The 1153433-nt window shown below is 37.3% G+C and overlaps 8 protein-coding genes, 3 long non-coding RNA genes and 2 pseudogenes across 36 annotated transcripts; 8 read left to right on the top strand and 5 right to left on the bottom strand.

Annotated features, from left to right (window-relative positions):
* Positions 1 to 4408: 4408 nt before the first annotated feature.
* Positions 4409 to 173808, bottom strand: COL21A1 (collagen type XXI alpha 1 chain). Of its 4 annotated transcripts, XM_079148069.1 has the most exons (32): positions 173597 to 173808; positions 155860 to 155928; positions 120736 to 120804; positions 119230 to 119353; positions 115630 to 116181; positions 100860 to 101028; positions 100524 to 100740; positions 97197 to 97370; positions 96040 to 96117; positions 94517 to 94525; positions 94074 to 94157; positions 87449 to 87511; positions 73699 to 73752; positions 73557 to 73610; positions 57665 to 57718; positions 57160 to 57213; positions 56488 to 56541; positions 56168 to 56221; positions 43009 to 43062; positions 26673 to 26721; positions 24667 to 24716; positions 22750 to 22803; positions 19634 to 19687; positions 17856 to 17927; positions 16175 to 16210; positions 13602 to 13646; positions 9977 to 10009; positions 9091 to 9237; positions 8947 to 9001; positions 8233 to 8433; positions 7381 to 7458; positions 4409 to 5974 (listed from the first exon to the last, which is right to left on the bottom strand). In XM_079148069.1, the coding sequence occupies exons 4-32, from the start codon at positions 119315 to 119317 to the stop codon at positions 5787 to 5789; spliced, it is 2874 nt and encodes a 957-aa protein (XP_079004195.1). In that variant the 5' UTR covers positions 119318 to 119353; positions 120736 to 120804; positions 155860 to 155928; positions 173597 to 173808; the 3' UTR covers positions 4409 to 5786. The 4 variants fall into 4 exon arrangements, with proteins under 4 accessions (XP_079004195.1, XP_079004193.1, XP_079004194.1 ...); XM_079148067.1 differs by lacking the exons at positions 57160 to 57213; positions 57665 to 57718; positions 73557 to 73610; ... (11 more) ...; positions 155860 to 155928; positions 173597 to 173808 and adding exons at positions 35137 to 35159; positions 35756 to 35892 and having other exon boundaries at positions 56488 to 56505; XM_079148068.1 differs by lacking the exons at positions 43009 to 43062; positions 56168 to 56221; positions 56488 to 56541; ... (14 more) ...; positions 155860 to 155928; positions 173597 to 173808 and adding exons at positions 35137 to 35159; positions 35756 to 35904.
* A 94770-nt stretch (positions 173809 to 268578) lies between these two features.
* On the bottom strand, positions 268579 to 281111 carry LOC306665976. Its single transcript, XR_013765154.1, has 4 exons — positions 280895 to 281111; positions 278979 to 279031; positions 269760 to 269873; positions 268579 to 269058 (listed from the first exon to the last, which is right to left on the bottom strand). It is a non-coding gene; the product is annotated as an uncharacterized lncRNA (long non-coding RNA).
* A 45-nt stretch (positions 281112 to 281156) lies between these two features.
* On the bottom strand, positions 281157 to 282571 carry LOC306665977. Its single transcript, XR_013765155.1, has 3 exons — positions 282188 to 282571; positions 281624 to 281788; positions 281157 to 281300 (listed from the first exon to the last, which is right to left on the bottom strand). It is a non-coding gene; the product is annotated as an uncharacterized lncRNA (long non-coding RNA).
* An 8831-nt stretch (positions 282572 to 291402) lies between these two features.
* On the bottom strand, positions 291403 to 293118 carry LOC306665508. Its single transcript, XR_013765054.1, has 4 exons — positions 292879 to 293118; positions 292664 to 292776; positions 292304 to 292501; positions 291403 to 292196 (listed from the first exon to the last, which is right to left on the bottom strand). It is a non-coding gene; the product is annotated as an uncharacterized lncRNA (long non-coding RNA).
* Positions 293119 to 324626: 31508 nt separating this feature from the next.
* On the top strand, positions 324627 to 326715 carry LOC306666533 (arginine--tRNA ligase, cytoplasmic-like; annotated as a pseudogene). The gene has a single exon. The product of its transcript is annotated as an arginine--tRNA ligase, cytoplasmic-like (transcript).
* Positions 326716 to 452255: 125540 nt separating this feature from the next.
* DST (dystonin) lies at positions 452256 to 949653 on the bottom strand (the record flags this gene model as incomplete). 17 transcript variants are annotated; one of them, XM_079147466.1, is made up of 104 exons in its annotated part: positions 452256 to 453530; positions 454371 to 454494; positions 457513 to 457623; positions 458039 to 458238; positions 459157 to 459228; positions 461169 to 461286; positions 464079 to 464096; positions 464949 to 465023; positions 465196 to 465350; positions 466098 to 466260; positions 466983 to 467146; positions 468761 to 468890; positions 470283 to 470471; positions 471181 to 471324; positions 474569 to 474697; positions 475219 to 475413; positions 477815 to 477974; positions 479908 to 480077; positions 482291 to 482410; positions 485046 to 485252; positions 485450 to 485605; positions 486487 to 486657; positions 487734 to 487862; positions 488204 to 488401; positions 490769 to 490924; positions 491249 to 491422; positions 493362 to 493463; positions 494951 to 495052; positions 495191 to 495313; positions 496638 to 496864; positions 497713 to 497944; positions 499504 to 499707; positions 503176 to 503394; positions 505067 to 505174; positions 505363 to 505482; positions 513474 to 513680; positions 514626 to 514867; positions 516067 to 516151; positions 516678 to 517004; positions 517219 to 517378; positions 519600 to 519766; positions 524587 to 524757; positions 526118 to 526279; positions 541499 to 542970; positions 544145 to 544640; positions 546088 to 546287; positions 548919 to 549048; positions 549937 to 550178; positions 550713 to 550775; positions 553331 to 553457; positions 554516 to 554672; positions 556327 to 556493; positions 556977 to 557294; positions 557919 to 558127; positions 562105 to 562228; positions 568541 to 568717; positions 569607 to 570152; positions 571548 to 571814; positions 572253 to 572486; positions 573840 to 573992; positions 575180 to 575413; positions 576232 to 576381; positions 576547 to 576762; positions 577447 to 577596; positions 577725 to 583145; positions 584198 to 584327; positions 585424 to 585512; positions 587720 to 587848; positions 597861 to 597959; positions 598468 to 598575; positions 599771 to 599854; positions 600668 to 600830; positions 601897 to 602090; positions 603022 to 603160; positions 603948 to 604126; positions 604588 to 604745; positions 605722 to 605905; positions 606387 to 606513; positions 606719 to 606873; positions 607066 to 607218; positions 607821 to 607946; positions 608455 to 608550; positions 610896 to 611000; positions 611091 to 611252; positions 611339 to 611416; positions 611560 to 611688; positions 611768 to 612230; positions 613344 to 613498; positions 613799 to 613892; positions 617586 to 617713; positions 617805 to 617900; positions 621711 to 621830; positions 623932 to 624038; positions 624142 to 624254; positions 640698 to 640864; positions 666383 to 666475; positions 668626 to 668703; positions 670327 to 670425; positions 670968 to 671057; positions 700965 to 701026; positions 811872 to 812079; positions 852116 to 852316; positions 948825 to 948886; positions 949458 to 949653. In XM_079147466.1, 104 exons carry the CDS (start codon positions 949636 to 949638, stop codon positions 453268 to 453270), a joined length of 23406 nt encoding a protein of 7801 aa, XP_079003592.1. In that variant the 3' UTR covers positions 452256 to 453267. The 17 variants fall into 17 exon arrangements, with proteins under 17 accessions (XP_079003592.1, XP_079003604.1, XP_079003605.1 ...); XM_079147478.1 differs by lacking the exons at positions 670327 to 670425; positions 852116 to 852316; positions 948825 to 948886; positions 949458 to 949653 and adding an exon at positions 812261 to 812401; XM_079147479.1 differs by lacking the exons at positions 811872 to 812079; positions 852116 to 852316; positions 948825 to 948886; positions 949458 to 949653 and adding an exon at positions 805422 to 805713.
* Positions 753768 to 754888, top strand: LOC306665080 (thymocyte nuclear protein 1-like). The gene has a single exon (XM_079146341.1). It carries the CDS (start codon positions 754094 to 754096, stop codon positions 754508 to 754510), a length of 417 nt encoding a protein of 138 aa, XP_079002467.1. The 5' UTR covers positions 753768 to 754093; the 3' UTR covers positions 754511 to 754888.
* Positions 949654 to 949795: 142 nt separating the features above from the next.
* On the top strand, positions 949796 to 1011366 carry BEND6 (BEN domain containing 6). 5 transcript variants are annotated; one of them, XM_079147489.1, is made up of 8 exons: positions 949796 to 950518; positions 967596 to 967800; positions 973248 to 973467; positions 986354 to 986531; positions 1001419 to 1001639; positions 1003315 to 1003507; positions 1004380 to 1004516; positions 1010474 to 1011366. In XM_079147489.1, exons 3-7 carry the CDS (start codon positions 973348 to 973350, stop codon positions 1004505 to 1004507), a joined length of 840 nt encoding a protein of 279 aa, XP_079003615.1. In that variant the 5' UTR covers positions 949796 to 950518; positions 967596 to 967800; positions 973248 to 973347; the 3' UTR covers positions 1004508 to 1004516; positions 1010474 to 1011366. The 5 variants fall into 5 exon arrangements, with proteins under 5 accessions (XP_079003615.1, XP_079003616.1, XP_079003614.1 ...); XM_079147490.1 differs by lacking the exon at positions 967596 to 967800 and having other exon boundaries at positions 949796 to 950492; XM_079147488.1 differs by lacking the exon at positions 967596 to 967800.
* An 8208-nt stretch (positions 1011367 to 1019574) lies between these two features.
* ZNF451 (zinc finger protein 451) lies at positions 1019575 to 1137790 on the top strand. Its single transcript, XM_079147485.1, is given in 17 exon segments — positions 1019575 to 1019986; positions 1020526 to 1020609; positions 1059274 to 1059342; positions 1059344 to 1059355; positions 1083843 to 1083968; positions 1088247 to 1088358; positions 1094707 to 1094857; positions 1098484 to 1098610; positions 1111436 to 1111589; positions 1112053 to 1112069; positions 1112071 to 1112201; positions 1116073 to 1117667; positions 1120037 to 1120177; positions 1121201 to 1121331; positions 1122162 to 1122348; positions 1127478 to 1127543; positions 1136998 to 1137790. Coding segments are annotated over 17 exon segments (3171 nt in total). The 5' UTR covers positions 1019575 to 1019965; the 3' UTR covers positions 1137045 to 1137790.
* On the top strand, positions 1024274 to 1029800 carry KIAA1586. The gene is made up of 2 exons (XM_079147486.1): positions 1024274 to 1024980; positions 1025104 to 1029800. Exon 2 carries the CDS (start codon positions 1025119 to 1025121, stop codon positions 1027282 to 1027284), a length of 2166 nt encoding a protein of 721 aa, XP_079003612.1. The 5' UTR covers positions 1024274 to 1024980; positions 1025104 to 1025118; the 3' UTR covers positions 1027285 to 1029800.
* LOC306665865 (uncharacterized protein) lies at positions 1060950 to 1062101 on the top strand. The gene has a single exon (XM_079147493.1). The coding sequence runs from the start codon at positions 1061178 to 1061180 to the stop codon at positions 1062006 to 1062008; it is 831 nt and encodes a 276-aa protein (XP_079003619.1). The 5' UTR covers positions 1060950 to 1061177; the 3' UTR covers positions 1062009 to 1062101.
* Positions 1104391 to 1106611, top strand: LOC306665861 (ribosomal RNA processing protein 1 homolog B-like; annotated as a pseudogene). Its single transcript has one exon. The product of its transcript is annotated as a ribosomal RNA processing protein 1 homolog B-like (transcript).
* A 3427-nt stretch (positions 1137791 to 1141217) lies between the features above and the next one.
* BAG2 (BAG cochaperone 2) lies at positions 1141218 to 1151655 on the top strand. Its single transcript, XM_079147496.1, has 3 exons — positions 1141218 to 1141477; positions 1149167 to 1149276; positions 1150539 to 1151655. The coding sequence occupies exons 1-3, from the start codon at positions 1141365 to 1141367 to the stop codon at positions 1150949 to 1150951; spliced, it is 636 nt and encodes a 211-aa protein (XP_079003622.1). The 5' UTR covers positions 1141218 to 1141364; the 3' UTR covers positions 1150952 to 1151655.
* The last annotated feature ends 1778 nt before the right edge of the window (positions 1151656 to 1153433 follow it).

Genomic DNA, 1153433 nt, shown 5'->3' with positions numbered 1-1153433 from the left:
GCTCCTCATCCAACTTCATGCACTTTACCTTAGTGTCATAATGAGAAGGCCCATCCATCACATCCTTAACACAGGTGAGGTTGACAAATGCCACACACACACTTACCACTAGGTGTTCCTAAAAGATCCCAGCATGAGCAAAATAACATTTTCTTGAATTCTCAAGCATCTTGGAGAAAGAGAAACAGATGCCTTGCAATCAGTAAAATGTGATGTGAATAAGACTCGAGAGGAGAGAATTCTGGTCACCAACAGAGGTAGTCAGAAAATAGTCTGGCACATTTTGCCCAGGGGGAAAGACTGAAATGAATACTTTTCCATTCACATTTCAGATCACAACATCTTCAGAGGAAGTCCCTAAAAGATGCAGCCCCGAACCCTGTAAACAAACTTATCCTATGTCCAACCAAAGGACAAAACCTAAAGTTTGGGTCAACATGTTAGTTTCACACTCTAACAATAAGCTTTACTTTCCTGGAGTCTTTAAGACTGAAGTTGTGGGCACATTCTGAAAGTTATCCAGATTTAGTTGGATAAATTGATTTTTTTTTCCACCATCCTCTCTGCTTCTGTCTTATCCTCTATTTTTTCACCAACATCCCTAATGCCACTATAATGAAGTTTATTGAGCTTCTCAATTTGAAATCTTGCCTGGTTTCATCTGTTTTCCCTGCAATCAAAGTGGTCCATCTAGAAGGCAAGTCTCTTCATACTATTTCCTCCTTAAAATCTTGCAAAATTCTTTGACATCTCTTCTTTTCTATTCCTTTCCCACTCCCACAGTGGGAGTGGGAATTATTCTTATTCTTAAGGTGGAGTTTTATTCTGAATGACAAGGAATCAGTTCAACTTTACTCAGTTACACATGTAAAATTTTTTTAATAAGTTTTTTCTTATCTTTTGCCATGCCACACTATCATTGTTCTAGACTTGAAAATACAGAAGGTCTTTCACTCCCATTGAGCTGGGCACTGGCTCAAAACCTTTGCAGAAGCTATTTCCTCTGCCTGGAAAGCAAACCAATCATGCCAGAATCTCTGGGCCCAAGTAAGGGAATTTCTTAGAAGGTACCTAAGAAATTATAAAGTATAGCCAGGGTTGAAAAGCAGAGTAAACACGATCTTTTGTTTTATATATTAAAAAAAAACACACGCAAATGATTCAGGGAAGTTTTAAGATTCACTCAAGGTCACATGACACAGAAATTTTTCCCCAAATGATTAATGCTATAATTAATTTTACTTTGGATGTCAATAAGAACTACAGTCACTTTCTAAACATGATTTTAAAAAAATATATTATTTTGAAATGGCAGCTGAACTGAAGGCATGATGGAAAACACTTTTACTGCTTCTCAGTTCTTCTCTTACACAGAATGATCCTACAGTGTCTATTGCTAGTTGTATTTTTTACCTAAAAATACCAATATAGGACTTTTGATGTCTGTTTATTCAAAGTTCCTCTTTGGAAATCTTCTTTGGGGAAAGTAATAAGCCAGGAATAATTTAATGAGCTATCATTACAGTAATGTTCCTTACTTCAAATGTGTTATTTGGGGCAAAATTAAAATTTCCATGGAAATTTAAACATGAACTTTTGTTAAAACATTCCAAAGAGAAACCTTTGCAGCTCAATTTAACTAATGTAACTAATGTGTGGGTTGGTTTCTACCCTTTCCATTCACAACTACAGAAAAGGCTTTTAAATTTGAGGTTCTATTTGTGCTCCCCCTTCTGCTACTTAGGGTCGTCAAAGAGCAGGCTCTCAGTGCTTCAGGCACAGAGCTGGTCTCTCATGCTGACATTTGATGAAACCTATTGTACCACAAGAAAGCATGTCCTTCAACAGCTGGCTGAAATATCTAGACATAGTAAGGACAATGTGTCTCCCTCATGCTCCCTCATTTCAGGACAGCTGAAATCCTGCCAGTGGGTCAGGCCCATGACTGTTACCAGGGGTGCCCTTTGAATATCTCCTCTGAAAATCTAGTTATCAATCACCACAGTACTTTAACAAAGAGAATCACATAAAGGTAAAGTAGACAGGCAGGGCATCCAAATATAAATGCATCATCTATGGTGATTTAGTGTTTACTTTTGAAAATTTTTTTTCTTCATTGGAATAACTATGTTTTTATGGATATAAACCTAACCATACTTACAAATATGAGAAAATTCCCAGGCTAAAAATTTATAGTAATAATTTCTATGATTAATACAATGAGAAAAAGGTTGTAATAGTTCAGGAAGGGTGGGTAGGATTTATGTGTTTTGCTGCCCTCTGCTGGAGATCAAGAATGAGGTCCAGATCCATTCAAAGTATGTCTTCATGATGGAAATGAAAGCAAGCACCTAGTAAAGTTTTAAATACAGAAGACAAACTACCAGACCTGAGACTATATACTCCAAGGTTTTTTTTTTTTTTTCTGCCTAAATTGTTCCTACTTTACACTTTAGACCAAGGTGGCCAAATGTGGTAAAAACAACCTTTACTGAGAATTATTCTTACTCTTAAGGTGGAGTTTTATTCTGAATGACAAGGAATCAGTTCAAATTTACTCAGTTACACATGTAAAAATTTTTTAATACGTTTTTTAAATGTTTCACTCTGCGGATCTGCTAACCCCACACTGTGTGGTTCTGGCAAATTGTATTATTTTGCTCCACTGATAAATTTCTTTCATTTCATCTCACTTAATCCTCTTAATGCTATGAGGTATTATTAACATTTCCCCCTGTATAACATGTGGAAAAATTTAAACACAATGAGTTAAGTGAATTTTCTGAAGACTCACAGTTAGAAACAAAGTAGGAATTTGAACACAGGCAATCTCACTACAGAAGTCATGCTGTTTTGGTTGTGGTTGTGGCTGCCATGCTAGGGACAGAACCCAGGGTCTCATGTATGCTACACAAGCACCCTACCCCTGAGCTACCCACCAGCCCAAACGCTGTGCTTTTGATGACAACACTAATTAAAAGATGCTGCTGTAATATAGTGCTGAGGAACTACTGTGGTGCAAAAATGACTTTGTGTGACAAAATCATTCACTTACACCTTCTTAAAATTAGGTGCATTGTGGGTGTGTCTAAAATTTGACCATAGGAAAAATATGTTGGGACATAAAAATATGCCATGATAAATTACAGAAATATTTCATCTTGATACCACCAATTTAAAAAATAGATACTGAAAGAAAATATGGTTTATATCCCATAGGTTTTCTTGTTCTTAGAATCCCCCACGCTTGCCCTGATCTTCTGTGCTGTTCTCCTTTTCACTATCTTTACGTGATTTGATTATGCTAATGCCTCCTAGACTTTCAAATCTTCATTTATAATCCTTTCCTTAGAGAAGCTTTCCCCAAAGGCACCCACATCAGTTGGCTTGGACTACCATAAAAAAGTATAACAGACTGAGTGGCTTAAGCAACAGAATTTTATTTTCGCACATTTCCAGAAGTTGGAATTTCAAAATCAAGATGGCAGCATGTTTGATTTCTAGTGGGGGCTCTCTCCCAGGTTACAGAGAGGACTTTGGACTATGTGCTCCCACGGTAAGGGGAGAGAACAGGTGAAGGAGAGAGGCAAGCTCTTCTTATGAACCACCAATCCTATCCTATTTGATTAGGACCCACCTAATCTTATTTAATCTTATTGTTTCCTAAATGACCCACCTCTAAATATAGTTATATTAGTGTTAGGCTTCCAATAGGACTTTAACATATAAACGGAGAGAGTGCAATCGAGTCTTTGATATCATCTTATACTTTTCTGTAGCACTTCTTTCTTAGAATGAATGCATTTGCATTTGAATCACCTAATTACTTACCTGTGTCTCATTAGACATGGGTTCTCTCAGGCCACATTCTATCTCTATTGCCATAGTATGTCTGGCACAGTGCCTTGCACTTAATGGTCATGGGGTAAATGCTGGTTGAATGACAGTATGATACCAACTATTTTATTTTGTTTCTCTACAAGGTCTTAGAAGCAAAGGCCATAATTAGAACAGGGGTAGCAGGATTGTAAGTCCTAAGCAGATATTTGGGCTTTGCTGGACAGAACATAAAAATAGCATTATGCTCACTTGGTTACTAAACTTCATGGATTTTATCTCCAAAGTCCTCGTCAAAATTGTAAAATTTGCACATCGAAGTACCTAAACACTGATCAAAGGCCATGACTGGGCTAGGAAGCTGGGGCTCTTTTCTACCTTTTTTGGGTGAGTAGCTCATCAAATCAATTTGTAGGTTCTTATTTCAGATGAGTCAATTATTTGAGGATAGGGTAAATAATCTAGTAAGTGAAATGATACACAAGTCACTCTGAAATGTGGATAATGTACTCAACAATCAGTTAAAGTTATATATATATATATTTTTTTTTTTTAAAAAAGACCACATTCAGGCTTGTACAAAACTTTATTGTACTCTGAATAACAAGCATGTAACGAAATTTTGAGCATGACAAAGACAAAATATCTCAAATTCTGTTCCTTACAAAAGCATTAAGTACACAAAGACTGTTCATAATAGTTCGAAGTATACTAAAGATATGAAAACATACTAAGATTTGTGGAATATTCTTTCCTTTAAACTACAGCATTTATTCCCATTAGCTTTGCTAAAATGAAAATTAACATACATAAACATACACATAAGTGAAATGGAAAAATGAAGTCATACAGCAAACATTTCTATTAATCAGTAAGTATAAAGTCTTCTTAGTACTTCTGAAGTGACGTTTCCTTTGAATTACATTGTACAATGAAACATTTCTTTTAAAATGTTTTTAATGTGAGATAATTTTGACCATTCAAACGTAAGCAGTACTCTTTCTTAGCATTATCACAGATCTGAATTTAGGGTTTGAAAGTGAAATAAGAAATACACTAACCATATTCAGAGGTGATATTAAGAATACTGAACAACAAGCAGTCCACTGACCCCAACCAATAGGCACAAACACCAAAGTAAATGACCTATGTGACAACACAGTCCTATCTCAGCATCCTTGGGGGGTTGGTTCCAGGCCTTCTACCAATGTCCCATGGATACCAAATCCACAGACACTTAAGTCCCTTTTATTAAAAAATGCATAGTATTTGGACATAACTATGCACATCCTCCCATGTACTTTAAATAATCATCTCTAGATTACTTACAAAACCTAAGACAAGGTAAATGTTATGTAAATAGATATTATACTGAATTGTTTAGGGAATAATGACAAGGAAAAAAAGTCTGTACATGTTCAGTACTGACACAGTTTAAAACAATATTTTCAACCTGCTATTGGTTGAATCTGTGGAAACAGAGGGCCAATTGCACCATTTATCCCAGATGAATATCAGCCCTGATCTTGTTTCCAATGACAAGATACATTATGGCTAATGTGACACATGAGCTATGAGATATAACATGAAATACACACAAACATGAACTCAAATCTCCACTGCATGGCGACTGAATGTGAAGTATTTCACAGTGACAGACTGACTGGCTAACAGGCAATGGTGGATTTTTATATTCAACTTTGATTCAAACAAATGGACTTTACAAGATACCCTTGAGACTTAATTAATGCTACTGATCTCAAGGCTCCAAATTATTGTAGAGCCTTTTAAATCATTATGTGACCTTCTATATATTTTTCCTTAAGGAAAAAAAAACACCGAGGTACTTTAGTTTCTTTTCAAGGGATTACTGCTGCTTATCTTCCTGAGATGTAAAAGACCACAAAAGAGAAGCACCATGCCTAGGTTGCTGAATGAGGCATCAGACTCTAATAGTTTGGTCCTTTTCTAAAGGGATCTCTTCCAACAATTACACTAAAACACAGTGATGGATCACAGATCCCAGGGGGTCCTGGCTGCCCTTGGATTCCAGGCTTCCCATGATCGCCATCTTTGCCAGGGATTCCTGGGTCTCCTGGAGGACCTTCTTTGCTTATTCCGGGAGGGCCCTCGGGACCTGAGATGGGACATGAGCAACAATGTGAGTAGGGCACCTGGGCTTTGATGGGGGAAAAAGTTGAGTCTGCAAGAAATTTAAACTGAAAAACAATTCTTTGAACATTTTACTTATTTGCACTAATTCTCTTGGGATTCTACAAGCTTCTCAGTTTGAAAAAGAACCATGAAAAAGTAAATAGCAACTTTTGTAAAAATAGGCTAAGCCTAACCAGGTTACAAATTAAGACACTGAGTTAACATTTCAACATTCCATTTTGTGGATTGTTCAAACATATTTTTTCCTTTCTGCCTACCTTTTGTCAATAAATTAAATTAGCAGGTGATATATAAGTAAGCCAAAGCTTAATGAAGTCAGTTTGTGCCATATTTGCAGTAAAAGTGACTATTTCAATTATATATATATATTTTTTATATTCCACATCTAAATACATTATCATAGTATACTAGTCTTCAATATGTACAGGTATTACAACACTAATTTATCAACATAATTTGGGTAGTTCCTTTAATATATTCAAGGACAGATAACTTAGGATACTGGCTTTCTAAAGATGATGATTTGAAATAAAATATTCAGATCAAGAGACTGAGCAGAGTGATTGGGAGCACTTCCTATGACTCTACTTCCTGCTACTACTATTGATAAATATGTACTTAGCACTTAACCTTGATTATAGGTAATGTTTGTAAGTGTTTTAGATAAATAGTATTAAATCATTTGTTCTACTCAAAAGCTTCATGAATTATCTAAAATAATAGTAATAGCAAACATCTATTGAAAGTACAACTGATTGCTAGGCACTGTTCTGAAAGCACTGCATACATTAACTCATTCAGTTTTTTAAAAATGTTATAATACATTATCATCACCATTTTAAGAAAAAAGTAACAGGCACAGTAAAGCTAAATAGCACAGATAACAGAGGTTACCTAAGACTCAGCTCTAGCATTATTTTACTCCCCCAGGAGTCAGAAAGACTAACCAGCCTTACATGCCAGATAGGCAGAGGTGACTGAAACCACTCTAGACTTTCCAAGGACTCCACGCAACAGATAATCATAAATGATTCATTGATAAAAGGTATGCATGACAAAATTCTAGTAGCTAACCCTCCATTTTCAACTGTGATTTAAAAAAAAAAAAAAAAAGTCTTGGCTTCAAAATATTTGACATAGGTTTATAATGATTTTTCTTAAAACAACATTCAACAAGCTAGATATGGTGTTACAGGCCTGTAGCTCCAGCTAATTGGGAGGTTGAGGCAGGAGGCTCACTTGAGCCCAGGATTTCAAGGCCAGCCTGGGCAACTTAGTGAGACCTCAACTGAAAACAACAACAACAAAAACAAAACAAAACAAACAAAAACAGTGTAGCAACACTTACCAGCACACACCAGTTCTTACCTGGGGGACCAGGAGGACCTTGCTCTCCAGGATACCCAAACCCTTGGCTCCCCTTTGCCCCATTTCTCCCTGGTAGGCCTGTAGAGTGTCAAACATGTAAGTAAGCTGGTTTTCTGTAAAATCACTGCCTTCTAGGATGTTTCCCTCAAAGCTAATAATATACATATTAAAAGAAAATTATCTATTCAGATATAGTCTGCCATCTGTTCTTTTTTTTTATTACTAATAGAAAACAGAATTTTTTAAGCAAAATTTTAAAAATCAGTGGTCTAGATGAAAGACATAATGGAAATTAAATATTGAGAAAAGGCAAAAATTTGTTATCATTTGTTGTGTTTATCATAATTGTTTTTTTTTAATTCCATGAAATGTTTAAATTGTTCATATAATATTAAATAAAAAGGGAAGAAGTACCAAGCAACATTTCACATAGAATTTCAAAGGTGGAAAAGTAAATCGTGGGCTATTGGATGCAAAACATAATTTTTCCTGTAATAGAAAATAAATTTGAATATGATGACAGTGCATAAAGTACCAAAGTCAAAGTAAAGGAAATAGTGTCTGTGATTTTCTTTTAAAGACTTTATTAAACTCAATTAAAATTTTTAAATGTATTGTCAACATCTGTGACTTCACATGTTCACAATTTTAACCTCTCTGACAGAGAATATTGCTTCAATAATTTTTTAAAAATTCTTTAATTCAGTTGACAAATTATTTAAAGGTTTAAGGGTTTACAATTTTTTTTTTCTTTGTGGACACAAAGATGAACTTTTGCCTACTGGGTAAATAACAGGGTTTAAATTTTTTAAATGCCCCTTTATTGTTCATTATTTTACTCAAATTGAATACCTTTTAGTCCTCTAGCACCAGGACGTCCAGGAGCACCCATTAGTCCAGGAACACCATCTCTTCCTGGCAAACCAGGAAATCCTCGAGGACCTTCAGGGCCTATGGGACCAGGTGGCCCAGGAACACCCGGAGAACCATGCTGGGATTGGCAATGATCACAATTTTGAATTCTGCCACTCTGAAGTAAGACTGGTAGCTGGGCTTAAAAACAAAGAACCCCACCTCTAATGTTTAAATGGTGAAATGAAGTTAATAATATTTCTAAGCTATTTTTAAATGTATGGAAAAAAATCTGTGATCACTGACTATGTGCATATCTCTTAGTCAATAAATTTAATTTCTAGGAATTTACAGAAATAGTCATTATTCTCTTCAATAATTTTATTATAGCAACTGTGTAAAATAGGGCAAAAAAGTCAGTTACCCCAACTCCAAATTGGTAAATTACAGACATTCATATTTAGGCATTAAGTTATCATGATATCTGTCTCAAATTTAATTAATGGTGAAATAATAATAAATTGCTTCACTAAAAAACAACAAATACATATAATATTTCTTCTTTATAAATCTATCCATACCAAAAATGCTTATCACGTCTTATAAATTCTATTTCCTTCTTTATCTTGGTTATGTCTTCCATAATTTCTACTAAGGATCTGCATTATGTTTGCACTTTGAAAGAAGTTATTAAAACCTATGTGTGAGACTTACCTCTTAACACATCAGTGCAAACTTGACGAATAAACTGTTCTGAAAATTCTCTTCCCTGCATTAAATTATCAGGGGTTATAAAATGCACATACAGCATAAAAAGCAATGAAAATACACAAACACTGAAAGAAGCAGTATACACACCGGCTTTCCATCCAATCCTGGAGGTCCCTGAGGACCTGCTTCCCCACGTTGTCCCTTGGGACCCATAAGCCCCATCAAGCCATCCACCCCAGATTCTCCTTTTGGTCCAATGGCACCTCTGATTCCAGGTTCTCCCTTTTCACCTCTCTAAAGCCAAAGCAAATCTTTTAAAGTTCCATTTAAATACTTCAGAAGGCATAACTGCATCATAAAAGTCATTAAGGTTATGAACATGAATATATACAGGTATATACATATGTTTATGTATACATATAACAAGTTATGGGGGAAATATCATCATTGACCAGGAAAGAAATTTCATACCATCTGAACTGTCATTTATCTGCCCATCCAGCCAGGAAACCCTACAAATGTGCACTGTTTACTGTGCATATTGCACAGCAGCAGAGCTGGAACAGTGACTTGCCATGGTCCTGTTCCCAGGCACTTGCATTCTAATGAGTCAAATACTGATATGCACACTACTCTTCCTTGAAAAATATTAGAAAAATGCAGCTCCCCATTGTGAATAATAATCAATGATATTCCTAAATGCATGACAGTTTATACTTAATTTAGTATAAATGTCCATATTCTTTTTTCTAACTATTTTAATAAACATTTATCAAATATCCATTATGTCCCAGGTACTGTATCAGGAACTAGGGATATTTAAAGAATCATCATATATGACCTCTGCTCTCAAGGGCTCACAGTTTAGTCAGGGATAAATGACTATATTTGAAGAACCACTAATTAAGAGCTTCTACTGAAGATCATAGAAGACATTTTCTATTTACAACACCAAAATCTTAGACAAGTACAGTATTGAAAACCCAAACAATGAGGACTGAACAAAGAGAACATAATATGTGAAGAAACATACCTCTCCTTTTGCACCATGATGGCCTTGAATTCCCTTTGAAAATCAACAGGGAAAAAACTATAAAACCTATAGTACTTAGTAATATGACAAGCACCTTTACCACGTATTTAATCAAATATCAATTTTCAGTTTGGAAACTACTGATAGAATTAGTGTCATGAGTAGACATAAGAAACCATTTTTCCTTTATAAAGGAGGCTAGTGACTAGATAATGTTATCTGAATAATGCAAAATTTTTGATTTATAAAAATTGTTCTTTATCAGATATTGATATTTTAATATGCTACAGGTCAAATCATGAAGATTAGAATGGAATTATAACTGGATTTAAAAATACATTATTATTTTAAAGAGAATAAAAACTCAACAGAGAGTAAATATAAGGCATATTCTTTTTATTCCGTGATTCAGACAGGTAGTGTATTTTCCCAAGTTTATGTTCTTAAAATTAAATTTTGATTGAGTACTATAAGGAATAAATTAAAGATACTATTAAAAGTGATTAGAGATATTCCATGTATGTATAATATGTCACAATACAGTCTACTGTCGTACATATCTAAAAAGAACCAAAAAAAAGTGATTAGAGAGAAAATACCTATTTCTCCAGTGCCTAAACCACTCGTTGCTAATAATTAAGAGATTAGAAAGGAAGTATTATGTACAATATAGCATTTTTTTGAAGTGGTAAGAAAACTAGGGATCACTCACTCATTGTTATAATTACCAGATACATATGAATGGCTCATTAAATTCTTTCCTTATCTCTTTCACATATTCATTCCGATGACAAATTAGATGATAAAAATTCTCAGGAAAAGTATAAAAATTTTTTATTTTTAAAATTCATTGTATATTCAGGTTTCAAAATCACCTACCATCAGTTCAGGAAAAGGAGTACAACTTTCACACATACAAGTAGAGTTTCATATTTTGGCTTTAAAATTAAAAATCTATGTTAAGCAATTCAATATGAAATTTAATATATAACATTTCACGTGATGAAGTTTAAGTTGGGGTGTACCTTTTATTTTCAGGTTCTTTAAGCATGGATATTCAAATTAAACAAAGGGAAGAACACATTAAGTAAAGTCAATGTTTGTTAGGAAAGAAATGTAGAGATTTGCATACTAAAATGTGAGCATAAAACCACCAAATAAAATTTAGTTTTCATATAAAAGTCTATTACAGGTTAAGCATTCCTAATCTGAAAATCCAAAATCTGAAGTGCTCCAAAATCTGAAATATTTGAATACTAAAATGATGCCACAAATGGAAAATTTAAAACACTATACAAGGGCTGGGGTTATGGCTCAGTGGTAGAACACTTGCCTGGCAAGTGCAAAGCACTGGGTTCTATTCTCAGCACCAATATAAATAAATGAATAAAACAAAGGTCTATCAACATCTAAAAAAATTTAAAAAAGAAACGCTTTGCAAATTTCCTTAAGCCTATGTGTCTAAGGTGTATATGAAACACAAATGAGTTTCACGTTTATACCTGGGTTGCATCCCTTAGATAGCTCACTATGTAATATGCAAATATTCCAAAAATTTTTTTTAAATCTGAAATCTGACTTACACTTGGTCCCAAGCATTTTAGCTGAGGGACACTCTACCTATAATGAACAAAACACTCTCTGTAAGGCCACTCTAAATATTGAGGCTTGTTTCTGAAGATGCAGAAGTGACCCCTATCAGACAAAATCCTACAAACTGGAGTCAATGTAAGAGGATAGAAAAAGAATAAATTGTGGGGATGAGAAATGAATTCCAGCTGAAACTGGAAATAGCTGTCATCCAAAAATCCTTTCAGATGATTTCGTGAGAAAAACATTTACTTGGACTCCAATCACAAAATGAGGGTCCAAATATCACACATGTGCAGCGCTTGGTAAAATGACAGGTAACTAAGACTGTATATGCGAAGAAGTTGGGACAGCTACTTGGCTGTGGAAAAGCAACAGAGGCTCTGACCCCTGGTGCTCCAGGGAGCCTCAGTTCCTGGTAGTGGGAAACACAGCTTCCAACAAACCCAGGGCCTGGGGAACCTGTACCCTGTCTTAGGGAGAGAGCACATTATTTTCCTTGAGAATGAGAAAAAAAAAAAAGTTAATGGGACCTTGGAGGTAGAACCAACTGTAAGCCAGTAAGCTACTAACTCTTTGAGCTCAAATTTCAAAGGACATATTCTTCTATTCAAAGAGTTACTGTTAATAAGCATTTCTGGTGAGAGTCCCGGGCTGTGAAGCTTGAATGAATAAGGGGTAGAGGTCCTATGAGAAGAGCTATTTATACTCTGAGACGGTCAGTCTGTTTTGCCAGGGAGGGGAACAGGGATAGAGATGGATGTGCCATCAATTGGGTTTGAGTCAAATTGAGGAGCACAAAAAATAAGAGTTTTCTTTTAATTTTACATAGGCAAACTCAATATCTCAGTGACTTTTGATCGTATTAGCTTCTAAATTCTTAACATCTAGCACTTACCTCCATTCTATATTACAGACAAACTAATACAATTGTGTGTGTGTGTGCACAATTGTGTGTGCACACACACACACACACACACATGCACACTTTACTGGGAATTGAACCCAGTGTCGTTTTACCACTGAGTTACATCCCCAACCCTTTTTGAGACAGGGTCTCACTAAGTTGCTGAGGCTGGCCTCAAAATTATAATCCTCTCGCCTCGGCCTCCAGAGTCACTCAGATTGCAGGTTTGCACCATAGTGTCCAGCCTGTAATATACTTTCAAACATTATTCTATGGGCTATCATATACCTCCAAGTGAGGGACCCAGAGAGCCCTGTCCCTGGACACATTGCTACAGTTTTATTCCCCTATCTCCAGAGCTTGCGTAATTACTCAATCTTTCTTCTACTCACATGTAGAGCAAGAGGTCCACCTCACAGGAAGACTCACATATACTACTTGCCCTTTCAGCCCAGCCCTAGCAGGAATTGAGCTGACACTGAGGTTATGACATGCTACATAAGTATTAATCACTTCTGTGCTTTTGGCTCTGACCAATCTTACACACCACGTGGCGTCTCACTGCAGAATTACCTAAATAGGAGAGTTGGGTCAGGAGAGAAGCAAAGTGACCTTCTTATGTATGTGTTTCACAATGCATTCCCTCAGGAGAGCATTTTAGTACGTCTCTGGAGTAGTAAATTATACCTCTGAGCAAACTAGAGGGAAACAAGTAACATTCCTTCACCATATGCGCCCCCAACTGTGAACATTTCAAGAAGAAAAGATGAAATGGCAAATATGGAGATGTGGTCGTTGTTCAGCCAGCTGCCTCTGGTCAGTCACTACTCCAAGAAATGAGTGAAATTTTCTACTTTCAGTCAATTACTTAGTCAGGAGAAAAAAAGAAAAAGAAAAAAGAAACTATAAACCAAAGTTCACAGCCACTACTTTTATCAGAATTAGAAAATGAAAATATGAAACAAAATCATGATTACTACTACCACCCAGCATTTTTGTCCTTCTATGCTTAAAATGTGTTACATCTACACTTGTCTCACTCATTTTTACTTCAAACTAACCTTCTCTCAGCATGGTCCAGTTATGTGGCTCATTATTTTATTTTTTATCAAAGAAAAACAAAAATACCTGTTGCCCAGGAATCCCTTGTCTTCCAGTTTCTCCCTTTTGACCCTTTAAAATTTAATAAACATTAATGATTAGTTTATACATATGGTATGATCACATCTAAATATGTTCTGTATTTCCTGAAGTCTCAAAGAAATGTCACAAAGGCAGTGATACAAATGTGTAAATTAATAGGAAAGCTGGTCAATCAGAGGAAAAAAGAAGTGAGAGGAAGTCAATCTAAAGCTTATGGTTAAATGGATAGAGATGGGAATAAACTACTGACTTCAGGGGAACATATAAATAATTTTAGGTAGGGAACATATTCTACAAGAAAATGGTTGTTTTTTGTTTGTTTGTTTGTTTGTTTTGTACTAGGGATTGAATATAGGGTCTTGCACATAATAGGCAAGATCTCTACCATCCACAGCATAAGAAGAGTTTTGAAATCCAATGGATATGAACATTTTAATAACTTCAGTGACGCAAGTATATTTCGTTTTAACTACTTTTAATTTTTTGTTTAAAAATATGAAAAATGTACTATTTTAATAAGATGTTTGAAAAAATATTTAAAGCAGAATAAGAGAAAAAGAAAAAGCTTAAAACACATTTCTCTATCAAATATTTTTGATATCAAAATAAGACATTATGCCAGATTCAAGCACTACATCCCTTTAGTATACAAGATAATTAGCAATTTCTAAGATGATAAATGACTAGATAATATAATTGATGAAAGATCTGGTGACTAAAATTTTAAATCATTCTTGCCTAGTTACTTATTCATTTACTTTATAAGTGAATTCCCAATATTTTTTGAGCAGCACCTATTTGCTGGAACAGCGACACAAAAGTATCATTGTTGCTTACTATGTGATGGGAAGGTAAGCACATCAGAATGAGGAAAATAGTGTCTGATAAGTATACAATATATAGTTAAATATCTGGGCTAGAATTTAGGAAGGCATATTTGAGAAGGAAGGGAATGTGACTCACCCTTGAGCACAGCCCTGAGGGATAAGGAAGAGGCAGCCATTTAGGGAAAGGACTGGGGAGTGAGACAGAGAGATCAGGCATAGGGCAGAGCAAGCAGCTCATTTTGGTTAAAGCAGCTGAGCAAGAATAGATAATAGGGGGCAGAGGCACAAAAAGAAAAAAAAAGAAAAAAAAAAACACTTTCAAAAGAAGATTCCATCAAACCAGGAGGCATTTATGTGACAAACCATCTCAAATGTGTGGGGCACTGTTAAAGGATTCCTAAGCAGGTACATGATATAGGTGTTGCATGTTGGAGAAAGTACTGGAGGAAGAGAATCAATTGGGCTCAAGAGAGCATTTAGGAAAACATCACAGTTAACCACAGATGCCCAACAAGAAATCATTAGGACAGCAGGGACAGGATAAAGGGACCACATTCACGTTCAAGATTGAACAACTGGATGTGAAAAGAGAGAAGGAAGGTTTGGGGTCGATCTATAATATTTTTGTGAGGGGGAGGTGTTTGTGTGGTGGTATCAACTACTGTGACAAAGAATAAGGAGCAGGAAGTGGTTTATGAGGAAAGATGACAAATTCAATTTTGCACAAGTTGAATTTGAGGCAAATGAAGCATCCAAATGTAATACCAAGAAGGCCACTGGAACATACAAGTCTGGAACTCAGAGACACTAAAAATTTACCTCACTACTAATCTCAAGGTTAACTTAAAGGAATTAGAATACTTGAAGATTTTCAATTAAAATAAAACCTAGAAAAATCCCTGAATTTTGTCATGCCACTCTATAAGACTGCATACACGTAATGAAGAATAAATTCATGAGAACAGATGATTGAGACTATGAACTTAGCAGACTGCATTATTACTTCAATTTGAAATTTCTTCCTGCATCTCCATGATTTTATATTTGTGAATTGTTTCGAAGTGATTTTTGTTTTATATTAAGCATAATTTTTAAAATTCATAAAATTTAACAAACAATAGATATAATTTATTTCAGATCAGTACATCATTGACTCAGCTAAGGGCTTCCTATTCATGTGTGATTCTTCGATTAATGAAAAAAATCACTCTACAGTCATTTAAGTTAGTTAAGATGGAACTATCCTTGTCTTCCAAAGTAGAAGCATAGCTCTTCTCTTTACTTTGTTGCTAGGACACCTAAAACTAAATGTCTTTCTAAATCACCTAGGATTCTTCAGTGTAACATAACTTTCGAGTATAATTCTCCCTCCACATATTAGCTTGAACATACTTTGTACTTGGTATTAGTGGTTTCTCATCAATTTTTTTTTTTTGCCATAAAATAGGCACACTATAAATACCTAAATAAATTGGTTTCAGAAGTATGTAATAAAATCTGTCATTATCTTGTTGAATCATTTGGTTCTTAAGTTTTCTACCACAGAAAAATGGTAAAGAACCTTGAAGCCACATTTGATACTGAGAAACTCAGTAGCAAAAGGAGAATGATAAGATTATACCATTAGAAACTGATGGTAAAACTGGAAGAAACTGTAAAAACTTTAAAAGAATTTAATAGAACAAAGTCCTGATTTTACTGATATGCAAAAACAAAAGCAAAGCAACATACCTGACTGCCTTTTTCTCCTTGACTTCCTTTGTCCCCCTGCAAAAAAGCAGTTAATATGTATTATAATTTAGCATATTCTGTATCATTTAAAATGAGCATGCTTTTCTTTAGCAAATTCCATCAGTGCTTTCATATACAGAAGCTAACTCCAGACCCAATTATTTGGGGAGACAGTAAAACCATATTGTGCCAAAATTATATTCTGAAAGAACACTCTTGTCTGCCTACATTTGAAAGCAGATTTCCCACAATTTCTACTTTACCAGGAAGAACATGTTTCTATATTGTTCATAGTCTGAGGTTAAACAAAATAACAGAAGAGGGCTTATTTCGACAAACATTGTTTTTTAAAATCAAGCTGAAAATCTTCCATTAAGCTAATAGTAGCCACAAGTTTATAGGAAACAATGACAAAGTAAAATATGCTGCTATTTAAATGATATTCTAGAAAACAAATACTTAAAATGGGCTTTTGAAGGAAAATTCATGTTCCATAATAATAAGTTTCACAGAACTTCTCAAGTAGAAGGGAAATAAGAGACCGACTCAATGCCCTCATTTTCATAGATACAAAACTGCTATCAAGAAAGGTAAAAGACTTGCCCAAAGTTGGAGGGACACTGTTTCCCCAAATTTTATTTCTACCTCACCATCCTATTTGATTGAAGTTGAGGGTTTACAAAAAAAATGCAAAATTTTCTTTTAAATGACATGTTTTTTAATAATAAAATTCTCTCAAGCCCAAACATACATTCACAGAAGATCTACTTAACATCCACTAACATTTTATGAAGGGTCATCCCTGTCTCAGCAAAGGCTGCCACCTGCCCGTTGGAACAAAAAGGTCAAGAAGTGTGTATCATAATCTAGAGGCAAAGTAGAGCATAAAAAAGGAAGAGCAAAATGAAATGGTAGAAAACTGATGTCACCAGGGAGATGGAGACATATGAGTTTGTGAATTTCCAGAGTAACAGTATATTTATTTTTAACATGAATTTGCAGTAGCATGGACTCCTTTGGCACACATGGCCATTGTTGCTGAATCTTTTCCAACAAGCAATGGTTTTTAGACAGATACAGTGCGGGATTCCTTTACTTGACCAAAATGAGAGAAAGAGGGAGGGTAGTGGGAGGACACTTGATGTAACTGTCCCACCTCACCAAAACATTTAAAATAAGATGTATGATTTGTTTTTTTTTTTTTAAATCACTTACATTAATTTTAAGTGAATCTCTATGTAATATAGTCATAAACAGGAACTTCGTGGTCAAACATTGGTTGTAAGTTTTACCCTCTCCGAATTTTGTTCCAGTTTTGGTAAGAGTGGTGTTCATATTTTGGTTAAGAGGGCCAAATGTTGAATAAATGCAAATTCTTGACTCATTTGGACTGATTGCAAAAAAAAAAATCTGAATTTATAGGATATTTTTTCATCATATGTTTATATTTTCTCATCTGCATGCCTCTTCCCAGGTCTTCACGTAGGAGACAACGCCCACAGAGAGAAACGAGAGATGCCAGAGCTATTAGCATGGGATAGAACACATTCCACACACATCAAACATGAAAAAGAGGCATCTCATTATAAACATAATCAGCCCTGTATGCCAATTTATAAGAGGAAAATTTAAATGAATGCAACTGAACAAAAGAGACGTATAAGTCCTAAACAATGCATACCATTTTTCCTTGAAGTCCCGGTAAGCCCATGTATCCAGGTTCCCCAGGGAGACCTCTTGCTCCTGCTTCTCCCTAGGAGACACAAAAATTCTATGAATTTCACAGATCGAAAAACACTACTGCTTTAATCTCTACCTAACATCTCAAATTTAAGATACACAGTTTAAAAATTGGTTGACATTTAGAGTTATTACCATAGAAATTGTAAAGAATGAAGTTTATTGGAGTCCCAGTAAAATTTTCTATACATTTCTTATCTTTGCCAGCTGAAAAAATGACAGCATTCATATTTTAATGGCACTTTTATTATATTTCATAAGCATAACAATGAACTCATAATTTAATAAAAATAAATACACATTTTTGTTACCTATTTACTATTACTTCTTCCATTCTTTAAGATTTCTTTTTCTCATATTGCTACTTTAAAAAAGAACCTTTTTTGTTACAAAGCAAATAAGAGTAATAAGTGATTGAAAACCTCATTACCCACCATTTTTACTTTATTTTTTTTCTCATTCCAACTCACAAATATACACACAGTTTAGCTAACAAAATGTGCTCACTACATATGCATAATTTTGTCTTTTAACTTTCAAATATATTAACATTGTAAAGCTCTTTATATCACATTAAATATTTTATAAAATTTTTCAAATTTTTTAGTTGTTGATGGACCTTTATTTTTATTTATTTATATGCTGTGCTGAGAATTGAACCCAGTGCCTCACACTTGCTAGGCAAGTGCTCTACCATTGAACCACAGCCTCAGTCCTATAACATTTTTAATTACAGAAGAATATCCAATTTTTTAATTTACTGTTTTACTTAATAAAAATTCATACTATTTGCATTATAGTTTCCATGGTCTTTATATTGTTGGAACAAACATTCTTGTACATAAATTTATGCAAGTTTACATTTTGTTCTTTATACATATGGAATGTTACTGTCTTAGAAAAATTCATGAGCTATTTTCAGTACAGGGAATATTATATTAGTTAACTCAATTTCTCCAATCCCCATCATCCTGTAGAGATTTTCCTTTCTGAAATAAAGGTTTGTAAAAAGCATTGACAATATTTAAAATATGTGTGTGTGAAAACATCCCTCATGAGATTTTGTTTTGTCATTAGTTTATCACTTAAGTATAGTCTGCTCTCGTATGAAAACCGAGTTCATTCTCTCTCTCTCTGTGCATGTGTGTGTGTGTGTGTGTCTATCTCTGTCTCTTTCAGTGCTGTGATGGAATTCAGGGTCTCACACATGCTAGACAAGGGCTCTACCACCATGAGCTACATCCCCAGGCCCCAAGTTTTATTCTCTTTGCTCAATATGCCTACTCCTGAAACACTAAATATTGCTCTAAATTTTTAAAGACTGAAGAATTTTAAATTCTGCTGAAATAAACATCAATCTTTTGGCTTGAAAGAAATCCAGTAAAAAGTATTTGTAAGAATCACATAACCTAATTTCTAGTCATTTAAGAAAGTTGCACACTAGGACTAGAAAGTATATTCTCACTAGTGTATACCTTTTCTAGAAAAAAATCAAGCCTAAGTTTATTTCATGTCTTTATTACCCAAGGATACAGTATCTAAAAAATAAAAGCAAAACCCTGTATTGACCATTTCCTTTCATGTACATTAATTTTGTGATATAGGTAATCCTTACTTTCAAGTATATTTTAAAGGATTAAAAAATGGTAATCTTCTTAATTAATAAATGGAGTGTATAATTCCTTTAAAAATATTCTAAGGGAATCAAAAAACAATTACCTTGAGTCCAGAAGCTCCAGGTATCCCTTGAAGTCCAGGCTCACCTTTGCTCCCCTATCAATGCATCAACAGCATTTGAATTAAAAACAAATTTAGTCACATGTCCAATACAGACACTTAAAGGAGTGTATTTAAAATAAGCTTTACATTTTCACCTTTTTAATTGCTTGAAACAGATGCTATACATTAAACCTATTTATTAATAGAAACTCATTTAAGCAAATTAGTGAGCCTGCATATTTATAAGGCTGTTTAAAAGCAAGTGTTAAAGCTGGTAGCTCCAAGAATAAGGGAAAAGAAGGAAATCTTTTGAGTTTCCACATCGCATAGGTGGGAGCCATAAACTTCAATAGCATCTCCTGGGCTGAGAATCCTAATCCTTGTCTTGTTTCTGTGGTTTTTTTTTTGTTTTGTTTTGTTTTTTTTTTGGTATGACTCACCTTCAGTATGTAATTGAAGAAAAGAAAGGTAGCTTCAAATATACCGTGGGTTTTGGGGAAGAAATATGAATCAGAAAATGTTTAGTTTCTTTTCTTTTTGAGGATTCTGATGGAGTTCTTACAGATGAAAACTTGGAGAGTAAGACCAAATTGACAGAGCAAAGAAATTAATACAGGAAAAGAGAGCAATATATTGTAGAGAGAAAGAAAACAAGACTGCTGGCTAATAAGGTGAATTGTCCAATGTAGTTATGGTTTTCAAACACTTGGATATCTGAAATCACAAGCTCATGTCTGACAAAAGCCCCTAGTTAAACAGGTTAGTGTGATATCTAGCAGGGGAAGGAATCACCCAGCATCAACTTGGGTTCACTAACAAGTAAAGAAAACTTTCAGCTTTTAAAATGTTTTCTAGACGACTCAGTAAGAAACACATAAGTGTATTATTTGGATTTAATTTAAGCATTTAAGCACAATATTATTGAACCATAAAATAATGGTTCCTTAAAATTTCTAATTTTAGTTAAAACTTAGAGGTAACAAGACTTGCTAAAAGTTACATGATTTGATTATGTTAATATATCCTAATATAATTTAATGTTAAGAAACTTAAGTATATAGTAGTATGGAAAAGTAGGCTAATAAGTGGTTAATAAATATTTTTAAAAGAGGAACTGTAATCTAAATTGGAAGATTTCTGAGGATCAACTAGAGGGTCAGCCTTACCCATACCCTATTTAAAACAACATTTTTTGTCACACTGTAGTAGAATTTCTACCAATGCTACCAAAGGCATGAAATTGATAAAACTGATGATAAAATTCTCAGGAATATACTAATACACAGTTCAGTTAACTGAGCTAAATCCAGCCAAACACATGTTTTTGAAATAAGGTTTTACCAGAACACAACCATATTCCAAATTCATTCATTTATATATTACCCATGGATGCCACATATTACAACAGCAAAATTAAATAGCTCCAAAGATAAAATAGGACCCTCAAAACCAAAAATATTTAGTACCTGGTTCTTAGCAGAAAATGTTTTCAATACCCGAGATAACAGATTATATGAAAAGAAGTTGAAATGCTTCACAGAATATACTAATAGGTATAATTTTAAAGTCTTTGTCTTTAATAAAATAATTGCATAAGTACAAGATGAGGGAAAACAAACCATTAGGAAATCATGTAAAAGTAAACAAACATGAATAAATGGCTACTTGCTAAGTCAGTTACTTGCCTGTAGATCTAGCATCTACTCAAATGGTGAATGCTGTAACAAAAGCATTGTTCTAAAGTCTTTTTATGGAAAATACAGATTTAACAGACCTTCAGCTCAATGTGAGCCAATAGTGTAATGTAGCTAATAAAAAAAGATGGTGATGTGTCAGGCTGCAATCTTAAAAATTAGAGTATCCAGAAGACCAAGGGAGAGACCACTGTTGGCCCAGTTATTAAGAGGTATTTAACTACTCTATATCCTCCTTACTTAAGAATTTCCACTTAACCAGTTCAGTCATTCAGGAGTTTCATACCAATTCTTATATCAATACCTACTGCTGACTCATGGTACTCCAAGTATCCACAAGGATTCACCACCAATAAAGGACTAGCTACTTTTCCCTAATCATAGGACTCTTATAACATTTCAGTATTTCCTTTTTCTTTAAATATCTTAGAAATTAAAAGTAGACTAAATTAGATCATCTCCTCATCTGGTATGCCAGGTCTTTTGCCCTGGAACTATGTCTGGTCAAATGCCGAATGCTTTCAAAACAGTCATTCTATCACTTCCTTTTGGAAAGTTAACCTGAAATCTGCTCACTAAATAGTTGGGAATGGTTTCCTGAGTTTAGCCAGAATGAACTTGGTTTATTCTCTGTCCTATATATACAGCTGCTTTGTCCCACCTTAGAACTTCTGCAAACAATATGGAAGGTATAGTTAAGAAGTAGTTCATTGATAAAACTGGCAGGTATAAGTTCACACAGAGGTTGGTAAACTGGCCCAGAAGCTAAATCCAAGGGAGGAAAAAAAGTAGGTCTCTTAGCACAAGACTCTGTACTTACAGATTGGTCAAACTGTTATATTAGAGAGTTTCAGTTTTACCTTAAGGATAATCTAACCTGATGTTCTAAATGTATTTGTCAAGCTTACCTTACATTTTTAAAAAAAATCTGAAAGTAAAAAAATCTGAAATAAAGATATCTTAACCACAGGAATAAGGCAGTGTGTGTTTTAATAAACCTTATTACAATGGATTTTACAAAAATCCATATGTATTCAACTAAATAAAAATATAAAAAAGAAGACTGGAAAACTGATAAGAAACTTCTTCAGCCATAACTATGAATGCTCTTGGGCTTGGTACCTTTGTCACCAAGTTCCAATAAGCAATAAACATCCCTCAATGTTCCCTGAAACACCTAAAAGGAAGGAGGAACCAACTGATGAGGGACGGTTCCCCCTCGGCAGCTTAAGCCTGATCTGATTTATTTTAGCATGTTTCAAATGCTGAACTTTTGCCTAAGGTTTCATTCTTACAAGCAAGTGTTTGTAGAATGAAAAACACACTCGTAACAGAATCAACATAGTTAAAATTGTCACTAAAGTTATAAATGGTCACTGTGATCCCATAAACTCTCAATCTTGTGACCCTCATTATACCTACCTTCAATCCTGGTATGCCCGGCTGACCTGGTGAGCCGTTGCTTCCCATCAAACCCTACATTTTAAAGCAGGAATTTCAAGAGTGATTTAGAGAAAAATATTTTAAAATACTAAATGCATTTCCATGTTACACATTCTCATAATTAATCCACTAAATCGTAAGGTAGTACATTCAAACAAAAAATTTTAGAAATGCAAGACAGAATGAAGGCCAGCAGAGACTTTTTAATATTGTTGCTCAAAAAACCTAAAAAGAACAAAGAAATCTGTAAAAGAAAAATGTGAAGATAAGTTTATTTTTTGCAAACTCTTCAATTTATCATGATGGCTAAGAAGTAGTCTTCTTCAAAGGTATTATCTTGACCAACATTACTTAAAATTTATAGTATCTTGAACAATATTTTAAAGGAATTATAATGTAAAAATTCTCTATGATAATGTTTCCTCAAGTTATAAAATTGCCACATTTTTAACTAACCATATGGTTTAAAACAAGAAAATGATAACTGCTTTGGCAATTAGGACCTGATTTAATTTAGATTCAACTTTACTATTATTTGATAATATACGTATATATATATATATACATATATATGTATACACTATACATAGATAGACATGCATGCATACATACACATAAACACTTAGCAAAGGAAATGTGATTTGGAAATTTTTCAAAAACTAGAAAACAGAATTTCAGTATGGTCATAACAAAAATTCCATGACACTAAAGTCTTTGCTGTCAACATAGGATGTTATTGCCACTACAAAATACAAAATTTGCTAGTTCATTGCAAGTACACAAAGTATTAGAAATGTTACAATAGATATTCTTGAGGGTCAATGAACACTAGTCAAGTCCTTCATTTTGCTAGATAGCTTTTACTGATAATTAAATTTAATTATTTTAATTAATACATAACTTGGTAGTGATGATGAAAGTAGATAAAGAATATTCTATTTTGAAGGGAAGAAACTTCTTTAAATCTCCTTAAAAATTAAATTCCTATTTAATGGACATTTTCCTTATTTACTCTAGCATGCAAAATTCACCAAATCTTTCATTCACTGTCAAATGTCTATTTTTAAATTTATTTTTCATAATTAAAAGTCATCAATTTTCAAATACAAAAAACGATCCATTTTACTTAAAGAAAAAGCTATTAGAGGCAGTTTGATCCATAAATTAAAGTCAACATCATGTCTAGCAATGAACTTTCAATTTCTCTGGAATCTTGTGCACACAACTGAATTTTCATAATTTCTAATATCAAACTCATATGTTCCTTCTACTTCTAAAAATTCTAAAGCTATTTCTTCGCTGGTTTAGAAATTTTTGCATATGACCTCTTCTGAATATATTCTTTCATTAATTTAATACATCTGTATATTATTAAAAATGAAAAAAGAACATTTATTGAGTCATATTTTTGATGGTACTTAACTTTCTTTTTTAATGAATATCTAACATATGTGTTTTCTGATTTATCTACAGTAAGGGCCCTGATGTTTGTTTTTAAGTAAATGGTAAGTGTGTGTATGTGTGTTACGGGGGTACTCTATATGTGAGCTACATCTTAAGTCTCTTTATTTTATTTTGAGACAAGTTCCACTAAGTTGGCCAGGCTAGCCTCAAACTTGCAATCATCCTGCCTCAACCTCCCTAGTTACTGGGATTACAGGCATGCATTACCATGCCTGACTTTGATCTTACAGTGGCCAACTCTTCAAGTATCTAAAGAAATCTTGACACCTACAGAAAAATGGAAATAAGTATATTAAAAAAAAATGGATGGAATTTGCAGACTTTAAAAATATCATTGTTGTATCTTATGCAGTTTCATGAACACCAAAACACAAACTCCTGGTTCTTGGTAACAACATTTCAAACACCATCATAATAATGATTTTGACCTACTGGTATCCCCGGAGCTCCTTTTTTTCCTAGTGGTCCTGGAGGTCCAATTTCTCCCTAAAAGTAAAATACAGACCATATTTTAAAATTTGCATATCAACAATTTATTCTCAGAAATTTTCTACCAAAGCACAACTGAATGAAAAATAAATACTACTCAGTACAATTTGTCTGTCTTTCCTTCCTCTGAGCCAACAGCCAGGTAAAGCAGAAAATCAGGGGTTTAACACCTTCAAGACCTAGGTCTAGAGTATGTATAATTGCTGTCTTATAATTTCATTGTGAAATTTGGAGTGACACTTGCCATTCCACTAAAGGCATACCTAGTAGCTGAGAGTTGATGAGGTGAGACAAGAAAAACTTTTCTTATTTAAGTACTATAATAGGGAATGAAAATTATTAAAGAAAAACTAGAATATAAAATAACGATTTAGATTTCAATTTTTGGTATTGTGACTGACTAGACACTCTGAGGGACTCTCTAAATTCAGAACAAAAATTATAAAAAGGACATCCTCCACTAGAGTGTGCCAGTCTTCTGAGCAGTAGGGGAAATATTCAAATATCTCTCTTGCTAATAAAATATACCATTGGATCTATATTTGCTAAGGATTTGGAACTGTGAAGAAATCTTGCCAAAGATAGAGATGCAGGACTCAAGAACAATGCGTGTTAGCGGATGCATGCTTAGTTATTGGGCAATGATATGGATCAGACATGGGGAGGAAGCAGAAATCTCAATAGCTACGACAACCTCAGATTTTCAAAGTGGGCTAAAATGGTATCTACTATCTTCTGCCAGGTGTCAGTTCTCCACTTACGAGCAAGGTTGACAGGACTCCCACCAGATCAAAATAAAGCAATGAGCTTACAATCACCAATAAAGAAATAGGAAACAGCAAGCCATGAGACTGAGAGTGAACAAGAATAACAATCAACAAAGTACAAATATTGGAATCATAAGAATTTAGAACTGTACATGAAATCTTTAAAAATTAAAAAATAGAATCATAAATAACTATCAGGAATGAAAATATAATGAGACTCAAGATATGGTTTGAAAAATTTGAAATTCTAGAAGTTAAAAATATGATTGTTTCTAAATTAAAAAAAAAAAAAAGAAGACAATTGTTGGTTTGAAAAAGATTCAACATTGTAAAGAAAGAATAAGTAAAGCAGAAGACATGTCCAAGAACATTCAACCAGAACATAAGATAAAATAAAAGGTATGAAAATTGAAGATGTTATTAAGAGACATAGAGCATAAATTTAGAAGGAATAAGATATTCCATAAATAAAGAACAGAGAGAATGAAGTAGAGGTGATATGAATATAACAGCTGAATTTTTCCAGAATTACCAGAAATTATTTCATAGAGCCAGGAAGAAAACTGAATTCCCAGCAGGATGAATACAGAGAAGTCCACATGTAGACATAATGTAGTAAATTTCAGAACACTAACAACCAAATAAAATATCTTGAAAGAATTCCAAAGGAAGGAATAGATCATTTACAAAGAATGATAGTTAAAATGACAGCAAAATTTTATGGTGTTAATTAACAATGGAGGTCAGGAGACAATAGAAGGAAGACTTCAATTTATTAAAAGAAAATACGAGTCAACTTTGAGTGGCATATTGTACAAAGTTATCTCTCAAAATAAGTAAATAAGGTAAGTTATAATTAAATAAAAACTGAAAAGTTTACTTCCAAGACATTTATACAAAGGAACATCTAAAGACATGATTCTGGAAGAATGAAATTTTCCAAAAAAAACTGTCTTAAAGCACAAGATAGAAAAGTAATCAAGTAAAACAGCACACATTCAGGTAAATCCAAATTAACAACATCTATATACAACAAAGAGCTTCTGAAATTATATTATATTTGAATTACTAACTGTTGTCATGTATGCTATAAAAATGTATGCTGTGTGAAGGCAAGCATACATAGTCTCTTCATTCTTAATAAGCAGATCCACGCCCACTCCTTCCAACTCTCATTAATACTTGCCTTTTGGCCCATTAATCCTTGGTTTCCAGGAAATCCTGGGATTCCCTAAAAACAAACAAATATCTTAATTTAAAAATTACAAACTATATCACTAAAGAAGAATCAGTCATCATTGAAGTCATGTAACTTCCAAATATGTCTATTTGTAAAATATGTATAAATACGTAAATTTGTAAATAATGCATAATTTAAAACTTTTGTTGCTCATATTACAGTATAAAAGTGTTATCTGCAATAACCCAATTTTGGGTAAGAAAAAATTTATGTGATTCAGCATTATGTGAACATTACTGATAGTAAGCCTTGAAATAAAAACGTTTAAGAAAGAAAAAGTTGCAAGGAATTAAATCTTGGCTCTTCTTTCAGACCAACACAAATGATAAACAGGAAATTTCATTTCAACATGTCCCTATAAACTTATAATGGATAATTCAAGAAAAACTATCAATTAATAGGAATTCGGATTCAGTACAATAGTTCTCAAGGTTTTTACAATCTCAGCCTTAATTAAAAATTAATAAAAAGAAATTATTTCCTCCAAACTGAGTCTTTCAACACCCAGAAACCTAACTATCTATGTAAAATGTTGTGATCTCTCCTTATGATCCCTACTGGAGCAATTATGAGGAATCTGTTCCAGTCTACCAACAGAAAGAAAGCAGCACAAAGAATTCTTTTATGTGGCTTAACCTGAAAGTTCAAGTTCTCTAGCAAGATTTGAAGAACAATAATGTTACATTTATAAAAATGGATTTAGCACATTTATTATGAGTGGGAAAGTAACTCAATGATTAATCATTCAGTGTATTTACTCAAAATGACCATTTGTCACCCAAAACAAAAATGATATTAATCAATTTTCATTTCTTATTCACTTTTCTTAGCTCCTTTTCTGATGACACTCCAGTTGAAATGATTAACATTATTTTTATACATACATATTGACTCTCTGGCAGAATAGGGAAATTGAAAGACAAGGAAGTTAGACCCCATCAAAATGTCCTTGAAATACCTCTACATCATCAAAGCTTTCAAAGAACAGCAGCACTCTCCAATAACTGAGGACAGGTGGTAGAGTCGCCACTATCCGTAAGAGCAAATACTTCTACTACATGGAGAGTCTGCCATTATTTTACTTTCTTTCACATCTTCAGTTTTCAAATTTAGCACTGACCAATGTTTAGCCACAACCATAATGCAAGACACAAGCACATCATTCTCCTTTTAGAATCTGAACTTGGAATTCAGTTAGATTCTATTCACAATTCAATTCTATTCCTCTCAATTCATTTTCCATTTCACTACACCCTCTCCAGAAAACAAAAGTTGTATCTGAGTAATGCCTATCAATAGGGAGCTCAAAATCTAATGGAAAAGACAAATCTTTACAAATAAACTAGAGAATAAAAATGCGAATTGAAATTTTAAGCATTAGAAAACATGAACACATTATACTCCTAAGCTTTTTAAAACATAAAGTAAAAATATATCATTGAGTTATAAGGACAACAGATGGAAATGAGTTAAATTCTTCGAAGGCAGAAAATGTGTATTTTCTATGCAATCGATTATTGAAAAAAAAAAATGTTCAAAATAAGGCCCATGATTGGGTGAGAAGCCACTCCTCCCATTGGAATCCACACACATAACACATCCACACATACAAATTTACTGTAAGCTTAGATTAAGTTCTGAATTGAATTAAAATTTGTCTGTAAAATATTATCAGGAGCAAAGGGGCTATATGCTGTTCTACACTGGAAAATTGGTGCAATTGTTTCAGTAAGATGTCCCCGACCCCCAGAATCCCTAAAGGGGACATGGAGTTGTCCATGATAATGTCAGACTAGAGCAGCTGAATTGCTTGCCACTGAGGGTTCTTTATTACATAGGGTTACTATCACTATTCAACTTTCTATGCCCTTACACCATCTATGATATGAATAGGAATTATTTACAGATAACCTGACTCTACTGCTGATTCTGCATCCAAAGTCAGTCTCTTTGCATACTTGAAGAACTATAGTTATGCCCAGGTATCCAATAACAGCACCCTGACTTCCGCCTCCCAGGAGCCCTGAACCCATTCCCTACAGTTCTTTCCCTGAATTTGACACTCTTTTATCTGAAATTTCTTAATGTTGAACTTTATCTACATTAGAATATAGTCACATATCTTAAATCATTTCAACATATCAGATACTGATGTCATTTGGAGAAGATCCAGATTAGAAAAAAATTCTATTGTCTGTCCTCTCAAACAGTCAAAAATAATATACATTTCATAGAAATTAAAATAAGCCAGAATATTTTCTATAAAAAAATGCTAAGAAATATTACTTATTTTAAAAAAACTTCAAGTAGCATCATATAATATTTAAACAATGTAAAGCTCGTTTAAGCAAATTTTGGCAAAACTAATATTACAAGCAAACATGGAAAATAGAATATTGCTGAGAGAGAGGTTCACCAGAACTGAAATCATTCAGAGCTATATTAGTTAACAAAACTCTCTGAGGTAATATTTTCCTGGGTTCCCAATATGTGTACTGAAATATACAAAACTTTGCCAGATTTACATTACCAGAAATATCATTTAAGCCGAGATCATTAATCCAAAAGCATTTAGTGACAATTACTTCATAGAGCAAACGTTTTTCCAAGAAAACTATTTTATATTTTACATTCAGACTGTGTAGTTATGGGTCCAGACAACTGTGAAAATGTTTAAGTATAGACAGAAACAAGTATTTTATTTGTTAAGAAAAAGTGGACATGTTTCCTCCACTACTGTGATTACAGTTTGGGTTTGAAGAAGAGCAGAAAGTCAACTGGAAAATCTGCATACTGCTGTGGTAAAAGAATGTTGACAAGGGAACATTTCTAGAAGCTTCTCTGTAACCATTTAAACCATTACTACGTAGCAAATAAGTCATTGAGAACAGAAACATGTATTTTAGAACAATTTGGCCTCTATTTCCTAGAAGCTGTTTTATAATGAAGATAATGTATTCATTATGCATACTTAGGAAAAACAAAATATCACATGATACTGTCCCTCATGCAGTAGATGTGTTCACCTTACTCCTGATATTGAACCACCTTGAATCAAATTTCCTTTAAATAATGTAATATTTTCAATCCACTAAAACGGATATATTCCATTGATGGTATTCAACCTTTCTACACATTGGCAGACATACTTAAGATTATAGTTATTAAAATATTAGAAACATATTGCATGCTTTCTTCTGTTGCATCAAGAAGTGATTGATTCATTACTAAGGAGCTAATAAAGGAAAATGACATATTTTGCAAGCCTCATTCTTATTAGATGAAAAGCTTAGAAAATAATTATTAGTAGGAAAGAATGAAGCAGTTAAATGTGTAGATGCTGGACTCAGCCAACCCATTTCCCAGTGGCTGATGGACTACAGCTAAGTGAGACTTAGCTGTGAAGTCTCAGCATTCCATTTTGTACACGGAGAAAGTAACATAACTTACCTCACAGGGCTGGTACATTCTATCAGTTTACTTTTGCAAGTATAGTCCTAGCTCAGTATTGGCACTAGAATGAACCAATTGTATAATCGTCTTCATAGCTCTTCCCTAACCTTTAAAAATTATGAAATAAATGAAGTCAATTCTTTTCCAGGTCTCAAAATTTTGTTCTCTTTCTCCATTTTGAGGATTACTCTGTGTGTATGTGTGTGTGTGTGTGTGTGTGTTGCACTTTGCCTTTCCCCACCCTCATTTTCCAAGGTTTCCATAGTACACAGATGACAGTCAATCTACCATTTCCCACTGGGGGGCGCCAACAAGTCGACATCACTCAGCATTGTCTGGCCTTTTTATGTGTGGGTGACTTTGATTATAGAATACTATCACAAAGACTTTTGCTTTTTAAATATTTAATAATTTTGTCACCACTTGTTCAGAAGAATATGATTGAGATTTTGAAATATGTTTGCAGTTAAGTCCCACAATGTTTTTCAATTCCTTTATTTCCACAATAACTGACAGAACATTATGAATGATACACAACAGATTGCTCTGTGGTAAGATAACTATAATGAGAAGTAACTCAAAATCACAGTTGCCAGACCTAAAAGAAACCAACATACAAGTACTTGTAATAAACCCTTAAAAAGGAGATTGCTAGTTTTACTACTCCCACATTATGCTCTAATTAATCTCTAAGGGGAAAAAAATAATCTAAGAAGAGTGGACAGATTACTAATTCCAGTCCACAGGTCAGGACCCACATAGAACTGGTCCCGAATTGTCAATATTTTGGGACTACTCATGTTTATATACATCAGAAAGTGTCACCAGTTTGACATTATATGTTGTAGAAAGAGGCCAAGGGCATCATAGGAAGGAAAGGCTCTTTGTATTTGCAAAGCTATTTCCAGTTTTGGCATGACTCCTCCACGCCTACGGCAGTTCTACCATCTTTAAAAACCAAGATAGTCTAAACAATGTTACTGTTACAAAACTGTTGTTTCTTAAGATCAAGACAAAAAGACATGTTTCCTAAACTAAAATAACCCTTACCTAAAAACCCAGAGAAGGCAGAGGACCACCCACAGAGGAAAGGACAGAATTAAGAGCCTGCGAGAGACAGTGCACTGACTGTCACATCATGGGAAAATTCTATCACTGCCCCATCCAAAAAAGTCCAGAAAAATCACCTGCCCCTTTATGTCAGCAAGTAAAATGAAATGCCTATGAAAACCATCAATGAGTTCAAAGGAACATATACAAAGAGATATAGAAAAACTGAAAAATGATACCATTTTAAAAGAAAATATTCCAAATAATACCAAGGCTATTTTAAAATGGGTTTGACCCTCTGAAAACCTGAAAAGAGTAGATCACAATTTTTGGAGACATGGACTGTCACTGTATAACTCAAAACAAATTATGGAGAGCTGTTCACTAAGAAAACCAAAAATGGAGTTTTCAGAGGTCTTTACAGCTGACTCAGTTGTGGAATAACAGTTACACACCATTTTCCCAAGAAATCTAAAAACTAAATAAATTCTCATATGAGATAAACGTTATCAAACAAAAATACTTTAAAACACCAAATCAAGGGTGAAGGTAGTTTGATGAAGAAAATAAACTAATGAATGAATTTGAACCTTAATTTATACAGTAAAAAGTGAATGCTAAATCTTTGAAAATATTATCTATTATCTTCTTTGCACTTTTACTTATAACCTCACATTCTTAAGTATATGTGCTACTCCACCTAAATCCTTGCACTGCTTAATTGTTTAACTGAGTTCATAGTGAATTTTGTTATGTTTATGTAGTACATATCCCCACCTTCCTATAGAAAAATAATGATAGACTAATGATTATCAAATAGAAGCATTTAAAGGAAATAGAAATTTAAAGGAAATGACACTAGTTTTCTACTGATCCATTAAAAAAAAAAAAAAAACCTGCATTTAGTGACTTGAAAACACAAATTTGCTGTCTTACAATTGTGTGGGTCAGAAGTTGAATGAGTCAGCAGAACTGTGCTACTTTCTGAGTCTGTAGGCAAGAGGCAGTTTAGTTTCCTGACTGTTCTGGTCATTGGTATAATTCAGTTCCTTGCAGTTGTGGGATCAAAGACCCCATTTTCTTGTTGTCTGTAAGCTGAGGGTCATTCCCAGCTTCCAGAGGCTGACACATCTCTTGGCTATGATCTCATTGCTCCATCTTCAAAGTCAGGAAGGGTGGATCAGGTTTTTCTCAAGTCACATCTTTTTGACACATTCCACTTTTGCATTTTGCGAGTTTTAATCATTTGTGATCATACTGATTCCCCTTAGACAATTCAGGAAAATATCTCCTATCTCAAGGTCATTAAATTTAATCACATCTGCAAAATCTCTTTCCACATAAGGTAATATATTCACAAATTCCAAGGATTAGGATGTGCATATCTTTACGGTGGAGAAAAAGAGGATGTCATTATTTTGCCTACCACAAAAATATCTAATATCAAAGGATCAGATAGTTTCTACATGATTTAAACTCCGTTAAGCCTTAACCAGATGGAAGATAATCTAAATTAAAATTATGAGGCTACTAATCCTAAAACTAGTCAAAAATAATATCTAAGAGAAATCTACAAATTAATTTGTTAATGTAAATACAAATGGATTCACCATAATAAGTAAATCATGTAATAGTGCATTAGACCAATCAAGACCAAGTAGGGTTTGTTTCAGAATATGAAGAGAGTTCAACCTTAAGAAATAATTCTAATATCACCCAAAACACTCCTCCCCTCCTTTGTTTATCATTGCATGTATGAATATGTAACAAATCCCATCAGTATATACAACTATAATACACCAATAAAAAATGTGGGAAAGCAAAAAAAGTAATAAATCCATATAATATGCTATCTCATCATTGATTACTATTTTAATAACATAGAGAAGAAACATCCAAAATCATCTTATAAGATACTAAAAATGCATCTTCTCAAACTTTTCATGCAGTATTTGTGGAAAATCTCTCAATTATCTAGGACTAGAACTTTGTAAACCAGAATCTGAATAAGTAAGAAATATAAATTATATCATACTTGGGGAAATACTAGATATTTCTGCTTAAATTTAGAAATAAAGCATAGACTATGTATTCAACTAGCAATTCCCCTTGTAGGAATATATCTTTCAGGGAAAACTTTGCATAAGAATGAGGGAATATATGTATCATCAATAGGATGAAATATAACCATGCTATAGATAAAATCAAATGAGATTTTATATTTTGTCTTATAACCTGATATAGTAAAACATTCACATCATAGTCAAATAAAAGTATCTGTGAAATTGATTTTTTCTTTAAGAAATGTGTATAGCTGGGTGCAATGGCACACACCTATAATCCCAGCAGCTCAGAAGGCTGGGTCAGGGGGACCACAAGTTCAAAGACAGTCTCAGCAACTTAGGGAGGCCCTAACAACTCAGGTAGATTGTTTCAAAATTTAAAAAAAAAAATTTTTTTTTAAAGATCTGGGGACGTGGTTCAATGGTTAAGTGCCCCTGGGTTCAAACCTTGGCACAAAAGGAAAAGAAAAAGAAACATGTATGAATTTTTGTTCACATATTTGTATGTGCAAAGAAAAAGTTTGGAAGTAATCTTGTAAAAGGGATAACAGTTGTTACTGATAGGAATGGGATTGAGGTCATTTAGGCCAACTTTCAAATTCAAAGTACAACTTTAGTATATTATGAATATTTAAATAGTTAAAAGCTATAATGATAAATAAAAATAATAAATTCATGCAAGTAATGAATATAGCTAATAAGATATAATTTATATAATAAAAATGGCTCATAATTTTTGTATCAAAATCTTAAAGAATATCCAAAGAATTTTTTCCCTCACATAAATCATCCAAAAATTTTTTTCAAAATAAAAGAGTAAAGGATTTAAAGGCTGTGACTGTCATTTGGTAAAAGAACTTAGACCAACTAAAAGAAAGGCTATTGCAGACTCAAAGATCTCAGTGGGTAGATCTTAATACAATTCACTTGCTGTGACATCAGAGAGTAACACACTTGATTAATTTTCATGCATCAGTAGGTTATTCTCACAAACAAGTCTCACACATTGCTAAGTATACTGTGTTCCCAAAGCCATCAGTATTTCTTAAGGAAGGGAAAACACTGTCATTAAGAAGCACTTTCTTCAAAAGAAGAGCTAAGAATTTGACATTTATTCCTCTTGTAATTTCAGGGCTCAATAAAACTTCTTTCCAATTATAAACATTTGCATAGAAAAGACAATTTTTCAAATAAATGTTTTAATAAATAAAATGTTTTAATACTTAGTGATTCTTCAAATTATAATATTCAAAAATATTTATTCAGAATGCAAAAATAATCAGTGCCACAGACACAGTTTCTAAATTCAAAGCCCATAAAGTTGCTTTATAAAGTTGTTTAATAGTTTTACTATACCAATGATATTTATATTATTTTAGATAGGAAAGACTCAAACAAATCCATAATTAAACCTGATGGGGCTTTATTATCTTATACAATGACTAACATTTGCTTGGTATGGTAAATAAAACAGTATATTTTCACAGTTATTACAATGGCAAATGTCATATTTTGGTAGATCAAAAACCTGTAGATATTGCTTGCAAATTTAATCACTTCTATAGATACACATCTATAGATACACATTTAATTATGTGGACATTCACATAATTAAATTCAGATAAAGCCAGTTTCACAATTCATTCTAAGAGTTATTCTCAATCTGGTTTAAAAAAATAATCAACAGAACCCAGAGATTATTACAATGGTAAAGACAAGTGAATTTTTAAATCATATAATCTAAGTTGTTAAAAGTGGTTTGTCTTCGCACCAAGTGCTGTGTGAAATTCCTAAGAGCAGATATGAATTTCATGTTAAAGTTGGTTCACTCAACACATACTGAGGCTGTGCCATACCCAGAGCCTGAAAGAGGGTGGAAAAAAGTATTACAAATCTGTACAAAATATTTAAATATCATACCACACAACTACAATAGAATTATGGGGTATATTCCCTTTATCTTTCTTCCCAATCTAAACAAACGAACAACAACAAAAAAAAAAAAACCCGCAATCAAGTGGGCAAATAAGCCATCTCTACATTACTAGTTTATTTAATAAGTAGATTATGCCACACAGGAAATCACTATGGCAATTCCACATTAACTTTCCCCAAGAATTTCATGAATGTTTTCTGGCTTTATACATAAAAACAATACGTCAAATAATCAGACCACAGAAAAGGTGATTAAACAAAAGATCTACTTGTCTCTTAAGTAAATGATGACTTGGACTAGCTTAGTAGTTAACATTACACCACAGAGACAACCATAACATGTGGGTTAGCAAGAATTTGAAAGGCATGAGGAAAGGAAGCAACAGAAGACTCCATGAGCTCGTGTTCTCAAACATGCTGCAGTGAAACCATCTGTTTGTTCTGAGAAACATGAAAAAAACAAACATTTCCATAATAAAAAGGCAAAAGACATATTAAGGATTTAATTAATATTATGAACTCACCTTCACAGATCCAGAAAATGTGCATCCTTTATCCTTGAGGAGCTCCAAGTTCAGGTCTCAGTTCAGACAGTGGAACCGAATCCCTGCCTACAAATCTTCACCATGAGCCATAAGGCTCCCTGTCCAAAAGGGTCTGGCTGGTGAGCAGAGAATGAGCAAGTATTTAGCTCAGACTGCCTGATGAAAAATATTAAACTAAATACAACAAGGAAGGAACACCAAGACAAGAATAGCTATGATGATGAATTAGCAATAGAAATTTTGATACTATGGTGATTTGATTGGCATCAATTGGCCAAAGCAAATATGGTCAGCAGGATAATTGGTTCTAAAAGTTAATTTAGTTGAAAATGAGTGTTCTTTATTATTTTTCATTTAGTGGTAAACTGGGTTTACTGCTATCCTCATGTTGCTAGTTTCTAACCAGCTACTGAGCTGCCTAAGATATAATCATGGTGATTTCGTGAAAAAGTCAGGAAAACACACTTCCCGTATTTGAAGATTTTTTAAAACAACCTGATCATCCTGCATTCCTTGGTATAGAAGTTAAAACGGAATCTGACAAGTTAGCATCTTCTAAAAAAATGCTCATGGTAGCAAATAAGATACAATGAAGCAACAACAGACATCAAAATCCCACTGGGGGAGTGAAACTCAGAGTAACTGAAAATTGATTAAACCCTATGATGTTTGTCCATGTAGATCCATTTTGGCATACATTTATATATTATTTCTTAACTGTGATTTATATGCCTAGTACACTGAATATTATACATTTAAATTACCTCAACTTTGCAATATCAAGAATACTACAATAAAATATGAGCAAAAACTAAATGTAATAATGTAAAAATACAGAAAATGAAAAGTGGACAAATTAAATTTTTAAAACTGCATGTTAATTTAACAAAATTGATGGTAATATTGGTGACCACAGGTTCTCGCTTTTAAACAAATTGTCATTTAAACCAAGTTTTTTTTTTTTAACTTGCTGTAAACCTAAATTTTTTTTGTTTTTTTTCTTTAAGATAGGGCCTCACTATGTTTCCCAGCCAGTCTCAAGCAACTCTCCTGCTTTAGCCTACCACCATGCCTGGCTCAGTAAACCCAGTGTTTTTTATAAATATATGGCCTAACAAGAGTTTGTAATACATATTCATATGCATGTTTACATAAGTTGATTGCATAAAATTATTGTTAAGGATTAACAATGTACTAGTTTCCTCATGGCTGCTATAACAGATTACCATGAATTTGATAGATTAAAATAATAGATTTTATTCTCTTACAATTTAACAGTACAGAAGTCTGCATTCAAAGCCTTAACTGGGCTGTGTCCACCTCCCCTAGAGATTCTGAAGAAGAACCCATTCCATGACTTGTGGGTACATCATTCACTCCAACCTCAGCCACCATGATCACACTGAGTCCTCCTCTTATATGTGTGAAAATTTCCCTTGTCTCATTCTCACAGGGACACCTATGATGTGATGATATTAGGGTCCACTGGGATAAGCCAGTATGATCTCCCTATCACAAAGTGCTTCATTTAATCATATCTACAAAGATCCTTTTTTTGCAAATATGGTAGTATTTTCAGGTTTCAGGTGTAAGGACATGATATCTTAAAGTGGGGTATACAGTTTTCAAACTAACACAGTCCACCCTCTGACCCTGAAGATTCAAATATACCTCAACCCAATAGCCCCCAAAATCTCAACTCATTTCAGTGAAGTTCAAATTCTTACCTAAACAAAATCAGCTCAAAATAAATTTGTTTCATTTTATAAATCAGGTAAGGGTGTGATAACATCCTAGAACAAAATCCTTTTTCCATTTGTGAACCTGTAGACTAGAAAGCAAGTTATTTACTTCCAAAGCACAAATGTTGAGATAGTGTAGGATGACAGTTATAGACATTCCCATTCCAAAAGAAGAAAAATGGAAGGAAGAAAGGAGTCACTGGTCCCTAGCAATTTTAACATCCAGCAAGGAAAATTCCCTCAGATTTTAAGGCCTGAAGCTAGTTCTAGGCATGAGGATCTGACCTCTGAACCTGTGATTCCCATCTTGGAATCACTATTCTTTCTTGAAGGTAATACATCTGAACAGCTGAGTAGTTTATCTGATTGTTTTCCTGCCTACAGAATTTGGAGAGTACAACAACCTTCCTTCATTTCACCTTGTCTCCATGCCATTCAGTCCAAACTGGCAGTATTTTTGCTGACATCAAATACTTAATATTTGTAGGTCTCCTGTATCTCTCATGGGGATTCATGCAATTAGACAAGAGGTTCTTCCACATGTTTTTCCTGGATAATCTCATCTTTATTCAGGAATTCTACTGGGATGGTTGGGTCAATCCAGGAGGCATACTCCTAATCTATTTAGGACCAGTTAAAGTTGAGTCAATCATGTTCTTAGCCTTTCTGCCAGCATGCTTTTCTAACAGCAAAACTACCCATTTTTGATATCTCCTGCATATGGATAAGCTGAGACATTCCCAAATCATCAAGTGCTGGCTCTTGTTGGCTTAACAGTTTTTCCTCAGCTTACCACTTTCTCCTTACACTTTACTACAAGGAACAAAAAGAAATCAAGTCATACCTTCACCACTTTGCTTGGAAATCACCTCAGCTAAATATTCACTAAGTCCCACTTTCTACACAACTATAATCCAGAGATCTATGGCAAGGAATTAGCTCATGCAATTGTGCAGACTGGCTAAGTAACTACCAAATCCACAAGATGAGCCATCAGGAGGGGCAGTTGAATTACACTGCACTACATTATTTATTTATTTTTGAAATGGGGTCTATCTTGGCTAGGCTGATTTCAAACTCCTGAACTCAAGTGATCCACCCTCCTGAGGCTACAGGCATGTGATCCACTGTTTCTAATTAAAAATTTTATCAATATTCATTTTTATGAATCTATTCTTTTTAATTACTCAAAGACTTAGATCACCTCCCAAACATCTTTATTATTATCTAGATATGTTCCATTTCAAAATGCCTTAAGTGATTCCTGGCTAAAATTAATTCTTCTTGTTCTATTCCTGTTATTGCTTTGTGTTTCTGTGCCTTCAACCATGCACTAAGACATGTCTTACCCATACCCAGTTGATCCCCAAGTCCTGCTACTACTGCTTTAGTTCATTTGAAATCAGTCCATTCTCTCACTCACAATTCTGAAAGTTCTTGCCTTTGTTGGTATTGAGGTGACAGAGCTCAGCTAGACTGTGGCCAGGCTTTGTCCTCTCTTGACCCACCCTTACTTCCTATTTGCTGTTGGCATTTTTCTAAAATCTAAACCTGATCAACCCACTTCCCTACAAAAACCTTTGAATGGCTCCAAATAACTCAGACAAAAGGCCCTTCATGACCTGACCTCTACCTATCCCTACGACTTCATCTATTTCTATTCCTTCCACTCTGTCAACTCTAGTCAGCCTGAACTAGCACTAGCTCTTCTGAGAGTATCATGCCTTCTTTTACTTCTCTGCTTTGGAACATGCCACATGCTCCTGCCTTGCCAACTTATTGCAGCTCGACAACTCCTATTTATCTTCCAAACTTTGGAATGCACCATGTACAATGTAAATAAATAAACTACACTGTGTGCGAATTTTGTCTGTTAAAGGTATTATTTTAAAGAAAGAACACATCCCTTTCAGTGATACCCCCAATTACATATAGAGTTATACACATTTTTACAATTTTTCAAGACCCTGTGCCTCGTTCCATAGCATCCATGCCAGGTTGTCATCTATTGGGTCATCTGACTTTTCGAAGGCAGTCTAACCTTCACATTCTCTTGAGTTAATATAATATCTAGCACAAAGTAAGTACTCAGTAAATGCTTTTGTAAGAATATTTTTAATTGTTGAAGGACCTTTTTATTTTATTAATTTCTTTATATGCAGTGCTGAGGATTGAACCCAGTGCCTCACACATGTGAGACAGGGCTCTACCACTGAGCTACAACCTCAGCCCAAGTAAATGCTTTTTGAATGAATACCTGATAACTGATGTGATCCTTAAACACAGTCATTCAAGGCTGAAATCAATTGTAATTAAAATAGCAAGTGTTCAAATTTAGGTTATGGTTAACAGAATTGAAGTTAATTGGATATTAATTGCTACACCTAATGTAAATTGCTTTTAGGATTGAATTGTTTTTAGGAATGATCAATACTAGCCTTAAAATTCAAAAAACTGGAGTGCAAATGTGCTTGTAATTTAAAGCAACATAATCATTTCCCAATGAAATACAGTCTTTGCCCTCAGTTTGAATTCCAGGATATGGTGTTCATATGTATCAATCTGCTTACAGGGATGAATCACTATGAGATTGCCATAAGCTGTGTTTAATTAGCTTTAAAGCATTTTTTTAAGAGCTTCTGTCCTTCCAATTTAAGCTCCATTAATTTTCTTGGCTGCCACATTGCAGAACAAATATATTGAACATGTCCTTTTTAGTCAGACCAAAGCATTCATTTACAAATCCTTAAAACCAGTATTCACACAAAATGGAAGTCTTCATTTCTTTGAATCACAAAACAAATAAAAATTAGGGGGTTTTCTTTATTCGTTTTCAAAACCTTTCTACAAATGGCAAAGATCAATTTTTGCAGCATAATGTTTCTAAAAACCACATTTTCATTAATTGTCAAAATAAAAGAATTGCTCATAATGTTACACATTCTTATTTGGAAGTGAAGACAGACCAGAAGGATGGGGCAAATATGCCAGACATGGGCAAATTTTAGATGCATTATCTATTAATTGCTTTCCCAACAGACTATGGTTCCTGACTTAGAAAACCTGATTTCCTTTTTACCATGCATCAGGAGAGAGAGGGGAGCTGGGGGAAAAGAATAAGGGATCCCTCTGCCTTTCCATCTGGCAGGCTGGCCTGGGAGAGTTGCTAAGAATCTCACTCACTAACTCCCAGTTGTCTACTTGGTTTAGAAGAAGAGATTGAATCTATATAGCCACTATCCCATTCTGATCGTTTCTTGCCTTAGCCCCCTTGTCGGCCTATCTTTTTGAACATCCTAGTTTCCTTTCTGTTTTGTTTATTCTTTGACCATTTGTTATTCCCCACTAGGCTGTAAGCCTTGGAGAGGCAGTCCTGTGATTCTGTCAAATATTAGAAGAATGCAGCTAACATTGGTAGGAATGAAGAAAAGGGAAAATTTAAAATCTGAAGAGCCACACTGCCTTTGATGGAAATTTATTCCAGTGCAAAAGCTCTAGACAGGGATAAGTCATGCAGGGAAAGAGCATATGCAGACCAGTTCGGCTTCTGGCACAAAGTGAGGTATGGGCAGTCGGAGGGAAGGAAGCACCCCTAAGCACCCTCATTTCCCATTAAATATTCTTTCCTCTTCTCTGGTTTTATTAAAAAGAATTGAAAAAGTTTTGTTTTCAAAGTACATGCATTCTCCTCATATCACAATATGGCTTACATAGATTTGCTGGTCAGTCTTCCCTTTATAGCATTATTTCTACGGGAAAATGAGCCACAGATTCCAAATAACTAAGTCACAAACATTTACAAAGTGGTTGCTTCACAGATTATAACCTGGTTCTCAGCAACCCCTCCCCTATCTCTGTATCTACTTCTCTATATCTCTTTCTCATCATATTCTTTCTGTTGAAAAAAGAACATATTAGTCACACCCAAGCTCATATTCAATTAGCAAGTCCTAACCAAGTTTTCTCTTCAGTAATGATGATTATGGCTCAGGAATACTGAGCCACACTACGGAACTTATCTTCTGTTAACACTCTGGTTGAGGCCTTATACCCCAGGCCTAGTCTGTCAAAATGGCCCAGGAATTGTTGCCCTGATTCCAATCTCTTCCTTTTCATCCACTGTATACAGTAGCTCATAAACTGCCTCTAAATCACTTCTTATATGTGGTAGTGGCAGGGGTAATTCAGATGCAATCTCTCCTAAACCAAGTAGACACTCCTATCTAGTTTCATCCTACCACCCAACCTGGACCCTTCTCTACAGCCTTAGCACATTATTAAGATAATTTCATGGTTGCTTGGGCACATCTGTAATCATCACAACCTGTGTGTTTTCACTCATGTTAATCCTCTCTCATTCTTCCATTCATGACCAAACCTAGCACCAAATCTTTGGTAAAAATGTATTAACCATCCAAGATACAGTATTATCTTCTAATGCCTCTTCAGTACTTAGGGCTGACCCCCATGCATTTGTATGATGTTTTTACAATTTTGGGGGGTTTCCTAGGTAAGACTCACAACAAGCCTATGAAAAGGGCATTGTAAGCACAATTCAGAAGAAAAGGAAGGTATTCAGAGGTGTAAAACTTGACTTACAGGGCTTACACAGGTGGAACATGGCAGAGATTGGCTTTAAACCTTGGTCTTTTGAGTCCACTACAAGTTCATACATAGCATTGATGACAAAAAGCCTTAAGTTAGGAAACATTTGCATCCTTTATTTCAGCTTCCAAATCAGACTATATACTTTATAAAGGTAGTAGCTCTATATAGAATTGGATCCAGTGCAATACAATACCCACAATATGAATTCAGTGAAATTTGAGTAATTCTTAGAGTAATCAATTCCTTTACCTTGTTTAAGATACCTTGGTGATTTCTCTCTCCATCTATGTCTTATCTATATTTAGATTTTGAACTCTCAACTCATAAATACTATATAAATAATATCTAGCTATCACTTCACTTCTTGACCTAGGTCCCCCCAAAGCAGATGTGAATTCCCTGAGGACAGATAACTTTGATGATTAAAATGAGATCAACTGGTGTTTAAATGTTGGCCATGAGTTTTAGGAATAAAGGAGGGGGGTCCTGTATGTCCAAAACCCATCTGAAGTCAAGAGTTATCTAGGGCACTTGCTAAAAACACAGAAATCTAGGATTCAGTCAGTACTCTCTTAATCACGTCTCTGCACTCCTTTTATTGAAGATGCAATCTCTGACAGCCTACTAAGAAAAGGCAGACATGTGGCAAAGCAAACTGACTACAGATCCAGGAACAGACCATGATGTTTACGAATGGCTTATCTGGGCCTGAGCATTTGTGGTCATGATTCATACCCCATGCAACATTCTCCCAGGTTTATGAAAGAGGGAGGATTCAATCTTTCAGTATGTTACAGTGTTCCACAAACCCTTCCACAACATCCAAACTCTGGAAGTCAGAAAGAGAATTTAAATGTCATGACTTGCCAAGAAGGTACTCACAGGCTCTCCCCGTGGTCCATCCTGCCCTGGTGCACCTGGGGATCCTGCTTCTCCCTGTAAATGATTTAATAAAAAGAAAATTCCATTTTTAGGATGACTTACTAAAATAAAAATACATTTTAAAAATTACGTATTAAAGCATGGTAGACACAAATGAAAATAAGAATTACTTTCAGATTATTGAATAATAACTTTTCCTGACATCAAATAACCTTTTCAAAGTTCATAAGGTGACTATATACATAGCAAAAATTTATACCTGGTGGCAGACAATTGACTTATGTTATAAAATAACTGTGAGCCTGTTTAGTAATTATTAGGAGAATAGATATTCTTATCTTCAATGTAAATGTGACCAATGTTCTATATTAGGCCTTTTATATCTATTTTGATCTTAATCTTTATTTTAAAAATGGTCTTCCTACTGGACCTAATTTGATGTTGCTTTTCAAGAGTTGCATTTTAAAATCTAAATAAAACTTATAAGTAGAGTTACTTATAAGTTATTACTTGAAATTGTCTAGTCATTAATTCAGTGTTTACCTATTTAAAACAAACACCTAAAATGAATATTTTTAGGTAATTGTCAATACTTTTTAATAGTTTTCAGTTATATACCTTTACATTATTATACTCAGATTATTTAAACATCTTGTTTTATATCCACCTCTGTTAAGATAAAAAAATTCCCACACGAATCAATTGCTAATATATACATAGTATCTAACACCCTATCTAATAAAACAATAAGGATTAGTTGAATATAATCCTAACACATAATATCCACAGATTAATACAGCTAAACTGTCTGAATAAAATTAAAGCAGTAGAGGAGCTTCATGATCCCCCAACATCTAGAACATTTAAACCTAAGAGTAAAAGTCATGATTTTGCTTCTGTCTAACCAAGTGCTGCATCACAAGCCAAGTTTACTGTGAGTAGTTATTTCACACCTACTTCACATCAGAGGGAACATTCTCTCCTAAGTGAACAGAAGAGTAAGAAAAATAAAGCATCTTTCTTACAAATATCTCAAATACCTGTGCTGAAACAGGTTTAAGGGGGAAAGAGCCTCAGAATATATGCATGGAAGCATATTCCTACTTTATTTCCATAGTTTCAAATTCCCCAAAATTGTAGAAAATGAAGCAAATTGAACAAACATAATCAGTAGTCAGAAGAAAATTTAACCATATCACCTGTATAAACCAAGATTCTCTCACGTCTATGAATTCTTACATTTCATTAGCACAATGAAATATCAACCAATGCCAAATATTTTATCTGTTCCACTTTTATTTACAAACACCAGATGACAGTTGAGGATAAAAGCAGCAAAGAGTGTTTCCCTGCTGGTCCAATGGTCCTACAGAAAAGCTTATGAAAATGTCAGGCAAAGAAAAAAGGTACTTTGGGTCCATTTAGTTTGAGAGATATACTTTTTAAAAGCCTGAAAAAATAGAGAAGAGGGTCATAAAAGTTCTTAAATACTATAAAGGAATGATAAAATATCTAAACTTGACTCTATCAATAATAATGAAGACTCGTCCAAGTCACTGGTTTTCAAATATGGTCCTGAGATAGGCTAGACCTGGCTCACTAGCTTCTTTCTCCACAGGAAAACTTCTTCAAAATGCAAAGTTTCAGTTTGCAGGAGGTGCTGATACTGCTGGCCTTGGGACCACGCATTGAGGGCTAGAGCTCTGGTCCAGATTTCAAGATACAGACTTACAGATACTTTCTGACCTTATAAATCCCTCTCTTTGGTGAACTATTGTTGCATTGTATAGCTGTACACTTAGTGCTAAGTGTTATGATGGCCAGATTGTTCAGCAGGTATCTTGTTTACATGAGTGCTGTTTTCCCTATTTGCCTTTTTTAAAGGCAAGAAACTCATCTTACATGATTTAAAAAAAAAAAAAAAATTTCCTACCATGCTTGAAATAGCTGCAAACATAAGACTATATGTCCTCTTCCTTACACCCACTGGAGCATGTCAAGGAAGAAGCAATTGACTACTGATTCTTAAGTGCTCAATTTCAAGGGAATAAAAGAAATGAAAAAAATATTTGTGTATAGAGTTATAGCATTTGCTGTTGGAAAATTATGCAGATTAATTATATGGTTAGCCAGTGAATCTTTACCTAGGAAGATTATCTTCATTCTTTTAATACTGTATTTTAATGATGGTTCATTCAGAGATGAAAAGAAAATTTGACCCTTTCCCCTAAAATAAAAATGGAATACACAACTAGCCTGGGAAATTCAGAATTACACCCAGAACTTAACCTGAACACTTGACTGATTTCCTGACCTGGAAAACCTGGTATGGGTCAGTTGTTTGGTTTATGGAAAAACATAAAACACAGTTCCACTCCCGACATCATTTTTCTATTCTATTAACTTCTTTTCTGATATAAAATAATTGAAAAACTGTCATGTTTAGCATTTTCCCTCAATCTGATTTCTACAGCTAATGTCTAAGATGATTTATTCCATAACGGACCCATAATTTTTTAAAAAAGGAACTTTAACCAAAAACAGACACATGAAACTTGCACTGCATATGTATTTCTTTTCATACTATGGTCGTTGGTACTTACCCACAAAAATAAAAGGACAGTGAGTAATTTAGATCACAGCCATAGCAATCCTCAAAATCAGGTGGAAGGTATGGTTTACTGACCATGATAATACAATTGGAGGAAGATCCTTACTTTCTATTAAAAAAATGCTTTATTTTGACTTTGATCTTACTGCATGGTTTATTCTTAGTATGTAAACAAATCTCAAGCATACTTAAGGACGTACTGAAGATGTTAGGCTGGTGAAGCTTCTCCAGGCTGACCAAATAAACACAGACAAGATGTGTGGAAGGAATTGTGTGCAGGGCTGCACCCAAACCAGGCATGGGATTCTCACTCTGCCGCAGAACCGACTGTGCATATTGAACAAAATCCTTTAATTTCACTGAACATGAATTAACATATTAAGTACCACTGGCACCCCCAACTTCACCAATTTCTTTCTTTTTTTTTAGAAAAATGGAATACGAGATTTTATGAGAGTGCTTTGCACAAGTCTAGCCAAAAAGGGCAGATCACTGATATCAAGAAATTGGGGTTTTAAAAATCCTTTACTCATGATTTGTTTTAGGCTACTTTATTTTCAAATGGCATATATTTAATTTCATATATAATTTCATATATTAATATATGCCATTTCAAATGGCATGTATTAATTTCAAACCATATGAAATGCTATGGTTTGCCATAATAAATTAGGAAAAAGAAATATTTTTAAAAATTAGGTTAGTCCTCATATAAATCTAGTTTCACTGTCATAAAAAATAATGGAATCACCAGTTTCATCATCATTTTCTATATTTGGGGGAAAATATTTGGATGTAACATCATTTTTCAATAATTTGCTAAAAGGAATTTTTATTAGTTATTAAATGATGTCTACACAATCTTAAACAAGTTATTTAATCTTTCCATTACTTGAATTTGTCATCTATAAAAGGATAAAAATATTTTTCCCTTTTAACACAAAATGATTCATGATATTAATGAGCAAATTCACATAAAGTAATGGGGAAAGCTGGGTGTGGTAACCAATGTGTGCAATCCCATAACCCAGGAGGCTGAGGCAGGAGGATTACAAGTTTGAGGTCAGCCTCAGCAAAATAGCAACACCCTGCCCCAAGGTGAAAAGGACTGAGGATGTAGCTCAGTGGTAAAGTGACCCTGGCTTAATCCCCCGTAGCACCCCCCAAAAAAAATTTTTTTAAGTACAGGGGAAGGAGCCAGGCATTAGGTAAATATTGAAAAAAATATATATGTATATATATCTTTTGTTGCAATTTGTCTTTTCTGATAATTTACTTTCATCTCCAACTTAAAAACCACATTTCATTATTTGAACCGTTCTCTAAAATTCTTACCCCTTTACACCTCACCATTCAGTCACTGTGGTTGTTTATGCAAATTCCAGTGTTGAGTAAACCAACCTGAAGTCTGCCTCAGACCTTTCCCTGTTCTAGGTTTGGGGGAAATAGCATTAAAATCACACAGCTTAAACCAGACTTTGGTGCAACTTTCATATTTGCTTCATCTCCTCTCTGTCACATTTTCCATAGATATATAGTAAGTTTTTGCTATAGAAAAGGTTCTCTAATTAACAATACTCTTGGTTCCCTTTCTTCTTTCAATAGGTGAAAACACCTAATAAAAAAAAATGGGATTAAAACACCTGCCATCAAACCAACTTACTATCTGCACATATACCTGTCTGTGCCTCTCTTTTATTGCCCTCAATGGGTGTTCATCATCTAAAATAATCCCTTCCAACTTTGCTCAGTGCCCTGTTCCTTCCCCTTCTCAAAATGAGAGGGAGCTCCTTCACAGGCTCTGTTTACTGGACATCTTCCCATGAAAGTACCATAGGAAACTAAAGTGAATACATTATTGTTCCCACTCCGACTTCCCAGCAGAAAGCATGACAAATCATTCCAATAAATAATTTCACTAATTTAAAAAAATGTTAACTTCACTATAAATAAAAAAAGGAGACACTAGAACTAAGAGGCCTAGTAAGTCATCCAAATTTTACACCCGGCTTATTATTACAGATACAAATATATAAGATATTTCAAACTATAGAAGAGTTGGCAGACAATATGCAAGAAAGGAAGTTAAGAACAACTAAAAGAAAAAAACAGAAAATGAAAATCAAAACATTTCCATAAATTTCTCTTACACAAAAAACACAAAGCAGAAGCAAAGTGCAATGAAATGCTATAACCTGAATTAGCAAACCCAGAAGCATTTTCAGCTACTGAAAAAATTAGAAACCAAAAACTTGGAATGAAATGGAGGAAAAAGGAAAATACAAATTAAGAATCAAACTCAGAAAAGTAACTGAAACCAGGTGCATAACCTGCAATGCCCATGACTGGGGGTGCTGAGGCAGGAGGATTGCAAGTTCAAGGCCAACCTGGGCAACTTAGCAAGACCCTGTCTCAAAATAAAAAGTAAAAAAGGGCTGGGGATGTATCTAGTGGTAGAGCATCCATGGGTTCCATCCTTAGTACCATAAACAAAGTAAATAAATCATTGAAAAAATAATCATCTCAGATATGATGAATGTGATAGATAAATTATTAGAAATTATATGAAAAGAGATTTAACTTAAAATTTAAAAAGACACTGAGGAGAAAACTAACCACGGTCAAAAAAAGAAGAAAATATTTGAAAACATAAAACGAATTAGAAAATGATAAAGGTAGAAGACAAAGAAATCTTGTAATTCAAATCCTCCAGACATAAACCCAAACTATTTAACAGAGTTGTTAAATTGTTCCAGAATTTTTTTTAAAAAGCATTGAATATAACTTTCAAAAGCGGTTTGGAGTAATTAAAATTCTTAATTCTAAGATATACTTATGCTATTAAATTTAAAATAAAAGTGGTGTTTTTCACCCCTTTGAACTTCCATGCAGAAAGACAGTTCACCTACTAATGAAAGACAATTAGATTGACATCAGCAATGTACATGATGGCAATGGAGCAACATTTAAGAGAAATGAAAGAAAAACAGTGAGAAACCAAGATAAGAAATTTATGGTTGAAGTTATTATTCAAGTAACGAAAATATAGAAAGACATGTTAAAATGGAAGAATTCATGGAATACCATATGCGCAAACTCTAGGGAATATATTAGAGGACAAACTTCAGCAAACTCAAATGATCATTATGAAATATTGGTAAGGAAGCTGGTAATAAATACTAAGTAAAATTAATTGCAGGTCTGAACTGGTGGTGGGGAGAATGAATAAATAGTTTATATTATATGATCTGACAAAGAAATATGATAATTAAACTGGTAAGAGGAAAATGATAAGGGGAAAGAGAAATAGAATGAATTCATTAATAGTCACGCAGTGGGGTATAATTTAAGTTTAACATAACAAAGAGTAGATGATTAAGTAAGGCAAAAAGGAGACTAAGGGAATTCTGAAATGCACATGTATAATGACTGGAAAGGATATTAGCATAAATACCACCACCACAAAAATATAAATCTTCCTAAATACTAAAGAAATTAAAAGCAAAAAAAAAGGGGGGGCAGATCACACTGAGAAACAGTAAATGCAGTACAACGCACATACAAAGCATAATAAGATTATAGCATAAATATTATCACAACAATAACAATAAACCTATCAATCAATGAATAGAAATAGATAATCTACTAAAAGAAAAAACTGAGTTTGCTTTAAAAAGTAAAACAAACTCTATGCTGAATATAAGCAATGAAATTAAAACAAAGTTACTGAAAGCTAAACAACAGAAAGACTGACAAAGGTATAGCAAGCAAATAAAAATAACCAGAAAGAAGAAGGTACAATCCTGGTATAAGAAAGAAAGCTAAAGGAGACAAAAATGATATTTATAATGCAAATGCTACAATTTAAAATGAAGAAATAATAGTCATGAGTATTTGTGCAACAAATAACAGAAATCACATTCCTGAAATAGAAGATGGAAAGAGAAATAAACGAAAATAACTAATGATAGGACACTCAACAACAAAAAATTAAATTAAAAATCTAAAGAAAACATTCAATAAGGAAGATCTTATGAACGTATATTGAGTTTCACACTCTGAAAATAGAGATTTACCTTCTCCTATGCACAGGGAACATTCCTGAAAATCGAACATACAATGAGTCAAAGAAAAAAATTAAGTGTACAAAGATGAACTACTACAAATAACATTCTTTGATACAGTGCAATGAAACAAGAAATTGGCAACAGGTCAAATTAAAAGGCCTCCAACCTAAAAAATATTTTAAACTCCTTAAATAACTCTTAGGGAAAAACAGACATAAAAATAATAATTGCAGAATTTCTAAAAATTAATGTTTATGAAGATATTCCTCATCAGAATCAAGGGAATAAAATTGAAGCAATCATGAAAAAATCATTTCAGAATTAATTTAATTACTCAGATAAAAAGTAATAAGAAATGAAAATAAATGTATTCAATTCTCAAATCCTTCTCAATTCCAGGGAAAAAATAGACCACAACACAATAAAAGTGGGTGACTTAAACACACCACTCTCACCACTGGAGAGATCCTCCAAACAAAAATTGAACGAAGAAACTATAGAATTAAATAACACAATCAGTGATTTAGACTTAATGGACATATATAGAGTATTTCACCCATTATCAAGTGAATACATTTTGTTCTCACCAGCTCATGGATCCTTCTCTAAAACAGACCATGTGCTATGCCACAAAGCAGCCAGTAGTAAATAAAAAAAAGAAAAAAGAGAGATACTACCTTGTATTCTATCAGATCATAATGGAATGCAAATAGAAATCAATGATAAAATAAAAAACAGAAACTATTCCAACACTTAGAGATTAAAGAATATGCTATTGAATAATGTAATAATAACAGAAGACATCAGGGAGGAAAGAAAAAAATACAACATATCAAATACTCTTGGACATTCTGAAAGTAGTGCTAAGAGGAAAGTTCATTGCATTGAGATCGTACATTAAAAAAATAAAAAGCCAACAACTAAATGACCTAACATTACATCTCATTACATCTCAAAGCCCTAGAAAAATAAGAACAGATCAACACCAAAAATAGTAGAAGACAGGAAATAATTAAAATCAGAACTGAAGTCAATAAAATTGAAACGAGAAACCATTCAAATAATTGACAAAACAAAAAGTTGATTCTTTGAAAAAGTAAACAAAACTGATAAACCCTTAGTCACACTAACAAAAAGAAGAGGGAAAACTCAAATTACCAGAATTCATGATGAAAAAGAAGGATCACAACAGACACCATGAAATACATAACATAATTAGAAGCTACTTTGAAAGTCTATACTCCAACAAAATAGAAAATGTCAAAGACATTAAAAAATTTTTAGACACATATGATTTTCCCAAACTGAATCAGGAAGACATATACAATTTAAACAGATCAATTTAAAGCACCAAAATAGAAGAAGCCATCAAAAGCCTACCAACCAAGAAAAGCCCAGGACCAGATGGATTCTCAACTGAGTTCTACAAGACCTTTAAAGAACTAATGCCAATACTCCTCAAAGTATTCCAGGAAATAGAAAAGGAAGAAATCCTTCCAAAATCATTCTATGAAGCTAGTATCACTCTGATACTAAAACCAGACAAAGACTCACCAAGGAAAGAAAACTTTAGACCAATATCCATGATGAACATAGACGCAAAAATCCTTAACGAAATGCTTGCAAATCACATACAAAAACATATTAAAAGATAGTGCACCATGATCAAGTGGGGTTCATCCCAGGGATGCAAGGTTGATTCAACATCCAGAAATCAATAAACATAATTCATCATATCAATAGACTTAAAGTTAAGAATCATATGATTATGTCAATAGATGCTGAGAAAGTGTGTGATAAAATACAACACCCCTTCCTGCTCAAAACACTAGGGAAAAATAGGGATAGTCGGAACATATGTCTACATTGTAAAGGCCATCAATGCTAACTAAGCACTTGGCAAACATCATTCCAAATGGAGAAAAACTGAAAGAATTCCCTTTAAAAACTGGAACAAGGCAGGGATGCCCTCTTTCACCACTTCTATTCAACATCATCCTTGAAACACTAGCCAGAGCAATTGGACAGACCAAATAAATTAAAGGAATATGAATAGGAAAAGAAGAACTCAAGCTATCTGTCACTATCTGCCAATGACATGATTCTATATTCAGAGGATCCAAAAAACTCCACTAGAAAACTTCCAGAATTAATAAATAAATTTAGCAAGGTAGCAGGATATAAAAACAATATGCATGAATCTAATACATTTCTATTCATAAGTGATGAATCCTCCAAGAGAAATTAGGAAAACTACTCCATTCACAATAGCCTCAAACAAAATAAAATACTTGGGAATTAATCTAATATAAGAGGTGAAAGACCTCTACAATGAAAACTACAGAACACAAAGAAAGAAGTTGAAGAAAACCTTAGAAAATGGAAAGATCTTCCAATTTCTTGGATAGGCAAGATTAATATTGTCAAAATGACCATACTACCAAAGGCACTATACAGATTCAATGCAATTCCAATTAAAATCTCAAAGACTTTCCTCACAGAAACAGAGAAAGCAATCATGAACTTCACCTAGAAGAATAAGAGATCTCAAATAGTCAAAACAATCCTGAGCAGGAAGAATGAAGCAGGAGGTATCACAATACCAGACCTTCAACTATGCTACAGAACAACCGTAACAAAAATGGCATGGTATTGGCACCAAAATAGACAGGCAGACCAATGGTATAGACTAGAAGACACAAAGATGAACCCACATAAATACAGTTACCTCATACTAGACAAAGGAGCCAATAACATACAGTGGAGAAAAGATAGCCTGTTCAACAAATGGTGCTGGCAAAACTGGAAATCCATATGCAGCAAAATGAAATTAAACCTCTGTCTCTCACCCTGCATAAAACTCAACTCAAAGTGAATCAAGAACTTAGGAATTAGATCAGAGACCCTGTACCTAATAGAAGACAAAGGAGGCCCAAATCTTCATCAAGTTGCCTTAGTGACTTCCTTAAAAAGACTACCAAAGCACAAAAAATCAAAGCAAGAATCAATAAATAGGATGGATTGAAACTAAAAAGCTTTTTTTTTTTTTTCAGCAAAGGAAACAATCGCTAATGTGAAGAGAGAGCCTACCAAGTGGGTGAAAACCTTTTCCACATGTACTTCACAGAGAGCACTTATCTCCAAAATTTATAAAGAACTTACAAAACTTTACACCAAAAATACAAAGAACTCAATCAATAAATGGGCCAAAGAACTGGACAGATACTTTACAGAAGAAGACATACAATTAATAAATATATGAAAAAGTGTTCAACATCTTTAGTAATTAAAGAAATGCAAATTAAAACAATTCTAAGATTTACTCTTTCTCCAATTAGAATGGTCATTATCAAGAACACAAACAATAATAGATGTTGGCATGGATGTGGGGAAAAAGGCACACTTTTACATTGCTGGTGGAGTTGCAAATTGGTGCAGCCACTCTGAAAAGCAGTGTGGAGATTCCTCAGAAAACTTAGAATGGACCCAATTTTTGACCCACTTATCCCACTCCTCGGTTTACACCCAAAGGACTTAAAATTAGCATACTATGGTAACACAGCCACATCAATGTTTATAGCAGCTCAATTCACAATAGCTAGATTGTGGAACCAACCTAGATGCCCTTCAACAGATGAATGAATAAAGAAACTATGGTATATATGGACAATGGAATATTACTAAGCCATAAAAAAGAATAATATTATGGCATTTGCAGATAAATGGATGGAATTGGAGAATATCATACTAAGTGAAATAAGCCAATCCCAAAAATCTAAAGGCCGAATGTTTTCCCTGATAAGTGGATGATATATAATGGGGGTGGGGGGGTGAGAGAAGAATAGAGGAACTTTAATTATGTAGAGGGAAATGAGAGGGAAGAGGGGGCATGAGTATGAAAAATGGTGGAATGAGGCAGACATCATTACCTCATGTACATGTATGATTACATGAATGGTATGAATCTACATCGTGCACAACCAGAGAAATGAAAAGATGAACCCCATTTTGTACAATGAATCTAAATACAGTCAGTAAAAATTAAAAACAATAAAAAATTTGATTAAATTTAATACTGTGATTTTCAAAAAACAAAGCAAAATTTTAAAAAAATATCAAGAGACTAGAAATAAAAAGGGATCTCCTCAATCTGATAAAAAAAGTTTCTTTGTCAAATCAAGAATGAATACTCAGTGGTAAAAGACTGAAGGTTCTCCACTAATTTCAAAAACAAGGCATCAAACTCCTATTTGATATTGTATTAGAGGGCCTAGTACAACAAAATTATTAAAATAAATAAATTCATGTATATTAGTACAGAAAAAGAAATCTGCCCTTATTTGCAAAAATATTATCATCTATGCAGTATAAGCAAAGGAATCTGCAAAGAAACTTATAAGAACTAATAAATGAGTTTAGCAAGTTTGCAGGATATATGATTTATAGTCTAAAATTAACATTATTCCCATATACTAGCAACAAGCAAACCAGAAATAAATTTTTAAAAATCTCTTCACAATATTATGAAAAAATAGAATATAATTTGTATGAGTTTTAAAAAAGATATAAAAGATCTGTACACTGAAAAACTACAAAGTTTTGATGAGAAAAAAAGTAAAGAAAACCTACATGAGAAGACTCAAATGCCATGTTAACAATATTGTTAAAATAGCAATTCTCCTGACTAAATGTAAAGGTGTGAAGATATCCCGCCCCTGTAAGAGTTGGAGCTTAATCTCATCCCATACCTTAAATTAAGGCTGGATTTGGTGAGTTGCTTCCAAAGACTCGAAGATGAAAAGTAAAAAATAGTAACTTCCTGTAGAGAAACCTGGCAAGTACTCATCTTATCCAAGTGACTGAGGTAGGTTATCCGTGAATAATCCTGTGGCTAGCATGTGTGCTCCCACATGATGAGAAAGGCGCGTTATCTCTGTTACCCTGCCCCAAACCAGCCATAATCTCAGTCTAGTCATGAGGCAATTCCAACTCAAATGACATTCTAAAATGTACCTGACAAATACTATTCAAAACTGTGAATCATGAAAACTAAAACAGGACTGATAAACTGTCACAGATCAGAGATGAATAAAGAGGCAAGAGAAATTAATGCAATGTGATATCCTGGATTGAATCCTAGAACAGAGAAAGGTCATTAGTGGAAAAACTAATGCTTCATCCAAACTAATGTAAACTAATGAAACCCAAATAAAGTATAGACTTTAGTGTGTAGTAAAAGTGTCAGCGCTGGTTTCTTGGTTTTGACAGATGTATTTGCAATTTTTCTATAACTCTAAAATTATTCCAAACTTCACCAAAATTTATTTACCGAATTAAAAAATCTCAGAAAACTTTGTTCATTTTTGTAAAATCATACAAGCTAATACTAAAACTTTTCATGAATCTAAAATATCTACTATTCCACTATTGCTTTTAAAAAGAAAAATAAATCTAGAGTATTTACCTAATTTCAAACATTAATTTAGAATTATGATATGACTTAAAATAACAAAAGACAAGGAAAACTAATATTAGTGTGATGTGGAGGAAAGGACAGTTATAAATTAATGAAAGAGATAAAAGAATCTAAAGATAATTTCACATATATTGATACATGGTGAAAGTATTAAGGTAATTCAGAGGGAAATAATAGGTTTCATTAAATTGTATTAGAAGAACTATTTCCACATGTAGAAAAAAATGAACTTTGTCTCGTCTCACACCATATGAAGAAAATTAATTCAAAATAATCCATAAACCTAAATATATAAACATTATAAATATTTAGATAATATTTAGAAAACATAATGTGTCCTGAAAGTCACATATTGAGAGTGACCTGATCTCAATAGTTTCACAATAATATATGTATATCCTGAAATATTGTCAGCTGTTTGCATATTCCAGATACACTGGTTGAATACATATACGAATATATCCTTTTACCTAACAAGCTACACCATAGAAAAGTTCATTTCTATTGACAAATGCCTAGTAAAAAGTTTCTTTATGTAAGAATTTACGATGGTGCTAGTCTACCATAAACGGACATGTGCTTTTGAGTTTTCTCAGGAATAAGGAATGATTGATATTCTGAAGATCCCTTTTGCTCTAATTCTTCCATACTCATATCATACTGCACAAATGATAGAAAGTTTTCAGACTTAAGCACAGAATTTCTTCCTTTAATCCTTTGGGGGACAGAGACAAGACCTTGTGCTCCAACCCACCAATAAACCAATATGAATGGTTTATCAAAGATGCTCAACTTTTCAATATTCTGTGATTTTTATTCCTAACACATGAGAATTCATTATATACTCAAGGTAAATTCAGTATCATTTTTAAATAAGACTAAATATAGTCAGTTAATTTTACCCCAATCTGTATATATAAAAAAATTCTAATATTGGCATATTCTTCTAATGTTCGTTCACAAGTTACAAGAATCTTTTTCATTTTGCTTTATTCTGGTAAATACCTTGAAACCAGGAATACCCATTAATCCATCTTTTCCATGTCTTCCTGGTTCTCCCTAAAAAATAAATATATGTGTTTTAGTATTTTTTTGCACGATTTTTTTCTTTTTAAAGAGAAGTACTTCACTCTTTTTTTTTTTTTTTTTTTTAGTTGTCTATGGACCTTTATGTCATTTATTTATTTAAACGAAGTGTTGAGAATTGAACCCACATTCAATTGCCTCACACATGCTAGGCAAGTGCTCTAGCACTAGGCCACAACCTTAGCATTACTTCACTTTTTATTTAAAGCAAAATAAGAATGTTTTTCTGTTAAACTCACAGCACGTCCAGGAAGGCCAGGAAAACCAGCATTCCCCTTTTCACCTTTTGCACCCTGCATTTAAAAAGAACACTTAAAAAACAATCCCAACAATTATATATTCAAGTTGTAACTCAACTACAAATGAAAGCTTATAAGTTAATTTCAGTACACAGTGTCAGAACTGGTGGAATTGTGTTGTCTCTGCAACTTTTGGCAAAAGAATTATTTTACCAGCCCAGTGGACACAATCTAAGACATTGAAAATGTTAATATGCAGAATTTTTATCATATGGATCTAGACACAGCAACCACCTCTTGGCAAATCTTGAATGTAATGGTTATTTTAAATACATGGAAAAAAACAAATTTTCTTCAGTGTGAAGATATAGGAAGTTGCATAACATCCATTCTCAATGGAAGTTTTTAGCAGCTACTGCTTCTGAAGAAATCATTCACTGTAAATATTTTTGGAAGTTCACAGTGACCAATACCACAATGCATTTTTATAGAGTACCATGTATTGCAGTCACCAGATATACCCCTCCATTTTATCTTTCATCATTTAAAAAAGTCCCTCAGAAGGATGATCAAAGTTAATAGCTCTAATGTTGGGCTAGGACTGCAATTCAAGTTTGGTATTTCCATTACATTAAAAGTTCAATATTGATACTTTATGTGATCTATACTTCCCTTTTTGCCATAAAATCCAGGTGATCCTTTATCTCCTTTGGGGCCCATTTCACCCTAAAAAAAAAAAAAATAGAAATATTGAATTTTAGAGTAACAGGAGTATTTCCTTAAGGAAGAAAAAACACATTAAAATAACAGAGTTTAATATGCTGACATCAAAATAAATAAAAATAAAATAATTTATAGTTAGTGTATAAGCTTCATAAGCCAAATTAGTACTATAATAGGGTTTACAGTTTAGGGCTTACATTTAAAATAACTTGTATAGTAAACTTGTTTACTATACTTGTCAATTTTAAATACTGTATTACACATTCATGACTAAAAACATTAAAGAGAATTTTTAAAATTTTTATGTAAACCATTAATCTTAAATCATTTACTTTAATATACTTGTTTTTATTTATATATGAGCATCTACTTACAACCTATTTGTAATATAAAAGAACTTTCATTTTAATTAAAATTTGGCATTGCTGAATTGAAAAGAAAAAATGTTTTCAACCTTTGATCCTGGAATTCCATGAAGCCCAGGAAAACCAGGAAGTCCACGGTCACCCTGAAAATAATACTGAAATTAACTAAAGAAAAAACACTTAACTAAAGAGAAAACATTTCAGCAAACGCAGTATTATATATACTTCAACATCACCCTTATCAAAATCCATTGAAAATAAATCTACAAACACTTAAATTCATATGTGCATCAAACCCTAGCTCTATGAAAGGTTAATCCCCATCTATCAGTGTATCATTTATGATCACAGAAAGAGGTATTTGGGAGATACAGGAATCTCATCAGCAATCCTGCCTGGATGCTTAGTGAGTTTCCAATGAAGCAGGTGAAAAACCTCTATGATAAAAACTATAAAACAAAAAAAGAAATTGAAAAAAACCTAGGAAGATGGAAAGATTGCCCATGTTCATGGATAGGGAGGATTAATATTGTCAAAATGGCCATATTACCAAAAGTGGTCTATAGATTCAGTTCAGTTCCCATCAAAATACCAATGACATTCTTCACAGAACTATAAAAAAAATCCTAAAATTTATATGGAAGAATAAAAGACCCAGAACAGCCAAAGCAATACTGAGGAATAAGAGTGATATTGGAGGCATCATGATTCCTAAACTCAAATTATACTACAAAGTTGAAGAAACAAAAACAGCATGGTATTGACATTTAAAATAAAATAAAAAGTTCTGAAGACTAATGGAATAGAGTGGAAAGACACAGACATAAATCCACATACACACAGGCACCTTGACAAAGTGCCTAAAACATGTTGGAGAAGAGACAGCCTTTTTAACAAATGTGCTGGGAAAACTGGATTTCCATATGTAAGAGAATAAAACTAAATCCATATCTCTTACTCTGCACATAAAACAACTCAAAGTGTATGAAAGACCTAAGATTTAGACAAGAAACACTGCAACATACACTCAGCACTCCAACATACATATGAGTGCAGGCTGACTTTCTTAATGAGATTCCCAAAGCTCAAGAAATAGAATGAAGAATCAGTAAATGACATGACTTGAAATTAAAAAGCTTCTGCACAGCCAAGGAAACAATTCAGAGTGTGAAAATAGAGCATACAGAATGGGAAAAAAATCTTTGCCAACATCTCTTCCAGTGGGGGAATATCCAGAATATATAAAGAATTCAAAGAACTTAACACCAAAAATTTTTAAAATAACCCAATCAACAAATAAATGAACTAAACAGGCATTTCTCAGAAAAATACAAATGGTCGACAGAAATATGAAAAGATATTCGATATCCATAGCAATAAGAGAAATACAAATCAAAATTACATAGATTTCATCTCACTCCAGTCAGAATGGCAATCGTCAAAAATACAAATAATAATAATTACTGGTGAGTATGTGGGGGGAATGTATACTCATACATTGTTGGTGGGATTGCAAATTAGTACAATCACATTGGAAAGCAGTATGGAGATTCATCAAAAGACTAAGAGTAGACCCACCATATAGCTCAGTTATCCCACTACTCAGAATTTAAATCAGCATACCATAATGATACATGCTTATAGATGTTTATAGCAGTGCAATTCACAATAGCCAAGTTATGGAACTAGCCCAAGTGCCTGTCAACAGAAAAATAAAGAAATGTGATATATATCCATATAAAATGAGTCTTAGCCATAAAGAAGAATGAAATGTAATTTGCTGGTATATGGATGGAACTGGAAAACATCATGCTGAATGAAATAAGCCAGTTCAGAAAGTCAAGGGTTGAATACTTTCTCTTATGTGAAAACAAGAGAGAAATATGGAATTTTTTAAAAGGAGGGATCCCATGAAAATAGAATGGAAAATTGTAAAAAGAGGAAGGGAATCCAGGGGGAGGAATCTAGGGAAGAGGAATAGGAAAAGGAAGAAACTGCACAATGAATCTGGCCAAACTATACTATGTGCATATATGAATATATCACAATGATTTCCACTTTTATGTGTATCTCTAATGCATCAATTAAAAAGAAAACAAACTAATAGAAGATAGATGAATAGAATAGAGAAAGGGCATTAGGAGGGGGAAAGGCAGCAAAAAGGGAAACACAGGATTAATATGGAGCAAATTTTATTATATGGATTTATGAACATGTCAAAATGAACACCATGTTATATATAACTATAATACACTATGAAAAACATTAAAATCTTAATTATGAAGGCACATTAAAAAGAGAAGCAATGACTGTTATGATAAGATTAAGGTCAGGTTCAGTTTTATCTGGGAAAATTAAGATACTATATACAAACAATGGATTATACTCTAAGATTGTCAGGTAGAAAGAGAGAGGAGGAGGAGGTGACCCATTATCTACAAATGATATAATTTTAATAAATGCTGTTCACTCACATGTTTTGAAGAGTAATACAGTTGTTCAAGGCTTACAGAAGGCAACCCTCTAAAAGCAACTCTTTTTACTCTAAATTTCTGTCTTTAGTTTCAAATTGCCAAACCAAGTTTACATGTTTTTAATTTCTATACATTTTTAATGTATTATCTGTGAATTAAGAGAATTAACTTCTCAAACCACCCAATGCCCCCTCCCCACCTACACTTTTAACAGGCACAGATCCTCTTAATGTTCTATTACAGCTATGGTTTTCAGTATTATACTAATGTTCACAGATAAGCAATATATTCTGATTACTTGCCTTCTCTTGCCCAAATGTTAATTTTTAGTAGAGCCAAAACTGCCTGTTTTATTGCTTAGTTTCCCATAAACTTATTGCTATATCCAATCCCAAACCCCCTCCAATTGTCAAAATCACTCCTGAATGCACTCATATCACATTGAAATTTCATACCCTTCAACGAGTCTCTCTTGTCTCTGGATTGGGTATGGATTCTCTGTTCTTTATATTTGTGTTTCCTTCCTTGTTTAGGGGAGCCCATAACCCAATGACTTCTTGAGAAGGAATTCATGGGAGATAAAATTCTGAGATCTTAAGTCTAAAAATGTCTGTAGACTATTCATTTACATAATTGATAAATAATATAGAGAAGCATAATTTTGAATTCCTTTCAGACTTTTGAAGGATTTGCTCCATTCTGTTCTTGACAGAAACGTCATTAATGAGATGTCTGAAGTCTTTCCCCTTACATTTGAGAGTCCAGAGGTAAGGGGTGTTTTTCTCCTCACAAAGCTTATACAGCTACCGTTCATTTGTACTGTCTTGAAGTTTTATACTATCATGCCCTGGCCTGGCTTATAATCATCCATTATGCCAGGCACTTCACAGGTGGCGTTCACCAGACACAACCTTGCTTCGATGTGGGTAGATAACCCACAGCGAGAGGTGAACAACTGAGAAAACAAGATGTCAGGATTGTGAACTGATTTTTATTGGCTGTACTTGAACAGGGTACTATTTTTTTAAAAGATGAACTCAGAAAAGAATTGGCTAGTTTGTGAGTAGTAAGTAAAAGGAACAGATTATGTCAAAAAATATAATTGGGAGATACAGCTTTTTCTTTTCACATCTCTAACAGGGAAACAATTAAACTAGAAAATGCCTTTAAAAATAAAATTTCCAATTAAAAACTCAGCGCATGGGAAAGAATGAATCAATGACGTAGCTATACACACAATTCTTAAAATCTGTAAATCAGTTAAGGTGGATTCAATGAAGTCTTTCAATCCTGACAACATGGTTCAAAGAAAAGAAACAAAGAGTGTAGTGAATTTTTAATAAATTTAAGTCACCTATTATCATTAAATGTAGAGAGGGAGAAGTGGCTGAAACAGGAATTTTGACTGCTGCTAATGATTAGAAACAAAAGCCAAAGGTACAAAATTGCAAATGTATATAATGTTTATGCACTGATGGGTGTGTTTTTCTAACAAAAGAATCACTAAGCATCATGGAGAGACTCTGCCTGTTTGGAATGCAAGGAAACAAGTTATCCAGTATTAACATGATTTTTAATGTTTTTCTGAATTAGCCAATGAATTTAGACAAGACACAAAAATAAATTGGTAAAAATAAGATAAAATCAAAGTATCTTTATTTAAGATTATACATCTACTCTACCAATATACCTAATACCCAGATATAATAAACAAGGGAGAGCAATAAGTTGGTGTTATCAAACACAAATACACAAAACTAAATAGCTCTTAATATATAAAAAATAATAATAATAAATATATTAAAGAATGGTTCCCTTTACAATAGGAACAAAAGATTTTTTAAAAATTTCTAGTAATTTCTAGTATTATAAACTTAAAGCAATGTTAAGAATCAGTTAAAAAACACTTTACTATTGTTATGTGAAGTTCTCAAGAGTAATGCAAAAAAAAAAGAAAATCCATAATCTTAAATAGGAAAACTTAATAATGAAGAGATGTCTATTCCTCTAAAAGTAATCCATAAATTCAAAGCAATATTAATTAAAAGATGAATAGGAATTCTAAGAAACTGGAGGAAATACAACGAGCTTTATCTGGAAAAATAAGCATTCAAGAACAGCCAGGAAAATTTCGATTATAAAAAACGATCAGGAAGGACTAGCCCTGCCAATATGAAATCATATTATGAAGTGACAATAATTAAAACAATTTGGCTGTGGAAAAGATGTAGACAGGTCAATGGAATAGAATGGAAAGCCAAAAGCACCAAACCAAATGAAACTGGAAAGATGATTTTTCAAATAAGTGGAGAAAAAGTGATATTCCACAAATATTGTTGTGGTAACTGACTATCCATTTAGAAGTAAAAAAGAAAAAATATGAATGCTTATCTAACTTATTCTAAAATTTAAAACTTTAAAGGTTAAAAATCATAAAATTCCAAAAATAATTTTATAAATTATTACATTCAAAATACTATAATGTGAAACCTTTCCATATAGACATAAAACAGGAGGGGAAAAAAAACCTATGTATATATAAAAAGTAAAATTTTTGTGTATAACTGAAATTCAAAAAATGAATGAAAACACAAAATTCATGTAAACCAGGAAAGTATTTTCATACCTATAAACAATATCTGAAATGTATATAAAATCAATTTTTAAAAAGAGTAGCCCAATAGGAAAATGAAACATGAACAAAACATAATCTTCCCTCAAGTCACAGATTTTGATAATGTATCTCACTAACAAAGAAATGAAAGTCATAATTCCTTTTAATCTTTTTCTCACTAAAATTTTATGGTGGTTGAGGAAGGGAGTTAGTGGCACTAACCTGACAGTTATGACCAGGAATTTGCTTTGTCTCACTGCTATTGTATTAGTAATCCAAGATTTCAGAATCACAATAGTAAGAAAACAAACAGGGGTCATTTTTTCCTAAATTATTCTATGTTCAGATGTGGAATTTCTGCCTCCCAAGAAGAAATGTGACTTTAGTTGGTACCGATGGACAGAAAATTCTATTTGTGTTATACAGGAGAAGTTTGGAATGCACTTACAAGTTGATTTTTACACTTTGATTTCAAAGTGGAAAGAAACTGATCATAAATCTCTAATTTCATTCTTAAACCAGTAGGTGCTTAATGTTTTTGATTTAATTAATGCCCATTTTTTAATTTCAAAGGCTCTATTAAAAATTTAGGACCCCAATCCCTTGTCCTCTAATTTCTCTTGGACTTTACCAAGGTATAATGGGGTTTTATGCAAAATCCAATTAATCATGCAATCTTTTTTTTTTTTTTTTTTTTTAACCATAACAAGGAGAAATGTCACTCTACCTTCTTCACCTACTGTTGGTTGTTATGGTCTAGAAATGCCAAATCTTTTTAAAGATGGTACAACTTTGAGTCTTTGGCTTAACTTTACAGGCTTGAGCTTTATGGCATATCAATCTTGCCATTTCGTAGGAGAGCTGTGGTATATGGAACAGCTCAGAGTTGAAGGTATCATATATGAATGATATGGAAACTTCAGGAAATGTCTGTATTGTATTTGAAGACTGTTTACCATAAATCTGAAGTTTGAACCTATGTATATCAATTTGGTATGTTAACAACTGAATTAATGTAAAATCTTTTTATATAACATTGTAATCTCAGTTCAAAATTTAACTGAAAATACAAAGCCCAAATGATTTCTAAATAGTAAATCAAACTGTAAAGGTTAAAAAACAAATGAAAGTCAAACCAGTACCATTTTGTTTCATTTTATTTTTAGAGGAGGAAAAGTTACTTAGGAGCGCATGGTTTTGGTTTCAGAGGTCTCAATCCACAAACAGCAGGCTCCATTACTTGGGGCTTGAGGTGAGGCAGAACATAATGGCACAAGAGTGTAGTGGAGGGAAGCAGCTCACAGGACAACAAGGAAGCAGAGAGAGAGAGAGGCTCTACTCACCGGATACAAATATATACCCAAAGCCACACCACCAATTCCCACCTCCTCCAGCCACACCCTACCACTTCAGTTACCACTCAGTTAATCCCTATTAGGGAATGAATTCACTGATTGGGTTAAGACTCTCACAACCCAATCATTTCTCCTCTGAACCTTCTTGCATTGTCTCATGCATGAGCTTTTGGGGGATACCTCACATTCAAACCATAACAAAAGCTCACACTCATCTGACAATACATTTAGTCCACTTCCAAGAGTACCCATAGTCTCAACAGTTCTGATATTGCTCAAAGTTCAAGTCCAAAGTCTTCTCTGAGGCTCAAGGCAATCTCATATTCTGAGATCTTATAAAATTAAAAGTAATTTACAAGTATCCAATATATAATGGTACAGAATAAATATTCCCATTCACAAAATTAGGAGCATAGAAAGAAGGGACAGAACCAAAGCAAGACTGAAATCCAGCTGGGCAAACAAGTCCTATAGCTCTGTGCCCGGCATCTGGGGCACATGGCATGGTGATATTCTCTCCAAAGGGCTTGTGTAGTTCTGCCCCTGTGTCCTCATTGGTTCCAGCCAAAGTGGCCTTTCTGTTGGCTTTTCTCTGCTCAATTCCTGCAGGTTTCCTAGGACCATGTCCCATGTTACTGGCATTTCTTAATCTTGGAAGTCTCCACTGCAGCTTCAGTTTCCTCCTCAAATCTCCACACATCACCTTCTCAGGGGCTGTATGCAGGGACTCCAACAATGCTTCACTTTTCCTGGCCTCCCAGGCCTTCCTATGAAATCTTGGTGGAAGACTCCCTGACCCCTTCACTCCAGTATTCTGCATTCCTACAGAACCAGCATCATGTGGTTGATGCCAAGGACTGCCGACATTTCCAGCAGTAGCCAACCCTTCAGGAACCCTGGCTGAAGCAGCCTCTGAGTGCCTGGGTGGCAGCTGAGCATGTTGAAAAAACTTACTAGCCCCCCTTGGGCAAGAAGGATTCCCCTTTGGTCTCTTCTCAAGAGAATTTTTACTTCCTTGAATTGGGGTGTGATCTTGTCCTCAAGTCATCTTTCTCACTGCCTCTAGGCAAAGTCTTCAGCATTTCTTTAGTGGTGGTAATGTCTTTAACAACTTCAACTTCCGTAAGCCCAGTTTTACTCTCACCTTTCAAGTCCAAGTTTTAAAATCTTTCTGCTCTGCTTTCTGCTCCTGATTATTACAATAAACTTAGCTAAAAGCCACCAGTAATATCCATGCCACCACCTGAATGTTATGCTGCCTAGCTATTTCTTCCACCAGATTAAGAAGTCCATCTCTTTTAAAATCAGTTTCACAGAAAGTCTCAGGATATGGACAACATGCAGACAACTTCTCAGCCAGAACATAACATGAATGGCCTCTAGTGTAATTACCAATAGTGTCCTCCTTTTCCATTAAACCCTCTTGAGCGCTGCCTTCACTGTCCATGGTCCTATTAACATTCTGGTCTTCTGAGCTCCCACCAGAATTGACCATTAAGCTCCACTTACAACAATCTAAAGCATTTCCAGCTTGCACTGCTAAACATCTCAAAATTACTCCCGCCATTTCCAAAAAGCTCAAAATGCTTCTGAACCACATAGCCAGGTTAGTCACAGCAATGACCCCTCTTCTCAGTACCCATTTCTGTTTTGGTCAGCTTTTTGGCTGCTGTGACTAAAAGATCTGATCAGAATAATTGTAGAGAAGGAAGAGTTTATGGGGGTGAGGGGCTCACAGTTTCAAAGGTCTTAGTCCATAGAAAGCTGGCTCCATTTCTTGGGGTTCAAGGTGAGATACAACATCATGGTGGAAGAGTATAGTGAATGGAAGCAGCTCACATAATGATAAGAAAGCAGAGAGAGAGAGCATAGGTACAATTTTAAACTTAAATGGGTAAGTTAGTTTTCATTGTGTTCCAATGAAACACAATGTTGATAAGAGCATGAGGAAAGATATTTTCAAACATGTTTTGGGGAACAAAGACTTCCTTAAGGGTAAATGGACAATTTGTTTCAAAATTTAACTATGAACTTAACCCTTTGCTTCCAAAATTCCTTAAGGAATTTTTCCTATAGATATACTAAGAAAAGCTTACTGAGAAATGTAAACAAAGATGCTCCTTACAGTCTTGTTGATGAAATAAAATAAGTAAAGATAAGGACCAAAGCATCTCTAAGTCAGAGATTCTGAAACTGGGTAAGAACAGTCCCTGTACCATGTAGCTATACTGAGACTTTTCTTTTTGGTTTCTTTCATGATGTGTTTTCAATTTTTTATCTGACCTCTAAACAAAAAAAACAAAAAAAAAAAAAAAAGAGTTTTATTTGATTCTCCTCTTTCTTGAAATACAGACTTTCTTGAAATAGTTACTTTGAATGGGTTATATCCTATATTGGACTTAACTCTGATGAAGGAATTCATCCTTGATTCACAGCTATTTTTCTTTTTAGAAATGACTACTATTGGTCTGGGGATTGTAGCTCAGAGGTAGAGTGATTGCTTTGCACTTGTGAGGCACTGGGTTCAATCCTTAGCACTACATAAAAATAAATGAATAAAATAAAGGTATTGTCTCCATCTACAACTAAAGAAAATATATTAAAAAATAAATTACTACTATTTACTAATCTCTAAATTCCTCCTACTTCATGGCATATGGGAGGTATCTCTTGATGCTGATGTGGTTTGTACAACTTTCTCTGGTTAACTAAGAAGGAATGGAAGTAGTTGAAGAGCCAGTGTTGGATTCTCTGTGCACTTGCTATCATGTTATAATCTAGATGGTAAAATATCTGCTAGCCTAAGTCTCCATACAAAGACAGGGGAATTCCTCATTACGGCTGACAAATGTGGAGTTTGATAAGTAAAAAACATTTATTGTTTTAGGCCATGGGCATTTGGGGTTTGCTTATCAGTTTTGCATAACCTACTCTATGCTGGCTAATGCCCTAATATAATTAATGATTATTTGCTGAATATACAAAATATTTTCATTTCCCTAAACATAGTAAACATTCATGAGTCCTCAAAGAAAACTAAATCTAAAACAGGTGTTTTGGGGCCCCACACTCTAGATCCCATCTGAGTTTATAAGTGATTAGAATCAAGGAGAATTTGAGATGTTTCCATTTCCCATGGGTAGCTTCCAAACTTTTCATGGCTAATGAATGTCTGATGAGTCTGTCCATCTTATAAGTTCATCTAGAGTCATGGCCTTCAAAGTCAAGTCAAAATTATTTATTTGGGTAGCCAGATAAGAAAACATGAAACTACTAATTTTTAAATCTTATTCTTTTTTAAAATATCTTTTTGGGTGGGTTTTATATTTACAGAATGCTTTATTTAGTAGCGCAGAGATATAATTCCTATGTAAATATGGGGCATCACACCTAAAAGTCTTTTAGTGTAAAGTTTTTGCAATTCAAAAGCTTGATATTCTCTGACTAATGGGAATGATCCCTGTTTCCTCAAGAGATATTTAGTATAAAGACATTTTATTTCAACACTTTGATACTTAAGTAACTTCAGACAAATGACAAACTCTTCATTTCTCACTTTTCTAAATTGTGAAATAGAAGTACTTTGCCTCATAATTTATGTAAAAATGGCCATATAAGTATGGTTTCATTTAATAACATTATAGGACTTTTGCGAGGACAAACTATGACAAGAAATGCATACAGAAAATACCAATACAAAACACACATAGAATAAAAGGTATACACAACAGTAAAAACTTTCATGTACTCAATCTTTGGCTCCTTCTTGTGTCAGATAAAAAAACAAATGCTAAGTGACTGGCAGGAAAATGCTTAAATTTACTTAGATATTTCCTTTCTCTAACACAATGGCGGACATTGCCTCTGAGATTGGGAATTATAATTGGATTATTCAGTTCTACAGAAAAAATAGACTCCCAAGCTGCTATTGTGGAGTCACTGCCATAGCTTCTTAATGACCATACAACAGACTGTACCCAAACTGAAGATAAGAAATTGAATTTAGAACCAACAAAATATGAAGTACACTGTGAAATTCAATTAAAATGTTAAATTTCCTAATAATTCCAGTAAAGAGAAAGAGAAACCAGGGCAGAAGACGAACAACTGCCAACAAATGAAACAGAACATGGAATTAATCATTCTTTTATAATAAATGAAGATGCTAAATTCATTATGTAGCCTTAAAAGAAAAAAGACTAAAAGATCAGGAAATAATCATCACTTTGCAAAAGGGGCCACAAAAGTTGCAAAAAGATCAGCTCTACATATACAGGAGGGATGCTCAACAAAGCCAAATATTATGAGAGAATTTTTATGGAGCACAAAGTCAGTGCTGCTTGGAAGAAAGTCTCTGAGGAAGGGCTTATCTTTGAAAAAGGGAAATTATGGTACTATCCCTTTGATAAAACAAAAAAATTTTTTTCTGAAAATCCCTGGTTGTAATGTCAACTATTCAGAGTTCTCTTGATTCAGATGAAGCGAGATATTTTTTAGAAAACAAATTGTGAGTTGGGCATGATGGCCCACACCTCTAGTCCCAGTACTCAGGAGGCTGAGGAAGGAGGATCTCAAGTTCAAGGCCATCCTTAGAAACTTAGTGAGACTCTCTCAAAATTAAACATAAAAATGACTAGACATGCAGCTTAGTGGTAAAGTGCCCTGGGTTCAATCTCTAATACAAAAAAAAAAAAAAGAATATAGATTGTGTAAATATATGTATGTTTGTGTTTATCTAATATATTTAGTATTTTTATAGTTATATCAATGTAGTAATCATTTCTATATAATCATAAAATACATCTATATTTACATAATCAATATCTAAACATATTCATATAAGTTTATACTTAATAACATAATAAACTCTATTGAGGAAGGAAACAGGGCTGAACCCTGGAACTTCCCGTCATTTTGAGAGTGAATATAGGAAGAAAAAACAACAAGTAAGCACTGAAAGGTAATTATTGAGGGCAAGGAGAAAAATCTAAGAGCCTGCAGCATTCCGAAAGCCAAGAGAAGAAATGCTTCCAAAAGCAGAGTAACCAACTGGGTCAAATGCTGCTAAAAGGCAAAAATAACAAGACAAAGATAATTGAATAAGACTGACCACTGGATTTCACAGAGAGTAGACTAATGATCTAAATATGCATCAGACAGTTGGGATAAAATCCTACCAGAAGGGGTTACAGTGAAGAAGAGAGATCAGAAAGTACAGAAAACAAAAAAGCTTTTTGGATACTTATACTCTGATGAGAAAAAAAAAAAATGGAATAGTAGCCTCAGAGGCCATGTAGTAGAGGAAAGGGGAATGAGTTTGGTTGGTTTCACATAGGTCACCTTTTGAGCTATTGGGAGAATCTAACTAGAAAATTTAAAAAAAAAACTAATTTGGAACTCCACCAGCAATGTCAAAGTGTGCCTTTTACCCCTCATCCACGCCAACATCTATTATTGCTTGTGTTCTTGATAAGAGCCATTCTAATTGGAGTAAAATGAAATCTTAGAGTTGTTTTAATTTGCATTTCCCTAATTACTAGAGATATTGAACACTTTTTCATATATTTATTAATTGCCTGTATATCTTCTTCTGTAAAGTGTCTGTCCAGTTCCTTGGCCCATTTATTGTAGTGAATGGTATGAATCTATACTGTGCACAACCACAGAAATGAACATTTTTACCCCATTTATGTACAATGAATCAAAATGCAGTCTGTAAAAATAAAAATAATTAAAAAAAGAATAATCACAAAAGAACAAAGTTACTATCAAATACAGTCAATAAAACACATTCTCAGAAATGATGAGAATGCTTATAAGGAAATAAAGATAATATGGGTAAAAAAAAACTAATGACAGAAGAGAAGGCTAATTAATAACACAAAGTAGTGGAAAACAATGGGGCTTGTGGACTGTGCAAGGACTGCTTACCTGTCAACAGAGAGAAAAGCTGAATAGAGGTACCACACTCAGGGAAGAGGGTTGATGCAATAGGAATGAAGTTTAGGGAAATCCTGTCTGATTATTTTAGACAGAGAACTTCAACATTTAGAGAAAGGATAAAGGATAAATCAAAGGTATTTCCAAAATTGTCATCAGAATGGTGGTTCCAGTAATAAAGTAAGCCTGTAGCCTCTACTTTCCAGATGATAAAACAGCCTTAAATAAATTAAGCCTGATGTAGCTAAGCAGTTTGAATTCAGAACCCAACCTTTAACCTAAAACTGCTTTAAACCCCTCACTGCCACACGTGGACACACACACACACACACACACACACACACACACACACACACACACACACCAGTATTGGAGTGTGGTGCCATCAGAAAGCTGCATGGGTAGATTGTCTTTTTTTTGGGAAAGCAAAATGAGGCCACATTGCTAAGCTGCTTCTATTTCTCCCTCATTTACCACCAGTAGCTTTAGTTTCAGAAACATTTTTTTTTTTGTCTTCAGAAACACTCAATAAGTAATACCACTAACATACTAAATTTTATCATACCATCCCCTAACAACCCTTTTAACTTGGCTCCTTATTATTCTCTCAAAATGTATGTTGGGAGTTCCTTGATTATGACTGGCTAAATACCAGGAGCACCTTTAAAACCACTTAGTATTTCAGTGTTAGAAACCCAAAGATAGGAGACCTGCTTGAGGAGGTCACATCACACCCTGGCACAGATGCTGAGGATATCATTATCCTGCTGATGATTAAGAAGGTGGGGTTTGAAAGGGAGACTTTGATGTTAAACACACTAACAAAGAAAATAAAATGATTTACTCAATAATGATATCTGAGATATAAGTAATATATTTTATTTCTTAAGCCCAGGGGAGCGGGGAGGTAAGAAATGAGCTTTCTGGATATCAAATTATCAATACTTCCTGCCTTTCCAAAACTGAGTCTACCATAGAAAAGTCCTATGCTCAATTTGAAAACTCATGAGTACATATCAATTAACCATTACAGCCTAATATATATTTTAATAAGCATATTTCTGCACATAATTTAAACATGCTAGATGTCCTTAAGAGTGAAAAAAGTATTTAAAGTATCTTTTAGGTTAAAAAATAACTTTAAAGCTGTAATAAAATAAAATAAACTACCAGTTCCAGACCATTTACTGAATAAGTACTCCTTCTGACTTTGCAAGTTCAAGGAGAAAAATACGTGAAGAATGTATATACATTCCGTTGTCTGATATGTAAAAAATAAAAGAGAAAAAAAAAGTGAGTCTAATGTTAATCATCTTAAGTGGAAATTTGTACTGTGGAAATCTTCAGAGAAAAGCCACAAAATGGAAATTATTCTGGGAAAATGTTCTAATGGAGAACAGTATCTTGTGGAATGACCTCCCAACGGCCACTTGTGTGATGGCTAGGAAACATCTCCTACATCACCACAAGTCAGAGACATCTCAGGGGTGTACTTCTTGACCTTTCCACTTCTGAAAATCAAGGAACAATATTATAAAGGAAGAAAAAAGGGAAGAAAGCCTTTAACTAACAGCAAATTATTTAATCCTGGGTAATGAACTCTCAGAAGCCCCATGGAACATGAGGAGGAAACCTGTAAGAAGCACATGGTGATTTTAGGCTCATTCTGTTGAATCAGAGTTTAACTTCAACAATGAACTTCACAAAACAAGCAAATCTGAATGAAACAATACTGGTCTGAAAACAGAGGCCCCTGCATAAAAATAAAACTTATTTATCTTCTCCAACAGAACATATGGCTTTGTAAAATTTATGCATCTATATTTACAAGTTAGACCCATGACCCAAAACAATAGAGCACTTAAAGGTGCTAACAATACAATTATTAATGCAATTTTATTTTTAAATAAGGCACATCTATTCCTACAAAAATTTTACTGAAGTTCTTCTAAGATGTACAAATAAACACATATATTTGGTCTCTAAAATTCCACTGAAGGAAAAAGTAAGTCATTTTCTTCATTCATTCATAAATACTTTCACAGATACATGCATACTTTTTTTTACATCCCACATCCTCCCCATCAGACTATTTGTGAGAATGTAAAGACAGCAATGGTCCTGTCAACTAGAACATAGGAGAGGTGCCTTGCACCTGGGTTCCTCAGAATATGTATCCTCAACTTCCCAGTGGAATCCCTGTTCACCTGGAAGAGGTTCAGCTGCCTCATGAACGCCCAGAGCATAAGTATGTAAGACATTTTCCATTTCTGTCATCTGGCCTGCTCTCTACTGTCTCTAAAGTTTCCTCCATCATTTAAAGTTGGCAGAGATTTGTCAGTGGCCAGAAAGAACACACAGACACTGGGGTCACCTCAGTGGACAAAAGGATTTAATACTTCTGCATTGGAAATTAGGTCAACTATTGCTTTTGCTTTACCTACTCTAACTTTCTACATATTATAAACTGGCCCTTACCTATTTCATCTTTTCTCTGTTTCTTTTCCAATCACTAACCTTTCTACTTGCTCTTGTTACTGCTCTAACCCATGCTAGTCCAACCTGTGCTACATCCCATCTACAACCATGTTACTTGATGAACATAACAGAACACTAAAACCTACATTTGTATAAGAAAACCCCTGATCCAGAAACCATGCTAAGTAGTTTCCTGTATTATCTCACTTAATTCTCACAATAAACCTTCAAAGAAATTCCCATTTTGTCAATAAAGAAAATAAGATTTGAAGACATTAACTTGTCCAAGACTAAACACTTTGAAAATAGCTGACCCATCACACTCAAGAGATATGCTTTAAATAGTTGCAATTTTATGCAGCCATAAAAACATAAGATGGATAGTTTAGATCACTGTTTCTCAGATGTGAATGCTGTGCATGTTTTTCCAAAGGTAAAAATTTTGTGAAGTTGGCAATAGAAGATTACTATAGGGTTTTTATCAGGATCAAGTAACAGAATGCCTTCATGAAAACTGGAAATGAGATTGTGTTCTAGGAATTAAGCTAACAAATCAACATAGGAATCCAAACAAATACAAATGGGCATCTTGGGCAGGGAAAAGTACCAGGAGTCAGTAGGCACTGACTGTGCCCATGGGAAGGTACTAACAGATTTAAAGGACATGTACTTCAATAGGAAGCATGGCAAATCTCGGAGTTGTAAATAGAGCCAGTAATTGAAATGTGTGTACCCATCAACACCCTATGGAAGAAGTCAGGTAGGACTAAACCAGTAGATCACTTGCCAGAAAAATGGAGATAGTCATGCAGGTACTGGGCTACCTTACTCTAACACATTATCACATTATACTGACCTGCTTCACTCCCCTCTGCAAAGGGAGCTTAACCATAGAGAGAACATGCCATCTGGGCAATGCGGACATTTGTTTCATCTGATGGGAGTCATCTAGTGATAAAAACCCTATGTGAATTCTGCTGGTCAAGGGCCACTGATAAATTTGTGAGTCCTAAATCTTATAATTCACCAAGGTGAACACTACAAATGAAGCCATCATAGATAACATTCTCATTTTTGAATGACTAATACCACTGACCCATTTTTATCTGTGTGTATTTACCTTTTGGCCATCCCTCCCTGGTTCTCCTTTGTAACCTGGTAGTCCTTGAGATCCCTAAATTAACCACAAAAATAAGTTGTTAATTATGTCTTTGGTTGACTAGAAATGAGATTCATAGACCGTGTACAAATGGATCACATACTTGCATTCCTGGAGGTCCTGGAACACCTGGTGATCCTGAGATTCCCTGATATCCCTAAAGAAAAAGAAATAATAAATAATTGATATTTCATCATATTTACAAAGAGTAGCTTTCCATTTCAGGATTTATTTGTGTCTCAAGTTTCTCATACTTAAAATTTCACATTGTGACTGTTTACAAAACCAAAATAGCAAAGCATAAAATGCTTCATAAAGTATGCATACCTCCCAATCTTAATGATATCCTTTGAAAAACATATAAAGGTTTTTAATTTCTCTAGATTAATAAAAAATATCCACAGATCCTTAAATTAAAAGGAAGGCTTTGGCCTGGAAACACTGAGTCAATGTTCTACAAATACAGAGCCCCTAAAGAAATGTTCTGCACATTAGGAGCACATTCAACACATTTAAGACAGGATTAGACACATGTAAAACCTTTTTTAAACTGCCTGATTAATGGTAATCTAAATTAATCCTTGGAATTAAGTAAATCTTGATGAATGTTATTCTTTAGGTTAAGTCTAAAACAACCTTCAGATTGCTCAGTTTATAAATCCACCGTTAAACCCAAGAACATGGTTGTAAAAATGTTCCCCCTCAATCCCCAAGCAATAATGTCTATTAAGGGTGGAAGAAAGGAGAGTCATTTTTAATTCTACTGCTTTTTACGCATCCCTCCAAAAACTGGACCCTTGGTAAAACAGCACAGCTCTTTCAGACAGAAGTAAATTATTCATCTTTGTTCAGCACTAGGCAACTAAAATCTTCACAATCTTGAAAACCTTGAATATTTATTTAGGTTTCCTGGAGCCAGCATCAGGTTAATTTAGACAACTTAGCACCTACAAACACATTTGGCACTCTTTCATCTTCTATCATTCTCTTCTCTGTTTGGATACAAGTATCCATGGTCAATAGTATTAATGCAGATCTCATTATGGTTTCCAAGTACATCCTCATTCTTAAATCCAAAAACTTCAATTCCATGTGCTATTTATGCATATCTATTCTAGGCTTCTTAGCTACTCATTTCTCAGTATATTTTAACTATAATTTTAGAGGCATTATAATTCCCTGATTTTCTACTATTTTTGAATATTTCTTCTAATATTCTTTGCTGGCTGTAACTATAATAATATGGTGATCTCTGAAAATTCAATCTTAGATTACTGTTATTCTCCCTTTACATGGATTTTTATCTCCTCTCTTATAAAATGCTTTCTCAGTTTCTTCCAGAATGATAATGACTATAGAATTTTATTACCAAACACCATCTTTTCCTTCATATCCCATTCACTTCTTCACAAGATATATTATTATGCTTTCTCCATGATTTCTCAATATCAAAATTTTTTCAAGTCCCTTTGTCCAATCCTCAAATATTTCACTTCACCAGACAATAATTGGTCTCATAATCAACTTTTCCATACTGCATGTAAGGCAAACAGGAATTTTCAAGCCCACCATCTGCCCTCTGGGCTGGCAGCATTTCTGTTTCAGGAATTATGTATCCCCTTGAGATGATGAACCAAGTCCAACTCTTCTCTGCATTTAGAGCATTGAACACGTTGTTAGGCATATTTTTATTGGTCAAACATTAGAAGAATTCATCTTTCAGTTATCCACACTACATACAAGCACACAAAATCTCTTTGTCCATGTGTTGCTTACAGTACAAAATTTAGTAATATAATGTAGTTCATGTCCTCAAGATCAGCCAAAAGAATGAAGAAAGTCTCTCTACCACTCCTGTTATTTTTGAATTTCCTTCCTTCAACCACTTTGGAACAAGAGCTAAAAATAAATTTCAACTCTGTCACTGCTATCAATGAACAGAACTAGATTACTTATAAATGCCACCACTTAGAATGTGTGTGGATTCCTTTAAAGCCCTCTGTTGTTCTTGGGGTAATCCAAGATGATTTATAGCAAGTTCTAGTAACTGGGGGATGGGGGGAGTAGCAATGATTTATATTATATTTATCAAGTCCACATGGAATACTTTATATCTATTAATCCATATAATCCTCAAAACTACTCTTTAATGTAGGTTTTAAAGTATACCCATTTCAGATTAGGAAACTAAGGCACAGAAGGTTAAGTAACTCGCCTGAAGTTACATAGTAACCTGGCAGAGCCAGTGAGAACAACCTCTATCAGAAAAATGCTTCAGAGGGGATCAGATCTGATCATTCTAGAATGACTCGTCAGATTTACAGAGGTCTATTTTTCCAGACTGTTTTTAAATTGTTTACAATTTTGAATGCCCAGAGGAAAGGAATGTTCATAAAATTCCTCAAAAGAAAGTTACCACGGAGATTGGCTATTGATCAAAATGGCTGGTCATCTACAAAGTTCACATTTAATGAATTATTTTTCTATCAGATTTTTCCAAAAGTTAAATCAAATGTCATATCTGCTTTATGACTTTTAAGAAAATTAATATTTATTATAGAGCAAAGCTGTTATTCTGTCTCTCATCTTTGAGAAGTTTGATTTGATATATTTAATATAGAGGATGAATCGTTTTTCAATGGGATAAAAAATGTGGAGTTGCCCCAAACTTGTTCCCAGTTTACCCCTGACTCATAACGTGACCTCAAGCATAGTTAACAAATCCCCAAATCCTGGGAGGCAACACAGTGAAGTGGAAAGACAATGAATTTTGAATTTGGAAAAGACCTGGGGCTGAATTTTTGCTCCTCCCTTTACTTTCTATGGGATTTTGGCTAAGCCACTTGGCCTACCAAAGTCTTGGTTTTATACCACAAGATACAATAATAATACCCACTTCACTTTTGAAAAGAAAGAAAGTGTAGTCACAGGTGAAGATGTCCCGCAGATGTTAGGAATTCAATCAATGAGTATTTCTTTCTTTACTTCAGACTCAATGACTAAGATCCAAAACCTCAAGAATACTTTTGCAAAATGTTACTCTATATGTTTAACAGTCATCATTAGTCCATTGGGAAGAACAGGTTCTCGTTATCCTAATTTTGACTTAAGCCCTTTCAACATTTACACAGAACTATGCTGAACATACAAACATGGTCTCAGTATGTTTCATGTCAGCTGCTTGTCTGTTTTGGGAAAAAGCGCAATGTAAGAATAATAAGCACTTCCCACAATATGAGTGTAGTGGGATATGTCTTCTTTAAACTCACAATGAGATGCATTCCTGAAATCTTAGCCGCAGAAAGAAATTCAAAGATTATTTTAGAAGTGAGAGGAAACATGCTTAGTAACAAAATAAAGAAAACCATAACCACATCCAACCTGGGGGATCCCCAGGCAAAACTCCAGCAGAAATTGGATAAATTCAGAGAGACAAATTTTGGGGCGAAAAATCAGGAAAATAAAGGTTAACAGGGAGAAATGTTACAACACAACAATTTCCAAGAGGAGTAAGGAATAAAAACATTGGTTGACTCATAGTAGGTACACTAAAACAAGAAAAGTACCCTAAAATAGGAAAAATTATAAACTTTTCCTATAGTTTACTGAGCGTTTGTTTTCTGAAACATGAGTTTCTGTGTTTCATTTACAACTGCATCTTTCCTATGATATTTTGACTGATTAACACTGTTTGATATGAATTTTGCCATTTTGTAATTATTAGCAGATCCAAATACCACCCCACCACCCACCCACAAGATTTCTGACTTAGGTCTTTCCATGTTCAGTCTCTTTGTAAATGAGTCACTTTTTAGGAAAGAAATATTCTCACTGCCAAATTGTAGGGGTTTAAGAATACAGGAATCAATTTAATTTTGTTCCATGAATCATAGTTACATTGCTCCAGGAAAGATATATAGCATTGAAATGGATATTAAAGAAACAAAATCCTCAAATGTGTAGAGGTCACCATTTTTCTGAGCCTAATTCTAATCATTACATAAAAAACACACTTAAAATAAATAGTACAATGCATAGTTTTTTAAGTAATGAGGAAGATAAATTATTTTCCTTTAATATTATAAACTTAAAATGAGAAAAAAATTCTAGAGAAACCATTTTGATCTCACTCTCCTTTTAAAAATGGAAGAATGTGATTTCAAGTTTATTTTATTACATAATTTTCTTCAAAATTTTCCAGAATTCCAACAGACACTCTTTGGTACAGAGCCAGAAAAACTAGGTAACAAAAATCAAGTGTGTACTTTTAATGTCCTCTCTGGTCTTCTAGTCTGGCAAACTTCACAGTTCTACGCAAAGAAACTCCAATAAAATTCATAAATCTTTGTCTTTCCAAGTATAACTAATATAGAAACTAGTTTCTTTGCTACCTAACTCAATTATTAGATAAGTATTTGATATGATTTAACTGATCACTCAAATTATACAACACGATCACATTAATATATATAAAATTAGACCTGAGCTAAGTTCTCAGGAAACTGTGATGCAATTGGAGCTTAAGAATAGGCAGCAAGAGGAAGCTTTGCTATTAAACAAGCTCAAAGGAATAGAAAATGAAGAACAATTCACAAGAGGATGCCCTTCAATATACCATGTAGCAAGATAGGATGAACCAGGTCCACAGAGCTAGAAAGAGAGCAACTAAGGAAGTCTGAAACAACAGAGTGGAGGTTACACGTGCAGCTTGTGAGTTTTAAGAAGGACAATGATCTTTACCCAAGCCACTGAAGTCGTTTAAAGAAGGAGGATCACACAATCAGAGTGAGCTCTGAAGAGATCCCTTGCTATACTGTGAGGAGAGGTTAAAGGGGGCAAGGGACAGCTATGGAAATCAGACGGGAGTCTCCCACAGGGGACAAAGAGCAGGAGGCTCAACCTGAGTCCACTCACTGTATGGGTTCTAAGCTGATGATAGGTTGTGGGAGGTATAGATTCTGCAGTTGTGAAAGGATGCCCAGGTCTCGGGCTCCAGCCATGCACTGCTGATGAAGCCACTGATGAAGAGAGGCACTCTGGGGGGAAATAGAGTTGAATTGGTGGCAAAGTATAAAGTAACACAAAAATAAAAATTTTCATGGACTAATATAAAAATATATTTGACAGTGAAGTAAACAGAATTTTTACTTCAAATTAAAGAAAACTACATTTACTATAAAGGAAATTTCTAAATCTTATTCTGCCTCCCCTAAGGAAAAGTGTATGAAAGATAAATACAAAACATCATCATCTGATTTTCTATAACAACTTGCCTTGATCTAAGCACATAAATGAAGAAAAGTACTGTCTATCTTGACAAATAATCTCTGCAGAGAAAGCTAAGTTCTTAGACCTGCAGAATTAATTAAACTTCAGTGATGTGCTTCATTCCCTAAGTAAGGTTACACTTAAAGTTATAACAGCCTTTTTAAAAAGGAGAATGCACAACCTTTTCCCCACTCTCTGTACAAAGGATTGAATCTAGGACCTCACATACTAGACCAAGTGGTTTCTATGACTGAGCTATGTCCCTGGCCCTTTTTATTTTGAGTCAGGGTCTTGATAGTTGCCCAGACTGGCTCCACACCTTTGATTGTCCCTGCTTTTAGGCCTCTCAAGTCGCTGGAATCACAGATGTGTACCACTATGCCTGGCTAAAAATGCACAATTTTTTTAAGGTAACTGATACCATTTTTAATAATTCTTAGTTTGCAACCTAAATTTTTCATGCTTCAATAGCCAATCCCATTCCATCTCTTGTGGTCCTATGAATGTCCTTTTCCCACAGTACTCAATACCATGTGATTGTGTGTGTGTGTGTGTGTGTGTGTGTGTGTGCGCGCGCGCGGCGCGTGCACCGCACGCATATGTGCATATCTCTGTGTTTACTATCTGTGTTTACTATCTGTCTCTGCACAATGGAATGTGAGCTTCAAAATGTCAGGGGATTTGTTTGTTTGTTTTGTTTACCACTCCATTTCTTTAGCCTAGAAGATTGCAAGGAACACAGTAAACCCCAACACATACAAGGTACATGAGTAAATGAATGAATCAGTAAGCAAACAAATGAATATTGAGTCCAATCAGTTGTCACTGCTGAGCACTGTAATGGTAGAAATAGCTCTGCCACAGCCCTGCAGTCACACAGGTTCAATTAAAAGATGATACAACGTAAGAACTCATCTTTAACATCACAAATACTACATGTGTCACTGAAGAATTTCTTGAAGATTTTAATATACAATAGCATTGATGTGTGCATATAATGTGTGCACATATTATCACAATGATAAATACTACCTATGATATGTAAAACATAAGTAAAACAATCTACTGAAGACAAGAGATAAACAGGGAAATAGTCACATGATTTCTATACAAGTAGAGTACAGATAAGAATGACTTAGCTAGCCAGGTAAGCTTTACCAGAAAGTCTTAAGAAGACCTAAGGTTGGTTTTTGGGTTCCCCCAACCCTTTGGTAGTGCACTACCAAAAGGCACTCTAACCACTGAGCAACACAGCCCCTCCCTTTTTATTTGAGACAAGTTCTCACTAAGTTGCCCAGGTGGCCTGAAACTTATAATCCTCCTGTCTCAGCCTCCTGAGTAGCTAGGATTACAGGTGAACTCCACTGTATCCAGTGCAGACATAGTTTTTAAATAATATTTTATTGCAGAAAAAGGGAAATAAATTGCCCAAATGCAGAATAATTCATTCAAGGAAAATGACCCATCTTTTAGTTTATCAGTGAGACTCATGAGGGGAAGAGGGAAGAAAGGAGAAAGAAGGAGAGAGGAGGGAGAGGGAGAAAGGAGAGGGAGGGAAAGGAAAGAGCAAAGGAGAGAGGAAGAGAGTTAAATGACAATGGAAGAAAATGAGACAATAGATCTTTTTTGCTAATAAGCCTAGAATGAAATGAAGGACGTTCAGGCAGACACTCTTCTCTCCAAAAGGAGGTTCCATGCATTTCACAGTTACACTGCCTCTTATAATTCTCTTCTCCAGGTTAAATATCAGCTGTCCCTTTGGCCTTCATCTTGATATATCCCATTTTTCAGTTCTTTAGTCATCACGGTACTCAGCTCCCAACTCCCCACAAGCTTTTAAAACTGTTGGGTCCCCAGTTGGCACCATATTCCGTGAAGGGTCTGAAAGCAGGAAGGCATGAAGAGCTTGTCTCACAGGTCCTATGTTTTACTATGCATCACTTCCCTGTCAAGCTTACTCTGCACACCTCAGGGCTGGTTTACCTCACTTTCCTCTTATTCTTGACATGATTCCTGAATAACTGGAAACAGCATCTTTTGTTTGGGCTAACACCTGAAGTTCAAGAACTCCTCCCTCACAGACTGTCTTTTGAACTCTTGCACTCTCCCAGTTACTCTCTTCTGAATGAGTTTTAGTTCCTACATGTCTCTGAACATGGAATTCTGAACCAAATCCAGCATGCCAGAGGCAGGACTGTTATCCTTCTTGGTGTGCATGTTACACATCTACTGCCTGTGCCAAAACCTGCATCTGCCTTTTAGGCAACCTTATTATATATATGGATCCCATTTTCACCACAGTTAATAGCTCATGGTCAAGTAGGAGCCACATAGTCACTGTGGTTCAATTTCACTATGTTAGGACAGCCTATTCTCCAAATTCCCCCAAGTCTTTGGGATCTTCATGTCACCCCAAATGCTAAAATAAATTCCCAATAAAATAAAAACTTAAAGGTCATTAAAATCAAAATACAGTTCAATTAAAGTGAATGAACATAGAGTTTAGTAAATGTTCCCAAAAAAATAACATTAGAAGAAACAAAAAGAGGAAATATTTGATTTTGGGGAATTTTTATATTTCTAAGAATTAAAAGAAAAATGATAAGCCAAATGAGTAGTCAAAATAAATACATACAACATATATACTAAAGGATTAATGTTCTCAAAGCATAAAAAAGCTCTTAATGATTGATAGAAAAAACTCAATTGTCACTACAATAAATAAAGGACAAGAAAGGACACTTTGCAAGAAAGGGATCTCACCCTGAATGTCAGACTTCCTCTATTCTATTGCCCACTCTAAATTTCTATTGAATGTCTCCCATATAGATTTAACATATTCCAAAACCACTCATGACTTCCCTCACCCAGTTATTGCCCACCATTCTTCCACACCCCATTAGCTTCCCCTGATTTCCCTCTTACTCTCCAACCCACATCCAACACAGCAGCAAATCCTGTCAGCTCTAACTTCAAAACACCCCAGGGACATGAGCAGCCCTCTTCACCTCGGCACCATCACCCTGCCTGACAGCCATCACCTCGTTCCTGGAGTACTGTAGAAACTTCCTGGCTGTTCTCCCTGCCTTTGCCCTCATCACCCTAACAATCTCAACCCAGAAGCCAGAATAATTTCTTTTAAAAAATAAGTTAGATCCCATCACTTCTCTGTATCAGTGAGTCTGGAACTCACTCCAACTGAAAGCAACGTTATCTCCATGGCCAGATTTATATGATCCTCCCTCCATTCTCTGTCCTACCTATCCAAATTTATTTCCTACTAATCTTCTCCTAAATATACTTTATACTTTGATAAGTCATGTATTTTTTCCAATTCTCCACCTATACTGACTACCACATCTGTAAGGTTCAATTCTCCTCAAAGCTGGTATCTCCAGCCCACTCGGCGGCACATTCAAATGGGGCAAGGCAAGGGAGACTGAACCACTGGGTATCATCTGCTGACCAACCCACTTTTTGTCTGCTGGCAGCCCTGTGCTGTCAGTCTCACCAACTTACTTCTTAAAACCACAATATGAAAAGTCATCTCCAGTATTCTATGACCTGGTCTATCTCACCTATCTCAGAAATACAGTGGATTTCATGGAATCAGGAAATCAGACTGAAAGAGAAACTGGTCCTTACCAGGTAATATCTTCTCATTTGAAGGAACTGAAGATCATAAAAGCAAAGCAACTCTGTAAACAGAGAGCAATACAGGCCCAGATCTGCCCAATTACTAGCTAGGGCTTTTGTTTCAGTAAAGTACTTCATGAAGTTACTAATAATGACAGAAAACAGAAACAGGCACTATTAAAATATAAAGTCTTCCAAAACGTTAAACTAGTCCTATTTGTATTTCCACATATGGCCTTCTTTAACAAATCAATGTCCTATCAGTATAATGTCTGTACCCTGAATTACCTAGAAGACTATATAAATACTTTCCCCATCTTTCCTTTTATAATAGTAAAATAATAAATAGTAATATATTCAGACACTTTACCATAGAAGTTAGTGGACTGAAAGAGAAGTGAGAAAGAAATGGAAGGATTGGAAATCACTCTTAAATTTTGGTTGAACCACTTTCCTTACAAAAATTAGTATTTCTCCAGAGTGGAATAATTTACTATTTAAAGCTCCAGTTGACTTGGCCTGGTTATAATGTGTGAAAGAGAGTCAAATTGCTTATTGAGGGGGATTGTACAGAACCAAATCCAAACAAAGCAGAATTCCCTGCAAACTGTTCCATCCAAGTTTCCTTGGTCCAGATGGCTCCAAGAGCCAGCCAGAGGCTCCACCCACACCTTCCCACTCCAGCTGGGTGCTGGCCCTGGACACACACTAATGACCCTCAGCTGTTCTGGCTCGCAGGCTTGCTTTCTCTTCTTGCTTGGCCACCCATTCTCACATCTCCTGCAGAGGGAGAGAAACGGGGGCAGGGTGGGGGGAATTTAAGAAAAAGTCATACTTTAGGGAAAACAGAATTTGGGTTTATATCTCAGTTTCTTACTGCTGCTGTAACAAATTAACCCAAACGTAGTGGCTTAAAACAACACAAACTTATTATTTTATAGTTCTGGAGGTCAGAAGTCTGAAAGAGGTCTTAGGGAGCTAAATCAAGGTGTCAGCAGGGCTGTGCTCCTTCTGGAGGCTCCAAGGGAGAATCCATCCCTTCCCTTTCCCAGCTTCTGGAGGCTTCTTTTGATCTCTTGGCTCCTGGGCACCTCACTCCCATCTCTGCTTTCATCATCATCATCATCATCATCAAAAACCTTTCCCTGACTCACATTCCTGCTTCCCTCTTTAAAGACCCTTTTGATTTCACTGGGACATCCAGATAATTCAAAATAATTCCATCTCCATATCCTTAAATTAATCACATCTGCCAAGTGTCTTCTGCCATATGAGACAACATTTTCATGAGTGTTGAAAATTGGGACATGAACATGTAGGGGACTGTGATTCTGACTACCACAGTTGTTCATTTGTTTTCCTTGATTCTACTGTCAGATACTACGTAGTTATACCTGACATAAAATTATACACACATATACAAAACATATCTACATATGTGCTGAATTAGATGAGGCAATTAGTCTTCTATATCTCAAATCACATCATAGAGTAATATCCAAGATTATTATATTAAGCTAACTATAATTAATCCCCAGCACTTTATTCAAGGAAAGATTTTTTTTTTTAATTTTTTAAAGTAAACAGGGCTCATGGCCCATGGAGGGCCTGATCAGCACACACCTCCAAACATTGCCTAGGATATTTTATTACTGATAAAAACAAAGGTTGAAATAATTTAGCAGTGTTGTGTCAGGAATGTGCCACATCCTTATGCAGTGTCGACAGGTGACACATCAGCCTGTAAAGTGCACCTGTTTTGGAGCTGGTACATCACTTTGGCTGCCAGTCATAGTAATAGTAGAGCCCAAGGAATCTCCAGGCAAGAGGGCTCACATTTATAAAAACTGTCTCACCCAAGTGTGATTAGGGCAGAACTCACATAGGACCTCAGGGAAGTATCTTAGAGGGACTAAGAGCTGCAGTGAGAAAATGCACAAGGTCATATGACAACTTATGTTAAAGTGAAAAAAGGATGGGTTAGAACAGAAATTACAAGGTATTGTTATCACAAAACAGGCTAAAGATAAATTCAAAAGGGGAGGTGTTTCGGTTTATATTTGAATTAAATTGAACTCAATATAAGCAGTCTGATAATTATTCTCAACCTCTTCCCCAAAATACATATCCTAGCTGTTTCTGTACTTATAGGCTACATAAAAGTTGACTGTCCATACTCTTATCAAGGTCAAACTTTTGTTTTCTAACTGGAGCTAATGCCCTCCCATCTACCCCTTTTCCTCCGTCTACTGCCTCCCAAATCTCCCATTTTTTTCCTTTTACCTCATTTTCATCATCATAAAACTGCTACAACACCCCCCAACATTAAAAAAAAAACTACTCTCATTCTACATCATCCCCATTCTACTGCTCCATTTCTCTGCTCCTCTTTATATCCTTAGGGAAAACATCTACACTCAGTTACCACTTTTTTCCCCACTCATCCCAGGAACCTCTTCCAATTCAGTTTTGTATACATCAAGGTCTTTAGTAACACCCATATAGCAGATTCAACAGTCTAATCAAAAGCCTCAACTTTTTATCACCTCTTGACCATAGTGACACAACTGTCCCACTCCTTGGATGCCACACTCTCCTGGTTTTCTGCCTACCTCACTGATCAGTACTTCCTGACTTCTTTGGCTGACCTTCTGCCTCTTATCCCTCAGTCCACAGTCTCCTTCTCTTCTCTATCTGAACTCATCCCCTAAATGATCTCATTCACTCCCATGGCCTTGAATACAGTTATATGGTGATTCACAACTGGAGTTCCCAAATGTTCAAAACTGCATTCTTGATTCTCCCCCACAAAATTTACATCTCTCACAGCTTTTCCTAGTACAGTATATGACACCACAATTCACCCAGTTACTCAAACTAAAATCCTTTGTGATTTCTTTAACATCTCTCTTTTATACCCCACATATAAATTTATTGGCACGGTGGTCAGCTTTCAGTTAGAAGGTAATTCAGAATCTGACTATTTCTGTGTTCTGCCATATCACCCTAGTCCAAGCTTCTTACCTCTCACTTAGAATCATGAAATAACCTCCTACAGAGTCTTCCTCCTTTCACAATTGCCCCCATGTAACCTACTCTCCAGATAATTTCATATTTATCCTTTGAAACTGTAATCTTCACTTCCTTTCTCAAAATCCCTAGGTGCCATCACACTCAGAATAAACCCCCCATGGTCAGCTGAGCAGTACAGTTCCAATCACACAAAAGCTCCAGGCTTTCTGCAGTTCCCAGTGGCCATTCCTTCATTACCTATTTCCTCTCTAGAGGGGTTTACCTTCTATCTAAGCCCTTCTCATGCAACACTAGAGTCAAAGGTCTCAGAATATTAACACATTTTCAAAGGTTGACTAGTTTCTTTTATGTTGTTGTTCTTATTTGTCTTGTTTTGTTTTTATATTAAATCCATTAGGAAACTTTTTTCAGGGAATTAAGTAACTCCCCTCATGGTTGAAGTCTTGATGATTCAACATAAGGTCTCTGGTTCTTTCATTGAACAGCAACATCAACATCATCATCATCATCATCACCATCATCATCACTATCACCATCACCATCACCATCACCACCACCACCACCACCACTATAATCATCATTTTGGTACCAGGTTTTGAACTCAGGGGTACTTAACCACTGAGCCATATCCCCAGGTCTTTTTATTTTTGGGACAGAGTCTCAGTAAGTTGCTTATGGCCTCACTAAGTTGCTGAAGCTGGCTTTGAACTTGTGATCCTACTGCCTTAGCCTCCCAAGTCACTAGGATTACAGTTATGTGCCACGGAGCCCGACTTCTTGAACATTATTGACTCACAGTACAAACCTTCCCACACCTTCATGGTAAAGTCTCTAAGAGGAAACATTTCTTGGTGACAACTATTTTTTAATATTCCAAAGCTAATTCTTGATGTCTTCTTCAAACATGCTGACAGATGACTTACCTATAAATATTTGCCTAAAATGCGTTAAAGTTGATTTGCATTCCTTTCAATGTCCCCAAAGTTCTCTCAAACCTTAGAGGATATTATTTATTTAGTCAGATTATAAGTGTGCTCCAGGGCACATATTCTTAGAAAAATAACATCACCTTTGAAAAGACGTTTAAGTTGAAAACTTCTATATTACATGAAGGGAAAAGACAAAAGGATTTATCATGATACTGAAATTCACTGGTCAATTTTTTTTTATTGTAGTAAAGATATATATGATTATGAAGTAAGATCACCAAAAGTGTCTAGAACAGTAAAATGAGCACAATCCCTGCACTCACATGCCACCTGTAGCCACAAACAAAGCAAGCTGGAGAACCTCATCACATCTGATCCCCAGGCAAGTCCTATGTCAAGAATGCTGCTTCTGTTGGCCAAGCTGACCTTCATGTTTCCTTATCTTGACTAAATTTAGGTCAGTATCTTCCTTATTCTACCTGATTTAGCTTTTCTTAGAGCATTTACCTTAGAAAATGTGTAAGTTCTTTCTCTCTTTGAGATACAAATCTTTTAAATAGTTTCTTACTAGTTTTACAACCCAGGAATGGTTTCTTGAGGACCTCCTTGCCATCCCTTTGAAAAAAAATCATCAGGGAAAACATCATCCTGGACTTCCAAAATAGGGGACTAACTTTAATGGGTGAAAAACAGCAAGCAAATATAGATGGGCTAATCGTGGAAGAAAACATTTGAAAAACTGAGGAATAACTCAATGTGCTCCATCCCATGGACCTACCTTCCTTCTAAGTCCTCCAGTACTTATATACTAGCATGTCCTGCATTTAAAACCTCTCCTTCCCTTTGTTCAGCATTGAGCTTGATCTCTCTCCCCTATGGTAGTAGTCTTGAATAAAATTGTCTGTGTTTGTTTAGCTGTGCCCAGTGCAATTTTTACTTTGACACTATATTCCCAGTACTGGAGATGACTAAGCTTTCAGTACTCACAGGCTTACCATCTTGACCAGGTTGTCCAGGGTAGCCAGGGTTCCCAGGCAGTCCAGGGTCACCCTAAACAGGAAAAAAAAAAAAGTTTTTCAATGACAAGCAACCAACCACATTATTGCACTCAAGGTCTATGATGGTTTGAAGTCAGTTCTATTATTTGAGGCATTTTGTAGAATTTTTTTTAAAGGAGTCACTCCAAAATAGGCTTAGAAAAATTATGCTACATTTAAAATGCCTTTTTAAAAAAATAATGTTTTAATCATATAAAACTAAACAATTTATTTCTGTGAGTACACTGGGTATAGCAAGTGAAGTTTTTTTTGCTGGTGCAAAATGTCAGCCTTCATGGGAGGTTACATTTTTGGAATTTTGAACAGACTGCAAAGTGCCAGAGCAAATGTTTTTCATGATAGCAATATCTGATTCATGAGCCTATAGATTTAATTCTATTCTGAATGTTGCACCCCAGATATCAATATCCTATAATGTAGTAATTCAATTCATAAAATAATTACTTATTGAAAGAACAGTCCACTGCTGGTGCATGCATATAATTTCTAATATTCATGAGGCAGAAGGATTACAAGATCAAGGCTAGTGTGAGCAACTTAGTGACTCCCTGTCTCAAAATAAAAAAAGGTTAGGAACATAGCATGATGGTAAAGTAGCCCTGGGTTCGATCCCCAGTACCTAATTTTAAAAAAATGTCCAAAGACATGTGCTCTCACACATGGGAATCTAGTTTAAAGCTTCATGGCAGTTACTTCTTTCAATGATGTTAATGTGGTACTCTGCCTATATCAAATTTGAAAATAATATCAAAATTCCAAACTTTTAATATGTTCATGAGAACAGGGCTGGGGCCAGACCACTCTGTCCCAACCTCCATAGTCCTTCAGTGCATGTAATACCAAAGAAATTAAGAAATGTCTTTGCCCTCACAAACCTGAGATCTTGCAAGAACACTGTGCCTTTCCAAATGGCAGTGAGCCCAGCACATTCTATATTAACTCCAGCATGTTGCCCTATGTCAGTACTGATCATCCAGATGGTCACCACCCATGAAATAAAGCACCAAAGAAACACTTTCTTGTGAGGTGAAGGTGCTTTCTAATGTAATACTTCAAAAGTAATATTTGTTCATCCCTGAGTCCACGAAGAACACATGTGACATTCTGCTAGAAAGTATGAAGTCTCCACCATCAGTGTCAGTAAACTTCTGCAGAGGCAACTGATTCCATTCATTAACTCCTCCTTGTTTTTAATCAAGAAATCATTCATACAGGACTCTGGTGATTAAGATTACTTTTATAGAGCCAAATTTGCTGATCTGAAAACTACTTTGGACTCCTGGCTAGGGAGATGTGTTCCTGAAACATAACAGGAAAGATGGAAAGAACTATGTGAACTCTGTTCAGGAACCAATAAAGAAGGGATGGGCTATTCACTTACCAGTGGCCCCTCCAAAGGCTTAGCAAGAGGAAAGGCTGAGAAGGGAAATGTCATTTTTCAAACAGAGAGAGAGGAGTTGTAAATCCAGAAGGAAAGAAAATTTGTAATTCTAATTCAAGGACTTTCAGTTCTGGCTGTGTGTTCGGGAGCAACTTTCTGGGTCTCTAGAGACTTAGAATTCCTCTCTTATTTTGAAAAGGTTCACACTAGCCTCCAGCCTCCCGACCCCTATTCAGAATGGACTTCCTGCCTTTCAACAAATTCCATCTTTACTTTCTGTTGGGAAAAAGGGTTTTCTCCTTTTCCACTTAAGCATCAATAAGACAAGCTTCTCTGTCATTGAAACATCCTTGTCACTCTATTTTCTCCTGGTGTCGTTTTCTCTTTTTCTACTGAAACAATATGGCAACTCCTATATCACATCACTTTTTCTCAAAGTTTTCTCTTGGTTCATCTTCACTTACCATTTGGCTTGAGGCTCCATGAAAACAAGGTCTATAATTTCTTTTTTTTTTTTTTTAGGTACAGTGATAGGTATCAAGTTCAATAAATACTTTTTGACTGATTTATTTACCATTTACTTTGCAGAATATTAATTACCAACAAAACCTAGAACATCAAAAGGTTCTGAGAGAGTTTAATCTTTATTATGATGAGCTGAAATAAACTTTGGCACAAGAAGAAAATTCACTCATGTGCTTTTATGCTGCATAAAAGTATAAAACATACATATTAATAATGATTTAAATTGATGAAGACTAAGTTCTCAAGGAGAAAATATCACCCACAAGACAGATCCAGTATGACTTCTTAAAGATCATAACACTGATTAACAGCACCATGAGGGAAATTAATCTCTTCAGGAGATTCTATTATTGTTGGTAGGTTTTATGGGTTATTTTGACTGTTGCCCTCACTGAATTATTTGTAAAAGTTCAGGTAGGTTTAGGGTTGTTCCCATAAAATTTAAAGAATAAAGTAAAGTCAAAATTACTTTAACTGATTAACAAGAAGACCAATTAAATTAAATTCTATTTTATTACAATAAAAGCAAACACCTAACCTTTGTTGATTGCTTATTATATACTGAGCAGTGCTTTAAAGATTTACATACATTAGATTACCTAACCCTCATAATAATACTATGGAAAAGGTACTTTGATTATTTCAGTTTTCCATCTAGGGAAACTGAAGCCCAGGGAGGTTAGGTAATTTGCCAAGTTCACATAGCAGTGGTGGAGATGAGATTTAAACCCAACCAATTCAGCTCCAGAGTCTATACTCCTAAACACTACTATTGCCGCTCACATCATCAAATGCATAAGTTGATCAGAACCAGACTTAGGAACCACTTAAAAATCTAACATGAAAAAAATCCCAAATGCATTAAATTAGACATATGACTTACTGTTATACAACTGTGACTAAATTCCCAATCCTTTTTCTTCTAGTTTACTTGAAATATTTGCACATTTTGAATTTTTAAAAAATATGTGCTCAGCTAAAAAGGAATACTTATTTATGCTGAATTGAATCGTGGCATAGGATTTTTAAGTTGTTGACAGGAATGGAAATGTCACGGACTAAGCTGAAACATCTCTGGATAAGGCCTCTTATGGAGTGTAAATATGAACCATTAATGTGAGAAACAGTTGTGCTTGCAAAAGTTAAGTTGATGTTCTAAGTTGTGCATCTGAAACAAATGTATTTAGGATCTTCGCCTAAGCCCTAAACCATTTATAAGCCTTCTTCTCAAAAATCTGTAACCTCCAGGCTACCCCTCTTACCTCATGGGAGTATGTGACCTAAGACTAATTTTTACCATTCTTCACAAACAATGATTTCCCTCACTTGGAACCCAAAAAACCCCACTCTTCAGGCTATAAAGAATCCACTCAAGTCTGTAAAAAATAGCACAAAAATGTTGATATCCAGTGGCCCCTGAAATTTTCCAAAAGATTTTGGTACCTCAATAATCCAAATGAATCTCTAATTGATAGAATTATTAGGGTAAAACAAAGGGCATCAGCAGGAATATGGCGATAGCAAAAGCCATATTTCTGGGTAAAGATCTCATTAAGAAATTATTCCAACCTGGAAAAGTAAGAAAAATGCTCTTTTTCCACTCCTGAACAAATTTTAAATTTAAGTTAGATCCGATGTGGGGAGGTTATTTTCACAAATTTTTCTATGGTTATGAAATCGGGGAAGAAGCTACCATTTACATGTACAGGGCATTCGAAAGGAAGCTGCTTACATTACCAGGTGTGCCTCAGCTTTCATGTAGAACAGAGACAGTCCACATGGACTAACTAGGGGGACTGAATGGATCTTATTTTTTCAATGACCCCATAATTCATTCAATAAAAATTATAACTGTTAAGCAATGTGGCTAACATTGGAATTCCAAGGAGAATTTCCTTTTTATTAACCTTCACTGTAAACAAAAGAATTGCTTGCATGTAAGAATTAGCCTACCAATAAACTGATTATCCCATTAATTTACTCATTCCCTTTATTTGAAATTAGGGATAAGAAAGAATAAGCTATTCTTTAATGGGCCAACAGCCCAAAGACAGGTGTATTTTTGATGCTTGATGAAGAGTTATAATGCTATAACTGTGGAATGCCATGGTCACATGGGCCTGTTGCAACAAGTGTTGTTTATTTTCAGAAATTCAAAGAGCTTTAAATAGATGAATTTTTTTTTTTTTATCTTAGAATAACTGCTTACTTTCCTATTCACCCAGGAATTCCCCGTTTCAGTCTCATGATGAACTCAGCTCCCAGAACCCTATTTCCGGCTAACAGAAAGCTTAGATCTGCTCCTCACAGGTGACTTTGATGGACATGGGCAAAATTTTCCAGAAACCATCTAGTACAAATAGCCAATAAGTCTCAGTGAACTCTAAAATAAAATTATCTTATCTGTTTTAGTTTGGGTTCTACTGATCTAAAAACAACCCTATTCATATTGAAAGCTAAAAAAAATCTCTAAAAGATATGCAACTCAAAATGTTGCTAGGGGTTTCTGTTTTTCACATATGGGTCCCTGACCTGGGTAAGGACACCTCCAGAGAAAAGAGCCCTAAAAGCATGGAAGTGTAAGTGTGCGTTTGTGTGTTCCTGTGCTCCTGCCAGATTTCCTGAAGAAAATGGAAAGCAGATCAAGAAGGCATGCCAACTTGAAGAAGTGGTGAAACTGCAATTTCCACTTAAAGTAGTAGGTGGCAATGGGGGTAGATCATGACTAAGAAAAGAGAATGAAAATGAAAAACACATGAAACTTGGAAAAACTGAAAATTAAAGGCTTCACCAGATAAGACAATGGGTATGCTAAAAGTTTGCTGTGAAAACATGTAAATAAAATTGAGTGGTACTAAGGGGCACCTTATTAGATCAGAAATGAAGACTCCAAAAACATCAGAGTCTTCAGGTGCCTCTCCAAAAGTGGGCAGCCCCTTGGAGTCCATGGAGGTGGAATGAACCTCCCTGAGAGGCAGAAAAAGACCATGTAGGGCTCTGAACCTATTGAGAAGTCAGACATAATGGGTCTATGATTTCCTCATTTTGTTTATGGAGGATCAAATCATTTATATGTATAATATTCCAAGATGAATAGTTATATAAATATTGTCAATAAAGAATCTTCTGGTATGACATACCCATCTGTCTTACAAAGTGTCTTCTTCTAAGGAGCATCTTATAGGTGTTTCTGTCTTATGTCAGGGCATCCTAAACAAAATGTGGTAACTTTAACTAATGAACACTTGGATTAAGTTTCCTAAGTGCAATCTAAAAATAGTATACAAAAATAAATGATTTAGGGCTGAGACTGTAGCTCAGTGGCAGAGCACTTGCCTAGCACATGTGAGGCACAGGGTTTGATCCTTAGCACCATATAAAAATAAACAAATAAAATAAAGGCATGCTGTACTACAATTACAAAAAGAAATTTAAAAAAAAATAATAAAAAAATAAATGATTTACATGGTATGTGTTGCAGTCAAATAAATGCTTATTTGGGATGAGTCATTGAATGTATACTTTTATTTCTTAAATTATATTTCCTTCTTGAGCTCAGCAGAGGTATGAAAATGATGGAAAAACATGCAAAAGAGATGGGAAGAAATAAACAGTTTTAGAGCACAGGTTGGGAAGTGAAACTGATCAAACTGTTATATGCATGAATGCCACAATGAAACCCACCATTTTGCATAATTTATATGAACCAATAATTTTTTAAATAAATTAAATCAGTAGTTCAAAAACTAAAACTTTTTTAGTCACTGTATTAAAACAATCTTAAAATTAAATCCAAATGAACCTTACAATTCATATTAAATGAAAATTAGTATGGTTACTTCAAGTAAGAGGCAATAATTATGACACTCTTTTTGTCTATGGAATTAGACCTTCTTTGAGGTTCAACATCACTTTTATTATATAAGGCATATTTTTAAATAATAGTAAATGCACAAGATTTATCTATAATGGACAAGCAACTTCTTAGAATCTTAGCCCATAAGTGATGCTACAGTAATCATAAACTTAATAGCATTCATATTTAATAGCATAGGAATATATCGGAACATGGTGAAAAGTAACTAGTTACAATCATGCACAGGATGGTTCCGAGGATATAAATATAGATATATACATATGTATGTAAATAAGTAAATACAACTGGACCACATACATATTCTCTAAGAATAATTACTATATTATTAAATAAAATAAATACATATGCCTCCATTTTTAGAATTAGGCATTAAACTTATAATACTAAAGTCAAACTTTTTAATTCATTTTTTCATTTGTAAACCATTTTAGCAAATTAGATATTGAAAAATTGAAAGCATATCATAACAGTTGCTTTTTCCATTTATGTTTTAACAAGGTTAGAAGGAAATATCATTCTTGGGTGCTAATAGCAGTATTTGGGAAAAAAACAAACAATGATGTAACCTCACTTTAATGTGTGTCAGTGGGATCAGTTTTAGTTTCAAAGGGCAGTTTCAAATATTCTTTTCAGAAACTACACTAAAATTCAGGTTTTTAACTGTTGTAAGGCGGCAGGAGGGCATTTCACAATGGGGTCAAGGGTAATTAAGAATTTCCGCCTTTGAGCAATAATGACTTAACAAAAAATAGCACAGTGAGTATTACTCACTTTGGGGCCTTGTAGTCCTGGATTTCCTGGAGGACAGATACAGGGAGCTGGAGTCGAACCTACGTCACTGGGACCATTAAGGCACTGCAAAGACAAAAGTGGAACTAAACAGCAAACATGGAAAGAAATATAGCCAAATACAGATATAGATAGATCTAGCTCTATCTATATATACACACATGTATGTACACACATGTATATACACACATGTATGTGCACCTAAGTCTGTATAAAATGGTAAAGATATAATTACTTTCCAATTTTATTTAGCTCAATCTGCTAAGAAATTCCAAACCACAGAAAACTATGAATAATAAATACATTAAAATTTTTATATAAAAATGGGTTCTGTTTGTCTAATATACTTACAGCTGAAGAGAGGAAACAAACTGGTCCCACAACATAAACATTACCTTAAGGAGAATAACAGTATCCAAGCCTACCTCTCCATTCTGAAAGAAAAAAGAAAAACAACACATGTGTTTTAAACTAAGTTTTTAATTATATTCCTAAATTATCTAATTTATAGATAGTTCATTGTCCTGATAAGAGAGAAACGAAACGTCAAATCCAGAAATAAAACATTTGCTTAAACCTATCCTAAAATGTATTTATCTATACACGTTACTTCTACATTTACAAAGGGGAAAGGAAAGAAATTAATACAGGTAAAGAATGGAAGGCAAAAATCAAAGCACTGAAGCTTCTTGATATAATGACCATGCAAGAACAAAAATATCTCAAGGTAAAATTCAGAAACTGTGCTGAACTAACTGGAAGTTATTTAAAACCCAGAAAAAAGGAATCAACAGATAATATAAGCAGGTCACAAACTGCTTGCATTAAAATTTTATTCATTTTACTCTAGAAGAGCTTCTCAACTTATTACTGAATGGCGCACAATTTTAAATAGGTTAATAAAATCTTTCCAAACAATGACAAATTAGATCAGTACACACAATGGACTTTCAAATGCCATGACTTTAAATACTTTGAGATTTATAATCCAAGTTATAAGTATCTAAAATAAAACTACAGTGTTTAAATAATTACTAATCTAGAAAACCCAGAATGAATCATCTTTAGAAGGTTCCATATTTGATTTTATTACAGATCCTTTAAATGTGCTGCTTGATGTTCTCAACTTTTCTGAACATGTGGACTTGTTACACGGTTTGTTAGAGAAGTAAGTCATGACAGCACAGTTATGCAAATTAAAAGAACCATGGACAGTCCAAATCTCCCTGAGAAATAACAAAGAAAAAAAATCTCACTGAGAATCCACATTGTCAAAAAGTTAACTAGCATTCTATGTTATTTCCATTAAAATAATTCACAAAGTTTTGCTCAGGGGAAAAGAAATAGATTACACGCACACGCACGCACACGCACACACACACACACACACACACACAATCATATGCTATGACATTTTAGTTTATAATCATTTTCCTTTCTAACCCAATAATAAAAATGACTAAATAAATAGGGCATTTCCTTAAATTCTAGAACCATAAGAAAACCTTACTGAGGCAGCAACAACAAAAACAAAATCATTTGTTATGAGTTCAGAAAATGTGCTAGTGAACAGGGAAATTATTTCCTACTCCTCAGATATATAGACTGGAGTGTTCTGTCCTACATTTAATTAAGTAGAGAAATGTATTTCACATACTGATACACATAGGAAGCATTCTAGGTCTTTGGAGCAGTTCTGCTTCATCTGAACACTGGAATAATCATAGTAAAAAGTGATGTGGGGAGAGTGACGTGCTTTCATTCATACTTGCACAGCGACACATTATAATTTTATTTTCAGTTACAAACTTCAAACTATATATTGCTCTATGTAACTTTATGTCCTTTGATAATAAAAATTAAGTCTTGGGCATTATTTGCTTTTCATAACTGTTTCAGAAGTACTAAAGCAACACTTTAGGAGAAAAAAATAACCCATCTCACTTACAAATCCAGGAATCTCACATGCTGTCTCTCGGTTGTTCTGTTCTGGGTCACAGTAGATTCGCAACTTTTGGACATCAAACTAGGAATATAAATCCAGTATGATTAAAGCTGAGGCATAAGCTGTTTTATAAGAGCAACTCAGATATGTAGAAACTGTCACTATGTTTGTCATTTGGTAAGTTTAGGTCACAGCATTTAGCTTTTTAAAATGAAACACAGAAGTTGAATACCTAATGTGTATAATAAATATATGAAGCACCCTAAGCTCCAAGAACAAATCTGATTTCCTTCAGGAACCCAGTGAAGCTTTTTTAATACCCCTATATTGAGAGCTAGTCTAAAGAGCATTTCCTAGTATACTTAAAACCTTTCCCGGGTTTCCTGTTTTTATCCTAAATCTCTACAACATTCCAGATCATATGCGGGTAAGTTCAAGAGGCCATTCTGAGTTTAGAGACTTAGTTGCTGGGATGGAATGCACCAGTTACTGTGTAAATATTTACTACAATTTGACTTAAAGCATTAATACATAGTGACCCTGTGAGTAACTATACATTGCAAGTGACAGAGTCTTCCTTAACAGAAACACAGCAGGAGGGAAATACCTTTCAAATCAAAGAGTTTTCTAGAAATAGTTTTTAACTACAAACCATCAACTCAAACACAAATATACTCTAAATAGTTGTCATAAAAATAAAAATAAAACTTTTTAAAGTATGAACTGCACATATCACAACTGTTTTATTTTTAAGCAACAGTTTTGTTTGTGAAGAACCCTGACACGCATTAATCTAATTTTATCTTCACAGCTGCAAAGAAATTTTTATAGTTCTCACTTACAGTTCTAACCATATTTCCCTTTCCAAATTCATTATTTGAACTGTTTCTCCTGGGAAATATGAAATTAATGTTTCCTAGAATTCTACCCTCTGCACAAGGGAATATTTTCTAAGAATTCTTATAAAATAGATGAAAGTCTAATTTTGCATTTTAATACACACATAAAAATCACACAATTCACTCATAAACTGATCACATTTTGATTGAGTAAAGAGAATTCACAATTAAGTTAAATAGGTTAACATAGTAAATACTATTAAAAAGTATAGCAAAAGTTTGATTTTATCCACTGCAAAAAATAAATCATTATTTGTCTACCTGAACAGTTTCTTCTTTCCCAGAGTATTTTCCAATTTGGGTTTGCCCACTAATGAAGATCCCTAAAGCTGGATGTAAGGGCTTATTATCAATTTGTTGATCATCAATAAACAGAGTTACATCTTGCTCTGTTACTAAGAGACGAATCTGATGCCAGCCTTCATCGAATAATGTCTGTGAGAAGAAAATATGGAAGATTCACAAATAAAACCCTTAATGATCTTTTGCATTTGTCCTACTTACAACCATTGTTAAGAAAATCTGGATCACACTGATTTTCTATATTACATACTAATTCACCCTGCTCTAACATGGACCCCGTATGCTATCCACCACCTCTTTTGTTAATCCTTACCCGTGTTCCTACTACATATACTAAAGTAGTTGTGTCAAACAATTTACTGAAGCAACTCCCTCAAAGTCACTAATGGGATCCTGATCTCTGAATCAAATGGCTCCTCTCATTCCTTATTCCACAACTAGTCCATCTCTCTTCATATTCTCACTCCACTTCCATAATTCAAAGCATCTTGGCCATCTTCATTTCATTCTCTTCAGTTGTTCATTCTCTATATCAATGAGGGCTCTTCTTCCTCAACCTGCCCTATAAAGAGGCTATCCCTCACAGGTCTGTCCTTGACATCTTTCATTCTGCCTTCTAACTACTTCATCCATTCCTACAAGTCAAACATTATTTCTGTGTAATACATCCAATATCTACATCAATAGCCTTGATCTCTCTCTTACACATGGGTCCTAGAATTCTAATACTCAGTAGAATAATCTTGCAAGGGTATCTCACAATCAGCTTAATGGAGTATGCAACAAAATGAACTATCCCCCGAACTTCCTCCCACCCCCAAATATTTGCCTTGAATGATAACACTCTCCTTTTCTAAAACATAAGTTTCTTTCCCTGAGTTGTAATAATTCACCAGGTCCAATTATATCAACTGTGTCTCTTAAAAATGACTCAAATTCACCTCTCAATTTCCATTCTTACGGCCATAATTTAGGCTTGTGGATTATCTTGCTTTGTTTTCGAACATATTTCGAGCTCTGACCTTTCCCTATCCAAGCCAGCCTGCATATCTCCACTATAATTAATCTCTCTCAGTAAAGTTTCATTAGAGGAATGCTGAGAGCCATCAATGAACCATGTGTGAACTGAGTGATGTTTGAGCGATAGGCAGGGAAGTTGCTGTCCGGGAACTCCCAGTCAAAACCCACTTGAGACCACCCACTTCATGCTGGCAACTGCTCACCACTCAAATTCAAGCATAGTCTTCCTGAGATGGGTGTAGCTTGCCAAAGGTCAATCAACCTGTTTACTGCAAGACCCCTGCCACACCAGGAAACAGGCATTGAAACAAAACTCCTTCCTGAAATCTTATCCCTGCCTTTGATGTCCTCTCCCTTAAATAAAGAATTGGGGCCTGTTGCAGTTGTTCAGTTCCAGTTCCTCTCAGGACTGGAAGACCCATCAGATGCTCTGCTTTTTAAATCTAACTTTTAGCTTAGTCTCTAATCTTTAACTGATTATCTCGGACTTTTCATTTTCTCAGGAGGCTCACACCTTCTGAGTAGGAACCTGCTCTGTCAGAGTGCTGGCCACCCCATCAGAGGAGAAGTTCCATCTTATCTATTTCTTTATTCCCAGTATTTGACATAATTGCAGGATAAAGTTGAAATCATTGTTAAAGGAAGGAAAAAGAAGAGGATTGCTTTGACCATGATACATCTATAATAGAAATCTTTTAATGGAACCATTCTCATTCACTGAATAAAATCCAAACCAATTTGTATGACTTCCCAGGATCCTCACAAATTGTTAGTCTTTTCATTTAAGCATTTTATACTCAAAACATGCCATTCTCTCAATAAAAACTACATTTAACTACTCAATGCCAAACCATTGAATTAATGTTCTCTTACATCTCTCCCCATTAAAATCCTATATATTTTTCAAGGTCCAATCCAAAAGCCATGTCATTTATCATGATTTTTCCACATTTTGTGCTTTATGCTTCTATATAATGGCATTTATTTGAATATTCCATTATAAAAATCTCCTTAAAGATGAGAAACATGCCTTATTAGTTGTTTTAATAAAGACAGCAGAGCAGACCACAAAATTTTAAATTTAATATGGTTATTGAATGAAAAAATTGCCAAATGTAAAATATTCATATGTAACCAAGCACATTTTCTAAATTGTATAATGTACCTTTAGGCTATCATAATTATAATAAAGAGCAAAATAATTTTTTATCATTATATCTGTATTATGAACACATGATTGGAAAATAAATATTTTTCATTTATTTTATTAAATATATGTTCCTTTGGGGGAAATAAAATGTACTCGTGATTGAGAAAAATTCTATAACCATCATCTCATAGGACATTGTAATATAAAACAGACCAACATGGACTTTGATCACATCTAAATTCAATTTTTTTTTTTTTTTTTTTTTTTTTTTTGGGTGCTGGGGATTGAACCCAGGGCCTTGTGCTTACAAGGCAAGCACTCTACCAACTGAGCTATCTCCCCAGCCCTAAATTCAATTTTTGATGAGCTGTTTTAGTCATCTTTTTCATCACTGTGACCAAAAGACCTGACAAGAACAATGTGGAGGAGGGAGAGTTTATTTGGGGGCTCATGTTTTCATAGGTCTCAGTCCACAAATGGCCAACTCCATATCTCTGGGTTCACGGTGAGGCAGATCATCATGGCAAAAAGGTATGGCCAAGGGAAACAGCTCAGAACAAGACAACCAGGAAGCAGAGAGAGAGAAAGCTTCACTCACCAGGAAATATAAATCTTAAAGGCATGCCCCCAGTGACCTCCTTCTTCCAGCATACCCTAACTGCCTATAGCTTTTAACTAGTTAATTGATATTAGTAGATTAATCCACTGATTAGGTTAAAACACTCTAATCGTTTTCATCTCTGAACCTTATTGCATTGTCTCACACATGAGTGTATACCTAAACCATAAATGTTTTACTTTGAGAGAGTACTTAACCCTAAACATTGGTTCGTCTACAAAATGGGATTGATAGCTTCTTCACTGGATGGTTATTATCTTTAAATATTCTTGACACCTAGTAATAAGAATATAAAATATGCTTATTTTCCCCACATTTTGTCTGCATACTGATTCAGAAACAAATTTCCTTCTTCTGTGGCATTTCATAAATAACACAACTCTAAAATATGAAGTCAACATCCTTTAGCCATGTTAAAACCACAGTTCTCACCCAACACACACAATCATAATTTCCCTATGATTATAAACACTATAATCACACCCAGGCTCTTTACCTTAACTTGAGGGTCAGTGAAAGTGGCCACTTGTGAGCCATTAATCACACTGGTTGTTGTAAATGATAAAGTTTTGTCCACACCATTTAAGGTAACTGCTATTTGTGGCTTTCCATCAATGGTTAATATTCTCCATAAATCCCATACTTTCTTCACTTTAAATCTCTGAGTAGAAACAAACACATAGGATGGAGGAAGACCTTCTGGGAAAACATTGCTGGAAAGAGAAGAACATGCATCAGTTTAAAGAACTCTCAAGCACTATATACACATTATATAGTGCTATATATTACATATGCTTATGATTTTTACGTTGTCTCAACATATAATGTTTACCTTGTAAATTCTGATAAATCAACTTTTGATGTTATTTCATATCCTTTTATCTTTGTTGGTGAGAGCTGAATTCTTTTCTTAACTTTTTTCTTTACACCTAAACCTAAAAGAATATCAAAACCCTTCTCATCGCGAGCTGCCACTGGAATTCGTGTTGGACAGACAGATTCTATAAAGCAAAAGCAGTAAAAACTGGTTACTCATGAACTCTTCCCACAAGAAAAGAAAAATCAAGGGAAAAATACTACAGAATATGAGAATTATAAAATCTACTTAAGTATACAAACATGAGAAAACATGAAAGTATTTTAGACATTTGAGAATGAAGTTTCAGTTGTATTTTTTTTTACCAGAAGGTGGATAAAATTAAGATAAGAATGTAAGAAGGATATTTAATGGAGGGTTTCACAGGTAACACAATGCTTAAGTTTGCAATATGGAGCAAAGGGTGATAACCTTGAGATTATCACCCTCTTCTGTAGCATTAAGGAAGGAAAAGGTATTATAATACAATAAAAACTGGTGATGTAGATTTTTACTAGCCTCACAAAGGATAATGATAACCTGTAACATAGAATATCTTAGATAAACCAAGTTCATTTAAAGCAAGAAACAGGTGGGGGTGGGAAACACAGGTTTAAATTCACAAATTAATCCCTAGCAGACTAAAGCTGTAATCTTATTTTATTCTATCATGTTCAGAGACCATTAACAACAGGAATGCTTTGGTGATGAGCAGATTTCCTTGTTTATTTTAAAACTCTGAGTTCCAGTAATACTTGCTTTTCTGTTAAATCTCAGAGCTTAGTGATATCTAAGTACTTCAGCCTTGCTGGATTCATAAGAAATGTATTCTATTTAAAATCCTGCCATGTGCAAAAGCACAAAAATTGTGTATCTGGAGTCTAGACAGAGCAATCAAATACATCCAACTGGACCTTACTGGCAATACAATAAAATATAATAACAAAAAGCAAAATAAATGATCCAAATAGCAGTTCTCTTACGAATATTAGATAAATATCAAAGAAGGCAGACCAAGATTTGTACAATTTCTTTTCTCATCTTTTGATTGAATGACCTCATCATCTTTTACTAGTAAATAACACCAGTGCCTTGAAATCTAGGATGATTTGGAGTAAACTATCCATCATCTGATGAAGTGTCTTCCAAATGCATGAGCAGCAACAATAGAGTATAGCATAGATTTTTATAACATTCCTTTCAGTGTTAAGTCAGTGGAAACAATAGGCTTCCACTGGCCTTTAGTACAACTTGTGCACAAACCAGAAAATAAAAATCATTTGTACATCACCTCACTAATAATAGATTATATTTTCTTTTGACAAAAAGATAAAATGTAGGAAATGGAAATTCATTCTTGGCTTAGAAAAATTGTTAAGTAGAATATAATTTTAAAGGCTAACACAATAGTAAAAATAACTTGTTTGGGTTTTATCAATTTGGATATCAACCTTTTTCATTTTAAAAGGATTATACGATGACCATTTTTGAAGTTATCCTTTCCTCTGTTTGACTGCTGTGGAGAAAAGATAATGTCTTTTCTTTACACATATCAGATGGCAGTATTATCAAATTCCCTTACCTCATTCTTTACTCCTTTTCTCTTTCATTTTTAATTTGAAGTGGCAGAACTTTTGTTGAATATTCAGTATATATAATTCTAGCACAAAAACAATTGCTTGGGCTTTAAAGAAATAGGGCTTGTGGGTTGTTTATTTTAACCAGACATCCAAGCACCTCTGTTGACATGTACCTGTGCTTCTGTAGCATACCACTCTTAGCATTCCTAAAATGTGGTCAGCATCACCAAGGCTGGTGACTGTCACTCCACCCAAGTTCCCACTGCAGCAAAATGATGTTGACAAAAGTAAGGAATCAAACCCAGACCTGGGCTGACTCCAGAGATGGCTGGAACACGGTGCAGCCACAGGCCTCAGTTTCACAGGAAAACAACCAGGAGATCTGACTGGTTTACTCAGCACAATGTCTGAAGCCATCCATGCTGTAGTATGTCTCAGTAGTTTATTCTCTTTTCTTGCTATGTAGTATGAAATGTAGTAAGATGCATTCATCCATTTTTTCTGTGGGCAGTCTTTGAGTTGTTTTCAGTTTTTGACTGATACAAATGTAAAACTGATCACACATTCTAGAACACATCTTTTGAAAGACATATGAGCTTATTTTTCTACAGATAAGTACTTAGTAGTCGAGTTGCTGCTTCATGGGGTATGTGTGTGCTTCACCCTAGTAAACAGAGCCAAACATTTTCCTAAAGTGGTTGTACTGCTTTTCCACCTCAGTAGAAATTCTACTTACACTTAAAAGGGATAAAAGTATGCAATTAGGTGATAGTTATCACACATATTTCAGAGAGAAAAGAGGGTAGACTGTGCCATTCACATGACCTTATATGTTCTTAATAAAAAAAGCTTTCTTGTTTCTTTCTTAGTAGTAATTGACTAGATATTAATATAGTCACATCTTGATGAAATTATAAACACTAGCAGCAAGGTCTGTATGCTCTACTTTGCATATTTTATTTCGCTTTTCCTATGAATATCCAAACATCAATTTTCATGCATAATACAAACATTATTTCCTTATTTAAAACTGTTGCTCTATCATAGCTCATATTTTATCAGAGAAAATTCATGTTTTGGAATACAATACACACCCCTGAAAAGTCAAGTTATCCTCAATTCAGATTAGAATTTCATTCTTATAATGTAAAAATTGAATACAAAGAGGTCTTCTAAATAATTAGTGAGCTTTTTATGAAATACTTTACCCAGTTCTAGCCTATCTACCAAGTTTCATCCTTACTCTCAACTCAGTGGGTGGAAATTCATGAATTGGAGGGGCAGAAAAGAGGAATCAGATTCACATGGCATTATAAAAATGCATCATGAAATCATGGGAGCTAAAATATTAGCCATCTTCATAAAAATTTCAATCATCCAGGCCATAGTCCCTGTTATGTATACCCTTACCCCCTGGGACTTTTACTGAACTGCAAATTGAACTGAGTAGAGTAGGACAATATAGCAATGCACATTCAGTAAGCATCATAAGGCTTGAATTAAATAATAAAATTATTGAGCAATCTCCAATAAAGTAACAACAAGAAGCATAAGAATTTTTTTATTTGAGGTAAAGAAATCTAAAGTCCAAATTAAATTACCTCAAGGTAAAAAATCTGGAAGAGATAAAAGCCCCAAAGTTTACTGGGGATGAAGGAGAACAAAGGTTCACTCAAGAAGGCAGTGTCTATCTCTATCCTTCCTGTGTTCCCTCTTCACCTCCTCCTTTCTCAATGTTTCTCATTTACAATGAGAGAATGGGAGTTTTATCCTTGTGAAAAACAGACATTTTACCATACAACATCTAGCTTAAAAACTGAAACATTATAACCAATGAGCAACATACTAAAACAAATCATAAAAAGAGTAATGTGGATAAAGTTCTGATACAGATGATACAGAATTGCCCATCTAATCCAGCCTTCTTGCTTCACAGAATGGAAAAATGAGGCTTACTCAAAGAAGCTGAAGGTTGTATGGCTAAATGGAGCCAGAACTACACCTATATTCTGTTCTCTGTTCCTACTACACAAGGGAATATCATATGCTCTTTCAAAAAATACATAAATTTCCTGTATCATCCAAACATCAGGACAGCAGAAAGCGGAACAGTGAGCATACCAAGCAGTTTCCTAGAGTCTGAACTTTCATCACTTGCACCTACACATGGGTAAGTTCAACACATGTGAAGCAGAATATGGGCCCGGAAACCCAATAATTCCAACCACAGAGAGCTGAAAACTCTTGAAGATACCTAAGGGATACTTTCAGGGAATAAGGGTACAAGAGAAAATTATGGTTTTTTTTCTCCCTCCTCAGTCTGTTCTATCAAACCCATGTCTGCTTGACTTGAAACAGAATCATGACATAAGCAAGTTTCACCTCATATTACCCAATATAAGAACCATTTTAACAATGATATACAAACCAAACTACCTTTATAGGAATTGAAGAATCCAGTTAGAATACTGCAGAAACCTGGGTGAGCACAAAGCCATGGACAGTCAACTGAGGTAAGAAAAAATTTCATTTTGCTCATGTCAGACCATCCTCTAAGTAGATATGAATAGATCCAGGAATGCACAACTTCTCCCTTGAAGAAAAGTGAAGTGTGCCTCTGATGCTTTTACTTTTCTGAGGACTGCCTGAGGAACTGGTTTTGATCTTGCCTTATTTGGAACTCTGACAGACCTAGAATAGCTTAGATGCCTGGGGGAATAATAAGAACCAAGAAAATAGGGGCATATCTTGCTGTGGATAGCACAATTCAGTATAATCATCAAAGAGTTCACAATTGAGGCTTCTCCCACAAAAGGAAGGGAAAGGGATAGGGGATGCATCTGGTGTTCTGACTTTCTGAAGGGCTACCTTAAGGACTAATATCTATCTTGTCTAAGGGTACTGATGGAAGCAAACAAAATGTGAATGATTAGTGGAGGCTGAGAACAAGGATGAGTGGGATAGCTATGGCTACAGAACCAGAGAACATGCAGTGTCACAGATGTACACTAAAGGGAGGCAGTTTTTGAAAAATTAAACAGTAAGTCTCTCTAACCAAAAAGTTGCATGTACAAGCCTGGTGCAGTGGCATATGCCCATAATACCAATTACAAAGAGGTTGAGATCGGAGCACCATTTGAGTTCAGGAATTTGAGACCAGCCTGGGCAATATGATTGGATCCAGTTTCAAAAAACAGAGACGGAGACAGACAGACAGAGTCAAAAGGAAAAAAGTTGCATCCATTTAAAAAAGAAAAGATTTTTGAGGTCCTTCAGAATCCCTAACCAGCTGATTGATAAGGATCCTCTCCTGTACAAAGTCAATCTATAAAAATGGTCAGATGATCATTTTTAGCAAATGTTTGGATCCTAAAACAAAGCTAAAGTACACATGCACACACATACACAGAAAGAGAGAGAGAGAGAGAGAAACATGGCACAAAAGAAAAAGGTAAATCTCCAGATACCAATCCTAAAAATATGGAAGCATATGAATAACCTGAAAAAGAACTCAAAATAACCATCATAAAGATATTATATGATTTGAAAAAAATAACACATGAACAAAATGAGAATATCAACTAAGAGAAAGAAAATACAAAGAGGAACCAAGCAGACAATGTGGAAGTTGAGAAATATAACTGAATTGAAAAATTCAATAAAGGGTTTCAATAACCAACTTAATGAAGCAGAAAAAAAAACAAAAGAAGGAAGAAGCCATAAATTCAAGGCCAGGTCATTTGAAGTTATCCAACCAAAGATATATAAATTAGAAAGAATAAGAAAAGGCAAAAAAATGGCTTATGGAATTCCATCAAGCAAATCAATATAGCATTATAGGAATCTCAGACGGAAAAGAAAATGAGAAAGAAACTGCAAGTTTTGTTGACTGAATAACAGCTGAAAATTTTCTAAATCTGGAAAAGAAAATGGATATCCAGAAGAACTCCAGCTAAGGGCAACCCAGGAAGGTAAAAACTAAGAAACACTAAAATTAAATTATCATAAGTCAAAGTTATGGAATTTAGAAAGCAGCAGGACAATAGTGATTGGTCAGATAAAGGAGAACTTCCATAAGACTATCACCAAATTTCTGAGTAGAAACTTTGAAGGACAGAAGAGTATGGAATGATATATTCAAAATACAGAAAGACAAAAGCCCACCAATCAAAAATATTCTATCCAGTAAAACTGCTCTTCAAACATGAAAGAGAAAAATATATTTTCCCAGATAAAAGCTGAAAGAGTATATCATCACTATACCTGCCTTATAAGAAAACCAAAGGCAGTCCTTCACATTGAACACCAGAAAAGCATAAGACAACATAAAACTTGCTACTATAGGAAAATGTATAGACAAATACAGAATGATGCAATAGTAAAAAAGTGGCACATAAATGACTTTCAATTCTAGTCTAGGACTTTAAATGTAAAGGGATAAACTCCAAATCAAAATACAGAGATAGGGGCTGATGGATCAAAAAAAATTTTTTTCAACTATTTCCTGTCTTCAAGAAATTCATTTTCGATTTAAGGATACACACACACATAGAAAGTGAGGAAATGGAAAAAATATCCCATACAAATGGTAAACAAGAGAACAGGGCAGTTATACTTATGAGAAAAACAAGTATATTTTAGTCAAAAAAACAAAAACACCAAAAGAGATATAATAATAAAATGGTCAATTCACCCAAATGATCCAATAATTATAAACATAAAAATACCAAACATCATAGCATCCAAATTTATGAAGCAAATATTGACTAAATTGAAGGTAGAAATAGCAACATAATATGGTGAGATTTCAATATCCCACTTTCAATGATTAGAACATCCCAATAAATAATCAATAAGGAAATAAATTAGCATTTGAACAATACTATAGACAAATGAAAATAACAGATACTTAAAGAATAGTCTATTCAACAGCAGCAGAACACATACTGTTCTCAAATAAACATGAAACATTCTCCAGATTGGGTCACATGATAGACCTCAAAACAAGTCTTAAATTTAATAAGAATGAACTCATACCAGTACATTTTCCAACCACAACGGAATGAAACTATAAATTAATAGCAGGAGCAAAACTGGAAAACTCAATATATGTGGAAATTAAACAACACATTCTTGAACAACCATTGGGCCAAAGAAGAAATCAAAGGGGAAATTAGAAAATATCTGGAGACAAATGGAAAAAAAAAAAAAAAAACACACATTAAAACTTATAGGATGCAGCAAAATAGTACCAAGGGCAAGTTTGTAATGATAAATATCTACGAAAAAAATAAAGATCTCAAATAAGCAACATAACTTTGTAAGTCTCAAAAATCTAAAAAAAAGAGGAATAAACTAAGCCACAGTTAGAAGGAAGAAAATAAATTAGAACAGAAACAAATGAAATAGAGAATAGAAAAACAATATAAAAATCAATGAAACTAGTTTGTTTTATTTAAATAAATCAATGAAATTGGCAAATCCTTTACCTAGATTAACCAAGAAAAAATACAAGACAAAATCAGAAATGAAAGAGACATTACAACTGATGAAACAGAAATAAGATCTTATAAGAGACTACTATGAAGAACTATATGCAAACAAATTGGATACTCTAGAAATAAATTCCTAGAAAAATAAAACGTGCCAAAATTGAATTAAGAAAAAATAAAATATATGAAGACATGTATGTCTATGAAGGAGATGGAATCAGTAATTAAAACCTCCCCACAAAGAAAAAAGCCCAGAACTTGATGCCTTCATTGGTGAATACTTCCAAACATTTAAAGAAGAATTAATTACAATCCTTTCTAATTCTTTCACTTCATATGAGACTAGCTTTATTCTTTTAACAAACAACAGCAAAAAAAAAAAAAAAACCAACAAAAGAAAACTAGGTTAATATCACTAAAATAAAGATGTAAGATTCCTTGATAACAAACTGAATTCAGCAGCTTATCACAAGGATCAAAGAGGCCCAGACGTGGGGCACACACCTGTAATGCCAGCTACTCAGGTAGATTAAAGATTATATCTCAAGTTCAAGATAGATCCAGTAAAATCATTCAGCAAAATTCAACATCCTTTGGTGATAAAGAATGTCAAAAAATAAGGTATTTAGGAAATGTACTTTAGCATACTAAAGGCAATTATGTGAAAATTCCATAGCTAACCTTATATTCAAGGGTGAAACATTGAAAGATTTTCCTCTAAGATCTGGCACAAAACAAGGATGTCCAGTCTTACCACTTCCATTCAAAATAGTACTATCCAAAGCAATTAGGCACAAGAAAATAAAAGACATCCAATTGAACAAGAAATTATCTCTGTTTGTACCTGACATAATCTTACACGTAGAAAACCCTAAAAATGGATCTACAATATGACCCAGCTATCACAGTTCTGGGAGTGTGTGTATGTGTGTGAGGGTATCCAAAGGAAATTATATCAGTGTATCAAAGAAACACCAGTATGCCAAGGTTTATTGCTGCATTATTCACAATAGCTACAATATAAAATGAACCTAGATGCACATCAATGGATGAATGAATAAAGAAAGTGTGGTGTGTGTATATATATGCATGTGTGTGCACGTAAACATACACACCACAATGGAAAATTATGCATCCATTAAAACCAATGATACCCATGTATCATTGCAGCAAAATGGATGAAACTAAAAGACATTGTTAAGAGAAATAAGTCAGATAAATACTGATTGTTCTCTCTCTCAAGTGAATATTTTTAAAAGATTCAATGATAGATTTGGATGCATAATACAGTGATTATTAGAGATTGTGAAGGGTGGAGAGAAGGAGAATAGAGGAATGCTGGTTATTGTGGAGCAAATCACAATTAGATAGAATAAGTTCCAGTGTTCTAGATCACAGTAGAAGACCTATGTTCACAATAATCTATTATATATTCCATGATAGCTAGAAAAGTTCAAAGGTTCTAAATGCAAAACAATACATGGAGATGAAAATGTTATCCTTAATCAGTACACATTGTGTAAATATATTGAAATTTCATGTTGTACCCCATAAATAAGTACCATTGTTACATATTAATCAACAATGTTTAAAAATATTTGAGACAGAAATATTAACTACCCTGATTTGCTGATACACCATCCACACATATACACATATTTGTACAATTCAAATAACACTAACACCAGAAAATTCTAAAGATACCACTGCTACCTCTCCTGGCAAAGGTGCAAGATACAAGCTCAACATAAAAAAAATGTTGGGCTTCTATACACTATCAAATAATTCAAATAAGAAATTAAGAAAATTCCATTAACAATAGCATCAAAAAATTAAAATACTTAAAAATAAATTTACCCAAAGATAAAGACCTGTACACTGAAACCTATAAAACATTACTGAAAGGCACAAATACATGGTGCAATCCAGTGTTCATGAACTGAAAGCCCTTAATATTGTTACAATATTCATAATACCAAGACCTACCTACTTATTTAATGCAATAATTATTAAAATGATAAGGGCATTTTTCCACAGATTCAAAAAGCCCTAAAATCCATGTAAAACCACAAAGGACCATGAATGGCCAAAATATATTGAGAAAAAATAGACCTCATTCTTTTTGGTTTCAAATTATCTAATAAGGTTGTAGTAATCAAAACAGTATGGAATTGAAATAATGACACATATAAAGACTAGAGCAACAGAAAAGAGGGCCTGTAAAGACATACACATATATAATGATCTTTGACATGGGTGCCAAGACACAATGAGGAAAGAATCATTTCCTTAACTCCGACCCTGGGGAAACTAGATCCACAAACAAAAAAAAAATAAAACTGGACCATTTTCTTCCACCAACCCATAAAAATCAATTCAAAATGGATTAATCATCAGACTTAAAATTATAAAACTCTTGGAAGAAAACAAAGGAAAATAGCTTTATAACACTGTTGTTATGGTTTAGATAGGAGGTATCCCCCAAAAGCTCATGGTGAGACAATACTAGAACATTCAGAGGTGAAACAAATGAGAGCCTTAACCTAATCAGTACATTAATCCATGGTACAGGGTTAAATGGGGGTACCTGTAGGCAGTTAGGGTATAGCTAGAGGAGGTGAGTCACTGGGGGCTTGCCTTTGGGGCATATGTGTTATTCTTGGTGAGGGAGCTCTCTCTGTTTTCCGATATGATGTCCTGAGCTGCTTTCCTCTGCCACACCCTTCCACCATGATGTGCTGCCTCACCTCCAGCCTAAGGAATGGAGTTGGCCTCCTATGAACTGAGACCTCTGAAACCATGAGCCCCAAATAAACTTTTCTTCCTCTAAAATTGTTCCTGTCAGGCCCTTTGGTCAGAGCAACAAAAAGCTGATTGAAACACTGGTCTTGGAAATGATTTCTTGGAGTAACACCAAAAGCACAGACACAAAAGAAATGATAGACAAAATGGAATGACATCAAATGGAAAGGTCTGTACAGCAAAGGAAGCAATGAAAAGGGTGGAAAGAGAACTGCAAAATGGGAAAAATTACTTGCCAACTATATATCTCATAATTGGATAATATCCAAAAATAAATAAGGAAGTTCTACAGCGTGATACTTTTTTAAACCCCTATTAAAAAATGGGGTAAGGACTTGAATGGATGGTTTCCCAAACATAACATACAAAAGACCAACAAGTAAATGAAAGATGCTCAACATCATTAGTCCTCAGGAAAATGAAATCAAAACTACTATGAGAGAGGAGCATGAATGGAGCAAAATGGCGGATCATGTGCAGGTTTTGTGTTGTAGGAAATGAAGATTAAAGAGCAATGTCGCCTTTACTTTGCATACTGTAATGGCATCATTCCTCAAGTAAAAAGAATGATCTTATTCCTGATATACCTACAAAAACGGCAGTTGGCGTGACTTCTACTCGTTTCTTTGGGAAGAGAAAGAGACTAAAAGGCTCATTTTGGAGACCAGGATTAGTAGACCAGATCTTTGGAATGTGAGGGACAAGTTATCAGAACAGGATTATATCAAGAAACAACCACAAATGAAGACCACAAGTTTTGTGTTTTGAAGCCTGCGTCATGGCCAGCATCATCAAAAGTAGCAGTAAAACTTGGTACAAAGTGATGATAATAATAATAATTGTAATGTGGCACCTTGAGTTTTACAGCAGCTATTGCTAAGCATGAAGCAATTTATGTGATTTTTTAAAAAAATCTTTGCATCTTAAACTAGTAAGTACTCAGGAATCACTTCTGGCACTTAAAGGAACAGACTAATGCACAAGACTGATTTGTTTACAATAAAGAGCATTTTCAGTCCAGTGCTTTTGTATACTAGGGGTAAAAAATTAGTGTCCATGAACATTCCAGAGCATGGTTTGGATAGCCCTTACAAAGGATGCTTTGGCCTGCAGAGGAAGAAGCCAGTACTTTTATGAATATATATGTCTTGTTTCCTATAAAGAAGCATCCCTTCATGTGATTTCTCCCACATTTCTGGAGCAAAAGAGTTGTCATTTCTAATAGTTAGAAAATCAAGATGTGTCAAAGCAATTTTCATAGCATCTTTGTTCAAAGGAGGATCTGTTGTTTTTGGTAAGGAGTTGTTTTTCTCTAATCCACCCTAAAACAAATCTATCAAAGTTAAGAATTAACTTTTCAAAACAGAGGGGAACATGCTCTCAGTGTTTTGTTTTTACTCTTCATTTACTTTTAAGAACTGTAATTTATCACCTAATTGAGTGGTAAGGAGTGTCTCTGTCAATGGGATAAGTTTGTGAGTGATTTTTTTCTTTCTCCAGAGAATGAAGTGTATGGCTTTCCTTTGTTAAACTACCAAGATAGTATTGGGTACTCACAGACTTTAAAGTGGTACTTTATTGTAACAGGACACCTTTCCACCAGAAAATATACACTCTCTTTCAGGTGAATTTAGTAAATAAAAACCAGTCTGCAGTACATTGAAGGGGGAATATTTTCCTCATAATGCTGTTTGAGCTTGAAGTTTAATAAAGCAGTTTATTACAGGTTAAAAAAAAAAAACTACTATGAGTTATCACCTCACATGTTAGGATGGCCATTATCAGGAAAAACAGCAGAAAAATAACAAGAGTAGACAAGGATATTGAGATATTGAAACTCTTACACACTGTTAACTGCTATGGAAAAGAGTATGAGGGTTCCTAAAAATATAAAAATGAAACCACCACATGATACAGCCATCCTACATCTGGAATTTATTGAAAAGAAATGAAAACAGGATCAAGAGATATTTGTGTACAGGTTCACTACTGCATGGTTCACAATAGCCAAGAGGTGAAAACAGCCTAAATGACCAAGAATGGATGAATGGATAAAAAATAAATAAATCATGGTGTACAAGTACAGTGAAATAGTATTCAGTCATAAAAAGAAAGTCTACCATATGAGACAACATGGATGAACCTGAAAGATGTTATGGTAAGTAAAATAAGTCAGTCACAGGACAAAGGCTGCACAATGCTACCTGTGAGAGGTATCTAAAGTAGGCAAAATCACAGAAACGGAAAGAAAAGTGATGGTTGTCCATGGTTTGAGGAAATGTAGAATTGTTCAAGAGATACCAAATTTTAGCCAGGAAAGATGAAAAATTCCTAAATCTGTTCTTATGACAATGAACACAGTTCAAGTATTGTATACTTAAAACTTGTTAATAAGGTGTATCTCATGTTGTCTTTTTTCTGAGAAAGGGGTGAAAAAGGAGACAGAAGTGAGTAACAGAGGGGCAGTTGTAATCGTAATAAGAAGATGACTTTTAGCCATAAATGAACAATTGTCCATTTAAAAAGTGATGGCCTTGACACCAGGAAAATACTGGAGGCAATCCCTCCAGGGAAACAGTGAGTCCTTGAAGATGAAACAAATTATGAGGCAAAAAAACAGACTTCATTCTGAAGCAACCATAGCAAAGTGTAAAAGTGAAAAGTACTAGGAAATATTAACCTTAGATACTAAGTACTTCTGGACTATGTGCCAGAGAAATATGAATTGGTCAAATGATTCAAATACAAATTGCATGACTTGAGATTCTGAAAGAGAAGAATGCCTTAATTTAGTGCATTAACCCTAATCTAATTGGTATAAAAAGTCAAGTGCAAGAAAACCCATATATTCCATAAGCATAACTTCAAAAACTGCATTTTGAATGATGACTGTTGTATAGCACATAAAGGAACTAAAGAGACATGGACATTACTTACATTCTTTCTTTGAGTGTAGATGAAGTAATATTTGGCAAGATTTCACATTTTTTTTTGCACATTGCACATTTAAGCTGAAAGACCTTTTTACCCCTTTTAAGCACAGCAACTCTTTAATGTGTAATTAGTTTGTTAAAAAGAATGCATTTACCAAAATACATATCTACAGAAAGACTCTGAAGAAATACTGAACAGATATATTTTTTCAGTTAAATTTATATTTTAGTATTTAAAAAATAAGTGAAATTTATTCATGAAAAGTCTATTTTAATATTGAAATATGCCTGGCTTCAAAATAAGAGAATTCTAACTAATCTGAAAAGTTATTAGAGAATATCATGCTAAGTAAAGTAAGACAAACCAAAAAAAACCAAAGGCCAAATGTTTTCTCTAATATGGGGATGCTAATTCACAATAAGCAGGTGAGGGATAGGGAAGAATAGAGTCACTTTATATTAGGTAGAGGGGAGTAAAGGGAGGTGAAGGGGTATGGGGGAAGGAAGGACAGTAGAGTGAAACAGGCATTATTACCTAATGTACATATATGACTACATGACTCATGTGATACTATAATATGTATAATCAGAAAAACAAGAGATTATACTCCATTTATGTATGATCTATCAAAATGTATAAATGCATTCTACTGTCATGTACAACTAATTAGAACTAATAATTTTTTAAAAAAAAAATATGAACCCAAAGATGACAAAAACCAGCCCAGCTCATTAACACAGTGATGACCACATATGCTTGCTGCAGCTCTCTTTTTCAAAGTGTGATTAGAGAAGATCCTTGATTTTCTATACTTTAAGTAAAGAAAATCTTTAAAATGTTTTTCTTCACTATTTCCACTAAAAAAAATTATGAAGAAGATGGAACAGTTATGGCATAATTTGTTCCCTAACCAGAAACATAGCATTTTTTCCATCAAATGTGAACCAACTTACTTGTGGAGTCTACATAAGTAAAGTGGAAAATATGTAAACTTTTTCTTTTTATGTTAATATTACTTCTAAAGTATATGAAATATTCAATGCCTATAGATATTCAAATAATATGAACAAATTATTCTCCCCAAATAATCCTAATATAGACATATCTGTGCCCTGACAAGATTAATGTTTACCAAAAACAGGAACTTTCTCAAACTATGTAGTTATTGCAAACTTGAAGTTAGATTTTGTGGAATGATACAGAATCATTGTTAAGCACTTTATTTCCAAATGTCCCATGAAGAAGGAATTTAAGCTTTTCTTAAGTGCAATGTTTAACATTTCCCCTGATATTGTCAAATGTCAGTAATTTGACACTTTTTTCTGAAGAAATGAGAAATTCCCATCCAGAATTATGTACCACAAATTCACTATTATTATTTGTATTAACAAAACTTAGAAATAAGCTAAGTGTATAAAACTGGGAAATTACTAAATAAGCTTTAGTAGAAGATTTTCTGTTATCATGTTAAAAGAATAAGAAAATTATTTAGACAACAAAATGTAATAATGTAAAAAGTAGTGTGTGAAAGTATACATATAATAGTGTCCTGTTTTAGGGAGACAAACTCTAAGACACTTAAAAGGAAATAGACTGGAATAAAAAATACTGAAAAACTCTTCAGCAGTAGTTTTATGTAAGTAGTTGATTTATTTTAGTTTGTTTGTTTTCTACCATCCCCATAATAGATGTACTATAATTGAGAGGGAAAATAAATGTAACAAAACATCATGCTTCTATATTTAGATTTTATAAGAGTAACTGTTTCTAAAAGCAGTTTTTATCCAGAATATAAAACAGAAATCTGTGCTCACTTCAACTCTAACATAAATAACGTGACATTAAAAAAAACTACACCAGTGTTAATGAAAAAATTATATATCAAGATGCAAAAATAATTGCAATTGTTCAATGTTTCCAAATCACAGGAGGGCTTACCTTCGCAGAGCTTCTGCTTCATTATCTCCCTGATTTTGGAGATGGCGATGTAGTCTTCCACGTAGAAGACGTACGTTGACGAGGGCTTGTTGGCAATAGCTCTGAGTTCCGCGTCTTCTGTTTCTGAACCAACGCCGATGGCAAACAGTGTTATTTTATTGTCTCTTGCTGCTTCTGCTGCATCCTTGACTTCATCTTGGGATTTGCCGTCTGTAAGCACCACCGCTATCTTAGTCAGAAATCGTGAGGATTTGGCAAAAAGATAATCCAGTGCAAACTGGATGGCCTTCCCAGTCCTCGTGTTCCCTCCCAGGTAGTGTATGGATTCCATGGCAGCTATCAAATTCTCTCCGGAATCGTAGCTTCCCAGGGGAATCTCCAGCACAGGGTAGTCGCTGTACTGAACCACTCCAACCTGAATAAACTTGGGTCCTATGTCAAAATTTTTTGTGATATTAACAAGCCACTTCTTCACTATTTCAAAGTTTTCTGGGCCAACACTGTAGGAGCCATCTAAGATGAAAACTAAGTCTGTCGGAGCGGTACGGCAACCTAAGTAAAAAGGAAAATCATCAGAGTGCATTTGTTAAATATATATATATATACTTTAAAAAAAAAAAGGTGGTTTTAGATATATGAATTTTTGGATACATGCTAACATCTTTGCTTGTTTTAAGTAATGAATGAAACATGCTAAGGTTGATGCTAAACTTAGACATTGATAAAATATAAACCAAGGAATGAGGAAAAATTAAAAAATTTTCCTGCCAACTTGGATTTAACTAGCTAATACAATTTCATACTATTATTATTGATAAAAGTTAAATGGAACAAGATCACTAAAGCAGTCAACACTTTCACTACATCCAATATTGGTGTCCAAAGGTTTGCTCTCTCATCTTCAGCCAATAATTATGTAGCAAAACATCAGCTTCAATGAATCTATATTCAAGAGTATAAAACTATTTCTTTCTCTGTAAACATTTTTATTTTGAGATAACTAGGAAAATATAGATAGTCTTAAAGTTCAATTAGGAAAAAAGATCTTTTGGTGCAAGTTAGAGCTAGAAAAACTATAAGCAGTTGCGGAAAGAAAAAATATCTTAACTCTACAGTGTACGACATTAAGCCTCTAACCCTATTTCATTCTTTCAGAACCTGGTTATTGTAGGCCTACTCTGTGCTGATATTATGCTAAAGACCCATAAAATTTATCAAAAAGCTCACAAGTTCACAGTCTAGTAAGACAGAAAACTGGCTGGTTTAAGAAAGTAAAAAGAATTAAGTGAACACTGAAGAGGGGATACCAACCTAATTGTGGAAGGTTTTATGGGAAAGCTGATAGGCAATCTGAGATATGAGTATTTTAACCAGGTGAAAAAGAATATATTCTAATCCAAAGGAACAGCAAGTACAAAGGCCCAGAGATGAGAAAGACACAAATTAAAAGACAAACTGGTTAGTTAAAATAAACCCAAAAGTTGGGAATAGCTAGGCTGCGTGGGCAGGAACAGCCATATTGCTTTCCCTTTTTATAATTTCTGCACTCAATACAGCAAAATTAGCCATCATTTTATGACCTACAATATATAATTTGACATTCATTTCTGTTTATATTTGATACATTTACATTTAGTATAGGGAAAATCGCATCTCCCCGGAGATGATGAATTGAAAAGAATGAAATAAGAAATGAATACTATGATTTTACTCATATTAGTAGTTTCCCTTAAGTAGAGATCAGATTCCCAATTTAAAGTTAAAATAAAGATGATTTATTTTCTGCAAATATTTTCAAATAAGCTATCATAATTGTAAAGTAAGTACTAAAGAAAAATTAATTTGTGATAATGGGTATTACTGTCTTTGTATCTCGTTAGGAATAAATTAAGCTCTTTCTATTTTTTCTCTTCTCTTGTCTTTTCTTCCCTCCCTTCCCTTCCTTATCTACATCTTCTTAAATACCTGGGATGTTGGCAAGGCTCCCATGAAGAAGCTCCAAACTTATAATTATCTTAACTCACTCATCATAGTCAAAAATAAACACTATTGTGAGGTGAATATATGTAACAGCCAAGAAGTTACAAAAAAAGTTGTCATAACATGGATTTGACACAAAAATTCAACAGTGATCATGACATTATTTGTAAATTGCTATACTGCAGGTGGTGGTGCCCTCAGAAGGGTATAGCAGACCCAGCTCCACCAACCTCTGCCAATGTATAGGGCAGGGACCACAGGAATGGAATTCTGCCGAGAGGCAAATCTGAAAGCCCAAGAGAATGCCATTCTTCTGTTAGTTTTGGAAGCTTGACTGGGATTAAAAGGTTATGCTTCTAGTAGTCTGGAGGGAGAAACAAAAGGATAGGAAAGATGTGTTTGCAGAGCTTTTCAATGTTGACCCTTCTTAAATACTGAGACTCATTATCTGAACCTGCTAGTGTTTGTGTGCCACCTGATTCAGTGGTTTTAGATCTTACAGGGTTATTCTTGGCCCTCCTTACCTTTCTCCTGTCAGAGCCACAGAGCATGTATTTCATAACTGTAAGTTAGCCAAAACCATGAGTACAAAAGCAAGTATTGGCATTTATGAACCCCAGACAAAATACAAGGGACCTCCTCTTTAGAGAGATGAATAGTGTCAGAGGAATGGAATTGAAGATCAAAAATATAGTTCAAATACCAGTTACCACTCTAACCAGCTGAAAGACACCAAGTCCCCTAAATTTTACATGTCTCTTTTCACCCTCAAAATATAGAGACAAGGTAATCTATTTTGTAGAGTACTTGGGGGATTAAACACTAGTTATTATTGTTTTAATAAATTTGAAGTCAAATTGAATCAAGTTGTCAAACCATACGATGTAACTATTACAGAGACTAATATATAGCAGGGTGTTTATGAGTTTTTAAATGTGAATGTAAGTAAATTTTTTTTAAAAACTATGCTATCTATACATAATGGTCTCTGTAGCAGATCCACAATTATTACAACTCTTTGTCTCTAATGCAAGCTTGCTCAGAGGCAGAACGAACATGGTCAAGCTAGGCACAGTGGCACACGCCTATCATCTCAGTGGCTTGGGAGGCTGAGGCCCTAAATAACTCAGTGAGACCTGTCTCTAAATAAAATACAAAAAAGGGTTGGGGATGTGGTTCAGTGGTTAAGCACCCCTGAGTTCAATCACTGGTACTGAAAAAAAAAAAAGAAGAACCTGGTCACAATTACTCAGAGGTCACTGTGCTGAGCCACTTACATGCATCATTATCCCATTCAGTCCTGGTAACCACCTAAGAGACATGCATTTTCTCTCCATGTCTACAAAGCTCAGAAGTTGCTGAACATGGATTCCAAATCAGACTGGGTACTCCAAAGCCCAATGGATTAAGAGGATAAGGTATTACCATAGAGTAATCTCAAAACTACCTCTGAGGGAAGCTCTTCCTCTCAGTTATAACTACAATTCATTTATCTTAGGACATTATAGCATCTAAGACAATAAGAACAAGATCCTTAAAACTACTCTTTGAATTCCCAATATTTGATTTCCAGAATCAAAATCCGATAACAAAAAAAGAGACGATGCTGACAGCTCTTACTTGATCTTATTTCCCCATCTTCAGCTAATACAAAATTCTGAAGAAGTAGAACCAAAACTATCCAGATAAATGTAATGTGATGAGCCATGTTTGTTTTCAATTTAATATTTTGGTTTTAGGATTCCTGAAAAGACAAAAAGTTAAATATATTAAATAAATGAAGACAAACAAGCAGTCATTATACATTTAAGTTTAAATTAACTTCATGGTTTTAGAATTTAGATAAGTCTAAAATAGATAAATTTTAAATATTTTAATATAGGAGGACAATTAATAGGGTCTGAGGAAGACCATGATATAGCTTTCAATTCATAAGTGTCTTGGAAAAGTATAAGCTCTTTCTAAAACTTTGAGCTTTGTTCAAAACGTTCACTAGAAATTCTGCTTTACACAAATTCTGTGAAATATTTTCATGTTCTTTTTAATATCTAAATTGTTGCAAATATTCTTTTAAACATGGATTTGTGTTTTTTAAAAATAGTCCAAGGCATCTGGTAAAAATATCTGTATGATAATCCAGAGAGAAATTAATTTAGAAAGTGAGATATTAATTATGAACATTAAGAACTATTTTATCTGATTCATAAACATCATTTATTTGACTTTAATATATCTCTAAACATCAGTTCAAGGACTTCATTTCTGACTAAAATGTGGAAAATTTCAGGATTTCATCATTTACAATCATGAGGACACACCAAATAAACCACAGATCCGCAATGTTTAACCCAGAAGCAAGGAGAGGATTTAAAGAAACCTAAATGAACTAAAGCCCATAAATTACTGACCCTTTAAAGAAGAAATTCATTGCTGCTTTCATCCCTGACAGAAAGAAAATCCTCCAGAAGAGAAGGAATTTGCCAAAACATGAGCGAAATCACTCAAAGTTGGTATGGCAGATTGGAATTCAAATTAGAATGCTGAGAAGCCCCAGTGAGAGAGGATAAACCCCAGACAGCATTTCTTCCTCATGAGCCTAAGTCAAACACAGAGTAGATGGGAAATACGGTGACTGTTTAGGAGAGTTGGAATAGCCCACGGAGGCTCTCTCCCATCTTCCCCTGAGCAGACACCCAGAGATTTCCTCAAATACAAAGTAGAGGTAAGAGCAAAAGGGCAGACAGGAATCCGTTTAAGGCTCTGCAGTCCTGCAAAACAGCACGGAGAGAGATCTCAAAAAGCAGAAGCCCAGAGAAGGATTAGAAAAACAACTCTCCAGAAGTATGAAAAGCTAAAACCATACAGATGAGCTGAAAGAAATCCCAACTGTCCCAAGATATGAGGTGAAGCAAGAAAATTTGATTTCTTGGGAGAAAAACACTCTGGTGTTCTCAACTCCAGAGATTATCTAAATATCAGAAATCCCAAATAGGGTTTGTAAAATGGATACAATAAGTATCTTAAAGGATCTAGCGAAGAAGATGAACAACAATGATTTTAAAATGCCCAAACAGAAACACTTGCAATGAAAAATACATCAGAGAAGAATTAATGCAACAGGCTTACCTGCATACTCCAGAGTGCAATATCAGTAACTTGAAGACAAGTCAGTATAAATTATCCAAAAATGAAATCCTAAGAGAAAAACAAGAATGATGAAAGGAATAAAGCATCTGAAATTTATGAGACAATATCAAGTGGTTTTTATTTAGCATACAGTAATTTTCTTGAGATAGAAAGAGGGTAATAAAAAAGTTTGAAAATAAGTGGCCCAAAATTTTCTATGCCACTTTTACTCAGATCCAAAAAGTTCAACAAACCCCAAGAAAGAGACAAAGTGAATCACATCTAGATACATCATAATCAATCAACTGAAAAGCAAAACAAAAGAGAAAATTTCTCAAACTGGTCAGAGGGGGAAAAAAAATCACATTATAATACATAAGGGACAGCAACAAGAATTTTAAATTGATATTACAGAGTCATAGAAATGGCAATCAGAAACTATAAAAATCATAAATATGTGGATATCTAATATTAAAATATCTAACTATATGGAGTAAAATATGAAAAAAAAAAGAAATAGACAAACTGAAAACATAATGTGAAGTTTTAACATCCAGGATTCAGCAAGTATACTGTATTGGCACAAAAGATTTAAACTCTATCAACTATCTTCACCTCATGCCATCTGTAGAATATTCCCCCTGACAATAGCAAAGTACACATTCTTCTGAAATGCATATGGAATAGTCACCAAAAAGAGCACGTGCTGGGAGGGACATTCAAAAAAAAAATTAAAATCACACAGATTATGTTTCTTGACCAAATGGTGTTAAATTAGAAAATATTGGTGAGGCTATCTGGACCTTAGAAAGGTTTTTGCTCATGTGCATTTTATTTAATAGATAATTGGACCTAATTCAAAAGCTTTGAATTTTTTAATCAAAAACTTTCCACAAAGAAAATGCCAGGTCTAGATCACTTTGCCAATAATTTCTACCAAACATTTATTTAAATGATCAAAATCAAATTCATTGACTGAAATTAAATGAAAATAGAAGATGGATGAATTTTCCCCAACTTCTATCATAAGGCCAACTTAACCCTAAATTGAAAACTGGCCAAATAGAAGAAAATGTAGTCTACTATTCTTCATGATCATAGTTATAAAAATCTACAACAAAAAAACAACAAATCAAGTCTTGCAATATATATATAATAACTGCCAAGTAAAATTTATCTCAGATATAAGATTGATTTAAGACTCAAAAATGAACATATAAAATTTACTACACTAAGGAATAAAAAAACATCTAGGTCCATTTTAATTTGTGAAGCAAAACATTTAACAAAATTTAACACTCATTCATGACAAAACTTTCAGCAAATAATAAAAAGGAACTTAACATGGTGAATGCCTTCCATGAAAAATCTAAATAAACAGCATAATTAAGAGGTGAAATTCTGAGTAATTTGTCCCAAAAATCAGTAGCCAAAAGTATATTCTCACATCACTTCTATTTTAAAAAATGTACTGGAAGTCCTAGTGGGTACCACAGGCAAAAAATGAGAAATAATAGATGTGACAATTATAAAAGAAAAAAATAAAACTGCCATTATTTTCAAACATATGATTATCTACATAGAATATTTTCCAGACAGCTTTGCCTGGTGCCACACACCTATAATCCCAGTTACATGAGAGGCTGAGGCAGGAGGATCACAAGTTCAAGGCCAGCCTGAGCAACGTAATGAGCCACAGAATTGGAAGAAAAATTTAAGACTATTTTTAATAGTATCAAAAGTATCACAAACCTACAAATATGGCTAATGAAAAATATGAGAGGTCTCTGAAACACTGTTAAAATTTCAATGACTAAATAAATGTAATGACTCATATTCATGTACTGGTAATGTGTCCATTCTCCTCAAATTATACATTCAACAAAATCCCAAGTGAAATTAACAAGTATATTCTAAAAATTACAGAAAATGCAAATTATTTTGAAAGAACAGTCTTGATTTAGAAAAACTAAATTGGTAAATTTACATAATCTGATTTTGACTCAGTATAAAACCACAGTAATCAAGAAAGTAGGGTATTGGTATAAGAATAGATGTAGAATGAAGCACAACAGAGCTCACTTCCATGGTCAATTTTGAACAAAGGTGCCAAGGTAATTGAATAGGAAAGTGTTTTCAATAAAATAGTGTTGGGTCAAAATGAAACTTGACCCCAGCTTGTTCCATACAGAAAAAATTAGATGGAGTGTAGTTCTAAATATAAAAGCTAAAGCTATAAGGCTTCTAAGAAGAAAACATCCTTATGACTTTAGAATTAGTCAAGTACATTTTAGGAAACAAAAATCATTAGCAAATATTTTTAAATGGGTACATGAGATTTCATTAAAATTAAACATTTTCTATTTTTCCAAAGGCAATATTAAAAATGTAAGCCAAAATTCAGATTAAATGCTTATGAAAAATGATACATATCCAGATTTTTATAAAAATATAAAAGACACATGTAAATACACACATACATATACACCTATAAATCCTACAAAGCTTTTATATTCAAAAAGAAAAACAACATAATTTTTTTTCAATTGGCAAAAGGTCTTCAACAGAAATATTATAAAAGAAGATATAGGAATGCCTAATAAACATTAAATGATATCCATCATTATTAGTCATCAGGAAAATGTATATTGAAAATGGAACAAGATGTCATTTCACACCTACAAAACTGGCTAGAATGAAAAGACTGACAATATCAAGGTTTGTGGAGAAACTGGAACTCACATGTTGTTGGTGAAAGTAAAAACTGATATAATCACTTCATAAAATTGTTAGGTACAATTTCTTACAACTATGGCCAGAAGTTCTTTCATGCTAACTATATAACCAAGAGAACTGAAACTGCATGTACACACACAGAAGAAAAGTTTAATAATGTTTTGCAGTAGTTTATCCATAATATTCCCAAACTAAACATAACTCAAATGCTAGAAACAAGTTGTGTGACATATTCAGACAATGGAATACTACCCAGTAATAAAAAATAAACTACCAAATAATGTGAATTAATTTTAAGTGCATTCTATTTCATGAACAAAGCCAGATGCTAAAGAATACATTCAGTATGATTCCAGTCATATGAAGACCCCAATAGGCAAAACTAACCTACAGTATTAGATATCAAGTAATGGTTGCCTTTGCTGGGAGAAGGCGACTGGAAAGTAGCAGAAATAAACTTGCTGTTGATACAAACATCTTCCTTGTGGCATCAATATTCAGGTACATAAAATTGTATAAAACCATTAAACTGAGACTTGACTGAATAATCATCATATATAAACTATACCACCATAAAAAGCAATCCATCCAAAAGAATTACTGTCGTCTTTGAAATTAGGCTGAGTCCGCTACACAAAGAGCTATAAAGGTCAAAAATCATCAGTGAGAGACATTTTTGGTAGGCCATCACCAGAATGTACTGTTTCATGACAATGACACATACTACCAAATACTGTCTAACTTTCTCCTCAAAAGTCTCAAACTTTAGTTATGTTCTATCAGAAAATATCCCCAGTGTTTCTATATAAAATCAGAATTCTAGGGCTAAATTCCTTAGTGGTGTTATACTCAGAATCTACAACAATTAAAGTAGAAGAGAGAAAACACATTAAAGATATGTTATTGTAATGTTAATCACTGAAGTAAATTGGTTTCATAAGTGTTTACAGGTATTTCATTGTCTATGTGCTTATGTACAATTCATACAATTATGTACAATTCATGTACATAAAGTTAGACATATCAGATTTGAGCATTGACTCGAATCCTGGGGAACTTGTTAAACCCAGGTGCCTCGCCTGACCTAATAGCTTCAGGTTACTGGGGAAGGCCGAAGCATTAAGAATAAATAATGCTCCCCTTATGCCAAGACTCCTTAAAGTTCTAGAAATTTTTGCCTAAAACACTGCAAAAAATGATGATCAAGGAAAAATTCCTGTGGTCCCTCTTCCCTTGGTAGAGAAGTCAGCCAGCAGCCTAACAAACAAAAAATGCTGAAATCTTGTTCCTCAGAGTGGTTGGGTGACTTTTAACATCCCCTTTTCTCAAATACTAAAGTACCTGAAAATGACTAGAGATCTTTAAATGCAGATTCTGATGCAGTGGGTTTGCTTTATAGCTGGAGTTTTCCATCACAACAGACTCTAGGTGACTCTGATCCTGCTGACCCTCTGACCACACCTGGAATAGTTAGTCTGTAAAAGGCACTTCAATTTTTGCCTTTGGTGATTTTCTCCCTTAGCTAAAAATAATGTTGGAATTTCTACAATGGTAAAAACAGAATCCCTAGTTTTTAGACCCACACCTCACTATTTATCTTTCTGAAACAAATGCAGTGGTGGGGTAGAGACCAAAATTCTGACCTCAGGAGCAAGAACCAAGAATCCATCTATTCTATGTCAATAAGAATACTAAGAAAAAAGAGAGCAGACACAAATAAAAACAACTATAAATACAAGAGGAGCCATTATATTGGATACTGCAGAAATGTAAATAATCACAAGAGACCACGATGAAAAGCAAGAGGCCAACCAATTGGATAACCTAAAAATGTATCAATTCTTAGAAACATACAACCCACCAAAACCAAATGATGAAGAAATGTGAAATTTAAATAGATCAATAATGAGTGAGGAGCTTGAATTAGTAATTAAAACCTTCCAACCATAAAAAATTCAGGACCAGTAGCCTATAACAAACATTCAGAGAAGGACTAACTCCAATTATTCTCAAACTCCAAAACCTGTGGCTCACATTGTCACACCAAAAAAAAAAAAAAAAAAAAAAAAAGAGCTTTCACCAAACTGGAGCTAAGTAAACATTGTTGAATTTTCTATACCGAAAAATTGTAAAAATTTTCTCTCATAATGAAAAAAAGAAACATACAACATACACACACAGGAATACTATTCAGCCTTAACAAAGGAAACCCTGCCATTTGCAACAACATTAATGAACTTGGGGGATATTATGCTAAGAGAAAACAGCCACACAGAGAAAGATTGATTTGATAGGATCTCACATGTAGAATGGTGGCTAACTGAAGCCAAGGAGTGGGAGAAAGAAGAGAGAGATGGTAAAAAGGTACAAACTTCAGTTGCAAATGAAGAAATTCTGGAGACCTAAGGTACGGCATGGTAACTATAGTTAATAATGATTTATTGTATACTGAAAATTTGCTAAGAGTAGTTCTCAAGTATCCTCAGCACACAAAAATAAAACCCAGGTAAGTGGTGGACATGATATCTTGATTGTAATAATCATAATGTATAAGTACTCCAAAACAATATGCTGTGTGCCTTAAATACATACAATTTTATTTATCATTCATACCATGAAGAGCCAGAGAAAAATGTTTAACCTTATACAAGTAAAAATAAAAATGAGGAAAAGAAGAAAAAAAAAAAATCCAGCACAGACCGGCAAAGCCCAGGGTGCAGCCGGAAGGCCAGGGCACATGGAGGGGTGAAGGAAGGGGAGAGGAAGGAGGCCTGCTGTCAGCGGTCAGGTCTACTTCAACTGCCTCAGGGACACGTACTCAAGAGCTTATCTACATTCTCAGCAAGAAACTAAAATGAGTCATTCTGTCTAAAATCTGCTTTCAAAAGACTGGATTATGTGTGATTAAACACTGTCTTCACAGGAACTTTAAATAACTATGTTGGCAAGAGTCAAGTAGGCCCAGATAGAATGGATTTCCAGGAGAATGATTTTCACTGATCAGAACACGGTTCCCTTTGATACTAACTGAAAGTGGCCCTAATCATATAGAAGAACTAGGATGACATTTTGGTGAGAGACCACAAATCTGCCCCTTCCTAGCTCTCTCACCGTCACTTTTGGGAAGTGCTATCCCAGAGACGCAGACACAGTGCCAAGTTCACCAGAGGCCTGGGTCTACCCTGCCATCAGAGCTGATCAGAATCTGGTTGTGGTGGTACTTACTACAGTTGCATTTTTAACAGAGTAAAGAACACAGTTGCTTGCCTCAACTCATAATGGACGGGCTGCTAAAGAACATAGGAATATATGTGTCATCTTAAACATGGAATTCTGTTTTAGAAAATCTTAACCTTGAATGTTGCATATGTAGTTCTTAATGGGTTCTGGAAAAAGAGAATTTACTTTTACCAGAATTTCAAAATATAGGAATTTAAACTTAGATTACCTTAATGGGAATTATACATGAGACTACATATGCGTCAGGAAATCCAAGTTATAGATTTAATACTGACATTAATTAACTAGAACTTAGAGAACATCCTTCTTATCGTACCTTAAAGCAAGATAAACCTGGTGACCTTTAATCTTCCTTTCAACTAGGGAAATAAGGATCCATATTCTTTGTCCTCACAGGATTATTATGATAATGAAATTTTAGTTTAAAATTACTTTGAGACAATACTAGTTCATTTAAACTTGGTAACTGTGGAGAAGAATAGGGTTTACCTGTATAACATGACTTGCCTCTTGCATGCACTCTGAACAAAAGAGACCCAGAATTTAAAGTGAGGTTCTCTTATTCTAGAACTATTTCTTCTGTATTCACTCAACAATAAACACTTAAGTGCCTTCTATATAACAGACACTTCTTAGCTGCTAAGAATCCAGAGGTGAAATATTAGCGTGTCAGAGATTAAACACATAATTGAGCGAGATAACTTCAAATAGTGGTAAGTGTTATAAAGAAATGAAAACACTAATGTAAAACGAGGGGCCAGGAGAAAAGGGCTCCTTTGCATTTGGAGGTCATTTTCTTAGTGCCTCTCTGAAAAGGTGACATTTGAGCCGACACTGTAGTAACATGAAGGAACCTTGCTTGAGGGGATCTGGGGGCAAACTCTCTTCCACTGGTGGAGTCAGTAATGCTTATTCTAGGAACAGGTCAGTGAACCATGAGGAAAGAGTGGCAGAGGCTGAGGTGAAGTAGCAGGATTCCCGTGGACCATGTTTAGTCATGGAGCACATGTAGCATAGAACAATTCCCCGAAAGGCAAAGTAAGTTCATCAGAGAGCTTTCAGCACAGGCACATCGTGACCTGGTGTCCAAATTAAGTGTCTCATCCCACATTCAAAATCAAAGAGCTCTATAAAGCTTAAGAATTATTTTATTTTCAGGGGAAGCAGGAAGTAAATGGATCAACTTACTAATTACTGTTTCCCTTTGTTGCTTTTCATATTTCTTCCATTTCCTTACCTTAGGTGTCACATTCCACTGTCCTCATTGCTAATATTTTATTAATGTCAAAGTAAATATTTATGAATAAACTTCTCAGAATAGTTGCTACAAATGAAAGTGTTTCTTCTCCCCTCACAATTACTGTATCTTTCAGAGAATCAGGAGAAAGGTAGAAGAATTAGTATGAGGAGCCACAGGAAAGCAATAGAAGCCTTCAAATTGAGGGACTGTCAGCAAAGAGGCCGTCTCAAAATTTAGTTGGTATGCTTGGCTCTAAAACCTCCAAATAAAAGTTAAGACTAAAAATAGTCTACTTATGAGACACTAATTCATGCTTATTTACTAGCTTTGTTTTGGAACTAAATTATAAAACAGGAAAAGATGGGGAAACAAATTCTGGTCCTTGCTCTTTTACATACAATATACAAATGTGTAGTGTTCTACATTCCAATATTAAGATATAAGAAGTATTATTAAGACAGAATAAAATTTGAAAGGGCAAAATGCTGACAACCTGGTAAAAGGATAAGTAACCAATTAATATATGTATGCTGACAGAGTTTAGTTTGAGCTGTTAAAAATTGAATGATGTATAACTTTTGGAATTACATAGAACAAATCACATGCAAAAAATAATCATGTCACCTTAATTATGTGTAACAATATATGGTTAACTGAAAATTGACATTTGTTATTGAATTTCTCTAAACAAGCACCCAGCATAATAGGCAGGACAGAAAATTATAGCCCCCATATTAGAGAGAGGTTAACAGATTAAAGGAAACTATTATTTTATACATTGTCTTAAATGCTAAAAATACAAAGATTTCTCTTTTCTCCCTTTCTCCCCCATCCCTTTTTCTCTCATTCACACACACACACACACACACACACACACACACCCTGCAAAATCTGATGGGGGAAGAGAAACCTGAGTTGTTCAGACTTAAATTTGCCATGAGTTGCTTTCCTTTGCTATGAAGAAGCTTTTTAGTTTGATACCATCCCATTTATTGATTCTTGATTTTACTCCTTGTGCTTTAGGGGTCTTATTGAAGAAATCTATTTCTGAGCCGATATGATCAAGAGTTGGGCTTATATATCTATAAGCATACATATATTAATTGGTTATTTATTCTTTTACCAGGTTGTCAGCATTTTGCCCTTTTTCTTCTAGTAGGCACAGAGTCTCTGGTCTAAAGCCCAGGTCCTTGATCCACTTTGAATTGAGTTTTGTGCAGGGTGAGAGAGAGGGGTTCAATTTGAATCTACTACATATGAATTGCCAGTATTCCCAGCACCATTTGTTGAAAAGGCTATCTTTTCACCAAGGTATGTGTATGGCACCTTTGCCTAGTATAAGATAACTGTATTTATGTGGGTATGTTTGTCTCTGTGTCTTTATTCTGTTTCACTAATCTTCAATTCCATGTTTGTGCTAATACCATGCAGTTTTTGTTACTATAACTCTGTAGTATAATTTAAGGTTGGTATTGTGATGTCTTCTGCATTAATTTTCTCATTAAGGATTACTTTAGCTATTCTGGGCCTCTTATTTTTCCAATTGAATTTCATGACTGTATTTTCTATTTCTATGAAGAACATCAGGGGAACATGAACAGAGAGCCTAGAGAATGGGAGAAAATCTTTACCACCTACACCTCAGATAGAGCATTAATCTCCAGGATATACAAAGATCTGAAAAAACTTAACACCAATAAAACAAATAAACCAATCAATAAATGAACAAAGGAATTGAACAGGCACTTCACAGAAGAAATACAGTTAACAAATATATGAAAAAATGTTCAACATCTCTAGAAATTTGAGAAATGCAAATTATAGCTACACTGAGATACCATCTCACTCCAATCTGAAAGTCAATTATCAAGAATCCAAGTAACGATAAATGTTGGTGAGGAATAGGGAAAAAGTTTCACTCATACATTGCTGCAAGTTGGTGCAACCACTCTGGAAATCAGTATGGAGATTCCTTAGAAAACCTGGTATGGAATCACTATTTGACCCAGTTATCCCACTCTTCAGCTTATACCAAAGGACTTAAAATCAGTATACTGCAGTGATATAGCCACATCAATTTTTATAGCAGCTCAACTAAAGATAGCCAAGCTATGGAACCAATCTAGGTGCCCTTCAATAGATAAATGGATAAAGAAAATGTGGTATATATACATGATGGAATATTACTCAGCTATAAAGAAGAATGAAATTATGGCATTTGCTGGTAAATGGATGGAACTGGAGAATATCATGCTAACTGAAATAAGTTAGTCCCAAAAAACCAAAGGTTGAAAGTTCTCTCTGATTTGTAGATACTAATTCATAACAAAGGGGGTTAGAAAGGGGAAGTATTGAATTAGACAAAGGGGAATGAAGGGAAGAGAGAAGGAATGGGAATAGGAAAGACAGTAGAAAGAATCGGACATAACTTTCCTATGCTTATATATGAATACATGACTAGTGTAATTCCACATCATGTCAACCACGAGAATGGGATCAAAATTGTAATGGGCTGTATTCCATGTATGTATAATATGTCAAAATATACACCTACTGTCATGTGTATCTAAAAGCAACAAATAAAAAAGATACATTCCTATTTCAAAACACACATGTAAACCAGGGAAAAGAAAGGAATAACACCCAGAAAACAGTGGACTCAAGCCAGAAGAGCAGCAAAATGATATTCCAAGACATGAAGAATCATACCTAGGTCACAAGAAAACAGCATATTCAAAAGGAATCCAGAGAAGAGGGGGCCCAGAAGGGTTTCTTTCAGGAAGGGCGGGGGAACTGTAGCAGGACATAGAGAATATATAGTACAATAGAGTGTGAGGGGGGTGATTGAGAATCTATTGGTAGTAGCAGAAAGGTCAAGAGAAAAAAAGGCAATTATGAATTTTTAAAAAGACAACTAAAACTATTCAAGAAAGGAAAGTATATTACTTAGCTGAATAGTGAAACATATCTATGTAATTTTAATAATGTAACTGATTATTGACTTAAAACTGATGCACTGGGTGGGCAGGATAAAAGAAATAGAACTGGTTAAAGGGAATTCTTCACTAAATACATTGAAAATGTATAGCTATTATACAAAACATAAATCAGACAATGAGTATAAACATGCTATTTCAAACTATTCAGAATTACCAGGAAAAAGTTAAAAGAAATTAAAACTTGTGCTTCTGCAGTATGGACAGATGGAGCAAGGGATTTCTAAAAACTTTTTTATAAATGTTTAAATAGTAAATTTTGACTATTTTCTTGTGCTAAACTTGCCAAAATAATTTTAAAATGGAATTTAAATTCAGAATTTGTTCCATAAGACGGTAATTTAATCAGTTTTTCACTGATGTTACTAAAAGTCCTAGCAAGAACAATTTTAGGGAGGAAACATTTATTTGGGGGCTCACAGTTTCAGAGGTCTCAATCCATAGACAGCTGACTCCATTCCTTGGGGCTTGAAGTGAGAAGTGAGGTACCTGCCTTCATGTATCACTCAGTTAATCCCCATCAGGGTACTAATTCACCAAGTGGGTTGAGGTTCTTGTAACTCAATCAGTTCTTGCAGTGTCTCACACATGAGCTTTATGGGGGACACCTCACATCCAAACCATAACAGATTGAGAGAAGGCGGTCAGGTAAATTATGGGAAGCACAAAGAAAAGGGCTTAACAATAAGTGAGCTTTCAATAAAAAGAAGTCCTTGTCATGAATATAAATGATAAATACATTTAAATTTTATGAAGTGACAGCAAATTCTGGACTAAGACAAATACAAAATTATAACCAACCTGCTATTTGATAAAATTGTTACATTTGTAGTTTATTATAAAAATTAATGAGAATATATCATTCATTTTTAGTGGTTTTTTTTTAAGGTTTACTCTTACTGTTACCAAATATTCCTAAAAATTATTTGAATATCATGTTTGAAACAAGAACAAAATAATGCATTTCTGATTTAAAATGTTAAGGGTAAAAATGGAATCACCTAAAACATTAATTTTTATTAACCACAATCAAGGATAATACAAATAAAAGATTGAACTTTCAGTCTAGATAACAGAGCACTGAATCATCTTCTTACTATCTCCAAAGAAGATTATATTTTTAAAAATCTAAATTATATGATGTGATGATTAAAGAGTATACACAAAAAATGCAGGGATAAAAGTATTATACAAATGTCAGGCAATTATTTATAAATATAAATTATTTATAAATGTAATTATTTATAATTATATATAATTATTAAATATATAAGTATATATTAAATAATTTAATATATAATATATATTAAAATAATATAATTATTATATATATTAAAATAATATAAATATATATTAAATTATTTATAAATATAAATTATCATAAATAATTAGCAGAAATATCAGTAGAGGGAAGGGAACCAGAGAGGGAAGAGGGGGGGGACAAGGGGAAGTCTTGGGAATGAATTAGAGCAAATTATATTCAATGCTTGTATAATTATGTTAAAATGAATCCTAATATTGTGTCTAACTAAATGGAAACTAAAAAATAAAGAAAGAAAAGAAACAACCCCTCTGTTATTTTTCTGGAGAAAAGAGTCACAGCATTTTCCATAACTCCATTAACAGTACTGGTTTCTATTGAGATACTGAAGCTAAGACAAATGGTCAGAAAGCTGACATCAAAATGGACAGAAGCACACATTCATATTGCTACCATTAAATGAATGACCCATAAGGACAAGATTTTGTCATTCTTTTTCATCACTGCATACCTGTTGCCTAAACAGAACCAGGCACATTACTAACACTCATAAGACATTTCCTTAACTAAGTCCTTTCCACTTCCAACATCTCTTCTATCAGAACCTTTAGCTTTACCCTACTGATGATGCCGACCTTATCTTCTATGTCCTTGTCTACAATGAGGTCTCTCTACTAAACTGCTAGCTCCAGAATTTTCTTTCCTACTGCAGTTGATGAACACGTTCTTGATATGTTTGTAGAGTATATTACACAGTGTCCAATAAAGCCACACAAGAGAGAACTGCAGAAATCTGGTTTCCTGGAGTTTGGAGGATAGCTTAAAATCCAATCTGGCCATAGCAACTTCTAAATATTCAAACAACAAAAGAATATACATGTCTGTGTAACTGCTTAAAATAAGACTAGTAGAGGATAGCCAAGGAACATGGAGTGCATTTTATTTCCCTGTGCCAGCAAAGCCACTAAAAATAGGCCATGGGATTCTGTTGGTAATTTGAAACTGTGCTTATAAATGTAGTCTTTGTTTCTATTCTTAAATTCCTCTTATATTAATATGTGTTAGCCTAATTTCTTTTTTTTAATCTTAATTCAACTCCAAATTATGATGATAAAATATCAGAAAAATATTGATTGACATTGATTCCCAAAGGGAAAACTAATGAAATTTAAAACATCTAACTCAGTTCAAATTTTTTCTCCAATGATTTAATCCCAGTTCATCCATGATATATGAAAAAGTATTCTGAATAGTAAGACACAAGAAGTGAGTGATAGCTGGTTTTGCTTTGTCTGCCTATTTAAAAAATATAATGAAAGGTGAAGTGTTAAATAATAGTACAAAATAATAAATCCAAAGTAAGTGGTACAGAGGAAAGAAAAGTAAATGAAATTGATAGGAATGAGAATTTTATGTTATGTTCTAATATTTGAATGCATAAAATCATTAATAAGCAACTCCAGCATCCCAGTTAGTGATTTTAAATACCATTTCCCATTCAAAGGAACAAGTCTCTTAGGAAAATACCAGATTCCAGATCAGGACACCTGAGACGTGAAGCAGGAAAATTTTGTCATTCTAAAGCTATGAAAATGCTCAAAAGATATTGAGATAAGCTTGAAAGAATGCAAGAGCCAATTTGAAGAGTTTCCACTAATTAAAAATGAAATAATTTGATCATCTTAAAAAAAACTGGCAATAGTTTAAAATATAACAATTTATTAAAGCTACGTGTTCATAATGATAATTTTTTTAAATGATGGGTCAGATTTGAAGGTTGCTGGGTCATAAATAAGGAGAGTGAATCACACATTTAGTCTCCTTTTATTACATAGATTTTTCAAGATTATAAAACTGTTGAGACAACAGAGAGAGAAAGAGCAACCAAATACACAAAATTTGAGATGAAAAAGGAGACAAGTGACACCACAAAAATTCAAGGATCTTCAAGGAATGGTTTGAAAAGCTATTTGCCAATAAACAGGAAAATCTAGAAGAGATGGAGAAATTTCTAGACACATATAATTTAACCAAGAGGATATAAAGAACATAAGTGATTCAATAATATGTAATGAGATTGAATCCATAATGGAAAATCTCCCAATGAAGTAAGGCTCAGGACAGACGGTTTCATGGCTGAATTTTGGCAAACTTTTAAAGAAGTAAGACCAATGCATCAAACTGTTCCATAAAGTAGGAAGGGGAGAAATGCGTCTAAACTCATTCTATGAAGCCCAACCTTACCTGTTGCCACAACTAAACAAAGACACAACAAAATCTCTGATGAACATAGATGGAAAAATCCTCAACGAATTGATTGCAGATCCCATTCAACAGCACATTAAAAACAATCATTCTCCATGATCAAGTTGGTGTCATTCCAGGAATGGCAGAATAGTTCAATATATTAAAATCAATAAACATAATACCGCACATAAATAGAGTCAAGGATAAAGATCACATGATAATCTCAACAGATGCAGAAAAAGCTTTTGATAAAATTCAGTATTCCTTCCTAAGAGCCCTGAAATATTAGACATAAAGGATCATACCTCAAAACAACAAAGCCTATACATGACGATCCCAGAGCCAATATCATACTGAATGGGGGAAACTGAAAGCATTTCCTGTAAGATCCACTCTCACCAATTTTATTTAATATAGTACTAGGAATTTTAGAGCAGTTAGGCAAGAGATAAAAGATAAAAAGCATATAAATAGGAAATTATCCCTGTTTGTGGCTGATATGACTGTATGCATAGGAAACCAGAAATAACTCCAGCAAGAGACTTAGATCTGATAAACAAACTTTGTAAAGTAGCAGGATACAAAATCAACATATAAAATTCAGTAGCTTGGGCTGTGAATGTTACTCAGCGGCAGAGTACTTGCCTTGCAATGGGGCACTGGGTTGATCCCCAGCACCACACACACACACACACACACACACACACACAATAAGTAACTTTTCTATGTACCAATAATGAACTTGCTGAGAAAAAAAAAATCAGAAAAGTAATCCCAATCACAATACACACACATACAAAATACCTAAGAATAAACCCAACTAAGGAAACAAAAGACTGCTACAATAGAAATTACACAAAAAAAAGGAAGAAAGAAAGTGAAAACACTAAAAAGTGGAAAGAATAGAAAGGATTAATATTATTAAAATAACATTCTATCCAAAGTAACCTATGAATTGAATGAAATCCCCATCAAAATATTAATGACATTCTTCATAGAGCTAGAAAGTACAAAATGTCCTGAATAGCCAAAGCAATTCTGAGCAAAAATAACACTACAATATCTGATTTCAAAACATATTACAGAGCCATAATAATAAAAACAACATAGAATTGGAATAAAAACATGTATACCAATAGAACAGGGTCAAGGACCTCAAAATAAATCCATGCATCTACAGCCAACTGATTCTCAACAAAGGTAACAAAAATATACATTGGAGAAAGGATAGCCTCTTCCATAAATGGTGCTGGGAAAATTGGATATTCACATGGAGAAAAATAGAACTAGAACCCTATCTCTCACCCTATATAAAAACCATCACGAAATGGTTTAAGACCTTAATATAAGAACTGAAAGTCTGAAACTACTAGAGGAAAACAGGTGAAACACTTCAAAATATTAGCACAAGGAACAATTCCCTTAATAGGAATCCAAAAGCACAGGAAACAAAAGAAAGAATTGACAAATAGAATTACATCAAATTAAAAAGCTTCTGCGCAGAAAAACAGAAACAATCAACAGAGTGAAGGGACAATCACAGACTGGAAGGAAATCTTTGCCAGTTACTCATCTTACAAAGGATCAATATCCAGAATATATAAAGAAGCTAAAACATCTTAACAAAAGTAACATAGTAATCCAATCAAGAAATGGGCAAAAGAATTGAACAAGCACTTCTCAACAGAAAAAATACAAATGGTCAATAAATGTAGGAAAAAAAATGCTTGACATTACAAATCAAAAAGATGCAAATCAAAACTACGATGACATTCTATCTCACCACAGTCAGAACAGCTATTATCAAGGGGGGAAGAAAAAAAGAGTAAAAGCCGGTGAGGATGTAGAGAAAAGTTCATCTTTATACACTATCGATAGGAATGTAAATTAGTACAGCCACTATGGAAATCAGTATAGAGGTTTCTCACAAAACTAATATTATAACTGCAATAGTATATAACAATCTCACTACTGGGTTTACATCCAAATGAAATGAAGTCAGCACACAAATCAGATACCTGCATACCCATGTTTTATTCTGGCAGTATTCAAAATAACCAAGATATAGAATAGGCCTACGGGCCCATCAACAGATGAATAGATAAAGAAAATATGGTATATATGCACAATGTTAACTTCATGTTAAGCAAAACAAGTCAGAGAAAAACAAAAGTATCATGTTTTCTCTTACATATGGAAACTAAAATTAATTAATTTTTAAAATGAGGATGACCTGAGAAAGTGGGTTGAGGAAGCAGGTGGAGGGAAGAAGGTGTAAGGGTGGGTGAATATGATCAATGTACAATATAGGTAAGCATGTAAATGTCACAGTGAATCTCATTCATTTGTACAAGTAATATATTAAGAAGTATAACAATAATAAACACAAGAATAGAATTTTAAAATCACATTCTGCAACCCTAATGAAATAATTAGATCTAGGGAAGGGTCAGTAATGCCTTATAGTATTTTTAGGGCAAAGATTAGAGACAAAATTTATAACACACGCATTAGACTGGACTGTACCTGCACCTACTAATACACTTCAACACAATTAAATTAGAATAGACATGTATTTGCCCTGGCATGATATAATAGGAGAAGCACATCACTACCTGAATTATTTTGCCAATAAAAAGTGAAACCTAAATGAATTCACTCAAGTCTCTATAGCTACCAATGATAAGAAATTCAGGAATGCGTTAACTGACACCAAGAAGATGAACAACAGAATAGATAAAGTGGAAAACTCTACAATTATTCAATAAGTAAATAGCATTTAAAAAGATTAAGAGGACGTAAGAGAGATGTGATTGCACATAACTGAGGACATTTGGGGGGATCCTTATTCAAACCACCAACTATATGTACATATATTTGAGACAATCAGATAAAATTGAACGTGGACTGGATATTAGGTGGTAGTCACCATTTTAAAAAATTTTTTGTTCATGATAGCATGAAGGTTGTGTTTTGCTTGAGGTTCTTAATCATTCAAAGGAAAAAAGATTGTCAGAATAATAAAAGAAGGTCACACAACGGAAGAAAATATTTGTAACATGTAATCAACAAGGATTTTGTACCCATAATACAAACTTTCATTTTTAATAAAAATGAAAAGTGAACCCATTTTGTATTATATACAAGTTTTATACCAATGGTTTGTTTTGTAACCAGTTTGTTATTTTCCTACTTTAAATCTTTTTAACAGTTGGAGTTACTTTAAAGATATGTCAGACACAAAATTCTTGGGTGCAGTTAATAGCAGCAGTATTCTCAAAGAGTATGCATGATAGCAATGTAAACGCAGAGATGGCAGAGAGAAAAGCATGATATAGTGGACTATTTTTCCTAGTTCAAAACAAAACAAAACCTAATCTCATGTGGTTTGCAGTATTTCTAGACTAATTCCCACTGACAGGGGGAAGTTAAGCAGGGAGGGAGATGGCACTTGAACCTAATACTTAAATGATTAAATTACCACAACTGTCACTATTAAATATCATGAGGCACTCCACTGCCTCATTCTTTAAAAATCCAAACTACTATTAAATCGCCCCTTCTCCTGGTCTCTAGTTTAAAGTTCAATTCACTTAAGACTGCATAAACAAAATACCTTAATCTCTACCACTTTAATCAAAATTCAACAAATGTGACTATATCAGGAATTCTAAGTTTTACGGGCGGTTTTATGTGGTGCTTCTAATCAAGTTTGGTTTGTTTCAGAAGATTGTGAAACTGTCAAATGGACACAAGAGAAAAAGATGGCCATCAACTCAAATTTCTTTCAAAGTGTAACCTGAATTATTCACTCCTAAATCATTCTTAACACCAAGAGGGAAATAGAATTAGAACTGTTTCATGAATATTTCTTACATTCAAACTGTATTTTTGATACACTAAAGGGCTTCCTGGTAATGCTTTATGGTGCTTTGGGCTTTCACATAAGTGATACGTACTGTGTACTTGGATCATTGTTTTTCTGTTTTGCATTATCATGGCTCTATGATCACTGTCATGGTATTACCTCTGATGTTATATGTTAACTGATTATCAGGAACAGAGACTCTCCCCCAAATACTAGTATTCCTTTTGTGATCATGAACCACTTAGTGTTTCATCGCATAGCTTTGCTATGAATACAGTATCTGCCCTTATTCTCGGGTGTTCTAAGTTTACAGGAGAAACTCTAGTGTTAGACTCATGGCATATTGATAAAGACAGTATGTAAGTAGAATAAGGATCATAAACATCTTTCTGAAATTAAAATTCTTCCCTTTATAGAAAGACAACTAAACTCTGAAAATAAAAATGCACAGCACACACATGGAACCCAAGAGAAGAGCTAGGGGAAAACTATAATTTAGAGTCAATGATGATGAACCAAAATACTACAATGTAGAAGGCACAGAAAAATAAGCAATGGACAAATGTGGACCATCATCACCCAATTTAATATTGCTCTTAAAGTTCTCAGTAATCTCTAAAATTAATTTCCACAGTAAGATGTTTCTATAATAGTTTATGGTATATGAGAAATAAATGATAAAAATTATAAGTATTTTTATTCACCAATACATACTTATGTACTATAAATCAATGAGTGAAACAGTGCTCTGTGGCTTATAGAATATCAGACTGGATGTTGGAAGAGTTGAGTTTAGTCTTATTCTGCCATTATATAGATTTAAACAAGGGGAAAAAAGACTCACTGGGACTGTTCTCTTTACTTGGTTTTCTTTACTATTAAAGGTGATAAACATTGACAAGTCTGACATTCTGCAAGCTAATGTTAAATAGTAAAATCAATTTGCACATATTTTTGTCATAGTTTTTAAACAAAAGTGCATTTACACCATTCCATGCCCCTTTTCAAAAAGATAAACAATAACAAATTTTAAACACCTCAACAAGTCTAAGAGTCAGGATATTTATAAAACTATAGTTAAAACATAGTATTAATTAGAGAAATGGTTTAGTGCTTACCATGTAGTAATCCTTTCATTTACATTATCCACAATTACTCTCATCACATCACCTTTCTTTGAACTCCTCTCAGCCAATAATATGTAGTAGTTCACTCATTGTTTTATGTGCAGAGAATTGTGTCTCCAACTAGTATGTATACGGTCAGTGCTGGGCTAGTATTCAACCCTGGCCCTCCAATCACCCTATGGGCCTCTTATGTGACCTTGTTTAGGTAGTTATCTCATATGTAGAATAAGTAGGGCACAACAGCCCTTTTAAGACTATTATAAAGATTAAATGGATAATAATGCTCAGGCCATTGTAAGGTAAAGTAGTGAGTAACAAGCACTTACATTTTTTTAACCCTCCCTAGAATCCAACTTTGCAGACTGGAAAGCATCTTTTGTATCCCACAGAGCCCTTAATAGTGCCAAGCCCGGAGAAAGTACTTAAATATTGGTTGCATCATTAAGTAAATGATAAACATTTATTGAAAATCTATTTGTGTCTGGCTTTGGAGTAGGCATGTGAGAAAATAAAACTGAAGATTGTCATAGCCCTTTTTTCCCTAAATCAGCTAAACACTAAACCATAAGGATATTAGAACTGTGAAGAAATTTCAGTATGGCTTAGAATAATGTGAGTAGAGAGTGTCCAAAGTATTTAAAAATACAAAATAAATATAATAAAAACTCATAGTTCTACCTACATAGGAAAGATTTTAGGCTAAAGACATAGTTTATTTTCCTAAATAAAAATGTTCCTTGGAGTTAAACTTTAATGAGCTAAATGTGAATATTTGTCTCATTGAAAACCTGTTTTATTTTTCTTGGAACAAAAATCACAGGAAAAACATTGCAGAGTTTCAAGTTCCATGATAAAGGAGAAAAAACAAAATGGGTTTTCATAGATGGGATGAAATCATGTTTCCATGGGAACCCTAAACTGGTTCTTGCAGTCCAACTTAAGTTGGCAATTTGGGTGTACTTCAACTATAAAAATAAATTTGGTAGACTAAAAAAATTTATATATCATCATGAATATAATTTTCAAATGATAGCTAAATGTGTGGAAAGCATTTCACTGGATTAAAGACATATTTTTAAATTCTTTAATCATTACCAATTTCACCTGGCAAAAGTATCATTTAAATTAGAAACAAATCCAATGAATTAAATGGTGCCAGAATAAACAATCTAGAATATGGTTGTCCTCTGATTCCAGTGCTGGAGCATGAACAGGGACAAGGACTTCCTCTATTACAGACTAGCAGAGTCTGTGGGTTTAATAGTTTTTACTGAATCATGATAACCAAAATAGACTCAACATCTTAGCCCAAACCATCAAGGTTACCATTTTGTTTAGAATTATTTTTTTCCCAATTAAAGTCCCTTAGATCATGGCATATGATTGTTAAGCAAAGCAAAAATAAGACACTTCAATGTTTCTGATTTTTATTTATGATTTTTAAAATATTTTGCCTTATATTTTAAATTTATTAAAGCTTTTTACCCTTAAGTACCTCCTTGCTGTATCCAGATTGACTCCAGTCTTTGAATTTGTTTCATGTGAATTTCTTTTGTATGACTCACTGTTTTCAGACACAAGAGTCAAAGGATAGCAAATATATACCTCAACAATCAACTCTGAATTAAAACTGTTCAGTCATATAACCTTGATCACCAATTCATCATGTCCAGTAATTGTTTCCCAATCAAGCTTTATCCATGTGACAATAACAAAACAGAAATTTACAATTAATTTTTAATGTATTATTCTTCCCTCAACTCTTACTTGCATGTTCCTTTTCTTTCTTTCCTGTTACAGCCAACCTTCGGAGATAGGTCTTCATCTGACCCTCTATTTCCTTACCTTCTGCTAAATCTTCACTCCATTGCAGTGATTTTCTCTAAAAGCTTGGGTGGCTGCTCATCTCCTATATCCCCTTTTATCCCAGATTAGCTGATTTTCAAAGACCATGGGTAATGCAATATTTCATATTCTCTTTGCACCCCTTCCTTTACACCTGACTCACACCCTCCACCTGCAGAAGTGTCCACCAAACTGACCTGGCAGTGTAACTGCCTATACATCGAGATGGAAACATTTTTGGATATTTGCCCAAATGCAGGTTCTTTTGTACTTTCCTCACACACTGCTGCACACCTTGTATAGTATCAATTTTCTGCTAAAACAGGCTTAAATTCTCAATCCACAAACCATTGTATACTGGAGTTTCCTAATTCTCTCTGAATCTTACTGTCCCTCCTTTCTAAAAATAGGGATAAATCTACCCTTTCTATCTTGAAGGGTTATTGTTAATGCCACCTGAAATGGCATAAAAGCACTTTGCATAGTCTCAAACCTACTATAAGAACTAAATAAAAGCATTTTTCTTCCTTTTCCCTTAAGTTTTTTTAACATCAGGATTTGGGGAAAATATGAATGGAAAAGCAAATGATTGCTATGGTTTAAGGGAATCCGCCTCTCTTGAATGCTCATAGTACATTATCAGCAAATATTAAGCAGTCATCTACCACTTTCCCGTATGTTACATACATTCGTGTATGTAAGGGTGGTTCCCAATTTCCTGACTAGATACCCATGAGTCCCTTGAAGGCCGGGTTTAAATCAATAATTCTCATCAGTAAAAATGTACATGTTTCTAGGCAATCCATTAAAAATTTTAATGGCCTACACATCATTGGTATGATACTTTCATTTCTTTTCACAATGGTTATAGATTTATTGTACTCCATCTGCTCTTTGATTTTTATTTCTTATATTGTAGCATTGGAGATCAAACCCAGGGCCTCCCTCTTGCTAAGCATTCGCTTTACCACCATACTACATCGCCAACCCTCCATCTGCATTTTCTGAGATGACTTCTCATAGGACCACACATCAGCGGAATGACTGGCTAGGACAAAGTGTACAGAATGTGGTTGTGGAATGCTATATAGTCCACTGGGACTTGGGATCTATTGCTGTGTTAGTGGCTACGTTCCAACCAACCAAGCCAACCCAGATACCATCCAACTCCACAAAGAAGACCAACATTATTATTTTTGGAGAATAATTTATTTTAGGAAATTCATATTTTAGCTTTGAAATGGTGAACCAAATAGAATCAAAAGGTGAAACAACCAACTATATAAACAGCAAAAAGATACCCTTTGTCTGTTTACATACACTCACATGACTTTCTTTTTTGGCACAGGAAGTCTTTTAAAACCAAATTCATAGTACGATAACAGAGAGGTGCTTAGAATCCTAGTCTCTCTCCTTTTACTCTGTTCTGTTATCCAAATAATTCCCACTAGAATCATCATCAGAGATTCTTGATGAGGGTCAATATCATGCAGATGTGAGACTCACTAGTTGTACACAAACAAGGCTAGGTCAGGGTTAGCCACAGCCTCTGACCAGGAGTCTACTTCAATTCTTTTCTCCTCACACCTGTGAAAACTTGAAGCTATATTTTCTTAACACATGTCTTTTGACCCAGGCCAAAATTTCTTAACACATGGGAGCTAGGCTGGATTTTTCCACACCTGCTAGCATTTTTTAAACAATGAAAAATTTTATGAGATCTTCTACCTCAATATATTTTATTTCTATAATAACAAGGTTATTATTTATTTCTCAAAATTAAATACATGAGAAGTAAATTTATAAATATATAAGGTGAGTTCTGACTACATACTCCCATCAACTTACAAGTATTTCCTATATTAAGCCAACTTGTCATATTTGGTGGTACATATTCTTCAAATGTGTAAATCCTTATATAATTATGGCCAATCCACATATTAACGTGTTAAGTTGTACAATTTGGGTGTTAATTATAAAATTTTTAAGTTTCAAAATAAGAAGAAATAATGCTAGAAAGTAATACTCTCAAATGTAATTAAAGCATGTTGTTAGCTTTTCTACTGAAGTGTGAGATTTCTATAAAGGACTCTGTGTGTTTTATTGAATGGTATCCTCTGTCTATACAACTGGACCAGTGAGTAAGAAGGACACCACTTGGGGTCCCACTCCTGGGTCATGTGAAGCCAAACTACCAATCAAGTCAAGGCTTTAATCTCAAATAACCACCAAGTTAGTACAGAACCATTTAAACTGTCACTCCCTCCACAGCAGTGACAACCAAGAATTTCCTCAGAGACTCAGAAGAGCACACACCGAATATATCTAAAGAGTAAGAACCTTTTCTGTGGAGAGAAAAACAAAGGGAATAGTCCTTAAGAAACATGAACCAGAAGACTGAAAGGTACCAGAAAGTCCTTCCAACAATTTTATTGTTTAACAGATAGAAGCTGTTAACGTAATGAAATTAAATATTCCAAGCAATAAATATACTGTAATGACATGGCCAACATCAAACTTAGGTCAACTCATCCACAAACTATATTCTCTCCAATTGACCACACTGCCTTCCTTAAAATGAGAAAAAGGTTTAATGTGACTGCTCTAGAACAATCCCTATGAATCAGCACACAGCTTAACCACAGTATTCCAGAAGCTTCAAGAAAACCCCCTGTGGTCCACCAGTTCTAATCCAGCCCACCATCATGGGAACTACCTGTGACAACAAAAGTCAAGAGTTTCTCATTCTGTGACGTGCAATACTAAATATTAAAAATGCTGTACTCTCAAATGAGAGGATCCTCATTTCTTGATCTGTATGTACTATCTGAAAACAATTCAGTATCTTTCTAAAGAGCTATGCTTTAAAAGTGTTTATAGAACACTAGCTTGTTAGAAAATATTCTGAGATGCCTTGTTTATGAAGTATAGGAAAAATACAAATACTCAATAGTCATATACTCAGTATTTCCAGGCATTAAAAGGCTTTGTAAAAAAAAAAAGAAAAGAAAAATATCAGAATAAGTTCATAGAAGTTGTTAATCATATCACTTTTTCTCTTGATACATTTCCTAACACTGCTTAAAATCAAATGCTTTTTTTTAACACATAATAAGATCACCACATGGACTGCTATTGCTATAGATTTGCAAGATAATCGCTCCCTTTTAGATGGAAATAAAACATATTCCTTAATCACTTTAACCACATAGAAATTACCCAGTATATAACTGTCTGTAGTTTCTATCACACATATATCATTTTAAAATAATTTCTGTACTCATTTTGCAAAATGAGGGCTGTTATATAACTTCTTGAAATGTCTTTTAATTTCTGAATTATCACGCTTCTCTTCATGTTGAATATAATATGAAATGTTGAACACCACTTGTTTGGAGTTTTTGAAGCAGTGATTACTGTTTTTTACTTGTTTTTAAAAATCTTAGAATTGTACTATTTTCAGAAGTCAAACTCAAAGATTCTTCCATTATAATGTCTCTATTTCAGGCACACTTTTAGTCTTTCTATATAGACTAAAAAATAAATAAATAAATAAATAAATAAATAAATAGATAGATAAATTGGTCCAGGTGTATATGTAAGTCCTCTAAGTGATTAAGTAAATGAATGATTGCATTAGTGCTAGGGTCATAAAAATGACACTTTACTCTCAGAGAAAAATTCTTCTGGAGGACAGGTATTGATCACATTATAATTTTGCCTTGAAGGTCAAATTACATGGAAAGATGGATATGATGCCAAAGTGGTGAAAGCTTTTATAAATAAAAATTATTTAAGATAAAAAATATGATTGTGTTTATTAAAAAGTAATTAGCAAAGATTGCAGCAAAAATTCCATTGCATCATCAAAGCATACCTATCCTTTATGAGAACTGGAACTTTATTCATTGGGGGGGGTGGCAAATATTGAGTACCTGATTTTTTGAATACCTGATATTTATTGAATATTTGATCAGCATTTAGGTGTAAGGAAGATGTAAAATCACTTTCAAGGCACTTAACTGTGTGGAGGAAATTTATTATAAATATATCCTGTTTCTCCAGGATATATTTTACATTTTTAGATGTTTTATAATAGCTGGATTATATTATTACCAAATACTTAGAAGAAGCTCAATCAATGTTTCTTTATTTTTAAAATAATTTCTTAGTATTCATTCAACAAACATTTATTGCCTGTGAAATGATATTACACATGTGCAGCACCCTGCACCCCACTGACACACAAGGAGTGTCCAATAAATATCTTGATAGATAAATATTAGCCAGCCATAGCTGTACATGTATTCTGTAATAGATAAAGAATTTTGGTGCTGAGGAAATACAAAAAATAATCTGGAGGATCCAAACAACCCTGGTTAGCAGAGGGAACCAAGGCAGCAAGTATGCAAAAATTTTACATTTTGGTATCAACACACATAGCAAATTTGATATTACTAAATATTATCATTGCCATCTATGCTCATTTCATGTTAATACAACTAAAATTTCTTAATTCCTATGGACTTGAGAAGGATCGTTATTTTGTATTTTATTTAGGCATGGTTTTATATAACTAAGAAGGATGGAATGCCATGTAGCCCTCCAAGTTGGAAGGAACACAAGATGTTTTCCACATTCTACTTGAACTCATCCAGAAAAACTTGCTACCCTCTAAACAAACCATTTCATCTTTGAATAATTCTAACCATACATGGTTTTTCCTGATAAAACTCTGAATAATGGCTCATTTTTATTGATATTACACAGACCAGGCACTGGACTAAGCAATTACATATACTATTTCATATGATTCTATAAGCCTTTGAAGTTGGAACTACTGAGTTAGCTCCATCCTTCATGAGCACAGTGAGGCTCAAAGAGATTTAAAGGAAACTGGTCACACAAAAGCAAAACAGGGAGTTGTGGTGAAGTTCCTTTGAGGCCACAGGACTTCTGCTTCCTACTCTACAATTTGATAAAGTACTTGAGGTAAAATTCGCCTCTTGTGAATTCACAATTTGTACATCTTCTTAATGCATGAAATGCAGTTCTGGGGTTTCCCAACTATTGACATTTGAGACTACTGTGGCATCTGTCCTGTGTATTTTATGATGTCTGCAGCATCCCTGATCTCTACCCACTAGACGCTCGTAGTACTCCCTCCAGTTTTAACAGCCAAATATCTTCCCAGGTGTGGCCAAATGCCTCCAGGGCACAAAATCTCCCCACTGAAAAATCACTGATTCAGTCAATAAAGGTTTGTCTCAGGACTGAAAATTAGACTTTAATGTAAGAAACTAAATTTAATTTTGTTTTAGATTTCATGCCAAGAACCAATCCATATTCTTTGCCCCCAGAATAACTTAAAAGATAAAAAGCATCCACTTGTTTAACACATTAAAAAGACTTGAATTTGCATCTTAGCTTTCTGTCTCAGGCTTGCAATAAGTTTATTCTACTATCAGTATTTTGAGGATATTGCCTTTATTTCAGAATTGAAATGCTTTTGAAATAGCACACCAGGTATTCTCAAAAATCAATTTAAAAGCAAATCAAGAAACACACACAAGTTCATGGTTTCGTCTGATCTTTATATCTTCGCCATGAACAATCATAGTCATTTTAAAATGTTGTTTTATTTTAGTTTCACAGACAATTAACTGTAAAACAGCAGGTGAATAACATTGCTTTTGAGGAGTTTTGTTACGCTTCACTCACTCACATGATAATAGTTGTTATATTTTTCATGTTTTTCAATTCACACATCTAAAGCTCTACTTAGGTCCCAAACCTATAATGCATTTGTTGTATAATCCGAGTCTTTAGTACATTCAAAGAATATAATGTAAAAGAAACACTGCTTCTCTAGGGAGGAATTAAATTTAAGATATCCAATCCATCTTTATGATGAAATGCAGATTTCCTATTAGAAGACAAATCATTCATTTAAATCAGTTGGATAAGATAGTACTAAAAGAACATTCATCTGGTTACATTTAAGTTTCAGAATAAAAAATCATGTACAAAAAGATTCTTTGGCTTTCAGCCTAGAGAATTTTCATATGATTGTCAATTGGATATATTTTCATTCAGTTTAAACTCTAATTTTTCAAAGAAAGAGACTCCTAGGGTGGTATTGGGAGAATTTCAAAGTGGATCACATGTCAGAACACTCAAATTCCAACAGACAAAAGCCTATTTGGTGATTTTCACTGAGTGGTAGACTAATTCCATGTCCGTGGTTTTTACCATCCTTTCCATTTTCACTCCCGTATTGAGGTGCCATGTGAGTCACTTGTGTATTCATTTTTTATTAAATGGTGACAAGGTGTATATCAGGCCATATAGACCCTTGGTCTATTCAGAATTTTAAAAAATAACAAAAATTTAACAAGTTTTGGAATACCTGAATAACTGGTGTTGAATGTTGGCCCACTCACTTCTGGGATAAACCCTAGTCCTACCAATATTACTTTCTGTGATAATCAGTTCTTGTATTAGTTGTGTTCCATTTGAAGACAAGCTGACAGGAATTGGCAGTAACATCAGTGAGTGGAAGGGGAGTAACATGTGTTCTTTTTATATTCTTTGCCTTTTATTATTACCATTTCCTCTCCAGTGAAAAGTATTCTTCCATTGCCTAATTGCTCTGGCTAAATATTCAAGTACTACATTGAGTGGTAACAATGGGCACCCTTGTCCTCTTTCAGACTAGTGAAAATGTTTTCAGTTTTTCCCCATTCCGTGTGATATTGGTTTGCAATTGGTAATGTATAGCATTTATGATGTTAAGGTAAGCTTCCCCAAAAGACTAAGAATCAATAGAATTTGGTCCAGCTATACCACTCCTCAGTATTTACCCAAGAGAATTAAAGTCAGCATACCACAGCAATACAGACATATATTCTACCGTAAAGAGAATGAAACATGTAATTTGCAGGAAAATGGATAGAACTGGAGAGCACCATGTTAAGGAAAATAAGCCAGATATAGAAAGTCAAGGATCTTTCATATACGGAAGATAGAAAAAAGGATAAAAAAATAGAAAGAAGAACACTAGGATAGAGGAAAAAGATAAGGAGGAGGGTGGAGGGAAGAGCAAAGAGAAGTACTGGTGAATAAAATTTATCAAAGTAAGCTATGTGCATGAATGAATATGCCACAATAAAACCCATAATTCTGTATAATTATTATGCACCAATAAAAAAATAAGTGCAATTTTAAAAGGTGTTTTTCTAATGTTTTTATTATTTCATATTTTATCCATGCCCTAAGTAATATCCTTCATTCTATAACATAACTCATTGAAACACTTATTTGCTTTTCCAAATAACTGAATCATTAAATTTTAAAAATAAAAATAAATTATTCTAAGAATTCAGTACTTGATTTGTATAATTTGCTTTACAATGTTCATTAAATCTTACTGAGACCACCAGTAATTGGTTTCTAATGATAAGAACAGTTATTACATTGGTTTTTAATAAGGACATAATTCTAATTCAAAAAACCATTAAAACAATATAGAACTATATTTACATAATGCATTCATGGTAAACTACTGACAAATCAAAGATGTCCAGGAATGTAATATCTTTAGAAATTGCCAGAGTAATAAAATTCACCATAGTTCATGTTGATATTCATCAAAAATGTTTTTACCTTATGAGAACTTAATTAATTCAACATGTAGTATGTCTTAAAATTTCCATTTTAGTTGATTTTTCAGTGTTGAAGATAATTCTTCCTGGCTTCTGTGTATCTTGCATCAGCTCATGCTCCAGACTACCTTCCCAGGGATGTGCAGACACATCCCATATGGCCTTGGGAGATGGATAGCATCTCCCTTCTGAGAGGAGGACAAATTTGTTTCCCAAGTGGTGTCATAAAGATGATTTCTTCCTCCAGCACAAACACTGAAGAGATTTGCCAGAACCTTTTTATAAGATTAGGGATTTCTTGAGCTCGGAGTTCTTCAGCTGTGACAAAAGACCACTGGTACGCAGCATCCACCTGGGTCCCTCCATATCACCACCACCCCCATGGGACTTGATGGGAAAAGCAACCAATGCAATCATGAAGTTCATGCTGTCAGTTGTGAGTAATAAAGTCTTTTGTCTCTGTCCCAAGAGTTCCCTGCCTGTCAGCATCTATAAACTGTGGAAGACCAACTATGAGTATGGTAAAATCTGACTCTTTGCAGTTCTTAACATAAAAATTCTTATGAATAATAATTTGTTAAATAACAAGTATAAATCACCATGCATAACAGAATTCCACTACTGAGTATAGAGGTCTGCAATATTCTTTAGAAAAGTACATTTAGAAAAGTACAATTGTCTATTCTATATTTTGTGTTATATACAATTAAAACAAAATATATACTGATTTTAATACTTTCCATCCTAATATATATATAACATGTATCAGTCAGTATTACTACTTAACAAATCTCTATCTCCTTTTTGAATGTAGGAGTTAAACTAATTTTTTAAATTCATATGTAATACTGAAGAAAAGAATTGTGTTTCTAAAAATCAGCAGATTTGACTGAATCCAAACATAAAAATAATGACACTATAGACTTTTTCCTGACATTGTTCTACTTTACCAAGGCCCTTACTGGAAAAAGCACATCAAAATGAGACATTTGATGAAAATAATGGCATATTAGGTTTCATTTGGACAACTATGCTGAAATATTATAGTCAGAAAGCACTCCATTTAATTAAACTCCATTATTTAACAAAAAGCACTGCTTGACACGTATCAGAACAAGTAAACCAAATCACACCAACCACTTTTCCTGCCTCTCTCTAAATGGATGGTGTTGAAAAATAGCCCCCTATTGAGCAAGACACATACAACATAAATTGTAACATAAAACTAAAACACAAGTCAATATACAAGGAAAGAAAAACAAAGTCCTGACCCTCCTTGGTGGGAGGGGAAGCCAGAAAAAGTATTGTCTTCTCTCAAAGTTCAAAAAATGATTACTTTAACTCATAAATTGTTTAAACACCACTGACTCCTCCAAAGCCACAAATTTTAAATTCATCCCCCTCCCCAAAACTCTTAAAATATTCCATTTTCCTTTAACATCCTGCAAGTTGTAATAAGGCTTTCATTAAAGCAAACAACTTCCCAGCTTCCCCTGTACTAAATCATCACTTCTTTCTATCAGTTTGAGACCCTCAGCTATCAAGAAACTATCTAACCACTATGTCAACCGATCTTCATTGATTCTGAACACCTGCAGCAGAATGACTCAAAATTTCTGAACACTTCTAGAGATTCGTTCTTGGTAGCTTCTACCAGTTCCTACGTAAGGACTCCTGAAAGCCTTGTGTAGTCTGTTCTCCACTGGTGCACAGACAGAACTGCAGCAACGAAGGCCACAGGACCCTGCTCTAACAGCAAAGGTCTGACATTCTCACTTCCTAAAGGCTGCCATTTGATCAATGTTCAGATTATTCCAGACCAAATGATGTGCTGTTTTCAGGTACTCAATGAAAAGAAAATAATCTACATCAGGAAAGAATCTGGTAAGGATTTTGGCATGAGAAGATCTTTTCAGAGAAAAGGACTTCAAGTGGCAAAGTTGTGCCACTTGGCATGGATCACGGGAAATATTTTAACAGTTTTAAATATATTCACAGCCTTGAAATTTTACAGGGCATCTTGTGCATGTTACAGAAGTTATAATCAGTATTTAGATGTACATATTATAGAAGTTACAATCAGTATTTATACCTATTGTTTTATAATACCAGTTTTCATTTTATTTCAAATATTATTCCCCAAAATCAACAGAGTAAAAGTAATAAGCAGAAATGTGTAAAGAATCCTAATGTCTTGAGTTTTAGTCTTTAACAGTACAAATCTTATCAGCGTATGCCATTGAGAAGGAAAACAACAGTCAGGCACAGCTAAATCCCTAACAGGGCAACTTTTATGGTCAAGTTTAGGCCAACATAAGTCACTTGGCTTTCTTCACTTAGGAAAACAGGAATATTCCACTATCCTTTCTAGAACTAGAGCAAAGTAATTTTTACAAAATGTTCTTCATCATTTAATATATATGGACCATCAACTAATAATTCGACTTTTAAAGAAAGATATTTGCCCTTCTTCATAATTCCAAAGGGAAAAGTCAACTACATGATATATATTTTTAAAGTCTTATGAACTAAATCATATAAAATAAACCAATTCCTAAATTATATTAATGTTACCTGGCTTTTCAGGACAGAATTCACAGAGGACATTAAGAATATAGGCAAACACCAGGTTGTTAGCCTTCTACTTGAGGCAGCTGCCAACAAGCAGGTCTGCTTTGACTCACAATGTATTCAGAAAACCCCACTTTCCTAACTCAATTATCTTGAAGTATTTATGTGGTGGTGGTGGTGTTTGGTTTGCTTTTATGATACAACGCACTGCTTGGTTATCTGCAACATTACAATTTATATGAAAATCAGATGTTCTGCACTGCCACAAAGAACAGAACAAAGTGACAAAAATAAATTAGGCAGGAGTTAAGCTGGGATGACAATGAAACTTTTAATGAGACCAAATGGGTCACTGAAAAAACATTTGTACGCACTTTCTGCAGAGATTTTTAAAAAGCAAGAAAGGTTCTCATCCCTGGAGGGAGGCATCTGAAGGGGGAGCCCAGAAGATGATAATGGACTTTGAATCACCCAAGTCTTTTTTCAAGTCTATTATGATGACATGGAGAGTCTTCTTAAGGGAGCAACCTTCTTGATAACTAAAAATGGTATAGTTCCAGATCACTGAAACAGCAATGCTGGTTTTGTGACCCCCAACTCTGAGTTACTGGGATGAACCAGGAAACCACAATTCTTGGCAGCTGCACATTCTATGTGAAAATGTTTACCAGATGTGAAGTTCATATGATCTGTGCTGTGTAATAGAAACAAAAATGAATGTGCTGTGTAATATGACATGCTAGTCCATTCTGTGAGCCAGAAGCACAGAATTGGTCTCGTATTTAGGCAGACCCCATAGGGTAGTAACGTGGAGCAAAGAGAAAATTTCTTAAGCCCCACCTCCAACCCCCAATTAAAACTAATCTCATGTGCCTGTTAAGCCTAAAATTCTACCAATAAAGATTCCTTTCTTTAGATAAAGAATTCTATCTTTGTAAAATGGAAAAGCCCTTGGGAGATATAAACTGTTATCAGTTATTATACTTGAGGGTAAATGAATTTCAGATCCTGTCTTGACAGCTGGTTTTGATAACAGGAATACATGAAGCTCTATTGTTTGGGGAGAGAGGGAGAGAGAGGGAGAAAGAGGGAGAGGGTGGGAGAGGGAGGGAGAGAGGGGAAGGGAGGGAAGGAGGGAGGGGGTAGAGAGAGAGGGAGGGAGGGAGAGTGAGAGAGCAAGAGCATGCAAGCACTCACACGGAGAAAAAGAAATAGAGAAATCTCTAAGAGATAAAAAATATGAATGACTACTTACCACTATTATTTGTCTATTCATCCATTCATTCAATAATATTTACAGATAGCTACTATTCTCCAGACAATGTACTAAGCATTGCAGATGTGAAGCTAGAAACATCCAGTAATGGCCTCAACAAGTGTAGAATTTTTGGAGGGAGGATATCAAATACACAACTTTAACACATAGGTCTATTAACAAAGGTAGGCACAGGTTCAAGCAGATCTCAAAGAAGTGAAGACCTAATTCAAGTCTGGCAGAGGGGAGAGGGGTGACTTTTCAAGAGGAGGCCAATTTGAACTGTGACTTATAGGAGAACAAGGGACCTGCTTGATGACCTTAACAGGACTGGAAAAAAGTCCTTGTAAAGGCTTGGAAATATAAAAGGATGCAATGAGCTCAGAGAAGCAGCAGGTCTTCAGTGAAGTTCCCATGGATGGAGGGAGTGGAAGAGGTGTTAAGGGGATGAATGACAGGGAAGGAAGCAGAAAACAGTGTGAAGGGCCTTTTACATTAGTGACAAGCAGTGGGCTTCTAAAGTCCTTCAAGCTCACAACAGGAGCAGTTCAAGCAGAGGTGACATATTCTGGTTCATGTTTTAGAAAGTAGCAATAGAGACAACAGTCTATAGGAAGACAGAAAGGTCATGTATGGCAGCAGTCTAGGTGAAAGACAGGAAGGGCTAGGTATAGGGCAGAGAGCACAGAAACAGAGGCGAGAAATATTGCAGAGTTCAAACAGGCCAGGGTGTGATGGCTGAGTGGTATGGTGGAGCAGAGGACAAGGCAGGAATGAGAACAACCCCAGCCTTTGGCTTTGCCATCTTGTGATATCTTTCCTGGGAGAAAGAACTCAGAAGGAAAACCAAATTTGTTGGCTGAAGGGTAGAGAAGGAAAAAATATAAACTTCTTAGGTTTTGGACAATCACATATAAGTTTCATATGAAGTATGCATGTATGGAAATGTTTACTTGGCAGCTGAATATATGGACTCATATGCCAGAACTGGAGGAGTCAATGTCATTGGAGACACACTGTTGCTAAGCAGAGAGAGTGGATCCTGCTCTGGCTTACTGTCTTTAAGCACCAGAGGCTCAGATTTTGGCCCAGCAAAACTCTTTATATTAAAAATTTTAAATATCTCAACAGTACAAAAATAAGTAATTGTCAGTTCAACTACATTATGGAGTACTACAGAAGCCACAAAACTCATGTGTTCCAAGAACACCTAAAGACATTTCACAAATACCAGTAAGGAGAAAATTAAAATGCAAAACTACATAGTAAGCTGTAAAAAATATATGTAATTCATATAAATGTCAAAAATTGTTACCTCCAAATATCAGCATTATGGAATGTAATTTCTTTTTTGTTTCCAAGATTTTTTTTTAAAGATTATGTATTATTTTAGGAGAAGAAATAAAAACATTTTTAAATTTGTACATGTTTTAGATAAAGTTAATATTTCAAAAGAATACTCTCTATGATCAGCAAAACATAATTGAATTATCCTACACCAATCATAACAGATTAGGTTATGCTGAGTAACAAATATATTCAAAAACTGTTGTGCATCAAAACAACAAAGATTTGTGTTTTGCTCCACTAGGAGCTGGCTAGTGGCTCTCCCTTCACATCATGTTAGTCTGAGAAGCAAAGCCATTTACCATAAAGAGGTCTGACAGGTCTACACTGAAAATTAAATTATCCCATCCAGAAATGTAACTAGGCCAAAATATATGATCCTACCATATAATGGAAATATATTTATCAAACAGAACTAAGAAGGATCACATAGAAGTTTAAATTCATTTCCCCTCTACCACCACCAACCAAAAATAAAACTATGGAGGATTTTTACAGCTATACTGTTAAAAATGTAAGTCATGATCCTTCAGTAAATTGTGAAGTCAGTTTAGGGGGCAATGACCAATATGGCTTAATAGAATGGAATGGGAGGGAAAGGTCAGAACACAGTGCATATATAAATGGTAAATAAAATAAATATATACATATATGTATGTACATATATATACATATATCATGAAGTAGTTTTTTATATAAATATAGATGTATCACAATCTAAAATTTGTTTCCTCCTGTGAGTTCTATAAAAAAAATTATTTGGAAGTCATTGTTCTATAAGAGCCTTGGCTAAATTAGATACACAGAAATATGACAATTCCTAGACCAGGTTCTTCAAGTCCACTATCCTCTGACTACCATAAGAGATGGGGAAAACTTGGTCATCTTCCATGGCATCAGTCTCAGAGAACTGAGTCAAAGCTTTACTCTTTTCTTAATATCATACCCATTCGATCAAAAAAATCAATAAAGCAATTTTGATTTTAGTATCTTCCAACTATTAAGAGTACCATTGCTTTTTGTTTCTCCTATAATAAAAACTTTCAAGCTTCTGAATAGGGTTTCCTTAATTCTTAATAGAATTTTCTTAATTCTGAGCTTGTCTGTTAGGATTAGATACTATTTTTATATTAATTTAAGTGACCAGATGAATAGTAATATGATTTTTTTTACTTTGTGTTACTATTGTCATTATCATATTTTATAAGGTGTTAATTTTCATCAGGCTTACTTATGTTTTATTTAAGGAAAGAAAACATATTTCAAAACCATATTTACAATTTTCAATACTCTATTTCTTATCTTCAACCAATAAAATACATATTTGAAATATGCTCGTTCTATATGTTTGTTTATGGGGAAAATACATTTATAAATTTAGTTTCACGTATCTCATTTCCAAAATAAATTTATCTTAACTCTTTCCATCATTCCTTGAAATAGCTATAATTGTTTACTTTAACACAAGAGTAACAACCAATTTCAATGTTTCCAACCCTATCCTCAAACACATGGCCATGCTTTTTCCAACCTATTCTTCACAGCACTGCCAGTTCAAAAGCCAGCCTTTTTTTTCTGCAGGAAAAATGCTGGTTATGAGCTGGGTGTGTAGCTCACAATGGTAGAGCATATGCTCAGCATGCATGAAGCCCTGGGTTCCATGCCCAGCATCAAAAACATAAAAAATTAAATGCTTGCTAAACAGCCAAGAATAACAAAGCTCTCACATGGTACAATCTTCTTTTACCTCCCAGATGACTCCACTGCCATTTACTAGGAATGCCAGATGAGGTTTCCTGAGGAAAAAAAGAGTCAATGTGAACTAATATAATCTACCATCCTGACATTCAAGAGAACCAAATAAAACATGACTAACTGTGTTTAAAAGAATGGAAAATAAAAAGACCATCCTCAAAAATAAGCTAGTGTGCAATTTTTTACCATATAAAAGGAAGCTCTGGTATGGAAAAATGATGAACATCCTGCATTTGTTAATTAAGGAAGGATTACATTCAATTCAATAACAGCAACTTGTTAAAAAGTGATGAGTCACAATATGTGGTTCCTTCCTGGTGTTATTCAGATAGAATTGTACTGGGGACTAGACTATATCCCAGGCCCAACAAGGCCACAAGGACACTACAGTGTAGGAAGCTGAGTAAGAAAACAAGCCCAACTGGACTTCAGTATCTCCTCTATAAAACCTGGGGGAAAGGAGATGAATGAGCTTGAGGATCATTCCATTTCCACTTGCTACAATCCTGTTCTCTTGCATATTTTACTAATTATTTATACCATTAAATACAAGGCCAATAACTAGCTTTCTAAAACAATAAAAGAAGTCATTTCTTTCCATTATTCAGAAAAAAGATCTAAATCTAATTCATAATGAAGGAATCTTCAATGAATTAACATTTTATATTCAAAATTGTACCTATTACATTTCTATTCCATTCAGAGCTCTAAGGACATACAGTTCATTTCCTGCCCTCCCCACTCCCTACTTCTCTCTCTCTCTTTTAGACTATCCAGGCAAAAAAATAAGCCCATGAAATTCCTCCACTTAAAAAAACGATAAGCATAACATAACTCCTACTGCATGACTGCAGTATGGTTTTGAGTCTTAAAATGTGAGATATCTTAAACTTTTTCATATTGTTCTCAATACATAAAAAATTTAGCAAACAAATACCACAGTTGAATTTTGACCATCGTCCAAGTGATGCCAAGAGAGAATTAGTACAATAGTCTTAAATGCTAGAGAGGTGGAGGGGGATTTATAATTGGGCATTGGAACATGTTAATTCTTATATGCTAATGGAATTATGCCTGGCATTCTATAAATTGATAGTACTACACTTCAAGCTGAGTAAATAATGAAAATATCCTATGAAAAATCAACTCAAAGAGTTCTAGACAACATCCCAGTTTGTAAATATTTGGGTTCACACCTTAGAAAATGAGAATAGTGTGCAGTGTTTTAAAAGATATTGTAAACCTCTACACTGTTAGACTTAGTGTGATAAAGAGGCTGAATGATAGACATTGATGGTGTCATTAAATATGAATAAAAATTCTTACAAAAAAAGCCCTAAAAGGGATCATAACACATAAATTCAAGACAATAACATTGTTATCATCAAATTTGCCTTCTACAATGTGAGAAACTCATGAAGTGGGAAACCCTTATGCTTCATTTCTCATTCAAGTAAGTTGGTTACATTCTGTTATGTAGACTTTTTTATTCTATGGTTTAAAACAGAAACAGCTGCATTGGACTTTGTTAATCCTGGAAAACTGACATTATTAAAGCAAGTTCCAAGTGTGGTCTCAGAATTCCAATATGCAAGACTTTATCCAAAAGGAGATGCTCTTTTTTACTACATCATCCAAATGCTTTTCAGAATAAATTGCTAACAACATTCCCCAGGGTCATATGACCCAGTGGTCCCATGGAATAATTCTGATGGTTTACATATTGTTTGATCCAAAATGTTCACTTCATAGCATAAATGATAAAGCAAGCACCAAAATGATTTTTATTCCTTTCTACAATTACAGGTACTTTAGAATATTGTCAGATCAACACTGAACATGATAACTTCACAACCCCTTGACCTATATTGCTAGAGACATCAAAAGAATTAGTATTAATCAGAGCTTAAAGAAAAAGGATTCAAAGCAGGAGGAGGAAAATTACCATGATGCCTCTCAGACTGAGAAGGAAATGGTTTACAGAAATGAGGAAGAAGAAAAGTCTCTTAGGTGTTATGCAACTCTTCCCACTTGTATCCACGGAATCCATGAGTTTGCACTGGCAAAGTGAGCCTCAGATAGGTTCCACAGCTAGCCAAACCCAAGAGGAACAAGAAGGAGGCATGTCCAGAAGAGAAGACACTAGTATACTGCCCAACTCCAGTCACTGGGGGCAAGCCATAGTGAACAGAAAAAAAAATATCCACATAGTATTGAATAGGAAATTGCAAACACTGGTGGGCATACAAATAAGAATGAACAAATGTTCAGTAAAATCCAGCATCATGGAGGAAGATAATAACTGATACTCACAGAAGCATAATAGTTAAAAAATTAAATGCAATTAATATAATAAGACATATGTAAGACTTCTGATGCATAAAAAAGTAAAAGTAAACAACCAATTAGTATCTTGGAAAATTAAAAAAGTCATAATGGGTATAGTTGAAGAGGGAAATAGCTAGATGGAAAAATCAAGCTGAAGAATTCTGCCAGATTACAATGCAAAAGGTCATATTTTACAAAATATTTAAAAAGAAACTTCCGAAAGAAAAACTAAACATAAGGAGAAATAATGAGAACACAGATAAAGGAAAAGTTTTCAGTGACAAGTAAACATTTAAATCTTTAGACAGTAAGAGTGTCACAAATACCAAACTGCTCGAATAGCAAAAAGACTATTGTAGACACATTTTAGTGAAAAATCATAATTTAAATAAAGTAAAAATCCTATGAGTTTCCATGTATATGGAGGAGGAGAAGGAAGAAGACACCTAAAAGAAATGAAATTGAGATTGTGTAGAGATTACTTATCACAAAAATGAGTCAAGAAGAAATGAAACAAACCTTCAAAATTCTTCAGGAAAATAGTTCAGGAGTTAACCAAACAAACATGCACTTTTTAAACATTTTAAACTTCTGGACACCAAAGAACTCAAAAGTTCATTATCATTCACTCTCCCCAATTACTAGAGGATGAAAACCAAGAGCTAGTTGTGGGATAGAAACTTTTAAATGACAAAATTTGCCATCTTCTCCAACAACCTTCTTAAAATAAACTTCAATCTGAATTTGTTATTGAAAAAGGTAATAGCATTCCAGAAATAAAATGTTAAGTTCTGAAGCTGAACATGCATGCTGGCAACGTGGGAATTGATGTATCTGGTCCAGCTCAACAGGAACACTTCTGAAGAGCTCAGAGCTCCCCAAGCACCCAAGTCAACAATTATCATCTGCTCCTAACAGATACTGAGCTCCCCTGGTCCAGCCAGCAAGTGTGTAAGTGTGTGGTCTCTACTAATAAGTTGAAAACCCAAATAATACATTAGAAACCTGAGTCTTTACACTCTTTTTTTTTCCCCCAGTGGAGCATCATAATTATACATAGTATTTGGGTTCATTTTGACAAAATTATACATGCAAGGAATTTGATTGCAATCCTCATTCTCCTACCTTTCCTCCCTCCTCCCTCCCCCTATTCTCCTTCTTCTAAACTTCTTTTCTTCTATATATACATAAGGGTGAAATTCTCTTTGGTACCTTTATATAGGAACATAACATGATTTTGTTAAATTCATTCCATATTTCTTCCCCTTTCCCTTCCTTCTTTCTTCTCTCTAGTTCTTCTTTTTCTCCACAGATTTTGCCTCTATCTTGATGATATCCAATCTCCTCCCAACCTCCTACTTTCCCTTATTTTGATCTAGCTTCCACATATGAGAGCATTCAACCATTGATTTCCTGAATCTGGCTTACTTCACTTGGCATGATTTTCTATCCATTTACCAGCAAATGTCATTATTTCATTCTTCTTTAAGGCTGAGTAAAACTCCATTATTTACACTTTTTAAAAATAGGAATACCAACTTATAAAATAAACAGAAGACTTACGTTAGGAAGGAAGAGAGCCCTAGCTCGGGTTCTGAAGAAGGCTAAAATGAAGCACAATCACAGCCTAGAACTATTTGGAAGTATTTATTTGAAATTCATTCACAATGATACACAGAAGATCTTTTCTTTTTTCTTTTTTTCTTTTTTTCTTTTTTTTTTTTTTTTTTTTTTTTGGTATTGGAGATTGAATTCAGAATTCAGGAGTGTTTTACCACTGAGCTACATCCCCAGCCTTCTTTTATTTTTTTATTTTTATTTTTGGTTATTTTGAGATAGGGTTTCACTAAGTTGCTGAGACTAGCTTTGAACTTGCCATTCTCCTGCCTCAGCCTCCAGAGTCACTAGGATTACAGACGTTCCCTACCCAGCATCCAGAAAACTAACACTTCTCCATTGGGTTCTTATACAAGTGAGTATCTCTAATTCAAAAATATGAACTACAAAGTGCTCCAAATTCCTAAACAGTGTGAGCTCCAACTTGATGGTACTAGTGAAAAATTTCCACAATTCCCCTTGAGTTATGGGTCATGCTGAAAATACTGTATAAAATTAGCTGTGGACTGTGTGTACAAGGTGTATATAAAATGTGCATGAATTCTATGTTTAGTCAGCATCTCATTCCCATGATATCCCATATTCCAAAATCCAAAATCCTTACTTCTGGTCCCAACTATCTCAAATAAGGAGTTCTCAACCTCCTGAGCCTCCTCTTTTCCCTTTATATTCCAAATTCCTTCTCCTTCTCACATGTAGATGAACATGACTGAATTTTTTTTTTAACTTGAAAGGCCACAGATCTTTGCATTTCTCTTGGTTGATATTCCACAAACTAATCAGCACTTGAATAACTGAGCCAAAAAGATTTTTTCAAGTACTAGCAAGAACACAGTACTAAAGGGAAAATTGTTCATTCATTCTGACATATTCTTTAAATAAAGAAAAATTTTTAACAAAATTGTAATGGCAACTAGATGGGCAGAAAGGTTAAATTTCCTTTGCTTAAATCTTCTTTGCTCTATAAATTTTTCTCTCCTGTTCTCCATTGATCATACTTCTCAAGCAATTATTGTATACCTCTTATAGCTTCAAGAGCTCACCATTCATGCTTTCTAAAATATCATAAAATTACACTTTCATCTCTATGACCAATGGAAATGCTCACCTAGCTACTAATGACCTCTTCACTTCCCACAGCAGTGACCTCTCTTACCCCCAACCCTGCACTTCACTCAACTTCCCACTGCTTAGGATCACACACTGCATTAGAATCACTCTTCTTGTGATTTTTCATATTCATCTTTTGATAGCTGTCCTTTCTCTTAATGGGTCATTTTCTTTTGGTCTTTTTTTAGCCTCCTATTAACAAATGTGTTCTCAGCCAAATGACCACTGCTTCTCATTCAGAAAATACAGCATGCTCCACTGCTTAAGTGACCACTTTTATTCAAGGACTCCTGGTTCCATATAGGGAAGTATCTTATTTCCTACTTAACCCACAAAAGCTTCCATTCCCATCAGGCAAGTTTTATCAAGCCCACTTAATGTAAGACAATCTGTGCATACAAGAAAGAAACAAGGCAAAAGGAAAAATACCTAACTATGAATATCAAGAATATATATATCTTGAGTAAAACTATACGCTGGAGGGTCAATTGTGAACAGGGCCCAAACTCAGCTGGTAAGCCAGTGTTGATGTGTGGAGTGTGTACTCATGTGCATTCTCACTGGGCCTGTGCCCACTGATTGGTTGTTGTTCTGCACTTTCTGATTGTTAAATATTTTAAACCTCTAGGAGCACTTATAAAATTTACAAAAGAATGATTCACTCAACAACATGCAATGCTAGCCAAGTACCCGAAATCAATCAAACTAACTTATACTTCTTTAAGAGGACTACCAGGCTGACAACAACATCAGATACTGTGCTCATGACAATTCAGAAATGAAATGGAAAAGTAAGTCACATATAAAACTAACTAAGTGTCTCCCCAGTGGAGAGTTAACACCCAACATCAGCTAGATCGGAGGTTCCTAATGATATGTTTACAACTCTGCCATTTACCCTCTCCAGTGGGTTATCTGTACTTTGAGTGAGGGCAATGATGACTATAAATTAAATTTCCAGACAAAGAACCGCTTAGCTATGTGACTGAACAAAAGATTTTTGGGTTACAAATCATCACAACTGGATGACTGGGTCAATTGCAATGAATCAAAATTCAAGGGAAACACACATTAAGTTCTGAGATCCAGAATGTGGATTGTAGAATGCTAAATAAGGAATCAAATGGCTTAACAGCAGCAGGTCTGAATAAACCAAAAGATCTTAGTTGATGGCAAACTGAAGCCAATAGTGTGAACTAACTGCCAACAATTAGTTTGCTCTTGGGTTAAACTGAGAAAAGAACAGGACTACACCTCTTCTACGCAACAATCAATGGTTCAAGAGAATAATTTCCTTTTTTCTACCTCTCCGGTGGTGTTTGAAGATCAGCCCAGGGTGTTGCCACACTAAGCATATACTCTACACTGAATTGTAGCCACAGTTCCAGCAAAAGGAATCAAAACTGAATGTGTCCAGGGAAAGCCAACCACAGTGGAGATAGGACTCCAAGCCACCTCAAAAAAAGTAGTTCAGGACATGATGTTCCTCTTGGGGCAAGATGTTAGTTGTCTTCAAATGCTGGTAAGATTGCCACACAAAAAAGAAATTAGCTTCTTCCTGACACTCCCAGAGTACAGAATTAGATCCAAAGTTTGGAAACTCCAGGAAGGAAGTTCACAGACTAAGGGGAAAAATTTTTAATAGATGGGGATGCCCCTAAAACTGAGAACTTCCCATCACTGACAGGGTCTGGCATAGGATATGTGCTCATTAGGTATTTACAACAGGGTTAGAACATGAAGAATTGTTGGAATAAAAAATACTTGTATTACAATTACAATTATCTGTAAGATTCTTTCCAGCCCTATGATTTATATAGACTACAATGTGTCTAATCTGAATCATTTGTCCAATCAAATCACACTTCAAGATGCCACTTCATGCCCCAATGCCTCCACAAAGTCAATTGTGGCAAAAACTTATCATTTCATCCACAGTGCTGACCTCCGCTGTTAGAACATTTGGTGTTCAATTATGCAGAGTATTATTGTGCTTCCTAAAATGTTTTATTTGAAGTAGTCCATCTTATAACTATACGATAAAGCACCTAGGTCCATGACCTGTCTCTATCTACTACCTATCTAGTAGCCACTGAAAAGAAACTTGCTGATACATTGCTTATCTGGTTTTTCGGAGAGCACATATTCAGTATTTTTATAACTATCAATACCTCCTTGTTGTAAAAGTGATGAAATATACAGTAATAGCTTATTTGGGAATAGTGTCACCTTCTCCCTATATCCAAATTCCTTTATTTTTCCACTTAAAACTTCCTAACTCCCTAATGAGAAAAATCATTACAAAAACCAAAACCCATTCTTAAAACTTTGTAGATAATAAAATGTGGTGGGCAAAACCCGGGGCCCAGGGTTACGTCACGTGCATCTAAAGATGGCAACTGGCAGAGAGCAAACGGGAGTCCTGATTATGCCTGGAGAAGGGCAGAAAGCATTTACCATTGGCTGTATGATAATCAGTTCAGATAATGTGTGTGGACAGATATACTTTACATGTATGCTCCAGCAAGTGATCGCTTGACCTTTAACAGGATTGGATGGACATATTTGGTTACAATTGCCTATGCATGAGACTGCTTATATATTGAGGGTGTTATTTGAATAAAGGGGAAACTGCTTCATGAACCTCTGAAGTGTACATGTCTTTTGTCCCACTGGTCAGGCTGTAAGAGAAGCAGCTGCGGAGCCACTTGGAGCAACCCAGGCCAAGAAGCGGCCGTTTTCCATAATAAAACATGCCTTTTTCCTTTCCCCCTTTCCCTTAGAACATAGCTACAGTGAGCTTGAGAAAACAAAAATCCTAGGAAAAGAAAGATTGTGAAGGACAAAAAAGCAAAATCTGAAAATCTAGTCTAGAGTCTAAAGTAACAGTACCAAATTCTTGCATGTTAGAGAAGCAGGGCTACATCTCTTCTTCAGAGCTGAAAGTTTTCAGCTCTTAATGGAGTCCCTAACTGTTTGCCTCCCCTAAGGGACTGGCAATTCTAAAACAATGAAAATAAGAAAAAAATTTTTTTTCTTCTTATGATAAATGCTTATCTCTTGGGATAGAATGAAATAATGAATAAAGAGTAAATTTATTTACATAATCAGTTTCCATTAATTCATTAGTATTTAAATCAAGTTTGAAATTTTAAAATTATAATTGCTTCCTTAGTCTCGATTAGGATATTTTAATCCCCAAACTCAAAAATGTGGCAGAATACTGAAAGGGAGATTTGGAATTCAACCACATTCAAAATGGTGTAGAAACATTAAAAATGCACAAACTTATTAAATCACTCAAGCTTATTTAATAACATTGTCTGGCCAAAATATGTCTAATGTGAAATTACACTACCCAGCTAAAAATTAAAAGTATTTAGAGACACAGTTAAGGAAACACAGATGCACAAATGGCTCTAACTATTCTATGTAGGTAACTAACCAAACATTCATTTAATTAACTAATTTAGAATGAATTGGAGATCAAAAATATCCACACTTTTTTTATACATGCTTTTCTTTTTTTTTTTTTTTAAGTGATCTGAAATGTGTAGTCTAAAAACAATTGATTCTGATTTTCCTAAGAGCCTCCATGGCTTTCTTCTCCTGAGTCTTATTCAATTCCATTTACAATGTTTTTTTGTTACTAGACTACATGCTTAGGCTAAGTACTGTGAGAAACTTATGTACTTTAAATGTAGAGGCTTGACCACAGACTCTAACTATAAACTTTTGCATTATGGGTGTGGAGGCAATCAACAACCTCTTCAGAGGACTCTACTATAAACATCAACTGATTTGAGTGAAGAACATGATAGAATGACAACCAATGACACTCCAGGGCATCTATGGGGGAAGCTGGCTTAAGAAACTGAGTCTGTGAGTACAGGAATCATGTCTTATTTATTGCTGCATCCCTAGCACATAAGACTGTATGTATGGAAAGGACCAACTAATTGGATGAATTAATGTAGAAGTATGAAGGCACCTGGCTGACAATGGACACTAAAACCCAAGGCCACATCTGCCCAGAGTAAAACCTATCTTCTAATTTTCATAAGGTGTGATGTGGGCTATGACCCTTACCAAAAAGAACTCTAAGTTGATAAATTCAAGAGCTCATGACAAACCACCTGAACTGCCTGAGGATATCCTCAATTCCACCCAACTACTACAGCGGTCTTCCAAAATTGGGCCATGTGGCAAAGGATAACAGGCTCACAGACCCAGACTTTTAGTCTCAAGAAGTCAGTCTCAAAAGCCTCTGTTAGAGCTGCCCATGCATTGCCAGCTTCAGATAGCAGCCCTCTCTGCAGCCTCACTTTTTTCTCTCCCACAAGGTAGATAATGGCTGGAATCTGAATTTATACCTGGTCCAGAGCCTAGGTATATGAAGATATTCTCATGTAAACAAGTAACAAGCTTTCCAAAAGACAGGTGTCCAAACCTGTGTGACAAAGCTTACAAGTAGGAAGTATGTTAATACTTATGATAGTAGTAACTAATTTGAGCTTATCTGAGTATTTTCTGTCACTAGGCATCACACCAGAGAGTTTATGTATATTGTTTTCTTTAATGCTCCCAACTACACTATGATGTAGGTCCTATGATTTATCACTTGATGGTAAATTAAGCTTCCAAAGGTCAAATATCATTCATAAGATCATATAGGTATTGTCATCCATGTCTTAACTATTACCCAAAATGGCCTTGTTGTATTAGAGTACATAATGTTCTTTTGGCAATCACAAGAAGTAATAATTATTTACTGCTTAAAAAAAAATCTTGTTTCATTTTAGCCAGACTTTGTTATTTCTAATTAGTGTATATTTTATTTAAAAGTACATCTGACACAATATGTACTTCATGAATTGCAGGAACATGAATTAATCACACTCACATTCATTATCTCTTATTTATATGTGAATTCCAAATTCTAATTCCTAACATTTTCCTCTACAAAGCACATAACTACATATCTGTCTTTGCATTATAAAAGCAATGTAAGAGTATTAAAAAAAAAAAATAGAGAAAAAGAAAACTAGGAAAACAAAATCTATCATCTCACCACCCAAGCACAACTGTTAACATTTTGGGAACCATGCAATTTAGAGCTCAAAAATATAATTTGATTACTCATATAAACATGATTTCCCTCAAAAAGCCCATAATTCAGAATCAGCAATTTTTTTCAAGTGTTGAAAGGACCAATTGAAAACATTTTATATAATTTCTACATGGAAGCCAAAGAGAAATTTGTTTAGGCACCATGAAAAAGAGCTTGCAGCTTTCTTGAAAGAAAGTTCATCTGCTAGTTCATTTTTCATCATTCACAGGAATATTTATCTTCAGTACACATATAAGAAACATGCTGCTCTGGTTTGAATATGTTCCAAGTCAGGTGTTATCAAGCGTTAGTATTAAGAGGAAATATGTTTAAGAGGCAATTTGTCCAGGAGGGCTTCTCTCATGAATGGGATTAAGACCCCATGTAAAAGAGGTTTTCCATGGCTTTCAGCTAGCTTGCTCTTCTGCCTAATAACACATAATAAGTCTTTGCTCCCCCTTGAAGATACAAAGACAAAGTACTCTTTTGGAAGCAGAGAACAGACCTCACCAGACAACCAAGCCTGCTGACACCTTGACTTTGGACTTTACAGTCTGAAGAACTATGAAAAAATAAATTTCTGTTCTTTATAAGTCACCCAGTCTCAGGTGTTTTGTTATAGGAGCATGAAACAGACTGCGACATAAGTCAATAGGAATCTTAGGAATAAATTAATTCTACATTTCTCAGCACACTAACTTCCTAAAAGATATGCTACTTGACATTGACTTAAACTTCACATATAGATGCTCTAAAGTACAACTCTTTATATGGTCCATCATGGCCTTTAGCAAACAGCAAAATGAATCTTGTACAGTCAACATGTGCAACTATCCCTGCTAGATGATATATAATTGAGATTAAAGCTACCTACTTGCTCACACTACACATTCATGTGCTCATGAACACATACAAGAATTTAAATCAAGTTCCATGTGCCTCTACTTGCCTTTAAGAACTCTGCATTTCACCTTCCCTTTTCAGTCTGCTTTTTCTGATTCCTTGGGAACCAAAGTAGAAATTCTGCCTACACCACTCTAGTTAAGATAATCATTATGTTGCTATGATCTGAAATGTGTTCCACAACCTCAAATGCACATGTTGGACCCTTAACTCCCCAGTGCAATGGTACTTGGGAGAGGGCTTTGGGAAATAATCAGATTATAATAGCGGAGCCCTTAGAATGGGCCATTCCCATATAAGAAGAGACCAGAAAGAGCTTGTTGCTTTCTCTCCACCATGTAAGCACACAGCAAAAAGCTGTCTGCAAGCAGGGAAGAGAGCACTCACCAGGAACATAACAGATCAGCACCTTGATCTTGGACTTCCAAGTCTCTAGAACTGTGAGAACTAAATATCTGTGAGAAGTCAATTGCTGCTGCTACTTTTTAATTAAGAAAATCTTTTAAATAAAGCCCTGCAATCCTAGTTAGAGTTCAGCCATGTACTTCATAGTGTTGTTTCGGCAGTCCAAGCTGACCAGGTCACATGTCATCCCTGCTGTGCAAGTTCTATCTCACCTTCTCTCAAGGTTTCCCTTCCAAACCTTAGCCCAAATGTATTAGCTAACTGGTGGTTTAAACAGTGAGAGAAAAGTAAAGGAGCCATCAAATGATGTAAAGCAGAGTACCAAAGGAAAAGAACAATTTTCTGAGGGAAACATCACAGAGTTGCCTTCATTTGCAAAACCCTGGGTACTCACCTTCCTCACGATACCTGTCTGAGATGATCTCTCCACTTTGTGTCAAGATACTCCTTCAAATCATATTCAACCCCAACAATTGATACATAGTACAACTTCAAGTGAGAATCATAAACAGATCTAGAAGAAATCGAGTAAGACATCCATTGTGGCTGGCGCATTGGTGGTATAGTGGTTAGCATAGCTGCCTTCCAAGACATCCATTGTGCTATGCTTGTTGATTTTTCAAAATTTAAATCACAACTCTTCTCGCTTTATTCATTTTCTTCAACTCAAGATATTTATAAAATGTTATTTTACAAAATAAACTAGAAGAACTTTTCCATTTTCAAAAACAAAGTTACAAATTGGCTTTGAACAGACTTACTAGATGGAACTTAGCAACTTTTCTTCTGAATTCCCTTTACCTAACATAGCCAATTACTTGGTAAGCACTTAAAAGCTATTTGATGAATGGCTGAACACTTACCAGGAATGTTCCTCCCTGTCTTATCTATAATCTATCTTCTACTGGGTGCTGCTGCAAAACACGTGCTTAGACACACCCTATGAGTGGAATCAAACTCTCTCTTCCTAATAAAGTAACAAACACACAGAAGGTTTAAAATTTTAATTCTATATTATAGGAAGTTGTTTCAATCACTTAATCACCTATGGATTTGAGAATTTACTATAAAAATATAATTAAATGCTTTAAGTATTTGTGTTCATTTAGTAGTTACATAATAAAAACATAAAAAATAAATTTTCAAATAATGTTTTCAGAAGGATGCATTCTACAAAGCTCAAACTTCACTAGAACTTTGCTTTGATTTACCAAAAAGAAAAAAGACATTTTCTTGGTTCTTAATTTTCTTCTTGACATCAAGAACTATATAAATGAATGATTAATAGGTAACACAGTGCTGCAAACATGGCCAAATTGACCTAGATCAAAATGTCAAAATAAAAACATTGCTGCATCAAACACAGGCAGCTGGCAAGAGTCCCAGGAGGTCACCAAACTTGGACTTGAGAAAATTCTGTGTTTCCTGAAATTTTCAAAGCTATCTCTGTGTTTCCTTAATAAAAAACAAAATGCCACAATAACAACAAAGAGAAAAAAACAAATTAAATCCTTCGAAAAGAGAAACCATAGTGAGCAAATTACCATTTTCACAATGGATGCTATGAATGTATTTTCTTGATGTTTTAAACATTCTTGCCACTGCTTTATAATTAAGGAAATCTTTTAAATAAATATTCCTGAAATCAAACTGGGATAAGTGCAACAGGCAATAGAATTCTACAGTATTCTGCTAGTACTCTATAACATGGATTTTGTGCCTTTTTGTCAACATTATCCATATTTCAGAAAGCTAAATAGTTGAATGCAAAGCCTACTGAGCAGAACACAGGAAATTTGAGTTGTTAATCAGTGCCACCATTAACTATTATGAGCTCTTAGCTAAGAATATCTCTAAGTCTGTTTTCCCTCTTATATTACACAGATCCTAATGTCCTTTCCCATTCTAAAATTGCATGGATACAGAGGGAATCCCATGGATATAGTTAATGTACAGACATGTTACAAGGCCTCTCATTATAAAGAGTATGACTACTCCATTTCACAATAAAATTGTAAGACATTCTAATACATAGTAGTCTTTTAAGAAAGGGTTCTCAAGTTATCCCAGTGCCCAGCTGAGCTGGGAAGGTGGGTTAAAGCCATGATTCTCAGTGTGTGGTCTCTAGTCAGCAACAGCATCTTTACCCGGGACCTTTTAGCTATGTTGTTCAAAATGTTAGTTTCTGAGAACTTTGAAGTAAGTCATCTATTCTGAAACAAATTCTCCCACTACCTGAAACATAAAAACCATGAAATGAACAAATACATAATAATAACCTCAATTCCCGTTTACTTTTAGGGTCCCAGTTTCAGAGGTAAAAAGAGAAAGGAGAACTTAAAAAGAGAGTTTCAGTTTAAACTATTCCTTAGTGTCCAGAGTAAAATATCAGTGGATTCTAATGAAGCATTTACTATAAGACATACAGTATCTTAAGAAGCTTACTCCTCACAACAACTCTCTGAGGTAGGTCCTATAACACCAATTACATAACTTGTCCAAACTCACACAACTAGTGACAGGGCCAGGATTCACAGCTGGACAGTCTGGTCACAGTGTGTATCTTTAACCGTGAGTATGTGCACAAAATTGGGGAACTCGGTCTCCATGGCTAATTTTCTTTGTGTGAGACTGAACCACATGCCAGAAATAAACATTTCAACTTTGTTTCTCAAAAAAATGATAATGAATCAAGCTAAAGACTTACTATTGCATGGTGAGAAATATAATCCAAAAACAATAAATATAAAATACAAACACGTATCCATTTCCTGTGATGTGTTTTGCTCACAAGAGTTTCGAGATTGGCCTTAATAGTAAAACCATCCATGATGGAACAAATAGAAGCCTGAAATGAACCTAAATGAATTCCAGGTAATGTTCATCAAAACATTGCTAAGTGAGCCAGGTTATGCAAACCAAGCCCAATTAAGCTGACTTCTAGATGATTATTTGTGCTCTGGCCCTTGTGCCTATCAGTGGAGGATCATAAAGTCACCATGAGGCACTGCAGTATTGATCATTTCTAATTGGTCACTCGCTCACTGCAAGCAGTGCTGCCACATCTGTCACTCTGAATTGCGACATCAAACTCTCTTAGCTTTTCAGTTAAATTATCCAGAACACATAATTTGATTACTGAGTTTGAATTTGCTTCCACATGCCTTCTTGTTTCCCATCAACAGATGTGCCTCTAATCTTTCTTTTTAAAGTTATTTCAGAGCAAGCCAAATAGAATACCCTACTTACAGTAAGTTGTAATTACATTTAATTTAATAACATCCAATTCTAATTCCATTCAACTTGTTTTCATTTTGTTGTTTGGAAGTTAGGATTTTGGTTTTGGTTTTTGGTTTTGTGTATATGTATACACATTTACAACATTAAATTATAATTTTTAAAATATCCTAATGACCTGATTTCCTGGGAATAGAGAACATACTTATGGGGTGGAACTTGCTTTCTATCTAGTCTTCCAGAAGTCACACAGGATAGCAAATAGGCACATATCCTTGTACTTAAAGATACAAGATGAGTCATAAAAATACATTTTCAGAATCTTAACACTGAAATTAAAGACAATTGACAAGAATTTTTTGGAATAAATACCATAAATATTTCTCATTAGAGCTTTTTGATCCTAAGAGGATCACACAGAAGATTTCCAGTCTAACAATGTAAAAGGAATCCATTTTGTGTGAATGTGGTTCAAAGCACTTTGAAATTATTGCAGTTAAGGGAGAAAAGAACTCTTCAGTTACTTCACCTACCTTTTTTTGCCAGTTTAGGCTTGTCCTTGTTCTGTGTCCTCATTTTTCCATTTTCTTGAACAAACATTGATGTAGCTGGATAAGGTTTCATGCATTCTGTCAAGAGCTAAGAAACACCAGGCGGTACTTCTAACCTGGTTCTCTTGGAGACTGCACCCTCTCAATTTTACATGCTCTCTCATGGTTCACATTTTTTTTTTTTAATGCAAAGAATGGTATTTTGAAAAGTCAGATTGTAAGACTATTTGAAAATGTGAATGTTAATAGGTTATAAACTCCACCAGAAGTCAAATCCTTCACCACAGGTAGGAACTATAAAAAGATTAGGCTATTGATTTGAAGCTAATCTGCTAGGAATTTTTTTAGAAAATTCCATATAAAACATCCAACATAATCATGAACATAATTTGAGGATGTCCATATATTCACTTTCTGGTAGAAAGGAAAAATTGTAAATTTCATCCTAAGAGTTCAGTTAGCATATAAATACATAAATCTGAGCAAGTATCAACAAATTTTTAGATTTGGTATTTGCAAGTTAGTTTTTTTGCTTTTGCTTTTGTGTATACATGTTTTGTGTATTTTAGCTAACAAATATTTAATATATGATGCTAGACACTTTAGAAGTATTACTTCATTTAACTCTGATAACAATGTGAGAATTACGAGTCCATCCCTGTTCTATAAATGAGGAAAGTTATGCAAGCATCCAAGAGCATGGAAAAGCAGATCAGGTCCTGAACCTGGGTCTGCCTTTAAACAAGGCTTCTGTTCCTATCCCCTATCTATACTTACCCCATTCTCTAAACATAAGCTTAGTACCTGTTCCTTAACAAGTATACATATACCTCAGTCACAAATTGGCAAAGAAAATCACAGCTTGTGAAATAAATATTCTCTGTACAGAAAGTCTTGGTACAGTGAGCACCATGTTCACTACAGCACACATGTGCTGGGACTGGAGTTTTGCCTAGTCTAGATTTTTTTATCCAATGTCAGATTTTCTAATCCTTTTAAGCCCATTTGCAAAGTCATTCTATTTCTGTATTAATAGCTTAGGAACAGCTGGAATTTTTTAAGCCAAAATTTTGAAATTTCAGATCTCTATTGAGAAAGAGAGAGAGAGAGATCCATTTGAATAATCCAGAGACTGCATTGCTGAATTTTCTTTCACTTATGAGAATCAGAGTTAATCCCTCAAACCCCCAACTACTTTGGGGGGGGGGGGGGAGTCCTATACATGAGTGTCTATAATGTGCACTAATGACAGTGATAATCTAGGATTATCTCATCAGGATCCAAAGACTAATGTTATTACAACTAGAAGACTCCTCTGTGTTTCATCGTGGTTTTATTTTAGCTCTTAGAAAAGGAAAAATTCTTATTCTCTCCTAAAGTATGCAAAAATTACTAGAAATCATGGTTCTTTTATGTCCTTCATTGGATCCTACAAAATTCAGTATTTTGTTTTTAGCACTGGCAAAACACTATTGATGAATACCTAAGGTTTTCTGGAAAGTGGTCTCTTTCTCTTCCCTCTAGAGAGGGGAATTTAAAGGTGTCTGCCCTTATCTGAACTGAAATCCAACTCCAGGATTCTCAATCTGCAAGCACTAGCATCAGCTGGAGGGCTCACGGAAACAGATTGCTGGCCTCAACCTCAGAGATTCAGATTCAGTAGGTGGAGCCAGGGCCCTAGATTTTGCACTGGAGAAAGTTCTCAGGTGGTGCTGCTACAGCAACCCAGAGACCACACTTGGAGAATCGTGCTCTCACTCACAACTTCCTAAACTCTAGGCTGCTGGTTGAAATCACCTGAAAACAGTTTTCGTTTCCTTCTTCTTTGTTTTTTGATTTTTTTAAGGTTGATACCCATATTCCCGCCCCCAGAGATTATGATTAACTGGTCTGGGGTGTCACTCAACAATTTTTAAAACTACTCCAGGGATAAGTCTACTCTAAGATAGATCTTAGAGGTTGCATTGTACACGATCTGTACATTCAATATCTATTTAAAGTCTGGGGGGTTTATTGTTTGCTTGTTTTAAGTAAAAGAACGTTTGGTCCACACCACACAGCCCCAGACCCACTGCCCTTGATGCTCGGCTTGGAGCTCCGAGGCGAGATGGAAGCACCTCCAAGAAGACCAAGGCAGAGTGAGGATGAACTTCCAGGAGTTAATCACTATACCTTATCTCAGAGGCCAAACTCTGAGGCAGAAATCGACTCCCAGGTAACCTCCCAAGATTCATGAACACCAGGGAAATTTGCAAGACAAACCCTGACGTCTCAGCCTTCAGCCTGGACATGAATTTTACAGGACAGTTCACCCACTGCCTCAGCACGGGGGGGAAAAACTGCACTCTCAGACACCTCACAAGCCAAACTGCAGTCCGCGAAGGGTCAGCCCGAAACCCCCTAGACGTCACTCTGGCAGGGAGAGGGGAGACGGCGGTGTCGCCTTACCTGGTGCGAGTGTCCAGGTTCAGGGTTGCAATCGCAGCCAGCAGCGTGTTGTGCCAGGGGAGCAAGGGTGTCCCAGGCAGTGACAAGCCCGGACCGGGAAGAACCTGGGCTGAATCAGGTTGGCAGCCCTCCGCCCGAGTCCGGTCTCTGCAGCAGCCAGTGCAGAGCGCCCCGGCTCGGAAACTCCTCAGCCCCCTGGAGGCGGAGCCGGGGAGATAAGGTTCGCGCGCCCCACCCGCCCCCTTGGCGAGGCGACCGCCAGAGGGTGGGGTTTGGGACTTGGATCTGGAATTGAGAACTGTTACTGTTAACTCTGGTAGAAACACGGTCAGTTCAAATCCTGCTGGAACCAGAATATGCATGACTGGGGATTGAAAGTAAAGATGAACAAGGACATCCAAGAGGGACTAGGAAACCCCAAAGAGAGGCAAAATGAGGAACTAGTAGGATAGCAGAAAAGAAGCAGATCAGGTTGAATGGGCAAGCACTAAAAGAGACCATACACCTGCACTGACCCATGGGCACTCCCGGGCGCCAGGGTCAGCTGCAGCAGGCTCCTTTAAAGTAAAACCTGAAAAGCCTTGGGGAATCACTTTCAAATGTCGGGTTGGCAGCTGCCTTGAGGATTCAGGAGTTACAGGGAAGCCTGGGTATAAGGTCACTGTCTTATGACAAAGGAATTGAAGTGTACACTGCCCCCTTTGAGACCCTCACAGAGCAGCCAGAAAGCCCTTTAACATTCATGGGCTTAAAACCCCAGTAGCTTTCCTTGGCCTCTGACCTGTCACTCCCCCGCCACCCACCATCCACTCTGTCTCCCCCCACATAGGGCTTGCTTGCCTTGTGCACATTAAGGTGGTCTCATCTTACCTGGTATTTCTTCTGCCTCCAAAGCTCTGTGTCTGCTTCTCTTTGCTTGGGTCTCTTATTCAAATATTACTGAGTGAGTCCTGCCTACATGTCCTATCAAAATGGAACCTCCACAAGCATTCCCATCCCCAAGCCTACTTTTTCACCAGATTACTTATTGCTATCTGATTTTCTTATTTTATGTTTGTTGTTTTCATGTTTCACATCCAACTCAAGATAAGTTCTATGTGGGCAAGGAATAAAAATGTGCTATAAAAGTGTGCTATAAAGTGTGAAATGCTGAAATAAAAACAAATCTTGAAAGGTTAAGTCAGAGAAGCTAGTCCCAAAAGATGATTCCATCTGTATAATTGAGCAGAATAGGCAAATCCATGAAGACATAAGTAGTGGTTTCCAGGGGCTGAGGAAAGGAAATTGGGAATGACTGGTGGTAGGAATGGGGTTTACTTTGTGGGTGATGAAAATTTTCTGCAATAAGACACTGGTGACAGTTATACAATGTTGAATATGCTAAAAACTAGTGAATTTTTCACTTAAAATGGTAAAATTTATGGTATATGAATTATATTTCAGTTTAAAAAAACACTGATTTTTTTTACCCTTTAAGTGGATTAATTTTATGATGCTTAAGTTGTGTGTCAATAAAAATAGAACTAACGAGGAGATATGAAATGCACTGGTTTTTACTGAGCAGTAGAACATTCCTTTAAACTCCATCATGGCTCTCCAGAGAACTACTCTAGTTCTCAATTTTTAAAAATATGTGTTTGGCACAATCATTGTTTGATTTCATCTCCCCCATCCCCAAAATAGGCAATGCCAACATCCTGTGAGACAACAGCATTAATTAAAAAGAACAAGAGGAACTTTCTACAGGCACTAATCAAAGTAGCTGCTGCGACAAGATCTTGTAGACATAATTAAGTTCCATAATCAATTAACATTAAGATAGGGAGACTATGTGGATGGGTTTGATCAGATTCCTGATCCCTTTAAAAACAGAGAGTTCCTCACAAAAGAGGATGTTAGAGGGACATGCTCAGGCTGACCTCAAATTAAGCAGATATCCATGTTGTGAACTGCATAAGGAGGTGACAAGGTAAGGAACTGGGGTCATCCTCCCGAACATAAGAACCATTCCAGGCTGACAGCTAGAAAGACAAAACAAAATGGAGACCTCAGTCTTTCATACAACCATAAAGAAATGAATTCTATCAAAAACTGAGAGTTTTAAAGATAGCCCTGAGCCTAAGCTAGAACGTCCATCCTGGGTAACACTTTGATTTCAACTCAGTTAAGATCCAACATCACCATGCTAATGCTAATTTGCAGAAACTGTGATATAAGTCATTTGTGATGTTTTAAACTGCTAAGTCTTTAGTAATTTTGTTATGCAATAATAGAAAACTAATACCATGACCTTAGCTCAGATGGTCCAGAGAGGTTTTCTGAGCTATTCATTTTAATATAGAGTATCTTTTTAATATGTGATTAATGTTATTTAGTTATTATATTCCTGGAACATAAGCATCTAAATGTTTAGATTTACAAATCAGGGAAAAGAATATGCTTGACAAGCAAAATTTCCCAATTCTCGTTTTACTATACTGTTGTGCTCAAATCTATAATATTGCCTCTCCCCTTTCAATAACAGAGATATAAGTCATTGACCCAAAAAATTACAACACAAGAGATCAAGAGTCCTTCATTTAATCTCAGTCTCATTCAAAACTAGGATATCAATATAGCAGGAGCTGTGTTATAAAAAGATTGACTGTAATTGATGAATTGCTCTCTTATAAATGCCTTCTGACTTGATTCTTCAGGGCTCAATCTCTCAGCTCATGGTTATAATTCTTCCTCTTCTCCAGAAGAATAAATCAATCTTACAACTCTATTTTTGCATTTTAAATCTCAAATTCACAACTACAGCATATTTAATCGATCTACCACAGTGAGTCTGAGCCATGCAGCCATAACTAAATAAAAGCCAGAAGTGTTCAGAGCAGGGGCCAAATCTATTGCTCACCATTATATTCCAAGGGAAACAATACAAAATTAACAAACGAATGAACCTAATGAGAAAAAAACAAGGGAGACTAAGCATCTATATCATATACTGAATAAATTAATGTTATTCCAAGCACCAGGCTAGATTTGAGGGATATTATGAAAAAAAGTAGCCCCTGTCCTCTCTCATGAAAATTCTAGTCTAGTGGATGAAGTCTAATCTGGAGAATAAATAACTAAAAACACCCTAAAATAATGACCATTCACAGGACAGGCAGTTCTCAAATGGTCTCTCTAGATATGCAACAGCCATCCGAGCAAATCTTTTAATGGCCTCACCCTTTCTTCTAACAATCCTAGACAAATGAAAATAACAAAAACTTACATCGAGAGCATATATAAAGGGAGTAAGAAGTCTCAGGTGGTTTATACAAGGAAGCAATCTTATTTCCTTCTGTGGTTCCCATCTTTCTACTTTGTTGGTTTTGTTTTTTTTTTTTTTAAGTTGTAGATGGACATAATACCTTTATTTTATTTATTTATTTTTTTAAGTGATGCTGAGGCTCAAAACCAATGCCTCACACATGTTAGGCAAGTGCTCTATCACTGAGCCACAACCCCATCCCGGGTACTTTTGATCACGCTAACTTCTTCACTATCCAGAGAACTTGTCTTTTCCAACTGTCCAAGGTTCCAGAGTATCAGGCTCTAAGCTATCTTATTTTACAGGCTGTAATCAGAATGTCTCAGAAAGTCCCCCCTCTTTTTTTTTTTTTTTTTTTTTTTTTTTCTTCCCTTCTCTACTTTTGGAATCAGCTTCAGCTTAAGTGTCACAGTTTCTTCTAGGATCCTACCAAAGACGAAAAGATACAGTCAAGAAACTTCAATACCTTCACATTTTCCCTCTGTGTCCTTGAAAGATTCAAATGATCTGTGTCCCAAGTCACTACAGGCTAAATTGTAATAAGCTTTTCCCTTATTACATAATAATGATGGCCAACTTCCCAGCCCTGGATAGAGAGGCCTTCTCTGCCTTTCATCTTCCCTTGCCTAGATAATTTTGCATGGTAAGCTTTGTAACTTGCAGTGCCTGCTTTAGCCCATATTTCCATATCAATTAGAGCTTTCTGGTTGCAAGCACAGAAACAGTTTCTGTCTAATTCATACACATAACACATCCTCTGGAAATATATGAGTATCTCATAGAAAGGTTAAAAAACAATCAGCTTCCTTTATCTCAGGTCATTGTCCTTATACAGTGAGTACATTAAGATGTGTGAATGGGGGGTGAGGAAAGTAACTTATTTATACCACTGCTGGTGTTCCTTTAAGATACAAAGCAGTTCTTGCTGCCTGGTCTCTACAGCTTTGCCTAGGTCTCTTTTATCTAAAGTTGGTTTATATTAGGAAAAAAAGAGGGTGTCTATATCTACTGCCCTGCAAAATGCCTGTGATGGGAAGAAGAAATCCCAAAATATTTTAGGATTCTATCACCATAAAAAGGAGGAATCCATGCTAGGTGAACAAAACAAAACAAAGCAGGGACAACTAACCAAGGGACGATGTACTGTCCCCTTAGGGCTTCCTTAGCACCAACTTCAGGCCATCTCTGTCTCCCAACTGGCACATCATTGGATTGTAAACACGTCCAGCTTGATGGATGAATCAGAAGACTTTAGGTGTCATAATTGTATTCTATCTAAGAAGTTATGCTTTCTTATATCCCTACCCTGGAAATAATCTTAGAATAACCTCAGATGCTCACTGCTCAACAACAACCTTGGGGTGCTGTTTCCAGAAACATCACAACCCAGACGTCCATCATTTTTTAGGAATCATTCTACTAATCTTGCTTTGAGCTCCTATGTAAACATGCACATTGACTAGTTTAGGGATGGACACATGACCCAAATTGGGCCAGTTAGAGGCTTCTCTAGGACTTGCAAGGGAGGGAAAGAGAGTTTTTCTGTTATTATTGTCTTAGATTATGACCTCTAAAAATTATGGAAGCCTAGACCCTCCTAGGAGAAATCCTGATGGAGAACTAAGTCAATGCAGAGAACAGCAGAACTGCAAAAAGAGAGAAAACAAGTTACCGACATCATTTGAGCATCTTACATTCAGACATTACTGAAATTAGGCTTACTTCTGAATTTTCCCTTATGTGAGCCAATAAATCCCCTTTTCTTAAAAGCTCATTTCAACTGGGTTGCTGTTGCTCTCAACCAGAAGAGCTCTAAACTGAACACCCAAAAATAACCTAGGAACTGAAAGACTTAAGAAAATAGAACCTTGACACAAAATCCTTTTGTGTCTTAAATCCTGCTAAAACCTGTTATTTTAAATAATAAGTATCAATACCTAAACAAACATGGTATTGATAATAAATATTTTGAAAAGTTGTTTTAAAAGGCTAAAAGATCAAAGAAGTAGACTGATTTTTAATTTGCTTATATGATCTGCAGGATTTATTTCTGAAGGCATGTCTTTAGTCAGATGTGAGAACCCAAATTGAAAGGTATAGATGGGGGGGAGGGGATCACAAATACACACTGAAGTGCAGTCAGAGTGAATTTTTCCATTTTATGAATTCTCTTTTCTCAATTTCAGAGTCCCAAGTTGTTCTGGCCAAGAGAACACTGAATGAAATCATGTTCCCTAGGGGTTCAGTCGCATTTCTTATATTTTTATCATAGAACTAAATGGCAAATTCAACTTTCCTCACATTTAAATGAGAACATAAAAAGTGGAGAAATCCTTATTTCTAACTAGCTATGGAGATGATTTCTTCTTAGGTATCTTCCTGCAGAAACTTCAGGAGCTGCTTCATTGTGATAAACCCGGTGAAGAGGGAAGGCAACAGAAGGTAACTCTCTCCATCAAAGTCACTTATACCCAGGCATCTGCAAAAACTAAAGGAAGATATGTTCTTTACTGGCTAATTCATTTATGATTGAAATATTGTGTCTAAATTGAAAGAACATGTTAAGTACTAGTTTTCCTTTGAGTCACAGTTAAAACTCAAAAATAGACTTCTATCAACAAGTCCCCAAGAATTCTTTTTTTTTTTCTTTTTTTTTTTTTTTTTTTTTTTGGTACCAGGGATTGAACCCAGAGGCACTTAACCACTAAGCCACATCCTCAGCCCTTTTTATTTTCTACTTAGAGACAGTGTCTCACTAAGTTGCTTAGGGCCTTGCTAAGTTGCTGAGGCTGGCTTTGAACTTATGATCTTCCTGTCTCAGGCTCCTGAGCTGCTGGGATTATAGGTGTGTGCCACCACACTTGGCTCCAAGAATTCTTTCTATTGAATTTGTTTGTTAACTGATACATAAAAACATAAAAATTATACTTCCCCACTGATAGGGAATCATGTAATGTTTCCATACATATATGCATTGTTTAATATTTAAATCAGGCTAAACACATCTATCTCCTGAAAATCTTACCATCTTTTTATATTGAAAACTTTCAAAATCAATTCTTCTAGGTTTTTGAAGTGTACAGTAGATTACTGTTACCCTACTGTTCAAGAGTACTTCTTGCTCCTCCCTAAATGCATCTTAGTATGCATTAAACAACCTCTTCCGGTCCCCTCTCCATTCCTCCCAGCCTCTGGTGACCACCATTCCACTCTCAGATTCTGAGGTCAACTTTTCTGCATTTCACATATGAATGAGATCATATGGTACTTATCTCTCCCCCAGAATTCTTTATAAAAATAGCGACAGCATAGGATAGATTTTAAAAGTCAAATTTAAATTCACTTCAAAGTTAACAAATCAATATGTAACAAAATAATTGTTCACAAGTTCCATTAGCTAGATGTTTGTATGTGTGTGAAAATAGGAAATATTTGAAGATTTTGAAATTATGTAATATCTTTTTCTAAAACTTATAATATGGGGATAGGGCTATAGCTCAGTAGTAGAGTGCTTTACTAGCAAGGTCCTGGGTTTGATCCCAGCACTGTAAAAAAAAATAAAAATTAAAATTATAACAATGCCAGTTCTTTAACATTCCTTAAAAATCGTATTTTCATTACTCCAATCATTCTTTTAGCAATCCTTTCATATTTCTTCCAGTACTGCATTGGTCCCTGAGTAATAATTCATGCAGGAAATCTGTAATGACTACTTGGAGTAAACATCCCACAGTATGCTGCTTGTTTAAAAACAAAATTATCCAGATTGCACTTTTTCCCCAGGTAATGGCTCATCATTTCCTTAAATTTTAATTTTTTATTTCCAAATATCATTTTTTAAGGTCACTTTGACCAGATTTAAGAAAGACTTAATCATATGTCATATGAAAAATTAGAATGATGGATGAAATGATAGTCTTTTTCCAGCTCTAAAGTGCTCAGATCTCTATGGAGTTAGTCAAGTCATAATTACTATCATATATTACAACTTGCACATTTTGACTTCTCATATTGTGTAAATCACAGCTAATTAAATAACTACCTTCTAGATTCATAACTTTCTTTTTCAATTCTGAGTATAAAATTTTTCTATCCTAAACTTCAAGTCTAAATCACTGTTGTCAAGAGGGAGTAAGGGTATATTTGTATGGATTTTGCCTCAGCCAAACTGCAGAGAGCACTGTAAAGCTCACTTTTTTTAAAACAATAAGCATGACTTTTTAAAAAATCAGATGCTCTCTCATCTTCATAACATAGACCATCTGCAAGCATTACATCTTTTCGTAAGAAACAGGGAGGAAGATACTTCTCTCCTGCTCTGCCAAGGAGTTTTCCCAGCTGAAAGCATGCTAAGGAAGCCTCAAGTGTCAGCAGAAGGCAGGGACTAATGCATTGGCTGGTTGAACAGCAGACTTTCAAAGATGCCAAGAGCAGTCCCCCTGCTGAGGCAGAGGCATTTGTGCACAGAAAAGATGTGACTTTGCCCTTAGGCCTTCGGAAAGTTTGAGTCTGATAAAACCTTGGAGCCTGGCCTCAGGAAAGACACAACATACCTGCTAGACAAGGCTGAAAAAGATCTCAGTGCCACCTCTCACTGTGGCTGGTGTCTGAGAGCTTGGGACTGCACAGGATGGTCTCTAGAGGCTTCTTCCAGACCTGAAAGGCAACCACTCTGTGTGGTCTGCTTGGCTCTGCTACAGGAAGACCCTCACCAGGGTTCTCATCAAGGAACTGTTGAAGTCCACAGGTAAAGTCAGCTACAGTCTCCTTGTGAATTATTCTGATTTTTTCCCCTCTGGAAATTTTTAAGAGACTCTCAAGTATTTTTAATAGAGACTTTAACCCATCAAATAGTTGCAGAATAAAAGAATGATATTCCCTAGATGATAACTAACCTAAGATCAAGACTAAAATTACTAAGACCAATTCATGGTTCTCATATCACTTCTCAGCCACAGTTACTTTCACTGTGTTCTTCTTTAGGAACTTGAAAAATTTAATCTAAGGAGAATTTTATAGGGCTTCAGATTCAGCCCCTTTATTTCTGGTGGATATAGGATGTGATTAAGGATGAAGTGTTCATTCATAAATGAGACTATTTTGCTTTAAAATCTTAATAGGATGTATCTTAATTGCAGCAGGTTCTAGGTGAAAATTCCAGGTAAAAATATGTTTTATGTCAGTTTCTTACTTTAAAAAAATATTCTCCTTAAGAATGGAAGAATTCACAAAATTATAAATTAGTATCAAATTAGATCTTTGAAAGCTGGATAAGCAAGTATTCAGAATCAGGACCAAGGCATAATTTTTGTGCAGTATCAAAGGTAAAGCTTCAAACAGGAAGAGATTCAAAACTGTACCCTATTTCATATAAATTAGTTTCACTTAGGGAGGGAAAAATTTAGACTTCACATTTTGAAGCCTACCTATATATATTCTTCCACTCTGTCAACCAAATAAACTTTAAAACAGGGTTAGTTGGCCCTTCTCAAGGGCCCAGCACATAAGTTATAGCCCCGCGTGCAGGTGAAATTAACCATTCTTCACTGTTCATAAGGCAAATACCCTTACCAATTGAAGGAGAAATGAGTGTTGGCATATTATTAGAATTTTCTGAAATCTTTCATTCAAAATACAAATAAATTTATGTAAATGGACAAAGAAGTCATAATCTCAGATACATATGGAACAAAATGTAAACTCTGATGAATCTTATGTTCCCCATAATACAGAGATATTTCTGTGTCAGACATTGTGATAGCCCACAAATAAGCAAATTCTATGAAGTCTCTCAATAAGATGCATCAAGATCAGAAGCTGAATAGATTGAGGGCTGTATTGAAAGAAGAGAAAGAAATTACAAAACATGTGAAACCTACTCCCCCAGAAAATCCTCATCACTAGGGAGAATGGACAGGATTGACACTTTGTTTTATTATTAAACTTGAATTAGTTTAAGGCAGGGAAACATGGATTTTGTATTGCCGTAGGGAAATCTTTGTAGCTCTCATATGCTTCTGGTGGAAGTATAATTTAGTTTGAGATTTCTAGAAAGAAATTTGACATTATGCATCAAGAGTCTTAAAATATCCATACCCTCTGACAAAGTAATAGAATAATCAGAAAAGTAGCCAAAAAAATGCAAGATAGTGTTTAAAACATTATTTATAATGAGCAAATAAAAATTAAGGAAAAAAATCCAAAGCCCCAAGATTGTGGATTGATTAACTCTATAGAGACCCAAATAATACTTTAGGCAGCCTCAGAAAATAGTTTTTTTACCAAAAAAAAGTGGGTATCACTGTGTTCCAATAAAACTTTATTAAAGAACACTGAGATGTGAATTCATGTAATTTTCAAATACCATTAAATAGTCCTTTGATTTTTTTTCAACAATTTAAAAATGTAAAAACCATTCTTGTCTTGTGGGTTTTACAAAAACTGGTAGCAAGCCAGATTGTTGACCCCTGAGTTACATTGTAATATTATCACTAAAATTTTGTGTTCATTCATTGGTCAAATTATCTAATGAGAAAGAAAGACTAGAAGATAATATACCTAAAGACTTATAGTTGTTATTTCTTAATTGAGATTATGGGCAATATGGATGATTTTCTTTTATTCTTCAACTTTTATGTTTTTGGAGCTATTTACAGAAACTGTATGTTATTTATGATAAAATAATATTTTAGGGGACATTTTTGGCTCAAAAGATTCATTTCTTTCTCATTCTTTAGACATTGCTCAGAAACTTTGAACTTTCTGAAATTCTTGACAACGCTCACACTGTTGTTTAGCAATAACTTTTAAACAACACCAGTTTTTTAAACAGGAGCTAACAGTTCATTTATTTCTAGGGGCACACACTTCTTAAAATCAAATGCTTAGATCTAATATTCAAAGTCAGAGTCTTTCCCTCCTGCTCTTTCCTTTCTCGCACAGCCCCATGCTCTCGGCCTCTCCCTAGCTACCCAGCAAGCTCCCACCTTGCTCACTGTAACACCTCCAACTACCCACCATTTCCAACTGTGCCTATTGCAGCACCTCAAATGCAGTGCTCTGCCTTTATGCCAATCTAAGCCCACGGGGTGCTCCCTTCCTTCATCTCCACTAACCTATCTATCAGCTCACCATCAGTGAACAAGGAACCAGTCCCTTGTTGAGTCAGGACTGCAGTGTTTTTTAACTAATAATGGCTCACTCTGTAGGATCTCCAGAAATATTTTTATATTTATTTTAAAAGGAGTTTTGGAATCTTAGTGTCTTGACTCAAATGAATAATTAGCTGACAAGCAATTTTCAGCCATCTGAGCCAGGATTTCCCAAGTCTGTTTCATAAACACTTGTCCCCTGAGATATGGCAAGAAAAAGACAAGATCTGTAATCAGATCATTTTCAGAGATGCTCCACACAATATACTGTTACTTGAGACTCATGATTCATATTATCATATTAAAGGTTCTTCCAAGTACAAAAGTAAAGATACTCAACTTTGCTTAATTCTTTGTCTCCCAAAATTATTTTCAACACCCCTCACCCACTCTCATTGTAATAGGAACACAGAAACATTCAGCAGAAGCAGTGTTCCCAAGGGACAATCTTAGGGATAACCTAACCTGACCCATAGAAGTCTGATATGGGATGGGAAGAGAGTAGAACAATATACCTAGCATCCCTCAAATCTTTCTGCTTTGAATTGTGATGGTCTGAAATGCTGAAAGCCACCTGACCTGGCCTGCAGCCTACTGCACCCTACTGCTCTAACATTGGTGCTGTTTCAGTGTCTGCACAGACCACAAAGTCCTTCCACTCCCTCCTGCTCCACTTGCTGCTTTTCTTTCCCACCATCTCTGACTCTGAATGGTAGCTACAGGTGCTACCATTCTAGCACATTCCCATCATTGCCAAACGCTCACTCACCAATTATGGATTTCAATTTGAACTAAAAAACCATAGCTTCCTTTGGCTGCATCCAAAAATTAGCATATGTTTTCAGTATTTATGAGACACACACAGCTGACATTTTTAGAAAACTACATTCCATCAGCAAAAACATATGTATCCAACTGTGATGAGATTAGATGTTCCTGCATTTATTTTTCTAAGAATTGAACACATCCAATATACAGTCTTCTCTGAATGCATCTCATTGTTTCTCTTTTGGCAGTATCTTTCAAATGTCCAATCACCAGGGAAAGTCATGCATGCGGCTTTAATTCAATTAATATCTTCTTAGAAAAACATGTACTTTTCCCAAAAGCAAATCTCTACAGTCAGTCTGCAAAGGACATAGAATATTACTGCTGTTTAGGATATTGGTCACAAAACCAATTACTTCAGATCTCAAATATGTGCCCCATTATAACTAGAGTTTAAAGAAATACATGGTCAATTCAGCATATTTTAGTTACTAGCCACAATATGATATCTGGGTTCATTCCAGGCATTTTCCAGATAAGTCTCTTTATTGAAGGGAAAAGGCATGACATAATTTCTCACATTAACCCAAAATGTTGATCTGACACACTACCAACACACACACACACACACACACACACACACACACACACACACACACACATACACACGCATATACATCATGTTTCAAATTTAACAAGAGTGAAAAGATAGAGTGGAAACCAAATAACAAGTTCGCTTTAGCACATATTATTCACGAATCTAGGTGTAAATTAAATTGTTTTTTATCCTCCCTCACAAAACATCTCTAGTTGTGTGAGGTGGCACACAACTATTAACCCAGCTACTCATGAAGCTGAGGCAGGAGGATTACAAGTTCAAGGCCAGCCTCAGCAACTTGGCACGGCCCTATGTCGATAAAGAAGAATGGGGTAGGGTGAACAGAGGTATAGCTCGGTTGTAGAGTGCCCCTGGGTTCAATCTCCAATGCCACAATGAAAGGAAGACAAGAAAGGAAAGAAACAAAGAAAAAAAGAAAAAGAAGAAGAAACAACTCTAAAACTGATAAGGTGCTTCTTCTATAATCCTGATTCAAAGAGAAAAATCATAAATAGAAATAATTCAGTGAAAGTAGTGAGGTGCTATTATATTATTACAGACAATGTGGAATCTCTAGTGAGGGTTATTTAAAAAGTGAGAAGTAACAACACTTTCATTATCAAAGAAGCCCTCCTCTCTGAGGGGAGGGGAAGAAAACACACACTCATGCGCACACACACACAATCTCTAAAGTTGACTCCACAGCCTCTTGATTTTTTTTCCTGCATATTCAAGTGTAATACCACTTATTTGAAAGGCAGGTTTTAATGTCTAAATAAATTTCTCTGGCTATTGGTTTTCTTGAAGTTTGTTTGCCTTCACTTTTTATAGAAAATTAGGAGTTGACAATAAATCCACTACAAACCCAACTTTTAGCAGCTTTCTGTGGTTTTCCAAGCAGCCCCAAGGGCCTCCTCCCCAGCTCCCTCCCTGCTCCCTCACTTGTTTTGGTCATCATGGCACTCATTCCCACAGCCTGGAGAGGGAGCGCCTCCTTCTTCTAGGCTCCTCTCTCCCCTCACTCTTGTTATGGACCTGATCTAGAGGTTATTATTGAAGTCAGAAAAATTAATCATTGTATTATTCAGCTATAGTCTGGAAGTGTGTATTTCCTTAAATTCGTTATCCATGGTGATGGCTTTAGGAGGCAGACCATTTGGGGAGATAATTAGACCATGAGGGTAGAACCCCCTTGTGAATAGCATTGTTGCCCTTATAAAGCCCAACGGATTGCTCTTTTCCTCTTCCACCATATGAGGATATAGCAAGAAGGCTTCATCATGGACCCAGACAACAAACCCTCACAAGGTGCCTGGATTGTGGATTTCCCAGCTACTAGAACTATAAGAAATCAATTTCCATTTATAAGCTACCAAGTATGAAGTATTTTGTTGCAGTAGTCCAAACTGACTAAGACAGTAAGGTTATAACAAGTCCTTATAACAAGTCAGTCCCAAAGTTCTGGTGGGCTTGGTATCAGATTATTTCTCATTCTCACTATTGGCAGGTCAGCAGGAACACCTCTGCTCCATCCAGTTACTTGGAGAATTAGGCAATGACAGCTCTACCATGCTGTACCCCACCTAGTTGAAACATGTATCGCAGCAGAGGAAGACTATGGACTTGACCCTGCCTCAACCCAGAGGTGACACATGCCACTTCCTTTACATTTCATTATCCAGAACTTCAGGAAGTCTCAGAAGTATCAAAAAGTAAAGGGGCAGATTTGATAAGCTCTACTGTCTCTGCCACATGTAGTAAGAGGTAACAATTGAATATCAACGGATATGAATTTCAGTTCTTACCGCATCCAGTTCCTCAAACCTAGGCTCTTTCTCATTCCTAGACTTTCAAACCTATTTTCTCTGCCTTTCATATCTCTGCATATCCCACCCACCAATCTTGTACTAAGTCCTACTCAACTGTAAGGTCTTGGCTGAGACTACATTTCTTCTGAGAATTCTTAAGCAGCTCCTTCCCTCAACCTAGACCCTCCTATGTGCTCTCACTTACTTTTCCCACATTAATATCTGCTACCATTTATTATTTATTCTATGCCAAGTACTATTCTGAACCTTTATATTTAATTGGTACAATAAGCCAGTGAGGTGGTTTCTCAGTCTGAGCCCTGAAGAAAACAGCCTGAGCTAATAGCATACATGCTACCTGGTGTCAGAGGGACAGTCTCAGGGAGGCAGGAGAGGAAGAAAGAACTGAGTCAGGGATGGAAGGAATCATTTGTAAGGACTGAGACACAAAGCTTCATAAAAAGCTATATGTGCACCAGAAATTAAACTCAGTTGACTTAGAGAGGCAGAAACATACTCATGACTCTATAAAGTCTACCCCATCTCTAATTAGATCAGAAGCAACCATCCTGCATCCCTGGGTCTCAGTAGTGGCAGCAGACTGGCTCTGCACCAACAGAGAATACAAGTTGTTACAAGAACTGTTCCATCTAGAAAGCAAGGTGAGGACATGGGTCTGGGGTGGCACAGAACCAAAACCAAAACTTTTCATTCACAAGGTTATAGTTGATTTCCATTTTTCAAATGAAAAACTAATGTACAGAAATATAAATTTTTTAACAAGATTGCACAGCTAGAAAGTGACACAACCAGGATGCAAATCTAGGAGTATTGGCCCTAAAATATGCAGACCCAACCACTATACTGCTATAAGAACATAGATTCCATTAAAGCAAGAACTGCTTTTTTCCAAAACCTATCACAAATATAGGGTCTAACACCCAGAAAGCACTCAATAAATATCTGTTGAATGAATAAAGAAAGAATGAATAACTAGTCATAGTTCAAGAAAGGCCAAATAAGTTAAAAGGAAGGATTATATTTTATTGAGGTCCTATGGAAAGTTCCATGGCAGAAATGACATCTGAGCTAGATTTTCCAAAGATTTAGAGAAAAGTCTGACCCAATGATACAATGGGCATATTTGGAGATTGTGGTTTTACTTTAGACAGGATTGAAATGGGAGGATGGAATAAGACTTTAAAAGTACATTTGATATAAAATTTTGGAGGTTTTCCAACTTCTAGGTGGGCATGTTGCTTAAGTTGAAGAGAAATCAAGAACTGTGTTCATTACAAAAGAAATTTCAGCGTCCACAGCCAGGGATGCCAACAGTGTGCCCTAGCATACCCCAATGACTCGCTCAAGCTGTGTTTTACTCTGAACTATAGGAACACCCAGTCACTCATTCTGTTCTACAAAAGTTCCTTTTTATTGTTACCCAAGTCTCTATGACTTAAGATGAAACCGTGTTCTTGTTTTCTATCAAGAGCAACAGAAAACAGCAGTTTGACATTCTAGAGTACACTTTATATAATTCAGGCAGCTATTCAAACAGTTCCCTGGTATTTGACCATTAACTCAGCACACAAAATAAGAGAATAAGAAATACTTGGGATACAGAAAACGATAACATTGGCTCTAGGAAAGGAATCATTCTCACACATACTCACACAAAGATTTTTTTACAAATGTAAAGGATAAAATTACATTCCTTCCTAGGATAATCTCTGTTTATAATGTTTTCCTTGTGATACATAATGCATTGTCTTTATGATAAATGAAGTCTCTCTGGAACTGATTATATCATACATGGGAAACAAATTACTGACATATATTTTTATTTAGCAACATGAACATTCCAAACAAATCCACAAGAAAAGAAATCCATAATGCTTCCATTTCCGTTTGGTTATTGTCCTCATGCATGAGTAGAAGCAACATAAATAGAGTAACCAAAAATCACTCACCCTTAGCCACATACTCCTTTTCCTATGCCTTTTCCCAGGATTAAGCATCTTGTTCACCTTAGAAATCATGTCCTTGTTTTCCTGTGGCAAGTCCTCATCATTACCCTTGGAATGCTTATTCCTTTCACCAAACCATTAAATGTCACAAAGATCAATTCTAGACACTCTTCTCTTTTCATTCTATATTATCTCATTAAAAAATTTTATTTGTATAACCTACAAATTTATATATGTATTTTATTTATATTTACATAAATATAAATCCTCTAACCACAGGAAAGTGGAAATACCTCTTGCAAACCAGTGGACTATAAGAAATCCAAGATGCATGCAAGAAGGGGAGAATGGAATTTCCTGCCACAGTGGATGCCACCTTACACAAGAGTCTTGTGGGCTTTCCCACCATGTTTGTTTCAGCAGGAAAGAAGAGAGTTGGAGAGGATGGCAGAGCTAAACCAGAGCCAACAGAATAGTCTGCAAGTTATTTGGAAAATCAATTATGTGTGAGTTTTTCATGGCCAAGTGGATGTCCCTAAACGATGGGAACCCCAGGCACAAGAACTCTGGAGTAGGTTCTGCAAGGCAGATAATAAGTGGGGGGTTGGAAGAAGTAGTAGAATATGTGCAGGTTCTTTATGAGGAACCAGAATTTAGATGTGTTTTTCACATGAGTCACAGGGTCTGGTCAGTGTTGGTCTACAAAAAAAAGTGGGGGTACCAGAGTACAACATAGCCAAGTAAGGAAGAGACTCTGTCCCTTCTCCTTTTCCCTTCCTTCTTCCCTACCTTAGTTACCAGAAAGGCCTGGTCCAAGGACAGAAAATGATTCATCACAGCCACAAAGTAAGATGAGTTTAATGCCTAGTTCAAAAACATTTGTTGCATAGAAGTATCATAATTCAAAACCCCTTTATTAAGGAAGGCTCTATAGCCCATAGTTCCCATTGATGACAAGACACACCATCTTGATTCAGTGGACTGGACTGTGTGCTTGCTTCTACCTACATCATTTAATTAGACTTCTTCAGTGCTTCTTCCAGGTACAAGAAAGATTTTTGTTTCGTTTATTTTAATACATGCTGAGGGAAACATGTTAGGAAAAGATGCCCTCCTAAATAGTTTGAAAACAAAGAACAAAAAGATTAATGCTACCTGAAGTCTTATAGAGCAAAAGCTTTTCAAGTAAGAAAATTAAATTCCATCTATTTATGAGAAGAAAAATGAAGCAAATACAAATTCACAACTAAAGTTTTATTAAAGATTAAATTTAACAAGAAAAGCCTGTGAATCCTTCTTTAGAAGTTCCTGAAAGCTTAGTCCCAGCACTTTTATGAGCAAACCAATAGCTCTTACAGGCCTGTGGCCTAACAAAATATGCCAACACAACTATAATTTATGGCTTCATTTATGCCAACGAAAAAGACATTGTGTATTAGTCAAAGTTATCTCAGGTCATGATCATTCTTCCCACCAAAAATCAAAGCAAAAGTGAAATTCCAAACTCTGTAAAGAGAAAACAGCTTCATAAATGTCATAAACATCTAATATAAAATTTAAAAATGTAATCTTTTTAGAAAGTACTGAACATTCTAGACAAGGTGTTGGCAATCATGGACCGAATCCAGGCAGTTGCCTCTGTTTGTAAATAAAATTTTATTGGAACACAGCCATGATCATTTGTTTATCTATTGTCCAGAGCTGCTTTCACACTGACACGGCACAATTGAGTAATTGTGATGGAGATGAGACTATATGACATCAGAGACTATATAGCCTGCAAAGCCTGAAATATTTACTGAGAGAGAGAGGGAGATTTCATTCATAGCTCTTTTAAAGAAAATTAATAAAGGACATTGAAAGCAGTTTTCTAATTTCATTTTAAGAATTATTTTTATTCTTTGAAGAATGTATTTGAGAGCTGAAGGTGTATCTAGGTGGTAGAGCACTTGTTTAGCAATCATAAGGTGCAAAAATAAATCAATAAAAAGAATATATATGTTGAAGGTTATTGACCTCAAACTATGTCCAAGAAAAGGAAATAATTTTGCCATTTCTTTATTAGTGGTTAACCTTTGAGAGCTCATACCCACTCAGTCACGTTTTTCACTCATTAAAAGTTCACAGCCTGTACCAGAGGCCGTGTTCTAAGGAAGTACAGCAGAGTCTATTCAGCTCTTCATCCAATCTGCTTCCTCCTCTTCCTGGGGACACAACCCAAGTTCTGTCCAGTAGAATATTCTTGTTCCAGATCCACAGAAAGAACATGTGTATCATCCTCCATGTCCTTTCTCTTTTCACTGATTTCATAGAGATGAGCCCAGAAATGTGGGAAAGATGGAAGATAGGAGATGGAATAACCGCACATGGAAGAAACTTGAATCCTCAGTCTCAGTTTGAAAGAGAAACTCCTGTCAAGATTCCTTTTTTGGGACTTCATGTGATTAAGAAGTTGAATTCTTTAATTCTTGAACCATTACACATTTGAAGACTTATTCATTACAGCAGTTCTCATAGCTGTAGCAATTATTGTCACTTAATCAAGGAATATTATTATTATTATTACTAAATATGCATTAAAGTCTAAACATAGGCTCTAAATAGTCATTTCTGTTAAGATCAGTTTTCTGTAAAAATATACCAACTCATGTAGACATTTTTCAACTGTGTAAACAGATTTTTTAATGCCCTTAATTCCTTGATTTTAGAAATTCATTATTAGATATCAACAACATGTAAGTCATCTTGGATAGTAAACACCCCTCTTAAAACTAGACAATACTAAATAAGTAAAAGATAAATATGTAAACTACAAAAATGTCCATAATAGCTGGTGGATTCAGGTGAAACATGAAGGTGGTCAGTAGCACTTACATTTATATTCCTAACAATGGAATGATATTTGCAATAAGTACACAAAGCAGCAGAAATCCTACTTAAATTATAATTTGTTAATTCTCATAAGTTTTTATATAGTTTTGGTCAAAATTAAAGACTGATAGAGCATCTTTTCTTTGTTGGAGCATTAAAAATAATAATAATACTGTTCAAAGTGGCAAATTATTTCCTTTAAATCTGGACTTTATTTCAAAACAACAGAATATTTTGTGCCATTTAGATTGGAATTTTTTTGTATATTTCTGACTTGGCAAACACAGACTGAAACAAGTGCCAAAAACTCTCATCTTCCCTTTCCCATAGAACTACCACCAGGATCCCTCTCCCTTGAGCTTTAAATCTACTTTATTCAGCTTATGAGAATAGACTAAAATAAATGGTGGGATGTTTGAACAACCATGAAATAGCTGCCTGGGGGCTACACTTAATGATCTCAAAAAGCATTCCAGCTGACACATCCCTGTGTAAATGCCAAGAGGGAGCAGGAGGTTTGACAGTAGGGGGTTGGAGAGGAGAGAAAAAGCAGCTTAGTTCCATAAGAATGTCATTCTTTGTGTCTCATTGTTTCATTATATGTTGTCTATTGAGGAGTCTGCATCCTCTACCCTTTCCCCCAGTGGGCCAAATTCCTTATAATGGCTGAGAGTCTTACCCCTCCCATATTTTTCCCCTGCCTCAAAAGATAACAATATAAAATGTACATATTTATGCATTCATACAGCATTGTGTATTTTACAAAGTCCTTTCACATCTGTTCTCCCTGATCTCTGGAACAGTCCATTGGCTAAATAGGAGAATGGACACAATCAAATGAAGAAACCTAAGCTCAGGGATGTTAGTAACTTCCCCATGTTACATCAAGGCTTCGTGAATAATGGAACCTGACCTTCACTATCTCATACCTCGCTAAACACATTCCTAAATATTCAAATACCACCTCTCTGAACACCTTTCTTCTTCAAATTGTAATAAGATACTCCAGCTCCCTAATCCTTAGATAAATTACGCTCCTGCGTGAGAATGAAGTTGTTGAGTCCAGAGCTAGGAACCAAGAGGCTGAGGTGGTAGATTCAAGGGTTTGTTTGTAGTACTGTTGGCTGCTAGGCATCTTTGCCTGGGCCCCCTGTAGTTCCTGGAGCACAGATAGCAACAGCAGAGGATGGGATTATCTTTCTCTTGGCAATCAAGCAGTAGCCACTCCTTTCTGATATAGCCCTCATGAGGACCATTCAGTTCCAATTACCAGATTTGATAACTCCAGGATTGTGCAGGAAAAATACTGGAAATACTTAAGGGTGACTCAGAAACCTCAGGTGTAAAATAAAAGTTGCATTCATTTAATTGCTCAAAAATGAAATGTGATATTTAAAGGAGTCGTAGTTTACATTAACGATATTGTCTGTCAGCAGGTAAACCAGAAAAATATCCTAGCAAGAACACAGAGGTACCATTTCTTCTATCCTCCAGTGACAAACAGCTTTGTATCTCAGCTATGAGTCGGATGATAACTTTTCCTTTGTCTGTTAGACCACCAACCTTCAGTAAACTACACCAATGTTTAATGTAGCAATGAAAGGAAACTAAGCCTGATAAATTACTTAATTCCCTCAGGGGCTCCTATGAACACATTTCCTCCCACTTTTCCTTATTTCAGCATACACAAACACACACAATGCAGATGGAATATAAATGGTTACCATCTTCTGCTCCATACATTACCATCCAAATAATCTACTTTTTACTCTTAACTACCACTCATGAATCTTTTTTTTTTTTTTTGGGGGGGGGTGTACTGGGCACTTTATCACTGAGTTACATTCCCAGCCCTTTTGATTTTTAATTTTATTTTGAAATAGGGTCTTGCCAAGTTGCCCTAGCCAGCCTCAAACTTGTAATCCTCCTGCCTCAGCCTCCCATGTAGTTAGGATGACAGGCGTGCACCACTACATCCAATTATTTCATCATTTTCTTACCGAATCAATGAATATTTGCTGTGTCCAATATGTGCCAATCACTCAACCGGTCACCTAATCTAAATTCCACAAACCTTTCCTGTGAGGTTCATTTATAAATGTTCTCATATTAATATCATTCATTCAATAAGTATGATCTAAGTCACTAGCAAGAAATAAGTTTGGATAGATGGCACAGGACCAGGCTTTTATTGCTCCATTATTTCCTTCCAAATTTCTCAACTCTTCTCCAAATTCCTGAGATTATCATGGATTCTTTCACACAGTTGAATGTAGCTCAGTATAAATGCCATTCATGAAGCCTCTATTCTCTGCCTGGCACTCACACATTCCTCAGCCTGGCACATGCCTGCTCTAGAGGGGCTCATCTTTCTAGGATATGACAATAACTAATGGCAAGTGAATTGCTAGCAGAGAAGCTCAATCAATGCTTCTTATATGTTAGCATATAAGAAAGGAAGAAAGAGGGAAACATCACTGACTTTCAGATTGTGTGACCAGGTGAGGAATTTTATCGCATAATATCATGTTTAAAAGAGATTTTATTATTATCATCATCCTACAAATGAGAAAACTGAGGCTAAGATGATTGAAACACTTACCCAAACCTGTATGATTAGAAAGCCTGTCTTCTACTCTCCCTTACTTTCCTACAGTTCACAGTTCATCATCAACCTTCCTTCATCCCTCAGCTTTCGTGTACCCTGCATTCCTAGTTGGAAGGGCTTCTGAAATAGGACCTCAGCCTGGCACATTAGGTCTGATAGTAAAAGAAAAAGAAAGAAAGTTTTGCATTTTAGTGGATAATGATTATATTAAATAACAGAAAGTTACAGGACACAAAGCCATTTTACTTTTTTTTTTGTTTGAGTTCTTTGTTTGTTTGTTTTGGTACCAGGAATTGAACTCAGGGGCACTTAACCACTGAGCCACATCCCTAACCTCTTTTCTTTCTTTCTTTCTTTCTTTATTTATTTTTTTATCTTGAGACAGTGTCTTACTAAGTTGTTTAGGGCCTCACTAAGTTGCTGAGGCTGACTTTGAACTTGTGGTTCTCCTGCTTCAGACTCCCAAGCTGCTGGGATTACAGGCATGCCGGCAAAACCAGTTCACATTTAATTCATACATAGTAAAATTGGTGTGAGAGTAATGAAAATCATTTTTTATATTCTGTGTGTATTTATCACGGTAAAGGAGAAACACAAGAAGGAAACAATTAACATTAGCCCAACCACCATTGTCATCATCAACCCCAAAAAGCACAAAATGTTATGTAAAATCTGGACTTCAAGAATACTTACGGAATCCAATAAAAATGAAGTATTATGTTCTGTTGCTATTCTTCCTCATTATATAGCAAATGAATGTTTTATCAATACTAGAATTTATCGATCTCTTTATCTCAGTTAACTTCATGTTGCTAATTTGGAGCAGCATCTCCAGTGCCCGTGAGTTGAGAGGATGCCTCTAGAGCCTAGCATTCATTGGGCACAGGTGTATCGTCAGGTAGCACCTGGACATAAGAGGTTAAAGCTGAAATAACTCCAATACCATTGAAGAAAGTTAACTATCACAAGGAAAGCATGGAAAAACTATTCTGGGAGCTCAAAAAAGAGATACACAGAATTCTAGAAACTCAGGAAATTTTCTTCAATACTGAATAATGCTGTTGTTCTGAGAGGTGATGTGTCAAGAATGGGCTTTTAGGATTGCCATTTTCTGAGCAGTAAATTTCCATCCTAAACATTTTTGGAAGAATTCTGAAAGCTCTGGTGTCTTCAAATGTCAAAAAAAAAAAAAAATCAACTGTTGATTGGAGTCAAGGACAAAAGTCTATGTTCCCAGGATAAACTCAGAAAGTCTTTGAATGCTTACTGTCAGAATTGCGTTACTACTGTAGATACCATGTGGATTTCGATAGAATGGAAAGAAGAAAAGCATTGGAAAGTTTAAACTGGAGTCAATAAGATATTAGTTCTTGTTGAGGAATGGTGGTCAATTTCATTTTTAATTTTAAGATTTACTTTTCTTACACATATGGTTTTTTCATAAGAGAAAATAAATTTAGAACAAATATTCCCAGAAAATGAAAATTATAAACAAAGGTACAAAGACTAGAGCCACATTTCTATTGTTCCATTATTATGAAACATGTGCAGTCAGGGAGAAGAGGCCTGGATGCCAGATACAACATATAAATGATTCAAAGTTTGCCCATCACAAGCTTATGATGGGAAAACTCCTCTGTGGTCAGACCAGCACGCAGAATATCCCACAGCATGAAGACGTCTTCCAGATGCATTGTTTGTGTGTTGTATTAAATAAACCAGATCCAGACACTTCTGCCTCAAATGACTTTCAAGATGGAAATTCTTCCAAGAAAGTATAGGTTTGTTTTCATTATCTTTCAAAGCAGTGTGTTATCAATGCACCTAGATGACAAATTGCTTCCAACAAAACCCATCATTCATTACCCAGTAAGTAAAATCCCCTGCCACCCAAAACCACATTGCAAACCTACAGGAGAACCACTTCAGTTAATGAACTCTGGGACCTAAATTTTATTTTTGTCAATGGTCTTCTTAATTATTATTAACATTGCCATGGCTTTTTCAGCATTGGTGTACTTACTGGATTAATCCTTCTCATTTAAAACATTTTTATGTGGGTCAGAGTGAAGTTCTGTTATAATTATGAGATGTTATAGAAATATGTATAATACATTCTAACACCCAATAAATATGCCCCAAACTGTTGAAAAGTAATTTAGCAATATGCATAAAATATTTACAAAAGTAAACACACTTTAACCCAGTAATTCCTCTTTTAAGGCTCTATCCTAAGAAAATCAGGACTTGTAAAATGATTTATGTATAGGATTCCCATTGGAGTATCATTTATGAAAGTGTAAAAAAGCAATCCAACATAGAAATGTGATCAAAAATATTTAAGATCCATATACAGTCATTAATTTTTACAAGTATTTAATGCAAAGAAAGGCTTGTGTCCAAGATTAAGAGAAAAAAACAAAATTAAAAATCCAATAGGAAAACTTCTTCCAAATAATGTAGGCATGGACCAAATGTGTACATGAAATATATCAAGATATTAACAGTGTGAGAGCTCTGTTCTGAATATTTCTTATTTCTTCTTAAAATTTCCAACATCTTGTAAGTATTTACAATGAAAATGTGCTATTTTTTTAAAAGAAAAAAAGAAAAAAAAGAAGACACAGACCAGAAGAAAATCACTTCTGTCACTGTTTCCAGTGATTGAAAAGTCGGTGCCCGGGTGTGGTAGTGCCTGCTTACAATCCCAACGGTAGAGTGCCTCTAGGTTCAATCCCAAGAACCACAAAAAAAGAAAGAAAAGAAAAATGGGTGTGATGTTTGGAATCATCATTCCTATTCAAGAGACATATAAACAAGGAAACAAGAACATCTCAAAGTGATGAATGAATGAAAATCATGCATAAACCCCACTGATCTGAGTAGCCATCTGTAGGAAGAGTCAATTTTTTAAATAAACTGGCTAAAGAGGGGCTAGGGTTATGGCTCAATGGTAGAAAGCTTGCCTAGCACATGTGAGGCACTGGGTTCCGTCCTTAGTACCACATAAAGATAAATTACATAAAGGTATTGTGTCTACATACAACTAAAACAATATTTTTTAAAAAATCTAACTGAAGAGTGCACCGTAAGTCAAAGATGCAGATAAAAGGGATCCAGTTTTAGGGAGGTAGGGCAGAAATGGGATTATATCTGTAGACACACACATGCAGTGGGAGAGAACAGTGATGGCAACCAGGAGCAAACCTGTCAATCATTGTGTAAGGAATGATTTCTCAATCAATAGAAACCAAAGCTGTACTTACTAGAATGTGGATGTCTATGGTTCTTTGATAAATGTTAAAAAGGGCTCATTACACCAGGTGCTGTGCCATACTCCTGGAATCCCAGTTACTAAAGAGACTGAGGCAGGAGGAGCTCCTTTTAAAGACCAGCCTAAGCAAGATCACACCCATCTCAAAAAAGGAAAACAGAAGAAAAGAAAAAGAATGAAGAAGAAAGAAAGGAAAGAAGAAAAGTAGTGTTCTATAAAGTATAAATTTGAGAGCAGTGGAGAAAACCTGCTATTTTCTTGGATCCTCCTTTGGCTTCATCAGCCTAAGCCAGCCAATTAGCTAGGCTATGTGAGTCTATCCCAGCAGGTCTATGGAATGTACCTTTTCCACTCCATCCCCAATGCTAATGCCTTTATTCACCTGGATTAGTGCAACAGCCTCCTAAGGGCAGTGTCTTCCTCTCCCCATTCCTGCCTTTCACATTTGCCAGAATTACCATTCTGAAGCATAAATCTAATTATGTTCTTCCTTACAATTCCTTTGCAGCTCCCAGATGGCTACATAATAAAATCCATCTGACTACTATGGCAACCCAGGCCTTTGATGAGCTGAACTCTACCGAGCTACCCATCTTCTGGTTAGGATCAGTTCGCCCTACACTTCACCCACTCAATCACTCATTCTTCTCCACATGGCCTTCCTTTTCCATGTTCCTGGATCTGTGGACACAGTTTTCCCTCAACCTTTTTCCTTGCTTTAAATCAAGTAAATCAGATTCACTTAGGATGGTATTTGGTGGTTAGTATTTTTTTAAGCTCCCTAGTAATTCATATGGGCAGTCAAATCTTAACAACTTACCTAGTGACTATTAAAGTGCTTCCCTCCCTGTGCTCTATTTAGTGCCTGCCTCTGCTCTCCCCAAAATACCGAATCAGTCAATGGCAGGGACTTGCTCATTCACTTATTCCTTTGTCCAGCAGATATTTATGTGCCTTTTGTGTGGAAAGCATTATTCACTGCTCTATCTGAACTCCATTATCTCCTCTTTTCTTTCCACCTTGAATCTAGCCCGGAGCATAATAAGAACTCAGTAAAAATGATTCCCTTTCACTGAAATCACCACTAAGGTTTTCCAGCTTTTAATCAATATCTTCAGTAGCTTCTTATTAAAGAGCAATGAGTTAGCAAAGATGATAGGCTCGCTCGCTCTCTCTCTCTCTCTCTCTCTCTCTCTCTCTCTCTCTCTCTCTCTCTCTCTCTTTTATTACACTAACTTCATGTAATTGAGGCCTAGAAAAGATTCCAAAATCCAATTGTCCCAAGGATAGAGAACTCTGAGGGTAGAATTTGTCCTGATCAATTTGCCTCATGCAACATGAATCATTCTCTTCTTGGTAAATGTGATGAAGTAAAACAATTCCTTTGCAGAAGTGTGTGTGTATTTAAGACAAGAAAACATGCCAAAAACATGACATGTATTAAATTGCTGTAAGGTCATCTCAAGTAAACTTTTGTAATGTAATATCTAAATGAAAATTTTCTCAGCCACTACCCTCCTGGGACTCCCTGATCTCTGCCAAGCAAATTCAAGTTTTCTTCCCATTCTTTAAAGCCTTCCCCCCAGGCCTGCCACTCCTACACTACCCTTCTTCCTCGACCCACCTTCTCATTACCCTGAAGACAGATTCTTCTCAATAAAATTTGCTTATCTCCAAATCACAGTTTGTTTATTCTTTTCTTCTGTCTGTAAATTATTCCCATTTCTACTCTCCCGCAGAAAGGGAACAGTAATGCTGATTTTTTTCTTTTTCCTAAGCCTTTTTTTACTGACAATTAATTGTGGATTTTACTAGCTCAATCTGTTTCAGGAGACAGAAAAATCAAAAAGGTTAAAGGACTTAAAGTATTCCTTTGATAAGTCGTAATTACCTGGCTAATCAGATGTCATCCTTGTGTTTAGGCTACTAACTCAGTTATAGTATGATTGTGTGCAAGATTTAAACAGGATATGTTTAAATCTTATTAGAGAGAATATATTCAAAATTATGAACTGAGGTCCAATTGGTTCAAAGCTATGTGCACTTGAGCACTTTGTTTCCACTGACATTCAGTTACACATACACATGCACACACTGCAGCATGCAAACACACAAGCAAGTACACACACTCACACATGCATACACATATGCACACTATCTCCCAAATAAGACTCCAAGTCCCATGAGGCCAGAACCATGTCACCTAGCATTTTGAATTCCCATAGCAATTCACACTGAGCTTAGCCTGTATTAATTTTCAACAAAGCAAGATAATTTCAAATATTTATTCAAGTTTGTAAGCTGGTATACCTATATTAACTGACCATTTGAATTTATTTAAATAGCTCAATATCTTGTTTTCCCAACTGAAAACTGGATCCCTACTCATGTCATAGAGTTGTGTGATATTCAAAGTTCACACACTGTAAAGGGTTATGTGAGGGTGAGAGGGGCTTTTAACTAACAGTCCTCATAAAATGAGATGAAAAGAATGTTCACAGGGATAGACTGATATAAGGCAGAGTTTGGATTTTCTTTTCTAAAAAGAGTAGGATTATCTTGTTCTATTCTTGGCTTTTACTTGGTTTAAAGATAATGCTGATTTGACCCATATAGCCTGCTAATTGTTCTTAGGAAAACAGTAAATGGAAAGTGGCAGGATCACTGCTGACACTCAGGTCTGGGAGTATAGTCCCATGTTAACACAAACTAGAAACAATCAGTCCTCAGAACAAAGCTTAAAGACATGGAAGGTTTGGCACTGAACCTGACCTATGACTACCTATAAGCTGTTCAGTTCTTGGCATATCAGAAGCAGGATATTCTATCGTAGGCTGTACTTTCAAACTCTTTTATATTGTGGTCCTTTATTGGAAAGACTACAATAGCTCCCAAAATACATCCTATTCTTCAGAGCCTGGGAGTGGCAAAGGGGGAAGATGACTGCTAATCCACTGACTGAGACAGACTTGACGGGATCGACTGGGTGTACCCAATGTAATCACCAGCTCCATAGTGGAAGAGGAAGTGAGAAGAGGAGGTCAGAGCCATGCAGTTGAGAAGGGCTCAGCCCTCATCACTGGCTTTGAAAGTGGAGGAGGAAGTCACAAGCCAAGGAATGCGGCAGCCTTCAGAAACTGGAAAAGGCATCCAGAAACGGCCGGGCTTCTCCCCTAGAGCCTCCAGATAAACGCAACAGTTGACTTCTTGGTTTTATCCCAGCAAGATCCATGTTGGTGTTCCAATCTGGAGAACTATGAAGTAATACATCTGTATTGATCTAAGCACCTAAATTTTTGGCAATTTGTCCCAGTAGCTACAGGAAACCAAGACCCCCATTCGAACATATTAATGCAGCAAACATACATGAAATAACATTAACCTTACTGCATGGCATGCTTTCTAATATTTTCTATATGACTCCAGCTTATTTCCTATTATAAAAAGGAAATGCTGGCAATTTGATTGCATGAGCCACCAAGGGGTTCACAGCACCGTAGTTTGGAAAACACTGCCCTAGAGGATAGAGGCAAAGATTGTTCTGGTGCATTTTAAGTGCTGGTAACAGAAGAAATTGGTTATAATATTAGTGAAATCATCTGAATGGTTGCTACAATCATGTTCCAGGGATGGGTGAATTTTAAAATGACAGCATTTTCTGGCTCTGAAAACTCCTGTTTGCATACCACACTCACATGCTAGGGCCAACAAAAGACAAGAGCCAGTAAAAGAGCCTAGAGAACAGCTGAAGAGGCAGGTGCTCATGAGAGTCACTTGGCCTCTGATTTGGGGTTTGATGTAATATTCAAGCTGAGAGCCAAGTAAACCAGGAGGCCAGCACTCTGAGAATCAACACCTTAATGATCAGCTACCACCTGCAGCTCCCACACCCTGGGGATAAACAGGAACACAAAACATGAGGCTGACGACACTGGAGGTGCTGGCCCAGGACAGTGTGACACAGCACCATCAGTTCTCATTAGCAATCACTCACAGCTCTGGCAGGTCATTACAGGGCCTGCAGCGCTGTAAGCTACACAAGTTCACTGTTGGAATGAAATTCTTAGTATTCTTAACACAACATAGCTAGAGATATCACTTTCTGAAACTATTGAAACTGAATCTCAGACCCTATGTCAGTTAGGATTGTTATTTATATTCTACAAGTCTTAATCCCACTAAACTTTAAAATGGAGATAAATTTTTCCTCCAAAGGTTAAAAGAGATACATAGAAAGTAGCTAACAAAGCCCCAGTTGCACGGTGTAGGCTCACTCAGTGCCAATTTTTTGACATTAGTATATTCACTTATTCATTCTTACTGAATTAATCCATTATTCCATTATTGAGAATTTGCACTGAGTACCACACTAGCAGCTAAAAGGAGGTTCAGAGAAATGTGTCAGCTTTCTCTCCATATTTTTCTTTAACTTTTTTTTTTTTTTTTTTTTTTTTGGTACCATTAATTGAACCCAGGGGCACTTAACCACTGAATCACATCCCCAATCACTTTTTATTTTTTATTTTGAGATAGGATCTTGCTAAGTTGCTAAGGACCTTGCTAAATTGCTGAGGCTGGCTTTGAACTTGTGATCCTCCTGCCTCAGCCTCCCTTTTACTCCATTTTTGAAATGCCATTCTCTATATTCACACCAGAGTTTCTGCAAACAATACACAATGGGACAGTTCATAAGATCTGCAGTGTTCTGGGTGAGCCCTTGCAGCTCACACATATCCTGGCAAGCCTCGAACTACAGTTAACCCATAGGACTTAAAATAAGTAACCAGTAAACCATGTATCTTTACCTGTGGCAGGCTAGACCCGGGCCCAGGGTTATGCCACATGCATCCAAGAAGGCGACTGGCAGAGAGCCAAAGGGCGTGCTGAATGCGCCTTGAGAAAAACAGGAAGCGTTTACCATTGGCTGTGTGATAATTAGTCCAGTTGTTTAGCACATGGACAGATATATCTTACATGTATGCTTGAGCTCGTGATCGCTTGACCTTTAATAGAATTGGATGGACATATCTGGTTACAATTGCTTATGCATGAGACTGCTTATATATTGAGGGCGTTATCCAAATAAAGCAGAAGCTGCTTCATGAACTTCTGAAGAGTACATGTCGTTTGTCCCGCTGGTCGGCGGCAAGGCAAGCAGCGGCAAGTGGCATTTACCCAATGAGCACTTGATGGGACTATGTTCTCTCTACCAAAGTTGTCTGATAATACCTGGCTCTTAATTCCTTCTCCAGCTTCTATAAAAGTACATAGATACTCAGTAAATATATGTGAATTAACAAATTAATGATCAAACAGATACAGAGATGAACTGAGTTGACTTTGCCACAACCTCTAGATCAGATTTTCTCAACCTTGGCACTATTAATATTTTGGGTGTAACATGGCTTTGTTGTAAGGACTCTCCTGTGTGTCATAGGATGATCAGTTGCACCGCTGACCTCTTCTAACTAGATACTAAATGTTCCTTAGGTGGGCAAAATTTCCCCAGGTTGACAACCACTGCTCTAAAACAGAGATCTTCAACTCTGGATGCATTTAAAATCACTTAGGCTACACCTCAAAACAACTAACCCTCTGAACTAGAGTGGAATCTAGTTATTTATAGTTTCCTGAAGTTCTTAGGTGATTTGAATGTTTAATCCAATGTTGAGAGCCATACACGTGTGAGTAGCATGCATGCTACTAAAAGTATGGTCATGGAACAGAAACTGGGTGTCACCAGGGAGCTTGTCAGAAATGCAGAATCTCAGAGCCCACCTCAGACCTATTGTTTCAGTCAGGGTGCAGGCAGAAGAAAGAAACCACATCAGTTACATAGAGAGTGAAAATTTAATATAAAGAATTGTTAGGGGCTGTGTTTTAGTCAGCTTTTTTTTGTCCCTGTGACCAAAATAACTGACAAGAACACAGTAGAGGAGAGAAAAAAAAATGCATTTTGGCTTATGATTTCAGAGGTCTCAGTCCATAGACATCCACCTCCATTGCTCTGGACTTGAGGTGAGGCAGAACATCATGGCAAAGGACATGATGGAGGAAAGCAGCTCAGAACATGGCAACCAGGAAGCAGAGAGAGAGCTCTGCCCACCAGAGATAAAATGTACACCCCAAAGCCAGTGATTTATTTCCTCTAGTCACATGCTATTTACCTTCATGTACCACCCAGTTAATCTACATAAGTGGGTTACTTTACTGATTAGGTAAAATGTTCATAATCTAATCTCTTAACCTCCGAACATTCTTGTTTTGTCTCACACATAAGCTTTTGGGGGACCTCATATCTAAACCATAACAGGCTGGTTATGTTGCTCAGTAGTGAAGGATTTGCCTGGCATGTGTGAGACCCTGGATTCAATCCCCAGCACCCCAAAAAGAAATCGTTAACTAGGTGTAAAATTGTTAACTAAGTACTTAAAAGCAAATAAAACTCTAGTATATTACAGAAGTATCTACTATAGAAATCAGTTACCAATTGTAGGGTTAGAGGAACAAAGGAAGGAAGTTGGAATCCCTGAGACGGGACAGTTTCTTGGCCAGCACTGTGGTCTGTAAGAGGCATGCTGAAGTTCATTCCGAGAGTGTGGGGGAAACTACAAACTTGAATGTGCTACCACAGGAAGGAACTGCTGATGCTGGACTGAAGAAGCACTGCTGGGGAGATGCGCACAGGAGCAGCAGGCAGACAGCTGCCTTCCCCCTCCTGTGGCTCCCCAGTCTCTCTCTAGCACCCCTACTAAAATAACCCAGCATAGAGCCTTCTGGAAAGCAGAAATGCCCTTTGCAGAGTCTAGTCCCCGCAAGACAATGGCAAACCTCAAAGGGCAGGTCTGCAGTTAAGAGACAACAGCTAAATAACTGGCACAACTACTGAACCAGAATCTGTGTTTTAACTAGATCCCAGGGGGATCTCCATGCACATCACAGTGTGAGAGCTGGCCTTCAGAGGATGCCTCACTATCCTGATTTCTAACCAAGTCACCTCAGTTTAATCAGTACGTTGGCAGAGATCCCTACTTCAAAACATTCACAATTCATTTCCTAATGTCAGTGATATAAACCACTACTTTATTGTGGTTTATCATCTTATATGTAAAGAAATTTTTTCAATGGAAGAAAGAATAAATTCAGTCCATGTGTGTCTCTTCAAAGCTAAATATGTCTCTGCTTTCTCCCTTTTATTTAAACTATTCCACACAAAAACATCCTTTTCTTAGTCCTTCTCTAAATGCTGAATAAAATTTTAAAACTTTAGCTGTGTAGTTAACATCAACAAAACAGGGAGCCACCCTAAGGAAGTCTGGATTCTTTAACTCACCAGAGGACTAGGAAGCCTAAGTATGACTTCTTTCCCATGCAGGTGTCCCTGCCCTCTCACAAGACAACCCTGTTAGCCAGAGATTGGAGAATCTCACTGTACCAGGCATCTGGCAGATGTGCCTGGTCCACCACAAGGCACGTAAGCTGGGAGCATGTAGCAGCTTAGTGCCAACACATGGACACAGCTGAAGAAAATAATTGGCCAGTGCAAGCCCCCTCTAGTCCTAGCAGGCTCTTCTCCGAAATATCTATAGAAAGGAATTCCAGGGCCCTGGGTGTGTGTGTGTGTGTGTGTGTGGTGGTGGTGGAAGGGGGGTGGGGGTGGGGGGTCCATCTGTGTACAGTTCCTGGTATACTTCTGCCACCTAGAGGATGAACTTAGGTATCCTGTAATTAAGTCTAGCAGTCTGAATTTATTCAAAGCTGTAGCATGATTTTTTCTGAAAATCACCAGTCTTTTTAACAAATGCGCTAAAACTTCATGTAAAATAGTATATATTCACATGTGTGTGTTATTGTAAAATTTATATACATATTTATCAATTTTGTGTGATTGAAAATTTATGTTTTTATAATGAGAACACAGCTCGTATCAAAGTGTAAATGAAAATAAAGTAAACTTTGGGAAAATCTGAAGAGAATCTGCATAGTTTAAACACACACCAAGGGAAATCAGATTGCATTGAACCAATAGTCAAAGCAGAAATTTCCATATATATGTGTGCATGTTCAGTTTTCAGTTCCAAACATAGTATGAATTCTCTTTCAAATTTTACATGAAGTTAAAAAAATTAAGTAGCATTAAAAGCATCAATGATTTGACTCAAAATTTGCCATTTGTATTACAGGCATGACAAAATAATTTGATTTTATAAAACTGCTTTTGCTTGTATATAAAATTTCCTTTAAAACTTCTATAACATATTACATCTGGGAATTCTTGCATTTGAATATGGATGAGTAATCAGATTGGTAAATATGCTGATAAAAATATGTGGCATTCTTAACACAATGAAAAAATATGCAGCTCATAGTAACCATACATTTACCATATAGAAACTTGGAACAATTGGTGAACCACATTAATTGGCAAATAAAATATTAAAATAAATTTAAGAAAGGGTTAAACCACCTTACACATTTATTAGTTCATGCCCAATGAAATAAAATATGAGACAATAGATAAAAACTCCTTTGACATTCTCATTTCCTTAAACAACTCTGAGTCAGTTGCTATAAAAACATCTTATATTATAGAAATCTTGCCCATGATTTAAAACATTTAAGTTGGAAAAAATCTGAGAATCACTAAGAAAAATTAAAAAGATAGACACATGAAAGTTAATGATATATTATATTTTGAAAATTAATTAAAATAAATTTAAAAAGTAACATGACAATCTCCAAACAGTTGGCTAATTATACAAAATGCAGAAGCCAAGAAAAAACTTAAGAAAGGTAGAAAAGTTCCTTTTGTGTTCAGTTTCAACTGAACCTAAACCATAGCAGCTGAGATATGCTGGTTCCTTTAGGAATTTATTCTGGCTCAGTGCAAATTACATATGGTGAAAACTGCATGTGGTGAATCAAACTCAATTAAAACAAAACTAGAAATCTGATACGAAATGGCCATTTAGTTACCAGAGCTAGACTGAAGTTGGTAAGCTACTGTACCAATCACAATCACACCAAACTTCTATTATCACTTTATAAAAATAAATAGGGCTATTGTTTACAATTCTATTTTGACTCTGAATCATACAAGAAAAGTTCATTGAATAAAGTAGCAGATCTCTGTCCTGTGAGTTTATTGCAGTGTGCAAGGACTTTACTTTGCCTTTAGTCAAAATCAAAAATCAACCAGTAAATTCCACACAACAAGAATTTCTAAAAAGGTTAAAAAATACATAATATTTAAAAATTCTATAATGTATCTTCAAGTGAAAAGTAATCTTACATTCTTGCATTTTATTTTATTTTATTTTGCCTACTATACTTGGAGTTTTGGGATTGAACCCAGGTGTGCTGTACCACAGAGCTACATCCCAGGCCTGTTTGTTTTGCTAGACAGGGTTCTGCTAAATTGCTGAGACTGGACTTGAATTTGCAATCCTCCTGCCTCAGCCTCCCTAGGGGCTGGGATTTTAGGAGTGCATCACTGCATGCAGCACATTCTTGGTTTTATATTATAAATATTTTTATAAATATTTTAGGTTTTACAGGAAATCCAGTAAAGACAACAGAATTCCCACTGTCACCTTCTCCCCCACAACACACACTTTCCCCTGTTACTGGCATCTTGCATTAGTGTTATTAATTTGCTATAATTCATGAATTATTGATGTTTCAATATTAACTAAAGCTCATAATTTACATTATGGTTCACTCTTGTTGTCCATTCCATGGGTTCTGATAAAACATATGACAGGTAAACACCATTATTGTATTATACAGATGAGGTTCACTGCACTGAAAATCCTTGTGCTACACCTATTCATTCCTCCCTCCCTTTTGGGAAACAGAAATGACTTATCTTTTTAATGAATCCTTAGTTTTTCCTTTTTCAAAATGTCATCTAACATGCAATCATACAGTATGTAGCTTTTCAGATTGGCTTCTTTCACTTAGCAATCTGCACTTAAGTTTTTTCTGTTTTTTCATGGTTTGGATAGTTCATTTCCTTTTACCACTAGATAATATTTCATTGTATGAATGTACCTTAGTTTGTTATTCATTTACCTATTGCAGAACATATCAGTTGTTTCCAAATTTTGGCAATTATTAATACAACTGCTGTAAACATTCACATGCAGGAGTTTGTGGAGGCATAAGTTTTCAGCTCCTTTGGGTAAATATCAAGGAAAATAATTGCAGAATCATATAGTAACTTTATGTTTAGCTTTGTAGGAAACTGCCAAACTGTCTTCTAAAGTAACTGTAGCATTTTCCATTTCCATCAACCATGAATGAGAGTTCCTGTTGCTCCACATCCTCACCAGCATTTTGTGCTGTTAGTGTTCTGGATCTTAGTCATTCTAACAGGTCTGTAGCGATAGTACATTGTTGTTTCAATTTGCAATCCCCTAAATGACAAAGGATGTTCATGGTCTCCTGTGTGTTTATCTTCTTTGGTATCTATTCAGTTATTTTGCACATTTTGAGTTGTTTGAAGGTATATATATATATATATTCCCCTTTGTCAACTGTGTCTTTTGCAAAGATTTTCTCTCAATAGGCATGTGTCTTTTCATTATCTTAAAAGTGTCTTAAAAAGCAGAAGTTTTTAATAAAGTCCAACTCCTCCTATTTTCTTTCATGGATAGTGCTTTTGGCATTGTTTGTAAAAAGATATCACCAACCTAAAGTCATCTAGGTTTTCCATTATCTTCTGAGACTGCCATAGTTTTGCATTTTGCATTTATATCTGTGATCCATTTTGAGTCAATTTTTGTGAAAGGTATAAGATCTATGTCTTTTTTTTTTTTTCTTATTTATTTATTTATTTATTTATTTATTTATTTATTTTGGATATTGATATCCGATTGTTCCAGAACCATTTGTTGAAAATATACTTTGTCCATCTAATTGTTTAGGTCCTTTGTCAAAAATCAATTGACTGTATTTGTGTGGGTCTATTTCCAGATCCCATATTCTGTTCCTCTATTCTATTCTTTCACCAATACCACACTGTCTTCATTATTCTAGCTTTGTAATAAGTCTTGAAGTTCAGTCATATCTGTTCTCTAACTTTTTCTCCTTCAAAAATATTTTGTTTGCTATTCTGGAACTTTTACCTTTTCATATAAATTTTAGAATTAATTTATCAATATCCACATATTAACTTGTAGAAATTTTGATTGGTATTGCATTGGATCTACAAATTAAGTTGGAAAGAAGTGTAGCTTGATAATATTGAGTCTTTCTGTCCTTGTATATGGAATACTTCTCTGTTCATTTAGACCTTTGATTTCTTTCATCAGGGCTTTTCTCACATAGATCTTGGACATGTTTTGTAAGATTTATACCCATTTCTCTCTTCCGTTTTTTTGTTTTGTTTTGTTTTTTGTTTTTTTGGTTTCTTTTTTGAGTGTATGTGTGTGTTCTGTGTATGCTTATGTGAATGGTATTGTGTTTTCAACTTCAATCTCTAATTGTTCACTGCTGGTATACAGGAAAACAATTGAGTTTTTACATTTAATCATATATCGTGCAACTTTGCTATAATTGCTTAATCGTTCCAGAAATTTTTGTTGATTATTTAGGATCGTCTACATTTAATCATGTCATCTGCAAACAAAGACAGTTGTACTTCTTCCCTCCCTCTTGGTACACATTTGATTTCCTTTTCTTGTCTTACTGGATTAGCTAGGACTTACAGTACAATATTTAACAAGAGTAAGAAGAAGGGATGTATTTTATTTGTTCCCAAACTGAGTGAGAAAGCATCTAGTTTCTAACCATTAAGTAAGATGTTGGTTATAGGATTTTTTGCCAAGAGGAGGAACTTTCTTTCTATTCTTACTTTGCTGAAGTCTTGATTTATTTTAACATAAATATTAGTATATTTCAACATTAAGCTAAACAAAATCTAAAATATGGTGGGTAATGTCCCATATTTTCTTGTGTAGCTTAAAACTAACAATATATTGAATATATATATATATATATTTTAAATGAAGATAAGGAATGGACAATCCAATAACTTCCAATGAATGTTGTTAAATAGCAAACAGCATTTTCCAGTCTTTAATGAAAACTCTAGACACAATAACCTCCGGTCTTCCTGATCACAATCACTGCTTTAAGTATTACATATACTAACGATTTTTAAATTTGATCCATAATACTTATCTATATCTCCAATTGCTTCGATACATAGAACAATATTTTAAGAGTCTTGTTAGGTTCCCTCTCATTATTTATTGATACACACATAGTTACCATGTATGATAAACACCCAAAGGCAGCTTTGTAATTTGTTTCATTGTCTCTGGATTGTTTTCAGATACACTGTGCATTATGCCAAGCTTCCCCTGAGACAATATTTATACTGTGTCTGCATGATGGTGAACCAACATTTGAGGATATACCAAACCATGGATGGTGGGATTGGAAGACTTTAAGCAGCATTCCTCTGATAACCAACCATCAAGAAGAGTTCTCAGGAATGAGAGATCAGTTTTACATTTTGTCCCTAGGAAAGGACCCATAAGTGTCCACAGAACACTTGAGAAATGCTTAACCTCAGGCACTAAACATATGAAACAGATTACAGAAATGCTTTTGTTGGAGTACAGATGGACTTCCAAAATGATTTTGCTATCTTTAAGGGTTTGGGTGTTTTGTTTCTTTGTTCTTTGGTTGGTTTTGTTTTGTTTTGCTTTGTTTTAACTGAGGGTTGAAACCCGGGTGCTCTACTACTGAACTACAACCCCAGTCATTTTAATTTTTTTTTTTTTTTATTTTGAGACAGGGTCTCTTTAAGTTGCTGAGGCTGGACTCAAAGTTGCCACCCTCCTGCTGAGCCCACCAGGTCGCTGGAATCATAGGCATGTGACACCTGTGACATTGTGCCCAGCTGCCCTTCCTTATCACTGACCTGTCTAGCAACCTGACGAAGACTCCACCAAAGCTACTATCATCCATCAGCTGTCTGAAGCATCTTCAGCTGTTTACCTACTCCTCGAACGTCCACAATCAGCAGAACTCTTGAGACAGCTCTATAATAATAACCTGCTGCTCTATTAAATTGCTGATCTCCTGAAAAGATTCAATATGAAACCCAAGTATTTCCTTCTTTTTAAAGAGAAGGACATTAAAGAAAAGCCAAAATGACAAAATACTTCAATAAAAGAATGTCTGAGACAGATCAAGTAACAATGAACTTGAGTTATGCAGAGGGAATAAAAAACATTGGACAAGTATTAATTAGTGTCTGTCATTTCCTGTCCTTCAAAGCCCTCTAGGTAAATTCTCCCCAAAACCTGCATATCTCAGAATTTCCTTTTAATTACTTCATTGTTTTGTTTTTTTTCTCTTTGGCTTAAGTCAGGTGAAACTTGAGATTACTTTTCACTGACCTTAAAATTTGATCAGTTGCCAATCTGTCCTTACAAAATTAGGCAGGTTCCTGTGTATGAGCCAATATACATATATGTATTTATTTTGCTTAATGTTCTATCATATTGAGAAATAATTCCATGCTGGGAAAAGAGTAGTCGAGAATAGTTACAAATATTTACTATGCTCTTTCACCAATTGTAATTTCTTTTTATTAGACTTCATAGGGAACTGTTATAACTCTGGTGAAAGAAAGTTTGTTTTTTTTAATTTGTGACAATCTGAAAAAGTCCTTAAAAAAAAAAAAACAAGCATGATTTATAGTGATAATAAAATGAGATGTTGGAAAGTAGAAATAAACCATACACAATGAAGTTAAGGCTCTCAAAAGGTCACAACACTATGGACTCATGGCATATAAATGCTAATATAACAGAATCTGCCCTTCCAACAGTTGAACAAATTACAGTTAGGATTTGAAAGCTGAGAGTCTTCTATCATGCTATTCTTTGGCTAGGGCCTTAATTCTGCACTGTTTATTCTTTGGGTGCAAATATATCCAGACCTGTAGAAAGGACATCTACCAGATGGGGTATCCTGGTGTGGAGTCAGAATATCTGGCTCTGACAATCAGGAGTCATTTTTCTCATACACATGGAACCTTCTTCAGGACTGATCTATGAAAAGCAACAAAACAAATTTCATATTTTTAAAAAAATTTAACTAATAATATCTTTTCTCACCACAGTATAATAAAACTAGACATCAATAATAAACCAGGCTTGGCGGGGGGGACATATATATAGAGAGAGAGAGAGAAATTTAACAATTTACTCTTAAATAACCAATGGATCAAGGAAATTTAAAGTTTCTTGAAACAAATGAAAATGAAGACCCAACATATTAAAACTTATGAAATACAGCAAAACTAGTACTAACAGGGAAGTTTAACTAGTACTAACAGGGAAGTTTATAGCAATCAATGTTTGTATCAAAAAAAAAAAGCAGAAATATTTCAAATCAACTTATCACTACATACCAAAGAACTAAAACAAATTAGTAAAAGGAAAAAAATAGTATCAGGAAGAGATAAATGAAACAGAATAAAGAAGAGATAAGAGAGGGGCAAGATGGCCTATTAGTGTGAGGCAGCATTTCCATTAGCTGGTCTTCCCAGACCTCTAACAGCGGGAATACCACATCTCCCCCAGGCTAAGAGTGAACATTCCTGAGATGGAGGGGCAGTCTGCCCTAGCTGAACCAGAGACTTTGACTCATTAATTGGATATAAGAAAAACCTCTCCACTGGAGTGTGTCAATCCTCTGGGATCCAGAAGCCACCTTGGGACTGCGGCATGGCGAGCCTACGGAAACTGGAAACCCAGATCCGTGAGTTTGCAGCCAGGCCTGCGTGAGCCTGTCTGAGCCTAGAAAACCTGTGGAAAGTCTGAAACTGGGAGCATTTCGCCAGGGGGAACACAGGTTAGAGAAGCTGGAGAGAGCCCGGCTCTCCCCAGCTCTGTGAGTCCTGCAGTTCGTGGGGACTGACGGAGGTGGATATGGTTGGTCAGAAGGTTGGAAGAGAGGATGTGAAGGCATTTTGCTCTCAGTCACCCAGCCAGTCAGTCCCGCACCCACAGGTTCCCAGGGCCAACGGGGGTAGGCACTTTATGGGTCTTGGCACTAACCTGGTCCCCGACTCCCTCCCCAGCCTATCCTTCATCACCCCCTGAACCAACACAGCACCTGTCTGGCACCCAACAGGGCCCCACAGCTCCCCAAGCCCCTCCCTGGTTCCTGACTCTGCCCATTGCTCCAAGACTAGGCCCGCAGGCAGGATAGTCCCTGGTTCCTGGCTCTGTGTGCCAGGCCACTGCTTTGCCACTGGATCCGCCCACTGCAGCTCGCAGCTTTGCAGCCAGTCTGCAAGACCCGACGCCTGGCCTTGATCTACCCGGCTGAGAAACAGCTGGGCCCTCTATGTGGCTAGGGCCCCCACTTGCCCCACATGCTACTTAGACGTCCAGCCCACAGACTCACACTGGGCCCCAGGATCCAGTTTCAGGCCCTGATCCACCTGCCACCCAGACATGGCCACTGCTTTGCTGCCCACCTGCAACCCAGCTGTTTTACCTCCAGGCCACTTCACCTGCTTTTTCATTTGGGTGTCCATATTGGATTTTTTTTTTTTTTTAATTTAAATGTGTACTGGCTGATTCAAGGACTCCTACACTTACATATTTGAATACACATATACACATATTTGTTTCTCTTTCCTCATTTCAAGCCTTGTTTTTTTTTTTTTCTTTTTTCTTTTTTCTTTTTTTTTTTTTTTCATTTTTTTCCTTGTCATTTTAGTTCTTTTGGTTTGGGTTTTTGGTTTTTTGTTTGTTTTCCAAAGGGGTTGTTTTCCAATGCTCTGTATTTTGAGCGTTAGGGTTTATGATTAGCTTATTTTGATTTTGTTTTGTATCATCTTTATCACTACTTTATCTCCCTTGTCTCCCTCTCTCATTTCACTATTCCAGATACCCAAATTCCATTCTCTCTCTCCTCCTTTACATTCTTCTTTTTTTTGTCCCATTTGAAACTAACAACATATTCCAAGTTTCCACTGCATCTGCCCTATTCACCCTTTAAAATTGCAAACACTTCTACCCTCCAACTCTCCTTTACACATACTCAACTCTATCCTTAACATTTCTTAATATTAATTGAGGTATATAATGTCCATCCCTACCACCAATGTCACAGCAATAGTTAATACAGCAGAAGGCATAGACAAAACCTATGTTTGATTTTAAACCAAACATAATACATGATTACAAAAAAATTTTTAAGAAGAAATGTTAAAAAAAATACATGGACTGGGGATGTAGCTCAGTTGGTAGAGTGCTTGCCTCACATGCATAAAGCCCTGGGTTCAATCCCTAGCATCACAAAAAAAAAAAAAAAAAAAAAAAAAAAAAAAAAAAAAAAAAAAACATGATTATATACTGTTTTCAATGATGGAAATTACTAATACCACTGTCCCTACATATCATACCAATTAATACTAGATATCAAAATAGGAACTAAGGACCTGGTCTACTACTCTATATTGTTTGAATACATTGTTGCTAACACTGGGATCCCCCCACCCCAATCTGGGAGGTACTAGTAACATAGAGGGACACTATAAACCCATAAGGTAGAAAGTCGACAGCACCAGATCCATCAAGATAGATGGGTAGACAATGCAAACAATATGAAAAAGCAAGGAAACAAACCATCCCAGATAACCTACCTCAACAGTAGACTTCATTGACACCACAGTGGAGGAATTGTGAGAGATGGAATTCAGAAAGATGATGGTTAAACTGATCTATGAGGTGAAAGATGACATAAGAAAATTAGAGAGAAAATACAAGAAGTGAAAGATCATTTTAACAAGGAGATAGAGATTCTGAAGAAGAATCAGTTAGAAATCCTTGAAATGAAGGAATCAATAAGCCAAATTAAAAATTCAATTGAAGCATCAATAGACTAGACCAATTAGAAGACAGAGTTGTAGGTAATGAAGACAAAATATATAATTTAGAAAATAAAGTTGAACATGTGGAAAAGGTGTTAGGAGACCATGAACAGAACTTTCAAGAAATATGAGATAACATGAAAAGACCAAACTTAAGATTTGTCAGGATAGATGAAGGTTCAGAGATACAAACCAAAGGAATGCACACTCTTTTCAATGAAATAGCATCAGAAAATTTACCAAACCTTAGGAACAAAATGGAAAACCAAATACAGGAGGCTTACAGAACCCCAAATATACAAAATTACAACAGACCCTCATCACAGCACATTATTATGAAAATGCCTAACATATAGAAGGATAGAATTTTAAAGGCTGCCAGAGAAAAGTGATTGGTAACATTTGGAGGGAAGCCAATCCAGATTTCAGTTGATTTCTCAAACCAGACCCTCAAAGTTAGGAGGCCTTGGAATAATATATACCAAACTCTGAAAGAAAATGGATGCCCACCAAGAATACAATACCCAGCAAAATTAAGCTTCAGAATTAATGATGAAATAAAATCCTTCCAAATAAATAAGAATTAAGAGAATTCACAACTAGAAAGCCTGCACAAAATAACATACTCAATAAAATATTTCATGAAGAAAAATGAAAAGAACTTGAACAGAACAAGTAATGAAATTTAATCAATACTAAAAGTCTTCCATTAAAGAAAAGCTCCTTATCAGATTCACTGCTAAGTTCTACCAAACATTAAAGAAAAACAAATACCCATTCTCTTTAAGTTATTCCAAAAAATAGAAGAGGAAGGAAGAATTCATCTGAACAATCTACAAGACCAGCATTACCCTAATACAATATCAGATAAAGAAAAGATAGAAAGAAAAATACAGGCCAATATCCTTGATTAGCCTAGATGCAGAAATCCTCAACAAAATTCAAGTAAATCAAATCCAACAACACATTAAAAGTATTATTCACCATGATCAAGTGGACCTAATACCAGTGATCCAAGGATGGTTCAATATATACAAATCAACAAATGTAATATATCACATCAATGAATACCACATGATCATCTTAATAGGATGTAGAAAAGACATTTGATAACATACGGCATCTTTTCATGATAAAAACACTAAACAAATGTAATATATAAGAAATGTATAAAACAAAAGTCACTTATAATAAGCCAACAGATAACATTATACTGAAAAGGAAAAACCTGAAAGCCTTCTAAGATCTGTAAAAAGACAAGGGTATTCACTTTCACCCCTTTCATTAGTTATAATGGTAGAATGCCTAGCCACAGCAATCAGACAAGAGAAAGAAATAAAGGGCATCTAAACTGGAAAAGAAGAAATCAAATTGTCATTGTTTTCAGACATCATGATCTTACACATATACAGAAAGCCCCCACAACTCCACCAAAAACTATTAGAACAAATAAATTAAGAAAAGTTATAGGATATAAAATCAACATTCAAAAATGAGTAACATTAATTTGAGGTTGGATATTGTGATTCACCCATCCTTGTTCTTATTTCTCAGAATTGCTTTGGCACTCTGGGTCATTTGTTCTTCCACATGAATTTTAGGACTATTTTTCTAGTTCTGTGAAGAATGTCATTCAAATTTTGATGAAAACTGCATTGAATTTGTAAGATTGCTTTTGGTAACATGGATATTTTAATAATATTAATTCTGTCTATCCAAGAATATGGGAGGTCTTTCCATCCTCTAATATCTTCTTCAATTCATTTCTTCAGTGTTGTATAATTTTCATTGTAGAGGTCTTTTACTTCCTTGGTTAGATTTATTCCAAAAACAAATTAAAAGGCAGAAAATGAACCTAAATGGACATTTCTCAAAAGAAGACATACAAATGGCCAACAAGTACATGAAAAAAAAAATGCTCACATCACTAATTTTTAGGGAAATTCAAACAAAACCACTATAAGATAACACCTCAACCCATTAAGAATGACAATAATAAAAAGGACTAAAGGTAACAAGTCCTGGAAAAGACATGGAGAAAGAAGAAACTTTGCACACTCTTGGTGGGAATGCAAATTAGTATAGCCATTATGAAAAACATGATATTTCCTCCAGAATTTTCAAATAATATATATATAGAGAGATACTATACTATAAATACTATATATATATATATATATATATATAGAGAGAGAGAGAGAGAGAGAGAGAGAGAGAGTGTGTGTGTATGGAGTGAGATGGTATCTCAGTGAATTTTTAATTTGCATTTCTCTAATTTCTAGAGATGTTGAACATTAACTCATATAGTTGTTGACCATTCATATTTCTTCTGTGAAGTGCCTGTTCAGTTCCTTTGCCCATTTATTGATTTGGTTTTTTTAGCTTTACAGTTTTTGAGTTCTTTGTATATCCTGGAGATTAATGCTCTATCTGAATTACACTTGGTAAATATTTTCTCCCATTCTGTAGGCTCTCTGTTCATGTTCTTGATTGTTTCCCTTGATGTCATCCCATGTATTGATTCTTTTGATTTTACTTCTTGAGCTTCAGGAGTCTTGTTGAGGAAGTCTGCTTCTGAGCCAACGTGATGGAGATTTGGTCCTATTTTTTCTTCTAGTATGGCAGAGTCTCTGGTCTAATTCCTAGGTCTTTGATCCACTTTGAATTGAGTTGTGTGCAGGATGAGAGAGAGGGGTTCAATCTGAATGTACTACATATGGATTTCCAGTTTTCCCAGCAAGATTTGTTGAAGAGGCTATCTTTCTTCCAACGTATGTTTTGGAGCCTTTGTCTACTGTGGGATAATTGTATTTATGTGGGTTTGTGTCTGTGTCTTCTGTTCTGCTCCATTGGTCTTTAATTCTAGTTTTGTGCCAATATCATGCTGTTTTTATTACTGTAAATCTGTAGTATAATTTAAGGTCCAGTATTGTGATGCCTCCTGCATTAGTTTTCTCAATAAGGATTGCTTTGGCTATTCTGGGTCTCTTATTTGTCCAATTGAATTTTGTGATTGACTTTTCTATTTTTAAGAAAAATGTAATTGTAATTTTTAATAGGAATTGCATTAAATCTGTATAGTACTTTTGGTAGTGTGGTCATTTTGACAATATTAATTCTGCCTATCCAAGAACAGAGGAGATCTTTCTGTATTCTAAGGTCTTCTTCAATTTCTTTCCTTAGTGTTCTGTGGTTTTCATTATACAGGTCTTTCACTTCTTTTGTTATATTGATTCCTAAATATTTTTTAGACTATCGTGAATGAAATAATTTTCCTAATTTCTCTTTGAACTGATTCATCATTGGTGTATAGGAATGAAATTGATTTATGGGTGTTAATTTTATATCTTGCTACTTTGCTAAATTCATTTGAGTTCTAGAAGCTTTCTGGTGGAGATTTTTTGGGTCTTCTAAATATAGAATCATGTCATAAGCAAATAGTGATAGTTTGAGGTCTTCTTTTCCTTTTCATATCTGTTTAATTTCTTTCTGTTGTCTAATTGCTCAGGCTAGGGTTTCAAGGACTATGTTGAATAGAATTGATGAAATAGGGCATTTCCTGTCTTGTTCCAGTTTTTGGAGGGAATAATTTCAATTTTTCTCCACTTAGAATGATGTTGGCCTTGGGTTTAGTGTATATATAGCTTTTATAATGCTGAGGTATATTCCTACCTCCCTAGTTTTTCTAAAGTTTTCAGCATGAATGGATGCTGAATTTTGTCAAATGATTTTTCTGCATCTATTGAGATAATCATGTGATTTTTGTCTTTGAGTCTATTGATGTGATGAATTACATTTATTGATTTCCATATGTTGAACCATCCTTGCCATCCCTGGGATGAACTCCACTTGATCATAATGCACTATCTTTTTAATATGTTTTTGTATGCAGTTTGCCAGTATTTTATTAAGAATTTTTATATCTATGTTCATCAGAAATATTGGTCTGAAATTTAGAAGAAAAAATTTTGAAATGTGTTCACCAGGAAGAAATGATAACTGATTGAGGACATAAGTATGTTTAGCCTGATTTGAACATTACAGGATGTGTACATGTACCAAAATACTACATGCTACTCCATTAATGTGTATAATTTCTATGTTTTATTACATTAGTTAAAATTAAATTTGTGGAACTGAGGTGTATCTCATAGTGCACTTGCCCAGCATACGTGAATTCCTGGGTTCCATCCCCAGCGCCACAAAAAATAAAATAAAATAAAAATAATAATAAAAATTAGAAAAATTTAGGGCTGGCGCTGTAGCTCAGTGGTAGAGCACTTGCCTAGTATGCATGAGCTCCTGGGTTCAATCCCCAGCACTGCAAAAAAAAAAAAAAGAATGAAAAAAAAATTATGCTTCAGTGCTAAAAGAAAAAAAAAAAAGTTGTGTTAGTGTGAGAATACTTATATTTTCCCTAAGGTTCAATTTCTTTCATACAAGCAATGTAGATGTCAAAAGAAAGAGAATGGGAGTTGTACAGATTGTCACCAAGCAAATGCATAGAGTGGAAGGGGCTAGGTGAGGAGGATACTTAGAAGCTGAGGTCAGAGTTCTTAGAAGCTGAGGTCAGAGTTCATTAGAGCAATGATTGCAAGTAGAACTAATGTAAATCAACAGGTATGCAGATCTGTTGTAATGTAAATAAATCTGTTTGTAGAAAACAGATTGGAGACATATTTTACAGAATCAATAAAATTTGACTTTGAGTAGAGTCAATTTGGGAGGTCTTTGCTGTCATTTTCAGATTTCTGTTTTGGGCAATTGAAAACTAAGGTTGTGTTTAGCTGAAGTGATGAGCACAGGAGTTCCACAGCAGAGTAGGGGAGAGATTGAAGTTAGGAGAGGATTATGCTGAAACTATACAAAACCTGTGCATGTAACTGGAAGCTAGATATATGGCCTGATAATGGAAGAAAATATATCTGACAATAATAATAGAGAGTGGGAGGGTAACCATCCTGCCCCACACCTAGCCCTAAGGTCTAGGGGATTGATGGGGATATAGTAAAGGTAAACTAGTTTTAAGGTAAGAGAGCAGAAGCCTTCAGAGCAACATAGTTGAATATGGGAAGATCACTATCATTAGAACTCTTGATCAGCAGAACTATAAACATACCTCCATCCCCTCCAGAATCAACAGTAGAGTCCTAACCCTTTATGTTTTTTTCTTTTCTTTTTTGTTTTGTTTTGTTTTGCAGGGGGGGTACAACTTTTCATTTCTCTGGTTGTTCACAATGTAGATTCACACCATTCATGTAATCATGCACGTACATGATTAATAGTACAGGAAAATACTATCTGTTTCATTCTACTATCTTTCCGTCCCCCACTCCCTCCCACCCCATTTTCCTCTACATCATTCAAAGTTCCTTTATTCTTCTCTTTCCCTACCCCATCACCCCTGTCATTCTATATCATCATCCACTTATCAGAGCCGACATTCAGACTTCGGTTTTTTGGGCTTGGCCTATTTCACTTAGCATGATATTTCCAACTTCATCCATTTACCTGCAAATACCATAATTTTATTCTTCTTTGTGGCTGAGTAATATTACATCATTAATGTATACCCCAGTTTCTTCATTCATTCATCAATTGAAGGGCATCTCAGTTGGTTCCACAATCTAGCTATTGTGAACTGAGTTGCTATGAACATTGATGTGACTGTATCTCTGTAGTATGCTGATTTTAAGTCCTTTGGGTATAAACCAAGGAGTGGGATAGTTGAGTCAAATGGTGGGTCCATTCCAAGTTTTCTGAGGATTCATACTGCTTTCCAGAGTGGCTGCACCAATTTGCAACTTCACCAGCAATGTAAGAGTGTGACTTTTTCCCCACATCCATGCCAACACTTATTATTGCTTGTGTTCTTGATAATGGCCATTCTAATTGGAGTTAGATGAAATCTTATGGTGGTTTTAATTTGTATTTCTCTAATTACTAGGGATGATGAGCACTTTTTCATATATTTCTTGATCATCTGTATATCTTCTTCTGTGAAGTGTATGTCCAGTTCCTTAGCCCATTTATTAAGTTCTTTGTATTTTTGGTGTAAAGTATTTAAGTTCTTTATAAACTTTGGAGATTAGTGCTCTGTCTGAAGTGTGTGTGGAAAAGATTTTCTCCCACTCTGTAGACTCTCTCTTCACATTATTGATTGTTTTCTTGCTGAGAAAAAGCTTTTTAGTTTGAGTCCATCCGATTTATTGATTCTTGCTTTGATTTCTTGCACTATGGGGTCTTGTTAAGGAAGTCTATTCCTAAGCCAACGTGATAGAGATTTGGACCTACTTTTTCTTCTATTTGGCGAAGGGTCTCAGGTCTAATTCCTAGATCCTTGATCCATTTTGAGTTGAGTTTCATACAGGGTGAGAGAGAGGGGTTTAATTTCCTTTTACTGCATATGGCTTTCCAGTTTTGCCAGCAACATTTGTTGAAGAGGCTATCTTTTCTCCATTGTAAGTTTTTGGCACCTTTGACTGGTATGAGATAACTGTACTTATGTGGGTATGTCTCTGTGTCTTCTATCCTGTACCATTGGTCTACCTATTTTGGTGCCAATACCATGCCATTTTTGTTACTGTTGCTCTATAGTAGAATTTAAGGAGGTATTGTGATACCTCCTGCATCACTCTTCCTGCTCAGGATTGTTTTGGCTCTTCTGGGTCTTTTGTTCTTCCAGATGAATTTCATGATTACTTTCTCTATTTCTATGAGAAATGTCATTAGGATTTTAATTGGAATTGCATTAAATCTGTATAGTACCTTTGGAAGTATGGCCATTTTGATAATATTATTTCTGCCTATCCAAGGACACAGGAGATCTTTCCATCTTCTAAGGTCTTCTTCAATTTCTTTCTTTATATCAATAGACTTAAGGTTAAGAATCATATGACTATTTCAATTGATGCAGAAAAAGCATTCAACAAAATACAACACCTCTTCATGCTCAAAACACTAGAAAAAATAAGGATAGTAGGAATATACCTCAACACTGTAAAGGCTATGTATGCTAAACCCATGACCAGCATCATTCTTCTTTTTTTTTTTTTCAGGAGACAAGTTGTTTATTAAACACACATTTTGCAAATGTTCCATACATTTACCAGCAACCGCCATAATTTCAATATTTTTTATGGCTGAGTAATATTCTACTGAGTATATATACCACATTTTCTTTATCCATTCATCTGTTGATGGGCACCTAGGTTGGTTCCATAGTTTAGCTATTGTGAACTGAGCTGCTATAAACATTGACGTGGTTATATCACTGTACTGTGCTGATTTAAGTCCTTTGGGGATATGCTGAGGAGTGGGATAGCTGGGTCAAGTGGTGGTTCCATTCCATGTTTTCTGAGGAATCTCCATACTGCTTTCCAGAGTGGTTGCATCAATTTGCATTCCCACCAGCAATGTATGAGTGCACCTTTCCCCCCACATCCTGGCCAATATTGATTGTTGCTTGTGTTCTTGATAATTGCCATTCTGACTGGAGTGAGATGAAATCTCAGTGTGGTTTTTTTTTTTTTTTAATTGTAAACAAATGGGATACATGTTGTTTCTCTGTTTGTACATGGCGTAAAGGCATACCATTTGTGTAATCATAAATTTACATAGGGTAATGTTGTTTGATTCATTCTGTTATTTTTTCCCTTTCCCCCACCTCTCCCACCCCTCCCACCCCTCTTTTCCCTCTATACAGTCCTTCCTTCCTCCATTCTTGCCCCCCTTCCTAACCCTAACTCTAACCCTAACACTAACCCTTCCCTCCCGCCTTTATGTGTCCTCATCCACTTATTAGCGATATCATTCGACCTTTGGTTTTTTGAGATTGGCTTATCTCACTTAGCATGATATTCTCCAATTTCATCCATTTGCCTGCAAATGCCATAATTTTATCATTCTTTATGGCTGAGTAAAATTCCATTGTATATATATACCACAGTTTCTTTATCCATTCATCAATTGAGGGAAATCTAGGTTGGTTCCAGAATCTGGCTATGGTGAATTGAGCAGCTATGAACATTGATGTGGCTGTATCTCTGTAGTATGCTGATTTTAAGTCCTTTGGGTATAGGCCAAGGAGTGGGATAGCTGGGTCAAATGGTGGTCCCATTCCAAGTTTTCTAAGGAATCTCCACACTGCTTTCCAGAGTGGCTGCACTAATTTGCAGCCCCACCAGCAATGTATGAGTGTACCTTTTTCCCCACATCTTCGCCAACACCTATTGTTGCTTGTGTTCTTGTTCTGACTAACTTTGGCTTGAAGTCCACATTATCTGAAATGAGGATGGATACTCCAGCTTTTTTACTGAGTCCATGTGCATGGTATGTTTTTCCCCATCCTTTCACCTTTAGTCTATGAGTATCTTTTTCTATGAGGTGAGTTCTTGCAGGCAACATATTGTTGGATCTTTCTTTTTAATCCAATCTGCCAGTCTATGTCTTTTGATTGATGAATTCAGGCCATTAACATTCAGGGTTATTATTGAGATATGGTTTGGTTTCCTGGTCATTTGGTTCATTTTTTAAATTTTATTTATTTATTTATTTGACATGACTTGTTTCCTCCTTTATTTGACAATTCCTGTAGGATAATTCCTCCCTTTGCTGATTTGCTTCTTTGTTTTTCATGTCTTCCTCATGGAATATTTTGCTGAGAATGTTCTGTAATGCTGGCTTTCTTTTTGTAAATTCTTTTAGCTTTTGTTTATCATGGAAGGATTTTATTTCATCCTCAAATTTGAAGGTAAGTTTTACTGGGTATAAGATTCTTGGTTGGCATCCATTTTCTTTCAGAGCTTGAAAAATGTTGTTCCAGGCCCTTCTAGCTTTTAGGGTCTGGATTGAAAAATCTGCTGATATCCGTATTGGTTTCCCCCTGAATGTAATTTGGTTCTTTTCTATCACAGCCTTTAAAATTCTGTCTTTATTTTGTATGTTAGGTATTTTCATTATAATGTGCCTTGGTGTGGGTCTGTTGTAATTTTGTGTATTTGGAGTCCTATAAGCCTCTTGAACTTGATTTTCCATGTCATTCTTCAGATTTGGGAAATTTTCTGATATTATTTCATTGAATAGAGTGTTCATTCCTTTGGTTTGTTTCTCTAAGCCTTCCTCAATCCCAATAATTCTTAAATTTGGCCTTTTCATGATATCCCATAGTTCTTGTAGATTCTGTTCATGATTTCTTACCATCTTCTCTGTTTGTTCAACTTTGTTTTCAAGGTTAAACATTTTGTCTTCAATGTCTGAGGTTCTTCCTGGTGTTCTATCCTATTGGATATGCTTTCTATGGAGTTCTTAATTTGGTTTATTGTTTCCTTCATTTCAAGGATTTCTTTTTGTTTTTTTTTTCAATATCTCTAACTCTTTATTGAAATGATCTTTTGCTTCCTGTATTTGCTCTTTTAACTGTCGATTGGTGCGATCATTCAATGCCTGCATTTGCTCTTTCATCTCATCGTTTGCTTCCCTGATCATTTTAATTATGTACATTCTGAACTCCTTTTCTGTCATTTTTCTGCCATGCTGTCATTGGGTTTTATTGATGTAACATCTAGATTTGTTTGGGGCATATTCTTCCCTTGTTTTCTCATGTTGTTCAGGTATCAGTGGACCGCTGAGATATTGCAGATTTCCTCCACCGACTTACAATGTCCCTGAAGATTTCTATATATCCTCTCTTAGCCTTCAGTAGGCTGAAGTCTTGGAGGAAGTTGATAATGCGGTGCTCAACAAGGAAGCTGCCTCTCTAGGAGTGGTGGCCTTCAGGTGAGGTATATTCCCTGCTAGTTGGCAAAGGTGTCTCCACTTGTTGACCAATGGTCATCCAAAGGGTAACTAGGCTATGGGCTGAGGCAAGGCCTGTTTGGGCCTGTGTCTCTGGTTTTTCCATCCTTGTGGGAAAACCTCACCCAGCAGGGAAGACTCACCTGGTGGGGAGGTCTCGCTGGTCGTTTCCCCTCCTAGAGGTTCCCCTCAATCTACAACTACTGCCTGGGCTGGGCTGCCTTCCTCTGCAACGTTCCCAGGGGCCCAGCCCTACCTCCTGGGCCTGGGAGCCTCACCCTTCGCAGGTGAGTCTCCTTAGGCTGCCTCTCCTCAGAGAATCTGCCCGCAGTCCTGGAACCTTCGCTCCGCCCCTAAGCGTGTCTCTGTGCGGCTCTTCCACCAAGAAGCCTCCTAGGTCCTGGGACCCTGCTCTGCACCTAATCACCTGGCTATGCGGCCCCTCCTCTGAGCAGCCACCTGGAGCCCCGTACAATCCCTCCAAGTCCCAGAGACCCGCTGCACACCTCTTCCTCCAGCCGCCCGGTGTTCCGGTGCGGTCACTAGGAGTCCAAGCAACTCACTGTGTGCCTCCTCCTCCCGCCAATCCCCCTTAGCCCTGGGCAGTCACTCCAAGTCCAAGTGACCTGCCCCGTTCCGCCTCCTCCTCCAGGTAGCCCCCCAGGTGTTCAGGAGCGGTCACTGTGAGTCACTCTGAGTCACTCTGAGTCCACGTGACCCACTGCACGCCTCCTCCGGGCAGCCGCCCAGAGCTCTGGTGCGGCCACTGGTGACCAAGCGACCCACCGCACTCCTCCTCCAGGCAGTCCCCCGGTGTTCAGGAGCGGTCGCTTTAAGTCCAAACAACTCACCACTCGCCTCCTCCTCTCAGCAGCCGGCTGGAGTTTCAATACAGTCACTGCAAGTCCAAGCGACCCTCGCGCTCCTCCTCCTCCTCCTCCTCCTCCTCCTCCTCCAGGCAGGCCCTGGTGTTCAGGAATGGTCACTCCGAGTCCAAACAGCTCGCTGAGCAGCTCCTCCTCTGACAACCGCCTGTAGCTCTGGCGCAGTCGCTCCAAGTCCAAGTGCCTCGATGCGCTGCTCCTCCTCCTCCTCCTCCTCCTCCTCCTCCGGGCAGGCCCTGGTGTTCAGGGGTGGTCGCTCTGAGTCCAAACAGCTCTCCTCGCAGCTCCTCCTCTGGGCCACCACCCAGAGCCCCAGTGGTTGCTCCGAGTCCCAGCGCTGTGCTGAGCAGCCTCCTCTCCGATGCTCCCAGTTGTCCAAGTTCCCTGCTCCAGCAGGGGGAGGGGTGTCTCGCCAGGCAGCTCTACTTCACAAAGTTCCCTGCGTTCCGGGACTACCGCCCCATCATGGACGCCTCCACAATGGGAGAGACTCACCCGGCTGCTTTGAGTTGGTCCCAAGTCTCTCAATTTCTCCTCTTTTGAATCCTGAGTCCTGGAGCAACATGAAATGCAGCCACCCTCTAGGCCACCATCTTGAAACCTCCCCAGCATCATTCTTAATGGAGAAAAACTGAAAGCATTTCCTTTAAAAACTGGAACAAGACAGGGACGCCCTCTTTTACCACTTGTATTCATCATTGTCCTTGAAATACTATCCAGAGCAATTAGACAGACCAAAGAAATTAAAGGGATATGAACAGGAAAATAAGAACTCTAGCTGTCCCTATTTGCTGATGACATGATTCTATATTTAGAGAATCCAAAAAATTCCACCAGAAAACTTCTAGACCTCATAAATGAATTCAGCAAAATAGCAGGATATAAAATCAACACACATAAATCTAAAGCATTTTTACCATAAGTGATGAGACATCTGAAAGGGAAATGAGAATGAAGCATCTGAAAGGGAAATGAGGAAAACAACTCCATTCACAGTAGCCTCAAAAATATCAAATACTTGGGAATCAATCTAACCAAAGAGGTGAAAGACCTAACCCTTTCTTCTTTCCTTTATGTGGAGTTATGCTTTTAGAAATATTTGACATAATTCTTATTCAATTGAAAATGCAAATCAAGACCTCTTCTTATAAATGCTTCATCTTTGAACTTGAAGCGTCCTTAAAAGTCATGTAATTCCTTGAATGTACTTACATGCAAAGTCATATCATCCAAGTATGTATTTCTACACCATCACAGTTAACAGAATCAAATAATCTTTTGGTCACTTGCAACAAAAGTCTCATCTTTTGTAATATGAGGTCGGGGAGACCCCAATCAGGAAGGTAGCAAACTTAACTTCTTATGTCTGAGCTGGATCTTTCTGTGTGACCTTTACCAACACATTTAATCCAGATATCTCAGCACCCAAACATTGAGATGAATTTGATCATTTCATATATTTTATCCAGCTAAGTCCCTATAATTCTATGAATGGAAACTTTCTGCTTTGAAACCATGGACTAATAAGGAATTTCAACTGGATGAATTTTTAAATTCTAAATATAACTTTGAAAATTGATTTTACTTGTTCCTCCAAATATTTTAGCTCCTACCTTTATGCATAAAGTACTGTGGCTCAGATTCTTTGAAGATAAAACTTAGCTCTGGTTCATGGTAAGTTGAAGGTGTCAGAAAGAAGCAACTGTTGGTAAATGATATCTGAGTTTATAATAGTGAAATCATCCTCCAGCCCAGTTGATGGAGACAATGTGCACTTTTGTTGAAATAGTTCGCTATTTAATATATTTATTGCATATAGTCTTATACAAAAAGGTGGCATTTTATGACCAAAAGAAATATTTCACTCTTTATGAAACCATGTGCTATATGGCTCCATACTTTTGATCAATCCTTTCATCCATATTTTATTCCCCAGTTCAAGTTTGGGCTTCACCTAATTATTATCAGGGAAAATTTCCCTCAAAAATTCCCTAATCCCAGAAACTATACTTCTTCTAAAATTGTATTATGTGTGTCTTACCTCAACATTATTTAACATCCTCCTAAAATAAATTGCAGAACTTGGACATTTTTACTCATATTTCCCCTGTGATTCAGTGTTCCTCTTCCTATCCCTAAAGAAAAATGCAAACACTATTTTAACTCCACTTGCCATCTCTCACGGTTCCACTTTGTAAGTTGTTTTTCTCAAATATGAAGTAATAGGAAAATTAAACAAGGCTGGCTGGCTTAGTATCTTCTAAATTTCGTTGCTATGTTTTTCTGTCAGCACGAAATTCCACACAAGGTAAAGAAAAGACAGTAAATGTCAGAAAGATTATGGACCAGTCAAAATGTGCAGGAAGCCAACATGAATGTGAGGAAATGCATTAATAAATCTGTTCGACTGTGTTTATAAATGTACAGATAAAGGATACGATTCTGGTATCTGCTTTAAAATAGGGTGCACGGGGAGGGGAGATAGAGAGCGGAGAGTGAAGGACAGATTAAAAACAAGGCCGACGTGGGATGACAGCTGTTTCAGTTGAGTGAGGATACCCAGAGTTTGCTATTTGATCCTCTTTACTTTGGGATATGTTGTCTGGGGGCCTGAGATGAGGCCAAACATGATGGGGAAAGGGTGTAGTGGAAGAAAGCTGCTCAGCTCATGGCAGCTGGGAAGCAGAGAGAGGAAGGGGTCAGAAACAAGACATTGTGCCCAAGGACATGCCCTCAGTGCCCTGATTCCACCAACCATGCCCCCTGTCTAGAGTTTCTACCACCTCTGAACCTTGCTGTATTAGAGACCAAAACTTTGGTACATGAGACCTTAGAGAGCATGACAGATCCAAACTGTGACATGTATGACTCCACTTTTATGAGGTATCCAAAACAGTCAAATTCCTAGAATCAAAGAGTTGAATGGTGGTTGCTGGGAGCTAAGGGAGAGGAGAATAAGAATTTGCTAATCAAAGGACATAAATTTCCACTCAAGCAAAATGAAGCCACACTAGGGATCTGCTATACAATTTATCCATGGTCAATAATAATGTATTGTACACTTAAAATTTTGTTCAAAGGATTGACCTCATGTTAAGTGTCCTGGATATAACAAAATAAGTTTTTAAAAATTTTAGTAAGCCTTAAAATTCAACTTCTGAGTTGCACTAGCCATTTCTCAATGTGGTTCAATGTGGTTAGTGGATGCTCTGTTAGATATGGTAGATACAGAGCCGTTCCATCATTATAGCAAATGCTACTGGGCAGACTGGCTGTAGACATGTTGAAGTAGCACTGACTTACATCATTCCACAGGGATGTGATATGCTTTTTTTGTTTGTTTGTTTTGGAGGATTTTTTAAATTTTTAAATTTTTATCTGTTCTAATTAGTTGTACATGACAGTAGAATGCATTCATGCATTTTGATAGATCATACATAAATGGAGTATAATCTCTCATTTTTCTGATTATACATATTATAGTATCACATCAATCATGCAGTCATATATGTACATGAAGTAATAATGTCTACTTCACTCTACTATCATTCCTTTCCCCATACCCCTTCCCTCTCTTCACTCCCCTCTACCTAATATAAAGTCACTATTCTTCCCCATCCTCCCCACCCCTGCAATATCCTTTTTTATTTACTATTTTGGCCAGAGGGATGGAGAGTTCAAATGGAATTGTTTGTTAATCACTCTCAGCCTTTTCTTATTTTTTATATCATGTCAGTTGAATTCAGAGCTATTTGCATTCATAATTCTGATAGTTATTATTCCCCCATAGGGATCCTTCCACTGGTATAGCATCCCAAATCATGACTTCCTTAGATCACCCTTGTAACCAGCACTTGCAGGTTGGATTCTTCAGAAGCAGACTCTAGTGGAGAGAATGTTAATTAGAGGAAGTAGATGGTCCTTTGGATAACATAGGTTCAATATCCCTCAGACAACCGCACAGGGAGCTCTGGAGCTAAAGTGGTCATCTCAGTTGCCTTACAGTGGTCTCTAATAGTCTGACCTTTCTTCCTTTGCCTCCACCATCAGATGTGTGGTACCTAGGGAGGCCTTGGACAGCTGAAGCAATGCCTGGGAAGGCAAATGGCTGAACCATGTCTACTGATAGTACTCCTAGCATCTGAGTCAAGAAATTTCTGGTGGGCATCTGAGCAGCTTATCTCCATGTCCCATCACAGCTCTCAGACATAAGCTCCACAAGCACGTTTTCGCCGACAAGGTTCACCTTCATTACCTAGCACCTAGAACACTACCTAACATCTAGTAAGCACTAAATAATTTTTTAATGTATGGATTGATGACTAGATAGATTAATTAGTAACCGATAAGGGTAACACAAAGAATTCATTGAAAGGGAAACTATAAAACCACTAGTGAATTTTTTCCAAGGCAAGGACTGTATTCCACTTTTCTTTGTGTCCTGCAGACTCTGAAAATCTAAGATTGATAAAAGTTAGTGAATAATAAAGGGATAGAGTCAAGTATCAAAATCCAGGGTGAGTTGCTCAGAATATGAACCTGGCACAAGAAGAACTGGAAAAGAAAAACCAAACATCTCTAATGAGAAAAACAACAAAAAATGGAGGATTTAACAAAACTGAGATAATATGACCTAATTCTTATGCATACAGCCTGGTTCACTACGGACTATGTTGGAAGAGCTGAGAAAAATCTTCTGGCCCCCAGTGAGAAAAGATCTGAAGGGGTGGTGGGTGTCTCAACCCTGGCTGCAAACAAGACCACAGGGCGGTTTCTAAAAATACCAATGTTGAAGACCCCCACCAAATCCCTGGAGTTAAGACTCTGGTAGAAGAGTTGAGTGTATTTTTAATGCTCCCCAGATGAAGCTAATATCTATCCAAGAATGAGAACCACTCTCAAAAAGGCATAATTGATGCCTGATAAGGAATCAATTGCCTGGGAAGCCCACAAAGGAGGAATAAAAGTCACTACCACTGATCCTGGGCCCATAATTATTTAATAGGACTATTGTTGACCAGTAATCTCATTTAAATGTAGGTATTCTGATACTAGAAAGGACTTTGTTTTTATTTTTATAAAGATTACTTAGAGGCCATTTACAAACACATGATTGCAGCCAGAATGACTGTGTGACTAATTAAGTTTGTTTTAGCCAAACGTCTTACCATGCAATGCCCAGAGGAGGATCCAGAGCAAGCCAAAGAAAAAATAGTCATTAATATACGTATGTTTCAATACTATTAATACCTATAACATGGTATAACATTCAAGCTATATTATATAAAATATAACACATTAACATATATGTTTCCTTCTACTAGGAATCTATTTGGGCTATGAGCTCACTTTGACAAATTTTAGTTCCTGGCACAGATGAGGCAAACTAACAGATATATAATTCACAAAAGCCAGAAATAGTGAACAGCTATTCATTTTTAAAATGCATGACATGAGTTTAGAAATAATAGGCCAATTTATTTTTAAAGCACCATTTCCATAAAGAGAAAACTTCCAAAACTCCTAATATTAGCCCACCAACCATTAGTTCTACAGAACACAATGATTCTTTTCCTGGCCAAGATGAATGAGTTGGTGAGTCAAAAGAATAAACCAGAGAATGCAATTTTTGGCTAAGCGAGTAGAAACTAGTTCCAGGGTATGAGTTTCTGCATCAGAACATTTGTTGGTAAACGTGTTCCTGATGGGATGAGGAAGCGGCCCAGACCAGAGCCCCAGAACCCCAGGGAGGGAGTTATTCAGGCCCCTGCAGCTCAACCCCACATGTTAATGCCTGCTTCAGTTTTTTATTAGACAGACTGTGAAAAGGAGGAAGAACACTGAGAACACTGGTGGAACCCTATATAATGGGGAGTAAATAAAAATTACAATCCACATTTTCATCAGAGTTGGACCTTGACAAAGTAACTTTGTTTCAAATGAATGTGTCATGGAGTTGCAGATTTTCAGAATGTAGTAACAGTCTTTTTTAACTCTGCTATAGAAGATAGCGGCTACTAAGGCAATTAGAGTTCTACACACACAGACACACACACACACCTGTATGCAAGTGTGTACATGTGTAAAAATAAGTGGTGGTCCACAACATATTGAAACCAAAGGCTTTAGCTTCATTATTTATTTATTTATTTATTTATTTATTTATTTATTTATTTATTTATTTTGGTACTGGGGATTGAACCCAGGGGCACTTAACCACTGAGCCACATCCCCAGCCCTTTGTATTTTTTATTTTGAGACAGGGTCTTGTTAAGTTGCTTAGGGTCTTGCTAAATTGCTGAGGCTGGCTTTGAATTTGTGATCCTCTTGCCTAAGCCTCCCAAGCTGCTAGGATTACAGGTCTGTGCCACCACACCCAGCTCGAAGGCTTTACCTTTAAATACTTGCCCTAGAATACTCTCAATGATTCAATTTAAAAAAACAAACATTTATTAGGACCCATTAAGCATTGTCCTGAGCCCTATGGAGGTCATTCCCTATATGGACAGATTGAGGAAGACAGACATGGAATAGGGTCTGGTAGGTCCAGGGGCTGAGGAAAGTTCAGGATTCTGTATCAACACGAAGAAGGCAAACTTAGCCTAAGACAATATCAGGAAGGCTTCTTGGAGGAGGTAACACCACAGATGAAACTTGAAAAACTGAGTAGTTACAGGCATCATTCTTACAGAGTGAGGGCAAGGGCTGACAATTTGGAGTAGTGATTTATGAGTAGATGAAAGAATATAATGAAAAGACAACAGAACTGTATGATCAGGAAACTGTAAAAAGTTTAAGGAACTTAAGGGTGACATGAAGGATGACATGTGCTACCAAGGTGACAGGAGAAGAAACTGGAAGGAAAGTCGGTGACCAGAGCTTGAGGACACTATGTGCCTTATTTGGGTTGCTATGTCACTTGCAACCAGATCTATTTGCATTATAGATTGTTCAATCTTGCCTTAATGTGAAAAGCTTCAGTGGGTCAGTAATAGAAGCAGTGAAATGACTTATAGTGTCAATAATTCAAGCTAGCAATGCACAGGTTATGGACTAGAGCAATGGCAGGAGGGAAGGAGAGAAGTCTGTGATTATTTAGGTGGTGAATTCAATTGAATGTGATGATTGATTGGATATGGAAGAAGGGATAGAAGAATGAACTGAGAGATATACTCCAATCTCTGACACAGGTGATTGGGAAGATGTTAGTCTTTCTGAGTCAGAAAATGGTAAGATCTGAGTAGGAACATAGAATAAGTGAAAACTTACAAATTCAGATATATAAGATGTTTGGCTTGTAGTATCTGTCAGATATGCAGATAGAGATATCCAGCAGATATTTGAATACATGAATTGAAGCTCAGAAGATGTATCAGGATAGAAATGAGGAAAGCAAAGCTATTTGGAAAAATCTAAAACTATTAGTGTAGTAAAAAAGAACATATATTATATATATTCTTTTATATTATATATCATAATATTATATATTATAATTATTATAATATATATCACAAGATTTATAAGAGAAAGCACATTTGGAGTGAGAATAAAGGACTGACACCCCTTGGAACATATCAATGCCACTAAAACGTATATTATAGAAAGGGTACCCTTGAAGGAGTAATGTAGGACGAGTTTAACCAGAAAAAACAACCAGTAGAAATTGGTGTCACAGAAAATAAGGGAAGAGGTTTTCACAAGGAGGGTACAGTACACAGTGGCAAAAGCATCAGACATGTCAGTAAGTAGGATTAGTATAGAGCCTTCCATACTAGGAAGCCTGGCCACGCAGCATGCACTTAATTGCTGTGACTACTAAGCCATGCTTGGCACATCCCCACCTACTTCTCAGAATCCTTCCAGACAGGGCAGGGGAAGAGGGTGCAACTTAGAAGCAGCTGGTAAAGAACTAAAGTGGTCAGAGCACCGTGCAGTGTAATGACCTAGGCTTCTAAGTGACACAAACCTTAACTTGATGGTAGTTCCACCACTTATAAGGAGGGTGTGATGGTTAACTTAATTGCCAACTTGATTGGATTAAGAGATACATACGATTAAGAGGTTTCTGTGTCAATGAAGGTATTTCTAGTAATGATTGGCACACAGGACAGCAAACTGAGGGGGAGATGTACCTTAAAGTTTGAGCAGCACAGTCCAATTGGGGGCATTGGATGGAACAAAAAATGGAAGAACAAGGAAGCAGACACAAGTTCTATTCTTCTTGAAAATTCCTTGATTACTGCGACAAATGCCTGAGGACATCAGACTCCAGCTCTGTCATCCTTTCAACATGAACTCTTACCAGTGACTCTGGAGAGTTTCCAGACCTTCAGTACCAGACAGGGGTGGTATCATCGATCCCTCTTTTTCTAAGGCTTCTTAGACTGAGGAACCACTGATTCCTCCAACACACCAGGCTGCAGACTCCTTGTGGAATTATCCAACTTCTCGGTTGTGTGAGCTAATCTAATAAATCCCCTTTTTAGAATCAGATTTTATATATATATATATATATATATATATATATATATATATATATATCCTATTGATTCTGTTCCTCTAGAGAACCCTAATACCCATGGTAAGTTACCCTTACCCTATGAGTCTTAGTTTCCAAAATTTGAACATTAAAATAAAATAGTGATGGTTGTAGAACTGTAACTATAACTTATATAAAGTAGATAGTCAAAAAAAAGGTGTAAGATACCTGGTAAAGAGTCAGATATAGCATGCCTACTAAAGCTGACATTGAAGAATTTATTTTTATGATTCCTTTCTACTGCTTCCAGAAGGTGATCAAAAGTAAAGCAAAACAAAAGCAATCACTATCTCGATTCTTGAAGGGAAGCATAGTTCTACAGACACCTTGCACAGAACAGTCTTCCCTTATTCATGAGGGTTATCCACAGAGGATACAGATGGGGCAGTCAGAGTAGAGAATCACTGTAGTGGTGGCCTATCTTAGCCAGCAAGGGCCACCATAGCAAAACACTTTGAACTGGGTGGCTTAAACAACAGAAATGCATTTTCTCTTGGTTCTGGAAACTAGAAGTCTAAGGTCAGGGTGCCAGCATGTTTGGGTTCTGTTGATGTATTCCTGATCTTCATCTGGGATACAGACAGTGCCTTCCTGTGTATCCTCACAAAGCAGAGGAAGACCTCTCTCTCTCTCTCTCCTCCTGTTCTTACAAGCCCACAGTTTTATTGGATTAAGAACACACTCTTAAAGCCTCACTTAACTTTTATTGCCTCCTTAGAGGTCCTCACCTCCAAATATGGTCATTTTGGGGATTAGGGTTTTAACATATGAATTTTAGGGGATGCAATTGAGTTCACAACTTAAGCATTCTGATTCCTATAGTAGGGAAACAGATGTCCTTGCCAAATCACTCAGAACCTATTCATTGAGTAGGTCAAAACATGGATGGAGTAACTCCTACAGATCCTGCCCCACTTTCCAATGCCCTAATTTGGTCTATTTTCTGCTCTATTTCTGTTTTGTCAAGAAGTAATGCTCTGGAATCTGGAATCTATTTTTAAAATCTCTTAAAATTGTATTATTTTCCTAAAAGAGAAAGAGCATATATCCTCTCCTTTGTTCAAACAGCAAAGAAATTAGTTTTCCATTCTGAGATGTCACATGCTTTTCCTTGGTAACATCCTGGTCCTTGGGCCAATTTCCCACTGAGTAAGCATAATTGTTATGTGGATGCATGAAAGAAAGATTCCCAGGATCAGGAAACTTGGATTGTAGACTCAGTTCTGTCATAAAGTATCCACTACACCTTGTCCAAGTTACCTAAGTCTTGGAGATTTTTTTTTCCTCAGCGGTAAAGTAATTGTATTGGTTTCAATGATCTTAAGCATCATTTCATCCCTAACATTATTTAAATTCTAACACTAAAAATCTCCTGAGATTCAAAGCACTCAGCTTCCACAATCTGTAATCACAATCTTCTGTTAAGCGTTTGATGTGCTTTTTGTTATTTTCCAATGGAAATAAATAGAACTATTTTGAATATTCTGACTCTTAGTGCATTCTTTCAATGGAACAAAAGCAAAGTTTCCCTTATATATGGAAATTAGTGTAGAAGTTGCTTTCTACACGTAGCAGTACAGTAGCTGTAAACATAAGAGTAAGCCACTAGAGGGCAGCACAGATTCTTTGGTACCTCAGCGTTTCCTCCAATGGTGGAGCTCCGGTTCACAAGAATCACTGGAATCTCAAGCACTCACAGTACTGTGGCAGTATACTGCAAAGTTTTTAAAAAGTCAGTGCAACTGGGAATTATTTAATGGTAGCATGACACATGCTGTAGACATTTGGATGCCTATACACCAGGCAAATACATGAACATAAACTCAATTTTTCTTTTTATCCAGATAAATGATTATATAAGATAGCTATACCCTGTTCTCTTTTAAGGAATATCACCTCATGAAGGGGCTCTGAGCCATCCCCTGGGCAGGTGGCTGTGTTCACCTGTAGGGGCCTGTCCCCAAACCAGGCCAATGCTCCTGCCTCTAGAAGGAAGCCACACGGCAAGTGCCAAGAGGTGGCCAACCCCTGTGAGGTATCTTGAGCTTTTTCTTCTTTCTCCCCCAAAAGAAGTTTAATAGCACACTACAATTAGTAAGAATACATTGTGCACTTGAAATTTGTGATCTCATGTGTTCTCACTACAAAAAAAAGTAATGTGAGATGTTGAATGTGTTGATTACCTTGGTTTTAGTACTCATTTTACAGTGTTTGCATATATCAAGACATCACCCTGTACATCTTAAATATATATAATTTTTATTTGTCAATACTATTTCAGCAAGTGGGGGGGGTGGCACACTCATGGTAATTGTTTCGCCAATGCTATCCAATTTCTTTTGGTTTAACTGACAAGTAAAAAATTTATGTATTCCTAGTATACGGCTGCACGTGCCTATAACCAGGAAGCAGGACCAGGTTGCGCAAAGGGTTAGCATCAACTCTAGCAAGTGATGGGATAAAGGACTTAGTCTCCATGAGCCGAGGTCTGAGGAGAAGAGCTTTATTCAGGAGGAATGGAGCACTTGCCACAGGGAAGCTGCTTCTGTATTGCGTATAACACTACCTTTCATATGCTCGCAGTTAAGCTAACCATACACCTTAAAGGTCAAGCCTTGCATAAGCAGTTACTAGCCTATTTGGCAGATTATCAGTTAGTAACAGAAAGTAACAAGCAATTCTGTGAACCCAGGAGGTGACTGACTCACAGACCACAGAAGAACTGCTTTACTGCCCACAGGGGAACATCCTGTTCACAGAACACAGGACAGGGGTATGAGACCCTCGTTCCCAAGGATCCTGGCTGGTACCTCTGTCTTGTGACAGATGCCATGTAGGCCTCCTTCCAGGGAACAGGGCCCACAGTATACAACATGGTGTCTTGATAAACGCATTCATTGTGGAATGGCTAACGTAAGCTATTTCACATATGTATTACCTCACATACTTACCTTTCTTGTGGTGAGAAAAACTAAAATCTCTCTTGGCAATATTTCAAATACAATATATTGTTATTACCCCTGGTCATCATCATGCACGATAGATCTCTTAAAGTTACTGCCAACCAGCGTTCTTTTTGTATGTAACACTTAACATACCACTATGTTGCAATTATGGGGGCCTATCCTTGAATTGCCAGGGAGTCAGATTGTAATTTATTATATCCTTGCTAAGAAAAGCTACTATTAAAGACATATTTTAGTTCTAACTAGACTATTCTTAATTTTTAAAGAAATATTTATGGTTTTATAAAAATACTCCAAGAAACCAAATAGTTTGACATTAAAAATTCTGAGCAGACTGGATTGCAGTGTTCAAATCTCATGCTAAGTGTAGTCACATTTCTTCCCCCAAAAGCATCATTCAGAACGTGAAGATGGTAGTCCCAAGCAGTTTTTCACTCTCATGCTAGTCCACACTCAACCTCGAGCAAGTCATCAGAATTGTCATGGAAGTGTCCTGACCTGTCACTGCTCCAGCGGTGTCTGCTCCAGGTGAGACTCAGCAGTGATGGAATTTACTTGTGTCTCCAGATCTCAGGGCAGCCAGTTCTCAGTTCTCTGATGGATCAAGAGAACATAATTTCATGCTAAGCGAAGTAAGCCAATCCCAAAAAATCAAAGGTCAAATGTTTTCTCTGACAAGTGGATGCTGATCCACAATGGGGGTGGGGAGCAAGAGAAGAATGGAGGAACTTTGGATTGGGCAGAGGGGGAGAGGAGAAGGAAGGAGCATGAGGCTGGGAAAGATGGTGGAATGAGACAGTCATTATTACCCTATGTACATGTATGATTGCACGAATGGTGTGACTCTGCAGCATGTACAACCAGAGAAAAGAGAAGTTGTGCTCCATTAGTGTACAATGAGTCGAAATTCATTTTGCTATCATGTATAACTAATTAGAACAAATAATTTGAAAAGTACATTCTACGGTCATGTATAATTAATTAGAACAAATATAAAGAGAGAGAGAGACGAGCACATTGGTTTTCCATTTGTTCAGTTTTTTCTTGTAGTAAGAATGGGACAGATGACTTCCAAGTTCTCTGTACTTGAGAACTAAAACTGGAAGCTCAAAAATGATATGTTGAGGACTTACTATGTGCCTGGTCCATGCAAAATGTTTCACAGTTCTTTTTTTTTTTTTTTTTTTTTTTTTCTGAAATTTCTTTCAGCCTTAGAGAAGAATAACATTATGGCATTTAATGAATGGAACTGGAGAATATCAGGTTATGTGAAATAAGCCAGTCCCAAAACACCTAAGGCAGAATGTTCTCTATATGTGGATGCTAACCCACAACAAGGGAGGGCAAATTTAGAAGTTCACTGGACTACACAAAGGGGAATAAAGGGAACAGAGTGGGAATAGAAATAGGAAAGACAGTAGAACGAATTGAACATATCTTTCCTTTCTGCATATATGAATACATCACCAACATAACTGCACATCATGTACAACCACAATAATGGAATCCTACTTGGAACAAACTATGCTTATTCTCTGTATGTATAATATTTCAAAATATACTCTACTGTCATGTAAAAAAATAAAGCACTTGTTATTCTATAGTATGTTCACTTTTGATATCTTGTAAATTTTGTTCTTTAAAATTTTCTCTAGTCTTATAAAATTTACTCTTTTCTCTAGTCTTATAAAATTCACTATTGAGATGGATGATTTGCTAATAATTTTTTAGTCCTTTTATGCTTTACTTAATAAAAAAGTTGTTGGAGGTAGGAATTTCAGACAGCAGCTACAGACAATTTCAAGATGCTTCATTGAAAAATGGGTTCAATGAAATGGATAGTAACCAGTGGGGTCAATAATAGGTATATACTTTTTTAAGATGAGAGAATTTACAGTATGTTTGCTTGTTGATAGAAATATTCAATTAGGGAAGAAAACATTGATGATGTTAGGAGAGATGTGAATGAGGAGACAGGAGGGAGAGGATCCAGTGCACATGTGGGAACCTTGCCCTGTTAGATGTAAGAACCACTGATCACCTGTGACTGGAATTGTTTTAGCTAGCTATTTTGCTGCTGCGACTAAATGACCTTACAAGAACATTTATAGAGGAGGAAAAGTTTATCTAGGTTTCAGAGGTGGCAGTCCATAGACAGTCAGCTCCATTCCTGGGGCTTGAGGTGAGGCAGAACAATATGGCAGAAGAGTGTGGCAGAGGGAAGGGGCTCAAGACATCACACCAGGAAGCAGAGAGAAACTAAGCTCATCTCAACAAATATATACCTCAAAGCCATGCCCCAGGGCCCCCACCTCCTCTAGCCATACCCTACCCACCTTCATTTATTACTCAGTTAATCCCCATGAGGCTTAAGAGCCATTGGCTTAAGGCTCTTATAACCCAACTACTTCGCCTATACACCTTGCCTTGTCTCTCACATGAGCTTTTGGGGACACATATCTAAACCATAACAGGAATGAATTCAGAGAATGTGGGCACAGATGCAGGTAAGTAGGCAAAGGTAGTCATGAGACAGCTTGCAAGCTTTAGCAGGATAATTTTGTTTTTTAAATTTCCCTGAAACAGAAATAGTAGCAGCTGTGGTCATCAGCTGAGAGAGAGAGAGAGAGAGAGAGAGAGAGAGAGAGAAAGAGAGAGTTTGGGCATGATGGGATATGAAGGTATGAAGGCTGGAAGCTTTGGGGATAGAAAAGTTTTGACCAGGGTCCAGGGTCTAGGGAGATGGGAGAGTGAGTGAACTAGGAAGCACAGGTGGATTTTCAGGTGACACTAAAGGTTAATGGACACATATCAATTAGGAAAAGTCAGCATGGTTGAGTATTTTTCTTTGTCCATGTTCAGTATCTATCACAGGTGCAAGGTTAGGAGTGGGCAGAGCTGTCTTTCATCAGAGGGGTGGAATGATGCTTACAGAGTGTGATGAAAGGGTGTTGTTATTGCAAACATGAGGGTGGAGGAACATGGATTGTGAAGGCAGAATGGATAGTGAAAAGCAGAATCAGGGGATTGTTGCAGAGCACCATCCATGGCCTGAAAATTAAACCAGGCTTGGTTGAGTCATCAAACACGGGAACCTGGCCCTCAGGAACTGGCAATCATGAAATATTATTCCAGATTGTGTGGGGTATGTGATTTCCCTGCAGATTGGATCACTGCCAGAATTTGCAGGTCTTAGATGTGCCAATGACTCGCTGAAGCAAAATGGCTTGCTTAACTCCACCCGATCCTGTTTCTCACAGAAGAAGCTCCTCCTAGTCCCCCCTTATTCTGTACCACTATAAATGGCTCCTCCCTGTTGTTAGAGCCAGGCCCTTTAGCATGGCTCAGCCCATCACACCACCTGATTCAAAAGATAATTGTCTCCTGTTGTTTTTTCTATTAAATAAGTTTCTCAGAAATTAATTTATAGCCATCCCATCCCTCCAACAGGAACCCTTTCCCTCACCCAGCCTGACATGTGTTGAGAGATTGTTTATTGTCACTGAAATCTTTGAGGGAGCAGTACTAGAGAGATTGAGTTGGAAGAGAAGAGGTGATAGTCAGAAAATGGTAAGTTTGAAATTGAGATTATAATTGAATTCAGTTATTTGCAATGGCAACTATGTCATAGGCTGAGACAGGAAGCAGGGCAAGGTTAACTGAGGAAAGGAGGGGCTTAAGAAAACCGTGAGGATTAGAAAAGCCTCCAGCATGGATATTTGAAACTTTTAAAGTTATAACAAGAGTCACTAGGGACTAAAGAACTAAAACCTTCACACATGAGAAAAAATATCCTAGGGGTCTGTAGCTGATTGCAGTAAAGAGGTGATATGCTGCTGCTGACTGGAGTGAGTTTTAATTTGCATTTCTCTAATTTCTAGAGATGTTGAACATTAACTCATATTGTTGTTGACCATTCATATTTCTTCTGTGAAGTACCTATTCCTTTGCTCATTTATTGATTTGGTTTTTATAGCTTTAAGGCTTTTGAGTTCTTTGTATATCCTGGAGATTAATGCTCTATCTGAATTACATTTGGTAAAGATTTTCTCCCATTCTGTGGGCTCTCTGTTCATGTTCTTGATTGTTTCCTTTGCTGTGAAGAAGCTTTTTAGTTTGATGCCATCCCATTTATTGATTCTTTTGATTTTACTTCTTGAGCTTCAGGAGTCTTATTGAGGAAGTCTGTTTCTGAGAAAACATGATGCAGAGTTGGGCCTACTTTTTCTCCTAATAGGCTGAGAGTCTCTGGTAAAATGTAGTCTTTGATCTACTTCGAGGTGTCCAGTTGGCAGAGTGAAGAGAGCAAGGAAAGGCTGGAAAAAAACTACCGGTGGTCTGGAATTTTCTACATGCTTTTGGGTAACTAGATTAGCTGGTGGATACCAAAAAGATCATCTTGATACTCTATCCTTGAGTAAGCCAAGAATATCAAAGAAAAAATTCAGGTTTTCTTTTCATTTTATTCTCCATGAAACCTTGGGAATTGAGCAATGGACAATACTTGACAGGCTGTCTTGGATATTGCCTACCAATACCAATTAAAATAACTCCTCTACTTTATTTAGACCAAATCTTCACTATTTCCCTACCCTCAAAGTCTGGAGAATTTCAGGGACTAATAATTAATCCCTTCTTTGTTTGATATAGTTACTAGAGACTCCCTGTGTCCTCATCTACAATGCCATCTAGATATTGACTCTAAAGATTCCTGTATCTCACCACCCACTTGATATCTCCACCTGGATACTGAGTAAGTTTCTCAAAGCAACACACATCCCAACTTGATATCATACCCTTCACCATCATCCCAAATTGTTTCTCCCATAGTCTCCCACATTACAATAAATAGCAATTCCATCCTTCCCTCCTACCCCATATCTAGCTCTTCTGCAAATCCTGTTGAGCCTACCTTCAAAATATATCTAAAGTTTAATGTCTCCACCTTCTTCTCTCCTACATGGAAATAATAGCTTCCTAAGTGGCCTCCCTGCTTCTTCCTTGGCATTTCTTCACCAGGGAATTTCCAACATGTATTCTTATTTAAAAACAGGATAAAAGAACTGGGGATTGTAGCAAAATGGTGAAATAAAGGAGGTCACGTTCCTGGCTTCTCAGTGGTGTGAAACTAAGAAAGTAGACAGGCAGCTTCTTTGCAAGGTGGGTGAACAAAAAATGTAGGGGGAGCTTTACTAGAACCTAAAACTGGACATTCAAAGCAGACCAGGGACACAGGAGGTTGGACATAATAAAATAAGGAAAAAATTCCCAGCAGCACAGCTGCTACCACAGCCAAGCCAGTAGCTCCAGCCAGAGAGGTCCCCTCATGAGCATAGTAGAAGGATAAGGGAATTAAAGGAAACTGCACTTTTGGGAGGCCAGAGGTGTGTCTGGGTAAGGAACATTTAGAGACCAAGAACATTGCCCAACAAACCTGGAGGACTTGCTGCACACACAATATCCATGTGTGGGGAAGGATGTCACATGATGTGCAGAGGACAAAGAAATAATCATTTTGCTGCAACAGAGCAGGGACCAGCAATGGAGGAAGCCAATTGCTGGCAAACCCAAGTTTGGCCCAAAATACAGGCACAGTAAACACAGTGTACAACATAAAGTGTGCTTAAGTGACTGGGAGAAAATCAAATATATAGAGAGGTTTACACAGGGGACAACTTGTCACAGAAACCCACCTGACTGAACTCCTTCCCCTCCAATCCAACTGCTTGCAGGACTGGCTGGGAGAAACACTTCTGGCCAGGAACTTGGAAGGGTGGGGGTGGGAGAAATTGTTTGGAGACTGAACCCGAGACCAGGAAACATGGGATCTGTAGGTGATGTAGGTGACTAAGAATTGGCTCCTCCACCATAGGAGTGGAACCCAGCATCCTTGGGGTAAAGTCTTCCAGTGTGAACCAGCAGGTACTGGGTGCTTGGAGGTTCCCTGATTTAAAATCTCCAGACCAATTAGCATTCACTGAAGAGCCTGGAGCCCTACTAAGCCTAAATCCTGCCTCTAGGAACTCTGCCTATGGGATTACCTCAGTCCAGCAATCCAGAGAGGGGAGTATCACACTCCAGAAGACCTCAACTAAGACTGCTAAGAAGAGATGCTGAGAACATTTTGAACTCCAAAGGAAAGACTTCTTTAACTTTTCATCAAGATTTTTTAAAATTCTTTTTCACTGTTTAATTGTGATCTTAATGGTACATGGACATTTATACGGTTTCCTTTTTTTTTTTTTTTTTTTTTTTTTTTTTTTTTTTTTTTTTTATTCTGCTCATCTCTAGCACTTTTGAAACCAGTTATTTTACATGGATTAGTTTTTTGAACTAGGATGTTTGGTTAGTATATTTTAGTTTTGTTCTATATTCTTTTATTTTTATTTTTAATTTTTTGAAATTTTTGCTTTATATATGTATTTTAGTCCTATATGTTTTTCTTGATACTCTCTTTCCTTCTTCTAACAGACACTATTGTTTCTCTTTCAGCCTTCCTTTAATCTTTTACTTCTGCCTTCTCTCCTCCTCCCTTATAATCATCACATTATATCATTTCTGTTCTCTTCCTATCTACCATTTGAAATGTAAACCCTTTTGGAAACTGTTTTGACTATAGGCAATAACTGATCATATCTGTTGCCGCCCACAGCAACAATCTCGCGGTAATTTATCGGAGGTGGACTGGAACTGAACTACTTCTATTACTTTATCCAGGCTTTCTTGCTTACTTGTTTGCTTGTTTGCTAGTTTATAGAGGAAGAGAGGCTTTGCTTACTTTTAGTTTTAGAGGAAGAGAGGCTTTGAGAAGGAAGAAAGACTTTGCTTAGAGGAAGAGAGACTTTGCTTAATTTTAGAGGTGCTACTCTTTCAGAGGTCTATGCTTATCAAAGGTCTACTGCTTCTTAAAGGTGGGTCGCTTCTTGGAGGTGCGGTGTGCAGCATGTGGCATGTGGCCTGCATCCTACAACCTGCGTGCGACCCCCACCCCGGTGAAGAGAATGTCCTATATACCTAAGGCAGCCAATCAGCTCAGGATCAGCACAATTGAAGCATGCTCCACGGTATCAATCAAGAAAGAATGAGGAATATCTGTTGACCACTAGCACAAAGGAGACATCAACTAACCAGGCAAAAGTAAATCATGCCGTGTTAAAACTAATTATGCGCCACCTCTTGGCTCAACACCAGCCACCATCCTAGGGCTACCCAAACATGTCTCTGCATATCCCCCTTTTTAGTTTTAAAAAGGTGAGGAAAACTCTAATGGATGTGTGATGGCTATCACTACATCTGGATCGACTGTGCCTGTCTTAGGCATCCACATGTCCTACTGAAATTCTTACCCATCATCGGATTACCAAGAAGCTTGATATTATTTATTGTCTTGGCTCCTGTCTTAGGTTGATATGTCAGCCACACGAGACTTTCCCATCTTTGACTACCAGCTGTCCATTTGAGACAACCAAGCAGTTCTGGCTTCTAAGGCGGCAAGTGCGCATCATCTTGGTGTTTATCAATGGCTGAGTGATCATTAACTTGTCTGACGAATCTTGTTGGCACCCACACCGGAGAGGTTGCATCTTGTGGAAAGATACAAACAGATCCTCGCCCCCATATTAACACCGGATCTGGATCCTTCCATGTCCCTGTAAGAACATCTTTCCAGCAGGCTAGCAATTTATTTTGCTGATGAGGATTCCAATGTCTGTCTCCAGCAGAATAACCCTCTGAATCCATAGTTAAAAATTTTAAAGTAAAAAGAGCTATAGCCAATCTATCTCTGGGAGTAACCCAATCTTCCCCTTTTTGTTTTAAAAGCATGAGCTTGAGCATTTGATTAGTACATTCCACTATGCCTTGGCCTTGAGGATTATAAGGAATTCCAGTTTTATGAGTAATTTGAAACTTGAGACAAAACTGAATAAAAGATGATGAAGTATAAGCAGGGCCATTATCTGTCTTAAGCATATTAGGAAAGCCCATAGCTGCAAAAGCTTGTAAGCAATGGGAGATAACATCTTTAACTTTTTCCCCAGAATGGAGAGAAGCAAAAATCAATCCTGAACATGTGTCAATAGACACGTGAATAAATTTTAGTTTACCAAAACTGGAATCATGAGTAACATCCATTTGCCACAAATGATTGGGTAAAAGCCCTCTGGGATTGATGCCTACATGTGGAACTGGAGAATGAATAATACAAGATTGGCATCCCTTAACAATAGTTCTACCTTGTTCTTTAGTTATTTTAAATCTACATTGTAATGTCGTACTGTTAACATGAAATTTAGCATGAAATTGAGCAGCCTGTTCTACTGAAGAAAATATGAAAATAGTTCGAGTTGTAAGATCAGCATTATGATTACCCTCATGTAGAGGACCAGGCAAATTAGTGTGAGCTCTTATATGTCCAACAAACATGGGTTCTTTACATTCCCATAAGAGCTTTTGTGTCTGAAGAAATAACCTAAAAGCTGGAGTATGAGGTGCTATAGGTCCAGCCAATTCTAATTTAGGAATTACTTGTGCAATATAATTACTGTCTGTAAAAAGATTTATGGGTTGTTCCTTGAATTCTATAAGGGCTATGACCACAGCTTCCATTTCTACCAGTTGAGAAGACTTATGAGAAGTAATATGAGTGATAGTATTTTGGCAAGTGACCACTGCAGCAGTACCATTAGAGGATCCATCAGTAAAAACATTTGCTCTAGGAATAGGCTGTTTTTTAACTACCTGAGGAAATATAACAGGATGGTTTAAAGAAAAGGATAATAAGGGAGATTTAGGAATATGATTATCAAAATTTGTAAAAGTAGAACATTTAGCTACAGCCCAGTCATTATCATTAGCACATAAATATTCAACTTGTTGGGCTGAGTAAGGAGTGATAATAGTGGTAGGATGAATTCCAAATACTCTAATTGCAGATTTAAGTCCTTGAAAAATGAGTTGTGCTACCATAGAAGTATAGGGTTCGATTATATTTTTTGGAGAGACAGACAAATGTATCCACATCAAAGGTCCCTCTTGCCAGAAAACACCTGTGGGTGTATATTGAGAAGGAATTACTACAAACAGAAGTGGTTTTAAGAAATTAATTCTATCACAGTGGGCACACTCAATAGCCCTTTCTACTCTACTTAAAGCTTCTCTAGCTTCATTAGCTAAAAATCTTGGAGAAGATGAATCAGGATCCCCATGAAGTATGTCAAATAAAGGCTTTAACTCTCCTGTGGAGAGGCCCAAAGTTGGCCGAAGCCAATTAATATCCCCCAGTAGTTTTTGGAAATCATTTAAAGTGGTTAACTGATCTTTACTGAGCTGGATTTTTTGAGGTTTGATGAATATGTCCATAATTTGAAATCCTAGATACAAGATAGGGGATCTAGTTTGTACCTTTTCTTCTGCTATAATTAACCCATGTTGTCTTACGCTGATAGCCATATCCCCAAATATCTCAAGGAGATTCTGATGATCAGGATGAGCTACTAGAATGTCATCCATATAATGGAGACAGATGAGTTTTGGATACTTTTTTCTTATGGGTTGTAAAACTTGGTCTACAAAAACCTGACATATAGTTGGGCTGTTTGCCATGCCTTGAGGCAAAACTTTCCAATATCTTTGATCTGGTCCTTCATGATTAATAGAAGGAACTGTAAAAGCAAATCTGGGAGCATCTTCAGGATGTAGAGGAATAGAGAAGAAGCAATCCTTTATGTCAGTAGCTATCAGGTGAAAATTCTTGGGAATGGCTATAGGGTTAGGAAGTCCAGGCTGAGTAGGATCCATAATTTGCATAGTTTTATTAATCTCTCTAAGGTCATGTAAAAGTTTCCATTCCCGATTTCTTTTTAATGATAAATATCAGTGAATTCCAGGGGGAAGTGGAAAGCTCTATATGTCCTGCTTTCAATTGTTCTTGTACTAATTGTTGGGCTGCCTATAATTTTTCTTTAGATAGGGGCCACTGAGGGACCCAAAATGGTTTATTAGAAAGTCATGGTATTTTCAAGGTATTAATCTCAGTGGCCCTTAAGGAAAATATCCTAACCCTGCCCAAGCCTGATTTTCTCTGGCCTTAATGTGTTCAAGGTTTCCTTGTAAATTTTTGCCTAATCCTTTGCCTGGAATATACCCTTGTTTTTTCATTAACATCCAACCTTCATCACTCGAGCCTATAGGTTCAGTGGTAAGATGTACACCCAATTGCTGTAATACATCTCTTCCCCATAAGGTAACTGGCAAATAGGACAAAACATAAGGCTGAAACATTCCCTGATGTCCTTCATCATCTTCCCACTTTAAAATCTTTGCACTCTGTTCTGGGCTATTAGAATATCCAAGACCGGGGAGGATTCAAGATGGCGGACTAGAGGGTGGCTGTGTTTCGTGTTGCTCCAGGACTCAGGACTCAAGAAGAGGAGATATAGAGAGCCTTGGGACCAACTCAAAGCAGCCGGGCGAGAATCTCCCACTGGGCAGGCATCCCGGACGGGGCAGGAGTCCTGGACGGGGCGGTAGCCCCAAAAGCAGGGATCTTTGCAAAGTAGAACTACCGGCGAGGCGCCCCTCCCCCCGCCGGAGCAGTGATCGCAGACAGCTGGGAGCATTGAAGAGGGGGCTGCCCAGAGGAGAAGGAGAAATACGGGCTTGGCACGTCGCTTGGAATTGGATCAGCTGTGCCAGGGCTCCAGGCGGCTATCCGGAGGAGCAGCGTGGACTCAGGACTCAAGAAAAGGAGATATTGAGAGACTTGGGACCAACTCAAAGCAGCCGGGTGAGTGTTTCCCACTGGGCAGGCGGACGGGGCGGTAGCCCCCGGACAGGGCGGTAGCCCCGAAAGCAGGGATCTTTGCAAAGTAGAACTGCTGGCGAGGCGCCCCTCCCCCCGCCGGAGCAGTGATCGCAGACAGCTAGGAGCATTGAAGAGGTGGCTGTTCACCACAGCGCTTGGACTCGGCGCAACCCACCCGCGCTCTGGGCGGCTGCCCAAAGGAGAAGGTACTTGGTGAGCTGTTTGGACTGAACGTGACCACCCCTGAACACAGGGGGCTGCCCAGAGGAGAAGGAGAAATACGGGCTCGGCACGTCGCTTGGAATTGGAACAGCTGCGCCAGGGCCCTGGGCGGCTATCCGGTGGAACAGCGTGGTGAGTGGTTTGGTCCCAGAGCATCCGCTCCTGAACATAGGGGGGTTGTCTGGAGAAGGAGGAGGAGCGCGGCGAGGTGCTTGGGCTCGAAGTGACTGCACCAGGGCTACAGGAGGCAGTCGGGACAAGAAGGTGCACAGTGAGTTCTTGGGACTCGTGACGCACCAGATCTCTGAGTGACTGCCTGGTGGAGAAAGTGGTGCGTGGTGGGTCACTTGGTCTTAGAGCGACCGCACGGAACAACAGGTGGCTGCCAGAGGAAAAGGCGTGTGGCGGGTCACTGGGACTCTGAGCGATTGTAAGGGGCTCCAGGTGGCTGCTCAGAGGAGGGGCCGCATAGCCAGGCGAAAAGTGCAGAGCAGGGTCCTAGACGGCTTCTTGGTGGAAGGGCTCCACAGACAAACTGAGGGGCAGAGCGAAGGCTCCAGGACTGCAGGCAGCTTCTCTGAGGAGAGGCAGCCGAAGGAGATTCATTTGCGAAGGGTGAGGCTTCCGGGCCCAGGAGGTAGGTCCGGGTCCCTGGGAACATTGCAGAAGAAGGCTGCCCAGCCCAGGCGGTAGTTGTGAATTGAACGGAACCTCTGGGAGGAAAACCGACCAGCGAGACCTCCCCACCGGGTGACTCCTCCCTGTTGGGTGAGGTTCTCCCAAAAGGACTGTAAAATCAGAGACACGGGCCCAAACTGGTCTTGCATCAGCCCATAACCTACTTCCCTTCTGGATGACCATTCATCAGCAAGTGAAGGTACCTCTGCCCACTAGCAGGGAATATACCCCACCAGAAGGCCACCACCCCTAGAGAGTCAGCTCCCTTGTGGAGCACTGCATTATCAACTTCCTCCAAGATTTCAGGCTACTGAAGACTAAGAGGGGATATAATAGAAATCTTCAGGGATATTATAAGACAATAGAGGAAATCTGCAATATCATAGCGGTCAACTGATACCTGAACAATATGAGAAAACAAGGAAAGAAAATGCTGCAAACAAATCTAGATGTTACATCAATGAAACCCAACGACAGCATGGCAGAAGAAATGACAGAAAGGGAGTTCAGAATGTACATAATTAAAATGCTCAGGGAAGCAAATGACGAGATGCAAGAGCAAATGCAGGCACTGAATGATCGCACCAATCGACAGTTAAAAGAGCAATTACAGGAAGCAAAAGAGCATTTCAATAAAGAGTTAGAGATACTGAAAAAAAACCAAACAGAAATCCTTGAAATGAAGGAAACAATAAACCAAATTAAGAACTCCATAGAAAGCATAACCAATAGAATAGAACACCTGAAAGACAGAACATCAGACATTGAAGATAAAATATTTAACCTTGAAAACAAAGTTGAACAAACAGAGAAGATGGTAAGAAATCATGAACAGAATCTCCAAGAACTATGGGATATCATGAAGAGGCCAAATTTGAGAATTATTGGAATTGAGGAAGGCTTAGAGAAACAGACCAAAGGAATGAACAATCTATTCAATGAAATACTATCAGAAAATTTCCCAAATCTGAAGAATGAAATGGAAGATCAAGTACAAGAGGCTTATAGGACTCCAAATATACAAAATTACAACAGACCCACACCAAGGCACATTATAATGAAAATGCCCAACATACAAAATAAAGACAGAATTTTAAAGGCCGCAAGAGAGAGGAATCAAATTACATTCAGGGGGAAACCAATACGGATATCAGCAGATTTTTCAATCCAGACCCTAAAAGCTAGAAGGGCCTGGAACAACATTTTTCAAGATTTTTCAAGCCTTGAAAGAAAATGGATGCCAACCAAGAATCTTATACCCAGCAAAACTTACCTTCAAATTTGATGATGAAATAAAATCCTTCCATGATAAACAAAAGCTAAAAGAATTTACAAAAAGAAAGCCAGCATTACAGAACATTCTCAGCAAAATATTCCATGAGGAAGAGATGAAAAACAAAGAAACAAATCAGCAATGGGAGGAACCATCCTAAAGGAATTGTCAAATAAAGGAAGAACCAAGTCGTCTCAAAATAAATAAATAAATAAATAAATAAATAAAATGAACCAAATGACCGGGAATACTAATCATATCTCAATAATAACCCTGAATATTAATGGCCTGAACTCATCAATCAAAAGACATAGACTGGCAGATTGGATCAAAAAGAAAGATCCAACAATATGTTGCCTGCAAGAGACTCACCTCGTAGAAAGAGATACACATAGACTAAAGGTGAAAGGATGGGGGAAAACATATCATGCACATGGACTCAGCAAAAAAGCTGGGGTATCCATCCTCATTACAGATAAGGTGGACTTCAAGTCAAAACTAGTCAAAAGGGATAAAGAAGGACATTACATACTGCTTAAGGGAACCATAAATCAGCAAGACATAACAATCATAAACATCTATGCCCCAAACAGTGGCTCATCCATGTATGTCAAACAAATCCTTCTCAATTTCAGAAACCAAATAGACCATAACACAATAATACTAGGTAATTTTAACACACCTCTCTCACCACTGGACAGATCTTCCAAACAAAAATTGAACAAAGAAACCATAGATCTCAATAACACAATCAATAATTTAGACTTAACGGACATTTATAGAATATACCATCCAACCAAGAGCGAATACACTTTCTTCTCAGCAGCACATGGATCCTTCTCTAAAATAGACCATATATTTTGCCACAAAGCTAATGTAAGCAAATACAAGAAGATAGAGACACTACCTTGTATTCTATCAGATCATAACGGTTTGAAGTTAGAAATAAATGAAAGAGTAAAAAACAGAAGCTACTCCAACACCTGGAGATTAAACAATATGCTATTACATGATGAATGGATAACAGAAGATATTAGGAAGGAAATTTAAAAATTCCTAGAGGTAAATGAGAACAAAGAAACATCATATCAAAATCTTTGGGACACTATGAAAGCAGTACTTAGAGGAAAATTTATTTCATAGAGCGCATTCAATAAAAGAAGTAAAAATCAACAAATAAACAACCTAACACTTCAGCTCAAAGCCCTAGAAAAAGAAGAACAGACCAACACCAAAAGTAGTAGAAGACAGGAAATAGTTAAACTCAGAGCTGAAATCAACGAAATTGAAACAAAAGAAACTATACAAAAAATTGACAAAATAAATAGTTGGTTCTTTGAAAAATAAACAAAATTGATAAACCCTTAGCCACTCTAACAAAGAGAAGACGAGAGAAAACCCAAATCACCAAAATTCGGAATGAACAAGGAAATATCACAACAGACACGATTGAAATACAAAACATAATTAGAAGCTATTTTGAAAATCTATATTCTAACCAAATAGAAAATTTCGAAGACATCAACAGGTTTCTAGAGACATATGAATTGCCTAAATTGAACGAGGAGGACATACAAAATTTAAATAGATCAATTTCAAGTAATGAAGTAGAAGAGGTCATCAAAAGCCTACCAACAAAGAAAAGTCCAGGACCAGACGGGTTCTCAGCCGAGTTCTACAAAATCTTTAAAGAAGAGCTCATTCCAATACTTCTCAAAGTATTCCATGAAATAGAAGAGGAGGGTACCCTCCCAAACTCATTCTATGAAACCAATATTACCCTGATACCCAAGCCAGACAGAGATAAATCGAGGAAAGAAAATTTCAGACCGATATCATTAATGAACATTGACGCAAAAATTCTCAATAAAATTTTAGCAAATCGCATACAAAAATATATTAAAAAGATAGTGCACCACGATCAAGTGGGTTTCATCCCAGGGATGCAAGGTTGGTTCAACATCTGGAAATCAATAAATGTAATTCACCATATCAATAGACTTAAAGTCAAGAACCACATGATTATTTCAATAGATGCAGAAAAAGCATTTGATAAAATACAACACCCCTTCATGCTCAAAACACTAGAAAAAATAGGGATAGTGGGAACATTCCTTAACATTGTAAAGGCCATGTATGCTAAGCCCATGGCTAATATCATTCTAAACGGTGAAAAACTGAAAGCATTCCCCCTAAAAACTGGAACAAGACAGGGATGCCCTCTTTCACCACTCCTATTCAATATCGTTCTTGAGACTCTAGCCAGAGCAATTAGACAGACCAAGGAAATTAAAGGAATACGAATAGGAAAAGAAGAACTCAAACTATCCCTATTTGCGGATGATATGATTATATACTTAGAGGAACCAGGAAATTCCACCAGAAAACTGTTAGAACTCATAAGTGAATTCAGTAAAGTGGCAGGTTACAAGATCAATGCTCATAAATCCAATGCATTTTTATACATAAGTGAGGAATCCTCAGAAAGAGAAATTATGAAAACTACCCCATTCACCATAGCATCGAAAAAAATAAAATACTTGGGAATCAATCTCACAAAAGAGGTGAAAGACCTCTACAATGAGAACTACAGAACACTAAAGAAAGAAATCGAAGAAAACCTTAGAAGATGGAAAGATCTCCCATGTTCTTGGATAGGCCGAATTAATATTGTCAAAATGGCCATACTACCAAAAGTGCTATACAGATTCAATGCAATCCCAATTAAAATCCCAATGACGTACCTTACAGAAATAGAGCAAGCAATCATGAAATTCATCTGGAAGAATAAGAAACCCAGAATAGCTAAAGCAATCCTTCGCAGGAAAAATGAAGCAGGGGGTATCGAAATACCCGAACTTCAACTTTATTACAAAGCAATAGTAACAAAGACGGCATGGTACTGGTACCAAAATAGACAGGTAGATCAATGGTACAGAATAGAGGACACGGACACAAACCCAAATAAATACAACTTTCTAATACTAGACAAAGGCGCCAAAAATATGCAATGGAGAAAAGATAGCCTCTTCAACAAATGGTGCTGGGAGAATTGGAAATCCATATGCAACAGAATGAAACTAAACCCATATCTCTCACCCTGCACAAAACTCAACTCAAAATGGATTAAGGACCTTGGAATCAGACCAGAGACTCTGCAGATTATAGAAGAAAAAGTAGGTCCCGATCTTCAACATGTCGGCCTAGGACCAGACTTCCTCAACAGGACTCCCATAGCACAAGAAATAAAAGCAAGAATCAATAACTGGGATAGATTCAAACTAAAAAGCTTTCTCTCAGCAAAGGAAACTATCAGTAATGTGAAGAAAGAGCCTACAGAGTGGGAGAATATCTTTGCCAATCATACTTCAGATAGAGCACTAATCTCCAGAATCTATAAAGAACTCAAAAAACTCTACACCAAGAATACAAATAATCCAATCGACAAATGGGCTAAGGAAATGAACAGACACTTCACAGAAGAAGATCTACAAGCAATCAATAAACATATGAAAAAATGTTCAACATCTCTAGTAATAAGAGAAATGCAAATCAAAACCACCCTAAGATTCCATCTCACCCCAATTAGAATGGCGATTATCAAAAATACAAGCAACAGGTGTTGGCGAGGATGTGGGGAGAAAGGTACACTCATACATTGCTGGTGGGGCTGCAAATTAGTGCAGCCACTCTGGAAAGCAATGTGGAGATTCCTTAGAAAACTTGGAATGGACCCTCCATTTGACCCAGCTATCCCACTCCTTGGCCTATACCCAAAGGATCTAAAATCAGCATACTACAGAGATACAGCCACATCAATGTTCATAGCTGCTCAATTCACAATAGCCAGACTATGGAACCAACCCAGATGCCCTTCAATTGACGAGTGGATAAAGAAACTGTGGTATATATACACAATGGAATATTACTCAGCCATAAAGAATGACAAAATTATGGCATTTGCAGGCAAATGGATGAAATTGGAGAATATCATGCTAAGTGAGATAGGCCGATCTCAAAAAGCCAAAGGACGAATGATATCGCTAATAAGTGGAGGATGACACATAATGGGGGGGAGGGAAGGGTTAGTGTTAGGGTTAGAGTTAGGGTTAGGGAGGGGGGCAAGTATGGAGGAAGAAAGTACTGTATAGAGGGTAAAGAGGGGTGGGAGGGGTGGGGGGAAGGGGAAAAAATAACAGAATGAATCAAACAACATTATTGTATGTGGATTTATGATTACACAAATGGTATGCCCTTGCGCCATGTACAAACAGAGAGGCAACATGTATCCCATTTGTTTACAATAAAATAAAAAAAAATAAAAAAATAAAAATAAAAAAAAAAAAAAGAATATCCAAGACCTTTTAGAGTATGCGATGCCCTTTGTAAAGGCCACTGTTTTGGCCAATGTTGAGAATTGATAATGGAAGTATCAGCTCCTGTATCAAGTAGTCCTTCTAATTCAATTCCCTGTACTTTGAGTTTATACATAGGTCTCTTTGAACAATCTTGAGCTCAGCAAACCATAGGTCCTATACCAGTGGAGCCAAAGCCTCTTTTGTTTCAATCTTGTGGTAAACATCTAAATGATTCATGAAGACTAGGAAGGAGGAGTAATTGAGCAATTCTGTCTCCAGGATTAACAGCAATAATACCACGAGGGGAACTAAGCATTATTTTAATTTCCCCCTGAAAATCAGAATCTATAACTCCAGGGAGTACTTGAAGCCCTGCTCTAGTAGTTGAACTCCACCCTAAGAGAAGCCCCACCATGACAGGTGGGGATTCCATTGAACCCCCATCTCAGGTGTTAATACTATTCAGGTGATGGAGCAGAGGTCCAATCCTGCACTTCCTTTTGTTCCTCTGATAAGGGAGTCAACGGGTAGGAAGGATTGTGTCGAGGAATCATCTGAATTCGTGATCTGATATTGTTCCCCTCTAAAGCCCCGTACATTTGTGGGCCCTGAGGCCAAGGGGCCCATGCCCCATTTTTTTAATTACTAGGAAGTGCATTCCCCTTAATATCTGTGTGTGATCTATACTTATTAGCCCAATGGCTTCCTTTTCTGCACTTTGGGCAAAAACCTGGGACATGAGGTGTAACAGATTTTACTATAGTCATCTCTTGTCTTTTATTAGGTCATTGCATTTTGATATAGCCTGGCTGTCCACATAGGAAGCAGCCTTTAGGGCGAGCCCTTCTAAAGGTGTTTAAAGGAGAAGCACCTCTCATAGCTGCAGCAATTATATTTCCTGTAATCACTGCCTCATTGATATCTTTACAAAGTTTTATATAGATGGAAAGGTCCCTTTTATTTTTCCAGGGCCTAATAGCCTCTTGGCAAAATTTGTTAGCATTTTCATAGGCTAGCTGGATAACCAAAGGCATAGCTGTCTCTATCTCTCCAAAACCTCTACTTGCCATATGTAAGAGGCAATCCACAAATTCTGCATATGGTTCATTGGGTCCCTGTATAACCTTGGACAGACTGCCTTGGAGATCACTGGTTCCCTATAAAGTTTTCCAGGCCTTGGTTGCTGCTGTATATATCTGGGCATAGACTCCAGGATCATATTGATTTTGTATATCTATTGGAGTGTATTGGCCTTCTCCTATTAGCATATCAACATTTCTATCAGGAAACCCCACTGCTGCATTTCTGCGAGCAGTTTCAACAGATATTTCTTGCCACTGAGCTCTTCAAATCAGATATTATCCTCCAGATAACACTGCTCTACACAACTGTTTCCAATCATTAGGAGTTAAATTTAAATTATTCAAAGACTCAAGCATACTTAAGGTAAATGGTGCCTGAGGTCCATACGTCATAACTGCCTCTTTAAAGTTTTTAATGATTTTAAAGTCTAATGGTTGATGGTATCTCTGTCTCTTTTGATCCTCAACTACGGGCAAGTTCCATGAATTTTGAGGTTCTTTATATTCGAGGGCATCTAAGCTCTTAGAAAGGTCCTGAATAACCTTAGTAAGAGGATCCTCCCATAATGGTGCAGAAGGTTGAATAAGATTTAGCTCTCCCTTATCTTTTTTTCTTTGTTTTTCCTAAATTATTTAAGTAATTGCTTTCTAAGTCACTACCATTTAATTCTTCCTCACTTTGTTCTCTTTGTTGAACAGTTTCCTTCACCGTCATGTCATTACCCTTTAATACATCTTTTTTAACCTTAATCATTTGGGTCTTTGAAATTTCCTACCCCATTTTTTCTTACTATCCCTCGCCCTTAAACGCTCTGGCCAGAGACTTCCACAAGGCTCCTACTTTCTCTCGCCCTATCCCTGCAAGATTCCTCAGTTTACCCGCCGTGCCTATGCCCAGAGGCGGACTGGGAATTTTCCTTCGCCCTATACCTGTGAGGCTCCTCAGTTTCCCCACCGTGCCGATTTCCCCTTCCCTGTACGGGCCGCCATTTGTTGCCGCCCGCAGCAACAATCTCGCGGTAATGTATTGGAGGTGGACTGGAACTGAACTACTTCTATTACTTTATCCGGGCTTTCTTGCTTACTTGTTTGCTTGTTCGCTAGTTTATAGAGAAAGAGAGGCTTTGCTTACTTTTAGTTTTAGAGGAAGAGAGGCTTTGAGAGGAAGAAAGACTTTGCTTAGAGGAAGAGAGACTTTGCTTAATTTTAGAGGTGCTACTCTTTCAGAGGTCTATGTTTATCAAAGGTCTACTGCTTCTTAAAGGTGGGTCGCTTCTTGGAGGTGTGGCATGCGGCATGTGGCACGCAGCCTGCATCCTACAACCTGCGACCCCCACCCCAGTGAAGAGAATGTCCTATATACCTAAGGCAGCCAATCAGCTTAGGATCAGCACAATTGAAGCACACCCCACGGTACCAATCAAGAAAGAATGAGGAATATCTGTTGACCACTAGCACAAAGGAGATATCAACTAATCAGGCAAAAGTAAATCACACTGTGTTAACAGTAATTATGCGCCACCTCTTGGCTCAACGCCAGCCGCCAACCTAGGGCTACCCAAACATGTCTCTGCAATATCACTTTTGTTTATTGTCATAATTAACATTATAGATGTCATAGTAGGAACTACTTGGTTTAATGCTATAAGTTGTTTGCCTTAGTTATTATTATTTGTCTTCCCCTAAACAGTGAGGTACTGGAAACCTTCAGGTACACTATAAGTCCACAGGGCAGAAACTCTACTGCTTGGATCCATACTGTTAGATGGTCACACAACACATGATAAAGCAAGGGAAGAAATCACCCCAAGCAAACCAAGATATTCCAATAACAGAATCCATCAATACCACAGTAGAAGAAATGTCAGAGAAGGGGTTTAAAATGTACATAGTTAAACTGATCTGTGAAATAAAGGATGATGTAAGAGACCAAATACAGGTAGCAAAATATCACTTCAATAGATAGAGATTCTGGAAAAAAAAAAACCTTCAAATGAAGGAAACAATAAATCAAATTAAAAATTCAATAGAAAGCATCACCAATAGACCAGACCACTTGGAAGACAGAACCTCAGGCAAAGACAAAATATATAATCTTAAAAATAGAGTTGACAACAGAGAGATGATATTAAGAAATCATGAATAGAATTTCCAATAATTATGGGATAATATGAAAAGAACAAATTTAAGATTTATTGGGATAGAGGAAGACTTAGAGAAACAATCCAAAAGAATGCACAATCTTTTCAATGAAATAATACCAGAAAATTTTCCCAAGTCTAAAGAATAAAATGGAAAATCAAATACAAGAGGCTTAGAGGACACCAAATGTGCAAAATTACAACATCAAGGTACATTATAATGAAAATGCATAGCAAAGAAAATAAGAATAGAAATTTAAAGGCTGCAAGAGAAAAATATCATATTACATATGGGGAAAACCATTACATATATCAGCTGATTTCTCAACCCAGACCCTCAAAGCTAGGAATTACTGGAAAAACATATACCAAGCTCTGAAAGAAAATGGATGCCAACCAAGAATCCTACAACCAGCAAAATTAAGGTTCAGAATTGACTATTTTCAATAGTATGATAAAAATAACATATTAGTTGGGTGCAGTTGCATGTCAGTAATCCCAGCAATTCAGGAGACTGAGGAGGAAGGATCACAAGTTCAAGGCCAGCCTAGGCAACTTAGTAAGACCCTGTATCAAAAATAAAGGGCTGGGAATATAGCTGAGAGTCAGAATGCTCCTGGGTTCATCACCAATAAAACACACAATACACACACAAACATTAATTTTTCAAAAAATACAATTTTTAAATTCTCAAGTACTTTAAAAACTCAACTTTAAGGCAACTTTAACCAGAAAGTTATAATGAAATGAACATCAAAAATTTTATATTGTTATCTTGAAATGTTCTTGTCAATAGTTTATTAGGAACAAATTCAAAGACAACTGACATTCTTTTCCCTTACATATGCTACAAAACTTATAGTAATTTTAAGATGAATGTTACCCCTTTGAAACAGGTGAGCTGTCCAAAATGTTCAGTCTACAATAGCAGCAGACAGGCAAGGTAGCTTGCAACTGTAGTCCCATGTCTTAGGAGGCTGAGGCAGAAGAGTCACTTGAACCCTGGAGTTTGAGGCCAGCCTGGGAAACATAGTGAGACCCCATTTCTAAAACATATAAGATAGTAGAAGGCACCTCTGCTCATATAGCAATAGTATATTGCTAGCATACTATATTTAATAATATATCTATTTAAGCAGTCAGTGCTTCATTTACATGTGAATAATTACCACCATGACGTATTCTGAAATAAAAATGTTAGAAATTACTTTTTTCTCACATTAATAGTGTATCAGTGTTGTGCCTATGCTCTGTGACACAGAAAAATACCAGAACAGCAGCTCCGCAGGAAATTGACTCTTTATGTCTTAGGCATAAGTATATCCTCAGCACCCAGTATGCTGAATAAATGAATTAGTACCATTTAAGAAAAGGCAGAGATGAACAGAAGTTAAAGCAGTAAAGACAGGTTTTATTTTAAAAAAACAAAAAACTTCATTACAGAGAAGGAGAGACTCCAGTATCATGGCAATCAGCTTTTCATCTCTGTGATCAAACTACCTGACAAGGACAACTTTGAGGAGGAAAAGTTTATTTTGGCTTAGTTTCAGAAGTTCAGTCCATGGTTGGCTAATTCCATTCCTCTGGGCATAAGTTGAGGTAGAACAACATGACAGAAGGATGTGGAGGAGGAATTCCACTCAGCTCATGGCAGCCCAGAAGCAGAGAAGGAGGTTGGCAGGGAGGGAAAGAAGGGGAGGAAAGAAGGGACCAGTGACATACTTCACCCAGCCACAACCTACCTGCCTACAGTTAACACCTAGTAATCCATTCAGCTATCAATAGATTAATTCTGCAAATGGAGCCATCTGCTGACAAGGTCAGAAGAGCCCTAGACATTGCCCATAACCCAACCTCTGAACTCTACTGCTTTGGGGATCATGCTTTCAGGAGACACTGCTAGGTCCAAACCACAACCAGTATAAAACTGACTGGATTCTGAATACAATCAGAATAATAGAGATGTATAGCCAAAGAAAAACTTGGAATATGTTGGGGTAGGGAGTGAGATTTGCGAATAGAAAATTCCTAAGAGGAGACATCATGTTTTGGGTGAATGCCAGCTGAACAATTTAGCAGAATTCTTGCTGAAACAGACCCAGGTAATCGCATGTCCCCTGGGGTGTGGTGGGGACAAGTTTGAACTCACATCACATATCAAGAGTTGGGGCTTCTTGCTAAACTAACTTAGCTAGATTCTTGCTAACACTGTATAGGAAGTACATGGACTGGGCCTTGTAGAGAGAGGGTTCTGGGGAAACTGACTAAAGATGGCTAAGCAAAGAATCTTTGTCATGATGATCTATTTTATTAGTTTGCATGGGATATCATAGGATTGGTACTATTTATAATCAAAATAATGGTTTCTACACTAGGGTTGGAAATAATCCTCATAGAAGTGCAGATTCTGGAAGAGGAGGATAGTGTGGAGATCATCATTAATGTTCTGGAATAAACAATTCAAAGCATTATTTTGTGTGCTCCCCACCTCAGAGCCCATGATCATTCAATCCTGAGGGTTTTCTTCTTTCATCAAAACAGTTGGAACTGTTTCCACTACTTTGAGGAAACTAGAAATCAGGAAATGATGGCAGCCACTTCTTCAGTTCTAAGCACACTGTGACGGAGGAACTCAGATACAAACGGTGGAGCAGGCTCTTCCTGTCCCCAGGTTAGGTCAAGGATACCACAGATAGCAGAGTAGATAAAGAAAGCCTTCTAGAAAGAAGCATATCAAGGACAAGAGGTCCCCAGCCACCATAGGCATGACACCAGCTACCCGGATGCCCGTCTCGATGTGGTCCAGGGAGCAACCCAAGTGTTACCTTGGGTAAGTCAGCAGGAAGGACACTGGTATGGCCCTCAATATGTGGCTTAGTATCCTCCCATGGTGGCCCCTCCTGGAGAAAATTTCTCCATTTACCAGCCTTCTACATGAGGTGAAGAGTCCTAGACACCTGGATAAGTGGCAGTAGCATGGAAGGGAGACCCATTTCTACTACATCTGATCAACATGAAAGTAGACAGAACCAGATGTCCCACATCTGCCCAGCCATGGAATCCCACCTGAGTCTAGTACATGGAATTCAACATATTCTATCCCAAAATATGGTACCTTGGCATATTGAATATTTTAGGCATAAATTACTTGAGATAAAATTCTCTCTAACCTTTTCCAACCTCTCTTCCTAGCACAGATTAGAAAATCCAGGAAAATTTTTCATGCCTTCCCCTGAAGCAGCTGACAAGACCCTTGTGTGAGACATGCTCCATAATACCTGGAGAAAAGGAGCATCCTTATCTCCAAAGCAAGGGCCACAAAGGAGAATATGAACAAACAGGCCTCACAGGTTCTGCCAGGCCATTACCCTTTATACCCCACCATAATTTTCAAGACCCTCCACTCTTTATCAAACCTAGCATAGTCATGCTCAGGTTTACCTGTTTCTTCAGATCTTCATTTCTTTGTAGGTACTTTCAGGTAAAACTTAACATCAAATAAATTTCTAAGCTTTTTTCCTGTTGATCTGTCATTTGCGACTGGGGCCTCAACCATGAACCAAAGATGGGCAGAAGAGGTTGTTCCTACCAACATAACATTGTATTAATATTAGTAATGATGACCAAGAATTGTAACAAAAAGCAAGGGCAAGCTAGGGAAGCATATGATTCTATTTTAATACCTGATTTTTTCATTACCAAAGTTCCTCACACATTTTAATTAAATGCACATATAGAAAATGAAAAAGATAATTAAGCTTTGAAAATGTTTTGATCTTTCTGAAAGCAGTGATTTTTGAATAATGAGATTCTTCAGTTAGCTTAAATTTTTATATTAAAATGCAGTTTATAATTCACATATATTAATTCATGCAAACTAGGAAATTATAAAAATGTATTGAGTTTGAAGCAACAGGATTATCAAGATTTCCCATTTATGTAGCTACTATAAAAGTCCTAGCATACCCATGTTCCCCACCAATCTAAATGACCTTAGTCCTAATTTCATTAGACTCTCAAATTTAACTGGGGTGTGGAGTCAATTCAATTGTACTTCAGTGATTTTGCATCATGGGATATAACATCATAAATCAAAATGACAGCCTTGTTTTTCTCTCCAACTGAAAATCTTACAATTTTACATGGTAACCAATAAAATAATTCTTGGAATTCTACACAACCTTTATCTCTCACAGAATGATGGTTCTAATTAAGTTAGGAAGGAAATTATGGACCTTGAATAAAATAGTTCAAGAAACAACTCAATTTTGTTTATTTTTTCAAAGAACCAACTTTTTATTTTGTCAAATTTTTTTATTGTTTCTTTTGTTTCAATTTCATTGATTTCAGTTCTGATTTTAACTATTTCCTGTCTTCTACTACTTTTGGTGTTGCTCTGTTCTTTTTCTAGGGCTTTGAACTGTAGTGTTAGGTCGTTTGTTGATTTTTTCTTCTTTTATTGAATGTGCTCCATGAAATAAATTTTCCTCTAAGAACTGCTTTCATAGTGTCCCAGAGATTTTGATATGATGTATCTTTGTTCTCATTTACCTCTAAGAATTTTTTTTTATTGTCCCCCTGATGTCTTCTGTTATCCATTTATCATTCAATAGTGGAAACTGAGGTGTATATATATATATATATACACACACACACACACACACACACACAATGGAATATTACCAGCCATAAAGAATAATAAAATTATGGCATTTGCAGGCAAATGGATGAAATTGGAGAATATCATGCTAAGTGAGATAAGCCAATCTCAAAAAACCAAAGGACAAATGATCTCGCTGATAAGCAGATGATGACACATAATGGGGGTGGGAGGGGGGCAAGAATGTAGGAAGGAGGGTCTGTATAGAGGGAAAAGAAGGGTGGGAGGGGTGGGGGGAAGGAAAAAGTAACAGAATGAATCAAACACCATTACCCTATGTAAATGTATGATTACACAAATGGTACGCCTCTACTTCATGTACAAACAGAGAAACAAGATGTATCCCATTTGTTTACAACAAAAATAAATTAAAAAAAAAAAGAAACAACTTATCAGTTCAGTTAAAAACATTCATTTCTACCTTGATTAAATCTGAAACAAGAGTGTGCAACTCAAGTGACTTCATCTTAATTGAGACTTGACATTTTACCTAAAGCTACTCACCAAATTGTTCCCATAGAGAGCAGAGCACAGTAAGAAGGAAATAAGAGGAAAGGAGAAATACTTAAACATTCCAATTCATAATTAGAAAGTGGTTTTTGGAGATGCACCCATCTTCAGAACAAATGTTTTCCTTGCTACATGAGCCAGTATGCTGCAATTAACATTCCAGTTTGCAATTGAATGCAAAGTGGAACCAAGTTTCACTTGGTTCTTTGTTGTGACTTTCTATTCATATTATACATTGTTTTCAAATGCTCCAAGAGACATACTTAAGACACAAAATCAGGATACAGTTAGCTGGAAATAAAATATGAGTCAATCTCCAAAGTACCTTCTCTTTCTGATCTAACATGATGCCTCTCTAAAGAGAACAAAGTGAAGCAAAGTACTAGGAAAGACCCACCTCCTCTGGGAAAAGCAAATTTGAAATTCGAAACAAATTTCCCATATGGAAATTAACAAAATATGTTGTTGCTCTTATTGTTATTAATGGGGAGATTGTCCTTGGGATTGAGGCCAGGGACTCACAATGCTTCACAAGTGCTCTACCACAGAGGAAAATCCCACCATTTTTATTTTTTATTTTGTTGTTCCAACTTGCTAAATTGCAGAGGTTGGCTTCAAACTTGCGATCCTTCTTCCTCAGCCTCCCAAACAACTGGGATTATAGGCATGCACCACTGCCCCCAGCTTGAGTTTAAGATGTAGTTAGAAAGGTCAAGGACCAAAACAACCTTCAAAAACGAAAATTTTGAAAGACTTCCTCAACTTCTTCATTTACTAGAAAGTAAGTAAACTATCAAGACAGGGTGATATCAGTGAAAGAAATGACAAACTGATCAGTGGAGGAGACTGAAGAAACCTGAAATATATCCACACATATACAGAAAGGATCTCGATACCTTTTTACATACACAGTAGAGAGAGGTCAGACTTCTGGTGCTATAATCAAATGTACTGAGGTGTATTTTCCATACAATAGTATACTTTGAGTTTTGACAATTGAATAAATGTGGGCAAAACATGATCACAATGTCCTACTTTTTTGCCACCCTTAGAGTTCTCTCATATCTCCTTGCTATCGATCCCTCCTCAGTCACTATCCCTAAGCAACTGCAGATCTGCTTCCTGTCACTATAGGTATGCAATACTTTTTCTAGAATTTCCTATGTGTGGACTCATGTAGTGTACAGTCTTTTGTATCTGGCATATTCAGTGGTGAAATGCTTGAAACATTCTCTCTGAGATTGGGAATGAGGTGGAGATAGATGCCCACAATCAATCTTCAATTCAACACCATGCTGAAGGATTTAGTCAGTGAAGTAGAGCAAGAAAATAAAATATGTGGTAAGAGATACTGGGAAAGAAGAAATAAAACTGAAATGACTTGCAGATTATTTGGTCATACATTTTTAAAAGAACATATGAAAATATGAGAATATGAGTGTCTTAAGTTTTCAGAATATAAAACCAATATACAGCCAAACACAGTGGCACACTCCTGCAACTTAGAAGTTGAGGCAGGAGGATCTCAAGTTGGAGGCCAGCCTTGACAATTTAGCAAGACCCTGTATCAGAATAAAAAGTTAAAAAGTCTTGGGGTGTAGCTCACTGTTAGAAGGCTCCTAGGTTTAATTCCTGGTAAGGCAAAACAAAATTACATACAAAATTATATTTCTGTACATTAACCACAAAATTAGAAAACTAAAATTCAAAATGGCTACACTTACTATGGCAAATAAAATGAAGCACCCAAAAATAAATCTAACAAATAGGTACAAGAATTACTGGAGAAAATTATGTAACTTTACTAAAATATATTAAATAATATTTCATTAGAATTGTTACTTTTTATTACAAAAAATGAATTTTAAAGACTCAGAATTATAGAAATATAAATGATCACAAATTGACCTGAATATTCATCAATCAAAATACAAGACCCAACAGATATTGTAGTAAAACTTGGTGAGTTAATTTGAATATTCATTCATAGAGCAAAGATTCAAAACTACTCCAAAATACTTTGGATGAAGATGAATAAGGCAAGAAAAATTACTCTGCCAGATAAAAATCAACTGCAATTGATTCAAAATAGTACAGTCATAGGAATAGAAAAGAAGTGATACTAATGCAATATAACAGAAAACTCAGAAGGGCACTAGACACATACAAACACTAGGATACACAGCCAAAGGTGCCATAACAATTCATCAGAGGAAAATTGTAATAAATTGCATAGGATGATGTGAATGAAATGAACTTAGTGGATCAGAAGAGCAAAAGGGTAGATAAGCAAACATACAGCAAAATGGAAGGCATAAATCTTACCATATCACTAATTACACTAAGTATCAATGGATTAAACATCTCAATTAAAAGGTAGAGATTGAAGACTGGGCTGGGACTCCAATGTATGGAGCTTGCCTGGCACATGCAAGGCTCTAGGTTCAAATTCTAGCACAGCAATAAAAATTTTTTTAAAAAATTAAAAAAAAAACAAACCATGGTGTGGTGGCACATGCTTGTTATTCCAGCAGCCCAGGAGGTTGAGGCAGGAAGACTAAAAGTTCAAAGCCAGCCTCAACAACTTAGCAAGGCCCTAAGCAACTTAACAAGACCCGGTCTCAAAATAAAAATAAAAAAGGGCTGGGGAGGTGGCTCAGTGTTTAAGTGCCCCTGGGTTCAATCTCTGGTGCATAAAAAAAAAAAAGGAAGGTAAAGATTTGGAAGGAAAAAGTATACTAAAAAACATAATCACAACTATATGCTGATTGAAGATTCAAAGAAATGAATAGGCTAAAGATAAAAACATAAATAAGATAAACCATGCAAAAAACATCCAAAGGAGAGCTGGAATGGCTAAACCAATAAGAGACAAAGCAAACTTTCAGACAAGAACTGTTACTAGAGACAGAGACATAACAATAAAAGGATCAATCTATCAAGAAGATAGAAGTATTATAAGCATGTAGGCAACTAACAGTAAAACCTAGAAATACATGAAGAAAAAACAAAATTGAAGGGAAAATTGCACATTTCAACAGTAATAGTTGGAGACTTCAATAGCCAACTTGCAATACTAGATAGACCAACTAGACAGATCAACAAGAAAACAGAAGTCTTGATCAACACTGTATACCAACTAGACCTAACAGACCTCTACAAAGTACCCCACCCAAAGATTAGACATTTTTCTTCAGTGCACATGAAACATTCTGCAGGAGAGACCCATAAAACAAATCTCAGTAAAACTAAAGAGAAAAATAATACAAATAATACTCTTTTACTATGCTGGAATGAGATTAGAAATCCAGCAATCGCTTATTTTTTCAGTTACTGGAGGTTGGGACTCCCAAGATACAAATGAAGTCTAGGTGTCCTCATATGTCAGAAGGGAAGAACCACAACAGAGACAGAACTCCTACATCAGGTCCTTTCACATGGACACTAATCCACTCTGGAGGCCACAGTCCTGTACACTAATCACTTCCTGTGTACTCCATCACTTACTCCTGTTCCACTGTGGACTAAATTTCCAGTTTGGGAAGTTTGTGAAGGGAAAGAACACTCATACCAGAGAAACTAGCATTAGTGTCACCAACCTTGTTCCAACATACAGGGATGTCAACAAGCAGCCATTGTTAAGCCAATGAATCCAGGACTCCAAATCCACTAGAGCTTCTGTGCAGGGCCAAGAGTGAGTCACCCCTGCTCCTGGCCACAAATGAACTTCCATCCTGCTTTCAGCCCAATCACCTACTTGACTATAGCTGTAAGGCTCCAGGTGCACACAGTGGGGCTTGGCATTCATATCCCTCCTATAGCCAACCTCAGTGCAAGCAACACCTACCTGAAGATAGAAACTGTGGGGGTCCTCTCTGCCACATCCAGCGTGCAGGAGAAAAGGGTTAACCGCCAGAGGACGACATTGGCGGTTTTTCTATCTATTACCCAAAAAACTTATCTACTCAAGTGAACACACAAGAGCCAACACTCTTTTTATGACTGAGGGGGCGTGACGGGCACAGCCGTACCAGCTCTGGCCTCTTACAACAACAACTCGCCCAACTCTCAATTATTTATAATACATAGGTAAAGGGGGCAAAGACCGGAGAAGCTTCTTCTGTGATGGACAGGATATAGTGGAGTTAAGGGAGCCATCCTCTTAGGGGAAAATTCTAGAAGGAGACAGGGAACCACTCCATTGCAGCGCCACATGCTTCCCGGCAGTTCCTAAAAGCCAGACCTCTGCATCCCATGGCTCAACCTACTCTGATTCTGCTAAATAAGGACAGCTTCCCGCAAGGAACCATAAGTACTTCTTTGTTGTTTTGTTTATGGTGGTACTGGGAATTGATCCGAATGTGTTCTACCACTGAGGTATATCCCTAGTCCATTTGTGAAATGTGGGACAGAGTCTTGCTGAATTGCCCAGGCTGGTCTCAAACTTGGAATTCTCATACAGCAGCCTCCACAGTCATAGGAATTATAGTCATGCACCACCTTGCCTGGTTCCTAGAGTCAGAAGCTGGACCAAACTCAAAGAATGGGTTTCTGCATAATGAATAGGATTAACTGGGAATTTAGATTATGATTGGAACAAATAAGATCTAAATCCACCACAGGGTTCCACATGACCCTGGACGTCCCAGCTGAGAAACAGAAGGAACCTTGAACTCAGCATTCAGAATCCAATCCCTGGGCTTCTATTTTAGCAGCAGCAGCTACAGAGCAGTTGCCAGGACTGCCAAAATCATGGTCTGAGGACACAAAGGCCGAGAACTCCTCTGACAAGAAAAAATATAATTCCAACATTACCTCCCTGGTTACCTAGCTGGGATCATGCCTTTCAGTAAGCAGGGTGCTGCTTCACCCAAAACGTGAGTTAAGCTAGTTACAACCACCATTCTCATGTGAGCATTAAGAAATCAGATTTGGGGCCTCCTTAGAGAAGGAAGTGAAAATCTGTTTCCACATGAAAGTTAGGAACTTTTTCCCTCAATACAACAAAAGAACCAAATGAGTTCTGATAATGTGCAGGAAAAGCCCATGTCAAGAGAGTTGCACAGGTGGGAAACTGATACCAATCTGCACGGTTTTAAATTAAAACACAATTCTGCTATGGTTTGAGTGTTTTGTCCCCCCAGGGTTCATGTACCAGAAGCTTGTCTCTAGTGTGGAGATGCCAAAAGGGCGAGACTAGTGGGAGATGCTTAGGTTATTAGCAGTATGACCTCAGAAGGGTTCAAGGTGGCTGTATTGGAAGCTTGACTTAGTTCAAGAGGGAATTTTTTAAGATAGCAAGTCTGACCTTTCAATCACTTTTATTAACTTCCTAAGTGATCTGTTGTTCCTGCACACCCTCCAGCCATTTTGCAGCCATTCACTATGAGCCTTCACCAGAGTGAAGCTCATTGTGGTTACATGCCCCTGAACCTCCAGAACTGGAAGCTAACTAAATATCTTTTCATTATAATGATAACCTGCCTCAGGTGTTTCCTTATAGTAATAGGAAATGGTCTAATCCATCACTGAAATGAGCTTCTCATCATTCTAACAATTCCTGTTATAAAAAGGCCAGATCACCATGCAGATTTTACCAGACCATGAAATAGCCTTCCCTGATCTATATTCACAAGGCTCAATCCAAGCACCAAACAGCTGGGATCAAAACCAGCTGTTGCCCAAAAGCCAAGATAATAACAATCAAGGAATATGACTTGTAAGTAAATAATAGAAACAAAACACATGAACACTGTCAAAAGGCAGACTTATTTTTCTTCCTTTCATCCTTAATTTATGCTTTCTTAGCTAAGTGAAATAATTAAACAAAACATACCAAAAACATTAGTCAACACATGCATAATGCTGAAATTGAGACAAAATTTATTTACCAAACAACATTTTATTTCACCAATTAACAGTCAACGTAGACCATTATTCCCTGGGGCAAATCATCTTTAAGAAGAGACAATGGTTTTGGCACAACAAAAGGAAAAGTATTTTCCATACTAAATACAAAAGACCCCAAGAGAGAAAGTCAAGAAATGTAACTTTTGTCCTGGTGATTTCAGAAGATGGATGATACTTGAGTGTACTCTGAAGATCTGACTGAACTTCTCAGTGAGAGGAGCAGATGGCCTTGGAACGCGCATACAAACACTGCATGGTGGAAGAGAATTACATTCTTCTGTAATTGCTTGAGGCTTCTGCATCCAAAGACTAGAGGACAGGAAACCTCAGTAGCACTTCTTGAGAAACTGACCCCAAGAGTTCAGAGAGCTTATACCCCAGGCTGAAAAGCATACAGAGAGCACAAAACATATAACTTTTTGGAACATTTACAAACTTTTACCTTCTGTAAAAAATAAATTTAAATAGAATTTCAAATAAAAATCTCTGAGTTATCACATATTCTGAGAAGCAATACTACCTTTGTTAATTGTAGTAGCCGCATAAAATTTTTCAATTGGTTTATGCTTGAGTATAATGTGTAAATCCAGTCACACAAAAATTAAGGGATGGACCACAGTGTTTTTTTGGATTAAGAACAGAACAGCCCCTTCTACCACCCAGTGCCCCGCCCCCCAGCACTACTTCATCCCCAAGAAAGGCCCAGAAGGCTCAGTGCTACCAGTCAGGTCTCAAATACCAGAACATTTTCCACCCTTACCACACCTTAATACCTGGCAGGTGCTTTACAATTCATTATCTCCTCTCCTTGTCATAAACCCCAGGACTGAGGGAATTTTCAGATTAAGAATTTGCTCATATTCACAAAGCAAACAAGCATTTGAGCTGGGATTGCAACCTTCCCTCTGACTCCACTGCACAAATATTTACTGATGATACCAGCCCGAGCTTACTGCTGCACTTGCAAAATTCTCTGAAACCAACCTAATAAATAACCAAACAATACATTTTGTAGTAGTCATTTGCTATTTCCAAGGACACCACTGGATTCCAGGTAAATGACTATGATCATTTCCTGCTCACCTTTCAGCACCTCCTGGACTTCAACAGAAATGATGTCGTTCAAGCAATTCTGGACTGTGGAATCTTTTGCTTCTTATCTTACCACTTGTATGGCATCCTGAACTTGTAGATTTCCTGCAGAGAGTACAGAAAGATCTTCTGTACTCTGCTAGATAACATCAGTATCACTACTCCCACCTCCAGGTTAGCAATAGCAATTCCTATCAACTCTTTCCCCAGCTGTCTTTGCTTCATCTAAAAGCAGATTAGGAATTCACTAGTTCCTCTCAACACTTCAATCATTTATAGCTATTTACAATAAAAATGTACTCTCCTTATTAAGGATATCATGATTTGTTGCTTTAGCCACTCTTAAAATATATTTAGTGCTAAAAGATAAATTAAACTGTTAGAATAATGTTCACCATGATAATTCATGTAGAAAGACTGGTTTTAAAACACTACGAATCGGAGCAAAAACTAAAAATCAGACCCAAAAGTATTTGGTGTGCCTTAAAAAGAAATGCACTTAATTAGTGAAGCTACTCTGGAAAGCAGTGTGGAGATTCCTTAGAAAACTTGGAATGGAACCAACATTTGACCCAGCTATCCCACTCCTTGGCCTATACCCAAAGGACTTAAAATCAGCATACTACAGAGATGCAGCCACATCAATGTTCATAGCTCCTTGATTCACAATAGCTAGATTGTGGAACCAACCTAGATGCCCTTCAATTGATGAATGGATAAAAAAAAAACTATGGTATATATACACAATGGAATATTACTCAGCCATAAAGAAGAATACAATTATGGCATTTGCAGGCAAATGGATGAAGTTGGAGAATATCATGCTAAGTGAGATAAGTCAATCCCAAGAAACCAAAGGATGAATGATCTCTCTGATAAGTGGATGATGATACATAATGGGGGGTGGAAGGGAGGAAATAATGGAGGAAGGATGGATTGTATAGAGGAAAAAGAGGGGTGGGAGAGGTGAGGGGAAGGAAAAATAACAGAATGAGACAAACATCATTACCCTATGTACATGTATGATTACACAAATGGTATGACTCTACTTCATGTACAACGTGAAAAACAAGTTGTACCCCATTTGTTTACAATGAATCAAAATGAATTATTAAAAAAAAGAAATGCACTTGTGTATTTCAATGACTTTATTTAAGGGTCAGCACTTTACACAGATAGTGGCTTAGTGACCACAAAGGAGGACAGCAATAGATATGAATTTCGCTCTCCATGATGCCATTTCCTGGCATGTAGGGAAAGAGCACATTCCATAGAAATGCTACGAGATGGTAATACCAGACTTGTATCTGTTTTGTCTGCTGATTTTTTTAAACTTAGAAAGGTATATGTTTCCCAGTGCAAACCATTGGTCTCATAAAATACTAACCCTTTCGTTAAGCTCATTTTTCTAATTTGAATTTGTTTGTGCTCACTGGTTTCAGGTAAGGATCCTAAAGGCATAACAAATACTGATGGTGATATCAGAAGACAGAGGAGAAAAGGGTACTTCCCGCCTTTCCATCAGGGACCCAACACCTAAGCTAATCTGCAGGTAACAAGTGATTAATGTAAATGTATTTAGATCCTTCCACACTTCTCAAATTCTCTCTGACAATTTTCTGGATTACAGACTGGGTTCTAAGAGATGGCCCACACCATACAGTGTGGTAGATTACTCTTAACTCTGAGAAGTCCTTCTTCATTGAAAGTTGCATGAACAGCCCCCTAAAAATTGCAAGTTCTCAAGACCATCTCAAAAGCAACTATGTTCAGATTCTGATCCTAAATTTTTAATAAGATCCCCAAGTGATTCTGTCAAAGCAGAGCACTGAACTTCTTATAAATAATACCACAGTGTTACACTCAATCTGACACTACAGAGACAGTGCTTGATATCTCAAAGAACACTGTAAAAATACCCTCCCCAAAGTAAATCTTTATTCATTTGATTTAGATACTGAATTGCCTTTTTCAAAATTATTAGAAATCCCTAATCTTTCAGATCAGAATAATTCTACTTGTGTCTACTTTGATATTGGGGCTTACTACTCACTAGCCAAGTAATTCTATAATTTAAACAAGAAAAACTTTCCCTTGTACCAATTTAATGAAAATTGTGTCACAACATAGATATGTTTTTAAAAGTCTCACTTCTTTCCATGTGCATTAAATAAAAATACTTAACATTTTACATTTTATTAGTGATATAAGATCAAGTGTGTGTCATCCTCATAGGCTCCTGCTTGTTGTTTTTGTTGTTTGTTTGCTTTGTTTGGTACTAGGGCTTGAACCCAGGGGTGATGTACAACTGAGCTACATCCCAAGTCTTTCTCATCAGGTTGCTGAGAGCTGACCTCAAACTGTATTTATATCATCTTTAGAACTATTTGGTTTACATAAATCATGCTCCCAACATTCATGTTGTTGCAGTTATTAGTATTTTAAATTGCATAGTTGACATCTGCTTTTTACATTAATCTGGCTCATGGTTATTTATTATTTTTGCTGTTTTTGTCTGTTGACAGCCACCATTCCTGTTTTTGTGGTAATTAGTGATGTAGATATCATAGTTAGCACTGGATATTTATTTTTATGTTTAACATTGTTTGCTTCAGTTGCTGCTATTGTTTCCCACTTCTCTGTGAGGTGCTGTAATCTACAGAAACACTACAAGTTCACAAGGTCAATGTTCTTATGCTACATTAAACCCAGCCAAAAGACAGTGCATCCTGATGCTCCACACCCAAATTAACCACACTCAAATTTCAGCAATACTTTAATAGAAAGAATAGGAAGAGATAAAAATCTCAAACTAATGACCAAGCTCCAAGAAAAAACATCTGGGAATCCCTCAGGTTCCACTCACAGTGGAAGTTTCACACTTACTGAAACTATGAGCGATCTCAATCTAGATCACATAGGACACTTTGGCAAGTGATGGCTGTGATCTAAAAAACTAACAAAATGCCCACACATTGGGCTGGGGATGTAACTCAGTTGACAGAGTGCTTACCTAGCATGCACAGTTCAATCATCAGCACCACCAAAAAAGAGAAAGATAAACCCATCCCAACAGATGCATAAAACCCAACACAGGAATACAAAAAATATGAAAAAACAAGGTAATACCATGACTTCATAATTCACCAGCAACTAACTTCACAGATACTGGAGTGGATGAAATATCAGATAAATAATTCAAAACAATGTATTCTAGGACAACACACACACACATCAGAAAAAAATAAATAAACCTGAAGGACATAAGGAAGTAAGTACAGGGTATGAATGAGAAACTCAATAAGGAGATAGGGATTTTGAAAAAGAACTAAATGGACAAAAGAATGAAACAGATCTTGGAAATGAAAAGCAATAAATCAAACAAAATGTTCAGGTGAAAAACCCTCTTGATAAAGTAAAATATGCTTCAAACAGAATTTCAGAGCTGGAAGACAAAGAAGTCAGCCTTGAACATTCAGACAGTATTAAAGAAAAGCAGTAACCATCACCAGAATATACAAGAACTCTGGGACAGCATTAAGAGAACGAATGTAAGAATCATTGAAATTAAAGAGTAATTTAGTCACTTTTTGTGCTGCTGTGGCCAAAAGAATTGACAAGAACAATACAGAAGAGGGTAAGTTTATTTTGGTTCATGGTTTCAGAGGTTCAGTCCATGCTTGGCCTACTCCATAGCTCTGGACCCAAGGTGAGGCACAGCATCATGGTGGAAGGGCATGGAGGAGGAAAGCAGCACAGGACATGGCATCAGGAAGCAGAGAGAGCTCCATTCCCCAATGGCAAAATTTAAACCAAAGGCACAGCCCAGTGACCTACTTTCTCCAGCCACACCCCACCTGCCTACAGTTACATAGCAGGTAACCCTTATCTGTGGATTAAACCACTGATTAGGTTCATACCACTTATAATCTGGTCATTTCACCTCTGAAAATTCTTGTGTTTTCTCACATATGTGCTTTTGGAGACAACATATCTAAACCATAATAAACAGCATTGTTAAATGCAAGCTAATGGCATAGATAACCTCTTAAGGGAAATAACAGAAATTTTCTAAACCTTAAGGATGACATCCAGTTATAAGAAGAATGCAGAACTGCAAGTAGACAAGTTCAAAAAAAGAGCATCTCTATGACACATTATAATTAAAATGCCTATTTTAGTCAGATTTTTCACTGCTATGACTAAAAGATCTGACCAGAGGGGGAAGAGTTTATTTGGGGACTCACAGTTTCAGAAGTCTCAGACCATAGACAGTAGGCCTTGGGGTACAAAAATGAGGCAGAACAATATGACAAAGTGAAAATGACAATATGACAAAGAACAATATGACAAAGTAGTGGGAAGCAGTTCACATGATGATCAGAAGGCATAGAGATCTTCACTTGCCAAATAGAAATATGTACCCCAAAGCCACACCCCCAGAGACCCACCTCCTCCAGCCACATTCCACCTGCTTCCAGTTAACAATCAGTTAATCCCATCAGGGGATTAATTCACTGATTGAATTAAGGCTTTCACAACTCCATCCTTTCCTCTCTGAACCCTCTCACATTGTCTCACACAGTGAGTTTTTGGGAGATATCTCACATCTAAACCTTAATGATACCTAACATACAAAATAAGGATAGAATTTTAAAATCCTCAAGAGAAAAACATCAGGTCATATTTGGAGGCAAGTCAATCATAATTATTTATGATTTTTCAGCCAAATCCTAAAATCCAGGTGGGTTTAGAATGATATGTTCCAAGCTCTGAAAGAAAATAACTTCAATCATGATTGCTATATTCAATAAAGATATCTTTCATAATCAAAGAGAAATAAAAGCCTTCCAAGATAAGCAGAAACTAAAAGAATTCATACCTACTAAGCCAGCACTACAGAAAATACTTAAAGAAATACTTTATATAAGAAATCAAAACAAATCCCTGAGCTCACAAATAAACAAATCTCATTTGAAGAGTAGTTAAGCAAACAAGAAACAGGAACAAATTGAACATTAGAAATAAATCAAAATGGCAGGATTTAATGAACATTTCTGTGTAATAACATTGAATGTAAATGGTCTCAACTTTTCAATTTAAAGACATAGGTTATCCAGGCATGGTGGCACATACCTGTAATCCCAGTAACTCAAGAGGATTGTGAGTTCAAAGTCAGCCTGGGCAACTTAGTGAGGCCCTAAGGAACTTAGTAAGACTCTGTCTCTAAATAAAATATAAAAAGAGCTGGAGATATAGCTCAGTAGTTGAATTTTCCTGGGCTCAATCCCTGGTATCAAAAAAAAAAAAAAAAAATACATAAGTTGGCTGAATGTATTACAAAACAAGACCCAACTATATAATTTTTGCAGAAGTTGAATCTTAAAGGCAAAGACAACTACAAGATAAAGGATGGAAACTAATATACCATGCAAATGAAGCATGGTATTTTTTTCTTCAGGAAAAGCAGGAGTAACTTCTCTTATATCTGACAAAGCAAATATCAAGCCAAAATTAACCGGAAGAGACAAAGAAGGTCACTTCATACCAGTAAAGGGTAATCAACAAGAAGATACAACAATAGTAAATACATAAACCCCAAACATTGGCATATTAATAGCATAAAGCACATACTATTCAAAGACTCAGATAGATCCCAGTACAATAATACAGAGTAAGGTAAACATACCTCTCTCACCAATAGATAGGTTATACAGAAAATAATTCAGTAAAGACTCTTTGGACCTGAAAAAATGTTACAAATAAAATGAACTTAACAGATATCTACAGAATATTTTATCCAACAAAAGCCAAAGAAACTTTCTTATCCATGGCTCATGAAATCTTTTCCAAAATAACCATAGTTCAGTTCACTAAGCAACTCTTTAAAAAATCCAAAAAAGTGATATGATTGCTTGCATCATATCTGATTTTAATAGAATGAAATTAGAAAATAATATTTTAAAAAACTACAGAAACTATATAAACACATTGAGACTGAAAAACACACTTTGAATGACAAATGGATGATAGAAGAAATCAGGAGAGAAATTCAGAAATTCTTAGAATCAAACAAGAATAGTGGTATAAAATACCAGAACCTCTAGCACATTATGAAGGCAGTTCTAAGAGAAAATTTTGTAGCTTATGAGTATATAAGAAAATCAGAAAGATCCTAAATAAATACCAAATGATGTATCTTAAGGCTCTTGAAAAAGGGAGGAAATAATTAAGATCAGAGGTGAACTCAATGAACTGGAGAAGAAAAAAGTACAAAGAATCAATGAAACAAAGAGTTGATTCTTTAAAAAAATAAACAAGATTGATAAACCATTAGCTAAACTAATCAAAAGAAAGAGAAGACACAAATTAATAAAATTAGGCATGAAAAAGGAGATACCACCACAGATATCACAGAAATCCAGTGCATAATTAGAACCGATTTTGAAAATGTATACTCCAATAAATTGGAAAATATAGAAGAAATTATTACATTTCTAGAAAAATATGACCTGCTAAAAAGGAAACCTAAACAGACCAATAACTAGTATGAGACAAAAGCAGTAATACAAAGCTTCCAAAAAGAAAAAAAAAAAGCTCAAGACCAGATGAATTCTCAGGTGAATTCTACCAGATCTTTAAAAAACTAATACCAATATACCTCAAATTATTTCATGAAATAGAAAGGGAAGAATACTTTCAAATTCATTCTATGAAGTTAGGATCACCCTCATACCAAAACCAGGTAAGGATATGTCAAAGGAAGAAAACTATAGATCAATATCCCTGATGAAGTTAAATGCAAAAAATCCTTAATGAATTATCAGCAAATCATATTCAACAACATATTGTACATCATGACCAAGTTGGTTTTATCCCAAGGATGAAAGCATAGTTTAACTACTCAAATCAATAAGTGTAATTCACCACATAAAGAGAATTAAGGACAAAATCACAGAGTCATCTCAGATGCAATAAAGCTACAGACAAAATTCAGCATTCATTCATGACAAAAACACTGAAGAAACCATCAACATCATAAAGGATATATACAACAAACCCAAAGTCAAACATCCTAGTGAATTAGAAAAACTTGCTTTTCCTTTAAAATCTGGAACAAGAAAAGGATATTCACTCTCACCACTCCTATTTAATACAGTACTAGAAATTCTAGTCATAACAATCAGAAAAGTGAAAGAAATAAAAGGGATTAAAATAGGTAAAGAAGGAGTCAAATTATCACTGTTTGCAGATGATATGATCCTATACTGGAAAGATCTAAGAAGTGCCTGTAGATTGTTAGAGCTAATAAATTCAGTAAACTACCAGTTTACAAATCAACACACAAAACAATAGCTTCTCCATACACCAACAATGACTCTGCTAAGAAAGAAATCAGGAAAATAATCCCATTCACAATAGTCTCAAAAAACAAAACAAAAACCTAGAAATAAATCTAATCAAGGAGGTAAAAGACCTCTACAATGAAAACTATAGAGCACTGAAGAAAGAAATTGAAGAAGATACAAGAAGAAAGATCTTCCATGTTTATGAATAGGCAGAGTTGATATTGTAAAATGGCCATACTACCAAAAATCAATATATAGATTCCAGACCATCTCCATCAAAATACCAATGACATTCTTCACAGAACTGGAAAAACAGACCTAAAATTCATTTGAAAGAATAAAAGACTCAGAACAGCCAAAGCACTTCAAGCCAAAAAAGCAATGCTGGAGGTATCACAATACCTGACCTTCAAATTATACTACAGAGCTATAGTAACAAAAGCTGCATGGTACTGTCATAAGAAATATATAAAAATGCACACACACCAATGGTACAGAATAGAAAACACAAAGACAAATCTGCACAGATATAGTCTTCTGGTCCTTGACAAAGGTGCCAAAAACACACTGGAAAAAAAGACAATCTTTTCTACAAATGGTGCTGGGAAAACTGTTTATCCATATGTAGAATGAGACTAGATCCTGATCTCTCACCCTGTGTCAAAGACAACTGAAAATGGATCAAAGACCCAGGAATCAGACCAGAAATTATGTAACTCCTAAAAGAAAATATACAGCCTACACTCCAACATATAGGAACAGGCAAAGACTTTCTCAATAAGACCCCTAAAGCTCAGGAAATAATGTCAAGAGTTAATAAATGGGATGGCATCAAATGAAAACTCTTCTGCACGTCTAAGGAAACAAGATTGTGAAAAGAGAATCTAAAAAATGGGAGAAAATCTTTGCCAGTTATTGTTCTAACAGAGTATTAGTATCTGGAATATGTGAAGAAATCAAAGAACTTAAGGCCATTTAAAAAGTGAGCAAATGAATTATGTAGACACTTCTCAAAAGAAATACAAATGACCAGCAAATACATAAGATAATGAAAGTCAAAACTACACTGAGATTTCATCTCACACCAGTCAGAATGACAGTCATCAAGAATGCAAACAATAATAAATGCTGCAGAGGACGTGGAGTAAAAGGAACATTTTACATTGATTGGTGGGATTGTAAATTAGTATAATCACTATTGAAATCAGTATGGAGTTTCCTCAAAAAACTAGGAATGGAACCAATGTATTTATCCTAAAGAATTAAAGACAGAAGAGTATGATGAAACATGGATAGCCATGTTTACGGCAGCCCCATTTACAAGAGTCAGACTAAGGGACCAGCTTACATGTCTGTCAATGAATGAATGGATAAAGAAAATGTGGTATATATGTACTATGAAGTTTTATTCAGTCATAAAGAAGAATGAAATTATGTCATTTGCAGGAAAATGAATGGAACTTGAGAACATTGTTAAGTGAAGTAAGTCAAACTCAGAATATCATGGGTCAAATGTTTTCTCTAATGTGGAAGATAGGGAGGAAAAAGGAAATGAAAGTTGGGTATAGTGAGACATCACATGAAAATCAAAGGGAGATCAATAGAGCAGAGGAAAGGAATCAAGGGAAGTGAGGACGGGAGGGAAGGGGGAAATGCTGGAGAATAATATTGGCCAAATTATATTGTTATATAGTATAAATGTAAGAATATGAAACAATGAATTCCACCATTATGTACAACGATAATGCACCAATAAAAATATGGAGGAATAAAAGTTATGTTTATGCAGTAGAATACACAGTCTACCTAAGGAAGGATCAAAAGAGTTAAACTCATATAATGTCTGGATCTTGATAATTACCATGTGTACTGCTTTTCAAAAAGGTTCACTCTGGTCACCTTGGATCCATTCACCTATAAAAGAACAACCAACATCAATTAGAAAAAGTGCCATGAAATTTAAATTAAATAAATCAATTTGTGAAAGGACACGAAGTGAAGTTCTAGGGAGGGCCTTGACAACCTCTCTAAGGTTCAAATATGACTACTCAAGGGTTTTGGCTTGCCTTCTAACATGTATTCTAGGGCAAAGTTTTCCAAATGTAAATTATTTGCCTTATCACTATCATGATTATCACCACAGCCATATGCTAGTTGAAATATAATTCCCTTGATAGTTCTTTAAATCTAAAAGAACCATACAGAGAACACTGCTATAACTTGCTATATGGAGAAGGAAGTATATTTTTTTTCTTAGGAAGAAATTAACTGATTATTTTTAAAATTTAAACTTTAATATGTATTGCTAATTATAATGACAATTTATTAGAAAAGCAGTAGAAATACTACTAGTTTGGAATGAATTCTGAATAATTCAAACTAACCCATAATTAAGACAATTACACATCTAATATTTTTTAACTTCTATCACACTCTCATTTGAAATCTGAAATTACAATTTTGAGTCACTTTTTCATCTGCCTCCTTTGCTTATTTCAGCTCTCTATCCACCTCTACACTCATTACACCCCTACTGGTAATGGGCAAATATATGAAAGAAGATTCAGTGAGCACAATTATGAATTACAGAATTTAGAAAACAGGCTAAACATCAAAGCTTCATTATATATTTTTTAAAAATTGTTCTACTATGAAAAGCTGAACTACCTCTCCTTAGGCCACACTGCCTTGTACTCAACAGGTGCTCTGCAAGTATTTGCTTCTACAAAATAAAGAATATCAAACCCATCAATTTAAAAAAAAATGCTCTGAAATTGAATGAACTGGTATAGCCATCTTATTTGAAGAGCTTGAAGTCAAAAGAAACCTCAAGTCACTCTACTCTTAACCCAAAGTCCTCACAGGCTTCCCAGTATATACTTTAGTGGATACTCCTCAAATTCTAATGTACACACGAGTTACTAGGGAATCTGCTGAGTACAGGTTCTGATATTACAGGTCCAGAATGGGGCTGAGATTTCTGCACTGTAACCAGCTCAGCTGATTTTGATACTCCTGGTCTCCTGGTTCCCAGAAAACATTGAGTAACAAAGCTATAGAAAATAGATGATCAAGGATATACAAGGGGTGAGCCCAGTCTAAGGCCTGCTTGTCCTGGCCACCCCCACCTCTGGATAGCTATTCCCCATCTATTACATTCTTGATGCTGTTCACATGAAGAAACAACCCTTCTTCCATGGTTCTGGGGATTTCAGTCATCACCTTCTTTACAAAAATCCAAACTAGACCCACAATACTATGAGGTTTGGAGGGTGGGTTTAAATCAACATGAACTTGCCCACCCAAATGCAGAGTGATGTTTGAGTACAAGGTATTCAACATTTATTATTCATTTTAACTGACTTTACCTTCATGAAGAACTCTTTTAGTTGCTGTGTACATGTGAAAAGTCAAGAAGTTGTAGTCAGTGATATCCTACAGAACCACAGCCTGCAGTGGTATGTTGTTTCACCACTTAGAATAAAAGGCCTATAGGGGGAAGGAAAGTGCTTATTTGCTCATTATCCTGCCATTCTTCACTTGTAAAGATAACATCACACAAGTAATGGCACAAATCAACCCACAAATCAAAAATACTGTAACACCCACCTCCACTACAACACACAATGACAAGTTGAACAAATACAGAATTATCATAAGGAGTCAATTCAGTATTGTGACTCTCACTGACGGTCTAATGCATAAAAATGATATTGAATGAGACTCTTCACTTTGAATGCACCCCATTCTGCCTGGGAAGACTTCACGGGGTGTTACCTCAGGGCAGCAACCATACTCTCATCCTTCAGGCTGATCCTCTCATCCTCCCCACTCTTCAGGAGCACAGGGGACAATGGGAGAAATCACAGAAAAAGAGAGCGAGAAAGAGAGAGGGCAAGCACACAGCCCTTGATCTTATCTGAGTAGAAGATTCCTTGGTGAGTGCTTCTCCCAGCCCCACCTGTGGAGATACAAGAGTTTGAAGACTCAGACAATGAAGAACAATCTTTTCATTAGGGTTGCTCACCACGTAGGCCATGTTTCAACTGGACAGTTGCAAGCTCCATTTGAGTGATTCAGAGTGACTAGGAGTCCAGCACTCCACTGCAGTCTTGAGATCTTCAAGATAATGCTTCTCTGGCATCATCAATCCTCTAGGCTCTTTATCTGCTTAGAGATTAAACTGGAGTGAAGGTTCAAAAAATTAACATTCAATTTCAGGTATATTTCACAAAACTATTTTAAGAATCTCATATCCAACACACGGATTCTTATAAGATGATTCATTCCATCTCCATGAAGTTATGAAAATTAAATTATAGGTATGGATTATGCCTGGCATTCAATAAATATGAGTGTTAACTATTACTAATTATTGTTTTCCTATGGAGAAGGGTGAAAATCATTTTAAAATGTAATCCTTCCAAAGTAGGCAAAAACCCATTCACTTAGGGCTAGACATAATGGGGCAAATGCTTGGCTTCCTATCTAAGAGACCTGAGTTACCTTTGGGAGAGTCACCCATGGATAAGCTGGGTTCTGATCCTGAACACGTTTTGCAAGATCCCGTGCCCAGAAGGTGCAGAAATTCCCACCCGGGCATTGCTTCAGGCTTGCCTCACAACCTGCCTGATTCTGGAGCCATCAGGACACCAGTTCAGGAACTAGGGGCTGCAAGAGAGAAACAGCTTTAAAAAACATATCATTTAAGACAAAGTCTTCAAGATCTGGTCTCAGAAGAATCTAAGTGTGAAGGTTATAAAATACTGACAACTTCTGCACCAGAGAACTTGAAGCACAGGGTCAGTTCTGAAATAATGACTCAATTCCTGTCTTTCTTCAACTCATCCTGTTTTGCCACTTTGCTTGTCAACCAGAAATCACTTACTATGTAAGCACTTTCCAGTATTCTATAACACCAAGCTAGTAATTAATAGACTTTCAAGTCGTCATCAATAAGTGATGTGTACCTTACTTCAAAATAAAAACAAAGGTTCCCATGCCTTCTTATATTTCTAAAATTAAAGAAATTCATTCACATCTTACTTTTCAGAACTTTTTTTCACTCACTTTTCAGAACTGGTCTCAGAACTGTTGTCCTCTTTTAAAATGGGCATAATAGACTTAAACTTTTGGAAATGACCTCAGTTCACAACTATGGTGGCAATAATCACTTGACTTGGGTTCAACCCCTTTTCTCCCCAGGCTTCCCTGGTCTTATTGCTCCAATCTTGCCCCCTGCATGTGCACACGGAAAAGGTTCCCATCTATAAATTCACTGGCATCTAGGAAGAACCAGTTCAAATGTCACATCATTCCTTCTGTCCCACCAAGTCAGTCCTGCTTCTTTGGTGACCCATCCTGTAGCATTTATCCCACTGAAAAAGAATAGTAGAGGCTTGTTAAATGTTGGCCTATAAACCTGGAAAACTGAGTCCATGTTTATGTCCAACACCTATCGCACCACAGCAGCTCAGTAAAAGAATGAAGATGTGAATGACCGAGTACTTTGCACAGCTTTAAAGTAACAACTAGACCCTAGCATGGCTCCTCAATCTGTTCTTTCCTTCATGTAGGCAGGAATCTCTACAGGAAAGACTTCTGCATGGGGCTTAAGGCACTCAGACCTGACAGGTTGGGATGAAGGTGAAGGGTACACTGAGGTAGACAGGTGGGTTCCAGAAATATAACTGAAACATAGGATAAGACCCAGGGAGAGACCTGCTCACTATTTTAAAACTCCCCTGGATTAATCATGGAAAAGAAAAATAGGCAACCACAATGGCTATTTAAATATACACAAGGAACTCACTGACGGGGTGCCCGCACTTGACATGCAGTGTGCAGCGCAGTCCCACCGTAAGATCCGTCTTTCATTTCACCTGACATCAATGAGGCCCCACACAGAGGAAACACCTGGGAGTGTCCACACTGTTGGTGAAGTACTCATTACCTTGGCTAGAAGGAATACAAGTAATTTTTATTATCTTTTATTTACATTTCTCTACATTTTCAGAAATTTTGCAAATAGTATACATGATATAGAAACCAAAACAAACTTATCAGGGCAAGGGATATACCTCAATGTTAGACTGCTCTCACAGCAAATGCAAAGTTTGATGGTCAACATCACAAAAACAAAGCTACCATATGCATGTGTAGGTATGTTCTATTATCAGGCTTGAAGTTTACCCCTAAGTGTTCCTAGAACAAGAAAGCTCTTAAGAGTTTCCATAATTAACAAGGAACTTCAATGTCAACACATTCATTAAAAAAAAAAAAGACTAAGTTTTAAGAAAAGAAAAACTCTCTTACCTTTTTCAGGACTAAGATTATGGTCTACACAAAACTTCAGTTCTCCTTTGGCTTCAATTTCATTGGCCTTCAAACAGTATAAAAAATGATAAATACAGTAACTAAGAGAGCTATGAAGTTGTTAAGAAATCATCCTGGTCATAGCATTCTATAAAATATCACCACAAAAGGACAGAAAAGTCAGTTATGTGATAACTCAAGCAACAATAAGGACACACAGGTCTTTGGAGAATTTAAGAGTTTTCATTACTTGATGTGGCCAACATGGGAGACTCTACTGGGAAAAGGTTATGAATTAAGGAATCTATACTAAAAAACAACAATGTTTTAATGACTAAGAAATAAGCTCACAATGGACCAGAAAGGGAAAAGTACCATATCTTTAACACACAGAAAACAGACACATAGGCAAAAATATTAAAAGGAAAACTTACCAGAATTGTCAACTTCATCCACCTCCCCAGGAAAGCCAGTAAAAACCTTTTTCTTTTCCTATTCTCAATAAAAAGGCAGTGACCAAGGGCAGTGGGATACCCAAAACTCAAGAGGAGACTCAAGTGTCCCAGACTGAGTACAAGTTATAAAACACATATGGCAGGTTAGAGAGTGTATATTAAGGCACTTAAAAATACCCCAAGTCACTGACCTCAGTGGGATGAGACAAGGAGAAATGTTATTGATTATATTGAAGATAAAAGTAAATATACCAAATATTTTCAAATGCACTCTTCCTTGGGAAAAAACCTGCCATCAATTTTTGACCCTAAGAAGTGACAGGGGCCATGACATTTGCTGATAAATTGACAGAACCAGAGAACATCATGTTACATGAAATAAGCCAGACCCAGAACGTCAAGCATTGAATTTTTCTCTTATATGAAAAAGCCAGACCAAAATAAGGGGGGAAATCAGGGAAGGGAATAATAGAGAGATCAAATGGAGAAGAAGGAGATTGAGGGGAAGGGAGAAGGAGGAGGAAAGAAAGCAACAGTGGAATGAATCTGACTAACCATACTATGATTATATATGAATATGTCACAGTGAATTTCACCTTTATTTATATCCATAATGCACTAATTTTAAAAAAAACTATAAATAAATATAAGAGCTGTAGAGGAAAGGGAACAGGGGAAAGAATAGCAGGGAAGAGGAAGTACTACAGACTAAATTGGAGGAAACTATATTCTATACTTATATAATTATGTTAAAATGAATTCAAATATGTATTACTATAAAGCACTAATAAAAAAAAATATTAAAAAAATAAAAGAAATCAGGAGCCATGAGAGGTACAGAGCATCAGCCCTAGTCAGGGTCTAAGACAAGGAAATTAAATCCAGAAGATCATCATGCATGGATATGGTAAAAAGGGCCAGCCCAATGAAGCAAAATCAGAAGACATTGGGCAGAAAGGTGAGCAGGCCAAATGTAAGCAATGCCAAGGCCAGGAAGATGGCAAGACCATTGGAGGGACACCACGTGTGAAAAGGCGTATAGACAAAACTAAAACGATTTAGCCCTGGTAACATAGGGCTCAGGGCCTGCAGGACACTGGACATACTCAGGTAGACAAAACCAGGTACTATGGTCTTAGATGTTGGGGTAGGAAGCAACAATGAAGGAGACAACAAGGAGGTAGAGGGCCTGACATGAAGGCCAGGAGTTTAAAATTTTTAGTCTAGGTGGGATGCCAAGTCACTGAACCTGAGGATGAGAACAACAGGTTAAAAAAAACTGGACATGGCCACATGGGTATGACTAAATACCTAGATGCATGTCTGGTTTCTGCCAAGGTCAAGTGGATAAAGCTAGCATGTAAGTCAAGGGTTACCCAGAGCAATAGTGAACAGGCCTTGAGGGTAAAGTTAGAAGCAAGAGCAGTGAAAAGGGTGGGGCCATAATCACAAGCTCATAAAGGCCAGACCAATGGGGCAGTGCCTTGGAGGCAAGAGGAGGGAGGAGTGGCAGGGCCATAAGGGAAACGCCATTAAGGTGAGACCATAGGGGCAAGGCAAGTTGGAGGGCCAGGGTGAGAGGACATGTAGGCATACTAAAAAGGGTTAAAAACTGGTGACTGTGACCAGAAGGTCATGAAGACCTCACTGGCAAGGACAGGTGGGCAAGGACGAGGAATGAATGTAGGGTTTGGACTTGGTTGAAGGGCAAGTGGGTTTCACTAAGAGCTGTTAGGCAGTAGGTATGACCCAGACCACAAAAAAAAAGTTCAAGGCCATGAGATTAAGGGCAAATGTTTAATAAGAGTAGGTGGGTAATCCATCTGGGATGCCAGGTTACCAGACCAAGGACCAAGGGCAGTTTTTTGACAGCAATGAAATGTCAGAGGACGGGACAGGAACAGGGTCATAAAGGTAAGGACATCATAAAGGTGAAACAAAAAGGTCAAGGCCTATATGTCAAGGACTAGGCCTTCCATGAACCCCCTGGCTCATTTCCCATCCTTGCCACAAAGGTCTGGCACACTATTTTGCCTGCCCTATACCACATAAGGTCTTGCCTATTTTGCCTGCCCTATACCACATACCCACTGTCTTTGCACTTGCCCCAAAGGCCATGCCCCCATGTCTGGTCTTTATGCCATTTCCCTACAGCCAGCTCCTTGCTACTCCACCTGGCCCTTGCCACAAGATCTCATCCCTTGATCTTCTTGCCTTTATGGTCCTGCCCTTGTGGCCATTCACTTTCATTCTTGCTTAAAGCCATTTCTATTAAGGCCTTGCCCTATTAGTCTGGCCTTCATGGCCTTGACCACATTGCTCTTCCCAGTAGCCCTCCATAACCCCAAAGCCATCCCCTTTTATCTATCTTTATGGCATTGCCTTAGGGCCCTGCCACTTGCCCCCACATCTCTGCCTTTGCCTCAAGGTCTTGTCATTTTGGACTGGCCATTCCTGCCTTTCCTACATGACTGTGCCTCTCCCCTGTCCATGCCCACAAGGCCTTGCCCCATGTCTGGCTTCCATAACCTTGCCCTATGGCCCTGACCTCTTCTTCCCCTTCTTCCCCTTTCCTGTGCATCCTAAGACCTTGCCCCATTGGTTGAACATAAGTGGCCTTGCCCATCTGACCTTGCCCTCTCTTCCATACCCTAGGGCCCTGCACCTTGCCCACCAAATTTCTACCTTTGTCTCAAGGCCTTGCATTTTAAACTGGCCATTCCTGCCTTGCCCATGTTGGTCTGTCCTGAGCCCCTTTCCCCTGCCCATGCTCACAAGGCCTTGGCCCATGTCTGGCATTCAAGGTCTTGCCCTATGGCCCTCTGTGCCCCTATTTCTGGTCCTTTTCCATGGTCCCTTGGTCTGGCCTAAATAATCTTGCCAGCCTGTCCTTGCCACTTGCCCCCTCCTTCACATCCCAGTACTTTACAAAAGGCCTTACCCTCTTTGCCTGATCTTATTCTAAGGATAAGGCAATCAAGGCTGGGACAAGGGTGCAACATCTTGGGGCAAGGGCAAGAGCCTGAAGAGGGAGTAGTGGTCAGGGGGCATGAGACCCTGGCACAAAGGCCAGTCCAAGAGGAGCAAGGACTTAGGGCAGGAGGAGTAAGTGGGTAGAAGAGGTGGCTAGAGGCCACCAGGAAGTGAGCAGGGGGCTCTGGGAAGGATCATAAAGATAAAACAATCAAGGTCAGAGTAAGTTGTCAAAGTCTTGGAGCAAGGACAAGGGTCTAAGTACACAGTACTGGTCAGAAACATGAGGCCAAGGTCATAGAGGCCAGTCCAAGAGGAGAAAGGACTTAAGCAAGAGTAAGTACAGCTGAGAAGTAGCTGGATCTGAACTCTGACCTTGCCCTCATGGCCCTTCCCTAAGCCCTCTGCTCCCTTTCCTTACCTACCCCCAAGGCCTTGTCCCATTTGTCTAGCCATTAAATCGTTGTCCTTATGGGCATTCACACATGTTCTTGTTTATACCCTTACCTCCAAGGCCTTGTCCTATTGGTCTGGCCTTCATGACAAGACCACGTTGTCCTGCCAGGAGTCCCAGTTTCCATTCGCTTTCATGCTCCCAGGTCTTGTCCTTTTTGTCTGACCTTTATGGCCTTGCCTTAGGGGCCATTCATCCTTCTCCCTGTCCATGGCCTTTCTCTAAGGTCTTGCTCCATAGTCTGTCCTTCATGGCCTTGAGCACATTAACCTGCCCAGAGCTTCTTCCTCCATTCACTTCCATGCCCCAAGGCCTTGCCCCCTAACTTTAGCCTTTGTAGTCTTACCCTGAGGCCCAACATCCCCACTTGTCTTGGGGAATGGCAAAGGCCAAAGGAGGCGGCATTGGTCAGGGCCATAAGGGCAAGTCCAAGAAAGCCAGACCAGGGGTCAAGGCACTGGAGATAAAGTATCAAGAGGAGTGGACAAGGGTCAAGTTTCATATGTCCATTAAAGCCAAACCAATGGGACAAGACCTTGTGCGCCAGGACATAAAGGCCAATCAAAGGAGGAAAGGTTTGGGGGTATGAACTGAATGGAGAGGGGGACTCTGGGGAAGAAATTTGGGTCAAGGCCATGAAAGCCAAAGCAACAGTGTGAGACCTTGGAAGAAAGGGCATGGGTAGGAACAAGGGTGAATGGTCCCAAAGGCAAGGTCATAAAGGCCAGACCAATGGGGCAAAGAATTGGTACATGGACCAGAGTCAGAAAAGGGCACATTGTTCAGGACCATAGGGCAAGGCCATGAAGGCCAGAACAGGGAGAAAAGTCTGTATACGGGACAAGGACAATAAGGAGGTAGCACATGGCAGGACCAGCGGAGCAAGGTCATAAGGTAAAAACCAATGAGGCAAGCCCACAGACACATGTGAAAGAGATGGAAGATGTGGCATGGGGCAGGTCCACAAGGACAAGTCCACTGAATACAGACAAAGGAGGCAGGGACTTGGGGGCAAGGGCAAGGACTAGACTAAGGATCCAAGGTCAGAGGCAGAACAAAGGGGGCCCAGCTGCAGGTATGGAAAGGAAGGAAGCAGAGGGCTTAGGGGAGGACCATGAGGGCAAGGCAATGAAGGCCAGACCAGTGGGGCAAGGTCTGTGATCAAGGGCAAAGGCAGGGAGGTAGGCAAGGCACTGGGCCATAAATGTAAAGGCCATAAAGGTCAGACAAAAGGGATGAGGCCTTTGGAGTATGGAAGGGAAGGGAGAAGGAGCTCCAGGCAGAGAACTGTGTTCAAGGCCATAAAGGACAGACCAATGAGGCAAGGCCTTGGGAGAAAGGCCATGGGAGAAGCATGAATAGCCTAAGGGCAGGGCCATAAAGGCCAAACAAAGTAGGCAAGGTCTTGTGGTGAAGGCATATGTCTTCAGAGGCATAGGAAAAGGCCAAGAAGGTCAGAAGAGGGAAGAAAGCTTTGTGGGCAAGGACAAGGGCAGGGAGGACATAGCATGAGGCAGGACCATAGAAGTAAAACCATAAAGGCCAGTGAAAAAATGATAAGGCCTTGAGGAACAGAGCAGAGAGGAAGTTTCAAAGTGCTGGACCATAGGGCAATGCCATAAAGGCCAGAGAAAGGGGCGAGGCCTTAGGAAAAAGTTAAAGAGCAGGGAGGGTATAGCATGGGGCAGGGCAAAGTTACAAAGGCCAATCCAATATGGCAAGGCCTTAAGGACTAGGGCAAGTAGAGAGAGAGGTGGTCAGGGGCAGGACTCCAAAGGCAATGGCACTGAGGCCAGATGAAGGGAGAAAGGTCTTTGGTTTAAGAGCCTGGAAGAGGGTCAGGAGGCATGGCTGTACCAAGGGGGAAGTGCCTTGGGTACAAGGAACCAAAAAGGGGGCATTGGTCAGGGCTATAAGACCAAGGTCATGAAGGTTCCAAGAGGGAACAAGACTTTGGGAGCATTGGCACAGGGCAGGGCCTATAAGGTAAGGGGCAGGACAATAAGGTCAAGAATAAACCATTGAGACAGAACCTTGTGAGCAGAGGCAAGGGATGGGTGGAATGAGCAGGGGGTTGGGCAAAGGGCAATATCACAAAGGTTAGATGGGGGGGGTCATGGCCTTTTGGCAATGGAAAGGTCAGTGAGGGGGACATGGGGCAGCATCATATGCATAAAGCCAAAAAGGTCAGACAAAGGACACAAGGCCCAGGGCACAAGAGCCATGTCACAGAAGAGTGAGGTGCCATAAGGGCAAGGCCATGAAGGCTATTCCAAGGGTGCAAGGTCTTAAGAGTAAGGGGAGGATGGGTCTGGGGAAGGACCAAAAGGGCAAGGCTATTAAGGCCAGACCAGTGGGCAATACCAGGCTTCAGCATCAGGGATGAAAAAACATGTGGCCATCCCAAAAAGGATTAAACCTGTTCACCATAGCTATGCGGTCTTGAAGACCTCACAGGCAAGGACAGGCAGGCAAGCCAGGAGGTCTGCACATAGGGTTTGGACTGGGTTTAAGGATAAGTGGATTTGCCCAAGGGTATTTAGACAGTATGCCCACCTACAGTAGTAAACAAAGTTTGAAGCTGTGGTGTTCAAAGTCCAAGTGTGTGATAACAGTAGTAGGTGAGTTAGCCCATCTGGGATGGTAGGTTACTAGACCAAGGAGGTTAAATGCAAGCAGTTACCACACATGGATATAGCAATGTGGTTCAGGCCAGAGGGGTATAATGGGAGTGGACACTGGGTGAGAAGGAGCTGAAGCAAATTCATCAGGAATGGAGGAGGTTGGGGGGTAGCATAAGGCATGAAAAGGCACATGGACACAACCAAAAGGATTGAGACCTGATGTCATGTCCTTTAGGACAATGGGCATGGTCAGGTGGGCAAGGCCATGTATTTGGAGCTTATTCATTGCCAGAAGGTCACAGTCAAGGGTATAAGTAGGAGGTTGATGGCATAATACGAAGGCCAGGAGTTCAGCATTTTAGTCTGGGTGGGTGAGGCCATGCTGAGGCCAGGCTCACAGAACCTCAAGGGATAAAAGCAACAGTTTAATAAAATTGTGATGGGTCCACCAGATAATAGTGATCTTGATGCTGAGTTGGGCTAGTGCCAAAGTCAGGTGGATACTATCAGGTGCCAAGGCAAAGGGGACTGAAGGATATTAGGACAATGCCTTGGGGCAAGGACAGGGAGAACAGGGCATGGGGCACGGCTATAAAGGCAATCCAGAATGGGGCAAGGCTATAAGGGCAAGTTCAGTGGGCAATACCAGAGGTGATAGTACATATGGGCATAACAAAGAGTTAAAACCCATGACTACAGTCAGGTGGTCATGAAGACATCACAGGCAAGAACAGGTGAGCAAGGACAGGAGGACCAGACATAGGGTTTGGGCTGAGTTGAAAGTCAAGTGGGTTTGGCTAAGGGCATTTTAAGTAAGTATGGCCCATAATACACAACAAAGTTTGAGGCCGTGAAGTAAAGGCCAAGTGTGCATTAATAGCAGCTGGGTAAAGCATCTGGGATGCCATTATACTAGACCAAGGTGATTAAGGACAAGAGGTTGCCACCACATAGATTAGGCAAAGTACATCAGGGCTGTTGAGTGTAATGGAAGAGGGCACTAGATGGAAGGGGGCAGAGACCAATTCTTAAGGTATAGGGGACAAATCAATGGGGTAGAAGGGCAAATGGAAGAACAGCAGATATGAAAAGGCATGGAGACATGACCAAAAAGGATGGAAACCTGGTGACATAGAGCCTGAGGTCCTTAAGGACACTGTGCATGACCCAGTGAGTAAGACCAGGGCTTATAGGCCTATTGGTCGGAACAGAAGGCAACTGCCCAGAGTACAAGCAGGAGGCTGAGTACATGATGTGAAGGCCAAGAGCTTAAAATTTTAGTCTGCCTGGGTAAGGTCATGTGGGGGATGCCAGCTCACAGGACCTGGGAAGATAAAAACAATAAAATTGGAACGAGGGCACTCCATCAAGTAAGTGATACAGATGCAGGGCTGAGCTGGTGTGAAGGTCAACTGTATAAGGCCAAGGTGTCAAGGTAAGGGTGATCCAAGGACTTGAGGGCAGAGTGTTCAAGTTAAGAGCAAGAGCAGGAACATGGAGAAGGACCATAAGGATAAGCCAAATAGACACACAAATGAACATGACCAGGTCACATACACCATGGGTGAAAGGACATGTGGGAATAACAAAAATGGCTAAAACTGGAGACTCCACAGGCAAGTGCTGGGGTTTTTTGACAGGGTACTAATACACCCGAATCTTGCTGTGGGGGCATTGAACAGTGCTGTATGTTCAAGTGGTACAACCAGGAAGTTGAGGACTTGAGATGACAGTCACATTTTTTAAAAAGTCTAGGTCAGTAAGGGCATATGAGATACCATGGTAACAAGTCCATCAGAATGAGGACAACAGGTTAACACCTGATGCATAGTCTAGTTTGGTAAGGCTAATGTTCTATATATGCAGTAAATGTTCTATATATGTGAGGGTCAATGGACCTCATATTGAACTTTCTCGAATTTACGTGGGATGCTAAGAGTCTCTCAGAGAACTCTATGGAAAGCTCTTAGCAGAGAAAGTGAAATAACCCCTTCATGTTATTACCCTTCTTGTGTCATCATTCCCATGGGCCAATGGGCCATTTGGAACAAACTCACCCCTAACTCCAGGCAAACAGCAGCTGTAGAAAGACAAGAACCTTCTCTCTTGCTTCATGTCAAGGTCAATAGTGTCTAGACCTCATGTTCTCTACAGATCATCGATGTTCCCAGCTCTTCTGCATTCCTACCATAGAACAGTTGCTCTTTGAGGTTATTTTGTTAATGACTTCCTTGCTTATCATTCTTTTTATCCCATACCTAACAAACAAAAAAATACTATGTAAAATACACAGGTAGGGAATGGAGAGGGAGGCAGAAGCAATCCTGTAGAATGTGTAGGAGACACAAGAACAGCATCTACTTACTGCGTATTGATGAGTCTGGCCTCCATGGCACTCAGTCAAGTTGAGCCCCATCACATAGGGATAATGCATGGGAATGCAAAGTGGTCAAAGATAGCCCAGTACAGAGAAAGTAGTGATGCCAACAGGTGCACAGAGGTTTATAAATCAATACCGTGCCCACTCACTGAAGTCACTTTCTCATAGACACCAACACAGGCCCTGCAAAAAGAATGCAAACCACCTCCTACCCAGAGGAATCACCTGGCATCTATAGAGGGCTTCAGCCTTTCCTTATACCCAATGCACACACTTACATGGTCCAGCTGGATTTCATTCCAAGGCCCATATTTCTATGGCCCAGCTGTAGCCTCATCAGCATACCTGCACTGTCCAGCTGTGGTCTTTCACCAACCCAATGCCTGGATCTTCATGGTACAGCTATAGGGCAGGTTGCTTCTGATGTTTCTCATAGCTTCTCCAGTGGTCAGTTCCAGCTGTGATATGAACAAAGCAATCCCAAGGCAATCCAATTCCAAGAAACCCAAAGTTTCAGGGGTCACATGACTTCCCTTATTACTGTAGGAGGGGAGACTTACCTCCTTGACTCAAGGCTTGTCCTTTTGGGACACTCCCAGCTTGGTCTAGAGCACAGGGTCCCCCTTCCTTCCAGGAATTGCTTCTTCTTCCTCATTTCAGCCTTAGCTGTTCTCGCAGCAGCTGACCAGAGTTAACTGGCCAGCCATGGACTGCCCTGAACTTACCTGAAGTTTGAGATGGGATGAAGGGCCAGTCTTTCTCTTCAAGCCTTAGTTAATGAAATAAAGCTCAAGGCCAAGAGGAAGGCACATGATCCAAGAAATGAAGGCATCTAGTTGGGAATGAGAGAAGAGAATGTTACAAACCCATTGTACACTACCAAACTAATACAGAAGTTTTAACGTCACTTACAGGGGTGTAAACAACCTCTGCCTTGGGAACTGTCCTTTTGGGATACCCCAAGTTGTTCTCCAGCTGTAGATTCAGCTATATTTATGCACTGTATAATGATCTTTTGATAAAATGTGAGCCACATAAATGAGGGTGCTTCTGTGGTAGTGGGATTGAACCAGTAATGCTGTAGGTTAGTGACAAAGTCATCTTAGTTTGTGTTCTTATACTCTGTTCTCACAAAGACAAAATCTATTGATGACCTTCTCACACAAAGACAGCAGCTACGGTCTTCCTGTAACTGTTGCTCGCTGTCTTGAAAATGCTTCCTGGAAGCAGATCCCAAAGGACAACTGAATAATCAACATCTCAATACATGACACTGGTGAACTACAAGATGAAGCAACAATTTAGCACAGCAGGATATTATATTAGTCTTCCCTGAAAAAACAAAGCACTATGTTGCTGATTCAATCCCAATTTGCAAGTAACTCTAACACCCCATTAAAAAGTTGTCTACAACCACAATGAAGTTTCATTAGCCATTCCCCAGTCCAAATCCTAGCAGTTGACATTCATTACTCAATGCTCTTTAAAAAGAACCACTCATTGTCAATATCTACTCCACTTCATTTCCAGGATGGAATCCAAGCAGGACAGAAAATATGAAGAGACCTTAGACTTCAATTCTTGTCCCCAAAAGAATGAGAGCCCAGGTATACAATGCTAGAAAAAGCTGAACCAATGAGAGTTATATGATTATTATACTTCATTTAAGTAAACACTACTAGGGTTCATTGTGTATCAGGATTTAAAATACAACACAGCCCTAATTGAGTTCCTATTGCTGTCATATTTTTTTAAATATATGTGACCGCAATTCTCATAATCCCATAGTTATGCTTATTGCCCATAGAGCAAGTGTAAATTCCTAAGCAAAACAGAGAGGATATCCTGTGATACAAGTGGTGCCTCACCTATTACAATATCCCTTCCAGGTTCCACCTCCCATTCCCCAAGGCACACAGCCCTCTGGGTCCACATGGTTCTTCCCCTGAACTCACAGGTCATGGAGATTGAGGAAAGCAATTTTGCAGCTGGGAAGGTGAAACCAGATTGGAAGATGATCCATTTACAGTTGAAGGGTCTCCCTGAGGAAGGAATGGAAGTTAGCACATGGGTAGGAGTGGCCAGGCTGGGGCGCAAATGTAAAAGAACCTTTGGCACTTCTTTGACTCCCACTTCTTCTTGCAACCCCCTTGCTTGACTGTTTGGACTTTCTGAATTACTGTACCACTTACCCATTTATTTTCTATTACCTAACTTCCATCACTGGAGATTAAACCCTGTGAAGGCAGGATCTTGACTGTAAGAAAAAGCCTGAAGCAAGGGCATTGCAATCTGGACTAAACAAATTCACAAGCCAGGCCAGAGAGGAAGGTTTGAGAGAAGAACGCAGGAGCCACCCAGTAAGTAATTCAGACTTGAGGGCCATCTACTCTGTCCAAACTCTTCAACTCCACCATTGGGGAAGAGAATAGCCAAAGATCATCTGTAAACCAATAATTGTGGTTGTGATCCCATAAAACTTTATTTGCCAAAACAGGTGGTGGGCCAATAGGCAGTAATCTGCCAACCAAACTTCAAGTACAGAAGTAAGAATGCCAAGATGGCGGGGGGGGGATGGAAGTATAGAAGTCATAAAAAGTATAATGTTGAACTTTTTCTTAAAAAGTGTGACAAAAAAAAATAACACAAAAAAAACTGAAAATGATGCCACAGAACAAGAAATTGAAACCAATCTCACTTGAGAATATTTACCAGGCACAACAAAAATTCCACAATGACCAAATAGATACAAGCCACACATATAAAGAAAGAATTGGCATATTATCATTGGCCTAACTGCCTCAGGAAATAGTTCATAAAGCTAACATTCACTCTGACTACACAAAGTTCTGCACTCTTGTACACCCCAACTCCACAATCAACAGCATGAAGCCGGCACTCCAGGGACCAAACAAGAGCACCGAAGAGCATCAGGCTACTTGTTGGTACCTGCACTAATTAAACAGGGAAACAAAAAAGCAGATGTGAATTATTATTTGCCCCTCATGAAAGCTATTAGAAAAGATGTTACTCTACTACTAGCTTCCCTTTATATCAGGTAAAAAAGATAAAAATCAAATCTCTTTCACAATAACCATAAAATTTAAAATAATCAGGAATAATTATAGTATAAAAAGTAAAAAGAGCCAAGCAAAAAGCTACCTAACCTCACTGAGGAGTACATATGAAGATTAGAATATACAAATACCATGTTGTATACTGCAAATCACTGGAAGAGAGGAAATAACCAAGATTTTGAGTTACATAGTTGCATGGAATTTGAATATATTATCAACTTAACCATAGGAGATAACTGGTATGAAGATCAATTGAAGATAAAAATTTCAAATGAAATATTTCATATTAAAAAAAAACTCTATATCAAAATGACAGATGTCAATAAAATCTTAAGCTATCTAGATGAAGTAGAATGATACATTCCTGGATCAAAAACTCAAGGTCAGCCTGGGAAACTGAGTGAGACCTTGTCTCAAAATAAAAAAAATAAAAAGGGGTGGGGATATAGCTGTGGTAGAGCACCCCTGGATTCATTCCCAGTACCATAGAAAAGAACATTTTACCCAGGAAATTACTGAATTATGAAAAACTTTACAAACACTGAAAACAGAACACAACACAATTTTCCAAACATTATGGCTATTCTAATTTTTGTTACTACAGTAATTAAGAGTGTTCTGAATTATGCAAAAAAGCACTGTAATCCATGGAATATTAGTTATAACCCTGTATTTAATTGGAAAATATGTCAAGGAAGTGTATTTGAATGGTTCGTGAGATTCAAATTTTGGTCTTTACTGATTGTATGGTACCATATCAAGAAGGATATTATCATGTATGTCCGATTAATTTAGTTATATTTATCATTAAATTGGTTTTATGCAAATATTTAAGAAACTATAACTTAGACTGTAAGTGATTTGAAATCAAAGGAACTGTCTTATGCCTTTGAAATGATTTCAAATACTTTCAAATTTTTATGTATATCCCCCCATATCCCTTTTACCAGATCCCATAAGTGAGAACTTGGATTCCCTTCCCTTAGGAATGTTACATCACAATCAGATTCCATATATGTAAGTTGGCCTCAACTACTTGACTTTCAATATATATATATATATATATATATGTGTGTGTGTGTGTGTGTGTGTGCGTGTGTGTGTGTGTGAAAATAAATATTGAAGTCATATATGAGTGTATGTGCCAGGCACAGTGGCACATTCCTATAATCCCCCAGCTCAAGTGGTTGAGGCAGGAGGATCAAGTTCAAAGTCAGCCTCAGAAACTTAGCAGGTTCTCTGTCTCAAAATAAAAAATAAAAAAGGGCTGGGGATGTGACTCAGTGGTTTACTCCCCTGGGTTCAATCCCTGGTATCAAAAAAAAAAAAAAAAAAAAATTACACACACATACAAGAATTTGACAGACACTTAGAACGCAAGTTGTGACAAGGCCATACCTATTCTCCAAATCTTTGTAGCCACACCATCCTCATTAGCCTCCAGCATTGAAGGGTCTTACCTGTTGACATGGATCTCTGCTGTGAAGGTCAGGCCAGCTTTTTCTAAGAACCACCTATAGAAATACGCACGTCAAACTTCATTGTGACTGCTTCCCACAGAGCCTATGGAAATGCCATCCTAACTGAGCAACTGGACTTTCGTGACTTGGAACTCGATCATTATCTGGTTAACATACCTCTTCTATTGGGTGTATTCGTAATGAAATTTGCTTTCATTATTCTCTCCCCTTTTAGTACTATAAGCCTAAACAAAAACCTACTATCTGCCTTCTAACCATTAGAATCTGGCAAAGGTGAGATGAAGTTTAAAGAATCTATGACTGCTCTCTTGCCACCTCACACTGTCTCCCTGGTTCACAGGAAGCTGCCCACCATGATATGAGGAGCCTGTTCAGCAAGGAACTGAGGGCAACCTCCCAGTCAGCAGTCTGACAGGCATAGAAACTCACCAGGAACCAAGCAGATCAGCTCAAAACTGGGTTCTGCCCAGCCAGCAGGGACATACCAGCCAACGCCCTCCTGGCCAGACTCCTAACAAACAGGAATTATGAGGTCACAAAGGCTGAGGTTCGAGTCACTAAGTTAAGGTAGAGCTGGTGACTGCTCAGCTCTAGCCTTTCTCAGTTATAAACACCAACACGACTCCCCACATCAGGGAAAATTTCACCAGCAATAGGGCACAGTTGGATAATGCAAAGAACATTACATCGGGAGAACACCTGTGATATAGCTAAAATTCAGCTCATAAATATAAATATGGATAAAATACTAAAGTAGAAAAAATACAGCTAGTAATGCTGAATGTGACAGTGGTGCAATGGGGAGCTTTAGATTAATCCTACAGCTAAAAATAATTACAAAATGAATCAATAAGTATATGCGCATTTAAATCTTTAGAGTGAGATCAGGCACTCCTAAGGAAGGAAGAAATAAAGGGGCAAGATCCACAGGCAGCTTGTCTCAGAGACAAAGGAGAACGTGCCATGGTGACTCTTCCCCCTCCAAAGGTCAAAAATTATAAACTACCAGCAGAGGGCTGTTAAACGTACACTAGAAGGTTTAGAAAGATCAACTCTGAGGCTCCACTACCACAACACAATAAACTGACTATAGAAAAACAACTATCTCTCAGGCAGTTAGGACCACCAAGGGTCATACTTTGAAAAAGAGAAGTCTGGATGATTGAGAAGGGATAGTGTCTCACCAAAAATAAAGCCAAGACTTGTGGATCTCGAGACTATCTCACATCTACAGGCCAACTGTAGGGGAAAAAAAGTCAGCCCCCTCTTAAAGAGGCTATCATCCAGGGCTTCAAATTTCTTATATGGCTTTTGGTATAAAATATTCAACAAGCAATGAAAACCCAACCATACAAGAAGGCAAGTCAAAAACCAAAACCAGGGTGACAAGATAGGGTTTAGGATAGTAAAGTCTTGGAAATAAACATTAAAATAATTAACTAGTAACCTAGGATGGTCGAAGTTCCAAGACCCAACAACTCCAGAGGCTGAGGCAGAAGGATTACTTGATCCAAAGAGTTGGTCAGCACGGGAAACACAATGAGATTATTACATCACAACAACAAAAAAATGTTTCAGGTACAGCACTTGCTTAGCGTATGACAGGACCTCAGATGTTACTGAGAAAAAAAATAATAAGCACATAAATGAAATGATACTATTAGGTTCAAGAAATTAAAATTCAAGGTTGAGAGTCTTAAGGCGGACTGAATGTCTTATCCCTAAAAATCCAACTACACTGGAAGCTGAGGCAAAAGGAAGGTTTGAGCATCAAGGTTCCAGGCAGCAATCATGGGCAAAAAGGAGTCTCCATCTCAAGAAAAAGAGAGAAAAAAAGAAGATGAGCTAAAGCAAAGAACCAAAAGGAAGCTTTAAAAATTAAAAATACAGTAACAGTACATTAGACACAACAAAGAATTCATTTTAAAGGACAAAAAAAAATAGTAGAAAATTAAAAAAAATACTAAGAGACAAACATATACAGGTAAAAAGGCTGAGAACATGTGTAATTTGAATCAAGGAAAGAAGGGAAGGTAGGATAGAAGCAATAGTAAAGAGAAAAGTCACATTGGATAAAACACGAACTTCTCTGAAGGACAAGTAAATGAATGGAGCTGGGCGTGGTGGCTCAGGATTGTGATTCTCGCTCTTGAGAAGACTGAGGCAGGAGGATTGCAATTTCAGACCAGTCTGGGCAAATTGGCAAGACCCTGTCTCAAAATACAAAATGAAGAGGCCTAGGCACACGGCTGAGTGGTAGAGTGTCCCCGAGTTCAAATCCCATTTATTATTCAAACTTAAAAAAGAAAAGGAGAAAGAAAAGAAAAAAGGGACCACAGGACCGTGAGAAGCCACAGGCTGGGACTGTATCTTATTGGTAGAATGTGTGCCTAGTATGTGTGAAGCCTTGGGTTCATCACCAGAGAAGAGACAGAACAGGACACAAACAGGGAGGGCCCACTTGAAAAACATAGATTGGACTCCAGGAAAGATCCAGAACAAAGAAGCTCTATAATCAAATTAAGGGACAACCAACCTGATTCCTTCAAGCAGACATGAGACTTGAACAGACTTTTGACGGAAAGTTCATTCTGAAGACCCTTGATGAGCACAAGCACGCAACCCCCTGTCTCAGGAAACTCAAAGGACAGCCACCACAGCGCTTACCAACACACCCACCAAGAAAACCATGGGCAAGGATGTGGGTCAATGTCCGCTCAGCAGGGCCACCCCTGCATAAAACTCAACAGAACATGCATGCGTACAACCAAGAACTGCACAACACATTCAAACCTGCTCATGCCCACAATTAACAAAAGTGAGAAAGGTTCACTAGCAGTGTGCACAAACGGGTCAATCAAAAGGCAAATTATTGCAGTAAGCAGCACAGTGATGTCTCCTAGGCCTTACCTCAAGCAGGCAAACTACACCACTGCAGGAAGGCACTGCCCGGTGTGGACTGTGTTGTCACCCAAGTGATAATGACACAAGAACTTTTTCCAAATCATACTATTTGGGCACTTTATAGTGACCTGAATTGGCCTCAGTACTTGGGTCATGAAATATGACCGAAATATCACCTTTCTCAAGAAAGGTGACGGAGCTGCCCGTGCAAATGATTTGTAACCTAAGCAATGTGGTATATGACATCAACAAAGCCTCTGAGACTCAGCCAATCACAGCAGCCAAATTCTCAGCCAATCCCTGCGGAAGATCGGAAGACCCTAACCATCTCCAAATAGGCAACCCCCAACCTGCGTTGGATCAGATCACTTGGAAGAGTCTGTTTAGGTTTCTCCCACTATTAGCACCACTCACCAACTGGTGAGTGCAAACCAAATGTTGGTGCGCAATTTTAATGGGTCCTAGATTCTATTCTTGTTTAAGAAAACCTTCAATTTAAGTGTTTTTTTTTAAATAACAATTATATATTTCATTCATTGTTTATTTCATTCACTGAAGTATTTACATCATAATAATGCTACAAAAATATTTTTGGGCAAAATACATATATTATGTATTTTGAGCAATATATATATTTGAGATATATATATATATATATATTTGAGCAATATATATATATATATATGCCCAAATTCTAGATATATATTTTCAAACTGTTTAAATTTTCATAAGATCATCGGTTTTATAAAATAAAGAAAATTTTACCCAAATAGAGACTCAAACCCTACACTTGAACCACAAATCAGTTGAAAGTCAAAAACCTGAATTCAGGGTGTATCTCAGTGGTTGAGGCATGAGCATGAAGCCCTCCTCAAACAAAAAAATCTTACATGCCTAATAGCAAAGTCCACAAAAGACATCAAGCATTCAGTCAACATTAAGATATCCCATCACATTATGGATAAAAGAAATGTAAGAAAAACCTCCAAATGATGGTCTGAGATAATGATGACCACCAAGCCCTTGCTCTGGCCAGAAGCACTCATGTCTGCTCTTCAATCCTTTACTCTTCACTTGGTAACTTCATTTCCAAGACCTATTGGAAGGACTCAAGCCCAATCCAACATGTCTATTTATTATAGATCTATTTAGACAAAGGTAAATGATCTTAAACAACCTAAATTTCACAACCCTGCAAATTCACGATGCTAAAGCAAATAAAAAAAAAGCAAAAAACAACAATTTTTTCCCTCAGGGCTCTGAATGGTGGGAGTTGGAAATCAGGAGCTGCTTCCGGATTACAGAGATGGGGGACATGGCCAGTGTCCCCCCTCCTTACCCACAATAATACATTCTTTGAAATCCTTCTTATCCACCACCAGAACAAGAAGCTTCCTAGCATTTACTGGAATTAAACCCCAATATTCCACCCCTTCCATGCCTCAGAGGACCTTTAGTGTCCCTCACATTCTTCTACCACCCACATCTTCTGCAAAGCCCTTAGCAAGGTTCTGAAAGAAGTACAAAGAACAAGTACACAGAAGTACAAAGAACAAGACTCTATCATCCAAGATGATTAAGATAGCATAGAGAGTACAGTGCCATGTCAAAGGAAGGGAAGTTACCCATCTAGAGAATGATCAACAAAAGGGCATTAATAAGGTTTCAAGATGGCGGCCTAGAGGGTGGCTGCATTTCATGTTGCTCCAGGACTCAGGACTCTAAAGAGGAGATATTGAGACGCTTGGGACCAACTCAAAGCAGCCGGGTGACTCTCACCCCCTGGGGAGGCATCCCGGAAGGGACGGTGGTCCCGGAACGCAGGAAACTTTGTGAAATAGAACTGCCGGAGAGACGCCCCTCCCCCCGCTGGAGCAGTGAACTCGGACAGCTGGGAGCGCCGTAAAGGAGGCCGCTCGGCACAGCGCTGTTACTCGGAGCAACCACTGGGGCTCCGGTGGCTGCCCAGGGGAAGAGTGGCGAGGAGAGCTGTGTGGACTCAGGACACCGGGGCCTGCCCTGAGGAGGAGGAGGAGGAGCGTGGCCACTTGGATTTGGAGTGACTGCACCAGAGCTACAGGTGGTTGCCAGAGGAGAAGCCGCGCGGCGAGCTGTTTGGACTCAGAACGACGCTTCTGAACACCGGGGCCTGCCCTGAGGACGAGGAGGAGGAAGAGGAGCGCACCCGCTTGGATTCGGGGTGACTACACCAGAGCTACAGGCGGTTGCCAGAGAAGGGGCTGCGTGGCGAGCTGTTTGGACTCAGACCACTTCTGAACCCCGGGGCCTGCCCAGAGGAGTAGGAGAAGGAGGAGGAGGAGCGCGGCGGGTCCTTTGGACTCGCAGTGACTGCATTAGTGCTCCAGGCGGCTGCTCAGAGGAGAAGGCGAGTGGTGAGTTGTTTGGACTTAAAGTGACAGCGCCTGAACACAGGGGGGCTGCCTGGAGGAGAAGCGTGGTGGGACGCTTGGTCTTGAGTGGCCGCACCAGAGCTCCGGGCGGTTGCCCAGAGGACACGTGCTGCGGGTCACGTGGACTCAGAGCCACTCAGAGCGACCACTCCTGAACACCCCGGGGGTTATCTGGAGAAGGAGGAGGAACGGGGAGGGTCACTTCGACTCAGAGTGATTGATTGCCCAGGGCTACGGGTGGTTGGTGGGAGGAGGAGGCACGCAGTGAGTTTCTTGGACTCCTAGTGACCCCACCGGAATACTGGGTGGCTGTCTGGAGGAAGAGGCGTGTGGTGGGTCTCTGGGATTCAGAGCGATTGTACAGGGTCCCAGGTGGCTGCTCAGAGGAGGGGCCGCATAGCCAGGCGATTAGGTGCAGAGCAGGGTCCCAGGATCTAGGAGGCTTCTTGGAGGAAGAGCCGCACAGAGACAGGCTTAGGGCGGAGCGAAGGTTCCAGGCCTGCGGGCAGATTCTCTGAGGAAGGGCAGCCTAAGGAGAGTCATCTGCAAAGGGTGAGGCTCCCAGGCCCAGGAGGTAGGGCCGGGCCCCTGGGAACTTTGCAGAGGAAGGCAGCCCAGCCCAGGCGGTAGCTGTAAATTGAGGGGAACCTCTAGGAGGGAACTGACCAGCGAGACCTCCCCACCGGGTGAGTCTTCCCTGCTGGGTGAGGTTTCCCCACAAGGATGGTAAAACCAGAGACTCAGGCCCAAACAGGCCTTGCCTCAGCCAACAGCCTAGGTCCCCTTTGGATGACCATTGGTCAACAAGTGGAGGCACCTCTGCCCACTAGCAGGGATTATACCCCACCTGAAGGCCACCACTCCTAGAGAGGCAGCTTCCTTGTGGAGCACCGCATTATCAACTTCCTCCAAGACTTCAGCCTACTGAAGGCTAAGGGGGGATATATATAGAAATCTTCAGGGACATTGTAAGTCAATAGAGGAAATCTGCAATATCTCAGTGGTCCTCTGATACCTGAACAATATGAGAAAACAAGGAAAGAAAATGCTGCAAACAAAATCTAGATGTTACATCAATAAACCCAGTGACAGCATGGCAGAAGAAATGACAGAAAAGGAGTTCAGAATGTACATAATTAAAATGATCAGAGAAGCAAACGATGAGATGAAAGAGCAAATGCACGCACTGAATGATGAGATGAAAGAGCAAATGCAAGCATTGATTGATCGCACCAATCGACAGTTAAAAGAGCAAATACAGGAAGCAAAAGATCATTTCAATAAAGAGTTAGAGATATTGAAAAAAAACCAAACAGAAATCCTTGACATGAAGGAAAAAATAAACCAAATTAAGAACTCCATAGAAAGCATATGCAACAGGATAGAACACCTGGAAGACAGAACCTCAGACATTGAAGACAAAATATTTAACCTTGAAAACAAAGTTGAACAAACAGAGAAGATGGTAAGAAATCATGAACAGAATCTACAAGAACTATGGGATATCATGAAAAGGCCAAATTTAAGAATTATTGGGATTGAGGAAGGCCTAGAGACACAAGCCAAAGGAATGAACAACCTATTCAAAGAAATAATATCAGAAAATTTCCCAAATCTGAAGAATGAAATGGAAAATCAAGTTCAAGAGGCTTATAGGACTCCAAATACACAAAATTACAACAGACCCACACCAAGGCACATTATAATGAAAATACCGAACATACAAAAAAAAGACAGAATTTTAAAGGCTGTGAGAGAAAAGAACCAAATTACATTCAGGGGGAAACCAATACTGATATCAGCAGATTTTTCAATCCAGACCCTAAAGCTAGAAGGGCCTGGAACAACATTTTTCAAGCCCTGAAAGAAAATGGATGCCAACCAAGAGTCTTGTACCCAGCAAAACTTACCTTCAAATTTGACGATGAAATAAAATCCTTCCATGATAAACAAAAGCTAAAAGAATTTTACAAAAAGAAAGCCAGCATTACAGAACATTCCTCAGCAAAATATTCCATGAGGAAGAGATGAAAAACAAAGAAGCAAATCAGCAAAGGGGGAATTATCCTAAAGGAATTGTCAAATAAAGGAGGAAACAAGTTGTGTCAAACAAATAAATAAATAAAATTTAAAAAATGAAACCAAATGACCGGGAATCAAATCATATCTCTATAATAACCCTGAATGTTAATGGCCTGAATTCATCAATCAAAAGACATAGACTGTCAGTTTGGATTAAAAAGAAAGATCCAACAATATGTTGCCTGCAAGAACTCACCTCATACAAAAGATACCCATAGACTAAAGGTGAAAGATGGGGAAAACATACCATGCACATGGACTCAGCAAAAAGCTGGAGTATCCATCCTCATTTCCGATAATGTGGACTTCAAGCCAAAGTTAGTCAGAAGGGACAAAGAAGGTCATTTCATACTGCTTAAGGGAAGCATAAATCAGCAAGATATAGCAATCATAAACAGCTATGCCCAAACAGTGGCTCATCCATGTATGTCAAACAAATCCTTCTCAATTTCAGAAACCAAATAGACATAACACAATAATACTAGGTGATTTTAACACGCCTCTCTCACTACTGGACAGATCTTCCAGACAAAAATTGAACAAAGAAACCATAGATCTCAATAACACAATCAATAATTTAGACTTAACAGACATTTATAGAATATACCATCCAACCAAGAGCGAATATACTTTCTTCTTAGCAGCACATGGATCCTTCTCTAAAATAGACCATATATTATGCCACAAAGCTAATGTTAGCAAATACAAGAAGATAGAGACACTAGCATGTATTCTATCAGATCATAATGATTGAAGTTAGAAATAAATGAAAGAGTAAACACAGAAACTATTCCAACACCTGGAGATTAAACAATATGCTATTATATGATGAATGGATAACAGAAGATATTAGGAAGGAAATTAAAAAATTCTTAGAGGTAAATGAGAACAAAGAAACATCATATCAAATCTCTGGGACACTATGAAAGCAGTACTTACAGGGAAATTTATTTCATGGAGCGCATTTAATAAAAGAAGTAAAACTCAACAAATAAACGACCTAACACTACAGCTCAAAGCCCTAGAAAAAGAAGAACAGAACAGCACCAAAAGTAGTAGAAGACAGGAAATAGTTAAACTCAGAGCTGAAATCAATGAAATTGAAACAAAAGAAACAATACAAAAAATTGACAAAATAAATAGTTCGTTCTTCAAAAAAATAAACAAAATTGATAAACCTTTAGCCGCACTAACAAAGAGAAGATGAGAGAAAACCCAAATCACTAAAATTCGGAATGAACAAGGAAATATCACAACAGACAGGATTGAAATACAAAACATAATTAGAAGCTATTTTGAAAAATCTATACTCCAACAAAATAGAAAATTTTGAAGGCATCAACAGGTTTCTAGAGACATGAATTGCCTAAACTGAATGAGGAGGACATACACAATTTAAATAGACCAATTTCATGTACTGAAATAGAAGAAGTCATCAAAAGCCTACCAACAAAGAAAAGTCCGGGACCAGATGGGTTCTCAGCTGAGTTCTACAAAACCTTTAAAGAAGAGCTCATCCCAATACTTCTCAAAGTATTCCATAAAATAGAAGAGGAGGGAACCCTCCCAAACTCATTCTATGAAGCCAATATCACACTGATACCTAAACCAGACAGAGACTCATCAAGGAAAGAAAATTTCAGACCAATATCCTTAATGAACATCGACGCAAAAATTCTCAACAAAATTTTAGCAAATCGCATACAAAAACATATTAAAAAGATAGTGCACCATGATCAAGTGGGTTTCATTCCAGGGATGCAAGGTTGGTTCAACATCAGGAAATCAATAAACGTAATTCACCATATTAATAGACTTAAAGTCAAGAATCACATGATTATTTCAATAGATGCAGAAAAAGCATTTGATAAAATACAGCACCCCTTCATGCTCAAAACACTAGAAAAAATAGGGATAGTGGGAACATTCCTTAACATTGTAAAGGCCATTTATGCTAAGCCCACGGCTAATATCATTCTAAATGGTGAAAAACTGAAAGCATTCTCCCTAAAAACTGGAACAAGGCAGGGATGCCCTCTTTTACCACTTCTATTCAACATCGTTCTTGAGACTCTGGCCAGAGCAATTAGACAAACCAAAGTGATTAAAGGGATACGAATTGGAAAAGAAGAACTCAAACTATCCCTGTTTGCTGATGACATGATTATATATTTAGAGGAACCTGGAAATTCCAGCAGAAAACTCTTAGAACTCATAAGTGAATTCAGTAAAGTAGCGGGTTACAAGATCAATGCCCATAAATCCAACGCATTTTTATACATAAGTGATGAATCTTCAGAAAGAGAAGTTAGGAAAACTACCCCATTCACAATAGCCTCGAAAAAAATAAAATACTTGGGAATCAATCTCACAAAAGAGGTGAAAGACCTCTACAATGAGAACTATACAACACTAAAGAAAGAAATTAAAGAACACCTTAGAAGATGGAAAGATCTTCCATGTTCTTGGATAGGAAGAATTAATATTGTCAAAATGGCCATACTACCTAAACTGCTATACAAATTCAATGCAATTCCAATTAAAATCCCAATGATGTACCTTACAGAAATAGAGCAAGCAATTATGAAATTCATCTGGAAAAATAAGAAACCCAGAATAGCTAAAGCAATACTTAGCAGGAAGAGTGAAACAGGGGGTACTGCAATACCAGATCTTCAACTCTACTACAAAGCAATAGTAACAAAAACGGCATGGTATTGGTACCAAAATAGAAAGGTAGATCAATGGTATAGAATAGAGGACACGGACACAAACCCAAATAAATACAATTTTCTCATACTAGACAAAGGTGCCAAAAATATGCAATGGAGAAAAGATAGCCTCTTCAACAAATGGTGCTGGGAGAATTGGAAATCCATATGCAACAGAATGAAACTAAACCCATATCTCTCACCATGTACGAAACTAAACTCAAAATGGATTACGGACCTCGGAATCAGACCAGAGACCCTGCAGATTATAGAAGAAAAAGTAGATCCAGATCTTCAACATGTCGGCCTAGGACCAGACTTCCTTAACAGGACTCCCATAGCACAAGAAATAAAAGCAAGAATCAATAACTGGGATGGATTCAAACTAAAAAGCTTTCTCTCAGCACAGGAAACTATCAGCAATGTGAAGAAAGAGCCTACAGAGTGGGAGAATATCTTACTTCAGATAGAGCACTAATCTCCAGAATCTATAAAGAACTCAAAAAACTCTACTCCAAGAATTCAAATAATCCAGTCGACAAATGGGCTAAGGAAATGAATAGACACTTCACAGAAGAAGATCTACAAGCAATCAACAAACATATGGAAAAATGTTCAACATCTCTAGTAATAAGAGAAATGCAAATCAAAACCACCCTAAGATTCCATCTCACCCCAATTAGAATGGCAATTATCAAGAATACGAGCAACAACAGGTGTTGGCGAGGATGTGGGGATAAAGGTACACTCATACATTGCTGGTGGGGCTGCAAATTAGTGCAGCCACTCTGGAAAGCAGTGTGGAGATTCCTTAGAAAACTTGGAATGGACCCTCCATTTGACCCAGCTATCCCACTCCTTGGCCTATACCCAAAGGACTTAAAATCAGCATACTATAGAGACACAGCCACATCAATGTTCATAGCTGCTCAATTCACAATAGCCAGACTGTGGAACCAACCTAGATGCCCTTCAATTGATGAGTGGATAAAGAAACTGTGGTATATATATACAATGGAATATTACTCAGCCATAAAGAATGATAAAATTATGGCATTTGCAGGCAAATGGATGAAATTGGAGAACATCATGCTAAGTGAGATAAGCCAATGTCAAAAAGCCAAAGGACGAATGATATCGCTAATAAGTGGAAGATGACACATAATGGGGGGGAGGGAAGGGTAAGTGTTAGGGTTAGAGTTAGGGTTAGGGAGGGGGGCAAGTATGGAGGAAGGAAGTACTGTATAGAGGGTAAAGAGGGGCGGGAGGGGTGGGGGGAAGGGAAAAAATAACAGAATGAATCAAACAACATTACTCTATGTAAATTTATGATTACACAAATGGTATGCCTTTACGCCATGTACAAACAGAGAAACAACATGTATCCCATTTGTTTACAATAAAAAAAAAAAAAAGGGCATTAATAGCTCTAATGTGCTTAGATACGTGGGTTAAAGCATAAGTGATACTGTGCTCACTCTGCCCCGACTGTACGTACCCCACCTTGAGCAGACATAAGTATGTAATGTCATCCTATTTTGTAGAACTACCCCTTTTTTTTTTTAATTTTTTTTTTTGTAAACAAATGGGATACATGTTGTTTCTCTGTTTGTACATGGCGTAAAGGCATACCATTTGTGTAATCATAAATTTACATAGAACAATGTTGTTTGATTCATTGTTATTTTTTCCCTTCCCCCCACCCCTCCCACCCCTCTTTTCCCTCTATACAGTCCTACCTTCCTCCATACTTGCCCCCTCCCTAACCCTAACTCTAACCCTAATACTAACCCTTCCCTCCCCCCCATTATGTGTCATCCTCCACTTATTAGCGCTATCATTCGTCCTTTGGCTTTTTGAGATTGGCTTATCTCACTTAGCATGATGTTCTCCAATTTCATCCATTTGCCTGCAAATGCCATAATTTTATCATTCTTTATGGCTGAGTAAAATTCCATTGTATATATATACCACAGTTTCTTTATCCACTCATCAATTGAAGGGCATCTAGGTTGGTTCCACAGTCTGGCTATTGTGAATTGAGCAGCTATGAACATTGATGTGGCTGTGTCTCTATAGTATGCTGATTTTAAGTCCTTTGGGTATAGGCCAAGGAGTGGGATAGCTGGGTCAAATGGAGGGTCCATTCCAAGTTTTCTAAGGAATCTCCACACTGCTTTCCAGAGTGGCTGCACTAATTTGCAGCCCCACCAGCAATGTATGAGTGTACCTTTATCCCCACATCCTCGCCAACACCTGTTGTTGCTCGTATTCTTGATAATTGCCATTCTAATTGGGGTGAGATGGAATCTTAGGGTGGTTTTGATTTGCATTTCTCTTATTACTAGAGATGTTGAACATTTTTCCATATGTTTGTTGATTGCTTGTAGATCTTCTTCTGTGAAGTGTCTATTCATTTCCTTAGCCCATTTGTCGACTGGATTATTTGAATTCTTGGAGTAGAGTTTTTTGAGTTCTTTATAGATTCTGGAGATTAGTGCTCTATCTGAAGTAAGATATTCTCCCACTCTGTAGGCTCTTTCTTCACATTGCTGATAGTTTCCTGTGCTGAGAGAAAGCTTTTTAGTTTGAATCCATCCCAGTTATTGATTCTTGCTTTTATTTCTTGTGCTATGGGAGTCCTGTTAAGGAAGTCTGGTCCTAGGCCGACATGTTGAAGATCTGGATCTACTTTTTCTTCTATAATCTGCAGGGTCTCTGGTCTGATTCCGAGGTCCGTAATCCATTTTGAGTTTAGTTTCGTACATGGTGAGAGATATGGGTTTAGTTTCATTCTGTTGCATATGGATTTCCAATTCTCCCAGCACCATTTGTTGAAGAGGCTATCTTTTCTCCATTGCATATTTTTGGCACCTTTGTCTAGTATGAGAAAATTGTATTTATTTGGGTTTGTGTCCGTGTCCTCTATTCTGTACCATTGATCTACCTTTCTATTTTGGTACCAATACCATGCCGTTTTTGTTACTATTGCTTTGTAGTAGAGTTGAAGATCTGGTATTGCAATACCCCCTGTTTCACTCTTCCTGCTAAGGATTGCTTTAGCTATTCTGGGTTTCTTATTCTTCCAGATGAATTTCATAATTGCTTGCTCTATTTCTGTAAGGTCCATCATTGGGATTTTAATTGGAATTGCATTGGATCTGTATAGCACTTTAGGTAGTATGGCCATTTTGACAATATTAATTCTTCCTATCCAAGAACATGGAAGATCTTTCCATCTTCTAAGGTGTTCTTTAATTTCTTTCTTTAGTGTTGTATAGTTCTCATTGTAGAGGTCTTTCACCTCTTTTGTGAGATTGATTCCCAAGTATTTTATTTTTTTCGAGGCTATTGTGAATGGGGTAGTTTTCCTAATTTCTCTTTCTTAAGGTTCATCACTTATGTATAAAAATGCGTTGGATTTATGGGCATTGATCTTGTAACCCGCTACTTTACTGAATTCACTTATGAGTTCTAAGAGTTTTCTGCTGGAATTTCCAGGTTCCTCTAAATATATAATCATGTCATCAGCAAACAGGGATAGTTTGAGTTCTTCTTTTCCAATTCGTATCCCTTTAATCACTTTGGTTTGTCTAATTGCTCTGGCCAGAGTCTCAAGAACGATGTTGAATAGAAGTGGTAAAAGAGGGCATCCCTGCCTTGTTCCAGTTTTTAGGGAGAATGCTTTCAGTTTTTCACCATTTAGAATGATATTAGCCGTGGGCTTAGCATAAATGGCCTTTACAATGTTAAGGAATGTTCCCACTATCCCTATTTTTTCTAGTGTTTTGAGCATGAAGGGGTGCTGTATTTTATCAAATGCTTTTTCTGCATCTATTGAAATAATCATGTGATTCTTGACTTTAAGTCTATTAATATGGTGAATTACGTTTATTGATTTCCTGATGTTGAACCAACCTTGCATCCCTGGAATGAAACCCACTTGATCATGGTGCACTATCTTTTTAATATGTTTTTGTATGCGATTTGCTAAAATTTTGTTGAGAATTTTTGCGTCGATGTTCATTAAGGATATTGGTCTGAAATTTTCTTTCCTTGATGAGTCTCTGTCTGGTTTAGGTATCAGTGTGATATTGGCTTCATAGAATGAGTTTGGGAGGGTTCCCTCCTCTTCTATTTTATGGAATACTTTGAGAAGTATTGGGTGAGCTCTTCTTTAAAGGTTTTGTAGAACCTGGCTGAGAACACATCTGGTCTCGGACTTTTCTTTGTTGGTAGGCTTTTGATGACTTCTTCTATTTCAGTACATGAAATTGGTCTATTTAAATTGTGTATGTCCTCCTCATTCAGTTTAGGCAATTCATGTCTCTAGAAACCTGTTGATGCCTTCAAAATTTTCTATTTTGTTGGAGTATAGATTTTCAAAATAGCTTCTAATTATGTTTTGTATTTCAATCCTGTCTGTTGTGATATTTCCTTGTTCATTCCGAATTTTAGTGATTTGGGTTTTCTCTCATCTTCTCTTTGTTAGTGTGGCTAAAGGTTTATCAATTTTGTTTATTTTTTTGAAGAACGAACTATTTATTTTGTCAATTTTTTGTATTGTTTCTTTTGTTTCAATTTCATTGATTTCAGCTCTGAGTTTAACTATTTCCTGTCTTCTACTACTTTTGGTGCTGTTCTGTTCTTCTTTTTCTAGGGCTTTGAGCTGTAGTGTTAGGTCGTTTATTTGTTGAGTTTTACTTCTTTTATTAAATGCGCTCCATGAAATAAATTTCCCTGTAAGTACTGCTTTCATAGTGTCCCAGAGATTTTGATATGATGTTTCTTTGTTCTCATTTACCTCTAAGAATTTTTTAATTTCCTTCCTAATATCTTCTGTTATCCATTCATCATATAATAGCATATTGTTTAATCTCCAGGTGTTGGAATAGTTTCTGTGTTTTACTCTTTCATTTATTTCTAACTTCAATCCATTATGATCTGATAGAATACATGCTAGTGTCTCTATCTTCTTGTATTTGCTAACATTAGCTTTGTGGCATAATATATGGTCTATTTTAGAGAAGGATCCATGTGCTGCTGAGAAGAAAGTATATTCGCTCTTGGTTGGATGGTATATTCTATAAATGTCCGTTAAGTCTAAATTATTGATTGTGTTATTGAGATCCATGGTTTCTTTGTTCAATTTTTGTCTGGAAGATCTGTCCAGTAGTGAGAGAGGCGTGTTAAAATCACCTAGTATTATTGTGTTATGGTCTATTTGGTTTCTGAAATTGAGAAGGATTTGTTTGACATACATGGATGAGCCACTGTTTGGGGCATAGATGTTTATGATTGCTATATCTTGCTGATTTATGCTTCCCTTAAGCAGTATGAAATGACCTTCTTTGTCCCTTCTGACTAACTTTGGCTTGAAGTCCACATTATCGGAAATGAGGATGGATACTCCAGCTTTTTTGCTGAGTACATGTGCATGGTATGTTTTTCCCCATCCTTTCAATTTTAGTCTATGGGTATCTTTTTCTATGAGGTGAGTCTCTTGCAGGCAACATATTGTTGGATCTTTCTTTTTAATCCAAACTGACAGTCTATGTCTTTTGATTGATGAATTCAGGCCATTAACATTCAGGGTTATTATAGAGATATGATTTGATTTCCCGGTCATTTGGTTCATTTTTTAAATTTTATTTATTTATTTGTTTGACACAACTTGTTTCCTCCTTTATTTGACAATTCCTTTAGGATAATTCCTCCCTTTGCTGATTTGCTTCTTTGTTTTTCATCTCTTCTTCATGGAATATTTTGCTGAGAATGTTTTGTAATGCTGGCTTTCTTTTTGTAAATTCTTTTAGCTTTTGTTTATCATGGAAGGATTTTATTTCATCGTCAAATTTGAAGGTAAGTTTTGCTGGGTACAAGACTCTTGGTTGGCATCCATTTCTTTCAGGGCTTGAAAAATGTTGTTCCAGGCCCTTCTAGCTTTTAAGGTCTGGATTGAAAAATCTGCTGAAATCCGTATTGGTTTCCTCCTGTATGTAATTTGGTTCTTTTCTCTCACAGCCTTTAAAATTCTGTCCTTATTTTGTATGTTAGGTATTTTCATTATAATGTGCCTTGGTGTGGGTCTGTTGTAATTTTGTGTATTTGGATTCCTATAAGCCTCTTGAACTTGATTTTCCATTTCATTTTTCAGATTTGGGAAATTTTCTGATATTTCATTGAATAAATTGTTCATTCCTTTGGCTTGTTTCTCTAGGCCTTCCTCAATCCCAATAATTCTTAAATTTGGCCTTTTCATGATATCCCATAGTTCTTGTAGATTCTGTTCATGATTTCTTACCATCTTCTCTGTTTGTTCAACTTTGTTTTCAAGGTTAAATATTTTGTCTTCAATGTCTGAGGTTCTGTCTTCCAGGTGTTCTATCCTATTGGATATGCTTTCTATGGAGTTCTTAATTTGATTTATTGTTTCCTTCATGTCAAGGATTTCTGTTTGGTTTTTTTTCAATATCTCTAACTCTTTATTGACATGATCTTTTGCTTCCTGTATTTGCTCTTTTAACTCTCGATTGGTGCGATCATTCAATGCCTGCATTTGCTCTTTCATCTCATCATTCAGTGCGTGCATTTGCTCTTTCATCTCATCGTTTGCTTCTCTGATCATTTTAATTATGAACATTCTGAACTCCTTTTCTGTCATTTCTTCTGCCATGCTGTCATTGGGTTTTATTGATGTAACATCTAGATTTGTTTGCAGCATTTTCTTTCCTTGTTTTCTCATATTGTTCAGGTATCAGTGGACCACTGAGATATTGCAGATTTCCTCTATTGACTTACAATGTCCCTGAAGATTTCTATATATATCCTCCCTTAGCCTTCAGTAGGCTGAAGTCTTGGAGGAAGTTGATAATGCGGTGCTCCACAAGGAAGCTGCTGCTCTAGGAGTGGTGGCCTTCAGGTGGGGTATAATCCCTGCTAGTGGGCAGAGGTGCCTCCACTTGTTGACCAATGGTCATCCAAAGGGGACCTAGGCTGTGGGCTGAGGCAAGGCCTGTTTGGGCCTGAGTCTCTGGTTTTACCATCCTTGTGGGGAAACCTCACCCAGCAGGGAAGACTCACCTGGTGGGGAGGTGTCGCTGGTCAATTCCCTCCTAGAGGTTCCCCTCAATTTACAGCTACCACCTGGGCTGGGCTGCCTTCCTCTGCAAAGTTCCCAGGGGCCCAGCCCTACCTCCTGGGCCTGGGAGCCTCACCCTTCGCAGATGAATCTCCTTAGGGCTGCCCCTCCTCAGAGAATCTGCCAGCAGTCTTGGAACCTTCACTCCACCCCTAAGCCTGTCTCTGTGCGGCTCTTCCACCCAGAAGCCTCCTAGATCCTGGGACCCTGCTCTGCTTCTAATCGCCTGGCTATGCGGCCCCTCCTCTCAGCAGCCACCTGGGGCCCCATACAATCGCTCTGAGTCCCAGAGACCCGCCACACGCCTCTTCCTCCAGACAGCCACCCAGTATTCCGGTGCGGTCACTAGGAGTCCAAGAAACTCACTGCGTTCGTCATCCACCCACCAACCACCGGTAGCCCTGGGCAATCAATCACTCCGAGTCGAAGTGACCCTCCCCGTTCCTCCTCCTTCTCCAGATAACCCCCCGGGTGTTCAGGAGCGGTCGCTCTGAGTGGCTCTGAATCCACGTGACCTGCTGCACGTGTCCTCTGGGCAACCGCCCAGAGCTCTGGTGCGGCCACTCGAGACCAAGCGACCCACCGTGCTTCCCCTCCAGGTAGCCCCCCTGTGTTCAGGCGCTGTCACTTTAAATCCAAACAACTCACCACTCGCCTTCTCCTCTGAGCAGCCACCTGGAGCGCTAATGCAGTCAGTGCAAGTCCAAACGACCCGCCGCGCTCCTCCTCCTCCTCGTCCTAGTCCTCCCGGCAGGCCCCGGTGTTCAGAAGTGGTCTGAGTCCAAACAGCTCGCCACGCAGCCCCTCCTCTGGCAGCCGCCTGTAGCTCTGGTGTAGTCACCCCGAATCCAAGTGGCCGCGCTCCTCTTCCTCCTCCTCGTCCTCAGGGCAGGCCCCGGGGTTCAGAAGCGGTCGCTTAGAGTCCAAACAGCTCGCCGCAGAGCTTCTCCTCTGGCAACCACCTGTAGCTCTGGTGCAGTCGCTCCGAATCCAAGCGGCCACGCTGCTCCTCCTCCTCCTCAGGGCAGGCCCCGGTGTTCTGAGTCCACACAGCTCTCCTCGCCATTCCTCCCCTGGGCAGCCGCCGGAGCCCCAGTGGTTGCTCCAAGTCCCAGCGCTGTGCTGAGCGGCCTCCTTTACGGCGCTCCCAGTTGTCCGAGTTCACTACTCCAGCAGGGGGAGGGGTGTCTCACCGGCAGCTCTACTTCACAAAGTTCCCTGTGTTGCGGGACCACCGTCCCATCCGGGACGCCTTCCCAACGGGTGAGAGTCACCCGGCTGCTTTGAGTTGGTCCCAAGTGTCTCAATATCTCCTCTTTTGAATCCTGAGTCCTGGAGCAACATGAAATGCAGCCACCCTCTAGGCCGCCATCTTGAAACTCCCCAGAACTACCCTTTTCATTTGAGTAACTTCTTCAATTAATAAGGTTATGGCAGTTTTAGTCTGAGAGTTTGAGCAATATGGGAAGCTAAAGCTGAGTCCTGTGTTTCCACATCAACCACCACAGCTTATGGGAAAAGAACATCAAACAGGTAGACCTTTACACCAGCACAATTAATAGTTGTGTGTAGTTGTGGTATATATACACACAATGGAATATTATTCAGCCATAAAGAAGAATAATATTATGGAGAATATCATGTAAGTGAAATAAGCCAATCCCAAAAAAAAAAAGGCCAAATGTTTTCCCTGGTAAGTGGAGAATGATATAGAAAATGGAGGTAGGGGGGTGGGGAGTGAGAGAAAAATGGAGGAAGTTTGGATTATGTAAAAGGAATTGAGAGGGAAGGAGGGTATAAAAAATGATGGAATGAGACATATATTATTACCCCTATGTACATGTATGATTACACGAATAGTATGAATCTACATCGTGTACAACCATAGAAATGAAATGATGTACCCCATTTGTGCACAATGAATCAAAATGCAGTCTGTAAAAAATTTAAAAATAAATAATAAAAAAATAAATTAAAAAAAAGAGAAGAATGTAATTATGGCATATACCAGTAAATGGATGGAACTGGAGACTATCATGCTGAGTAAAATAAACTAGTCCCAAAAAACTAAAGGTTGAATGTTCTCTCTGATATGCAAATACTAACTCACAATAAGTGAGGGTGGCAGGTGGGAGGGTGGTTGTTAGCAGTTTATTGGATTAGACAAAGGAGAACGAAGGGAAGAGATGGGAGATGGTAACAGGAAAGACGGTAGAATGAATTACACATCACTTTCCTATGTTCATGTATGAATGCACAACCAGTATAACTCCGCATCATGTACAACCACAAGAATGGGAGGTTATACTCCATGTATGCATGTGTCAAAACGTACTCTACTGTATGTGTATCTAAAAAGAACAAATTTAAAAATTTTTAAAAAGATAAAAGTTTAAAGAAACTTTTTTCCACAAAATTTTAAAACAGAGGCACAACTAGGATCAGGATATAAAACTATCCCCAGGTATACTGCCCTGTTCAATGGTAAGGTAGGTTAGTACATCCTTAGGGCCCACAGATACACAGTGCGCCCCACGAGTAGGGAGAAAATTCCATGAATAACATGGGGTGAGGATGGGGAGAGGATACGTATTGAAGTGACTGTGTTCTCACACAAAGCATCAGGCATAAAGCCTGCTGCCTTCTTATGACCATATTGGGCGATACAATGGAAAGCTGTCTTTTTAACTGTAACCCGAGTTGCTGCTACCTTCCCTGAAAGCCCATTCCATAGATAAGCATACCCAGGCACTTGAGGCATATTCAGTGTCTCTCAAATTAGAGCAAAAGTCTTTTGTTAGTGTAATATATGATGACCATTTTGGTGGTTGAATATTTCCTGTCCAGCTCTGTTTTAGGCCAAGTCCTTCATTCCATCTCATTTGCTGGTTGGATGACCCAGGGTCATCCTGAGCTGCAGTCACAGGGAATTCCAAGCAGTTGGTCAGTCTCGTCATTGCCTGGAAATTGGAGAGGGCAGTACACACTCACATTGTGACTATTTTGATTTGGAAACAACCCCAACTGTATTCTTATAGCTGTTTTCTCCACAGAGGCCTGTCATTAATCATCCAGTGTTGTTGCCATGGAGCCAGCCACAATATAAGTCTTCTGAATGACCTAGCTATCAATGCAGGTATCTAATGGCCCACATTCATGAGCAGTAACCATCCATATCGCATGTAGTTCGGTCCTTTGACTTCTGTCCTTGTCCCTCATCAGACAAGTCAAGTCTCAGTCATCAGATGATAGACTAAGGCTCTAACTCAGGGGTTTTCTCTTGCTGATCAGTGTATCAGGCTGACTCCAGTGTTAGAGATTGGTGATTTTGTCGGGGTATATGTCTCTTCAGGTGTTTCTTCTCTTTCAGTTGCCCTTCCAAATTTGGCTGTATTAAATGGTCTCCTGTTTTCTGCTCCAATCTTTCTGTCTCACCTAGATCTTCTATCAGTTTGCTGCTCACTGGACATACTGCTCTATTAATGTGGATGACAATGATACCAGAGTCCCTGGGTAACACTGCCTCTCACATTCTGGCAGCGAAATTCATATTGTCCAGTCTCAGCGAAGGCTGCACATATATAGTATGTTTCATCTGCTGTTCCCACAAAAAGGCCTGGAATTCTTTCACAGAGATCCAGGTGCTTCTGAGCATAGAAATGTCCTCTGAATTTGGCCACATATTGCCAGTGGCAATAAGCAACCACACTTAGTGAGGCCCCCAAGTTCATCAGTGGCACTGGAATAAAGGTGCTGCCATGAAGCAGAGCAGTCAGTCACTGAAGCCGTTTTGGACTATCTGTACATCATCCCATCTGAGCCAGTGTCCCACGCGGAGCAGCTGTGTAGTGTGCTTTCTTTCATTTGCTGCCTAGAATTGGACTCCAGCTCCACTAGCTCCACCATGGTCTCATGGTGGCAAGTAAATATCTCTCTTTAGTAGGGAGCCTATTTCAATCAACCCCGTCAGTCATTCCTGTTGGGTCTTTAACTTTTGGACATTAATTTGTAGTTTCACCCAACTTACTTCTGAGACACTGAAGCCAATGGAGACCCTGAGTGGGTCCCACTTCTGAAGATCCTGGTTTCCACTAGACACCAACACCTTAATGAGACTGGAAGCTGGCAGAAAGGACAGTCAATATAGATAATAAATAATTGGGTCCAATTGGGAAAATGGGGGCTGGTTGGAAAGGAAAGGAAATCAAATGTCCTTTCCCCCTCCTCCTTCCAAAGCTCTTCCCTCTCGTGCTTTGACCTGTTGCTAAGGTAACCAGACCCAAGAATTGTTCCTCCTTGCAGGAATAATTAGTAATAGCAGGAGCTATTAATTAATGCCTCCTGGGCTGCTACCTTCCTTGATCACTCCACCATCTGGACCACCATTTGGTCACTTATGCAGGATGGGGAGAGAAAAGGGGCAAAATAAGGGGAGAAGAGGGCAGGAGAACAAAGAAAATCTAAAACGTATACAAGGGACGGGACACTCCCACTTCTGTGGATACAAGCTCTAGACCCTGTCTCTGTGGAGAAGTCTGTTTCTATCCTTTAAACAAAACTTGCTTTCGAAAACACTTGCCTAGGCATTTCTCAGGTGTTCAATCTTCACATCTGGCAAAATGGAACTCGGCCCTGATTGATTTTCATCACCAGCAGTATCACTAACGTGATCTCTAGCCCCAAAATGTCCCCTCAGTTTAGCATAATGACATGCCATGACCTGTTGGTGTTCATCTGAGTTCTAAGAACTGTGACAGCATAAACTTGGTATCAACCTGCACTAAATGGGCTTACCTTTCTAGTGTTTACTTGCTCTACTCGGCAGAACTGAACCGGAGTAGCTAACTTCCAGTCTGTGGCAAACTTTAAAGCACACCGCAGGGGCCAGGCCACTACTGCAGTGGTAATCTTTGTTGTAGTCTTTGTTTTCTTTCACTTTCCCAAGGTTACTTTGTATGCTGCTTTCAACACTTGCAGCAACCCTTTTCGCATATCTGTGGTGCCTCCATATTCATGTGGTGGCCCCCACCCCTCCAAAAGAGAAACCATCTCAAACCACATCCATCTTTGTGGACAGCCAGGAATTTCCCCTGCTGATTCCATGTCCTTTTCTAAATGTGTCTCTCTTTGGGATCTTGCCAACTACACCACTTGTCCAACCCTGGATCTGTAAAAGCCCCAGCATATTGTTCACAGACCCCAAAGGAAGAACTCAGAGGATTCAACAGGTAGGGTTCAGACAGTTTATTACTCACACTCCTTGGCAGCTGTGTGCTGAGACTACAGAGGGCCACGTGTGCTCACAAGAGGAGGGGAATACATACAAGGATAGGTTGCCTGCCTGCTACACATATGGATTTCTTCACATGTTCTATGAATACATTTAAAACAGACTTAATTTGGAGGCAACCCCTTTCTGAAATTAGGAAGGTACAGACAGTAGTCCCGGAAAGTCCCAGCTCCTTTTAATGTGCTAAGAAAGGTTCCAGGAGCAAAAATCTTTGTTCCATAATGACTTCTAAGAGCAAAACCTGTTCAGCCTGTGAAATTCTGTCATTTGTCTTAATGAGTTCCTTCCCCCTTTTGAAAACTTTTCTTCTCTCAGAACGTTTCAGAAATGAAACCTTTGAAATAATTAAGTTTATTCCATCTTCCATCAAAGCTGGCTTTGAATAAAACCTATTTTCCTACCAATTTGACTCCAGCTATTTCTGGATCAGTGAGTGTTATGACCTAGCCTCTTCTTGCCCACATAGGATCTTGTCCCACACAGTAACAGTTTTGGTAAGTCATTTCAAAAGTAAAATCCCACCCTTGAGCAACATAGCACAGGCTGATTGAGATCTGCATGCAGGAGTGGGTTCCGGGCTAAGAGGCTCTCACAACTAGCCAAACCTGCACTTGTAAGGACAACTGACCAGGGATATTTAAATCCTGAAGAATCTGTACTTTTCCTTCCTGCTGAAGCCAGAACTAAGACAGGCAGTTAAGAAAGATAGGTGATGAGATCGAATCAAGAATAGAGGACAGTTTAAATCCTGGAAGTTGGACACTGCCCCTGGGAGATTGGAATGTCAAGGACTCCAGAGCCCTCTGGTCACCAAGATTACCTGCCTATACCACTCCTCCCAGAAGACTGCAGACAGGGAGTTTTTAATTAATGCCTCGCTGGGCTGCTTCCTGCCTGGATCACTCCTTTTGGTTCTTCCCCCTGCCCATCTGCTTCCCACCTTTTGGCTATCCCACCAGCTTCTCCTGGGCCTAGTCAGGTAGGCAGGAAGGAGAGGGAGCGAGCAGGACAACAAAGGAAACTTTAGTCTATAAAAGGGGCAGGACATTCTCACTTCTTGGGATACCACAATACTAGCCATGACCCCCTTCTCCCTCGTGGGAGAAGTCTGTGTTACTACCTCTAATTAAAATCTGCTCTATACATGCTTGCCCCGGCGTGCTTCTCTAATGTTCAAACTTCAACATTTGAGGCAGCAGAACTCCTCACCGATAATGACAGGTATCACTGCTTCAGTTTCGACTTCCAAAATAACTGTATTGGTGAGGAAAATGTTACCATAAATGACCAGTGGGTCATGCTGGTAGCCCCATCAGAATGTGCACTGAGGATTTTTCTCTGCCTGTTGCAGTTTTTAGACTGTGAGTGGATCATTTTGCAGTATGGGTTTTCTACAGTCTGGGCTTGAGTAGCTGCTTTGGACTTGCGTGAGCCATGAAATTTAAATAGAACTTAAGCTGCTTGTGTCACAGGAGAAGATATGTCTCCAAAGAAGGGTCTGAGGAGTTCCCAAAGGGAAAGGGCAATTGGACCCAGGACCAGCAGGATTTCTTGGCCTACATGACAGAAAAGAATTTCAGCATGTATCAGTCAAAGACAGAGGCTTATTTAGGAAAGTGGATACATATTCAAGGGAGAAGGGGGGTAATCTCAAGAAAGAAGCCTTTGGGACAAAATGAGGAATAACATTCAAGAGAGAATGTGAGCTATCTCCAGAGAGAGAGACAGCAACCCTTTGGTGTGGGGTGTTAATATTTATAGAGGGACAATGCTAGGGATTAGGTTAGAGGTGGAGCCAGGGCCAAGTTACACAATTTCATGCCATTTTTCCCTGTGTTCACATATTTCCCTCATTTTACAAGGGCATGGGCCAAGGCATGTCATTCAGAAATTATAATTCCTCCTGAGCCCTTTCTGCATCTCAATGGCTCATGGGCATTTCCTTTAAGACTCAGTATCTCTTTTTCTCCTCTTTGTCCTAAATCCCTATCTCACTTGGAATTTAACTCAGTTATTATTCTAAGCCATTTGCTTTTTGGATGCTGGTCAGTAAGTTAAAATTCAGAGGACATAAATTTTGCCAAAAATTATTTTGTTTCGGTGAGTGCTTATTTGTTCATTTGTTCAGTTTTGTTTTTGTAATGAGATTACATATTAGTCTCTATATCTAAAAGTGAGTGCAGATTTCATATAATTGTTTGCTAACTCAACAACGGGCTTCATTAGGCTGCATTCTAATGGCTTCAGCAACAGATTTTATCTACTAGTATAGGGAATTCCATTTCAGAGGAACATACCCCATTCCTGGGTTGGAAGAAACTTTGGAAAGCTCACTCAGAAGGTGCATAATAAAGGTCTGGTTAACATGCACCTAGCTAACTCTCTTCACCTCTTGATGCATGGGACTACTTTTGAGATATATAAGATGGGTTTTTACCAGCCCAGTGGTGAAATGGTGAGAATAAATGCATAAAGTAACACATTTTACTGACTCAAAGCACTTCCCAAGCATTGTTCTTGCTTCTGTCATCGAATGGGTCTCTATCAGTAGAGACAGATTGAATTTATCTGCAATCACTTTATATTGAGCTCACTGTTTTTTCCTCTGGTGAATTCATTTCTTTTTTGATTGTGCATGTTTGAATTTTATATTTTTGTTTTGTCTGATGAAGGCTTTAGATTTTCTCTACTGAAGTATGTGTCTGTCTATGGAAAGGAAATAAGTTTTTCTAGCCCAAGTCTTTAAGATGTAAATTTTTCATTTGACCTCAACTTTGGAAATGCAAATTTAACACTTAAGACTGCTCTCTCAATTCAGATCATAAGTGTGGCTTTTAAAGCTGGCAAATGACAAATTAAGTTCTAACTTTTTATTTTATGCACCTGAGATAGGGAATTGGAGATAAAAGAAGATATATACTGAGTCTGGAAGGAAGCACCCATGAACCACTGAAATGCAGAAAATAACTATGAACCACTGAGATGCAGAAACATCCATTAATCATTAAGATGCCAAAAATGCCCATGAACCCTTTACAGTTCCTGAGTAACTCATCCCCCAAACTTGATCCATGTGCTCACTTGCAAAAAGTAATGAGGTAAGAAAAAGAACTGGTATAGGCAGACAGGAAACTTGGGCCCCACCAAGGTCAGATTCTGTGTAACAGAGCTGAGAGCACAGATACAAGCCGGGCCCAACTAAGGTCAGACTGATCCTGTGTAACAGAGAAACTAACAGATACATCTGTTATCTAGTGCCCAGACTCTCTCCAAAAAAAAAAAGGACAAGCTGCAACATGGTTACCTGATTGGACCAAAGAGCACATGAAGAGCTTGCAGAAAGAGTGCCTTACCCAGGATTGGGCCAGGGACTAACTTCCTTAATCCTATAGATTCATATAAACTCCAAGACAAATAGCCATTCATTGGCAACCCTCTCCTGGGACCCCTTTCTCTTCAGGAGCTCTGATTTTTTTCTTTCTATTATTCTAATAAAACCTGGGGATTTGCTCTCACCCTTTGTGTCTCTAGATTTCATTCTTCTAATTTATGAGACAAAGAGCCCATCAAATCCCATGCTCTGTATTACAGTAACATGAAGGGGCAGTGCCCAAGCGCAGGAAAAATTGGCTTTCCTTCACCCTGTCTCTAACTCCAGTCCAGCCCCCAACTACTGACCCTCTATAAATATTGGAGTACCAAACTAAGGAGAAGCTTAGTCTCAAGATAGTTCATGTTTTCCCTTGAACCTGCTTCTTAAATAAACCTTTGTCTGTGCCTCTGATTGATACATGCTGAAATTCTTTCCATCATGTATGCCAAGAACCCTACTGGTCCTAAATGGAATTCCCCTTTCTCTTCAGGAACTCTTCAGGCCCTACCTCAAAGACTGCTTCTCCAGTGACATCTCTTGACAGCCTGTATGGGATTGTCAGAGGCACTTGAGTGCACGCAATCGTTTCTTCTTTCTGCGTTGGCTATTACTTTTTCTGTCTGCTCTTATAATCTCGCACCACTTCATTCACTTTGAAATACTAAGGAGCATAACCTTGATCTACCTCACCAACCATGACTCCCCTTCTTGGGTAGCTGGGAAATCCCCATGCCAGGTAGATTCAAGTGACAATAAGGTGATGGTTGACATTAACCTAGGGATCTGATTTTAAAGAAGCCCAAAGATCTTCTTTAAAATGTTTTTTCTCCACTTCTTGCACAGCATTGCAAGGAGTATTGGCTATAGGTTTCTCAGCAGTTTGCCTAGTATGTGTCCATCTAAGACTAGCTGTCAGATATGGGACTTATAGAGATATTCTCTTTTTTCTCTCTCTTCCTCCTTTCCTCAGCCAAAAGCCCTTCTCTCCCTTAAGAAGATGAGTGCTTATTCAAAAAAGCACTGAAGTTAGGAGACTTACTTAGGCAAACATACCATGTTCACTGGTCAGAAGGAACATAAATTGCTTATCCAGAAGACACATATGAAGGACTGACCTCCGAATGTCTTGAGCACCCCCTTGTTTTGCCAAATGTGGGGCACCTTGTTGGAGGGGCCCAGTCTTGATGTGACATTCAAGGAAGCTACCTCCAATGATCACCACATTCAGGCCTGATGCATTTTACCAGAACTCCTTAAGCTTCTGCTATGAATTTGAGTTCTGATGATGAACTATTGTTGTGTCTTCCCTCATTCCCTTCTCTAAACTATCTCTTTGAAATCTCTTGTTTCATGCTTCAGTTAAACTATTCTTTCTATACAGTTACTGTCAACTATGAAACATTCTCAAATCTTTGTTTTAATTAAAATTATGCTATTTTTTGTGTTTATTTTTGCATTCTCTGTACTTAAGGAAATAAGTTATTCCAATCTTGACCTGTTCTTTAATAGGAATAGCCCTGAGAGAAGGTATCATCCCCTTTGTCTGACTTCTTATTTTAATCAAGACGAATACCCACTCTACTGGTACCATCTAACTGAAAGAATGATGTCTACACTTTTGGGGGGACGACAATTGTTATACTTAAGACATATTTTGTTTTACATCAGACTTCACCACGAAGAGATACGATTGCCATGAGGCATTTGTTCTTCTTGGTCATGAGATAAACATCATATATAAATGAATCTCTTTCTATTGAAACTTATTTGACTTTGTCCTATCCCCAAATGCCTCAAAACTCTCTACAAAGTTTTTATGTCCTCACTATTAAAAAAAAAAAAAATCCTACTTGGCGTGAAAAGTGCTGACGGGAGGATGGACGCTCTAGTGGCTCAGTGCTCCACGCAGCTGCTGCAGCAGGAAAAAGAGATTAAGTCTCTAAATGAAATTGACCGGTTGATAAACTGGCTATTTAGAAGCTTCTCCAAATTTGGAGCAATTGAGAGAAGAAAATTTAAAGTTGAAGTATCAACTGAATATTCTTCGAAAGAGTCTTCAGGCAGAGAGGAACAGACCAACTAAAAAGATGATTAACATCAATAGCCGCCTACAAGAAGTCTTTGGCTGTGCCATTAAGGCTGCATATCCAGACCTGGAAAATCCTCCTCTGATAGTAACACCAAGTCAGCAGCCCAAGTTTGGGGACTATCAGTGTAATAGTGCCATGGGCATTTCTCAGATGCTCAAAACCAAGGAACAGAAAGTTAATCCAAGAGAAATTGCTGAAAACATCACCAGACACCTGCCAAACAATGAATGCATTGAAAAAGTTGAAATTGCTGGTCCTGGTTTTATTAACGTCCATCTAAGAAAGGATTTTGTATCAGGAGAGTTGACCAATCTTCTGGTGAATGGAGTTCAACTACCTGCCATTGGAGAGAGAAAAAAGGTTGTAGTTGACTTTTCCTCTCCCAGTATAGCTAAAGAAATGCACGTAGGCCACCTCAGGTCAACTATCATAGGAGAGAGTATGTGCCGCCTCTTTGAATTTGCAGGCTATGATATGCTAAGGTTAAATCATGTAGGAGATTGGGGGACCCAGTTTGGCATGCTCATTGCTCACCTGCAGGATCAATTTCCAGATTATCTGACAGTCTCACCTCCTATTGGGGATCTTCAGGCTTTTTATAAGGAATCTAAAAAGAGGTTCAATACCGAGGAGGAATTTAAGAAACAAGCGTACCAATTTGTTGTTCTTCTCCAGAGGAAAATCCCAGATATTATAAAAGCTTGAAAACTTATATGTGATGTGTCCCGTGAAGAATTTAATAAAATCTATGATGCATTGGACATCTCCTTGATAGAGAGAGGAGAATCCTTCTATCAAGATAGGATGAATGATATTGTAAAGGAATTTGAAGATAAAGGATTCGTGCAAGTGGATGATGGCAGGAAGATTGTGTTTGTCCCAGGGTGTTCCATACCATTAACCATAGTGAAATCAGATGGAGGTTATACCTATGACACATCTGACCTGGCTGCTCTTAAACAAAGACTACTTGAGGAAAAGGCAGATATAGTTATCTATGTGGTAGACAGTGGACAATCTGTGCACTTCCAGACGGTATTTGCTGCTGCTCAGATTGGTTGGTATGATCCTTAAGTAACTAGAGTGTCCCATGCTGGATTTGGTGTGGTACTTGGGGAAGACAAGAAGAAGTTTAAAACACGTTCAGGGGAAACAGTGTGCCTCATAGACCTTTTGGAAGAAGGACTCAAACGATCCATGGACAAATAGAAAGAAAAAGAGAGAGACAAGGTCTTAACTGCAGAGGAATTGAAAGCTGCTCAGACATCTGTCGCTTATGGCTGTATCAAATATGCTGACCTTTCCCATAACCGGTTGAATGACTACATCTTCTCCTTTGACAAAATGCTTGATGACAGAGGGAACACGGCTGTTTACTTGCTGTATGCCTTCACTAGAATCAGGTCTATTGCCCGGCTGGCCAGCATTGATGAAGAGATGCTCCGGAAGGCTGCTTGGGAGACCAAGATCATTTTGGACCACGAGATGGAATGGAAACTAGGCCGGTGCATTTTACGCTTCCCTGAGATTTTACAAAAGATCTCAGATGACTTATTTCTCCACACACTCTGCGACTATATTTACGAGCTGGCAACCACTTTCACAGAGTTCTACAACAGCTGCTACTGTGTGGAGAAAGATCGACAGACTGGAGAAGTCTTGAAGGTGAACGTGTGGCGCAAGCTGCTGTGTGAAGCAGTAGCTGCCGTCATGGCCAAGGGGTTCTATATCTTGGGAATAAAACCTGTCCAAAGGATGTAACACTTTTTGAACACTGTGTTTTTACCAAAGTGGCCATTAGCACTGTTTGCTTTTTTTTTTTTTTTTTTTTTTTTAACGATTATGATGTGGATCCAAAACTAGTAAAAAAGAAAAAAAAAATCTCAAAAAAAAAATCCTAAGTTCTCAAACACATCTAAAAATTAATTGAGATCTTAGGGATAATCTTTTCAGGATTTTTTTTATCAAATAACTTTTCTTAAGGCCTAGGTAGGGATTATTGAGCAACCTGAGAACTGCTTAATAGGGAAGAGGACAATTTGGGACAGACTTAAAAAGTCTGATCCTTGGTGGGGACTCAAAGAATACCCCAGTATCTACATTATGAGACAGACAAAGTTTGATCCTGATAGGGACACAGAGGACCTTGATACAGTATGGGACAGACTTTAAAGTCCAATCCTGATGGGGTGCAAAGACTCTGAGACCAACATTTTTGTTTTGTTTTACTTTTTCTCTTTTTCTTTTAAGAAAACAATTGATGCATGAAAATTACAAGATTGTGGGTAATGTGTCATCTAACCCTAAGAACCCACTACTTGATTACATAATAAGTAATTGGAATTATTTTAAGGTAGAGGACTTAAAAATAAATTGATTTCTTCCTGCAATATGACTTACCCTCAATATATATTAGAAAGCAGCATGCTGAATTTTAACACAATACGACACCTTGGTTTATTTTATAAGCAAGAAGGAAAGTAGACAGAAATTCCACGTGCTCACATCTTTATGGCCTTATATCAAAACCCCAAAATATGGGGATCTTGTAAGATCTGTGATGCTCATGTTCTCCTTGAACCCAATAATTATGATTTAGACTCTATGGAGAATTTACTTTGAAGTGCTTCAAACAGGCCTTCTCCATCACCCATCGTTCAGAATGCAGAAGCAGCAGCATCCCTGGCAGGTTTTAATAAAATCTCTTTATGAAGTTCTACAGGTTCTTCTGCTCTCTTCTCCAATGGCTTCCCCCTTCTTACCACCTGCTTGTCAGCCTCTCTATCCCCCATAACCAGAGGACCTAGTCCTTCTGGTGTAACAAGAGTGGCATTTCTTATCATCCAACTACTTCTAAATCTTCTGATATTTGCCTGCCTCAAGATGTGGCACATGGGAAACAAAATAGATTGAGGGTATATGTTCCTTTCTCTGGGACTGATAACACAGTGTAAAGGGAAATTGGGTAGGTTCTCAGAAGTCCCTATTAGATTCAGAGATGGGTTTCAAGCCCTGTCATGTTTAACATAACATGGACTGGCACTCAAGTATTCTTTTTTTTTTTTTTTTAACACACTGCATTTTGATTCGTTGTACACAAATGGAGTACCTCATTTTGTTTCTATGGTTGTACACTATGTAGATTCATACCATTTGTGTAATCATACATGTTCATAGGTTATTGATGAGTGTCTCATTCCACCATTTTTCATACTCCCCTCCCTCTCATTCTTTTCTACTTTCTGCAAACCTGAAGAAAAGACCCAGATATGTGCAGCACCAAAACCATATGCTGACTAAGTCCATGTTCAAGACCATGGAACAGCCTGTAGGGGAGAACTGTCCCAACCATATCTTAGTTTAAATTATCAAAACCAAAGCTGTGATCTTAGTAAACAAAACTACATGATTCTCAGGGAATGAGAAGATTATGAATAAGTCAGTTAATTATGAAAAGGTCAGAGAAATAACACAAGATAAGGATGAATATCCTGCTTTATTTTGGGGATTCTTGCCCTCTAGAAATACACTAATATTAATCCAGATTCACATAAGGACTCACTTTATCAGCTGATCAGGCCCAGATATTAGAAGAAAACTCCAGAAACTTTATTCTTCTTTTCCAGGTTCATATCTCCCATTCTATCTCATCATTTTCAAGATAATTTTCTTTATGATAACTCAAGATATGATAAGATGTGTAACAATATCTCTTCTGAATATTGGGTTTGCCATCAACAACTCACTCGGGAGAGACATCAAACTGGTAATAGAAGGTATTTGGGCAAGTGAGATTGATATAACTCTTAATCTATCTTACTGAGCTAACACCACCTATCCAAACCTGGTTATTAAAATTCACCTCCCCACAAGAGCCCCCACTTGGACTTTTTAACTGTCAGTCTTGACCTGGTGAACTAATGAAGCTTAGTATAATTTTAGCCACTCTAGAAATCCCAGGTGTGGGCCTTATAAATATAGTTCCATTCACTCATTTAAGAAATTCTCTAGTAATATGCAGGAGAAACTGTGTTCACCCCCCTGTGAAGAAAGAAAGAAAGAAAGAAAGAAAGAAAGAAAGAAAGAAAGAAAGAAAGAAAGAAAGAAAGAAAGAAAGAAAGAAAGAAAGAAAGAAGCTCCTGAGCAACCTACCCTGTCCCTGTGGTCCACAACTTTAATTCACCTTCTCCCTTGCAAAACATAATATGTGAGGGTTATGTTGAAATGCAGGAAAAACTGGTATGAAATTGGCTTTACTCCCCCAGGCTCCACCTCCAGTCTATCCCCTAATCACTGCCCCTCCATGAATGTTGAAACCCTAAACCAAGGAGGGGCTTCTCACTCTAGAAATAGCTGACATTCTCCCTTGAATGTGAACCTCCGTCCTAAATAAATGTCTGTCTATGCCTCTGACTGGCATGTACTAAAATTCTTTTCCATCTCATAAGCCAAGAACTCTGGTGGTCCCGAGTGGAGTTCCCCCTTTTCTCCTGGAACTTCTCAGACCTATCCAGGAGATGCCACTTATCCTGTGACACACCTGTTTATATGCTTATATGTTGTTTGTGTGTATGATACTAAATTGACATAAAAATTAGCCCAAATGCTACTTAATTCATGTGACTTTAGTAAATCTATAATAAGTAATTTAAACTTATTTGTAATAAAAGTGCCTTTAAAATCTCATTTTTCTGGCATGCTAACCAATTACAATATTTGTCTCTAAATATTTGAGATACAGCGTTGAATGTTTTCTATATACAGCAACCCTTTAGGACAATATTGGGAAGGAAATAACTTAAAATGTTAACCATACTTGAGTTCCATGAAGAATTTAAAGATAGCTATTAAAATGAGTACATACAGATGCGGATTACCGCCAATCCCAGCCGGGGTCGCTCCAAGCAGCTCGCCCACCGCTTTTCGCTCTTGCAGCCCGACCAGCGGGACAAATGACACATACTCTTCAGAAGTTCATGAAGCAGCTTCCCCTTTATTCAGATAACACCCTCAATATATAAGCAGTCTCATGCATAAGCAATTGTAACCAGATATGTCCATCCAATCCTGTTAAAGGTCAAGCGATCACTTGCTGGAGCATACATGTAAAGTATATCTATCTGTCCACGTGCTAGGTGGCAGAACTGATTATCATACAGCCAATTGTAAACGCTTCCTGCCCTTCTCCAGGCATAATCAGGACGCCGTTTGCTCTCTGCCAGTCGCCATCTTTAGATGCACGTGGCGTAACCCTGGGCCCCAGGTCTCCCCAGCCACATACAGACATGTTTAATATGTATGAAAGGCATTTTGAATTCTTAAAAATGTAGTTTAAGTTGTTTCATTTTTACAAGGAAACTTCAATTCAAAGCTAAAAATCTTAGGCTTTTCATACCTCAAAAATATTGTTTTAAGAAGTTTGTAATGCATATATTTACAAATGACATTTCTGAATTGTCTAAAATAGTAATTGTTCAATAGATTTGGAAAACCACAAGTGCACCTGCTTTTACCTTATTCCAGGTCTAAGTCAAGTCAAAGGACATAAAAGATGATTTTAAAATGCTAATAATCTGTGTATAGTTTCTGTTTCTTATTTCTGGAATGACTTAATTTTCTAATAAAGTACATTTTTGGTTGTCTTTGTTGTCAACTGATCATAAATCCTAGTAGTAATTTCAGAAATTAACTACCATTTTGTCTATACCTTCATTCAGTTACCTAAATGCTGTAAAACAAGTTGGCCTCTTTTAAATTTAATTTTACACTGCCTTGTTAGAGAATGTTCATGTTGACACACAGGCCCTAAATTTGCCCTTTGGTTTTTACCTTTCTGCAAGGTTTAGAAATCTACTGGGAAAGGCAGAAAGGAAGAGACTATGGGAAACTAGCATCAGCGCAGTACAAGTCCAGTTCCTCCACCTGAGCTCTAAATGTGGGGCAGGTTTGTGGGGACGAGGGAAGGAAGACTCTAGGAAGTCTAAGCCCCCCTCCCCCTGATATGGGCACGTCTGTGCAGGATCTGGCTTTCTGTCTTACAGAGTTCTGTTCAGCTCATCTTTGACACGTCTTACTCTCCTCTATTTCATGGATAAAAGATTTTCCAGATAGCTGTTCTGAGTTTTAGCAGAGTTTCTAATATCTGATTAGAAATAGGCATGCCTGGAAATGGTGATAAGTATTTGTAAAAAGGGAATAAGAAAGAGCTAGTTAAGAGAAAATGCACTTTTGTTATTGAGAACACAGAATGGGGCTTTAAACAGACACATTCGGTACGATAAGAATGACTCTCAGTACATGTTCTCATAATTATTTTAAAATTAAATAGTGTTGTGACTACATTATTAGGGTACAAGTCTAGTGAGATAGATTGGATTGTTCTTTTCTGTACTTCATTGAGATTTGTATTTAATCCTTAATTTCTTGTAGCATTTTCTGAGTCTCAGGTTTACCACCCCTCCCAGACTTTTTAAATTTTTCCTATGCGGGAATTGAACCTGGGGCCTTACACATGCTAAGCAAGACTTTTACCATTGACCTACACTCCCAGCCCCTTCCCAAACCTTTTAAGCAAAAGTTTAGGGTTAAAGGAAAAAAAAAAAAAAAAATCAAGATAATTTAGGTTTGAGCAAATAAGAATCCATATGTTTCTGAAAATCATGGGATTTTGGAAATAACAAACACTTGGGAAAGTTTAATAACGTAAGATCTTCTGTAAGGAGGTTCATGAACTCAGGGCTTCCTGACTAACCTGGGAGAAGAGGAGGAGGTCTAGAGCAAGCTGTTATTTGCTGTCTTTGCTGTGTTCTCCCTCAGTTTATGACAGGGTTGGGATTATAGGGTACAATGATGGGGAGACAGAACCAATAGGATATATTCATATACAAGAAGGGATCTATTTGGGAAATTTGCTCACACAATTCTGGGAGGTTGAGGAGTACCATGACAGGCCACCTGCAAGCTGGGGATGTGGTGGCATGGCTCAGGACAACTACAGAAGCCTCAGAACCAGGGAAGCCAACAGAGTAACTCTGAGCCTGACCTGGGGAGCAGCTAGAACAAGTCCTGGAGTCCAAAGACCAGACAGCCTGGAATTCTGAGGTCCAAGGACAGGAGAAGAGCGTGCCCCAGCTCCAGAAGACAGAAAAAGAAATCCTCTCTTCTCTGCCATTTTTCCCCCTATCCAGGTCCACAACTGATTAGCTATTACCCTCCCATGTTCCAGGCAGGTCCTTCCTTCTCAATTCACCCACTTACATGTCAATCTCTTCTGGAAACACCTTTACAAACACATCCAAAAATAAGTATTTTTTAAGTACTGGGGATTGAACCCAAAGACACTCTACCGCTGAGTCACATCTCCATCTTTTTATTTTGAGATAGAGTCTCATTAAGTTGCTGAGGCTGTCCTTGATCTTTCAATCCTCCTGCTTCAGCCTCTCAGGTCACTGGAATTAAAGGCTTGATTCACTGCTCCAGGCCCCAAAGTAATACTTTACCAGTTCTCTAGTTATTCTTTAACCCAGTCAAGTTGATACGTACAATCAACAATGACAAGCACATTTTTTTTTTCTTTTGAGACCAGGTCCTGGGCCAAGTGATCCTCATGCCTCAGCCTCCCAAGGGCTGGGAATACAGGTGTGTGTAACCCAGCTACAAGTACATATTCTGGCTCACTGACCTGGGATGGGGACTAAGATTGTGCACTCCTAAAAAGTGTTGAAGTGATGTTAATGCATCCTCCTGGTCGTGAAAACACACAGGCAGGTTCTTGTTAGAATTAACCCGGTCTGTGGAAGGCAGACTAGCACAATTGGTACTGGTTGGTGCTGACAATGTCTGTGTCCAGACTGCATTTCATGAAGCTAAACATTACTTTTGCCCTGCACAGTGAGTGTACCACAATTCAAGTCATGAAGTATGGGTCATTTCCTCCAAAAACCAATGCAGAAAAGCTATGGAGCATAGGGGCACCAAGAAGGAGGAAGATAAAAATGAAGTATTACAGGAAAAAAAGGTGGAGATCAATAATATGCTAGAGCATGAATTTGTTGCCTCTTTCTAATGTAATGGCAATTTGTTCTTAATTTATCTGCTTTTTATGATCTGTATAAATAGTAGCTGCGCTGGCCACATTGAAATTAATTACTTTTACTTGAATTAATGGTAAGAAAATTTAGGGAACACTCAGAAAAGATAGTTGTTTATAGAATGCATTTACGCAACTATTTATTGAGCCCTTTGCAACAAGCAAGGTACTGTGCTGAATTTTGGAGATACAGGACCCGTGGTGTCTCACAGGCATTGGGGGATACTGACACAGAACAGTTTTCAAATGAATTAAAATTGTGATCTCTGGGGTAGAGAAGTGACTTGGATGATAGATGCTTGCGTAATATAGCCTGGCTTCTATCCCCAGAACCAAAAATAATAATAAAATAAAATAAATAAAATACTGTGAGCTCTTAATGAGAAAAGGGAACAAACTTTGAGAACATTTAAACTGGGAGCTTTGACTTGATAAGGAGTGTAGGAAGGCCTCCCTGAGGAAGTGATGTTCGAGGTAAGATCCAAGAGATGTGTTGTAATTAACTAGGTGAAGGGACTAAACAGTAGAAGGCACGGGAAGCGGGAAGGAGCTGGACCTCACTGTCGCCGCGGCAACAATTGCGCCGGTACTTATCGGAGGTGGACTGGAATAAACTACTTTTCCTATATTCACTAATTTATAGAGGAAGAGAGACTTTGAGAAGAAGAGATGCTTTGCTTAGAGGAAGAGAACTTTGCTTAGAGGAAGAGAACTTTGAGAAGGACAGGCTTTGCTTATAGAGAAGTTTTAGAGAAAGACAGGCTTCTACGCTTATCAGGGATCTATTTCTTCTTAGAGTTCTGCTGCTTCTTCTTACAGGTGTGTCCTGCATCCTGTGAACTAGGTGCTACCTATCTGAGGGCTAGCTGCTTCTTCTAGCTGCTTCTTCTCTCCACTTCTTCTTACTGCTAGCTGCTTCTAGCTGCTCCTGCTTACTGTTGCTTCTTCTCTCTGCTTGCTACTGCTTTTTGCCTTCCGCCTACTGCCCGCTTATATCCCCTCCAGGAGGCGGAGGGCAGGGCCACACTAGTTGAGATCAGGCGAGGAGCCAGCTGCCCTATCATGGCAAAGGTCAAAACGAGCAGGCATGAGCAGGAGCACTCGGGAACACCTGTGCATGTGTTGTGTGCATGGACTTAATTGAATACGGCCAATGATAAATCACCTGAGTGTGCTTATGTTAATTAACCTCCTCATTGCTGATGTGATCAAAGCAACCTCCGGCTGGCTGCCAGGCGCCATCCCGGCACAGCCCACATGGCACAGCCCCCAACACCTCACCTATGAGGTCATTCAGGTGATCAACATACAGCCTCACCTGATTTTAGGTGTGAGGCAATGAGCTTTGCTATTAGTGCTGATGCCAAAGACCTCCTGGGATTTCACACATCTCCAACCTGTCCTCATCCATAGTCACACACCCTCCCCACATGCTCCACATGACCAGCACGTACTGGACTGTCCAGTCACCCCTTTACTTCCACATTCCCTTAGCTTCATCCTTAAGCTGTAACCTATTAGACACAAGCACTTTTAAAATTTCATTTTCTTATAAATGTTATATAGATGGCATCATGAAAATAAAGTGATAATTTAAAACACATTCTTTTATGTTTAAAAATTGAACTCCCCAATTTTTCAGATTCATGATGAGGTTTGGTAAGCTCTCCTGCATATTAAGTGAGCAGGATTTTGGAGAATGGACTGTTAAGGCTCCATGACCCTGGACAGAGACTTTGGTCATTAACACCTTTGGTGTTCAGAATCCTAATGTGTGGTAGGCAGTGACTGCCAAGGTTCAGAGAAGTGATCTTGCCCAATGTTAAGGTGATGGGTAATTAATGACAAAGTTAACCCGGAGTACTTATTTTACCAGGTATTCATATCTAGTCACTCCTTATCTCAAAAGTGCTTAACTTCTCCGTCTCAGAAGCTCCTCCAGGCCTTTCACCTTTTACATTTCTTTTACAACCAGCCTGGGGACTCAGGGAGCATTTCCATGCTTAATGCAATTATGACCCCCCCAGGACTCAGTCTCTTTAGAGACTTTAGAATAAACAGAGGGCTGGAAAAGGCTCTGTGGTAGAGTGTTTGCCTAGCAAGCACAGGCTGTGGGTTCCATTGCCCAGCACCACAAAAAAGAAATAAGCAAACACTATAAGTAATAAATTACTTATTATAGGGGAAAATGGTTAGGGGGAATTCCTGTGCTCTGGGAACTCTTGGGTCACAGAGAAGCCAGGTAGCTTGCTTCTCTTCATCCTTCATTACCTTTTTACAGCCCCATTCAGTTTGAAAACCTTCAATGCAGAAACCGGCCTGATAGGAGTAATCTGACCACAAGGGAGCAGCATGGGACCACGGCTCTGTCTGAAAATGAGCAGGTTGCTATCAGCTGTTCTCCCACGCGAAAGGAAACTGGATTTGGGGTGCACATGACCTTTTACAAAATTGCAGATGGGTGGGCCTCTTCTCAAGTCAACTGTATTTTTGATTGCCAGGAAAGGGGCACAGGCAACACTCTTGTTTAAACTTCCTCAGGTGATTCTGGTATAGGCCACTAATGGAGAATACCAAATCTCTGAAACCAGTAAAGGCTTCTAGGAATCACCTACCCAAACCCATCTGTTCCCGTTTTACTGCCTCAGTAATAAATGCTTGGAGATAGAAATGCTAGGCTTGGTGTCACTGGAAGGCAGCGCCAGGACCCAGTTCTCCTTGCTCCACAGCGTGTGTTCCTCCAAGCTCAAACTGGGCTTGTACCTGAACCAGAGGATCATGATGAAAAACAAACATCGATGGGGCCACATGAGGCCTAAAGAGCAGCAGAGGTTAACACTAGACAGACAGGACAGGGCACAGCACACAGGTACAGACCTTGATATCCGTACCAAGGAAGCAAAGCCTCGACGAAATGTCTAGATTTCAGCCCACATGCAGTAAAGAAGCGTTGAAGGTATTTAAATCTGGGAGGGGTGCAGGAGAGCTGGACCTTGGGGCTCCTGGGGACTGGGGTTGGAGCTCAGGAGAGTACTTGCCTAACATGCATGAGGCCCTAGGTTCAATCCCCAGCACCACCAAAAAAAAAAAAAAAGAGAGAGGGAGGGAGGGAAGGAGGGGGAGGGGGAGAGAGAGAGAGAGAGAGAGAAATGCTCCTGGCAGCAGGATTGACTGAAGGTCCAGAAATGGAGGCAGCATCCAGCAGGCTCCCCTAGGATCCTCCTTTTCAGGACACTCAGAACATAGAAAAGGTGCAAATCTTGGAAGGTGTTCTAGAAATATTGGTGGAATAGAATAGAATACTTGTGTAGAAGCATGGCCTCAAGAGTGGGCTGTGGCTGAGGACGGGTAGTAGAAAAGATATGGAATAGACAGAGACTAGTTTGGAGAGTAGCAGGAACTCCAGGTCTGAGGGCTCTTCTAGGTCTGACAGTTTATGGGACTGTCACAACCCTGGGGAGCAGGATGGTGGTGTTCAGAACGAACATGTTCTCCTTCTCCCTGACCTTGTCTTCTGCTCAGGATATCCTTGGTGAAACCCAGAAAACCCACTCCAAGAAACCTCCAGAAGCACAGCGTTTACCTGCTTACCATTCTTACAAGTCTTTAGAGCTTTTTAATGTGCTATGATGGAGCCAGGTCACTTCTGCCAGCTCACTGTCTCTCTGTGAGGTGCTGGGACCTGAGGGACTGTGTTTACCCGACATCCTCTCCACTTACCAACTTTCCCCCAACAAACCCTATTCTGTATTTCTACCACATGGCACTGGTGGTGTGTGCCTTGTCCTTCTTCTGTGACTTCTGGTCACCACACAGATGCACACTCCATTTTTTTCCAAAGCTGGGTGTTTTGGGAAGAGGCCTTAGTACAACTGGGTCTCCCCAGGGATGAGTAATATTTTGCTTCTGAACATGTGGCAGGTCACTTTTTATAAAGTAGGATGGGGAGAAAAGAGAGGAGTCAATTAATACTATCTTCTACCTGTAAGGCAACACAAACTTTCCAAAATATGTATGTGTGCTCTCTTTCATTGTTCACCAGAAAACCTGAGGAAGGAGGCAACTGATGTGATGAACCTGTCCACTCTGTCCAGCCAATCCAACAGAGGAAAGGGTGTCCCTTTCCCTAGAAAAGCACCCCCAGGTGTACTTGTTTTCTCACCATGGAGCAAGGGTAGAATCATGAAGATGTGAATCATCGGAACTGTCAAATATGAGAGAGTTATTCCTATAAAGGGTGAAATTTGTTTTTACTTTCACTGCTGGAAATTGAACCCAGGACCTTGTGTATGCTAGGCAAATGCTGTACCTCTGAGCCATGCTCCCAGTCCCAAAGAGTGAATTTTAGTAATAATTATGCAAGTTGAAGCCTTTACTGACACCAACATCTTCATGTTCTTTGAAATGCTGTGAATAGTCAGCAGGTGCATTCAGAGGTTCTAGATATTTCCCTTTGATGTGTACTCTCCTGATAATTAGGGCAATTTGGCAGCTCTTGGAAACTGCCTTCTCAAGGTAGCATCATATCTCTTTTCTCAGGGATGATCTGGTGCTCTGGTCTTTCAGATCACACCTGCAGGACCCAGCACTGACATCTTTGCAGAAATGGGTTCAGGTGTTCAATTGCACTAGACTAGTAATTGGGATTAGTCTCATTCATTTTCCATTTATCTCGCAGTAGCTACAAGTCTGCTTTTATCTTCTAATTTCCACAGGTGAAGGTTGAACTTAGACAAGGATTTATTAAACTGGGATCCACAGAGTTAAGGCATACATATGGCCTCCAAGGATATCAACCCACAGATGTTTACACAAAATTTCATGTATATATACTTGTTTTCGAGGGAAAATGATAAAAGAACTTTTGGCTAAAACTTAAGCAACTGTAAAATAATTCTCAGGAAAATTTGGCTTTTGTTCTTTTTCAGTCACCACTGGATACAAGACCAGCTTTGGCTTTCTTTGGTGACTCACATTCAGATTATTCCCCCTCTCCATCCATATCTGTCTTTTACCTTCACCTCCCACCAAATTGTAGACTTATTTATAATGAGTCAGTCTCTCAGTGCATGTTTTATGCATATACTAATAATATATCACACTCATACACATAGACACATCATGGCCAAATGGAATTAGTTCTAGGAATGAAAGATTTGTTCAATATTCAAAAACATCAATTAATTCAACATATTTTTAAGGAAAACCAAAATAATCATTAAAAACTAGGAATATAACTCAGCAGTTGAGTGTTTGCCTAGATTGTGCAAGGCCCTGGGTTCAGTCCCCAGCATTGAAAAAAAACTTACATATATATATATATATATACACACTTTATATATAATATATATTAATATATATTATACATACATAATATACATATAATATATAACATATATTATATATGATATATAATATATATAATTTATATAATATACACACATATAATAGATAAAATATTTGAAATGTATGCATATATATATATCAAAAAGCACTTGACAAAATCTAATGCCTATTAATAGTAAACACTCCTAGAAAACTTAAAATTAAAGGGAATTTCTTCAGCCTTGTCTTTACAGGGGCATATGTGAAAAAACTGTAGCAAGCAACATACTTAGTGGTAAACAACAAAGGGAAGATGTTTGGTCTCACTGGGTATTTTGGGGGTGGGGTGTTGGAGGTGCTGAGGATGGAACCCAGGGCCTTGTGCGTGCTAAGCCCATGCTGTACCACTGAACTACACCCCCAGCCTCTGGTCTCGCTAGTTTTATTTAATGTTGCTTTAGTCAGCTTTTTCACTACTATTGATGCCGTCCAGCGGAGTCAATTTGGCACGGGAGACAAATGGGCAGCAAGACTCTTGAATTTGAAGCAGTTTATTGATGATTCAGGAACCCGGAACCCGGCGCTGGAGGAGAGCAAGCCTCCAGGAGGCGAAGGGTAGGGCCAATGCTAGTTATGCCAAGATCAGGAGAGGAGCTAGCTGTCCAATCACGGTAAAGGTCAAACAGGCATTAGCAGGAGCACTCAGGAATACATGTGCACGTGTTGTGTGGTGGACTTATTTGAATATGGCCAATGATAAAGCACTTGGGTGTGTCTATGTTAACCGACTTCCTCACCACCCATGTGATCAAAACAACTTCTGGCTAGTTGCCAGGTGCCATCTTGGCGTAGTCTGCATGGCATAGCCCCCAACATACTATGACATAAAGACCCAATAAGAACAATTAGACAGGAGGAAAAGTTTACTTGGGGGCTCACATTTTCAGAGTCTCGGTCCACAAACAGCTGGCTCCATTTCTCTGAGTTCCGAGTTAAGGGAGAACATCATGGCGGAAAAGTATGGGAGAGGGAATCAGTTCATATAATGATAAGGAAGCAGAGAGAGAGAGACTCCACTTGCCAGATACAAAATATATATCCCAAAGCCATGCCCCCAATGGCCAACCTCCTCCAGCACACGCTACCTGCCTTCAGTTATCACTCAGATAATCCCATCAGGGGATTAATTCACTGACTGGGTTAAGGCTCTCTTAACTCAATCATTTCTCCCCCAAACCTCCTTGCATTGTCTCACGCATGAGCTTTTGGAGGACATCTCACATCCAAACCATAACAAACATGCTGGAGGTCTCAGCCAGTGCAAGAGTCATACAGATAGGAAAGGAAGGAACAAAACTGTTGATGACATAATTAGATAAATCACAAAATACAATATCTAATTATGAGGGAAGATACGAAAAGTTTATAGTTTTGTTTTTTTTTTTTTTAACCTGGCCTATGTGGACATCATTCACTTTGTGAGAGTTTAGATAATTCAAATGATAAAAACATGAGGAGAAAATAATCTGACATTAAAAATTAGGCAATATAGAAAATCAGACTGACAATATTTGAACATAGCCTTCATGATATATTATAGGTATGAATTTGGGCAAGTTGCTTAATTGCCCTGAACTTCAGTGTTCTTACCTTAAAATGATACGAATTTAAATGAATTCACAGCAGCCAGGTGTGGTGGTGCACACCTGTAGTCCCAGCTACTCGGGAGGCTGAGGCAGAGGATCTCTTGAGCGCAGGAATACAAGGCCAGCCTGGGCAACATAGCAAGATCCTATCTCTAATAAAATAAAATAAAATTTAAATCTCCTGGAGGACTCCTTAAAACAGATTGCTGGGCAGGGGGCTTAGCTCAATAATATAATGCTTGCCTATCTTTTGAGGCCTGGGTTTAATTTCCAGTACCACAAAAAACAGATTGTTGTGACCTGCCTGCCCCAAGGATCCAGATTCAGTTCATGGGGAAGGAAGCGGAGAATTTGCATTTCTAACAAGTCCCTAGTTGATGTACTTTGAGAACTCTGGGGGCATCGGGTGAATTAATTTATGTAACTAAAGTGCTTCTCAGAGGACCTGGCACGGGGCAAGTGTTCGGTAAATGTTAGCTGCTGTTGTCCTTGTCCATGGCTTTCCTCCCTGATGGTGGTTGTCCTCAGTCATCTTCATCATCGTCACACATACTGCCATAACTGATTAAAGCCAGGCATTTCCAAACTCTCACAGTTTTAAAAATAATGACATTATACAAATTCTTTTAGCATTCCCGAGCAATTTCCATGGAAAGAAGTGAACCCAGTATCCATGGCAGGCCTGCCTGTGGGCAGCCCAGCCCGGCTTACCCCTACAGTTGTGGAAATAAATGAGGACCAAGCAAATAAGAAAAGCAAAGTTCATTTATTCTGAACTTGTTGCAGAAAGGAAGTTGGCTGTTGTCACTGGTTTGGGCAGACATTCAAAGGCAGGCAGAGAAGTGAGAATGCTTCACAGTGGAAAAAAGGGAAGGCTCCAGGTAGCCCTGATTAGAGACTTGGTGTGGGGAAACTGCAGGATGGCTGACTAGACGAGGCATCCAGCGTGGTTGGTTAGAGGTGCCTACCTTGTTTTCTCTGGCTGCCTCAATTTAGGCGATGGATTCAAAAATTGGAGAAGTTCCTAGTTTTTAAATCAAATCCTAGCCATTTGAGGATGTTTGTTACAGAAGTTGTTTAGGTTGCCTGGTTGTCCTAGAGACAGCAATCTGGCTTCCTGCAAGCCTGACTTACAGCAGGCTGGCTTCTTGGCTGGTTTACCATAGGTAAGGCGTTGGTTTACTGGGCAGGTTGTGGAAGTTATTAAGGTACAATCACCATGTGGTCTGACCTTGGTCCATGTGTGTATTCAGTCTCTCAGAATGCAGAGACAGTCTGAGGGGCAGGAAGCCCTGCTGCACTGACCAGCCATCCCCCACTGAGTGGCACACATGGCCCTTATTACAACTCAGACTGCCTCACTTCTGCATCATCTAGTGCAAGCCTTATTAGTGTTCATCTGTCCAAGGAAAGGACATGTTCCTGGCACATGAGCAGCAGGTCAGGACTCAGAGGTTACCAAAACCGTGGAACAGATCCTATAATTTACAGAATTACAAGCTAATCCCATGTGACAAACCTCTTATTTATCCTTCTGTGGGCAAAGGCCCAAACTCATTGTCGTTTACTTTTTATTGTTTTTACATGCATACCTATGTTTACAGCAGCACAATTCAACAGCCAAACTATGGAACCAACCTAGGTATCTATCAATGAAAGAAGGATTAAAAAAATGTGCTCTCTCTCTCTCTCTCTTTCTCTCTCTCTCTCTATATATATATATATATACACTATATATATACACAATGAAGTTCTATTCGGCCATAAAGAAAAATGAAATTATGTCATTTGTAGGAAAAGGTATGGAAGTTGAGAACATTAAGTAAAGAAAATAAGCCAAACTCAGAAAGTCAAGGGTCTTATGTTTTCTTTCACATGTGGAAGCCAGAAAGGAAAAATGAAAAGAAGTGGGGAGGAAAATCTCATGAAAATTGAAACAAGATCACTAGAGTAGAGGAAAGAGGTCATGGGCAGAAGAAGGAATGGAGAAATGCTGGGGAATGATATTGTCCAAATGACATTGTTATGTTGTGTGCATGTACAAAGATTCCCACCATTATGTACAGCTATGATGGACCAATAAATGTATATGTATACGTATATATATATGGAAAAAAGAAGAAAAAAATGGCTGGGACATGGCCAGGCAGCCTTTCCATGTAGCCAGGTGTGGTGGTCTTCTTTGCTTGGCGCTGGCTTCCCTGAGAGCAAGCATTCCAGGACACCCACGTGGAAGGAACAGGCCTTCTTTCAATCTACATTGACAGTTACACAAGGAGAGAGGAGTTCAGACAAGATAGGATACAGAATCTAGTTAGAGGATTTAGCTTTAGACTGCAAGAGGAAAAAAACTGTTGTATCAGGAGAATGGGGGTGGGTGGAACAAATGTGGATGAAGAATGGCATGTGGAGGTGGGTACAGAAGTTGTAGGAGGCTGAGGAAATTCCTGTGTTTGGGCATCTAGTGTCCCTGTGTCTTTTTGTTGTTGCTATTCTATTAAGTTATACACAATCATGGAGTATATTTTGAAATATTTATACAAACATGGAGTACATCTTATTCTAATTAGTATCCCAGTCTTGTGGTTGTACATGATGTGGAGATTCACTGTGGTCTATTCATATATGTACAGATTCATTCCACTATCTTTCCTATCCCTGTCACCACTCCCTTCCCTTCATTCCCCTTTGTCTAATCCAATGAATTTCTATTCTTCCCTACCCTCTCCTTATTGTGTGTTAGTACCCACATATTAGAGAGAATATTCGACATTTGGTTTTGGGGAAGATTAACTTGGTATGATAGTCTCCATATCCATCCATTTACTGGCAAATGTAAAAAGTTATTCTTTTTATTGCTGGGTAATATTCCATTGTGTATATATACCACATTTTCATTATCCATTCATCTGCCGAAGGTCACTTTGTTGGTTAGCTACATAGTAATCCCATGTGACAAACCTCATACATAGTAGCTTAGCTACTATGAATTGAGCTGCTATAAACATTGATGTGGCTGTGTCATTGTAGTGTACTGATTTTAAATCCTTTGGGTATAAACCAAGGGGTTGGGTAACTAGATCAAATGGTAGTTCCATGCCAAGTTTTCTGAGGACTCCCCACTCTCTAGAGTGGTTACACCAATTTGAGTCTCACCAGCAATATATGAGTGATTCTTTTCCCCCACATCCTTGTCAATATTTATTATTACTTGTATTCTTGATTGTTGTCATTCTGACTGGAGTGAAATGGACTCTCAGTGTAGTTTTAATTTGCATTTCTCTAATTTCTAGAGATGTTGAACATTTTTTCATATAATTGTTGACCATTTGTATTTCTTTTTGCCCATTCATTGCCCATTTATTGACTGGATTATTTGTTTTTTTAGTGTTAAGTTTTTTGAGTTCTTTGCATATCGTGGAGACTAATGCTATATCTGAGGTGAAAGTGGCAAAGATTTTCTCCAATAATCACATGATTATCTCAATAGATGCAGCAAAAGCACTTGACAAAATACAGTATCCATTCATGTTCGAAACACTAGAAAAATTAGGGATAGTAGGAACATAGTTTAACATTGTAAGAGCTACATTCATTAAACTCAAGGCCAATATCATTCTAAATAGAGTAAAATTGAAGGCATTTCCTCTAAAAACTGGAACAAGACAAGGATGCCCTTTCACCACTTCTACTTAACATAGTCCTTGACACTCTAGCCAAAGCAATTAGGCAAAAGAAACAAATTAAAGGGCTACAAATAGGAAAAGAAGAGCTCTAACTATCCCTATTTGCAGATGATATGATCCCACATTTAGAGGAACCAAAAAACTCCACCAGAAAGCATCTAAAACTCACAAATGAATTCAGAAAAGTAGCAGGATATAAAATTTACACCCATAAATCAATTGTGTTCCTGTACACCAACAGGTACAGCATCAGCTGAAAGAGAAATTAGGAAAACTATCCCATTCACAATAGACGCCCCCCAAAATTAAAATACTTGAGAATTGGTCTTTAAAAAGAGGGTAAAAGACCTCTACAATGAACACTACAAAATACTAAAGAAAGAAATTGAAGACCTTAGAAGATGAAAAATCTCCTGTGTTCTTGGATAGGCAGAATTAATATTATCAAAATGGCCATACTACCAAAAGTACTATACAGACTTAAGGCAATTCCTATTAAGATTCCAATGATGTTGTTCATAAAAATGGAAAAAGCAGTAATGAAATTCATTTGGAAAAATAAGAGGCCCAGAATAGCCAAAGCAGTCCTTAGTGAGAAAGGGATCACAACACCAGACCTTAAGTTACACTACAGAACCATAGAAACAAAAACTTCATGGTATTGGTACCCACACAGACAGAAAGATCAATGGAATAGAATAGAAGACACAGAGGACACAGACAAAAGCACATAAATACTGTTATCTCATACTAGACAAAAGCATCATAAATATACATGGAAGAAAAGATAGCCTCTTAAACAAATGGTGCTGGGAAAACTGGAAATTCATACATGCAGGATGAAATTTAACTCCTATCTCTCACCCTACACAAAAAACTCAAAGTGGATCAAAGACCTAGGCATTAGACTAGTATCTCTACAGCTACTAGAAGAATATGTAGGCCCAAATCTACATCATATTAGCTTAGAAACTGACTTCCTCAACAAGACTCCTCCTAAGGTTTAGATGTGAGGTGTACCCCAGAAGTTCATGGGTGAGACAATGCAAGAAGGTTCAGAAGAGAAATCATTGGGTTGTGAGAGAGTCTTAATCCAATCAGTGAATTAATCCCCTGATAGAGATTAACTGAGTGATAACTGGAGGCAGGTGGGGTGTGGCTGGAGGAAGTGATTCATTGGAGGTGTGGCTATGCAGTATATATTTGTATCTGGCAAGTGGAGTCTCTCTCTGCTTTCTGAGCATGATGTGAGCTGCTTCCCTCCACCACACTCTCCTGCCATGATGTTCAGCCTCACCTTGAGCCCCAAGGAAAGGCGCCTGCCTTCTATGGACTAAGAGCTCTGAAATCCTGAGCTCTCAAACTTCTCCTCCTCTACAATTGTTCTGGTAGATCTTTTATTCACAACAGTGAAAAAGCTGACTAAAACAACTCCTAAAGTGCAAGAAGTAAAATCAAGAATCAATATTTAGGATGGTATAAAATTAAAAAGCTTCTTCACAGCAAAGGAAACATCAAGAACATGAACAGAGAGCTTCCAAAATGGCAAAAAATCTTTGCCACCTGCACCTCAGATAGAGGAGTAGTCTCCAAGATATGCAAAGAGGGGCTGAGGAGATAGCTCAATCGGTAGAGTGCTTGCCTTGCAGACACAAGGCCCTGGGTTTGATCCCCAGCACTGCCAAAAAAAAAAAAAAAAAGGATATGCAAAGAACCCAAAAAACACCAAAAAAACAAATAACTCCATCAATAAATGGGCAAAATAACAGGACACTTCACAAAAGAAAAATACAAACAATCAACAAATATATGAAAAAGTGTTCAACATCTCTAGAAATTAAGAGAAATGCAAATTAAAATTACAGCAATTCCACCTCACCCCAATCAGAATGACAATAATCAAGAATACAAGTAACAATAAATGTTGGAAAGAATATAGGGGAAGAGGTTCACTCATTCATTGTTGGTGGGACTGCAAATTAGTGAAAGCAGCATAGAGATTCTTCAGAAAACTTGGTATGGAACCACCATTTGATCCAGTTATCCCATCCCTGGTTTATACCCAAAGGACTTAAAATCAGCATATTGCAGTGACACAGTCACATCAATGTTTATAGCAGCTCAATTCACAATAGCTAAGCTATGGAACCAACTTAGGTGCCCTTCAACAGATGAATGGATAAAGAAATTGTGGAATATACACATGATGAAATATTACTCAGTCATAAAGAAGAATGAAATTTACCAGTAAATGCATGGAACTAGAGACTATCATGCTGAGTGAAATAAGCCAGTCCCAAAAAACCAAAGGCTGAAGGTTCTTTCTGATATGTGGATACTAACACACAATGCAGCTGATGCTGTATAATACGGGAGATGAGGTGTTAGGGAAGAACAGAAGTTCAGGATTAGACAAAAGGGAATGAAGGGAAGAGAAGGGGAATGGGAATAGGAAACACAGTAGAATGGATTGAACATAACTTTCCTATGTTAAAAATTTAAAAATTTTCCCAGAACCCCAAGGAAGGAAGAATATAAACCAGCCTTAGGAATTGTATGAGTTTCCCTCAAAACCACAGAAAACTGTTTTTCCCAGTAACCATTTTCCCTCAAGCCATGTAACAGTGAATTACTGAAGAACACAAACTGAGATTAGTCTCAACCCAATGAGATCATTTTTGTGAAAAAAAAAAAAAAAAAAAAAAAACTTTTTAAGGAGTTGCACATATTCAAGTTACTGCTATTGTGTTAACTAGGACCAATAGAAATGTCTGTAAAATGATCTCCTAGCACCTCTCCCTACCCTGTGATTTAGGTTGTGTCCACTCAGTGCCAAAATTGTGGTCAATGCAGTGGAAGAAAGAAATCTGTCAAGCCAGTGATTTCATACTGTCTAGCCCAAAACAATGGGTGGATCATTTTTCACCCAGCTATTCTGGCAAAACCAAAACACAGTCTCAGTTCTTTGTTTTGACTAAGTAAATAGCTCTATCCCCTTTTCCACATTTAAACCTCCATGAATCCCCCTACCACTGAAACTTTTCATGGAGGTGTTCTTAGTTCTTAGCTCAGACCTCAGCTTACTCTGCTAAGAGGTTTTCTTCTTTCTTTTTCTCTTTCAAATGTGACCCTGAACTCACATTTCCTGATCTACTAAGATAATAACCATGAGTGGACACGGCAATATTGGACAATCCCCAGTTTTTTATTTTTGTTTGGTTTCAATTTTGAAACAGATCTCCCTGTGTTGCCCATGTGGGGCTTGAACTCTACCACTTTAGCACTCTGGGGTGCTGTAACCACCAGGCCTGGCCCCATTTTTTTAAATATTTATTTTATTTTTTCTTTCTTTGATGGAAGAGTTGGTGCTAGGGATGAATGTAGGACCTCACTCATGCTAGACAATTGTCCCACCACTGAGCTAAGTTCCATCCTCTGGACATCCCTAGTTTATACAATTTCCTGGATAATAAACTTGTTTTTAGAATGGGTTTTTCAAAGACTCTAGTACATAATCATAAAAATAACAAAGGCAATAACAACTGCTACCATTTATTGAAAGCCTGCAATGTTTCAAGACCTCATTTCTACCTGCAAAGCTGGAAGATGAAAGGACACATTCCTCTGAAAATAGGCTTATTTGTAAGTATTACAGCACATTAAGAATTACGAGGGTCATTAGGTTGGGGATGTAGCTCAGTGCTAGAGTGCTGGAGTGCTTGCCTAGTATGTGTAAGACCCTGGGTACTGAAGAAAAAATATATATATATAATATATATATACAGGCCAGGCAGAGTGGTGCATGCCTATAATCCCAGCTATTCAGGAAGCTGAGGCAGGAGGATGACAAGTTTAAGGTCAGACTGGGCAACTTAGTGAAATGTTATCTCAAAATTTAAAAAACAGAAAGTTCTGAGGATGTAGCTCAGTGGTAAAATGACCCTGGGTTCAATCCCTGAAACTAAAAAAGGAGCAGGAGAAGGAGAAGGAGAAGAAGGAGGAGGAGATGGAGGAGATGGAGGAGGAGGAAGGGGAGGAGAAGAGGAAGAACGAGGGTCAGGGCTGGGGTGGAGCACTTGCCTAGTGCTCATGAAACCCTGGGAACCATCAAGCTTAGTTTCAGGTAAGGCTTCAACTCTGGAGCCATACATCCCACTCCCTGGCCTTGTGATCCTGGGCCTCTCTTGGTGCATCAGTTTTAACCTGTGTGAAATGGGAGTAACGTCCAGCCTGCAGAGTCCTAGTGAGCGTAGAGGAGATACCGCATGTGTGAGGAGCTTATCAATGTGTCTAAGTTCAGTTGAATACCAAGATTTTCTGATGCATCAAACATTGGAGACATCCCATTGGCTCTGAGTCATTTTCAGGTATTCAAATTTAAAAGTCTTATCTAGTCCAGACCAATTGAAAACCACAGTCTCAACATTCCCTATCATGCTCATTTCTTCCTTTGGCTTGGGGCACTTGAAGTGGGGAAGTATGGGGGTCTTTTCTTGTGCCTCCTGCCTTTCCTTTCTCATCTCCTGCTTTGGAGCAGGGGCACTTGTCTCTTACCTGGCTGGTGCTGCTCTCTCAACTGATGCTGTTCCAGACCGGCTGTCTGTCACACTCTCTGGAAGGCAGCACAACTCCTGGTGACTTTGGAGCCCCGCTCTGCATAGTTCTCTGACATTGGAGACAGGTTCCAGCTCAATCCTTTCTGAGCCCTTCCTGCAGTCCACTCCTCAGCATCTTGCTTTGGGAGTGGGGCCCCCTGCAAGGTAGTTCAAATCCAGACAGCTTCGACAATGAGCAGTGGACCAAAATGCCTTTGCTGGCCAAGCTACCTCCCTCTCTCTCTTCTCCCCTTGACCAGAGGGCAGATTAAAGGGCAGATCAGCCGGCCTGCTGCTAAACATATGTGTAACAGGGGAAAGTAGGTATTCATCATATGGGCTCCTCGCAATACAATGAGATAATCTTCTGGATAGCTCTCTTAGTTGGGGGAAAAGACACAGTCAAGGGAAAGGAGAGATAAATGACTCACTATCAAGACACAGTTCTCTACAATTCCTTCCTTGAATGAGGACCTGGATCTTCTTGTCTCCTGTTTATACGGCTGCTGGGGAGAAAGGGGATCCCATGATGGTTGGGTGGCAGAGCCAGCTTGCATGCTTCTTGATGAACCCTAAAGAGCAAGTCTAGCTGTTCTCTTTTGGCAGCTCTCTTTACAATAGGGAGTGTTTCTTGTCTCTTTGACCCCTTGGGTGCTAGTAGCCATTTCTCAAATCAAACAATTCTGTACCACGTAGGAAGCACAGCCCATTACATGTTGGCCATCATCGTTGTCACCTTGGATGTGAAAACTGGGTTTGGAAAAGTTGCATCAGTTCCTCCAGGAGCCACAGTTATCAGGCCACAGAGGTTTGATCTGAACTCAGGTCTGGTTCCAAAGCCCACCCACTTCATTAGCTTACTCTCCCTGACTAGTGTTGGTCTGGTGGTCTGAGGACCTGGCTTAGTTCACAGGCTGGTTTCATGCAATAGTAAAGATTTATTAAGTGGCAAGGTCTATGTTATATCATCCAACATAAATTGTATTATTCTATTTAGTTAAAACCTCATTAAGTATAGTCTGAAAAGTAGGACTAGTCTTAGTCTTGTAGTGACTCATTAGGGTTGTTTTGAACTGGCAGTTCTTATGAGGAGAATGAGGATTCATGTGGTCTTTTGGACCTGAAATGTATTTAAAACAATGTTTGGAATCACTGATCTGGAACATCAATTTCTGTTGCCACTGGTCAGCAGGATCTTTGGTTGCCCATCCTTTTATCAAGGAAAATCACAAGGCAGCACACACTTCATTAGAGGGACCCAGTTCACTTTTGAAAACCACCTCTGTTGAACTTTATAGCAGGTTTCCAGTCGCTCGTATCACCAATGTTCAGATGAAGTGGGAACCCAAGTCTGAGCAGATGGAAAGAGCAGAATCTACACCAGCCAGCTTCAAGTGGTTACTTTCTGAGGCATAAAAATAACATTCCCCTTCACTCAGCTGAGTGAATATTCTCCTAAATCATTTCAAATTCATTCTATAATATTTTTAAATGGGTAGGTTTATAATACAAGAATAAAATTAATATAAAATCACAATCAGCTAGTCATAAACAAAAAACCTCTACAAGAAAATAGGATGCAGTCAATATCCTGTTTTGGAAAAAACAAAAACAAAAATCAGTATTACTCATTCTAGTAGTCTGAGTGAGGAAGTCAGAACTGGCGACTCGATTCCCCACCACTAAGCAGTAACCCGGAGGGGGAAAAACACCAGCTCAGAAAACACTCACCAAAACACATCTGAATCAAGGAAATTCTTGTTTGTCCTCTGTTTTAGTTGGTGGAGGAGGAGAACCAATGAGGTCTAAGCACCAAAATATTTAGTATATGGCTATTTAGAAATACACAAATGTATGTAATAGATTTTCTACCTGACATTTAAATTCAGAGTTCTGTTTGGTCTGTTTATTCTCAAGTGACAATTTGTATTTCCACGATGTTCATACAATATCAAACACCCTTCCAACAATGAGCAGTTTTACGCTATCTTCAGAGTTATTTGAAAATTAAAATAAATCAGTTAATATTCACACACGACTTTAGCTTGGGTTGAAGGTGAGTTTGAAATTACCTCCATATTTTACTACGCCAATGGTTAGCCTATGGTAAGCAATCCATGTCCCCTGGCAGACTGCAGTACCAGCAGACAGAGTTTTGATGGGGTGCTGTTCCTTCTATCATTTTATTTTGTGCCAGGGATTGAACCTAGGGGTTTTCAACCACTGAGCCACAGCCACAGCCCAACTTTTATCTTGAGACAGGGTCTCACTGAGTTGCTTAGGGCCTTGCTAAGTTGCTGAGGCTGACTTTGAACTTGTGATCCTCCTGCCTCAGCCTCCTGAGCCACGGGGATTAGAAACATATGCCACTGTGCCCAGCTTCTTTCTTTCTTTCTTTGAAATGGAGTCTTTCTCTGTTGTCCAAGCTGGCCTCAAACTCCCAATCCTCTTGCCTTGGCCTCCTGAGGAGTAGCTGGGATTACAGACACATGCCTATCTTAAAAATTCTCTTTCATGCTCTTTAAAAAACTTTTTAATTTGTTCTAATTTGTTATACATGACAGTAGAATGCATTTATACATTTTGACAGATCATACATAAATGGAGTGTAATTTCTTCATTTTTCCAATTATATACATTGTAGGATCACATTGGTCATGCAGTCATACATGTACCTGAGGTAATAATGTCTGTTTCACTCTACTATCCATCCTACCCCATACCCCTTCCCCTCGCTTCACTCCCCTCTACCTAATCTAAAGTAACTCTATTCTTCCCTATCCCCGCCTTATTGTGAATTAGCATCACAGAGAATTACCATATACAGAGAAAACATTCGGCCTTTGGTTTTTTGGGTTTGGCTTATTTTGCTCATGCTCTTTTCTTTTCTTTTCTCTTTTCCAATTCTGGGGATGGAACCCAGGCCTTCATGCATGCTAGGCAAATGCTTTATTGAGTCAACCCCACCCACCCCCCAGCCTCATTTTGCTATCTTCAGCACAAAAGTCAGCACTGCTACCTCCTTATATTTATAATCCTAGGGGCTCAGACATTGCTGTGACAAGGGAATCATACTTCCCAGGCATGACCGGGTCATGTTTGTGGACCAGGAGCTACTGCAATGGCTGCTACTTCAAAACTCATTTCCAAGGGGCAGACAAAACACAAAGGCTCAACATCAGTCTCCCATACTCCTATACCGAAGAGGGAAACAGGAATTGCAAATAAGGAATTTAAAGCTAAAAGAATATCAATTTAACAGAATAACTAAAAATTATGATAAAAAATTCATGGGAATCCAAACAAAATGTAAGAAATTTCTCTCAACACATTTGGAAATATTTAATAAGGTATGAACTTATTTTCATATGATTATACTCAGTAATCTAGGGATGTATGAAAATTACATTTATTGTATTACATCAATACAATGAAATATTATTCAGCAATAAAAAAGGAATTATCAAACCATGAAAAGATGTGGAGAAAACTTAAGTTCATATTTCTAAGTGAAAAAAAGTCACCCTAAAATGATGACAAACTGTATGATTCCAACTCTGACATTCTAGAAATGGCAAAACAATGGAGACAGTATAAAGATCAGCAGTTACCCAGGGTGGTAAGGAGGGAGGGATCAATAGGTGGAACATTGAGAATTTTTAGGGTAGTGGAACTATTCTATACATTGCTATGTGTCACACATTTATCTAAAGCCATACAATGTACACCACAAAGAGCATAAAACACAAAATATGGCTTTGGAGAGCTGTATGCATTAGTTCATGCCTATAATCCCAACTACTCAAGAGGCTGAGGCAGGTGGGTCATGAGTTCAAGGCCAGCTTAGATAATATAGCAATAAATAAGTAGGACTTTGAGGGTCAAGGACACATTATCGTAGGCTCATCAGATGTAGCAAATGTACTACTCTGATGGGAATCGTCAATATGTATGCGTGAGGTCAGGGAACATATGGAAAAATCATTGTACCTACTGCTCAATTTTGCTTTGACCCTGAAACTGCTCTAAAATGTCACTAACAGTCATTGGCTTTTAAAATGGTTGTTTTTCCTCCCCTGTTCCTAACAGCACATGACAGAGTTCCATTGTTTGTATTCAGTGCTAAACAAAGTTATATTAGATGCTGGTTTGGAATTTCTGAATATAGATTCTAACTTTTGGATCTAGTTTTCACAAATAAAAATTTTAAAAAAGGAGACTGGGATGTAGTTTGGCGGTAGAGCACTTGCCTAGCATGTAAAAGGCCCTGGGTTCAAACATCAGCACTGGAAAAAAAAAAAAAAACCTTAAGAAAGGAGTAACTGCTCCCTCTTCTGTGCCTGAGGGAGGACAGGGTAAGTCACAAGCAGACGAAGTTCTGCAAAAATAGAAGTTTGATTCTGGACTTGTATACACTCGGTCTGTAATATAAAACTTCTCTCATCATCCTGGATTATTACTACTATATAATTGGGCTCCTTAAAGACCACCTTACTGCTTGTTATTTTGCTGTGACTCATCCTATCTCCCCAATTATTTTTTTGCATGAATCCCATTGACCTGAGGATGAAATCCTATCATCTGCATCTCAGCTCCCTACTCTCCAGGCATGATCAAAGGGATCCCTGCAGAAAAAGACAGCTGGCTTATCTTCATGCTCACCATCTTGATGCTACACTTAGAAGACAAAACCAGTGCGTGTGCTTGCGTTATGAAACATTCTCACACATGTTAGAATTCCACCATCTGCTGCATATGCCATATCGGCTTCCATTTTACAAATGGGAAAACATTCACATGTGATTTGTCCAATGTGCCTGACAGTAAATAGTTGATCTAGAAAACAAAACTTCAGAGTTAGCATTGTTGTCTAAAGAGGAGGACCAAATGGAGACACAGGTACCTCATAAAGTCCAACTGTGAGTCATATTTTGCCTTCTGCCTTAAGGAGTAGCAGTTTACCTGTTCAGGTTGAGGCCAGCCAGTCTAGTCCCACTGCCTGAGAAGTTATCCCTGCCTTGATAGCCTGTCTTGGCAGGTTCCTCCAGAACCTCTGATATAATTAATACTAACTTAAAAAAAAAAATACTGCAAGCTTCTCACATATGGTAACAATAACTGTCAACGTCCATCCCAATTTGAATGCTGAATCTCTATTTTTGACCACGTGTTGCTCTTTTTTGCTGGGAGAATGGTTATCTGTTTCTGCCTATGGCTCTTTACTCATTCACTGGGAGGCAGCTGGGGTTACCTCAGCCTGTTTCACATGTCTCCCTCCATTTTAGGAGCAAAGTCACCTTTACAATAGCAACTGGTGAACTGCCAACCAGTGGGCAGTTGAGAGAGTGGCAAGTAATCATATTTGAATATTTCAGTTTTCCTTATGAAGAGCAATTCCAATTGCAGAATTCAAAATTTACCTTCAAATTTTTCCTAAATTCTACCCAGAAGATCGAGGCAAGAGGATCCAAAGTTCAAAGCCAGCCTAGGCAACTCAGCAAGGCCCTAAGCAACTTACAGAGACTCTTTCTCAAAATTTAAAAATACAAAGGGCTAGGAATGTGGCCCAGTGGTTAAGTGCCCCTAGATTCAATCCTTGGTAACCCCCCACCCCCGAAAAAAGACAATCCCAAATTCTTGGCTCTCATTGTCTATGTCAGGTAATAACTATTATTGTTTTAAAACACTAAGTTTGGGAGAAATTTGTTATACAGCAATAGATAACTATTACCCAGAGTTAATATGAACCAAAATCTTTTCAATCCCCAGGCACAACATCATTTCCCATAAAACATCTGTTGAAATATGTTCTTCCTAAACTCAGGGAATGTTCTCTGATAGTTAGTAAGGAGCTGATCTGATAAACTGATAGAAGCAACTGTCATGGCAATATATTAACCATATATCTTCTCACTACTAAAACATTTGTATTTTTAAAGAAAATATCAAGCTAAAAAATAATAGGTGCTTACCTGGAACACACAGGTGGGCAGAAAAGGGACTTTTCCTTTAAGACCTTCCCCACTAACAAGGGAGACAAGAGGCAGAATATAATTCATCCTGATGATGTTATAACCTTACATCTTAGCAAAAAGCAATATGCATTACTTCTGGGTGAAGAGAACAGAAAACAGCCTTTGAGTTGTGAGAAGCAATAATAGAATTCCCAGAGAAGGAAATGGTGGGAACTAAGGTCCATGACGCATGGGTTGATGTTTGAGGATGTGGCTTTCGGCAGCCCTATATGAACAATAATAAGAAGTACCCATATGTTGAGGGTTTATCAGGCCAGGCACAGATACATGATCTAGTTTAATCTCCATTGCACTATCTGTACAGGAATTGCTAATATCTCCTTTTGACAGATGAAGAAACAAATGTTGTCTAAGAAGCTTGCCCAGTATCATCCAGGGTAGGAGATAGAGGAGTCAGGAGCTGCACTCAGATCTTTGGACATCAAAGCCAATGCTCTTCCCACTACATCTCGATGAAAAGAAGCACTTTCCCAGGACTCAGAACATATTCATACACAATCCCTGCATCTTCCAGGGCCACTTAGGTCACAAATCTTTCCTTCAAAAAAAATGCCATTAGGATGTGTTGACAGCTTAGTTTTTATCTTAAAGGAGCCAGTATGTCTTTAGACAAATCAATTCCAGGAGGAGAGCTTTGGAAAAATACTGTGGTAACACAATGGCATCTAAAAATGTCCAAGGGAGAGAAAGAAGTTGTCAAAGGAGGCCCAGGGGCTTTTGTGGTGAAAACACATTTTCCTTCTTGCTCATGCCTAAACCTTGTGCATTCTTGCTCTGTACAGGGGCCTGACTGAGTCAACCTCTGTGAATTCAAGTGCCACATTCATTTTTATCTGGCCCCATTCACTTTTCAACATTTGGCTGTACACTCTGTCAATTTAAACCAAGTCTTTTGAGTAAAAAATGAGTAGTATTGTTTTATTTATCTCCTACCTTTTTTGTCAGTACTTTTAAAAGAATGATTTACCTTACCCAACTCTTTAGGAGGTCGCCCAATGACCCTTCACATTTGTATCCATCTACGTGACCCCGCCCAGATGCAGATGTAGGTAGACCTTACCCAGGAAGCTCCCTCATGCCCTTCTAGTTGCCAACACCCCCTGCCACCAGAATTCTGACATTTATTATCAAGAATTGTTTTACCTGTTCCTCAAATATATGGCCATGGATTGATACAGCACCTAACCTTCTAGGTCTGACTTCTTTTATTAGTTGTTTTTGCATTCCACCCATACTGTATGTATCAGCAATTTCTGTTTTATTACTAAGTCCCATTCCATTGTGCTGAAAGCTACTTTATACAAAATAGTACTGAGAAATTATTGAGATATACTCAGCCAAGCTGGACATAGTGGCACATGCCTGTAAACCCAGCTACTCAGGAAACTGAGGCAGGAGGATTACAAGTTCAAGGCCAGCCTGGGCAACTGAGTAAGACCCTGTCTCAAAATAAAATTAAAGTGGATAGGGATATAGCTCAGTGGTAGAGCACTTGTTTAGCAAGTGCAAGACCCTGAATTCAATCCCTAGCATCGTGTGTGCGCACACACATATATTCTTAGTCCGAATTTGAACTCATCCTTTATATCTTTGCATCATGTCGAAAATTTGCGTACCAAGCCTCTGACATAAGAGACATGGCTTTCCTTATTATCTATAACTGTTCTCATCTTGTCCTCTTGTCCCTGCTTTCATTGAAAGCAGAAGAAAAGCACAGAGGTGAAAATGTAAAATAACTCAATATCTTTTGGTGTAAAACAGAATGTACTGGCCTAAGTTTATTTGAATAAATATTAATTCCACTCACAGTTCCAACTCCCAATGAGGGCCACTTCACTCTTCTCAGAGTATGTGTAGATAGAAGGAAGGTGTTCCTCACTGAGAATAGCAGGAGGTAGAGGTTCAGACAAAAGTTACCTCCAGGCTTTTGCTGGTCTCCAATGAATGAGTGGCTCCCCCCTGAGAGAGTCCGGTTCCTCCTGTCTCTTGTGCATCATGACTCTGCTCTCTGTGGTATTTGGCATTCCCTGCCAGAGCCTCCTGTAGGAGGTCCCTACACTCCTCACTCTCGGAGTTTAACTAGGCTGTCTATCCACTCAACCAGTGCATGGCCACTTCTGCTTCACCCATGGGTACCAGGAACTCTGAGCTCCTGGGTACCAAACTGAAGGATGGCAGTCTCTGTGGGGTTGCCTTCTGGCCCACCCTCTCAGTCATATTCCTCAGACACTCCTAAAACTTCACTGGTACAGCCCCATCCTCAGTGCCATGTCCAATGCATAGCCTCCCTGCAGGCCTGGGATTCTCCTGTGAAACCCCTATGAGGCCATGACAGTCACACAGCATGCATCCCAAACTTTCTGGGTGTTCCTGTTGTTCCTTCCCCAGATTTGCTGGGAAGGTTCAGCTCTCAGAGGGAGTCAAATCATTCGCATCTGATCTCTATGCCCTGCTCTTTCCCTTCTCCTTTTCTCATGGGACAAAGTAGTTTACCAAAGTGTTCTTAAGTTTGGCTGCACATTAGAATCACCTGGGAAACATTTCTTTAAACAGTAGTAATTGAACTTGATCTCAGACTTAATAATCAATCTCTAGAAGTAAGTCTTAGGCTTTAGTTTTTTGTTTTTATCTTTTTTGTTTTGTTTTGTTTTTTAGGCTCCCCAAGTGATTTGACACGCAACCAGGATCAGAATACTACTGCATGCAATGAATGAAACTTTTTTCTCCCCTGTGGTGCCAGGGGATTGGACCCAGGTCCTTGAGCATGCTAGGCAGGTACTCTGAACCTATATTCCCTGCACAACTAAACTGTTCAATTTGAGTCAGCCAGGCTTAACTCTTAATGAGCAAAAGGAAATTTGGGGGATTTAAAACATCTTTTTCTAATGATAAGAGAACATAGTGCTAAAGACATAAGATTGAATAACAAATAAATTATCCTCCTTTGTGAGGACAGGGGCAGGGTATGTCCTTCCCAATTCTAATATCCCTGACTTTTCTCTTTTTAGCCAGATTTTCTCATATATACCAGATATTTATCACATATCTGAGAAATTGAGAAAGGCAAAAGGGATAGGTATTTTCAATTTGTAGAAGATGGAGCAAAGTACTGAATAAAAATTCAGTGTAAAAGTCCCAGTTGGTTAAGTCAGGAGATCAAAATGCTAAGCCTTCCTATATCACTTAAGAAGGGGACATAGACTGTCTGTTTACAGTGTCCCTACAGAGAGAAAATGTCCTTAATGTAGAGAAAAAAGCAAGGAACCACTTCTGAGAAAAAAAAGTAAAAGTTTTCTCTCATCTTTGCCTATGACACTAGAAAAAACGAGTCTTGAACATGATCCATTGCACTGATAACACAAACTTAGAGACAAACTTTATAGTTAAGTACCTTAATACTGACACCCCCGAGAGAGAATGAATAAAGGTAAGAAATAGAACTATAGTTCCTTTCATCTCATGATTTTTGAAGAGGAAGTTTAGCTAATCCATGAAGACTCCTCCCCCAAAAGTTAACCGCAGAGACTAAGGAGTTGAGTCATCATAAATCAAAATAACCCCTTTGAAAAACAAACTCAGAGGCAAAGCCATAATTATCTCAAGTTGCTTTCTTGCCAGCAAGCAGTTTTTGACCAAAGAAACTGGAGATACTAAATAATATCACCAAATTGTCAATTAAATATTTCTACACAAGTAAATTATGAAAACATCAATAGGAAATAAAATAATTAAAAATTTCAGGACATTCATCTTTAATTTTTAATTTCAGAAATGTGGGGAGGAGAAGCATAGCAATAATTTAGAAAAGGCATAAAATAAGGCTGTGGATATAGCTGAGCAGTACAGTGCCTGCCTAGTGTGCAAAGTCCTGCATTCAATCCCAGCAGAGCAAAAAAGCAAAACAAAACAAACAAACAAAGAAAAAACCAGAAAGGGTATAAAAATAAATATGCCTGTCTTTCAAATTAGCTAGTCAAAAACACTTATTTCTCCATTTATGTTATTGTTCCTACTTAAGTTATGACTGTATTTCTTTCCATGTTTGTTCGATTTTTATTTTTTCTTTTTATTACCTTTTGCTGTAGGGTTGGAGATCAAACCCAGGTCCTCATACATGTGAGGCAAATGCTCTACCACTCAACTGCATCCCCAGACTCTCATTTGTTTTAACAAGAGAACACTGTTTGATTAAAATGGCAAAACAGGGCAACTCAGTGGTGGTATGCGTGTGTGAGGCTTTGGGTTGATCCCCAAAACCACAAAAGGATAAAAATAATGGGCGGGGGGGTAAGATAGGAGCAGGGACAAACTAAAAACCCAGAAATCCACTCAGGTAGCATTGAAAGCTTTCTACCATACAGAATCTAAAAATCTCATGGATTCTAAGGCTAGGAATATGGCCGGCCTCCTGGGGGATGGGACACCTTAGGAAGCTGGCAGATTATCTTTCAGTGGTCTTTGACTCTGCTCAGATTTTCTCTCTATTGCTGTCCTTTTCTCTCTATAGTATGTGCCCAGTGTACTTCACCTTACTAACCAGTTACCAGCCCCAGCCTATGCCTGCTCAAGATGAAGAGCGCAGATGAGCCATAAGCCTCACCAAGTGGGAACTTGATCCCAATTCAGCATTATTAGATGGAATCTAACTGGCCTGCTAGGATCAAATAGGCAAATCTGGTCCACTCAAACTTGGGGGCAAGAGAAGGTGTGCTGTGTGTCACTCAGCCTATCCCTAAGGTTAGCAAGGATAAGACCTCCTGCGATGATGGCATGGGCAGGTGAAAAGGGTAATATGAAGAAGTGACAGAGGTGACAGAGGAAGGATCGGCAACCTCTGACTAGGGGCTACAGATTTTGATCTCCAGGAGGGAGCTGGGGGAGGAGAGAGGTGGAAAAATGACCATAGCCTTTTCAATAGATCCTCCCTTTTATCTTTTGAAAAAGATTACATGCTGGCTTTCACGAAATAGGCAGTAAACAATATGTACCAAATGAATAAACAAAAGGCAAACTGAAATAGATTTCTGGTAAATAATATTCAACAAGAACAGGTTGGTTTTTTCCTTTAGGTAATCTAGTTTTCTGGACCTGCATCAAAGAGCCTTATATTCTATACCTGTCTTCCTCATGGCTTAATTAGTGATCTAGAAGAAAACATACTCTCAAAACGTACCAAAATGGTATTCTGAGATTCCCCACCAGCTAGGTCTATTTTCTAAGATTTAGTAAACTGGGGCCTTGGACTAGACGGGACAGCATTATTACCGAATCCCACTCTCAGCCAATTCTTGCAGCAAACCAGTCACTAGAGGTCCCAGTTTCTGTTGTGAAAAATAGAGATACTTGCATGATGTAAAATGAGTTAATTCATGATTTTTTTAAAACCCTTGGAAAGGTAATTTTCTATAGTCAGGACTTACATAGCTATGGTGCTGAAGTCTGTTGCTTGAACATTTAACAAATTTATTTAGTGCTTGCTTTGTGCCTGCCCCTGGGCCTCACATTAGACACATAGCTACTCTTGGACAAGCATGAGTCTCACAACCTATCAGGGATTCTATTTTTTTATGTTTTTAACTTTTATATAAAGAGATGGGAATCTTCCCCTACTGCCCAGGCTAGATCTCAAACTTCTGGGGATTCAAGCTGATCCTCTTGACTCAGCCTCCCAAGCAACTGGGCTACAGGAAGGTTCCACCACACCTAGCTTAGATTCTAAACAAATGCTTGGCTGCATACTTTGATGCAAAGAATTTGCACTCTATAAAATTTAGGCAGTCCTGCGAAACTCTTGTTGAATTCTTTGTGGTAATAATAATTTTAATAATTATATAATTAAAATTATATAATAATTTTGTAGCATCATGCTAAGAAGAGTACAGGAGAAGGGATCTCTACTGTGGAAAGAATATGGGGGCATGCCCATTATTCTTCCCTTATTTTGTCTCCCCCAGTGTCCCTTCCCAGCAGGCTTTGTCACTCATAACTACACAACAGCACAGGGTGGGGCTGGTTAAAACCCAATCTTTCAGGACAGGAGAAGGAGGAAAAGGGAATGGAAGTTGAAGAGCATGGTTGAGATGTCAAAGAGGACCTGGAAAAGGGTGCGCCCTAACTTTGTGTATGAAACCCACCCCCAGCTGCAGGTGTGTCTAACGCACCCCAAGACATAGAGCAAAGCCATTGAGAACTGAACTGTGACGTGAACCTCTGCACAAGTCAGAAAACCTGGGTGGCCAGGACAGACTTCGAAACATGGCAAGGCTTTGAAGTCTGCACTGACACTGGAGCAACCAGTAATGGGGGCAGAGCGCACAGTCTCATCCTAACCAGGCTAATTGCCTGATAAAACAAAATCAAACAAACAAAAATTCAACACTCTCCAGATGATTTTAACAGGACACAGAGTTCTTTTCAATATCCAAAATGTCAGGGCAGGGACTAGAGTGAGGTGAATGAACCAGTTGCTTTGGGCACAAACTTCAATAGAGAGAGGGCCAAAAAACTCAGTAATCAAGATCCATGACACTCATGGTGCCGTATCTTTAAAAATCAAAACTGATGCAAAAAATCCATAATGAACAAAAATATAAAGGATCAATATTACTGGTTTTTCCTGTTGCCTCAGGTTCCAATGAGACTCAGCACAACACTGTTCCTGAGTTCAGAAGCCAGGACATAGGGGAGCACCATGGAGTAATCCATATTCAACATTCCAAGACCCAAAGCAGGTGGTAAGAAGAATGGAGAGTAAATGCTGCAGGGAGGCAAATGGGATACACCCAGCACATCTGGAAAGACTTAGAACTTCTTGTCTCCATGAATCACAGAGGCAAGTCTGGCTTGATGGTGCCTGTGGCCCCAGCTACTCAGGAGGCTGACGCAGGAGGATCTCTTGACCAAGAAGTTCCATCTCAAAACAACAAAGACAACAAAAAGGCAGACAGGTATAGAACTGAAAATGAGGATCTGTCGGAAGAACTAGCATAGAACAGTTTGAGTCTCTGGCTCCACCCAGCTAAAGACCAGATTTCCCAGAGAATTTGAGTAACTAATTAAGCTGTTCCTTCATAGTGTGTTTTCCTGTATATGCTTCAATGGAAAGAGTATGTTTTTTGTACAATTACAGAAGAAAAATCCATCCACATGTTGGCAGGTAAAACTAATGACAGAAAACTGTCCATTTCAGAAATGAAATCATATTGCTGTCAAAATTAAAAACATGAAGACTGAGGGGCTGACTTGAACAGATTTCTTACTGTCACAGAGGAGACAGAACTTGAACATTAGGAATAATAAAAAGAAGAAACACAGTGGAATAAAATATACCCAGTATGTTTAAATTCATAATAATATAAAGCAATCTCATTGGTCATCACTGCATGATAAGAAAAGCTAATTCATTATTTTCAATAAAGGAAAGAATCAGCCCTTTATCTGCTTTCCTGTATCCCAGAGGAACTTAAGAGTTGTTGAGCAGGTTTCTCTTTATAGATCATGCCAGCTACTCAATTAAGGAGTGGAAGAATTAGAATTGCATGACTTTGCAGTTTCTTATGGTTACTAAGATCTCAAAAAGAGAGGCAGGCAGTGAGTCCAAGCCTCTTGAGGGAAGCACTCACCACCTGTGGAACCCTGATGTTAATGGGATTGGACCTGCATCTGATCAAACATTTAAACATAACTGCCCACTTCTAGGAACACAGTAGAGAGAGAAGGGATGCAATCAGCAAGGATCCAGACTCTGGAGAACACTATAGCACAAATAACCAGTTTTTCAATGAAGAAATTGTAAGGAAAAGAGAGAGAGAGAAAGATGGAGAGAGTCCATAGGTCAGAAGAGACTTAAGAAAACATAATAATCAATCTTAACAGATGGGCCATATTTAGATTCTGATTTCAAAAAGCTAAAATATAAATGAATGAATGAATTTATGAATGAATAAACAAATGAATAAAATCAAAGAAATTTGATTTTATCCTGGAAATTTGATATATTTTTAGGAATTACTGCCCATTTTTAAAGTGTGTTCATGGTGATGAATTTTTAAAGAGTTCTTATCTTTCAGAAATACACAGGAAGTTTTCTCGTTTGTCTTGCTTTCATCATTGCAGGACTGCAGATTGAACCTATGAACTCTCTACCACTGAGCTTCACCCTCAGTCCTTTTTATTTTTTCTTTTGAAACAGGTCTCACGAAGTTGCTCGGGTTAGCCTCAAACTTGTGATTCTCCTGCCTCAGTCCCCTGAGCAGCTGGGCTCACAAGCGTGTGCCCCTGTGCCTGTAAAAACATACAAAGTTTTTACAGATAAAATCAGCTTCAGGGGTCTTGGGCAGAAGGGGGGACTTGGATGGAAATCTGAATGGTGCTGGGTAAACCTTGAGTTGATGGTTGTTGGGACAGAGTGATAGCTCCAAAGGGATTATTATTGTTTCTCTATTCTTATTGCAATTTTCTATAATAACATAAAGGAGTCTTCTCATGTATTATAATTACAAAAGAAAAATAACAAGTTAAGCTCCTAAATACACAAACCCTCACTGAAGGCTCTGGCTGTCATCAAACTTAAACTCCCAAAGAATAGAAGGGTAGAGATGCAGAAACTGAAGGGGGAAGAGGATTCGGAGGGCTCTGTATATGATCAGCCTCCTTCCCCTCCTGGCCTGTTTGCATCAGGGATCAACCAAGAAAAACGGTGCCACCGCCAAGGCTAACTGGCTTAATTGTGTTAGACTAAGTATTAGTAACTAATATATCTATAATTTTATTGTTATTATTTCTGTTTATTAAACAGTCTTTCTTTTTAGTTTAATAATAGCCTCAGGGTTAAGATTCTTTCTCCAAGATCATCTGAACGCTAAGTGGTCGAGGGTGCAATGACTAGAGCTGCGTTTTCCTCTGTTATGCTTCCTCATCTCCTCCCTGACCCCCTGTGACTACTGGTGGGCTGTCACTCAACACCCAGTCTACCAGCACAGGGGTGGTCTTGAGATGGAGATGCATCAATTACAAGTCCCCAGGCTTCCAACCTCAATAATTGGATCAATTTTGGGCCCTGTCCCAAAAAAAGACCCCAAATTAGGGTCTTTTCAGATGTTGATGGTTCTTTTTTTCAAGGTGAAATGGAATGTGTGGGTCTAGGGCTTCCTGGACCATCCTTAGTGATGTATGAACAGGCTGTGCAAACAGAATTAGGTCAAGCAAAGACAGTTTACAGTTCAACCTGTTGTCAGACTTCAGTTATATGAGCCAAAAGCTTCCTGTTACAGTTAAACTAATTTTAGAAGGGTTTTAGCCTTTTTTTTTTTTTTTTTTTTTTTTTTTTTTTTTTTTTTAGCCAAAGATAGAAGGCTTCCTTCACACAAAGTCTTCCCAAGTAACTCTGCTACCCTGTCAGAAATTTCATTTCCCATTAAAAGTGAAGGCCCCCTGGAGGTTATTCCAAACAGCTTGGCACATGTTACATTTCTCTGGGATTCTCAATATTCAATCTCTGAACAGTTAGTCACTGAGGGTCTACCATATTGGAAAGCAATGGCCTCTTGTGTTGTGTCTGCCCAGGACTTCCATTTCCTGGAGTGTGTCCTGTTTTTAGCTTTATCTGCAGGCCATTACCTCAGAGTAGACACCTGATCTAAGGTAGCTAATGAAGAACCTTTCTTCAAAATTTCTGAAGAACTAGGGACCCCCAAAATGGGCCTCTTCTGTTGGGGGCGGTGCCATGTTGACCGCGCCAGGGCAGCGCCTAATCACATCGGGGGCGAGGAGGTTAATTGACATAAGCACACTCAGGTAATTTATTGTCCACGCACACAATGTATGCGCATGTGTTCTCGAGCACTCCTAATTGTGCCTGCTCAGAGCGTCTGGCCTAATCTTTGCGTAAGAGGCCTGGCCCTGCTCTCCGCCTCCTGGAGGTGATATAAGCGTAGGCAGAGCGAGACAGCGCCACACACGGAAGCAGCAAAACACACGCAGCAGCAGCCAGAAGAAAGGAAGTGGCTAGCCGATAGAAGCAGCGAGTAGGGGCAGATCGCAGAACGGAGAATTGAGACGCATCACTAAAGCACCTTAGGTAGACGCACCCTTAGTTCACAGGATGCAGGACGCACCAGTAAGAAGAAGCAGACCTTAAGTGAGGCAGTAGCAAGTCTCTCTTCCTCTAAGCTCTAAGCAAAGCCTGTCCTTCTCTCAAAGTCTCTCTTAAGCAAAGTCTCTTTCTCTCTGATAAGCAAAGTCTCTCTCTCTCCTCTCAAAGCAAGTAAACCACATTTCCTCTATCCCCTATAAACAAGCAAGAAAGCAGCGCACTAAAGAGAAAGATAGAAGTAGCTCAGTTTCCAGTCCACCACCCATAAGATCCGTGCAAGTTGTTGCTGCAAGCGGTGACAAATATCCACGGATTTTGTACCGCAAAGAGCCAGCGACACTCTTCCTCTTCATAAAAGGCATCTATAAGACTGAAAACTCAGGAACTGTCAATGGCCATATTCTTCCATGTGGACAACTAACGGTCACATACAGGAAAAAGCAGAGACAAGATGCAGAGAGAGCCTTGTTGGTTCTGCTGGTTCCCTTGGTCCTGGACACCAGCTCTATACCTGACCTTGCTGGAGTTGGGTTTTCAGATATTTCCTGGGATTCTTTATTTTGCCTAAGAGAATTCTAATTGCATTTCTATCATTTGTGATGAATTTAATGTATTCGCACACAATGCCAGTTTTTGAAGACATTTAAGCTCTTAAGAAGCTTAAAGGATAGTTTGACAACAGGTAAGAAAAGACAGTTGGTTGTCCATGGGGTGCTGGGTTCTGAGAAGGCAGTGGACATAGGGAACTGTGTGCCCTTAGGAGAAGCACCCAGGAAGGCTTTCCAGAAGGGACTCTATTGGTAGGAGCTGAGGAACTTGCAGAAGATAGGCCAAGGTGTCTCAACCTCAATACTCCTGAACTTTAGGCCTGATAACTGTTATTATGGGGTGTTGTCCTGTGAATTATAGGTTGTTCAACACCAACTTTGGCCTCTACCCACTAAATGCCCGTAGCCCCTGCTTCCCTACCACCAGCACAACCTCTGGTCATTCAAATAAAAAGTGCCCATAGACACTGTCAAACATCCCCTTGGGGTGGGGACAAATAAGATACTTCAAGCCAATGTCTTCATAATAGCAGAGGGGTGTGTTGCCTGAAATGTGGCCACCATAATATAATGACTGCCTTATAGAAGAAAAACATGATTTCCTCAGAAAAGTATCCTTTGCGGCCAGATGTTGACAGTTTGCAAGCAGCCTAAATTCCCCAGCAGTTCCTTGGCTCATGCCTCAGAAAGTTTGTTGACACATTCTTGTTTCAATAGGATGAATCCCTCAGTCACCAATTCCGGCTCTGAGTCACTTCCTTCTGAAGAGACTTTTGTATTTTTGCTGAAAGATGATTAAAATTTCTCCGCAGAGGAGCCCTGCTTCATGTAGAAAAACAACATCTATAGTCCAATTCTCCAGAAGCCTGAAGCAATCGTGGCAGCTTCCATGACTTTGATATGGGATGCAGTGAAGAAATATTATGCAATTCATCTTTGTTGTTTGGAAATCAAAACCAGAGACCATTTACATTGTATCAGTGCTTGTGCAAGTTCTGCAGTATCCTGTGAATTTTTTATTCTGAACAGCACATGTATGATAAATTTCCTTTTCTGTAAAAATTTCCTTTTCTTGACACCAACTGCTGTGAACTGCTACAACCACTCCTCATTTTTTTCTAGGTGCTTAAGAAAGGACTAACTCAAGGCAAACATTCTGCTTGCAAAGTTAGTTCTATGAGTTTGTTTGTTTGGTGCTGGGGATTGAACCCAGAACCCTGTGCATGCTAAGCATATGTATCACTGGGTTACACCCCTAGCCCAGCTTTCTGTATTTATAAATCTTCCCTTATAGCTAAAGTTTCATGGAATGATCTGTAAATCAGAGGCAGCAATACCTACCTCACAGGGTTGTAATGGAGATTAAATTAAAGGATAACACAATATATTTCACTAATTTTGAAAAAACATGCCCCCCATTTCTGAGCATCTCCAAAATGGGAATGTATCTTACAAATCTACAGCATCTTATAATCACCTTCAGTGACTGATCACAATCTCACTGTCATCACCTGTCCATGCACAGGCTTATGGACAACCCTGGTGGCATGACTGACAGCTCAGCAAGTTTCAGTCAGCAGGCTATTTCAAAACTATTTGAGGAAGGAGTGTGGATCCTGGTGTTGCATGAAAACCTTCTGCTGACACCTTCAGAGAGAACAGACCAAAACTTGCAGAATACGAGGAAGACGCATGGGAGAGGATCCCAGAGGTAGTAAGAGAGCATCTTATGTGAAATGCTGTGTCATCCACTCTTTTGAAGTACAGAAGACAACATTGGGTAGACAAACAACATCCTCAACAACTCTAAGTCATAGAGTGATTCAGAAAAGATAGGCTCTGCATGCAAAATAAACTTTTAGGAATTCCATAATTTGTGTCTACCTTTCTCTATATGCACAAGAGTGATATATGATGAACAAGCAATGCCCAAGCGCTTTCAATATATAAACAACAAAATTCTATATGACAATGAAGCTTTTTTGTTTGTTTGTTTGTTTTGTTTAGTTCTGTTTTGTTTTTTCCAGTACTGGGGATTGAACCCAGGGCTTTACACATGCCAGGTGAGTACTCCACCCTGAGTCCCACCCCCAACATTTAGGGTAATTGCACGTTTTTTCCATAGGGATAAAATGATGGTGTGCCTCACACTTCTTGTTGTTTTGATTCAAGGGAATTACAGTACAGAAAGGGCCAAGTATAGTGGCACATACCAAGTTCATTAACAAACTATGAGTTGTTCTTTTTGTCTTTAGGACTTTATAACTGCAAAATCTGATTGAATAAAGAGGCAACATTTGAAGAAATCTGAAAATATTATATGGCCTTACTTTTATATGTTCTAAAGCTTTGGGGCCCCTTCAAATTAGCCGCTAAGCCACATGTGTGTAGTTGAGATGATGAACCACAAGAGGGCAGCAAAGCACCTCATGATACCTTATCCTTGGCTCCACAAAGATTATTCAAGTAGGTGGGGGTTGTTTGGTTGGTTTTGTTTTTGTCTCATTTTTTGTTTATATTTTGGAAGACTTTATTACATTAATGAAATTATATTTTTTTAAAGCTGAAAATTTGAGATATTAGAACATTTGTTGCTGATTATTCTAAAGGAGATGTTTTTGAGCATATGCCCAAATTTGAGTAATGTTCCCATTTGTTAGTCATGCTTAAGATTCATATATTAATGAAGGATTGGACAATAAAGACTTTCAGTCTTAACCAAGTAACCAATTGAATTAATCTCAGTGGTTTTGGCAGAGGGATCCTTTACAAGATTGATGTTTTATTATGGGAATCTGGAAAGCAAGACCAAGGAGAATTGAGAAGCCTCAGAAGTCCTGAGTTGTACATCAAAGAAAATGAAACATATTTCTTAATCTAATTTGTGGTCCTCTTTAAGTATAGTCATTGAAAACAGAGGAACAATAAACTAGTGAGATGTGATGTTCTCAGGGCACTACTAAATAATAATTTCATCTTTACTGCAAATAAATAATCAAAAATGAAAGAACTTCTACTGATTGTCCTAAAAAGAATGACAGAGTGATATTGTAGCTGATTCCTTTTCATAGGATTTTAAATCATTCCTCCAGAGTTGGAAGTCCTTATAGATACAATGGTGATAGGAAAGCAGACGGCAGAGACTAATAAAAGGCACAAGGGAGGGATAGGAGAGCATGATTATATCCGGCACATAATGGGCTGAGCACAAAAAGAGAATGAAGCCCACTGCATTGTGTCACAGCATCTGCTTCAACTTCACACTGGTATGGTGATCTGGACCAGTTTGAAGATTACAATAGCGGGATTCAAAATTACAAAGTCAAAGAGAACAGATGCTGCTGGCTCAGGGATGTGCCTGATATCAAGATTACCACAAGCTTCACGAAGAACAGCAGCAGACCCTTTGATTAAATACAAAAAAATAGTCCATGCCACAATAAGTGCTGTGAACCTGAGGGCTCAGAGCAATGACTTCACAGAAACAGAAGCTAAAATGGCTGGAGGCAGGACAATATAGCAGCAACAGGTACAATGTCTCCACCAAGAGTTGGCAGCAGGGATTTAAAAGGTTTAAAATAAAATGGTGTAGGTTGAAGATAGCAAATATACATGATATATTTATAAGGCACCATTTCTTAAATAAATGAAAATATAATTTGAATAATAAAAAGCATCAGGCAGATAGCTAGAATTATTAATAGCAACCTATGTCTTTTGCTTTACTTATTCATATTTTTTAATTAACTCTCTCTTTTTTTGTTGTTGTGGTGGTGGTGGTGGTAGGGATCAAACCCACAGTCCCACACATGCTAGGCAAACAAGGATTCTATCACTGAACTACATCCCCCACTTTTTTTTTAAATCTAAGATTATGGCGTTTAAATATTAACCAGGTAAAGAGCACAAGATAGGAAATCTGAGACGCGTGGTTTAAATTATTTGCCTGTTATGCAATTGGGAAAGGTAGTTTAGCTTTGTTAACTCAAATTTCCTAGAGTGAAACAGGAGTGTGAGATAAAAGTACATACCTTCAACAGGAGCCTGTGGGCTATCCATCTCTTGAGATCCTTCCAGTTCATGTTCTGTCTCAGAAATGAATAATCATGCTATTTCTTTAATTATGATTTTGCTTGCAATTTACACAAGTATTTGCTTAATTTTATTGCTACTATGGTAAACATCATTTGAAAACAAGCCTAAAATTGGGACTAACCTAAATGCTCAATGACAAGGAATTTTTTTAATTATCATAATCCAGTCAGTGACTATTAGGTACCAGTTGAAATAATGTAGAAGACTATCTCATGACCCAGAGAAACTGCTAGCTTACTACAGGGAGAAAAACAAGGTGTAAAACAAAATGACCACACTTTGTTTTTAAAACTAAAGACACCAAAATTTATTAGCAATATTTACCTCCGGTTGGTAGGATTTTTCTAAATAAAGTACGGAAGATTTGCTGGGTACAGTGGCGCACACCTACAGTCCCAGCTCCTAAGGAGGTTGAGGTAGGTGGATCACTTGGGCCCAGGAATTTGAAGCCAGCTGAGCAACACAGCCAGACCCTGTCTCTAAGGTGGCGGACAAAAAGTCAATGAAGTAATGAAGTTATCTCTGATTTGTGGGATTCTAAGTGGCAGGTGTGTTGTTTTTCTAAAACATAAACAACTCAAGGACAACCAACATATTTGTTAAAAACTTCCTAAGTCCCTTTGCTACCAAAATCTGTGCAAAGAAGCAGAGCTCAAAGCAACCGTGGTTCACCCACAAGGATATTGAGCATTGTTCTCAAGCAGACGTGACCTTTTCCTTTGGCTCGCTGGCTGATTGGCCTCTGGTCAAGAACAGTCACTTTCCTGGTCACTGAGAGGATGTGAATCAGGTCTCCAGGTTAACAACACAATGAGCGCCTGCCTGGATGCCCAGGCCCTGCCGACCCCTGGCCCGCCCACTACCTCATCCCACCCAGGGCCCCTCTGATTTCACCAATGACAAACTGCTGCCAAGTCACCAGTTCAGCCAAACGAGAAATACACTAACTGTATAGGTAGTGTTTAAAAAAAGCACATGAAGCATGATCTCTTAGTGTTTTTTAAATGCATAATAATTATTATCATTATCTGAAGGAAATGAACCAAAATGTTAACTCTAGTTGTGGTGGAACTATTAAATTTTCTTATTTTTGCTTATCTGTTTTCTAAATTTTCTACAATAAATATGTATTATTTTGTATTTTTAAATGAAATGAATAAGAGTTGTCAACGCAATCAAGAGCAATCGTTTGGGACTCCTTATGCATAAATGGAACAGAATGGATAAAAGACTGGATGGCCAAAAATACCAATATTTTTACTATTTTTGTTCAAATATATTTTGCTAAATTTATTCCAAGTGGCAGTACCCCACTCTTAATGGAGACTGGATTTGCTCCCACCCCATCTCATCTGGGGTTCATGCACCTCCTCCAATCATCCCACCGTTATAACACCTTTCTCTACTTTCCATATGAGGAACACACCCCCCCCGCCCCCCCCCCCGTCCATTCCTGCAGACTTTTACACACAATCTGCATAGATAGCCCCTCCCCACTCCTACCACCCCAGCTACCTGGGCCCCTCTGAGGGAGCCCTGTAGCCTTCCCGGTTGCTAAGCAAGTCCCTAGTTGTTTGTAAGGTTGATCCCAGATCAGTGCATTTTCAAAGGCTTTGTAATTCTTCCACTTGGCAGAACACCCTTGAAAAGCACCCCACCCCCCCATACCCCCTGGAACCCCTAGGGCTTAGTACAGTCAGGCCTTTCTCCCAACTTCTTTGAAAGTTCTCTGCCCTATTCTCTATCAGGGCAGCACCACCAAAGGCCAGAAGAGATCATCAGTGCCTTGTCATTTTGGCAGGGGGGGCATTCTTTTCAGAAAAATGAATGTCTGGCATCTCTTATGTGCATCTAAAACATGTCCTACGTGCCCATGAAATGAGAGAAATATTGTCACCCCTAAACTAATAAATGAATGCATGGTTTTAGAGACAAAAGTCCAATTCTGTGACCCTCTGGCACCAGTACTCGGCGTCTTTCTCCTAAGTATCCCATACAGCAGAAGCAGCAGGCCCTATGCACACCGTAGGTGTCCTGTGTAGGGAGCTTCTTATTTCCAAAGTGATGGCACACTCTTCTATCTCACACTCACTGCCATGTGACATGGAAACTGAGGCTTACAGAGGATGAACCAGTCAGCAGAGGTTGTACCTCTGAAGTGAGTGAGACTGGAACCCAGGACTTTTGTCTCCAGTGGATGACCTCTGTTGTGCCACAATTCATTGTGGGAGTCATTTTGAGGTCAGTCACCCTGTGGCATGACCAGCTGATTATGTGTCTCAGGGTATTTGCTTCAGATGGGAATACGTGGAAATCCTCCAGGGGCCAACCAGGACTGAGAGTTAAGTTTCTGACAATATTCTTCAGTTTGGACTTACCTTGGACATTTCAGGTAGGACAGCTTTCTCTCTCTCTCTCTCTCTCTCTCTCTCTTCCTTCTTTTCTTTTTTCTCTCTTTTTCTTCCTTTCTTCCTCTTTTCTCTTTTTTTCTTCCTTCTTTTCTCTTTCTTTTTCTTCCTTCCTTCCTTCCTCTCTTCTCATTTCTCTCTTTCTCTTCCTTCCTTCTTTTCTTTTTTCTCTTTCTTCTTTCCTTCCTCTTTTCTCATTTCTCTCTCTCTCTCTCTCAACAAGTCTGCCCTAACATGTGTTAGGAGGTTAGCACCCCTGATCCTTGCCTACTATAGAATCTGATTGGAACAACCCACATTTCCCCCACACATTTCCAAACACACCAGAAGTACTGTGCCTTCCTGAGATGAGAACCACTTCGGGAACCTGAGACTTCTGACTGGAAAGCAAGAATGTTTCCATTGCTTACAGGTGACAAGTCAGAAACAATTAGATCAATACAGAGGCAATTACTGGGGCAGGGCAGATAATCTGAACTAGACTGACCTGGACTAACTCAGATTTTACACTGGACAGCAGACTTGATGGTTGATGTAATCAGCAAGCATTAAATAGGTTGACTGACAAAATAAATGCATTATGAGCATAATGAGTGTTGTGTAATTTCATTAGGATGGAAAAAGCAAATATCTGCATCTTTGAGGAGTATGTCTATTTCCCAGTTGTCTTGAGTTGGTGGTGATAGACTCTTTAGTGTCCCAGACCCTCATTAATGTTAAATTCTTTCTAATTGGCAGAGGGAGCCATCGAGACGGTCCTAATGGATTCTGGCACAAGTGGCAGTGTCAGGTGCTATAAATGAAAAAACCTAGGCAGTGACCTTTAGAAAAGAGGCAGACAAGAATTAGCAGCCTCAATGGTGCCTCCACCTCCATGGAAACAAATAGTCTCTTTTACTGGCTCACAATGCTTTTTCATGGATATCATCTTCAAGGGCCATTTTCTCCTGGATGTTGTTAACAGATTGAATGAGGTTTCCTGTTTGACTAGGAGAGAGAATTGTGTGCTAGACCCTTTGGGGAGACCCCTCCCATAAATCCAACTTATCTCCATCCTTCGCAAGCCCTCTGAGCCTCCCAGCAGCTGTGAAAAGGGCTTTGTGCTGTGCTGCTTTTCCCATCAGGAGCCTGACTGGTTCTCAGGCAGCTGAACTTGGTTGGTGCCTGTCATCTTCTCTTGGCTGGCTTTAGGGGCTGCAATTTGCTTTTCCCTGAGTAAAGACTACACAGCAAGAGCAGCTCTCATCTTATTCTACCCAATTTGTTAGATGATATCCTTCTCTTTAAAGAGCCCAGAAAGAAAAGATTCAGAAACGTAAGCAGTCTATTCTTTCATGCAGAAAGCAGTCTCTTTTATCAGAGCTATTATGGGGCACATTTTCAGGCTTATACAAGAGCGATTGTATGAGTTTTCAGGAAAGTATTTTGATTCATCGTTTCATTTCTGCGTCTCTGGTGAACTGAACACTCTAGAATCCCCGAGAGGAGGTGTAAAGTCCTGTCCAACCAAGGACACCGGGATGTTCATGGCTCCATTAGAACTGTGCTTCATATTTCCTGAGGTTTTTAAAATACAACTAGCTTACCTCCTGTAATCCCAGGAATCCTAAATCATCAGAAATCAAATTCATCAGGAAAGAACAACTACAACTCACCACAAATCTTTCCCCAACCTTCTCAAGTCTCAGATAGTCTCCAACAGCTATCTACACCTGAGCCAAATGATTCACCGGGAAGGAGATCATTTTAACTTCTGTATTGTTCCATTTTTTCCCACATAGAAACCTACTTGACAGATTCCTTCCTGAATGAACTGTTAGGACTTCTTTCCTTTTCTAATGAACTCTTTATTCTAAGGTTAGCACTGTTTTATGCTCCAAATAATAGTTTAATATAAATAATTTTTATAAAATAAAATTAATTAAAATTTTAATAAAATTACTCTTACCCTGTAACTTCTTTTTTCTTTAATATTTTTTTTCCTCTTTTGTGGTTTTGCTATTTTATCACTTGGGATGTTTTAATGTAAACTGCCTCCTCTTTGCTTTGGTAGGTAGGACATATATATGAGAGCTAAGGTTTTTTAAAATATTGTTATCCTCAAATATATTCCCAATAATCCAGTTTGCTAAGTTGGAAGCCACTTCAAGTTATAAAACTGTGGGATCCAACATGAATGTCAAAGTGTTCCCATACTTCTCATACATCAATGCCCCATAGACAGAGAGGTGGTAGGCTGGTTAGATATTGAGATGTTCATTGAGTTGATGGATTTGACTCTGCACATTGACATCATCTGCAACTCTTTCTTCTTCCAAACCTGTTTTCATTTCACTCTTCTGGAAGAGAAACCCACCTCAGCCTATGGGACCATCTGAGTCTATTAGGAAGAATTCCAATCACCAAACAAGAAGCTTTCTCATTGATTTTCAGCAAATACTGAAATGTCACAATTAGATTTGCTTCCTTTGAGAGACTTGTCTAACTTGAAAATTCAAGGGAAGGATTAATGCAAATGTGTCTCTAACCTTATAGCATTTATCTCTGCATGCTACTGAGTTTGTTGGATTCTTTGCTGAGCTCACATTTTGATAAGGAAAGGGATAAAAAGGATGCAGATAGGAAAGCTGAGGCGGGAGGGAACATGGAAGAGCAATGAGGACTCAAAGGTGAGACGATCTGGCTCAACACACAAAAGTATGATTACAACGCAGCCTTGCCAAGGCTGAGGCTGTGTAGGGCTGGCATTCCACCACAAAGTCCCTCCCTGTGAGTTGGAGAGACTACGGAATCTATATTGGGACTGACTTTTAGCTCCAAGGGCCAAATCCTACAACAGGAAAATCTGAAGAGTGTCTAGTTGGGATCCTGTCAATTCTCAGTGGCCGATCAGGAGTGAGGATAGGCTGCTCTCATTTGTAAAGAAAACATGTTTTTAAAATGCAGAAACATCCTAATGTACAACCAAGTAGTGCCAAAAAAGCAATGATCCAGGAGGAGGATGTCATGTACAGTCATATTTCTCTCTTCTCTTGCAAGCAATATATCTTGCAGAGCTCTGCCCCCAGTCAGATTGCAAACAAAGGGAGAATTCTTCACTCCTGAGGCCACGTGGCAGGAGCAATTAGGTTGAAGGGATTTGGTTTGGACTCCAGGCCAGTACCTCTCCAAACGACAAATATGAGTTTCTTCCAGATGTGTTTCCACAGTTCCACGAGTGGAAAATTGTTTCATGGCAAACAATTTTTGCAATGACAAAAAGCCCAGCATGCTTAGCAACTGTTGAAGCAATAGCTTGTAGGATGGTTTCATTCCCACTGGGCTAATTTGTCTGCTTAGCAGGAGAACTAGTCAATCATAAAAGAGTAAAGGTACTTTTAAGATTTGGGGGTGTCCCTTATACTATTAAAGACATACCTGTATAAAATTTACCTTAATTTACTTAACAAAATATAATCTCTTCAAAGGTTTGCTTGGATTCAAAGTCTAAAATTTCAAGAATATGTAAGGACTGTGATCTTACAAAAATTACAGATTTTAATGGCACCTTGGAAGCATTTAAATGTTGTAGCTTTTTCATTTGAGTGTTTTGATTGTTTTTGAGATAGGGTTGGGGTATTGCCAAACTGATTGAAAATATCATTACTCATTGGTTATTGTACATTGATGATAAATGGAAAAACACTGTCTAATGCCTTTATTGTTTATGTAACAGCCTCCCCCTTCTTTCTTTCTGGTAGAATTCCAATGTAGCCTTCATGTTTACACCTTCCCCATGAGACTCAGAGAGCAAACCCTGATTGGTCTAAACTCACCATTTTATATCCCTTATTAGTTATTAGTTTAGGAGCCAGCACATGGTCCAGATTTGGTCACTGAGATGTGAAAGAAAGTTTAAAAGGGACCTCTAGAAAAAATTACCTCCTCCAAAAGAAAGAAAGAAAGGAAAACAGTTATATTCTTCTACCTCATAATTCTGAGCCTGCAAAAGATGCTTTGAGGGCTGGAGTCTGGGCTTAGTGGTAGAGTGCTCACCTATCATGTGTGAGGCCCTGGGTTCAATCCTCAGAGCTACATAAAAATAAAATAAAGGTATTGTGTCCACCTACAACTATAACAAAAATATTTTTTTTAAAAGATGCTTTGAGATAATGGGGGAAGATTACCAATCCCTCGTAGGACACAGAATGCAGAGAAACTCTTGTGTATTCAGCCAATGAATTAATCAGCTTGAAACTCCTGCCTCTGAACTATGCATTAAATATTGAGGATAGTAAATATCCTTGTTTTATCTCATTCATCCAGAGATTCCTATTAACTTGGAACGGAGATGATTCTTAAGGGCACATCGTAAACACCCATACATATTTGGGTAAAATTGCTTTAATTGAACAGCTATGCAATAACATCAAGCATTTCTAATTTGTGCTAATCTCAACACCCTAATCAGGAATTACTCAATAATCTCTCCTTTGACTCAACAAGAGGGAGATAGTGTTTGCTGAATATTTTATTTTGGCATTTTAAAATTTAAGATAAGCAAATTGTCTTGAATAACCATATTCTTTTAAATCATTCCCTGTTTGTCAATCTATAATGTATGATTCACGGACTGGACAAAAATAAGAATTTAAATCTCTTTATCTGTACACATCAAAGGTTTGTTCTTAAATCAAGAATGAAAATGGTACTTTTTAATAGTAATTTTAGATAAATGATAAAATACACAGGTTCATGCAGTACAGTAGAAAAAAAATCATGCTAACTGGCTTGATTTATCTGTAGTTAAAAGGAAATCATGGTTCAGAGCAGCGTTGTGGATATTCAGGGCAGTCACTACTTTGCTGTTTGATTACAATTCCAGTCCGTCATGGTTGGAACCAGGTCCTTATTTCACATTCTCTTCTCCTCACTCCCACTAAAATTCATTTATGCTTCTCTTTGTTTAGGAATTATCTGCCTTCAGCTGCCAGGGAAAGTTGTTTATATTTCTTAGGGACTAAGCTTCAAGGTCATTTCCTACCATTAATTCCCTGTCAGCAAGTGTCACTGAGGTCATTTCCTGTTCCTATTCTCAATAGTGCTGAGGAAGAGAAATTCTCAATGGTCTCTGATTTTTAATTCTCAGAAGTCTTCAAATATGTACTGGTATTTTGACTGTGACTATATCGGCAGAAAAAATGTTGACATAATTTCTTCAATTTCATCTAATATGTTCCCTAATGACACTATCTATGAAATGGGCAGCAAGTGTCCTATTCCACCTTTGGAAACAAGCTAGGTTAAATGAAGACTACTTAGTCATCAAAGCAAGTACCAGTTGTGAATCCAGCATTCAGTTAACTGAATGTCAAAAAAAAAACTACTTTGACATCTTTATTAACTAAAGTCAACAGATACTCCAATGTGTCTATTGAAAATATTTAATTAAATAAAAAAAATAATTTTTAACTATTGGTGATTTTGTAAAGAAGGAATAATCCATTAATATATTGATTGCTTTTACTTTCTGCTTGGATATGCCAAGATCAAAAGGTTGTTGACATTTTTTCAGTAAACGCATATTAAATTATAGAGAGCTTTAAGTACCTAATCATCTTTGACCCATGTGATAAAAAGAAAAATCTATGAAAATGCCTAACTTGATATTATTCAAATAAAAATAATCCAAATAAGTGCTCAGAATATTTCAAGAGTGCATAAGTGACCTGTGGAATGAAAAATTATTCACTGATGTTTTATTTTAATCTAAAGCTGATTTTTTAAAAAAAATTTTATAGTTGTAGATCAACAGAATGCCTTTATTTTTTATGTGGTGCTAAGAATTGAACCCAGTGCCTCACACATGCTAGGCAAGAGCTCTGCCACTGAGCTACAGCCCCATCCTCTAAAGCTGATTTTTTAAAAACACTGTTAAGCTATCTTTACCCACAGACTACTATATAAAGACTTAAATGAGGAAAACTACAAAACGTCAAAGAGGAATGTAAAAGACTACCTGATGAATAGAGAGAAGTATTATGTTCTTGAAGGGAAAATTTGATAAGATGATTTTTAAATTTGTCAGAATAACTAAACTGGCACAAACAGCTAAGCGAATTCTGAACAATAGTAAAAAGAGGTCAGACTTACCCTAAAAGACAAGAAGACAAAATATAAAGTTATATAGCTCAACAGTCTGGTAATGGTGTAGGAAAAGACATGTCAATTCCCACAGAAACAAGGACTGAATAAATGCTGAAACAGTCAAAAACCATCCTGCATGTCCTACAGTCAAAGAAACTCAGGATACAAGAGGGCCCAAGGTAACACTGAGCCCACGAAGAGCAGGAGGACAATGTGGGTGAAAAGTTATCTGATGTTGGGCCCAGAGGCTTTTCTGGCATAAAAGTGGAAGCAAACATAAGGGAAAAAAAAAAAAACTTGATATATGTGACTGCATAGAAATATAGATCTTCCTTATTAAAAAAAAATCCTGGTTCGGGATTGTGGCTCAGTGGTACAGTGCTTGCCTAGCATGCATGAGGCACTGGGTTTGATCCTCATCACCACATTAAATAAATAAAGGCAATATGTCCACCTACAACTAAAAAAAAAAATTACTGAACAAAATATGAAGACAAACAACAGTAAAACCTTATTCTAAGATATGATAGCCAGAGCTAATATGGTTAATAGGGAGAGATCTTTCAAACCAATCAGGATGAATTCAATGCCCCCCTCACCATAGAAATAGGCAATTCACCAAGAAAGAATTACATAAATGGCCATAAGTGTGAAAAAAATTGCCCACCCTCAATGATATCCAAACAAACACTAATCGAAACAACCACAACATATATTTATACAAATCCAACTGCTACTCTGAGTAAGCATACTGCTATTAAATGTAATCATATCCAGGCACTAAAATTTGTTATTCCTGAATTAAAAGCAAGGGAAATGCTCAGGATGTACAAAATAGTTTATGTAGAATGTTTACGATTCCTCAATAAGCATGTATTTTATGCTTATGTGTAAAAATATGCATAGAAAAAGACAAAGGCTTACAAGAGCTCTCTCAGGTGGTAAAGTGTTAGATTATTTTAATTTTTTTTTGTTTCCCCTTTTACTTTATTAATCAAAAAATAAAAATCTTCCTAACTCACTCTCCCAGGGGCAGTGGCCACTTGAGGACACCTCAGCTCCTGGTTTGCATGATTCAGGCCCCGATCTAAAAAAACTGTGTCTCAGTTCCCAGCTTTCTCACAGGGTTCAACTTCCACGGCTTCATATCCCTCCCTGAGCACACACGCTGAGAATTAATCAGGGCCTTTCTGTAAAATGTGATATTTATCAAATATACGAAAACTAAGCAGTAAAATTTGACACACCAGCTAAATATAAGTGGTGCTAACATCCAGTTTAAAATAACTTTGGTCCCTCTGCTGAGGGCACTGCACATGATTAACACAGAACTTTCCCCAGTGGCTGGTGTTGTCCCTGCATTTTTCAAATGCTTCTACTTGGACCTTTTCAAAATAAACCATACAATTGGGCTTTATGTGCTTATATGGCAAAGCTGCTCCCTGTGATACCGTCACAAGGCTAAAGCATAAAATCTAGTTAAGGGTTCTTGCCAAAACATGAATCAGTTGCAGCGTAATATTCTGAACTCTGTTCTTTTTTTCCATTCTCTAATATTTCTTCACATCACAGCCCAAACAATTACTCATAATTAAACTGAGTAGAGGAGCAGGCCCTGGCAGGAAATGTACTTGGCAAAAATCCAAAAGCTCTTACATTGTCTTCCACACAGAACAATTACATCAGTTCCTTCCATTTCCAGAGAAAGAACGGGTTTTGCAGAGCAAGGGATGAAAATAAGAGGAAGGAAGCAGCTTATTTACAGGTGCTGCTTGTAATCAGGTCAATGTATAACTTTTTTTAATCAGATGAATGTATAGTCTTTTTATTTTTTTAATGGGAAAAGGAAAAGACTTGAAAATTGAATGATCCTTTTAAAAACCTGCTTTCACTTCCTCTGGGATCTGCACCACATGCTGACCACAACCTCCACTCATCAGTTACTCATGACTCCTGAAAAACCTCCAGGACCAAATGGAGATTCAAATATGTTCCACAGTCTGGAAGCTCTGAGAGAAGTTAAATGCCATCCATATCACTGTTTGAAAAGTTAAAGATGTATCATCAATCAGTTCTTTAGCATTTGCTATTTACTCAGTAGATTCACTCCAAATCCTAACACAGAAAGAGGATTTAGAGTCTAAATTTGTACAGTGACTCTGGGTAAGATAAGAGATGTCTTCTGAGTTGTTTGGCCTTGGTTCATCTGAAAGACAAAGGGCAGGAGCCAAATCTACTGCGTCCTGATGACCAATGCTCTTCCAGCTTATGGGCATGAGGTCAGGTGCCCAGCTCACCTCAGGGGCTTCCAGGTGAGGAGAGGTCAGCCTCCAAACCAAGTTCTTCCCAACTACCTGACCATCCAGGGCCTTCTACCTTCTGTCTGTTTACCAACTTTTGGCAGCTTGGAACATTTCAGAATTCCCTAGGGAAAGACAGTTTGGGTAAAGGGGCCATTTTCACAAACCCAAGAAGTAGCAGAGACTTGCAGAATCTACAGTCCAGTCTCCCAGTGACACTGAACAAGAGAACCACTGTCCTCTCAGGAGAGTGTCTTAGCCATTCAGGAGGAATGGGTACCTTTTTGGAAGCCAAGAAGACAATAGATTTTCCATTCATCCAATGTGTGGGATTCCTTGACCTCTCACTCACTCTCCAGGGTTAAAGCCCTAATGGCCATCAGAGAAAGAAAGTCAGACAGCAGGAGTGCCCTGCACCCATTCCCAGGTCCCTGCTCCCCAGACCTGGGGTGAGTTACCTCGAGACTTGGATGAAGCCATCAAACAGGGAAGCAGAGATGCCTAGGTGAAGAGAAACAAGCCAGTGGTGTTCAGCCCCAGGACATGAGAGGAAAGCTCCAAGATTTTCTTTTATTCCACCAGAGAATAAGTCCTTAGGATGTGTCCTACACCAGAAAACTATTCCCTTTGGGGCTGGAGATACGCCGGAGATACTCCTGGAGGGAAGCATTCAGTCCCTACTCACATGCTTTCAAATAACTCCCCATTCCAATTCACACATTTTAGAGACCAAGTGGATATCTTGACCCAGCAATTGGCACAGAGCATGGTCCTCACACTCCCTTTCAGCTGAGAATAATATTCTTTTAAATTATGAGGAAGTCTGCAGAAAATCTGGGACTTCAGTCTGAGGAAGCATTTACACAGACCAAGGTAAAAACTGGCTAACCTGTAAGGTTGGCTGGTGGTTCTCTCCCTCCCCACCCAGGTCTGCCTATGTGCCAATATGCCTAGAGTATTCATAAAGAAGTAACAAAGGAAAAACTTGGGGAAAATGCCTCAATAAAGAAAGAAGAATGTGATTTCAATCCTAATAGTGAAAGCAACACCATATAAGGCAGGAGTCTCTTGTTTACAAGTGACAGACACTCAGCTCAAAAGGGAGTTTAGAACTTAAGCCAAAAGGGAAATTTATCAGCTTACATGAATAGGTCAGGGTTTTGTTTTGCTTTGCTTTGCTTTTGTTTGTTTGTATGTTTTTAAGACTCGGGCACACATAGATTCAAAGGCTTCCATAACATCATCTGGGCTACTTCTTGCTATTCTTCCTTCTCTGTGTTAGCTCAATTCTGAAGACCAGTTCTTCCACAGACAGGAGAGGTGACTACTGTAATGGTACTGGTCATTCTTTTATTCTGAGGCATCTGGAACTCTTCTCTAGTTCTAGGGAATTTCCCACCTCATAAGTCTTGGTGGGGCATGTGCCCTCAAAGGATAGAAGCTGAAAATGTCAGATGCTTGATTTCCCAAACTCCAGCAGCTGGGCTTCAGGCATATAACCCAGACACAGCCTTCCTAAATTTGGAATTAGAAAGAAAGAAAAAAAAAAAAAAGCAAATGCAGAAACCAACCTTTTCCCTGGTGAACTCACATCCCTGGGGTGGTAGCAGCAGAAACAAACACTAAGGTAATGCCCAGATTTCCATGCTCACTGTCAGCTCTGTGGACTGAGAGCTTGGTGCTCAGCCATGAAGGCACAGCTTCTGCAAAGAACCCCTCCATCCTCAAGCACAATCCAGGGCCATATTTCCAGTTATTGAACATAGTACCTGATTCTCTGGTGGTCGCAGGGATTCTGCTATTCAGTACCATTCAATACATTTCTTTTCTGCTTAAATCAACTAGAGTTGGTTTCTACTGCTTGCAGATAAGAACCTGACTGCACACTGCTGTGCTAAGTAACGCTGCCCCAGCTTGTCAACCCAGCTGACAAGGAACTTCTCTCTTCTAGTGTGCATATCAATCCAGGCAAGGATTCTTATTGATCTTTTGGGGGTTACATGCTCACTCCTACTCCCAAAATGTGTTGCTAGAGGATTAGGACTTTAATTCTGGCCCAACCTATGTGAAACATCCATTTCTGTGGCTAAGGACTGGGGAATTCACAGAATAATAATCTAGAAAAGACTTTTTAATGGAATGGAGGAGATGGGGTTTCCTAAAGAAAATAGATGGCACTTTCTTTTATATAGAATTTTCCCTCATAATTGACCAGAATTTGTTTTGAGACAGAGTCTCACCATGTTGCCCAGGTTGACCTCAAACTTGTCATCCTCCAGCCTAAGTCTCCCAAGTACCAGGATTACAGGTGCACGCCACTATCTTGCTATCCACCTGTCTTCTGAAACCCACAAATGCCAAGTTGCAAATAGTTGAAAGAGCAATTCTTGTTTGCTTCTTCCACCTCTGCAGTAGAAAAAAAGTAGTCTACCTTAAAGTAAGGAAACCAAGATATATGACAAATAGAAGGGATCTTGCACGTGAAATTTTTAAAAATAACGTTTTCTTGTCTCCAAACCTAGAAAAGATCGTCAGTAATAGCACGACATTATTAAGAAACCACAGCTTCTAAACAAAATCTCACTCCATCCTCTCCTAGTTATTTACCCATTTCTGGAAAACCTGGTGAGACTTTTCTAAATCCTATGAGAAGATAATTCTCCTGTTGGGAGTTTGCCAGAAACCCTATCTCTGTTGAGGGAAATAAACAGTGTCAACCATCACCCAGAGTCACAGTGCCCCAGAGAGCAAGAAGCCCACTACAGGCCCAATCATCTTATAGGATGCCAAAAGTCTTGGGATGTGTGGACTCAGCCAGAGGCAAAAAGCCAGTTTAAAAGAAAAGTGGGAGGAAGACAGAGCTACAGGGAACAAGATGGAAAGAATGCTAGAGACAGAGAAGGGAACATGTATGAAATTGTATCAAGGTCAGCAAAACCCTCATAAACAGCAACAGCTGCGTGCCGAGCGCCTGCAGAAGGAATCTGACCGGGATATTTTCCGTTTGGCCCTCTGGATCTGCTCGCCCGGCTTCCCTAGCCTGCTCTCTCATTGTGTTGACTGCATCGGTCAGCTCCTGTCCTCTTGCTTCCCGCTGAGTTCAGCCAATAGGAGGCAGCAGTGGAAGACAGAGGGGTAGGAGCAAAGCCCACCTGAGATTTAACTTCTCTTCCTTCCCAGTCAGATGGCAGCTCCCATCAGCTCCCAATCTTCTCTACGTGGCCACTCCCCAGGTTTTGCTCACTGCCTCTTCTCCTTGCCCTTTTAAAGGTTGGTGGACAATCTCTATTATTCTAGACCCAGAGCATGGTGCCATTCTTTCCTGGTTTCTCTAAACCCTGCCCACCCCTTGTAATTAGTCCTTTTACACTGTGGTTTTTATAGTCTTTAGTCATATCATTTGAGCAAGCCATTGCGTTCCTGCTGGGACCATGATGAATGCAGGAATCAAAATATTCTCCAAAATCCTGAATGATCGACCACATGGAGCTTAGGGTGAATACGGACGAAGGTGAATGGATAAATTTAAAAGCAGAAAGAAAGCAAGAAGAATGGGAGTGAGGAGAGAAACCTGCTGCATTCGGTTCAAACATATTCCCATGTTGCTTCTGAGTGGAGACATCAAATATGTTCATGGGGTGGAGGATTCATTTTAGTGATGGAGGCCTTGGACTCATTCACGTGTAGGAAGTACGCAAAACCATTATATGAGTTTGTTCAGGAAAGAATAGGGGAAGAAGAGGTGTAGACAACTCATGGGATTCTCCAGAACATGAGTGTTTCATAGGCAAAAGGAAGAAGAGCTACTGACAATTAGTCAAGGAGTGGGAATAAACAAGTGGAGCAATGGGGCTGGGTTGTGGCTCAGTGGTAGAGCTCTCCGCTAACACGGGTGAGGCCCTGGATTCGATCCTCAGCACCACACAAAAATAAAATAAAGGTATTGCATCGGTCTGCAACTAAAAAATATATTTTTTTTAAAAAGTGGAGCAATGGTACTCAGGCCATAGAAGTAGAGGGCATGGGGAAGGAAGAAGAGGCAGGTTAACAGTGAAAAGGAAGAAGAGGTCTCTTAAGAATTGAAGCTTGCCCATTGGCTACACATTCGGGGAGACCATTTAACCTTTGCCAGAGCAGTGTACAAGGAGTGGCACTGACAACAACAGGTCATCAGGAGTCCCAGAGTGAAGGAAAAACGGAGGAGCTGGAGGCAGGATGTAGAGGCAAGCTTTTAGGCATCTTGATTGAGTAAAGAAGAAGTCAGGTATGACAGTAACCAGAGGGGTAAGAGGGAAAGAGAGAATGTTTTGAAATGGAAGAAATGTAAGAATCTTTATACACAGAAGGGAGTAAACCATAGAGAGGAAAAGCTTCAATCTACAAGAGGACAAACAGGCTCCAGCAGGCTAGACCTCATCCTTCATCTGTAATGGAAAAAGTAAGGCTAAGTGGATAAGTGAATGAATCCTCAAGATGAGGAACATGGCAAGACATGTTATACTTTATGGCCTCAATTTTCTCAAAAGATTAAGACACTGACTTTTTTTTTTTTTTTTTTTTCTTGTGGTTCTGAGGATCAAACTCAGGACCTCACACATGCCAGCAAGCACTCTACCACTGAGCCACATCCCCAGCCTGGGACACTGGTATATGATGGGAAGAGTTGAAACAGGATATGGGTCTTGAGATTTTGAATAGTTACAAAAGAAAAAAAAAAAGGAGGAGCATCTGAAAGTACTCTGAGTCTGGTCTGAAAGGGGAAGAATGCAAAGCCAAATTTTTATAATTAAAGACCAAGGGCAGGAGTGTGTGGTGCCCAGCATCAGGAGGAAAGAATTTAATAGAAAAGATAAAGATGAATTTAGATAATATATTGATAAGTAGGCCAGGGCAAGATAAACCATACTCAAATACTCTATTTGCTCCCCACTCTTGCCCCCTGCCCAGAAATATATATTCATGAAAGTTAAAAACTATAGGTTTAGTTAGAGGAGGGATGGGTAGGGAAGAGTGGTCTGCTATTCTCAAGTACCCAGATGTGATCATGTAATATTATATAAAAACCCAACTAAACTAAGATCAACTGGAAGTCAGAAGAATATGAAACTTCATATATTATTCACGTTGTAAACACACACTTTTACACACATATTTGTACTTCCTACACACACACACACACACACACACACACACACACACACACACACCGTGCTGGAGATAGAACCCCAGGCCTCACACATGCTAGACGAACAATTTACTATGGAGCTTTAACACCAGACCTGCATACTTTAAAAATTCAATGTATCTCAATGAGATCTATCATTTTCTTTTCTGTTTTTTGTTGTTGTGTTGTTGTTGTTGTTGTTTGTTTGCAGTCCTGGGGATTGAACCCAGGGCCTTGTGCTTGTGAGGCAAGCACTCTACCAACTGAGCTATATCCCCAGCCCAATTTGTCATTCTTTAGGCCATAATAAACCACAGTCTTAATATATCACCATTTTTAAGCAGAATTTATTATCATAGTTTATTTTTAATTTTTATTAGTCCTTTTTAGTTAGATGTAATGGTAGGATTCATTTTGACATAATTGTAAAAGTATGAAATATAATTTGTTCTAATTTTGTCCCCAGTACTTCCCCTTTCCTTCTCCTCTTCTGTCCACTGTTCTCTTTCCTCTGCTCTACTGATCTTTCGGCTGTTTATTTATAGCTTTTTAAAAAATTAGTGCCTTGTGGATATACATAATGGTGAGATTCACCATGGTATATTCATACATGTTCATAGGAAAGTTAGGTAAATTCAGTCCACTGTTCTTCCCTTTTACTGTCTCTCTTCCCTTCCCCTTAATTCCCTTCCTTTACTTCACTAATCTTTCTTCTATTTTGATAGAATCCCTTGCCCCTTTTCTTTTCTTTTTTTTCCTTATTTTGAATTAGCTTCTGTATATCAGAGAAAACATCTGATCTTTGATTTTCTGGGTCTGGCTTATTTCACTTAGTGTAATGGCCTCCAGTTCCATCCATTTACTGACAAATGCCATAATTTCATTCTTTATGACTGAGTAATACTCCATAGTGTATACATACCACACTTTCTTTATCCACACATTTGTTAAACAGATGGAACCTAGATTGGTTCCATAGCTTGGCTATTGTGAATTGTGCTGCAATAAACATTGATTTTTGTTATCATTTTGTTTGTTTGTTTTTTGTACCAGGGATTGAACCCAGGAGCATTTAACCACAGAGCTACATTGATGTGGCTGCATCCGTATAGTATGCTGATTTTAGATTTTTAAATATATACCAAGGAGAACAATAGTTGTATCATATGGTGATTCCATTCACAGGTTTTTGAGGAATCTCCACACTGCTTTCCAGAAAAGCAGGTGCACTAATTTGCAGTCCCATTAACAATGTATGAGTGTACCTTTTCCCCCGCATCCTTGCCAATACCTACTATTAATTATATTCTTGATAATTGCCATACTAACTAAAATGAGATGAAATCTCAATGTAGTCTTGATTTGCTTTTACCTTAAACAGAGTTACTGGTGAACATTTATTAGATTATTGTCAAGACTTTTGCCTTTTTCTGCCACGTGTAATAACATATGTCATTTTGCATGGAAACTTATATTTATAGGACAATATTCTTGCAAGTGGAGTGCTGAGAGGAAAAGACACGTGATTCAGTGTTGGCACTGTACCATTTTCTTCCCCCAGGAAAGCAGAAGAAGGTGTTTCCTCACCACCTTGCCAACACAATGTTTTATCAAAACACTTTTAATCTTTGTGTATTTGACATATCTAAAATGGCATGTTAACTTAGTTTTCATCTTTTAATTATAAGAGATTGAACATTTCTTTTCATACTTAGGCATCATTGATCTTTCCCATTTTCAGATCTATCTGTTCATTACCTTTGCCTATTTTTAAATTGAGCAGTTGGTCTTTTTTTACTGTTTTTTATAAACTATGCTCATTCAATTCTCATTATTCATGAATTCCATTTTTGTGAATTCACCTACTCACGAAGTTATTTGTAATACTCAAATCAATACTCTCAGGGCCTCTGTCATTCAAAGATCTGCACGGAGCAATAAAAAATTTGAGTCACTCCTTAAACATTCCCATAAGGAGGTCATGCTCTAACTTCTTGTATCAGCTCTGACACTGAACAAGTGTCCTTTTCATTGTCTGCTTAGTTCCACATTTTCCATTTTCCATACTTCATACTTTGTATGAGTAATTTCTGCTTAAAATATTATTTAAGGTAGGTGCTGAATTGCTAGTTAGTATTCCTGAAAGAGAAAAAGCTATAATGTGCCATATGGAAAGAATCTGTGAGTTAGATTAGCTTTGTTCAGGCATGAATTGTAGGGCTGTTGGCTATGAATATATTAAATAAGGCGCTTTAAACACAAATCCACAAAAGACCATGTATTGACTTATTGTGGCCAAGGCTTTCCCAAGAAACTAACCCTGTATTTTCCCTAGTCACAATATTTATTAATTTATTTATTAATTTAGTGATTACAGTGACTTTACAGACCATAGCTACTATGAATAATGAAATCAGCCACATTGGGAGATTAAGCTCTTTATGATAAGAGTGACAATTATTTTGTTCAGCTTGTCATTTGTCTTTCAATTTTGTTTATTTGAGAACAAATGTATGTATATATATGCATGTATATATTCTTATATACATATTTTATGTGATCAAGTTTATGAAGCTATATTTACTATAAACCTCTGGTTATAGTGATTTAGTTAAAAAGAATTAGTTAAAAAGTTAAAATGTAGTTTAAATGAATGAATGGAATAAACATCTGAATCCAGGTATTACTGATCATCTGGTCTGTGACCCTCTACCCAAGCAGAAATAAGCTCTCTTCCTCTACTCAAATAAAACCCACCAGGTAGAGAGGAAAAGAGATCATATGACTCTTACTTTAAAGAGGAGCAATTAGATTCTCAGGTATACTGTTTCACTCTATCCTTGAAATATTTATTTGGGGATGACATGAGCCCATGGTCTCAGTTGCAAAGAAATGCATGAAGTCTTTTACTATTATTTGTATAGAATGTGCAGTAGGAATATCGTTAGATTTTTGGTGTCACATTGAACTTCACCCACTTAGGCTACAAGGGTTGCTTTGGGCAATTATGATAAGACATCCCTTTAATCAGGCTTGACTTGAGATCATCCCCAAATGAATAAGGATCCACTAGTGCAGTGAGGAGTATTTTGTCGATCTTCAACTAGGATAGTCCACAAGTCATATTTTAACGAAGTTGAAAGAGACAAACTGACTCCAAATTGGAAGTCACACTTTCAGCACCTCAGCCTGTCAAAGTTCAGGTGGTGTCTGAACTTCAGACCCTGATAGCAACACCCTTATGAAATTGTACCAGGCAAAGCTTTCTCCTTGCCCACCCATAATCCTTTTTGCCAGGAATTTGACTTCAGCAACAGATATCTATCTATGACCTACATGCAAATCATTCCTGATGACATGGATACTGAACTGTAAAAAGGAGACTAACAAAAGCATCCTGTTTCACAAGCATTGGATTTTACCACCACTGGAGCAGTAATCAGGTCACACCTGTCAGGGCTGGTTAGCCTTATTATGTATCATCTACATAATGGCACCTTTGTGTTGGTGATTAATCCCACATTTATAAGTTTTAGTGCTCTAGAACATTTAGAATGCTAAAGTCCTCCCTTCTATTTTTGTCACTGGTTATTTCAAAACACTTGGCTTTCATGAGAAACGAAAATGCTATATTATCTCTAAACTCCCACGATTCTATTAGAAAAATTAAGTGGACCTGTTGTTTTTAAAGAGGGCAGACAGCCTTGCGAAGAAGTGGAGACAGCTAATCTGAAGTTGGGAAATAGGTTCTCTGATCTTCCCACCCTCCTCTCTCTACAAGGTATGGACTGAATAGCACCCCTCTCCCCCAATTTCACACGTTGAAGCCCTAATAGGTCAGAGACAGAGCTTTTAGGAGGCAATTAAGGTGACATGAGGTCACAGGATAGTGCCCTAATCTGATAGGATGGGTGACCTTATTAGAGGAAAAGAAGAGCTCTCCCTCTTTTTGTCTCCCTCTCTCCTCCCTCACTTTCCCTTTCTCCAAGTACATGTGCCGAGGACAATCCATGTGAGGACACAGTAAGAGGGCACTGTGTACAAGCCAAAAAGAGAGTTTTTACCAGAACATGACCATGCTGGTACCTTGACCTTGAACTTCTAGAACTCTGAGAAAATAAATGTCTGTTGCTCGAGTCAACCATCTATGATATTTTGATAGGATCACAAACGCTAAGCTTTGCTATTCCTTAACTTAGGGGTCTGGTGCTTTGACCATATTGGTTCTGAATTGTTTCCTGTGCAGTCATACATTTTCTTGCTCCGTACCCCAACTCCCACCTTCATGTACTAAAGCCAGAATTGAGGACAGGAAGTATAGAATAGGGAATTGGGTCAAACTGAGAAAATGGAGACCATGAAAGCCACCTGCAACTGGGAAGTTGGAGATCGCCCCTGGGAGACTGGAATGTCAATGTCTCCGGTGCCCTTTTTGAACACCAATGTTATCTGCCTCGACTACCCCTCCCAGAAAGCTGCAGGCAGGGAATTGCTAATTAAGGCCCTCTGGGCCCCTATCTGCCTAAATCACTCCATTTGGCTCTTCCCCACCCCACCCCCATCTGCTTCTCACCTTTTTGCCATCCTACCTGCATCTCCTGGGCCTAATCTGATAGGCAGGAAGGAAAGAGATAAGGGGGAAGGAACAAGAGAACAAAACCTATAAAAAGAGCAAGATTTGCTCATTCCATGGATTCTGCCTTTGGGTCCCCTTCTTCCACTAGGGAGAAATCTGTTCTACTTTTCTTTCATAAAGTTTCTTACCTCCTACTCTACACTTGCCTTGGAGTGCATCTCTGATATTATACTTTAACATGTGAGCAAGCAGGACTCATTGAGGTAACCAGTATCAGCACCCATAGTCCTAACTTTACCTGGTAAATTCCTCCTCCTCCAGTTCTCAAAATCTCTCCCTACTGACCGCTGTTCCTCTAGAGAACTGTCTTAGTTAGGGCTGCTATAAAAAATTAGCATAGTCTAACTGGCTTAAACGACATGCATTTACTTTCTCACGGTTCTGGAGGTCGGAAGTTTGGAATCGGAGTGCCAACATTTGGGTTCTGGGGAGTGCCTTCTTTCAAGTTGCACCTGGTCCTTGGATTCTTATATGGGAGAAAGAGAGTAGTTAGCTTCTTCTTAAAAAGGAACTCAAGCACATTTATGAGGGCTCCACCCTCATGATCTAATTACCTCCACCTACCAAGCATTAGGTTTTCAACATATGAATTTAGGGAGGGGACACAAACATTCAGTCCATTGCAGCACAGTTTTCCTGACTGGATGATCTGAAGAACTACTCCTTCCTACAGTGTAGAAGTCTGGCAATGATTGATGTGTCACATTCCTTTGCCCCCTATCTTCTAACCCAGTTACCTAGAGACAAAGCAGGTCTCCTAAAGCCTGTCCAAGTTCCTCTCACAGATTTTGATAGGGACAGGAAAGGCCTGATTACACTGAGTTTATTCTGGAACTGGGAAGAGGAAGTAACAGAGGAAGTACCTCACAGAAGGTCAACATCAAAGGCAAAGGCCCTCCTTCACAATTTTGTACAAAGCCTTTGGTAATGGCTTCCTATTCAACAGCTCTTCCATCATACACTGTTGCCTCCTTTGGTGACTGTTAGAAGGATGGTTTTTTAAAAGCTAAAATGCAATTATGTCAGATGCTGAGGTAGATTGCTAGAAGAGATATTTGAAGGTAGGGTAATCTTTTAGATCCCCCCTTCTTTCTCCATAGATGCTTTTATCCATTTATTGATATTTAAGAGCATGTAAGTCTTAGTCTACAAATTCAAGGATGTAAGAAATAAAGATTTACTTTTTTTCCTCACACTAATTATAACTCTTAGCCCCTCTCCTACTAATTATCATATTTATAATCCTGTGAATTATTATTATTATAATCTCTCCAAAGTCCTACAGTGACACCAGAATCCAAGAAGCTAGGGAAGTGGTGAACATTAAGAGAAAGACCCTTGGCGGTCAGTTTCTCCCTGTGCCTCTGGCCTCCTTGTTTGCAGGGCCCCGGTGCTTGCCAAGCAGGCATCTCTGCTTCCGTGCCACGAGGGGGATACTGAGAGCTGAAGGGGCACCTCACTCACCCACTCTCTCCTTCAGGTCTTTCCACTTGCGTGGACCTTGACCATGGGATTGGGCATGGGATCTCCTCTCCCTTCACCTTCTCCAAATACATACACACCTCTGACCTTGTATTTTGAAAAGAAAAATCTCTCCCCCTCTGATTGTCCTTATAAGAGCTTAGCAATAAATTTGTCATCACTGAAGCTTTAGGTAAACAAAAGGCAGGCAGAGAAATATTTGACAAATTCTGCTTCTGATCCAGTAACAAATCTTCCTCCAAAAGAACACCAAAGGTTTGGTTATTCTTGTGGAACTGAGAAAGGGAAAATAAAGGGGGGGAAAGTAGGATTTTCTTAAATTATTCTGATCCACACACAACAGGTCCTGAATAGACATATCTGATATAATTACAACCAAGTTTTCTTCCCTTGGCAGTTGGTAAGATAATGTAACAGCAGTACACTTTATGCTTTGAATGTAGCCCTTGCTGCTTTGCCACTCCAACCTATTTTTTAAATGGACACATTTCTTTCTCGTCCTCTCTCCCTGTTCCTCCCTAATCTCTCCCCTTCCATAATCTCAGGGGGAACAGTATTACCTTTCTTCTCCATCCTAAGCAGTTATCTGCCCCTGGGTACACATCTATCATGGGAATGAAGTAATCCAGACTTTGGGAATGGTACCAGAAGATCTCAGAAATACTATCTCCCAAATTAACAAGTGAATTAAAATTCCAGATAGAAAACCTGTGGAATGTAGCCTTTAAGTCATCTCTTTAAAAGCCCCCTGTTCCTGCTGATGGGCAAAATCACAGTCTTTGGGACAGGGGGCACCTGTGTTTCTCCATTGCTAGTAAAGTAATAAATCTTCTTTTTCCTTTTTCTCAAAACAGTGTCCTCGTTATTGGATTGGCATCGGGGGCAAGGACTGAGCTTTCGGCAACAATAAGAGAACCAGGCTGAATGGAGACTCATGCCGAGTTCTGCTAATGAACCCCTAGAAGCTGCTTCACCTCTCTGAACTAAATTTTATCCACTTATTCATTCAATAAGTCTTCAGAAGTCTTACTCCCTGCAGGAATTGGGGGGCAGTTTGATCTTGACCTCAGGGCCTCAAATATATGTTTTAACCTCAAGGAGCAGGTAATCAGCACATACATCAAAGGTTGCAAATGCACACAAAGAAACTCATCCAGGATGCTGTGGGAGCGCTGAAGGAGGGAACCTAACAGAGCCGGGAGTGAGCAATCTGGACTGAGTCTTGCAGGTATAGGCAATAAACCTGCAAGGGCACAAGAAGGGCAGTACTTGAAGAGGTGGCTCCTGGAGAAATTGGTAGGGACCAAATCAAATCCCAATGTAGCTTGTCTTGTAGTGAAGCATTCATATTATCTCATAGCAATGGGATATCTTGGAACAGCTCTGGGGGAGGAGGTCATGTGCTGATATTTGTTTTTTTTGTTTTTTGTTTTTTGTTTTGTTTTTTTTTTTTTGAGGCACTGGGGATTGAACCCAGGGGTACTCTACCACTGTGCTCTACCCCAGTCCTTTTTATTTTTTAAATTCGAGATAGGTTCTTGCTAAGCTGCCCAGGTTGGGCTCTAACTTGTGATCCTCCTGCCTCGGCCTTCCAAATTGGTGGGATTATTGGCAAGTGCCTCTTTGCTGGCTCAAATTTACATGTTTTTTGTTTTGTCTTAGCAGTGTAAACACACGAGTTTATTATCTTACAGTTCTATAGGTCAGAAGCCTGACACAGGTTTCACAGGCCAAAATCAAAGTGTGATCAGGGCTGCATACCTTTTGAGGCTCTCGGGAGAATCAGTTTCCTTGCCGTTCCAGCTTCCAGAAGTTGGCCACATGCTTTAGCTCAGGGCCCCTTTCCCCTCCTTCAAGGCCTGCCATGGCAAGTTCGGTCCTTCTCACATGCAAGAGGCTGACCTTCCTTCCTCCACATGTTTTGGACTTTTTATTGAAGTGAAATTCACGTAATATAAAATTAATCATTTTAAAGTCTCCAACTCAAGGGTCTGTAGTACATTTGTAATGTGGAGCAAACATCATCTGTAGCAAGATCAAAACAACTTCACCACCCCACCAGAAAGCCCCATGTCAATTAAGAAATCACTCTGGCCCCTCTGTGTTCTGTCACTATGGATATACCAATTCTGGATACTTCATATAAAGCAAGCATATTATCCATGATCTTTAGTGCCTGACTTCTTTCATTTAATATGATGCTCTCAAGGTTTATTCATGTGGTAATATCTACCAGTACTTCATTCCTTTGTATAACCGAATAACAGTTGTACAGATATGCCACATTATGTTTATCCATTCATTTGTTATTTGTTGATGAACATTTGTGGATTTTTGTTTGTTTTGTTTTTTCTTTAAGGTCCTGGAGATCGAACCCAGGCTCACATATGCTAAGCAAATGCTGTACCACTGAGCCACACTCCAAGGTTCTGAGGGAAGTGTATATTGTTTCTACCTTTCAGCTAATGTGAACAGTGCTACTATAGACATTTCTGTACAAGGAGCTTTTGGTTTTTTTTTTGTTTTGTTTTGTTTTTTTTATTCTGGAGATAGAACCTGTAAGCTCATGGTCCACAAATGACGGAGGCAGGAGATGGGAAGCAAACCTTGGCTCAGCAAGCTTTCCTTTATTCTGCAGCGAGGTCCATTGATCAGGCAAGGGAGGGCCCATTTTCTGAGTATGGAGCTGGCCTCCCAGTTACAGAAGGAGTCTGGGTTTTATAGTCTGACAGAGACTGCAAACGTGCAGTTTGTACAGTCCAGGGCTAGTTGTACAAGTTAGAACTTTAACTTAGGAGGATAGCTGTAAAAAAGATTGAAACTCACTATTATCTGGGGAGATAGGAGTCCAGATCCCAAGGGATGAGTACTCAAATTTTGCCCATCATTTTACCTCTGGGATCCACTGTTTCACCTCTGGGATCCATTGTTTCCCAGAGTTTCAATATCTGGTGTGCCCCCATTTAGGATTAATTTGCAATGAGGGAAAGTCAAAGTTCAGGGCCCAGCATTCAGTATTTGCCTCCTTCCTTCAAGATGCATTGGGGTAGGGAAGGGCTAAATGTTTGCTTTCGGTGGAGATGCTAGGGATTAACCTGGGAAGTGATGAAAGTTTGCTTTATCCCCTTAGGGCCCGTTGTTATTTGGAAAGGGTGAACTGGGAGAGGTTTAATGTTTGGCCAATTTTCCCTCCCTCCTCCGGGAGCCACACTGTCCCTCCGTTTTTCTTGTAGGAATAGTGTTTTCCATAACCCTTCAGAACCCAGGGCCTCAGACTTGCTTGGCAAGTGTTCTACCACTGAGCTACCTCAAAGTGAAATTGCCAGGTTCTATATTACCCTTTTAAAGAAATCAGCAAACTGTTTTCCACAGTGGCTTTGCCATTTTTACATTCCCGTGAAGTTTCCAGTTTCTTCACATCCTTGACAACACTTATTCAGTTTTTAAAAAATTATTATAACTAGCCTAGTGAGTTAGAAGTAGTGGTTTTTTGAGGTTATATTTTATTGTGGTTTTGATTTGATTTCTCTAATGACTAATGATGCTGAGCATCTCTTTTAATCAGTTTTTCTACCACTGTGACCAAAAGACCTGATCAGAACAATTTTACAAGGAAAAATTTATTTTGGGTCTTACAGTTTCAGAGGTCCCAGTTCATACATGGCTGACTCCATTCTTTGGGGCCTGAGATGAGGGAGAACATCATGGCAGAGAGTGTGGCATAGGGAAGCAGCTGGGACCCGCCTCCTTCAGCCATCCCTTACCTACCTACAGTTACCACCCAGTTAATCCCTATCAGCAGATTCACACACTGATTAGGTTAAGGCTCTTATAACCCATTGTTTCACCTCTAAGCCTTCTTGCATTGTCTCACACACCAGCTTTTGGGGGATACCATAACAACATCTTTTCTGTATTTGCCTTTTAAATAACAGAACTGAGGTTGTAAGAAATATTTGTTAAATGGAAGTTAAAAGAAGGTAAGAAAACTTGTTTTCCAGATTAAATCTGAAGATACCATGAAGATTCCTATCTGAAGATAGTGTTATGGTTTGGATGTGAGGTGTCCCCCAAAAGCTCACATGTGAGACAACACAGGAAGGTTCAGAGGAGAAATAATTGGGTTGTAAGACTCTTAACCCAAACAATGAATTAATCCCTAATGGGATTAATTGAAGTGGTAGGGCATGGCGATGGGGTATATATTTGTATCTGGAGAATGGAGTCTCTCTCTGCTTTCTGATGATGTGAGCTGCTTCCCTCCGAAACATTCTTCCACCATGATGTTCTGCCTCACCTCAAGCCCCAAAGGAATGGAGTTGGCCTTCTATGAACTAAGACCTCTGAAACCGTGAGCCCTCAAATAAATTCTTCCTCCTCTATAATTGTACTTGTTGGGTCATTTAGTCACAGCAGCGAAATAGCTGACTCAAACAGGATGCTTCTTCACTCCTGGAGGATTGGTTCAGGAACTGGGGCAGGCTTCACATGAGCAGGGCCCTTTCCAGTAAAGATTTCATGAACAGTAGAAGTAGGGAAAGAGGCAAAGTGGAGAGATATTTAGAACATAAAAGTATAGGAATTTGGGACCTGTTAAATTTAAGGGCTTGAAGGAAAGGGAAAAGTGAAAGTCCTCCCACTGTCTGCATCTGAAAAAATACAAGGAATGGGCCAGATGACCTGGAGTGGCTTGCAGAGCCAACGTTCATTTCTCAGTGACCTCACCTTGCAAATATCAAAGAGGTTTATCAGGTGAAATTTACTCAGAGCTCCTTACAATGAATGTTGCATGCAGACATTAGCTGCTTCTAAGGATGTCATTTCAGGTACAATTAAGAACAAAATTTACATTGAAACGATTTATTTAAAAGCTATTAATTTATTTAATTACCTAATTTAAACCAGTATAGCCTCTAAATATTACTTATTCTGTTTTACCTGACATTTCACAAGTGCCAAGGATTTATCATTCTGATTAAGGCTATTATCCAATCAAAATGGGAATATGAATTCTAATCAGAATTATTTTTTAAAGTCTATGCAATGGAAATACATCAGTGTTACAATACCCAAATAATGGCATAAAAGTTTCATTTTAAAACAGCATAATTCCTTCATAAGACTAGCCAAGTTTATATTAGAATGAAAAGATTTTTACAATATGTAATTTATTTGAATCTCTTTTTCTCCATTCTTACAGAAAAATGCCAAAGTTGACCCACTTCAAAATGTAGCTTAAACCTGATCTGAAAGAAACAAAGCTATTTCAGAGCCTAAATGTATCAACAAAAATTACCCATTATATAATCATCCTTAAAATTTAGGAATGAATCTAGTTCATAGAACAAATTTAAGTGATAGAATCCCAACAAGCAAGACTACCACATCTACTTAAAAAAATGAATAAAAGGGGGAGGGATTGGGATGAGTTTAATGATATAGCACTTACCTACCATGTACAAGGCCCAAGGTTCAAGGTTCAATCCCTAACACTGTAAAAAAGATTTAAAAAGTGATAATTGTATTATGATATTAATGCTAAACACAATTTGATAGTGCTAAGGTGACATGATCACATACTAAAACCTATTCAATTGCTATAAAACTCCTGTACTTTTTGAAAGACTGACTAATCATTTGGTTTTATTATCATTAGGTCTTTAAAATGGCAAAATAATTGAAGCATCCTGTTTTTGTTGTTTGTTTGTTTTTTGCAGTGCCCAGGATCCTCTACAACTGAGCTACATCCTCGGCCATTTCTATTTTTTATTTTGAGACAGGGTCTCACCAAGTTGGCCAAACTTGCTATCCTTCTGGTGGTAGCTGGGATTACAGGTATAGGCCACCAGGCCTGACCTGGAACTTTTTACTCTAATGGGCCCTCCTCAGGTTGAAGCCTGCCTCAATTCCTAAACCAATCCTAAAGAACTTAGTAAGCATCTTAACTTCAGATAGGAACCTCCTTTTCTTCCCACCTGACAATTCCTCTCTGCAGGACATTTAAAAAATGAAAAATGTCCCTCTTTGTCTCTAGCAACATTTTTTGTCTTAAAGTATATTTTGTTTCATCTTCGCATAGACCTCCAGTTCGCTTATGGTTGTTATTTGCATGGAATATCTTTTACATCTGTGGTATAATAAAAAATAAACACTTGCTCTTTTTCCCCAATCCTGGCACAGAGCTCCTAAAACCCTTGAAATTTACTGTCTTCTCTAAGCTAGAGATGACTCATGATGGGGGTGGGGACTTCAGGATGGGAACCAGTCACCTGATAAGAGTCAGTCTCACTCCCTGTCTTCCAGGGAAGAGAGAGGGGATAGAGAATAAAATCAATTACCATGGTCAATTATTTATCAGTCATGCCTATGAAATAAAATGTAAACAATGGCATTCGGAGGGTTTCTAAGTTAGTGAACAAATCTACTTGCTGGAAGGATGGTGCACCTTGATTCTTCGGGGCTGATGCTCCTAAGCTAGGGACCACTTTAGAACCTGCCTCTTGATCCTGACACTTCATTCATATCCTTTATAATAAACTGTAATAGTAAGCAGAGTGCTTTCCTGAGTTCTGGGAACCATTTAAGCAATTTATCAAATCTGAGTAGGGGATGGAACCCCTAAATTTGCAGTTGGATGGGCAGCTTGGATCACTTGGGAACACTACCTGTGGGTGACATCTGAAGTGGGGGCATTCTATGGGATTAAGTCCTTTAAATTTTAGAATTGAATGCTAACTCTAAATAGATAATGTCAGCATCGGATTGAATTGCCGGAGACCCAGCTGGTGTCAGTGATCTGAGAACTGACGTGGAAAATTAACATATTTGTGTCACTGGGGGGGAAAAAAAAACACATAATCATTTTATTTCCAATCTATTTTGTAGCTTAGAAGCTAAAGTGCTTCTGTTATGAACAACAGAGAAATGGATCTTGTCTTTTGCCACTTGACAATTGGTACCTTCTGAAAGGATTGCTTTATTCCTTCACATTTTGGCAGGACAGGGTTGCTGGGGATTGAACCCAGGGCCTTGTACATGTGGAGCATGAACTCTACCACTGAGCTGTACCCTCAGCCCCACATTTATATTATTATTGATGTACTTATATTTGCATCCCATTTTGCCTTTTAGTTTCTATATGCCTTGGGTCTGTTTTATTCCTATTTTCTTTCACCATGTTCTTTTTGTGTTAAGTAGACATTTTTCAATGTATGATTTTAGTTTTTTAATGAATTTGATTATTTTTGAGTGATTTTATTAACATTGACTGTAAGGATTACAAGACCTATCTCTATGTATAGATAGATATGGATATATGCATATATAGAGATATAGAGATATTTTTGGTACTGGGGTTCAAACCCAGGACACTTTACCACTGAGCTACATCACCAGTCCTTTTTATTTATTTATTTATTTTTATTTTGAGACAGGGTCTAAGTTGCTGAAGCTGGCCTCAAATTTGCTATCCCCCTGCCTCAGCCTTCCCGATAGCTAGGACTATAAGCATGGGTCACCATCTCTAGCTTACAATGTATATCTTAGTTGATTAGAATCTACTTCAAATTTTATTATTGACAAATCCTACGTGAAATATTTGCTCCAGTATGGCTCCATGGTCACTCCCTTCGATTTGTGTGCTATTATTGTCAGACAGAGTTAAGCTATGTATGTTACAAACCCAAGAATACAGTGCTATGGAAACAGTTTCATATGATCTGATATCTTTTTAAATAGCTCAAAGAAAGAAGAAAAAGATGAGGGTTTTTTTTTTTTTACATGAATCTTCTAATTTATAAATTCTTATTTTCTTCTTTTATTCCTGTGGACTTGAATTACCATATGTCACTTACTTACTCAAATATAGTTTCATTCACTTTCCCCTCTATGTCAAATATATTATCAAACATATTACATATCCTATATGCTATACACCAAACAATATAAGTTCATAGATATTATTCTATGCAATTTTAAAATCAGTTAAGAGAAGAAGGGAGTAGATGTATGTTATCATATTCTTATAGATACCTATACAATTACATTCACCAGCATTTCTTGTTTGGTTTTTCTCATGTGGATTCAAATTACTCTCCACTCTAATTTTCTTTCAGTCTCAAGAATTTCCTTTAGCATTTCTTGTAAGGTAAGTCTCCCATAAAGGAATTCTATTTTTGCATATCTGAGAATCCTTTATCTTGTATTATTTTTTAAAATTTTTATTTGTTCTTTTTAATTATCCATAAAAGCAGTGTCTATTTTAACATAGTTATGCAAAATTGGAATATATCTTACTCTAGTTAGCATCCCTGTCTTGTGGATATACACGATGTTGAGATTCACTGTGGTGTATTCACATAAAGACATAAGAAAGTTATGTCAGATTCATTCCACTGTCTTTTTAAACAGATAATCTGTGGGATCTTTTCTTTCAGCACACTAAATATGTTATCCCACTCTCTTCTAGATTCCACTGTTTCTGATTTTGAAAAAAATCACCTGCTAATCTTATTGGAAGTCATTTGAATGTGATGGAACATTTTTCTATTTCTTTCAAGATTTTCTCTTTCTGTGTCTCTAGGATGTGTCCAATTATGGAAATCCTCGCCTATCCTTCTTAGAATTCATTAAGTTTCTTGAGGTGTAGGTTAACCTTTTTCATCAAATCTGGGACATTTTCAGCTTCTGTTTCTTTGAATATTTTTTTCACCTCCTCCCTCTTGTCCTTCTGGCCCTCCCTTTCCACCTACTTGGGTGCCCTTCTTGCTGTCCTACATCTCTATAAGACTGTTCATTTTTCTCTATTTTCTCCTGTTCTTCAGATTGTATAATCTCTAATGATCTCTCTTTAAGTCTGCTGTCTCTTTCTTCTGCCAGCAAAATTACTCTCTTGAGGCTGGGGATGTAGGTCAGTAGTGGAGCACTTGTCTAGTGTGCCTGAAGCCCTGAGTCTATCCCCAACGCAGCCACATCAGACAGACACCTCAGCTCTCTTGAACCCCTCCAGAGAACTCCTATGGAAATATCTCTTGGCATCACTCCTGGATAATTCCTTTTCCTAATTCTGCCTTCTTGGGATGACCCCACTGGAATTTCTCTGCCAATTGCCAATTGCCAGAGGATTTCTCTGCCAATTTTCACAGTCAGCATCATTGGATTCTTGTTACAAGTCTCTATTGTCTATAAGCAAATATCATCACTTTTGTTTTAAATAAATGGGAAATTTGAAGCCCAGAATTGAGTAGAATTTTGTCCAAAAAATAAAGGACTAGAAGCCAGGTCTTTGAAATTTTAACCAAGCCATCATTGAGTATAAGAATCACTTATGGATTTATTTAAAAGATATGACTCTCATCTACACCTATAGTGATCATGAGACAGTTATTCAACTCATCAGTGAGGAAACCATCTGGATGGTGAAGCTGGTTCAAAGAAGGATGGGAGAGACTGACACACAGAGTGAATGAAAGAAGGTTCTGGCACACCTTGGAAATCATTTACAAAGGCAGCTAAACTCCCATAGGGTAATAAAACAACATTCGAATCATCTTTTTACAGAAATTATTTGCATCTCTACCATTCAAAAATTACTTGAAATGTATTTATCTTCTACAAGTTAGAATCCAGAGTCCTGAATCAATAGTCAAAACAAAAATACATTCCTGGAGACTTAGATAACACTTGGGTAGACCTGTCAGATACTGCTCCACCATGAAGACATGCAGTCATCATTTTGCCTTACTTCCAAGTTTTGGATAATTTTTCTTATTATACATACAATTGTTTAGCACAGAGTCTGCCACATAGTATGTGTTCAGAAATTGAATGCATGTTTATTTCTATCTTTGTAATCCTGCCTCTGCCATGTACTGCTGAATGAGCTTAGTCAGTGTGCTCTTTTTGTTTTAGTTTTCTCATCCCTTAATGAGAATAATGGGGGTTTCTACCTTATAAGGCTATTGAGAGGATTAAGTAAGGGTTTAATATATACAAACCTTTTGTGCCTGGCACATAGTAATCACTAAATAAGTAAAACTGAATGCTGTCATTCCATGGGCATTTGATGTCCCACTATAGCTGATGTTTTTACAATATAAGGAAATGAAAGCAGAAAAATCATTGCTGCAATGGCTAGTGTGGGCATAGATGGTCAGCAAGCCCAGAGGCCTTTGCAGCTTGAATTCAAAATGAAGAGAGAGCTATTTATAACTGGACTGGGAAACTAGCTCAGTGTTGCCTCAAACATTATTAAAATAGACATATTCCAGGGATCTGAATGCAAAGACAAATTGTATGCTCTTGTTTGTCTGCTTTTTGCTCTTACACTGACACAGTAATAATGTACAACATACTTTCACAGATTACTATAAGGACTGCCTGATGTTTCTAGACCAAATTCAGGCCTATTATGCCCATGATGTCTTTCCCTGGGGATGAAAATGTTAACTACTTTTTTTTTTTTTTTTTAAACGAAGAGTAGCTTCCCCAATGTGTTTGACTGCCTTATTTGGTATAGAAATAGAAAGTAAATATCATTAATCATCTATTCTACATAATCACAGCATAATTAGCCAAGCAGCTATAGTTATTTTCATAATCCCATTCCCCTGTATGCAAGAAACATCCGAAATGTATGTAAAGGAGACTAATCACCATCTTCCCAGCAATAGTCTTCTGGCATTGGTGAATGGGGAAAACACTTCAGGCCAATGGTCAACTTATACTGGCATAAATAAGACATCCTTCTGAGCTTTGCAGAACATCTCTTTTATGTTTTGCTTTATATGAAAGACAAACAACATGATTATAAGCAGGAAGAACCCAGAGATAGACCTGTTATTTTCTCAAAACACAAATAATATTGATGAAAATAGGGCTGGCAATGCTTCTGGTGGGTTCAAGTTACTGAGGAACCATCCAGAGTGTGAATCCCCTCCCAGGCCAAGTTTCCTAAGTGGAGAACCAGAGAGTTCAGCACTCAGTCACAGAAGGGCTGCATTTTCTTTAATAGGTGTATTTCAGGAATGAGATGGGCTATAATGTCACTGTGTGTGCAGGTGATTGGTGTTGAAAGGTTTTTATGACCTTTCTCAGTAGTTATCTATTTATTTATTTAATCAGCTATCCATCTATTTCTCCTCTAGTAATAGATGTAATAGATGGTATTATCAATTGCAGATTATCAATGTATCACAGTAAAGCACAAAGAAGTAGCCAAAAACTTACCATAATTCTACATCTGAAGGTAACCCTACCAACAAATTTTTTGTTTTATGTACTCCAAGTATCTTTGGAAGACACAGAGAGAGAGAGATAAAATGAGGGATGGAGATAATACATATCATATATATGGTTTGTAAACTGCCTGCCAGATACGAATTTGTTATAGTTATCTAAGTCTGCATAAGAAATCACCGAAAACTTAGTGACTTTAAAAAAAAAAAAAAAAGCAATATTGATTTTGTTCACAAGTATGCAATTTGAGCAGGGTTTGATGGGGACAGCTTATGTCTGATCCACTTAGCATCAGGTAGGATGGCTCAGAGGCTGGGGCTGACATTATTTGAAGGTTCCCTCCTTGCGTGCCTGGTGCCTTGGCTGAAAGACTCAAACCACTAGGGCTGGAATGACGGGGGTCCTTAGTCATCTCTTGCTACCCCTGCACGCTCTCCTTCTGGTGTCTTTAGCAAGGAAGCCTCACTAGAACTGCATTTCCTACGTGTCAACTTGCAGGTCACAAACCAAGAATTGTGTACTGCCAGAGAAAGAACAAGGAAGAGAGAAAACTGATATCAGCATCTCTTTCATGTTGTTTATTAGAAACAAACCACTCGAGCCAGCCCACATTAATGGGAATATTGGGAAGGCCTTGCTGAGCAAGTCCTTCCCACCTTGTTGAGAAGAGTTTTGAAGAAGCTCTGAACATGTTTTAAAACCACTAGGAAACCTGGCAACTAAATGAATAGTTGAATAAATAAATAGGGAAGGATGGATCACTTGTGAGAAAGCACGTGACAATCTTTCAACACTAATCGCCAGCTTCCATTATGTCACATGGTAGCCCATCTCATCCTTGAAATATACCTATAAAGAAAATGCTTACTGTCTGAGGCAATGAACGTTGGTTGGCTGAAGGAGGTTGGTAAGATATGAATATTTTCCTATATTAATGAATATTTTATAGTACATGTTTAAGGGCTTGCATTATAGATATATCATCATTTATTTAAACAATTTCCTATTACTCATTACAAGATACTTGAATTACTTTTATAACATTCAATAAGATTTTTTTCATATATATATTTATTTGGTGTACTGGTGAGGATTGAACCCAGGACTTAGCACATACTGCATAAGTGCTCTTTAACTGAGCTGTACCCTCAGACCCTAGATACCTGAATTATTTACTTTGTTGCATAGGTAATTCTTGATAAACATTTTAGGACAGAATTCCTTATTTTATTTCAATAGATTTGTGAATCTAAAATTTCTGGACCAAAGAGAAATACGGGCTTAAAATTGTTGAGAAGTTACTGCAAAAAGCCCAAGATTTTTTGTGTCCTTGTTGGCTCCTGTAAGAGCATCAGGCGAGTCAGCCTGGTAAGCCAAGATGTAAATACATGGTGGAATAGCAATACAAATCTGGAAGCAAATACATAATAAATAGTTGATGTTATGTTACATGGTATGATAAAATAATATTATCTATGCTTTTAGGTTTTATGGACACCCTGTGCATTAAGAGAAGGGGGGAAAATGGACATAGGAATGAGATTCATTAAAAAATATTTAAAATAAAATTATTTTCTTTATTAATGATAGGCCACCAACTTGACCCATTGTTTTATAAGGTATCAAAAGAGAAAGAAAACAACAAGTAATAACAGAATTAAAATGACCTTAGGGTAAGAGCAAGCTGGTGAATCAGTAGAAGGTCCTGAGACTAGAGAGAAACTTCTCTGGTAACTATTCTGAGAGAGAACACCTCTGTTATGTGAAAGATAACAGAGGGTATCCTTACTAGCTCTGACTTGCTGGACTTACCACTATGTATCTTCCATAAAACTAGGGACAACAACCTTAGCTACAGAGGACTGACTGTGTGAGAACCAAGTACCTTGTTACACATAAAGTGATTAGAACAATTTCTGGTACGTATATACTTGCTGTGCTTCAGGAATTACAGCAAAGGATGAACAGCAGAGCAGCAGTTTGGAGACCAGGTATGGAGTTGCCCTGCCTGGGTTCAAAGCCTAGGTCCACCACAAACTGGCTGGTCATCAGTAGTTATGAAACATTAGCCCCGAAGATCATGAGAAGTCCTGTAGTGAACACATGGACAGGTAATTCCCTGGTCACATTGTAACAGATCCCTGATGTCATCTAATGGCACCACACCAAGTCTCAATTCAGCAAAATCAATTATTCAGAAGGCACAACTGTGCAGCTCAGGTGGAAAGCTCTCCACCTGAGAGATGGGTCATCAGAAAGGATAGAGAGGTTAAAAGTTGAAAGAAATGCTCAGATATTATTTTTACAATCCAGTATAAAACGAAAACCCACACCAAAGTTATTCATGAGTATGGTATTGTTTTTAACCACTAAAACCACAAACTTAACCCTTGAATGAGCTCTACTGTAGAACTCCAAACTTGGCTACCGTGGTTCAAAATAGAGATTTGACTTTCTTCTCCATGTTCTCTTTTAATGGAATGAATTGGATTCTTCACTACTTTTTTCCCAAACACCAATTCACCGTAGCACCTTTCTCAAATGATGTTAATTTTAGTAGCTTCAGCATACTTCTCAAAACAAAAAGAGAGAGACTGAGGGAGTATATCTTGCATGTATTAGGAAATATTAAATATATTACAATAAATTAAATATACATATATATCTACAAATGTAATAAACATTGAATTCTACATAATATTAAATGTACATAAATATCTAGAATATATTAAAATATAGAACCTAAAACAATGAAGTCCCTGCTCTTATATGTCCAATGGGAGTAATTCTGTTTAGATGATTTTAATTCTCTGTCTAGGGAGTCATGATTTCAAGCTGATATCCAATACAAAGATGCAGGAAATACCTTTTTAAAATAACTTAGAAACACAAAATCATGTCAAACAAAATGATGCTTGTTCATATAGTATTTCATACCACCTGTGTTTCTCAATGTAGCATTATTTATTTCCTTCCCTATTAACTATTTTGTTACGGGCAATTTTTTAAAATGTGCAAAATAAGGTCTCTTGTAATTGAAGGATTATAAAATATGCATCTCAATCTGTTTCTATTAATTGAAATGAATTGCTTTCTGTTGATATTTGTGTTTTTTGTTTAAAATCCTCTCTATTCTTAATATGCAGTATAAATTTTGTTGTTGGAACTGGAAATCGTGCTTCTCAATCCCAGCTTTCCTCTAGCTCTGTTTCCAATTAAAGTTCAATTTCATCCTATTGTTGGCCATATTATGAGATGTATCATATAAAATCTAATTTGCATACTCTGAAACATTAGAAGCATACCAGAGGCACTTTTTAGTTATTTAAATTCTAAAATCATTCCTGTATCCCACATCTGGTAGAATCATGTAATGTTCACTTGTTCACATTTTCTTATCCTTTGAAACTCCCCTGTGAGCTGCTAGCATTGAATGAAATCATCCTCAAAGGCTCTGAGAACTGTATTAAACATTTGCACTAGCATCAGCTTTCTTGTTTTGCCCACATATAAAGAGTATAAATTCACATTTATAATTTAGCTTTACTTATTTCTAAAAGCCCAGTGACATTTTATTTATACTTAAGAAAATGAGCAGGATCAATGATTCCTTTGGAACCTCTCTGCTTCCTTCCCTTCATTCTCATATAGGTATCTGCCTGCGTGGGGTGGGATGGTCACCATCACCTTTAGCTTTACAGCTGCCAGTTCAGTGACCACAGTGAGACAGGGAATATTTTCCTGAAGATTTCCAGTGAAAGTCCTGGACTATGCTACACTAGACTTATTTGGGTCAAGTGCTCATCCTTGAACAAGCTTCTGTGTCCAGAGGGTGAAACCTGCCCATTGAACAGGACAGGTCATGGGGTATCCCCTGGATCCAGGGGCATGTTCAGGCCCACCAAAACACTTGGTTTGAGGGGTAGGGCCTGGTTCCCAATTAAAAAAAAATTTAAATTGATTTCCAAAAAAGTAGTAGACCATTCTGGGCAGGTACACAACATAAATGTCTACCATACTTTCTGGATAGTTTAGAGAATCAAGGATCCTTCCAACACAGCTCTAACTCTTGGCTGTTTCATTCAGCTACTGCACTTAAATAAGCTTAACAATTCAATCAGCTAATTGAGTCAGTGGCCATCATTTGAAAACTTGCAGCATGTTGAAATATGATTCCAAATATTGCCCTTTTCAAGCAGTTTTGTTATCATCATACACACAGGGCTCTCGGTAACCAAAGCAGCATCTCACTGCATCACCAGTGGAAAGAGACAAACACAGTTAAAGTAACATGTTTATCCATATTCCAAAGACTCATAAAATGACAGGAAATTTTTTTCTTTAAGCATAAATTCACTAACATAAAGAGTCTTAGAAGAGATGACAGCAAAAATATTTTGGAAGCTGGAAAACAGATGGAAAAGACCTGAGAAAGCTAAAAACTAAATCAGCATGGGTTGGGGAAACAGAAACAAAGCAAATCAAAGCAGAAAGGTCCAGGAATTAGGGGCCTCAGGTGTAGTTCAGATGAGACTGAAAACAGAAGAATTAGATAAAAGGAGGAAAAGGAGACACATCCAGACTTGCCTCCTGATCCAGAGTAGCCTGGTGACCCACCTTACTGCAGTCAGGTAGACGAGGGGTGCAGTCTCTGGAGAGGTTGCGAGAGAGGTGGTACATAGGGAATCCATGTTGTACCTGAGGTCAGGGCACATTCAGAAAGCATTTGGGACTGAACTGAGAATTGAGTTTCCAGTCCACTTTCCCATCAGGAATCCAAGGATTCTAAATTTGAGTCTGGTTTTCCAAGTTATTATCAAGGCGTAGTTGTCAAAGTAAAAGCATAGAACATACTTTATATAATAGTTTATGGCTTGATTTGTACTTTTTATGTTTATAGGCATGCAGCCTGTGGTAGGCTTCCATTTGTACTCTTGCCACAGGCCCTGCAAACCAAGTTCAAAGAAAATAGGAAAAAATAACCTTAAGGAATACAGATAGTGTAAGAACAGAAAAAAAGAATCCTATAAATTATGCTGTCATAGAGACAGGAAGAGATACAACCAAGAAGCCTAAGGTAGAGTCTCTCCAGGGAGCCTGCCTTTCCACTTGTCTACACAGCACCATGGACTTCGCTGAGCAGGCATCTTGTGCTTCTTGCAAGAACGTCTCCTTTGCAAGAGACTCCACATACTTCCATGGACGCCACCTTGCAAACCCTCCACACCACTATAGGTGGGACTGACGAAGAGACCCACAAACTCTGTCTGCTCATGGAAGAGACCATGGCCATTTGGTCTGAACCTACCTACCATGGTAACTGAGAAGAATATCAAGACAGAATCTAAGCCTGTTGGCTCTGAACACCCTTAAGCTGGCCCAATCACATTGTGTTTCCTAGCTCTTAACCGCCACTGTGACTTTGGTAATACAGGATTAGATAAAAACTCAGTCTCTGGAGGAACTTCTGCATCCTCGATTTCTTTTTGGAAAATTCCTTTCACCTTCTTGTCCCCAAAGAGAAATGGCTTCTCTTCATGCTATCACTTTGTATATGCCCTATTCAAATATTAGTTGTTTTATCCTCTACATCTCATACACCAAGGCCCTGAGGAAAGAAGGGTCACCTTCCATTCCTTACGAAATTTCCCTTTCCATCTGTCCCTCCTCCTTGCTGCCTCTCACTTTTTTGGAAGCCCAGGTATCCACACTCTATTAATTTGCTCAACTTGATTAGGTTCGACTTCATCTCTACTTCTCTCCCCTTCATTTCACAAAGATGTCAGCATCTAGCTTGTGCTAATTTTTTCCAACACAACCCTAGTCATAACATTTGTCAAATTGAACATGCATTTCTCCAGGAAAAATATACAAATTGCCAAGACACAGAGCACAGAGAAAGATGCTCAACATCATTAGTCGTTAGCAGACATATATCAAAATCATGGAGATACCACTTAGACTCATTAGGATGTCTGTGATTAAAAAAAAAAAAAAGGCAGTAAAAAGAAAGGCATATTATCAAGGCTGTGGAGAAATTAGAACATCATACATTACTGGAAGGATTAAAAAGGGTTCAGCCCCTTTGGAAAACAGTTTGGCAGTTCCTCAAAATGTTAAATATAGCATTATCATAAGACCTGAAATTCCACTCCTGGTTATATGCCCCAGATAACTGAAAACATGTAGCCACATAAAAACATGTATTCAAATATTCATATTGGTACAATTATGAGTTAAAAAATAGAAACAATCCAAATGTTCATTAACTGATAACCAGATAAAATTGTTACATCCATGTGGTGAAATATTATTTGATTGTAAAAAAGGAATGAAGCACTGATACTGTCCCATGAATGAATCTTTAAAATAACATGCAAAGAAAACCAGTTGAGAAAGCCATGGGTCATATGATTCCACTTACATGAATTATCCAGAAAAGGGAAATTCATATAAACATAAAGATAATCTGTGGATGCTTTGCAGAACTGGAGGAAATATGAAACGACAGCTAATGGTTTGTGGTTTCTCTTTAGGATAATGAAAATATTCAGGAGTCAGGTAGTAATCATGACTGCATGACTCTGTGAATACACTCAAAACCTCTCTATTGGGCACGTTAAATGGGTAAACTTCATAATATGTAAGTCATATCTAAATAAAGCTGGTATTTTAAAAAATGGGTGTAAGGTGGAGTCATTGACTCAATCATTTGGTCTCTGACAGTCTTCAGTTTGCTGATTGACCAAGCTTCATTAAAGATATACAAGATGTGGGCACAGAGACAGCAGAACACAATGACTCTGGGGCTGAGCACAGCATTCACTCTATCAGCAGAATCTGCAGGGAGTAACCCAAGATTTTCACTACAGGACACTTTGCTCTGAAAGGCTTAAGAGAAGCAGCAGAAAAGTGAAAAGTGAGGAGGTGAATAAAGACCAGATCTTGCTGGGAAGCCTTGTTGGAAGAGAGCGATGTTTACCTGAATGCAGTCATGGAGGAAAACACACCTGCGGGGCTGGGCTACAGGCAGTGGTGTTCCTGACATTAAGGGTAAGAAAACATGGCAGAGCAGGAATCCAGTTCAGTGCTTTTCATAAGCTCCTTGGAAGACTGTCCATCCCTTTTCACTGTACCTGCAGTCCAGGAATTAACATTTTCTTTTATCTTTAGACGTGTTATAACTTTTTCTGAAAAGTACTTTTAACATTATTTATCATTATTGTATTTTTATTGGTGAATTTATTTCTATTTTTCTTCCTATTTTTAACAATAAACTTTGATAATGATTTTCACTGGTATTCAGCAAATATTGTTTATATTGCATTTCTTTTAGGTCAATAGTCCTAATAAGCTATCAATTGGTTAGCTTATTAAGGACAAATTTATTTATCAAGGGCAAATTTATTTTCACCATAATGATTTTAAGAGGTAGTATATGTGTCTACTGATACAGAAAGACTGCCTGACTTGAGGCCAATAAACAGAACATTGCTTTGCATGCAGTCCTACTTAAAGTTGTCTACTTCCTGGTTATTGCTATATAACTTGAAACCAGATTGCTGTTACCATTCAACCCAGATAATTTGCTTACACATTTATTTATTTAACAAATAAATTAGTGGAAAACAATGTAATGAGATATAGGTCATACTTAAATAGTTTTTAAAAAATCAATGGTTGCTAGGGGATAATTTTAAGAAGATCTCTGGATTCTGATACCAAATAATTTTAAAACCACAATTACAGCAAACTCTTTATAATCCATTTTCATTTTACAGTCTTTTCCTAAAAGATTTATCCTTAAAAATTAATATTGGTTAAACTAAGCAACAGAGAAAAATCAAAATAGCCTATAAGCTCCATTTGTTGAATTTTATGTAAGATTATTACCCACAAAATAAAAGTCAATGAGATTATTATTATTAACAAAATTTGAAAATAATGTTCTTTTTAAAGACAATTTTAAAAGACTTAATAGGACTGTTCAACCCCATTTTAAAGATCAGTCCCAGCAATAGACATAAAATTCATTTGGTAATAGAATCTTTGGAATGCCAGACATGGTATTCCCTAGCTTGGGCCAATGGAGCTCTACCAGGACTTCCCAATCTTAACTTGTCTTTACTGGACAGTTTTCTAATGGAATGTCATCAGCAATGCTAGTTGAGTTGTATTTAGATCATCTTATATATTGTCATTTCTTTCATTTTGAGTAATACAAGTTTCTCCATATGTTGTAAAGTATAAAATATATTTTAAATCAATGTCAGTTGAAGCTGATAATCCACAAATGCCAAAGATCAAGGCTATTCATTTTTACTTGGTGTACAAAATGTGGCCTTTATCCTCACTTTTTACTTTTTCAGGTATCTTACTGTATATATTACATTAATGTGAAGTTGATGTTCAAAGTATTTGCTTTTACTGACTCCTTGAGTTTAATCCCCAGAAATTAAAATATTAAAGAAAAGAGATGATAGTAAAGACAGCAGGAGGTGTTGGTTTATCTGTATTTTAATTTTTATCACTGGGAAGTATAGAGATTGAAAAGAAGTCAGATTTTGGTTTTATATTTGGTCAAACTACAAAGAGAGAATAAGTTTAAAATATTAGTTATGTAAGTGTATTATTTTAAAAACTATGAAAGCATCTCACTGACTCTCAACATTTATCATTAAGAGTCATTGAACAACCACAAGTAACATGGATTTCTTTTAAGGTATTTTTTATTATTTAGCTTTAGGAACTCTATCAATATGCTACATTTGCATTATTATACCCATTGTTTTATTTGTTGTTTTCAGATATACATGACGGTATAGTGTATTTATTATGCCCATTTTAATAAGAAAAACTATTCTACATTTCAGTATATTGTATAGGTCTGTTATTTTAATTACTTTGATGTTTGTTAATTATACTAGAGAAAGCTGTTTTTAAAAGTTTATTTGTAAACTATTACTAGAAGCGAAAACTCTGATAGTTGAGTAAAATAATTACTCAGTGGAAGTTAGCATTTAATAATGTTTACGAAGGTGGGGGAACAGAAATTTTTGTATCAATATTTATTTTGCTGCTTAGAAATATGCATTTGCTATTGCTATTGTATTTTTTATGTTATTTTACCAACACATTAATCTCTACATTTAAAAATGTGTTTTGGAAATGCTTGTTTTCCACAACAATTTATATCCACTAAACTTAACTTATATCAGTAAACCCTATTGGTTGGATATTTTCAAAAATTCTGATGGAGTTCTAAATATTAACAGTTGTGAGGGTAGGATTAAGACATCTCAAAGACGCAAGTTCTCCACGCATTTATTACCCATGCCACCTTCCTCTGGAGGTTATCAGAGAGTATGTTCTATCAAAACAAAATGAACAATCCAAAATGAAGGAAAATCCATCAAGCAGGTGATCCAACCAGAAGAGAGATGAAAGTTCTTCAAGAGTGGCAATAAAAGCAAATTCAAGATCAGCAAGCACCCTTATCATAGCCACAAGGACAAAAGTCTCCAGAGCCACTATCCAAAAATAATACTAGTGACAGACAGTCTAATAGATAAGGACATTTTAAGAGAAGATCTACATATCTGGAGGAAAGTTTAGGGATCAGGTAGAAAAAAACAAAAATTGTGATTTTTTTTTAGAACTCTCCAAAATTATCAATTCTAAGAGAAACATGTTATATAAAATAAGAAATATAACTATAGTATATTATGTGACCTAGCTATGAGTAAGATTTACATGAGAATAGTAATGTAAGCAATGAAGATTGTATTAACCAAATATTATTACCCAGATATAGTAGGAGGGGGAGGGGGAGCTGTGTGAGTGGGGAGAGGTGCATAGGTAAGTACCTGCAATGTGAAGGTCCATTTGGAAGGAAGAAAACTACATCCATACCTTCTATTAATAAATAATAGCTAACACTGCAGAAACCAAAGCTAGCAATATCACCATGTTATTTAGAAATACAGTGGTAAACTCCAAAAGAAATAGGTAAGAAAGTTGAAAGTGGTTGCCTATGTGAAACAGATAGAGGTATGGTGTGTATGTGCTGTACTTTTATAATAAGTTATGCAGAAGTGTTTGACTATAAAACATGTACAACTTTGGTTAAAAATATAAAACTTTTAAAGGAGAAAATATAAGAAAAAAACATATTCAGGATTCACTTAATTTCAATCACTGTTTAATCATCATTCCTATGGCAGAAAGAAAAGCCTTCAAGAGAAGCTCAAAATGTCTTGGACACATCTTTAGGAAATGGTAATGAACTTTTATGGATAATCACTGACTCCTCTCAGAATTAGACCCATATTAAGCTTTCTCAACCAAAAAAAAAAAAAAAAAAGAGTAAAAATTTCAGTTTGACTCCCTGAAGCTCACTTACAGATCCTTTTGATATTAATATATCATTAATTTAAAAACCTTGCTTTGGTGAAAACAATAAATGTGCAGAAATACTGTCAAAGTCTGAAAATGGGCCAAATGAGAAGAGCTTCTCCACTCACCTGAATGTGGTTCATAAACTTGGCTCTGACCACACAGTCAGGTGTGAGCCATTACATCTTTTTGTACAAGTCTACTGTTCCAAACAGATCTCCAATGAAGCCAGCCCGGAGCCTCTGAGATTGCTTCCTGCTCTCAGTGGTTTTAAGACCAGAGGCCAGCATTTCTCTCCTACATTAAAGGTCTTGTTATTTCAAGAGTAAATGAAGGTACACCTTGGAGATTTGATGGTGTAGGACCACCACACATTTCCTCCATTAGTAGTGCTTTGTTTAGTTATAGAAAATGTAGGTCCACAGTTTCATCTTCTGGACCCAATTTGGCCATAAAAGATTAAAGAAACCAAAACCAGATTCTTTTCACATTAAAAATGATGAAGGCCTCATGGAATTTGGTACATGAGTGTTTGCAGTTAGCACTGTAAGTCTTCAAAAACACTACTGAGGCAAACCAGGATTGGCCAGGAAAGCTTATTTTCCAGATTTTGAGTCATTGGTGGGGGTCCATTTTGGCATTTATGAGACATATTATGGAAGACATGCAAAGCAAAAAAAAAAAAAAAAGACCCCCCCCAAAAAAAAAACAAATCCCCAAAACCTATGTCAAGAAGCATTGGGTAAAATACAGTTTGGAGTGGTTTTGAACCAGTGAGATTTCCCAGCTGCATAGTGGCTGTCTGTTGAATAAGACTTTATACCGTTCTCTCCCTTCAGTTATCTGTAATTCATATACAGTCTGCTGCCAAATTTAAAGGATGCCAAATGACATTAGTTACAAAATGCAAAAGAAAATTTGTCTCTTTTTTCCAAGCTGGCAGGCCTCACTACCTGAAAGAAAGAAATTAAGCAAGATTGTGCCAGAACAAAAACTTTGTTTATTCTTCAGTCTTTTTGAAACTGGTCAATTACAAGACTACCCTCCCTCCCAATTTTTTTTTTTTTTTTTTAATATAAAAAGCTACCTCAGAAAGTACTCATTTTCCCATATTTGGGTCTGTAATAAATTGGATTTTACCACAACCCTCTCAGTTCTTTACTAAAAAAAGACCCATTTAAACAGAAATATTTAATGAGACAATTTTTCACTATCAGTTGAGAGGCTTCCCTTCAGTGTTTTCCCCACAACAAATAAAACACAGAACCCACGGCTGGGATATAGCTCAGATAAAACACTTGCCTCACACGCGCAAGCACTGGGTTTGATCCCATTCCAAAAACAACAACAACAGCAAAAACAACACAGAATCCCAAAAGAATTCAATAAGAAGAATTAAGAATAAAACCTTGCAAATTATACATTAATCACATGTAATGAAATTGTGGGAATCTAATATAAGATAGTCAGACTGTTTGCCACATAAGGGGTGACTCCTCAAAAGGCAGTTCAGAGGAGAGGGTCTGTGAGCAATTCCCATAACCTGAATCACCATGACCTTCAGAATTATAGATTAGGACCCTGCCATTCCATCCTCCAATCTACCCCTCCAGTCTGCTTCCTCTTAATCAGAGGTCAAACCGCTCTCAACACCCATTCTGAATGCTGTTACCTTTTAACTAATCCTGCTTATCCAGAATAGGATCACTTGCGAGGGTCTTTAATACTAGTACTTTTAAATAGTGGAGGATGGTGATAGGAAGAACAGATGTGCTCTTCTTAACTCAGAAGCTCTATTTTCACTGACTTCATTAGTGCCCCCTCAATGCCAAAGCTTTTCCCCTACAGTCTATTTATTGGTTGCTGATTGTCAGATGTATCAGGGCTCCATTCCTTTTAGTATTCAAACTGACTCCTGGATAGCATGATCAAGAATAAAAGTTTTTCAGCTCTGTTACCTCAATGCTTTTGTGTCATTTAACTCCTTTTTACTTCCAATATTTGAAAGGTTGCTTTATGCCTTGAACCCATACACATATACTTGGAACAAGGCAAGAACATTTCTTCCCATTCAAAAGTCCCCTCTTGATTGTCCTAGAAGGGTAGAGCTGCTGCTCTTCATTGCCTACTGGAAATCCATTGTTCTTGTTGACCCCAATTTTATCTGGATAATCTGTTTCTTTCAAAAAACTGCAAGGGTCACCAAATTACCATGACGGTCCTGTCCCACTTTCTGTTCATTGGTTTAGGAATGCTCCTATGATATAGTCCTGACCACTCACTCACCCAAAGGAAACTGCAGGGGTTACATAGAAGAGACATTCTTAAATACAGAACAACCCACTTTCTCTGGGAACCTAGTTCTGAAGGTGACACGCCTGGGATTGCTGCAGCCTCTCATTACCAGCCTGAAGATAAAGCCAGTGCTCATAGGATGGTGGGACCAAGGGGATCACAAAGAAACAATGACACCCTGAGGCACTGAATCTGCCCTACCTCAGGATGTTGTATGCTATAAGAAAATAAATCTTCATTGTTCAAACCAGTTTGGGCCAGGTTTTCTGCTCCCTTCGGAAGAGGATAGCCTAACATATTCTGAGGGTAAATCCCTTAGACTCTCACCCAGAGGATAGAGGATATTTCTTTTTGGGTTCGCTCTGTATTTTACTAGCATTCTCATAATTACAACCACAGAGTGCTAATAAGCAGTGAAGTAAACCAAAGGGGAAAAAATTCATAGACCAGAACATTCATAATTTTTTCTTAACTACAGCTGGCTCTATTTCCTGCAAAAATCTTGAGATATATGTTTGGAAATATCTTGGAAACTAAGTTGTAGTAATTAGTAATGAAAGAATAGCATCCCTATAAAGTGAGCTTCTGGGCAATAACCATTTGATCAATTATTTTCATTCATGTTGGGGATTGTTGGGCCGGTCCAAAATGGCTACAGTTAGGCTCCCTCATGGAGGCTTCCAGCAGGCTATACTTTTAGTGTGTAGTCAAGATCATAAACATCTGATTCAGCCTATGTACATAGGGTCCTAAACATTTGCTTGTGAGCATGTGCCTGCTGATATAACCTGTTGGCAGTATGCCTTCTTTGTCTGGCCTACATATAAAAAAAGCTAAATGGATATGACTCAGGGGGCTAAATGGAACTAGAGGAGCCTGATATAACGGGCTGGGTCAAAATGGAGCTGGAGCTGGAGGCTGGGGGCTGCTGCCACCTCTGAATAAAGAATGTCTGCCATCCCAACTGCATCTTGCATCTTCATCTACATGCCAAGATCCTGAATCTATTTCCTGTGTCTGAGTCTCCACCTGACAGGAATTTAAAGAAAAAAAAGTGACAATTTATAAATAAAGAAAGTCATCCAGAAGTCATAGAAATAAGAATAAAGTGGCAGGTATAAATAGAAAAAGAAAAGTTAAAACTACAATACAAAAATACAGTTCTCCCCAACCAAGAGACCCTAATATAGTTGGCATAAGAGATTTCACTTCTAAGTAAATCATATTCTAAATTATTTTAAATAGCCAATGGATATGGCTGATAAACTTTATCGTCAGTAGTATATGGTCTATATGCATTGAAGTCCACAATTCATACTCCTTTAATCAGTCTCCTGAACTTTATGAGTGTGTCTACAGAGAGCAAGATATCTACACTTACACTGATAACAAGGTTTATATGTGAACTTAACATGAGTCAGAAGTAGTGACCAACTGTCTTGGGCTTTAGCTAGTTACTAAAACAACATAACATATCCCATTAGGCATAGGGGACAGTGATCCCACACACTCCCTGTGTCTTCCTGGAACATCTGGGAGGATGTCATTCTGCTTTCTTTTAAACAGACAAAATTGACTTCTCAGATGGAATTGATAGAAAGTGAAAGACTAAGTCTAATGTGGTAAGAAGCTGTTAAAAGATTAGTATTGGCTTTTGGTGGAAAAACAATTATACTGAATTACAAACACATCTGCCACACACTCAGTAAACTATCAGAGAAGCCAGATTTTCCTCACATTTTACTCCTTGGATCTTTTTCAATTTTCAAATAGGATACAGTGCTCTAGTTATTTGCTTACATGCATTTTCTTTAAATAAACTTAGAACAAAATTTAGAATGTCTGACATTATTTCCTATCAAACCTTTTTTTTCCTAACCACTTAACAGGAAATAGAAATAACACCTGCCTAGTTCTGTAAGGCTTTATACTTTTCAATATTCTCATATGGGCAAGAATCTACTGAAGAACATGAGTTACTTCATTTGCATTAATTCCTTTGATAAAGAACACCAAACAAAATCAACTTCCTCCAGCACTGCATAGAACAAGCCTACAAGGACTAAAGGGTGTGTATCCGTGTCTGCTGCTCATTCATGCAATAAATATTCATTGTCTGCTGAATGCCAGATCCTATTCTAAATTCTGAGAAGACAGAAGTGGAAAAAAGAAACAAATTCTTGTCCTCATGTAGTTTACACCCTCGAGAATACAAGAGAATTGTCTGACATATTCCTATTTAGTTATGAATCCATTGATACCACTTAGTTTAGTTTTTCTGTGCTGCATTAAAGATGAAAGAGGGTTAAAATAAATATTTAAAAGAGCAAGACCCTGAAAGTAAAAAATCCAGATAGGTGAGTGCTTCACAAAATAGAAAGTTTTCCAGATAATGATGGAAAAAACACATGAGTAACCCATACTCATTTGAAGTATTTCTCAAGGAATAAAGTGAAGTTTTGTTTTTTTTTTTTTTATTAACATCACAGTTTTTCTTAATCTATTTATCACACACAGGAATATGTTTACAGCATAATAAATTTATTTTCACTTGATTGCTTGCTCACATCAATTCTCAGAACCTAGTAAAATTATCTGAATTTTCCCAATTACATATACACATCACAGAGAGGTGCATAATGAGTCCAGAGTTACAGGGTGTGGTCCCTATGACTCCAAACCCAGATATTTCCACTGAAACTTGCTATTTCTGAGGACCACGACTCACATGAACCTAAACTTTGAAGAAATAACCAAAAGAACTAATTCCTTTTCCACTGAACTTCCAAACATGTTTCCTATGTTCTCCCTGTGACATTTATCACCCCAATGTTAAATTAGGTTTATTGGCATTCATATCTTATACCCTCCTCTGGACAGGAAGAACTGATTCTGGTATGTACATCAGGACCTACACCAATTTGGTACAAAAGAATCATCCACCCCAGTTTGTTAAATGAAAATGTGTGCTTGTTTATTAAATAGAACAGTGTGTTCTACCAAACAATTTCTCCCATCAAAGAGGAGCTGAAATGGTCCAAGTAATATAAGATGGCAAGAGGAAAATCTTTAGTGGGTCAGGTTTTACAGGAGGATAGATAAATCATAATAATAAATTATTAGTAATTTATTAATAATACCTTCATCACTAATATTGTCATTTAATAATTTATTGTTGTTAATGAATTTTATTGATAATTTATTAATGATCTTACTTAATAATATTTAATTTATTATTGTTATTCTTTTACAGTACTGGGAATTGAACCTAGAGGTTCTCTATCACTGACTTAGCCCTTTTTTAATTTTTTTATTTTGAGACAGGATCTTCCTAAGCTGCCAAGCCTGGCCTCCAACTTGTGAATCCCCTGCCTCAGCCTCCCAAGTCACTGGGATCACAGGTGTGCATCACCATACCCAGCTAACAGTAATATTATTGAGCACCTGCTGCATCTCAGGCACAGTTCTAGGGGTTTTATATATATTGCATGGTGAAAGGTCAGCATGGAGGTTTGGTATGTGTAGTGATCAAGCACATAGGCTTGAACTAGACTGCGTTGGTTTTGTGACCAGCTCTGCCACCTGCTAGTGGAGTGACCGTGGGCAAGTATTTAACCTATCTGTGCTTCTGTTCCCTTATCTCATAAGTTTATTGTGAAGTTTAAGTAAGTTAGTAGATATGATATACTTAAAACAGAGATGGACGGAGAGTAAATATTTTATAAATGTTATGTATTACCATTATTTCAAAAAAATTTAAAGACAAAAAAATAGAGGGCCAGAGAGGCAAGCTGTTTGAGGTTTCAAAGCTGATGAGGACCAATCTCCTCAGAAAGACTACAGAAGGACCTGGGCATGGTCCCCCCTTCCTAGAAGTTTATTATGTCCAGTCAACCCTACATACCCCAAAATTAGCTGCTGCTCGAATATTTTCTCAATATCATGTTGAAATAAGTTTAATTTGGGTAACAAAAACAAAGTAGGTGACCTAGCACCCACTAGTTAATTCTAAGCCTATCTACTTGCTGCTTTGGAAATAGAAAAATAGGGATCTGAAAACACTGAACACAGGATGCTCTCTTTATTAGGCAAAGACAAGGTCATAGTAACAGGCAAGCCAGGGTAGGGCAAAGGTCTACTCCTGGGCAACTAACAGGGCCAAGGGCACCAGCAGCTGGGAACATCAGAGAGAAACAAACATGCTGGCTTTGACTCTCCCTGGGGTATTTGCTCTTCCTTAAATTACCAGACATCCTTCCTGATTCACAGAGGCAAGGACAGTGACAGGGAAGAGCCTCAGATCTGCGTAACTCCTAATGGCTCTGTCTCTTTCTGTGGGCACAATTCATTGAGACCCATGGGTAGAAGGGACTATGGTAATGGGGCACAGTCAAGGCAGAGAAAGAGAGAGAGGAAGAGAAATAGGAGTCCTCTCTTTGGGAGAAAAACTCAATTCAAATTAATAATCTCAAAAAAATTAATTCGCCTTAGCACTCTGGTCACTTTTCATGTCCCTCCACGTGGCAAAACTTTTATCAAAGTCATTCTATGGTTTCCATTTTCCTAGGTTTTCTTTAATGACTGAAACATTTACTGGATCTGAAAGAACCCTGGTTAGTTAGCATTAAGGTCTTCACTTTTTCAGTCTAACCTGGCTACATATATAAGGAAGTTTCTCTGAATACATTTGAGCTTAAAGGCCTTTCTTTTGAGGCTCAGTTTTGGGGTTTCCATGGAATGCTTCAAGGGCAGAGCATTTTCAGGTTTGCAGAAGCCCCCTCCAGAAGGTTTCTCAGGAACACACTTTTCCATCTGTGTAGCTGGTTCTGATGTTGCTGATAGAAATAATCATCAACTGAGCAGGGCCCTGCTGCCTCCTTGAGGGCTGTCGGAACAGCTTCACACTGGAGCAGCCAGAAGAGCCACCATTTGCCCTCCTGGATGGGTGACTGAAAATTGTGGGTCAGAATTCTATCTTTACACACAGTCTGGTCATCATCCGTTTGTACATTCTGCCTCTCGTCTTCACAGTGAAGGTGCCCGAGAGTTGTCCTCCTGAGAGCACCAAAGGTTCAGGGCCTATCCTCCTCAGCCTGTAGGCTCTTTTCCATTTCCTCTGAAAACTGGAATTCTAGATAAGTTCTGGCTTTAGTTACAAAACCCAAGAGGTCCTAGAAAGCCAAGTGTGTGTGCCAAGAAGCTCTGACCTGCAATATCCATCACGGACCTGGTTACAACTGCAATCCTTACGGTTTCAGAAAGGAATCTTGCTTAGGGGCCAAAGAGAATAATCTGTAGCCAGATGGGTTCGATTTATTGGTATACAAGGCTAATGATAAGCAAAGAATTGTGAAATCTTCTCAGTCATCATTTAAAAGATGCAAAAATATTTAGCATCCTTCCAGAGATAAAAACATACACAAACGTTTAAGACCATTGTTCTCTGTGAGTTCATCTACCAACCCAGGGAGGCCCTTGAACTCTGGAGAGGACTGGGTTCAGCTAACAAGCCTTTGGGGATATAAGGTGACGGATGTGCTGAAACCTCCTCGAGAGCCATATCCCCCAACAGCCAGGAGTCAGGGAAGAGCAGAGCTGTGCGAGGCAACCTTGGCAAAGGCAGGGAAGTCACTGATGCCAAGTTCAAGAGAAGGTCAAGAGCTATGCAGTGAACACCACCCCATTATAATCTATTTGTGGAAAGCATAATGTGTATTTTTGTGAAAGGACAATTATACACGAAGGAGAACTGAGCTGGCAGCCTGGTGTAAAAAGATTCTGTATAACAGACAAACAAAGTGAGTATGAGAGGAACGTTTCACCCTCCCCCCAAAAAATTGAAAATGTGCTGAAATGATAGACAAAAAGCAACTAAATGTAGCATTCACTTCGGTTAAAGTGTTGAAGATGACAGAAAAGCCACACAGCTTCTTTAAATGGACAATCCCTGAAAAAGAGAACCCTGATCAGGCGATTCATTTACTATCCAGTCAACCACAAACTTAACCCAGTAAGGCATGAAATTGTGTCTGGAGGTAAACTGTGGTCAACCCCAGGAAGACAATTCATCACTTTCTAGGGTGGCTATAAAAAAATAAAAATAGGAAAGACACTCCCATGAAAAGACTAGATATGTCATTGAATGGTGAGACTAGTCAGAAAAGAGCACTGTTCAACTTTCTGTTTACAGGACAAGGTCAAAATGAGCAGTATTTTAAGCCCCTCCAGAAAAAATTTAGTTATGAGAATCTTTTCCCTGATGTTTTTAGATTCTGGCATTATGCAGTAAGGGATTCACTGACCAAATGATTAAAGCATTGTGAGGTTGTGTTTCTGGACTTTCTGGAGAAAAATTATTAATATGCCCAATCAGAAAATCACCTCTGCCTTCTGACAGTATTTAATCCAGAATAAAACCATGATTCCTTGACTTGTCACCAAAATCACCCAACACAAACCCAGATCCTGTAACAAATCTTTTCCAAAACTTCCTTATTGAGATTTCTCACAACTCCACATGGAATAAGACAGCCTTCACTGCAACAAATTGATAAATCCAATTTCTCTTCCACTCGCAAGTGTATTCCTGGTAGTCTTTGACCAGAGGTCACTGACAACAGAAGTACCAGTACAATCTTGGAGTTCAAATCAAAGCAGCTCTCTATAACTGAGTACATACATATCAACAACAACCAAAAAATCTACTTGGTGGGGAAATTCAACTCTTTTAAGACCCACGCCTAATCATCCTTTAAAACAGGACTAGAAATCATTGATCAGAGCATATCTGTAGCCTCATTTCCTTTCTCTGCCTCTAAGGAGAATTCCAGGCCATTCTTCCTCTCTCCCTGCCCCACATTTCCAAGTAGCAAAGATGCTGTCAGACATCAACTCCTGACCATTGGTTATACAAAATCTAGAGAATGGAAGAACCGATAACAATTGGGAAATGCATTAGAGGTGCAATGAATAATAAGTAGTTGAACTAGGAAAGATGGAGAAAGGAGAGTCTGAAAGTTTGGGGCCAACGTCCTGAGAGGAGCTGGGAGTCAGGGAAGAGCGACTTTGAAGAAATGGAAGTGGTGGAGACATTGTCTGTGAAAGACCAGAGAAAATATCGTGAAGAAGTTTTCCTGTGCTTTCTGAAAGCACAAGATACCCCTCAACCCTCTCTCTCCTATACACCATCTTCTTACAAAAAGAAGAACAAAAACAATCCAGTATTTCAATGGGAAAGATTTTAATTTTTGAAACAAATTTTCAATGTTATTGGTCTGTTTTTTTAAAGGCCACCTCCCTAGTGACATTGTCACAGGACAGGTGAACTTTATATAAATCACATCTGAAAGATGATTCAGAAGTGTCTAATGTTTGTCCTTGTCCTAGCTGCTCTCCTCACCTCATCCCTGACTTCTTGTGTTTCTATTCTCTATGGAATTTTCAGGGGAGAAAAAAAAGAAATGGCCTAAACATCGAACTGCTGTTTTTATAAATTATCAAGTCCATCTTCTCTACTGAAGCGCAGATTCATTGAGGACAGGGACTCATTCAGCATATTTGGTTTTATCAAAAAATTGTAATCTGGTCTCTTCCTCTAGCCATCTCTACCTGGCCCTGACAGAGCATTAGAAGAGACCTATCTCTGACCAATAAGCACTGACAAATCCCTTCCCAAATACATCTGCCATGTCTCTTGAGTTAAGCGGATATAAGTTTGGTCTGCACTCATCTTCATGCTCAGATAACAGAGTTTGGCCCAAAGCAGCCTCTCTGTACAGTGAACTATCCTCTAGCTTGATATATAAACAAATCATAACCTAAGAGTGTTACCAAGAAAATAGGTCTCAACCAATCACATCAATCAAACTTCAGCCCATCACAGGCTGTCATCTGTCTGATCAGACTGAGCCCATATTAAAGCAAAGGCCAACTGAAGCCAATCAGCATGTTTCTGTATGTCACTTCCTTTTCTCTGGCTATAAATATAACCTATATATGTGGTGGAATTGGGCGGGGGGTACTAAAATACCCCATTTTAGAACCTTTTAAAAACTTTGTTAAATTTAACTGGCCTCAGTTTTTCTTTCAGCATTTTCTTTATTTTCTTTCTCAGTGCAGCCCATGTTCAGAATAATCCCCATATTCAGAATAATAACTAATGCTGTCTATGGACATGGAATTAAGTCCTTTATGTTTCTTATTTCTACTAATTTTCACAAGAATTCTGTTAGATAGACACTGGTTTTGACCAATTTAAACTTAGAAATCTGAGACTTGGAGAGTTTTAGTGATATGCCCAGAACATAGCTAGTAACTAATGAAATTAGAACCTGAATTTGTTCCTTGGATTTCAGGCTTTTCACTGTTGCGCTGTGAAGAACAAACCGAATGTCTTGCAAAACCTTTAAGTCATATTTTAATTTGCATCATCAGCCCTACTTTGTATCATCTCCCTAAACTCCAGCTCAACAGTACCTCTCAGTTCTCATCATATGACCCCAGAACTTTGCTTCTTCGATGGACTTGTCTCCCGTCAAGTGGTACCCTATTCTACTTACCCATCTTTAAATGTCCAACTCAGAAGTATCCTCTGTCCTAAAGCCATCTCTGCTTCCTCCACCCCTTCATTGGACGTGATCTTGCTTCTTTCTTCCATTTAGTTGGATCTTTTCATAGAACACATTATAGTCTGCCTCAAGTAACAATTTTGATGCACATCTTTTACTTTAACCTTCTGTACCTTCATAACTAAGATCATAATAGCAAATATATATAACACTTACTAGGTGTCTGAGAACAGTCTAAGCACTTAATATATGTTAAGTAATTTAATCCTTACAATAACTCTATAATAGTCACTCATTCTGTGTTTTGAAGATGAGAGAACCAAGGCATAGACAGGATGGGGTCATAAAACCGCACTCATCAGGACAGGGTTCAAACCCAGGCAATCTAGCACCAGGGCCTCTGGGGTGAGTCTTTAAGCCAGACTGGCAAAATATAGTGAGAATTCAGTAAGTGTTTGCTAAGTCAAGGAATGAATTAATACACTACTGAATGAATGCAAGCCAGTCAAGTCTGTAAAATTAACCAAGCTGCTAGTACTTGATTTACTAGAATCCAATTGTCCCAAATTTGAGACATTAGAAGAAAAATCATGTATTCAACATTTATTTTTTTCATTCATTCCATATATATTTTCTGAAGCCTCTGTGCCAAGACCAGGGCTAGTAAAAGCTCACAATTATCCAGTGAGAGGAGCTTGTCGGTATGTACTGTTGGCTCTTGGGTTGTATAGAAATGAGATATCTGAGACTTTACAGCTACACTTGTCTTTCTTCCTGTTGTGAACCATGGCCTAAAGAAGCAGTGGTTTTTAACTCCCTGTTTGCATCCTCTGGAGACATTTTGGTGTCACAACTAGAGTGTGGGTAATGCTGGCATCTAGCAGTTAGAATCTAGGAACACTGCTAACCATCCTATAATGGACAGTCCCCATGACAAAGAGTTATATGGTCCAAAAATATCAATGGAGATGAAATTGAGAAGTTCTGAAGGAAAAAATGTAAAGAAAAATCCACATACCAAAAATCAAAGATGAATAAATAATTCCTGTTGAGGGCATACTCCTCAGACTTCTTGGGGAGAAGGCTTACGTAAAATTAAGAAAAATTAAACCATAGCAATGAATAATAAATAAACAAAGCACATACAGCAAAATAAAATCAACTTTAAAATATTCCTTGAATCTGAAGTAGCATTTAGCAAATTAATCTAATTACTGGGAGTTTTGCAAATGCTGTCATTGGTACGGTGTGCTGGCAGGAGGAAGATTCAATTTCCAGCCTTCCCCAGAAATTCACTTAGGAAAGTCTATTAGTTAACTATCCTTGCATGCTACAGGGTTGAGGCTTTAAAAGGACCAACTGTTTCATCTAAGACAAAACATGACATGGAAGCCTGAAGTGGACAGAGTGCATAGCTCAGAAGGTTAAATATGAGCCCAGAAACCACATCCTGAAGATCAGCCCTCTACTGAGTAGGGTGGGCTGGCTACAACAAAAAGTTGGGCCTTCAAGAAGGTTTAAAGAGGAGTCCCAAGGGATACTCTTAGGGAGAATCCCCTTCCTTCACTTCTTTTCCTAAAGTACTCCTACTCCAACCTAAATGATAAAAAAGGAAGTGCTCATTATCAGAGAGGACAAAAGGGAATAGAAAACATAGAACAGCACTCTAATACCTGTGTTCAAATCTCAGCTCTGCCACTTATTAACTGTATTGACCTTGGATAAATTACTTAGGCTCTCAGTGCCTCAGTAAAAGACAGGAATAATAATCCACCTCATTGGATTCTTGGAGAAATTTAATAAATTAATTCAAGTTAGTTCTTAGCATAGTTCCTTGCACATGAGGAGTGCTATATGAACCTTGGTTTTAGCTAGGCGTGGGGCACATCTATAATTCTAGCTACTCAGGAGGTTGACACAAGAGGATCACGAATTCAAAGCCAGCCTCAGCAACTTAGCAAGACCCTATCTGAAAAGGAAAAAAAAAAAAAAATTTAAGGACTGAGTGGGTAGCTCAATGGTAAAGCATTTGCCTAGCATGAGCAAGGCCCTGTGTTCAATCCAGAGAATCAGAAACTAGCAAATCCCTAGGTCATCTAAGTGTGAGCCCTGGAAGAAAGGAGCCACAGTTCACTTTTATAGAGTTCTCTAGACCTGGCATAGTGCTGATGGTACACCCAGAATATATTACCGTCATTAAACTTCTGCACTTTTACTTTGGTTTGATATCCATATTTGACTCAAGGTTCTCTCTCAACAAAGTTGATATAATTTCAAAATTTTGCCAGGTCTGGTTTAAAAAGAACAGGTATCTTGCAGGTTTGAGATACTGACTATTTTGTGTATCTTTTTATTTGATCAATTATGGAGGAAACTATTTTTAAATCTCCATCTATGATTTCAGACTTGTTTAGTTTTTTTTTTAATTTTTGTTTTTTATATTTTAAGGATATGTTATCAGAGGCATACACATTTAGAATTATGTCTTCCTAACGAATGAATCCTTTTATCATTATAAAGTGTCCTTTTAATCTCTAGTAATATGCTGTGTCTTAAAGTCTATTTTGTCTGGCAGCTATCCAAGGGTCGGAGTCAGTGTGGTGGAACTCCACTGTCCTTCTGCTTTCACCCTATGTGTGCCCTTACAGTGAATGTGCATCTTACAAACAGGAAGTGTTTGAGATAATTTTTAAAAATTCAATCTTGGCAATCTTGGTTTTTTAATTGTAGTGAACAATAACGTGAGAACTTCAAAATCAAGTTAATGCCATTTGCCCTCCTCCTGCCTCTGTGCTCTTGTTTTTAAATGTTTTGCTCTCATAAATGGTAAAAGTCCCATAAGACATGATTATTATTGTTGCTTTTGATAAAAATTTTTTTTCACATTTATCCATTCTGGGGAATCTCTTTTCCTTTCTGCAGATTTTTGGGATCATTTTCTTTCAACCTGAAGAAATTGCTTTAGGATTTCTTATATTATAGAGGTTTTAGTCAGTTATTTCACTGCTGTGACTAAATTATCTGACCAGAATAAGTGCAAAGGAGAAAAAATTTGAGGGCTCACAGTTTCAGGTCTTAGTTCATAGAAGGCCAGCTCCATGCCTCAGGGTTCAAGGTGAGTCTGGACATCATGGCAGGAGAGGGTGGTGGAGGGAAGCAGCTCACATCATAGTGATCAGGAAGCAGAGAGACTCCACTTGCCAGATATAAATATATACCCCAAAACCATGCCCCAATTCCCACCTCCAGCCACACCCTAGCACTTCAATTACCACTCAGTTAATCCCTATCAGGGGATTAATCACTGATTGGGTTAAGACTCTCACAACTCAATCATTTCTCCTCTGAACCTTCTTGCATTTTCTCACACATGAGATTTTGGGGGACACCTCACATCCAAACCATAACAATAGGTCAGCTAATTACAAGTTTGCTCAACTTTTGATTGACTGAAAATGTCTTTAGTTATCTAGAATTTTTGAAAGCTGTGTTTTCAGGATAAGGAGTTCTAGATTGGCAAGTTTAAAAATAGCAAGTTTTATATTGGCAGTTTAAAAATAGCATTTTATTAATTTCTGATACCCTAATTTTTGTTGTAAGTTAGCTATTTGTTCTACAGTGTCTCTGAAGATAAAGATTTGTTCTACTATGGCTAGTCTGAAGTATGTTTTTTATATATTTTCTTTTTCTCATCTTTCTCCATCCCACAATATAAGGTGCATAAGGCAAAAGCCATGGCAGACTTACTCATCATCGGCATCTAGAATCATACTTGATATATCTATATTCAATGCATAGTTTAAAAATAATTTATAAATGAATTGTGTATTATTTATTTATTACAGTGCATAACACAAAGTAACCATTGAAGGAGAGGGAATGAACAGAGTCATTGTTTCTGGACAAGAGCCATATTGTCATTTCTGAATGGTTTACAGCACCATTCAGACAGTTTGCAGAGTCCTAGCTTAAATTAAATTTCACCAGTACATAAACATTTTCCTGACCACTTTAATAGTTTTTATGAACTCTACTTATATGTGCAGATAGTAACATCTGAAAATAAGACATTAGCAGGGAGGGGTAAGATTCTTTTTAGGTTATTTATTACATTAAAGATGAACCAAGCCAAAATGTGTTCTTTTGGAATTAACTTCAGATAAATTTACTTCATAGTGCAATCTTCAAAGAATGGAGATTTATTAGACACAGAGATTAAAGACGTTTCAGGTGATTTTAAGCCAGTAAACATGGCTCACCTTCTCAGAAACATCAGGCTTAATGACCGTCAGAGACAGGTTTACAGATAAGTGAAATTTCTTCTCCTTGCCAAAGGGAAGGGAGATCTTATTTTTTAAAAATAAATCAATCTTGCAATTGACTCTCAGATACTATCTGCAGCCTCAGCATATTCATATTAAACCATAGAAGTGGTCTTGACTGTCTACAAATGGTACAGAAGCAAGTTTCACCCAAGTGATTACTTTGATGACTTTTAGAGTTTCTCTATTTCATTTTATAGCATGAGGCAAGTCTTTGAAGCTCAAATGTTTATCAGCCTTTATTTCTTTAATGGAGGTGTAAAAATAGACTGTACATTAGACAGAAAGAACTATTGCTGTGCCATATCCAATGAAGGGTATAGAGAATTTGTTTCTAAAACTGATCCATTCTTTCTAGTCAGATTTTAAAATGTGGTTTCATTCCCCAGAACAGTAACCTTTTCCTACCACATCCATGTATGGGTAGTCTAAAGTCCCCCCTACATGTTCCTTGGGTAATTTACATCCTGAAACTGCTCTAATGGGAAAAGCTGGGAATTTGCTATCATTTTATGTTGAAAAATCCATCTGGGACCAAGTTTTCTTAAAACCTGAAATACAGTAAATACTTGACTTCTTCATATGTTTATTCAACACATATTTATTGTGTACCTATCATGTGCTTAGGTGCTTGAGAAAGGATGGTGAATAAGAGAGTAAACATCAAGAAGATCAAGCAGCCAGGAGCAGGGATACATGCCTACAATCCCAGTGACTTGGGAGCCTGAGGAAGGAGGATCACAATCACAAGTTCAAGACCAGCCCCAGCAACTTAGACCCTGTTTCAAAATAAAAGATTTTTAAAAAGTGCTAGGGATATAGCTCAGTGGTTAAGAAAAAAAAAATGATGGTCAGGCAGTTTGCAATCAGGGGAAAAGTAGAACTTGGGAGCATGCATGAGGCATGATTTTTCAGGACCTAGGAGCACGGAGATACAGAAGTTTATGACTATGAACACATTTCCAGTGTAATGGATGCCATGTGAGGCTGACAAGCTCTCATAAAGAAAATTGTTCTAACACTAAGAAAATCATCAACTACTGTTATGGATATTTATTTCTTATAAGTACCTATTTGTTTACTTATTTATTTTGTGGTTCTAGGGATTGAACTCAGATGCTCTTTACCACTAAACTACATCCCAGCATTTTTTATTTTGAGACAGGATCTCAGTAAGTTTCTCAGGGTGGCCTTGAACTTGTGATCCTCCTTCCCCTCCAGCCTCTGGTGCAACTGGCATTACAGGTGTGTGCTGTGACAATGCTGGTAACTACTGGGTGCGTGCTTGCTCTGAAAAGGGCACTGCACAAAGGACTATAGAAGCCATTTCATATCTTATCCTTTACTAACCTAATAAGGTGGACACTTTCTTACTCACATACTAGATTTGGCCATGAAGACTTGGATAAGCTAACTTGTTCAAGTTCACAGAAATAATAAATCATGGAACCAGGGTATTAACCTAAGTCTTTCAGACTGCAGAACTATTGTGTTGGTAAAGGTCAAAATATGTGACCGAGTATCCAGGATTTTTCACCAATTATTTATCCAGAATCTACCATAGGCCAGGAACAGCACTAAAATCATAGAGCCAAAGGGAGCTGAAACACTTTCTGGGCCAATCCTCATATTTTAGGTATGAGAAAACTGAGACTTGTAGAGGTTACAGGACTTAATAAAGTGCCACACTATCTTTGTCAACTCTGAATAGGAGAGAAAAGCTACAAAGAACAGAGGAAATGACAGATCTATGGATTTTTATTTTAAAACATTGAAAAGATAAGACATGTAAATATTCCCCCAAAATACCTTTCTTCTCTTTGGTTACTCACTCAGAATGAACATGAAGTAGAGGGAAGTTTCAATCAAGAAAATAACTAAAAGACATTAACTTTTTCCCCCTAAAAAAATGCCTTCATGGAGAAAATTGTGGTTTAAGTGACTGTGTGTTTGCCTTTTTCTCAGTAAGGGCTAAGTTTCCCTTCTTGGAATTATTCTTCAATGTGCTTATAACAACTTTCTTTAGACTGATTGGAGACTGATCTAATTAAAATGGTAACAGAAAGGAGCAGATCTCCCCCAACAAAGGGCCCTTGTCTTAAGAGACAGTTAAAACTTAAGACAACCCCAGTTCAGACGGGGGTTGCGGAGACTTTAAACCATCCCAATGTTGGCTGAATTTGCAATTGAAGTGGCATCAGATGAGGTGCATTTGCTGAATTAACATCTGTGTATGGTTATCAGTTTTCTTTTTTCATCTGGAATATTCATTTTTAAAGTTTGGCCCATGTTCCCCATGTATTTTTCAGAAGGCACATAAGATTCCAAATACTTTGAGCAACCCATGGCAGGCATCAACCTGGCTTAATTCTTGGAAATCACATATAAGAGAAAAACTGCTATAAGCTAAGTCACACCCAAATAATTTGGGAAAATTGCAGTGGAGAAAGAGATCACATTGTTACTAGTTACTTAGCAAGGGTTCTCTTTATATAAACCATGAAGGTAAACCTTATATTATGTCCAGCTCCAGGAATTCTTTTGATTTCTATTTAATGTAGTTTGACTTACAGGCCACAATTTATGTGTACAGGTCCTGGACATGATTTTTGTCTTTGGTCAGGGAGAAATCAATGATCCAGACCAGTATTTTTCAAAGTATGTTTCATCTAAAGTTGATATGAAATAAATGTAGAAAAATAACTTTAACAAAAGACCTTATAAGCAAATAGGTTTGGCAAGCCAGATGAAATCTAAGGTAAATAAGTATTTGCACTGAGTGTTTTAGAATGATCAGCGGTTGAAAGTACCTCTCCAGACTTACTTAGAGGCAGCCTTTATTTGAAATCATCTCATCTTTATCTTTTGCTTTCTGTATGTCATCATGTCCTAGGCCCAGTCCCTAATCATTTAACATTTCGCTTCAATATTTCAAACAGCATCTAACACTTCATACCACAGGGTCAATATAAAGATTAAGTAAAAGTTTATGTACAGGGCTGGGGATGCAGCTCAGTTGGTAGAGTGTTTGCCTCGCAAGCACAAGGCCCTGGGTTCAATCCCCAGTACCGCAAAAAAAAAAAAAAAGTTTACGTACATATGTGATTGCTCTGTAAATGTAAAATATTATGCAAATGTCTGTCTGTTATTAGGCATGGCCATAACTCTGATAAAAATTATAAACACATATATATGAAGATGTGTACATACATACATATATTATATTCCTTCATGCTTTTTGCTGTATTTACACATACGGATAGACCCTCAAATTTGAAAGAATGAAAACTTTGTTTTGCCCAAGCAAAGTCACTTTGCTTAGGCTACTTTGGCCTCGGTTTCTTATAATTTTATCCACTACCTCATTGTTGCATCTGTCTCTCCCAGTGTCAATGCATATACAAACCCAGCATTTTCCAAAGTGTGAAATATTGGGGAAGCAGGATTAAACAATTTCAACAGATGTCACACGTCTCAGTTCAGCGGGCCATCTCAGGGCATTCATTACACCGAAGAGTATGAGTCTCCAGTGGGGAATTATAACTTGCAGCATTTTTTCCAAATTTATTTTACAATGGAATTCCTTTTGTATTTCAGTAGGATCTGTGAGTATTAATGGTTTGCAGAGCACACGTTTGGAAAAGATGCCATGTAGGCTTGACAGAGGTAAAATGCCTTCACCGTTAAAGACAAGGAGCATCTCAGAGCCTGTTTCCCCAGAAATTTTACACTGCTAATTGATATTGTTCTACAGTTTAAGTATGACACTTATGTATGAAATTTGGGGAGTCAAATGTGCAAATCATACCCAGTTTAATTACACTGTCATAAAAAAGGTTTTGAAAATGTTACAGCAAACCAACTCCACAGACAGCAAAAATCTTGAGTAACCTAAATTTCTCTGGGCTAAAATACTTGAATATGAGTCTTTTGGTTCTAATAACATTTTAGGTTAAAAATACTTATAAAACCTATAGGTATACTTGTAGGCTTTGCCAATTCAATAAACAAATAAACAAGCATAATTGGAGTATGTTTTGATGAGTCAAGATCGCTATTTGGGCAGGATGCTAATTTTATACACTAACTACTAGATAGTGCTACAGAAATAGTAGGCCCCCATTTTTAATAAGCCAACAGCTAACATGATGCTGAATGGGGACAAGTTGAAAGCCTTCTCTCTAAGGTCTAACAAAACAAGGATGCCCACTCTCACCACTTTTATTGATCATGGCTTTTCTTGCTATTGTGAATGTGGTTGCTTCTTGATTTGTGTTTTAGATAATTTACCATTGGCACATAGCAATACTACTGGTTTTTATATGTTGGTTTTGTATCCTGCAACTTTGCTGAATTCATTTATTTATTAGTTCAAATAATTTTGGTAGAGTTTTTGGGGTTTTCTATCTATAAGAACATGCCATCTGCAAACAATGACAATTTGACCTCTTTTCAGATTTGGATACCATTTATTTCTTTCTCTTGCCTGATTGCTCTGACTAGGACTTCCAGAACTATGCAACCCACCAGAGGTGTTGCTAACTGGAATAGAAGCCTAGTAGATTGGGGCTGAGTGTCTTTCCCTGGCACTGGGGCTGTTCCAGAGGCTCCATTCACAGGTAGGCCTGAAAATGGGGGCCATTAGCATCTGCCCAGTATTAGTTCTCACTAAAACCACACTATGTTTCAAGGCAAAGCCCAGTACTTTACTACCCTGTCCTATCCCCAGCAAATGGGTTCATACCCCGTGTTATGCTGCCTAAGGTTAGGGTAGTGTTGGTGAAGGCAGGCCTTGGCCACCTAGGCTGATGCTAAGCTGGGTTGTGCCAGCGTCTCACATCCTATACTGTCTCAGGGGTGCATCCTGCAGGCTGAGACACAAGTCTGTCCCAATGGGGTGTGGGGGTGCAGGTCTCTGCCTGGTGCTAAGGCAGTTCCAGAGCCCTGTCTACAACCAATGGCCTGGAAATAGCTGTGCTGCCCAAGGTTGCATGACAGGTAATAGAGAAACCATGGCTGGAAACCATGGCTGACACAAAGCTGAGTTGCATCTGAGTCTCATGGCTGCAGGGCCAACACAGACTTGGGGACAGGCATTGTCAACACTGGGTTTCACCAAGGCAGACCTTATACTGGGTTTCAAGTCTAGGACTTCTCCCTTCCTCCCCTAAGTGGGAGGGGCCTTCCTCCATGCTGACCTGCCTGGAGCTGGGGGAGGGGTGACACAGCAACATTTCCTGTTCCTGTCTTCTTCTGTACTTCATTTTGTTTTGTTATAATAAGCAAGCACTTTGTTCTCATACCTGATTTTCTCAGCTCTTCTGAAGATGATATGATGTATGAACGAACAGCTGCTGTTCAACTTGTTGTCTTTCAGGAGACGATCATGGAACAGTCTTAATCAGTCACCATCTTGCTTTGCCTCCAGTAAGCTATTATTATTTTTTTGCAGTTATGAGGATTGAACCCAGGATCTCACACATGTTAGGCAAATGCTCTTCCATTGAGCTACATCCCCAGTCCTTTTTATTTTTAATTTTTTGGAGACAAGGTTTGCTAAGTTTCTTGGAACTTGCAATCTTACTGCCTCAGTCACTTCAATAGCTGGGATTACAGTCATGTGCCACTGCACCTGGTAAGATACATTTTAATGATGTAATTTTCTGTAATATATTGTCATAATTCATTTTCCAACTTCCAGTGTGTCCTGGCTTCCTCCCAAGGGATTTCCCAGTACCTGCAGGACCCAAGGTGACAGAGGCTGCTACAGAGCCCTCTGGGCCTCTCAAAGGCAAAGAGACCAGCTCAGAAAAGTTTCTGTTGTATTTATTGGGCACTCACAATGTCCTAGGTATTGTGAGAACCATTTTGCATGGATTGCATCTTTTGAAATCCTACTCATAGAAATCCTACAAGTTAATTACTATTCTTTTTCATCTTCCGTGCCCATGGAAAGTGAGACTGGGATGGTTCACTATCAGCAGGTAGCAGAACATAATTTGAGCCTGAACTCTGAAGTTTTGCTCCACATTGGAGCTCTTCATTACCTCCAAAGCCCAGCATGAACATGCAGACCTACATCAGGTTAAGGCCAGAAGCAGGCTAGGGCTGGTACCAGACTGACTCACTAAAACAAGGCAGGCACAGAGACATGTCCTGGGGAGAAGCTCAACTGGAGGTAGAAAATGTTTGGGGGCACGTAGGTACTCGGGTGAGTATGCCTAACCAGAAGTGCTGTGGGTATCCTGTAGGCACAGCTATGATGAACTCCGGAACAGACAGGAAGGTTGGCAGATAAACAGCAGTGGAAAGGTTGTGAATAGGGTTCCTGGACTCTGAGAGGTTAGGGTACTGAGAAGAGCCTCACCAAAGCATGGCAGAAATTGTAAGCTAGGCAGATCATGGTAATGCTTTACTCCCTTCAGTGAAAGGTAGTTAAAGGACTTCCGGAATAACAGGATGATTGCATTTCCTCTAACTACAGCCTTTGCTGAACCATATTGATCTCTGACTCTTTGGAAAGGTCTAACCTGATGACTTGTTGCCTAGGAGCTTGTCTACCATGGTACCTCTGTCTTCCTATGATACACATAGCATGAGACAACTCTGCTGTTGGGACTTGAAACAAAGACAACTTCCACAAAGCATCCCACATGACTGCAATGGGGGCATTGGAGAGAAGGGTTTCCTCCTAAGCAGATCCACACACCCTTTAATTGATAATCAAAGGAAAGGTTTACTGTACTTAACTCTTTTAAAAAAATTTTAATAGATGTAGAAGTACACAATACCTTTATTTTATTTATTTATTTTTATGTAATGCTAAGGGTCAAACCTAGTGCCTCACACGTGCTAGGCAAGTGCTCTACCGCTGAACCACAGCCCCGGCCCTGTGATCAACTCTTCAAAGTGGAATAATTGGATGACTTTTAACAACATTCTGGGTTTAAGGAATGAGAATTATACCAGCCACAGATTGATTCTAAAGGTGGTACATACAGAGAAGAAATTTTCCAGAGAGAAACCTCATTTCTCAGTTTTTCAGGTTACCAATCTTTCTCCATTTCTACTCATTTCGTTGCTAGAATTATAATTATCTTGCCTTTCTGGCTATATATTTGTATTTAACATAGCATGTGTCAGCTAGAATATCTCTACTTAACTTTTAGTAAAATTCTAAAATCATAGAAATCAAGCTATAAATGTTTTCCAACAAACTTTGAACCTAATATTTGCTAATGAATATTCCTGCTTGCAGAACAGGCTTCAGAGTTGGATAGGAAAGTTATTTTCTTCTGTTCCTGACAGGGTAGTGAGAAATGAAAAGGAGGCATAATACTTCTACAGTTAGACTTAGTAAATGGGACTTTTGATTGGATCAGAGAGGGATCCTGCAATGCAAAGATAATTAACAGAAGATGAAACCTCAGAGAGCTAAACATGGTTAATTCCCCCAGAAAAGGTCCAGTTGAGGATGCCTTTTAAGTTATAGATGGGAATAAGTGATTTAATTAATAACATGCATTAATAAGTTAATTAGTTGTTCCAAACATGTGAGTCAGTAGTTAACCCTAGCTGCACATTAGAATCCCAGTGCCCAGACTTCAATCAGACCAACTAACCCTTGGGAGTGAGACACAGATGTTAGTCTTTTAAAAATCTCCCCAGCTTTTTAGTTTGAATCTATCCCAGTTGTTGATTCTTGCTTTTATTTCTTGTGCTATGGGAGTCCTGTTAAGGAAGTCTGATCCTAAGCCAACAAGTTGAAGGTTTGGACCTACTTTTTCTTCTATAAGATGCAGGGTCTCTGGTCTGATTCCGAGGTCCTTGATCCATTGTGAGTTGAGTTTTGTGCAGCGAGAGAGATAGGGGTTTAATTTCATTCTGTTGCATATGGTTTTCCAGTTTTCCCAGCACCATTTGTTGAAGAGGCTATCTTTTCTCCATTGCATATTTTTGGCCCCTTTGTCTAGTATGAGAAAATTGTATTTATTTGGGTTTGTGTCCGTGTCCTCTATTCTGTACCATTGATCTACCTGTCTATTTTGGTACCAATACTATGCCGTTTTTGTTACTATTGCTTTGTAATAGAGTTGAAGATCTGGTATTGCAATACCCCCTGCTTCGCTCTTTCTACTGAGGATTGCTTTAGCTATTCTGTGTTTCTTATTCTTCCAGATGAATTTCATAATTGCTTGCTCTATTTCTGTAAGGTACATCATTGGGATTTTAATTGGAATTGCATTGAATCTATATAGCACTTTTGGTAGTATGGCCATTTTGACAATATTAATTCTTCCTATCCATGAACATGGGAGATCTTTCATCTTCTAAGGTTTTATTTAATTTCTTTCTTTAGTGTTCTGTAAAGGAAACTATCAGTAATGTGAAGAGAGAGCCTACAGAGTGGGAGAATATCTTTGCCACTCATACTTCAGATAGAGCGCTAATATCCCGAATCTATAAAGAACTCAAAAAACTCTACACCAAGAATACAAATAATCCAATCAACAAATGGGCTAAGGAAATGAACAGACACTTCACAGAAGATGTACAAGCAATCGACAGATATATGAAAAAATGTTCAACATCTCTAGTAATAAGAGAAATGCAAATCAAAACTACCCTAAGATTCCATCTCACCCCAATTAGAATGGCGATTATCAAGAACATAAGCAACAATAGGTGTTGGCGAGGATGTGGGGAAAAAGGTACACTCATACATTGCTGGTGGGGTTGCAAATTAGTGCAGCCACTCTGGAAAGCAGTATGGAGATTCCTCAGAAAGCTTGGAATGGAACCACCATTTGACCCAGCTATCCCACTCCTTGGCCTATACCCAAAGGACTTAAAATCAGCATACTACAGAGATACAGCCACATCAATGTTCATAGCTGCTCAATTCACTATAGCCAGATTGTGGAACCAACCTAGATGCCCTTCAGTTGATGAATGGATAAAGAAACTGTGGCATATATATACAATGGAATATTACTCTGCCATGAGGAATGACAAAATTATGGCATTTGCAGGCAAATGGATGAAATTGGAGGATATCATGCTAAGTGAGATAAGCCAATCTCAAAAAACTAAAGGACGAATGATCTCGCTGATAATCGGATGAGGACATATAAGGGGGGGTAGGAGGGGTTAGTGTTAGGGTTAGGGTTAGGTTTAGGGTTAGGGATAAGGAGGGTGGTAAGAATGGAGGAAGAAAGGACTGTATAGAGGGAAAAGAGGAGTGGGAGGGGAGGGGGGAAGGGAAAAATAACAGAATGAACAAACAACATTTCCCTATGTAAATTTATGATTTTTAATTAAAAAAAAAAATCTCACCAGCTGATGCCAACATGTAGTCAAAGCTAAGAGCCACTGATTTAGGCATATTTGAGAAAGAAAGGTTGAGACGATCAGCAGGGATTATTCAAAAAATCATTAGGTAGTTTCAGAATACAAGAGTTGGTGAGGGTGGAAGGGCTGATGATTCTCTAAGAAGACGTGCAGGAAACACTCTCCAGGGGAAGGTACAGGTGAGGCTGCCAGAGCCTCAGCAGGCTAGCAAAAGATCTCAGCCTGATCAGCAAAACTTCTTCCGTCAACAAAGTTTGTTGGAACAGATGTTTTCGGCAGACCTAACTTACTGACTTATCTCTTCCTTACTGTGGTGCCCACATCATGCACCATCTGCAGGAGTGTGCCAGACAGAAAGCAGAGTTTAGGTTGTGAAAACACCAGGACTCAGCAGTAGGAAGGGCAGGAAGTAAACTTAGAAGCAGATGAAGATTTTCAACATTCAGTTGGAAGGAGGGGAGAAGCAAATCATCACAGTTAAGTTTCACTGCCACAAAGATGTGGCCTAAATGAGGCAGTCCAAATGTTTCTGCTGCTGTTAAAGCCGGCAAATTAATCAAGCCTTGCAATAGTCAAAGGCCAAGGACAAAATAACAAGTAAGCACATGAGAACATTCTTAACATTGATAATCTTTAGGGAAATGCAAATCAAAACTACAATGGTGCCTCCCACCCATTAGGATGGCTACTATCAAAAACAAACAAGATCAAACCCAGAAAATAACAAGAGCTGTTTTGGGAAACTTATGTACTGTCTGTGTAAATAAAAAATGTTGCAACCACTGTAGAAAACAGTTTGGAATTTCCTAAAAAAATTTAAAAAAAGAATATCATGAATCAGTAACTCCACTCTGGATAGGTAGCCACAAAAATTGAAAGAAGAATTAGCCACATGCCTAATGCAGTTCCAGTGGCTCAGTCCACAGGTCTGGTCCGGTTGTAGAGGTTGTGGGGCATTGACAAGCACTGGGTTTCTAGTGTAGGGCCTGTACTTAATTCTCCCTTCCTCCTCCAAGTGGGAGGGGCCTTTCTCCATGCTGAGCTGCCTGGGGCTGGGGGAGGGTTGCCTCAGGCCATTCTTCCTGCCTTTTTCAATACGTCATTTTGTTTTGTTATATTAAAAACAGGCACTATGGGCTCTTCTCACCTGATTCCCTCAGCTCTTGTGAAGGCAATCTGGTATATGAACAGCTGTTCAACCTGGTATGTCTTTCAGGAGATCAAGTGTATAAAACCAGATATTTTTAGATGCAAAAGCCAAGCTGTGGTCTAGCTTTGATCATTTTCACATATTTGGGGGTTAAAAAAGGGCTAAAGTTAGCATAACCTGTTTGCCTTGCTTTATTTATGTATGCACACATTTTGTTTCAACATTAGAAGAACAAATAGAAAATGAAAAGGTATGGAAGAGATGGGACGGTGACTTCTGGGATACATACTATTTATGGTTTTGACATCTGAACTTTGTAAATGTATGGCCTATTAAAAATAAGATAGTAAGGACTGTGATTGTGGCTCAGTGGTAGAGTGCTTGCCTAGCATGTGAGAGGCACTGGGTTGGATCCTCAGCAACACATAAAGATAAATAAAATAAGAGTTTGTGTCCATCTACAACTAAAAACATTTTTAAAATAATAATAAAAAATAAGCTGAGGAGTGAAAAAGGCCCTGAGCCTGTTCGGGGGCCTAGGATTTAATGAACACACCAACAGTGGCTTCTTCCCAAGTATCCGCGGCTCCTATTTGTATCTGGCTGAGACAAATGTGAGATTAAAGTGAAAATGCTCCTAGGAGACAGGGTGCAAGAGCCCAAGAATTCCAAGCAGAGACAGTGAAGCAGCCACCCTGTTGTGGGACTAACAGGCCCAGCCTCTTACTGAGGATGGAGGAATACAGTGGCCGGGAGGGGGACTGTGCTTGGAGAACTCCACGGTACATATGAAGGGAACCAGGAGTGAAGTCCAGCCATGTCAAGCTAAGGAGCAGGGAACAGAGGTCTCAGATGAAAAAGAGCAACAGGGGACTTTGAATATTGGGCTACTACATTCAGGAAGAATGCTGGAGTGCCTCAAATGCCTCTTTTTGTAAGAGACGACATTGGGGATAGGAGTCTCAGCACCCCCAGTGGAAATACAGTTTCCCAACTAACATGGTAATGGAGCAGCTCTCTTTTTGGAAATTAAGTTTTCAAACTACATTCTTGCTCTGGACTCCAGCTCAGCTTGACCAAGTGTCCTTCCAGGCTTGAAACCAAGGATATTTTTCTATGCTCTGCAGTTCCACTCCATCCCTAAGGCAATGCTAATTCAACACTTGGGTCTTTGGTTGACAAAGCAATGTGGATCTGGTGAGGGGAATATTATTTTTCCTGGAAAATCGTTCTAGGGTAGCACGCACGCATTCTTGTTGGGATGCATTTCCAGAAATAGTATTGCCAGATGAAAGGGTATGTACACTTAAAGCTTTGATAGCTATTGCCAAATTGTCTCCTAAAAACGTCACTTCAATTTGCACTCTTTCTAACTGAGTCTGAGGTCTACCCCTGTGTTCTCATCAACATGGTGCGGACACTAGATTTTTCTCTATTTCCCAAACTGCTAGGCGAGAAATGTGACATCTTAGCCCTCAGATTTAAGTACCAAGAATCATTTATAATCTTCTAACATGAATTGTAATGTTAGGTCCATTAAGAAAATGGTTTCCTTCACTCCTAAAATGGAAATACTTTCCCCAGTTTGTCTTCTGATTTTGTGTCCTTTTCGGATGGGCAGATATTTTTTTAACCATCTTATCCCGCATGCTTCCTGAAACATTTCCCCCACTCTTATGGTTTAAAAAATTCTCTTGTAATTGTCAGACTTCATCTGTTTTCGTATGGGTAGGGAACATAATAGAAGCTTATTTTGAACAAAGGCAGGTTTCCATCAGTTAAAAAAATGAAAACTTTTCATGAAACTGGGTATTGCTGTTGTTTCACAAAGAAATCATGGGTCTGTCCCCTGCCTGTCTAGGAGCATTTTCAAGTATTTCTCATAATTGTAACCTAAAAATATGTCTGCAGAAATATTGCTACCACTGAGCACACGCATGACTTATTTTCATGCTTTAGGCAGCCGAGTTCTGTTCTGGCACCCAGGCAGGTTATATTTACATTCTTAACAACAGTCTCCAGTAAACAGATCACACTGCGTGGGAGAACCAAATTTGAAAGGGGATGCAGTTGAACTTTCATTATTTGTCCATTACCAGCATGGAGCCACTTCTTATGGATTTCATGTGACAGGTCATTAATATCATGTGCTAAAAGACATTCATTAAGAATTCTCTGGGGGAATGGGAATGTAGCTCAGTGGTAGAATGCATGCTTAGCATGCACTGATTTCAATCCCCAGCATCACAAAAGGAAAACAGAAACAACAAAAAGAATTCTCCTGAAGTGTTTTTTATTCAGCAACATTGAGTAATGTTCTCAAAGTAATGGTTTCATAAACTTTGAAGTGGACCAACTTTTAACTTACTGTCAGTGTGATTTAGAGATTTTGAGGCTCTTTCAGAAGTTATTTATCCTAAATCCCATCTCTAGAAATGATACTCCCAATGCCTTCTTTTGCAAACAAAATACAAAATAAACTGGGCATGTTGTATGTTGGTGGTGAAATTCCACTAGAATTTAGGACCACAGTTCTCCATATAGATGTGTTTTGGAGGATCTCTACAGCCAACACCGTCCAAGAAATCTGAATGGGGAACAAAACGTTCTGTTTTGTCATCGTCCCCTGTCTTTATGTATCTATCAGGGGCTGATAAGATACATAAATCACCAGTGAGGTGATTCTTTCAAAAGAATGAGAAACAAAGAAAATGGAAGAACAGTATAAAAACTACTCTTCCTCAAAGTCAAGAGCTATAGAGTCATTCATTTCTCCCTAACACCTGGCCTAGCTTGGACTAAAATGAGATACCCATACTGATAATGAATTTGGACCTTCTGACAGACCCTGGTTCAACCTTCTGACTCACATCCTCAAGACCACATTCTGGATAACCAGCACTGGGGAACTTTCTTTCTGAAGTAGGGCTGCCAGATAGCAAATTAGAATATACAAATTTGATTTCAGATAAACAATGAATAATCTTTGGCAATATTTGGGACACATACACAGTTTTTTCAACATTTATCTAAAATTCAAATTTAGCTAAGAGTTCTGTATTTTATCTGGCAGCTCTACCTCCAGGGCAGCCACCTTAAGACAGCTATATGAATAAAGAGTTCTTCCTTACCATGAAAGACCATGAGTGGTCTTTCAGATATTTACACAGATTTAAAGTCATTGAAGTCAGGCAGAATTGGGTTTAGTTTGTTACTGTATGACTTTGGGCAGTTGATTTAACCTCTCTGTTTTCTCATCTCTAAAATGGCTTAGTATTAATACCTGTATTACAGGGAAACTATAATCATTACAATTCTTGTAAGCCCCAAATAATCTCATTCTAGTTAAAATGGTAGTTGTAATCAGTCACAATTGTAAATAGTGTTAATGGAAATTTAAAAAAGACTTTTTGCAAAGGAAAACTACTGAAATAGCTTGGGCAATGGGAAGAAATATGAGGGAAATGGTTAGAGAATATCTACCCACTGATTATCATGGAATTTAGGTTAACTCTACATTTATTCCGTCTAGTCATTATGAATTCCTAAATCTGTTACCTAAAAAGTACAGAGTGTTTCTGTCATACACTGAGGTTTAAAAATCATTTCTCAACAACCATAACTGCAATCTTGAGATGATGTTTATTGTAAAAATTGAATGAGGTACAAAATATTTTTGTTAGCCCACCTAAAATTGAATTTACTTATGAAAGTTCTGAATATGACCATAACCTGATTTCACTAATCTGTTAGAAATTAAAGAACTCAGTATAAAACTTTGTAGATTGCTTTTCTTGTAATAATTAAATTACAGTTGCTTGTATTAAAATACAATGTAAAACATTATTCTTCCACATTATTATGTCAGTTTCCAATACTGCTCTGAGCCACTTCCTGGTCCCTGGCAGGTTGCCCACCTTTTTTCCCCCAGTGCTGAGGATGGAACCTAGGGTCTCCTGCTTGAAAGGCAGGTGTTTTCCCACTGACTTCCACCCCCAGCCCACCTGCTCACATCTTGTAAAGAGGCTCACAGTGAAAAGGACTTGCCCTCTCTGTACTGGGCACTGTGTTTATGCAGCTCCAGATCTTTTGGCATCCACATCACCGCCTCACTTCCACTGGGCTGTCAAGAACAACTTTTTTTTTCCTTATAGATGCTGTATATAAATTTATCTTATATCTTGAATTTTATTTCTTCATTCCCAAATGTGTAAGACTTGCTAGATTTTAACTTTTATTTGGAGGTTATCAGTATAGCCTTTCCAGATTGTTTTCCTAATTCTCTTCAAAATTTTCATCTCTCATCAGTATGCTTTTAAAATGTTGTGGGGGTGGGTACTAGAGATTATACCCAGAGACATTCTACCTCTATGCCATACGCTCAGTGGTTTTTATTTTATTTTGAGATAGGGTTTTGCCAAGTTGCTGAGACTTGTGATCCTCCTGCTTCAGCCTCATGGTTTGCTGGGATTACAGGTATGTGCCACCTCACCTGATTTAAAATGCTTCTTAATTTAGAAAAATCAAACTCTAAGGAATCTTAGGTTAAAAACTAAAAGAGACCTTCACTGAGTTGAGTTATATTCAAGTGAAGGACTTGTTCTTAAGAGCAATTGTTTGGTTACCATCATCCTGGTGTATTAAGAGACAACAAGAGTAACTAGATGGGTTATTAATTGCTTTAGTATATCTACCTCATAGCAGGGCTGTGGGAGGAAGGCAGATTTTTGCAGTACTCTGAGTCCTATAGAAGAATAATATTTATTTTGCATTTTCAAACATGCAATCTAGAATGTGTACTAGAATCAGGTGCTGTTTTTCCCAAAAATCTTTTGGTGGGTGTACATCACATCTTGCCATAATTCTGACATTTATAGCCATAAATCCAGTTTTGGAACTGCTTTCTATCTGGCAGAGAGAGGAAAAAGGCACTTTACTCCAAAGGCCATCCTTGATCTGAAGAGACTCAAGCACCACATATCAAAGAGATAAGAGGCAAACCCAAAGCCAAAATCACTGATTCTTGGCACAGGAAGACTCCTCCACCCAGTTGTAACCATAATTCAGCCTAATCCTAAACCGTGTTTACTTACTACCCATTAAAGCCCAGGATTTCCCCACAAAGCTGAGCACAAATCAATTCTGCATTCTGAATTTGTCTCAGAGTGTCAAAGACACACACTTGTTTCCCTGTTGCCTTTTTAAATTCTTCTGCTTCTTCTTAAACTCACCCTACATTTAGCTCTCATATAAGTAATGTTTACATAAACTAGGAGAATTCTTTAAATAAGAATATGTTCTCTTTTTTGTTGTTGTTGGTAGGGGAAGCAGGATGGGAAAGAATATATATTTTTAGCTTCTTTAAGTTGCTAAGTGCTCAAAGTAGGCACAGATAGGGCCAGAAACAGAGCAATAAGACAAGGGCTGGCACAACCAAACCACCTGAAAGTTAACTGCACAAATAGCATGGTATAGTAGAAAGACCACTATGTGCTTTGGGCACAGCCAGAGCTGGGCTAGTAAGCATGGACTTTACTTACTGAGCTGTTGGGGGCATGTAATACTTGAGCCTTGGTTTTATCAAATTTCAGAACAGCAATTTAGGATAACTCATGCCTCAAAACGTTGGAAGAGCATGATTTTAACAGAGAGATCTGCATGAGTTATCAATCCTGTTAGCACTTCACCTATAGTGGGTGAGTGTGGTGGGCTGAGAAGCAGAGTCAGACTCTTTCAAATGACTTTCTTATTCTTTTGGCTTTTCTCTAGAAACAATAAAAACTGGAAAACAGCTAAAAGCTGATGGATGTATTTATATTGTACGAAAAACCATTGTTTATAGATAGTTTAATGACAAATCATAGGCAAGCTGGTTCATGGCTGCTACAAAAATCTCTAAGTAGTGTTGCTTCATTATTTATAAAATCTCTTGGATAAACTTCAGCGCAGAGTCTACAAAACAGTGCCCTGCTCATGAGGTGTTTGATGCATTTTGGTTTTCTGGAGAACACTATGAAGCAGTTCCTTTGAATATGAAGTGATCTTACTGGCACAAACCAAATGTCAAACCACACTGGAGCATTCGTACGATGAGGGAGAGTTCACAGGGGCATGTTTTATCCATTGCCAAATATAGTTTCCCTTCTCCACAAAAGGGTATGGACCTTTTAAAATGCACGTTCTGCAAATGCAGAATCCTCCGGAAGAAATCTGAATGAGATATTAACCATCACTAGTTAAATCATGGAAGCTCCGAGGTCAGCAAAAAAGCATTTGAGTGTCAGGGACAATAAAGACATGTTCCTAGCCATATGAATTAAGTGTTCCCCACTGGAGTGAATGTAATGTCTCCATGTAACAGCAGCTTAGAGCCACTAGGGTAATAAAAGGAGGAAGTTAGAAGGAAAATTAGGTAAGTCAACATTTAACTAAGATGGGATAAGGAAGGTTCTAGTGAGTTCCCAACCTCAAGTCTTCACCCCATTCATCCTCTGACCATAGCTGAAGAATGTGTGTTCAATAACTTCCCTGTGCCTCTCCACTGTCCCTGTGAGTCACTGACATACGTTTGTACTTTTAACCTTGTTTGCTTGTTTTGAATGTCAGACAAGCTCCCGTGGCTTGGGATAGATAATCTTTGCTTGGATGCTTGCATTGTTGAATTTCCAAGTATTCCAAACAACTTCTTTGGTAAAATGAAGTTTTGAAGAAACATTCCTTTTCCAATCTAGATTGTTTTGAACCAGTAATTGAATTTCAATGAATTATCCTTTAAACCATAGATTGGTGAAAACGACTTAAAAATATATACGTATATATAATTATGTAATATATATATAATATATACACACATATACATATTTTAGAGATTTTTAAACCAGCTTATTTATTACATAATGAAATTAAGGGATCACCATACAGCTTTTCTGATTCAGCATTGTGGTAGGCAGTATTTGAAGATAACTTCAATAATTACTGCCTCTTGGTAATCCTGCCCTTGAGTGCGGGCAGGAACTAGTGACTTGCTTCTAATAGAACATGGCAAATGTGATATATATCATTTCTGAACATAGGTTATAAAAGACTCTGATGTCACCCTGATGGACTTACTGCCTTCTTGGCTCGCACACTTGCAAGCTCCCATGTTGGAGGGGCCCATGGAGCCACAGCCACCCATAGCCAGCACTATAACTAAGGCTCTTGGTCAAGAGCCCACGGGGAACAGAATCTTGACAACCACCAACCAGTGAGTAAACCTGAGAGCAGACTGGGCTACAGATGAACCCTGTGGCTCCTGGCTGGCACCTTTATTGGTAGCTAATTGCAGCCTTATATAAGACCCTAAAGCAGAGCTAAGCCTTGTCCAGATTCCTAACCACAAGAACTATTAAGTTTTCAAGCAGTAGGCAAAACTACAAATTATCATCCTATTTCTAGTTTTAAAGAGTAAAATAATTACTGATAAATAACTTACAAATGTCTTTGGCTATTTTGTTTAATAACACAAGTAATATCAAATGAAAGCATGGTGTGGCATCAAAAACTTAAAATCACCCCCAAACTTATCAGTGATTTATTCTAAGTATTAGGGTGAATGCATAAAAATTCCACTTTCAAAAAGTAGTCAAAAGAATCAAATGAATGTACTAAATAAAAATTCCTCACTAAGTACTTTTCAAACATGATTTCATAAAAGCAAATGATTCTGACACCGATGTATTAAACTAATGTTTAAAAAGATACATTTTCAGAGGTGTCTAAGAGTGGGCAAAAGAACACATGCATGAAAGTACTACTAATATAACTTGACATATATTTGAGTGATAGGGTCAGGATAAATGCATAGGACCACTTTGTGAAACACTGTACTCAAACTGTCCAAAAAGGAATCAGGAAAAGCATAATGTCATTCCTTACATATCTTTATTAGAATTTTTGGTTATGTCACATTATATAAGTCTGCACACCAGAAACATATTTTTAGAAACCACTTGAGTTGAAAACAATACACCAAGACATAGTCAATGAAGAGTTTGATCATTTTTCCAAGTATTGTAATGAACTGAAGCAAAAAGCAGAATATACATGTCTAATTCAAGCAAGACACTTAGGATACCCATTGTCAGCAGAGGAGGAATCAGAACTTGATAGCTAAGTGATAGAACAACTTTGCAGGGAAACTCATTGTGCATCTTGTAATGAAGTGGAAAGGGGAACTCAATATTGGCTGCTTCAGATCAGACCATCTGACTCAGCAAAATAAATTTATAAGGTTGCTACTTTTTTTGGAACCAGATAATTTGATGTAACATGAAACAATGGAAAATGAAATCTCTCCAAAGAAGACTCTCTGACCATCTTAATAGGAAGTTTGCTACTCTAGAAAATCAAGATGTGGCCTGGCTTTCTCAGAGAGGCCATTTTAATGTCTTCCTTATAAAGTGACCACCTTGAGAGAAGAATGTATACCCTCTGATGTAATCTCGAGACACAGTGGAACAAACATTGGTCTTGGCATGAAAAGATCTATCTGCTCAGTCATTTTCTAGCTATGTGACTTCTTGAGCTTCATTTACACTATTCATAAAAGTAAAGTAATACTTATCTACTATTTCAGTGATTTATTAGGAACCTCATATAAGATATATATTTGTATTCAGAGCTTTATAAACCAAAACTGACACACAAATAAAAGACTTAAATGTAAGCATTAAATAAGTTTTTTCCTATCTCAAAAGGTTTCCCAAGAGAAACAACTCAAAATCAATTTGTGATCAGATGTGTCACTGTAAAGTCTAAGAAGACATTGCTTTAAGCCTACCTAGTCCTTGGAATGCACTGGTCATTTCTCAAGCAGGTAAGCTGTGACTAGACCATTGACTAGAACTTAGTCCACTGGCTGGTTACTTTTGAAACAAGCTGTTTTTAGACTGGATAATTAAAGACATAATCATGCACATTTTTTCCACCTGGTTGATCCTTTTAGAAAAGTAGTCTTTATTGTAAACCATTTTTAATTCAAGCTCAGAGCCATATGTAATCAATACATCCTAAAATACTATCCTCCTGAACCGGACACTCCTGCATTTGTAAAAAGCCAGAACTGCTCTCACATACCCCTCAGCCTGCCCAGGGCCTTCAGCACACCAACTGCAGTTGATCAGTGACCTCTTCCACTCTCTACCCAACTCTAAGGGCTGGCTGTTAGTGCTATCTCCATACAGATTCTGCTATTAGCAGTAGCACACATGTGCTCTCTCTCTCTCTTATATACACACACACACACACACACACACACACACACACACACACAATTACTGAAGACTTGGAACAGCTGAGACTAATTTTTAAAGAAATGCTGAAGCTGCCCAAAATTAATTCTTTCAACCCTTAGACAATAACCCCAATACAGGTTCCTGTCAGTCACACATCTGCTTCTCTACATTGATGAATACCGCTGTGGCCTTACATCAACCTGGCCCAACTCCCACCCACTGAGAGCCTTCCTCCCAAATCCTTTCCTCTGAATTCTGCAAGGACTGATTCTAAAGTAGAAATGCACCCTATGCCCTCTGCTTCCTTTCATTGCTCAAATCCCCTGCTTTACTTGTTGAGCTTGACAGGGAAAAACAAAAAACAAAACAAAAAACAGCTCTGAGTCAATTAACTTTCTGTCCCCTCTGTTCCTAAGTAAGACTGCATCCTGGAGTTCAGAGTAACTACAAATCTATGGCCTCATCTATTTCAAACTTTCTTTAGTTAACTTAATATTTTCAGCTGTAATCTCTTTCTTAATTCCAGGCAGGAAACCGTAAGTCGCTTGCTGAGAGAAATAAACCAGTACAATGTCACTCCCAACTTCTCTTGTCCCATCTTAATCACCCTTTCTCCCATTCCTTCATATCAAACGACATCCCCACCCCAGGCCAATTCCTCCCACCTGTTGTCTAGAGGAGACAACACTGGAGGAGAGGAAATCAATAACCAACACATGGTCACAGTAGCATAAAAGGTAGGCAACTGGCACTGTGACTTTGGGAATGTCAACACGTCCCCTCAGTCTTCCCCAAACAGAAGAACTGATCAGAGCTATAATCACATACAACCACCAGCACCAGTATACAAGTCTTGCATCACTAGTATCAGAGGAAAAATGAAGACATGTAAGAATATACTTCCATTCTCTGGAAAAAGATAGTTGTGAAGAGGTAGAAAGATGGAAACAGTTTAAAATAGTGACTTCTAAAAATTCAATGCATGCAAGGTGATCTCAGAGGATGTGGGAAAAATGTAAGATGTATATGTTTATATTTCATTTAAAAGGAAGAGGAAGTCAACCTTCACTGACACCAGTTACAGACTGACATGGTGACCAGCCCTCCAGTGATATCTGCAGCATTTGCATCCTCATCTGGTCTGTACTGAAGTGACCCAAGGGCAGAATGGAAATTCCAGTAGCTCCCAAACTCCTTACTTTCCGTTTGGGATGTGCAGGAAACTATAGCTTATCAATGTTGAGTTGGGTGAATGTAAAAATTTTATTTTACAAACTAACCTTTAAAAAATGGTTCAAAGGGATCCCTCCAAACAAATCATGGATTGAAGTCATTTTATAATGTAAGAAATAAACAATAAAAAGAGATGACCCCTCTCCTCCTAGTCTTTCATCAGCAATATCAAGAATTAAACCAAAGAGAATTTCACCAGATTGGAGAAAAATCTGGCCAAGAACATTGTCAAAACTGAAATACACATGCGCATCATTGTTGTTGGAGACGTGTTAGCTATTCATAAATACATACAAATATCCTAGAAGAAATTAACACACACACTACTCAAAAAATTTTACCGATGGGAATATGTCAACATAGAAGTCTGGAGACCACTTGGCACATTAAGTTAGAAACTGTGGGAACTAAATCTCCAGTCTTTGCCCTTGGGCAAAGTAGCTGTACTTTAAGAATAGTAACATTCTAAAAGCATGTTTTGTTTTTATTTGGAGAAAACTTTGGAGAACTTCTTAGGCTCTATTTTCCTCTCCTATGCAGTGTTCAATTCCTAATAATGGAGAACAATTCAGAGTATAAAACTCCTTTGAAGGGCTGGGGTGTAGCTCAGTAGTAGGGCACTTGCCCTACAAGTGCAAGGTCAGGGTTCAGCCCCAGCCCCCAAAAGAAAGAAACAAAAACAAAACACCAACAACAACAAAAAAAAAAAAAAAAAAAGGAAAAAGAAAAATACATCCTTTGAATACCCTTTGTTTTAAATTCATGCATTCTTAATTTAGCACATCAGAAGCAGTAGTAAAGAAAAAACACTTCTCTATTTTGGTTGTCTCTCACCCTAGATATTCAACATTTACATAGACATGAGAGGCTATGTACATAAAATCAACCAGAATTGTAATCTTTCAGGTTAAGTCAAATTTTCAAATAGCCAAATGACCCATTTCTTATCTACTTTGTTGATGACTCCGTCCAGTTCTAAGCAGTTTTTGGTAGTAATCAAGAACTCCCTAACATATTTAAAAAGGAACTTAGTTACTAAAGTACTAAAGGACAAAAGTGAAGGAAGTGTCTTGGGGCCCCAGGTGGCAGTGTCATCAGACACACACACACAGAAGCAATATTTCTATTTTGATCAGCTTTTTTGCTGCTGTGACTAAATAACCCAACCAGCACAACTGTAGAGAGGAAAGGATTATTGAGGGCTCACGATTTCAGAAGGCTGGTTCCATTCCTTGGGGCTCCAGGTGAGGCAGAACATCATGGCAGAAGAGCATGGCAGAGGGAAGCAGCTTGCATCATCAGGAAGCAGAGAGAGACTCCACTCTCCAGATACAAAATATATACCCTGAAGCCATGCCCCAATTCCAATCTCCTCCAGCCACACCCTACCATTTCAATTAATCCCACTAGGGATTAATCCACCATTTGGGTTAAGATTCTTATAACCCAATCATTTCTCCTCTGAACCTTCCTGCATTGTCTCACATGTGAGCTTTTGGGGGACACCTGACATCCAAACCACAACAAACAGGCATTTGCAAAAGGCCTGTTTGTGGGCATCACACCACCCAGGAGACCACAAAGAACATGCACTTCAAAGCACCCTGTCAAAAGGAGCAGACAGCTGCATCTCATTCCTGGTTGCAAATATTGAAAGCAAGTTTTAAAATGATCAAAAAGAGATAATAAAATCCATTCTTCACCTCCTCCTACCTTTTCTTTTTTCACAGGTCAATCCAGGACAGCTGGGGCCATTTCCGAGCCCTTCAACCTACATTTGCCATGAAACTAACCACATCTGAGATTTGACTAGGTCAACTCCTTCCTGCACTGATGTCAAAGAGGATATGCCACATATGCTATTGTTTCAAAAGAAAGGAGTATTACATAAGAATTAGTTTTAATTTTGATTTTTAAGACAAAATCTGTGTATTCCATGATTTAGAATTGAGATTCATTGAATTTTTTTTTTTTTTTTCCTAGATGGGGGTCTCGTTATGTTGCTCAGGTTGATCTTGACTCCTGTGCTCAAGTGATCTTCCTGTCTCAGCCTCCTGAGAAACTGGGACTATAGATGTGTGCTACCACACCTGGATCCATATTCTGCTTCTTAAAAAGAAAATGAAAAAAAGAGAACAAGAAAAGCAATGTATGCAGGGGAAGAGGCGATCCTGATGCATTCAGTAAAATTTACAGGAGGATTCTTCGGCAGTCAGTCTGAGGTTCCAGGATTATCACTGATGCAGAGGAGAGAAATAATCAGGCGTCCTGTCACTGTTTTCAAAGCTCCCATGAGGGCAAATGCTGATAACTGGGGGCCATTCCTTAAGACTTCTCTGAGATATTTTAAACCACCTATCTTTTTTCAAAAAGCTTATTTTATAACTAAAAAGGAAAATCCTTAGCTCTTTAACAGGGGTAGCATTCAAACAGATTGAGATAAAATCATTCCCTTAAAACTGTCTTTGAAGTGGAAATATGATCGGATGCAAAGCTCTCCAGGAATAAAAATTCCAATTGCCTTCTCAGATGACGTGTTTATAATCAAAAGCAATGACTATGTAGCACCTAATCTCATAGGTTCGAATTACACTTTCCATCAAGGGTTTCCACCTGAGACCCATGCTTTGGCAAAGAAGGAATTACTACTGTTTAAAAATGGCACCAATTTATGTCACTGGAAACTCCAGGCTCTTCAATGTTGCCCTCTGTTAAAAAGGACAAGCAGGAAAAACATAATCCCTGTTCCCAAACACCACCACTGCCATTTGTTGAATTAAATGCATGAAGTTATGCAGAATGCCATGACCTGTATTGCCCAGAGCAATAATCAACCATTCTAATTTTATCTGATGCTATTTTCATATTTATGAAAATTCTATAATCTGATTTTTAAATGAATATAGGTCAGAAGAATATCACTATATTACTGTAGTAATCTGAAATCTGTCATCCTGTCATCTATATCCTGGTTTCAGTTTGTTTTTCAGATTTTTTTTATTAATTAATTGCAAGACGGCAGGAATCCTATAGCCTCAGAGGTCTCCAACAGTGTCTAGCACATATCCAATACTTACTCAAAATATATGCAGAATAAGTGATTAACCTTATTATAACTTCCTTTTTGTTTGTTTGTTTGTTTGGTGGTGCTGGGAATTGAACCCAGGGCACTCTACCATCTGAGTTATATCCCCAGTCCTATAACTTCCTTTTGATGTCCCTCAAATTTAGCCTGTCATACTATTAGTAAACATACAATCTTTTTTTAAAAAACCAATAAATGAACAACAGAAAAAGTTCTCTTTAAATAATCAGGTATTCCACAGTCAAGTGAATATGTTTTATTAAATGCATACTAATATCTTTCTATAGTATGTGAGTATACATAATAAATTAAAATGTATATATTTATTAAATATAGGTAGATATAATACCAGAACATGATTATTTCAGATGAGAAATCAAAATAAACCCATTTTAAGTATCTTTTGGTCACTCCAAATTGATACTGCTCATAAAAAAATACACCAATTTTCCCTGGGGAAAAAATTAATTCCATAGCAATGTAGTTAAGGGACATGTTTTATTTCATAGCTTTTTGCAAGCAAAATTGCTTTGTTACAAAATGAGTTCAATGATACAGGTGCTACTGTCCACTCAAGCGAAAGAAAACCTCACATTTATATGAATGCACTTTATAATTATATTCTTACAATACAATATGTCTAATGTCCAGGACGGTTCTGGCCTCATTTAAAGCGATGGCACAGAAATGCTGCAGGGTACTTGAATATTGTGGTACTGGCAAGTGCTTGAAGTAACCTCCTGTGGGTTCTCTGTCAGATACTGCTTGAAGAACTGTATATGGTTAGGTTTGTCTTTTTACCCTCCACCTCTTAGTTTACATTTAAATCATCTCAAAATATATCCCTGGTGTGTCATTTTTTGGTTATTCAGAATTTCCATAAAAATAAGAAAATGTCATGAGGTATCCTTTATGTTAGTTATCAATGTAGTGCCGTGGTTGTCAGAGAGGATGCAGACTTACCTGTAGGTACAGTAACTGATTTTAGTGTGTGTTCTACACATTATAGTGCAGAAGTGTTAGTTCATGTTAAACTCTTTCTTCCCCATCACATATGATGTGACTTTAACCCCAGAATATCTGACCAAAAAATGATACAGATCAAATAAAAAGACAAATACACAAATAAGGCCATCTTCAGAATTTTAAACTCACCTTTTGCAATATCTCACAATAATTTCTACATCGTATTTTACATCGTTCAAACTTAAATAATAAATGCACAAGGAAGGGCCTTGGTGGAACCAATTGCACTATCTCTTTGAGGACTTGTCCAATTTGCTGGCAGGTGACTTCCTCTGGGGCGTGGGGATTTTGGAAGGTTTGGCTGTGGATGGCCGAGAACCTGCTCGGGGCGTAGGTCTGTGTGTCTGGGGGACAGTCTCCACGTCTGAGCACACGGATTGGATTTCTGAAATGTCAAAGTCTGATGCATCACTGCCTCGGCGGCTGCTGGCCCTGCTGCCAGCTTTGCTTCCGGCTCGGCTTCCTGGGCGGCTGGGAGTCTTCTTGGAATCTGAAGAGAGAAGGCAGAGATGGGTCACCCTTATTCATGTTGCTTCTGCAACCGATTCTTGAAACCTGACACCACCTTTAATATTGACATTTTTCTCCTGACACCTAGTAGGCACTCAGAAAGGACTATGGATTCATGACCTTTTCCTATTATGCAATGGTTAAGAAGGATTACTCTGGGTAGACATAATAGAGTGAAAGCTAGATTTACATATAAAAGGTAAGTCTGGGCTTACCCTACATATCCAGTATTCCATATATTACAAACAGACCTAAGGTATATACCTAACACTTGGGATTGTGCTTTCCAAAGCTTAGCATATGTAGCCCTGTGCACATGGAGTAGGCTCTTAGGTGTAACACCAAGAATGCAGGAATTTAAAAGAGAAGACTCAAAACTCTAGAGAAGTTTCACATTTGTTGAGTTCAGAACACAAAGGTCAGTAGGTTTAGTGCTCTATGAAACAGTGTGAGTGGCACTGGCATAAGGCTTGGTAAAGATGGATTTTTCCAACCACCCCAAACAGCTCTCTGTGCAATCTCTGAGGAAAAAGAGCCAGGGCCTTCCAGTGTGAAAGGGTGCTGTGTTTTTGTTTCTTCTGGTCTGCAGTCTACTCCCATCTTTCTTTGATGCTTTCCAAAAGGCATTTCTTAGCAACTTGCTCTCATGACTCATTATTGCCTACCTTTATTGGAGGATTGGGGCTACATGCTATTTCAAAAGAATATGGCATTGCTAATTCAAAATATCTTTCTCAATTAGAAAGAAAGGGGTGGCCATAATTTTCAGATCATCATCATACTGCAAAAGGCATGGAAGAAAGAAATGCACCACACTCACCAGCAAACTGTGTTCGGACTCTGGCAGCTGCAGTCGTTATCAAGCCGCTGTCCTCTCCGGAGTGGAAGCCTTTCCCTGATAAATACCCTGGAAGTCGCAGCTTGCTTCCCTGTATTGGTGTTCCCTGTGTTTAACCAGCGAAGAGACATTTCACGATATTGCTCATGCACCGTGACATTCTCCTGACACCACTTTACCAATGGGTGGAAACCTCTACAAGACCCTTTTTAGAGGTGGGAATTTTATAATTAACTGAACAAGGTGTAGGTGCTTGCTTTCCTTCCCCAATTGTTAACTCTCAGCCAGAGTTTGAAGGAAACCTTTTAAAGAAAGCAGATCCCCAGGTGAAATGAAAGCATAAAAATGGAGGACCCAATACAATACAAAAGTGACAGCAAGAAAAACAAGACAAATTGAACTGTGAGGACATTAGTATCTTCCAGACTGTCAGTGAATGTCACAGAGGTAAGAGGGTTATTGCTACAGGATGCTGACTGCCTGGTGAAGAGAAGGGGACAGGGTCTCTGAAAAATTGTACTTGGATATTCTGCTGCTTCTAGTGCTTTTAGGGAAATAGGCAGAAATAAGCAAATAGAAAAAATAAACAAACAATGCCTAGACAGCTACTGTTTAAACAGACAACTGCAAAAAGAGTGATGTTTCACAGGTTGGTACCACCATGTCACTTCACTTCTAGGCTCGGTCTTTCTATGGTCCTTACATACAACCTTCATAGGGGATATTTAGGTATAATTCTTTTAAAATGCTTACAGGAATTTGTAGAGAATGGCTAAAGCAATGATATGATTTTATGATAAGTCTAAAAATCATGGCATTTTTCCAGATTCTGATGACATTTTGAAAATTCTGCCCAAGTTTAAAAAACAAATCTCTTGAGGAGTATAAGGGGCATCTCATTTCTCAATGAATGAACACAGAACCAAGGAGCTACTTAGAGACAAGCAATCTGTACAAATTATGTGAACATTCATAAAATAATTTCCCCAAAGTTTTCAATGCTTAATAAAGCATATGTAGAACCATCAGATATGTCAGAGTTGTATTTATTAATATGAATATAATATTCCTACCATTCATCTACCTATGAATACCATACACACTTAAGCACAGTGTTTATACATGGTTCATGTACAATGCTCAAGTTTTCAAAAGACTTTTGCACAGGTAACCACAATTAATCACCCACCTTTCAATAAATGTGAAAAATAAGGGCCCAAGGGAAGAAGTGACTTGCCCCAAGTCTAGCTGATCTGGTTAAATTCCTCACTTATGAAAAGAATCTCAATAGTCAACAGGGAGTGAGGAAGCACAGATTATAAAGTTTATCACTCAAGGTAGCAGAAGTCAATGACCAAAATCATTCTTCTCAGAATGTCTTATTTTGATTTCTTATCATAAACCCTTCCATGGAAATATATTCTTGATTTGTCTGGCTGGTTGATTTTTATTTTCAAGGTAATTTGGAATGAAACAGTTTTGCATTAATCCAAATAACAGACTTTAAATATAGGGAGTTTCTACTTTTTAAAAAATTAGAACATAGCATCTTAGCCCTAAATATTTAAATTAAATGCTAAATGTCACTTGAGGTTCTTTAAAACTGTCTCATTTTCTGCTATAGCAGATCCACAATAACTACATACAACTCTACAAATAATCTATGAAATTAATATTCCCCACCTGGGGGAAAAAACTGGGGTGGATAAGGGCTTTTGGAAGGAGTGAGGAAAGGCTGAAGAACAGGGCATTTCTGCCTCAGTTCTACCACCTGGCAGCAACAGAACTGCCACTGACTCATGAAGGTAATGACACTTTTCTCTGCCTACAACTTACTGTTGTGAGATAAGAAAGTATTTTGAAAAGCACAAAGGGCTTTGTAAAGGTATTTCTTTATACAAGGCTCTTGGCCTTTAAGTCACACTTAATCATTAAGATGAAATACCTCCTTCATTTCAAGAAAAGATGTTTAGGGATTTCCCCCTAATTACTGTCACTTTAATCAAAGAGGTGATTATTTGGTGATTATGTTTGTGATTTCATGGAGAAGTTTCTCAAAAAGATACATGGTTGATGTTTAACTAAATAGGAGTAACCTGAAATATGAGTCAATCTTGGCAAATTTTATGTCCCCAAAATATCTTATTCTCCTTTATCATGCCACATTGAGATATAACAGCATCCTTCAAAAATATCAGTCCTTTAAATCTGATAAGGATGCATTTTGAAAATCACAGGTAATTTTCTGCTTCCCTAAGCCCACCCCTTTGACCTCCTGCACAGATCACAGGACTTGTCACATTTACCCAGTGCTGTTGGGCGGAAATGAATGCAAAGGACATTCAGAAGGACCATGCCCAGAGTGAACACTTGCTAAAATTTCTTCATTGTCTTCTTTTCTTCTTCTTTGCAGTATTTTGAATCCAGAGGCATTGGATTCAAGTTCTTTGTCTATTTTATTTCTATTTATATTATACATACATATTTTTATATTTATTTATTTGTTTATTTGTCTATTTATTTAATTAATTCAAGTCCCCCAGTTTTTTGTATATTTTATTTTGATACAGGGTCTCACAAGATTGTCCAGGCTGACCTGGAACTTGCCATGCTTCTGCCTCAGCCTCATACGCATCTGGGATTACACATGTGTGCCACTGTGTCTGACCTGAAATTCTTTTAACTGATTCTCTTCCAAATGATACTACTTCTTATTCCCATCTAAAAAATACATGTCGCCTTTCTTGTCCAAACTATGTCTATCAGCAAAAGCATTTCATCAGCTTTAAAAGAAATTTTACTTGGGTCTGGTATTCTAGCTAGGCCTGTATTTCACTCGTTTTAAGAGACAGAAGTAGAATTAAGAATAATTGAGAATAAAAAAGCAAAGAAATCATAGAGCCTGCTGGTGTGACTATGGCAAGCTGCCACTGTCTTTTCCGTTAACTCCTTACTCTCTTGTCTTTTCAGAACTGCCAGGTTGATGCTTATTTTACAGAAATGTATAAAAAGATGTAGCATTATCAAAAGTAAATACAGGAAGGCAGTGGTGCGGCAGTGTTAGTGGTTAGTAAGTTTCAGTTAACGAGGACTGTTAATACTGGCATCTGGGGCCTTACGATACCTCTGCAGATGACACGGGAAAGTCTGAGCACTCTGCTGGTTTACAAGGAGTTGACATTTTGCTGTTTGTCAACCATGGTTTACCATAATTGCGTGTTAAAGGATGGAGAATCTGTATGGAACAATGGCAAATCAAATGTAAAGAACAGCACGTAAAAACAAAGCACAGAAAGAGATATTCATAGCAGAGAATCACATTTCACAGTTGGAATAATAATAATTAAAAATAAGTAGAAAGCTCTGATGGAAAATCATATACACACAACAAAAGAAGCTTTAAAAAGAAAAATCAAATCAATCTGAAAGATAAAAAAGCCCCTAAACAGATAATCTCTGTATGGGTTATGAGGTATAAGTGTGTATATATATATATGTATTTTTAAAAGTCCTTACTTGCCCATATCATGAGAAGGGACACAAATGCAGACAGTTAACCTTATAAATTCTAGGGACTTAAAACATTCAAAGGTATATCCTCAGGACACTGGTTACTCTGGAGGAGGAAAAGACTTCATTTGGAGTCCTACCTTGGGTGTGCTGGTGGCAGGGACCTGTGGGGAGGCTGCCTGGCCAGCCTGACTGGACACAGAAGTGGATCTGTTGGGTGATGCAGCTCGTGAGGAAGGCCGGGATCGGCGGCCCCGGGGTCGGAAAGCAGCCATACCCTGACTGGCACCGTCTGCTAAAATGAACTTCTCACGCAGCTCCATGTTGGTTCTTCCTTTAGCTGGAAAACACACAGACACACACACACACACACAGAGAAGGAAAAGATGAGGTACTCAATTGTTATGGAAAGAATGACCACAGTGGCACCAGAGATCAGGCTGAGAATTTCGAGAACATCTTTTTGCCATGCCAACTCCAACTCAGCATAACAAAAAGTTAAATGCATTCCTTTACAATGCATTCCTTTTGGATACAAGTGAGTTTGGGAACAGGAAAAAAGTGTGCTTATTCTAACACTAGACACCAGCAAGAATAACCACTATAAAAGAAAGAGTCAGCATGAAAATGGGAAGCTCATGCTAAAATACTGTTAATCCACCAGTTACTGATGCCCACATGGTTTCACTACCCTTTCACCACACTGAGAAGACAAGCCAGGAAGGCAGGGACTGTGTCTTTTGCATGTACCATTGAGGTCAGGAGAATGCCAGTAACTTAACACTGGGATTAATTAAACAATAAAGTTACACAGAATGAAAGATGGCTCATTAGTCATGGTGACAACATATAAACTTCCAGATTTTTCACTAAAATGAGGCAGCTAGTGTTTTTATTTTATGTCTTGAAAAGCTATTTACCAACATGCAATAACAAACACCAGACCCAAGGATCTGTTAGGTAGTCAGTAATGCAGCACTCATACAAACACATATGCACATGGAGAATGCTCCACAAGAACCCAATGGGCCAAATGTTAGCATGTGTTTGATCACTTACATGACACCTGCATTTGCAACACACCAGGGGTGTGTTACAGCTTCAGAATTTAAATTTGGAAGCACCAGCTCAGTTGGATATGAGTTAAGCCATACGCAATGAATGAAGCATGTTATATTAAAACAAATGATTAAAGCAAGAATGAAAAAGTAGGAAAGAGAAAAGAAAAGATGGAGAGGCAAAGAGAGGGGTTGCCAACCTATAGTAGGCTGAGTAGTAGTAATTGAAGAGTTTGATTCCGAACGTAACATTTTACTCCCATGATGATGAACTAGAAAAAATGACACAGGATACCAATCACATTAAAGAATATTGTTAGCAGAGGAAGAAACAAAGTACAGTAGTTGAATATGCAAAAGGTGCTCAGATCCAGCCTTTAGCACACATTTTAGAAGAAAAGTTGCATAAGGAAAAGAAGCCCTCCAAGGTCTGACTCAACAGGAAAAACATTTGCAAGACTTCGCCACAGCCATGTTAACTTTACTTAAGCGTCCTGACACAACTGTATACATTCGATTTGTTTCATAAGTAGAGCTGCATTTTACTTTAGGCTGCATTATTTCCAAAATGCAGTCATGCACCACATAATGATGTTTCAGTCAACGATGGACTGCATATACGATGGTGTCCCCTAAGACTGTGGCCATTCTAATGTTGTAGCCATCGAAATGTAGTGCAGTGAATGACATTAGTGGTGATGCTGGCATAAACAAACCTATTCGCGCTGTCCATAGTATAAAAACATAGCGCATATAGTTATGCATAGGACATAATGCTTGATGACATTAAAAACATTACTGTTTTTATGTATGTATCATATTTTTATTGTCATTTTAAAATGAGTGTACTCCTTTCACTTACTGAAAAAATGAAGCATGCTATGTTGTTATGCCGCATCACCCTCCTACATCTTATGTGAACTGCACCTCTGGATGGCATTATTTTCTCCTGAGCTTGATTTAATCTTATGTGTTTTTATGTCATGGCCCTAGGCACAATAGATTATACCATGTAAATACATACATATGTACATATGTGTATACCCACACGTGTATTGCATATTGCAGCCAGGTGTGTAGTAAGCCATACCATGTAGGTTTGTGTAAGTATGTTCTATGTTTGAAATTACTTAATGATGCATTTCTCAGAACACATCTCTATTGTTTTAAGTGATTCATGACTGTTATGATAGCATATGAGTTTCTATTCTTATTTTATTTTCTTTTGAGATACAGTTTTAGCCTACGGAGGCCAGAGCTACTGTGTATGACTATATAACAATGCACAGCAGGCTTGACAGACAGGCCTGCTGACTGATAGATCTGTGTATTTAGTTGCCAGCATGGAAAACCCAGGGGCCTCACTGGAGGATCCTTGGTCTCACACTTGTTATCCTAATAGGCACAGTGCTTTAAAAACAATTACAATAAACTCACAGGTTAAAGAAAATCATAATTCTGCTTCTTTTTACAAAATCAGAAAAATGTGTCATGCAATAGATGACACCTAATTAGAAACTGCAATCAAATGTTCACTTATGTAAATCAATTAAGAATCCAACGACTGACTGCAGGATCTGAAAATAGGAAAATTAAAAGCTAATCTAGGGCTTGAAGGTTGGTAGATAGAGAACAATTATTATTATGTTATATATTATATATTATAATATATAGTATCATAAAATATAATTGTTAAATTTGTATTTTTAATATTCTAACCTACAACTTGAAAGTAAGAGTAAAGTTAGCAGTTCATTATTATTTTGAAAAATTTTAAGTACTGCTTGCTTCACCACACCATCATGTCTTTAAAAACTCTGACTTTTGGAACTTCACTACCTGGTACATTCAGTCTCCATCAACTCATTTTCTTTCCTTCTACTTTGCTACTTAATGGCAGACAAAATCCTTTCCTTGGCAAGTTAAGTGTTCATTTTGGAAACTGCAGGTTGGAGGGTCTCATGAAGAAAATCTAATCCAGTATTTCCTACCTACCTATCTGAAGTAGTTAAAAAAAAAAAAAAAAAAACAACGAGAAGAACATGGTTTACGGTTTGCCACAAGTTGTTCGAGAACTTTAGGCTGACAGAACAATGTGAAACACTCACTGCTAGAATAAAATGCCCCAATTAGGCCCAGAATGTTTTCAGGGCTGGAAAACAATGCAAGCTTGTGCTTTTGTGGTGTTGTCTTGACCTAAGTGTCTCCTTACCCCTGCACGGATCATTTTTCACTAAGAACTCATCGAGCGCCATCCATCCGCCTCCAACGCGAACCATCACGGTACTTCGCAGGATCCGAACCAGCCGCAGCTGCTGGGAGTCTCCAAACTGTGCAGGGAAGAAAGAAAGATCTCTAATTGTCAAAAATAATTCTAAAGTAAAGGATGATGCACAATCTGAAGTAGCTTAAGCAACCAACTTTGATTTCTTGCTTAGTTCACAGCGATTAGTAAAATCTCAGAAAAAGGCGTTTGTAATGATCTGTGTTAGACTGCTGCATGCGGACTTAGCCCAGAGGAAACGGATTGGAAAAAGATTACAAAGGTTATCAAGTATAATATCAAAGCTCTATTCTAAAAGTTATTTTTCTTTCTTATGACAGCATCAGTATTAGTAAGGCAGAAATAGGAATTTTTTTCTATAAACTAAACATAGCTATAAAAATAAACACTGGCCTACTTGCTGAAGGCTTATACAAGATAAGATTATTCTATAGTAAATTTAATAAGCTGATTTATCTTCATTTGAATTGTCTATTACATGAAAAGTATTTTCCACTCAAATCTGTGGAAGAAATAAACTCATTTTCTTTTAAGAAAGTTTTGATTCATGGAGAATAAGGCAATAAATATGACTAATAAAAAATTCATAATCAACTAAAATTTCTCTATCCCTAATTATCTGGCAAACCAACTTTTTAACAGTTGAATTAATATGCCACTTTAGATCACCACAATATTAGAGCAGCCACTAGCTAAATATTAGTGATACAGCTTTCAAATCTAAATGGGGTTCTCTTAAAAGTATTTGTACCATAATAGTTGAGACTAATAAGTAATCATTTTTTTCTTGCCCTTTCCATGAACGGTCAATCACTTGGGATATGCTAGTGATTCTGCAAGTCCTGAATAAATGCTAGACTATAGGTAGTTCTGGTCATAGGCTTATTTGTTTTGAAAGCCTGTGAGAAATGATTTTACACTTCTAAATCACTTCTAATAGGCTCATGTCCAACTTATGAAAATCATCATACTTAATTTCATGGTTGCCAACCTAGCAGATACCAAAGCAAAATGAACAATTAAACATAAATAGCTTCTTTTTAAAGCAGGGCAGGTACAATTATGACATCAACTACTTGTCTGAGCTTACTGTGATAAACAGAAAACTTCATAAACATCTGCTACTTTGCAGTAAGCTTTCACATTAGATTTCTGTAAGAGAATCCTAAAACAAGACCAACCCAATCACAGTCAGGATCCTAAAACTCAGAAGAAACTCAGAATGAACTGAAAAGAATGTAAAAGGCACCAGCAGGAACTCATGCATTTTTACATCGGACTTTGTAAATCACTATTTCTAAATCTGATTTTTAAACAGACTTAAACGTTCTTATCAGTAACCTGTTCCTGAAATACAAATGTGAATTTAAAAATCAAAATGTTTATTTTGTTAGAAAAAAATTTGGTGCTGCTAATAAGCAAAGGGAAAGGAGGGGATTTAAAGAAAATTACCCTTAAGGAACCAGATAATTCCAAGATAATGTTCCAAACAAAAGTTTTAAGACAATAACTTTTGTGGAGATGACATTTCAGTTCTATTAAATGAGCAATTTTCAATTTTGTTTTAAAAAGGCATTCTCCAGACAACTAACACTGCTTCCAGAACTTTTCTAATTTTCCCAATAGCCAATTATGATAAAAACAGTTTAATCATGTTCACTGTGTTTCCAGTAAATAACATCTCTTGAGGTAAGTATTTATTTTATTCTCTCCACAAATACAAGATGCCAATACACTTGCTGACTCAGAAGATAACAAGAATGGAAAAGTAACACTAATGGAAACTTTACCCTGATTTGATCATTATACAATGCATACCTGTACCTGTATCAAATTATCACATGTAAATATGTACAATGGTACAATGATTATAGTAATTAAAAATATTTCCTGGAAAATATTTAAAAAATTTGTGAATATTTCTATTTAAATTATTTGCTTACAAGAGATGGGGGTAAGAGGTATTTGAAACTTTAGATGTAATACTGATTAAAAATAGGGTGCCAGAGTAATATCTAATATGATATTGTTAGGTATTTTAGATAGCAATGTTCTTTATAAAAGAATGCAGTAAAAAAGTTAACATTTAATATGTTTAAATCAAAATATAATTTCTCTGGCCTTCAGTTTTGAAATGACCATGCTGTAACACCACTAGGCAATTTCTATTGACTAAAATGTCAATATATTTGGCCAAGATGTCATATAAAAAAAATTTGGGATATTACATATGATAATTTTCCTCAGAAGAAATGACATCACCTAAACCCTCCAGAATTAATATTTCTATTCAGAGGATGGAAAACCCTAAATCAATAACTTAGGGCAAATGGAAAATAGCTGCCTTAGAGACAGCATGTTACTTGTTGTTGAGGGACATGGAGACCTCTTAGTACTGAGTCTTCCCATGCCATTCATTGTCTGATGCTGATTCTTCTCTGCCTCTATACACCATGCATCCTAAATAGTGAAACACAGCGATGCGTGGAGAATTAAATTTGTGTTCTGATGAGTACTTGCATAAAATACATGCTTACAGCATTATTAAACATGAGAATTAAAAATTACGTTTGTTAACAATGTAGCCAACTAAGCAATAATTCATTATCTGGTTTGCTTAAAAGTAATCTCCTCATTTGAGACACAAGGCAAAAAGGAATCCTGGATCAAGGACCCCTATAGCGCTGACAGAAACACCACGCCAACCAACAATGTAGTAGCTAGGGAGGCAGCATGGGAAGATTGGCCAGGGCAAGCTTTAAGGACTATGAATTAAAGGTATAAAAAAAAAAAAAAAAAATCATTGGGCACTTGAGAATACATTCCACTGGTTTATACCTGATTTCCCAGGAAGAACTGATAAAAAAAAATGAAAAATGGAAGAAAGACACAATTAGTTCAACAGGAAACTTTCTATGTGACTTGAGAATATACACACACTATCTCACATTCTGGGCTTCTGGATATAGTATCTAGTTTAGAGATGTGCAGGTACCCAGTTCTCCCAATTTCAAACCAAATAACCGGAAAATTTCCTCTACATATTTACTAAAAACTCTGACGATTTCAAATTTAAAGTTTGAATATACAAGTGAATATTTTTCAATAAGAAAGTATAAAAATAATGTTGCACTTGTAAATTCACAAAGGGAAACTCAGCACATTTCCTATCTAGCTACTACATATAAGAGATGTTCCAAAAAAGGAAAATTAAAAAAAAAAGACAGAATGATGAAGTCACATTGCTCTTCTGTTGTTCTCAACTTCAGAATTTGAATAAGAGCAAAAATTACTGCATAAGAGGAAAAAAACACTGCCTCTTATTCATATTTATAAAAATGAGTAAAACTTTTTATCTTTGTGGAATAGCTCTTCTATTTGAAATCTGGAATTTACTCTAATCATAAGGGTAATATAATTTATAAAGTTATACGAAGCAACCTAAATATATAAGATTTGAGTGTTTTACTGTGAAAAAATTTCACCTTAAAAGTAATGTTCATGTTGCAAATGTCAAGAATATGTCCTAACAAAAAAAAAGAAGGCTATTTTTATATAACTTAAAATGATAAAATAGAAGTTTCATATGCCATTAAATTTTGATATGTAAAAATAATTAGGATTCCTGGAAAACAAGGCAGATCAAATTGTACACAAATTTCAGTTTATATCCTTTAAAGGAACTACGAAGTTATTTGGAAAACTTACCCTGTACTTGTTATCACCAATCTGTTCAACTTGAAATCGTTTTGCACATTTACACTTAGCTACCTGCCTTGTCACCTGCCAAAAACAATGATGAAATATTCACTTTAATGTTAACATTACACAGTGGAATCCTTAAAACTTTGACACAAGAACTAAAGTGGAAATAAATAAAATGGTTGTATGAATTGCACATAATGTCCTGGCAGAACACATTTATTTTTGTAGGCAGTGGACAGATAATGAGTACCTCATCTTCAATTTTGTCAGCATCTGTGATAGGTTTATATGCATCTTTATTTGGGTGAAGGGCTGCTACAAATTCATAGTAGTCAATGTATCCATCACCATCTCTGTCAAAGATGTCTGCAACTGCGCTCATCTCCAGGCGACTGGTGGGGAACTCTAGAATTTACAAAACAATAGTAAGATGGTAACTTGTTAATTTCACCTCAAGTCATTCTCCACTTCACATCCTAATCTTAGTGTGCCTGGTTAGATGATCACAGTGATCAAATATGCAAAACTTTTCCAAAAACTACTTTACATCATAGCAAATGAACATTTGTATATGTGATCTGAAATTTATGTTTAATTACTATCAGAGTGAATCAAAGAAAAATGTTTCTGTAGGTTGAAAACTGTTTAGTATTAGCAATTTCATATGGTTCAACAACTACCCTACTTAAGGAAAAACTGGTATAAAATTTACATTAAGAATGACTGCTAGCAGCATATGTCAAGGAAATTGCATGAAATAACTGAACTGATAAAGAATTTTTATGGGGTACTAATGTCTTATATGTCAGTGTTAGACCAGAATGTGAATAAGCATGAAAAATGAGAAGGATGTGCATTTATTGACTTCCTAATATATGCCAGGCAACACAAAAAAACCTAAGAATCAAATATTATTAACATTACACTAGGGAGGACACAGCTTCAGTGGAGTGAAGAATCACATCAGTGGTCACGTGGTTAGTAAGCATATGAGAGTCCAGAGCCACACATTTCACCAGAAACTTGTTTTTCATGGTGGTGACTTTCTAACAAGTGTAAAGGCAACGATTTATTTGCCTGGTCCACACTTTTACACTGTGCTTATTTTCCTTAAAAAAGACCTCAGTTACAGTCATGTCTTTTGGGACTTACTTGAGGAAAGAATTCCATCAATGAATTCCTGCCGGGTGATCTTCCCATCCTGGTCTTTGTCAATTCTCCTGAAGAAGTCCATCACTCGAGACTTCTTGTGGTTCATCCATCGCATGTATTTTTTGCGCCAGATGTCGAAGTCGAAGTTAGCAAATTCCCTCAGCTGAAAAGGACATGAGGTATCTGAGCTAGGTTAAAGCTGAACTCAAACTGTATCTTAAGCTATCTGAAGAGAATTATTTCCAGTGATTCTCCAGGTAATATACATCTCCTCTCCCATTTCCAAGAAAGGTATGATTTTGCACAGGGGGCTCAAAAACATTTTATCTGTGGAGTTTATTTCACTAAGAAAATCCCTAAAAACTTAAAATGAAAATTTCTGATAACACCAAAGTCACAACAGTGGTCTGCCCCAAAGTACTAGTCCTACGCATACCGAAAGATACAGGCCCAGCTCAATACCTCTCACCTAACTCTCACTCTGTCTTGCTCCATGCTGTCAGTTACTCTCTTAACTTTCCCAGACATCTGAAAATTTTCCAATTTCAGAACCTAAAACTCCAAAACCTCCAAAGCCATAGGATATATTATATAAACAGTTATATTTGCCAGGCAGTACCACCAGCAAACATGTCAAGTTAAAGCCTTCATTCAGAAGGCAACTTCTCATTATTACAACACAAGAGTTTTTTAATTTATTGACTACTGGAATCCCAATCCCAGATATCAGTTTTTCACAAAAACATAGTTTTGGTATTTATTTTAAAAGTAAAATATGCACTCAAAGAACAAGAGTTTGTTTTGAGTGAGAAGACTGCAATTTTGGCACTGTGTCACGGTGAATGAAGGCAGAGGACAACGTGGCGGTGGATAGAGTTTCCATACCTCCTCTAGCCTGTCCAGGGCGTCATTGAGCTTTCTCCTCCTTTCTAATGCGAGGAGCCAGACTTGCTGCCATTTGCTCACCAGTAAGTTTACCCTGGGATTCTTAGTTTCAATTTGTGTCTGTGATCCAGAGGGATATAAGCTTGATGCTGGGAAACGTTTTCCTGTGAAAATATAACTTTAGTTAGGATGGCAAGTTTCCAAGCATTGATAGGTGCTAAGCCTTGGCCTTTTTTTGTTCCTAGCCAAGACTGAGTCAACTCAATAACTGGGTAGTACAAATAGAAATATTCTAATTTAGATGATGCTTAGTGTTCAGGTCTGAATCTGTGTTACTTATTAAGGACCACATACTATTTGTGTAAATGAGAGTCATATCTTGACAGCAACATTTAAATACTGGAAAGTTCTCTCAAAAAACTTATGCTTAATACACATTCCTGCTTCAAATTCATGTCATTTCAGTGGTAATGCTGCACCCTGTCATCTTCCTCTTTGTTAAGGCAAGAGAAAGAAATCTCACAGGCAGACCACACTTCTTAGAATCAGTTACAGAAAACCCAGCTATCCTTCCTAGAGAATAAGGCTGAAAGGAGAGGAAGTGAGAGCAGGAGGCATCAGGCAGTCACCGGGGTCAGAGCAAGTTGCTTTATAAGCCCTAGTCAAGTGTGGAAGTATGTACAGGACCCCAACTTTCTCCCACATCCTTTTCCCACTGAGGTTGGTGTTTCCTGTGCACAGAATCATATCCGAGTTTCCTGAGTCACTCAAGTTTCCTCCCTGTTTCTAGGTGTTCTTCATGACTTCTATAACTTCACAAAACAATTATTGTGATGCATTTTCATTTAACTAAATGGTTAAATGTGTCCTGGAAAACTACTGGTCCAAGCTCTCATAGAATGTTAGTATTCATGCTGAGATTTATATGGATCACTAGTATTTACTGAGTATTTAACAAGCCTTGAAGTATACTAAGCACTTCATAAACATCAGCTCATCTAATTCTGACTGTAGTCCAGTGAGGTTAAAATCATCCCCTTTTACAGAAGAGGACAATGAGACTTAAAGGAGTATAAGTAACCTGTCTGAGGTCATGTCTCCCAGTTGGTAAGTAGAGGGGGCAGCCAAGGAGCTGCCTCCAGTGTTCTCAGTCACTTCACTTGGTCTCTTCCTCATGCCATACAGTAATTAGAACAGCTCTGACCCCACTTTTTTAAAAAATGAAGACACCATTCACAAATACATAAAATATGCATTAAAAATTGTGCTTCTTTTACATTTTCTCCAAACTATTATTTTTAAGATCAATTTTGGGGGATTTGGATTGCCTGAGAAGCAGTAAATAGAGCCTGAAGTCACAAGAACATGGGCAAACTATATCAGATTGCTGGTCTCTAATGAACAGTTAGATTATGAACTATACCCAGGTAACAATCACTTTTGTTTTGCTTAACATTAGTGCTATTTATGTAACAGAGGGAAAATGAGACAATTCAAAGGGAATTTGATGGTTTCTGTGCTCATAAAATTTTCTAGTTTATTCTAGTTAATCTTAAAAATAAACTTCAAGTGCCAAGTTAAATACAGAAACCTGAACATAGCAATTTCTTTATTTTTAAACAGGTTGCCACAATGCTTAAGCCCAGGTATTCTTTCAAGAAAATCTTTTATGATAGAGCACTCGTGGAATCACCAATTGCTACAAAATTTCAAAGGATGGAATTTTATTTAAGTTTTATTTAACCATCTTCATTTCAAAGAAATTGACCACTACTTACTTCCTGTTCGTCCCTTATCCAAGACTGGAATATGGGATTGTAATGAGGAAGGATCAGCTGCTCTCCTCTTATAGGTCTTGGTAACTTTATCAACATCAGGCTGTTTTCTGGTCATTTCCTCCATGAATGTCTGAAATGAATGAAATGATGTCAATTACATAAAAGTACATTAGATTAAATTATCATTAGGAATGAACTAAAAACACAGGGTCAAAGGGCCACACTATTATTTCTGAAAGAGAATAAATTACCGCGTCTTACCTTTACGTGAAAAAATATCTAAACCAGCATAATATAGCATTTACTAATTTCCAAGGAATGAAAAATGTTATAGCTGGTAAAGATAGTAAATTAAAATTAAAAACAAAAATAATTTGTTGTAGATTGAAGAAGAAACATGGGTATAGTTGTGTGAATGAAAATCTGTTCACCAACCAAGTTCAAGCTTCCAAGTTCTTCCACAAGAATTTTTAGTGAACACCCCTGGTAACTGGTTTATTTGAGGCACACTTCACCTACACATTTGGAAGACTTAAGCTGGCTATGATATATAGTGATATAAGGTATCCACATTACTGTAGATATAGTAAAGTCATAAGCTATTTCAAGGACAGTGAAAGTGAACCAAGGGAAAGCATCTTACAGTTACATTTCTCGACACTTTTCCTGGGCTTATTATTATTACTGACTAGGTATTCCAATATCTGGGATATGTGGCAGAGGCTGAAGTAAGGCAGAGACTGATGAAAAGTGGTGGGGAAAAGGCAAGGCAGACAAGAGTGAAAAGGGGAAGTTAACACATTTCTGAAATATTTATCACACTGGAGAGCTCCGCTTGAACACCTCTATACAGAAAACATGACCAGAGACACTTAGGGTCATTCCACACATCGACACCTCAGACTGTCACTAAGATATAATAATGGCAATGTTGACAATTTCACCCATCAACTGACCTGTAAACGCTATCAACTAAACAAGCTACAAATCAGTGAGCATGATGTCCATCATTTTGGCAATTAAAACAAGTGGGATGTACAGGAAAAGTAATTTTCAAAGACAATGCATTCCCTTTTAGATGTGATATATCTGGAGTTTTGATTGTCATCTTGGGAGACAGAAAAAATGCAAACCCAGAAAATATAACAAGTACTAGTTAAAGCCAGGGATTTGAGTAAGACTGCCAAAAAGAGGGAGTGGAGTGAAAGAAGGAATAGAGAGCTGAGGAGAAGAGGCAGGGGTAAGCAAGCCTGGCTTTGGGAAGACAAGGGAGGTGCAGGAACCATTGTGAGACAGTGTTGCCTGAGAGTAACTTCCCAAAAGGCAAAGAAAAAGAGTTTTGCAAAAGTCCACTGGGTAGCTGTAAAGGGGAGCTTTAGGTCCAGCTCACTGAAGCTGGGGAGTATGTGCTTAAAGAAGGGAAGGTAACAAGCATAAAGCAATCTTTTCAGATACATCACAGCAAAAGGAGGAAAATGGCTGAGGTGATGGCTAACTGGGGTTAAGATTAAATTTATTTTACCTGGTGCTCTGCAATGAGGGCTTTCACCTCTTCAATCTCCTGGGGGATGACTTCTTTATCCTTATCACTTAGTGTTGTTTCAGCCCATTGCAACCAAGCCAGCAAAGATTCTAACAATTCCTGTTTAGCAATGAGTCCAGCCAGAGCACTTGCTAATCTTTGCTGATGTTGCTTTGCCCAGGCCAGCACCTGTTGGAGAAACAGAAGTTTCTCTGAATTTCTTCCAACTTAAATATATACATTTTTAATGAAAATGAGGGTAACTCTGGGCTAAGTCCAAAATGCTTCCAATTTTTGTAGATCCCATTGGTGGCACAAAGATCTAGTCCCAGGAGGTTATGGGAGTTCTCCATGATCTTTGGAAGTTTAACACGTATATCAATCACCCAGGCTTTCTTTTGCTTTCTAATTTAAGTTCAAATATGCATTCAAATATGCTTATCCCATGTAATATTGACTGGAAATGTAGCTACTGAAGATGTAGCTCTTCAGTGGTAGAAAGACTGCCTAGCACATGCAAGGTCCTGGGTCCAATCCCCACTACTACCAGAAAAAAAAAAAGGTCAGAACTGAAGTAGAGTTAATTTACATTGTGTATACTAATTTATTCCATGAGGATATTTTGCTCTGAATGCTGGAAGAGAGACAAAATGTTATCCAATGAACCAAATATCAGTCTTTTAAGGTTTTGGGAACATAGCTGCAAATTCCTTTAACTTTTTAAAGGAAAGTGAATTTCAGAGACTGACAGCACATAAAAGAAAGCATTTTAAAGGACAATTTCCATGGGAAGGCCTCATTTTCCTACGGTGACAAGTGCATCTTAATAGCTGAAATTTCCCACACCCCCAATTCTCTGAGCTATTGCTTCTGTAAAGGTTATCTGAAACACACTGACCTCCTCAAACCTGGCCCCAATGATTGTTATCCAGTGCTTAATGGTGGTGATGGAGTCAGGGTGGCAAATGGCCAAAACAGCATCACCCATACTAGTGGCTTTATTTAGTTCAGCTCTTTTTTCTTCCAGTTTCTTCATGAATTCCTACAGCAGAAACAAAGACTTCAATTAGCTGTTGACACTGGATGAAAACAAAACTCTGGTGCTATTTATTTACCATTAGGGTTAAACAAATAAACAGGAACTTCAATTGCTTATTCACAGTTGGAAATAATCCACTAATGGGAGAGGAAGAGGGGGAAATGAGAAATTAAGTACTTCCTAACATGTATGTCAAAATAAAAGTGTCATGATTTAAAATAGACAAAAACAGCTCCTCAAAATCTGGATATAATTATATTATTAATGGGATGTAGGACTGAGAGGAACAGTATTGCCAGAGATAAAAACAATATTGACTGCAGGGGAAAGAAAAGTTCCAACAAATAAAATAAGGAGGTTAGAGCCAGGTGAAGTCATATGCACCTGTAGTCCTAGCTACTTAGGAGGCTGAGGCAGGAGGATGACTTGGGCCCAGGAATTTGAGACCAGCTTGGCAACATGGCAAGATCTCATCACAAAAACCAACACAAAACAAAGAAAAACAACAAAAAAGCAAGACAAAACAAAAACAGTAAGGGAAGAAATTAGGTTAGTATTTAAAATAGCATTAACTAGGCCAGGAAGGATAAAAAAATATGTACAAGAAGTACCAAGGAAAAGAGAAAGCTGGGCAAGGATCTATAGACATATGGGGGGTGTGAGAAAAAGGGCTCCAAGTGGTCAGGTAGCATCAGGAGGAGGCTGGAGGAAGTGGGCCTGACACCAGGCTGGCCTGGAAGAGAACTGTCCCTTTCAAAGGCCTGTTTACAGATCGTTTAAACAGCAGCTCTAGTCACTCTCTGGGGCATCAGGATGAACAAACCCTCAACAGGTCAAAGATGACCTTTCAAAATAACCCAAATGTCTCACAGACATCATTTTACTTTCTTTCCACAGAACCATACCTGAAGTACATAGAACAGAGAACTCTAAAGTGGTTAAAAAATGTGGACCTTCACCCTAAAAATGTGACATGCTTCTAAAACCTCATGTGGAACTTCAGAGCATCAGAAAGCTCAGTCTATCTCATTAGGAAGGAGTCTTGACCACTGATAATGAGTGCTGGAGGCTGCAAAGATGACACCCATGCCACTATTGCCACGGGAACAGGGTGTTCAGGTTTTAAAGTAAGTCTTTCACCACAATCGACAGTGCCCATCTGTTGGTGACCTCCGTGAAGGAGCCCTGGTATATACCTCCTACTCTGGCATTTTGCTCTGTGATCTCTGCTACATACATGTCTATTAGACCTCAAGACTCACAATATTAAAGACTGTGTTATTCACTTTTGTGTTCCCTTTTAATTGGCTCAAAAGAGCTTTAAGACTGATTAAATAAATGATTTCCAGGATTTTTATTTACACATGTTTACTATCAGAGTCCAAGTACAATTGACAATATGCTCTGATAACATGACCTACCTTTTTCATATCATAACCTACTTTAAAAATATTTTAATTTTCTCCAATACAGTCCTTAAATGAAAGAGTAAAGAAAAAAATTTAGTAGGAAGAGAAAACCATAGGTCAATAACAACTGTACTTTCTGAGGAAAACTGAGAGTGATCACACACTTTTAATTACTCTGTGCCCTAAAAGAGTCAGGGTCCTGCCCCAAACCAGATGGGCTAGACCATTCCTGCTTCACTGTGCCCTTCGGATCCAGTCTGAGGGTTACCTTAGTTGTTGGTACTCACATGGAAAAGCTTGAGATATTTAGAAATTGGATTATAATGGGAAGTCTTTAGTCCTGATGCCAAGAAATTAAATTTCACAATCTATTTTCCTTTGGTGAATGTGAAAAGGGAAGTAGTGAAAATGAACAAGAATGAAATGTTACTATAAAAAAGTATTACTAATAAATACTTCATAAACTTACAGGTCATTTCATGCCATTTATTTAAAGATTTAGTTAAACGGTTTAAAAATAATCTGTTGTAAAAACCACACCCCCTGCTCTGGCAACTTCCTCCTGGTGGCTTCCTAGTCCTACTATGAGGGCAGTGATAGCAGAAAGGGCTACTCTGAGACCCAAACCCTAGTACATTAGTGGACCTCAATGCTGGTTGATGGTCAGCTCACAGTAATACAACAGAATCTAGATTTCTAAATATTGAACTGAATAAAAAATTTATAACAAATTTGATATAATTGTCTTAAAAGTTTAGTGTCCAAATTTAAAAGGTGTTTACTGCATATCATTCCTCCAGATAATGTCTTACAAGTGTGCTGCACCTTTATTAACGAGGAGACAATATTTCATTGCTATAGGTTAGCCAACTCCTCCTTGAGAAAGGGTATTAATTAAAATAAGAAGTCTCTTACAGATGATGTAATCCATGCTAACGTGGAATGAATGATGATATATTTCCACCCTGACCTTGAAAGGCAAGGTTATTTAGTGGTGTTAAAGAGATCCTTTAAAGTTAATAGGAAATGCTGACATCAACACTACATTGAGTGTTTGCATAGCAAAGTCCTGACTTCATGAGTCAAAGGTTAAAAAACATCTGTTAAGAGCAATCTGGACCATTCTCTTAAGGATCTTGTCAACTCCATGCATTGACACGGGAAAGATCTTGGCTTGAAAATTCAATGGCCAGATTTTTACTTGGTTAGTTATTCAACCATGTATCTACTTATTAATTTCAGTTCTTAAACTTATAATTTAAAAAATATAAATATATAATTCCAGTGCTTAATTGATTAGTTCTAAAAAGGATTTTAAAAGGACGCTTGATTAAAAACAGAAGTCACAGAGGCTTAAAAATAAAATTTAAAGACTTCAAATTTTATTAAATTACTCATCTTGTTTATAAACATCCAAATTATTGATTTATAATTCTACTTGTATAATTTTATAAATGCCAACCTGTTCTCTGAGGAAGTCTCATTCTTAAAATCTACATAAAAGTTCAACAGAATGAACTAATTTGGGTCAGAAACCAAAAAACTTTGTAAAAAGGTCAATGTGCTTCCTACAAGATATGAAACACAGGGACTAGTTCTAGAATAACCACCTTCTCTAACAAGGAAACATAAAAGACAGCTACACATGCATGAATGTATGTGTATGGGGACACATGTACATAAGCAAAGGACAGAGATACAGTCTCAAATGTACCAGATGTTTATTAATTCTCAGGAAGGAAAATATTCATGTGCTTGATGATATTTGCAATCCCAAGCCTATTTTCTCTACTTTGATTTTCTCTTTTAGTTTTACTTAACATTTAGAAATTACTCACTTTATGCTGATCAATGAGAATTCGGAGAGCATCCTCATCATCTGGGAGAACGCCATGAAAACGCAAGGTTTGCTCTGCCTCGGCCAGCCACTCCAAGAGGGCATGTACCACGGAGTGAAATTCTTCTGCCTAACGGTTCACCCACACACATGCACACACACACCAAGCAAGATTTCCAAATATGTCTGTTAGTAAAATTTGCATAATTGTGTGGTAGATTCTTCCCCTCAATGAAAAAATGTCTTCAATTTAAATGGATTAATTATGTACATTACTCCCATTAAAAAGATAAAAATACTTAATGCCACACTTCACAAATATATGAAAACATCTCATATATCAATAAGGCCAAAATGAAGAATAATTCACCAGTTTCACAACTTGGTTTTAAATGAATGGCAGTCCATCATACAGTCAAGCTGAAAAATTACTCAAGCAGCACTTTTATGTGAAGACTAGCAAACCTCCCTTTGTGATTAATTTAAAGTCTTGAGAGAGGGCAGAGGAGAGGTCAAGGCAATGAGGCTTTGTAGGCTAGTGACTGTCTAGGTTGAGAACCAAGGATCCTCACAGTTATTTACTAGAGCCATTCTTGCTGAGATTTCAATACTTTTCTCATTATACCCAGCTATTATCTGCATGGTTTTTACCTGACGCAGAGCTGCTTCTAACCGTGTCTGCTTTGATATGGACAGGGCACACACGGTCTCCCAGCGAGTGCTTAATTCCTGCATCTGGACCTTGACCCAGGAGGAGTCATCCCGACTGCCTTCTATGAGCTCTCGGGCTGAGCGCTTCAGTGCCTGCACACTGCTGGTCCTCTTCCCCAGTTCTTTCTGGAAGACCTAAGAAGAACAAATTTTTAAAAATTAATTTTAAAGGCACAATAGTCACATGCACTATTTGAAACATATGCAAAAAACAATACAAATAAACTTTTAAGACCTACAGTTTCATGACCATATTTTTTGACAAATCTTTAGAGGATAAGAAATGACTTACTGCTTGCATTTGAGTACCAAGAATGAAGTCTTATATATATTTGTTTAGTCTTGTAACATTATCATAAGGGAAAAAAGACATGAGTACCTTGTTTTTTAAATGACATACTGAATTTAAATAATGGTGATCAGGCTTTATTTCAATTATACACATAAACACACACACACATACGTACAGGCATCAAATTTTTTTTTTCTTTTGCTACGGTATCCCAATTCCTCCCAAATTATTAGTGTGAGTTTCACAAGCATGCTGGCTACCACACTACTCAGGGAGACACAGTGAAGGTCCAAACAGATGACTAAGCAGTCCTGATGAACATCATGGAGGTCTCCAAGATAATGATGGGGAATCCCATAGAGTGTGTGCAAGTAGTCTTTTTTTAAAAAATAAAGCATCTTTGTCTTCATAGCACCTATCCTAAATTATTTCATATTGAGAGAATTCAGTCTTTGTTTATCATCTTAGAGCAAAAGGCTTCTTGAGCTTTTTTTCTTTTCCTTGCCTAATTTTGATGAATTTCTGTGTGCCAAGAGGTAAGCTGATTTCTTTTGGCCACAGATTTAATCTAAGAATCTTTATTTCTGATCTGAGTCTATATGTAAAAGTAGATCTTTCAAATAACCAACCTTCTGTCTACAATAAAATTAACTTACTTTTCAAAAAAATCCCCACAAATGAACATTACCATTTGGGTTTATCTGTATGTTTCTATATTGATATTCAGATCAGTCAGAAAAGAGAGCCCATCCAAACAATCCAAACACAGTATAGTGAATTCTTTAATTTCACTCAACCAATGTTAAATGACATGTGCCTGCAGACAGATAGATACACACACACATATGTACCACACACAGACACACAAGCACAGAAGGGAAATATCTAAATATTCCATTTGTGATGGAACTAGTCCCAATAGTTCTGAGTAGACTTTCCAATGTACTTTATTGAAATTTCCTGAGCCTTCCAATTGTATTACTAATGCTAAATGATTAATTCATTCGTGGTGATCTTTAATATATAAAAAATTTTGGCAAGTGCCTGGGATAGTAAATATTTAGACTGTGAGTTTATAAAAATGGCATTTATGTAAAAAGTAACATTATACTATCCATTACTCACTAAATGAGTTCTAAGAAATGGAAAAGTTTGTATTAATCATGCACAAAACATTGTTTCAACATAAGCAATGTAATTTTTAAGATTTGTAATTCTTATAGGCCTTGTCAATGTTCCCTATTTATTCTTTAATTTTCTAGAATAACAAATTCTCTTTGATGGGTATAATCATAGAACAGAAACAGAAAAGGGAAAAGAACCAATTATTTTAAGGATAGGTTATTCAAAATAGGGAAGCATAAAGAGAACATTTTAAAATCAAAACATTTTCTGAACTAAAGAATCATAGGGAGCACAACAGGAATTCAGGCAGAATGCTATAAGATATTTGTACATAAAATCAACTCTGACACAACCATTCTATATTAGTACCATATTTCATGGTGTTCCCAAGGTTAAGCTGTATTATATCGTTTGATCATAATTTAGGAACTTACACTAATATCAGCTGGACTCTTGAAATATATCTTGCGTGACAGTTTAACGTAAATATCAGGAGACTGCAAGCAAACCAATTATCTTGACAAAAATAATAAATCCCTCATAGCACATGCTGGTGACTCATAAATTGCTACAGTTCAAGGGACAAGGTTAAAACAGCTTTTAAAAAAGAAGGGCTTCTAATCATGACCCCCACGGATCATGTCACAAATCTGCACATTTATGCAATGACCTAGTTCTGGGTCACTGAATAAATGATTTCAAATTTTATTACATAATTATTTAAACAAACAATTAAAGATAGTAAAACATTCTTGAAACAGGTTTTAAGCACAAGAGGATGAAATCGCTTTTCACATTCTAAAAACGTTTTAGATCTGATAACCAAAACCAAAAGCATTCCACTGAGAACTAAAGTAATCTTCCCCCATCACCTTTTTGGTTTTCTTTTTGGTGCATGCCAGGCAAGTGCTCAGTCATAGGACTGAGCCACATTCCCAGTGCTCTCCCAGCACTTCTGAAGTTGGCTCCCTGATTTCCACTCTAAAGTACACGTATTTCAACAACAAAGATGGTGAGGTAGTATGACACAGTCTCCTGATCTTAAAAGGCTAATTTAAGTGGTAAATTCCTCTCTATACTCAGAATAAGCAAGTGAGATAAAAATGTCCCAGAAAATACCTTGTGATTATCGATCAGATTCATCACTAAATCAATATCTCCATGGACAGGCTGGTCTTCTGCTAGCTGGGGTTCAACCCTATACAACCAATCGATGAGGGCCTGTAGGGCATCTGTGAATTGTCCAGAAAATAGCAAGGCTTCCTCCAATTTGTTTTGTCTGGGGGAAAAGGGTAGAAAAATTACTCTGAGTAACAGAAGAGGTACCTAACATGTCTGAACATGTGAAGTTCACTTATGCAAGGTGAATGGCATTCAAGAGGAGGGACAATATATTGGTATTCATTGCTGTTTCTTTGCTTTCCTTAGAATATAACAAAACTTTAATAACTTTTTTTATTACTTAAATATTCCTGGCATCTGTTCCAGGAAAATTCCCTTACCACCAACTGTGGAAATTAATGATCTTTCAAGTTTCTTCATAAAAACATGCCTTTGTAATTTTAAAAAGATTTTAGAAAACGTTTTAGGTGGTCAGACAATCAACTTGACTTTTTTAGTGTGCTGTTCTATGAATTTAAACACATGTACAGGTTTATATAACCATCACAATAATCAAGATACTGTTTCACGTCTCCTAAGCCCTGCATGCTCTCTCCTTATAGTTACACCTTGCCTGGCATTCACTGATCTGTTCCCTACCACTCTAACTTTTTGCCTTTTCAGAAATGTTAAAATGAAATCATTTCTAAGACATTGTAAAAATGATGTCTTTTTGAGACTGGAGAAGTCAAGATTACAAAACAAAACTCATACTGCAAAAATGTATTGTGAAGTTTTTTAGAACTGAATATTCTATTTAATGATTTAAAATTATTATTAAGACTTTATTTAGAATTTTGCCAAAAGAACCTTTTGGAAATAAAAATTTAAAAGAGAAATGTTGTTTGAAACAGGAAAACCTTTAAAAATCATGTACGGAAATTTTGTTTGAAAAAAATAAACATCAAAAAGAACATAAAATCCACAAAAAAGATGTCACTCATCCCTCAAAAAGTACGTAACTACATCCATGTATGTATATGTAAATGTAGTTTGTGCATACATTCATAAAAGGATCAAAATCTGCTATGGGAGGCCAGAAAGAAAATTCCAACAACAAAAACTAAAATTTCAGTGGCCTCTAATTAATCTTGATACAAGTTGAGCAGCCCTGATCCAAAAATCTAAAATTCAAAAATGTTCCAAAATCTGAAACTTTGTGAGGACTAACATGATGCCACACGTGGAAAATTCTACACCATGAAACTTTATTGCGGGCAAAATATTGTTAAAAAATACTACTTCGGGCTCTGTGCATAAGGCATATATGAACCAAAGAATTCTTGTTTAGATGTGGGTCCCATCCCCAAGATATCTCATTATATAAATGCAAATATTTCGACATGTAAAAAAATCCAAAATCTGAAACACTTCTTAAGTATTTCAGAAAAGGAATACTCAACCCTTTGGCACAAAATAACTAAAACTAAGGCTCAACAAAAAGCTTAAAAACATTTACAAGATATTTGAATTCTTGTAGTATTGTGCTTTTTCTTAAGTACTCTAAATTTCTGAAATAAGTTTTGCACCTTCAGAAAAGTATAATGAGAAAGAGGGAGACTGGAGAGGGGTGAATGGAAGCTGAAAGGAATGCTGGGGTCAGATCACTAGTGCCCTCCACACTACATTTAGGAGCCTGTGTTTTACTCTCATCCAATGGCAACGCCCTAATGGGCATGAAGCAGGGGAATGGTAAGATCATTGCGCTTAAATAAAAAAATCATGCTAAGGAGTTATGTGGTGATAAGATGAAGGCAAGGATAGAGAAGGTCTGGGGAGACCAGTCAGAGCAGTTTGTGTAGTCAGGTGTGAAATGACAGGGGCTTGGGAAGGACATCTTTTTTTTTTTTTTTAATGAGAAGTTAAAAATAAATAATAATGAACAGCAAAGGCTTCTCGAAACAGATGCTCTGTAAATGGATATTTAGGACAAGCAGATGTTCCCCAGGTAAAGGAGGTATCTAAGGTCGCTAAAATGTCCCTGCAAAGCACCACAAACGTCTATTGAAGAAGGTCTACGAAGTAACCAAACTGCCTGAAGGACATCCTACCTTTCCACAGATTTCCCACATATGGTATCCCACTTGTCTCTGAGTTCACTCAGCATGTTATCCAGCTTCAGGTTGTCATCAGCCAGGGAGGTTTTCTCCTTCAGAGAACGTCCAGTTCGGTTGGTGGTATCATAGACAGAATGCTTGGCTCCAAGGGATTTCTGAAATTCCTATATATTTAACAAGAAAACAATGTGCATTTCTACTTGGGACTAATAAAGAAATAGGTAAAAGGAGGCATCCCTAACAAATGGAGTCTCTGAACCAAGATGAAGGGCATATAAGAATTGCCTCTCTAGATTCTGATGTCTAGGCCAATGGCTTACACCATTCTCACCATTTGGGAAGCCTATGTCCTTCCACTCTGGCTATCCAAAGCCCTGTCCATATCTGAGAAGATCTACAGATTACTCTTTCAGAATCTAATGGTTGTATTGCTAAGATGACATCTATACCTAGCTGCCTTTTACACTGCTAGCTTTTCATATTTGTGTATGTACACATCTCTGTGTGTGGAGGAATGAATTATATTCTTTCTACGCAGCTCAATTATAAACTTTTAAAGTGACCAGAGAAACTGTCTTTGTAAGCCTTTCATTATCATTTTATACCTTGTAGGCATTTTTAAGGGTTTAATAGAAGGTTAGGAAAAACAAGACAATTTCCATTGAACATACAACCTCATGGATGAGAAGAAAGAGGTCAACTTAATGGGCAGTTTATAACCTTATAGAAAATCAAAGCAATTATAATACAGTTATTTTCAATCCAGGTAGCACACTAGAATCACACTAGGTAGTAATATAGTAAAATGCTATGCAAACATGTAATTTTCTCAAATAATCCCAAAGTTACAATGATCTAATATTTTATTGCCTTTAAAAGTTATATATTTTGAGGTAACTACATCTGGAAATTTTGAAGTATTAACACAATTATATCATGCCATTTCTATGGTTTATTATCTTAAATATTATTTTTTCATGCTATTCTGAATAGAATGCTTGGGTTTAGAATCATGGTTATTGATAAAGACTTTGTTTACACAGTAGATACATAATGAATATAATAGCTGAGTACTTGATAGTTTAGAGCTGTTTAAAGACAAAAGTCCCCAAGTGATGAATAAGTAGAAAAGATTTCTTTGAAAATTAAGGGACTACCATTAATTAATGGAATACCTTGAAATATGTCTTAGAGAAATGGCTGACTTTGGCTACAAGCAATATGGGGTAAAACACAGAATCCAACAAAGTTCTGTGCATTTTCTTTATCTGGGATTCTCTATTATGCAATATACTTTCATAACACTACAGGACCTACATGTTCAAGTTCATAAAAGGTATTCTATCTTGAGAAGAAGGCTCTCATTTTTCCATCAGAGGGCAAGGATGGAAGGTGCCGTTCACTGTCACTGTGTTTCCAAGATTGGATGTGGCAACTCCCCAGCTGCCAGCAAAGCAAGCCCTCATTTAGCCAAGAACAGGTGGTCAGTGTACTTCCTCCAGGCATCCTCTGGTCATGACCCCCTACGCCTAGCCCACCTGAATGAAAATGATGGCTAGAATTTTCTTAAGTTGCACCAATTTTTCCAGTCTTCTAAAGTTACCATTTTTTAAGCACTGACTTATATAGGTAGATGCCTAAAACTGTAAAAGATGTTTGCAAGGAACTACTGTCCTTTTAGCCACATCTTCACCCTGATGGCTGGTGGTCACCTTACAAATAGAATTATAGAAATATAATAAATAAATAATAAATACAAGAGTTGGGTGGCAGGGAATGTGAAAACTGAAATGCCAATGCCAATGTTCAGACTGCTACAAATCATGTGTTTTAGACTGCAGAGGAAGTCCAGTTTTGATTATTTTTTTTTTTTTTTTTTTTTGGTGATGCTGGCCATCAAACCCAGGGTCTCACATGTGCTAAGCAAGTGCTGTACCACTGAGTCACATCCTTAAGCTCCAGTTTTAATTTTGTATTTTTTTTAAAGTGATTAACTCGAATCATTAATGTGATGGTCACTAAAACTAAAGACATTATTGCTGCCTGACTAACATCAAATGCAATTGGTTTTTATTTTTTATTTCTACAGACTGAATTTTGATTCATTGTACACCAATGGGATACAACTTTTCATTTCGATGGTTGTGCACTATGTAAATTTACACCATTTGTGTAATCATACAGGTACATAAGGTAATGATGTCTGTCTCATTCCACCATCTTTCCCATCCCTGCTTCTCTCCCCTCTCAATTTAACACAGGTTCATATAGGTGGGCTTTTTTTTCTAGTGATGAATAAATACATAATCAAGTAAGAATCTGGAAGTGATCTTGAAATACATAATGAGACAATAAGCTTTTCTAATGACAGACCCACCTTATGCTGTGCAAGCTGCGTTTTAATTTTATCTGGATCATTGGCAATTTCCAGTTCTGAATCCAAACACTTTTCTGACTCTTCCAGCCACTCCATTAGTTTAGTCCAAGCTTCATGGAACTGTAAAAGAAATTCACATCTTTGTCCAGAAATTTTTCAGATATGCTGTATTTGATATCGAGCATATTTTAAAATAGAAATTAATATTAATGAACATGTTGAATAACATTCATTCAAAATTTCTCTTGAAGAAGAAAAAAGTAAAGCTTTCTAGAGAAAATTACAAAATGTTTTGATAGTGTTTGGCAATTCTGGTTGTGCCCCATGGTCACTTTATTGCAACCCATTCAACACATGGATACAAACAAAAACAGGAATGAACCTAGACCCAGTTAAGGAGTACCAGGGAGAATTTCCTTTTTTCCTGCCCTTTCTTTTTGCTTGATAATTAACATAGATTCTCAGAAAAATTTTTTTTCTTTCCTTTTTTTTTTTTTTTTTTTTTTGGTGTGTGTTTTGTGGTCTCCTGCAGTCTCCTGATACATTTGGGTTTACTTCTAAGGTGTTTAATTCCTATGTTATGAAAAAGGAAGAAAAGTGAAGAAGGAAGAATAAAGCTTGTAAATTGGTTTTTAAAAATAACAAGAACAAAAAGAGGCACCGCATTTCTACTTAACACAAAGATAATTCAACATCTTCATTTATGCTATTAAAATCCTCCAGGTCTGTGTCTTACATACTGGTTTTATATGCACAAGCATATATCCACAGTACTTCAGTTCTAGCAAAATACAATTCTCATATTCTGGAGCTACATATTTTTGGCTTCAGTCAAAGTCTCTTTTCTATCACATAGAAGAACTAGTGTAGTAGATTCTAACTTTTGATACCAATCTGTGAAACTGGTTATAAATGATTTCTTATAATAAACTGAAATGAACACACTCATAACAAAAACTCAAGTGATCAACATAAAAGACTTTAATACCAAAGAACATTAATAATGAAATAACAAAAAGACATTTAACAATAGAAGCACAATCTAGGCATGGAACCACAAAGCTAAAGGGCCCACTAGAGATTATCTTATTATAAACCCTCTCTCTCTGCACACCCCTCCTGAAACTCTAATCAGTTTAAACGTGGAAAAAGAAAAAAGTCAGGTGGAAAGGCACAAAAATCGCCAAAGTCAAGAGAATTATGATCAACATCAGAGCCAAAGACTAGGAATAAAAAAGAAAGAAATTAAAGAAACAGCCTAAAAGAAATTAAAGAAAGAAATTTAAAAAAAAGAAAGAAATTAAAAAGAAAGAAATTAAAGAAACAGGTGTTAGGTAGTTTGATTTTAAATAATAGAGGTTATAACAGCTGGGTGCTAAGTTCAAAGATATAAACCATCGGTTCTAAGATGGGTCTTGCTTTCAAGGCTATTTTTAAGCTATATAAATAGAGGAAATGCTATCCATTTCCAGTGAAATGGTGGAAAATGTTGATGAAGGGAGTTAAACAAAATGAAACCATAAAATTGATTAAGTGGAGAAAGAAGGAAAAGGGTAAGTGGCTACTGGTACCCAAAAAAACCTTTGTAAATTATATGTTCCTAACTCAAGAAATACCTGTACTACAGAAGGCATTGTGCCACAGATTATGGAGAAAAATGTTAGGCTCATAATTAATACTGTTTTGAAAAAATATTAGAGACTCTGTTCCAGAGTTTTATTTTTAACACCGGACATGTCACACCTCCCAAAGAGGAACATACAGCATGTAATTCTCTAATGTAATCTGCCATTTCTAAAGCTTCTAAAAATTTATGCTGATAGCTATAAACAATGAAACACTTGACTCCTGTGACATCTTATATCATCCGACTGAGCCACGCTCCCCGAAACAATGGAATACACCACTAATGCTAGACAAATGCAGCTTAATGGGGCAAATGAGTAATTATAAAACTACCTCAATGTTATACTGATTATAGTAAAAAAATCAAATAAATTAAAAAATAATATATATGCCAAGAAAGGGGGGTTCATTTCTCTTCCACAGGGTACAGGGATATACAGAGATGTATAATTTTACCTCTTCTCTGTGTTTAGTCTAGAATGAAAAGTTAATAACAGGTAGAGAAGGTAAGGAAGGTTCCTTGTGAGCTTTATGACATTCTCTAATTAAAAAGCCCCCAAAGATTCAAGCAATTGCTTCCAAAGTGAGATGGAACTACACTGAAATAAAGGGAAGAAACAAAGGCTTGTCATTGAGTGCTTAGAGAGGTAAGAAGCACCAACCAACTCTGACCCAGAAAATACCCCTTCAGAAAGTTGTTTGGAGGGCTAGGGTTCAGCTCCTAGCTGATCGTTCATGAAGAAAGTCTGCCTTGGGAAGTACATGGAAGTTAGCAATATAATAAAGTATGGGTGCCTCATTCTGAATATGATAGTGGAGGCTGAAAAGACAAAGGAAAAATCAACAAACACAGTAACAAAAATTTGGAGCTTCTTTTTGGACTTTAATGATAGCAGTCAAGATATAAACAGTCATTCAAGATCAGTTCCCCAGGGCCTGAAGTTGCTGCCAGGCCAAAATGTGACATCAGTCTGCAAAAGTAGGCCAGTCTTTTCAGGAAATAAACACCCTGGTTCCTGATTGCTACACCTTACACTGCCTGCAACAAAAAGCACTTTAATAACATACATTTCAATAGTTAGAACTGATGCAGTGCCAAGTTCATAGAATTTTTATAAAGGTTTATTACCTGCTTGGCCCTCTTCCTTGCTTCATCCAAAGATCTTCCTCTTTCTACCAGCCGTTGAACCACTTTTTCCCACCGACTTTGAACACTGATGAGTAGATTCTTAATTAGGACAACATCTTGTTTCTGACTAAAATACTTCAGGTGGGTTCCAGTTTTGTCCAGTTCTATTATCTGCTCTCGGTGAGAATTTACTTCATTGGCAAAAACCTTCCCCACCACAAAAAAAAGCACATCATTAGAAATAAGAAAAAAATGGATCGATCTTAAAAATGCTTCTGGTGTCATAAAGCTTAAATTGTTTCAATGGATAAAAGAAACTTTTCAAGCCACCAAATTCATACTTTTCCCATGAAAACAGCCCAGTGTCTGAAAGAAGAATGCTATCCATTGGAGTCACTACATACCTTGTGCTCGTCAATTTGAAACAAGACTGTGTCCAAGATAAGACTTGGCCGAGAAGCTACATTTAGGGTCTGTTCAGCCTGGGTGAGCCAGTTGATGAAGTCTTGGAGGGAATTATGGAACTCCATTGCCAAGTTGAGAGCCTCTTCCAGTTTAGTCTGTGAAGCAGATTATTTAGTGTTTGATGCTTAAGGGTTTGGGTTATATCGTTGGTTTGTTTCAAGTTAATCATTCTTTGCAGATTCCTTTCCCTTCCACACTTTATGCATACAGTACCCATGTTAACCAGTCAGCTTATTTTTATAATGGGCCTTTACTAAAATACTAGCAAATCAAACCTCTTTATTAAGCTCCTATCTAGTAAGAAGCATTTCAACAGCTAAAAAAACACAAAACACTTAATATATACTAAATTGTGCTTATGGGTAATTAACAAAAAAACACAATTACTAAACAGACTCTGTAAAAATAAATCTTGATAGTCACATAATTAATTGTTGGGGTCAAAAACCTATGGAATACATTTTATGCTCTATCAGTGGTAGCATACAATCTATTTCTAGTCATTGTTTTTCTTATAGCATCACTAATAGTAGTACAGATTTCTTGGGTTGTTATTCTGAGTTTTTAAAAAAGTGACAAAAAATTCATAATTTAACATAAATTATAATCATTTTGGATAAAATTTTTATGTAAATGCTCATAAAATGTAAATAGAATCATCTCACTCTTGCTCTTTCTTTGTTTAATGAATGTGATTAGTATCTGAGTGGTTGATAATATTTTAAAAAATATACCTGAATGACACTTGATCTATGATATATTTTTATCTATATTGCATAGATCCTTCTATTTCTGTTCTTTTGTGTTAGAATACTATGTTCAACTGATGCCATGAAACCCCAAATATACACAAAACACTTTTTAAACATGAATTATTAAAAATTCTATTCTTGATAGTTCTACTCAGAAATAAGGCAAAACCCATGCAAAAAAACAACTAAAACACTGGTTTTATTATTTTAATCAAAGCACATACTTTCCTTTCATTGAGTTTGGTTTCCACTGATTCCCATTTTTCTTTCAAGTTATTTATGTCTTGGTCAATATTTGTCTCTGCAGATTCGGGGCATCTTGCAAGCATCTGCTGGCCTTTCTTCATCAGGCTCTTATATGTTTCTTCTTTAACATCAAAGGCAGCACAGACTTCCTAAATTGAGATACCTTGAAGTTATATGACTTTTAAGAGAATAAAATCTAAGAGTTATATCTTCCCCGGGTCATCAATCCTAAGCTTTTCATCAAATATTCATCTCTGTGGCATAGAGAGTAATCATGACACACAGTTAAACTTTTCACTATATTCAAACAATACCAGCACCTACAGTCATATGCAGTTTACTGAGAAATCTCAGAAATGGTGCTATCATTATCAATACATTCTGCATGCCAAGGTTGGAAGCAATAGTTTTTATGCTATCAAAAAGGTTTCACAGGCTGGGGTTATGGCTCAGTGGTAGAGTGCTTGCCTAACAAGTGTGAGGCACTGGGTTTGATTCTCAGCATTACATAAAAAAAAATAAATAAAATAAAGGTATTGTGTCCATCTACAGCTAAAAAATATTTTTTAAAAAAGAGAAAGGTTTCACTAGCCAGGCACAGTGGTACACACCTTTAGTCCCAGCTAAGCAGGAGGTTGAGGCAAGAGGATGGCAAGTTGGAGGCCAGCCTCAGCAACTCAGTGAGACTCTGTCTCAAAATAAATAAAAAGGGTCAGGGTGTAGCTCAGTGGTAGAGCACCCCTGGGTTCCATCCCTATTACCAAAGGGGAGAAAGGAGAAAGAGAAGTATCTTCTTTTAACAGAACAAGAACATATTTTCCAGTCTTCCAAGGTACTAGGTGAGAATATATCATGCTTAAGCAATAATTTTAAGTACATTCTGATTATTTTGAAGATTTTTCTTTATACTTTAAGGCTCAGCAGTTTAAAACTTACTCAGGATTATAACACTATCCATTCAAGCTTATCAATTTGTGGGGAAATGTTGGTTTCTTAAAAATAACTTGATTTCTAAAACCTCATGTGCTGATATAGTAACCTTTTGATTTGAAAATTTTAATCAATAGTGGCGTTGTTTCTAGCACTTACACACAATAATTTCTGCTATAAAATCATGTCTCTTTTGAAGCTCCTTCCCATTATTATGTACAAGATAACACCAGGACGCACACAAAATGGTCAATCTGTTAATCTGAAGCTAGAGCTATAGGAAATCTGTACGTACCATATGGGCATTAAGCTGCTCTCTGGCCGTTTCTGGTAAACCCCCCAGAGGTTTGGATGCCAGCAGATGACGCTCCGTGTCAGTAAGCCACTGCTGTAAATCCTCGATTTCACCGTGGAACCCTTTGGCCTGCAGTGATAGGGACGTTTTAAGTTCGAGCCACAAACACTGTCACTTTCAAAGCAGAAAACGAGGTTCAAACAGTCCCAGCCTGCCAAGCCCCGCTCTGCATTCCTGTCAGCCAGGTACCACTAGGTCTGCCTACCCATTTGGAGAGCTCAGCAGGTAAGAGTATTATGCTAAGAACTAGAGAGGGTCTTCTTCTTTGCTCTGTTCTTTATCCCTCTCATTTCTACTCCTCTCCTTAAAGTATAAAAATTAAACGGCAGTCTGTGAACTAATGAAAGAAATCTGTGCTATTTTGGTCTTGAAAACTATAGAAACATTCAGGATTCAGTCTCTTTATTCACCTGACGTAAGGCACCATCCAGCTGCTGCTTCCTTTTTTCTGTTTTTTCCAGAACGTTTTGCCAGCGCTGATTTAAAACCTCGAGCTTGTGCTGAAGGCTGCTTGCTTCTTCTCCTGCACTTGATTCAATTAGATCATTTCCTGCTTTATTAACGGCTTCCACTGTGGACTGATGGGCTAATACGTCATTTTGAAGCACCTGAAAATATTAAGATAACATCATGTTTGCCAGTTGGTAACACACTGACATCACTTTTAACACAATTGTATTTTCTGGTTATGAAACATTCTGAAAAACCTCATAACAGAGATTTAATATGAAGTTTAAAATGATGGAATTAATTCCACTTAACTTTACAGCTTTCCAAGATATAGTCTACCAACACCCCTTGAAATGATTGTGTGAGGACACCTTGACAGTTATTCCCCTTAGGATGACCTTGAAATTGATGCACTACATATCTGGAGATTATCATTAAAAGGTTCTAAATTTTTTCAATTTATTTGATTAAACTTAATTTTATGTCTTAAGTACTTAATTTAAAAATATTTTTACCTCTATATATTCATTTTCAAATACAAAATTATCACTTCTAAGATAGAAATATTTTATAATTAGCATTCTAAAGGGAAAGAAAGTAACCAGAGAATATTCTTATTTTCTCTTATTGGAGGGGCATTGCTAATTTCAAAGGAATATAACATTGTAAGGGTCCATTATAATCCTCTCCTATGCTTATTGACTCAGGGTTGACAAAGTAAAGAAAAAGAACCTCAGCTTTCAGCCCATGTCAGGTATCACACATCTGTAGGGGAATCAAGACAGGGATTTCAGAAAAGGGCAGTAGCCATCTGAGAGCACTGTTCTCTAACCATATTTACTTGTTTTCTAAGGCATCTGGTGAAGGAGTGTTTGCCAAAGGCTATAAGACCAACTGAGTAAGGAGTTAGATTTATAGAAAGCAGGTATACTCTTATATGTTAGTAGCATGAATTGCTTTCTCAGGATGGAAGAGTTAAAAGTCCTTGCCCAAATTTTTTAAAAAAATTCTATAAAATGCAAACTTGTAAATGGTCTAAGTCGAAGCCTAGGAGCAGGAGACTGCAGGACAGGGAAGGATGGAAATATTCCCTTCCTTCCTCCAGCGACTCAGCTGGAATTCTAAGTCATCTAACTTGATTTTTGAGCTATGGAAAGAAAGAGAAAAAGAGTCATTTCTAACTACTCAATGATAAAATTAAAAGGTCCCTCCATATCCCCCACCAAAACTGGACCATTTTTCCACCTCTATTATGTTATTGTATGCAGTTCGGAACACTGATACTGCTTTCTAAGACAACTGCCAGGTTTATGAAAATATAAACTCACACTATGAGAATAAACATATTTTGTTTCCATGCAGAGTTAGTCTGATCAGTCATGTTTTGCTCTAAGCAAAGGTATAGCACAGACATTAAATAATGAAGTAAGCTTCTCTGTAATCATTAATTATGCAAAATAATCCTAATTTCTTAATCAGATATGGCTGGGCAATGACTATCCATTTAGACAGCACCAGGCAAAAGAGAAGGAAAAATTTAAACTAAGGAATTTTTAGGGTGGGGAAAAATATGAAAGAAGGAGAACTAAAGTTAGAACAGTTAAAAACTGCATATCATAATCTTAAATGCTATTTGGATTTTACATTTATTTTTTAAATGTTAGTAAATTATTAAATGTTCCCTGCCTGATAATTAGGGAAAATTTACTTCAGGTGAAGATTCAGGAACTGGAAGACATTACTAGTAATGTAAATGCTAACGTCTATGAAAGATGGTGGAATGTCAGGTAAACCCTGCTGTGCATTTATGAAAGTCTTGTGATTCAAGGGATAGGGAATGAACTGCTAAGAATTATAAGCCAGTGTCACAAAGGTGACAGTGACATAAAATGATTTTGTATGAGTCTCTTAAAAAACTTTCAACTCATAAGCTACAAGTCAAAACAAGACATAAAAAGTTGTTTTAAACATAAATGTTTTAAAAAACTGATTTAGAAAGGAGTATAACACAAAAATACAGTAAAGATAAGAGTGACACAGATACAGAAGGGATAATCACAATATAATGAGAGATGTACAGACAGTAATCAGTTAGACACCCAAGCAGGCTAAGAGACACTGGGTGGGGAAAGGGGCCAGAGAAAAAACGAAATCTGTGTCAAAACAACCACATTTTGAACCCATATTTTAGGCTATGCACAACTTTTAAAAATAGGTGAAGTTAGTCTAATGGCAGGTATAATTAGGAATCTTAATTGTTCACGTTTGCCATGCAGGCCCAGTGAAATTTAGCCATGAACTTCCCATCTTTGCTGTATTTGATAACAACTACACTGAACAATGAGAAAAATATTTTAATAAATGTCTTTTAAGTAGTTTAATCCTTAGCTACCAATGTCAAATATGAACTTGTATTAAAGTCATAACACCATGAAAAATGCATAAAGAAACATACCAAAAACTTTGAAGACACTAAAAATGCATGGAGAAGAAACATAATACATAGGGTAATAACAGTTACATACATGATGCTTGGCAAGTTCAATTTCAATGGCTTTAGGGTCTCCTCCAACAGGTTTCTGTTCACTTAGCAAGCCCTCAGTGTGTGTCAGCCACGCCAAGAGCTCATCCAGAGCGTGCTGGAACTGACCCAGTGCTAACAGAGCGCCCTCCAGCTTGTGCTATGAGAAAGCAGAGAGAAAGAAGATCCACCTATGAATATGACAGTACAAATGACCCATATTCATAAAAAAGGGCAAAAATCAATTGTTTCCTTCTGTCAATAAGCACATCCCATGAAACCCAATCATCATATCCTTCCACATTTCTAGTTTGACCTTCTTTGTGGTTAAAAAAATAGCCTAAGCAAAAAGAGCTCTAATAAGAGAATCTGGGACTTCAAAAGTTTATTTCCCTAATTGCCTGATTTTATTTTTAGTAATTATTTTACATTAATATCTAAGATCAACAATGCATAGCTTCATAACGAAAGTCTTGGTGTTTACCTGTCTGTTGATAATTCTCTCATCCAGGCTATCCCATATCAATTTCAGTTCCATTAACGGGTCTTGAACTGTGTGTTTGTCACTTTCTTCTGTTACTTTTTTCAGCAAAAGTTCTGCTTGATGGTTCAGTCTTTCCATTTCTATTTGCTGTTGATAGGCCTCTGACTTAAATTGCTGTTTTAAAAAAAGATACAAGGGATTTTTTTTTTTTAACATATTGGTAACTTTAAACAAACAAACAAAAATTCTGGGGTTAAACTGTTATTCTAATTCATATTTCCTATCATGGGGAGGTGAAAAGAAATAAAAATCAAACATGGGGTTAACAGATGAAAGAATACAGTCAAAAAATTAAGGGAAGTGTTTCCTCTTTATTCATTGTCTCTAATGAAAAGATATTTCTATTTATAATTTCAATATTTCATTTTTGTTTTCTACAACAAAAAATGAACAAATTTAGAAGCCTGAGCATATTCCAATACCTAACTGTACACTAAAAATGAGTTTTGAAATTATAGAAAAGAAGAAATAAAATGTGCATTAACATATACAAAAACCAGAAAACAATGTACCTAAGAAAATCAGTATTTCCTGCTCTAAAACACACATTCATCTTGCATCCCCTCGTAATTCTTTTTCTGTGATTATGTTACATTCATTAATATTTAGTTATTCCTACATTTCACCCTCTGGTGACACAGACTAATGCTATTCTCTGTCATGGTGCCTCCTGTATTACTGACATGTAGTTAATAACCTTGGCTTTGCCAATCAACAGGTTAGAAAATGGTTGCTTGTAACAGTAAAATTGTTCTGTTACAAAATATTTCCATAAAATATCTGCATCTGTAATGGTAAATAATTAATGGTTAAGCAGTTCCTTAATTTTCTTTCAAACATATGAAAATAATAAGTAAATTACAGTGACCACTTACTATGATCAAATTAGTCAACCAACTTACTATAAGGAAAATACTTTCACCCTCCTTTTAAGCTCAGGACACAAGAGTAGAGCAGTCAGATAACTTTTCTGAGGTCATTTAGTTAGCAAGTGGATGAACTCAAACCTAAACCCAGACAACTTGATTTCAGAGTTTTTTTTCCTAACCAGCTTGCTCACCTGAGATAAACACAAGTATCCAAAATAAATTCTCCTCCACCACAGTCATTGTACATATAAAGTATGTCATGTGTTTGCTATAGGACAGGCAAAGTAAAACAAAGGAAAATAATCTAACAACAGTAAGAGTGAAATTCTCAAGAATATTTGTTTCTAAGTGAAAAAGTCTTTCAGAGTCAGATGAAAAATGCCACAACAGATGATTATTTTACATAAAAGTCTAGAGGACTTCACTGACAGTGGTCTCTGTATGAACAATTAGGAAGGCAATAGCTGATCTCATTTCAGTAAATGATCACCCTATGGAGAGGATTTTCATAGCTGCAGATCAAGAACCACAAAAGCGAAGGTGACAGAGGAAAGTATATGGATATCAACAAACATTTACAAAGCAAACATTTTGGGAAATATAACTATACCATGAATGGGCCCTTAGCCTATTAGAATGAACTAATTACTCAGAACACATGAAAGAAAAAAATGTTGCTACATGTGTATTGATGACACAGTCCCCACACCCCTTCCTGCCCCCAACATGAAGATTTTTGGCAGACTGTATATTAACTCTTCAGAGTAAGTTGCTTCTGGGTATAACATATTTTAGGAAACTTAAGAAAGACTGGTTCCTGTACTTTCAGTTTATTTGTATTTTCTTACTTTTCTATAAGGAACAGTACAAATTAACAATAAAACAACTAGTATATTTCCTTTTTTAATGAGCACTTAGTTACTGCTTACTATGTGTAGGCACTATATTAAGCCAGTTTCAAAAGCAAACTGTGATTCTTCACTTATGTAAAATACATACATTTCATGTTAGGAATCTTATGATTCAAGAACTTTAAAATGGGGTGTTAGGTGTATGGTTCAGTGGTAGAACATTTGCCTAGCATGAATGAGGTACTGGGTTCAATCCCCAGCAACAGGAGAACAAAACAAACAAACAGAAATGCAGAGAAGCCTTTGATAAAATGACTTAGCTCCCACACATACCTTTAGCTCTTCAATCTGCTGCTTGACAGTTTCAAGGTCTGTTCCGATGGGAGACATTGAAGCTAATTTACCACCTGCAATATCTACCCAGTCAAATACTGCCTGAAAGACACATTAGTCCACCTGTTAATATAACAGTATATTTGAAGCTGCAACAATACCTTATGTGTTTCAGAAAAGTCTTAACTTACCTCTTTTTTTAGGTACTAAGTATATTAAAAGTGATGGTGCACTTTAACGAAGTTGCCACACCACACAGTAGGGGGAAGATCTTAAAAAATATCTGATATTGTTGTCATTGATGAACAACTTAAGCAGAACTTAAGCAGCAACCTGGGAAATGAAATATCTTCCACTCCCTAATCACACTTTGGACCCTCCAGAGCACCTGGGATCTTCCACCTCTAGTGACACCAACTGCAGGTCTTCAGTAAATCCAGTGGCTCTTCATGACCAACAGGAACTCCAATGGCCCTTATTTTTCTAGCAGTGGCAAGGAGTCTGTACAAGTCCTCTAGCCATGGAGGACAACACAACTCAAAGATTCACCATCATGACCTGGCCTTACCAACAGGGCTGGAGCCTGATTTAATGACTACTTGGTAGTAACTAATAAGTTATCACTTAAAAAAAAAAAAAAAAAAAAAAAAAAAGATGGGTGGAAAGTTTTAATGAGGTGTTATCTGTAGTGAATTTTTTCATATATTTCCAAAGTTCAAAACCCTTTTTAGCTGACAAAAAGCCTGGTAGTGATATTTATTTTTACAAATATAGAAATGAAATGGCATAATGAAAAAGGAAAAGATGTTCTCATCTGAACATTAAAAAGAATATTCACTCAGTGTTATGGAAATACTTAGAGAGAGGTTTTTTTCCATATGGTAAGAGGGATCAAAGATTAAACTCCTGCCAGTCTGTTAGGAAATGGAACAAAGTTAGGGAAGAAATATCCCTGAGTTGGCCTCCACTGACAAAAGAATTTTTGGTTATTAAAAAAATCAACTCATAAATGGTTAATGAACTGAATAACAACCTTTAAGAGATGTGAAAAACAACTATTAAAAGAAACTATATATATATGGAAAAGAAGAAAACACTTTTACACACCAGATTATGACCTAATAAAATGGAAATCTATTTTAGTACACGGAGAACATTGGCTTCAAATCAAATTTCTTTACTTCTGACTTTAGTTAAACTTGGTGATATTTTTAGATAGTGTTTACTCCTTTCATCTTATTCCACTCAACTTCAGAACAGAATTCAGTCTCAGTTCCATTTCACCGTCTGGTGCTGAACCATGTGTGAAAAATTCTGTGAGAAAGCACATTCACTTAAGAAAAAGTATTTCTTTTTAAAGTAAATTTCACTGTATGTTTAAAAACGTGTTTAGATGTGCATTTAAATCTTTATATCTGAAAGGTCAGAAATACCATCTAGAATGCCAAACATGAATTGGAGTAGGTGGGGCAATTACAGGAATAGATTTGGCACAGTGGTGGGATGGTGCCAATGTGTAAATCTGTAGACATCAACTAGTATGATGCCTCCTTCAGCTGAAACCAGCAGATACACAGTAACCACCTTACCTGCAGTCCATCCTGGTACTGAACGGCAGCCTGCATGGCCTCCTCCAGCTTGTCAATTCTGTCTTTCCAAGCTTTATTTAGAGAATCCCAGGCAGAATTTAACTGTGATATAAACATTAAAAGTTTTTTAGTGTCAAGTTTAAAATTTTTAACTAGTTGTTAAAACATATTAAACATATATGAGTTAACTAAACTGTTAGAAAGGCATTCTATTAAGAGTAGAAACTAAGCCAGTTGTACCTCATCTATGCTCTTCTTGACGATGGGTTTATCAGGTTCCCCACATGCAGCAATGAGTTCAGAACCCAGGTTAATGACCATGTCCAGCTCTTCCTGTAGCCCATCTATTTCTTCCCTTATGGCCTAGAAAAAGAAAGTAACAGCCTTACAATGTTAAGCAAAATCACACTGAAACTTATTTCTGCAATAAATTTCCTCAACATAAAACAGAAAAAAATATTTTAAAGTAAAAACAGCACTGTTTAAATAACAAATGCCACATTTTTATTATAAGAACACAAATAAATAATAAATACTGTAACAATACAGGAACAAAACTTGAAAAACATCAAAAATACCATAAAGCATAGGAAGTTGTTTTGTTTAGGAAACCAAACACACCTCACAATATGCATTTTTAGATATAAGCTCAAAGACTTTACAGAATTAATGTATGTTAACAGATTTAGGGTAACCAAGCTTTGGATTTAATGTCTTTATCCTAGCTAGGACTTGTAAACTACAAAAACATAACAGAAATGAAATATACTATCTTTGCTTTTGTCTTCTTGGTTAAATATATATTAATTCACTTAACAAATATTTAATAAGCATAAACCAAGCCCTAAGGCACAGGAGATATAAAGAAAAATAGAACTGGATATTTCCCTCCAGGGGCCCACAGTCCATCAGGAAAAACAGAGGTATAAGCAACAATAAGTCACACTGTGTGTAGAATCTGAAAGTTTTATGGCAACATAGATGGCAATTTATTCTTAGCAAATAATTCTGCTAAGTGTACAAGAAAGAGTTACATGGGGGTTAATAACTGAGGTGAAATTTAAGGCCTGAACAGGATTTGTCACCAGAGTAGCCAAAAGTACATTCTAAGGTGAGGAAATAAAATGTGTAAAGGTACAGATGAACACTCAGAAAAGCACAGCAGGTTGGGGGAGGTGACACTTTTTAACCACTGCAATAGAGGTAGCCTGGTAAAGAAGCATAGAATAGAAGTCTTTGGAAACAGGCCTGGGCTAGGCTGGCGCATAAACAACTGTTCTAGGAAGTACAGGTTTTATCCAGTAGGCAGTGCCTCTGAGGGTTTTTAAGCAGCAACACAATAAAAGCAGATCTAAAGAGATGATTGGCAGCAAGGTTAGAGGCCTGGCAATGAAAGAGACTGCACTGTGGGTTACTTTGGAAGCCAAAAGGAGAGATAATGAGGCCCTAAAAAGGCAGAAGCAGTGGAGATGGGGAGAAATTATCTTAAATATACAGTCTTCAAGCAAAAATTGTGGGTATATTCCATCTCCTACCAATTATCATGCATTCTATGTTCAGAAACAAACATAAAATTTTAACAGAATAATATTCCTAACATATACCACAGGAATCCAGGTTTCATTATGCCACACCTATTTTTTTTTTTTTTTTTTTTTTGAAACTTTAAATGAGATTTTCTGCTTACCTCTGCTGCTTCTTGCTGTTGTTTTACTACTGAGGGATCAATTCCAGGATCCTCCAGGTCCCGGATGAAATCTTGAGTATCTTTAGTGGTAACCACCAGTGACATGTGATCACACCAGAACTTTTCTGCTAGTTCCATTACGTCCAGGAGTTTAGCTTCCCTTTCCTCCACCAATGTGTGTATGTTCTCCCAAATGAAAACCATTTGGTCAAGTTTATCCTGAACAGCTATGGAGCCAAACAGTATTAGCAAGGATGCTGATTAGCTTCATCGAAGCAATAAAACAAAATGTTTTAGCTCACACAGAAAGCAGCAATTCAGTTAGCTAGGTGTCTAACACTGGACTAGGTTTTGGCTGATCACAGTCTGATCAGTATCACTGGGCCCAAAGAGCCTATCCCAGGTAATGCAAGATCAGTGGGTCTCTTGCTCTCCTGAACCAAAGCATTTCCTGAAAAAACTGGATGCTCGAAGCAGCAAGAGTAGACCCAAGTTTAATAAGTTTTAAGTTCACTAAGGCTTCTTAATTCCTCAAAAATTAAGTAACCATGTAAACACATTCGTTATGCTCTCCAACTCAAGAATAAACTTGTCTGTTCAGTCCCAGGAATATAAAAATGTAGGATGTGTATTTCTGGCTTGCTTCTAGATACATTTATCATGAATTTCCACTATGCACAAGCCGAGCTCATGGCTCTAAGCTGTATGGGTTATGGTCTTGCCATTTCTGTGGTTATGGAACAGAGCAGGCATACTAGGGAAGATAATATAATCAGTGAAGAGAAAAAAAATATTAAAAAATCTTAGGTCTGGCCTTATTAGTACTATGCTTTAATCTACTTGTTTAAAAGGCCCAGAGAACACATGGTCTTTGTATAATGGCATGGTTTGTATTCAGTCAATTAATTTCACAAATGCAGGAAGACATTAACAAGGGATTTGTATACACAGCCCTTCCACCCTAAACACGTATCTGCAATGCCTTTTCCGAGATCTGGCATTTTGTTATGCAATTGGACTATCAGAGAACAGCATAAAAATATAAAAGTATAGTTGAATTTTTCAAAACGATTACCTTTGGCAGATATGTCTTTATCAGTGCCGCCAGATCTAGCAATCATTTCCTCTCCCCTCTGCTTAAGAGTTTCATACAGTGGTTGCAGCTTTTCCATGTCTACTGACACGTTCTTATTTTCACTGATTTGCTCCTTGATCTTCTCCACCTCAGCAGAGATGGAAGGTGGCTGCCTCAGGCGTTCCACAATGCGTTCCAGGCTCTCAAGGATCTGGTCAATCTTGTCATGAAACTAGTAGTACAACAGTGGGATCATTTTTGAGGAAAAGATCTGGGATACTAAGTGTGAAATTTAAGTAAAAAAAAAAAAAAAGACCATCTAATTTCTTCAATTAAGGACTAAATCTTAGTCCCTTTTGTCAATATATCGATTCAAAGAGTTAAATCTAGCTGGTATATGAAGTCATGCTTAAAATCATGACTTGTATACACACCTCTGTTTTACACTATGTAGGTAGAATGAACTTACTTTCTTTTAAATAATCGCAGGTATTCATTAAGAAATGACATATATTAACATACAACTGGACCACTGGAGAGCAGCATCTATTTTAACCTGTTGCTTCATCTTGTTATTACAATTCAAATTAATTTTTATATTCAATAAACCAGGTATTTGTCGAACAAAGTTGATTGTTTTCTTCTTTTTTTAGTGACTATTTTGGTATTCTAAAAACTTATATTCTTAAGTGTGAAATTCATGGACAATTTTGATTGAAGAGATTCTTTAAGCTTATATGTATTTCCTAAAGTGAAAAAATGTCAGAACATTCCACAATGTTGAATTAGAAGTTTGTTTTTAGGGCTAGGGAGCATATGTTTAAAATGTACAAGGCCCTGGGTTCAGATCCTGGTACCAAAAAAATAAAAAGTAAACAGGTTTGTATTTAATTCATGGTCAAACACAAACTCAGATATATGAGATAATTTTAAATTAAAATTATTTTTTCTTCTTTTTTGGTACTAGGGATTAAACCCAGGGGCACTTAACCACTCAGCCACATTTCCAGTCCTTTAAAAAAAAAATATTTTATTTAGAGACAGGATCCTGCTGAGTTGCTCAGGCCTTGCTAAGTTGCTGAGGCTGGTTTTGAACTTGTGATCCTCCTGCCTCAGGCTCCTGAGCCATTGGGATCCAAGAAATGCACCACTGCACCCAGCTAAATTTGTTGTTTTTATATTAAGCAAATTATAAAAAGTGGTCCATTCACAAGTTCTCCTTTATCCTCAAAGTTTAGGGAACCATCATTTGAGATTATAGAAAATAGACCACTCTAATGTTCTGTATGTAATGATAGAAACCAAACCTTGGAAGTGGAATACCTTTAAGTAATTCCAAAATTGACTTCTTGAAAAAAGGTATTTTCAAGGAAGGAAAAAAAATTATTTCCAACTTCATAATTGTTTCCTTTTTATTTGGCCTATCATTCAGCCTTCCCTCTTACTGCCTTGAGAATGTTTTATTAGTAATGACAGTAATATTTTATCTCTACCAATGCCAAATGCTACCTTCCACTCAGGATGGACATGGAATTAAATATCTGACAATGATGGTGACTATATGTTTCTTAGTCACTGAAAATTATTTTTTATTGTGTCTTAAAGCAGGCAGAGAAATATAAGGGCTGGGCACAAGCAAACACCACCTCTGAGAGACAAATACCCTGTGTCAATACCCTGAGTTAGTGGAGTGAAATAATTCTGGTTGAAATTTAATCAGATCTAAGAAGACGCCTTTCCCTGCTTTGCGGTTTGGAAGGACCCAGTTCTATTTCTAGTGTAAATGATTACCTGAGTTGATTGAGAAATGGCTTCATCCAGGGCCACAGCTCGCTTTTTGACATCTTCTTTAATTTGACTGTAAAGGGAGTCAGCTGCCACATACTTCTCTTGGATAGAGAAGCCTTCCCCTGGGCTCAATTCCAGTAACTGTGGTCCAGTCTTGTTCATCTTATCTATATGAGGCTTGTGTTCAGCTATCAACTCACGCAGTTGCTATAACAAACCAAACAACTTCTCAGTATCTCAGGGTCACACCTCCATATTACAGCTGTCTGCACCCCCAATGCAACCAGCTGGCAAGAAATACCAAACAAATGCCCTCCCCATCGCAAGGCATTTAACACATGATGGCTCATACAACTCCTTGCCAGGAAGAGATGGCCCTGATACAAATATTAAACAATGGTCTAGTCATGCCGAAGACCCTTTAAGGGTGCATACACACAATTGCTGGTTGAGTGAAATAAATGAACCCAGTTCTTCACGTATTCCATGCCAATAGCAGTACACTTTGACAGGAGCATGAGCCAAGGGTCATTTTACATGAAAGGATTCTGACCTCCTATGTCTTTCCAGAGACCAAGTAGTAACTCTTGATGTACTTTTGTACATACTTGTGGGTATGTATTAAAATAGGGAGAAAGGAAAAAAGGGAATGGAAAGCAGCTTAGTAGAAGGCAGACAGTGCTGAGAGTAAAAACTCAAGATAAAGAGATGTGAGGGTGATGTAAGCCCACAAGGCATTGCACTTACATATGTGAACCAATATAAATGGATACACATATATGACATTATATTGTTTATGTATATTAGAATCTATTCTACATATATATGATATAGACATTATACATACATATGAATGAGTTTACTTCTATTTACTATTTTAAAATGTTAAAAGTTGTAAGGGTTATCAACCTTTCAAATACACAGCTACATACTGAATATTATGTGAAAAGTGCATTCAAAAAAAATATGTCTTAGGCAGATGTTGTGTAACTTTGTCATCTAAATGACAGATATAATGATAATTAATTATATTAATGAGTGGAGGTGGGATCCAGGTGGAGCCCCATTCCCTCTGACAGATATGATGTATTGGAGGCCTAAGTAAACTTGGAATAGTTATACTTCATGGATCCTGGGTTCTCTGTTGAACAGCTTTGCTCATGGGTCAAGCCCAAAACCACTCCCGGGGAGCTTTGCCTCAAGTTTCTCTGAGGCCAGCCTCCATGCAGCACTAAGGAGCCTTCCAACTGTCCACATGGCGGATTGGGTTCCCTCATCAGCAGTTCCTTGTCCTCATCAGAAAGTACATCCCCAAACAGTTTGCTGTCCAACCCCTAATAAGACCTTCTCTGAAAGAAATTACTTTCAGGAAGACCATCTAAAGATAAGCTACCCATTTTTTTTTTTGGACATTTAAATTTCTATTATTCATACAGAAGAATCATCAGGATGAACATAACTGGGTTTTTTTATTCAAAGTGTCCAGTCATATGGATTATTGTGAGAACTTGTTGAGGAAATTAGTATATTACATCAATTGTCCCCTATGTAACATACTATTTTTAAAGTTTTTCTGAAGGTTGCTTCAAAGTACTTCAGGAAAGAGCTGAACAAGAATTCATTTAAAAAGGAAGAGGATGTCTAATTGAACATGCTGCATGTAAGGACATGGGAGGTCCAGGCCTGCAATCCAGCTCCTGGGTGTTCCAGAATGAGCTCTCCTTATTTTCATTCCATACAATCAGATCATCTCTTCCTACTGCTTAACATAATGGAGGTGGTGATGGCAATAACAGCCATGATAAAATCGAGTGGGAAAGGAGAGCTGGAGACGTTACACACATTCTGGTTTCAGTATTCCATCATGCACGCTTGGAAAACAACTCACGCTCAGAGTTCTGAGCAACTCATGCTCAGAGGTTCCAAGACCTCTGCTGTTTCTCAGGCTGCTTAGAGATCTTATCTGTGCAGTATTAGTAAGAGACAACTTAGCCTAGTGAGCACTGTGATGGGCCTTTTGCAGACCATTCTGTAACACACCCAGAGGACACCTACTGGATGCCCACACTTGGGCGTATGTGTGCATGAGGATAGGACCTGATAAAAGATGCCTTTGCCTCATGTGGCAAAATGATCCTGGAGTCCAGTCCTGCTGGAGATACTTCGTGTGAATTTAAGATATCTAACTCTTGGTAACAAGGACCTTAGAACCAGCTTTCATGGCTAGAATGAGCTAGATCTTCCCCCAAAATAAGAGGGATGGTAAAGTTGAAGAAATGCCATTCTAGAATGTTGCAAATATTCTGAGAGCTTTTAATCTGAACGATCTGAAGACCTGACTACAAACCTTCATACTTTTCCTTATAATATACAATCATAAAATTTGAGTTTAAAAGATTTTGCAAAAAAGAGAAATCAATTCAATTTTCAAATTATCAGTTCCATAATGGGCCCTTTCTGATATTATGTGAAAAGCACAGTTAATAAAATCACTTCAGAGTAGAAGAAATCCATTAAACATTTCATATTAAAAATCATTCAGTGAATAGGCATGGGGATTTCCACCACAAATATCCTTATACTAAAATTAAATCTGATTCTGCACAGTTTCTAAGTTTTTCTATTGCTAAATGATTTAGACAGAACTCCATGAAATTTTCATTTTCCCTTAAACAAAGTGTTATCCAAAACTCTTTTCTAAATAAATACTTATTAGAGATATTCTTCCATGATAATACATTAAAATAGTAAATAAACAAGATAAATAAGTTTTTCACATATTACAAATGATGATGTAATATACCCTAAAATATACCCTAAGTACTCTCTCCCCTCTTTTCCTCCCCCACCCCCACACTGATTAGTCTCAGAGTACATTTTGTACAGATCTGGGAAAACAACTAGGTTTACAAGTCCATAAATAGCAAGGACTCCAGATTTTATTCTGAGTCTTGAACCTTCTCTCATCCAAATTTTGTGCAAAATTTTAAGTGACATTAATAATTAAGTGGTTGCTGGAAGGAGGACTTCATAATGCCATTTCACTTATGTTTAAAATATGATACGACTGTAGTTATAAATATACTCCCTAGTATATGGGAGCAAGAACTTCCAAGAGTTTCATGTACATGGGGGGGGGATAATTTGTCTTTAAACTTCAGCATATTTTTTCATAATTTTTGTGATATTGCTCTTTGGACATATTTCATAATACTGTACATTTACTCCAAGCTGTATAAAGCCTCTTCCATATATTTCTACTTTGCCTTTATATTCTAGATGGCTCTGATCACTACATAAAAAATATAAATTAGTCAATATGTACAAATGGAAAGAAATTAACGTGTAAACTGAAAGCACTTCCAAAACTTATTCCTCTAGCATTTTAAAATGGGAGTTTTTTTCCCTACCCACATGGTTTATACTGCATACTATTCTATAAAAATCATGATGCAATTAATGATATATACAGCATGCTCTACCTACATGGGTCTTTCCATTTAATCCTGGGCCACAGGTTAAGCAGCTATGAGGTAAGAAAACCACGTACAGCAGAATACAATATTACAAAGACATCATAGCCATGTAACATGTCTAATGGCATTTAAAAAAAACATCAAAACCTTGATTCTTTTTTAGTGGGGAATATCACATTTTCTTTCACCGTCAGCTTACCCGATGTTCTTCCTGCTGTTGTCTTAGAGTGTCATACTCAAGGGCTGGGACAGGAAGCTGAGAGATGACTTTTTGTGTTTCTGTCAGCCATGGCCAGAGTTCTTCGTATGTCTCCCAAAACTGATTAACCAGGGACTGGGCCCGTTCTAGCTGTAGATACCTCTCTGAGTTTATCTGGCAGAGGGCATCGTAGTTCTTCAATAACTTGTCCAGTTTTTTCTAGAAAATCAGATGGTGAAATTTGTTTAATTGTCAGGCCGACTAGCACCTGTACTCCAGAATGCTTTGTCCAGCACTGTACGCCAGGCATAGAGACGGTACATAACAAATGTATATAAAATGAATGAATCAATAAAAGCTATTCCAAGTAATTATTTCTGTATACAAAAGTTCATTTTAAATTAAAGAAGGACTTCAAGTTTTCATGAATAAGATAATGAGCTCTCCAAACAAGAAGTAGAATTTTCCAGTCATTCCTACAATGCCCTTGAGGCTAGAAAACAAGTCTCATGTGATTCTACCAACACAAGACATTATTTTTTAGAAAAACAAAAGACTTTCTTTTGCAAATGAAACTAAGAATTGCTAATCAAAAAAATTAATTATGTATATTAGAATCAAAGTAGAATATTGTGCGACACTTATTTTATGTGGCAGTCACAGTAATCTTGACTATGGTATAAATTCACAGTAGAAACTAATAGCAGGGGCTGGGGTTGTGGCTCAGTGCTAGAGCACTTGCCTAGCATTTGTGAGGCCCTGGGTTTGATCCTCAGCACCACATAAAAAATAAAATAAAAGCATTGTGCTCATCTACAACTAAAATTATATTTAAAAAAACTAATAGCAGAAGATAAAAGCACAATAGTCACCCAGTAAGACATTTCAAATGATCTGCATTTTTCATGTCTGAGTCTTTGCAAAAATAATGAACATTCTATTACCAACAGATAAATTACTATTGAAGAGTATAAATAAGAGTATCATTACAGTGTGCATTTTATTATTTTATCTAAGGTACACGTTACACATTAAAAATGTGATCCTGGTCATAGATATTTGTATATATTTATTTTTTTCCATAGGATATTTTCCTACCAGAACACACACTGATTTCTCCTCAGATTTCTAAATATGAATTAAACTAAACATTTTTATTTGTGGATGATTTTCTACTGATTCGCAGGATCATTAATACTACATACACACTGGGTGCTTCCTTAATTACTCAGTTCATTTCCCCCAATATAGCTTACAGTAACTTTATACAGAATGAATTTCAGCATTAGAGAGAACCACATATTTGGGACTTTGTTTTAGTTCAAGTCCCAAATGTTCCTGAAGCATATAAACCACAGTTGACATATGTAATAACAATGGTTTATACTGATAATAATGGTAAAAATACAGTTAACATTAACTGTGCCAGTTAGCCAAGAACTCAAACTTTAATAGCTTTTATGTTTATTTAAAAAAGAATGCCAGCCGAGCACAGTGGCACATGCCTATAATTTCACGGTTCAGGAGGCTGAGGCAGGAGGATTGAGAGTTCAAAGCCAGTCTCAGCAAAAGTGAGGCGCTAAGCAACTCAGTGAAACCCCTGTCTCTAACTAAAATACAAAATAGGGTTGGGGATATGGCTCAGTGGTTCAGTGTCCCTGAGTTCAATTCCTATTACCAAAAAAACAAAAAAACTGTCCTCTTGGTCATTCCCTATAGGAATATTCCTTTCACAGTTATTTGATAAGCTAAAAACATGCCTTATCTAAAACTAATGATTTTGCTGCTTGAACAGAAGCTAGGATAAAGGAAAAGCCTTTTCTAGCCTTAAAGCTCAACACACACTACCTGTTCAAGAGTCTCACTACCAGTAATATGGATAAAATTGTACCTTCATTGACTGCTTCTCCTCTTCACTGGATGTGGTCATGATTTTATGTCCAGATTTAACAAGTTCATCAATAATATCCTTGTGTTTCAAAATCTCCATGGTGAATGTCTGTGATTTACCAAATAAAGAGTTTAAAAGATAAAATAAACGAAGTGTATGACTAAAAAGAAAACAATTAGGCAAGTACTTGAAAATACCAAGTTATACTAGAGGGGTCTTGAAAAGTAAACATGCAAGCTTATTTCCTAGACTTGCAGCAAATAATTTATAAGGCAACTGGAAATGTATCTCTTCACCTTTTGAACCTGCAGCTGAGCAGAGGTCTGGTCTTGCTCAAGTCTGATGTCACCCAGAGACATCAATTTCTTTTCTGTTTCAGTAATCCAGGATAACTCAGCATCAGCGGCTTGGTCAAACTAAACAAAAGATAAGTAATTAGGTCAGCAAGTTCCTGTAACTGGTGCCAGAAAAACACCTATCTACATTTCTTTTAAATATCCTTATTGTACAAGTAGAAACACTGAGCTTATCTCTTCATGGCATCCCGAAACAACTCATGGGAATGACTGAGTCATAAAGAAAGGAGAACTTTCCACAGAGTAATTAAATACAAGCTCTTAAAACGTGTTGAAGTCATAACACTGCATTAATGATTTTAGGGTGGTGAGCCCTACTGCCTTCTTTCCTGGTGGACTTTCTAATTTGCTCCTTAAGAGCATTATCTAAATGTAACAGCCACAGAAATCAATGGCTAGATACCATCTTTTTTTTTTTTTTTATTTATCTTTCAATTTTTTACAGACTGCATTTTGATTCATTGTACACAAATGGGGTACACAATTTTGTTTCTATGGTTGTACACAATGCAGATTCATATCATTAGATACCATCTTTATCACTCCACTTGTCACCTTGACTCATGATACCAGGCAACAATCTGCTGTCAAAACACATAATTCCAAAGCAAAAAGAATGGAATATTTCCATGTTCTTGCTATACTATATGTGTGTATAAATGAATGTGTAGACATATGTCTCATGGCATATAAAACACACTCCCAAATTATTCTTGCATAACTTTAAACATTTCATTTAATAATGGCAGAAAACATTTTGAGAACATTATTAAATATTTTAAGAGATTTCATTTTCCTGATCCTACTACTGATTCATGGCCATGGTAGAAATTCATAAGGTACAGAAAAATATACAAAAGAAAATTAAAACCCGAAGCTAATACTGTTGATATTTTTGTGAATTTTCTTCCAGAAGTTAAGAAAGACACATAAAGGTCTGGGATAATATTGTAAAAACGGTTTCATATCCTGCTTTTTCATTTATTATGAACAATTTCCCATGTCATATTTTTTCAATGTGATTTTTAAATAACACCATTGTATTCAAGCATACCTAGACATTTCATTTGACTCTCTGTGTATTTTTTGCTATTATATAAGCAAACCTGTATGAATATCCTGTGTATAAATCTTTTGGCATCTCTAATTAGCCCCTCAGTGTAGATTCCTAGAAGTGACTAACCACGTCAAAGAGCATTTTAATTATTTTCAGTGCTTACATCAGATAAAACATAATGCCTTTCCAGGATAAGAAATTATCATAGATGAATAAAGTAGGCGAGTGACACCATGGGCAACAATGGTAAATGGCAACTAACAATGGCCTCAGAATTAGTGGACCCTATAAGTATTTGAAAGTCCAGTTCTGCCAGAACTTCTAATTATTGAAGAGAAGCTGGAAATCCAGATGGGGTGGGGGAATAACTAGGTGAAGGAAGAGGAAACATTAGAAAAGAATTCATACTTTTCAAACTATACAATACTATGTGGACTCAGGGGACAATGGAACAGCTGAACTTTTCCTAGTTCCTCATGAAAAGTACAGTGAAGAACTCTGCACATTATATATAAAACACACATAAGGAGGCTCCACAGAGGGGAGAGAAGAGGGCAGAAGTGCTGTGGACCCTGGACCCCAAGGAACACTGTGGTGGTGAGTTTTCTGGGTTTTTTTGTGCCCACCTATTCAAGATTGGATGCTGGAGAAACTGGCAACCTAGAAATATCAATGGGCACAGACAAAGCCTCAAGACAAGCCTGCTCTCTCTAGTGAAAGTACAAGGAAAGGGGCAGCCTGGCAAGTCAGAAAACTTAGGTAGTTACCACTCTACTCCCATCTAATACCATGGGGAGAAAACTGTGGCCCCACTTAAACTTATGTCAAGAAAGCTGACCAAGGGGCCTAAACACCCACCTTCATGAAGCTACAGCAAGGTTCCCAACATCTCTGCCAGGGTAATGTCAGAAAAGGCCAAGGAAAGAGGCAGAACTTTCTTTCATCCCTAGTGGGTGACAATAAAGTCCCTACATACAGCCATTGGAGACCCCATGCAGGTCCTGGGCTTCCACCCCCAACCAAGCAGCCATGAGTTGCGCCCCTCCCAGCCTCTGGAGGGAGTCAAAGGATGCCTAAGGGGAGAGGGATCCTTATCATTGCTCATTTTTGAACCACTGTGGCCACTAGGTATCAGTTAGAGACTACACGGGAGCTGCAACCCCCAATCCCACCCAGCAAAAGCAATAGGCATCCCCCCAGTGTCCAGAGAGGCTGAGTGGGGAACCTGGACATCTGCCCTCGCCTGGTAGCACTCCCAGTTCCTCTGCCAGAAAGGAATCAGAGAAAGCCGTTAAATCAGAAAGGTAAGATCCAAAGACATAACATCATATGAGAACCAGGAAGGTCTCAAATTGAATTAAAGAAGATGCTCAAACAGATGCCAATATCCAGATGGCAGAAGGTTAAAATTATCTGACAGAGATTTTAAGTCAGCCATGATAAAAATGTTTTTTTGACTACCATTTCTGAATGTTCATGGTTGAAATAAATGAAAAATCAGAAGGCCTCAGCAACAAAACTGAGCCTCCATAAAGGAATATGACACCTAAAGAACAAATGGAAATTTTAGAACTGAGAAACAAGGGAAATAAAAAGCAACGAAAGGGACACAGATTTTTAAATATTTGTCAAGGTAGACTTTCCTTAATTATAGGGAAACCAAGAAACCTTCTGAAAAAAAAAATCTCTCTTAATCTGGTTCATACTTTTTATGACACTGTTCATTTTCAAACTGAAGTACTCATTAGTAATTATTGATCAATTTGGAAACGTAAGAAGAACACTTCATGGACTTATCCGGCAGCCTCAGATGTGCTCAGTCCCCATGGGAAAGAAACAAAGGAGTCTTCCAAGTGTACATAGTCAGTTTTCAAGGCACATACAATCCAAATGCAGGCCGAGCCTGACCATGTGATTCACTTAGAAGAGTCTCAGACTGAAAGAAATGGTCTGGGCTTTTCCATCTCACTGTAAATGCTGCAAGATATCTAAGTAAGATTTAACAGTCATGAAATACTTTTTTCTTCTACAGATCCCGGAAAAAATAAAGTGACACATCACTGAACCTCTTCTGTTTGTGTTCAAGTTGTTAAAAGTATGACATTTATAATAGGGAAAGTAGGTTGTTGTTAATATTAGTTTAACATGATGTCTTCCCTTTACAAAAAATAGTATCCAGTGAAAAACAGTCGGATGATACCCTCCAGGTTGCCAAAATGGAAAGCTGAAACTCAAACACTGTTTCTTTAATGAACTCAAATATTTGCTCTGTTGAAAGAAAACAAGGATTCAAGCAGAAATTTCCCTTCTGTCTTTTGAGAAATCTAAAAAATTAAATTAGCAAATATTTATTGTTAAGCAACAAATGGAACAGCCTCAGGGATATGACTCATTCCCAATGAGTGGTGTGTATTTCTAATGGATGATAAAAAATGGCTCATTTTTACATGTGAGCAACACAGAGAACAGTATGACCATAGCAAATTTTAATAACTTTGTTTACTGCTTGTACAAGCAGCAAAAGTTGACTTTAAATAAATTGTTGATAATCTCAGCACCCATAAATGCATTCTGGGGAATGTTTTAATACTTAGCATCATTGTCTGTCAACCTTGGCTACTGTGACTCCTATAATATTGAATTCGAATTTCCAAAAACTTCCTAAAAGTTACTGCAAGCCACCTTTAAGAGACTATCTCTAAGTATTCCTGAAAAACACCCACTAAAAATATAGCATTCTACTGAACACACTGTTCCCAGTGTTCAATGATCAGTAGCTCCTTTAATCCTGACAACAAATATATAATGTGGGAATAATCATTAGCTCCATTTGCAGCCAAGAAAACTGAGGAAGAGAGAAGTTAACTAATTTACCAAAGATGACACAGATAGTAAATGTTGGACCTGAGATTTTAACCAGATGACCTGAGCACCGAAACTGTACTGTTACCTCCCAGGTTATACTGTCTGCGCTTATACATTCTTTGAGCTTCAGGAATTCAAACTATGGATGTGATTTCACCCAAAATGGCTCACAATAAGCAGTAAATAATAGGTTTTGACTTAAACATTTCTCCAATTGCTAAAACTGTTCATACTTACCCAGAAAGTTTCTAGTGAGTGGTAATGAAGGTCTTTAAGACAGAGTGATGAGTAAACCTTTTACCCCAAGGACATCCTTTCTCACTCCCTTCCTCTGGCTGGAGATCTTACCACTTTCCTTTGATTAGCATTTCCTTCCACTTTGCTATTCTCATTATTCTTATTTTCCCTCCCCAAACACCTGGAGCGTCTAACCAAATCTCACTTCCTCAGGGGATGTTTCCTCCTGGTTTTTTTAAAAGAAATAAACAGGTGGTATTTTTCCTCCATGGCAGATTCTTAATGACAGGAGCTACACTTCCAACCCAGGAGCCTTTACACCAGTGTTATAATGGGGCCCACTTACAGAAGCTAAGCAGTTAGAATGGAATTCCCAAATCTAATGAGACTCCATATTTTAGCAACTTCTGACAATTGTACATTTATAAGAGGCAAAGAACAATGCACTGCTCTGACTTTAAACAATCACAGTGGTCTTAACTGAGGATACATCCAAGCAAAAGTGCCTTTACCAATTTCTACAGAGCTCATTTAGTTCAATTTGCAATTAGAGCAAGAAAGTAACACAAAACGGTTAGTTTGTGTAGGTTTAAAATGCAAAAGCATGTATAGTTTCTAACTCAGAAAGTGGTAAGCATTGTAACTAAGACAGGCAGTCTAGCTCAACACCACTGTATGCTAATCTGCCTCGCTCCATCCTGCCCAGATTGTTTCCTAAAACTAATGAATGGGTCTGATTATTTTAAACAAAAATAACCTCTTCAGAAAACCAATGCCTGGAAATTTGAAGATTCAGATTTTGGGGATTTGTTGACAGGAAGCACTGAGCACATATAGTTCTCACTCATTTGCTCATAAATGAGGTTGTTCAAGTATTTCCCAAATAATGAGAAACATCACTGGAATTCACATTGTGCCCTAGCCCCTACAATTTCAAAATTCAGTGGTGTATCTTTTTTGAAACTGATATTGTGATATAGGGTTCACATAAAAAGCTAACCATGGCAAATCAGAACTCTTTTAAAAACAGGATGATTATAGAGCACATGCTAATTAGGAGATGTCTGTATGCTGCCTTCCCCTTTCCCGCTGAACTTTGGTTCTTTTCTATGTTTTGCTTGACATCTGTCATGTTGGTATTTGGTAGCCAATACACTCTGTGATAGCAGCCTGAGAGTTCACAAAGTCCATATGTATTTGTTGAACTTCAAAAATCAAGTTAAAATATTATAAAGGAGGTAGAAAGCATATAAACAACCTTAAACTGGACAACATATGAAGGATTTTAAGGCATGGGCTTGGTAGGTCATTCAAAACAAGGAATTAAATTTTTAAATTACCAAGTTATGCTCAAAGCACACATCCTCACCCATCACTTGTGGGTATGCCTATGTTAGAGGCAGAGATTTGGGGAAGAGTCACAATTAATTAAACAAGCTGGCTATGACTAAAGGTATGTCTAAAATGATGAGCTGAGATCAGATCATGTTCATATTTTGTATGAAGAAGAAACACAGAATGGTAGATACTTTGTTTATACAAAATAAAATACAGAGTACAAAGTATGTGGTTAACATTCGACTCTAAAGATATGTTGTTCATCACTCCTTTTGTATTTCATGAATATATTATCATCAAGTAAATCAGAAAACAAAAACTTTAGCATTCAACAGTATTCTGGTTCTAATTCTAAATATCTATTATTTTATGCAAGCTTATAAACTAATGTTAGTGATAAATTAGCTATATTATAAACTTGAAAATCATGAATTTTGAGGCTCCCCTCCTAAGGGCAAAACTAAATCACTGCCAAATTAGAGACAGGTAACTACACTGCTCTTAAACTTGCCTAGAGAGTGATGTTCCATGATCCTTAAATGTTGCCTTCTCAAGTTTCACTGTCCTTACAGTTGGAAATATTTTCATTATAGACTTCCATTTTGCTGCAAAAACAAAAAAAATGGTACTTTCTTCATATTACTGAAGAAAGTTAGAAAAACCATGGATCACTCCTTAGGATTTTTCCTGTCCATGTTATTTATAAGAAGGCACCATAGCGAGGTAGATGAGATATGGATTAAATTCTAGTTCCAACTCTGCCACTTACTAGCTGTAGTTCCACAGGAAAGTTGCTTCACCAGGTATTAGTCACAAACATGTTCCTCTGAGATCTAAATAACCATATGTAACTTTAGCCTTACTGAAGGGAGTTCATTGGGTAGACTTACAGGTATTCCAAAGAAATGCAGATGTAAGTACCCAAGTGAACAACCAGAAGGTAGTAATGGCATTATTCCTAGCTGTATGATCTACTGGTAATAAGACTTTTAGCATTCCCAAGTTCACACACTACAGAAAAGAAAGCTGGAAAGACACAATCCAAATTGTTCACACATTTTTTAATGCGTTTTCTATGGTACTTCATTAAAATTTCAAAATTTCCTGATAAAAAATGATTTTGTCAAGAAAAAAACTACAATAATCATTATTTTCCTGAAGGACATATGTATTAGGTTCTTGAAGACTTACACTGACCTGGTTACTTTTTCTTTTTTAACTTTGGAAAACATTTGCAAATCTCGAATACAAGTGGGCTACAGTTAATGGCCTTGGGAAATATCAGAGCAAACTAACCAATACCAACCAATACTAACTCAACCTCTGACCTTGCCCTTATTACCATCTCATTTCACTGACCTAACCTATCCTAATTTCTCAAGAAAATCTTTATTTCCCAGGGTACAGAATTTGTCTTACTGTTTAGAGAAGTCTTTAGTGCCAGTTCTGAAATATTCAGATAAATTTCAGTGGGAAAAAAATCAGTATTTTAAAATAGTTAAATAAATTTCACAAATAAACAGTTATTTTCCTATAATAATGAGGCATACAAATTCCTCCAGACATTTTTAAAAACAGTTGGGCAAACACATTCCTCAGGCATGAATGCCCTCCTTCGCAAAAATTTCTTGGGCAGGGCTTTTGCTATTGTCTTTCAGCAGCTTTTGTGAATCTAGATCACAGTACCAAAACAAGGAATGCAGCATTATACTTTAGAACCATATAAATTACACTTTTAATTTACGATTAATTTTGGATGCTCCCACAGAATCTGCTGGATTTGTTTCCTGCCTTTGACTTATTAGTAAAAGCTTAGTCATACACCTTCCCCAGCTCAGCTCTCAAGTACTACACTAACCCCCACAAGGAAAGTCTGTAACTAGTCTGATGACTTAATGCAAATAGTCACAGAATTTCAAATAAAAGTTAATCAAGACACATATTATGAACTTCTATTTCCAGGGCCCCCCTCAGTGCTATTGTTCCCTGGAGCTGCGGCTAAGGGCAGGGTATCTCTAAAACCCTGGAGTATAAACTCTGCATGAGCCACAGACAGGTCAGAAGCTATAATTTTTTTCCCCTTCAGTCATCTTTGGAAAAAACTCCACATCACCAACAAAACTATTACCTTTTTAAAAATACACTTTTTTTGCATAGTTGCATATAATAAAAGTTTATATTAACTTACACACAAACTCAGAATATTTACTCACAAAAAGATTAGACTGAGTTAAGACATAAAATTAATATTAGTGATATGCATATAAGTAGACAAAAAGCATTTTGTTTGGCAAGCCAGGCTGATCTTCCCAGTGTCTGGCATGGAAAGGGTGAATCTGGGAAGCATCGGGCAGATGGCTGTTAACAATGTACAGATTAGCCTTGCCCTAGCACTCACATGGAGCCCAGTCAAATTCTATTCAAATCCACCCTTTCATTTTTGAAGTACAACAAATGAATGGAAACACTAGTAACAGACATCTTTGTTCAGGTAAAGGCTCTGGGAACAGCTGGAGAAAATTTATTGCTTAGACAACAAACCACTGGTCCCTACCTGCTGTGATCGCAGAATTGCGGCATCTATTTCCTCCACCTTCTGAGTGATAGTGTCACTCACCAACCGGTAGCGTTCATTGTCCTCGGCCACCATTTTCTCCAGTCCTTCCCTCGCCCTCCATGGTAGCAGCTCCAGCAAAGCGCTGCTCACTTCATTAAGAGAATCCAATAAGGCTTTATTATTCTTGGCTTCCTTTTTCAGTTCCTAAAAAACATACAGATATATGGGTACAAGTGTGAACAGGCTTTTCCCTTAACTGTTTTTGGGGTTACAGTCCTCTGGTTATAGTCCTCTGGTTAAGTCCTCTGGTCTTATTGGTTACAGCCAATAAGACTGTGCTTTGGCCCCCTTAGTTTTAGTTGAGTTAACCAAACCTTTGTTATTTAAAGCTACTTTACAGAAAAAGAAAGGACTCCCAGAGAAGTTCAAAGAAAATTTTGTTTAACAATGTGGCAACATTTTGTTTTAAAAATTTCATATAAACATTTAAAATCTGGAAACAAAACTAAGCAAGTGAACATGCATTATTCTTTGCTTTCTGGGAACCTCTAAATAATCAAGTAACAGAAAAAGTAAAAATAATGAATTTATTGCAAGTCAGAATTGAGTGACCTTCAAAATGAGGACATACTGGTATTAAAATCATTCCACTTGAGTCATTATAGTCCCAGTGAGCCTGACCTCACCTACTTCCTTTCACCCATACGTGATCATATTTCAGGGATGATAAAACAGAGGCTGGTATCTCTGGGAAGAAGAATGGCCAGCAAAGCAGTGTACTACTGCGTGCTACAAGCAGAAAACCCGCCCCATGCTACACATCTATCTAACAGAAATGTTGTTATTCCAACCAAACGACGTGTTTCTGAAACAGTGATCATTTCCCTTTTCTTTTCCCCCTGCCTTCATCATCCTGTCTTTTCTATAATAAACTATACTCTCAACCCTAAGTCTCTTAGAGTAAATTATAATATGCTGTTTTCATCTCTAGGTTCCTAAAAGTTTAAATGGTTGATCTGCTGCCAAGTTCTGCAGGGTCCCCGCCTACCAAGGCACCCTTTAGTATGTTAGTAACGACCCAAGGAAATATGATTTTGTTCCTGTGTGAAAGATGACAAACAGATTCAAGATGAATAAAGCAGGGCATACTTTTTGTCTCACTTGTGCTTGGCTCGCTGCTTCTCCTTTCAGATCCTGGGTCTCATATGAAAGTAATTCCACCTCCACTTTGTCCAGCCAGGTACACAGCTCTTCGTGCTTGCTGTGTAGCTGCCCTGAGAGCTGCAATGCCTGCTCCACGGTCTTGGCTACATCAGTGCTCAATGTGGTAATGTCTTTGTACTTTTCTTTAAGGGCTTCCAATTTGTCTTGAATTATTAAAACTTCATCACCTAAAATTCCAAAGATGATATTTCTTATAAAAAGGAAAAAAAAAAAGTAAGGGGAGGAGGATTTCTTTGGATGTCATTGTACAATGATGGAATTTTCTTGGGAAAAAAAAGGAGACATTTTTATAAAGATGATCTGACCCAAGAGAGCCCTTACTGAGGTTTGAATCTGTCCCAGGATTGCTGGCAACTCTGATCAGCTGCAAAACTACAAAAGTGAGAATGGGAAAGGAATACACTGCCTTTAGTTATGTGGAAAGCAGCACATTTGCATCCATCTTATGATGCTTTTAGTAGTCAAAGCATAGGGGTTAAAAAATGCCTTGGTTCAGCTCATGAAGTTCATAGATTTCATGACTTTGAAAGTTGAGTACTTTAGGCAAGTTTTTTTTTTTGGCAGTGCTGGGGATTGAACCCAGGGCCTTGTACTTGCAAGGCAAGCACTGTACTGACTGAGCTATCTCCCCAGCTCTGGGCAGGGTATTTAACGTCTGTATTCCTCCTTATCTGCACCATTCTAGTGCATCCACACCTGCCTCTACCTCCTTTCCACACACACAGAAATTATGTCCTGGGTTTCACACTTCTAATTCAAGGCTCTTGATATGATATAGCATTTCTCAACTTATAATGAATGGTAATTGCTCCCTATACACACATGCTGCTGAAATGGATACAGGCACTGGGAAGACTTCCTATGGCCAAAGGAATCACTAAAAAAACAAAGTAGTTTTTCTGAGTTGTTCCAAAATGACCTCATACAGATGTTAAACCAAGTATTAGTGTTCTTGGTGATTCAAGCACGGAGAAGTTAAGCCTGTGTATTGCCACAACATGTATCAGTGCAATGTAGTCTACCTTAAAACAACTGTCTCTAACCTATGTGTTCATCTGCCTTCTACAAGTGGAAAACCAAGGTAACTCTATTGTGGGCTTCCCCAACTAGGTCCTGTGCCAAAGTGCTTTATGTTATGAGTAATACACAATGTCCACCAGGAACTCAAGTGAAATCATGAGAAAAAAGTGAGATCATATTCTAACCGCTACCCCTTGATGGGTCTTCAAAGCATTCTCCAGAATAAAGTTTTGGAACAGGCTCAAAAATTATACAGGGTTTTGTCTTTTTCCCCCAGTCCCTAAGATATTTGAAAGCAATGCAAAATACTGACTGCACAATTTATTTGATTTAAAAGACAGCTCACCTGTGGTTTGTTTAAGTAGTTCTAAACCATTTTGTAACACTTGATCTACATGTGGTTTCGTGAGTAGGATGTCCTCTTGTATAGCCTAAAACCACAGGTACCATTTTTATGTGGGGGAAGAAAAAATTAAATCAGTATTAGTATTTGTTAATCACAGAGAAATTTAAGTAGGTTTCATAGAGAAATATCTGAGGAAGCACCTCACATTTTCACACATTTGTTACCATTCTCATGTTTATGCCTCTTCTTTTTACCATTGTGTCCTATGTCCCAAGCTGACTTATGATAATTCAGAACACTCTCCTTTTTGTAACTACTTAGGGCCTATGAGAGTTAACTCTGTGGAGTACTCAAGTGCTGATTAATTATTAGGTCCTTGTACACAAAAGGAAGTAACAAAATGAAAAGCTAAAATTTCAGCTAATTGGATTAAGTTCAATCTCATTTAAAAGGGGCATCATTAAAAATATCCTATCTACACAGTTAAGGTCTTCTCTGAGTATAGTGAATCACCTAAATCATAACGGATGTACAACAATACAGAAATAAGGAAGACTGACATAATAATGGCAACCGAAATGAAAGAAATAAAATAAAAGAAATCCAAATACCCGGAGTTCAGACTGCTGCTTCCACAGCCCCTCAGTGCTGTAATCCCGGACTGAGAGCTTGCTCAGTTTGTCATGCACTTCATTCAGCCAGTTCATCAGCTCAACTTCATCTTCCCCAAAAATCTTAGCATTACATAAGGCCTGCTGGAGAAGCTCAGACCTTCTGTGACTTTTCTCTTGAATCTCAATGTACCACACTTGAGAGAAGTCTAATTTATTCTGCACCAAATCCTTATCCTCCCTGGAGCTCAAAACCTTTAAGGACTGGCCAATGCTAACAGCCTGGTGTAAATGTTTATTGTGACTGGTGATGTCATCTTCTAAGGCCTAAATAAAGTTTAAAAAAAGAAAGAAGAAAAACAAAAAGAATGGACAAATAAAAATGAAAACGAAAACATAAACAGAACTAAAGGATGACATTTGAAATGGATTTACTTTGCAACTATGCATAACCAAAGTACATAACTTGAAATTTATGTCATGAAGCCACAAAACAAATGGAAAACAACGGAGTCTTACTGATGTGTGATTTACATCTTACTTTGTGCATTGCAATTTGTTCCTCAAGATTCGCAGCACAGGTTCCTATGGGGTCCAATTTCGCCAGCCTCCCTTCTATGCTTGTGAGCCACACATTCAGTGGCTCTAGGGCTTCATGAAATTGCTGTGCTACCACCAAGATACCTTCCAACTGACGATTCCTACAAATGTGCCAAGATAAAGGTCATTTAGGGATGAAGAATGTATGAGATAGTCAACAAAAATCTGTAGTCGTGCTCCTCCACTCCACTCTAAAAACTTTTTGTAGAAATCAACTAAGGTTAAAATTTAAGTCTCTAGGACATGTTAGAATAGTTCTATTAAATAAAACTGAAGTTGAACAACAGATTATTCTCCAGTACCTAAATCTCAAGAAAGGTGAATTTTCTAATAATACTCCTAATAATTTCAGTAATAACAATTATAGCAATTAACAATGCTATAATATAACAACAACAACAACAATAACAATAATTGTTGATATGTACTGTGGTTGGCCCTGTTTAAGAACCTTATGTATTAACTTCAATTGGAGCAGCAGGTACTGAGATCACATTTAAGCCAAAGAGCCAAAACTGAAAAAAGTCTGAAAGACATGTATCTTTTCCCTACTTAGTAGAATTAAAATGTTGATTCCTTCTTTATAAAAAGTACAGTGTGCCAAGTTCATTTGCCAGAAGCAATAGTTAAAAAGTTAAATAGTTTAAAGTATGAACACAGAAGAACTGCTCAGACTTTACAATTAGAAACACTTTTGCTCAGATGGAGAGGAATCATGTGTAAAATCTGCTTCCACGGTCTTCGATTGTTCTCTAGCACAAATGACTGTGGTGGTCTGCAGCCAGAGTTCCTGAATTTACTCCCAATCCTATAAATCCTTTCTGCCAGGATCAAGCCTGGCTGTTGTCTTAACTTCTTATCATGCTTAATTTGTAGGGAATTATGTGATTTGAGGAATTAGATTTCCTTGAAGATGAAGAGAATTATGGAAAACTGGCACAAGTCACAATCTATAATTTATTTCATTACAAGCTATATCGTTCTAAGTTTTCAATGGAAATATGTTTGATCAAAATAATGAAATAAAATTGCCACATTCTTTTTTACTTTTGGATGATCACTATCTATGACTCTGTTTTCCGAATTCAAATAGCCAATCATCTAGAATCAATGTAAACAACTGTTCTGTAATTGTGTTTAATTTGCCATGACTGAAATTGTGAGCAATAAATCTAAGTGTGAATCATAATCATTACTAATATCCCTCCATTCAATATCACTGCGAAAGGGTTTTAGGAAAAGATGACCAGTTATAACAGTAATGCTGCAATGCAGACATTCATTCATTCATCTTAAAAATATAAATTATTATTATTTTTTTTTTGATGGTGCTGGGGATTGAACCCAGGGCCTTGTGCTTGCGAGGCAAGCACTCTCCCAACTGAGCTATCTCCCCAAACCAAAAATATAAATTATTGGGAGCAACATCCACGGCAGCCTGGGCTCTCTGTCCCCAGACATTATATAGAAGGTCGAATCTGTTGACACGTGTTAAAGAACAAGAAGATTTTTAGCATCCTTGGGAGGACCTCATTCTGTGGTCTTAAGACTATAATTCTACTCCATGATCCAAGATTAGCAAATACTTATCTTCCCCATTCTGGTTCCAAAGAATGTAGGAATTTATGGAACATACTCATTCTGTTCAGTGGTTCATCTATGTTGAACCCAACCAGTATAGATATCAATGGAGCTACAATTACAATGGTCAATGTAGTATCAATGCTGAAATGAAATATTGGATTCTATAATAAGAAGCATGTTGTGAGCAAGAGCCCAGTAGAACCATGCTCTAGGCTTCCTCGCCTTCATGAAGTTAGAGGATCCTTCTACCTAGTTAACTCCAACTCTTCCCTTAAGACACAGCTTAGCTATCACTTTCCTGAGCCCAGTCTAGGTTCTTCCTATGATATGCTCCCAAAGTCCCCTGCATTTTTGCTTCCAAACATCACATTTGTCATCATTTTTCAATGGTCATAAACCCTAAAGTCTGCATCTTATCTGAGGGCAGAGGTGCTCTGTTCAGCTCACCCATGTAACCCAAAGCCTACCTGTGGATGATGTGTGATAGGCAGGCAATAACCTTGTATTAAAATGGATAAATCATCCCAAGGGAAATGCTTTCTTAAAGAATTGGAATATGGCTAGTGAATACAAGACATTGCCATTAGAGGACTAAGAGAGATATAGTAGCCCTTGCTACCTATGTTAATACACAGAATAAACATGAGAGAATGGGATTTTGAAAAAAGTTATTACTAAAATATGTAGTAGTAAGGTCACTGCTGCTCTTTAATAAAAAACTAGAAGTATTTATGTTACCTCATTTCAGCTTTATTAAGCAATGCTTCCCATCTACTATCCAAGAGGCTCAGCTGTTTCAAAATCTTCACTTTATCTGCAGGTTCTGCTGTGGCAGCAATTTTCTCTCCTTCTCGTTTGATTACCTCCACAGTGGATTTGCGGTCATCCAACAATCTTTGGAGAAGCTTGAGGCAAAACATTAAATATTTAAAATAGCAAAAGAATAATTAGGTACATATAAGGTTAAAAGTATTCTAAGTAATAAAAGAGGTGAAAGACCTCTATAATGAAAACTACAAAACACTAATGAAAGAAACTGAAGAAGACCTTAGAAGATGGAAAGACCTTCCATGCTTTTGGATAGGCAGAATTAACATTGTCAAAATGGCCATACTACCATTGACCCAGCTATCCCCCTGCTTGGCCTATACCCAAAGGACTTAAAATCAGCATACTACAGAGATACAGCCACATCAATGTTCATTGCTGCTCAATTCACCATAGCCAGATTGTGGAACGAACCTAGATGTCCTTCAGTTGATGAATGGATAAAGAAACTGTGGCATATATATACAATGGAATATTACTCCGCCATAAAGAATGATAAAATTATGGCATTTGCGGGAAAATGGGTGAAATTGAAGAATATCATGCTGAGATAAGCCAATCTCAAAAAACCAAAGGACGAATGATCTCGCTGATAAGCAGATGAGGACATATAATGGGGGGTGGGAGGGGTTAGCATTAGGGTTAGGGTTAGGTTTAGGGTTAGGGTTAAGGAGGGTGGCAAGAATGGAGGAAGGACTGTATAGTGGGAAAAGAGGGGTGGGGGGGGAGGAAAAAAATAACAGAATGAATCAAACAACATTACCCTGTGTAAATTTATGATTACACAAATGGTATGCCTTGACTCCATGTACAGAGAAACAACATGTATCCCACTTGTTTACAATAAAAAAAAAATGGCCATACCACCAAAAGCATTTCACAGATTTAATGCAATTTCTATTAAAATCTCAACAACATTCTTCATAGAACTAGAAAAAGCAATCGTGAAATTCATTTGGAAAACTAAGAGACTCAGAACAGCCAAAGCAATCCTTAGCAAGAAGAGTGAAGCAAAGCAGAAGGCATCATAATACAAGACTTTAAACTATATTACAGAACATAGTAACAAAAACATCATGGTATTGGTACCAAAACAGACATGTAGACCAATGGTACCGAATAGAATACACAGAGACAAATCCATATAAACGCACTTATCTCATACTAGACAAAGGTGCCAAAGACATTCACCAGAAAAGATAGCCTTTTCAACAAATGGTGCTGGGAAAATTGGAAATCCACATGAAACAAAATGAAATTACATCTCCCTCACACTGCATAAAACTCAACTCAAGGTGGATCAAAGACTTAGGCACGAGAACATAGACCCTGAACCTAAAAGAAGAAAAAGTAGACCCATATCTTCACCATGTTGGCCTATGATCTAACTTCCTTACCAAGGGTCCTAAAGCACAAAAAGTAAAATCAAGAATCAATAAATGAGATGGATTCAAACTTAAAAGCTTCTTCTCAGCAAAGGAAACAATCAATAACGTGAAGAGAGAGCCTACAGAATGGGAGAAAATCTTTACCACATGCACCTCAGATAGAGCATTAATCTACAGGATACATAACTGAAAAAACTTAACAACAACAAAAAAATTAACCCAATCAATAAAAGGGCTAGGAACTGAACAGACCCTTCACAGAAGAAATACAATTGATCAACGAATACATGAAAAAATGTTCAACATGTTTAGCAATTAGAGGAATGCAAATCAAAACTACTCTAAGATTTCATCTCACCCCAATCAGAACGGCAATTATGAAGAATACAAACAACAATAAATGTTGACAAGGATGTGGGGAAAAAGGTACACTCATACATTGCTGGTGGGAATGCAAATTGGTACAACCACATGGAAAGTGGTATGGAGATTCCTCAGAAAACTTGGAATGGAACCACCATTTGACCCAGCTATCCCACTCCTCAGTTCATACTCAAAGGACTAAAAATCAGCATACTACAGTGATGCAGCCACATCGATGTTTATAGCCACTCAACTCACAATAGCTAAACTATAGAACCAACCTAGATGTCCTTCAACTGATAAATGGATTAAAAAATGTGATTACGTGTGTGTATGTGTGTGTGTGTGTGTGTGTGTGTGCGCACGCACGCACATAGTGTTGGAGAATACCATGCTAAGCCAATCCCAAAAAAACCAAAGACCAAATGTTTTCTCTGATATGCAGATGCTAATTCACAATAAGGGGGCGGGGCGGTGGATAGGGAAGAATAGACTTACTTTAGATTAGGTAGAAGGGAGTGAAGAGATGGGAGGGGGTATGGGGGAAGAGAGGACAGTAGAATGAATCAGACATTATTACCCTATGTACATATATAACTATATGACTGAGATTCTACATCATGTAAAATCAGAAGAATAAGGAATTATACTCCATCTATATGTGATGTATCAAAGTGCATACTACTGTCATGTATAAATAATGAGAACAAATTTAAAAAATTAAGTAAAAAGTAGTGTAAGTACTTCTGATATTGTAACAGCAATACATATTTTCTAAGGATATACATAAGAAAGGATCTAAGAAATGGAATTTTAAACTCATTTGGTTTATGATTCATTACTACTGGGTCAGACACTGACACTGGGGTAAGCCTTTCATGTTAGACAAAACTAATGTAAATAGTGATAAAGCCACTAAACTCTTCAGGATTAATTATTAATACAAAGTAACAGAGTAGAAGGTCTTTTTGGGATAACTCCACTGAATCATGGGGAAAGTACAAAATCCCCAGTATTTTTAAATAAAATAGGGATGCCCTAAACATTCAACAGTTATCTACTCTAAAAAATTATTACTATAAATCATTAATACTTTCAAAACCCTTTCCTACATTAAACAATCTATTATGGACAAGGAAGATGAGACTCAGCCCAACTCTACCAGTTATTAAGTCTAAGAAAAGAGGCTCTTGGCTCCTTTTACCAGGTGCAACTAGCTCCTAAAATCCATTATGAGTATAAAAACTTGAAAACAATCTTTAAGTATTATTTCCAAATGGAAGAGAGTGTGTGTGGTTCATGTCAGAAATTTCCAAAGCTGGTTAGACAAGATTATTATTTCAAAATTTTACAGCAAAAACAAAATTCATTTTAATTCTAATGGTACATTTTTAAGAGGCTTGGAATGAAATGTTTGTCACAGGGAGCCAGAACTCAGGTATTACCTTGCTCTACCCTAAGCAAAATACAGAGTTATCTGAACAACTGCTATTCACAGGCACTGTGAATAGGTGCGCAACACACCAAGGAGGAATGCATAGGTGTGCAGCACACACCAAGGGCATCACAGCTTCCTTAATCTGATCCTAAATGATAGTTAAGGACTAAAGAAGTAAAATGCTAGAGGAACACTTTGAGAAAGACCATCAAGGTCAGAGGGAAGATGAATACGTGTTTAAAAAGAAGGGGAAGGATGGTGAATGCTTGGCACTGGTTTGAGTCATATAATCAAAGTATATAACAGGTGGTGTGGGCAGCTAGAGGAACTAATTAAGTGGATTACTTATGATAAACTTTAATAACAAAGCCCCTGGCAATTAAGAAAGCAAAATCAATAAAGGATTTTGCTGGCTAAGCATCATTAACTCTGAAAAATAACTTTAAACTGCGAAAGGCAGCAGTTACATTATTCAAAAATCACACAAATAAAATGTGTTTCCAGTTATGTTTCCTTACCTCTCTAACTTTATTTTTAATAGGTATACTTTCCCACTGTGCTAGTTTTCAAAAAAACTTTAGAGATGGCATGAAATACAGATATTAAAGGACATAGTAAATTTTAAATGTGGAAGTTTAAAAAAATTTTTAACTGACATATTGCATATGTTTATGGGGTACAATGTGATGTTTAGATGTATGTGTACACTCTAGAATGATTAAACCAAGACAATTAGCATGTCGAGCATCTCTTCTACTTACCATTTCTTTTGTATTGAGAACATTTACGATTTTACCCATTTTGAAACACATATTATTATTATTAACTTTGCTAAGTAAAACAAAGATAGGAATAGAAAAATAAATTTTAATTTTAATTTAAAATATTTTAAATGCAAAAAAGTAAATTAAATAAAATTAAAGTAATTCACTCCCTTTTGAAAGATCCACAGGAGAAATCTTACTAATGCACTGTGTACTAGGCCCCTTCCCATCTGTCATTTCAAGTCAAGGCTGACAAATTACTACTGATAATGTCATTAAATGTTACATAACTGATCACTATCATTAGGAGCCCAAAACTATACATGTGGTCCTAAGTAGTTACCCCTATACAGATTGTGTTTTTCCAGACTGGACATTTTTAGCATTGTTTCAAAAAACAATAGGATATTCCTAAGCAAAACTGAATCAAATATTTGTCTCTTTAGTATTGACTGAACTTTAAGAAGCTGCTAGTATTTAATCCATAAAAAAGGCAATTTCATATGAATAAACCTACTGTATAAAGGAGCAAACTGCACACAAAACTCACACTCTGGCACTTCCTGTCCTCGTCCTTACTCACTTCCTGATTCTTAGCCCTCATTCCTGCTTTATTGCTATCTTTCTAAATTATCACTGTTTATATACTTACTTTGTTTATTATCTCTCTCCTTATCCCTCTCTTCCCACTAGACTTCAAACTCAATGAGGAACTTTTATGGTTATTAATTCTGTGATGCATCCCCAGCATCCAGAATAATGCCTACACCAGAGCAGATGTTCAGTAAGTGCTGGCTGAATGACCACCAAAATAATACCTAGAGGAGCAAGAACCAGTTAACTAGAATATTCTATCAATATAAGGAAGGAGGCACATTTTATTATCCTAATAATTATTACTGGGATTTAATATGGAACACAATACAAAAGCATCACTAACTTACCTTTTGTTCTTGTATCTGGGCCTTCACAACTTTGAACTCTGCAGATGGGGGCTTCTGATTGGCCACAAGCTCCTCAGTATCCACCATCCAGCTGAGCAGGGACTCCAGGGCATCCTGGAACCTCCCACAGTGCAGTAGGGCCTCCTGCAGCTGTGCTGCTCTCTGAGCCACCTGCAAAGTTCCACTTGTTTCAATTTATTTACTCATTTCATAAAATACTAAACTCTTTCTGCTGGCTACCACTTCATGCTTCTTTTCTCATATGGTCACAAATTATTTTTACTTTTCACTTAAAATTTACACAAAGCAGTCAAAGTGGGAAGGCTATCAACCTTAGCAAGTAAGGCATGAAGATAAAGTTCTCATACCAAACAGACAAGGCAGAGTTTAAATCTTTGAGCTTTTGGAAATGCTCAATATATTTGTGATTAGCAATAAATGATTCAATTATTAAAAACAACTACACATTAGTCATTTTATCATTATTGCTGGGATTCATTTTTTAAAATTTCCTACTCATCAATATCCACTTTAATTCTACTAGTTTCAAGCTCTGGAGTTTCTTTTTGACAAACCGGAGTCTTTGTCTTCTAGTAAATGGAGTCTGTGTCCTACGTAGTGATATCCTATTGCTCTTCTCATAGAGTTTCTCCTTTTGGATTGAAAAAGTAGTTGGCAAGATATTTTAAGCACTGTGGAATATATTTACACCTGACACTGCATCCCAATTGTGTTTAAGGAACACTACAATATGATTCAGGCTCTAAAGAGTGAAAAAGTTTTAAGACCTAGCAATAACTTAAGATTTCAATGCAGGGAAAACAAGAACCATCACAACCACTAAATAGGCACTGCCAGCCCATAATAATCTGGTCATTTATGTCACATGAAGAGCCATGTGTGTTTGCATTATCTCCCTAAGATACTGAAGCATTATTTCTAGTGTTTCCCCTCATGAAAATTTGTAAAAAGGTCAGATCTCCCTCTCATAGGTAAAATATTTAGAGTTGATGGTCTAGAGTCAGGGGGGTACACCCTTCGCCCAGGGCTGACAGAGCATCTTTCACTTACAGTGTGAAATTAGTCACCCACAATGAAAATGGGAAGATTTCACACAGAAAGCAAGATTTCCAGGTCCTTTTGAAAGCAAGTAGAGTTTCTGGCAACAGTGAGCCTGCATCTCTGTATGTTGATGATTTATTGGAACTAAGAAGCTACCAGGTCCCTAGAGGTGGAGTGTGTGCTCTCCCAACACAGGGCCATGAGTGGGTCATGGCCTTCTGCCATCACACCTGTTCAGTATCTGTAGCCATGACTCTGTCAAAGTCAAGCAAGGGCAAGGATAAGCCCTCTTTTTTCTAGCTTATTTATGTTCCCTACCTAGCTCCTGTGGCACCTGAGTTAGGCCATGAAGTTTATAGCAACATAAAAAAAGAGAATATGTTTAGGGAAGTTGGGCTACTATAAATATGATTAATAATCACAATAAATGCTACTCAAATATGATAAGAAAGGGGATTTTAAAAAGTACCTTCTTATTGAGAGTCTTCCATCGTGTATTGACTTCTTCCAGGTCTTGTTCCAAACTCTGAGTGCTGGTGCTTTTAGCAGCACTCTGAATAAGGCCTTGACCTAACCAGTTTACATCTTGCTGTTTAACCTGCAAGGGCTCAATTTCTTCTTTCTGGAATACCTGCAGTTAGAAGGACCATAATTATATGAATTATACTATCTACAAACTACCAAAATATATATGGAACATTTATTTTGTCATCAGCTAGTAGAAACTATCAATCATTACAGAGGTAAAGATACTGGTGCTTGCCTTGCAAGCACAAGACCCTGGGTTCAATCCCTAGCACCGCAAAAAAAAAAAAAAAAAAAAAAAAAAAAAAGAGATACTGCCATTGCCTGTTCATAGGTCATGGCTACCTTGGGAGCGATAGTATCGAGATAAACTAAATATAAATTTGTAGCACATCAAGCCCATTTAGGAATATCAAAGAATTAAAATCTAAAGAAATTTAATTAAATTATCTATAAAACCAAGAGACAGTATAATGTGTCCTCTCTTTATTGCTTCATTATCAGAGCATGGCAAACTTCCTACTGTTTCAAATTAACCCTAATGGAAGGTTTACAGAAAAAGGTAAGGACCAAACTGGTAAGATGGGCTCAAATGAGCCTTACTGGGCAAGGAATTTTCATCAGCTCTCTTAAGGATGGGTGCTACTAGCTGACAACCAAAGCTTGGGACTGAAACTAGAAAAGAAGAATCACTGGCAAGACAAGACATAGACAGAGTAGGCCAAGAGGCCAAATACATGGCTCGCCAGAGGAACAAAAATGTAGGGCTTGGAAAAGGAAAAAGACACAGGCATGTGCTGAAATAACACAGATCTCTGCACATTGAGCCTCCTCTCCTTAGTGCCAATAAAAATGCCCACGGGCTTGCAAGAGTCATGGTGACCTCATCCCATGGACCTGACCACACATATCAGTGGCACAGCAACTGATTTGGTTCCTCTTTGGTCAATGCCACCTGTGCATATGCAATGAGCAGCTGCCCAGCTGCTCCATTACATACAACTTATGGTCCCTCAGTCGCCTGTGACTAGCAAAGGATCTATTATGTTAGATAAAACCTACAAATTCTGTTAAAGTGTAACTTTGGCCTATTTTCCTTATGACAGTTTTATGCCTGCCCACCATGGTGCCTAGCATGTAATATGCACCCAGTAATTATTTGCCAAATTAATATCAGTATGGAAATATTACATTTCTATCTTAGATGGATGACATTGGCTCTTTAACAGATAATACTTTAAGTAATTATATCAATTCTTTCACATATTACATGTTTGTAATATAGGACTTAGAGGAAGTGAAGATAAAGATCAATTATATTAACTATGGAAGGAAAGTTCTGGATAGATATTAAGGTAAAGCACTGTTTTGGGATTCTGAGTTATTATAGCAAAGGGCACCACATAAATAATGAGTAAATGTCTAAACAGAATATATGGAAACATAATATGGGCAAATATTAAAATAGCAATTAAGAAAAAAAAACTACAGGCATTGTATAAAAATTAATTTTGAAAGATGTAGAGGCCACAGGAAACAAACTCTCCAGACCCTGGCCCAAGGCCTAGCACACAGGATACTCTTGTGTTACTGTATGAGTGAGTACATTAGGGAACAGCAATCAAATTACTGATCATTTCCTCTAAAAGTCCCCTTTAGCTAAAAGGCCAAGCTGCTTTTTGACACAGAAAATCCATATGGACATTTTCCATGCTGGTTAATTGTTTTTATATAACAATACTAAATACAAAAAAATTAATTATTATACATAATCAAAGAAAAAAAATCCCTCAAGTCACTGAGGAAAGAATTTAAGTTTTTATAATCTTAAAAAAATTTAACTTACCAAATAAGTCAACACAAAGTTGCACCAAGGTGGTCAAGACAATTTGGCAGAATGATTCAATTTCTTTTCTAGATTATTTTCTAAGTTACTAACTCTAGGAACCCAAAGCTTTGGATAAGTTTAAATATTTGTAAAAGAAGTGTGAGGCATCTAGAAAAACTACTATAGTCTTAATTTCAGGAACTTTCGTGGTGGTATACTATGATTCAGAAAAAAGTTTTATCCTCTCTTACAGCTGGTTATAAGGACTCACACACACTAATATATTTTTCTCCTAAATTGCCTTAAACTCTGCTCTTGACTTTAATTTAGGGGTAAACATTGGGGAGTCTGGGTCATTTCCTAAGGTGCTATAAAAGATACAAAAAAGCATATAATCCTAAAATTTAATTATTATCTACAAATAAACTAAAAAATCCTGGACAGGGAAAATATATTTAGAATACAGTTTTTAAATTAGCAGGTCATTTGCTGCATACCCAAGAAAAGGGTACAGATCACTAAAGCAATTATTTCATAAACTTAAAGGAATTGTTCTGATACTGTCTAAATTTCTTATCTCTCAGTGATAATAAGATACCTACGAAGATAGGCCCCTCCCCAAACTAGCCTACAGCACAGACACACAGATAAACTTAAAATAAAATCAAATTACCTCTGAGGAAAAGTTTACCAGAAGAGCACAGTAAAAGTACTAAAATAGCTGAACTTCAATCTGAGTGGGAAGAAAAAAATTATAGGCTTGACAAACAACCTCCACTTATTACAAGGCTGTACCCTTTACTTTCTTACCTCATCTACCACTCACAAGAAGTCAGGACTATAATGCCTGGGGAAACAGCACAGTGACTGCTCTACTCTCACATGCAGAGCTTCCGAGAGAAAATTTTCAGTGAGTTGAAAAAGTCCTTAATTTGGGTAGAGAACTTTGCAGACCACAACAATATAATACTGTGTTTATACCTTCATGACTAAGCCTGTTGAAGCTTAATAAACCCAATATAACTGCCCTTAAACGGCAGTATCTTAAACCACAACTTGTACAAAAGCCTCACATTAACATACATTCACAGTGGCAGCATTCTGAATGAAGGGGAACAGCCACCATCTGCACAACCAACGGCAGGGCCCCAAACATCTGGGAATAACTATTCCTCTAAAAAATCCCAAAAGGGTCCCCTAATTAATTTGTTATAATGATCAACTTATCAATAGCTGGCATCTTGCCGGGTGCTAATCAAATATTCCAAACAAAAGATCGGATTTGATCACTACTAGAAATACTGATAATCACTCTGAAACAGAACCACAAGTGTTTGGTATTGAAGAGTTTCAGATTCCCATTAATTACCTGGACTGACTGGAAGCCATTGCAGACTGTGTCCAATACTCCTGCCTGGGTCCCTATTTTTCTGGGCACTGTTTTCTTTATTACTGGCATGAATTTCAGGGAGCACTTCATGTGGGTCACCTCCATCTCCTGGGCAGAAAGGGGAGGCTCCAGGTCCCCTTTAGGTGCTATGTTGGGTTCTTCTGAATCACATTGTGCCAACGGCGTCCCATTTTCTACCAAACTTGTGCTACCACAATCTACATCACACTCTCCCAGGCTGGTGTGAGAGAAATCTAAATCCTTTATCAATTCCCTACTTTTTGCTGTGATTTGGGATTCTCCTGGTCCACAAGGGTTCTCCTCTTCCCAGGGGTTAGAAATGTACTCCCTTTCTTCATCTCTTGGCATAATTAGTGCATCACCCTTAGTGCTCTCTTTCAAATCATTCTGCAGGCAACAGTTTTCATCATGGATTTCCCTTTGATCACTTATACATTTTGTTTCCTTGAGTGAAGAAACATCATGCAAAATCATTTTGAAGTTATCATCAGGGTGGGTACTTCTACATGAAAGCAACGGGATTTTCTGTTCACTCATGGAATTAGCAGAAAAAAATGGCCTATATTGTTCTGTTATATGAATATCTTCAGCAGAAGACAAGCTTCTAATTTGTGACTGGTCTCCAGTTAAAATGCCCTGTTTTTCTTCCCTCTCTGCTTGAGGGCTACATAAACCAGAGTCATCCTCCTCGGAAGTTAGAGAATTAGTGCCCCATCTGCACTTGCTGGCCTTCGTAACAGCATCTGACATATCAGTAGGTTCAACAAAAGAGCTTTCACTTTTGTTTGCATAATCCATAAAATTGGCCGGGACAAACATTCGCCATGACCGTCTATGCTCTTTCTTTTCTGCATGAGATTTGGCTTTGGGTAATCCTGCGGTTCGAATGATGTCACTATTCAGTTTGAGTGCATCAAAGATCATCTTTTCATCTAGTTTGTTAGCTTCACGACCTCTCAACTCAAATACACTGGAAGAAGTAAGGGCACCATTAGAGCATAAAGAACTAACATCCAGTGTTCTGTGACTGTAGGGTAAAGTCCGATCTGTAAAATGCCTGGAAGACAGGCTACCTTTTGAACCAGAGTCTATCTGTTCATTTAGTCTAACTGTGTCATAGATTGACCTCTGTGGGACATAACAGTCTTCAATATTTAGGTCCTCTTCTTCTTCACCCTTCCCTACACATGGGGGATTCTGACGTAAACAGTCTGGTCTGCTGAGTGGCTTCCCCATTTTGTAGATAGTCAAAACAAAAATTGCAGCTCTTGACACAGAAAGTAAGAAACAAGGTAGGGCATCTTGCAAGAAAGTCTGCTTCTGAACAGCACTATGAAGTGTCTTCAGCATAAAGACACATGCTCAAATAATACACGTAATTTATGAGGTGCTTAAGGTTATCAGCAGTGCATTGGTACTAATGCAACTATCTTTACCTGGTTGATTTTGAATTATTCTAAAAAGTAAAGTGCATCAAGAACACAGAACAAAAATCTTCTTCCTCTACTTTCCCAGCCCCCAAAGTTCCCTTTCACACACTCAAAAACATAGAAACACATACACACATTTAAAAGTGGCTCAAACACTCAGAACATTCCATTGTCAGTCCATTTCCCTTTTTTGTCTAATTTTGCATCTGAGGTTTCCAGATTAAAATTTCCAAATGAGCAAGCATTTTAACAGCCTGAATGTGAATTTCAGCAGAGCTCTAGTTAACTGTAATCCACTTAAAGATGGCTTGCAAAACTCCATCTCCTTTATAAATAAACCAAGCTTCAGAAACTTAAAACAGAGACCATGTATTGTTCAGCTGAAGGCACAGACCAAGTCTTCAGAGAAAAATAAGTTAATTTTATCTGAAAAAGTTAAAATTTTTCTTTTACTTTCTTTTGGGGGTAATAACTATAAATAATCTTGATTCAAAAGGCAGCTTTTCTTCCCATATTAAGCTTCTTCTAGGTTATCCAGAACTACCCAAGGGGGGGGGGAATCAGTCAGCCAGAGCAGTACAATCCAGCAACCTTTCAAAGTAAACAGAAAGCATGTTGTACTACAATAAGCGTCCCTTTATAAAAAAAAAAAAATGTCCAACGATTCTTATCTGATCCTCAAGAAGGCTTATTCCACCTGAGGCAACTGCAGCAAAAGAAGAGCTCCGCGGTTTCCTCTAAGGCACAGGCAGCGCGATTCACATTCAGCTGAAGACCAAGCACTACTCTATCCTTTGAAACTGACCAACTGCTGTGGCCGTAGCTTGGCCTTCATTTCAGCTAAAGCTGGTGAGAGGCGGAGGTGGCAGTGGACGCGGCAGAAAGGGAGCTCCAGCAGGGAGCTCGTGCGCTGTCCCAGGCTCCTCAGGGCAGCGGGGTCCCAGGCAGGCATCCTCTCGAGCCAGGGCACTCCCAGCAATGCCCTCTCTCTTCAGGCAACGTCTGCTAAGTCCCGGAGCCTGCGAGCCTGCAAGCCTGCGGGCTGCTGCAGACCGCGGCTCTACCGCTCTGGTGCTACGCCCTCCCGCGACTTAACTTCACAGTCATCTTTCCTCCGACTCCAAGCCTCCTCCCCAGCCGAGAGCACTTTCAGTGGGAGGTACCTTGAGGCCAGAGAGGCTGCAATGCAACAGCTTGGCGGTGACATCAGCGCAAAACAGGCCGAGTTCTGCGACTGGGGAGAGGGGCATTACAGGGTTCAGGGATCCCTGAAACTCCACCGGCTACTTCAAAATGAGTAAGGACCCGAAGGGCTTTCAGAGGCAGAACCTGACACCAGGAGGCCCTGAAGAAATCATTTTGAGACCCAGCTCACTTGTCTACTGAAAGGAAAAGGAGGCGGGGGCTACCCAGGTCCCTGTCTGTCAGTTTAAACTACACTCTCACAGCCGCGAATCTATTAAGCAGGATCTGCCAATCAAAGTACAGATCACTTTGAAGAGGAGTGTTTGTCATTCCTTTTTAAAGTCCAAGTTCAAGTCTAACCTTCCCAGGAGTCAATTATTCCTACAGGCACTGTGCACTGCTGACATGAATATTCGCAGTTACTAATATCCATGTAGTCCTCTTGAGATAAATGCAGGGTCCAGGCAAAGACTGGACCCTAGATACTTAATAAAATAATCAACTCTACAGATTTTTATCTATTAGACAAACAGCCTTTTAAAATATTGTTCCAGGCTGGGGAGATAGCTCACCTGGTAGAGTGCTTGCACAAGGCCCTGAGTTTGATCCCCAGTACCACAAAAATTAAAATAAAATAAAATATTGTTCCAAAGTAAATTCAGCAAGCCAAACCTTAGCCTTTGTAGCAGAAATGATGTTTGATTTACTAAAATAAATCTTTTTTTTTTTTTTTTTATGAAGTGAGCAACACATCAGAGTAGCAGATAGTATCATATGAAGGCAGATATTCTTTTTTCAGTCTCAAATGAAGAAAAACAGCACTGACACTCAAAGGAAGAAGGCAGTTCTGTTCAAAGCGACCTATGTTATCTCTGGTAATCCACAGAAAAGATGTGGGAGGGAACTTTTATATGGTTAATGAGAAAATATCATCCCAAAATTATTTTTTGTAAATCTACGAGTTGTATTTTTTGAAAAAAAAAATCTATTTGTAACCAGAACTCCTTACAGGTAATTCATCTATTCAATAATTATTAGATGTAACTCAGTATATCAATAAGCTGAAATTTTATTATATATAACCATCTATAAAGAAAAAATAGGTATGAACATATCCATTAACATCAGAATCTCAAAGCCCATTTTTCATGGTCAAGAAGTGAAATATTTCAACAAACACCTGATCCTGTGCTTTTTAAAGCACACAGTCGGTTGTGAGGTGCTGATAAAAGACGAAAAGAAAAATGTGCACACAGCTACTGTGTTTGAACAGTGGGCTGAGCACAAGGCTGGGAATTAGTAACCACCAAGGATCTCACTCCCAGCTGCCACTATCTTGATATGTAAGCTTGGAAAGCTACCTATCATGGCAATATCAACAAAGTTTCCATGAAATCTGGATGAGTAACTTTCTCTAAACACTCTAAGGTCCTTACAGAAACTTTTCATGAGAAAGAATGGCCCTAATTCAGTCCACCTTAGCCTCTGACTCATTAGCACAATATTATTCCAGTCTTATGAAAAGCTAAGAAGAGCAATATATAACCTCACATTTGAGGTAGGAAAATATTTTTAAAACTTCATGGATGTGTGCATGCACGAATATGTTACAACAAATCCCATCAGTAAGTACAACTATAATGCACCAATAAAAAACGTAGAAAGAAAAAAAAAGATGGAGTCAAGGGGGGAAAAAAACCTCATGGATAATTCATTCATAAATTCAACCATTCAACAAATAGTGCTATCTTGTCAAACAGCAAGTGAGCACTGGGGAAATGATTATAGCAGAGTGGGGAACAGATGAAAAAATGGGCACAACACAGTTTGGAAGTAGGGAGTACTCTGGGAAAATGTGTTCTGGCTGAATATGTTTAAGTATATGCCATTTATTTAACAATAATTCTTAAACTGATTTCAATTTATTTACTATATTCTGATTCAAGCTAAAATCTGCACTATTAACGTTAGGCTGGAGTTTATAGTAATAATTTATACATATCTCTGTTACTTGAAATCACATTTAAATGGCATAGCTGGATAATAAAAGAACTCAGAAGAACTGGACTGGTTTATCTTTTCCTCTATATTTGGTCTATACAATCACTTTAAATGTTTTCTCTAATGTTCATAAAATCAAGATGCATTAAGCTGTCTTAAATATTAATTGTGATATGTAAATGGCTCACATTTTCATGAGAAATACACAATGAATAAGATAAAAACTTTTTGGAAAAACAGTCAACACTATTATTCCATACACAGGGAAATCACAACGCTATTTTCAAAATACAATCTCCCTTACTTAATGTCTAGATGTGATCCAGTTAAATTATCTGCTATAGCAGATGATTTGGGGAAAGTACACCAATACTAACTGAATTATAAACAGAATAGCACCATCCTGCCATTCTGTATTTCTAAAGTTAAATTACGTCCTTAAAAAGGACACTTCCTGAAAATAATCTGACCAGTAAGTGCAATAATCATGGAAAAGTTAAAGACTAATTTTATCAACTTAAACATGGACTCTTGAGAGCTGAGATTGGAGACATTAAGAAATTCAAGGCACAGTAAGAGGAAAAACATCAGTGTAAATAAATGAATATTATCCATGAAAACTCCAAATTCCCTTATAGTCCAATAGCTCTTGAAATGCAGATTATAAACTAATAATCTGAGCTTTGTGCTGTAAGTACAAAAAAAGGCACCAGGAGCAACACTTTCTATTGTTTTGTTTAAAACTAATAAGCCATTAGCTAATGAAAACTGATACCATCCTATAGTTTTCAAACTAATAAAGTTTTTCACATAAATGACTAAAGGGTTTCCAAGGACATTTATCAGATAAACATGCACTACCTATTTATTTCGCTGGAGTTAATTTAAAGAAAATAGAGGAGTCAAACCCCACCACAAAGAAACAAGTTCAGAAACACTGAGCAGATTTATTGTCTGATCTTGGAAGTTTATCTTGATGTGAACCTTAGCTAATATCTTTAATAAGTACTTGTTATTCTCCTGTAAGTTACTACAATACTATGTTTTTCCACCATCTTCCATGAGGTATATATAAATCTTATTATTTGAGATATATGCATATATACATGGAAAATATCTAAAAATTCAGATTTTTTAAAAGCCATTCAGAAAGCAAAACTAATGCACACATTAACTATCCCATTCAATTTCTTTCAGAGAAACTAAGACCAAGCAAACTCTGAAAATTTTACTCATATTAAAATGCTGGCTAAAGAAACAAAATAGCCTTGAGAGGAAGACAATTACCGATGCATGAAAAGAGGATATGGGAGTACAGACATTTTCTTGGAGTGTCCTGGTTCTTGAATGGCTCCAAAAGTTTTCTTACTTAATTTACAATTACAGCATTTACTTGTTCTGTGCTATTATTTAATAAGTGATCAGAGACCTAGACATTTTAAAAACATTTACCAATCAAATGTTCTTATCAGGAAACCAATGTATAATTTCATATTAACAATGCTAATTGCCTTCAGTCGCTCCCTCTATCTGCATAAACACACACACACCCATACCCCTCTCTTAAGCAACTTTCCACATTAATAAAAGGAATCATGGAGGTCTCCTTTCATCTAAGGGAAGCCTGTGATAATGATGGTAAATGCTATAGTTGGGCCTCTTTTTTTTTTTTTTTAATCACTAAAATGGTGAGATAGATTTATCCAATTAAAATAAAAAACAAACCAAAAACAGCAATAACACAACCAAAAAAAATTTTTTTTAAATATATTTATACAAACTCTGTCTAAAATTGATCTCAACAACCCACTTTAATTCCTCAATCTTAAATCAAGCAATAGAACTTATGAGAGGCTATGTACAGCAGCAGAACTGGAAAGAGGACCCATGTGGCCAGCTTCCCTTTTGACAGCTCTTCCAGATTAACACTGCATAGTCCTTGTGTGATATAGGAAAGAGGGCAGACATCTGTTACACCTAGTTTGGAAGCATAAAAATATGAGGTATTAATAATACTACCCCCATCAGATCAGCCCTGACTGGTAATAGCTAGGTGTGGTCTCTGTGGGGGCGGGGGGACTTTTGTCCAGCAGATGTGGTATGGTTTTCTTTCATCCAATCTTAAATGGCACTTTGATGTAGTTTGTTAAATAGTGTGACTTTCATATAAAAATCCATTTATCTAGTTACAGTTTCTACACTAAAAATAACTTCACCTTTAAAAATATCAGAGGAAGGTATGGCACAATCCCCAGGCTAATAGTCTCACCCACAAAAATCTAGTCTATCAAGAAATTGTGCCTATTGAAAACTTTTTTTCTGAAACAGTTTTATCTGATTTTCCCCTGTACTCAACAAAAACAGAGAACAATTCCTCACTGACCTCTATCTACCAATATGAATACAACTTAAACATGAATACCAAAGAATTCTTTGGACAGTTTTATCTTTGTAAATATGGCGATATTATAGAGGTTTTTTCAACTTACTTAAAAAAATCCCATAATAAGAAATTTGTCCCAATTGCCTGACTTTTTGAGCCTCATGATTCTTTGCATATTAGTCACCTGATATTTAAATAATGATGCCTGGGTTGAACAATGCTTCACCTGGACCAGAGAAGTTATTTCAGTAAAATTAGGCATGTGGTCTGGTCAATGTCTTTGTTTCAACTTGGCTTTAAATGTTCTGCTCTATGTAATGCCATTTTCATTTTGAAAATAAAAATAAATCTTTAGTTCAGAAAGCACTGCACCAGAGATGTGTTCATTTGTGATGATAAAATGAAATCCAACTGGGCAACAACAGAGTGACCAGAAGTAAATAGTAAAGCAGAGTCTGAGGTAAGACTTTCTTTTTTAAAAAAACCATAGCCTACACAAAGAGGTAGGGAGGAGTGCTAATTTAGTTAGAATGTGACTGTGTATGTTCTTCAAAACATCTAGTTTCTTTGATCTTCACTGAAATTAAATCAATTCAATATGGTGACAAAGATTACTTCATGATGATTGGAAGATCTGATTGGATGTTACTGGCATCATAGGAATCACAAGGACATACTTCTTCCAGAGACTGCAGTCAGTTTCACATATCTTTGACAAGTAAAAATGTAGAAATGTTACTATTTCTTAATAAGAATTTATCTTCAATTTGAAAATGACATTGAGTTATGGACCTTCAAACAGAAGTTAGGGGCAGAGAGAACACCAATGGGGTTTCTTTCTTCCTGTCTGGAAATGTACAGAACCTATTCTGTTATTCAAGTCAACAGTTTGTGACAGTGTGCACAGAATTTAATTGTAATAGCTGCAAAGTATAAGTGGAAAAATGGTACTTTATCAACACTACAGAGTAATATAGCATGTCTACAGAGTGACTAAGGAGACAGCCACTCTAGACATGCTTAATCCAATCACCAATATTTAGCACAAGGAACACACATGGCTACAGAACTTGTAAAAAATCAAACAGTTTAAAAACTTCAAGCTAACTAACACTAATCTATTTTCAAAATCTTGAGAATAGTTTTCACTGAGAGTGAATCAGGACATTTTGTTCAGAACAGCTTTTGTTTTAATCATTATGTTTTGGTTAAATATAAATTAATTTTGTCTTTTCAAGGAAACCTAAGTTCAATATCAACAGCTATTTCTTAGGCTAAAGTGTAGGGGTAAAATGGAAGCAGGGAAATCTGTCTTCCTGGTTTAAATAACATATTCTCCCACTGAATATGAGGCACACCTAGTAAGTAACAGGATAATGACTATTAAGTTTCAGTCCTGCTCTGAAGGCAATTTATTTTGCATTAAGAAAAACTGTAAGAGAATTTTACTCATGACATTAGGTTAAAAACTAAAGCTACCTGATGGACTAATGCCCAAGTGGATTATACTTCAAAAAGTCTGTGATGAAAATAGGTCTAGTCCTTTGGTGCTTTTCTGTTTCATTATCAGAAATTATAATACTTAGCTTTTCACTTAGTACAAATCATTCCATGAGACAAATCAAAACACTTTCTAAAAAACTATGTTGAAACTGAAGACCCAGAGAAACTCAATCAAGACTTGAATAGTAAATGAAATAATTTGCCACTTTAATTAAGGAGGATAGAACCACTAAGATTGGACTGGGGTTGTGGCTCAGTAGTAGAGTGCTTGCCTAACATGCATGAGGCATTGGGTTCCATCCTTAGCACCACATAAAAATAAATAAATAAGGGTATTATGTCCATCTACAACTAAAAAATTTTTAAAAATTAAAATTGTTTTAAAAAGAACCATTAAGACAATGGACTATCTGGTTTCATCTCAGTTAATCATAGCAGTAATGGGACTCACCAGAATCACAACCACCACTACCATCAAGGCATCGACAGAACATCAACTTCACACACATTTATCTCATGTTTCTCATAGCAGCTAGTTTTATAGACAATTTCCTTAAGTGGGTATTCTTGGTGTTTGGGATTAAAATGAACAATAGCTGGCTACTGGGCACCTAAATCAGATTACAAGTAAAGATGATGTGAAAATCCCACAGAGAAAATATCAGATGTGAAAATGATCAATAAAGTCGACACAAAGAATCTCTGACACTACTACACCTAACGCTCCTGAGTCTTCATTTCTTTATAGTAAGAGAAGGATAATAATATTATCTCCCTCTCTTAACTGCAGGGTTAAATATGAAGTTTAGGATGATGCCTGACACACAGCCCACGAAAAATGTGATTTACTTAGTTACTTTTTAGAATAGACACGCACTGTTATGGTTTGGATGTAAGGTGTCCCCCAAAAGCTCATGTGTGAGACAATGCAAGAAGGTTCAGAGGAGAAATGACTGGGTCATTAAGAATCTTAATCCAATCAGTGATTTTTTTAGAATATATATTTTTTAGTTGTAGGTAGACACAACACCTTTATTTTATTTTTATTGGGTGCTGAGGATCGAACCCAGGGTCTCATGCATGCTAGATAAGCACTCCACTACTGAGCCACAACCCTAGCCCCTTAATCAGTGATTTAATCCCCTGATAGGAATTAACTGACAGGTAACTGAAGTGGTAGGGTATGGCTGGAGGAGGTGGGAATTGGGGTGTGGCTTTGGGGAATATACTGTATCTGGCAAGTGGTCTCTCTCTGCTTCCTGATCACTGTGATGTGAGCTGCTTCCCTCCACCATCCTCTCCCACCATGATGTCCTGCCTCACCTGGAGCCCTGAGGAATGGAGCCAGCCTTCTATGCTAAGACCTCTGAAACTGTGAGCCCTCAAATAAACCTTTCCTCCTCTACAGTTGTGCTAATTGGGTCATTTAGTCACAGCAGCGAAAAAGCTGACTAAAACACATGCACACAGACATAAATGGAGTTATTGGTTGTGGAGGCTACCACCTTTCTTCACCATAATCATATTCTTGTTCTTTTTGTTTCTTACCTATGGTACTGTAATATATTTATGCAAATAATCTGTCCTTGCAAACTTTCTTTTTTAGTCACTGGATTTCAAGACACTAAATCTATGCCATGATAATATTACTGAATTTCAATAAACCAACTCCTTCCAAAATAATCAGAAAACAAACAAGCACAGCATGGTAAATGGTTTATTTTAGGAGACATGATCACTACTTTTCTTCACAGACAACCAAGACAATCTCAACAGCTATTAATGTTAATGAAGTTTATTTGGTTCTGCTTTAGTTTGCAAAACACTTTCAGTGCAATTGTGAGAAATCTCCTCTCTCTTGCTTCTTCTACTTTCAGTTCTCTACTTGGAGAAACACATTTTTTCACTGTACTCATGCTTGGAAATACAAATACGGAGGTAGCCATCAGTAGCAGCAACAAATATTATTACTTTTGCCCACTTTCTCACAGTTCATGAATGCAGGGAAGAGAAACGAAAACCTACTCTTTGTTTTGTTTTTGGTTACTGGGATTGATCCCAGGGCTTCACACATTCTAGGCAAGGGCTCTACCACTGAGCCACAACCCCAACACAACCTACTCTTTTCTCTACACAAATTCACAGAAAACTCAGAGAACTCATGATGTCTCACAAAGGCACTAAACATGGTTAAGTTTCAAAAGCAATTTTAAAGTTTTATCAGGATTCTATAGGAAATTCTATCAGAATAAGAGCCCTAGTGCTTCTGTTTTTGAAGCAGCAATTGCCACAAAACTGTTTTTCTAATAGCAGATTCTCTCATATGAACTTTTTATTTTGCAAATCAGAAATATGAAAACTTGAGAGTGTAATGAAGGAAGTGAAGTCAACAATAAGGAAAATTCCTTCACCTTTAAGAATCAAGATCTAAAAACAGAATCACAGATTTTTAAGCCTTGAAAGAACTAGGCTTCAAAGCCATTAACAAATAGCATATAGTAATAATAAAAAGTTACACTTAAGTTATTTTTCAAAATTTAGTCACCTAATGTTATTAAAGATAAGCAAAGAAAACAATACATCAGATAACAACATAGAATTTGATTTATCTTCATTTCCCATGGGACAATTTGTAGGCTGGTTTTTTTTTGGTGGTGCTAGAAGTTGAACCCAGGGTCTCATGCATGCTAAGCACATGCTTTAGCACTAGGCTACACTTCAGCCCAATCTGTCGTTTTGCAAATTCTGTTTTTATTTGGTCTTAATTTATCCTCTGTGCTAATGATGCAATCAATACATCTTTACCAGTCCTTACCCATCTCAAGATGAGAACAGGACCCAAGGCAACTGTGAAGGTTTATACCATAACTCTGCAGCAAATGCTTAATATACAGGACACAAACAGCAATATATGACTTCTGATCTGCCACAAATGAGGCCAAATCCAATGACACTGAAAGGGGCCACTGTTTTAATCCAATGTTCCATTCATTAAGGTTAAGTGGTTAAGTGGCAGGCATTTCTTGGTCCTGAGGAGCTTATATACAGTCCAATCAAAAATAATCCACTCTTAATCCTCTGGGGCATGAACCCAAGATCTTTGTTTTATGAAATCAGGGTTACAACATGAAATGCCACACTGTCTTTTAAAAACATGAACTTTAAGAGGAAAAATGTTTGCAGAAGAAATTAAATTAAGAAGAACGACAAGAGAAAAGAAAAGGAAAAGACTGTAAGTCACCATTAAAGAAAATGCAGCAGAGTTCAAAATACAGCTCTGGTAACTACAGATGTCAGTTGTGAATGACATCAGAAATAAACTCCATGTCAGATTCTGGCTTGTTTAGAACTTTCTCTAGCACCTTCTGACCTCTTGGTAGTATCTCAGGCCTTATCCTATGAGGATCCAAATTCATAATAAGCTTGGAACTGCTCCATGCTCCTGAGTATTACCCCCACATATGCTCAAATACTCTATTATGGTCATTCTTGAAGATTCTAAATAATATGTAACCACCTTTCTATGCCAATTATAAACTTCTTTTCATAATAAAAACATTCAGCAAGAATGAAGAATTCCCTACCTTGAAAACATTAAGTTGCTGATTAATGGTCTCTGTTTCCATACCAACAGGACCTTGTGACTCTTCATGTTCTTCAGCCTTCTGAAGCAGAGTAGAAAAGTCATTCAATTTGTTGTAGAATTCTTCAAGACGCTCAATTGTCCCTTCAACCTGCTCTTCTCTGGCTTGGGCCCGGTCCAGTAACTTGTTGCACCGTTTGCTTAAGGCCTCCAAGTCCCTCTTGATTCCAACAAGGTCAGGAGAGGTTTCTTCTGTGGCTAGCATCATCTTGCAGGTTTTATTGGCATTGTCATTGTTTGCTATAAGGGCTTCGAGTTTTTTCAGAAAGGATTTTATACCCTCCTTTTGCTTTTTCAATGTTTCTACATCTCTCCCCACTGGAGCCATGCCATCCAGTTCATCATCAAATTCTGCAAACTGGGAAAACATCTCTCGGATGGTGTTCTGGAAATGCCCAATGCCCTGAAGCTTGGTTTCCAAGAATGCACACTTCTCTTCAACCTGCTGACTTAGTGTACTATGCTCTTGAGCTAAGGTTTCTGCTTGTAATAAAACATCAGAGACTCCCTTTGAGTCTGAGGCTTCTACCACAAGATCCTGTGCAAGCCTTTTGGCCACATCCACCTGATGCTTCAAGGTCTGAAGTGATTTCTGCTGCGTCTGCAACATGGTCAGGTATTTGTTACTGTAAGCCTGGGGTCCCAGGGACTCATGGACATCCAGCTGTTCCTTTGCATACTGAAGCTGCCTTTTAGCTTCTTTGGAAGCTTCTTGAAATTCTTTAAACTTCTGGGCCATGTTCTCCAGGGAGAATTTCTTACTGTGAAGTTGTTCAGTGACCATGTCCACTTTTTGGATCAGTGATTTATTCTCATCTGTAACAATCTCTTTATCTACCTCACAAACACTGAGTAAGCTATTGGCTGTGTTGTTCAGTAATTCTACCATACCAAAGTGTTGGTCCATTTCCTTTTGCAGAGACTTTAATTTGGCAATAGAATTCTCTGTTTCAGTAGGATCCAAGCAAAATTTTACTTCATTCAGCTTGTTTTGACATTTATCAATCCATGGCTGGAGAGTCTCTACATGCTCTTTATACTTGAGGGCTTTTTCCAATGAGTCTTTTAACTTGTCTTCCCTTTCTTTCACCTGCTTATTAAATCCATCCCAATCAGTTTTAATAGTATTAAGCTGTAACTGTAAGGCTGCCTTCTCAGACCCGTGTGTTTTTAATAACAAGTTTTCACCTTCTGCAATAGTTTTTTCATAGATATTAGACTGAGCAGTCAAAGTTTTACTGAATTCTTTCTGATCTTTAATTAATGTCTCCAGGACATCGAGTTTGGCTGATATTGGATGAGACTTGTTTTGCTCTTCTTTCTTTGTATCCAGCCAAATCTGAAAATCTCTAGACATTTGCTGGAATTGATGAGAGCTTGCACAGGCTGACTGCAGGTGCTGGACATGATTCTCTAAAAGCAAAATCAGAGACTTGTTTATTTTACATCAAAGTAACAATCTATGAGAAGTCAAGAAAAAAAATCTTCAAGTGAATATGCAGAAATGTCTAAAAGCAAGAACTTCTAGCATTGACTATAAGAACTAAAAGTGAACTTACTGAGAAAGGGAAAGAAGTAGTAATATATAAGTACAATTTAAAAAAAAAAAAAAGAATTGGCAAGAAGCAGAAGGCAGAAAAGAGGAGAAAACCTTGATTATGGAAGTAATAATACATCGAGTTGCATAGTGTGGTCACACAGCACATGGCCTGCTCTGCCAAGATCATCTCCATTCCAGAATGGGGAAGAGATGACTGCCAAGGTCTAGATTATGTTAATAAATAAATAAAACATTTCTTTGCAATGACTGTTTCATATCCATGGCTTTTACACATCATGGAGGTTTAATTATTTGCCCAAGATCTTCCAGCTCTGAAGCAGTTAAGTCAGGATATAAACCCATGCAGTCTCTACGGATTACATTATGTTGTCTCCATGTTGAATAAAGGAGTAGTGTGAAATGATTGCTGTAATCAATAAACACATTCAATAATTAAAAGACATAAATTGAGTATTTACCAAGTGCAAGGTCTAGTGCTATTTTTTCAAACAAAAATAAATACAGTAACAAAATTTGCCCTTCCTTGGCAAGAACCTCCTAAACTCCAACAGCATACTATGGTGTCTCTAACAAACACTGGCACTTATTAGTGCTGCAATAAGTGAGAGAGAAGAATAGGAAAATAGAGAAATTTCTCTAGAAAAGTTTTCTGTCATAGAATCAGAAAAAATAGTAGATAAGAAAATGATACCATCTTGAAAAAGATTTATATATATATTTTTTCCAGTGAAATAAGACAGCGTCACACAGCAAAAATGTTTACATCTTTTAAAAACCAATTTGGGATTCCAGAGATCTCAATGAGCCTTCGTTAAGCGTATTTTGGCAATAGAGCATCCACCATGGGAGTGGAATTCCCTGACCCTTAAACTGTTCTCTGCACTCCTGTGTTCAGCCTCTCCTTCACTCAAGCTCAATGAGGCAGGGGCTCTTCAGGGTCCTGGATCATTGGCAACAGCTCAGGAACAGCAATAGCTAATAACTATTTCTGTCCAGGAAATATACGTATTGTAAGAGAAGACAAACCTGCTTTTTGTTCAATATCCTTAAATGATTTTAAGACACCTTCCAGTTGCCTACTGAGTTCTGCTTTCAAGTACTCTTCTTTAACCAGTGCTGACAGGTCCTCGCAGAGTGCCTGGGCCACTTTTATCTGCTTTGTTTCTTGCTCTACTTCCTGCTTCAGGTTTTGGGCTGTTTCCAGTTGCTGGTTCATGGCATCAGGAAGCGTGTTCACCACCAGGCTGCTGGTGAGTCTGTCATCCAGCTCACTCAGCTTACCAGAAAGGCTTCTCAGCAGGCCCTGATACTGAGTGCTTTTGACAATGGCCTGGTCAATCCATTCACATCTGTCACTCAATTGTCCTGTCAGGCCATCCCACTTTTGGGTCACAGCTGCCAGTTGCTCTTTCACAACCCCATGTAAAGAAGGGTCTTCTCCAGGTCTGCTCAGAATGCCCTGACCAGATGCTGTTAGCTGTTCATACTGAGGCTTCCGTGTATCGAATTCTTGCAGCAGAATCTAAGGTAAAGGAGGGTAAATAAACAAATTATTGTGTAATTGATTAAAGAAGACAGATAAGGTACCAATTCATCTACTCTTTGTTTCCTAGTTATTGCTTTCCTAGCTTTTATTTGAAGGGCAGTAGAGTTATCTTAAACTAATTCCTACAGTCACGGTGCTTATAGCATCATCTAAAATCATCATGTCTCCAGAAGGGGAAGAATAGCACAAATACTTTTGGTAGCCTGGGCAAAATGAACAAAAGTACAAGTTCCAATTTTCATACACAAAAGGAAACACTGCCAGGGACAAGTTTATGTCACATGACCACCACATTCATCTTTTCCTATTCATGTTTTTCTCTTTGCCTAATTTAAGAAATATTCAATAGCATTCTACATTAGAGAAAAAGAGCAGTGATAATAGTGTATCATGTTCATGATGCACTTATTTACAATTTATAAGATTTTTTAAAACTAAAGATTTATTATTTATAGTCTTTATTATAATAGGTGTTAGAAAATCAAGTTGCTCAGAAGGTATAGGTTCAACATGACTGATTATAAAATGAAGGACCCCAGAATTTCTTTCTTTCAGTATGTTTATCTACCTCTTGTTGTACATTTTATTAATCTTCTATTTATCTATCCATCTCTGGGAGACTAAGACTAGAAAGAAATATTTTCCCCCAGATATTCATTTTTATCTTTTGTTTTATGTTCAGATTATGAACAGATATGAAATAGAACATGTGACCCCAAATTACCAAGACTTATTAGTATTTTCAGTTCATGGAATCACTTCCTGGCTCTCAAGTCACCAGTCACAGCTGAAAAAATCTACCTGGAATCACAATGGAGCTTCTGCTATTTATTCTGACTTTATAATAGATTTTTTTCCCTTTGTGGATTTTTCTGCTCTGTAATTAGACTAGCTTAACACACAGGATTCGAGTTCCCTCTCTGCTTCCCTGACTCTCTGTTTCCTTCTTATTCTGTCTCCCTCTCCCCCTCAGGACTGTACTGCATGAGTTTTACAAGTTTCATTATCTGCTACCACAATCAAAATGAGTAAAACCTCAAAGGAGTAATTTCTAAACAATAAAATTATAACTAGCTTCTCATAAAAATATTAAAGAAACACATTAATACTCCAGAGAAGGCCCTTTTTAGCAGGGTCTGCACCAACCACAATATGACTGAAGTAATCAAGGGGCTTAGTCCACTCATAGGCTCAGGGAACATATGACAGGACGCCTATAGCTGCTGTTCTCTAAAACTCATAGCTTTGCGGGGAGTTCCTACTAATCTTAGACTAGTGTTTCAGGAGCATCTGAAATATTACAAATGTATTGCAAGGGGGTTAAAGCACAGAAATCACCCAACACTAACATGTTTATAATGAAAGCATTTGTCTTGTTAAGTCAAAGTGCTGTGCCTAAGCTGGGATATTAGGTAATACTCACCTGCACCTGCTGCTTTTGTGTGTTCAGCATATTTGGGTCAATTGACAAGGGCCCAAGAACACTGACCATCAGTTCTTTCTCCACAAGCCACTGTTTTAACTGAGCCTCTAACGTCTGGAATTGGGTAAGATTATTGGAGGATTCTTCCAATTTTTGTTGTCTGTCAACTGTTAATTGATTGAGTTCTTGCCACTTAGAATCTAAAAGAAAGAGGATGAAACTGGCATTTGGTTTTTATATACTTAACACACTTACAAGAAGATGGTTTGATATTTTTCAAAATGTAATAAATAGGCATAGTTCCTTTCTTATAACTCTTCTTACATAGCTAACTAAAGGTCTAACCTAAAAAGAACTAAGTGTATTCAACAATACAGATTTTATGGACCTGGTGGCTGTATGGCAATGGAAGTATAATAAAAAGGACTGAATCTGATTTTAGAAGATATCATGGAACGTGGAATATTCCTTAAAGCCATCAGGATCCTAAGTGCTCTCATTCCTTTGAGAAATCATACAATCTGTTTCTTCAACTACTAGAACAATAAACATTAATTTTCTTTTTTGAAGTATCAAATCTTCAGTATCCTTTCTAGGCAAGTGGCTGCCAAATGTGTATCTATCCCCATCATTCTCTCCCATTCAAATCACACATAACAACCAGCTGCTGGAAAGTTCCAGTAGAAAATCTCACCAACCCTTTAAACTCAACATTAAAATATAAAATTCATTTTATTTTTTATTTTGGGGAGTTTATTCCTCTTAAAACTGGAGGATTCTCCTTTTATATTTCTTTCAACAGCTGTCATCTCTCCCAGGTGGCTGAGATGCAATAATTCAGAATGCTCTTTTATGACCACCAATCTTATTGGTCAAAAATGGTTTACACCCCTCCCTTATATTTCCAGTGATGGACTTCATTTTGGTTTTCATCATATTTTGTGTAGACCAGTGTTGCTTAAACTTGAGCTGCATTAGAATCACCTGGGGGTGGGGTTGGATAATAAGCACAGATGTTGGGGCCCCACCTCTAGGGTTTCCCCAGTAGGTCTGGGGTCTGAAAGTCTGCATTTCTAACAAGCTCCCAGGTGCTATTGCTGTTGATGGTGTGAATTCCAAAACACACTTTGAGAACCACAGGGCTCAGGCCAATCTTTTAACTGGTATCCTTGCTCTTTGTGCTTCTCACATGCAATCCATTTGGTTTAAGACACTTTCCTTTATAACAATATATCACTTTTAAACATGGCACTTTCCTGTTCAGATTCTTCAATACTTAAGTTCTCACCACCTAGATGATAACATCTGAAGGGTTTTTTCCCTGACATTCAGGGCTTCTCCCAATCTGGATCTAGTCTACTGATCTTGGGGAGTTCAAATGAGGTGAATCCTCCAACCTGGCCTTGCTAATCTCACCATTACCATCCAATCAGACTTTCTCAATAACACAGGTCCTGGGCCTGACATGCTCCACCTCCTCTTCATACCTCCCAAGCGTTTCCTTCCTTCACAATTCCACAGGATCTTACCTCTGCTAGAAAACTTTCCTGCTCTCCCTGTGCTCAAGACGGCACTCCCTACACTGAGGACACTCAGCCTGGCATTTTGGATATACACATATACACATGTTGCTCCAGAAACACTGATTGATGGGTATGACTAGTTGACTTGAGAGATTTTTTTCACTTAGAAATGGGCTGGTTTTAATAGAACCCAATCCCTGAAATCCTTGTCTAATGAGATAATTCTACATGGTGTGTTCCAAACACAATCTGACAACGAAAAATGTAATTAAAACAGGGTAGAGAAATAAAAACATCAGGAAGTGTTTTTTAAATACACATTCCTCACTCCCACGTCTGTTCTAAAATGTCTTGATAACACCCTGCCCAAATAATTCTGATATCCCAGGGAGAGCCAGTGAATTAGGAGCAAACAGATTATAATGCAACAGAGGTCTCCACAGTTGGATTACACACACCTGTTAACTAAGATCTCCTAGGGTAACTTTTTTCAAGCTAAATACTTACAGGTTTCTAAACTATCACAGCACATCTGTCTCCAGAGAAAGGATAATACTTAGATAAATATAATGAAACATGTCAAAGTAGAATACTTATTGTAATAATTGATGGTATACACTCAATAGCACTTACTATGTGCCAGGTACTGTTCTGCTGAGCTATACACACATTAACTTATTGAATTCTCCAAACAATACTATGAAGGAACAAATATAATCCTTGCCTGACATCCATTTTCAACATCATTATGATAAGACATAAGGCTTGTGAAGAAAATTCTGTACCTATAAGCAATAATTTATACAAGAACAGAAGGGGGGAAGGAGGATAACTCTGGGTAAAGAAAGAAAATCGCCAGCCTTCTGTAGCAAATTACTTTTTGATACTGGTTGGGGGAGAGAAGAATAGCATGAAGGATAGGGCTGAAGGAGTTCTAGAATTAACCCTCGGTAGGAGATTGGAGCCCACCTTTTCCAAACATATGAACAAAAGAATGAGTAAAGTAAAATATAACAAAGCATAAAAATGATAATAAAGCATACAAATGCTAGTAAAAAATAAACATTCATGAAAACAATGTTACTCAATGCACAGCATTTTATAACATAAGTGTCATAAAATAGTTACATGTCAATTCTCAGAAAAATATAATTTAAATGGACACTTAAATATGCAAAAATGGATTCCGAAACCGTAAGGAAAATACAAAAATAAGTGAGGCTATTGGATGTTTTCTGATAAAGAGAATAAAAAAGACAAATGACTGAGCTTCTGTTCATGGACTTTGGTGTAAATTATATAACATACCTATTTCTGACAACATCTGTTTCCATTTGGGGGCCTCAGGAGTATCTGGGTTCTCCTCCAACAACTCTGTCAATTTGTCTTTCAACTCCTGTACTTTGTTTACATTTTGCTTTAGTTCTGCCTCAAATGACTAACAAGGAAAAAAAAATAACTACATTAAAGTATGCCAACATCAAAAGACAAAAACACAATTATGATACAGCTTTTTTCCCTCTAGCATGACCAAAAGAGGAAAAAATCCACTGTTAAATGCTCAAGTGGGTGAGGGCCTGGATTCAGCAGTTAATTATTTTCCTTTCCTCTTCTCCACTAGTCTTCAACTCTGGGATAAAGGAATCCCACAGAGGAACACTATAACCATGGAGATAATGACTCCTGTCCCCATTACTGAGGAAGAATTTCATATTCTCAAACAAACCACTATGGAAAAAAGCAAGATGACATCCAGTAAGATCATAATTAATAAGAAAATCAGCTTTGATAAAGGCTGCCAGAATTTGAGTATCTACTGGGAGATAAGCACTTTTGTGGACAACACCTTACAGAGTTCAAATACAAATCAGTAATCTCTAGAACTTTTTGCCATAATTTTCACCATGGAAAATCATTTTCCCAACCTGAATAGCTGTAAATACCATCCACAAAAGAAAGGGAGACATTAGCTAACCAAATCTATACTAGACACAATAGATCCCAGTACACTTAGCCCTAAATCTTTTCTAATAGTTGTCTGGTTAACAACCCAGATTTAAACTTATTTCAAGTTACTTATACCCAAAAGGATTTTTTTTTTCTTGGTACCAGGGATTGAACCCAGGGGCACTTCACTGAGTCACATCTAGGAACTCATGTTTATAATGTTAAACATGTTAAACATGTTAGAAAACATGACTATTATCAATCTCTATAGAAAGTCTCTATAGAAATTTAGACCTAGAAAACATAAAGCTCCTGACCACCAAGGTTCAGTCCCAAGCATGAATTCACTCTCTTCCACGTCTTCAGTAAGTGACTGTACCTTATTCTGCTCAACCTGAGTCTTCACAGCCTCAGTGTCTGTAGGTGTTGGGGTATGATGCCATTTTTTTGCAGTTTTGTTCATTTTCTGTAACCACTGCATCATTGAACTTGATTCTTCCTGAGCCTTTTGCAATTTGGAGAGTTTAGTATTCAGTTCAGTTATTTTGTCCTTGAGTAAGAGGCCAAGATCTTCATAACCATGACTTATGTCAGTCATGTCCTTTTTAATGGATGTTAAAGCTAGGAGTAAAGAAAAAAATTATACTGATACATGTTCAGGACACTGGAGATCTAGAAACAGAATTTGTTTTATATAATATTTCCTTCTATTTGTCACTCCAAAGCCTACTATGATAAACCAGACCTTCTAGAACTTAAAGGTTAGATTACTTTATAATGCAGTCTCATGAAAATTTGGGAATATTGTATAATACAAGTGAAATAAAAGAGGTAATTTTAAAAGGAATAAAATACTCAAATTATAAAATGCATTCATTAATCAGGCACTAAGTCAATAAATTAGTTCAAATAATGTTATTCCAAGTGACAAAATATCTCAAATTAACCAAAAAGAAGGAAACAAACCAAGAGCCAAGCCAAGCACTGTGTTAATAGCAAATTATGCAAATATGATATTTATGGAAATTGTGACTGCTGGTTAAAAACCATTTTAATAGTTTGAAATTTCAACAAAACAACTGTTCTCCTCTAAGATTTAGTCTGTCAAGAAATGCCACGTTATGTTAATCAATAACCATTTAAATTTCTATTTACCTTTATTTGCCAAAATGTCCTGAGTACTTGTATCTGTTCCTTCACCATTTAGTATTACTCCACCTGCACAAATATGAAGTAATCATAGACTTGTTACATGTTAATTATATTACACAATAATATAATAATGCATACCTACTATTATACATTATAGATGACGTTAAACCTCATAAACAATGATCATTTTTAAATGTTATTACTATTTGAAAATGTAAAATTCAAAACCCCATGAAGGTCCAAAATTTAAGTACTCATCCTCATCTTCACATAAAATTTATTTTGTTTTTGGTGGTACTGGGGATCAAAACCATGGTCTTTCCCATACTAGGCAAACTTTTTATCACATCCCCAGACCTATAAAATTCATTCTTAAAGTAGTAACATGAGCATCTTAAACACTAAAGTTTCAGTCCTTTAAACTATATAAATCAAACATTAAATATTATTTAAATTGTGAGATAAAATTGCTTTATAGCTCAAGTTATCTTAATGATAAAATTGCTGAAGCTCAGAAGGTGCTTAGTATATACCTATATTGAAGCATAAATAACTAGCCAGAGCATCTGCCTTACTAAAGAACTGAACACTGGTGCAGGTATATGGGGTAATCATGGGTTGAATGGAGGTAGAATGAAAAAGACATGAGAGAAAAGTAAAAAGTAAAAACAAAACCACAAAACCCTGTTACTCACTCCACATGAAGTCAACACAGAGAAAGCGCAGTGGTTGGAGTGCCCAGGTGTGGTGTGTGAATTTAAATCCCAGTTCCACTAATTACTAGCGGCGTGTGTCTGGACAAACTAATCAAACAAACTGATGAGAGCAATGATATCGCACCTGTAAGACCACTGTGGGAACTAAAGATGGTTAACCCATTGCCTAGCAAACAGCAACTACTCAGTGAGCAGTAACTATTATTTCTCTTTTATTATATAACTGTCTAGCCTTGGTACATTTTTTCATAATCAGAATATTTTTAAAAAATAAAGTAGACTGGGCTGGGGTTGTGGCTCAGTGGTAGAGTGTTTGCCTAGCATATGTGAGATACTGGGTTTGGTTCCCAGCACTGCATATTAAAAGATGAATAAAGGTCCATCAACAGCCAAAAAAAGATTTTTTAAAATAGTAATTAGATTTTTTCATGCTAGTAATCATTGGCTGCCTATTCAAAACACAAAGGCATTTCCCAAATCAACACATGAGAACAAGTCTATACAAATATTTAAACATCTGAATTTTAAGTTTTGTTCCTTAAAAAAAGAAAAAAAATTACACACAACTTTTTAGATGGAAATGAAAACATCTCACAAATGCTCAACACTGATTCCTACCATAGCTGAGTGCTTGCCTAGCATGTGTGAGGCACTCAGCTTGATACTCAGCACCATATAAAAATAAACTGAAAAAATAAAGGTATGCATTCATCTACAACTAAAAATATTTTTAAAAAAACAGAAAGGGGAAACAAAAAACTAAAATAATTAACACACAATAGAATTCCTTTTCTTTAAAAAAAATAAACAAACGAAAAACAAAGAAACACCACCACCTTGACATTTCGGGAAATCTGATTAGGAGAGAAAGGAGAGATCATCTCACCATATATAATATGAGTCTTTTCTGAAATGGGATTAATAGAGTGGAATAAATGGTCGGTTGAGAAAGGCCCAGCTGGAACATCAGTATCACAATAGGGACAGCTGGAGGCCTGGTCAGGCTAGATAGACCACAGAAGGGACCAGAAACTCTCAGAATAAGGGCAGAGATTTGCCTTCTGTCTATTCTTGGATTTTCAAATCTCAGTAGGGTATGTTTTAAGCTAAACACTATACCCACCACTCAGACTGATTTTACAACCAATATTTATACATGACTCTCCCCTCCTGTTGAGGAGAGAGGGATTCACCATGACCAGACTGTGATTCTGATAGACTGGCTATGGGAACACTGTACAGAATAAAGTAGATGGGAATAAATAAGAGCAGCCCACACCACGGAAAGAGAGCATGTTTCCTTGCCTCACTTCCTTCATAGGTGACTGGAATTGTTTAATTAAATATTATAATGAGAATAGAAATACTGCAAATAGAATTTCAATATTTCTATTTAATTAAGGTAAAAAAAAAAATGGATTTTTTCTGTCCCCTCCCACAGTAATGGATTTTATCTGTCCCCTCCTTATCCTAACATATTAATTTTAATATATTTCATTTGTATTATTTAATAAAAAGAAACATAAGAGGGATTTGAGATTGATTATTATAGATACGTTTCCATGACAGGTTTTAGTGTGTTTATAGATGCCCCCTATCTTGCCACTTTCACTTTGTATTTATTCCATTCTGTAGGATTTTTTTTTAAGGGACAAAATCTAAAATTCAGATAATCTTTCTAAATATTTCTCTTTGTTTAGACTTGTTCTCCTGTGGGCTGATTTGGGAAATGTCTTTGTGTTTTGGATAGGCAGCCACAGGACTACCAAAGGACTAATTACTAATATCAATTTTTAGCTTATTAACCTATTAATCTGTGCAATCATTTTAAAATAACATATATAAATAAAATTAACATGAGTGGACCCAATCTTACCGTTTTTGCCATGTAAATAAAGTACATACCTGATTTAACTGCTGCTATTGCTTTCGCAGGAGTAGTCACAGCACTTATTAGGTTACATAGTGAGATCCCACTGTTATTTACTTTCTGAATCTCTGGTGATTTTAAATTCCACCTTTCTTGTAATTTCTTGAGATACAAAAACACATTATTTTTCAGTCTCCTTAATATCTTCAAAGTTGCACATTATAGTTCAATTTCTTAAGCATATCTTAAAGCAATGACTACAGGCCCTGATTTGTGGGGCTGTGAATGGAAGAAAAAGACACCATCCCTCTTTGTTTCCACAGCCCAGGTAGCTGTTAACACTGTTAGCAGTGAGTGAGAAATGAGGTACAGCCCATTCTGCATTCTGCTCCTAGAAGTCAGGCTATGTCTGGTTCCAAAATAACTGTCAACTGTCAGCATGTAAGACTACTAGGTAACAGCCAAGTTAAAAGATGAAATGCACTAGGAACAATAAAAATAAATACATGGGAATTCAGAATTCCATTTCACTATTAGTTTTAATCATCAAAATTTCAATGATTTTTTAAAAACACAACTCTCCACAAATTTGGAGAGGAAAATTGCCTTAGCTGGTTATAGTTTTTATGACTTACAGTCAGAGGACTAATGACTTGTGCACTATTTTGCAAAGGAAATTCCAATAATTTATATCTGAATACTGGTTGATATTCAAATTTTGAGTGAAGAGCAGGATTTTTTTTGGTGGGGGCGGTCCAGGAATTGAACTCAGGGGCATTTGACCACTGAGCCACATCCCCAACCCTATTTTGTATTTTATTTAGAGACAGGGTCTCACTGAGTTGCTTAGTACCTCACTTTTGCTGAGGCTGGCTTTGACCTCTCGATTCTCCTACCTCAGTCTCCCGAGCCACTTGCTACTATGAGAAGTTGTATGAAAATTAACAAATGAAGCAGAAATTTGGTGGGGAAGGAAACTTGGAAACTAGAATAGCAATTCATTAAAACATCTTTTTTCTTTAAACAAAAAAAAAAGTATATTAACTGAAAGTTTATGTCCTTCCTCAAAAGGATCAGTTAACCCCATGTCATGATTTCCAAATATGAAAAAAACTACAGTACATACAGAGATCCAACTTACATGATTTTAGATTAAAGGAAACTACCTTTCATTAGCAACATAGGCAAACAAAAAAATAGTATTAGATACAATAAATCACCTTAGTTTCTTCCAGGGATTTTCCTAAATCCTCTGCACCAAAAGAAGGCTGCAGGATGGGAACTTGCTCTGCTGTTTCTTTTATCCAAGATTTCAAAGATTTAACAAGGGCTTGGAAAGCTTCCAGTTGTTCTTGACAAGAAGTTACAGCTTCTTTCCTAATCAACAAAAATCATACCAAAATTTAAGCCATAAAAGGAGATACTCCAAAGACTAATTCTAATCAATAGTTACTATTTCAATATTGGGCTTAACATTTAAAAAATTTCATGTTACTTTGATACAGGAAGAAAGGTTTTATAAATGGCAATGAAATCAGCTAAATAACTCTATTCCTCGCAAAGTTCATGGATAGGAGCAGTCAAGAAATCTGCAACCCATATGTAAAGACATTCTCAAATGCTACATAAACTCTAAGACTACATAAACAGCTTTAACATTATTTAGATTCAATGAGCTTTGATCTGTCCAGTTTTTATGATGCTTAACACCAGCATGCAAAGAGCCAGAAAGGAAACGTGTATATCATCAACAGGAGGAAAACATCATGCCACCTAGTGGTTTCTACACTATACTACAGTCATATTAATGGATGGGTAGACCCAGTGCTTCAGGTAGATCAGATCTAGGTCTCAAATTGAGATGAGACCTAGTGACTGCAGAGTCTTATTGCCAACCCCTACACTGGGCCCCATGGAGACTCAGAAAGCTCCACAGTGACTAAAGGGATCTTTCTGTATGCTCAGCACCAGGGAAGGAGCACACAAGACAGCCTAAGAACTGTGAGTGTGGTGACATTTGGCATGTGGATGACCCGTGAACACACGAGAGGGTGTGGAATACCGGATAAGAACGCTCTACATCTGGACTAATTACTGAGGACCACGTGGTTTCAAAGTTGGATTCATTTGAAAGAAAAAATAACCTAGAGATTACCTAAGAAAACCAAGAACACTTCTATGTAGTATGAATTAAGTAACGTATGATGAGATGGAAAACAGCACTGTGAGCAGTAATAAACAGCAGCTAAAAGTTTTAGGTAGAGAATTCTAAAGAAAGAAAAGTTGCTGAAAGAGAAATGGCCATTTTCTATCTTTTGAAGAGTTTTCCACATAAACCTTAGCAAAATCAGATGTGTACTCTAACATGAGGTCAGAAACGCAGAAGCTCAGTCACAAGGTTTATTACTGTATAGCATTTTTAGTTGAAATTAGGTTCATTCTATTCTCTTGTTTCTTCATGGACTCATGGCTCAGCCACTTTTCTTAATTTTTATTTTCTGGAGACAGGGTCTCACTAAGTTGCTGAGGCTGTCCTTGAATTGTGATCCTCCTGCCTCAATCACCCAAGTCACTGTCATCTACCCTTTAAAAAGTAAGCTGGTATTTTAAAAGAAATAAAAAGGCCATTAAAAACAATATGGAAATTTTATATAGCTTCTGAAGTACCCAGGAAGTAAAGAACCAGGAGTTATCTTTTCAGGTTATTTCTGTCTTTGCAAATAAAAACATCTTATTTGACAAAAGCTTCAGGGATTAGTTAGTTTAAATCATTTTCAGTAATACATTACCATTGCCATTTTTCATATACATTGCTTTCCACTTCTATGGAGGAAGCTTTTGAGTTTTCCTCTGAAGCATTTTAAGAAATATATATTTAATTTTAATAGCAAAAAAGTCAAAATATAAAAACAGGTAAAGTAACTACTTAGTCTCAAATTTTTAAAACTGTTTCAGGTATCTGTACAAAAAAAGCAACTCATCTAATTACTATTAACCAGAATAAAAAAAAAAAATTTCAAGTGCTTCTTACTTTTCTTTGATAGTATCCTCCATTTCTTTGAATTTCTTTGACAAATTATTTGTTTTTTCAAAAACCAAAGCCTTATCACCTGGTAAACCATGACTGGATATCTCCTTCAGGAGATTATGCAAAACCTCAAGATCTTTCTTGTGTTCTAAGAATTCAGAAGTTGATTCCTGCAAAACATTTAAATAGTCAATATAGATGTTGCTGTATCTTCAAAGAGTATTCCATTCAGTGGTATGTATGTATGGGACCAGAAAGGCTCTATTCAGAATTTCACAGAAGAATAAATCTGCTTGGTCAACACTCCAAACATAATAAATATGCAGAAGACTATTTGAAAGAGAATAAAATTTATTTAATTTTAAAATGTACTCTATATTTTGTTTCTTTGTGGGTCCTGGCATATAAGATGATACTTATAATATCTATGATATATGTGATAAGTGATATTGATTTCTATCCAACAGGCAAAGGTTTTAAGCAAAGATGTGCTTTAAGGTTTTTAAGGGAAGAATACACAAATCTTTATTAACACACAAGCAATGAAAATGGTAATTGATAATTATAATAATTATGATTCTGCCAGTAAATTATGAGTTTGCCTTAATTATTTGTCAACTTGCTTGGTCTCAGGAGTATTAAGGAAGACATACCTGCATATACTGAGACAATTCAGTAACATCTTTTCCTGGCACATCTACCTCAGAAAGAGCCTGAGTTTTTGTTTCTAAAAATGTCTGGAGCTTTTCTGAGAGGTTCTCAAACAGTTCAACTTTGGTTTTCAGCTCTTCCATTTTGGCAAGTTTTTCTTTGTGTTTATGGCTTGCTTCTGAAAACCGAATAGAGAGGTCCTTCATTTTAGCTTGCAGTGAGGAAGCAGTGGATGGATCTGTTGTTTCCATAAATTTCTTCACTTTTTCATTCATGGCATTTATACTGCTCTGGCGACCTGCAATATCTTGTTCCAACATCTGAAATACACCAAATATTACATAAGCTTCATAATGATGTTTATAAAAAACACCACAGAATTTTAACAATTACTATTCATAACAGCATAGCTTGAACAACCTGTGACTAAGAAGGTTAACAGTTGAAACTGAATGACAAGTGTGATTTGTCCCCTGAGGAATTCCATCCAAAATCTCTTCAAGGGAGAGTGGAGAACAGCTGGCTGGTTGCTGGAAAGAAGCAGGAGGCTGCTGCTACTTGGCAACCCCTGGGACCCAGTGGAGCCTGGGGATTAGCCATGGTCCTAATTTTTAAATGGCTAGACAACAACAAGATTGATCTGATGAGCCTCATGTGCAGCTGGCTGAAGCAGTGACAAACAAGATAGGACTCAATTTATGTATATGCCCTCTCTAACAAATAATATTCATGAAAAAGTAAATGAAACCCTTTCTAGCCTCCATCATAGAAAAATCATTTCATACACTTGGGTCTGTGCAAGTACTGCTTTTCACACTATTATATGCAGGGAACATCTTGTCTTCTGTATCCTTAAATTTATGTTAAATCTACCTCTCCTTAGAGTTTACAAAACTATTTTTTTAACTATCAGTGGAATTTTTTTCTTTTTAAATGTCACTTACAGTGTTTTTACTGATGAGATCCTGAAGAGCTGCAGAGTTTAAGGGCACTTGACCTTGTTCTTTCAGAGAACTTTCCACACTTCCCATCCACTCCAGCATTTCATCCAAGCCATCCTGCACACTCAGAGAGCGGGTCAGGGTTATCTGGAGTTTTTCATTACGTTCACTAACAGACTTGGACAGATCATCGTATCTCCCAACAATGTCATCTAGTTCAAACAGAGCAGGAAATGTTAACCACAAAGTTCTCTTTGCCCTATTCCTTTTCAAAATAACACCAAGGTGAATCATCAAATTTCCATACAAAAACTGGAAAAGGAAAACGTTTAAATGATAAATTCATAAGGCCTAATCAGATCACCACCTAAAATCTTAAAAGATGAACAAACAAAAGAATCGAATAGAATTTAAAAAGTTAAAAATTTCTAAAGTTTTACTTGTATACTCTGCTGGCAAATCTCTTATATCCAAGAGATTTTTGCATATATAAACATTTGAATGGTCCAAAAGAGATGAGTGGTCTGAATAGCAAACCTCTGGAATAAACACTGGGTCTCAATCTGGCATTTCAAATTGGCAATACTTATTGACAACTATTTGGATTTTAAAAATGAGTTACATAAAACTATACTTAAGACATATATGTATTTGTCAAGAATTAAGCTTTAGATCTAAAATTTATCACCCTCTCACTCTGTCACACACACATATGTGCTAAAAAGCTCTTGTCATTCTTCATAACCTGAGAAAGCATTCAACTGCATGGAAATTGGTGGGTGCAAATGAATTAAGAATATGGGACAACAATGAAATTTCACTGAAAGGTAGAGATTATGCTTCTAATGTATACACAAAGAGAATTTACTTAAAAGTTTAATAGCAGACAAAATGAGGAAATAACAAACTCATATGAGATAAACTTTACTTTCAATTCTAAAGATTTAAGAAAAAGAAAAACACTTCCAGCTTAGTTTTCCCTTGAATGTAAAGTTCTACCCTTTAGCATTCTATAGTCTCATTGTAAAGCAATGAGAAGTTCAAAGCACAGTGCTTTTTGATGTATTCATTTCTCTCTTTCTGGAAAAACAATCTTGTTTTTAATTGTGAATTTAGTTTAGCATTTATTGTCCTAGAACTCAAAAAGTATCTTATTTCTGATTGCTTTCACCTAACACAAAAGATGCATCAGTAGAAGAAAGCCATGATCTGAATCTCTATAAATGAAATATGTTACATGTTTGTGTTTGGCCCATGAAACACAATCCAAATAACAAAACTAGTGTTTTGTGTTGTTCTAAAGCTATGAGAAAACAGCTTGACAAATTTTCACCAACCAAGAGGTTAAGGTTAAGGACTGAGGATGTAGTTCAGTGGGTATAGTGCTTGCCTAGCATGCTCAAGGTCCTGTGTTCAATCCTCAGTACATGAGGGTAAAGAGAGAGATTGATTGATTGATTGATTTTAAGGGTCTGAGAGAGAGACTCATGTCTCCTGGTACCAAAAGCTCAGTGTGGGATCTGATGCTCCCTTTAGATAGAGGTACAAATGCTGGGTGGGGAGAGAAGAGGCATTTCACATGCACCAAGTTGCAAAATAAGCAGCGTGAGCCCTGACTCAAAGCCATGAGCCTAGTTACTCTAAATTACAAGTTGAGGTTTGCAAGCGAGCTCCTCCTCACCTGGGCAACACCCGGGCATCAACAGCATGAGTGACATCAGCAACTATTTAGCCATGATATGCAGTTTCCCATGCGATCAGATATTTCCATATAATTAACACATTTTAGTGTTATTGTTTGCTATGGACTGAAATGTCTGTGTCCTTCTCAAATGCACATGTTGAAGCCTAAGCCCCAAAGTGAGAGTATTTGGAGGCAGTCTTTGCAAGGTGTGATATTGTGATATATTAAGAAATATGCATTTGGTCTTTGACCACAGCTCCTGATTTAGAGGTCTTAAAATTTCCTGAGTAATAAGAAGCACTAGAAAAATCTTTTGTTCTGATATTTGGTCTTTGATCCCACTTCCTGACACAGAGCTCTCCTAAGACCTTTGTAATTTCCTGAGTGACAGGAGTATCTGACAGGACTCCTAACTCTCTTGGAATTTCCTGACTCCTGTGGCAGGCTCCTGAATAGCTTCAGGATGGGGCTGATTCTCAGGGGGACAGATCTTGTGACTGAAGAGTAAGAGTGAACTTGCATCCCCTGCTCTCTAACCTCCAGGAAGGCAGATGGACTGAAAGTTGAGTTGGCACTCATGTCCAAGGATCGAATTAGTCATACCAATGTTAATAAAGCCTCCATTAAAACATAAAAAGACTGGGTTCTGGTAGCTCCAGGATAGCTGAACACATGAAGGTTCCTGGAGCGTGTTGTGCCCAGAGAGGCTAGGGAGCACTGTGCCCCTTCTCCCCTACCTCACTCTGTACATCTCTTCCACTGGTGGTTCACATGTCCTTTGTAATACCCTTATAATAAATGGGTGAATATAAGTAAACTATTTCTCCATATTCTGTGAGTTGCTCTAGCAAATTAACTGAATCTGAGGAGGTCATGGGAACCTCAATTATATATAGCTGGTTGGTGGTAAGTACAGGTCTCAAAGTGGGAATTGTGAATGGAATCTGAAGTAAGGGGAAGCAGTGTTGTGGGACTGTGGGATCTGATACCCTTGCCAGCTACATAGTGTCAGAATTGATTTTAATTATAGAAAACTCAGCTGGTGTCCACTGGAGCACTGCTTGGTGTGTGGAGAAAACCCTCCTGCATCACTTCTCAGAAACAATCTGTGTTATGTTGAGTGCTGAGTGAGAAAAACATTTAGTTTTCCTGTCTCTTGGAGGAGGTAATTAGTCATGAGAGTGGAGCTCTGATGAATAGAACTGGTGCCCTTATAAGAAGGACATGAGGGCTGGGGATATAGCCCAGCAGAAGAGTGCTTGCCTCACATGTGAGAGACACTGGGTTGAATCCTCAGCACCACATAAAAATGAATACATTAAAAAAAAAGATATTATGTCCATTTACAACTAAAAAAATATATTAATAAAAAAGACATGAGCGAGATGATCTCTCTCCACCATTCTCTACCATAAAAGGATCCATTGAGAAAGTGGCTATCTATAAACCAGGAATAAGGCCCTTGCCAGGAACCTGACTGTGCTGGCACCCTGATCTTGCATCTCCAGACTCTAGAACTGTATTTGTTTTTTAAACTATTCACTCTATAGCTTCTTGTAACAGCAGCCTGACTGAAGACACTATTTGTTCTGTATTTCTTAGTGAAAAATACTGTCACTGAACAAAATTTTTGATTTTAGGGACCATAATATATTTTAGAAAAAGCTACAAAACAAAATTTACTATAAGAATGTTATTATTTTTAAGTTGCTGATTTTCTTTTAAGTCAAAAGGATCTTCAAAGAAATTCCTCTGTATCCTAAGTACAGTTCCACACATTAGTCTGTCAAATAATGCCAGAGAAAAACTTTAAAGTTTTAATGTAATATATAATTTAAACAACCAAAAATGTAACTATGTACCCTTAACAATCGTTGGGGGGGTGTTGTTAAAATGTGACTCTTCAAATAACAAAAATATAATTAAGATAGTCTTTCTATTTCAAGTTCCAATAGCAGTGGTCTCCATGTGGATCTACAAGATGGGGACAGAGGAACAAAATGTATGAACTGCCATTCATACATTAACATTATTTCTTAAAATTCTATGTTATGAGTTTTATAAATAGAATACATATGAAAATACAGTAATATGTGCACATAGTTTATAAATATGTATATATAGAGGGGGCAGGTGGAAATTACTTAGGGGGCATCTGATTAAAAAGTTTGGATGTCTCTAAGAATGAAGTAAGTACCCCCCTTCTACAAAGTGACTTTTAAAGCATAAGGTTCCATTCTTCTACTCATATAAATTTCCACTCAGATTTTACTTCATGCTTTATCTGGGTGAAACATATGTCCAGTCATCTGCTGTGAACATTTTTTAAAATCTCACACATGCACACATAGAAATATATTAACTCCCATGTCCTGCATCACCATTTCACAGAGAAGAACCACAAGTAATACAATATATACTGGTGAACATTCTTTCCATGTCTATTGGAATATCTGTATTTAGAATTTACCTGTAAGAAAGGAAACAAGAAAATGAATTTCTTACCCAGAGTTTTCTGGATCTCGTTTTTGGCTGGAAGTGAAGATCCCCTGGCATCTAGAAGCACTTCAGCTGTTTTTTTCAGTTTCTCTATAGCAACCTGCTGACTTGAAATCTGTCCTTGCAGAGCCTGTGTGGGATCAAATGCTTTCCAATCATACTCAAGAAGACTAAGCAACAGATTTCCAATATGGAAAAAATGATTTAACAATATGATAAAGTTAAACCAGAGGGAGTAAACTTTCCGTCATATAAACTTTCATCATTATAAACTTACTCTGGGAGTTGTCAGAATAAGGCCATTATAAAGCCTCATGAGCCAAAAAAGCATCAGCTAGCCTGGATAACACGAAATCAGTCTTGAACTAAACTATCAAGCCTATATTCCTACTAATGTTCTGGTTCCTGACCTAAGAACCCTCTCAACTGTAGCCCAAGTTCTCCCTTAACCCTCATTTCTAGGCTTTGACAACAACTCCATTACAAAAGAACGTCTGGGATCATCTCTGGCTCCTGGTGAGGAGAAATTAAGGACTTCCACACCAGGAGGTCCTGACTCAATACTGTTATATTTATGTTTGTTGATATAATCAAAGTTACCAAACATCTATCAAGAAACTTTGCTACATTCTGTGAAAATACAAAAAAAAAAAAAAAAAAAAATTAGATGTAACTCTTACAGAAATTGTAGTCTAAGGCAGGAGTAAATATCTTACTCATATTTGGTAACGAGTGCCAAATATGAGTAAGAAAAAAATGTTACTGGAAATTGAGGAAAGAGCAACTAGAGAGGGAAACAAGGGCCACAGTCATGGTAGTGCCACTGCAACAGGGTCTGCAGGGAGTGTGGAGGTGGGGAGGGAGAGCATCTCCCCACAGAACAATCAGAAGGCACACGGGTGGGAGCGCAAAAGAAATCAGCCTGGCAAGGCCTCAAAAGCCAGGCTGAGAGCTTGCTGTTGTATCTGACAGCAATGCAGAATGATCCAGCGCTTTTGATTAAGGTGCAGAATGCTCAGGGCTGTCCTACAGGAAGGCTAAATTTGTAGCAATGCATGGGAAAAATTCAGTGAGGAAAAAAAGCAAGCAGAGACTCAGTGAGCAACTGAGGACTAACCACAACTGCACTACCTGGTCTGTCTGGGCTGACAAAGTGCAATTAGAGTTGGGAAATGTCCCAAGGACTCGGTAACATTATCTAAGACCGCAGTGACCAATGCTAACGACAAGTGATTTTTAAACAAATCAAATAAAATTTAAAATTCAATTCCTCAATTGCAGTAGGCTTGCTTCAAGAGCAAAGCAGCCCCCAGTGACTAGTGGTTGCCACGCTAGACAGAGCAGATGACAGAACACTATCATCACAGAGTACTCCATTAACCAGCACCACTCAGAGGGCAGGAATAAAGTACAGAGGAGCCAAGAAGTGAGAAAGAGCCTAAGTTTTTGAGCCCAGGTAACACAGTTCTGTTTACGAAACTTGTAAACACAAACAAGAGCAGGTTTAGGAATAAAGAAGAGCCTCTATAGGAGTACATGACTTCAAAGACCTTTCAGGACTTTATGCAGGAAGAGAAAACAGAGCTGGCAATGGAGGAGACTCTGAACACAAATGGCACTGGAAATAAAGTAGAAATCAAGATCTATGAGGCGATCGCTAAAAGAGAAAGACCAGAAACACCAGAGAAGGAGATTTAAGCAGCATCATGAAGGATCCTTATGTTTATGTGATAGGGAGGGGAGACGGAACAAATGTTATCAAGAGGTAGAAATGGGCCTAGAGTAATTCTGACCCCAAAGCAGAAAGGAAGAGAGAAAGTGGGAAAGGTTGACAGAGTTAACAGTTCAGAAGTATCAAGTAAACCAAATGATAACAAGATTTGAATTTGCTGCACAGAGGTCCCTGAAGATCTCTGAGTGAGCAAATGCAGTTCAACTGTGGGACCAAGGAAAAAAGGTGGGAGCAGAAAGTCTCCCTGAAGCTGGGTCTGCATTCCTAACACCCCTGATGGATCTCTATCCAGGTGGGCTCACAGGACCCACGCTTGGCTTTAACTTCACCAAGGTACCTGAGCTCCACTCTGTCCCGCATGCAGATCTCAAAGTCCCATATGTCTAAGTGGAGATGAACTCATCCCTGGTCATGGGCCCAAGTTTCCAACTGCTTCTTGAATGATTCCATCTAGTGTAAACAGTGACTTTTGCACTCATAAAAGCTAACTCTGAACTCATCATCTCACTCCCCACACTTGGACTTCCTCCTGGGTTAAACCTAATTACCTAAGGACTAAACCTGGAACTCCTTCCAGATTCCACTCTCTCTTAAACCTTTACACATTCAGATCAAACATTAGGTCGAGGCAGTTTTACCTGCTTTCCACTTTTTTAAAGTCAGACCTCTGCTCTACAGTGTTCCTGATCACTGCAGGATATTCCCTCATGTGGTCACTGAAGAACGATTTCTAACTGTGCACCTGCCTCCAATCACTCCCCTGAGAGAGACCCGTATGTGTTTTATCTAAAGAACCCATCTCACCATATATTGCTCTTTCAGTAGCTTCCCTTCATAAGCCTGAGATCTGAGCATGCTATAAAGGGCTCAGTAAAATTTATTCCTCCATTCTATCCTCAATCTCCTCTTTCTCCATTTCCTGTTCCAGAAATGCCCAACAACACAGCTATTTCTTATCTATTTGTTCATGCTGGACCCAATGTCTTCAAATCTCTACACACCAGTCCCTTATGCAACCTGCCCCCTCCTCGTCCTCACCAAGTTGTGTAAGTACTCTCCAGGGAAGTCCCATAAACACTGTGAATGTTATTGCCTTTATCTCTCTCTTCTATCAAACTGTCATCCTCTTTAGCTTTTTATTATCCATGCCTAACCCAGTGTTTTTGAATTATAACAGGCCTTGATTAAAGTTTCTAGAATGAGTGAACAAATAAGCAAATAAATGAAAATATCAAGCATAAGACCTAAAAGTTCCTCTTCTATATCAGCATTTTTGTCATTATTTAAAATAAGTGCCTAAAGCTAATGACAAAAATTTCAACTAACTTTTATAATACAAGAAACTGATACACACAGGCAGCCCATGTAAAGGTAGACAGGCCTTCCAAACCCAGGATCTGTGGTCAGAGTAACAGCTCTTAACAGCTGCTTCCAGAGGAAAGAATCTACAGCAGAGTAGATCTGTTTGGGAAATTCTCCCAGAGATTTAGTAACAGAAAGTGGAGGAAATTCCTAGAAACATGAACTTACCTATAATTAGACTGAAATCTAGGCCATAGGGACAACTTATTTATATCACACGTTTATTTAAAAGATGAAATAAAGTTAAGGACATCTTTTGTTGCTGTTATACGTGAGTTCCCCAAGGACAGAGACTTAACAATGTCTTCATGAAACTTAACAATGGGTCCAGGACACATTTACTGAAGGAGTAAATATATGTAAATATGTGTAAAAGTTATGTATAACTTTTATATGGTTCTATAAAAACATCCAATATCAACCAGGGTCCTGCCTATTATCTTAAAATGTAGGAATGGATTATAAAAGAACCTCTCTTTTTCACTTCTTCTCAAAACCTCTCATACTTCTGCTCTCCATAATGATGAAATAAAAAAAAGAGTTAACAGCTTTCATTCCTAATATGTACCAGGTTATAATGTAATGATAATCATGGCTTATACAAATACTTTGTAACAAAACTGCAAATTAAGTTATTCAGATGTATCTTATTTTGAATAGACTTCAATGAAATTAAAGCATGAAATCAGCATCTATGACACAGAATACTATATGACCTTGGTCTTCCTGCCTGCACCAGAAAAGGATGGAGTGTGTAAAGCTGAGGGCCTTGTCCAGGTCATAAAACTTTCCTGGCTTAACAGCACCCAGGCTCAGTGCAGGTCTCGAAGGTCCATATCACTGTTCAACATGATCTGGTCCCGTGGCTGATTCCATACCCAACCCTCTAGGCTGGTCCCAGACTCCTGTCTTCTGTGCCTCTTATAGGGCTAAAATTTTGTTTTATCCAGTGATTTCCCTGGAAGGGGATCTTAAGGAGTGTCCTTGTAGCCTAGTGTAGACTACTGACAACACAGCTAATAGTTTTGTTTTTTTTTAACAATGCCAATAATGACATGTTATTGGATAGAAATATTTCAGATGAACTAATTAGGCAACCCCAAAATTACATTTCTTACAAAACAGGATATAAGTAGAAGTTACTATGTAAGTGCAGGAAAGATTTACTTTATCCAGGTGCAGTAGCACACACCTCTAATCCCACCTACTCAGGAGGTTGAGGCAGGAGAATTCCAAGTTTGAGGCCAGCTGGACAACTTGGTAAGACCCTGTCTCAAAATAGCAAATAATTTTTTTTAAAAGGTCTAAGAATATAATTCAGTGACAGATCACCCAGCATTCCTGAGTTCAACCCCTAGTAATGGCCAAAAAAAAAAAAAAAAAAAAAAAAAAAAGGAGTAGTCTTGAGTGTTTATCTTATTATTGAAAGAAATAATCACTAAATGTTAATAAATATAAAAGAAACAAGACTACCTAATCCTCATAAAACTCCTCACTACATATGGAGATCATCTGTGAGAAAAATATAAACATATGCCAGTAATGACTTCAATTGCACATTTAATTTTTAAAGTTATGCTGTGACAATTAGAATTCCTTCTCCTTTGAGATAGCTCTTTCCTTTTTGTATTTCTTTGACTGTCTTTGGACTAGAGGAGTCTTTTTCAACACTAACAAAATAGGTTTTTCTGTTCTAAAATTAATCCCCGTATCAGTTTAATTAAAAAACTTAGCTATCCTTTGGGTCTTTCTTTTTTTTTTTTAATTTTGCTCTAGTTACATAAAAATTACTTTTATATAGGATGTAATCCATTTCCTAATGCAGATATGACTTTAAAAATTGTATTTTTACACTATAAACACCTAACTTAAAAGATATTTCTATTTTAATACTCTCCTATAACTAAAAATGCCTAACTTTCTAATTAAACATAATATAATCGATCTTAGTTATTTTAAACTATTGGTATTGCTCATCAAAACAATGCCCTTAAATGTCACAGCATCTTCTCTGCCCTTGGCACTTATACTGTCCTTGAAGACATAATCAAGTGGGAACTGAAAACTTAATTAGAAACCAAACAAAAATCAGGACTGACACACTGGAGGAAGTCAGCAACCCCTGGGGGCGCTGCATTAGTCTGGGGCTAGGCGGCTGACCCAGGACATCTGCCTGATGCCTGAATCAGGTGAGGTGAACACTGCAGCCCAGGGAAGCAGCAGTGCCCTCTGCCCTCAACCCACTCCCTGCTCTCATCCTTCACTTCCATCTCCTCTGCTTGGCCTTGATCTGCCACATTTACTTTAGCTATGAAATCACCAGTCTCAGGCAATATCTGACTTTAAGTTCAACTGGTGGGTCGCTTGTTTTCCTTGTTAGTGGCATAGTGGTGGTTTATGACACTGTAACCAACATGCAGATATATTCTAAAAGGCAGCTTACTGAAAATGTTTCTTTTACTTTCTAGCTAGTCTAGCAATAAGCTGCTGCTACCCCCAGCTAAAAGAAATCATTGAGTAGTTTATGAACAAGAACTTTCAAACTCAAAATTATTGGTTATTTTGAATAAGAATAAAATATTTTAAAAATATTCTCTCTCCCTACATTAGAATTTTAAAATATGCTTTAAATTTAAAAAATAGAGGCTTCCTCTGATATTGTGGGTCTGAATGAGATTCCCACGATTATGCAATTATGACATGAAGCTTGCATTTCTGATAAGGCAGGGAAATAGTTTGGTTTGCTTTTGTGGTGCTGGGGATTGAATTAAGAGACTTGTACATGCTAGCCAAGTGCTCTACTGCTAAGCAACCCTATAACTCATAGGTAGACTTTTTGAGAACTGTGCTAACAAAAATTGAAACCTACATTTCTATGAATCACATGGATACTCAACAGAAACCCCAGTCTTGACCCTTGAGAACTCTGAATATTACAGGGAATCCCTTCTTTCCTTCTACCAGTCCATTCTTGAACAAATATTTATTGAGTGCTTACTTTGTTCCAGGTAACATTCCAAGCACTGGGAACATAGCAATGTACAAAACAAAACCACCTGTCCTCACAGAACTAAATTCTAATGGAGGAGGAAACAAAGGAACAAGACACATAAAGAGACCTGGACAATTCTGGGTTTTAATTGGGGAGACTGGGTAGTGGATTGCAGATAACAAACCACTCAGATAACACCTGGTAGGGGTGGGGAGCAACTGGAGAAGTAAAGTCACAGCTCCCTCTGGAGGGAGAAGCATACTTTTCCCATCCTTTGTTCCTCTACTCCAGGTAAAACTATCACAAAAGCATGGGAAACTATTATTTATCTTTCTTTCTCCTTTTTCCTTTCTTACCTTGGTCTCTTCTAACTGCCTTTGCAGATTTTTGGGGTCCACAGCAATAGGTTCAAGTAAATGTTTGCTTGCTATGGCCTCACAGGCCTCAAGCCCAGAAAGAAGTCCACATGAAGCATCTTCGTAGTGTTGATATTTATCCACCAGATCTTTAAGATTATTTCCAAGAATATTGCACTAAATAACAAGAGACAGAAGGCAAGGGAAATTAAAACCTACTATTTTCTCCTGTGTTAAATAACTCTAGGACCTATGAGCTCTACAACTTGGGGAAAAAAAAAAAAGGAGTTCAACCAAAGTTCTGGGCCTGAGGTTTTCTCCTTTACATGAAGAAGTCAAAAAGCAACCCTAAAAATGAGGGAATAATTATAGATTTATGTGAGTTCGAATGAAGGATAAGGTATCAATCATCAGAAGCAGCAGATCTACCAGGGGCACATTCCCTGGGTTTTAGAAACCATGTGTACAGATTTGTATTTGATAAAATGATTTACAAGATACTTAATAAATCATTTCCAAATGTTGTACAAGATTGATTGTCACAAAGAGGACAAATAGTGTACAGTAAGAGTCAGTGATACTCTTCAAATTATTCAAACCCCTTTGCAAATCTATGTAGCTAACACTGAAAACAGAGAGTGCTTAGCGTTCTTTTTTTAAACAAAGGGGGCAAAACAGTGTGTTGGTAATTAAGTATGCAAATAATATACTCATCAAATCTGTGGAACAGTCTTGTACTTGACAAGAAAGCAGTTCCCAAGTTTGAGGCCTCAAGCCCCTCTTTTAGCTTAGTTACCTGCAATTGCCATCTGGTGGTCATATCAGATATTACAGTGGTGAGCTATGCTTTCCTGGAAATCAGTCAAAACTAACTTTAAACTCCTAAACTTTAAACACATCTGTCAGAAGTAAAACACATACATAAAACTGAAACTATAATTTCCCGAGCCATTTTTTAAGTTTCCTGCTTCTAAATTCAAACTAAAAGTTAAGAGGACAGAGTGAAAACTATAATCACAGATTGATCTTTCCCCTAAAATATAATTAAAAAAAAAAAAAAAATTACCTTTGAGTAGAGAGACCTGAAGCGATCAGTAGCATGATCCAGTTTGCTCTGGACTTCTCTGTAGGTGGAAGAAGTGTCAATGTTATCCTTGCCGACCTTGCCTCCATCTCTCTTGCTGCAAGATTTGGCGGCTTCCAACACCCTGTTTCCAGAAATTGTGATGTACCTCAGGTCACCTTTGTGAGAAATAACATCTTCTGAGAAACTCTTCTGCCTTTTCAACTTGGCCATTAAGCCACTGAAGTCATCTGCACCTGCCTCCAGGTTTTCAAGCTCTTGCTCTGACTGCTGGAGCCAGTGCTCAAACTCGCTATAATCAGTGTCAAACTTCTCTAACTCTTCCTGTAGTGAGTGTGTTAACTTCATTTTCTTCTCAGACTCAGCCAGTGCAGTTTCATAATGTGTCTTCAGTTCCTTCATGTTTTTTTGCAGTTTCTCTTTTTCCTCAGGAGAGAAATAATGGCCTTGTTTTTCGAGCAACGCTTGTGCAGACTGTGTGGCTATGATGACCGCTTGGTGCTGAGAGATGATCTTCTCGTGTTGGGCCTACATGAAAACAAATTGACCATAACTTTAAAGTTACCTGGAGCTCCCTGTGGCCTCAGGACTAACAGGCGTCAGTGATAAAGGGTTCCAACCTGCTTCTTGCCTCCCTTCTCAAGCCATATGAAATTCTCCTTCGATGAATTTCAGAATAGCAAGAGTTGTATTTTGATCCCCCTTATCTTATTTTTAAGAAAATGTCTGTCATTCTCTAATAAGTACTTAGATATTAATCACACAGGGCAAATTCCTTGAGAAGTTGGGGGAAGATGTAACCAATTTCTATTCTAATTCTATAGGAAGCAAGTATAATCTAATCACATTTTATTCATTGCTCCCTTATAGCCACCCAAGAGGGACTGCTAAGACTTTACTACATTATTGAGTAAATAATTTTAACTGGGGAATGATCCTGATAAAACATTTATTAGGAAAAATACTTGCAATTTTAAAATTATAAAAACATTTTCATAATAAATAAGAATGATATATAGGGAAGCCCAATAGAAATAAAAAAAAGCATATACAATAAAAGAGAATATTGGAGTGACTTGGCATCACTGGACTTCAGTTTCCAGCCTGTGGAAACAGACAATAACATTTGAACAGCATAGGTGTACTGTGAGGAGTACGTGTGATCCATACCAAGACTACTTCCTGCAGAGCCTGACATGTACTGGGTCCAGTCATCCTATGACCAAAGGAAACTCTGAGACAAGATCAAGCATTATGTGACATTTTAAGAATGGTTCTTCAAAAGTTGCCTTGGTCCTGTAGTCGACATTCATCCTAGCTTTAATTCCCACCATTCAGGGAGTTTTTTGAAGAGCTTTTTAAAACATCTCTTAACAACAGTCTGCACTGTCTAGATGAGCTGAGCTCAGAAAGGATACAAGTGAGCTCAGGACTATTCAGCAATCCAGTCTGCAAACATGAATTCAAATCCAGCAGAGCGACCAAGCACATCGTTGAATTTTAATCCCAACTCTTTCCCTTACTAAATGTGTAACTTGGGCAAGCTACTTGAGCTCTATCAGTTTGTTTTCCTATAAAATGAAAATAAAAACCTTGCAGAGAAACTGGGAGGGCTAAATGAGGCAAGGCATAAAGAGTGAAGAGTGCCTGGCCAATTGTAATTGTTCCATGAATGTTAATTATTACTACTGGCTCTGTTACTTTCTTTTACTATTACTTTACTTTTGTAGAGACTGCTGTTACTAATGGGTTCTCTTTATTCTTTCTGACTTGTCTAGAACTCACATAATTTATATCTAACATGAGGATAACAACGGACATCCCTCTCTATGGCCATCAAGTCTTCATATGTGCTATGTTATTTCTATTTTTACTGACCCGGAAACAGAATCTGATGACACCGCTATGTTTAAAGCAACACACCTTCACTTTCTGGTACTGCTGGTTCAGATTCTCCTCAGTGGTCCCAACATGCCCATCAAGGTCAGTTTCCAGCAGGTTACCATTGACTTCATCCTCTTCTCCTATCGACGACCTGCTATCGCCTTCTTGAAAATGGGTCCCATTCTGCTCAATGACCTGCTTGTGCTTTGCCCCTTCCCTTTCTGACTCTTTGTCCACATTTGACAACCAGTCCAAAAGGTTTTCTATTTTGGTTTTGCTCTCTTCCAGCTGCTTTGCAGCTGCAACCTGGGCAAGGAAGGTTCACATGGGTATAATGAATGCAGGCCAAGGCACAGTTTTAAGACACCCTCAGAGTAAATATTTAGATAATTTTAAGTTATAAAAATTGGCAGTGAAAACTTAACACATTGAAATTGAACCTTAAAGCAATGGGCAGTTACTCTGAAGTCCTCACTGCTCTTACAAAAATATTCCAAAATTTTAACTATAGTTCACGAAGGCTTACACCCTCCACAAATCCAGAGTCTCGAATGTAAGAAGTGAAGTGAAGCCAAATTTCCAAGCTTTTTTCATATCTGGTCAATTACAAACCTGGACACCAGAATTCTAGTTCTTGGGGCTACTTACTGCTCACTCCCACCCAATGTCACTCAATAAAATCAAGTAGCTGCTCCATCATCATTTTTAACAAAGCAATAGTGAACCACACATTTGAATAAGGACCTTTTCAGTTTCTTCCTTGATTGCTGTCTTCACAACTTTATCCAGCTCCTTTTTCGACTGTTCTGCTTTTAAGTTCAGCTGTTCACACTTTATCTTCGCTTCATTAAGTTTCTGTTCTATCAAAGCCTTATCTTCTTGTGACAGCTTTTCACCATTCTCTTTTAAGAAGTTCTCTGTGTTTTTCACTATTTCAGCCAATGCCTGTGCACTTCCCTGCATATCTTTCTGCAACTCCTTGTAACACAAAAGAAAAAAGAAATATTTTATTATACTATTATCTAATTCACTCTTCTAGAGTTGTAATTCTCAGAGGGGAAAGCAGAGAATCTAGCACATGTAGTTTGAAAAAAAAATTTGAAAATGTTAATTTGAAGTGGTTTATAGCAATCAAAATATTTAATATAATTTGAAATCTCAACAGAAGAAAAGCATGAGATTTTTATGCTTGACAATAGAGAGTGGTTTGTGAAATACTGAAAGCACTGAAGTAGTTGGTATACATGCAAATTTGCATGAGCTGGTTTTTTTTATAAGTATACATACAAAGCTTGTAAATATATGGTAATATTCTGTTGCTAAACATTTTAAAAATATATTTATATTTATTGCTCAGGATTAAAAAAATAGTTCCCCCAGTGAGCTAAAATACCTCCTTCTTCTAAATATCAGATCGTATATATATAATATGAAATGTTTGCATCTTTGCCCTGGCTGCCAGGAAGCTCAAAATTAAGATCTTTTCTCAGTAGTTTTCCCTTGTTTCAACAGAGGAAATTTTCCTATGTAGCTTTTCCTCTGTTGTGCATTTTAATTCTCTATATTATACTATGTTTGAGTTTTAATATTATTTTTCTCCATACCTTAAGCCACCTAAATTTTTCTGAGAAGTATCTTAATTGAAAAAGGTCCTATTTATTTAATCATTGCTGTGCTCATGACTTAATTCAGAATATTTACTTAAATCTTATAATAATGTACCAATGAAAATATAATCCACGAACAAACCAAGACTCAAAGACATTAAGTTATGAAGCTAACAATATGTAGTCTGGAATCTGAACCAATAGCTATCTAGTTAGTGAGGATGTTCTTTATCCTGATACCAAAATAAAGATTTTCTTATCTGATGTTTTCATTTTTTTTTTCATTGTCCTTCTATAAAAGGGAGCAAATGACAGAGAAAAATGGGAGGAAGAAGTGGCAGCTAAGAAAGTGAAAACAAACAAAAACATCAAAAGCCCCAAACTGAAGGCTAATTTCTCTTGGTCTGCAAGTGAGAAGTCTAATCATGAATGGATTCAAATTTTAATTTACCACTCAAGCTATTTCCATCATCAAAGCTCCTTTATATCTCCTTCCATCCAATATCTTACCAAAAGAGTCAAGAAAATTACCTGGTCTGCTTCAGTTTGGAAATCTAACTTTTGGTATAAAATTTAAAGCTCAGGCCTGGAGCCTCAAGATATGCCTTACTTCTGAAAAATCTAAAATTTTTGGTATTTTTCAATGACCCTTACTGCTTTCTCCAAATGATAGTAATCAAACCTGACATGAACACAGAGCTGCTGATACAAAGCCAAATTCTACCTCTTGCTTGGACTGGTACTTCTTCAACTCAACAGTGCCATCTCCAATCACAAAGGCTTCTTGGTGACCGATGAGGCGGTTCTCAGTCTGGGTAAGGAGATCACATATCCCTTGCAGTTTCTCTTTGTACTCCTGTTGACGCTCTGCCACAATCTGAAGTGGAAAAAACCCAAAACACTTTCAGTGTATGTTCAAAATTGCTATGTGATATTTCTTATTGGAACACACTTTTCAAAGTTCCTCTACTAGGCTTTTGTAAGTATGCTGTAAACATGATAGCAATGGGGTACACACTGAGCAAGTGACACAGAAAGAACGAGCATGTCCCATATACAAGGAAAGAGATCATGTGTGGATGAAATTGCTCAACAGAATACTGGCCATGCATATGCATAATAGATGGAACTTCTGACCGACAGGAAGAAACATCCCATTTTCTTAAGCTCTTGAAACCTGCGACACACATAATTAATTCTGCAAAAGGACACCAAAAGAGAAGTTAGTTGTGATTTGTCAGTCAACATATCTGATGAGTATATACAGGTTATCATGCTAGAGACAATGTCTGGGTGCTTCAAGAAATAATTAAAAAATTGCATGCAATATTTTTTTACTAAATATGTCTAATTGCACTCCCAAATTTTGATCAATATTGCTATTAGATATAGCACTCTAGTACAACTCATTAAATTTTCTAAAATATTAATAAATCAAAACTAACACTTGCATCTTTCATGCTCCTATTATATATACACTAATTATTCATCTTATAGTCATAGTATAACATTTCACGTTTACTAAGAGCCTAGCACATGCTAGACCAATATTGTTTCATATATAATCTTATGTCACTGTTCATAACACTACCAGAGAAACAGTATTATTATTTCCAATTTACCCATTAGAAAACTGAGGTTAAATGACGTGCCCTCACTCACACAATGAGTAGGGCAGCTGGCATGCAAACTCAGGCCTTTTGCCCCCAGAGCCCTCAATCAGAGCTGCCATATTGCCTCCCAGAAGAAAAAGATACTCTTAGCCTTCTTTTGCCATATGTTCATCAATTTATCCCTTGACATTTCTAAGTGCATCTGTATTTCCTATTCTTAGTGGGGAAATAATTAATCTCACCTACAAAATGTAGTGTCAGGGAATCTAAGTTAAATTAAGGCATTGTCACGAAAAACAGTATTTGTTACACACTGCAGGATCTCTACATTATATCCTGTCCATTAACACCTGTCCAGAAAATCTTTTCTATCAATGCTCTAATCCTTGATATCTATGTTAAGATTTCACACTGAAGTCAAAGGAAGAATTCCAACTCTACAAAGGCAAACCTTCTGATCATCAAGATCTTGTTCTAGCTGTAACTGAGTCTCTAAATGTTGCACGTGGGTAGTTGCTGATTCCTGTACATCAAGAAAACACTTCTGAGTTGTATTTAAGAGCCTCAACAGTTGTCTGCTTTGGTTGGGGGACAGATCTTGTGCATATTCAGAAATGAAGAACTGCACGTCGAAGGCAGTAGTCTCTAGCTGCATTTTGGTATGTCCAAGATCTTTTAACACATTCTGTGAACAAAGTAATATAAGTTATCAAAAGAGAATAAAGCCATGATGAGGTTTAGATTAACAATTAACAATTAACATGCTCCTTTTATCAGTATTCAAAGGTTTAATGACATTGTTTTTATTATTCATCATCTAGTAATATATAACAATTAATTATTTAATTTGAAGGTAGTTAATATTATGTAAGATTAATAAACCCTCCAGGAATAATTTATCTTACCCTGCCACATCACACTTAAATTCTGCCAAAAGACAAAGATCCAATTTAGATACATTTATAATACTTAAGAGAAACAATGACTAATATTAAATATTAGTCCCTAATACTTATTGCATCTATTTAATTGTGCTAACACATAAACAAGACTCCAGGGAATTTGAAAAATGAATTTAACAGGCCAGAATTTCAGTTTCCTGATTCTGAGGCAAGGAGTCTCACCATGTTCAAGGGGCATGTTCAAACTAAGAACCCAAAAATGAAAAATCATGCCCAAACTGATAACCATATAAAAACTACTTACACTACTATGTGTAATTTATAACTATTTTGTATTTATGTGATTAATACATAAACACATATATACAAATCTCAATATGTCAGCAAGGGTCAGAGTTTGATAAGGCATTTGTGACAGCATCAGAATAGCATCCATAAAGTTGATTATATTACAGTTGTGTCAACTATGAAGACACACCTCTTAGAGACAAAGAAAAGAAATAATTCCTTTTTTCTTTAGGGAAATCTTTTTTTCAAAAAACTTACTATATAAATACATAGATTTTATAATGTACTTGGTCACATTAATTCTGGTACTTGCCTTAAGAAACTCCAAACTTTTCTTCACATGCTTAGGATCTTGAACAGTCACATTCTCAATATCCTTCACAGATTTGCTTTTCTCTGATATCCAATCTGAGAAAGACTGAAGTTTATGCAGAAATTCTTCATGGGAAACTGCTAGTTTAGACTGGAAAATAAAGTTGTGCATTCATTTCTGTCTCCAAAATTTCAGAATTCTACAAACAGGGTTTCTTTTTTAAGGACTTAACACTCTAAAAATAAAATACTTCATCTTGTGACTAAATTCTCTAACACCCAAATCTCATTCAAAATTTGCTGCTTTCACGCCTACCATTTCAGAGTCCACCGCAAGCATGAGATGCTTCATTCTTTCTGAAGATACACTACCCAGGGAAGAGAAGGCAGCCTGCAAGCTCTGGTGGCTCAGGCTCAGCTCCTCAAGATGTCTTCTGGGAAAGTTATTGGGAAGAGACTTCAAGAATTCTTCTGCCAATTTCATATCTTTTCTTAAAATCACAGCAATTGGAGCCAAACCCAGTTCAAATGTCTGCAAAGAAATATATCCCCAGTTCGGGTTACTGTTTAGTAAAAGACACAAACATAAACATAAAAGTAAAGTGCTTGCTTTCTCAAAATCTAACATCAGCTGATACCGTCCAGAAATAGGTAGTTGCTAGAGTTTGGATCTGGGATGTCCCAGAGGTGGAACCTAGTGGGACGCCTTCGTGTCGCCACAGATATGCCTTAAAGGAGCTTGTAGGTTCTTATCTTAACCCATTCGGTTCTAAGTTTTCAATTCAGTAAATAGTCAAAGAAATTGACATGGGGTGTATTAAAACAGGTTGGAAATCATAATCCAGAGCTTATACCTATTATGTTAACTAGTATCATAATTATTATATAATTGTATTCTTCTAATTAGCATTAATTATTATATATCATATGCTGTACATAAGTTTTTATAGGTATTCCATATCTGGGAGGATAGGACAAAATAGGTAAAGCAAGTTGCTCTCCAATCATAAACTAAGTGGTTTTATTCTACCACATACTCCCAACCACAATGTACTGCGTTTTCACTAGCTTAAGAGCAAAAAGGGCCAACTGATCCACAGATTGGAAATTGCAAAACTAGAAGACTAAATAAACCTTTTCTCTTTATGAGTTGGTTATTTCAGGTATGTGTTACAGTAGTGTAAAGCTGACTAACAAAGCAGCAGACAATTCTTACCTCTAACTGTTTCAGTTGATTCTTTAAAGCTTCTAGGTTGTTATCTACAGAATCCTGGAGGTCTAGCGGGGGCTTCATGTCTTGAAGCAAAGTCAAATACTCGTGCATTTTTTCAGTGTGTTGTAAACACTGCTGCAACTCATTGGTAAACTAAAAACAAATTTGGACATTTTGATTCAATAGCCTCTATGCAGATTTTTAAAGCAAATAAAATGTATGGGATTATTCCCAAATGTTTCATGCAGGTACTTCCATATAAAACATAAAAACTGACTTACTTGTTCCACTGAGCTATCCCCAGAAGTCATTTCTTTTGACCCAGAAATACATTCCAAGTGGTCTGGGAAATCACTACAGAATTGCTCAAGCTTCCCATCTCTTGGTAATGCTGAAGTACACCCAGCAGAGCTTTCCAGTCCAATTTCTTTTGTACTTTGTAAGTTAAGAGAACAGAGATTTTCTTCTTTGTGTTTAAGATTATCAAGAACGAGTGGCTTTTCTTCCACTATCTCACAAGAAGTACCTATTTTTGGATTCAAGTCTCTGATCTGTTCTCCTTTTTCTGAATATCCATCAGCAAGCAGCTTGCAGAAAATCTGTTCAAGCTGCAGTGGAAGTTCTCTAGATGAAATCTCTCTCTTCTCTAGGTCACAATCCATCTGAGTTAAATCTTTCATCAACTCAAAAACTCCTGTGACTTTCTGGTTCTGTTGATTTTGCTTCAGTACCTCAAGGAGAAGCTCAGACTTCAGATTTGTAAGACAGAAAGCATCATCTCTCCTTTCTGCCTTTAATTCTGATGAGTCACTTGTGGGGCACACTCCATTGTGGTCATCGATTTTAGAGTCGCTGGGCACACCAGATGCTTCATTTACCAACTGTGATGAACTAATCCTTTTAATTAAGTTTTGGATTAAAATTTTAGTGTCTACACAAGTTGAAGGGTCTTGATTCATATGGCCTTCTTTCAATCTGCTTTTTAAGATATCCTTTATTTCCTCCACAAGTCCTGGAGATAAATCAGGAATATGAACCTCCTCTTTTGGGGGTCCTAGAGATGAGGCTTTTTCTTTTGGTGACTGTTTCTTAACTATTTCTTTCTTATCATTAATTTCTAAGAATGAGTGGTCAGTTTCGAAAGTGATATCAGAGTCATTTCTTATTCCATTCATATAGACATCTGACTGTACAAAATTGCTATTTTCCTCAAGGTCTTCCACATTTTTAAGAGGTAGAACTGAAAGTGTGGTTCCACTATTTTCTGGTATGAACTGAGGAATTTGTGTTGCTCCTTCTGATATATTTTCTTTAGTACAAAGATCATTTTGCTGAACTGTCTCATTTAGAGGCCAGTCTTCTGGTGTGGGAGTGGACTTCTCTTTCACTCTATTAATTCCTACCTGTGAATCTTCTTTCATGGGAGGGACAGCTATTAAGACATGGCTTGAGTTGTCTTCATTTGGTTTTGGCACATCTTTTCCTTCTATATTTTTAGCACAATGTTTTAAAGAAGTAAACAACTCAAGTTCTTTCTCAGGTCCATCTTCCTTCATGCTGATATTCCCTTCGGACAATGTCACGTGTGAAGAAACGTCATCCCTGCTCACTCTGGAAACTGACATGTCAAATATTTCTTCAAGATCCTCAAATTGAACTGGACTTTGACTAACCATTGTTTGTGCATCCTTTGATTCATCTTTAAAAGTTACAGTTGCTTTTTTCGGGCTTCTTTTCTGATTAAGTTCTTCACTGTTTGTGATGTGTGGCAATGGAAACTGACTCTTGTCTAGCTTGATGTTCTCTCCTTTATTAGGCAAATGTCTGAGGGATTTATTTTCTTCTTCTATAAGTACTTCTTGTCCTAAGCACATTTTCTGAGCTGAAGTCTCATCCTCTGTTTGTATATTGTTTTTGCCATCTCTCCCTTCAGTTGGATCTATTCCATTTCCTTGGTGATCTTTGTCCATTAAAGAGACTGTGGATGACACCTGGCTTTCCACAGGTTTTCCTGCTAACTCAGGCTCAGAACAAATGAATTTATCATAAGATGAGTCACTATTAGGTATTACACTCTCAAGATATTGATCTTCATCTTTCACAGAGTCTGCAGATTCTGGTCCTTGAATCAATTGGACCTTTGTGTTCACTGAACTGCTCTCGAATTCAGAAGCTGAATTGATGTTATTATGTGAAACACCTTCAGGGTCTAAGGCTTTTTCTGATCCACTATCTTTAGTGGCAGGCAGCAATAAATCTTCAAGTGCCATCTCATGACTCAACAGATTTTCTTTGCTTTTTCCAACAGCCTCAGTTGCGCGTTCTGGAAGGCTGCCTCTATCAGTGACTATGCTGCACTTGCTAGCTGATTCTACCTGTAGAACACTTATACTCTGCTCTTTTTCTAAAGAATTACAATTGTGCATTTTATCCAAGAGAATCATTTTATGAAGATTTTGACTTTCATCACTGTTTTCCTCTCCAGTAGTGGGACAAAACTGGCTATCTTCAGCCTTATGTTGGCACATTGGTCTTCTGTTCTCATCTCCCACTTCTCCTTCCTCATCACCAAGATCATCACCACCATGGTCGTCATCATTGTCATCATCCTGATCATTACTGTCACATATATAATCCCCATAACTTTCTTCACTTTGCACAGAATCTAAATGATCAGTATCAGATTCAAATTCTTCTCCAGTTATATACTCTTCTTTTCTTCCTGTCCAACTGGCACTGCCATCAAATTTTAATGTAGCACCACAGCTTTCTTCCTTTCCCACAGTTTCATAATCAGTTAATGAGTTGCACGCATCATCTTCAAGGTCATTTGTGGGCCCTCTTTCTGATACAGTCACGTCTGAGTCAGCGGATCTTAAATGTTTCTTGTCACCAGAATCTAATTCAGCTTTCTCAATACCTACAAGAAAATCCTTCAGACACTTTGCTCTGCCCCTCACATTTAAGCTATTGACCCATTCCCCCTGGGGAACCACAGAATCTTCATTCTCTTTTGGAACATCATAAAAAACTTCACCAGGAGGTGCTGTCCCATCAGTGTCCTCTTGCAGTGTGTCATAGTCCTCAGGTTGCAGACAATCACGGTCGTCACCTTCAAGAAGCAGAGAATCATGGTCATCATCTCCAAACAAAGGGGTGTCATAAAAGTCGTCATCACTATCGGTGTCTGTTCCTGTGTCACTCTGCTGATCATCCAGCAGTGATGTTTCATAGTCACCAGCACTGGCGATTTCTTCATGCCACGGTTTACCACCGATGTGAGATGGACTGGCATTATCAGCATCACCCCCTGGAGGCGTGGCCCTGGAGTCCTCTTTCACTTCACACTCATTTTGCTCCTCTTCAGTCTTCAGCTGAGAAGCACCAGGCAATTTTTCATTCTCCCCAGAAGTACATGACACATATTTATCATTGTGATATTGTACTTCAGAGGTACTACCACCAATATTTAAAGACTTTTGTTCACAATGTTCTTCCTGGAAACTGATGTTAATAGCTGCAATTCCCAGAAATTGGTCTTGAAATTTTCCTCCCTTTCTCTGATCTGATAAAATACCTGGGTCGAATGACAATGAAGAGTCTTCATGTTTATTTCCATTGCTCTCTGGGGTGTGTATGTTATTTAACCCTACCTGACTATGCCTCGATTTATCATGACTTAATAAGGCACTTAGTCTTGGGGAGTAATCAAAGATAGATGCATCCTTGTTTATGTTATCCTCATTCTTTGTTTCATTAGGATCACAGAGTCTACCAGTTTTTAATGTCATGAAAGGATTTGTTATCAAATCTCTTGCAAAGTTTTGAATGTTTTTAGAATGGCTGTTTTCACCTGCATGTTCATTTGTTTCAAGTTCACTTTGACTTTCACATTTATTGTTTTTATGTCTAAGCATGCTAGCTTCTGCAAGTTCAGTTTGTGTCAAATACGATAAGGGATTTGGAACACACACACTGGATGAACTGTTAACTTTATTTTCAATTGCTATTGTAGTTGCCAGGTTGTCTGACTGGTAAGCTTCACTACTGATAACATTATTTTCCATTTCATGCAAGTCTTCATCTATGACACACTTTCTATTTTCAGGATTCTCTTCATGTTCAAGTTCAGTGCAATGACATATATTAAAACTAGCTTGTGAAGCTGCATATTCATCCTTTTCTTTTCTTGGAGCATTATTAAGAAATACACCAGGGAAGCTTAAGACATCAGGACTTTCTCTTATGGCGGTGTCCTTCTCAAATTCTGCCCTGCAGCCTTCTAGTAGCATACCAACAGCCTCATCCAAGTCTCCATCATACAGCAAAAGCCTCTGCCCTGTGTTGGCATCCATGTAACTATTTACCATCAAGTAAGACAGGAATAACTTTTTAGTTTGTTCTGAGTTCTGAGTTGCCACTGGCTCTTCTCCATCAAAAACATCCTCTTCTTGCCTGTAATCATGAACTGTAGATGGCTGGAATTTACAAAAAGAGAGCCATCTTCTGGCATTTTTACATGTCTCTAAATCTCCTAAATCTGGCATTTTATCTGGAAGTGTTATATTTTTTAAAACCGATGCTGTGTTATTATCTATAATTCCTAGCTGCTTGGCAACATCCAAACCAATGACTTGAGAACTTTCTGGAATATAAAGAGCAGCTATTTTCTGCCTGCCATTCAGTATTTTGTAGGCCAATTCATTGGTTATCAACTCTTGCTGCAAGGAAGAAGATGTAGGGAATATTTCACCAGAGTGGGGCCAAATGAGTCCAACATAGCCTCGCTGAGCCTCTAAAACCAAAAGAGCACTGCTGGAAGTTATCAGATCACACTGGACTGCCTCGTCTACTGTTAAGCGTTTAGCAGGATTAGAGTGGATGATTCCACCTGTTTGAACCTGATAGGTGAGAATACTGTGGGCAGTGTCTCTGTCAATCACCCCTTCTGCCATGGCTTCTTCAACAGTCAGTTTTTGACCAGAGTTACCATTGACTAGCCCACCAGACAGAAGCTGAGCACCCAATAACCTAAACATGGTTTCACGGTCTATGAGACCTTCATGAGCAGCTCTTAAAATGCTTATGCTTCTTCCACATTTTAATGTTATTCTGCCCCCTTCTTGTGGTCTCACAGGTAGAAGCCACATCCCAGTACTTTCCTGTAAAACACACCTTTGTACCATATCTATTAAAGACACCTTCTCAGAGGTGCAGGGGTCAATAAGGTCCCTGCACGTATTTTGCCTTTCCAGAACTTTAGAAAATAATGCTGAAGAAACCAAGTTCTGCTGGAATGCTTTATGTAGGCTCAACTGTTCTCCCGTAGCTGGAACAACCAGAAAGCCTGTGGAAAGCAGTATCTCAAGAACTTTGACAGCCATGGATTCTGATATCACGCCTTGAGCCAGAGCATCCAGCACAGGAATTGTGGTAGATGGCACAGCAGAAATCATCTCCTTAGTTTTATTCAGCTCTTTGAGTTGGCACAAAATTTGTTCATCAATAAGGCCTTGTCTTTTGGCATCTTTGAGATCAAAGCACTTTTTTAACTCTGGTGAAATTAGACCAGAAATCATCAGCTGCATCTCAAGCAACCTGACTCCTGTGTCATAGTCAATGAGGCCCCTTAAAACTGCCTGAAAGACTGAAAGGACTTCTCCAGTTGTCTGATCAATGGTGCCTGCAATCACTTTATCCAGCTGAAAGGTAAAGTAAAAAAATCTCAGGTCAGTCTGTTTATAACAGCAGGGAGAGTTTCATGCAACTTAGTTTGTTTTTTACTTTTTTTTTTTTTTTTTAATAATACACTTCATCAAAATATCCTCTACTTACCAAGGCGTAGCAATTCTGTGAATGTTAGGCAGCTCAAATGCACAAGTGATCTATGTCAGTGATCTATTCAACAGCACAGGATGTGATAAAAGCTTTAAAAACAACATGCATCTGTGAATTGAAAACTTGATATTGTGTACATTAACAAGGTTAGTCAGGACACAAAAGAGTAGATGGAGACAGAGAGAAAACAGAACATGTACCTAGAAGGCAAATCATGCTTTCTGCATTTGGGTGAGATTAGAGTCTAGTGACATGAAAGAGCATCAAACCCCATGCTATTCATGTTTACAGCATACAGGCTTCTTCAAAGACGGTCAAAACTAATGAACCAGAAAAACTACATAGCCCCCAAAATATGACAAATTATGTGGAAAGTATTTCCAGGAGTAACAGAATTAAATGTAAAAATAACTTTTTTGAATATTCAATATTGGGCATGTTGACAATCAAATTTTAAAAAAGTAAGAAATAGACAAAATTTAAGCAATTTTTGCTAGATTTTACGAAGATGCTAGAGCATCCTCACGGTAATATATGGCCTCATAATGTTGAAATAACTCTCATGGGTATCTCTGATAATCAAACTCCAAAGCATTTTAGAGATGACCCACAGGTTTTTCCTTAACATCACATTTTATAATGAAACACCTAATATAGCAGTAGAAGAATGGATTTTAAAGAGAAGAGTTAGAAAAATGAATGATTCTTTCCTTTCACCATGCAAGCCAGAGATTAAGATGTCATGGAAACTGATGATTGGCATGAGTAAGACTGTATTTAATAACACTAAAATCTCCAAACGCTTCAATAAACCCTTTCAGTTTACCAACATACAAATGTCTTTATTATTGACATCTATTTCCAAGACCATGCAGTAAAAATAGGCTTCTTAAAACAGTCTCATGGTTAGTATTACCTTCTCCTCTACTTTTATATCGCCTGAGGTTTGTGATTCTTGTTTCAAAGACCCACTGAATAGTAAATTATAACCTTCCTGAAGAGTTTTCACTTGTTTTTCCAATTCATTTCTTTCTTCTTCTGTCATTCTAAAAGAGAAAGTATGAAAATAGTAATGCTAACTTTCAAACATAAAAAATATGTACTAGGTTCTGTGTCATTGTTACATATTTTAAAATACAGCCCTATGTATACATTGCTTAGGCCTTGGTCTGGTTGCATGTGAAATTCAGAATGGTAAAAACATCTAGGGGTCTTTCCCTTCTCTGAGAAAGGCACTGAAGGAAAGTGTATGAACTGATGTTTCAGCACCTCCCCAACATGTAAACTTCCAGAATAACTGCTGTTATTTGACAAGGGAAATGCACCATTCTTAGTTCAAATAAGGAAAAGGGACAGTAAGGTGCTATTTCTCAAGATGAAATGTGCTTAAACTGAAGAATAATAAACAGGGAATTAACCAAGAAATTAACTTTATTCTCTAAGCTACGATAATAAGTTTTTCTAGAAAAATCTTAAAGAGAGTGTCTAACAGGGCTTTCAGACAGGGTAGATTCATTCCCTGATTGGTTGAAATATATGAAGTACCTTGTTGCAAAATGCAGGACCAGAACATGAAAATACGAAACAGAAAACATATTGACACATACTTTCTGAAAGGTGGTCTCAAATGCTACCTAGAACTAAGACTTGACTTGGATTCTCAGTTCTACCACCAACAACTAATCATTAGCCTTTCTGGCCTAATTTCTTACCAATAATATATGGTAATAACGTACATTTCAGAGTTGTGGTAAAGACTAGAAGTGACAATGAACTATATTGCTAATTTTATACTTTTTGCGATATTAAGTAAACTGATTCATTTGAATTCCATTTTTTAAATCTCAATTAAAATTTACTAACTTCTGTTTTGCTGAACATTTGATTGACTGAGTTAGCTATTATGGATCGAACTAGGGGTGCTTTTGCACTGAGCTACATCCCCAGCCCTTTTTAATTTTTCATTTTCAGACAGGATCTTACTAAATTGCCAAGGTTGGCTTCAAACTTGCAATCCTCCTGCCTCACCTTCCCAGTTAGCTGGGATTACAGGTATGCATGACTGTGCCTGGCTTGTTTTGCTAGACATTTCAACGATCATGTCCCTACTCTGAATAAAGGTGCTAATGAAAACCAACATACTTGTCTCCATGTTTTGCCAGAAAGAGCTGCATGGTTTGAAGTGCTTCAGATAGCTGTTCTTTCTTGGTTGATATTTCCTCACTGGAAATCTGTAAGATAAAGAAGGCACATTCAAACACTCCCCTCTAAAGGACTACACAATAGTAATGTTTAAAAACTAATCAAGTTTCAATCAAGAACCAAGCCATGAATCTATCTTCCAGGTGATCAAAATCCATAACAAATCAGTTCTTAAGAGTCTGCAGGCCTGGCAGGAAAAGCACTTCATTTAGAATGTGTACTTAAGGAAAGGGCTTTTCTCTATTCTCAGTGCCATTATTTTCATGAGGTAATAATATAATATTATACTGTTCTTGCATTTGTCCAGCCCAAAGATGAATAAAGGTAGCCATAACACTGAGGTAGTCAGAGGTTTACTGACCCAATGCCATTCTTATACATCATGGTTCTCAGAAAGATTTGTGAATGTGGAACAACACCTCCAGAGTTTTTTCCCCCAAGCTCCTAAGTACCCAGGATCCTTTTGAAAAAATTATGGTAAAAATATTATTCAGTATGTCTGCAGATCAAGATTAAATAATTTATAATGCAAAGACTCTCCCTTATAAAAAGTCACCTGTGGCAGTCAGAGAAGTATAATTGACCTGTTTAGGGAAAAGCAAGAAGTTGGAACACTTTCTCCTAATCCCTCAGTGCATCACTTCTGAACACGTTTCAGCAATTGTCATTCTTTTAAATGCGCAGAAATAATAGGAAATGATAGGCCCATGAAAGATATATTCACCCCCACCCCTACATATCCTATTTAGAGTCAATTTATCATGGTTACAGGTAATCATGAGGCCTTATGGGATTTTGGTGGACACACTACATACATCACTTAAATTTTCTTTAATGAAGAGACCATCGAGTATTCGTAGGGAATCATAAATAAGGCCATGACTCACATTAAAATGTATATGTCTCCTTTATGTACAATAGGACTGACTTAGTATTGTTCTGGAGAATATGAAACTACAGAATGTGAAAATGATCCATGTTTCTGAAAAGAAACTTGTTCTGCTGAGATATCTTTTGCTAAGGCTTATGTGCCTATTTTAATTGCCTTCCTGTTTTTGGTAAGAGAAAAAAAGGGGAAGATGGTAAATATTTACATTAAATTATCTTGAAGGTTTTGGTTTAAAACACCAAATGTAAATACTTCTCAACATCTCATCTCCTTAATGCTACATAATATATACTATGAGTTAAAACAGCTTTATTTCAACTGAATAATATTTCAAGTCAACCTGGGTCAATAAACTTCTCTAAGAGTGAATCCCAGATAAGGTACATGCCTTATATCATAGGCAAAATTAGACAAGAAACTGATATCTTCCATTAAAATAACATCAACAGTGACTGTTTCAACTGATCATGAGCGACTACTGAGGCAGGCCTGGACGATGCACTACATATCAAGATTAAATGATAGTCCTGGATATTTCCAAATGTCAGGTAGAGGTAGGAGGGCAGTGTTGGAAAAGTATTACTTGAGGAAAAAAAAGCTTATCTTGGTGGAAATTTATGTTTTAAAAATATAGCAGCAATTCCCACCATAGGTATCAATACTACTGGAATTGGCTCCTCAATTACTAATATCCTAAGGGCTTCAGGTGGTACAGTCTAGGGGGCATCAAGGAGCACTGACATCTCACAGATGCAGCCACCCAATCAATGACAAGTAGTGGGGGTACAGAAGACAGCTCACACACCCAAAGAATTTACTTGGGTACAGGAAAGAAGCTAAAGTTGCCAGTGATTGTGGACACTTCCTTCCCTATGAAATAGAAAAGATTCAGAAAAACACATCTAAAGTTAATGCTCAAAAATGTTAATATACTAGTTCCTATTTTCACTGTTCTTGAACTTGTTGTTTGCAGCTGGAAGAAATAAACTGCGTGTATTTATGGCATGAAATGTATGGATTTCTCTGGATGCAAAACAGGACAAATCTGCTCTTCAGCAGTTCTCATCGCCATTCTTGGGAAGCAGATCTAACCACAGGAAGAGCAGTGCGACCTATTAGTTTACTAATAGCAAAGCCGATATATAGTGCAGGCTTTAAAATCAAGACACTGCCTCCTGCCACATTCTAACTGTGATTCCTTGGGCAAGTCACCTAACCTCTCTGTTCTTATGATTGCTGCCTATAAAAACAGGGGGTAATTAAGGAGAATGAAACACTGTGCAAGATACTATATCAGCTCAGTAAGTTCTAACCACAATCATTTTCAAGCCAGGGCTTTGTGAATACCTTTTGCTTAGAGAAGGGAGACTTTCCAGCCTTCTCTCCATCTCTCAATGTCTTGCTGATATTTGATACCCATTTCTGCAGTTCTTTGGCTTTTTCAACATGTTCTTTCTTTTCTTCTTCCAGTGACTTCTGACAGGTGTGAGTGAAATAAGAAAATAAGAATGTAAAAATGTTTGCTCAGCACACACAGGTTGCAGAGTATTTTATTCATTCACTTAAGTATGTAGCATAGCAGATGTACTTCCAAAATGTTTATGGTTGCAAAGAAAGCTGTGACAAACATTCTTTAATCACTGGTCTATCCTCCCAGCTGCTACATCAATACAACAACAACAACAACAAAAAACCCACTTTATTCATGAGGCACTAGACTTTTGCTTTGCTGCCTTTGCATTAGCATTACAATCTTGGTCCTCTTAATAGAAAGGTATCCAGCAATGGAAAGCTGAAAGAATGGAGAATCCATACACAGATGAAAAACACAGAATGCTTGAAACTCCTTCCTGCTCCTCCAGCAATATATTCATAATGTTAACTTTTAATTCCAAAGTCTCAACTAGGAATGAGAGATTATGGGGAACATTTTAATATGGAAAGGTTACTACACAAAGGAAAATGCAAAACTTTTTGTTTCCAAAGCAATCTCACACACTGCAGCCTGAAGGGTGGGGAGTGAATTTCCATCTCTTAGATTCTGTGGTGCTTTGCCAAGCGCTCTTTCAGGGAGTGCAATGTATCATTTAGTCAAGGGGAACGTGAACACTGGGCAAGTCTGAAGAAATGCTGCTATGAACATGCTGAGATACATCACACACATCCCATATTCCAGGTAAAATACATTTATTTCAGTGTGGGTAAGATTCAAAAAAAAGCTACTTTCAAGCTAAATGGAACCATTTTAAGGGCATTAAATCTTTTGTGATTTTTAATTGAAAAATTATTTTCTAAGTGGTGACCTATTTCTCAAGAAATTAGCAGAGGTTCAAGTCAGTTTCACAAGTCCTAGACTGTGTATTTAAGTCAATACCATGCTGTAAACAGATGGCACGAGCCCACCAGCATCGCCCCTTGTGTAAAGATATTTAAACATGTCCTATTAGGAAGAGTAGTAGAGGCTGGAAATTCCCGTCATCAAGGGTTCAGACACTTCTAAGAGTTTAAGTCCTGTGTGGAAATCAAAATCAGCTTTTTCTAAGGCTTCTTTGTATGTCAGCTTTCTTTTGGTCCGGGGACATATTATATTTCGGTTGTATGATTTTTGATCTTTGAGTCTGGTGGCAATGAGGACATCTATGATACCTACTTGGAGAGCCTCCTCTATGGACAACCGAGAGTGAACCTGAGGCTCCATCAGGCCCCCTGTCAAAAACTGAAATTCCAGACATCGGATTCCCATTTCCTTACTTATGATATTTGCATTCACGGCTTCTGCCACCGACATTGCTTTGTTGGTGACAGGATGGTTAACCCCCGTGATAACTAACTCACACTGTCTCAGCTGCTGGGCAAAGCCCTCATCCACTAGGCCTCTATGCAAAGCTTCGGCCACCCTGTACTTTTTGCCAGTTAGGGGATCAATTATCCCGCCGGTGCTGACTTGGGCTTCAAGGCATCGGAGAGCAGTGATCCGATCAACCAAATTTCTCCGGGAGGCCTTTAGTAAAGAGATCCTTTCCCCACTAGCAGTCAGCCAATAGCCTGCAATGGGACTATGCAAATCCTTCTTGGGAACTAACCGGCTCAGCATAGAATCAGCAAGTTCTGTAAGTGTGATGAGGCCTTCCTGATACCTTTTGACCATGGCTTTGTCAATTGTTCCCTGCTCTATAGACTCACTAATATTGAACTGTAATCCCGTTTTGGTATCAATCAGCATTTGTGAAGGATGCCCATAGGACTCAAAAAATGTGGCTTCCTTCCACTGATACTGCTGTCCTGAAAGTTCAAGATAAACACTTTTGTCAATCAGGTTTCTCTGGAAAGCTTCATAAGCAGTCAGTTCTGCTCCTGTTTTAACATCTATCACAGAAATTTTATGAGTTTTCTCTACATTGAGATTGGAAATGTCCCTTTCCCCAAATGGCAACAGAAAGCACTGGCAATCGACATCAAACACACACATTCGCAGTAATTCTGAATAATACAGAGCTTGCTTATTATTGGGATTAGGAAAAACCCTTGTGTTGCTGGATGGCTCATGCAAAAATTGTAAGATGGCATTATTTAACAATCCCAGCTGCAGAGCAATTTCTGGAGGAACACGAATGCCTCTCACGGGGTCGATCACACCCCCACTGGCAATCTGGGCCTCCAAGATATGTTTACCTTTTTGCCTGTCAAGCATTCTATTTTCCATAGCTTGAAACACTGACAACGTCTTAGAAGAGTATGGATATCCCAGGGCTGCCTTCTCTGCCTCAAGGAGCCTAATTCTGAATTCAGGATCAACAACCCCTTTGAGCACTGCATCTTCAACAGAATATGTCTGACCTGAAATGGGATCAATAATAAAACCTGTTGCAGCCTGAGCTTCTAAAAAGGCTAATGCCATCATTTTGTCTATTATGATTTTCTTGGCTGCTGAGGCAAATGAAATCTTTTCTTTTGTGGATTCTAAATAAAGACCTGCAATTGAGTTGGCTTTTGTCAAAAACTTGCTAAGAGTTTTCTGAACTTCTTCAACAGTCTTCAGACCAAGTCGCAGTTGCTCAACTGTTCTCATGTCCAGAAGCTTAGCTTCAACCAACTGCCTGGCAGTCACGATGTTCCTGAGTCCTTGGAATTTAAATTCATCATCCCTAACTGAACAGGCAAGGTCACCATTAACATTCTGGGAAGTCTCTGGTTCTAAGCCTTTTTGCAAGAAATCTCTCTTGAGTCCACCTGACCCTCTGCATCCTTCCAGAATCCATTCTTTAGCACTGGGAGCTGAGTTCTTTTCTTGTTTTAATGTTGTGACTTCTGTATGTACAGCATACTGCTTGTCCTTAGCTATCTGCAACAGGAATTTTTAAGATGTTAAAAGTCACCAAAAGAACGTGATGTCACTTACCCATTCTCAAAACATAATTTCTTGAACTACAAAGATAAGTGAAGAGAAGAAATTTCAAAAGAAGGATGGTTTCAGGAATAAGTAATATTCTTTTAAGAGCCTGAAGTTCACTTTAGATGACAATTAATAATAGTAAAATGGCCTGTTGAACTGAGAGACAATTTGACCACAGAACATGGTAAAGGTTAAAGTTAACTGCCTGGTTCTTCTTGCTTCTTTTATAGTCACATTTTTTGAAATACATTCCCACAGAGATAACAGTATACCCATTATATCTGTGTGCTTCAGTTCATACATTTGCAAATTAAAGAATCTAATTTATAATAAAGATCCATGTAAATCACTAGAAAAATTATAGCACTACTTTCTTCTCAGAAATATATAGCCAAACACATCCAAACTTGTTAAAAACTTAGTTTAGGACAGAAAAGAAATAGAAGAAACTTGACGCTAGGTAGCTAATAAGGTCTCAGAACACAGAGTATACCTCTAAGGGGGTCAAGAGCTTCACCAACTCCATTTCACACTTGTCATCCTGACACCTGGCAGGTGCTCTACAACTGTGCAGGGCTTGATCTCTTATCTTCTCTATTTCCGATAGCCTTGTAATAGGGTTTTTCTCATCAAAAGTTATCTGGAATTCAGTGCTTGTTTGAGAAAAATACTCAGAATAACAGTGCTGGCTTTTCTCTCTCTCCAGTGGAGCCCCTGGAGGCCGGAACTGGACTTCTTTGGGCATTTGCTCAACAACCCGATGTGGCCATTTCTCTTCCACCTGCTGTGGTTCTTGAGTCCATCTTGAGAGAGGCGGTCCAGCTGTTGGGTGAAGGTGTCCAGTGGTCCTAGAGGGAAACTCTGCAGAGTGTTGACACTCCTTCACTGTCACTTCAAATTCTGGTGTGAAGGTGCAGTCATTGGCCATGTTCTTTTTCTGGATTTCACACTGGAGCAAAACTAACTGATGTTCATGCTCTTTTATCTGCTGATCCATTTTTTGCTTCAGGTTTTCAACCTCACGTTTCTGGGCCATCAGCTCGTCCTCAAGTTTCCGACATTTTTGATAGTGATTTGCTTCCACGTGCTGCCCTTGTTGCATTTGCTCACGGTACCGCTGGAGCTGTCTTTCAAGCTCTTTAATGTTTGTTTCACAAAGCTTGGCATTCTCTTGAGCTCTGCAGTTTTCCCGCTGAAGAGATGCAAAGTCAAGCTTAATGCCTGAGATATCATTTTCCGTAATGACCTTGGACTCCATTAATTTTTCCATCTTTTTCCTAAACTCCTCTGCTGAACGTTTGAATTTATCAGACTCTTCCTGAAACAGAACCATCTTTCTGTGGGTCATCTGTTCTTCTATGGTCTTTAAGTGCAGTTCATCTTGTACCTTTTTCAACCTATTATTTAACTCTTGCACCTGAGCCTGTTGCAACTGAACTTTCTGTTCTCCCCGCCTCTTTTCCTCTTTGGAAGCATTCAGCTCAGCGTTCAGGTTTCTAACCTCTTTCTCGGTGTTCTGGATGATAATGTTCTGTTGGTCACACTTTTGCTTGAATTCACTTACTAAGTTTTGACTCTTGGCCAAGTCTTCTTCTAGGCTTTTGATTTTTCTCTGGAAATCCTGTTCTGTTTTTGTCTGTTTATGCAAGTGCTCATTTGTGTTGCGTAACTGATCTTTAAAACCATCTGCCTGAATTTTCAGTGCTTCACATCTTTGCTGGATGGCTTGTTTCTCTAAAACTATGTTCTGTGATTCTGCCTGAATTCTCTGCATCATTAATTTGGTTTCATTATTCTGCCTAGTAAGTTCATCGACTTTTTGTTTTAACATTTCTGCACATTCATTACTCTTTTCCAATTCCTTGTTGAGCTTTTGGATCTTATCATTATTTTCTTTCTCAGCTCTAATATTCTGAAGCAACTGCTCATGACTCTTCTCAAACTGTTCTTTTAGATGATCTGATCTTCTCTGGCAGAGGCGTCCTCTTTCATTGGACAATTCCTTCTCATCCTGGAAAGCATGAACCTGAGAATTTAAATGCTGAATATTCTTCTCAGCTAATGCATGTGCTCTAGTGATTCTATCTACTTCTCTTTGTAGCTTCCCTTTTTCGTGATGGAGAGATTCCAGTTCTAATTGATAACTGTGCTTTATTTTCTTGAGATCATTGGCTTCTTGCATGACTTCTTCAGCTTTATCTGTGGTTTGGTTCAACTGCCTGCTAAGTTCTCTGAGTTGCTGAGAATACCCTTCCTCTACCTGATCCTTCCTCTCCAGTTCCAGCTTAAGGCACTGTAGTGTGCTATTTGTTTCATCCAGTTTATCTTTCAGCAAACGAGCCTTTTCCTCAGAGGAGGTTTTTTCAAGCTGGAGGGCATTAAGCTCATACTTCAGTTCCCGCATGTCTTTCTCAGCCTTTCTGTTGGCAATGGTTAGTTCGTCCACCTGCTGTCTGAGTTCCTCTGCTTTCTGTCTGTCATTCTCTTTCTGAAGACCCGTGATTGCCCTGCATGACGTAGCCTGTGTGATCGCACAAGCTGGCAATGTATTTTCTCTACATGAATACTGAATTTCAGTTATTTTTCTTCTTGCTTCCAATTCAATTTTTTGCTTTTCCTTCAATTGTTTCTCTGCCACCTGTTTTTGAAATGCAAGGTCTTTTTCCATCTGCTTCACCAGCCTCAAGAGTTCTTCCTCACTGTCCTTCTTCCTTCTTAATTCTTCCATCAACTTATTTTTTTGCTGCTCCAAATCATTGAGACTTGAGTCCTTCCTTTTCAGATGATCCTCCAGGGTTCTTCTTGTAAAGGTGTTCTCCTCTAACTGATTCCGAAAATTCAGGAGGTTTTCTTCCACCGCTGCTCTTTTGGCCTCCGCCTCTAAGGTGAGCTGCCTCACCCGCTCCAGTTCCCGCTGCGCAGCTTCTTTCTCCCTTACGATGGTCTCAAGTTCCCGGCGGTACTGCTTGGCCTCACTTTCAGCCCGTATCTTCTGCAAGGCTATGTCTTCTACATTTCTCTGATGCTTTCTCAACTCATTTTCTGCAGCCTCCTTGACTTTCGGGAGTTCTTCCTCCACTCGGGACTTTTGCTTCTGCAGTTCGGCTACCATTTTTTCCAGTTCACTAATCTTTCCTGTGAGCTTGCTGTTCTCCATCATTGTTGCCCTCTGACGCTGAAGCAGATCTGAGTATGCCCCATGCTCAGAAGTCTCCTTGCACCTTTTCATCTACAAGACACATTTTGAAACTGTCACAGCCATTCTACTCAAATTTACTTCACGACACGTGGAGCAATGTGCCTAAAAGTACTTACAAAACCAAGAGAACCCAAACATGGCACAAGCAGCACCACCGCCACCACAGCATCACCGTCTTCAGAGGGGAAGCGTCAGAGATCAGCAGGAGTGGACAGAAAACCCTCAAGGATCGGTGTACTGGAGAATCTTTTTTTGTCCCACAGGAATAACTTCATTTTAAAAAATAGCCAGCTCAGGGATTTATACCAAGAAAGGACCTTACCAAACATCTGGCATGACCCTAGTTTTTTGGCTTTTTTTTTTTTTTTTTTTTTTTTTTAACATATGAAGCAGAAATAGGAGGTTAAATAATTTTGCAAACTCACACAATGGCTAAGTGACAAAGTAGGGCTCAATGGGGCTCTTTTAATTCTTGCACACAACTTAGTCCTAGGAGTTAGGGAAAACATATATTATATAGGAACCAAGTAACACTGAAGAATTTAGTTTTCGATAGCTAGCCCAATGAAAACTTAAAATGATATTTATGTTCCCATGTTTCACAGTTAAAGAAACAAAACACAAGTTTAGAACAGAGAGTCAAATTCAGAGATTATACTTAACATAAGAAAGGAGGAAAGTTACATAAAAACTTGAAATTCCTAACGTCAAATTCCTTATGTGATTATACTTGCCTGTGATGACAACTACAGAAATTGGAATTGCTAATGCAAAGGCAGCTCTTGTCCCTGAAGACTTTAAAGATGAGCTTCAGATACTCACAGATTTGGGTGGTTTTGTTAATGACAGCCTCATATGAATCCACCTTGACAAGTACCTTAAGGTACCTACCCAGTAATTAAAAAGAAATTTAATAAACATCAATGCTTTTAAAAATATACTTAGAGGTTCAGTACCAATTTATTAAAGAAAATATAAGGAAAATGTTTTACTCTAATTAGAGCATCACTCAGCTGGGAGGAGTCTACCCATCTCACACAGACATTAGAACAAGGTGATTAAGATTAGCTTATGATTACAATTTAATTTCTCTTTATTAATATCATAATGCTATTATTAGGCTTTGAATCATCAACTTGAAATCACTATAATTAGAAACCATTTAAACTGGAGTAGTGAAATTGCTTTAGATAGCAGATTGTTTTCATTGAGATGCTCAGGTGAATTTCAAGAATTTAATTTATATTATGGACCGTGCAACTCATTTTGCTCTCTTTAATTTCTTGATAACAAATCATTTTCATGAGAATTTCAGTTATTTCCTTTGCTCATCTAAATGTAGTTTTTTTTAGTAAGAATTCACAAATAGAAATAAATTTCTTCACAACCAGTTATGCTCAATGCTCTATTTTCTTTCTTCTGGCACTAGGATCAACTCTTAGTGACACAAAAGAATTTTATGTATTTAAAATATTAAGATTTCAATATTTTGAAGATACTGTAATTCAAAATATTTAATTCAAAATATTTCAAAGAGGGTCTTTTCCATATCCATATCAAAGCACCTTTGAAACTCAGTTTCTACTAAGAAGTTCAAAGCTCATATTTTGTTTCCCTTAGGAAAAACCTGTTGCTGAGCCTTCCATACCTTAATTAGAGTCATCTTGGTTAATAATCTCCTGTTATCCCAGAACTCTGAATTTCTTGGCAAATGCAAGCTAGAAAGAGTACTTGAAATAATTTAGACCACATGCTGATTTGCCTTTTTGTAGATCCTGAACTTATTTGCATAAAAATAACATTTTTTTCTACATGTTCTCTTTGCAATGTGATTAATAACTAAGAGTTTGCTCTCAAATTAGATAAAAAAATCTTTTTATCATAGCTAATAGCCATTACGGATGCATTTCTCTAATTTGATATTACCTCTGAAATTAACTGGCACCTATACTTGATTTTATGCATATTATGAAAAATTCTGCTCTCAGATCAACATTTCTCAAGATCTTCAAGACAGTTGCAGAAACATTACTCCTTTGAACCTAAAATTTGAGCACATATCTTTTATAGAACAATCTATTAATGTGATCCTGAAGTGGTAAGGGTTTTCTAAGTCTATTTTTAATTATAGTGTTTGTCTGTATTCCATAATTACAGTGTTTTTGACCCTCAATTCACTACATAAATCTGACATTTCAAAGTATGGTAATGATGATTTGTATTTATTTTAACCCTTATTAAAACACTGATTGTTTCTATGCTTTCTTCTAGAAGTTTTATAGTTTTAGATTTTTCATTTGAATTTCTTGTCCTGAGTTTATTTTTGCATGTGGGTACACAGAAGTTCATATTTTCTGTTTATGGATATCTAATTTTTCCAGCACTGTTTGTCTATCCTATCTGCCTACGATTGCATCTGTACCTTTACCAAAAATCTAAAATCAATATGTGGCCTACTTCTTTGAATTCACCTGTATGTTTTGATGCATTATAACAATGTCTTGACTTTGCAAAAGCTTTGTAATAGTCTTGAAAGATAAACCAAAACATGTTTCTATCAACTTCTGCTTTCTCAGATAAATTAAGAAAGATGACCTATATATGTATAATCAGATATATACTAAAGGACTTAAATTATTATTTTTACATTTAACTGCTGAATATACAATTTAAAAGATAGGCATACAATTTTAAATAGAGTAAGATTTCTCAAAAACTAAAAATTATGGATATTCTTTCACACATAAAAGGTGCATGCCAATTAAAATGGTCACAAATATCTTGTTTCTCCTTTCTAAGCATAAAAGAAGCTGGTGATAAAGTCTTGAAATTAGCTGTTAGTGATTGAGTTGCTGAAAATGATTAGCTCTGAACAGACTAAAATAGGTTACAAAAGCAGTCAAATTTTCAGAAACTAAGAAAGTAACATCTAATAGATGTCTACTACTGTTTTGGATCTTTCATTATATGAATAGTTATAATTATAATCATCTTCAGAATTTGAAAATCAATCAAAGTAAGGTGGCTATGCCCCCATTTTTACTTATTTACTTATTTCAGGATTTACTATTTTTGTCTGTTCTCAGGTTAGGAATAGAAAGCAAATCAAGATAATAGAGCACAGAATAATACCTTCAAGATTAGAAATGTAAATCTTTAATGACAATTTATTGTTAATAAATGTAGAATCAAAGCTGTTGAAGTGCTTCAAATCTAAGTGTTACCTAGTCTTTTTATCAAGACCACATCTTTTTGGTAAAAATATAAACAAAGCCCCAAACTCCATAATTCTTTAAAAAAATGGCACCATTTTATACAAACACCAACAACTTCAAAGTTGATGTCTTTTTAATATATTGAAATAATAATAACTTTAAATCCTGGAGGATATAAATTAATTAAAAATGCATAAACAAATATGTTCATATAGTATTTCTATACACATCATAATAGCAGTAACTATGCTTCACTGAGAAAGCTTAATCAGTGAGAAAGTTGAAATAAATTCTGCCAAAAAGCCAACATTTCTAACATAAATAAAACCATTTTAAGATATTAACCATATTATGTTGGGTCTTGAAGGGGAATTCTGGGATGTTTGTTTATAGTATTGGAGATCTAACCCATGGCAAGCACTCTACCACTAGGATACATCCCCGGGCCACCTGAAGTGGAAATTTTAAAATGCTTTTCTGTTCAAAAGAATTGTAAAAACAAGTAAACAAAAACCCTAGATTTTTGCTCATTATCATTGTAAATTCATAGTTAATTACTTATATTTTAGCTATCAGCCACATAAACTGATAGCTAAACCTATTTTTGCTTTCCCAAACCATACTGTAGTTCCTGCTTATATCTAGTTCCTTGTTATTTAGCTGTTTGTTGGTAATGGTTACCTCCTCCTCTTCCAGCCTTTTCAATGAATCACCAGCAAATTTAATGTATTGTGTCATGAGAGTAACCAGAGCAGTGTAACGAGTCCTTAGGTCCATGAACTGCAAGTAAAGAAAAAATAATAAAAATGTGATCTCTGGTTGCCCTTAACAACTTGACTATAAACTGAGTAATAATTGTAATATTAATTAGTCTTTGGTAGAATAAAACACATAACACTCCAATAATTAATGGTAACTAGGTAGCAATGAGCTATAGTTTTGCATGCCATGTACGTGCTAATTCTAAGTTTAATCATGAAGTACATTTATTTATCTTTATAGTTAATAACTGATCCTGAATGATCTTGATTTTGAAAGGGTTTTAAAAAGTCCTTAATAAAATGTAGTTATGGGTATATATTTTCTGTTTGGGATAATAAAAACATTCTGGCAATAAGTAGTGGTGATGGTTGCACACAGCACTGTGATGTACAAAAATGCCATTAAATTGCACATTTTTAAATGATTAAAATCTTAAATTTTACATGTTTTAACATAATAAAAATAAAATTGTTTAAAAAATGTTGTTTCACTCTATAACATCCCTTCCCCCTCACATTTTTATTACCTCTTGAATAATGAGATCTGCCGAGCTCTGCATTCTTCGGCGTTTCACTGGAGATTTTTGTTGTGAATCTACCATGGCCCGATAGGTCATAGTTTGTAGCTCATAGTCCTATATAAAATAGTCAATATGATACAATTAATTAAGGCAAGCCCTAAAGCTTCATGTTACAGAGATTAAACATAGAAAATTGGTATCTAGTTTCACCAAATTAATTTTAAATAAATAAAACTTAACAAAACTACATTTTTAGGAATCTGTCTGATCCTGGGGATGCTTACAAGGTATTGATAAAAATAAAAAACATGCAGTATGGTCGGGAAAGTTCCAAAATCTTTTTTGTAAGCTCATAAAAACATTTATCACAGTCAGGTATGTTGGCACATGCCTATAATCCCAGGGACTACACAGGAGGATCACAAGTTCAGGGTCAGCCTTAGCAACTTAGCAAGTCCCTAACAATTTAGTGAGACCCTATCTCAAGATAAAAAATAAAAAGGCTGGTTCAGTAGTTAAGTGCCCCTGGGTTCAATATCTAGTACCTAAAATAAAATTCTAAAAAAACAAAAAATATATACATATATATGCATATATTATAATATATACATGCATATATTATAATATCCTAGTTATAAATAGCCTCCCCTTCCTCTAGTTAGGCAATGGGACTATGTATGGATCTGGAAAGTTGAGAAATTGTCAGTGATAACCAGAAAAGCATGAGAAATATTCACCAAGTTAAAAAGTCAGAAGCTTAGCCTGTACAATGTTGCATGCCTGTAATCCCAGCAACTAGGGAGGCTGAGGAAGGAAGATCACAAGTTCAAGGCCAGCCTTGGCAACTTATTGAGGTAGTGTTTCTAAATAAAAAATAAATGGACTAGGGATGTAGCTCTGTGGTAAAGTACCCCTGGGTTCAATCCCTAGTACAAAAAGAAAAAAAAAAAAAAAAAAAAAAAGTTAGAAGTTCCCTAATGTTAAAGAAAAAAGAGGAAAAAAGTGATAAAAAATGAATTTCAGAGCTATGTATTTATTCTGGTATGAATATTCATGAGAGTGGGTATGTGGGTATGTTGGGGTGTGTGCACACATGCTCACGCACCCACACATAGAGCGAGACACACACACAATATGAACAAATCAGGGACTGTCACCTGACTCCAATTTCACCAAGAATTGTGAGAAAAGCGTAAAAAAAGTTGAAGTGAGGATTCTCTCTTTTTACACACTGAAATGACTTGCATGACTTTGAAAGTCCATCTTATATACCTGAGCATTAAATTTGACTACAGTAACTAAATCTTACCTTTACTATAGCTGAGTACTGTTCTGCATATTTTTGACACTCATCCATTTTGCTTTGCTTCATTTCTATTTCAGACACCAGCATCTAGAAATACACATTTTAGAAGAAATAGGATGAGGAACTCTATGCTGCTCTATTTCTTAAGATGCTTGGGAGGGCTGGGATTGTGGCTCAGTGGTAGAGCACGTACCTAGCACGTGTGAGGCACTAGGGTTCGAATTTCAGCACCCCAAATAAATAAAAGAATTTTTAAAAGGCCTGATAATCAACAACTAATAAAAATATTTTTTAAAAAGACGCTTGGGAACTAAGAAATATCCACATCACTTAAAAGTATAACTCCTAAGACCTTTGCACTTAATACACAACTTGCCTTTTAGGTAAATGACAAAATTCTAGATTAAGACTCCTAAGTGATCAACAACCTCATGAAGTGTGAAGCAAAAATTACTAAATGCCATAGGAATTATGCAAAAGTACTCTAGATGTACTTTTGCATAGGCCACCACCTATTCCTGATGAAAATGGTTAGAAATTACCAGTCCCTAAATTTGGAACAAAACTCTCCAACCATTCAATGTTCTGTCCAATGTGACTGTAATTTTCTACTACTTGGCATTTTCCCTTATTTGGGACCCATGAAACTATTCTGGCCAGAAAAGTATCAGAGAGATTTCCATGCCTATGATTAAATCATCATTATGAATTTGAAAACTTCCAATTACTGCCAAGAAAAAAAAAAAATAAGTGATGTACACAGGTTTGGGTTGCAGGACTTCAGTATTATGTACCCTCCCACCTTTCTCAAAATAGCTGCTTTTAAGACAGTAAAGAAAGATAAGGGGCGTGACTGACCAAATGCAGACACAACATTGGGACAGGAATTTTTTTACAGACCTTCTGTTGATTCAACTGTGTGGCTAGGGTTTTGCTGTTTTCAGGCTGATTTTCCTGAATCTTTCTCTGAGTAGTTTCCACCTGCTGGATCCAATCATCTAAAGGATGATAGGCATCTCTGTAGTACTTCAGTGATTTCCCAATGCCTTCTAAGTCCCGTAGCCTAAGAAAACAGAAACAGAAGAGACAGTTTTCAACAGCATCCATAAGAAGGGTGGAAGATGTAGGAAAGGGAGTGAGAAAAACACTTTCCTATTCACCAAGAACAACTGGGGTATGTATAAAGCATTCAAGGCTGCAGCATCCCGAGGTAGACCTCCAAGGGCCCTCCACACTGGCCTTGAGTTGAGTATAACTATTTTGCTCCTGAAGGTGTACAATTTAATGGTACTGGTTATTCTAGGAATAAGCCCAGAGATGAAAGCTAAAAATCAGGAAAATCGAGAACTTAACCGTAATTATTATCAGAAAGTCTTGAACAACCACGGTTTGCTTCAAATGGAAGCTCACTTTTGAAATGAAGAGAAGTCACTTCAAGGGATGGCTCAACATGGACTCAGAGTATTTTCCAGGAACTAGGATCAAAAACCTGTTGCTGTAATTCTAAAACCAGCACATTTAACCTATTTATCATGTATTTTACAGAAATGAGACACCATATGTGTGAACATAATTTTTCAATCTCATAAAAGCATCTAATTTACATTGATATAAATACAAAGATGAATGAGAAAGGACACCAATCCATGTCTTTTAAGATGAGTCCTAAAACTATCCCATTTCCTTTCATGTTTTTGAAGTATCACTGAGCAAGTGATTTAAACCTTCTTATATCTTCAATTAAAATGAACATCAGGCCACTTCAATTTATTTACATTTCTTGGTCTAATATATGTTGCTACATAGAGACCTAACAAATAAATATGTGATTCATGCTCTAAGTCAATTTGAATACCATGTTAGTAAAAATCACAGAACTATACTGTTTTCTTTTCCTTCAAAAAAAAGCAACAGATTAATCCCACAAAGGTCGAAAAACATCAATAATTTTAATTGCACAGGGTTGAAAAATGTTTACTTTGAAGTTAAGTACAAAAAAATAAAATTAGGGTGGTGCTCTTGCAGTAACACAATTAACTATGGAATTTTTTTAAAAGCTGAAGTTCAGACTTTATCCAATATCCACAGACATCAAATCTGTGCTTATCTTAACCAATAAGGGCATGTACCTGTTGTCAATCTGCACATGAACATTTTGCCACCTTTCAACTAACTGATCTGCTTTTTCCTTGTGCCAGTCAAAATCAAGGTCCCTTTCTTTATATGTCTTAAACATTTCATCACTGATGGCCTTTGCCTTCTGCAACTCGTCCTCCAGGGCATGGAAAACCTCTCTCTTTTCATCGACTTCAGATCGCCATTGCTGAAATACATTAATTGAACAGAGTTACAAAATTTATCAGTGAGTTATGGGTAAGAATTACTTATGCAATGTTACAATTTATTTATCAATGACTAAATTTCATATACAGAATATATTAGGGTTAACCTTATTAAATGGCCACTACCTGGTTATGCTTTGATGTGTTTTGATGTTTCTTGGTTTCTGGTACTAACCCCAGAGGCACTTTACCACTGAGCTACATCCCCAGCCTTTGTTATTTTTTGCCAGGATCTTGCCAAGTTGCCAAGGCTAGCCTCGAACTTTCCATCCTCCTGCTTCAGTCTCTCTGGCAGCTACGACTGCAGGTCTGTGCAACCATACCAAGCAACTGTGCTTTGATTTTTTTAAAACTAACCTTTTTATAAAGTTGAAAATTTGCATATAAATAAGATAAAATATATTCCTTGTTTATCACCTATAAATATAAACATCTTTTTCATTGTTTTTAAATGCTACTAATCCATTATTTAAAAATGAATAATGCATTAAAATTTAGAGATAGCTCCATGTTTTGCAACTGTTTTGCTAAATGCTTTTATGTATAGAAATACAGAGGTAAGTACAATCAACAAGATTTTTCCTTTCTTAGATTAATTCCTCTACCTGTCTCTTTTAGAACTTAGAATCTAGTACAAATAATTTCATTTTTAGCTTCAATTCCACTTGTTGTCAATATGAACCGACTATGAAAACCAACTGTCAAAAAGGTTCAAGTTTCAAATTTGTTCCTCAAATTATGATTGAACATAATTATTTATAGTAAGCTATAGAATTACAGAGATGTGAAATAGAATGAATACATTAAAATATATTCCAACTAAGATACTTAGTGCTAATTTTGAAGCTCTGAACTCAGTGCTAAAGAAATAGTTGTATGATCTTGAAAAATAGCTAAAAGTAAGACTCTTACCTTTAAAGTGCTTATTAGATTCTCAATGTTATTCTTGTCAGCTACAACTGCTTCTTCTTCACACAATTTGGTTTCATAAAGTTTTACAAGGGCTTCTGCAGCTTGAGTGTTTTTTAATACCAAATTAACTGTTTTCAACCTTTAAAAGGGAATTAAATAATACCTCTTATTGTTGCATGTTCATTTTTACATAACGCAGTCCAAAAGTACCATTTATGACACATTGCATAGTGTATTTTTCACATGGGAACACTGAAAATTTACTATAAGATTGGCATTCAGCTGACTGTCTTCTGAATAGACAGCATGTACTCCAACCCACACTCTTCCCCACAGGTGGTATTTACAAAAGGATTCGAACATAAGACAGTTTCTAACCCTTGTTTAGCCAAGTATGAGAGAGAAACCCTGCAGGTTAGGACAGCTGCACTACCAGAACCAGAATGTGCGAAGATAATGCATTTTGCAAAAATCTGTACAGCATATGTATCCCCTTTTAGTATGAATATGTGTTATAAATTCACAGACATGTTTAATGCATTTCTTTCTTCTTTTTTTTTTTTGGCGGTGCTGGGGATCAAATCCAGGGCCCTGTGCTTGTAAGGCAAGCACTTTACCAACTGAGCTATCTCCCCAGCCCTAATGCATTTCTTAAGACAAAATAAAATTGAATATTTCTGTTCATAAAAGTAAATTTTAAAATTAACAGTATATAAAAGAGACAACATTAAGAGGCAAATTGTGGGGCTGGGGTTGTGACTTGGGGTAGAGTGCTTGCCTAGCACTGAGTTCGATCCTCAGCACCACATAAAAAAATAAATGAAATAAAGGTAGTGTGCCCATCTTCAACTGAAAAAAAATTTTCTTAATTTAAAAAAATTTTTGAAACACGAGGCAAATTGCATCTTAATATGGTAGGCACATACTTATCGATGTATGTAGAAGACATAGAATAGACTTGGTTCATGCTCTGAACAACCACACTGAGCTCAGATCTTAGGGTAGGAACTGATGAAGAGGCTGCTGCTTGACTGAAAAACTCTTCACATTTATTTGTGATTGTTCCTAAATCATCTTTAAGTCGTTCCAGCTCTTTCTTTAGTTTCTATAAAACAGAACAAACAGGTATTAGGTGATAACTCCAGATGGAGTATTTTTCTTAAAACAGTTTAAAAATACATTTTACATTATGATCACTGACTTTAAAATGTACATGTTCTATATTTTTCTTTATCAAAGAAACAAAGACTTGGCATTCTAGTTTTATAATCAGTGCTGCCCATCTCCTTAGACCCAAACATCTAACTTAACACCCAGGCACACAGCAGGGACATAATGACTCATTTGAGAAACCCTCAAGATGAGTGAAAGGGCACAGGCGTCCACATTTACCTAAGTCAGAGGTAAATTACAGAATCCTAGTTGACTCTCATCAACAAACACACAATCAGACCTTACAATCAGTGTGCAAAGTTGAACATGTACATAATCACAGGAGATGATATGTAGGTCACTGAGAAAGTCATTTATCTTATTTCTTTGCCCCAACATATGTATAACTCTTACCTCCTGCTCTGTGATTCTGAACACACTTTCATGCAAATCATCTCTTTCCAGGGGAGTTCGGATCTGTCTGATCAGTCGATCTTCACAGTTCTCTAACCGAAGTCTAATGTTTCGAACTTCAGAGATGTAGAGATTATAAACTGATTCCTCTTGCTCCTCTGTAAAAATAAATAAAATGTATAAAAAAAAACTTGTTTTTTTTTTCTACCTTTGAATGATCTTGTTCATGTTTTATTACAACAGTTTTATTACTGGGTAACAACTCAGTCAAACTTATAGATCCTATTACCATCACAAACTCACCCCAGATATTAAAGTATAAATCTTAAAAATATGAATTCTAAAATTTAACAAGTTAATAAAATTTCCCTAATGCCATCTGAAGCACCAATTTCTGATTTATGATGTCCAAAGAAAACAATATATTGCCCTTTCTTATGTTTATTTGTAAATATAATGTGAATTATGTAAATTGCAGATTTTAAAAATTAAATAAAATCCTTAAAAGTAAAAGCAAATGAAGAATGTTCATGTTTAAGATTTTAAAAACTAGAATATACTAATAAAACCATGTGTCATGTAAGAAACATCAAAAGTTATGAATAAAAATTATATTTATTAAAAGGTAACTAAACATTTTGCTTTTAATCCCTATATAAAATTACACATGGGAAAATAACTGAATCTTTCCTGTACCTGAAGGATTACTATCATGAACATGACCTTTCAAAACAGTGAAAATGTTGAAAAGTTGATGCAGTAAGAATTTACCTTTTATCAAAATACTTGGCTGGCATCTTTTTGTTAATTTGTCACTTAGAAATAAATTAATCTCTCCTCACATCTTCCTACATCAAACTTTTGTTTTTGGTAGTGTAGGTGATTGAACCTGGAGCCCTCTGCATGCTAGGCAAGTGCTCTACCACTGAGCTACAACTCTAGTCCCTTACACATTTTGTGTGTGTGTGTGTGTGTGTGTGTGTGTGTGTGTGTATACCACCAATTGTGTCTATAAATGTCTGAGAGATGTAATACAAAAAAGATTAGAATTCCCACTGAGAATACTAAAGTCCTGGACTAAACTAAACATCTCTGGATGAAGGGGTGGGGGGACCAGAAATTCTCATGCTTTACCTCTTTCAGCAGATTTAAGAAGTTCTTGATAATACTGCTTACATACATTAACTTCCTTTTCCAGTTGTGTTATATCAGAGCCTGAAAATATTTGGGATTCCTGGCTGTCTTCCAGAAAATCTTCAAAACGAGACTGGAGATTACTCAGAACTTGCTGATGTTCACCAGGCAACATTGTCTTGATCTAAAGACCAAAGAACCATATAATTATGGTCATAATAAATATAGAAGCAAGAGTTAAATTTGAATGGGCCAAATCTCAAGCTGATCTCAGTATTCTAGTTTACATTCATAAATAGTCATAAATAACTGTTTGAAAATTAATATTCTCTTCTTTGAACAATTTCAGGTTTTTTAAAAACAACAAGTCAATGAAGTTCAATAAACAAAGATGAAACTATAACCATCTCTACATGTCCAAATACTATGTCCTATCCCACTGTCTCTCAGCACTGGGATGAAACCTGTTTTCTCCAGAATTCCCCAATTATTAGAAAGTGCCTATACATGGCAGGCATCTAACAAATATTCACTGAATGCTTGAATATCAACAAGAGTTTGCCAGGCTCCATCCTATTCTGGAGCAAATACAAACTCCACCCGACTCATGACAAGGCATCCCACATTTCTGAACATACTGGATTGACATGTACATTTACACTTACTGAGGCAACATTGCTAGCTCGAATTCTCTCAATTTCATTGATGAGATAATGCCAGGATACTACACTCTTCATGTTAATGTGAGACTCATGCCAAAGAGTCAGGACATTTTGATACTGTTGCTCAATTCTGAAATATGAAAGAAAATACAAATTAAGTCTTTCCACACCTTCTGAAAACACACTACAATTTTTCCTTTTTTTGCGAAATAACCCATATTTACTAATTGTAGAGTCTTCAAATTCTGTGGGGACTTGACAAAATATTGATTGTTTCTTTAACCTTCAAGAAGCACCCAAAACGAGTTCTATGTTTTCAGGTAACAAATACAAACCTGTTTGCAAAGTCAACTGCTTCTTTGTTTGGTGGAGGAACAGTGAAGCACACAGATGGGACCATGGCCTCATTCCCTGTAGGACTAATGACCTTCCATTTAGCACGATGAGAGTTATTCGCCAAAACACATTCGTCATCTTTGTATATGGTTATCTGGTGTTAAAAGAAGATCAGAGTATCCAAATCAGATCACTATTAGTTAATTTTTTTCTATATTCAAACCTGAGATTTGATCTGTTTTGTTTTATGAAACGGAAAAACGTCATCACTACTAAGCAATATGATCTTGTTTTATAATACATGAATAGTAACAGAAACTGCTCTGTTCCTAGGAGGTACATGTACCTCAATTTGTCGGTAGTCACAGATAGCTTTGATTGGAATCGAAGTTTTGAGTTGACAGTCAGGATTCCTGGGCTTCAGTTGAATGATTGTTTTTGCTCTCCCCATCAGGCTTGCTACTGAGCTCTTGTACTGCAGAAGTTCTTCTTTCTCTTCCTACATTGTAAATACAATGGATTTTAGGAAGACTTGTACTCTCCATGCCTTCAGAGATTTACACAAATGAAAACTTCATTTGAAAAGAATTCCCTGCCCACTTGGCCTCAATTCCAGTTCTTCCTTACCCCTCCCGCATTCTTCTTCCCTTATTTTGTTCATTCAGGCTTTTTTTCCCCCCCTCATTAGTATTTACTACTACCTAACATACTACCTACGTTTTATTTAACATGCAAACACCACCAAAAAAAAGCAGATTGTCTGCTTTGTTCCTTGTATGACCTGAAGATATAGAAAGCTCCTAACAAGTATCTGTGGAATAAACAACTAAATACACTCACACAGAACACTGCTAAAGCATCTTAAAACATCAAGGTTACCATATAATAAAACACTTCTGCTGTATGTGTTACCAAAAAATACTAAACATTTAAGTGCCTAATTGAATGAGGTAGAAATACATGAATACCAATAAAATGAAGTTCTGCACATATAAAATGAAATAAATTTATAATAAATTAATACTAAATGACAAATTAATAGAATGCTATTCTAATCACTATTATGCATTGTGGATGGAAGCATGGGTTTTTGTATTATACCATTGATTCCTGAACAAGGTCTTCTAGTTTATGTATGCTGCTTGATCTATCACAGCTGTACTTCCGCTGAATGGCATCTTTTAGATTCCTTAAGTAATCAGTAGCTTCTTTGGCATCATTGAAAAACTAAGGAAAGACAAAACTTGTCAGTTAGAGCATGTTAAATGCCAGTAAAGCACACAGTTGTCAAGTTTGGGTTCTCAGGTCCTATGTGCACCCCTTATTAAGCAAGAACAGAATAAAAGCACAAGATGATAGCTACGTCCTTCCTTGAGTCAAATAACACTTGAACTTGTGAGACAGGGACTCACTAAGATGCTGAGGATGGCCTCTAATTTGTGGTCCTCCTGCCTCAGTCTCCTGAGTCACTGGGATTATAGGTGTGTGCCACCATATTCAGCTTAAAGTAGTTTTTAAATAATTTTTCTTTTTTTTTTTTTTTTAACAGAATGCTGCAATCTCTCTTTGAGGACATGAAATTAACCCTTACACCCTTCAAAGAAAACATTGCCATTTATTCCTTCTGCACATTACACGCATGCCTATGTATCTTAATAACTTATGAAGATTTCCACAAGTCAGCCCAAATCACTATGCTATCTACTCTAGTCCTGGTTTTAGTCACACAACACACCTCGAAATATGCAGTGTTCTCCTTTATGTGCTGCTCCACACACTGGCAGAGTTGCAAGATCCAGCTCCACTGAGTCTGCATGGCTGCTCTGTAGGCCTTCAAGACAAAACATAGCCGTTAAAACCGGATGGAGAGAATAAGGTACTTGCAGTGCTGGGAAGGCAGTCCAGTGAGAGTGAGTCCTTAGCATGCACCAGGTTCATTCCCCAGCACTGCAACAAAACAGGTATGTTCACACTCAAGTTTTTTAATGATAAAATGCTATCTAAGTAAATGATACATTGCTTTAACAGTGTGAGACTTGAAAATCAGGGTAGTAAAATGTTCCTCTCATCTAAGAGTTCTCACTTGTACAACCAGTCCTAAAGTTTACACATTAAGTTTTTAAATCAGTACAGCTGCGCTCTCTCAAATTTAAAACGTCTTGAATTTTTTTTTACTTAAAAGACAAGGGAAAAGTTAACTCTGGTTATTTTAGTATGAAAAATATTTAACATTTGAAATAAATGCAAGATATCACTCCTACTTAGAAAACCATCCCTTTAAGTTTGCTACTTTGTCACTACCCCTCACACTTGCTTGGTGCAATTCTCACCCATGCTTTCCTCTAAGACGACTTCATCTTCCCTGTCTCTGAATCATAAAATATACCTTCTAACAGAAATAGAAGGTTCTGTAATTTTGCTCTTTGTTTTTGCTGAGGAAAGGATTGGGGAGGATGGAAAAGGGGGCCCACTCTTTTGTATCTGTGTAATTGGGAGTTATAATAATGACAATACTAGTAATTTTAAATCTGAAAATCTGAGAACTTATACTTTTCTTTAATACAAAGTGTATCTTTCAAGAGGGCAAAAATGTAAAAAACATTGAACACTTTTATGTTTGAGGTGCAATTCACTGACTTCCAGGAGGGGGAGCTCTAGATGCTTCCACAACTATTAGCCTGTCATTTTTTTCCTCCATCAGGATCACTCATTCCTGCAGAATGGATGTTCAGGAGGGCTTTCTGGATGGAATGTTCAGTGCAGCATTGGAAATCGGGCACTATATCACAATCATATTATCTACTTCCAGAAATCAAGCTTTTTATTTTTGGTTTTGTTTTGTTTTTGTTTTCTGGTCCTGGGGATTGAACACAGGGCCTTATGCATGCTAAGCATATGTTCTACCTCTGAATTATACCCAACCCCTCAAATTAAGTTACTTTGAATAAACTGGCATATCACTGTGCATTGTTACATCTCTAGGGTTTTTAAATACGAAATATGAAGTAGTGTTGATAATTAACCAAGTATTGTTCATCAACCTATAATCTACAATAGATAGGCCAATGGGGTTTCAGAGATGACTAAGGCTTCATTTTAATCCTTAAGAAACTTTTAGTTAGATTATCACTTCTGTGTAACAGTAATCAGATTCACATTTGCACTTTCCATTCCCATGAAAATTCTATTTCCTAACAGCTTCCACCTCTCCACCCTAAGGAATACTGTATTTCTAGATTATTATTGTATAAAAGTATAGCGAGAACTCTCATTATGCTAATTCCTTTTCCTACTCTTTCATGTCTTTAATTCATTCATGGCATTTCATGTGGATACAAAAATCTTAATTTATGTGAAATAAAGTCAAACTTTCCTAATTCCTAATGAGGCCTAGAATTTTACTAGTATTTTATGTACTGATGACTTCAGTGAACAAAGGCGATAAGATCCCTTCCCTCAACTGTGAGAATGAAGCATACCAGTTTTTACACAGAGCACACTTTTTCCCTCTGGCAACATGTCACATCTGTCTGTCCCTGGTGATGCTCCCTGCCCTCCTACATAACCCTCCTTCACAGTCACAAAGTCACTACGTCTGTCTAGTGCAGATCAGACCTAAAATTGAAAACTGCACAGGCAACCTGCAAATTCCACGTCAACTCTCCACTTCTGTGTCTGAGATGTTCACTCCATACTACGAGGATGCTACCCCAATATCCTTCAAAAAACCTTACCATATGTAAAAATATTAAATTAAATCATAACATCATATTTCTTGACAATATAATATATGATGAGAACTGAACTCAGTAGTAAGAGGAAATTATTTCTTCTCATTCTTACCACAACTCTATTGAGGCAACATAGCCTATTTTTGATAGGGCTATGCAATGTCAGAGTTGGGAAAAAATAAAATGTCAAAGTTAAGACAAGGTCATTCACGTTTATGGAAATAAATCGCCATGGTCACAGGGGTTGACAAAGGTACCTAAATGAGAGGTGACACACTTAGAGCAAGAAAACTGAAGGCAAGTGTCAGTACCATTGTCAGAAACATTATTTTTCAGCCAGGTGGTAGTAAGTTGGATAGTTTATATCTTTACAGCAATGGAATTGTTCAAAGGGTAACACTCTCATAACAATATTTAACCCAGACCATTATGCCTTCGGACTCACCTCAATAGTTAACCGGGCTGGGTGATTTTCCAGAAGGAGTTGTTCTGCTACCTCCTGAACTGATTTAATATTTTCTTCCTTTTGATCAAGTTCTCTCATTAATTCCTAATTTAAGAAAGAATTAAGAAGCGTGTTAGAAAAAAGATCTAAACCTGAAATTCAACTTCAGCACGCAAGGACAAAGGTTAAACTTACAGCATGATAATCTTTCTTCCGAGCTATGTTGGTATTTCTCTCACTCCAGTCATAAGCAACTTCCTCCTCCTCTTTTTCATTTAACCAAATAAGTTCTTTAGTTGCTCGACTTACAAAATTATGGAGTGTATCAAGGTGCCGTTCTTGATTCCTGGATGTGTTCTTTATAAAAAAAAAAGTCATTTTAAGAATTACATCTTAGGCAAACAGATAAGGAAAAGAGAAGTTAAAAAAAAAAAGGAACTTACCAAGAGTTTTGCGTACTGACTCTCTAATCTGTGCAACTTTTCTGCATAGGTTAGCTTAAGAGGTGCTGTCATTTGAATCTATAAAAAGACATCAAGATTAGGGATCTTAAGGAATTCTGACTCTTACTTGATGTATCTATTATTGAATTACAGAATCTTTATGTAAAAAGCAAAACAATAGTAAACTACAATGAAATAACACAAATTTTAAATACACATACCTCACTGATTTTAGCTTCTTTAAGGCTAGATTCAAATTCTTCAATAGCTCGGTGAACATTTTTATGATTTTCTAAATGGCTTTCAACACTTGGCAAATCTGAGCCCCATTCTGTGCGATCCAGCTGCACCTTTTATAGCAAAATATTAGGTTAAAAACACAACTTGATAGCAGTAAAGACTAAAACATTCAGGTAAAAACACTCTTACCTGCATCTCATCAACCCAATTCAAAAGATCCTGAACAAATTTCATGTTGATTTCCTCTTCTGTTAAATTCTGATCCAGCAAAGAAGACTTCAGAAGGGGTTTTCGAATCTGCATCAATTTCAGAGTCTGCAAAGAATTTGGCTCTACTCCTGAACCAAAATTTGGAACTAATCCTGATGGGAAACCAGGTGTATAAGCTGGAGTGACAGATGGAGTCAGGCGGGATGTCATCCCCGATGACAGGCCAGAAGTCACACTAGAAGAGGTCAGTGATGGAGTTAAACTCTGGGTCAGTCCTGAGTTCAGACAGGGGTTTAAGGTCTGTGCAAATCCTGAGTTTAAGCTCTGAGTGATTCCTGATATCATGAGCTTGGTCTGTTCCGTCGTCAGCATGCGTCCTTTGCTATACACTGAGGAACACTCATTCTTTAAGGCCATAATTTCATCACGCAGTTTTGCGATCCTGAAAAGAAAATCAAAAAGAATAAGGCATAATATAAAAGGCAGTTGTTGTAAAGAGTGAACCCAAATGTAAGCTATGGACTCTGTTTTAATAATAATGTACCAATACTGCTTATTAATTCTAATATGCCACTAATGCAAGATATTAATGATAGGGGAAGTGATACAGGCATTTAAGAACTTATTGAATGTTGAGATTTGAGTACTTTCTATATTTTTAGTCTTAATAAATATCACTTACAAGGAACATGATTACTACAGTATAATGTGATCATTCTCCTATTAGTTGATATTCAGAAAAATTCCAAACTTTTGTTACAAAATATTTCTGGTATGCACCAAAAGCTTTTTTTTCTATTTTTATTTACTATCCATATTTTTAATTATAATAGAATCTTAAAAGTAAAACTGCTGGGGTCAAACATGATTTAACTTTTGCTTTCATCTATCTATCTATATACACATATATATGTATTATATGCATGTGTATATATGTATATATGTTTATGTGTATGTATATATATAGATACATAAAGAGAGAGAGACACACAGACAGACACAGACCCTGCTGCAGCCTGAAAGGTTTCATTTCTATACCCAAACCCACTTCTCAGAAATACATATTTTTCCAACACTCTGTCATGAACATTTTCCTACAGGACAAACACAAATCTAAAAAAATGAATTAAAAACAATACTTTTCTTATTTTTCCTTTTTCAACTGTCATATATAATAAAAACAGATAGATAAATAGATATAGTACCGGGGATCAAACCCAGGGCCTTACACTTTACAATTGAGCTACATCTCCATCCCCAAATAGGAATATTTTTGCATATAATTAACATACATGCATTTAAAATAATCATTTTAATAAGTACATTACTTGCTGTGGCAGTAAATATTATACATACCAGGTTTTTTTCTAAAACTGATCTTTGAAGAACAAACACCTACCTAACATGCCAAACTATACCAGGAATAATGTGATATTCTTTTCAAGAAAAGAGCTAAGAAATATATTTTATAAGGCTGTCATACTCTACATTCCTATAGCAAGCACCCAAGAACAGCTATTCGGAAGGACAAGGCAGGAATAAGCAGCACTCTTACCTCTGTACCAACTGATCTGCCTGATAGTATTTTCCATCAATAAGAATCTGTACATCAATTACATGCTGGCGTAAAAGGTTCTCAGATTCAAGTAAGTACCCAGCAATTTCTGCTTCATTTTGAAACTGTACCCCTGATTCCAACCTTTTAGAATCCTGTATTGAAAAGAAGTTTCAATATTAATTCTGTGATACAAGTGTTAAAACTAGACTTAAATTTAAAACTCTAAACACTAAAACAGAAGCCTACTTGGGCTTTCTTTGTTTTTCCTTTTGGTTCAGAAGTGTTTTCCCTTTGCTCACTGTCCCTCAAAAGCAAATAATAACCATAATCCCCAGAAGTTTCAGGGGAGGACATGTACCAAGAAATCAACTAAACATTATGCAAAAGTTTTAGTTCATCCAAACACACACTGACCCTTAATAGCAGCCCAGTCACTCCTAAAATTAACTTACAGACTGGAGAGCATTTCGGGCAAGTATCAGTTTGTCTTCACAGATGACACTGTCCCTTTGAACTCGGTTGGCAATCTGCTGCAGCATTTCTAACCTAAAACAAGGGACAAAAGGAAATAAAGCCTTTTCCTTTGAAGTCAAACAGCTCACCATCCCTGAAAAATGTTAACCAGCAGAAAGTAAAACTCATTCCCACGCCAACAATTCAATACCTGTGTCCATCAAAGGATTCATTGCCGAAGCTAATGCAGGAGTTGATCAGTGTTGGACCACAATGAACCGAGAGAAGATTTTCATTTGAATCAAGACTGGTTCGAGTGCTGGTAGTGTTACTAAACACAGAATCACTGCTACGGTAACTGTAACTACTACTGTGCATTTTTAGTCCTTAAATAATGTTCTTTGACCATTAAAAGTAGACTAAAAATTAGAAAGTCTGGAAAAAGCTCTACTTCTACTGACGAAAAGTGGCAGCTGAATTTAACAGCTTGATCAGCTCCCTTAAATATGCTTCCACATGCATATGCAACATACAGCAAATAATATGCTAATAACTATTCAGAAGAATCTCGCCTAAAGCCATTGGTTTGCTCACTGAAGTCTGTTTTTTGTAGCTTGCATTAAAAACCTGCAAGTACAGACAAAGCAGGATGATTGGGGCGTCACTGGAAAAGATATGCCAAATACTTTCATTATGAATCATCCAACTGCAACCACCTAAAAAACAACTCCGATGCCTCACAGAAGCCCAGATACAGCTAGTGACAGTTAGTTTATCAATACCAATCCCTAGTTAAAAGAACAAATATTCAGTCATAGCCTGTCTTCTGCATAGGGCCATTGTGCTCTGAATTGCAGGAGGCAAAAAGCTGGAAATTATCAAGTACTCATAGGCATTCAAATCTGATGAAAAAAAATACATTTCCATTTTAATCACTATGTCATTTACTCATAAGATTTAATTTAATCTTACTTTTATATGTCATGCTCTCAGCAATGTTACATCTCAGTTACTAGACTTATGTTGTATTTTTTAACGTCAAGGTGCTAAGTAGACTATCAATGAATGTTTGCAAATGTAATTTGTCTGTGCTTGCTTTTCCTTTCTATGGGCTGTTACATAGCACAAGATCACTGGCTCTCTCCTATATGTCTTTTATATACTCTATGCCACGAAGTTGTTATTTGCAAATCATAATCAATGCCAAAAGACTTGTTGTATCAAGAAAAATAAAGACATATTTCCAATAAAGCTTCTAAATATTTTCCTACTTTCAACACTACAAAGCCAAACTGTTGCTTCTCTAAAGGTAGATAGTTTTCAAATGGCAAGAAGGGGGAAGGTAGATAGTTTTCAAATGGCAAGAAGGGGGAAATTTGAAAACACTATATCAAATACAATGAGTAAACAGAACAATTCAATAAGTAATAGTAGTACTTGACATTTATTAAAGCAATTATTGTGTGCCAGAAAGTTAATCATTTTATTTACATTACCTTATCTCATACTAATAAACCACCAAATGTTGTTGGTACCCTTATATCCTATTCACAAATGAGAAAACTGAGGCTCAAAGAGTTGAAGAACTTGTCTAAGATCACACAACCTGCAAGTTGAGTTAGTTAACAAGTCTCATCCAGGATTCACTTGATCCTGGGCCCTGAAATCTTTACTGTATTCTTTCATTAACATATTTACATGGCTTTAATGTGTTGCCCAAAGTTCTGATATTGCAAACTTAATCACTAATGCAGCAGTGTTGAGTGGTGGGACTTATAAATGGTGATTAGATCAAAAGGCTCTGCTCTCATAAGTAATTAATGCCGTAACTGAAGGACTGGTTTACCATAGCAGTGGGTTCCTGATAAAACTGACTTTAGCTGCCTCTGTGCACATGAATGCTTGCCAGTTCATGTGCATATATGCGCACACACACGTGTACACACTCTCTCTTTCTCTCTCTTGCCTTTCCTCCTTCCATCAAGGGATAATGCAGCACAGAGGCCCTCACCAGATGTAAGCCCCATACTGGACTTCCCAACCTCTAGAACCATGAGAAATAAATTTCTTTTTCTTTAAAGTTACGCAGTCTGTGGTATTTGTTGTTGTAACACAAAGTAGTTTAAAACACATATATTAAAATTTAGCTACTATTGTGATGCATAAAAATCTATTCTGTATCTTCCATTACTTCGGATGATTAGCTTAGGATCTTCTTTTAATCACTTCAAATTACCTCCTCCATAAAAGCTTCGGCCTGCATAGTTCAAGTGTATTTTGATTCTAATGATCCAGTTATGTAGTTGTAATACTATGCATTAACAAGACTGTAATTAGTAATTTAATGAAGTTGAAAAGTTGAACTTTCCCTTGTATCTTCAACATATAATTTCAATTTCTAACAACGGTGAAGTCAATGTGAGACATTAAGAACTTCACTATACTGAGCACCTGGACTGTGTGCCAGGTACCACATTAAGCACTGACAACAGAAGGGTCGTCAAAAACAAATGTCTGACTCCATATTCTTGAAGCCAATATCTGAGAAAAAGGTAGCACTTGATCAAAGAGAAATAAACATACAATTACAACCAAAAAACAGTGCTGTGAAAGAAAATACGGGTAAAATGTGAGAGTTATGAGCAAGACATATGAAGCAGACTGGAAGACCATGGAAAGCTTCTAGAGGAAGTTAACACTGGAGCTGGGGTAAAGAATAAAGAGAGACGGAGGAGAAAACAGACTCCCAGCAAAGGAACACACTGTGCAAACACCCTGAGTATGCAGGGGAGTGGGGTGCTATCTCAGCGCATGAGAACTCCTGAAAGAATGCCTGCTCTGCAGACAGCAAGGAGGTCAGTGAGGTGTGCCTGACAACACAGGCCCTGGGCTACAAAGCTGGTCCCTGTGGACCTCACAGCTAACGAGGAACAGAGATCACTATTCCCACATACCACAGTCAGGCTGTGAGGCAAGGACTATAAGGGAAACATATTCACCCAACAGGGCTGGGGATGCTGCTCAGGGGTAGAGTACTCGCTTGTACCAGACTCGGTCCCATCCCCCAGCACTGCATGCATACATGCATACATACATACATATGTACGTACTTACATACATACATACATACATAAACAAATAAATAAAATTCATCCAACAAATGTTTCCCGAAGATTAATCTATATCTTTCTGGGCAACAGTACTGAGAGCAACAGAATAACAGCCAGTGGTGATTTCATGGGGTAAATAGATTTGTGCAAATATGGCAGAAAAGGAATCGGAGCTGACATTTACTGAGTATTTTTTAGATCTGAGCCCACTGTCCTTGAAATGGAGGCAAGGTTAGATTTTGGTTTCCACTGCCCTGCAGAAAGAGGTCCAGGGTCAAAATACAAGAAGAAATTAAAAAAAAAAAATTTGCTAACCTAGAAGCTTCCAGATCTAGGTCTCAGTGACTTAAGGCCACCTGGGAAAATTCCTATGGGTACTCCTGATTGTTTTGAAACTGTAGCACTTTGTTAGATGAAACTTCACACACCAGTCCAGCATACAAAGTCCTTTATATAATTATTTCACTCATCTATTTAGTCTTTAAAATATCTTAGAGTTTCCTAGATAAGAAAATAGAGGATCAGAAGACTATGACTTATCCAAGGTGACAGGACCAAGTAAATGGAAAAGGTAAATATGGGACCTCTGTCTACCCAGCTTTAAAACTAAAGTCTTCCCTCAAGGGCAAAGGGCATCCTTCCCCCTGTGCCCACAAGAGCAAAACATCCATCATACCTTTCCACTTCTGGACGAAGCGCCTTTTCCCTCTCAAGCATGGCAATGATGAGCTTTCCCCACTCTTTTTCTATATCGTTTGGATGATAACCTTGAAGGAGTTTGATGCGTCCAAATTCTATCCAAATCTTGAGGGGAGAAAAAAACTTTAATGTGAAGCAAAGACTTAAAAAAAAAAAAAAGATTATAGTTAACAATACAAAAGACACTTCTGCTTACCTCTAATAGTTTATATAGGCGTTTAATTTTTGATTTTTCTGTCTCTTTTGGTGGGATTTCTGTTTCTTTAAACTGTAAATACTGATTATAAAGTGCCTAAAATAAGAAGGAAAATAAGTTAAAGGTCAAACTTCAAAGATGTATCTTCATTATCTCCTTATGTCACCACTGCAAATGCTATTTACTGTGCCAGATGCATTCAGTGGAAATGCTTTATGAAATGCACAGTCAATTCCTATCTAGTTGGTAGTCTGGATTATACAGGGTTTGATAAGGGTGCAATTATTGATATGAGCCAGATTCAGCATGTACCACACAGGAATCTGGATAATAATAAAACCATGGCAGGTTTTATTATGGCTCTACTAAAAACCTCTCATTGTTCATAGTCTTTAAAAGATGTACTTTTCAAATGCTAAATTTATTTCACTGACTTACTCAGTTATTAGTTTGTGGGAAAAATAATCTGATGCAATTCTATAAAGGAAAGAAAAAAATCCTACTCTATTTCATGGTTATATCCTTGAAAACAGAATTCTTAGCAGCTGAGTAGGGCTAAAATTGGATTTCAATGTCCCATTGGCCAATTTAAATATTTTGTTGTTGTTGTTGTTTTGCAGTACTGGAAATTGAACCCAGGGTGGCTCTACCACTAAGCTATCTCTCCAGCCTTTTTAAATTTTTTTTGAGAAAAACTCTTGCTAAGATGCCAGGCTGGCCTTGAATTTGCAATCCTCCTGCCTCTGACTCTCAAGTAGCTGGAATTACAGATGTGCACTACCATATCTGACTTGAACAGATTTTTTAAAATAATAAAGGTAGGTGCTATTAGTTGATGATGCTATTATTATATTAGTTTCAACCAAATAATTAAATTATCATCTTGTTTGTAGATATTAATTTGGGACTCTCCAAAATATAATTTATTGAATTTATTAAAAAGGCCCTTCGTTTAAAATTATGTAGATAAACATCTTCCTGTTTACAACTATGTACTAATTATTTCATCCTAATTCATGCTTCATTAAAACAAGACCCTATAAATCATCAGGCAGACACACTTCTGCAGGATTCCATGCAATGGCTTTCTGCCTAATAGAATTATATGGCATTTCCTCACAAATATATTTTCTTTCCCGTGTATATCCTATCAAAGGCATTAGCAAGCAATATGTGTGGTCAAACTTCGTCTACAACCTTAAGAATCTGTAAAAATCAGAGCCAATACAAATTAACTCAGGGGATCAGACAATAGGAATCCACTTGGAAATAGGTGTATTGGAACATGAAACCTGAAATTTGTTTTGAACTGGAAATACAGTCTTTAGGATGTCTGTCATTAAGCACTGAATGGTACATGTGCTAAACACTGCTCACAGCACCACCTGGTAGTAGAAGGGAAAAGGTTTCCTACTTTGTAAAAGCTCAAGTCCACATAGGAAGACATCACACAAACAACGGGCGAGTATGTTGAAAAAGCTGCAGATCAACAGATTCCAAGTGATTTCGTGCCAAGGACAAACTCCCTGTGGCAATGTGAATAAGTGCTGTGCCACAGATGTTCTGTAGAGATGCCTGAGCACAACAAATAACTTTTAACGGGGCCCACCCTGGGTTATTAGTTTTTGTGATTCCAGTCTGATCATCAAAACAAAGATTACGAATCAAAGAATTAAGGCTTTGGAGTCAATATTCATATTATTGGTTTGTAAAAATACAAAAAGATTGCTTTGCTCTTTCAAATCCAAATGTACAAAATGAGACAGTATTCCCCTATCATGCATTCTTGGATAAGGTACCTACCTATAATGTGATTTACAGTTCTATAACATCTTTGCCTCAAAAAGCTTGACCTAAGTTTTTCAGAATTTGCAAATGTTTTGCTAATCCATTTGGCCACTAACACTAGCCTACTGAGGATCAATTCTGAATTCATTTGTACTGGAAATGAGATAAACATTTTCAAATTCATGGTGAAATTCAGGATGTATATTATGCTCCACAAAAGACACCTCTGAGGTAGTTTCTAAGAGGATTCACACAGAGATATGCTCCCAACCACTGTCGTGTGTGTGTGTGTGTGTGTGTGTGTGTGTGTGTGTGTGTGTGTGTGAGCTTCCCACAGGCCCTCCTGTCACACCATCTGGTGAGCTTCAAGCATTGTCCACCCACAAAAACCAATTTGGCAATATTAGTTCCAGAGACTCTCTCAAATTACACCTGTAAACCCTCAAAATATCAAAGCTCGGGGACTATAAATGTTTTAAAGATGTTGTTGCTATCATGTTTTAATCATTAACATATACCTTCATTTTCTCTGGAAAATAGGGAAATGAGTAAAAAATTTCTGTACCAATTAGTGGCCCACCAACCGTAGCTTTCTTTTTTTTTTTTTTTAAAGTTATTTATTTTTTTTTCCAGAGTAATGGGAGCCCATTATATTTCTTTTTTTTCTTTTTTTTAAATTTATTTTAATTAAAAATCATAAATTTACATAGGGCAATGTTGTTTGATTCATTCTGTTATTTTTTTTCCCCTTCCCCCCTCCCCTCCCACCCCTCTTTTCCCTCTATACAGTCCTTCCTTCCTCCATTCTTACCACCCTCCTTATCCCTAACCCTAAACCTAACCCTAATCCTAACACTAACCCCTCCTACACCCCCTTATATGTCCTCATCCGCTTATCAGTGAGATCATTCGTCCTTTAGTTTTTTAAGATTGGCTTATCTCACTTAGCATGATATCCTCCAATTTCATCCATTTGCCTGTAAATGCCATAATTTTATCATTCTTCATGGCTGAGTAATATTCCATTGTATATATATGCCACAGTTTCTTTATCCATTCATCAACTGAAGGACATCTAGATTGGTTCCACAATCTGGCTATGGTGAATTGAGCAGCTATGAACATTGATGTGGCTGTATCTCTGTAGTATGCTGATTTTAAGTCCTTTGGGTATAGGCCAAGGAGTGGGATAGCTGGGTCAAATGGTGGTTCCATTCCAAGCTTTCTGAGGAATCTCCATACTGCTTTCCAGAGTGGCTGCACTAATTTGCAAACCCACCAGCAATGTATGAGTGTACCTTTGTCCCCACATCCTCGCCAACACCTATTGTTGCTTGTGTTCTTGATAATAGCCATTCTAATTGGGGTGAGATGAAATCTTAGGGTAGTTTTGATTTGCTTTTCTCTTATTACTAGAGATGTTGAACATTTTTTCATATATCTGTTGATTGCTTGTACATCTTCTTCTGTGAAGTGTCTGTTCATTTCCTTAGCTCATTTGTTGATTGGATTACAATTTTCTCATACTAGACAAAGGTGCCAAAAATATGCAATGGAGAAAAGATAGCCTCTTCAACAAATGGTGCTGGGAAAACTGGAAATCCATATGCAACAGAATGAAACTAAATCCCTATCTCTCACCCTGCACAAAACTCAACTCAAAATGGATCAAGGACCTCGGAATCAGACCAGAGACCCCGCATCTTATAGAAGAAAAAGTAGGTCCAAATCTTCACCTTGTTGGCTTAGGATCAGACTTCTTTAACAGGACTCTCATAGCACAAGAAATAAAAGTAAGAATCAACAACTGGGATAGATTCAAACTAAAAAGCTTTCTCTCAGCAAAGGAAACTATCAGTAATGTGAAGAGAGAGCCTACAGAGTGGGAGAATATCTTTGCCACTCATACTTCAGATAGAGCGCTAATTTCCAGAATCTATAAAGAACTCAAAAAACTCTATACCAAGAATACAAATAATCCGTAGCTTTCTTGAGTTTCTAAAACTATGGAATTGTTCAAGCATTAGTTAAAAGTTTATCATAAAATCAATCCTACTCACCATAAAAATCTAATTAAAAAAAAAAATCAACCCTACTTGACTCTTCTATGACACCAACCTTTAGTTCTACAGGATTATTAGGAAATATTCTCTCCGACATTGTGGTCACATGGTGTCTAATCCACTGGATGAGGTAGTTCACCATATTCTGGTATTCAATCCATTTGACTTCAACATCCTAAAACAATGAAATGACAGAAAAAGTTCATGTCTGTAGACAACACTCATACCTAACACAATTTAGTCAGAAGTCGTTCTGTGAATTCACTTGTCTTGAAGTTGGACAGAGAGAATCAGCTAAATGTTTACTTTCCACTCAGTCATAATCCTTTCCACACAAACAGCTTTAAAAACATGATATCAACATCTGGCTACCAACAGTAGCCTAATGAGTGCCAGTTCTGATCCAGAGATAGTGCTCCTCAAGGTGCTGAGGAGGTTTCTGAGATGCCATCCAAGTTCTGCAGAGAAAAATGTCATTATCAACCTGGCGTGTTTCCTAGGGTTCAAAAAGGGAAAGTAACAGTTTGAATAAGCCAGGCTAGCCATCTCTGCCAACCATCTTGAATGTCCTCTGCATATCTGACACTCAAAGGAGTTATACGATATGTAGGAAACCAGACAGGAGTGAACTGGATACGGTGGGAATTGGTCAAGTACTCATTAAGCAACCTTTTTTTACAAAGGGAAGAAACTGGAAGACTGCCAACTGCTATGTTCAATTAAGCATTCGATGAATCCTTATTATGTTTAAAGATTGTGCTTGGTGTTGTAATAAAAACTAAAACTTTAGGACATAAGACCTATTGTCAAGGAGTTATTGTGTACATTGGAAGACAGGGAAGATTCATAGTGTAAACATTTCTTCAAAAGCAGTATTTAATTAATATTCAAATAACAGAAATAGGCAGTACATGCTAGAAATTGAGATAAGAATCAGGTGAGCATCTGTGTGCTTTGAAAGGGCCACTGAAGGCTTCTGGGGAAGGCAATCTGTGACCACTTCCACAATGACCAAGAAGTAACTGTGTTGCTGGGAGAGGCCATGGGAAATGGAAATGCCATGGCTACCAGTAAACTGGTTATGCTGGAAAATCATAGTCAAAAATGTAGGTAAGCAGAATTGATATATACAGAGTTTTGAATGTCAGGGCATCTAGCTAGATTTAACCTTGCGAGCAATACGAGGCTCCTGTATATTTTCAAGCTAAAGACATCAAACTTTAGGCTGGTGAGTTTGGCAATCATATGGAGAGGTGATGAGAAGAAAGAAAAACAATGGAGACAGAAAACACATAAGCTCTCATCCTAGTTCTAACGTGAATAAGTAAGAGGCAGGAGTAGGGTGGAGATAGTAAGAAGATAATGCAAGAAACAGCCACAAGAAACATTTTGAAGCAACATTCACCATTAATTCAACATTGTGAGAGGTTGAGCATGGGATCAAGTTCCAAAAAGGAAAAGATTTTGGAAGAAGAGGAAGAGAATGCAAATAGGTCTAGGACCAACAGCAAACAGAGGCAACATAAGAGACCAAAAAGGGAGCCCACAAGGTAAGCTCCTGTATCTTCAAGTAAGGAAGAAAAGTGATCTTCAGGAAGAGGGTTAAAGCTCAGGGTCAAGGGGGATCATCCCCAGTGCAGAACACACACTGTTTCCTGCTGTCATCCAGAAAGGCACAAGCATGTGTTAGCACAACCACTACCAAATGAATGACTGAATTAAATTGCATACATCACCTTTGAGTAACAGTGATCTAAGGAAGACAAAATACCCAGAGGTACGTGTCAGAGACCCAGCTCTGTTAATACAGTCAAATCCAATAACCTCTGCTAGGCCCTTCCTTTAAATCAGAAAGATATCTAGTCAACTTATTTCATGGGGCCACATGAGTTAATCAACTTGAAATTGCTTTCAAAAGTGAGATTATCCGATACATACAGAAGGACAGGAAATAGAGCAGTTATAAAACAGAAGCAAAGCTAAAAATGAAAATCTTCAAATATCAGTGGTTTATAGTTTTTATTTATGAAATGACCTGTTACTCTGAATAGCTTATTTTACTTAAGAGAGAGAAAAAAATCTTTAGTTATACTTTAAACTTAATGGTGGGATGATGCCATGAAATGCAAATAATACCAATTTATTAAACAGTGCCTTAACTCAAATTCTTCTAAATATATTTGACATTTAAAAACTGGAAAAAGAACTGTCAAAGAATTCAGTCAACTGGTGATCACCAAATCAGAACCTTCTAATACAGAAAAAACAGTACTCACATTTGCTCCGATGCCTTCACCACCTTCAGGGACTTTAGGAAATGCATCATAGAGAGATGACACATAAGTTATTACTGATTTTTCATCAGGTGAAGAGACATCAACATCTAAAAATGGCAACATAAATTATTTATTTCATGACACTGATGGCTTCGTCTTGATCAACTCTCATGCCATTCCTCACACAGACAAGACAAGAAAACAACTCACCTTCAGGGTCCAGAAGTCTTATGACACCAATTTTTTCTGCTACATAAAAAGCGTGCTCTAAATTTGCAAGGTTGCTTTGAACAGCAACAGTATTCATGTCTATCAGGTCCGGCCTAGGAAAAAGTTCACTGTGTTAATAAGTTTTTTAACATGGTAATTCAACCTTCAACTTACATGTGTATCTATTTACACAACAATTTTTACAAATATTAAAACTAAGCCAGTGTTAAAAAACCAGAGATTTTCTTCAAACATTTAACACTGCTTACTTATCTCAGAAATTTGTGTGTGCCAAAAGTAAATACAGGAAGGAAAATATAAAACTTTGAACATGTGTAACTGTCAATAAAGTCCATAAACTCCTCATAATCAGAATATGTATGAACATCTGTCCCATTAAATAGATTTACATTCCACTGCTCCAGGATCATCCTTCCAATCCAACCAGCATCCTTTCAACATTTCTCCCAAGCACAGAAAGCTTGTGCTCCATGTTACACCACTGGACTCCTTTCCTTCTGGCCTGCACTACTCAGTGTATCACCCAAAATAATCGTGTACCTTCTCGCCCTATTAATTCACTGTGTACATACACATGTTGTTACTCTCAAACGGTCAACTCCAAGACAGTGAGAATCACAGCTTTTGGATTTTATCTTCCTACTGAAATACATAAACACAGCAGACCCTGGACAAATATCTACCAATTAGTTGGTAAGTAGGTAAGTTACTTAGTAATTAGAATCATAAATAAATGGCTAGAACAAGCACCAGTTTATACTTCACAAACATACAAGTGACTATTCTTAGTCAAAAAACTTGATTCTTCAATGATTTCATTCATTCTCTCTGCTCATACTCTCACCACACATACACACCGGGCTCCATATCCTTCTTGTGAGACTTGAATGATACTCTAAATAAGAGAGAGACTTTCGAGCTATTTCTACCTACAGGAGACAGGAAAAGACTTCTTGAATACTCCTTGTATAGAAAGTGACAAATCATGGTAGATGGAAATGTCGCTCAAGGCCAGAAGTTGGTAAGGAAACTTTGATCTCAAGAACAAAGCATTAAAGAATACAGAAACAAATGTGGAAACAACAAAGACTTCAAAAAGGGAAGCACCCACCCCCAAAATCATCCAGTTAGAACTTGTTTATCAACATGCAACAGAAGGCTCTCTACAATCCCCACAAGCTAGATGGTTCACTCAAAATAATCAGTGGGGAACCACAGGAGAGTGGGAGGGCTCAGGGGTGGCCTGGGAGGAACGACATGCATATCATTTTGAGTACTATTTGAAAGATCATTTACATAAGAAACTCTCTGAAAACACATCATTAATTTTGTGAAAAGGTAAGTAGTAATTTTTATTCCTATTTTTATCTAGTGATACAGCAGATTTCCAAAAAAGTCTACTTATACTTGGACAGCACTTTGAAGTGTTTGTAACTTGGAAATGTGGCTATCATTTCCTACATGTTCATAGTCAAAGAAACTATTAGGAAATTCAATGATTTTCACATGCCACCAATATGATCACTCAAGGGATCCTACATTCATTATAGTAACAAGAAATCCACAGACAATAGAGGTAAATGACAGACCTCTAAAGACAACATTTTTAAAGTCACACAGAATCATGTTGAAGAATCAATCTGCTAACATCAAGTTTACTAAACAGGTACGTATAACAGTCTAGACAAAAACAAATTCCTAAAGTTCTTTCATTAAAAAACTGTTTTGTTTTCATAAATTTCACACATTTTGCGGAAATAAAAACCAGCCTTTCTGAGTATACCAAATCTCAGAACAAGAAACAGCATGTTATTATGAGAACCCTGCCATTAGCAAAGAAAGTAAACACTGAGTAATCCCAGAGAGAATGAATAAAGTCATTGAAGAATCAAGTTTTTTGACTAAGAGAATAAAACATAAAACTTCCTTCAGAATGACATAGTCCTTGCAGCACAAAAGCAGCTGCATAATACAATGAGTTCTGAACAAGTCACCTCTTTTATCCTGATGTTTAACACTTTGATGGAACAAAAGTCTACAAGGCTCTTCTCCATTAAAGACTAGAATAAAGAAAATTCTTTAAGCAAAAACAGGAAAAGAGAGAAAATTAAACAACAGTGTGAAAAAATAAGAGCTTGAAAGACTTCAAACTTCTAGTGCTCAGGTCATCTCCTAGCACTGTGGCCATTTTCAGTCTTGCAATGTGTCCTATTCTACTTGCCTGAGAATCCAGAAGAGGCTGTGCTTTGCTCTTCTCTCTTTCTTGCTTCACAGTCTCACTGGGATAATATAACCTTTAAAAGTTTCAGTTATTTTTCATACATAGAAGGGTTTTTTGTTTTGTTTTTGTCTTTTTTTTTTTTTTTTTCATTTTGAAGGTTTCATTTCACTGTAATATCTCTTTGTGGAACATTAGCAAGAAATTTCATTTCCATCTTAGGTTTGACTACCAAAAAGCATTAGACTATCTTAGAAGTGCAGAAGTCCATGTTCCTGTATTGTACTTTAAACAGCTGAATATTAACTGTTCTAACTTCCCTATTTTATAAAAATCTTTTATAAAAATATCAGCCATGTAAAATACTCATATTTTTGTGGGGGGAAATACTCATCTTTTTGAGGGCTAATTTAATTCTCATTTGTTTTGTTATTCTATGATAATGCATTGTTTTCTACATGATTAAATCTTTATGGATTGTAATTTTCATTTGTGTAACTCACTCTGTCTTCTATATATGATTAAAAACAGCTTGAAAAGAAATGAAAATAGAAGAGGATGATGACATAAATTTTAAACTAAAAGTATAAAACCAAGAGAAGGCCACAAAGTGAAGTGAGACCAAAAAGTGAAAATCACTTACATGCATGCTTACTATATTTAATTTATTCAAAAACTATAAGGTAGCAGTGAGAGCCTCCCAACGCAGAGCCAGCCATGGGTCCCCAAGCCAGCGGAGACCTCTGACCTACAACCAGCCTCTGGGACCAGGGCTGGGCAGCAAGAGACCTCTCCAGGTCTCTCTCCCTGGAACCAGTAGCGGGCTAGGGGCAGCGTTCTTTGGAAGCACTGCATTATCAAATTAATCCAAGACTTCTGGCTACTGAAGGCTGGTAGGTGATACACTGGAAATCTACAGGGTCACTATAAGCCAATAGAGGAAATCTACAGTATCACAGAGTCCCACTGACATCTGACCAATATGAGAAAACAAGGGAAGAAAATGTCTGAAACAAACCTAGATACTATATCAATAAAACCCAATGACAGCACAGCAGAAGAAATGTCCGAAAGGGAGTTCAGAATGTACATAATTAAAACAATCAGGGAAGCAAACGAGGAGATGAAAGAACAAATGCAGGCAATAAATGAACGCACCAATCAACAGTTAAAAGAGCAAATAAGGGAAGCAAAAGAGCATTTCAATAAAGAGTTAGAGATACTGAAAAAAAAACAAACGGAAATCCTTGAAATGAAGGAAACAATAAACCAAGTTAAAAACGCCATAGAAAGCATAAACAATAGGATAGATCACCTGAAGACAAAACCTCAGATATTGAAGAAAAAATATTTAATCTTGAAAACAAGGTTGACCAAACAGAGAAGATGGTAAGAAATCATGAACAGAATCTACAAGAATTATGGGATATCATGAAGAGGCCAAATTTAAGAATTATTGGGATTGAGGAAGGCCTAGAGAAACAAACCAAAGGAATGAACAATCTATTCAATGAAATAATATCAGAAAATTTCCCAAATCTGAAGAATGAAATGGAAAACCAAGTACAAGAGGCTTATAGGACTCCAAATATGCAAAATTACAACAGACCTACACCAAAGTACATTATTATGAAAATACCTAACATACAAAATAAAGACAGAATTTTAAAGGCCGCGAGAGAAAAGAATCAGATTACATTCAGGGGGAAACCAATAAGAATATCAGCAGATTTTTCAATCCAGACCCTAAAAGCTAGAAGGGCCTGGAACAACATTTACCAAGCCCTGAAAGAAAATGGATGCCAACCAAGAATTTTATACCCAGCAAAAACTATAAGGTAAAAAGGTATTAAAAACTCCTGTAATCCCAGCAACCCCAGAGGCTGAGGCAGGAGGACTACAAGTTTGAGGCCAGTATCAACAACTCCATGAGGCCCTGGCGCAACTTAGTGAGACCCTTCCTGAAAATTAAAAAAAAATGAAAAGGACTGGGAATATAGCTCAATGATAAAGCACCCCTGAGTTCAACCCTCAGTGCCCCCTGCTGAAAGAAAAAAAAGTATTTAAATAATGATTGTCACCAAAAAAAACAAACCCTAGGAATAAATCTAACCAAGGAAGTGAAAGACCTCTATCTACAATGAGAACACTGAAGAAAGAAATTAAAGAACCCAAGAAGATTTAAAAACCTCCCATATTCAGAGCAAAATTAATACTGTTAAAATAGCCACACTACCAAAAGCAATGTACAGATGCAATACAATCCCCATCAAAATACCAATGTCCTAAAATTCATTTGGAAGAATAAAAGATCCAGAAGAGCCAAAGTAATTCTAAGCCAAAAAAAAAAAAGAAGCAATGCTAGAGATTTTAGAAAACCTGACTTCGAATTCTTTTACAGAGGTATAATAACAAAAACTGCATGGAACTGACATAAAAACAGACACAGAGACCAAAGGTACAAAATAGAAAATAAAAAGACAAACGCACACATGTGATGTCATCTGATTCTTGACAAAGGTGCTAAAACATACACTGGAGAAGAGATGGCCTTTTTAATAAATGGTGCTAGGAAAATTGGTTATCCGTGTGTAGAACAATGAAACTAGACCCTAATCTCTTGCCCTATACAAGACTCAATTCAAAATGGAACAAAGACCTAGGAATTAGACCAGATAGTATGCATCTCCTAGAAGAAAATACTCCAACACATAGATGCAAGCAATAACTTTCTCAATAGGACTCCTAAAGCTCAGGAAATAATGCAAAAGTTAATAAAGTTAATAAATGGGATGGCATCAAGTTAAACAGCTTCTGCACAGCAAAGGAAACAATAAAGAATGTGAAGAGGGAGTATATAGGAATGGGAGAAAATCTTTGCTAGCTACCCTTCTGACAGAGGATTAATATCCAGAATATATAAAGAACTCAAAAAACTTAACACCAAAAACACAAATAGCCCAATCAATAAATGGGGAAAAAACTAGAGATACTTCTCAAAAGAAGAAATACAAGTGACCAACAAATATATAAAAATGTTCAACATCCCTCACAATCAAAGAAATGCAAATCAAAACTACACTGAGATTCCATCTCACACTGGTCAAAATGGTAGTCTTCAAGAACACAAATAATAATAAATGCCAGAAAGAATGTAAAGAAAAAGGAACACTTTAACACTGTTGGTGAGACTTTTAATTAGTACAATCACTATGGAAATCTGTATGGAGGTTCCTCAAAAGTCTAGGTATGAAGCCACAAACACAAAGCACCCACAAATGTAACTGCCTAGTGTCTTATACCCTTAGTAGAAGAGAGAACTTATCCAGTGCTTCTGTTTATTGTTTAAATCCAGAAGAAAACAATCAGTTAGTGTTAAGTGGGCATAACATTTTGTGTTGGCCTAATTCTGGAATGCATTATAGAATGACAGAGTCTAGAGAAGACAGCATTTGGTCATGGATTCTTTTTTTAAGCCAGAATAAAAACACAATTTATTTATTTATTCATTCATGTAAGTCTAGAGAAGATAGCATTTGGTCATGGATTTTTTTTTTTAACCAGAATAAAAACACAATTTATTTATTCATTCTTTTATATATTTTTTTATTTTATTTATTTATTTATTTTATTTTATTTTTTTGCAGTGCTGGGGAACTGAACCCAGGGCCTTCTGCTTATGAGGCAAGCACTCTACCAACTGAGCTATATCCCCAGCCCCTACAATTTAATTTTCTGATTTGAGTTCTCTGATCATCTAAAAAGACATAAAATAACAATTTATTATTTCAATTATTAAAACAAGCACAATACAGAGTGTGGAATGGTCCAGGTAACCAAGGACTGGGTTGAGAGGGTGTTAGGAGTTAATGGGTATAGAGTTTCTGTTACACAAGAAGAGAAGAGTTCTGGAGATGGCTGTTGATGGTGGTTGCCCAACAACATAAATGTACTTAATGCATGTGAACTGTATACTTAAAATGGTTGAGATGACACATTTTATGTGTATCTTAGCACAACCATTTTTAATTTTTAAAAGACAATTTTACAGATTATAGAGAAAAGGTTATATTGAGGTGGGAAAAAATAACAAAAATCAGGTGTTTGTGTTTTAGTCCTAACTTATTCTTAATTTGACTTTGGAGACACATCACACAACCTGTGTCTCAATTCCTATGAAAAAATTGAAATCAGGAATTACAGAAGTTAAAACAAAATCACCAAAATTCCAATTACACCCTGAGAGTACCTGGAAATGTGTGTGGACATGGCAGGGAGGGCATTATGGGTTGTTGCTGGCATAAGGTTTGAAGAATCCAAATGAATGGCTCAAGGTCTCAAGAGAGGGTTTAGGGCAAAGCAAGTTGTGAAACTAATATATACAGGCTATTAAGAGGTGTCTATTCACTCAAAAGCATACAATGAAAAGGCAATAAAAGAAGACATAACCTGATGCTTTGGTATGTTTCATATACAAAATTCTTCCCAGTCAACAAGCCTGCAAGTTCACTCAGTACTTAACTATCAATCATTTACCAGTCAATGAGGCACTGCAACTGTTGTCCCTGTATAAATGGAGCACTCAGAGCTCTAGAAGGGGTCCAGGAGGGTACCAGGAGAAAACCTGAGAGACATGCATATATACATTCTGCAGATGGAGAAAGTCTGACTGCAAGGAGCCCCATGCACAGGCAAGGAGTCAGCAGCAAGGGGAACATGGTGAGAGGTGAGGCTAGAGGGTGGCCAGGTGCCAGGAGGAGGCCAATTCTCATGAACTTCTTAAGGGATTGCAAAGTTTTTTTCTAAGAACTTTGGAAAGCCATTAAAGTACAGTAAAGAGTATTATAAGAGATTAAATGATCAGATCTGGGATCAGATAGAAGAGAAATTTAAAATGGTGCAGGTACCTCCATGGAATCCAGGTAGAAGACCAGGATGGCTTCCAGAAGAGTGAGGCAGTAATGGGGAGAACTAGAGAGGTCAGGAAATATTTAGAAGGTCAAATCCACAGAATTTCATTCTATAATCTCGATTATAGAATGCAACCTTTATCTCAATAACACGACTGTAGGCATAAATGAGAGACAACAGAGAGAAAGAAACATGCAACCCTGAAAACTCTCCAACACAACACTACTGTTAAGAGCATTTCCAAAGAAAGAAATGCTCAATGGTGTCAAGTACTAAGTAGTAGTATGAGATCGAAAAGGCCTACTGTTGTAGCCACATCAAAGTCAGTCATGACCCTAGAATTGTTTCAGTGGATTATGAAGCCAGAACCAGAGTAGAGTGGATTGAGAAATAAATACCAAGAAATGAACAAGGATACATTCTTAAAAAAATCAATAAAATTTTATTAAGAATCAGTTGTGGGGCTAGGGATATAGCTCAGTTGGTAGAGTGCTTGCCTTTCAAGCACAAGGCCTTGGGTTCAATCCCCAGTACCACCAAAAAAAAAAAAAAAAATTGGTTGTGTACCCTGCATTGAAGGTAATAGGATAGAGCTTGGTAGAAGACACAAACACACAAAAGAAAGATTTTTAACTCTTGACTAAACCATAAAGTAAGATGTTTAGAAAAAGGTGTAGATACAGACACTCTTTTGAGTAATTTGAGAAGGAAGTAGCTGGGAAAAAAGCATGGTGTTGAGGAAGAGTGTTTCTGTTGACTATTTTATTAACAGAAGAGGTGTCTGCATGCTTAAGATCCAAGGAGAAACATCTGAAACACTGAATACACATGAGTAAGGACGTTTCCAAGGCAAAGACTGAAAAGAAACCACAGCACAGCAAGAAGGGACTGGCTCAGGATGGCTGACCAGCAGGGCTGCAATGAACAGGAGGCACAGGTGATGAGGAGGAATGCAAATGAAGGTGAGTTTCACTCTTTGACAGCAGAAAGCCTTCCCATTTCCTGTCTTGCTTTTTCCCTGAGCATTTAATAAAGGTGAAGAAGAGATATAGAAAGAAAGATGATGTGAGGAAAGGGGTCAGTCAGTAACACAGACAGGAAGACTGCTGGCCAGGCCAGGCCAGGCTGCTGCTGTTAAAGTTCTATGAAACTAATCTACCCTGGAGTGGGACTTTCTCCAGCGCCTTTTACTCCTGGGGACATGTACAGACAAGGCAAATGGCTGGGCTCACATAGGCTCAAGCTTTGCTGGGGAAAGAGTAATACTCAGCAGTTTGCAAGGAACTGAAAGGGATTCTCTAGAAGTTTAAAACAAAAACAAATAAAATACTGGAATTACCTAAAGAGCAGTCTTAAAAACCACCTTTATACCCCAGAACACAACTTGCTCACAGACACATGAAAAAGCATATATCACATAACATCAGCTCTTCCCAGAGCACACAATGAGAATACGCATTCACATGCCTAGCTGCTGTGACAGCACAGCAGTTACCATAACAAATTCCTGAACATGACTGTTCCGACTAAATCAAGTTCAGACTTAGCATATTCTTACTGCTGTTATTGGTGCAATGAGCATCTCGCCTCCTCCTCCCCCTCCAAAAAAAAGAAAAAAATCTGTAAAATGGTTTCCTCCCCTATACCCCAGCAAATAAATATGAGCATGCAGAAGACCCATGCACAGTTACGTAACAGGGTGTAGACATTCCTCTATGCTCATATTTGGGCACATATCATTGAAAGAAATGAAGCCAAGAATTCCAAGGAAGCAACAAGCTATTAAGATAATCTTCCCTTATTCTCAAAACTAGATGTCTGAGTTTATCTCAAATATTCCTCCTTTTTCCTCCCTACAAAGGACTCTCTATTCAAACAACAAGACAGAGAGCAAAGACTAGAAACACTACAATTTACAGCAAGCTTTGTTGAAGGGGTATTTCAAGATTGGAATCTAACAATCTCAATAATTAAAAGGTAATGAACTATGACTTTCAATTCACAAAGAATCGTCTAACTCCTAACAGCCTCCTAGACTTTAATAAGTTTTTCTATATTAATAAATATAGAAGACAATATTGGTTTTGACTGAGAAGTAACTCCTCCAGTACCTGTATTTTAGTGAACTGGTAAGAGCTAATTTTAAGTAAACCTTAGGGACTAAGGGACTAAATACCCCCTGTCTAAAATAGTGAGGTGAGGATCAACTTATGTTCACTCTGATAGAAAACAAAGTCTTAAACTATTTCATGCCACAGAATAAGATGAGAATATGAATCTATAAATGAGTCGAAATAACATAAGTGTTCAAACAAATACATGGGCTTCTGGAAAATTTATAAGCACCTGCCAGCTATTCTTCTAACGTAAGAGAAAGGTAAGAACACTGAAGGGAACTGGAATGAAGGACGTGTGGCTGAGGGATTCCAAAGCAAGGAGGGGTGTTAGGGCTGTCCTGAGCGCCCAGCCAGTGCCCTATCTTTAGCCTACCTTTAGTGCATCCACAGAGCATGGGGAGGGAGGTGCTAACGCACATCACACTGGCATTGTTAAGGCACACTCACATATGCTATATCAAGACAGCCTCCACTGCTGGCATTCTAACTTTTTAAATGATCACATCACTCTGAAATATGCCTATTTATTTAACCACTTTACCCCCAAACCCTTCTTCCTCCTCCTGTGGAACTGGGCACTGAGCCACAGCCTCATGTATACACTCTATACAGAGCTGCATCCTCAGCCCTTTTAGTTTTTTCTTGCAAGACACAGTCTCATTAAGCTGCCCAGGATGGATTCAAATTTGCAATCCTTCTGTCTCAGCCTTTTGAGTATGTGGGACTACAAGTGGGCACCATGTGCCTGGCTTTTCCTTCTTAGCTCTTTTAACACACTCATGTTTATACTAACAGCCTACGCATCAAGCAGAGGGAAAAATAAGCCTGCAATTCAGTACTTCTTTAAAAGCTGAATATAAATAGCTTTGAGAATTAAAAGAGTAAAGTAAAAGAAAATAGAAAAAAATAACAGGATTTAGACCTTCTAGAAAACCATTAACAAATTAGGAAATGTATCTTTCTTAAAGGCTTCATGGAGGGCCAATGGTGCAGATGAAGGCAATTCAGAAACAAACTTCAAAGTTTAAAGGTAATACCCTTTATCCTAGCAACTCCATTTCTAAGGCCTTACTCTACACACATCTGCCCAGCACACAAAGTTTGACACATTTCCAATAGCAAGAAACAACATAACATCCATCAGTAAGGTACTATAAACAAATGTTACATTCATACAACAGAATACTGTGTAGCATTTTAAAAATCACAGATACAAGAAAAAGTATAAATGTGGCAAGGAGCACCTACTCTGGAAACTGCTACTGGATTTAGCAGGCTTCCATGAGCAGGACAGCCATAGACAGGACACCTTCCTGTTCAGGCTTTGAAGTTTTTTCAGTTGTCTGCCTCAAGAATGGAAGTAGAATGTAGGTTGTACCTTCCTTCATACCTATAACGATTTCATTCAATAATGGGATTTTAGGATTAGAGGGAATTTCTGTGAAATAATCTGTGCAAGAGGGCCAGGAGTACAGAAAGATCCATAGGCCCTTTCTCTAAATATTTAAATGTCAATTTATACCCCCTAAGTTGTATGTAAAAGTACGACAAAATAAAAGTAGCGACCAGATGTGAGACACTAACTGACACACCTTGCCTGGACAGATGCAGTGGTCATTAGCACTTCAAGGGTGAGTTTATTTGGTAAATAAGCAATTTGATTTTGCTTCACAAACTGAAATACCACATTTTTTGTGAAATTTAACACACACACACACACACACACACACACACACACACACACACACCTCATAGGTCTGGACTCTGCCGCCTCAGGACATAGGGACTAGTCAATGCTAACGCAACTTCCTGGGAGAACATTTCAAACCCTAAGGGGCCTCCTCCCAGCATTAAACCAGTTCAGTCCAGTTAAGCTTCTAAGGTGTGACTGAATCCAAGCATGTGAGTGAATCACCTGCCTCCAGGTCATGCTATTAAACAAGATGACTCTGACCACAGCCTCCAAGTCTAACCTTTCCAATTAAAGCATCTTAAACATTTAATACAATGAAATATAATGGCCCCATTAAATTCTAATTCAAAATGCAAACAATGAGCAAAATAATTGCTACTCAATTACATACTGCTTAATTAGAAAACATTTAGTGGTATGCTCTTGCACACAACCTATTCCCCAAATTTCCAGTCTTACTTGGCTAACATATTTAAAACACTGCCAAGGGCCTTAAAAGGAGATTCAAATATATGAATGGGATAAATTTTTTTAAAAAAGAGAAGTAGAAACTAGTGAGCAGAAATGATCTCTCTTCAAAATCCACCCCTGGCACCCCGGTCCCAACATACTAGGTGTCTTTCTGTACCACCACCTCAAGTTCCCACGGCCCTGCTGCACATCTTGCACTGCTTTTTGGCCTGTGGTGCACGTTCATGTTCATGCCTGCTCAGGCAGACATGCTTCAACACTGAGTGATGCTGTGCTACTGCTTTAGAACTTGGCTTTCATTGGGTTCTAGTGCAGAGAGTCACATGGAGAGGCTGACAAGTCAGAGGAGTCAGGTGCTGAACTTCATGCTGGAAGTCAGAGCTCAAGCTCAGAATGAAATAAACCAATTTTACTGCGATGCCTGAGCACACCCTTAAAGAAGGGCATAGTTGAACCCTCTGCTGTATAATACTGCTGAAGAACATATAGTATTGTTGGGAGTTTTACTCCTCTATACCACCCCAATTCTTGGTGACTCATTAGTTCACCAGGGTTTAGAGGATACTCCTAGAAGCCTTGGCTATTGGATCTTGGTTAATTCTTTAAAAAGAATCTCTTGCTTTTAATCTACTTAATCATCAAATGCTTCTGTAACAGCCTTTCAATCTAAAATCATCAAATCCAGTCTTGCTTATTATTCTTTTGAATGAAAGCTAAGGATATAGGCAATAGTGAGACTTATTTAACTAAAATCTCTTACCAGTTGTTATTTGCAATAGAAGATTTTACTATGCACTAATGGAAATTTAAACTATATAAACAAAACAAGCAGAAACTAATATAGGTATGCTGCATTTCATCATTTGAATCCTTTCAAGTGAAAACTGAACAAAATAAATAGAAGTTCCTAGAAAGAACTAAGGACAAAGTTTCCTAACACAGGTTTAATGGAAAAAAAAAACAATGCATTTGTCAATGACCTATTTACACAGAATCTATAGAATATGTCTTATAATCTCTTCCACTAAATCATATTACTTTAGCATTCTTATGACCCATTGAATAACCCAGGCTCTTCATCTCCTCAGAATAATAGAATATACTAAAACTATAGAACAGGTTATTTATGACTATGCTTTTACTTACACTAAGCATTTTAATATTCTTTTATTAGCTATAGTTGTCCTCACTGTAAGAGTTGCTGCTGATGCTACTGTCACTGTTGGACAATTCTAAGTTAAGCAACTAATACTGTCCCTCATTAATTTCTAACAAGGAGCAAAGACGTCAGTTGGCAATTTTATATGTATCAGTCATTTCTTTAGTTCATCAATAATTTTCATATTTATCTTTACTAAATATATTCAAAATTGCACTATCAAAGTTGTTCAGGTAATAGTTCCATTTCCTGAAATCTAGTTTGCCTAAAGGAAATCATATAAGTAGTTACACAAAAGTATATGAAGGCCTGAGAATCCAGAGCAAGCACCCCATTATTCAAAAGGTTGTGATGTTGAACATGTTAGTTACCCTGTGAGCCTCAGTTTAATTGAAAAAATGAAGACACTCTCCATTTCATAGGATTGTGGTTATTTAAAAAAATAACTTGTATTTTTAAAAACTAAGATAAAAACATCTACACGGGCCAGGCACAGTGATTGATGCCTATAATCCCAGCCACTTGGGAGGCCAAGGCGGGAAGACAAGCTGAAAGGCAGCCTCAACAACTTAGCAAGACTGTTTCAAAATAAAATAAAGGACTGGGAATATATCTCAGAGGTAAAGAGCCCCTGGGTTCAATCCCCAGTACAAAAAATAAAAATAAAAAAACCCACAAGTTCAACGTCTTCTTTATATTTCTTAGGCATCTACCTTATGACAGTTACTTTCTTTTTATATTTAAGGATTTTTTTATTCCATAATATCTATAAATTTCCCTTATTATATAAACTCTTCATTTTTACTCATATAATAGTTCTTTCAAAAATAAAAAATTATTAAGTATTTTTTTTTTAATTCTAGAATACAGAATTGTTAAAAAAATATTGCTTACTGGGGTAATGAAACAGTCTCTGCATTTTTTACAGTCATATTTTAGGTGACAATACTAATAAAAATGAGCTAGATAATTCAAATTGTACCTAATAACTTTTTTAAGTTGTCAATTGACCTTTATTTTTATCTATTTATTTATATGTGGTACAGAGAATTGAACTCAGTGCCTCATACGTTAGGCAAGTGCTCCAACACTGAGCCACAACTCCAGCCCATCTAATAACTTCTGACAGTGTAAGTTACATTAACACAAAAATCTGAAGGATGCCTTTATGTCACACTAATACTTTAAAAATTTTAGAAGATGTTATATACAAAAATATCTTCCTAAGTCACTTCTTACAAATACTGGCTTAAATAATAATAAATAATAAATATTAAATGTTACATATTTTCCTTATCACCAGAATAATATTTCCTAGTCTATTTAGGGTATGAAAACCTGATTGTCTCACATTCTTCCTCATATCACTGTTGCAACCTTGAGTTTCTATCTGCTGAATTCTCATTCACTCTTAAGATCCTTCTCAACAAATTATTCCCTGTCAGGGCTGGGGAGATAGCTCAGCTGACAGAGTGCTTGCCTCACATGCACAAGGCCCTGGGTTCAACCCCCAGCGCCACAAAAAAAAAAAAAAAAATTATTCCCTATCATTAGCCATATCAGATAATTTTTATTACAGAAGCCCATAAAATTCATATACATAAATATTTTTCTCTAAATATAAAAATAAAGCCCAATTAAGCACAGTAGATCCACAAAATTCATGAAAATATTAGGTAATTAGTTAATTGAGACACTGTTCTCTATATGTGATTATTACTGTTCAATACTCCAAAACCTACTCTTGGTAAATGTTTCAATTGTTTGTTGTAACTTTGTTTCTTATGCCTTTAGAGTAAATCAAGACATTCAACAGTAAGAAAGATAAGCAGTTCAACCCCATCTATTTAACTTTTGACTTTTAAAATACAGTTCTACAGATAAAAGGTTTCTTCTAGTGAAAGAAACCACAGAAATATTGCATACAGCACAGGGTACCTGACAATTTTAGCAATAAAGAAATCCTATAAGCAGTTAAAACTTGATACACAGTATTTTTACATGAATTCTAACAAAAACAAAAACAAGCAAACTAGGAAAACCAGAATTCAAAGTTCAACAGCTTTCTAATATTCTAACATGATCACTATACCAAAATAAAAGTTAGAAACAAGTAGCATTCACAAGGTTCAAATTCTCCCCTAGAGCAACTGAGGTCTACAACATTAAATATCCCTAAGACATTTTAGGACCTTTGACATACATGGTGACTTATTAAAGTACTTAGAAGAAAAATATATGGCAAATATATGCCAATTGGTTCCATAATTTTTCATGAGTACAGAAAAAAAGAAAAGGTTCAGAAACTACTGATTTTAAAAGCAGATGATTTCAGAAGAGCTGATTTCTAAAAAATGCTTTGATTCTACTTAAAACATTTCAAAGAGAGCAGAACACACCCTTGAAACTGCATAAGTGTCACGATCGGTATCTTTCTATTCAAGGGCCATGAAGATTTTTATCATCCCATATATAGAATGTGGCCAGCTATACAGTCCTTGCGCTCCAGTCACCTGGGGAGTGCCATGTGAGAATGGCAATGTCTATCACTAAACCCTCTTCGCTCTGAGTTACAAAAGAGGATCTTTGTTTTGAAAAAGTGCAAGCAAGTTGATCCTGGTTTTTCTTTTTAATTGAGCAACCAGCAGTCACCTCTACTTACATGTTGTTCCATAAGAAAAGGGACTATTATCGTGCTTAAAAATAGAAACTCTTGGGTGTGGGTGCATGAAGGATTCATTACTGTTCTACAGATGTTGAAACTTCCAAAGTAAAAAGGGAGAGAGAGATGAAAGAGAGAAAAGAGGGGCGAAAGAAAAGAAAGGAAGGAGGAGGAGTGGGGAGAATGGGACTTTGAGTCAAACAGCTGGGTTTGAATCTTAGCTCTGCAATTTATTTATTAACAGTGTGACCCTGGTAAGCATCAGGTGTCTCATCCATAAAATGGGATAGCAGGTTCTGCTTCATGGGAATGAAAGATTTGATAACATTTAAAACAGTGAACTTCACTAACATAATTATTATTTTTATTATAATCAAATAAGTCAGTTTAATGAGTTTACAGCTTAGGTTTAGTCTATTTAGGAATATTTTCAGTTCTTTAAGACCATGACACAATCTTTATAAAACTAAGGAAGATAAATGAGATCAAGAAATAAATAGTTTTTGATAAATATTATCTGGGGATTGAGCTTCTCATAGCCAATAAATGTATGAACTTGAGAGCCAGACTGCCTAGATTTGAATCCCAGGTCTCTTACTTGTTAGTTGTGTGACCAGGCAAATTATTTATTGTGTATTTTGCTTTCTGTCCCTTAAGTAGGGATGAGGACAGGGGTGTTTTGAGGATTAAGCTAGTTAACAAGCGTAAACTGCTTAGAACAGTCTGGCATTTGGTGCTTCCTAAGTGTTAATGTGGATTTAGTTCATAAAATTTTTCACCAAAAAAAACTGCTTATCACCACGAAATTGACCACTGTAAAGCCCAGCTACTCACTAGAGTATGATTATGATTTGGAAATTTCTGAGTTATAAATCTCAACTAAACAATTTCTGTCCCACTCATCAGTGCCCTGTATACACATTATATGTTCTATCTGCAGATTCTACATAGAAGAGCTACCTGCTATGTTACTGGCAAAATTCAAAGGCATATTACAGCCAGTTGCTCTGTATGTGTACACTAAAATTTAGAATGATAATTTCTAAGTGGTGGGAATGTGATATTTTTATTTCATTTTTATTTTTCTGTCATGTAGATGCATTGCTTCTATAAAAGGTTATTTTATTTTATTTTATTTATTTATTTATTTTTTGCAGTGCTGGGGATCGAACCCAGGGCCTTGTGCTTGCAAGGCAAGCACTCTACCGATTGAGCTATCTCTCCAGCCCTAAAAGGTTATTTTAAAATAAAAGTAAAAGAAACATGCCTGTGTCGTATAGGAAAAAAACCCACAGATTCCATACCTGTATTTATGAATGATGGCATTAAATAGTTTTCCATCTCTCCAGCAGGTAGTGAAATTTTCACACCGTATTCCAGCATAACCCTCTGTTGCCTGCTGTGTCCACAGTAGCAATCTCTCTTTTGCAGACATATCCTCTGACTCTCCAGTGACATGGATATCAGATATCTAAATATAACAGAAAGTGTTGAACCATTAGGAAGGAAGGAAGTTAATGCAGATTAAGAACCTACTATGTGCCAGGCACTTCACAAGTGCTGTTTTTCTCAGTCCTCATAACTCATTTATACACTAAATAGATTTCCCCATTTTACACAAAGAAAAACTAAGTTTCAAGCAGGTTAACAGATTTAGTAAATCAGACTTAACTCTTTTTTTTTTTTTTTTTTTTTTGGTGCTGGGGACTCTACCGACTGAGCTATCTCCCCAGCCCCCAGACTTAACTCATTTGTGTCCAACTTAACTATACCAAACATCACAGTTTTTGGAAATTTTACCGTATTCTTTGATAATCAGTTCTGTTAAAATAACTTCAGCAAATGTTTTTCCAAATGCAAACTGATCTGAAGTAAACCCATAAATTACTCCACACTACCACCTTCTGAGCAGAATTTGATCCAACAGGTGTTCTGTGTAAAGAATAGAGAAAGAAATAGTACACTCTCCTCTTAATTGTATTACATAACAATTTGGCTGCAGATCTCTAATTTTCTCAAAAGTGTTGCTCAGTTTGTTGGACACGAAACTTTTATCAACTGTTTCCCCTATATTTTATTTGTTTTCAATGTTTTCTAACCTTCTTACATTGAATAATAATACATCAGGTCACAAGTGTTCATGATTTACATTTTCCAAGAGCATCTCTTTGAAAAGGGTCCTACTTGGTCAGCTGATAATTAAACTAAGGCACAAAGTGACTTTACCAGGAGTTGCCTGTAATTCCAAAGCTGGGATTAACACCAACAACTGTTCCCTCAGTCAGAACAAGATGCAGAGCCAAAAGATCAAGAATGCGGGAGGCAAGCCAGAATCAGGATGGGCAAGTGAGGAAACTGGAAGCAAGACGAATGGAGGAACAAATTATTCTGTAACAGGAACAAAATCACTAGACCGGAGTCATGAGATAGGCTTCTAGTCCTGACCACGAGCCCCATTGCTTTGGATAATTCATGCCAAGTCTGTGAGTCAACTTCCTCCTCTATAAAATGAAGGGGTAAGGAAGCAAAAGCAGATAACGTTAAAGGCCCTTTTTGGTCTAAAGTCTCACCGAGACTGTAAACACAACACAGAACTCAGAGGTCAAAATACAGAGTCAAGCAACTTAAAGTAGAGGGGAAAAAAAGCCTCCAGACTAAAGAAACCTTTTCATGTGGCAGTTTAAAATTCAAACAGGAAGCCCATTTTTCCTCCCAGCTGCCGTAAGGGCCAGGGGCATACCCAACTCAGGGAGCTGGGGCAGGCCAGCTGCTGCAGTCCAGCGCTTGCCAGCCTGGCAGCCCCTAGGACACCACTTGTTGAGAAAATGAGGGTGGGGCCACCCACAGCCTCTGCCAGTGCACAGCAGAGGCAGCAGTGCCCTGTGCAGCTCCACTCCCAGCAGTCTGAGACACTCACCTTGACAAGTGGCCGGGATATGAAAGCACAGTGTCTCAGTTTTAATCCCCATTCCTAGGAATTCATGCTAGTCTCCATAACATGACAAAGGATGGTTAGTACGAACACCCTATACAGCATATGTAAGAGCAATATATTTTCATGTGGAAAAAAAATCACCACTATTTTCTGCCCTACTTCTAAGAATATTCTAGTCTTAAAATTATGCTTGTGTGCTTGCCTGGCTCCTCCTAAGCATTTACACCTCAAACATTTACATGCTCAGGCTACTTAGCTGATTTAAGATTATTGCCTCGCTTGTACAATATTAATTGTTACACTATGAGTGGGAATTCAGCATCAGCACAGTGTAATACCTGGCACACGGTAAATACGTGTTCAATAGAGGATAGCTATTTCATTGTTGTGGTGGTTATTCTTTTTTTTTTTTTTTTTTTTTTTTGACAATGAGAGAAGCAAAAATTTGACTCTATTCCTCTCCCAATTCTCTTCCTATAAAAAGGAATAAAGCAGTTTTAAAATTTGTTGCCTCAAACAAATCAAAATCTATGAAAACAAGAAAACTAATTCAGGAAATTGTGGATAAAGTTGAGTTTCTATGCTAATACATTTTTAAAAATCTGGCCTACAAAATTTAAAAAAAAAAAAATTTGAGCCTCTAGGTAAAATTTCACAACAAGTCCCTATAAGCTTTTACAAATCACAAATCAACTCCTTTGGGGAACCGTACAATGGAGGAGCTACACTGGGGTATTGACAGCACTATTTAAAAAGGAGATAAACAGCTAGAGAGTGTGGGGGGGGGGGGTGGCAACTGTTTTTTGCTGATTCTAGAACATTCCAGGCCAGTCCAATTATAAAAGTAATCATCTATTAACTACGGAAGTCCATAAATTTCAACTACGAGGTGCCAGTGTAGAAGGTCTGAGCACTACAGAGTATTCTCCATCCCTAAGAAATGATGTTAGTTGTTTAGAGATTTGAAGATGGTTAAATATCAACCAAATCACATATTCTTATTAAATATGTTTCCAAGAGATGAATTTCAGATTATATACATACTACTTCAGATAACACATATAAACTATTTAAAGAGCTGTAACTTTAAAAAGCACATATATTTTATGAACCAAGCTTTAACATATCAAAGACTAATACACTGCCTCAATTTCAGTTTCCTCTCCTCTTCCCCATTAACCAAATGTCATCCTCACACAGTAACTTAAGGTGTTTTTTAAAAATAGACAACACTAGTCACTGAGTATATCAGATTTTTCACAATACTTTGCAAATAAAGCAAAAAGGAAAAATACATTAAATGCTTAAACTTATGTCTGCAGTTGTCATTCATAATCACTGATCTGAAATGTGTGTGTTAGTGAAAAAGTCTGAGTCCTCCACCAAAGGCAGGTTGGGGACAACTGACAGGTCAGACTGCTGAAAGTCATGGAACACCCCCTTGCAAAACCTGGAGCCAACACAGTGATGGTCAGAGAGGGTTGCAGTTGATGCTGACTGGGGTCAAATCTCACCTTCAACAGTTAACAGAATGAATGAATACAGAGTATTTACAAAATTTTTGGAAAATTCATTTTCCCATCTTTGAAACTTAAATAATGTCTACCTTCTTGGGTGGTTCTGAGGACTGGATGAAATAAACACATCAAGTGTTCAGCACAGTGCCTAATACAGAGAAAACTCTCCCATCTCCATTTTATTAGCACGATTTGCCCCTTAAAGTTTCTCACCAACAATCTGTCAATCAGCACCAAAAACAAAATACTTTATATCAGAGTTCCTTCTGGAAACTTGAAGCCCTCATGCCTCACATCCAGGTCATGGTTGGCTACCAATCAAACTCAAGTTCTTCCTGTCACTGAGCCTGTCATGCCCATATTTCATTTGTGTTTCATTTCCCCTGACCAGATTGCCATCATTCCCAAACCTTCCAAAAATACCCATCCCACAGTAAACAAAGTCTCTGGTATCTTCAATACCTTACACTGTTTCTATCTCTCCAGTGAATCCCAGGTCCTCCCACTACAATAACTGAAATCCGCCAAGTCCCAGACTCCAGGAGGCCAATGGGCAGCAGAGATATGCTTATCTCTGCAGAGATGCAAATAGAGTGGTTTTCAAACCATTGCCTCATTGCAAAGATCTCATTTTTACATTGCTGCAGAACACTTCTGCTCTACCACCTTTCCCCTCTCCTCAAAAATGATCCTGTGTCCCCCAAATGGTTGGCACCTGAAAGAGTATGTGCCTGCAAGCCCATACCCATCTCCACCTGGCACCTGTCCTCTCAGTCCTTTGTCTCCTCTCCACTTCAGTCACTCCTGCATCTACATCCTGAGTATCATCATCTTGAACCACACAAGTCGCTCTCAGTCAGCAACTTCTTGTTTTTCTAGTACTTTCATTCTCCAGCTCTAGTTAATCCAATCATATGGCTTCAACATCATCTCACATTCCTTGACTTGCCCAATTCTGTTCCAAACTGTAAGCTGCAGGGGAAGAAAAGCAATTTCTGTCTTCAACCCGCCTAAGTTCTTAGTTGGAATGGGAGTTCTTAGGTTGAATAGACCCATGTAATAAGACAGGTTAACAAGGGAAAAACAAACAAGTTTATTAATATATACTTGAAGATAGGAAGGGACTCTGGGAGACCAGAACATGCCACCCAGAAGTATGGATTGCTGAGATGAACACAATTAAGAAGATACAGATACAGGAAAGTTCTCTGCCCTCCATTTGCTTAAAAGCAGGACACAAAGCATGTTCTGCCCATCCCATCTTTTATCAGAGATACAAAGATGAACCCCTGAAGATAACTTTGGACTTCTGTGGGCCTGGAGAAGGTTCTAGGCTTCTATATGAACAAGTTTTACTGACTTGCCTCTACTTGTTATTTATTTGCCTCCCCCAGTCTGTGACTCCTAGAGACTCAAAGTCCTTTTTCCTGGTCTTGTCACTTCTTTATAAATTTATTTTTCTTGGTTGCAGCTGGAATTCAAAGTCACCTCTTTGAGAACTACTCATTCCCTGGATATCTCCAGGTATATGTAAATACACGTTAATGAACTTCCATTTGCTTTTCACTTGTTGTACATGTTTCTTACATAGGGGTCAGTTCCAACTAAGAACTGAGGAGGTTGGAGAAAAAAAAGTATTCCTTCCCCGAGAGAGCCCTCTCTTATCTTTACAGCCTTCTCTGCCTGGTACTGTAAGATCCACCATTTCAACCACTCTCTCATCAATATCCTCACCTCCCTGACCCTTGTCCTTACATGGGAGCCACTCAGTCAAGCCTTGATCTTGATCAAGGCAGCTGAGCATCTTCCCTACTCTCACCCTAAGCTACTAGGCTTAGAAACCATGTCAGAAAACCATTCTACCACATCTTCTGCTGCCACCACAGATCCCAGGTCTGTGATCTCGGGTTGCCAATAAAGAAGCCTCCCATTCCTGGCATCCTGACTGGCCAGTGCTTCCACCAATCACAAAGCTGCTTTCAGCTTCCACTATTCACCTTCTTCTTTTGTGAGAAATAATCACCTTTTCTTCTTTATAGAGAAAACAGCTCCATGAGCTAGGGACTTCTTTACCCTGTCCCGTTACAATCTTTACCTCCATCTGACCTCTTTCCTCCAGTACTACCTTTTACCTTCTGCTTCCTACAGATCTTACTCTGTTCATTATTCTCTTTCATCTGGGTCTTCCTTCTCAATATTTAAAATGCCCAAGTCTCTTCCATCCTAAAGTAAAAATAAATAAACTTCATCACCTCCATTCTCTCTTATCACTCTGGGTGTGTATCTGTGTCTGTCCATCTGTCTGTCTCTTTTCTCAGGAATGCTACCTAAAAGAGTATTCTGTCATTTTTTTTTTTTTTTTTTTTTTTTTTTGCCTTTATTACGTTCACTTCTCTACCTGCTATGATTTGGTTTCTATCCCCATCACTACACTGAAACTGAGAAGGGATGATCAGACAAGAGAGTCTGGAAGTTCTTGCTCATTTCAGAGATAGGAAGGAAATTAGTTTGCAAAACATAATAAAAGTGGTAGGTAGGGGAATGCTGAAGAGGTGAAAAATTGTGAGAAATCACCTAGCACCTCCTCTTTCACAGACTCTCTCATTCAACAAACACCTGTAAGCATCTGCTTGAATTATTAATGGTCACTGGTTACATAAATGTCCTCATAGAGCATACAATGGAAACAGCAAGGAGAAGAGCTCCTAGTTGTTTCCCAATCCCGATCTCGCCAAGGCACCTGTCCCTGGCAGTGATGCCACTCCTCTCTGGTTTTCCTCTGGTCTCGGGGCATTCCTTCTTGGTCTTCATTAGAGGTTCCACTGGAGCACAACATTTAATGCTAGTCTCCAGGCCTGGGCCTCCATCCTCTCCTCTCACAGTCCTGGCTGATCTCCTCTATTACAATGCCTCTAACCACCTCCTTCACACTGATGACTCCCTAGTCCCCAGATCAGAGGTTCCACTGGAGCACAACATTTAATGCTAGTCTCCAGGCCTGGGCCTCCATCCTCTCCTCTCACAGTCCTGGCTGATCTCCTCTATTACAATGCCTCTAACCACCTCCTTCACACTGATGACTCCCTAGTCCCCAGATCACACACGCTATCTTATCCCTAAACTCACCCTGACTCCCTAACCAACACTTCTATTAAAAGAGTAGAACTAACCACTTAGTGAGCCAGATGCCGCATTACGCACTTTACAAATATCAATAGCCCAGGGCTCAAAGAGGGCACTCTTAAACTCTGTGCTGTATCTCACCTTTCCAAATTCAACAGAGAGAAAACTGACTTTCTCTTTCTCCTTCCTGCTCCCTCTGCTGTATTCCTAGCACAGAAAACAGCTCCATCGTTCACCCAGCTACCCGCACATCAAAAACCCTGAAGTCATCCTGGACGCATTTCATTCTGAAAGCCCACAACCAACTGGTCACAGTCCTATGCAGCCTCCATTCCCCCTAACACTCTCCCTTTGAAAGTTCTCATGCTCTAGTACACTGACCTACTTCCAGCTGTCTCTACACAAATGCATTTCCACAGGACACTATGCACGGATATGAGTCATCCCTACCCAGAGAATGTGCTGACCTCTCTACCCCATCTCCAGAGCTGCGTTCACCTGCAGAATCTGTATGAGGTGCCTGCCACCCACCTGTACATACTGCTGTAACATTAGTATGCAAGTGTACTGCTCTTGCTTCTTGATAAATCTTTTCTCCTAACATACAAGCAATATACAAAGAGAAACATCTTATTCACTTAAGTATTACAGTGTCTGACACATGACAGACACTTGGCAAATACCCCATGAACAAATGACTTTGTGACTGAGTCAGACACTTTAGAAATGTGCATTAATTCATTCAGGCAACCAGGACTCCCTTGAGCATTTCTACTTTATCATATGCTACAAGGTCCCACATGGGAGGCTCTACTCCCTATATGTAACCACCAACCAACAAAACTGATCTACCTATAAAAATGTCACTCAACCAAATAGGGTTTATCTGCTTCTCATTTACACAATAAAAATGATACGTCTCACAACATTTTTCAAGAAACTTATCTTAGCTGGGGATGCAGCTCAGTGGTAGAATGCTTGCCTAGCATAAGAAAGGGTCTGAGCTCAATCCCCAGGATTACAAACAAAAACAAAAATGAAACAAAACAAATTTTATCATGACACTGTAAAACCAATGAAACTCTAGTATTTGTCTTCCGAATTCAAGAAGAATAGGGAAGTCAACAACTGAACAAAATGCTACATTACAAGGCCAGGTGAACAACACTGTCAATCACAATTTAATACAGTTATGACCGAACTAAAAAGATACTGTCCTCGCCAACGCTTCTGCCTACTTCTAGAACAGAGTTTCAATGTCACTGGATGTCTCAGGGTATGATCATGAGGGCTCTGACCTGAGAGTTGAATGCACTACTGGGAAGTGGGACCAGATACAGGAAGTAGGTCACAGGGGCACACAGTGCATGTCATTCTGGCTTTCACTCCATGAGGAGGAAATTTCTCCCATGAATTCAAGTGACATCAAGATCTGGCCTATGCTATGGGTAAACAGACAAAAGTATGTGACAGTTGAGGTGTTTTGTGTGAAAATGCTTTAACCAGCTCAATAACTACATGTATTCCCTTTCACATATACAAGATTCCAAACTCAGATTATGAAGGAGAGTCTTAAAGATTTTTATGTCAAGGGCAAGTATTTTCCAGAACCCTGACTAAAGCTAATTTACAGAGCACAATCCTGGGTTATAAAAATTCCCATAAGGCATTCTCATAAACTCCCTGGACATGTTACAATGCGGTTTTCCAAATGCAGGTCCTAAATATATTATTTCTATTGGTAATAAAACAAATCTAATCCTTTTGATAGGAGGGCCTCGGTCATTTGGATTAGAAATGTGGCTGGTAACTATATTTTTAACATCAAAATTTTGAGCACTCTGGGCATAAAAAAGAATCCTGATACCCAAAATATGAAGTCATTTTCATAGTTCAGGATTCTGGGCCTTGAGAATAAAGGAGTTACCACCTCTGTTTTACCTCTTCACCCCATTTATAAGCAAGCTCAAAAACTGAAATAAAAATGCTGAAAGCTAACCTTAGTCTTAAAAAATATATACTGATTTCAATCAACAAAAAGTCCTCACACTCTTTCCCACATTTGCTTCTCCTCTTCCAACTTCACCCCCACCCTTACACACAACATTGATACTTTACTCCATACTATCCCTTCTCTCTCTTGGCAGAGCAGAGCAAATATCCAATGTTCTAAACATCAATAACTGGAACTAAATAAGATGCAGAGGACTCCAGGTGCAGCTCTGAACAAACAATGCTCAAACAAAAGGAAAAGGCCTGGCCCCGGTGCACACAGTTACAACTGTGGATTCCCCAGACACACACGCTCCTGGACAGTCACGGGTGTAGATAACGAGCTGTTAGCTTTTTCACAGTGCAGGTCTGACCAAGTGCCTCAGAGAGTGTGGTCAGGCAACTTGAACCACAATCTCGATAAATGGCTAAGGGTTGCAGTAAACACCTAAGAACAAGCAGGCGGCTTTGCTTCTGTAATCTGGGGGCAAAATAAACTAGTCCTGGAGCTCTCAAAGTGTAAATGGATGAGTTAACCTAACTTTGCTGAACGCTCTTCATTTGTTACGTTGGCTCATCCTGCCAAACACTCACTCATCTGCTAGTCTCCCTGGTGAAGATGTAAACTAACAATATAAATCTGTAACTGTCCCATGATTTTTGCAGGGAGAAGGGAGTCTTATTTCCTTACTTCCTCTTTTCCCACCAACAACTTGAGTTGAGGCAACTATTATCTTTAGTCTAGATTACTGCCTCTAGTCTCCAGTGTCAATACCAACAGTATGTTTTAAAACAATTGTTCTATTACCAATAGAAAGTCCTGATAGGCTTACAATAATACTGGGCTCAAGAGAGCTTCTACTTTCTTCTGGAACAATGTTTCAGTGTCTGGATTAGTAACAGCCCCTAACTAGTCTAGCTACACCAAGTCTTGCCCTACTCACTTTCCCAGTTCAGTTCATTCTTAACTCTGCAGCCATGGTAATCTCACTCAGATTAGGGTAGGACTCTCCAGACTCAAGCCCTTCCCCTTCTACAATCAAACTATGTGAACATCAAGCTGTATTCACCACATCCTCCCTCTTTCCTACTTCTTCCCTTAAGACACTTTTCCCCTTAGAACATTCTCTCCATACTCAATCTAACACAGCTTCTCTTAGGTGATCAAGAAGTATCTGCTATATAAAAAGGATGGAAGGGAGAGGAAGAAAATAAGGAAGAAATTTAATTTTTTTTTAAAGTGAGAAAAATCAGAAACATATTTCATATTTTCATTGGTATGAATGAATTTTAACCTGTCATGTAAACCTTGTCATTTTAGAAAATTAACCAGGCATGGTATTGTACACCTGTAATCCCAGCAAATCAGGAGGCTGAGACAGGAAGATTGCAAGTGCAAAAAGCTAGCCTTGGCAACTTAGCAAGGTCCTAAGCAACTTTGAGAAACACTATCTCAAAATCACAAATGAAAAGGGCTGGGGATGTGGCTCAAAGGTTAAGTGCCCCTGGGTTCAATCCCTGGTACCATAGATAGATATATGGATAGACAGACAGACAGACAGATTGATTTCAATTATTCTCATTTTCTGATAATAACAATATACTGACCAATGCACAAAAGTGTCTAGCAGGGAGCAAAAGCCCAAAGACTACTCAGTGATAACCCAATATAAGGTAGGGAAGCTGAATTTCACCTAACTTATTTCTCTTTAAAAAAAAAATCTCCTCACAAACTTAACATATTATATAAGCCCAGATATATATGTCTTTTCAATGAAAAAATAATAAGCCAATGTATTCCACAGTACTCTCTGATTTCACTCACTGTCTATTGCTAAATGACCCACTTACTGTTAAATGAATTGCAACAGCCTCACCAAGTTAGTCAGGTGAATCTGTAAATGTGAAAGTCCTCGGAGCAAAGTCAATGCCACCAGACAACTGGGCAACAGGAGCACACTATCTTTACAGATGCTGTCATGTTTATGGCATGCACTGAGAATACAAGAAGAGCCAACTCTAAAGTTGACTCAGATACTCCCTGAAAGTTTATTCACATTTATCTTATTTTTATTTTTTGGCAGGCTAGGGATTGAACCAAGGGTCTTGTACATGCTAGGCAAGTGCTCTATCACCACTAAGCCCAGCCCCTGTTTACCTTTTTTTTTTTTAAAGCACTTCATTAACATCATACAAATAACGCAACTTTTCTTTGAAATGTATTTAAAAATTTTATCAAATTTACCATTTAAATAATTTATGTGCAACAGCTCTGAAGTTAAAAGAATTAAGTAAGCTATACTGCTTAGAGAAGGCTATAAAAAGTGAAGAACAAGAGTCATGGAAATTCAAATTGAAAGGAAGCACAGCCATTTGGTGGACTCATTCATTTTACTGGTGAACAAGCTGAGACAAAAAGAAGTGATGTGATGGGCCATAGGTCTCACAGCAGGCTGGTAGGCGGCCTGTGCTATGAAGCTACGTCTTCTCTTAAGTTCCAATTCAGAATTTCTGAGAGTGAAATTTTCCTTTCACATTAAGGAGAAAAAGAAAAAAGAAAAAAAAAAAACTATCTTTACAACCCAGACTGATATCCCCTTTATATTAGCACAGTGGATGCCACCAACTCAACTTCCTTCCAGTGCACCCACAGCTGGAAAAACAGCAGCAGAGATCCATCTGAGAAGGCATCCCCCAGGTCAGCCTCATCCCTAACGGTCAAGCCCCTTTTCACTGAAGCACCTCAGCCTCTGTATGTACAGAGCAGCTGATATGCAGACACCTCACATTTTCAGAGGAAGACATGTATCTCTCACATAAACTGGATGTCAAGGTTCATAAACAATTTCCCCACTAAGCCAGATGCAGTGGCATCCCTATAGCCCCAGATACTCAGAAAACTAGGGCAAGAAACCACTTGACACCTGGAGTTCAAGGCCAGCCTGGGCAACATAGCAAGGCTGTGTTTAAAAAACAAAAAAATTCCCCACTAAACTATTCACAGCTCTGTCACTGACAGCCTCTTGCCCCTCACAATTGCAGACTGGCTTCTGGCATTATGTTCTCTTCCTCTCTCACATCCGAGCTACTCTCAATAATGCCTTTGAAATGAACCCATAGTAAGGTGTAAATAATCAAAAAGAGCTTCAAGAACTGGGTTCTCCAAGGGGTATTTCTGTTTGAATAATTTGACAGAGTTTTAAGCCAACCTTGGAATTTGAGAAAGATGGTCAGCACACGGACTGACACAGAGTAAGTATTCACTAAATATCTGCTGAAGAAATGAATAAGAGGATGAAAGGAGGTGGGATCACAGGGGCCAGAAGCTGGAAGCTGACCCTGGGTATGCAGAATGCTTTATGACCAGAGGGAAGCAAGAAGTGTACTGGAAAGTTTTTGAAAAATTACAGAGCTCTTCTATTCAGAAGGTGACTATGAGGTGTTCCCTCTTTTCCGCAGGAGAAGACAGTAATAGGATAAAGGTTATAAAACACTTCTCAGTCTCCTATGTCTACTCCACACTTAAGACCCCATTTAATTCTCACAGCAAGAAACTACCCAATTTTACAGATGTGAGTAAGACAACCTGGGTTAAGTATTCTTAGCAAGTGTTCTGCTGCCACACCTCATCAGTGCCCTTTCCTCTACTCCACCAAACCTACAACAGCTCCCTACAACATTCTGGAAGGAGCTTTATCCGTTGATGAATCATCTCATTCTACAGAAGCAGAACCAGACTTCCGGGAAACACAACAGATGTAGAAATGATAGGCAGTCAAATGATCTGTGCAGAACACAGAATCCTTATCAATCTAGAGTGTAAGATACAAAACTGCTATTGAATGAAAATCCAATTCCTTCTTGCTTTCATTAAAATAAAAATTAAGATTATATTCTACATGACAAAGTTGAGATATTAATAAAAGCACTGGAATGAAACAGGTGAAGCTTGAGATTCTTTCATCTCACTAGTTAAAAATGAAGAGTTATTTTAAAATGAAGGAAGGATGGATTATATAGAGGAAAAAAGGGGGGGTAAGAAGGGAGGGGGAAGGAAAAATAACAGAGTGAGACAAACATCATTACCCTATGTACATGTATGATTACACAAATGGTATGACTCTACTTCACGTACAACCAGAGAAACAAGTTGCACCCCATTTGTTTATAATGAATCAAAATAAATAAATTATAAAAAAAGTAATATGGTTCTAACGTAATTCATTTATAGAACTATGTGTTTCACATAGAAGTCTCAGTGATTTTGAATACTAAAAAAAGAAGAGTTATTTCAAGTTTAACACTGGGACAAAGACTGGGGCAAGTCTGTGGAGGGCGGTGACATGCATTCAATTCCTCACTCCACCATTTATGAGTCCTGTGACTTCTCTGGGTCTCAGTTTCCTTTCATGTAAAATGAGAATCATAGTGCCTTCTCATGAGAGACTAAGACAACACACGCAGGGCTCAAAACAGGGCTCTTGAGAGACTAAGACAATACTCACAGGGCTCAAAACAGTGTCTGCTCCACAGAGGAGCAAGGTACTTAAGAAGGGGAGTATGAGTGCTTACTCTTTTATTCTTACCACATGACATTACAGTCAGGGAAAAGTGAATTCCATATTGAATTTGTCAACACAGGCAAATATTTCTAAGCCAAGATGCTTGAGTCCAAGGACCATTTCTCCCCAAATGTTTTAACTATTTTGGCAGAAATAAATGTAATCAACACATTTTAAGTGTCTGCTTGCAAGCTTTAAAAAAAAGGTGTGAAATTCCTCCAAAAAGTATTTTTAACTGCAACGATGGCTCAAACCTTTTGAAAATTCTAACTTGTTGCAAACTGCCAGCAAGAAAGGAAAGGTTTAAATGATGGGTAAAACCACAAAAAAGTTGGTAAGGATCAACTGCTAATGCTAAATTGATGGCTACCTTGAGCAAATTCTCTATTTCTTATTCAAAGAGACAGAAACCCCAACATAAAAATTACTACCTTTTTTGTACAGCAAAGGATTTAAAACTTCTATAAATCCTTCATTTAATTTAAAAAACAGAAGCATTATATTATATGGACCTCAATTCTACACTACTATTTTAAAACTTGATTTTAAAAAGTAGTTGTGAAATCTAAATGACAAGAACTAGTCAAAAATCAATAAATGCATCTGTATATTTTAAAAAAGAGATCAAATTGTTCAGAAAGAAACGAACCAGTCAACTATAATGAATTACTTTTGTCTTCAAGATCTGTGGAGTGAAACTATCAAATGAAAGAAAAAGCACATTTAGGTTTAATTCTAGTCCTTGAATTCTCAATATGAATTCTATCACCTAAACTTCTTATTATCAGAGAAAAAATAATGAGTAAACAGAATTCAGAGCAATTGAGTATTAATGTGTTCCTCTCACCTAAGATGGCGAATATTTTTTTAGTTTTTAACATAAATATTATTATAATAAAAATACTCAAATCTTCATTACTCAAGAGACTGATGATATGGCTTTGTACAATATCCATATTCCCCATTTCTCATCCTTCATTCCTTTAAGTCACTGCACTGTTAATTGGCAATTCACCGAGGAATGAAAAGAAACATGGAAGTACTTTCCTTCTTTAATATGGCCATATGGCTTTGTGGGAAGTTAAAATTCATCACTATAATATAATATAAAGCTGCTCCCCACCCCTTTACACTGCAGTCATTTCCCCGCCTCCCAACTTCTTGTCAGTCTGTGAACATCTTAGCTAGCTATTAGTTCATCAGTCAGCTTGCAAGTATCCTTCTCCATTATTGGTCCCATTAACCCAAGGAATTCAATTGCTTAAGGATAGCTCCCCTACCATTTTTTTTTTTTTCATTCTTTCTCCTCCTCGCTTTTCACTCTCTCTCTCTTGCATGCACTCTCTCTTTTCCTCTCATTTTCTCTCTTACCCTGCAGGGAGACACTCTGTTTGCTTAATAAACTCTCTTACGTGCGTTCCCATGTCCGGAGTGATTTCTGGGTTCTTACAATCACCATCTCAGAAGCCTAATTTTCAGGAACCTAAGTTTTACGGCCCTGATCCTGTCATTTGTTATGAACAAACAGCAGGCTGCAATGCATATGACTGTTTTATTGAACTCCAAGCACCCAGTTTGGGTTCAATTTTTAATACATAATAAGTGTTTGACAGAAATACAGCAAGAGAGGGAGAAAAGTGGTAAAATCATTGAACAAACAAAAAGGCTCACACTTATGTACGTGGGTTCATGAACATTTAAAGCTGAAAGGGCTATATATGGAAAAAGGAGGGCAAATTGCGTAGGTTCAGAGTTCAACTTGGTAGACAATTTGGGGTCAATACAAGTTCCATCACTTGCTAGTTAAGTGAGCTGGGTAATTTATTTAAACTTTCCTGAGCCTCAGTTTTCTCATCCAAAAGGTAAATCTAAAAAAGAACCAATTCGTAGGCCTGCTCTGGAAGTTAAATAATGTAATGGGGGAGTGGCTAGCATATCACAGGACTCAACAAACACCATCAGTAGTAAAATCATGATCTGGTCCAAGATCCTCCTTCTTAGACCTAGAGAAATAAACTGCCAAGTCACACTGCCTTCTGATGGCAAAGCTTGGCTATAAAGAACTCAGATCTCTTGCCTTTTAGGACCATTATCCACTACTCATCAGAAAATCTACACTGAGAAGAAAATCAAACAGCGAATGCTAAGCAAGGGGGATGTCAATTCTCAAAGTTTTATGTTTTTAAAAACACATGACCAGATGCCTAACACATATACAATGCTCTCTCCCTGCCAAAAGCTATTCTGACAAAGTTAAATCTGGGATAGGATATTTTCAATAAACATTCCAAATGATTCCACTGCAAGGACCCTGGGACCAAACTCTGAGCAGATTCATAGAATAAGAATAGTAAACAGCTCCCTGTCCACTGTCCTACCCATCAGAATCACCTGTACAAGTTCCAGCCTGATCTATTACATTAGGTTCACTGGGGATAACATACACACAACAACGTATCCATATTATTTGAAATCCCCTCAGATTATTTGTACATGTGCTCAGATTAGAGACCCCATGGTCTAAAAATACAGAATTCAACTATCTTTTCTGATATCAACCTGATAGGACTGGGAAAAGGTGGAATTTGTGAAACTGGGAAAAAACAAAAAGAATTATTTGTGGAAAGAGCTCAAGGGAAAAGGTAGGAGACCCTGTCACAAGGTATGAGAAGTATTTATTGAATAAACCAGGGAATCCCTGAGGGCATCCCTCTTGTTCCCAAAGATAATCTACCCTCTGCCACTCTGTTTATGACATTTATCCTTTACAGATGACCCTCTAAACATCAACTCCTGCTCTGATCTCTTCTTAGCAATCTCCTTCACAACTTTTTTTTGGGGGGGTGGCAGGGAGAGGTACCTGGGATTGAACTCAGGGGCACTCAAACATTCCCAACCCTATTTTGTATTTTATTTAGAGACAGGTCTCACTGAGTTGTTTAGTGCCTCACTTTTGCTGAGACTGGCTTTGAACTCTGGATCCTTCTGCCTCAGCCTTCCGAGCTGCTCAGATTACAGGTATGTACCACCGTGCCCAGTCTCCTTCAGAATGTTCTTCCCCCAAAAGATAGGGTCTTGCTATGTTTCCCAGACTGGGGTGCAGTGGTTATTCACAGGTGTGATCCCAGTACTGATCAGAATATGAGTTTTGACCTGCTCCATCTCTGAGCTCGTTCCTCCTCATGCTGAATTTAGTGTGGACATCCCATCAGCAAAGGGCATTACAGTACCAAACTTCTGGGCCCAAGCAATATTCCTGCCTCAGTTACCCATTAGCTGGGACTACAGGTATGCTGCTATACCCAAGCAGGACTTCTTTGACAAATAAATGAAACAGATGTTGTGCCACCATTAACTCAACTAATCCTATTTACTATATTCCCTCAGGATTTACATAATATCTGAGTTTCTATTTCTTCATTCTATATAAGAAGACCTGTCAATTTGGCCTATGTCATACAGTTATTGGGATGATCATAAGACATACTATGTCTGCTTTTAATTTTACCAATTAAAAGCAGCACACAAATCTAAGATACTCCCCTTTTTTCCTTATTTAACTCACCGACTTATCCTAATAAATATGTAGCATGCTTATGAGATTTACATTCATCTGGCATGCAAGGAAGGGCCAGCTAATTGGTCTCCACAAAGCCCCAGAGCCTGGAGGGCCACTCTAGGTCAGCCTATTATAAGGATTTAAAGAGGAGGTACCCTGGTCATCTGCACTGGGAGTGACTAATGTCACAGGACTTGAGGAGTTCAAGTCAGGTTAAGATGAGCTCAAAGAATTGTACATTATTCTACTTGGAAATTAACTCAAATGTCATCAAGCCCAACCAGGCATACAACTAAGAGTAAGAATGGATCAAACAGGAAAGACATAAAAAAGAATGTGAAAGGAATAAATGAGTGCTGGCTAACAAAACATTTCTGGGATTAAACACTAATGAAGAGGTTGGGAGCGCTCTACTGCATCTAATAAAATGTGGAATCCAATGCAAGATAAAGAGTTCTGTGGAAAGTTCTAAGCAGAGACAATTAAGCAGAGTCAAACACCTCCAAGGAAACAGAAAGAATGCTCTAAGAGGAATAGCTAAACTGTTGGTTCTGACTCTTTGTATGCCACAGAATAGTTTTCATCTGCACTGCAGGGAAGTGAGATGTCAAACTCCTCAGATAAAATAATGACTCTCCCACTCAACTCTGACCTAGCAGAAGAAGCTAGGCTTTTGTTAAGTACCTCCAAATCACTGCTTAACAATTCTGATGGAAAGTTTATGACTTATTTTCATGCAGATTTTCTCAAGTTTCAAAATCACTGGATAAACAAGAGTAAAATCCTCCTGGGCCTAAGAATAATACTAAAAGTGGAGGGAGGGGTGCTCCTATGCCACTTAGGAAACAGATTTTAAGAATTTGCAGAACTGGAAAAAAAAATGTACCGACTTGAAGCCAAATTATGCAAAAAGCAGTTGGAAACCGTGAAAATAAACCAAGTGCTTACATTCATAAGTGTATAGCAGCCAAATTGTTTGCTTTTTTGTTTTGTTTTGTTGTTTGATTTTTTTTTTTTTTTTTTTTTGTACCAGCCTTTCTGCCAGACCTACACAGAGAATGACAGACTGAAGGCTTTCTTTTTAAAATGCAACCACTGTAAAATGTAAACAAAAGTGATGACATAATAATGGTAAGGTGTGTGTGTGTGTGTGTGTGTGTGTGTGTGTGTGTGTGTGTGTGTGTACAAACTGGAACACCTTCAGGAGAACTCACCAGTTAAGGTCAACGATGACTGTGCACACTAACCCTGATAAAACCTCATTCTATCACTGTGCAAATAAATGATTTCTGTTCAATGATACAATGACCTTCCCAGGAATGTTAAACATTACAAATATCATTCACATCCAAATTTTTTGGTTAAAAGATAAAGTTAGGAAAGGCTTAAAGAAAAAGCTGTCAACTCTCAACTGGTAACATGGCAAAGTTGTTTGTACTTTCCAGGCAAGTAAATAAATGCAGATCTTATTACATTTTAAACAAGTAAAAACCCCAGAGGAGTAACTTATCTGGAACTTACATATTAATGTCAGTAATAAAGATCCCAACTTCCCAGTAGTGTGTGTCCTATTCAAATATCTATCACATGCTGCCTTAATGATTTCTGATTTCTGATGGGAGCTAAGGAATAACTCACATAACAAAGAGAAGAACAAATTTAAGCAAGTTCATATGTGCCCCCACACTCAACATACATACAGAATTGGAAGCAATTTTCTGGATGTTTTTATACATGAAAACTGATAGAAAACTGGAATTTGGCTTTTTAAACTTGTGGGACAGCAAATCAGCACTGACTGGTAATTGTACTGTATACACATATCCAAGTTATTATTAAACAATATCTGAACTATTGTCTTATCATGACTGCTTTTATTTTTTAATATTTTTAAAATTTTAATTGACATATAGTAATGGTATATATTTATGGGGTACAGTGTGGCATTTCAATACACGAATACAATTTGTAATGATCAGCAGGGCAATTGGCATATCTATCACCTTAGACATTTATTATTTCTTGGTTTGGGGAATACTCAAAATCCCCTCTACTATTTCGAAAGATTGTTAATGACTGTTCTGTAATTTAACTTGTAACTACCATGTAGCTAAGTTTCTACAGGCTAATCCATAAGAAAAGTCAATGAACTAGAGAAATTTAGAAAATACACATTCTCTTAAACCAGTCTTTTCTAATTATTCCAACAATGTGCAGAATATCAAAAGTAAAATGTGAATAAAGAATGCAAATAACACAAAATAAAATCACAATAATCAAATTTAAGGCTATGAATAAAATATACCAAGAACTCTACAGCTTTCACATAAACAGTTATGAAAATAACAAATCACAAAACCTCAGTCTGATGCAGGCAAGTGGAATACTTATTTATACCTTAAACTCAAGCGTCACATTTCACTTACCTCATCTCCATATGTGTCCTTGGAAACAGAGGACACAATAGCACAGAGTGAATGGCATCTCCTTGTGAACTGAACATGCTGTGTTGCACAAGGGTAAAATCTCTCAGTGCCTGGCCTGTCTTGAACACTATAACTTTCTGAGGGGTTTTCAGCAGATTCACTCTTTTCAAGTGATCTCTCTCTACCATAGTGAATGGAACTTAAGCTGGCTGCCTTTCGGAAAGAAAAAACATCAGTTTTTCTCTGGAATGTTATTTCTCCTGTTTTAACATCATCTAAATGCTTCTTCCTCTTTTCGCAATATGGAGTGCTGTCTTTTTCTGAAAGCTCTTCATCCAGGGCACTAACTTGTGCTTCTCTTTCACCGTCTTTAGCAGGAGATGTGTTCACTTGGTAAGACCCACTGCTTGCAGCCCTCAGCAGAAGTTTCTGTGTAACACCATCAGCTGCAACCTCTGTCTTCTCTCGCTGAGCACAGTCTTCTGGTGTGGGGCCAGGGGGAGCAGAGTCCTCCGGTACCAGTCCTCTGGATAAAAGAGCTGGCTGTTTTCTTGAAAGCTGAATATCACACTTTTTGCCTTCATTTCCACTGTTTTGCTCGACCAACTCTGGATTACCTACAATTTTCTGGCTCAGTTTTCTTCTGAAATATTTTCTTCCGGGAGGATATTTTTCAGGGCTCAAAGGAGTTTTGGCAGGATCGAAATATTGTTCTTCTTTCTCAGCTCTTACACAGCCACACACATTCCCCATTTGACCTGTAAATCACAGCTCCTCAAATCCACTCATTTCAAAATCCAGGACTTAGACCTTCTCCATGAAGTCCAGAAATACTATTCTGACTTCTAACTCCTCACACACTTAGTGACCATCCTCTTCAGCCTGAGGCCATTTTGCTTATGAAAAGGCACACGCAAGAAATGCTGTGGCATCTTGCCCAGCCGGGTCCCTGTGTCTCATTAGACACTGTGGCTTATTTCTGGCCACCAATCCTCTTAGACCAACATTACTGCTCACTGCCAAATGACAACACTGATGAGCTTTCAAGGCAAACCCTTCGATTTACTGCTAGAGAAGATTATGACCCTCACGTTAACTCTCAGCTTTCTGTAATGCAGACACGCTACCGGAGTTTGCATTAACCTTTGAAACTACTGGTGATTCAACCAATCCGAGAGCAAAGAGAAAGCAAATACTAAGTGCTTTCAAATTTAGTTTCAGATAGTCTCTACTCTCTATCATAAAACTTTTTTCCTTAAGAAACACCAACTAATTCTGGTACTTGCACACAAACAAGCTCAAAAAAAAAAATCCTAAATTATATTAAAGACTCTTATTCAACAGAGCAGACATAAAAATATGATTCAATAATTTGCCAAAGGAGAAATAAATACTGAATAAAATTGTTTAAAAAAATTGTTTCTAAAATCAATCTTTTAAAATAGTTTGGAGTATTTTTCAAATAATATACAGTTCCAAGCCATCACTATTTTCTGATCATTAAAATTTTCATATGAGCAGATAGATGAATGATATGATTTAAAACAGGAAAATTTGGCCAAAGGAAACATTGGTGCATTGTTATACATGAGTGAAGGCAGTTAAACTTTATATGTAACCTTCATAATTGTACTCTAGTTAAATATTGTTCAGTTTTAGCAGGGACTTGCTGGAAAAATAATAAATTAGTATGGAACCTGATTATCTAAGGTGTGCATATTTCTAACACTGAGTCATAGATATGGTACAAAAGAAATTAGCATGGCATAAAATGGCCTTAACACGTAAGCAAACATCATTTGACTGCGAAAAATAAAAAATAAAAAGACAGAAAGAAAGAAATTAGAAGATAGAACTCATTATATCTCACTGAGTAAGAATATTCAATTAATCATCAATGATGTTGCAGATGTTTGTTAGTAATAGACACCACATTGTATTATTTTCCTTTAACATTTAAAATGGAAATTAACATTCTCCAGTGGCAAAAACTGAAGACACTGGCAAAAACAAGGTCTTGGGTTGGTTGGGCTGTTGTTCATTTGATGTTCAATGTCTTCAAAGGCAACAGAACATTACTCAAAATATCTAAATGTGTGATGTGCCCAGGATTCCTACTGAAATGCTGGAGAGGCAACCTGTGATTTCACTCCCTGCCGCCCTTCCCTCTAGCCCTGCCAAACTAAGCAACTGTCCATTTCCTTGCCACATACACTGTTTCCTCTCCCAGCAAGGGCACGGATTTAGTATCTGCCTGGTAGTTGGCACCCATCTTGCAAAGCCTACCTCTAATAGCTATAAAAATTTTCCTTGTTCTCTAATCCCTTCACAATTCTATCACAATTCTTTCTGTGCCTATTTCTATATATGTGGCCAAAAGATTTATCACCCCTGATTATAGACAAGACAATGAACTTAATTATCTTAATCTCTCTGGACTGAGCATATGATGTAATGGTATAGGATTAGTGGAAGGACAATGCCCACCTGCAGAATGCCTTCTTGAAACACAGATTCTATTAGTCATGCCCATTGCAAATATTTTTAAAATAAATAAATTGGTCTTCTGAAATTACTTCCCTTACTTATATAAACTACAGAGAGGGGGGAAAAGGCTCAGGCACTCTGAGTGAGGAATGATTACCATGGTTATAAATAGCTTCATGTCTTGGCATAACCAAAAAACAGTTCTAATCTTCAGTTATCACAGTACTAAGAAAAGTTATTTAATTTAAATAAGAAGAAACATTTCCATTTTTACCAAAATATATGTATGTTCCATTTTCAATAGACTTTGGTCCAACTTTAAAATATTGGTATTAACAGTTATAACATCTTGTATTTCAGGTCCTACAACACAGTGGATTCCACAGGAACATGTCAGAAGGAAACTTTCTTTTGGTATTTCTTCTAATTAAACTTTCTCTTCCCTTCACCCATGCTAAGTAAACACTCTACCACTGAGCTATACCCATATAGCCCCAAAGAGCTTCCTTAATGTGTAATTCTTCTTGAAGGATCTTTTGCCTCAAATTTCTTCAAACTTAGAGTCTTAATCCACTGCTTCTAATTCCCAACCATTTCCTCGCTGGTCTATTTATTATTTTCTAGTTTCTGCTCCCAACAGCTTGGGAGTGTTTTCTCCAAAGTCTCCCACATCTTCCTCACAAACTATTAACCTGCACACTGATAGAATCTTCTCATGGTCTCTAGCTACATTTCTTACTGCTCATGTTTCCTTTGTACTTGAAATTTTCTTCTCTTGGTTTCATCAATTCATCTTCCTGTTGCTTCACCCTTTTCTACAAATATTCCTTTTCTATTTCCTCAGTAGCATCTTCTCCTGCACCTGTAATCATGGGCCCTCCCCCAATTTCTATCCTTCAGTACTTCTCCATTTGTGCTCTCTTGGGTCTTCTAAAGATCCTTTTTCTGTGGTAGTTTCAACAATCAGCTGCACATTGATAACTCCCAAGATGACTATTATCTGTACCTTTGACTTCTCAGCTCTGTTCTCCTCACCTGTCTCCAGGTGCCCAGTGGACAAATAGGACATCCCACCTGCCATCAAACCCACTCAGCAGGTCGGTAGTCTTCCCACTGCCTTCACCCCCATGTCTTTTGTAGTCTACTGTTTTCTAATCTCTCAGGGTAGAGCTGAATCCTCCCTTACTAAGACCTCTTCTCTGTCCTCTATGCCCTGTGGTCCAAGGTCCTTCCCTCCTTCTTCAAAATTTATCATTTCTTGGTGCATGCCAGGCTCTGTAGTGCATGCCTACTCAGGAGGCTGAGGCAGAAGATTATAAATTTGAGAACAGACTTGGCAACTTAGTGAGACCATCTCAAAATTAAAATAAAAAGGGCTGGGGATATATAGTTCAGTGGCAGAGAGCTTGCCTAGCATGTGTAAGGTCCTAGATTCAACAAAAGTACCATCACCACCATCACCAAAAAACCCTCATCTCTTAGATTCAGTTTCCCATCCTCCCCTGAGTCTTGGTCTTAACACTACTCTCTGTGAATATCAACTCAGCTTCTCAGCTTATCTCCCCCACTAAGGACTCTGCTCATTTCCATCTATTTTACAAAGAAATGATAAATTATTTTCTAAAACACAATTTTTCAAGCTCAGATTAAATAATTTACCCAATGCCATCACAGCAAGAAATCTAAAAAAGTCAAGAACAAAACTTAATTCTCCCTTTTTCTAAAGCCTGAAAGCTTTCTACTGCTCCACAGGAATCTGGGTTCTGATGTCCAAAATTCAGACTCAGTCAGCCTCACCAGTTATGGGGTGGTGGAGAGATGGGCTTCCTCCTGTGACAGGCCTCTGATCTTTCCATCTGGGATTCTTTTTTTTTTTTTAATTCTAATTAGCTATCCATGACAGTAGAATGCATTTTGACACATCTTACATAAATGGAGTATAACTTCTCATTCTTCTGGTTGCACATGATGTAGAATTACATAGGTCATGCAATCATATATGTACATAAGCTAACAATGTCAGATTCATTCTACTATCATTCCTACCCCAGGCCCCCTGTCTCCTCCCCCACTCCACTGTGTCTAATCCAAAGCACCTCTATTCTTCCCCTAGTGCTTCCCCCGACCTTCTTGTGAATTAGCATCTGAATATCAGAGAAAACATTCAGACTTTGGTTCTTTGGGAGTGACTTATTTCGCTTAGCATGATATTCTCCAGTTCCATCCATTTACTGGCAAATGCCATCATTTCATTTTACTTTAAGGCTGAGTAATAGTCCATTGTGTAAATATACCATGATTTCTTTATCCATTCATCTGTTGAAGGGCACCTAGGTTGGTTCCATAGTTTAGCTATTGTGAATTGAGTTGCTATAAACATCTATGTGGATGCATCACTGTAGTGTGCTGATTTTAAGTCCTTTGGGTATAAACTGAAGAGTGGGATAGCTGGGTCAAATGGTGGTTTCATTCTCAGTTTTCTGAGGATTCTCCACGTCGTTTTCCATAGTGGTTGTATCAATTTGCAGTTCCACCAGCAATATATGAGTGTACTTTTTCTTCTCATATCCTCGTCAACATTTATTGTTGTTTGTATTCTTGGTAACTGCCATTCTGACTGGAGTGAGATGAAATCTCAGTACAGTTTTGATTTGCATTTCTCTAATCACTAGAGATGATGAACATTTTTTCATATATTTGTTGATCAATTGTATTTCTTATTCTGTGAAGTGTCTGTTCATTCCTTAGCCCATTTATTGATTGGGTTATTTGGATTTTTGGTGTTAAGTTTTTTGAGTTTTTTATATATCCTGGAGATTAATGCTCTATCTGAGGGACAGGTGGCAAAGATTTTCTCCCATTCTGTAGGCTCTCTCTTCACATTCTTATTTCCTTTGCTGTGAAGAAGCTTTTTAGTTTGATTGTATCCCATTTATAGATTCCTGATTTTACTTCTTGCACTTTAGGAGTCTTGTTAAGGAAGTTAGTTCTTACGCCAACATAGTGGAGATATGGGCCTACTTTTTTTTTTTTTTTTTTTTTTTTTTTCCTATAAGGTGCAGGGTCTCTGTTCTAGGGCCTAAGTCCTTGATCCACCTGAGTTGAGTTTTGTGCAGGGTGAGAGATCCATCTGGACTTTTTGAAGTTTCAATCCTACTAGCAGGGACCCTGGATCCACTGAGGGCTAACTAAAGGTTCTCTGAGAAAGCTACTAAAGAACTCCACAGTAATTCAACTTTGGGGTCAGTTTTACTTAGACTTTACCCAATTCTGTTACAAGGTCTGGGTCCAATATCTAAATCCTGGCCTTGTTTTTGTGCTTCATAAAACCTGTGGTCCCCTAAGGATGGGGCCCTCCAGTAATGATTTCCACAGTGAAGCTGACTGGACATTTGCCTATGTTAACCTCCCGACAGTTTGGCTAACACCTTTCCTCTTCATATCTCCTACAATGCTTGTTTGGGTCCTAGAACCTACTTAGCATCTCCTCCCTAAAGCTCTCCATATCTATCATCTCTCTCCCATTCTCAAATGGGCCCCATTCCCCTACAAACATTACTTTTAGCCATTTTTTAAGCTTTAGTCCTCTCAAGATTTGATTCAGAACCCCAATTCCTTTGTGAAGCTAGCAAGCTATCTATCTTAACTTCAAGGTTTAACTGCCCAGTAATCAGTAAAAAGCACCGGATGCCTACTTTGGGCTGGTTTTGTGCACAAACATTTCATGAACAGACAAACTAATGCAAGTTTCAAAGAGAAGAGCCATCTTAAATCAAATGAAAGATGATGTTTTCATAATGTTTCATTTTACCAAAACTAAACCAAAATTAGTACTCACTTGGTACAAGTTTGTAATAATTCATGGTTAATAAGCTTACACTCAAATCTGGGCTGAGAAAGCACAGCTAGTCACAACGTAAGTAGTACTTTACATCTAAGTCAAATCTCTTTAGGATAATTCTACTGCCATCTAGTGTATGTCAAAGGAAAATAGTTTATTAAAATTATTCTAAATAAAGATTGCCTAATAAAATCTTTGTCTCTAAAGTAGATAACATTTGTCCAAAACATTCAAGGAAAAAAAAAAAAATGCTCTGCCTTCCATCCCTAAGATTACAAGTACAGTCCTTAAAACTACATTCAAGCTCATGGAGAACAGAAAATGAGAAGCCAGGTTCAGAGAGTGTTACTTCAAAGAACAATTTAATATATTGTTTAAGAAAATCAGTCTGTAGGATAAGCTCGAGTATTATCTACAGTATAATTAAAAAAAGAAAATCAATGTGAAATTGACGTTTCTTCCATAGGATATAAAATCCTCTTCATATGAACCAGAAAATTAGCCAGAAGAGACTTAAGAAGTGATAACTAAGAAAAACTGGACTTACCTGAAAGTGCAAAATTATTGTCCATATTAAACCCAAAGTCAATTTGGGATTTCCATCTGTTATGTCATCATTTCTAATATTCACTAATTTCACCTGTTACATATATGAAAAAGAGAGAAAACTGTTACCAAACCAGCACGTGAGTTATCTTTACCTATGGAAAAGCAATTCTTAAATATGAAAATATGATAATCACCAAATTACTGGTTTATTGTTACCTTCCTTTTGGGGGACAGAGGAGGGGTATCGGGGACTGTTCCCAGAGCCACCTGCACTCTAGGCAAATACTCTATCACTGGGTTACATCCCCAGTCCTCAATTATTTTAATATAAGAAAGTACAGGGTAAGCAAAAAGGCAACACAGATATTACTGTGGTTTTATCTTCTAAAACATGTACTAAAAGCACCTACTTGTTAAAAATACAATTCCAGTTAGAAAGGCCTAAGTATCTGTGATCTTCACATTAGAAACAATTTTTCTTTCAAAATAAGTTATTCATCCTTAACATTAGGTAGGAAATTGTTCTGATCCATAAAATAATTTTAACAACTTCTCACACTTCCATGACAAGTGATTTAAAACACAACTATTTTTCTATCAACCTATCATAAATAAGTATATAAATCATTGAGCATCTGGAAGGCTGTTCAAATTTTTAAAATAGTATAATACTCAGACCTAAAGCTTATCAACTGCTAAACTATGCATTTGGGTAAGTTAATGTAATGATAATCTCTAACATTACTTCCTAGACAAAAGAGTCAAATATCATGAATCAAATGTCAAGTATTATATAACATGATATCTAACATTTTACTTCCAGGAAGAATACTATCAAAAACATTTCGGGCAAGAGGGCATTAGCAACCATTAATACTTTGAAAAATTCCACTAGAATGCAGAATGAGGAAAACAGAAATATTTAAAACATTTAAGCACTAATAGCATTTAATAACTAAAGGCATTTATATGTACATAATACGCTAAATAAAAGAATAATAAAATCCAGTGTTTCCCTCTCCCCTTTTCCTTACTTCCTTTTTTTCACCTGCTCCATTAAAAAAACAAAATTGTTGCCACCTCTGATTTCTCATTGTTTTCATTAATTTTCAACTCTTCTTTTTCTTTTTTTGTACTTAAAAATTACTAATACTCTGATTTTATGCTACTGTAATACAAAAATGCTACCAGATCAAGATCATATCCAACATGCTATTCATTATTTTCTAAGATTTCTCCTGAAACCTCGGGCTGTCTGGAATTTTATTTTAGTTTTAACCACTCATAAATTACCTAATATTATTGCTACGATTTGAATGTACATCATTCCAAAATTTAGATGCTGCCTCTGTGATGGTGTTGAAAGGTGAGACTTCAAGAGATAATTATGGGGCTGGGGATGTAGCTCAGTGGTAGAGGGTTTGCCAGGGCTGAGGTCTTGGGTTCCATCCACAGGACCACGGGGGACGGGAGGGGGAATGGATGAATTATGTCATAAGGGCTCCTCCTCTCATGAGTGCAATGAGATGCCCTTATAAAAAGGGGCTTGATGGAGGGACTGAGTTCCCTTTTCACCTTCCTGTCCTTATCCCTTCTATCAAGTGAAGACACAGGGGTCCTCTCCTCAAGAGAAAGCAGACACCAAATGCTGGTGCCTTGATCTTGAACTTCCAGCCTCCAAAACTATGAGAAATAAATTTCTGTTCTTTAAGAATAACCCACTCTTAGGTATTCTATTATAGCAGCATAAAACAGACTAATTATCAACTTTTTTAAAAAATTGCCTAATCACTACTAAGTACTATGAATGCTTACACTGAGTTTTAGAAAGTATGATATAAAATATTTTAATAAAATGAAGTATTTTTATATACTAAGTATAAAAAACAAAATGTTTCCCCAGTACCAAGAACTGTTTATAGGCATACTTAACATTCCATTGCTTCTAAAATGTCATTAACTGCCTAGGCAAATGCATTCCAATTCAGACAGGGAAAATTAGTTGCTCTCATTCAGATGGAAATGTAGCCACTTATAATTCCTCTGAGCTTATACCTAATATTACCTTCCTTTTCTGGGAACAAATGTTTAAAAACATTTTTAAATGTTTGCCTCTCCTAAGCATAGCTTAATTATTATAATTCATAGCCATATTTAACCTTTTTCATTCCCTGACACATTTCTATGTAAATTTACTTAATCACATACGTTCATATGATTAGAGTCTGAAAACCTTCGTACCTGGCGTCTTTTCAAATAGTCAAGTGCAATTTGTACATTCTGTAGTCTGTGAAAACGCATCCGACCTTTCTCTCTGGGCTGAGAACAGAAAAATGCAGATATAAAAAACACTGTAGTTTCTGATACCACTGCCCATGCTAACTTCAATAGACTTTCCACTCATCTGAATATATTAAAACAATATTTACTATTTAGGTGAGCCCATAGTTTAAAGCTTTTAATTTTTTTGTATTATCTAGGACTGGATTTAAACTACTAGGGACTTTTTCTTAATATATTTTAAATTTAATACTTTATTCCAAATGTTTTATCTAAACAAAAGGTAAAGAGAAAATTCCATAGAACATACATTTTAATGTTCCATAACAGAACAATCCTAGCCTACAGATATTTAACTGTGGATGCAGAGAAATAATTAAATATCATTCCCAATTTTGCCTTCTTAATAAACACTGACTGTTAGCAAGAGGGTGTTTATAATTGTTACATATATGATATGATAATGAAAATGAGGTAACATAGCATGCAATTAGTACAAAAATCACCAAGAAGAAAGGTTGATTTAGTGTGATAGAGGAAGAGAAAAAAAGCAATTAAAATCACATAATGTATTTCCTCTTTATTTTATTTTAGCTTTATCACAAAACTGGACTCTATGATAATGAGACAAGACTACTAGTTTTACACTGCATGGGGATGGACAGGATTACTTTCTCAGTCTTGGGGAAAAGTGACAAACCGTCGTTCTTTTCCTTAGCACTGTTTCCCTTAAGAAACAATACAAGTGAGCAGAAGGAAAACATAAGGAAACAGAGCTGAGAAATGCTTAACAAAAATACAAAGAATGGAGCAGAAATCTGTCACATAAAATCTCCCAAAGGGAAAAACAAAAAGGCAAAACTAACAACTTAGCTTCTTAAATATGAGTAGGTTGCTGAAGCCAAAGTTTCCATGATAAAACAGACAGCAGACCCAAAAGGGAAAAATAAGTTCTGCATAACCAGTGCAAAAAATATGTTGATAAATTCACCCTCTGGATCCAACAAAAGCACAATTCCCAAGGAAATCAGGGGCATCTGGGATGGAGGTGACAAAAGAAGCACATCTACCTTGCAGAGGTGGGCTAATGTCAGCTGTGTGTCATGAGACTCAACAGCTCTGTGGGATCTGTTCCAATGCTCGATTTTAAACTCTTCCTGTCTTCTAAATATGGTAATAATACCTATGATATAAGAAAGTCCACCAAACACCTACTGCCAATAGGTATGATTTAAAGCAGAAACTTAAATTCTAAATAAAATTTCTATACGTCCCTTTGAACAAATCAATAGTTGCCATGTTTGGAATATCAATTCCATAATTGAAATGAGTTTGCATAAGAATTAGCATGCTTGTAAGATTTCCACGCTTATATACGAGGTATATAAAATTTTTTAACTGTCATATAATTTAGCAAATATGTGCACTTACCATGTGGTGCACAGTAATGAATACATAATTCATCTTATCTCTCTGAAGATAAATTTAAAGAGAAAATATTTCCTTTGTCCAGTTTTTTGGTACACAGACATCCACCTTGTGGTAGGCTTTGGTCCTTCCTACACTAATCTCAAGAGAAGCCTGTGAGTTACTGCTCTATCAGGTTAGTGCTCACCACACTGGACCCACTAGGTTAGTCGAGTTATGGGGGCCGACACCTACCCCCTTATCCTCATCCTCCACATCCTCATGCTGTTCATATGCGCATGCTTCTGTGGCACTCACCAATCGTAAGGTCTTCAAAAAATCTCGCTCCCTTGGCTAATGAATATAACAGACAGAAGAAAGGACAGCAAAGACACAAGACAGACCAGAAATGAAAAGAAGAGCATGAACAGAACATAATGAGGGAACACAGTAACCAAGAAGGGGAGGTAATGTTCACAAAAAAGGAAATGACACCTGAGGAATGGGTTAGACCGTTTTTCAAAAAGCAATGTTTATTTCCTTGCTATTTGTGAGTCTTTTAATGTGTGGTTATGTTATGCATCCAACTGCTGCTAAGCAAAACAAAAAAACCTGAAGGTTAAAAAAAAAAAAAGCAAGAACAAAAATAGTAGATTAACGATAGAACTGATTATATAAGCAAAGTCACCAAAGTGCTTCAAGTCTCTCAAATTCACACCATTTGAAGTCTGAGAATGCTTAGGCATCTAACCAGAACTTTTGTTCCCCCCTGGAAGAATTCACAGCTAGAAGGATGAGTGTTGCAAAAATGTGTAAAGTCTGTGTTGAGAACACACTTGTCACATGTGGAGTGGATTAAATGTTCTTCAAAAAGAATTAAGAAAATTGACACTTACCAAGGTATCTCCTGAAAGAACCTCTAAGAGAGAGATCAAATTGTGTCCATCCCTTAAGTCTTCATAGAGATCATTCACATGTTTCCGAACCTACACAGAAAGAAAAAGAAACAAAACTTTTGGTCCTTGAATTCTGAATCATTCTTCACAATCTTAAACAAGAAGGGGGTAAGTAGAAAACATTCTTCATATGGCATTTGTTCATCCACCGATTTTTTCATTTTTGTTTTAACATTACTTAAAAATTAAATTTGGATTTCAAAGCTAAAAATAGTGAATTTCAGATTTATAATTTATAAAGACTGAATTGTCACATTTTTAATGCACTGAGTAAATGTAAGCCTGGACAACCACATGGGGTTCAATAAAGGTAACACCATAACTTTATTTATAATTCTACGTTCACAAATGGTCTGTGCTCTTACTCCCAACCTCCTCAAAATGGTCTTTCTACTCTTCAGACCACTGAAAGATCCAGGATGCAAAGGTATTCACTAGACATATTAAAAATCCATCAATGTAAGCTATGCAAAGGCTACATGAGACTATGTATCATTTTTCCAACTTCCTGTGAACTTGTAATTACTTTAAAACAAAGTGTTCTCAAATTCATATATGTCAGATTAGAAGGCCCCTGTCCAAACCTGCCTCTGCACAGCATAAATCTTTTGGTAGAGTTTTCAAAATCAGTAGCACCAACACAAAGTCAGCACTTAACCTGTAACAGCTTCCCTCATTGCACAGCCCTGAATTAAACCTATGATTCTGGAGCTCAAGCCACCAGTGAGTCCCAGAAAGTTCTGCTCAGTCTGTCCAGCAGGGGCAGCTTCTGTGAGTATTTGGCCTACTACTAAGCTTGAGTTAGACAGACAGGTGTTCTCGCAGGCTGAGGGCAGCTCCACGGTGGGCGGGCACAATGCACTTCCTCACCTGTTGGCAATTCAGGGTTAGGGCTGCATTACTTTTGCTGCTCTACTAAAAGGAGCCAAAAAAATGGTCTAGCAAAGAGACAAAAACCAGAATCCCATTTATTTCACCAGTGGCACAAGCTTTGGAGTAAACGCTAAATAAAGGTTTCTAAGTATGAATCAAACTGCTATGTACTTCCCAAATGGTCATGTGAAAATACAGCACAAAATAATAAAAAGATCCAAAATTCTGATCAAAAACCATCTGACTACACAACAAGAAGCCAAAAAAAGCCTGATATCAACTGGAATAAAACCTGCAATGGCAAGTCTTTTATCCATCGCCCCCACCAAAAAAAAAAAAAAAAGGTTTAAATGATATTAAACTGGGTTATTTTCGTTTACTACATTCATGTTTTACAATATCTTATTTTGTTTTGTGGTGCTGGGGGATTGAACCCAGGCCCTCATGCATGCTAGGTAAGTGTTCCACCACTGAGCTTCAACCCCAGTTCAGCAATAGTGTCAGAAAATATTTTTGATTCATGAAAAAATTCCACTTAGGAGTTTCATATCAAATTAGTGCCCCTTTACCCAGCAAATAGCGACTTTTTGCCAAAGTCACAGAACCTTTTAATATCCAAATACTTATGTGGCATCATTACCCACAAATACATATTGTATGTATTAAACTTAGGTTGAGTAGCTCTACCACTAAATAAATGTTAATGTCAGTGGTACCTAGAAAATGGCACAGCAAAAGTGAAAGTCCATTACTTTTAACCAAATCTCCATCTTTACAAACCTATATTTAATTTTGATTTCCTAGTTACCAAAGAATACCAGTTCAATCTTTGGTGTCACAAGATTATACCACAGTAAAATAAAGTTAAAAAATACTTTATTTCTCTTTTAAAAAGTCAAAACATATAATAGACGATCCTTATTTAGAAAATCTATAAATAGAGTAAGTAACAAATCCACTGTGTTGGAATATGTGCCTCGGGATAGATAGTATTAAGTAACAGTCTCCTCAAGGCCTTAATTACATTCTAGAAATAAACCAATTCTCAAAGACCTTTTCAGGAATGTGACTACTACATGCATGACACATACAGGAACATAAGTCCTCGCTGAGATGAGAACTAGTAGTGTACTTTTCAACTTGCATTAGAGCACAGTATGAATTCCAACAGAGCACCGTGGAATACCAACCCTATTGCAAGGCACAAGCTTGAATTCATAAGGCCCAAATCTACTTAAAAATCAAGCTTGTGAATGTTGCAGACATTAATACATCTAAATTTATGTATTTCTTACTGTATCTCCAGTGTAACCAGAAAGCAGACTCACTCTAAAAGAGCCTGAACAGGATCTCTAAGAGATCATATTTATATAAATAATATTATGCAGCTACTGATCCTCAGCCAGCTGCTTAATCTCTGAAATAAATGGCTTTATTGTGCAGGCCTGACATCCTCAGCACACAAGGACAGTGGAAACACGCACGTGATCAGGATGGGGCCTCCCCAAACAGTGACTAATGCAGTGTTGAGAGTTCTGGTGAGCCCGCCAGACTCCACATTTCACTTCCTGTGTCTTTCTCGCTCTAGGACAGTTAAAGATGGGGTGTGATTCTGAACACTTATTTCATAGGAAGGCAATTTCACAACTTGCCTTGCCAGGTTGAATTAAACCCCCTACATCCAAAAAAACCTTCCAAAACCAGATGTCATTTTTTGCCATTATATTTATACAGAAAATTAAATTAGGTATCTTTAGAAAAGGAGAATAATAATACTATGCCATATTAAACCAAATTAGAAAAAGAAAATCTTGTTATAAGAAAAAGTAAAATAAAAGAATTAGGAGACTTGCATTTATGTCCTGCTTCTGACCCTGGCCTCGTGAACTTGGACCAACTGCCTAAACTCTCCAGGCCTCAGTATTTTTTTCATCTGTAAAATAGAAGTTTGAGAATAGAAAGCCTCTAGTTCAAACTAGAGAACAAAAATTCTATGATGTGAAAATAAAATTATCATTTTCTCAAATTACTGACTTGTCAATTTAAAAGAAAGCATGTAAAATGAAAAGTTACTCAATCCTGTAGCTTAAGAATTTTAGAAAAAAAAATAGGAATGGAGGGATTTAATTTCTGTAATGCTTTACAGTATTATGAGACACTAGCTCCATGCAATCCTGCCTGCTTTTCTAGTCTGACAGATTAATTTGAAGATACTGTACATGAAATTGCTCTACAAATGTAACATATCAGGGCCAAGGGTGTAGCTAAATGGAAGAGCACCTAAACAGCATGCATGAGGCCCTGGGTTTCAGGACAAAACAAACAAAAGTAAAATATCATTATTTACATGTTTATCATTCCATGGAAAGCAAATGTTACCATTATTAACAATAAAAACCAAAAATGCATGGTGAGTTATACTACTAGGGACCTGATCCTGTGCTAAATGCTTTATAAATAGCATCTTATTTTCCTCACCAAAAACAAATTAGGTAAAAAGGAATGGTATTAAAAATATTTATAACCAAATTATGAGGAAGGGGTGGTAGTGAATGAGCTGGGGTGGGGGAAATGGGGTTCTGGAGAAATATCTGCTCACATGAGCAATTTAGGAGAAAGAAAAGAAGGGAAACTAAACAGTTAAACCTGCACAGGAATACCTACTTTATTTTGTCCTAAGTCTGAGTCATACACATTTGGCCTGGTAACTTTCCTTCACAGATGACTACACTAACTGTCAATAGCTTTAACCTTCTGTTTTGCATTTTCAATAAAACATTCTTTCTTCTCTTTTTGGATAGTTTGTCCCAGTGGGACAAAAAACTGTCAGAATAAATAGTGCTAAAGGAAGTGATGAGCAAAGTAAAAGCACTCTGAGATACCTTGGGATTAAATTATATAACTTGAATTACATAATGAGAGCAAAGCATCATTTTCTGTATTTCACAAAATTCTCCCAGAATTTTTCAGTACTTTCGAAAATTTTTACTAAATTGCACCAACAGTTTACCTCTAGGGGGTGCTAATCTTATGCTTAAGAGAACATCCTAAGGAAGGAAAATAAATAGACAAGAAAACCTTTCATGGGGGAAATGATTCTAAATAAAGTTCTGGTGATGACATAGGCAATATTTCAAATTTATTTTGGAGAATAAAATGTAGCAGAAATATATAGTAGGATATGTCAGGTCTGTATTATCCAAATGGATTAACTGATTAAACACACGCGCACACAGGCCACACACGTGCACACACGCACACACACACAGACACAACCTCAAAAAACAACCAACCAAATTACTACTCCAAAAATGTCATTTTGTTAATCACTTGGTGGTTTGGTTTTACATGAACTAAATCAAATTCCACTCTGGAGAGAAGAGGATCATTATATAGCTGCTTATTAAACTGCCTTTTTTTTTTTTTTTTCCTTCAAAAGTCTGACTTTGTAGTGGTTCATATTAATCTAGACAAATGCCACAAGAATTTTACTTCCCATATTTAAACATGTTGCTACCATGTGGTTGCAGTTCAAGTGAGATCACCAAATATTTACTGAGCACCCATCATATGCTAGGGTCACCTTTACTTTCCAAGAGTAGAGAGTGCCAATGCTTGATGCCTACAGACAGATACCAGAAATCTATGAGGAGATTTCAATATGAAGTGAATATACTCAGAGCATGTTCAGGGCACTGTAAGGAACTTTATCCCAGTCTAGGCTCTTTAGAACTCTTCCTATCAAAGAAGCTGGGAATGTTCTTGATGGAGTGAAGAACAAGAACAAGGTAAAGGCACAAAACCATTTGGTGAGTTCCAGGGGAAGCAGCCTGGAAGGTAAGACAGGAAAGTAGGCCTTGACACATGGCAGCTTTATGGGCCACATTAAGAAGCTTGGACTTGCTGGACGCAGTGGCACACATCTGTAATCCCAGTGGCTCAGGAAGCTGAGGCAGGAGTATATGGATTTCAAAGCCAGACTCAGGAAAAGTGAGGTGCTAAGTAACTCAGTGAGACTCTGTCTCCAAATAAAATACAAAATAGGGTTGGGGATGTGGCTCAGTGGGTGAGTGTCCCTGAGTTAAATCCCTGGTAGTCCCCCAAAAAAAGAAAAAAAAAGTTTGAACTTCACCTAGATAAAAACAACCACTGAAGGCTTTTAGAAGATACAAATATGCTGACCCAAAATCTGAAGGATTGTTGAGCTGAAGACGATGAAAAGCAGGAGATTCAGAAAAGCTCTCGGACCCTTCCTGTATCTGCCTAGAAGCAGGGCACTGATTTTCAAAGATAAAAGGTATCCTCTGACTTCTACCAGAGAGAACAAGAGTTAACCACTGACGAAGATTCTGAAACCTTGCTAGACTGGAGATGGGATCAGAGGATTCTGCATAAACGAGCTTACTAACTCAACACTATCTGCCATTCATTTTCCTTTCCCAAGTCACCACCCCCAGGGGCTCAAAGTCCTTTTTCTTTGTTTAATGCTCCCCTAAAATGTCATTGTTCTTAGTTGAAGATGTCATATAAGCTGAAATTCAAAGCCACCTCTTAGAGAACTCCTAATCCTATGGGTATCTCCCATGTATATGTGAAATATATGTGTTAATGAACTTGCTTTCTCTGGGGAATCTTTTGTTACAGGGGTCTAGTCCAACTGAGAACCTATTTGGATCATTCTACTCCTACGTTATCTCGATCAATACATTCTTCTTCTAAGCTATTATCTTGAGCAGACCCAAAGTGCAGGTAAAGCCCAAGGCCCAATCTATACACAGCAGTAGGAAAAAAAGGTTCCTCAGGAAAAAGAGGGCTAGAGAGGACACTGGGTCAAGGAAACTAGGAAAAAATGCACGCATCCCAGCACAACAGCACCAATCAAAAGATCAGCCACATAAAGGATCACAGTCTTCTCTTACAGAAGTTGTACATCTGAAGGACACAGTATTCTGGAAAACAATCGTGTATCTTTAGAAAGAAACATAAATAATAAAAGAAGGCTTGTCCCAAAGGAGATGGTCTCACTGCCTTGTACTAACTGGGTGAAAGAAAAAGGAGCTATCCTGCTTCAGTGAAAACTGAATTAAAATGCTTTCAATTTCATTTTTTAGTATTCACAAATATAGTCATGGATAATAGACAATTAAGTTCTCCTGGAATAGCTCCCCAGAAGTTCTATTTCAATAATAATAATAATGTACCAATAATATGTTACCATATTATTGATAAGTGAATTGATCCTTTCAAAATACACAAAAATCCTTTAAAATAATGTATTCTCCTAGGAAGCTCTCTAATCTGAAGAGTTTTGTTTATCACAAATTGCAGTACTATTTCTTCAAGAGTTGTGAAAGAAAAGTACCACTCAGATTTTATCTAAATTATTATAAATTCTAAATTGATACAGTTATGTATAATGAGGGAATTTTTTTGATTAAAAAGATGGTCCCCCCCTAAAGCTTAGGAAATGATGCCAAGAGTTAATAAATGGGATGGCATCAAATTAAAAGGCTTCTGCATGTATAGGAAACGATGAAGACTGTGATGAGAGAACCTCAGAATGGGAGAAAATCTTTGTTAACTACTCTTCTAACAGAGGATTAATATCCGGAATACACATATAAAGAACGTGAAAAACTTAACACCAAAAAACACAAATAACTCAATCAATAAATAGGAAAAAGAATTAAACAGACACTTCTCAAAAGAAGAAATACAAGTGACCAACAAATACATAAAAATATTCAACATCCCTCACAAAGAAATGCAAATCGAAACTACACTGAGATTTCATCTCGCATCAGTCAGAATGGCAGTCAACAAGAAGACAAATAATAACAAATGCTAAAGAGGTTGTGGAGAAAAGGGTACGTTTTTACACTGTTGGTGGGACTCTAAGTTAGTACCTCTACTATGGAAATCTGTATGGAGGTTCCTCAAAAGACCAGGCATGAAGCCCCCATATGACCCAACTATAGCACACTTCTGTATTTATCCTAAAGAATTAAAGCCATCAAACTTTACAGTGATACATGCATAATAATGTTTATAGTAGCAAAATTCACAATAGCCAAACTATGGAACCAGCCTAGGTGCCCCATCAACATATGAATGGATAAAGAAAATGTAGTCTATAAACACACAACAGAGTTTTATTCAGCATAAAGGAAAATGAAATTATGTCATGTGCAGGAAAATGAATAGAACTTTAGAACATCAAACATGATGTTGAAATAAGCCAAACTCAGAAGGTCAAGGGTCATGTGTTTTCGCTCATATGTAGAAGTTAGAAAGGAAAAAGGAAAAGAGGAGGGGAACTCATGCAAATTGAAGCAGAAATCAGTAGAGGAGAAAGGGATTAAGGGGTGGGAGGAGGAAAGGGAAAGGGAAAATACTGGGAAATAATGTTGTTATTATATTGCAGGCATATACAAATATGTAATGACAAATTTTACCATTATATACAACTACAATGCACCAATTTTTAAAAAGGCAGTCATAAGGCCATACATAATCTTTTACTGTTTCTTGAAATATAAAATAAAGATATTTGTCATCCATGTTAAGGTATTAATGGACAAAATAGTGAAATTTTTTAAACAAGTCAATGGTGGCCTAGACAGTGTAAACAGCTCATTTACCTCATAGTGAATTCAATGAGTTAAGAAAAAATGGCTTCTCTTAACCTTTCAGGTTGTCAATCGATAATCAATTAAAAAAAAACACGCGGTCTCTTCCATTCTTTCACCACAAGGTAGAACTATAAGTAATTAAATAAAACCAAAGTATTTATATTACATTAGAGAATTAAGAACATTTTAGGAACATTCTCACCGAGCTATATTTTTTTCTGAACAGTGTCACCACAGTCTCAGGAACCTTTTTAAAACGCTATTTCTTTTTCTTTCTTTCTAAGTATATAACTTTTCTGTAAGTTTGTTTGGGGCCAGGTTGGCTCTGGTTTGGGTGGATTGGGTTTGGGTTTCTACCTTTCATTCTAGCTATTTCCTCTTACAAACAAGAAAATAAAATACATTCTTGCAGGGGTTTTCCCCTCAGCCTGCAGACTTTCATCTCCTACAGCCATACAGATCTTCCTGTTGAACAATTACAATGTAACTGAGAGGAAAAAAAAAAAAAAAAATCAATCCAGAAACCAATATATTCTGCATACTAATAGATCTATTTTGGTATCTGCTCAAAATGTTCTTTGAAGTTAATTTTTATTGTGGATATGTTCTAGACAACCTCCACGTTATAACGCTAACAAATGAGCACTGGTTTGCAAAGGCATCACCATTATCCATCCCATTTAGAAGAAAGGACAGGCTAATAAATATTATCATGTACTCTTTAAAAAAGAAAAATAATTGGGAGAGGTATTTCAGGGAGGACAAAAGGATGCTTCTATCTAATACTCTGTTATTGAGGGTAAAACCCAGACAAATTTGATATACGGCAGGAGGAAATGATTTCACCTTTTTAAAGTTTTTCAAATGTTCTGTGAGCTCGTTACTCTTATGAATCTTACTTTAAACCATTTACATTTATATTTATGGTAAGTGCAGTTTTTAATAGCTTAACTCATAAAGTTCAAAGTTTTCTACTCTGTGAATATTTCAACAATCTGACACAGATACATTAAAATAAGTTGAAAATCATAATCTAATGCTTATATGTACTATTATATTAGTTTATGTTAACTAAAACTAATATTGTTATAATCATTATAATTGTATTCTTATTTTTATATAATTATATATTTTATATATATAAAAAGCTGTATTATGTATTTCATTTTTTACACAAGTTCCACATCTGGGATGATGGACAAAATAGGTTAAGGAAATAGGAAGGAATCAATGACTAGCATTTTAATGCTCACCTCCTTTTCCAGTTTCCTTTCAATTGTTCATAATTTGGGCACTAAGGGAAAAAAACTGGAAAAGTAGGGGTTATGATCACTTAACACTTCTAATAAGTAATTAATTAATAAGCTACCCAATGGAATAAAATTAGATAAAAAGTTTTGATTTTGGTGATTTAACAAGACAAATAATGACAACTAGTAGAATGCTATTATAATAGTTAAGTCCTACATGTTTCATACATGTCATGCCTTAAAAAATGTAACTAGATATGACATAGTTTGTTTGACACAGGTCATTTAAAACTCTGGCAGCATAATCCTGTTCTTTCCCATCAATATTTTAAGCATCCCACTGTACTTTCAAATTCAATGAAAAACTTTTACTGAAAATTTTTCAAACACAATTGTGAATATTTTCCAACAAAAATCATGTAAAAGTCACTTTAAAGAATTTTAATCAGTCTTGTTTAAATTAAACTCAGGACCAAAATTCACAAGTAGTTAAAAACTAGTTCTTTAATAGATTCCCACATAATGACTCTCTGGTAACACTATAGCAAATGCACAAACTGGGTTTATTAATTATTAGAAACTAGAGAGGCATTCAAGTAAATATACTCAGTTCCTGTTTGCTAAGAGAAGCGGCTCTGGGACACAGCAACCTCTCAGTCATGTGCCTCTTAAAGCAAGGTCACTTTGTTAGACTGTCTTGCCTCTTCACACCCACTCGTCCTGAGTTTCAGAGAAACTTTAACCACAGTCGGCACCAAGAAGGAACAGTGTGTGGGGGGAAGCACTGTGGTGTAGGGCATGGCAGGAGAACAGATTAAAAGGCAGTCTCAGGGTCCTGGGCAGCTGCTGAGTAGGGACAGAAGCATCCAGGAAAGGAACATACAGAAGTGACAAAAATGTCATCAACTTTGCAAATCTGATTAGCATGCTGGTTGTGATGTCTACCTGAATAATTCTGAGCTAAATCTTCTCTTTGGGTTTTGGTCAAAGGAGCTGTAGGTTGTCAATGCCTGGCCTGCTACACAATAATTCAACAATTAAATGGGTAATTTCATCAAGTAACTACTTCCGCTTCCTCTGGCACCATTTAAAAACTGACCTTTCACACTATAACTGTTTATAGAAAAAAATTGCTACAATTTAAGGGTACAGACACAAAAAAATCAAATAACCATCTGAGCCCTCATATACTGACTTCCTGTGGCCAGGCACAGTGGCACATGACAGTAATCCCAGCAACTCAGGATTTAAAGTTTGAGGCCAGCATGAGCAAACTCAACAAGATCCTGTCTCAAAGTAAAAAATAAAAAAGGCTGGACTTAGTGGTAGAGTGCCCCTGGGTTCAAATCCTAACACCACTACCAACCAAAAAAGCCTCACTAACTTCATGTACTTCCTGGATGGTGTCTAGCATGGCTCTGTCAGTCCTCAACCACGCTGAGACACTTGCTGAAGAAAGTGAGGTCCCTGAAGACAGGTGAGCTCTAGGTAACCAACAGAAACCACTGATGGTGGCTCTGATTAGTACAGATGACTTCTGGTCACACCATCATGGACACCAGTGTTTCTTTCAGACCATTATCTGCCAAGGTGAGACACGACTGGGGTAGGAATGACCGTGGTTTCTTCATTTGTTTTTTTCAAATCTCAAGAATTAGAAGATTGAGGGATCTCTTAGTAGCATATTTTACACGTTTAAGGCTAACACTCTCCTAGTTTGCACTAAAATGCAAGCTAAATATAAGCCCATTTTAAGTCCTTAGAAGTAAACAACTGAGAACAACTGGTTACATCCTCTTGATTAAACCTTTGAAATAACCCAGGATTATGATCAAGACAACTGTCACCGGGAGATGAACACTAAAACTATTTTTAACGACACCCCTCAGACAATGAGATTCCACTGACTCTGCTACAGTTCACTGTAATGCTCAATATCTTTTCCCTGTCAAAGAATGTTTCCTTAAATCCAGGTGAGCATCCATGTCCCTAACACCATGATTTATATGTTCTAAAATAAAACCTCTGCAAATCCTATCTGGGGAACTGATAAAGTTTGAGATAGAATCATAGGTCTATTCTGTTAATTACATAATTAAAAAATGAAAGCTGGGGATACAGCCCTATAGTAAGTAGAGTTCTTGCCTAGCATGGGGAAGGCCCTGGGTTCAATCGTCAGCACTGCAAAACAAACAAATAAACCAAAAACACCAACTGATTTGGTCAGGAGTAGTAACGCAGCCTATGTTCCCAGAGACTCATGAGGCTGAGGCAGGAGGATCACAAGTTCAAAGCCAGCCTGAGAAACTTAGCAAGATCCTGTCCCAAAATAAAATAAATCTTAAAAAGGGCTAGAGATGTATAGACAGGCATGGTAGCACACACCTGTAATCCCAATGACCTGGGAGGCCAAGGCAGAAGTATCACGAGTTCGAGGCCAGTCTCAGCAATTTAGTAAGGCCCTAAGCAACTTAACAAGACCAAGTCTCAAAAAAAATTTTTAAATGATTTAAACAAGGGGGCCTAGAGGTGTGGCTCAGCAGTTAAGTAACTCAGAGTTACTTAACTGAATTCCTGGTACCTAAATAGATAAAAGGCTGAGTATGTAGCTGGTGGTAGACTACTTACCTAGCATGCATAAGATCCTGGATTCAATCCCCAGTATTACAATCAGTCAATCAACCAATAAATAAATAAATAAAATTGACACTCTTGTCAAAGTAATCTCTGCAACAGAAATATGCCTTCTGCAGAATTAAAACTTCCAAAGATGCCATCAATTTCTTCAAAGTGATCACCTCCTAAATGACATTACAATTTTACCAAGTTTTCAGATCCCAGTTTATTCAATAGAGATCAATGTACCACAAATGCTCAACAGCTAGTTCTTCCAGTGGTACAAATCCAGTGTTACAGAGGAGATGATGCCTTTGTATCCTACTAAAGCTTAAATATGAGTAGTATTTATTATCCCTTCAGCTCCTATTCTGAGTACCCTTCCTTTTACAATCACAAGGGTCCCCAAGAATGGGTTTGAGCTAGGTAGCACCTAGCAAATCACAGGCCACAATTCCAAAATGAACTATGGGAAACAGTTGTGGGTTTACTACAAGACACTTAGGTCTCAGCACCCTAACAGTAGATCTCCATTTTGAATCCCAAAGGCTAGAATTTGAAAAGAAAGTCTATGAATGGTTTAGGTCATATTCTCAAAACTTCCGCTGTCATTTCTCTGTTACATTCATGATATTTCTTCTACTTGAAATGTTGTTTTGTTCCCACTCCTCCTCTGACTATTGAAACCATACTTTTCCCTCAAGGTCAAATTCTGCTACCCTCTTCTGCACTGCCATATTCCTTGGTTTATACGAGAACACTAATTATCTTGTTCATCACAGTTTCATGCACACAGCATATATACGCCTAAGTTTCTTAAAAGGGCAGCACCCTGACTTAGGTGCTCACTGTAAATGCCTCATGCCTTCCACATTACCTTTCATACAGCAGATATTTGAAGAACTCTTATTAAATAAATAAAAGATCTGTCATCAGCACTTTATATGTGACCTCTGCCATGATCTCAGCTGTGAGCCCTTCAGTACACTCAGTCATAGGGGAAGGGGAAAAAGACTCAGGAAAAGGATTCAAAAACCCCATTAACATCACTTCCTATTGGAATTTGTCTCTGCTCCCAAAGCCCATAATGGCATCATGTCCTGACACCATCAGAGTTAAATAAGTGCTGCTGAATGAGGAACAGAGGAAGAGTGTCCAATTCTGTATGTCAGACCTCTTAAGTACTTCCCATTACCCATCTAAATTGGTTTGGTAAATGACTGGCAGAAAGCTATCCACACAGATAAGCCAATCTCAAAAAACTGAAGGACGAATGATCTCGCTGATAAGCGGATTAGGACATATAATGGGGGGGGAGGGGTTAGCGTTAGGGTTAGGTTTAGGGTTAGGGATAAGGAGGGTGGTAAGAATGGAGGAAGGAAGGACTGTATAGAGGGAAAAGAGGGGTGGAGGGGGGGAAGGGGAAAAAATAACAGAATGAATCAAACAACATTATCCTATGTAAATTTATGATTATACAAATGGTATGCCTTGACTCCATGTACAAATAGAGAAACAACATGAATCCCATTTATTTACAATTAAAAGAAAGAAAGAAAGAAAGAAAGAAAGAAAGAAAGAAAGAAAGAAAGGTGTCCACACAAATCAAATTTCAAGATTTAATAATAAATCTTAAATATTTCAATAAAAATATGTACAATAGAACAGAATAGAGTCCAGAAATAGACCCATATGAGTATGAACAACTGTTTTTTTTAAATAAAAGAACGAAGGCAATTTACTGGAGGATGGTCTTTTCAACAAATGATGCTGGGACACAGAATATCCACACGGAAAAAGTCATTGAACTTTTTCCTCAAAACAGATCACAAACCTAAATGTAACAGCTGAAACCATATAATTATTAGATGAAATCACAGCAGTGAATCTTTGCTTCAAGGGAAGAATTATTATATATGATCAAAGAAAAGTAAATAACAAGAATGTTTAAATACAACTTAAAAATAGGCAAAGATCTGAACAATTATTTTACCAAAGAAACATACAAATGATTAACAAGCACATGAAAAGATGTTCGCTATCATTAGTCATCAGAGAAAAACAAAGCAAAACCACAATGCAAAAGTACTCCACACACACTAAGACAGCTAATTCCAAAAAGATAGGGAAGATGTGGAATGATTACATATTGTTAGTGGACATGTCAAATGGCACGACCAACTGGGAAAACGGTTTGGCAATTCCTTAAAATGTTAAGTTAGATTTACACTATGACCCAGCAATTCGACTCCTAGGTAAACACACAAAGGAAAACAGAGGTCCACACAAAGACTTGTACATTTATGTTTACAGCAGCATTGTTTCTAAGAACCAAGAAGTGGAAGCAACCCAAATGTTCACCCACTATGGGAGTGAAAACAAAAATGTGATACATCCCTAGAATGGAGGAATACTGGACAATACAATGGAATGAAGAGAGCCACAAGATGAACCTCAAAAGCATTATGTTATGTGGGGGAGGGGGGGGGGAGACACAAAAAAGATAAATATTGCATGATTCTATTTATATGATATATCTAGAAAGGGCAAATTAAATGAGATGAAAAGTTCATCGGTGGTTGTGTAAATAGCTTAAGATATAACTGACCCACCAAAAAATTCATTTGTTTTGACTGCATAACTGGATACGTTTTTTGAACAGACTGCAGTGTGCTGCCACAGTCTTTCAAATATTTCCAACAACCAGAAAAGAAACCTTGTGCCACCAGCCATCCACAGCCCACCTGGTCCCATCCTAAAGTACTGAAGCACACTCCCTTTGAGAACATGGGTAGTAGCAACGTTTGCACATCGGAAATGTTCATATCCATCACATCTCAACAGGGATTAATAACAGTGCCTAGAATACAGGACAGGGTGTTACTGTTCTAGCAGGTCAGGACACACAAGTGAAATACATTTAAAACAACGTGAGATTTGTATTTATTGAAAAAGTAGTTTCAAAGATTATCCATTAACAAAAGGATAGATCACAATAAAATAAAGATGGAAAAACTGTTGGTGCCAACTACTATAAAACTTTTAATCTAGACCAAAAGTGAGGTATATTATCAAGAGGAAAAAAGTAAACAGAAAAGTCATGTATAAAAGTTTATCAAGTGATCTAATTTGAGTGACAGAGGAAACATTTTTCCTAAGCTTTATATCAGGCTTCAAACCTTGACCCTTACTTACTAAACTTAAAGTGGCATGTGCAATGAGCACTTCACTCATGACCAGATCTTGACTCAAGGAGGATTATCACAGAAATAAAACTTGGCCCTAAAGCAATATACTGAACTTGCCTTTTCAAATTGCATTTCATTAAGTCAGTCAGAGGAAAATTCATTCTGAAATGTAGCTATGGTAGAAAATTATATTCACAGAACATAGCTGGCCTCTTCATATAGGAATGAACCGTCATCTTCATAAATGAATTCAATGGAAACACAAAGTCCATCCTTCCTTACATAAGTGTACACCAAAATTCACCCTAACTGTGATACAAAACCTTGCCCTAAGACAAAGCATATGGGAGGCCCTGGGTTAGATTCCCAGCACTGCAAAATAAAGCAGAAGAGAGCTCAGTAAACTTTTTCCACAAAGATCAGATAAGAAATATTTTTGGCTTTGACGGTTATATGCTATGACAATACATAAATGAATGAGTGGAGTAAAGTTCGATACACTTTTATTTATGAACACTATTTTAGATTTAGTATAATTTTCATATGTCAAATATTTTTCTTATTTTGATTTATTTTCAATTATTTAAAAACATAAACACTATTCCTCATTCAAGGACTATCCAAAAAAAAAGCAGACTGTGGCTGGGTTTGGCCCACAGGTCATACTTTGCAGACTACTCAGAGTCCTTGATTAAAACACAAATATCTTTAGGAAATGTAGCCATTTTCAGTCCTTAACTCCATTAAAGGAGATGAACTGCCTTCCCTTGCTCTATGGCCAATGAAGAGTGAAAAGGACCTCCAAAATAATATCGTCTTGTTCTTTCCTGATAGTAAAAGTAATTGTAGAAAAACGGAAGTAGTTAAAACTAAAGGAATTATGCTCCAGTGTAAGGGGGAAAAGAGTGTACAGGTAGGTAAAACAGGTAAATAGTTCAATGTGTACAAGGGTAGGGAGGTGAAAAGTAGGTAGATAACAAAATTATGGTTGAGATGATGATATGGATGACTTGCCCGTGCCTGTACTACACAGCTCTGATTGTATGAGGGGCTTTATTTCAATTCATTTTGTGTCTTCAACTCAAAAGTCTTAGTAATTTCAAATAAACGAAAAAAACTGAATGAGAAAATATTAGAAAAATAAAAATGATATAAAAATCTTTTCATACAAAAATAAAATAAAGGAAATAAAACCGGTTTTAAAAAAAAGCAGGGGGACTGGAGTTTTGAGGGGTGCACAAAATAGTTTCTTCAAATATTTATGAGCTGCTATTTATGTCTTAAATCATTCTAGGGGGCTGGCCCAAGATAGTGGGTAGAAGTTACAAAAGGCAGATTTTAGACAATGCAAGAAAAAGCTGTTACAATTCAAGTGGACCAGAAATATAAGTTGTCCATAAATTGGAAAAAAATCAATGACCCATAAGAAGCTGTGACAAAACATGCCTACAGTCATCACCAAAATAACTAAATCCCATCCAAAACTGCGCATAATTCAAGTTAAGATGAAATTCATCATATTTGCTTAAAAGTGATCACTTTGAAACTCTCCTTCTGGATTTTCCAAAGGGATGCTAACAAATATTCTTTGACAAAAGGAATCAAAGATTCCTGGATTAATCAACTGTATTAAACAGATTTCTTTATCACAGAATTTTTCAGTCTTTAATATGCTAATGTGTACCTGTACCATAAATCTCTTCAACCAGAAAAGGTTACTTTCTAAATTCTTTGGGGGGATGGAAAACTTTTTATTTCTCCTTGGGACATCTCACAACACTGGTATTACTGGGAACCTGATTTGAAAATGCTATTCCTCTGTTTAAAAAAAAAGGTATGTGTTTTTTTGATCTTGTCAACCCTGGGAAAAATAAATTTTCAAGTTGAACAAGAAAGTATTAACCAGAAGCTAAATAATTTATAACAGAGAAGTCTGAAATGTCAACCTGGAAGAAACATTTAAATTAAGCTATACCATGCTCAGTAAAATCAAAGAATGAGCAAATATATTTTCTTAAGTTCTTTAAGTGTGTGTGAAAATAAAGTTAAATATTGGAAAAATTTGGAGACAATAACAAATTGTGATATGAGAAAGGACAATACTAAAATTCATTAACTCTGACAACAGATGAGAAGATGAGAGGCGTTTCTACTTTCAGAACATGTGGGGATATCTATGCTCCGTCCTGGCATAAATGTACTAAGTCTAAATCTAAATAGAATTGTTCCACTATTCTTCAGTAATATTATACACAGCACTGTATTTCTGGAGATATAACTTCAGTTTGTTTGTTTGTTTGTTTGTTTGGGGAGGGTGTTTGTTTTGTTTAAAATACTGGAAGGCTGAGAAGGCTTTTGTGGAAAACCTAAGTGCCAGATTTTCTGCTCAGCAGGAGAGCAAAGTGCCCTGTGTGGCCTTGGCTCTGCTGGGCTGTTGCGGTGTGAATTATCTAATCTAGGCTCAATTCAACCAGCGATACAGGGCTCACAAATAATCCACACCATCAGCTGCCTTGCGCTCACAGCATCTCATCTCAAGCTGTCATACCCACGAGGGGAAGAAAAGGTGCTGGCAAGGGCCGTGACTAGACCATGAAAAACACTTTCCTTATTTAGAGTTCACCATTTAACTGGCATTCATTACTGTAATATTATTATAAAACCATTAAAGCTTCACATATGGGCAGTATCTTCAATATACAGGCAGAAATATGACTCAACTCCATAATAATGCAAGAGTCAGGACCACAGGGGCCTCTGTTGCAGAAGGTGGGAGGACAAATCTGAAGCTTTTAGTTGACTTTAAAAGGCTATATTTAAAAAGGTAAATAATAGCCCATTTTATACACACATATACATTCTCATCATACAACAGGCACTGTGTTCAAAGCCTTATCTATTTAGCTTTCTTATCTATCATAACCCTATAAGAAGGCAGTATTTTTGTCTCTCTCTGATAGATGAGAAAACAAGGGCTCAAGGTCACTCCATGAGAAAACTGTCTAGGAAGAACTTTATAATATAGTTGTACTTCTATGATTGAGGTTTGAGGCTTTCTTTTGTAAAATGATGTATGATACTAGATTAAGTCATGAGCACCTGCAAAGAGTTGATACTGACTTCACAAGTTGCTGGTGATCACAGATGCTATTACTTAAAAATCACTGAGCCACCTGACTTTTCTTCTTGAATCCATCTGAAATTCCACCAGAGACTGATTTCCCTGCAGGATGGTTAAAATAGTCTACCATTCATAGACCATGATGAATGAATTAGGTTTCCCTCCCATCTTTCCTACCGATCCTGAGACTGGGAGTTCATTATGAAAAGTGTGAAAAGAAGGCCCCTCAGGAGGACATGCACATGCACATGCACTCAACCCCTGAGGACAAGAGAGTGAGACCAAGGAATGGAAACTGTAGGAAAGTTTGAAACTTAAATCTGTTTAGGGATGAGAGGAGAGAACTGTTCTTTTTTTTTTTTCTCAGTGTGTGGTACCCTAGATTCTGAAACTTAACCTCTTAACATTTGTAAAACAGGATATGCATTAAATAAGACTGAGGACAAGCCGGATATTAGAATATTTCACTCATCTAAAAAAATGCAATCTAGGGCCTCTAAAAATGACTTAGAGAAGTCCCCATATTATAAGGACTCTCTACATACACACCTGACCTTATAACAAATACCATGATCTCCTTAAATTTTATGTGAAATCTAGTAGTGCATTTCCATTTTTTTAAATAACAAACAAGAGTATTTGAACTACTGTGATTTAAAAAAAATTCTTCAAGCAGATATCAGTGTCAGAATATGTCAACACTGTGTATCAACATCAAAGTGCCATGAGGCAGGAATTTCAGCATTTTTAGAAGAAAGCAATAATTTTCCCAGCTTCAAAAGTTTCTCTTTGAAGTCAACCCTCTTTTCCTTCCTCGCAATACAGAAAAAGTTTCTTCTATATTATATTAAGATCAAATGACTACCAGTTTCCAAATACCTAGCCACTTCCATAGTGACACAATGCCATCTCTGATACCCTGACCACTTTCATCATCAAGCTCCCTCCCTGGAGTCCAGGGTGTTCAATGCCTCTGATTACTGGCCTGACTCCTTTGCTACTTATCTTTCTAAGTCCCTTAAAGCAACTCTCCCTTAGGTCTCCAGTACAGCACCCTGACTAGGGCCTGGAAACAGGGTTTCCATTCAATGCTATGGGAAAAAATATGTTAGACCTTCAAAGAAATCTGACTATGTCTGCAATAACGCTGCAGAGAAGTTATCAATTTTATCAATTTATTATTAGAGAATTTCCAGGTGAGAATAATCTAGCCAATATTTTTCCAAATTCCAAACTACTGAAAATAATAGTGAATAAGTACAGCAAAGCTCATTAGTAATCTCAGACAAATAAATTTATCTCATCTATGCCTGAGTAAACCTGCTCCTACCTAGTCACAAATGGAAAACTAAATCATGCAGTGGCAAGAACATGGAAAGAATCAGAAGTCAATCCTAAGTTTAGTCCCTCTATTCATGACTTATTTGACTTGGGAGCTTCTATACCTAAAATGGAATAGGTCTTTTCAGCTTTAAAAGAAGGAATTCACCATAAATGCATTTTTCCTGTAAACTACATTTTTCTCACTCCTACTAAAGCAACCCTTTTTTCCCCCCATCTAAGTAAAAGTTGTACAATCAAACTAGCGGGGGTAAAAGTTTAATTTTGTTCCACATTCATTCGTTAAACAAATGTTTTAGTGTAGTCTATGGAAAAAAGTAGTGTATCAGACACTAAGCTGCATGGTTCAATGAGACAGACAAACCCCTGTCCTCATGCAGCTTAGTCTAGTATTAGATACTGAACCAAGTCTTCAGTTTTAATTTGCCTTCTACAGAATACACACACTTCTATTGTAAAGGCGTGAAAAACATGATCTTGAATATGTTAACGCCATTGATGGCATTTAAAAAGGTCTTAGATGTTACTTTTGTTCAGCTAAAACAATGACCTTCAGGAATGCTGTTTGGTTTCTTTATATACTTTTATCTGTACCTATGAGGTCTTGCCAAGTAGAACAATTAAAGAAGAATGCAAACAGAAATGTATGTCTACATTAAGAGGTCAAAGCAAACAGGCAAAGATGTAAAACATGAGGAAATGCTGAGAGACACTGGTGATAAGTAAAGAGATGATGTGTCCCAGAATATTGCTTCTTTTGTTCTTTTGCCTTCACTTCTGATCATCCACCACTCTGTTTCTTTCAATTGTGGCATAATGTGTTGGTATGATGAAGTTCTTCTATAAAGCTAGAAGAACCCAGGGTAAAACTCAACTCTGCCACATTTTAGTGACTTCATGCTGAACAGATAATTTATCTTCATTAAGCCTGTTTCCTCACTAGTAAAGTGAGGATTAAATCAGACAATGTACACATCGCATAATGTACCCAGTCCAGCAGCTCACACAGAGCAAGTACTCAATAAATGGTAGAAACAGTGGTGGCAGTAATAATGATAACAATTAATAAGGAAGTCAAGAATAAAAATTATAATTTACCACAAGATGGAACTAAAGTTACTTGATGAAATTATGGTACAAAATTTTGGTGCTCTTAACTTGAAAAGAGTTCACAATTATATCAACAAACTAAATCATTTGTAACTACTTACTTAAATGGCCTTCACAGGCAAAAAGAAAAAAGTTCCCTTCTTGTCATAAAATAACTTAAAGTTCAAAATATACATTGCTATGAAGTTTACTTTCATTTCTACATAAAGCCCTTGCCTGCATGCTTAAAAAATGTTGATGTCATAAAAGTCTGCAAAGAGGCTGTAAATCTCTTCCTAATTAAAGCAGGTTAAAGAGAAATCACAACTAAACACAATACCTGCCCCTGAACTGAATCCTGTACTGGGGATTGGGGAGTGCTATAAAGAATAACTAACAAAATTGGAACATGGATATTAAAGTGTTACACCAATGTAAATTAATGAAGTTGATAAATCTGTGCTTTTAAAAGAGAATATCCTGCCAGGTGCAGTGGCATATGCCTGTAATCCCAGTGGCTCAGGAGGCTGAGGCAGGAGGATCAAGAGTTCAAAGCCAGCCTCAGCAACAGTGAGGTGCTAAGGAACTCAGTGAGACCCTGTCTCTAAAATATAAAAAAAAGGGGGGTGGGGAGGCTGGGAATGTGACTCAGTGATTGAGTGCCCTTGAGTTCAATCCTTGGTTTAAAAAAAAAAAGAGAGAATATCCCTACTCTTAGGAAATAAATATTGAAGCACTTAGGGATAGGACCATGGTATGTATAACTTACCCCCAATGGTTCAGATTTAAAAAATAAATAAATAAAGCACATGAGTGCGCGCGCGCGCACACACACACACACAAAGTATGGGGAAAATGACAGAGTAACAAGATAAAATATCAACAGGAGTTCAATCTGGATAGACAGTTTTACTTGTAGTGTTTTTCCTGTAACCTTAAAACTTGAAATTATCTCAAAACAATTTAAATATAAAAGTTAGTCTCTGGTCTATCCTACTACTTACTATTTCATACATTTTGTCATCTGAAAAAAAATCATTTGACTTTTTTTTTTTTTTCAGTGCTGGAAATTGAACACAGGGGCTTGAGCATGCTGGGCAAGTGCTCTACCACTAACCTACATCCTCAGCCTGAGTTGATGGTGTAATCCTGGTCTCAGAAAGCATCTTATACACCACCTAGTTCACTCTCCTACCAATGCGCCAATTATTTTTACTCCATCTCTAATAGATTATAACTAAATTTCCACATATTCATGGGAATTTGGTGATGGCTAGGAAGTGCTGAATCCCATGAAGCTACTAGCAAGGACTTCGTATCAGGCAGTGGTAACTGTTCATACATGTAGGAGGCTGAATGGTGGTCATAAAGATATCAGGTCCTAATCCATGGGGACTCTGAATTTCTAATTTGGAAAAGGTCTCTGCAGATACAATTAATTTAAGAATTTTTCGATGGAGAGATTATCCTGGATTATCCCCCACCATGAGCCCTAAATCCAATCACAAGCATCCTTATAAAAGAGAGCTAAGTGAAATGTGACACATGCAGAACAAGAAGGGGCAATGGAACCACAGAGGCAGAGACTGGGACGAAGTGGCCAGGAATGGAGGAATGCCAGCAGTCACTGGCTGCTACAAGAGGTGAGGCGCACATGGGCCCTAGAGACTCTGTAGGGAGCATGGCCTTGCTGACACCTTGATTTCAGCCCGGGGAAATGAATGCAGACTTCTGGCCTCCAGAACAGAAGGAGGATAAATGTGTTGGTTGTAAATTACCAAGTTGGTATAATCTGTCACAGCAGTCACAGGAAACTAATAATATACCCTTAGATCAAAAAATACCTCCTAAGTGCTGGTAACTGGACACTGAGGTTGTACGGCATTTTTTTATTATTATTAAACTTAAATCTTCAATCCTGAAATTATTCAATAATATTCTATTGTATTAAATAAACCCAAAACCATGATCATTCTTTAATAACTGCCCTGCCAATAGCTGAAAACACCCATCACATTTCCCTTTTTGGGAAGGAATTGGGGGTACCAGGGATTGAACTTAGGGGCACTTGGCTACTGAGTCACATCCCCAGTCCTATTTTGTATTTTATTTAGAGACAGGGTCTCACTGAGTTGCTTAGTGCCTCGCTTTTGCTGAGGCTGGCTTTGAACTCTCAATCCTCCTGCCTCCGCCTCCAAAGCCTCTGGGATTACAGGCATGTGTCCAGCTTCACATTTGCCTTTAATCTTCTTTTTCAAGGCCACTGCCCCACTTCTCGCCATCATTCTTCCTCCAAGTTTGTATCCAATTCTCATCATCATGGATACCTCCTTCTAGACACTTCCCCTTAAGATGCATTGTTGGGAACTGAACAAACTTAGGATAAGGCCCAACCAGAGAACAGTACAAAAGTGGTATGGACCCTCAGCTCTATTAAGATAATCTGAGGTGGCACTCAGCTGCACCACGGGGGTAAACCTGAAGTCAGCAAATCCCCTGGTCTGAGTTGCATGATTGTTACTACATCAGTCTTCCTGTATCCTTTGCAGATATTTCAGTCGTTGAGCAGAACTTAACATCTTTTCAGTGTAAAATTTTGTCCTTCAGATAAGACCAAAGGACCAACTTTCACAATTCCTTTGAGAATGGATTTTATTGATCTATTGCACAAAATATTCTTCCCATCTGTAGATCTGATAAGAAAGCATGTCTTCTCTGACTTCATCCAAGTATCTCCTAAAGAGCAGAGTTCCCTGGGCTAAGCCAGCAATCACCTCCCAGAAGGCTCACACATTCAGTAAACACTGAGCTCCTGTTATGTGAACACAGTCAAGAATTCATAAGCACAGTCCCTTAGTGCCCATTTTAGGTTTCTTCCTAAAATGCCAGTTACAACATATTACTCTTGTCTTCAAAAACTTCTAACAGCACCCTTCACTAGCTTATCACTGTTTCTTTTCTGGCTTGACCTTTTTCTACCCTATCTGATCTCCTTCCAGCAAGCCCTGGCAGTCCAGCACCTCAGAAGCACTGTGCTCCCCACCCACCCACTCCTCTGTTCTACTTTAAGTCAAGTGCCCTGCCCTGACACAGCTCCTACCTAGTCGAAGCCACCCCATGTCTCTGGCTCTGACCTCTTAAAACCCTTATTGTTTGGCCCTTCAATCTGGCACTTTAACCTCACTGATTAATGATTTCATACATCTATATTTAATAGCTCCAGTAAAATAGTAAGCTATAAGAAAACAGAGAAGTGTATTTCAAATACAGCTCTGATGACACCAGAAGTTCAATATGGCCCTGTTGAATGTTAAGCATAGTGTTATTCTGGACCTTATATGTATATATACATATATATGAAGGATTCTATTATTATTCCTCCTGATGAAACTCATCATTCTATTCAATTATCATTCTTCATGATGAAAAGATTCAGAAGATTCAGAGATTCTCAATCCTGGTCTAGTATTTATCTATGCAAAACCATTCCATTCTCTTCCATGTATCTCTTACAGTTCAGAAAATGTCAACTATGTTTTCACATTTGAAAAAACATGATTTGAAAGATTTGTTCCTACATTCTATACTTGGGGCTTCTACCAGACATTTCTTTTAAAAAAGAAAAAAAATTTAACCTTCCTCAACTATATGCACTGTTATCTCTTAAAACACAACAGAAATAAGGTAAATATCAAGTTCTATTTGTAAGGGAAACAATGTACAAATGCGAAGTTCAACTGTTCCTCATTAGCTTTTATCAGTCAACTCCAATTTTATCCTCAAGAATGTATCACAGTTGAGAGAGCAAAGAACCTGGAGTCAGACAGACTGGAATATAACCTTCACTTTCTCCTTAAACTTCTATCCGACCTAGCAGATATTACAAAATCTCTCCAAGCCTTATTTTCCTAAGACTTCCTACTTGTATGACCTTGTAAATTATGAAATATATCTGTGCATCAGTTTTATTCTCTGTAACATCAGGATAATAACTGTTAGGACCTGTCCATAAGGATTGTTGTGAGAATTAAGCACACTGAGCTTATTAAGAGTGACAAATCCTGAGATGTGGTTAGCACTCAAGCAATATTAGCAGCCTTTCTTATTAATATTGATAATAATATGGTAAAATACCCAGCACACAGTTGGGCTTCAATAAAAGACAGCTATTATTATTTTGTAAATCATATTAAAATATTTGTAAATCATATTAAAATACTTATTGAATCTGCCAAATTAAACTGATGGTTATTTACATATTGATCCATTTACCTATGACAGGGGTTCTTGAAGAACTGCCCAGCATCAGCATTTTGTTAGAAATAAAAATTTCTATCACTTGTTAGAAATGCCCATCCCGAATCTAGTGATCTAGTCCTGGGACGGATTCTATCAAGTCCTCCATGAAAAGCTGATGCACTGAAATTTAGAAACCACTGATATAAATCTCAGGTCTGAAAACAATGGATTGTAGATTTTAAGAGCACAAACACTGCATTTTACTTTAAACAGCATTATTTTCATTAAATCTTTATAAAGTCAATCATTCAAAAAGTCCCCTGTACCATCTGTGGCCATTAATTATTCAATAACTATTCAATGATCAAGAGCACAGAGCAAAAAGCATTGCTGTCCTCCACCCCCACCCCACCCCTGCCAACCTCCATTCTCTAAAAGAAATCACTCTGTTCTCAGCTTGGGGATTTGCATTTCCTTCCAGCCACAAAGTCAGAAAATAAAGAATAGTGTGATTGATTCAATGGCGCCATGAGGTTGTTGACTTTGCCATGTGAGCAAAGGAAATCCATGCCATGAGTCAACTAAGCTTTCCAAAGACATGATGGAACAGAGATAAAAATGTGATAGTCAGTTGGGTGTCTCCTGTGCAGAAACCAAGATGGTTACTAACAAACAGGGTGTGGTCCAATATTGGAATCCAGGGTCTCTTTCTCTCCAAATATACTTCTGTATCAATACAATAAAGTTCAGAAAAAAGAAAAAAAATTTAGAAAAAATTCCAATGTCATGGAATAACTTTACAACTTCAGATAGGTGCTGAAGAATATATTTCCATTGTAAATTGCCAGCTGAAGGAATCCTACACAAGGAAAGCACATCACATAAACTCTAGACTCCAATGTTCTCCTAAAAATTCATCACCTTAAATTATTCCCCTTATCCACACCCTCAGAGTCATGGCTCAAGTTCTAATTCTGGTTCCAAGTAAAAGGAACTTAATAAACCTTGATAACTGTTAAAGTGCTTTAGAAAATAAAGTGCTACCTTCTTTCATGACCACCCCCACCAAAGACAAGTGTTTATCCATAAATACTCAAATCTTAGGTGTCATTTCTCTTACTATTGTCCTATGAGTTTCTAGACAACTAGACAGTAATGCATGTGATCAGTAATAACAAGCAATCATAGGAGACCCTCCAGTTTCTAAGGAAACAGCTATAGTGCCACAGGTAGAATGGGCATAAATAAATGCTGTAAATGATAAAGGAATATCAGCAATTTTGTATTTTGGAACAAGTCTCCAGGTAAAATTTAGCTAACTGAAGTAATAGTGTTCACATTCATTCATTTTCTACTTCCACACATTTAAACTATAATAAAGAATACTATATAAACATTCCTGCCACAAATAGCTAATCTAGAAACCATGACTTTTACAAGGTAAATAATCTAGTCTACTCAGTGTATGAAAAGACTTACAGAAGTAGATCTAAGTGTTGACTGGGTTTTATTCTTTAAAGTATTCCAAAGGATGAAGAATCAAAAGGAAAACATTCTTGCTGGAATGATCAGTTTAAGGAAAGCTTAGTCATTCACAGAGTGAAACACAAGAACACTAAGTACATATGGAAAAAAGCCAGAGATGACTGCTCACCAACAAATATAAGTTTCACTTAACCAGTCTCTTTTCTTTAAACAAATGGACTTTTAGCTCTGATAAATATAAAATAAAGCTATATTAAATTACTTCCTGGAGGAAAGGTTATATTTGTAAAATCCTCACCAAATATTTTAAGGGAAAAAAATCTTTACACTTAGAGATGTAACAGTAACTAGAAAATCATTTGAAAGCTCTACTATGTTTACTTTTCTCAGTCATACACACTTTTACAAGTTGACTATGGCAGAATCATCCCTGGGCACTTGGCATTTGCTGTTTAACAGCTGCAGATATCCTAACTTCTTACATCACAGGAATTAATTAGCAAATAGTTGAAACTGTAAGGAAGAGAAAAGCAAACACAGTCTCAGGGTCCAGAGGAATCTGCAGGAGATCTGTAACATATCACAGTGCTCAAGGAAATCCAACCATGGACATGGTGCTCCCTTCAAATTCAAGTACTCGCTTCTTGAATTCTGGTGTCAAGCCTCCCCTGGGTTACAGGAGGGAACCAAAGGGGATGATGTGGAAGATGCCCCGCAAGCAGTCAAGGACAGAAAGCTGCCAACCTTTCAGAATGCCAGGTCTTCACTCATTCTCCTTCTGTGGGAGAGAAGAGGAAGTGAAAAGGACTCACAGTCATTTCCACCCTCAAAAGTCAGGGAGGAGTGGGCAGCAAAGGAGAAGAGAACCACTACCAGGATTGCCTCCAGTAAGCAAAGCTCAGTGCCCCAGCAGGGCTCTAGGGCAAAAAGGGAACAAGGTAAGCCCAGTACAGTGGCACATCCTGTAATCTAAGAGACTCAGGAGGCTGAGGCAGGAGGATCACAAGTTCAAAGCCAGTCTCAGCAACTTAGCCACACTGTTTCAAAATTTAAAAAAAAAAAGAAAAAGAAAAAATGCTGGGGATGTAGGTCAGTGGTAAAGCAGCCCTGGGTTCAATCCTCAATGCCAAAAACAAAACAAAACAATAAAACAGACAAGATACAGAATGCACACAAAAACACTTGAATTTTATCTCAACGGTTTTATTTCCATTTTCTTCTCTTTATGCATCAGTAACTCTTTCATGTTTATTGATTAACTTTTCATGGCCAGGCTTTCCCTTAACATTTATATAACATGTTCCTATTTTTATTAGACTCTTAAAATAACATTTTTCAGTAATGTGATAGGGCGAGAAAGACATGGGACTTACTACCCTCTCTTCCCTGTTCTCCTGAATATATTCAATATTTCCCATGAAGATGTAAAAAAGCCAACAGAGAAATATTTTCCTAATATTAAGAGTCTTAACCAAAATTCATATTCTTACTCTTAATCTCCCACTGATTGGATTACAGCCAAATGGCTGCCTAAAACAAAAGTGTCCAACATTTCCTTTCAGTGAGATGAGGCTGATTACTCACTTAGTGGAACATTTCTCTCATCAAATCTTAGGTCATACATGGAAAAGATTACATGATGACTAAAATTGTCTCTGATCAACTAATAAAAAACAAAACCTTAACAGTCCGGTGTCCCACCATGTTTGGAGATATTAAATTATTTCTCTTCACTTTAGGATTAATAATGTGATAACTTCAAGATATAAAAGAATGAACGGAAGCTAAGTTCTGACATTCTGGAGTTTTGTGGAAGAAAAGTCCACTTTCAGCTGACAATAAAATAAAACAGAATAAGAATGGGAGTTAGTCAAACCTACTCTATCTAGCTTTCCACCACCCTAAGTTATTTTTTCATTCAATAGAGAATACTTTAATTTTTTATTTGCTCTGTTTTGTTGCTAAAGGATTGAACCCAAGGAATCACGCATACTGAGCTGGTGCTCAACCACAGAACTACACCCCTAACCAACAGTTAAAACTCTCACCTCTAACGGACTCCAAGAAATAAATGAACTACTTTGATTATGGCACCAGGTTACACTGGCATCTATGTATTGTCTAATGAATCTAAAATACTCATTTTCTCAATTCTTCTTGCATTGCAGCAGAATTAAGCCTTAATTCTTTGAAATTTGTCATTTTATCATACACATACACACAAAAAGGTTATATATTGTAGGTAAATCAGAATGTGAACCCTTGCTAACTGATTCTCCAGGTTGTACGTAACCACTAAACTAACCCTGGAGGGTTGCTGGAAAGAGTAAATGATTTAATGAATGTGATGTGTATTTGCCAAGAACAATTATGGACCCTAAAAACCACTCAAATGATATTTCGACATTTTTAACAAAGGCAGTCTCCTTAAAATGAATCATCCAATTCATAAGACACTCCTAAGATGAATGGCCAGTCCAACATGCCTGGTCCATAGCAGGCCCCAAATGTCTGTCTAGTGCCAATGCTATGGCTCTCATGAGGGACCATATTTGCACTTCTACTTCTCTGATGCTCACAGTCAGCAGCCGTAACTTGATTGCCAATTTGGAAACCCCAAGTAGCTATGCTGCAGAGGATGCAGGGCAATTCTCTGCCCCACCTACCCGCTCAACCCCCAGAAAGCCACAAGTACAAAGACTGTTAGCCTAGTAGCAGCAGCTACAGAACCTCTCTTCCTCAAAGAGCCAGCCACCCCAAAGATGAGAAAATCTTGTTGGAGGCTGCGGCTCCAAAGTTCCACACCCTAAGTCTCACCCTGCACAAGCTCCATCTCTGCCTTATCTCGTGGAAAGGGGTCCCTCTCACACCAAGTAGAAAGTGCATGGTACATGCAGGATGAAACAAAAGTTTGGTAGAGGCAAGTGAACGCTGGCAAACTTCATAAGAATTCATGATATATTTCCTCACAAAAGCATCACAGATCAGGGGTCAACCTTTTATTTCTTGTCAACACACTAGAGGATTCAGCTACCAGTAGTAACAGAAGTTCCCTACAGAACCGATTCTCAACTGGGAAGTAGGTGACATGCCCTCACTGAGGGACGTTAACAGAATTTGAGAAATCGTTTGTTTTGAGTGATGAAAGAGCAGGGACTGACATGTTTCTTAGGTGATACTGATATGTCCCTGAAATAAAAATTTCTTTTACAGACAGTAAGCAGATCCTATTACATTATTGGCACCACTCATATAATGTATGATAGTTTAGATAAGAGTCATAGGCTCGTTTAAGAATACAATCACATTTAAAATAATGCTACTTTGTGAGAAAATTCTTTCAACACAGATATACTATTTCCAATTTCAAGGTGGTCCACAAAAAAATTGGGAGAAAAACTGACCAATAGTTAATTGTGAAATTCTAAAAATTTCTAACCCGATGATTCAGAAAGGCTTTACTAGAGCCCAAAAGTTCCATGAAATGGTATGCAAGTTTTGTGTACATGTGTATTTTTCTGCAGAATTCAGATTCTCAAAGTGATCCATGGCACACCAATAAACATTCCTTTAAGAATCACAATAATTAACTGCCTCGCAGGCAGAGAAATAGAGACATAAGCCCCAATGCCTAGATTATACTAAGTGCAAGAAGTAAAACTACTCTAGACTGTGCCTCTACAATACAATTTGATTCTCATCTAACCCTCTGCTAACCACTTAAATCTTATTCCAGAACTTGAATTTTGAGAGAGAGAAAAAATCTTACTAGAAATGCAGCCTCTTTTTACTTTAACATATAGATATTTACAGATTTCTTAAACTGCAGAGATTTTTTTTTTTTTTTAGTCCAGTAATAGTAGGTTTTACTAATGTCACAGAAAGCACTGTAATCAGTGGGGACTTTTCTTCCCACTTCCATCATTATCCACAAGCCACAAACCAAATAATTACAGATGCCTGAAATGCATGCAAAATGCTCTAGAATTTGAACTCTCAAGTTGATACTCAAAAGTTATGCTTCAGACCTATACAACCAACTACTGCCCAATAAATTGGAGTATGCAAAACAATTCCAAGATGTGAAGGAAATAAAAACTGACCTTCATGAGATGCTGATTTATCCATTTTGTAAATGTTTTCTTCTGAACTTTGTCCCGTTCATCTGAAAGATTAAAAAAAGATATGTGGTTGGTAAGATCTATGCAAAAGAGATTTTGTGATCACACATATAAGTGAAAATAGGATATTCAAAAGATATTGCTCGGTGCATTCAAATTTTCTTATTAAATGTTGGCAACTTTGGGCTATCTGCAAGAGAGTGTTAAAGGGCTATTTGTCAGAGGGTCTCTTCCCAGTGTTTTATGTGCCAGCATTACTCCAATAAACAACGCCCCTCTCTGCCCATCTGTTGCACAACCTTAACTCCATCATTACTTCCAGCAGCACGAAGGTGACTAACCTAAAAACCCTACTGGTTTCCATGAAAGGGACTAAAAAGCCTGCTGGCTTCAGGTGAGCCTTTGCACTGAACTTCCCAAAGCACTTTAACGCATTTATATCCTGTTTGCTCTTTGCAACCATAAGCAGGAGGGTAGATATTGTCATCCCCATTTTACAGAAGAAACCAAGTCTCTGATTTGTTCACAATTATCCAGAAAATGGTTTAAAGTCTTGTTAAATGGCAAGACCTAAATTCAGATCCTTTGGCTTGAAGTGGACTCCGTCTTATTTATGCTGCTTCCATAGTCCCTGTATTGAAATGTCTGGTAAGACACTATAACTACATCCTCGCTGCCGAGAGAGATCCTGCCCAGTGCAGAGAAGGGTGAGAGAAGGCTTCTTATGCTTTAAGAAGGAAGAACAACTGGAATACTCTGATACATCGAGCTATTATTTCAAAGGAGAATCAAACTCTTCTAATACCTAGAGCCAACATCCAAAACTACACTAACCTCTTCCTCACCACTTCTAGGCAGCACTCTCTACTTTCTTGAGTCCTTCCTCCTTCTGTCCTGCATCTGGGGATACCCCTTTCCCTTTCCTTGATCATCTTCTTTCCTGTCCCACTACAATTCAGGTGTGTTCTCCATCCTCTCCTTGGGGATAAGACAAATTGTTTTCTCTTTCTTCGTCTCTTTTCCTCTTCATTCTTTATCCTTGAACCTCCTTAAACTGCAATAGAACTAGGGTTGTTTTTTTTTCTTTAATATCTGTCCTATTTATTAAAAGTATTTTATTTATGCTCTCTACAATAACAAATATAAGTGAAAATATAAAATTAATATATTTGTAATATGAAACAAAGATTACTAGTGTAACATCAATAAATACAGAAAGATCAACACCTTAATATGCAAATGTTCAAAAGAAGATAGCTAATCCATTTTTTAAAATTGGCTAAGCACAGTAGCACACTACTGTGATCCCAACTACTTGGGAGACCTAGGTGAGAAGATTATACATTCTAGTCCAGCCTGGGCAAAACAGGGAGACCTCTTCTTTAAAAAAAAAAAAAAAATGTTAGACACACCAACAGCTAGCATTGAAAAGCAGAGCTATAGAATATTCCTGTCATCATGTGAATTCCTAGCAGTGCTGCTTTAGAAGAAGGCTATCACAGAGCACTGCTCTACACCAATCTGACAATGTAGATCAAAGACCTTAAAAATATGTACACCTTTCTCTAGCAAGTCTGCTTCTATAATTTATTCTAAAGTTATAATCATGGTATATACAAAATATAAGCATAAAAATGTATATCAGAGCATTCAGAATAGCAAAATAAAAAGTTTTGAAAAAACATAAATGCTCCAAGGTAAGGAAACTGTTGAAGAAACTTTAATAAAGGGATCCAATCATTTGTCCAATATTTTACAAAGCAACTCAAAGATGGCATGTCGTTTTGAGTTCTCCTACATTTTAATGGCAACATGCAGCTTGTAATTTCATAAGCATTTCTGCAAAATACCTCCTTGAAACCCTTCCATTTCCTATCACTGTCAGAGAGAAACAAGAAGATACCTAAATATAACCTATCATTTGATTCTGCCTGTAACAAATACTTTTTCAGTACCCAACTGTCTAGTCTTCTTTATTTATTATTTAATAATACAAACTTGGAGAGGGGGTTTCAGAAAGCAGACCCAGAGGTGAAGGCTTGCTAATTCTGAATATGAACACTTCAAATTTATGCCAAAATTGTAGTATTTGCCTGAATCCATACAAAAATCCTCAGTAAAAATAACTACTATGACAACAATGATATTAATAATTGTTAACCAATATCATCTTCCACAAAACATTTACTAATTGTTGGCCCCTTAGAGTATCATCTATATCTTATTCATCTTTGTCTGCTCTCTACTAAATGCCACAGTGCTTTTATGCACTCCAAAAATAGGTGCCCATGATATGAATTATGCTTCAGAAAGGACAATACAACACAGGAAAACAATGCAGAATTACTCATATATGTAACAGTAACTTATCTTTTTTTTAGTTTTTTTTTATTTTTTTATTTTTTATAGACTGCATTTTGATTCACTGTACACAAATGGGGTACATCATTTCATTTCTATGGCTGTACATGATGTAGATTCATACCCTTCATGTAGTCATACATGTACATAGGGTAATGATGTCTATCTCATACCCCACCTCCCTCTCATTTCTTCTTCATAATCTAAAGTTCTCACACAATGGAATATTATTCAGCCATAAAGAAGAATAATATTATGGCATCTGCAAATAAATAGATGGAATTGGAGAATATCATGCTAAGTGAAATAAGTCAATCTCAAAAAACCAAAGGCCAAATGTTTTCCCTGATAAATGGATGATGATATAATGGGGGGCGCAGTAAGAGAAGAATGGAGGAACTTTAGATTATGTAGAAGGAAATAAGAGGGAGGGGGTATGATAAAAGGCTACATATCTTGAAGCAATAAAGTCTTAAAAGCCTTTTAGCCTTACTATCCCTAAAAAGTTCAGAATGAACCTCAATTATAATGAGTACATTAGGCAAAAACAAAGAAGACAAGATCTACCAATCCACCTCATTGATCAGTGCAGATTCACTTCCCTCATTTCCTCACTCATTCATTCTAAGCATTCATCAGATCCTTTGATAAGTCCAGTGCCATGGTGGTACTGGGACTACCAGGCAGGAGAGGAAGAGCACTGGCCATGGCCTCTGAAGGTCATCACCTAGACAGGACCCCACATGGGAAGGCAGTGTGACATGTACTCCAACAGAGAAAAGAACATAGCACTCACCTTACCAAGCAGGTAAGCACAAAAGGGAAGAAGGGCCAGGGCACAGGGGTGGGGCTTGAAGGAGAGAAAGCAGATGAGCAAAACAGCCACATGTAGCATGTAGATTTCTCCAGCAAAAAGAAGCCCTGATTCCAAAGAGTCAAGTACTATGATCCCCTGTACAGGTGCTTCCAACCACTTGGGCTACAAGAGTACCCTGAGACTCTGTCATCTTTCAAACAGAAGTACTGAACACACCTCAATCTTGACAAGGAAATGGAATGTGCCCCAGTTGTGTGAGGTGAACTTTGGACAAGTGATTGCAAACAACAGAAGCTCCGCGCCAGACTAGCACTCATACCACAACTCCAACAGTGCTTTTCTACACCTCCAGCAAAAAGGAAATGGAAACAAGAAAAAGTTACTTCTGAAGTAATATTCACATCAGTCCCATCCAATTAACAACCTAGAACCCTAAAGTTAAATTCTCAAGGAGGAAAAGTCATTAAAATATTTAATAAAAAAATATTTTTAATTCGAGAATAAACAGCTTCTATATGAAGTTACAAAACATAAGATTAAGGTATTCCTGTAACTGCTCTCCAAAATTTTTATGCATTTATTTTTACGCGGTGCCACAACCCCAGTCCCCAAATTTTTATTAATTTATTTAATCATTACATAATTAAATGAGCTTTTACAAACATACCCCATTCCATTAAACTTAATGTACTGTGTATATTATATGAACTCTATCCTCTTGGGTACACGAGTGTGAATAAAATAGACTTTTTTAATTTTCTAAGTTAATAAAAACCAGGCCTATATTAAGGAATATGCAGAAGCAGAACACAGGTTCTAAAGATGGACGGGTTAACTTCTGACTCAAGTGGTACATCAAGAGAGATGATTTAATCAAATTATTTACCTCCTAGCACGGGGGAAAGATTCACTTATATAACAGAACTATAAAAAGTTCTTTTGAGGGCGTCAGTGGCAGAGCCCTTGCCTTGAACATGTGAGGCACTGGGTTCGATCCTCAGCACCACACAAAAATAAATAAGTAAAATGAAGGCACTGTATTCATCTACAACTAAAAAAATATATTTAAGAGAAAGTTCTTTTGATCTGAGGTTTTGATGTGGCTATTGTTGCTAGAGGTTCAAAAGCACTGCTCAAAACTGAGATGAAGCTAAATACATGGCAGGTAACAGGTAATACTGCAGGTAACAGATAATACTGGCAATTACCATCCACAATTAAAGCACATGAGCCAGGTACAAAGACTGAGCTAACACACACATACCACATTGTAGCAGCAAATCTTGGTACTGTTATCTGACAGTAAAACATAAACCTTGCCTTTTAAGTCTGATAAGCCAGATGAGTGTCATCAAGGATCAAGGGAGGTTCTAGGACACTAGAATGTCACTGCCCCTCTACAACAATGAGATGAGTTAAGGTGGACTGTCAGGGCTTTGGCTTTCTTCACAAGAGTCACTTACCATCAGGGAAGAGTTGAAGTCTGGGAAGACTGTGATTTTACCACTGTCCATATGCATTATTTCAAAAGGGAGTATGCCAGATCGCACCATCTAATTTTCCTATTACAAGTCTCACAGTGAGGCTTTATTTCATTTCAGTCAGGGATGCCTAACACCAAGACTGATATTTAGGGCAAGGCTGCTGCTATGACAGCAAAACAGGGAAAGTTATCCCTGAGATCTTAACCAATTCCATTGGTTTTCCAGACTCTCCACTTATTATTATGAAGTTTTATAACATTCCTGTTTGAAAACCTGCCATTTGTACAGTAAGTTTTAAATGAACACATATATTTATACCAACCATTTATAAAGTACATCATTGCTGAAAATGTAACTATACTGAATGCAAACAACAATAGAATTTAAGGGGGAAACAATATAAATATGTATAAAGAGAACACATTATTACAACCTATTCCGACTGTATTTCAATAAAATCCAATCAAAGCTAAATGCACTCAGTATTGCACATAGTAAATTTTGAGATTATATAAAAGCATATGCTGTATGCAACAACAGACAGGAAATTCTCTCCAGGCAGCCTCAGAAGATCCAAACTTCTGAAAGGTGCCTGATCTCAACTCCCTGCCAGAAAAACCGAAGCAGGTAGTGCGACTTTCCTTTCCCAGGTCTGCAAACATGAAAGTGGCATTACAGTAAAACTACTAACCCATACAGCACATCAGTCCCACCAGCTTTGCATTCCAGTCTTGATCATTTCTCGAAAGCTGCCCCATCATTCTGCGGGAAATCTGTGCAACAGTTCCCCAAACACACTTCGTACAAGCTCGGATGTGTCCGTCCTGCTTTCTATGTAGAAAGGAAAGCACTGACTAGACACTCCCACTAGCAAGCTGAAAACTAGACAACACCCCCTTCTAAGCAAACACGGGCATAGCCAGGCTCCTTTACCATCTTGTAAGGGATACCTATAACAACTACTACTACAAAGAAAAATTATGTTATTTCTCCTTTTGCTCTTAAGCTGTTTATAAGAAATCACTTCAAAAAGAAAGTTTTGATTTTCTTTCTTTCTTTTTTTTTTTTGCCATGAGGCAAACCAATAGGATACTGGAATTTACAGCTGAACTAACTCATCACATTCTCTCTTTTAACACCCCAGGCAGAATTCCCCTGCAATAAAAGACAACGCCCAGCCCAACTTGTTTCACTCATCCCTGATATATGTGCTATGAAAGTAGTTGGGGAAATTCACCTTTATGGGCTAGACATATGATTCAGGAAAATACCACTATCAAATATTTATGTATGGATACTTCATAGATAAGTTTTCATTTGGACCTTATAGGAATTCCTAGTTTGGCTGTACTGTAAAATTTAAAACTGGGGAAAACCAGAGTTTAGAATCATTAAGAGCCAGGCTCAGTGGTGTACACCTGTAACCCCAAGTACTTGGGGGACTGAAGCAGGAGGATAGCGAATTTAAGGCCAGCTCAGGCAACACAGTGAGAACCCTAGGAAATAAGGAGGGAGGGAGAGAGGGAGAGGAGGGAGGAAGGAAGGAAGGAAGGAAGGAAGGAAGGAAGGAAGGAAGGGAGGAAGGAAGGAAGGAAGGAAGGAAGGAAGGAAGGAAGGAAGGAGGGAGGGAGGGAGGGAGGGAGGGAGGGAGGGAGGGAGGGAGGGAGGGAGGGAGAGAGGGAAAGAGGGGCCTAAAACTCCATTGCCTAAATGAAATCTTAAATTTCATTCTAAAACCCATTTCTTCTCTATGTCAAGCAATAGAACCACTAATAGAATAACGTAAGAAAAAACAAGGAGCCTGCAATCTGAGACCTTCACATCTGGATAGGAATCAATGAATGGAGGCTGTCAAGACATGAAAATCCTTATTCTGAACAAGCAAAAGACCAAGCATCTTCAGCATTCCTATGTTTATTTGAAACATCAGAAAAATAAACCTTCCTACATAGAAACTATACAAACAACAAGCCCAAAACAAAAAATAAAAATGATCACTACTTATTTACAGCAAAACGAAGCCAGTAAATTTGATCATGCCAAGGGAAAAGACATCACAAATCTGCTAGGTTGTTTCCAATAAGCTTTGAAACATCGTTACATAATATCAAACCCTATTCTAAATTGAATAGATTGAAAAAATTGTATTAGTGGCTGCTGAGAAATACAAAGCACCTACTTAGTAAATATTCCTTTACGATTTCTCTCTCCTTTTCCAATTCTTTTGTATTCTAGAAGCGCTGCCTCCACTACAGAAAAGTCTTAGCCTGCCTATTTCTCTGAAAGTAGGATTATAATAGCAAATATTTAAGAGCATTTAATATTAGAAGTTGTTCTTCATCACATACACATTTAATACATGCACACTGCACACAGTTCTCAAAACAACCCTTCAAGACTCTGACATATGATAAACTGAGGCACTCAGAGGTCAAACAACTTGCCAGGGATCACAAAGATACTAAGGGCAAGGGATGTCATTTTCAAAAGCATACTTCATATTCTAAGTTTGTTCTGGATAACAAGTGTTAAGCTTTAAAAAAACAACAACAGAAAATTTAAAAGTTGGCCAAATCATCAATGGCACAGAAAAGATGTAACTGACATTATGTAGATCACCAACTGTGAAGAGTACAGGGAAGAGAATCATAATGCTTTACTAAGAGGTTATAGCAGAATTTAAGGCAGGGAGATTTCTGAATTAATAAAGATCTAGTGTGAACTTTACTTTATCTTGTTTTGTTTTGTTTTGTTTTGTTTTGCAGTGCTAGGGATCAAACCCAGTGCCTCATGCATGCCAAGCAAGTGCTCTGGATCACTGAGCTAAATCCACAGCCCAAATTTCATTTTTATTAAAACTTTTAAACTGACATATAAAAATTACACATATTTGGGAGGTACTGTATGATGTTTCAACACATGTGCACAATGTATAATGTTCAAATTAAGGTAAGCACATCTCAAACATTCAGCATTTCTTCATAATGAAAACATTCAAAATCCTTGCCAGGCACTGTGGCACACACCTATAATTATGGCAGCTCAGGAGGCTGAGGCAGAAGGATTTCAAGTTCAAAGCCAAACTCAACAACTTAGAAATGCCCTAAGCAACTTAGCAAGACCCTGTCTCTAAACTAAAAAGAAAAAAAAAAAATTATACACACACACACATATGGCTCAGTGCCTAAGCGCCCCTGGGTTTAATCCCTAATACCAAAAAATAAAAATAAAAATAAATTTAAAAATCCTTTATTCTACCTCCTTTGAAATATTTCATATATTATCATTATCCAGAGTTGCCTTCCGGTACAATTGTATATCGTGATTTATTTCTAGCTGTATCTTAGTACCTGTTGACCAACTTTTCCACATCACTCCCTCCCTCCTACACTTTCCAACATCTGAAAACTACTATTCCACTCTCCACTTCTATGAGATCAACTCTTTTAGATTCCACGTTTGAGTGAGATGATATGTATCTGTCCTTCTGTGCCCTATTTTGCTTAACATAATGCCTTCTTCCAGTTCCATCCATGTTGGAACAAAGGTAAGAAAGGATTTCGTCCTTCTTACAGTTGAATTGTATTTCAAAGTGTACACATGCCACATTTTCTTTATCCACCTATCAGCTGATGGACACTTAAGTTAATACTATTTCTTGGCTATAGTGAGACATGAATTTTAAAAGATCAAAAAACACTTTGCAAAAGATTCTATCTGGAAAGAGAGAGCCAACAAGAAGAGAAGGCACCAGGTGCAGTGGCATGTGCCTATAATCCCAGCAACTTGGGAGGCAAAGATTGGAGGATTGCAAGTTCAAGACCAGTCTCAGCAACTTAGCAAGACCTGTCTCAAATTTGAAAAATGCAAAAGGGCGGGGATGTAGCTCAGTGGTAGAGTGCCCTGGGTTCAATCCTCAGTCCTGGGGGCGGGGAGGAGAAGAAAATAAGAAAAGTTGATGTTGTGTGGAAAAGATATGTGGGAGGGGGTCTAGTTATTTTTCCACTCCATAATAATTCTGCAATACAACACAGTAAACGTACTACAAGTGAACAACTATAAGCCTTCTGCAGAAGAAAAGAGCAACTGGAAAAAATAGGTTCAGTGTAAAGCCCAGTTCCTAAAACCGACAGATAATGCACAGTTAACTGGTGAAGCAGGAAGTGGTGAGCATGGATACAGGGGCTGCACATCACCACCCCACCCTGCAGCCAAACCCCACCTGGCCTCATCCCAGCCACACCTCCCTGGCCCACCTAACTCCACAGCCTCAGCCAACCTGACGTGTGAGACTAGCGGGTATGGCTGCCCTGTCGAGGTAACAGGTGTGAGAAAGTGGGTTTTCATTCCCATTTGAATTGAAAAATCTTACCAAATATTCCCATAGAAACACTGTCATTTCTATCAGTATAGAACTACAATTAATGTTCTTGTTCCAGTTAATCCAATTTTGCTCCACTGGTCTGAGACGCACCTATGTGGGAGTATAGACTTAAAAGAATCTACTTGACATCTTAACATCTCTGAGCCTTAGTCACAACCTGCTTGTCACCCACTCACCCCCTTTCCCCACCTCACTTATGTGTTTTGGTTTATGTTTGTTTTTTGTTGTTGTGGTTTTGGTCTGCTTTTTGGATGCATGCCCAGAGTCTTGAGCATGCTTAAGCATGCACTATCACTGAGCTATACATTCCCCACCCAACTCCCACCTCACTTTTGTTCAAAGGAAGGTTCTGATTAGAAAAATTCCAAAGTGATACCATTAAATTATTCATCATTTTTAATAAAAGTTTGCAAAATATAGGACTACATGGGTGAAAGTTACATCAATGTTATTTCTCAGTTTAGTTGCTATAGCAAAGTCCCAACTACTTCAAAGCAATAGCTAATCTCACAGTAATAAGTATTGTCTGCCTCTGCTGTAATTGCTTTTGGCAAAAGCAGATTCTCATGTTCTTGCACCATACAAAGAAATATTTTAAGACTTGAAGACAGGTTTTCTTCTACATTTCCAGATTTTATTCATGGCTTCAACAGAATTTTTTCTCCACTATGACAATTAACAGCATAAAAAGGTTGGCCCTTTCTTATTGCTGGCTTTGTCAATTTAAATTCTCAAGGATGGTTTTTGTTTGTTTTATAACCATTATTTGTTAGGATTTAAATCTAAAGAAAATTGATATTGATTTCTGTAGCAATCCCTTCTTGAACAGGGCATAATCAATCTACAGCCTCTGCACTAGATACCAAGTATAGTTAAAAACCACATTTAAAAGGGAATTATTGACATATCTAAATTACAGTCTTCATATAGAAGCTCTTTACATTTTCAAAAACCCTTAATCACTCTGCAAAAAAAAAAAAACTAGAGGAAGCTTAAAGATATTTCAAGATAAGCTTGAAACTAACAATGCATCTCAAGTATACAGTTACAATAAAATCTCCAAATTCATACTATCTGGCAATACATGAAGAAATTATACGTTAGAAATGAGAAAAAATTTTAAACAAAATTGTAAGAATAAAATACATAAAACTATGCTTAAAATAGTTGGGTAGGAAAACTGTTTCAAAACAAGTTACCCTCATTAAAAAAAAATATATATATATATATGAAGCCTAACAAATTTGACAAACCCCTGATATAAAAGGAGATACTACAAAGATTTTTTTAAAAATCTAACTGGAAGTAAATATTACATATATAATATACACCAAGAACATATGCCAAATCGATGAATAAATCCTATTAAGAGAGCAGGGTATAATGGCATACACCTATAATCCCAGCAGCTTCAGAGGCTGAGGCAGCAGGATCTCAAGTTCAAAACCAGCCTCAGCAAAAGCAAGGCACTAAGCAACTCAGTGAGACCCTGTCTCTAAATAAAATACAAAATAGGACTGTGGATGTGGCTCAATGGTCAAGTGCCCCTAAGTTCAATACCCAGTGCCCCCGCCCAAAAAAAAATCCTATTCAGAAAAAAAGCAGAATTCCCCATAAACAAATGGTATGGATATACAATTCAGAGGAGACAAGCAAATGAACAATAAAGATAAGGGGAATAATCAATCATTCTTCTTATCAGGAAAAGCAAATAATTTATTGGCATAAATTTAGAAGAAATATAACACCTAATGCAGAGAAATGAGTAGTCCCAAACTATTGTAATGTAGATATAGAAAATGGCAAAGACATTTTTGAGGGCAATGTGGCAACATCCATTATAAATATAAAATGCATACACTTTCTGAACCCCTAATTCTACTTGTAATAAATAATAAGGAAATATGTGTGTGTACATGAATAGCAAGGATGTTTACTGTAGTAAAATATTTGAAGCAAGTTAAGTATCAATAAATAGGAAACTAGATGAATTTCAGTTCACTCATCCTACAGAATTTTAATAGAAGAAAATCTACACATAATGACAGGAAAAAGATTTTCTAGATGCAGAGTTAAGTGACAAAATACAAAATAATAACTATATATAAAAGATGTATATCATGAGAAAGATCAGTTCCATAGAAGCTGGAGAGAGGACTTGGAATGGTATCACTCATATTCCATTCTGCATAGTTCTAGATTAAATGATTCTTGTATAAGGAGGATGTATTTGTGTATTACTATTAATTGCAACTGCGAGGGGAAAAGTGTTTTAAGTTCATTTGTTTAGGTATTGAATACGCCACTAGACTTTTCTAGAAGACGGCTAAGACCCAGGATAGAGTGCCTCCGTTCAGGCTGGAAGTTGCTAGGCACTCCAGGTGTGGCTGAGCTTGCTCTTATGCTGATGGAATGGAAAAGGGAGGAGAGAGCGAGGGGCGAGCCGCGGTGAACAGAGGTGGAAGTGCAAACTGGTGACAACCTCCTCTGAGGGTGGGTGCCCAGGCAGGGAAGCAAAATGATGAGGTTGCAGAAAGTCTCTGAAAGGGGACTCGGTAATTGAGAACATATTCATAAATTACCCTGCTTACAGGGTTTCCTTGTTCAGACTTTAATTGCCATAAAACCGAACGCAATATGGTTTCACAGGCATTTGTCATGGATCCCAAAGCAGGCCAAGGGTAGAATGTGCAAGGTAAGCTGAGATGCAGAACAATAGATGCCATAAATCTCTCCCCACAAATGCTTTTCTGTGTGTCTCCTCCTGTCTGCTACCCTCCCTACCAGCCAAATCAATGATCAGATCCTATGCTTTCCAGTCAGTGCAACTGCAACTGCAGTGCAAGTGGTGGGTGGCTAGGGATCAACAGTATTGGTGGCTCGGAATTGAGGTACAGATGCTGCCCTAAAAAGGAATATGCTGGTGTCTACTCTCAGCACTGACCAAGAATTCAATATAAAACCTCCAGAATCTGCTTTTAATCTACCTTCTACCTAAGCCTCTTAAAAACTATGAACATAAAGAGACTTCTAATTACCATCATACTGCTACAACATTTGAATACTGAATGTGATCTAATTTCTGCTGATCTGCCATCACTGTGATAAACAAATTTTCTGCAACTCTTTATCTGTTTTATGCAAATTTTAAGGAACTGAACTTTTTTTTCAAGTTTACAAAGTCAGCTTTTTTTTTCAGATTCAGAGATCTGTTAAAAATATATCCCAAGTCATATATATTACATAAATTGATGAAAATAAGTTAAATAAACATCATCCCTACATTATTGCTATGCAAGATAAATCTATTACATATAAATACCTTAGATAATTTGAGGTTTTAAAATCTTTAGCTTTGAAAACTTCTACAATTATGATTACTACTTACATGTAAGAAAAACAGTTCACTTAAAATTCAAATTAACAGAAAAATACTCAAAAGTAGGGCCTCCATCTGGGTGCAGTGGCACATGTCTATAACCCAGTAGCTTGGGAGGCTGAGGCAGAAGATTGGAAGTTCAATGCCAGCCTCAACAACTTAGTGAGACCCTAAGCAACTTAGTGAGACCCAGTTTCAAAATAAAAAGTGCTAGAGATGTGGCTCCGTGGTTCAGTGACTCTGGGTTCAATCCTTGGTACCCCCTCCCCCAAAAAAAGGAGGACCTCCAGGAGCTCAGATCAGATAAGAATATGAATAAATTATAGTGAATGCATATGGCATCTCAAGCATTTTTAAAACTATGAATTTCTGAAAGAATCCTATTTTCTCTTACTCTATGCTATTTCCTATCTCAACCAATGCTATATCTTATAGGACCTATGTCTATTAAATTCACTAAATAATTACCGGCCTTCAAGACTTCAAAATAAGAGGGAACCCCTACAGATACACATGATTTTACTATCTATTCTATGTCATTTGATAGGCTAAGGGAGACAGTCATGACAGGGATAAAGAATACAACTAAGAAGTCAGCAGGAAGACCAGGAATCTAAACAAATATGGTTATGAATCCTAGCATCAACAGGGGCTAGCAATTTCAGTTAGGGAAAACAACTGAACCTCCATCAAATTCAAGTTTTGTCATGTGTGAAATAGGGTCACCGTCTTCTTCAGGAACTTTACTAGAAACCTATCACATAGTACTATAAGCGTTCAGTACAATGCCATCATAATTAAGAAGATGGTCCTCAACAAATATTACTAGTTTTCTAGTTTTAGTCAATCATCAAACATGTATCAAGTGTCTCAAAAAAATGACAAAGTCACTAATCTGTGTACTACAGAACTGCACCCGTCATCTCACAATAATCCTACTACTGTATTAATCACTGTCTTTATTTTACCAATTAAACAACAACTTAAAGTAACCTAGCCCAGGTTTCTGTAATACATCAAGGAAGCAGCAATGCTGAGGTTTGACCCAGATTCTATAATACTTTTTCTATTGCAAGAAATAGGGGGGAATCAGATCCACATAGCCTCTACGTTAAGAAACTGGGAAAGGATACATGATAAACAGATGCTTTCATTTCTTAGTATACTAATTTCAGAAAAAGAAAAAAAAATCAAAACAAAATGCTCTAGGCTGTTGAGGAATCAATCCCTTCACTAAACTGCATAAATTCCTCCATACATAAATTAAATTCTGCTCAAGGTGAGAATGTAAATTCATATAAGGACAAAAATAAGAATGTCACAGTTCTGGACTTTTTCATTGGTACCACACTGCTAAGTTTCTACGTAGTGGGCTGCTCTGATTCTGTTTATCCTAAATATAATCAAAGTCTTTCTAGATAAGTATTGATGGGTACCATGAATTTGTCACCATGGCTTATGGAATAAAACCAAAATACCTTAATACGTGTTCTTACACTCATCTAACAAACTTCAGTTTTCATGAAACGCACTGACAGAATTCTTAGTCTTTTCCTACAGATGTGCTCTCTTATTTTAACCAAGTGTTTTGAGACTACTTTCTCAGGTTCTGAGGCCCCACTTCTCAGGGCAATGTCAATTATAGGTGTGATTCACTTTTCACTCCCATAATACAATGAAGTCAGCCTCAGAGTGAGTCAGCAACAGGGATAAAAGGGTGGGGAACACCAAAAACGACTGCTCTGAACCACTGGAAAAAATGTTGAGTCCAGACTTGCTGCATAAGGAGAGCCCACCCAAAGTTTCTTATTTGAATCTAGTTTACAGCTGGTACAGACAACTGCTTCAGTTAAAAGATCACCGTGTGTGCCCCTGTGGCCTGTCAGAAGACATACTCAGGTGACCCAACCCCATTCCAGAAGTGCCATGCCTGAGCCACCACCTCTGCACCACGCCCATGAACAGAGACAGGCAAAAGGAAAGGCACTCTAGTTTTCGAATCACTTTAACCAATCAGCAAACATGCATCAAGTACCTCCAAAAACCACCAAAGTGATGGTTCTATGCTCTACAGAACTGCATATCAACTGCCAGGGGACTTCTCCCCTTGAGGGTGGGGAGATCTTACCTGTTCAGTCAGGGACACTTTCTACCAACCAAACCTAACTCAAGACATGCAATGAAAAACAGATGTCAATAAAATAGCTCTGACTCCAAGGAGAGAAGAGCTCCCAAGTTCATCACTGGACAATGCCACTTAAGGTCTATTATCTCCACACCTCAACTTCCTAGTGAACTCTTCTTACCTTTTCTACTTGCATTTCCAAAGGCAAATTCTGCATAAGTGGATGCTCTTCTTTGTATTTCCAGGCACTTTTAAATAGTCCAGACATCTTTATTATCTATCATTAGAAGAGTGGTCCCAACATTCAAATTCCATAACCACTCTCACCAATTTCCTTCTAATGTGCAAGAAAGGGGTGGGAGGAAGGAAGGAAGGAAGGAAGGAGTAGTCAGTATCTTTGTTTCCACACTTTCACTGATGAGTAGATAGATTACCTAATGAAAATCAGGGGCAGGAGAAAGAATGAATAATAATGGACAAATAACAAAAGATGTATATGAGGAACTTTTGCTAATAGTTAAATATGTGTGATAAAAATAGGTACCAGTCAGGCACAGGAGCACATGCCTGTAATCACAGCAACCTGGGAGACTGAGACAGGAGAATTCCAAGTTCAAGGGCAGCCTCAGCAAATTAGCAAGACCCTGTTTCAAAAAACAAAAAGGGTTCAGTGGTAAAGGACCCCTGGGTTCAATCCCCAGTATAAAAAAAAAGGCACCATAGAGAGAGTGTTGATGGAGGTTCCACTGCTATAACCTTTAAGGAATTTGGCAATACTGACCAAAAGTTTTTAATAATATTAGAACATTCATCTTTCTATGCACACAAAGCTTGACACTATGTAGCACTTACTATATGCTAGGTCAGATCCTAAGCATTTCAGGTATTTTACAATGGAGTACTGTCATTTCCACTTTACAGATAAGGAAATTGAGGCATTGAGAAGCTAAATAATTTAAGGTTGAAAAAAACTGGTAACTGGAGAACTTGGAATCAAACCCAAGCAGTTGGCCCTAGAATATATCCTCTTAACCCCTGAGGCTCTGGAATAGAATCTAAAGAAGACACCAAATTCAGACTAAAGTTTATACAAGAAAATACTCATTTCAACATTAAATACAACTGTTGCCTGATAATACTCAATATTTATTAGGTATTGTTTATTATTAGTTACTAGTAGAAAATGTGAAATAATCTAAATGTACAAAACAGAAAAATAATCGTCAGTTGTAGAACAGATGCAAAGAAGGACTATACATTTGCTAAATAAATATTGATAAAGAAGTCTGATATCATGGAAAAAGCTTATTTCAGAATAAAAAGGGGGATAATACTTCAAAATGCTTAATAGGAAAAAAATATATAAGGCAACTGGCCAAAATGGTATCAGTAATTAAATGTAGGTAGTGAGATTATCAGTGATTTTTATTTTCATCATTTTCTTCAAAGAATACATACATAATTTTCTTATAGTGGAGGTGGGTGTTGTACCACAGGTGTGCTTGAGATATATTTAAGAACTTCTCAGTTTATATGGTACTTTAAAAAAATGTCTTATAGTCAGGCACAGTAGCATACACTGTAACCCCCATAGTTTTGGAAGGCTGAGGCAGGAGGATCTCCAGTTTGAGACCAGACTCAGCAACTTAAAACTTTAGCAAGGCCTTGAGCAACCTAGAGAGACTCTGTCTCTGAATTTTAAAAAAAGGTGGTGGAGTGGGAAGGGTGCCGGGGATGTGACCCAGTGCAGTGGTTAAGCACCTCTGGGTTCAATACCTGGTACTAAAAAAAGAGAGAGGAAAAAAAAGGCTTACATCTTCCAGAAGACTACTGAAGCAGCTTGAAAATGTGGAGTCAAAACTGAAATCTCAGTCTCAAGGAGCCATTTAAAATGGTAAGGAGGTTGGGGTTATAGCTCAGTGGTAGAGCACTTGCCTAGCATGTGTGAGGCACTGGGTTCAATTTTCCAGCACCAAATAAAAAAAATAAAGATATTGTGTCCATCTACAACTAAAAATATTTTTAAAAAATAATAAATAAATAAAATAGTAAAGAAATTTTTTAAGAGACAGGTTTCTGAGTTCCCTCAGAGAAGAGGGCACCACCATGTGGTCCTTTAGCTTCAGATCAACAGAGTATTCAGCAACTGCTGCCCAACTACTGAAATGAAATTTATAAAACAAAATTTATTTCAATAATCAAGTGCTTTCAAGGCTTCTAAGATGTGACTTACAGATCTGTTCCAAAACAAAATCTATCTCCTCCACTGTGCAAAGGAGAGGAACGTAGAATAGTTACGGAAGTTTGAACTTCAAGCATCCCCTGACACCCAGTGACTAAAACCCTCAAAGCAAATCATTAAAAAATGCAAATCCAGTCTACTTGTGTCATGTACATATCTCTATACCTAAGTCAATAATGGCTTGAATTACATCTCCTATGAAGCACGGATATACTTGTTCACAGTTAGCACTACCCTAATAACACAGGCCTGACTATCCAGTGACAGTAATGGCACAGTAGTACAGTCAATAAAATGACAAAATGTGGCCTGGAACAAAGACAGTAGTGCTTTAAACATAACTTTTCATTTACATGAACCATTTGGAAATTCACTTAATACACCTGTAATGAAATTTTTTATTACAAAAGAAATAAAATTTTCCATTTCCTTTAGTAATAAGAATGTGAAAGAAACTAAAGTATTAAATAAAGATTATGCCACTCCAACTGATCTTTGGTGGAAGCACAGAAACATATATAAAGTAAAGCTTTTAAAAATAAATCAACAATGGAGAAAAGGTAGCCTGTTAAACAAATGGTGCTGGCAAAACTGGAAATCCATACACAGTAAAATGAAATTAAACCTCTATCTCTCACCCTGCATAAAATTCAACTCAAAATGAATCAAAGACCTAGGAATTAGACCAGAGACCCTCACCTAATAGAAGAAAAAGTCTCCATCATGTTGGCTTAGGATCAAACTTCCTTAACAGGACTCCTAACGTGCAAGAAATGAAAGCAAGAATCAATAAATGGGATGGATTCAAACTAAAAAGCTTTTTCTCAACAAAGGATCCAATCAATAATGTGAAAAGAGAGCCTACAGAGTGGGAGAAAATCTTTTCCACACACACTTCACATAGAGCACTAATCTCCAAAATTTATAAAGAACTTACAGAACTTTACACCAAAAATACAAAGAACCCAATCAATAAATGGGTCAAGGAACTGGACAGACTTCACAGAAGATGGATAGGCAATTAACAAATATATGAAAAAGTGTTCAATGGATAACAAAGTGTTATAATAAATATAATAAAAAGTGTTAAATGGATAATGATACATAATAGGGGTGGGAGGTAAGAAAAGAATGGAGGAACTTTGGATTATGTAGAGGGAAATGGGGGAGGTTCGGGGCTATGAATGATGGTGGAATGAGACAGACATCATTACCCTATGTACATGTATGATTACATGAATGGTGTGAATCTACATCTTGTACAACCATAGAAAGGAAAAGTTGTGCCCCATTTGTGTTCAATGAATCAAAATGCAGCCTGTAAAAGTTAAAAAAAAAATTTTTTTAAAGACATACATTCCAGGTATTGACAAGCATTAGTATCAACTCAGGTGAATGTCACACTAAGGTGTCAAAATCACCCTGGATAAAATTAAAATAAAAAGCTACTCTTTTGGAAAAATAAATAAATAAATAAATAAAGATCAATTGCAGGGCTCAGTGGCACATATCGGCAGTCCCAGAAGCTAGGGGGGCTGAAATAGGAGGATCACAAGTTAGAAGCCAGCTGAGTGAGACCCTTGGTAAAATTTAAAAATAAATAAATAAAAGGGACTGGGAATGTAGCTCAGTTGTAAAGCATGCTGAGTTCAACCACTAGGAACAACAAAAAAAGCAATCAATTAAAATTGATTAATTCAACAAAGGAATTATATAATTTAACCTTTAAAAAGCATAAACAAAATACACTAACAACTCAATAATGAAGGCATATTTTTGTCTTTGTACAATTTTTCTATAAAAATTTATTTCTGCACATGAGGTCTGATGGTTTTTTGTAGATATTCAGAGACGGGTTTGCTGAGGGTGAGGACGACGATGCCTACCCTTACCCAGGGCACTTACTCAGGCACCAGAGATTGAGCTCTGAAGGCACGGATCTAATTTTATTTAGGGTTGCACAGGACATATATAGGCACATTATCCAATCAGGTTAACACGCTTGTTAAAATATAACAGAGTCAGCCTATAGGTGAACTATACATCAAGGGTCCAGGTAGTGTAAACAAACCAAGCATGCCTAAGCAATTCTGCCCAGCAACAGGCCTGAGACAAAGGACTAGAGGAATAGCAAGCTCCAGCACACAGCATGAGGCAAGGCAGTGTGAGCGAGCTCACATCACAGCTTTCTGTGATGTATGTCAGAACGAAGTCTCCCCTCAGCTCAAACTCAGCCTCAGCAACTGCAATCCCATTCCATGGCAAGTCTTTACCATTACCTCAGTTTCTCTATTCAGACTGTTTGGCTTACTTAGACCATGGTGTCAATGACTGCTGTCAGATAAGCTTGAGGAATGTTCCCTACAATTTTTTTAAAAAATTCTGAGCTCATACTTGCTTTGCTGGTATGTCATCTACCACCAGGTCTTGGGAGTAAATGTGCTCCAGTGACTCAGAATACATACTATCCCATTTATCACTGGTTTCTACTCACCTGGCAGCCTCATGAATATTTATTAGCAAACTATACATAAAGTCTGAGACTGCTTAATTACAATCATCTAAAGATACGACCCCCGAGAAAGTCCAAGAGCTACGTAAACACAGCCACCAACATCAAAAATGTTACATGTGAGATTTTAGTTTAAACAAACAATGCAAATTTAAATTTAAAGAAAAAAAATTTTTGAGCCATGAATATTTGTGTGTGGTACAAGAAATGACTTCATAGTTCCAAAATAAATTTCTAAAACCTAAAAATATTTCCTAACAGTCAAAACTAGCTATGGTTGAAGTATTTAAATCAAAACATATGTTCTGTATTCCATAAGTAAGTCCTGAATAATTTCAGCTAGTTATAATTTATTCAAAGGATTGGAACCAGAAAAGAATGAGCTAGGAGACAGGATTATCCAGTAAAAATAATTAAATTATCCTGTTTCTCCAGTTTATAGTAATACTGAGCAATGCCCATTTTTATCTACTCCTAAGTATACCCCAGGACTACAGAAAATACAAAAAAATCATGAAATATACAAAAAGCAGGCTGGGGAGGTAGCTCAGTAGTAGCACAGTTGCCTAGCATGGTCAAGGCTAGCAGTTCAATGCCCATTACTGCACACACGCACACAGAAAGTATACAAAGTTCTGCCTCCTAGCATTTCAAATTTAATGGAGGAGAAAGAGGAAAAAAAAAAAAGACAGCTACAACATGGGAAATCTGTCAATGACATCCAGAGAGTGACCAGTGCACCCCTGAGTACCTGTGACAGACTTGTGGGCATGTGGGAGGAGGTGTACACTTTAGGTCCAAGCATGATGCTGGAAGGGCAAACCAGAATAAAATCACACTTCTTTCCAAAGGTGGCAGATGTTCTCACATAATCACCCCACTTTATATTCCCATATACTGTGTGTGAGGCCGACACTTAAAGATGAAGAAACTGCGGTTCTAATAAACGAGAGCCACTTATCCAACACCACCTAGCTGGTAACCAGGACTTTGAACACAGGTCTTTGGATCACCAAATCCCCTATTATACTAAACACTAACAGCAAAGAGATTGACTTCGATGATATAAAGTTTATAAAGGCAAAAATTTTGGTTGACCTTACAGCAAGGATAATAAGATAATATTTTAAAATTTATTCATATATTCTCTTTTGCCTTCTGGCAAAAAAAAAAAAAGAGAGAGAGAGAGAGAGATTATAGAAGTGCTTTAAAAAGATAGCAGTGATCATTTCTGATTTGCCAAACAGAACTATTCACCAAGACTCTAAAAAGTTTTGCTTTCTACATTGTTGTCTGGATAGAATTTCCCAAAATGCTTCATTCCTGCCTCCCCTTGCTGCCTCCCCTTAATCAGGGACTTGACCTATCTCTTCTCCTCCACAAGAAAAGATACCCCTCCAGCTATGACAGCAGAGCCACAGCGCTAGCTTAAAGAAGCTTCTGATACAGCCATGAGTGAGAGAAAGAGGAAGAAGTCCAGACTTGGACCCTGTGAGAAGGAGGTGCAGTCAGTGAGCAAGGAACAGAGTGGAAAGCAGAAGGGGTGTCTTATGCTATTCCCTATTTGAAACCCAAAGAAGGAGGCCACCCTTGGTTCCTCTTGGTACAGACTAGACAGAATTACCTGTGACAGTGGCTGGGGCACTTGCCCGTGGGGTCATCCTAGCAGGAAGCCTGGCTCACCAGCCAGAGCTGGGATGAGGTCAAGTCAATGCAGGACATGGCCTGAATAAGCCCCAAGTTCACTGGGTGCTGAATTGAGAATCACTGACTCCCAGGGCACCATGAAAGGAGTGTAAGTCCCCCAAAAGGCAGGGGTACTAAAGAGCAGCAGAAAGACACTGGTAGGTGTGAGCACTTTGCTTTACTGAGAAAGGCAAGGTTGCAGAAGCTACATTTCTACCTAGACATTCAGAGAAAAAGAGGAGGTGGCAAGGCTACTTATAAGCCCCACACATTTTTACTCACGAGAGAACAATGATCAGAGAGATCATATCAGACTACATTTTAAAACAGACTTTCTGTTTTAAAGTACATTTTCTCTACTAATCAGAAGGTGGGACTCATAAAGATTTCCAGGTCCACTGGAAAATCAAAGAAAACATTGTCCTCTGCATTACCAAGTTTAATATAGAACTGAATCTTTCCAGCCTACTACACAGGGCAGTAGGGTTGGTTTTCTACTGAGCACAGTCACAGTCTTCTCTCAGGAGACATTAACAAGATGAAGGTCCTGCAGCAATGTGTGTGAAAAGGTTGAGCCAATGCCTCAGGGCAAGCTCCATCTCATCCCAGAGAAGTTAATATATTCATTTACACTATTTCGATCCTAAAACTAAGGGACAAAAATATTTCTAAGAAAAAAAAAAAATATATATATATATACATATATACCAGAGGATACTTTTAGAAAAACAGAACCTCCAACAATGCAACTTGGGACTACTGAGAAATGGTAACAGACAGCCTTATTATGTACGTTCTAGAAAGGGGTTGTTCCTTTTCAAAAAAAACTTTTGAGCATTGAGGCTAAAACAGTGACAGTCTGTACACAGCAGTGTGTCATCTGCCAGTAAACATCAGAAGTCCCTAAAAGCCCAAGTGATTATGATACTTAAAAAAGAGTGGCTTGAAGTCTCCTGTGAACCCAACATTCCTAGGAGCAGCTGGGCATCACAATGCCCCTTGCTGCAGCCTCTAAGCATTTTCTGTTTAAAGCGTAACATACAATATGGTCCAAGTTCTGGGAAACTGTGGCTCTTCTCTAATGTACAGAGTGCGCCAGACTCTGATGCTGACTCATGCCAGGTTCTCAGAGACAGGAACACCGATTCTGATGTGGGGACACGGTTGACAGCAATGAAAGCACACTTCTCCAGCCTTACACGCAGCCACGTGTGGCCAAATGACAAAGCCCTAGTCCATGGAATGACAGGAGAAACATTACACGGCAATATCCAAAAGCTTTCTTCCAAAGGTGACTGTTGTGCAGCCCTGGCCCTTCTTCCCCCATCCATCCTTTCTCCCCAGTAAGAGGCAGACCTCATGGATGAGGCTCAAGTCATCCTGGAAACAGGCAGGAGCTTACAGCTGTGGGGACAAGTTTAAGGGGCTTATATCACTGATGATGGTGACTATAATCATGCCATCCCTGGGAGGCCATGTGCCAGACTTCTGTTATATAGAAAAAGCAAACATTCTCTTTAAACCACTATTGTTCTAATTTGTGAAATCTGATTATTATTAGGAAATTCTAATCCTAACCAAAATGCAGTGTTTTCCAACAAACCTGCTACTAAAAGCTCTGAACACAGAAAATTTCGTAGGAGAGAGAGAGAGAGATACTAGTTACAAAGCATAATGTAAAGAACTTGCTATAATCAGGCCAACACAACTGTAGCAGAAACTACGACTTTTCCCCATGCACATGAATTTTTCTCTCTCAAAGAAGTAGATTCCTTAATTTTCAGTTAAATGCATGGTCACCAGGAATAAACATATACTCCCCAGCCTTCCTTGATCTAGATGTGGTCATGTTCTGGTGGTGTTCTAGCTGCTGAGATGCGAACAGAAGTGACGGTGCTACTCCTGGGCAGCACTCTTACAAGGCAAAGGCAGTGCTTCTCTCTGTACTTCCTCACCCTAGAGGGCTGGCATGCAGATGTGGCAGCAGAACCTCTAAGAACCGTGTGAGCTCACAACAAAATGACAGAAGGAACCTGGGATTAGTTCCATTGCTATTGCTATGGAATAAACCACTCCAGAAGTGAACTTCATAAAACAACAATTTTATTATGCTCATAAATCATGTAAGTCAGAAATTCAAACCAGACTCAATGAGGAAAGTTTGTCTTTGTTCCACAATGTCTGGGCCTCAACTGGTAACACTCAATAACTGGGTGGTACCACTCTTATGCATAATTATAATGTAGAAATAAATAAGTAAATAAATGGATTTTTAAAAAATAGTTGGGTGGTTTGACATCAGGGGCTGGTCTCATCTGGGGACACCTTCACTCATATGCCTAGTAGTTGACATTAGCTATTTGCTGGAATACTCACAGGTGGTCTCTATATGTGGCCTGACTCCTTCAGAGCATGGCAACCACAGGAAAATCAAACTTCTTTTGAGTAATTCAGGGTTCCAAAAGCAAAGGTCCTGGAGGGAGGCAGAAGCTTCATCACCGGACCTAACCATAGAAGGTATGTGCACCACGAATGCAATGTCCTTCTGGTTAGAAGTGAGCCAGGTGCTCAACCAGATTCAAGGGGAGAAGACAATAGGAAAAGCAGCTGAGGAAATGCACATATGTTTTAAAAACACCATAGTCCCTGAACCTAAGCCCCAGCTGAACTAATGAACATGATCTGCATACCATTGTGAACTGCTACATGTGTGGAAATAAAAGTGATCATTTTAAGCCACTGATGTTTTATAGTTCTCTACAGAAAAAAAAGTGAAAAAAAAAAACCTATGTACTCTGATATACAGAAATAAGTCTCAAGTACTAGTAGCAAAAATGCCCATCTCACTAAACTAATTTTATTAGAATTCCAAGTTCCTTCTGTCATTTTGCTGTGAGCTCACATGGTTCTTAGAGGTTCTGCTACCACATCTGAATGCCAGAATTAAAATTTTACTAGAATGACCTTGTGGTTACAATTTACCTTTTATTGTTAGCTGTTGGCATATTTCTGTCCATACAAAATTATTAATGAATATCAGAAATCCCTAATTCAATAAAATCCCTTTGTCAGTCATTTGCATGCTGCCAATTTCCCTTCCCAGTTTGGTACACTAAGGGATTTCTAAGCAGAGACAATAAAGATGCTGATGTGGCCAAGAAACTGCAGCCTGAAAAACAAAGAGTTCCAGATGTGCTGCATGATTCTGACTGAATGTGTTCAAAGGCCTCTCAGGGCTACTGCTCCAAACATACCACCCTAAGCAAAGCAAAGAACTAGTTACACCCAAGGTTCTTGTCATTTATTTTTAACTAAACAAAATGATCCTTGAAAGATCTAATAGCTTCATAGAATTGTTTCAAAGTCTAATCATTTAGTATGCATTTGATATGTAATTATCCTTCTTTTTTTTTAAATTAACAGGCAATAGAATTTCTACACTCTCATAGCCACTCAAAAAAAAGCAGGTAAAAAGATCATTGGTTCCTCTATGTGTACCCAAAACAAAGAAGAAAACAAATTTGAGAGCACACAAATATAAAAGAAGATTGTGAAAGTCTGAACATTTCAAAATACATTCAAAACCATGTACCTAACTTTTAAATATGAATCTAGCTGATAATAATTGAATAGTAAAATTGATAAATTTTAAAAATTCAGAAAAATAAGGGTTTTAGAAACAGGATAAGTTAAAATTCAAGTTCCACCACTAATTAACCAGCTGCATAAGCTAAGGAAAGTTACTTGCCCTTCTTGAGCCTTAGCTCTCTTCAAACCACTGCTAAGAAACACCACAAGGATTAAACACAATACCTGGCACAGAGCAGAAAATGAGGTGTCCTCTTCACCCTTCGTGCCACCTAATCTCCTATAGATCTCTCTGCAGATTACAAATTACCCAATCTCACTTTCTAAAGGTTGTACAAAACTGTGCTGGAATTTTAACAAACAGACTATAGGGAATATTTAATCAGGAAAAAAAAACAGATTTCCTTTGATAGAATGACACTGTAATTAGACCATTTTATGAGCTGCTGGTGCACAGAAATTATTCTCACAAGAGGGTCACAGATCTGTTTTCTTTCTGCTGCCTTCATTTGGAAATCACAGCCAGGGTCTGGAGTCACACAATGCTGTCTGATTTGCAGGCTGGCTCAGTCCTTAAGAGTCCCTGCCAGCACTTTCTGTTGGAATCAAGAGATGGTGGTATGGTGATCAGGTATGCCCAGCAGTGTTTTCCAGCAGGACTTTGGGTTTCATTCTTCTCACTTCTGTCCACCTGCATTCAGTGATCACGATCAAGAGCTGCACTTGCACTAGACATGTTGGAGCACTCCTGTAATCCCACAGGGTTGGGAGCCTGAGACAGGAGGATCAAAAGTTCAAGGACAGCCTCTGCAACTTAATGAGGCCCCATTCAAGGTCAGTCTAGGCAACTTAATGAGGCCCCATGCAACTTAGCAAGATCCTTTAATTTAAAAATTAAAAATTAAAAGTACTTTTAAGGATGTGGCTCCATGGTTAAGCACCCCTGACACCAAAAAATAAAAAATAAAAATTTGCTTTTATGGTCTGAAAAACATAAACCTATCCCCCTAATTTAAAAGAGGCTTCACCTGCAGGATGGATCCCTGTATATTTTGCTGCATAGAAAAGATCTTAACACTACATATCTAGGGCTCTTTTTTTTTTTTTTTTGGAACACTGGGGATTGAATCCAGGGATGCCTAACCACTGAGCCACCATCTCCAGTCCATCTTTGACTTTTTAATTTTAAGGCAGGGTCTTGTTAAGTTGCTCAGGGCCTCAAAAAGATGCTGAAGCTGGCTTGGAATTTACTATCCTCCTGCCTCAGCCTCCCGAGCTATGAAATCACAGGTCTGTGCCACCACACCTAGCTCTAGGGAACTTTTTATTACAGAAAAATTCTAATAAAAATATCAAGAAAAATGTACTGAAACACATATCACTCAACCAATTATCAGCTCAATTCTGTTCTATCCATATCTCTACCTATTCTCACTGTGGATTATTTTGAAGTTAATCCCAGATAACGTAACACTTCATCTTTGAGTACTTCAACAAGGGTCTTTAAACAGCAAAAACTTTCTTAACATCATGGGGGAGAGTGTCCAAATTTCCCCAATAATCTGTTCATTTCTTTTTATGGTTTCTTTGTTTCAGGATCTGGATAAGGTCTGTGCATTGTAGTTACCTGACACGTCCCCTTAGTCTCTTTCAAGCTATGGGTTCTCCCTCCTTTTCCTTCTATTTCTTCCCCACCACCTTGTAATTTATTTGTTGGAATAACTGAATCATTTATCCTATGGTTTCCTAATCTGAATTTTGGTGACTGTATTCTAATGGTGTCCTTTATCGTGCTACTATTTCCTATAAAATGGAAGTTGGAGCCAAATGACTAAGATTCAGGCACACAAAATTAGATTGTTCTTTTTTTTTTTTTTTTTTTTTAATTAGCAGCCAATACAGATCATTGCCTAGACAGTATTAGCTGTTGTGAAACAGTAGCATTTTCACTCTATCACTCCTTCATTTAATAGATTATCTCTATAAAGAGAACCTTCCTTTTATCAAATACTGGTGTACCCTGAGGCATAAGCAGAGTTTATACAAGGAAATGCTTAATCCTTTCTCTGCAGTTTTGAAAATAGTGAGTTGTTAGTCTGAATCCTCCAGGACTAAGGGGCTGATAGACAACTATGAAGACAGAATAAGTAGGAAAGCTTTGCATTCTCAAATTTCTAGAATTTGATGAGCTATGTATTAAGTTGGAAGAAACACAGGGAAAGTTTGGATAGGGAAGAAGATGCTTTATTTTGACCACAGCAAGTTAAGTAGCTGGATAGACTAGTGTAAATTTCTGTTTTATAATTTTACTTTTTGGTTCTAACATAACTTCTTTGGCTTTTAGTTTTAAATCTGTTTGGTAAACCAGATGCTAACTGCTAAAGAAAAACTTGTGGAGATTTGAAGAAAAACAAAAAGTATTTTGTTTTGTTTTCTTTTCTTTTTGAAAGTACAGCATCTGCTTTCCTTTTCCCTTTTAAATAGAAAGAAGGATTCCAGCATCATCAATAAGACAATGACTGAATACAGTGCGTAAAACAATAAGAATAATTCTTTGCAGAAACAGGATGATCTTGTTTCTCAAAAAAGTGAAGAAAACATAAAAGTGAAATGCATATGCTTTATGAGCATGGAGAAAAGTTGGGGAGAATGAACAATAAACTGAGAACCAGAAGGACTGGGATTCAAAAGGGGCCCTACCCTAACAGAAAAGTCAAATGAATATTAATTCTGAAACTTACAACAGGCAAACTTGAAAATGTACCACATAAACACTTCAAATACAGTCTGCAAAAATAGAATTTTGATACAGATTAGTCTTTACAATGTTTAAATTTATTTAAAGATGTTTATATATTGGGTAAATAAATATGACACAGTACAAACCATAATATCCTAAGGGGGGGGGGGGGGGAAACAGCCATAATTATTCCAAGAAAACTACTGAAATCAAGATTATATCCAAGGAGCAACAAGTCAGATGTTGTCTATAAATCATACCAAATAAGATCTCTGGTCTTTTCATCATAACAACAATCTGATTCAAGGATGAACCTTTTTTAGAAACCAGTGATTCAGGTGAGTCCTGAGGGTCAATCTGTCTGCTTTTTCCACAGCAAATAAGATAAAAAGAACAAGGGGAGAACAGAAGTCACGTGTTATATCACCCCATTTACATAAGTCCAGAATAGGACTTACAGAGACAACAAGCAGATTCATGGGTGCCTAGGGTTGGGTCAGATGGGGAGAAATGGGAGTGATTGCTAAAGGGTATGAGTTTTTGGAATGAAAAAAAAAATTCTAAAACTGATTATAAGGTGGTTGCATAGCTCTGTGATTATTCCAAAAACCAATGATTTGTATCCTTTAAATGAATGAATTTATGGCTATGTGAACTATGTCTTGATAAAGTTGTCACAAAAAAGGAATAAGGAGTAGCTAATTCTCTATAACCATGTTTCTTACAGACATTAAGATATAGAATGATTTTTCCTTAAAATGAGATTGACTATAGAAATAATACACTTCCTAACAAGATCATAGAAAAAGGACTTACTTGATGAGTTGTGTACCTATAGAAAAGCCTGGTGTGTCTTAATGTTTTATATAGAAAAAATATGACGGACTCACTTAAAACAAACAATTATACATGTCCCTGAATTCAGTAAAATTCATCATAATCCATGAAGACATAAAATCATTGCATATTATAAATCTGCTTAAAGATACCACATTTATGGTTTTAATTATTTTGAAATAATAACAGGCAAAAATAATCATACAAAGAATTCCCATAAAGTCCCTCATTACATGCTCTAAACATTAGGATCCTTCTTTGCCTATTATTACCCCACTCCTCTTGCCTAAAATGATAACAATAGAAGCAGGAAAAACAAAAACGAAACATACTCCATTTCTACAAATTACAAGCTTTCTTAGTGAAGGGGGAGATCAAGAAGTTGTCAGTTCCTTATTGGCAATACACTATTTTATGACTTCTCCCTAATTATTACATAGGGACTCCAAGAGCACATACCAATCAATGCTGGTGTCAGATATTGATCAGAAGATGCCTTGGAAGTAGGTATTCCAGTCCAGGGAATGAAATCTCTCTGCTTCCTTGTAAGCAAGAGGTGGGGGCAAATTTAACACTCGCCTAAATTCATAGTAACCCTGAACCAAGAGCCTTAAATCACGGCCTCATCAACTTGATTTTTACTTAGACAAATTCTGGCCAAAAGATCTGAGCTCAGAGCTGTATGAAAGTCAATTCACACATTCCAGTTTTAACGGAAAGATTAAGAATGGTTATACAATAGGTCTTTTGGACTTGGTGGTTGATGCAGCTGGAAAGACACAAAGAATAAAGAAGGATTAAGAGAAACTGGGAAAAGTTATAAATAAGATACACTGTACTAACTGATATATTAAATGGTGTGTTTCAACCATGCATTGTCAGAGTTATATTATACTGACCTACATAATACAAAAACTACTTCATTAAATTTCCCATGCTCTGCCAATATAAAAATCACTGCCCTGAATACTATTACTTATCTTTAAAATAATAAAAGGTATCATATACTGAGCACTTATACTGTATGCCAGGATCTGCATTTAGCAATTTCATGTATTAAGTTACTGAATCCTTCAATAACAACAAAAAGTAGGTATCATAATTAAATCTCCATTTTATGGCTGAGGAAACTGAGGCACAAAAATTTAATAAACTGCATCATTAGTGTAGTCATTTAAAAATTGTCAATAAATCAACACTTCCTCTGTCACAAGAGGGGCTAAATCCAATCCCCAGAAGAGTGGGAACTCTAATAATGGAACAGAATTGATGTGACTTTAGTGGACTTCCAAGACTAGGTCATCAAGAGCAATGTGGTCTTCTTTCTCTGGATCACTCACTCTGGGGGAGGTCAGTCACCAGGTCTGGAAGACACTTAAAACAGCACTTGCGGAGGCTCAAAGATGGGAAGGAATTGAGTTCTCCTGCCCTCAGCCCATGAGTGAGCCATACTGAAACAAATATTCTAGCACCAGTCAAGTCTTTGAATGACTGCAGCCTTGAGAGACATAAGACATCTAAATGTCAACTTCACTAATTTAACCCACTCCTGAATTCCTGGCCCACAGGAAGAGTTCTAAAAAGTTTATTGTGAGGTTGCTGGTGTAGCTCAGTGGTAGAATGTGTGCTTAGCATGTGCAAGATACTGGGTTCAATCCCTAGCACCCAAAATTTAAGAATAAAAGTTAAAATTTATTGTTTAAAGGTGCTAAGGGAAATTTGATTATGCAGCTAGAGATAATTAGCACCAGCTATGAGTGGCTAAGCCAGGATCAAACCCAGGCAGTTCAGTACTTAATGCTGCTGTTGGATCAGGTAAATGCAAACGGCTTAGTCATTTAAGCTATAAATTTTCCAGACACCATAAATGGCTCCAAATCCCAGCTACACAAATTGAACAGGCATAGTAGAGGGATTCTCAGCCCTGACAAATATTAAAATCATTTGTACAACTTCTAAAAAATACTGATGCCTGGGGATCACCCTTCAAAGAGTAAACAGGCCTGGGGTCAGGTCCTGCCATCTTACCCTGATTGAGAACCTGTTGAAAAAGTATATGCTTGAGCTCTCATGCTGTGCTTAAAACTTCTGACAACAAGGGTAAAACTTTCCTTTCCCATTTTCACTCACCAACATCTCCAATCAAGATGTTATATCATGATTATGGTTTACCAAATAATTATAAGCAGAAATTTGATTTATAAAACCAAACACAACCTTTTCTTTCAGCAAACATTAGTTATCATTTAATGCACCTTTCAGATGAGCATCAAAAACCCAAACATCAATTTCTAATAGTTAACCAGTTTTCTGCTTAGTCATGGACATTTATCAACTGAAAGAATACTCAAATTTTAAAACAGACTCACATAATTTGAAAGCAACAAATGGTTTAACAAATCATCTTATGTCACCTGCTTGCTTTCCACAGGTCCAGAAAAGAGGTACACAGCAGACGTGTGCTTCAAAAGCAGCACCATCCATACCCCAAACTCCAGCACAGTACTACTACCTGGTTATCCTGAATGCAATTACCTCCACTCTTGATTAGCACTGCATCCCTTAAGACTATTTGTTAACTTCTCCCTCTCTTGATTATAAATGTCTTTAAATACAGGAATCCTACTTTACATTCTCTGTATTCCCTTCTTTCACTGTCTATCATAATTTCATTTCAGAGTCATCTAATAACTATTTGCTCAACAGAACATTGCAAAATACTTGGACAACTACTTTCTACTCATCTCTTTCTTTGCCTCTATTCAAATTTGGGGGTTAAAAAAATGTGGCCCTTAAGTTGGGTGGCTTGTTGAATTCATTTGATAAGATCTTATACTCTAAACTGCTGTGCATGGAACCATGGGTACAACAAACTTTTTTTTTTTTTTTTTTTTTTTTTTTTTTGGTGGTGCTAGGGATTGAACCCAGGTCGGTGTGCTTGCAAGGCAAACATTCTACCAACTGAGCTACATCCCCAGACCTGGTACAACAAACTTAAGAGAACATCTTGGCAGAAGACGTTCCTCCTCATTTACTCCAGGTTCGTCACATCTCCTTCCATATTCCAGGTCTGTTCCCATAAGCATTAATTTATGCTTCATCCTACTGACCACTTATCTAATATGTCTAAGTCCTTCTCTCCACCTAGAGAAAGTCCAACAGCTCCCAGCTTTTCTCTACACCAATTAATTAAGAGAGAAAAAGAGAGAGAGACTGGGGGGAAGGTGAAAGCTACAGGTTTCACCTGCAAACTATCATTCACCTCAAGAAATGTAGGTCCAATCCCATAAGGAACTCACCGTTTAACCATTATGAAAATGTACTTAAAGTACACAATTACTTAAGTTAGGCAATATTTTTGATATCTCGTCCACAGAGTTCTCTCTAATGAAAATGAACACTATGAATAATCAGATTAATATTCTCAATCTAGCAGCAGTTGAAGCTCAATAATTGACACAAGTATTAAGAGGTTTCCAGCCAACTCTTTTTCTCGGCACACACAGAGACAAGCCCTCCTGTGACCTCTTGTACCTAGACAGGAACCTCAGATAACCTCACTGCCTAGTTTTCATGCACCCCCCAGTGGCACAACTTAAAAATGCAATCCACCAACAAGTAAAGCAAAGCACACTCTCCAAGACATTTTCTGGTTAAACCACTTTAATAGCAAATACCATTTGCTAGTTTGTTATGCCAGCCTCCTTTAACTCACTTCCTTTAGTCACTTTAAATACTCTGTTAACTATAGTCCCTATCACACCCAATTTCACCATTCATGTCCCTCTGCATTAGAGGCCTGAGATTCCCTGGTTAGAAGACCAGGTCTCTGTCGATAAGTCCAGCACACTCAATAGTCACAGAACATGAGAGCAGTGGCTTGTTTTATTTACCTCTGCAATTACAACAGTGAGCACACTGCCTGGCAGAGAGAAGATACTCAAAAATTTGTGGAAAGAAAATTAGGAAAGGAAGGACATTAAGAATGAAACCATAGGGCTGGGGTTGTGGTTCAGTGCTTAAGCACTTGCCTAGCATGTGTGAGGCACCTGGTTCTATTCCTAGCACCACGTGTAAATAAATAAGTAAAATAAAAGTCCATCAACAACTTAAAAAATTAAAAAAAAAAAAAAGAATGAAGGGAGGGGAGGAAGAAGCCAAAGACACTAAATTCAAACTCAGGAAGTAGCTACTAGATGGGCAGCCACTTGCTAGCAATATGAGCAGACAAGTTATTCACCAGGCCCTGTCTCATCTGTAAGATTACTGAAGTTTATGCTCTCTGAGACCTTGTGACCTATAAATTCTAATATCTCATTGTTTTATACAAATGCCCATCATGCTTGTGAAAGTCCCTATAGGAAACACCTGTTTTCAATGAGATTTTCGAAAGCAAGGTCTCTACCTCCTTTACGGTTGTCTACAGGTGTCATTTTCCCACTAATGTGGTTTTTTAGAAGGGGTCTTGCTATGTTGTTATCCTTGCTAGCCTCAAACTGCTGCAATCAGGCAATCCTCCTGCCTCAGCCTCCTGAGTAACTGTACTACAGATGTGTAGCACTGACCTTGTCTCCCACTACTCTCATGTCTCAAAATATTTTTAAAATTTCATAAATAGCTATTGGCACTGAAATGCAGTAACTCAGCACTTGTATTACTTTCAAACTACTGTTCTAGAATTATGGAAAAGTCATTGAAGGAAAAAAATCACATATGAACTACAACTGCCAAGAAATGAATTCCAACCTAACAGAGGGCACATAAGCATGCCAGGACATCAAAAAGAAGCAGGTTCAATACAAAGGTATAGCACAGAAGTCTGGTATGCAAAAGAGGTTTCTGGTCTGAGAGTTGAAGCTGAAGTAATGAGAGAGCAGAATCTATCTGCTCAGAGCATAGAGATGTGAAGGTGAGTGAAGAGTACAATTGATGAGATATGACAGAGATCGTGAGGCACAACCACACGGACCCAAGTTAAACCCATTAGCAGGGGCTGGAGGAAGCCTCCAAGGATGGACTGGGACTTCAATTCTTACTTCCTGACAATTACTACGATGAAATGTTCCAAGAGTGGAGCTGTGAGAGCCCCTACTTCAACCTTCCTAAGCAAAAAAAAAAAAAAAAAAAAAAAAGGTGTTTTTGCCTTCTAAAAATATCCAGAGTCAAAACACTGTAAAAGCTGCTAAGTAACATTTCCTCTCAGGACTGACAGCAAATTTGGTTGGGCCTTGCTATGTTTACTCAAACTGCAGGTGGGCTAAGAAAATCTGGGCAAAGTGACATGTAGCCAGGGCATGCACAACTTAGCATTCTTCTCACAGGACAACTTCATGAGACTAAGACCCCATCCAACCACACTACCTCTGAACATCAAGCCTTGTTCCCCAAAGATTCACTAACTGAATCACAGATGCCCACTGTGTAGAAAATTTATTCCCTGAGACTAAGTCAAAGGTAGTTTGCTTAATACAATTTCTGTGGTACATTTTAACACATTTTTCTTATAAAACAAAGATGCATGAATATAATGGCTCCCACATTTCATGTCATTTGCAGATCATGAACATAACTATGATTCATTAACAATGTATTTGTGTGTGTGTGTGCGCGCGCGTTTGTGGCACTGGGGATTGAACCCAGGGCCTTGTGCATGTGAGGCAAACACTCTACCAACTGAGCTATATGCCCAGCCCACAATGTATTCTTTCAACAAAAATCTACTGAGTCCCTTTGGTGTGTCAGGTACAAAGTGGCCTGGGTGCTGAGAAACAAAGGTAGTTAACGCAAGGTTTGAACCCCGGCCGTCCAGCCTTCTAAAGTTATAGTTTCTTATCAGATATAAAGTCCTTTCTCCACATTGTTGCAGACCCTTTAAACAGTCCTGAGTCTACCAGGAAACTCCAAGTCTCCTAACGTAGAAACACATATCGACAACTTCAGCTTTAAAAATCAAATGAGTCAGCACTTTTCCCCCCACTGACTTGCTGATGCCCTTAAGCTACTCATAAATAACACAGTAAGGAAATCTATTAATACCACCACATAAGCAGCTGCAGCTTGTCAAAAATCATTACATGTTCTAAAACATCATCTCAATCTGGTTTAAATTTTGACTTCATCTTAAAAGAGCCTGAGTTTAGAGAAGGCAAGATCTAATGAAATTAACATCCAGCATCCTTTCATAAAACCAATGCTCTACCAGTCTTCAGCTCATTCATTCATTCATTTTAAAAAATACTTAATAAAACCCTACTACGTTTCATAAGCAGAAAACACACTGCAAAATAAACAAAGAGCTCTGCCATTATAGAACTAAATTCTACCAGGAGAAATAACAACAGACAATAATAAAAAACAAAAAAAGTAAATATATAAGATACTAAAAGTAATGATGGCTAAGAAAATGCAAAGATAAATCAGAGACTAGGAGAAAATATTTACAAAGCACATATGATAAAAGATTAGTATTCAAAACTGTTAAAGAATCAATAAGAAAATAATGCAATTAAAAAGTAGCCAAGAGATCTGAGCAGAGGACTCACCAAAGAAAATACACACATGGTAAATAAGCATATGAAAAGATGCTCAACATCATGTGTTATTAGGGAACTGCAAATTAAAATAACAAAGAGATACCACTAGATACCTATCAGGATGGCTAAAACCTAAAACAATGACATCATCAACTGCTGTCAAGTATGTGGAGCAACAAACTCTCATCATTGATGGTGGAAATGCAAAATGATACAGTCTCTTTGGAAGGCACTGAGCAGATTCTCATACAGCTAAACCCAATCTTACCACACAGTCCAGCCACTGTACTCCCAGGTATTTGCCCAAATGATCTGAAATATGTTCATACAAAAACCTGCACATGAGAGTTCAAAAAAGCTTTATCAAGAATTGCCAAAGAGGGGAAGCAACCAAGATGTTCTTCAAGCAGTAAGTAGATAAACAAACTGCACTACATCCATATAATGGGCTATTACTTCAAGAAGGACTAAGTTATGGAGCCAAGAAAAGACATGGGGGGAATTTAATATTTTGCTAAGTGAAAGAAGCCAGTATGAAAAAGCTACATACTGTATGATTCCAACTTCAGCACCTTCTGGAAGAGGAAAACTACAGAGATAGCAAAAAGATCTGTGGTTCCCAGGGCTTGCAAGGAGGAAGGAAAGAATAAATAGGTAAAGACAAAAGATCTTTGGAGCAGTATAACTATTTTGTTTGATATTATACAGATGATTATATGATAGTTATTTGCCAAAATCCATTAAACTGGGGTTGGGGATGTAGCTCAGTTGGTAGAGTGCTTGCCTTGCATGCACAAAGCCCTGGGTTCAATCCCCAGCACCATTAAAAAAAAAAAAATTTAAATCCATTAAACTGTGCAACACCATAAACAATGAATCTTAGTAAATAATAATGTTAGTAGCAAATTGGTTCCATGATTGTAACCAATGTAAGATACTGTTAATAATAAGGGAACTTACCAACAAAGAAAAGTCCGGGACCAGATGGGTTCTCAGCCCAGTTCTACAAAACCTTTAAAGAAGAGCTCATTCCAATACTTCTCAAAGTATTCCATAAAATAGAAGAGGAGGGAACCCTCCCAAACTCATTCTATGAAGCCAATATCACACTGATACCTAAACCAGACAGAGACTCATCAAGGAAAGAAAATTTCAGACCAATATCCTTAATGAACATCGACGCAAAAATTCTCAACAAAATTTTAGCAAATCGCATACAAAAACACATTAAAAAGATAGTGCACCATGATCAAATGGGTTTCATCCCAGGGATGCAAGGTTGGTTCAACATCAGGAAATCAATAAACGTAATTCACCATATCAATAGACTTAAAGAATCACATGATTATTTCAATAGATGCAGAAAAAGCATTTGATAAAATACAGCACCCCTTCATGCTCAAAACACTAGAAAAAATAGGGATAGTGGGAACATTCCTTAACATTGTAAAGGCCATTTATGCTAAGCCCACGGCTAATATCATTCTAAATACTGAAAAACTGAAAGCATTCCCCCTAAAAACTGGAACAAGACAGGGATGCCGTCTTTCACCACTTCTATTCAACATCGTTCTTGAGACTCTGGCCAGAGCAATTAGACAAACCAAAGAAATTAAAGGGATACGAATTGGAAAAGAAGAACTCAAACTATCCCTGTTCGCTGATGACATGATTATATATTTAGAGGAACCTGGAAATTCCACCAGAAAACTCTTAGAACTCATAAGTGAATTCAGTAAATTCAGGTTACAAGATCAATGATCATAAATCCAACGCATTTTTATACATAAGTGATGAATCTTCGGAAAGAGAAATTAGGAAAACTACCCCATTCACAACAGCCTCAAAAAAAAAATAAAATACTTGAGAATCAATCTCACAAAAGAGGTGAAAGACCTCTACAATGAGAACTATACAACACTAAAGAAAGAAATTAAAGAACACCTTAGAAGATGGAAAGATCTTCCATGTTCTTGGATAGGAAGAATTAATATTGCCAAAATGGCCATACTACCTAAAGTGCTATACAAATTCAATGCAATTCCAATTAAAATACCAATGACGTACCTTACAGAAATAGAGCAAGCAATTATGAAATTCATCTGGAAGAATAAGAAACCCAGAATAGCTAAAGCAATCCTTAGCAGGAAGAGTGAAACAGGGGGTATTGCAATACCAGAACTTCAACTCTACTACAAAGCAATAGTAACAAAAACGGCATGGTATTGGTACCAAAATAGAAAGGTAGATCAATGGTACAGAATAGAGGACACGGACACAAACCCAAATAAATACAATTTTCTCATACTAGACAAAGGGGCCAAAAATATGCAATGGAGAAAAGATAGCCTCTTCAACAAATGGTGCTGGGAGAATTGGAAATCCGTATGCAACAGAATGAAACTAAACCCATATCTCTCACCATGCACGAAACTAAACTCAAAATGGACTAAGGACCTCGGAATCAGACCAGAGACCCTGCACATTATAGAAGAAAAAGTAGGTCCAGATCTTCAACATGTCGGCTTAGGACCAGACTTCCTTAACAGGACTCCCATAGCACAAGAAATAAAAGCTAGAATCAACCACTGGGATAGATTCAAACTAAAAAGCTTTCTCTCAGCAAAGGAAACTATCAGCAATGCGAAGAAAGAGCCTACAGAGTGGGAGAATATCTTTGCCAATCATACTTCAGATAGAGCACTAATCTCCAGAATCTATAAAGAACTCAAAAAACTCTACTCCAAGAATTCAAATAATCCAGTCGACAAATGGGCTAAGGAAATGAATAGACACTTCACAGAAGAAGATCTACAAGCAATCAACGAACATATGGAAAAATGTTCAACATCTCTAGTAATAAGAGAAATGCAAAGCAAAACCACCCTAAGATTCCATCTCACCCCAATTAGAATGGCGATTATCAAGAATACGAGCAACAACAGGTGTTGGCGAGGATGTGGGGAGAAAGGTACACTCATACATTGCTGGTGGGGCTGCAAATTAGTGCAGCCACTCTGGAAAGCAGTGTGGAGATTCCTTAGAAAGCTTGGAATGGAACCACCATTTGACCCAGCTACCCCACTCCTTGGCCTATACCCAAAGGACTTAAAATCAGCATACTACAGAGATACAGCCACATCAATGTTCATAGCTGCTCAATTCACAATAGCCAGACTGTGGAACCAACCTAGATGCCCTTCAATTGATGAGTGGATAAAGAAACTGTGGTATATATATACAATGGAATATTACTCAGCCATAAAGAATGATAAAATTATGGCATCTGCAGGCAAATGGATGAAATTGGAGAATATCATGCTAAGTGAGATAAGCCAATCTCAAAAAGCCAAAGGACGAATGATATCGCTAATAAGTGGATGATGACACATAATGGGGGGGAGGAATGGGTTAGTGTTAGGGTTAGAGTTAGGGTTAGGGAGGGGGGCAAGTATGGAGGAAGGAAGCACTGTATAGAGGGAAAAGAGGGGTGGGAGGGGTGGGGGGAAGGGAAAAAATAACAATGAATCAAACAACATTGCTCTATGTAAATTTATGATTACACAAATGGTATGCCTTTACGACATGTACAAACAGAGAAACAACATGTATCCCATTTGTTTACAATAAAAATAAAATAAAATAAAATAATAAGGGAACTTGTGGGGAAGAGGAGGGATATGGAAACTCTATTTTCAGCCCAATTATTCTGCAAACCTAAAACTGCTCTTGAAATCTGTTAATAAAAAAATTATTCTTGTTCTCAAAAACTTTATACTCATTATTTTATATACATACCATCCCATTCAAAAATGAAGTTAACATGATACAAACAAAAAGAATACTAAACAAAATAAAATATCAGAAATCATGTATAAGAAAATTGATACAACTATACCAGAATTTTGGCATATGACTTAAACATGATGATTCCTTTACTAATCTCCCTCAGGTAAGTTCCATTCTATGCTCTCATTGCATTTGAATCTGTCTTCAAAATTCTAGTGTAACAATTTAAGCAATGTCTATTCCCCATAAGAGATAAAAATGCAAATAAAGGAGTTTAAGGATATGATAGTAATCAGGAAACCATCAATTTGATAAAGAAACTGAGATGCAGAAAAGATAAATATATCAGAAGGTTCCAGTTTAAAATTGGCCCAGCCAGGATTTCAACACCTGGTTTATTTTACTGTAAGGTCTCATGGTCTCAGCGTTACACTAGAAAGTATAATTTCTGTACTATATGTTATCTTCAAGTTGTCAGAGGCAGTGATTCAATAAATTCAACTTATTTATAACTTCAAAATCAGGCCATGAGTAGTGGTGCATGCCTGTAATTCCAGCAACTTGGGAGGCTGAGGCAGAAAGAACACAAGTTCAAAGCCAACCTCAGCAACTTAGTGAGACTCTGTATCAAAATAAAAAATAAAAAAAGTGAGGGATGTGGCTGAGTGGTTAAGCACCTCGGGGTTCAATTCCCCATACCAAAGAAAAAAGGGAATCATTTTAACATAACCTAAAAAGATCATAAATGCTCATTTTCAAACCATGTTACTAAACATGTTAATGAATTAAAACTGTATAAGAGGTTCCATTTTGTTCCATGCATCTACCTAGAGCGGGGGTTGAGGTCCATGACTGAATGAAATGCAACACTGCCATTCTTACTAATTTATTTGAATGCTGCAGAATCATAAGGGTCTGGAATGAGAGACCAGGACCTCTACCAGACAAGTTTTTGCTATACTCTTAATATGGGATTCTTACAGTAAAATCTACTACCTTATGTTTAAATGTAAACAAAGAAATAATCCAGCCAGGAACCAAAATTCACCAGGGGTAAGGTAAATGTGGGTGAAAGGAAAGGCACTATTTATAAAAGCATCTCTGCGGTCAGTAACAACACAGCCTTAGAACTCACACCCCAAAATAGCTTACCACTAAAAAAAGGAAACGAACTTCTAGATCATTCAATTACTAAGAGGTATATTACCTATAATTCCTTTTAGATAACACAGTCTCTTTAAAAGAGAATGGAATCACAAACATGTAATCATAAACATTACCTAAGAAACTGGGTTTTGCTTTAGAAGTTAAATCCTTTAACATAGGGCCCCCAATTCAGGCTAATGCTAATCCTCATACTAAAAACATAACTAAAAATGTCTGAGAAGAGCAGTTGTCCAACTGACATTCTGGATCTGTCTGTAATGTAATAGTTAAAGAATGTGGTATCACTTAGGGAGATGCTCCAATTTCACATATTGAATGCAGAGTATTAAAAGATTGCCCTAAAACTATTATTTCTCACATTTCTAAAGATGTATAAAAAGTCCTGCAGCAAAATATTCAGATGTAGGTAATCCCATCACAGGATTACAACAGAGTCACAACTTGTGCTTTGGCCTCTTAGACACTGGGGTAGTGAATTACACCAAAAATATTAACATTCCAGCAAGAAAATAAAAGAACACCAGTATTGCTAATAAAACACACTCTGAAAGAGAAGCTGTAACAGAAGTAGGGAAGAGTAACACAATTACACGTGGGTTCCAGGCTATTTTAGACATCAAGATTAAGGAATGCCAAGAAAGCTAACATGTCAAAATCTTAACTTTTAAAATGGGTATATTTTTAGTCTAAAAGCAGACTTCTGTTATATAACCACTTCATCATTTGGCAAAACCAAATGTTACATTTATATATTTAAAAAATACATAGAAAATTTTCAGTATTACATCTGAATTATTTCATGTGATAAAAAAAGAAATAAAAAATACATAATGTATTTGCTTGCTGAATCACAAAGACAAATTTCTGAAAGTAATATTTTTATCATGATACTCTGTCCCAGAGAAGAGAGAAGCAGGAAACTGTACCCAAGGTCAGGAGCCACATTCTACAAGTCAGGTATCATCAACCAACTCCTAGATCTGCAGTACATCAGCCATGTGACTCTGATCATCATTACCTTTCAGGATCTCAATTTTTAAAAGCAACAAAATTGAAAGAATGAACTCAATGATCTTTAAAATTACTTATTATTGTACTCTACATTTAAGAGTATATCAAAAGTAAATAACAAGAGTCTGGGTCCATTAGTGGAACAGAATAATTAAGCATAAGCAATTTTATTGTGAGACCCTATAGGACACTCTTCATGACTTTTCATATGTGAACTAAAATCCCTCAGAAAGGCTGCTGCCATATAGATTTTGTTCCCCAAGAATCACTGTGGTAGCCAGCCTTCAGGATGAACCCCAATAATCATGCCTTCTATAATTCACACCTTATATAGTTTCCTCTCACACTGTCAGTGTTGTCAGTTATACTGCAAAATGGCCAGGACAATGGCATATGTCTGTAATCCCAGTCGCTCGGAAGGCTGAAGCAGGAGATGGGTTCAAACCTAGCCTCAGCAACGTATAGAGGCCCTCAGCAACTAAGAGAGCCCTTGTCTCTAAATAAAATATAAAAAAGAGCTAGGGATGTGGCTCAGTGGTTAAGCGGTCCTGGGTTCAATCCCCGGTACCAAAAAAGAAAAAAGAAAATTATACTGCAAAATGATACATTTCCAAGGCTGGGTTTAAAAAGACATTTTTCCAGCTGGGCATGATGGTGCACACCTGTAATCCCGTGGCTCAGGAGGATCACAGGTTCAAAGCAAGCTTCAGAAATTTGGTGAGATCTTGTCTCAAAATAAAAATAAAAAGGGCTGGTGATGTAGTTCAGTAGTTAAGTGCCCCTACATTCAATCCCTGGTGAAAAAAAAAGACATTCTTCCACTTGAGTGCCCATTCTCCCTTGCTCTTGGATCTCTCCCTCTGGAGAAAGTAAGCTGCCATCCTGTGAGCATGCTGTGGCTTCCAGCAAATAGCAAGCAAGGAGCCAGGGCCCACCAACAAGCTGGAGAGCAGGCCCAGGAACAGATTCACCAGCCAGCTGAGCCTCAAGATGACTACACAGCCTGTCTGCCACATAAGGGAACCAGATAAGGCCATGAGCCAGAAACACCCAACTACACCATTCCTCCATGATTTCAGACCCTCAGAAATTGTGGGAGATGTTATATATTTGTTGTTTTAAGGTACTAGTGTTTTGGGTAATTTGTTAAACAGCAATGAATAACCAATACAGTCATTGTTTTATTCTTTTACTTTTTGAGATTCTTGGATCTTCTAAGTTATGTCACCAGATTTACATAATTCTTCTTTTACCCTGTCTCCTATATAACCACTCACTACACATATACTTTTACATTCTCTCTACAACCACCCAGATTTGGGTCCACTATGAATGACTGTAACAAATACCACAGAATTCTACACTCTAAATCAAGGATCCCAAATTCAAAAACTGTGTGCTTATGTGTATGTGTATTCATATAATAAGTACATACGGAAGATACTCAGGCAATGCAAATGACTTAGGCAGAGTGAACTAAGTACAAGGTAATAGGAAGCTGTGGACATTGGTGAATTTAGGATGCATGACTTCTTAAGGAGCTGTCCTTGGCTCAGCCCCTAGCAACCGGCACCAGGTGAACATACAGACCCAGTGTGGGCAGATCACCTGCTTCTTAAAGAAGAATCTGAACTCTGGCTTTTATATGATAGTTTTCAGTTTTTTAAATTTTTGCTTAAAATTTTTATAGTGGAGAGAAAAATAAACCTACAATCTGGATTCAGTCTATGAGCCACCAATTTCCAAACTCTCTCCTAGATGAATTCTTCTGAAATTTTTCTCAGATCTAAATTCCCCTGCTCAAAACATTTAATGGCTACTCGTGACCTAACTGGAACCAAACAACGTGATCTGAAATTACCTCTTCAACAATAAAACCCAACTTACCTTTCCAGTCTTGTTGGCTCTATTGGAATGTTTCATTACAGCAGACTGGCCTATCCAACACCTTTTAAAACTCTTGTATTTCTCATCCACCATATACCGACCAACTTGTCCCATACACCTTGTGCTCATGTCCTAACAAACCCCACACCACTTCCTCAAGGGAAAACTTCCCTTACTGCCTCAGCCTTGCTCTGAAGGTCTACAGCAAAGAACTGTAAAGATGTTCATTCGGCCATCAACTATGTGTTGGTTCAATGGTCCTTTACTGCCATCTTGAACTTCTCTTTGAACCTGAGATACTTATCTTTCAAACATTTGTACTGTTCACTATTCTATAATATGTATCTATGGTATACTCAATTTTAGTGCACTTCAAACCATAATTACAGAACACCCAGGAGATGTCATTTATTATAATCTGTGCTAAAGATTATACAAAGATGAAATACAATGCCTGATTATCAACAAGTATACAGATTCTTTAAAAAGCAAGGTGGGAACAGTTTCAATAGCACAGTGTGATAAATATTGAAGAAAAAAGCTATACCAATAACTGAACTCTTCTAGGAAAAACAGAAAGAAATACAGGGGAAATGTCACAGTTCAAATGAGCCAGGAAGAATTGCGTTCACCAAATAAACCTCACTCACCACCTTCTGCCAAGAGACCCACTAAACAACCCTAGCAGTCTCTGTCAACTCAAGTGTAACCAGGTAGGTCCACTGCCAGCATTGCTTGCTACACATGTAAGTTGCTCCATTTATCTAGCCTTAAATACCTCCTTATCTCTAAATGGAAGTGTGGCCATCACAATTATGTATGTAATGGAATCCAATAAATATTCTAATTATTTAACTAAAATCTGACTTGAAGTTTTCTAAGATATGCTTTAACAGCAGGACCACTGTTAAAAATAGATGGCAAAACATTTCAAAGTCCTGTGCTCAGACAGTGATTTCTAATACCAGACAATAAAAGGAACCAGGGCTCCTTCAAGACCTGGTTGATTTTAGGGCTGAAGTAGGAAAGATACAAACTGAGTCTGGAGCAGCTTGCACTGTCAGAAAAGCAAGGAAGTGCTCAGAATACAAAGCCATGGGCCATGTCAAAGGAACACAGAGTCTACCTACAAGAGCTTCCCAGGGCCAAAGTCTGAATAATTTGAGCAACAATACAAGTGATGCAATATTGGGTTATGACCCGAAGTATAAGAAAAACATTCACAAGTCCATGCTGATACCAGTGACTGAATGATTTTTTAAATGAGAGAGAAGATAAGCCAGGACTCGGAAAGGCAAGGGTCAAATGTTTTTTCTCATACGTGGAAGCTGGAAAGAAATAAGAAATGTTAAAGGGATATCTCAAAAAGATAGAAGGAATAGTAGGGAAGAAGAGGACAGGGATCAAGGGAGAGGGAGGAAGGATGGAAAAGGGGAGAAATTGAGGAATGAAATTGACCAAATTATACTATGTTCATGTAAGACTATATCACTAAGAATTACATTTTTATACATAACTATAATGCACCAATTTAAATAAATAAATAAATAGATTGAATGAGTGAAAGTCCAGGAGAATAGAGGAAGGGGATCAGAGGGAGGAAAAGAGGAAGTATAGGGGAGTGAAGAGGAGCACATTATGTTATATGTAACTATGAATATGTTATATTATGTATAACTATAATGCACTAATAAAAAACATTTTTTTTAATGGGGGAGAAGAAAAAAAGTTCCTTTACAGAAGAATCCCAAATAATTTATGTAGGTAAGTCCTCTCTAGGATGGAATCACTGACTTTCCCCATCCTCCAAGTGGGGGCTACTCTTAGTGATTTGCTACCAGAATACACAGTGTGCAAAATGGTGGAGGAAAGAAGCCTGGCAAACACTACTTCAGTCAGATAATCAAGATTAACATTCACAATGATAAGTCACATTGTACCCTGGATACATGTTAAGAATGGTACTTTATCTCTGTGATTTTCCTTGCAAAAACCTATAACCCCAATCTAACCATGTTCAAAGTATTAGATAAACCCAAATTGAAGGAAATTCTTTCTATTGTATTGACCAGTTCACTCCCAAACTGTCAAGGTTGAACTCGGGGCATAGCTCAGTGATAAAGTGCATGCTTAGTGTGTATGGGGCCCTGGGTTCAACTCCCAGCAGCTCACAGACACAAAATGCTGTTAAGGCAATCAAAAACAAGGAAAGTCTCAGGAAATGTCACAGACCAGAGAAGACCAAAGAGAAAAACAACCAAATGTAATGTAGTATCCTTAATGGGAGCCCAGAAGAAAACAGAACATCAGGGGGAAACTGGTGAAATCCAGGTCAAATTTAAGGTAATGTACCAATGCTGGTGCAGTAGTCATGGTAAATCTACATGTAGTGTAAGATGGCAATAACAGGAAATTGGGCACAGGGTATTCAAGAACTATCTGTATAATTTTTGTTATTTTCTACAAATCAAAACCACTCTAAAAAGTTCAAGTTTTTTAAAAAGTTTAAAAAGTCATATATTTTGAACATTTTTCTGGATGAAAAAAAGGATCCTGGACTTAAGAGTTATGGTAAAAATACCTAAAAGACAAAACACTGCACCTAAATTATTTAATTTTTAAAATCATTTTTAAAAACTAAAACCCAGCACCAAACATTCTATAATGCATTCATGGATTTTATTTTAAATAGCATTACAAAAGCAAATTTTTTAAAAAAATCACAATCAAATCGAGACATACATTATACCAGGGAGAAAAGTGAGTTTAGAGGAGGAAAACACTGTGACAGTTTAAGATGAAATTTGTAATAATCACAGGAATGGAATACACATGCACACACTATTGGGACACCCTGACAGGGCCCGCTGTTACAGATTAGCTCACTGCAAAGCAAGAATGAAGGCTGAATGCTGCTCATCCTCATGTAGATGGAACTGCTCGTCTTTGTTGCTGACTATTCTTTACTTGGCGATGGCCCCCAACACTGAGTGAATTAAGCCCAGTTTCTTTATGCAAATATCAAATGACATGTAATTTAAACTTACAAATGCAAGGTAAAAGAGTACAGCTTTTGTGTTTTGAGGAATTCCAACAATAGGACCCTGAACCAAAAAAAAAAAAAAAAAAAAAAAAAGAGGTAGATAAGAAAGTTAAGAGAAATGGGCTAGAAGAATATAAGAAATGAGAAGGCAAATGAAGAACCAAAATATTACCTTTTCTACCAATAAAATCTAAATTGGAGAATGATACTATTGAGGAGTAGGTGGTTTCCAAAGGTTGAACCCCATGATTATGCAGACTTCTCTCCCAGTCACAAGCAGCATGGTATCATATGGGCAGGGCAGATGCCCCGGTAAAACCTACAGCATGATGAAACAGGTGAGGCTATGGGCAGCCCTTCATGAAACAAAAGAAAAAGTGGGTGGGTCACATAAACTGCATCTTGGTTTCAGAGTGAGCTGATGTCTCCTTCCCTGATATCATGCTCCCAGTATCTCAGTTTCAGTACATTTTTAATCAAAGATGAATCTAGGACCAAGTTTCCTGTGCAATAATACCAAGGTTCCATCAATGATGGTACAGAAAATTACTCATTACCTGAATGTGGGCTATACCATGCTTTTAAAAATTAATGTACTAGGGAATCAAACAGCATCTGTTATACCAACAGGTTGAGGAAATGGAGTTACTTCAGTAAAAGTTTATGGATATTACAACATCCAGGAGAAACCTGTCTATTCTCAACTCCATCACCAGCCAGAATCCATCCTATTAGGAATCTTCCACTTCTTTTGATTATTCTTCTGCTACAATGGAATTAGTCCCCAGAAAAGCAGAATCTAAGTTATCATTACCCAAAGTGCAATTTTCTTGAAAGTGATTGTTGCATAGTAAAAAATACCTACCAACTTCTATATCCTTATTTATTTATTGAAATATTATAAAGAACTATTATATAGTCTGAACTAAAGGAAAAACTAACATTTATTGGATTATTATTCACCAACAGTGCCAGGTACTGTTCCAAATTTACATGAAATAATTCATTTATCTCACAATAACCCTAGAAAGTAGGTATGATTACTGTTCCCATATTGTAAATGAAGAATCTGAAGCACATGGATGTTCAAATTGTCAGAGATTAGAAACTAGGGATGATTGAAAGAATGAGAATTCTTACACTTCAGAGTACAAGATGGCAGAACAGACTGCATGCTGCATGTGTTTAGCAAAACTTGCTTAAGGCAAATGCACAGGGAGTGAATAAGATCCTACTCTGGAAATTTAAGCATGTATCAATTAATTATCGTCTTTTTTAAAAACTTCAGATGAGTAAACTGAAACAGAGATATATCAAATAATTTAAACAAGGCCAAAGAAAAACGTGACTTTACTTGGATGTTCTAATTCAAAAAAACTAGACTGAATGTTCTACATTCCTAGACACTAAACAAAATGATACAAAATAGCTCAAGACACTATAGTACTTCATTATCTAAGATAGGCTGCAATTCTCACCAGGGTAAGCAATAAAGCATGAAACACTGTAACACATACTACAAAATACAAAGACTTTCACCCTTCAGAATTAAGATCAAAACTCAGAGAAGCACATCAAGGATATTTCTTGATTATTAACACTTTGTTTAAAAAAAAAAAAAAGCTCTAAAGAGATTTAAACATGGAATCAGCTAACAACTTTCTCTATAAAAGTGAATACTATAATGTTCATCTGATTTAATGAATTAGATTAAAAAACAATTTTCATAAACTACATGCTCTTAAAAATGCGACTGAACAGTATTAAATTATGCCAGTTATAAAGTATTAATTCTTTGTCATCAAATATTCTGAGTATCAGAAACTTTTAAATAATGAACTGTATAAATAAGATATACTTCTACTACTTCTTATCCAGCTTTTAAAGACAGCTACAGTTATAAACACTTTGTTATAGTGGTAATGGCCCAAATGTAGAGTAGAAACACTTGAGTTATGTGATTTATACATGGAACCTAGTTTTTTTGAGTATTAACAGTCAAGGTTGGTGGTGGTGGGGGGGGTGTTCAGTCTCCTCCTCACCACCACCCACTGAGCACCAGAGCACCATGACATCCACTCATTCCCTGGTGGCAGCACACCAAGTCTAGATAATTTTTAATGTCAAGATAAATTTGTGCAGTTTTCTATTCTAATGAATGAAGAGGTGCACCATAATCCATTTCGCCACTTCCCCAGCCCTGAGCAATTATGACTGCTTCTAGCTTTCACTATTATTATAAAATAGTACCATGACCAAAACACATTAAACTTTTGTGCACATACTTATTTTTCCTTATACTAAATTCCTAAAGTGAAACTTCAGAGTCAACATGAACATGTACCTTGTCCAGCAGAAAGATTGTTAGTAAAAATATTGTTTGAATTGGTACAATACTGAATACTTGAGAGCATACTAATTTTTTTGAGGATATTTATTTTTTTAAACTGGTATATTTTGTTATTTGTACTTTTTTGTTTTTTTTTTACATTTTTTATTTGTTCTTTTTAGTTATACATGAGAGTAGAAATGTATTTTGGCATACCATACATACATGGAGTATAACTTCCCATTCTTGCAGTTGTACATGATGTGGAGTTATACTGGTTATATATTCATATATGAACATAGGAAAGTTATGTCCAATTCATTCTACTATCATTCCTATTCCTATTCCCACATCCGATCTGGTGAACCTCCACTACCCCGACAACATTCCCCACCTATTGTAAGCATCTCACATATCAGAGAGAATATTTGGCCTTTGGGTTTTGGAGATTGGCTTATTTCACTTAGCATAAGAGTCTCCAGTTCCATCCATCTACCTGCAAATGCCATAATTTCATTCATAAGGCTGAGTAACAGTCCATTGTGTATATATGTTAACAATTTCTTTATCCACTCATCTGTTAAAGGGTACCTAGGTTGGTTCCATAGTTTAGCTATTCTGAATTGATCTGCTATGAACATTGGTGTGTCCATGTCACTAAACAGTACTGATTTTAAGTTCTTTGGGAATATGCTGAGGAGTGGGATAACTGGGTCAAATGGAGATTCCATTCCAAGTTTTCAAAGGAAATTCCCTACTTCTTTCCATAATGGTTGTACCAGTTTGCAATCCCACCAGCAATGTATGAGTGTACCTTTCTCTCCACATCCTAGCTAACATTTGTTGTTGCTTGTATTCTTGATAATTGTTCTTTTTACTGGAGTGAGATGGAATCTCAGTGTAATTTTAATTTGCATTTGTCTAATTGCTAGTGATGATGAACATTTTTTCATATAATTTGTTGACCATTAGTATTTCTTCTTCCGTGAAGTGTCTGTTCAGTTTCTTTGCCCATTTATTGATTGGGAGACCATACTAATTTTTAAATATTTACATTCTATAATCATTGATACACACATGCACCTGTCTTAATATAAATGATATCTTTTAAAATAATGTGCTTTATAATGGTAACTGTGATGAAAGATTCATAACATGAGATTTGTCACCTTAACCATTTCTAAGTATATAGCTCATTAGTATTAAATACATTCAAATTGTTAAATAGCCTCCAGAACTTTTTCATCTTGCAATATTGAAGCCCCATACCCGTTCAACGACTCCTAATTCCCCTCATCCCTGAGCCCCTGGTAAACACCATTCTACTTTCTGTTTCTATGAATATGACTGCTTTGGATATCTTACATAAGTGGAATCAGACAGTACACTTGTTTTTTTGTGACTGGCTTATTTAACTTAGCATAACATCCTCAAAGTTCATTCAGGTTTTAATAGATGCCTGAATTTTCTTCCTTTTTAAGGCTGAATAATATCCCACTGTATGTACAGACCACATTTTGCTTATCTACATCCATCAATGGACACATTGGCTACTGTGAATAATGCTGACATGCAAAACAGTCATGCTTATTTACTAATAGCAAATAGTTAAACCTTATGTTAAGAGTCCTCATCACAAAGAACACCATTTTTTTCAAGGAGAGTATATTTCCATTTTATGTGGCTTATAACTTCATCCTAGTACTAGACCCAAACTAGCTATTTATCAGCACTTGAACATATTTTATAAAGAAACTCACACACTAACAAAGAAAAATTAACAAACCCTATCTCCATTTTTAGAGAGTAGAATAGGGAGGAAAGACAAAGAAAGGAAAGTCCATCCCTTCTATCTTTTAACTCTTGGGCTCCCAAAATGAAGATGGACTCGGTGACTAGTGGGTGCATAGACTGTGCCTAGCCTAACTTCAGGAGGGGTCAGGCTCCAGCATCCACCAGAGTTCCAGCAGTCTACCTCCAAGTGGGGAACCTGCATCTTCCTTCATGCATAGACTGCTTCCAGGTATTCAGATCACACTTCTTAGAGATTTTCCTTCTTTTCTTGTCCATAATCTCTCTTGCTATTCTGGAGAAATCCCATTACTTCTCTAGAGATAGAATTTCAAACTTGCCAGAAAGCAAGGTTTTAAAAAAACTGCCCAATCCTCTGACTTCTCATTAAATGAGTTGTATCAACTAGGAGAGTTAACAGGTGCTATGATGCCTATTTTACAAAAGATGAACCTGAGACTTAGATTAGTACACAAGAAACTTTCCCCATGTCACAAAATTTGAATGACTCACACCAAATTGGAACTTAAAGTCTGTAAGATTTGAAAGTCTGTGTTCTCCTGTGTGTACTATGTTTTATAAATTCTCTTATTAATACCTAACCCAGGCAAAAATCAATACTCTTCTCAGAACATCAAATTATCATACTTTAGATACTGAATATTCTTATTCAGAGTCTAGACATAAAAAGACATCTTTTTCCTCCTTTTAGGCTCCCACTAAGAATATGCCATCAATAAATACAGCCATATATCACTTAAAGATGGGAATGCATGCTGATAAATGTGTTGATAGGCACATTTTGTAATAGTGCAATCAGGGTGTGTACTTACACAAACCTAGATATAATATAAATATAAGTCAATCATTCAATGTGGACTCTTTGTTGTTATTTTGCGAGGGATTTTTGTTGCTGGGAATTGAACCCAGAGCCTCACTCATGCTAGGTAGGAGCTCTACTGCTGGGCTATATCCCCAGTCCTTGATGTGGCCTTTGACATAATCAAAAGACATCATACACACAAGTTTCAGAGTAAACTTCTGGAATGAATAAATAAAAGGAATACACTCTAATGATAAAAATTATAGTAGGTACCAGTAACACAGTCATTTATTATGGAGTATCATATACTCTGCCTAATTCTGCGTGCTATACTTTTATATGACTGGCAGTATAATTGGTTTGTTTACACCAGCATCATCACAGATATGTGAAGAATGAGTCATTCTAGGACATTAAAACAGCTCCCATATCACTAGGCAATAGGAAATTTTCAGCTCCATTATAATCTGATGGGACCACTGTACTATGTGTGGTTTATCATCAACAGAAGCCTATTTTGCAGTGCATGACTATACATCTGTACAGCATATTATCTTTCATTTGTTCACAAAGAGTTGCCAGTTTGCTAATTGGCAATCCAGGGACTAAACACATGTTACTATTTTTAGTTATTTGTGCTAGGGATTGAACTGAAAACCTAGTGTGTGCTACTACCTTATTTTCTAATTACTCATAAGCTAAACATGACTGGGTAGAGAAATCTACTATTATACTAAGAGAAATGAAAATTAGTATGTACTGCTATGAAATCTAAAAATGCCCACTGTTTTAACTAACCAAATAAATGAAAGCAGAAAGTTGGTTGCTTTCCATAGAAATCCCCATTTCCCTGGTCTTGGCTATTCAGACCAAAGGCATTTGAATCAAGAGTTGTCCAGCAGGAATGCTACTTATTAGAGAGTAAATAATCAACCCAGTAATTTCTTCCACACTTAGGAAGATACCAAGAATGAAAAAAGAGAGGTCAATCAAAGAAGGCTAAGAGACTGGATGAGAGTAGTTGATGCCAAAATCTCCCTCCGACCCAGACCAATGGGTGTCCTAACCCCTTTATGCTTTCCAAGTAGTCTGAGCAAATCTCTATACCCTGAAACTAAATAAGACTGGTTAAATAGAGATGAAGTAGAAACAAGAGACTATTTTGCATATTGTAGGAAAGAGCAAATAGGTAAATACATTAATGTTAGGAACAAGGAAGACAGTACAGGAGAAGGTACAGAAGAAACCCATAATATAATATTTGAACAGGGAATCAGTAATAAACTTGTAATAGAAAAAGAGATATCTATCTTTTAGGTAATTCTATGGAAAGGACCTACAAGCAGTGATCACAGATATCAATGCACACATCTAGTAGCCAGATCTTAATTTCCAAATATGAAGACCCAAGAAAATAACTGACTCCTTAGGAAAATAATTGATACAGAACTAGGGTAGAAGAAGCACAAAGTGAGCTGGAAACATCATCTGGTGCCAAAAAACAAAGATGGAAACATGGTGAAAGGGCACAGAAGCCAGCTTCCAGGCTCCAACTAGACAAGCTGGGGAAAATTAAGCATCAAAAAGTACAGCAGTGAGAATGGATTCTAAGACATTGAATTAAAAAACATGAGTCAACAGGAACATTTAGAAAGAAGAAAAGGAGGGAATAAAGGAAGCTTCTCTTTACTGAACAATGCCAACTAATAAACAAGAAAGATATGATCATTTTTACAATTAAGTAATAGACTCTGGCAATCACCAAGGAATACTAACCACTGGGTAAAAGGCTTTTGGGAAGCATGATCAGCACAAATCAGCTACCATTTACCCATTAATCACAAAAAGTACCCCCAAATGTTCTTTAACAAGGCAGATCCAGTAGATCCCACCTTGAATATCAAAATTAGCACTACCATTAGTGGGATACATTCTACATCAGCGCCATGGTAAGATTTTTTTTTGCCAAAAAATATTTAATTTGAATCCAGTCATGAGGAAATAATAAGACAAATCCAGAGTGTGGGAGATTCTGTAAGATAAATGGTGAGGAAAAGATAGTTCTAGAATAAAGGAAATATATAGTCAACAAAATGGAATGTGAGGTTTTTATTTGGATCTTGGAGTCCTGATTGTAGGGTGGGGGGCAAAGAAGAGCAGGGAATTAGAAGTTAGAGAAAAATCAAAAAAGGATACAAAATATGTATTAGATGGTATTATGGAATTCCAGAGTTGAAAATGGTATTATGAGGCGTTGCCGGCCTTGGGTCTTTGGTGGTCCTTTTTGTTGAGGGTGGGGCTGATGTTGGGGAGAATGGTTAAATGGATAAGACGGGGCTCAAGGGAAGACCTGGGAAGAGTTTAAGGGCAGGCTATTTGAGATGGAATGGGAGCAGTTAACAGAGGGAAGAATTTGACACCCTTAAGTACAGTTTTCTGCTTTTCCCAAATCGGAAGCCCTTTGAGCTTCCTCGCGTCATCTCCATCTTGCTCTGCGCTTTTCGAAGGGCAGTGGAGTTCCTTTTTGTATCTTCCCGTTGATTCCAGAACCCTCTGCACTTCAGCCCCTTGCAGAGAGAGACCATGCCGAGACCCCGGAAGAGACCACCCAGGGCTGCTGGCCCAGAAAAGAAGGGGCAATCAGAAAAACGAACCAAATCTGAGAATTTAGGTGAGGCATCAGCTAAAGTGGAAAACTCCAGCCTTCAGAAGACTTCAGCCTTTAAAAAATGTGGGAGAAATCTAAGCAACTACTGGCTGATGAAGTCAGAGCCAGAGAGCCGATTAGAGAAAGGTGTAGATGTGAAGTTCAGCATTGAGGATCTCAAAGCACAGCCCAAGCAGACAGCATGCTGGTATGGTGTTCGAAACTACCAGGCACGAAATTTCCTTAGAGCCATGAAGCTGGAAGAAGCCTTCTTCTACCATAGCAACTGCAAAGAACCAGGCATTGTAGGACTTACGAAGATTGTAAAGGAAGCTTATCCAGACCACACATAGTTTGAGAAAAATAATCCTCATTATGACCCATCTAGCCAAGAGGACAACCCCAAATGGTCCATGGTGGATGTACAGTTTGTTCGGATGATGAAGCGTTTCATCTCCCTGGCTGAGCTTAAAACCTATCACCAATCTCACAAAGCTACTGGTGGCCCCTTAAAAGATATGGCTCTCTTCACTCACCAGAGGCTCTCAATCCAGCCCCTGACCCAAGAAGAGTTTGATTTTATTTTGAGCCTGGAGGAAAATGAACCAAGTTAACTGAGTATTGCTGCAGTGGACAAGCCATTACTCTAAAGGTGGCAAGGTTTTACAAAACAAAGGATGGTGTGCAGAGGCTTGTGTGTTAAGTTCACCTGATAGTTTTTACACAGATATTTTTTTCCTACTTCTTTCAATAAAACATTTAATGTCAAAAAAAAAAAAAAAAGAAAAGAAAATGGTATTATGATTATGTAAGTGAAGATTCTTCCAGAGTTGAAAATGGTATTATGATTACATAAGTTAGGATCCTTAAACTTAAGTATTAAGAGACAGAGTGTCATGATGAATTCAATGGTTCAGGAAAAATTTAAAAATGCAGCATGATACAGAGCACAAACACAACAAAATATGACTGTCAGTGAACCCAGGGGAAGGGAATCCACAGCATTCACATAACTAACTGCTCTTTCAACTTTTCTACAAGTTTTAGGTTTTTCAAAATAAAATGTTGGAACCTTCTCAAAGTACCCACCAATAATTTTAACAACAGAAGAGGTTCTGAAATAGAGAACACTATTCTTTAAAAGAAGAGAAGCAAACATTTTTGAAGTTTGTTTCTGGAAGTATAAACCTTAAATATATGGCTTTTTATTTGTCCAACAAATAGTAATTTCAGACAGGCTCTCCAAACTTGAATAAAGATGCAGTAAAGAATATGTATATTGCCAGACGTGGTGGCACATGCTTCTAATCCCGGCAGCTCAAGAGGCTGAAAACAGGAGGATCAGGAGTTCAAGCCAGCCTTGGCAACTTAGTGAGACCCTAAGCAACTCAGCAAGACCCTGTCTCTAAATAATATAAAAAAGGTTGGGGATGTGGCTCAGAGGTTAAGTGCCCCTGGTTAAATCCCCAATACCCCACCCCCCCAAAAAAATACAGAATATGTATATCATTTCTGACATATAATTATGACAATTAACTACCAAAAATACTGTTAAAAGTTGCCAAATGTGCTATCTTATCAAATTTCTAGAAGAAAAATAATTTAAAGTGAAAGACTGCATTATAGTTTCTATTTTAAATGCACATTAAAAGGATAGAAATGAATTGCTAAATTTTCTTTGTGACATCTGGATGAGGTGTAATGGCACTCAGAAAATGTTTAAAATGCTAATATAGTGACTTATATAAGGAGAAATGTCAAGGTTTTTTTTTGTTGTTGTTGTTGAAATGAACACATAGTTTTTAAGGTATGTAAACCAAACATTTTAATGCCAACTGTCAATCTGCACTGCAGCGGAGGGATTTAAATAACTTTCAGAAATTTAACTTTCGGTCTGCTGGCCCAGCAAGATGTACCACCAAAACCACCAAACATGAGCTCCTGCTCAGTTTCTGCAGACATGCTGCACTGTCAAGAAATGTGACCAAACTCAAAAAGGCAAAGTATTAAATAGACTTATTATGACAATCTGAGGACTTTCATCATCTCTTTATTTTTTGTCACAATCACATCATTCAGCTCTGATTAAATGGAGCAAATGAACTCACAGCTTCTCTCTACCCTGTTCTGAAACTGCATTGCATTGACAGTAATGGGATTTATTTTTAGGATATAACCCTACAAATGAGGAGAAAGGTAAAGGAGCTGATCCAACAACACAGGAGAGCTGGAAAACAGAACAAGTGGTTCCTGACCTAACAGCTGAAGTCTAAGCCTACAGAATGAAAGGCTGAGAGAAGCAACATAAGACAGCTTGAAATCCTCCAAAATCCCACTAGAAATGGACATCATCAGGTAGGGATGGAAGCTGGGCAGAGCTTGAAACAGAACAAAGAAGTCTAAGAAGCAGTTTCTCCCTTCCTTAAATGACTGTCCAAAAGGCTGGAGGTTTATTCTGTGAAAAGAGTAAAACAGAGAATGTCTCTAATCTGCATGGCAAGAGACTAATATGGAAATTAAGCACATACTAAAATTTAACATCCTCCAACCAATATCCACCCACACAGCTCCCAAAGGTGGAGCTGAAAAGAGTATGCTCGGAGGATCTGAATGGCCCCAAGGAAAAGACCTCCAGATTCTGACACCAGGGTTGCCCCAAAGCAAAGACCCATCAGACCATCCCATCGTAAAGGTGAAAGCTGACAGATCCACCATGCGGACAAGGGCATCCATAATCACCTTTTCAATGTGAGTGGGTACATAGCCAAGAAGATGTCTAAAGAAAGCCCTTAATATGAAATCAGGGGACTAAACCAAGTGACAAGGTTTTTTCTTTGTTTAAGTAATTTTTAAAAAGCAAAGCTAGAAAAGGAGATATAAACTTACAATATTAATATCCTTAGAAAGGAAGATACACTGCATCCATAAAATAAGAATAGGATGCATAAAAATAGAAGAACCAGAGCATGAAAAATGAATTCTTGGCAACATTAAAGTATGATGATAGAAAAAGGAAAACTCAATAGAAGGGTTAGAAGCTAAAACTGAGGTGACCACTTGGAAACCAAAAGGCAGTGAAAAAGTCACAGAAAATCATGGAAGAGAAGATTCACGGCAGGCCCACAAATAACATGACAAGTGAGCTGAGGAAAGGAAATTTAAGACTTCCCAATATCAAAGGAAATGAACTTCCAGATTAATAGAACAATCCAGTACTTAGCATGGAGGATAAAAAGGAACCTACATAACAGCATAGCACATCACCATGAAATTTCAGTACAAGAAAACACCCTAAGGCAGTGTGGTTCTCAACTCTGGTTATATATTAGAATTACCAAAGAAGCTTTGCAAAAATACCTATATGTGAGTGATACTCCAAACCAGCAACTTCGAAACCTCTCATACAAGGATTTGGTCAAGTTTCAAGACAAATCTAAAACAAAGACTAGGTTGAAAAATCACTGTCCTAAAACTTCCCAGAAAGGAAAAAGGGCAGGGTAGGAAGATGGATTGAATGATCTTGAGATTTCTTAACAGCAACAGTGAATTTCAGAAGATGACACAGTATCAGTTTCAAAATTCTGAAGGGAAAATTATTTCCAACCTACATACTTATCAAATAATTACAAGGGCTTCAATACAAATATTTTTCCAGGACTCTGAGGTCTCACAAAATTTCTCTTCCATACGCCTTTCCTCAAGGTGCTACATGAGAAAGTAGCACCAAAATCAGATTGCAAACCAAGAAAGAGGTGAATAGGGGAATCGGCAAATAGATCTAACATGGAAACAGGTGAAAGACATTCCCAGAATAAGTCATCTGTGCCCAGGAATAGAAGACAAATACCCAGAATGGACAGAACAGCACTCAAGGAGAATAAGACCCATAAAGATAAAATACCTGATTATTCTGAGAGAGAATTTTAATAACCAGAGATGGATTTGTGACTAGCTACATAGAAAAAGCAGCAAAAGGGGCTGGGGCTGAAGCTCAGAGGTAGAGCGCCCGCGTAACACATGTGAGACCCTAGGTTCGATCCTCAGGACCACATAAAAATAAATAAATAATAAAATAAAGGTATTGTGTCCAACTATAATACCTACAATTAAAAAAAAAAAAGACAAATGTTAACTCCAGATAACACAGAAAGTTGCAAAGAAAGGAAACATCATTACATTATACTCATGCCTCACCTGTGAACAGCATTTACTAAGTTACAAGAAGGTGACACCGAACACATAGCCAGACAAATGAAAACCATAACTACATGTGAGGATGAAGGGCTGGGGAGTATGACACGTCTGGGGCAGAAGGGGTGAGAGTGAGCTAAACATTCACCTTCCAGAAAAGGAATCCAACAGATAATTGTAAAACAAAGTATCAAGAAGTAGATTTAAAATATATTGTTTAGTGATATGAATACCAAACGAAACGGCCAAAAGTCTCAAATACTTGTCTCTGGGCTGCAAGCAGTGTTAGGGGTGACAGAGACTTTTGTGATAATCTCTGTACATCTACTTCACTTTTAAACTAAGTGCTTAACAATTTGATAAAAAATTAAAACTACGCTACAAAAATATTGTTATATTCTACAGTAACAGTACTGGGAAGGGGAAAAGAAAGAGGAGTATATCTAAAGTAAATCCTCATCTATCAGAATAGGAATTAATAGAAAAATAAGGTATTTTTCACAGTTTAAACATTTAGAAACATGGAAGTAATAACCAGAAACATTAAAACATGTTTTCAAATGGTTTTTAGGAATAGGATAGGAAACAGGAAGACAGAAAACCATTTATTCATTTTCATTATAAATTTTTCATGGTAACCATGTGCAAACAATATCATGTCTAAATAAAAAAGTTTTTGTAAGCTTCTGAAAATTATTCAAAAAGCTTTGTTTTTAAGTTCATAATTTGCTTTATTTACTGAGTTAATTCTGATGCAATTCTAAATAAATTTTTTAACTGATACGGTACTGATTGTCCAATTATATGATTTATCCATTTATACTTATAAATTTATCCATTAGTATATTGATAGGCATTTATTTACAGTTTCTCCACTGACAGCAACAAAGATTTAAAAAAAAAATCTACTTGTACATGTACAAAACATTCATCTGTTGTCTTCAAACTTTTTGCCTTATGGTTCCCAAAGAATTTTTAACCACTTACACATTTTTTTAACTAAATTTCAGACTTTCATTCAGATTGCACCAGTTTTCCCACTGACATCCTCCTTTTTTCTAGAATCCCATCCAAAATTCAATAATGCATTAAAAAAGTTGTCACATTTTCCGTCTCAAAAGCTGTACTTTACTTCTACTCAGGAACTATTTGTTTATTAACACTTGAGTTGTGAAGGTTAAGCAAAACATTTTAAACTCTCAGACCAAAATTCCCTTTGCTATAAAAGGGGGGGAGGTAAACATCGCTGAGAATATCTAATAGAATAATGATATAAAAGGGCCCTATCAGCTTTTTTTTCCATACTAAAAGTATATAGTGCTTTGTAGGTATTAGTCACAAGCTAATCAAGGTTTAGATTATAAAATGATCTGGAGGGAATTAAAACCCACTTTTCCTTCAAGAATATGCAACTTCATCTTTGTAATTACAAGGAGAAACCAAAGACTCTTGTCATGTTCATAAGGGACTTCTGTTATAACAAAATGCTCAAGAAATTCTGGGGGGTGGAAATCATGAGTCCAAAGAAGTAGTACTATAAAGTTTATTAAATGTTCTAATCTTACTGATTCATGTCATGTATTGATTAAGGGCAAAACTAAAGCTGATTGGTAATTCTTTAATATCTAATCCCATCCCTACTCCTTATTTCTTTTTTTACTACTGCATTTAATTTTTATACTTAAGGACTAATCAGAAAACAGGTTTGAAAACAGCATTATAAGCAAAATGAATGAGTACATGAATTAGTAACATGAGTAACATATTTCCATTTTATAATGATATAAAAAATAGCATTACATTTTCTAACCTATATAGACAATGAACAAAATTTTTCTTAGCTTTATAAATTCAAGGACCACATTTCTTAACTCTCTTGGAGAAAAGATTTAAGTTAATCCTTTAAACTCAGTAACAAGAAGGGATGCCTGAGCAAATATCACTTTAACAAACACAGTAGCATGTAAGAATTTAATAAATACTTATGTTTGGACTTTACTAACACTAGTTTGTTTTGGGTTTTCTTTTTAGTAAACTCAGAACATCCTAGTAAGGATTCAACTACTGAGAGTCATATCAAATATTGACTCCAAATGCGAACTAGGCTCTAACAAGACCTCAAGACAAAGACATCTTTTAGGACAAAGCATGAGCTCATGGGAACATACTAATTTATCTTACATAGCACATCGCCCTAGTGTCAAACAGCAAGACCTTTCCCTTGCTCTACACACATTACACCCATTGATGTCCATGGGAGCCTGATGCAGGAAAGGAGCACCATGTGGCCTCTCGTAAAGTGGAAAATTGATGTCTGCTTTTTGAATGTTGTTTGCACCTGGCTGCCAGCCAACCCAATATAAACATCACCATTCATGAAGTGTTGGATAATTCCTTGTCTTCAGTGAATTCCAGACTTTTGAAAAGGTCAAAATTTAACTTGAGAAAAGAGAAATCATTATACTTAAGAAGGCTAAGAACATAGAAAGAATATCATACAGTAAAACATGGTACAATACTGACAAATGATCTAAAAGATTCTACTGTCGATGACATGAAAATCTATGGTACAGTAGCTGCCATTTTGGGGGTGTTTTTTACGTGTTAAACACTGAGCTAAATGCTTTACAGATCATCTCACTGGATTCTCATAGAACCCTTCCCCCTGGGCACTATCTATATTGGGCAGGTGAGGAAAGTGAAACAGTTTAACAAGCAAAGCCAAGATTGTAAAACCCTTCTTCTCTTAACACAATGGCATATTCACTGTTAACTCTAAAACAGGGGGCAACAGTATTAACTAGTATCTGGAAAGAGCCTATTCCTGTGGAAATCATTTTAAAAATGTATGCTACAACCTTATTTGACAATTCACTCTGTTTTGCAGAGTTGTTTTCCTTTTCTTAATCTCCACATTAATGATGCTACTGCTTTAATACACCCTCAGTTTCTTAAGTGTTCAGGAGACTGCAAAATATAATACAACAATTTGGAGGGTCATCTCTGAACAATCTGAGTACATGTATCTTTTACCTAAGCTAACGACTTTTGATTTAATTATCAAACTTTCACATAATAATTTTCTGCAAATGCCAGAGGCAAAGCTTTCCTTAGAAAGTTATGACGGGTCTCTGCTCCTTATCCCACAGCCTGAGTCTTAGAGGCAGACCATGCTGGCCAGCAAAGTCAACGCTCATTCAATGGTGCAAGAGCTCAAACAGTTTACTACGCTGGTAATCCCAACCTCCAGGTTATTCCAAGATCTTCCTGTTAAAACTTTAAGACAGGGCTGGGACTGTAGCTCAGTGGCAGAGCGCTTGCCTAGCACACGTGAGGACTGGGTTCAATCTTTAGCACCACATAAAAATAAACAAATAAAATACAAGCATTTGTCCACCTACACCTACAAAAAAAATTTAAAAAAAAAAAACTTTAAGACAACAAGCTAATAAAATGCAATGCCACAGAAATCTGTGATTCATGGGGGTAATCTGAAAAGAACAGGTAAGATTTCTTTGTAACCCAATTTCCTAAAGTAGAAATTTTGGAGCTAGAAATGAAGCAGCCTTCCTATCACATAAATCAAGGCAAAGAACAGAGGTCAAGGGTCACTACCTCATCTCACCAAATCTCCTAAAAAATTCTGAATACCAAACCTATTGATCAAATTCAGTCTTACAGATTATTACAATTTAGCCAGTGGGGTTTTGCTGCATGAATTTGATTATATCCTTTAGAGTTTTGATTCATAAAATCAGGATATCAGACATAGGTTATCTAATATGTATGTCTTGCACAATTAAACAGCAGACATTATCAAGGGTTCTAACTACAAATTAGATTTAACTACACTTAGATTTAGATTTTTACCGTAAGGATTGAATACATGGCAGACACATTACCAGTAACTCTGCAATCAGAAGGATAAGGATAATTTCCAAAGTCTGAAAAAAGGTTATTACAGTGACTTTGAAATACATTTCTGGGAAAAGGTGCCATTAAATAATACTTTTTAAAATGTAAAAAGTATTTTTAAGGTAGTTCTAGCCCTAGTTAGGCAGAAATAAATGTTTGGAGACAATCAAAATTTCGCACACACTAATTAAAAGAGAAGGAAGGAATACGAAACATTCTATTTCTTATTCCAAAAAATTGTGAATTTCCTGGGGCTTTTAAATATATCTTAGTCTTTGATGATAATTAAAATTCTGATGTAGCAAAGTACAGATTCACCTGAATTTCCACTATAGTAATATATTTTTGGGGAACTATATCATCCTAGAGACTCTAATGGCCACACTAAAGTAGCTCCATTCAATACATTTTCACAGAAGAAATGAACCATATTAAACCAAACCCAGGTTCTTCCCAAATCTTTTAGAGTAGACTTTTCATTTCGGTGATAATAATTACCAGTAATCCCTTACCAGTAAAAATACTTTCCTCCACGACTAAGTCATAAAAAGAATCAAGTGTTATTACTATATTTTTCCATGTAAAAACTAAATTTTGCTTCTACCTTACTGTCCCATACTTCCTTTTTATTTTTTTCTCTGTGGGATATTTTTTCCAGACAGATTTTACATTGTTATTACCTTTTTTCCAGGGCTGCAGCCCTGAATGAATATCTCTGTCTTATCATCATTTGGATGTTTGGATCTTTGTAAAACTTAAGTAAACCATAGGTATTACCCCAAGCTGAGACAGATTAAATGATTTGGAATTCACTGTACAAAAACACAGAAATCATATAGATATTTTAGAGTATTAAATTCTTTCCTCAAATTTCCTTTGGGGTATAAAATTATGATGATTTTGGTTATATAAAGACCATTTTCATATTTTTAATTTCATATTTTAAACATTTAAGTAAATATGTACTTATTCTTAAGTGAGCACTTATTCATTAAAAGTACTCCAGTTGTTTTTTTAGTCTTTAAAACAAGGTCCTAACAACTGAGAAAGCTCTTCAGCTAACTTGATACATAATTCATAAATGTACATCATGCAGTTTCTAAGGAAACCAAATCCTCTGGAATTGGGGAAACAAAGTAGGGAGACAAGAGTTTTGATTTCCTACGTGGCTATTAACAAACTGAATACCTTCCTTATGACTCAGGTAGTTTATATAGAAACAAAGTAAAACACAGGCTCTCTAGAAAATCAGATTCAATATTTGAAGGTAAAATTTCCATCTTATCTTAAAAAACAAACTAGACTTGGTATTGAAGGACCTCCAAAAAGGAGACCCCGACTCTATCCCTCGGACCGACGGCAACCCCAATCAACCACAGGAGGCGTCACTTGATGCAAACCGCAAGAGGTGTTTATTCCAGCGCGCTGGGACCCGACTCGTGACTCACGCAGGAGTGCAAGGGTCGAGTCCCTAGCAGAAAATCTTACAAGCTTATAAAGGCAGAAAACCACACATCGGGAGGGGTCGCACATGAAAGGGAGAAAAGGGAAAAGAAAAGAAAAAATGGGGGAACAAAGCTGCCGGGAAATTCCAAAGGGGGTCTAAGTTGTCTGATAACATACAACATGTTTTACAATGTTTTACAACAGGGCGTAAGATTCTGGTCAATAGTTTCTGGTAATCCTACTGTTTGAGCACTATTTAGTCATCTAGCCCAATTTACTCTTTTACCCTCTGTTTGGGGCTATTTCCTGGAACAGCTTTTAGGGGCTTTTGCTCCCATCACTGGGAGGGTGACCTCAGGGAGTTAAGATAACTGGGAGAGTGACCTCAGGGAGTTAAGATAACCAGGAGGGTGACATCAGAGAGTTAAGACAATGGGCAGGAGACCTTAGGGAGTTAAGATAAAAAATGTTCATTCTTTAGAACAGCTTACAGCTTAGAAATGTTCACTCTTTAAAACAGCTTAAAAAAATGTTCATTCTTTCATTTCCCCATTTTCTTTTCGGAAAGTTCTAATCATGGAACTTCTGTCTCTACATATTCTTCCCCCAAATTGTTTCCTTGGCGGAGGGACTGATATTGTTGCCTGAGCATTAGCACCTGTACAGCACTTACTCTTTCCCTGATGAAGGTAACTAGGCGATTTAGGATGCAGGGCCCAAAAGTGAGGAGTAAAAGCAGTATAACAAGGGGACCCATCAGGGTGGACATGAGGGTGGTGAACCAGGGGGACCGGTTGTACCAACTTTCAAACCACCCTTGATGTGCTTCTCGATCTCGTTGTCTTGTTTCTAGTCTTTCTCTAAGTTTGGACATGGAATCCTTTATTACACCAGAGTGATCTATGTAAAAACAACATTCTTCTTTTAGTGAAGCACATAATCCACCATCCTTAAGGAATAAGAGATCTAAGCCTCGCCTATTCTGTAGTACTACCTCAGATAAAGAGGTCAGTGACTCCTCTAGTTTTGTGATTGATTGCGCTATAGCCTTCAGATCCTCATCTACAGCTGCCTGTAATTCTTCAATGTACTGGGGAGTCTGAACAAGCGCAGCGGTCCCTGTCCCTACTCCGGCCGCTACTCCTAGGCCCAGCAGGACAGCTAAAGTGAGTGAGACCGGTTCCCTCTTCTGTCTACGGGGCTGAAGGTCGAACTCAGCCTCAAAAGAGCCTGCCTCATGGTAGATAACTCTAGGTATCAGTTGTATGAGGACACAGTAGTCTTTGGTGGTGTTGAACACTGATGAGGCTACACATGGGGTCAGTCCTGTACTGCAGGCCCACCATCCGCCTACGGGGGGGATCAGATAATAGTTGGTAGTTGTTTGAGGGCTTTCTATTATCCGGTTGCACAGGTGTTTATGGTCTGCAGGAACTGTACCTAAGCAAGTACCTTGCCCAGAGACTTCTGTAAGAGTGAGCTTTCTGTTTGACCCCCAGCTACAGGAGTCATGGGAGGTGGTGTTGTTAAAGGTCCCTGAGAAGGCGATGCCTTCATAATACGGAGGACTCGACACCAGACATAGCCAGCAAGACTCAGTCAGATTAGGGTTGGAAGTGTTGAGGGCGCTGAAAGCTCCCTGTATCAAATTAAGGAGTCTCTGCCCTGTGTTCAGTACCTTGGGTGTATTTGCTGGGTTGGGGGCCAAGGGGGTTGTAACTGGCTTATTTGTTGGGGCTCGGAAAACAGGCGGCCTGATATGGGCGGGTGATGACCGCTGTTCAGATAATACTAGGTTAGGTCCTACCTGGACGGTAGTTAATGTTTCAATCTTAAGCCTGATAGAGAAGGTAAATCCTTTGTCCCTCCCTGACATATAGAAACGGAATCCCCAAGTTCTCCCTTTTATCCATTCACGTGATAGCCTTCCTTTTTCCGTGAAGGAGATGTTCAGAGGGTTACACCACCCTTGGTTGTAACATTTGGCTGCCGTGAGATTTTGCTGTACGGTTATTAAATCCCAGGAGGAGGTAGGGTGCCAATAAGTGTTGCCAGTAGTCTCACACCCCCATGCAGCACAATAATAATGGTCTATGCCTCCGCACTTCCTTGCCTTATTCCGTGACCTCCCATCCCGGGGGCAGACATAGAAAGGGGTCTGTTTTAGATTGTCACGGGAGCGTGGGTAGCTACATCCTGGGTCGTACCCTTCAACTAGGCGGTATTCTGATCCCCCGAGAGGCCTGCGTGATATTGGCCAATGTCTACGGGCCTCCTCAGAAGTCAGGGTAGGGATGTCCCAATTATCTAACCCAGCTACTAAGGCGCAAATGTCTGGGGTTAGGGATGGCCACCAAGCCCAAAGGGGTTTCTCCCCGGTGGTGCTCCATATTATATCTCCAGTCTGGGAGAGGACTTGCCATGTTAGTCGTTGGGGGGCATGAGGGTTAGGGCTACTTATCGGCGGGAGGTGCATCAACAGGAGCAGGAACACGGTGGATGCGGAGCTTGAGGGGGTTGTCCAATTTTTCCACTTTCCACGTTGGGTCTGGTGGTGGTGCAGGCTTGACATGCGAAGCGTGAATCCAGGCGGCGATGCCATCAACCTTTACTGCAGTTGGAGTTGTAAGCAGCACTATGTATGGTCCTTTCCACCTTGGTTCCAGACTGGCCACACGGTGACGCCGGATGTACACTGAGTCTCCGACCTGGAACTGATGAGGTACCTGAAGGTCTCCAGGCTTGTAAGCCTCAGCCAACCGATTCCACACCTCCCTCTGCACAGTCTCAAGGGCTTTTAATCTGGTGTACAGAGATTGAGAGGAGTAAGATTCTGGGGACGGAAGGTGTTGTATGGTAATGAGTGGGGGGTGAGTTCCATAAAGGATTTCAAAAGGAGTTAGCTTGAGGGAGCCAGGGGTATTGCGCACCCGAAACAAAGCAAATGGAAGGAGGACTGTCCAGTCTGTTATGCCAGTCTCTAAGGATAATTTAGTCATGACCTCTTTTAAAGTTCTATTCATTCTTTCTACCTGCCCTGAGCTTTGGGGCCTATAAGCACAATGTAATTTCCAATTAAGCCCCAGGATTTTGGCCAGTCCCTGACTTACCTGGGCAACAAACGCGGGGCCGTTGTCTGACCCGATTACCTTGGGCACCCCAAACCTCGGGAAGATGTCTTCTAGTATTGTTTTGGCCACAACCTGAGCAGTCTCCTTCTTGGTAGGAAAGGCTTCAACCCATCCTGAAAATGTATCTATGAATACTAATAAGTATCTGTATCCATACCTGGCTGGTTTTACCTCAGTAAAGTCCACTTCCCAGTAACTCCCAGGACGGTCTCCTCGGAGCCGTTTGCCGTGAGGTAGCTTGCTGGGCTGGGCATTCACCATCTGGCAAGACTTGCATTCTTTTACAGTTGTATCTGCAAGCTCCCCGAGCTTCATGATGTAATATGGTGAAGACTGGACAAGAGTTTTTAAATGTTTTGGGCCCAGATGAGTTAACTTGTGAAGGTGTCTGAGAAATATGATCGCCTGTTTTTCAGGGAGAATTCTCTTTCCTTCTGAAGTTTCCCGGATCCCCTCTGGAGTCTCTAGGCGAAATCCTAATCTGTCCATTTCCTCAAGGTCTAGTTCTGAATATTCAAAGTTCCTAATGGAGGGGTATACCGCCTCCTTAGGGTGAGACATCAGTTTTTCCCCCGACAAGGATAGGATGTTAAGTCCTTGAGCCGCCCGCTTGGCTTCCCTGTCAGCCCTTTGGTTCCCTCTGGCAACTTTTGACCCCACTTTTTGGTGTCCGGGGCAGTGGATAATCGCTACTTTCTTAGGAAGGTGAATGGCCTCTAACAGGCTTAGAATTTCTTCTTTATTTTTGATTTCTTTCCCTGCCGAGGTTAGCAGCCCCCGCTGCCGGTAGATGGCCCCGTGGACATGGGCAGTAGCGAAGGCATACCTGCTGTCAGTGTAGATGTTAATTTTTCTCCCTTCTGCCAACCGCAGAGCCTGAGTCAGAGCTAGTAACTCAGCCTTCTGAGCCGACGTCCCCTCGGGTAGGCTGCTTGCCCAGATAGTTTGTTCATCATCCACTACCGCCGCCCCGGCTACCCTTTTACCTTCTATTATGTAGCTGCTTCCATCAGTGAACCAGGTCAGCTGAGCGTCTGGTAAGGGCTGGTCTTGGAGGTCCCTTCGGGTCCCCGTTTCTTCTGCTAGTATCTCTTGGCAGGTATGCAGCACACTCTCCTGAGTGGACGTGTCAGGTAGTAGGGTGGCTGGGTTAAGGATGGCAGGCGGCCCAAACTGGATCCTGTCTCCATTCAGTAGGAGACTCTGGTAATGCGTCATGCGGGCGTTAGACAGCCACCGGTCAGGGGGCTGTCTGATGATGCTTTCCAGGGAGTGAGGGGCAATGACCGTTAGCTTTTGTCCCATAGTTAGTTTGTCAGCATCTTTTACTAATACTGCCACTGCTGCCACGGACCTCAGACAGGCAGGCCAGCCACTAGCAACAGGGTCTAGCTTCTTGGAGAGGTAGGCTACCGGCCTCTTCCATGGCCCTAGAGGCTGGGTTAGCACCCCTCGGGCTACCCCCTTCCTCTCATCCACAAATAGAACAAAGGGCTTTGCTACGTCTGGCAATGCCAGGGCGGGGGCAGAAAGTAGTGCCTTCTTGATGTCATCAAAGGCCTGTTGTTGGTCGTTACCCCACTCAAATGAGGCACCTTCTCTAGTCAGAGGATAGAGGGGGGCTGCCAGGGTAGCAAACCCGGGGATCCACAGGCGGCAGAACCCCGCAGTCCCTAAAAATTCTCGCACCTGGCGGGGCGAGCGAGGAACGGGTATCTGAGTCACAGTTTGTTTTCTGGCCTCCGTCAGCCATCTCTGTCCCCCTCTGAGGGCGTACCCCAGGTACGTTACCTCCTTTTGGCAGATCTGGGCCTTCTTGGCGGAGGCTCGATATCCTAAGCGGGCAAGTTCTTCTAGCAGCAGTCCCGTGCCCCGTTGGCATTCCTCCTCTGTGGCCCCGGCCAGTAATAAGTCATCTACATACTGCAGAAGTGTTACCTGGGGATGGCTGGCACGGAAGTGGGCTAAATCTTGGTGGAGAGCTTCATCGAAGAGGGTTGGGGAATTCTTGAACCCCTGGGGTAGTCGGGTCCAAGTCAATTGTCCTGTTGTCCCAGAGTCAGGGTCCCTCCACTCAAATGCGAAGATGTTTTGGCTGGAAGGGTGTAGTTGCAGGCAGAAGAAAGCGTCCTTTAAGTCCAAGACAGTGTACCAAATATGATCCGGGGGAAGAGAGCTCAGCAAGCTGTAAGGGTTAGGTACAGTGGGGTGGATGTCCTGTACTCGCTTGTTTACTTCTCTTAAGTCCTGTACCGGGCGATAGTCTCCTGTGCCAGGCTTTTTAACAGGTAACAAGGGAGTGTTCCATGGTGACTGACACTTCACTAGGATACCTTGCTGAAGGAGGCGCTGGATATGGGGCCTAATTCCTTCCCGGGCCTCTTTAGTCATAGGGTATTGACGTACAGCCACAGGAGTAGCTGTGGCCTTAAGCTCTATAACTATGGGTGGTCTTTCTGTGGCTAGTCCTGTTCCAGCCGTTTCGGCCCACGCCCCTGGATTCCTGTTCAGCCAGTTATTTATGTGAGATATTTTTGCTCCCTGTCTCTCAAAAAGTCTATGTTCATCATCCAGGCGCATAGTCAGGGCAGTAGTTATTCTCTTGCTCCGGGTCACTTCTGGGCCATCAGGGGTGAAGGTAATCTGAGCTCCCATTTTGGTTAGGAGGTCTCTCCCAAGTAGAGGTGCAGGGCACTCGGGGATGACTAGAAACGAGTGGGTTACCCGTCCCATTCCTAAGTCTACTGTTCTTCGGGTAGTCCATGAGTACTGCCGGTGCCCTGTAGCTCCCATGACCCACGATTTCTTGTGGGAGATGGGTCCAGACGGTTCAAGCAGGACCGAGTGTTGAGCCCCAGTATCCACTAAGAACTCAACTGGCTTCCCCTCCACTTCTAGTGTTACCCTAGGCTCGGGGAGGGGTTCCGAGCCCCGTCCCCGCTAATCTTCTTCTTCTAGGGCTAATACTTTCTTGGAGGGCCCGGTCATCTTCTTAGGACACTCTCTAGCCCAGTGACCTCTCTCCTTGCAGTAGGCACACTGATCCTTGTCTAATGGAGTGCGGTTGCCCAGGTTACCTGACCCTTTTTTAGCCCTGCCTTGTGTTTGTTCCTGGCCTCTCTCACCTACTACTGCAGCCAAAATCCGTGTTAGGTTCTTCTCCTGCTTACGATCCCTTTGGTTTTTTCTTTCCTCTCTCTCCTTTTCCTTCCTTTGCTCCTTCTCTTCCTCAGTTTCCCTCTTATGATACACTTTCTCTGCCTCCTTAACTAAATCCTGTAGGGTATAATCTTGTAACCCTTCTATTCTCTGCAACTTTCTCTTAATATCTATTGCTGACTGCCCTATAAAAGCCATGGCCACGGAAGCCCTTTGCCCCTCAGAGGTAGGGTCAAATGGGGTGTAGCGCCTGAAAGCTTCCATTAGGCGCTCGAGAAATACTGACGGGGGTTCCGTGGCCCCCTGGATAACCTCTCTTACCTTAGCCAAATTAGTGGGGCGTCTCGCTGCCCCACGGAGGCCAGCCACTAGAGTCTGGCGATAGACTGTCAGTCGCTCCCTACCTTCTGCCGTGTTGAAATCCCAGTCAGGCCTGGAGAGGGGGAAGGCAGTCTCAATGATGTTGGGGAGCTGGGTGGGTCGTCCATCTGCTCCTGGTACATTCTTCCTTGCCTCCAATAAAATCCTCTCCCTCTCCTCAGTAGTGAAAAGGGTCTGCAGTAGCTGCTGGCAATCATCCCATGTGGGCTGATGAGAGAACATTAAAGACTCCACCAGCCCGGTTAAGCGCTGGGGGTCCTCTGAAAAGGGAGGATGGTTAGTTTTCCAGTTATACAAATCTGCGGAGGAAAAAGGCCAATACTGGAGGGGCTGAAGAGGAGCCGGTCCACCATCCGTTGCCACCGGCGGGGGCCCATAAGCCCTTAAGGGAAGGGCAACGGTAGTGTCGGGAACTACTCCGCGGCGGCTCCTGGTGCCCCGTGCAGGTCCTGTGGCGTCCTGAGTGGGCCCCGGCAGAGACTCGTTAAGGGGAGCAGAGGGGGCGACTGCAGGGGCCAGCGGTTCTTCTGGCTCTTCCTGACCCCCTACAGGAACCGAGGCGGGAGGGTATGGGGGAGGTGAGTCAAGGAGAAGGTGGTCAGCCTGGATTTCGGGATAGATCTTCTTGGGGGGTTCTAAGTGACTGGATTTTCCCCCAGAACTGGGAGATTGGGCGGCTAGGATCTGTGCGGCTAGCCGGGGCTTGGGTTTTGCCACCCAAGGTCGAATCCAGGGAGGTGGATTTTGCACCAGATCCTGCCAGACCACGATATAAGGCTGCTGATTCGGATGGTCTCCAGGTTCCTTCTGAAAAACAATCTCTTTAACAGCAAGAATGACAGATAGATTAAAGGTCCCTTCTGCTGGCCATCCTACATTAAAAGCAGGCCATTCTGAGGAGCAGAAGGTTCGCCATGGGCCTTTCTTGATCTCAACTGATAGGTCGCGACCTCTTCCCCTAACTTCAGCCCAATGGTCTAATGTCAGACTAAGAGGGGTTGTCACAGTCTGTCCCATCGTCAGTTCGTCCGTCGTTAGAAACACAAACAACAAAAATAACAACAACAAAAATGCTACAAACACGAGGACCCACCTACTCCACCTTGTCCGCCACAAACATACAACAGAACCAGAACCAGACGGGTGCCAATCTCTGATCCACCAGTTGAACCCGATCAGCACCCTTACCGACGGAGACTACCAGGCGTCCCTGGCTCTCCTTCCACCCTTAGGGCGTCCCCCAGGGCTGCAACCTGTGGCCCCCTAGGCACGTCTACCGGCCACTGTCCGACCACCCTCACGGGTCACCGAACGGCTGCCACCGAAACCGAAAGCGCGCTCGCAGAACCAGACCAACTAACAAAACAAAACACAAGACAACGACAGACAACTTCGGGGTACCCCTTCTTACCTCCAAGGTCGACTCCGCGGATGAGGGGGGGCCGTCTTATCCCGGACGAGCCCCCAAATGAAGGACCTCCAAAAAGGAGACCCCGACTCTATCCCTCGGACCGACGGCAACCCCAATCAACCACAGGAGGCGTCACTTGATGCAAACCGCAAGAGGTGTTTATTCCAGCGCGCTGGGACCCGACTCGTGACTCACGCAGGAGTGCAAGGGTCGAGTCCCTAGCAGAAAATCTTACAAGCTTATAAAGGCAGAAAACCACACATCGGGAGGGGTCGCACATGAAAGGGAGAAAAGGGAAAAGAAAAGAAAAAATGGGGGAACAAAGCTGCCGGGAAATTCCAAAGGGGGTCTAAGTTGTCTGATAACATACAACATGTTTTACAATGTTTTACAACAGGGCGTAAGATTCTGGTCAATAGTTTCTGGTAATCCTACTGTTTGAGCACTATTTAGTCATCTAGCCCAATTTACTCTTTTACCCTCTGTTTGGGGCTATTTCCTGGAACAGCTTTTAGGGGCTTTTGCTCCCATCACTGGGAGGGTGACCTCAGGGAGTTAAGATAACTGGGAGAGTGACCTCAGGGAGTTAAGATAACCAGGAGGGTGACATCAGAGAGTTAAGACAATGGGCAGGAGACCTTAGGGAGTTAAGATAAAAAATGTTCATTCTTTAGAACAGCTTACAGCTTAGAAATGTTCACTCTTTAAAACAGCTTAAAAAAATGTTCATTCTTTCAGTATTACCTATTATTTGAAAATAATATCACCATGGAGTCAAAAGACAATCTGAGCTACTACAGTAGTTTTACCAACTCTTAAATAAAAACAAGCGTATTCATATTTTTTTTTAAAAACTCAGTATATCCTAGTTATGAATAATGACTAAAAATAAAACAAATGGTTAAATCATCAATTTGGCTACATGATTTTTATTAAATTAAGTAAGGGTAGGATGTCATTCTTCAAATGACTAGAAAAAAATTAACTGCTAACATCTACTGAGTACATACCACGTGCCTACTGGCACAATTCTAAGGGTGTAACTTAATTTAATTCTCAAAATACATGGGTACTAATAATATTCTCACGATAGAAACAAGGGAACGGATGCACAGATGGGATGTATGCCTTGCCCAGATTTAAATGGTTAGGAAGCAGCATATTTTGTTCTAAAACTGATACTGAATAAAATGTAACAATTATATGATGATTCAGGAAAAGACTAGAATATTTAGTGCCAAACACAGAATATTCTTTCTGAAGCTAAGACATGACTATACCAAAATATACATGCCACATAGACCTAGGACAGAGGTCCCAAATGTTCCTGTATAAACCACTTTGTATTTCCCTGAGGATCCCTGAGACCAAGAGAGCTGACCAGCAAACCTCAAGGGGACAGCCGAAGGGTAAAGGTTTTGATTTCTAAACAATGAACTTTCTGGTTTCATAAGACTGGGAATAACTGCACAGTCACAAGTTGATTTAGGCAATATTAAGTTATTTTCACATCCCATATTTTCAATTTTCTAAATAAAAATAATATACTGTTTTTTCTTCAATTCTCCATAAACTGAGGTAAAACTTTAAAATACATGTCCTGTACAAAGTATTTAAAATACGCTATCCCATTAAATTTAAGTTACTGTCCAATTAACAAAATCCTGAAAAGAAAACTGGGCTGATGGTGAGGCAGGCTCAAACTTGAAAAGTTAAAACTTACAAAACAAACATAGGAGAGGTCAGACTGTAGATGAACCCTCAGAACAACACCTTTCAAGCAAAAGGAGAGAGCAAGATTGGGCAATTGAAGGAAAACAGGACGGAATGCAGAGAGGACTATAGCCTACTCAATAGTATTAACACCATCAAAGGGAGAATTTGCAAACAGTTACAGCTGGGGAGTGGTTAGTGTGGAAGAAAGAGGCTCAAAGATCAGGAGTTTGGCAGTATTCATCAGCTGCTGACCCTGGCAACTGCTACAAACTGTGTGGTCACTGGGCAAGAACAACTAGTTGGCAGAGATGGTTGCACCAGGCTATCATTGATTGATAATGAAAATGAGGACAATAATGATAATGACAAATAGCCCTTATCATGCACTAATCTATTTGTAACACACAATATTAGGTCCTTTATATACATTACTGCATTGAACAACACAAAACCAATGCAGCATGATCCAAATTTGATAGATGAGGAAGCTGAGGCTCACAGAAGCTAAGTAATACGCCCATAGTCATCAATTAGTGGCAGAGTCATGACCTGAACCCAGATGTGAGTCCATGGTCTACATTCTACCAATCATTAAAACAATACATCTATAAAGATCGACAAGAAAAATAAGAAGACCTAAAAAAATACTGTGTTCATGGATCAGAAGACTTGATATTGTAAATGTGAACTTTCCCCTAATGATTTAGATTCAAAATCAAAATAACAGCAAATATCTTTGTAGAAATTGATAAACTGATCTTTGTAGAAATTGATAAATGTATAAGGAAATAAAAAGGAACAGAATAGCCAAAACCATTTTGTAAAAGAACAAAATTGTAGGGTTCATCCTGCCTGACTGCAACATTTAAAGCCAAAATAATCAAAATGGGATGGTCACTGCATAAAATTAGACACATGGGTCACTGGCCAGAACAGGGTCCAGACAGACCCAGCCACATAAGCACCTTAACAAAGGTGCCAAGGTTATTCAGTGGGTAAGGGATAGTCTTTTCAACACGTGATGCTGGAACAACTGGACATTCACACGCAACATATGTTCTTAGCACCATACAAAAAAAAAATTAATGCAAAACAGTTCATAGTCTAAATGAAAAAACAAAAAAAACCCATAAAACTTCTAGAAGAAAATGTAGGTGAATATCATCATCATTATCAGAGCTGTATAGCTACACAAAATAGTTGGTTTCATTCTGACAAATTCATGCATGCATGGAAACTGATTTCAGTTCATGATCCACCCCCTTTTCCCTTGCTCTTTTCCCTCCTGTCCTGCCTCTCCTCTCCTATTCTTCTTCCTCTACTACCTTTCACTCATCTATTAATTTGTATTTGAACAGTTGTTTATGTTATCTTCTTCCCTCCCCCTTTCCTTTATTTTACTCTAGTTTCCACATATAGAGAAAACACTTGAACTTTGAGTTTGAGCTCAACTAATTTCTCTTAGCATATTCTCCACATCCGCCCATTTACTGGACATGCCATAATTTAGTTCTTTTATATGGCTGAATAGAATTCTATTGTATATCTATACTATAATTTCTTAATCTATTATTCATCTATTGATGAGCATCTGGGTTGGTTCTATAATTTAGCCATTGTATAGGCGAATATCTTTATAATCTTGAGTTCGGCAAAGTCTTCTTAGATATGACATCAAATGCATGATTTTGATTTCACCAAAATAAAAAATTACTCTCTTCAAAATGATTGATGTAACTACTACTTCCATGCACATGATGACTTCTCACATAGCTTTTCTGATAAGGAAAATGCACCAGTCTTCTGTTCACCATGAATTCAAACCCACTTGGTTGCTGCATTCTTTTCACTGTGTTAATAAACTGGTATTCTGGTTGACACATGGGTCACTTCAAAGTTTGTTTACTTGAAAAGGGTGGAAAGGGTGGGTCATCCTGACAAGATGGTTTGTCCACCTACAAAGCTCAGAACCAGACCCCAGGCTATCATGACCTCATCTGAGTAACTCTCCAATGACTACTGGATCACCCACTCAAAGCCTAACAAAATCTCTTAACTGTTATGTTTTCTTCTAAAAACCAGTATGTTGCTATAAAAAGAAAAATCAACTGAGATTGCCCATGCTAGTTTTCTCAAAGATATTAAATATTTGCTTGAGTCTGTTGGAATAATGTTGGCTATTAAATGCTCCAACATAAAGTGAGACAGCAAAATTCTGAATCAATAGTTCACCAAAGAGAGTTTAATAATAAATGATCTCTAAGTAATACTGGCACAATTGTTGGTTTTAATTTTTTTAAAAGCTTCACATAGTGGTTGCACTCTACATTTTTGCCCAAAGATATGTATTTTTTTGGCAGAAAATCTGCAGCAATTCTGTGGTGAAATATGACACAAAGGGAAAAAAACCTTCAAATTCATGTTTTGCATTCTCATGAAAAATTATGGAGAAGAAGGGGAAAACGGTTTATCATTTAACGTCATGATAATTTATTAAATTAAAATAATGAAAGTACATACAATTAGGTCTAACCAAAATTTTTTAATAAAGAAAGTTTACAATCTGTAGCCTGAAGTATCACTCTATTTAATTAATATTCAAGTTAAATTTGATTTCCCATAACTAGTAATGTGTATTCTACAATTTGTTTCTCCTTAGTAAGCTTCAATTGAGAGATTAAAATAAATGATCCACTGATACTTTTATAGTTAGCAGATGAAGCACAATCTAATAATAGAAACTGGACAACATTTTCTACCACCTGCTAGAAGTCCGTGTTTATTAGTCAGAGATAAGGATTTCAGTAATTTCTGGATAATGGCTAGCTGGCAGATTTGCTGCATGAGGCTTAATAGGATGGCGGATGCCAGACTGCCGGATGTAAATCCCCTGACTGCACAGCCACCCAGCCTCCCATCGCCCTCCATGGCTGCCTGTGATGCCGAATCACTCAGCATCTGCTGGCACAGGAACAGCTGGGAGGCAGGATTGTGTGCACACTACCAACACTATCTACACTATCTCCTCCCAATCTCCCCACCCTCTCTTCAAAGACACTCATTCTCCTTTGCCCTGTGATTTGCTTCTTTGTGCTCATCCTTTAGTCTCCAGATACCACCACACCCCAAATTCCTTCTCTCTCTCCCATTCCAAATCAGTCCTCAGTCACAAATATTTAAGGAATGGGGTTGGTACAGGGAACAAATCTCAGCTGCCCCTCCCTAGATAAAGCATAGCTTCTGGATGCTCTTAGGGTTTTTTTGTTGTTGTTGTTTTTTGTTTTTTCTGTCAGGGTGTCAGGGTGCTGTCCAGAGCCTGAAAACGGGCCTACAAACCTTTCAATGATGTATTGAACAAACATGGTCCCCAATCTACCACCTGGATGAGGGCATGAATTAAAATTTTAAATGAATATTGATATTTTATATTTACATGTATCAAAATATGATGAACCAAAGAAAGTGGAGCCTCCAATATTTTATCCCTTATAACTCTCTACTTCAAAGAAAAATACAAAAATTAAGATGTTTAATAAATTGCTGTTTGGTGTCAGCAAACATTTAGCTTAAGCTTCCACCTTACACAAGGACAGTTGATACAATCATAGTAAATCTTCCACTAATGACTCATACTGTGGCAAGAAAGTTCAGTTATGTCTGCCACCATGAATTAAGACAGAGATTGATATGTTTTAGATTTTCAATCACAACAGTGTGACTTGAGAAAAGCTTTCTGCTTCATTCTCACCTAAGAAATTCTATAAACCATTTAAATATTGGTATGCAAATTTTAGGAATTTTAAATATAGCACTTTTACTCATTAATATTATTTCACTTTCTTATATTTATGTCACCCAGTAACACTTAATGTGTTCAACTACAGAAAATCAAAGAATAGCAATGTTTACTTTCAGGAAACAGCTAAACCAGACATTTTAGGTATAACAGTCAACATGATTATATATAACATGATACCATCCCCACCAGACATCATGGTATTTTGATAATAATACACTGAGATTATGATGTCAGTCATTCATGAAAATCCAAACTTAGAAAAACATTCTAATTCTAAGGAGTTTCTTGTCCAGCTATGGGTAAAAGTTGGTATATTCAATGTAAAAAAAAAAAAAAAAAAAAAAAAACTTATCTTCCTAGCTTTTAAAAACCTAACCATTGTAATCACCTTTTGAAATATATGATCATTGCATATAATGTTAAAGCAGTGAGGTACTACAGAGGTAACTAACACAACTGGCCAGATACAATAACATACTACCACCACCACCAAAAAAAAAAAAAAAAAGGTAAGGGATTTGTCCAACGTGTGCAGTAAGAATATAGCAGCATCTAGTTAACGCCAGGCATCCTGATCCACATGCTATACTTCTCCTGCTACCATTTTGTTTTCATTAAACAGACCAAGAGGCAGCCCAGCCCCCCTGGGGCTGAAATGTCTTCCAGATTTACAAGAGGTCCTGACCTGAGGCCCTGCCTCCCAGGATGGATGCCAGGTGACCAGGCAGTGCTGCATCCTGGAGGAAAGAAAACAGGATGGCAAGTATGATGTTCTCGGTCCCAACATGAAAGAGGAAGCAGGAAGCACTGGGCCCTAAGGGGTAAGGGAAGATGCCACCAAAGTCTCAGTTGACACGGAGAAGGGATGCCCAGAAAGGGACGAGCAAAAAGCCAACTCTTCTCCTGAGACCTCCTGAAGGAAACAGGGCATCCAGGTGTCTGGATTTTGTGAATGAAACAAAGGGACATACTTTTCTCTTGGATAGTGTAGTATTGTCAGTATATCCTGGCTTCCTGCCAGAACATGTTGAGGAAACATGCTCTTATGAGCTCCAAGAAGTCAATTTTACACAGAAAACTTTGAAACAAATCCATTTGTAAACTGAACATTATCCTTCATTTAAAACAGAGAAGACAAAGAAATAAAGCAAAAAGCAAGAAAGGTGAAAAAACAACAAAAATTTCAAATAGACAAGAAGAAATTTTTAAGAAAAAATGGAGAAGGAAAAAAAAAAAACTTTAATGTGAACTATCAGCTAATAATGCAACTGGTGGCCTCATTTTCCAATTTCCCTGGTAAACACACCATGACCCATCAAAAGTCTGCCTCATCTTCAGGGAGCCATCTGATTTGTCAATGACAGGTCTGAAGAAAAAAAAGAGAAAGCACTTCCTTCTTTACTAATAGGTAATGTGATTAGAGAAAGCAAATAAATATATGCACTTTTTAATGATGACAGTAACTAAGTCTTGGGTCTTGGCAGTTATATAATGTACTTTAATTTTAAATTAGACTTTTCTTGTTTATTAGAAACTAAAATTACCCTTAAAAATGAATTCAAATATTTTTAGGTGATCAATAAGAAAAAACTAGAAAAAACATTTCAACTAGATCATAACTAATTCTAATTAAGATGAAAAATCTAAAAATAACAAACTGAAACTACACTCTATGGAAAAGAAACATCCTGAGGGAAGACCTATAGAGGGCAAAATATTTCAAAGGGGAGAGAGCTCAACTAATATGGACTTGCCAAGAATGTAGATTTTAATATTCTCAAATATTTATGCTAAATAAAGTGGACATTTTCAATGTGGAACATTGTTAAAAACCTCAAATTCTTCCAAAAAACACTGGATTGCAGTCACAACATGTTTGAGTACATTCAAACCCTGGAATAAAACATATCTAAAGAACCCTAGATGCAAATATTGTTTTATCTGAGTTCACCTAAGAGGCAAATATTTCTTAAAATTCTATTTAAAGATATTTAATTCTTCTGCTATTTGTTAAGTAGTACATATTTGGGCTGGGGTTGTTCAGTGGTAGAGCACTTGCCTGGCATGTGTGAAGCCCTGTATTTGATCCTCAGCACTGCAAATAAATAAATAAATAAACATCCATCAACAGCTAAATAAATATTTTTTAAAAAGAAGTACATCTTTGCCTAAAGGAACTACAAATGCTAAAAATTCTAGCTCTTTATCCCGTAAGAGTCAATTTTATACTATATTACAAATTAGTATGCAGAATAAAAAGTGTCCCATTATAACAAAAAGAAAGAAAAATATAAATGTGGGAGATACTTGTCAGAAAAGTAGTTCTTAATGAATAGTAGCGACAAGAAAGGAGGGAAAATGAAAATTCAAAGATAAGACTGAGTCTTATTGTCCTTGTTATTATTTATTTTTACAATTCTACTCCTTTTGTTTAGAATTTTCTAATCCATTATACTAGAGCTTCCTTATGATGCTCTTGAGGACACAAAACTACATACCCAAAATATTAAAATTTACATAAGAAACTTGTACAAAGAAGTATCTTATTTTAGCCATGGGAGAAAATGTTATCATCTAGTAAAATAAACCAGTATTTTTCATTACTTAAATTACTGAGGCTAAACATGCTTTTTGCATTACCAACTCAAAATAAGCTCATTCCCAGAGAGAAAATAAGAAAAAGAATGCAATAAGTGTGATGGTCCCAACATACAGACAAAACTTCATATTCATTGTTATTTATTTATACATTTATTACACAAATAAAAGTAGGTTCACATAAGGAAGACACACTTCTATATGACTTCAATTTTGAAGTACAAAATTCTTATATGTGGAAAATGAGCAAAGACAATCTATTTCACTGTGTCAAATTTTATTTTTACTATTACACAAGGTATTTTTATATGAAATATGATGCTGTGTCTCACTAAAAAAATAACAAGTAAAAGCACTCCTTGATCAAAATCTTGACACAAATGGAAGGATTGAGAGAATGACAGAATGCTTCTATTTGGGGATGTCACTGCACTAAAAATTAGCAGAGTCTATCCTGGTGACAGAAATAGCACCTGCCACTAACAGTCCTTCAGAGCAGGATTTGACCTCCCATTAAGTCTATGACAGACCAAAGAAAACACTTAATTGAGGTATATCTCTTCCATCCTGCTCACCAAGAAGCAGTTTCCTCCACAGCATTTGTCACAGCAGCAGTTACAGCTGTGCTTTCAGAAAAGGAAAACCTAACTGTACCACACAACAGAGTCATCAAAATAAAATTTAAAAAAAAATGGAAAACAAACTCTTCTCGCAACTTTTGCCAGAATATGAGACAATTCCCAAGGGAACTACAAAAGTATACTGTGGTCAAAACTTCTTCAGTTTAATTGCTCAATCAAAATATTATTGAACAAAAAGCTATGGGCAAAATACATGTTGAAGGATTCATTTGTTTACTGATGCTCTGACCTTATTTCAAAAATGATTTGAAGTCACTTAGGAAATAATGGCCAGGGAAAGTAAAAGCACAGTCGCTCTGTACCATTCTTCCTCTGTAAAATAGGGATTATGACACTTACCTCTGGAAATGTTATTTGGGTTACCTTAACAACAAATAAAGCATTTAGAGGAAGTAATCCCTGGCAAGTCATAAGTTTTACAGGGATGTCAGATTAAAAGGGAAAGGTAGGGAAGGCAACACGTATGAATAGGAAATGCAGCCATAAGCAAGGTCAATGCACACAGTCCCTGTGATGTGCTGCCTGTATAGAAGACTTAGGTTTTTACTTTATCCAGTTGCCCATCATATGAAGGTATATAAGTGTACAATGCAAATTTGGGATATCTATATCCGTTCTATTTTTATAGGCAGAACAACTTCAGTTTACCCATCTACATCAGCAAACTTATCTGGCATGAGTTTGCCATCTCTTTCCAAAAAGGAGTATGACCAATTCAGGCAATTTTTAAATCACAGTAGAAGTGCTCTACTTTTAGAAGTGGGTGAAAGGTCTGTGTACATGCCCTTTAAAGATGATCCCCACAAAGGGGAATGGAAGATACCCCAGAGGACCAAATCCCAGCACCCCTGCCCCTTAAGTTCAGAGCTTGAGCTATTTCAGAGGCCACCAGAAGTGTAATGAGGTTATAGTGTAACAGCAGACCCTGAAGATGATGAAATATTATAAGCATTTCTCACTTTCTAATTGAAATGTTTTAGTCAATAACTCAATGTTAATAACTATATTGAAAGAAAAGCAAAAGATTGCTATATAAAATGTATTTCAATCTACTACAAATGAATATTTACTAGCATCTAAATAAACACAGGCATTTAGAATGCAATGATTAATTCATATAATTTAGGTCCTTGTTAATAAAATAATTAAAGCTTATGGTTTTGTGTCCTGACTCAAAGAAATTAATCTCACTTTTCTTTCTCTGCTTTCCATGAGGATAAAATAAATACTATATATGAAATAAACAGGAATGAAGGAGTCCCCCACTCCCTAATATTTAGGATTCTAATAATAAAATGTCTCTATAGAACTTTCCTGTCTCCCTAAAACTGCCTGCTGATTTAGCTCCAATTTTATACCCCCATTAATAAATTCAATTCAATACCATGACATGAACCCAAATTCTAAGTGAGGGGGGTGTTAATGAACTGGAGAAAATCTAAGGAACTGGGAAAAATGTTTACTCAATATATTTTTAGCTTCCTATAAAACCAAACTAATGCAATAATCCTGCAGAACAGGAGACCCACATTCCCATAGCCCCTCTGATGTATACCACTGTCAACAAAGGAGTCTGTGTGCACCTCCCATAGACTCAGTCAATAAAAAGAGCCAGCAGAGCACCCAAGAGCTATGGCATGTAAAGACACTCACCTCTGTCCCTAATGTGCTCTTTGGGGCCTACAGTTCAGCTATGGAGCAACAGCACTCTTTGTAATCACTCTGCTGCTCATTATAAGTAAGCATCTTGGTCATTTTTTAACAAGCCTTATCTATGAAAGAAATAGTACCAAAGGAATCCCTATCTGCAAGTCAGGGTGAGGTGCTGGTAGATAGCAGTAAACATTCAACAAGTCTCAAATTCTCAATCTGATTAATCTGTTTCCTTTAATTTCATATGCTCATAAATATATTCTAAGAAGGAGAAAGCGACTTTAAATATTTTTGTATGCTTTACATAGGATATCTCTACTATGTATAAAGTATAGCTTGTTAATAATAATATGCATATTTAATTGTAAAATTCTCTCTGGTCAAAGATCTTTGTATTCTTTGCTCTATTCTAATTTCACACTGTTCTAAAAACCAAGTCCAAATGCAGCCTTGTGAGAGCCTGTACAAAGAACTCACCAAGAAGTGCCCAGACTCCTGGCTCCTGGAAACTGTGAGGAAATAAATGGGTATTATTTTAAGTCACTTCAAAAAAATTGAAAGTACAAGGAATTAAACAGAATTTTTTCCTAAATGAGGGGCAAAAGAGAGGTCTAAAAATAATGTTTAAAAAAATACTTCAACAAGGACTGTCACTTTTCACCATGGCTTCTCCATTGATAAAGATAGTTCTGTTCAGTAACCTTCCTGATCTAATAATCTTGAATAAACAAGAATTCAAATAGTTCTGAAGGCAACTTCAATACTTAAATCAGTTGAGCAAATAGCCTAGACTTTTCAAGAGAACCTGAGGCCACCTGATTTTATCCTACTTTTCAGATGAAGACGAAAGATGATCTTTCATTTATACAGGAGGATAGCTCAGAAGCAATTTGTGACTTCTGATGGGATACTGGGAAGAAAATATTTTGTCCTTTTTTTCCACCAATAGCCTTATTATTTTATTAAAAATCCCTATGGCAAAATATCAAGACCTACCTTTCTTATTTCTTCTCTTTTTATTTAAAACAGTATAATACAAATTAGCCACTTGACCATTTTATTCATTTTATTTATTAAAGAAAATGATGATTATGTTTCAGATACCATCTCTGGTCTGTATTATGATAAACTGATATGGAAAAGTTGTGTTACCTGACATTTTACCAAAAAGCTTTAAAAATGTCTGTGGCAAGTAGAATAATTACACTCTGATATGTAACCACTGACACAGAACAAGATGAGTATGTCTGAGTGAATTGCAAATTTTCTAAATAGGTTCCCTACCCCCACCCCAATCTCTTTTTCCAAATTGCAGACCCAGAAAGGCTTTTACTTTAATGATTAATGCATATACAACACTTAGCCCTGGATCTGACCCCGGGTCATTATTTAATCAATGTTTGTCATCCCTTTTTCCCTTCTCCTTCCTCCTTATTGCATTTTCCATTTTTAAAAGGAACACCTCAGCAAACTCTGTTATTCGGTTATCCGTACCAAGTGATGACAAGCCTATGAACATAACTAAAACACCTCAGAAATCTCAAATCCCTAACCTCCAAAATTCAGCTGTCAGCACCAGAACCACTATTCCCTGATACATTTCATTTTTTCTCAAGGTAATTCACGACATCCACTAGAAGGACATGTGAGCTCTTGGACAGGCAAAATAGCCCCCGAGAAAGGAAGACATGGCAAACCTGGAAAAGTCACTTCTTTAAGGATTCTGGGTCCAGTGTCCTTCAAAAGAGGTTTGTAGATAAACTGCTCAAACCATGAAGACCCCACTGCTTAAAAGTTCTAAAAATTACAGAAGATTTCTTGTAATTCCAGCAGGTCTCTTAAGTTTATAAATAACTGTCTTAAATTATATAAAATGGAATATATTGATTCTTGATTATAATTAGGAAAAAAAGTAATTCATTAAGTCACTTTATCCCTGTTCAAACTTAGATGGTTTTAATAAAATATCTCTTAACAATACAAATCAGAAATACTTTTTTAAAAAATTCAATATTTTAAAGACAACATGAGAAAATAATTTACTTAGCATCAAAAAAGGTCAAAAATCTGTACATATTTCATTAAAATGTGAAAAAAATTAAAAGATGCTGAAATAATATTTATAGATCCCTGCTCTGTGTTAAGCATTCTGCAAAGGTTGGGTTAATATTTCAATGAACAAAATGCACACTGTCTTTGCCTTCAGTGTTTACAAGCTATTGTCAGTTCTTTTCTTATGAACTGCCTATTGAAGTCTCTGGTCTGTTTTTCTACTGAAGACAAAAATCACTGTTCTTGCTGATTTGCATAAACATTTTCTATATTAAGGATATTAATACTTGTTCATAAAATAAAATTCCAATAAATTAAAATCTGAACAATTATTGAAACAAATCATGAAATAATTCTGAAGCATGAGATATTTACTTAAAATTTATCATAGCCACTACTGCCTTCCATTCAAGACTTCTGTAGACTCACGAAGCAGTATGGTGATGTGGTTAGGAGCACAGGCTATCAATACAGATGGCTTGGTTTTGAATCTCAACTCTGCCACTTCCAAACTGTGAACCTGGACAATCTCTATGTGACTCAATTCTATCAAATGCAAAATGGGGATAATTTAAGCACCTACTTCAAAATGTTACTTTGAGAATGACATAATTCACAAAGAATACTTAAACTGTGTCTGACAGCTAGAACGTACTCAATAAGCATTGCCTATTTTCAGTGGTATACTAGAGCCAGCTCACAAGAGAACTGTTGAAATTTCAGAACTGTGTTAGTTGGTTGTCAAACATAGACATCTTTTAAAAAATAGATGACATAAACCTACACTTAAATAAATGACATGAAAAACAGTAATATCAAAATTTATCACTTTACTACAAGCAAAATTTATTGCTTTACTACATTCTACTGTTATCTTTGCTCTTGAGTTTATTTACATCTATCACAACTGTATTATGGAAATACCATACAATGGTGTGCTAATGCACATCTCTTGCCAACTCTATTTATGACATCAACTTGGTAGCTTTAAATTGGCCATGGTAAAAAATATATTTCCTACCATGAAAATGAGCAAATGCTGTAAGTCAAGACATTTTTCCATGGAGTGTTAGTTGCCAAATGTTTACCAGCACACCAATGCCTACTATACTAAAAATTATAACAAATCATCTTTAATTTCTTTCCCCTTTAATGTATTTCTTTTTCATAGAAAAACAAAAAGAAAAGGTGGCAAGCCAAAATGTGAGTTATCCTTATTTCTTGTCCCTACATGGTACTGGGTAAACAAATTGACTGCCAACCTCAGGTTGTTTTTCAAAACTGTGTCCTAAGGGACCATAAACCTTTGTCTGTAACTGCACCAGACAGTGGCCTTGCCTTTTCTGTACTGTCAAAGCCCAAAAGATTCAGTGTTCGTTAAAAATAACAAGGCTAATCTGCCACAGTTCAATATGGAGGCCACCTTAAGGAGAAAAAAAGCTAAGTGCCAAAATGTCATCAGATACAGTCCACACATCTCTCAAAATTGTTTTGCCCTCTGACATTACTTAGCAACTCAAGTCAATATCAAACAGGCCCACAGTCACTCTAGCTGAAACACAAATATTAACTTTAAAAAAAATTGTCAAGTACCCCAGCTGCCTTCTAATTGCAAATTGCATGTCTTGAGTTAGGACCTAATACAATATATGCACCAATAATGTGTTCAAAGGGACCAGCTAAATGCCACAAGCATGGCAGTGTTTACACAGCTCAGAATGAGGCATGAGAGGAAGTAGGCTGGCGGGGCCCTCAGGACTTACCCTACTTAAAGTGTTCAGGATCAGGAAGAAGAGAAGGTAGAGTACATGTGTCTGGATACTTATAGAGTACAGGGTTTTGGGGGGACCAGCAAAATGGAGTGGGAAAAGCATCAAACTAGAAATTAGAACACCTGGGCTCCAGGCCCAACTCTGGTACCAACTAGGACTATGCACTTAATATCTGGGTGCAATTCTCAGACAAAAAATTTTGGAGCTAAATTACACAACCTTAGCATTATGCTTCTGCTCTATTATTCAGAATAAAAGAACTGTCACTAGCAGGAGAATCTTTTCTCTCTATCTGCCCTATTGTGATAACAGTTTTATTAAACTGACCCAAACTTAAATCATATATAGAAATAGTTACATTAGTGTGAAAATCCAAAAATCTTAAAAATCAATGTCTTAATTCTCCAGCTACACAACTTTTATATTTTTAGAGTTAATCTAACGCAAATGCAAATGCCTAACAAGGCCACACTTTTTTTCCTTTCTATCACTAAGCACAGTTCAGAGTTTCCATCAAATAGAAAGAATTTAATAACTATGTCAATAAATTTTGTATTAAGAACTTTGAGGGGGGCTGGACTTGGGGCTCAGTGGTAGAGTGCTTGCCTTGCATGTGTGAGGCACTGGGTTCGATTCTCAGCACCATGTATAAATAAATGAATAAAATAAAATAAAGGTCTATCAACATCTAAAAAATATTAAAAAAAAAAAAAAAAAAAAAGAACTTTGAGGATTTTAAGCAGGCAAGATTTCTGTAGTCTATCTAATTGGTAGCACATACCTATAATCCCAGGACTTGGAGGTTTAAGGCAGAACAATCACAAGTTCAAGGCCAGCCTCAGCAATTTAGCCAGACCCTCGGCAACTCAGCAAGACCCTGTATCAAATTAAAAAATAAAAGGACCAGGGATATAGCTCTGGGGTAAATGCCCAGTACAAAAAAAAAGGGGGGGGCTTAAAGTGAAAAAGGGTGACCTTTGATTTCTGGGTATGATGGAGTAATGAAGTAGATCTATTCTTATACCTTAAACAACTGGAAATGAAGACACAATTTATGTAAGTACAATTTCTGAACATTGGACAAGGAGCACAGATGAAAGTGATCTCTGAGGAAAGAGAAACTGACAAGAAGCCCTACTACTTCCCCAGCTTACAGCCTGAGGAGTTTCCAGACTACAGTGCAGGAAGGGGAACTCGGGTGGCACACGGAGGCAAGTTAGAAGACAGTTAACCCGAGGGAATCAAGAGAATTTGAATTTGCAGGGCAGAGAACTGGAAGGAGATGTACAAGTGCAAAGGCCGTAGCTCTCCAAGGAGGTGCATCTTCCCCAGAAAACCGTGAACGTATGTAAGGAAACTACCTGAAGCCAGGTGGAGAACCACCAGAAAACAGAAGAGAGACTCAAAAGAGTATTGCTTCTAAAGGAAAAAGGGAAAGTTCGTAGTAGCAAAAATTTCTCAGACCTTTATATCATTAAAAAGAAAGGACAGACAGTATTGAACTTCCGGTTACTGAGGCTCCTGGTTTGGTGCTGAACCTGGCACTACATTTCTAGATGTGTTTCATATTTAAAGGTTCTAGAACTGTGAACAGCTGCTTTAAAATACTATACAAGATGTCCAAATAACACTGCGGAGCAACAATACTGAGTTCCCAACAAACCTGGAAGTCAATATGTCCATGAACTTTGTCTTTGCCATTGCCCTGCAGAATTGCCTCCCCTCAGAATTCTCCACAAGTTCAAGTTTTGTTACTTTTATCTAAATTGAATCTTATCTTCTCCTTATAATTTCTCTTGTCAACAGTTCATTCTGCTTATCTTCCTATATTCCATAAATTAGGTACCTCAGAGTGAAATAATCTGTATAATTCTTTAAAATTACCAAAGCTACTTCAAATTTTACCTGCTTGGCAGTATTAGAATTGCTGGGAGACCATTAGTTTAGTTACTTTACTTAACTAAAGCTAATAACTAAAGCTAGCTTAGATAAGAGGGCATTTTACCACTAAGTTACATCCCCAGTCTTTCCCCCCACCTTTTTTTTTTTTTTTGTAATAGGTATTGAACCCAAGAGTTCTTAACCACTGAGCAACATCCCCAGTCCTTTTAATATTTTATTTACAGACAGGGTCTCACTGAGTTACTTAGGACCTCACTAAATTGCTGAGGCTGGGTCTGAACTAGGAAACTCCTGCCTCACCACTAAACTCCTGCCTCTAAGCCACTTCCAGATTATAGGCATGGGCCACTGTACCTGGCTCCCCGCCCTTTTTTATTATTTTGAGATGGGGGTTTCACCAGGTTGCTAAGGCTGGCCTCAAACTTGGATCCACCTGTCTCAGTCTTCCAAATCACTGGAATTACAGGTATGTGTCACCACACCTGGCTGAATTCAGAAAATCTTTTTTTTGTTGTTGTTGTTTGTTTGTTTTTCTCATACAAGGGACTTTATTTATGCAGTCCACTCAGGGAGAAATGAAAGGGCAAAAGAGAAAGATGGAGCCTGGCTTCTCCCAGATATTGGAATCTCAGCGGGCTGGGAGGAACCAATTGGGAGGAGAATTCTTGCAGGCCAATAGCATGTTAGGACGTAAGGTGAGAGGCAGCATAAGCAGAAATTCCTGTAAGGTAAGAGGCGGGCATTGTGCAGATTGACAGGTGGTGGGAAGGCCCGAAATTCCTGTACCGGAATAGGCGGGTGGAGCGCAGATTGACAAGTGGTTGGGAAGCGGGAAATTCCTGTAATGGGAGAGGCGGGCAGCTTTATACGTTACATTCCCACATTTGGTTTTTTTTTTTGTTTTTTTTTTTAATAAAAAAATCTTGCTCTCCAGTTCTTTTTGAAGCCTTCTCTCTCCTTCCTGCCTAGGTGACTGGGGTTGGTTTTGCAGGTGAGATGTAAAAAGTTCATTCTCCTTCCAGGCTTCCAAAGGCAGATGATTTTCTTGGACTTCATTTTCTCGATCTGACTGATCCCCTATTTCTACACTAACTTCCTGTCCCCAATTCTGACATCATTTACCCCTCTAATACTAGGAACTCATTCACTGCTGTAGGGAAAAGGGGTGATGACTGATCTGGCTTCTTCGAGCTGGAAGTGGGCAGCGTGGGGCAAGCAGTTTGGAGGTTCCTTTTTAGAAATGAGGTCAATTGAGGGGTTCATGGTAGAAGTCCGGTTGGGGGGAGAGCAGGCTGTAAAGGCATCTGGGGATGGGTGCTTCAATTTTGGAGTCCGGTGTTGCATGCAGAAAACTGGGCGTCCAGGTAAATAGAAGGTGAGTCTCTATCCGCGGGCACTGGGGCTATCGGATGGGAATCCGCTTGCTCAGTCAGCGGAAAAACCCATCCCAGGTTTCGGCACCAGATGTTAGGAAAAATAAAAAATGCAAAAAATGCATCACCAGATGTTAGGGGCAGTTGTGGCTCCCAGAAAAATGCTCCGCAGACACCCAGAAAATCTTTTTTTTTTTTTTTTGGGTGCTGGGGATCGAACCCATGGCCTTGTGGGTTACAAGGCAAGTACTCTACCGACTGAGCTATCTCCCCAGCCCCCAAGAAAATCTTAAAGCCCAAAACCCTCGGTAGAAACTGATAAAATCATTTTGATTAAATTATTAAGCATTTACAATATGCTAGTACCATAAGTAATGGAGATAATAAAAAGACTAAAAGTTTTACTACAGTTTCCCAAACCTCAAAAGTATTTCATTGTCTGCTATTTGATAATACTATTCTTCTAAATGTAATTTGCTTTTCCTTCTCCCTACTATATTTCCATATCTTTCCACATAAGGAAGTATTAGGTACTTCCTTATAATCCTGGGGTTATTTTATATTCCAGAGAAAAAGAAACTGTGCTATAAAAGAAGTCTACTAGTAGCTGGGTGTGCTGATGCATGCCTGTAATCCCAGCTACTTGGAAGTCTAAGACAGAAGGACTGTAAGTTCAAAATCAGCCTGGGAAACTAAGGAAGATTCTGTCTCCAAATAACAGTAACAAGGGATGTGACGTAGCTCTGTGGTAGAGAATTTTCCTAGCAAGTATGAAGCCCTGGGTTCAATCCCTGATAATGCAAAAGAAAAAAAAAAATAAATAAAAGTTGTTTACTAAAATTTCTTTATTCCTACTTGTCAAGAGAAACAAAACTTTATGAAACAAGGCTATGGGTACAGAACACAATGGACTCCCCAGGTAAAGGAGGTCAGACAGTAGTTACTCTTAGAGTACTCCCCTCTTACTGCAGATTCAGCACCTTAATACCGCCATGATTCATTCTGCTGGTTTTCCCCAACAGAGTAGTATCTTCAAAGAAAAGCAACACATTCTTTGTTCATCTTTGTGTATGTAATGGGCACTCAAATTTATAAAATTTGTTAAACAAATGAATGAAAAAGTAACTTTAGAAAACAAACAGGTACTCTAGTTAAGGGTGGCACTCCTCAGACAGCATATTGTATCTGACTGTCTCAAGTCAGCATCTTCTCTTCCTGTTGGACTCTGCCTAAGAAGACAGCCTGTGAGTGTAAGATCAAATCAGACACCGAAAATAATAGCCGAAGCCGTAATGGATCACATCAGCAGTAAACGACTACACAAACCCTAAGTCTGTAAATTGTTTATGAAAGTGCCAGATGGTCTACCAAGTTAATGTCACTGAATACCCAATGCTGCTTATAAATTATACCTGTTGGAATCACTTGGGGGATCTTTTATATGCATGCAAGTATTTATTAATTTTCTTCTTTTAAACTTCCTACTTTGTGATGATGTTTATATTTGTTCCAGAAGCAATAAACATTTTTTTTAAAAGGTCAAATACAGTTACTGTTAACAGACTGTATTCTATCCTTTCACATCTATGTCTGCACATACAATTTTCCCATTTAATAAAAATGTCATATTTATGTGTATATACATATATGTGTGTGTCTGTATATGTGTGTGTGTGCGCACATGCGTGTGTATGTGCGTGCATGGGCGTGCATCTGGGGCCCTTTAATTTTTCTTAATATGTGAGAGAAATGTTATATAGTTCAATAACTAGAGATTTAACTCATTCATTATCAGTTGCTTAATATTTCAGTATCAAAAATCTATTCAGCTATCCCCAACTATAGTCAATCACATTGTTTCCAGAATTTTGGTATAACAAAAGCGAAATAAACATCCTTACATTTAAACTCTGCCTATAGGACAGATTCAGAAATACTGATATGTCAAAGAGCATGTGAGCCTTCAGCAGCTGCCTCCTTTCCAAAAAGGTGGAAACAAGCTGCACTCTGGCCAGCAGGGGAGGGGAGAACTCTCCCCACTTCTTGCCAGCACCAGAAGTTTTAATAAATACTTTCAGAAGATGATGACAATAAATGTGATCACCACCTTTAAAAATTACTATTTCTAATTTTTTTTCTAAAATCCTTTGTGTTAAAAATTTTGACAGCTGGGCAGGGGATGTGGCTCACTAAGAGGGCATTCATCTAGCATGCACAAAGTTATAGGTTCAATCCCCACCCGAGGGGGTGGGGGGAGGATAGAAATTTACAAGCTGTTTCCAGTTAACCAATGGGTTTGGTTATGGAAATTCACTTGTAAATTCCAAACAACCATTTGGAAACATGCTTTCTCTTTAAAATAGTGCTTAAATAAAAGTTAGATAATCCAGGCTAATGCAAAGCTGTATTTTTAATTTAAAAAAATGGTAAAATGACAACATCATCAATGTACAATATACATTGACATTTTATAGTCAATTTGGAATAATAATCAAAATATGTAACTCTAGATTCATTAAAAATGTTTAATAAATACATACAACAGGCACATTCCTATTATAAACACAATTTCCAAATCACATCCTTCTCAACTGTATACTTAGCTGCTGCTATCTTGGTGGGAATTGAGAAGACTGGGACAGACAGTCATAAATATAACTAGTCAGGAGAGCGAGTACGGTGGTAGATGTATGTGTACAGAACTAAAGGATGAGGACTGAAATCAGGCACCCACTGACCTGAAAGCCTCTATCTCCCAGCTTACTAGAAATACCAACACATAAGCTCCCTCTCCTTTCTTTCCTGACCTTTCCTTCTCCACCCTCCCTCCCCTATGTGTACACACACAACACATGTCCATTTGAGGTGACTGCAAAGCCAAACCTCCAACCCTTCCACTGCTGCTCCTACTCTCTAAATGTGCTAGAATTGAGGCCACAGTGTACCATATTCACCTCTACTATCCTCCTGTATCCAGTCCTAATTCAGAGAGGGAGGGTTCCAGATTCCAGCAGATTGTCAGAATGCAGGACATGGGAAGGTATCTGATAGATTGCTGGGTGGGGGGTGGGTAGTGTCCACAGGTCTGTCCTGGATCTGCTTCCCGGAGGTAGATCTTATAGTTAACTGGGAAACAGCTACCATAATGCAAATGCTGCAACCAAATTATCTTTGAACCCTTCACGGTGAAAAATATCTTAATTGCATGCTATAATTCAATGTATATTATTAAGTCTAATCTAGTTCCTGAAGTTTCAGAACACTGATGAGCCTGCTGCATGCAATTTATCATCGCAGACACGATGCTGGTCCCTAAAATACATAAACATCAAATTTAATACTGAAACCTGAGTGTTCCTCTCATTGCATACACAGAGTACTGACATCACCATTCCTTCCTAATTCTCTACTAGTTCTTGATTTTTTCATTAGGTGGCTTAGAAATAATCAGTGAAAGTATTTCTTATATTTCATAAGTTAAAAAAGGGGGGGGCTCATCAATGTATCAATATGAAGAACTGGAAATGAGGAGACCTCAGATTTGAGGTTTTGCCATTTCCTTTACTGACTCCACTTTTCTAGAATTCAGTTTTCTTAAGTACAAAATGGAGAAACTGAAAGTCAATATACTCCATGTTTCTGTCTTCTCTTTATATGGATCACAAGCAATGGTAATTCTCCAAGAATGGGCAGGTTAGGAAAGGAGACTTGGGATTAGAGACAGAACTTCCCCAGAGTTCTGTGAATAGGGGGATGGCAGTGGCGGGGAGGGGAGCAAGGGAAGAGAGAAACAAATCCAAACTGCTTCAGCAATACCCCAGTGTCTTGAAGCCCCCTCAAAGTGGAGGGCCCTATTCCTAGTCCTAAGGCTGTAGCTCTGCCCAAACTCCAAAGCACTGGTTTGAAAACCTGGGGGAAAGAAATGACCAATCAGGAATTGTTTGTTCAAGTTCATTGTTAAAAATGAAAAATTAGAAGTACCACAAAAGAAATATCCCATTTAACCAAATATGAAGAAAGATCCTGGGTTAGGATGACATTTTGGCCCTTCCTCAAGACTGTATGTGGTGATCACTGAACTAAACACTACAGAAACACTGACTTAGACACACAAGAACAACACAGCAATGGGTAGTAATTTTGAAACTTCCAAAATGAGGACATTGGCACTCTCTCAAAGGCGTTAAGTTTATATAGCATTAATTCATGTAAACAGAGTGCGGAAACTTGTTAAAACGTGGATTTCTTCCAAAAATTCTACTTTAATCAATACTTCAAATAAATCTTAATTCTCTGAGGTACTCTTTGATGCAGTGCCATTCAGTGTCTTGAAGACCAGTAATGAAAGACAATGCAATAATTAATTACAAGCTACATCGAAAGTCTGGAAAACATTTTAAGGGGTTTTCAAAAGAAATCAATTATAATTTCTAAAAAAATAAATGACAAATACGGTAGCCATTTCTAAAATAAAAAATGAAGTGGATACCATAAACGATAAATGGAAGCCATGTCAGAAATTAATGCCAAGACGGCTGAGGCATGAGGATCACAAGTTCAAGGCTAGCGTCAGTAACTTAGTAAGACCCTGTCTCAAAATAAAAAGGGGTTGGAGTGTAGCTCTGTTATCAAGTATAGCTCTGTTGTCAAGTGCTCCTGGTTAAATAGCAAAAAAAAAAAAAAAAAAAAAAAAAAAAAAGGCAGGGTGGGGGACATTCAAGAAATGAATAAAGGATGAAATAATTAAGGCAAGTATTATAATTGAGAACATGGGCAATCATTCATTTTAATTCATATGCCATCCAAAACTAGTCAGCATAAAAGCCAAGAATGGAAACCAGATCTCATTATTAGTCATTGCTTTCTTCTAGAATTCAGAGTGGTTCAAATTTTTTAATTGGATATACAACTCAAGAACCTATTCAATCATCGATTAGGCAATATTTTATAAACAGTAATCACAAACTTGTTTATTAAATCCCTATGACTGCTTTCTTATTTTGAACATTTTTTCCTGAAATTTATAATTAGATGGAAAGACACTAATATAATATTAACCAAAACTTATTCCTTAAACACAAAACTGCTCAAACATTTCAAGGTACTGCTTATCACTACTACATAAATAATGCATGAATCAGGCATCAAAAATGTTTTGAGGTAATACTTCAGAGCATTACAAAATGTCATATGTTAAGTGAATAAACAGGAAATAGACCTTTATATACAGTGGTCCAAATTTTTTAGTTTTATATACAAAGAAGAAAAAAGTAGTGGAAAAAGAAAAGGAAATCTGTTAGAAAATTAATTTGTATATTTGGATAACAAACTTGAAATTGTTTTTTTAATTCATATTTTATATGCCTTATTTTCCAAAAATGTTAGCATGTGTCACAGGTTTTCTTCTCATGTTCCCCCAACAACTTTGATAGTTCCTCCTTTTCCACTAATATAGAAATTACACCTTTATAAATCAGTGGAATACCTTACCTTTTCTGCCTAAATGAGTTAACTCTACAATTTGAATAGCTGATTCAATTAACAATGAAAACAACAGATGACATTTTTTGTTCAAACATATTGTACTTCTCTCCTTCCTAAATATATGAACAGAAGTCTGCCGATAATTCCAGAACATATTCAATTGCTATTTCCTTAAACTGAAACTATTCACTTCTCACCACATAGAGTTCTTATGACTGATGACAATTCCCGAGTGCATTTAAGGATGGGCCACAATTATTTACATTATCTTCTAGACTAGCTACCAGAAGATCAGAATTCTAGTCTTCAGTCAGCAACCCAGACAATGAAATCATGGGAGGCCCAATCTCCTTGGAATAAGGGCACTCCACTTTGCCTCAAAAAACTGAGGTAAAAATTAAATCATACCTTATAGGTAAAACCATGACAGGAAGGTGCTGTAATGATTATGATCATCAATATAATACAGATTGAGACAACCATGTTAAGTCTCATTCAATCTTTACATTTGTTGAACCATGACAATAAGATATTTCTCACCACTAAACTCTAAGATTTCATAATACATTCACGATATTGCAGAGTTCTTATAAATGGAGCATAAAAATTTTCAGTTCACACTGATTATAAGCAAAATCTGTCTGGTTTTAATAAAATATTAATTAAATCATTATGACAGTACTTTTCCCACAATGCACAGAGTCAAGTGCAAGGTTGGATTTTGTAAATGAAATGGTAAGCTTGGAGGAGGGCATCTCTGCCCTACAGAGCAATGCAAAGTCAACACCTCCCCAAAGCCCTCCTTCAAATGTCAACCCTGTTTTTGAACACCTTCCCCATTCCCAGACCCCTCCTCTTGTGCAGCACTCACTCCTGAATGAAGCCAGCCCCACTTCCTCACCACACTGTGCTCTTTAGGAGAATACTCACCCGTGATCCTCCTTCTGCGGTAGACCCTGGTTCCTTCACAGTTTTTAAGCATAGGATCAATGAGTTATTTAGAATTAAACCATATGTTCCAACTGCATGAATATCTCCTCACTGCCCCAAATGCTCTGCCTTTTCCCAGTATTTCTAGGGAAATATCAAATACAAAATATGATGAGGTCAGAAGAGAGGGGATAGTGTATGTACTCTATTCACTTGAAGTATATAATTAATTAATTTCTGACTAGAAATACCAGAAGGATTGGGAACAATGCAGTACAAGTGTTTTTAAAGGAATGCTAATTTTAAAATATTTCACTGCATCTATCATTTTAATTCTACTGAAGCACAAATTTAAATTTCTATGTAACGTTTTAAATGCAAAGGGACAGGTATCAAGAACTTTTTTTTTCAACAAAAATAAATGAAAGTGACTTTGCATCCTGCTTTTTGTAATTTAGAACCTTTTAATCCTGCTTTAGATCCTCCAAAAAATGTTTTTAAAAAAAGTAAAAAGATTACAAAGTATCTAAAGCAACTAAATTACTATAGCTTCTAAAATTGCTTGAAGGACTTTCAAACAACATTGAGAAACAACTTCACAAACATAAGCCCTTGCTTAATGGAGTATAAAATTCATACCACATGCAAAATCAAACTCTGAATTTCAATCACTCAGCTTTTCATCTACTAAGTATTTTCAATCTTCTCTAGTTTCTATTAAGTAAAGGTTCCACAAAGATCACAGAATGAACAACCAAATAGTTCTTTAATAAAATTCACTTTTTTCCTAGCAAAGGCAATTAGTCACTGGGATTCCAACAGTCATAAATATTCAGGGGCTATGGATCTTCTAAAATATGCTACAAGCAAAATCTGGTAGCTTTGCTCTAACTGAACACATATTTTTAAAATCAAACACAACCATCTACAGAAAAGCATTATATTAACTCTCAGGGCAACAGCATAAAATTTAGGTTCTTATGTACTGTATACATACACATGACATCCAAGTCACTATAACACTTCCTAAAAAATTACAACTAACTATTTTTTATCCAGGTCTACTTCAGATCACATTTTAAAAGAAGTCATCCAGTATCCTGAGTTTAACTTTCACATGTTTTGCAGGACATGACTACTGATTTCAGTCTGTCCTTAAAATAGAACAGTTCAACTAATTTTAGACTCAAGTGGTATACAGCATCATAGCTGCCAGCTAACTGGATACCTGAACTGCTGCAGCAGCCTGTGTAGATACACCAAAGCAAACTGTCAGATTGCTGAACTCTGCGCCACCGGACACTGTGAAGTAGCCAAGATGCAACAGTACTTACGAACACTATGACCGTATGAAGGAAATAATCAGGCCCCTATTTATATAAACAATATCTATAACATGCAATAATCTGAAAGCATCAAAAGGTTGTAATGATATAAAAAGGCTACTGACCATTTGCAAAATATATACCTAATAAAGGAGTGGCAGTGAAAATTTATACAAAGATCTCTTAAAGCTCAACAGTAAATACACAATCTCAGTTAAAAAGTGGGCAAAAGGTTTGAACAGACACCTCACCAAAGAAGATAAACAAATGGAAAATTATTACATGAAAAGATGCTCAACATCATTTGTCACTAGGGAACACAAATTAAAACAATGAAATGCTACTGTGACCTATTGGAATTGCTCAAATATAGATCAGTGACAACACTGCTATGGTTTGAATAAACTTATATTAAGGCGTAATTCGTCAATGTGGCAGCTTCAGGAGGTGGGGCCTTTAAGAGGTGATTAGGTCATGGGGGCACCACCCACAAACAAATTGTTTTTCTCAAAAGACTGGATTAGTTCTCTCAGGAGTGAGCTAGATCTCTGGGACTGGATCTGTTACCAAGAGAGCAAGTTGTTATAAAGTGAATTTGGCACCTCCCCTTGTCTCCCTTGCACAAGTGCTCCTGCACAAATCAGATTCCCCTTTCCCCCTTTCTAATTCTGTCTAATATAGCACAGCATGAGGTCCCCACCAGAAACTGACCAGATGTGGCAGTCCAACCTTGACAGAATCACCAGTCAAAATAATCCTTTTTCTTTATAAATCATCCAGCCTCAGGAATTTTGTTATAGCAATACAAATGAGATTAAGAAAAACACCAAATGCTGACCATGATGTGGAGCAACAGGAACTCTCATTTGTTACTGATGGAAATGGAAAATGGGACCCTATTTTAAAAGAAAGCTTAGCAGATTCTTACAAAGGTAAACATAGCATACAATCTAGCAATTGCACTCCTTTATCCAAATAACTTGAAAACTTATATCCACACAAATGCTTACAGCAGCTTTTAAATAATTGACAAAAAAATGAAAACCACCAAAATGACCTTCAGTAGGTGAACGGATCAACTGTGGTACACTAGACAATAAACTATTATTCAGCAATAAAACAATACTACTAGATGATTCTAAATATATAACATCTGGACGAGGCAAAACTACAGAAACAGCGAAAAGATCAGCGGTTGTCAGGGGTTCAAGGGCTGGGGAAAGAACAGGTAGAACACAGATTGTTTTAGGCAGTGAAACTATTCTGTATTGTATGTAATGATAGGCATATGACATTATGCATTGGTCAAAACTCAAAGAACTATATAACAATGATCACTAATATTAACTGTGGATCTTAGTTACTAATAATGTATCAATATTGGTTCATCAACTGCAGCAAACGTACCACACCAATATGTCAATACAGGAAAACTATGGGGAAGGGGAAAGAATATATGGATATATGGGAACTGAACTTTCTGCTCAGCTCAGTTTCTCTATAAACCTAAAATATAGTCTATTGATTATTGATTTAAAAAAAAAAAAAAAAAAAAAAGGCTACTGTCCTAGAAGAAGTCAGAGTACTTACACCCTCAGGTCAGCTTCAATCCCTGACTACCTATGGAATCTTTACTGCTCAGAATATTTCAAATGCCCTATTTTACCTACCACACTGGGTTAATAAAGGTAGGATAAAATAAGCTAACAAGTAGCATTATTTCATGCCAAAAATCAAGAATCCGTATCATCACACTAGCATGGCCAGCATGGAAAACTGTAACACTAGATACAGGACATGTTTTTAATTCCCTGTGACAATAGTATCTTTGTACAGTATCTTTAATACTAGGATCCCCTGGGAAATATTTCCACCCACTACAGAAAAATCAAGACTTTGTCAACTCCCTTTGACAGTTCCTTTCAGGAAACATTTCAGGCATGTATCAAAGCAGCCACATTCACTGGTGACATTTACCAAAAGAATTTTCAAAATTTCTTCAATCTAAATATACACTGGAAATGCTCATATTAAAATTTTATTTTCCTTTCATGGATATTTAATCATTAAAATTTATGATCTAGCCAAGATAAAACAGTTCAGTCTCCAAAATCTACTTAACATTTGAATTGAAATAAATCTTGATGAACTTCTAAACTATTAATACTTATTTCACTCATCCATTTAATACATCTTAGAAAGTTGTAGATTTAATTAAAATCAGATTCCATGCCACTGCTTTCTCTTACATACAAGGAGAAGGATAACATATACTTTGTAAAATCATAGCGAGGATTACGTGAGATTTCTTTTAAAAGAGACAAGTCTTGAGCCAGGCATGGCAGTGCACACCTGCAATTCAAGTACCTCGGAGGCTGAGGCAGTAGGAAAGCAAGTTCAAGACCAGCCTCAGCAATTTAGTGAGATCCTATCTCAAAATAAAAATTAAAAATATTTTTCAAAGTGGAGGGTGTGGGGGCCATAACTCAATGGTTAAGTGCTCCTGGGTTCAATACCCAGAAAAAAGTAAAAATAAAAAAATCAGATCCCTAATAAAAATGTTTTCATAAAAACTTTCTATAATATTTCCCAGTTCATGTAATGATATTCAAAATGTATATAGCTTTATGTCAAACATCCACTTGATGCTCAAATGCCATTGCTCTCATCACTTATAGCTACATGATTACAGGAAAAGTCACCAAGTTTTAATTTCCTTATTAAGAAAAGGTAGCAGTTGTGAAGAGAGTTGTGAGAATCACAAATTTCTAATTTAGAAACTATTTTTACAGTGAGTGGCTTCCTAACTTGCCTCCTGCCTCCCTGGGTCTTCCTTCTGCTCAGACCTCCTCACTGCTGCGTTACCTCACTGGTTGTCTTGCCGAGGGTGACCAAGGGTTCTCCTCTCTGCCTATAAAGATCAAATCCAGTCCTGAGTATGGCATGCAAGACCCTTTCAATCTGGCCCACCATAACCTTCCATCATTCATCCACTGTCATATAACCTCTATCCAATTCCATACTTCAGAGCTCATGTCCACTGCAGCCAAAACTCAAAATGGACCCTGGGGTTATGCCAATGAGGTAGAACAGTTATGCTAGTCTCTCCTCTTGGAGTTTTCCTCCCGAAACCTTTACCTTCTCAACTAGATCTCATTTGACCCCCAAGCACAGAGCTTTCTCCCAACACCCAAACCAAGCAGATTAATCTGCTTCCTCTTTGGGAGACATGGAAATAGGGTGGAAAACAGCAACAAATAAAATTACATTAAAAAATAGACCAAAAGAGGATAAGGCTGGTTCATTTGATCATTGATAGGAACAATGCTATACCTCAGCAAACACTTGAAATTTCTTTCTGGAAGTAGGAAGAAAGTGATCACAAAATTACTAGGAGCTAAGAAATGAATACAGAAGCCTTTCCTATATTTTTCTTCAAACATCAATAGAGAGAGAAAAATCCAGTGAGTGTAACAGAAGCCTCTGGGTTTCTTTTTAATTAATGTGAAATAATAAACATTTTGAAGTACAAATCATCTGTCCCTTGATTTGTTCACTGGGTTTAGAGAGTCAGACGATTCGCACACATTTTCAGTACCATCCTACTCAAGTGTGGAACTAGAACAGAATGAACACAACAGCCTAGATAGTCCATCTTTGCATTGCCTCTATAGCTTCAGATGTTTTCTAACCTCCAATCTCACACTCATGCTTTGGTCAAATGCTTCATCTCCCCACAGAGCCAAGCTCCTGAAGCACAGGAAACCCAAAGGCAAAAATACAAAAGCTTCGTTGCCTGACTACAAAATAAGACTAAATGAACTGTTCTCACCTCTTCTCCTTGCACTTATTACCCAAAACTGTTGTTCAATCCATAAATAAACATCTTCAAATGGACCAAATTTTAAAAACAAAAAATCTAGAAGCTTTAAAAAGCATAAAGCTTTCTTTTTTAAGTACCTGACTAAATAAAAGTTGAGAAAATGGTAAGTCAGAATAAAAGAATGTAAAAAGAGCATCAGTATACCTGAAATTCAAAGTTAAATTCACTAACAATATCTCATAATTGCTCACATTCCAGAACTGGTATGTTCTCCTCATGGCATGAGGCATAAACAAGATCTTTTGCCAATTTAAACCCTAATTGTTTTGTGGAAATTTTTTTCAAATCTGTTTTAAAATTAGGAATCATTCAATTATGTCCTTCTGAAGATCTTCAGAGATGTCAATGGAGCGCTCAGATGTTCCCTCAAACTTCAGTGAAGTCAAATGTATTGTGTTATGGTTGTTAACATATGTCTCAACTTCAAGTTTCCAATTTCAGCACAGACAGTTTATCCTCTGTGTGCCAGACACTGCTGGTTGCAAAGCCAGTAGCCATCTTTCCTTATTCTGTAAAAACATAACTTCGATTTTGGTCAGGGCACAAAATTCTTAAAACTTAAGCTTAAAAATCTATATTTCCTACCTTGCAGATGGGGGTGACCCCTGGAACAGTTCTCACATGGAACTGAGACACAAGGGCTGGAAGAGAAGCAAACATCTTGCGATCATAAAACGACCACATGATATGCTCTAAATGCTCCAGAAGGGTCCCTCTTGGCAAATGAAAGTACTCCATACCTCTGGCCTACCTACCTCACATTTCCTAGTACCTAAGAAAAAGAAAACATCTATTTGGTTAAGCACCATCATCTATTTTCTGTTAGAAACAGTCACGATCTCAAGGAACACTCAACAGATTAAACCTGTTTCATTTTCAAAGAAAAGGCCCAGGTGAACATTGTTATAACCATGCCGTTACATTATCATGATACAGCATAGAGTTCACCTATTATATAGCTTTTAAGCCATGATTATAGTGTGAAGAGATGAAATAGGAAATCAAATTTTTGAAGAGTCCAGGAAGTCAAGTAAACCACTGAGCAACATCACAGGTGTGCTATAAATAGGGAGAGAAATTCCCCAAAACCTTTTTACCATTCAATTCACCTGAACACCAGAGTTGGTTTACAGAGTTACAAGACAAGATTTTTACCAATCACATGTCTATGTAGGCTATAAAACTGAACTGAAAAGGAAAACTATGGTAATCGTAGATCCTTCTGTCACCATGCACAGGAGCAATTACTCAAAGTATTAGTGAAAAACAGAGAAAACTTTGCCTATTGTCTAAATAATAAAACCTTGGGTTTAAGTGATATTATACAAAACTAACCAAACCATCCATTCAGCCTTCAGAGAGAATAATATAAGGTTTTTATATTACTGTCTAGGAACAGCATTAATTTCCAGATCAGTGAAAAACTAACCATTTTGTTGGACCAAAATAATTTAACATTTTAAAAATTAAGTCTAAAATGTATAGAATAAAATTACTGGATTCACACTGATTATCTCATTTTCTCATTTAATCACATAAAAAAGTAACACTGTGCTAGGAAAAAATCTTCAGTAACTTTTACAGATTAAAGTGATAGCTAATAATTTTTTATAATAGTATAAATTTGTTTCCTTATGTTTGAGAAGGATGACATCATTATGTACCTTTTATGTTACAATACCAAAAATGTTATTATGTATTACACAGTAAATACACTGGATAATTTACTGAATAGAAAAGTCAATAACAGGAGCTGGGAATATAGCTCAGTTGGTAGAGTGCTTGCCTTGTAAGCACAAGGCCCTGGGTTCTAAACCCCAGCACTGAGAAAAAAAAAAAAAAAAGTCAATAACATGAATGATTTCTGGCATAAACAATAATAGTTATATTTTATTAAAATATATATGCCTTAATTCTCCCTGACTTTGGTATCATTTGAAGTAATTTTTTTTATAAATGGCCCTAAATATTTGACTATGAATATATTTTATAAGTACAGGACTAAAATATGAATCTAAACACTGAACTCTTCTTTGTAGCAAATAACTCTCTGTGTTATTCTAATTCAGCAAACAGTTTCCTATTTTTACTCAGAAGTAAATGACCAAAGCAATACACAAGAATAGACCACACCATAATGAGGGCTCATTCGACACTATTCTTGTTTTTCTACAGAGGGCCTGGTTTGAAGTACTTCCAAGGTTAAGGACTAGACCTAGCAAAACTCTCAACTTGTAAATCTAATATTCACAATTCCTAATATTATATATTATTATAATTCTACATTTCTGGCAACAGGCAAATTGTGAATTTGCTCCAGCTGACTCTACCACTTAAACACTGCTCAACAGCTGGGGCATATGATAACTTGGCAACCTGAGAATACTCCAGATGAATGTAAACTCGTTCTGTAACCAAAGAACTTTTATCAGAAATTAAAAAATCAAAAAAAAAAAAAAAAAAAACTCTCAAGTTCAAATGAGAACATAAAATGTTTTCAATAATGAATTCAGAAAATGAGCAACTGTACTTACAAAGCTTAGTGAACTGACACTCCCTATTCAAAGCCTACAATTCTTTTCTGATTAGATCAGCCCCCATAGCAAGTCATCAGGATAATAAGCACTGTAGTGAAGTCATCATATTGGATACTGATGGGAAGTTGTAACTGGCTTCCAAACACATCGGGAAACAATGAGTTTTCCAGGTCTCTAGCTTTCCATGAAATACACTGGCCAACACACTTACTTTCTTTTCCAAGATTAAATGAAATATAGAACATCTATAAAGCCCAGTACAAACTGATGACCTAAGCATTTCAAAACCACAAAGAAACTGAGGGAAGTATCCCTCACTTTTTCTGTGAAATCTTGTGCAAAATGTTTGAAGAAGTATATGTTGGTAAGGTTATGGTTAAAATGAAGGCCATGTAAAGTACAATGGCCTTCAGAGCTTGAATTTGCTTGTATTTACAAAGGCAAATAAAGACAAGTTTCTAAAGAATGTCTGCTTCCTCAGTTACCTGAAATCTCCCATGTATCACTAATGCAAAACTCAGTATGACAAAAACAATCACACACCTGTAATTTCTTCCAAAAGCATAAAATGTATACAATTCAGAATCTTCCAGACTTTATAGAACACAGATATATTTCTTCAATAAGGTTTAAGGTTTACTAGTCTACATAGCAATATTCTCATTTACAAAGTTCTCAGCACAACTGATTAAGAACCTTATTTTAAAATGGACATATGGAGGTAAACAATTACACACACACACACAAATGATACAAATGTGCTTCAGCCTAAAATACCATTGCACTTGCTCAGAGGCAGTATTATACACAATAGAGTCTTGGCACAAAGGAATTCCAGTTGTGTGTTTACAAAATTCCATGTGGGTTGTAAGACTTTCAGTTTTAAAATATATTCTAGAAAGAGGTAAAACATAATTGTGGGTAGATTTTGAGCTTTGGGAGATTTGGAACTGTGTTATTTAGTTCAGGATTGTATATTTCTACTTTCTACTAAAAAAAAGAGATTATGCACTTTAATCATAAAATTCCATTTAATTTATAAAAATTTAGTTACCAAACTCAAAACATGTTCAAAAGATGCAAAAACCATTTGAACCCAACCTGTGGAAAGACCACTATTTGCTTTAAAATATATATATAAATATATGAGCCACCCTTTGGTGCCGGGTGTTTTGGGAGTCAATAAGGAGACAGTCTATGCACACTTAAAAATACATTTCAAGAGACAAAAAGCTCTTCAAGGGTGCAGTATCTATTTTCTCTAACATTTAACTACAAAGTAAACATAATACCAAAATACTAATATTTGTCATGTTGGCATAGAATTTTCTGCACTTAAATGGTAGGAAGAAAAAAATCCCAAAATATACTTCTTTAAATTTACAACCAACGCACGGAATAAAGTCTTTCATTCATCAGGCTATTAAATAATTTTTGCTATATGCTAGAATAGGCATATAGTCACAAGCCATAAACTTTTTTCAGATAAGAAAAATTATTTTAAGGAAAACGGTTCGGTGCTGGTCTCAGCAGCAAAAGGGCTATGTATTTAAGATCACAAGAATCTTTTTAACAGAGCTAATCAGCACCCCATGCCAAGCAGAGGCAGAAAGGCTTTAGTAATCCCATAGAACATTAATCAGTATCCTCCATCCCAGGAAGAATTATGATTATGCTTAGCACTTAAGAGCTTTTACAAAGGGAGAGAAAATGCAATGTGCTTCTTGGAAACCAACCTCCCTCCCCCATTTTACCGACTATCCAAGGGCGTCTCCGGACCATCGCCCACCCCACCCTGGGTTGAGAGTACTCAAGTCCATCCAAAAACACCTGGGCCATCCCCAAGACCGGTTCAGACACCTGTTTACTAGTGCCCCAACAGTGGTGGCTCTGGTTAACGAAAGGTAACGGTTGCCCCGCCGGTTCGTGCCAAACCACGCAGCCCCAGCACAGGGGACTACATACCTTTGTACCTCTCCAGGACATCCTCGTAGGCCTGGAGGTACTCCTGCTCCTCTACATACAGGTAAGCAGCGGGGGAGAGGTAACCCGCCATGCCGAAGTTTATTTAAGCGATGACTGGCCAATTCCCCTCTTCCCCTCGTAACCCCAGGACAGTATGGTAGTCAGCAAGACGCAGCCTTGGGAACTGGAAAAGAGGAAGGAGCGGCAGGCAAGGGGAAGAAGGCTGAAGCCTGAGGCGCAAAGCAGGGGTGCAAGGGGCGGCGGGCGCCGGCGCCGGCAGAGGAAACGCCCAGGCCCCCTGGTGGGCCGCGGTGCTGGCCGCGCGGCTCCCGGGGAGCCCGAGTCCCTCTCGGGTTTCAGCAGCGGTAAATCTCGGCGAGTCCGGGGGCGGCGACGAGCAGCGCCACGCCACGCGGAGGAGCTGGAAGCGCGGCGGGGGCCGGCGGGCGCCGGGAGGCGCCGGGACCCTCTGCGGCCAGCGCGGCAGGCACCCTGGCCCTGCGCCGGGCGCCTTCTCCGGGCCGGGCCGAGGCCGCGGCGGCGGTGCGGGAGGACGGGCGCGCTGCCTCCGCCCGGGATGCTGCGCGGCGCATCTGCGGCATTTCCTGGCCGCCGCGCTGCAGACACTCGCCCGCGCCCCGGGAGAGAGAGAGGGAGGGAGGGCGGGGGACGGAAGGGAGGGGGCGAGCGCGCGGTCAGCGCCCCGGCGGGCTGGGCTCCGGCCCTGGCGCCGCTCGGCCCCTCCCTTCCAAGCAGAGCCGCAGCGCCCCGGGACCCCTCCCCCAGTCCGCCCACCCGGTTGACAGCGCGGCCAAGCACGCCCACCCCCGGACACTGGTTGCCTGGCCCCGGATCCCCAAAAGCCACGTTTCTATTTGGGACCCACAACAGGTGCCTGGGAAACAATGCCACAGATCAGGGACACCAATGTGCGCAGCCCCCTGCCGGAGGTTGCTAGTACTCCCCGGGGAAGGGGTGACATGGAGGAATATTGGTAACACTTTTCAACCCGTCTTATGGCAAAGGAAGACTCAGGTCACTCTGAGGCAGTACCGGGAGGGGAGGGCACGGGGTCCGAACCTAGGAGACATCCCGGGGCAGGACAGGGCGGGGCGGGGCGGCCTCTGCAGGTGGCCCGGCGCATCAGGGCCTGACAGGCCTGCCGCGCCTGCGCCCCAGGCCGCCCAGCGGCAGCCAGAGGACCAGCCCAAGGTCCCTCCCTTCTGCCCCCCAGAGCCCGCCAGCGCATCTGCCTCTGTGCTCCGCAAAATCCTAGGAGTTCATAACACCCTTGGCTTACTTTGACATCTTCCTCTTTATTATTCATTCCACGTAGTACTAGTATCCATTAATTGGGTAAAATGAGTATGGTTCCCTGAAATTTGATGTCATATACTAAAATGCACTGGTTAGTTTAAAGGTGCAATGAAGGAACCAGTTGGTACCCAAGGCATGTAAATGGATGTGTTCAAGAATAATGGCTGAAAGGAGGTTACCGGTAAACAAAGTTGACCAAATTATATAATTATATTATGTGCATAATATATGTAAATATGTAACAAAGAATTCCACTATTATGTGTAACTATAATTCAATAATGAAAAAAAAATAATGACTAAAGTCAGGCTACCTTGGATGGAATCCTAGCTCCTCATTAACTTGTGTGACCGGGGCAAGTTACTTAGCCTCCCTGAGTCTCTTCCTCAGTAACAGAGTTGATAACATTGCCTAACTCATTAAACTCCAAGAGTAAATGGGGTTTAGAAGAGTGCCTGGCACACAAGAAGCACTATATAAATGTGAGTCGTTATGACTACTGTTTTTTTTTTTTTTTTTAATTTGGTACCTGGAATTGTACCCCAGGGGTGCTTAACCACTGAGCTACATCCCCAAGCCCTTTTTATATTTTCTTTTGACACAGGGTCTCGCTAAACTGCTGAGGCTGACCTGGAACTTTCGATCCTCCTGCCTCAGCCTTCCAAGTCACTGGGATTATAGATGTGCACCACCACCTCTGGTTTACTATTCTTACTATAATTAGATAAATCAGTTCACTGATGACTATCCTTAACCTCTTGTCTAAATCATCCCTCCATATTCCACCTTTCACACATACTGACCTTTTGTCCTTGATTTCTTTCTTTTTTTTTTTTTTTTTATGTTGGGCTGTGACAAATAGACCATTTTCTATTAACTCTTACATGAGAATGAGTTACTCTTGAAAAAGACTACATTCTCTTGGAAAAAGTATTTTACTTCAGCTAGAACTAGAACACTTAGCTCCTCCTCAGGAATTGGCCTAGTTTTTTTTTTACGCCAAATAAAGCAAGACCACAGTCCTCTTTTTTACCTAGACCACTGACTTGTACTCTGTTTGATTCCTCCTTCCCCTAAGCTTTAAAGATCATGAGAGTCTGCACAAAAAGGCAACTCAGTAGGCATTCATGTGCTCATTAGTTCCTGAAGTAACAAACACATGTTTACAGAACACCTTCTTGAAATGAAAGGGTTAGCAATTAGATCCCCAAGAGTTTTTCCATTTACAGACTACACTTGTACAGACATAGATCATTCTAAACTGTCTTGCCCCCATCACAATGAGTAAGATAACTGAAGGCATAGTCCAAGTCTTCATCAGAAACCGAACCTGGGAGCACCCAGTTTTATGAATATAGAGTCAGTGCACATTTAGTGATTTTTAACTGTCCATTTAAGGAGCTAGTCAAAATGAGCAGAAGCAATATTGAGGGTTGTCTGTAAAACAGACTTTACCCCAAGCATTTTTGGAATGGTGATATTGGTTCAATGTGCTAGTAATAATAGTGTATTCCACAGGGAAAGGATGAAAGCAGAGCAGCCAAGAACCTGGCCTCAGAGGTCAAGACTGGCTGAATGCAGATTCTCGCCCTATGATCTTGGGATATTTAGCCTCCTCCCTCAGCAGATTCTGAGCTGAAAAATCCAGGAAATCACAGTACCTACTTCATAGGGTTCTCAGGAGGCCTAAATGAGATAACATAGCAAGTGCTTAGAAGAGAAGCTGGTCATCAGTAAGCTATCATTTATAGAGCATCTTTCATGTGCCAAAGAGTTTTTTTACAAAACATTTTATATTCCCCATCTTCATTATGACAATAATGGTCTTTGATAAAGAAAGTGAAGTTAAGAGAAGTTCAGTTAATTGTACAAACAAAACACTAGTGAGAAAGGAGGAATTAAAATCCAAGTTTGCCTAGGTCCAAAGTCTGACAGTATTGATCCTTCAATTCTAACTTCAAAAATTCTTATTTTAAAAGAATATTATCAGTAACAAACCATATACTTCCAGTCTGAAAAACTCAACTTATCCTGTAGCTAAAAACAGCAGATCTGTATTATTCATATATAAAAGGCATTTTTACAATGGGTACTACAAAGCCTCCTTCTTTACCTCTTGTCATTTTATTCTTACACTGACCCTGAGAGATAGGAAGTGAATATACTATGGTCTCAGATTTTAGTATGATGGAACTACAATAAATACACAAGCACTTTTAAAAATATAAAGTGGAACTGGGAGTATAGCTAGCAGTAGAGCACTTGCCTATCATGTGCCAGGGTCTGGGTCTTGAAAATATTTCAGAGGTTCCCCACCTTTACAGCATGAATAGTCCCAATGCCTCAGCACTGTATGCAAGTACCCATAGAGTTTCTGCCATTCTCTTCTGAACCTCATGCTCAGCCACCTCAGTACTTGCAGCTCCATTTAAACAGATCTCTTCACCTTTGTTCATGTAGTTCCGTCCCTTTGAAGTGGCAGTAGCTTTCACTCTAATTCCCTCAAGCTCTTTAAATCTCAGCTCAAGTGGCACTTCCTCTTAGAAACCTTTCAGAAACCTGTCATGCCTCCCTCCACCAACCCCAAGTTAATTAGACTCTCCTCTGGGTTCTTTCAATATTGGGTGCTTACAGTCATTACAACTAATCTCTCCAACCAAGGTGTAATTCTCTGACAACATATTCATTGATCATATTAAACTAACTTTTTAAAGGTAAGAACTGTGTGCAATTCTTCATTTTCTTATAGAAACTCAGTATTATTCAATGTGGATAAATTCAAGTATCCCACAGGCCATATGGTCTTTTTAACTCAGTAGGCATTTTCACAATCAATTCTACTTTTATGGCCTTAGAAAAATAAAAATATTAAATTATCACCTCTTTTATTACAAACATCCTCATACTGTTTCCGAATGTCACCCCAAGTCTTACAAAGATGAATTTCAAAAAGAAAGTGAGTTTCAAGGACACTATGAAAATGTGTAATAAAATTAGAAGAATTTTTAAGGGTATATTTTTAAACTGTCCACAGCACCAGATTCTCTTAGGTAAATGGTACCCAGATTACCATGCTGGGTGAACAGTGGTCAATTTAACACGTATCTAAATCTCAAAATTAAGCCACATCAAGAATTTAACAAATATTTATGGACTGTGTCTGTCATCTATGTATGGTTATTGCTTATGATTTGTATTGCAAACATTCAATTTACCAGTATTTGTTTAAATCACTTCCATGCTATTTGGTGTTTCATTTTGTTCTGACTTATTTTTGAATCATTAGTATAATTTTAAAAGTCGGTAACTTTGAGGTCTCTACCACCCACTTCATAGCTATTCCTACAAATGCCGTGGACATTTTACACCAAATAACACAAGGCCCCTCCCCTCAAGGTGTCCACCATTATCACTTGTATGTCCAATATCTCCTATTAGAACCCCAGTTCTCCCATTCCTTCCTCACCTACGCTGAACACTGATGGTTAATACCAACTTCTCATGACTTATACCAGATAGTCTTCCCCAAGTTATATAATCTCATTCCCCAACAAACACCTATGTGTCCTTCTCTCACTACCTTCTGTAAAAATACACAGATCAGGATCCTGTTTTGATACCCCAGGCTTGTCATGGGCCCCAGCAACTCCCACACACCCTCCTTTCACCCATTTTCTCTTTCTGAGGAGGCAAACATCAGGTATGGGCAGTGGCACCTCTCTCTTGAGCCTCAGACCTACAAGAGGGTTTCAGCCAGGCAAGGAGGCAGGCCTGAGTGACTAAACACTTTTTGGTACTTAAGAAGGGTAAGAGGGGGTTGAGAGCCAGGACCAAGGCCACCTCTGCTCACACTCACTTGGATCCCTGCCTCCATCCTCTCTCCTCCTTCCCTTTCCTACTCCACCCCTCCTCTTCAAAGGCTGGAGGAGCTCCGCCAGCATCTCACAACAGAAGCCAAAAGAAGCTCAAGGCTGTTGCCTCAGAAACCCTGACTAGAGAATGACTGGCTAAGCTCTGTTTGTTTTTCCCGTAATCAGAAAACCCTACTGGGGGGACCCTAAGGGGGTTCTCGGCTGCCTTGGTGGTTGTAATCTGGGCCAACCCCTCCAGGCCCTTGGAGGAAACGTCCCAACTTTGCCATTATCTTGGGAAGCAAAAGAAACTGTGGCCAGAGACCTCCCAGAGTTAGGAGCAGGGTCAGGGGAAGAGGGGAGGAAAGGAGACCTGAACCTCTGGCTGCAGAAAAAAAACTCAAAAAACACCTAGCCTTTGGCTTGAAGGAGAATATCCAAGGACATACTCCATTCTGCCCTGTAACCATTTCCAAGAGAGAGAGAAAAAAAAATTATTGAAGAGATGGAGGAACAACCAGCCCTGGAAGCAACTCTTCGGCACAGAACAAATATAAACAAACCACAGGACACTGCAGGGTAGAAGGGTTTATTTCCACAGTGTTCTCAGCTGTCAGCTGGGTAAACAAGCCATCACTTCTGGTTTGACTTTTACAGCCAATACAAGAGAACACCACCAAGTAACAAGGCAGAAACACCTGCACCTCCCATATATTAATTCATCAGAAATGCTTGATGGCTAAGCCCTCAAAAGCTGCTGTGGACACATGATGCTGACAGAGATGCTACGTTTAAAAAAAACTGACATCCAAGCTATTGGAAGTAAGCTCTTCAATCCTGGGTACCAAAACCCATGTCTCTACTTGAGTTAAATCTGCGTAGCTCAGTGACTCTAAGCAAAAATGAAAATGAAGGCTGTTTTCTCACAGCTTCCAGCAAATACAAGAAGAATCACTGGAGTTCGTACTTTCGGGGTGCCTCAGTGGCTACAGCATGTAAATAGGAAAGTTTAATACAGGTGCCTGTGAATATTTCCTTACATTTTTAATATATGGATTCATCCAACCAGAAAGCAGGGCCAAACAGCTTAGTCACCAAGAGGCAGGCAAATTGCTCTATCGGTAAAAGGAGGCATAATGTAAACACAGTCATTTTCCTCCCCCACCTTGAGGACAAATTACTGCCCAGTACATCAGCTCCCAGATGCAGCCCCCAGGGAACAGATGGGTGAATTTCCGAAACTCACATTCCCCCCTCCATCCCCTTCTGAGGATGTACTTACCTGCGATCCTAAGCACAGCTCTCTCAGCAGGGTCCAGCACAGAGCCCCCTTGAATCTTTCTTTTCGATCTCTCATGTTTAGGCAAATTCCAGGGTAAGGTATCTCCCGGAGCTGGAGATGCGGAGCCGGATTTCTGGCTGAAATCATCCTCGTCAGAAAAATCCGCAGAGGAAGACATAGAACAGCGATAGGACGCGTTCCCAGAACTCTACAGAGGATGACATAGAAAAAAAGCATTAGCAGCAAAAAACATTCACATATGCTTATCGATTCAAGCAGTCCCCCCAACCTACCCCCACCCCCGCCTTGGAATTGGGTCTGGCATTCCGCACCATCCTCAGAGATTTAGGGATGTACACAAACAAAAATAAAATGAAACCCGGGCTCACCATCTTTTCGTGGCCAAGTCTCCGACAGTAGAAACAATACCCAGGCGGTTCCAATACATGAAGATTTGCACGGAAGAAGTGTGTGGCCTGCGGTCCGGCCACCAGCTCACAAATGACTGGCCCAACAATGAAGCCAGAATCAACAGCCTTCCTGTTACAAATCTATAGTATTTGGCTCCCCCACCAGGACAGGAGAAACATTTTCCATTACTAGACTGCTGGTTAATTCATTAATGCAACTAACTCAAGTTTCAAAAACAAAGCACAAACGCAGGATGTTGGGTCCCAACTCCTTTCCGTTTCAGGTCGCCTCACCACCGGAGCCTACTTTTAACTAGTTGAAAGCCCCATGTCCTCTTTATTCAATTTTCTTCATGAGACTGAAGCAGGTTCCCAGAAAAGAGCAAGGAGGGAGGGAGGGCTGATTCTGGGAAGAGCCTTTTCTTAGGACTAGGAGAACACAAAAGAGTGTTTTCAGAAGCCTAAGGCAGCTCCAATAAACAAACATCTGAACTCACTGTAGAGTCTTGAGATAACTTAAACTTCTAGCATTATAACAGCTGCCAATAATTGTAAATGAAAATGATGCAGTGCAGAGACAGGAAACAGATCCCTTCTCAGCGCCTGGTCATTGCACAGTAAAATGAGAACTCCGATGCTCTTACCAAGGCACTTTGTCTGAAGGTTATTCCTCCCCTTATCTAGCAGGAGCAAATCTGAGGGTCATGTCTTACATAAAGGGGTTACATCTTCCACAGAGGGGAAAAAAAGCACAAGATGTTCCTTATTTCTTCATTCTTTATTCAGTTGCATCTGTGATTATTTAGAGAGCCACCAACTTACTAACGGAGGAGGATGCGATCTGTGCTGTGAACAGGGTCATAAATAAAATAAAGTATCAGCGGGAAGGCTTCACTTTCCCATTAAGAATTTCTCTTTCTGAGGCTCAGGGTAAAGATGCGAAACTAGTATAACTTGAATTCCTGAAATGTAAGTTGCAGCCACGAATTCCTAAGAAGCAAGTCGCAGGCAGAAATCAGTGAGGCGTGCTCCAATTTGAAGTAAAAACACTGGGCTACTCACAAAAGCAGTGGCAACTGCCTCACAAACAGGCTGTGTGAACAACATCCCAAGGCACTCACCCATGGCCTGTGAAGTAATCCATAACTGAATCAGGACTCGTGATCTTACCTCCATCTATTCAAGCATGTAGCTACAAATGATCAAATTTTTAAAATGATCATTTTAAAAGTTCACAGAGTATTTCCCACAAAGAGAGGCATGTAAGATTCATCTTTAATTCTTTCCCCCAAAAGACACTCTTCCATTTTATTATATAAGAAATTTCATCATCTTGGCTAAATTAGTTTTTTTACTTAGATTTTTGTATACTTTCCTAGTGACAATGAGGTATCAGGCAAACTTGAGGCATACGAGTAAATAAAACTGATTTTCTATATTGTAGCTACAGTCCACAGAGAGTTGTGAGTGGCATTAAATCAGTCACCAAATGCTATTATCAATTCATTTTCTATGCTTTTCTGAAAATTCATCTTGAGCTCTCTGAGGTTTTTTTTTTTTTTTTTTTTTTTTTTATTGGCTGAATCTGTGGGAAAGGGTGACATTCTTGAAGACTTTTAAAAGGGTATTGGGTTACTTTGGTTGCCTTCTGTCTTCCTTAAAATGGTTTCCTACCTGTCCTTACTTAAGGTCATCCTTTATCTGTGAGATTGTATTTCTTGTTGCTTGCGCTATTTTAGTGAGTATAGTAATTTGATTGTTTATCTTTGCAGACAAACTTGGGGAATAACTGTTAAAGGACTCCTTTCCAAAAACCACCAGTTATTGATTTTTGCCGAGTAAAATTTTTTAATGGCCAGAGTCTCAGCTGACTGAACAACAAAATGTGATTTATGCCATGACATAAACACTATTAATCACATGTAGCCAGATGGGAACAGTTACTACCCCTAGACCCAAGGGTGGTGACTAGTGCAGCCTCTAATCTGGTCATGTCACTGGTAAACAGATAAGAGAGAAAAGGAAGAAAAGACAATCAGCAACACTTCTTTCAGCAATTTATCATAGGAAAACATAGAACACACACACACACACACACACACACACACACACACACACACACACTAAGGAAAATCATAGATGTGTATAAAGTCTCTCCTGACTGCACAGTTCACAATTTTAAGAATCACAGTATTGGATTTTTTTCCATTAAAAAAATCATAATTTTTTTTTTAATTTTAAGGTAAACTATACAAATGTAGGCCCATTTGAACCCTGAAAATGGAGAATGGATTTAAATGATGCTCTCTGAAGTGGACAAATCCTCTAAAATTATTATATTCTTTCATGTCACTGGGGGTTAAAGGGAATAGTATGAGAGTAACTAGTCTGTTTTGTTTGTTTGGGAAAAGCAAACACATTTTCTGACCCAAAGTCCAGAGCCCAACTCATTGATGGGGGACTTGGAAGGGCAGAACAAAGGAAGAGGACTCCTGTGACCAGCTAAATCCCAGGTTCCTACCTCTTATCTACTCCAATGCCTAAGGTTTGATTCCTATTAAAATACAAATATCTATGTGTCCCTCAATAGAGGATTCGTTAGATAAAGCATAGTATAGCCGTACCAGAGGTTACTCTGCAGCAATTAAGCAAAAATGTCGTTGCTCTACATTAAGCAAGGATGAAAGAATTCATACAAAATGGCTCCTTAAAAAGTCTGTTCATGTATGATTGCACGTGTATGTGTGTGCAAATTGATTGATAGATATTTTCCAGTACGTAAACAATGGTGATCTCTAGATGATGACTAAGATCATAAATTTATTAAATTGTTTCTTATAATTTTTTAACCCAAAACATATATACAAAAAGATTACCTCAAAGAAATGTCCAGAGAAAATATCAACAGCCCTATGAAGAAGCAACTTTATAAGCCAGTGTTTTTAACTCTTTTGGGCTCACAGATACCCCTGAAAAATTAATGGAATCTATGGAAACCTCTCCCCAAGACAAAGCAAATAAGCAATTACACATAAACTCTGCATAGACTCTTATGGGATTCCCAGACCCACTGACCCACTGACCCCAGGTTAAGCCTCCAATTCACAACATCATTTGTCATCACCATTTGGCATGCATGTTGAGAACAAGAAAAATAGGAAAGAGCTATTCCACAAAGAGAGGAAAGAGTAATTAGGGTAGTGAAGACAAAGGTGGCCGTAGTCATAATATTTTTAACATTCGACCTCTGTTTTAATAAAGAACTCTGAGCTACCTCTGGAGTGATGTTGAATCCCTAGGTCCAAAAAATAAATAAAAGAAAGAAAAAGAAACACACTAGATTGTGACAAACCAACAAAAAACATCCTCTATTGTGTCTTCTACAACCTAGTTATTGAAGGAGTTTGAACAATTTAATTAGATCACCAAAAGCTTTAAACTGGCTTTCCTAATAGTCAATTCATTCACATGGTATACAAACAACCCAAATCTCCTAAAGCCAGGATAATTACATAATGCAACATTTTTAGAAGGGGAACTGAACAATAACTTCTTTAATTGAAACCCCGGTAGGGAATCTGAGATAAGTAAAATGGAACTGCCTAAATTGGATGTGGCCCAGCCTCAGCACCCTGATCTGTAGCAAAGTGCCAGGAAATTGTCTTGGCACTAGACATTCTCTAAAGGCAATGGGGAAACAAGTGCAGAGATAAGGATTTGTGGAAAGCCAGACTTTTAGAATCCCAGAGGTTGGAGAGTAGACTTTCACAAGCCCACATACTTATCACTTGTGTACAATATTGTATGTATCTCATAAAATAAGTTTCAAAAAAAAGAGAGAGAAATTGGACAAATCTTGGAACATGTTACAAAACAATGTCCTAGGTTCTGCAGAATGGTCATTGCTATGAGACATACATACCCCAAAAGGGGGGACAGTTCTACATTTACACAAATTAATGAACCTAGATTAGATTCTGGGTTCTTTTTTTACAGTAGAAAGACATTTTAAGGACAACTGGGAAAATCTGAACATGGGTCATGGGTTGCTTATTAGATAAAACAATAACTGTAATTTTCTAAGGTGTGATAATGGTATTGTGGTTATGTAAGAAAATGTCCTTATCCTTAGGAGATGCAGGCTGACAGAAACGCTTGATGTCTTATTTTCAATTGTTTGAATAAAACCAGCACTAGTAAATGTGACAACAGGTTAAGTAAACTATTCCACTCTTTTCACTTTTCTGTAAATTTTAGTATTTTCCAAATGAGGAATTGAGGGGAAATAAATAATAAAGTCTTTTTCAGTTTCTTAAAGAGTTACTTAGACAACCTATCCTCACAAGATCTGATTCTTAGGTTGCTAGGACACAGTGATAGCTCTAAGTAATTTCTCACAGCATTCTTCACAAAGACCCATCAGCAGTGGCCTATGCCAACAAGCCACCATAATAATGTAATCCTTTGCCTCTGCCCCAAGCATAATTTCAGCAGAGAGATATAAAGAAGTTATTCATTTAAAATATATCCCAGGGAACGCAAAGTAGGTTCAATGTCACATAATTTTTACATTCTATATCACATAATTTTTACATTCTATATAAACAAAATGTCAAAATTTAGGGGCTGGGGAGATAGCTCAGTGGGTACAGTGCTTGCCTTGCAAACACAAGGCCCTGGGTTCACTACCCAGCACCGCAAAAAAAAAAAAAAAAAAAAAAAAAAAAAAAAAAAAAAAAAAAATCAAAATTTAGAAAAATTGAAGACCTAATTGTGTGTAAAATCCCCTCAATTAGGTTACGAACAAATACTAACTTCTTTCATGTTGTATAAAAATACAAGGTATTGCACAAGTCTACCTAAAATTCTAATGTTTTATTTAGAAAGAAGTCAAAAGGCAAGATTACATTATCTGATTCCAAAGATCCCAAAGAAAACAATCTCTACCACAATAAATAGATGTAGAAGAAAATAGTTAAGGAAAACGTAAGAAAGTATGCTTAATCTATTGAAGAAAAAATGAGATAGGGTCAATCTGGGGGACCTTATGCTTCCTTTAGTTAAAATTCTTTCAAACCCAGTTAAGCAATTTAAGTATTTGTTCAGCAAATAAATAACTTAGCAAGTCCCTCACCTGGAAAGCATCTTTAAGGTAATGGGGAAGGAATCTGGTTTAGTGAGGCCTCACTGGCTTGCAGTCTCTCCCTGTAGTAGAGACTCCCAGGAGCCTTTAACTCTGAGAGGCAGAGGGCCTGGGTGGAGCTAGAGAGGAAGGGAAACTCAGACGGAGGGGAAGCCAGAAGGTTAATGTCAGTTCTGACTCAGGAGAAGAGGCTTCAAGCCAAGAGTCAAGGAAGTCAAAGGTTTCTTTCTAGGTGGAGGATCCAATACATTGGCTGTGAAGAACACTGGAATTCAGGACACAAACTCTTTCTAGGGTATGAAATGTGTGTGGCTGAGTGTTCCTTGGTACTGTGTTTCTGGGGATACGGAGCTTGCTCATGGGACACTGAAGGGAGAAATTTTTTAAATCATTTTCTTCTATGTGGTCTTTCTTACAATAATACCAAGTGAGTATCAAAGATTCTTTTTCTTCTTTCTTTAAAGGCTTGAAAGTATTCTCCTGTCATAAAGACCACATTTTCTTTATCCATTCATCCATTGATGAATACTGAGGTTGATTTCACATCTTGGCTAACATGAATAATGCTACAATAACCAATGCAGATATCTCTTAGACATATTAATTTCAGCTCCCAGTAGAAGCAATAGTTTCAATTTCTAGGTAACCTTGGCTTAGCCCTAAGATATTCTGCAAGACTTCCTTTCTTCCAGCTTAAGCAGTATGTCCCACTCAGATGTACCATTTATTAAGTGACTCTAGGGACTAAACTAAGCATTTTTACTCACTGTCTTATTTAATACTCACTGCAATCCAATAGGGAAACAGATGTTTAGGAAGGTTAAGTAACTTGTGCACATTCATTCTGTCAGTATAAAGTGGAACAAGATTTCTGCCTGGGTCCTCTGGATTCCAATGCTAATGCTGTCAACCCACATGGTACCAGTGCCCTGAAATATAGTCCCAAATACTGGAGGAACATAAATCATACTATATGTTCATAATCCTCAAAGATCTTACCATATATTGGGACAACTCAAAAGGATTAGACTTGTTCTGGGCCGGGTACTAAAGCATGGAAATAACCAAGAGACAGGTCATTTTCAGTTCAAAATAAAGAAAAGCCATCCAAAAATAGACAACCACAGTTGTTCCTTGAACAACACAAGTTTGGACTGAGCAGGTTCACTTTTGTACACATTATTTTGGGAAAGTTGTGGCAATTTGAAAAAACTAGACTGTAGCCTAGAAATTTTAAAAAATTTAATGTTAGATAGTAATTCATAAAATTTATAGACAATTGTATATTTTATCATTTACTACCATAAAATATACACAAATTGATCACAAAATGTCAAAATTTATCAAAACTTATACACAAACACAGACCATACATGGTGCCATTTGCCATTGAGAGACATGTAAACAAAGATGCAGGATTAAATCATAACTGCACAAAATGAACTGCAGCACATACTGCAGTGCTGTACTGATTCTGTAGCCATCTCCTGTTGCTACTACATTGAGCTCAGCTGTTGGAAGGATCCAAGTCTGCTTAAAACATGGTAGGTTGCTGATCAGCTCCACATCTCCATGTGAGCAGCTGGTCTCTCCAGTAAATTGCTCATCACAATAAAAAGTGATCTCTTTCAGTTTTCACATGTTTTTCACTGTATGCAATATATATACCACACAGAATACATGTTAATCTTTTGCTTCTATTATCCATAAGACTCCCAGTCAACAGTGAGCTATTAGTAGTTAAGTTTGGGGGGTGTCAAAAGTCATGCTAATTTTTGACTGCAGTGGGCAACCCTAACCTTCAAGGATCTGCTGCACCACAAGGACTGCTTTGTGTATAGGGGGCACCCTCCTACTCCAAGAGATCAAGCCTTCACTTACTCTATGGTCTCTTCCAACTATTAGATTCCTTGGTCCTCTGTGCCTGCTCACCACCACAAGTCTCCCCAGTACATCACTAATAAAAGAAAAACTATGTTAAGAATCCAAATGCTGACTTTTTCTAAAATTGTAAAAGTCTTTCAAATTTTTCACAGATATCTTTCATTGCAAGTCTACCTTAATCCAGTCCTCCTAAAACCATAGAAGAGAGACATCAAGAACTAGCTTGCATTTGAGTGTCTACAAATAGTCTTTCCAGAGGAAGGACATTTTAAATAATTTACCTAAGAGAAAAGCAAACATACCCTGAAAATAGCCCCACAAAACAGAAACACATTAGGAAGATAAAGTCAAACACTGAATACCTTAACTACAGAATATTTAATCTTATATTTTAAGTAGATATTTATTTATGTTGGTCAGTTAAAAATATGTCCCAGGTACCCACAGTATTCTTCCTTGGAGGAGTCTGAAATCTAAGAAAGTACAAGTCAGTGGGGGGGTGGGGGGAAGCCAGCTTATAATTAAATATTATCAGCTTAAGTATTAAGCTTCAAATATATATTTCAGAAAATAACATAAATAGGGTTCATAGCTTTACTTCCATACAAAAATCAACTAGGAGATTGGGGTTGAGTCAAGTCAAACAGACTGGATCACCTCAAGTCCCTTCATAGGCCTGAATGGAAATGCAGGGGCTCCCCACCTCCCTCATGCTTAGAAGAGTACGCTACCCAAAACTGACAAACTCATCAAGTAGATGCACTGTGGTTGGCCTACCCATTTTAAAGGCAAACATTTAAAAATTAGGAGATTTTACCTGAAAATTCAGAGGTGGGACACAGGGCTTAGCACTGGTTTCCCCTTTATAGAAAGGACATGTGCTTTCCAGTGTGACACAGTACTCACCTGGCCCACATCATTCATTTATACCTGGCTCCTGTAGGCATATGAGTTTGGGGACCCTGGCATAAAATAAGGGATGAGTAACACTGTTACATTCAGAGTAAAAAAAAATATATATATGGCATTTGCAGGCAAATGGATGAAATTGGAGAATATCATGCTAAGTGAGATAAGCCAATCTCAAAAACCCAAAGGATGAATGATCTCGCTGAGAAGCGGATGATGACACATAATGGGGGGTGAGAGGGGTTAGTGTTAGGGTTAGAGTTAGGGTTAGGGAGCAGGGCAAGAATGGAGGAAGGAAGGACTGTATAGAGGGAAAAGAGGGGTGGGAGGGGTGGGGGAAGGGAAAAAATAACAGAATGAATCAAACAACATTATCCTATGTAAATTTATGATTACACAAATGGTATGCCTTACTCCATGTACAAACAGAGAACATGTATCCCATTTGTTTACAATAAAAAAAAAAAAAAAGAAAGTCAACTCCTAATCCTCATTAATAAGCCTGAAAGAATGACTGTTTTCAGGATAAAAGGGGCTACAGGCTGTGTGGGGTACAAAAAAAAATTTTAAAAAAAAAGGCCACAGGTGCAGGGAAAGGGAAAACGATAATAGAGGGTAAAATTTTTAACAATAGGAAGAAAACTAGAGAAGAGGGTTAAAATATTTAAATGGATGTCAAACAAACATCATGTGACACCATGTTTCTGTTGGCACCCAAGTGCTGATCTCATTCTGTTATATCCCCAAGAACTCTGGTTAACATTTCAAATGCTCAGAAAAAGGAAGAGAACTGTAGGGCTTGTGTAGATGCTGTCTCACGATCCCCATGAGTCTAGCTGGACCCATCACTACTGCTGCTGACTTGCCTCTGGGTTGCTCCTGCCCCAGTCCAAGGTCAACTTACTCCCCCGTAGCTCTCCTACCTTCCCATGTCATGGAGGAGACTTTGATGCCAAGTACTTCCTAGCCAAGATGTGGCTATGACTTCTGTTGGAAAGAAGGTGTGAGCTATGATAACTTGTGTGGCCCTAAGGCAAAAACAGGACCTTTGCAGAAGCCAAATTCCAGCTACTTTCTATTCTGTCTAGTCAGAAAGTTAAAGATATGTGCACGTTATGGCAAAGACTGACCTTGGGCAAAATCACATAGAAAACTGTTAGGCTTCTCCAGGCTTTGGTTTTTCTCATTCTAATAATATAAAATATAACAGTTCGTAATACACAGAGTTATTGTGGCAGAATAAAAACTACACAAAAAGGGCTTAGAGCAATGCCCAACATATAGGAAGCATTCAGCAAATTTTAACTATGAGATTGATGCTGCCTATTCATACTTGCTTAATCTAGAGTTAGATAACTGCTACGATTGCCACTCCAGAAAATATGAAGCAACAAACACACAGAGATGGCAAGTTACTCAAACTAGGTCACATTAACAACAGCTCTTGGGAGACAAGGTCCATGAAGCTCCCATATCTTTCCTTCCAAAGCTTGGTGATTGAACCTTCAATTGTTCAGGATGCCCCTGTATCTTTCTAATTCCTTCTGTCTTTTTTTTCTTTCTTTTACATTTATTGTTTCTGTTACTAGAGAAAACAACAAAAACCTAGAGAAACACATGAGTATTTAAAAAGCAATTACAGATGGTCAGCTCATCACTATAGACACAATTAGGGCCCACACAAGTGATCATACTTCACACAGCAAGGGCCTGTCCTTATATCTCCTTTACATTTCCATTTTCATTACCTGTCCTCACTAATGAGACTACAGAAAATTATTTTTGCTAATAGCTTTTATACAGCTATTCTTTCCAACAGTTAATGCTTAAATTAAGTGGAAAAAAAAAAGTTTTTATTATTGCACTAAACAAAGCCTGTAAAACTCTGGGTACTTGGTACTCTCAAGTCCCCTTTCTAGGAAAACAGGGCTGTTCACATGTGTGTTAAGTGAAAACACTTCCACCACCTAAAGTCACACCTGACTGTGACCAGGGATCAGTGTCAGGACACAAGGAGATCTGTTGCCTCCATGCTGGCTTGCTAGAAAACTCTGCCTAGCTGGGATGGTAGCAAACCAATTCAACTGCAGCATCCCCTCCAGGGAGTAAATGCTAAGTGCATTTCAAATGCACTTAACTAACACTTGGGTTTTCCCAAAGATCTGCCAGTCCTAGAACACCTAAGATCCATCCAGAACTATGTGGCTCAAAGCCTCTCCTGTACACTAAGGGCTGCCCTGGGTTTCACTTTATCTTTACAGTAGATCTTTCCTTTCCAAGGTAATCTGGGCCCTTCCCTTCCTGACTCCACCCCTACAGGAAGCCATGTGGCAGGACAGGATGCAGAAGCAGCCTGCAAGAGAATACCTGGTTTTTATTTTCCACAAGCCTAAATCTGTTAAGGCTACAGTTGTAGAGGGCAGCAGTCTCTGAACAAAAAGACATTTCCCAGCCTTAAAAAAAGATACTTCTTGGCTAGAGGATGGATCTGTGAGTCCTACATCAGGGACTTTTGGAGTCCCTGTAGAAGAACCCGATAAAAAGGACTGCTTGTGATGTCCAGGGGCAAGATCATAGAGCTAAACTTTCAGAAGATCCAGGAGTCCTAAGAATAACCCAGAAGCAGACTCAGAGGCAATCACAGGGAGCCTTTTTACAGGGAGCACATCAACATAACCCGGAGGTACAAATGTTCCCTCCCATTTCCCTGACCCCTTGGCATGCAGCTTATAGGACCCCAAAACCTTCACACAATTTTGAGGTAGAGGAAGTGGGGAGCACCAGAACTGGAGTAAAGGGAGTCTGCTAGTCAGAACCCGAGTTTAAAAAATAAAAGTAATCTTTCTTACAACAGAGTTTATAGACTGGGATTCAAACTCGCGGTAGAAAGTGACTGGTTCTCGTATATATCACAATCTCAATTCTTAGGAGTGGGCCCTGGATGATAAATGTCTGTTTACACTGGTAGGCCTTCATTGGCCTAGCAGATGGGTCCAATGTGCATAGAGATACACAGAGGAAGCTCTGCAATAAGAGCTAAAAACGCCCTGAGTTTCTGTGCTCCCTCCCGCACTCCTCCTCCCCCTCCCCCTCCGTCTCTTACTTTCTCTCTCTCCGTCCCTCTCTCTCTCTCTCATACACATACACACACAGCCCCACCAACAAAATTCATCACAGCAGCTACCTCCTCCTGTACCTCCTCCTTCCACCAGCATCATTTTTTATTTTAAGACTACTTTGAATTATTCTGGAGCAAGGGAAGAAGGGGATTATTAGATTGCTTAAATATTGCCACCTTATTCCAAAACAGGTGTTAAGGTAACAAGAAGAAGACAGCTGGGCTCTGTGGCACATGGTTGTAATCCCAGCTCGGCAACCTGAGGCAGGAGGGTTGCAAGTTCAAAGTCAGCCTCAGCAACTTAGCAAAACCCTGAGCAATTAGCAAGACCCTGTCTCAAAATAAAAATATTTTTAAAAGGGCTGGTGATGTGGCCTGGTGGTTAAGCACTCCTAGGTCCAATCCCTGGTAACAAAACAAAACAAAAAAGATGATAGTGAGGAGCAGGGAAAAGATGTTGTGACCTTTAGGCTATCCAACCAGAATCCCAAAATCAGAAGTAGGAAATGCACAAGGTACTTAAAAAGCGTAAAGTGGAAGTGGTCAGGGGTAAGACTGGGGAAGCGGGGGACGGGACTAAAGATCATGGGGGACCTTCCATGCGATGCTAGAACCTAGACCTGTCTTTAGGAGCTAGGATGTTGCTAGAGGGGTTATTAGTGACCTGCTCTTATAAGACAGATGGGTGACTGACAGGTGAAGAGAATGGACTGTATGGTGGGGTCAGTCTCAGAAAAGATTAGCTGGCAACTATTATAACAATCCAGCAATAAATGATGAGAGCCTGAATTAAACCAGTGATATTAGAAACGGAAAGGAGAGGACAGATTTGAGAAATATGTAGAGATTTTTAAAAGACAGGCTAAAGGAAGGTTGGGCTGTGGCTAATAGGTTAGGGAGTTAAGGTAGCTCCCCAGGAAGAATAAAAAGATTGAAAGGCAGGACACTTAATAGTGAGAAGCCAGAGAAGAACAGGAGGAAAATATGTAGCCAAAGAAGAAGAGGAGGTCCCAGATAGGTCAGCTAGGGAGGAGTCCAGACATTGAGGTTCTTTCTGAAAAGCACCCTAGTGCATGGTGATTCCAGTTGGCTTAAGGCAAAAGGTTTGCTTAGACACTGACCTCCAAGAGACCAGCTACAGCTGTGCAGTGAGTGACCCCTGGAATCCTGCTGCTTACAGAAGCTGCAGCTGACTAGCACTATGCAAGGCTTTGCTGAGAGCACAGCATGCTGTTAACAAAGTGTCACTGAGCCACTCAGTCCTTTGTCCTTTTTCTCATACACATAGAAAACAAGAAGGTATAAAGTCCCCTTTCACACAGGAATTGTATTAGAGACCACAGAAGTCATGACACATTGTTTATTAGTCTTACAACATATTACGTGCCATATTACTCTACTTAAAATCACAAAAATAAAAAAATCTTATCCTGATTTCTGACTGAAGGCAGTAGATAAACTGCTCCTACACTTACTTACAAAGCAACTCCTCTTATTGTTTCACAGTGCCCACCGCAGGGCTCTCTTCTCAGTTTCAATCCTGTGCCCTAGCTTTACAGCCCCATGGCCCTGCCCTCCTTGGTCATAATGTGCACTGGTGATCCATGTGAATTCCAATCCCCTGACCTCCCTCCCCTTCCCAGCTGCCCTTCTGACTCTGAAATATTGCTTGAGTCTTTTTTTAATCCTCCCTTCTTCAACAGGGGCTTTCCCAGCTGGTCTAACGGCTTTCTCCAACAATAACATAGAGCAAAGAATTTCTGAAAATGTATTATCTGTGTCCGCAAAACAATACGATGATTTTTTTCAGAAATACACCCGCACTTCATAGAATATAGGAATAGCTGTTCCTTGTGCCCCACATCATTCCCCCCACTGAACAGTCCTGTATGTGTCTCAGCACAGGAACAAGCTGGAGTGTTGTCAGAATCCAGGTATTGAGGCTGGGATTGCAGCTCAGTGATTGATCACTTGCCTTGCATGTGTGAGGAACTGGGTTCGATTCTCAGCACCACACATAAATAAATAAATAAAAATCCATTGGCAACTAAAAAATATTTTTAAAAAAGAATCCAGGTCCTTCAAATGTCTTTTCAATTAAAAATAACTGTTTATTGGTGTAATGGTTAATTTTATGTGTCAAGTTAGCTAAACCATGGTACCCACTTTTTGGTAAAACATCAGTGTATAGGTGTTGCTCTGAAGGTATTTTTTAGATGTGCTTAACATTTAAATCAGCAAACTTTAAGTAAAGCAGATTATCCTCCGAAGTGCAAGTGGGCCTCACCCAATCAGTAGAAGGCCTTAAGAGCAAAGACTAAGTTTTCAGGAAGAAGGAATTACCCTCAAGACTGCAACACAGAAACCCTGCCTGTGCTTCCAGCCTGAGGCCCTACAGAATCTGGACTCAAAACTGTGATACCAATCTTATCTGAATTTCCAGCCTGCCGTCTGCCCTACAGATTTCAGATATACCAGCCACACGATATCATGAACTAATTTCTTAAAATAAATAAATCTGTGCTTGTGTGCATGCATCATAACCAATATATCCTATTGGTTTTGTTTTTCTGGAGAAGCCTAACTAGAACAACTGGATACCACATTATCAGAGGTTTATGACTCACCATGACTACATATCAGGGAAGTAGAAACACCTGTTAGACTTCCCCTTTTAGAACTGTACGGAAAGAAAGAGTGTAAGGCTTTTACCAGGCTGTTAGGAAGCCACGATGATTCTAGACTCCATTATCAATAACCAATACTACCATAAAAAGTTACCTAACTTCTCTAATTTGCTCACATTCTAAATGTGGATAATCATAGCTACTTTCACTGGATGGTAAATAGTATTAAAAAAATGTACACAAAACCTCTAATATGATACCTGCCTGACACCTAATACTAAATACATGTTCAGAGTATTTCATTCTAAGATAAAAAGATAGCATGAAAACCAGAATAACAGTGATTATGGCTGTAGCTGTACCTCAGTGGTAGAGCTCATGCCTAGCACGTTGTGAGGGACTGGGTTAGATCCTCAGCACCACATCAAAATAAATAAATAAATAAGTGGTATTGTGCCCATCTACAACTTAAAAAAAACAAGTGATTACAGTTATATTTTCCAAAGGTATAGCAGTTTGAGGACTTGAAAATTTTTTCTACCTTCCTTCACAACACCTTACACACTGTGGCCTAAAATTCCAGTAATAAGGGTGCATTGTTTGTTTCATTTTTATTTTGGTTTGGAACTTTTCGTTTCTAATCAAGAATCTCACAGAAGAAAAACATTAAGCTGGCATTAGTTATTTATACTTTAGCATGAATAAGGTAATCAGGCTACATCCTGAAAAAAAGTTTTGATAAAAAGAAAAGGGGATCCCAGCGGCTGGGGAGGCTGAAGCAGGAGGATCACGAGTTCAAAGCCAGCCTCAGCAAACGGCGAGGCACTAAGCAACTCAGTGAGACTCTGTCTCTAAATAAAATTAAAATAGGGCTGGGGATGTGGCTCAGTGGTGGAGCGCCCCTGAGTTCAATCCCAGGTACCAAAAAAGAAAAAGAAAAGGGGACATTGAGGCTCCTAGAGGTGAGGAAAGATAAACTTTGTCTACTTGACTATTTTTCCTACAACCATTTCTGACCAACATAGAGACAGAGATTCAGAGTCAAATGAGTTCTCTGTCCTAACAGAAAACAGTCTGGCCCAATTCAAAAACTCAAGAGAAAGACAGGCTGGAGCACAGGCTCTTAATTTAATTGTGAAAACCCACCCTCGGCTTCCCTAGTTCAGTGCAACAGCTCATCATCACCGCTCCACTGAGGCGAGAGACAGATGGCCTTATCGTCTCACCTGCCCCTCTGCTTCTCCAGGGAGAAAATAATCTGATGTGATCTGATGGGAGTCAGAAGATCTGCTACCAAAAACTGGTGCCACAGTGTCTGAAATGCTCCCGTGACAGAGTTGCTGTGTGCCTGTGACAGACTTATAAAATGCACAAGCTTATAGAGGGATAATGAAGCATGCAAGGGCGCTTCAGGCAATTTCCTCTGAAATGGACAGTGCAGATCATCCGAGAGCAACAAAGTCAAAAGGACGAAAGACAGAAAGGTGAAGAAAGTAAAATTCCTCACAATTCTGCAAATTCTTTGCCTTCTCATTAAGTAGGTGACTCACAGATAACCCTCATGGGCTCCCACTGCACTCAGGGAAAAATCCAAAGCCTGTACAAGACCTCAGGATCTGTCCTTAAAGAGTTCTCCAACTGGCACTTCTATAAAGAAAGTTCTTCCCAAACCAAACTTATATCACTTTACCTCCATATCTCTATTCCCTTTTCAGCAGCACCTACTCTACCTGACAGGTGGTCTATTTACTTCTCAATATGCAATATGCTTATCATCTGTCTCTCCACAAACCCCTGTTCAAAAAAAAAAAAAAAAGAATAAGAAGAAGAAGAAGAAGAAGCTCCAGGACTACAGGGACTTTGTTTTGTTCACTACTGTATCTCCAGTTTGCAGCACAGTGACAAACTCACAGCAGGTGCTCAAAGAGTATTTGTGGAATGGAAAAATGAATAGAGAATGAATTTTGCAAAAGCACCTGTCTGCTTAGCACATAGTAAGTACTCAAAAATACTGACTTCCTTCCTTATTAGTTTCTTCCTATTTATCCTTCTACCCCCTCAATCACCACTGCAGTATTTGCCCTGAAGTTTGTCCTGCAACAAGAGGTTTAAGGCACAAGATGGTCTCCCAACCATCCAGCAGAAATGAAACTGCTCTCAGCAGCAAGCTAGCCAGGGAGGTAACAAAACTGAGGTCAGGTGCAGCCCTGGAGTCTGGCAGAGCTTCGTGCCTCCTGGCCCAGCCACATCATTATTAACCAAGTGACTTTGGACATGCTTAGGCTTTCTGAGCTTTGGTTTTCAAATCTATGAAAAATATCTACCTCCTAGGGTTGCCTTTAGAATTAAATGAGCTAATAATGCCTGCTGTCTAACATCAATAAAAATGCCATCGATGTGAAATGTTTCCTTGTCTTTAGAACTTCACTTCTTTACAATCTTATAAATAAGGTTATCTCTGGAGCTACAGAGAGCTGATAAAGTTCCCAAACAGTTTTTAATAGGATTTTAAAAACAGGAAATAATGACAGTCGTTTGTTTATAAAAAGCAGCTCTCTTATTTCACAAAAAGCTGTATTTCACTTTTCTGGTATCCTGAACCATCCACATCTCAGACTTCCTGATTTTTTTACTTGAGTAAACATACAAGGTTGCCTGGAGTCATAGTGATTACTGGAATTCTGGAAATAAACTTGGGAAATCAGCACTGTCTGCTTAATATTCCCATAAATTCCAAAGATTATTTTGTAAGGTTTTTTTTAATGTAAAATGTCTGTGTTTCATAAATTAATTTTAAACATAGTGTGGTCATTTCATCTTATAAAATGTATAAAGGGAATATTTTTTAAATCTATAGGTATAAAAACCCAAAAATGCTTAGCTAACCATGACACACAGACAGGGAAACAATACAGTACAGAAGGGAGTATGTCCGGCTAGGAGGCCTTGTTTCCACCTGCAGCTTTGAGGGTAACTGGATATGTGTTTGGCATCTCAGGTCACTTTTCTGCTCCTTGTTTCCTCACAGTGACAACACAGGAGGGATGATTTTTGAGGTTCCTAAACTGTGCAAGTATTCATCATCCCCAAAGCTGTTTTGCTGTCCAAATTTCAGTATCTTTAATGTTTTCTCTTCAAACTTATAGAGAAGCTGTTTATTTTGAGTGAGGTAAGTTTAAATGCAAATGAAATTAGAGATATTATGTGCTGAGTGGTACATGTAATTAAAACAAAAAACAAAACAAACAGAAAATATCCTCTCCTAATCCCATAACACACTCGTGCTTCAAGAAAGTGTATTCTGAATGGCAAGTTTTTTAGAAAGTGTTCGTTGCCAAAAACAATAAACAAAAATTAATAAATAAAAGAAACATAAGATACAATAACTTGACACACATTGCTATGTCATAATTTATTGTATCATAAAAATATTATAAGAAATGTTTTCTCTATTTGAGGTTTTATGTTCAACTCCAAATTATAAAACACTATATAATTAAAAAGTCAATTTGGCTTATCTGAAATGATGAGTATATATTGAAATTTGAGACCTGAAAATAAGTGAGTCACTATGGTACTTCTCAATACCCTATGCAAACAATTCTATCCTGCATGGGACATGAAGCTGCTGCATCATCTATTTAAGAACAGGAGATGAAGCCAGGTACACCTGAAATCCCAGCAACTCAGGAGGCTGAGGCTGGAGGATCACAAGTTTGAGGCCAGCCTCAGCGACTTGGTGAGACTGTCTCAAAATAAAATTTTAAATAGGGTGGGGATGTAACTCAGTGATAGAACACTTATCTAGAATGCATGAAGTCCTGGGTTCAATGTCCAGAATAGGAAAAAAAGGGTGGGGGGGGGCAACTAGCTAAGTGTATTTAACAGCCTACATTGAAATGAAATTATACAGAAATAAGAACCAAAAGCAAGGTCTTGGCAGGCAATGACCAGTGCACTTTGACAATGACACCCACATTTTTTTAACTTGGTGGCTGTAATACACACTCCTCTGATCTGAGAGACCCATTGGGAGGGCCTCTTTAGTTATACAAAAACAAGGCAAGGGTTTCTCAAGTGTGACGCAGACTGGACAAACCAAAAGCCTCCTATTGCGTGATATCTAAATATGCTGGAAAGAACAAGAACGACAAATTTCCTAATACATCAGTGAAGTGGCAGGAAAGCAAGGAAAATATTCAGACACCAGAGAGAAAAGTAAAAACACAGACACAGAAATGTTATGCTGACCTCCTGTGACCCTAAAGCTTTACTGGTGGCCAAGCACCTGCTCTGACAAGACAAAGCCAAGGGAGTCCAATTTTTTAAAAAACCCAAATACAGGGGCTGGGGTTGTGGCTCAGTGGTAGATCTCTTGCCTAGCATGTGTGAGGCACTGGGTTCGAGTCTCAGTACTCTATAAAAATTTTTTAAAAAAAAGGTTCATTGACAACTTAAAAAAAATAAAATAAAATAAAGCCAGGAAAAGCATGAACTAGAAAAACAAAACAAGAATGCTGTGAGATAGAGGCACACTTGCCTGTCTCCAGTTGGAGGTTGACTGGAGTAGGAAAAAAAAAAAAAAAAAATCACCATAACCACAAGTTGGTGCACAGGTCCATTTTGTGGCCTGAGTTTCATCCCCACACAGCATGAAAAACTCTAAAGCTGAGAATTCATTTTCAGATGTCCCTAGGTTAGTGACAGAGGCCTGGCAAAAACAAAAGCTCTTCTTTGAAAAAAATGTACCTTCAATCCAAGACTCAAAAATTACCACAGATGAAGTTCAATCAAACATAAGCTCATAATAAAGAGTGATGAAGCACATAACAAAACAAGGTCCCCGTGGTGAAGCTGCACAAACAACACAACCGCACACCTACGAACAAACATGTTCAGATATTAAATCTATTTTATATGTTTACAAAAACAGAAAAGGATATCAAAAGTAGAAGTTAGAAACAAAATAAAATAACATAAATTGAAACTCAGTGAACAGAGAATAAAGAACACAGGCAAAGCAGAAGGAAAAGCATAGAGAGCCAAACAAGAAAAAGGGCAAACAGAGTGGACATTCTGAAGAAGAAACACATATGGCTAATAAACATATGAAAAGATGTTTGGCATCATTAGGGATCAGGGTGAAGCAAATCGGGTCTACAATGAGATTAACAGATGACATGCATTCAACTGGCAAAAATTTACAAAATCTAATTACTACGTGTGGAAAACACATGGCTCCTCATGTGACAGTGCTGACGAAAGCATAAACCAGTGTGAGTACTCTGAAAACCCGTCCGGGCTTATCTCCCAAAGCTGAACTCCACGTGTGCCCCAGGCTTCAGCAAGTCCACTAGGCACATGCCCAAGAGATATACTCACACCTGCACAGCGCAGCGGAAGACACGCGCCAGAAAACTGAGAGCAGCACTCCCATGCCCACTGACAAAGAGGGAATGAACAACTGTGATCCGTTCACGCCAGTGTCAAAATGAATACGCCGCAGCACCAGTCCAGAGTCTAGCTGAATATGAGCAACAAAATATTAAGTGAAAAAAGAAAGTTCCAAATAATTACATAAAGTAGCCATCTTTTTTGTTCAGCTAAAATAACTAAAAATGTAGAACTTGAACATGTTAGGAATAGAGATGGAACGAACTCTGTGAAAAGGGAAATAAGGATGGTGGAATGTGTTGCAGATTGATGGTCACCTCGAGAAGGCGAGACCATATGTTAGATGTGGGTTACTGCCAAGGTCTCAGCTTTTGTTTTGAATCAGGAGGGTTAAGGGCGTTTATCACATAACTACTGATACAGTGAACAGATTGGTTAATAAAAGCAGGTGGTGGGGCTGAGGCTGTAGTTCTGTGGCAGAGCAATTGCCTGGCACATGTGAGGCACTGGGTTCCATCCTTAGCACGACATAAAAATAAACAAATAAAGGCATGCTGTCCATCTACAACTACAAAAAATTTGAAAAAAAGCAGGTAGTTCAATATGCCAATAAGAGGTGTCATGAATCTGCCATCTTTCTTTTTCCATCCCTCTATCACCACCCATCACCTAAGAGCCCTGTCAATCGTAACTACATTCACAGTACATTTTATAGTTTATAAAAAATGCTTGTTAAAAATATTATCTCAGCCAGGCACCTGTAGTCCCTGCTACTTGAAAAGCTAAGGCAGGAGAATGGCCCAGGAGTTCGAGGCCAGGCTAGGCAACATAGTGAGATTGTATACTTAAAAAAAGAATAAGGCAGGTATTATTCAGGCTCCTATACTAAAGAATATTGAATTCAGAGTTTTAAGACCTATATACAATCTGGAAAAATGGCTTCATCTCTCTGAGCCACCGGTTTCTCCGATATACAAGGAGAATGATATCACATGCTTCATAAGATTGTTGCAGGGATTACATGAGATTTTGTAAAAGTGAAAAGTCTTGAGCTGGGTGTGGTGGTGCACACTTGCAATCCCAGCAATTCAGAAGGCTGAGTCAGGAGGACTGCAAGTTCAAGGTCAGCCTCAGCAACTTAGTGAGGCACTAAACGATTAATGAGACACTTTCTCAAAATAAAAAGGGTTGGGTTATGTGACTCAGTGGGTAAAGCAACCCTGGGTTCAATCCCCAGTACCAAAAAGAGAGGGGCGAGAAGGGGGAGAGAAGTCTTGCTGTGTTGCCCAGGCTATCCTCAAACTCCTGGGCTCAAGTGATCCTTCTGCCTCAGCCTCCCAAGCTGGGACTACAAGTACACACAAGGGTGCACAGTTTACCTGTCCATTCTAATCTCCCCACATACATCTCAAACCATGCGATATTTAAGAGATCTCAAAGAAACAATAAAATCAGGACTCCAAATCACCAAAGGAAGGTACAAAAATTAATGCTCTTGAGAGGGGACATTCTTCAGAATAGCACCTCCCCTTCTCAGCTACCTGAATAGGTTCTCATAGGAGGCCTGCTTATCTTTACAATCACCATCTTCAACTGCACACAAATACATATTTGAAAGTTTTTTTAATGATACACTACACTTATACATAATAGTGGGATACACTGCTACACATTTGTATATACACATAAAGTAATTTGGTCATTTCATTCCCCAGAACCTTCTACTTCTCTCCCTTCTTCCCCTCCCTGCTCCCCCTCCTCTACTCTGATTTCTCTTATATTTTCATGAGCTACTTCCATTTTTTCCCAGCTTTCCCTCTCTAGCTTCTACATATAAGAGCAAACATACAACCATCTACCTGAGTCAGGCTTATTTCATTTAACATAATGTTCTCAAGCTTCATCCATTTTCCAGCAAATGACATAATTTCATTCTTTCTTATGACTGAAAAAAACTCCATTGTGTGTGTTTACCACATTTTCTTTATCCATTCATCTGTTGACAGGCGGGTATGCATATATCACTATAATATGTTAACTTTAAGTCTCTTAAATAAATACCAAGGAGTGGCAAAGCTGGGTCATACAATGGTTCTATTCCTAGTCTTTTGAGGAAATTTCATAGTGATTTCCATAATGGTTGAACTAACTTACAATCCGACCAATAGTGTGTTCTTTTTTCCCTACATCCTCACCAGCATCTATTATTTGTATTCTTGATAGCTCACATTCTAAGTGGAGTCAAATGAAATCTCAGGGTAGTTTTGATTTGCATTACCCTGATTGCTAAAGATGTCGAACATTTTTTCATGTATCTGATGGTCATCTACATTTCTTCTTCCGAGAACTGAGAATTTGCCCACTTGTTGAGTGGGTTATTTGGTCTATAGGTGGTAAATTTTTAGAGTTCTTTATATATTCTGGATATTAATCCCGTCAGAAGAGTAGTAGGAAAAGATTTTCTTGCTTTGTGTAGGTTTTCTCTTTGAGCTCTGAATTGTTTCCTTTGCTGTTGTAAGTTTTGAATTTGATGCCATCCTATTTATTAACTCTTGGTATTAGCTCCTGAGCTATAGAAGTGCTACTAAAGTGTGTGTGTGTGTGTGTGTGTGTGTGTGTGTGTGTGTGTGTCTGTTGTTCATATAGATATATATGAAGGCATGTATGAAGAATATATATGTATATGAAGTATATATATATATATGAAGGCAATGACATACACACACACACACACACACACACACACGAGTGTTGCCCCCCATTTTCTTCTAGCAGTTGCAAGTTTTCTGGTCTAAGTCCTAGGTCTTTGATCCATTTTGAGTTGACTTTTGTGCAGGATGAGATATAGGGATCTCATTTCATTCTTCTACATATGCATAACCAGTTTTCCCAGCACCATTTGTTAAAACAGCTGTTTCTTTTCTCCATGCAAACACATACTTCCAAACAACTTCTGACTGAGGTTTTATTTGGAACTCAAGCCAGAGATGCTCTAAGACGTTCACAGGGAACCAGGCTCAGGAGGCTGAGGCAGGAGGATCTGGAGATCAAAGCCAGCCTCAGCAACAGTGAGGTGCTAATAAGCAACTCAGTGAGACCCTGTCTCTACATAAAATACAGAAAAGGGCTGGGAATGTGGCTCAGTGATTGAGTGCCCCTGAGCTCAATCCCTGGTACCAAAAAAACAAAGATGTTCATGGGGTCCTAAGTACTCTTTGACAGGTTCCATCAATGTCATCTAAAACAAATGATCAGACACAATCAGTACATTTTTTCCATTAAATGTTTGAAAAGGATTTTATTATTTAAATAATAAATGTTTAAGATACTTTTGTGTACTCTGAATTTCATTTGTGTATGATTATAGGAAAGTTGAAATGTTAACTTCCCATTTGAAATAATGATACTTTTTGTAGACATTTAAATACAGATTGTTTTTAAAGTTCAAGTTCCAAATTTCTTATTTTGGAATCCATGATATGCATCCAGGTTCCAATCATGCCAAAAGGACTTTGAAGAGACCATGGACAAGCCAGTGTCTAATGGACACACTGGTAGCTAAGAGCACAGCTGCCGAGTACTGGTGTGAAGGCCACAGGCTGTCTCCAGAAACCAGAGATCTACCCCTAGAGCTCAAAGGGTGGTAGCACTGGCGAACTTCCCACACCACACCACCACACCTCATGGCCGTACTTGTATCCTGTCCCAAATTCACAACCTCTGAGTGATTTCTTTGTTTGTTTGGTACTGAGGATTGAACCCACAGGCACTTTGTTACCAAGGTATATCTCCAGTCCTTTGATTTTCTGAGACAGGGTCTCAATAAGCTGCGAAGGCCAGTCTTGAACTTGTGATTCTCTTGTCTTAGCTTCTGAGTGGCTGGGCTTGCAGATGGGCACCACTGGATCCCGCAATGGCAACTCTTTTCAAAGACTACCAACCTCCTGCTACTCTCTACATCCTCCACTGCTGCCCTTCCTGCCAACTCTTTCTACATGCCCTTTGGAATCTTCATTTTAGCATCAACAAGCTCTACCCCTCAAACAAAGCACCATCTCTACTGTTCGACTTTCCATTGTCAGTCCACAAGTGTTTATTACCTGCCCGTTCTCTACACCACTGTATCTCTCCATCAGAGGCCGCTCCTTCGTGTATACCAGCAAATACCACTCTCTTCCCTTCTCTGCACGATCGCTGTCTAACCTGTGGCCACACTTCCTCCTTCACTGAGGACTCTGGTATCTGACTCATTGCTGCTTCTCCATTTTGAGACCTGTCATCATTCAGGAAGATTCCCATACACATGTGGATGAGCCATTCGACACCTCATCCCCAAAGGCTCCTAACCTCCCAAACTCAAATAATCTTCATCTCTGTCTTCTTCTGCCAGCCACTCCACAGCCCCACTCTGAATGAGGACATCATCTGGAACTAAACCTGAGTCAATTCTGACCTCTCCTTTTATTCCCTCCAGTGCTGGGGATGAACCCAGGGCCTTGGGCGTGCTAGGTAAGCATTCACCACTGAGCCACATCCCCAGTCCTGGAACCTCTCATTCTAATCCAACAGCACAATCTCAAGTTTCTGGCTCTCCAGGCTCTCACTCCCCTTCAAGCTAACCCTGACCTCCAATCCTCTTTGTTCCAGGTCAGATCCACTGCTGCCATTGATATTTCCTGCTCTTTCTCATCTACCCTCATCACACATCCTTTCAACCATGCTCTGGACATCAATATCCCAGCCAACTTCTCTAGAGCTATCAATTCTACCTCCATCTTGTACCAACTTAAGCAGTCCCCTTAACTTCTACTCCTGGTCTGCTGAAACCTGTTTTGAAAACAACACTCAACCAGGAAGTGTGACCCTCAACAAATGCACAGTATCTAACATCAACTGGCCCTCAGTTCTGTTCCTATTAACAGCCTCCATCTATCCCAAAATCTAATCTCTGCCCTTATCTCACCTTCATTCTGTCCAGGCCTGGGAAAGACCCCCTTTCTTCTCCCTAAACCTCTCAAATGTCTCTCATCCTAAGAAAGACCTTCTGAATCCTACACCCTCCCTTGCTTGCTGCCTAAATGCCTCAATTCCTTATCAAGCAAACTTCTTTAAAGAATAATTTACAAACGCTATTTCCATGTCTTCATGTCCCATTCGTTTTTCCCCAAGTCCCACCCCACAGTACTGGGGATTAAACCAGGGATGCTCTACCATTCAGCGACACTCCCAGCCCTTTTTATTTTTAGTTTGAGACAGGTTCTCGCTAAATTGCTGGGGCTGGCCTTGAACTTGGCATCTTCCTATGTAGCTAGGATTATGGGCCTTTGCCATTCCACCTGCCTTCCCCATCCCTTTTAAAATTGACTTTTATTTTTACCAAAGTAAAACAAATCCTTAAGTCAAGAATAAAATAATGATAAAAAGCATTTGACTTAACAGGCTCTTACTCAGATATGTGGCTCCATCAGTGACACAGGTCTCTAATCAAATGTCACCTTATCAGAGAATGTTCCCTGACTGCAATATAGTGCTCTCTGGATTCATTAATTTTCTATATTATTTATTGTTTCTCTTATGATAGACAAAGATTATAGTTTTCTTACATAATTTTATCTTAAAATGCATATTCAGTGATTTCATAATTAATTCCATGTTAATATAATTCACCACTGAATTAAATAGTGAAGTACAATTAATTTTTCTTGCTTATTCAAATCTATAACTACGGTAACCCACGCAATAACATTAAGAAGTTAGGATCCCCATTCTATAGTTGAGAAATCTAAGCCACAGAGAAGCTAAGTAACTCACTTGCCCAAAGGCAATAAGCTAGTTACTCGCTAAAGTCAAAATTTAGACATGGGACTCACTGTGACTCCAAATGTTCCCCTCTTAGCCACTTTGTTGTATTGCTTACATTTGCCAAAAGGTTTGTCTTAACTCAAACAAAATTAAACTGGATCCAGTTCATTAATAAAATGTGGTGTTTGTTACATATGAGAAAAATTTAATTTCTGTTTAATTTCTGTTCCCACAATAAGTAGGTAACTTTCAAAAGAGCATCAAGATAGGTATTTTGGATATATAAAATACAATTCAACTTGACAATCGGTCATGATAACTGAGCCTGTAATTTTCCTTTTTTCTACTCCTCACTCGGACTTCTCGTCTTACAGATTTCTCCTACTCCATGAAAGCTAAGTAATAACTACTCAGAGAAAAAGCAGACCAGAAATTCATTATTAAATATTTATTGAAATCCCACAGGTCTTCAGGGTTAAGGTTTAAAACAAAAAGCACAGTCTCTTTCCTCTAAGGTGACTTAGTTTTTCTCGTTATTAAAGTTAGAATGAGACAGAACTATAATGAAAAAAATAACTGAAAAAACAATTTCAGTGTATTTCTAAGAAATCAGTACTGTTAGTTTTTCAACTCATCTGGTTGTATAATTAATGAAAGATATTTTAAAATATCAATTAGTGAAATACTTGTACAATGCCTAGTAATGTAAAATATTTAATCAAAGTTACATATACCTAAGTAAATAAAAGAACAAGTGAGAATAACTAAGAATACAATGCAAACAGTAAGTGTCAAAAGAATCAGACAAAGTCTGACATCCAACTGACTCATCTTCCCACTCCACCTCCCACCTTCAGACACAGATGTCTATTAAAAAAAAAAAAAAAAAAAATCCAGAATTTTTAAGAGCAGGCTCTTGGCTCTGGAGTCCTAAAACTCTCCAACCATACTCAAACCTTTTACTACCCAAAAGTAAAGTAAACACAAAAACAGAACAACAATCTGAAATTTAATCCAGTGGTTTCTCTTTATGGGTAGAATCACAATGTCTGTAATTTGTCACCAGTGGAAGAAATCAAGCCTGATTAACCCTAGTTTACCTCTTATTAAATAGGTAGCTAATCTATTGTTCCACGGAGACAAAAAAGGTACCAAGCAAACAGAGGTTAGGTCAGGGAAGATGCCGAGAATCTTGGCTGACAAATTTTGGGACATCTCTTATTTAAAACTCCGAAGAGCTGAAGGAAAGTGTATGTTCAGACTGAATGTAAAGTTTTGCCCTTTAGATCTCCTGGAATGAAGGTTTATGCCCAATCACGTTCAACCTTCTCGGAATGCAGGAGAAGAATAAGGCTAAAAATAATGTGTCAATTGATTGTTATCACAGTTCAAGGGAAATGGCTTCTCTGGTGCCTAAAAGGAATGGGATCATTTTCAACACTGATGCTGACCATTTAAAAATAATTATTTTCTGTGGCTGCAAGTCATGAAAATTAATAGCATGAAAGCACACATCTTACAAGGACCTCATTGCTTCTTCAATGCATACACAACCACTGTCCAGTTTTAGAGACGGTGAACGCATCTGGCAAAGCAGCTAAAATTTATGCCCAATTCTCAATTATCCATGCCCAAATATGAAGAAAATTCGTGTATAATTCTAGAGCATCCTAACTAATGACAGCTTCAAACTTAAGTTTTAAGCAGAACTAGATATGTGGAATCATTGGCCTGCATTCTATTTAGCAACAGTAAAGGAGAAATAATAGCAGGAAAATGAAAGCAGATGACCCACCACTGGAAAACCATCTCTTGAATAGAAAATCACATAATGGAATGTCATGTCAATATTAAAGATTAACTCAAATCGATTGAGCAACTCAATATGTTGCATTTTAGCCATCATCAAAATTTCATGAGTTCTTTGAGAAGACAGAAGTGTAATTTGCTAGAATAGAGTAACACAGGAATGGAAGAATTCTACTTTTGTGGGGGGAAAAAAACTGTTAAACCAGGTATCATTTGCATTTCAGTAAGCAAAGTCAGGCAACACGAAGGCATGTTTCCTTGAGTCAGTTTTGTTTCAATAATGACTATATTCTCACATCAATAAACCTACCAAGAATAAGAATTCTTCTTAAGGAAGAATCAGCTTTTAGATAATAAAACATAAAATATGCCTACATAATTTTTTGTCCATTTTATATTATTTAAATTTTAAATTAAGCACAGTTTATATGCCATTCACTAATATGTTTAAGTATTCTAAGTAAAGGATCAATAACTAGCAGATAGTTCTGTGTTATAAGAAAAGAATTACCAAAAAAAAAAAGCTAGCAATGGGAATAATACCCCCTTCTTAAAACCTTCTAATAATAAAGATCTGAAATCTAGAAATGTTATTAACAAAAATTTAGGCTGACTCTATGGAAAACAAAACCCAGAGGAGGAACTTAATGAAGCAAAGTGTTGATGATATAAAACTTCAAATAAAAGGCTTTGTTTCCATTTTCTAATGTGTTAAATGTATCATTATGAAAAATTTCAAGCTTATACAATAAAAGAAAAATATAATGAACCCCCTTTACACAACACCAGGTCTCAACAATTACCAACCTTAGCCCAGATTTTCTCCCCCATCCCTCTGGAGTATATTAATGTCAATTCTAGGGATCTTATTATATCATTATTAAATATTTTAGTGTGTTTCTCTAAAAAATAAGGACTATTTTTACCAAATCATAATATCATTATCAACCTAAAATATTAATACACATTTATTAATGCTATCAAATAGCCAGCATTCAAATTTTCCCACTTTTCTCAATAACTCTTTTTGACACTTGATTTGTTCAACCAAATAATTCATACACGTTACACCTGGTTAGTTATTTCTTTAGTCTCACTCCATCTGTAGTTTGGTTACCACTCTCACATTTGCTTCTTACAATATTATTATTAATAATACAATATTATTTGCTGAAGAAACTGAGGGTATTTGTCCTAGAGTTTCCCACAGTCTGATTTTGATAACTGTATCTGCACCATATCTTTTAACATATTCTTCTGTCCCCCAGGTTCTGTGTAAATCTATAATTAGAACTAGCAGTTTAAGATGATTTAGGTTCAATTTTTGGCAAGAGCATTTCAGAAGTATTATTGTGTACTTTCATCAGAAAGCACATACATGTGGTTGTCTCTCTTATACTTGTTAACACTCATTGACGACCATTGTCTACGTTCATTATTTCATTAGAGTTTGCAAACCAGTAACATTCTAATTGCATCATTTCTTTTCCTCCCCAAATGATCTGATTACCATGTATAGTAATTTTTATAGCAAAGACAGGATAATGCTTGATTCTTTCCCTTTAACACATTTCAGAGGGTGAGTTGGTTCCCTAGCATTTTTCAAAGGTCATCGATGAAGTCATTTTTAAAAATATCATAGACTCATGGACTTTAAATATGTCAATGTGTTTCAACACACTGGATTACTATTCACATTGACAGTGCAGTAGGGGCCTTTCTAATTGACTCCTGGTATTCCTGACATGACCTTGGCAGTCCTTGATGTGTCCTTGCTTTTTGGCTTCACAAGATGTTCCTGGCTCATTCTACATTTCCAGTGCCAGATCTGGAATCGGCCATTTCCCCAAGAAGTCTGTGATGATTTCTATGAGTGCCCTGCCTGGATGGCCTCCACCTGGCCAGTGAACTCACCTCCCACCTGCTGCGAGTGTTGGCTGCTAATGGCACACAGCTGCCCCTTCTTCAGAGACCTCTCTAAAAGGGTCTATGGCTGATGACTGAACGCAGGAACAAAAGGCTTGCTTCCAGCAGAAAAGATCTACAATGCAATTTGTGAAGCACAGTTTGGTGCAAGACTGGGGTGACACTGGGTCTCTCGCCAAGCCCACATCCTTGTGGATTAGATTCCACCCCGATGCACTGCCCTGTTTCCCTTCCTCCACTGCATAGCACTCTCCCTCAGTAAGTCACTTTCACAAGAATCCTCTTCCCAGGCTTTGTTTAAGGGAACCAACCAAAATCACAACCTTATTGTCTTTCTGTAAGAAATGATTTTAGGATACCACCATATGGACTGGTCACTGTTTCTAGATCTCTGCAGTGGAGAAAGTTAGGAAACAGTATTTTTTTTAATGATTTAATTGAGTTCAAACTGGTATTTCCAATTCTGTTTTAAAATTATAGGGATTTTAGTAACTTCTCTGATTACATACTCAAATCTTTCTCTTCCACTGTAAATCCTAGCTCCCAGTGACATCAACATGCCTATTTGCCAAAGTCTGGAGAGTCTTTTTAACAAAACGATCATGAAATATTGTGATCTTTTGAATTAATATGGAACTTTATATTGTTTTAGGTCAATATTGTTTTTCCTAAATATAATGCTTTAACTCATATGCAAATGTATTATACAATATCCTTTAAACCTCAATTAAAAGTTTATATTCTAAGTAGATTCTCTTTGTTTATGAGTAGTGATCCCAGCTCTCATTTTATTCATATGAATCACTATCTTGTCATTTGATATTCAATTCAGACATTCCCAAAAAGGGTTTTTAAGGAAATGTCCCCCAATCAGAATTAAATCTTTTTCTTAGCATAGTTTGCCTTTAAAATAAGCTAAGTGTATACCTTCTCTAATATTCTTAGCATTTTGGGCCCTTGTTGATGAACTTTTATTGTTATTCTTCTGCCTCCTTGCCTATTATTGCTCTGGTTAAACTTAATTTGAAAACTGTGGTAAAACACATATAAGATAAAAATTATCATCCTAATAGTTTTTAAATTACAATTCAGAAGTGTTATATACATTGATATTATTACACAATCTCCAGAATTTCTGCCATCTTGCAAAACTGAAACTCTTATCCAAGAAACAACTGACTTTTCCCCTCCAAATACCTCATAAAAGTGGAACCAAAAGTATCTATCTCATTTTACTTAGCATAATGGCTTATTTATCATAATGTCCTCCAGATTCATCCATGTTGTAGCATGTGTCAGAATTCCCATTCTTTTTGAAAAGGTTGAATAATAGTTTACTCTACATATATATCACTTTTTGTTTACCCATTAATCCATTGATGGACACTTGGGTTGCTTCCACATTTCGGCTATTATGAATAAAGCTGTTATGAACAACAGTATCCCAATATCTCTTTGATACCCTACTTTTGATTCTTTTGGGTACATATCCAGCAGTGGAATTGCTCACCATTTGGTAGTTCTATTTTTAATATTTTGAAGAACGCCATACTGTTTTTCCATAGCAGCTGCATTATTTCACATTCCCACCAACAGTATGCAAGGGTGTTTAAATTTTTTAACACTGGATTAATTTAGGTATCTGATCCTTATCCATCTTAGTGATGCTCAGCTGCACAAAGTGGGAGGATCAAATATGTTGATACAGCTGATACGTCAGTGGTACACCCCAGCATTAGTACTGATTAGCTACTTTACCATTTGATAACGGAGTGGGATGTGTAAAAGCTGCATTATGGATTTGATAGTATTCTACCAAAATGGATTTGCTAATACTACACTGGTAGCTTAGGGTAGCCAGTACAGATCAAGCAGGCTGTGAGCAGGCTCTCAAAGATATAAAGTTACTCCCTAGGAATGAGTCACACTGAAAAGATGAGTAATTCCTCCAGTCTACTACAATCTATAGTCTTCTCCCTGAAATCTCTCAACCAATTCCCTAAGCGTTATCTGAGATAGATTGCTCTTCAACAGATTACAAGGATAAGCGATGTCTGCTTCTCTCTCGCCTTATGGCCTTGGGCCAATGGCTTACTCTGTGAAACTTAATTTTGTGAAGTTAGGTTAAAAATATAAGCCCTACCCAATACACAATGTAACTGTTCAGCTTAAATAAGAAAACAAATATGAACATGCTTTGGAAATATGAAATCAACTACAAAGTACTACTTAACTGCAAAGTACTTTTACGAGGAAATAATTTTCCTGAAACATTATTGTTATTTCTAGAACAGACATCTGCTCTCCCAAGGCACAAACGAAATTCTGTCGGACATGAATCTGGAAGGTTCAAATCTACAGTTTGGTTTTCTTGAACCACACATCATTCCACAACTGGAAAACAAAAATATGGGCAATATGAACAGAAATCAAAGGGACCCTTTTTCACTCAGTTGAGGCTGATTTAGAAGAGTTCAAAGAAGGTGATGTGTAGAAAAATTAAGAATTAATGTTCGGGCTGGGGTTGTGGCTCAGTGATATAGTGCTCGCCTGGCACACATGAGGTCCTGGGTTTGATCCTCAGTACCAGTTAAAGATAAAATAAAGGTATTGTGTCCACCTACAACTAAAAAAAGTATTTTAAAAAAAGAAATAATGTTCAGAGACATGAAGCCATGAGTCTAGAAAAGAAACTGCATATTGATTATCAAATATAAACAATTTGTGATGCTTATAGCTATCAATGGAAGATTTTATCAATGGAAGTATTGGAGTAAAAGGGAATCTAGCATTAGGAAAAACCAATGAATTAGATAAGCTCTAACATCCCCTCAGACTTAAACTTCCTTTGATTCACAAAGACTAATAGTAATTGAGAAGCAGGTGGGTAAACTTCACCCTCTTCACATATAATACAATAGGATACAGTCCTAAATTCATAACTCATGAGATTTATGGCAAAGATCAAGAAGCAATGTCTCAGGCAAAGATATCTGTTAATTTCCAAGCAGAATTCCAAGGGAAGTTATGGTTGTGTCCTCCAAAATAAAGAAACTTATATCCATGTTCCCAGAACAATTTAAGGATTATTCTCACTTGAGGTAAAATAATCATTTATACCATTTTTTGAAGGGGTTTTCTTTTCAGCCCCTTCAATACAAAAACTTTGAAAGTTTAAGTAGTTATTTGATTGTTTTAAGTTACTTTTGCTTGGAGTTTAAAGAATTTAAGGTTTTTTAGGTAACAGGCAACACTGAGAACAAGAAAAACAAAAAGAATAGCAAGAGGCCTTGCCACAATCAAAATGCTGACCTCAGAATTATAAGTTAGAAAGAAAAGCCTGTTTTCTTCCAAGCATAGAACAGGAGTTCCTTTACCTAGTTAATCTTGGTTTCATAAGACATTTGGGACACTAAACACTGTCCATATTAGCACAATTCATTCAATACAGTCCATTTACTCAGCATGCTCCTGTATACAATCAATTGTATACCTGCTGATAACAAATAGGCAACAAGTGAAATCTTTTACAAGATTCCACTGATTCAGAACATGAAGAGGCAGGTATAGCAATGTGTAGCAAAGACTCAGTAAACTGAATGAATGTCATCTAATAAAATCCTTTTCAGGCAGTTAGCAAAAGATATTTGACTTTATTAACTCAATTCATTCTCTAGGAAACAAAGAAAAGGAAATGGGGGTTTGTTTCCTTTAAGAGCTTTGTATTTACTGATTAATTAGCCAAAATAAGGTATGAGCTGAACAGTCATGCCTTTCACAGAAGGGGAAGTATACTGGGGTTATGCAAATAAAGCTGCCTGGTCAGACATATTTGAAAAGGAAAGGGAAAGGGAAGACCATTTCATAATCTAAGCAGGAAAGAAACAAAGAAACACCCTGCTATATTTTCAATAAGATCAAGAATGTGCCTTTAGTCTTTTCTACACTGCAACAAGCTCCCCAAAAAAAGATGACCTAAAACCTTGGTAATACTAATTTTAAAAAATTTAAACTATGCAACGTTCCAAAATACCCTGAAGCCTTACAACAAACCAAGCTTCAATCACAAAAGCAGAAAATGCCCTTGAGATGTAAAAACAAACAAAACAAAAACAAAAAAAAAAGAAAGAAAGAAAGAGAGAAGGAAAAGAAAGGTAAGGTGAAGGAAGTTACCTTCTCTAGTCCACCTGAGTTACCTTCTCTTGATCTAAAATGAGTAACCTTAAACCAAAGTCAGGAGCCCTGGACCCATCTCAGCTTAAAGCATCTACATTTTCAAAGGAAGAAGAGTGGAGGATATAAAGGAACTATATTCCCATTAAAAGAGAAAACTAAAACATCTAGTTTTAAAGTTCTCAACTGGCATTATTTGCAATTCCAGATCAAGCTACAGTCCAGACCAAAATGGTTCAGAATGTTCCACCCCACCACCTATGCAGGTTTTATCTATAGCCACAGAAAAGGAAGTAAGATACTGAAAGTAGAAGTGAGGTACAGAGATTGCTGAATTGGATAACATTTGGTCACTGCCTTACTCCAACCTGATTTGAACAGCTGGTTGCCTATCACTGACTGAAGCTCTGGATTGGCTGAGATTCTGCTACTTGTTACAAGACTAAGATATAGTTCATTTACACATCAAGCTATGTTATACACTCCACTATGTAAACTTTTAGACCAAATTTAAAATCTATGTGGAAGCAGCTTTAGGCCAAACTTAATTCAATATAACAACCCTCTTCTCAAAGTCTCATCACTGGAGGAATCCAAGGCTCATCCTCAACTCCCTTCTCTTCTCTACCAATATCCACTTTCTGGGTCCTCTCATCCAGTGCCATGGATTTAATAACATTTATTAATGATTCCCAAATTCAGATTCACATATTCCATGATATCTGGACAGTAGAATGTCTTACAGATATTTCAAACTTAACAATTTCAAAATGGAAATTTATATTTTCACCCCACAACCCAAACCTGCTTCATTCTCTGTGTTCACTGAGAAAAGAGAATAACTCAATCACCTGTGCTAGGCTTATCTGTCCTCCAACTCCTCAGTCAAAACTGTCAGGCTCTATAATCCAAGCATCTGCCTGTGGTAGGACCTCAAAAGTAAGAGGACAGATGTTCAAAGACCAAGAGGTCCGCAAAGGAAGCAGGCTACAGAATGGGCAATGACCTGGAAGCATTCACCATTTTTAATCAGATATTCTCTCAGCTCAAGTGAGTTCTCAGAGGTTCTAAGTCACAAGGAAATGGAGGCAATCCTGATGCAGTGTACAGAGAGCTGGAATTAGTGAAATGTAATGGGAAGAGAGTCAGTGTGTTTGATTATTTACTCATGATCTCAAACTTATTTCCCTTTACTTCAACCCCCAACCTCAGACACATAATATTTCTTGGATCCAGGAGTTGTTTTATACTAGCAGGTTCATGTAAATAGCAATCGGGAAAATGACTCTTGCTACTTTCTTGACACAGGAAAAGCAGGCTCACAAGATACCCCGTACATTGCTGCCATATGCAGATTAAAATACTTTAGGAGGGTAAAGTAAGATAACAAGAGAAATGTGATCATTCTGAATTCCCATTTTCCGCTTACCCTGCATGGGGTCAAGTGTGCATGGGTGTTAGCTCCATTATCTACCAGCATCGTGACTTGGACAAGCATCTTCCTCTTGAAAGCAAGTACCCACCCCCAGAGAATTGCAGGGAAGAGTAAAGGAGAGAACAGCACAAAGAACAATGGCCATGTATTGCAATGATATACACATGCAATAAATGCAGTACTCTTCTCATGAAGGCAATGATGTTTAAAGACTCTAGGATTCAGAAACAAAACAAATCAAAAAATGCTTTGTAATGTCAAAATACTAAAGCCCAAGGGGAGATCTGGATATAATTTTCTTTCCTCCTCAGAAGTGATTAAAAATTTCTAAGCTTCCAGTAACAGATAATACACAGTATAAATTCCAAGACCTAACCTGAGAGAAAAACAGGATAAATTTTTTGTTTACTCAACTTCAGAGACATCTAATTCTCCAAAGGAGTGACATAAAAACAATACATGTATTATTAATTGTTTATATCAGTGATCCTCATTATAAATTCTTAGAGGCACATCTGAGTATAAATTATGAATTCAGAATAAGTACACGGGTGAGAGCAGCCAAAGATGCTAAGTATAACACATTCCATGTAACACTTCATCAAGAGAATGGTCCTACTACAATCTCTCTGAAACTGCAAAGCCACATTTTCTAATTCATCTCCTTTGCAGCTACTTCTGTTTCAGTCTTTCTCACTCTCGGGCCTATGACTTATTCAGAATGTCACTAGAAATGCCGGGAGTGCTCCATATAAAGTCTTTCAAATAATCCTAAATCACCACAGATGATTTATTTTTATTGCATCTACAACAAGCTACAACAAGAGTTGCTCTTACAGCACCATGCGCTAACACCAACTTTCTCCAAATGTGTAAGTTAGTAACAGCATAGGTTTGGGCCCAAGGTAAATTGGGTAACTCTAGCAGGTAGTACTAACTGCACCTAACCAAATCCATTAGATGACACAAAGCTGCAGTTTGAGTCCACATATGACATAAAAACGGAAATTCGGCAGAGGCTGTAATGTTCCAGAAGACTGCACAGGAATCACATGAGACAAGCAGCCAACAGCCTCCTCATTACTGACTTTGACAATTTCTTGTCTCTGTCACAACTGATAGGAGATGTGGTCAGATGGAGGAAGTGAGCTCTATCTGCCCTAAAGAACAACCAACCCACCCTAACCCCCTGAATGCTGTTGTGCTCCAAGCTACTGAGTAGCCTGTACTGCTATTTCCTACCTCTAATCTCTCCCCCTTCCAACTGCTCCTCCAGAAAAAGACAGTAAAGGCCATCCTCAGATTCCCCTCCAGCAATGATATCAGATGCTAGCAGAGCATGCCAGGCTTTAGGCTGAAGCTTAGGCCCTAATCACCTCACACCTAGACCACTGCAGTGGTCACTAAACTATCCCCTTTCTTGTGCCCCTAGCTCACCCTGCACACATTTAGGCTTCCTAAAATCCTGATACTCTACTCTTCCAGTATCTGCATGAAGCACAGGAAGTAAAGTTTAAATCGATGGCTGTCTGGAATACATTCTGGCTCCAATCTGTTTTTCCAGCATTATTTTGTATTTGTATTTGTCTTAGATAAATCCCACATTCAAACAGTTCTCAGTAATTTTGCTTCTCTACTTCCCAAACCTATCTTCTCTATCTGCTGCCTAGCCAACTCATACCAAATTAACCCCAGCTCTCCCACAGATATCTGCTGACCACCCTATTTGGGATATGAAAGAACCCCTCTCCATATTCTGAATTCCTATAGTGCCACTCATTCACTATGCTATATTTCACATATAAATATTATTCATTCATTTAATCAATAAAAATGAATTTGGATGCCAGACATCAGGAGATTTTCTGGACCACACAATATGGCCCTTAAAAAACTAACTCATAGTCTACGGGGAAAAGAGGAAGGAAAGAAACTACCATTTACTGAGTGTCCATTCTAAGCAGATCACCATGTTATCTTTTCCAATGTGTTAGTTCAGTTCATCCTCACAACTCTGAGACAGCCATGACCACTGTACAATAAGGAAGCTAAGTCTCAAAGAGTTGAAACAACTTAGAAAGGCTACCATGTATGTTTCTCACTCTTTACTGTCCCTTTCCTGTTCTCAGGTTCTCTGCCCATCTCTGCTTTGCTCTGTCCCTGGGAGGCTGATCTCTAGGATTTGTACTACACAAGCTCCTTCACACTGTGGTTTCCAGTTAGACTGGGCTGATGGGAAGCACCACAGGGACTAGGAGGGCAGTGTGTCTACTCCCCCAGCTCCTTCCTGACTTACTAGGGTTCAAGTAGTGGCTGCATTCCACAGCCACAGTTCTTGTGAAAGGGCTCTTCTACAGCTCCAGATCTTCCTACCGGAATCTAGCAACAGCACTGCCTCCTGTTGCCCTTAAGGCCAGGAGTGGTAGATAGGCATGCTCCACTTATTCACTGGAGAAGTACCTTGCCCCTATCCAGTCCCTTCATAAAACTCTCTCAGTCAGGCATAGTGGTGCGTGCCTGTAATTTCCACAGTTAAGGAGGCTGAGGCAGGAGGATTGCAAGTTCAAAGCCAGCCTCAGCAATTTAGGAAGGCCCTAAGCATCTTAGCAAGACCCTGTCTCAAGAAAAAAATAAATAAAAGGGCTGGGGATGTGGATCAGTAGTTAAGCACCCTGGGTTCAAGCCCCAGTGCAAAAAAAAAAACAAAAAAAAAAACTCTCCAGTTAAACCCACTAAGTGTGACAACTGTTTCCTGCAGATACACAAAGCAGGATTTGAACCTATGTGGGTATTACTGCACAGCCTTCCTTTTCATTGAGATACCTGCTATGTTAAAGGTCTGTACAAAGTATTTAAGATCATAATTAAGGGCAGCTCATTCTAATAGGAAGGGTCAGAAAGTCTTCAGTAAACATATCATGTGAGCATGAGTCAGTCTTCAAAGGTAAACTGGAGTTCACCAGGCAAGCAAAGAGTGAGAAATCACATACAAGGACAAAGTGTGGATAATGGGTTCAAAGTCACAGAGGCACGAAGACATCTTATTAACCAGAGTAGTTATGTAAAGGGCTTGTAAGAAAATAAAGGTGGTTGAGGATTTCTAAACTTTAACAATAATCTCTTGCCTCTCTATCCTGATCTACTTATGGAAATGAGATGTAAAGAATTTGCTGAGCACAGTGGTGCACGCCTGCAATCCCAGCAGCTCAGAAGGCTGAGGCAGAAGGATTGTGAGTTCAAAGCCAGCCTCAGCAATTTAGCAAGGCCCTGTCTCAAAATTTTAAAAAATTAAAAAGAGCTGGGGATATGGTTCAGTGGTTAAGCACCCCTGGGTTCAATCCCTGGTGCCCCCCCCCGCCCCCCCCGCAAAAAAAAAAAAAGAGCTAGAGCTAGACTCTAAGCAAGAGAACAAATCACCCATCTTTACTTTCAACTGATATTCACACAGAAGGTAAGTTCAATTGTTTAACATAATACACAAGCTCATAATACACAAGTCTCATTTGCCCCTAACTAACCCAGATAGTTTCATCTCTACCACTTAAGTTTTTCACTAAGTCTGCTATGCCCTTCCATGCCTCTGTATTTCTTATCTGAGACACCTCCTTTCATCTTCCACTTGATAAACTTTTTCTTATCTTTCTGGACTCATCTCAGGTGTCTACTTAGCTATAACTACTTCTGGCCATCCCAGATGCTTCCACAGTGCCTGGAGCAAAACTCTACAACAGAACTCAAATGGTACAGAACATGCCTCATATTTACTTGTTTGCGTATCTGTCAACTGACTCAGCTGTGATCTCCTAGAAACCAGGTATTATAGAAAGGTAACAGTGTAGAGGTAAGTGCTTGAGATTTGGAAGCAGGCTGCCTGGATCCCTAATTCTGTCCAAAACAACTCAGTCACACCTTAGGCAAACTATTTACCCTCTCTAAGCCTCAGTTTCATTAACCATAAAATGGGAATAATAACATTTACCTCATAGGATTGTTAAATGAATGACATAGAACTATGTCTGTCATATACTAAGCCCTCAATAATTGTTAGTTATTAAAATATTTCTATATATCCTTTATTCCTGTATAAAAAGCATATGTTTATTGAATAAATAAATTTTCCATTCCTATTTCTCTGCGTAGATACCAAATTCCAATTAAATAGCCTCTGTTTCATTAAATCAAGGAGAAAAAAAAGACTTTTATCTCTAAATACATACAGTCACATGTTACATAATGACATTTAGTTCAGTGAAGGGTAACATATGTAGTAGTACCATTAGATTAAAACGGAGCTGGAAAATTCCTGTCACCTAGTGACATCATAGTCACTGTGGTATCTTGAGCAATGCACTATTCGTGTGTTTGTGGTAATGCTGGTATAAATATTTTACTATACTGCCATTCACAAAAAAACAGTAATACAATGTATACGTATACAATGCTTGATACTAATAACAAACGATTATGTTACTGGCTCATGTGTTTACTGTGCTATGTCTTTTATAATTATTTAAGAGTGTACCCTTCTAGTTATTAAAACAAAGCTGACTGTAAGCCTGTATGCTGTGTTATGCTGACTACAGTCTCAGACATCATGTTTATCACATCTCCTGATTTCATCATTTTCTCTCCTGCTTGATTTAGTCACAAGTTGTTTTGTTCCTTGTGGTCCTTGAAGCAAAAAGCCTAGGCCATACCACCTAGGTTTGTGTAAGTACACACTATGTTTGCAAACGAATCAATTAAAGACACATTTCTTTGATCGTGTCACTATCATTCAGCAACACCTTACTACACTTACATTGCAACTGGTTGGTGATAACCACAACCTTTTCTGTAAAGGAATTTAGCTCCTCACCAAGGCAATGTAAAATTGTTGCAGTCATGGAAAACTTTTTTTAAGATTTTTAAATGACAGAATTTTCAAGCCCCAAATCCTTAACTATCACAGCCTTGGTTAACAAGTCCATGTGCCAGAACCCCACCAAGCAAAACAACCAGCACATAGAACAATGTGCTCAGGAAGTGAGGAGGAGGTGGAAATCAGCTTCCAGTTGAGCCCCGAGCTTCCCAGGAAAGGCAGCACCATAGCCAGTGGAGACACAGGGCACCAAGCTACGAAAGGCAATGCTGCCTTTGAACAGTCTCCAGGCCAAGCTGCAGAGGCCCTGCCACAGTCACCCTGCTGGCTGCAAAGGGGAGGTCAGGCCTTTCTGGGCCCACACACCTCCTGCCACCACAGACGCCAGCCCCACCTCATAAGACTGGCTTTGTTGCTGCCCTTTAACCAGCCCTGATGTCATCAGCACACCTCCACTCGTTGGCACTCTGGACCCCTGTGCTCATTCCAGACCCCCACTCCAATGGAGCTGGGAAATCACCAGTTTTCATATCAATCGCCTGACAGTGACTAACTCTCACCTTCCAAAACTATCTGGCCTAGCACCTTTCAAGAAGCTACACTTCTTGCTGGAGTTCATGTGAGCACACAGTCACATGTTCTCCACAACAGGACAACCCCCCTTATTTTATCTGAATTTTTTCTTTAATTAAGAGAATGACTACACCATTTGACAGTATTTCATATTCTTACAGAAGACAGTTCTCTACTTACAGGCCTTCTGGTTGAGGCACCTTGAACAGAATGGTAAAATTCTGGCTGGACTCGGCTATTTTTCTTGATTCTTCGCTTCCTCACTGAAGTTTCTTGCTCACTCTGATGGTGAGCTTCCACCACGGGCTTCACTTCTTCCAGTCGGGCAGCTGCAGCTGCTGCAACCCGCCGTCTGATGTGCCTAGGACTTGCTCTGAATCCCTGTGGCAGAAAACACAACAGAACAAATCCAGATTTGTATTGTCAGTCTGGACAGTCTCCGGAGCTAGTTATACAAAGAGCTCCCAAAGTCACCATGCTCAACAAGACCATTCACATCCCCTAAGTGAGCATGTAGGAGGCTGAACATGCAAGAACAGGTGCTCTGCGATGCACTACGGGGCTTCAGGGCCCGCAGTTTACTCTACATTAAGAAATGCTCTTAAAGTTAAAGGGAGGTGGGCACCCTGCTTGACTTATGTATCAGGCAAACTACATGTGAGGAAGGATACTTTCACTCTGGTATGAAACAGGGTATAGGGAGCAGGACAGAATGTCATTCCTGAATACAGGGTCACTCTGCATTCCTAACAGCAGACTCTTTTGAGGGAGGAAAAGCACAAATGCAGAGCATCATCACAAAACCCCACAAAGGGAAGATGCAAAACTAAACTGGAGGCCAAGCACTGGAACAAAGGGTGTGTGGGTTTTGGTGTCAGAAGGGCCTGAGTCCCAATTGCTAACCTGTTAACAGAGCTACACAATTTATTAAACCGTTCTAACCTATAAGAGGTTTAACTTTCTACTCACAGGGCTTTTAAGTTTTAAATAAGATTGTATACGTAAAATTCTGAACACAGTATTTGACCATAAAAAGAGATGCTGATAAAATGGTCATTTTCTTTCTCTCTCTGAGTAAGGTGAGTAAAAGAATAATTCATTAGACTATGGAAATAAGTTCAGCCAAGGCACATCTTGCATTTTTGAATGTGCAAACCACTTTGGAAAACATCAAAAATTACATAAAACAGCCCCTACCCTCACATAGCTTAAAATTTGCCAGACAGGAAAAGAAGATTAACATGAAATTCATGAACACACAAGAAAAGAAAAAAATAAGTGTTAAAGTTGGAAGTTCAGGACTCTCAGTTCAAGCAGATCACAGAGGGGGAATCAATGAATGAAGTCAAGAATAGGACTATATTTGGCTTAGTTGAGTGGGTGGCACTTGAAGATGAATAGAATTTATATCCAGGCAAGGGAAACAACATAAGGAATGAATGAATAAGTGAAGTGAAGTGATGGATGGATGGATGGAATATTTTACACAGCAATAAGAAACATTATTTGATGATGTGCCAGGAGGAGGGTATAAGCCAAGCATGGTAGGGAGTTGGGAGAGAAGGGTAAGCAATAAATGCTCCCTAAAGGGTTTGAGTTTGTGGGTCTTTCAAATTTTAAAAGATGTGTAAGAAGCTTAAAGGTTGAAGTGAGAGCATAAAGAATGGGGACTGAGAATTTCAGAGGAAGAAGCAGTACAAGAAAAGGCCTGAGCATGATTCCATGGGATAATTAAAGATTTCTGTGTTCAGGGGAACTTCACTGAGGGACCTGGGAAAACAGGCTAGTGTCTGATTATGGAGACCTTTGGATACAAGCTTACAGATATGAAGTGGGGGGGGGCAGGAGTAGAAGATGACCCACAGAGTCAAAAGTAGCACTGAGGTCAACAGAAATCAGTAAGGAGGAAATGCAAGTGGATTTGGCAAAACTGAGGTCATCATTTGGGCTCTTTCTTCTCATCCCAAACACATTAGCCAGCTCCCATCAGTCCCCTGTGTGCAAGCTCAGCTGGTCATCTTCAACTCAAAATAGTCTCAGAAGATCCACATAACCCAGGAGATACCACAGCAGCTGCCGGAGAAGAGGATTAAGAAGAGGCGGCTAGAGGCAACTGCAAAACTGTGTTATAGAACAAATTCAGACCAAACAACATCAGAACCAACAACCACACGGGCTGCTTTTTAAATATGCAGGTTCCTGTAAACCCCCCCCCCCCCAATCCCACACACACTCTTTCCTCCCTTCTGAATTAGACCCACTGGGAATAATTTTTTCTACACTTTGAAGACTGAAAGCCTCCAGGAGCCAGGGCTTAGTATAACCACTAGATGGCATTAACTGTCACAGCCCCCACATTCTCTCTAGTTCAGAAATGTGTGTACTGGTAGAAAGAACAAAGTATCTGATAATGCACGAACTTCTGTAGTATAGAGTGAGTCAAGTGTACTTTTATGGTAAGAACGTAGACTGTGTCTCTTATTAGCGACCAAATTTTACTTAATTTGTATAATTACCAATAGTCTTTGGTGGCCTACAAATTCCAATGAGTGACACTTAAGGAGAAAAATTGCATAAAACTCCCTTAAAGTGACCAAAACAGAAGAGATTAAAACATGTTGGTACAGCCACTCTGGAGAGCAAGAATCCACATCCCTCTATCTACCCCAGAGAAATTCTACCAGGAACGCCCAGGAAGACATTCAATGCAGAATTATTTATGATACTAAAACAATTTAAATCAGTCTTTCTTGAACATCAGTCATTTCCATTCCACCTTCATGTTTCCCAGATCTGAGTACCACTATGCAGACCTCTGTGATTTCTGTTCTACCAAAGACACTTGTACTATTTTAAAATAACTTTTTAAAATATTATAGCATAGTTTGCAAACAGCATACATAGCCAGAATATCGGGGTACAGTACTACCTCTGTCATTTACTAGTTGAGTGATCTTGGATAGTTACTTAACTATTTCCTCACCTGTAAAATGGGGATTCAAGTCAGGCACCGTGGTGCACACCTATAATCCCAGGCAACTCAGGAGGCTGAGGCAGGAGGATCCCCCACATTCCAGGCAGCTTCAGCAAAATTAGCAAGGCCTTAGCAACTTAGTGAGACCCTGTCTCAAAAAGGGTGGGGTAGGGGACAGTGGCTGGAGAAGTAGTCAGTAACAGAGGGCTTGCCTAACATGTATGAGTTCCTGGGTTCAATCACCCAGCACTACAAAAGAAAAATCAAATAAATTAGTTACTTAAGGGCTGGGATATGACTCAACGGTAAAGCAGCCTGGGGTTCAATCCTCAGTACAAAAAAAATAAATATTTCATAGGATTGTCGAAAAGAAAAAAATGAATTAATTTATGTAAAGTACTTAGAAGGGTATTTGGCATGTACATAAATGTTGGCTACGATTACTATGTATACTTGTGTAAATAAAATACATTCCTGAGCACAATCAATGTAAAAAGGAAAATGAGTCATACTGCTGGTGTGTCTTGCTAACAGACACATATGAGGTACTAATCAAGAGAGGGCTCTTTGCTCAAGAAGATCTCAGGCATTTACTCTCCAATGTGTAAAGCCACTGGTCCTGAAGGCCAGCTGTTGCTTATTAGGTGAGTGATCTTGGCTAAGTTACTTCTCTGCCTCAGTTTTCATCTGTGAAAGGCATAAGAAACCTCTCTCACAGTGTTGTGGTGGTGTTTAATTGGTATAGTCCACCTTGGGTACTCAAAAGAGTACACAGCATATAAATAGTAATCTTATCACTTATTCTCAGTATTATTACCATGTCACTTACTTTCTGGATCTTGTGGCAGCAATTTACACATCGACAGTTCATAGCTATGATTACAAATACTATAAAGGCCACGGAATTATCACTATCACTGGGCAGTCACACTTTATATTTCCCTAAATCAATGCACAGGACTGCATCCCTTTGGCTATGAGACAACGCGCTTGTCTTAAATACTATAAAAAATATTATTACAAAAAATTTCCACCAGAAGGAAATTTTATTTTAAAACAGTAGGTGGTGCTACAGGCTTTCACGGTTGTTAACAAAATTTGATGGTGTTAATATGAAGTCCTTTTCTCTCCATTCATTTAATCCAGCCTGGATACCCTTTAACCATTAAATTATGGACATTTGGAAGTCTCTCTGTAGGGGTCACCTGCCATTTTTAGGCAACTCCAATTTACAACATCTGCTGGATAATAATTTCTCAAGATGTGCAGTGTGTGTGGTGTGTGTGTGTGTGTGTGTGTGTGTGTAGAATATTTAATATGAGGTATACACTCAGATTTTTAATTAAGTGCATAAAACAGTATTATTAACTAGAGGCACACTATTGTACAGACGATCTCTCAAGAATTTATTCCTCTGACCACAAACAACCTCCCTATTTCCACCTCCCTCCTGCCCCCTGATAAAACACCACTCCACTCTGATTCTATGAATCTGACTCTCTGAGATATCTCACATAAGTGGAATCATACGGTACTTCTCTTTTCTGTGACTGGGTTATTTCTGCAGCATAATGTCCCACAAGTTCATTTGTTGCATATGTTAGGATCTCTTTATTTTTTTAGGGTGTTAAGATTCCACTGTAGGTATACCACATTTTTTTTTTTAATCCATTCGTCTACTGATTGACATTAGGTGCTTCCATATCTTAGCTCTGCAAGAAACGCCTTGTCTGTAATGAACATGAGGGTGCATATATTCTCTTCCAAGATCCCCTGATTTCAATTTTTGGGGGATTAATAACCAGAAGTGGAATTGTGGGATGGGATAGTGATTTCTTTCTAATTTTTTGAGGAACACTTGTTTCATGCTGTTCCATGGTGATTGCATTACCGTACCCTCCCACCAACGTGTACAAGGGCTCTAATTTCTCCATATCCTCAACAACACTTGTTATTTTTTGTTTTTGATGACTGTCATGCTAACAGGCATGAGGTGATATTCATTGTGATTTTCTTGATGCACAGCTAAGTCATTGTGTTTGCTCTAGAATCCATTCTAGATCTACTCTTTAATAACCCAGTAGAGCTGACAGTAGGGGCATGGACAACACTCAATAAATAAAAGTCTCTGTGGCTCAGATTCTGAATATTAAAAGAAGGCATTGAAAAGACTGAAAAAAGTCAGCATGAATCATTAGTTCAGTGGCAAACCAAAGACCTTTTTGAGGCTGCCTAGTTTTGCCTGTTCTAACCTGATGTTCAGGCTTGATTGTGAGTTTCTATCACTATTTGACTCTCCTTGGTTTAGGACAGCGTCAGATTTTGTTGCCTGCAAAACAAACCTCCAATGCATTTGCTTTGTGTTATGCTTTCAGATGGTTAGCTCTTTTCCTTGACGTTGAATACTCAAACTTGGCCAGGTTGTTTGGCATGTACACTGGCAGAAAAGGGAAATAAATAGTAATAGCATTTATTTACTAAACATCATCTGGGTGCCACACCTAATAATATACCTACCCCCAGGACATGCAAACTGAGGCTTTTCAAGGCTAAGTAATCTATCAAAGGGCAGAATCTGTAATTGGAGTTTTTTTTTTTTTTTTAATTTTTAAATAGTATTGAGAATTGAATCCAGGGCTTTATACTTGCTAGGCAAGAGCTCTACCACTGAGTTACATCTCCAGCCCCAGAGCTTGCAATCAGAAAGACCCAGATTGGAACCAAGGTTATCTAATGCTAATCAGTGCCCTTTACTTCTCTGCCCTATGCAGAGCGAGTATAAGACAGCAATGAATTCAGAACTTGGGATATATTCACAGGACTGGAAAGTGCTAGCAATGCAGGTTGGCTGATTACAACAAGAAAAGGTCTGTACACAATTTAAATATATGAGCAAAAATGAAAAAAACATTTTCAGGTAAGAATTGTTATGTAAGGTCAAACTACCATCAGGTTTACTGATGAAGCACCTGAACAGATGAAAACATAACACATTGGATCACTGAGCATCTACACTGAATTGCCTTTGTGGTATTAGCATAACTGAAAAATTAAGGCACGTAGCTTATAATACATAAATCTACCTACCAGATATAAATCTTATGAAGCTCAATAACCTGCTGTTTCTAAAGCATATAATAGCCCATAAAAAACTTAGTGGTTACCCTCATCCCAAACCAGAAATAAGGTGTACAGCAAATTCTTTAAATCTATGAACAAAATTTAAGACAGATAAGGGTAAACAATGAACTTGGTCAGGAAAAAAAAAATGTCTTTATTTCCATTAACCTCTAATAGAAATTTAGCATACAGTTCAATTATGAATGTAGGTTATAAGTCTGTTATGAATAGCAGTACCTGTGACTTTTGCCACCAAAAGTAATCACAGATATTTAAATGTTAAATCATAATGGCTGCAGATATCTTAAAATACCATTTATAGTCATTATTTCTGAACCAGAATAGTAAATTTATCACTAGCTCTTGTTATTTCATGCTTTAAGAAGTATAATATTGCTGTAAAGTGGTTTTAATAATTTAAAATACTTTAATATAATTGGTATTCTTTATGATTACATAAAGGATATTTAATTTTATGCATTTAAAAACATTCTCAGAACAAGTCCGTGGGTTTCACTACTGCCAAAGGAGTTTACAGCACAAAACAAAATAGAGAAAAGTCTCAGAAATATATATAAAGATTTGTGACAGATGCCGCTAGCTGCTCACCAAAATTCACACTTGCCTTTTTTCTTGGGCACAAACTAGACTACATTTCCCAGCCTCCCTTGCAGTTAGGTAAGGCCACGTGACTGAGATCTAGTCAAAAGAATGAAGACAAAAATGACATATGCCATTTCTAGACCTAGCACATAAACACTTCCCACAGTCACTTCATTCTTTTTCCTCTTTAGTCTGAGATGACCTCATAGGAATCTTGAAAATCACATGCTGAAGATAGCAGTGCCTCCCTCAGTCCAGGTATCTGAATAACTACATAAAGGAAGCCACCCTCCTATTCACCCACCTATACTTCTAAATGGGCAAAAATATATTTCTATCTTATTCAACCAACAGAAGGAGTTTGCATTACCCAGATGAAGTAGTTCTCAAACTTTATGAAGCATCAGAACCACCTAGAAGCTCATCAAAACACACATTGCTTACCTCTCCCCCATAAGAATGTTTATTATCAGTAAGACTAGAACTGGAGATGTAGCTCTGTGGTAGAGCACTTGCCTAGCATCTGTAAGGCCCTGGGTTCAATCCCCAGCACTGGGAAAAAAAATTAAAGATAACAAGTACTGGTGAGTATGTGGAGATGTGGAGACAAGGAAACTCTTGAACACTGTAAGAATGTAAATTAGTTCAGCCATTATGGGAAATGATATGGACGTTCCTCAAAAATTTAAAATAAAACTAAATATGATTCAGCAATCCCACTGCTGGATATATGTCCAAAGAATATGAAGTCAGTATATCAAGAAGACATCTGTATTTCCATGTCGCTCACAACATATTCACAATAGTTAAGAGATGGAAACAACTCACATATCCCCGATTGATGGATAAAGAAAATGTGCTACATATACATAATGGAATACTATTCAGTTATAAGAAAGAATGGATGGAACGACAACTATATTAAAGAAATAAACCAGGTACAGAAAGACAAGCACCACATGATATCACTCATGTGGAATCTAAAACAGTTGATCTCATAGAAGTTGGGAGTAGAGGCTGGGAAGAGTAGCTGGGAGTGGGGTGGGGGAAGGCTGACCAGTGGTGGGTGCTAAGTTAGATAGGAGCAAGAAATCCTAGTGTGCTCTTGTATGGCAGGGTGACCATAGATGATAATAGTGGACTGTACACACACACACAAACACACCACACACACACCCACAATCACACACGTTTTAAAGTTTGAGAAGCAACGATCTCTAGAATTCCTTTTTCCTCCCTCCCTTTCTTTCTCCCTCTGTTTTTCTTTTTTAAGCTTCTATGCTATGGCCCAGGCTCTCAGTATTTCTCCATCAAACTCTGAAAAAAGGAGCTTTAGCTCTGACAGACACAGCGAGTGTCAACATCAGTAACGGTGACGGGATGGGGGGATGCCATAGTAGGAGAGACTACAGATGGAGTGTTATGTCCAAGAAGGAATGACGGACATCATAAAAGATTTCCATTTATAAAAGTGGCTTTAAGTTGTAGTTCATTCACAATTTTAAAAACATTTTAAAAAATCAAGGCTCTTTGATTTACAAAAGCAAAGTATCCACCTTCTGTAAAAATACACAGATCAGGATCCTGTTTTGATACCCCAGGCTTGTCATGGGCCCCAGCAACTCCCACACACCCTCCTTTCACCCATTTTCTCTTTCTGAGGAGGCAAACATCAGGTATGGGCAGTGGCACCTCTCTCTGAGCCTCAGACTACAAGAGGGTTTCAGCCAGGCAAGGAGGCAGGCCTGAGTGACTAAACACTTTTTGGTACTTAAGAAGGGTAAGAGGGGGTTGAGAGCCAGGACCAAGGCCACCTCTGCTCACACTCACTTGGATCCCTGCCTCCATCCTCTCTCCTCCTTCCCTTTCCTACTCCACCCCTCTCTTCAAAGGCTGGAGGAGCTCCGCCAGCATCTCACAACAGAAGCCAAAAGAAGCTCAAGGCTGTTGCCTCAGAAACCCTGACTAGAGAATGACTGGCTAAGCTCTGTTTGTTTTTCCCGTAATCAGAAAACCCTACTGGGGGGACCCTAAGGGGGTTCTCGGCTGCCTTGGTGGTTGTAATCTGGGCCAACCCCTCCAGGCCCTTGGAGAAAACGTCCCAACTTTGCCATGTCTTGGGAAGCAAAGAAACTGTGGCCAGAGACCTCCCAGAGTTAGGAGCAGGGTCAGGGGAAGAGGGAGGAAAGGAGACCTGAACCTCTGGCTGCAGAAAAAAAACTCAAAAAACACCTAGCCTTTGGCTTGAAGGAGAATATCCAAGGACATACTCCATTCTGCCCTGTAACCATTTCCAAGAGAGAGAGAAAAAAAATTATTGAAGAGATGGAGGAACAACCAGCCCTGGAAGCAACTCTTCGGCACAGAACAAATATAAACAAACCACAGGACACTGCAGGGTAGAAGGGTTTATTTCCACAGTGTTCTCAGCTGTCAGCTGGGTAAAACAAGCCATCACTTCTGGTTTGACTTTTACAGCCAATACAAGAGAACACCACCAAGTAACAAGGCAGAAACACCTGCACCTCCCATATATTAATTCATCAGAAATGCTTGATGGCTAAGCCCTCAAAAGCTGCTGTGGACACATGATGCTGACAGAGATGCTACGTTTAAAAAAAACTGACATCCAAGCTATTGGAAGTAAGCTCTTCAATCCTGGGTACCAAAACCCATGTCTCTACTTGAGTTAAATCTGCGTAGCTCAGTGACTCTAAGCAAAAATGAAAATGAAGGCTGTTTTCTCACAGCTTCCAGCAAATACAAGAAGAATCACTGGAGTTCGTACTTTCGGGGTGCCTCAGTGGCTACAGCATGTAAATAGGAAAGTTTAATACAGGTGCCTGTGAATATTTCCTTACATTTTTAATATATGGATTCATCCAACCAGAAAGCAGGGCCAAACAGCTTAGTCACCAAGAGGCAGGCAAATTGCTCTATCGGTAAAAGGAGGCATAATGTAAACACAGTCATTTTCCTCCCCCACCTTGAGGACAAATTACTGCCCAGTACATCAGCTCCCAGATGCAGCCCCCAGGGAACAGATGGGTGAATTTCCGAAACTCACATTCCCCCTCCATCCCCTTCTGAGGATGTACTTACCTGCGATCCTAAGCACAGCTCTCTCAGCAGGGTCCAGCACAGAGCCCCCTTGAATCTTTCTTTTCGATCTCTCATGTTTAGGCAAATTCCAGGGTAAGGTATCTCCCGGAGCTGGAGATGCGGAGCCGGATTTCTGGCTGAAATCATCCTCGTCAGAAAAATCCGCAGAGGAAGACATAGAACAGCGATAGGACGCGTTCCCAGAACTCTACAGAGGATGACATAGAAAAAAAGCATTAGCAGCAAAAAACATTCACATATGCTTATCGATTCAAGCAGTCCCCCCAACCTACCCCCACCCCCGCCTTGGAATTGGGTCTGGCATTCCGCACCATCCTCAGAGATTTAGGGATGTACACAAACAAAATAAAATGAAACCCGGGCTCACCATCTTTTCGTGGCCAAGTCTCCGACAGTAGAAACAATACCCAGGCGGTTCCAATACATGAAGATTTGCACGGAAGAAGTGTGTGGCCTGCGGTCCGGCCACCAGCTCACAAATGACTGGCCCAACAATGAAGCCAGAATCAACAGTTCCTGTTACAAATCTATAGTATTTGGCTCCCCCACCAGGACAGGAGAAACATTTTCCATTACTAGACTGCTGGTTAATTCATTAATGCAACTAACTCAAGTTTCAAAAACAAAGCACAAACGCAGGATGTTGGGTCCCAACTCCTTTCCGTTTCAGGTCGCCTCACCACCGGAGCCTACTTTTAACTAGTTGAAAGCCCCATGTCCTCTTTATTCAATTTTCTTCATGAGACTGAAGCAGGTTCCCAGAAAAGAGCAAGGAGGGAGGGAGGGCTGATTCTGGGAAGAGCCTTTTCTTAGGACTAGGAGAACACAAAAGAGTGTTTTCAGAAGCCTAAGGCAGCTCCAATAAACAAACATCTGAACTCACTGTAGAGTCTTGAGATAACTTAAACTTCTAGCATTATAACAGCTGCCAATAATTGTAAATGAAAATGATGCAGTGCAGAGACAGGAAACAGATCCCTTCTCAGCGCCTGGTCATTGCACAGTAAAATGAGAACTCCCGCTGCTCTTACCAAGGCACTTGTCTGAAGGTTACTCCCCTTATCTAGCAGGAGCAAATCTGAGGGTCATGTCTTACATAAAGGGGTTACATCTTCCACAGAGGGGAAAAAAAGCACAAGATGTTCCTTATTTCTTCATTCTTTATTCAGTTGCATCTGTGATTATTTAGAGAGCCACCAACTTACTAACGGAGGAGGATGCGATCTGTGCTGTGAACAGGGTCATAAATAAAATAAAGTATCAGCGGAAGGCTTCACTTTCCCATTAAGAATTTCTCTTTCTGAGGCTCAGGGTAAAGATGCGAAACTAGTATAACTTGAATTCCTGAAATGTAAGTTGCAGCCACGAATTCCTAAGAAGCAAGTCACAGGCAGAAATCAGTGAGGCGTGCTCCAATTTGAAGTAAAAACACTGGGCTACTCACAAAAGCAGTGGCAACTGCCTCACAAACAGGCTGTGTGAGCAACATCCCAAGGCACTCACCCATGGCCTGTGAAGTAATCCATAACTGAATCAGGACTCGTGATCTTACCTCCATCTATTCAAGCATGTAGCTACAAATGATCAAATTTTTAAAATGATCATTTTAAAAGTTCACAGAGTATTTCCCACAAAGAGAGGCATGTAAGATTCATCTTTAATTCTTTCCCCCAAAAGACACTCTTCCATTTTATTATATAAGAAATTTCATCTTGGCTAAATTAGTTTTTTTACTTAGATTTTTGTATACTTTCCTAGTGACAATGAGGTATCAGGCAAACTTGAGGCATACAAGTAAATAAAACTGATTTTCTATATTGTACCTACAGTCCACAGAGAGTTGTGAGTGGCATTAAGTCAGTCACCAAATGCTATTATCAATTCATTTTCTATGCTTTTCTGAAAATTCATCTTGAGCTCTCTGAGGTTTTTTTTTTTTTTTTTTTTTTTTTTTTTTTTTTTTTTTTATTGGCTGAATCTGTGGGAAAGGGTGACATTCTTGAAGACTTTTAAAAGGGTATTGGGTTACTTTGGTTGCCTTCTGTCTTCCTTAAAATGGTTTCCTACCTGTCCTTACTTAAGGTCATCCTTTATCTGTGAGATTGTATTTCTTGTTGCTTGCGCTATTTTAGTGAGTATAGTAATTTGATTGTTTATCTTTGCAGACAAACTTGGGGAATAACTGTTAAAGGACTCCTTTCCAAAAACCACCAGTTATTGATTTTTGCCGAGTAAAATTTTTAATGGCCAGAGTCTCAGCTGACTGAACAACAAAATGTGATTTATGCCATGACATAAACACTATTAATCACATGTAGCCAGATGGGAACAGTTACTACCCCTAGACCCAAGGGTGGTGACTAGTGCAGCCTCTAATCTGGTCATGTCACTGGTAAACAGATAAGAGAGAAAAGGAAGAAAAGACAATCAGCAACACTTCTTTCAGCAATTTATCATAGGAAAACATAGAACACACACACACACACACACACACACACACAATAAGGAAAATCATAGATGTGTATAAAGTCTCTCCTGACTGCACAGTTCACAATTTTAAGAATCACAGTATTGGATTTTTTCCATAAAAAAATCATAATTTTTTTTTTAATTTTAAGGTAAACTATACAAATGTAGGCCCATTTGAACCCTGAAAATGAGAATGGATTTAAATGATGCTCTCTGAAGTGGACAAATCCTCTAAAATTATTATATTCTTTCATGTCACTGGGGGTTAAAGGGAATAGTATGAGAGTAACTAGTCTGTTTTGTTTGTTTGGGAAAAGCAAACACATTTTCTGACCCAAAGTCCAGAGCCCAACTCATTGATGGGGACTTGGAAGGGCAGAACAAACGAAGAGGACTCCTGTGACCAGCTAAATCCCAGGTTCCTACCTCTTATCTACTCCAATGCCTAAGGTTTGATTCCTATTAAAATACAAATATCTATGTGTCCATCAATAGAGGATTCGTTAGATAAAGCATAGTATAGCCATACCAGAGGTTACTCTGCAGCAATTAAGCAAAAATGTCGTTGCTCTACATTAAGCAAGGATGAAAGAATTCATACAAAATGGCTCCTTAAAAAGTCTGTTCATGTATGATTGCACGTGTATGTGTGTGCAAATTGATTGATAGATATTTTCCAGTACGTAAACAATGGTGATCTCTAGATGATGACTAAGATCATAAATTTATTAAATTGTTTCTTATAATTTTTTAACCCAAAACATATATACAAAAAGATTACCTAAAAGAAATGTCCAGAGAAAATATCAACAGCCCTATGAAGAAGCAACTTTATAAGCCAGTGTTTTTAACTCTTTTGGGCTCACAGATACCCCTGAAAAATTAATGGAATCTATGGAAACCTCTCTCCAAGACAAAGCAAATAAGCAATTACACATAAACTCTGCATAGACTCTTATGGGATTCCCAGACCCACTGACCCACTGACCCCAGGTTAAGCCTCCAATTCACAACATCATTTGTCATCACCATTTGGCATGCATGTTGAGAACAAGAAAAATAGGAAAGAGCTATTCCACAAAGAGAGGAAAGAGTAATTAGGGTAGTGAAGACAAAGGTGGCCGTAGTCATAATATTTTTAACATTCGACCTCTGTTTTAATAAAGAACTCTGAGCTACCTCTGGAGTGATGTTGAATCCCTAGGTCCAAAAAATAAATAAAAGAAAGAAAAAGAAACACACTAGATTGTGACAAACCAACAAAAACATCCTCTATTGTGTCTTCTACAACCTAGTTATTGAAGGAGTTTGAACAATTTAATTAGATCACCAAAAGCTTTAAACTGGCTTTCCTAATAGTCAATTCATTCACATGGTATACAAACAACCCAAATCTCCTAAAGCCAGGATAATTACATAATGCAACATTTTTAGAAGGGGAACTGAACAATAACTTCTTTAATTGAAACCCCGGTAGGGAATCTGAGATAAGTACAATGGAACTGCCTAAATTGGATGTGGCCCAGCCTCAGCACCCTGATCTGTAGCAAAGTGCCAGGAAATTGTCTTGGCACTAGACATTCTCTAAAGGCAATGGGGAAACAAGTGCAGAGATAAGGATTTGTGGAAAGCCAGACTTTTAGAATCCCAGAGGTTGGAGAGTAGACTTTCACAAGCCCACATACTTATCACTTGTGTACAATATTGTATGTATCTCATAAAATAAGTTTCAAAAAAAAGAGAGAGAAATTGGACAAATCTTGGAACATGTTACAAAACAATGTCCTAGGTTCTGCAGAATGGTCATTGCTATGAGACATACATACCCCAAAAGGGGGGACAGTTCTACATTTACACAAATTAATGAACCTAGATTAGATTCTGGGTTTTTTTTTACAGTAGAAAGACATTTTAAGGACAACTGGGAAAATCTGAACATGGGTCATGGGTTGCTTATTTGATAAAACAATAACTGTAATTTTCTAAGGTGTGATAATGGTATTGTGGTTATGTAAGAAAATGTCCTTATCCTTAGGAGATGCAGGCTGACAGAAACGCTTGATGTCTTATTTTCAATTGTTTGAATAAAACCAGCACTAGTAAATGTGACAACAGGTTAAGTCAACTATTCCACTCTTTTCACTTTTCTGTAAATTTTAGTATTTTCCAAATGAGGAATTGAGGGGAAATAAATAATAAAGTCTTTTTCAGTTTCTTAAAGAGTTACTTAGACAACCTATCCTCACAAGATCTGATTCTTAGGTTGCTAGGACACAGTGATAGCTCTAAGTAATTTCTCACAGCATTCTTCACAAAGACCCATCAGCAGTGGCCTATGCCAACAAGCCACCATAATAATGTAATCCTTTGCCTCTGCCCCAAGCATAATTTCAGCAGAGAGATAAAGAAGTTATTCATTTAAAATATATCACAGGGAACGCAAAGTAGGTTCAATGTCACATAATTTTTACATTCTATATCACATAATTTTTACATTCTATATAAACAAAATGTCAAAATTTAGGGGCTGGGGAGATAGCTCAGTGGGTACAGTGCTTGCCTTGCAAACACAAGGCCCTGGGTTCACTACCCAGCACCGCAAAAAAAAAAAAAAAAAAAAAAAATCAAAATTTAGAAAAATTGAAGACCTAATTGTGTGTAAAATCCCCTCAATTAGGTTACGAACAAATACTAACTTCTTTCATGTTGTATAAAAATACAAGGTATTGCACAAGTCTATCTAAAATTCTAATGTTTTATTAGAAAGAAGTCAAAAGGCAAGATTACATTATCTGATTCCAAAGATCCCAAAGAAAACAATCTCTACCACAATAAATAGATGTAGAAGAAAATAGTTAAGGAAAACGTAAGAAAGTATGCTTAATCTATTGAAGAAAAAATGAGATAGGGTCAATCTGGGGGACCTTATGCTTCCTTTAGTTAAAATTCTTTCAAACCCAGTTAAGCAATTTAAGTATTTGTTCAGCAAATAAATAACTTAGCAAGTCCCTCACTGGAAAGCATCTTTAAGGTAATGGGGAAGGAATCTGGTTTGGTGAGGCCTCACTGGCTTGCAGTCTCTCCCTGTAGTAGAGACTCCCAGGAGCCTTTAACTCTGAGAGGCAGAGGGCCTGGGTGGAGCTAGAGAGGAAGGGGAACTCAGACGGAGGGAAGTCAGAAGGTTAATGTCAGTTCTGACTCAGGAGAAGAGGCTTCAAGCCAAGAGTCAAGGAAGTCAAAGGTTTCTTTCTAGGTGGAGGATCCAATACATTGGCTGTGAAGAACACTGGAATTCAGGACACAAACTCTTTCTAGGGTATGAAATGTGTGTGGCTGAGTGTTCCTTGGTACTGTGTTTCTGGGGATACGGAGCTTGCTCATGGGACACTGAAGGGAGAAATTTTTTAAATCATTTTCTTCTATGTGGTCTTTCTTACAATAATACCAAGTGAGTATCAAAGATTCTTTTTCTTCTTTCTTTAAAGGCTTGAAAAGTATTCTCCTGTCATAAAGACCACATTTTCTTTATCCATTCATCCATTGATGAATACTGAGGTTGATTTCACATCTTGGCTAACATGAATAATGCTACAATAACCAATGCAGATATCTCTTAGACATATTAATTTCAGCTCCCAGTAGAAGCAATAGTTTCAATTTCTAGGTAACCTTGGCTTAGCCCTAAGATATTCTGCAAGACTTCCTTTCTTCCAGCTTAAGCAGTATGTCCCACTCAGATGTACCATTTATTAAGTGACTCTAGGGACTAAACTAAGCATTTTTACTCACTGTCTTATTTAATACTCACTGCAATCCAATAGGGAAACAGATGTTTAGGAAGGTTAAGTAACTTGTGCACATTCATTCTGTCAGTATAAAGTGGAGCAAGATTTCTGCCTGGGTCCTCTGGATTCCAATGCTAATGCTGTCAACCCACATGGTACCAGTGCCCTGAAATATAGTCCCAAATACGGAGGAACATAAAACATACTATATGTTCATAATCCTCAAAGATCTTACCACATATTGGGAAAACTCAAAAGGATTAGACTTGTTCTGGACCGGGTACTAAAGCATGGAAATAACCAAGAGACAGGTCATTTTCAGTTCAAAATAAAGAAAAGCCATCCAAAAATAGACAACCACAGTTGTTCCTTGAACAACACAAGTTTGGACTGAGCAGGTTCACTTTTGTACACATTATTTTGGGAAAGTTGTGGCAATTTGAAAAAACTAGACTGTAGCCTAGAAATTTTAAAAAATTTAATGTTAGATAGTAATTCATAAAATTTATAGACAATTGTATATTTTATCATTTACTACCATAAAATATACACAAATTGATCACAAAATGTCAAAATTTATCAAAACTTATACACAAACACAGACCATACATGGTGCCATTTGCCATTGAGAGACATGTAAACAAAGATGCAGGATTAAATCATAACTGCACAAAATGAACTGCAGCACATACTGCAGTGCTGTACTGATTCTGTAGCCATCTCCTGTTGCTACTACATTGAGCTCAGCTGTTGGGAGGATCCAAGTCTGCTTAAAACATGGTAGGTTGCTGATCAGCTCCACATCTCCATGTGAGCAGCTGGTCTCTCCAGTAAATTGCTCATCACAATAAAAAGTGATCTCTTTCAGTTTTCACATGTTTTTCACTGTATGCAATATATACCACACAGAATACATGTTAATCTTTTGCTTCTATTATCCATAAGACTCCCAGTCAACAGTGAGCTATTAGTAGTTAAGTTTGGGGGGTGTCAAAAGTCATGCTAATTTTTGACTGCAGTGGGCAACCCTAACCTTCAAGGATCTGCTGCACCACAAGGACTGCTTTGTGTATAGGGGGCACCCTCCTACTCCAAGAGATCAAGCCTTCACTTACTCTATGGTCTCTTCCAACTATTAGATTCCTTGGTCCTCTGTGCCTGCTCACCACCACAAGTCTCCCCAGTACATCACTAATAAAAGAAAAACTATGTTAAGAATCCAAATGCTGACTTTTTCTAAAATTGTAAAAGTCTTTCAAATTTTTCACAGATATCTTTCATTGCAAGTCTACCTTAATCCAGTCCTCCTAAAACCATAGAAGAGAGACATCAAGAACTAGCTTGCATTTGAGTGTCTACAAATAGTCTTTCCAGAGGAAGGACATTTTAAATAATTTACCTAAGAGAAAAGCAAACATACCCTGAAAATAGCCCCACAAAACAGAAACACATTAGGAAGATAAAGTCAAACACTGAATACCTTAACTACAGAATATTTAATCTTATATTTTAAGTAGATATTTATTTATGTTGGTTAGTTAAAAATATGTCCCAGGTACCCACAGTTCTTCCTTGGAGGAGTCTGAAATCTAAGAAAGTACAAGTCAGTGGGGGGGTGGGGGGAAGCCAGCTTATAATTAAATATTATCAGCTTAAGTATTAAGCTTCAAATATATTTCAGAAAATAACATAAATAGGGTTCATAGCTTTACTTCCATACAAAAATCAACTAGGAGATTGGGGTTGAGTCAAGTCAAACAGACTGGATCACCTCAAGTCCCTTCATAGGCCTGAATGGAAATGCAGGGGCTCCCCACCTCCCTCATGCTTAGAAGAGTACGCTACCCAAAACTGACAAACTCATCAAGTAGATGCACTGTGGTTGGCCTACCCATTTTAAAGGCAAACATTTAAAAATTAGGAGATTTTACCTGAAAATTCAGAGGTGGGACACAGGGCTTAGCACTGGTTTCCCCTTTATAGAAAGGACATGTGCTTTCCAGTGTGACACAGTACTCACCTGGCCCACATCATTCATTTATACCTGGCTCCTGTAGGCATATGAGTTTGGGGACCCTGGCATAAAATAAGGGATGAGTAACACTGTTACATTCAGAGTAAAAAAAATATATATATGGCATTTGCAGGCAAATGGATGAAATTGGAGAATATCATGCTAAGTGAGATAAGCCAATCTCAAAAACCCAAAGGATGAATGATCTCGCTGAGAAGCGGATGATGACACATAATGGGGGGGTGAGAGGGGTTAGTGTTAGGGTTAGAGTTAGGGTTAGGGAGCAGGGCAAGAATGGAGGAAGGAAGGACTGTATAGAGGGAAAAGAGGGTGGGAGGGGTGGGGGAAGGGAAAAAATAACAATGAATCAAACAACATTATCCTATGTAAATTTATGATTACACAAATGGTATGCCTTACTCCATGTACAAACAGAGAACATGTATCCCATTTGTTTACAATAAAAAAAAAAAAGAAAGTCAACTCCTAATCCTCATTAATAAGCCTGAAAGAATGACTGTTTTCAGGATAAAAGGGGCTACAGGCTGTGTGGGGTACAAAAAAAAATTTTAAAAAAAGGCCACAGGTGCAGGGAAAGGGAAAACGATAATAGAGGGTAAAATTTTTAACAATAGGAAGAAAACTAGAGAAGAGGGTTTAAATATATAAATGGATGTCAAACAAACATCATGTGACACCATGTTTCTGTTGGCACCCAAGTGCTGATCTCATTCTGTTATATCCCCAAGAACTCTGGTTAACATTTCAAATGCTCAGAAAAAGGAAGAGAACTGTAGGGCTTGTGTAGATGCTGTCTCACGATCCCCATGAGTCTAGCTGGACCCATCACTACTGCTGCTGACTTGCCTCTGGGTTGCTCCTGCCCCAGTCCAAGGTCAACTTACTCCCCCGTAGCTCTCCTACCTTCCCATGTCATGGAGGAGACTTTGATGCCAAGTACTTCCTAGCCAAGATGTGGCTATGACTTCTGTTGGAAAGAAGGTGTGAGCTATGATAACTTGTGTGGCCCTAAGGCAAAAACAGGACCTTTGCAGAAGCCAAATTCCAGCTACTTTCTATTCTGTCTAGTCAGAAAGTTAAAGATATGTGCACGTTATGGCAAAGACTGACCTTGGGCAAAATCACATAGAAAACTGTTAGGCTTCTCCAGGCTTTGGTTTTTCTCATTCTAATAATAAAATATAACAGTACGTAATACACAGAGTTATTGTGGCAGAATAAAAACTACACAAAAAGGGCTTAGAGCAATGCCCAACATATAGGAAGCATTCAGCAAATTTTAACTATGAGATTGATGCTGCCTATTCATACTTGCTTAATCTAGAGTTAGATAACTGCTACGATTGCCACTCCAGAAAATATGAAGCAACAAACACACAGAGATGGCAAGTTACTCAAACTAGGTCACATTAACAACAGCTCTTGGGAGACAAGGTCCATGAAGCTCCCATATCTTTCCTTCCAAAGCTTGGTGATTGAACCTTCAATTGTTCAGGATGCCCCTGTATCTTTCTAATTCCTTGTCTTTTTTTTCTTTCTTTTACATTTATTGTTTCTGTTACTAGAGAAAACAACAAAAACCTAGAGAAACACATGAGTATTTAAAAAGCAATTACAGATGGTCAGCTCATCACTATAGACACAATTAGGGCCCACACAAGTGATCATACTTCACACAGCAAGGGCCTGTCCTTATATCTCCTTTACATTTCCATTTTCATTACCTGTCCTCACTAATGAGACTACAGAAAATTATTTTTGCTAATAGCTTTTATACAGCTATTCTTTCCAACAGTTAATGCTTAAATTAAGTGGAAAAAAAAAGTTTTTATTATTGCACTAAACAAAGCCTGTAAAACTCTGGGTACTTGGTACTCTCAAGTCCCCTTTCTAGGAAAACAGGGCTGTTCACATGTGTGTTAAGTGAAAACACTTCCACCACCTAAAGTCACACCTGACTGTGACCAGGGATCAGTGTCAGGACACAAGGAGATCTGTTGCCTCCATGCTGGCTTGCTAGAAAACTCTGCCTAGCTGGGATGGTAGCAAACCAATTCAACTGCAGCATCCCCTCCAGGGAGTAAATGCTAAGTGCATTTCAAATGCACTTAACTAACACTTGGGTTTTCCCAAAGATCTGCCAGTCCTAGAACACCTAAGATCCATCCAGAACTATGTGGCTCAAAGCTTCTCCTGTACACTAAGGGCTGCCCTGGGTTTCACTTTATCTTTACAGTAGATCTTTCCTTTACAAGGTAATCTGGGCCCTTCCCTTCCTGACTCCACCCCTACAGGAAGCCATGTGGCAGGACAGGATGCAGAAGCAGCCTGCAAGAGAATACCTGGTTTTTATTTTCCACAAGCCTAAATCTGTTAAGGCTACAGTTGTAGAGGGCAGCAGTCTCTGAACAAAAAGACATTTCCCAGCCTTAAAAAAGATACTTCTTGGCTAGAGGATGGATCTGTGAGTCCTACATCAGGGACTTTGGAGTCCCTGTAGAAGAACCCGATAAAAAGGACTGCTTGTGATGTCCAGGGGCAAGATCATAGAGCTAAACTTTCAGAAGATCCAGGAGTCCTAAGAATAACCCAGAAGCAGACTCAGAGGCAATCACAGGGAGCCTTTTTACAGGGAGCACATCAACATAACCCGGAGGTACAAATGTTCCCTCCCATTTCCCTGACCCCTTGGCATGCAGCTTATAGGACCCCAAAACCTTCACACAATTTTGAGGTAGAGGAAGTGGGGAGCACCAGAACTGGAGTAAAGGGAGTCTGCTAGTCAGAACCCGAGTTTAAAAAAAAAAGTAATCTTTCTTACAACAGAGTTTATAGACTGGGATTCAAACTCGCGGTAGAAAGTGACTGGTTCTCGTATATATCACAATCTCAATTCTTAGGAGTGGGCCCTGGATGATAAATGTCTGTTTACACTGCTAGGCCTTCATTGGCCTAGCAGATGGGTCCAATGTGCATAGAGCACAGAGGAAGCTCTGCAATAAGAGCTAAAAACGCCCTGAGTTTCTGTGCTCCCTCCCGCCCTCCTCCTCCCCCTCCCCCTCCGTCTCTTACTTTCTCTCTCTCATACACATACACACACAGCCCCACCAACAAAATTCATCACAGCAGCTACCTCCTCCTGTACCTCCTCCTTCCACCAGCATCATTTTTTATTTTAAGACTACTTTGAATTATTCTGGAGCAAGGGAAGAAGGGGATTATTAGATTGCTTAAATATTGCCACCTTATTCCAAAACAGGTGTTAAGGTAACAAGAAGAAGACAGCTGGGCTCTGTGGCACATGGTTGTAATCCCAGCTCGGCAACCTGAGGCAGGAGGGTTGCAAGTTCAAAGTCAGCCTCAGCAACTTAGCAAAACCCTGAGCAATTAGCAAGACCCTGTCTCAAAATAAAATATTTTTAAAAGGGCTGGTGGTGTGGCCTGGTGGTTAAGCACTCCTAGGTCCAATCCCTGGTAACAAAACAAAACAAAAAAGATGATAGTGAGGAGCAGGGAAAAGATGTTGTGACCTTTAGGCTATCCAACCAGAATCCCAAAATCAGAAGTAGGAAATGCACAAGGTACTTAAAAAGCGTAAAGTGGAAGTGGTCAGGGGTAAGGCTGGGGAAGCGGGGGACGGGACTAAAGATCATGGGGGACCTTCCATGCGATGCTAGAACCTAGACTGTCTTTAGGAGCTAGGATGTTGCTAGAGGGGTTATTAGTGACCTGCTCTTATAAGACAGATGGGTGACTGACAGGTGAAGAGAATGGACTGTATGGTGGGGTCAGTCTCAGAAAAGATTAGCTGGCAACTATTATAACAATCCAGCAATAAATGATGAGAGCCTGAATTAAACCAGTGATATTAGAAACGGAAAGGAGAGGACAGATTTGAGAAATATGTAGAGATTTTTAAAAGACAGGCTAAAGGAAGGTTGGGCTGTGGCTAATAGGTTAGGGAGTTAAGGTAGCTCCCCAGGAAGAATAAAAAGATTGAAAGGCAGGACACTTAATAGTGAGAAGCCAGAGAAGAACAGGAGGAAAAATATGTAGCCAAAGAAGAAGAGGAGGTCCCAGATAGGTCAGCTAGGGAGGAGTCCAGACATTGAGGTTCTTTCTGAAAAGCACCCTAGTGCATGGTGATTCCAGTTGGCTTAAGGCAAAAGGTTTGCTTAGACACTGACCTCCAAGAGACCAGCTACAGCTGTGCAGTGAGTGACCCCTGGAATCCTGCTGCTTACAGAAGCTGCAGCTGACTAGCACTATGCAAGGCTTTGCTGAGAGCACAGCATGCTGTTAACAAAGTGTCACTGAGCCACTCAGTCCTTTGTCCTTTTTCTCATACACATAGAAAACAAGAAGGTATAAAGTCCCCTTTCACACAGGAATTGTATTAGAGACCACAGAAGTCATGACACATTGTTTATTAGTCTTACAACATATTATGTGCCATATTACTCTACTTAAAATCACAAAAATAAAAAATCTTATCCTGATTTCTGACTGAAGGCAGTAGATAAACTGCTCCTACACTTACTTACAAAGCAACTCCTCTTATTGTTTCACAGTGCCCACCGCAGGGCTCTCTTCTCAGTTTCAATCCTGTGTCCTAGCTTTACAGCCCCATGGCCCTGCCCTCCTTGGTCATAATGTGCACTGGTGATCCATGTGAATTCCAATCCCCTGACCTCCCTCCCCTTCCCAGCTGCCCTTCTGACCCTGAAATATTGCTTGAGTCTTTTTTTAATCCTCCCTTCTTCAACAGGGGCTTTCCCAGCTGGTCTAACGGCTTTCTCCAACAATAACATAGAGCAAAGAATTTCTGAAAATGTATTATCTGTGTCCGCAAAACAATACGATGATTTTTTTCAGAAATACACCCGCACTTCATAGAATATAGGAATAGCTGTTCCTTGTGCCCCACATCATTCCCCCCACTGAACAGTCCTGTATGTGTCTCAGCACAGGAACAAGCTGGAGTGTTGTCAGAATCCAGGTATTGAGGCTGGGATTGCAGCTCAGTGATTGATCATGCTTGTTGCATGTGTGAGGAACTGGTTTCGATTCTCAGCACCACACATAAATAAATAAATAAAAATCCATTGGCAACTAAAAAATATTTTTAAAAAAGAATCCAGGTCCTTCAAATGTCTTTTCAATTAAAAATAACTGTTTATTGGTGTAATGGTTAATTTTATGTGTCAAGTTAGCTAAACCATGGTACCCACTTTTTGGTAAAACATCAGTGTATAGGTGTTGCTCTGAAGGTATTTTTTAGATGTGCTTAACATTTAAATCAGCAAACTTTAAGTAAAGCAGATTATCCTCCGAAGTGCAAATGGGCCTCACCCAATCAGTAGAAGGCCTTAAGAGCAAAGACTAAGTTTTCAGGAAGAAGGAATTACCCTCAAGACTGCAACACAGAAACCCTGCTTGTGCTTCCAGCCTGAGGCCCTACAGAATCTGGACTCAAAACTGTGATACCAATCTTATCTGAATTTCCAGCCTGCCGTCTGCCCTACAGATTTCAGATATACCAGCCACACGATATCATGAACTAATTTCTTAAATAAATAAATCTGTGCTTGTGTGCATGCATCATAACCAATATATCCTATTGGTTTTGTTTTTCTGGAGAAGCCTAACTAGAACAACTGGATACCACATTATCAGAGGTTTATGACTCACCATGACTACATATCAGGGAAGTAGAAACACCTGTTAGACTTCCCCTTTTAGAACTGTACGGAAAGAAAGAGTGTAAGGCTTTACCAGGCTGTTAGGAAGCCACGATGATTCTAGACTCCATTATCAATAACCAATACTACCATAAAAAGTTACCTAACTTCTCTAATTTGCTCACATTCTAAATGTGGATAATCATAGCTACTTTCACTGATGGTAAATAGTATTAAAAAAATGTACACAAAACCTCTAATATGATACCTGCCTGACACCTAATACTAAATACATGTTCAGAGTATTTCATTCTAAGATAAAAAGATAGCATGAAAACCAGAATAACAGTGATTATGGCTGTAGCTGTACCTCAGTGGTAGAGCTCATGCCTAGCACGTTGTGAGGGACTGGGTTAGATCCTCAGCACCACATCAAAATAAATAAATAAATAAGTGGTATTGTGCCCATCTACAACTTAAAAAAACAAGTGATTACAGTTATATTTTCCAAAGGTATAGCAGTTTGAGGACTTGAAAATTTTTTCTACCTTCCTTCACAACACCTTACACACTGTGGCCTAAAATTCCAGTAATAAGGGTGCATTGTTTGTTTCATTTTTATTTTGGTTTGGAACTTTTCGTTTCTAATCAAGAATCTCACAGAAGAAAAACATTAAGCTGGCATTAGTTATTTATACTTTAGCATGAATAAGGTAATCAGGCTACATCCTGAAAAAAAGTTTTGAAAAAAGAAAAGGGATCCCAGCGGCTGGGGAGGCTGAAGCAGGAGGATCACGAGTTCAAAGCCAGCCTCAGCAAACGGCGAGGCACTAAGCAACTCAGTGAGACTCTGTCTCTAAATAAAATTAAAATAGGGCTGGGGATGTGGCTCAGTGGTGGAGCGCCCCTGAGTTCAATCCCAGGTACCAAAAAAGAAAAAGAAAAGGGGACATTGAGGCTCCTAGAGGTGAGGAAAGATAAACTTTGTCTACTTGACTATTTTTCCTACAACCATTTCTGACCAACATAGAGACAGAGATTCAGAGTCAAATGAGTTCTCTGTCCTAACAGAAAACAGTCTGGCCCAATTCAAAAACTCAAGAGAAAGACAGGCTGGAGCACAGGCTCTTAATTTAATTGTGAAAACCCACCCTCGGCTTCCCTAGTTCAGTGCAACAGCTCATCATCACCGCTCCACTGAGGCGAGAGACAGATGGCCTTATCGTCTCACCTGCCCCTCTGCTTCTCCAGGGAGAAAATAATCTGATGTGATCTGATGGGAGTCAGAAGATCTGCTACCAAAAACTGGTGCCACAGTGTCTGAAATGCTCCCGTGACAGAGTTGCTGTGTGCCTGTGACAGACTTATAAAATGCACAAGCTTATAGAGGGATAATGAAGCATGCAAGGGCGCTTCAGGCAATTTCCTCTGAAATGGACAGTGCAGATCATCCGAGAGCAACAAAGTCAAAAGGACGAAAGACAGAAAGGTGAAGAAAGTAAAATTCCTCACAATTCTGCAAATTCTTTGCCTTCTCATTAAGTAGGTGACTCACAGATAACCCTCATGGGCTCCCACTGCACTCAGGGAAAAATCCAAAGCCTGTACAAGACCTCAGGATCTGTCCTTAAAGAGTTCTCCAACTGGCACTTTATAAAGAAAGTTCTTCCCAAACCAAACTTATATCACTTTACCTCCATATCTCTATTCCCTTTTCAGCAGCACCTACTCTACCTGACAGGTGGTCTATTTACTTCTCAATATGCAATATGCTTATCATCTGTCTCTCCACAAACCCCTGTTCAAAAAAAAAAAAAAAAGAATAAGAAGAGAAGAAGAAGAAGAAGCTCCAGGACTACAGGGACTTTGTTTTGTTCACTACTGTATCTCCAGTTTGCAGCACAGTGACAAACTCACAGCAGGTGCTCAAAGAGTATTTGTGGAATGGAAAAATGAATAGAGAATGAATTTTGCAAAAGCACCTGTCTGCTTAGCACATAGTAAGTACTCAAAAATACTGACTTCCTTCCTTATTAGTTTCTTCCTATTTATCCTTCTACCCCCTCAATCACCACTGCAGTATTTGCCCTGAAGTTTGTCCTGCAACAAGAGGTTTAAGGCACAAGATGGTCTCCCAACCATCCAGCAGAAATGAAACTGCTCTCAGCAGCAAGCTAGCCAGGGAGGTAATAAAACTGAGGTCAGGTGCAGCCCTGGAGTCTGGCAGAGCTTCGTGCCTCCTGGCCCAGCCACATCATTATTAACCAAGTGACTTTGGACATGCTTAGGCTTTCTGAGCTTTGGTTTTCAAATCTATGAAAAATATCTACCTCCTAGGGTTGCCTTTAGAATTAAATGAGCTAATAATGCCTGCTGTCTAACATCAATAAAAATGCCATCGATGTGAAATGTTTCCTGTCTTTAGAACTTCACTTCTTTACAATCTTATAAATAAGGTTATCTCTGGAGCTACAGAGAGCTGATAAAGTTCCCAAACAGTTTTTAATAGGATTTTAAAAACAGGAAATAATGACAGTCGTTTGTTTATAAAAAGCAGCTCTTTATTTCACAAAAAGCTGTATTTCACTTTTCTGGTATCCTGAACCATCCACATCTCAGACTTCCTGATTTTTTTACTTAGTAAACATACAAGGTTGCCTGGAGTCATAGTGATTACTGGAATTCTGGAAATAAACTTGGGAAATCAGCACTGTCTGCTTAATATTCCCATAAATTCCAAAGATTATTTTGTAAGGTTTTTTTTAATGTAAAATGTCTGTGTTTCATAAATTAATTTTAAACATAGTGTGGTCATTTCATCTTATAAAATGTATAAAGGGAATATTTTTTAAATCTATAGGTCTAAAAACCCAAAAATGCTTAGCTAACCATGACACACAGACAGGGAAACAATACAGTACAGAAGGGAGTATGTCCGGCTAGGAGGCCTTGTTTCCACCTGCAGCAGCTTTGAGGGTAACTGGATATGTGTTTGGCATCTCAGGTCACTTTTCTGCTCCTTGTTTCCTCACAGTGACAACACAGGAGGGATGATTTTTGAGGTTCCTAAACTGTGCAAGTATTCATCATCCCCAAAGCTGTTTTGCTGTCCAAATTTCAGTATCTTTAATGTTTTCTCTTCAAACTTATAGAGAAGCTGTTTATTTTGAGTGAGGTAAGTTTAAATGCAAATGAAATTAGAGATATTATGTGCTGAGTGGTACATGTAATTAAAACAAAAAAAAAACAAACAGAAAATATCCTCTCCTAATCCCATAACACACTCGTGCTTCAAGAAAGTGTATTCTGAATGGCAAGTTTTTTAGAAAGTGTTCGTTGCCAAAAACAATAAACAAAAATTAATAAATAAAAGAAACATAAGATACAATAACTTGACACACATTGCTATGTCATAATTTATTGTATCATAAAAATATTATAAGAAATGTTTTCTCTATTTGAGGTTTTATGTTCAACTCCAAATTATAAAACACTATATAATTAAAAAGTCAATTTGGCTTATCTGAAATGATGAGTATATATTGAAATTTGAGACCTGAAAATAAGTGAGTCACTATGGTACTTCTCAATACCCTATGCAAACAATTCTATCCTGCATGGGACATGAAGCTGCTGCATCATCTATTTAAGAACAGGAGATGAAGCCAGGTACACCTGAAATCCCAGCAACTCAGGAGGCTGAGGCTGGAGGATCACAAGTTTGAGGCCAGCCTCAGCGACTTGGTGAGACTGTCTCAAAATAAAATTTTAAATAGGGTGGGGATGTAACTCAGTGATAGAACACTTATCTAGAATGCATGAAGTCCTGGGTTCAATGTCCAGAATAGGAAAAAAAGGGTGGGGGGGGGCAACTAGCTAAGTGTATTTAACAGCCTACATTGAAATGAAATTATACAGAAATAAGAACCAAAAGCAAGGTCTTGGCAGGCAATGACCAGTGCACTTTGACAATGACACCCACATTTTTTTAACTTGGTGGCTGTAATACACACTCCTCTGATCTGAGAGACCCATTGGGAGGGCCTCTTTAGTTATACAAAAACAAGGCAAGGGTTTCTCAAGTGTGACGCAGACTGGACAAACCAAAAGCCTCCTATTGCGTGATATCTAAATATGCTGGAAAGAACAAGAACGACAAATTTCCTAATACATCAGTGAAGTGGCAGGAAAGCAAGGAAAATATTCAGACACCAGAGAGAAAGTAAAAACACAGACACAGAAATGTTATGCTGACCTCCTGTGACCCTAAAGCTTTACTGGTGGCCAAGCACCTGCTCTGACAAGACAAAGCCAAGGGAGTCCAATTTTTTAAAAAACCCAAATACAGGGGCTGGGGTTGTGGCTCAGTGGTAGATCTCTTGCCTAGCATGTGTGAGGCACTGGGTTCGAGTCTCAGTACTCTATAAAAATTTTTTAAAAAAAGGTCATTGACAACTTAAAAAAAATAAAAAAAATAAAGCCAGGAAAAGCATGAACTAGAAAAACAAAACAAGAATGCTGTGAGATAGAGGCACACTTGCCTGTCTCCAGTTGGAGGTTGACTGGAGTAGGAAAAAAAAAAAAAAATCACCATAACCACAAGTTGGTGCACAGGTCCATTTTGTGGCCTGAGTTTCATCCCCACACAGCATGAAAAACTCTAAAGCTGAGAATTCATTTTCAGATGTCCCTAGGTTAGTGACAGAGGCCTGGCAAAAACAAAAGCTCTTCTTTGAAAAAAATGTACCTTCAATCCAAGACTCAAAAATTACCACAGATGAAGTTCAATCAAACATAAGCTCATAATAAAGAGTGATGAAGCACATAACAAAACAAGGTCCCCGTGGTGAAGCTGCAAACAACACAACCGCACACCTACGAACAAACATGTTCAGATATTAAATCTATTTTATATGTTTACAAAAACAGAAAAGGATATCAAAAGTAGAAGTTAGAAACAAAAAAAATAACATAAATTGAAACTCAGTGAACAGAGAATAAAGAACACAGGCAAAGCAGAAGGAAAAGCATAGAGAGCCAAACAAGAAAAAGGGCAAACAGAGTGGACATTCTGAAGAAGAAACACATATGGCTAATAAACATATGAAAAGATGTTTGGCATCATTAGGGATCAGGGTGAAGCAAATCGGGTCTACAATGAGATTAACAGATGACATGCATTCAACTGGCAAAAATTTACAAAATCTAATTACTACGTGTGGAAAACACATGGCTCCTCATGTGACAGTGCTGACGAAAGCAAAGCATAAACCAGTGTGAGTACTCTGAAAACCCGTCCGGGCTTATCTCCCAAAGCTGAACTCCACGTGTGCCCCAGGCTTCAGCAAGTCCACTAGGCACATGCCCAAGAGATATACTCACACCTGCACAGCGCAGCGGAAGACACGCGCCAGAAAACTGAGAGCAGCACTCCCATGCCCACTGACAAAGAGGGAATGAACAACTGTGATCCGTTCACGCCAGTGTCAAAATGAATACGCCGCAGCACCAGTCCAGAGTCTAGCTGAATATGAGCAACAAAATATTAAGTGAAAAAAGAAAGTTCCAAATAATTACATAAAGTAGCCATCTTTTTTGTTCAGCTAAAATAACTAAAAATGTAGAACTTGAACATGTTAGGAATAGAGATGGAACGAACTCTGTGAAAAGGGAAATAAGGATGGTGGAATGTGTTGCAGATTGATGGTCACCTCGAGAAGGCGAGACCATATGTTAGATGTGGGTTACTGCCAAGGTCTCAGCTTTTGTTTTGAATCAGGAGGGTTAAGGGCGTTTATCACATAACTACTGATACAGTGAACAGATTGGTTAATAAAAGCAGGTGGTGGGGCTGAGGCTGTAGTTCTGTGGCAGAGCAATTGCCTGGCACATGTGAGGCACTGGGTTCCATCCTTAGCACGACATAAAAATAAACAAAAGGCATGCTGTCCATCTACAACTAAAAAATTTGAAAAAAAGCAGGTAGTTCAATATGCCAATAAGAGGTGTCATGAATCTGCCATCTTTCTTTTTCCATCCCTCTATCACCACCCATCACCTAAGAGCCCTGTCAATCGTAACTACATTCACAGTACATTTTATAGTTTATAAAAAATGCTTGTTAAAAATATTATCTCAGCCAGGCACCTGTAGTCCCTGCTACTTGAAAAGCTAAGGCAGGAGAATGGCCCAGGAGTTCGAGGCCAGGCTAGGCAACATAGTGAGATTGTATACTTAAAAAAAGAATAAGGCAGGTATTATTCAGGCTCCTATACTAAAGAATATTGAATTCAGAGTTTTAAGACCTATATACAATCTGGAAAAATGGCTTCATCTCTCTGAGCCACCGGTTTCTCCGATATACAAGGAGAATGATATCACATGCTTCATAAGATTGTTGCAGGGATTACATGAGATTTTGTAAAAGTGAAAAGTCTTGAGCTGGGTGTGGTGGTGCACACTTGCAATCCCAGCAATTCAGAAGGCTGAGTCAGGAGGACTGCAAGTTCAAGGTCAGCCTCAGCAACTTAGTGAGGCACTAAACGATTAATGAGACACTTTCTCAAAATAAAAAGGGTTGGGTTATGTGACTCAGTGGGTAAAGCAACCCTGGGTTCAATCCCCAGTACCAAAAAGAGAGGGGCGAGAAGGGGAGAGAAGTCTTGCTGTGTTGCCCAGGCTATCCTCAAACTCCTGGGCTCAAGTGATCCTTCTGCCTCAGCCTCCCAAGCTGGGACTACAAGTACACACAAGGGTGCACAGTTTACCTGTCCATTCTAATCTCCCCACATACATCTCAAACCATGCGATATTTAAGAGATCTCAAAGAAACAATAAAATCAGGACTCCAAATCACCAAAGGAAGGTACAAAATTAATGCTCTTGAGAGGGGACATTCTTCAGAATAGCACCTCCCTTCTCAGCTACCTGAATAGGTTCTCATAGGAGGCCTGCTTATCTTTACAATCACCATCTTCAACTGCACACAAATACATATTTGAAAGTTTTTTTAATGATACACTACACTTATACATAATAGTGGGATACACTGCTACACATTTGTATATACACATAAAGTAATTTGGTCATTTCATTCCCCAGAACCTTCTACTTCTCTCCCTTCTTCCCCTCCCTGCTCCCCCTCCTCTACTCTGATTTCTCTTATATTTTCATGAGCTACTTCCATTTTTTCCCAGCTTTCCCTCTCTAGCTTCTACATATAAGAGCAAACATACAACCATCTACCTGAGTCAGGCTTATTTCATTTAACATAATGTTCTCAAGCTTCATCCATTTTCCAGCAAATGACATAATTTCATTCTTTCTTATGACTGAAAAAAACTCCATTGTGTGTTTACCACATTTTCTTTATCCATTCATCTGTTGACAGGCGGGTATGCATATATCACTATAATATGTTAACTTTAAGTCTCTTAAATAAATACCAAGGAGTGGCAAAGCTGGGTCATACAATGGTTCTATTCCTAGTCTTTTGAGGAAATTTCATAGTGATTTCCATAATGGTTGAACTAACTTACAATCCGACCAATAGTGTGTTCTTTTTTCCCTACATCCTCACCAGCATCTATTATTTGTATTCTTGATAGCTCACATTCTAAGTGGAGTCCAAATGAAATCTCAGGGTAGTTTGATTTGCATTACCCTGATTGCTAAAGATGTCGAACATTTTTTCATGTATCTGATGGTCATCTACATTTCTTCTTCCTGAGAACTGAGAATTTTGCCCACTTGTTGAGTGGGTTATTTGGTCTATAGTGGTAAATTTTTTAGAGTTCTTTATATATCTGGATATTAATCCCGTCAGAAGAGTAGTAGGAAAGATTTTCTTGCTTTGTGTAGGTTTTCTCTTTGAGCTCTGAATTGTTTTCCTTGCTGTTGTAAGTTTTGAATTTGATGCCTATCCTATTTATTAACTCTTGGTATTAGCTCCTGAGCTATAGAAGTGCTACTAAAGTGTGTGTGGTGTGTGTGTGTTGCTGTGTGTGTGTGTGTGTGTCTGTTGTTCATATAGATATATATGAAGGCATGTATGAAGAATATATATGGATATGAAGTATATATAATATATGAAGGCAATGACATACACACACACACACACACACACACACACGAGTGTTGCCCCCCATTTCTTCTAGCAGTTGCAAGTTTTCTGGTCTAAGTCCTAGGTCTTTGATCCATTTTGAGTTGACTTTTGTGCAGGATGAGATATAGGGATCTCATTTCATTCTTCTACATATGCATAACCAGTTTTCCCAGCACCATTTGTTAAAACAGCTGTTTCTTTTCTCCATGCAAACACATACTTCCAAACAACTTCTGACTGAGGTTTTATTTGGAACTCAAGCCAGAGATGCTCTAAGACGTTCACAGGGAACCAGGCTCAGGAGGCTGAGGCAGGAGGATCTGGAGATCAAAGCCAGCCTCAGCAACAGTGAGGTGCTAATAAGCAACTCAGTGAGACCCTGTCTCTACATAAAATACAGAAAAGGGCTGGGAATGTGGCTCAGTGATTGAGTGCCCCTGAGCTCAATCCCTGGTACCAAAAAAACAAAGATGTTCATGGGGTCCTAAGTACTCTTTGACAGGTTCCATCAATGTCATCTAAAACAAATGATCAGACACCAATCAGTACATTTTTTTCCATTAAATGTTTGAAAAGGATTTTATTATTTAAAATAATAAATGTTTAAGATACTTTTGTGTCTCTGAATTTCATTTGTGTATGATTATAGGAAAGTTGAAATGTTAACTTCCCATTTGAAATAATGATACTTTTTGTAGACATTTAAATACAGATTGTTTTTAAAGTTCAAGTTCCAAATTTCTTATTTTGGAATCCATGATATGCATCCAGGTTCCAATCATGCCAAAAGGACTTTGAAGAGACCATGGACAAGCCAGTGTCTAATGGACACACTGGTAGCTAAGAGCACAGCTGCCGAGTACTGGGTGTGAAGGCCACAGGCTGTCTCCAGAAACCAGAGATCTACCCCTAGAGCTCAAAGGGTGGTAGCACTGGCGAACTTCCCACACACCACCACCACAACCTCATGGCCGTACTTGTATCCTGTCCCAAATTCACAACCTCTGAGTGATTTCTTTTGTTTGTTTGGTACTGAGGATTGAACCCACAGGCACTTTGTTACCCAGGTATATCTCCAGTCCTTTGATTTTCTGAGACAGGGTCTCAATAAGCTGCGAAGGCCAGTCTTGAAACTTTGTGATTCTCTTGTCTTAGCTTCTGAGTGGCTGGGCTTGCAGATGGGCACCACTGGATCCCGCAATGGCAACTCTTTTCAAAGACTACCAACCTCCTGCTACCTCTCTACATCCTCCACTGCTGCCCTTCCTGCCAACATCTTTCTACATGCCCTTTGGAATCTTCATTTTAGCATCAACAAGCTCTACCCCTCAAACAAAGCACCATCTCTACTGTTCGACTTTCCATTGTCAGTCCACAAGTGTTTTATACCTGCCCGTTCTCTACACCACTGTAACTCTCCATCAGAGGCCGCTCCTTCGTGTATACCAGCAAATACCACTCTCTTCCCTTCTCTGCACGATCGCTGTCTAACCTGTGGCCACACTTCCTCCTTCACTGAGGACTCTGGTATCTGACTCATTGCTGCTTCTCCATTTGAGACCTGTCATCATTCAGGAAGATTCCCATACACATGTGGATGAGCCATTCGACACCTCATCCCCAAAGGCTCCTAACCTCCCCAAACTCAAATAATCTTCATCTCTGTCTTCTTCTGCCAGCCACTCCACAGCCCCACTCTGAATGAGGACATCATCTGGAACTAAACCTGAGTCAATTCTGACCTCTCCTTTTATTCCCTCCAGTGCTGGGGATGAACCCAGGGCCTTGGGCGTGCTAGGTAAGCATTCACCACTGAGCCACATCCCCAGTCCTGGAACCTCTCATTCTAATCCAACAGCACAATCTCAAGTTTCTGGCTCTCCAGGCTCTCACTCCCCTTCAAGCTAACCCTGACCCTCCAATCCTCTTTGTTCCAGGTCAGATCCACTGCTGCCATTGATATTTCCTGCTCTTTCTCATCTACCCTCATCAACACACTCCTTTCAACCATGCTCTGGACATCAATATCCCAGCCAACTTCTCTAGAGCTATCAATTCTACCTCCATCTTGTACCAACTTAAGCAGTCCCCTTAACTTCTACTCCTGGTCTGCTGAAACCTGTTTTGAAAACAAACACTCAACAGGAAGTGTGACCCTCAACAAATGCACAGTATCTAACATCAACTGGCCCTCAGTTCTGTTCCTATTAACAGCCTCCATCTATCCCCAAAATCTAAATCTCTGCCCTTATCTCACCTTCATTCTGTCCAGGCCTGGGAAAGACCCCCTTTCTTCTCCCTAAACCTCTCAAATGTCTCTCAATCCTAAGAAAGACCTTCTGAATCCTACACCCTCCCTTGCTTGCTGCCTAAATGCCTCAATTCCTTATCAAGCAAACTTCTTTAAAAGAATATTTACAAACGCTATTTCCATGTCTTCATGTCCCATTCGTTTTTCCCCAAGTCCCACCCCACAGTACTGGGGATTAAACCAGGGATGCTCTACCATTCAGCGACACTCCCCGCCCTTTTTATTTTAGTTTGAGACAGGTTCTCGCTAAATTGCTGGGGCTGGCCTTGAACTTGGCATCTTCCTATGTAGCTAGGATTATGGGCCTTTGCCATTCCAACTGCCTTCCCCATCCCTTTTAAAATTGACTTTTATTTTTACCAAAGTAAAACAAATCCTTAAGTCAAGAATAAAATAATGATAAAAAGCATTGACTTCACAGGCTCTACTCAGATATGTGGCTCCATCAGTGACACAGGTCTTAATCAAATGTCACCTTATCAGAGAATGTTCCCTGACTGCAATATAGTGCTCTCTGGATTCATTAATTTTCTATATTATTTATTGTTTTCTCTTATGATAGACAAGATTATAGTTTTCTTACATAATTTTATCTTAAAATGCATATTCAGTGATTTCATAATTAATTCCATGTTAATATAATTCAACCACTGAATTAAATAGTGAAGTACCATTAATTTTTCTTGCTTATTCAAATCTATAACTACGGTAACCCACGCAATAACATTAAGAAGTTAGGATCCCCATTCTATAGTTGAGAAATCTAAGCCACAGAGAAGCTAAGTAACTCACTTGCCCAAAGGCAATAAGCTAGTTACTCGCTAAAGTCAAAATTTAGACATGGGACTCACTGTGACTCCAAATGTTCCCCTCTTAGCCACTTTGTTGTATTGCTTACATTTGCCAAAAAGTTTGTCTTAACTCAAACAAAATTAAACTGGATCCAGTTCATTAATAAATGTGGTGTTGTTACATATGAGGAAAAATTTAATTTCTGTTTAATTTCTGTTCCCACATAAGTAGGTAACTTTCAAAAGAGCATCAAGATAGGTATATTTTGGATATAAAATACAATTCAACTTGACAATCGGTCATGATAACTGAGCCTGTAATTTTCCTTTTTTCTACTCCTCCACTCGACTTCTCGTCTTACAGATTTCTCCTACTCCATGAAAGCTAAGTAATAACTACTCAGAGAAAAAGCAGACCAGAAATTCATTATTAAATATTTATTGAAATCCCACAGGTCTTCAGGGTTAAGGTTTTAAAACAAAAAGCACAGTCTCTTTCCTCTAAGGTGACTTAGTTTTTCTCGTTATTAAAGTTAGAATGAGACAGAACTATAATGAAAAAAATAACTGAAAAAACAATTTCAGTGTATTTCTAAGAAATCAGTACTGTTAGTTTTTCAACTCATCTGGTTGTATAATTAATGAAAGATATTTTAAATATCAATTAGTGAAATACTTGTACAATGCCTAGTAATGTAAAATATTTAATCAAAGTTACATATACCTAAGTAACTAAAAGAACAAGTGAGAATAACTAAGAATACAATGCAAACAGTAAGTGTCAAAAGAATCAGACAAAGTCTGACATCCAACTGACTCATCTTCCCACTCCACCTCCACCTTCAGACACAGATGTCTATTAAAAAAAAAAAAAAAAATCCAGAATTTTTAAGAGCAGGCTCTTGGCTCTGGAGTCCTAAAACTCTCCAACCATACTCAAACCTTTTACTACCCAAAAGTAAAGTAAACACAAAAACAGAACAACAATCTGAAATTTAATCCAGTGGTTTCTCTTTATGGGTAGAATCACAATGTCTGTAATTTGTCACCAGTGGAAGAAATCAAGCCTGATAACCCTAGTTTACCTCTTATTAAATAGGTAGCTAATCTATTGTTCCACGGAGACAAAAAGGTACCAAGCAAACAGAGGTTAGGTCAGGGAAGATGCCGAGAATCTTGGCTGACAAATTTTGGGACATCTCTTATTTAAAACTCCGAAGAGCTGAAGGAAAGTGTATGTTCAGACTGAATGTAAAGTTTTGCCCTTTAGATCTCCTGGAATGAAGGTTTATGCCCAATCACGTTCAACCTTCTCGGAATGCAGGAGAAGAATAAGGCTAAAAATAATGTGTCAATTGATTGTTATCACAGTTCAAGGGAAATGGCTTCTCTGGTGCCTAAAAGGAATGGGATCATTTTCAACACTGATGCTGACCATTTAAAAATAATTATTTTTCTGTGGCTGCAAGTCATTGAAAATTAATAGCATGAAAGCACACATCTTACAAGGACCTCATTGCTTCTTCAATGCATACACAACCACTGTCCAGTTTTAGAGACGGTGAACGCATCTGGCAAAGCAGCTAAAATTTATGCCCAATTCTCAATTATCCATGCCCAAATATGAAGAAAATTCGTGTATAATTCTAGAGCATCCTAACTAATGACAGCTTCAAACTAAGTTTTAAGCAGAACTAGATATGTGGAATCATTGGCCTGCATTCTATTTAGCAACAGTAAAGGAGAAATAATAGCAGGAAAATGAAAGCAGATGACCCACCACTGGAAAACCATCTCTTGAATAGAAAATCACATAATGGAATGTCATGTCAATATTAAAGATTAACTCAAATCGATTGAGCAACTCAATATGTTGCATTTTAGCCATCATCAAAATTTCATGAGTTCTTTGAGAAGACAGAAGTGTAATTTGCTAGAATAGAGTAACACAGGAATGGAAGAATTCTACTTTTGTGGGGGAAAAAAACTGTTAAACCAGGTATCATTTGCATTTCAGTAAGCAAAGTCAGGCAACACGAAGGCATGTTTCCTTGAGTCAGTTTTGTTTCAATAATGACTATATTCTCACATCAATAAACCTACCAAGAATAAGAATTCTTCTTAAGGAAGAATCAGCTTTTAGATAATAAAACATAAAATATGCCTACATAATTTTTTGTCCATTTTATATTATTTAAATTTTAAATTAAGCACAGTTTATATGCCATTCACTAATATGTTTAAGTATTCTAAGTAAAGGATCAATAACTAGCAGATAGTTCTGTGTTATAAGAAAAGAATTACCAAAAAAAAAAAAGCTAGCAATGGGAATAATACCCCCTTCTTAAAACCTTCTAATAAAGATCTGAAATCTAGAAATGTTATTAACAAAAATTTAGGCTGACTCTATGGAAAACAAAACCCAGAGGAGGAACTTAATGAAGCAAAGTGTTGATGATATAAAACTTCAAATAAAAGGCTTTGTTCCATTTCTAATGTGTTAAATGTATCATTATGAAAAATTTCAAGCTTATACAATAAAAGAAAAATATAATGAACCCCCTTTACACAACACCAGGTCTCAACAATTACCAACCTTAGCCCAGATTTTCTCCCCCATCCCTCTGGAGTATATTAATGTCAATTCTAGGGATCTTATTATATCATTATTAAATATTTTAGTGTGTTTCTCTAAAAAATAAGGACTATTTTTACCAAATCATAATATCATTATCAACCTAAATATTATACACATTTATTAATGCTATCAAATAGCCAGCATTCAAATTTTTCCCACTTTCTCAATAACTCTTTTTGACACTTGATTTGTTCAACCAAATAATTCATACACGTTACACCTGGTTAGTTATTTCTTTAGTCTCACTTCCATCTGTAAGTTTGGTTACCACTCTCACATTTGCTTCTTACAATATTTATTAATAATACATATTATTGCTGAAGAAACTGAGGGTATTTGGTCCTATAGTTTCCCACAGTCTGATTTTGATAACTGTATCTGCACCATATCTTTTAACATATTCTTCTGTCCCCAGGTTCTGTGTAAATCTATAATTAGAACTAGCAGTTTAAGATGATTTAGGTTCAATTTTTTGGCAAGAGCATTTCAGAGTATTATTGTGTACTTTCATCAGAAAGCACATACATGTGGTTGTTCTCTCTTATACTTGTTAACACTCATTGACGACCATTGTCTACGTTCATTATTTCATTAGAGTTTGCAAACCAGTAACATTCTAATTGCATCATTCTTTTCCTCCCCAAATGATCTGATTACCATGTATAGTAATTTTTATAGCAAAGACAGGATAATGCTTGATTCTTTCCCTTTAACACATTTCAGAGGGTAGTTGGTTCCCTAGCATTTTCAAAGGTCATCGATGAAGTCATTTTAAAAATATCATAGACTCATGGACTTTAAATATGTCAATGTGTTTCAACACACTGGATTACTATTCACATTGACAGTGCAGTAGGGGCCTTTCTAATTGACTCCTGGTATTCCGGACATGACCTTGGCAGTCCTTGATGTGTCCTTGCTTTTTGGCTTCACAAGATGTTCCTGGCTCATTCTACATTTCCAGTGCCAGATCTGGAATCGGCCATTTCCCCAAGAAGTCTGTGATGATTTCTATGAGTGCCCTGCCTGGATGGCCTCCACCTGGCCAGTGAACTCACCTCCCACCTGCTGCGAGTGTTGGCTGCTAATGGCACACAGCTGCCCCTTCTTCAGAGACCTCTCTAAAAGGGTCTATGGCTGATGACTGAACGCAGGAACAAAAGGCTTGCTTCCAGCAGAAAAGATCTACAATGCAATTTGTGAAGCACAGTTTGGTGCAAGACTGGGGTGACACTGGGTCTCCTCGCCAAGCCCACATCCTTGTGGATTAGATCCACCCCGATGCACTGCCCTGTTTCCCTTCCTCCACTGCATAGCACTCTCCCTCAGTAAGTCACTTTCACAAGAATCCTCTTCCCAGGCTTTGTTTAAGGGAACCAACCAAAATCACAACCTTATTGTCTTTCTGTAAGAAATGATTTTAGGATACCACCATATGGACTGGTCACTGTTTCTAGATCTCTGCAGTGGAGAAAGTTCGGGAAACAGTATTTTTTTAATGATTAATTGAGTTCAAACTGGTATTTCCAATTCTGTTTAAAATTATAGGGATTTAGTAACTTCTCTGATTACATACTCAAATCTTTCTCTTCCACTGTAAATCCTAGCTCCCAGTGACATCAACATGCCTATTTGCCAAAGTCTGGAGAGTCTTTTTAACAAAACGATCATGAAATATTGTGATCTTTTGAATTAATATGGAACTTATATATGTTTTAGGTCAATATTGTTTTTCCTAAATATAATGCTTTAACTCATATGCAAATGTATTATACAATATCCTTTAAACCTCAATTAAAAGTTTATATTCTAAGTAGATTCTCTTTGTTTATGAGTAGTGATCCCAGCTCTCATTTATCATATGAATCACTATCTTGTCATTTGATATTCAATTCAGACAATTCCCAAAAAGGGTTTTTTAAGGAAATGTCCCCCAATCAGAATTAAATCTTTTTCTTAGCATAGTTTGCCTTTAAAATAAGCTAAGTGTATACCTTCTCTAATATTCTTAGCATTTGGGCCCTTGTTGATGAACTTTTATTGTTATTCTTCTGCCTCCTTGCCTATTATTGCTCTGGTTAAACTTAATTTGAAAACTGTGGTAAAACACATATAAGATAAAATTATCATCCTATAGTTTTTAAATTACAATTCAGAAGTGGTTATATACATTGATATTATTACACAATCTCCAGAATTTCCTGCCATCTTGCAAAACTGAAACTCTTATCCAAGAAACAACTGACTTTTCCCCTCCAAATACCTCATAAAAGTGGAACCAAAAGTATCTATCTCATTTTACTTAGCATAATGGCTTATTTATCATAATGTCCTCCAGATTCATCCATGTTGTAGCATGTGTCAGAATTCCCATTCTTTTTGAAAAGGTTGAATAATAGTTTACTCTACATATATATCACTTTTTGTTTACCCATTAATCCATTGATGGACACTTGGGTTTGCTTCCACATTTCGGCTATTATGAATAAAGCTGTTAGGAACAACAGTATCCAATATCTCTTTGATACCCTACTTTTGATTCTTTTGGGTACATATCCAGCAGTGGAATTGCTCACCATTTGGTAGTTCTATTTTTAATATTTTGAAGAACGCCATACTGTTTTTTCCATAGCAGCTGCATTATTCACATTCCCACCAACAGTATGCAAGGGTGTTTAAATTTTTTAACACTGGATTAATTTAGGTATCTGATCCTTATCCATCTTAGTGATGCTCAGCTGCACAAAGTGGAGGATCAAATATGTTGATACAGCTGATACGTCAGTGGTACACCCCAGCATTAGTACTGATTAGCTACTTTACCATTGATAACGGAGTGGGATGTGTAAAAGCTGCATTATGGATTTGATAGTATTCTACCAAAATGGATTTGCTAATACTACACTGGTAGCTTAGGGTAGCCAGTACAGATCAAGCAGGCTGTGAGCAGGCTCTCAAAGATATAAGGTTACTCCCTAGGAATGAGTCACACTGAAAAGATGAGTAATTCCTCCAGTCTACTACAATCTATAGTCTTCTCCCTGAAATCTCTCAACCAATTCCCTAAGCGTTATCTGAGATAGATTGCTCTTCAACAGATTACAAGGATAAGCGAGGTCTGCTTCTCTCTCGCCTTATGGCCTTGGGCCAATGGCTTACTCTGTGAAACTTAATTTGTGAAGTTAGGTTAAAAATATAAGCCCTACCCAATACACAATGTAACTGTTCAGCTTAAATAAGAAAACAAATATGAACATGCTTGGAAATATGAAATCAACTACAAAGTACTACTTACTGCAAAGTACTTTTACGAGGAAATAATTTTCCTGAAACATTATTGTTATTTCTAGAACAGACATCTGCTCTCCCAAGGCACAAACGAAATTCTGTCGGACATGAATCTGGAAGGTTCAAATCTACAGTTTGGTTTTCTTGAACCACACATCATTCCACAACTGGAAAACAAAAATATGGGCAATATGAACAGAAATCAAAGGGACCCTTTTTCACTCAGTTGAGGCTGATTTAGAAGAGTTCAAAGAAGGTGATGTGTAGAAAATTAAGAATTAATGTTCGGGCTGGGGTTGTGGCTCAGTGATATAGTGCTCGCCTGGCACACATGAGGTCCTGGGTTTGATCCTCAGTACCAGTTAAAGATAAAATAAAGGTATTGTGTCCACCTACAACTAAAAAAAGTAGTTTAAAAAAAGAAATAATGTTCAGAGACATGAAGCCATGAGTCTAGAAAGAAACTGCATATTGATTATCAAATATAAACAATTGTGATGCTTATAGCTATCAATGGAAGATTTTATCAATGGAAGTATTGGAGTAAAAGGGAATCTAGCATTAGGAAAAACCAATGAATTAGATAAGCTCTAACATCCCCTCAGACTTAAACTCCTTGATTCACAAAGACTAATAGTAATTGAGAAGCAGGTGGGTAAACTTCACCCTCTTCACATATAATACAATAGGATACAGTCCTAAATTCATACTCATGAGATTTATGGCAAAGATCAAGAAGCAATGTCTCAGGCAAAGATATCTGTTAATTTCCAAGCAGAATTCCAAGGGAAGTTATGGTTGTGTCCTCCAAAATAAAGAACTTATATCCATGTTCCCAGAACAATTTAAGATTATTCTCACTTGAGGTAAAATAATCATTTATACCATTTTTGAAGGGGTTTTCTTTTCAGCCCCTTCAATACAAAACCTTTGAAAGTTTAAGTAGTTATTTGATTGTTTTAAGTTACTTTTGCTTGGAGTTTAAAGAATTTAAGGTTTTTTAGGTAACAGGCACACTGAGAACAAGAAAAACAAAAAAGAATAGCAAGAGGCCTTGCCACAATCAAAATGCTGACCTCAGAATTATAAGTTAGAAAGAAAAGCCTGTTTCTTCCAAGCATAGAACAGGAGTTCCTTTACCTAGTTAATCTTGGTTTCATAAGACATTTGGGACACTAAACACTGTCCATATTAGCACAATTCATTCAATACAGTCCATTTACTCAGCATGCTCCTGTATACAATCAATTGTATACCTGCTGATAACAAATAGGCAACAAGTGAAATCTTTTACAAGATTCCACTGATTCAGAACATGAAGAGGCAGGTATAGCAATGTGTAGCAAAGACTCAGTAAACTGAATGAATGTCATCTAATAAAATCCTTTTCAGGCAGTTTAGCAAAGATATTTGACTTTATTAACTCAATTCATTCTCTAGGAAACAAGAAAAGGAAATGGGGGTTTGTTTCCTTTAAGAGCTTTGTATTTACTGATTAATTAGCCAAAATAAGGTATGAGCTGAACAGTCATGCCTTTCACAGAAGGGGAAGTATACTGGGGTTATGCAAATAAAGCTGCCTGGTCAGACATATTTGAAAAGGAAAGGGAAAGGGAAGACCATTTCATAATCTAAGCAGGAAAGAAACAAAGAAACACCCTGCTATATTTTCAATAAGATCAAGAATGTGCCTTTAGTCTTTTCTACACTGCAACAAGCTCCCAAAAAAAGATGACCTAAAACCTTGGTAATACTAATTTTAAAAATTTAAACTATGCAACGTTCCAAAATACCCTGAAGCCTTACAACAACCAAGCTTCAATCACAAAAGCAGAAAATGCCTTGAGATGTAAAACAAACAAACAAAACAAAAAAAAAGAAAGAAAGAAAGAGAGAAGGAAAAGAAAGGTAAGGTGAAGGAAGTTACCTTCTCTAGTCCACCTGAGTTACCTTCTCTTGATCTAAAATGAGTAACCTTAAACCAAAGTCAGGAGCCCTGGACCCATCTCAGCTTAAAGCATCTACATTTTCAAAGGAAGAAGAGTGGAGGATATAAGGAACTATATTCCCATAAAAGAGAAAACTAAAACATCTAGTTTTAAAGTTCTCAACTGGCATTATTTGCAATTCCAGATCAAGCTACAGTCCAGACCAAAATGGTTCAGAATGTTCCACCCCACCACCTATGCAGGTTTTATCTATAGCCACAGAAAAGGAAGTAAGATACTGAAAGTAGAAGTGAGGTACAGAGATTGCTGAATTGGATAACATTTGGTCACTGCCTTACTCCAACCTGATTTGAACAGCTGGTTGCCTATCACTGACTGAAGCTCTGGATTGGCTGAGATTCTGCTACTTGTTACAAGACTAAGATATAGTTCATTTACACATCAAGCTATGTTATACACTCCACTATGTAAACTTTTAGACCAAATTTAAAATCTATGTGGAAGCAGCTTTAGGCCAAACTTAATTCAATATAACAACCCTCTTCTCAAAGTCTCATCACTGGAGGAATCCAAGGCTCATCCTCAACTCCCTTCTCTTCTCTACCAATATCCACTTTCTGGGTCCTCTCATCCAGTGCCATGGATTTAATAACATTTATTAATGATTCCCAAATTCAGATTCACATATTCCATGATATCTGGACAGTAGAATGTCTTACAGATATTTCAAACTTAACAATTTCAAATGGAAATTTATATTTTCACCCCACAACCCAAACCTGCTTCATTCTCTGTGTTCACTGAGAAAAGAGAATAACTCAATCACCTGTGCTAGGCTTATCTGTCCTCCAACTCCTCAGTCAAAACTGTCAGGCTCTATAATCCAAGCATCTGCCTGTGGTAGGACCTCAAAAGTAAGAGGACAGATGTTCAAAGACCAAGAGGTCCGCAAAGGAAGCAGGCTACAGAATGGGCAATGACCTGGAAGCATTCACCATTTTTAATCAGATATTCTCTCAGCTCAAGTGAGTTCTCAGAGGTTCTAAGTCACAAGGAAATGGAGGCAATCCTGATGCAGTGTACAGAGAGCTGGAATTAGTGAAATGTAATGGGAAGAGAGTCAGTGTGTTTGATTATTTACTCATGATCTCAACTTATTTCCTTTACTTCAACCCCCAACCTCAGACACATAATATTTCTTGGATCCAGGAGTTGTTTTATACTAAGCAGGTTCATGTAATAGCAATCGGGAAAATGACTCTTGCTACTTCTTGACACAGGAAAAGCAGGCTCACAAGATACCCCGTACATTGCTGCCATATGCAGATTAAAATACTTTAGGAGGGTAAAGTAAGATAACAAGAGAAATGTGATCATTCTGAATTCCCATTTTCCGCTTACCCTGCATGGGGTCAAGTGTGCATGGGTGTTAGCTCCATTATCTACCAGCATCGTGACTTGGACAAGCATCTTCCTCTTGAAAGCAAGTACCCACCCCCAGAGAATTGCAGGGAAGAGTAAAGGAGGAGAACAGCACAAAGAACAATGGCCATGTATTGCAATGATATACACATGCAATAAATGCAGTACTCTTCTCATGAAGGCAATGATGTTTAAAGACTCTAGGATTCAGAAACAAAACAAATCAAAAATGCTTTGTAATGTCAAAATACTAAAGCCCAAGGGGAGATCTGGATATAATTTTCTTTCCTCCTCAGAAGTGATTAAAAATTTCTAAGCTTCCAGTAACAGATATACACAGTATAAATTCCAAGACCTAACCTGAGAGAAAAACAGGATAAATTTTTTGTTTACTCAACTTCAGAGACATCTAATTCTCCAAAGGAGTGACATAAAAACAATACATGTATTATTAATTGTTTATATCAGTGATCCTCATTATAAATTCTTAGAGGCACATCTGAGTATAAATTATGAATTCAGAATAAGTACACGGGTGAGAGCAGCCAAAGATGCTAAGTATAACACATTCCATGTAACACTTCATCAAGAGAATGGTCCTACTACAATCTCTCTGAAACTGCAAAGCCACATTTTCTAATTCATCTCCTTTGCAGCTACTTCTGTTTCAGTCTTTCTCACTCTCGGGCCTATGACTTATTCAGAATGTCACTAGAAATGCCGGGAGTGCTCCATATAAAGTCTTTCAATAATCCTAAATCACCACAGATGATTTATTTTTATTGCATCTACAACAAGCTACAACAAGAGTTGCTCTTACAGCACCATGCGCTAACACCAACTTTCTCCAATGTGTAAGTTAGTAACAGCATAGGTTTGGGCCCAAGGTAAATTGGGTAACTCTAGCAGGTAGTACTAACTGCACCTAACCAAATCCATTAGATGACACAAAGCTGCAGTTTGAGTCCACATATGACATAAAAACGGAAATTCGGCAGAGGCTGTAATGTTCCAGAAGACTGCACAGGAATCACATGAGACAAGCAGCCAACAGCCTCCTCATTACTGACTTTGACAATTTCTTGTCTCCTGTCACAACTGATAGGAGATGTGGTCAGATGGAGGAAGTGAGCTCTATCTGCCCTAAAGAACAACCAACCCACCCTAACCCCCTGAATGCTGTTGTGCTCCAAGCTACTGAGTAGCCTGTACTGCTATTTCCTACCTCTAATCTCTCCCCCTTCCAACTGCTCCTCCAGAAAAAGACAGTAAAGGCCATCCTCAGATTCCCCTCCAGCAATGATATCAGATGCTAGCAGAGCATGCCAGGCTTTAGGCTGAAGCTTAGGCCCTAATCACCTCACACTAGACCACTGCAGTGGTCACTAAACTATCCCCTTTCTTGTGCCCCTAGCTCACCCTGCACACATTTAGGCTTCCTAAAATCCTGATACTCTACTCTTCCAGTATCTGCATGAAGCACAGGAAGTAAGTTTAAATCGATGGCTGTCTGGAATACATTCTGGCTCCAATCTGTTTTTCCAGCATTATTTTGTATTTGTATTTGTCTTAGATAAATCCCACATTCAAACAGTTCTCAGTAATTTTGCTTCTCTACTTCCCAAACCTATCTTCTCTATCTGCTGCCTAGCCAACTCATACCAAATTAACCCCAGCTCTCCCACAGATATCTGCTGACCACCCTATTTGGGATATGAAAGAACCCCTCTCCATATTCTGAATTCCTATAGTGCCACTCATTCACTATGCTATATTTCACATATAAATATTATTCATTCATTTAATCAATAAAAATGAATTTGGATGCCAGACATCAGGAGATTTTCTGGACCACACAATATGGCCCTTAAAAAACTAACTCATAGTCTACGGGAAAAGAGGAAGGAAAGAAACTACCATTTACTGAGTGTCCATTCTAAGCAGATCACCATGTTATCTTTTCCAATGTGTTAGTTCAGTTCATCCTCACAACTCTGAGACAGCCATGACCACTGTACAATAAGGAAGCTAAGTCTCAAAGAGTTGAAACAACTTAGAAAGGCTACCATGTATGTTTCTCACTCTTTACTGTCCCTTTCCTGTTCTCAGGTTCTCTGCCCATCTCTGCTTTGCTCTGTCCCTGGGAGGCTGATCTCTAGGATTTGTACTACACAAGCTCCTTCACACTGTGGTTTCCAGTTAGACTGGGCTGATGGGAAGCACCACAGGGACTAGGAGGGCAGTGTGTCTACTCCCCCCAGCTCCTTCCTGACTTACTAGGGTTCAAGTAGTGGCTGCATTCCACAGCCACAGTTCTTGTGAAAGGGCTCTTCTACAGCTCCAGATCTTCCTACCGGAATCTAGCAACAGCACTGCCTCCTGTTGCCCTTAAGGCCAGGAGTGGTAGATAGGCATGCTCCACTTATTCACTGGAGAAGTACCTTGCCCCTATCCAGTCCCTTCATAAAACTCTCTCCAGTCAGGCATAGTGGTGCGTGCCTGTAATTTCCACAGTTAAGGAGGCTGAGGCAGGAGGATTGCAAGTTCAAAGCCAGCCTCAGCAATTTAGGAAGGCCCTAAGCATCTTAGCAAGACCCTGTCTCAAGAAAAAAATAAATAAAAAGGGCTGGGGATGTGGATCAGTAGTTAAGCACCCCTGGGTTCAAGCCCCAGTGCAAAAAAAAAAAACAAAAAAAAAACTCTCCAGTTAAACCCACTAAGTGTGACAACTGTTTCCTGCAGATACACAAAGCAGGATTTGAACCTATGTGGGTATTACTGCACAGCCTTCCTTTTTCATTGAGATACCTGCTATGTTAAAGGTCTGTACAAAGTATTTAAGATCATAATTAAGGGCAGCTCATTCTAATAGGAAGGGTCAGAAAAGTCTTCAGTAAACATATCATGTGAGCATGAGTCAGTCTTCAAAGGTAAACTGGAGTTCACCAGGCAAGCAAAGAGTGAGAAATCACATACAAGGACAAAGTGTGGATAATGGGTTCAAAGTCACAGAGGCACGAAGACATCTTATTAACCAGAGTAGTTATGTAAAGGGCTTGTAAGAAAATAAAGGTGGTTGAGGATTTCTAAACTTTAACAATAATCTCTTGCCTCTCTATCCTGATCTACTTATGGAAATGAGATGTAAAGAATTTGCTGAGCACAGTGGTGCACGCCTGCAATCCCAGCAGCTCAGAAGGCTGAGGCAGAAGGATTGTGAGTTCAAAGCCAGCCTCAGCAATTTAGCAAGGCCCTGTCTCAAAATTTTAAAAAATTAAAAAGAGCTGGGGATATGGTTCAGTGGTTAAGCACCCCTGGGTTCAATCCCTGGTGCCCCTCCCCGCCCCCCCGCAAAAAAAAAAAAGAGCTAGAGCTAGACTCTAAGCAAGAGAACAAATCACCCATCTTTACTTTCAACTGATATTCACACAGAAGGTAAGTTCAATTGTTTAACATAATACACAAGCTCATAATACACAAGTCTCATTTGCCCCTAACTAACCCAGATAGTTTCATCTCTACCACTTAAGTTTTCACTAAGTCTGCTATGCCCTTCCATGCCTCTGTATTTCTTATCTGAGACACCTCCTTTCATCTTCCACTTGATAAACTTTTTCTTATCTTTCTGGACTCATCTCAGGTGTCTACTTAGCTATAACTACTTCTGGCCATCCCAGATGCTTCCACAGTGCCTGGAGCAAAACTCTACAACAGAACTCAAATGGTACAGAACATGCCTCATATTTACTTGTTTGCGTATCTGTCAACTGACTCAGCTGTGATCTCCTAGAAACCAGGTATTATAGAAAGGTAACAGTGTAGAGGTAAGTGCTTGAGATTTGGAAGCAGGCTGCCTGGATCCCTAAATTCTGTCCAAAACAACTCAGTCACACCTTAGGCAAACTATTTACCCTCTCTAAGCCTCAGTTTCATTAACCATAAAATGGGAATAATAACATTTACCTCATAGGATTGTTAAATGAATGACATAGAACTATGTCTGTCATATACTAAGCCCTCAATAATTGTTAGTTATTAAAATATTTCTATATATCCTTTATTCCTGTATAAAAAGCATATGTTTATTGAATAAATAAATTTTCCATTTCCTATTTCTCTGCGTAGATACCAAATTCCAATTAAATAGCCTCTGTTTCATTAAATCAAGGAGAAAAAAAGACTTTTATCTCTAAATACATACAGTCACATGTTACATAATGACATTTAGTTCAGTGACGGGTAACATATGTAGTAGTACCATTAGATTAAAACGGAGCTGGAAAATTCCTGTCACCTAGTGACATCATAGTCACTGTGGTATCTTGAGCAATGCACTATTCGTGTGTTTGTGGTAATGCTGGTATAAATATTTTACTATACTGCCATTCACAAAAAAACAGTAATACAATGTATACGTATACAATGCTTGATACTAATAACAAACGATTATGTTACTGGCTCATGTGTTTACTGTGCTATGTCTTTATAATTATTTAAGAGTGTACCCTTCTAGTTATTAAAACAAAGCTGACTGTAAGCCTGTATGCTGTGTTATGCTGACTACAGTCTCAGACATCATGTTTATCACATCTCCTGATTTCATCATTTTCTCTCCTGCTTGATTTAGTCACAAGTTGTTTTGTTCCTTGTGGTCCTTGAAGCAAAAAGCCTAGGCCATACCACCTAGGTTTGTGTAAGTACACACTATGTTTGCAAAACGAATCAATTAAAGACACATTTCTTTGATCGTGTCACTATCATTCAGCAACACCTTACTACACTTACATTGCAACTGGTTGGTGATAACCACAACCTTTTCTGTAAAGGAATTTAGCTCCTCACCAAGGCAATGTAAAATTGTTGCAGTCATGGAAAACTTTTTTTAAGATTTTTAAATGACAGAATTTTCAAGCCCCAAATCCTTAACTATCACAGCCTTGGTTAACAAGTCCATGTGCCAGAACCCCACCAAGCAAAACAACCAGCACATAGAACAATGTGCTCAGGAAGTGAGGAGGAGGTGGAAATCAGCTTCCAGTTGAGCCCCGAGCTTCCCAGGAAAGGCAGCACCATAGCCAGTGGAGACACAGGGCACCAAGCTACGAAAGGCAATGCTGCCTTTGAACAGTCTCCAGGCCAAGCTGCAGAGGCCCTGCCACAGTCACCCTGCTGGCTGCAAAGGGGAGGTCAGGCCTTCTGGGCCCACACACCTCCTGCCCACCACAGACGCCAGCCCCACCTCATAAGACTGGCTTTGTTGCTGCCCTTTAACCAGCCCTGATGTCATCAGCACACCTCCACTCGTTGGCACTCTGGACCCTGTGCTCATTCCAGACCCCCACTCCAATGGAGCTGGGAAATCACCAGTTTTCATATCAATCGCCTGACAGTGACTAACTCTCACCTTCCAAAAACTATCTGGCCTAGCACCTTTCAAGAAGCTACACTTCTTGCTGGAGTTCATGTGAGCACACAGTCACATGTTCTCCACAACAGGACAACCCCCTTATTTTATCTGAATTTTTTCTTTAATTAAGAGAATGACTACACCATTTGACAGTATTTCATATTCTTACAGAAGACAGTTCTCTACTTACAGGCCTTCTGGTTGAGGCACCTTGAACAGAATGGTAAAATTCTGGCTGGACTCGGCTATTTTTCTTGATTCTTCGCTTCCTCACTGAAGTTTCTTGCTCACTCTGATGGTGAGCTTCCACCACGGGCTTCACTTCTTCCAGTCGGGCAGCTGCAGCTGCTGCAACCCGCCGTCTGATGTGCCTAGGACTTGCTCTGAATCCCTGTGGCAGAAAACACAACAGAACAAATCCAGATTTGTATTGTCAGTCTGGACAGTCTCCGGAGCTAGTTATACAAAGAGCTCCCAAAGTCACCATGCTCAACAAGACCATTCACATCCCCTAAGTGAGCATGTAGGAGGCTGAACATGCAAGAACAGGTGCTCTGCGATGCACTACGGGGCTTCAGGGCCCGCAGTTACTCTACATTAAGAAATGCTCTTAAAGTTAAAGGGAGGTGGGCACCCTGCTTGACTTATGTATCAGGCAAACTACATGTGAGGAAGGATACTTTCACTCTGGTATGAAACAGGGTATAGGGAGCAGGACAGAATGTCATTCCTGAATACAGGGTCACTCTGCATTCCTAACAGCAGACTCTTTTTGAGGGAGGAAAAGCACAAATGCAGAGCATCATCACAAAACCCCACAAAGGGAAGATGCAAAACTAAACTGGAGGCCAAGCACTGGAACAAAGGGTGTGTGGGTTTTGGTGTCAGAAGGGCCTGAGTCCCAATGCTAACCTGTTAACAGAGCTACACAATTTATTAAACCGTTCTAACCTATAAGAGGTTTAACTTTCTACTCACAGGGCTTTTAAGTTTTAAATAAGATTGTATACGTAAAATTCTGAACACAGTATTTGACCATAAAAGAGATGCTTGATAAAATGGTCATTTTCTTTCTCTCTCTGAGTAAGGTGAGTAAAAGAATAATTCATTAGACTATGGAAATAAGTTCAGCCAAGGCACATCTTGCATTTTTGAATGTGCAAACCACTTTGGAAAACATCAAAAATTACATAAAACAGCCCCTACCCTCACATAGCTTAAAATTTGCCAGACAGGAAAAGAAGATTAACATGAAATTCATGAACACACAAGAAAAGAAAAAAATAAGTGTTAAAGTTGGAAGTTCAGGACTCTCAGTTCAAGCAGATCACAGAGGGGGAATCAATGAATGAAGTCAAGAATAGACTATATTTGGCTTAGTTGAGTGGGTGGCACTTGAAGAATGAATAGAATTTATATTCCAGGCAAGGGAAACAACATAAGGAATGAATGAATAAGTGAAGTGAAGTGATGGATGGATGGATGGAATATTTACACAGCAATAAGAAACATTATTTGATGATGTGCCAGGAGGAGGGTATAAGCCAAGCATGGTAGGGAGTTGGGAGAGAAGGGTAAGCAATAAATGCTCCCTAAAGGGTTTGAGTTTGTGGGTCTTTCAAATTTTAAAAGATGTGTAAGAAGCTTAAAGGTTGAAGTGAGAGCATAAAGAATGGGGACTGAGAATTTCAGAGGAAGAAGCAGTACAAGAAAAGGCCTGAGCATGATTCCATGGGATAATTAAAGATTTCTGTGTTCAGGGGAACTTCACTGAGGGACCTGGGAAACAGGCTAGTGTCTGATTATGGAGACTTTGGATACAAGCTTACAGATATGAAGTGGGGGGGCAGGAGTAGAAGATGACCCACAGAGTCAAAAGTAGCACTGAGGTCAACAGAAATCAGTAAGGAGGAAATGCAAGTGGATTTGGCAAAACTGAGGTCATCATTTGGGCTCTTTCTTCTCATCCCAAACACATTAGCCAGCTCCCATCAGTCCCCTGTGTGCAAGCTCAGCTGGTCATCTTCAACTCAAAATAGTCTCAGAAGATCCACATAACCCAGGAGATACCACAGCAGCTGCCGGAGAAGAGGATTAAGAAGAGGCGGCTAGAGGCAACTGCAAAACTGTGTTATAGAACAAATTCAGACCAAACAACATCAGAACCAACAACCACACGGGCTGCTTTTTAAATATGCAGGTTCCTGTAAACCCCCCCCCCCCCCAATCCCACACACACTCTTTCCTCCCTTCTGAATTAGACCCACTGGGAATAATTTTTCTACACTTTGAAGACTGAAAGCCTCCAGGAGCCAGGGCTTAGTATAACCACTAGATGGCATTAACTGTCACAGCCCCCACATTCTCTCTAGTTCAGAAATGTGTGTACTGGTAGAAAGAACAAAGTATCTGATAATGCACGAACTTCTGTAGTATAGAGTGAGTCAAGTGTACTTTTATGGTAAGAACGTAGACTGTGTCTCTTATTAGCGACCAAATTTTACTTAATTTGTATAATTACCAATAGTCTTTGGTGGCCTACAAATTCCAATGAGTGACACTTAAGGAGAAAAATTGCATAAAACTCCCTTAAAGTGACAAAACAGAAGAGATTAAAACATGTTGGTACAGCCACTCTGGAGAGCAAGAATCCACATCCCTCTATCTACCCCAGAGAAATTCTACCAGGAACGCCCAGGAAGACATTCAATGCAGAATTATTTATGATACTAAAACAATTTAAATCAGTCTTTCTTGAACATCAGTCATTTCCATTCCACCTTCATGTTTCCCAGATCTGAGTACCACTATGCAGACCTCTGTGATTTCTGTTCTACCAAAGACACTTGTACTATTTTAAAATAACTTTTTAAAAATATTATAGCATAGTTTGCAAACAGCATACATAGCCAGAATATCGGGGTACAGTACTACCTCTGTCATTTACTAGTTGAGTGATCTTGGATAGTTACTTAACTATTTCCTCACCTGTAAAATGGGGATTCAAGTCAGGCACCGTGGTGCACACCTATAATCCCAGCAACTCAGGAGGCTGAGGCAGGAGGATCCCACATTCCAGGCCAGCTTCAGCAAAATTAGCAAGGCCTTAGCAACTTAGTGAGACCCTGTCTCAAAAAGGGGTAGGGGACAGTGGCTGGAGAAGTAGCTCAGTAACAGAGGGCTTGCCTAACATGTATGAGTTCCTGGGTTCAATCACCAGCACTACAAAAGAAAATCAAATAAATTAGTTAATTAAGGGCTGGGGATATGACTCAACGGTAAAGCAGCCTGGGGTTCAATCCTCAGTACAAAAAAAATAAATATTTCATAGGATTGTCGAAAAGAAAAAAATGAATTAATTTATGTAAAGTACTTAGAAGGGTATTTGGCATGTACATAAATGTTGGCTACGATTACTATGTATACTTGTGTAAATAAAATACATTCCTGAGCACAATCAAATGTAAAAAGGAAAATGAGTCATACTGCTGGTGTGTCTTGCTAACAGACACATATGAGGTACTAATCAAGAGAGGGCTCTTTGCTCAAGAAGATCTCAGGCATTTACTCTCCAATGTGTAAAGCCACTGGTCCTGAAGGCCAGCTGTTGCTTATTAGGTGAGTGATCTTGGCTAAGTTACTTCTCTGCCTCAGTTTTCATCTGTGAAAGGCATAAGAAACCTCTCTCACAGTGTTGTGGTGGTGTTTAATTGGTATAGTCCACCTTGGGTACTCAAAAGAGTACACAGCATATAAATAGTAATCTTATCACTTATTCTCAGTATTATTACCATGTCACTTACTTTCTGGATCTTGTGGCAGCAATTTACACATCGACAGTTCATAGCTATGATTACAAATACTATAAAGGCCACGGAATTATCACTATCACTGGGCAGTCACACTTTATATTTCCCTAAATCAATGCACAGGACTGCATCCCTTTGGCTATGAGACACGCGCTTGTCTTAAATACTATAAAAAATATTATTACAAAAAATTTCCACCAGAAGGAAATTTTATTTTAAAACAGTAGGTGGTGCTACAGGCTTTCACGGTTGTTAACAAAATTTGATGGTGTTAATATGAAGTCCTTTTCTCTCCATTCATTTAATCCAGCCTGGATACCCTTTAACCATTAAATTATGGACATTTGGAAGTCTCTCTGTAGGGGTCACCTGCCATTTTTAGGCAACTCCAATTTACAACATCTGCTGGATAATAATTTCTCAAGATGTGCAGTGTGTGTGTGTGTGTGTGTGTGTGTGTGTGTGTGTGTGTAGAATATTTAATATGAGGTATACACTCAGATTTTTAATTAAGTGCATAAAACAGTATTATTAACTAGAGGCACAATATTGTACAGACGATCTCTCAAGAATTTATTCCTCTGACACAAACAACTCCCTATTTCCACCTCCCTCCTGCCCCTGATAAACACCACTCCACTCTGATTCTATGAATCTGACTCTCTGAGATATCTCACATAAGTGGAATCATACGGTACTTCTCTTTCTGTGACTGGGTTATTTCTGCAGCATAATGTCCCACAAGTTCATTTGTTGCATATGTTAGGATCTCTTTATTTTTTTAGGGTTGTTAAGATTCCACTGTAGGTATACCACATTTTTTTTTTAATCCATTCGTCTACTGATTGACATTAGGTTGCTTCCATATCTTAGCTACTGCAAGAAACGCTGTAATGAACATGAGGGTGCATATATCTCTTCCAAGATCCTGATTTCAATTTTTGGGGATTAATACCCAGAAGTGGAATTGTGGGATGGGATAGTGATTTTCTTTCTAATTTTTTGAGGAACCACTTGTTTCATGCTGTTTCCATGGTGATTGCATTACCGTACCCTCCCACCAACAGTGTACAAGGGCTCTAATTTCTCCATATCCTCAACAACACTTGTTATTTTTTGTTTTTGATGACTGTCATGCTAACAGGCATGAGGTGATATTTCATTGTGATTTCTTGATGCACAGCTAAGTCATGGTGCTCTAGAATCCATTCTAGATCTACTCTTTTAATAACCCAGTAGAGCTGACAGTAGGGGCATGGACAACACTCAATAAATAAAAGTCTCTGTGCTCAGATTCTGAATATTAAAAGAAGGCATGAAAAGACTGAAAAAAGTCAGCATGAATTCATTAGTTCAGTGGCAAACCAAAGACCTTTTGAGGCTGCCTAGTTTTGCCTGTTCTAACCTGATGTTCAGGCTTGATTGTGAGTTCTATCACATATTTGACTCTCCTTTGGTTTAGACAGAGTCAGATTTTGTTGCCTGCAAACAAAACCTCCAATGCATTTGCTTTGTGTTATGCTTTCAGATGGTTAGCTCTTTTCCTTGAACGTTGAATACTCAAACTTGGCCAGGTTGTTTGGCATGTACACTGGCAGAAAAGGGAAATAAATAGAAATAGCATTTATTTACTAAACATCATCTGGGTGCCACACCTAATAATATACCTACCCCCAGGACATGCAAACTGAGGCTTTTCAAGGCTAAGTAATCTATCAAAGGGCAGAATCTGTAATTGGAGTTTTTTGTTTTTTTTTTAATTTTTAAATAGTATTGAGAATTGAATCCAGGGCTTTATACTTGCTAGGCAAGAGCTCTACCACTGAGTTACATCTCCAGCCCCAGAGCTTGCAATCAGAAAGACCCAGATTGGAACCAAGGTTATCTAATGCTAATCAGTGCCCTTTACTTCTCTGCCCTATGCAGAGCGAGTATAAGACAGCAATGAATTCAGAACTTGTGGTCCATATATATTCACAGGACTGGAAAGTGCTAGCAATGCAGGTTGGCTGATTACAACAAGAAAAGGTCTGTACACAATTTAAATATATGAGACAAAAATGAAAAAAACATTTTCAGGTAAGAATTGTTATGTAAGGTCAAACTACCATCAGGTTTACTGATGAAGCACCTGAACAGATGAAAACATAACACATTGGATCACTGAGCATCTACACTGAATTGCCTTTGTGGTATTAGCATAACTGAAAAATTAAGGCACGTAGCTTATAATACATAAATCTACCTACCAGATATAAATCTTATGAAGCTCAATAACCTGCTGTTTCTAAAGCATATAATAGCCCATAAAAAACTTAGTGGTTACCCTCATCCCAAACCAGAAATAAGGTGTACAGCAAATTCTTTAAATCTATGAACAAAATTTAAGACAGATAAGGGTAAACAATGAACTTGGTCAGGAAAAAAAAAAATGTCTTTATTTCCATTAACCTCTAATAGAAATTTAGCATACAGTTCAATTATGAATGTAGGTTATAAGTCTGTTATGAATAGCAGTACCTGTGACTTTTGCCACCAAAAGTAATCACAGATATTTAAATGTTAAATCATAATGGCTGCAGATATCTTAAAATACCATTTATAGTCATTATTTCTGAACCAGAATAGTAAATTTATCACTAGCTCTTGTTATTTCATGCTTTAAGAAGTATATATATTGCTGTAAAGTGGTTTTAATAATTTAAAATACTTTAATATAATTGGTATTCTTTATGATTACATAAAGGATATTTAATTTTATGCATTTAAAAACATTCTCAGAACAAGTCCGTGGGTTTCACTACTGCCAAAGGAGTTTACAGCACAAAACAAAATAGAGAAAAGTCTCAGAAATATATATAAAGAATTTGTGACAGATGCCGCTAGCTGCTCACCAAAATTCACACTTGCCTCTTTTTCTTGGGCACAAACTAGACTACATTTCCCAGCCTCCCTTGCAGTTAGGTAAGGCCACGTGACTGAGATCTAGTCAAAAGAATGAAGACAAAAATGACATATGCCATTTCTAGACCTAGCACATAAACACTTCCCACAGTCACTTCATTCTTTTCTCCTCTTTAGTCTGAGATGACCTCATAGGAATCTTGAAAATCACATGCTGAAGATAGCAGTGCCTCCCTCAGTCCAGGTATCTGAATAACTACATAAAGGAAGCCACCCTTCCTATTCACCCACCTATACTTCTAAATGGGCAACAAATATATTTCTATCTTATTCAACCAACAGAAGGAGTTTGCATTACCCAGATGAAGTAGTTCTCAAACTTTATGAAGCATCAGAACCACCTAGGAAGCTCATCAAAACACACATTGCTTACCTCTCCCCCATAAGAATGTTTATTATCAGTAAGACTAGAACTGGAGATGTAGCTCTGTGGTAGAGCACTTGCCTAGCATCTGTAAGGCCCTGGGTTCAATCCCCAGCACTGGGAAAAAAAATTAAAGATAACAAGTACTGGTGAGTATGTGGAGATGTGGAGACAAGGAAACTCTTGAACACTGTAAGAATGTAAATTAGTTCAGCCATTATGGGAAATGATATGGACGTTCCTCAAAAACTTTAAAATAAAACTAAAATATGATTCAGCAATCCCACTGCTGGATATATGTCCAAAGAATATGAAGTCAGTATATCAAGAAGACATCTGTATTTCCATGTCGCTCACAACATATTCACAATAGTTAAGAGATGGAAACAACTCACATATCCCTCGATTGATGGATAAAGAAAATGTGCTACATATACATAATGGAATACTATTCAGTTATAAGAAAGAATGGATGGAACTGAAGACAACTATATTAAAAGAAATAAACCAGGTACAGAAAGACAAGCACCACATGATATCACTCATGTGGAATCTAAAACAGTTGATCTCATAGAAGTTGGGAGTAGAGGCTGGGAAGAGTAGCTGGGAGTGGGGTGGGGGAAGGCTGACCAGTGGTGGGTGCTAAGTTAGATAGGAGCAAGAAATCCTAGTGTGCTCTTGTATGGCAGGGTGACCATAGATGATAATAGTGGACTGTACACACACACACAAACACACACACACACACACCCACAATCACACACGTTTTAAAGTTTGAGAAGCAACGATCTCTAGAATTCCTTTCTTCCTCCCTCCCTTTCTTTCTCCCTCTGTTTTTCTTTTTTAAGCTTCTATGCTATGGCCCAGGCTCTCAGTATTTCTCCATCAAACTCTGAAAAAAGGAGCTTTAGCTCTGACAGACACAGCGAGTGTCAACACTCAGTAACGGTGACGGGATGGGCGGGATGCCATAGTAGGAGAGACTACAGATGGAGTGTTATGTCCAAGAAGGAATGACGGACATCATAAAAGATTTCCATTTATAAAAGTGGCTTTAAGTTGTAGTTCATTCACAATTTTAAAAACATTTTAAAAAATCAAGGCTCTTTGATTACCAGTCAGAGCTTCTGATCAGCAGGAACTAAGCAGCAATTGATATAATATCAGTTAACATACAAGAAAAACTAATCTGCAAAAACTTACATAAATATACAATGCCTTAGAATTTTTTAAAATAGACTTCTTGCTGTCTTCATACCTTCAGGAACCTCTAGGAATGATCTGTACCAAGAAGGATCTGAGATGATTAAATATCAGAAAAGACATTAAAAAGGTAATATTTTACCCCATTTCCCCCAGGGAATACATTCTCTCTGAAAACAAAAAGACAGCTCTAGATATATTATTTTCTTTCTCCAGCTGACAGAGTGGCTTCCAGGACCAATCTTTTAATGTAGGGTTATTAAAACCACAAAGAGCTAAATTGCTCTAATCCTTAGGGTCCCTCTGCACACAGCACCATGAGATACAGTGTTATTAGGACCAAAATTGCTCACTAACCACACAGGAATGGGCAGGACCTGGTGCTAGAGCAGGATTTCTCAGACTGTAGTCACTGAAGGACTCATTGTAAATGCAAATTCTCAGCCCCATCGCACCTCAATGAATCAGAAATTTCAAGAGTGGGGCTCAGCAAACTTTTTCTAAAATTCAATTTATTTTAACTGTTACAAAAAAACTGTATATGTTGGAGCTGGGGTGTAGTCTCCAAAGCTGGGTGATGGGGAAAAGAATAAAAGGGGACTTTTAGTTTGAAGCTACTTGAGATACAGAATCTTCTTTAAAGAGCTTAAAGTGATTTTTAATTATAAATGTTAGATTAGCTAAAGCAGGGATCACAGGGTGCACTCAGAAAGCAACTGCATTCTCCCTCCTAGTTGACCTTTCAAATCCACGATGAGGGTTTTGTTTTCTTCCAACCTTACCTAAAATTTTGTGTAGATCCTATAATTTTTCTAGTCATTCTCAGATAATTAAAAAGTCCTCTAGCCACTTCTAGTCACAAAAACAGTACCATTCCAATGAGGTCACATCACTCCTCTGGTTTCCTCTCAGACAGGGTTTTAAATGACTCCAGGCTCTTTCTCCAAAGAAATCCAGAGGAAATACTCATGAGTCCTTTGTCCCAACAAATTCTAGGTTAGACTTTTCCAATGCAGCTACTTCTGCTCACTCCACTGTTAAAATAACTGACCAGTCACTGTCTCTGGCCTTTGGGATTAACGTACAAGTTCTAGCACTAATTTTCTCACAGACTCTGTGGACACAATTCAAGCTTCGCCAGTGGCTTCTTTGAAGTTGCTCTCACTAGACTTAAGAAAGTTTGGGGTAGGACTCAGTGCACTAGGGGAAATTTTCTAGTCTCTAACCCTGACCTGTCCAATAGTGTAGCACCAGCTACGAGTCACATGTGGCTATTTTCATTTAAATTTTAATTGAATTAAAAATCCACCAGGCATTTTCCATCTATGAATCTCTAGGTCCTCAATGTCCTCTCCATTGTGGGAGGTGGGGGATACCAGGACTGTATGTGGACGGTTTCAAGGGTCAGGCCTATAAATGGCATACATTACTTCTTACATTTCATTAACTAGACCTCAGACACATGGCCAGCAACTGTAAGGGAAGCTAAACGATTAGTGAGGCCATGTGCCTAGAAAAGAACACAGTACAGATATTGATGAGCAAAAGCAGACTACCACAGAGTTGGTAGCAAAATCAATTTCACAGCCACTTCCTGGGCAGGTCTCACGTAGGGGTTCAGTTACTCTCTCCAGCAATGCCAGCTTTCTGACTACAACTCTTAGGACCTCAAAAAAAAAGAAGCCCCTGATACAACTTATTACACAGTCAAACGTTATGTGAGCCCATTTATCTTGTACTTTTCCACCACTGTTCAGTCATTAACTACACCCAACAACACTCTATAAATTCTTTTCAGTTCCATAAACAGTAATAATTTCTAGTTCTCAAGCATTTACTAAATGCCAAACATCACGTATGCATTAGCTCATTATTTCTTGTAATATTCCTAGGAGGTGGATACTGTTTGAATGCCCATTTTAAAGGTAAGGAAATGGACACTTAGAAGTTTGCCCAAGACTTTATAAATATCTGAAACGCGGCAGCCTGACCTTGGGTCTCCTTCAGAGGTCAGCAAACTAGAGCTCTTCAGCCACATCTGTCCCACCATCTGTTTTTGCAAAGTTTCACTGGAATACAGCCAGGTCCATTCATTTACATATTATCTGTGATAATGTCTGCACTACAAAAGCAGAACTGAATAGCTGCAAGAAAAATCATATGGCCTGCAAAGTCAAAACACTAAACAGCCCTTTCCCGAAAAATGTTGCCAAACCCTGCTCTACAGCACCTGAAGGACCTTGAACACTCTGCTTCTATCATAAACTGAAAAGTAATTCCAACATAGTGTTTTGGTCTGCTAATCTGTACTCTCTGTCAACAACCTCGTCTGTGAAATATAAGGTCAGTCTAATTTCTCTCTGGCAGCCATATCTACTCCATCTGTTTGTAGTTTCATAGGCAGATTAAACAGCATCTGTTATGTTGTTTCACCAAACACATAGATGACACTACCAAAGCATGCACTTACATTATTTTTCTAATAATGATTATGTATATCCCCTGATATATATATATATATATATAATATATATATATAGACTGTAACTATCAAGAAAAAATTTGCACAAGTTTATCAGTCCTCCTGCTTTGGGTCCAATAGGTTTCAATCCTTTGCCCTCCCACCTCCAGCTTTGGATTTTAGGGGTAAAGTCATCAGCCACTTCATGACAGTTAATTTTTATGGAAAGTGGATATACAACAAGGCAGGGCTTATTCTTTTTGAATCAGCCTATTCTGTTTTTTCTTAGGTTGAGTTAATCATCTCCATGTTTTTCATTAAAACAAAACATAAAAAGAAAATAAATATGTTTGACCTTTAAGAGATTCTCAGAGTACAGAACCAACATTGTATGTGTATTAAAACAAAGTTAAAATTAGGGTGGAACTTGCACTACAAGCAAAACTATGACAGGAGTATTTTATTGGATGCTGTGGGGCACCACCTAGATGCCCCCTTCATCAGCCAAACACTCCTTCCCCAGCTGCTGAGAGGAGTGGCAGCTCATGGCTTTCAGATGAAACCCTGACAACTGCCTTCAGCCTAATAGCTTGCTGCCTGGTCCAGGGTCATGCTCCCTTGTCCGGAGTCAGCAAGGGAAGGGGCAAGCTTGCCTCAGTTAAGGCAACTCAGAAACTCCCCATGGAATCAGCAGGGCTTCTTTCACATGCATTGCAATTCAACTTCTCCTTCATTCTCTTAGGGTTCCCCAGGTCACTCCCCAACAAATCTCCTGCACACTCTCCATTTCAAAGTTATTTCCCTGGGAAGCTAACCTGAGATAAGCATGAAGTCTGATTTTCTACAGAGTGCCGTCCATAACATTCAGGAACCATATTTAGCATTCAATGTCATGAAAGAATCAGCAATAAATTGCTTCTAGAGGACAGCAAATCCATCAATACAAGAAATGAGAACAAGGGCAAAACACTGGGCAGTATATACATGCCAAACAGGTCATAACCAGATACAGAAGCAGCAGCCACCTGAAATAGCAAAATGGGCAGTAAACAAGACCTCTAAAGGGAGGCTAAACGCCACACAAAGCTAAGGAGGGCAAGTGAGGAAGGCTGCCTGAGAAACAGGAGCAGCAGTTAGTACAATCTGCTCTGGCAGCAGCCAGAGCTCAGCTCCTCTCAGCAACGAGGCCCACAGCCCCAGCCCAGACAGTCATGCGCAATGACAGGCTCTATAAATAGCACTGCAACCAGCAAATCATAACCCAGTCTTCATAATTACAGACTAAGGGGCCTCAAAGATGATTCTTTAAATGTGAGCTCAATCTGTTTGCATGAGGCCCTTTCCTGAGATACCCACTCACAGACAATTTCACTAGCTGCCACGTCTACAAATAAAACATGTCACAATTTTAGAACATATATATGTAAAGTTGAGAAGCTAGGAAATATGAAATAAGTAAGCATGTTTTATGGATCGTTTACAATTTCCCCATGACAAATTCTGAGAAGCCAAATAACAACCAGACAGTAAGATTTCTGAAGTGGCAAACAGTCACACGAGGCAAAAGTCACAAAGACCAGTCATAAGAGAGAAAGCGATGCGATGAGAGGGGTGCAATGAGAAGGAGAAACAAAAAGAAGTGAGGCAAGTCAATTCAGGTGGGTGAGGATGTGCAGCCCACCGAGTGTGCAGACGAGCTGGGGCGGGGTGGGGGGAAGAAAGGTAGAAAACAAGCACAAGCACAAGAGGGGCTTGTGCTGATTTGCAACTTACAGAGAAGTCCTAACCAATGTCCCTGGGTCTCTCTCAATGGCAATCCTTAAGGGCCTTTAATACCCACCATAAATTCAGAGATATTAAGAAACAAAATTCAATTTATCAGACAGTGCATAAGAAACAACTCAAGACACAGGAGAAGACAATGGGTGAAGACCCAGAGGACAAAATAAAGACTTAAACATATACAAGTTTGACTGTTAACATTTTATGCCAGGGACAAAGGGTGTGATTAAACAACCTCACGGCTATAGCTATATCAAGAGTGTTCTCAATAAACTATTCTCAAGTAACAGTTTGATCTTCAAGTCCAACTTAATCCTAAGAAGGTACTGTTTCCATAAGAAGTTCCTAAAGTGAGGCTGACCCTATCTTGACTCAGGCAGTTTCCGCCATAAAGCAGACAGGACCTGGCTGATTCAAGCGTAAACAGGTAGGTCACAGGGGAAGCAGCAAGCCACAACTGTCTGCTAGGAGTCATGAGTATGTAGAGGCAGGAGCCAATGGGTCCACACAGCCATGACAGGATCTAGGCATCAAATGCTCAGAGCCGGATGAGTTCTAGGTGATTAGTTCAAGCAGAGCAGAACCTGGGCAGCCACAGGCCATGAAGGCCCACCACCCGCAAGCGCTCTCCTGCTACAGCCTCCCTTCCCAAGACTCTAGAATCTCTTGGGGTCGAGCAACTAAAAGGGATCAGTCCTTCATTCTGATTGGTCAGTGCCCACTTTCTACTGGTAGTTAAATATTTTAAAGATTACCTCTGCCAATGTATGAAGTTAATAAAAGCAGCTCAGATTTGGGGCTGGAGTGAAGGGCAGATTTCAAGTCCCAAAGGTGAGTGACAATACTAAAGTAGAAAACAAGGTAGCAGCATTTCCTGAGCCTCCAGGCCAAGAGTCAGGGATGGACATTTTCCAAGCCCCAGGCGTACTGCCTGTGCAGAAGACTGAAAAAGCAGGGATGGTCAGAGACTCCTGGCACACACTGCTCTGACCAGAAATGTCGCAGAAACATCAACCGCCTCCACCAACAATGCAGAGCAGGAAGGACTGACCATTCCTGCCCGCAGTCTGAGGCCGAACCTTTGCCCTGCAGAGACTGAGTGTGTATTTGGTCTGCATTCAAATCTTAAATGCATTTCTGGCAGCACATACCCTCTCAAAATCTGCTTACTCTAAAGGCACACTTTATCAGCAAGACAGAAAGAAAGAAAAAATTCCATGACCTAAAGCCTTCTGCTAAATTATACTGAGTAAAGAGAGAGGAGAGCTAACAGGACCAGATCCTAAACTGAGATGGTTACCCAGAGGTTACTGAGAAATGTGTGTGGCTAATCCATGTTGGCAGCAGCTATGACATCTTTTACTGTTCATCATGGACGTCAGCAAAAACTGCACATCAGAAGTCACCTTGTACTGATTCCTTATCCCAAGATGATGCTAGTCAACCTAGAATGGGAGCTAAAAGCTTTGAAGAGATTCTGTTACCTTCTTTTGCCCCTTTGCAGCTACTTGGGCAAGAGCTGTGAACTTTTTAACCGGATCATAAGACTCCGGTTGACTTTTCCCAGTAGGCTGATTTTAGTGGAGTTTATTTCGATGTGGCTATTTTACAACATTTATCAGTTTCAATCATACAAAAAGTACTCCTGGGTCTGAGGGCAGAGATGTGCCTCTTTTTCATCTTTGTGCTCCTACTTATGCTTAGCACAAAGTAGATGAAAATTTCGTTTTGATTTTGATTTCTCCTTTTCCAAGATCTATTTGTCAAAAAATTTGAGAGAATACAAATTAGATACTTAAGTTCACCTATAACTGCAACAGCTTTTTAAAACTACTTATGTAAGTGTGAATGTCCCTGTTTTTACACCAATACATGTGCCTCCAGAGTAATCACTGAGGTGAATGCATATCATCTTGATTTTTCCTATACTTACATAGATATTTACAGATACACAAAAATAATTTAACAAGTTTTGCACTTGGCTCTTTTTATTAATCAAAAATATAGATACATTTCACATGTACTTTCTAACAACTGAATAATTCTCTAGTTTAAGGATGTACCACCCTTTAGTTAACTATTCTCCTATTGATTGAAATAGGGATATTTCGAATGTTTCCTATGATAAACAGTGCATAAATAAGATATATATGTATCTTTAACTAAATCTTCTTTACTTAGAAGTGGAATTGCAGGTCATAGAAAAAGGTTTCAGAGATACTACCAAATTTTTCTCTAAAAATGTAGGGTCAAATTACATTTCTGACATTAGAATGAAAGTACCTTTTAATCCTATCGAAATCAACACTGGATAGTATGAATCTTTTTATCTGTTGTCAGTCTAACAAGCAAAAAACTAGTCTTAATTTGAATTTATTAGTAGAGTTGGAGAGAAATCTTGTGCCTTGTCTTTTCCTTGTGTATGTGTGTATGTGTATGTGTATGTGGCTGCTGTTTTGTTAATGCTGAGAACTGAACCCAGGGACACTTTACCACTAAACCACATCCCCAGCACTTTCTATTTTTCATTTTGAGACAGGGTCTCACCAAGTTACTGAAGTTGGTCTCAAATTTGCAATTCCCCTGACTTGGATCCCAAGCAGCTGGGGGACAAGTATATACCAGCATGCCCGGCAGAAATCTTTTAATATTTCTATTTTCTCCTTTGTTTTTTGAATTATCTCATACATTCTGATCATTTTTCTATTATATATATGTGTGTGTATATATATATCTTATTGATTCTGTAGAAGTTTTTTATATAATAAAAAAATTATTTGCCATATGCGCAGCAAGTATTTTTGTCTAGGGTTTATATAAAGAAATTTAAAATTCTTTTGTTCAAAACTTCCAATCTTTTCTTTATGACTGCTAAATTTTTGTTTTTTTCCTAGCAAGTTTCTCACAACTGGAAATTTTAAAATATTCTCTTATATCTTCTTCTATCCCTTTAAGTCCTTTATATTTATAATCCATTTGGGATTAATTACATGCATCTTTGTAATTCATCTAAAATAAATTTTACTATCCTATATTTGCTCCCAAATAGGTAATATCATCTACTATTCTTTCCCCCAACATACTGTTAAACCAGCTTTCTGAAAAAAAAAAAAAAAAAATCCCTGATGTAGGCTATATTAGTCACATTTTTTCCATAGAAATAGAACCAACAAGAGAGACAGACAGACAGAAATGATATTTTATGTAAGGAACTGGTTCAAGTGGTTATGAAGTCTGCAAAGTCCAAATGTGTAGGATGGGGCAATAATACAAGAGATCCAGGGAAAGCCAGTGTTTTAGTTCAAAGGCTACTGGGCAGGAGGAGCCAGTTGATGCCCAAAGACAGAATGGTCAGATAGAGAATTCTCTTCTACTCAGCAGCAGGTGGAGGGAGCAGTCTTTTTGTTCTATTCACACCTTCAACTGATTGGATGAGCCCCCCCATTATGAAAGATAATCTGCTATACCAAGTCCACCAATTTAAATGTTAATCCAATCCAAAAGCACTGTCACAGAAACACCCAAAACAATGTTTGATCAACTATCTGGGCACCCAAAGGTCTAGCCAAATTGACATTTAAAATTAACCATCTCATAGTGCTTGCTAATATCCATGGTATGAATACTTCTGTCACGGCTGTGATATCAGCAAATGCAGAGATGACAGATATGCATATGACTGGCTCTCCAGATCATCACTGAATGGAGACTGGGTTTATATACATTTATATTTATATGTTTATATGTTTGCATACATATATAGACATAATTCAGTTATTGTGTGTCCAGGGATAAACAAGAAAATCTCAGAGGATGCTACCTTGCTGACACAATTTGTATGATTTTCTTCTCAGCTTTGAGAAGGTTTCTTTTATGGTGGAGGAAATCTCACTAAGGCAATAAATGAAACATATGTAGAGATCTAGTCTGTTTTTATATATTTTTGGCACTGAAAATATACGAGTTCATCTTTTCTAATTTTCAAACATATATGTGGCTTATTTTAACTTTCACCAGAAGTATGGGTTTTTTGCACACTACAGGAAGGGTCTCTCATCTTCCCGGGCATGTTTGGTTTTTTGTTTTTTGAGACTGGAGTTTCACTATATTACACAGCTGGTCTCAAACTTGTTAACTCAGGTGATCCTCCTACCTCATACTCCTGTGTATCAGGGACTACTGGCTACTGGCATGTGATATCACACCTGGCTTCTCATCCTCTCTTATGTATCCTAACATGTTCCTAAGAATGTCTTATTCAAAGCCAAATATCAAACAGGCTTAAATGAAAGGTTACTTTCTTTCACTATGGAAACGGACTTAATTCCACTTACCTATTTTATAGTTAAAATACTTCCAACAAGGCAGCATAGAGAATCCTTAGAAAACTTGAAATGCACCCACCATTTGACCCAGCTATCCCACTCCTCGGTTTATACCCAAAGGAATTAAAATCAGCATACTACAATGATATAATCACATCAATGTTCACAGCAGCTCAATTCACAATAGCTACATTGTGGAACCAATCTAGATGCCCTTCAACAGATGAATGGATAAAGAGACTGATATATATATCTATATATCACAGTCTCATATACACACACACACACACACACACACACACATACACACACACACACTCACACACACACACACACACACACCATGGAATATTATGCAGCCATAAAGAAGAATTAAATTATGGCATTTGCAGGTAAATGGACAGAGTTGGAGAATATCATGCTAAGCCAATCCCAAAAAACCAAAGGTTGAATGTTTTCTCTGATAAGTGAATGCTGATACATAATGGGGGAGGTAAGGGAAGTAAGGAGGAATGCTGGATTGTGTAGTGGAAAATGAGGGGAAGGGGTGGGGGAAAGGAAAGATAATGGATTGAGACAAACATCATTACCCCTATGTATATGTATGATTACACAAATGGTGTGAGTCTACATCGTGTATAACCAGAGAAATGGAAAGTTGTACCCCATTTGTGTACGACAAGTAAAAAAAAATACTTCCAACAGTGATTGAAAAGTACATTTCCAATAGCATTATGGGAAACAGAAGCAAGGAGAGGTCCACCAAGTTCTATATGTGGCCATTTGAGATTAAAGAGAAGTTCATATTACAAATGCTTTCTTTAAAAAAAGTATTTCCATGCCAGGTGCAGTGGTGCATGCCTATAACCTCAGTGACTCAGGAGGATAAGGCAGGATCACAAACTCGACGCCAGCCTCAGCAAAATTAGCAAGGCCCTGAGCAATTTCATAAGACCCTGCCTCAAAATAAAAAATAAAAGTGCTGGAAATGTAAGCTCAGTGGTAAAGCTCAACTGGGCTCAATCCCCATTTAAAAAAAAAAAAAAAAGTATTTCCTTAATTTAATAAAGGAGGAGGACCAGGACATTCCATTTCACACCAAACTTTGCTTTGAATTGGCTAACATTATATTAGTGTTTGCTTTCTTTTTCATAGGGATTAAAGATAATCAATTTGGGTACCTTCATGGTTATTAATTTTTAAAAAGTTTTCTTAGCATAATAATGATAGGCCAATAGGTCTCTCTCTCTCTCTCTCTCTCTCTCTCTCTCTCTCTCTCTCTCTCTCTCTCTCTCCCTCTCTCTCTCTCTCTCTCTCTCTCTCTCTCTCTCACACACACACACACACACACATATACTATATATATACACATACATATAGTGTGTAGTATATGTATTATTATATATTAATAATAATATATATTATTACTAATATAAACATTATGCTAATAAAATATTTTTTTCTTTAACAGCATTTAATAGGAAGAGTATTACTTTCTCATTCAGGACCCCGCAGGTTGGCAAAGCTAGTTGTCAGGAGTCAGAGTTCACCCTACCACTGGCAGAGATGGCAGAAATGGGGAAAATGTGAAAAGGCAGTGACCATCATAGGATGCAGAGTCTGGGAGAGGGAGACAAAATGAGAGCTCCTCAGCTCAGGGAAAACAGACAAGTTAAAGAAGAGAGATCCAATACAGGATGGAGGTGGAGGGAACTGGACCCTCTGAGCCATGAGACCTGGCTGAGCTCTTCACCCTCCCCCTCCTCCTGGTCCCACGGTTTTGGAGCATTCAGCTGAGCTCTGTACTGCTGCACCTCCTACTGGGATCTAATGTACATTTATTTCAAGGAAAAGAAGTGGCTGTGGTCTCTAGGTTGTGCAGCCTTTGGAGAGGAGAAGCATCTCCCTGGGAAGAACACGCTGGCTGGAGAAATCCTATGGTCTATTTCCCTCCACCTCCACCCTGTACCACACACCTCACCGCACAAAGGCAGACAGAAATGAGCTCTGTGGGACAAAGGGGACTCACATTGATTTACAGGTAAGAATGAGCCTTCTTATATCTCCAGTGATAAAAAAGCAAACTGTCTGACCAAGAAGAGTGAACATTATAACCAGCAAATATATACTATCACCATCAAATAATTTTTCCCCATTTGGGGCTAATGCCCAACTCATCAAAAGATTAATTTTTAACTATTAATGCAAGTAAATAACGATTATTGGTATCCTTATGCAAATCTCCCAAATTATTCCTATGTGATGTGGCATGACTAAATATAATTTAATATATCAATAAAAAGGGAAATTTGCTTATAAATTATCTACCTAGAGGGACAGAATACATAAATAAATTAAGACATATTTTAGGCAGGTAACATTAGTGAAGCAGTAAAAAGGAATTGCAATATTTATACGGTCCCAAATAATGTTGGTAGCTAAAGTGATTCCAAAGAATTTAAATTCCTCCCTTTGTCAACCACACACAGACTGCCAATTAAAAAATTTCCAACAGCTCAAAATGGGAAAACACGCAAGCTAACATAGTCCCAAACTATTGACATTTATACTTTCCAGGTGGAAGCATCATGGAAATAGCTTTATTTCCCTCAAACCGCTCAATTTAATCCACTGCTTTCAGGTCATCTCACCTACCAATGTATCTATTTTTAGCATCCCTTATTAATCCCTTTGATTCCCTCATCTTTACTATCATAATTTCCTGAAGGAGGATATAATTTCCTGAGGCAGGAATAAATACAAACTTTCCAATATAAAAACTGAATTACTGTAAAGCTACCAGAGGATTTAAGGTTTTCATGGCCTTGAAAACTGTCTTTTTGACTTATCCTGATATATTTCTTCTGAGGAAGCAGATTTAGAAAATGAGTGTTGTTGCCAGAAAAGAATCTACAATGTGAATATAAACCAAATATAAGTTAAATTACTTTGGATGAAATCATCATGTTTACTTTTCATACAGTGCAAGTGGATTATTTAAAGCCCACCTTTTGGCACGTGAAGCATGGTGTTAAGGTCCCTTTTGGAGTCTTGCTTATCCACTTGCCATTCATTTTTCTTTCTCTCCACTTTTATTTATTCAACAGTTCAACTACTCTTCGTTGAAGTCTACTATATATGCATCACTGTGCTAAGCACCAGATACAGAAGAAAACAGACATGGGAGCCCTCAGGAGCAACCAGTTCAGTAAGAAGCAAATAATGCCATGGCGACAACATGAAGGAAGTAGGCTGGGGAGACGCTATAGGGAAATCAAGAGGGAGAGGTTCGTGGAGGAGGGGAAGCACTATGTGAGGGTCATGGCTTCAAACACCAGTGAGGACTGGGGTCAAGGGCAAGGAAAGGCCTGCTGGTGCCAGTGAGGAAGATGCATGAAGATACTACAAATCAATCACAAGCTAGGAGCTAGATATGGGAGCAGAATAACATTTCACCCTTTCCCTTATTCATACTAAAGGTAGTTCGGTGATGACCCCCAAATTTTTAAATTTTTTTTTAAGAGGAAAACTGGAGAATCAACAAAGGTTCCTGAGTGGAAAGCTTATTAAATCTGTTAGGCTGAGTCAATGGGAAGACGTGTACTCCTCATGCTGGTACTCTTATGCTTCACCATGGGGATAAGTGTGCTTGGAAAATTCAAAAGATAAGAGAGAGGGGACAAAAAAAAAAAAAATGAAGTGCCAGGACCCAAGATATTCCCATGATCAAATTCATGATTCTCCTAAGAAAATGCAAATATTTTTATGCAGGTCCTATCTCAAACAGCATTGGTTAGTTAGTTGGTAAACTCAGTGAAGACTGGAAACAGAATAGGAAAGGAAAAGAGAGCAGGCAAGAAGGAGAATTACTTAGAGACATATGTGCAATAATTATGGGATACAAGGGCACCATAGAAACATTGCCTGTTCCACAGTTTGGTTTGGACCAGCACTGGTACCCACAAAAGTTATTCTTGATTAGCCCAGCTGATGTAGAATAGAACACTGTTATAAGTGTTAGTCACTTTTAGATTTATTTAATGAAATAGATCTTACATTGCATAATACCAAACTAGTACCAACACTAGTACTAGTACTAGCCTTATAAAGGAAGACTACCAAACTTTAAAAAATAGAAACAAGACAAACCAACTTTTGTTGTCAAGGAAAAAGTTAAAGTTAAATGCTATCTGAACCATCCCAGAGTTTAGAAAAAACAGGGAAACACAAAATTTTTATAAAGCAAGCACAACACTGAAATAACAACCTGACACAATACAACCCAAAAGAAAAACTTTCTATCAGTCTCAGGTAAAAATTTTAATGCAAATGTCAAAATTAAATTATCAATAAGCAGAACCAGCAGCCCACTGAAAGTTACAAGAATTCAAGAAAAGTCCAGTGTTAGAAAATCTATTATATTTCACAGTTCTAAAGATAAAAAAAACATACAAACATACCCTCCAAAACAGAAAAAGTACTGGAAAGAATTTTGTAAATTCTTGATAATAACCTTCAATAAAATAGAAACAGATGAGTCGTTTCAGATTGGGTCCTTTCAGGCAAGCAGAAAGCACATCAGGTATTTCAACAGAAGGGATTTAATAAAGGGAGTTGTTTAATTATTTAATGAAGGTGTGGAAGACTGGAACAATGAGAAGACACAGAGATGACCCATAGGTAATAAATGCAAGAAAGCAGCTATCACTGCTATCACAGGTTACAGCAACAGAAGCTCAAAGGAGGGACCTCAAATAACTGGGACCCACACATGAGAAGAAAGGAGACTGCTCAGCTCAGTTGCTGTCAGTTCCTCAGGAACTCAGAGGAGGAAAATGTCTCTGAGGTGGGGCTCAAGGCTCTCACGTAGGGACACTGCCTGACTGTTACTGGTACCTATTTGAGGGAGAGTGATGAGGCTCGTTCTACCAATTTAGGGGGGAATGGCTAAGGTGAGATACCGCTACTGAGGAACCTCTGGCAATAAAAAGAGGAAACTTGACAAGAGACAGGAAGTGCCTCTCCCTCCTTCCACCTCTCTCTAGTGTCCTCCACTAACAGAGACCCCAACTGGAAGCAGCTGCCAAAAAGGCTGGGAAACGCAGCATGGGTAGTCCCAGCCCAACCCCAGAGCACAGGCGGATCATTCGGACAACAAACTGTACTTATCTCAACCCAAAGCCAGCTTATGTTATATCAAGGAAACACCAGAAACATTCCCAGTAAAGCCAAGAACAGGAAAAGGGTACCCACTCTTATTTCTATTATTTAACACTTTGCTTTGTTCTAGCTGATATGACAATAAAAGAGAAGTAAATGAGAAATGCAAACCTTGGAAAGGGGGATGTACAACAATCACTGTTTGCAGAGAACAGTCCTGTATCTGGAAAGCCTAAGAGAGTCCACTAAAATCTACTACAAAAAGTATGGTACTTAAATTGGCAGACTGTAAGATTAAGGTAATGAAACGCATAGCTTTACACATAGAAACTGCAAACAGGCCAGGTGCACACACCTGTGATCCCAGCTACTCAGAAAGCTGAGGCAGAAGACATCAAGTTCGAGGCCAACATGGGCAATTTAATGAGACCCTGTCTCAAAATAAAACAATGTTTTAAAGGGCAGCGGGTAGAGCCTTTGTCTAGAATGTACAAGGTCCTGGGTTCAACCCGTAGTATGGTGGAAAAAAAAAAAGAGAGAGAAAAAAGAAAGTGGGCAGCAAACAGAAGATATAACACCGAAAAAGACATTTTTAATCACAACCCAAAAGGTGAAATATTAGAAATAATTTTTACAAAAATATAAATACACTATGCAAGAAAGACATCCCCAAAAGAACGGTTGAACAAAGTATGTTTGATAGGAAAACTCAAAATAATAAATATTTAATGTTCCCTTAATAAAATTCACATGTAACATGTTTAATACAAGTAGTGATATTTTTTCCTTAACACTAGACAACCTAATTCAAATATTCTTACAGGAAAAAAAAAAGTGCCCTAGCTAAAAAATATTCCACTAATGCTGGATTATAGCATACTATGAAGCCTCAATTATTAAATCATTATGTGACAAAATTACCAAAATTGAAATATATAAACCTTTGATCTTAAAATTCTTCTGGGTGTTCATCCCACACATAACATTTGCACACATATGAAGTGACTAAGATTTAACATTTCAGTATTGCTTATACTAACAAAAAAATTGGAAAAATCTCAAATGTTTAACAGGAGAAATGACTAACAAAATTATATTCATGCATTCAATGGAATATTATGCACTTATAAAAAGTAGAATATTCTCTATGGAAGGCTGTCCAAGTGATAAAACAAAATGCAAAGAGTGTATGCAGTATATTACTACCTATATAAAACAAAATATATTTTTATTCCCTTATAAATAGAAAAATAAAAGAGGATTCACGAGAAACTAAGAAGAATGATTACCCAGGAGATCTCTTTTTCCAAAATGAGGAACAAGAATGGAATAAAGAATTCTCACCAATATACTTTTAGAATGTTTTAATTTTTCAAGCTTGGGAATGTTTGGTTTTCAAAAATTAAACAAATAAGCAATAATAGCATTTGCTGCCAAACTAAATCTCTGATCACTATAGGAGGAAAGATATACTTGCAGACAAAAAAGTTTTTCACAATCTCTTTCTCCACTCCACCAATTCCATTATTAAAATCTTAACGTGTACAGCCAGGATACAACATAACAAAACTAAACAAATTTACCCTTGAAATCTACATAAAAGTCTATGCAGGCATGACCAAAGAAGCGAGGAAAGGAAATATAAACATAACTTCAATGAATGATAAACTTCTTTATCTGAACACATACCACTATAAGATACGGGAAATGAAAACAGAGTGTAGCCTAAGGTCTTATGCATCTTGATCATATTACATTGTGTTACAAAAAGGCCTCTCTCAGTCAGTTGGGTTCCCAGGACCCAGTCCTTCAAAGCCAGCCCACAGTGAACTGCCCTCCCAGCTCTGGTTCTGAATGGGAAAGAAGGCTGGATGAGAAAGGAACGTGAAAAAGGTTTGCAGAGCCCCTGGCCTCACCTTGTAGGTCTTAGTGACCAGCCCAGGGGCCTCACCAGACCCTGGTTTTGCAGGGCCCTAACCTTGGGATGTACTAAAGTAGTTGCAGCAAAGGTATTTGCTAGATTTCAGCAGCTGGAAAGATCTAACACTGAAGAGGGGAAAGTATGAAGAAAACTCAGGCACATTTTCCTCACCATTTATAAGCAGTCCCTCTTTTTTACAAAATGTGTTCTGGAAAGCACCAAAGACATAAAATGTGCAGAAATCTCATGAGAGACTTGGATTTCAGGGCCCAACTGAAACATTAGATTAGAAATCTTGAGTTACATCTCCCCTTTAGTACACTCTGCAACAGGAGTTCCAGAGTACCCTATGTTTCCTAGCTTTCGCTTTTTTTCCCCCCTACCCAATAAAACAGACTGTAGATGGGCTTTGATTCAGTGAGCATACACTTGAGACTAAGAATTTCCCCTTTTGGCTCACCTGGAGATTTTTTTATATCTTTGTCTCACATGAATTGCTGAATGAGGCCTACTTTCCTTATCACCAAGATTAGGAGTCGTTTTTTCTAATGTTCATTCATTTGTATAAGATACAAAAAAAGCAGCAAAATACTCAAACAATCACACAAATGCTGCTCAACAGACAGCAATGTTACTGAAACTGCTCACTGATGGGCAGCTCTCAAAATATTCCATTGTCATGTCAAAATGTTGGTATGAAAACCTGTTTAGGACAGATTTAATATACTATCTGAAAGGGAAGGAGGGACAATTATACACACAGTCAGACCACCAAACCACCCATCCTATGGTGGAATTCAAATTTCAAACACTTCCTTCTGTCTGCCTGTCATGTACTTGCAAACTGGCACAAACTAGGTTGAACCGATATGTCTCTGAATACAGTTGTCCTTCCATATCCTTGCAGGACTGGTTCCAAGGAACCCACTCCCAGCCTGCTGTATACCAAAATCCTTGGATGCTTGAGTCCCTTATATAAAATGGCTTGGTATTTGCATTTAACCTTACACATCCTCCCAAATACTTTGAATCATCTCTAGATTATTTATGATATCTGAATACAATGTATACACTATGGATATAGTTGTTATGCTGTATTGTGTAGGGAATAATGATAAGGGGGAAAAAGTCCACCCATGTTCAGTACAGACCCAATTTTTCCCAAATATTTTTGATCCATGGTAGAATCTGCAGATATGGAACCTGTGCACAGAGAGAGCCAAATGCATGTTTAGCTGCGGTCTTCAGTACAGAAAGGGCATTTTGAAAGGTGTTGAAGGTAGAAATTTGGGGAAGAAGAGCAAAGAATACTTTAGGCAACAAGGGACAGGGTAGGCCTAGCTAAGACTTTGAAGAAGGTGGTCAAGAAAATCAAAGAACAGGCATGAGGGCAATAGGCACCTAGTGGTAAAGGAAGACTGAGAAAGAGAAAGGAAAGAAAACAGCAAATCCAAATTTCAACTACTTTGTGCTTCTCAAATATGCCTGGTGACTACAATTATTTTATCCATTTAATTCCATTCATCAAATATTTGCCCAACATCAAATACTCAAATAATGACACATTTCACACCAAATACCACATAAGACAATGGAAACAACACAAAAATTTTGTAGTACCTGCCTTGTGAAGACAGATATCCCCACATCTGTCACTCTCTCCCAGTCTCAGGAGGAAGAATGTTTAGAAAGATTGAGGGGAGACTGAGAGATAAGAGAGGGAAGAGGTGATGTTAATCCTCATTTTGAAGTATGAGTAGGAATCTATCACAAAATAAAATGTGGAGTGGAGGAATTCCAGCACAAGCAATGGCATGAAAACAGAAGGGGACAAGGAACGTTGAGTAACTGGATTTTGCTAGAGTTTAGGTTATCTGTGCATTAGAGGTTGGAATAGGTATTGAGACAAAGTATACTCATCCTGCAAGTGACAGGACTCCATTAAGCAAAGAGAAGCCATTAAGCAAAAGGAGTAGAAGATCAGATCTGATTATAGATAGCTAACTCTGCCAACAGCATAATAAAAGGTGAGTTGGAAGCCAGGCCAAGGAGACCGGATAATAGGCTACTGCAAGAGCCAGTTCTTACACTGTTTCCAGCTTTCACATTTGCCATCTTATATTTTATTTCATTAAATGCTACTCATCTTTCTAGCTGTTGCCCTCACCAGGTGACTATGCAATTTATCCTTCAAACAAGGGCCTTTGTGAAGATCCAACAGGGGCAGTAATCAGATGGGATGCTAAAAAAAATAAGCATAAACTCGAATTCTCCCTAGCAGAAAAGGAGCGACAGAATCTGACCATCACTATGGATAGTTGACCTAACACATATTTTAATCCTACACAAATGACAACTCTTGCTTTCCCATTTTGTTTTGTTTTGTTTTTTAATTTGGAAAGGAACAATAATATATTAAATTACTTTTTGCTGTGCTCTGAACATATAAATTCTTACATCCTAGCAGTAAATCCCTAAGCTCAAAAGGGGAATGGTTTACTAATTAGTTAATCATTGGGCCACCAGTGCATTTTACTGTGAGTTATATATATATATGTATGTGTGTGTGTGTGTGTGTGTGTGTGTGTGTGGTGTGTGTGTGTGTGTATATATATTCATCCACATGTGACATTTATATATATATATATATATATATATATATCCATTATCAAAATGGAAAGATCATACATCATACATTTTGTGGACTGTTCCCACGCAGGCTGCCTTCTGCAAATGACAATGCCTCTAGACTGACCCTGCTAATTATCAGTTAACATGTACTAAGGAAACACAAATTAATTTGAATATTAATCTTTTTAAAATTTTTTTAAGTTGTAGATGTACACAATACCATTGTTTTATTTTTAGTTATTTTTATGTGTTGCTGAGGATGGAACCCAGTACCTTACATGTGCCAGGCAAGTGCTCTACCACTGAGCTACATCCCTAGCCCCTGAATATTAATCTTAAAAACACAATTAGGAAGCTATATTTTCTTTAAAAATATTATAACATATTTTAAAAGTAGAATAATGATATCCACTAAAAGAGTTCACTACTATTTCTTTGAACAGTATAGAGAGCAAAGAGATATCAAATATATATGAAAAGGAATTTTTTTAGTTTTCTGGATTATTCCCATATACTCTCCCTATCAATTGGCAGCATCTCTCTGTTTTCTAAGTTACACACACTACTTCAGCTTTAATTAAAAGGCCCGTTGCCATAGTTTCTCAGAGAACAGCTCAAGGCATGCTTGAGTCCATTATTTTCTTGAGGTTTCTAGAGAAATTGTAAAATAGCAATAGCCAACCAAGATTGCCCAATTTTATCTCCCACCCAGTACAGCTTATGATCTGGACCCAGAGCTAGGAATTTTAAATATTTTTTAAAAGTCTAAACAATTAGGAATGTTATTTAAAATTCAGCCTTTGGTTCTTCTGTCTTGCCACATTGGTAGTATAACCAGCAGACTGCAGCTTACAGCAGGCAGGGGGGGATTTAGCCTTAAAACACACTGACTACAGCTATGGAAAAACACCAGCACATTTTTTCAATAACAATGGGTAAGATGCACTGTTTATACCTCATACATGATACAGACCTTTACATGACATAATAATCATATGCCTCATATTTTCTAATCCAAAAATGTGAATTCTGGAACATACTTGAAAAAAGGAACTCTAAGAAAAGGGTTAAAAAGACTGGCATTGTAGATCAGCAGTAGAGAGCTTGCCTGGCATGTGTGAGGCAGTGGGTTCAATCCTCAGCACTACATATAATAAATAAATAAATAAAATAAAGGTATTGTGTTCATGGACAACTAAAAAATTTTTTAAAAGAAAACAGATTAAAGAATGGAAATTCATTTATTTAAGGATTTCAAAAATTAAAAAATGAAACTCAGAGAATCTTGTGTTTTAAAGCTGTGCCTTGATTCCTTCTGAGTTCCACTAGTCCTCAGATGGCAATTACTACTAAAGAGCAAGTTCAAAAGTTATTCTGAGTTTCAATGGTGAAGATGTAAATAACAGTAACATTGATCCTTATGAACTTTATAAAAAGTCAATGTCAGTTCAATTAGTTGTAATTCAGCCCCAGTTCTCTGCTTTCAGGTAATTATGAGCATGAGCTGCACCAGCAGGAAGATCAGGCTTTGAGTTTCAGCTCTCAAAATCATGTGAGCTTAGACAAGTGATGATTAAATGAGATAGGACATAAGGAAAGATGCCTGTACAAAGGAAGTGCTCAGAAAATGGCAGGTATTATCATCTCCCTGTAACTAGGCCATCTCCAGGACAGGATGTGGGGCAGGATGGGACCTCACTATTTTCAGAAGAGCCTAAAGTCATCCTGCTCCCACTCACTATGACCTTAAGAACTAATATAAACCAGTCAAATACTGGGTTTTCCGACTTAAATATTATAGTCACCATTTAACTCCTTTGTATTCTGTATCACTCAACTTCCTCTTCTTCTATTTTTTCTCAAGAGGAACATTCAAAAAGGTGTTTGAGAGACAGAAGGACCATATTTCCAGTCAGACAGAAGTTACACCAGGAATACAGGGAAACTGAGATGCTCCATACCTATTAGATTACAGGTTATCTATCAATGAATGAATGCACAGTAAAGGAATGAAGGTACCTCTTTGTCATAGCTATTATGATACAGATCCTTATAATATCTTTGAATTCAGTAGATGTTTACATAGAAAAAATTATATACATTATCTCACTGATTTTCACAATGCCCTGCAAAAGACAGAAATAGTTACTGCTATTCCTAGTTTATCAAAAGAGAAACAGAGCATCAGCAATAATATTAAGTGAATTACCTAAACTTCGGTATTAAAAGATCTCAGGTTAAGCCTGAGTCAGGGTCCACTCAATTTCTCACATGGTTCAATCACTGCACACGGAAAGGGAGACTGAGAAACATTTCCCAAAGGAGTTTCCAGACCCCATATTCTGTGAATATATATTTCTTCAGTATTAAAACAAACCAACGTGGAGCCCATGGATCTGAAGAGGACTTCCTCCCACAATGCCACAGAGAAAAGGTCTGAGCTGGAATTTCAGGTTGTAGACTATGGACTGAGAATGACTTTGTAAATTATTATGTCTTCAATATCCAAGGAAATTAATAGAAAGTTATCTACAATACCATACACCTAAACCACAGCAGAAAATAAAGCTCAACCTGCCCTACCAGAGGCTTTCCCATGACAAAATTTTTACCTGGTAGAAATGATCCTAATACTAGCTAGAGAGAGAGATCTCCTCATCTTACTCCAAGAGTGCTCTACTGGGGCCTATTTGTGCTCTCAGGAGTCCAGAGATGGGCATTCCAAGGGCCCCTGCAGGCACTTGAAAGTATATGCATAAGTATATATCTGTGCATCTCTCTATATTTTTCTAGAGATGTAGACCAAAACTTTCATCAGATTCCCAGGATGTCCCCTAAAGTTAAAACTCCATAGAGGACTTCAGAATGGAAGAAATTAGACCTCATTATTATGAGTTAATTCAAAAATTTTCAAGGTTCTATTTGTGACTGCATTGCTTAAAAAAAAAAAAAAAGAAAAGAAAAAAAGAACTAGACAATTTTACCAAATTTGGAGGATGTATTCAGGATCAGTTTTGGGATGCCCCACACCAGTTTTCAACAAGAAGCAGTAACATTCTAGATCCATCCACAAAACTTGCAAATGCCTGCTGCTTCCTCTGTACAGCTCACAGCACAGTGGGTAGTAGGAATTTACTTATTTAATGTTTTAAAAATTATTCTCCAAAGATGTTCAATTAATTAATTAAAACTTGTAATGGTCTACTGCCTAATTACTTCTTCATGTGAGAGTTCTATTCTCTTTGTAAACTCATCAGTAAACATTAAGAAATGTATATTGTTTTCTCTAGAATGTGCAAGTAGTTCTTGAGTCTCAATGTGTTTGGTTTTCAGAAGTTGAGCAGAGATCCGAAAAATGAGGAGAATGAGACTGCAAAGAAAGACACAGAAGAAAAGAAAGGGGGAGGTTAGGAGGTAGGTAAGTTAAGCAAGTTTTCCAAAGGAAAAATGTATTGAGGTTACATTCCTGAAGTTCCTGTAAAATGAGGAACTAAGTGGTATGTTCAGTATTGCCTGAGTTATACGTAGCAATACACATCTCTACCAACATCATTTTATAAGATGGGAAAATTATATAAGATTTTCCAAAAGGTAAATAAAAAAGAAAAAGAGAGTGTGCACAAAATAGCCTTGAGGTGGTAAGAGAAAAAACTAATTAAAAAAGAGATTGTGGCTGGTTGTGTGGAATTCCAGCAACTCAAGAGGCTTGAGGTAGAGGGATCATGAATTCAAGGCCAGTCTTGGCAATTTAGTAAGACCCTGTCTCAAAATAAAAAAATAATTTTGTTAAAGGGCTGGAGATGTAGCTAGTGGTAGAGGGCTCCTGAGTTCAATTCCCAGGACCACAAAGACAGACATAGATGGGGCAGGAGGTGGGGGATCAGGGTGGCGGGGAGATTGAGAGATTGTGGTTCTGGTTACAATAAAGTAGAGTAAGTGAATATTATTTGAATATTCTGAAAAGTAGCAGGTAGACTGAAGTAAAAAGCCTAGAATTGAAAGGACACCAATCCAATGGCGAATGCACCATTTTTGACCTTCAGTAGTAGACCAAAAGCAATACAGCAGTGTAGATGGAAACCCAGAAGTGGGCACTAAGGCTCAGACAGAGAGCTGCAGGAAAAGTTCCCTAAGTCTAGCTTGAGGAGTATGAAAAGAAATTCTTAAAACTCAGAGAAGGTAAAGAAATCCCCTACTTTTTTCTTCTCTGAGTGCTCTCAAGCCCCAGCCTTAAATAATCCCACAGTCAGAGGTCCCACAGAAGACCACAGAAGCCTGGAACCATGGTACATGCCTGTAATGCCAGCTATTGGGAGGCTGAGGCAGGAGGATTCCAAGTTCAAGGGCAGCCTCAGCAACTTAGCCAGATTCTCAAAATAAAAAATCAGAATAGCTGAGGATGTAGCCTGTGGTAGAGAACCCCTGGGTTCAATCCCCAGTGCCACAAAAGAAAAGGCAAGTCTACAGAAACTAAAACTTTCTCTCTCAGCCCAAGAGAACAAAGCTTTAGTGCTTTATTTTCTGTATTTTCCTGCCACTTGGCCCTGGAATAAACAGAGAATTGTACAACAGAACAGGAAAAGAAAAGCTCCAACTTTCTGGTTAGATAAACAAAAAGGGAATCTGAAAGTACTACCAACCCTACAGAAATTAAAAGAGGTAAAAGGGAATGTGATAAGCAACTTACAGGTCAAAAACTTACACAACTTACATGAAGTGAACAAATTCCTAGAAAGTCACAAATGATCAATGTGACTTCTGAAGAAAAAGAAAATCTGAATGGACATATAAAAAGTAAAGAAATTGAAATGATAACTTAAATCTTTCCAAGAAGAAAACACTACACCCAAGTGGCTTCACTGGTAAACTCTATCAAAGATTAAATGAGAATTTCTGTATGTAACTCACAAACTCATAAAATAGAAATAACTCAGAATATATTACCACTCAAACCCCAAACTAAAATTTTTAGAAAAAAAAAATCTCATAACATTGGGTGAGCAAACAGTTCTTAGTGATGACACAAAACACAATCTATAAAGGAAAATAAGTGATAAATTGAATTTATTAAAAGTTTTATACCACATCACTTAAAATAATAATATTTAGTAAATGGAAAGACAAATTACAGATCATAAGAAAATATTTGCAAATCATATATCTGTTAGAAGGATTTATGTCAGGAATGTATAAAGAATTCTCATACCTCAAAAAAGGACAAAGAATCCCATTTTAAAATGGCAAAAATTTGAAGATTTTACCAAAGAGGATATATGAACAGTTAACAATTAATACATGAAGAGATGATTAACATCATTTGTCATTAAGGAAATGTAAATCAAAACTACAGGGGTACCACTAGAGACTCATTGAAATGGCTATACTAAAAAAAGAGAAGAAAAGAAAGAAAAAGAAAAAAATACAGCAAATATGGCCAAGATAGGGAGAAACTGGAACCCTCCCTCCCACATTGCTGGTGGGAATATTATATTTTAGAACAAGGTGGGAAAACAGGTTCAACAATTTATTACCATCTAACAATTCTACTCCTAAGTATCTGCCCAAAAGAAATGAAAATATATGTCCATGCAACAATTTTAAATACATATTCATAGCAGAACTGTTTATAATAGGTAAAACTTGGGAGGTAACGCCAATGTCTATCTAGTAGTGAACAGATAAACAAAATGTGGTATATTCATAGGATGAAATCTATTCAGCAAGAAAAATAAACTGATACATATGACAACATGGATGAACCTCAAAAACATGCTACATGAAAGAAACCAGATGCAAAAGACCACATATTATATGATGCCACTTAAATGTAACATCCAGAAAAGACAAATCTATAATGATAGGAAGTGCAGATGAGAGGTTGCACAGGGCTCAGGGGTGAGACTGAGTGTGAACATGCATGAGAAATCTTTCTGGGGTTATGCAAAATATTCTAAAACTGAAAATTATCACAATAAATTTTTGGAAAAATTAAGTTAGGTCTAGAATGTTCAGGTGGAAATAATTTCCGTATGTGGAAACCAAGAAATTTTAAAAGACCAGCTAGAGAAAACAGAAAAACTTACAAGGCCAGACGCTAGACCTCAAGAGGCCTCATGAACTTCCACTCTCCCTGCTCTTAAGAGCCCAAATCTAACCATGTGGAAACCAACCTGGGCTGGGCTGGCTGACTGGAAAGTGAGAGCCCATGTGTAGGAAAACTGTTGAGTCAGCCAGAAGTTGACCAAAGACACATGAGTGTGCCTCTGCTGTGATGAGCCATGCCTGGCCCAGACCAAACAACTGCCCAGCCAGGCAGAGACTACACTGCCAATCATAAAAAGTATGAGCTAAATGGCTCATGTCATAGGGCACTAAGTTCAAAATGGTTCCTTACAAAACAGAAACTGATAAACTATAAAAGAGCAACGGTTACTACCAGATAATTCAATGAATGAAAAGAGTGGACTTTATGCAGTTGCCCAATAAAGACAGGCCTCCTAGGTACCAGAAGAGAAAGGCAGTCAGTGAGATTGACCCAAGTCTGCCAAAGTTACCACAGCAAAACTAACTGCATGATGAAGAGAGAGTAACAGTGAATGTTTTTCTATACAGGTGATTCGAATGGTGTATATTAAGCAGAAAAGCAAGTGAAGTAAAGTCGGAAGAAACTGACAAGTTGAAATTCAGGGAAGATTTAATCTAGTCCTGAGGAAGGTACAGAGTTTTTCTACAGGGCTGGAGTTGTGGATTAGTGGTAGAGTACTTGCCTAGCATGTGTGAGGCCCTGGGTTCCATCCTCAGCACCATATAAAAATAAATAAATAAAATAAAGGTATTGTGTCCATCTACAACTAAAAATAATATTTTTTTTTTTTTAAAAAAGCTTTTCTATAGTTTGGATCTTATGTACTCCCCAAAAGCCCATGTGGTAAAGGCTTGATTTCCAGTATGGTGCTACAGGGGAGGTGGGGAAAACTTTAAGAGGTGGAGCCTAGTGAGAGGTCTTTGGATCATTGGAGAAGTGCCCTCAAAGGGGACTGGGGGACCCTGGTCTCTTCTTTGTCTCTTCTCTTCTCTCTCTCTCTCTCCCCCTCTCAGAGGACCCTGGTTTCTTCCTCTTTTTTCCTTTCTCTCTCTCTCTCTTTCAGGAGACCCTGGTCTCTTCATCCCCACCACACCCCACACTTTTTCCCAGCCAGGAAATGAGTGGCTTTGTTCTGCCACATGCTCCACCATGATGTGCTACCACAGGCTCAGAGCAATGGAGCCAACTGATCATGGACTGAACCTCTAAAATCATGACCCAAAGTAAGCCTTATCTCTTTATAAATTAGTTCCCTCAGATATTTGTTGTAATAATGGATAGCCCATGATGAGGTTCAGACACAGGAGAGTGTGTGATCAGAGGAGGACAGTTCAAAATTCAAGATCTTAAAGTAGTTCTAGGAATCCTATGGAAGTAAGAAAGGAAGGGAGGGAGGGAGGGAGGGATAAATGGATAGAGAGTTATAGATACAGATATCAAGATAAGAAAAGTTATAAAGAAAATGTGGCACATATACACAATGGAATATTACTCAGCCTTAAAGAAGAATGAAATTATGGCATTTGCAGGTAAATGGACGGAACTAGAGAATATCATGCTAAGTGAAATAAGTCAAACCCAGAAAAAACAAAGGCCAAATGATTTGGCTGTTAAGTGGACACGGATGCATCGTGGGGGGTTGGGTAGGGAAGAATGAAGGAAATTTGGATTATGTAGAGGGGAGTGAAGGGAGGGGTGGAGTGGCAGGGATGGGAAGGATGATAGAATGAGACAGGCATTATTACCCTATATACATATGTATGAAAAAATGTTTAAATAAAAAATAAAAGAAATGGAGGAAAAAAAAAAGATAAGTTGCCAGGCATAGTGTCACATACCTATAACCCCAGCAACTCAGAGGGTTGAGGCAGGAGGATCACCAAGTTTGAAAACAGACTGGCACACTTGGCAAGATCCTATCTCAAAAAAAGGGCTAAGGATATAGCTCAGTTGTAGATCATTCCTGGGTTCAAACACCTGTGTGGTGGTGGCAAGATGTGGGGTGGGGGTATTTACATAAAAAAAAAAAGTTTTCCTTGGCTGTCCACTGTCCCTCTAGAATAGCCAAACCATTTTCACTAGTGGGTATTTTGAGTGGATTTATTTTGTAAATTTATTTCACTTTTGTAGATGAGTACAGATCTCTCTTCAAAAAACTTATATAAATAAGTCTAAAAGAAATGTAATGAGCCAGGTGTGCCAGAAGGATTACAAATTCAAGGTCAGCCTGGACAACAAAATGAGACCCTGTCTAAAAAGAAAACAACCTAGTGATATAACTCAGTGGTAGAGCACTTGCCTATCATGTGTGAGGCCCTGTGGGTTCAATCCGCAGTACTAAAACAAAATAAAATTTAAAAAGTAATGAAACATTTTTTCAATCATACTATCACAAATGCCATAGCCTTAGTTATACTATCAGGCAGTGTTATAGAGACTTAAAGTGATAGCAAGTTTTTATAGGAAAAAAAAATTCCCACAGGTAGGCAGGTAGGTAGGTAGGTAGATAGATAGGCAGACAGATAAATCAATTGGTATAAAACTAATTTTACTGAGATAGACATATAATACACAGCACCCATGTAATGCGGCAATTCTCAAAGTATGGTTCACAGCCCATATTTTGAGATCCATGAGATTCTTTTGGGGGTCCACAAGGCAAAGAACTATTTTCATAATAATTTTCATCTTAGTATCAACATTCTATGTGAATTTCAGTAAGCTGTAATTTTCAAAGAATTTTCCCATTTCACCTAAGTTGCCATGCTTTTAGCACAGAATCACACAGTATCTTCTTTCAGCCTTTTAAAGTCTATGAGTGTTATAGTTATAACTTCTCTTTCATTTGTAATATTTCATAACAGTGATCTCATCAGAATACCTAGAAGTTTATAAAGAAACTTGGTTGATCTTTTCAAAGAACCAACTTCGGCTTTACTATCTCAACTGTGTGTCTTTATCTCTACCATGCCTGCTTTTTACCCTATGTCCTCCTTTCTACTTACTTCGTGTTTACTTTGCTTCTTCCTCCCTAGCTTCTCAGTGTTGAGCCTTTATTGACTTATTTTAGATCCTTCTTCTTTTCTAATAAAAGCACTTAAAGTCACTTGTTTCTTTAAACACTGCTTTGGTTGTATCCCACAATTTTAAGATACTGTTTCCATTATCATTTTGTTCAAAATGTTCTCTAACCTCCTTTGTACTTTCTATCTGGTGCATGAAATATTCAGAAGCATGTTACCTAATTTACAAATACTTAAGGCTTTTCTAGAGAAATTATTGTTATTGGTTCCTAATTTAATTGTTATGATCAGAAAATGTAATCATTATGATTTCAGTCCATTCAACTTATGGTGACTTATTTAAGGCCTAAAATACAGTGTCATTTTGAGTGAGTCATGTAAGTGTAGTGTTCTGTATTTATCTACTAGAGTAGAGCAGTTGATAGGGTTATTTAGATCACCTACTCTTCAGTGATCCTGTGTAAGGTGTTCTATCAATTGCTGAGAGAAGAGCATTTATAAATTTTGTTACCAACTATTACACAGCATTGTCTATTTATCCATTTGCTTTAGACAAAGTTTACTTCATACATTTTTAGGCTCTTCATTACATACCATATTTATGATTATGTCCTCCTGAATAATTATCCCTTTTGTCCTTATGGAATATCCTTCTTTACCTCTATTGATATTATTTGTCTTGATATCTACTTAATCTGACATTGTCATAGCCACTTCAGTATGGCTTCTCGTGCTTCCTGTTTGCATCATTGGCTTTTCCATTCACTCACTTTCAATCTGTGTCTTTATTCTTAAAGTGCATCTCATGTCAATACTATATAGTCAGGCCTTGCTCTTAATCCATTCTGATAATCCCTGTCTCCTAACTACAGTGTTTAGTCTATTAATATTTAATGTAGTCATTGATAGGGTGGAATTTACATCTATAATTTTGTTATTTATTTTTAGTCTGTCTCCTCTGTTTTTGATTTTGTGTTCTCTTTCTCTTGACTTCCTCATATCATTTGCGTATATTTTAGAACTATTTGGGTTTATCTACTGGTTTTGCATTATTTTCTGTTGGTTGCTCTGGGGAAATATAAACTTTTCATTGTACTTCAGTTGATATGCCACTTTATATAAAATGTAAACATTGTAATCGCATAGGGAATCCATTTAATTTACTCCCCTCCATTTTCTAAACTGTAGTCATCAAACAGGTATATATGTGTGTGTGTATGTGTACTTTGAACAACTATATGTATAAAAGAAATTAAGAGGAATAAAATGGTATTTTATATTTACCTTGATATTTTCCATTTCTGAGGTTCTTCATTCAAATATGCCACAATATTTCTAAAAACCAGTTGAGCAGATTACTAAATCATACAAATTGGCCCTGATCTTTTCTCTTAAATTTATAATATAACAATGCTTGGCACCAATGTGACTATCAAAAAAAACATAACAGGCTTTGGAAATGGATGACAGTACTAGCTATCAGATGAACTGGTTATATGGTAAATCAGTACACAATTCCATATATACTTAGATGAATTTTTAGAGTACAAATTGAAATGAAAACTTTAAATATTTAAAAATTTGTGTTTAAAACTCTCCAGGTATGAAAATCCCTCCAATTAAAAAAAAAAATGTCAGGGAATATTTTCGACTTATTTTTTAAAGTGTTTGAATCTATGTGTTCAAGGGAAGCAAACGAAGGATTTTAACTAAGGCATAAATAACTATGGACAAAATCCATGAGAACTGAGAATTAATCTGACTTACAGAAAACATCAAATATCCATTCAGCAAACTTTTAGTGATCTTCACTATGGGCCAGACACTGAGCCATGAACAGGCTATTCAGATTGCCTTCAAGACTCATAATCTTGCAGGGGAGACAACCAGAACAACTCAATTATTATTAATATGAAGAGAAGCAAGAAAATTTCCTCATAGTCAAGGCATTGACTATGAACTAGGTTTTGAGAAAAGAGCAACAGGTAATCTTTGGTACTTGAGTATTTTCTTTTATTCTGTTAGAGGTGGATGGGAAAAGATCAGAAAAAGGTTTTCTCAATTTGAAATAACATGGACAAAAACAATATTCCTTAACGGTCACAGTTCGTTTGGAAGAACTATGAACTATATTTCGTTTACAAGAAATATGGAAAATGGCAGACTAGACTTAGTGCAGGGACATCAGTATGAGGATCTCTCCAATGCTATATTAAGAAGAATGAAAACTTTGTTACCTTGAAGGAATGAAAGCTACTAAAGGAGCTTAAGTAGAGGAGTAAAATGGCTTACCCAACCCTTCCTCTACTGCAAATCCTACGAAAGATAAATGCCCACATTCACAGCCTCTTTTGCAATAAGAGGTGGCCTTGTAGTTCTGGTCAGTGAAGGGTAAGCAGAAATCTCACTGAAAAATTGGCAGCTGGGCACAGTGGAGCACACATATAATCCTAGTGACTTTGGAGGCTGAGGCAGGAGGATCACAAGTTTTAGGCCAACCTCAGCAACTTAGTGAGACTCTTAGCAACTTAGTGAGACCATGTCTCAAAAGAAAACATAAGAAAGGTCTGGGGATGCAGCTCAGGGGTAGAGCACCCCTGGGTTCAATCTCCAGTACAAGCAAACAAACGACCAAAAAAAAAAAAAAAAAAAAAAAAAACTCCTGGCAAAGCTTCAGGTCTCCTGATTTACATCCCTTGCTAGCTCTGTCCCTTTCCTTTCCCCTCTTTCCTGCCTCGAATTTGGGTATGATGTCTAGAACTGTGCCAGCCATCCTGCAACTTCAAGGGAAAGACCAAGACTGTCCTCAACGTACCAGCAATGATATGGCAGAACTCAAGTGAAGCCTGCAGCCAACTTTAAACTTCTTACTGTACAAAAATTCAGATCCTTGTTTATTAATAAACCATTTTAAATTGGGTTTTCTATCACTTGAATCTAAATATCTTTATAACTGGTAAGAGTTTTAATAATTAATTTGTCCTTTAGGATGATCCTTATTAAACTAGTATGGATGGATCACAGAGGGGATGCAGAGGCATGTTCAGAGGCTTACTACAAGGCTCAAGCCAAGGAAGCTTCAGTGGAGATCATAAGGAAGGCAGAGTCCAGAGATATTTAAAAGAGAAGGCAGACCAGCACAGGTAAGAGAGTAGTCTCTTATAACTTCTAGATTTCCAGTTTGAGCAATTGTGAGGTGGGAGGAACAGATTTACGGGTAGTGTCAGTTTCTAGAACAGAGGCAGTTATGGTACAGGACTGATGAATTCAGTTTGGGACAAATTCAGTTTGAGATGCCCATGTGAAATGAGAAGAAAATAGTTGACTTTCAATCTGGAGGTCAAGCGTGAGGTCTCAGTTTGAGATGCTAATTTCAGAGTGACCATTACATGGGGATAAACTAAAAGAGTACTATGGTGAGATCCCAGAAGTAGAATTTGAATAGACAAAAATGAGGACCAGTAAATTAGAAAGATTAGTAGCTACCTAAGGTTGAAGGGTGAAGGAGGGAAGGGAACAGGGGTGAGGGGATAACTGCTACAGGCGTGGGGTTTATTTTGGGGGTGATGAAAAATGAAAATTAAATTGCAATAATGATTGCACAACCTTGTGTATATACTAAAAATCACTTAATTATGCAATTTAAATGGATGACCTGTATGGTATGTAAATTGTATCTCAATAAAGCTGCTTTAAAAAAGAAAGAAGTAAACCCTTGCTAAGCGAAGTGAAGTATGCCTATTATTCTAACTATTCGGGAGACTGAGGCAGGACAATCTCAAGTTCCAACCCAGCCTGGACAATTTAGTGAGGCCCTAAGCAACTTGGAAAGACCATCTAAAAATAAAAAATAAAAAGGTTGAGGCTGTAGCTCAGTGGTAGAGTATCCCTTAGGGTACTCAACACAGGGAATAAGCTCAAAACAGGGAATATAAGTTCAAAGAGGATCCAATGCAGGAACAGAAGGGGACAGGGCCAGGAAAAGGACAGAGGCAGGAACTAAAAGGGTGTGGTCCAGAAACCAGGAAAGTAGTTTCAAGAAGGAATGCCAATAACTCAGAAGGCTGAGGCAGGGGGATCACCAAGTTCAAGGTCAGCCTGGGCAACTTAGGAAGACCTTGCCTCAAAATAAAAGAAAAATAAAAAGGGTTAGGGATATAGCTCAGTGGTAGAACACTCTGCTGGGTTCAATCCCCATTACCAAAAAAAAAAAAAAAAAAAAAAGAAAAAAAGGAGAAAAAGAAGGCATCAGTAGCCAATAGTATCAAATACTAGTACTAGATATATCAATTAAACCAAAAATTGACCCATATGATTTAGCAATTCAGAAATCACTGGTGAGCTAAGTGTGAGTAATTTTAAGTAGTAGCAGCAAAAGCCAGATTATATTATTGAAGAATAAAGAGGTGAGGAATAGGACAGAACAAATAAAGGGCCTTTATCAGACAACATTTTTTGCCAAGAGAAGAGCTGGTGGTATGAGGAGGTTTTGTGTTGATGTTCTTTTCAATAGGAAGCACATATGATATTTATATGTAAGGAAAAGACGCCAGCAGAAAGAGGACAATTGACAAGGAGAACATCCTCCAAGAAACTGGAAGAAAGCAATTCCCAACATAATCATAAAATAGTATCACGAAGGTCAGACAAATTTTCCATTGGGTTGGGACGAAAGTTAAGATGGCAATTAGTTTGGAGAAACATAAGGAGCTATTCCTTGATGTATTCATATTCTCTGAGTTGGGAGACAAGACATAGGTCACCGGCTGAGGGTGAAGGCATGAACTTGAGCAGTAGAAGGAGTAAACACATAAAATAACTGTCATGGGAAGGAATTTTTAAGGAACAAGTTGAAAAGTGGATCTACACATTCCAGATACTTTTAAAAAACAGTAATCTAAAGAAGTAATCGATTTCATAGCCAATAAAATGGTTTTGAAAGGGAAACCAGTATTGTAGCCCACAAGAGATCAAGGGGAGACAGGAAGGGGAGGTACTGGGAATAAAAAGGACCAAATTATGCTAGGTGCAGGTACAAACATATTATGATGAATTCCACTATTATGTATAATTAAAATGCACATAATAAAAAATTTTTAACAATATATTAGATTTAAAAATTTTTCTTATACATAATGCATCACCTACGAACTTATACTCTGCATTAGAATCAGTGCTAACCACACTAAACACATTAGAAAGTTGTCACAAACTCCTGGACAGACCTTGTCTGCATTCAGAATACAATCCAACAATGCCTCATCCTGGGGCCTCAACCACATGGTATCAAAAGCTCAACTTCAGAGAGACCAGAAAGGCACCAAACTGTTCATTTTCTCAGGTTCTCCAAAGCACAGGTCACTACTTTTCATTCTCCCTGAGAACGAAAGAAGAGTTCAGGCTGTTTTTTTAGTAGTTGTTAGAAAAGAAGTCAAAAGGTGATTTTCACTTCTCTTAAAAAGGCTCATGGCAGGCACCATCCTATGATGTTCAAATAAAATAATGATATATCAAAGCCTTTTGTCAACTGTAAAACAGTATACAAAAATTATTTTTGTTGTAGCTGGCATCTATTTTCAGCTCTACATTCTTTCATGCAATCTCAAGACTCCTCTGCTCTAATCATACTCTTTGTACACTGAGATCTGAAAACAGGCATGTGCTTTCCAAATCTTTGTTCTCATGGCATTCTGCCAGTCTGGGAGTTTGCTCTAGTTCCTGCTCTATCTACCCAGGTACTTACTATTACTAGCTCACTTTAATGCTTCAGTTTAAATATCACCACCTCTCGGAAGACTTTCTCTGATCACCCCAGCTAGATGTAGTCATTTCACCAGAACTATAAGAACTATTCCAACCCTCCCTTTTCTACACAAAATTTGTTACTTGGTGTTGATGCTAATTATGTATACATTTTTTCTTTACCTTCTGTAAGCATCTGGAGGGCAGGAACCGTGATGCCTTTCCAGTATAATGGTTTAAACACATTAGAAACAGCCCTGAAAGGGCTTCGAAGATCGTCCTTATCTTACCAGTGAGGACATGAAGTCTCAGAAACTCTAAGAGAGATTTGACCAGGGAGGTAGGGAAAGAGCTGGAACACAGAACCAGAATTTTGAACTCTTACACTTAGACACCTTTCATGATACCAGTAGTTGTTATAATTTGGCTTCTATTCTACAATCCGAATCTCATCGAAGAAAATTATTCTTGAGCATTAAGGTTAGACGAAGATTCAAACTTCTCTGAAAAAGCTCTTGTTTCTACTTTGAAATGGATCACATAAAACTGGCTCAGATGCAAGAGCATGAAAAAGGTTGGTGGGGTGTGGGGGAGATTCTGTTTTCTTTTTCTTTTTTGCTTTCAGCTTTCAGCAAGTCTGTTTTGCCACCTCACAAAGTAGGGGTTAATTATCCAGCAGTGCTGAATCTGGGGTACTAAGGTCTGTGGGTAGGGTGAGTTTCTCTTTCTTACATATGTATTGGCTGCACACTTGCACACCCAGCCTCAGATGCTCTCATCACATCCATGACTCATAGTTGGAAACAGCGCAGCAGTTCAGTTACCGTAACAGAAGAAACCAGTAACTATAAAATTTCAACACACTGATATTGGGAATGACCTAGAAGTAATCGCCGCTAAGGGTAGGGGGTATAACCTGATCCTCTTTTAGCCCTAGGATCTAACACAGTAGTCCATAAAGAAAAAAATAATGTGTTTATTTTGAAAATAATTAGTGACAATAAATGAATGCCATACCATAGTGTGCAGTTACTATTTATTTATGGATCAGTATAAATTAATGTAGACCTAGAATTTGACTCAAGAAAAAAACTTATTTATAAAGATAATTTTAAAGGATAATTCAATAATAAAGTATGTTTCGAAGTAAACCCACCAAACTGTGTGATGTGTCACGTTTTTAAAAAAAAACTGTTTTTTAAGTTTTTAGTTGTAGATGGACACAATGTCTTTATTTATTTATGTGTTCCTGAGGATCAAACCCAGTGCCCCACATGTGAGGCAAGCACTCTACCACTGGGTTACAACCCCAGTCCACATTTTTCAAAAATTTAAACTTGCATTTTAACCGGTACAAAAAAAACATAAAAATTATACATATTTACAGGTACCATGTGATGCTTTGATATATGTATACATTTAAATTAGATAATTCTTAAAGAAAAATGCAAATTTAATGAGAAATTCTGACATGTGACTATTTTGCTGACCATGGTTTGGGACAGGGACACTCTGAGAACATGATGAAACCAAGAGGGCTTGGGTGGACCATTCAGGACACGTTGGATAATCACTGCAAAAAACTAATGAATTTGCCTATTCAGTTTAATAAGAAATGTCCACCAAAAACTCACTCAACTTAATTTCCCTCTTTCAATGAGAATTTGGGGTATATTTCTCTTTGGGCTATGAATGATATAGTTAAGCACCACAGGATAGACAAATGTAGACAGGGCTTCTTGTCTTAGTCCCTATCTTGCTCTGTGACTCTTCAAGAACTGATTGAGTTAACTTTCTTGGTTTCTCTGCCTGAAACAGGAAGTAAAGATATTTACCCAAATCCTGATAGAGGAAAAACACACTCTTCTCCCTCCTCATATCAAACAAGGCTTCCCTTATTCCACTGAACTGATGAATGGAGATCATTTACCACTATTCACTCTGGGTATTCCCAAAGGGCATTATGATTGTCTTCATTCTATGAAGTGCTTTCTAAACTCTTTTTTATAATCTAGTGGTACCTCAATTGCCCATATTACTTTCTGAAATTTCCTTAAAATCAGAACTGTCCCCACCTGACTTTCACCATAGGAATCTAGGGTAACAGTTTACCATTGTTTAAAGTCACAGCATAAAACACTGTAAGTCCTCAGAAAAAGTACACTTCTTACATGCTAGAATTCTAGAAATTCTAGAGAATGAACAACTGGTTTTTAGATTTTGTCCCACATCAGTATGAAATCACTTCTCTTTATTAACTGTTTAGAACAAAACCAACAAAAATATACTAAAAGTTTTTTTTTTTCTTTTTTTGTTTCAGGGTTTTTGTTTGTTTTTGTTGTTGTTTTTTAACCCAAGAGTGCTAAACCACTGAACCATACCCCCAGTCTTTTTTTTTTTCTTTTTTGAGACAGGGTCTTGGTATGTTGCTCAGGGCCTAGCTAAATTGCTGAGGCTGTCTTTGAACTTGTGATCCTCCTGCCTCAGCCTCCTGAGACCCTGGGATTACAGACGTGTACCTCCATGCCCAACTCCTATACAAGTTTTTGGGAGTTTTTGGTTTGTTGTTGTTGTTTTGGTAGTTGTAGATGGACAGAATGCCCTTATTTTTATGTGCTGAGGAGTGCCTCACACATGCTAGGTAAGCACTCTGCCACTGAGCTACAGTCCCAGCTTTTTACAAGTTTTAACAAGCAAATACAAGACATGTTCCTATTGGGTCTTTTTAATCTGTTGGTTTCTGAAATGGGGCTATACTGTTCAGGCCTTACTAGATGGATTGATAATGTCACATTCTCATATGCTATTACTAAAGTTTAAAAACTAGTAAAAAGTCAATAGAGATAAGTTTGCAAGCATGTGAAAATAAAATGAGTCAATATGGCTATGGATCCCAATAAACATGTACATTATTTACCTCTAGCTTCATGAGGAAGAAACTGAATTGAAGAAATGTGTTTATTATACACTTAGGAGAAAAAAGCTGGCGCTCCTCAGATGAAAGATGTGGCTTTTTCCCTAATGTACAGCTTCCCCAAGATAAACGAGTCCTGATGCCATGCTTTTCCCCTTGGAGAAGTATTTTTCTGACTACCTGGGAAGGAACCCACTGAAATTTCCTGTCCATTTGGACTCCTTCCTGGGCATGTGAGTAGCAGAAGCAATATCCTCTGCCAAGTAAAGCAGCAAAGTGCTCACTGAACTTCTTCATCTGCTCAAGGGCTTTCCCAGAGCTCTTTAATGTTTCAAAGTGAGTCAGCAGATCCTAAACTCATTTTCCTCATTTGACCATGACAGAAATGCTGAAAGTGAATTATCTACTTACTAAGATTGTAATGAGAAACTGAAAGCACTAACATTTCAGTTCAACATGATTATGACTTGTCAGAAAATCCAAACATGTTCTTTGATAATAAATTATGTTGCAGCAGCTGCTACTTAAAAAAAAAATAATGATAATATCATTGTATTACTCAAAGTCTAACCTTTCTAATATACTAGAATCCAAGTAAATGGAGAGGTACTCCTTGAGGAGAAAATCTTGTAGGAAATGGCATTTTGATAGAAAGAGAAAAAAAAAAAAAAAGTCACCACTTTCCTTGAGGGGAAATGTTCTATTTGTGATAAACATAGAACAGTAATGAAATATGACATTCTTATGCAACTTGGTCTCAGAATTTTCACTCACAAGATAGCATTCTTTGAGAAGATTATCAAAGAAACTTGTTGATGGTATCCTATCAATAAGTTAACTAATATTGCATTTAATTTTCTTAAGGAAAAACCTTTCCAGTAAAATCCATTTTGTTATAATTAGTGACTTACATTTTAGTACAAACTCCAGGACAATTTTCAAAAGCTGGAAAGATCAAATAAGAGTTGAGATTCAGAAAATGTTGAATTTTGAGAATACACATTTTTCTTCTCTATACAACTCTTGAGTTCTATTTTCAGGAACTAGTACCCATCAAGAGATTGCTTTATTCATTGGATAAATATTTATTAAAAAAAAAAACCACTAGGCAGTGGGCCAGGCAGTGGGGATGCTGCTCTAAACAAGAGACATGTTCCCTACCCTCAAGGAGCTTACAGGCTAAAAGATAAGACAAATATCAGATGTACACAGAATCTCAAAATATAGGAATCCGGTGAAATAAGTTAAGGCATTAAACATTTATTAATGAGTTAAGGAACTAAACATTAAGCCCCTGACCCCGGCTTTCCTAATCAAATACAAGTTCAAAACAAATTTTTAACTGAGAAAAAACCAAATAAGACATAGTCTGATTACATGTTTCCTGTTTGTACTTCAGTTGAATTGGCTGAGGACACTAGCCTTAGTAATAATAGCCTCAGTGTAATAATTCACAACAGGATCATTATTCTGTTTCTTTCATTTATGTGCATGGAACTGGTGATGTCCACACCTACATTCTGATGTTTGCACCGTAACCACTATTTACTTTTTGCCACATATGAGTTGTTCTATTGAATTAATCAGATATTCAAAAGTGGTTGCTTCACCACAGATGTGGTTTATGTTCTATTTGATAGACCTGAAAAGACGTGAAAATTTTACAAACATATAAAACATAATGGTGGCTTCAAAGTGCTGAATACCTTACTATAAACTAAATGGACATGAGGTGCTTTTAAAAACATAATTTCTTATAATCTCCCCAAGCACAACACTGCAAAGTACTACTAGCCCTGTTTCACAGATGGGTAAACTAAGTGCAAAGAAATTTTCCCAGCACCACACAGCTGTTTAGTGTAAAGCCAGGAAAAGAACCTCTGATTCTCTGACAAGTCAACTTACTCTCTCAAGAATCCTACATTAGGCACAGAGTTCTCACATCCAGGGTTATATGCAGTACTGTACAACAGTATAATGTTCTACTAATGCAGTTAAAGCCTTTAAGCAAGCAGAATCCAATAAAACATCTGATTAGCAAATTGAAATGTGAAATAACTTCAGGTAAATGGCAAGTAAATGGAGTGTGTGTGTCTACAGAGGCTTTGCTATGATGAGTAAACTGCATCACATTGCAACCTCCAAGTCTGGCTATATGGAACTTTGCCAAAAACAGAAGAATTATTTTACACTAAGTGGGAGGTGGCCTGGAAACTCCTAAAGAAATGCTGGGTCAGGGAAAGCTCCTGGTTTTTGTTTTGTTCTATCCTCACTGCAGTCTCACCTAATCACAGTGTCTGGGTCACCTGCTCTAGAGGGATGGTCACCATTTGATAGTGGAGACTAGCCTAAGCCTGTAAGCACACCATCGGGTAAATCTCCAGCACCGCCAATGCTGCTTTGCAAAAATCATCACAGACAGCTTTATGAGAGACTAAGCATGCAACCCTGAAAATGCATGCATATGAACCAAACTCTGCACTAACCTCTTAAAAAGCTTTTCTCTTTCGTTTATCCTACTGCACAACTACAGACATCTGACAGCCCCCAGAAAATGTTTCCACCCCAAATTAGATTGCAAACTAAGCTGACATCCATCCCAGTGGCTTCGGGGCTGCCTTTCCTCCTCCAGAACAGAGCCTCCACTACACAAGAAATTTGTTAAAACGTTCACTGGCACTAATGTGGAATCACTTAAAAAGAAACATGTCACTTTGGGCTTGGAGGCAGCATGCTCGCCATCAATGTCCTTCTTAACACGCATATGATTAATATTGGTACTCAGGAAAGAGAACTTCTTCTGACCTTGAGCGTGCGCGCTAAATAAATTACCTCAGAACGAAAGTGGTGAGATCTCAGAACCGCATCTGGGAAGAAAAGAGAAAAATGAGACTTCATTTAACTCCTTATTCTTCACCTGCCGAGTTACTAATGACTTACCTGGGAGAACAGATTCAGGAAAGCATATTACAGACACCCCAAATGGTGGGCACATTGGTGTAGGGAAGGGGGGCATTGGGCCATCTGTCTCTAAGGGATTTCTCCACAAGAAGTTTCCGGGAAAGTTCTGGGGCAGTCGGGGAGCCCCGAAATCTCCCTGCCTTACTTTTCTACCCCCTAAGCTCAGGCAAAGGATCGGTAGGGCCAGACTGCCCCGGACCTCGCTGGAAATATCCTCAGGGCTTTAGCAAACTCAGACTTTGAGTCCGTTCCTCCCTTCCCTGCTCTCTGCATCTCAGTGGTTATCAAAACCTGGGGGAGTGGAGGGTGGAGGTGAGGGCAGAAAGGGCAAGGGGCATTAGATAAATAAATGTCAGCTTGGGGAGTGGGTAACGATGGGGGTAGGGGCTGCGAAGGAGAGAGGAAGTCGCGCTTCATTCGTCAAATCGGCTTAAATCTTCCTTCTAGCCCAAAGAAACCCGTCGCGGCGTGTCTTACCTCGGCTTCTTGAACGACCCGAAAAGACCGATTTCATCGGATGCCTCCCTTTTTGGAGCTTGCGGTGCCAGCAGCAGAAGAAAACGATGGTGGCGATGGTGCCCAGCAGAAGCAACAAGAGGAAGAGGGCACATTGGATGCTGTAGGGTCTCAACAAGACGAGGAAAGCCGCGGCGATCATGATGCGGGCGAGGCGGGGGGCGACTCGGCGGCGGGGCTGGAGGGCGGCGGCACAGGCACCCGCGCGGGGCGCACGCCGGGGCGGCGGGCACGGGCGAGCGCGGCTCAGCGCGTCATGCCCGGCGCTCGCGGCCCCGCGCCCAGCCCAATGGCTGCGCACCCCGCGCCAGCCGCGCTATGCGAGTGATCCAGAGCTGCGGGGAGTGCTTGCCATGACTCAGCAGACAGCGACGAGGCAGCGACTTGGCGGCGTGGAGCTTCTCCCCTCCCTCCCCAGGCGCCCCCGCCCCCGTCCCAGTCGGTGCGCAGCCCCCGGGCGCAGCCCCGCCGGGGACGCGGGGAGCTGGGAGGAGCAGCGCTGCCACCGCGGATGCCCGGGCCCCGCGCATCGTCTGGTGGCTGCCGCCGGCCTCAGCATCCCCTAAGCTGGGCGCACGTGGGTCGGGGCGGGGACGCGGCACCCGGCTGCAGCCGCGGCTGCCCGCTGGGGGCGGGAATGGGGCGCCGCGGCGGGGGCTCGACTGATGACATCACGGCCGGGCTGCGGCAGCGCGGGCGCGCGGACATGGCTGCGGCGGCTTCGGCGGCGGCCGTGGGCTGCGCCCCAGCCTGAAAGCCCAGCGCCCACTCCACCCCGGGTACCCGCCAGTCCGTGCTGTCCTCGTGGCAACCGACCAGGTGCTCTCGGCTCCCGGGGACCCGGGGCTTCCACCTGCCCAGCCTCCCTTGGCGGAATTTCTGGGGAGCCCGGCGTCAGGGGGCGCCAAGGAGCCAGGGGGAAAATCGTAAGGCGCTGGCGAGAGCCTCCAAGCGGTGCTACCCCCCACTTCCCACCCTCCGGCGCCCCGCCCCGAGGTAGGGGCTTTGGAGGATGCAGCCGGGTGAGCTATTGCTTGTGGGGGGGTTCCGCGCACGCTGAAGCGCGAGCACCGGGAAGGGCCTTCCCTGGGAATTGGGACCTCTAGGAATGAGAGGCCCATCCCTCTCCCAAGCCCCTCTAAACTAGGAGTGCTCCGGAGGAGAACGCTCGGGTCTACATACTTGAGCTGTCCCACCCCCAAACTTGGTGCTATTTTGCCGGCAAGAAATAGGCACTTCAGATCCTCCTGTATCCTTGCGTTTACTCTAAAACCCTGACTCATTTGATGCATTTGAAGGGAGAGGCGTTTTAAGATTTAGGGACCTAACAAATGAAGGAAGTTGGGGCTTGGCTTGTAAATATTTCGAGGAGAAATTTTTAGGCAGTGTGAAGCCATAGTGATCTGTCGCACTCTTGCACACACTCCCTTGTCTCCCCTTTACCGCTATCCCCCCCCACCACACACACACACACACATTTCTTCATAATCAGCAAAAAGTATATTGTAGTTTGTGACTGGGGCATTTAACAGTGGTCACTGGTGCAATGCCAATCCAGAAGATGTGGCAGGAGGGCTGCAGTGTGCCTTTCTGCAGACAGCCTCCGCCACCTGGCGAGGAAGCCGCTGCTGCAGCGGTCAGTCTGCAGCATCTTGCGGCTTGGCGGGCCAGTGCGGTATGGCGTTCTGCTGCCCCCAAGGCAATGCTGGCTTTCCCGATGTGGGGCTGGGAGGTTTGTTTTCATTTACTCGCATAAGGAAACTGCAGTCATAGTGACAGGGTAACACAGTACTGCATCCAGCTAGATTGGACTCGTTTGGGAATATTTAAGAGAGTAGAGAAATTGTGTCAAAAAAATAATTTGTAAAATTATGAAACTATTAAAGAACTGATAGGAATACTTGTTTTATTTGCTTGTAGGAATCTCAAAATCAGTGTTGTTTTCTAACTATACAAAACCAACTCTACAACTCTGCATATAAACTTAACCATTGATGTTCTTAAGGCCAGTATATATAAGCATTAAAAGAAACTCAGAAAGGTATTTCATAATGCAATCTCTTCGGTGCTAGCTTCATAAACTTGAAAAACAATGGGTATGTTTTCTTATTTGCAGCTGGTTTCCTAAAACAAACAAATTATTGGCTTGGTGCTTCTCATTTAGTTGTTCAGTTATTTGGGGCTGAAGACAGAAGGGAGCTTGCTTGCAAACCATGTATAAGGTGGGAATCTTGAATGTCAGAGTGAAGGCTGCAGTGCATGCTAGGATAGGCTTCATAGGTTTCTGGCACTCAGAGGGGCTGACAGGTAGCTCTGCATCATGTGCACATAGCTAAAGGTTTCCAGATACCGCAGCCCACTGCAGTGAGAAACTATTCCTGTCCATTATGCAGGGGTTATTGAAAAGAATCCTGAGCCTGCAATGTGTGGCACATCAGGAAAGCAAGAATTCTCCACCACATTAGCAACAATGGCATGGTGGAATAATTTAAAACAACAAAACTGAATTAACCTTTTGCAAACATTGGGTGGAAATAACTAAAAGAATTTAGGAAGGTTGTCTTTATGTTTCTCATTGACTAAAATCTGTGAGCTGAAATGACTTAAATATCCTTGAACAAAAACAGGCCTAAGACTACCAACACTGCATAGCAACAAATTTGTCCCAAACACTGCCTTTTTAACAACAGAAAGCAACTAAATAGCAATTATGGTTCTCTGAGCTATTACTTTAGCACAACTGTTATCATCCACAGTGTTGGTGCAGCCATTTATAAGTTTCAAGTACACACAAGAACATCATTTATCTCTCTTGGCAGGCAAATGCTTAACTACCATGCAATAGGATTATAGATACTTCTTTTTAGGTACATTCATTTCTGTTCTTTGCATCAGTTATCTTAAGGATATTAACAACAAACAAACCAAATACTCAGAAGAGTTTAGTGCTTGGTTTCATTGTTAATGTCTGATGTATTGCTAATTTATCATTTCTTTTTCCAAATAATGGCATGTTATTAATTGCTTTGTATTTGTGTGGTGCCTAATGCATTATGAAATTCAATAAATATTAAATCAGCTAATCATTCCTTTTTGAAAGTTAATTTGGTGGAATTCATACCTTTTCTTTCTGCTATGTTTCATTTAAAAAAAGAATAATTGGCATTATATTAAAATCACAAAAAATATACAAAGTTTGAGGATAGGGTAGAAGAAAAAAACCCATGGCCAAAATCTCTCATACCAAGAAATGAAAAATCATAATGAAAAAGTGTGTATAATTTGTTGACATTTTTATGATAGTGAGTTAACATTGTCGCCCAGGAGAAAGACAAAAGAGTTAGAGAAAATGGTTAGGGGAGTATGGTATCAGATATACATAAGGTAATCTACTCCACAGCCCTTCCTCTCTTGGATTCTTAACCAAATTGGGAAAAAAAAAAAAAAAACTACAAGCATCCAAAAGAAAATTAAAATGTTAACTCTATTCAGGGATAAGCCAAATTAAAGAACATAACTTAGACTCAAGGCCAAAATGAGGCATCTTTTCCCTCTTCCCCTAACTCAGTGTGCTCACCTAGTCACCGCTGAAAAAAGACAGCCTTCCCAATACTAGGGCAGGAAAGAACTGGCCTGTTCAAATCCCTGCACAGAAACCAGACACTAAGAGCCTGACACTTTCCAATCCACAAGGCACACACCATGAGTGAGCAAGAGACAGACTCATTTGTGAGAAGGGAACTTTATACATCTACTCTAGGGCTAGAAGGCCCTCTCCAGTTTCCCCCATTACTAATTATTTCTACCTCCCAAAGTCAAGAAAAAAGGACTTTGATAAAGGCAAAAAGCATACTCCATAGTACTTCCCTAGAGGTAGGATGTTGTGGCACAAGTTCCCAATTTATGGGCCAGAAAGAAGAAAAGTTTCCACCCTGAGATGTGTACAATTGAGGGAAAAGGAGTTGAAGATGACTCAAATTTTGAAGTAGGGTGGAGGAAGAGTTTTGAAGGAAAAGATGACAAACTGGGTTTTAGACCTACTGAGATGGAGATGTCGGAAGGATATCAGTATGAAAACATCCAGCAAGCCCTGGAAATGTGGGTGGAGAGGTCAGAACTAGAAGCAGATGTGGGAGTCATTTACCTAGATGTTGTAGTCATAGAAATGGAGAATATGACTAAGGAAGAGAAACTATAGGAAAAAATCAGAATCAGAATTTTGGAGACTGCTTCTATTCATGGATTGGAGGAGAGCAGAAGTCAGGACTGGACGCAATGTGGAGAGTGTTCCAACTCAGTGGCTTGCTAGAATGGAGGCACAAATGGGAGGTTCAGGAGGATGAGCACCAAGGACTGTTTACCAAGAGACCTCTGGAAACCTTCCAGAGAACTAATTCATTATGATTGAATCAGAAGTTAGTGAGTTAAAAAGGGAATGAGAGGGAAAAAGAAAAATGGTTGTCTCAATCTTTGGAGAAATTGAACTCTAAAAAGGGACGAGTAGGAAAGCAATGAAAGCCTGAATAAAGGCCAATATAGACCCTTTTGTCTGGATAAGGAAGGGTAGAGATAAGGTTCTAGGGAACTTGGGAGATAGAACAGCAGTGGGAGAGGAAGAATTGAAGAAAGGGGAGGAGACTGCCTTCTCCTGAGTCTTGTGATTTAGCAACATGTCTCAACACATTTTGAGGCCCCCTACCCCAAATAATTCTGCTCTCAAGCTGCTTTTGATGCTGCAGTTAAAACTAGTGATAGCTCCCTAACCATAACCTTCCCTTCCACCCCTATTGGTCTGACTATTAATACTCAGACTTGAAGAATTCATTTTAGGGAAAGATAAGGAATACCTTGGAATGTAACCCACGCTTTCTGTGTTTATTACAAACCTAAATGGAAGTGAGTAAAATTGTTAATTACACAAGAACATCTCATTGAATATTGCCTCCTTGAGAACAAAAAAGTTAGGTAAGAATACTTTACAATAAATTGTTGCACACGAATCATAGTGGTCTTGGACTGGTAGCCTACTTGTGCCCAGGTCAAGTGTGTTACATGTGCTTGAACTGGAATGTAAAGTAGTTATATCATCTGAAGAACCTAATTTATCTAAGGTAATCTTGAAAATCTGGCAATTTCCAGACACCAGAATCAGGAAAACCCTCATATGGATGGATTGTTATTGTCCTTTTTTGTGTGTGTGTATTTGGGAAGAAAAGATAATTGTCATTTTCAGTAACATCAAATGTCATTTTCAGCAAATATACCCTGAGAAAGAACTTTATGTTCATTTTACCATAATAAAAACATTTGAAGGGACTGGGGTTGTGGCTCAGTGGTAGAGCGCTTGCCTCACATATGTGAGGCACAGGGTTCGATCCTCAGCACCACATAAAAATAAATAAATAAAATAAAGGTATTGTGTCCATCTACAACCAATTTTTAAAAAAATTTTTTAAATAATTTAAAGCCTTCCTTATAGGAGAAAATATTTCAAATGGAATCATTTCAGATTGTTCTTTTAATATTTTAGGAATGTTAGAGCCTAATTAAATTTGTTACCAATGGGTTGCCAGGCTGCAGAATCCCTGATAATGCTGTGAACAAAAGTTTTTATGTGAGATTTATTAAATTTTTTTAAAAGTCTGCTGAGTTTGGGGCCTAAAAACATCAATATAATTGAACTCATCTACTCTATAATGCTTTGCAGACAGTTTGGGGAAGTAATTATTTATTATCCACAAGCAAATAAAATCATTTATATAGTTTCCACATGGAGCGTAAGATTAGTCATGCAGCAAAATACTGAGTCATTTGGCCAGAAAATTTACTCACAGTTGTATGAACTGCCAGTGGAAAATTTGAGAGCTGTTCATAAATCAAATTATAAAGCTCTTAGAGTTATAAATCACTGAGAAGTATTGTTCATTATTATTCAGATAGTGTAAAATACTTTCTACCATTTCTCAGAATGTGCAATTTACAAAGCAAATTTGAAAGCTGGAAGTGTACTCCTCTAGATTCAAGATGAGAGCTGCCATATAAGTTACAAGCCTTTATACATTCATAAGTAAAAGAGAGAAAAAATTAAGGTAGAGAGTTTACAGTTGCATAGTAAATATGTTATGAGATGAATAAAATCTTGATAAATATTTATGAAATAAATTTCAGATTGTCTTGAAAAACTACAGCAACGTTAAATAATTAGATTTCTCCTATTTCTTACAATAATTCTTTGTCATTTAGGACTTTCGTATTAAATATTTTATTCTAACAGATTTGTATGCTAATGCATCAATGTGCTCATAGCCTGAAAAAAAAATGTCACCAAGAGAGCAGAAGTACCAAGTGTACCAAGGAGAACAGAAAATTACGATGAGTAACTGATGATTGGTAAAAAATGTTTCAATAACACATAGTTTCAGAGGTTATTGAAATTATCCCAGTGTGATGACATTCCATGAATCTAGAACAGAAAGAAAAGTTCATGTTAAAATGTCTTTATAGCTCCCTTACTTACTTTGTAGAGTAAGACAGGGTAATAAACAACTACCACACTACAGTGAAATAGTAGAGATGATATCTCAAAGAAAGCCAGAAGCCTGTTCTTGGCGGTCCTCTCCCTTCTGTAGATGTTGTTAACCTGTAATTCATCAATGAGTTTCTAGGGACCTGAAATTGTATGTAAAATGTATGTCTCTTTTGAGGGACATGATCCATAGCTTTTTTTAGGTTCTTAATGATTCACCCTGAAATAAGAATCATCAGAACCATAAAATTCATACAGGTACTAAACCTTCTGAATACAGTATCAACTCATTCTCTTCCTCCATCAACATCATCATCACCTGAATACTCTTGAGATTGGGAGAAGCATCTCAGGCATATCAGTTGAGGATGAGCAAAGGAGACTTTCTACTTTCACCTTTAAAATCTCAGGGAAGTCTCCAAAGTGCAGGTGAAGAGTGAGTGATGAGATGCTGTAAGTTTCCTTGTCCTCCTACAACTTTAAACATACTGGAAGGGGAACACATGAGTTCCCTAAAGTAACCCCCGCTGGGATGTCAGTTCTAATCCTAACAGGAGAAAAGACTGGATGAACCATCTAGGACTACTTCCACAGACTTTTGTCAAAGGAAATAGGGCTAACTTGATTCCCAAGCTGCCTTCAGATCAATTAATTATCCCAATTTTTTTCTGGGTGTTTTAATGGGTAAACCTTTTCTGAACCAACAGGGCTGCCCTAAAATTGTCCTGGGTTCAGAACGCAAATATTGCCATAATCTTAAGGCCTACAAGAGGGACAGAAGGACTTAGTATCAAGCTCCTAGAAACTACTCCTGGATAGTCTGGCGAATGTAGCCATGACTCTTCTTAAATCCTGCCTGAACCACAGTTTGTGAGACTTTTTGACATACAAACAATTTGCTGGGCTGGGGAGATAGCTCAGTTGGTAGAGTACTCGCCTCACAAGCACAAGGCCCTGAGTTCAATCCCCAGCACCGCAAAAAAAAAAAAAACAAAAAACAATTTGCTGTGGAGTCTTCAGACTTAGCATCTGGGTCCCTCAATCGTACAAGGGTAATTCTATAATCCATGGTGGGAATGTCACCCATTCATACCAAGTGCTCAGCTTTACCCAGATGTTATTTCTAGCTTTCCATCAGGGAAGAATGCTGTGGTTTGAGTGGTGGCCCTCAAAAACCCGTGTTGAAATCAAATTGCTGTTGCAACAGTATTAGGAGGTGGTATCTTTGAGTGTGATTGAGTCATGAAGGCAGAGCACTCACAGATTAATGCCTCCATCTTGGGAATAGACAATAGACTTGTTATAAAAGGGCAAGTTCAATCTCTTCCCCTCCTTTTTCCCTGCTGCTTGTGGAATGACACAACAAGAAGCCCCTCACCCAGATGCTGACACCTTGATACTGGACTTCCCACCTCCAGACAGTGAGCCAATAAATTCCAATCATCATAAACTACCCACTTAGTAGTTTTCTGCTATAGCAGCAGAGAACAGACAAAGACAGTGCCCTTGGTATCCTTGTGGACCTCTGCTCCTCCCCAACATCATTTTCCCAGGAGACTAGGTCTCTGTTCCATCATTGTGACCACATTCTGTCATAGCATGAAGCTATGCTGCCATTATGCAACTGTTTCATGCCAGCCAGCAGGTCTAGTTTCCTGAGGAATCCTGATCTCTCAATCTGGTTAGTTCTGTTTCCTCCCAGTTCCCTTCTGACCCACTAGGCTATGAAGGATTGAGACACCATTCATGCATTCCACACACAAACAGACTTTGAATCAACACCATTCCCCAACTGCCTCAGGCCCCTCTGGGCCCAGTGGACAGTTTTTGCACAATTTAATTCCATGACCATTTGTAATGTGACAGGAATTCACCTTGAGAAGGCATTGCAGGACTGTAGTAAATGCAGACTCCCAGGTGACCTATAATCTGGTGACATGTTAAAAGTTAGTGCCTGAATTAAAAGGCACTAGCAGCGCCCTGGGGGTTGCTTGGTGTCATTGTTCACCTGCCCCCCATCACTGAAAAAGCATGAGTCAGCATGCATTGATCTTCTTCATTACTGAATGGCCACTTTAGTGAGGACAACCTAGTTATTTGTAGCCAGAGCAGACAGTTATTCAGTATCTACCTCTACTGAGGCTCTGCTAAGTGTATTATATGCATTTACTCATTCAATCCTCAAGCAGCCATGAGTAGGTACAACTCATATCCTATTTTATAGATGAGAACCCTGAGGCTTTAAGATGTAAGAAATCCCCAAGATCATAAAGCTAGAAAATGGCGTAAGAGTCTCTAGCACTTCAGAAACCCTTTCTTTAAAATACTTCGTGATTCTCATGCCTGAGCATTAAGAATAAACTTAATTTTGACAAAAATGTAATGAAACTATGGTTGGTAAAATCTATTTTCTCTATATCATAGTCATGCATGACTATGCTGTCATTTGAGAACAACAAATGGACACCATATAAACAGGTAATATACCACTTAGCATTTTAGTCTTTAAAAATTTGGTGACGTACAAATTTTAATCAAACCGGATAAATACTTCAATCCCATATTGCTTGTCCATTTTTAAATCCTTGTTAGGAATTCTGTATATAACCAAACAAACAGCATGTATATAATATATACTTGCAGAACTGGGTGTACATATAATTTTTAGCTTTTAATTTCTTTAAACTTCTCATTTAAGTATATCTCTAAAATATAGTATCATCAACTGAAAATTTCTAATAAAGATTTCATCTTAGCTCATGAGAAGCCCTGGCTCTTGAAAATTCTGAGGCCCGCTGTTATTCAGCTTAGTATTTCAGCTTACAAATTAGTTAAACAAACAAGATCGAAATTACCAACTGCCACAGTCCCTCTTCTGAAGGAATTCCTCTTAGTCAGGAATTCTTCCTCTCTATCCTTAGTCAACCTTCACCCAGATTAATGAGGACCAACTGCCATTCAAGTAGAGCATCAGGTGTTTAACAGTCATGAGATCTGAGATCCTTTCCTTTAACCTGTGAGGAATTTGCCTAGACCACCTCTCCTAATCCTTCAACCCAACAAGACTCTGAATTTTTTTTATTTGTAGATGGACACAATCCCTTTATTTATTTATATTTATGTGGTACTGAGGATTGAACCCAGTGTGCTAGGCAAGTGCTCTACCACTGAGCCACAACCCCAGCCCAACAACAAGACTCTTTTTATTAAAAACTTATAGTTTTCATTCTTACAATTTTGTTGCCATGTCCCCATCACTGTCAAATGAGTAAATTCCACCTAGCATCCCCAGAGAGCTAGCAAAGCTGGGAGTTGTGTTTGGCCAGACTCTCACTTTGGAAAAAGGCCTTTATTGGAGATCCCATGGCTGTTCTTCACAAAAAGGATAGCTCCAATAATTTTTCTTTACATTTTTATGTAAGATGGAGATTTGTCTTACACATCATCATCGGCATTGAGGTTAATTAGCTGTGCTTCTTGAAGCCCTCCTCATCACCACTGTTGTAAACACCCTTTGTATTCCTGTGTGATTCATCTAATCATGTATGAGGGGAAGCTTCTCCTGTTTACTTCAGTTAATAATAAAAATATTGCTCTTAATAAATTAATATGCCATTAATATACCTAAGATATCAACTTATACTGTTATCTATGCCCAGTTCACAGATAGGAAAAAAGAGGCATGAATAGGTTACATGGGTAGTAAGTTTTGGAACCAGGGCTACGGATCCATACAGCTTGGTTCTAAAGCACGTGTTTAAAACCATTTGTGACCCTCCTTCACTTTCTAATATACTTGGAAGAAATTCAGACTGGACAAACTACCTGCATGGCAAAATTTTAACTCTACCAAAAAAAAGTATCTCACTAAATTTTCTGTCCTTTTATAGAAAAACAAATGTAGTCTTCCCCTCTCTCTGAGAGCAGATTGTGTGTTTGCCCAAGGTTCCGTCTGCCACGAGCTGTTTGAACAACTTCCCCACTATAGAGTCCAGAGCTCACAGCATTGTCCCAAAATGCCACAGCTGCTGAGTTTCCTGTCTTCAACATTCCTGGACCTTGAGGTTAGGTTGCATATTTTGAACTGACTGTACCCATCTGTCATCCTTGTTTTTATATAGCTTCCTGGGCCTGCACTGACTTAAATAAATCCATTTATCTCCTAGGGCTTCTTCCTTTGATCAAAAGACATCCCTCGGCATCTGAGGGGGATTGGGTCCAGGATTCTTGAGGATACCAAGACCCATGGGTGCTCAAGTGCCTTATAAAAAATAGCACAATATTTGCATATAAACAAACATCATCCTGATATTTAAAATTCTCTCTAGATTGCTTATGACACCTAGTACAATATAACTATCATGTAAATATGTCAGACTATATTGTTGAGAGAATACTGGTGAGAAAATATGTTCATGTTGGGTACAAAAGCAGTTTTTTTCCAAACATGCTTTATCTGGGGCCAGTTGAATCACAGATGTGGAACCTGTAGATACAGAGAGCCACCTGTACTTGATGTCTTCATATTGAGCTAGTTTCTTGGTTCTAACTAACCCTGTGGCCACCCATACCCAGGCTTGCTTCTGCAATACAGAAGGCGGTCCCTGGCATTCTCTAGGAGATAGGGAAATAACTAGAGAAAAATGTGTAACATAGTTGATCTTCCTTTTATTTTAATGTTGCTTCAAGGTGGTATGAAGAAATATTAAAATAAAAAGAGATGGTTGGAAATGAGCAAGAGAGGAAACCGCTTAAGATGATTTATTAAGTAAATTATCTGAAATATGTGACTCAGTGTATTAATTATGTTTAGACCCAAATTTTTGAAAGTAAAAGGTACAAAATTAATGGGTACATTGGTAAATGGTAATCATTTTATTTCATTAATATATGATATCAATATAGAGTATAATGGGACAGACATTTCAAAGAAAAATTAGCTTGTCCTTTCTGGTTATAATTGATTAGATAAATTAATATTTGAAAGTTGAATCCATCCTGATTTTTATGCATAGACATTGATTCTAAGATCAGAATTATTACATTTTGTGAATTTAAAAATTGATCTGAAAGTTGTTAAAGTTGTAAAATAGACTTAAAGTAAAAAATATAATGATCTCATCCTGCTCTCAACTTTCAAGATGAATAAAATGTTTTGCATTCACATAAAAAATGTGAAATGGAGGATGTTTTGCATGATTTACAGTTATCCTAAAATAGAACTTTTAATTGACTTTACTCTTGTTTTAGGCTTAACTCTGCATCCATGTTTCTTTGTTTGTTTGCTGTGGTGCTGGGGATTGAACCCAGGGCCCTGTGCATGCAATTCAAGTACCAACTGAGCTATATCACAGCCCTGCATCCATGTTTTTGATGAATAGAGGGGAAAGGCATGTAAATGTTGGAGGCACATGTAGTAATAGAAAAACAGGGAGAAAATGCTCACAGAAAGTGAGCATAAAAATATCAAAAATTGCATTTTTTAGAAAATATTTTGGAGGCCCTGGAATCATATGAAAACTTTTTAGAGCCCCTGAGTTTCTATGCAAACCTTTCAGATGGTTTCACCCATGACTTCTTGACTTTTCATTGACAACTGAAGACAGGTGACATTGTAGTGTACTTAAGATTGTCTTCCACTGTTCCCAGTCTATGCTATTACCTCTCTGCTGTAGAAGGTTTCTTCTTGAACACATCAAGATGAAAGTTAAGTCAGTCACACTGTCTAAATAATACAAAGGTGGGTCATTTAGTGCTTTGTTCTCTTGCCAGGTCAGGAGCAAGACATTGGTTCAGATCAAGAGGCCATCATGTATGGAATCACTGGTACTGGCAATACTGGAGGTATTGATCCATTGGTAGAGATCTGAGTGTTTATGCATGAAGAAAACAGCAAAAAATACCCCCTTTCTCTGAACTAAACCTTCACCAATGGAGATAGAGCTTGATTGATGGCAGGATCAGTCATGTAAGAACATGAAATAGAAATACTGACCTTTTCTAATACAATGGTAATACTCCAATAAACAAATAGTGTGGGTCAAGGGACACTGTCAGTGTCACATGTCCCCAGGAAGATACCAGGTGAGAGTAGTAGCAGCAGAAGGAATCTACTGGTTGGCAATAGATACCCAGGCAGTCAGGAGGCAGAAGGAGCCCCACCATGTTATTTTCAGTCAGGATTCTGGCAAGAAACAGATGACCCACTAATTTAGGATGATTCCAGAAAGTTTTAAAGAAGTGTGGGCTGAATATAGAGAAGCCCATGAGGGATAGAGCTGTACTACAGGACTAGTCATAATGAAACTGTTATCAGCCCTGGACAGAAGGTAGAGGGAAGGCAGTGATTATTGCAACCTGAAAGGAGTGGGTCATATGGACTGGGACTCCGAAATCTGAAGCGACCCCACAAGAAGGGAGCCAGGAGAATAAACCCTCCTAACTCACTGTTTTCTCTCCCTCTGAACTGCCACCTGGATACTCCACTGGCCAAACTCACCTGGAAGGAGAGAAAGGGAGCCCAAACAGGTCAACCTCCAGAGTTAGAGATGGCTAAAGAAGGGATCCAGAGGGACAAAGAAAGGATGCACAGCATGGGTGTTTGAGCACGTCTGTAGTCCATGATGAACCAGCCAAGTCTCCATTCTCTGGAAGAACAGGACTACGGAGCAGAAACCAAGGCAAGGGGAGCCCTGTAAGGGATTAGGTCAAATGAAAAGCAACAACATAGTTATTGGAATTAATAATCTGTTGAAATCTGACTTGATGAAAGTTCTTTAGTTTGCTAGCAGTTTAGCAACTAGGGGTCATTGCAAGGGTCCACTGGGGACCTCAGTTTCCTCATCTTTAAAATGTAAATATAACTTGTATGTATCTCAGAGGGTTTATATGAGGATTAAACAAGTTAGAGCAGATTAAATGCTTAGAATAGTAATAGATTAATAGGTAGAATTCTTAGAACAGAGAGAGAGAATGATAGAGACTATTCAGGTAATTAAATGTACGCTGGTTTTATTCTCATTAAGTGAAGGACAGGGAATTGGAAAGGTCTGAAGAAGTCATATAGAGCAGTATAGAAAGCAAAATGGTTATATGCATGACGATGCATGATATCACTATGTAATCATTAAATTAGCTTGAATAAAATACATCCACATTTCTAGCAATGGAAAGACAGGCAGGAGGATTTCAAGTTGGAGGCCAGCCTCAACAACACAATGAGACCCTCAGCAACTTATTGAGATTCTGTCTCTAAATCAAAATTAAAAGGACTGGGGTAAAACACTCCTGTATTCAATCCCTGGTGTTCCCCCACAAAAAAAAAAAAAAAAAAAAAAAAAAAAAAAAAAAAAAAAAAAAAAAAAAAAAAAGCACATCCATCTTTGACCAGATAGGAATATTTTCTTTCCTTTTCCATTATGAAAAGTTTAAAATGATTCAGATCTATAGTTTCTCAGATATACTTAATGTTTTTTAGGCTCATGAATACTCTCCAAACCAGTTTAAGTAATGCTTTGAGAGCTTGGCAGCATTGTTGAATTATACTAAAGTTTATTGACCATCTTTTTTAATCAGGATATTGCAAGAATTACTTGAGAATTTGAAAATAGAGGAAGTGGAAAGAGTAAGTTGAAATGTTCATTAATAGACATTAGTAAAATCAAGTAATTGCCCTCCAAAAGTTAAGAACATTCTGGTGAGAATCTCACCCATGCATTTGTTTTGCTCGGTGGAATGCTGTCTGTGTTGGAGTGCTCAAAGTGGACCAAATCAATTAGAGCCATTCCAATCCTGATTTCTGATCTTCTCGTACATATATAACTTTTTAAAAGTAGTATAGCTATCTCCCTTCCCATGTCCTACTTTTCTAAGAGTCTGGGCTGAAACTAATAATTCATTTCACAGAGATCACTACACCAGCCATGGGATATTTAGAATTACATTGGCACTATTTTCCTGGCACTTTGGGATACATTTAAAGGGGAGTCTGGCTTATCTTATTAATCCAAACACAGCTCTTGTGTGTTATCATGGTTGTGGTTATATTTAATTTGTCAATGTAAATTGCAATCAGGTATTCCCTGAAGATGAATTGAATTTAAGAATCGAATAGGCTTGCCATGGGAATATTAAACTATGAGTACATGCAAGAAGGTTGAGACCTGGGGAAGTCTTGAAAAAGCAAAATGAGAATTACATAAGACATTTTGAAACAATAATCTTTGGCTACAAGGATCAAAAACAAGGGTTGCATCAGTTCAAGATCGAGCAGATGTCTTTGCAAAAGTATTGTTTTGTGTAAACTTGCTATGGGATATGAAGTGTCCCCCAAAGACTCGTGTATTGAGGGCTTGGTCCTAACACAGCATTGTTCAGAGCTGAAATTTGGGGAGGTGATTGGATCATAAGGTCTCTGACCTCATCAATGGATGAGGAACAGAATGGTCTACCTGGAAGTGGTGGAGGCTTTGGGAAGTGGAACCTGGTTGAAAGAGTAGGTCCTTGCAGGCAAACCCTTGGGGACTGTATTTTGTCCTGGACCCTTCCTCTCTCTCTCTGCTTCCTGGCTACCATGTAGAAGCAACTTTCCTCTTCCACATCCTCCCACCATGTTATTCTGCTGAGCCTCAGGCCCAAAGAAATGGAGCAGGCTGATCATAGTCTGAAATCTCTGAAATCAAGGACCATAATAAATCTTTTTTTTTTTTCCTTTAAGTTGTCTGTGTCAGGTATTTTGGCCACAGAAACAAAAAGCAGACTAAAAGTTGCTAGGAACTTTGTTTAAGGTTGTGGTTCTGGTAGAGATTTTTGTGAATAGTTCTTGTTATCAGGCATACATGGCTGGAATTCCCTTCTTTGTAATCTCCTGGTTTGTTTTATTTAGGAATTTTTTATTTTGGTTCGGACTTGACAGAAGTGACTCCACTTTGACAATTTTTACAAATCTTATCTCCTGCAACTACCTAGGAAATTTAACAGAAAGCGGAGAGCAATATGATATTTTTTTAACTAGGAAATAGCAATGTTTAGTACATAATCATATTCATAATATTTCTCCTGAATTTGCGAATTGGCAGGTATATAAATATTGAATCCCCTGTTTGTGGATGTTATAACAGAATATTGACCTGAATTCTAAAAGAAGTCTGATATATACATTTATGGTTGGTCTTGAGTGAACTGTGTGCTTATGAAGAAACTTGAAGAATTGCTTTTTAACCAAATCATAGCAGGATAAAAGTTTGATACAACTCGGGATAATATAAAAGCTGTGGTTTTTCTTTTGTTGTTGTTTGTTTTTATGTGGTGCTGGGGAATAAACACAGTGCCTCACACGTGCTAGGCAAATGCTCTACCACTGAGCCACAAACCCAGCCCAAAAAGCTGTGTTTTTATAAACTAACTTACCCAATTTTTTTGTTGTGATAAAATGCATGTAACAAAATTAACCATCTCAACAATATGTAAACATAGTTAGATTCATATTGTGTGCAACCATCACCACCATCCATGACCAGTATGCTTTTCAACTTGCAAAATTTAAACTCTGTACCCATCCAATAATAACTCATTCCCCCTTTTCTCCAACCTCTAGCAATACCATTCTGCTTTCTTTCTTTATGAGTTTAACTGCTCTGGGTACCTCATATAAGTGAAATTATATGGTATTTGTATTTCTGGAACTGGCTCATTCAACTTGGTGAAAGGTCATCAAGGCTCATGGATGTTGTAGCATGTGTCAGAATTTTCTTGCTTTCTAAGGCAGATTAATAAATATATACACACACACACAGACCACCTTTTGCTCATCCATTCATCTGCTGATGGACATTGGGAGGCTTCTACCTTTTAGCTATTGTGAATAATGCTGCTGTGAACGTGGCTGCACAAGTATCTCTTCAGGACCCTGCTTTTCAATTTTCCGTAGCAGCCATATCATTTTACGTTTCCAACAGTGCACAATGGTTCCCATTTCTCCATATCTCACCAACACTTGTGAGTTTGACTTTTTATCAATAGTCATCCTAATGGGTGTAAAGTAGTATCTCATTCTGATTTTCATTTGTATTTTCCCAATGATTAAAGATGATAAGCATTTTTTCATGTATAATTGGTCATTTGTTTACCTCCTATGCATAAATGTCTATTCAAGTCCTTTGCCCATTTTTGAATCCAGCTGTTTGGGTTTTTGTTACATTTTAGGAGTTCCATACATTCTTGTTACTAATCCCTTATCAGATACATAATTTGAAATATTTCCTCATATTATGCAGATTTTGCCTCTTTACTCTTTTATAATGACTTGATGCATAAAATTTAAAAAATTTTTTACAAAGTTTAATTGTTCTATTTTGTTGTTGTTGTTACCTGTGCCTTTGGTGTCATAGCCAAGAAATTGTCATCAAATCCAATAGCATAAATATTTTGCCTTGTTTTATTTTGAAAGTTTTATAATTAATTTGGTCTTAATGATTTGCAAGCCAAAAGGAATTTTTATCAAAAATAAAAATTAAATGTAACAAATTGTGAGTATTGAAGACCTAACTATCTATGTACTTTGAAGGATTATAAGAAGGTTCTTATACTTTTATTACATACACTATGTGTGATTTTTCAATTTTACAATGAACATTGCTGCTTTCTAAATAAAAAGAAGAAAAATAGACCTCTCAATTGTCACCTTCTATAGGACTGTAAACACTTAAATCCTCAGCAGAAAACTGACATGCCATTTTGCAATAGGAATGTATTAGTAAGTTCTGGCTGTCATAACAAATACCACAGACTGCCTAACTTAAATAACAGAGGTTTAGTTCTCAAAGTTCTTTAAGCTTGGAAGTGCAAGGTCAAGGCCCATCAGATAGTTACCTTCCTCACTGCATCCTTCATGGCAAAGAGTGATATCGCTGTCTCTCTTTCTCTTCTCACAAGGCCACTAATCCTATTGCACTAGGGCCCTACGCTTACAATGTCATTTAAACTTAATTACCTCCTACAGGCCCTATTTTCAAGCAGAGTCGCATTGAGGGTTAAATCTCCAACAAATGAATGGGAAGGGGGACACAATTCAGTGCATAGCAAGATTTTATTTCCGAATGGACAAGCTGGTATAGTTGAGAAGTGGAGAAATTATACAAAAGAAAGGGAATTACCATGTAGTTTTATGGTATAAGTGGAATTCCAAGTGGTGTATTGATCTATTTTATGAATAAGTAAAAAATAAACTGCAGTCCAAAGGACTCTACTTCACTACCTTGGATTTACTGAAAGTGTTGTGATTAGTTGGAAAAAATATAACAACAGAAGGAGGGAGTGAGACATATGTAGAGAGAACCTCCTCAGAGGCAAATAATCTTGTCTTTTCAATTGTGGAGAAAAGGAATCTCCACATAACCCTGAGTGTCAGCAACCCAAGTGAACTAGGATTCTGGCATTTGCCATCATCACTAAATGGTTTAACAGTGTCTATCAGTTATAGCTGGTAAAATTCAGCTTTGTCAAATAATAATTTTGCTTTAGAGTTTTACAGGCTATACATGGTTGTTTCTAAAGCATTGTTCTTAATTTGTTAGTAATAATGTACAGTAAAGTAAGGTACTGGAGAGGAAGGAGTTAAAGCAGCTGGCCTGCTCCCTGGGAAAAGAAATGAAAAATGAAATAAAAGAAGCCAAGTGATATTATCTAAACTCCTTTTAAAAATGATAACTGGACTTCTAGATCAGAGTTTGGCAAATTATGGCTCAACTGCCAGTCACCTGTTTTTGTACAGCCTGCAAGGTAAGAATGCTTTTTACAGTTTTAAATTTTTTGAAAAATCAATATTAGAATAACATTTCATGATATATGGAAATTGTATAAAAGTGAAGTTTCAGTGTCCATATACAGACTTGAATTGGTACACAGCCTTACTATGTGTTTATGTATTGCCAATGGCTGCTTTTAGGCTATGAAGGAAGAGTTAAGTAATTGTGACAGAGATCATATGGGGCAATCTCATTGCTTTACAGAGCTTCTCAGTGTAGCACAAATCTCAATGGTGCACTTATAATAATTTGACAACATTTTGAGTGACATGTATATTTTCATACTGTGGCATTTTATTTTATTCTTTCATTACCCATGCATGCCAATCATGTCAAAACAAGAAGTGGGGGAAAGATAAAACTGGTCTTAGTGCTTTTAAAGCAGAGTGGAGTGTGGATTATTTCATTATCAAATTAGATGGCAAAGTACTCTGTTTATTATACAATGACACTATAACTGTGCAACAAAACATGTCAACATTACCAAACTAAATACTTATTGCATTCTTTCTTTTTTTCTTTTTTTAAATAGTTTTTTAGTTGTGAAAGGATCTCTTATTTTATTTATTTATATGTAGTGCTGAGTATTGAACCCAGCACTAACAAATTAAGAACAGCACATGCCAGGCAAGTGCTCTACCACTGAGCCACAATTCCAGCCCTTATTACATAGTTTCTAAGAACAAAGCAACAGTCAAAAAAAATTGGAAAATTTTGAAGGAATATCTCAAATTATATCACAGTAAAATTTCTTCACACAATAAGAAATGAAAATGAGTCTGCAACCAAAATAAATTTCTTAGTAACTCATTTATTAGTAAAGGAAGGAAAGACATTTACTGATGGCAAGTTAATTAAATCATGCTTTTATCCAGGAAAAAAAAAATAATAAACTGACTTAGGACTATTAGTCTTTCAGCAAAAATGGTTCCTCAAAGAGTTGAGTACATAGGATCAGTACAATAATAAATTACAAAACAAGGCAACTGACTATGAGATTTTCTTGGTTAGAGATAAGTCAACAGATGTTACTACTCAATTTGTTTTACTTGCAGAACAAATGCTGAATTTAAAGTAACTAAAAAATTAGCCCCTGTAAATAGTCTTTTTGAAACAACTGTGGGCAAGAAAGAATATTTTCAAAGAAATTAAGAAAATACTAATGCAATACATCCAGAAGTGGAACATAACTAAGATGTGATACAACTGATGGTGGTAAAAATATATGTGAATTAGAAAAAGACTTAAACAAATTTACAAAGTTTATGGAAATATAAGCTGTTTAAAGCCTCTGGTTATTAATTTTGTTATGCATCAGCAGATGCTTTGAAGAAAATATTAGAACGTATTTTCTGTGTTCTTAGAAAACTTTTTAAAAAACATTTTTTAGATGTTGACAGACCTTTTATTTTATTCACTTACTTTTATGTGGTGCTGAGAATTGAACCCAGTGCCTCACACATGCTAGGCAAGCACTCTACCATTGAACCACAATCCCAGCCCCTAGAAAGCTTTAATGAAATATAATTTACATACCATGTAATTTACCCATTTAAAGTATACAATCATACTGTTTTAATTTTTAAATTTTTGCATATTCATAGTTTTCAACTATCACCACAATCCAATTTTTTCAACACTTTTCCCTTCTAAATGAAACTCTATACCCATTACCCCTCCCTACTATTCCTCACCCCTAAGGAACCACTTATCTACTTTCTGTCTCGATAAATTTGACTATTCTTTTTCCAAGATTGTTTTGGCCATTCTGAGTCTCTGAGTCTCTTGAGGGACAAGCATGTAGTTCAGTGGTAGAGTACTTACCTAGCACATGTGAAGTCCTAGATTCAATCTCTTGCATCACAAAAAGAAAAACATTTAAAATCACCTTGGCAGTTTCTGAACATATCATGTATTTTTGAACCATTAGTGTCAATAGTGAACTTCATGCCTGTAGACTCAACCATTATCAGTTCCATGAATATTTTCATAAATAGAAATTGAAGGTCTGGGAGTGTTGCTCAGTGACAGAGCATGAACTTAGCATGTATCAGGTCCTAGGTTCAAACCCCCAGTCACCACCACCACCAACCCTTCCCACCACCGCCAATTTGAATATAAATAGAAAAATACTCTCACTTTCCCTACTGCATATCATTTTGGTGGCTTAGTAGTGACAGAGACTTATTGCATGTGTTTGATTCCAGACAAAGACTGAAATTTTTGAGAATGAGAACTTCCCTTGACCACTTGTGGAACTAAATGACTGAAAATTAGCTTTTGTTACAAACTTGATAGTTTCTTAAATTAATTGATTAAGAAATTGTAACCAAAATTACATGACAAAACACTTATATACAAAGTGTATACTCAGGTAAATTCATTTCAGTAATAATTTGTATCTCAAAAATATCAAACTGCTTTATACACTTCTATTGCCAAAAGTTAAAAGAAGAAATGTTTATCCTCATTTGATTTGCATTTGACATATTTTCAAGTTCAAATTATAGTTCCAGCTTTGTCTTTCAAACTTGAAAGCAAATGCAAAGGAAATGTCTATCTTTCAAATCATTTTACTGTGCAATCCCAGAGCTTCCCTCTAACTTTTAATTGGAAGTAATTCATCTGCAATATAATGACACTGAAAGGCATATATCAAGAGAAGAATTTAAAAGAATTTTATAATGGTATTCTTTTTTTTTTTTTTCACATTGCAACTGTATTTTATTTTATTTTATTTTATTTTTTTGTCATTTTTTTTTTAATTGTAAACAAATGGGATACATGTTGTTTCTCTGTTTGTACATGGTGTAAAGGCATACCATTTGTGTAATCATAAATCTACATAGAGCAATGTTGTTTGATTCATTCTGTTATTTTTTCCCTTCCCCCCACCCCTCTTTACCCTCTATACAGTAGTTCCTTCCTCCATACTTGCCCCCCTCCCTAACCCTAACTCTAACCCTTCCCTCCCCCCATTATGTGTCATCCTCCACTTATCAGCGATATCATTCGTCCTTTGGCTTTTTGAGATCGGCCTATCTCACTTAGCATGATATTCTCCAATTTCATCCATTTGCCTGCAAATGTCATAATTTTATCATTCTTTATGGCTGAGTAATATTCCATTGTATATATATACCACAGTTTCTTTATCCACTCATCAATTGAAGGGCATCTAGGTTGGTTCCACAGTCTGGCTATTGTGAATTGAGCAGCTATGAACATTGATGTGGCTGTATCTCTGTAGTATGCAGATTTTAAGTCCTTTGGGTATAGGCCAAGGAGTGGGATAGCTGGGTCAAATGGTGGTTCTATTCCAAGTTTTCTAAGGAATCTCCACACTGCTTTCCAGAGTGGCTGCACTAATTTGCAGCCCCACCAGCAGTGTATGAGTGTACCTTTCTCCCCACATCCTCGCCAACACCTGTTGTTGCTCGTATTCTTGATAATCGCCTTTATAATGGTATTCTAAGAGATAAATGTGTTCACTTAAAATTCGCAACTGATATTCAGAAGTAACAGTCTCCAGGTAATGGTCTTAAAATATTGCAAATACATTAAAAATCATTGAATACACACTTTTAAATAGTTAAGAGGGTGAATCTTGTGTTATGTAGATTTTATCTCAATTAAGAAAATTGTAAACTCATGGATTAATATCAACATATGTCAGAACCTATGAGTGTGAAGAACATCTTTGAAAATGAGATACGCAAAAGCTCATTACAGGTTAGTCTTAAAAGATGAGCATTTACAATTGATTTTGATGGTAGCAAAATAACTTGGAACCCAAATTAAGCAAGGTGTTATTTTTTCGAATTATACTTGTTCCATTAGTAAATATGTCTTACAAAAAGTTGTACCAATTATTACATTTTGAATTTTGTGAAAAATTTTTGTGAAAATTTGTTTCTCCTCTTGTATAAATGCATTGTTATATCCATATTTGTCTCTTGGTTGGCAATTCCCACAATATTTATTATCTAAGTCCTTTACAGAGATAGTTTGTCAACTAATGATATTTACTATGAGGAGAGTTTGCATCTATGGAATGCTTTTAAGAGTATATCCTTGGTTTAGGATTGCTGATGACAGCCTAGAATCTGGATTTATACCTTCCTGTAGAATGTCATGCAAGCTGTTCAACTCTAAAATATAAAATGAAGATATGTTATGACTTCAGCACTCCCCATTATATGAGGTGACTCTCACTGAGGCCTCACTAAGTAATCTGGACCACAGAGTACATATATGACATGAGAAGGAAGGACTTAGCACGATGTACTAGACCTCTCCCTACTTTGCCTGTGCCTCTTGATTGCTTATATCTTTGGAATTATTAATAAAGCTCAATCCTGGGTAAGATCTCTGATGTTTGTGAGTCAGATTTGACAGTTCAGTCTTATGTGTAAGCTCACACACTATTAATGCATTTGAAAGCCAAAGAAAAGTTTCCAAAAAAGAATCACAGCAATTTTGGCAAAACATCCAAACATTTTTTCTTGGGATAAAGTATAAAGACTGATTTAGAAGAAGCAAAAGAACCATATTTTCTAATATAATTATTCAGTGTAATTTGATAAGAAGCAAAATGTTATCTTCTGCTCAACAGCCCACATATTTCTTGAAGATGTCTAAACTCAATCCCTTTAATAGTTAATTTTTTTTACTGTGCAGGTTTTTTTATTCACTTATTTATATGAGGTGCTAAGAATCAAACCCAGTGCCTCACACATGAGGCAAATGCTGCACCACTGAGCCACAACCCCAGCCCTATAGTTAAAATTTTATAATTTATAATTAAATCTTCTGCTCATGAAATCACACTAATGCATTCAAGTATGAAGGATGTTCAGACCCAATGTACTGCATCATTTGTACAAATCAAAACAAATCATTTCAACCCTAATGCTACAATTCTTTAGTTTGTAGCAGCAAGGAAAATGTTCTCTCTTAAGACTTCAGAGTTTTCTGTTACAAATAACAAAATCTTCTAAGTAATTCTTATTGTTCTCCCTGGAGTATTTAGGTCTTTGATCCTGGTGAGTTCTACTGTTAAAACATATAACTTAACATATAACTTCGGTCTCCGTGATACTATTTATATAAATTTATAATGTTCATACTTTATTCGACTCTTCACTTTTAGACTTTTTGTCTGACCAAAAAAACTTACAAAGATAGAAAACTGTTTACACTATTTGATTTTGTGACAGCTCACTGCAAATCAAAACATGAACACCCTCGTGATGATGATGATAAAATTGAAAACTTTTGAATCAAATGAAACTGCTTACTAACTGGTCAGTGAGAGAAAGAATGCTAGGAAGCATTTAGTAAAATTTACCTGAGGGAGTAGTGCCATTGTGAAGCAGAGTTGTAAACATATTGTGTTCCTTTTTTGTTTTTGTTTTTAAGGAAAATCATTAACTTTGGGGCTACATCCAGAGTAGCATCGTCTACATGGGTATTCCCTCCTCCAACAATTTCAGAAAACCTTTGATGACTAATTGAGAAAATGCAGAAGATCTTGCAGACAGATGAAATTACCACTATTCAAGCCCTTAGAAAAGGAAAGAGGAAAAGGACAGAGACAATGGACTCAGAAAATCCAAATAGTGACATGGAAAAAGGACAGGTTGGTTTTTTCCACCTCGATTCAATTTTATTGAGTAGCTCAACCATAATTACATAATTTCTCAGTTCTTTCTTCTCTTCTATAAATTTATTCTTCCTTTAAATTCTGTATTCAGTTAAGGGAATTTTGTGTCATGGTCTCCTTTCAATCTCAGACAGGAAGAATTACAAACATTCAATAAACAATGAGGGGCTGGGGTTGTAGCTCAGTGGTAGAGTGCTTGCCCAACATGTATGAGACTCTGGGTTCGATTCTCAGCACCACATAAAAATAAATAAAATGAAGGTGTCCATCTACAACTAAAAATAATTTTAAAAATAAATAAATAAATAAGCAATGAGCCTGCCTCTGTTTATAGCCAAATATGCCATTGTTAAAACTTTGCTTAAAATTCTGGGAAATTAAAGATCAGCAAACGGTCAGAAAATATTTTTTCCTTTCAAAAATATATTGGAGAAATTGGAATACCTCTTTTCTTTCTTTTTTTTCCCCCCACTACTAGAGATTGAACCCAGAGGTTGCTCTACCACTGAGCTACATCCCTAGCAGTTTTTCTTCTTTCCCCTCCCCTCTTTCTCCCCCTCCCTCTCCTCCTTTGCTTCCTCTTCCTTCTTCTCCTCCTCCCAAATTTGTGATTCTCCTCTCACAGCTTCCTGCTCCACTGCACCCAGCTGGAATAACTCTTCTTTATTGTAAACAAATGGGATACATGTTGTTTCTCTATTTGTACATGGAGTCAAGGTATACCATTTGTGTAATCATAAATTTACATAGAGTAATGTTGTTTGATTCATTCTGTTATTTTTTCCCTTCCCCCCCACCCCTCCCACCCCTCTTTTCCCTCTATACAGTCCTTCCTTCCTCCATTCTTACCACCCTCCTTATCCCTAACCCTAAACCAAACCTTAACCCTAACACTAACCCCTCCCACCCCCCATTATATGTCCTCATCCCCTTATCAGCGAGATCATTCGTCCTTTAGTTTTTTGAGATTGGCTTATCTCACTTAGCATGATATCCTCCAATTTCATCCATTTGCCTGCAAATGCCATAATTTTATCATTCTTCATGACAGAGTAATATTCCATTGTGTATATATGCCACAGTTTCATTATCCATTCATCAACTGAAGGGCATCTAGGTTGGTTCCACAATCTGGCTATGGTGAATTGAGCAGCTATGAACATTGATGTGGCTGTATCTCTGTAGTATGCTGATTTTAAGTCCTTTGGGTATAGGCCAAGGAGTGGGATAGCTGGGTCAAATGGTGGTTCCATTCCAAGCTTTCTGAGGAATCTCCATACTGCTTTCCAGAGTGGCTGCACTAATTTGCAACCCCATCAGCAATGTATGAGTGTACCTTTTTCCTCACATCCTCGCCAACACCTATTGTTGCTTGTGTTCTTGATAATCGCCATTCTAATTGGGGTGAGATGGAATCTTAGGGTAGTTTTGATTTGCATTTCTCTTATTACTAGAGATGTTGAACATTTTTTCATATATCTGTTGATTGCTTGCAATCTTCTGTGAAGTGTTTGTTCATTTCCTTAGCCCATTTGTTGATTGGATTATTTGTATTCTTGGTGTAGAGCTTTTTGAGTTCTTTATAGATTCTGGAAATTAGCGCTCTGTCTGAAGTATGAGTGGCAAAGATATTCTCCCACTCTGTAGGCTCTTTCTTCACATTACTGATAGTTTCCTTTGCTGAGAGAAAGCTTTTTAGTTTGAATCTATCCCAGTTGTTGATTCTTGTTTTTATTTCTTGTGCTATGGGAGTCCTGTTGAGGAAGTCTGATCCTAAGCCAACAAGTTGAAGATTTGGACATACTTTTTTTCCTATAAGATGCAGGGTCTCTGGTCTGATTCTAAGGTCCTTGATCCATTTTGAGTTGAGTTTTGTGCAGGGTGAGAGATAGGGGTTTAGTTTCATTCTGTTGCATATGGATTTCCAGTTTTCCCAGCACCATTTGTTGAAGAGGCTATCTTTTCTCCATTGCATATTTTTGGCACCTTTGTCTAGTATGAGAAAATTGTATTTATTTGGGTTTGTGTCCATGTCCTCTATTCTGTACCATTGATCTACCTGTCTATTTTGGTACCAGTACCATGCCGTTTTTATTACTATTGCTTTGTAATAGAGTTGAAGATCTGGTATTGTGATACCCCCTGCTTTGCTCTTTCTACTGAGGATTGCTTTAGCTATTCTGGGTTTCTTATTCTTCCAGATGAATTTCAAAATTGCTTGCTCTATTTCTGTAAGGTACATCATTGGGATTTGAATTGGAATTGCATTGAATCTGTATAGCACTTTTGGTAGTATGGCCATTTTGACAATATTAATTCTGCCTATCCAAGAACATGGGAGATCTTTCCATCTTCTAAGGTGTTCTTTAATTTCTTTCTTTAGTGTTCTGTAGTTCTCACTGTAGAGGTCTTTCACCTCTTTTGTGAGATTGATTCCCAAGTATTTTATTTTTTTCGATGCTATTGTGAATGGGGTAGTTTTCCTAATTTCTCTTTCTGAAGATTCATCACTTATGTATAAAAATGCATTGGATTTATGAGCATTGATCTTGTAACCTGAATTTACTGAATTCACTTATGAGTTCTAAGAGTTTTCTGGTGGAATTTCCAGGTTCCTCTAAATATATAAACGTGTCATCAGCGAACAGGGATAGTTTGAGTTCTTCTTTTCCAGTTAGTATCCCTTTAATTTCTTTGGTTTGTCTAATTGCTCTGGCTAGAGTCTCAAGAATGATGTTGAGTAGAAGTGGTGAAAGAAGCCATCCCTGCCTTGTTCCAGTTTTTAGGGGGAATTATTTCAGTTCTTCACCATTTAGAATGATATTGGCCATGGGCTTAGCGTAGATGGCCTTTACAATGTTAAGGAATGTCCCCACTACCACAATTTTTTCTAGTGTTTTGAGCATGAAGCGATGCTGTATTTTATCGAATGCTTTTTCTGCATCTATTGAAATAATCATGTGATTCTTAACTTTAAGTCTGTTGATATGGTGAATGACATTTATTGATTTCCTGATGTTGAACCAACCTTGCATCTCTGGGATAAAACCCACTTGATTGTGGTGCACTATCTTTTTAATATATTTTTGTATGCAATTTGCTAAAATTTTGTTGAGAATTTTTGCATTGATGTTCATTAAGGATATTGGTCTGAAATTTTCTTTCCTCAATGTGTCTCTGTCTGGTTTAGGTATCAGGGTGATATTGGCTTCATAAAATGAGTTTGGGAGGGTTCCCTCCTCTTCTATTTTATGGAATACTTTGAGGAGTATTGGAATGAGCTCTTCTTTAAAGGTTTTGTAGAACTCGGCTGAGAACCCATCTGGTCCCGGACTTTTCTTTGTTGGTAGGCTTTTGATGACCTCTTCTATTTCAAAGAGAAAGAGGGAGAAAACTCAAATTACTAAAATTCAGAATGAACAAGGAAATATCACAACAGACACGAGTGAAATACAAAACATAATTAGAAGCTATTTTGAAAATCTATACTCCAACAAAACAGAAAACCTCGAAAACATCAACAAGTTTCTAGAGACATATGAATTACCTAAACTGAACAAGGAAGACACACACAACTTAAATAAATCAATTTCAAGGAATAACTCTTCTTTAAGACTTACTATTTGTTTTTCTTTTTAATTCCAATTCATGGGCAATCCTTATCATTCTTTCCCCCTCCTGTAGTTTGGAAGGGCAATCAATACAATATGCTTATTCTGTAATTTTTTTATTTGTATGTCTCTATAATACATGTATTTGTGTATGTCTTTGTAATACATGTAATGTTTTATATTTATATATTTTTATTTAATTTGTTAAATAAACACTACATTATTATGGTTTGAAATATTTTTAGGGGCTGGGTTGTGGTTCAGTGGTAGTGTTTGCCTAGCATGTGTGAGGAATTGGGTTCAATTCTCAGGACCACATTAAAAAAATAAAGATATGGCATTCATCTACAACTAAAAATATTTTTAAAAATATTTTAAAGGCTATATAAGCTATTATAAGCTACATTGCATTACATAGACTTATATATATACATCATTTAGTAGTACATTGATATCACACTACAAATCTTAATTTGCTTCTGATTTTTTTATCAGCATTACTTTATAAAAATAATTTTTATTTATAAAATTTCAGGTATACAACATGATGTTATGGAGTATATCTAAAAAGTAAAAAGGTTACTGAGTGAAACTAATACTACCATCCTTTCATAGAATTATTCATATTTTTTTCTTTGTTTTGAAGGCAAAAGCAGCTAAAATCTGCTCATTTAGCATGAATCTCAAATATAGAACAGTTTTGTTACCTATAGTCCTCATGTTATACATTAGATCTCTAGACTTGTTCAGATTTGTATCATCTGGCCTAATCTTCCCATTTCCTAACCTCTATCCTGCTTACCACTGAATGCACCACTGCATGTTCTCTGTCATGTGTATTTGGTTTTGTTTTCTTGTTTTGTTTTAGACTCCAGATTTAAGCGACACCATGCAATATTTTTTCTTTCTGTGTCTGGCTTATTTCACTTAACATAATGTCCTTTAGGCTCATATACATTTTGGCAAATAGCAAGATCTCATTATTATTCTTTTAATTTTTTCAGTTGTAAATGGACACAATATCTTTTTGTGCTTATTTTTATGTGGTGCTGAGAAATGAACCCAGTTCCTCACACATGTGAGCTACAGCCCCAAGATCTCATTATTTTTTAAGGCTGAATTATATACATATGCATATATATTATGAATATACAAAATACATACATATATGCATATATGCATATTTGTATATAAACTGTGGTGCAAACATATATGTATAGTACTTGTATATTCATAAACTATGTTACATAATGGCACATACACATATATACACATATATGTACATACATATATATACATATATGTGTATGTACCATATATATAAATATATATATACATAGTTTATCCATTAATCCATTCATGGATACTTAGTTTGTTTTCACAGTCAGCACTATTTTTAGCATCTATCTATATTGCTACACATACATCTTATCCAGTGCATCTAAATGCTGCATAGTATTTATCCTTTTCTCCAATGATGACCACTTAAATTTCCCCTAGAATCAACAAAATAATCCTCATACATTTCCCTGTAAGAGACAGTGTGAAGATTTCTATGGGGTAAATACATAGGAGGAAGATTTATGGTTTACATATTTATTTCTGGTTCATTTGACTAAATATTATAAAATTGCTTTTTCCAAATGTTCATATCAGTCTACGTGTCCAGCAGCAATGCATAATGGGTTCCTATATTTACACTTCCCTACTAACATTTAGCATTAATATCCACTTTTCTAATTTTTGCCAAATTGATAGGTGAAAATATTGTTGTAATTTGCTAGTGCAGGTTTGGGGGGCTCAGGGTTGCTTGAGGGGTAAAATAGTCACATGTTCTTATAGGCAGTAGTGTGGTTTCTTCAGCAACTTCTTTCCTCAAAACTATTAATAGCTTTCCAAACTACATGTTTCTATTTCATTCCATTGCAATTCACTAATTCACTACAGCCAGAGTTCTTATTCTGTCATAGATCTTAGGGCTGAAAACTCTCTCTTTTTTTTGCGGTGCTGGGTATTAAACCCAGGGTGTTGTGCTTGACAGGCAAGCACTCTAAGAACTGAGCTATATCCCGAGCCCAACTCTATTCTTTTCTTAGGGCATCTTTTCTCAGGTTCTTTTCTCTCTAATTTATGACAGTTACCTAAAGGCCATCTGAAACAAACAAACAAAAAATCTTGAAGGTAACACCTTGAATTTAAAGCTTTCCACTGGGCTGGATACCATTGTCTGCCAGATAACATGTAAAGAGAAGTTCCTGAGAAAGCCTTGAGATTACAGTCTTACCTCCTGCTATTTAGATATGGAAGTAAAAATTTTCCCCAAATCCTTGAAGATTTAACATTACTGAACACAGTTAATTTAGACTACATGCTGCACTCAGAATTTTCCATGTACTTGCAAACTGGCATGCACTGACATAAAGTGGCTAAAACATACCAAAGCTCTTTTTCCAGGCTCACTAGGAATATGGTCTGCCTTCAAAAGTATAGCAGGTGACCATTTTACCAAAAATGTCACCAAGGTCTAAAGAAAGTCAGTGACTTTCCAGCATGCCATACTTTTGCCCTTTTATAAAAAAAAGAAATTATTTTAATTGGTTATACATGACAGTAGAATGCATTTTGACACATTGTACCCAATTGGAACAACACTTCTCATTCCTCTGGCTGTACTGTGGTGCTGAGTCATACCAGTAGTGTAATCATACATGTATATAGCTTAATAATGTCTGTCTCTTTCTACTGTCCTTCCCATCCCCATCGCCCCACCCCTTTCCTCACTCCTCTCTGCACAATCCAAAGTATGTTTGACCTTTTTTGCCCAGCACTTGACCTTTAATTTTTTTAAACAGTTTTCAAGTTTTAGGTATTCCTACTTCTGTGTACCCATTCTGGAATACTTGTGATATGTGTTACAAAGAACATAACAAAGACTCCAATAATACAACAGTGGCTTATATAAGATAGAAGTTTATTATTATATAATAGTAAGAGCAGTCTGGGGTTGATAAGGCAGCTCCCCAATAATGAGGATCCTTCTTACCTTGTTGATCTACCTTCTTCAACATGCAATCTCTGCCTTTGCATCTAACATGACTGCTCCCGCTTTCTGATCCTGTTTTTCTCTCAGAAAAAGGAGAATTGGCAGGGGAAGACATACTCATTCTCTTAAGACTATGGACTAGTAGTGGTGCACATAGCTTCTGCTCACATCCCATTGGCAGGAGCATAGATAACCATGGTGCATAGCACGTGAGTCTGGGAAATGAAGTCTTTGGCTAACAGCTAGCTATACCCCTGTTACCAGGGAAGAATGAGATAACTAGTAGTTTCTAATACTGTCCATATTTCTGCTGGGTTTTTGTCTTTTCTGTTGGGTTTCTTGGTCTATTCTAGTAGGTTTTCTATCCCACTTTTACTATAAATACTTTATCTATTATAGAAATTAGACTACTATAATTCAGGTTTGAAATATTATAAATATCTTCTCCAAGTTTGTCTATTAACTGTAGCTCTTTTCTTACATTGGTACTTACAAATGGATTTACTTTGGCCTGATTCCCTTTTTTTCTCATACTTACTAGCAAGAAAAAGACCATATATTCTATTTTTTTCCCAAGTATCAAGCATAGAATTAGGGTCTCAATAGGCATCCTTCAGTTTTTAAAAAAATCTTTCATTTATATTTAATTAAATACATCACTTCCTTATGATTTATACATTGTATATGAGTACATTGGCTATTTGCCCACATATAATAGTAACTTATATTACTATTATATATAACCACTGCTGTTATGTACATATATATATTACATGTATATAACACATGGAAGCATTTGTATAACAATGGAACATATATACACACACTGATATTTGTTTATAAAATAAGTATTGAATACACATATCATAAATCATACAAAAGTGCAAATGCATTTTTCTATAACTGATCTCATCTGGCTTTTAATTTTCCATTCCTGAATAATAATAATAATCCTACAATTTGTGTTCCAGTTTTTAAAAGTCCCTTTTAGTTATTATCTCAGTCACTTCAACAATAAAGCTTCAATCAGTCCTAGATTCTTTTCTCTTCTGCTTTCCACTCTTTTTCTTGGGACATAATCCAAGTTTTCAGGAGTCTTACATGAATAACACCTCCATGGTCTTCTTGTAAGGTTCTAACTTTCCTGTCTGGTTCCTAGGTGTCGTTAGTGCTGCTGTTGAATTAATTGTTCCAGGCTCTTTGGGGATCTTGTTGGCACCTGCTGCTGAAGTTTGCTATCTTGGTACCCACTACCACCTTCCATAAGATTCTGGCACCCTGTGGCCCCTATATCTACACACTAAGCTCTTTCTGTTTCATCAATTTCCCCAGAATTTTCCTATCTCCTGACCAGGACACAAGGATCCTTTGGATTCTCTAGCTGCTTTGCATTAACACAAGGAAGTGTGGGTGCTGTCTCTGGTCCACTTGTCTGAAAACCAATTTGACCATTTCTGATCTGTGGGCCAGAGAGGCACCATGATACCCCGAAATTACACTGGACACGGTGACTCTTCAGGGAGCTTAGACTGCACAAAGAAGCAAGGAGCTAGCCCTGCTGCTGTGGGATTGCCCCCGTTATCTGGATGTTTATATCATGTTATCATGTGCCCCAGCCTCTTAGGTCTATCCCCTTCCCCTAAAGGTCAGGGATAGTAAAGTACAGACATTTAAATTTGATTCTATGCCATTCCAGTTCTTTATTTCCCAGACTCCTCCAGCACCAGAAAGTCTTTTTTTTTTTTTTTTTTTTTTTTTTTTTTTTGTGGTACAGGGGATCGAACTCAGGGCCTTGTGCTTGCAAGGCAAGCACTCTACCCGCTGAGCTATCTCCCCAGCCCCAGAAAGTCTTTTTCTGCTGTGCAGCAGGACGTTTCTTTATGGCATAAACTTTATCTCTATTACTGTCAGGGTTTTTTTCAAAAAACCTTTAGGCTTCTGGGTTTTGGTGTTTACAGATTCCAGTTAGTACTCCAATTTTCCATTTTTTTGGAGAAAAAATGTTCAGAATCAACACAACTTGGGTTTTACAACTCCAGTGTTTTCAAATTATTGTCTTGCTATTGACCTTAAAAACTATTTTTAAAATAAAAGGTAAACATGAATGCTTTCTTCTAGGCCATTCTTCTCCCTCTTTTCTCTGGTGCAATAAGCCCCAAAATTGACTTCATGGCAGGTCTTGACAGAGAGGTTGTGAATGAAGACTTGGGAAAGAAATGCAGAATGGGTATGAACAACAAAGAAGGAAAATATATCATCTCCCAGCACAATAATAATGATTATTAGATGTCCACTATGTGCAATGCAATATGCTTGATTTTACTCTATATATTGTCTTAGGTGATTTTACTTTTTATTTTGAAAATAATGAGAACTGGGGATGTAGCTCAGTGATAGAGCACATGCCTAGCATGTACAGGCCCTGGATTTCATTCCAGCACATGTAAAAAAAAAAGAATAAGAATAATGAACTCCAATGAATAAGAATAATGAAATCCAATAAAGCTGTGGCACATCTCAAAATCTAAAACATTACCTTACCATAATTTATGACTACCTGTATACTCCTCCACTACCCCTACTGGTGTCAATTCAGATAAAATCATATTCAATCTTATGTATAATTTATTTGCTTTTATTTCCCCCCTCCTTTGTTTTTTTTTTTTTTTTTTTTTTTGCACTGCTGGAGATTGAGCCTCATGCATACTGGTGAGTGTTCTGCCACTAAGCTATGTCCCTACCCCGCTTTTTAAAAAATTTTCTTTCAAAAAATTTTTTTAATTTTGTATTTGTTCTCTTTAGATAACATGTGAGTAGAGTGTATTTTAACATATTATACATACATGAAGTGTAACATTCTAATGAAGATCCCATTCTTGTGGTCATATATGATATGGATTTCATTGCTGGTGTATTCATGTATGAACATAGAAATGTTATGTCTGATTCATTCTACTGTCTTTCCTTTTTCCGTTCCCCCCTCCCTTCCCTTCTTTCCCCTTTATCTAATCCAATGAACTTCTATTCTCCACTCCCTCTTACTGTGTATTAGTATCTGCATATCAGAGAAAACATTTGGCCTTTGATTTTCTGGGATTGGCTTATTTCACTTAACATGATAGTCTCTAGCTCCATCCATTTACCATTAAATGTCATAAAGTCATTCATTTTTATGCCTAGCCCACTTTTTAAAAATTTTATAAAACTGAAATACAGGCATACTTATAATCTCATTACACATAAATATCAATTAAATAATATGTATAATATATTTATCTAAATATATCATTAGGTTTATTTATTTATTTATTTTGAGATAGGATCTTGCTATTTTCCAGGCTGACCTTGAACTCCTGGGTTCAAGCAATCCTCCTGCCTCAGCCTCCCAGAAGATAAGGAGGACAGGCATGTGCTACCATACCCAGCTTATTTATTGTTTAACTTTACAAAAAGTCTATTATATTATATGTTTACATTTAGAACTTGCTCTTTTCACTCAAAATTTTACTGAGATTAATTCATAATGGCAATGATTTATTCACTCTCAATTCTGGGTAAATCCTACTGTGTGACTCCAGCACAATTCACCTATTCGTTGTCCTGTCAGTGGGCAATTGTGAGCCATGTTGCTACTGACAGTCTTGGACATACTTCCTAATATAAGTATACTAAAAGTTTCTTTTATATGTAGACCCAGGAATCAATTACAAGATCAGACGGCAGGTGAATATTAAACTTTATGGGATAATGTCACATTGTTTTCTAAAGTCATGTACCAATTTTTATTTCCACCAGCAATATATGGGAAATTCCAGTGATCCATGTCTACTCCATGCTTAGTTGTGTCAGACTCCTTAGATTTTGCCCAAAATATATTTGATTGTGATTTTGATCTTTTCCCTTACTGCTAATGAGGTTGAACATTTTTTTATACTTGGTGGCCATATGTGTTTATCTATTCAGTAAAATGTTGGTCATGTCAATCACTTATTTTTCTATTAAGTTGCTGCTTTATTTTCCTTATTATTTGAAGGGAATTACATATATATAAATATATATAAGTATATATATAAGTATATATTTATATATATATTTATACACACGCACCTTTGTCGGTTAACAACAAATCAGATATCTTCCATAGAATGTGATCAGTCTTTTTCTTTTAATGAAAAGAATGAATAGAAGTTTTTAATTTAGTCGAATGCATTAGTCTTTTTATTATGATTATGATTATGATTATATCTAAAAGATTCTTTCCACCCCAAGTTGTATTTTTTGCATAAATTAAAGTTTCACTCTTTATGTTTAAATTCTTAATCCATCTGTAGTGGTGTGTGTGTGTGTGTGTGTGTGTGTGTGTGTGTGTGTGTGTGTGTGTGTGTGTGTGTGTGTGTGTACCAAGGTAGGAATGCATTTTCTTTACCTTTTCTCCTAATGGTCAGCCGGTGTTTCCAGGATCATATATTGAGCAAGTCCTATTTGGGGGGGGGCGTTTTAGTCAGCTTTGTTTTGTTTTGTTTTGTTTTTTTGCCACCGTGACTAGAAGACCCAACCAGAACAATTGTAGAAGAGGAAAGGTTTATTTGGGGGCACACAGTTTCAAAAGTCTCAATCCATAGACAGCAGGCTCTATTCCTCAGGGCTGAAGGTGAGGCTGAACATCATGGCAGAAGAATATGGCAGAAAGAAGCAGCTCACATGATGATCAGAAAGCAGAGAGAGAGAGAGAGAGAGAGAGAGAGAGAAAGAGACAAAATACAAAATGTATACCCCAAAGCCACACTTCCAAATGCCCACCTCCTCCAGCCAGACCCTACCCGCTTTCAGTTACCACTCAACTAACCCCTATAAGGGGATTAATTCACTGATTCGGTTAAGGCTCTCATTAACCCAATCATTTCTTCTCTGAACCCTCTTGCATTGTCTCGCATGTGAGCTTTTTGGGGGAACATCCTCACATCCAAACCCTAACACCCAGTGAGTTGCCATGCCACTCTGTCCTATATGGAAGTTCCTTGTGTGCATGCATCTATTTTGGGCCTCTCTAGTCTATTTCTTGGTCATGCTATCTATCCCTATACCATGCTGTTTTAATTACTCTATATTTTTAGTAAGCCCTTGCATTTGTGAAGAAAGATCCTGTTTTATACTTCTTCAGGATTTCTTTGGACAAAATGGCTTTTGTTTTTTATATGAATTTCAGAATCAATTTATTAAGTTGCAGTGTTTTTAGATTTTTTATTGAAATTGTATTAACTTTAAAGCTCAATTTGCGGTTAATTACTACTTTTAAAATGACATCTTTTTATCTCTAAACATAATGTCTGTCAACATTGATAATATCCTTCAGTACAGTCGGTTTACTTTCTTTATGAAGATCTTGCACATCTGTTATGTATCAATGACATTTGTTCTCAAAACAAGAATTAAGCATAAATATGAAATATTTAGGCTTGAGGGATTGGAAACTGTCAAAAGATGCTATAAAAATTTATTTCCTGGAGATATTTTAAAACATTATATGGAAGTACAATATACATAAAAAGGGTGCACATGTCAGAAATGTACAGCTTAATGAATTATCACAAACTGAACACATCCATGCCAGAAATTAGAACATCATCTGCACCCCAGAGACTCCCACATGCCCCTCTCTGCTACTAACCCTCACTGGTCCCCACAGTAACTACCATCCCGACTTAAATGGATAAGCACTATAAGTAGTGCTATAAGGATAGCACTACACTACTGACTGCGGCTGGTATGTAGATGCAGTAACTTTTGTATATCCTGCCATCGTGCTAGGTTTTCCTATTTTATTACATAATTTTTATCTATGCATTCACAAATGAAGGAAGTGAGGTTCAGATGGTGAAGTATTTGGCTCAAGGCAGGTCATATCTCAGACGAGACCTGGTGGTCTCATTGGTTCTAGTCTGTTATACTACTATTCTACTTTGTATTTTTCACCAAAGTGACACAGAAAGCTTAGAATCCTGATGTCTACTTTGTAAGAGCCACTATTCTTCCCTCCTCCCGATTCCTTTGAATAGTGGAGTTTGAAGCTCCAGGGCTGCATGGGTAGCAGGAAGTGCCTGTGGGAACAGGAGTGTGTAGGTTTGATTGAGCCCCTTCAGAATACAGAACGTGGGATAAACGCTTAAAGGTGCTGTGAAACTTCTGTTGTGCCTGCCTTGCATTTTAGAGAGATCCATTTTCGGGAAATGCCTTTCTGCCTGGGGAGAGTTCCAGCGAGGATGAAGCGCCCTTAGAGGAATTGTCAAAAGAGGAATTGTGTGCCAAGATAAAAAACCTGAAAGAAAAACTAACAAACACCCGAAAAGAAAACAGCCGGCTTCGACAGTCTTTGGTCATGCTACAAGGTAAACTTTGAGAAAATTAGCATTTTAGATGAAAAGGAAGGTATATAATCAGTGAAAAGAATTGCAATTGAAAAAGAACAGATGCGGTGGTTCATGCCTGTAATCCCAGGAGCTTGAGAGGCTGAGGCAGGAGGATTGCAAGTTCAAAGCCAGCCTCAGCAATTTAGTGAGGCCCTGAGCAACTCAACTTTATTAGAGACCCTGTCTCTAAATAAAAAATAAAAAGAGCTGAAGATGTGACTCGGTGGTTAAGTGTCCCTGGGTTCAATCATCTCCGGTACAAAAAAAAAAAAAAAGAATGAAAAAGAAAACCAGTACCTTAAAGAGCTTTAAGAAAATCACCTTATGGGCTAGGGTTGTAGCTCAATGGTGGAGCGCTTGCAAAGCATGTGTGAGGTACTGGATTCGATCGTCAGCACCACATAAAAATAAATAAAAATATTGTGTCCATCTACAACTAAAATAATTTTTTTAAAAAAAGAAAATCGCCATTATAAAATTTAAATATGGCAGCACTCTTTTGAGGTGTCTAGTTTATGGTTTGAAAAAGTTTAGATTTTCCTACAAAGTACCAAATATTAAATTTATTTAACAATGTTCAACACATTTAATGTTCAACAGGTATTTATTGAGCATTTAATGTCAGCCACTCACAGACTAGGATCTAGAGAGAAAACTTTAGTCAGAGAGAGCAAATATGTTGAAGTGCTCAAGACGTACGTATATCATCCTCTCTGCTAGGGAATGCCCTAGAAAACGAAGCTTATTGGAATCCATATGGAACCACTGGAATTAATGATTTCATAGATTATATTTTAGTTCTTTTTTTTTTTTTGAGAACAGTGATTTGGGAAAATAATTTCATTCCATTGAAGACATATAAAGAAAAAAGAGGAGCCTAAACAAATTAAAAACCACTTGGGGGCTGGGGATATAGCTCAGTTTGTAGAGTGCTTGTCTGTTCAATCTTCAGCACCGCAAAGAAAAAAAAAAAAAAAAGACTTGGCTTACTGCCTTTTTGTAGGATCCTATGTTGTATCTGAGGATTTGTTTTTCAAAAGTATAGTTTCCACAGGGCATGGTGGCACACACCTGTAATCCCAGCAACTCAGGAGGCTGAGGCAAGAGGATCACAAGATCAAGGTTTAGTGTTGCTTACCATAAACTGTCTCAAAATAAACAATAAAAAGGGCTAGGGATGTATCTCAGGGGTAAAACGCCTTTGGTTCAATCTCCAAGATCAAAAAAAAAAGATGGTTTCCATTTGTAAGCACAGTGTACTATTCCGTACTGCTGAATATTTAACGATTAGTCCTATGTTGGGCAGAATGGTGTTGTAAAACAGTAAGCACATCAAACATTTTGAAAACAGATACCCCCAGCTGCTGTGTATAGAATGAGTACAAGTGGTACAAGAAAGAAAGTTAAGAGCCACCAGAAAGCTATTACAGTCCTCTAGCCTAACCTGGGAGCTGCCTAACCTAGGGCAATGGCTGTGGAAAAAAAGAGGACAGTTTCATAATATATTTGGAGACAGAAACGACAGAATATGGTGATGAGTGAGTTTGGAGATTGAGAGAAGTAATAGATCATAGGTTTTCCCGAGAATGTTATATGTAAGTCTTAGATTTTAGTAGAAACAGCTACATGTGAACAGAAAGATTCCATTAACAAGCCATTTTCTTGTAATTTCTTCACTTTGAATATTGCATTTTTATAACTTTCTCCTGTTGAAGTTTTTGTGCTTTTCAAAGAAGAGATAATTCCCTAAATTCTGCCACAGAATTTAGAGTGAAGTAAAAGTTTACAAAGTTAGAATAAGTGACTGCTCAAAAGCATTGATTTTGGAGTTACACGCATTGGTTTGAATCTCAACTGCTTTACTAGCTTTATGACTTGTCCTCAGCCCCAGCTTCAATTTCCTCTTCTACAAAAAGGGGATAATATATCATTTCCTTGTTGCTATGAGGATTGAATAAGATGATTTGAAGAACTGCTTTACTCGGTGCTTGGCACAAGAGTGGAATTTCATAATGGTAGTTATTATTTTCATTATAAGTGCTTTTATTAACAGCAGAAGCTGAAAAAGAAAATTAAGACCAATTCTTGTTATAAATATAGATGAGAGAATTCTAAATAATGAGTACCGTATCAGGCTCAATAACAGATGAAAAGAATCATTTACTATAACCAGTTCCCTCTCTCTCCCACACTCCCAGATTGCTATTTCTTTTTCTCCTCACTGCCAACTCTTTACACCTCCTCCCTTATTCTCACTTTCAGTTGATGACTTTGCTTCCTGCTTCATTGAGAAATAGGAGGATATGAAGAGACAATAATCTCCCAGTACCCATTCTTTTATGCTCCACCCTTTCACATTATTCACGAATAATGAATCCTTGTGGGCAACCAAAAACAGTCTTTCCAGCAGTGCACCAGTGCATTTCTCCAAACTTCTGTTCCTCTGTTCTACAAAATCAAGTTTTCCTCCTCTAATGAATCATTCCTACTATTATTGGACATACTAATATTTCTCCCATTTAAAACAAAAACAAAGCACCTTGCTGGGCACAACGGCACACACTTGTAATTCCAGCTACCCTGGAGGCTGAGGCAGGAGGATCATCAGTTCAAGCCAGCCTGGGCTATTTAGCAAGACATGGTCTCAAAATTAAACATAAAAAGGTCTGGGATGTAGCCGAATGGTAGAGCACTTGCCCAGCAGGTGCTAGTTCCTGTGTTCAATCCCCAACACTTTAAAAAATTAAGAAATAAAAATAAACCCTATTTTAGGCCATTTGTTTCTCTATCTTCTACCTTATTTCTCTCCTTTCCTTAATTAAAAAAAAAAATCCTTCTTAAGAAGTTTGATTATCCATGCTGTCTTCAGTTTCCCCTCTTGTTATTTCTGGATCCCATTTAAATCAAACTCTTTTAATTCCATTGCAACGTCTCTGATCATCAGCATTCGTTTGTTAGGGCTGCAGTGACAAAGTGCCACAGACTAGATGGCTAAAACAGAAGAAGTGTATTTCCTACAGTTCTGGAAGCTAGAATTCCAAAATCAAGGTACAAGCAGGGCTATGCTCCCCTTGAAGGTGCTGGGGAAAGACCTCTCAGGCCTCTCTCCCAGCTTCTGGCCGTTCCTCAGCCATCTTCACACGGTGTTCACACTGTGTTCTTGTGTGCTCTGTGCCCAGGCTTTTCCCTTTTTATAAGGTCACCATTCATATTGTACTAGGGCCCAACCCAGTGACCTCATTTCAAATTGATTCCATCTGTATAAATCCTATTTCAGATAAAGTTACATTCTGAGAAGGTGGGGTTAGGACTCCAACATACCTTTTGGGGGGAGACACGGTTTAATCCGTAACATTCCGCATTGCCAACCCAGCGGTCATTTTTCTCAATTGCTCTGCTGCCAGCACTTTGACACATTTGGATCACTCTCTTTCCTTGGAAAGCTTTCTTCATTTGACTTCCAAGAGGCCACAGTCATCAGTTTTCCTTCTGCATTCCTAGTATTGCCACCTTAGACTATTCAACTGGTTCATTATCCCACCCACTAAATATTTGATGATATACCTCCCTCAGTCCTTAGATTCCTTTCCTTTCCATCTGCATTCACTCCTGATGTGATCCTATCCAATCACATGGTGTTAAAATTCATCAACAAGCTATGATTCTCAGATCTCTTCTCCTGCCTGGACCTCTCCCACTCATTGCCTAACTGCCTACTTGACATGACTGATAACCATCTCAGACTAACACATCTCATAGCACATTCCTGACCTTCAGCCTCTTTCTTTCTTCCTCATCTTGGTCAATGCTAACTTCACTGTTTCAATTCCTCAAGCCAAAAAACATGATGTAATCTTTTATTTCTATGTCTTTTACATCCCACTTCAGTGCATCTGCAAATCTTACTGGTTTTGCCTTCAATATATGTCTGGAGCTCGATCCCTTTTACCACCACCACCCCTGTTGGCAGTCTGATCCAAGTCACCATTATCTCTCATTCAGATTATTTTGGTGTCCATACTTCTGCTCTTGCTCCTGGGAAGAGTATTCTCAGCACAGCAGTAAGAATAAAACTGTTAATTATAAATCTGCGTGTGTCACTCCTTTGCTTAAACTCTCGCCCCCATGGTGAGATTACTTCCTTACTCATGGTAAGAACTAGTACTTTTTATGATCTTGGAATCATAACCACAATCTGGTTATCTCCATTCTCTTCCCTCTCTGGCTTTGCTTTCTGCTGCTCTTCTCCGTCTTCATTGTGTCCTTAGGACACACTGGCCTTCTTGCTCTTTCCTTTGTCTAGAAACTTCTTTCCATGTATCGCTGTGACTTGAACCCTCACTCAGTTCAGGCATTCACTCCAAAGTCATCTTTTCCTTGACTTCCACCATCTAAAATTTCCACCTCCCTTTTCTCTTTTGTTTTTTATCCTCCTCTCCTGCTTTGTCTCCTGCAGCACTTACAAGTGTATATAACCTATTACGTATTTAACACTGTCTGTCTCTCAAGCCCCCCTCTACTCCCTATAATGTAAACGTATAAACCAAGTAGTACAGTTGTTCTTGGCTGGACTTCAGGCAATTGGAAAAATCAGGAACTGTCTACTGATGCTCCAGTGTTAATTCGTGTATTTATTCATCAATAAATATTATAAAAACCCTACTATATTTAGGTCCTATGCACTACCTAGGAAAATGAAGAAAACAAAGGTTCTTGTTTTCTTTTTACGTGGGGAATCTTTACTACTGAGATACATCCCAGACTTTTCATTTTATTTTGAGACAGAGTCTCACCAAGTTCCCAAGGCTGGCCTTGAACTCATGATCCTCCTGCCTCAGCCTTCTGAGTAGCTGGGATTACAGTCATGTGCCACAATACCCAGCTAAGATTCCAGCTTTCATTGACCTTACATTCTGGTGTGTGTGTGTGGGGGGGGTAGTTAAAAAATAAAAAATAATAAAGTAATATGTTTACTTCATGTACAATCCTCATAAGACAGGGGTTTTTGGGAGAAGACTGTATGCTAGTTATCTTGTTTGCAATAATATTCCCATTAACTCTGAGCTAGAATCAGGGCTACTTCTCTGTTTATAAAACCTACTAAGAAAAATGTCAGAAAAAAAAAAAAAAAATATATATATATATATATATATAATGCTGTTATATACATTTTAAATGGGAAATGTGTTTGTGTCATATATGTGTCCTAAATAGTTGAAACATGATTTTGTGGATAACAACTGATCAGCACAATAAAATGTGAAAGGAAGTGAGGGATATTATCTCTCACATGAGAGGGTATTAAATTGTTATTTATTAAAAACGAATGTACGCCTAGGAAACACAAAGAATTAGCCAAAAACCTAACTCTTGTAACTAATGAGATTTCAGTTAAGAATCAAAAATCAGTACATTTTGGGCTGGGGATGTAGCTCAGTGGTAAAGCACTAGCCTAGTGTGCATGAGACCCTCTGTTCAATTCCTAGCACTGCAAAAAACAAAAACAAACAAACAAACAAAACAAAACAAAACAAAACAAAAAAACAGAAAGGAAGTTTTGCTCAGTTTCATTTAAATATGATAAAGTTTAAGTTAATTATGTTTGAATTTCCCTCCTCTCTTGAAACCGTATCAAAAAATATATTTAAAACATGTAAAAGCCCAAGGACCAACTCAAGAGAAGATCATAACAGATAAAAAATGCCAGTAAAATTTTTAGAAACTGAAAAGCCTATGGATGAGTGATGACCAACTTTATCTGGAAAAAGCAGCAAAAACTTAATTTTCTGGGTCTGTGATGTGGGGACAGGAGAAAGGTAGATAATTTACAAAGAAATAATCCAAGGCATACCACAGAAGTACAAAAAGTTTCAGAAATTGTATCTGTGAAAAAACTTATGGTAGTGTGAAAGAGAGGGGAAACATTGAAAAACCTACATAAAGACTCTTTCAGACCATAAATCCACAAGCACATTCTTCCACCACGACCTTCAACTATCACTCCTTCACTGTAGCAAAAACCAAAGAGTTTCTTTCAGGAGAGGTTGAACCAAAATTATGAACTCAAGGACACTGGACACAGTTGAGAAAAGGGGTGTGATTACTTGAGAAAATTCATGATTTGAGAAGGCAGGTAGTAGAATAAAGCTCCACTAAGAAAAAAGATTGCATCCATGAAACAAGAACAGGGTTCTTCTAAAAAAGAATACTCAAAAAACAATGTAGTGGTGGGGAAACCTAGAAATTCAATAAACTGTCTGGAAGTTAAACTTAAAAAAAAAAAAGCTATAGATATTAGAGCAAGAAGACAAAAGGAAACTATAAAAGATTTTAAAAATAGATAAATAGTCCAACAGTCCTAACACCCAAAGATACTTGGGTCCTAAAAGAGAACAGAGGGAGAAGATACTTTTAAGAAATCAAGCCAGGTGTAGTACTTCATTCCTATAATCTCAGCTACTCAGGAGAATCTCAAGTTCTTGACCAGGCTGGGCAAGTTAGCAAGACTCTGTCTCAAAAAAAAAAAAAAAAAAAAAAAATAGGGATGGGTTGTAACTTAGTGATGGAGAACTTGCCTAGCATGTGCAAGGCCATGGGTTCAATCCCTAATACCAAAAAAACAAAACAAAACAAAATCCCACAATGCAATAAACTAAAGGCACAAATTTCTAGGTCAAAAGATAGTATCAGAGGAAGGAACAGAGAGAGGGAGTGAGGGAGAAAAGGGGAAAATACTGGGGATTGAATTAGAGAAACTTATGTTCCATGCTTTTATAATTATGTCAAAACAAATCCTAATGTTATATAGAACTAAAAAAGAACCAATATAAAAGATACCACTAGAAATGCAAATAAGTTTATTTGTGAAGTGTTCAAAACATTTTTTCTAAATTTTGTAGCACATATTTAAGGTATATGATATGACATTTTGAAGATATATAGATAGTGAAATGGTTAAAATAGTCAAGCTAATTAACATTCTATCATCTCACATAGATGCCTCCTTTTTGTGATAAGAGCTTAGCATGAAAACAATAATTTGAGACTGAAAGACAATATAATTAACTTACTTTCAGATATTTATTTTTCCATAGTAAATTATACTTTTGATTGGAAATAGTGATTAGAGAATACAACAGTTAATGATTTTAACTATGCTGAATTGACTTTTACTTATAAATTTAAGTAAAATTTTCATGAAATTAAAAAAAAAAATCAAGATACTACCAAAATCCCAGTCTAATGAAGGAAAATGGACTTGACCCAAAGCATACCATTGTGAAATTTCAGAACACCAGAGGCAAGGAATAGATCCCAAGGCTTTCAGACAGAACAAGCATGTCACAAACTAAGGACTGGGAATCTGAATGACACTGGACTTTTCTCCAGCAAAACTGGAAGCTCCAAGAATAATTAAGCAATGCCTTCAAAATTCTGAAAGGAGATGATTTAAACCTAGGATTCTAACCCAGTGAAATTATTGACTGAATGTCAGAGTAGGATAATAATATTTTCACACTTAATAAAACCTCAAAAATGTGCTTCCCATGATTTCTTTTATAGAATCTAAATGTAGGATGTGCTTTTCCAAAATGAGAGAGCAAACCTGTAAAGAGAAAGACAGTATCCAGAAAACTGGTGGTCCATTTCAGGAGAGACACAGGGAAGGCCCAGGATGACAAGTATACAGTGGCCTTGTAGCTATCCCAGGTATACAGGGTTCCAGAAGTGAGATCTCCAAGAAAAACATGATACTGATGGATGACATAAAGGAGATTTTGCACCTCTGGTAGAGACTTATGAAATGTGTTAGTGAAAGAAGCAGTTAAAAATATTAAACTATGATTTGAGACAATTATTAACTGCGAGGGGAAAATATGTTTAAAGCAAAGAGTTGTGAATAATATGCACATCAGTATAATAGCATAAGTACAATATTTGTTGAACTAGCAATCCTGTTACAGTATTCAAGGATGATGGAAAGGAGAAAAGTGTAGGTATGTTTGCGTGTGAGTACTGTGCATGTGGGGTTTAGTTTTTGTTTTTGTTTGTTGGAGGGTCTTTGGATGGTTTTTTGTTTGTTTTTGGTTTTAGTTTTGTTTTGTTTTGTAGATGACAGAGAAATCAAAAAAGAGCTACCTTGCCATATTACATAGCTGGAAGTTAGTAAATAATTCTCTAAATTTGATAAAAAACAACAAATTGTTGCATGTTGCATATTATTATTTAAGACATGAAGGAACAAATACCAGAATAAAAAGGTAAATGAAAGGTGTCTAGGAGTGGTAATCCAGAATGGCAAGTGATAAGGCAGAGGACCAATGCTTTTATAATCTATTTTTATTTTAAAAGTAACGAATCCCTGATATATAATAGGTGCTCACTATCTAGTAACTACCATTTTTAAAAAACAGTAATTTCCTTATGTATCAGAAATTATCAGTTATTTTCCTAAAAGAAGGAAAAGAAAATGTATACACATTAATTACAAGCAACTATAAAAGATTAACTAATTACCCTAGCAAGAAATGTGTGGGAATCTGTGAAGAAAAATAAAAAACTGAGAAAAGAAGAAACTTAAATAAATGGAGAGACTTATCACATTCATAGGTGGGAAGAAAAGATACCAGCTCATTCCAGAATAACTAGTAGTTTGAACACAGTCACAATCAAAATGCCAATGGTGGTTTTTTTTCTGTCTTTTAATAATTGATAAATTTTATTCAAAAGTTAACCTGAGCTGGGCGCAGTGACACACATCTGTAATTCCAGACACCTGGGAGTCTGAGGCAGAAAGATTGCAAGTTCAAGACCAACCTGGCCAACTTAATGAAATCTTGTCTCAAAATATAAAGGGCTAGGGATGTAGTTCAACAGTAAAGTGACCCTGGGTTCAATCCTCAGTACTGAGAGAAAAAAAAAAAAAAATTAAAGTTAACCTGAAAGAATAAACAGGAAAGATCAGTTGAGAACATTCTGAGAAAGAGTATGAGTATAATACCTGTCAATATTAAATTGTATAATAAGTAAATTTTATATAGCACTTGCTAGGTACCAGACTGTTCTGAGTCTTATCTGTCACCTTGGTGAGTAATTTTAGTGCTTCTATTTTAGAGATTAAGAAATTGAGACATAGAGGGGTTAAACACCTTGCCAGGGTTACACAGACAGTATTGGGCAGAGCCTATTATCCAATAATTAAAAGTGACTTGCTAGTGCAAGAGTTAGCAGATCTATAGAGTAGAATGCATATCCCCCAAACAGAACCCAATATATGATAAATGTCCTAGAAGGAGCGTGGCACAGAGGTAAACACTATGGATTTGAGAGGCAGCATGTATGTTCAAGCCCTAGCTCTACCACATACTAATCTGTATATGACTGTGTAAGTTGTTTAAATTTCTATGCCCTTTTAGAAATGAAAGTGTCCTCATGTCTGAAATGCCTCACCTGGTGACAGGTAAAGCATTCAGAATAGAGTGAGGGACATACAGAGTACGATACAAAAATTTGCTATTATTATGTTTGCTATTACAAGTCAGCAAGGCCAACTTCATGGGTGTGTGACCCATGTAGTCACACAGGACCCTGCTTGTAGAGGGACCCACACACTGGTCTAAGGTTTCACTGTCATCCTCTTACAGTTCTTAAGAAGTTTTGAGCAAGGAGCTCTGCATATTCGTGTTGCACTGCACCCTGAAAATGTATCTATGTAGTGAGCCCTGCAAGTCAATGAGGAAAAGGATTAATTATTCAACAAATGGTGTTGGAAAAACTGATATTGCAAGTTAGGTTCTCATTTTGCACCAAAGGAGCGCATGAAAACATAACTATAGAGTTTAAATAAAAACTACACATTCCAAATTTGAATGGGAAGTACTTGTCTGAAAAGTTGATGAATTTTGTATTTAAAAATGTAACATCATATATTTCCTAATACAATTCACTAAACAGAACTAGAAACAAGAACTCAATAGCAAAAGACATTTCTAGCAACTGGATGTAGCCTTACAGCATTATTCCTCACTAAAAGGAACTCAAGATCCTTGGAGAAAAGACTGCTTTTATGTCTTACACAGGGAATATACCACACGAGCCTTGTCAGGTGCTTTGAACAGGAAATAGGAACATCCTGCTGCACAAATAAGGAAGTTTAACAAAGACTATGTGGTTGTGTCAACTAGAAAAGCTTCCTACTGGCCAAAGAGGGGCAGTCTGAACATCAAAAAGAATGATAACCACAATAGGTAGAAACATATTGTATATGTTTAAGTGCATGTTAATAGTCATCTGAAAAAACCAACTCATTATTTTGAAAACTGGCAAATACAGACCCCCCCAAAATGAAGCATTTATCCTACCATTACTATATGACATGAACCTCTGAGTGACCAAATAGTTGGTAAGGGGGAGTTTCCCTTTCTAGAAGGATTCTAGCTAATTAGCAAAGAATAAAATTATCAGAATATCACCATTCAGGGACCTCTTATGACATAATGAACCTAAGCAGAGATCATTGTGACTGATAATATCATAAAAGAGTTAACCATGCATTAAATGCCACCTGGTGGAAATGAAAGCACTACTTGAATCTGATAAGCCTCCAGATCTAACTACTAATCTACATCAAATACAAAGAACAGAAGAATATGTTAAATGCCTGCTTAGGGTAAATCAGCAAAATCCAGACTAAGTGGAATCCTCCAGAACAAATGACTTGGTTTCTTTCTTTTTCTTTTCTTTTTTTTTTTTTTTTCTTTTTTTTTTTTTTTTTTTTTTTTTTAGTATTTTTAGTTGCAGAGGGACCCAATACCCTTATTTCGTTTATTTAATTTAATGTGGTGCTGGGAATCGAACCCAGTGCCTCACATGTGCTAGGCAAATGCTCTACTGCTAAGTCACAACCCCAGCCCTGAACTTGGTTTCTTTAACCTATAAATTGCAAGGAAGAAAACTAGGAGAGAGAGGAAACCTATAGTTCATATGAAACAGCAAATAATTGTAATGCACAGTCCTTACTTGGTCCTGACTCAAACTGTTAAAAACAAAAAAACAAAACCAACTTGGCAGTGAAATTTAAACATCGACCAGGTTTTTTAAGGACATTAAAGAATTACTTTTTGGACTGTGGCTGTGGCTTAGTGGCAGAGTGCTTGCCTAGCACGTGTGAGGCACTGAGTTGGAGCCTTAGCACGAGGTGCAAAAATAAGCAAATAAAATAAAGCCATGCAAAATAATTTAAAAAAAAAGAATTAATTTTTTCTGGCTGCGGTAGTGTTGTTACAGTTATATATTTTAAATTTATCAACTTTTAGCGATACATACTTATAAGTAGAATAAATATCTATAGATATTATATATATAGATATTGTATGTGACTTGTATCAAGTAATCTTGGGAAGAAGGTAGTTGGGGGATAGACAGAACAAGATTGGTTATGAGTAGAAACTATGGTATTTACATTTTTGTTTGTGTTTAAATTTTTCCATTGAAAGTTTCAAATATATGTGGGGGAAAACTTATCTCTAGAAATATGTTTAAATTATTAAATGTATGAATGAATATTTGATCTCAGTGATGAATAATTTTTCAAGCATAAAATAAAATGATAATATTCTAAAAAAATACTGCTACTTTTAACTAGAATAAAGACTAAAACTGGGTGTGTGCATGCACATCTATTTATTTAGTTTTAAAGGCAGGGTCTTCCCATGTTGCCCAGACTGGTTGCACAATCCTGGGCTTAAGGGATCTTCCTGCCTCAGGCTCCAAGTTATTGGGACTACAGAGGTGCACATTGCCACGCTTGGTTTTTGTGTATGTGCTTTTAAAATGTAATAAAGTTAATTAAAAGAGAAACATTCTGAGAAAAGTAATCACAATTTAATACAAATAAAAGATTAAAATGCTTAATATACAGAGGAGTTAACAGTAATATTTAACACTTTGTACACTAAGCATTCCTGTAAGCATTTTACAAAGACCATGTAAATTCTTACAAACAGAAATAGTTCTGGTGTCCAGTAGTCTCATAGGTAATTCATAAAAGAAATTCAAACAATCAAAAAAACAAATAAATACATATTTAACTTCACAATAATTAAATAATCACAACTTAAATTATACTAAGACTTTAACCTCAAAAAAGTGATGATTATTGTTAATGGCTAATGACTGTTAGGGTACAGTGAAATGGGCAATTTCTTACATTTCTAATGGGAATGTAAATCAGGAAAAAAAAAATCTTTCCAGAGAATTTGGCAACTAATTGAATCTTGAAAACCTTTATACCTCTCGACTCTATTATAATGCTTTCAGAAATGTCTAGAATTGACATGATCAGAGACGCACATGAAAATGTATGTGCTAGAAGGTTGTTCAGAGTTTTGTTTGTAATAAAGAAAAATAGGAAGCAACTTAATTTCCAAGAAGAAAAAAAGGAGCATTTAAATAAATTATACAACATCAATATCTTGGAATTTTAGGGAACCATTAAAATTATCAATGGAAAATAATCCATCAACAGATGAATAGATACATTTAGTGCAAAGTATTAATTGTGGAATAATGGAATATAGTCATCGGCAAAAAGAAATTACTTATTCATACAACAATCAAAAGAAATCTTAAGCCAAATATTAAGCCAAATTCCCTTTTTCTCTTGACATTATACTTTTGGCCTTCTTTCACTTCTTCAAATTCAGATCTTGCATTTTCTATGCCTCTAATGACCCCTCCTCATTCTCTTCAGCTCTTTAATTCCTACTGAGCCTTCAGCTCTCAGATCAATTTTTACCTCCTCCTCGGAGACCTTCTTGACCTTAGACTGGGTCAAGCACTGTATGCCTCTTCTTTGTGTAACTTCAGAATTATAATTTTAATTTCTTTGCATGTACAAGTTAACCAAATTGCAAGGTCAAATGCACTGTCCTCCAAACTGCCAAATCTGCCCAAGACTTCGGACACCAAGTGCAAACTTGGGATTTCCCAAAACCACCCTCACATTTACTAATTTGATAGAAAAACCCATAGAACTCACTGAAATCTATTACAGTCATGGTTGTATTTATTACAACTCAGGACACAAATTAAAATATGAAGGAGGTAGAGTCTAGGAGGCTTTTAAATATAGAGTTTCTGTTGTCCTCGGGAAGTCTTACCCTCCTGGCATCTGTATGTAACAATATGCAGGCAGCAATGCTCCTCCAGGAAGCTCATTGGAGCTCTGGTTCCAGAATTTTAACTGAGGCTTTATTATATGGGCCTGATTGATTGTCCACATTGCTTGAATTTCAGTCTCTAAAGCACATGGTGGGTCTTTTTAGATTTCTGGCTGTCATCAGCTTCCACCCTCTGGATATTGGGCATGAAAGACCTCATCCTGAATTATCTCATTAGCATAAACTATCAGGTGTGGTCGGTCCCAGGTATTCACCATGATTAACAAAGATAATCCTATCCTTCAGGAAATTCCAAGGATTTAAAGTTACTTTTTAGGAGTTGGCACAAAGGCCAGACCCTCTTCGAGCAGGACAAAATTCTTACTACACAGCATGGCTATGTGAATAATGTCCTCCCCTTCACCCAACACTATCCTACTCTGAGTTCTGAAAGGACATGGGTTACATCTGGTTTTGCTCACAATTTATCCCTAGCACCTGGCATAGTGGTTGGCAAATACTGAGAGTCTGTAAAACAAAGACTTGAGTACCCGACAACCTGAATTTGGCTCTTCTGGACAAGTTACTCAACCTCTTGTTGTCTAATTGACCTCTTCTGCAATAAGGGTTGAATCAGTGAACATCAGTAAAGTTCTCAGAATAGTACATGATGTGGAGAAAAAGCAAGGTAAACATTTAATATTAAATGCTCAATAAATAATTACTGATGGAATGAGTGTCTGGAACTATAAGAGGTGCCTAGTAAATATTTATTGAAAGAATGGGAAAATAAAAATTCTTTTTTAGTAGAGTTTCTTATTACTATAGTACCAGATGTATTAATTTTGACTTATAATAAATTATTCTAAAGATTATAGCTCAATAGTATGCTTAAGAAAAATACATAAGGAGAGAGAAAGAAGAAAGATTATTTCAGTTTGTTTCAGAGTCTTTTTCACTTCTCCAGCAAGCAGTGCCCTCACATTTGATTGAGGAATATAATTAAACAGGGCTCAAGGTCTCTTCCCACTCCAACAATGTGTTATTTGTCCTTAGGAAACAAACTAGATATAACAACAGAGAAGACCATTTTACAAGGAGGCATGAAAATTTTGAATGTGTAAGTTTCCAACAATAAACAAAAAGGGTCAAAGTGAATATTCAGTTGATTACCAAAATTTGTCTTTAATACATGACAACATAGATTTGAATTGCAACAGTGCATTTTTATTAGTTGATGAAATTTGACTATGGTAGACCATATACAAAGGTCATGGAAAATTTATTTGCATCTGTAAGAATTTCTTGATTTTTATCTTGGCACTTAAACTGGCCTAATGTGAGCTTCTAGAAGGTGATTGAAAATAGAACCAGAAACATCCAAACAACAGATTCAACACCTTCAAATAATGTTCTTAGTGATTAGAACGAAAGAATCAACTTTTTAAGTATCAACTTTTTAACTTCAAAGTAATACACATACACTTAAATAAAATGACCAAATGTTTTAAAATTGGTTGATTATTAAGTTATTTAATAATAAAAAGTCAATGTTTCACCCACCTCACTACATTTATTTACCAAAGGTAGCAAATATTAACAATCACTACTCTACATAGTTCTGTGCACATACACACAATAAAAATATGTATATATGCACCTTTATGAACATGTTTGTAAAATGTTACTTTCTCTTGCCATTCTAGTGTTACCACAAGCAGTCACCCAGTTTGAAGAATTGGTTAGCATGGCGGAGACCCTGCTTAAGGGTGGAGGGACCATGTCCACATCTGCATCTACTCTCTGGAGAGCAACAAATAATTCCTCACCAGATTCATTTGCCTCAACAGGCAGTAATTCCAATTCTAATTCCAGTTCACCAATTTCCTTGAAGGCTGAGGAGGAGCATCATTCTGAAGAGAAGCAGGTCAGTTGGAATACCTGCCCTTTCACTATGGAAAATAGTTAAATTTGAAAATTAAAATAAAGTCAGCCAGGTGTGGTGAGGCTGAGGCAGGAGGATGGAGAGTTCAATGTCAGCCTCAGCAATAGCTAGGTTTAGGCTAAGCAACTCAGTGAGACCCTGTCTATAAATAAAAAACAAAATAGGGGGCTGGGGAGATAGCTCAGTCAGTAGAATGCTTGCTTTGTAAGCACAAGGCCCTGGGTTCGATCCCCAGCACCCCCCCAAAAAAAAAATACAAAATAGGGTTGGGAATGTGGCTCAGTGGTTGAGGGCCCCTGAGCTCAATCCCCAGTACCCCAAAATATAAATTAAACAAAGGCAGAAGTTATCATTGTTGTATCAGATAGTTTTAGGTAAATTTAGGACATAACCTTAATATTCTTATTATATTGAACTATTTTATTTATGTAATGAAAATTCATTTCTGATACAAATATCCAGTGTAGAAAACTAAAGTCAAATTGGAAAGTCAAAAATATCAAGTCTTTAAGCTATTACATTCTTAAACCAATAAGGGAAGGATACCTGTGCATCAAGTTATAAAATTTTATATCATTGAGAGAAGATAAATTTCAGCCTCCATGTGCTAGAGGAACACACTTATTTTTTTCATTTTTTGCAGTTTCTCATAATCAAGAAACAGAAACCAAAAAAAGAAAAAAAAATAGGATTTTATTGAAAATCACAGATCAGCCTCAGAAATTATGCCTTCAAAAGGGATAATTAAATATTAACAATCTAAGATTCAGAATATTTGAGTCAAGGTATATCAATTTCCTAATGCTATGTACAACAGATTACCACAGTTTAGTGATTTCAAGTAACACAAATTTAGTATCTCAGATTTCTGTAGGTCTGAAATCTGGAACAGACTTCACTGAACTAAAATCAGAGGTCATTTTCAGGAACATTCCTGAAAACTGTAAAGGAGAATCTCTTTCCTGCTCATTTGTGTTGTAGAATTTCTTGTAGGTAGAACTGAATTTTCCATGTTCTTGATGGTTCTAAACTAAAGGTTATTCCCATGGCTAGAGGCAATCACACCCCTTGCTTCATGGCCCACTTCTGCCACCTTCTGAGCCAGCCATGACAGGTCAAGTTTCTCTTTCAGAATCTTTCCTCCTTTTTGTGTCTCTCTTTTCTGATCCACTCTTCTGCCTCCCTCTTCTGTTTTTAAATACTTGTATAAGTAGATTGGACCCATATGAGTAATTCAGGTTAATTTCCCATCTCAAAATTAAACTTATCTTCAATCACATCTTACAAAATGCCTTTGCCCTGTGAGGTAATATAGTCATGGTACAGGCATTAGGCTGTGTACATCTTCAGAGACCATTATTCTGTTTACCATACTTGGTATGCAGTGCTGAGAATAGGACTGATCCTTGAAGCACCAAATCCAGATTACATGACAAGAATTTGCATGAACCCTGGAACAAATATCTCATAAACATTGAAAATTATCTCAAGTAACATCAAACTCTAACCCCTGAAATGTAAAGTATATATTAAAGTATAATATGTCACCCTAGATAATGTTGATATTGTTTGCTGACACATCTTAATTAGTAATATATTTCTCCAAATATCATTTTTTTCTTTTTCTAACTTCAATTATTATTTCTTACTTTTTTAGTTCAAGATTGAAAAATGGCAGATTGCCCGTTGTAATAAGAGCAAGCCTCAGAAGTTTATTAATGATTTAATGCAAGTACTTTACACAAACGAATACATGGCCACACACAGCCTGACAGGGGCAAAATCCTCTACGTCAAGGGACAAAGCCGTAAAACCAGCTATGAATCAGAATGAAGTTCAAGAAATTATAGGTGATAATATCATTACATTATATTGTCACGCAAATTTGAAGTTGTGTTACCATTCAAGGTCAAGTTATTCTTTCATGGTCCTTTTTATTTTGTTTCAAATTTATTGTTCTATGAAAGAAAAAATTTTTAGAATAGTGTAATGCTTTCCTTAAAATTTATGGAAAACTTCATTAAAATGGTTATTAAAATAAAACTGAAGGTTGTATGACCGATTAGTTTGAATTAATAACATTCATAGCTTTTGAAAATAAAAAAATTCAAAACATTTTAAAATAAAATTTCTATAACAATTTCTATGTTTTCTCTTTCTTGGTTATATTCCTCATCTTTTATTCTAGAAAGATAAAGGTTAATTGGACTATACTATTTGTGGTTTTTAAATTAATTTATCTTACATGTAATCATCTAGATTATTTTATTTATTTATATATTTATTTATTTTTTGCTATCGTCCAACAAATTTGGAGTCTCTGAATGTGAGTTCTATACATGTCATTTCTTAGCTGGAAAAAAATAATTTTAAATCTAGTTGTTTTAACTGATGTTAGGAATGGATACAAATAAATTGCTAACAACATTTTCCAGCAAAGAGACGTGGATTTGGAAGCAGGCATCAAGTTATAGTTGAATATTGCTATCGGAAGACAAACATATACTCTGCTTTACAGTACAGACACTCTGTTATCTCCTGCTTTGTTTTGAAAACCCTGCCTACATATTCATCATTTACATACCTCATGAGAATTTGGGCTACTTTTGTAAAATGGAGACAAAATTAAAACGTAGGATGTTTAATGTTTTACCTCAGTTTGTACTTTAAGATGCAAAAATCTCATAAAGTGTTTTGGGGTTGTTATTGTTGTCTCTTACAGGAGTAACAAAACAGTTGTTTCCCAATACGGATGATGTTTCAATTAGGAGAATGATAGGGCAAAAGCTAAACAACTGTACCAAGAAGCCAAATTTAAGCAAAAATCTTAACTCTCAGGATATTAAGTAGATCCTTTTGGTAAGTCTTTTATGTCTTCTCAGTCCTTCAATGTGACAAGAAAATGTGCTATTTTTATCTGTCAAATAGCATTTTCTAAATACTCCATCAGAGATACTGTTTCCTCTTGACCTTTTTTGCTTTCACCCTGAAGTGAGAGCTTGCTCCGCTCCACCCTGCACCACGATGTGCTGCCTGACCACAAGCCCAAAGGACCAAACTGTCATGGACTGAAATCCCCAAAGCTGGGAGCCAAAAAAAAAAAAAAAAGTTTTCCTTTTCATAAACTGATTATCTTGGATATTTATTGTAATAATGGAAAACTAACATGTTCTCCATTATTTTGAGGAAAATACATATGATCATGTTATTAGTATGTTCGTTGATTCATAGAGGCATGGTAGGTAACACACAGGGGTAGGAGTCACAGGTTTGGAAGTTATCCCTCCATTCCCACTCCCCCATCCCCCATTTTCTTTACTTCTCTTTGACTTCTATTTTGCCTGTTTTCTGCCTACCTGGTGTCACCTCCGACTCCATTTTACATGTCTTCATTTCTTCTGACCAAGTTTTAAGTGGGATATGGAGCTATATACGTAGTACAACAACTTCTCCACCCTCTCCCATTGCTGTCCCTACCATCCTCCTCAGGGTCCCTTACCTGTTTTGTTCCACAAGTAAGGCCAGCTCCAATGAGAGTCAACAAGAGTCTCTCCTCCTTCAAAAAATACTACTTATAATAACAGCAGCGGAATTCTTTCTGTTGGCTCACACATACTGGAGACTGACTTAACGAGTTATAAAAGATAAGGATGTTTGTATCCTTTTTGTCTCCCAAAGTGATTATAAATTCCAATAGATTGTGAAGCTCATAACTTTCCATTTATGACATAATTGCTCAAATGTGCCCTAGAACGTCTCATTTTGAAATGAGACAAACCAGATATCCTGAATATATTCAGGATAATATTCAGAAAGGTGACCTTTCTTGAATGCTCTGTAACCAGAACTCCAACTCATGAAGTTATCTTTTGGAGCACATTATTTCATTTCTGAATTCCATAAATCACTTTAATATCCTAAGCTCTGTCTTTTTAATATCTTAGACTGCCAAAGATAGAAACAAAACACATCTCTGACTTTATCAGCCAGCAGGGTATTGAAGAAATGAACATTAAAAGATTTTTATGTCAGTTTTGGTTGTGCCTGCCAGTAGTAGGGCTATTAAGCCACCTGACTATGGCATTAATTAAAATTGAAACAAAAGACAAAACTTTTACTTTGAACACAATATGTTCTTATGCCTTCTGGGCCTGAGCCTTGCTTTGTACTGCCAAGGTTACCTTGACTAGGAATGCATATGTTTTGAATCAGAAGTGGAGATTAACATGAGTGGAAATTCTGTTTAATTTGGCAGATATCTTTAACTTAGCTTAAAGTATGGCTAAATTCAACTTATGTCCAAAGAACTGAGGAAAATATGCTGCTGGGAAAGACATGGTCACATACAATCTTAATTTGGATGTGCTTGATGAAAAATTAGGCAGATACAGCACCATCTACTGGTCTACTGCTATGTTTGTTTTTTCCCCTTAGGTCATTGAACTCACAGGCGCCTAAAGGTGACTACATTTATTCAAACCATACCCCGGCTCTGTCCTGCCACCAAAAATATTCCCTGGGAAAATGGCTTTTTTTGCATTGCTATTTGTAAGGCAAGATGTACTGAAAAATCATCCAGATGTCTACAAATTCCTGTGCATCAAGAAGCAGAGTAGTCCCCACCATGGTTCCTATTGTAGACGGTGTCCAGCTCCCAGGACTAAGCTCAGGTTGCTCTTGGTGACTTATATTTGAAAGTCGTTTTCCAGCTAAGTTTCATTTCTGTGGGAGTGAGAGCTAAATTCTATCCCTCTTACATTTTTTTAAATCTATTCTCCTATTCCTGTGATTGCCCTCAAGTTGCCTCAGCTCTCAATTGCCAAGAGCTTGAAGTTACCAATCCTTTTGACCTTTCCCTATTTTTTAAATTCTTTCTTATAAGAACTGAAGAAAAATCTATTTATAAGAATTACAGAATATTAGACTACCATCTCTTAACTCAACCTACTAATGGATCAACAGCCTTCTCCTGAAATGTCCAAAGCTACCTCAATGTTGATCATCTCAACATACTATCACATATGCATATATTATTGCTTAGAGATAATCTAATGCAGTGGTGCTCACATAACGGGTAGGCAGGTTATTTTGTCCACTTCCTTTCTCTCATGGGGGATATCTGGAAGTGTCTGAAGATAGTTCTGGTTGTCACAACTGGGTGGTACTAGTGGCACCTGGTGGATAGAAGTCAAGGATGCCACTCAGCATCCCACAATGCAACAAAGAATCACCCAGCCTAAACGCTGAGTTGAGAAACTCTGGTCTAATGTGATTTCCTTATTTTGGAGATAATAAAACTAAATCCTAAAAAGGTTAAGTGAATTACCAAGATCATGTGATTATTTACCAATAGACAGTACTAGTATATAGTTCTTGGTATTTCTTTTCATATACATATGAATGCCCAAGACTGGGTAACTTATAAAGAAAAGAGGTTTGTTTATTTTACAGTTTTGAAGTCTGAAAAGAGGTTTATCTATTTTACAGTTTTGAAGGCTGAAAGTTCAAGATCGAGAGATCCATCTGCCTGGCCCCTGGTGAGGGCCTCATGATGTAATATGAGGGCCTCGTATTACAATGACGGGAGCACGTGCAGAAGAGGCAAGACAGGGAGACAGATCCAGGGCCATGCTTGCTCTTGTATGACAAACCACTCTCAGTTGGGCACACTGGCACACTCCTGTAATCTCGGGCAATTGGGAGACCAGGGCAGGAGAACCATAAGTTCAAAGCCATCCTGGGCAGTTTAGTGAGCCTTTGTCTCAAAAAAATAAAAAGGGTTAGGGATGAATCTCAGTGAAAGAGTGTCCCTGGGTTCTACCCCAAGTACTGCCAAAAAAAAAAAAAAAAAAAAAAAAAATCTACTCAACCAGGGTTCCTACAGAATTGTGGATTCTTTCCAAGGGTGGTGCCCCCAATGAACTCACCACTTTCCACTAAGCCTGACCTCTTAAACTTTCTACTACTTTAAGACCATCCATACCATCCCATTCACACCAGCTCTAGCACATAAAACTTTAGGGACAAACCATGTCCAAACCTTATCACATGATTCTCCTGAGAAACAAAAACAATAGGGTGTGTGTGTGTGTGTGTGTGTGTGTGTGTGTGTGTGTGTACAGAGAGAGAGAGAGACAGAGAGAGTTGGCTCATGCAATTGTAGAGGCTGGCAAGTCTAGAAATAACAGGGCAGGCTGGCAGGGTGAAGACCTAAGAAGAGTTGATATTGCCATCTTGGGTCAAAAGGCACTTTGGGGGGCAAAATTCCTTCTTCCTCATGGGACCTCAGTAGTTTCTCTTAAGTGCCTCACCTGAGGGGAAGTAGGGAAGGCAATCTGCTTTATTCAAGTGACTGATGTGCTAATGTCATCTAAACATATCTTCAAAGCAACATCTAGGCTGCTATTTGACCAGACAATTTACACACCATGGTTGATACATGAAATTAACCATCACAACTAATGTGTTAGGGAAAGAAAGTCTGGTTTGAAAGACTGCTGTACCTTTTGACAACTGTGAACTTTGTAAAGTCACTTGACTTCTCTGAACTTCAATTAAAACAGGTATAATAATATGTTGCATCTCAAATCTAGGACTTGTAGAACCTGAATCTGAATTGAATTTGCAGAGTCCTCTTTAAGGGAAGGAATGCAAAGTATGAATACATAATTGGTTACAGCTCCACATGTTAATTTAGAAGAAAATAAATCATGAAAACTACATTGTTGTGTTACCAAATTTCTCAGATATCACATATATATAATCTAGAGAAAAATTACATCATATTAGCAACTGTACAATATTCCTGTTCTACTTTTTTGAGTTGCATGCCCACTGATTGCCTCTTTTTTTTATTGCCCCTTCATTTAATGAGAATCTTGTAATAGCCTTTTGTACAGGAGGAACAGAAAAATGATTTAGACTATTCTCTAACATATTTTATGGAAATTTGCTTTCTATTTTTCTCTTTAACAATTTGTAGCGGTTTCTTTTACATTGTCGTTTCTTTGTTAGTAATATGTAATTTTTGGGATTGTTGTAAAATTTGGAGAAACCTCACCAGGCAGGGTGGCATACACCTCTAACCCCAGCAACTCAGGAGGCTGAGGCTGGAAGACTGCAAGTTGAAAGCCAGTCTCAGTAACTTAATGAGGCCCTAAGAAACTTAGTGAGATCCTGTCTCAAAATAAAAATTAAAAAGAACTAGGGGTATGGCTCAATGGTTAAGTGCCTCTGGGTTAAAAAAAATGGGGGACCTCTCTTGAGTCTCTTTCATATCTGAAGCATAAGATTTCAGGTCTTTTCAGGCTTCCTCTGAATGACTGCTCTTATATGTTCTCTGATATTCAGAGTATTCTTAGAAGACACCCTAAACTGAGATGACCAGGAAAAATTTAACTATACATGGATGAAATTGCAAAGCACATAAAATACATCCCAGTCAACCCTTAATAAGATCACAGAAATGCTTACTGCCACTCCATAGTTACAGTAAGAGGGCAAATTATTTCTTTGAGATAGTTGAAATGGAAAGAGCCAGCAGTCTTGACTGGCTGTGGTTAGAATGACTTATTTTTGCAAAGTTGACAAAATACAATCATGTGCCATGTAATGATGCTTTGGTCAAGATGGACTAAATATACTGCAGTCCTTCCTTAAGATTATAACAGAGCTGAAACTTCCTAGTGATGTTGTCATCATCATAACAATGTCTTTGAGGTGATGCTGGTTTAAACAAACCTACTTGGTTGCCAGTTATATAAAAGTAAGATTCATATAGTTATGCACAGGGTATAATGCTTGATGATAAATAACTTTTAATTTCTTTGCGTACTATACCATAGTTTTTATAATTAGAGTTACTCTTTGCCATAAAATAGTATGCAATGTTATGAAAGCAGTAGTCTCATTCACCCCCTATTTAGCGCATCTCTTGATTGCATTGATTTCTCCTGTGCTTGATGTAGTCTAGTGTTGCTTTGTTCATCATGGTCCTAGGAGCAATAGGCTATAGGCTATACCACTTGCACAATATACAGCCTATGTGTGTAGGCCACACCATCTAGGTTTGTGTGAGCATGACAAAAATGCCTAACTATGCATTTCTCAGAACACATACAGTTCTTAAGTGACAATGTGACTGTACATAAACGTGTGAAGATACTGCTGGGGCCTCTTTTTTGGAAGGTACCCAGTTGAGTAAGTTTTTGGAGCTTTGTAGTAATTCTGCCTCTGACCTTGCTCATTTGGTTCTTCTGTGTTTTGAATGAGATAAAGCAGGTCTGGGAAATTGCCAGACACTTAATAAGCAATAAATAAGCATTATTGAACAATCACAGAATTGTTGATAATATTTTAAGAAGGTGAATCACTTTGCATGTGGGGGCTAATTTTTAAAATTTACCTTTTTTGGGGGGTCTTTTAAGATTTACTTAATAAAAAGCTTTTTAAAAGTTACTTCAGATAAAAATGTGATGAGGCTGAGGTTGTGGCTCAGTGGTAGAGCATGTGTGAGGCATTGGGTCTGTTTCTCAGCACTGCATATAAATAAATAAAATAAAGATGTATTAACAACTAAAATTTTTTTAAAAAAATAATGTAAAATACTTTAACTGTTTTCTATGCTGAAAATCCCCTGCATAAAATAAAATAATCCCTAAGACACTTTAGTAGTAATAGTTCTTATTAACAATTTTTATTTTAAACATAAATTTGTAATTGATATAAAAATAAATAACTCCTGCAATGGTTAAAGTATCATAAAGCTTGTAACAAATTTTCCCTCTTTTTATTTTTTGAAATTTTCTTTTTTATAGGTATGACAGGTATCTGAAGCAAAGCATTTTCAGTTTAAAGTCTAACATTGGACTAGCAGTTTTGTAACCTCCCTGGCAGTGAGCATAGAAAGACGTGCAGTGACAGGCTATAAGCCATCTGTAACATCCTTGGACTCTCCTGATGGAGTAAGAAGCTTGCTGAAGAAGTTGCATGTCGATTCCACCCTGAATATCAGTGATGCATCAAACCAGAGAATTTTCACCAAATAGTATGCATGCAGTATGGTTTCTTTGGAAATATGCATTTTTCTGTTCCCAAATACTCTGTACAGCTGACCAGGATAGTCAAGGCTCTTATCATAGCAATGAAACTTCAACACTTCAGATGAGTCATTGTCCTAGCAATACATTGTATATTTATAATTACCAGTGACTTCCCATTATAGGTTTTGGATCTTAAGCATAAGCACATGTTTGGAAAAGTAAACAGAAGTAATCAAAGTTCACAAATAGGAGAATGGCAAAGTGAGCCTACACTCTAGTAGTCTGTCAAACCAAGTAATAATGTTTCAGAAATAGTATTATTTTCTTATCTGAAAATGCACAAAATAGGAATCTGAGGAAAATGAGATCAGAAAAGTCTTTTTAACAGTAAACTATTCCACCACACTTGAAAAGCAAATAAGCCCAATTTTTTAGTATTAAAACAATGTATCAATTTTCAATATAATCTTTGAGTTTGCTTATCAGACCTGCTTCTTTTTATTGTCCAAAATAAGCTAAGTACAACTGTCTAATATAAAACATCAATATCACCTAAAACATGCTATATAATACCACAAGTGCTTGGTTAGTTATGTTGCTACACTGCTTAGTTTTAACTGGTTTATTTTCATTGTAGCAAAAAATAAAAAAAAAAAGAATTGAAAAAATCAATATGGATTTGATAATCACACAAAAAAGAAAAGTGCCATTCTGTAAAAATCAACAAAAGACAACATTCTTCAAGAGGCTTCTCACTTGATGTCAGGTTGTCACAGGAGACCACTCTGCAATGCAAAGCCATGCTTCTTCGGGTGCACACAGTCATGTTTAAACTTGGAAAAGAGGATGCTGCATAGTTACAAAGTTCTGTATCATGGACCCAGGGAACATTCCATAAATGTTGCTTGATAACCATGTGGTTGTACAAAATAAATGTACTTAAGAAAATGACTTACATAACATTTGCTAATTTTAATTAAACAAATAAATCTTGTTGAAAACAGAAGTGGCATTTTCTTATTTCTTTACTAATGTATAAAATTCAGGGAAATTTCTTTTTCTAGGCATATGTCCTCTTCACCTGCACATTGAAGTATTAGCATTATAATTTGACTTTCTGGTTATGGTTTGTTTGTCTTGAAAAAGTCATGCTATGCAAGAGGTATAGACAATGTTCAAGAAGGTAAATACATTTAATATTTTCATTGAAAAAGGATAATCTTACTAAACATATACTACTTTTTTTAAAAAGTCTACTTGATAATATTATTGCCTACAAAAGGTAAATAAAATTGCCTTTGCAAAACATAACCTTATTATTCAAACATAACTTGTATAGTCTTTATCTTGATATATATTGATGTCTTTATAGATTAGAGAATAAATGTATTTTTTAAATTTAGCTTTATTCATTGGTCCTGAATTGGTCCAAAATCATAAAATCAAAGAAGCAGAGTCTCAGAAAGTCATGTATATACATGTATATATATATATATATATATTTTCACATTTATAGGAATTTAGAATAAAGTAGAACTTTAATAAGTAGAGAAAGAAAGGTTACTCAATAAATGATATTGAGACAACTGATAAATAGAAATGTTACATTCCTACTTCAAACCATCTTCTATGTTTCCATATGTATTTCATATCCCACTTCCCATACTTACGTTTTCTGAATGGGAAGCACATTCTCAATCCAAGGCAAGTGCTGTGAAAATACCAAAGAAAAATCATCAGCTGAAGTCTGACTTACAGCAGCCTTGCACTCAGTTATTAGATTTATGGGTTATGAATTTTGCATTTCTGAGTGCTTCCTTTTCAGAATATATTTTGTGCTTATGCTTTCTGAGATCTACTACTTATGAGACAACTTGATATTCTCCTTGAATTTGCTGCCCAGTGTAATTTAGTTTAGTCTTTTTTTTTTTTTTTTTTTTTTTGGTACCGGTGATTGAACCCAGGGTCCTCAACCACTGACAACATCCCCAGTCCTTTTTTATATTTTATTTACAGACAGGGTCTCATTGAGTTGCTAGGTGCCTCCCTAATCTGCTGAGGCTGACTTTGAACCCTCTCGATCCCCCTACCTCAGCCCAACCCCAGTTGCTGGGATTACAGGTGTACACCACTGTGTCTGGCTAGTTTAGTCTTTTAAAGTCTGGATTTTGAGACTTTTCTTTCACTTATATTACTAAAAATAGCACTACAGAGTGTTTTGTTCTGTTTTTATTTCTCCAGGGTGCTTTTTTAAAATTAACATTTCTTACAGGAAAGGAAAGGTGATTCTACTAGCATATTCATACAAGAGAGTTATTTTCAATGTTGCTGCTATAGAATTGCTGGATAAACATAGAACACCCATTGTAATTTGCATCAGATGAACTATAAATACCATAAACTTGGGATACACTTATACTAAACAATTAGCCAGACATCTGAAATTCAAATTTAATTGAGTGTCCTATTATGGTTTGATCTGAAACGTCCCCTACAAGCTCATATATTGAACACTTGATCCCCCATGTCTCCATGTTCAGAGATGGGACCTTTGGTCAGTGACTGGATCATATCTTAATGGGCATTGGAAGATGGTGGTGGAGACTTCAGAAGGTAGGGTTTACTTACAGGAAATAGGTCACTGGGGCTTTATCCTTGAAGGCTATAATTTATTCCTGGTCTTCTCTCCCTACCCCCCACTTCTCAGCTGCCATTAGGTGAGTAGCTTTGATCCACCACACACTCCCCACCATGATGTTCTTCTTCATCACAAGCTCAGAAACAATAGATCCAAGTGACCAGGAACTGAAACCTCTGAAACTGTGAGTCAATAAATATTTCCTCCTTTAAGTTGATTTTTTTTAGTTATTTTGTCATAGCAACAGAAAGCTAATACATGTCCTATATTTTTATTTACTGAATCTGGCTGTGTTACTAAGCCTAATGTCATTTTAACTTTTGTTATTTCATTCATAATACGTTTCTCTACATGCTTATATATGCATGTACTATTGTTATGGTCTGGATATACTTTTATGAAAAAAAGCAGATAACAATAAATTCTTAGAAATTAAAGTTTTGATGGTTGAATTAAAAATTTGGGGCACAGGGTATAGCTCAGAGGTAGAGGCTTAGCATGTATAAGGTCCTCAGTTTGATCACCAGCATTGTAAAAATAAACAAAACAAAAAAATTAATAGACAGGCTTGAAGATGTATAACTGAGAAAAATCTTTCAAAAAGCAGAAAAAAGGAGATTAAAAAATTATAAAATAAGAGACTTAGAGGATCAATACATGATAATTAGATTTAAAAATCTGAATACTGGGGCTGGAGTTGTGGCTCAGTGATAAAGTACTTGCCTCACATGTGTGAGGCATTGGGTTCCATTCTCAGCACCACATATACATAAATGAATAAAATAAGGGTCCATCAACAACTAAAAAAAATTTGAATACTGGATATATATGTGTGCATGTTTCTATTTATCGTCAAAACCAAAGGATGTGACCATCCAGTTTGAAAACGTTCATCATGCACCCAACACAAGAATTAAAAAAGGATACAAAAGAAGAATTCCATCAAATTCTAAATGTCAGGGACAGAGATAGGAAGGTAGCCCACTCAAGTGAGCTTAGGTTGCTTCTAAGGAATCACATCTACAGGTGTATAACATCCATTTGCCTTTCAATGATGATTAAAATTTTTAATCATCTGGTCAAGGTATTGTTCACTTTCTTCCATGGCATAGTTAGTATTTTTCTCCTTGCAATTTATAAGGAATCTTTGGGGTAATATTTTGATAACATGTGAATAACCTCTTCTCATGAAACCTATACTTCAAGATTTATTATCCTCTGATGATTCTTTTTGAACTTATATTTGCCATGATGGTGAAAATAGTGATTTTCTAACTCTACCAATCTTTCTACTCTTTCAGTTGGCATTCTCCTATCACAAAGTATCTTTTCTTATTCCTTACTTATAAATTACCTATTCTTTATCAATATGGATTCCTATTTTATTCAGTGGTTTATAATCCATTTATATCCTAACCTAATCTGATTATCAGTTTGTCCCAGATTCAGCCAGTTGGAGTTTATTTTTACTGGTTCATGTGGCCATCAGTTTTTGACCAGTTCCTTACTTGGCATAGCAAAATGTTCTAAGTGCATCTTGTACCTTCTCTATCATGCCCTGAAATCAGGTATTTCTACAAGGAACCATTTCTCATTTGGTGGGAATGATATTTGGAAACCAATATCTGGGTGTTGGGTATCCACCCAGAGACCCCATTTTCCCTGAGCTGGTGCAAGGAGTTGTATTCTGACCAGAGAGGCCTAACCTGAATGTGATCATGAGGAAACACTGAAAATCTCAGAGAAACTTTCTATAAAATAACTGATTTATATCATATTCTTAAAAATTGTCAGTGGCACTGGATATAATGGCACATATCTTTAGAAGGCTGAGTCAGGAGGATCACAAGTTCGAGGTCAGCCTCAGCAATTTGGTAAGACCCTCAGTAAATTAGCAAGACTTTGTCTGACAAAAACAAACAAACAAACAAAAAAGACTAGGGATAGCTCAGTGTTAAAGCATCCCTGATTTCAATATGTAGTAGCAAAAGAAACAAAAAAGTTTCAAATTAAAGAATAACAAAATTATGAAAATTAAATGCATTTTGTGATAGTGGACTAGATCTTGTTGTGAAACAGTAGCCCTCTAGATAGTATATGTCCAACATTGAATGGCAGTGATTCTTGGAAGACAGAAAATCCTAAGTGTCCCTACTTTATGTTTGGAGAAAATTTCTGAGCCATAAAGCAGGAAAAGAAACCCAGGAATTGGATTTCCTGAATTGAGGAGATTGGAGTCTATAGAAACCAAGGTAGCAGTGGTACACAGAGACCAGCACAGAGGACAGTCACACAGAGAACTACAGACACCTACAGAGGGAACCCCTGGAGTGTTCATTTGAGTGCAATCTGCACAGATGAGGAAACTACCACACAAGAACATACACTGCTCAGATTTCAGAGGATAACTGCTGAAAATGGAAAGTGGGAAGGGCACAGGGCTTGAAGTCCTCCTCCACCTTCCCTCCTGTCCCCATTTTCAGCTGACTCAATCATATCAGGCTTTCAGGCATCTCTAGGAGATAGATCTTTCCTGTGACCTTTGGCATCTGGCTTTCCAGACTACTCACTGTCTGATGATTTATACCTTTTATAGAAGAAACTGCTCAACAATCAGTTGACAGTCTCACTCTACTCCCTTATTCTTTCCTTTTATACACGCCTTTGAAAGTTAGATTATTGTGGGGGTCTCTTAGCCATGCGTGGATGAGAAAAGGGTTAACTGCCAGAAGACAATGTTGGTTATAAATTAATCAATTACCCATAAACTTATCTAATCAACAAAAACACAGAACCAATACTCTTTTAAAATGAGAGGGGGCAAGACAGGTCTGGCCATACCAGATCTGGCCTCTAACAAAATGGAATAGCCAACTCTCTTTTATTTATAGTCACACAGGTAAAGGGGCCCGGAACCAGAGGGACTTCTGTGATGAACAAGATGGGATGAAGTTAGGGGAGCCATTATCTCAGGGGAACTATCACAGAACCAGACAGGGAACCACTCCCACACAGCGCCACATGCTTCCTGGCAATCTGGGTCATTCCTCCATGGCAGCCAGTACCTAGAAGCCAGACCTCTGCCTCCCATGGCTCAACCTAGTCTGATTCTGCTAAATAAGGATGGCTCCCCACAGATTACTGTCCCTTCAAAAGATTATGTAGCTTCCCCAATAATGAGATTATTTTTATGAGGCTGCAACTTGGTATCATCAGGATGAAAGGTGTTATACAGATTTATTTCAAAAAAATTGAAAATTCTGGATTTTTTCTTCAACTGGCAAAATGCATTGGTCTTCCATTGTTTTTTGTATCTCCTGGATGAAGGAAGTCTAGGAGATTTCAAACTTAATTCTGGTTAAGTTGTATACAAATATTTTTCTATGAAAATGTCTTCTATTCCTTAAACCCAACTCTTTAGAAAAACAGTTCTGGGTGAGATTAGGGGATAACTGAAGTTATAGTTAGTGAAATGGGACACAGATTTTGTAATAATGATTAGAGAGCAAAATCCCCGATAACTCAAGAGGTAGTAAGCTTTAGACTCCGGAAGGTATGAGGGAGATGGGAAAGCAATTACTGTAGTTTGGATCTGAAGTGTTCCCCAAAAGCCCATGTGGAGGCTTGATCCCCAGCCTATAACACTACATCTAGTTGGAGGAAGTTAGGTCACTGAGATATGTCCTTGCAGGGCATAATGGGACTCTGGCTCCTTTGTCTCTTTGATTCCCAGCCACCAAGAAGTAAATCGGTCTCTTTCACCATGCACACCTGCCATGATGTACTGTGCTGCCATGAGCCCCAAACAACAGAACCAAGCGAAAATGGGATGGAACCTCTGAAGCCATGAGCCAAAATAAACCTTTCCTCCTTTAAAGTTGAGTACCTCTGGTATTTTGTCATAGTGTATTTCACAATTCGTGGGGGCTATGAATCAATAAATAAAAATCGGTTGTATTTTTACATGCTAGCAATGAACAATCAGAAACTAAAATTTGGGGCTGGGGTTGTGACTCAGTGGTAGAAATGCCTAGCATGTGTGAGGCACCGGGTTCAAATCTCAGTACCACGTATAAATAAATGGATAAAATAAAATCAACAACTAAAAAAAATTTTAAAAAAGAAACTAAAACTTGGAAAACCATACCAGTTACAACTACATCAAAAAATATGAAGTAGGCTGTGCATGATGGCACACACCTGTAATCCCAGCTGCTCAGGAGGCTAAGGCAGGAGTTGCCTGGGCAACTTAGTGAAACACTTCTCAAAAAAATAAAAGCCTGAGGATATAGCTCAGTGGTAGAAAGCTTCTGGGTTCAGTACTCATATCTGGAAAAAAAAAAAATATATATATATTCAGATTCATACACACACACCCGAAATGGTCTGGGGATATAGCTTAATAGTGGAGTACTTGCCAGCATGCACACAGCCTGGGTTTGGTCCCCAGCACAGCAAAAACAAACAAAATATACAAAATACTTAGAGATGAATCTGATGAAGTATGAAAAACATTGCCAAAAAATAAAGAATTAAGACAACATGAAAAATAAGACTAAGTTGGAAGACTACCTAGTTTCAAGACTTACTACTAATATAACTGTTAAAGGACTTGTAGCAAGAGTAAATAAGAGAATCTTGAATTTCAATAAGAAAACAGAATATCCATTTAAATAATGGACAAATGCTCTTAGGCACTACCTATGAAGATATAAGAATGACTAATAAAACATTAAAAGACCTTTAACATCACTTTTATAGCCATCAGGTTAATGCAAATTAAATCACAATGAGATATCACTGAACTTCTATTAGAATGTTTAGAATAAAAAAGACTGTCATTGAAATAGCTACTGAATTGAAGGGCATGAGCATATCCAGATTCTAATCACATAATGCACATGAGAAAAGTCTTTTGTACTGGGGAGTGAATTCAGAGCCTCACACTAGCTAGGCAAGAGCTCCACCTTAGAGCTACATCCCAAGCCCCTCCTCATCCCTGCTAAAATTTTGTTTTGAGACAGGGTCAAGCTAAGTTGCCCAGGCTGGTCTCAAACTGGTGATCCTTCTGCCTCAACGTCACCTACAGCTGAGATTACAAACCAGGAAAATCTTTTAAATGCAAGCTTCTCCTAGGCATTTAAGGGATTTAGAAATGATTAATTTCTATTAGGCACTGGAGTGCTCATTGTGACAGGTTCCCTCTTGTTCTCAGATTTCCTGTATAAGTGTTTTCCTCAAATTTAGTCGGTAGAAAAGCAGCAGCAAGTTTAATGTTCTATGTGGAAATGCAAAAAAGTAACAGATTAATCTAATGCGAGCTACAAATACAAATAGTCACATGCTGTGTTCCCATTTAGACACAAAAAATAGGCTTCAGACTGAGAAAGTAATTAGCCACTGGGTCATTTATCAGGCAAAATAACAGACAGATAAAGCCAGCTGCAAAATTAACAAAAGATGACTTTTTTCCCCAAAAGAAAAACGGCACTTGTAAAGAATCACGTGACTAGGAGCTACTTCACTCTTACCGAGAAAATATGTTGTCTAAAATCATAGACTAGCAGAAACTTTGATGTTTGAAAATTTATCAGTAAGAGAAAAGCGAGCCTGTCTCTTAGCTGGAGATGCTAAATCACTTTGACATAGAAATTCAATTTCATATTACAAAGCTAGTGTATGGTTACATGTAGGGAATTTGAGAGTTCAATATTCCCTATCTTAACTTTGTAGTTTTCAAGTTAAGATCTTGGGCCCACTTTGCAGTCCAGACATGATATCAAACCTTTTACACACAGTCCTACTCAAATGGAAACTATTAAAACGTTGCTTCATTTATATTTCACCTATTTCTGCACTATTGTAAAATGTTATAATGACGCTGTCTTATCCTTTGTATGCTGAGATGTCCCGTATAGTTCCTCAGTTGTATGAGCTTGCTCATTGTAAGTCATGGTCAAAATCACAAAGGTGACTTTCTGGAGCTACAGAATTATCAACTGCAAGTGGCCCTAGACCGGTAAGGCTAGCGGGGAAAAAAAAAAAAAACAAAACCTTTAAAAAGAATGTTCTCGGTTAAAGTTTGTTTTCATCAATTTCATTTATTTACAAAAATTTTGTGGGAATATTGAAAAAGGTGGGCCATAATTTTGGTAAGGCAATATCTGAACAAATCACGAAAAAACATTTTAACCACACCAAATGTGTTGTGGTGTGACCAAAATGTGGCTGTAAAAACGAAACAAAACAACCCCCGCACTAAACTCCAGAGAAACAGAAATCTCAGTTATTCCCTTGAAGAGTAACACCCAAAGAGGGACGCATGCGCCGAAGCCCAGGGTCCTTTCCCACTATGCCCACACTCAGGGAGACTCCGGGCCGGGCTGAACTACAGTTCCCAGCATCCTGTGCGATGTGGGGAAGGAAAGCGAGAGGCTCTGGAGATAGCGGGCCTGTGTGGTCCGCTCCTCCTTCTCAGGTGGTTTTGCACCTGATTGCGACAGATCCGTGTTCGCTTTAGCGATAACGCAGTGGCAGGTAGTGGTACCTTGAGGCGGTGCAAGGTGGAAGGGAAGTCGTGGCGGCGGCAGGGACAGCAGTAGCGGTGGTGCTGTCAAGCCGTTGGAGAAATGGGAGACCCAGGGTCGGAGGTGAGTAGTGGAGCGTTGGGCCGTGGCGTTCTCGGAGCCGAAGCGCCAAGGGTTTCGAGACTGGTGCAGATGAGGCCTGTGCTCGGCCGCAGCCTCGGGGCGCTGCGCCTCCGCACCTCGGGGCGAGCGGAGCCTTCCGGCCTGCTGCTTGCCTGCGCCCGGAGTCAGCGGCAACAATGGCCGCCCGGCCGCCCCCGGCCCCTGGGCCGGCCCGAGTTCCTGCCGCCGCCGCTCTGCCCCGGGAGCGGAGCGACGGCTGAAGTCGGGATTGCCCTGACCCGGGAAGCGAGTTTGCATCCCTGCTCCTGGAGTAGGTGGGGGCCTTGTGAGCGCTGGTCACTGCTTCTCAAGGGTCGGTCACTACAGCTGCACGACGCCTTAGCAAAACCAGGCTCCCTGGAGTCGGTTCTTAGTGGCGCTTGCGTGCGTTTGTGCTCAGTTTCCGTCCAGAGCTTTTGTTTTAATCGTTCCCTTTGGAAAAATCTCTTCGTACAAGTGTGTGACTGAATAGATAAGCATGTTTTGGCTTATTTTTGTAGATAATAGAATCTGCCCCTCCAGCTGGGCCTGAGGCATCTGAATCAACAACGGATGAAAACGAAGATGACATTCAGTTTGTTAGTGTAAGTAGCTGCTGATAATGGGGCTTTTCCCAGAGTAAAGGACTGGTAAGCCATTATGCAGTTCTACCTGACCTGGTAATTCATCATTCAGCGAAGAGTTGTGGATGTCTCCTGGGTAGTGGACACTGTGGGGGGCACGGTGCAGGATTAAGGAATATTCCAGAAAAGGTACCTGAGCCTCCACAATAGCCATCACAAAGAGCATGGCCTAAGGAACGTGTTGTGCACTTAAAGAGGCCTCTGTTGCCTTCATTTGCATCCATTTTATACTTACTGTAGACAAAATTCTCTGTAAGGCTGTGTGATTTGAAATGGGCAAGAATTTCTTCTCAAAGGTGACACACAAGACTAGGAGGAAGGGCTAATGGGCAGGGCGGTGGAAAACAAGAAGGGGTGTAGGAGCTCAGCTTGGGGCCTTCACTAACCTCTTAAGATCCTGTTACAACATAGTGCAACAATTGCTCATAGTGAATCCTGCATCACCAGGAGCACGCTATCTTTTTCTGTTTATGTCCTTTGAGACAGTAGTTTTCAATTGTTGGAAAGTATGAACTTTTAGATTCGTGAGCCCAACTCCAGATTTACTGAGTCAGAAATTCAAAGTAGGATTTAGGAATCTCCATTTTTGAACAAGTGCAGGACATTTGGATCTCTGAACACACTTAATAAAGCATTGATTTGGAAAATGGAAGGACATGCCATACATATTTTGCAATGATTTTCATTTAGTGCTCTTAAAGTTTTATAAAGGCTTTGCTTATCATAGCATCTCAGGTACTTAAAAACAGTCCTACCCCCAAGCTATTCTTTAACCAAGTTATATGAAGAGTTAGTTTGATATTAAGTCTATATATTTTTTTTCTTTAATAGAGTGCCTATCTAATGTTTGTGTTTGTTTAGTTGCTGTAGTTTAGGTTAATTTTGTAAGTCACTTATTCTTTTAAGTCAAGCAGAATTTGCTCCCTGAACATTATTGTTAACAGTGTTGTTTGTTCTCTAAGATTCATATAGAAATTCTTTAGAAAGTTGTGTCTTTGGTATTCTTTCTTGAAACACATGAATAGTGTATATGGTGCTCTTAATACTTAGAACCCTGATAAATTTGAGGGTACCATGAGAGGTTGTATGCTGAGTCTTTACTATTGTGATTAGTAAGTGATGTAACTGGAAATTGAAGAGCCATAGTTTCTGTTTTGTAGTGAAAAAATTTGGAAAGAGGATGCCATGGGTTTTTAGGAAAAATTATTTTGATTTCTCCTATCTCAGGAGTGATTGAGTAGTACGATCTTGATAGTATTTTGTGCAGTACTAAGTAGGAATGACATATATCACCTTTATGATCCATCTGCCTTACTTGAGAAACACAGATGCTATCTACAAAATTAAGGTTGAAAAATAAATAGGTGTAAGTTTGTGTAATACCCTGAGGAATAATTATGTTGTAAGTTGTGACTGAGCTTATATATGACTGAGCTTATGTGGGGGATTGTTCTCAAGACCCTCTCTAATACCAAAATTTGGGAATGCTCAAGTCCTTTATGTATAATGACCTAGTATTTCCCTATAACCTCTGCACAGCCTCCTATAGATGTAAATCATCTCTAAATTTCAAATAATAAGAGATACAATGTAAATTCTATGTATATAAATAGTTGTTATATTTTTTAGGGAATAATGACAAGAAAAAGTCTTTACATGTTTAGTACTTTTTTATTATAATTTTTATTTTATGAAAAATATTTTCCATCCATGGTTGGTTGAATTCATAGATGTGGGACCCAAGGATAATGGAGGATTGACTATGTTTCAAATATTGAGAATCATTTGCATCTTTGCATACAAGGTCTTGAATAGATTAGAATTTCATTTTTAACCCTGTTCCAAATAGAGGATCAAAGTCTTGATGACTTTAGATGGAAAATAGATGATATGCTGTAAAGGAAACTGCATAGCAGAAATAACTTGTAAAAACATTCCTGTTACATTTGTGTATTATTGTCTTTATTATTTTGTGTGTGGTGGGGGGTGCTGGGGATCTAACCCAGGACCTCAAAACATGCAGGATGAGTGCTCTACATTACCAACCCTCCTGTTGCATTTAAATGGTGCCAAGTAAAAGACAATGAAATTTAATTCTATTTTAAAATGCATTAGATACAGAAGCTACTATTTTCTTCTCTAATCCCATCCTGTACTCCACCAGGATATACTTTTTTTCTTTGTTAAAAATATTTTTTATAGTACTATTCACTGAGGATGACATGTTACTGGATTTAGTTCTTTGCTTGAGGGTTATACAGATATAAGAAACATTATACAAAGAAAGAAACATTCTTTGATGTTATTTTTTTATGTTATAGCAAGAAATGTGTTATTTCTTGATATATTCTGATTTGTATTTCTTAGTCGTTTCATATGAATCTTGATTTTTTTCCCTAGACTTTATTCTACCTTGTGGTACTGCATCCTTTTTTGTGGTTGGCTATATATTCATCCCCAATTTAACACAATGTTCTGAAGGAAGGGAATGACAAAATTGATTTGGGTGTACAAAAAGAGCTTTAATCTTTGATATAAATTTTATTGAAATATAGTATGCATATAGAACAAGTATCCATTGTTTTCCTTATTTTAGTACTATATTAACCTTTGGCTGGATTGATTATTTGGATTATCTTATTTGTATTTTTCCCATGCTCAATACTTTCCTATATGATTAATCTTCTTGAAACAGTTCTGAATGTTCCTATCTTAACATTGTTTATTGATCTTTTGTCCTTAGAATAATGATAATAATAATTTTAACCTGGAGTATTTGTGGCCTCATCAATGATGGAAAGTATTGCTTATGTAAGAAAAGGATAGAGGGCTGGGGGTATAGCTCAGTTGGTATCATGCTTGCCTCCCGTGCACAAGGCCCTGGGTTCAATCCCCAGCACCACAAAAAAAATAAAATAAAATAAAAAAGGATAGAGAAAAATCAGTTTGATGTTTAACAGTTTAGGGATAGGGTGGATAAAGAAATGCATGAATTTGGGCTGGGATTGTAACTCTGGTAGAGTGCTTGTCCAGCATGGATGAGGCACTAGATTTGATCCTCGGCACCACATAAAAATAAATAAATAAAATAAAGGTATTTTGTCCATCTGCAACTTGAAAAAAAAGGGAAGAAATCCATGAATTTTGAGCTTAAGATAGCTAAGACATTATTGATAACCATTCCAGTTTTAAAGTACTGTACCATGAAATCTGTGTCATTTTAATACTATCTCTGTACTATATTCCATTGCCAAAGGAAGCCACATGACTTTATTCCCCTGTGTACATTTAAGCTCTTTGCAACTTTTGTCATTATTACATATTTATTTGTTCTTTTTTCCTGTGCCTCTTTTGTTTCTGTTTATTCTATGCCATTTGCAAGATTCTTTTTTCAGAGTAATCTTTGCAAATTTTAATCAAAAGAAAACAAAAAACTCCCCACTGATTGTAAATGTGAGTTTAATTGAATGTTAATGACTTATAAATTTACCACTCTTTTTTTTTTTAGGAAGGACTGTCCAGACCTGTTCTTGAATACATTGATCTAGTTCGTGGTGATGATGAAGAGCCTAACATGCATCATAGTGATGTAAGCACATCCTATTTCTGTTTTCAGTTCTTTCAGTAAGTGTAGTAATAGAGTGCTGGAGGTCCTTGAACTGTGTTACAGATTTTCTGGAATTTTGTGAGTTGACTATAAAAAATTAAAGTACATAAATATATGGTACATATGTTATCATTACATTTAAGCTAACACTCAAACTCATCCTAACATCTGTATACTTGACATTATTTGCATCTGTTGTTTCTTTTGGGTAGAAATGCCACACTAGGTAGTTTGCTGGTGCAATTAAAAGGGAGTATTTACCTCGTGGTAATTGGTAAAATACAAATCAGGGCTCCATTTGTTATTTGTCGGTGGGGTAAACTCAAAAGGATAAAATGTTAATACAGATTAAATTTCAAAATATGATGTGACTCAACTACTAAAATGTGTGTAGCACAATAAACTGAGGAAATTGCCTTGTGACATTGAAAAACTCTTTAATTCAGCAAAGATTTGATGTCATCACTGAAAAATGAATGGAACTCTAATGTACATCTTTGTCTTTCTCATTCGTGTAAATGAAAATACCACCCACTCTTCATGTTGGGATTACACTCATTTGCAAATCATATTACCTGTGTTTCTGACTGAATTGGATCATAATGAAACATTCGTAGTCAGATTTTTGTGATACTATTGTTGGCTGTAGAATTTTAAAATCTGGTAGTGGATTTTTCAAGAAATAGCAAGTGACATTGAAGTTATAGGTAAAACTGAACATCCAGGTAAGCATTTTAGTTTAAATTTTATTTCTAAAATTATTTAAATAAACCATTAAGATACCTTTTTACATTACCTTTCAAATGTTATCATGAATTTTACTTATACATGTAAAAATTATTTTTCAGGTTCTTTTCCCTAAAATGCCAAAACGACAGGGTGACATCTTGCACTTTTTAAATGTGAAGAAGGCTAAAATAGACACAGAAAGTAATGATAGGAACAAAAATCAGTGTGGATTGCCTAAGTCAAAGGAACCAAATTTAGAATATATTGAACAACCAGTCATTGAACAAAAGCCGTCATGTTCATCAAAGGAAGAAATAGATAATCTTATGCTTCCAGATTGTTGGAATGAAAAACAAGCATTTATGTTTACAGAACAGTATAAGTGGCTTGAAATTAAAGAAGGTAAATTAGGATGTAAGGATTGTTCAACAGTTCGGCATTTAGGATCGAAAGCAGAAAAGCATGTCCATGTTTCCAAGGAATGGATTGCATATTTAGTAACCCCTAATGGCAGTAATAAAACTACCAGGCAAGCTTCTCTGCGGAAAAAAATTAGGGAGCATGATATATCTAAAGCTCATGGTAAAATTCAAGATTTATTAAAGGAATCAGTTAATGATTCAATTTCTAATATAGTACCTAAGCAAAATAATAAAAATATTGATGCTACTGTAAAAGTTTTCAATACTGTTTACAGTTTAGTGAAACATAATAGACCTTTATCAGATATTGAGGAGGCAACAGAATTACAGGAGAAAAATGGAGAGGTCAATTGTTTAAATACCCGTTACAGTGCAACAAGAATAGCAGAACATATTGCAAAAGAAATGAAGATGAAGATATTTAAGAATATTATTGAAGAGAATGCCAAAATCTGTATCATGATCGATGAGGCATCTACAGTTTCAAAGAAAAGCACCCTTGTGATTTATCTCCAGTGTGCAATTCAGTCAGCTCCTGCACCTGTTACATTATTTGTTGCTTTAAAAGAATTAGTGTCAACTACAGCAGAGTACATTTTAAATACATTATTGACTACTTTAAATGATTATGGCTTTACAAATGAATATTTGAAAGCAAATTTGATTGCATTTTGTTCTGATGGTGCTAACCTGATGCTGGGAAGAAAGTCTGGTATAGCTACAAAATTGTTAGAAAAATTTCCTGAAATCATTATGTGGAACTGTTTAAACCATCGATTGCAATTGTCACTTGATGATTCAATATCTGAAATAAAACAAGTTAATCATTTTAAGATATTTCTTGATAAAATTTATTCTCTTTATCACCAGTCTAATACAAATCAAACCAAGCTATTAGGATCTGTAGCTAAAGACCTTGAAATTGAAATTATTAAAATTGGTCGGGTAATGGGACCAAGATGGGCGGCATGTAGTTTACAAGCTGCGACTGCTGTATGGCATGCATATCCTGTATTATATATGCATTTTTCTCATTCTTACTCTGGTTTGGCAGAGAGGCTAGCTAATACTCATTTCTTACAAGACCTTGCTTTGATGATTGACATTCTCGAAGAATTTTCACTGCTTTCAACTGCATTACAGTCAAGATCAACTAATATTCAGAAAGCACAAAAATTGATAAAACGAACCATAAGAGCTTTGGAAAATTTAAAAATTGGTACTGGAAAGTATGAAGCTCAGGTTGAAGATTTGATTAAGTCAGAGAAGTTTAAAGAGATTCCATTTAATAAGAATAACAAATTTAATTCTCTTCCTAGGAATATGTTGCTAGAAAATATAATTCAACACATGAACTTACGTCTTTTATCTGATAGAAACCATGATGAAAGTATTTTTAATTATTTTGATTTGTTAGAACCTTCCACATGGCCTTATGAAGAAATAACTTTACCATGGACAGCTGGTGAAAAAAAATTATTTCATTTGTGTGAAATTTTAAAATATAAAATTGATTTGAATGATTTTCGGGAATTTATAAATAATAATATAAAATCAAATAATGTTTTGATTCCTACAACTATACAAAAAGCTAAGAAGATAGTTAGCACCATTGCAGTCAATAATACTGAAGCTGAAAGAGGTTTCAGTTTGATGAATATAATTTGTACAAGGGTGAGAAATAGTTTAACAGTAGATCACATATCAGATCTAATGACAATAAATTTATTGGGGAAGGAATTAGCAGATTGGGATGCAACTCCATTTGTAAAATCTTGGTCAAATTGCAATCATAGATTGGCTACAGATACAAGAGTTTGGCAAAAATCAACAAAAGTCTTCTATGAGAATCAGCTAGCTATGAGAAACTTACAGTAAAAAATATCATATACATTCATCGTTTGTAAGTTTTGTGCCACACATCCTTTACGTACATAACAAGTTTTTTTGAAAGCCAGTTAAACTAGTATCAGCATGTTGCTATTTAAAAGACATTGTCTAAAGAGATAAAGCTGATGATAATTGTTTTAAGAACTATAGATTTTTAGAGATTGACCCATGTCTGCTAGAGTGTGTCCTTATATATTCCAAGAAGTCTTATACAGAACTTCCAACCATTTACACTTTTGCAGTGTTTTACAAAATACAAAAATAATAAAGTGACTCACACCTAAGTTCTAAACCTTCAAGGTTATATCAAATAAAAGAGAAATGGAATAAAAGCTAAGCCTTTTGGCTCTGATCTTCCTAATTTTCATATCCTCACTATCCAGTATTGTAGCCACTAGCTACATGTGGCTATTAAGCACTTGAAATGAGTTCATTAGGACTAAGAAAGCAAAAAATTATTTAATTTTAATGATGTAAAAACAAGCTATATAAACTTTTTCTGCATAACTTTTTTTGGTACACATTTGCCTTTGTTACCTTGCATAAAATATGATTGTAGTATGCTTGTCAAACTTCTGTGTCATTTCTAATATTACATATAAACATATCACTAATTAAATCTTTGTTAACAGATGGATCAATGCAAATTATTTTTTCTATGAATTGATGAAACATTATAGCATGTTTTCCTGAATGTTTTATGCAGACCACAGGAGTTATAGTGATAACTATCTATGTAAATCAATTACTGATTAAATTTAAATGCTTATTTTAATTATAATTTTCCAGTTTACACATGAACAAATTTTAAAATTTAAAACAAAGACATACTTAAAAAGAACAAGTAGAGATGGAAAAGCTAGTACATCGTTAACAATTAACAGAAAGAAACTAGAAGAAAGTATATTGCAGATTTCATGATGAATGGCAATTGCAGTCTGCTGTGGCAGAAAAGCAAGCTGATAACAAATAAAAAATTAGATATGAATGTATTAATTTGTATTTAGCAAGTACAGAATGAATTGGATAAATTACTTAAGGTCAGAAAAGAATCAAACTAGCACATTGTATCCCCACAAATATGTACTCCTATGTGTCAATTAAAAATAAAATTAGTCACCTGAAATCAGAATTAAATGTCTTAACAAATTTTTAACAATTTTTATAGGATCTGAGTTTTCAAGTTTGGCCTGATAAGTTTAAAACAGCTTGAATTCTCGCATTAAAGAGAACTAGTTTTTAGATGGATTAATGGTAAATTATTCAGTTGTAGAAATTGTTAGAAAAATAAAACCTAAGATATTTTATAAAAGCATGCAAGGGCCAGGTGCTGTGACACATACCTGTAATCCCAGCTACTTGGGAGGCTGAGGCAGGAGGATTGCAAGTTCAAAGTCAGCCTCAGCAACTTAGCAAGACCTTATTTGAAAGGCTGGGAATGTAGCTCAGGGGTAAATTGCCCCTGGGTTTGATTTCCAGTGCCAGGGGCAGGCATGCAGGGTCTTCAGTTGAGCCATCAATTGCTTGTACATTATGGACCTAACAGTATCAAAGATTGATTCAAAATCTGAAAAGTTGAAAATAGCTTTAGATGGGTACATAAGAGATACTGCCCAATTAATAATCCTAAGTATATTTTCTCATAGGGTTTAAAAATTATAAAGAAGTAATTTAAATTCTTGACCTAAAAAGTAATCAATCATGCACCTGATATTTAGTCTTTTACATATGTCATAAGAGTTTCAGCTAGATTAGAAAAAAAAATTTTTTCACAATAAAGAACATTCTAGCTAGATTAGATAAAAAATTGTGTTTCTTTGGAATATTAAAATAAGCTTGATGGGGGCTGGAGATGTGGCTCACTAATAGAGCATTTTCCTCTCATGCAAGAGGCCTTGGGTTCAATACCCAGCACCACACACACACCCCCTCCAAAGAACAAGAATGATTTCCTCATTTCCTTGTTATACTGCATGATGCAGTTTGAAAATATTTGTGCTCAGTTATTTATTTTTTGGTGTTGGGGATTGAACCCAGGGGTGTTCTCTACCATTGAACTATATTCCCCAGACCTTTTTATTTTGAGATTTGGTTTTGCTAAATTATTCAGGCCGATCTTGAACTTCAGTTGTCCTGTGTGAATCTCCTGAGTAGCTGGGATCATAGGTGTGCACCACCATGCCCATCTTGTGCTCAGTTTTTTGAAATGGGCTTTATGGCAAGTGTTATAGAACATTTAAGTAGTCTACACAAATGCAGACAATGTAATTGTTGAAAGAATTAGGACAATGAATTTAGTGATCTTATGTGCTCTCCCACTTGGTGAAATTGTAGAAGAGTTGTACAAAATTTAAGGTACTTTTAACTTCAGCTTAGGATTTCCTTGGAACAACAGAAATGCCAGGCGAATATTTAATAGAGAAAAAAAATGGTAGTTTGTTTTCCCCCCAGTATCACATGGCATATGAGAAGGATCTAAATTTGAAGCTCCAAGGCTAGGAAAAAAAAATAACTAGACAAATACTAGAATTTATGTTTAAATCAAAAATTTAAACAATGAAAATCAGTAAGAATCTTACCACTTCTTCCTTTTTCTTTTCTTACTTTTTTTTTTGTACCACTGAGAATTGAACCCCTGAACTACATCCCCCACTGTGTTTTACTGGTGTTTTGAGACAGGGTTTCACTCTAAGGTTGGCTTCAAATTTGTGGTCCCTCCTGCATTAGCCTCTGGAGTTAACTCTGGAGTTAGGATTAAAGTACTGTGCCATTGCACCTGGTAAATCATTCCCTTTAATTAATTAATTAATTTATTTTTATGTATGTGTATGGTACTGAGTATGGAACCCAGGGCTTTATACATGCTAAGAAAGCACTCTACCACTGAACTACATCCTCAGCCCACACATTTTTTTAAAACATGAACCAGTGTGTACAAGATTTTAAATGTATTTGAAAGTGTTATGGAAAATTACTGCAAAAACCACAAAAATTTTTTTGAAAACTCCTTTATTGACAAATTTAGAGTTGCTTTTCATTTTATTTAGCAACTCTGAATTCAGTGTTAATACTAAGTGGGCATAAGATGTATTGAATTTACTCAGATGGTTTCAAACTGATAATGCTGTTGGTCTGAAGTTAAATCAGTTATTTTTAAAAAGATGAATGGTATACATTCATACCTATAGACAGAATTTTATCTGTTTTTGAAAATGAACTTTTAGCCTGTGTGACTCTCCCATGTTAAAAGCCAAATGAGACACTTTATTGTTGGAAGTTGTTGGAGTTACTCATTGTTGATAGACACATCCTGTCAAGCGAAGTAGTTTTATAGGAGTGGGTCTTCTCTTCCCCAAAAGGGTGGGTGGAATAAATTAGTTTGGCTAGGGCATAATATATAAACTTGGCTATAAAGTGCTGAGCCACTTAGTGTGATTTGTACATGAAAAGTCCCAAAATAAAAATGGCACCTCTGTCATGAAAACCCTTTCATCCTTCTTGTTCTGAAAAAACCATAGGGCACTGGTTGAGATGAGAGAGTAATTTTTGGAATTTGGAAAGCAGACAGCTTTACTTTATAAAGTTGAAACAGCAGCAGCCCCATCCATAAAATATAAACCAAAAATCTTACTATTAAAAAAACGGGATTTTTTTTCAGCATGGATGTGAAAACTAAAGTAAAAGAATAACTGCGTTTGGAACAATTTGAGTATGTGAGTCTACTTTTTCACTTGTGAATTTTATGAAATTTATGCACAGATCAAGTATTTGTGATGAAAAAGGCATTTGGAGGAATTGCTATGTGCTTTGAGTATAAAATACATTGCATTTTGAAGACAGTATGTAAGTTATCACATTAATTTGTTGATAATATCTTGAAATAATTTTAGATATATTGGGTTAAATAAAATATTAAAATTAATTTTACACATTTAGTTTTACTTTAGGAGTACATAAATTGCTTGCATTGTAATTTTGTTGGTCAACACTATTCTATATGGTATTTATCAAACCCAGGTTTCTCCAATCTAGACTTTACTTCTGACTTCCCTTCCTATATCTAAGAATGGCCCAACCACCCTTTTGTCATTCAAACTAGAAAGAGAAAACATTTGAAACTTTTCTTGCCTTCTCTTCTACCTCTCCCACTGCAGTTATCTTAATTCTTGGTTTTCTTTCTTAGAGGATTATGATAGCTTCCTAACAAGTCTCCCTGCCTTCATTCTTGTCATTTCTTAATTCATTCTCCACACTAACGTGAGAATGGCCATTCTAGTGTACACATTTATTCTTTTGTGTGGTGGTACTGATTGAATCCAGGGCCTTGTCTGTGCCAGGCATACCCAGCCAACATTTATTCTTACAAGTTTTTTTTTTTAAATCTGTGTTGCCCAGACTGACCTCAAACTTGCAATTCTCCTGCCTCCAAATCCTGAGTATCTAGGATTACAGACCAGGCATGTGCCAACTCATGCAGATTTTTTTTTATAACTTTTATTATTCAGTAAGATACTCAACAGAAAACCCACCTTAAATCACTTAAATGGATTTATAACCTTGTATAACAAGAAATTTGAAGATGGCTATGGGTTTTTCCTGAGTAATATTGTCATTATGTTTAGTGGGATGATTTTGGTCTTTTCCTCATGAGAAAGAGGGCAGGATCGCTGGCTAGTTTTAGACCCGCTTGATTTAAGCCAACATGGTGAGAGGTGGAGCAAGCCCTGTGTTCATCAGGAAATCAAAAGCTTTGCTAGAAGCTTTTCTAAGCAGTTTACATTTCACTGGCCAGAGTTGTGTCAAATGACCATCCTCATTGCAAGGGAGGCTTGGGATGTGAACTTCTGCCTTCCTTAGCTTCAACAGCAGAGATAGATAGGCAAGGGAGAAAAAAATTGGGAATGGATGATAGGTTAGCCAGTCTATGAGATCTGCCATGTTTCTTTACTGAAAATCTTTGGCTGGCTCTCCACTTCCTTTAAGATAATTATGTTTAATGTTTACTATAATCTTAGAGTAAGTAGCCTGTGCCTTCCAGCTAGTATTGAGCTCAGGATAGCTGCCACTGGCCTAGTTATAAAAAGGCAATTTAAAAATGATCTAATGGGATCTTCTTGTTTTGTATGTAGTAAAATCAAATTTCAAGAGATTAAATGAACTTCCATGGTCATGCTTTTTATTGTTGTTTGTGTTGTAATGAACAGATAACCGGTGCTACCTAATTCTTTGTATTTACTATCTAATATTTTGGAGACTGAATTTTTTTTTTTTTTTTTTTTTTTTTGGTGCCTGGAATCCATGGAACCCAAGGCATGCTAGGCTAGCACTCTACCACTGAGCTAAATTCCTAGTCCCGAAAATGTGATTTTTAAATCACATTGCACCTTTTTTTTTTTTTTTTTTTTTGGTGGTACAGGGGTACTTAACCACTAAGTCCTAAGTCACATGCCCAGTCCTTTTTATCTACTTATTTATTTTTTGAGACAGGGTCTTGGGCTGGGGAGATAGCTCAGTCGGTAGAGTGCTTGCGTTGCAAGCACAAGTCCCTGGGTTCGATCCCCAGGACCGCAAAAAAAAAAAAAAAAGAAAAAAGAAAAAAAAAAAAAGGGATTGAGACAGGGTCTTGCTAAGTTGCTTAGGGCCTTACTAAATTGTTGAAGCTGTCTTTGAACTTTTATTCTTCTGTCTCAGCCTCCCAAGCCACTAGGATTACAGGCATGTGCCACTGTTCTTGGCCCACCTTTTAATATCTAGTTAACTTTGGAGAGTTGGTTGATAGCTGTGAACTTCAATTTTTTCATCCTTCAATGAAGATAATAATTATGTCATGAGTGGTTCCAGGTTTTTTGGAACCCGTTAATTATTGAATTTGACACCCCTGTTTTAGGGGGAAAAAAGCCCACAAAATTACAAACACACCAAATCATGTGCAGTTGAAATATTTTCTTACATGAAGGAAATAAATCACTGCCAGCTTCATAAGATTTAAAAAATATTATTATAAAACAGAGGAGAAAAAAATTCATAATTTACACCACCATAATAATTTTTCTACTTTTGAAGTGCATATACTTAGTCTTATTTGATGATTTTATAAATCATTTTCTATAAAGGAAGGATAAATTCAGTATCTTCTAGAAGAATTAATAGAAAATTGCTTTTTATTTTGATAGTTTACAGAAGTTTCAAATTCTCAGCTCTTTTATTTCTTTTAAAATATATTTTAGTCGTAGATGGACAAAATACTTATTTATTTTTATGTGGTGCTGAGGATCAAACCCAGTGCCTCACTTGCACTAGGCAAGCACTCTACCACCGAGCCACAACCCCAGGTCTCAACTCTCTTGTTTCTAATTCAATGTAGTTTTTAGAATTGTGGTCAGATTTGGGGAAACTTCTATGGAGTTTCTTTCATATCCGAGCTGTAAGATTTCAGGGTATATAGTGTGTTCTGTTGTGTGACTACTCTTAAATACTCTCTGAGTTGATCATATTCAGAGTATTCCTAGGGGACATTCCATAGTGAGGTGGCCAGTAATAGTGTAACTATACATGGAAGAGATGTTGAAGCAAAAAATATATTTCACTATAGCCCTTAACAAGATCTTGGAAATGCCTACTGTACACTATGGTTATAACATGAAGGGAAAATGTGCAGAGTGGGGGGGACAGTTGACATGGAAAGAGATACCAGTCTTCACTGGTTATGGTTGAAATATTTTATTTTTATAAATTTAACACAAATTTGTAAGGATATAATGCTATGCCTCTTTTTTCAAAGGTACCCATGAAAGTAAGCTTTATTGGTTTCACAGTGATTTTTGACCTCCATCAGATGTTATGGAGTATTTGTTTTTCAGTACAGGGGACTGAAGCCAGGGCCTCATTCATACTAGGTAAGCACTCATCATTGAGCATCACTCCAGCCCTTTTTATGTTATGAGACAGTACTGGGTTAAGTTGCCCAGGTTAGCCTCAATTTTAATTTTAAATCCTCCAACTTTAGCCTCTTGATGGTTTTTTTTTTTGGAGTTCTAAATGAGGAAAGGCAGATTGGGAAATAGCCAGACACTTCACTTAATCTATTAATAATGTTATATGAAAAATATTAGAATTGTGGATAATTTTTTAATATGACTGTTGAGTTTGTGTATACATAGGGTTGGGCTTTGTTTTACTTTGTGTAAATTTCCCCAATAAAAAGTTGTTTTGAAAATTATTTGATCCAGGTGTGATGGTGCAAACTTACCCTCAGCAACTTGGGAGACTGAGGCAGAGGGTTACAATTTCAAGACCAGCCTCAGCAATTTAATGAGATCTCAGCAATTTAGTCAGACCCTGTCTCAAAATTTTAAAAAACACAAAAAAGAATGGGATGTAGCTCAGTGGGTAAAGTGTCCCTGGATTCAATCCCCAGTTCCAAAATAATAATAATCATAATGATAAATAAAATCACTTTGAAGATGTGTATAGGGGTCTGTACCTGTAATTCCTCAGGAGGCTGAGGCATGAGAATCACAAATTTGAGAACAGCCTCATCAATTAGAAAGATCCTGATTCAAAAGAAAATTTAGAAAAGTGCTGGGGATGTAGCTCAGTGGCGGTGTTTGCCTAGCATGTGCTAGGCCATTGGTTCAATCCCCATTACTTTAAAAAGAAATTTTATATATATATATATATATATATATATATGTATACACATACACACACATATATATAAATACTTTGTTTTCTAAGCCGGAATTCCCATGTATAGACAATATAATCCCTAACTTACTTCAATAACAATAGCTATGATTAGTAATTTGTAGTTTTAAGCAAAAAAAAAAAAAAATTTAGGTACAAAAATAACATACAACTATTAACATGTCTTTAAAAAGTGGCATAAATTTATCCTTTTAAAAATTTGCTTTTTTAAGTTATACTGATTTGAATGAAGCAAAGCACCTTCAGTTTTAAGTATAACAGTGGGCTTATTGGAGAACCTGCAACTTCCCTGGCAGTGAGCATAGAGAGGCATGCAATGACAGGCTGTAAGACATCTGTAACATTCTTGGACTCTCCTGATGGAACAAGAAGCCTGGTGAAGAAGCTGCTTGTGGATTCCATACTCAGTATCAATGATGCATCAATCTAGAGAATTTATATCAAATAAGTATGCATCATGTTCCTTTTGGAGATACCCATTTTCTCATCCCCAAATACAGTTGGGGTATGAAAAAAAAAAGAAAAGGTATATTTCTACTTTAAATAAAGAGTAAATTTGAAGTGAAAAATAAAAAACAATTGGTGTATATTTTTATACTTTTTTGGATGGGAAGGACATTCTCAGTATAAAGGTAGTGCAGCAAAAGTGTTAAAGAAGAAACTTAGCAATGTATAAGTTCTTGCATGTGAGTTCTGTTGTTTTTCCACACAAAGGTGTAGTTCCATTAAGAATTTTACCCCATGGTGAAGGTGTGGTCAGCATTTTCATCTGTTCTGTAACACCTTTTCTTCCCCATCTGTTCTGTAACAACTTTTTTTCTTGTGAATGTTTTTCATGCATTTGTTAATTTTGTAGCTTTTTTTACATTTTTTTCTTTATAAAATCTTATGGATGCTGAGCTCTAGCCATTTTTGTCCCCCCCCCCCACCCCCCCAGTGCTGGGGATTGAACCAAGGACTTTGAGCATGTTAGGCAATCCCTCTACCACTGAGCTGTATCCCCAGCTCCACAAATACTTATTTTTTAATGGCATGCTTTTTCCTGGTCCAGCAATTTGTAGGCAGGTTCTTGGATTATAGAAGGCTCCAAGGGTTTCCTTCCAGGTTTTTAATCTTTGAAAGACCCTCATTTCTCTTTAACAGGGATCACTGATTCTGGTGGCTATGGGTTTTCAAGAAATTATTTTGTGTAGCCCAACTTGATCTGGTTCTTTGATCCAATCTGAGTCTGGAATGGTTTCTGTCAGTTCCCAGGCCCTTTAGAAGCTGCAAAGGACAGAAGCTCTGTAATTGCAGGTGAGCCATTCACTTTCAGACAGTATGTTTTTACTAAACCTTCTGAGATGTACTGCTGAGAACCCTCTAGATAACTCTGTGCCGTTTCTCTCTGCCTCCCAACTTTGTGACTTCTGAAGTTCAGCTTGAGGCAGCCCTGCAGTCACTTAATTGTTAGTTTTATGAGTTAAAGATTTTACATTTCTTGGTAAGTTTCTCCTTTTCGGGAAGTATAATTTTGCTGATGCTTTCTGAATCTGCCAATGATGAGGCATCATGATATTAATTTTCTGCATTTTCTTCTCACTTTAAATTTTTCCTTTGGATTCTGCAGATTTTATGGCACCTACTTGCTGAAAGAAAAAAAAAGGAGGGACACTATTTTTTAAATACGTTTTTAAATAATTCTTATTTCTTGTTTGCTGTCACAGAGGAGGAGGAGAAAGAGTAAGTCTACCTAACCATTTGTTCATACCAGAGAGGTACATTCTGTGTAGCTATACAGAAGCCTAATACAACTCTTGATTCTCATTCTTCTCTTCAGAAGCTATCTACCCCTACTTAAGGCTTGTAAAATCTTTTTCATTGGTATACTAGAATTGCCTCTTTTACATCTTTTTCACATGTTCTGCTGGATACATGACGGACCCTTTCTTTATATTTGCTTCTGAGAAAATTATTTTTTACTTTTTGTATAATTTCTTCTACATGATTTCCCTTCACATTTCATCTTGTCACTTTCTGAAATTACAGTTATTTTGGGAATCAGATTATTGTGGACTGAATCACTTTGTGTCCTTTCTTTTTTCCTGTGACTTTTTTAAAAATGTTTTTTTTTCTGTTTCTGAGAGATTCCTTAACTATGTAATTCCCAGTCTACTAAATTTTTAATCTCAGTTATACATTTCTAGTCAACAAGAGCTGTTTCTTGTTCTGTTTGTTTCTTTTTTTCATTATTATACTTATTAAAGAATTCCCTTTACTTATCCTCTGAAAATATTAGCAATGTTTCTATTTTTGGTGCTGGGGCTCAAAGCAGGGCCTTGTACATTCTAAGCATTCATTTTACCTCTGAGCTACATCTCCAGCACCATTATTAGGCTTTTTAAAATATTATTTTCTGGGCACTCTTTGTTTTACTGAAGTTTTTTTCTCATTTGAATTTACTTTGTTCTCCAGGGCTTTTCTATCTGATCCTTGGATGTTCTTTCATATACAGAGATCTTTAATATGAGTCATTGGGTGGAAAGCCAGTTGTTTTGATGAGGTATCCTACATATCCTACTGATACTGAATGGTTATTCAGAAGTTCTCTTGGTTCTCTTTGTTAATAATATTTTGCATACAGGACATGGAAAAGGGACTAGAAGTAACAATGTTAAAAATAGACTTTCAGCTGGGCATTGTGGCCCAGGACTGTAATCCCAGTGACTTGGGAGGCTGTGGCAGGAGGATTGCAAATTCAAAGCCAGCCTCAGCAACTTAACAAGACCCTAAGCAACTTAAAAAGGACTGGGGATGTGGCTCAGTGGTTAAGCTCCTGGGTTTCAATCCCTGATGACGACAACAACAACAACAACAGCAACAAAAACAAAAAAAGAAAAGAAAAGAAAAAAAGAAGATTTTCAGTGAATTCTGTTTTCAGCTTTTACTTAGGTTCACAACTACACATAGTGTCCAGGGACTTAGTTAAATCCTTTTTAACTTAATGCAGACAATGCCTTGTGAATATGAGGAGAGGTGAGGGATGAAGGACTTACAATTCCTGAATACAGCCTTTCAGCCTTTCTCTTTGGTATGTGGCACCTGATCTCCATCATCAATTGCACCTTGTATCATGAATCTGAGTCTCTCCAGGGATTCCTGGGGCAAATTGGTTTGCTTCCTATGCCCTGTGAAATCAGTCACTACTTCACTTAGTTTTGTGTCCCAAAGTTTTCTCAAGTGTCTACTGAAGTTAATACAAACTAATACCTACCTTACAAGGTTATTGTATGGATTAAATAAGGTTATGTATGTAATGTGTATAACATAGCATCTACCATGGAGTAATAATTTTAAAAATGGTAGTTATTGGTATTATTTAACTTTTCAATATCCCAGAGAGTCTTGCTATATTAATTCCCTGGATGATAATGTTAAAAACAACAACAACAACAACAAAAAACAAACAAACAAAAAAAACAACCTTCAGTTCCCTGCTTTGGGAACTGTTTTTTTTTTATTTTTAATTAAAAATTTTTTTTAGTTGTAGATGGACACATTACCTTTATTTTATTTATTTTTATGTGGTGCTGAGGATTGAACCTAGTGCCTCATGCATGCTAGGCAAGCGCTCTACCACTGAGCCACAACCCCAGCCCTCTTTATGTTCATTTTAGTAAAATAATTGGGAGGAAAATGACATAGATTAAATGCTTTAATCTGCCATTTATAGCATCTAAATTACTAGATATTTTTGATAAAATTATAACATCTAATAATTAAAACTATTATCTGTATTTTTCAAAAGTATTTAGATTATTTTTATAAATATATTAATCCAGATGAGCTTTACTATTTTTTTTGAGGCAGGGTCTTGCTGTATTGAGATATGCATATAAAAGTGCATGGATTAAAGATGTATAGTTATGATATTCTATAAAATCAGTAAAACTGTAATGAGAATCAGTATTCCAGAAGACAACTCTGCATATTCTTCCAGTCACTAATTTAGTCACTGTTTCCCAAATACAACCACTATCCTAATTTCTAACAGCCAATTTTGTATGATTTTAAATGTTTCTATTCATATAATGTACCATAATTTATTTGCAAATCCACTAATGTTAGATGTATATGTTTCCAGTTTTAAAAAATTGTCACACGACAATAGCACTAGGAATATCTTTATGCATGTGCCATTTCAAACACTTGCAGATACATCTGAAGGAAAATTCCTACAAATGAGATACCTTTATTTTATTTATTTATTTTTATGTGGTGCTGAGGATCAAACCCAGTGCCTCACACACGCAAAACGAGCACTCCACCACTGAGTCACAACCCCAGCCCCTATTTCCAATCTCTATGCTGTTAATTTCCTTTTCTTGTCTTACTACACTAGCTAGTATGTCCATCACTATGTTGAATAAAAGTAGTGACAGTGGAAACTCTTGTTGCCTTCTTGATCTTAAGGAAGAGAAGCATTCAGTATTATAACATTAAATATGTTAAGTATAGATTTTTTTGTAGATTTTTTGAAAAATTTTAACATGAATGATAGGAAACAAAAGGCATACAAATTGGAAAGAAAGAAAATCTGTCCCTATTTGCAGATGACATAATTGACTACATGGAAAATCCCAAAGAATCTACAAACAAGCAAAAAAACCCCAAAAGACCCCAGAAGCCTAAAACTAGAAGATGAGTTCAGTAAGATCATAAGATAAAAAATAAATATAGAAAATTGAGTTATATTTCTGTGTCTAGCAATGATTATGTAAATGCCAGAGCTTAAAATGCAATACTATTTACCATTGCTTTCTCTCTTAAAAAAAAAAAAAAAAAGAGAAAGAAAAAGAAAAAAAATGCTTAGGTGTATAATTAGCAAAACATATAGGACTTATATGCCCCAAACTGCATAGTGCTGATTAAAGAAATCACAAATCACAGAAGTTCTAAATAAATGGAAAGATATATTGTATTCAAGGATCCAAATACTCAACACAGCAAGAATGTCCCTTCAGTCTGAACTTGTTTATTATGCCTGAATACTACTATTGGTAGCTTTCCCAGGATTTTCTTTCCTTTTTTGTAGTTATAGATGAACATCATGCCTTTATTTTATTTTATTTTATTTTATTTTTTATGTGATGCTAAGGATAGAACCCAGTGCCTCATATGTGCTGGGCAAGCACTCTGTCACTGAGCTGTAGTTCCAGCTCCTCCCAGGATTTTCCATACACAAAATATGTCCTTGTGAATGGAGATATACTTTCCCCATCCAATACGGATGCCTTTTATTTCTTTTTATTATCTGATTTCCCCGATTTGCACAATGTTGAATTGTATTGAAAGAGGATAAAGCATCCAGTCTTTGACCATTAAGTAGGATGGTAACAGTAGGTTTTTCATAGATGTCTTCTATTAAGTCGAAAAAGTTTCCTTCTAATTTTATTGTCTTTTCCTTTCATTATGAAAGGGGTTGGAGTTTGCCAAATGCAGTATATGTGTTAACAAAGATGATCATGTGATTTTAGTTTTGTAGTCTATCAGTTTAGTGTATTATATCAATTTATTTTTGGATGCTAAACTAATCTTGTACTCTTGGTAGAAATCTCACTTGGTCATGATTTATAATTCTTTTACTGCCAGACTTGGTCTTGTAGTATTATGTTGAGAATTTTTGTGTCTACATTCAGAAGAGATATTGCTTTATAGTTTTCTTTTCCTGTGCTTTTTCTAGTTTTGTTATCACTATAATATTGGCTTCATAACTTAAGCTGGGAAGTGTTCCCTGCTCTTTTGTTTTTTGGATGATCTTGTAAAGAATTGGTATTCATTTTTATTTAGTTGTTTGATAGAATTCAGCATTCAAGCCACCAGGCCCTGGGCTTTTCTTTGTGGGTAAGTTTAATGATTGCAGATACAATCTCTTCTTGTTATAGCTCTATTAAGGCTTGTATTTCTTCTTGAGTTATTTTGGTAGTTTGTTTCTTTCTAGAAATGTGTCCATCTTATCTAAGTTATCTAATTTTTTGGTGTACAATTGTTCATTGTAATCCTTACAATCTTTTTTTTTTTTTTAAGTATAGCAGAGTTTATTAGGAAAGGAAGCTCTCTCAAGAGGGAGGAAGGGAGAGAGTGGGTCGTCTGTTAAGAGGAGAGGTGGCCCCTTAAAATCTTTTGTTATTTCTTTAAGGTTGGTAGAAATGAACCCTCTTTAATTTCTGATTCAGTAGTTTGAGTCTTCTATTTTTATTGGCTAAGATACCTAAAGGTTTTTCAGTTTGCTGGTTTCTTAAACAGCTTTTGGTGTCATTGATTTTTCTGTTTTCTCTATTTTATTAATTTCTGTTCTATTCTTTATTATTTCCTTCCTCCTCCTTGTTTTAGGTTTAGTTAGCCCTTCTTTCCTCAGGGATTTAGTAAGCAAGGTTAGCTTATTGATTTGAGATACTTTGCCTTTTTAGAAAAATTATTTTTAGATCGAAAATTAAAAATTACATATTTATAGTATGATGTTTTAAAATGTATATATCATGGAATGGCTAAATGAAGCTAATTAATATACTTTTTACTTTGCATCTTTTGATCTTTTTTAATATAGGCATTTTTAGTAAAGTTTCTTCTAAGCACTACTTTAGCTGCCTACCGTCAGTTTTGGTATGTTGTATATTTTCATTGATCTCAAAATATTTTCTGATTCCTGTTTTACTTTCTTCCTTGACTTATCTTTTTGACTGATCATTTGATCTATTCATATTTACTATCATTATTGATATAATCTATACATGATGTATGTCTGCTCTTTTACTTTATGCTTCCTGTATATGTCAGTCCCTTCCTTCCTTTTACATTATTTGCAACATTTTCTAATGTAACATTTTAATGTAATGATTTTTTCCACTTCTTTTTGTTTTTGAAAAAGTGTCTGCTCTCGTGTTTATCATGTACCTCTTATCAGAATCAGCTTCAGATTTGTATTAGCTTATTTCCAGTGATATGTAGAAATGTTCCTCCTACATAGCTTTAGTCCCTTCACCCATTTCTATAATATTATTGATATATTTATTATATTTGTTATTTAACCAATGTGTTACTATAATTATAAATTTATCATCTGTAATTATTTATTTAGCCCAGTAAAACCTTGCTCCCACAAACTTCTTTTTTGCTGTTACTGACAAATACATTTCACATATATTACATTTCTATATGTTATGTGTTCAGTAATACCAATGATACATAATATACATATTGTATGCAGTTGTTTTCTAAATCAGTTAAGAGGAGAAAATATGCATTTATGCTACACTTAGAATTATATAATTACCCTTATGAGTGCTCTCATTTTTTAGTGTGTGGAACTGAGTTAACACTTCCTCTCTGCCTAAAGAATTTCTTGTAAGGCAGTTCTACTAGCAACAAATTTTCTCATTTTTTATTTATGTGGGAAATATTTTATTTCACTTTCATATTTGAAAGGAACTTTGTCAGATATAGGATTCTTGGTTCATTTTTCTTCTTCTTTAAGCACTTTGAACATATCTCACTGCCTTCTCACCTCTATTGTTTTTTTCTGAGAAGTCAGCTGTTAATCTTATATGGTTTCCATTATAAATAAGGCATTGTTTTTCTATAACTGTTTTCATGGACTTCCTTCAGTGTTTTTACTGTGATGTGTCTATTTAGGCTCTGTTCGTGTTTATCCCACTTGGAGTCCATTTAGCTTCTAGTATGTTTAGGCTATTGCTTTTCAGTAAATTTAGGAAGTTTCCAGCAGTTTTTTCTCTAATATTTTTTCTGCTCCCCTTTTTGGTATACCCTTATTATGCATATGTTGGTGTGATTAATGGTGGTGTGCATTTCTTTTTTTTTTTTAATATTTTTTAGTTGTAGATGGACACATTGTTTTTTTATTTTATCTTTACGTGGTGCTGAGGACCAAATCCAGTGCCTTACATGTCGAATCTACAGCCCCAGCTCAGTGTTGTACATTTCTAAGACTTCATTTTTCATTGTTCTCTTCGTTTTTCGGGTTGCATAATCTCTATCAATCTATCTTCAGGTTTCTTTAGTCTTTTTTTCTGACAGTGAAAATCTACCATTGAGTTTCTCTAGTGAGTTTTTTAAAAAGTTTTAATTTCTTGTCCCTTTCAATTTCAGAATTTCCATTTGTTTTCTATAATTTTAATCTCTTTACTGATCACTCCATTTGATGTAGCATTGTCATTCCACCTTTCTTCCCTTCTTAGTCATGTTTTCCTTTAATTCTGAGAACATGTATATATTGGCTAACTTGAAGTCTGTTTGTTGTGGGATTCTTACCCAGTCTAGAGTCAGGGCAACAGGGCCTTCAGCAGGAAGCAGCACTTATTAGTGTCGGTACTGGCCCAGTGGATTCATATCTAAAGGTTTAGTCCTGAAGGCAGAAAGTGTTGCCTTGTATGCCTTTTGTTAGTTCCTCCTTATTTGCTACCTCTTTGTCTCCAATATAAAGTAATATACATTCTCATTGGGCATTCTATTTCTGTAATATAGAGTTGCAACAGTGTTAAAACAGAGTTGTGGAATGTGCACACTGATATTGATGGTGTCATGTCATCTTTCTTTTGTTCTAAGAAAGTCCCTACCACATATTTTACTTTTTTTTGCGGTGCTGGGTATTGAACCCAGGACTTTGCCAATGTTGTAAGCAGGTGATCTACTACTGAGTTATTTATTATTTCCCAGCTCTTAAGTTTTTATTTATGCATTTATTTTTGGGCACCAGGGATTGAACCCAGGGGTGCTTAACCACTGAACCAAATCCCCAGCCCTTTAAAAATTTTTTAATTTAGGTTCTTACCGAGTTGTTTGGGACCTGCCTAAGTTGCTGAGGCTGGCTTTGAACTTGCAATCCTCCTGCCTCAGTCTCCCGAGTTGCTGGGAACTTTTTTTTTTTTTAACATATATTTTTAGTTGTTGATGGACCTTTTTTTAAAATTCATTTATATGTGGTGCTGAGAATCAAACTTAGTGCCTCACACATACTAGTCAAGCACTCCACCACTGAGCCACAACCCCAGCCCTGTTTTTTTTTTTTTTAATAAATGTGTCAGTTTCTGTTGCCTGTGTTTTTAATTTTTTTTTTTATTTTTACAGACTGCATTTTGATTAATTGTACACAAACAGGGTACATCTTTTCGTTTCTACGGTTGTTCACAATTTGGATTTGTGTAATCATACATGTACATAGGGTCTTGTTTTTTTTCTGGAAAATAGCTTACACTTTTGTATTGCTTTGTTTGCCATGTAAATTTTTGTTGAAAATTGGACACTTTTGGTAATACATTGTGGCAACTCTTTAGACGGATACTTTGCTCCCTCTAAGTCTTTCTATTGTTATTTGTTCATTTATGTGTTTAGTGATGAACTGGGTCATTTTAGTGAAGTTCATTCCTCTTTTCTTCCAGACAGTGTAACCCCTAGTTGCTCCTTAGGGAGCTTCAGATCTCTGCAGTCACTATCAGATAAAATGATAGTCTTTGTCTATTCCCAGTTGTTAAACTCCCATTAATTGTTGCTGATTATTCTATTGTTTCCTATAATGCTGTGGGGGATAAACTGCTCTACAAAGTCATCCAAATTCTAGCTCCTTTGAAGAGTAGTGTCTGAGGTCAGAGTTTGATATTTGTTTTCATCCTTAGGGGCTTATATTAGCTATCTTAGTCCATTGTTCTTCTGAAACCTAGGTAACCTACTTCTTGCCTTGTATCTTGAATATCTTCTCAGTTGCCATTTATCATAATCTTGGGTTCTTGAGAGCACCCTTAGGATTGAACTTCTCCATTCCCTGTTACAAAAAAGTCATTTCCTTTATGAAAAGATTAGTGGCTCCCCTCCCCTTCTCTCTCTTTCTCCTTCTCTCTCTCCCTCCCCTCTCTTTTTTGGTATGTGGGATTGAACCCAGGGGTGCTTAACCACTGAGCCACATTCCCAGCTCTTTTTATTTTGAGACAGGGTCTTGCTAAGTTTCTTAGGGCCTCACTAAATTGTTGAGGCTCATCTCTAACTTGCAGTCCTGCCTCAGCCTTCCTGGTCCCTGGGATTACAGGCATGTGCCATCACACCTGGCCATTCTTTGTGAAAAGATTAAGAGCCATCTTCTTTAAATCTTTCTTCTCCTACCAGGCAAAATCTCTGAGTCAAAGTTCTGCAGTGGGGAATGGGAACAATGATAAAATTCTCTTTTAGTGAGATCTAGGAATTCAGTGTTTGGTAGAGAGACAGCAGCCTGATATTCTTGGTATTGCCTCTTCTGACATGGAACCATCACCTATCCAGGTGGGGCAAGAGTACTAAAGGCACCAGTATTCTCATTTCACTGTGTTGAAGATGAAGTGTTAATCCTACAGAAGTGGAGAGTCCCTAACTCTTAATTGCACTAGCTCAAGGCATATTTACCAACAGGTAGCTGGGGACAGGATAAAAAAACACTGATGTCCTGCTCCTTCAGGAGGTGAGTCCTCCAGCTGGAAACTGGAGGTAGGCTGTAGTGTGGAGGAGTCCTGTGACTGCAGCAGGCTGGAGTCTGTCTTGCTGATCTGGCAGTGGGGTGGTAGCAAGTGGTCCCAGCTTAAATACCACAGACTTTTGTACCTTTGTTACAGAATTTTCATAGATTTTCTTTAATATTTTTTTCATTTGCTGTTTGCTCTCAGGACTATTTCCACAGGCTTTAAGTGTTTTTTAAAAATATATTTTTTTACTAGTCTCACTCAGGAGCAAGATAGCATAACTCTTCAAGCTGTCAAGCCACAGAATTATTCCATATTATTATTCACAACGGCATGTGAATCTAAAATTATCTCAATGAAAGTTTTATCAGAAAATAGCCTAATCAGAACATAAATAGATGGATGGCTAAACTACATCTAAAACAAATATAATAGGTCTTGTGGTGGAAAAAGTAGACCCACAAGAAAAAGTTTCTGAATTACCTCTAATATTCTAAACCACTAATATCTACAAAGGGATTAACAAGTACTTTGCAGCACAAGCTACTAATGTGCTTCTGAGTTTCTGCATTCTCTGTAAAAATATCAAATAATGTAATGAAAGTTTAAAAAAAGGAAATCATGAATTTATACCTATGATAAATTTATAAAAATAAGAGGCAAGAAAAATGCCAAATGAAAATGTCAAGAGAACAGTCGTGTTATCAATTATAACCATCATATAAGAAGTTATGTACATGCAACCATAATATAAAACTATGATTTAAAAAGTGATCCACCATCATATAAAAAGTGTTACCTGCAAAAATCATCAGAAGATGCTTTATCTAAGGGATAATATTATGAAGAGCATGGTGTTTGTAAAGCCTCAAAGTATATCACCACAGTTTGCTTATTAGTTGTAAAGGGAAAAATAGTACTACTAAGTTGATACTATTAGTCACTGGGTGTCACCTTCAACAGATGACTAAAATTAATGTCCTCAATGAGGGCCGATCACCATTATGTGACTCTAGATGTGATAATCTAAAATGTTTCAGTGTCACAGTGTTTTGTTTAGTAAGTATGACCTATATTAAATCATGAGTACATGTCTGACAAACCAAAATTGAAGAATATTTCATAAAATAATTGGTTACAACTTTTTAAAAATATCAATATCATATAGACAAAGGCTGGAAAACTGTTCCAAAGAGAAGAATAAGGAGACACAATAAATAAATGTACAATGTGATTCTGGATTGGATATTATAATGTGGACAGTTGAGAAAATAGAATTAAGGATCATAGATTAGAAAAAAAGTTCTTTATCAATGTTAAATTCCCAGATTTTGTTATTATAGTACATCAAAAAAATCCTTGTCCTTATTGAGGGGTAAGGATGAATGATAGGTGCAACCTACTCTCCAATGATTCAGGGAAAACAATGTATAGACAGACAAATAGAGATTAGAGAATATGCTAGAACAAATGTTATTTGTAACTCTTCTATAAGTATGAAATCATACCAAATGTTTTGCTTCTACTTAGGACTTTTTACCATCCTTCACCTCATGGGAAGAAACAAATACTAGTTACATTAGCTTTAAATTCACCCAGTTGCTCTTTGGTAAAAGAATTTTTGACAACTATTTTAACATATAGATTGTTGTAAAAAACGTTATATGGAATTTAATAGATTCTACTTCCAACAAGATTGTTACAATTATGCCTACCCTTACACTTTGCTGCAGACCACTTCGTTTATTGAATACAAACCAGTTCTAATCCTTTTGGTTTATCACTGATTTCACCACAAGTTGAACTATCAGTTTTGTTCAGTGGCCTGACATGGAAGAATGGTATTACTAAGATCTGAATAGGGTGAACTGTCATCTTACAAATATTTCTAGAAAGAAGATGGGAGGTACTGCAAATTTTTCACAATGTATAACAACAATAAAACTACTCTCATCTGTTTACTCTTAAGAACAAATGCATTTTGCTTGAAAGGGAGAATGCCCATATGTAAGTGTGACAGCTTGCTTCAGTGAAACAAACAGCTTACATTTATGAATTGACCATAGAAATGAACTGCCTTCTTTTGTGCTGTGCTCCAGTTTTTTTTGCCTTATGTGCACTACTTGTGCAGAATTCCAGACCTGAAAGAAAAAAAGAAATTGCACACTAGAATAGTTCTTTATACTCTTTCAAAACCAAATGCTCTTTATTCTGCTCCTATAACTCCCAAGCAATACCAAAGATACCTGATTCCTGAGTTATTTTATTCCTTCAAGAATATTCTGTTTTGGAATAAATGCTTCTAAATCCATTTCTTAATTTATTAGGAATTGTTAATGAGAGCATGTGAATTGTCAGATCTTAAAATGAAAGTATTTAATCCAATCCAAATGTGGATTAAAACAAAAAAAAATTTTTTTTCAGTAATAGGGATTGAACCCTGGGGCCTACTACATGCTAGGCAAGCATTCTACCATTGAATTACAGCCCCAGCCCCTTGAAATGGGCTTCTTAATAAAAGAATTACATTGGAAGTGATTGCATTTTATTAAAGCATAACAAAATTTGGTGCTTTGTATAAATAAACTCTTTTGTCTAAGTTAAATATTCCTTAAATTAGAGGCTCATGCTAGTTAAGTTGGATGCCAATCCTGAGATTTTACTTTTTTTTTTTTTTTTTTTTGAGATTGTGACTATCAGGTAATTGTTCTAAATGGGAGTTTGAAATTTATTGATGTATTTAATGTTCCTCTTGGTGGCATATCCTCAGTCAATAACCAGTTTTTCAGAATTTTAAATGCTGCTGAGCAGCTAATGTTCAGACATGTTTCACTATGCAGTTGTTCAATGAAAGCAGCAAAAAAGTCAATGGAGAAATGATGGAAACTAATGTTGAAGCCTAGAATTCTTTGATACATAGTGAGTTGAAGGAAGAATATCAACATAAGCTTGCTAGTGTAGATCATTTCAGACATAGTTTCCTTGGTGGTTTGACATGCTTCCAATCATACTACACATTGCTTGCATATTTTAAAAATGAGCTTTTAGAAATTTTAGGTAAACATGTTCCATGGAGGTAGAACTCTATATAGTGAGTATGTACCAAAATTTAAACCATTCCATTCCCAGTTATTAGACATGCTGATATTTTCCAATTTTTGCTATTATAAACCTTAAATTCCTGCAACTACAATTACTGAAGTGAATAGTATTAGTATTTTTTTGGCTCTATCCATAGACCTCTTATTTTTTTGAAGAGCTTTACCAGTTTAACTCCTACATGCAATCAATTAAATATTCTACTGAACTCTCATTAGGACAATCTTTTAAATAAATTTTGCCTACACATTTAAAAGTTTTAGTAATATTCAGTTTAAATATACAACTTTTGAAGAACTCACAGTTCAGGTTGCTAGCTCTCAATTGGCCTGTACGAGTCTCAAATTTACTAGGTAGAAAAGCAACTGAAGTCATAAAGCACTTAATAGAGATGGAGAAAATATCAAATATTAAAAAATAAATATAGACATAAGCAATCAGATGGTAGTTTTGTATATAAAAAGAAAAACAGGCACTTAAGACTTAATTTTTTTCACTTAAATTCTTTTTAAAAACCTTATTGACCACCGTTGATGTGTTAAACTTTTAAAAAAATAATGCATTATTTGAGAAAAACTTAAAACAGTTGAATTTGATCTATTTTGTAGACTGGTATATGAGTGTGAACTGAAAAAAAGGTTAAATTTTATTTTAGTTGGGTACACCTGAGAATATTTTGAAAAAGTACATTTTAATATTACTAGTCTAGGGTTTAGTGATATAGTTAGCTAGACTTTGGCTGCCTATTCTAATTGACCCTGGATTCTTCTTTCACCCATTTTCTTCCTCAGTTGTGTTAGCACCTGCTAGGGCTGCAAGATTGAAGCTGGTGTTATAGTTTGGATCTAAAGTCCAAATCCAAAGCTCACATATTAAAGGCAAGGTCCACCAGGCAGCACTGTTCAGAGGCACAGCCTTTGAAAAGTGATTGGATCATGACTGGGTCAATCCATCAATGGGTTCATAATGAAAAGGGAACTGAAGCCTATTTGGAGGTGATCAGTCCTGGAGAAATGCTGGGGGAAACTGTATATTGTCCTCTTGTCCCTTCTCTCTGCTTCCTGGTTGCCATGTGGTGAGTAGCTTTCCTCCACCAGGTACTCCTAGCTATGATGTTTTTTCTCATCACAAGCTCAGAAACAATTGAGCCAAGTTGACCATGGGATGAAAACCTATGAAACTGTGAGCCAAAATAAACCTTTCTTCCTTAAATTGTTCATTTCATTTTGTCACAGAGATAGAAATCTGACTGACATACAGGAAGAGAGGTGAATAATGCAGCTCACATTCAATTCACCTAAACCTCCACACACCCCACTTCCTCAATGAGAGAGAGAGAGAGAGAGAGAGAGAGAGAGAGAGAGAGAGAGAGAGAGAGAGATAAGAAAACAGAGATATTAGTTTCCACCACCCGCCTCTAGGGCTAAAACATAAAAATCAGTGACCTCTCACAACGAGTAAAATTGAAGATGACAAATGGGTTAATTTTGTCCCTAGCACTAGCAAGTGTGTTTGTATCATTCCTCAAATAATTAACCAGTAAGTGAGCTTTGTCAGAAAAGAATAATAAGGGAAAAACATCAAAGAACAATAGCAGCCCTCCTAATCGGTAACCTTTATTTAGGTTTTCAGTAATCTTTCTTTAGCTTTACAGGAACCAGGAACTCTTGGTGACCCGCAGACAACATCCAAACCAAATCTAAAGAATTGATTACTCATCTGGGCACGCGGTGGCGCATGCCTGTAATCCTATCCACTCAGGAGGCTGAGGCAGGAAGATTACAAGTTCTAGGCCAGCATCAGCAACTTAGTGAGGCTCCATCTCAAAATATGAAGGGCTGGTGATGTGGCTCAGTGGTAAAGTGCTCTGGGGTTAAGTCCCCTATACAAAACCAGACCAAACAACAAAAAATAACCCCTCCCCACCAAAAAAATAAAAAATAAAAAACAAAAAACCAAACCAATTGATTACTAATTAAATGACCATGTTAATGTCCACTTGGCTGTGTGTAAAAGTGGACTCCCTGCGTTTGCACCTACGACCATTATATGACCACTAAATGGAATTTGGGTGAAAGGCCTCTCTCTCCCTCTTCTACCTGCCAGTTTATTGCCAATAAAACTTTCTTCTCCCATCCCTACGTCTTATGGGAGCCAGATTTTTCACGGTTACACCAAGTCAAGAACCGTCTCCACATCCTACCCCACGTCCTGCACTTCTTCATTCAACAGGACCCAGTCTGCTCATGGCTTTACCCAGCTATGGCAGATGTCTGCTAGGTGGAGCGCATGTGCGGCATTTGAGGGCTCCGTGTTCGCTCTTTTCCACCCACGCGGTGGGGGAGCGGTTTCGTGGCCGATGCGAACTACAATTCCCACCATCCTGCGCGGTGCGGGGAGAGCAGGCCGGGAGTGTGCTAAAGAGGCTCCAGGGGATAGCGGGCCAGTGAGGACCGCTGCTCCTTTCCAAGGAGTTTGCGTCTCGTGCCGCCTGCGGCGTCAGCTGCGTCGGCGCTCACGCAGGGGCGGGTCGGGGTGGTGCAGGGCGGGAAGGGAAGTCGTGGCGGAGGCGGCAGCGGGGACAGCAGCGACCACTGCAGCGGCGGCGGCAGGGACAGCAGTAGCGGTGGTGCTGTCAAGCCGTTGGAGAAATGGGAGACCCAGGGTCGGAGGTGAGTAGTGGAGCGTTGGGCCGTGGCGTTCTCGGAGCCGAAGCGCCAAGGGTTTCGAGACTGGTGCAGATGAGGCCTGTGCTCGGCCGCAGCCTCGGGGCGCTGCGCCTCCGCACCTCGGGGCGAGCGGAGCCTTCCGGCCTGCTGCTTGCCTGCGCCCGGAGTCAGCGGCAACAATGGCCGCCCGGCCGCCCCCGGCCCCTGGGCCGGCCCGAGTTCCTGCCGCCGCCGCTCTGCCCCGGGAGCGGAGCGACGGCTGAAGTCGGGATTGCCCTGACCCGGGAAGCGAGCTTGCATCCCTGCTCCTGGAGTAGGTGGGGGCCTTGTGAGCGCTGGTCACTGCTTCTCAAGGGTCGGTCACTACAGCTGCACGACGCCTTAGCAAAACCAGGCTCCCTGGAGTCGGTTCTTAGTGGCGCTTGCGTGCGTTTGTGCTCAGTTTCCGTCCAGAGCTTTTGTTTTAATCGTTCCCTTTGGAAAAATCTCTTCGTACAAGTGTGTGACTGAATAGATAAGCATGTTTTGGCTTATTTTGTAGATAATAGAATCTGCCCTCCAGCTGGGCCTGAGGCATCTGAATCAACAACGGATGAAAACGAAGATGACATTCAGTTTGTTAGTGTAAGTAGCTGCTGATAATGGGGCTTTTCCAGAGTAAGGACTGGTAAGCCATTATGCAGTTCTACCTGACCTGGTAATTCATCATTCAGCGAAGAGTTGTGGCTGTCTCCTGGGTAGTGGACCACTGTGGGGGGCACGGTGCAGGATTAAGGAATATTCCAGAAAAGGTACCTTGAGCCTCACAATAGCCATCACAAAGAGCATGGCCTAAGGAACGTGTTGTGCACCTTAAGAGCCTCTGTTGCCTTCATTTGCATCCATTTTATACTTACTGTAGAAAAATTCTCTGTAAGGCTGTGTGATTTGAAATGGGGCAGAATTTCTTCTCAAGGTGACACACAGACTAGGAGGAAGGGCTAATGGGCAGGGCGGTGGAAAACAAGAAGGGGTGTAGGAGCTCAGCTTGGGGCCTTCACTAACCTCTGAGATCATCGTGTTACAACATAGTGCAACAATTGCTCATAGTGAATCCTGCATCACCAGGAGCGTGCTATCTTTTTCTGTTTATGTCTTTTGAGTCAGTAGTTTTCAATTGTTGGGAAGTATGAACTTTTAGATTCGTGAGCCCAACTCCAGATTTACTGAGTCAGAAATTCAAAGTAGGATTTAGGAATCTCCATTTTTGAACAAGTGCAGGACATTTGGATCTCTGAACACATAAAGCATTGGTTTGGAAAAAATGGCATGTGTGATGTATTTTGGGTGATTTTCATGTGTAGCTCTTATGTTTTAGTGTCTTTGCTTAAATCCATAGCTAGCTAGAAAATCCTTCTGCCCCATACTCTCTTCTGGAATACTGTAGTTAGTTGCAGTTTGTATGATTTTTCTTTGTACATCTGATGTGTATTTGTGATGTTGTTGGCCAACTGTATAAAAGTGGTTATTGAACAATATTTTCCCCAACATTGGGCCATTGTATTGAACTGTTGTTGTATGGTGTTTTAATGTGTTTGTGAAGGGAGTCCTTTTTTGACGTGTTCCCCATTGCTTGTGCCCATTGTACTCTTATCTTTTTTATTTTGTACATAAGGATTTGGGGTAGGAGTGCATTATATCCTGCTACTTTCTTCGCTGTGGACTGAAGTATTTTTTGTTGGGGTAGAGTACTGGAGATTTAAGGAGGGCTTGTATGTGCTGAAGTATGTTTTGTTTTTTGGTGCTGGGAAGTGATTTGGGGCACTTCACTGTTGAGCTACATGCCCACCCCACCCTCCTTTTTTTTTTTTTTTTTTTAGTCAGGGTCTTGCTAAGTTACTTAGAGCCTTGCTAAATTGCTGAGGCTGATGTTGAAGTTGTGATCCTTCTGCCTCAGTCTCCAGAGTTGCTGGGATTACAGGTATGTGGTGCCTCGTCTGGCTGAAGTATGTTTGATGATAGAATTCCATGGGCCTTTCTGCACACATTTCATGTTCTTCTAAGTCTGTATATTTGTGAACAAAGTATTTACTTTGATGTTTCATGTAAATTAAATTAGGAATAATACTCTATGAACTTTTGGAAAACAGACATAATATATAAAAATAAAGTTCAAAATAATTTTTGTTGTTTGCACCCTGTGAATGTAGACAGAAGCATTATAGCTTGTGTCTATTTAATATAGGGTTTTTAAAAAATTTTTATTTATTTTTGTTTGGTGCTGAGGATCAAACCCAGTGCCTCACACGTGGTAGGTAAGTGCCTCTACCTCTGAGCCACAACACCAGCCCCTCGTATAGGGTTTGTTCAACTGAGGTAGTTTTTTTTTTTTTTTTTTTTTCATAGTTGTTGATGAACCTTTACTTTTTATCTACTTATTTATATATGATGCTGAGATTGAACCTAGTGTCTCAACCATGCTAGGCAAGCACTCTACCACTGAGCCACAATCCCAGCCTAGCTGAGGTAGTCTTTTAATTTAAATTGTTTTAAAATAGAAAGTCACTAATATCTTTGCAGTAAGAATAATATACAGTGTATTGTATATTAAACTTGATACTGTCTCTTATTTTCATCTCTTTTTCCAGATAAAGATTCAGTGGTTAAACTGCTTTAAATGGAAAATGAATTGCATGTTTTAAGTGTAGTCAGAATACTGGAAGGAACCCATTAAAATATGTTTTCTTTGTGTTTAAGTGGTAAGGCTTAAATGACAATTAACAATACCTTAATTCTGCCTTAAAATTTATTCAGAGGCAGAATCTTGTACTTTTCTCTTTAACCCAGTCATATACTTCAGTCCTCCATGTAATGTTTAATCCAGTAAAGATGAAAAAGTTGCCCACTTGAGTTCTTCAGAAACCAAAAGTGCATTATGATGTCACATCTTGATTTATTCTGGTTTGGATTGCTTAGCCTCATTCAGATCTAATTTTCCCACCTTTGATGTACAAGGTGACACAGCAGACTTTCTGCGGTTTGCAAAATACTAAACATGAAGCCAAACACAATATGCTGAAGGAAAGGAATCATAAGGGTGTGGGGATATGAAAATGAGCCCATTCATTTAAATTGTGTTGAAATACATTGAGATGTGCACAATTCAGTAAGTGTACTTGGTTGATTGATTTTTACAAAGCCTATATACTTGTTGGAACAGTGCCTAGATGAAACAGAATGGTACTCTAAAACAAAAATTTTTCATTTAGATCTGTTGCTTGTATTTTCTGTGTAGTAATAATGCTTCTTTTATTCAACCTTTATGTCTTTCTTTGAAAAGGTAGGTCTTTTATCTGATTTACTCCCCAAACTGTTTAGCTAACAGGTATTAACAAGATTGTTTCTGTTGCAACTCTAGATACAAAGGTGTAAAAAACTGCTGAGGGAATCTATCATGAGCTTCATAACAGCACAGAAGATGTCAGTTTTAGTCAGAATTATTGATGTTATATAGACTCACTGAAAATGTGGGAATAATAATATCAAGACAAAATTTTGTAATAACTTGAGGGGCATGTAGTTAAATGTAAATACTTTAGCTGTAATAGAAAGGATCATGCAAAAAATGAGGGCATCTTTTGCTGATTTCTTGCAGTGTAATTTACTTATTAATAAAAGATAGTGTTGTGGTTCATAGTGCAAAACCGTGAGTGAAGTACCTTAGACCAAAATAGATTAATTGGAAATATATCCTACCTTTAAATATCAGTATTTTAGTGGAGGTGATAAGAGAAGAGAATTAAGCAAATAATTGAAAGTGATAGTAGGAAGTTCTTTTATAAAGAGTACTTAGTACTTTAAAAAGGATGTAAGATTTTACAGTTTTTTATTTTTGGCTTAGGTAGTAGTATATTATATATTTAATGGTTATTTGTATACATTTAAAAGGGCATTTTGAATAGAAGGAAAAAGGAAAGACATGAAAATGGGTAAACAAGATTGTGTGTACTTGGAGAAGAGGTGTTTTTGTTTTTAAAGTGGGCCCAATGGGCCCAATGATACAGGTCTTGAATGCTGGACCAAATTTTATTTATAAAATAGGCCACCTGGAGCCCTTTGAAATCTTGAACTGGGTAGAACTGCAGAAGTAAAATAAATCCCTACTTCCCTATTTGGAAAAAACAACAATACATTATTTAGGGTTTTAGGTTAGGTTTTTTAATGCTCAAATCCATATTCATTGTTTTAGAGAATTCTTTGTTTGAATTAAACCACTTTTTTCTGTAGACCTTATTTTAATATAGTAATTTCTCTTTTCAACTAGAAAATTGGTGTTTGTACTTTGAGAATCAATTTTCTAATTCAGTATTGACAACTTTTTATTTTGTTAAAAGAATATTTTTAGAACTTACAATGTTAGTTGTACCATGTCCTCAATTGTTTTGTCATGCTTGCGCATCTATCTATGCTGCTAACTTGTATGGCTTTAGAAGTTGAATCCCCCTTTAATTCTGTTATTGGTATAAGAGGGCATGAGGATGATTTATTAATAATATAAATTCAGATAAAATACCTTGTAACTGGAGGACCACATGCATTTGTTGTTTGTAAGGATATAATCATTATAAATAGAGAAATTTTTTTTCTCTTGGTGTTTGCATTATAACATTACTTATTGGGGAGAATTATTGTTTGGTCATGTTAGGAAATTCAGAAATGGGGCAATAGCAGGTAGTCCTTTTTTTCTTATTGAAGGAAAATAAAATGTGTTGTCTTGGAAACAATAATTGATTTAAAAATAGGATTTATACTTTAAAGTACCCCTGAATTATAGTGAACACAGAACCAATTTTGTATTTAGAGAACCAGGTGTACCTCATTAAGTTTTGTCCTGTTAAATGGGATAATAGTAATGATTCAGAATCTCACTTTTAAAGCACTTGAGGGGATTGGATGAGAAAATGTGCATGAAGTTTATTACAATGCCTGATAACAGGGCTTAATAAATGTTATTTATTAGTAGTAAAGTAAATGGAGGACTAAATATTTGATAGGTTCATGATAGTGGAAGTTTTCTGAATTTGCACTGAAAACTAGCTAGAGTACAATGTGTCTATGTATAAAGTAATCTTTTCCTTTGGGATACTTGTCTTTTCTGTTTTAATTTAGCCTGTGCATTTTTTGTGTTTTCCTTTTTCATTCTACACGTGTAAATCAGTAATTATTTGTTGAGTGAATGTATATTCTAATTGACTTCTCAATTTTGGATTTTTTTTATCCTGATTCTTTTTTATTTTAATTACTATGAATTGTATGAAATTATTTTTCTTTTATAGTTTGAAAATGGTTCACTCTAGTAGTAAATTTCTGGTAGTCATCTCATTGTTTTTACTCTTGACCTTTCTACTATTTCTGCAGTTTTAAGAGGATGTTTTGTTGTTGATGTTATTTTGTGGTGTTGAGAATGAAAGCCAGTGCCTCACACATGCTAGGCAAATGCTCTACCACTGAGCCACATCCTCAGCCTCTATGGCTACTTTTTAAGTCTTGTTTGTGACCATTTGTTCCCTTATCATTACTTTTTTCCCTGCCTTTTTGACTTTGCCTTGTCTCCCTTTTTTCTTTACCTACTTTCTGTTCATGGAAATTCTGCCCTTGCCTCTGTATTTATGGTTACCTGGGGACTTTCTTTACTATTTCTGTGGTACTCTAGTGGAAGTTCCTAAAGCACATTTCTTGAGGAGAGCAGACTCAGGTGATTATATGAATGGGAAAAGCTATTGCATTTGCATTTTTATCTTCTCTGCTTCTTTCTTTCTTTTTCTTTTTCTTTTCTTTTTTTTTTTTTTTTTTTTTTTTCTTTTTTGGTACCAGGGTTTGAACCTAGGGGCAGTCAACCACTGAGCCACATCCCCAGCCCTTTTTTGTATTTTATTTAGAGACAGGGTCTTGATGAGTGCCTAGGGCCTTACTAAATTGCTGATGCTGGCTTTGAACTCAAGATCCTCCTGTCTCAGCCTCCTGAGCCACTGGGATTACAGGTATGCTCCACTGTGCCTGGCCCCCTCTGTTTCTTTCTTAGTTGAAAATATGATTTTGATATCTTAATACCAGGGGAGGATTTAGTCTGTAGTTTTGTTGACCATATATTTGAGAATTTCTCTTCTCTTTCTTTTCCTTTTCTTTCTTTTTTCATTTTTACAACTTTTTAAAAAATATTTTTTGTTTTTTATTTGTAGGTGGACACAATACTTTTATTTTATTTTTATGTAATGCTGAGGATTGAACCCAGGGCCTCATGCATGCTAGGCGAGTGCTCTACCACTGGGCCCCAGCCTTCATCTTTACAACTTTGAGCAAAATTTCTCATTCTTTTTTTTTTTTTTTTTTTTGGTGCTGGAGATTGAACCCAGGGCCTTGTGCTTACAAGGCAAGCACTCTACCAGTCGAGCTATCTCCCCAGCCCCTCATTCTTTATTATACTTTCCTGCCTAGAAGTTTGCTTATTGATTTTTTTTCTTAGTGTCTGGATCACTGCCCAAAAGGTTAGCAGTTTTCTAATTGGGCAGAAGTCACAACCTAGGAAGAAAAAATCCATCTTTGAGACTGGATGCTGCTCATAGGGAAGAATAGAATCTAACTAGATCATAGTTTATTTCTCCAACCAGCAAATGTCTCTTTTTTAAGAAATCTTTTCCCCTCGGCCTTATTTTTCTCTTGTGTTCCTTTTTCTTGTTTCCATTACACTAAATTTCTTGAAAGTGTAATCTTTACTGATCAACCTTTCTAGCTCATTTTCTTCTTTCTTTTTCTAGTGTCTGATTTCTGTGCTCATTGCTTTATTCAGCATTGCTATCTCAAAGGCATTTAAAAATGTCCTGTTGCCAAATTTAGTGATATCATCTTGATGCTTAATGTTTCTGGCCACATTTAGCATTGACTTTTTCATTGAAACGATATCACATTTTTATTTAGTTCTAGAGGTTTAGTAGTTTTTAGGGACGCAACTTCCAAATATCTTATTTCCAAGTATGTTTCATTCCTAGATTACAGATCTGCATTTACAACTGTCTGCCAGATACCTCTGCATACCACTGGTACTTCAGTCAGTATGCCTAAAAGAACATCACTTTCTGTTTATGCATTGTGGATCTGTACTAATGGCATTTGTATTCTTGTCCTTGAGCTTAAAACTCAAAGACCTCTTTGCCTCTTTGCTTTTATTTTTTATTTAGTAGCCAGTCTTTTTTTCTCCCTCTTTCATTTTACTTATGTGTGCACTACCTCACTTCAATCACCAATGTTAGTTCTGCATCATTATGTACCTGTAGTGATCAGTTTATCTGGCTTTGGCCTATTCACCCTACTGTTCTGTGAGATTATCTTCCTGAAGCATAGCTCTCAACGTGTTTTTTTTCCCTTTTCCCTATAGGATAAAATGTAGGCTTTTAAACCTGGCATTCAAAGCCTGGTCTGTGAAGATGTCAGCCTGAGTGAAAAGAATCTGGGTTTGATGTTTACTCTGTAGGATTGGTAGATGAAATTAGGCTGTGTTGGTTCAAGATTGTCCATGTATGAACTTGCTATCTTTTTCTTGTGTGGTGCTGGGGATTGAACCCAGGGCCTTGCAAATGCAAGGCAGGTGCTTTACCAATGAGCTGTATCCCCATTCCTTGAGCTTGGGTATCTTAATAGACTGTTGATACCCATACCAGCTAAGTTACATTGGATCATAGCATTTGTGTCTTTTTTGCACTGTTCCTGTATTTATTTTCTTTTCCAAGCTATTGGTATGGACTTAATACTCACTCGGGGGTTTAGGCTCTTCTTTTTAAGTCCTAACATCATATTTTATTTACGTACACTGAATATTTTCCTCTGTTTTCTTTTGTTCTAGTTATTCCTACTACCCACATGCGGCTCCTCTTCAGAGCCCATCCCAACTGAAAAAGTAAAAACAATAACAAAAAAGTCATTGTTTTAAATGCCTATTTTGGTTTAAAAAAACTGTTCATGAGTGATAAATTTACTCAATTCTTTTATAGGAAGGACCATTAAGACCTGTTCTTGAATACATTGATCTGGTCAGCAGTGATGATGAAGAGCCTAGCACCCTCTCGTAGTGATGTAAGACATACATTTGATTTGTGTTTCTTAATAAATCAATGATGGCTGTGTTTAGAAACTATTGTGCCTTAGAAATGGACCCATTTCTGTTAGAGTGGGCCGTAATAGGTAGTCTAGAAGTCTTCTGCTAAGAACATCTCCTACTTCCAATTTGTTCCTTTAGCTCAGTGAGAATGTGAAACAGATAAAATGGTTCTAGGAAGTTCTAAGCCCTGGAGGTGATATCTGATAAAAGGAAGATATAGTAAAACTGAAGTTTGTGACTCCTCTTGTCTTTTTCTCTTCTGTGCTTTTCTCTGGTGCCCTGTAGAACTGGATCTTTTCTTCCAAAACTGTGACCACAGAAAATTTGTTTTGTTTAAAGAAAGGATATGCGAAGATCCTTTAGGAAATGGAATGTGGAAAGAGATTTATAGATGATACATGACTTTAGTCTTCATCCCTTTTAACCTCCTCTTTTCCCCATGTATTTGGAATTATTAATCATTGTGACTTGCTGGTTGTGGGTTTGATCATTAAACCAATACTTTCTTATTCTGAAAATTGAATTAGTTGAATCCTTTGTAATAGTCTTGCCTTTGATTTGACTTTGCCTTAACCCAAACTTCTATTAATGGGCTGTTTTCTTGATGGATCTCTTGCTCATAGTGGCCAGAAAGCTTCTTGCTTTGTGGTAAAGGGGGTTGAAACTTGGACTTGGAATCAAAATACCTGAATTTGAGACCCAACTTTGCTCCTTACTAATTCTGTGGGTTTGTATGAGGTTTTAACCTCATTTTTTTTTTTTTTTAATCAGATGAGAATAATACCTACCTCACAGGGTTGTTGTGAGGAAGAAATGAGGTAACAATGATGTAAGCTCCTTATATCTAGAAACCTTGAAGTAGGACTATACAACTGGAAACTTTTGTTATTCATGGAAAGTGAATAACAGAATTTTTAAAGGGGCTTAAAAATGACTAATAAGGGAGTTTTAGAACAATTTTTTTTCTTCTTGGAAAGACTTTCCTCAAGTTTTCTCTGCCACCATTAGCTCACACTTACTGGCTTATATATGTTCAGTGGTTTTTTTTTTTTTTTTTTTTTAATTAATTAATTGTTACTACCAGTGGTCTCACCATCCTAACTCAGCATAGGATGAAGCAGCAGGGCAGGGTAGCACTACTTTGAATTGAGCTTATTTTTACCCTCTGCTTTTTAATAATCAGAGCCTATATTAATGCCCATAGTTGATATTGGGACTTGGGGCAGTGAAGTTTGTGGATTTGACTTCTGTTACCTCTTTGCTGAACTATAGTGGATATGTCTTTCATTTTTATTTTTAATAATTAAAAAATTGATTCTACTTACTGGACATGCATCTCTGCACTTGAAAGTTAACATATTAAAAGCATATTTTTTTTCTTCCTTGGTTTTCTTGTTCATGTGGATAACCCAGAGAATGCCTGAATCTAAGGCGCCATCCTCTGAGAATCATCGCCCAGAAATGTGCTCTAGCTGCAATGTTCCTCTTCCCATTGGAGACAGCAGCTCCTCCTCTGGGAGTTGTGCCAACAGTCCACAAAGGATAGTTTCTCAACCTTCCACTGTTGAGAACCCATTGGAGAAACAGAAAAATGTTCAAAATCATTCAGATATAAAGATCTCTGAGACTGAGATACTAAAACCATCACAAAATTACCAGACTCTGCCTTCATCTTCACCTCTGGTCCCCCAAGAATCTTTGCCTCTTCTGAGGACAAAGAGGATTTACCTTTAGAATCTTCTTCGCTTCACAACATGGACAGGATGCCTCCTTTATCTCCAGACACAAGTAGCTGAGATGTCCCGAGTGATACGTGATCTGCAGTCCCGGAGCTGTTTTAGATTTCATCATTCTAGGCCAAGTGAGAATTCCTCAGTTCCTTGGGATATCTCCACTTCTAAGGAAGAAAATTTATCCACAGTTGAAGAAGAAGCTGATTGCAAATCCCCATCAGCAGATGACAAAGGGCAGCCAACTGACCCTACCCAATCTAGTTTCACAGGTCTTTTGAAGAGAATGGAACAAAGAGGTGTTATAAAGAGGGTAACCTTACAATCTGAAGCAGAATCCTGTGAAGGGAAACCTGATTGTGTGACCTCTAAAAAACGCTTGGTTCCTCCTTTGCATCCACTTTTGAGAATTGCCACCACTGAAGTTTTTAAAGACCCTGCCGATTGCCATCCTTCTTCCTTCATGGGACACAGGGTATATCCTGTGGCCAAGGATACCTCTCCTTTCCAACCAAATCCACCAGCTGAAGGCCCCATTGTAGAAGCATTGGAGCACAGCAAAAGAGGAAACACAACATCTCCTCTAGATTCTACCTCAAAAGAAATGGAGATCATGGGTTGTAGGTTCTACCATGCTGCCTCCATTGCAGCTCGAGCTGCTAGCTACATGGCCTATATGACTCAGTACCAGCGTAAACTCTGGGAAGACATGGAGGATCTGGTTCATGATCCGGAGTTTGATCGAGGAAAAGCAAGATGTATAATATCTGATGGTATGGATGCAGGTCTTTGGCAACTTTGTACTACTAGGGACATAATGGACTCTGTAGTTAGAGTTATGGCCATGGCAATTGACTTACAGGAGGCAGGCCTGGCTCCGACTTACATCTCTCACTAAGAAAACCCAGGAGAAGATCTCACACTTGCCCTTTGATGGTACTTCCCTTTTTGGACAAGATGTGAATGCTGTTGTTGCAGAAGAAAACAGTATTAAAGAAAGTGATTATAGAGATCACAGTAAATACTATAACCAGCATCGATACTTTTATAGTCATGATCAAAAAGCACATTATCACAATAGAGGATACTCCAAAGGGGATTGGTACAAACCTCGAAACCACCCCTATAGATACAGAAAAAAGGGAGAATCTCCAGAACGCCATGGGTACAAGAATTAATAACCTGTTCATGTTAAGCAGAATAGTCATCCAAGATCCTAACTATCTTACTTGTCCCCCCCCAGCCAGGATCTACAGGTAGGAGGTCATTGCAAAACTGAATTCATGTCTGGAATGATGACAGCTAATGTTTGAATTTTTGACTTTTGGAATGAAATATATGATAAAGACTCATTTTATTGGCCAAGTTAGCATTGAAGACTTTCCTGTAAGGAGGGTTGGACTAAGGTTTATCTATTATTTCTGGTCCAAAATATGTCCAGAAGAGGGCACTCAGGAATCTGAATCCTCTTGTGATTAAAAGAAAATACATAGATTTGTTCCTCAGGAAAATCTTGTTGGTGAGAACTAGCAGATTTTGGATCTGGAAACAATCTACTTATGATTATAAATCTTCATTTTTTGGTCATCTGTGCTTCCTTGTTCAGGCTTCAGCTTGGTAGATCTTCATGAAATGTCAGATTTATTACAGGCTTTGTGTCAAGATTATCAACTCACCAGGAGTTTATACTGCTATCAAGCTCTGTGAGACTTTAGAATTGACCACCAAGCTATGTGCCAACTGGAATTCAAATGAAATTTTGCCAAATCCTGTTTGCTTCCAGTTGGAATGACTAGATGTCACAGGTATACTATGGATACCAGCTGGGAAAAGACTTTCCTACTTGTAACATCACTGTAGAAATTTTCACAGTAACTTTTCATCAACACTGATGGCCATCATACCATCACCATTCATAAAGCTACATGTGAGACAATTCTTTTTTGTCATCAATCCTAGTAGTCTTTGACTTATCAAGCTCCTATGTCAACAAGCTGTGAGACTCAGTCATAGAGGTCTTACTATAATCTGGGCCTTTCACCAAGGATGACCTTCTTAAACCTGTCTTCTAAAAAGTTAATTCTTTTGAATTTGATCATGTATCACACTCTAAATGCAGTAAAGACATGCACATCAGTGCCCTGGAAATAAAGGATATTTATTATTTCTACAATCCAGGCATGCAAATCTGAACTCTTTAAGAGCAAAAATTCTAAACATGCCTGACAATCTGTTCCCCTTATTAAAATGAGGAGGGATGCCATCAATCTAGATTTTGTTGGGAAATCCTTAAGGTTTAAAGTGTAACTGTCTTGAGAACAAGCCACATAGCTCTGTTTTTGGATATCTAAATGGTATCAATGATTTCTTTAAAGACTGAAATTGAGACTTTAAAAAGTTCTTGGTTTATTGGTCACTTAATCTAGTTAGACTCACTCTGAGAGATGACTTGTGTTTTTGCTCCTGATAATAGTTTTCCACTCTATTGGAACTGACAGCAGATACCTCAATTCTTCTCTTTAATCTCAAGGCAGTGTCTGTGTGGTATACCAGCCCTTAGATCTTTGTCTTCACAGCATGACTTTGGGAATGGAGAAATATCAAGTTTGAGGGGTCTGAATACATCACCTCCTAGTGTTAATTTGCTTGGAAGCCAAAAAAAAAAAAAAAAAATTCTTTTTGGGGGTGGCAAACTATAATTCTGTAACTTCTTGGTTTGTTAAACATCTGTGTTTTTTATCTGCTTGACCAAGGTGTTTTGGATATACTGTTAATGGAATATAGCGCTGTTTTAGGGTTTATGTGGTTTCTGTTTCTTCATGCCATAGATCCATGCATAGTAACTGGCATTTTGTGATGCCCCACCTACCTTTTTATAGTTTATTGGAAATTCATTATTCTTCCCCATTATGACCACCTTCAGCACCCTTAATTTATCTGCCTTTCTTCCTCTTACCATTTGTGCCATAAAGGTTGAAGGCACAAATTTCCCTACTTGGAAGAAACTAATTTATTTTGTCAGACAATTTTAGGGTACTAGTTTGGTCCTGTTTGTCCCTTTTGTAGATTAAACCTAAACTAGTATTGATATGGATTTAGTAAATTTAGCCAAGTTGTATCTAGAGTCAATATTTACCTTTTCTGTATTTTCCACAAAGTTTACTTCCACTTCTTTAGATCCATGCTAATACTCAGTTTGAAACTTTCAAACTTGAACTCTAGAAGAACATTGATTACCTGAAAAGAAGGGCCAAGAAGTCAGACACAGACTTTTGTAGCTTATAGAACGTGTTTACCAGTGAAGCAGTCTTGTGTCCTTGACATTGACTTTGTAGTTTTCTTTGGTGAAAGAACTAGCCACTGGGATGTCACTGGAGAGACCTTGGAAAGGTTTTGTGTGGCTACACAAAAGTGTTCCTGACTAGTTAAGGCTATTTCATACTGTTCTATTCCCACTTTTCCTTTTCTCCCCATCTCTGAATTAAATGGTATGTCACAAACTTGGTGATTTTTGAGATACCCACACTTCCCAAAAACTAAACCAAAATAAATGATGCTTTCAGATGTGATTCTCTGAAACTGCTTTGGCTTTCCAATTTTATGTGCTTCTACTTTTTCTCCCCTTTTAAATTGTGATTAAGGGGGGGAAATATATGTCTATTTATGTCTATATCTATATCTATATATATAAAACCTAGCACCTTAACCATTTTTAAGTTAACTGTATTCACATTTTTGTACAGCTTTTCCTTTCTTAAATAGTTTTAAGACAACATTGCTATTATCGTCCTCTTGTGATATTTATGTTGCTCAGTAAAAGTGAAAATAATATTACTTAACCACTTCAATTGATAAGCTGAAGTATTTCCAGAGAATTGGATTTTCTTGAAAGTGAAAAGGTATTGGGAATCATCATATGGGTGACTAAGTAGGTAACTTAATGAAGGTATTTGACAGTTGAATGGGGAAGATGACAGAATGCAGAAGGATGGGCATAGTTTTTAGGTGTAGATTTGTTTCTTGACTGTAGAAGAAACAATATCCCAATGTCCTTAGCCCATTTAATCTTTTTAAAAATTCTTTTTTTAAAATCTCTGGCATACTTGAATGATGATGGTGTTATAAAACTTAAAGTGGGTACTTGTCTAGGAAGGCAACCCCCAACAGATAACCCCAATAGAATAATAGAGTTCATAATGAGGTAATATTATTTTGTACCTGCCATATGCAGAGCCTGTGACACAATTCCTATTAGTCTAATGTCTGATTTAAAATGCCTCTAGATTTTTTAGGAGGCCTTGGAATAGTTGCAAGTTTAATGATTTGGTGTTCTCAAAATGGATGTGTCTAATGATCCTTATTCTTCAAAATGTTATTCTTGACTAGACATAAAATGTATATGGAGACAATATGATTTCTTGTAGTTACTATGTATAGAGAAATACTATTTCCATTAATTGTTATATGAAGTGCCTTTTTAAATTTCACAATTTATGTTTAAAACTTCAATTTTGATGTCTCACATATATTGCTGGTGGTATTTATGTGAATTTTGTATGGTGATTTAATCTTTTAGTTTATTATCTGTACATGCACTATCTAAATGTACTCTCCTTCTGAACGGTTGTTTTCTCTAATAGCACTGTTGATTAATTTCAGAAGGTTGTTGAGTATACTTCCCTTCCCCTTATTTAATTAACTTCACAGAAGTTCTTTTTAGTTTTTGGTGATTTGCCGAGTTTTCTAGGCATTATGGCAGCTTTGTTTTCTCTTTTTGAGTTCTGGATTTTCTGATTAAGTGCATTTGTCTCCTATCTAACCTTTTTCTTTAGCCATGGTACCACAACTTACATTGATAAGTGAATGTGTTCACTTGGTTGGAAGAAGCAAGGATATTTTTTAAAAAGCAGTAAATTTGCTGACACTTACACACACATACACACACGTATCTATCTATCTTCTATCTATCTATTTTAGGACTGTAGACACTTCCTTATCAGTATAATTACATTTAAACTTTTTTCTTTTAAACTGAGTGGCAGCTTCTTTATCAGTATAATTCCATTTATTTACTTACGCCCTCAAAATGTTATTTTGAGGGAAGCATAAACTCTTTCAGGCTATTGGATAATATAGAGTACTCTATATTAGGACTCTACACTAATAATTTATATTAGGACTACACTATAATTTACTGAAGTATACCTAAGTGACCTGATTGATAATGTCCTTAAAGGGCTGCTACATCCAGGATAACCTCTCAGGTATTGTAAACAGTGAGGTCTGAAAAGACAAACTCCAGAATCCCTCTAAATATAGAGTTGCGGTACCAACCATGGACGATTATAGGGTTAAGTGACAAGTTTATTATTCTTGAAGATATAATTGGGATTCTGATGAAGGTTTTGAAATTACAGATTAGATATATTTAGAAGATTGCAATAACTGAAAGCTTTTTTTTAAATGCAAGGCATAATTTTGCCCCAGTTTTGCACTGTTTAGGTTCCCTTATCTTTTGAAATTTATCATTATGTACTTAATGTTAGTAGCTATGTCCAATAATGGATTGTCACATGTATGCATCTTGTGCATGTTGTTCTATTTGGCCCAAATCCATTCTGTATGCTGTTTTAGTGGATAACACAACCCATCAGTTCTTTTTTCAGTTATGAAAATATACAGATGGAAGTTATCAGTAAACTGGATGCTGATTACTGTATTGGATGCAAATCTTTGAGTTGTTTTTTCCAGATAAAGCAAGTTTTTGTAAACCATATAAAATTTATCCCTTCCTGGATGAATGATGAGAACATTGTTTTTATTAACTCTTTTCTTCTATTAGTGGGATGATATTTTTGTACTTTGTCTTTTTTATTTGCTTTATCGTGTTATAATTGAAAGCTTTTTTTTATAGTAATGCTTGGTAACATTGAGATATCTAATACTGGAACTTATGTTTGCCTTCCAGTGGGGATATATCTGGATGTGGTCACAGGTCCAGTTGTGTCCTTATATAAGTTAGCATATCAGTTATTTTATTCTTTGTATTGATCTTTTCTTCACCTTTATACAGTATTTCTCTAAAAGGATGTCTGATCTTCTCTTAATCTCTTTGATGTAGATTATATTTTCTAATTCTACCAGTGTACAGTAGCCAGATTTTGATGTGGCTTTGTATTTGTATACCTAAATACCATGTCTTAGGCATTATTGTAAGGTATTTTCTAATTCTCCATAATACTTTTTTTTTTTTTTATAAAACATATAACCAGTCTTGAAGTGTTTCTTGGTTATTAATTTTCATCAATTTTTAGTGCCTTTTTTAATGGCAGGCAGTATTTTCTAATTTCTTTGTATTTACACAAATGTATTATTTACACATTATTTATGGTCAAATTCATCTTAAAAATTGAAGTGCATTGCCATTCTTAATGTGTTATCTTACAGTTAACTGGTTTTCTCTAGGTCTCAATGGGTTTTACTGTTTTTTACTGAGGTAACTTTTTTAAGTGCTTATTGAATGGATTTTCAGATGACTTATGAAGAGTTCAGAGTTCTCAAGTTTCTTTTGGAACTTTGAATATCTCAAATTGTCTTGTTTTCTAGTATTCTTGGAGTGTATTCCTTGATGAAAGTGAAAGTAAATGTTTTATATTTGTGGATAATTCTAAAAATTCTACTTTGACCTTATATGCTTCAAGTATTACTATGTTATAGGTCTCTTACTCATCTATTATGAGACTAATTTCCATTTGCTATTTTTTTCTCCATAAGCTGTCATATGTTTTCTTGTTTCTTTCATTACCCGAAGAGTGACTCTATTACAGTGCTCAATTTTAAGGGCTTATAAATAGACACTTTTTAACTTCCACTTTTATCTGTGATGGCTCACTACTTTGATATATAATGAAATTATGTGTTAAATAACTATAATGTTTGTGGTTCCTTTATTTCTCTTTTAACATTTAGGCAATAGTGATGTGGGTGATGAAATGAAAACATCCCAGGTCATTAAACACAGCTTCAAGTTTTCAATTCTTTTTTAAAAAAATATATTTTGATTACATTAAGTTGTTGCTATTAAGTGTGCAGCCCTTTCCTTTCTGTGTTGGGTAGAATATAGTTAATATCTTAGTCTTGTTTAGATTCTGAGCATGAAATTGACTGTGTTGACATTTCTGTAATGGCTTATAACAGCTCCCATGTGTTCTGAAATGTCCTGGAACCACCTTGATAGCCTTGTATCCCATCATCTCCTTCCTACCTGGGAAGGAAGTAGAAGAGAGAATCCACTTTAATAAAGCCTGCATGTTCTAAACATTCGTGAGATAGAAATTCATCCTTATTTTGCAGTCATTAAGCAACTGTCTCAAGTGGTGTAACTGAGCTTCAGTGTACATTTCTTTCAGATCTCACTTGAACACTGTGCTAGGCTGCCTCCATATGTTTTTCAAGGCTCTAGTCAAGTTTTACCTCTCTGATAAATACTAACTTTTTTCTTCCCTGAACTTTGTGTTTATGGGTATCCTCTCACTCCTCATTACTTAATGTCTTTAATCAATCAGTAAGTACCTGGTTATGTCAGATCAGGAACCCTGTTCTCTTAGTTCTTCCATTGAATTTTCATTGAGCTAGACTAAGATTTTTGATTTAATAGGCATTGACTTCTGTTTTTACATATTGCTTGTCTTTCCAGTCATTTTCAAGTACTTTTCATTTTAGTCATAATTCTTGTTTTTTCCTTTGGTTATGTTTTTTGTTTGCAACACTCATTTGTTTCAGATATATACTGAAATTTTTTTACTGACATCTTGAGGATTTGGCTTAATGGAAGGAAGATGGGATGGTGCAAAGCACATAAATACCCAAGGCCTTGGTCTCAGTAGTAGCAAGTCACTTATTACTGTGAACCTCCATTTTTCTATTCTCAAATGAGGTGATCCCTGGAAGTACTTTGAAAACACTTAATCCTAATATAGATTTTCTTTTATAAGTCATTGGGCTGTTTTTCTCTACATTCTTAGATTTCTTACAACTGTAGGATATGAGGTATGGATGGATACATACATTTACAATGTATTTAATAGCATATAATTGTTAATTTCATGCCATAGGATCATGTGTCTCTTGTTTACATGTTAAGACTGTATTACAAGCCTAATAATGGGTTTAGTTTCTTTTCTAAAGTACAAGCTAAGAAATGCTTATGTTACACAGTAAGAATAATAAAGGAGAATGGAGAATGAAGGGCTTGTGTGTATAGGTATGTGAATATGATTTTTGATGGATTGTATTTTGTCCATTTTGTTGGTGGGTTGGAAACAATCATCTTTTTTGTCAGACTCCTTTTTCAGTACCTGCCATGTACAGGCAGGTACTTAGGAAGGTCTGGGAATACTGAGGGTTGGTAAGACAGTATATTCTCTTTACGAGAAACAAATGCCAATACAGTGTAGTAGTAACTACTTCATTTAGAGGAAGGCCTGTGGTAGTAAGTTGGAACAAACAAGAGGTCCAGATAGAGGGATCAGGGAAGCTTTTCTTTCTTAATAATGCTTGAGCTGAGTTTTTGGGGGATGGTTAGTTGGTCTGGTGGAGAAGCAGAAGCCAGGCATTCAGGTGGAGGGATTGTTATATACAAAGGTGGAAACGTCATGAGTGTGTGTGGTTTCAGAATTATAAGGATAGCCTTTAGGAGGATAGAAATGAAGGAGATTAAGCTGAAGAAAGGATAAAGTATCCATGTAAATGTATTGGCTCCTGCATATTCAAAGATACTGTTTGTGTAGCCATTACTTGCAAGGTAATAGAAGTAGTTTGTTTAGAAATTGGTTTGTACCATTAGTCATTTACAGCCACAGAACAGCTTATTCCTTTTTTCCTGAACTGAACCTAAGGAGAACTCTTAACAGTGCACTTCTGGCCTTGGGGCAGTTTAAATAATGAGAGAATTGAGGCATTGGTAGAGACTAACTGAAGATGAACAGGATATTCCCTGAAAGTGGAGTGAATACAGTTAAATACTTCAGGGTTAGTTGGCAGCATTTCCCTCAGTGTAGCCAAATGTGGCCACTTTCTCTCTCTGTTGATATACGGTTAATTTCTGGGTGAGCTTGGGAAAAATGAAGATATTTATAAGAAGGTTACTGCATTGACATTTGTAGGAGTTGAGTTGTAGCGCCTGTGAACCTTGTGTGCCAGTGGTTCTCTCCAGCAGCTCCCCAGCACATTTTGTTAACTGTTGGCTTTTTCTTCTTCCCTTGCTGTTGTTGCCACTCTCATGTTTTCTTTTCCCTATATTCATTGCTATTTTTTTCCTTCCTTTTTACCTCCTTGTGCAGGAGGTAGTGCAGTGCAGTGGCACTGGGGGTTAAAAAGTAACTCCTTTGTCACAGTGGTCATTCAGAAATATTTAAAAATTCTCTTAAGTTCCAAAGTTGTACTTTTTATTGTGATCTGATGGAGGATCAAAGTCATTTTCTTAGAATTCTTACAGAAAGATACTGGCAGTTTTATCAAAATACAAGAATCTTACTTAACTTGTTTGGTGTATTCAGTTAAGCTTTCTTAACTGAATAAGTACTATACAGACTGGGGTACATGTGTATGTATGTTTTTCACTCTGTTCATAAAAAGCAGATGTTCTATGTACCTTTGTATTTGTAAACATAATAGTTAAGGGTGGGAGGGAGATTGCTTTGTAAAAAAAAAAAAAAAGGGTGTCTTGGTTCCTTAAAACTTGCTGCTGGACATGGTAAATAAATATTGTACTGCTTTGCTGTGTTTATCTCTTTTGTTTTGTCTGTATTTGGATATAAAATTCTTGTGAACAATATTGCTCTTCATATCCTTATTTGGGTGTGTGGTTTAACTTATGTTGGTCAGAAGGGTAAACACAATGTTTGGGAGTGCAAATTTCACATTGAACAAGGGACTAAAGCTTTAGGATGGGTAATTTATAAATAGGCTTTGAATTGAGTAATGAATTTGTTTCAGAAATTCTTTTCAAAAGAAAGTACACTGGTCAGGTGGATAATGGGATGATTTGCAAAGCAAATTCATAACATTTTTACAGTTGGTTCCTATTTTGAGTTTCCTTTGAAATCAGTTTCCCTTACAAAGAAGGTAAAGATAGGGGAGGAAATAATCATTCTCTGCCTAGTTAGTGCTAGCTGACATTCTGAGAAGATGGAACATTAAATAAACCTCCACTTTGGGTTCTATGTGTAGCCCTCTCATTCAACCCCCTACCTACTACAAATATCATCTTATTACTGGCTTTTTCAGAGTCAAAAAGAGTCTTTGGTAATCAGATAGGAAACTGGGTTGATATGGTCACTTCTGGGTAATAGTTTTGCAAAGTAGTAGATGGAGTAGAATTATTCTGTTTTTCAGGGAGGTCCTGAGGCTATATTCATATTTCTATTAAAATAATTCTGAAAAGCTGGGCCTGGTAGTGCAATGCCTATAAATTGAGCTACTCTGGAGGCCGTGCAATGCCTATAAATTGAGCTACTCTGGAGGCCAAGTCAGGAGGATTGACATTTTTGAGACCAGGGTGGGCAACTTGGTAAAATCATGTCTCAAAATAAAATGGAAAAAAGACTGGGAATGTAGCTTAGTTGTTAGAGCACTTGCCTAGCATGCATGAGCCCCTGGGTTCAGTCCTACCACACAAGTACACAAAAAGATAATTTTGTAAGGTGTAAAATGTAATCACTTTCATTAATTAAGAACTAAAATGCTTTTAGAGGAGAATAATAATGACTTAACGTATATTTGTTCATTTAAAAAACCATCACTAATACAGTGATACAAGTTATAAAATTATTTCAGTGTTGCTTTTCCAGTATTTTTCTAGAAATTGCTTTGCAAAAGCAGCATCATTCTGTTAATTCTGTATTCCTTTGAGTTGATCTTGGCAAATATTTCTAAAATAACTGAAATTAGTGACTTAGGAATTCAACTTTTGGGTGAGCAGTTGTATAAGGAGTAATGTGAAATATCTTGCCTGTATTTAATATTTGAGAAAATATATTTGTGGGACCTTTGAATAGTTTTTAATAAACAGTTTAGGTCCAGTTTTCTTGGTATTTAATATCAGGGCCTTTCTTAACTACTAAAGGATAGTCGACAAATATGTGGCAGTTATTTTCTATACATAATGCATTTCAGGATTGAGAGTGCCGTGCCCATTCAGGAAGAAAGCTTTTGTAGATTAATTAAAAAGAAAGTTCACCTGTGAAGTCATTTATGTATATATCCATCCAAGACTAGTGAGAAATTTAGCTTTAGTAATGATTTGTTTGGAACATAATTAGCTTCCTTTTTGAATATTCATTAAAACTCAGAACTTACCTTTGTGAATAGAACAGCTAAGAATACTGTTTCCTATATTTACATTCCAGACATGAATTGAGGAAGATCAGGTCTAAGCTAAGTAAGCTAATATTTTTAGGTTTCAACTTTCGATCTAATCATTATTATCTTTTTTTTTTGATACTGGGGATTGAATCCAAGGGGTGCCTAACCACTGAGCCACATCCCCAGCCCTTGTAATATTTTATTTAGAGATAGGTCTTCCTTGCTAAGTTGGTGAGGCTAGTTTTTTTTTTTTTTTTTTTTTTTTTTTTTTGGTGGTGCTGAGGATTGAACCCAGGGCCGAGTGCCAAGCACACTACCAACTGAGCTATATCCCCAGCTCCAGTGAAACTGGTTTTGAACTCTCTGTTCTCTTGCCTCAGCCTCCCAAGCTGCTGGGAGTGTGCACTGTGCTACAGTGTCCAGCTAATTATGTGTAGTTTTAATGTTTTTAATTTTATTTTTAATGTTTTACTATTTACAGTGTTAGTTCATGTGCTTTGGGTTTTTTGAAAAAGCACATGTGAGATGTGAGCTCGGTGCAGTAGCACATACTTGTAGTCTGAATTGTTTGGAAAACTGAAGAGATAGAGGGTCTATTGAGCCCAGGAGTTTAGAACTAGAGTGGGCAACATAGTGAGACCCTGTCTCTTTAAAAGAAAAAAAGAGAAAAGATATTAAAAACACATATGTGCCATATGGTGGTGCATGCTTGTAATTCTGGCATACATGGAGGGCTGAGGCAGGAGGATCAAAAGTTTGAGGCCAGCCTCAGCAATTTAGCAAGACTCTAGCTCAAAAAAATTTTTAAAAAATTAGTGGTGATGTGGTTCAATAGTTAAGTGACCCTGCCGTAATCTCCTGTAACAAAAACAAAAACACATTTTCAGCTTTAAAGAGTGATATTGGTGTTTGGCCTCAAACCTGTAAAAATATTTTTTTGGAGAGAGGTTTTGCTGTGTTACCTAGGTTGGTTTCCCAATTTGTAGGCTGAAGATTCTTCCACCTCAGACTCTCAAGTAGCTGGGATTATAGGCATGCAGCACTGTGCCTGGCTTTTATTTTTAATATGTTTCTGTTAGGATTGGAAAAAAATATAACCTGGTTATTATACCTCTAGGGATAATTTTTTTTAAAAAGTTAAATATAATTTATTGGATTATGTTCCTTCTAGGTAGAATATTCCCATCTATGCTTATATAGGATAGTTATTAAACTTACATCTTTATAAGGCATAAATGTGTGATTTTAATCTATCACATTTCTAAAAGACTTTTTAATCTAATCTATTACGTTTCCAAAAGATTGAAATTCTTAAGTTTTTGTCTTTATCCAGTTGTATTCATTAATAACTAAAATTTTGTTAACAATTTAACGTGCCAATTGTAGAAAAATTCCCACCTGTTATTATTTTGATTTATAGCTTACTTTTTAAAAAATTTTTACTTGTAGATGGACACAGTACCCTTATTTTATTTATTTATATAATGCTGAGGATTGAACCCAGTGCCTCATGCATATGAAGCAAGTGCTCTGTCATTGAGCTACAACCCCAACCCCTGATATATAGCTTTCTTGACTTTACTTATATATGTATGTGAGAGATCATTTTCACTTAAATATGTATTAGGGAAGAAAGACATTGAAATGTCAACGTCACTTCATTGATAGGATTTTGTGTCATGTTATTGATTTGCCTACTTAATGATTTCATATACTTTATAGTTTACATAGATCACAGTTTCACAACAAGTTATACATTTTCACAGTTTTTAGGAAATCCTCATTCATTTAAGTTGATTGATAAATGAAAACAATTATTCTGGTCAAAAATTTTGTCAGAATAATGGAATTCTCATTAGTCGTGACTACGTGTGATCTGCTATTTTTCTTATGATCAAGATTTATCATGCTAAGTGAGGTAAGCCAATCTCAAAAAACTAAAGGACGAATGATCTCACTGATAAGCAGATGAGGACATATAATGGGGGGTAGGAGGGGTTAGCGTTAGGGTTAGCATTAGGTTTAGGTTAGGGATAAGGAGGGTGGTAAGAATGGAGGAAGGAAGGACTGTATAGAGGGAAAAGAGGGGTGGGAGGGATGGGGGGAAGGGGGAAAAATAAGAATGAATCAAACAACATTGCCCTATGTAAATTTATGATTTTTAATTAAAAAAAAAGATTTAAGGGCTAGGTTGTAGCTCAGTGGTAGAGCACTTACCTAGCACATGTGAGGCACTGGGTTCAATCCTTAGCACCACATAAAAATAAAGGTATAGTGTCCATCTACAACTAAAAAAAAAAATTTAAAAAAAGATTTAAGTTCATAGTCTGAATTGATTTCTAGTGAAGTATTTATGGGTCAGAAGCAAAAACAAAAAATAAGGATAGAGCAGCTTGTTTGTCACAAGGCTAAATTTGTTCAACATGAGAAACTATGGAGGGAAACTTCATATCATATCAGTATCAGGTGATTAAGAAAAGTGCCCCTACTTGACAAAATAAGACAATTCTATTTCTGGATCCTCCCACTCGCAAGTTACATTGACCTTTGACTCTTGCTCCTCTGGTGGTGGTGTCATGAGAAAGCCCTTTTCCTTTCTGGCCTAGTTTATACCCTATCTGCAGACTTGAAATTTTTGCTGTAATTCTATAATCTATAATAAAATGTAAATGTTTTTTAAAACAAAAATATTCTTATTCTTCCTTACTTCAACCTGTAATTGCTTAAATTTCATGAACATTGTATACTCAGTTTTAACCAGTATTAATGTCATTTCTAAGACATACCCCAAATTTGCTTTGTACATGTTTTACTTCAAGTTTTAAATAAATATATAAAGAAGTATACTTGACAAGATTAGAATTTCACAGTGACTAAACCAGAATCTGCATTCTAACCTCCTGGCTTTTACATCTTCTTTAATTCCATGCAGATATGAGTATGGAAGAAAACTGGTAGTCATCTAAAATACAGGCAAATTTTGGAGACACATTCTTCCCAGTATTTTTCCTAAGACTTTCCTATGCTTCTTGCAAGAAATAACTGAATGAATTGATGGCGTATCATTTACTGTCAGTGTGGACTCTCTAGTATTACTGTCTGTCCTACAAAAAAATTAGTCCTGATCCTGGACATAATGAGTACATCAAGAAGGATGATTCTGGAGATCCTATAGTTGCCAATATTCTAAATGAAACATAAATCCTGTTATGGTCACCATGGATTCAGAACCAGTTTAGGTGTAGCTTGGGAAAGTTACCTATCTGATTGCCAGACCTTTCTTAGAAAAGCTTCAAGAACCTAAGTGATAATCCCATCAATAGGCTTTGAGGCAGATGACAAAGCAAGGTTAAGAAGACCAGTCCTGTAATTTTATTTTATGATTTCATGTTAAAATTGCAACTTAGCATTTTGACACTAATGAAATGGTGGGAATTCCCAATCCTCAGAATTGAGTGACCCCTTTTATCTTAGTTTTATAGGAAACATTTAAGATATTTTCATCTCTCCTGAAATTAATTTTGCATTCCTGACAATACCAAACCTGTAGTTCTGTAGTTGAATTGGTAACAAGATGATGCTAAGTTTTCTGTCCCTTACATTCTGATCATTTTGAAATTTCTGAACGTTTTGATTCTTTGAATTACCTGCTTTACAACTGTGCATAATAGGGTTTTCTGTGACCTATGGATAAACTCCCTAATATATATTTTAATAGTAGTGATCTCTCTGCTTTTCCAATGCCAATGTGTTCTCCCAGAACCATAGAAGAGTGTAATTCACTAGCACAAGCATGCTAGGCAAGCACTCTTCCACTGAACCACACCCTTAGCCTTAACCAGCAGCTTGATCCTTACACCCAACCAAGAGGTATGATGGAAAAATATCATGTGATTATTATAGTCTGCTTCATATATACTGTTTCCTCCAGTTAAAGAGAAAATTCCTTTTTAAAGTTATCATTTCCCACCTTTTTAAAGTGCTAACTTTAAAATTGGCAAATATTTCAAAGTTGAAATGCTTGCTCTATTTACCATTCCTTTTCTTCTATACCCAGCTGATTGTCTCCCAGATCTTTCAAGTAGGTAGTCAGAATTTCTTTCTTTTTTGTTTTCTTTTCAAGGAAAAAGAAACTTTCTCTGTAGGGGGAAGGAAGAGGAGACCACACTCAGTTCTAAGATGTCTTCTGTTTTTAGACTCAGGGATGTGGGTCTTTTCAGCTCTTGCAAGTTGTGAAAAATGATAATCAGATGAGCAGTTTTTTAATTTTTATTTATTTATTTATTTTTTATTGAGATAGAGCCATATAGTTAATGGATAGTTAAGTGTAAGAAAAATAATGATAGTAAACAATTTGGTAACAGCTCCAACAGTTTTACTTATTTGACTTTCAAGTGGTAATGGTTATAAATATTTAAGGCGATGGAGATGCTAATTACTGTGATGTAATCATTATACTTTATATACATATATTAAATGATCACACTATACTCCATAATTTTATATATGTACATATTTTACATAAACATGTAATTTTTCAAATAAAGGTAAAGTTTAGGACTATAGGTTAATTTTAGAGTAAGGTTGAAGAGATCTAAATGAATGTTTAAATGTTGCTTAAAGACCAAACAACTTATATTCCTAGCATTACAAATTTGTTTTGATGACATATGGGTGTAATTTGAAGGTAGTAAAGCTTCTAGAACATACTTACATTTTGTGATTAGAAGATTTTTAAGAGTTGCCCCATTAGATATATAATTGCTATATTTCTGAATCAGAATTAAGTGTGCTTTAAAGTAAACTTGAAGAAGAATAAACATTATGTAAAACCTTTCTTAGTAACTACAACTCAAGAAGTAATTCAGAATGTTTTTGTTGTGACCTAGGAAAAAGTTAAATGGCAGTGGAACTGTCAGTTACAGGGTAGGTCTTCCTGGATTAGGATTATTTTGATTTATCCAGAACATGGTTACTTTCCTGGCCTCAGAATATTCACATTATTGATACATGCAGGGAATTAGACAAAAACCTCATTTCTTATCCTTGATACCCCATACTGTTGTGTAAGTAATGTAATGTTGGAGTGTTAAATATATTTTTATTAGTATAAGGGTAGCAATTTGAAATACCTTGATAATAAAATTTTCTACTGCTTGTGGTCGCCAGATGAATTTAGGCTTTAGATGCCAATTTGTTAGGAATGTGAACCCCTTCTTTTAACCTTGTCAAAGGAAAAATTGTAATTACTATCCTATTTGTAGGTAAATAATCTGTACCTTATTCGTGTGACCTATGTGTTAATGTGATTTCGGCTTACCAAGTCTTCCAAGCATGACTTTTGCTAGAGTTTAAAACCTAAAAAATAGTATTTCTTTCTCAGAAAAGTTAACATACTCTATGTCCATGTTTAAAATCCACTTCCTTGAGTTAAAAATTATTTTAGGATCTACTCTAAACTTCATTCTCAAGGAAATTTAAATAGAGATACTTATTTTAAATAAATGAAAATATTACTTTGTCTTCCTAAAAGACAAATTTAACGGCACCCCCCACCCCAACCTGGGGTGGTGGTTCAAACCCAGAGCCTTGCACAGGCTAGGCAAGCACTCTACACTGAGCTGTGTGCCCCAGCCCTTAATTGCTTTTAAGGTAGAGCTAAATTTGCCTTTAATAAACGATCAAAATTCAGGTAAAATTTTGTAACTGCTATTTCTTATAAGCTATAGTGCCCTGTGACTTGTGAAAATGATATTTTGAATTTAGTAGATTCTCTACTACTACATGGTGCACTACTGTTGACTGATCAGGGAATCAGAAAGTGAGTTGGGGTTATTTCTACCTAAGTGGTCTTGTAAACATTCCTTACTGCAAAGATGTAGCATCATACTGAAAATACCATTTAGTCCTTTTTTTTTTTTTTTTTTAAATGGGAATTGAACCCACATGCTTTCTACTCTAACACAGGTCATGTGAGTGTTGCAGGGTTCTTGTCTCATGCACTTGAAGAACGAAGTATGCAGACTACAAGGGTGAGAATCCAGTAGCAAGGAAAGCTCCCACAGGATGAGGGAAACCCAAAGAGGATACCGTTGGTGGCTCTCTGTCTAGAGGTTTTTGTAGTGTTTTGATGAAAACTAACCTTCCTTTGGAGAGTTCTCTTTCTCTGGCTCAACTGAAAGTACAGTTTTAATTTATTATTCCCATAATGGGATGATTTAATGTGTATGTTAACTTGGATTTGTTCTGTTCTTGTTCCTTAAAACAAAAGAATTGCTTGAGTTCAAAACAGCTCATTGGGGATTGACTAGTGTTAGGGTAGTCAAGGAAAGCTGGAGCAACAGCAGAATGTATGGTATCCAAGCATGAGTGGGGCCTTCCTGTCAGGCAGCCAAAACAGAAAAAAAACAAGGTTTAACACAGAATTTAATCAGGTGTGGTGGTCCTGCCTCATTTCCACTGAGCTACATCCCCAGCCCTTTTAATATTTGAGATATGGTCTAAGTTGCCTAGGCTGAACTTGAACTTAGGATTCTCCTAAATCAGCCTCCTAAGTAACTGGGATTATTGGAAGTGCCACCACATCTAGCAATTTGACCATTTTTAAAATATGCACACTTCAATATTATTTCCCTCTATAGCAGCAGTCACAGTGTTTGACTTTAAATTAAAATTGGGTTATATGGATATGACTGGTTTGCCTAAAGAATATGTGTCACCCACTCTTGTAAAAAGTCAGATAAGATCAATTCTTTTTTAAAATGAACTTTTTCCTCTTATTCTTTGTCCCCTGCCCTCCTTTTTGCAAGATGCTAGGAATCTAACCCAGGACCTTGTTAGTTGTGAAGTAAATGCCGTACAACTAATATAGCTAAGTTGTACTCCCAGCCCTAAAATAGCTTTTTTTCTTTTTAAGAACCGTTTTGGATCCATAGCACAGTTAGAATGCATATATGGCTCCCAAATAAATCCTGCCCCTTTGTCCATTCACAACCTCCCCTACAATTCACATCCTAATAGCATTTGTTTATAGCAAATGAACCTATGCTAATGCATCATTATCATCCAGAGTCTAAAGTTTACATTAGGATTCACTCAATGTTGTACATTTTTTGAGTTTTGACATGTATAATGACATGTAACTACCATTGTAGTATCATAGAGAATAATTTCACTGCCCTAAAAATCTGTGCTCTGCCCGTTTATTCCTCCCTCTAACTTGTGGCGACCACTGATATTTTAACTGTTTCTGTAGTTTTATGTTTTCCAGAATGTGATATAATGTTCTGATCATATGGTATGTAGCTTCAGATTAGCTTCTTTTACTTAAATAGCATGTTCTTAAGTTCCTCCACGTCTTTTCAGGGTGATAGCTTACTTCTTTTTAGTGATGAGTTATATTATGATCTGGATGTTCCAAAGTTTATCCATTCACCTACTGAAGAAATCTTAGTTGTTTTACAGGTTTGGACAGTTACGAATAAAGCTGTTTTAAACAACTGTGTGCAGGTTTTTCTGTGGACATAAGTTTTCATTTCATTTCATTTAGGTAAATACCAATGACTGTGATCAGGACACATTTAGTATTGTAAGAAACTGTCCCAACTGTTTTCTGAAATACCTGTATCATTCTGAATTTCCACTGGAAATGTCTAAAAGAGTTTTTGTTCCTCTACATCCTAGTCAGCATTTAGTATTGTCAGTGTTTTGGATTTGGGTCAGTCTAATAAGTGTATATTGGTATTGTTTTAGTTTGTACTTCACTAATGACACATGATATTGTATTTGCTGTGTATCTTCTTTGCTGAATTGTTTATTTATTTTGCTCCCCTGTGTTTTAATTGGGCTATTTCATATTCCTCTTGACTTTTTTAGGAGTTCTGTGTATATAGTGGATCACAGTTCTTTATCAGTTGTATCTTGTATCCATTTTTTCTCTGTTGCTTATTGTTTCATTCTCTTGATACTGTTCTATGCAGAGAAGTTTTTAATTTTGAAGTCTGTTTTATCATGCCTTTGGTGTTATATCTAAAATGTCATTGTCACAACCAGGGTCATCTGGTTTTTCTCCTGTGTTATCTTCTGGGAGTTTTATAATTCTGTGTTTTATGTTCTGTTGTTTATTTTGTGTTCATTTTTTGTGATAAGTGTAAGGTCAGGGTCTAGGTTTTTTTGTTGTTGTTGTTGTTGTTGTTGTTTTTTGCATGTGAATGCCTAGTTGTTCAATACCATTTGTTGAAAAGATTGTTCTCCATTATCTTGCTTTTGGTCTTTAGTCACAGATCAGTTTATTTTATTTATGTGGGTCTTTTTCTGTGTCATTGGCCTATTTGTTTATTCTTTTTCTATGTCACATAGTTTTGATTACTGTAGCTTTCAGTAAATTTTAAAGTCAAGTAGTTTTAGTCCTCCAACTTTGTTCTTCAGGATTGAATTGGTCATTATGGGTCTTTTGCCTGTCTCTGTACACTTCCAAATGAGTTTGTCAATAACCAGAAAATGACCTGCTAGGATTTAAATTGGATTTACATACACACACATAAATATAAATCTATATATGTATCATATAGAGAGATCAAATTGGGAAGAACTGATATCTTGACAAAATTTAGTCTTCCTAGCCACAAACATGGAGTTTCTCACCCCTACACCCCCACTTTTATTTTACACTGGGGATTAAACCCAGGGGCACTTTATCATTGCGCTGTATCCCTACTCCTTTTTATTTTTTTGAGACAGGTCTTGCTAAGTTGTGAGACTGACCTGAAACTTGCTATCCTCCTGCCTCAGCCTCCTGAGTCCCTGGGATTATAGGTGTTTGCTACCATGCCCGGCTTGTTTTGGGGGATTATTAATGTAAATGACAATATATTTTTAATTGTAAATTTTACCTGCTCATTGCTGATTTATAGGAAAGTGATCTACTTTTGTAGATTAACTTAGTATCCTGCAACCATGCTGATTACTTATTAATTCCAAGAGTCTTTTTGTCTGTCATTTTCTATTTTTATGATTGTTATCTACAATGAGTTTTATTTCTTCAGTTCTAATCTGTGTGCCTTTTATTTCCTTTTCTCATCTTCTTTTATCTTTCTTGGATTTCCAGTACACTGTTTGAAAGGAGTGGTGAGGGGACATTCTTGCCCTATTCCCTATCTTTGTGTTTATAACTTAAGTTTCTCACCATTGTGTAGTTGTAAATTTTTTTTTTCTGATTACCAAGTTGAAAAAGTTCCTATCTATTCCTAGTTTACTTAGAATTTTTTATTTTTTTTTTTATTATTTTAATCATGGAAGAGCATTGAATTTCATCAAATCCTTTTTCTGCTTATATAATCATGTGACTTTTTTTCCTTATTAGCCTGTGGATGTGATGGATTCTATTAATTTTTTAAAAATGGTGAACCAGCCTTGCATAGGTGGGATAAATCCTACTTAATTATTATATGTTATTCTTTGTATACATTGTTGCATTTGGTTTGCTAATATTTTGTTGAGACTTTTTACATCTACTGTGTTCATGAGAGATATTGCTTTGTAGTTTCGTTATAGTGCCTGTGTCTGGCTTTGTATTAGGGCAATGCTGTCTTTTTAAATTAGGAAGTAATCACTCTTCTGTCTACTGGAAAAGATTATAGAGATTTAGTGTGATTTTTTCTTAAATGTTTGGTAGAATTTAGCAGTGAATTAATCTGATCATAGTGCTTCGTATTTAAAAAAAAATGTTTTTAGTTGTAGTTGGACAAAATAACTTGTTTTTTTATGTGGGTACTGAGGATCGAACCCAGTGCCTTACATGTGCTAGGCAAGTGCTATACCACTGAGTCCTTGTGCTTTCTATTTTGAGAGATTATTTATTTATTTAATGTAATATTTACAGGCTTTTAGAGATTATCTTATTTCTTTGTTAGTTTTAACAGATGTCTTTCAAGAAATTGGTCCATTTCCTCTAGATTATTGAATTTGTGGGTATAGAGCTGTTTGTAGTATTCCTGTATTACCCTTTTGACATCCCTGATAACTTAGCTTGCTCTAAAACCTGCTGTCTAAAATTGATATAGCTACTCCTACTTTCTCCCCCCCACTAATATCACAACAATTTATTATACTACTGTGAACATTAGGAAAAAAAAAGAGAACTATAAATCTGTGGTTAAAAAAATCTATAAAGAATGTAAAATTAAGATTATTCACATGTTATATGACTGTATACCTGGAAGACTAACAACTGACTAAAACCATTTCAGAATTGTAACAAGATTTGAATTCATATGGTAATTAATGACCCGCATCTGTAATGTTAAACAAACAAACAAACAGTGGAGGATGGGTGTTTCTCAGTGGTAGAGTACTTGCCTAGTATGTGCAGTCCCTATATTCCATCACCAGTATGAGGGGTGGGAACAAAACTTTATTTATTTCTTTTAATTTTTTAAAAATTTGTTCTTTTTAGACAAACATGACAATAGAGTGCATTTGACATATTATACATACATGGAGTATAACTTCCTATTCTTGTGATTGTACAGATGTGGAGTTACACTGTTCATGTATTCTTATATGAACATAGGAAAGTTATGTTTGATTCATTCTTCTGTATTTCTTATTCCCATTCCTCCTCCCTTCCCTTCATCCCCCTTTGTCTAATCCAGTTAACTTCTATTTGTCCCCCTACTCCCTTATTGTATATTAGCATCTGCCTATCAGAGAAAACATTAGGCCTTTGTTTTTTGGGGATTGGTTTATTTCACTTAGCATGATAGTCTCCAGTTATCTATTTACTGGCAAATGCTATAATTTCATTCTTCTTTATGGATGAGTAATATTCTATTGTGTCTATGTACCACATTTTCTTTATCTTTTCATCTGTTGAAGGGCATCTAGGTTGGTTCTATAGTTAATTTCTTTTGTGTTAGCAAATATCTTTCTCATTTTTTTGCTTTTGTATTTTTTTATTTAAAAAGGGTATCTTGAGAATATACATTTGTTTTTTTAATCTTTTCTGACAATCTATTTTAATTAGTGTATTTAGACAATTGACATTTAAAATGATTATTGATGTAGTTGGTGAATATCCAACATATTTCTTACTGTTTTTTATTGTGCTTCCCCCCTTGTTTTTGTCTTCTCTTTTCATGCCCCTTGTGATTTTAGCATTTCATATTTCATTTTTTTCTTCTTTCTTAGTGTATCTTTTATACTTGACTGACCTACAGCTTATCACATAAAATATACAAGATAGGTTCTTAGAAATAAGATTATAACAGAAGTAAATGATTCTTTAGTATAATAGCTGTTTGATATATGGATATGTTATCCAAATGCTAATTTGGTATTAAAAGGAATGAAAAAAAATTTTTCATTATAGGAGAATTTTAAACATAAAGACTATATTGACCATCAGAAGGATAAAGTTGCATTAACTCTGGCTCGTCTAGCCCGTCATGTTGAAGTAGAGAAACAGCAAAAAGAAGAGAAGAATAGAGCATTCAGGGTAGGTGGCTATTTTGTTATTTTACTGCTTTATATAATTGTTTTTAATAAAGATGTAAAGAGAAAACTTTGATCAGAAAATTTATGATTGACTCCAAGTTTTGCATGTACCCTAGATAGCTCATCAATTTAGTAGTAATTCATATAGGGTTTTTTTTTTTTTGAGTATTGGGGATTAAACCCAGGATTGCTTTACCATTCAACTATATCCCCAGGTATTTCTATTTTTTATTTTTGAGACAGTCTCACTAAGTTGCCAAGGCTGGCCTTGAACTTGTGATTCTCTTGCCTCAGCCTCCCAGGCTGCCTGGATTATAGGAATGCACCACTCTGCCTAGCTCATAGCTTTTTACATTTTTGTTTTTAGTTTTTTTGGATGTGTATCCCATCTGTATTTGGTGAAAAGAAGAAAAGATACAATTAAGTGAGTGGACTTTGTTTTGGGGAATTAAAAATCATGGAATTTCTTAAAGCAGATAAGTAATTAAGGATTATGGGTTACTTTATTATATGAGTGAAAAAGTCTTATCAGGCATTTTATAGAATAAGTTGTTGAAAGGTTATTTTCTGCCAAATAGAGTCAGATCACTTTCTCAAACTTCACACTTTTGTCTCCAAATTGCATAATTAGCAAAAATAAATTTGAAGTGGGGTGGAAGAAGGGCTGCTATGTGGAAATTGAAGCCTAATTTAGAATCTTTCCTGTTATAAATTTTTTACTTGACTTACTTTAGAAGGCACCAAATGAAATTATTTAAAGAACTCCTTCAGTACTGGCAAGAATTTATTTCAAGTAAATGTTGATGCATTGAGTTAAATAAGTCTCCATAGTAGAAGTATAAAAAGATTGATTATCATAGCTCTGCCAGCAACTATTTGGATTTCAGCAGATTACTTAAGTTTTGTAGACTTTGGGTTTTATCCTATAAAGAGACAAGTTGAAGATGATCTCTCAGGTCAAAATAAGTACTAGGAGTTCATAATTTTAATGTCCATGTTTTTGAGTCTTTGTTTCATTGATTACTATGAAAGGTTTTTTTTTTTTTTTTTACTTCCGTAGCATCTGTTTTTTAATATCTCCTAGCTAATAAAGCAAACTGATTTGGGGCAGGGGATGTAGCTCAGGCATAGAATGCTTGCCTAGCATGTGTGAGGCCCTGAATTTGATCCCCGGCACTGCAAAATGAAATAATGACTGAATAAAGTAAATGAATCTTTAAATTTAGAAGGTCAGTTCAGGGTCTTTAACTTTTGGGCATAATACTAATTAAATTAGACTATGGTATTCTAATTATATGTTTAAAATTTTTTTTATAGTTCAGTGTATTTTGATAGCAAACTTACAGGAACAGCACAGAAGACAGATAACATTAAAAACATATACTTGCATGTGGGACAACTCAGAAAAGTATAGTGAATGAATGGAATCTATTGTATGATAAAAATGCTACAAACACCATTTAGTTACGGTCAATAAGAAATTTACTTGTTTAAAAAAATCCAAATGCTGGCATTGCCCAGAAAAATTTAAGTTTTATTTATAATTGTTATAAAGTTGAACTGCTGAAACTTGTTCACGGAAACATTTTGACTTGCATTAATGCTTTACATCCCCACATTTATATTAAAAATTCACACACAAATGAAAATGGAAAAATGGTCAATACCTGATTTCTGTCCCCTACTTTTCCACTTGCAATCATGTACTTAGGTATCTTTTGATCCCATGGGGAAAAATATCTAACGTTCAGAACACCAATAACAGGAAGAAGAGAAAAAAAATTTTTTGAGAATGAAATGTTTCCCATCATAGTGAATTCTTTAGCATGTTCTCCACGTATGTGGCGTGCTAGTTGGATGTCTTTTGGCATAATTGTTACACATTTGGCATGGATAGCACACAGGTTGATGTCTTCAAAAAGGCCAGCCAGATAGGCGTCACTTGCCTCCTGCAAAGTACCAATAGCTGCGCTCTGGAAGCGCAGATCTGTTTTAAGTCCTGAGCAATTTCTCGCACCAGACGCTGGAGGGGGAGTTTGCGAATCAAGTTCAGTGGGCTTCTGATAATTTCTAATTTCAAGGAGCGCCACAGTACCAGACCTGTAACGATGAGGTTTTTTCATCCGTCCAGTAGAGGGCGCACTCTTGCAAGTGGCTTTTGTAGCCAGTTGTTTCCTGGGTGCTTTACCATTGGTCGGTTTGCGGGCAGTCTGCTTTGTGCGAGCCATGGTAGGAAGACCTCCTTACTTACCCCGCTTTTCCTCCAGCTGGAACTGGGCGAGCTAGAGGCAGCGCTGGCGTTAGAGATCCTAAAATGTTTATTGTGTAAAAATACAAAGTATTGTGGTAGAAACACTATTCAATTAAAAATTTTTTTTCTTTTTTCTTTTGGCAGTATTGGGAATTGAACCTAGGGGCACTCTACCATTGAGCTACATCCACATCCCTTTAAAAGTACGTTTTAAATTTTGAGGCAGGGTTTCACTAAGTTGCCAAGGGAGACCTTTGAGTCTCTGAATTGCTGTAATTACAGTTGTCACCTCCATGTGTGGCTAAGAAATAATTTTTGAAGAATTGTAATTATGAGTGATAATTCCAACTAAAAATAGATATAGAAAATGTCTATTTTAGGCTTTTGTGAATTATTGGTGTCTTTATTCTTAAAGTAGATTATCCATTTTTAATGAAGAGGTTTTGTGTGTGTGTGTGTGTGTGTGTGTGTGTGCACGCATGTGCGTGCGCATGCTACACAGTCTCAGTGAGCTCAATGAGCCACATCTCCAGTCCTTTAAAATTTTTTTAAATTTTGAGACAAAGTTTTGCTAAGTTGCTCAGATCCCCCCTGAGTTGCTTAGTCTGACTTTGAACTTGTGATCCTCCTGCCTCAGCCTCTGAGTTGCTAGAATGATAGGCATGCACCACGATGCCTGGCAAATGAAGAGGTGTTAAGGAGAAAAGATTCATTAAAATCTTCATTGGATACTTCACTTTCAGAGATCTTGTGTTACGCTGATCAGTTAACCAGCTACCAGCTTTCTTTATTGATAGTCCAGAAGTTAAGATGACTTGCAAGAAGGCCCACCCTAAAGCCTGTGGAAGTAGCTTTGTGACAAAGGAGATGGATTGCTAATTTTGGAATAATTTTGGTCAATAATGTTTTTGAACATTAATTATGCGTGTTCACAGAATTTGTATCTTGCAAATTCAGTGTTTCTGACTCTGTGATTTCTTTCTAAGCACCATTGTGGGGAATTGGTTCCAAGACCCCTCAAAGATCAAGATTTGTTGATGTTCAAGTCCCTATAAAAATGGCTTGTTATCTGCATATAACCTACACACATTCTCCTGTATACTTTAAATCTCTCTAGGTTACTTATAATACCTAATGCAATGTAAGTGCTATGCAAATCATTTTACACTCTATTGTTTAGGGAATAATAGCAAGAAAAAAGTCCACGTGTTCAGTACAGATGCAGTTTGTTTTCTCAAGTGTTTAATCAGAGGCTGGTCAAATCCATGCACATGCAACACATAGATATGAAGGGCTGACTATATATATAAATGTTTTTTGAAAGGCAGTGTGATATACTCATTTAGTGCATGGATTCTAAAATCTGATTACCCAGAATTTGAATCCTGACATTGTTATATATCCTTGGGAAATATATTTGACTTGTCTGTACATCAGTCTTTCCATCATACATATTCCATCCTATATATTTCAGGATATTTGAAATATATAATATATAATTTGAAAAAAATGCCTAAAAGTTTAAAAATGAAAATAGTCCTTCACATTTTCATTTCTACATATAGCTATATAGCTTTAATAACATTTAGTGTGTGTAGTTTTAGCATTATTCCCCTCTTCAGATGTAGTTGTGTATAAATTGAGATTATTCTTGATTTACATTTTGCCTCATTTGCTTAATACAATTTGGTGACCTACTTGATATTAAAAGTATATTCTCTAATACCACTGAAATTTTTACTGTTTCTAATGTCTTGTGACAAATATAAGTGCCCTAATTTACTTAAACAATACCCTGTTGTTATAGATATAGTTTGTAGCAAACTTTGAACAAATAACAGTAGGATCAGCATCTTAGAGCATGGACCTTTGTTTTGATGTATGTATATCTTTGGCATAGATTTCCATATGTTTAATTTTTGGGATAAGGATTACTCTGTATTTTCTGATCCTTGTCATGTCAAATCTTTTCCCCAAGGAAACCAGGTATCAATCAAAGTCAATTGAATTTTTTCTTAATATCTTTAGGAAAAAATCGATTTTCAACATGCACATGGGTTACAAGAATTGGAATTTATTCAAGGACATTCTGATACAGAAGCAGCAAGACAGTGTGTGGACCAGTGGCTAAAAATGCCAGGTATTCTTTAGAGATTATATTAAGATTACTGAGCTTCTGGAAAGCCCTAAGACAGAAGTATGTCTTTTTTATTCAGTTTCTAATAAACATATAAGGCATTGAAATTTAGTTTTAATGATACTAATAGCACTTCAGAATGGCCTACTTTGTAATGACCTTGTTCATCCATTGTGTTTCTTCTTTGACACAAGTATATTTTGAGAAGAAGCAATATAGGCCATCTCTGAACTCAGAAGATGCTATTCTTCATTATTTATTCATATATTTAATATTATTGCATAAAGTAGTATGCATCTATGGGAGGATGTATAACAGTTTATTTGAGTTCAGAGAAGGCCTTGCTAAGAAAATAGAATTTAAACTGTGATCTAGGACTGGGGTTGTGGCTTAGTGGTAGAGCACTTGCCTGGCATGTGTGAAACATCTGGTACGATTCTCAGCGCTACATAAAAATAAATAAATAAAATAAAGGTATTGTGTGTCCATCTACAACTAAATATACATATCTATTTATATATTTAGTTAAACATATATATAAAAAGATAATATATATATATATTTATATATATATCTAAAAGAATCCAGTACTTTTGACTGGGGATATGTAAGCACTAATCCTCTAGATCACAGGTTTTTAAAAGAGTTTTTCAGTTGTTCTTCATTATAACTTTTTGCAGACCTAAGCTTCCTGGAAGCATCACTGTGGAACAATTCTTCTCCAGCTAGATAATTTGGAATTTTCAAGAGCTAGTAGGAGAACCCCACTGTGACAACTTTTCTAGCCTTTCTTGTAGTATACCCACAGGAACCTTATTTATGAATTTAATCTAGAAGGTTTCATTGCAAAAAAAAAAAAGAAATCATCAGAAATATCTATGTGTGAAGTGCTTAACTTTGTTGAATCTAGATATCTTGTCATTCCAAAGTTAATTTTCAGGGACTTTGATTACAGACAAGTTATTATTTACAAAAGAATTTAAATAATTTATATATATTGGTATTTAGCAGCTATCACTGATGCAATATTCTTTTTGACACTTGGTCACCTCCCAAACTATATTTCCTCTTTTTTTTTTTTTATTGTAAACAAATGGGATACATTGTTGTTTCTCTATTTGTACATGGAGTCAAGGCATACCATTTGTGTAATCATAAATTTACATAGGGTAATGTTGTTTGATTCATTCTGTTATTTTTTTTCCCTTCCCCCCCTCCCACCCATCTTTTCCCTCTATACAGTCCTTCCTTCTTCCATTCTTACCACCCTCCTTATCCCAAACCCTAAACCAAACCCTAACGCTAATCCCTCCCACCCCCCATTATATGTCCTCATCTGCTTATCAGCGAGATCATTCGTCCTTTAGCTTTTTGAGATTGGCTTATCTCACTTAGCATGATATTCTCCAATTTCATCCATTTGCCTGCAAATGCCATAATTTTATCATTCTTCATGGTGGAGTAATATTCCATTGTATATATATATCACAGTTTCTTTATCCATTCATCAACTGAAGGGCATCTACGTTGGTTCCACAATCTGGCTATGGTGAATTGAGCAGCTATGAACATTGACGTGGCTGTATCTCTGTAGTATGCTGATTTTAAGTCCTTTGGATATAGGCCAAGGAGTGGGATAGCTGGGTCAAATGGTGGTTCCATTCCAAGCTTTCTGAGGAATCTCCATACTGCTTTCCAGAGTGGCTGCACTAATTTGCAACCCCACCAGCAATGTATGAGTGTACCTTTTTCCTCACATCCTCGCCAACACCTATTGTTGCTTGTGTTCTTGATAATCGCCATTCTAATTGGGGTGAGATGAAATCTTAGGGTAGTTTTGATTTGCATTTCTCTTATTACTAGAGATGTTGAACATTTTTTCATATATCTGTTGATTGCTTGTACATCTTCTGTGAAATGTCTGTTCATTTCCTTAGCCCATTTGTTGATTGGATTATTTGTATTCTTGGTGTAGAGCTTTTTGAGTTCTTTGTAGATTCTGGAAATTAGCGCTCTGTCTGAAGTATGAGTGGCAAAGATATTCTCCCACTCTGTAGGCTCTCTCTTCACATTACTGATAGTTTCCTTTGCTGAGAGAAAGCTTTTTAGTTTGGATCTATCCCAGTTGTTGATTCTTGCTTTTATTTCTTGTGCTATGGGAGTCCTGTTGAGGAAGTCTGATCCTAAGCCAACAAGTTGAAGATTTGGACATACTTTTTTTCCTATAAGATGCAGGGTCTCTGGTCTGATTCCAAGGTCCTTGATCCATTTTGAGTTGAGTTTTGTGCAGGGTGAGAGATAGGGGTTTAAATTCATTCTGTTGCATATGGTTTTCCAGTTTTCCCAGCACCATTTGTTGAAGAGGCTATCTTTTCTCCATTGCATATTTTTGGCACCTTTGTCTAGTATGAGAAAATTGTATTTATTTGGGTTTATGTCCATGTCCTCTATTCTGTACCATTGATCTACCTGTCTATTTTGGTACCAATACCATGCCGTTTTTGTTACTATTGCTTTGTAATAGAGTTGAAGATCTGGTATTGCGATACCCCCTGCTTCGCTCTTTCTACTGAGGATTGCTTTAGCTGTTCTGGGTTTTTTATTCTTCCAGATGAATTTCATAATTGCTTGCTGTATTTCTATAAGGTGCATCATTGGGATTTGAATTGGAATTGCATTGAATCTATATGGCACTTTTGGTAGTATGGCCATTTTGACAATATTAATTCTGCCTGTCCAAGAACATGGGAGTATATTTCCTCTTGAACTCTCAATCTGTTTGTGTCTAACAAACTTCCACTCAGTCTATCCCACCCCATACACCTTTTAAAGTAATTTTCACCTTTTTCTTCTTATTTGTCCATAAGGCTAATATATATCCCCTGCTTCCCCAGTACTCAGTACTGGGAATTGCTGAGTATTTATGGCCATTGTATGTCATGTTTAATTGTGTTAAGCCGATCTTGGTTTATTCTGTATACACTTAGTTGCTTAGCCCTCTTTGATCTTATAGCACTTGGTTTCTTTAATTCAGTATTAATTTACTCTTTTATGTTGAATTGATCTGTTTCTGTTTGTCTCTTCCAGCAGACAGTATGTTCTTTGAGGACAGAGACCAAGTCCTTTATAGTATCAGTTCATATAAAGAATGCCCAGGATAGATATGCTCTATACCTGTTGGTTGACTGTTGTATTGAGGTGGGCTATAAGTATTTGCATAATAAACATAGAAGCCTAGAACTTTGGTTTCAAACTTGACTGGTAGCAGTTAAACAAATGTGAAATTCTAGACCTCCTTTACCTTTGGAAAATTTGTTAAATGATTTTTCCTCTTGAGGTGTTCTTTTAAAGTTCATAGTTTAAAAAAATACTTCTTAATGTGAAGTTATTCTCAGTGGAAGAAGTTACTGACCAGCTCAGTGGTTTCATCTTAGCTGCATCAGAATCACCTGGGAACTTGTAAACACATGCCTACTAGGCCTTATCATCTCCAGTGGATCTTCTAGGGTATCTGCAGTTTGGGGAGTATTTCTGGGTAGACAGGAAAATGGGCTAGAACTATAAGCCTTTGTCATCTTTAAGATTCTTCTAAATTTTGCCAATCTCAGATATGAGTCTAACCATATAGAATGATAGTTGGGTCAGTAATATGCTCTTTTAGACCTAATTCCTGGCTTCTAGATTGTCAGAATTTAATACTTAGCAAGTTCAGTTCTTGAACATCTAATTGTTCATTTCCCTAAGCAGACCAAGTGGGAACAAATGAGTTGTTTTAGTTGTGTCTATAGGATATTTAGAAGACTGGGTATGCTTTCTACCTTCAGATCATGCCTGGCTCATTGATAGCAGATGAACTTGAGCCTGGAGTTAAATTTTGTAGTTTGCTTCGTGTGACTGTGTATGTGTATGTGTGTGCGCACATGCTCTGTGTGAGGTGGGGAGGGAGGGAGGGAGATATCAATGTAGCTTTTTGCCTGATTTTTTAGACAATATAAAAATGAAGTTTGGAATCTATTGCTAGGGTAGCTGCTCAAATATTGGGCTGTAATTGGTGAGTTGCCATTCTATAGATAGGCTTTATTTAGACCTTTTAAGAGGATATAACTGGGGCTGGCATCGTAGCTCAGTGGTAGAGCTCTTCCTAGCACGTGTGAGGCCCTGGATTCAATCCTCAGCACCACATAAAGATAAATAAATAAAGTAAAGGTATGTGTCCATCTACAACTAAAAAATATATTTTTAAAAAACAAGGTATAACTCGGGGAAACAGAGGAGTCATGGTTTTGTTTATAAAAAATGAGATTCTACTTCTCAGGACTTTTAAAATACTCATTCAATCTATTTCAGAGTACTCGACTGTTATAATTTATTTTTTTAATGAAAACTACTTCAAGTATTTTATTTTTATAATCATACAAATTTTGGACAGTTCTTTGTCATTGTTGTTGGAGTTTTTTGTTTATTTGTTTCTGTTCCTTTTTTGTAGTGCTGGGGATTGAACCCAGGACCTAGTACATGCTAGACTAGTGTTCTACTCTGAGCCACACCCCTAGCCCTGGATAGTGTATTTTTATGGACCTTTATAGTTGAGCCAGTTTATATACATTCAAATACTAACTGATTGTAAGAGAGTGCACCCACCCAAAACTATTTAAGGAAAAAAGGTTTTTAATATTTGTGTTTTGCCCTTCCATGGGGAATGTTTATTTTCTTTTGATAGTTTTTTTTCCAACTTAATTTTTATTGAGTTGCTATTTGTAGGTAAATAAAGATCATAACAGAAGACATTTGGAATATGAATGATCAGTTATAAAAACTGTCATACACTGGCTGCTTTAAAAAAGTTAAAGACAGGGCTGGGTATATAGCTCAATGGTAGAGCATTTAACTTGCCTTGTGTGTTGCAGGCTCTGGGTCCAATCCCCAACACCACACACACAGACTTAAAGGTAAAAGGTGTATTAACATTTAATGCCTCATTAAGAATAAAATATGATTAAGGCTGTGCTATCCATTATTTGTTGTCAGAATCAGAATATATTTAAAAACATTTTGATAGTTTGATGGAGGCATTCCCCCATAAGGACTAAAACAGCAGAAAAGCATTTAAAACCTTAAACATTTACACCTATTTTGGGATTTAAAAACTAGATTATGTTAAAGGAATAATTCGATTCCAGTTAAATGTTTAGGGACTTCATAGAAACTACCATATATATATATACCCAATTTTCCATTGTACGGAATGTTCAAGACATTTAAATTAAACAGTTCACAAGAGATAATAATAAAAGAGAGATGGTAATCAAACTGTCATTACATCAGAATTCTCCTGACATAATTTTTTTATGCAACATAACTAACTTTCCCATCATATATCATAAGTTGGGAATTTTTCTCAGAACAAATTTTGACAGGGGGATTAATCTACAAGAGTTGTGTATTTATATCCAAGATAATAAAAAAGATTAAAAATGGACCCAGATAAAAAGGAATTAATTAAGAGGAGGTAATATTGGGCAAACTATATTCTAGAGATATCTTTAAAGGGAAAGAGAAAGGGGACAAAATAGGATTAAATAGAAAGGGGAGAGAGAGAGAGAGAGCGCAAGAGAGCAACACTGAATAAGTCTGTGCTTTATGTTCTATTAATTTGTTATTACTGACACTGCCTTACATGATGTCCGGGTTGGAAAAGATTGATCAGTGGCTAGATTTGTCAGTAAATAGCGCTTATCTACCTTAAGCCTCTCTGCCCTCTTCACTCCCAGTCTTCATTTATATTCTTTGACACAATTTTCATAAAATATAGGTACTCTGGAAGACAAGCTCGACCTTTTTTTTTTTTAAATATTTTTTTAGTTGTAGATGGACACAATACCTTTTCATTATTTATTTTATGTGGTGCTGAGGATCAAACCCAGAGCCTCACACATGTGAGGCAAGTGCTCTACCACTGGACAAACTCAACCTTTAAATGTGTTCAAGACAGTTAAAAGAGAAAATAAGAATTGGAAAAAATGATCCTGGCCAATGTATATGAATGAGATGAAGGAAGTAGGGGCTTGATGTTATAGGGCATTTTATCCTCAACATTTCTCGGCTGTTGAATTTAAGGAGATGGATTTTCCCCCTCAAGAAAATGCTGTTTGGAGAAGTTAAGCGCTGTTTTTGTCCAAAATAACTTTATTAACTTAAGTTATTTTATGAGAGATATTGTAAACAATTATAATTAGGACTACTCCATTGATGTTGTATCCTAATTTTCATTGTTTTGCCATAATTTTGATTGCCATTCCGAAGGACAGTTATCTGAAAATAGTAACAAATTCTTATATTCTGATGATGCAGGACTCAAAACAGGCACAGTTAATTATGGAACAAAAAGTTCATTCCGAAGAGGAGGCCAAATGCGGAAGTGTGGGAAGCCAATTTCATGTCCTATAATGCACTGCAACAAGGAATTCGACAATGGGCACCTTCTTTTAGGGCATTTGAAAAGGTAAGTAGGATATTCAGAATAAAGGACACTCACTGATGAACAAGTGAATATTTTTATTTATTTACTCATTCATTCATTCATTCATTCATGGTGTTGGGAATCAAATCCAAAGTCTTGCATGGGCTAGGTTAATGCTTTACCACTGGGTTATGTCCCCCACTCCCACAGTAATTTTGTTAAAGAAAAGTGTGATATACCTCTGCCATTGTGATTATAGGTCTGTATTTGATATTCAAGATGTTCTGTGCTATCTTGATATAATTATTTCTAATTTATATTTAAGTTACCTAAAAGGCTTGGCGAAGTCAAATTTTTCTAGTGATATTCTATCTTTATGGATGTAACCTTTAAGTATGTATTTTTCCCTAATATGTCTTATAAAATTCTGAGCAACCTTTATATTGAACTGCAGATGGATTTATAATAGTCCATAAATGTAAATTTTAAGAGTTACAGAATACTTACAGATATTTGGCCCGTTCTAAAGATGTTAATATAGCATTACAAAAAATACTAAAGGCAGCGAGCTGGGGAGATAGTTCAGTCAGTAGAGCGCTTGCCTTGTCAAAAAAAATACTAAAGGCAAACCAGAGTAAGTAAAATTAATAATAAGGAAATACTCTATGAAACCCATTTAATCAGTGTACTAAGATTTTTCATAGTAGAGCAAGAGAAAGGGAAAGTAGCATTAAGATGCTAGATATTCTTTTCTCCACAGTCTCCCTTTTTAATAGCCAAAAGGTGGAAAATTGAGAGTTTAGGGCCCCAAACCATTGTCTTTTCCAGATGACCTACTCCACTTATGCCTTACTTTACCTTTATTTGTTTTTTATCGGAGCATTATAATTACCTGTAACAGTGGGATTCAATATGCCACATTCTTTTTAAAATATATATATGTATATATACATATATATATTTTAGTTATATATATATACATATATATATATATTAGTTATAGATTGACACTACCTTTAATTAATTTATTATGTGGTGCTGAGGATTGAACCCAGTGCCTCACACGTGCCAGGCAAGCACTCTACCACTGAGGTACAACCCCAGCCCCCACCACATTCTTACCTTATCTTTAAGAGTATATATTTTGTCTTTATTGCCTGAGGTCCTGTCTTCTCATGGTCTAGTCTGTTGGTGATACTTTCCATTGAATTTTTAATTTGGTTTATTGTTTCCTTCATTTTGGGAATTTCTGCTTGATTCCTTTTTATAATCTCTGCTTCTTTATTGAAGTGATCCTTCACTTCCTGTGTTTTTTCTCTGATACCATCCTTTATTTCAAAGATCAGTCAACTATGTACCTTCTAAACTCCTTCTATGATATTTCTTCTACTGTGTTGTCTATGGATTCTATTGTTGCAACATCTTGGTTTGTTTGAGGTACTTTGTTCCCTTATTTTTTCATGTTGTGTGTCTTCCCATCTAGTGGTATGGAGCTGAGTCAGTACAGTTTCTTCCTCGTAGTCTTATAGTGTCCCTGAAGGCTTCTAGTACCTCATCTTAAAGGGGGAGACCAATATTAACAGCACCCAATGCTAACAGTATGCAGCCTTAAACCAAATAGCTCCTATTAAGCTGTCTACAGTTTTATCACAATAAACTGAAATGATGTGTTCAATTGTTGTCTACAATATAAACAGTCAGTTTGCTGAAAGGGATGGACAATGAGGGAACAGAAGTAGTGTAAGATGTGATGTATGTGATGTTTATGAGGGAAAAGGAGAGAAGATAGAGAAGATAGATAAAAATTTATAGTAAGAGTGAAGGAGAAATTAATAGAGGTTGGCTTTTAGCATGAGAGAAATGAGAAAGAGAATCCAGGGAGACTGGTGAGAGAAAAATATATAGAGAGATTAAAGAAAAAAGTAAACATATAAGAATACAGTGAAACTGTAATATACTATTCAGACATCCCATTCCTAACTAAATTGATGTGTGAAAAATATTTGAATTCAAAGATGGTAGAGATGTGAGAGAGGGCAAAAAAAAAAAAAAAGAAAAAGAAAGAAAGGAAAGGAAAGGAAAGTCTCAGTGGAAAATTGATTGCCTCCATTGGCTTTCAAAAATTTTCTCAGCTTCCCTTCTTCCTCCATAAGTGGGGTTGTCTGAACTTTGATTGAAGCTTCAGTCTAATGAATACCAGGCTAGTTGGCTGGGTCAGCAGATAGCAAGATGCTCTCACACCCTCCAGTCTTACCATCCACTGTAGCTGGCCCCTTCTGTCCCTGTGCACTTCAGGACTATGGAGCTGGAGAGAGCCTAGTTTTCTCCAGTTTCTCCAATCTGTGCTCCTCCTAGGGAACTGCCCACAATCTACAACTTTCCACAGGCTCGTCAGGTCCAGACTAGCCCACGCAGACTCCCTTGCAATCTTAAGGATCCTGGCTTCAGATTTCCCAGGCTCTTCCTTGCTGCAGACCCAAGATCTCAGTGCTTTTCACCTGGCAGAGAGATCACCAGGGATACACTCACACAAAGGAGCGACCCTGCAAAGAGGTAGCCAGATGGCAGCCACTAGCATACCCAGAAGAAAGACCTCAGGTGCAGCCAGACCAGCAGGTACCCTGACAGTATATCTCCAGGCCCTGATGGATGTCTCCAGACAGAGGTGGCTACACCCTGAATTGGCAGCAAACCTTCAGGCCCCTTGGCCCTAGACTCCCAGGCCCTGGCCAGTGTCCCAAGATGGAGGTGGCCACATGTAATCAAACCTGCGGGTACTCTGACAATGGACTTCCAGGCAGCAGCAGGCAGCAGGTGATCCATGGGCAGTCTGTTGACGGTCTATGGGCTAAGATGGGCGGTTGGCGGGTAAACACTGGGCTGTGGTTATATGCAGGCAGAAGGCGGAAAAATGGGCAAATGGTGGACGGCAGTGGTCAGTGAGCGCTCTGCACGCAAAAGGCGGGATATATGCTGGCAGATGGTAGGCCATCACAGCAGATGAAGGGGGATGGCAAACAGCAGGGACTCAGTTAGCAGCTATGGCTGCCTCAAAGAGAAACAGTATTTCCTGTGCTTGAATCCTGAGTCATGGAGGAAAAAGGAGTGCTCTCTCCCTCTAGTTTGCCATATTGGATACCCCATCCCCCTTACCTTACCTTTAAGAGGTCTTTGAGGCAGTTTAAGTGGTTAAAATGAAGACTGAAAGAATTAAAAGCCATTTATAGGTGCTGAGGAATGAACCCAGGGCCTCTTGCATGCTAGGTAAGTGCACTACCACTGAGCTACATCCCTAATCCATGCCAGAAATCTTAATGTGAGTATTATTGCAGTGATTAATTTAGAGTTATTTGTGAGTCTTATGATAATCAAAACAAGAAGAAAAATAATAGGCTTATAATTTTCAAACTGGAAGTTTACTAGTTTGGCAAGAATATTTAAATCCATTTACTGGATCTTGAATATTTTTAATGAAATCTTAACTCTGTTGATCATTGAGGACATATGGGAGCCACTTGATAATTCTTGAACTTGAAGAACATTATTTAATATTTCAAAAAGTAGTGCAAAAAGTTTTGATTGTGTGCATTTAGTTTCACAAATGAAGCAAAATAATTTATTCCCTAGAATATAGATCTTTCTAATGTTACTTCTCTTTTACTGTTTAGGTTTGATCACTCTCCATGTGATCCAACAATTACATTACGTGGACCTTTCTCCAGTTCCTTTGCTTGTGTAATATGTTATAAAAATTTTGATACTCAGCAGCAATATAGGGATCACCTTTTTGCCAAGGTAAGAGCACATTCCAAGAGTAGATATTCTTTTCCTAGGATAACCCTGGAGTTGGGTATAGGTTCATTTTCATCCTTATTTTAAGCTTGCAATCACTGTTACACGTAAGGATAAAACTTAATCTCTTTTGAAAGTAATATGATTTGTGGCACTAAATTATTGTGAGCCAGTAAACGATAGCTGAGAACAAGCAGTCTGAGATTATTATTGAAGCCTTTCCTTTCATGGAGTTGTTCTGTTAAATTACCTTCTTCAAGATACACTCTGAATTGGTCACATGATGAGATATAGAGTCCTATTTTGAAGTCTGCTACCTGTAAAGTCTGCCTCATGTAGTAAATGACAACTTTTATTTATGCTAGGATTAATAATTTATTAATGCTAGTATTAAGAAATATAATTAATATTTTACAAACTGTGTTCTTTAATTCTCCTTAAAATGTTAAATCTCAAGGGACATGAATTGATTCTTAGATATGCACCTCAAGGGATTAGGGATGTAGCCCCGTGGGATAGTGCTCACTTTGCATAGATATGAAGATCCTTATAATACAGAACTCTCATGGTTTTTACCATGTTATGTAATAGATATATTTAAAATTACAAAAGTAATAGAGGTGGTCCTCTATGTCCATGAGTAGATTCTACAAACTGTGGATTCAGCAAACTGGCTCAAAAATATTTTTTAAAATTGTATCTATGATGAACATGTATAGACTTTGTTTCTTGACATTATTCCCCAAACTACAGTATAACAATTATTTACTGAGCATTTACATTTTATTAGGTATTATAAGTAATCTTGAGATGACACAGGAGGAGGTGCAGAGGTACTATGCCATTTTTATATAAGGGACTTGAGCATCAGATTTTGGTATCTGCAGTGGGTCCTGGAATCAAATCCCCAACAAATACTGAGGGAGGACTATATATGTTCATTGTGGAAAAATTTAAAAACATGAACAGAAAGAAATTAAGAACTCACCCTTATTCTGAGTTAACAATGTGATATATGTCTTTGATATTCTCCATATTTTTATGTAAGATAAAGTGTCTAAATTTCCTTGGGTTAAAAATAGCAGCATGTTGAGCTGAAGAAATAACTCGTGTTGGAGAGCGCTCACCTAGCGTGTGCACGGACCCCGGTTCGAATCCCTGGCCCCTCAGAGGGGAGAGAAAAAAAAATAGCAGCATGTTGTAAGCATAAATTCATAATTACTGAGTAAATTCATGCACTTCTACTTTTTAAATCAATGAATATTACTCTTCTGTATGAATATATTAGTTTACTTAATTTCATTTGGCTGTATATACTAATTTTTTATCATTAAAAACAATATCACATTAAATATCTTGGTGATGTAATATCTTTGCGAAGATCATATTGATTATTTACTAGGTGAAAAGTTGGTTTTGCAGTACTGATGTGCTAGTATGCAGAAATCAAATCATGCTTTCAGTTTGCTTATATCTAGAATTATATCTGAAACTTAATGTAGGGAATAGCTAGAATTTTGTGTAGGTTCAGAGTACAGAATTAAAGCTTATACTCTAAATTATATCTAGTTGAGTTCTGTAGTATTCCCATTCTGTGCTCCAGCTCTAGAGAACATTTTCGAACATATGTACAATCGGTTGTAATTTTAAGAGCCTGCATCTGTAGTATAAGAGAAATCAACTATAGTTCTTACACACAGCTTGTGCTCCAGAATGAAAAACCTTATTGGTAAAACATAAAGTAAAATAGGAGCTAAGAGAAAAGGGAGTGTAATTGTCAGATAATTTTACAATGCCTTATGAAAAACAGTAGGTCCTCAAATATTGGATTTGGGTAGATGGAAAGTTCAAGTGATGGAATTCAGTTAAGGTTGAAGAGCCTAAGCAGGATAAGCGACTGTAGGAATAGATGGTGTGCAGGAAAGAGTTAATTGGCCTGAGACTACCATCCTTGCTTGCAATATTGGCTCTAGACTGATGTCTAAGAACTTGATTTTGGGAGAATTCCCATTGTTCTTTTGTTATGAGTGGTTCACTGTGCCTAAACTGTTGGTGCAAACATTATGGTTTATGCTGAGCACCTGCTTTTCTTATAGGAGTCTGGAATTTTGGTGCATGCTAGGCTGAGACTGCCTATATTAATAACCCTTGAACACTGAATCTCTAATAAATTTCTGTAGTAGACCACAGTTTGAATGTTGTCTTACCTTGTGGTGGAGGAATTAAACATGTCTGTGTGACTCTTTTGAGAAGATCCCTTGGGATATTACATCTGGACCTACTTAGCCCTTATTATTTTTCCCTCTGCTGATTTTGCATTTCCTTCACTGTAATAAGTTTGACTGTGAGTATGACAGTGTACTTTGACCTGTGAGTTCTCTTGGCAAAACTGTTGAACCCTGAGGGTAGTCTTGGGGACTCCTAACATAGATGACAACGTGATTGTAAAGACACAGGATTTTATATCAGATATTGGCAAGAGAGAGCCTTTATAGAACCTTTCAAATTGAACACTGTCATAGAAAAGTAACATGAAGAAAAATAATGATTTATACCGTTAGAATTGTAAGTATTTATACTTCTACAACTCAGTTCCTTTCCTGTTTTTAGGAATGCCAAGAAGACTGAATGGTATTAGAATAATAGTTGTGTTCAGAGTGGACTCAAAGATGTAGACAGGAGACCAGTTTAGGTGACTTTTGCAGTAATTTAGTTTTGAAATGAAAAAAATATTTGATTTAAATACTGATATTTAGATTGAAGACTTTAAAGCGAAGCCAAAAGACATGTTGAAGGAGAAAATGATAGGGGGTATCTATTGCCACTACAGATGGAAAGTTTGGGAAAAGAAAGGAGAAACGAATACCAGGGGACTGCGTTCCATCATTTTTTTAGTGTTTGTAGTAGTTTACAAATATTCTGACTTTTCAAAACTAGAGTTCATTCAGGGCATGTTTCTCTATTCCATGCTCTGTTTTCTCTATTGTATTGAACATACTTATCTTTTTTTTTTTTTTTAAGAAAATTTGAATAGGTAATTTAGACTTAAAATTAATTCTTTTATTTGTTTTCCTAAATTTATTAATTTGTTTATTTTCTTTTAAGGAAGAATACAAACATTCCATGCCTATTTGCCCTCTCTTTTTATCTTCTTTTCAGAAGTAGATTTGTGGCATTCAGCCTGCTGAGAGAAAAAACGTTGATGTCAGACCTGAGTTCTACTGATACATTTTTTTAACCCCTATTCCACATTTTTAAAAATGTGTGCTATAGTTGTATATAATGATGGGATTTGTTGCATATATTGATATATTCACATAATACACAGTATAACAGTATATTTTGGCCCATCTCACTCTCCATCATTTCCCCCCTGCCTCCCTGATCCTTTTCCTTTACTTATCTCCCTTTGATTTTCATGAGATCCCTGTCTGCCAACCTTTCTTTTCTTTTTTCCACATATGAGAGAAAACATAATGACTTGCTTGACCTTCTGAGTTTATCTTATTTGACTTAATATAATGATCTCAGGTTCCATCCATTTTGCTGTAAATGACATAATTTCATTTTTCTTATGACTGATTTAAACTCCATTGTGTATAATATACCACATTTTTGTTATCCATTCATCTGCTGATGGACACCTAGGCTACTTCCATAGTTGTGAATTGTGATTTGTGCTGTTGTGAATTGTGCTACTATTAAATGTGGGTGTGCATGTATCACTATAGTATACTAACATTGATTCTTTTTCTTTTTCTTTTTTTTTTTTTTTGGTAGTGGGATTGAACCCAGAAGTGCTTAACCTCTGAGTTTTACCCCCAGTCCTTTTATGTTTTATTTGGAGACAGGATCTAATAACTAAGTTGCTTAGGGCCTTGCTAAGTTGCTGAGGCTGACCTCAAACTTGTAATCCTCCTGCCTCATCCTCTGCCTGGCCTGACTGATTTTTAGGATAAATACCAAGGAGTGGTATAGCTGTGTTATAGAGTGGTTTGCATGCCTAGTCTTTGAGGAACATCCATATTGATTTCAAAAATTGTTGTGTACTAATTTACAGTCCTGCCAACAGTGTAAAAGTGTTCCTTTTTCTCCACATCTTCTGCAGAATTATTAGTATTTGTATTCTTGATGATTGCCATTATAACTGATAGGAGATAAAATCTCAGTGTAGTTTTGATTTGCATTTTCCTAATTGCTGAAGACATTGGACACTTTTTCATGTATTTGTTGACTATTTGTATTTCTTCTTTGAGATGTATCTGTTCAATTCATTTGCCCCATTTATCAATTGGGTTATTTGATTCTTAGTGTTAAATTTTTTGAGCTCTTTATATATTCCTAGATATTAATCCTCTGTCAGAAGAGTAGCTAGCAAAGATTTTCTCCCATTCTATAGGTTCTCTCTTCACATTCTTTATCATTTCCTTTGCTGTGCGGAAACTTTGATACCATCCCATTTATTAACTCTTGGCATTAGTTCCTGAACTTAAGGAGTCCTTTGAGAAAGTCGTTCCCTGTGCCTCTGTGCTGGAGTGCTGACCCTGTGTTTTCTTCTAGAATTTGGCATAGTTTCTAGTCTAATTCCTAATTCCTAGTTCTTTGATCCATTTTGAGTTTTTTTTTTTTTTTTTTTTTGCTTAGAATTGCTTGGCTATTCTGGTTCTTTTATTCCTATGAAGAAGAATATCATTGGTATTTGATGGGGATTGCATTGAATCTATATATTGCTTTGGTAGTGTGGTAATTTTAGCGATATTAATTCTGTCTATCCATGACATGGGAGGTCTTCCATCTCAGATCTTCTTCAATTTCTTCAATGTTCTAGAGTTTTCATTGTAGAGGTCTTTTATCTCCTTGATTAGATTTGTTCCTAGGTATTTATTTTTGCGAGGCTCTTATGAATGGGATTGCTTTCTTCTTTCTCAATAGATTCATTGTTGGTATATAGAAAAGCTACTGATTTTTATATGTTGATTTTATAACCTACTACTTTACCACAATTGTTTATTAGCTCCAGCAGTCTTTTTTTTTTGGTCAGTGGATCTTTTATTTTATTTATTTATTTATATGTGGTGCTCAGGATTGAACCCAGGGCCTCACACATGTCAGGCAAGTGCTCTACCACTGAGCCATATCTCCAGCCCCAGCTCTAGCAGCCTTTTAGTGGATTTTTGTTGTTGTTTTTGGTTTTGGTTCTTCTAGTATAGGAGCACATCATCTGCAGTGATAATTTGATTTACTTTTCTTCCTTCCTTTTTTTTTTTTTTTAAAGGTACTGGCAATTGGATTCAGGGGCACTCAACCACTGAGCCACATCCTCAGCCCTATATTGTATTTTATATAGAGTCAGGGTCTCACTCAGTTGCTTAGTTCGTTGCTTTTGCTGAGGCTGGCTTTGAACTCACAATCTTCCTACCTCAGCCTTCCAAGCCACTGGGATTACAGGTGTATACCACCATGCCCGGCTCCCTTTCCTATTTTTATCCCTTTTATTTCTTTTCTTACCTAATTGTTCTGGTTAGAATTTCTAGCACTATGTTAAATAGAAGTGATAAGAATTGGTTTCCTTATCTTGTCCCAGATTTTAAAGGAAAATGCTTTCAGTTTTCCCCCATTTACTATGAGGTTGTCTTTGGGTTTTGTATGTATAGTCTTTATGATGTGAGGTAGGTTCCTTCTGTCCCTAGTCTCTTCAATGTTTTTATCATGATGGATGCTGACCTCTGCGCAGGCGCGGCGGGGCCGCAGGCGCGCGGACCGGCGATGCTCTGGCGGGCGCGATGTCCCCCGCCATGCAGGCCCGCCGAGGTCCAGTTTGCTCAGCGACTGGGCGTCCAGCGAGAAGGGCGTCCGGGACCAGCGCGGTGAGGAAGCTGCGCCAGTACCTCAGCGTGAAGACGCAGAGCGAGACAGGAGGTTTTAGCCAAGAAGAACTCCTAAAAATATGGAAAGGACTCTTCTACTGCATGTGGGTGCAGGATGAACCCCTTCTTCAGGAGGAGCTAGCGAACACTATTTCCCAACTCATCCATGTTGTTAACAGCTCAGAGGCTCAGCACCTGTTCATTCAGACCTTCTGGCAAACCATGAATCGAGAGTGGAAGGGAATAGACAAGCTGCGCCTGGACAAATACTACATGCTGATTCGCCTGGTCCTGAGACAGTCTTTTGAAGTTCTGAAACGGAGTGGCTGGGAGGAAAGCCAAATCAAGGTTTTTCTAGATGTTCTGATGAAGGAGATCCTGTGTCCTGAGAGCCGGTCTCCTGATGGAGTGAGATTCCATTTCATCGATATTTATCTGGACAAACTCTCCAAGTGGAGGGAAAGAGCTTTTGGCGGATCAGAACCTCAAGTTTATTGACCCATTCTGCAAAATTGGCTGCCAAGACCAAGGACCACACACTGGTACAGACTATAGCTAGGGGTGTTTTTGAAGTCATTGTAGATCAGTCTCCTCTCATACCTGAAGATACAGTGGAGGAGCAGAAAACCAAAGTGGGTGATGGTGACCTCTCTGAAGAGGAGGCGTCTGAAAACGAGGCAGCTTGGAAAAAGGCAGTCGACCAAAAAAAGGCAGCACTGAGCAAATGCCACTCCAGGAGAGAGAGAGCCAGCGATGAAAGAGGAAGAAAGGACTGTGGCACCTTGGAAGACACAGGGCTTCTTCTCCAGTTTGACTATAAGGCTGTTGCGGACCGACTCTTGGAAATAACCAACAAGAAAAACATCCCTCCCTTCAACCGGAAGCGTCTCTGCAAACTAATTAAAAAGTTCCAAGGCCTCTCTGAAGGTGGGATCCCTCGACTCAGTTTTTCCTGAGACATTTCTGCTGAGGAAGACGATCAAGCCCTCTGTCAAAGAAAACATAAGAAAAAAAGACGAAACAAAGTCTTTCTTGCTGAAGAAGAGGACAGTGAAGGCAGCATTCAGAAAAGAAAAAGGAAAAAAAAGAAGAGGAACCACCCCCAGTCTGAAACTTGGGGCCTGAGGGACGCAGCCACACCCCCAGCACAGAGCGGGGGAGGGGAGCCTGCACCTGCGCAGAGGCAGACCCCACAGGAGCGAGGAGCTGAACCCAGAGCAAGAGGCCGAGTCCAGCACCAGGGAGAAGAGCAGCTCGGAGCATCCCCCTCTGCCCCCACGCACAGTAGGAGGAAGCGGCTGAAGAGAAAGAGCCTAGGGGCACAAGGAGAGATCTGGGACCCCACAGAGCTGCCTCTGAGGACAGGGCTCGAAGTGGCCCTGGCAGCAGCCATCCCCAGGGACCTGCTACCCGAGGTTCCCCAACAGATGGAGCCCAGGTCCTGAAAGGAAGAGGAAGCTTGGAGCACTCCCTGTCAACGGCAGCGGCCAGGCCTCCCTGACCCAGTGCAGGAGGCCACAGAAAAAGAAGGCAGAGCCCGGCAGCCTTGACCCTATCTGTCCAGTCAGAAAACAACGATTTTGAAGAAGAGGAAGAAGATGAAAGAAATGTCTAACTTGATAGAAACAATGGAATACTGGGATCCAGAGTCACGGCAGATCCAAGCTCTGGGAACCAGCATTTCCCCTTTGAAGAAGCAGCCACTGAGGACAGAAAAGGACTTCGTGAAGTTTGACACACCTCTTCTTACCAAAACCCCTGTTCTTCAGAAGAGCCAGAGCAGTGCTGCCACCCGCCCTGCAGAGCGAGCCATCCAGCTGAACAGAACACCCAGCAGCACCAAAAAAGTCACCTTTGGGTTGAACAGAAACACCACTGCAGAGTTCAAGAAGATGGACAAGAGTATCCTGGTCAGCCCCACAGGCCCCTCCCGAGTGGCCTTCAACCCTGAGCAGAAGCCCCTCCACGGAGTGCTGAAGAACCCCCACCAGCTCTCCTGCCAGCCCTCCCCTGGCAACCAAGAAGCCACTGGCCACAGCTCCAAAGAGAAGGCCAACAGCTATGGACTTCTTCTGAGAGCAGAGTCCCTTCTAAAGACTGCTTTTGTACAGAATATTCTATAAATTATATCTTTGAAAAAAAAAAAAAAAATGAATGGATGCTGAATTTTGTCGAAGGCCTTCTCTGCGTCTATTGAGATGACTAAGTGCTTTTTGTCCTTAACTTACTTTATGTGGATTTTGTTGTGCTGATTTCTAATTTCATTCCATTATGATCTGCTAAGATACAAGGAATTATATGTTTTTTTTTTTTTTTTTTTTTGGTATTTGCTAAGAGTTACTTTATGGCCTAAAATATGGTCTATTTTGGAGAAGGTTCCTTGAGCCATTGATAAGAAAATGTATTCAGCTATCTTTGGTTGGTAGTGGGGATTTGTAAATGTCTATTACATTCATTTGATTTATAATGTTTTTCAAGTCCAAAGAGTCCTGAGTTTATGTCTGAATGACCTAGCTAATGATGAGAAAGATGTGTTGAAACCTCCCAGTATTATTGTACTAGGGTATATCTGAGATTAAATTTGATTTGTGTCTCTTTTATGTAATTAGTGGCACCCACATTTGGGGCATAAATATTTATTTTTATTATGTCTTCTTTTGGATTGTTTCTTTTACCAGTATGAAGTACCCTTTGTCTCTTCTGCTTAATTTTCATTTGAGGTTTGCTTTTTCAGAAATGAGAATAGCTACTCCTGCTTGTTTTCAGGCTCCATTTTCATGATATGTAATAATAATTTGTGTGTGGCACAGTGTGTGCTTTTTGCTGAGTTTAATTCAGCAGCAGTCTCTCTACCCTGTTAACTTGTAGGGTCTCTAAGTTCTTACACCTTACAGAGTAGGGGCAAAACATTGACACTTCACAAATTTACATATCATCCTTGTGCAGAGGCCATGTTAATCTTCTCAGTATTGTTCCAGTTATAGTATATGTGCTGCCAAAGTGAGTACTCCACTGCCCCTTTTATTAACTAAATGTTCTTAACAAATTATTAAATCTTTGAGCTTAGTTTCTTTATCTCTAAAATGGTATTATATACTTACATACAGGGTTGTTATGAGAAGATATAATACTCTGTAAGGTACTTTGGGCCTGACTTGTAGTCTTCAATGAATACTCCTTATTGCATATTCCTTGGTGTATCAGTCATGAGGTCTCTAATCACACTAGGACTCTAAACCTTTAAACTAGTATGTGTTAGGTTGTAATTGTCTCTCAAATCAACCAGAAGAGGTTGCTGGAAGATGGTATAAGCCACATTGTTTTCTATACCTATGAGTTTTGTTTTGTAAAGATGGCATCATTCAATGAAGGAGTTAATTATTCACAATTTGTGTTGTTTTCTTTGCCTCTTTCTTCCTTTTCTTTCATTTCCAATTTCTTCCCTCTTGACCAGTTTTTCTTAAACTTTTTAATGCACATATGAATCACTTGAAAAATTGTTAACATGCGGTCCTCAGATATGCCATACTTTTTTTTTAATCTTGCAATTTTTTTCATTTTTTTGTTATTCTATTTAGTTATACATGATAGCAGATTGCATTTTGATTCATTGTATACAAATGGAGTACAACTTTTCATTTGTCTGGTTGTGCATGATGTAGAGTCCACCATTTGTGTAATCATACATGTACATAGAGTAATGATGTTTTTCTCATTCCACCATCTTCCTTCCCCGCTCCTTCCCTCCCCTCATTTCCCTCTACACAATCCAATGTTCCTCCTTACTTCCCTTACCCACCCCCCTCCTGTTGTGTATCAGCATCCACTCATCAGAGAAAACATTTGGCCTTTGTTTTTTTTGGTCTTGGCTTATTTCACTTAGCATGATATTCTCCAACTCCATCCATTTACCTGCAAATGCCATAATTCTATTCTTTATGGCTGAATAATATTCCATTGTTTTTACATACCACAGTTTCTTTATCCATTCATCTATTGAAGGGCATCTAGGTTGGTTCCACAACGTAACTTTTGTGCATTGAGCTGCTGCAAACATTGATGTGGCTGTGTCACTATAGTATGCTGATTTTAAGTCCTTTGGGTATAGGCCAAGGAGTGGGATAGCTGGGTCAGATGGTGGGTTCATTCCAAGTTTTCTTAGGATCTCCATACTACTTTCCAAAGTGGTTGCACCAATCTGCAGTTCTACCAACAACCTTTTTCCCCACATCCTCGCCAGTACTTATTATTACTTGTATTTTTGATAATTGCCATTCTGACTGGAGTGAGATGAAATATTAGAGCAGTTTTGATTTGCATTTCTCTAATTGCAAGAGATGATGAACATTTTTTCATGTTTGTTGATCAATTGTATTTCTTCTTTGAAGCGTCTGTTTAGTTCCTTAGCCCATTTATTGATTGGGTTGTTTTTTTTTGGTGTTAAGTTTTTTGAGTTCTTTATATATCTTGGAGATTAGTGCTCTATCTGGGGTTATGCCATACTTTTATAATAAGTATGTTCCAATAAAATTTTATGTAGAGGGACTCTGGGGTTGTAGCTCAGTGGTAGAGGGCTTTCCTAGCATGTTTGAAGCACTGGGGGTTTGATCCTCAGCATTGCATAAAAATAAATAAATAAAATAAAGGTATTGTGTCCATCTGCAACTAAAAAAAAATATTTTTGTAAAATTTTTTATGTAGGTTCCAATTGTGGTTTTTTTTTGAGCAAATAATTAGACTTTTTTAAAAAATTGATTTATAACTCTCAAATGAACTAAGATTGATTTACTTTAAGACTTTTCAAGTAGGAAAACTTATATAAATTGGTAGTTAGTAAATGCCTTTGTTTTTCATATCTTTTAGAGCTGTCTAGCTTCAAAATGTCCTTCTAGGTGTTTCTTCTTTTGCATAGGACTTACCTCATGAAATTAAAACAGGAGCAGGTATTGTGGGGAGTGGTGAAAAGGGCATAGAATTTATAACCAAAGAGACAAAACCATGTTTGAATGATAGGTTTGTCTCTTCTATGGGTACAATTTGTGGGGTGGTGAGTTTTGGTAATTACAAATAATTAAAATGGTAGCTCAGGTCATTTTGATAAGAATTAAATGGATAAACATATTCAGAATCCTTGTGTGGTGCTTGAAAAGTGTTCAGTATAAAATGTAATCTGTCATCTTGTTGCATCTGATAAGCGTCCTGCAATCTGTTGCATACTTAATGATAATAAATATAAGAAGGCACAATATAATTTTTAGGGCTATCACGCTAAAGACTGTTAATAAGAAGTTAAATTATACTTATATTAAGCATACACACACATATAAATGAACACTTTTCTTTTACAAAAAAAATTTCCAGTTTTAAGATAAAAGAAACTCTAAACCATGTTTGGAAACTCAGATGCTAGAAGAGGTGTACTTATATTATGTCAGAAATTTGAGAGTGACTATAAACAAAATTAATGGATAAGTGTTTGGGGAAATAATTGCAAAGTGAAAGATGAGATAGAGGAATTGATTTAGTAACAAAGGACTAATATAAATTTATTCTAGAAGGGGCAAAAACAAAACAATTGAAAAATAAAGCTAAAAAATATGAACAAGAGTTTTACAGAATATATGCACAAACTGGGTGCAGCGGCACACAGCTGTAATCCCAGTGGCTCTCAGGCTGAGGTAGGCCTCAGCAACTTAATGAGGCCTTATCAACTTAGTGAGACCCTGTTTCTAAATAAAGTACAAAAAGATTGGGGATGTGGCTCAGTGGTTGAACACCCCTGGATTCAGTCCCTGGTACCAAAAAACTCAAACAAACAAAAAACAAAAAAAACATATCTACATATCCAGCGAATGTATGAATAAAGGCTCAAGCTCAGTTATAGACAGAAAATGCATATTAAAATAGAATTGAGTATCATATCTGGTGGACTGGCCAAAATGAAAAAGATACATAATCTGTTTCTGATAGGTTTGTTCAGTACTAGGTATATATGAATTGGTTAAGCCTTTGTAAAAAGCCATCCTAGAGTATCCTTTTTTTTTTTTTTTTTTTTTTTTTTTGTACCAGGGCTTGAACGCAGGGGTGCTTTACCATGAGCTACCCCAGCCCTTTTTAAATTTTGAGACAGGATCTCGCTAAATTGCTTAGGGCCTTGCTAAGTTGCTGACTCTGGTCTCCAGCTGATGATCCTCCTTCCTCACCCTCCTGAGGCGCTGGGATTACAGGCATGTGCCACCATGCTCAGCCCTGTAGTATCTTTTTATTCAAGTAAGTACATCCTTTTCCCCTATAGTGCCACTCCTGATAATGCATTATTTATATGGGAAAAGAAATCCCAAACCAAAAAAAAAAAAAAAAAAAAGAAGAAAAAAGAAATGAGAGGTTGAATCATAATTTGCAACCAGTAAGTGGTCTGAATTAGACTACACCATTTGATTTTTAGGAATTCCTTGATTTGTTTTGGAACCAGAAACTCTAGTAGGCAGAAGTCTATAAGATGATAATATCTGATAAATCAATGCCTTTCCCGCTAAATAAGTTTATTTCTATATGTCTTTTTAAATGATTACGTAGAAAAGTTTACAAAAGAATTTTTATTTTTAAATATCAGTTATGTTGCAGGAAAGTAAACAAAGCACACCATGAGAAAGAGTGTATGTTCTGTGATCACATTTCTGTATTAATATATTACATATGAATATGTATGTAAGAAATTAAAAATATAAATATTCTTTTATATTACACAGAAAGATGGCTACGATTGTTCTTGAAGAAAAAAATTTTAAGTTTCACAAACTACTTTGTTTATGATAAAAGTTCTGTAATTCACACTTAGGGAAGAAAAGTTTTCATGTTAAAAATTAATATAGAATTTTCCAGATAGAAAACTTGAAAGTTAATTTTTAAAAATTGATATTGATTTTAGTTATCTATAATACAACCTTGCCTTATATTTTAGGAAACTGCAGATGATGGACATAACAACAACCTTCTTCCTCAGGTTATTCAGTGTTTTGCATGTCCAAGCTGCTATCTTCTTTTTAGCAACAAGGATGACTGTATGAAGCATATGTCTGGAAAGAATCATTTCCATCAAAGCTTTAAACTGGGCGGTATGTTAATATCTTCTTCTGGTGCAAATTATTAATCTTAACTAATTTATCATACTTCTTGTATCATTCTTTATGTTACTTATTCTCCTGTTAGTTTTAGAACTATGAAAGTGAAAGATTTTATTTGAATTTTTACTTTTTATAAAGATTCTCAATATTTATTTGAGTAAGGATTACTTTGAGGAGGACTGCTTTGAGGAGTGAAGAGAAACTTGGAAAGAACACCATTTATTCAGGATAATATTTCATTATATTCATATCTTGGAATTTGGGTATTTCTCTGCATTTAATGCTCAACTTCTGATTTGAATATAAGGCATCTTTTGTATTTAGACTAAAAATGACTTCCCTTATAATTACATCTACACTGTTTTACTTAATTCAACTGTTGTTGAGAAAGGTAAAGAGGAGAATACTTGGATCACTGTATGACTTTGCAAGTTATAGTTTATTTGTCTTTCAGCTGACAAGGGAATAGCATCATCCAGTATCATTTCCGTCTTATGCAAAGAAACTTTTGATCTCTCTGTGCAAAGATGTTCCATTTCAAGTCAAGTGTGTGGCTTGTCACCAGACACTGCGTTCCCACATGGAGCTCACTGCCCATTTCAGGTTGGTACAGTTCTAGTCTTAAGCTGTTAGGGAATCTTATGAGCTGTTCATCAATGGGAGAATTCAATAAATACTTTTCAATTCATATTTTTCTCCTTCTCAATGAGAATATACATTTTCCTAGAAATTAACCAAATTTAGCATAGTGAAAGAAAGGTGTTTTTCCAGTGGTAAATCATTCTGGATTCAGTCTCCAATACTGCCAAAACAAACAAACAAAACACTAATATTTTTAAGGTGTTTCGTAGTATCACCTTAAAAAAAGGGTTGTCTCAGTATCACAATTTTTTTTAAAGCCCTTTTCATTTATAGATACAAATGTAAGTGTTTAACAGATGGAATGGAATGATGTCTAGGATTTGTTTCAAAATAATAACTTATGGAATATAAATCAAACATGACTGTCATGTGATAAGCAGATTGTGAAAGTTACAGTGGGGTTCATCATACTATTCTCCCTCCTCTCATATAACTTAGAAAGTTCCATTGTAAAGACAAAGAGAAAGCATATTGGAATCCTTATTCATTATTCAATAAATTTAGCCTATCATTGAAACTTAATTTTCACATATTTATGATACTTTCCAATCTAGTTAACTTAAAGCACTGCACTATTTTAACCTTCTCACCTCCCACTCACTACTCACAGAACACATGCACAAGCTTAGAGCTGTTAGCTTATTGTTTGTTCATCAGTTCTCATGTTGATGGACATGTAGGGTTTCTTTTTGCAGTTTATAGCTGTTATGAATAAAGCTGCTAGGAAGATTTTGCACAGTTTTTTGTGGACATATATTTTCATTTCTCTTGGATGAACATGTAAGAGTGGAATTACTGGGTAAAAAGTAGCCATATATTGAACTTTATAAGACACAACTAAATATTTTCTCAAAGTAGTTGTACCACTTTACTTCTATACGAGCAAGGTACGAAATTTCTAATTTCGTGCTTGCCAACATTTGATGTTTCCTGACTTTTCCTTTTACCTGTTCTTGTGTTTCATTGTTATCTTAATATTTAAGCTTTTTTGATAAATGATATTGAGCACTGTTTGCTTATGAAATTTCTGTTGAAGGTATTGTGCCTATTTTAAAAATTGGATTGTTTGATCCTTTAGTAGTGAGCTGGGGTTCTTTATGTATACAAACTTTTGTCAAATTTCCAGCTAGATTATGGGACTTTCTAGAATTATATGTGTCATGGTTTGGATATGGTTAGTACTCCAAAGGTTCATGTGTTGGAAGCCTGGTCCCTCATGTACTGGTACTGAGAAGTTGTAGAAGTAAGTAGTTTAAGAAGTAAGTAGGTTATGAGTGTACCACTCTGAGAGGAGATTGATTGCTGTGTCATGGACTTGGTCAGGTCTCATGGGACTAGATAGGTTTCCCTGAGAGTGGGTTGTTAGAAAGCAAGGCCACCGTGTGTTCGGCCTCTTCTGCATGCACCTGGCTTTCGTCTCTCACAGGTACTTCTACCTTTGCTAGATGCAGAAGTCTTGAACTTCTCTGTCTCCAGAACTGTGGACTAAGTAAATCCCTTTTTTTATAAAATACCCAGCCTCAGGTGTTTTGTTACTACATGGAGACAATTCAAATATTCTTAAGTATATTTTCCCAGTCTATAATTTGCATGTTCATATTGTTAATTATATCTTTTGATGCACAAAACTCTTAATCTCATTGAGTGTAATTTGTATTTGCCTGTTCTTGCTTCAAGAATATGTTTTGTTTTATTTTTTGTGGAGGGCGGTGCCAGGAATTGAACTCAGTGGCATTTGGCCACTGAGCCATATCCCCAGCCCTATTTTGTATTTTATTTAGAGGCAGGGTCTCACTGAGTTGCGTTGTACCTCACTTTTGCTGAGGCTGACTTTGAACTTGTCATCCTCCTGTCTCAGCCTCCTGAGCCACTGGGATTACAGGTGTGTGCCACTGTGTGCCCAGTTTATTTCATATTTTTTTTTAAAGAATTTAATGCTGGGCCTAGTGGTATATGCCTAGTGACTCTGGAGGCTGTGGCAGGAGAATCATAAGTTCTAAGCCAGACTAAGCAATTTAGGGAGATCCTGTCTCAACATAAAAAATTAGAAGGGCTGGGGATATGGCTCAGAGGTAAAGCCCTCCTGGGTTCAATTCGTAGTACCCCCCCAAAAAAATTTGATTTTTATATTTATTTCTATAATCTACCTAAAATTTTTTTTGTGTTTTTAAAACCAGCATTTGGTTTCACTGATGATTCTCTGTTGTTTGCCCATTTCTTTGTTCATTAATTTCTGCTCTCTAAACTTCGAGTTTGCTATGTATGACGTTGCATGCCTATAATCCCTGGAATTGGGAGGCTGAGGCAGGAGGAGCACAAGATTGAGATCAGCCTGAGCAATTTAGTGAGACCCTGCCTGGAAATAAAAAATAAAAAGAACTGGGGATATAGCTCAGTAGTAAAGAACCCCTGAGTTCAACCTTCAATAGCCTAAATAAATACCAGAAAACAAACAAACAAAAAACCACTTTGAGTTTAATTTGCTTATCTTTTTCCAGCTTCTTAATGTGAAAGCTTAGATTGACATTGGATCTTCTTTCTCGTGGATCTTCTATTTTTTTTTTTTTTTTTTTTTTTTTTTTTCGGTAGCAGCAATTGAACTTAGGGGGCACTCGACCACTGAGCCACATCCCCAGTCCTGTTTTTGTTTTATTTAGAGACAGCGTCTCACTGAATTGCTTAGCGCCTTGCTTTTGCTGAGGCTGGCTTTGAACTCACATTCCTCCTGCCTCAGCCTCCTAAGCTGCTGGGATTACAGGCATGTACCACTGTGCCCAGCTTCTTTTTTAATATTAACATTTACAGGTATAAATTTCCCTCTGAGCACTCTTTTACCTGCAGATTTTGATAAGTTGTGATTTCTTTTGCATTCATTTAAAATAGGTTTTTTTTTTTTTCTTAAGTAATTAAAATAGAGTTACTGCATGACCTAGCAATTTCCACTTCTAAGAATACAGTCAAAAAAAATGAAAACATAGGTCCATGCAAAGAATTTATGTTTGAAGCTGCATTATTCATGATACTTGATAATGGGAAAAATCCAAAAGTCCATCAGCTGACAAATAAACAAAATGTGGCATATCCATACAATGGAATATTATTTACTTTTAAAAGGAATGAAATACTGTGCATACTACAACCCCAGGGAACCTTGAAAACATGCTAAATTATATAAACCAGTCAAAAGAGTCCACTTACTATATAATTTCATTCATATGAAATTCCAGAATGGGGAAATTTACAGAAACAGAAAGTAGTTGCACAGAGCTCAGTGATTGCTTGGGGTTGGGAAGCACTGGGGGGAAATGAATAAAGTGTATGGGGTTTCTTTTTGATAAGATGCAGTGTTCTCAAAGTGACTGTAATAATGGTTGCATGTATTTATTATTGAATTTCTCTCTTTAGGCATAGCACATGCATTCCTGACATAAAATTAATCAGTTCTTAAAGGATTAATACAAGGTTATCTAGAATCTTATATGAGTGTTCCTCTAAATAGTTTATTTAGAGAGTCACTTTGCTTGTCTGATAGGGTGATATGGTCATCTATCAGCACATTTGATGCTGACTTTAATATTCATATGTTTACCTGAATATTTTTTAATCTTCTGATTCTAGTTTTAACCTTTTGTATGGGTTAGAAATGAACAAAATATAGATAATATTTCGGTATTTTGAGATGATACAGTATCATTAAATTGCATTCTTATTGAAAAGTATATGTCAATGTTTATATGTAGGTTATTTAAAAACACCTGTCATAAAAGACAAAGATGGTATATTTGGAAAATACTTAACAAAAAATGTTTTGTTTTGTTTTAATGCAATTTAGGGTTCGTTGTCGTAGTGCTGGACCTGTAGCTATAGCTGAGAAAAGCATTACTCAGGTTGCAGAAAAATTCATATTAAGAGGCTATTGTCCAAATTGCAACCAGGTCTTTGTGGATGAAACCAGCACTCTAATTCACAAGCAGAATTCAGGACACAAAATCCGAGTCATTAACTCAATAGAAGAATCAGTCTTACTGTATTGCCACAGCAGTGAAGGGAACAAACCTCCTTCTGACTTGAATTTATTAGATCAACCACAGTTTTCATCACTAAAAAGAACTATGTCAATTAAAGAATCTAGCTCCCAGGATTGCAGCACCATTCCAAAAAAGAAGATGAATTTAGAAGATAAAAGGCATGAAGGAGTGGTTTGTGTCCAGAAACAAAAGTCAGTAATTAAAACCTGGTTTTGTGAATGCAATCAGCGATTCCTAAGTGAAGATGCAGTAGAAAAGCATGTTTTCTCAGCAAACACAATGTGTTACAAGTGTGTGGTCTGTGGAAAGGTGTGCGAAGATTCAGGGGTTATCCGTTTACACATGAGTCGGATTCATGGAGGGGCACATTTAAATAACTTTATTTTTTGGTGTCGGACTTGCAAAAAGGAATTAATGAAGAAAGATACTATCATGGCACATGTGACTGAATTTCATAACGGGCACAGATATTTTTATGAGATGGATGAGATACAAGATGAAACTTCGCCATCATCTTCTATGGTGAGTAATTGGGCTGCTAACAAACCTCCTTCAGCTATTACCGTTGATCATATCCCAGCAAATAGTCCTCCAAGAGGCAAATGGCAATGTCGAATTTGTGAAGATATGTTTGAGTCCCAAGAATGTGTTAAAAAACACTGCTTATCTTTGGCAAGTCACCAGTTTCATAGATACAGCTGTGCTCACTGCAAAAAGACTTTTCATAAGATAGAAACATTGTACCGACATTGCCAAGATGAACACAACAATGAAATAAAGATTAAATACTTCTGTGGACTTTGTGATCTCATCTTTAATGTTGAAGAAGCATTTCTGAGTCATTATAAGGAGCACCACAGCACAGATTATGTGTTTGTGTCAGAAAAAAATGAAACTTCAATTAAAACTGAGGAGGATTTTCCAGTGATAGAGACCAGTAACCTGTTAACCTGTGGTTGCCGTGAGAGCTACATCTGTAAAGTCAACAGAAAGGAAGATTATGGTAGATGTCTCCAAATCATGCTAGATACTGGTAAACTATGGTTTCGCTGCAGTTTGTGTTCAGCAACAGCACAGAATTTAGCCAACATGAACACTCATATCCTTCAAGTACACAGAGAAGAAAAGAGGGATAAAGAGGAGCAGCAGTACGTAATCAAGTGTGGCATCTGCACCAAAGCATTTCATAATCCCGAGAGTGCTCAGCAGCATTTCCATAGAAAACATGGCTTCTTACAGAAACCCAATGTGGCTCATTTTGGATCTGAAAAAGGGAGCACATACAAGTTTACTGCCAGTGCTCCACGTACAGAGAAAAAACTGAAACAGGCAGTGAACAGTCCAAAAAACTCAGAAATGGAGAAAGGAGCTGAGAATGACCTAAGCTGGCACAATATAGGTATGACTTTACAGTTCTGCACATTTCACATAGTACTATAAAAACAACATGCAGTGCATCCACCATTTTTATGAAAGCTAATGATTCAGTTTTGAATCAAGAAACAAGATGATACATCATTCACTTAATTACTGCAGCATATACTTTTTGGGAATTTGTATTCCTACTACTCTATTCATCCACTTTCTAAACTTAAGGGGGAAGAGTATTGGCTTTAAATGATACATATATTAGATTTCATTCTTTTACAAAAGGCACAGGGATTTTGAGAAAAAGGAATTTGATAGTCTTTCTGAAAGATTTGAAACTCTAACCTTAATATTATTAAATTTTTCTTCCGCTATTTAGATTCTTTAAAAAATAAAATAGGTGAAATTATTTTTTGTATCTGGCCTAATTTTTAGGCATAAGAAATCTTAAAGGCAGTTTCAGCATTTGTGTATTTTTGTTGCCATTTATTTGAAAGCAAAGTTTTAACATACAATTAAAATAGCAATTAGAAGTAGAGTTAAAAGTGATAGTAAGAAATTAAAGAGAAATTGGGATATGAATCCCCTTGTTGATACTAACTCTAAACTTTTCTTCTTTCATATTATAGTGTTTTATTTTGTTTAGAAGTTTAATCTTCTGTTGTTTTAGAGTGTAATTTTAAGTCTATAGTCATTTAAACAAGTATTAGCTCATGGTGAGTTATATAATAGTGAAGACAATGAGAACACGTGAAAATTTTGGCTATAAAATGTCTTTGTGAACCATTGCAGCATTATTATTATTATTATTTATTTGTTTATTTTTGGAAACAGGGACTGTGTTGTGCAGGCTGATCAAACTTGTGAACTCAAGTGATCCTTCTACCTCAGCCTCCTGAGTAGCTGGGACTACAAGTGTGCACTACCACACCCAGCTATGAACCACTGAGTTTTTAAGGCTTGCTCTGTAGCACATATAAACTCGGCATCATGATCTTTTTTGGACATAGCATGCTTTCAGTGAGAAAGGATTAAATCATGTCCAACTTAGTCAACTCTAGTACTCTAGACAGTGAAATTGTGGTCATTCCATTTTATGTTTTTATGTTTTGCTTTTGCTTTTCTCAGTAATTTTGCATTAATCTGTTTTTGATTCAAGGTGATTATAATATCTAAATATAAAATTATTAACAACCTGAAGATGTAAAGTGACTTGGAAATGGAAGGAGATGGTGGTAGTATATTTGAAGAAAACTATTAGGCAGAATAAAAACTTATCATTTTTAAGAGAATTTATTTTGGGGGCAGATGCTGGTACTGGGGATTGAACTCAGGGCCTCTCCACTACTGAGTGACATCCCCAGTCCTTTTTTATATTTAGAGACAGGGTCTTGCTGAGTTGTTTAGCACCTCGCTTTTGCTGAGGCTGGCTTTGAACTTGTGATCTCCCTGCCTCAGCCTCCAGAGCCTCTGGAATTACAGACCTGTGCCACTACGCCTGGCAATAATCTAATATTTTAAAAGTTTGCATTACTAATACTGGAAACATGAAGTCCTTGTCAAGGTAAAAAAGTATGAAATACAGGAAAGGAGAGAAAGAATGAGGGAGAATGGAAGGAGATGAAAGAATTTGAGAGAACTAAGAAAAAGACTTATTTATGATTAGAGGTGTTAATGTGCAATTAGCACCTATTTCTACTATCACTTTATGGCAACGGGTTGTAAGTTATCTTATTTCTGCTCTCTAGGGAATTTTCTATTCTTTCCTCTTCTTTCTTTTGAACCTACGGGTTCTTTAACACTGAGCTACATCTCCATCCCTTTATTTTTTATTTTGAGACAGGGTCTCACTAAGTTGCTGAGACTGGTTGGAAGTTGGAATCCTTCTGTCTCAGCCTCCCAAGTCACTGGGATTATAGATATGTGGCACTGTGCTGGGCTCTCTAGGGAATTTAATCTAGACTAATAAATCAGTCTAGATTACGAAAAGAAGCAAATTCTAGTGACAGGAATATTGCTGTTAACCTTGGAATTTTATTTTGGTGGATGGTGTGAGTTGTAAGTTTTTGGTTATATAGCCTTATCACTTGGTTTTCTCGTTTTTCTAGTACATTGATTTGTTTAAAATTTCCTTTTATGAATGACTTAAAGCCTTGAAATCAAAGAAAGATATTTATAAAAGATATATAATCAATTTTGGAATATTTTGAATATTTTTATCTGATTTAAGCATAAACCATATCATGTATAGATTTGGATTACATGAAAAGTTTTAGAGATTAATTAACATGTGAAATTAATTATTTTGCCTATTAGGACTGTAATATCTTTTAGACTGAGAACATAGAATGTTTATAACAAATTCTTACTGAATTCATGTTAATGTTTTTGTATTTTCAGAGGAAGAAGTCGAGCTTCCTGATTTGGATTACCTGCGAACCATGACCCATATAGTCTTTGTAGATTTTGATAATTGGTCGAACTTTTTTGGTCATTTACCAGGGCATCTTAACCAAGGAACATTTATTTGGGGCTTTCAAGGTATGATTAATAAGAAAAGCATTTGACACACCTCTCCCCAGAATATGATTTCCTACAAGAAATTCCTTATGAACTTTCCTAAACATAAGAACATAATTTGAATATTGTTACTTTGCATTATAGTTACTTTGCTAGAATGTTTTTCTTTTTACATGTCTCTCTTTTTGGTGACCCAAAGTTTATATATCTTTTATAATTTTTTTTTTTTTTGGTACCAGAGTGAAAATGGTTTTATTCAACACCTACAATGTGTCAGACTCTACTGCTTGATACAAATGTAGTTTACTGATTATTATTATTATTTTAAAAATACAGGAAACAAATTTTATTATTTTTTTAAAGTGATCACTAATAAAAAGCAGTAAGCTTTTGAACTTTGGTCTCTTAGCTATAGAACTAGTGGTTATTTCCAGCATGCCACAAACTGCCTCTTCTGTCCATCCTTGCTTTCTTACAATTATGTATCCTCATATAAATCTCTCTATAAACCATTGACCAGGCCTGAGGGAGATGATTTTTGGGTTTACATATGTTTTGGTATAGTGAGTATCTGATATAGTTCAATGTTTGATGTAAGAAAATAGCTTTATAAAGAGGACAGTTGGGGATGAAAGATAAAAAATACACTTCCCTGTATAAATTAGCCAGTATAAAGTTTTATTAGGTCTAACTTTCCTGATTACTCTTCATTTCTACTGCCTACCTGTGGCATGTTTGTAAAAAAAAAAATTAATTTGTGTTCATATACAATGATGCCCTCAAAGAATTTTCACACATATTACTTTAGATTTTGTTTAACATTCCTGTGAGTTTTCACATGAGTAGGCAGATTCAGGGAATTTGGCCTAAGTTTCCAAGATTTAAAGTAATAAGATGGTGATCCCTGTGCAAGACCTGAGTTGTCCCATATTCTCTGTAGTACTTTTCTCTCTAGGAAAAAAGAGTTTAGTATTTTCCCTTGATACAGTTTTCAGTCTTTTTCTCCTGTTTGCCCATCATATATACCTTTTCTAAAATTATTAGGAGGAAACACCAACTGGAAGCCTCCACTCAACTGTAAGATCTATAATTACTTGAACAGAATTGGATGCTTCTTCCTTCATCCTCGCTGTAGTAAAAGAAAAGATGCTGCTGATTTTGCCATATGTATGCATGTGAGTCATTGTTTAATTCAAAATCTGTGAATTTTTTTCCCATTTGAGCTGTATGTAATGACAGTATAGATTGTTCCTCAGTACTATACTTTTGTGTAAAACCTGTGTCAGGTTCTGATTATGACTACTGTGAGAGCAGAGGCCTATGGCGTGTTATTTACTGCTATATCCCCTAATTCCCAGAAGCCCCTCAACTATGCATAGTAGAACCTTCATTATTTATGGAATAAATACTTCACATTTCTATTTCTGAAATTGAGAGACAACTTTCACAGTCACTGTTGACCGAGATAGAATTTGCATTTACATCTGTCTCTTCCAGTCACCTAGAGAAGTTACTGACCTGGGGCCCACTTTATGTTAAATTCTGTTAGAGACTTTTTGTCACACTGATAAGGTGAATGCATTCATATTGATTTGTGTATGTGAATGTAAACATGTTGACTTGTGGTTTAAACCACAAGAGATTTCCTTTCCCCTCTATCCATTGCCAAGATTGAATTCTGCAAATTACCTTGCCTTCCCTTTTCTCTACTATGGAGTTATTTCCTATTTACCCTTACATTGAGTGTATAGGCTTTGGCATTCCTGCTTATGTGGGACCTCTTGTTGGACTTCATTTTGGCTTTGTCTTTTTCCTTTTTGCAGCATAAAATAGCTTATCTTATAATTGATGGCATCTTATATTTGATTAATTGCGGCATATTTCATTTATGAAGATGTAGGCTAGGAAATAAGCCTACTGTGCTTTTCTCGGTATGTGTTCTTTGTGAAGTAGATTTGAAACTCATGCTGATTTTCATCAACCTATACCATTTGTTCCAACATAGGCTGGCCGTCTAGATGAACAACTGCCCAAGCAAATTCCTTTCACCATCCTCTCAGGAGATCAAGGTTTTCTGGAGCTAGAGAATCAATTTAAGAAGACTCAGAGGCCAGCTCATATACTAAACCCTCACCACTTAGAGGGAGATATGATGTGTGCCTTGTTAAATAGCATTTCTGATACCACCAAAGGTACGCAGCTGCAGTCACAGTGCAAACCGCCCAAGAGGAGGAGACTTCACTGCTGAGAGAAACCAATAAACTGCTGTCCTCTAGTGTACTTCTGCCTGTTCACCATGCTTTCATATCTCTACCTTATTTATCTTTTCCTATTTCACTTTTATTCTTTACTGTTTAGAAGGACAATAATTCACAGTAATTTTCCATAGCCTTTTTAAAATCTATAGATAAAAAACCATATTCATCTATATAAAATATAGTTATATGTTGAAATATTATAATTTTAGAAAGTTCAGAATCACATCTTTGTTTCTGAAATTTCAAATTTAGCTTCAGTTCTCTAGAAAGCAAAGTGCTTATAGGTGAAACCCAGAAAGTAATAAATAATAATATGGCAATACCAAGAAGAAAAATAGAAATGGTCATTAAAGAGGTTGACAAAACAAAACCCTGATAAACCTGATATCCTTGAAAGGGGGTGATACATTTTTTTCCCCTGTACTGGAGATTAAACCCAAGACCTTGAGCATGCTAGGTAAGTGCCCTACCACTGAACTATATCCCTGATCCTTTTTATTTATTTTTTACTTTTTAAATATTTTTTAGTTGTAGATGGACACAATCCCTTTATTTTTTTATTTTTATGTGATGCTGAGGATCGAACCCAGGGCCTCACACATGGCTAGGCAAGTGCTCTACCACTGAGGTACAACCCCCAGACTCCTTTTTATTTTTTATTTTGAGAAAGGGTCTCTAAGTTATTGAGATTGATCTCCAACTTGCAATCCTTCTGCCTTAGCTTCTAGAATCACTGGAATTACAGCTACCATGCCTGTTGGTACATCCTGTCTTATTGCTGTAACTCAGAATTGTGAGATTGTTCAATGAAATGAGTGCTATTGATGGCTAGTTTTATTTCTCATTATTTAGGGATTCAGAAGTTTTGGTTGTTGTCCCCCCACACACCTCCCTGCCCCCAGTACTGGTTATCAAACCCAGGGTCTTTTAAAATGCTGATTTTGACACTGGGTCTTGCCAAATTGTGCAGGCTGGCTCCAGCTTGCCATCCTCTGCCTCAGCCTCTCAAGTAACTGGGATTAAAGGCATGCATCATAATGCCTGAGCACATTCATAATTTCATAATTTCTGAATTAAATATGGGAAGATAAAGACAATAAAATAATAATTTTTAACTCTCCTCATAATTTGAATCCATGAATAAAATTTGAATTTATTAATGAATGAAACTCAACAACAAATAGTGGCTAGTTTCTGGCATTTTGTTTTATGCCTTTCAATTATCCAACTCTGCTTGCCTTTCAGTTTTTTTTTTTTTTTTCTTTTAATGTATTTGGAACCACATTTTAATTGAAAGTCCATTACAAAGAATCTTGCTCTGTTTGCTCATTACAGTGGATTAATTCACTTTTAAAAAATTAGGAATTGGTAATCTACTTAGCATAACTGTATTCTTTATCAAAGTAAATGATGCAAGATTATAAAGGAAAACGACTTGACATATTTATGTCATGTGTTAGTACTGTTATCTTCCTGTTCTGTAATTTTGGTTTTCATCCATTTTTTTCTGTATTGGTTTGCCTTTTAAAAAAAGTTCTTTTTCTGCTACTCTTTTAACATGCCTTCCTTTATCCTCAACAATATCTACTTAATATTCTATACAATTCTTAAATTTTTGCCTTTGCCACACTAGGCCAACTTCCTTTTCCTCCTGCTTTAGGGAACATTTCTTGTTAAATTTATAATGTGAAACCTGTTATGAATTTCCATCTATTTCTGTTCAATTTGAATGAGAACTGTATATGAGAAGGTCTACATGGATCTATTAGGGTTGGAGGTAAAATATGGTTTATTCATATGCTCATTAAACCCTTCTGAATGCTTTGTATATACCCTGTATATTCTTTTTTTTATCATTCATTTGCAGTACTCATTTGAATGTACTGCTCTTGGAAACACATGTATACTTTATTCTGAATTTTTGTGAAATGCAGAGGTCATGCAGTACATAAAGAAAGGCATGGGCTTTGATCAAATGCTAACTTTGCTGCTTCCTAGCTGTGTGATTTCAGGCAAGTTACTTAATTTTTTCTGAATCTCATTTTTCATATCTTTTTGGTTATAAGAATTAGTGATCTATGTAAAATGTCTAGCATAGCATATAAAGCACTTTATGTGCTCAACAAATGGTAGCTCTTTTTGTTAGTACTACCATAAAAAGAAAATAAGATTCCTAAACACTGCGTTTTTAAAGTAATGAAAATAATTAAAATTAAGTGGTTAAAGAAGTGTAGAATCTTTAAAACAGAAGATTTTATCTTACCTAGATTTAAGGATCTAATAAATTATTTAATGCTTTCAAAACTCTAAAATTCAAAAAGTTATATTGAAACATAGTATATTCAAAATTTAGTTGTCTGAGTCAAGATAAAATTTTTTCTCTATTCCATCACTTTTCCTAATAAATGGCTTTGTGAATGGTAGAATAATAGTTTCTGTTATGGAGTGGCATTTAATACATATTTTGGGATTTAACAAATCTTTCAATGTCTACTTATCAATCAGTCATTTTATTTATTTTGAGATGGGGAGGTCTCACTGTAATGCTCAGACTGGTCTTGAATTCTGGGTCTCAAGTGATCCTTTTGGCCTCACCCTCCCAGGTAACTGGGACTATAGGTGTATTCCCCTATGCCTGGCTTCCCACCAGTTTTTCCTCTTTGGGCCTTTAGATAGTTTGGTTACCACAAATATGCCAGAACAACTCCTTGCATGTAGTTTAGCATGGTGTTCCTGTCTTCAAATTTGACAGTTTGTTAAGGCTTTGTGGTTTTTGGGGTGGGATACTCAATAGATCTTTTTGAGAATCAGATGAAAGTTTTATTACCCCCCAAATAAACAGCACAAATGTACAACATTACTTAAAATTTCAGGGGATTTGTGGTTTCAGCATTCCTATTTACTAACCAACAAACAACTCTGATCTTTCAGGATATAGCAGAAGTTTATATTGTATGTAGCAGAGTGAGTTCTTTTATACGTATTATTATGCAGTTTGGTGATTTTTCATCATGTTTTTAAATTTTCCACTAGAGCATAAAGAAATGGCACAAGTTTGTGTGTCTTTTTTTTTTTTTTTTTTTTTTGAACTGGGGGTCAAACCCAGGGCTTTGCAACACACATTTACATACTTATTCTAACTTTTTAGAAATTTTACTGTTAATTAAAACCCAAAAGTGTTTTTTATTAGACTGGCTATTCCTGGGTAATCAGAAAAGTATTTCTGGGATAGTGTCATGAGGATCAATGGTTATGAGGTATCTAATACTTGGAGAGTTTAGTCTTTGCCCCTTTTCTGTTAAATGGAAAAATTTCAGGAGATACATAGTAAAAATGAAGATATTTGGAGTTGGTTTTCCAAAAATTGAGGTCTAGTCATTTGACCCTAAGGCATGACTTTTGCTTGATGGGGAAGAGAAAGTAGATAACTTTACTATGGTATTTTTTTTAGACCTTTGACTTGGTTACATTGGGTAAATCAGTAAATCAGGTGCGCCTTTAGAAAAGTTCAAGGTTTGATTGTGTCCTGAGGTTTACTCTATTTTCTCTCCAAGCCTAGGTTTTTAGTACCAATATTTTGATTATAGCTATGATACGTGTATATAAATCTTTGTAGAGACATATAAAAAAAAAATCCAGTGATCTGTGCTTTAATGATCCCTTTGGCAGCCTTAACTTTCATCAGTTCTTTTATTTTTTTCAATTTTATTTTTTAGTGTAGTCATTTGCATTTTCTTAAAACTCAGCAAATACATGGATCCTTTCTGGCAATCCTCATCAGAGGAGCCAAGTAAACTTGGTTTTAGACCTTTTACATTTTATTCACAAATATATCCTCATTCTAAATTAAGTCTCATGTTTCAAAGTTGGGGATATAATATGACACTTTAATATTGTTTTAAAGAGAAATGAACTCAACTTTATTGAGGATATATTATGTGCCAGCCAACATGCTAGTTTCTTTTATAGTTGTTTAAACATTGAAAGATGTTTAAACATATTTTAAGAACTCCTTCCATGTGTTTTTAAATCTTCTTTGCATTCTTTGAGTAAGGATATGTTACATTAGCCCATTTTACAAATGAGGAATTAAGGGTTCAAAAAGTTTAAATAACCTATCTGTGGCCACTCAAGTCCTTTTTATCAGTATTAACTGCTACAGGTAAAGCTTTCATTGACACAGAACTGATTTCATGATGTAGAAGTAGCCACCCAGTGTTAGTGACTCTGACCACATCCTTGAAGAGTGAAGATAATGAGAGATGCTCTGCCACAATCTTAATAACTTTGCAGAATTAATATAAAGATATTAAATAATACATGGGTTTTCTTTTTTTTTTTTAAATAGCTTTCAGGAAATCTGATTTTTTGATCAGAAGAAAATTGTTTGGTTGTGAGGGTTCTGATACTTTAAAAAGTAAACTAATTGAATGCCAAACATAGGCCAAGGAAAACAATTAGCATTGTAACTCTCCTGGGAATTTTTGTCTCATAATTAAACCAATATTTCTGTCTTTAAAGGCTATTCAGGATGTTGGCTAGAACTTTAAGCACTACAATGAACTATTTCAGTAGTGCAACATGCAGTTCTAGAAAATTCACTGAAAACCCCCTCCCATTTTTTTCTTCTACCTTTACTCAATGTAAATGTTAAGTGAATATAGTCAGTATCTGTTTGATGCAGGAGCATTTTTTTGTTTGTTCTTTTTTCTCCATTTTTTATTGGTACATTATAGCTGTACATAATGAGGGGAGTTTTTATATTCATACATGCACACAATATAACAGTATAATCTGGCTAATATTATAGGAGCACTGTTAATTAAAACTTGTGGTGTTTTCTCTATAGAGATGATTTTCAAAATACAAAAGACTTACCATTTTTAATATTTTTTGGTAAACATTTTAAAAAATCAGACCTCTGGTTAAGTGATATAATACTAATGAATTAATTAGTGAGCTTGGGTATGAGAGAAATCATTAAAAACAATATTGTATGAGAATATGTAATGTGCAGTGACTTTTTCAGAAATACATTTGTATTTATTGATTCTGTCTTACAGAATGTGACAGTGATGATAATGTGGGAGCAAAAAGTACTTCAATAGAAGAATTCAATTCCACAGAAGGTAACCTAATAAAATTAATCCTTTCCTTATTTTTTTATTTAAAAAAATGTCTCCCTATCTCAGCCCTTCACCTTCTCCCTACTCCATCCTTAACAACAAAAGGTTTCTCAATTTAAGAGATTATTTGCATTTTCTCACATATGATAATTTAAATTTAAAGGTAAACCAAGTTCTACGGCTAGAACAGGTACCAATCCATTATGGCGTTTGTGCCAATTTTAGTAAACCATCTGGCTTTGTAAATAAAATTTTAGCTGCACAGACTATTTTCCCTGTTCTTGAAGGAAAAACTCTCTCCTATAAGTTTAAAGTTTTTGCATCACTTGACATTATATAATTTCATGGCTATACCACTATTTGTACCATATAACCATTTTTTATTTTGACCTTTCCATAATCTGCATTTTTTTAATAACCAGGGAGGAAATGAGATGTTACTTTTAGCCGCATTGAAAGAGTCCAAAGTTTTATATTAGTGTCTTTTGCATTAAAATAGTACAGGTCTTCATATATCTATATGAAGTAGGGTTTATTATTGGAGATTTGAGGGTGGGAATGTAGAGGCTGGAAAGTAGAGAAAGAAATGTGGCTAAACAGACAAACAGGATGACCCAGTTGATTTGTTTTCTGTGCATTTATGTGCTCTCATATCATACAGTTAGTTTGACCAAGGGCATACTAGAGCTTTGTGCTGTTAGGATTGGGGAATTTGAATCTGGCTATGGAATCGATACATCCTTTTATGAAGTAGAAAACTCACATCTTTCTGATAGCCAAAATTAATTGGTTAAACAAAGTTGGCAGAAAATATATAATCTAATTGGAAACAAGTTTTTTGCCCAATTTGTTTTCCCAACATGGTCTTTCAAGGTTTAGCTCAATGCTTAACAGCCACATAATGAGGAATTAGATAAATAAAAGAACTTTTGTGAGCTTTCAACAAAAACTGTCAGTTAAATTGTGTATCAAAGCCACTAAAAGATGAACACTGCTGAATTTATAAGTTCGGATTTTGCATCCCATGACTATTCCAGGGAAATGCCAGAGTTATAATTTTTAAGTAACCACACTTTGGAAGCTTTCACAGTTTTGTGGGCTTCTGGCTCACCCAAGAATGAGATGTGTATAACTGGATATGTATCAGAACTTCTACCATTTTGTTATTTATGCAATGTATTTTGTAGTTTGGGGATTGAGATTTTACATTTTTATTACACTTTATTTTGGAAAAATAATATTAAAGGAGTCAACAAAAGATAATTTAAACTTTTCACTAGTTGTTATTTGAGATGGCAACATAAGGCCGCATTCCAAGAAAATCAGGGAGTATATGTGTGGGCTTTCTTTTACTTCTTGATGCATTGTATCAAGTTAAGTATGAGGAGTACACAATGTTCCATGGAGGTTAAGGACTATGGTCTCTTCTATGCACTTTCCTTTAATATTCTTCTTTTTATCACTCCTCTTTATACAAGAAACCGCTCAAATGTCATCTCTTAGGTTGAACCCACATAAAATTACCATTTCTGTGTGGTCAGTACCTCTTCTAGATTTTTGGTCTTTAAACAGAGCTAAATACTGCTTCTACTAGTCTCCCATGGTAACATACGAAGTAGATTAAAAATATTGTCTACATTTCTCATCTTCATGGAGTTCCTCAAGGAATCAGAATCACATTTTTATTTACTTCCCTTTAATAGTACCTAGCATAGCGTTTAGCACTAAATGATCACTTATAGGACAAATAAACAAACATAAAACATGTTAGAGCCGCCAAGACCCATCTTCCTACAACTGGATAAAGAAAATTAAGACAGAGGCAATGTCTTAATGGGAGAATATTGAGTGATTTGTTAACCGTGTACCATGGAACAAAGCAATCTTATCATCTGGACCTTTTAATAAAACTCAGAAAGCTTAAATATCCTCTCAAGTCTCTTCTCATTCCTTCCCCTCCCAAGACAGCACTGAGTGCTTAACTAATGGCAAAAGGGAGGATAAATTTGTTTGTGGCTTTGCCTTATGGGGAGACTAACTTTGTTGTTCTCCATAAACTGATAACAAAATTCTGATCACCCAGACCAATAATAGCAATCCCATATAATCTGTTTTGTGTATTAGATAAGGGACGTAGAAGTCAATTGGTATGGTGGTAAAGAGTACAGATACTGGAGCCAGCCTGCCTAAAGTTAAATTTAGTTCTGCTGCTTACAAGTTATGTAATATTGGGCAAGTCATCTAACTTTATGCTCTCTTGTTCATTTATATTCTTTTTGTTCTTGTTTTTGTTGTTGGAAATTGGGATATTCAAGTATCATAATTTGGTACCTCTGGAAATCAGGTTCTTCCCTTTCCCCAGGGTTCACTGTTCTTGGCTGTTGAATGCCATTATTGTGCATCTTAAATTCTTTGTGTTTCATTTTCCTCATTTTAAAAATGGGAATACTAGTATACCTACCTTACTAGGTATGTAAAAGTTGTTGCTGCTTTTGATGTGACTATAATTATCATTATTACCACTGTTCCCTTATCTTCATCTAAGGTCTACTGTGGAGGTATGCCTACCCAAAACCCTGGCAAACAGGACAGCATTGTGTGGATCATTGCTCATGCAAAATCATGTTCCTATCAATGTCGGCAATGTAACTTACTCTTAGAGTTCCTTCATTTAACACAGTCACCTACATTTTACTGATAGAACATAAATATTAAAACTACTTAATGTAGCCAATTTTTAAAGAACAAAGAAAGGGTAAGAGACTAGTGTTAATTTTAAAAATTTATTTAATCTGTAACAAACTGCTACTTTTAAAACAGTTCTTCTGAAAGTCAAAATATTCATTTGATATATTTTAAAAAGTCTTCTAAACATAAGGTCGTTTAGCTTCAGATTCACAGCTTGTAAATGATTTGTTATAGGTCTTCTAGATCTTATTACTGGGTTTTTTTTTTTTTTTTGCGGTGCTGGGGATCGAACCCAGGGCTTTGTGCTTGACAGGTAAGCACTCTCCCAACTGAGCTATCTCCCCCGCCCATGGGTTCTTTCTTAATCTGCCATAATTACCACTCTCACAGAGTACAGTTAAGGCAGATAAAAAGGTGTGGAAGAGGAACAGACATACCCACAGAATAGAACAGGGGAAAGGCCAAACCAGATTTTACACAAAGTGCTTTTTATTTCTTCTTATGACTTCAGGTTACTATCTTAGTTCTTCAGTTTCAAACTAAAGAAATTGTAGCATTTGTTATATGACTGGTCTACTCTACTAGTAATGAACTCCTTTCATTTCTTTAAATCTGGGTTTCTTCTTCATTCTGAAGGTAAGTTTTGCTAGATAATTCTTTGTTGAAGGGATTGTTCGGTTTTTATTTCTTTCAGCACTTAAGTTATATTATCCACTGTCTTCTGGCCTCCATGGTTTTTGATGAAAAATCAGCTATTAATCTTACTGAGGATCTTTTATATGTGATGAGTTGCTTCTCTTGCTGGTCATGTTGTCCTTGACTTTTGACAATTTGACTTTAGTAATATTTCAATGTGAATCTCTGATTTTATCCTTCTTGGAATTAATGGGCATCTTGAATGTGTCAACTCACATCTTTCATCAAATTTGGGTTCTTTTTCAGCCATTATTTCAACAAATATTCATTCTGCGCCTGTCTTGTTCTTTGTTCTGAGACAACCATAATGTGCATGTTAGTTTATTTGATGGTGTTCTAGAGGTTCTTTAGATTCTGCTCACTTTTCTTCATTTTTCTTTGTTTCTCATACCAAATAATTTAAATTCTTCTGTCTTCAAATTTGTTGATTCTTCTTAGTAGGTCAGATCTGTTAAATTCGTCAAAAGAATTTTTTCATTTTAATGATTGTACTTTTCAGCTGTGGACTTTTATTATAATTTCTGTCTCTATTGATAATGTTTTTATTCATGTTTCATTGTTGAAAACTAAACAGTTGAATATTATAATGTGGTATCTTTGGATATCAGGTTCTGTCTCTTTCCCAGGGTTTATTATTCTTGATCATTGACTTCAGCAGCTGTGCATGTATTTGCTTACTTTTCCATACTATTTTTGCAAAAACTGTATTCCTTGTTGTATGCAATCACTGAAGTGATTCCTTTAGTTTGTGTTCAGCTAATGTTTTGACAGATTTCTTTGAGTGCCAGGAGCTCAAAACAAACAAAAAATACCTCTCCCAGTCTTTGCAGGTTTGTTCTGTGCTGGGCTCTCCTTGCACATTTAGTCAGCTTATATTAACTATATAAACTGGGCAGTGATGAAAGTTAAGGATCTTTTCTAGTGTTTTCTCAGCTTACATCTTGTCCTGAGCACATACCTGGTTTTTTAAATTGCTCAGCACACACAGGCACTTTTGAATGCTTTATTTCCTAAAGAAATTCTCTTCCTGGGTTTTCCTCTGAGGCTTTAGGGTCATAATCTTTTGACCATTCTCTGTGGGCCTTAAGTTTTTTTCAGTGCTACTTGTGCTGCTTTTCTGCACTGAATAGGTCTTGAGCTAGGTGAAATAGATGAATACTTTGAGTTGGTCCTTCAGCTAGTCCCCAGACAAATTAAAACAAATATAATAATTTGTGAGTAAGGTCTTTGTTCTGTCTGACACCAGGGACCAGGATCCCGTACTGGGAATGGGGCTGCTGTCTTCAAGACTACTGCCAAGGAGGAGGTAGTAGGGGAAGGACAAAATACAGATACCAGAAGACTTTCCTGCTGTCTTTATGTTGTCATTTTTCTTTCTCTCTTTTTCATTTCTGTGTTTGCTTGGTTGCTGCAAACCTTTGGTTGTTTTCCAGAGTTTTGATAAAGTTATTTCTGCCAGTGTTTCAGTGTATCCCTGGAGATAGGGGTATTTGGAGCTGACTACACTGCCACTTTATTGAATTCACCCCAAGACTGGTTTTTATTTCTTTCTTAAATGTTTCATAGAATTCACTGATGAAACTATCTGGCTTGGGTTTTTCTTTAATTTTTTTAAAGTCTATCTATAGATAAACAGATTTTTCAGTTTTCATTTTATGTCAGTTTGGAGTATTGTGATTTTCAACAAATTTGTACATTTTACCTAAATTTTCAAATGTACCAATGTGAACTTGCTCATAATAATGTTCCATTGTAATATTTTTAAAATTTCTGCTAAATTCAGACTTCAAACTGTTTCCCCCACAGCAAGCAACAGCTAAAATTGCTTACTTTGAAGTTTAGGGTTTTCAGCTGTTGATTTTCACTGGGAAATGAATCTTCTCTCATATATGATGCATAGTTCTGAGGTTAACCCAGTACTTGAAGATTTAGGGGAACCTCCTTTGTTGCTTTCTCATTTCTCTGGAATACACTTCTTATATAACACCCCTGATAGATGGAAACACTGTCTTTTGATTACTCAAGCCACCAAGAGTTTGTCTTTCTTAATGAAGTCTAGTCATCTTATTCCATAAGGAACGGAAAGTACCTAAGGCAAAAACTGATAAAGCTATAAATTTAACCTTGTGATATTCATTTAAAGGGTCAACATCTGCCTTGTTTATACCTTTTTTTTTTTCCCCTTTGTTTATTACTCTACAGTTTATAGTTGTATCTATGGGGACTAGTTAGAACACTTGCCTAGTATGCATGAGATTCTGGGTTCAATCCCAAGTATAAGGAAAAAATACATGTGTGCGTGTGTGTGTGTATGTGTGTGTAATCTTATCTATGGGAGGGTTAATCCAATACAAGCTACTCTACTAGTATTGGAAATGCAACCAAATAGTTGATTTTTGTTTTTTTATCCAGTTTTAATTGGCAAGTTTAATTCATATAAGTTCACTGTAGATACTGGTATTTTTTTTTTGTTTGTTTTTGTTTTTTGTAGCTTCAGTCTAAGCTTTCTCTTTAAAAAAAAAAATGGTTAGTAAGTTATTTCATGGTTACCTTCAAATTTTACTCCCCCTCCCCACCATAATTTAAACTAAACTCTACTTGTATATTGTCCACCTCCTGTAGTGAAAGGACTTTACAACACTTCAGCTTTGGTTCTCCCTCCCGACTTACATGCTACTATTCTCTAGTACTTGGTTCTGTGTTTCTGTGTATATGTGATATAATGCATACATGAAATATATAAAACATCTCTCAAAGTAGGTAACTACCTCTCTGGTTAAAAAGTAAACCACTTCCAATGTGTTAGTTTTCTAAGAGTGGATTAGTGTAGACAAATCACTTCAAACCGAGTAGGTTCAAACTATAGAAATTTAATGTCTAACAATCTGGAAGCTAAATGTTTAAAATCAAGCTTTCAACAGGACTGTGTACCCTCTTGTAGCTTCTGGCAATTACTGAGAGTCCTAGGCATTTTTTTTAGTGTATAGATTTATCGCTCCAATATCTGCCTCCATGTTCATGTGGTTCTCGTCTCCCTGTATGTCTGCCTTTGCATGATATTTTCCTCCTCTTAGAAGGATGACAGACTTATTAGACTAACCCTAGGGTGAAGACTAGTAAGATTAACTCTAGGACTGTATATAGGGTATAGCTCAGTGGTATAATTCTTGATTAGCCTGGTACCAGGCTCTGGATTTGATCCCCAGCACTGCAGGGGAGAAAAAAAGAAACACCCAAAGAACTCATCTTAATTACACTTGCAAAGACCTTATTTCCCAATTAGAGTATTTTCTAGGAATTAGGGTGGTATGTCAAATGACTCCCCCAAAACTCATTGAAATTTAATTGCCATTGTGATGGTATTAAGAAGTGGAAAGTGGAACTAAAGAGGCAATTATGTTATGATAATGGATTAATGTTATCTTGGGAGTGGGTTTATTGTCTTCAGAGTGGGTGATTATTATACGAAGTTCAGCCCTCTCTTGCTGTTTTGTGCACGTGCTTTCTTGCCATTCTGTCTTCTGCCTTCTGCCCTGGGATGATGCAACAAGAAGGTCCTCACCAGATGCAGGCCCTTTGACCCTGGACTTCTAACCTCCAGAATTGTAAGAAATAAATTTCTTTTCTTTATATTTACCCCATCTCAGATATTCTGGTTAGCAACACAAAAGAGAGCTGAGACATAGAGGTTAGGACATATCTTTTAGAGGGACATAATTCAGCCCTGAACAACTAGTACCCCAGAAGTGTCCCCCTCATGTCCTCTTCTAGTTACTTCCCCTCCTTTCCTTTCCAAAGCTTAGTATCCACTTTGTAACTTAAACATTATAGTTTAGTAGTGCTTGATTTTTAACTTTATTTAGATGAGATCATATGGATCATTATTGTCCTATACAAATTTTTGGGATGATGAAAATGTTTTGTATCTGCACTGTTTACTTTAGTTGCTACCAGTCACGTGGGTATCAAACTTGAAATGGAGCTTGATTGAGGTATTGAATTTAAATTTCATTTAATTTTAATTAATTTAAATATAAATAGCCACATATAGTTAGTGTGCATCATACTGAATATACATATGGGCTGTATTATTCTGGGTCTGATTTCCTTTAACCAGCATTGATTTAGAGAGTCACCTATGTTTTGGTATGTAGCTTTGGTTTCTTTTTAATACCTGTGTAATAGTCTATGTATATACCACAACCAATTATTTATAGGCTTTTAAATTTTTTTTATTTGTTCTTTTTAGATATATATATGACAATGTATTTTGACATATGCATACATGGAGTATAACTTCCCATTCTTGTGGTTGTACATGATGTGGAGTTACACTGGTTGTATGTTCACATATGAACATAGGAAAGCTAATATCCAATTTGTTCCACTGTCTTTCCTATTCCCATCCTCCCTCCCTGCACTTCATTTATTTATAGACATTTAATTAATACTTCTTGGCTATTACAAGTAATTCAACTGTGAACATTTTTCATACTTTTTTTTTTTCCCCCTGGTATTAGGGATTGAACCCAGGGGCTTTCTATCACTAAGCTATATTTCTAGTCCTTTTTATTTTTAGAGATAAGAGTCCCACTAGGTTACCTAGACTGGTCTCAAAACTCCTGGACTCAAGTGAGCCTCCCTCATGCCTCACCCTTCCAAGTGTAATGGCACCTTTTGGTGGACACAGTTTTAATTCAGTAGAAGTCATCATTTCCATAATGTTTTTTGAATCTTTGTTTAATAAACCTTTCTCTGCAGTGATCATAAACATACTGCCCTTTATTCTCTTTTAATAACTTTTATTTTGCCTTTCACAGATACATAGACTATCAGAAGTACATTTTTGTGTATTCCTTAAGATAGGGATAAAATTTTTTCCTATATGGTCTATCATTTGATTTACCACCATTTATTAAAAAGACCCTATTTCCCTACTATGTTGTAGTATTATTTTTGTCATAATGTGTGCATATTATCATGGGTCTGTTTCTGAAATTCCTCTGCTGTTCTTTTGGTTTGTTTATTCTTGACTAGTACCACATTCTTACTTAACTGTAACTACACAATAGCTTCTCTATCTTATACAAGTCTTATCACCTTGTTCTTTGCTAGAAATGCCTTGGCTTTTACTTTGTGTTACCTCATCCCTTTCAGTTAATCTTAGGGCTAGTCCCTGACCTTAGAATGTAGCTTTAATTCAATGCACAGTTATACTAGCTTGTAGTATTTTAAATTGCAGATAATATAACAAACCAGTGCCCCTGCTCAGGGGAAACTGCAGTTGCATCCTGGAGGAATCACTGGTACCTGTAAGCCAAGGAGGCTCTGGGAGGCAGTGGGCCAAGTGTGATCAGATGAACCTGGTATGAGAAGTCAGTGAAAGCAAGGAGTTGACACCTAATTCTATTCTCCTGGGTTTTAGAAGCATTCCCAGGGAGGAGATGGAGAGAGACCTGTGAGCCCAGCGACATCTATCTTGTTTGCTATTATTCTTGCTCCTGGCATGTGGTGGGCATTCAATAAATATTGGGTAAATGAGTTGTGTATGCATTTATTTCTCAGATGACATTACATAGCTGTGAGTTTCACTCTGCCTAAGATGCTAGAAAGTTTAGAGCAGATTTTTCTCCTTGGGTTCTATTGAGGTATAGTTGACAAATAAAAAAGTAAAATTTTAATAACCTGTGAGATTTTGCTGTTTCATAGTGTTAACCTTTCTGTTTCAATTTCATCTTTATATGTATCACTTCAAATCTTTTAGGAAATAAGTGATAAGGATTTTTTTCAATATTGAAACAAGTGATTATGTGTCAGTGACTGAAAGTTTGTTGACTTTCTGCATTCCTAAATAGAAATAACTTGCAAAGTCCTTAGTACATTAAGTTCATATATTCCAGATTCTTAGTTCAAAATATTCAAATATTATGGAGAATCTCCAGTATATCCTAAGTACTTCAATTTTGATTTTCCTTTCCTTCTTGAAAAGATGAATATAGCTGATAAAACTTACATAAAGAACATGTTGATTAGTTTTATGCCCTAAGTTTTAAAATTCTGTTTTTTAATACAGATGTGGAATTAGAAGAAGCTATTAGAAGAAGTCTTGAGGAAATGTAATAAAAGATATTACCACACAACATCAAGTGGCCTTGAAGAGACTCAGGATAATGAATTCTTGAGTTTGTTTTCTAAAGGAGACCAGAAACCTACTAGTACAAACATTTGAAACATGTTTTTGCATTCATATGTTCATAATCTCATATTTGCTTTGTATTTTTTGTGCTACTGTACAAAATTGTATTAAAGGAACAGAATACATGTTAATGCATATATAGATCAGGTATTCTAATATATAGGTATCACAGTTTCCCAACTAACTTAGAATTCATATATTCAGGTTAAAAGGATTAAAGAAAAAAAGGAAAGCTCTTGCCTGTTGTTTGTTTTCCAAGTATCATTTGTTCCTTTTTTTCTTTTTTCTTTTGTACTGTCAGATGATTCTAGCTTATTTTTTAGGAGTGAAAAATGAATATAAATAAAAGTGCCATAACTCAGTTTTTCCATAAATTCTATGTCTCATGTGGCATTAATGTGTAATACCTCTGAGATCTTTGCTTATGATTTTTAGAAGAGGGTAATGGAAATTGATAACAGAAACAGATTAAAAATTTTACCAGTGGTGTTCTTTGTGGGTACACACAGATATATATTCTTGCTTTGTTTAGAGAGGCACATTGCTAAAATAAAAGCACACTTTTTTTTTTTCAAAATAACTAAAATGGAACCTTTTCCTTTCCTTTTACCTGCTTAGATTCTTATGTGACTTGTATGATCTGTTTAAAGGGAATGTCAAAATATATGCATTCAATTAAACTTATTTTAATAATAATACTCTTACTATATATTCTTATATGCATAATTTTCTTCAAAAAATAATGTTGTTGCTGTGTATGGTGGCAAATGTAATCCCAGCAGCTTTGGAGGCTGAGGCAGGAGGATCATAGCCTGGGCTATGACCCTGTCTCAAATAAAATAAAAAGGACTGGGGATATTGCTCAGTTGTAGAGTGCTTGGCTAGAATGTGTGAGGCCCAGGGTTCAATTCCTAATACTACAAAAAGTAAAATAAATAAAACAATAACAAAAAATGATCATAGTAATGGAAATGTTGAACAAATGTACTCACAAGTAATCTTCCTTAACTCTTTAAAATTTTTATTTCATATGAACTGTCTTCATTTTAGTTCTTCATACTTGTTGAATTGTCTGTTTCCTACATTTGGTATTACCTATTTAATTTTTAAATGTTGAAGCCCTGTTTTGATTAATTTTTTTAAAAGTTACATAAGTGGAAAACTAAAAAGGATTAATCCTGTTTTCACATATATGTTTCATGTTGTTTGACCAGAAACATCTTCATCTCTAAACATTTTGAGTAGTAGTAATTTACCAAATTTAAAAAATATTTCTATGCAGTTTTTCTTCATATTTCAGATAGAAAGATATGTCTAGAATTTCATTTTTTTCTCTGACACTAGATATTTTAGTGTTAAATGGTTTGCTGGTTTATTAACTATAATCTTTTCAATCTACATTTGAAACCAATTTGTTTTTATTTCTTTTGATGTCATTTCTCTTCTTTCCTACTTGCATTTTTAAAAATTCGACATTGTAGCTTGAGGATTTATTAATCATGTTTCTAAAATGACCACATTGTGCATTTAATTTTTATGTTAAAGTGGTCAGGCACTGGGCAAGGTAGTCATGGAGTTGGACCTTGAAATACATCTGCAGGAGCTTGCTAAATAGTGGATAGCAGAAGGGACATTCCAGAAAGAAGAGTAGTTAAGTGGATGTGGAACAAGAAGGGCAGTATCTCTTTGTTAGAGATCACACACAGGTGTGATGAAAACCCGTACTCTGTTAAAGTTTCTTGGTGTGTTATAGTCGTAACTGAAGCTCTTGATGACAGGAAAGGGATATTTCACCATGACCCTAAGTAAGATAATTGGGTTGTTTAATGTTTAAATTTATAATTGTCACTGACTGTATTTCTACTCATTAATTAAAATCATTTAATTTCTACTCATTAATCATTTATAATTTGGACTTAGACATAAGGAGATGTAATTAGTAGATGACATTAGTGAAAGATATATTATCAGAAGTAAATGTTTCTAATACTGACATAGATGCTTATTTTTCATTCCACCATTCATTCATTCATTCATCCATCCATCCATCCATCTACTAACAAAATATTTATTGAATACCTACCATGTGCAAGCAACACTTCTCAGCAAATGAGATCCACACCTCCATGAAGCACACACTGGGGCAGTATTAAATAATAAACAAAACAGTGTATCTAATTGTGACTAGTATAATGAATGTCAAAGAAGGAAGGGAATAAATAATGCAGGGGTTGGGGGGAAGGCTTTCTATTAGGGTGGTCCAGAAAGATTTCATTGATGGGTGAACTTAAGCTAAGAACTGAGGAAGGTGAAGGAATGAGCCATGCAAACATATACAGGTGGTCCCTGACTTAGATGGTTTTGACTTTTTCTTTTTGGACTTTAGGATGGTGCAAAAGCTATATGCATTCAGGAAAAAACATATTTTGAATTTTGATCTTTTCCCAGGTTAACATATGTTTTGCCATACTCTGTCAGGCCCAGCATTGGCAAGTTGCAGCTCCCAGCCAGCCACACGATCATGAGGGTATACAGTGCCCTGTCCTGCTAAGCAATGATGTTCAGTAGGTTGAATGTATTCAACCCACTGTTCAGTAGGTTGAGTGCTTTTTTGATTTACAGTATTTCCAACTTACCATGGCTTCATCAGAATGTAACCTCATTCCCACTGGGGAGTATCTATATAGAGCGGAATGTTCCAGGTGAAAATGAGAAAGTCTAGAAGGGAAGTTGGTATATTCAAGGGAAAGCAAAAAGTGAGTATGACTAAAGCAGGATGAGTTTAAGAGGGTAAAAAAGACAATCAACTCCCTAAGGCTCTTTTTCAGGACCTTGGCTTTTACTGTGAAATGCAAAGCCATTGAAGGTTTCTGAGAATAAGTGGTGTGATATTTGGTTATTGAGAATACACAAGAGGCAAGAGAAGCAGAGGCCAGATAGCAAGGAATTGGAATAATTCAGGTGCAAATTGACCAGGTGGCTTGCACCAGAGTGGTGGCAATTGAATCAGAAGGAAGAATCTATTCTGAAGGCAGAAACAATGGAATTTATTAATGGATTGGATCTAGGATAGTACCAGGATGATCCTAAAATCAAATGATAGACTTTCAAACTATCCACAACATAGTTTATATTTCAAGTTTGTGTCATGAAATGACAAGATATGTTTAATGAGGTCAGATAATCCCATGAGTTTGGGTGGAATTGGGATCCAGGGTTAAGTAATGTAAATAACCTTTATTTCTGATTAAATTCAGCTTCAAAGTTTTATCTATCATTTTCTGTGCCCTGTACATTTTCATCTTTGCAGTGCGAGGCACAGCTATAGTGAGAGGGAAGCAAAACACAATTTTTAAAATAAAACTTTTATTCCTAGCTGTAGTTCATCCTTTACTGACCTCTACAGCGTCTGTTCTCAGGGTCTGCTGCAAACAGGAGATTTAAGTAAGTTGGATTTCACGTGAAGTGGCTTATCAATACCTATTATTTCACTCAAATATCAAAAAATAATTTTTTTCAATAGGAAAAAAGTCACTAAAAATTCCTTCGTTAGAGTGGAAGTGAAGTCAATTCTCCTTCCTTCCCACATGTAGACAGGGTAGGATGGGGTAGCTTTTTCTTTTAACTTTGCCTCAGTTCATTGTTCTCAACGCAGGAAAGTGGTAACCCAACAGGTCAGGCGAGTGTAGACTGAGGTGTAGAGACCTTGTTTCACAGAGGGACCTTTTTTCCCCCGTATCAAAGGATTCCAGTGTTTTTTTTGTTGTTGTTCTGGTGTTGAATTATGGGTGCTGGAGAACAAACGAAGCCATTAGTGGGCAGTGCAGCCCCAGCCTGGCCGCCGTTAGGCACCTCGCTGCACGGAGAGTCGGGGTCACCGGGCGAGTCCGGGCGTTCCGGGGGTCCCCGGTTTCGGCTGGCGCCGGCCTGAGTCCCGCCGGCAGCCGCCCGCCCGGGACCTCCCCTTTCTGCTGAGGCCTCGCGGCGCCTTGGAGGCCCGGGCCCCACCGGCCGCGCCGCGAGCCCCATCCCGGGCTGCACCCTTGCCGCGGGCGGTGCGCCTGTCCTTCTTTGGCCACGCGGCAGCGGCGGAGCCGGCGCGTCCTCCCGGGCCGCCCCCACGGGCGTCAGAGGGAGGCGGGCGCCCCGCGCGGTGACGGCGACGCCCGCGGCCCCCGGAGCGCTCCGCTTGCTGCCGCCGGAGAGGCCGGTGACCTCTCTGCCGCCCCGCCTCGGAGGCTCGGATGGCTCAGGCGAAGATCAACGCCAAAGCCAACGAAGGGCGCTTCTGCCGCTCCTCCTCCATGGCCGACCGCTCCAGCCGCCTGCTGGAGAGCCTGGACCAGCTGGAGCTCAGGTGAGCGGCCGAGCCGCGCGGGCGGAGCGGGCAGAGCGGGCGGAGGCCGCGGGCGTCCGGGGCCCAGTCCCGGGCAGGCTGCGGCTGGACGGGTTGCGTTGCGATTTGTTGTGGGCGGAGAGGATGCAGTTTGTTTCCTAGTGGATTTTCCTCCCCTTGTCGGAGAGAGAACGCATCCGATTTCAGCTAAACCTGCCTGACCGGTGGCCACGTTCTAAAACACCTGGGCGTTTGGGATCGCAGAAAAGTCAGAAGGGACGGTGCCATCACTAGGGATTAAGGACCGGCACCGTGGGTCCATGGAACTTCCAGAACCTTCTGCGTGGCCCCAGGTGCCTTAGGCTTCACTCTCATGGTTATGCACTTTTAAGGGAGGCAGCAGTTTACAGTGGCTCCTTGTGTATGAGTTTCTTTGCTCCAAAACACTTCACAGCAAAAAAGAAAGGTGGGGAGGGTCCAGGAATCCCTCTGAGAGCCAGGATTAGAGAGGGTGAGACAAATGAAGGGCTGCGGGATGAACGCAGTTGGCTGCGGTGCTCTGGAATAAGGGCGTTCCAACCTCACGCTCAACCTCGTGTATGGTGCTCACCCATTCCCTTAGTCTCAGTATTTATTGAGCACCTCCTAGCATCAAAGACACTGCTCACACCTTTAAAGTGCCAGTCTTCGGCCTAAAAGCACAAGAAGGTAGTCATAACTTTTCTCTTCGTCTGCTTACAGTTTTACTAAGAAATTTAGACTTGTATAGAATTTTATTTTATTGGTTAGAATTTTCTAAATATTTGAATATTAGTAACTTTTGGAAACTTTCCTTTAACAGTGTATGCAAACTTTTATATACTTCATGCGAACGTTCTAAACATCCCGTAAAGTCTCTGAAATTACTGTTTAAATTTTTGTGTGCAGGTGTAAATGAAAATTTTACTAAGACACCATCAGTCTCCTGAAACTACGTAATTTTTGCCAGGTTCTGGGTAAGGATAGGAGCATGCGAGCCAAGAAAGCTTACGGAGCACTTGCCTGTGTATCTTCATCTCCCAAACTCATAGGCCAGAACACCCAACGCAATATATTGATAACCACAGTATTCTGGCAGTTGAGGTATTTGTTACTACTGGGAGAAAAGAGCTAGAAAGTGAGATGTTTCCCACCCACAGCATTTTCATGAATGGCACCAGATAGAGAAACTAGGGCCCTGCACCCTGTCGTCCTTAGGATCTCTTCAGAACAAGACAAATGGAAGGAGAGAGGTAATGCTGCTTCAGAGATCTCACAAACTACCAGCTCACCGGCTCAACCCACAGAGAAAGTGTAGCAAAATTGGGGGACAACAGATCAGTGACCTCAGCTACTGATCAAAGTCTCCCGAGGAATATTTTTTATGTAGCAGCATAAGATCCTCAGTCTTAAAAGCTGAGAATATTCTCAATTATTTCAGTCTCTCTTGGCTAGTCAGAAAGAAAAGTTTTTCTTAAAGCCTTGGAGAGGATGTTAGCCTTCTTCCTTCAAGCTGAGTCATTGTCCTCAAACTTGAATTAATACCTCACATGTGGTATGTGCGAAAGCACTGAAGTGCTTCTCTTTAAAAGCAAGCCTCTGGTTTTGAGTATTATATTCTAATGTTCAGTTAATGAAAATTCCGATCACTGCATATAACTTGCTTAACACTTGCACCAAGGAGAAAAACCTGATTAATAGGCATCTAATTATTCATTTTAAGGGCTTTTTTATTCTTTCTTTTAAAAAGTAATACTGACTGAAAGCTAAAGAAGTATTTCAGAAGGTAAGCAAAAATTAGAAGAATGCTAATGCTGGCTCTGATTAATTTTTTCTTTTCTTTTTGAAGCCATATTAGGCAGTGTCCCAGACCACTACACTGTTAAAAACTAGACTTGTGCCCAGGAAATACTTTTAGAAAAAAACTGAAACTTATATATGTTTGCTCTTACACTTTGATTTCATATTAAGTATGACTGTTAAAGTAGTAGACTGGTAAACAGTATAGTCTAGTTCCTCATCTACACTGAGTCTGTTGATTGTGGAAGAAACTTCTTCCATCTATGAAACTCAAAACAGGATTATACCAAATGCTTTATGACCTTGGGTATGAACTGGCCTATAAGATGTTAAAATGGTTAATTGATATGTTCTACAGACTTAAAATCTGCCATTTTTTCTAATATTTTATTACACTAGCCTTTTAAAAATTTTTTTCCTTAATTTTTTACTGTGGCTCATCTCCTTTATTGCTTCCTCTTAATTAACCAATTGTACAGAATCTGAAGTTTGCATTTGTCTGTGCCTCAAGACACCCTGCTTATTATTGTTATTTCTAACAGTAATAATTTAGAAATGCATGTTAACCTTTACTCATTTAATGAGCACTGTCTGTATGTCTACATATAATGCCCCATGTCTTTGTGGTACTTGCTATTATCTCCATTCTACAGATGGGAAATTGAGGCTTACAAATAAATAACTTGTCCAAAGTCACACAGCTAAAGCATAGTGGACTGGAAGACTGGCTCTCCAGTCTTTTTTTTTCCCCTCCAGTCTTCCACTTTATGCTTAAACTTTTTTAAAGTTAAATATATCCTATTTCATAATGTTGGGTTGAATGAATATATGATTTTACTAAAAAAGATGAAAATTACATTAACCTTAAATTCAGTGAACGTTGAACACCCATTGTGTGCCAGGTAGTGACTCCTAGAAGGCCCAGGGTGGTAAGGAAGACGTTTGGGGGATGGGTATTAGAGACTGGTAGAGGGGACATAGGGAGATTGGCTTTTGTCACATTTCCCCAAACTAATCTCATGGCTTCTTCCCTTGTCCTGTCAGCTGCAGCTGCGGGCTCAGCTGGGAAATGAAGGGTTGGGCAGGGGATGAAGTGGATCATTTCTCTGGTTTAAAGTTTCTCAGCACTTAAAGTCTGTCATAGTGTGTGAATGTTCCAGGACTCACAAAGCAAGACAACATCATAATTAATTCTGTGTAACAGCCTGTAATTTAAAAAAAACACTTTCCATATAAATTGCCACTTAAAACTTAGAACCCTTTGAGGTAGGAGGAAGGCACATATCATCTCTTAGAAATGAGGGAACTAAGGTCCAGAGGGATTAAATGGCTTGCCTGAGGCCACATTACTGATGAGTAGCTAGTAACCCTAAAACACCCATCCTTTTTTTACACCAGTATCTTGATAGTGAATAAACTTTAACATTTAAAAAAATATTTTTAGTTGTAGATGAACACAATACCTTTATTTTGTTTATTTAGTTTTTTTGGTGTGGTGTTGGGGGTCGAACTCAGTGCCTCACAGGTCTAGGCAAGCACTCTACCACTGAGCTATAACCCCAGCCCAAACTAACATTTTGATGATTAGGAAAACCCTTCAAATTTTTCACATTGCTGAAAATATTAAGGGAATATTTTAGAAACCAGTGTCAAATAAAAGGACCTGTGGATTTAAGAATCTGTTTTGGAAATAAAAAAGCTGATGTAAGCCAGCACCAATTCTAGGCATATCATATATATTGAACATACACACACACACACACACACACACACACACAAACACATATATGTGATTTTTTTAAGTCAGTGCACCAGTCATCGTGTTAAACTCTTCACCTGCTTTACTTCATTTGGTTGTAGGCACCATCTCCTCATTATCCCTATTTCATAGGTCAGGGATTTGCAGGCAAGAATGAATAACTACTCAAAGCCAGACAGCCAGGAAGTGGCAGCACAGGACAGTTTCTACTGCACACTTTTATTAGTTTATGTATCAGCAGTAGCCACAGGCTTGGTTTGTACCTTTCACAAGTTTCCCACCAATTTGTCTTTCCATACCTAAGCTGCAGAGATTTGTGTGATGCCCAAAACCTGGGCACTAACTTAGGATGCATATACACCAGTTTTGCCCTCAGTAATATTCTGATGAAAGTGGATTTTTGTTTTGTTTTGTTTTTTGTCAAAGCCTGCTTAGTAAGCCTGGTGTGGTGGGAGAACCTGTAATCCTAGTTCTGGAGGCTGAGGCAGGAGGATTGCAAGTTCAAGGCCAGTCTGGGCAACTTAGCAAGACCCTGTCTCAAAGTAAAAGCTGGGATGGTAGAGCACACCTGGGTTCAATCCCCAGTACTGGGGTTGGCGGGGTGGGGGAGGCTGCTTAATTGTGATTTAATGTGGCGAGTTTTTCAGGAGCACAGTCCAACCAGCCTGATGTGAGGATAAGTTCTTTCCCAATTTGGACATGTGCTGCTTCCAAGATCTGTTAGTAAATGCAGAACTGCCCCTTGCTGCCAAGAGAAGTATTGTCGGATGAGATACTAAAAGTATGAAGGGAAGTGAGATGGTCCAAGTGAGATGGAACCAGAGTACCAGAAGAAAATAATTGAAAAGGGAGATAAGGAATATTCAAGGATACAATAGCTATGAATTTTCTGGAATTAATGAAAAATCTATAGACAAACCTATACTAGTTGAATTTTAGGACAGCAATAGCTGAGGAACAGTACCAATACTACTTAAGACAGGTAGAGATCTAAGTTCATCTTTTTAAGAAAAAATTAAACATGTTTCGGCTACACTACACAGATGAACAATGCCAAAGGGGGTATCGATTACCTCAAGAGAGAGTTGTTAAGGAAACAATTCCTGCCAAAGGGGCATTGGGTTTGAAAAAGACCTAGGAGATAAGGGTCAGGGGGAGATAAGGTTGCAGGAAGAGGAAATAATAAGTAGTAAGCCCATAGTGCCAACACCCCTGGAGTCCACATTCTGAAGAATGGCAGTTTACTCTTGCCATGAAAGGGAAAAGGAAGACATAATAATGTGCACAAGAAGTTCTATAAAAGATCAAATATGTTTTTCACAAAGAAAGGCCCTGGCACTTTCTATTCTGTATAAAGAAGCTTTGTGGAAAAAAAAAAAAAAAAAAAAAAAAAGACCAAAATTCCCCATAAAACTAAAGAGTTCTAGCTAATTTAATTTGGTCTTATTCAATGATAAAATATCTTCTTTCGATGACATATTTTTTCTAGAATAGCTCCTTTTAATCTGTTAACAGTTCCACAAACATACTGTTGTAACTTGCTGTTGTATGTGCAGCCTGCCTTCTGGCATTCAATTCTGTCTTTATCATCTTACATCTGAATATAAACTCAGGAGTATTAAAAAATTATTCTCATCCACCAACCACATGATTCTTCTGTCATTTATCTAAATATTAGTCATGGCATGTGTTTTTAGTATGAATATTTCATATTAGTGGCAACTCAGTCTCTATCATATGTACTGCGCCCTCGTTTATCTGTGAGACTGTACATGTAAAACGTTTGAAGCAATGGTGAATGGTGCAGGAAGAGGGCCAAATTACTACCACTTCATGGAATATTGTATTTGTGTCTTCCAGCCAGATTTGTCACTTAAGATTCTTACCAGCTCTTTGCTTTTTACTGGTTTTATAAACACAGAATTTCCACATATTTAATGTCTTCAGGAATAAAGCCACACTGTGGTTATATAGCCTACTAGTGCTATTTTGGGGTATAACAGGTGGGTGGATGGATGGGAGAAAGGCAGGTGCAGGGCTGGAGTGAGAGGTGGGAGATCCTTTTACGGAACTGATATGTACTAAAACATTGGTGAGGTTGTTCCTTCTGTGCCCACTTAGGCACAATCTGGATTAGATCTTCCATGATCCTGTATTTCTAGGATTATCCAAATTCTGAGGGTTAGTCTGACACTGTCATTTTGCAAGAACTGGTACCTTAATTACTGTAACCTATAACAAGAAAATGTCCTAGAAGTAGACAACTTTTAAATATACAAGATGTTATTTTTTTCCTTTGCTTTCATAATTCTGTATCCTGGTTTTTTAGTGACTGGGCATATTCATGTGTTTGTGTAGTGAAGGGGGCATGTATGTCTAGTTGAAGGAGTTAGGGAAAGAAGTACTTCTATAGTTTGATCAGGGCTTTATACCAAAAGCCTACAGAAATTTGCCTTTAAATCTGGGAAAAAGACAAATATGCTCCCAAGACACCACTGCTATTTAACATAGTACCAGAGGACCACAGTAGTACAAAGAAAATAATAAAAATTAAGTGAATTGGAAAGGGAGAAGACAGAAACTATCTTATTTTCTTTTTCTTTTTTTTTTTTTTTGCAAATAATATGATCATCATCCTAGAAGAACCAATAGAATCAACAGAGTGACCATTAAAATTAGTAAGTGTAAATCAAGGATTCCATTTACAGGTTGAACCTACAAAACCAACATTTTTTTGAAGTAGCAGTCATTGACTAGAAAATGTAATTGAAGTTATCCACAAGAGCAACAATATCCACATGCATCTAGAACACTCAAGAGTCCACAAGGCTACTATGGAGAATTTTTCAAAACTTTAATAAAGAATATAGAAGATCTAAGTGAAGAGATATATTATACCCCTGGGTAAAATGACTTTATTATCAAGATGTCAAATTTCTCCCAATTTTTTTAGAACCCAGTAAACTTACCGAACAGTTCGTATGATAGAATAAAGCCCCATTAAATAGCTAAGTTATTTTTAAGGAAGATTGGGGGGAGGCTGTTCTACCAAATATTAAGGCATAATGCAAGGTTGATGCTATTTAAAAAATGGGCATTGGTGTAAAAAGTTAAATATACTAATACGTGGAATAGAGATTTCAGAAATAATACACAAACCGCAGTGAGAGAACTATGTGGTAAATAATTTTGGGGGAAATATCTATTTGGATAAAAATAAAATCTTTATGTAGTCACATGTATGAAGGGGTTCTAGTAGATTAAATAAATATGAGAAAGTTAAAACTATGAAGTTAATGGAGGAAAATATCTTAGGACCTAGGGGTGGGAAAGGCCTTTAAACAAAACTTCAAAGCATAAATGACAAATGAGAGACTAATCCATCCCATCATAATAAGAATCTCATAACTGGGCACAATGGCATATGCCTAAAATCCCAGCTGTTGGGGAGGCTAAGGCTAGAGGATCTTGAGTTTGACACCAGCCTGGAAAACTTCTTAAGACTCCATCTCAGAAAAAGAAAAGAAAACCTAGGATCTCTGTTAAATGAGGGTAATCCCAGATGAAGTTCACATATGACAAGATGAAAGAAGATATTACAGTGTCTGTTGCCAATAAGAAATTAATACGCAAATTCTCAGGCCCATAAGGGGACAGGTAGTCAATGAAGTGTTACTTGCCATAATGGTAAGATGATAGACAACTGGAGTGTCCATCTCTGGGAGAATGACAAACAACATCAGATGTTTACACACATGCAGTAATTAGAAGCTATTGCTTAGACATACACCCAGAATCCTGGATGATTCTGAACAAAGTGAAAATTTTAAAAATGGAATGTTATGTTTAAAATATGCAAATATACAAATAATACTGATTTTGTAAGAACAAATAGAGAAACACTAAATAGAATAATTATCCTGTGGGAAGAGATGAGAGTGGGAGTTAAGTGGATAAAAAAAGAAAAGGAAAATGTTTAAAAAGGCCTAAAGAAATTTTTGAAAAGCATTCCTGACCTTTTAATTAAAAAAAAAAAAAAGATTTGAGTTGGAGTGAATGAGAAATGAATAAAATTAATACAAAGAACATGGTCCATGTAATTAATGACTGTCTTGTTTTCCCAATTTACATAGGGTTGAAGCTTTAAGAGAAGCAGCAACTGCTGTTGAGCAAGAGAAAGAAATCCTCTTGGAAATGATCCACAGTATCCAAAATAGCCAGGACATGAGGCAGATCAGTGACGGTGAGAGCCATTTCTACAGAAGGGGGCTCCTCTTTTACACTGCTTAGGGGGTCTGTGATAAGCATGGGTCAGTTTTGGTATGCGTACACTAGGCTTCAGCATTTCATGTGAGCTACATCTAGCAGCTGTAGCTGTCAATTACAGCAGCCACTTAGGTAGAGATCATTGTTCTTATGTGCTGCCTACCCACAGACCACAGCTGGGAGTGACAGGAAAAGGCCTGTATGCTCCAGAAGCATGGGGCCTAAGGAGTAAGGCCATGTCAGGTTCACACTCCTAACTTCACTTTTTTTTTAAGTTCCTGGACGGCAGGAGGTTTAAAAGCAGAGGATAAAGGTGAGAGTGAGGCAGAGGAGAGAGAAAAGGAGATGAATTGAGGTGTACCTTAGGAAATGGAGAAAACTCAGAGGAAAGGTAAATCACAGGACCAAAAGAACACACTGATGTAAAAACGTGCTGTCATCTTCATCTGAAGGACACCATTGCTTGTGGAGGAATAGGGCTCTGGGTGTTCTTCCTTTGGCACTGGATTCCCAACTGGGCTCCTTTGGTGCTCCACAGGGTAAGCCAGTGGGCCAGATAGCTGGTGAAGTAAGTAAGCCATCTTAACTTCAGATCCAAACAGGTAAACATCCACAATGGGTCATGATCCAGTTTGTCTCTTCATAACTGGCCCAAGGTCAATGAATTAGGAATGAAGTTATGGGACAAGGAGGAGATCACTGGCTTTTTCATGTAGTGAAATGTTGACAAAGCCCTATTTACCATCATTGCCTCCTAGTGCCGGCCACAACCTGAGAAGTCTGATCTGCCTCAAACTGCCTGGAAGGGATGAAGTCAGTGCCTGGCTGAGGCCAGCTTATCCTCTGCTGTCCTGGCTCTGACTTCTTTGCCAAACCTGTATATCCTTACATGGGTCAGTCTCATCACTATAACTCTACCCAGCACAAACCCCACTCATGCTCCTTGCTCACTCTGATAAGACAGTTCTTCATCCCAATAACAGACACAAACTTGTGCAGACATTTGAATCTGAGAAATCATTTGGTACCCTGTGCGCAGATTTTCAAGGAAAGGTATTCTGCAACCTCTGATATTTCATCTGTTAATCTTACATACTATAATTTCAGTCTTTACCTTAAAAATTTCACAGCACAAGTACTTATAGAAGGTGAATTTAGCCATAAATGAATGCCTTAGTATTCTTGACATGGATAAGCTTACGTCCCACATTGATTGATATTTCAAAACTTTTTGTTTAGGAGAAAGAGAAGAATTAAATCTGACTGCAAACCGTTTGATGGGACGAACCCTCACCGTTGAAGTTTCAGTAGAAACAATTAGAAACCCCCAACAGCAAGAATCCCTAAAGCATGCCACGAGGATTATAGATGAGGTGGTCAGTAAGTTTCTGGATGATTTGGGAAATGCCAAGAGTCATTTAATGTCACTCTACAGTGCATGTTTGTCTGAGGTGCCACCTGGGCCTGTTGATCAGAAGTTTCAGTCTATAGTAATTGGCTGTGCTCTTGAAGATCAGAAGAAAATTAAGAGAAGATTAGAGACTCTGCTTAGAAATATTGAAAATTCTGACAAGGCCATCAAGCTTTTGGAGCATTCTAAAGGAGCTGGTTCTAAAACTCTGCAACAAAATGCTGAAAGCAAATTTAAGTAGTCTTGAAACCTAAGGGCTTCTATTGAATTGATGATTTAAAAATGATAAGATACTATTTTAATCATAACTAGTTCTTTGTTAGGTATAACCACTTATTTGATACAGCTGTTTCAGATGAGGAAAATACTCCAGTGTTACCATTTTGCAAATAACAATTAAAATTTAAAGTATTTTAATTATCTAGACGTTTTTAGATTGAATTCTTGTCGTACTAGGACTTAGCACTATGAATTTTACTATTTTGTGGATGAATACACACTATGTCAAGAAAAATATGTTCAGCCAAGGGTGAAAGCATTCCTGGACTTTGTCTGGCATGGAAACACACAGACACATGAGCATTTAGTTAGCTAGAAAATCTTTATCCTAACCAGCACACACGTATGTGTATATACACACACACACACAGAGTATCACGTAAATACTAATTACTATACCTAGAGGGATAAAAGAAATCACAAAATAAGGACCTTTGCCTGCATCTATACCAGATTACTTTCAATTTGTAGATTTATGAATCTCATGATATGAATGTATTTTGTATATACATGGCAACATATGGGAAAAAAAATCACCTTTAATTTTACCTCAGTTGAACAATTATATCTACTTGATCTCTCAAATGCATTATTTCTCTAAAATTTCACCTTACCTTTTTTTCTTTAAACACTATGAAGTCTGCTTAACTGCAGCTTAAAAAGCTCTATTTTGTGTACTTGTCCAATTTGTTGCTATTACTTCAGCTAAACTAAGCTTTGTTCTTTGTTTTTGAATTTTTAAAAATTCTCAGCAGGTGGGTTTATTGGATCAAAGGTTATACAGATTTTCATGACCTATTTCTGAATTTCTTTGTATAAAATGTTATCAATTTACACTGTCTTCAGTTTTTTCACTAAAATCTAGCATTGAACCTTAAATTTTTCTAACTTTAAACTTAAAACATCTGAATTTAATTTGCATCTTGTTCACTAACAAAGCTGACTAATGTATTGAGCCTTCTTTTATAAATGCAGCACAGAACACTTTGGTAAATTAGTGCTACTGAGCACTTCCCCAAATGCTACTGTGAAACAATTACTTTAAACTCATTTTTAAAAATGTTTTGTTTTAGTTGTAGGTGGACACAATATCTTTATTTTTGAGGACTGAAGCCAGGGCCTCACACATACTAGGTGAGCACTCTACCACTGAGTCACAACCCCAGCCCTTAAACTCAATTTTTATTAGAATGTAGGTATTCATAAAAAAAAATTCAGATTGATTTTATGTATCTATATTTCTCAGTGCAAACAACATTGAGATGAATCTTCTGTACAAAAGATGGCAAGTTAGTTTTTCTGAAAAGCAGTTACATCTAAGGACATTCATAGTTGCTTTCTTTACCAGCCCCAATTCTGCCTCATTTAAATCTGTTTCTGGAAAATGGTAATTCTATCTGTGGCAATGGTTCTTCGTTTGTCAACGGGTTCTGTGTTGCTGTCATCAGGTGCACAGTCAGATAAAGAAAAAATTGTGCCACCTTGTTCTTTACCACCTTTTTGAAAACTAAGAAAGGGATGATCAAGTTTTCCTCAGGTTCTCTAGTGTTGTCATTTCTGAAAGCCCTTTCCCCTCTGGGAAGTACCCCTTGCCCTCCAGCCTCCCATTCCATTCATACCACGTCAGTCTAGGACTTTTTCCATCACAAATTATTCTGGTTCTGCTTCATTGACTTTTGAATTCTTTGTGACATGAGGCACATGATAGATGATAACAGACTGAAGGACATTTAGAACGTATGTTTTGACCTATCCCATTCACAATTTAAGAATGTAAAGTGCAACTTTAGGATAGCTCTGCTATATTTCCATCCCTGTCTGCCCCGAGGCTTTTCCTGAAAGCCTGCTTTCTGTCTGTCTTCATCTCTAATGATAGGCTTTCTGAAGTATGGTAACTAGCAAAGGTAAACTGCTAACAGAATTCTGCTTCAACATTTTAAAATTAGAAAGTAGGAAAGAATTTACCTACCACTGGAAGCAGCTGAGAATTTGAAAACTGAAAAACATGTAATGATTTAAATTAGTAAAAATTCTTGTATTGTACACTTTAAATGACTGATTGACAAATGTGGACACGTTTCATATATGTGAAAATGCTGTCTTTGAAGGCAGAATTTTACAATTATCCAAAGACACAAAATAACGTAAAAGAGCTGAGGCACTTGGGAAAGAAAAGGCAGCAAAGGCACAAGTAAACTTAAGACTCAGTCATCTCTATTCTTCTGTGTGCTTACTCACACCAAAGAAGCAAAATGAAAATGGACAAAACAGAAAACAGAAGCACAATACTGCATTCCTGCAAGGCCTAGCCTGAGCGCCCACCTCCACCTCTTACCAGCAGAGGGCCCAAGAGCATTTCCTTTAACCTGAATCCTGCCCTTCCCAACTGAAAAACCCAGGTTATAAAGCTCCTTTCAAGCTGGTATGTGTAAAGGAGCTATTAC

Source organism: Sciurus vulgaris (genome assembly GCF_902686455.1).
Source record: "Sciurus vulgaris genome assembly, chromosome: 7".
NCBI classification, from domain to species: domain Eukaryota; kingdom Metazoa; phylum Chordata; class Mammalia; order Rodentia; family Sciuridae; genus Sciurus; species Sciurus vulgaris.
The sequence above is the reverse complement of the archived record's forward strand: the minus strand, read 5'-3'. Positions and strand labels throughout refer to the sequence as shown.

Coding starts and splice junctions, on each gene's coding strand:
- BAG2 (XM_079147496.1), top strand. CDS start 1,141,365: ATGGCTCAGGCGAAGATCAACGCCAAAGCCAACGAAGGGCGCTTCTGC. Junction 1,141,478..1,149,166: donor CTGGACCAGCTGGAGCTCAG/GTGAGCGGCCGA, acceptor CAATTTACATAG/GGTTGAAGCTTTAAGAGAAG. Junction 1,149,277..1,150,538: donor CATGAGGCAGATCAGTGACG/GTGAGAGCCATT, acceptor CTTTTTGTTTAG/GAGAAAGAGAAGAATTAAAT.
- COL21A1 (XM_079148069.1), bottom strand. CDS start 119,317: ATGGCTCATCACATTACATTTATCTGGATAGTTTTGGTTCTACTTCTT. Junction 24,717..26,672: donor ATTAATGGGCCAAAAGGCAA/GTATTAATGAGA, acceptor ACTTTTAGGGAG/AAATTGGACCTCCAGGACCA. Junction 13,647..16,174: donor AAGGAGAAAAAGGCAGTCAG/GTATGTTGCTTT, acceptor TAAATTTTAAAG/GGTCAAAAGGGAGAAACTGG.
- BEND6 (XM_079147490.1), top strand. CDS start 973,348: ATGCAGAAGATCTTGCAGACAGATGAAATTACCACTATTCAAGCCCTT. Junction 973,468..986,353: donor GTGACATGGAAAAAGGACAG/GTTGGTTTTTTC, acceptor CTTGCATTTTAG/AGAGATCCATTTTCGGGAAA. Junction 1,001,640..1,003,314: donor ATCATTCTGAAGAGAAGCAG/GTCAGTTGGAAT, acceptor TTACTTTTTTAG/TTCAAGATTGAAAAATGGCA.
- KIAA1586 (XM_079147486.1), top strand. CDS start 1,025,119: ATGCCAAAACGACAGGGTGACATCTTGCACTTTTTAAATGTGAAGAAG.
- LOC306665865 (XM_079147493.1), top strand. CDS start 1,061,178: ATGTCCCGAGTGATACGTGATCTGCAGTCCCGGAGCTGTTTTAGATTT.
- LOC306665080 (XM_079146341.1), top strand. CDS start 754,094: ATGCCGAGACCCCGGAAGAGACCACCCAGGGCTGCTGGCCCAGAAAAG.